A 1,002,865-nucleotide genomic window follows, 5' to 3' on the forward strand; every position below is an offset into this window, starting at 1 on the left:
TTGCTGATCCAATTTACTACATCATTCAGATCATTGATATACACAACAAACAATAATGGTCCCAGCACTGATCCCCGAGGCACACAACTAATCACAAGCCTGCAGTCTGAGAAGCAGTCATCTACTACCACTCTCTGACTTCTCGCATTCGGTAATTTCAAATCCAGTTTACAACCTCTCCATGGATACCTTGAGTCTGAACCTTCTGAACTAACCTCCCATGTGGGACCTTGTCAAAGGCCTTACTAAAGTCCATTTAGACATCATCCACAGCCTTTCCTTCATCTACTTTCTTGGTAACCTCCTCTAAAAAGGCTATAAGATTCGTTAAACACCAACTACCACGCACAAAGCCATGCTGTCTATCCCTAATCAACCCTTGGCTGTCGAAATACTTGTATACCTGATCTCTCAGAATAGCTTCCAATAATTTTCCTACAACTGACGTCAGGCTCACCAGCCTGTAATTTCCTGGTTTACTTTTGGAGTCTTTTTAAATAATGGAGCAGCATGAGCTATCCTCCAATCCTCCGGCACCTCACCCATGGATAAGGGTATTTTAAATATTTCTGCCAGGGCCCCTGCAATTTCTACACTCATCTCCCTCAAGGTCCAAGGGAATATCATGTCAGGCCCATGGGATTTATCTGCCTTTATTTGCTGTAAGGCAGCAAGCACCTCCTCCTCTTTAATCTCTATATGTGCCATGCCACTACTGCTTATTTTTCTTCCTTCCTTATTCACTCTGCCAGTTTCCTGTGTAAATACTGATGCAAAAACTGTTTAAGATCTCCCCCATTTTGTGAGGCTCCACACATGGCTGACCACTCTGATCTTCCAGGGGACCAATTTTGTCCATCACTATCCTTTTACTCTTAACATACTTGTATAAACGCTTTGGTTTATCTTCACATTATCTGCCAATGCAACCTTGTGTCTTTTTGCCTTCCTGATTTCCTTCTTGAGTATTTTATCACATTTTCTACACTCTTCTAGTGTCTCATTTGCTCCTTGTTGCCTACACCTGTTAAACACCTCTATCTTCTTAACCAGATCACCAATATCCTTTGAAAACCAAGATTCTGTTGCCTGTTCACTTTACCTTTAACCCTGAAAGGAACACACAAACTCTGTACCCTCAAAATTTTACTTTTGAAAGCCTTCCCCTTACTGACCACATCTTTGCCAGAAAACAACTTGTCTCAATCCACTCTTCCTAGATCCTTTCTCATTTCTACCAAATTGGCCTTTCTCCAACTTAGAATCTCAACTCAAGGACCAGACCTATCCTTATCCATAATTAACTTGGAACTAATGACATTATAGTCACCGGACCAAAATGTTCTCCTACGCATACATTTGCCACCTGACCTGTCTGGTTCCTTAGTAGGAGATCAAGTATGATATCCTCTTGTGTTGGTACCTCTAAATATTGATTTAGAAAACCTTCCTGAATGCATTTGACAAACTCCAAGCCATCCAACCCTTTTACAGTACTTGTGCTGGTACAACTAGGCCCAATGAAAGCTTGAGGATCACATCTTATTTTTTGTCTGGGCATGCTTTAACCCATTGGATTCAGTACCGATTACTCTAACTTTAGGTAGCTTGGCCTCTCTTCTGTCTGTTTCATAACTACCCTTTTCTGCCTGCCATCCATCTGTGAATTTTGATTCAATTTCTTTCATTGCATTATAACAGTGTTATCTGCTGGACAGGCCAACAGCCCCTCATGATTTTTACAAACCTTTATAAACTTTTCCCCAGCCCTCCTCACTCCCCAGCCTATCCTTCTTCCCCTCACAACTTCCCCTCCCAGTTCCGCTAACATCCTGTGAATCTTTTCTGCACCCTTTCCAACATAATATTTTCTGGGCGATAAGAACTGTGGAGAAAACTTGTTATTTATGAGGCTGTGAGTGTAAATAAATTGAGAAGCCAGTCTGAATCACCATTGCCATAGCAAATCTTAATACACAGGTAACCCTTTAGTAAACTGCTGAGTATAAGTTGAAGACTATAAACTAAATTATTTATTTCTGTATTCAGTCATTAACGTCACATGTATTTGTAACGTGACTCTAATATTTTAAGATCGATGGATTTTGATGAATAGTCAAAGGTTATTGTGTATAATAATTATTTGCTACATTAATTATCACTCTGACACAGCCATTTAATCCTGACCTCTGATGCTGTCTAAGTGGAGTTTGCACACTCTCCCAGTATGTTTTCTCTGAGTACTTCTGTTACACCCCCTCCCATAGCCCAGAAGGTTAACTGGCCATTGTACATTGCTGCAAGCGTGTAGATGAGTGGTAGAATCTTGGGCATGGAGAAGGAGGTGCGCATTTTGATGGGAATGTGGGAAAGTGAGATGGGTAATAAAGGGAAGCAAGGAGGATTAATCGAATGGTCTCTTTGTGTGGATATTTCTCTGTTTTAAACTGAATGGTCTAGAATTCAAGGCAATGGTTGTTAAAACATTGGAAGTTTAAAAATCAATGGAGTGGAAAGGCATCAAGGTAAACAGGACAGAAATAAACAAAATGAGACCAATCTGTTTGGTGGTGTAGACTCGATGGGGTGAAGAGTCTAACTTTATTCACAATGTTTCTCTGATCAGTTAACCACATGGATCCGAGTTTGTTCTCTCAATTGTTATTCACCTTGTCAACAATTAACAGGAGACTATGGCATTTAAGAACATAAGAGCTGGAATAGGCTATATAGTCCCTCAAGCCTGCTCTACCATTCATTAAGATCAAGTGTGACCTTCTATGCTAATTTCACTTTAATTGACTTGAATTCTTTATTATCTAAAAATCTATTGTGTCTGAGCTTCCCATCTCTTCCAGGACAGAGAGTTCTGAAGACTCCCCTCCATCACACAAAGAAAGTTTTCTTTATCTCGGTCCAAAATGATCAACCCCATTCTGATGTTAGAACTCCTGCCTCTGGAGTCTTCAGTCAAGGAATACATCATCTCAAAAGCTTTTGAGCTCTGTGAATGGAATTGTCCCCAGTTCTTTGAAATGAATCCTCGTCGTCTCAATCTCTCCTCGTGCAACAATTCCGCCATCCCTGTAACCAGTCTATTGAATGGTTGCAGCTCTACCTCCATAGCAACTCAATCATTTTTAGGTTAAAGGACCAAAAAGGGCTAACTCTCTCACTGCAATCTCAACAAAGCCCACTGTGAGACACTTTTTACTCCAGTAATGAAGGCCAATATATGATCTCCTATCCTGATTGTTTGCTTCGTCTGCATGTTGGTTCCAAGTGACTAATGTACAGGTATACCTAGATCTGATTAGAACATCGATAATATCCAATCTCCCGTCATTCGCAATGTACTCCTCTCCAAAGGGAATTACTTCCCATTTTTCCTATCTTGCATGATCTTGCCCACTCATTATCTATAGCTCCTTGATGCCGCCTCTTTATATCCTTCTTTCTACTCACAATCCCATCTAATTTGCATCATCAACATTACCACATTTAAGACATTTAGTCCTTCAGTCAAAGGGTCTATAGCTGTGACCCAAGCAGTGATATCTGCATTAATTTATTTGTCACTGCCTGCTAATCAACGAAAAATCCATTTCACCACACTCTTCTTTCTGTCCAATTACCATTTCTCAACCTATGTCAGTGTATTATGCCTAGCTCTGTATGTTTTAACCTTACTGAGCAACCTCTTGAGTAGGACCAGATTGAAAACCTTCTTGGAATCTAAATACTCCATATCCACTAGTTTCCTTTAATCAATTCAACAATCTCAAACTTAAACCACAATAGAATACTTGAATGTGTATTTCCTTTCAGAAATCCATGCTCATTTTGCTCAATTCTATTACTCTCCTTCAGGTGATCTTTACTTAATCCTTCACCGTAGATTACAACATTTCTTCTACAACTGACGTGTGGTTAACAAGCTATTAGTTCTCCACAAATTATTAGTCTTAATCGTGAAACTGACCGTATACCCTTTGACACCCGAATTTAACATTGAATTTTGTGCATCAATTATATTTGTGTAATTTACAGTTGCTTTTGTTTAAAATGTATTTTTCAGGGGAGAATTGGAATTGCCAAGGGTCATTTCATCAGAGGGAAGTGGTCTGTCTACGAAGATGTATTTGTAGGGATTCATCTGCTTCATGTAATGCTGAAGTTTGGTGCAAGGTTTCTAGGTCTTGGAAAAACCAGAAGACGCACAGTGCAGGTACTGCGGGTGATTTCAGCAAATGAACAAAATGTCCTGGTCACATAGAGCGAAGTTTTATCCTTGGAGACATGTTGGCTACCCGTGTTTATACAGCTTCTGTTCTTCTACTCTGAAAATTCTCATAGTATCCCTACTTTGAAGCAATGTTCTTCCTCTATCTAAAGGGGGTTCTGCGAAGCTCTGTCCCATTTCTCACCTACCGCACATTCCACTGACCACCTACCACTATAGTCTCATCAAGACTAGACCTATCTGGTCCACCGGTCACACCTTCTGTTCTATACATCATGCCAACAGCTACACTAATCCTAGCACCTGAAATTGACTGACCATTTCTACCCATGGATGCTGCCAAGTCTCTCCAGTTGTACACTTAACAACAACACTTCACTGAATTCCTTGGGACAGGATTCTGTTCCTTGCAACTTTCACTCCTGACTATCAGAAATGGACTCGGTGGATTACTTCCCCGTGCCTGACCTGATGATATGAAAAGTGTGCAAGTTGATCATGGAAAATCCTAAAAGGATTATGAAATCATAAACAGACTGCTCGGTTGAACAGCTGTCTGCCGGATCACTGGTGGGAAAGGGCTAGGAAATAGAGCAGTGCTCCGGTCAACGTATGGGGGCTCTGCCACTGGTTGGTGCTACCACACCTGTTGCTGATCATTATCAGTGGTTTGGAGTCAAACGAAAGCTTTAACCTGAGCAGTTGGTGCTGTGAGCCAGCTTGATTCTTTTCACCATTGTCATGGGTTGTCAGCCTAACTGCTCTTGGGCGCTCCGACACGATGGACTTTCCCACGTGGAGCAGGCTGAAGCGGTGGCCCCTGTGGAAACACATCCCCAGTGTGCAGGGTCAAAGCCAATGACATTGTTCCTTTGTGAGGGTCTGCAGCAGTACAGAACAGAGATCAGCTGGACTTGGATATCAGCAAAACTGTCAAGACGATGACAAAATCTTCCTGTCGCACCACTGAAACATTTTGCATTTGTCAAAGATATAAGTAACAGCGATACAAAATGTATGATTTTTTAAAATAACAGATTCAAATCTTTGTTGTATAAAATTACATATAACTTTTTTAACAGTTTCAAAATGACTATAGATCAGACAATTTAATTAGATGTAACTTGCAGATATTTGGATTCTCTTCCTTGTCCAATCTCAAATTAATTAGATTCCATTCTGTTTTCACATGCCTACCAGTTTAAATATTGGTTCAATACAACAACAATGTTTATCGATGCCAAACTCAAGGGATGCTGTTCCGTGTGTCTGTTCAGGTACGTGATTCTCCAGATGGTTTAAGACCAAACAGAATTTTATTTTGAATGAGTTTATTAAATTCAATTATGCACGAGTTTAGGGCAGACAAGATGGAGTCTTGTTTATTGAGAGAAGGGGAGCACAATGTGGGGAAATCAAAATAATATTGTCCAAAAATAAAGGCAAACTCAAACAAGACCTTATCTGCGATGAGTGCCTTTCAATAGGCAACTTAAATATGTTTAGTCTCTCTAGGTTACAGACGGATTCAGAAACAGGTAAGAGATTTATGAGAACATCTCCACAATCTCTGCCTTGACATAGATAAGACACAGTGTTGACTAGTTGCAAGTATTCACGTTTTTAACCAAGACAGAAGACTTCCCTTAATTCTTTTTTTATAAATGAAGAAACACAACAGTGGGAAAATTATTTATTTCCCAAAATTTCAGCTGATTTCCTGAAATAATTAATAATGGGGTCAAACTCTTCATCACACAAAGGGCTGGGACACCTTATGGTGGTGAATTACTCTTTAGAGACGTTGTTTGGTTCATTGCATATATCCATTATTAGTTCCCTTTGGATCCATTGTTTCACTAACAATCTGAACCCAACTGTCAATCAAAGACTTAGTCCCACTTCTGTGGCGTTGGGCATTTGTGAATACACCTGAGTAACCAATATAGCCTGTTGACTCGCCAATCCAACTTTGTATGGTCATAGTCTCTTGGATAAAGTATTGATGACGGGAAAGCGTTCAGCAATTGCATCTCGGGACCTCTCTTATCTATGCGGGGAACTGTTTTCTCACTTTTTCTCTGAAGTTGGACACTTGGTTTCATTGTGGCATGAAATCACCTTAAAATGAAGGTGTGAATGCTGAATCTCTTTCAGAAGTGCCTTAACCCTCAAACGCCAACAATATATTGGAGAGAGATCTGCTAGGGAAAGGCTTTAAGCTCTCTTACCTTGGCTTCCGCTTCTCAGAACCGTTCCTCTGTAATCCTCATTCACAAATAAGCTTCTGCACCACCAAGACGCTGATTTGAGCTTTGAAGTCCAAACTGATTTTTCCCTCCAATTTTGTCTATTTCTACCCTTCAATTAAACACAATGCTCAATAAAAAGTAGCTTATTTACTTTCAATTCTGAATGTTGTGCTTGGCCATTTCAGTGTCAACTGTATTGCTGACTTAGAATCAAATGTAGACTAAAAAAAGTATTTTTTTCTTCTTCAGTAATGAACCCAGATGGATTCTTTAATCTCAAGAATAACGTTGTTACCCAGATTTATATAATTAAACTCCTTAGTTGGTACTTTGAGGCTTAAGATCAGGAATCCTTAGTCTTGGGTTACTTAGAGCCCTGTGGTACAACTATTCTGCTACAGCGCTGGGTGATAACACTGGATTTTCCCCCTTGTATTAATGCATTTGTTTTCATACTCTCTGCTTCAATATTTAAGGTTTTGCTTTTGTTTTTTTGAGCCATACTTTCAGTGAAAGGGACAGCACATCCTGCAAAAGCATAGTGGTTTAAATAGTGACCCAAGATAGTTTTTACTTTCCTTTCACCTTCGTCAAATATGAAAATTTGAGTCTAATTTTGTGAACTGATCTATAATGCAACTAATACTTTTTACAGTACAATATGCAACTGAAACAAGAAAATCAAGCACACCAAAAGTGCTGTTTCTTGTAAGCATGCAGCATATTACAGTACACACAGGTTAAAAGGTAATGCTTCATCAAGTTCTGATGTAAGTCAGATGCATTGGTGCACTGCATTGGTACTGAGTTACAGGATTTGGTCTTGGAATGGATGGACTGTGAGATCTGGTGGTAAACTAGGAACGAGTCTGAATTGAACTGGCGATTGGAGGACACAGTGTAGGTCAGGCAGTGCTGGTGACTGGAGCAGCCATTGGCTACCATCGATTCAGTTGGTCAATGAGTGAGCCTACATGTGTGAGAGGGATAATTTGTGTGGTCAATTGAAGGGGGCAGGATGAATGAAGGGGATGAAGTGTGAGCTGTTTGTTGGACTGTGCACAGTGGGTGTGATAAACTCCTTCAGTATACCCTTCCTTCCATGGGCGATCCTAAGCAAAAGCTTCCTCCCTTTTAAATCGCCAAACCTCAATTAACCAACTTTCCCCCACTGTGCCCTTGACAATCTCGACAATGTTTTGAGATGTGCCATCATCATTAGTTATTGAGTTGGAGGAGAGGAGGGTTAAAGGACTGGAGAACCACATCACAGCCTGTACAAGATATTTGTCAGACTATCCAATTAGACCAAAAACCCTGCTCTTTTCATACAGTCTTGTATATTCATCCTTTTCAAGTATTTATCCAATTCTCTTATGCATCTCTGACCATCATTTCAGGCGGCTCATTCCAGATCAGTTTTTAAATAAAGTCTCCTCCTCATCCTGTATGATCATTTACACCAGCCATTTTCCACCTTTTTTTTTTCTTGGCTAGGGCTCCCTTAGGCCTCTGCTCAATGTCTATGGGCCCCCTTCCTTGTGAAACCGCAAGTCTATTTGGTTTCTTCTCTCCTACCGACTAGGTTTTTTATTAAATTAAAAAGCTATGATTTCATTCCGTGTTCCCCCCTTCTTTAAATGTGCTGTGGCCCCCAGAAAGTTTGGGGGGGTGGGGGGGAGAGGCGTATGGCCCCTGTTGAAAATGGCTGCATTACACCAATCCTGTCAACTGGTTACCAACCTTTCTGCTGGTGGAAAGTTTCCCCTCTTTTATTACATGAAAAATCCTCCTGCCTTTGAACTGAATAAATGGTGGTGACTTGATACTTACCTGTATAGTATGTGGAGAACATATTCTGTGCAGTGGTACGTCTTACTGACATGTGTGCTCTGTCTAAAAGTATTACCTTTTATACTGAACGTACTATATGTATTTTTAGGACTTCGACACCACATTTGTTAAATCAATTTACAAGAAAGTTTTTTTTTCTTTTTTTTTTTGGAAATAGAAAAGGATTTTTTATCCAAATAGATACAATAAGCAATCTGTGATATCACCATCCACATGCACAGTTTTAAAGCTAAAACCTTGTGTGTTGTAGGATAGATAAGTTCATCTCCAATGTGGATTCAGCAGGTCCCAGAGTTAAACGTAGCTTGGAATTTCTTTTGTGCTCTCACTTTCTGTCACTGTCGGATTCTCTCCTGCAACATGGGGAAAAAAAAAGTTTTAAAATCAAAGAATATCCCTGGTTGCAATGTGCACATTAATTTCCCCCCCCCCCCCCAACGCAGTGCAGAGCGAGTGGCGTGATGTCAAAGATTGGAAAGAGTTCCAACTTTCTGCACCCGATTTTTAAAACCCACTCCCTGCCTTTTTATCTCAGACATGAGGTCAAATCCCACCAATGTAGCTGGGAAATACATAACACTTCTCCTTTCTACTGTACATAGCCAGACATATAATGACTAATTCCTAATTACTCCTGTGCTGTGCAGGCAGCTCAGAGTCAACCACACTGCAGAGCGTAAGAGCAAAAATAAGCTATATAGCCCATCGATTCTGCCCTGCCTTTCTATCATGAGCTGATCTACTTTCCCACTCAACCCTACTGCCCGGCCTTTTCCCCATGACATCTGATGCCATGGCTAATCAAGAACCTATCAATCCATGCATTCAATACACCCATTTACTTCCCCTCAACAATCACCTGTGGCAACAAATTCCACAGATTCATCACCCTCTGGCTGAAGAAATTCCTCCATATCTCTGTTCTAAGCTGATGCCCTTCAGTCTTGAATTTGTGCCCTCTCTTGTCCTGGAGTCTCCCACCATGGGAAACAACCTTTCTACAACTACTCTGTCCATGCCTTTCAACATTCGAAATGTTTCAATGAGATCCCCCACCCACCCAAATTCCAACAAGAGCTCAAAAGTTCCTTGCGCGATAACCCTTTCCTTCCTGGAATCATCCACGTGAACCTGCTCTGAACCCTCTCTAACGTCAGCATATCCTTTCTGAAAGAAGAGCCCAAAACTGCTCACAATACTCTTAGTTGGGTCTCACCAGTGCCTTATAAAGCCTCAGTATCACGTCCCTGCTTTGTTCCTTGTAGGTCAGACCAGCAGAATATTTGAGATTCATTTGTAAATCAATGTGCAAAAGTGCATATTGGAAAAAAAGCGTAACTAATGTTTCCTTCTGATAGTGTTGAAGCATGAAACATTGGTTACACTTTCTCTTTCTCTCTCTTTGGCTTGACTTCGCGGACGAAGATTTATGGAGGGGGTAAATGTCCACGTCAGCTGCAGGCTCGTTTGTGGCTGACAAGTCCGATGCGGGACTTCCTATAGATACAGCTTGACCTCCTGAATTTCTCCAGCACATTTGCGTACTGCCCTACATCTGCAGATTTACCTGTTTAACTTCATTAATGAAGCAGATGCTTTTTTTAATGAAAACCTGGTAATCATGGAATTAAAGCTTATTAATTTCTGATTTAGTATATTTAAATCCATTGCCCTGAATCAATAATCAAGGCTAATGGTTCTCAACCTTTTCTCACCCACAAATGACCTTAATTTTCTTTCATTTACTGCAGACCTCCTGTAACAAACCCATGGCCTGCCAGTGGGGATTGGTTCTGCTGTCCTTCCCACACCACCAACTGTATATTTGTTTTGTTTTGGTGGGAAAAATTTTTGAGAATTTAAATTATTTTATGTAAAATTTACAACCTAGTTTAACATATTACTTGTTTATTATATCTGTTATATTAGTTTTCACTGCAGACTACCTATAACAAACCCATAGGCCACCAGCATAAATGGGTCTAGCCCAGAATGCAAACTTGGCTAGTATAGACAAGTTGGGTTGAAGGGCTTGTTTCATGCTGTATGACTCTATGATCACAAGTCGAGAAGTTCTGGTCTCGGCCTACGTGCAGCAGTCCAAATCTGCATTGCCACAATTAAGCAAAGGGGGACTGATGTTAATAATGGTGACCGTGAAATTACCAAGACGTCCTTTATTGTCGGGAGATCCGCAATGGGCCTGGTTGGAATGTGACCTCAGATCCACCGCAAGGTGACTTATCTGACTCCTGCGATGACTCAGTTGAAAGGTAAAGGTGTCAAAGGATATGGGGAGAAGGCAGGACCATGGATTTGAGAGGGAAAATATATCAACTATGATTTGAATTGAAGAGCAGAATTGATGGGCTGAATGGCCTACTCCTGCTCCTCAGTCTTATTCATCAGATGCTGCGACACCCATAAAAATAATTTTAAAAAGGTAACTGATCCCTTTATTCCACAACTCCTGGCTGACGTTAAATTCTGCTCACTCAAAATAACAACATAAAATCTTTGATTCGATATACATTCCTGCCCCAAACTCACTCTTTAATTCTTTAGGAACTCAGTGGGTCGAACAGCATCAGTGGGAAGAAAAGATTAGTCAACGTTTTGGGCTGGAACCCTTCAAGGCTAAGTGCGCAGAGGGGAGATGGCTGGTGTAATGAGGCCACAATGGGAGAGGTTAGATAGGAGCCACCAAGGGATTGATGAACAAGGGAAGGGTGAAGGATGACAGTCAGAGGCAATTGATTCGCAGGAAGAGAGAGGCAGAAAAAACAAAAGGGTCAGGTGGAAGATCTCCCACTGAAGTTGCTTAAGTTTCTGAGTTCCTCCAGCAGATGGTTTATTGCACCAAATTCCAGGAATAGTGTCTCTCTTTACATCTACTTTTGCCTCAATGACTTCACTCATCATGGGATGTGCTCTGAATTCCTTAACTAATCCCATTGTTTTAATTGCCTCCTTTAAAGCCAGTTTAGCTTCATGTTCATTTATGGATTTGGGTATCATAGTTCTTGACTTTAAACTGAGGATAAATGCTTCCAATCCAAAATGTTGACTGATTAGAGCTAGCACTACCATTGGGCCAACTAGTCTGTCGCCTAGGGAGCAGACCTCAGAGGGGCGCTGTTGAAGAGAGATTCCAACAGCTCTGGCACCTCTGTCATGAATGACTATCACACTATAAACACGCGGATTATTCTGGCAAGGCAGAGGGAGGATGTAGTACGGCACATGTTGAATGTTACATCAGGTGTTGCACCCACTGCTCAACAACCCCCCCCACCCCCCTCAGTCTGATCAGCACCCACCACATTCCACCAACCCCCCCTCTCCCCCACACTCAGCCCAGCCTATGGCACAAAATAGTCTAGCACCAGTTCTTACTGATCATTGATACCCAGGGATGCTGCCTGACCTGTTGAGTTACTCCAGCATCTTACTGTTTGCTCCACTTTCAAGCATCTACAGTTCAGAGGAGTTTAAGGGAAATGTATAAACCAGTGGTTTGCAAACTGCCCCCCTAAACTCACTTTCCATCTTAAGCAATCCCTAAGGTATTCACTAAGGAGAAGGATATTGGGAGATGTGAGATTAAAAAAAGCAAATTGGGTAAATATGGGGAATATAGAGATTACAAAAGGTGTAGTTTTAAGGCTTTTGAAGAATATAAAGGTGGATAAGTCTCCGGGACCAGACGGGATCTTCCCCAGGACATTGAGAGAAGTGAAGGAGGAAATAGCAGAGGCTCTGGCGGTAATTTTCCAAATGTCATTAGATATGGGGATAGTGCCGGAGGATTGGCGCATTGCGCATGTGGTTCCGTTATTTAAAAAGGGTTCAAGGAGGAAGCCTGGCAACTATCGGCCTGTAAGTTTGACGTCTATGGTAGGTAAATTAATGGAGAAAATTCTTAGAGATAGTACTTATAAACATCTGGATAGACAGGGTCTGATCAGGAGCACTCAACATGGATTTGTGGGAGGAAGGTCATGTTTGACCAATCTGATTGAATTTTTTGAAGAGGTGACTAGGAATGTGGATGAGGGTAGCGCAGTGGATGTTGTCTATATGGACTTCAGTAAGGCCTTCGATAAGGTACCACATGGAAGGTTAGTTAGGAAGGTGCAGTCTTTAGGTATAAATTTTAAGATAGTCAAATGGATTGAACATTGGCTGAAAGGGAGAGGCCAGAGAGTGGTAGTGGATAATTGTCTGTCAGGTTGGAGGCCGGTGACCAGTGGTGTGCCTCAAGGATCTGTATTGGGCCCATTGTTGTTCGTTATATACATTAATGATCTAGATGATGGGGTGGTGAATTGGATTAGTAAATATGCAGACGATACTAAGATAGGTGGAATAGTGGATAATGAAGAAGGTTTTCAAGGATTGCAGAGGGATTTGGGCTGCTTAGAAAAGTGGGCTGAAAAATGGCAGATGGAATTTAATGCTGATAAATGTGAGGTGCTTCATTTTGGTAAGAAGAATCAGAATAGGACATACGTGGTAAATGGGAGAGCATTGAGGAATACAGAAGAGCAGAAAGATTTAGGAGTGACGGTACATCGTTCCCTGAAGGTAGAAACTCACGTGAATAGGGTGGTGAAGAAGGCTTTTAGTATGCTGGCCTTTATCAATCATTGCATGGAATATAGGAGTTGGGAGGTGATGTTGAGATTGTATAAGACGTTGGTGCGGCCTAATTTGGAGTTCTGTGTGCAGTTCTGGTCGCCTAATTATAGGAAGGATATAAACAGAGTGGAGAGAGTGCAGAGAAGGTTTACCAGAATGTTACCTGGGTTTAAGCATCTAGAGTATAGGGAGAGATTGGACAGATTAGGTCTTTATTCTTTGGAGCGTAGAAGGTTGAGAGGGGATTTGATAGAAGTATTTAAGATTATGAAAGGGATAGACAGAGTGGATGTGGATAGACTATTTCCGTTAAGAGGAGGAAAGATTAAAACAAGAGGACATGAGTTAAGAATTAAGGGGCAGAGGTTTAGAGGTAACATGAGGGGGAACTTCTTTACTCAGAGAGTGGTAGCCGTGTGGAATGATCTTCCGGGAGAAATAGTGGCGGCGGAGTCAATTGTATTATTTAAGAAAAGGTTGGACAGGTATATGGATGAGAAGAAGATGGAGGGTTATGGGCATTGTGCAGGGAGGTGGGACTAGAAAGGGGTGTTTGGTTCGGTGCAGACTAGAAGGGCCTAATGGCCTGTTTCCGTGCTGTAATTGTTATGTTATATATGTTATGTTAATCACAGAGCACTTATGGCATAGGGATTGCTTAAGGTGGAATGCAAGTTTAGGGGGGCAGTTTGCAAACCACTGGTTTATATATTTCCCTTAAACTCCAGAGTTTAAGACAAAGTCATTGTCAAACTCATTTTGGATGAGGGTCATCTGTCTATCGTAATAATGGTCTCTGAAGGACTTTAAAGAGCCTAAGACTGTTTTGTAGTTTTATGGTCACCATTACATTTAAAATTATCAATGTACTTGATATAAAATACCAAAGGCTAATTTGAACTTCTGTCCCTTGATCATTAGTCAGGATCTAATGACTATACTCCACATACCAAGATTTTAATGATCTCTTTCTAATGTTTCCTTTGTTGACTTGGAAACCAATTTATTTCTAACATTAAAGGTGCCCTTTCAATGAAGTCTGACCATTGTCAAGCACACCCAAGACGGTTGTCATAGTTACCCTGTAAACCTCAATTTACCTCAATCCCAAACTCAAGAGAATACCACGTTATAACCCAGTTGATTGTGACTATCGATATTGTATGCCAAAGATTTGATTTTGACTGAAGTCATAATTTGAAAACGATGAATTTATTGCTAGGGGCTTAACATGGCAATGGAAGGAATTTGTTCTCCCTTGAATCCAGACAGGATCCGCATGTCGATCCTGCAAGTGTTTTTTTTAAACCAAAAATAGACTATAGTCACAATAAATTATTTACAAAAAAGAAAACTGTTCAAAGTCTCTTAACACCCATAATCTCAGTCATGTCGATACATTCCCATTAATGTACATAGTTATATTTATTCTCTAAATACACCATTACCACCACTGGGGCACCTTGTCATATCTCCACCCTCTGTTGCTTGAGAGGCTTCCCCTTGATCTCAGCCCCTTAATGCCCAGTAATTTGAGGGTGCTAGACTAGGGTCCTCCCCCACAGTGCTATCTGAACCAAGCCTCAGTTTGTCCCTCAGCATATACTCCTGCAGCCTTGAATGTGCCAGTCGGCAGCATTCCTACACCGAAAGAGCAACAGGTTCCGGGCAGACCAAAGTGTGTCTTTCACTGAGTTGATGGTCTTTCAGTAGTCATGGATGTCTGACAATGTAGGTGTCTCTGGGGAACAGCCCATAGATCAGAAAGTCCTCGATCACTCTGCCAATGGGGATGAACAGTGACAAGGATCTCTGTTAAGTCTGTGGTTCCACGTTTGATATCCCAAAGCTCTGGGCTGTTGTGTGTTCAGGTGCCTATGTATTGCCTTGCTCTCAATGATGTCATACATGCAGAAACAGGCTATTTCATATGTAGTTTTTCCTACATTGAAGCACTGGGAGAATGCTGCACCATTAAACAATGAGACCTTCTACTGGGTCTCCACCACTATTTTAATGCTGACCAAAGGAACTGCTCATACTGACCATCCAACACTTTTACTTGTACAAAGCAATATTTATTTATTATAGATATAATACTTATCCTGCATATGTATTAATTGTATATATGTATGTTAAGTCTGGTTGTGTGTCTGCGTGTTTTGCACCGAGGACTGGAGAGTACGGTTTCGTCGGGTTGTACTTGTGCAATCAGATGACAATATATTTGACTTGGTTTGGAGCTCTCCAAACCTCTTGGGCACCATTGACAATGCAACCAACATGCCACTCATGGTTTAATTGCTCATCCATTCCAATAGAACCCCACAGGGTTCCAACACCTGATGTTTTGCCTGCATTAAATGGTGAGTACACTTCAAATATATTTCCCTTATTTATTGTGTGAGCCTAAAATGCACTCTGTAAATGCAACTCTTTATTTTGTCCTTGTAGTTTTATAGACTCGCCCACATTAAATGATAAGTTTCTGGATAATAAATGCCCCTTGCTTGCAGTGTGATGGCTAAAGGCCAAGACATTTGATCTGCAAGAGTTGAACTTAATGACATTTATTTTTTGTCTTTTTCTTCTGCTTGCATGAATTATAATTATGCCCACAGGTAATATATAAGCACATTTTAAAGGCAACTGTTAAGATCATTGATGGTTCAATTCAGAAAACCTGGCACTTCATTTCTTTTGGTCACTCTTGCAGTTGCTAAGCCGTAAAAAGGTACTTAACCAATCACACACATTAAGTAGATCTGAAAGCAGCTCCCTTTAAGTTACTGCTTTGGAAATGGTTGCCAGACAATCATAGAATTGTGATCTGAAATTGTACAAAGCATGCAATAGAAATTAGTTTGAACAAAAAACCCCTATTATTTCAAATCCTTCTAATGAATTGAAAAGTGTCATTTTCTGTTTGGTTCTAATTTTAACCTAACCTTCCCCAATTGGTTAGGTTCAGTCTTCTGACCTGAACCTCACTCATGGCAGCACAGTTAGCGTGGCGCTATTACAGCGTCGGCAACCCAGGTTAGAATCTGGTGCTCTCTGTAAGGAGTTTGTATGTTCTCCCTCGACCTGCGTGGGTTTTCTTCAGGTGCTTCGGTTTCCTCCCACCCTCCAAAATGTACAGAGCTATAAGTTAATTTGGGTATAAATGGCGGCATAAGTTTAAGTGGCCTTGCCCTGAATAAAACTTAAAACAAAGAGAACATTCAATTCAAAATATTTATCATTTCACAGACAATAAAGTCACTTCAGCTCGGGGTGATATCCCTTGTCGTGTTTTCATTCAAAGAATCTCAACTGAGCCATCTTGTCTCTTAGAGTCTATGAGTGAGAGGGAGCTACATGATGCAAAGGATGAGGAGGGTTTTCTGTGCTGGGGAGCTCAGAAACACTGTGTTTCTCTTGATAAATATTAATACCAAGAAAAGTTGGAGGTGGTTGGAAAGTTGAAGCCAAATGCTTTGAATGTTGAGGAAGATAAATTCAGTGCAAAGGAAAACCCCTGGAGCTATGGAAGGCTGCCTTGCTGTCTGCAATTGGCTTAATATTTTGGAAGAGCCTATTGCTGCATCAGGACCATTGAGTGAGAGGTCAAAGGAAGAAATGGCAACTGTAAAAGTTGTCAATCAATGAATGCTTGCTATGGCATTAGCTGCTGGGAGTTTGTTTTAATATAAAACACAATAGAAATATAGGGGCACAGGTTAGATATTACAACAATTTGTAGATGCTCTTATGAACTGAATGCAGTTTCCTGGTTCTGTGGTTGGACTATAAAAAGAAATCTGCATTGAACAACCGAGGTTTGCTGATATTCTGCCACACTACTGAAGCAACTTGGGATGTTTAATAAGATAATGGTGCTTTATACCCAATAAATTTTTGTAAGTCACTCTGGTATAACAGTTGACCTCCTCTCCCCCCCCCCATATGACTCGTGCAAAAGTCAACCCCCCCCCCCGCCCCAACTGCGGCCGCCTGCCCACCAGAGCTCCCGATGCCCCGACTGTGGATCCTTGCCCTGGCTGTCCGCCTATCCGAGCTCCCAACTCTCTCCAAGGCCCCATCCACCTGTCCGTCGTGATCCAGATGCCCCGAGCATGGACATACCTCCAGACCTGGCCATCCAAGCTCCTAATGCCTTAAATGACGTAGGTACTTACTGCGGTCAAAAGTAGTGCTCCCCCCATATTTGATCAGAAATATTGTTCCCTAGACTATTACATGAGTATACACAGTACCGTTGGATTCTTATGTGAATTTTAGCCCCTCAAAAGTATAACCCATGTAAAAGTCGACCCCCCAAAAGATTTGACCTAAAAAATTGGTCCATAAAACTGGACTACTACACAAGTATGTACAGTAAATGGAATTTGCTGTTGTACCCCATTTACATGGAGGGTTGAGTAGTAATATTGCATAAGTCCACTTTACAATGGTTAAGAAAGGAAAGCATGATAACTTGGACAATAGTTAAACATTTAAAAAATGTCAAGTGTTTGATTTTTTTTGGTGAGTCTTACAAACCATTTGCCTTCTACTTCCAGCTTATTGTCCACTTGGTAGAGGTTTACAAAATTACCAGAGGCATTGAGAGGGTGTATAAATTAAATTAAAGCAGGTTAAAAGGGTTTTCCAGCTCACGATCCCATGCTGCCTATAAATACACCCAATTAACCTACAAGCTTGTATGTTTTAAATGGTGGGAGGAAACCCAGGGGAAAACCCACACAGACACGGAGAGAATGTACAAACCTTTTACTGACAGTGCCGGATGTGAACTTGGGTCACTGGCGCTGTGCTAACCACGCCACCAGAAAGTCAGAGACGTTTACACAGACACTAGAGAGCAAAGGTTTAAGGTGAAGGGTGGGTGGGGGGGGTGGCGGGGGAACGATTACATTGAGGATTTGTACACAGTGGTATGTACCTGGAAGATGGGGTGTGGTGAAAGCACACCACACCTGTGTGTTCAAAAGGCATTTCAACAGACAAAGAAACAGGCAAGGAAGAGGGTGGACTGTGGTCATGTAGATATGGTGGGTTGAAGGGCCTTTCCCTGTGCGGTACAGTCTAGATTGTATGTATGTGATTAGGAGAATTCCTCTCAATGACTATGACATCTCTACAAGTGGCCATGCAAAACAACTCAGTCCTGTTGCCTTTAAACTTTTACCTCAGTCATTCAAAAGGAATGTAACATGTTTTTATCGTCCATTAGCCATCCATTCAATTATTTCAAAGAAACAACATTTTCTGGAACTTACTGGTGCCAAACTCGGAGATTTTCTGGACTATTGGATGCAAGTTCTATTAATATCCCACCACACCAACTTGAGTCTCTTTAGATATCATACTGTACTGTAATTAATACAGTTTAATCAGATGTTGAATGGAAGCATGGGAACTGGGGCCCAAAGAGTTGCAAAGAAGCTCTGGATCCTGGACCATGGCTAGTGGGAATGGAGCATCAGAAATGGGGCCCCTGTGAATTGGAAGGAAGCTCAGGAACTAGGACTCTAGCAACTGGGAAGAAAGGACAGGAATCGGACCCCAGTGAATGAAAATGAGTGTGGGAATCGGGCCCTCGGTGATTGGGAAGGGAAAGCAGCAAAAATGATCGAACTAGTCTGAAGCTGAGCCATTGGATTGCGTAGTTTGACTGTACGTGGGGACCTCCGTGCCAGCATCCAAAACTGGAGCAACATGACTCCATTGTGTTAACAACCCAAAGAGTCTTTCTCAGGGTCAGTACCTTCTTACAGGCACTTTCACCATTTCTCCCAGCTTTTTCAATTCGAATAAAAAAACAAATACTATTAGTGGTGAACTGCAGTTAAAATGAGATCTTGAAAAAGCATGGATTTGCCTCCTTCCAATACATTCAAGCAATGCTCACCAGTCATTGGTGCACTGTACCTTACTGAAGGTGGATTCAACTTCATAATTTTGTTTGGAGACGATGATTGTGAACTTGAGAGCTGCTTGCCATTGGAATCTACACTGTCCTGACTTTAATTAGAAAATAGTCTGACACTTTGTCATTCCAGTGAGGTGAATAAAAGTTATCACTTGCTTTGCTACCAGGTAAAAATGTACTCAGGCAATCTTGTAATTAAATGGAGATTTATTCCTATTAACATCAATTGCTTTTGCATTAGTTTGCTATCCTAATTTTTCAGAGAAAAGCAAGTAGTTGTCTCCTGGATGAGTGGAAGTATAGTGACTGCAGCAGAGAACTCGGGATTTAGTGCCATGGAAACAAAGGATAATTGTAACGCAGTCTGATTGTCTTGTGACACTGTAACTTCCATCAGCCCTACTGGTCGCCACAGTGGCTGAAGACAATGACGCTGATCTCTTTGTATTTTTGCTGGACATTTAGAGTTGGAAGAACCGTTGTTTCAATGTGAAGACTGGTTATCTTGTAGAGTTGAGAGATGCTCCCGACCAGAGATTCTAGGTTCATTCAGAATTTGTTGATTGGATCTTCTCCTTCAAGGTCAGGGTCTGAGAATCTCTGGCCTCCCTTTGCTAGTGTCTGCTTCCCACTTGGAACTATCTCATTATCATTCATTTACAGGATGTGGGCATTTGTTGCCCAATCCTTGTGAGGCTACGGGGGCACCGTCCCCTTAAACTGCTGCAGCCTATGTGATGGAAGGGCTCACAGGGTGTCGGGGTTTTCACCCAGGAACTTGCTGATCCCCTGTGCCTTAGATCCCTGCAGTGGAAGAGATTGGAGAAGGTTCTGTCAAAAGCCCCTTTGACGAGTTGCTGCTGTCCATTATGTAGTTGGTGCATGCTATAGCCACAAAGAACAGTGGCGAATACTTGGGTTTCTGGATGGGATGCAAATCAAAAAGGATGCTTTGAGTGAGCAAGTCAGGCAGCATCTATGGATAGACATGTTCAGTTAATGTTTCAGTCTTGATAAACCTCACCCCGATCCAAATCCTTGACTGACCATTTCTACCATAGATACTGCCTGACCTGCTGATTCTCTCTAGTTGTTCAATAGCGATACTACTTCATTAATCCTTGTTCCTTGTAGCTTTCACTTCTGACCTGGCGAATTGCTTCACTGGGTCTGGCATTGTGATAAGGGTGTAGGTGTATCATGGAAAATCTTGAAAGGATATGAAGTCATAAATTGTTGAAGTTTTTTATGAAAAATAAAAGGGTCATAATTATGATTGTTGATTTCCAATTTTAGGACTAATCCAATGCAAATACAAATTAAGAACTAGTTGAGTTACACCCCAAAAATATTGGCATAGAGGTTAGCACAATGCCTTTACAGCGCCAGCATTCAGGACCGGGGTTCAAATCTGACGATGTCTGTAAGGAGTTTGTCCATTCTCCCATGTCTGCATGGGATTTCCCTAGGGACACTGGTTTCCTCCCACCATTGAAAACATACCGGGGACATTCTTGCACCATCTTGAATTATTGCCATTTTTACTGTTTCTCCATGGAACGATCTTTATATTGTCTTCACATAAAAACACCGAGTATGAGTTCTATCCCAATAGTTTTCGCGAGAACAAATTAATGCTCCAGGTAGACATGTTCACAAAAGTTCCAAATCCCAAAGGATGAATATCCCATGGGATGGATACTGCCATAATTATGAAATGGTTTTCATTCTCACGTGGAGAATTTTCAAAACAAATTTGAAAACTGTTTCTTTATTCTTCTTCCAGACCTTGTGAAAAAGGGAGGACATCAGCTTTTGGGAAGCAGCAAACTATGGATGTGCTCACCTAAAGAATGAAAATGAGGAGAGGTGGAGCAAAATGCCAAGGAAGAAATTAAATAACTTGAGGGCAACTATAATGATTTATAGTTGACTTGGTGGCCTTGGATGGAGTTAAAGACGGATTGGCGCAGGGCTGTTACACAAATCTGGTACTGTCTGTAAGGAGTTTGCATGTTTTCCCTATGTCTATGTGAATTTCCTCCAGGCGCTCAAGTTTCATCCTTCTGTTCAAAAAGTACCAGGGGAGGGGGGGGGTTGTAGGTCATTTGGGTATAATTGGGCTTCACAGGCCTTTGTTACCATTGGACAAATGAAAATCTCCATCCTTGTTAAATGTGTGCTTCAACTTGGATGTCATCTGTATTGTCCAAAATACAGCATGGAATGACTACGTGTTTTATGATATGGACAGTGAACAAGCCGTTTTGTCAGTTCTTATGTGAAGGTTCTTTCATATCAGAACTCCTGGTTGGAATATAGAAATAGTGCACTGATTTATTTTATAGATTTAGAATCCAAGAGGAAGAATTATTTTTAAACAATCCCTCTCGATTCAAGATATTTTAAAACATTCATCTACGAATGACAATCCATAAAGAAAAATATTAATTCTAGGTAGGTGGCTAAGCTTTCCATAATTACCGCTTAGTCTTTTATTTCTGTGTTCCATGATGCTCAGTATTTTGCTTTTATTTACTCCCAACGGTATGTTTATATTTGAGGGTTTTCATTAAGATCCACATTCACATCTCTTTCAACTGTAATGAACAATTTACAGACCACGTGAGGTGGTCCAAAGAGTAATTCCAGCGTCCCTGATGAGATACAGACAACAAAGCCCTTGATCCTTCCACAGGCAGAGCATTCGAACAAAGATCTTGTTTGATGCTGTTTGTTCCACGCTTGGTGATTGCATAGCTTGGAGGAGTACAGAGAGATTAACATATCCTAACAAGGAGGGATCTTTTCATTTTGGTCTCTTGATTCCACAGTCTTGTTGCTCCTCTCAAAATGAAACAAAATTGGGCCAGGGGAACAGGAATTCACTTTTACTATGACATGAATTGCATGAGAAACAATCCACTTATTGAAAGCACAGTGCCCTTACTATTCTCACTACTACTTTGTTTTGCTTTGAGGAAAGTGCTTCTGATATAAAAGTTGTCTGTATCTTCAAGGGATTGAGAAATGGAAGAAAGAATTTGGATTTAGATTACATGCCATTTATTATCTCAGGTTGCTTCATGTTGCTTGTTTTTTGGATAGCAACTTGTGGAGATTTTCAATATGTCAATTTCACCTGTTTCTTCTCTTGATGATACCTTTCAAATGTCATTTAATACCAAATCCCTGCATAAAGTGAAGGGAGGAAAGTTCAGGGGAGACATCAGGATTGTGTTTTTTTTTACAGAGTTGTGGGTATGCAGAATGCCTTGCTGGGGGTGGTGATGGAGGCTGAACCATCAGGGTCATTTAAGCGACTCTTAGGCAGGCACATGGATGAAAGAAAAATGGAGGGTTACGAGGCGGGGGGGGTTTAATTTTTTGGTAGGAATCATGGGTCGGCACAACATCGAGAGCCAAAGGGCCTGGACTGTTCTATGTTCTGTGTCTTCAGCAGAAAGATTCAATGTTACAGAATTATTATTTCCAGTGACAGTAATTCTGGAGTTGGAGGTACAGTCACCTGCTCTTCAAAGAGTGAGGTACGTGGCTTTGCTTGATGAGATATACACTCCATTTAGTTGAAGGATTTTTGAATGTGTTCATGTTTTATAGAGCCACCGTCTTTCAGCCCATTGTATCATGCTGACCTTTCGCCATCTCCGTTTGACAATATTATGCCCACATCCTTCTATGCCTTTAAGTTCCACTCATCAGACATTTTCTGACTCTCTGTTTAAAAAAAAATCTCTTTAAATACTCTTTCCTCTCACCTTAAACCTATGGCTTCTTGCCTTTATTAACGCTACTGTGGGAAAATGATTCCATCGACTCTTTGTCTAAATTTATATACAAGTTTCTATGTGTTAAAGGAGATTAGCTTCAGGTTTCAAATTTCAAATCAAAAGCAAAGAGCACAGAATTGTCAAAGGGGATCACCACTGGCAATGTGATACGTGTCTGTGAGAAACCTATCACTTTGTCCTTTAGCTACTCTCTCCTTTTCTGGCCTTCACAGTGAAAAGTCTTTTGTACATATTTCAGGCTTTAAGCCTCATAGAAAAGTGGTGGAGTTTCAATTTGATAAAAGCTGCTATATTATCTCAGCTGTAAAAGCTCAAGAGTAGTTTCTGCCTGGGAGTTTATATTGAGATAAATGATTATTTCTCCAAGTGGCTATTGAAGCAAATCTATCACAATAATATGGACCAATTAAATTAATATTATTTAATTGTGCCATACGTATTCAAATTAAAAGGCCAGAGAAAAGAGCCTTTGGCATATTGGCCTTCATAAATCAAAGTATTGAGTAGAGGAGTTGGGATGTTATGGTAAATTTGTATAAGACATTGGTGAGGCCAAATATGTAGTGCTGTCTGCAGTTTTGGTTACCTAATTATAAGGAAGATATCAATAAAATTGAAAGAGTGGAGAGAAGATTTATTAGGATGTTGCTGGGTCTTGAGCAACTAAGTTACAGGGAAAGGATAAATAGGTTAGGACTTTATTCCTTGGAGCGTGGAAAAATGAGGAGAGGTTTGATAGAAGTACAGGTACTCCCCAACATTCAACCTATGTGACTTAAGCAAATTTTTAAAATATGTAAGAAAAAATATAAAATTTACATATGTTGTAAGAGGGTATGCAAGAGCCAAAATACGCATACTCACTTTGTTAGTCAGTGACCCAGGGTCCATAGGCTGGGCGTGGCCATCTTGATTCCTGTGCGAATGCACGAGACTTCAGTGGATTCGCATATGCACTAGAATTAAGCGCCCCAGTATGCACATTTTAGCACTTACGTGCCCTGTATACCTCTTATAGTTTGTCAAATGCAACATTTGATTGAAAAGTTTGCTTTAAGATTTCAGTACTCCAAGCTCAATGGCAAAATTCCACCTTATGTCCATTTTGAGACATGACCGATCCTTCAGTCCCAATTAAGGTCATAAGTCGGGGAGTACCAGCATACAAAATCATGAAGGGTATAGACAGAGTAAATGCAAGCAGGCTTTTTCCACTGAGGTTAGGTGAGATGCAAACCTGAGGATATGGGTTTAAGGGTGAAAGGCAAAAGGTTTACAGGGATACGTTAGGGGAATTTGTTCACACAGAGTTATGGGAGTGCAGAACGAGCTGCCAGCTGAAGTGGTGAGTGTGGGCTCAATTTGAATATTTAAGAAAAATTTGGATAGGCACATGGATGGGAGAGGTATCGAGGGAAATAGACTAGTCAGAATAATAGTTCAGCACAGACTAGAAGGGCTGAAGGGCGTGTTTTCTATAATATACTCTTTGGCTTGGCTTCGCGGACGAAGATTTATGAAGGGGGTAAAAGTCCACGTCAGCTGCAGGCTCGATTGTGGCTGACAAGTCCGATGCGGGACAGGCAGACACGGTTGCAGTGGTTGCAGGGGAAAATTGGTTGGTTGGGGTTGGGTGTTGGGTTTTTCCTCCTTTGTCTTTTGTCAGTGAGGTGGGCTCTGCGGTCTTCTTCAAAGGATGTTGCTGCCTGCCGAACTGTGAGGCGCCAAGATGCACGGTTTGAGGCGATATCAGCCCCCTGGCGGTGGTCAATGTGGCAGGCACCAAGAGATTTCTTTAGGCAGTCCTTGTACCTCTTTGGTGCACCTCTGTCACAGTGGCCAGTGGAGAGCTCGCCATATAACACGATCTTGGGAAGGCGATGGTCCTCCATTTTGGAGACGTGACCCACCCAGCGCAGCTGGATCTTCAGCAGCGTGGACTCGATGCTGTCGGCCTCTGCCATCTTGAGTACTTCGATGTTAGGGATGAAGTCGCTCCAATGAATTTTGAGGATGGAGCGGAGACAACGCTGGTGGAAGCGTTCTAGGAGCCGTAGGTGATGCCGGTAGAGGACCCATGATTCGGAGCCGAACAGGAGTGTGGGTATGACAATGGCTCTGTATACGCTAATCTTTGTGAGGTTTTTCAGTTGGTTGTTTTTCCAGACTCTTTTGTGTAGTCTTCCAAAGGCGCTATTTGCCTTTGCGAGTCTGTTGTCTATCTCGTTGTCGATCCTTGCATCTGATGAAATGGTGCACCCGAAATAGGTAAATTGGTTGACCGTTTTGAGTTTTGTGTGCCCGATGGAGATGTGGGGGGGCTGGTAGTCATGGTGGGGAGCTGGCTGATGGAGGACCTCCGTTTTCTTCAGGCTGACTTCCAGGCCAAACATTTTGGCAGTTTCCGCAAAACAGGACGTCAAGCGCTGAAGAGCTGGCTCTGAATGGGCAACTAAAGCGGCATCGTCTGCAAAGAGTAGTTCACGGACAAGTTTCTCTTGTGTCTTGGTGTGAGCTTGCAGGCGCCTCAGATTGAAGAGACTGCCATCCGTGCGGTACCGGATGTAAACAGCGTCTTCATTGTTGAGGTCTTTCATGGCTTGGTTCAGCATCATGCTGAAGAAGATTGAAAAGAGGGTTGGTGCGAGAACACAGCCTTGCTTCGCACCATTGTTAATATACTACACATCTATCATACTAGCCTGGAGCAGATGATCCTGTGACTCGCAAGTTGGGTGTTCCCATTTGACCCTTGCATTTTGCAAGAAGCTTCCTACACTTGTGGAAACACAACAAGATAAATTATTTATATAAAAAAAGGAACAGAATGGAACATTTAAAATAAAGAGAAAAGAATGTTAGCAAGCTTTCCCATTCCTCCTACATAAGGAAAAAAATCATTCTTCTGTGTTTCATTGTGGCTCTTTGTCCAGCAAGTCCAAGTCCAGAATCAATAATAGCCCAGTTCCTGGATATGATGTGTCAAATTGGCCTCGTTCATTGTGATAGTACAGATCTATCACCAATGTACATAGTGTATATAGTTACTGTATCTAGACTGTGCTTACAGCGATTGGCTGAGAGCTAAGCCACGCCTATTGTCTGGGCCTTAAAGGGTTGTGTCCCTAGCCAGGTTGGGTCATTCGGGACTGGTCGGCCACCTGTGAAGAGCTCCTGTCTTTTGCTAATAAAAGCCTTGGTTTGGATCAACAAGTCTTTGGTTCTTTCGACGAGCTCTACAATTTTATTAGCAAAAAGAATTTTTTTTGAAAGGGATGGAGCGTTTTAACTCGGCCAGAAAAACTTGATATCGACCCACAGTCAGCTACAGCCTTCAAAGCCTTTAAGTTCTGGCTGCTGAACTTTGAAAACTTCCTGAGATTCATTGAGGTGGAGGAGGATAACCAGCGTCTAACAGCATTGCTGTCTATGGTGTCCTTGAGAGTCTACGAGAACATCCAAGATGAGACCACTTACACCGCAGCCATAAAGGTACTGAAAGAACTGTATAATCAACCGGTGAACAGAGTTCATGCCCGGCTCGTGCTTGCTTCGAGGAAGCAACAGCCCGGCGAGTCCAGCAGGGCATATTTACAAGTATTAAAGGCATTGGGCAAGGACTGTAACTGTGTGGACAAAACTGCTGCTGAGATCACAAATGATCTCGTCCGGGATGCCTATGTGGCCGGGCTCCAATCGAACGAAGTAAGGCTGCGCTTGCTCGAGCAAGGGGTAGAAAAACTAGAGGATGTGGCCCGGATTGCAATCACAATGGAGGATGCAGCCTTAAAGTCCACCGAGTTCTCTAGGGACCGGACCCCACGTTCTGATGTGAGTAGTGCCCTTCTACCCTACCACTGACGGCCTGTCGGCTGCTGCTACCCTGCCCCCTGCGAACCCAAAATGTTATTTCTGCGGGAGGGACAAACACGGCAGGTCCCAGTGCCCAGCAAGAAAAGCCAGGTGCCAGAAGTGCCTTAAAAAGGGCCACTTTGCTGCAGTCTGTAGATCTAAAATGGCCGCCGGCAAACACAGTGCCTCGTGTGAAGCCCAATCGCCACTATCCCATTCAAACTCTTCTTCCCCAGAGCTCTCGTCCAATGAGAGCGAGGGCTCCCCTGCACGGCAACGCCTGACGTCACGGAGACGCCGAACCCGGAAGGGGCAGCCCACCCTTGCAACCATGGTGTTGGCCCGCCTCTCGCCCCCGTGTGGAACATTCGACGCTACCGCCACAGACACCCCCACGGCCAACCAGGTACTCACCCTAGCGTCCATCGCCGACGACCGCCGCGACCAATGACCTACCCACCGCCAATCGCGAGCAACTACAAACCCCACTACTTACCATTCACCCGCCGACGCCGCCACAACAGCACTTCCGGGAGGTCCTCCAACCTGCTCCTCGAGCGTTGACTACGTCATCGCGCAAAACTCCCCTGTCAACTGCTTCAATAACACTAAACCAGCAATGCTCTCATCCCCTCACCAGAGCAATGGAACAGATTAAAGTGCATGGACACTACATCAATTGCTTATTTGACTCTGGGTCAACTGACAGATTTATCCAGCCTGATCTGGCCCTCCATTGGGGACTTGACATTATCCCCACTACCCAGAGGATCTCATTAGCGACGAGGTCGCACTCGACTGGGATAAAGGGGTATTGCATCACCACGCTGGAAGTTCAGGTCGTAACGGTCACCCACTTCAAATTATTCATCTTTCCCCAATTGTGCGCCCCAGTGTTGCTGGGATTAGACTTCCAGTGTCAGTTCCGAACGGTGTCCCTACATTTTGGGGGTCCCCACGCCCCCCTCTCGGTCTGCCATCACCCCACCCCCTAAGCACCCAAGCAACCCGCCGCCGTGCCCCGGGGCCAATCCTGCGGCCTTTCCACACTCCGGATTGCCCCGCCAGCACTCTTCGCAAACCTCACCCCTGGCTGGAAGCCTGTGGCCACCAAAAGTCGGCAATTCATTAGGAGTGAGGTGCGTAGATTGCTAGATGAGGGCATCATCGAACCCAGTTCAAGCCCCTGGAGAGCCCAGATGGTGGTTGTCAAGAACGGGGAAAAACTACGGATGGTGGTCGACTATAGCCAGACCATTAACCGATTCACGCTCCTGGATGCGTACCCCCTGCCACGCATCACGGATGTGGTGAACCAGATCGCCCAATACCGCATTTTCTCCACCATTGACCTACGTTTGGCCTACCACTAGCTCCCGATCCGCTGCGAGGACCGACCATTCACGGCCTTTGAAGCGAATGGGCGGCTATATCAATTTCTCAGGGTACCATTCGGGGTCACGAATGGTGTCGCGGTCTTCCAGCGGGAAATGGACAGGATGGTGGACCAGAACGGGCTAACCGCTACCTTCCCGTATCTGGACAATATCACCATCTGCGGCCACGACACGCAGGACCATGACGCCAACCTAGACAAATTTCTTCAAACTGCCCGTCGGCTGAACCTGACTTATAATTCGGACAAGTGTGTCTTCCGGACCACACGACTCGCTATTCTAGGTTGCGTGGTGGAGAACGGGATAGTCATGCCAGATCCTGACCGCATGCGTCCCCTAATGGACTTACCCCCCCCCCCCCCATACCCAGAAAGCTCTCAAACGCTGCCTGGGCCTTTTCTCGTATTACGCCCAATGGGTTCCACACTACGCCGACAAGGCGCGTCCTCTTATCAAGACCACCTCCTTTCCCCTCTCGACCGAAGCCACAACAGCTTTCGATCGAATCAAATCTGACATCATTGCTGCGACGCTGCACGCGATTGATGAGTCTGTCCCGTTTCAAGTCGAGAGCGATGCATCCGACTTCACCCTGGCATCCACCTTGAACCAGGCCGGTCGGCCTGTAGCCTTCTTCTCCAGAACCCTCCAGGGTCCGGAGAGTAGACACTCCTCGATCGAGAAGGAGGCCCAGGCCATAGTTGAAGCTGTGCGTCGTTGGAGACATTACCTCGCTGGGAGGCGCTTTACACTGTTGACTGATCAACGCGCGGTCTCCTTCATGTTCAGCAAAACCCAGCGTGGTAAGATAAAAAAACGACAAAATCGCCAGATGGAGAATCGAACTCTCCACCTTTAACTATGACATCCTGTACCGGCCTGATAAGCTCAACGACCCGCCTGACGCACTCTCCAGGAGGACATGCGCCAGCATACAGATGGACAGACTACAGAAACTCCATGAGGCGCTCTGTCATCCAGGGGTCACTAGGTTTGCCCACTTTGTCAAGGCGCGCAACCTACCCTACACAGTCGAGGAGATCCGCTCCATGACCCGAGCCTGTTCGGTGTGCGCTGAATGTAAGCCCCACTTCTTCCGTCCGGATAACTCCCACGTTATCAAAGCCACCCGCCCCTTTGAGCGTCTTAGCGTAGACTTTAAGGGGCCCCTACCGTCGACCAACCGTAATACCTACATCCTTACGGCCATCGATGAGTACTCCCGCTTCCCGTTCGCTGTGCCCTGCCCAGACACCACTGCCACCTCAGTGATACAGGCCCTTCACAGTATTTTCACCATTTTCGGATACCCCAATTCCATCCACAGTGATAGGGGGTCCTCATTCATGAGCGCGGAGCTGCAACAGTACCATCTGGAGTGTGGTATCGCTTCAAGCAGGACCACGAGCTATAACCCACGCGGTAACAGCCAGGTCGAGAGGGAGAATGCCACCATATGGAGAGCGGTTACACTGGCTCTCCGGTCTAAAGGTCTCCCCACCTCTCACTGGTAGGAGGTTCTCACTAGTGCCTTACACTCCATCCGCTCCCTCCTATGTACTGCAACAAATGCCACCCCCCCCCCATGAAAGGATGTTCCTTTTCCCGAGGAAATCCGAATCAGGAACCACTCTACCGGCACGGCTCACCGTCCCTGGCCCCGTCCTTTTGCGACGCCACGTCCGGCACTCAAAGAATGACCCCTTGGTCGACAGAGTTACTCTACTCCACGCGAACCCACATTACGCCTACGTTGAGTTCCCAGACGAGCGGGAGGACACTGTTTCGGTGCGGGACCTAGCTCAGCACGCGGTAGACCCAGCAAACCCCCCAACCCAACCTTCCCCAACTCTTTATTCCCCAGGCCCCATGCCGCAACAGAAGGACCAACAGCACCCCAACGACCCGGGCCACCCTGCCGACAACACGACTGGGGAATTGAGCGACGGAGCAGTCCCACCCAACGAGCCCACTGGCGACACCATCCCAGCGACCCCAATCCCGGCACCACGGCGGTCACGCCAGATGGTCAGACCCCCTGACCGCTACAGTCCTTGACTTACCCCTTCCTTTCATTCTCTCCCTCGTTTTTTTTTCCCAGGGTCAGTTCTCCAAGAAGGGGTGAATGTGATAGTACAGATCTATCACCAATGTACATAGTGTATATAGTTACTGTATCTAGACTGTGCTTACTGTGATTGGCTGAGAGCTAAGCCACGCCTATTGTCTGGGCCTTAAAGGGTTGTGTCCCTAGCCAGGTCGGATCATTCTGGACTGGTCGGCCACCTGTGAAGAGCTCCTGTCTTTTGCTAATAAAAGCCTTGGTTTGGATCAACAAGTCTTTGGTTCTTTCGACGAGCTCTACACTCATTGAGGACCCAACTACAGCAAGCTTTGCTTCACACTCTGTCCTGGAACAACATGGTACTCAAAGGCACCAGAGTGAAATTGATAAAGATTTCTTTTAACCATAAGAATAGAGTTGCCTTTAAATAGTGCATTCTGTGGCCTTGAGTTGCCCCAAAGCTTTGAAGTGTTCTGAACTTTTGCGGTATTTGTAGGCTTTAATTTTAAGCACAGCAGGATCCCACTAGCAGTGATGTGGGATGAACTCACACTGGGTGACCAGATGAACTCTTCAGCAATGTTATTGGAGGTCAATGAATCCAGCTGTTGATTATAAAGAACTCTGTGAGCTCTTTTATATTTACCTTTGGGGGTAGATGATGGCTTGATTTAATTTCTCACACCCTGCAGAGTGTCTCTGAAGGGGCATAATCGCACTAAAAAATATCAACTTGGATTTCTGTTACCACTGAGCCATCAAGAACATCAACCAATTCACAAACACAAAAGATCCATACCAAGTTAAATTAGACATTTTAGAACAGTGGTTCTTAACCGTTTCTTTCTACTCACATGGCACTTTAAGTAAGGTGGTACGTGAGTGGAAATAAAAAGTTTGAGAACCATTGGTTTAGAAGCTATTCAACATTATCACAATGGTTTCGTCTTCGCTGGGACCAGTACTTTGTGGAGTACGTTGGCACAGTAGTGGTCATGGCCAGAAGGAATCTGTTCCTTTGCAACATTTGTGGATAGAAGGTTTCAGTTTTCCACCAGCAAACAAACACACAAGAACAATGAGCATGAGAAGGTCAGATGCCACATGCTTTTCATGGGAGATGACAAAAGGACAAAGCAAAGTCATGCTTAGAACAGATTTCTTTCGCTCAAAATCTATGCCCCTTCAGACATATATTTTAAAAAGTGGCAACAAAGTAATGTGGAAGATATGGAGGTGGGTGTGGGTCTTGGGGTGATGGCCCATACTCACCAGGTGCCCGCAATGGCCACTCCTCCCTGACGGTCCCTCCAACATGGTGAATGAGGCTGCTCAGAGTACTGCAAGACACATGGACATTTCATTGGCCTTGCACTCCCACTTTGTGATGAAGTCTTGCCTCAGGGAATGCAGGAGCAGAGTCTGATCAGGCTTGTGCCAATCCTGAGCAGCGACTTGGACCTGATTTTCTTTTTGCTGGGCAAGGCAGAATCTCAGATTCAATCAGAAGGCTTAGCCCGCACAAAACCTGAGACCCTGTTTGCTCTGGTCCGTCCGTCAGTCAGTAGAGAACAACCACAGCAGAAGCAACTCTCAATCCAATAGTCAGTCAACTCCTGTTGCTCCTCTCCTTTGAATTCAGTAAGATGTGGCTCTCAACTTTTTTCTTTCCACTCACATACCACTTTAAGTAATCCCTATGCCATAGGTGCTCTGTGAGTGGAAAGAAAAAGTTTGAAAACCACTGTTTTAATCGTGCCTAATTGACTCGTTATGTGCATGGTTTCATAACCCCAAAGGAAATGGGCCAAAGATAATTTTTCTCAAGCAAAATCTTTCAGTAACAATTGGGCCTAGAGCAGTGGTTCTCAACCTTCCCTTCCCACTCACATACGACCTTAAGCAACCCCTTACTAATCACAGAGCACCTATGCCATAGAGATTACTTAAAGTGGTATGTGAGTGGAAATAAAAAGACTGAGAACCACTAGGCTATGGGCTGACCAGCAGTAGTGCTTGTCAACTCCCTCCCCACCCAAGATAGAAAGTACACTCTATAACTCTTCCCTTCACTGTCTTCACGCTGACTCCCACTTGGATTCAATGGGAATCCTCCAACCAATGAAGGATACAGCAAAAACACGGAGGTGACGAAACCATGGTAACCAGTATGTATACACATAGACAGAGACTTCGTATTGATAAGAACCTACTGAAAGAGCAGTATTTCAACTGAAGGCAGGAGTCAATAGGAATTGGCCTTGATCTTACCAGTTGCATTAGTAGGTCCATTGAATCAGTGGAACAGTACATGGTGATACTATTGAGACCAGATTATTGCATGCTTGACCCACTCACCATACTGGGTTACCTGAACTTTTGGTGGTAGCTGGGGGGATTCTTGGATTCTGCCCAACTTTCGGTTGAGTTCAGTTTATTGGTAGGGATGCTGGGAATAAGACCGACTGTGACAAATAAAAATGGCACTACAACAGTGCTTTGGACTAAAATTCAGTTGGCCCCTGAAGGAAGGCCAAAGGAATCCTTCATGACATGCTGCTAGCAAATTAATTTGCTTCAGGTCAAGAAGCAGAAGTGGAAAGCATGAAAGAGAGAGAAAAGGGAGAGAGGACAAATGAAGTGAAACAGCCATCGTCACCTTTGGTGATGAAACGCTGCATCACAAATACACCCTTGGATGACCATACAGCCGAGAATGAAGGGTCCAAACTTTTCCAGCAGACTTTCTGGATCATTGTAAAGACTTTGATAGTGAGGGATGCAAGGTATAATAGGAATGAAAAAAAATACGAAGAAAATAATTCCTCAGAGAATGAGCTCATAAGTTTGTGCGTGTGCGAGCATGTTTAAGGGAAGAATGGAGTTTAGATATTGTTTCTGCTTGTTTAATTTATTTCTATTTTAGTTCAATTACCTAAATTCTGTGTGTCAGGTTCATCATGAATACTTCTGGGCCGGTTAATTCACTTTGAGTGATGTTGGGGTTGCCCTCAATTTGAGTAATTGGGCTTATCATCTCCTGCTCCTTCTCATTGTGCATCTGGGCATAAACGTTAATCCCAGGTATCTTCCTGTATAAAATGACAGACAGCCAATTAAGAACAAAATTATACACAGGAAGAAATTTTAATTTTAATGCTGACCTACATATGGACGTGTTAGCTTGGTTGCGTTAGTTGTTAGTGAGGGTAGGTCAGAACAATCCTGTCAATTGATGAAACTAAATGCAATGCCAAGGTGGCAATTGCCAGAAAGGATTAGTGCTTGTGAAGTGTTAGTTCACCTACCTTGACTACACTTCTTCACTAGTTTAACGTTGCTCATTCTCCAATTGGAAACAGAAATTGGTGTCACATGGCTAGAAATAATTATTGACAGACAATAGCTTTAGATAACTACCTTGCCATAGCTGGACTGTATTTTTGGACCTTTACGACAAACAAACTAATACCCAGTTAAGAAACTAGGGAACACAACAATAAATAGGTGAGTTCAGGAATGTATTTAACTCTGAAAAACACTTGATAGAAGAGATGTCAGAGTTTGGAAGAGGATACAGAAGTAAAATAGCTGGAATAAACGGATGTTGAACAGTGCAGAATGGTCAACACCCAAAGTATCCTGAGTGGTTAAAATGTTTGCAAATGAAAACATTTTTAATAAGGTGGTTAGACACCGGAAAGCCCTCCGCAAAAGAAAGGTGGAAGCAAATTCAACAGTGGCATGCAGAAGGAAGTGAAATTACAAGATTTGGGAGGGGGAATGGGATTAATTAGACAGCCCTAGCCAAGAGCCTGCAGGAATAAGATGAGATCCATGGCTTCCCCAACACTCTATGATTCATGTACAGTGTTGAAAAAAGCTACACCAGAGACAGGTACAAGTATGTCAATTCTCATGTGTTCAGCTTGCACATTGTAGAGTTGTACACTAACTGGCAATGAGTTTCAATGGGGCAGCATCTACAGGACAAACACCAATGTTAAACACCCAGACAGGAACGTTTCATGAAATTTGCTGCAGGCTTTAGAGCTTGGAAAGCAAATCAATGAAGGGGAAAAATTGGGATTCGGACATCAAGTAGAAAAGATAAAGGTTCAATTATTGTCACGTAACACTACATTTAGAATGTAACATACATGAAATTCTTAAACTTTGTCTACTGTAACGAAGTCAGAGATTCGCCCCTTTGTCCAGCGCCCCTCACAGAAATGTAATGTGGCTCCAGCAAGGAATGAACTCGCAACCACAGGTTTACAAGACCAGTGCTCTCAACTACTAAGCAATTAGAGCCTCTAAAGTTGGTCGGGATGCAAGTGGGGAGGACAGAAAGCAACAGACCAGAATATTCTGAGGTTAATGAGATACTCTGATATATGGCACTACTTCCAGCAATGAGTAGATGTGTAAATACTTTCAAATATCCTAAATCTGCTTCCCAGATGAGGCCACCAATTTAGCAAAAATGTGTTTTGTTTTCTTCCTTAATGCATTAGCTAAGATGGCAACTTCAAAAAAATCTTCCTGATGCATTCATAAAAGCTGATTAAAATGTACACTGGAAAGTGACTCAATGCAGAGGTGAGGATGCTGAGAACTTGAAGATATCTACCTGCCAGAGGCAGCAGGTACCTGGAATAGGGAATCCAGGAGGCATTCATGAACTTGTAGGACAAAAGTCTGCCTCACCAGAGGAACGCAGTAGGTTCCATTCATTGCTATTGAACCAAAGAGGAAGAACTTAGTTATTTATTAAGTTCTCTGATCTTACATCGATTGAATGAAAAGAGCAAACAATCTATTTATGTGAAGGAGCTACAAATTAATTTTGTACATGGTTCAATTTCTCAAAAAGAAAAAAAATACAAAAATTATTTTGACATTTCGTCCATAGAGCTCTTGATCATATCACAGAATTTGCATATTTGAAGTTATACTATTCCTCCACAAATGAAATGGTTACTTTTCGATGTTTCTATTGGTGAAGAAGCTGTTAATGAGGTTACATTAACATTTAAACTATGGGGAGGGGGCAGGTGGTTTTGAAGCTATAATTTTATTTAACGATAGAAATTATATTTGCAGAGTATTTGGGAACTAGAGTAGTGCCACTGACTATTCTTCACAGCTTTGTCTAGCAAATCCCTTCTAACCTATACCTGAGCATGTCTCCTCAAAATTTATCCTTTTCATCTGATTATAATCTTATTATACATCTTCACTACCTTTGATAATGTATAAATTGGTTAAATGCATCATTAAATGAATACAAATTGGCCACACATCTGAAAAGGAAGTGGATTTGGATTAACTAGCCTACTTTAAAGAGTCAAGAAAATAAATCATGTCTTGGTTAGCTGACTGATAGAAGTTCAAAGTTCAAATATAAGGACTTTGCATTAACAAGTTCACACATTAGCTGACACAAATTGCAATTTGAAACAGGTATGTTTACATTTAAAATAATGTTAACATCACTGACAAACTTGTGTGGAGAAAGGAATTGCAAATTGGTCATTAACATCACCAGTACTTTTCAAGTAATATTTTCATGGTACTCTCTGCTCCCAGAAGATAAAAAAAAACAAACACCAAGGAGCATCTCTCCACTCCTCCGTAGCTTATTTCTCACAGTTTAAAACATTTCCTTTACATGGCTTCCTTTTTTTCTCCGACAAGGGTTGGGAACAGTGCAAGCAGTTCTCATGGTGACTCTTTGCTTGTCTTATGGCAAAGAATATCATGAATGTTACATTTTTACTGTATTATTACGTGGCAATAAAATAAATTTTAAACCTTGAACCATTCTCCTTGCATTAGTAGTTCATGTAATTGTTTGGATCTATTTCCTGTTAATTACATTAAGATGTGTTGATAATTCCCAGCCTTTGAGTTCGCTTTGGTCTCAGTTAAATTTTTGATGAAAGGGGATGGTAGTGTAAAAAGGGGTTGACAAATACACAGAGGGAGGCATTGGTCTCTGGGTGATGGTCTGACATCTAATATTCTCACATGAGTTTAACACAAATGCCAAAGTTGAATTTCTCCCCCTCAGAGAAGGCCAACTGGGGACAAGAACCCCTTCTCCAGGCAACAAGATTCACAATACATAAAGGCAGGGCACAAAGCCAGAGAGCTTTGTAATAAATCCTCACCTGATTTTCCTTGCATTTTAATTCAGAACCAGGATCACGAAATCACTTCCAGAAGGGACGGGTTCCTTTTCAGGGTCTATTCAAGTGGTGTGGAAATCAACCTCATGGTTGGTTAAAGCAAAGGAGTGAAATTTCCCTCATTGTCCCCGATTAAAGAAAACATCAGCAACTCAGGATAGAACCTGGTTGGACCATGTCTGGTGCTATGTGTGCTGTATTTATGGAGGAATATTCTGGACCAGGAAGGTGTACTGCATAGACCATAATGGTACCTGGATTCCAAGGTTAAATTTTGTGGAGTGAATTAACAAACAAGAATTGAATTCCCCTGGTATCTAAAAGTTTAAGATGTCAATTGGTTGTAGTTAAACACATATTAGGCAAAACTAATTGAATGTTTGGAGAGGTTTGGTAGCCTGCAGCAAAGGGATGTGGTATAAAAATTAATGTCAGACAGTTGAAAAATGGCAACTACAGACTCCAAAGGTGATCAAAAGCTTAGAAGAAAGCCTAGCTCTCTCAAACCTGCACCAAGGAAGCAATTAAACATACCTGAGTTTGCACAAACATCTGCGAAACCAAATGTCCCAAATGCCCTTAAATGAGGGGACTATGTATAAAAAGTACTGTAATTTGTACATAATCAAACCAAAATGAATAACAATAACCTTGAATAAAATTTGGAATGTGCTCTTTAATTTTATGTGAATTGCTTGATTACAACTTTAATAATGTGGAGCACAGGGGCAAATAAAGGGAAGAAAGTGTATTTATCCCAAAGATTATGGAGGGAAGTGTATATTGATAAATAGTAGTCTTCACATGATAACCATTATAAGTGGAATTAATTATAAACCATAGGAACAGTAGTTTGAAACTTCCAGTGCAGAAGAAAGCACTCTCCATTGGAAATCTTAGCTTTGTTCAAAACTATCTAGGAGATGCAGTATTTAAACAACATTTACCGACACACATCATGCAGTTGTACTTTACCTTTTGAACTTGTAGATTATAAAAACAGCTAAACCAACAAAGGCCAAAGACAGCAGCATCAATAAAGCTGAACCACTGTGTCCTGGACTGGAGTCCACGAGAGGAGCTGTTGAAAAAGAGTTGATATGTATGTCTCATTCAATCGGTAATGCAACAAAGAGGAAGCAGCATTTAAATTGACCTTTTCACCACAACTACTGCCTTTATCATCTTGATCTGATAAGAACATAAGAAATAGAATCTGAAGCAGGCGGCAAAGCTCCCGTTCCACTACTCGGTTAGACATGTTGACCCAAGACCTTGTCCACTTTCCTGTTCCCTTGATTCACTCAGCATCCTGAAGTTTATGGGTCTGTCCTGAATGTGCAACAATGATCAACTATTTACAGTCCTTTAGGATAGAGAATTGATAACCTAAGTCAAGGACATTTTCCTCATCTTGATCCTCAATGGCCCAGTCCTCACTCTATAGCCAGCCCACATAGTTTTCATCTTCCCAGCTGAAGAAACCGACCCCCTTTCTCCAACCATTCCAGAATCATTTAGGTTTTAACAATTGACCACTTCCCACTGCCTTGGTGGGACGAATAACAAACGTTGACTGGTCTCGCCATATCTCATGAGTGAATTTTTAAAAGTTCAAGTTACTGTACGGATTTTCCTCTTAACTCCTTTGGATGCCAGGGAACCAAACCCAGTTGGAAATCTAAAATATGATTGTCACAGAAGCACAGAAAGACGCTTCTAAACTATCAGAGAACAGCTGGAAGGAAGATACAAAATCAATGTTATGACAGAATATGGGTGTAACAAATACAGATGTTTACAGGTCAAAAAATGTTAAGGCAAATGTGCATTCATGACACATATTTTAAGCTGTCTGAATTCTTCCTTTTTTCTTGGGTTGCCCAGTCATTGTATCCCAGGACTGGCATCAGCGGAGCAGTAAACCAACTATCTGGTGAGAGCAACAAACATGGTCACTTTCTAAGAAACATGGATGTCAATTAAAAAAATTTTTTTTTTCGTCACACAGTGTGATAGTACAGATCTATCACCAAATGTACATAGTGTATATAGTTACTGTATCTAGACTGTGCTTACAGCGATTGGCTGAGAGCTAAGCCACGCCTATTGTCTGGGCCTTAAAGGGTTGTGTCCCTAGCCAGGTCGGATCATTCGGGACTGGTCGGCCACCTGTGAAGAGCTCCTGTCTTTTGCTAATAAAAGCCTTGGTTTGGATCAACAAATCTTTGGTTCTTTCGACGAGCTCTACACACAGCATGGTATCAGGCCCTTCCAGCCCATGAGCCAGTGTTCCCTCAAATGTACCAATTAACCTAAAACCACTGCACGTTTTGAAGGGTGGGAGGAAACCAGAACATCTGAAGGAAACCCACGTGGACACGGGGAGAACATACAAACACCTTAAAGGCAGCGCTGCATTCAAATCCAGGTCGCCTCCTCTGTAAGAGCGCGGCACTACCGTGCCGCCCCTATGCTAACCATGCCGATGCCTGGATTTCCCACACGGCCGGAGATGTGGTCTGACTTGGTGAAGCGGAAGGATGATTTAACTGAAAATAAATTTCTTCGGTCTCCCACCAAAAAAATAGGTTTGACTTGATTGAAGTGAACGAAGAAATCAATCACTCTTTCATTCATTGGCACTGCTGCCATAGACAACCATTTACTACTAGCAACATAAAATATACATGTATTATAAAAACGGAAGATGCTAGAAATACTCAGCAGGTCAGACTGCATCTTTGAGAAGAGAAACCAAGTTATTTTTTTTGGTTGAAGACCCTTTATCAGAACAGGGAAGGAAACAAAATTAAATGTTGAGATGCAGAGAAGGTGGGGAGGTCCTGATTGGGGAAAACTGGAGTGATTGGAGATAACATGGTTTGTCTGGTCAATGTGAATGAAGTTCTGCAGTTTATTTTTATTTCAACATTAATCATTTTTTTTTTACTATAAATGCATGGAATTAAAGAATGGAGTGTGAGGATAAATAAAACTATCTATTGATATATTTTACTCCAGGTGCTTTCACAGAACCTAACGTTTTGATTAGTTTTCTATTTGAAAGCTAGCGATTGATTTTAAGAGATGATCCTCACTAATGGTTCTTCAATGAGAGAAGAGAGAACTTCATTGGAATATAATAGCTGGGCATCGATAAGAAAAGCTGAAGCTGAGGCAAATTATGTCACAGCTTCCAAACTCCCTTGATGCTGAGCTTCGTAGAATGAACACTTGCAGAATGCAGGCTCATGAAGCATGCAACTTTCCATCCAGATTAAAATAGTCAACACTCCTGAAGAGCTAGGTTCCATGCTGAAGGGAGGAGGAAAAACCAGAAAAGAGCTCTTTTTTGACTTTAAACTCATCATCTTTCAAAGGATTAATCCCCATTACGGGGAAGAATTGAAGTATTAAAACTTCAGATGCTGGCACCTTGAGCAAACTGTGAGAAGCTGGAGGATCTGAACAACAGGTGAGACAACATCCATGCTTAAAAAAAAAATTGGGGCCAACATTTCGGGTCGAGACCTTTTATCGAGAATAAAGAAGGAAGAGGTGACACCAAGTATTTCATGGGGGGCAAAAGGGGGGGGGAATTAGGGAGGAGCTATATTGGATAGAAGATGGGAGTGGGGGAGAGACCACTGGAAGGGAGGGTTCGAGAGAGAAGTAAGGTTGGGAATAGATGATGAAGGGATGGAAACAGACGAAGCAGATAGAGATGGGGTTACCTAAAACTGGAAAAATCGACGTTCAGACCATTGGGTTTCAAGGCTGTCCAGGAGGAATACAATGTGTTTTTCCTCAAGTTTACATTTGGCCTCATCTTGACACTTGATGAGGCGGAGAGGAATTAAAATAGTTACTAATCAGGAGTTCCTGCTTGGATTCACAGACAGCGCCCATGTGTTCAGCAAATCTACATTTGGTCTCACCGAGTTAGTCAATGCCACACAGGGTATGCCACATGTGGTGGATTAGGTTAGACGATGTGCGTACAAATCTCTGCCTCATCTGAAGATCTGATTGCAGCTCTGAATGGAAATGAAGGTGAAGATGACCACACATATTAGATCAGGTATTGACTCTGAAGTAAACTAATAGCAACAAGATGGTTAAGTGGCTGGAACTTTTAATTTTGATAGGATCAATAGTGTACAGAAATCACATCAATAGAAAATGGTTGTCCTGTTCAATTATTAACAGAATTAAATTCCTTTAATGACCTTTGATCTTCAGTCAACCATCAGAGGTGTCAACCACTCTTAGATAAAATGGAACGTCGCCAAATTAGTAATAGAGGTCAAATGTGGGCATGATCTCAGAAGGAAGGATTGGGGATATAAACTTGGAAGGATATAAAGCTTTGGGATTCTCAATCCCAGAGGATTTGGCCCATTGCTTATCCCTTAAACCAGAGATTAATGGCACCAGTGGTTATGAGAACTGAGTGAGAGGGTGATGAAAACAATTATTTTACTGAGAAATGAAGGGCTCATTTGGCTCACACTTGCTCCTATTCTTTTTGTTCTTGTGAGCTTTGATGCATAAGATGTGGCAATATACATAAGATGTGTAGGAGAATGGGAAATATTGGCTGGAAACAAAGCTTGTTTCTTGCAAAGGAGCTGGCAGTCCAGCAGAGATTGTTTTCCTCTCTTTGCTGGACACAAATGAGGTACCAAGTAATTGGACCTTTCCAAGAAAGGTCCAAGAAATACCTGACAACTCTTGACCTGTAAACCCAACACTAATGGTGGGAAAGATGCTGGAGAAAAGCCTTGAGGGAGAGGATTGAATAATCACTTGGAAAGGTGAAAACTAATCAGGAATAGCAGAAAGGCTGCGGTAACATAGGAGATGATTTAAAGGTGATTAACTGGGATGATGCCTGGTGTCAAGCCGTTCAGTTCAGGTCTTTTCCCCCAGGAGGAGTGTGAGTTAGAGGAAGACATGATTGAAATGCATTGAGGAGGATCGATGGCAGGGAACTTTTCCCCATTTTAGAAAGAGATAAAACTAGTGGACATAGTTTAGTATTAGAGGGAAGATGAGGTGGACCTTTTAAACCAAACAAGTGGTGAGTACAGGGAATCTTCCGCCTGAGGGAAGGATTGAAGCTGGTTCACAGGCAACATTTAAGAAACATTTGTATGAACAGATCATCTATGCATAGAGGATCAAAGACTGGGCTAACAATGAAGGGTACCTACTGGTTGGTGTGGAGGAGATTGATGCTGTACAATTCCATCATTTTTAATAATTTATAATTTTAAAAAAAATTAGACGTACAGTACAGAAACTGGACCTTCTGGCCTACGAGTCCAAATATCCCAATTAACTTGTACATTTTCAAGGGTGAGAGAAAACAGGAGCACTGGTGGAAACCCATGAAGACCAGGGGAGAACGTACAAACGCCTTACAGATTCGAACCCAGATCACTGGCGCTGTAACAGCGCTGCACTAACTGCTATGCTAACCGCCTTATGAATGATAGGAATCATTGAGATATTTGATGATTGAAGGGCCTTCCACTTCTTGCAGAAAAATAGTGTACATTAAGGAAAATAGGGCATGAGCTAAAATAATTCTAAGTTGACACATATGCATCAGGTGAATGAACTGGAATGGAAGTTTGTATATTTCCCAGAATTCAGCCCCCTCCCACTCTTCACTGACATTAGAAGCTTCAGGGAATATCACTGCAAAAGTTGTTACCAGCTAATTCCACTTCTGTGTTTCTCCAGGGCGATCCTAATGGGACCATTAACCCAGCCTTCTGTACACCACAAAACATTATTTATTGGCAATGTGCTCCGAGACACCAATTTCTGATGATAGCAGAAAGACAGATGGAACCTTTCAACTGACTAATGCTTTCTATTTGAAGGAATTTGGGAAAACAAACCAAAGTTTCAGTTGAGGCAGTTTTCAAGGTCCATTTACAATTTTGGCAAAAATGGCTTGTTCATGTCATGCTTATTTTCCAAACAAGAAATCACTGCTGCTTTAGGTCAAAATGTTGCTGCAGGTTTTGCAATCTGCAGAATTGTTGTGTGTTATATTTATGATTTAGTTTGAAAGGAAATCAGCTTGAATGGATTGTTATGAGCTCCCAAATGGAAGGAAATCATCTCCTAGATCTTGTTGGGTGGGGGGGGGGGGGAGGGGATGTGTGGCTGGTGGGGTCTTTAACTCTGTGGCATCTTGGCCTCTAATACATCTTCACATACCCCTGACTCTCTCCAGCCCAGAAGGAGGAAATGTGTTTCCCTCTCAGATCTGAAGAAGGGGTTCCTTATCTGAAACATCAACTGCTTCTCCTTCTTCAGATGCTGCCTGATCTGCTGAGTTTTTCCAACATTTTCTATTTTATTTATCATGTTTGGCTCAGTTTATCTTTTCCTACTTGTCCAACGAACCAGCAGGTCCTCCAACATCTTACTCTTCCCAATTTATTCCACAAACCAAGAAGCTTAAATGACGACAGGGTCACGTTATTTAACATGACAGTGATTACTACCTTCAACCCATCTCAACTTCTGCTCTCACATTTCTTTACATCTGTCTGCACCTCCTGTGACTAACCTCTTTCATCATTCTGATGATGGAGCACAGAGATCCAAAATGTTGACTGTTTATTTTTCCATGAACTGCTGAGTTTTTCGATCAATTCAGATTTTATTTCAGATTTCCAGCATCTGCGTTTTTATTTATTCCATTCAGTTCACATTCTTCCACCCATTTATATTAAGGGGTGCACTCAATTAACTGACCAGCACTTGCATGGAGTTTGGGAATAAGCATTGGGAAACCCATGTGATCGCTGGAAGAATGCTTGTGGGCAGCATTTGGTGCTAGGACAAAAGCCTGGAGTTGTGAAGCAACGACATTAACTGCTACACCATCCGAGCTGCCCTCTTGGTGTAAAGTTAGTCAAGTCATGTTTATTATTATCTGATTGCACACGTACAACCTGACAAAACAACTTTCTCCGGTCCTCGGTGTAAAAACACACAGACACACAGACGAAATATATATGTACAGGACAAGTAATCATATAAATAAATAAATATTGCTTCATGAATATAAGAGCGTCAGATGGTTAGTGTGAACAGTTCCTTTGAAAGTTCACCATTCTCACTGCCCATGGGAAGAAGCTGTTACTCAGCCTGGTGGTGCTGGCTCTGATCCTCCTGTATCTCTTCCCTGACGGGAGCAGCTGAAAGATACTGTGTATGGGGAAGAAGGCATCCTCAGCGATTTTGCACGCCCTCTTCAGACAACGATCCCAGTAAATCACATCAATGCAGGGGGCAGGGGGGCGGGGGGCGGTTGGGTGGGAGGGAAACATCAGTGATCCTCTCTGCCACTCTCATGGTCCTGTGGTTTGACCTCTGATCCATTTCTCTGCAGCAACCATACCACGCAGTGATGCAGCTGGCCAGGACGTTCTTGACGGTAGCCAGTAGCCTTGCCCAGTTCAGTCTTCTCAGGAAGTGCAGATGCTGTTGTGTCTTCCTGACTAGTGAGGAGATGCTGTGTTTCCATGATAGGTCACTAGTTAAGTGTACTCCAAGGAACTTGTTGCTCTCCACTCCATCGCAGAGTTACTGATGTGTCGTGGAGGGTGGGTAGATGGAGAGGTAAAATAAATCCAACCAAACTATGGGATAAATGGTTGAACCTAAGGAGATTACTTTCCAAGTTGATGTTTCCAATTCTGGAGTCACAAATTTCTACAGCATGGAAGTAGCCCTTTGGCTCAAATTATTGACACTGTTCAAGCTAATGCCTGCATTCAGCCCATATCTTCCTAAATTAGTGGTTTTCAAACTGCCCCACCTAAACTCACATTCCACCTTAAGAAATCCCTATGCCCTAGGTGTTCGTTCAGTGATTAGTAAGGGATTGAATAAAGTGGTATGTGAATGGAAAGAAAAAGTCTGAAAACCACTGTTTTAATCGTACCTAATTGACTCGTTATGCGCACGGTTTCAGAACTCCAAAGGAAATGGGCCAACAACAATTTTTCTCAAGCAAAATATTTCAGTAACAATTGGGTCTAGAGCAGTGATTCTCAACCTTCCCTTCCCACTTTTCCATCCATGTAGCCATCTAAATTTCTTTTGAACCTTAAAATTGTCCCTACCTCTACCACTTCCTCTGGCAGCTTGTTCCACATACTGTGTGGAGAAGGTGTCCTTCAAGTCTCTCACCTTAAAATGATGCCAGCAAGTTTTAGATTCCTTCAGGAAAAAGATGACGACATTTACCCTTGAAATGCCAGTAAGTAATAATTTTCCAAATGTTCATCATTAATGGAAATGTCAATAACAATCTACCCTAAAAATAACACCTAATATTAGTAAGCGTACACCTCTATCGAATGTCTCCACTAAATATAGTATCCAAGGAATTAGTGACAAAATCACAGCATGATAAAATAAATTCCTTTTGTCCCAGAGATTGTAGAACTCTTTTTTCATTTATTGCCTCATTACAAACCTTTCTTTGCAGTTAAAATTGATGCACCGCACAGGACAGGATTTCACTGTTAACTACTTTAATAATACCACTTTTCTGGAACAAGCACTCAGGGTTGCAGTGGAAATTGCAGAAATCCTGCTTCTGCACCTCAGTTGCTATTTAGTAATATAAATAGGCATCCAAAAATAAATATCATTTATTAGTCATGATACCAAGTTAATTGAGTAGAACTGATAGCTTCAGCTCCGAGTAATGTACTGATCCACAGGGCAGTGCTGAAGTCTTCAATTACATGTTAAAATGGGAAGGGCTGGTCAAAATTAAAGCAATACAAATTCCTCTTATTGTCTTAAAAGGTTCTTGATTAGAAAGGGAATCAAGAGTTACAGAGAAAGGGTAGGAGAATTAGGTTGGAAAGGATAGTATATCAGCCAGACTCAATGGGCTGAATGGGTTAAATCCACTCCTCTGTCTTATGGTCTCCAATAAGGAGACCATAATTGGGTCAATGGCATTGATTATCTGGAAGGAATATGATGGCTGTTACATGAGAGTGACAGCAGGGGAAATTTCCATTCAGAAATATACTAACTCATGATGTGACTGCTTTGCTACAAGACAGGATAAAATTCATTCTGATTAAGGGAGGCTTCCAACCCCTGCTCCTCACACCTCCAAAATGGGCCCCTTCAACATGTTCCTCAAAAGACATTTCAAGCCTAACCTGTGCAAGTTGCTCAGTCCCTCCAGATTCCCGAAAAAAAAAGAAACATGATTTAGAAGCACGAAAATACTGAAATTGGGATTTGTACCCAGATAAATTCCCATTTAACTCACCAGATTATCCACTCAAGTGTGAGTAATGTTTTAAACAGTGCAATGTGACTCTCTTTTCTGAAGAGTGGGTTAAAACAGATGGAGCAAAGGAGAAAGGTGGTGCAGAGGAAGGGGAAAATTAAGCTAAAATTTTTTTTGTTTTTTATTTGAATTTCTTTCATAGTGTTCGACAAGAAGTAACTTAATAAATTTGATCTTTAATCAATATGAAGAATGTGAGGTAAATTCAGTGAGATTTAAATTATGTGAAAATTAGACAGGGTAAAAGACATAGAGTGGACAGGATGGAATAGGACATGGGAATAGAAATAGGCTCATCAGCCCATCGAGGCTGCCCCAAGATTCAATCTTGAGCTCATGAGCTGATCCATTTTCCCACTCAGCCCCCCTGCCCAGTTTTGTCCCCATGATCTTTGATGCCCTGGCTTATCAAGAGCCCATCAATGTCTGTCTTAAATACATCCAATGACTTGACCTCCACCACCTCCCAGGGCAGTAAATTCCACAGATTTACCAACCTCTGCCACAAGAAAGTCGTAGGCACCTCTGTTCTAAGTGGACGCCCTTCAATCTTGAAGCTGAGCCTTCTTGTCCTAGGTCTCTCACCATGGGAGCACTCTTTCTACATCTATTCTGTCTACGCCTTTCAACGTTCAAAATGTTTCAATGAGATCTCCCCTCATTCTCCTAAATTCCAATGAATACCTGGCAAGAGCTGTCAAATGCTCTTCAGATGATAACTCTTTTATTCCAGGATCATCCTAGTGAATCCAATGTCAGGACATTTTTCTTCAATCAAGCCCATTGAAACTTTTGAACTCATTCCACAATGGCAGAGAAATGAACTCACTAGGTTGCACTTATGTAGAACCAGTACAGATTCAACGGGCTCTTTCAGAGCTGGAACCACTTTGCGATGCTGTGAGACCAATAAATCTTTGGGAGTCGGCAGCAAGTTCAGAAAAAAGTAGAATTTACCCGGCTGATGGAAAACAAGTTGAAGGGACTCACTTTATAGGCAGTTAAAAACCAGGTGAGCAAAAGCTGTCAAAGTCACATGGTAGATATGAAAACTGAGTAAGGAAGAAGGCTTTACGAGATAGAGGATTAGCCACGATCTTGCTGAATGGCAAAACACAACTGAGAAGCCAGATGACCATATATTTCCAAAGCTTAGGTTTAATATTAAGGCTGCTGATATTCTAGTTATTGCTGATAGGGACTATGCACGAATGCAGCTGTTGGATATCGTGGCCTCTTAGCTTCAGCGTCCAGGGTTCAATCCTGATGTCAGGCACTGTATGTATTGGCCATTTTAAATTAGCCCTTTTAGTAGGCTAAAGGTAAAACAAATTATTGGGGAGCTGATGGGCAGGTGTGAGAAGGAATAAGCTGCAGGGAAATAGGGGACTGAATTTGGAAGTAATGGTATTGCTCCACTAGAAACCACCATGAACCCTCTGGGCTGATTGGTCGTCTGTTTCATAAAATGCTGATACCTATTTTTGCTTTGGGTTACCATCACAAAAAAAATTTAATATATATGTAAAAAATATTTGTGATATCCAAGTTACAATTGTTTCATAAACGGTGCACGTGCTGGATAGTTGTGACATTAACTGGTCGTCTTAGCATCTAAGGATTTATGGAATTTCTCTTTTTATTTCAACATCCTTGACATCACCAGTTGAAATATCCCAAGGGCAAGAAGCACTTGCTGGCCCAGGGTGGCAGGAAAATGCCTCGCTTCAGTGAGAACAAATCTGAATTCTTGGAGGACAGTTAACAGTGTACTCTGAACTCAGTCTGTCATACACATCCCATTAGGTAGTGAAATATTGACACAATTTTTTTTTAAAACTTGGACATTTGAGGCATTTGGACATTTCCCAGAACAACAATGGCCTCTTGGTGGGACATTGTACAATTAGCACACTTACCCAATGTCAGATGAGCTGTGGAAGCAATGATCCGAATGCCAGGCTTGAGCTCGAATTGAATCCGATTCTGATTCAGTGCAGTGATCACCATGTCTGCAATCTGAAGTAGAAGCAGGGGCTGTGAGATCAGTCCATAGCTGTTGCAGTGCCATCCCAAAGTACAATTTAAAAAGCAAAAGTTATTAAACCATTCATTAATGAAGATGGATTAGAAGGATATTCCTGCTCATACATTTGCAGAATTTTTACAGGTGGCTGTTCAGCCCATCCAGCTGTGGTGGTAAGTTCAGCAATTATATTGCAGCTTCTCCTTTCCTATATTAATGTCATTCATTGGGAGAATTTTTAAAATCAGGCACAAACAAAATTTGGGGATCCTATCCATCCAACGCACAGTATATTTGACCTACTTCTGTTAAAAAGGAGGTATAGGAGCATCAAAATCAGGACTGCTAGGCTGGGAGGTAGCTTCTTTCCTCAGGCTATGAGATTGATGAATGGTATCCTGTAACTTAGTGAATAATTCCAAATATTTTTATGTATTTGTTTTACATGCATGTGTGTGATTTTTATGTGCTGTGAATGTGCTCCGTGGTCTGGATAATACTGTTTCACCTGATAGGCGTAATAGGCCTGCATTGGGATATCATTTTTGTTTTACCATTTTGAAAGGAAGTTAAGAGTCAGCCACATAGCTGTGGGTCTGGGGTCAGATTTAGGTCACACCAAATTGGCAGATTCACCAAGTGCAAGCAGATCGTTTGGGTAGTGATGAACCTGCAATTTCTCCTCCCTCTCATTGGAGTAATTTTACTCATTAGAAATCCATATTAGTATTGTAGGTTTGAGGGGTAATATATTCAATTCTGACTTATTCTGCATTTTGCTCTTGGGTGCGTTAAGCATCGGGAACTACTTCTGGGACACCACCTCACATTGAAACAAAGTTTCATGATGTGGATGAACCTCAAACCAGGATCTGTGATGAAATATTCCAAGCAGATGTTGCTGCCAAATAGTTAACTATATAATATTCCAGAAGGACAGCAGTTACTTCACCTCCCTAACAGCACCAGCGATTTTCTTCAAAGAGCATGGAGACAGGCCTAGCTTGTCTAGGGCAAACAATGTGCCCTCCTTCTTTAGTCCCAATTGTCTGCATTAGGCCAAGACCCCTCCAATTCCCTCCCATCCAGTTAATTATCCAAGTGTTTCTTAAAGGAATTCAATCACTTGGTCTGGCAGTTTCTTGCATACTGTATGTCCACATTCCTCTGAGTGAAGAACTATCATCATCTCACATCTCTCTTAATTCCCATCCCCTTGTCCTATAGTTTTGCCTTCTCATTAACACTAGGAAGCAGGTTGCCACTATTCACATTATCTATGCCCTCAAGATTTTACGGATCTCCATAAGGCCTCCTCTGAACCTCCTAATAGGCCCTGTTTTTCCAATCTCTCAAGATAACTTCCCAAGTGCTGGCGACAACTTCATAAATCTCTTCTATATCTTTTCCAACTTTATAACATCCTTCCTGTAGCTAGATGACCAGAACTATCCACAATATATCAAATGTGGTCTCATCAACATCTTGTATAATTTCAACATGGCATCCCAATACTTACATTAAATGCTGGAACCGATGAAGTCAGGTGTCCCAAACTCTCTCTTCACCACTCTGTTTACCTGTGCTGTAATCTTTAAAGAGTAAAGATTACAGAGGTACCTGCAACCTGAGCATACACTGTGCCCTTGATAGAGCTCCTAAACCTCTATTTTTCCATACCTTTGCAAATGATCTTTTCAAGTGATAAGAATGTATATTTTTGACTGTGGTCGATCTGTTAGAGATGCTTATCATTAAGGAGCAAGCTCCTTAAATTAATGGCTAAGGAGATATAGATATTTAGTTTTATGCAAACAGATGAATTTTATTTTGGTAAACTGAAGGTGGAGACATGTACATTACATATAATCAATGAATCCCATTACCATTGGTTCTTGCTGTGTGAAGCAGTGAGCAGTGCTCTTTATACTGCTTGACATGAACAAATTTAATGAATCACTTTCTTACAAGCTACAACATGGGTATAATTCCTTCAGCAGCCAACTGATTAACATTGCACTCCCAATCCTGTCAAGAACATTAACTTGTATTGCTCATTAACTCAGTACCTACATTGTACTGATAAAGAATGGATTTGGCCAAATTAAACCAATCTCTAAGCTCGTTGGTCGCTGTTCATTGCCGATTCTCACCAACTTTACTGCATTGCCAGATGAAACACAAGAACCCCACCAATCACCTTCCCTTTCCATGAGGAAATTATTGAGGGGCTGGGCAAATTATCGAGCTTCAACAATGAATCTGGATCCAAATTAATCAGCAAGAGGTAAGAAGGTAACTGTTTATGTTGAAATTAATGCTGAGCTAGTCATTTGCATGGCGTTACTCGACTCTACTCACTTTAACGACATCTCCTCACGCGCAATGTTAATTTTGGAACATTGGTCATGGAATCACATTGTACTGCAAGTGCCATCAATTCAAGTTTCATTCATTACACTGGAAATAGGTCCCAATTAAGGCAAGTCCCTTGATATACATTTGTACCCAGATCCACCTCGTATGGATCTACCCACTTTTCTCACCTGACCACAAATAATATGCTCTCAATCCCAAGCCCACAAAACATGACTGATTCCACAGGATCATCTCTACCTCCCCTGTCACCCATTCTCCCCTGAATCCCAGCATCTCGCAAAGTTGTTTCACACCCCTCATCCTCACCTCCTCCCCTGTCACCCACTCTCCCCTGAATCCCCCATCTCGCAAAGTTGTTCCACACCCCTCATCCTCACCTCTAATCACTTCTCTTATCTCCTGATCTCTCCATTGATATTGGATCATCTCTCCTGTCCTGTGGACCTTAACAGCATGATGCCAATTCCTGACCACATCATTCACTACCACCCCAACTCCGAGCTAACTGTCCACTCCCAATCACCTACACCTCAACCATGACTGTTGGGCATCCCTCCTCCCCTTTGCATTTAACCAGCTGCTCCTCCTCATCACCCTACATGGACTCCCCAAACACCCAATCCACCAATTCCCACGTTTTTCCAATACTGATTCCTGATACCCATTTCCCAGACGTGGCTTCTGACTACACAACCCCAAACCTGACAGATCAAATCATCTGACCTTACACCAGGATAATACATCATATGGAATATGATCCTGTTATATGGTCATATTTTTCTTATCATATACCAGACCTCCACGTGTTGTAGCAAGCAATTATCTTTAGAATCGATCCATTTGAACTATCCAAATTCCTATGGCTTTCAGCACCACCTAACATTTTGGCTACGGACCAACAGCCTAAATGGCCAGCAGCTTACTTGATTGTATAGTGTCATTACAATACCCAGGCCAAAATTTCTGATTTATAGGTTCGATTGATTTTGTTGGAATGCACAACTTAGGTAACATGATTGAAATAATTTATTTTAATTATGTTATAATTTACATGTAGTTTATGCAGTGTGGATATTAGGGTTTTAAATGTCTGCTTTGATATTATTACTTTTAATATATTTGTACATGGAATAAAAGTAATACTTCTCAATAATGCATTCTTCTTAAAAGCCAAATGATTCATACCCAATAAATATCACGATTCCATCAATCATAATCGTCATAAACATTTAGGGGTGATAAAGACACGATTGGAAAGACACTGTCCCTCACTTTTATTCCCATGTGACATTGGCCCTCATCATGTGGCATATTATTGCTGGAAAGTAGAACTTTTAGGAACATGGGAAATGCAAGATGATGAAAAACCAAAGTGCATCCAGTTTACCTTGAGATATTTCGATTCATTGTGAACAATATATCTTTTTCATTCTGAATCATTCCGTGATATCACACACAATACAATTGGTCTTTGAGAACCATAGGTAGAAAGATGTCTCGGGCCACTCAACATGAAACTTCAATGGAAGATAATCTCTCCAAGGCAGTGACACTGCAGTTCCCTATGAACTTGAAGCAAATTTCTGCTCAATGACACCACGACATGTACCTCAACATGTCTCAACTAACCCATGTATTTTGGATGCCAGTGTCATTATCAGCAATTTACTGCATCTACCTGGATTTGCAGATTTCCAACAAAGGTTTAGGCCTGAAATGCTGATTGCCTTTTACTTCCCATGGTCACTGAGTGACGTGCTGAGTTTCTCCAGCACTAAACCCCAGCATCTGCATAATTTCTTATTTAACTCTGTCAGGGACTTCTTGTTCATGTGGAATATGATTTAGATGTAGAGTATTAAAGCTGAGGTTCACCATGGTGGGAATTTTGTTCTTGCTGTGAGGCTATCCTTCAAGTGCTCTAAATATATGACAAAGATTAGATTCTGGATCTGACTTGGTGTTCTTTAAACTTATATCACCTTTACATTTAATTATAATCTGCATTATCACAGTCCATTCTAACAGAGAGCGAGGTATATATATATAATATATATATATGTGTGCTCTGACTATCTAATAATCCATTGAATGTGGTTTAAATACCCAGTAGTAATTTGCGGGTCATTTGAGACAGGGCATTCTGACTCCCAGTAGTTATCCTTGTATCAAAAACTTACTTCCTTATTCCACCATTGTACATCAGCGGGAAGTAGAAAGAAAGCAAGACGCCACTGAAAAGGGACTTAGTTCAGTTACAATCTGGGTTGAAAACAGCTTCTGAAGCCAGTTCACACTGACATGTAAGAACCATGTATTGCCGGTCTGGAGAACTCTTAGCCACCTTTTGGGTGATGGAGTGGTATTGCAGGGTGCTCACAGCTCCAGAGATCATTGTTCAATTCTGTCCAATGGAGTGGACTGTACGGAACTTATGCATTATCCCCATGTCCTTGATTTCCCTCAGGCACTCTGGCTTCCCATGTTTGAAACATGTGGTTATTATTAATTGGCTAGTATCACTTACCTATAATGGAATAGTAGGGGTTGTTAATGGGAATGAGGGTGAGAATAGATTGCAGGGGAAGAAATGAGAGCTGGCATAAACATGATGGACTGAAGAGCTTCTTTAAATGTCATTGAGATATACAAGAGGAATATTTCTCTGCTGTGATTCAGTGAGTGACCTGCAAAGAGGCTAAAACTGAACCAATAAGTGATGACTCACCTGGTCTAAACTCATGCTGCTTAACCTCTCTTCTGTTGCATCTCGACGTGGGAGGATGTAGAGTTCCGCTGCAGTCGGTAAACCTGGGAGGATAGCAACCAACATCTGTTGCTCTGGTAACGCTGTGACCTACAGAACATACAGCCACATTTCATTATGATTTCCAAATCCTCTGGCAGCTCTTAACTTTGTTTTTCTAACCTTAATTTTTAAAATTAGGTTCTCAAGCGCATCCACTAATGTCACATTCTATAGAGACACAGAAATTATGTTGTACATTTTGAAAGCTCAGTTCTTGCAAGAGGAGCGAGTCCATGTACAGTAAAACCCCTGTTACCTGGAATTCAAGCAACCGGAAACCTCAAGCAACCAGCATAAAAAATAGGAAAATAAATAATAAAAGTTTAAAATTGAAAAAGTAAATTTTCTCTGAAATAACATATAAACCTTTGGTGAAGATGGGAGCAAATATTCAGCCAGCGGAGAGCCTTGGTTGTGCTTTGCTCATAGCAGCTGTTTGAATAAAGTTGTGTTTGAATAAAATGGCGTCACCCAGGATGAAGAGCTGGTTGATGCTGCTCGCCGTTGGGGTGACTCTCTTAAAGAGTCTCCTTCTACCTGCTTAATAAGAGTCTTTATCTTCGTTAGTATATTATTAAGTATATTAGTAAGAATCTTGTCTATAAACAAGGGGAGGGGGGAGTTAATTATCTATAATGCTATTGTTCATCTTTCAGGCAGCTTCGTGGAAGGGGCAGATGCATCGAAGGTTAAATATTTTCAAAGAACCTGACTGAAAATAAAATATAATGCTTTAAGTTTTATACATTAATGCAAGTGAAGTTTGTTCAGGTACAGTATAGTATTTTTGTCTTTTGAACTGCTTATTCTTAAGGCCTTGTAAGAGTGAGTGTCAAGCAATGGGAAAACTCACTTATCTGACAACTACCAATCCCCGTATGTGCTGGATAACAGGGGCTTTACTACATTATGATTTTCCATTAAATTTGTTTCACAGAGAGGTTACTGTAAGAAAAGTGGCAATTCAGCCCAATAAGTCAGTGCTGGCTCAATGCAAGAGCAATCCAACTCCACCCATGCCCTTATAGCCCAGTGATTTCAAATCGCAATATGAAGGCAGTAAGAGATGAATGATCCACCACCCTGCTGATCTCAGGAGCAATGGGTGCAAAGACCACTGAGCTGCACTGGCTAATCGCCCTGAAGTTATCATGAAGGGAGCAAAACAGTTGGTTGGTCTTATTTTGGGAGGTCGAATTAGACCAGAAGCTAAAGTTGAAGAGGGTTTGTTTTGAACTACTTCTGAAAATATTTCAGATGGTTGGATGTTGGTTCAAAATAAAAAAATTAAATCCTTGCTGTGGTATTTAAAACTTTTTGACGTGCTCGTGAATTTATGTCACATTATTTACTGGCTAATGTACTTTAGCCAACAAAGTTCTTTGAAGTGTTCTTTCTCTGACAATGCCAAGTTATGCACAGCCAATTCCCATAAACACCCATGCAACCGTGATCAGATAAATTACTTTAGAAAAGTTTATTGTAATTAAATAATGGTCAGGGCATCAGGAGATAAAATAGATGTCAATGGGCAAAACTAAGCTTGAAGGCTGGTGGCTGGAAGTGGATCTGTCATGCTGGCCTTCCCTCATCATTTATTCCTAAAGCATTCTGAAACAGTGCAAGATTCAAGGCTACAACAGTTAGGAATTGAAAAGAAATGCAATATTTTCCAATGATAAATAAAATCTAAACTAAAATTTCAATCTTTAAAAATAAATTATTGAGTAGAAAAAAAGAGTAAAGGAGTGAGAGAGAAGACGGGAGGAAAATAGAAAAGAGAGGGGAAAATAGAGAGGGGAGAAAAGGGAGAAGAGAATAATTGAGGGAGCAAAACCTTCCCCCCTTTTGAAAGCATTGTGAATTCTTTATCACACCTCATCAGACTCCTGGGAGTTATTTGTCCAAGCTCCCCCACTTGCGCACTTTAACCTCCCCAAATTCCAAGAGAAACTGCTGCAATTATTGAGCCATTAATGATTCAGAACTGGGTATGTTGTGGGTTCTCTTTTTCTGGCACCCAGAGTTGTGTTCAAAATCAGCACCTAATAGCCTAAATACGCCTGGGATTGTCTGATCTCCGACAGGTCTGGTCAGTATTAGAGGGGAGACCGCCTAGGAACACCAGGTGCTGTAGGTTTCTGTGAGGGGCCCTGGACAAAGTGGTGACTGTCTGCCTTACGGTAGAGAAAATTTTAAAGAATTTCATGCATGTTACATTCTAAGTGAGGTATTACATGACAATAATGGAACCTTTACCTTCAATGCATGCGATATTCATATATGTCTTTCTTAAAGTTATAGAAGTGTGGAGCCTTCCTGGACAGGAAAATGGTAGCACAAATATTCCTCTGTGTGATTTACCGTTTTCCAGTAAGCCTCCTCATTGAGAGCACAGGCCTTAGAATTATTTCCTTTATGAATTTGGCCTCTTTATGTCAATGACTTATTGGAATATCTGCCTGACATTTTGTAACAGTTGGAGAAGTCAATGAAACAAATCAACACATTCACGCAATGTGTTGTGTGGGGAATTCAAGCTGGCTGTTGTAATAAAGGCAATGAGAGCACCCATTAGAACATAGTCATAGATTGGTACAACACAGAACCAACCTCTTTGTCCGCCATACCATGCCACCTATTGTACTTGTCTACATGAATCTCTTTTTACCTGCAGTCAGTCTTTAGCTTTCTGTGACTTAGTAATTCAATGCTACGACCAGCATTGTTGGTTTATGTTCCTTTTAAATGATTGTGTCATTTATCAAAGATAGTGCTGCTGGCAATTTTCACTCTCTTAACTAGTATTTTAGTCGGGGAAATTCTCCTAAATTTGCAAGTGGATTTATATATGATTCAAAATCCACCAGTTTTGGTCTGCCTGAGAGCTGACTGGCACCAGAAGAAAGTCTCTAACTGTACAATGTGATGTTTTCACTTCCGAAACTCATCAGCCTTTGAGATTTCAATAACAGCTGCGCTGGTGCATTAAGTCAGGACCGTGGATGGCCAATTCCCTTTCCTGAGATTGCAGTGAATAGGCTCCCAAACCCATGAGGAATCACTTAGCAAAACACGAAAGTCTCCAGTACACTGTGACTAGTAAAAATACAAAAAATACTGGAGAAATTCAGCAGGCCACGCAGCGTCCATAGGAGATAAATATATATAATTAACGTTATGGGCCTGATGACTTGTGCTCCTCTGTCTGCCCTTTCATTCCTCCTTCACCAGTCTTTTTATTCAGATGTTTGCCTGCTTTTCGCTCATACCTTGAAGGAGGACTCCAGCCCGAAATGTCCTATGGATGCTGCCGGACCTGGCAAGTTTCTCCAGCATTTTTGTGTTTTTACAGAAACCAGAACCATTTTGCATTAATGATTTTGGCACAACACCAAGTTAGAGGGTAGGAAAGAAAGTAGCTGACGTTTCCTGATCTGGGAGGAATTATGTCCCAGGAACTTGACTGGGGGGGAGGTAATGTCAGACTTCTTTCAAATTTACAGCAAAAACAGTTCTGTGGAATGTTGTTCCCTGGCAGGTGTACAGTGTGTTCTTCCATGAAATAGCTTCCACTTACTTCTCCAAGAGTTCTTTTGACCAGCTTGCCGAGATCCTGCCTCCACTCGGGAATGTCTGGGTTGTGGTCTTCCAAGTTTGGTGTAAAGGACAACTGCAATGAGCGGTAAGAATCTGCAAGACAAATATTGGAGAACATTGTTGGAAGAATCATGTTTTCAAGTATCACATCTTGGTCAGGTTTTGATCAGAGAAACATTTCAGTTAGCAGATTACATGCAGTAATCGAATGGTATGTGACATAATAACTTTCATAATTCAATATTCTATTTGTTGAGGCTACTATTTTTTTCCACTTCATTGCTTGCAGGGTTTCATTATCAATTTATTTCCCAACAAATGGCATTTTTATAGCACCTTTAATGTGGGAAAATATCCCATGTTGATTGCTAGTTGACATTGATACGAACAGGATAAGGATCTGAACCTGCTAAAAGGGGATGGTTTGAGGAGGGTCTTAAAGTGAGACAGGAAGGGAGGGAAAGGAATTCGAGAACTTAGGCAAAGAAATCCACCAATAATTATTGACTCCAACTATGGGGCTAGATGGTCAAGGGGTGAATGGCTAACTACGGTGAGATTGCCATTGACTGGGTACTCACCCAGTGAGCTGTATTCACCAGAGTAATGAGGGAGCTCACCACAGGATGTCTGGAGGAGATGATGGGTTGCTAAAGGATTGCAAATATTGTAGCAGCATTAAGAGTCAGGCAGAAATCCCACCTGTGGCTTTACATGCAACCACAAAGAAAATTCAATGCTCAAGAATGTAACTAGTTTTCCAACCTCTCCAACCAAGTCCCACTCTGGCCAATGGTTTTGAATGATGGTGGACAACTGGGAACAAAATGCCTCAGCATTGCCATCCAAGTACAGATGTCTTTTCAAATTCAAAAGGAGAGCTGATCTTATTGAAAGACCACTAAGGAGGTATGGAAAGGAAGATGTGGAGCTGTTTTTGCAACTGAGACATCCTTGAGCAAGAGGTCATAGATTCAAAATCAGAGGTAAGTCATTTGAAACAAGGGTACATTGGAATATTCTGCTTGCAGAAGGTGGTGAGTCTCTGGGATTCTCTACCTGAGCAAGTTGTGAAATTTTTGAAAGAGCGTGGAATTCATAGCGCAGGAAAGGAGTAGATCAATCACCATCAAATTTCATGGTAATATAGGCTTAAGGGGCTAGATGGCCAAGTCCTGTTGCTACTTTCTTGTGTTTCAGTTGTGGGCAGGCCATTGTGGAAAACGTATTAACTCATAGAGTCATCAAGCATGGAAGCATGCCCTACTGCCCAACTTGCCCACACCGACCAAAATGTCCCACCCACACTTGTCCCTGGTGTTTAGAGTATGGCTTCCAACCATTGCTCTAACATTCACTTAAAGCAGAAGAAGAAAATCTGACCAAGGGACATATCGGCCGGGATCTGGTAAAAGGCACCCACATCCAAAGTTTCGCCCTCGCCTCCCTAAAATCTATTTGGTAAATACTGCAAAATTTTTTTTTTTGCAAGATGAGGGAAACACAAAAAAAAGGTGAAGAAATTTCAGGGCTTAAAGTGATTAAGCAACTTGAAGAACTTGTTTGTCAACAGAGTACCTTCTCCGTGGCAGTAGGCATAAAGTGGTGTTTTTTTTCTCACCAAATATCACTATTCTCTTTACATCTTGGATAATGGAATTGCCAGCAGACACTTGGACGGTGATGCTATTTATCCCTTCCGTGGAGAACCTGACGGAAGCTTTATCCTCCAGGGTGATGATGGGCTGTAATAGATAACAAGGAATGAGGCACTGAGAAGTAGAGAGGAGCACCAGCTGACCATTTATCTCCTCAAACTGTTTCTGGTGTTAAATAAGATTATGGCTGATAGCCATATAAAATATTTTTGCTATCTCCCACAACATGTTTGGTTAATCCTATCTCTGAATTGTGGAAGAGAATTCCAAATTTCTACCTCCATATTCAAAATCATAGATTTGAGAGCTACTCTTGATTCTATCCAACCAGTAGTATTATACACATAAGCTCTCTGCCTCAATTCCAGTTCATCTTCTCTCTCTGTCAACCACTATACACAGTCAATTATGATCCCACAAAAGCATTTGACCATCAATTGAGAGAGACAAAAGAACTGAACTCCTGATCAAAGCTTGTGGTCTACTTATAGCTAGCAGTGATCTCTGTCCTCTTGCATTATGCTGAAGCATCTTAAAGCACTTGAGAGATACCATCAACTCTGCCTGTAAAAAACCATCCAAGTTCACTGACAGGATACCTAAACCAACACAGTCTGCTCTCCTCACCCAACATCCCTTGTGCCATAATACCGTATTTATGAGATTTCTTGTAATCACCAAATAAACTATCATTTGTTTAAAGATATGAAATCCCTAGCAACAGTTACCAGGCTCATGAACCTGAAGATTCAATTTATTTTCATAGTAATAAACCAGTGTCTTACTTCATTAAATTTCTTTTTGCCTACTGCAAGGCAGACAGATTTGTCACTGGCAGGAATTGCCTAAGAGCCTCTTACAGTCAGAGACAAGCAAAAGACAATCCCCCCCCAGAGTCACCAGGACTCCCCTTGATATCCTAATCAAGGACTGCTCTGACACCATAAAATGATTGTCTGCACTAGGATAACAGAATATTTATTATCTATCTATTTTATTTTAAATTTATTGTGCTTTTAATTTATTTAGTATTTAGTTTTTATTATTTTTTTGATATAAATTGTTTAAATTTTGGTCTTATCCCTGAAATATTATCCAGTTAAAAATAATGTTAAATCCTGTGTTAATTTAACTCCTGTGACTTGCTCCAACAGAGTTCCTAATTCTATCCAAAATGGTCTTAATTTTGGACATGACCATGTAGAATGTAAAAAAGTACCAATCTCTTGGCTACATCGAAAACAATGATCTGAAAGATCTGATTTCAATCTATTTAATTTTTGTGGGGTATGATATAGTTGATATAAAAAAATTATGTTGAACCAATCTATATCTAACATTTATTGTATTTGCCTTACTATCTAAACATAGTTCCGACCATTTTTTCTCCACAATAGTAGTATTTACTAGTAGTAGTAGTAGATCTCTGTCTAGATCTATGAATTTCCTGCTTTTGAGTTCCCTTTTGCAATAATATATTTGTGGCTGGTAGACCAAATCAAGGCTTCTATTTCGCTATTTTTAGGTAATAACATTGTTGGACTCACTTTATCTTGTAAATTTGCTTTTATTTGATAATAGCAAAAGATTGTATTATTTTGTATCCTATATTTTTTAATTGTTCAAATGACATTAAGTTTCCTCCTTCATAACAATCTTCTACATTTCTAATTCCCTTAGAAACCAAATTTTCAAAAGTTGATTATCCATTGTAAATGGGATATGTCTATTTTGATTCAAAGGCATTTTAGCTAAATTGTGGTTTATTCCCATTCCAGTATTTGCTTTATACTATATATTAATCAAATGCTTTGACAATGGAGTTTCCCTGTCACCAAATATTAATCTCAGTTCACATTTATATATAAAATCTTCTGGTGCTTTCTCTCCCATCTTTTTCATGCTAGTTTCTCTCCCACTTCAAACAAAAAGAGCCAATCTCATTTGTGCTGCCTTATAATAATTTTTAAAATTTGGAAGTTGTAGACTTCCTAGTTCATTTTAATTTTTTTAGGGAAACCCTTGACATCTTTCTCTTCCAAAGAAATTTCCTTACATATTTATTTAATTCTTGAAAACATTTCTGAGGTAAGGATATAGGCAATGTTTGTAAAAGATATTGCACTTTAGGAAATATATTCATTTTAATACAATTAACTCTTTCCAATAATTTTATTGGCAATTCTATCCATTTTTTTCAAATTTTCATCAATTTTTTTTAATTGTAAAAATTGCATGAAAATGTATAGCAATGACATGAAAATCGGATTCTCATTTAGGTTTGGAAAAATGGCGTGCAGAAATTCATAGCTGTATACCTCTTGAAAAGATTACATATAACTTAAGAAATAAATATGATACTTTAAAAAAAATTGATGCCCATATTCACATATTGTAGGTATAAATTTATAAATGGCTTTCCCTAAACCTCATAAAACCTCATTAACTCTTTGGAATAAATAAACAAATAAAATTGAATAAGGTTAGATACGAGTGAAGGATAACCAGGTCTACTTCTTTCTTTCTTTACTAATTGTATTCTTTTTCATTTTCTTTTTCTTCCTTCTTACGTTTCTGTTCCTATTGGGGTTATTATTTGGGGGGGAGAGTGTTGATGGGGTTTTTGTTATATATTTTAACTTTATTTTAAGGGTTTTATAAAACCATCATATATAATAGATCGACATGATTACATTAGTACTTTGACATGAATACATGTATGGAAAATTTAAATAAAATATTTTTAAAAGTAAATATTTAGTTGTTGGCCCATTTACAAAGCACCTGCTCAGTTGTAACAAGTAAGTATGTTGTTACATTGTGCAATGTAAAGGTCAATAAACTCCTTATCACTGAGGATCCTTTTATGCACGATTGGTTCTGATAGTTGGACAACATTTACATGCCTAATATTTGAAAACACATTCCCTTGTTGGTGCTCTGACATAGCATGAGGCTTTATGGATAGAAGGAAGGCTTCCAGGATATTCTCAAAGCTCCCGGTTGGAGTGTAATATTTCCACTGACTCTTGGGATTCATTTACCCATCGCTGCTCAAATTGGAGAATCTGATTGACTTTGAAAAAGTGCAAAGTTACAGTGTGACCTACTTCAAGGGAGCCTTTTGCTTGCCAAATCTTATTAATGTTGAGAAGCTTTTAGATCTATCACCCTGAATGACACACAGAGATGCATATGACAAAGGCAATGCAGTAATTCTTTCAAATCTCTCTGTCAGATCATCTTTGCTCTCACCCTTTCTGTTCCCCTGAAGTTCTTCAAAAGCTATCATCAACCTTTCAAATTTCAAGGATCCCTATGATTAATTTCTCTTTGTAATTTATCCCTTGCAACCCAGCAGTCACTCTAACCAATCAAGATTACCTTTCCTCTATGGATAGTGGCTTCCTTTGGAGGTGTGGTCTCCAGAACTGTTCCCAGTCCTCTAGGAGATGCCTCTCCAGGTGCAGATAACCACCTAAGATTCTTATTGACCAACAATCTTATTCCTAAATATACTCAAAGTCTAAGCATTCAACACTCAGTGAAATAGAGGTAATGAGCAATTAAGGTGGGTTTGGTGCTAACTTTTAAAGATGACTGCCAAATAGTTGGCTGATCACATGTCCAGTGTTGGAGCTCCCATCATCATCCACTAACCTCAGTCTTGTTTTCAATCCACCAGAAGTAAGTGAGGGGGCCAGAGGCACTGGGCAGCACCAGGGCTGTCAAATTCACCTCCTGGTTGGTGATCGCAACATAAGGCAGTGACAAGTGCACATGCTCAATAGGACCTGTGGGGGGGGGGGGGGGGGCAGGGAGAAGAAGGCAAACTTGTCAGATTCTTTCAGTAATCGCAGTGGGATATCAATATAACATGACTGAAAACATTCTATGATGTTGCTCTGTGTGAATGTGTTGTGTTTATCAAGAAACCATTACAAATGCCAGTTAACATTGCAGTGAGCGCAATGTTGTTACAGCACCAGCAAACCCGGGTTCAAATCCAGCGCTGTCCGTAAGGATCTGGAACCAAGACTTCATTATAAGGAGATCTGCTCAGTATGGGTCAGATTAGTCCAAGTGACATCATTTACCGTTCGCTGGCATTGGCCTATTACTGCGAATAAACCACAAAATAAAAAATTGGTCCCTCTTCATTGTTCCAGGGTATGATCCTGTTTGAAGTCTCACTACAGTGCTTGCATGTATCCAATTGGAATTTGATACTACTTACAAGAACTTGTATTTATGTAGGGCCTTTAACATGGCAAAACTGCTTTAAGGTACCAGACAAGGCACCTATCATTAATACCCACATGATACAATGATACCAGGAAAGGCAGAAGAAATTTGAAGAGAGGCAGAAAGAATAAAAACACAGTAAATGATGGAGGAACTCAACCGATTACACAGCGTCCAGAGAAGTTAAAGATATATTTCCAATGTTTTGGGTCTGAGGTAGGCAAAAAAAACAGGAGGATGTCTCAATAAAGACTGAAGAATGGCAGGGGGAGGTGCCCAGATCAACCGTCTGGTTGATACGATAAAATAAAATGTGAGAATTGATTTTGGGTCTGTGAAAGGAGACAGAGGGAAAAGGGAAGAAAGAGAAAGAGAGAGAGAGACTTGGGGGAAAAGTGATGAGGGGGAAGAAGAGTCAGAGGGAGTGAGTATTTGAAGGGAATTCTACACACTAGGTCCCATGCCATTGTAGGTACCATGAACATTAGTGGGTCTCACTTCAATGGTATTCTGTTCTCCCAGAACAGCCAGGTGACTCCAACGTGAACTCCCAGCACTGTGAGTCATTCCGGCCCTGTCACTGTCGTTCGCCTGGCTATTCCCCATCCTAGTGACATTGCCTGTAAGGGCAGCCATTATTAGGGTTGCAGTGAGGAGAGAATTGCACCAGCTTTATGTTGAGTGCTCTCAGATTTGTCATCAGAAGAACCCTGGAAAAATATTGTTCCTGGCATTTTAATGAGCAGTAATTTGCTGCTTCAAACTCAGGTTGAAATTGACTTAGTGCTGAATATTTGCACCTATGTAGAGATGTCTATATTTGGTAATGGAGATTGCATTCATCCTGGGTAATGTGTTAACGCAACATCTCCACATAATAACAAGACTGTTCTGGGCTTGATAACCCAGCAATTTATCTGGCTAGATTTAAATACATTCACAATTTTCTGTCAGAAGCACTCACCAATTCCTATCAGCATCTATTCAAAATTAAGTGACTGTCAGAAAGAAAACCAAATAATATTTAATCAAATTCACAGGCTGGAGGCCTATCCAAATCCCAGCGCTTGTCACTGGTGGACAGATTATTCTGAAAGTGCAATTTATATATTAATACTGGCTCTTTATTCCATTAAGCACAGTGGAAGCTCTAATTACCACCGTCCTTTAACTTAAAGGAGAATTTCATGCCCCTCTATGTCATTGTCTATTCTATCACTTAGAACATCATTTAACCTGCGATGCTCCAAGGTACTTCATGGGCATTGCCTTTTGGTGTTCAAAATGCACAACCAAAGGCTAGGTGTCGAGTCTGGATTTGAAAAACAAGGATATCCCCACTGACTTTACTGTTTCTGATTTCAGACTTCTTGTCAGAGTACATACATGACATCACATACAACCTTTAGATTCTTTTTCCTGCAGGCGAGGCAGAATTGCCACTTATTGGTAGTGCAAAAAAAAACCTGTACACAACATACACATGTAAACAAATAGAAATGTAAAACAAATTGTGCAAAACAGAGAATTTTTAAAAATCAGTGCAAAAATGTAAGTTAATAAATACGTCCCTAATTGAGTTTGTTGTTGAGGAGTCTGATGGTGGAGGGGGAGCAGCTGTTACTGAACGTGGTGGTGCGAGTCTTGTGGCACCTATACCTCTTTCCTGATGACAGCAGTGAGAACAGAGCGTGTGCTTGATCGCAGCTGCCCTCCAACGGCAGTGTTCCCTGTAGATTTCCTCGATGGTGGGGAGGATTTTTCCTGTGATGTCCATTGCCTTTTCCAGGGCTTTATGTTCAAGGGAATTGGTGTCCCCCATACCAGACTGTGATACAGCCGGTCAACACACATCTAGAAAAATTTTTCAGGGTTTCCCAAGTCATACCAAACCTCTGCTATCTCCTGAGCAATTAGAGGGGCAGACGTGCTTTTTTCACGATACCATTAGTGTGTTGGGTCCAGGAAAAATCCGCCAAGATAGTAAATCCCAAAACTTAAACTTTCCCACCCACTCCCTCTCTGATACCCCAATGATCATTGGATCGAATACCTCCGGTTTTCTCTTCCTGAAGTCAACAATCAGCTCCTTGGATCTGCCATGCAACATCTCATCTCCCTTCTTCAAATTCAGCCCTGTGTGTGATGTCCCATGTGGACAAGAAGGAGCTCCATTTTAAAATACTCTCTTATATTTTGGAGCATCTCTCTGGTATCATTCCTTCTATCAATACAACTCTCCAGGATAGCGCAACTTGAAAGGTTGCAGAAAGGGGAGAAGATCCAAACGACATAAAACTGTCAGGTTACTTAGAGCATGGAAAGTTATCATCAGTAAGTAACAATAAACAAGCAAAGTGGTTGCTGGGAATGCATCAGGCACTGCTTTGAAATGGCAATGTCATTGAATTAAATGTAGCCAAATTTCAGAGCTGGAATCCTACATTCATCACAGCAGTTAGCATAGTGGTTCGCTCAACTCTGTTAAAGCAACCAGGGTTCAAATCTGGTGCTGTCTGTATGTTCTTCCCATGTCTGCATGGGTTTCTTCTGTGTGCTCTGGTTTCCTCCCACCATTCAAAACATAAGGGGGTTGTAGGTTGGTTCAGTGTAATTGGGCAGCATGGGTGTGTGGGCCGTAGGACCTGTTACTGTACAGTAGGCATGTTTAAATCCAACCCCACAAGGTTGCACGCGTGGTGCACTAACTGAGAATAAACTTCTATTTTCAAGTCAATGATCTCAGCTTTTTACACTGTGCGCTGACTTCACTGTGTGAGTATTTCAAAGGCATGTTTCTACTTCTATAGCATTCACCTACAATTTACGTGCAGGAAGAGGATGGCCTGCGTGGATCCCATATTGTTCTTTGCTTGTGCAACGACTCGGTAGATTCCGCCTTGCTTGTAGACGTGCCTGATCCTTCCTTTAACTGAGCTGAGATTGGCATAGGTGATTGCAGTGCCATCGCCAAACTCTATCTGGAGGCTGGTCCTCGGAACATCTCCCTGTGTCAACACAAAACAAGTGGGTTAGCAAACAGTGCAATGCAAGCTGTAGGGGGCCCAATGTTTCATTATTACAGAGTATGATAGAAGTGAATAAGATTGTGAGATGCACAGAGTGGACAGCCAGCAGATTTAAATTTTTTATGAAAATTTTATTTATTAAATCATGATGGATATGTTGAACATTCAATTAATGAATACAACTTAAAAAGAAAGACAAAATACATACATGATATTTCTTACAGCAGATTTTTTACAGGGCAATAAGGCCAATACCAGAGGGAATCTGTTTAATGTTAGTAGAGGAATGTTTAAAAGAGATCTCAAAGGTAGAACTTTTTCCAGGCCATTCTGATTTTTATACCAAAGAAATTTTTTGGACTCAGTTGAATCTATTATCTCTTTGTTTGTTTGGAACAACAAGAGTCCAAGGATGAATAAATCTAATTAACAAAAATCAAAAAAAAATGGGGGCTTTGCTTTGACATTATTATCGAGCTATATTGTTTTCTCGATTTATTACATAGATAATTCGTACTATCCAGAATGGACCCATGGAGCTGAAAGGTTTTAATAAATTTGCTCTGAAAACACTACTTGGTGCTTTCCTTCCATTTTCTTTGGTAAAGTGAATAAGTTAATAGGCAGTTCGGTCGTTAAAAATTTGTTACGAATTTGATTTCAATTCGGGCGTTGTTTTGAACGGAAAAATCTTTCTTTATCCGCTGAGATTATTAATGATTTATTTTTTCCTCCATCTTGCCTTGATCGTGTTTTTCATAAATGGAGAGAAAAGGTTATCACTTCATTTTTTGACTTATTTGCGGACAGCTGTTTTTTGACTTTTGAGCATTTGTCACATAAAGTTGATCTCCCTAATTTCCATTTTTTTAGTTATTTACAAGTTAGAGATGTTCTGAGAATCCAAGTTACTACTTTTCCGTTCTCCCATTAGTAGTAAATTGTATTGACTTAATTTTATTTTCTGTTAAATCCTTGTCAAAAGGGTTTAATAGGATTCATTTATGGACTAATTTCTAAAATACGTTGCGCTTCTATGAATACAATTAAGAGTGCTTGGGAGACCGACTGACAAACTATTCTTTCCAAGGATACGTGGACCAAGTGTTTAAAATAGGTCCGTTCCTCTTCCATTTATGAACGTCATTCAGTTCAAGATAGTACATAGTACATACAGCACATATATCCAAAGATAAATTAGCTCAGATTTTTGCTACTTTCACCCCTGAATGTGACAGATGTCATAATGGGGGTTGCTCATTTGGTCCTGTTTTGGTGTTGTTCAGCATTAGATCTCTATTGGAAGGAAATCTTTAATGCATTTTCCAGTAGTTTGTCCGTTACTATTCAACCTCATCCCATTACAGCTTTATTTGGTGTGGTGATAGAGCACAGTCTATTATCGGTGTTGATTGCCATGTGAAAGCTTTTGCCACTTTAATGGTTGGAAGATGTATTTTGCTAAGATGGAAAGACTCTCTCCCTCCCAGTTATGCTTGAAGCTCGAGAAGATTAGACATCATGTTTTGAAAACTGAAGTTAAGTTTGATAAAATGTGGCATACTTGTATGGAATATTTTAATCTTTAATGAATAATTAGTGGTTAACTATTTTATATATATATATAACATCTCTTCCTGAACTTAGTTACTTACATACGGTATAAGGCAGTTCATCAAGATACCATTACTATTACACTTCTGGTGGTTTAAGGTGTCCCAGCAGCTTTTTCTCTTTAGGGGTTATTGATTTAGGACAAGTTAGCTACAGTCTTTTTTCTTCTGTGGGCTGAATGGCCTGTACTGTGCTGTACTATGTCCTAGTACCTTGTGAATGCTGTAATTGTATCCACTTCTCTCGCGCCTTCTGGCAGTTCATTCCTGATATGGAACACCTTCCGAGTGGAAAAAAAATTGGCTCCTCAGGTTCCTCTTAAATCTCTCCCTCTCCCTTCAAACTGATGCTCTCTAGTTCTAGAATCATCTGCCCTGGGAAATTGACTGTGGGCCTTCACTTTATCGAGGTCGCTGTTGTTGAGTGACAAGGGGACAGTTGGTTAGACTCTGTTTGAAAGGTATATTTGCTGTTTGTACATAGGCCAAGCATGGATGTTTTCAAGGTCAGGTGGCTCATGGGTGGATAATCCATTATCTGACAACCTAAACCCACTACTGCACTTCATTCTGCAGGCTTGAGTGTGAAGAGCATGTACAGTTGAGGCTCAACCTGCACCACAAACTAAAATCAAGAGGCAAGGTAGAGAAATACAAAATAAGCCACGTAAAAATATAATCTGCCCTTTCCCTCTGAAAGTTTCAATCGCACATCTTCATTTTTAAATGTAAGCAATAGCTTCAAACGATCCCAATAACCATGCTATCTTGCACTGACACCAGACAGTGAAACAGATAATGCTCTAATGCAGCAAAGAAGTGCTGGCAGTTGGCAAAGAAATGATGTCTTATAAAACATGAATTATACATCAGATGAAGAAATAACATGTCACACCAAAGGCTGGAATCTGACAAGCAACCAGCTGCCAAGGGACCGTGGCTTAGCTTAGCCACTGGAGGGCAGGTGTTAAGATGTAGCAAAGAGGAAGGAAATTTTTGTTTAAGGTGAAGGCAAGGAGGATTTATTTCTCCCGGTCAGTCAGGATGCCTTGACATTTTCTATCTCTGAAGATTATAACGGTCGAAACAATGAACGTATTGATGCATGAACTAGACGGATTTGTGGCTTAGGGGAGCAGGGAGGAATGTGGTCAAGATCAGATTGGCTATGAATTTTCTTTTAATTAAAAAAATAATTTAGAGATACAGAACGGCAACAGGCCCTTCCAGCCCACAAGGCCGTGCCACCCAAATACACCTTCTTAAACTACAAATCCTGTCCATCTTTGGAACAATGGGAGAAACAGGAGCACTTGGGGAAAACCCACGCGGAAATGGGAGAATGTGAAACTCCTTTCAAACAGCGATTTGAACCCAGGCCGCTGACGCTGTAATAGTGTGCTCTAACCCTTATTTAATGATTGGCAGATAGATTCAGGGGGCTTATGGCTTACCCTTGCTTTTATTTCCAGACCCTTTGTGGCCCAAAAACCCCTTGCAACTTGCCTCTTGAGTGATCTCTGTGTTCTAGTCTGGCTCCCAGCATGGTCTGTGGGCCCCTGTACTTTGGTACAGCCCAGCCACAGTGTAGGGTTCGTCCCCACACAAGCAAGGAGGTTTTGGCAACTGGTGAAGGGCTGTCCCCACACCTCTCTCACTGCGCACACCCAGCTCACCTGCTGCAAAGGATGTCAGTGTAACAGACCTGGAATATCACTGGCATTTAATCAGCCTTAGCTCTTGTTTAAAATGAACTCAGTTTAAAAAAATAAGTATATAAAATTATATTTTAAATTGGAAACTCCTTCATGCTCACCAAGTTAATTGAAAATTTAGATTACCATGAACGGTTAACAGCAAATGATTACATAGCTTTCTTATTTCCTTCACTTTGTTTGCACAGAGACTGGTGTGTTTTGTGCTGGCAGGATTCCCAGTCTAGTAATGGGGAAGCCAACAGAAAATGACTCACCAAATTCTATGAGGAGATGTCCAGTGCAGGCGCATTCATCGCTACTTCAGGACCGGAGTCCAGTTTTGTATACAGGGACATTGTGGCATGCGCACAGATGTTGGGGTGGAAGGTTGCCCTTGTCTCATGTCTCAGAATGGAGTGAGGTGTGGTGGGGGAGGGGGGGGGGGTGGGAAGGAGGTGAAATGTAACTGTTGAGTGGGTGAGTAGTCAGACGAAGAGGGGGAAAGAGATGGAAGGTCGGTGATGGTGATGAAGGAGGGAGGAAGTAAATCTGGAGAAGAAAATTAGGAAGAAATGGGGATAGTTCCATTGGCAGCGTTGTAGTTTAATTTGGGCCTCACATTGGGCGTAGACATAAGGGCCATTGGTCCTGTTCCAGTGCTGTATTGTTCTGTTCTGTTCAATGTTCAATGGAAAGCGAATTGCACCATCATCTTGGGATAATGTTGGAAAATTTTCTTGTAACTCAACATATCAATAGGACACAACAGCACAGAAACAGGCCCTTTGGCCCATCCAATCCATGCCAAATTATTTTTCAGTCTAGTCTCATCCATGCACCTATCCAGATTTATCTTAAATGCTGAAATCAAACCTGCATCCTTTACCTCTGCTGGCTGCTCATTCCACACCATCACCATCCTCCAAGTGAAGTAATTCCTCCATGTTCCCCTTAAACATTTCACCTTTCATTCTTAACCAATGTCCTCTCATTCTTCTCTCATCCAACCTCAGTGGAAAAAGCCTGCTTACCTTTAATCGACCTTTACACATCATAGTTTTGTATACCTTTATCAAATCTTCACTCCTTCTCCAACACTACAGGGAATAAATTTTTAAACCGATTCAATCTTTCCATGTAACTCCCCGAAAAATCCTTGTAAATTTTCTCTGCACTCATTCAATCTTATTGATATCTTTCTGTTCTCTAGTGGAGTGCCCAACACTGCACAGAGTACTCCAAAATTGGTCATACCACTTTGTCATATCATCCCAACTCCTAAACTCAGTACTTTGATTTATGAAGGCCAATGTACCGACAGTTCTCTTTATTACCCTATCTACCTGTGACACCACTTTCAAGGAATCATGTATTGGTATTCCCAGATCCCTCTTTTCTGCGGCACTGCGCATTGTTCTATCATTTACCATGCATGTCCTACCCAAGTTTGTCCTTCCAAAGTGCAACACCACACCTGTCTGCACTAATTTCCTTTTGGCCTTTGCAGCCCATTTTTCCAGCAGGTCCAGATCCCACTGCAAGCTATGAAGCCTTCCTTATTGTCCACGACACCTTCAATCTTTGTGTCATCCAAATTTGATCCAGTTTGCCATATTATTGTCCAGCTCATTGATCTGGATGAGGACCCAGCTCCAATCCCTGAGGCACACCACTGGTATTTGGAGTCCTTTAAGAAGGGCAATCTGCCACCACAACTCTCTGGCTTCTCCTGCAAAACCAATGTCGAATCCAAATTTTTACTTCATCCTGAATGCCAAGAGTCTGAAGTTTATTGATCAACCTCCCATGCAGGACCTTGTCCTTACTAAAGTCCATGTAGACAACATCCACAGCCTTTTCTTCATCAACTTTCCTGGTAAACTCCTCAAAACTCTCTAGAGGATTGGTTAAACTTGATCTACCACAACAAAGCCATGTTGACTCTCCCCTAATCAGTCCCTGTCTATTCAAGTACTTGTAGAGTCTATCCAAAATTTCTGATAATAAACTTCTACAGACATCTGATTGCAACTTCTATCTCACTTCTCAGTTGTTTTGCCTCTTTCAAACATTGGCCAGCATAAATGTAAATTTAAATTTTAAAATTTAAAATATTTACATTTAGACATGCAGTACAGTAATAGGCCCTTTCAGCCCAATTTACCTACAACCCCCGGTACATTTTGAAGGATGGGAGGAAACCGGAGCCCCTGGGGAAAACCCACCCTGACACGGGAAGAACATACAAACTCTTTACAGACAGCGCAGGATTCAAACTCCAGTCCCAATCACTGGCGCGGTAAAAGTGTTTCACAAACTGCAACAATAACCATGTTGTTCCTTGCGATACCAGCTTCTTGTGATTTTCCTATAACATTATTTACAAAATATCAAACATGAAACATTGGAAATGTTCATAATTATATTAATTATAATTTTTGTCCACTACAGAGAGCTTCAGCTTGTTTCAAAAGGGATTGAATATATGAAAACAGGTTTTTTTTTAATATTGAGAATGAAATGTCCGAAATGCCTTGATGGAGACTGGCAAAGAATTAATAGGAGTTAGGAAAATTGATGGAGAAATGAGAAGGCACCACCATCTAAAGAGCGGTAGGCCGAAGGTTATTGCTGGGTAGAGGTGGGTCTCTTGCCGGACTGGAGTTGTGGCTCAATCACTGCCCCTACCTGTCTCCCCCATCAGCAGACCCGCCAGGTCTGGTTCATGAATTGTTGGGCTTGGGGGTGGGTGGGTGGGGGAGGAGGAGTTGGGGAGGTGGAGGGAGACTGTCTCTGGCCGGAGTTGGCGCATAGGTCGCGTAGTTAAAGTACAATTCCCTATTTGTGTTTTGAAGTGGGTGGAAGGGAGGTGCAGGCAGGGTCTTCGGCCACAGGCTATGGTGAAGGGTTTGGACAAGCTATGGTTCACGAGGTTTGAGTTGCACATAGAGGCAGCACAGTTAGTGTAGCAGTTAGTGCAACACTGTTGCAGCACTAGTGACCCAGGAATGAATCCGGCACTGTCTGTAAGGAGTTTGTATGTTCTCCCCATGTCTGCATGGGTTTACTCCAGGTGTTCCGGTTTCCTCCCGCCCTTCAGGAGGTTTTGGTTAATTGGGTTGCACGGGTTCAAGGGCCGAAAGGGCCTGCTACCATGTGATATGGTTAAATTAAATTAAAAAATGCATCCAGGTCAGCTTTCTGCATGCTTACCATCACCTCACGATGTTTACCCTGTAGTGGATTGGAATTAAGGGTGTCTATTTGATTTGTTTTTTGAGCTGCCCTCTTGGCAAACACCATGCTATAAAAGCTCTATTGAGTGTATAGAGCTGGTATGTTTCAAAGCAATGAATGTGAAGGACAAACTGGGCTTGTCTAACCTTACACAACACACCATTAGATTTGAGTTAAACTGCTGAGAGGGCACCGCTGAACAGATTGAGAGAAGGCAGGGATTGTACACAGCTTTTGCCTTCACCTTTGAGATCTTTGGACTAATGCTGTTTGAAATCGTAATGAGATATTGTCGAAGAATGTCCTCGCACTGCATAGAAGGGCAACAAGTGCTTATCTCCACAGAGATGCATTCACCAAATAAATAATTCAATAGATCTTCAGAACAGTACCACTTAATCTGAAGCAGGTGTCTCTTTCTTCAGAAACGCCTATTTTAGAATTAATGAAAAATTGTTACGTTTTAACTATTTTGAATGTGAATCTTCAACTAACATAAAGTTCATGCAATGTGAAAATCTGAAAGAATTACCTTCATGGTTTTAACTGTGCATTTAGGATGTAACATTCCAGTTCTAATGCTCTTTACTATTTAAGTTCATTCAATGTCAATTTTAATTTCACTGTCAATCATTGCTATGGTTAATTGTTTTTTGTGATGCATGTTCATGGCAATAAATTCTGATTCTTATGTAATAGACTAATCTGACGTTACTTTAATAAATCTCCACAATCTGTTTCTGTGCAATCATCACATCCAATGGCCATGACTGTGATTGCAAGTCATGTGGGAATTTTCAACAAATTCCTTGTAAATGGGTCCGGGAGATCTGCCTCTTCCATTGAATATGTTCATGACACATTAGCCCCTTCTCCACTGGCATCCCAGTTACTGGCTGTGCAGTGTGTCAGGACAGGAAGCCATTTCCACTGGGCCACCCTTAACTGGGACACTAATTGCTTTACCACTGAACACCCTCATCTCCAGGGATCGGAGTGTTCTACCTTCAACTGGAAACGGGTGACTTTCTGGTGTCCCTTTTCCACTGCATTTATCAGCACGCCGGCACCAGCAAACACCGGGGATATAAGTACGGGTAGAGGTGGTTAATCTCTGGCATGGAATGACGCTGGCATTCGGTAAATGTTCCTTCTCCACTGGACTCTGTCCCAGTAAATTTCCAGTCAACTCCTGGGACAGGGTGCTAGTGAAAAAGGGGCTATTAGGCGTGCAGAGCCTACCCCCATCGAGTTCAGAGGTGAAAGAATAGTCTGCTTGACCGCGACCAAATTCATTAAAGATTGATGATTTAAAACATTGCATTCATTAACTATTTACATTCAAAAATTATCACCAGAACCCAACACAGGAGAAGTAGCAGTTATTCTAACAATAACAAAAAACTTGTGTCTTTCAACATTGCTCAACCAGCTACTCACTTGAGTTCACTGGTAACACTTCAAATTGGCCACACACAATGCCTGCCTCTTGAACTGGTTCTGATTTTAAATGTTTAAATTTAGACATGCAGCACTGTAACAGGCCCTTTCGGTCCACAAGCCCACGCCACTCAATTGACCTACAAACCTGGTATATTTTGAAGGGTGGAAGAAAACTGGAGAACCCTGAAGGAACCCACACCGACACGGGGAGAACATACACACTCCTTCCAGACAGCGCGAGATTGAACCCCGGGTCAATGGCACTGTCGCAGTATTGTGCTAACTGCCACACTAACCGTGCCGCACCGTGATCCATTGCAACAGTTTTGGAGCAAGCTGCCAGAGGAAGTGGCAGAGGTGGGTATAATTACAATGTTTAAAGCACATCTGGACAGGTACAGGCACGGTTCAGGGGGATGTGGGTCAAATGCAGGCAAGTGGGACTATCTCAGGGAGACAAATTAATCTGCACAGCTGCTGGGCCGAAGGGCCTGTTTCAAAGCGTTATGTCCATGACAGGGTGATAAACCGACAGGGTACGTGAAGAGGCAAAATATGTCTGGACTTTTCAGGACTTTGGATTGTAAGTTCTTAGTTTGAGAACATTTTTCTTTATGGAAATAACTGAGTCTGATATTGATGAGCTTTCGCTTATCGCATTGTCAGGAAGCTAACACAGCAATTTGACAACTGTATAGGTCTGCAGAGAGAGTGGGAGACCACAGTAAATAGAATTTTAGTGAGAAGGTGGGAATGGAAAAGTTGACATGGCAGATGAGAGATATGACTAATGAATGATTGAAACTTTGGGACAAAATCTTGCTCAAGAGTATATAAGAAGATTGCCCAACCCAAAATAACTTACTTTAATAATAAATACTAAAAGCAAAAGAAAGACTTGAATTCACATAGGATTGTTCATCACTTCAGGGCTACCCGAAGCCATCCTCACCCAGTGAACCACATTGAATGTTGACACACTATGAACAGGCAACTCTCACAAATAGCAATGGGAAAGTCAGATTATCTGCTTTACAGAGGTTGGTTAAAGTACAATTCCCTATTTGCGTTTTGAAGTGGGTGGAAGGGAGGTGCAGGCAGGGTCTTGGGTTAAAGTCATCTGAAAGACACACTCCAATACTACAGTGGCACTACACTGACACAACAATGCTCAAGTTATACTTAGATCTTTGACAAAGGACCTGAAAACACATGGTCTTAAGGCCCCAGGGCCTGATGGGATAATATACCAGATTATTGAAGGAGACATGAGAGGAGATTGCTGGGGGTCTCAAGAAAGATCTTTGGATCTTCATGAGTACTACTGAAATATCAGAGAACTGTTGTCCAATTGTCCTCTGATCAAGAAAGAAAATTGGGAATAAAGAAGGACATTTTAGGCCAAAAAGCCTCACATTAAGTCTCAAGGTAAGTACGTCATTATGGCTATATAAGACTGCATATGGAGTATTGTGTGTAAGTCTGGTTGCCCCATTATAGAAAGGAATGTGGAGTCTTTGGAAAGGGTAGAGAAAAGATTTACCAGGATGTGGCCTGGATAGAAGGTATGAGCTGTAGGGAAAGGTTGAACAAATGTGGGTTGCTTTCTCCGAGGCTGAAGAAGGTTTATAAGATTATGAGAGGCATAGATAATAAGAATCTTTATGAGGCAGTCAAGTTTAGTTAGTTTTTTTCCATACTTCTTTCCTACCAACTACATTAAAAAATTAAAAATGTTACATGAGAAAAAAACACTTTTACTTTGTTTGTAACAACTGTGGCTTGCGAATCGAGAACTGACAGACATATTCTTATTCTTATTGAACATGTAGGAAAGAAGAAAACATGAACATACATATTACAAAAAAAAATGTAGAAAAAGATTCTTAGAGCAGAATGGTTTATACACAACGAGTCATTAGGGAACCTTAAGCATAAACTCGAAGATGTGAAAACTTAATAAAATGATCCCTCTGTTCTACTGCACTCCTCAGTCCCCTACCATTTACCGTGTATGTTCTTTCTTGGTTTGTCCTTCCAAATTGCAACACTTCATTCTTGTCTGCATTAAAATCCATCCACAAATTTTTCAGCCCATTTTCCCCGCTGGTCCTGGTCCCTCTGCAAGCTTTGAAAACCTTTGGTGTGCACATTGGCTCCAATTTTAGTGTCAACTTCAAACTTACTGATCCAATTTATCACATTCTCATCCAGATCATTGATATAGATGACAACAACAATGGTTCCAGCACCGATCTGTGAGGCACACCACTAGTTATAGGCATCCAATCTTCCACACTACTCTCTGGCTTCTCCCGCCCAGTCATTGTTGAATCCAGTTCACAACTTCATCATAAATACCTTGTGTCTGAACCTTCCTGACTAACCTCCCATGTGTGACCTTGACAAAGGCCTTACTAAAAGTCCATGTAGACAACATCCACAGCCTTTTCTTCATCAACTTCCCTGGTAACCTCCTCAAAAACTCTATAAGATTTAACACGACCTACCACACACAAAGTCATGTTGACTATCCTTAATCAGTTTCTGGCTGTCCAAATAATTGTATATCCGATTTCTGAGAATACCTTGCAATAATTTACATATTACTGACATCACCAGCTTATAATTTCCAGGGTTAGTTTTGAAGTCTTTTCAAAACAATGGAACAATGTGAGCTAAGCTCCAAACCATTGACACCACACCCATGGCTATTTTAAATATTTCTACACTATTGTCCCTCAAGGTCCGAGGGAATTTCTTGTCAGGTCCTGAGGATTTATCCACCCTTATTTGCTTTAAGACAGCAAGCTCTTCCTTCTATTTAATCTGTAATCTGTGAATGCTGATGAAGAAAAAAACATTTAAAATCTCCCCCACTCTTTTGGATCAATACAAAGCTGACTACTCTGGTTTTCAAGGGGACCAATTTTGTCCCTTAGTATCCTTTTGCTCAATATACCTTTAGAAACCCTTAGGATTTTCCTTCACAGTGTCTGCCAAAGCAACCTCATGTTTTTTATAGCCTTCTGATTTCTTTCTTGAGATTTTTCTTGCATTTGTATCCTGCTCAAGTCCCTCAATTGCTCCGTTCCCTATAACTGCTAAACATCCATCACTTCATCCAAACCAGATCCCCAATATCCCTCAAAAACCAAGGTTCCCTATAACTGCTAGACATCCATCACTTCATCCAAACCGGATCCCCAATATCCCTCAAAAACCAAGGTTCCCTATAACTGCTAGACATCCATCACTTCATCCAAACCGGATCCCCAATATCCCTCAAAAACCAAGGTTCCCTATAACTGCTAGACATCCATCACTTCATCCAAACCGGATCCCCAATATCCCTCAAAAACCAAGGTTCCCTATAACTGCTAGAGATCCATCACTTCATCCAAACCGGATCCCCAATATCCGTCAAAAACCAAGGTTACCTATGACTGCTAACCTTGCCTTTACAGGAACATACAAACTCTGTACTCTCAAAATGTCACCTTTGAAGGTCCTACAATTACCTCACACATCCTTAACCAAAAACAATTTATCCCAATCCATGCATACTAGACCTTTTCTCATTTCCTCAAAATTGGCCTTTCTCCAATTTAGAATCTCAACCTGAAGCCCAGACCTATCCTTCTCCATAATTAACTTGAAACTAATGGTATTATGATCACCTGCCCCAAGATGTTCACCTACATGCCCCTCTGCCACCTGTCCTGTCTCATTTCCTAATTTGAGATCCAGTCTTGCACTCTCTCCCTAATTGGTTCCTCTATATTTTGATTTAGAAAACTTTCCTGAACACATTTGACAAACTCCAAGCCATCCATCCCTTTTACAATATGGGAGTCCCAGTTAATATGTGGAAAGTTAAAATCCCCTACTATCACAACCTTATGCTTCCTGCAGTTGTCTGCTATCTCTCTACAAATGTGCTCCTCTAATTCTCGTTGACTCTTGGGTGGTTTATAATACAACCCTATGAATGTAGGGTTGATGTTCCTGTTGAAACTTATTACCGCCGAGCTCCAAATTAGAAAGTGATAGGTCAAAACTCACCTCCTGTTGTGATATCAAGGCGGTTCCTGGATTTTGTCAAGGAAACTACCTTGCTGAATCCACATTCCATTCAGTATGTTGAGGGAAAGGCAGTGAAGAATATTTTGGCTTTCTCCATTGTTTTGGAGATCTATTTGGCACATTTAACCCAAAAACCTTTTTAAAAAATGATTTAGGAATTCAGTCTGTGCCACCACCAACCCCACCCCCCACCCCCTTTCAATGTGCTGTGGCCCTGTTGAGAATGGCTGTACTGGAAGATATTCAACTCGGGATCGTGGGGAAAGTTCAAAGGGGATGATCAGGGTGCCCAGAACACGCCGCTAGGTGGAAGAAAATACAAGAGTAGCATTTAGGAGGCTTCGAGGTAATGTGCAGAGAATGGAGGGATATGGATCATGTACAGGCAGAAGAGGTTTAGTTTAGTTTGGGGTCACGTTCAGTGCAGATATTGTGCGCCAAACTGCTGACCCCCCTCCAGTTTAATTCCATACAGAATATTTTGGAGAATCAAGGACTGTTCAATGATCCTTTTTCGGAAGCAGAGGAAAGTGTGCTACTGAGTTGTGACTGATGCATTTCTTCCTGGACAACGAAACTTATGTAAAATTGTTAATACTGTTGCTGGAATCATACGAGGTATTTCAATCCTGCTGAGAAATCTAATTGTAGATTCCTCCTGCTTATCACCACATGCTGGGAACAACAGTGAATCAACAAAATAGAGCACAAACGTCTCCAGGAGCTTCAGCCTTTTACATTATAACCCTGAACCATAGTGCGGATACAATAAAACTCACATGCTGTAAAACTACTTGATGTTTACTTAGGAGGCCTGCAAACCCCTAGACCTTTCAGCTTCTCAAATGTTTATTGAGATACTATTTAAAGTCTACTTCTTTGGTCAGCTTCCTTAAAGCCACATTTTATATTTGGCAGACAGGCATATCTAACAAGGCCAGAATTTACTACTTTTTTCGAAGTGACCTGAGATGATGATGAGGACCAGCCTTCTTGAACTGCTGCAGTGCTTTGGGGAAGGTGCTTCCACACATACCTATTGGAGCTCACACATTGGCCTTGACCTGAATGAATGATGGATCAGTGTATCTTTGTGTGTGTGTGTGTGTGTGTGTGTGTGTGTGATTTAATTTAGACCATACAGCACATTAACAGGCCTTTCTGCCCCATGAGTCTATGCCACCTAATTATACCAGATTAATATAAACCACCCTCCCCCCCACCCTCCCGTACATCTTGAAGGTTGGGAGGAAATAAATAACTGGTGGAAACCCACGCAGACATGGGGAGTGTGTCAAACTCCTCACAGACAGCAATGGATTGCTGAAATAGTGTTGCACTCATCACTAAGGATTCAAGGCCATGGTAAATTTAAAAGTGTTGGAATGAAGCCCTGATGAATTGGAAGATGGTGGGGGTGGGGGGAAGAAATGGGGTGCAGGTGACTTTAAAAGAAGTGCAGGTTTAAACCAAGCTTAGGAATAAAGAAGGTGAAATAGGAGCTGAACCATCTGGTTTTTCATCGTTGGGATGCGGATTGTCGGAGTTTTATTGCACCTTGCAGTGTGCCCACAGACATAACGTATTATAATTCAAACTTTCACTCAGTCATTCCTCAGCTCGAACAAGCAATTGCCGAACTAGCTCCACACCAGTAAAATATTCAGCTCTGAGCTGTGGTCTCACAACAGGCTGATGGCAGCATTACTGCCGTCTCTTCTCGTCAATGCATCAATCAAAATCTCCGCTCCAGTTCTCTTACTGTAAGGGCATGCTGTGTATCAGGGAATGAAGTCATAGCAGTGCTCACCCATCCATCTTGTTAATTATTGTGAATGAGCCTGCAGGATAAGTGCATTCTTTCATTCTCTGGAACTCTGACTTGGGGAGTGAGGGGAAGTGGCACTGAAATCGATGAGGTAGGGTGGAGGTTTGGGTGACTAAACCTGCATTTCAGCCAGTTCTTTCGCTTACTCAACTTGGTTGGAAATGGCTCTGAGCCATGAGTGGCAGGTCTATTGGTCAAAACTTTGATTCGGTCAGAAGGTTGGGAACTCAAGTCTCACTCCAGAGATCGCCATCGCAGAGCAGCCGATCTATTAAAAAAGACTGTGATTGAAGTAAAACCCAATGCCGGAGGAACTCAGCAGGTCAAACAGTATCCTTTAAATAATAAAGATAAAGATACATAACCGACATTCCGGGCTTGAGTCTTTCATTAAGGTATGATCAAAATGTAGGCAGGTGCCCACCATTTTGTCCGAGTGTCTGCCTACATTTTGATCGTACCTTGACGAAGGACTCAAGCCCGAAACAAGAGTTAAGTATCTTTGCTATTATAAAGTACACTGTTTGACCTGCTGAGTTTCTCCAACATTGTGTTTTTATTTTAATATATCAAAAGACACATCCCACCCCGTCACTCTCTATTCTCCCTTCTTCAACTGGACAGAAGGTTCACGAGTTTGAAAACACACACCAGGTTCAAGGACAATTTTTTTTCCCTGCTCCCATCAGTCTATTGAACAGACCTCTCAGAGCAGTATTTGCACTGTTAACTGAACCTTTTTTTCTGTCACACTATACTTTGAACTTTTAGTTTTGTGTTTCAATTCTCGTTGTGCATGCAGCATGGGTTGACTTGCCTTGGAAGCATGCAAAATAAAGATTTTCACTCTATCTTGGTGTGTGTGAAAATAAACAATTCGATTTAAAATTCTTGATCGACACTTTAGTGTCACGTGGACAGTAATGGGCATGCTGATCTTTCAATGAGTTATCAGCCCTGCCTGTCCTCTGGGATGGATGCAAAAGATATTATGAAAGTGGAGGCAGTGGAGCACATCTAGCAGCGCCGCTGGCTCACCGCGCCAGTGACCCAGGTTTCCTCCTGACCCTGGTCTGGACGTTCTCCTTGTGACTGCTTAATTTTCAACTGGGTACTCTAGTTTTTTTCCATTTCGCAAAGACATGCCTATAGGTCTGTTAATGTGCCACTGTAAATTATGTCTAATGTATGGGTGAGTGGTAGAATATAGTGAAGGTGGATGGGAATGTAGGGAGAATTAATGTAGGCTTAGCTTAATGGATAGTTAAGTGGTCAACGTAGACTCTGGACTGAAGGGCCTGTTTTCACACTGTATTTCTCCCTGACTCCATGACTCTTAAAACAGGAGAGTTAGCTTCGAGATCTCATGACCTTGTCGTTATCACATAGCCCTCTTTTGCTCCCATTTCTATGTCGTAATGTTCCTTGCAATGCCCCTAAATTGCTCTGACCTTCAGGAAACTCAATTCTGCCCTTCCAGTGCGATTGGAAGGATTCCTGCAGGAAGGCTCACCTCTTCCAGATGGGCGATGAAGGTGACGTTCTGTCCTAACACTGTGGCCAGTCTCCCATCGCTAGTGATGAGATGCAGACCCCGAGGAGCCCGTTTGGAGCATAGGTGCTGCTTAGCCGTGTAGAGATCTCGGACACCGCCTGTGCAATTATTGGCGCCAACCTTCCGGTAACTGCATATGGATTACAAGCACAACATCAAAATGACAGTCTTACTATCCCCATAATGCAGTCAGGGCCACCTCACTGTGACAATTGGCTATCTGAATAACAATGTAAGAGGAGCAGACATCCCACATCTGCAATTGAAGAGTAGGAATCAGAAACTTCAAGTCAAGTCTTTCTTTCTTTAAAAAAAATATTTTTAGTGAGTTTAACAAGTAAATAAATAACAGGTCATCATATACATATCACAAAATCGAAAACCTATCCATATTTGTTTAATTAACAATATTTCTTTTAAAAAAAATAATTCTGGATAGAAAATAAAGAAAACTACATTAGTCAATCCCTTGATCTAAAAGTCAAGTTTATTGTCATCTGGTTATACAAGTACATGCCGACAAAACAGCATTCTCCGGTCCTCAGTGGAAAACATGCAGACACACAACCAGACATAACGCACATACAGACAAACAATACACATGCAGGACAAGTATTTCATCTCAACAAACAAATAAATATTATTTAATGAATATGAGAGTCTCGGATGGTCAGTGTGAGCAGTTCCTTTGGTCCTTCAGCATTCTCACTGCCAGTAGGAAGAAGCTGTTCCTCAGCCTGGTGGTGCTGGCTTTGATACTCCTGTATCTCTTCCCCAATGGGAGCAGCCAAAGGATGCCGTTAGCAAGGAGGAAGGGGTCCTCAATGATTTTGCGCTCCCTCTTGAGAAATCGATTCTGGTAAATCACCTCGCTGGGGAGGGAGGGAGACTCCTCTCTGCCATTCTTATGATCCTGTGGATTGACCTCCGATCCCTTTCTCTACAGCCACCGTAACCCACACTGTGAAGCAGCCAGCCAGGCCGCACTCAATAAAGCTCCTATAGCCAAAATGGTGGCCCATCGCCTTGCCCTCATCAGACTTCTCAGAAAGTGCATGTTGCACCTTCCTGTCAAGAGAGATGTTGTTGAGTGTTCACGATAGTCAAGTGAACTTCAAAGGACAGAGTTGTTGAGGTGTAGTGGAGAGTGGTCGTTCCTGATCCTCCTGAGTCCATGACATCTCCTGTTCTCACATCCTTCCATTAAGAACTCAGTAATAGTGCCAAACGCTCTATGAATTGGAAATTAATTTGAGAATCAGAGTACCGTATATACTCATGTTACACTTGAGATTTTTGGATCAATTTTTCGAGCAAAATTCTGGTGGGCGAGTCGTTGACTTTTGTACGGCTCATACTTTTGACTGCAATAAGTATCTGCGATGTTGAAGGCATCAAGGGCATGGATGGCCAGGACCGGGTACTAAGTTTCTGTTTGGGGCATTGGGAGCTCAGATGGGCGGGCAGCCAGAGCCTAGGAGAGAGTCTGTGGCCAGGGCATTGGGAGCTTTGGTGGACTGACAGCTGGGGCAAGGATCCACGATCAGGGCATTGGGAGCTCCAGTGGGAAGGTGGCTGGGGAGAGGATCCACGGTCGGGGTGTTGGGAGTTTGGATGTGCAGGTGGTTGGGGCGTGGGGGGACGGTCAGGTCCAAAAGTAGGGTTTCGCTTTTACATGGGTCATACAGAAAACACACAATGTTTGGGCCAGAAAGGGTTGGGGGGGGGGGGGGTGCTTGACTTTTACATGGGGTTGATGATGATACAAGTATATATGGTACATAGTTCAGCCTCCAAGTTTCCTGCAAGAAACAAAGGACAAATTTCCATCTCTTGAATTCCAATGTGGGCCACTCAGGAGAAGCTGATTATTTAAAGGAATGGAAATGGTTAGTTATACTGATAAGGTTGAACTCTGCGGGTTAGGGCAGACGTGTGCTGCATTACCATCAGCATGGTCCATATCGACCAAATGGCCTGCTGTCTTGCTGGATTCTCTTGAGCAAAGTGATCCTTGTTTTTCCCTCCTGGAAGTGAAGGGCCGGGTTCATGTCTGGAACCAATGGACAGGAGATGGAAATCGGAGCGACTTGAATTTTAGAAGCTTGGATTTACAACACATGGCAACTGCTGGAACTGACCTGGGAAATTTGCAGAATGTATGGTGGCCATTCGGTACTGTTGTCAATACTGGGAGCTTGAAGTTATGACCTGAAATAGAAAATTAGATGGACCCCACATGCTGGAAACCTGGGATTGGTTCAACATGGAACACATAGGCTCAAATGTTGGTACTAATTACTCTCCACAAATGTATTTTCAGTTCAAAACCAGCCTGCTTCTCAATAGATGACAGGGAGGTTATTAAAGTCCAGAGAGGGTGGAAATGCAATGGCTTGACAGATATTTAACTCCAAGCTCATAGGAAAGTGGTTGAACCTGAAGTGGCAAAGTGAGCTTTTTATATCAAACTGCCAAACTCTTTGGGAATAATCTCCACTAAAGCAGGATAATCAACTCAATGAATGACCCTCTTTAATCTGCCCAAACAAGGTGATCTTCCATTGCCATGAGATGTTGTAAGGGAATGATGCTGCTTGAAACATTGCAGATTGCAGAACTACATGCACAAGGTCATATTGAAGCTTGGAGATGCAACTGCAAAGACTCTGTGGGGAACAATCTCTTCCTGTAGTGGTGGAGTATATCCTATCTGCCCCTGGGGACTTGTATACCCTAATGTTTTTCAAAAGCTCCAACCCTACCTCTTTAAATTTTAAATTTACACATACAGCATGGTAACAGGTCCTTCTGGCTGTAATAGTATTGCATTAACCGTTATGCCTACCGTACAGCCCTTAACCATGACATGCTCCAACACCTTAGCCTATTCTACGCTGTCCTCACATTCATCAAGATCCCTCTCCATGGTGAACACCAACACAATGTATTAATTAAGGACCTTCTCTATCTTTTCGTCCTCCAGCCATGTTTCCCCTTTTGTCCTCAAGCAGACTTCCCCTTACTCTATTCTTCCTCCTGATGTTCAGAACTAAGTTCCAACAGAGGAATGAAGAGTCATAGCAGCAGACCTACCCTGTGCTGTTAAGGTAGATCCGTCCCGTACTACATTCCTTGGTCGCGAAGGATGGGTTGTACCAGAAGGCTGGTAAGCATCTTCCATCAGAGTGACGTTCATATCCAAAATCACTATTGCACAAGGAAAAAGAGGGAGAAAAAGATTGGGATAGATCAGGAGAAAGGTTCGACATTCATATCATCAATTTACCAAGTTCAGCAATATTGAAAACAAAATATAAATCAAGTGACAAGTTGGGCAGAATGTTGGCAGATGGAATTTAGTCCTGCAAATGTGAGGTGATAGATATAGGACATACACTGTAAATGGCAGGGTGTTAAGCAACTTAGGAGAACAGAGGGTTCTCATAAGATTCAAGGCTATAGTCCCCTGAAGTGGCAATACAGTGAGATAAAGTGGTGAGGAAGGCATAGGGCATGCTTCTCTTCATAGTTGGTGCATGGAATATAAACGCTGGAAGGTCATGTTGCAAAACATTGCAATATTATGTGTAGTTTTCGTCACTGCACTATCGAAAAGATGTGGTTCCATGAAGAAGTGCAGAGGGGATTCACAGGGATGTTGCCTGGATTGAAGGACTACAGGTAAATGGAGAAAATGGGCTCGTTTTCTGGAGGGAAAAGAGACAAAGGATAAGTGGAGAGAGATATATAAAATTATGAGGAAAGGCATAACCACAGCAACTTTTAACATTGTGAAAAGTCCTGAGGGTATTCACAGGAGTACTGTCAAACAATATTTAACACAGCCGCGTATTGGGGTGGCATGGTTGGCGAGGCAGTTAGCATAGCATCTTTACAGCGCTAGTGTCCGGGACCGGGGTTTGAATCCCACGCTGTCTGTAAGGAAGTGGTATGTTCTCCCCGTGTCTGTGTAGGTTTTCCCTAGGGGCTCGGGTTTTCTCCCACCTTTTGTAACATACTGGGGGTGTAGGTTAATTGGGATGCAATTGGGCAGCATGGATTCGCGGGCCAAAATGGCCTGTTACTGTGCTGTAGGTCTCAATTTAAAAATATTAATAGGGGTGTGCAAAAGGTGGCTGAGAGCAACGCTTTAAGGATTGTTTTATTGGAAAGGAGAGAATTTCAGACATTGCTAGTTTAAAGCATGGCCTCCAGTAGTAAGCATGTGAGCTCAGCGATGGGTCGGTTGTCTGAGTCAGAACAGTAAAAAATTCCTTGGATAACTGGATGGATATGATGGGTTTGGAGGCCCTAAGATGAGCAAGTGGGAGTAAAGCAGGAGGGTGTGTTGGTTCAGCTGTGCCTGCAGTCATGCTTCCATGCAGTAGGACCACATGAGTACTGAGATCTTACCATTCAGCCCTTCAAGATTCAATTTATTGTCATAGTAATAAAACAGTATTGTATTACATGAAATTTCTTTTTGCCTGCTGCAAGGCAGACAGATTCACCACCGGCAGAAATTGCCGGCAGAAAAGCGCCTCTTAGATTTCCTCTAGTCAGACTTACAGTCAGAGAGAGAGAGAACCAAAATAGAGTCTCCCAGAGTCACCGAGCATCTGTAGATTCACCTCCAGCACTTCAGAAGCCTCCACAGCCAGAGTCCAATCCAAAACATTGGTGACCCGAGTTCCAGATCTGAACCTCCGACACAGTTTGGGTCACTTCGGCGCCCTTGGCACCTGGTCACATTCCAGTTCCGGTACCTGGTACTCCTCCGGCCAGTTTGAGCCAGTCCCTAGCAGTCCGGAGCCCGGCACGCATCTCTCGACAGCAGCCTCCAGCAGCCCATAGCTTCCATGGGTTCCTCACTTCGAGTTGCCAGCAGCCCGCCACGTGCACTGGTCCCTTAGCTGCTGAGCCCCCTCACTGGTCTGCTTCTGTGGTCACAGACCCGTGGGTCATCTCTTCCCCTTCTCTTTCTCAGATGAGGGTGATCTTTCCAACCTGTGGTGCCCTGCTCCAGTCCTCCGTTTCCCCTCAAGGCTGCTGCCGATTAATAGACACCACCATCTTGGGCGCAGACCCCGAGGTCCCGGGATCTCAAATAAAACCACCTTTGGCTCCCTCAACGGACCACTCCAAGCCCGTGAGGAGCCGATAGGTAGTCAACTGGGTGGCTGGACCCCGCAGGAGCACTCCATCTACACTCCCTTTCTACCCGCGGGTCTGCACCAGCGGCAGGGCTGCCGCTACAACGGATCTGGCAGTGCCGCCATCTTTACAGAGTGAGGTAGGGGTTGGGGGATGAAGAGATTTGAAAATAGCACTGAAGCTGGAGAAAAGTAAATTGCTGAAATAAAGGGAGCAGAGCATACCAAACTTCCCAGTCCAGTTTAACTGCACAACTAGGACCCTTCCACTGAAAGGAGGACTGACGATGCTGGTGTAATGGGCAAACACAACAGCACTACCTGAAGTAAAACAAAGGTCTGCAGAACACCATGACTGAGGTAAAAACACAACGCTGGGGAAATTTATCAGAACAAAGATAGATACATAACCAAATTTCGGGCCTGAGCCCTTCATCAAGGTAAGATAAGGGCTTGATGAAGGCCTCAAGCCAGAAATGTTGGTTATATACCTTTATCTTTGGTACATAAAGTACACGGTTTGACCTGCTGAGTTTCTGCAGTGCTGTGTTTTTACTTTTACAAAAGCACTACTCTCTTTGACCATCACTTAATGAGAGACACTGGGCTCATGACATAAGACTCTTAGATTCTCCTGCATTATGAAAAGTCACACAAAATGGGAGAACACATGGTGGTTTCTGTTAGGCAGTTTGAAAACCTGCTGTTGGGTTTTATTCTTTTGAGTTGAAATTTCCCACTTGTACACCAAAGTTGCGAATTGGGCTTATAATAAGTAAAGCAACAAATTTCTATTCAGTCTTCAAACAGAAATTAAAAAAGGAAGAACTTTTATCATTAGCGCTCATCGCGAGACTTTTCAGGAATGATATGTGGGCATTAAATCAATCAGCTCCCTCCAAAATCCATCAGGGCATGTGCTCTGCTTCCTTGGAGTAAAGATCAACCTTCCTTCAGCCACAGGTCATCAAAGAATTCTTTATTGTGGACCACCTAGTAAGAAGGGTGGGCCGGGATGGTGAATTCGATCACCTTCCCAACCCACTGCTGAGGTTTTTTGTTTTGTTTCTTGTTTTAGTGGGAATATTTTTCTGGGAGAAATTTTGCAGGAGTGAGGGAGAGTTGAGGGGATTGTTGTCAAATGTATAATGCTGTTTTATACATTATGTGTTTATCGCGAGTAATATTTATCTTCATCGTAAGACAATCCTATGGCCTCAGGTTAAGAAATACTAAGTTTTCAAATGATTAATTAGCGTGGCAGTTAGTCCCACACTATTATAGTGGCAGCAACCCTGGTTCGAATCTGGCGCTGTTGTAAGGAGTGCGTACATTCTCCCCATGACCTGCATGTGATTCTTCTGGGTGTTCCAGTTTCCTCCCACTCTCCAAAAACATAGGGTTTATAGGTTAATTGGTGTATTGGGGCAGCATGTGCTCATGGATTGTAACAGTTTATCACAGTATGGTGTGATTGCCTCCAACCAGAGAACTTGGAAGAAGGAGAAGTGAGATTGAACTGTGAACCAAAGAACATTTCTTAAATCTACACACATACATTACATACACGTGCACTTAGAATTAGAAGGGGGTTAATTTGGGTTAGTTAAGTTAAAGTTTGATTCTATTTTCATGTTTGAAGTTGATTAAAAATAACTTTTGTTTTGAAAGCCACTTGTCTTGGTGAATGTCTATTGCTGCTGGGTTTTGGGGTCCTTTGGGCTCGTAACGCCTTTGTCTTCCCTGCATGTAATCATTCCCCATTTACCCATTAGCAGGCCTGCATCCAGTTCCAAAGGAATATGGCCTTCAATTCTTTCTGAAAACCTCTCCAACTAATTTTCTGCCTTTAAGATATCCTTAAAGATGCCTTTAAGATGTCCTTAAAGTCTGCTGCTCGTTCACTTGCAATAATGATTAGCTTGGTGTCAAATTTTGATTGTTCTACTATGAAGCAGCTTCTCCTACGTGGAAACCACTTTATAAATATCAGTTAAATTTATTGAATTGCTGCAGTCGTACAATTATTGAAATATTCAATAGGGAAAGAGGCCATTCACCCCATCAAATCTGTGTTGATCCATTAACCACTCGCATTAATACTATTTGTACCCTAACTCATTTTATTCTACCCACATTGCCATCAATGGCAGCCAGATTCCACCATCACTGGCATTCTGAGGGCAATTACAAAGGCTAATTAACCAGTTAACCATCCAGCCAATTTGTTTACTTGCCCAATGTAATTACCGTTAGTGTGTAGGTGGGCAGAAAATGGATCACCCAGAGAAAGCAGCAGGGTTAGTGTGGCAGTTAGCTACAACGCTGTTATGATGTCAGCGATCGGGACCGGGGTTCGAATCCCACACTGTCTGTGAGAAGTATATTCTCCGTGGGTCTGCATGAGATTCCTCTGGGTGCTCTGGTTTCCTTCCATCATTCAAAATGTACCGGGGACTATAGGTCAGCTAGGTGTAATTGGGCTTGTGGGCTGAGAGGGCCTGTTACTGTGCTGTATGTCTTTAAAAAAAAACCCACATTGTCACAGGGAGAATGTGCAAACTCCATTCAGACACCACCAGAGTCACTGGATCTGTTAGCTATACTGGATGCATCACATGCAGTCACTACTGATAACATCGTTCAAGGACTGAACAAATATGGGAAAATCATGGAGCTCCTTCCCCCTCTTTCACTCCTCATAGTCTTGCCATGGAAACTTGTTCTGATTAAACTGGTGAATCAGAAGTCAGACTAAACAAACAGTAAAAAAAAATTGTACCATACAGTGGAATATTCTCAAGGAAGGATTACTTTGAAAGCAACTGCACTTGAATGAGATCAAACCAATCTTGTCACTGAGGAAGCTAACCAACAAATGCTTTCAAATTTCCAGGATAAATAAAAAAAATCTGAAAAGACAAGGGAAGAAAACAGAATGTTTCAACTCCATTATTACGAAGTGCAATTTATACATCGACAAGAGATAATGTATTTAAATGTACTTCTACTGTCTGCTTCACTTTAGCTTGACATTATCTGCTGAACAATATTTCCAAGCTTTAAAATAGCAATGGATGAGCTTTCCACTGATCTTCCCTGAGCAAGTCTGCTTGATGGTTTCGGCTGAAGGCCAAGCTGTTGAAAGCCTGAACAGATCACAGCATTCCAATAAAGTTTACAAAATTCATCTTATTTTGTCAGTTCCCTGGCCTGTTTTTAAAAAAAAATCTGGTCAGATGCAGACTATTTTATCTGCCTTGCGAATTCACCACGGACCTCATAGTAGGTGTGTACATCACTATCCTCCCCCCCACCCCCCCCCCCGCCACCTCTGTGCAAATGCTAAGGAGGCGACCTGAGAACTCTTGGAGGCAATAAACGAACTGCAGACCACACACCCTGATGGACTGATCATCATAGCTGGAGATTTCAACTAGGTGAACCTCAAGTCAGGACTACCTAAATTCCACCAATAGGTGGATTTTGCTATGAGAGGGGTGAACACATTGGACCTTGTGTTCACACACATTTCTGACATGTGTCGGGTGGAGCCCCCGACACCACCACGGATACTCAGACCATCTCTAATGCTAATCCCAGCATATGGACCGCTCGCTAGACGTTCCAGACCATTTCTGAAGCAGGTTAAAACCTGGCCACTTCAAGATTGCTTTGAGCTCACTGACTGACAAGGAAGCAGCAACTGTTGGTGACTGCATAAATCTGGAGGAGTAGGCGACAATAGTGAACAGCTACATTAGTAAGTGTACTGACGACATCACTGTGCCCAAGTCCATCATGACTCACTCTAATCAGAAGCCATGGATGACTGTAGAGGTGCGGGTGTTGCTCAGGGACCAAGACATGGCCTTCAGAGCGGGTGTTACAAGCCCAGAGGACCCCAAAACTCACCAGCAATAGAAATTCACTAAGATAAATGGTAGCTTTTAATTTTCTTTAAACACAAAAACAGGATCAAATTTTAACTTATTAATATTAACTTAACCCCCTTCTAATTCTAAGCGCATGTGTACGTAATGTATATATGTTCAGAAAAGTTCTTTGCTTTAATCGTCCAATCATTCATTTCTCACTTCTCCAAGTTCACTGGTATCAGGCAATTCTTATACTGTGCACAGAATGTAACAGTTATGAATTTTCACCAGGCTCTGGTGCTTAAAGGTAAATTGTTACCGCTCAGGAATGTTCTTGTTATTTGTTGCTCACTGGACACACGCAAACTGATTTCCTTTGATCAGTCACTTCAGTCTCTTGCTGAAGAAACTTGCCCCATCATGGGTTTCCCAAATTTCTTCCAGGTCACCACAGAGTTCCTCTTCTTTCTTTTATTTCAGAAGATACACTCTAGCTTGCCATTTCCTCTTGTAAGGACTACACAAGGGTTTTGAACAGGTTGAACTCAGAACTCACAACCCCTCTTCAAAAGGGGGGTTTCAACAAGCCTGCCAGCTTGCCATGTTGCAGCCTCAAAAGCTACTGCAGAACTGACTTTTCTCTCTCTCTCTCCCAAAAGAGTTATCACCTGTCTGTTTTACATCTCTCTGCTTGTAAAAACCAGAAGCCCACCCAAGGCTCCAAACCCAATCCTTGAAATATGTTTATCAGCACTTGATCCTGGACTTTGATCCATTTACACCTGCTTATGAAGTTCCTTCAAAGCAGTTCCTTTGTCTTTTGCAAAGCCACTGGTGCCTGAATGTCTGGCTTCAGCAAAGCTCTTGCATTTTAAATGAGATGTGAAGTGTAAATATCTGCTTGTGAAGTGACCTACACTAAAGCCCCACAATCTATCTCTTTTAAAGATATTTATATTTAATATAAAAAATATAACCCATAAGAGCAGGCAATAAGGCAGCCCAAGTAATTGCATGAGCCAAGCTGTCTAAGGCCATCAGGAAGGCAAAGCGTGTACAGGTCCAGTGCGTTCATAGTCAGTTCCTGGACAGCAAGGACTCGCGATACATGTGAAGAAGATCCAAGATATCACTAACATGTAAACTGTTCTCACTTCTGGCAGGAAGTACCGTAGCACTTGGGCCCTTATGTCCAGCGTGGGAAACAGCTTTTCCCCCAATCCATCAGGCTCCTGAACTCCCAGTAGAGATGTGGATTGTGTACTGTGGACTTACAGTGTACACGTCTTAATACCTTAATATTTGTATGGGTTAACTGTTTTCCTAGCTTATGTAAATATGCTCCATGGTTCTGGAGAAATGCTATCTCGTCCTAACATGCAAGCATGGTATGAACGATAAATAAAGCTGACGACTTGGATGACTTTGAGTTGAGTCGCACAAGTGGCATAAATATTGGCCTTTCCCTTACAGGACGACAGAAAATACGAGAACAGGGAGGATCCCCTTCAGTCCACATGTCTGTGCCAAAACAAATTAAACTAAAACTCTTCCGCTTGCACGTGACGCATACGCCTCTATCCCTGCAGGTACCTAGCTCGAAGCCTTTTAAATTCTACTGTTGTATCTGCATCCATCAATTCATCCATCTGTTCCAGGCACCCAACACTATGTAAATAATTTGCTCCTCTCTTGTGAACTTCCCCCCTGTGATGATGTAATGGTGGGGGGGGGGGGTGGGGAGAGGAGCGCATTATACTGATCGCTTGCTATTGGCTTTGTCTGTAGAGATACTCCCTCCCTTCCCACATTGGTCTCAAGAAAGGGCGCCGATCACTTCTCTCCACGTCTGCTGTCTGACCCACTGAGTTCATCCAATTTCTCACTGTTTTCTCCATTTTCCAGCATCTACAATTATTGTCTTTCTCTGCTTAAAGGCAGAGGAAGAACAGAACTGAAGGCAACTCCTTCTGACTGTGCAGCCAGGGGCAGCCATTCTTAAAGCAGCCGTTTGAAGCCAAAGAAGTCCAAGATGAAATTAAAAGCATAAATGTATTGGATGCTTGGGTACTGGAATACTGGTCAGGCAGCAAGAGAAATAAAATGCATGGAATTATCAGATATAATGCATAAGTACCTGTATAGATTTAACTTGGCCATACCGTTCTATTGCAAGACAAGCCTTATTCAGTAAAAAGTTCACGCAGAAAAAGAGCTTGAGAACTTGGGAAAACTTGTCGGTCAAAGTCACTTATAGTGATTGGATATCATGAGTACAAAATTATGGTATGAATGCACAATGACTTCAAGCTGTGATCGACTCAGGCAGCTGAGAATGAACAAGCTACCCTGGATCTGAATGCACACTTAATACAAATGTACCATTGAAAGTGCAGGTGCACCATTGAAGACATCCTGTCACAGCCTAGTACGGGAAATGCTCTGCCCAAGGCTGTAAGGAACTGCAGATGGTTGTGAAGGTGGCTCAGACACATACCCCCGCTCCCTTTTATTGATTCTATCTACAATAGTGGTTTTCAAACTGCCCCCCCCCCCCCACACTCACATTCCACCTTCAGCAATTCCTATGCTTTGTGATTAGTAAGGGATTACTTAAGGTGGTGTGAGAACACAGCCTTGCTTTACGCCGTTGTTAATGGAGAAGGGTTCAGAGAGCTCATTGCTGTATCTGACCCGACCTTGTTGGTTTTCGTGCAGTTGGATAACCATGTTGAGGAACTTTGGGGGGCATCCGATGCGCTCTAGTATTTGCCAAAGCCCTTTCCTGCTCACGGTGTCGAAGGCTTTGGTGAGGTCAACAAAGGTGATGTAGAGACCTTTGTTTTGTTCTCTGCACATTTCTTGGAGCTGTCTGAGGGCAAAGACCATGTCAGTAGTTCCTCTGTTTGCGCGAAAGCCGCACTGTGATTCTGGGAGAATATTCTCGGCGACACTAGATATTATTCTATTTAGGAGAATCCTAGCGAAGATTTTGCCTGCAATGGAGAGCAGCGTGATTCCCCTTTAGTTTGAGCAGTCTGATTTCTCGCCTTTGTTTTTGTACAGGGTGATGATGGTGGCATCACGAAGGTCCTGAGGCAGTTTTCCTTGGTCCCAACAAAGCTTGAAAAACTCATGCAGTTTGACATGCAGAGTTTTGCCGCCAGTCTTCCAGACCTCTGGGGGGATTCCATCCATACCTGCTGCTTTGCCACTTTTCAGTTGTTCGATTGCCTTATATGTCTCATCCTGGGTGAGGACCTCATCCAGCTCTAGCCTTAGGGGCTGTTGAGGGAGCTGGAGCAGGGCGGAATCTTGGACTGAGCGGTTGGCACTGAAAAGAGATAGGAAGTGTTCAATCTTCTTCAGCATGATGCTGAACCAAGCCATGAAAGACCTCAACAATGAAGACGCTGTTTACATCCGGTACCGCACGGATGGCAGTCTCTTCAATCTGAGTCTCCTGCAAGCTCACACCAAGACACAAGAGAAACTTGTCCATGAACTACTCTTTGCAGACGATGCCGCTTTAGTTGCCCATTCAGAGCCAGCTCTTCAGCGCTTGACATCCTGTTTTGCGGAAACTGCCAAAATGTTTGGCCTGGAAGTCAGCCTGAAGAAAACAGAGGTCCTCCATCAGCCAGCTCCCCACCATGACTACCAGCCCCCCCACATCTCCATCGGGCACACAAAACTCAAAACGGTCAACCAGTTTACCTATCTCGGCTGCACCATTTCATCAGATGCAAGGATCGACAACGAGATAGACAACAGACTTGCCAAGGCAAATAGCGCCTTTGGAAGACTACACAAAAGAGTCTGGAAAAACAACCAACTGAAAAACCTCACAAAGATAAGCGTATACAGAGCCGTTGTCATACCCACACTCCTGTTCGGCTCCGAATCATGGGTCCTCTACCGGCATCACCTACGGCTCCTAGAAAGCTTCCACCAGTGTTGTCTCCGCTCCATCCTCAACATTCATTGGAGCGCTTTCATCCCTAATGTCGAAGTACTCGAGATGGCAGAGGTCGACAGCATCGAGTCCACACTGCTGAAGATCCAGCTGCGCTGGGTGGGTCACGTCTCCAGAATGGAGGACCATCGCCTTCCCAAGATCGTGTTATATGGCGAGCTCTCCACTGGCCACCGTGACAGAGGTGCACCAAAGAAAAGGTACAAGGACTGCCTAAAGAAATCTCTTGGTGCCTGCCACATTGACCACCACCAGTGGGCTGATATCGCCTCAAACCGTGCATCTTGGCGCCTCACAGTTCGGCGGGCAGCAACCTCCTTTGAAGAAGACTGCAGAGCCCACCTCACTGACAAAAGGCAAAGGAGGAAAAACCCAACACCCAACCCCAACCCACCAATTTTCCCCTGCAACCGCTGCAACCGTGTCTGTCTGTCCCGCATCGGACTTGTCAGCCACAAACGAGCCTGCAGCTGACGTGGACATTTACCCCCTCCATAAATCTTCGTCCGCGAAGCCAAGCCAAAGAGAAAGAGACTTAAGGTGGTATGTGAGTGGGAAGAAAAAGGTTTGAAAACCACTGTTTTTTAATTGTACCTAATTGACTCGTTATGTGCACAGTTTCCTAACTTTTTTTCTCAAGCAAAATATTTCAGTAACAATTGGGTCTGAAGCAGTGGTTCTCAACCTTCCCTTCCTACTCACATACTGCTTTTGCCAATCACAGCGCACTTATGGCATAGGGATTGATTAAAGTGGAATGTGAGTTTAGGGGACAGTTTGAAAGCCACTGATCCACAACTTGGAAAAGCAGTGAACCTATATTTCGAAGAATCATCCCACTCCAGCCACAGTCTCTTTACCTTCTCCCATCAGGAAGAAGATTCGCAAGGATGAGATCACGGACCACCAGATCCATGGACAGTTTCTTTCCCATTGTTACCCCACTTCTAAATGAACCTCAAAATACTAAAATTATGCTGCCTTTGCTCCATGTCAAATGATCTATCCCCACAACTCTGCACATTTGAACTGTATCTTACTTGTACTATGTATGAGACAGATACCTGGTCTGCTCACAAAACAGCCTTTATCACATCATCTTCGTACACGCAATAATAAATGTTAACCTGAATACGAATCAATTTTCTTTTGCAAAAGCCTGCTTGTCCCAAGGTCATGCACAATTGGACATAGATGAGGAAGTTCAGAATTCAAGAAACTGGCAAAAACAATTGCAGAAAATAAACTGGTAAAAAATACACAAGTTTAACATTGGCCAACCCTAGTGATTGGTTCACCAATCCATGCAACACAGAATCTCAAGCAACCGGAAAATTCCCTTATCCGCCATCTACCAATCCCCATAGGTGCTGTATACTGGGGTTTTACTGAACTTCATATTTCCCTTTCAAAATCCAGCTCATTGTAGTGCATAACAACTGCAAAGAGAAGTAGGCAATTCTGCCCAACTGCTCCATGCTGGTGCCAATGCTCCACCTCAGCTGCTGTCCAAATATTTTTCTTTCATCCCATCAGCATCTCCTTCAATGTTTTCATGTTATTTATGTCCACATGTTTCTTGGTGGCAAGTCCCACTTTCTGACTGCTCTCTGATTTGCAATTTTGATTTCTTGAACTCCCTGTTGGCTCCATTCGTGGTCACCCTTTCTCTAGCCCTTAGTTTGAACTTCACAGTGAGCTTACATTTTTAAGCCAATGTAGAATTCAATGGCATTTAGCCCACTAATTGTAGACTTTGTGGCACCGTAAAAATCTCAAAATCAGTTCATTATAGATTTTTTTTAATCAACAGAAGCGAATTGCTGTTCCAGGTTACTGACTAACTCTGTGATTTATTGTAGAGTTGCTTGATGATGTACATATTGCTTGACTGCAAATCAAACAGTTTCAGTAATGACTTGGTATTTGACGCAGATGAGTGGTTTGCGTGCTTTATCTCCAGAATCAGACATTAATGTCTCTGACAGCTGTTAAGGGTCACATGTGAAATCATTCCATCAGGACCAGCATTGCTTCCAGGTCGGAGGAAACAGATTAAATGTTGTGCAAAGCAAGACAGTTCCTTAAGCTGTTGGGACCACAGGGAAGCCCAGGAGAGACAAGACAATTAGCCAAGTATAAATCAAGGCTGGTCCAATGCTCTGTGTGGAAGAAATTCTGCTCAGCATTTTACTTGTCCTGAGTGGTGAATATGTATCAATATATACATCAATATGTATGTAGATTTGATTGGACAAATAGGACCTAGATACATGAACCAAACACAAGAGGAACAAATGATCAAGTCAAGTTCATTGTCATCTGATTGCACAAGTACAACCTCATGAAACATTGTTCTCCAGTCCTCAGTGCAGAACACACACACACACAACCAGATATAACACACACAATCATATACAAACAATACATATGCAGGACAAGTATTTCATCTAGACAAGCAAACAAATAAATATTGTTACATGAATATGAGGGTCTCAGATGGTTAGTGTGGGCAGTTCCTTTGGTTGTTCACCATTTTCACTGACAGTGGGAAGAAGCTGTTCCTCAGCCTGGTGGTGCTGGCTCTGATCCTCCTGAATCCCTTTCTCGATGGGACTAGCTGGAAGATGCTGTGTGCAGGGTGAAAGGGGTCCTTAATAATTTTGTGCACCCTCTTTAGGTAACAATCCTAGTTGATCACGTTGTTTGGGCGGGGTAGGGTGGGGTGGGGGTAAGATAGACAGACACCATTGATCCTGTCTGTCATTCTCATGATCCTGTGGATTGACCTCCGATCCATTTCTCTGTAGCAACCATACCACACTGAAATGCCACTGGCCAGGATGTTCTATATTATGAAATTAAACATGCTAAATTTAATAAAAGTTAATTTAATGTTTCTCCAACTTTCTATGTGATACAGAAAATCTGAAATTATCTTTGTGTTCAGCTTGAAGTTGTCTATCCTAATCCCCAATATTTTTTCAGGAAGGAAACCTTTTGAAAAAAATGTGCTGTCCAGTGTAATTAGTGGTGTAGCAGAAATAAGGAAGGATATTGAAGTTTACAAAGAATCTGGATCATTGGGGAAGGTGAGCTGAAGAGTTCCAAATGGAATTGAATTCTGACAAGTGTCAGATGTTGCACTTCGGTAAGTCCAACCTGGATATGACGTGCATGGTAAATGGTAGGGTCCTGGAAAGAGTTTTAAAGCAAGAAGACCTCGGGGTATAGGCACATAATCCCCTTGAAACGGTAGCTCAGGCGGACAGATGGGAGAAGGAGGTATTCGGCAAGCTTGTCCTTAATGGTTGGGGTAGTTTGTACAAAAGGTGGGACCACATGACACAGCATCACACAACTGTGAGACCGTATTTTTTAAGAGAAGCGTAGAACACCACAGCACACAGCACAGAAACGGACCCTCTGGCTGATCCCATCCGTGCCGAATTACTTTTTCCTGATGTCGGAAAGCTAACAGGCCCTCTGAAATATAACCTCATGGCCTGAGAGACTCCAGTGCCACAAGAAGGGAATAATGCCATTGCATTTATTCATCCTGTTCTCTTGATAGTGATGGGTGAAGGTGGCGGTGCTGCCGTTAGTGCAGACGCCGGGAGAGCAGGAAGCAGAGACACAGTGCTCCCGCAGGGTCCAGCCACCCCATCCGACTGCTGTCAGCTCCGCACAGGTTTTAAATGGCCTGCAAAAGGAGGCAATGGTGGTTTTATTTTAAATTTCTGCAACCACAGGTTCTGCATCCAAGATGGCGGCACCTATGATTGGCAGCTGCCATGAGGGGTTGCAGACTCCGGGAAAGCAGAGAACTGGTGCAGGGCACCAGAAACAGGGAGACCATTCCTACACCATCCCCCCCATCTGAGAAGGAGAAGCAGAGGAGACAGCGGTGGGACAGTGACCACAGTGGCAGACCAGTGAGGGATTCGGCTGTTAAAGATTAATCCACAAAGGCCGTGGACTGCAGTTGGGAGATTCACACCGGGTTACAGACTGCTGGAGACGAGCTCAAGACTGGCTGAAGGGGTACCAGGTATCAGAAATAGGATGTGAGAGGGTGCCAAGGATCATGTCAGAGACTTGGATCTGGAGCTTGGGCTGCTGATGGCTTGGACTGAACTCTGTGGGGGCTGTGAAAGCGCTGGAGGCTCTCTTTTGCTTCTCTTTCTCTGACTGTAAGAGGTGCATCAGGCAATTTCAGCCAATGGCGAATCTGTCTGCCTTACGGCAGGCGAAAACAAATTCCATGTAATCCCGTCTTTATGACATGACAAGAAATTGAATATTGACGCAGAAATGGTGCATTTGAAATGTTATTGTGAAGTTTAACTGTTAACGTGACCTGAGCATCTTTCAAGACAAATCTGAGCTACTCTTAGTCCTGATAAACTGGAGAGAATCATTTACCAGGTTTTCAGTCAAACATTGGCCTTCTTGTTTCATTTTTTTTTAATGTCAGTTTGCACTTGTGTAAGGACGGGCACATGACAAATTTAGAAAAAAACAGAGCTCATGCAGGCAGGACCATCAAAATACCACAACACTGCCTTTACTCGCTTTTGGGAGTCGGTGTGTGGAACATAGAACACTACAGCACAGTACAGGCCCTTCATCCCTCAACATTGTGCCAACCTTTATATTCCTGCCAAAAAACGTCTCTTAAATGCACCTAACATTCCAGCCTCCGACACCACCCCTGGCAATGATTTCCAGGCAGCCACAACCACTCTGAGTTAAAAAAAACCCTACCCCTGATATCTCCCCTCAACTTTCCTCCCTTCACTTTATGGAATTCAAGCAAACTCCAGAGGTGTGCAAATGACGGGGCTGAACCCAAAGTGTTTGGCTGCTTGACTTTGCTTTGCAGTGTTCAAGGCTGCAGATATTTCATTTCCCTTTCAGATATTTCACAGCTTTCCTCTTTCCATTTTATCTCCAAAGTCCTCTCAGTTTGCCGGGATTAACGAGAATGCAGTTTGTCAAAGGAAGAAATGGACGGCTGAACTTCAGCTCGTATCTTTGATTCGATTAACGAAGTCACTTTGTTGAGAGATCTCTGCTCAGACATGGCTGAGGATTAAGAGGGCTGTGTAGAGATGGTTCTCAAAAACTCCCCGAAGGAGCGAGATTGACACGTGACAGAAATTGGATACTTCAACGGTGTGCTGGCTGCAGCCTCCTGAGATTACACTGATCTCCGACAAAAGGTTTAAGAGATTTCCATGGATTTTACTGATACTTAATGACTTTTGGGATGTCATACTGCAAGTTAGATGTGACTTTTGCAAGAGCTGATAATGGCTCAGATTTTGCTGTAACTTTCAAAATAATACCAATCAATGAATACAAACAAGACCGAGTTCTAGTTCTTTACGATGTTTCCAATGTATGCAGGCTATGTGACTGGCTCTCTGTTACTATTATTCTTGAATAGCCCTCTGTACATTGTCAACAGGGTCCTAGAGCCACGCGACACCCCTCTCCTTAATTTCATTCAATACACATGATTGTCAAAAAAAGGTTTAAAAAAACCTGTGAAATAGACCACAAACTCAGTAGACAAGACTGGGTTGTTAATCATTCTCATTCAAGGGATTATTCTTCCCTTCATAATGTGTACCTCTCCCATGCAAGGAATGCTCGAGATTGGAAGAAGGTAGTGAATGCAGCTCTGAACATAACGCAAACATCCCTCCCCTCTATGGACTCCATCTACATCACCCACTGCCTGGGAAAGGCAGACAATATACTGAAGGACTCATCACACCCTGGATACAGTCTCTTCTCCCTCCTTCCATCAGCTTGTGAAGGTATCCACCAACACGCTCAAAGACATTTTCTTCCCTGCAGCCATCAGGCTCCTGAATGAACCCCACAGCTATTCTCTGTAAGGTTCATGCAGCCTTGCAAAAATCCTGTTATCCCTAGCTTCCATACAGCCTTCCAGAAGAATGGTGCTCACAGTACCAGATCTAAGTGACAAATAAATTTAAAATTCAAGCAAAAATTTAAACTGCCCATTGCTTCTCCTGCTTGTTCAGAATGATACGGTTAACATAGCGTTTAGTTTGAATCTGCAGCTGGCTGGAAGGTGTTTGTACATTCTCCCCGTGTTTGAGAGGGTTTCCTCCAGGTGCTTTGATTTCTTCCCACCCTTCAAAACATAGGGGGATTTAGGTTAATTTAGATGTAATTGGGGAGCATGGGTTTAAATGGCTGGAATCAGCTGCTACCATGCTGTAAATGAAATTTAAAAATTAAAACTACAAACTCAGGTTGCACTCGAATGTCATCAATGGACACCACAATTCTTGAGGACAGTCTATCTTCATTATATCTCTCAATAGAACCAGGGAAACTCAGCAAGTCACGCTGCATCCACAGGAAATGAAGGGTAACCAAAGATTCGGGCCTGAGCCCTTCGTCAAGCTAGGACCAAAAAACAGGCAGGTGTCTGAATGAAACGGAGGGGTGAGGAGGAAGGGGCAGGCAAACAGGTAAAAAAGGGTAGAAGAGAAAAAAAGGAGAGAAAGGGAAGGAATGGAATGGAATGGGAAGCTGGAGGAGAGGGATAGGGAAAGAGGGAGACTTGGAAGGGGAGGGGAAATTGGAGGCCAATGTGAATGCTGTCTGGTTGGAAAGAACTGGGGAAACTATTGGTGGACCTGACAATTGTGATTTCCAGTGATTTGGATGGCTATCTTATTCTTGATGATGCTTTGACATGCCTGGTGAGACTGGTCCAGTCCAACCAATGATGTGCCCTGATAATGAGATTCTTTAAACAGCGCATGCAAATTAAGGAGTATCGCAGAGAAGCTAATCATGAGTCCCCCACTGTTTATCTGTTCCCCTGTGAGTTAATCAGGTTCTGACATTTGGCCCAAATGTCTACAGTTGCACATGGCGAGTTCTGATTCTGAGGGAAGCTTCACTTCCTGCTGTCTTTGTCAGATCTTTTTTTCTCAGAGCAAAAGGCACTTTCTTCCAAGGTGATTGAGGCAGTGGAGCCGTACACACACACAAAAAAATCTCTGAAGCAGCGAGATTGATATGTGACAGAATTTAGATACTTCGACAGCATGCTAGCTGCAGCCACAAGAGATTACACTGATCTTCAACAAACGGTTCAAAAGATTTTCAGGAAGTTCACGCTTGACTCCTTGCCTGCTGAAGAACTTAGTGAATTCTGCACAAGTGACATTGCTTCTGTTGTCCTTCACAAGTAACCATGGAAAACTGTACGTAGTGGAGATTAGTCTGCAAACATATCTGCAAGAGAACTCTTGCTCAGCAAAAAAAGGTGCACCAATAAGTGATCATGTTCATTGCATAAAGGGCTGCAAAACCTCCCATGCCAAAGTTTGTACAGTGTGTATGACAATAAACTCATCATCAATCTGGTCACAGGCTTGCCTGCTGGACAAGTTGGACAAAGCTTCAAAGGAGGTCTCAGGGATAAATATGATCTTTGGAACCTAATAGATTTCCAAGATTCTGTTTATTGTTATGTACACAAAAATAATCACTGTTTTACCTTTGCCCTGTAGAGGAAAGGCTGGTGGACCTTTACAATGCCCAAATTGTTGATATTCATTCATTTGGGAGATGCTCCCTGCTGAATACAGAGACTGAGTGAGTATGCAGGAGCAGACATACTCTCCGCAAACCCCATCTTCCAAATCCAAACGTTACAACCCTTGAGAAACAACAGTGAATGCAACAGTTGCAGCTTACTACCTCTTCCAGTTTTTATTGGAACTGGTCACTTCTGCTGAAGGGTCTTTAACCTGTAATGTTAATTCTGTCTTTCATTCTGCACAGATGTTACTTGATCCTCTGAGCATTCGCAGCATTCTATTTCATTTCAAATTTAAAGCATCTAAAAGAATATTTTATCTCACTAAGGCAGCATTGTTTTTTTTTGTTCTCATTTTTTTTCCCTGCTTTGAATATCTCTTTCAGACAGATTAACAGAAGCATCAAGCAACCACTGCCTTGTTTATCCAGGACTACAGCGCCCATGCCATGTGGTCTCCATTCATCCCATCTCTCACAGACATTGACTTTGTTCTCTCCATCTCCTTCCACTCTGCAATTTCAACATGTTTGATTTCTGACCTTTCCTCGTCCCAAGTAAAAGCCGTCCACCCAAAATATTAACTCTGTTGCTTCCCTTTCCAAACAGTAGGAAACTATTTGGAAAGAAATACTGTATGATTTGCATAGTAGTTGGTGCAACGCTATCGCAGGGTTTGAATCTAGCGCTCACTGGAAGAAGTTTGTACGTTATCATTATAACCTGCGTCAGCCTTCTCTGGTTTCTTCCCCAAAAAGGTACGGGTTTGAATTAAAATTTTTAGACATACAGCACGGTAACGGGCCATTTCGGCCCATGAACCCGTGCCATCCAATTAACCTACAACCCCTGGATAAGAGGATAAGAGGAAACCAGAGCCCTCTGTGAAACCACATGCAGTCATGGGGAGAACGCACCAATTCCTTACAGACAGGGATTCAAAACCTGGTCCCAATTGCTGGCGCTGTAACAGCGTTGAGCTAACCACTACGCAAACTGTGCCTCTTTGTTTAGTAGGCTGATTGGGTGCCAGAAGGACAGTCTAATATGTTGTATCATTTTAAAAAATGAGGAAATCAAAGCAGCAGACCTGTCCGTGGCTCAGTGGATAAAGCTTTCACACCAGGCCGTGGGCTATTGGCCATGGTCTGGTGGGAATCGGGACCAAGATTCCTGAGGGTTCTGCTGGTGAGAAGGGTTCCTGAAGGGCCTCAGGTGCTTCCTAACTACTGTGCGGATTCAGAACTGAGAGTCGAAGAGGCTTACATTAATGCCTCGAGCTCAGATTCATTACTGGACTGGACTGGAGGTCATGCAGCTATGGAGGTTAAGGGAACACAGGAGGCAGCAGTATTGAGGGAGGTGGTGGGATCCACGGACACTCCAAGTCTCTGAAAGGACTATGCTTTGCTTCTCTTTCTTGTCTTGAAAGTGGTGCTGCATTAGCAGCACTTGTTAGTGCGCCTTTACAGGGCAAAGGAAAAACAGTGATTATTTTTGTGTACATAACAATAAACAGAATCTTGGAAATCTATTGGTTTGAAACAGGTTCCAAGGATCGTATTTATCCCTGAGACCTCCTTTGAAGCTTTGTCCAACTTGTCCGGCAGGCAAGCCTGTGACCAGATTGATGATGAGTTTATTGTCATACACACTGTACAGTTAAAATGTATGTGATAATTGGCAGTGAAAATGCTGAAGGACCAAAGGAGCTGCTCACACTAACCATCCAAGACTCTCATATTCATGAAACAATATTTATGTAGATGAATACCTGTCCTGTATGCGTATTGTTTGTCTGGTTGTACGTCTGCATATTTTGAACAGAGGACCAGAGAATGCTCTTTTGTCAGGTTGCACGTGTACAATCAGATGACGATAAACTTGACTTGTCCTGACTTTCAAATGCGCTAAAATTCTTTCTTGCTGCAGCCGGACAGCTACTTGTAAAGAAAAACTATAATGGTAAACTAATTGAATTAACTTAAAAGAGACAATAAATACACAAGTAGATATATTCACAGTAACCCTAGTGCAAAAAGTGGCGCAATAGTACAGACAGTTCATGATAAGCGGGCCGAGGAGAGGTTCGAGTCTGACAGTGGTTGGAAAGAAACTGGTTTTGAATGGGGCAGTGCTGGTTTTCAGGCTTCTGTATTGTCTGCCTGAAGATAGCAGTGAAAAGAGGTTTGTGAGGGCCTCCAATTCGACTATGTGCGACCTCAGATAGGTTGCTCCGGTGATTGTTAATGTATAACCTCGCAGTTCTCAATGCTTCCATCTGCCTCCACGTCCTCAGTGATATTTACTTGTACGTTCTTCACCGCTTCTCCAGTCCTTTCCTTTATTATGCACAAACCAAAAAAAAACCCTGTTCTCAATGCAATGTAAAAACATGCATGTTTTCTGATTCTGAAGAGAGGTTGTTGGTCTGAAACGTTGACTGTGTTTCTCTCCCTACAGTTCTGCCTGGCCTGCTGAGTATCCTCTGCATGTTTCTATTTTCCTTTCCACTGTCTGGTACAGGTGGCGCCTCAAAGAAATGAGCAGCAACATTTTCCTTCAATCGTTTCTCAGCTTCAACGGTATCCGCCTTATGCAATGGAGTACATCATCGAGCACATGAGGGCACTTATCACGTGTGGCTGATTCCTTGAGCTCTTACATTCTCCTCAATGTAACTGTATCTTTGATAGCCAGCTCAGGCTCTCTGGATTCTTGCCAGAAGAGAGTTTTGCATTAATCCCACCATTTCTCACTCACCCTCCTATCACTTTGAATCTTTCCCCAGAGTAGGGGCAAAGGAAATTTCTTGCATTTCACTGCAACACTGAGCAACATCACTGACATTTTTGCTGACCGAGTTCACACGTCACCAGCGCTACAGCTCCAGTGTCAATTTCCTCTGCCGGCTTCCTCAAAGTACACGGAAGTACAAGGAGTTCTGTAGAACTCTGCACGGTGTCAGAACTATTGGCATTTCTGCCTCACCGCTCCAGAGAATAGGGCTCAATCCTGGCCCCTAGCGCTCTCTGTGTGGAGTTTGCATGACCTCCCTGTGACTGTACGGGTGTCCTGTGGCATCTGAAGGTCTCCTATCAGGTCACAGAGATGTGCAGGGTTGGTCGGTTTATTAGCTGGTGTAAATTGCCCCAAATATGTAGGTGCGTAATAGAATCAGGCGTGAGGGAGAGGGAGGAGAGTTGATGGGTAAATGGCTAAAATAAAAATTGGAATTAGTGGCTGATTGATTGTTGGTGTGGACTCAGCCAGTAGGGAATGTTTCTTGCTGTACCACTCAGTGTGTATAATGTATTTTACTCTTGTTTGCATAGTTGCTTGAGTTTACTGTGGTCCTAATTTTCGTTGCTGACGGATGTCCGTTCTTGACACAATTATGACACGTGCGTGCGTGTGTGTGTGCATGTGCGTGTGTGTGTGTGTGAGAGAGAGAGATGGAGAGCCCGAGGGAGTGAGGGAAAGAGAGAGAGGAGAGGAAAAGAGAGTAGGGAGGAAAAGAGAGAGGAAAAGAAAGAGAGAGGAAAAAAGGGAGGGAGTGAAAAAAAGAGAAGGGAAAGAAAGAGGGAGGGAAGAAAGGAGGGAGAGAAGAGAGAAGGAAAGAGAAATAGAATGAGAGAGAAAGACAAAAAGAGGGAGGGAGAGGCAGAGGGAGAAAGAGAAAGAGAAAGGCTTTTGGATCTCAAGAGGTTTTTAAGATTCTTGAACCAATATGTTACTGGGTGAGGGACGATGGGTGATCTGGTCTTGTTTGGATCAACGAGGTGTCATCTGGATGTTATGGGGGCTGGACATTGGGAGGTTAGCTAAAAGAGCGGAAGAATCAAAATATTGACTGCACGGATGCTTGTTTGGCTTAATTGGCCTGTTACAGTGCTGTACGTCTAAATTAAAATTCAAATCTCTCAGAAGCATCTGAAAAACCTTTTACAGCAGTGAAATGCTCTAGGCAGTGTTACCAAGTTAGACACCAATTCCCAACCAGAATTCAATTTGGACAGAGAGAAAATAAGAAGCAATGCTGAACAAGCCTGCTGCTTAGACTCAAGGAAAAGGAAACATTTTTATTGATCAAACTCGAGATAAACCTATTTGTTTTTGCTTTTGACAAACACAGCAGTGCATAGAATTGGATCCATTAAAACCTCCAATTCACCAACTGTAGTTATTTTGTAAATGGGTAACGTACTTAGTGTGGAAATAAATGGAGAGTTCAATTGCAAATTTCTTCTGTTTTTTTTTAAGCGCAAGAGGCTACTCTCACTTTGTAAACACTATTAGGTCTACCCCAATCCCATTCAAGTTGTTACTCAACAGTTATTATCCAATCTGGTTCTATTGCCTTTCTAGAAAGTGAATTCCAGATCACAACCAATCACTTTTTACAATAAAATTATCTTCATCTCATGCTTGGATCTACTGGCAATTTTAGATTTATGTCTTCTTGTTTACTCGCCCATTGATCAATGCAAACATTTTCATTCCCTTCCACCAATTAAATATCCCACGAGATGTTGGAAGCTTTACTCAATGAATGGACAATGTTGGCCAGGAGTCTGTGGCACCGATTCTACTGCCCTGAACATTCATCCGTCTACCTCAAGCTCATTATGGCTGCAGGGCATACAAAATGTAGCATTTCACTTCCTCTTTCATACTCTTCCTAGCCACATGGTCTCTGCTAACTACAAGGATAAATGCAGTGAAGAAAAGGGATGCAACCATTTGAACATAGATCATTACAGCACAATAAGGTCCTTCAGCCCTCGATGATAATGCTGACCCATATATACCATGTCAGAAATAAAACTTCTCACACATGAGTCTCTTTAAAACTGATGACACGACAAGCTTTATTTACAAGTCTGCAGAGTTGGACTCAACTGGTTTCTCACCAGTTAAGCCCCGATACATACAGTGCATTGATTTTTATACCTTTATTATTTGCCCTTCCCCTTCTTATTAATACTGTTTTAATTGGTTAGTATTACAAAAACATTCTAAGTATAACTGCATTATTAATTATCACGTTCGTTACGTACGCTGTGAACTCTACATTCACTGAATTCTGTTTCTCACACTTCTTATCAATCCTTTGTCTCCTGCATGTCTCTCACTATGACCATGAAAAGATAGGTTTAAAAAAACATATTCAGCAGCTCCTTCTGTCCTTGACTGCTAGTAAACTCTCTGTCCGTTCTGGCTTCCCTGTTTATGATTAATCATCACATTTTAACTTAAGTCTTTTTAACCTAAATTCTCTATATCACATACCACTAAATAAAAACTAAATCCTCCCTACCTCATAACTCTCTATTTTTCTTTTATCCACGTGCCTAAGTGTCTCTTAAATGCCCTTATTGTTCCAGCCTCCACCACCACCCCTGGAGATGCATTCCAGGCACCCACAACTCTCGATGTTAAAAAACTTTCCTCTGATGTCTCCCCTAAATTTTCTTCCCTTTACATTGTATGGATGCCCTCTGCTGTTGTAACTCCCACCCTGGGAAAAAGGTGCTGACTGTCTACCTTTATCTATGCCTCTCATAATCTTGTAGACGTTTGCAGGTCTCTCTCAAAGTCACACACAATTAGCTATCACTGGATCAAAATGCTCTGCCTAACAGTGGTGGAGGGCCTATCATGTTCAAGTTGGTGGCTCACCACCACCTTCACTAGGAATTAGAGAAGAACATTAAACTCTGGCTTCAGTAGCAGAGGACACTTCCTACGAGAGAGTAAAAAACATTTGTAAACTGACATTTTGGATTGCTTCCCAACCAGTTTCTTTTTGAGTACTTGATGTTTTGGGGAGGCACCACTTGGTCAGAAAGTGAACTGCATGTTTTTACAGTCACAATCCTGAGCAGGCACTGGGGGAGGGAGGGATCTATTGTCAACGTGGACCACAAGGACTGCTGCAGCAGGAAGCCTCTTGCAGTACACTGAAGGCTCAAAACTCTGCTCATCCTATGATTCAGTGAAGCAAAAAAACCCACAGGATCACACAGCCTCAGAGGTAGACCATTCTGTCCATTGTGGCTGCACCGTCCCTTTCTTTGCCCACAGCTGATAGGAAATAATATCAGCAGCAAGGTTGCTGGTGTAACTTTCTTGATCAGCTGCACAGTTCAAGCAGGAAGTTCACCAACATCTTTTCAAGGACAATTAGGTACGGGCGCAAAGTGTGATCACACCTACAACATTCACATCATGTTGGAGAATAAAATACGGAAGAATCTTTTCATGTAATTTTTCAAGTATTTATGCAATTCCCTTTTGAGAGTTGATGTTGACTCATTTGCCGCACTTTCAGGCAGTGTACTGCAGGAGCGTGATGGAATACTGTCCATTTGTCTTGAGCTACAACCCTCATGAAGCACCACACCATCCATAACCAAGGAGCACGTCCTGAACATTCCCTCTCTCAGTGACATCTACAAAATGAGCTTCTCTGATAACATCTCCCAACTCCACGGCCTCCACTACCAAGAAAGACAAGGGTAACAGGATTAGAAACACCGCCTCCATCTATAGGTTGAGCAGCAAGGCACATGCAATCCTCAACGGTCCTTCTCCACGGCTGGGTCTAAATCCATGAGCTTCCTCCCCAAAAGCTCAAGGGGCATACAGTCCAATAGCATTTTGGGTATTGGCCACAATTTTTGTCACCCAGATATGGTAAGATATCATGAAGCTGGGAAAGGTTCAGATTAATTTTTAAAAATCACAAGAATGTTAAGGAGAGGGTGGATAGACTGGGACTTTTTTTTTGCCTGGAGCACAGAAAGTTCAGGGAAGACAATTATAGGTCTATAAAACCATGAACAGCTCAATGGTCACAGCCTTTTTTCCCCAGGGTAGGGGAGACAAACATTAGAGGGCTTAGATTTATGGTGAGTGGGGAAAAATTTAAAAAGGAACTTGAGGGTCATCTTCACACAGAAGATGGTGGGTATATTATAATGTCTAAAAGACATTTAGACAGGTACAATGGCAGGAATAGTTTAGAGCTGCCATTCTCAACCTTTTTATTGGCTCTGGCCCCATTAGGACTCTTGGAGTCAAGTTTGGTTTCTTCTGTACTTCTCTCCTACTGACTATATTAAAAAAAAACACAAAATATATTTATATTACGTGAAGTGGAAAGAAAACAAGACTCCTACTTAAATGTGCTGTGGCTCCTGGAGTGGGTGGTGCGTGTAGAGTCTCCGTTGAGAATGGCTGGTTTTGGGGATTTGGGATGAACACAGGCAAATAGGATTTGCTTGGCTAGCATGGATAAATTGGACTGAAGAACTCATTGAATCCACAGCCCCACAATCAGCCAATTCATTATTTACATGGTTACCCAGGTGTACGTTTGGGTGAGCGTGAAGAATTTTGATCATCTTTGAGCAACGAATTTGAATGGCAGATGTTGCTGAAGTTAAACTAATGTGAATGAAATGATCCTTGTTTATCATTGTTGGGCCTTTGTAAGTGTTTGCCTTCAAAAAACAATAGGGAACGACCAACCCGAGCAGAATTATGGGAAGCAGATTGGTAGTTTTAGCAGCTGGAAATTGTTTAAATAGTTGTCGATCTCCTTCCGCAGCTTATTTTGTTTAACAAATACAGTTAAAGCTCCATGAGGAATAAAGTATAATTTACATTTCAAGACAACTGTCCTTTAAAGTGTTCTTTGTACAAATTTATATTTTGTAATTAGTGCTGAATTATTTAAGCCATCAATAATGCAGGTGGTCTCATTAGTTTCACAGGATAAATAAAATATGGATTATTTTTAAAATTAATGTAAAAAGATGCGAGTTTTGACACTGGATTTTAAAGGAGGCAAAGAACAGGAGGCTGTCTACTCAGTGGATTTGACTCCATAGAAATGCGTGAGGGAAGGATTCATAGTTCGTCCCAATAATATACATATATAATTTTAAGTTTCAATTAAATTAAAAAATTTAAAATTAGATCTACAGTATGGTAACAAACCCTTCCAGCCCATGGGCCCGTGCCACCCAAATACCCCAACACCCGCACAATTTGACAGGTGGGAGGAAACCAGAGCACCCAGAGGAAACCCAAACACATGGGGAGAATGAATTCTTATGGTCTGTAAGAAGTTTGTACAAAGTAAGAATTCAAACGCAGCAAGCATTCAGACCTGAGTCGCTGGCACTGTGATAATGTGGTGCTAACCGCTACGTTAACCGTGCCGCCCAAAATATATTGAAAGGCAACGTGTTATCAAAGCTGTAAATCCCAATGAAGAGATTTGGGTGATACCATCCACTTTGAAAGCTCAATATTTCCTTTTGAATCACCAGCATCTGCATTTCTTCCATGATAATCTTAGATCCATCTTTCAGCATTCCCTTTTTAATCTCTGAGTATATCTACAACTCCAATTAAATTTCTCGACCTTACCATTTGGGGTTTTGTTTTTAAGCAGATTCTTCTTCTGGGAGATAAAGTGACAGTTACAATAATGGAATGTGATAGTTGGTGGAGCTTATTAAATATTAAATAAGGAACATATCTCTAGGAATGGGTTATACTGAAGACGTCATTAACTGTGAAAATGTAGCTCAAGTGGTCTCTGAACATTAAATAGACTCTCACCCGAAGGCTGTTATTTCGTGGAAAAACAAAGCATTTGACAAATATCTGGAACTGCATAATTTTTTCTGCTCTTTCACAAGATGTGGATGTTACCGGCAAGGTCATTATTTAACATTCACCTCTAAATTCCCTCAAGGACAAGAAAACCATTAAAGTCCTTCAAGAGAAAGCTGTCATTGTGTTTAGATAGAAATGATTGATAGGTTGGGCCACTTTGCAAGACAGTGAAGAGCGGTTACTGAATTAATGTAGGGTCTGGAGTCATCTGAAGGCTGAGAGCAGGTCGGGCAGGACCTATGCCTACAGTTGTTGAGTGTGAGGCCCATCCTTTCAGATGCTTCAGTGAAGAAGATTGGCGCAAAGGCAAGCTACATCTGTGATTTTCAGGTTGACCATTGAGATCGCTGCCTTGAGCACTTCCATTCCATCCACTGCAGCAGCAAGGATCTCCCAGTGGCCAGCCACTTCAATTCCCTATCTCATTTCTGCACTGCCTAAGAACCACCAGGCCAATGAAGAAGCCATTTCTTCTGTAGTGCCTTGTAATGGATAGGAAGTCGCTGCTAGAAAGCAGGCTACAAAAACACTTGTAAAGAAATGAAACTGAGTGAAACATGAAAACTTGAAGACACTATGATTGTAGCAAAAGCACATAGAAATGCTGGAGGAGCTCAGCCGATCTCACAGCATCCATGCGAGGTAAAGATATATTATCAATGTTTTGGGCCTGCGCTCCTCTTTGAGATACAAGCAAAAAACAAGAAGGCCTCTGGATAAAGAATGAAGAATGGCAGGGGGTGGAGTCTAGACCAACAGCCAAAAGGAGTTACTTGGATATGATAAGAGGAAAGATGAGAATTGATTTTGGCTGTGTGAAAGAAGACAGAGGGGAAGGGAGAGACGAGGAAGAAGAGGTGGGGGGTGGGGTTAAAAGAAACCAGCAAAGATGATGTTAATGCCATTTAGTTGGAGGGTGCCCAGACAGAAGATGAAGTGTTGTTCCTCCAATTTTTTCAGTTTGGCAATGCATGAGACTATAGCAAACATGTCAGCAAGGGAATGGGACAGGGAATTTAAATGGGTGGCCAGTGGGAGATCTACCCTATTGTGGCGGACAGAATGAAGCAATCGTCCAGTCTGCATCCAGTCTCTCCAATGTAGAGGAGAGCACAACAGGAGCAGCGGATGCAGCAGATGACCCCTGCTGATTCACAAGTGAAGTGTTGTGTCACTTGGAAGGGCAGTTTGGGGCCCCAAATGGTGGTGAGGGAAGAGGTGGGCGCACAAGTGGAGCATTTCCTGCAGTCACAGGGATAGGTGCCAAAGGAATGATTGGTGGGGGGGGGGTAACAAGGCACCGGGGAATGAGGAAGGGAGAGAGACTAACCCGAAGACCCAGCAACAGCAGTGTGGATTAAATAGCTTTTGTAGCTCTCAACTGGAAATTCATCCCATTATGGGAGAGTGAACACTCTCTCATACAGTGTATGCAAAGAAAATGGGATGGGGAGCCAAATCATCACAAACTATCTTAGACAATGTGAATATGCAGGCAGACACAGACGGCTAGATCATTAGCTGTCATTATGAGTGGAATACACCCCATGGTGCATAGCTTCAGAAGCACCAGTCAAACTATGCTGAGAGGATTTGTTTCATGAACATTAAGATTTCTGTCTGATCATCAGGGCTTTTCAAGGTTCAAGATTTCTTTTAATTTCACATAATACATAAAATTGTAATAAGCATGAAATACTTCAACTGTTGTCTGCAATAAGCAAACCGAGGGTCACCATGAGCATTGTCCAGTGCCTTATTGATAAGAGAACGAGAAGCAAAAGAGTCTTTTCAAAGGTGCCTCATGTCCATGGATTCACCTCCAGTGCTCCCCCAGCCTTTGCAGCTGCACAAACTATTCAATCCATGGGCAAACTGAAAACAAGATCCAAACCTCCAATGCCATCAGGAAGCCTTCAGCGCCCTAAGCCCTTCTTGCCCTCTCTAATCCTGATTCAGATACCTGGTTACCCATGAGCCAGTCTCCAGCAGCCTGTGCGAGTCCTTCCACCATGTCGCCGACCTCTTGCGGACTGTGCGATTCATACAAGGCCTCTTGCGGACTGTGCGATTCATACAATTCTATTCTAGGCTTCTTTCTTTAGTGTTATAATTGACTTAAGGTTTGGCTGCTAGCTGTGAGTATTATTATGAAAGGTTTTTCAAGAAAGTCTATACACAGTGAAGTATAAATCTTTATTTATCTAGATAATCTTTCATTGTTGGGAATTTATTTTGCAATCTAGCATACTAAATTAATATCTGTAGACAGTTGATTTGTCTTAGTTGTACTCTGTTCTATAAAACAGCTGTTGGAAGTTAAACCAGCAGCTGGGTTTAGGAGAGAGAGCAGAGGAAGATGACTGTGCCCCCACCTGCCCCTTCTACTTGACTGTTTACTAGTCAAAGTTTAAGGACCATGGTCCTATCTCCCCTCATCCCTCACTTGGCTTTTAACTTGGTTGAAAGTTTCAGATGTCCCCACACCTGACATGTGTACCTGGGAGATCATAATGGAAGAAGAACATTGTGCAGTAAGACCATGAAGTCGTGGAGCCATACAGCACAAAACACAGGCCCTTCAGCCCATCAAGTCGGTGATGACCACCAACCACCTGTAACACTATCATTTTAATACTTTATTTTAATTCTCTCCAGATTCTTGTCAATTCCTCCCACATTTACCATCTGCACACTGGAGGCAATTTTTAAAGTGGCTGATTAAACTGCTAAGCCAAACCTCTTTGGGACATGAGAGGAAACTGGAGCCCCCTGGGAAAACCCATACAGTCACAGGGAGAACTCGAAAACTTCAAACAGCCCCCGAGGTAATGTTTAAACTCGGTCACTGATGCTCTAACGCAGCAGTTCTACTGACTCCTCCACTTCCAACAGCTGTTCTAGAAAGCATAGAACACTAAAGTACAGAAGCAAGTCCTTAGGCCCATCTAGATAAAAACCAATTGGAAAAAGCATCACTTTTAGATTGAGATGACTGATAAATGTTATGGCTATACTTCGCATGGAATTTGAGGAGATTTGGTACGTCACTAAAGACTCTTGCAAATGTCTACAGGTGTACCATGGACAGCATTCTCACTGGTTGCATCACTGTCTGGTAGGAAGGTGGCAATACACAATAAAAAGACTACAGAGAGTTGTGATCTTGGCCCGTGCCATCATGGGCATCAGTCTTCACTCCATTACGGATATCTACAAAAAGTGATGTCTTAAGAAAGCAACCTTTTATCCTCAAGGACCTTCAACACCCAGGCCATGCCTTCTTCACACAGCTACCATAAAGAAGATGGTACAGGGGCCTGAAGACAAACACCCAATGTAAAGAAATCAGCTTCTTCCCCTCCACTATCAGATTTCCGAATGGACAATGAACCACAGACTTCCTCTTCATTTGGACTAAATTTGGTGGTATGATTGGCGCAACAGTTAGTGCAACGCCTTTACAGTGCCAGCGATCAGGACTGGGGTTCGATTCCCGCACATTCTGTAAGGCGTTTGTGCGTTCTCACTGTGTCCGCGTGGGTTCTCCCCATGGGTTCCAGTTTCCTCCCACTGTTCAAAACTACCGAGGGTGTAGGTTAATTGGGCAGCATGGATTCATGGGCTGAAGTGGCCTGTTACTGTGCTGTCTGTCGACATTTTTAGAAAATTAAAAATGTAATTTATAATAATATTTGAACCTGTGATCCTGCTGCAAAACAAATAATTTTTATTGTTCAAAACAATAAATTCTGATTCTGATTCTGGCTTGCAGATGGTTTAAATGTGCCTCTGAAGTACAACTTCACCAAACTAAAATGCCACTTGTGGGTTGCTTTTGTAAATCTCACAACTTAAAAATCTCAACACTCAATTTCATATCAGATTAATTATATTATGAACTATATGAATACCTATTAATTCACTCTTTTTTCCTTCATATATTCTAAAACCAACATGCTTAGATAAAAAGTATAGCAACAAATTAAGCTGCTTCTGGGCAAAATTACAAAATATCACTTTCCCTGATACATTTGGCCATTGGAAGTGTTCCATAGCTTCCCAAGATTTTGTTAATTCCTACCGTGGCCACCAAGTACAGTGGGAGAAAATCTTGTTGGAAATGGACTTTGAAAATTAAGAGCTTTCAAGTCAACTCCAATAATAAACTCATTCTCACGTTGAGAGGGCTTTGGTGGGCTACAGAACTGGAGCAGGGATCATTCCAGGCAGATATCCAAGCGAGGATGTTCAATGTTATTAGTTCTGTACCACTAATAGTAATACAATAAGGAGTATTCTCTTGACCCAAACTGTATAGCGCCTCTCTCTGGCACCTCCCTCTTTGATGAATCACTGTAACTTTACAGTAAGAAATATTAACTGCAATCAACTAGAGATTTCATGGGCTGTGACTCCACACAAATCCCAAGGCTCTTATCATGGCTACATAGGTCAATCCATTTTCCTTATGGAATGAGACTCTGAGGCCTTGAGACACAAGAGCCTCAGCAATATGTTTGTAGAGTGTCATACCCTCTGATGTAGACTGCTTGGTCTTGTGTGACAGTAAAATCCCTGGTATCTGGCACCTATGTAAGAATGATAGATGCCAGATGTGTATTTTCCAGTAGCTTGAGACTTGCTCTTACAAAGTGTTATACACCTGCATTATGAATAATCAGCTTAAAAGACAAAAATACTATTCCGTACTTACACCAATCTTTACTTGCATGAATACCTATATTAACTTTAAAGCATTTTGCTTTATTAACACCCTCCCATCCCATTCCAAGTTTACAGATATTGCCTTTGACCAGGGCAACTCTTACTTAAGCAGGGATAGGGAGACACTTTGAGAGAGTCACCCCAATGGCGAGCGGCATCAACCAGCTCTTCATCCAGGGTGACACCATTGCTGTTTCACACAATTTTATTCAAACAGCTGCTACGAGCAAAGTACGACCAAGGCCCTCCACTGGCTGAATATTTGTTCCCATCCTCACCAAAGGTTTATGTGTAACTTTAAAGATCATTTATTTCCACAAAAATAATACGAACTTTTTTAACCTATTCTTTTATTCTTATTTATTTTAACTTTTAAAATTAATTTTCCTCAATTTTGTTTTTGCTGGTTTTTTGAGGATGCAGGTTGATTGAATTTTGGATACCAGGGGTTTTACTGGTCTTCTTTTAACAATCTTCCCCTTTCACATCCATGGATATAAAATCCACTAATAATTCTGTGATGGTGATATAAATGATTCTTGAGCGATACATAAAAGTGCTGGAGAAACTTAACAGGTCATGCAAAATGTCCACTGCGTCATGTAGCAAAACCCAACCAAGGCTTTGGGCCTGAGCCCTTTGCCGAGATATGAGCAAAACTCGGGCAGGTGCCTGTATAACAAGGTCGGTGGGAGAAAGAAAGGAGAAGGAGCAGGGGGAGGAGTACCGGCCAACAGGCAAGAGGTCATAGTTGGATATGGTGGGAAGAAGAGAAAAAAGCTGAAATGTGATGGGGACGGGTAGCTCTCTGAGGGCATCGCACTATAATCACAGCACCTGCAAACAACATGATGCTTGAACCATGTCTTGTTTGTTAACTTGCAGCTCAGTAGCGCTGCAGGTGGTTCTTTGTAAAGGCACGTAGATCCCAAAATGAAAATCTTACAGATTCACAATTCAGACCGCACTGATGTAGAGCATTCCCCCTTTTCTGTGTCCAATTCAATGCCCGGTGGCCTGGTGCAAGTCCTTCAGCTGCCGAGCATCACACTGGCCCACTGTCTCTGCCCGTCATGTTTCACCATTCACTGGTTCACCATTCCTACTCCTCCCACCCTGTCCTGTTTACACCATCTTCTCCACTGCACTTCCCTAGCTCCGATAAAGAGTTGCGGCTCCAAGCATCGACCATTCTTTATCTCTCACTGACGCTGCTCAATCCGCTGTTAAGTGAAACATAGAACATTACAACACAGTACAGGCCCTTCGGCCCTTGATGTTGTGTCGACCTACATAATTCCTATAAAAAAAAACTAAACCCTTCTGACCTCACAACCCTCTATTTTTCTTTCATCCTTGTGCCTAAGAGTTTCTTATATGCCCTTAATGTTTCAGCCCCCACCACCACAGAGGTACAAACTCTTGCTGCAGCAGAATTTGTTTGGCTTCAAATTCCAGAATCTGCCTGTCTCCAGGAGAGATCTAGTTTAATTTGGTATAAAAATCTACTGTTTTTAATTTGACATCATGTTCAGCACAGACAACATGGGCCAAAGGGCCTATTCCTGTGCTCTGTTCAAATTCCAAAGGAAATAGGTTGCTTGCAATGGGATAAGTGGAAATGCAACTGAAAGTGAACCTGTCAACAGTGGGAAGAGACGGCAGACAGTCCTGAGGGACAGCCACCTTTGTATTTCAGGTCCTGACCTTTTAAAACAGCTGCTTCTCCATGCTCATGGATAAATCAAAACCTACATTTGTGCTGAGCTACATTTCCAGACTGACCTTATCCTGGAGGATGAGGTTACTTCCTTGATTAGCAGAGGCTCTGGTCCATCTCACTCTGTCTGATGAGGGTCAAGGTTCAGTGACTACCACCAGTCAGTTTCATTATCTCAGAGCTTAATCTTCTAAACCGTGACGAATAGGAATACATGTTTCAAGACTTTTCATGTGCAAACAGTCCAGGTGGTTTAAAAAAATTTAAAAAAAAATCAAAAAAAATCGCTGCTCAGAGTGTAACTATTATTCATGTCCCATGAAGGTCATGGAGTTGTTCAAATTTAGGCCACAGAATGGGCCCATTTTACCCATCTTATCTGTGCTGGCAGAAAAAGAATCATTGAGACTGACTCCAGTTTCAGTCTGTGGCCTTTGGGCTTGACAGCACACGAGGTGCTCATTCAGGTACTTCTTGAACATGGTAAGGATTTCTTCCTCCACCAGCTTTGTTGACAATGTGGTCCTACCACCCAGTGGAAGAGTCTATTCCCCTTCTTCTATCCCTTAACCTTTTTAACTGAATGGCTCAGTTCAAATCTGAATAGATGTTCAGCTGGAGTAGGGATTAATCCAATGGAATTGGTCTTGCAGTCCTTGAGAGATTATGGGTGAAGATCCCCATCTGTTTGGAACAGAGTCTTGGTAGCTGTTGAGTACTGAGTGCCTCATAAAGAGGTTGAGGCAGCTGGCGTTCATCACGTAACAGAAAATTAGATAAAGTTAATGGGCTGAAACATGAAAGTCTGCAGATGCTGTGATTATAGTAAAAACACAAAAGTGGCGGAGGAACTCAGCAGTCTCCCAGCGTCAACAGAAGGTAAAGATACATAACCAATGTTTGGAGCCTGAGCCCTTCTTCATGGTATGAGGAAAAAGCAGGCAGGCACCTGAATAAAAAGGTTGGGCGAAGAGGGAAGAAAGGGCGGCGGGTGGGGGAGGGGGGGGAAAGAAGCACAGGCCAACAGGAAAAAGGCCATAATTGGACACGGATGGGAAGAAAGGTGAGAATTGATCAGGGGAGGGTTCTGGCTCTGTGAATGCAGAGCTAGAGGAAAGGAGACATACGGATAAGGGAAAGAGATGGAGGGTAGGGTGGTGCTAATGGAAACTGGGTCTATGTTAATGCCATTTGGTTGGAGAGTGCCCTGACAGAATATGAGATGTTGTTCCTCAAATATGCGGGTGGTCTCAGTCTGGCAGTGCATGAGACCACAGACAGACCATGGACAGAAGGGCTCAGGCCTGAAACATCGGTCATACATCTTTACCTCCTAATGGAGGCTGCGTGATCTGTTGAGTTCCTCCAGCATTTCTGGGTCAAGTTCATGGGAATGGACAGAATGGACAGCATTGGTAATGATAAGATTTGATGGGAGAGGGTAGGGTGTGAAGAAGATACATTCGAAGTCCAGATTTATTGTCAGAGTACATACATGACATCACAACCCTGAGATTCCTTTTCCTGCGGGCAGGGCAGAATTTCTATTTTAATAGTAGTGCAAAAAATAAAACTGTACTCAAGAAAAGATATGCATACAAAAGAGAGAAACGTAGACCAGAATGAAGTGCAAACAAACTGTGCAATACAGAAAATAAATATTCAATAATAAATAATGTGCAAAGAAAGAGTCTCTATTGAGTTTATTATTGAGGAGTTTGATGGTAGAAGAGTAGCAACTACTGAACCTGGTGATGTGAGTCTTGTGGCCCCTGTACCTCTTTCCTGATGGCAGGAGTGAGAACAAAGCACGAGATATAAGCAATACACTCTATATATACAGGCTATTCAGTCCTCTGGATTCATCTCATAAGACTGCACTTAAAATATAATGTGCCTGCAATAGAGCAGGCACATTTGAATTTCCATCACTGAATTTCCATCTCAACAGAATCACAGAGAAACAGAAGCTGTGTGAAAAATCAGTGCGTCTTAATTTCTGACTGTGATGATACCTTTTCCATCTGCACAAGGAATTCCAAGAGTTATTCTGCATGTGTGAGACACCCACAGCTATTAAATAGCAATTTGAACCTGGCAAGAATTTCCCAAGTGGTGCTGCTCATGCCCTGGGGAAAAGAGTCGATTCCCACAAGGCAGAGTTGGCCTGCCACATTCTGCAAATGTCCAGAGGTTCGGCCTCGCTTCACAACCCACCCGTGACACCCACACTTCCAGCCATGAGACAAGCTCCCTCGCTGAAATTTGGTGCTCGACTGAACACTCCAGATCGAGCTCAGTGCAAGAGACTGGCCTGGGGGGAGGTGGGCTGAGAACAGGGCTGAGGTTGGGAAGCAGGTGCAGATCTATCCGCAGCAATCCTAGGCAGAAATTCTGATCAAGGATCTACTTTCTCAGATGATGATGATGTGCTACTGGGAGCCCTTATCTACAACGAGCAGCAGGGAGATGCACTGGTTCTGAACAACATGTTGGGCATAGAGCATGGTAACAGGCCTTTTCAACCTACGAGCCTGTGCCACCCAATTGACCTACACCTGCTACGTATTTGAATGGTGGGAGGAAACAGGGGCACCTGGAGGGAAACAGGGGCACCTAGAAGACATGGAGAATGTATAAACTCCCATTTGAATCCCAGTTGCTGGCACTGTAACAGCGTTGGACTAACTGCTATGCTAAACATAAAGTTATGGACAAACTGGAAGGCAGAGTTTAAATCCCACCCATGCCCAGCAAGTTGCATGGGACTGACTGCCACCACTTTGTATAAGTAATAAAATTAGATCTCGAAAATTACTTTCCGGGTGTTTTCAACTGCAATATTGCATATTAGCAAAACACAGTGAGAATAAAACACTGACATTTTATATAATGCTCTGGTCTTAAAGATACTTACCCAGCCTACCAGATACTAGTGGGGAATCCTTCTTTAGTTTTCTTTCTGTCACCACCCTCTGTTTCCTTTCCTCCAGCTCCCGACCCCCTTCCCTTCCCTCTCCATTTAGAGCTGCCATCACAGTGGTCCTCAACCTTTTTCTTTCCACTCACACCCCACTTTAAGTAATCCCTAGGCCATCGGTGCTCTGTGATTAATAAGGGATTGCTTAAGGTGATATGTGAGTAGGAAGGGAAGGTTGAGAGTCACTGAAATATTTTGCTTGAGAAAAATTGTCATTGGCCCATTTCCTCTGGAGTTATGAAACCGTGAACATAATGAATCAGTTATGTGTGATTGAAATAGGGGTTTTCAAACATTTTGATCGGTCGTGAGAAGGGTCTGTGCTCACTGGAATTTGGAAGAATGTGGGGTGTTCCTATTGAAAGGTACAAGATCCTTAGGTGGTTGACAGGGAAATTGCTGGCAGCATGTTTCCTCTCACGGGAAATTCCAGAACAGGAAGGCCGAAAATAAGGGGATGCCAACTTCAGGCAGAGAGAAGAAAGAATGTCTTCTTTCAAAGTACTGAAAGGGATTCCTTCCCTTGGAAAATTGCAGTGGCCAGATAAATAGCATGGAGAGGGTTGAAAAAGGGTTGGGTCATTTATTGAATTGTATTTATTCCATGACACAGCAGGCTCAAGGGCCATAATCCATCGAAAGGAAAAGGTATCCTTCGCCAAGGTACCTGAATAGAAAGTTCATGAGGGAGGAGGAGAGGATGGGCGAGGGGGGGGGAGGGGCACAGGTTGACAAGTAAGAGGCCATTAGTGGATATGGGTGGGAGGGCAGAAAAGAAATAAAGCTAGGAGCTATCTGAATAGAGAGGGAAGGGGTGGGGAAAAGGAGGGTTCTCCACTATCTTATGGTGAGTTAGGTAAGTATCTGAAACCAGAGCAGTATTGAGGATGCCACTTGTTTATGCCACACCTATTCAGATTTTTTAAGATGTTGAGATTCAACGATTTTCATGATGCTGTAGGATTCCTATGAACTCTCGCCTACAGGAAGTACAGTGGGCACCCCGAGACTTCCCTTGCCTTGGGCCATCATTCCTCAGTCGTTTGATTGTAATTCCTTGCTGATCAGTATCATTTGAATGGCTCCCTTTGATTTTCTCCCCACAGATACTGCCTGCCCCGTGGAGTGACCCCAGCCTTTTTAGTTTTGAGGTGAATGCCAGGTATCTGACACTAGTGAAGTTATTCAAACAATATAAAATGTATCATTGCATAAAAAAACGTTACTTCAACTTTTGCCAAGGCTGAGTTTTGAAGACTTGTTACTACTAAAAAATACCCATTAAAGATAAGCAAGTGTAAAGATGATTCATTAAGCTCTGGAAGTTTTGGATGCATTGAAACGTTCTGTTTTCAGGCACAGAGTGTTTCTATTGGTATAGTGCTCTATCGTATTTAAGATGAAATGTCTCAAATGCTCTAAGCCTGAACATACATTTAAATAATTTTTAATCACAGGCCTTTATAATGCACTGAAAATAAATAATTAAATACACTGTATTATTATGATTCTCAATGTAATAAGGCAAATGCTGTAGATGCTATCTGTTTCACACTGACTGAGAGTATGATGCATTTGCAGATCTTTTCTTTCATGTCCCATGGGGTTACAGGGGACAGGTGAGCAACAGGCTGAAGTAAATTTTAGGTAGGGTGCATCAGGAGGGGGGTAAAGATATTTAGTGAGGGGAGTACAGGCTGTTGGCGGCTTGAGGTCAAAGGACTCGCACAGGCTGCTGGTGACGCGGTTGAAGGGGCAAATGTGGAGGGGGCTTCTACCAAGAATATTTGCTGGACTTTATACTTTTCCCGAGGGTTGAATTCAAGCTAGAGTTTAAATGAAATTATTTGGTCCCTGATTATGAACAAAGGTATCAGTCCCTCAGGAGAATATTTTTTTGTTTTATTTAACTTTGGATTTCTGTTCTTCACAGAACAGTGGACAGGCCCTTCAGCCCCCCGCCCACCGTGATCCAATCCCACCTATTCCCAGGTGGATTTACTTAAACAGGCTCTACAACTATTAAAATTCTTGCTTCCCTTTGAAATTCCAGCTGCCAATTCTAATTGATGTAACCATGGAGATCTCCTTTTGTGAATGTCTGCCTCCGGCCAATTTCCAATCCAATTCCAACAGTTTCTAATGTATTCATGACTCATGAATTAAACCTCTCCAAAGAAAGTAAGTAGACACATCATTAATTTTTAATGAACACAAATTTTCTGCCTCGATTGCACAGCAACATTCAGGTTAATCAAATTCTGGATGACCATAAATCACAGGAGCGGAATTGGGTTATTTGGCCCATTGAGTCTGCCCCACTATTCCATCATGACTGGTTTACAATCCTTTTCAATTCATTTTGCTGGTCTCTCCCTATCCTTGATTCTCTTCCTAATCAAGCACATATCTACCTCTGGCTCAAATACTCCTCTACTTACTCCTCTTTACACTTGCTTACCTTCAAAGGGTATTTTTTTAGTAGTAACAAGTCTTCAAAACAATGGGGTTACATTCCAACAAATCCATTGTGTTGAAAAATCATAAGTTGGAAAAGAATATGGATGTACCTTGAATAGCACCAACAGCCCTGTATCAGTCCCCAAACTGATCCCATTGCCCTACTCTCCTCTGACAGCCCTGTATCAGTCTCCACACTGATCCCATTGCCACTCTCTCCCAACAACACTATATCAGTTGCCACACTGACCCCGCTCTCCCCTGACAGCGCTGTATCAGTCCCTGCAAACTTTCCGACTGAAATAAAAGAAGTGATTGACGAAGGAGACTCAAAATAATTCACCTTATAGGAATTATCGTCTTTTGGAAAAATCAACGATGCTTGCTATTTCCTTACTTTAATGTATTACATGAAAGTAAATAACAACCGGCATGCGATTGTACCATCATAACTGCGAAAAATCGTAAGTCAGACGATCGTAAGTCGGGGAGCACCTGTACAGTAAAAATCTGACATCTATGGGGATTGGTAGATGCTGGACAAGTGAATTTTCTGGTTGCTTGAGATTGCGTGTTGCATGATTGGTGAACTAACAGCGAGACGTGCCAATTTTAAGCCTGTATTTTTTACCTATATATTTTCTGCAATTTACATTGCCGGTTGCTTGAGGCTGTCGGATGCTTGAATTCCGGATAACAGGTGTTTTACTGTATATCCAATGAGTAGGTCTCCACAGCCATCAACACCAATGAATTTCACAGATTCACTATCCTCTGGGTAAAGAAATTCCTCCACATCTCTGTTCTAAGGGGATTACTTTGCATTCTGAGATTGAGCCCTCTGGTCCCAGACTCCCCCACCATAGGAAGGATCCTCACCATCCAGAAGTTCTGTGAATCTGCCAACTCTCAAGCCACTGATTTCCATGCATTACACTTTTCCAGCACAGTCTGTGCTGTACCTTGATACCAAATTCAAAAAAGTCAAGAATACAGAAAGGTGGCATCACAGTTAGCGCCACGCTGTTACAGCGCCAGTGACCCGGGTTCAAATCTGCCACTGTCTCTAAGGAGTTTGTACATTCTCCTCATATCTGTATGGTTTCCTCAACATGCCTCGGTTTCGTCCCACATTCTAAAGACATATGGAGCTAGGAGGTCAATTTCTGGCCCATGAACCAGCGTTGCCCAAATACTCCAATTAACCTACAACCCCGTATGTTTTGAAAGGCGAGAGGAGATTGGAGCACCCAAGCAAAAACCCATGCAGACATGTGAGAATGTACAATCTCTCTACAAACAGTAGCAGATTAAAACCTGGATCACTGGCACTGCTATAATGTTGAGTTAACTGCTATGGTAACCATGTCAGCAGTAGGGCCTGTTTCGTTCCTCTCTGCAGAGACTTGAGTGCAGAATTCTAGGTCAGTGATCCAGTGTTGAACTGAGTCAATGCGACGTTGTAAGAGGTGTAATCTTTTACAACAACCCCCATGCTGGAGCTTCAATTAGATGGAGGTAAAGGGGCAGTGAAGGGCTGAGCAGATAACCGGCCGGCCCTGCCAGCAGTTATTCCTCAGTCATCAATGTAATGCTCATCCGTGGTTGTCAGTTTCCCTGCATTAAAATGAGACCCCAATCCTTAAGCACAGGGACTCACAAACAAAGTGTGGGAAAGAGGCAGCAAATTGAAATTAACAAGCAAGCTTAACTCTTCCTGCGTGGAACGCATCGTGGCCTGGCATGGGGGCACCATACTTCTGAGCAGAAAGCCCTGCAAAGGATAGTGGACAGAGGCAAAACTCTCCCCGACATCCATAACATCTACATGGAGTGCTGCCGTCAGAGAGCAGCAACGATCATCAAGGAGCCACATCACTGTACCTGCTCTGTTCTCACTGCTACCGTCAGGAAAAGGGTGTAGGGGCCAGAAGACTCGTATCACCAGGTTCAGGAACAGCTGCTCCCCCTCCATCGTCAGACTCCTCAACAACAAACTCAATCAGGGACTCATTTAAGGAATCTTACATTGCACATTATTTATTACTGAATATATTTTTCTGTATTTGCTCAGTTTGTTTACATTTTTGTTTCCACATCTCTTGTTTCTCGAGTAGTTTCAGCAAACCAACAAGAAATTTTACCTATCCCACCGGAACAAGAATCTCAGGTTTACATGCGATGTCATGAACAAATTTGAACTTTAAACATCAGAAACAATAGTTTTGCATAATTAAACAATACATTACTTGTCATTCTTTTGATCCACTATTCATTTTCTGAGGTTAGATTATGGCAGTCATACCTGCACTGCAGCAGAGATCAGGCTTCCAACTGATTGTAAAGAGTTATGGGAAATTCTATACCAATAAACCAATTGTTAAGGGTGCATTTCCGATAAACTGTCTGCTGCACACAAGCCTTTGGGAAATGCAGGTTTTAAAAAAAATTGCCTCCCAGAGAAGAGATGTAACAGAAGAAAGCATTTCACCTTCGGCTCTTCCCATGGTTGAGTGAGGATCCCTGATGGTGCTGCAGGAATTTCCCATTTAACCATTTCTGGGGATAAACCAAGGATGCTGAACAGCTTTGCAACACAGAAGCCGGCCTTTACATCGTTTCGATACAGGGGAACCTTGGCAGTTTGGTAAAGTGGTGGCACACCACAAAGGCAAAGAGACTCAGCTGGGTGAAATGTGATCCTTGTCCCCCTGAACACTTCAGGGACACCCCACACCAGGCTTCTCAAAGTGATGTCTTGGCAACATCTTCCCCTAATCCATTGGCAGGATAAGCAAAGTTCACATTTATTGTCAGGGTACCTGGATAATATCACATACAACCATGAGATTCTTTTTCCTGGGAGCCAGGCAGAATTTTGAATTACTGGTAACCCTAAACTGTACTCAAGAAGAAAGAAATATAAACAAACTGACTGTGAAAATGCAGAAATATAAATATTCAATAATAAATAATAAGTAAAGCAAGAGTCTTTAAATGAGTCCCTGATTGAGTCTGTTGTTTAGGAGTCTGATGGTGGAGGGGTAGCATCTGTTTCTGAACCTCATGGTATGAGGCAAGTGGCCCCTATACCTTTCTTGGTGGCAGCAGTGAGAACAGTGCATGTCCTGGGTGGTATGGGTCCTTGATAATTTATGCTGCTTTCCAACAGGAACTTTCCATGTGGATGTTCTCAGTGCTGGGGAGAGTTTGCCTATGATGTACTGGGCTCTGTCCACTACCTCTTGCAGGGCTTTCCACTCAGAGGTATTGGTGCCCTCACACCATGCTGTGATGCAGCCTGTGACATCCATTGGCAGGATAAGCAATCCACCAGGACTGTCCTCTCCCAGACAGCAAGCCACTCATCACTCTGTTTGCCCCACATGTTGAGCCACATCTTTTGCATCCTTGACACCAAACTCCTGAAATGCCATTCAAGGCCTGAAAGAGGTAACCAGGGGCTAGAATCAGACAAGTCAAGGAAGTTCTCAAACCATCTGCACCTTTGCATGAGAATCAAATTTGAGAAAGAATGTCTAGGAGGGCAGTGAGAACTTCAAGACACTGCCAACAGCATGTGGTAGTCCATGTTCAAAGGCCAATGGGACACACTTTCTAAACTGCCCCCTGCTTCTTGCATTCAAGGTGCTGAGGTGGAGATGGTGGACAGCTTCAAGTTCTCAGGAGCCGTATCACCAACATGTCTGACTTGTTTGATATTACAAACCAGAAAACACACCAAGGGGCGGCCTTCTCAGAATCGCAAGAAAATGCAACGTGAGCCTGAGGCCATTTTAAACCAATGTTTTGTAGATGCCTTGTAGAAAGTGTTCTGTCCAGATGTATCACATCTTGATATGGGAACAGCTCTGCCCAATGCCACAATAAACTGCAGAGAGCTGTGAATGCAGTTCAGACCATCAGGCGAGTCAAATTTCCCTCCTCCAACCTAGTCTGCACCTCCCACTGCCTTGGGCAAGCTGCCAACATATTAAAAAAGCCAGCCCACCACGGTCACACTCTCTTCCCTTTCCCTTCATTAAGACAGAAGATAAATGAGCTTGAAACACAGATCCTTTCCTGCTGCTATCACACTCTTAAATGGACCTCCCACTGGAAAATGTTGATAGCCTTGCATCGTTTGTTACTGTTTTCTCTATATGACTTATTGTACAACGCTGGACATTGTTATTATTGTATTACCCGCTGTGCGAGCTGACTCATCTTGATAGCATGCAAAACTAAGCACTTAACCGTATCTTGATACAGATGACAATTAAACCATTCAAATCAATTTATTTCGAAGACCTCCTGAACCACCTGTGGAAGGGTCTATGGGCCCAATGTTGAGTTCATCGCTTATCTTCAAATACACAGTGGATGCAAATTATTCTCAGACTGACAAGGAGAAGATGTGAAATGCCAACATGGGCACTTACCACTCAAAGTCTTTGTCTGTGCAATTGCAAGGCATGGATGTCACCACTTCTCTGTACTTCTTTCCCAAAATGCATTGCGTTGATGGGCGACGTCTCTTGTATATTCGCGTTTCTCCCATGATGCAAGGCTCTCCCTTCAAGGAAACCATACTTGTAAGAAATAAGGACTCAGAATAATCAACAGTTTGATGAGTGTTCTAAGTCGTCTGGAGTTTGACAGCACCATAGAGTTTTAAATTCTGGTACCATTGATAACAGTAGGTTCGGAAAATGAAGTTTAGTTTAAAAATGCCATTGTAATGTGGCATCATGACCCAAATGCTTGGATTGTCGAAACTCATTAAAAATATGAAGATGTTGGTCTGACAGAACACTATTAAGTGTAGCTAATAATGATGACTTAGTGCAGATGATCATTTCTTAGTTTCTTCTCTTCTACCCTCCAACCTGTATGTACCTATGACCTCACCTGTTAACCTGTGGTCATTCTCCTGCCCCTTCCTCATTTTCACTACTTCCCCCCACAACCCCCAGCTTCTATTTTTTCAGGCACCTACTTGTTTATTTGCGCATACCTTGATGAAGATCCCAGGCCCAAACTGTTTGTTACCCTTCACTTCTTACGGATGCTGAGTGACCTGCTGAGTATCTCCAACACTCGACCCCACTACATGTGGACTTTACTGTTTAACTCACATCATTGTTTTCCCCCATTCATTCACAGAGTTTCAACCTCATTGTTAGAGACTGAGGTCTGAAAGCAATTTTTCTTCTTGCCAACTGGTACCATATTATTACTGGATCAATTAAAACTGTGGGAGACACAAGACATAAGACATAGGAGCAGAATGAGGCTATTTGGCCCATCGAGTCTACCCACCATTCAAATCATGACCGACGACAATCCCATTCTCTCCATAAAAGTTTGACACCTTATTAAAGAAGAACTTACCAACTTTCACTTTAAATATATCCAATGACTTGCCTCCCAGCCATTATAAGGCACTGAACACCATAGATTCACCACCCTTTGGCTGAAAATATTTCTCCTCATCTCTGTTCCAAAGTGATGTCCTTTTATCTGCTGCTGTGCCCTCTGGACCTAGACTCTCCCACAACTGGAAGCATTTGCTCCATACCCACTCTATCCAGCCCTTTTAAGATGATATATATTTTATTTAAAGAAAAAAGTTACTTAGGATGGGGCTAAGTAATCGAAAGAAAATCTCTGAGGATCACGAAAGTCTGCAGGTGCAGACTGTGTAGTAAAAGCACACAGGAATGCTGGAGGAACTCAGCCGGTCTCCCATAGGAGGTAAAGATATATTACTAATGTTTCAGGCCTGAGCCCTTCTTCAAGGAATAAGCAAAGAACAAGAAGGCGTCAGAAGACTAAAGAATGGGAGAGGATGGAGTCCAGACCAATAAAAGGTGTTAATTGGATATGATAGGAGGAAAGGTGAGGATTGATTTTGGCTCCGTGAATGGAGATAGAGATAAAAAGAGAGAACAAGAGAGAGAATATGCAGTTAACTGGGATTCACTCATAAGGTGTTGTGCTGATGGCTGGCCACGCCTCCCAGCTTCAACCCCATCTGCTCACATATAACCCTGGGTCCCACCTAAACCTAGAACCCTTCTGAAGACCCAAGTTAATAAAAGTATTTGTTCTCCCTCCCGTCGTGAGAGCTTTTATTCACGCTACAATTTTATTAGCTTGTTCCCTAATGATGGAAGCGCAAGTTAAGCCTGGTTTGTTACTGATAGACCCTCTGTCCCCCAACGCGGCTGAGGAGTTCACATACTGGCTAGACTGCTTCCAGGCCTATCTGAACATGACCAGAGACATCTTCCACACCGATGAACTCAGGAGGTCCGCACTCATTTCGAGAGTAGGAATGTAAGAGTATCCAGTTATCAGGGACTGCTCTACATATAACGTTGCTATCGTGGCGTTGAAGGCTAGGTACCTGAAGTTGCAGAACAAGGTCCTAGCAAGGCTCCAACTCGGTCTATGTCAACAGCGGCTAGGAGACCCAAGGGGTCCTAGGCCCCCCCCCCCTCCCAGTGCTAAGGCATTCCACCAAGATCTCCAGACCGCTTAAATCTGTAAATTTGTAAATAACCGTATTTTTTAACCACTTGTTTCTGAACCTATGTTCTCTATCTTCATTCACAGATCCTAAATTCTACAGGAAGGGGTGAATGCAGTAAATTGGGATTCACTGGTAGGGTGTTGTGCTGATGGCTGACCTTGCCTCCCAGCTCTGCCCCCATCTGCTCACATACAAGCCTGGTTTGCCACCTAAACCTAGAACTCTTCTGAAGACTACTGTGAGACTCTACCCTTAGTTACAAGCTAATAAAAGTGTTTGTTCTCCCTCCATTCCTGAGAGCTTTTATTCATGCTACAGAATGCAAGAGAGAACGCAAGAGGTGACGGGGGAAGAAAGAGGGATGGGTTTAACAGAAACCAGAGAAGTCGATGTTAATGCCATCTGTTTGGAGGATGTCCAGATGGAAGATGCAGTGTTGTTCCTCCAATAGGAAAATCTCCGTTCCCTTGAACAAAGTTAAAGGAGGTTGTTCTTTTCTTCAGTACTGGTGTGATGGAGGTCTTCTTAAAGGAAGTGGGGACTATGTCCGCCAGTGGGTCTGTGCAGGACATGCCAGATGTGATCTTCTATTAGGACACAAGCTTGGTCCGGTATCATCACTTGGGTTCCCTAACAGCCTTGCAGATCCCCTACTTAGATTTCTCATTGAGGGCCAGAACTTCCGACTCGAATGCCTTCAGCAGAGAGTTGACTTCCCGGTTAATCCATATTTTCTGATTGGGGAATACCTTGATCATCTTTAAAATTCAAATTTAGAAACAGTCCCTTTCGGACCACAAGCCTGTTCTGCTCAAACACCCCTTTTCTTTTTCTTCTTTGGCTTGGCTTCGCGGACGAAGATTTATGGAGGGGGTAAAAAGTCCACGTCAGCTGCAGGCTCGTTTGTGGCTGACAAGTCCGATGTGGGACAGGCAGACACGATTGCAGCGGTTGCAGGGGAAAATTGGTTGGTTGGGGTTGGGTGTTGGGTTTTTCCTCCTTTGCTTTTTGTCAGTGAGGTAGGCTCTGCAGTCTTCTTCAAAGGAGGTTGCTGCCCGCCAAACTGTGAGGCGCCAAGATGCACGGTTTGAGGCGTTATCAGCCCACTGGCGGTGGTCAATGTGGCAGGCACCAAGAGATTTCTTTAGGCAGTCCTTGTACCTTTTCTTTGGTGCACCTCTGTCACGGTGGCCAGTGGAGAGCTCGCCATATAACACGATCTTGGGAAGGCGATGGTCCTCCATTCTGGAGACGTGACCCATCCAGCGCAGCTGGATCTTCAGCAGCGTGGACTCGATGCTGTCGACCTCTGCCATCTCGAGTACTTCGACGTTAGGGATGTAAGCGCTCCAATGGATGTTGAGGATGGAGCGGAGACAACGCTGGTGGAAGCGTTCTAGGAGCCGTAGGTGGTGCCGGTAGAGGACCCATGATTCGGAGCCGAACAGGAGTGTGGGTATGACAACGGCTCTGTATACGCTTATCTTTGTGAGGTTTTTCAGTTGGTTGTTTTTCCAGACTCTTTTGTGTAGTCTTCCAAAGGCGCTATTTGCCTTGGTGAGTCTGTTGTCTATCTCATTGTCGATCCTTGCATCTGATGAAATGGTGCAGCCGAGATAGGTAAACTGGTTGACCGTTTTGAGTTTTGTGTGCCCGATGGAGATGTGGGGGGGCTGGTAATCATGGTGGGGAGCTGGCTGATGGAGGACCTCAGTTTTCTTCAGGCTGACTTCCAGGCCAAACATTTTGGCAGTTTCCGCAAAGCAGGACGTCAAGCCCACAAACCACCACTCCGCCTCCCCCCTCCCCATATGTTTTTGGAGGGTGCGAGGAAACTGGAGCACCCAGAGGAAGCCCACATAGACATGAGGAGAATGTACAAACGTTGCGGACAGCGCAGGATTCAAACTCAGGATGTTGGTGCTGCAATGGTGTTGCACTAACTACTAAGCTAACCCTACCACCCTTCATGGTCATTTGTCCCATGTGTCCCATGTGTGATAACAAGTTAGCACCCAGGATTAAACACAGAAGTAGCTCCTTTATGGGAGAGAAAAGTGAAATGTTATCAGGGTTTAAAAAAAGAATGGGAATTTAAAGCAGCGTTATGAGATTTTGGGTCAACGTTTCCATTGCCTTTTCAGCCTGAGGTGAGTCCAAATCTTCAAGTGGCTGCCAGAAATAATTGTAACCAAAAAAGGTAAAACCTTTGAAACAAGCAAAGCGGAGCAGACTTTAAAACTCCTCTTACTCACCTAGTTAATTATTTCCTTCAATTTAGCACTCAATAATTCAAGTATTTTCTCACATGGGAGGTTTTGCCAGAGAAAAAAAAAGAATTGAACCAAAGATCAGGTGATTAAAATCTAATACCTCACTGCTCTCTATACTCAGCTTGAAGGAAACAAAAAGTGAATGGCTGCAGGAAGGAACGATTTTGTGTCTAGCAACCCAAGTACAGGAGCTTCAGAATGACAAGACACGGGTAACAACTCGCCCTCTCCCTCTCTCCCGCAGTTCCTGATGTGCTGAGCCATTGATCACAGCCACATAAAAGCGTCCAGCAAGGAAAGAAAAATCAAAGCAGCATCTATTTGAGGCTGCTTGCACTGCACTTTCCCGCAAGGAGATTAAAGAACAACTGCTCAGAGTTAAGAAGCAGCAAGCTACCTGCTGCTCACCCAAGACGTGGTGATAGTGAATCGGGGGCAGAATATCAGAGGAGAAGAGAGAAAAAAACAGGCACTGTAGAAAATGTGGGAGTTAATACATGGGACTCTATTTTGAACTACATGAGACTCCAGACATTCTTAGCCTTTCATAATATATACTCTGGACTGGGTCCATGGATAAACTACAGTACGAACACTAGTGCAACCGCTTGGTGGTTGGGTATAAAAACAATCCCTGAAAATGGGGACAGGAAGTATATATGCTTGTTGGTAGACCCCAAAAACAGGGACACTGAGTTCAATAAGATAACCCCGAGGTAAAAAAACAAATCACTGCCGGAGAGGTCAAGTCATGATCAGATATTCAGCCAATAGAACCCTTGATATTCACAATGTTTTACAAATATCATTGGTTGAGCAATTGGATTAGGGATTGGTGACGTGCAAATATTTGAACCTGTCATAAAAATCCAGTGTCAAGAATGATGAATATGAAACTGCTAAACTGTTAACGTCCTTACCCAGTCTGGTCTATGTGTAACCCAGCAATAATGTGGTCACTTTGAATTGACCTGAACTCCTCATTTCAGGCATGCTCGATACTTTTTAAGATTTTTAGACATAGATACAGCCTGGTAACAGAGCCTTCTGGCCCATGAGCCCATGCCACCCAATTGGCCTACAAACCCTGTATGCCTTGAAAGGCAGGAGAAAACCGGAGCACCTGGAGGAAACCCGAACAGACGTGGGGGAAATGTACAACACCCTACAGACAATATCGGATTCAAATCCGGGTCAATGGCGTCGCAACAGCCTTGGGCTAACCGTCCCGCCCTGGCATATGTTTTGAGACTATCTGTCTCCATACCAACTGAAGCAGCTATATATTCTAGATTCCAAACATCCTGAGTGAAAAATTTCTTCCTCAGGTCTCCTTTTACCCCTTACCCTAAGCCTTCTACCCACTAATTTTAGAAACCTCTTCTGCAGTGCAAAGGTTCCATTTATTGAATGTAATACTATATTTAGAATGTAGCATGCAAGAAATTCTTTAACTTTTGTCTACCTTCTTGTACTTCTGTACACCTTTATCCAGTCCTGTTTCAAATTTGTTTATTGTCACGTATCAAGGCACGTGAGAGTGTTTCTTTTGCAAGCAGTACAGGTGGTCAAACCATACATTTTTTTTTCTGCCTCTCCATCCCATAGGACAATGATGGTTCCTTTCAGTCAGTTTGTGGGGTTTGATACGAGGATACCCCACTCTGCAGAAAGGAGCAGCATGTGCATGAATGGATTTTGGTGAGTAGGGGGTTTGCACAGGTCCAGACCCACCCTCTCGATGTCCCCGCCCAGATCCAGCGGGATGGTGAGGTCCAAAACGGCTGGGGGTAGTTCTGTTGCAGTGAATGGCCAGACCAAGCTTCAATGAAAGGGATGCCCTTTCCGCGCTTCTCGGCATGTGTTTGCTTGATGACCATTGACCCTTCAAGGGGATTCGCCTGTCCTTTGACAGGTCTTGTTTTTTTCATCCTGCAGGGCATCTAGCCACCCTCCCCACCAAGCAAGTCTGGCGGGGGAGCCAGTTTAGTCACTGACCACTCCGCCATGCGACACGTAGTGCTGCGTTACATAGTACCAGTCGCTCTCAGTCGAGTGACCTGACACTCATACATCGTACATCAGTTAAAAACATAGCACAGTGCAGAGTTACAGGGAAACATATGCTTCCTCTGCTTCTAACCCAGCTAATCCAATCTCTCATCCCCACAATCATTCTCGTAACTAATGAATTAAATTTAATTAAGAATAGTTGATGGAGACCGTTCAATCCATCTTCTTCATCCTTGAAAACCTTCATTGTCCCTATAATATTGTCCCTGCTGACATTGGAATGAACATCAGAGTCTTTAGCCCATTCGTGAGATATTTCTGGAATTTTGACCTTCTTTATTTTTTTGGTGGGGTAACATAAAGGGGTGAAGGAGAATATCATGGAGCAGTTGCTGATTTGCAGTATTTGGGGACAGGGACTTCTTTGTTCTGCAGTGTGCTTGACAGAGTAACATCTAGAGAAAAGAGGGCCTTTTGTGGAACTTGATCTATAGATACTGGGAAGTGGGATAAACAGTTTTTCATTCTGCTCAATACTTGAAGGGCTCAGGTCAAAACAGCGGCAATATATCTTTGTCTTCTATGGATGATGAAAAGACCAGCTTAGTTCCTCCAGCATTTGGGGGTGTTTTTTACAACAATCACAGCATCTTCAATCTTTCATGTTTCACTCAATTCTTCTAAGGTATCTCTTAACCCTTCTGCAGAAATGTTGGCGAATGTAGGAGGAATTGAGTGAGAGAGAGAGAGATCAATGACCTTGGTTTATGTATTGGGATTCAGCTAATTTTTTTGTCTCTGAAGCAGAATGGAAGATCAATAGAAAGTCAGGCCCAGGAATTAGGTCCTGCTTCAAGAGGGCAGGTTTAGTGATGTACATGCAACGATCTAACAGATGGGACCCTGTCCACTTAAATCTAAACCAAACTAGTATCTGAGGAGCTCAATTAGCTAACTGGGCATCTGCTGTGGTTTTTAAAAAAAATTTAGACATAACTGCATGGTAATAGGCCTATTCGAACCCATGTCGCCCAATTACACCCAATTGACCAGCAGCCCCAAGTAGCTTTAGACTGATGGGAGGAAAATGGAGCACCCAGAGGAAACCCACACAGATACAGGGAGAATTGTACAAACTCCTTGCAGACAGCACTGGCCACTGGCACTGTAATAGCATTGCACTAACCACTACACTAACCATGCCATTCCTTTGGGTAAGGGTTTTTTAAAACCAAAAGTAGACTTTATTCACAATAAATTATTTATAAAAGTAGAGCCATTCAAAGTCTCTTCCTGCCCTTAATTTCATATTCATACATTTCCAACACTGTACATTTTCACATTGATTTCTATTTACACTATTGCCACCACTGTGGCATCTTATTGTTACTCCCCTTTCCGTTGTATAAGGGACTTCCCCTTGGTCTCAGCCCCTCAATGCTTGGTAATGGAAGGATTCAGGGCTGTCCTCCTTCCCCACAACACCCTCGCGTTGGCTGCGCCAAGCCTCAGTGCATCCCTCAGCACGTATTTTTTACAACCTGGAAGGATTGCAAATTAATTGCATTCAGCCTAACCCTAGGAACCTGGGCGACATTTCCTCAGGAATTGTTCTCCCAGAATCCTGAGACAATTTGCTAGCTGTCAGGCAGCTCACCAGTCCTTTCAAGTCTGCATCAGCGAAGCATCACAGAGGGTGACAGGAATGGAGAACTCAGTGCTGGAAGTCAGAATAAAACCTGGGTCACGGAGGCTGTGAAGCAACTTCAGTCACCCTGTCTCCTATCAGATCCGAGATCACAAGAGCAGAGACCATCACTGAGAAAACAGAGGAAGACTTAATTTAACATCCCCACCCCCTCAATCCTGTTCGGTCATTCAGTGAGATTATGGATTATCTGTCACCTAACTCTATATATTTGCTTTTCTTCCACAATGCTTGGTAGGAGCAGAATTAGGCCATTCAGTACATCAAGTCTGCTCTGTCATTCAAATAATGTATTTTTCCCTCTCAACCCCATTCTCCTGCCTTCCTCCCATAAATTTGACACCCTTATTAATCAGGGGCCTATCAATTTTTGCTTTAAATATGCCCAATGATGTTCTCCACAGTTGTAAAATTCTATGGGTTCACCAGCCTCTGGCTGAAGAAATCTCTCCTCACCTCTGTTCCAAAGGGATATCCTTTTATTGTGCACTGTCCCTTCTGGTCCAAGACTCTCCTGCTACTGGAAACATCTTCTCCAAGTCCACTTTATACAGCCCTTTCAACGATTGGTATTGTGGTAAATCACTGTTACGCTATGATTGGCTGATGCCGCTGGACAAGCCTCCCGAGACCAATCGTACCCATAGCCCTTTGCGTGCTCCCCCTTCCACTCTGCCTTGATCAGCCAATGAGGTTGATGGCTGTTACAGTCTATGGTTAATAAAAGCCTGTCAGTTCCACAACTTCAGTCTTTCGTGATTATTGATGATGCATCAGGTATATTTCAAAGCGATCCTCCCTCGAAACGTCAGTGAGTACAAGCTCAGAGCCATCAAATGCCCCATATACATTAATCCTCTCATCTCCTGGGATAAATTTCCTTTTGACCTTCTTCAGCACAGGCACATCCTTCCCAAAACCCTCCCCATATCGGGCCCAAAACTATTCACATTACTCCAAATGTGGTTTCACCAACACCTTACAACGCCTCAGCTGCTTTTATATTCCAGTCCTCTCAAAATGAATACTAACATTGCATTTTCCTTCCTTACTACTGATTCAACCTGCAAGCTAACCTTTAGAGAACCCTCCACTACGTTATCAATGAGGCAGACCCATTTTTCCGGAGTCCATTTGTGTTAGGGGCTTCCAAGTTACTTTGGCCTCTGTGCAGGGAAACCATCACCTGCCTCATTAAAGGCCAGGCTTTTAAATCTTGCTTCCAGTTCTAGGATATACATGCCACAGAGATTTTCCAAGACACAGAGAAAAATAAATGGGGGAGTGATCGAGCTCTTCAATGCTGGCATCCATTGTGTTTGGGTAGGTGGCAGCAGGTCTCCCTCTCAATGATATTAAGGGGTGGGTGATAAATGCTGGCCAGTGACACCTCATCATAGGTGGAGACAATCTCTTTGATGTCAAGCTCTGTTAATTTCAGTTTGGTTCTGGTAAAAGGTCTCAGCCTTAGACAAGCTTGAATACATGCACTTCCAGATTCAAGGGTAGTTTTCTTTGGTTAACAACTCTTGAACAGATCTCCTATTATTACAAGATGATGCTTTGGAACGATTAACTGTACCTTTCTGTTTAACCCTGCAGTCTGAACTTTTGTCTTGTGAGACACTGCACCAAAGTTTTACCTTATTGTAACACCATGTCTTATTCTTTCACCACCTGTTGTACTATGGATAGATTGACTAGATAGCACACAAAACAAATGTTTTCACAGTATCTCAGTACATGACAATAAGCAAATTAAATTCGCAAATCAACTCAAGATTCATTAAAAAAATTATAATAATACACTTAAACATACAGCATGGTTACAAGCCCTCTGGCCCATGAGCCCGTGCGCCTAAATACCCCAATTAGTCCAACCCCCATACATTTTGAAGGAGCACCCAAAGGAAACCCACACAGACACAGGGAGAAGTAACAAACTCCTTACAGATAGCATCGGATTCGACCCGGGACGCTGACACTGTAATAGCATTCCGCTAACCGCTACGCTCACCGTGCCGCCCTCTAACTGTTTCCCTTTCCTCAAGTGCTGCCGGAACTGCTATGTTTTGCTAGCATTTTGTTTCTGTCAATTTCCTTGCAAGTTGCAGCAGAATATTTGGAAACTTGAAATGCCACGGCAGAGCAGAAGTTATGTGTGGTGGAAGGGCTCTGTGATGTGGAGCTGGTTTAACAAGCAATATGCCTGTCAGTGAGCTGAGCTGTCGCCAAGCATAAAACAGCCAGACTTATTTGATTCCGGTTCAGTGCCGTTTAGATTGACGTCTGCTGTGCATTGACAATGTTGATCTGCTGCAGCACTGATGGACAGTGTTCGGTACCTTGCTGAAATAAATCCCCTTCAATTTTATCCACTGGGGTCTGCCCTGAGTGGCCAGTAATCACCTCCATTAAACATGCACCCGCATCACCCTGTGTTCCAGATGTCGCATCCAGGAGGGATAGTAATTAGACCAGGAATATGAACTGTCAATTCAAAATTAATTATGTTAAAGCTCCAGGCAAAATATGGCATGTGAGACCCATTAAACCAACTGGGATAATTCAATGCAATTAGGTCATGATGGGAAAGATAGGTTATTAGATTCTATGGGCATTACATGCAGTGAGAACAGTGTCTCCCAACTGTTTCCTCTGGTTTTTTCCAACCAATGTACAAGGATAAGTGTGGTTCACGATTTACTGGCTCTCTGGGAGCCACATGCCGACTAATGTGACCCATCCTAAAGAGAAGGGCTAGCTTATTTTGGAGCTGTATCACCCAGCCAGTTACATGGATGATGCTGAAGGCACAACATAAACATTTGGTAAAGGGAGAGATGAGAGGGTGGGAGGGGAGCCAGTGGGAAAGGAAAGAGCTGAGTTGGGAAGGAGATTTAAAGAGGTGCATTTGGGGATGGGGAGAGGAAAGATGTGGAGAGTTTGGTGAAGAAGAGGTGAGGAGATTGAATTGGGTCAGGGAGGATGTATTGAAGAAAAGGAGCTGGGAGAAGTGAGGAGGCAGAAAGAGAGCAGCGAGGAGTTGTGGGATGGCAGGGAGTGCAGAAGAGGGAAAGGTAGGGATGTGTTGGTAAAGGGTGAGAGAAACAAGCGGTGTAATGGTGGGAATGAGCGTTAAGGAAAGAACATTGAAGAGGGGTGGTAGAGGGAAGTATGGATAAAGGAAGAGGGAAGAAGGGAATGGGAAATGGAGAGAACATTTCAGATTGAGTTGGGGTTGGGGCAGCGGGGGGGGGGGGGGTGGTGGAATATGGAAGATGACGTGATCTCTCACCTGACTGTGCAACTTCCAGTCCTGGAAGTCACTTTCCACACACCTCCTGCCGAAGATGGACCTGTAGTCCACCTTAACGAGTTGCCAATCGGAACGATGGCTGAGGTGACCAAATACACTGTCAAAGCCAAAGCAAAGGAAAGGGTTCAACAGGAATCCAAGCCAGTAAGCTTTGCCCTTCTGTTGATCACAATCACAGAATATTTTTTTTCTTTCAAAAGCACCAGGTCATTGTGTACACAGTAAGATCCTGGGAAAGGAATGGCACAAATAAAAGGTGCTAGGACCTTCCCTACCGCACACCCATATCCCTATTTTGCTCATATCCATGTGCCTGTCAAAGAGTTTTTTTTTAATGTCCCTATTATACAAGCCTTCATCACTTCCCCCGATAATGCATTCCAAGCACCCACCACTCTCGCTGTAAAAACTAACCTCTAACATCTTTCCTGATTTAGCCCTGATGGGATTTAACTGGTCGGCCAGAACACTCAATGTACAGGCGGATCCTAATGAGAGAAGTGACCTTATGTTCAGGCCACATTACAAAGGCAGTCCTCTCTGTTTTGATTATGCTACCTTCCTAGGGTTGGTCATGGGTAGAGTGAGGCCAAACCAGGGGTCAACTAGTGTGTCATCTCACACTGTCCAGGTCTCACCCGAGGGAATGTGGGGTGGTGGCAGAGATGACCATCTCAATGATCAAGCCTTCCTGGGAAATGATTCAAGTGTGGGAGCATACTGCTGATAGGAGTGAGAAGGGAAAGGGCAGTAAAATCACCAGGAACGGTGAGAGTGGAAAAGTTTTATTCATAGATGGTGAAGGGAGGGTGGAAATGTTTCACTCAGGGAGATGAAAGGGGTGAATTGCTTTACTCAGAGAGTGAAGGGGGAATGTTTCATTCACAGAGGTGGAGGGATGATTTCCAAGAACAAGAGGGGAGAGGGGGAATGTGGCGGAGAGGGGAGTATAGTTTCACTCAGAGGGCGGGGGGGGTAGAAAGGGGGAATGTGTTCACTTACATTGGGTGCTGGGAGGGGGGGAATGGTTTCACTCAGAGGATGAGGGAAGGGGTGAATTGCTTTGTCATAAAGAAAGATGATCCTTCGCTTATTCTCAACTAGTTCCCTTTCCGATTAACCTCATCAAAGCAAAGAATAAAGACGTTACAGATTGGGAGAAAAAAAACAAAGAAGTTGAATACAAGGATGTAAAGTTTTGCTTGTCAGAAACCAGTGCAGATTATTGAGCAGAGAACCTATGAGTGAATGGGATAGTGTGTGCTGGATTGCATGAAATAGAACTTTTGATCACACAAAAATGTGGAGTAATATCCAGTTCAAGGTAACGTGATCATATTCAGGCACACATAATCAACATTGAATAAAACTGCAGAGATATGATTGCATTGCAGTGTACTGGCCAGACCTTAAGCTTGCTTTATGCACAGTTCTGGGCACAAAAGATCCAAGATACAAGCACAAGTCTTTGAAAGGGGTGCCCTGAACATGGCGAGGTATAGAGGGAGTGTAACGTCAAAGGATGAGTTTTGAGCTGAGGTCAGGTAGCAGCCTTGCTAATTACTAGGTGATATTGGTGAGGTGATTCAACTGGACAAATCGAATGAAAGAAGACAAATTAAATTTAAAAGGCACCTCAGAAAAAATAATTGTATTCAATTTGGAGCAAATTCTTATAATAATCACTTGCAATATATCAGTGATGCTGGGGACCAAGTTATTTGATACCAGACTAAGTCAATTGGGAAAGTTGAACGGGATCCGGGTTGTTTGCAATGGCAGACTGGGTTATTTAGGTGCCAGGCCTGGTGGTTGGATACCAGGCTTGGTTAGTCTGGTGCCAGCCAGTTGGGCATTTGACTGTCAGTTGGATGCCAACTGAATAAGTTGGGTGCCAGTTGGGGAAACTGAATGCGAGTCAAGGTTTATTTGTGTGCCAGACTGGATTGGCTCAGTGCCAGTATTTGTCACTAGACTGTAGGCTATCCAGGTACATTTCAGGTGCTGTTCCTCTTGTTGACTTTTGGCCTTAGTCTGAGTTAACTGGATGCCTGACTAGGTCAGTTAAATATTTGACCAGGTAAATTGGTTGCTGGATTGAGTTTATTGGATATCTGACTAGGTCAGTTAAATATTTGACCAGGTTAATTGATTGCCAGACTAAGCCAGTGTGATGCCAATTGAGAGTCAGGTGGAGCAAGATAAATAACTTTTGTGGATCATTGACGCCAATTTAGGTGAATTAGGACCCAAGCAGAGGGGTTAAAATGTTAGAGGGACTGAGCATGTGAACTCTGTACTTACTTACAAGCTCTTAGTTAAGTTAATTATCCGTGCTTTAGGGCATCCTGCGTGGAAGTAGAGTCAAAACAAATAGTTGATTTTAAAAATGGAAAACATGCATGAGTGAATTGTCTAATCAGCATGAAGCAAATGGCAGGAATGTGTTAATGTGGCCATTATTATAATGGGAATTGAAGAGTACTCTTTGTTAGTCTTTAAGATGAAAAAGCAGCCTGATAAACTGGAGGCAATATTCAGCCCAGCTCAGGTAGATTATCCAATGGTTCAACTGCTGAAATAAACATGCATTAGTTTCTCTACTTGCGCTGAGACATCAATAAATAATTAAGGGTCGTTCAATCTCCATAAAACTTCCTCAGTCTAAGTTACACCTCAGATTGGCCTGAGCTGATTAACTGGGACATATTAATTACTTGGAGTTCCTTCACCTGACATGGGAGACTGTGGATTGATATGAGCTCGGCCCCTGGCTCATCCGTCAGTGAGCCCGCTTGATGTGATTCATACTGTCATTTCTCACTCCACCAAACACAAACTCAGGAAAGCAGCAAATCATTCTATTTCCAGTGTGTACTTTCAACTTTTTTCAAAGGATCTTCAGTAAGTTGACATCTGTGTCAACCACCAAAGAATGGAAGGAAAATAACAGGTATAGCAAGAGACAGGATATAAAAAAAACCATGATTAGGTTAAAAATACAGAAAGGCTAGAGAAACTCAGATGGTCTCGCAGCGTACATAGAAGGTAAAGGTATTTTACTGACATTTTGAGCCTGAGTCCTTCCTCAAGGTTATGAGCAGGCAGGCACCTGAATAACATATGGGGGGAGGGGGGAGAGGCAGGGCAGGAGAACACACCACAGGCAAGAGGTCATCAGTGGATATGGATGGGAGGGCACAAAAAAAAAAGCTGAGATGTGATGGGGAAGGGGACAACTCTCTGAATTGAAGGAGAAGGGATGGGGAGCTGGAGGAAGGAGATGGAGGGATGGGGAAAAGAGGGAGGCAGGTGAGTGGCCCAATGGAAACGTGAACATAGCAAGGTATGAATTGGGAAGAGCACATGCGAGCAGGTAAGATGTCATGGACACAGGCTAACTGTTAACATGTCATTTCCCCTTCCCCCCTACCTTTTTATTCAGACACCTGCCTGTTTTTGCATATACCTGATGAAGGGCCCAGGCCAAAAATGTCAGTGACCTTTAGTTCCTATGGACACGGGGTCCTACCACCCAATCCTTTTTGTGTTTGGCAGCAGATTGATCGTGGAACTCCAGCCTATTTTGTGTGGCTTTCAGGGATTCAAGGATGAATTGTTCAGGTAATTCCAAATGCTGGGATGAATGAAGCAAGCTGGATGTTTTCCAGCACATTTGTGTATTGTACTCAGCCCCATTCTTGTTTACCTCCCCCTATCCAGCTGTCTGTTCTGTCACACCTCCTTACACCACCAGACAATGGAGAATGGAATGAACTTAAGAAATCAACCTGATTTTCCAATGCAATGGTTAACTTCTACCAACAGACAGCAAATATCTAAGCAACTAACTTTTTTTTTCCTTTCATTTCAACCCCAATTGATAAATTAACAGGCTTTACTTTCTTTTCATTAGCTTGAAGCTGCGTTAATGAAGTAAAATGTCTCTACTCACGTCATTACCAGAGTTTCCTCTCCAGGTTCACCCAGAACTCCATCTACAAAGAGAGGAACTGAGGTGAAGCTGTATTTACTCCAAGATCTCCCTTCATCAAAGCTCAGCCTAGTTAAAACAACCAAAGTAGGGTGAGTGTTACACAGGCAAAGAAACAAGGGAACAACAATCCTTGAGTAAATCAGTCAAATTACCTTTGACTCACTACACTTGAAGTGGATGTCTTAGCAATGGCTTCATGATTGACTAATTTCAAAAAGAGGTTCAGCTCTGATAGGGACTTGAGACATTACCATGGAAACAATAGTCCGCCAATCAAAAGGATGTGTTGATGAGTGTTGGCAGTGTAGTGTTTACACCTGTTAGATATTCCAGCATGAAGATTTAATCAGTTAGTAAGCAATGCTTTACTAACTGATTGCTATCATCAAAATATTGCTATTTCTATGCATCGGGCCCTTAAAAAATAAAGTTTTATATTTTCAGACAGAAGCAAGATTCATCTTGATCCTCTTTAACAGATGAAACAGGTGAAATGGATTGTGAGCAGGAATTTGAAATTGCAATGGTGGACTGATCGGATGAGACAAATTCTTGAAGAAGCTCCATCCAATCCAATGCAGTTATCTCTTACAAATACATCTCAAACTGCAGTTCACTGAATCATGTTGCAAGTTCACGTGAAGGAGGCTTTCTGGAACGTTAGCTCATGGTTCACGACTTTCAACTTGGAAACCAAACAACAAACACTCAGCCCTGAGAGGAGAAAGCTTTTACTGAACTCAAATGGCCTCCAGATAAATTGTGTAGCCAAGCAGTTTTACATAAGGCTTCAGAGAGAGCAAGCTCTTCCACTTTTCCACTGGTGGAAAAGAGATCAAAATATCCCCTTTTGTTAACTTTAGCACAAGAGCTATCCAAACAACCCTTTGAACCTGATCTGTGGCAATGCTAATTCTGTGCTTTTATTACTAGACCAGTGACTGGAGGCTGTATCTATCAGTGTATTCAGTAGCCCAACTGGGCAAGTCAGGAATTTAAATTGCTGGTTAAATAAATAAAAATTTGTAATCTCTTGCAGTCCCCATGAAAATATCCAAATGTCATGAAAGCCCTTCCAATCTCCTTCAAGGGAAGAAAACCAGATGTTCTAATCTCGACTGTTTTATAAGTAACTTCAGTCCTACAACGATCTGAAAGCCTCAACAAGCTGTACACTTGCAATTTGTTAAGGTTGGGCACCAAATTATAATAAAATGGCAATAACGGTGGTGATGCCGCTGGTGCGGACCCACGGGGAGCAGAGACATAGCACTCTCCGCAGGGTCCTACTACCCAGTCCATTCTGTGTTTGGCAGCAGATTGGTCGTGGGATTCCAGTCCATTTCGTGTGGCTTCTGGGGATTCAAGGACGAATTGACCAGGTAATTCCAAATGTTGGGATGGATGAAGCAAGCCAGATGAAGCAAAGAGCAGCCAAATAAATACTAGCGCTGATGGAAGTCCATCCTCTCTGTCAATCAAACAGCAGTATGGAATTCCCACATCCTTTCAATTTACAACTGTAGCCATCAGACAGAGGGAGGGTTAAGCTGAAATGACTATGGGCAGCAATGATTAAGAGTCCAACTTGCAATTGGCATGGGTGGAATCATTAGTGTTGACTTTTGCCAATTGTCCCTCAGCTAACCGTGGGGGGAGCATTTATGCCAATTCTTGATTTTGTTTTAAACATTCATTCCAGGATGTGAGTGTCACCTGAGTAATGTTTCTTTCTTGTCCCTTGTTAAGAGCGATACATCTTTTTGTTCATATGGCGATGCCACAGTGTTGCCAGATAAGATAAGAAGATTGGCAGTGGATCGAGTACACATCTGACTAGGCATTTTGACTGCATGTAGACAACTGCGAGAAGTTTAGCAGAGCATTCTGAGGCCTGATTTGCACAGGTTCACATTTTTATGGAACACAAGTGCTCCCTTCCCCCAGGAGTAGCATGGGTATCAGGAAAGAGGGCTTTGTCTACCATGTATCTACTACCATGGTTAAAACTTTTATGTTAAAAGGGAAAGGGTTGGCTCTGAAGTCATAATCATATTTTGCAAATGACGACTCAAAACAGAGGTTGGGGCTAAAGAGCCAGGTCTCGTGCAATAGCAACATACATCCTTGTCTACCACAATGCCATTTAAAGGACCATAAACATTTGGAAAGTATTTTTTTATTGCAATTAATTTCTCAAGTTTTCAAAAAAGCCAAGTGTGGCATTCCTGCAAGCAGAATTCTGTAATGAGAGCATGTCTTTCCTATGTTTTGAACAGAGGTACAAGCCAGGAAGACATTCCAATGGAGACACGGCGTGAAGGAAGCAGATCTCGGAGCGGGAGATGGGCCACATAATTGGGACGTATGTGCTGGAATTGGGACCTGGGGTTGTAGGAAAAGTGGGAAAAAGGTTGGAATCCTGGAGTTCTGGACTTGGGGATCTGAACTGGGAATGGGGTCATCCACAGGAACTGTGCTGTGCGCGAGCAATGAATGGGGGAAAGGGTTGGACTATGGGAGAATTGAGCAGGAAATCCTTTTTTTTTCAACCAAGGAGATTAAAGCAGTACACACAAAACCTCAGGTAGGGTGCCACCCAGGCCTTATATATATGCAGATTACTCCAAACATGTCGGATGATAAAAGCAATGATTACCAGAGGTGCCGGATTGGTTGAGGTGTGTGTTTAATGGCCACCAATGCACCACCTTGATCCAGGAATAATATACTGTGCTCCTCTTCAAATATCTGGGTAAAGGGAGCAAATCTATTGAGGTTAATGTCACTCAGATAGAGACAGAAATATATGACAGAATCATCCATTAGTTGAAATTGAAGAAAAATAACTTCAATAGGTTTAACAAATCAAACGGAATTATTTTTGTTTGAAAATTGGAAAAATCTTTTTCACACATCTCAAACACCACAGTAATTTAATAACAATGAACGTTAGAAATTCCAAATAAGATGTTATGTCAGAAAGAAGAACATTAATGATGAGCCATCACCATCATCAAAATGTAAACCAAGAAAGAGGAGCATTTACATCCATAATCTATCAGCAGGAGACAGGTGAAACTAAAACGAGACCTGGATCTAACAGATGCCACTTGAGGTAAGACACTCATTAACCTGTGACCAATAATGAGCAAGGCAAAGTTAATCGAATGAACTTTGAACAAGCCATGAACATCCCTCGCTTTGGAACAAAATCATTGAAATAATTTTATGTCCAACTTGGCTAGAAGGAATAAAAATGTGAGCTAATACCTAACTTCTCCATTGTTGTGATTTGGGAAGACAAACCCTGGACGAGTGGGAAAATAAAAGAGACTCAGTTTATCAAACAAGAGCTTGAAGATTCCACATTAGGTCCAGTTGTGTGTTTTTGTTTAACCCATGTATTAGTGTGGGGAAAAAGGGTTAAAGAAAATATTTCTGTCAGGGCAAATTTATATCCTTGTTGTCCCATTCTAATATTTGGATGGCACGGTCAGGAGTATTGGTTAGCAGAACACTTTTACAGTGCCAGCAATTGGAACTGGGGTTCGAATCCCGTGTTATCTGTAAGGAGTTTGGACGTTCTCCCCATATCTGCGTGGGTTTTACCCGGGGGCTTCAGTTTCCTCCCACCCTTCAAAACGTTCCCAGGGGGTTGTAGTTTAATTGGGTGTATTTGGGGCGGTGTGGGCTTGTGGGACAAATTGGCCTGTTACTGTGCACTCTGTCTAAGTTTTTTTTAAATTAAATTGAGACATGCATTAACAACACATTCAATTGATACATGTTTAAGCTCTTCAAAAACTGGAATTGACTTCTCTGAAAAGTACAAATTTTAAATTGAGACCAACAGCATGGTGACAGGCCCTTTCAGCTCAATTAATCTATACCCCAATACATTTTAAAGGGTAGGAGGAAACCAAAGCACCCAATAGGGAGAACATATAAACTCCTTACAGGCCTGGCTCACTAGTGCTGCTATAGCGGTGTGCTAATTGTTCCGCTAACCATACCCAATAGCATTTCTTACGCGCAGAGCACTAGGGAATTTCTTCTTATTTCTCTAACAAGTTGATTTCAGCAAATGTACTGGGCTTATCACATAGGGCCTCGATGTGCGGCAGGTTGAGAAGCAGATGTTTCCCATACCACTTAACTCGAGTGAAAATGCTCTACAATTTCCAATGGAAAAAAACATTCATTTCACAGCCCAAGAAAACATTTGCCCTCATTAGATGAATCACAAAAAAATGCGTAGTCACTGTCATTGAAGTAAAGGGGTCCAAACAAAAGGGTAGGGGAGGGGGTGTAACACAGCTGATTGCACTCGGAGACAAGTGAAGAGGACAAACACGCTTTTAATAGCTTACAATCAATGGCCAGCAGGCACAATAGCCCTCAGGGGAATCTGAGGTAAGGCAGGTAAACCAGGTTTTATATTGGAGTAGGACCTCAGTTTTCTTCAGGCTGACTTCCAGGCCAAACATTTTGGCAGTTTCCGCAAAGCAGGACGTCAAGCGCTGAAGAGCTGGCTCTGAATGGGCAACTAAAGCGGCATCATCTGCAAAGAGTAGTTCACGGACAAGTTTCTCTTGTGTCTTGGTGTGAGCTTGCAGGCGCCTCAGATTGAAGAGACTGCCATCCGTGCGGTACCGGATGTAAACAGCGTCTTCATTGTTGGGGTCTTTCATGGCTTGGTTCAGCATCATGCTGAAGAAGATTGAAAAGAGGGTTGGTGCGAGAACACAGCCTTGCTTCACGCCATTGTTAATGGAGAAGGGTTCAGAGAGCTCATTGCTGTATCTGACCCGACCTTGTTGGTTTTTGTGCAGTTGGATAATCATGTTGAGGAACTTTGGGGGACATCCGATGCGCTCTAGTATTTGCCAAAGCCCTTTCCTGCTCACGGTGTCGAAGGCTTTGGTGAGGTCAACAAAGGTGATGTAGAGTCCTTTGTTTTGTTCTCTGCACTTTTCTTGGAGCTGTCTGAGGGCAAAGACCATGTCAGTGGTTCCTCTGTTTGCGCGAAAGCCGCACTGTGATTCTGGGAGAATATTCTCAGCGACACTAGGTATTATTCTATTTAGTAGAATCCTAGCGAAGATTTTGCCTGCAATGGAGAGCAACGTGATTCCCCTGTAGTTTGAGCAGTCTGATTTCTCGCCTTTGTTTTTGTACAGGGTGATGATGGTGGCATCACGAAGATCCTGAGGCAGTTTACCTTGGTCCCAACAAAGCTTGAAAAACTCATGCAGTTTGGCATGCAGAGTTCCTCCATCAGCCAGCTCCCCACCATGACTACCAGCCCCCCCACATCTCCATCGGGCACACAAAACTCAAAACGGTCAACCAGTTTACCTATCTCGGCTGCACCATTTCATCAGATGCAAGGATCGACAATGAGATAGACAACAGACTCGCCAAGGCAAATAGCGCCTTTGGAAGACTACACAAAAGAGTCTGGAAAAACAACCAACTGAAAAACCTCACAAAGATAAGCGTATACAGAGCCGTTGTCATACCCACACTCCTGTTCGGCTCCGAATCATGGGTCCTCTACCGGCACCACCTACGGCTCCTAGAACGCTTCCACCAGCGTTGTCTCCGCTCCATCCTCAACATCCATTGGAGCGCTCACACCCCTAACGTTGAGGTACTCGAGATGGCAGAGGTCGACAGCATCGAGTCCACGCTGCTGAAGATCCAGCTGCGCTGGATGGGTCACGTCTCCAGAATGGAGGACCATCGCCTTCCCAAGATCGTATTATATGGCGAGCTCTCCACTGGCCACCGTGACAGAGGTGCACCAAAGAAAAGGTACAAGGACTGCCTAAAGAAATCTCTTGGTGCCTGCCACATTGACCACCGCCAGTGGGCTGATAACGCCTCAAACCGTGCATCTTGGCGCCTCACAGTTTGGCGGGCAGCAGCCTCCTTTGAAGAAGACCGCAGAGCCCACCTCACTGACAAAAGGCAAAGGAGGAAAAACCCAACACCCAACCCCAACCAACCAATTTTCCCTTGCAACCGCTGCAATCGTGTCTGCCTGTCCCGCATCGGACTGGTCAGCCACAAACGAGCCTGCAGCTGACGTGGACTTTTTACCCCCTCCATAAATCTTCGTCCGCGAAGCCAAGCCAAAGAAGATATTGGAGTAGGTGAGGGTGGAGCCAAGGGAGGAGCCAGCCATCAGAACAATACATAGACAGTGAATTCTAGTTCACTGCGGGGAGGGGGTGGGGGGGAAGGGAGTAGCAAAGGCAGGAGATAATAGGTGGAGAAAGGAGGGAGGGGACAGCAATAATAGAGGGGGAAGCAGGATGGCTGGAAGATCTGGGAAAGCAGGAAGGGGAGAGAGGGAAGAAAGGGCAAGCAGGTTTAGTAGAAAGCAGTAAAGTCAGTGTAAATGCCATTTGGCTGGAGGGTGGCCAGATGGAAAATAAGGTGCTGTTCCTCCGATTTGCAGGTGGTCTGGGTGGGATAATACATAAGGCCATGGACAGACGTGCGAATGTGGGAGTGTAACCTGGAATTGAAATGGGAGGTCATTGTTCTTACGAACGGAGTAGAAGTGCTGAGCAAAGTGATCTCCCAATCTGTGACCAGTCTCTCCAATGTTAAGAAGGCTACAAAGGGCACACCGGATGCAGTAAATAAGTCCTCTGGATGTACAAGTGAAGTGTTGCTTCACCTGAAAGGCCACTTTGGGGCCATGGACCATGGTGAGGGAGGAGGTGTTGGTGCAAGTGTTGCACCTCCTTTGGCACAGGGAAGGTGCCGGGGATGCGATAGCTGGGGTCGGGGTGGAATGCGTGCTTGAGAGAATCGTGGAGGGAATGATCCTTGCTGAAGGCCAGGAGGTGAGGAAAAGGAAAAATGTGTCTGTAGTAAGTGTCGGAAATTCCGGCAGATGATGTGTTCAATGCGGAGGCTGGTGGGATGGTGGTAGGTGAGGATGAAGGGGATTCTGTTTGTTGCACTTGGGGCAGAGAGCGCCAGGGCAGATGGAGGAGATGGGAAATGGAGGAGATGCGGGTAAAGAGTGAGTTGGCCACGCTTGTGGAAGGCGGCAGATATTTTGGAAGATCTGGATTGAAAGACCTTATCTTGAGAACAGATGCAGCAGGGATGAAGAAATTGAGAGAAGGGGATGGAATCCTTTCAGGGGACTAAGTGTGAGGTAATTGTGGGAGTTGAAGGGTTTTCAGTATTTGTCTATGGAAATCTGGTCTCCCAAGATGAAAGACAGAGAGATCCAGGAAGGGCAGAGTGTTATTAGAAATGGACCAGGTGAGTTTGAGATCATGGTGGAAGTTGACCGTGAAATGGGTGCATGAGGCAGCCCCAATGTAGTCGTCGATATATTGGAGGAAGAGTTGATGGGTCTTGCCTGTGTAGGTTTGCAGCATGCATTGCTCCACAAAGCCCACAAACAAGCAGGTGTAGCTGGGACCCATGTGGGTACCCATGGCTTCTCCTTTAATTTGGAGGAAGTGGGTGAGTTGAAGGAGAAGTTATTTAGAGTGAGGACAAGTTCTGCCAAGTGGAGGAGGGGGGTGGAAGAGGGTGACTGGTTGGGCTTTGGTCCAGGAAGATGAGAAGTGCTTTCAGACCTTCTGTGTGGGGGACAGAAGTATAGGATTGGACATCCATTGTGAAGATAAGACGGTCTGGTTCAGGGAATCTGAAGTCATTAAGGAGATGGAGAGCATGTGAGGGGTCGCAGATGTAGGTGGGGAGAGACTGGACCAAGGGAGAAAAAAGAGTCAAGTTAGGATAAAGCTAGTTTGATGGGGCAGGAGCAGGCGGAAAATATAGGTCTGCCCGGCTGGTTGGGTTTGTATATCTTGAGTAGAAGGTAGAAACGGGGAGTGCGGGGGTATGAGATAATGAGGTTGGTAGCCGTGGAGGGAAGGTGATGAGGTTGGAAATGGTGTTGGAGACAATGGCTTGATGTGTAGTGGTGGGGTCCTGTGGGAGGAGTCGATATGAGGAGGTGACTAAGAGCTGTCGACTGGCTTCAGCAAGGTAGTGGTCAGTGAGCCAGACCACCCTTATCTGCGGGTTTGGTGGTGAGGTTGGATTGTTACAGAGAGTGGGGGAGGGGGGGCCAGAGTATTCTGAGGAGGTGAGGTTGGAATATGATAGGGGGGTGGTAAAGTTGAGATAGTTGATGTCCCGGCGGCAGTTGGAAAGGTCCAGAGCGGGCAGCTGGCCTGGACGAGGTGTCTAGGAAGAGGAAGAAGGTTTGAAGTGGGTCTTGGGTGAGGGGGTGTGGAGAGTCACGGATATGGAAGTAGGCCCTTTAAGGAAGGGCTCAAGCCTGAAGTGTCGGTTCTGTATCTTTACCTTTGCTACATAAAGGACCCTGTTTGACCTGCTGAGTTTCCCCAGCAGTTTGTGTTTTTATTGTGTTTGTTGTCATTAGTTCTGTTGAAGTGTCTGAGTTGTACCTCTTCCATGGGCCGTATTTATTATGCAAAATATTCAAAGTGCTGAGTCAATCATGAAATTCATCAATCAGTGACTGTTAAACACCAATATATTTCACAGGATTTGTAGCTTTGTGAATATTGATAGACTACTTGGCAAATATAGTTCATAAACAAGCACTGTCCTCATTTCGTCAGCTCAAATGTGCAAACCTCTCTGCCCATCTGCTTGTACAGAGTCCAAAGCCCCTTTCACACTTGCCAGTGATCCCAGGAATCGAATGCCAATCTGCCTTTAAAGTGGCAAGTGTGAAAGCAAAATCTGCTCAACGCCGGCGTCAGATGTCATAATCTCACGCCAGGGATTGCCGGCCTCGACGTCTGGTACAATCTTCGGCAGCTGCAGATGCTGGCATTGAGATCAGGCAAGTGCGGATCAGGCAACTGCGAAACAGGCAGCAACATTGCAGGCGCTTCTGATTAAAGGTAGAACAGACCAAACGCTGGGGATAGACCCTTGCAAGTGTGAAAGCGTTCAGTGTCCCGGTTAGGAGTGGTCTCATGTGAAAGGCCAAACCCCCACTCCTAACCCAGGACACTGAAGGCTGATTTACTGGGATGCAAGTGTGAAAGGGGCTCTAGAGACTCAAAGGACACCAGTGTGCCCTGCTTCAATTCTGAAGACCAAGATCGAACGAGTACTATATTTATGCCAATATTTATGCCAAATTTTGGTTCTTGATTGATTGATTGTTTTAATGATCATTTCCTCTTTTTCTGAAAAGGCCCAATTTTATATATATATTCTGAACAATCATTCATTTCCTGAGAACTCTTCATCACAATAAACAATAAAAATGACTGTATGTTGAAGGTAATATATCAAGAATGCTTCAGTGGGATTGATGGATATGGAATTACTTCCACTGAGGCAACAATTGATAGACTCAGTGTTTCACACAATGAATTGCCCTGGAGTGTGCTAACTGCTGTTACACAGACAAGAACATGGGCACAAATGTCGACACAGATAAACCAATCTTCAGAGAATAACGGGTGCTCATGAGACACATGATAAAGGAGGGACAAAAATTCTCACTCATATAAAACTCACCTTTTCTTCACACACAGATGAAGTTTAGTGACAAAATTAAACTTGTTTGGCTAAATAAAATTGAAGATTAATATTGAGGAGATATTGGTGTTTGCTGTCAGGTGTAAGGGAGAGATGGAACAACTCTTTATATCCTTGGATATTTTGCGTGTGAATTTCAACCAATCTCAGCAGATAAGTTGACAAAGTAGATTGACGAGTTGGCAAACAAGCCTGGTTGTGATGTACGGTTCATGTTAACAATGGTGGCACCTCAGTTCAGAATCAGAATTTATTGTCTTAAACAAGTCATAAAATTTGGTGTTTTGTGGCAGCGTCACAGCGCAAACATTCATATTATAACCATCTTACAACATTACGATTAAATATTGTGTATGAAAAGTAAGGCAGTGTCTTTGGTTTATTGATTATTCAGGAATCTGATGGCAGCAGGGAAGAAGCTGTCCTTGTGCCGCTGAGTGCTCGCCTTTAGGTTCCTGTACTTTTTTCCTGATGATAGCAGGGTGAAGAGCGCATGGCCTGGGTGGTGAGGGGTCTTTGAGGATAGAGGCTGCTTTATGTAGATGTCCTCGATGGAATGAGGTCTGGTGCCTGCGATGTCACAGGCTGGAGTTTATTCTTGTCCTGAGAGTTGGCACCTCCATACCAGGCAGTGATGCCACCAGTCGGAATGCTCTCCATGAAGAGGTTTTTGAGAGTTTTCGGTGGCATATCGAATCTCCTCAGACACCTCACAAAGTACAGCGGTTGACAAGCCCTCTTTGTGATTGCATCAACATGGAGGCGCGAGGACAGATCCTCGGAGATATTGACACCCAGGAATTTGAAGTTCTTGACCCTTTGCACTACTAAGCCTTTGATGAGGACTGGGTCATGTTCCCCTGACTTCCTCCTGAAGTCCACAATCATCTCCTTGGTTTTGCTAATGTTGAGAGCAAAGTTGTTTTCATTACATCAGTCAACGAGCTGATCTATCTCCCTCTTGTACGCGTCCTCATTGCCGTTTGTGATTCTGCCGACAACTGTGATGTTGTGGGCAAACTTTTAGACAGCAATGGGATTGTGCCTGGACACACAGTTGTGGGCATATAATGAGTAGAACAGACGAGAAGGCTAACCATTCTTAACCTTTGTTGGAAATGCATCACTGTCTGATTTTGGCACTTCACTGATGACTCTCTAAGTTCTGATGAAAGGTCTTGGACCTGAAACAAGAACCTTCTTTGCAGGGTTGCTTCATAATCTTCTGATTACTTTTGGCATTTCAGATTTTAATTTTAGATTGGAATTTGAAGTATTTTAATCAGGGCTTTTTTCTAGGACTCCTTCTTACCCACTCCAGCTCATTAATGGAGAAACAAACCGAGATCACCAAAGAGACTTTGAATTTAAATATTGTTTTACACATTTGAAACCGATTGAATATCCAATATGTATCTCCTGGCTCATCAACAAACATTTCAAGCTTTCCCCTTTCATTTGTCCTTGCACTTCTCCACACCGAACCTCATGGGCTCCCTCAGATACAACAACTTTGAATCCTTGTTCCTCATTCGAGGGGATGAAATTAGTGATAAATTTCAGTTATTTCTCGTCAAAATACTTTCACTGATATTTCTTAGTCATCAAGCACTTACTAACGTGAATCCTTTACTAATCCCATTTTGTTCTTCTCACATTCCCATCAACTCCCTGATTCTACCATTCACCTGCACTCTGGAAGCAACTTAAGCCCCTTTCACACTTGCATCCCACTAAATTGGCTGTTCAGTGTCCTGGGATAGGAAGGGGAGCTTGGCTTTTCACACTTGACCACTCCTAACTGGGACAGTGAACTCTTTCGCACTTGCAAGGATCCACCCCTGGGATTAGGACAGTTCTACCTTCTACTGGTGATGTCATGATGCTTCGAGCGATGGTGGACCTGCCCTAAATCCTGATCAATGTATAATGATCTTATATTTGAACAAAATTAATCATGCCTAATTATAACACAATTAAGCTTTATGTACAGCACAGTATGAGCCCTTCATCCCTTGCTGTTTTGTGTCGACCTATATAAACATTTATAAGGGACTGTGGAAAAGTGCAAGCAATAATTAGCAATAGCGGAGAATTTTTAAACTGTGGGAATGTTTGTAGTGCTATTGTGTACATTTTAAACAGCGTGGGAAAGTTGGTAGCACTATTACATACAATTTATAAATACTGGCGACCCTGCCCTTCCAGAATTCCAAGCAGCAGAGAAAGGGCTGTATGCCCGACTGCATACACGGAGGGGTTTCTCTGCCGCACGGCCTTCTGGGAAGTGAGGTCCACCATTGCTTTTTCCCCACGGTCTTTATAAATTGTGCGCTATAGCGCTACCAATTTCCTACACTGTTTAAAAATTGTCCACTATGGCTATTTATTTCCTCTCTCCCCCCCACCCCTGCCAACTGCGACTTTCCCATGGCAAAGTTTATACCTTAATTTTAATCTTTTCATCCTGCACTCACACAAAAACTTGGGATATTTCAATCCCACAATACAATTACCTGTTTCACACTTGCCTGATTGCAACGCCAGCATCTGCAGACGCCACGAATTGCACTAGGGATCGAGGCCGTCAATCCCCGGCGTGAGATGATGTCATCTGGCGCCGGCGTTGAGCTGATTTTGCACTCACACTTGTCACTTTAAAGGCTGATTGGCATTTGACTCCTGGGATCACTTGCAAGTGTGAAAGGGGCTTTACAGTTACCAGTTCCCAACCAAACTGCTTCTTTAGAAGGTGGCAAAGCACCAGGAAAGAGAGAAGGTCCTGGAGAAACGCTATCTCATCTTTACCGTGCAAGCATGCTATGAATGATAAATAAAGATGACTTGACTTGTTGTAAACTGCACACGGACAACCCTGGAGGTCAGCATTGAGCCCAAGCCTCTGGAGCTGTGAGCCATCACATCCCCCATCTGCACAAGTGTGCCCCCCAGATGAAGTAGGGAATACTCTGAGGGATGATATCCAATCCCACTCTCACTGTGTTTCACCAAAGACTCGAAACTGCAGCATTAAGGCAGCACTCCATGTACCCAAACTATGTGAATTGGCAAGGTTTTCCATCCTTTTTCTTTCCATTCACATACCACCTTAAGTAATCCCTATGCCATAGGTGCTTTGTGATTAGTAAGGGATTGCTTAAGGTGGTATGTGAATGGGAAGGGAAGGTTGAGAATCACTGCTCTAGACCCAATTGCTACTGAAATATTTTCCATATAACCATATAACCACTTACAGCACAGAACAGGCCAGTTCGGCCCTACTAGTCCATGCCGTAACAAATCCCCACCCTCCTAGTCCCACTGACCAGCACCCGGTCCATACCCCTCCAGTCCTCTCCTCTCCATGTAATGATCCAGTCTTTCCTTAAATGTAACCAATGATCCCGCCTCAACCACGTCTGCCGGAAGCTCATTCCACATCCCTACCACCCTTTGCGTAAAGAAATTTCCCCTCATGTCCCCTTTATAATTTTTCCCCTTTAATCTTAAACCATGCCCTCTAGTTTGAATCTCCCCTACTCTTAATTGAAAAAGTCTATCCACATTTACTCTGTCTGTCCTTTTTAAAATCTTAAACACCTCTATCAAGTCCCCCTCTCAATCTTCTATGCTCCAGAGAAAAAGCCCTAGTCTGCACAACCTTTCCCTGTAACTCAAACCTTGAAATCCTGTCAACATTCTCGTGAATCTTCTCTGCACTCTCTCTATTTTGTTTATATCTTTCCTATAATTTGGTGACCAAAACTGTACATAATACTCCAAATTTGGCCTCACCAATGCCTTGTGCAATTTCATCATATCCTCCCTACTCTTGAATTCAATACTCTGATTTATGAAGGCCAACATTCCAAATGCCTTCTTCACAACACCATCTACCTGAGTATCAGCCTTGAGGGTACTATTTACCATCACTCCTAAATCCCTTTGTTGCTCTGCACATCTACCATTTAATGCATATGACCTATTTAGATTTGCTTTTCCAAAATGTAACACCTCACATTTATCTTTATTAAATTCCATCAGCCATTTCTCAGTCCACACCTCCAGCCTTCCTAAATCACCTTTTAATCTACGGTAATCTTCCTCACTGTCCACAACATCACCAATCTTTGTATCATCTGCAAACTTGGATTTTTTCTTTGAGTAAAATTGTCATTGGCCCATTTCCTTTGGAGTTATGAAACTGTGCACATAACAAATCAATTAAGTACGATTAAAACAGTGGTTTTCAAACTTTTTCTTTCCACTCACATACCACCTTTACTAATCACAGAGCACCTATTGCATAGGGATTACTTAAAGTGGAATGTGAGTGGAAAGAAAAAGTTTGGGAAATCCTGAAAAGGTGTCAGGGCCAATTTTGACTGGACCTATCATGGTGTGGGCTTGTGTTTCATGGGAACATCCCAGGTTCATTTTACTTAAGCTTACATGCCTAGAAATTCAGCTTGCCTCATGCTTCTGACTGAGAATGTAATACTAAACAGCACTCTCTTGAGAAGATGTCAGATACATCTTTTTTTTTAAAAGCCTATTGATATAAATGTCAGCTGTAAATTGGCTCAGTGAACGTGCTCATATTTCTGAACCAGCAAGTTATGGTCTCAAACTCTGCACCTTGAGTAGAAAACATCAATAGTGCTGACACCTTGTCAAAGGTGCTGTCTTCTGGATCAAAGGATTTACCAATGCTGCCTATTAACCTTGACAGCATGTTCCTCCAACATCTAGGGAAACACTGCTCCCCCAGTTTAACTGATCAGTGATCTCAATGCTTTCATTTCAGGGACCGAGTGTGTGGCTGCTGGTATAGAGACTGTCGGATAGCATGGGAATCAATCAATGTTTGGACGGGAATCAATCTATGGATGGACAGGACCCTGGCTTAGAGGTATTTAATCAATGTCCCAAGGATTGTGTCTTTGCACCAGTGGCTCCTAAGTCAAGCACCTTCTGCCTAATGACCAAATTTATGGTTACATGAGAACATGAGGAGTAGGAGGTCATCATGCCTTCTTGGTCATTCAATAAGATCATGGCTTATCTGGCTGTGCACTCAGCCCCATCTACCTCCTGTTCCAGATTATCCTTATTCTCCTATTCTTCAAAAATCTATCTATCCATGCCTTAAGTGCTATGAGGCAGCTTCAACTGCTTCCTTGGGCTGAGAATTCAATTTTAATGCTACAGCACAGTTGAAGGCCCTCCCAGCACATGAAAACCAAACTGCACAATTACACACAATTAACCTAACTACCCTACATGCTTTGTGGGGGGAGGGGGGAGGGGGGAGGAAACCAGAGCACCCGACAAAAACCACATAGGTCACGGGAAGAACACACAAACTTTTTACAAGCAGTGTGCGGATTTGAACCCAGGCCCTGCAGCTGTAATAGCGTGGTGCTGACCACTATACTAACCAAGTGTAATTGTACGCTAATACTGAGAAGGATTACTTTTGCAACATCAGCAGGGTAAAATTACTGCCACATTTCAAAAAGCAAAGGGCAGGATAGCATCTGTGGAGGCAAAACGATGGTCAGTCTTTTGGGTCGAGATAATAGGTCTCCATTGTCCTTGCCCCTGTTAATTTGGCTATGGAAGAACAAACCCTAGTTTATGAACAGAAAACTTCTTCTCATCACCATTACCTGTCGCCAGGAGTTCCCTCCATCTGACGAGATGAACATGCTGCCCGCAGGCTTGTCCTTCCCCATTATTAGCTCAGGACCGACGTTGCCTGAAATTCAAGTAAAGCCAGTAGATATCAGTATGGACTGCAGGAGAACAGTGCCAACTCAAGGCTACAACCAAACCGCTGCTAAAGACCTGAAAATGCAATAAGATTTGTAAAGCTCCTCCCATCTCCCAGGACCTCCCGGACACACAGCAGGCAATGCTGTTCTTCCAAATGTTTTAACTAGGCCATTTTAAGAATAATGGCCAAGGCAGTGCCCTTCTTGTGTCTCATGTTTAGCAGGTACAAAATCCATATATCTAGAGGGCAGCGCACAGAGAGAAATTTAGAACATAGAACATTACAGCACAGGACAAATCCTTCAGCTCGTGATGCTGTCCCAACTTATATAAAACTACTCAATACTCTATTCCTTCCCTACTTCATAATCCTCAATTTTCTTTCATCCATGTGCCTGTCTAAGAGTCCCTATTGTACCAGCCTCCACCATCATCCCTGGTAATGCTTTCCAGGCACTCACTATGTGTGAAAATACTTACCCCTGATATCTCCCCTAAACTTTCCTCCCTTCATTTTGTACAGAGGACCTCTGGTATTTGCTACTCTCGCCCCAGGGAAAAGGCCTGTCCACCCTATCGATGCCTCTCATTATCTTGTAGACCTCCTCATCCTTCATTGCTCCAAAGGGAAAAGGCCTAGCTCTGTTAACTTTGCTTCACCAGACATGTTCTCCAATCCAGGCAACTTCCACGTAAATCTCCACTGCACCCTCTTTATAGCTTCTGCATGCTGCCTGTAATGAGGTGACCAGAACTGAACACAATATTTTAAGTGCGGTCTAACCGGAGTTCTATAAAGCGGCAACATTACCTCTTGACTCTTGAACTCAGTGCCCCGACTAAAGAAAGACAGCAAGCCATAAACCTTCTTAACTATGCTGTCAACCTGCGTCACACCTTGAGAGATGTGTAAGAGAATCGATACTCAATAAGTTACCAACTGCACAACGGCTCATCAGAAGCATCTGTCAGCACATTGGGTCTTGCACTGTGAGAAGGCTTCTACATTGTGAAGATTTAAACAAAACAGAACCTTCGATAGTTTTGTTCATCAGCTTATCAGAAGGATCATTTGCAAACTCAAGGGTAGGCAATGGGAGATAAGGTAGCCTTCATTACACAATAAATGTATTGTGGCATTTAAAAGGCATCTAGATAGACACCTTAAGTTTGAACGGGATGAAGAGCAGAGTTTTGGGATGACTTAATCACCACATTGGAACAGATATGTGGGCAAAGGGCCTGTTTCTGTGCTGTAATGTTGATGTCCTCTGCAGCCTTTCACTTGACGTGTGATATGAGGCAGGAGAGCATATTAAAATGGAGTTCTGAGCACAGACAACTTTGCAAAGGATGACTGTGACTTCTCTCCTGCTTCCCCACCCAATCTGAGGAAACGTCTGATGGTTTAACTTCACCCTGTCACTGACACGTGACTGAAAACTACAGATTCCAGTGAAAAAACCTGTGCCAGCAACTCCCATTTCACATTCCTTTACAGGCCTCATAATGTTCATACTGGAGAGGGTCTTTGAACTTTCTTCTTGTTGAATAAGTATGGACAAATTCAGAGTGAATGTCTGAATGAAATGAAAGAGCTCACTTCTGAAGAGAGATTGAGTAGCCTGGGATTATACCCATTGGGGTTTAGAAAGATGAAGGGGAATAAGAGACATAAAATTATGAAAGGAATAGATGAGATAAAAGCAGGGACTGGTAGGTGGGACCAGAATGAGGGAATATAAACTTAAGAGTCAGTGGAGTAGATTTAAGACAGATGAACTGCTACTTCCAGAGAGTGGTGAATCTGTGGAATTCTCTGAAGCAATAGATGCTGCCTCATTGAATGCATTTAACGCACAAATGGAATAATAGGGGGATTTAGAGTAATGGGGACGGGTGGGTAGGTGGAGTGGAATCCACAGCCAGATAATGATCTTGTTGAATCGTGGAGCAGACTTAATGGACCAGATGTCGACTATTGCTTATGAATGGAAAACTAGTTCATTGTCAGTGTGTCCCACCGACTTAAGTTCCAGGCCAGTTAGGAAGAGGAACTAGACATCTTATGACAGGTCAAAATGGAAGAGTTATTCTGATGGGTGAGTTGCCTCGGGCAGTTTTAGTGTCACACTTATTGATCGTCCTGTGACAGCCACCACAGTAGTTTGAACTTATATAACATCTTCCATACAGTAAATATATCATGAGATAAACATTAGCTCTGCAAGCATTTCGAAGGACTTAGTCAAAGTGGGGCCACAGAATGGAGGAGTGGGGCAGAGAGGCACAGTAAGTTAGAGAGGGAATACCATAAAGTTAGCATTATAGAATTTTACAGCACAGACACGCCCTTCAGCCCCACACATTCATGCAAACCAAGCCTTCTACTTGATCTTGTACCAGTTAGAACTACATTTCCATCCTCCGTGTGAAAAGGTGCCTCTCAGAATCCCTTTAAATCTTCTCCCTCTCACCTTAAATCTATGTTCTCTGCATTAAGGTTTCTTTAAAGGTAAAGATTCCATACTACATATGGAATGCAACATGCATGAATTCTTTGACTCTTGTCTACTGTAAGGCATTTTGTCCTCACAGAAACCTACAGCAACTGATATTCCTCGGCAGTCTCACCTCCAAGTACTGACCTGGCCTGAGATCAGACAATCTCATTCATATTTGGGTTATTTAACCTTAACTATGATCCTCCATAACAGGGGTGGGCAAACTTTTTCAAAACTCACATTCCATCTTAAATATTCCCTATGATATAAGTGCTCTGTGATTAGTAAAGGATTGCTTAAGGTGGTATATGAGTGGGAAGAAAATGGTTTGAAAACCACGCTTTTAATTGTACTTAATTGACTTGCTATGTGCATGGTTTCATAACTCCAAAGGAAATGGGCCAATGACAATTTTTCTCAAGCAAAATATTTAAGTAACATTTGGGTCTAGAGCAGTGATTCTCAACCTTCCCTTCCCACTCACATACCACTTTAAGTAATCCCTTACCAATCACAGAATACGTGGCACGGTTGCCCACCCCTGCTCTATAAGGTCATTTCTCAGCCTCCCCCTCTCCAGGGAGAAAGGTCCCAGCCTATTCAGTCTCTCGAAGAATATAAGCTCTCCAGTCCAGGTTACATCTTGTAAGTCCTTTCTGCAGAATTTCCACTTTAATGACATCTTTCCTCCATGTAGATGACCAGAGCTCCATATAATTCATCAATTCTGATCCCACTGGTATAACATGACCATAACATTCCTGCTTTAGTTGTCAGCACCCTGACCAATGAAAGCAAGTGCTTCATACATTTTCTCCACTACTCTTTCTACCTTTGTGACCATTATTCTGTCTACTTGTATTCTAGGTCTCTTTGTTCTTTAACACTCTCAAGGGCCCTGCTCTTTACCATGGAAATGCTGTCTTGATTTACCTTCTCAAAATGCAATGCCTCACACTTGTCCAAGTTGAATTCCATCTTGGTCCACTTTCCCAGTTGATTTAGATGTGCAATTGAATTGAATTTAGACAAACGGCAGGGTAACAGGCCCTTCAGACCCATGAGACTGTAATCCCAATCACACCAATTTTTTTTGACCAATTAACCTGCAAACACATAGATCTTTTGAACCATGGGAGGAGAGGAGCACATGGAGGAAACCTACAAGGTCAACTATATTCTCATCCAAATTGTTATAAACGATGAACAGCAGTGGAACCAACACCAATCCCCACAGCACACTGCTGGTTATAGCCTTCAATTTACCCTGCACTTCCACCCACTGATTCCCACTACCATTGGTGAGCTCACCCTGGTCCATGCGAACTAGCCCGCAATGCAGAACCTTGTTAAAGGTCCCGCTGAAGTCCATGTAGCAGGTGTCTACCATCCTATCTTCCTTAATATTCTAAACTGCCTCTTCAATAAACTCCATTCAATTTATAGGACAAAATTTCCCATGTGCAAAGCCATGCAGACCATCCCTAATTATTATTTGTCTTTCCAAATGCAGGTAGATCCTGCCCCTCCAGTAACTATACCATGACTGACATTAGGCTCTCCAGCTTAAAGTTCTCTCACTTGCCCTTGCAGCCCTTCTTCAGCAAAGGCGCCCTCCAGTCTGGCACCTGGACCCATGGATAATGATGTCTGTTACAGGTGAAAGACCCCACCCATAGTGGAAAGAAGGAAATCAAATATACTTTACAGAATGGAATTTCTACCTTTCAATAAGCCTTCCCTGGTTCATATCGTAATTGGAAAATGGTATGGAAAGAAATAGCTGAAAGCAAAAGCAAGTAACATCTCAGGAATGAAGGAACTGGTCAACAGGAGGGATGGGTGAATTTTTCATTGAAACTCTAAGGTACAAGGGAAAGGAGGCATAATTCAGCTCTTCAAACTCCCCCTAATCATGGACTGCTCCAAGAAGACCATCTGCACTATGGAAACACTACTTTTTTTCTTGCACTATAGAAACTGTGAATATTTATTATGTATCTGATGCACTTATTTTTTTTAAACTTAAAGAATACTACTGAACTTATTTAAGAAGTACCTTTGACTGCAGTAAGGAAGAATTTATGTGCAATTGTATGAGGGCACAACTTCAGGATTGAAGAGCATCAGCTTAGAAAAGAAGATGCAAAGAAATTTCTTTGGCCAGAGGGTGGGGAATCTGTGGAATTTGTTACCACAGGTGGTTTTGGAGGCCAAGTAATTTGCTGTATTTAAGGCAAAGATTGATAGGTTCTTGATTACCTGGCGACCAAAGGTTATGGAGAGAAGGCTGGGGAGTGGGGCCGAGTGGGACATTGGATCAGTGGATCAACACTCATTGAATGGCAGAGCAGACTTGATGGGCCGAATAGCCTATTTATGCTCCTATGTCTCATGGACATCATTTCTACTTGATACAAGCTTGGACTGCAGCAAACAGAGGGAACAAGCATAGAACTGGAACATTACAGCATAGTACAGGCCCTTCACACCATGATGTCATGCCGACATTTGTAAACCAACTCCACTAGATTCTAATACTTTCCTACATCACACCCATAACCTTCTATTTTTCTTATATCCACATGCCTATCTTTCACATGACCCTATTATTCCAGCCTCTCCCACCACCACTGGCAATGCATTCCAGAGATCCATCACTCTCTGGAAAAAAACACATTTCCCCTAAACTTTCCTCCACTCACCTTAAGCAGGTGTCCTCTGGAATTTGCAACAAAAGAATTGACAAGTGGAGAGCGGAAGAGAGTTTGCATCTTTGGTTCTGCGTCTAATGAGTGGGGACCAGGTAGAAAATGATCCAAAGATAAATTCTACCTTGTTAGCACTCCCTTGTGAGGTAATGGGCTTTAAAGACCTTCAAAGTTCTGCCTCCAAACCACATAGGTTTGGTGTTGCAATACCGGACTGCAGATGGGAATGACAACACTGAGAGGAGGTCCAAAAGTTTCCTGCACTGATGCACAGTTGCCAGGATGTGGGTGTGTACTCTAGCAACAGTAGGGGAGCAACATAAATGTAACCCGAAAAGCATGACGACCGAAGAAAAATAAAAGAGAGCCATGTCCTGAGAGGTTCGGTACCTGAAGCCACAATGATGCCTGGTGCTGAGTCTTTGCTGCCTATGTTTCCCGACGTGTAGGGATTCTGTGCTACATTCACGTGCAGATTCAAGGAACAGTATGGCTGCAAAACAAAATACGACTCAAACCAGATCATTATCATCTCAGATATGAAGGAAACCTGATATTTTAAGATGTCAGATTTCACAGTCTATTATCCATGAAGGAAAAAGGAACCCATCCTAATTAATAGGAACAGGTAGAGAATTTTTGCAAAAACGAAATGCCGGAACCCTTGAATCAAAGCAGTCAACGTTGGAACTGCCAACCAAAGCGGATCGGGGGGGAAGAAAGAACCCTAATCCTGGTGGTCTCTCCATCGATGCTGCGCAGCCTATGGAAATATTTCAAGCCTTTATCTTTCTCATTTCAAATTTGACATTGAATTCATACCTCAAGCATTCTTTGTCCCATGTATGAAAAAATATAATTTGACCCCATTGTAAAAGATCTTCCCCTTATTAAAGTGTCATGAAGGTTCTAAAAGGGGGTTAAGATGTGTAGGGCAAACTAGCCTGATTCCATCTTGGCGAGGGTTAGAGAAAGTCTGTGGGGTGCGGTGGCTCAGCTCGTAGAGGTGCCATTTCACACCTCCAGTGAGACAGGTTCAATCCTGACGGGAGATCTGGATTCCTCCCACATCCAAGTGACAGGCTAGTTAGTAGGGGAGTTCGCCACTGGATACCGCCCACAGTGTGAGTGGTTGGAGGAGTTAGGGAGGGGGATTTGAAGGGATTGTAGGGATGGGTGGCAATAGTTAGCATATCGCCATTGTAACACAAGTGACCCGGGTACAAATCCACCACTGTCTGTAAGGAGTTTGCACATTCTCCCCATGTTAGTGTGTGTTTCTTCCTTGTGCTCCAGTACCTTCCCACCTTCCAAAAATTACAGGATTAGTTGGTTAATTGGTCACATGGGTGTACTTGGGTGGCATGGGCTTGTGAGATGGAAGGGCCTGTAGCCATGTGATCAGTGTAGGCTCGATAGACAGAAGGGTCTGTTCCCGAATGGTCATTGAGGGCTTGATAGGACTGTGCCCATGTGATTAACATAGGTTTGATGGGCTGAAGGGCCTGTTACCATGTGGTCAATATTGGCTGGATGGGCCTGTGCTCATGTGGTCTTCATAGGTTCAATGGGCTGAAGGGCCTGTTCCCACGTGGTCAATGTGGGCTCGATGGGCCTATGCCCATGTTGTCTATGTAGTTTCAATGGGCTGAAAGGTCTGTGCCCATGTGGCCTCAATAAGTTGAAGGTCCTGTTCCCATATGGTTCATGCAGGCTCAGTTAGCTAAAGAGCCTGTTGCCATTTGGTCAAGGCAGACTCGATGGGTCATAGGGCCTGTCCTCATGCTGTGTGAATCAATGAACCTTTGTTTGCCAAGGCGCATGACCAGGGTACTTAACATGTCAAGGGAAGTTTGACCAGCAGCTGATACTTGTGACTTTGGCGAGGGCTGCAAGGATGAATTTCTTGCCTCAGAAGCACTCGGTATAACAATGGGAGGAAAGCTGGGTGAAATCATATGTGGGGCACCTGATGTGTTGGCTTACCAGAAAACAGTGAAGGTCCTTGCCTCTCAGGTCAGTGGCGGGCGCCTCCAACAGTTGCCAATCTCGTCCTTTATTGTATGTGATGAAGGTCTTGACCTGCTTTTGTACCTTCTTGTTAGCCAAGAACATACCCTTTATCCCTGCTACCTAGGAAAAATGGTTACAATTGAAATACCATCAAATGAAATGAGGGCTAGTTTTTCAATCACATTCAAGCCAATCTGTTATTAAAGACTCAGTTAGCACTGTTGTGTGAATCGAGGAGCCTGCAGATGGTGAAGGGCATTCTGGCTTGGTGACCCAAGATAAATGTCCTCCTTCACTCTCCAACAGTTTCTGCACCAACTTCTGGGTTTTTGACTTGATTGTTTTACTGTTCATCATTGTTTTCACTTTTGACATGGCGAGGTCCCTGGAATGAGTCCTAAACACCTCTTTTACATCATTTAACTTTTGTTCCAACGGTGTGAAGTAACGATTTTAATAATTTGCACTAACGCTCACAATCGGGCTGCATCATGTTCCTTCAATACATGTCTCATTTTATTTTTCTTTAGCTTCACCCTTTCTCCAAAAGCAGAGGGCGTGTGCAAGTTTGCCAGCCAGTAGGGTGTTCTCAGAGCAACTCTGTCTCTGATTCACTCTGCCACAGAGGAGAACTGAACCTGATTCTGACTGAGAAATGGGTCTCGTCAAGACCTTCATTATGAGAGATGGGTACCCTGTCCGGGACAACACAGTTTTAATTGGTAATAAAGAATTTTGCAGATTTGTTCCCCTGGTTGTTTCTGCTTACTTTCTCCATGGGTCTGGTTGAGAGTGAGCTGAGAGTGTTTGTCTCACAATCAGTTGTCTTCAGAACATTACGGGGCAGCCTGTTGTCTGTTATTCTATGTGTATTAATACGTTTTATTCTATCTGCACTTTAACTGGTGCTGGAATGGTAAATGTCACTGCGAATGCATCTGATTTGACAGTTACGTTAATATGCTCAAAACCCAGTTTGATTATTGCCCTAATTAATTTCATCAATTTGCTTTTACCACATTTTCTGTGCACTTTTAAATCCAAAATGGTCCAACTATTTTTGTGATGGCTGGGGACCATGCACAGCTGATATCTCAATACATAACAGTAACTAAATTGAGCAACAAGGTTCAAGAGTGAGAACAAGAAAGGTTAGGAAATACCAGCAATAAAGAACGCAATTTAAGGTTTGAACGTCTGTGCAGACATTCTCTCCAAGGACACTCCCTCCGAACATGGTCAAACTTAAAGGGTTGAAACACGAAAGTCTGCAGATAGTGTAGTAAAAGTGCACAGAAATCTGGAGGAAGTTGGCCAGTCTCACAGCATCCATAGGAGGTAACGATATATTTATTGAAGCTTCGGGGCTGAGCCCTTTCATCAAGTTATAAGCAAAAAACAGGAAGGTGTCTGAAAAAAGGCAGGTGAGAGAAAGGGGGAAGGGTTCAGACCAACAGCCAAAAGGTGTCAATTGGAAATGATAAGAGGAAAGGGGAGAATTGATTTTGGCTCTGTGAAAGGAGACAGAGGAAAAAGGTAAGAGAGAGAGCTGGGAGAAAGGTGATTGGGGTTGAAGATGGGGTGTGGGGTTTTAACAGACGTCAATGCCATCCAGTTTGGAAGGTGCCTATATGGAAGATGAGGTGTTGTACCTCTAATTTGCAGATGGTCTCAGTCTACCAGTACATGAGACAATGGACAGACATGTCAGCAAGGGTATGGGACGGGGAAATGAAATGGGTGAACACTGGGAGATCCATGTTATTGCGACGGACAGAGCTGAGGTGCTCAACAAGGTGATCTTCCTCTCTGTGTCCGCTCTTCGATGTAGACACTACGACGGGAGCAGCGGATGCAGCAGATGACCCCTGCCCATCCACAAGTAAGATGTTGCTCAATTTGAAAAGACAAATTCCGATGTGTGCACTTCTCACGGATAGGTTGAATTGATTCATGTCATGTTCAGTTCAGAGGATACACATATCAGTACAAGGAGCAGGGAAACATGAGAGAGGGCATTATTGCACTGAAGTGGACCAGCTGGTCAGTGATTTGCTCAAGCCTAACAGCAGCAGTTTATTTAAGCCCCATCTCTACCATTGGCTGCATATGTTCAACAGGATTTGTGGGTACCCGCATTTAGACACAAGCTCAGCTCTAAGCTCATGCATTCACATGCAGGGCTGTGTGCACACAAATATCTGTGTTAACCTGCACATATGCAGCCCGAGAATTGATGATCAAGTACCCAGGAATATGATGATATTTACTTGTGACTACTTAGTTTTTTTGAGAGGTTTGTAATTGCTTTATGTGAATTCTTGCTTCTCCATTGAACAACTGGCTGGACGCTTCTAAAAGTGATGGGGAATGAATGGGACTGGGTTAACTTTTTAAAAATAGGATTCTCATCTTCTGCGTCATACAAGTCAGGTTCAGTCCTGCTCTGCAGTGCAGGGATGGAGTCTCCAGAACATTCTGGCCATCTTTCAGGGTAGGGGAAAAAGACCTTTCAATGAGCATTATCCCTCATTAAGACATAACAGGCATGTGGCTAGAAGCACGCACACTGCATGGTAATAGGCCATTTGGCCCAAGTCAATACTCTTCATAAACCTCTTCCTGATCCATTTCTCCAATCTTCATCTGCATTGCAGCAATGAGTCCCTATTGATTGCAAATCAGGATCAAGTTAATTGTGCAATTTATGGATAGAATGACATCCCTGCCAGATCCAGACCTGGGCTCAGGTGAATTTGAAGTGCAAAATAATTATTCTACTTTGATTGTATCGGTGTCCGTGCTGCTCAACTGCTCAGCGTAAGGTGCTCCTTCCGACCGATAGCCTACAGGTCACCCTTGGGCAAGGTGTAGGACCTGTTTAGCCTCCCAATCAGGGTCATGTGAAGCCATGGATTGCAAATGGTGGATGGTTTTTACAAGCAGATCCTACAAATTGGAATTTATGGTTGTAAAACTAAAAATGCTGGGCAGATGAATCTGCTGATCAATGGCCAGGGTTACCCATCCAGTATGGACATTGCAACTGACAAAGGCAACGGGAAACCACTTCAGTATTTTTCTTTTGTATAATCATGAACTCAACATCAACTACGGTCTCAGCTCAAAGATGTGAATGGAGCGTTCCCCGAAGGAGCCTCATCTGGTAGAGGGTCTCATGAGCCACAGGTAAACCTCGACCATTATCCAGCAACTGTTGGCAGCTTAAAAGCGAAAAAAGATCAGACTAGCAACCTGTTAAACTAGACAACATCAAACAGGAAATGGAAAGATTAAAAATCAACATCTTGGGAATGTGGAAGTTGAGATGGAAAGGAGCTGGTAAACTAAGCTCAGAAGGACATGAGCTCCTGTTTATTCAAGAGGAGAAATATATGAAAAAGGTGTTGGAATTATGTTAGAGGAATAACATGTAAAATCAATAAAAGGCTATTGGACGATATCAGATCGAATGTTACTTGTGAAACCACATGCAAAACCTTTTGACATTAATATCATTCAAGTTTATGCCCCAATAGCAGACAGCAGTGAATAAAACATCAAGTAAGTTTATGAAGGAATAGAAACAGCATTAAGACAATGTAAAACCTCAAGAAAATACCATTATTCAAGGTGACTTTAACGCAAAAGTAGGCAAGACCAGGGACAAGGACAATGTTGAGCATTACGGCATAGGTGAGAGAAATGAGAGAGTTGAACGACTAGCTATATGGGGTCACAGAAAAATATTTTATAATTGCTAATACTGTCTTCAAGCAACACCCAAGGAAACTATGGACATGGAAGAGCCCACCGGGATAACACCAGAGACCAGATTGAACATGTGCTTATAAGGAGAAGGTATAGAAATGATCTGAAAACATTATCTGGGGGACAGACTAATACAGTGATCACGTGACAATAATCTGCATGAGGTACCCAAGACTCAGAAAGCTTAAAAGACCAAGAGTAGAGCCAAAGCTGAATTTGGGACTTCTGAGAAAAAAAAAACCAAAAGAGAATTCCAAAGAAGAGTGAAGAACAAATTCCAGGTTATATAAAACATCACTATTACAGAACAGCAAATGGAAAGCCTCAGAAGCAGCATAACACAAGCAGCAGAAGAGGTGATTCCCAAACACTAGAAAAAAGAAATGGATGACAGAGGAAATTCTGAACCTTATGGAACAAAAGAAGAAAATGTCAAGAAAGTGAAGAAGCCTGCGTCTCCTTGCATGGACCGATAACAACCAAGTGCAAGGAAGCAAAAGAAGCGTGAGTTAATAGAGCAATTGTAGAAGACAACAACAGTAAACGATTAAAGAGGTCACAAAATGGAAGAAAAGAGGGGTAACTACAGGATGTAAAGAAGGCTCTATAATTATGGAAAAATGGAAAATAATTCAAAGATGGTCAGAATAGATCAAAGATCTATATGACGACATTGACCAAGAGGACAACTTTGATATTGGCAACAACAATGAGGGCCCAGCAATAATGAAAGAAGTGGAAGATGCTACAAAGAAAATGTGAAAGGGGAAATCATCGGGACCAGACAACATTCTAGTTGAACAGAATGAAGCGCGAGAAGATTTTGGTGTAGAGAAATTAGCAATCATATTGAATGGTATATATAACAGTGGCAAAGTACCAGAAGATCTTTTAAAGACAGCATTCATTGCACTGCCAAAGAAACCAGGTGCAACAGAGTGTGGACAACACAGAACAATTAGTATAATGAGCCACTTCATAAAAACTTGACCAGGAATCATCATGGTCGGAATAAGAAACAAAATTAAACCAGAGACCGTGAAGAAAAGTGCAGCTTTGTCGGAGGCAAGGGAACATCAAACGCCATTTATATTCTCAGGAATAATATCGAAAGGTCAATATAAGTACAACAGGGCCTAAACTTCTGTTTCATTGACTGCATAAAAGCCTTTGACACAGTGAAACACCAAGACATCGTGAAAATGCGATGTCATCGACAAAAAAGATCTCAGAATAATCAGGAATCTCTACTGGCATCAAAGTGCAGCCATACGGATGGACAATGAGATTGGTGAATATCAGCAAATAAAGTGGGTTGTGTCCTATCACCAGACCTGTTCTCCCTATACAATGAAGTAAGTTTACAGAAATTAGTACATCAACACAGAGAGTGAAAAATTTGGCCAAACTTTAAAGAAAAAGAACTGAAATTTCAAATTTTAGGATCATATTGTGAAATGAAATCCTGAAGCAAGTTCACAACTTCAACTACCTTGGATTATGGGCAACATCTGATGGCAAATGCGAAATAAACATAAAACATAAAAGCAAGAATAGCAATGGCAAGAACAGCATTTACAGAAATGGGAAACAATCTAACGAACAAGAAAATAGCAATCGACTCAAACTCTCAGCGGCGACATTCTTCCTATACTGATGTCTGGCTGTGAACCATCGACCATCACAAATTCAATGGAAAAAAGAATCAATCCAACAGAGATGTGGTTTCTCAGAAGAAACCTGCATATCATATACGGACAAGAAAACAAGCGAAGAAGTTCTGCAAAGAACAAAAGCAAAACATACATTATTTAAAAGAATCAGAAAACAGCCATCAAAATTCTTTGGACACATCATGCGAAGGGATACATTAGAACATTTAGTTACACCTGGAAAGCTGGAAGGGAAAAGAAGCAGACAGAGAATGAAAATGATAGATGGATTAACATCACGGTTAGAAATAGGAGAGGCCACAACTACAAGTCGGAGGGTCAGAGACCGTAATGGATGGAGATACACGATCACCCATGCTGAACAGCAAGGCATTGAATGACAACCTTGCTTGTAACATCATAGCACATCACAGTGTGTACGGTCGCTGTAGAGCATTTGTTCGGAGATGAAGAGTGGCAATGAGGTTCATTGGAGTCCCCAACGACGTGATCTACTGGGATTGTTGTTTGAAGAGGGCTCGCGTAATCATTTAGGACCCCAATCACCCCAAATGCAGCATCTTCCAGTTACTCCCGTCAGGAAAGAGGTACATGAGTATCAGAGCCAGAACCGTCAGGCTGAGAAACAACTTCTCACAGGCAGTGAGACTGCCAAACGACTGATGAGAAGCTCATACAAACCCTCCAAAGCCCTAATACCTATTTAAGAATATTTATTTATTTTACATATGTATACACATACAGCATATGTCTCTTTTGTTTGTAGGTCCATTAAGTCTGCTGGTATGTTTGAATGTTTTTGCACCAAGGACCAGAGAATGCTGATTCATAGGGTTAGACTTGTACAATGGGATGATAATAAATTTGAACTCGAACACTACCAAACCAACCCCCAAGGGGAGGAGAAGCGCAAGAAAGGATCCGCATAATGAATGAAAATTGGCCAAGTCCACCAAGCCCTGAAATATATTTCATCATGGTTGACTCATGACAATAAAGGGTCTGGAGAGATAGTCATACATTGGACATAGTTTAATTTACCACTGAGAATTTTGAAATTGCTTTCTGTGTGCTTAACCTAAAAAAGCAACTGTTTTTAAATCTCCAATAAAAAGTGTTTTGAGGGTCCACAAGACATATTTTTTCTTTTATCCAGCAAATTTTAGCCTGGAATTTAATACTAGTCAAACAACAGTGTTCACCAAATCCATTATGGGGGTTAAGCAACAAACCTATTAACTGTCTTCCAATTTGATCCTGTCTTGAGTAATCAAATCTGTTTCTTCAGCTGAATCACTGCCGCAGCATAACCAGCTGGTCACTTGTGATATGAGTGGACTGCTTCCACTCGCGTTATGCTTCCTGTTTAGCTTGAGTGCGTGCTGAGTACAGACATGACGTTACCTCATAAAGGTCAATCATAACATTCCCCTCTGGGCCGCGGCTGCTTTTCACATTCTCCAGAGCAATGGTGAAGTGCGTTCCCCTTGCGTCAGACACATACAGATTATACGTCTCATTCTGGTTCCATTCCTGCACGGCAGTGAACACTTGGTTTTCATCCGTGCTGATAATGTGCATATCCTGCTGAGACAGAACAGCAATACCCTGAGGCTGCAGTTAAATGCACTGCTGGGTTATGAAAGAGAGCTATCCTTCTTAGTCCCTCTTCACTTCTTCCTCTTCTACCCTCCCACCTGCAACCACCCAATGCCTCTTATCCGTCAGCCTGTGCTCCTCTCCCACCCCCACCTTTTTATTCAGGCTGTTTTTGGACACTCCTGATGGAACATTTTCCGGATCCTCTGGCTGCTGCGTGGCCTGCCGAGGTTCTCTGGCACTTTACAACCCAACTATAAGTTCAAGCATCCATTCAGGATGCACAGGAAAAAATATAGCTTGCCATTGTGATGCGCTGCAGTGCAAACAAACAAGCTCAAACCACGCAGGCTGTACTACAGTCTTGAATGAGCTTAAAACTTGTACACAAGGCTCAGTATCGCTTCTGGCTCCGTGTGCTCTACTCCTACCCAAGGGCCAGCGTGAGCCTTTAAATGGGGCCGGTGATTGGCAGGGAGAAGGTGGAGCCAGCCTCCCAGGTTACCTCCCTGCAGGGACCGTGGGTCGCCCCCTGCAGTAGGCAGTGCAGGAATGCAGACAGGCGCAGGCAGTCACAGACAGTCCCAGTGGTTGTATCACCACAGCAATGAATAGGACTTACCTGTGGCACAAATCTTATAGAAATCTTATAGATAAATCTGCTGCATGGTTGGCTGTAGCCATGTACCTGAAGAGTACCAGTTTACAACATATGGCTCATACATTGGGAACTTGGGCAGGCAGAGGATGGATATGGCAATATATGTTGTCAGAGTATTTCATTATTCCTGGGGCATGGATCAAAGTGAAAGGAGAAGAATATCATGAGAGGTGTATAACGGTAGTGAAGACCTTTCATCCTGTTTTACACCATTGACAACGGTCAAGACTACCTGCTAAATCCTGAGGCTGTTTCTTGGACAGTACAATTAGTAGAGTTCTGCAGGGATCTGTTCTGGGACCCCTGCACTGTGTGATTTTTATAAATGACCTGGATGAAGAAATAGAGGGATGGGTCAGTAAGTTTGATATGAAGGTAGGAAGTGTTGAGGATAGTGTTGAAGGCTGTTGTAGGTTTCAACAAGATATAGCTAGGATGCAGAGTTAGTAGGAAAGATGGCAGATGGAGCTCAATCCAGGTAAGTGTGAGGTGGTGCATTTTAGTAGGTCAAACTTCAAGACAGAGTATATTGTTAATGGTTGGAAACTTAATAGTGTGGAAGAACAGAGGGATCTTGGCATCTAAGTCCATAGATCTCTCAAGATTGTCACACAGGTTGATAGGGCAATTAAGAAGGTCTATGGTTTGCTGGATCGAGTTCAGAAGTCGTGAGATAATGCTGCAGCTCTATAAGTCTCTGGTGAGACCTCACTTAGAATATTGTCTTCGTTTCATTACAGAAAAGATGTGGAAGCTATGGACAAGGTGCAGAGGAGATTTAGCAGGATGTTGAGTGGATTGGAATATATATCTTAGCAATGTTAGCAGAGCTAGTTTTTTTTCTTTGGAGCAAAGAAGGATGAGAGGTGACTTAATAGAGGTCTACAAAATTATGAGAGGCATAGATAAGGTAGACATCTAGCATTTTTTTCCCAGGGTGAGAATAGCAAACACCAGAGGACATTTTTATGAAGTGAAGGGAGGAAAGTTTAGGGAAGACATCAGGGGTAAGGTTTTTTTTAAACACAAGAGTTGTCGGTGCCTGGATTGCACTTCCAGGAGAGGTGGTGGAGGGTGGAACAATAGAAATATTTATGAGACTCTTAGACAGGCACACGAATGAAAGAAAATTAGAGGGTTTTGAGGTAGGGAGGGTTTCGTAGGTATAAATAGATCAATACAACCATGGGCAGAAGGGCCATGCTGTAATGTTTTATGTGACTGGAGTGGAATAATGTACTTGCAGAAGCACCCAACCCAGGGAGCCCCAAATCGCCATCAAATGATGGGCACTGGGTCTTCCTCTTCTACTGGCCAACACTGCATTACTTTCACAGTTATCTTCTTTTCATTGGTGTGTGTCCTTCAGGTTACCATTTATGCACTGAACCTACAAGCCTGTTGGTATATTCACTTCATGCTCTGACATCAAGGCAGATTGAATCAGTTCTTTTTGGCCTTTTATTTAATATTCATGGTGGAGCCTTCAGGGTAAGTGACTTCAAGAGAAACACAGAAAATAATGCTTGGAATCGCTGATGAAGGAACAGCCAGATTACTAGCCTATAGGAGCCCATTTTACAAATGAAACTCCCTCCACCTTGGCCAAGAGAAATCTATTAAATACACTTATATTTGTTAATTCCTTTTTTCATTCATGATTTATTAAATTACATACACTGGTGAGACTCTCTTAAACATCAGATTACCCACACACCTTCACATCTTTAACCAGCCCACTATAGAGGGCAGGGGGAGAGGAGTTTGAGGATGGACATGTGATGGGATCAGCTAAAAACTGAGCCATGAATCACTATATTACATTATCACAGAGCCGAATTTATTTAAATTTAATATTAGACATACAGCGCAGTAACAGGCCCTTTCAACCCATGAGCCCGTGCCATCCAATTAACCTACAATTCCCCATACATTTTGAAGGGTAGAAGGAAACCAGAGCACCCAGAGGAAACCCTTGCATACATGGGGCAAACCCCAGTCCCAATTGCTGGCATCGTTACTGCGTTGCACTAACCACTAGGCTAACTCTGTCACCCTATCTTTCTATCTTGTTTGTTGGCTGATCTCAGTAAACAGGAAATATGTTTCATATCCCAGGAACAAGGTAAATCAGGTGAACGTTCTGTTGACTGTGACAGCTAGTGAGAGATCTTTGATCCTTCACACGAGCTCAAAGAAGAGCCTACAATGAACAGTAAAACTCTAATAACTCAGGACGTGATTGCTCAATAGGTCAATAAGTAGCTGACGAGATTTTTGTTTGAGAGATTATCACAAATGTAGTTGCACTAAACAGAAGTGGAGGTAAAGAGGTTTCATTCATGATATCACAGACAGATAATCTGGGCTGATATTGGTACAAGGAACTCTCAACCATTCAGAGGTCCTGAGGTGCTTACATTCTACTTTAGCTACCACGCCATGACTTCTTGCACTGAGATGTTCTCGACAAGATACTCTGTTATCAAAAGGTAAGCACAGCTGCAATTTTGCAAGCTCAGTTCCTATCTTTTTTTGTATTTTGTCATTTCTACATCCTCTTTTAAATATTGGGGTGGGAGGGGGAGAGTTGGAAGGGTAAAAATGTGGTACCTTCAATTCAAGATAAGTAGGGATGAGCTTGAGTGAGTTTAACAGGAGAAAATCAACTTTTTAAAAATTTTTGATATTATGTCACAGTAGAAGGCCCTTCCGGCCCATGACACCAAATTAACTGACCAACCCTGTATAATATTGGAGGGTAGGAGGAAACCAGAGCATCCGGAGAAAACCAACAATCACGAGGAAAATGTGCAAACTCCTTACGGACGGCGCTAGATTTGAACCCTACACTAACCACTAAAGCTAACCATGCTACTACTAACTCTATTAGCCTTAGTGGGGAAGCTGCAAACTAACACCATTCTTCCAAATCCTTCATGTGTCAATCATCTCCCTGCCCTCAAGGTTAACCAGTAGCGATCCCATATACTTGCAGACTGCAGAAGCATACCTCTTTAACGCTTAAGGTGCTGAATTTCTTCCACAATTCTGTTTGATGTGCTCCTGTTAAACTCACTCAAGCTCATCCCTACTTATCTTGAATTAAAGGTACCACATTTTTATCCTTCCAACTATCCCCCTCCCACCCCAATATTTAAAAGAGGATGTAGAAATTACAGTATGGAAAAAAAATCTGAGGGTCAGGATTTACTTTTGGGAAAGCAGATATTAATCAGGGATAGTCTAACTGAATATAGTTGAGAATTAACTAAATATTTTGATACGAACATTGTAACATGCAAGCAAAGACTGGTTTGATTTCAATAAAAGAAACATTCAATGGCCCAGAAAATCAGCGTGTCTTGCACTAAATCTCAGAGGTCCCAGATGATCTCACATTTCCAGCATGCTCTTCTCTATGGATGAGTAAGATTTCATTTCTCTTCCTCGCTCCATCCCTCCAGATAACCTTTGCCACTGCCAGCACTTTGTAGCATTCAATCTCTCCCAGGCTCCACCTCTCCCTTTCTTCTTGTCGCCCCTCCTCCCCCCCCCCCCCCACCTCATCTCTAAAGGAAAGCATATTTGATTTCTAACCTTTTTCAGTTCTGATGAAAGGCCACTGACATGAAACATCAGCAGAGAAATTCTTATTTGCTGCAAACAGGTTCTTCATTAAAAAAAACTACAATGGTATGTAGAAAATTAAATAAAGAGATTATAAATACAAAAGATAAATAGATAATAAATTTTCACAGTTGGGCTAGTGCAGGAAAAAAATGCAGAAGGTTTCCAGAATTCTATTTTCATTCCTGCAGGATTTTGCTTTATAGCAAAGGTGAGACAAGCTTCGTGCAGAAAATGGGGCCAGGGGCCAACATTAAGCTCAAGGGACAAGGAGCAGGATATCTATTTAGAGGCCTGCCTGTTTCTCCTGGATGCCTTCACGTTTGTGGGACTGGGTAGAAGCTCCGCCCTCGGTGTACCAGCCAGCAAACTCGGACCATGCCTGGGACGCCTGAGAGGTGTTCAGCTGGATTTCTGCCACAAAATCCCTCCAACCAATGTAAATGATGAGAAAGGTTTGTAAACGGAGCACTGGCGAATGAGACAGCCGTTATCCTCCCAGTGATAACTGGTTGGGGATGATTTGCTTCCTGACTTTCTCATCAACAGATGCAGAAACATGGAAAGTCTTCACCATACAGCACATGTGAAGCTGGCTCGGGAAGGGTGTTGCTGGATTCTAAGAGTGCTGACACTGTACAGTTCTTACCTTAGGCAATGAATACTTGGGGAGCTTCATCTGTGCGAAGCCTTCTCTTTGATATGACACGTAGTAGGTTACCCGTCCACCAGATGTCACCTAGGGAAGAGAGTCACAAGAATATGTCACTAGCAGTCAAAATGTCAAGCAGCACAGGTACACAATAAAGATCAGGAGAGTGTTTGTGAATGCCCTCTGCTTATGAGAAGCACACATGCCTCATCACCAAAGCCACTTTCGAGCTCCTTCCATCCCGCACACAGCATCTTTCAGCTGCTCCCGTCAGGGAAGAGATCCAGGAGGATCAGAGCCAGCCCCACCAGGCTGAGGAGCAGCTTCTTCCCAAGGGCAGTGGGAAGGCTGAACGACTAAAGGAACTGTTCACACTAACCATCCGAGACACTCATATTCGTGAAACAATATTTATTTGTATAGATAAAATACTAGTCCTGTATATGTATTGTTAGTCTGTATGTGTGTTATGTTTGGTTATGTGTCTGCTTGTTTTACACCGAGGACCGGAGAACACTGTTTTGTCAGGTTGTACTTGTGCAATCAGATGACAATAAACTTAACTTGATATAATTTGAAAGCTCATAATACGTAGACAATGGAATTAAATTTTCTTCTTGTATTAAGCATGCCAATGCCATCAGAAATTGTTGGCTATCATCACACTTTCACCTTGAACTCTAGCTTTCCATTTGATTTGATTGTTTATACTCAAGTACACATTTCTGCTGATATTCAAGATTCCTTTATTGTCATGTAATAGTACAGAACATGTAATATTACACGCCTGCAGGAAAAAGGAATCTCAGTGTTGTACGTGATGCATGTATGTACTCTGACAATAAATCTGACATCTGAATGACCTTCTGCCTGCTGTAAGGCAGATAAAGAGTCACCTTTCCTATCACCTGGTGCCCCTCACAGTATGAGAGAAAGAGAAACAAAAGGGAGTCCCTTCAGAGTTACTGAGGGTCTGTGGATTTACTTCCAGCCCTCCCGCACCCTCTGTCGCTGCACAGGCACCTGTTCGATTCCTCAGCAACCAGGGCTCCAGATCCAAACCTCTGACATATAACCATATAACTGTTTACAGCGTGGAAACAGGCTTCAAGTCCACGCCGGTTCACTTGAACAACTCCACTAGCTTCCCCCTCCTGCTCTCCACCCATAACCCTCCAACCCCTCACATCCATGTACACAACCAATCTTCTCTTAAATGACATGATCAAGAATCCTCAGTACCCGAAGCCCTTTGAGAGCCCTTTTTGCCCTCTCAACTCTCGGCTCCAGTACCTGGTTCTCATGAGGCAGTCTCCAGCTACCCGCAGCCCATGCAGGTCCCCCGACCGCAAATCACTTGCAGCCTGTCAGGGTCCCTCAACTGCCGAGCTCCTCACTATGTAAACAGGTTCAAGTTGAAACCAAGTTTATTGCCACATGTATCGAGGTAAAGCGATAAAGTTTGTTTCGTATGCAATCCAGCTCATCAACCTATACAGAGTCAAGCAATAAAAATTGTTACTAGAAGCAGTGGCTCTTCTTGAATTGAATTGCATTTTATTTAGACATACCACAGAGTTACAGGCCCTTCCAGCCCATGAGCCCATGCCATCCAAATACCTCAATTTACCTACAACCCCGGCCCGTTTATGAAGGGTGGGAAAACCCACGGAGACATAGGGAGGTCGTAGAAATTCCTTACAGAGAGCACCGATTTGAATTCGCGTCACTGGTCCTGTCATGGGGTTGGGCTGATGCTATGCTGTGCTGCCCTCGTGCAATGCTATTACATTCAGCCAACCCTGAATCCACTTTCTCCAGCCTGACTGTCACAACCCCGCCCTGTACGTGTCTGACACAGACGTGCGAAACAGCCTGAGTGTGGATCAAGAAGGGTTCCTTTCCACGGGTCTCTGATAGCCATGTTTCGTGATTGTGATTCCAATGCCTCCTCTCTTCTGTGCTCTTTGCTCCTGCAGCACTTTCTCGCTTGCAGTGCGACAAGCAGGACCTAATCTGGGGCACTCATCAATTCAACAAGCAAGGAGTTGGATCTTTAAGTTTACCGCAATTAACCTGCCATTCTTAGTCATTTGCCAATCAAATTAGGGGCAGCACAGTTTCTCCTGCGCTAATCAGCATAGATTTATTCAAATATTTGTATCATCATGGAAAGAACCTGTTTAATAATCAACAACATGCATATAATTTAATTGTCCAAAAAAAAAATTTTTTTTTGTACGGTTTTCTTTCCACTTTGCAGACCTGTGGTTCAATTGGTTGATGCACACGGCACAAAGAAGTTATAAGGTTATTGGGCTAATGTTAAGTATTCCTGGTTGATGACAATTAGACAGAACATCATTTAAAGAGCAGTGGCTTTATTTTTTTGTCTGCTACAAAGCTACCTTCAGGAAGCTTAACTCTCCCTGATGCCATACACGTCTGGTTGCACCACTGTCTGGCACTGTCAAGACGTGAAAAGAAAATTCCAGAGGGTTGGTAACGCAGGCTGCGACATCACAGACACCAGTCTTCACTCCACTGAGTACATCTACCAGAGGTGATGTCTTAAGAAGGCAGCCTCTAGCCTCAAGGACTCCCACCAGCCAGGCCATGCTCTCTTCACTCTGCTACCGTCTGAAAAAGGGCATAGACAAGCATCCAGCAGCACAAGGACAGCTTCATCCCTTCTGCCATCAGATTCCTGAATGAACAATTAGCCACAGATACTCCCTCCCTTCGGCTTTTGGTTTCTTGCACAATTTGGTTTATTTTGAAATGTGATTTCACTGGTAAAGCCTACTGCAAAACAAGGAATTTTGTGCAGTCTTTTCTTCAGCCTCTACAGCGACTCTGGAATTTCTAAGCATCTCATATACCTTTATATTGTAGGAGGAGGCCATTTGGCCCACTGACTTTCTCAGCTCTCAGAATATCTCCATTACACTCAATCCTCCACATGTCCCAATAACTTCCTCACTCCCACATCCATTAATTCCATCCTGATTTTACTGCCACCCATGGCCATTCACGGTGGTTAATTAGCTCACTGCCACACATTTAAGGACATGGAGGAAACCAGAGCACTCAGGGGGATTTCCTACCAGCACAAGGAGAATGTGACAACTTCACATAGTACCTGAAGTCAGGATTAACACAGGTCACTGGAGCTGTATGACAACACCATTAACACTATGCCACATTGCAGGTGATATGTGTTAGTGGGTCTAAAGACAGCTATAGCAATGAGAGGCAGATCATTTGCCCAAGTTCATTCAACCATGGGTACGATCTTCCCTAGGCTAGTTCAAGAGCACTGAAATGTGCTTGAGGATAGAAAGGTTAGCCTGACACTAGGCACCGTTAACCAGAAGACAGAGCAAAAGACAGTGGTCGAGCGGTATCAGTGGTCCACATTTTGGGTCTGAATCTTTCTTTCTCTCCCATTGATGCTGCTCAAACCACTGAGTTCCTCCAGTAGATAAGAGTTTATGCTGGATTTCAGCATCTGCAGTCTCTTGTGTTTCTCCAGACGTGAAGAAGATATGACTTGTTTACTCAGGGATCTGCTATATCCCATACCTGGAAGGATGACCATGAAAGACATCATCTCATGGACTCTTCCATCAAGCCTGAAACCTTCTTCGATCACACGGTTTGGTGTCAATAGAGAAAGCACAACCACTCCTTAATTTGGAAAGTGATACACTCCCGCTAAATGTTTCTTGAAGCAAAATTTTATAAATTGAGAATACTAATTGAAATGCAGTGTGAATGTTTTGGCACAACACAGGTCTATGGAAGAGAGTAGCAATATTTTGTTGGATTAAAAAATAGACTTGTAAACCACCCCCATAGAGTCAATGGTGTCAGAGCCAAAATTCATAAACTGTTGTAAAATTAGGAATACTTGTATTCTTTTGATGTGTGCTATCTAAGCTTCCGGCTCATTTAAGCTGCCAAACTCATGTCCTGAATGGGGTTTCACCGTGGTGCGGCTGCTGCCTGGAAGTTCCAGAACCTTGCATTCAAGCCTGGCTTCTTGGTGGTATCTGTGTGTGAGGCTGCACATTCCCATTGTGACCGTGTGGGTTTCCTCCAGATGCTGAGGTTTATTTCCACCTGCTAAAGACACATGGGCTTGATAGATAAACAGACCCAAATTTGGAGATAAGGGATAAAATTTGGGAACATTCATGGGAATGTGGAGATGATAACGTTTAAGGCTTCAGGTGAAAATTTAGTACAGCGAGTAGTCCACCAGGTGATCTCTAACATTCACAGTGAGCATTTACTGAGTATAGGATGGCAGCAAAAAGATCAATTTGTACCAAGCAGGGGCAGCATGAGAGCACTGTGTGGGGTTCATTCAAGAGCCTGATGGCTGTGGAGAAGAAATTGTTGGTGCATGCTTTCACATTATTAAACTTTCTCCCTAATGGGTGAAGGGAGCATGTCCAGGATGTGGTGTTCCCTTTAGTACATTGTCTGCCTTTTCTAGGCAACAGGAGAAGTGGATGGAAATAAAATCAGATAAGTGTTCATTTAATATAAATGGGTGCTCATGGTTGTAACTAATACAGTGGGTTGAATAGCTTGTTTTTAGACTATATAAATCCATGGCAAACTGAGTGAATTAATGTTAAGAATGAGACTTCCACCTAAATGCTTTCCTGCAAATTTACAATGAGATGGCATTGAAGACAACAGAAGATCACCAAATGTTTCCAAGGAGATTTACATGCCATTTGTGGCCAGATATATAGACCATATAGATCAACATAAAATCAATGACCACAAAAACCAGGATACATATGATTAGCTCAATAAAATGCAAAAGGGATTTATCTTCGTTGGATCGGAGGCTCTAACATGCTGTTGGAAAGGCCCAGAAAGAAATGTGCTGTAAAAATGTTATTCTATTTTCACACAAAGGCAAACAGTCTTTCAAAGATATTTTACAGTTGTATCTTTTTTAAATGATTTCTATGCTGTTTGTGAATGGCCCAGGGCTTTGAAATTGTAGAGAATGCAATGGCCCAGATTTTCTGGTGAATTTCTTGCAGTTCCGGTGATAACATTTTGCCAACTAGCTACCATGAAGTTTGGAATTCCAGCAAAGGGAATACTCTAATGCAAGAATCCCAAAATTCCTGAGACATTTTTATATTGTTGGGGTGTTGGATCTCTCTGCTGGAGTGTCAAACCTTTACAGATTTTGCAATTGCTACATTGAGAAATCTGTCCATTGAACTCATGGCAGGCTTCATTAGGATTCCAAAGCTACTTTGGTCAACAGTATAAATCTATGAGCTCAGCAATTTAATCAAATGGAATTCCGATCAATATCAATATCTCCAACTCGACGTAACTTGCTTTGTTTGTATGTGGAAGAATTAGCCATTTCTGCTCCAAGTCATCCAAAAATGATATTGGCTTAATTCTTATCACTACATTTGTTCTGATTTTCTGGCCTCTCAATCTGTCTGTAAGCAACACGTAACACAGATAAAGCAGGGTTAGCATAGCGGTTAGCGCAACTGCCTTTACAACACCAGGATTCGAATCCCGGACTGTCTGTAATGAGTTTCTATGTTCTTCCTGTGTCTCTTTCCACAGATTCTATCAGACTTGACATGCATACATACATAAATACAGTACGGTAACAGGCCATTTTGACCCAGGAGTCCAAGTCACCTAATTATACCCAATTAACCTACACTATGTTCCGAACTTGCTGTGTATTTTTTTGCAATTATTTCAGATATGGAAGTCTATTTATTTTTACTTCTACAGAAATCAAATAAGTTCCTGCTGCCCTCATCAGTAGTCAGCGGACACTCCAAACCTCTGTAACAATTTTTTTTTTAATCGCAATTTAATGTTTAAATTTACTAACAGAAAAGAAAAGCTGCAACAGGTCAGAACTCAAAATCTTGCAGATGCCAATAAATGCACTCTGCCAGTTTTCCATTGGGGGGAGGGGAAACTGAAATATATTTTATCCAAATAAATCTTTTAAATATTTCCTTAGGGTTCTCTTCATGACAGCTTCAATAACAGGTGCATTTAAATGATTGAAGGTTAAAAAAAAACCAGGAAATCGAGTCGATCACTCAGACTGCACAATATATATTCAACATCACGAGCATGCCTCTGGAGAAAAATATTGGTTTTAAACTTCTCTGGGGCTTGATCTGGATGGTTGCATCAGGGCCAAAGTGATTATCCCCTCCGGCCTTTCTTTTGGTTTTGGCCAACATAGATGAGTGCCTCAGGACACCTGGCATTTTTTGGGTAATCATTTTGAGTGATATCAATACTGCTTTACGAGGAAGCTGTTAATTTCAAGAAACTTGTGTTTATCTCAATAGCTATAGTTGCTAATTGATCAAATTGTGGTTTCTTTTATTTGCTGTGTCTGTACGCATAATTATGACATTGGAAACCCTAGCAAATTTCTACAGATGTGTGGTGGAACGTGTGCTGACCAGCTGGCATCACACACGATCTGGTGTGGGGACACCAATAACCCTGAGTGGAGTCCTGCAAAAGGTTGCGGACACAGCCCAGGACATACATCGCAGGCAAAGCCCTCCCCACCATTGAGAACACCATTGAGGAACACTGGTGTCAGAGGGCAGCAGCAATCATCAAGGATCCACATCACCCAGCACCTGCTCTGTTCTCACTGCTACTATCAGGAAGGAGGTACAGGCACCACAGGACTTGCGCCACCAGGTTTAGGAACAGCTGCTACCCCCCCTCCACCATCAGACTCCTCAACAACAAACTCAAATCAATTCATTTAAAGACTCTTAACTTGTGCATTTTATTGATTTTTTAAATTCTCTCTGTCATGAACAATCAGTTAGTTTACATTTCTTTAGTTGTTTATATTGAGTACATTTTTTTGCATTATAATAAGAGGTAATTCTGCCTCACCACGGGGAAAAAGAATCTTAAGATTGTATTTGATGAGATATGTGTACTCTGGCACAAGTCTGAAATCTGAATTGAATATCATTGTACTAGGGAACTAAATAAACTGTGTTATGAATGATTCATGGGGAGAAAAGTGTCACACATTGTCTTTGGGTGAAGCCAGCTCCATACCTGTTCCTTCTTCCATTTCTATTCCTTGTTGGCTTTCCTCTTAACACTTGTAGAAGCAAATGCATAACTCGTTAGAATAAACTAGGCAAAGCAGAGAGACACACAACAGTTCTCCACTCGAATAGGAACAATGATCAGAATCAATGCCAAATAGAAATTGAGTAAGATAGAAGATAAATAGGCGTGATTGATTTTTCTTGAAACAATTTAGATCTTCTGCAAGTGAGTACAATCAAAGAATGTGTTCTATCCGAGTTGAATGACAATGGATGGAATTGAGGTTTACACTCAATAAAGACTTGCCTTGCATACATTTTCAATTAACTCACAGTCTTTATCTTTGAAGAGGTCACACACGATATCTTCTTGTTTTTCAACATTTTAATATTCATGAACATGCATTGTTATATTACAAGGTTTGAAGTGACTATTTAACATGAGGTTATCATTTCTGTGGAACACGCGTACAGAATATGCATTAGGTTGAACTAAGTCAGTGGCACGGTTATATGATGCCAGAGACCTGGGTTCTAGTCCAACACTGTAAGGAATTTGCACACTCTCCCTGTATCTGTGTGGGTTTTCTCTGGGTGCTCCGGTTTCCTCCCATCATTCAAAATATACAGAGGTTGAAGGTTAATTGATGTATTTGGGAGGCAAGGGTTCAGGTTTGAAAGGGCCTGTTACTGTGCTTTATGTCAACATTTAAATTTAAGTCAGTTGATTCAAAACTTTGCACTTCAGAATCTTGAAGAGCTTAACATAAGGCAGTTGAATGATTCCTGTCTGTCAGAGAAGGGGACGAAACCTGTGCCAAATCTCTCCATGAGCAATCTACTCGATCCCTTGCAATAACTTTCTGTCCATGGTATCCATCCAATTCCCTTTCAAATCTGCTTATCCCACTTTTGTGATGGGGTGGTAAGAATGAGGCAGATACGATTTTTCCACCGGTAGGTGAGACAAGAACTTGGGGGAACGTCGCCTCGAGACTCAGGGAAGATGATTTAAGATGGAGATGAGGAGGAACTGCATTTCTCAGAGAGTGGTAAATCTGTGGGATTCTCTGCCAAATCAAATAGCAGAGTCTGCCTGATTAGATATAGTGAAGACAGATAAATAGATTTTTACAAAGTGGGGGAATTAAGGGAAATGGGGAAAAGACAGGTATGCAAAACAAAGTCCAATGCCAGATCAGCCATGATCTTATTGGCTGATTAACCATGATCTTATGGCTCGATTTACTGAGCGGCCAACTCCTGCTCCTATGTCTTATGTTATTGTCCTATATTTTTGCCTATCTCTTGCTGAAAAGGTTTTCCTCACATTACCTCTGTATTCTATGTCCTCTGGGACTTGATCTTTCCATCAAAAGAACTTTCTTGTGTTCCGTTCTCACCACATCCTTGATTATTTTGATCACAACTAATCACCTCTCAGTGAAACCTGAAAGGTGACAGAAGTTGTAAAACACACCCAGAAATGCTGGAGGAACTCCATGGGTCTCTAAGAATCCATAGGAGGTAAAGATGTTAAGCGCCTGAGCTCTTCTTCAAGGGATAAGCAAAGAATCATCTCTCAGTCTTGTCTACAGTGAGTAACCCCAGCTTCTCCAGCAGAGGTGTTGATAATTCGGCAACACAAACAGAAGGGGACAGATGAAAGGGTTCAAAGTTTGTGGCTGACAAGGTTGGCGTAGTGTGGGTGGCACAGTTAGTGAAGTGGTTAGAACAACACCTTTACAACATCAGCAATCGGGACCGGACCGGGGTTCGAATCCTATGCTGTCTGTAAGGAATTTGTACATTTTTCCTGAGTCTGCGTAGGTTTTCTCTGGGGGCTCCGATTTCCTCCCACCATTCAAAACATACCATGGGAGTAGGCTAATGAGGTGTAAATTGGGCGGCATGGACTTGTGGGCCAAAATGGTCTATTTCCATTTGTATTGTCTAAATAAAATGAAGGCAGTTCGAGTCTTCACCCAGGACACGGTGTAGGGAATATCTGGAGGGACCTGCTTGAAAGGATGTTGGAGGCAGAAACACTCATCTTGTTTGGACAATATACTACAAGGCTTTGGTGCAGGGATGTGGACTTGGTCTCAGCAATTCTCATTAAGCCCAGTATGAGCATGACAGGCCAAATGGGTTCTCCTTGACCTACATATTTCAGTGATACTATGGTTGCAACTGGTTAAAATGAGGCTCAGGGTATCCTGAGGCTGACTTCTGGCCCCCGAGTTGGGAGATGCATCAGTTATTCTGACCCAGACACCAGGGAGAGTTCATCACACAACACGATCGCGCCATCTACTGATGAGACCACAGTTTAATGTGACTGAATGTCCAACAATTCATCCCTCTTGTAGTAATATGCAACATTGAACATTGCAGCTCTAGCCCCCCCCTAAGGCTAGAGCTGGATGAGGTCCTCACCCAGGATGAGACATACAAGGCAATTGAACAACTGAAAAGTGGCAAAGCAGCAGGTATGGATGGAATCCCCCCAGAGGTTTGGAAGGCTGGCGGCAAAACTCTGCACGTCAAACTGCATGAGTTTTTCAAGCTTTGTTGGGACCAAGGAAAACTGCCTCAGGACCATCATCACCCTGTTCAAAAACAAAGGCGAGAAATCAGACTGCTCAAACTACAGGGGAATCACGCTGCTCTCCATTGCAGGCAAAATCTTCGCTAGGATTCTCCTAAATAGAATAATACCTAGTGTCGCCGAGAATATTCTCCCAGAATCACAGTGCGGCTTTCGCTCAAAGAGAGGAACTACTGACATGGTCTTTGCCCTCAGACAGCTCCAAGAAAAGTGCAGAGAACAAATCAAAGGACTCTACATCACCTTTGTTGACCTCACCAAAGCCTTCGACACCGTGAGCAGGAAAGGGCTTTGGCAAATACTAGAGTGCATCGGATGCCCCCCAAAGTTCCCCAACTGCACGAAAACCAACAAGGTCGGGTCAGATACAGCAATGAGCTCTCTGAACCCTTCTCCATTAACAATGGCGTGAAGCAAGGCTGTGTTCTCGCACCAACCCTCTTTTCAATCTTCTTCAGATTGATGCTGAACCAAGCCATGAAAGACCTCAACAATGAAGACGCTGTTTACATCCGGTACTGCACGGATGGCAGTCTCTTCAATCTGAGGCGCCTGCAAGCTCACACCAAGACACAAGAGAAACTTGTCCGTGAACTACTCTTTGCAGACGATGCCACTTTAGTTGCCCATTCAGAGCCAGCTCTTCAGCGCTTGACGTCCTGTTTTGTGGAAACTGCCAAAATGTTTGGCCTGGAAGTCAGCCTGAAGAAAACGGAGGTCCTCCATCAGCCAGCTCCCCACCATGACTACCAGCCCCCCCACATCTCCATCGGGCACACAAAACTCAAAACGGTCAACCAGTTTACCTATCTCGGCTGCACCATTTCATCAGATGCAAGGATCGACAACGAGATAGACAACAGACTTTCCAAGGCAAATAGCACCTTTGGAAGACTACACAAAAGAGTCTGGAAAAACAACCAACTGAAAAACCTCACAAAGATTAGCGTATTCAGAGCCGCTGTCATACCCACACTCCTGTTCGGCTCCGAATCATGGGTCCTCTACCGGCATCACCTACGGCTCCTAGAACGCTTCCACCAGCGTTGTCTCCGCTCCATCCTCAAAATTCATTGGAGCGACTTCATCCCTAACATCGAAGTACTCGAGATGGCAGAGGCCGACAGCATCGAATCCACGCTGCTGAAGATCCAGCTGCGCTGGGTGGGTCACATCTCCAAAATGGAGGACCATCGCCTTCCCAAGATCGTGTTATATGGCGAGCTCTCCACTGGCCACCGTGACAGAGGTGCACCAAAGAAGAGGTACAAGGACTGGCTAAAGAAATCTCTTGGTGCCTGCCACATTGACCACCGCCAGTGGGCTGATATCGCCTCAAACCGTGCATCTTGGCGCCTCACAGTTCGGCGTGCAGCAACCTCCTTTGAAGAAGACCGCAGAGCCCACCTCACTGACAAAAGACAAAGGAGGAAAAACCCAACACCCAACCCCAACCAACTAATTTTCCCCTGCAACCGCTGCAACCGTGTCTGCCTGTCCCGCATCGGACTTGTCAGCCACAATCGAGCCTGCAGCTGACGTGGACTTTTACCCCCTCCATAAATCTTTGTCCGCGAAGCCAAGCCAAAGAATAAAGAACATTGCAGCACAGCACAGGCCCTTTGGCCCACAATGTAGTGCTAACTTATATAAACCTTCTCAAAAATCTTTACCTTCCCCATCTCACACCCATAACCCTCTATTTTTCTTGTATTCATGGGCCTGTCTAAGAGTCTTCTGAATCTCCCTAACATACCAGCCTCCGCCATAAACCCTGCCAATGTATTCCAGGCACTCGCTGCTCTCTGTGTGTAAAAAAAAATGTCTGTGTGGAGTTTGCAAGTTCTCCTTGTGACCACGTGGGTTTCCTCTGGATACTTGAGTTTCTTGTCATGTTCCAAAGATGTGCAATTTGGGAGGTTACTTGTTGAGTGGTGGGAGGTGATGAAAATCAATTCAATGTAGGATTAATGGGAATGGGTGGCTGATGGACAGTATGGTCTAGATGGGACGAAGAGCCTGTTTCTGTTCTGTATAATTGCACTTCAAAATTGAAGTGCACCCATTTAAGACAGAGATGCAAAGAAATTTCTTTAGCCAGAGAGTGGTGAACCTCTGGGATTTGCTACCACAGGCAGATGTGGAGGTTAGGTAGTTGGGTGTATTTAAAGGAGAGATTGCTGGGTATTTGAATAGCGGGGGAATGAAAGGGTTATGAAGAGAAGGCAGGGGGGTGGGGCTAAGTGGGAGAATGGACCTGCTAATGATGGAATGGCAGAGCAGACTCGGTGGGACGAAAGGCCTTATTCTACTCTTCTATCTTACGGTCCACAATACCGAGAGAGGGGTATCAGGTCTCAACTGATAGGATAACACACTGACAGAGCACTAACAAAGCTGAATGAAGCGTGTAGTACTGCATTGTCAGAGATGCCACATTTCATCTGAGACTTCAATTATCGGTGGATTCTGAAGTACTTAAATGCTGTAGGGAGCATAAATTCTTCAGCTTCCACTCAATGCCAACACCACCAGATTAGCCTGCTCACAACATGTTTCTGCTGTGGAAAATATACAGAGCTCTAAAGCAGGGGTAGGAAACCTTTTAATCTTTAATTTAAAAATACTGAATGGTAACAGGCCATTTCGGACAATGATTCCACGTCGCCTGATTAACTACACCCCCAGTATGTACTCATGGAGCGAAATGGCCTGTTACCGTGCTGTCTAAATTTAAAATTACAAGATTGGCCACCCCTGCTCTGAAGTGTTCCTGAATCATGACATGCTGAGTGGTTTAAGGGAACCAAGGAGCCTCCTCCTATTCTGATATCCTTACGTTCTTCATCAGTAAGCATTCTTTAAACAATGGAAATTTGCCAGTGTGAAGCAAACAAATGTTAATGACTGAGGGACTCAGAAGAGAGATGGTCAGGTTGGGACTCCTTATTGAGACTAAAGTGTGAAGGGGAGATAGCGAGCATAAATAGAAGGGGGAGGGGAGGGTACTAGATAGGCAGATAAGATAAAGGGCTGATGGGGGGTGGGTGGAATGAAGGAGTTTCCAGGACACTGCCTGACCTGCTGAGTCCCTCCAGCTTCTCCTTGCTAACTCAAGATCCCAGCATCAACAATTTCTCTAACGTTACCCCCCCTCCCCCCCAACCGTGTGCTGTATGCCTCTTTCTAAAAGATTCAATCGAGGACTGATACCATTGGAGCAAAAAGTGGCTGGCAACCATCATACCTGTGCAAACACATAGTCATCTTGAACCACCAATGAATTGTGGTCTATGTAGCCTGGGAACGGCGTGCTGCTTGCTGCTTCTGAACAGTTCTGAATTCTACAGGTGATATACTGAGCGTCTGTGGAAAGAAAGGAACAGTGGAGGCTCTTAATGAAGGAGCAGGCACAGCTCAGGAGCAGTGAAACTTTATGATGCCCTTGAACTATTTTCATCAAAAAACAGGACATCAATCCTGCTGTCATTCTTTTTTTCTGTTTCCTTCAAAAAGCCACAGAGATTTTAAAAAGCTAAGATCAAATGCAAAGCCACATCAATAATGACAAACTCAAATCAGGAGATTCAAAGAAAAATATCACTGATAAAATGCAGAAAATAATGACGAGACATTAGAAGTAATTGCCTACATTCACACAGACAATTCCAACTCCACGTCGCGCACCCTCACCGTGCTTTGCGAGAGTATTTTTGGGAGTTTCTTCATCCAAAATTCTAACATGTTTAATGTGCATGGGGACCTGATCTCCTTGTATCCACTGACCTACATGACATTGGGACCTGTATTTATTCTCATTAATGCCTCCTTATCTGGTAACTCTGCTTTCCAGGTTACAGAAAGAACAGAGTCACAGGAGAAGGAGCATGAAAACTTTATGAGGAAGACATCAGAAATGAAAGGAGACTGAACAGAACAGATCTCTTTTTCTGCAGAGAGGGCAAAGTCCTCAAAGTAATAACATTTCCGACAGGGTTGATGCAGAGAACGCGTTTTTACTCGAGGGTCAATTCTCCATCGAGAGGACGTAAATATTTAATAGTCACCCAAAAAAAATCCATGGGTCATTTAGAATTTATTTACTCAGTAAATGTTCGGAAAGTAGAGATTGAAGCAAATAAGGTGAGCGTGCAAGGCAAACTGGAGTAAATTTGAGGGGCAGAAATTAATTTCATCTGGGCAAAAAAAGTCATCTTAAGCCACCAATGAATTGTCTTGAAAATGTGGAAAGGGTTTGCTGCTTCAGACTGTTCTGTTTTCTATAGGTGATACATTAAAACAGCTGAGAGGTTCACTGGGGGTTCACTATTGACAATATTTACTGGGAGCGTGGTCTAAAAGAATTATAGAAGACTTTCCATCCAGCGCACAGTATCTTTAACCATCTAGAAGAGTGGCTCTCAACCTTTTGTTTTTTTTCCCACTCACATGCCACCTTAAGTAATCTTTACTAACTACAGAACACTTATGGCTTCTGTAGTTAGTAAGGATTACCTAAGATGGTATGTGAGTGGTGAAGAAAGGTTGAGAACCACTGATTTAGAAAAATGTACAGGAGAAATCACAATCAGGTCTGTCGAATTGGGGAATAGCTTCTTTCCGCAGGCTGTGAGACGGATGAACAACATCCTATATGAAGACATCCCAAATTTTCTATGTGATCCTTAAGTATTATATATTTTGAGTTTTTGTGTGGGCATCATGGTCTGGAGCAGCTAATCTCAATGTCTTGTTTTGGCTATGGCCCCCTTAGGACTCTGTTCAAAGTTTATAGGCCCCCTTTCAAGATAAGCAGTCAAGTTTAGTTGTTTTCTTCTGTACTTCTCTCCTACCAAACACATAAAAAATATTTTCAGCCCGTGGCCTCCTTAAATGTGCTGCAGCCTCCCCAGGTTTAAATTGTGGAGGGGGGGGGGGGGGTTGCTACGGCCCCCGTTGAGAATGGCTGGTCTGGACGCTGTTTCGTCAGGTTGCATGTGTACAAGATGATAATAAACTTGAACATTGAGCATTTGCGAATCCTGCAGAATATGTGTCCGTGGGAGAAGCGAGGTGGCTCCATTTATCTGTGGTTGTGCTGTATATTGTACGAAACACAGTATTGAGGGTTTAACAATGGAATCCTTATGGATCTGATTTCCAGCAAATTGGCCTGCTACTGATTGTGCCCTGAAAGCATCTCATCACCATGAAGTAGTTATCAAATCAAACTGGTTTATGAGGGGAATTGAGAAGGCATGGCAGAGCAGACAGATGGTCTCCAATGGCCTTTGTACAGATTAATGATGAAGTACTACAAAGATTTTCAAGAAAAGCGAGGGGAATGTTTGGAGTCTTCAAATGATTTAAATTGGGAAGAAACTCTCAGGTGACTCAATGTGCTTTCACTGAACTGGGAGGGGGGGGGGGAGATTTTTAGAATAATGAAATATGTGGATGTAAAGTAGCAAGCCATTTATCATGGAAAATGAGCACTGGATTAGAGGGCCATGACAGGAAAGGTTTCATATCTGAAAAAGGCTTTACATCAGAAAATCCTTCCCCCACAAGATGATGAGAATGTAGGACAGAGATGCTGAATCTGAGCAACTCATAAGCAAACCATGGTGAGAACATATCATCGTCCAAATAGTTACAATAGGTCAGGCCTGATTTGATGAACATGCACTCCCCACAGGTAAAATGGAGTATATTTGCTCTGGCTCAACTATGTGTGCTTATATTCCAAAAATCAATGGGCTAATGAGGCATCAAGCAAAGTCTCAAAATTGCATGAAAATGGTGAACCATTCAGTACAAACAGGAAATTGTCTTTGTCGGATAGAATGCAGGTAGCTTCCTCAGTATGTGTTCCTAAAATCTTTGACAGTAAAACCCCTGGTACTCAGCACTATGGGGTCGGTAGATGCCAGATAAGTGAGTTTTCCAGTTGCTTGAGAATGCCGAGCTAATGGGGAGGCGCACCAATTTTAAACTTCCGTATTTTTATCTATTTATTTTCTGCGATTTCTTTGCTGGTTGCTTGAGGCCACCAGTAGCTTGAATTCCGGATACCAGGAGTTTTACTCTTTATTGACCAGGAGTTTTACTCTTTATTGAATAATTGACAATCTTCACTGCGTAATGAATGGAAAACATCAAGAGGCCACACAAGAGACTTCAGTTCTGGTTGAGAAGAAAACAGGCAACCAGCCATGCAGTTTTGTCGAAAGGTTCTGACTTAAGCAGGGTAAAGGTAAGCAAATGGACAACCAATGACTGTCTTTTACCCAATTAAACAAGCCAGTGCAATTCTATACTATGTCCCAAAGCTAACTAATGGCCGCCTTAATTTTACGAATCTCTACAGACTTGAGCCAGTGTAATCTAAAAATATTGAACGCTTGTGCTGAATACATTCTGTTGGTCGGGTTTGCCAAATGGATGAAGTGTTTTAACAGACTTTCTCTGCCAAGGAGGGTGAACAATACAAATTAATTGTAAGTACAAAAATGAAACTAGCCACTGGAATGCAGAACAAGCACAGGCGCAAAATCCTTCACAAATGCAAGATGCCATTGTGGCAAAAAACCTTTGAAGTCAAATGACTATTACAGCATCACAGTTGGAGTCGACAAAATAGGTACAGCAAGATCAAAAGGGTAGCAGTGTGATTGTGGCCATTTAAGCTGCTTTTCCTAATGTTTATGGAAGGATAAATATCAGCTGGAACATCAGTGATTTACCTTTGAAGTAGTGCAATGGGATATTTTATGTCCTGCTGAAGGTGAGATCTTGGATTAATCTCCTTCAAACTTTAGATTGAGCTGCCCTCCCTCAGTACTGTCCAAAGGCCAGTTATGAGCAATTCTCCTTCAAACCCAGAACCGTAGATTGCACACTACTGAATATGATTAGCAGCCAAGACATCTTACCTGATTGGCAACATAACCAAGGACACACATTCAACCATAGCACTTACGTCCATCTGCAGTCCTTGCCTCAATATGCACAAGGTCTGAATCTTTGTCCAAACTCATTACGGACCTGGGAAAGGGGGGGTGGGAGAGAAAAGAGAACCACATGTGAAATAACATTGGGACATCTTTGTCTAGTTAACTGACAGTTCCATTTGTGCAATATCTTCCATATCTCTTGGGGCAGCCGATCATCAACTGTTGCACAGGCACAAAATAATCAATGCTTCTGGATTTGGTGAAGGGAATGATTTATCACCATTTCTAAAGGTAATGACTATCCAACTAGGATTTAGATCTTCATTCAGTTTTCTTCATTTTGGACGTGACACTGAAGGGAGATGGTTCCATAGTAGTTATGCTCATTGAAAGACATTAATCTCTATTTAAACTGCATTTCTAGCCATTGTGAGTTCCATTCGGATCAATTATGAATGGAAACGGATAGAAATTCAAAGATTCATACAAATCCTTGCAAACTTAAAAATGCTATAAATGAAGTTATTGTAAGGAGGGTTGCTTCAAGGCCAACACAGGGAAAGGTTAAATGAGTTAGAACTTTATTTTCTGAAGTATCAGAGAACAAGGGGAGATTTGATAGCGGTACCCAAAGTTATGGGGAATATCGACAGAGTAAATGCAAGCAAGCTTTTTCCACTGAGGTTGGGTGAGACAAGAATCAGAGTCATGGGTTAAGGGTGAAAGATGAAATGTTTAAAAGGAACATTAGGAGGGGTGATCAATCCAAATTTGGAGTGAAAACTCGAGTGTTCAAGAACGCAAAAGGCTACAGAGGGTGGCAAACATAGACAAGTCCATCACGGGCATAGACAAATGAAGACACTGCCTCAATATCCCATGGGAACCAAGTTGAAGGATTGGACACAGCAAACCCTTCTACATTCAAGCCAAGATTATTATCTATATTTAGACATACTTTTTTTTTTGATCAGAGCACTTCTGGATTGCCAGGAGTTTCAGGCATCAGAGAGATATTTTTTCTCCCATGACAGTACCATACTGCTTATTACTTCTCCTTTGGATTGCTGGCAGATGACATGAGGCTTGCTTTCAAATGGAGAGAACACATGAAGATCAGAAGGACAGCAGATATCAGGACCAGGCATGTGAAGTCAGTCCAAGTCCAATTTATTTAATAATGCTAAGGTCTATTTTTTTTCCAAATGAATTCATCATGGCAGTTGTATCTTGTATAAAACACCCAGAATGCGAGCCTTAAGAAATCTCTCCAAACTACCAAGAAATTCACGTCGTTTGAAGTCCATACTTGTTTTGACATAAATATTTCACTTTAATTTTCTGTAATATATTGTGGTTGTTTACAATATCATATTGAGAGAATTTGGAATAGATCCCAATGGTGTGGTAACACACAGCTCACTTTGTGGGGATGGGGGGGGGGGAGTGGGGTAGTTTAGCGAGATAGCTGGTACAATCGTTGGCTCACAGGTCCTGAAAGCAGATTCAATCCTGACGTCTGCTGCTGTCTGGTGGAGTTTGCACTTTCGTTTGGAAAATGTGCAAGCTTCCTCCCACATCCCAACAATTAGGTTCGTAGATCAATTGGCCACTGGAAACCGCCCCGGCTATCCATGTGAGGGGATGGGATGGGAAGATGGGGAGGCAAGTGGATGTGTGATGATATTCCCAGATACGACGGGATGTAGGGCCCGTGTCCGTGCTGCCCGATTCTAGGAGTCCATTTGAGGACCAAGAATAGACCTTACATTGGGATTAACCTTGTCCGGTTTGCACTGGGCCAGTTTAGGATAAACAGTGATTCATAGTTGACCACACGAGAGGCTGCAGATGCTGGAACTTGGAGTGACAAACTCTCCGCTGGAGGAACTCGGCGTCAGTGTGAGAAAAAGAATCGTCGACATCTCAGCCCAGCACCCTTCATCAAAACTAGCGATACCAAGTACCCTAAGCTGGGCGCTTCCTATTCAACTCAAAATGGTTATATACTGCATGGAGCATGAAGGGTTAGGGTGGAGAAAAGAGAACTTAAAACAAATAAGATCAGGGAGACACCAAGTATGAAGAGAGAAAGCAGGAATAGCGATGGATATCTTTGCCAAAAGTAAGTATTATGAAGGGTGGGCGGGTGAGAAAGATTTCCTGAGAGTAAGCTCAAAGCATATGGAAGTAACACTGCCAGCGTCGGGAGAGAGGAAGCAGACATGTACGCAAGGGGAGGCATAATCTGGAGCAACAGGACAAACAGCTGGAAGAACTCAAGTGGGTTAGACAGCATCTGTGGAGGAAATGGATGCGTGATATTTCGGGTCAAGACGCTGCCTCAGGGATGGACATATTTTGTTGGAAGAGCTAGGAGATGCAAGGTGGGTGTAGACATAGAGAAGTACTTGAGACATACTTTTAGTATTTAGTAAAACACAAATGTCTGCAGTCACCGTGACTGAAGAAGAAAACACAACGCTTCAGAAACTCAGCAGGTCAAACAGAGTACTTTACATAGCAAACATAAACTGACATAACCAATATTTTGGGCCTGTGCCCTTCATCAAGGTATGAGGAAAATATGGGCAGGTGCTCGAACAAAATGGTGCAGGGGGGAGGGGAGGAAGACAGTACCACAGGCAGGAGGTACCAGGTAGATAAGAAATGGAGGAGACACCAACAAACAAGGGGAGGGAGGATGGCTCTGTAAATTGAGATGGAAGGGGGTGGAGAGCTGGAGAAAATAAGACAGAGGGATGGGGAAGAGAGGGAGAACGGGGAAGAAGCTAGCAGAATCCAGAAAAGATGTTAATGCCATCCGGTTGGAGAGGGCCCAGACAGAAAATCAAGTGTTGCTCCTCCAATTTACGGGTGGTCTTAGATTGACAGTACGAGGCCATGGACAGACATGTCAGCGTGGGAGTGGTGTGCAAAATTGAAACGATTGGCCACTGGGAGATCCCTGTCACTTATGTGGACAGAGCAAAGTTGCTCAACAAAGCAATTTCCCAGTCTGCATCCAGGCACTCTGGCACGAAGAAGGCTACAATGGGAGCACTGGATGCAGTCGATGACTCCCAGAGATTCGTAAGTGAAGTGTTGCTTCACTTAGAAGGATTGTTTGTCACCCTGAATGATGGCAAGAGGGGAGGTATGGGCACAGGTGTGGCACTTCCTGCTTGGGGGAAGATGCCAAGGGGGTAACTTATGGGAAGAGATGAGTGGATGAGGGAATCATGGAGGGAGCGGTCCCTACCAAAGATAGAGATGGGAGGAGAGGGGAAGCTGTGTCGGGAGGTGGGATCATGTTGTTGGTGACAGAAACTACGGAGGATAATGTGGAGGCTGGTGGGGTGTAGGTGAGGACAAGGGAAATCCTCTTTTTTGTTGCATCTGGGTGCAGAGGGGGCCAGGGCAGATGAGCGGCAAATGGAGGAGATGTGGGTAAGGGCTGAGTTGATGGTGGTGGAGGTGAAGCTACGTTTTTGGAAGATGGAGGACAAATGATCTGGAATGAAAGAGAAAAATTGATGGAAATTCACTTGTGAATCTGTGGGAGTGATCCACAGCATCTGGTACTCCCGCTGCGAAAAGAAGACAAGGATTTCACTTAAACATGCTGTGGGTGGTGGGGGGGGGGGGGCGCGGGGGGACTGTATAGCTCCTGCTGAGAATGCTGCTCTAGTATGTGATTCTTTAACCCTGGGGAAATGTTTTTTTACCTTTAGACCAATCAATGCCTTTCGTGTTTTTATACACCTCTCTCAGGTCAACCCTCAGCCTCCTTCCCTCCAGAGAAAACAATCCAAGTTTGTCCAATCTCTTCCAAAGACTCAATACCCTCTTAAATCTGGCACCATGATAGCAAATCTCTCAGTACCCTTTCGAAAGCCGCTGTGACACTTGTTTTTATTTCAGATTTGCAGCATTAGTAGCTTTTTTTTCCATGTCATTTTGTGAGGTGATCAAAACTTCACATGAGGGTGATGCCTTCAGGAAAGAGGTGTCGGTGCCACAAGACTCTCACCATCGGGTTCAGGGTGAGCTGCTGCCCCTCCACCGTCAGACTCCTCAATGACAAACTCATTCAGGGACTCATTTAAGGACTCTTACTTGTACGCTTTATTATTTTTATTCCCTCTGCAGTTGGTTTGTTTACATTTATTATCTGTTTACAGTTTTTAAAAATTGTTTACATCTACCTTCTGTGTCAGGGTTGCCACCAGAATGAATGTTAGAGGAGGGCATTAAGGTAAATGGGTAGGACATAGCCCGACACTTGTAAACTTGCTCAGTGGGCAGGGGTGGGGACATGCTGCCCAGGTGGGGCACAGTCCGACAGTCGTAGTCTCAGCCAGCGAGGGGGGTGGCAGGGTTTGCTGCCGATCAGCCATAAACCTCCTCCGTCCCTCTGACGTAGAAGCTGAAAGCGCTGCTTTTATTGCATGGAGAATCACTAGTGCACATCAAGCTGGATGTTAGTGATGCAGACGGGGGCAGGCCTGATGGTGAGTGATGACCGCGAGCGTATAACCTCGCAAGGAGGGTCCATGCCCACGGGCGCCCCTCTTGGCGGCAACTGTGCATTTTTTTTTGCACTACCAATAATTGGCAGTTCTGCCTTGCCAGCAGAAAAAGAATTTCAGATTTGTATGTGATGTCATGTGTGTCCTCTGACAATAAATCTGAAATCTAAAATCAGAAAGAGCTCCTGACCGTTAACATGATGTCTCAAGGACTGACTTATCCAGCAATGTGAACCATTTCCATCATCCTGAGGTGCGGAGCCATAATTTGCCTTATAAATACAGATTATTTTACTTCGTCTCTTATCTTTCAAATTAAATGCCATTCCTGCCTGACTTGCTCATTCTAATTCTTTTTATTTTTCTTATAACCTTGACTAAAAATCATTAACATTTCGCTTAAGGCCCTTCTTTCCTATGACTCCTTTAAGTAAATTGATAATTACTTTTTAATTAAACCTTTGTTAAAACCTTGAAGAACTGAGAATCCACAGAATATTAACGAAAAGTTACTAATTGATAAGTTTTCTTTTCAGCGTTCATGTTAAATCAGCTTACATTTTTGCCAGAGATAAAGTCTCCTAGTTGTACCCCTGAAAAGTAAATGCTTGTTAAACGATTTCATGACCTTCAGGTACAATTTCATTGATTTTAATCACAATGGGTTTTATCTTGGGCTTCCACTTACAATGGGAGCTGATCCATTTAGTGGGGGGGGGGGGGGGTTCTTGTGCTCACCTTCTCAATATAATCCAGTGGAACTATTTTTCCCTTCAGATATTAAAGTCATCGAGTTAAGCAGAACAGAAAAAGGCCCTTCAGTAGAACATATCCATGTTGACCATCAAGCACCCATGCATTCTCATTCTATTTAGCAGCATTGACTGTAGGTTGACTCCTTTGTACATCAATCCCATTTACCAGCACTTGAGTCTTTAAATAGTAATTCAACCACAATATATAGGTTGGTAATTTGCGTTAAAAAATGGCAGGGCTGCCGAAGCTGCTGGTGCAGACCCAGAAAGAGCAAAGGGCAAGAGACACATTGTTACTGCCCAGTCCTACTTCCAACGGCTGGGCACGGGCTTTCAATGGTCTCTTAAAGGAGCTGATGGTGTTTTATTTAAAATCCTGAGACTGCAGGGTCTGAACCCAATATGGTGGCAGCGCCCACGAGGTGTTGGAGACTCCCAGGGAACAGAGGGCTGGTGCAGGGCACCAGTAATGGAATGAAGCCCGCCCTCCCCAACCTTCCTCGGAGAGATTACCCCAAGAATGGAGACCACGGTGGTGGCTCTGCGGCTGAAGGACACATGCAGGAGGCGAGCTGTGGGCGGCTTGCGGGCGAGGAACCCAAACAGGCTGTGGGCCACTTGTGCCCTGAGGTCAAAGGGCTCACACCAGGCTGCGGACTACTGGAGACTAGTTCATGAGAACGAGGCATTGGAACCGGGATTTGAGAGGATTCTGAGGGAAAGAAGGGCTCCTGAGGGGCCCTGCATGCAGAAGGCTTCCTCATGGTGTCGGAGGTTTGGATATGGGCTCGGGTCACCGACGGTTTGAACCAAACTCGAGTCTTGTGCGGCTACAGAGGCTGCAGAAGCTTGGAGGAAAATTCACAGACACTCGGCGACTCTGAGGGGACTTTCTTTTACTTCTCTGGCTGTAAGAGGAACAGGGCACTGCTAATAGCAAATCTTTGCCTGCGTTTATGCTAGACTAAAGGCGATTTCATGTAATATTGAAGTTCTGCTTTATTCCATGACAATAAAGAGTATCTGATCTAATGTTATACAGCACGGAAGCAATGTCAGATTGCCAAAAGTACTGTGTTTAAAATACTTTCAAAAGTGTCTCCTAATTTGTGCAATGATGTACAGACTTTGGAGGCAGTGTAGAGGCTCACCAGGTAAACTCGTGAGTTGAGGGGAATCAGCCAACAAGGAGAGATCGAGACCCCTGGAACTACACTTGCTGGAATTCAGAAGAATGGGGCTGGGGGTAATCTTATAGAAACATAAAATTATGAAAGGGAAAAATAAATCAAGACAGGAAGTTTGATTCCACTGGCATACGAGACCAGAACTTGGAGACACTGTCTCAAGATATGGAGGAGAACACTGAGGGCAGAAATGAGGAGGGACTGCTTTTCCCAATGAATCGGTGGAGTTCTCTCTCTGATGAAGCAGTGGACACTGCCCCATTAAATATATTTAAGGCATAGTTAGATAGGTTTTGGAAAAGTGGAGGAATTAAGGGATATGGAGAAAAGGCAGTTAGGTGGAGCTGAGTCCATGGTCAGATCAACTGCAATCTTATTGAACTCCAGAGAAGGCTCGATATGCCAGATGGCCAAATCTTGCTCCCATTTCTTATGAAAAAGATCAAATGGAGTTATTCAAAGATGGGGAAGGGAGTTTACCCCATGGGTGAACCAACATCACCACAATGAATTATCTGAGCATTACCCTATGACTTAGTTAGGGTTAATGAACTGCCACTTTCCCTACAGCCTAAGAAAGGTCAAGAATAATTCACTGTCTGCAGCAATCCATAATCCATCCCCTTTCTCAGTGCATCCATCATTGAAGATTTGGGTTAGATCCTTGACTTTGAGATCAGCCACAGGAGCAGTTTTATCACTGCCATTCTTGAAACTCAAAAATAATAACATAAAATGCTGGGAATGCTCAGTGGGTCAGGGGAAATCTGAGAATGGAAGTCAGTGACTGTCTGTCATTGGGGTGGCACAGTTGGCGTAGCGGTCAGCGCAATGCGATCGGGACCGGGTTTCGAATCCCGTGCTGTAAGTTAAGGAGTATGTATGTTCTCTCTGTGACTGTGTGAGTTTCCCCCGGGTCTCTGGATTCCTCCCACCCTTCAAAACATATCGGGATGTAACACGGATCGGAAAAGTTCAGAGGGGTATGGGTTGGATGCAAGCAAAGGCGAGGAGCTCAGGTAGGCAACTTGGGCAGCATGAATGAGTTGGGCCAAAAGGCCTGCTTACATGCTGTGCAGCTCCACAAGATGAGAGGTACTAATGCGGAGTAAAGTCAATGTCTATACAAATTGAGATCAAGGAGAGCTGTCCAAAAGAAGAAGAATGACCATCATAAAGAGATTATTGTTGTTGGCAGGGGAATCGAAGCAAAGTAGAGGAAGTGAAAGAAGGGAAGAATTGAACGAAGAGATCCAAGAATGTGCGGAGCATCAGCTGATGCTAAATTGATTACAGCAAACAAAGGGAGAGGGATAATTACTTTAAAATCGACAAGGATATGATGAAAAAAAATAGAAAATAACTGGCCTTGACAAAGGGTTTAGTTTTAATCCAAGAAATACATAGCAATATAATTAGTTCCTAAATAGATTCCAGATTCCATTTGTTGTCATGTCCATGCTATAATACGGCAGAACCAATGCAATTAGTTTCAGGGAGTGGAGTCAAATGTCTGTTGCTCTTGACTGGATCTTGTATTTTGTCAAGGCATTTGAGCTGCCAAGTTTCTGCCAGCTCTCACAGAAATCTTTCCTTTGTCCGTGCTGTAAAGGTTATATGGTTATGGTTATGTGGTTTGCTCTATAAAGGCACACAAATAGGTGCCATCAATATGGTGCCACAAACAAGCAAAAAGAGAAGCCCTTTCAGAGAAGCCGAGTGTGCTTGGATCCTGGCACCTCCTCTGATGCCATCGCCTCCTGAGCTCCTGTACCCTCCTGTCCAGTCCAGTGGTGAACCCGAGCTCGAGGCATCCGTTGCCCTCCTCAGCTGTCAGCGCCCAATGCCCTTCGGCAGCCCTGCTCGCCCACAATTCCTGGACCTGATGCCTGGTTCTCAGAAGCTGGTTGCCAATAGCCTGAGACCAGGCATGAGGCTTTAAACCACCGAACTCCACGTGGGAGCCTGCTCCTCTGACATGGTTTTGTTCGAGTTCTGACACTGCAGGGTCCTTTCCCAGGCTTCTTCTGCTCAGGAGAAGTAAAGGGGACGGGGAGGGTGAGATAGAGGGAGGGAAGGTGTTCCCCCACTCTGATGCCCTGCACCAATCCATTGTTTCCTCAGAGACCGTAACCCTTGACAACTGGGCTGCCAAAATTAGGCACCACCATCTTGGACACCATTCACTGGGTATCTTTGTTGTAAAAGCCGCTGTCAGCCCCATTGTACGGGTAATTTATACCTGCGTGGAGCAATCAGATGGGATTTTCGGGCAGTAGGACCCTGCGGAGGAGCACTGAAAGGTGATGGCCCTCTTCCCATGTCATGCCAGAGGCAATGCTGTCTACGGCAGCGCCGCCGCCATCTTGCACCTTGAAAACAATAGCTGCGCCCATGAGGACTCCGAGATCAGAGCCTCGAGCCTGAATTCAAGGTTTGCTCTGGGTATGGAACTCCAATGGAAGAAGAGTTAGGTGGAGGGAAATAGCCGAAATGCAAATGAATGGGACTAGCTCAGGATGGCGCCATGGCTGGGATGGACAAGTCAGGCGGAAGGGCCTGGTTCCATGCTGTACAACTCAGTGAGTGGAGGAAGTTGTGGTGAAGAACTGCAATGCATTAAACCACTTACTCAATTAGAACTGCATATATTTACCACCAGATTACTGTCTGCAAGAACTTGAATCATCTGAGATTATTGCTGACCGTAAATTCTAGGCTATTTGTTGCGATTATTTAAACTCAGTGCTATAATTAGGCAACATATACTGCAGGACTAATGCAATTAATATCAGGGAGTGGAGTCAAATGTCTGTTGATCTTTACTGGACCTCATATTTTGTCAAGGCATTTGACCCATCAATTTTCTGCCAGCTCTCACAGCCTCACCCCTCCATTTATTTCTCTGTAACAATGCTGAGTTTATCAGGCATTGTGGGATTGCTGCTAAATCCAGCATTGATTACCCTCCCTTAATTTGACCCACACAGGTTGCAGGCTGTGGGCGACTTGCGGTCAATTCTGGCATTCATTTCAAGAGGAATCGAATACAAGAGCAGGGATATAACGCTGAGGTGTTATAAGGCAGACTGAAGGAAATTTCATGCCATATTACAATTTCTATTTTATTACACAACAATAAGATAATCTTGAACCTTGGATGTTAGTGGTGAGGGAGTTCCAAGTTTTAGACTCAGCACTGAAAAAGGAACAGCAAAACCTTTGCAAGTTCCAACTTGAATTGATGTTTTTCAAAGATATATTTCTGCTGGCTGGGCAGTAAAACGTACCTCAGGGGAATGCCTGTATCACTCTTGTACATGGCCTTGTACAGTCAAGTTGAGGCCACCCGCAAGTTAGAGGAATGGCACCTATATTCCGCCTTGGCATTCTCTAACTTGATTGCATCAATATTGACCTCCAATTTTATGTTAACACCCCCACCCCCCACCCAGTCTCTCGCTTTTCCTTATTCCTGGCTCCCTTTCTCCAGCTCCACACCCCCTTCCCTTCCTTCTCCCATCAGACAGCGAACTTTCTTAGCTCTCTGCCTTCTCCCTCCAGCATTTCTTAGCTTCTTCATTTCCCCACCCCCCCACCCCATATCTACTGTTAGCGTTGTCCAGCACTCCTTGCAGTTTTCGTCATTGATATTGCCCGGCACTCCTTGCAATAAGACAGCAGAAGAGAATTCCTTCAGAGTGTCCGATGGATTCACCTCCAGCACTCCTTCAGCCACAGCAGCTGTATAGACCCCTGTGGCATCCATTGGCAGTTCGGCCTCCAGATCCAATCTCCGAGGTGATGAGGAATCCTTCAGAACCCGAGGCCCTCATGCCCTCGGCACCTGTTAGCCTGTGTTCTCCCTCCATCCCCTTCCTCTCCTCTATCCCTGCATTTTTTATTCAGGTTTCTGCCTGATTTTTGCCACACCTGAAGAAGGGCTCAGGCCCAAAACGGCGGCTGCCTTTTGTTTCCAATGGGTGCTGCATTACCTTCTGAGTTTCTTCAGCACATTCAGGCACTTTATTCCATGTCTCCAGGTCAGTTGAGGTAGGGAAGCATGGTTGGCGCAGCGGTTAGCGCAACGCCTTTACAGCGCCAGTGATCGGGACTGGAATTTGAATCCCGCGCTCTCAGAAAGGAGTTTGTACGTGTTTGCATGGGTTTTCCACAGGGGCTCCGGTTTCCTCCCACCAGTTGAAACGTACCGGCGGTGTAGATTAATTGGGTGCAAATTGGACTGCAGGGACTCGTGAGCTAAAGTGGCTGTTACCATGCTGTATGTCTAAATTAAAGTTTTTCAAACAAATCAAAGTTGTAAAACTTTGCTAAATTGGTTTCTAGTCCAGCAACTTTGAGTTAAAATTCTCATCCCTCTTTTCAAATCCCTCCATGATCATTGTTCCTTCTCCCTGCCACCTCCATCAGCCCTGTAGCTTTGTGTGCCTCTGGGACCCTGGCTTCTCGCTCACTCCCAGTAATCATTACTCCTCCACTGGTGACCTTGTTTTGAATGCCTTGGCCTCAAGGCAGCGCAATTCCCTCCCAAATTCTCTTTTTGTCCCCTTTCAAGTTGCTCCTTTGAAAACTTTCTCATTGAACGACCCTTTTATCCGACCATATGGATTATTGCCAAATGCTTGTTGCCTGTGAGGTGAATCTTGGGAACTTGTCTACATGAAAGCTGCGTAATAAATGCAAGGAATTATTATGACTGCGGTGAAATGTCCCGAGGAATAGAATTTTGTGCATAAGCTTAGAACTGGTAAAAGTGAACAAAAGTTTCAGAACCAGGATGCTTTATATTAAGAGATACAACATTCAAACTTATGATTAGCCCAGCCACAAATCAGCTCGGTTACACTGTAAATCTTATTCCTTTCTGCCTTGATCTGTCAGAACCTTTATGCCTTCAGTTGAGCAACTTGCCTTCAGTTGTAGTTTAATTGCAAACCAGATGAGCATGAATGAATTCCATGATATCTGGTCACTTCCACTATATTAGCTGGTTAGCAGCAACAACTACAGAACTATTATAAAATTATTCAGGAAAAAACTGAACATCAAACTTGTACTTCATTCCAGTGACAACGTATTTAAGTTGTGACAATGCCTTCAGCTGCCAAAGCTCGAAACTTTGGAATTCATTTCCTAAACCTTTCCCAGCTTCTCTCTTTCTATCTCTGACACATTCTTCTTTAAACCAATAAACTGGACCAAGTCTCCCTACATTATTTCATGTAGAGATACAACACGGTTACAGACTTTTCTGTCCCTCGCTACCCAAATACACCCATGTGACCACTTAACTTAATATCCCAGTACATCTTTAGAAGGTGGGAGGAAGCCAGAGCACCCGGTGGAAACCCACGTGAACATGTGTGGAACGTACAATCTCCCTACATACAACCCTAGATTTGAACTTGGGCCACTGGCATTGTAATAGCATTGCACTTACCACTAAGCTAACCGTGTCATCCCAAATGTTAACCTTGCCATCCCATTTTGATACCATTGTGGACATGATATAAAAATTTATTGCGTCTTTTCAAGTTTCCGTTTGGTCTCACCCTGGCAATGGATGATGCTGTCAATCTTGTGGTTCACATATTAGTTCAATGAACGGTTGAGCTAGATAATGCAGCAATAATACCCTGTACTACTTTTATGTCTGACTGCCATGCAAATAATATCAGTGGCTCTCAAATGAAGCCTGGAAATAATGAGCAATGTTATCAAGTCACAGAGAGATACAGTGTGGAAACAGGCTCTTCGGCCCACATAATCTATGCTAACCATCCACCAAGAGGGCAGAGTGGTTAGTGTAACACTATTACAGAGCCAGCAAACAGGGTTTGAATCCGGAGCTGCCTGTATGCTCTCCCGTGTCTGTGTGAGTTTCCTCCAGGTGCTCCAGTTTCCTCCCACTCTTCAAAGCGTACGGGAGTTGTAGGTTAATTGGAGTATTTGTGCGGCACGGGCTCATGGGCCAGAAGGGCCTGTTACTGTGCTGTATGTCTAAATTTAAATTTATACCCACATTTATACTAACCCAAAATTAGTTTCTTTATATATTCTCGCCACATTCTAATCAACTCCCCTTGGCTTCTACCACTCACATGAACACATTTACTAATATCACAAGCCACCAACCCCCATTTCATTGTGATGTGGGGAGGAAACCAGGACACGTGAAGGGAACCCGCGCAGTCACAGAGAGAATATCCAAATCCACACAGACAGGGGTCAGCATTGACATTGGGTTGTTGTCACTGGGATGTATTACATGTGGATGAAGGCAATGCCATACTGGAGAATATCAAGATTGGCCATGGAAAATATTGACAGCTTCCTCTCCCGTTGAAAAGAAAATACATGATTTAAATGTAATGGTGGAGTATATCTGGAGAAACTGCAGATGATAAAGACATAATTCTATTGGTTTAGATGATATTTCTCCTGTAATGTCGACAGTGATAGTTGTAACAGGCAAAGTGCAGGGGACAGAAAACAGGCAAATATAGTACCCAGTTCTAATAGGATGAATTTCATTCTGTTTTCGGTTTCCCTTCTGCTATCACACCAGAAAACAGAGAAGGGGAAGCTGAAGAGATGATACACGGGATAGTGACTACGGCAGTGAACCAGTGAGGGGTCTGGCGGCTGAAGTGGGGGGGGGGGGGTGCTGTCAGCAACTTGAAGCGAGGAACCCATGCAAGCTGTGGGCTGCTGGTAACTGGTGGTCAAAGGACTCACACCAGGCTGAGGGCTGCTGGAGACCGGCTCAAGACTGGCTGAAGGGGTACCAGGTAACAAAACCAGGGTGTAAGGGGGTGCCTAGGGCGCTGAAAGCTTCCTGATCATGTCAGAGGTTTGGATCTGGAGCTTGAATTGCCGATGATTTGGACTGAAGTCAGTGATGCCGCAGAGAGACTGCCAGAGCGCTGGATGCAAATTCACGGACACTCAGGGACCCTGAAGGGACTCTCTTTTGCTTCCCTTTATCGGACTGTAAGGGGCACCAGGCAATTTCTCCTGACGTCTGCCTTACGGAAAATTGAAAGCACTCTGCACATTCTGAGTGATGTTAGACCGACTGTCATTCCGATATCTGCCTCATCCACCTCTCCTTCGACAACATTCACTCACCAACAAATCAACGACCTTGCTCGTAATGTGCTTGGAGACTGATAGATGATATACTGTCGACTAAGACTCTCCTTGTCCCACGTCTGATTTTCCCTTCCTGCCCAAAACCAGTGGGTGATTCACTTTAAGATGCATGCTCTTCTAGTTCTAGCTCACATTCCTGTTCTAGAACACTGACACACACTCCCAGCAGCATCGATCACAACCAAAGGCATTTATTTTGCAGCTCTAACATGCCTTGCATAACCTTCCACAATTAGATTTATTTTCCCCTCCAGTCACTCTCATCATTTTATATCTCTTATTACAAAAGCCTTTATTATTTTAAAATTTATTTTATTTTTAGACATATATCATGGTAACAGCCCATTTTGGCCCACAATCCTGCACCGCCCCATCACACCCGATTAACCGACAACCCCCGCTACGATTTTTGGAGGGTGGGAGGAAACTGGAGCCCCCGGGGAAAACGCACACAGACATGGGAAGAAAGTACAAACGCCTTACGGACTGCGCGGGATTTGAACCCAAGTCCCAATCACTGGCGCTGTAACAGCGTTGCACTAACTACTACACTAACTGCCACCGACCTAGCTAATAGCAGAGTGAAACATTTACACCGACATTTCATGATTAACCCAAAAGCCTTACAAATGGTGAGAATTGCTACCCAATTGTACATTTTATGAAAATGATGCTTATTATATCTTTACGTACAAAGTGGAGTGTTTTTCTCTAAGTCTGCAAGCTTTAAAGGTTATATTCTTGAGATCTTGTATCACTTTTTTATCAGAGAACACTGAGAAAAATCATTTCTTCCCTTCTCAATATTATAATATTTCATCCAATAAATGCAAACAAAAATAAAAAGGCTTGTCCACTTCAGAGGGACTAATCAGCACTTGGCTTTCCCAACAATCTTGTAATTACACCAAGATTACATTTGGGATACTATGAGAGGAAAGAAATGTTCAGAATAGAAGACTTGGGTTGTCAAGTTACAGTTTTATGAAATAATGTTTAGGCACAATGTTGCATGCAGCTCTGGTTTGCTTACACAATCTTCTTTCTTTGGCTTGGCTTCGCGGATGAAGATTTATGGAGGGGTATGTCCACGTCTGCTGCAGGCTCGATGGTGACTGACAAGTCCGACGCGGGACAGGCAGGCACGGTTGCAGCGGTTGCAAGGGAAAATTGGTTGGTTGGGGTTGGGTGTTGGGTTTTTCCTCCTTTCTCTTTTGTCAGTGAGATGGGCTCTGCGGTCTTCTTCAAAGCCGAACTGTGAGGTGCCAAGATGCACTTTTGGAGGCGATATCAGCCCACTGGCGGTGGTCAGTGTGGCAGGCACCAAGAGATTTCTTTAAGCAGTCCTTGTACCTCTTCTTTGGTGCACCTCTGTCTCGGTGGCCAGTGGAGAGCTCTCCATAGAACACGATCTTGGGAAGGCGATGGTCCTCCATTCTGGAGACGTGACCTACCCAGTGCAGTTGGATCTTCAGCAGCGTGGATTCGATGCTTGCGGACTGTGCCAGCTCGAGTACTTCGATGTTGGTGATGAATAGGAAGAATGTAATTGTGCTGGAGCAGGGTTCACTGGGATGTTGCATAGAACTAAATGTTTCATTAGTAAGGAGACTAAACAGATGGAGAGGAAGGTGAAGCCTGTACATGATAAAGGTGCATAAAATTATGAGGAGTGCAAGTGGGATAGATGTGTATACAGGCAATCACCAGATTGAAGACGTCCAATTTACGAACAATCTATAGTTACGAACCAGGAAGCTGACTGGAGAATGGCGTCTACTTCCGGTCCAACCATGGCTGAGTATCACTTAAATTACAATTTAAGTTCATAATTCTCCCCCCCTGCTCCGCTCACTCCAATGCGGTGTCCCTCTGACATGGTGACCCCCCGCACCACCCACTCATTTTGTCGTGGCTCCCCCCCGCTTGCTGCGATGTCCAATGCGGTGTTTCCCCCCCCCCCCCCCGTTCACTCCAACATAGTGTTTCCCCCCCCTCCTCTGCTCTGATGCCAAAGAACTTTTATCTGTTTTGCTTAGAGATTAATCTTAGATTTGCTTATGTACAGCACTGTATTATTATGTTTAAGATGTTTTAATGTTGGGAAGTGTTTTATATGCATTAAAGGTAAAATATATACTAAATATGCTATATACTAAGATGAATATTTGCCTAACTGGCACTAAATAAAGATCGTATGTACTTGTTCCAGCTTAAATACAAATTCGAGCTAAAGACAGACCTAGATAATAGAACTCATATTTAACCCAGGGACTGCCTGTATATCCTTGTAATAGTGAAAACCATGTAAAAGTTGACCCCTATTTTTGTCCCAAAAATCTGGTATTTTCCATATATCTTGTATAAAAGTCAAGCCCCCTCCCCCAAACTATTTTTGGCTCTGACTGCCCACCTCATTGGAGCACCCGACGCTTCAACCGCTGACTCTCAACTGGTCCGGCCACCCAACGACCCATCTGAGCTCCAAACATGCCAAATAACGTAGGTACTTACAACAGTCAAAAGTAGAATGGGTGTAATAGTCGACCCCCCGAAATGTTACCTTAAAAATTGGTCCACAAAATTCAACTATTACACACGTTTATACAATAGTAAAAATCTTTTTCCTGTGGCAGGGTATCCAAGTCAAGAGGACAGAGGGTTGAGGCGAGAGGTGGAAGGATTAGAAGGGATCTGAAGGGGAATCTGATGCTGTCTGAGGAGGTTGTGGAGTAGGTAGTACCACAATATTTAAGAAGCCCCTAAACCAGTACTATTCCACAGGACCAGAAGAGTGGCAGAGAAGATCACTGGAGTCTTCCTCCCCCTACCCCCATCGACGTGATCTACCAGGATCGTTGTCTGAAGAGGGCACGCAAAATCATTGAGGACCAGTTCCACCTCACACACATCTTTCAACTGCTCCCGTCAGGGAAGGAGATACAGGAGTATCAGAGACTGTATCACCAGGCTGAGAGACAGCTTCTTCCTATGTTAAAATGGTGAATGACCAATGGAATAGCTCACATTAACCATTGAAGACTCCCATATATACAAAACTATATTTATTTATATTTGTATACATGAATAATTGTCTTTCTGTATGCATGTTATGTCTGGTTCTGTGTCTGCTTGTTTTACACTAAGGACTGGGGAACACTATTTCATTGGGTTGTATTTGAATCTTCATGGCATACAGGAATCAAGCAGGTAAATGGGATTAGTGTTGATAAATGCATGAACACAATGGGCTGAGATGCCTGTTTTTGTGTTGTATCATTCCAAATTATGATTAAATCTCACCTTGGCCAAGTTAGTCATCTCCCGATGGTTTACCAACTTCTCATTAGCCTCTTTTCCACTGGCACCTAGTCCCAGCAACTGACCGCCAATTTACTGGTTAAGGGTTCAGTGGAAAAGTGGTTCAATCGGCACGCCGGCGTCAAATATCGCCAAATCGTGCTGGGGATTGACAGCCTCGAGCCCTACTCAAATCCCTGGCATCAGCTGATTGTGCCGATTAAACCAGTGGAAAAAGGGTGAGTTGTAACCCTGGACTATTGTTGAAAGTAGACTCTCCTATCCCTGGAGATGACTTGTGGTCAATTGGAAAGCAGTTTGTGTCCTGGTTGAAAGTGGTCCAGTGGAAACAGCAAAAAACGATTTCTTTAACCAGGACACCAGTGGAAAAAGGGCTATTGTAGCCATTAATCAACCATTATACTTTCCAAAGTGGACACCATTTTAATCTTTGACAGAATGCAAAATAAATTATCAAAATACAATTAAAACAAAGGGCCTTCATGTGGGGCATAAAGTAAATATGAAGGAAAGGCTACGAATTATGAATGATAAATTGTGTGCTGTGGCTGGGAATCACCTTCCGCTCTCTCTTCTCAATTGGATCCTGAGGTTTTTCCACAATATCCGACTGACAAAATGGTTGCTTGATAAACAGGAACATTAAAGACCATGAGGAGGGATCAAGGGAGTAGGATAAGACCCAGTGGATTGTAAGGGAAGGACAGTCCACATTGTTCCTGCATTGGACCATTAAATAGCATTCTTGCTCTTTCCAACTTCCAGAAGAAGTGTGAACTGCCAGCCAAGGTGTTGAACAGGATCGCCCTGGGAAATCTAGCCGGAGTTGGCAACTCTTAAAGAGGTTTATTTGTGGAGGCAGTTTGGAAGGTGATAAGATTTGAAAGAGACTCCCTTCTTCTAATTATCTTCAGGCATCAGCATTGCATGGTAAAGTTCAGGACCGATGTCTAACCCCTTAGAATACAGTTCAGACCCTTCAGCTCACAATGTTGGGCCGACCAATGGAAACCTGCTCCACAGCAATAACTTTTCCCTGCCTCACACACTTCACCTTTTATTTTTCTCATGTGGATGTAAACAAGCACATGGCACTATTTTAAGGAAGTGTGGAGGTGCTGGCCTCCGTTTCCTGCTTGGTATTCATAATCTGGCCAATAGCACCGATATAATTCTCCCAGACAGTGCAGTACTCCAAGGGTCAGTCTGGACATATACTTTCACCGATAAAGATGTTCCCCTCAGGGTAATAACTGAAGCTGTGGTTGAAAGTAGAGGGAGTGAATTTAAGCCAATGCCATAACCACACAACAGAATCTAACCATTCAGATTTTGTCTCGACCCTCTGATGTTGGAAGCCAGCAGAGCGCGACACCTGGGTTTAAGGAATGCACATACCAGTAGAAACGATTTGGAGTAATTCTCTCATGGACCAGGTGCCACCTACGTCCAAAGTCGCTGGAACTGTACAACTGCAAGACAAAATGGGAGGCAAACATTAGCGCAAATATTGAGGTGTTCCTTGAGGAGCATATTCCAGTTCCACTGTCCCTCAACACCATCTTTGGAGCCATCTTTAGCTTCTTATCTTGAACCATTGCAACCTTCCTTTCCCCTGTAGCACCAACCTTTTTATTTCCTCTGCCCTCTACCCTGTGACCCTTTGTTCTCCTCTGCATCTTTAAGCTACCCAGATCGCTATTATTTCACAGCATCGATGAAGGACAAAGTTTGCATAAAAGGAGTTATTTCTCTAGGTTGGCATTGGATTTGCCAAATGGAGCAAGTCACTTTAGAAGTGAGATGAACATGAGTTCTGCACAGACCACAAACTATGGCCAATGCCCAGAAATTCAGGAGAAGGCAAATATCTTGGGATTGACAAATGCCTTTGATCTCTGCTAATCTTTGAAGTGTGGTTTTTAAGAGTCAATACAGACACCCGCTTTAGTCAACAGAGGTGGGAAAACAATTAGAATGCCAGCCTGGGAATTCAGGGTGCCTTTCTTGGACACTGTAAGTCTGGGATCAAGCTGAATGCCAACTTTAATCAGGGAATTTGAACTTTCTGTGCAAAGGGTGCTGATGTTCTGCAGATTTCATCTGCCCTTTCATACGGTGGAGGCAGGAGTTCCAGAATTATTTAATGAGATCTTGGTTTTCCATGAAAGGACAGGTTGGATGAGTTACATTTTCTCCCTTGAGAGTTTTCAAAAAGCACAAATCATGTTGATACAGCACAACAAATATAATTTAAATTGCCGGCGATGGCATTTTGCCATGTTTTATTGAGAACTCAACTGCCTGAAAGCAAAATATTTGTCCTGAAATTTAGGACACATTGAAAACAGTGTTGAAAAGCTACAAACTCTTCAAGATTTCTATATGACAATTGATAAGAAACTAAACTTCTTCAGAACCTATAGCAAGACTCAAGCTCAAACCTCAGGAATGATATTTAATTGAAACCTTGAGGGAGTAATGCATTAAGGGAAGTCCTATCATAAGAAAAAACAGCAGGATTCGGCCATCTGCCCATCGAGCTTGCTCCGCCATTCAATGTTCATGGCTCATCTGTTGATAGGCTCATCTCCATTTTCCTGTCTTTTTCCCCATATCCCTTAATTCCTCTACTATGTAAAAATCTATCCAGCCTTGTCTTAAATATATTTACTGAGGTCACCTCCACTGCGTCAATGGACAGAGAATTCCATAGATTTACCACCCTCTCGGAAAAGCAGTTCCTACTCATCTCTGTCCTAAATTTACTACCTTGAATCTTGAGACTATCTCCCCTAGTTAAAGTCTCCTCCACCCATGGAAACAATTAACCTTCCTTTATCTGAATCAGTATTTAATATCATGAACATGTCACGAAATTTGTGATTTTGCATCAGCATCACAGTGCAATTATTTATATAAACCACCTTGAAAAACAAATAAAAAGGGCAAGAAAAAGTCAAAGAAGGAACCTGATGGCAATGGGGAAAAAACTGTCTTTGTGCCGCTGAGTGCTCATCTTCAGGCTCCTGTACCTTTTACCCAGAGATAGCAGAATGAATAGGCCTGGGTGGTGGGGGTCCATTTCTACAAGATCCCCTCTCATTCTTCTAAATTCCAGTGAGTCCAGTCCCAGGCGACTTAATCTCTCTTCATAGGCCAACCCCCCTCATCTCTGGAATCAATTCTGTTAATTGATTTTTCCGGTCTATTTAGCTGAAGCTCTGTCCAACCTCTTGCATGGAGGTAAAAGAGTTCCTTGAGACCAATTAATGATGAGTCAAAGGACTATGTTCATTATGGGTGGAAATATTAAAGCTAAAAATTGCATTTAAAAATGAATAAATTAGTGCAAAAGAAGAGAAAGCGAGCTCGTGTCTGTGGGTCATTGTCCATTTAGAAATGTGTTGGTGGAGGGAAAGAAGCAGTTTTTGTACTGTCGGGTGTACGACTACAGACTCCTGGACCTCCTTCCTGATGGTAGCAGTGTGAAGAGGGCATGGCCTGGGTAGTGAAGGTCCTTGAGGACTGAGGCTCCTTTCTAGAGACATTGCCTCTCGTAGATATCCTTGATGGGGTGATGTCCATAAGTTCTGGTTAAGTTATTTTCTGGACCTCTGCATTGACATGTCCGTACCTGACAGTGATGCAACCAGTCAGAATGCTCTCCACTGTAGAAATTTCCAAGAATATTTGGTGACATACCAAATCTCCTCAAACTCTTCACAAAGTATAGCTACCGGGGAGCCTTCTTCATGATTGCATTGATTGCATTAACATGGACAAATCTTCAAAGTTGATGACGCCCAAGAATTTGAAGTGCTTAGCCGACTCCACCATTGATCTCTTGATGAGGACTGGCTCATGTTCTTCTGATTTCCCCCACCTGAACTCCCCATTCAGTTCCTTAGATTGGCTAATGTTGAGTGCAAGATTGTCATTGTGACACCACTCAATGAGATGATCTGCTTCACTCCTGTTTGCTTTCTCATTGCTGTCTGTGATTCTCCCGAAGACCGTGATGGTCTTTGGAAAATGTCTCTGAATATTGTTAATTGCTCCTGATTCTATAGTTTTCTCTGGGAGCTCGATCGAGATATGGATCACTGGGGTCTCCCTCCAACGCCCTCCCACCCCCACATCAATGTGATCTACTGGGATCGTTGCCTGAAGAGGGCGCGCAAAATCATTGAGGACCCCTTCCACTCTGCACACGGCTGCTCCCATCGGGGAAGAGATCCAGGAGGATCAGAGCCAGCACCACCAGGCTGAGGAGCAGCTTCTTCCCACGGGCAGTGGGAAGGCTGAATGACTAAAGGAACTGTTCACACTAACTATATTCATGAAACAATATTTTTTTAAAAAATATTTGTGAATATGAATATTTGTCCTGCATTGGTATTGTTGGCTAAATGAGTTGAGTCTAGTTGAGGGCCAGAGAACGGTGTTTCGTCAGGTTGCACTTGTGCTCGGACGAGAAGAAACTTTCCTTGATAACCAGAATCAGCCGCCATCACTCTGACGGCATTCACCGCGAATGTGCTTGCAGTGGCAGAAACATCAGAGTGGGGATTTCAGCATTCACCAGGCACTCCACAAAGAATGCTGTCATGTGAAATTGTTGAGATCAGCATCTAATCAGCACCATTTTGCACTTAGACTCTAAAATTGACATGGCATAATAAAGTCTCTCCAACAAACACCCATGAGGCTGTAGGATTCATGCATGGCTGCATACCAAATGAAGAACATGTCCTTGAGGTTAGAAGTATTATGGTCTGCTAATTGAATTTGATGGAACAAAATAAAATTTTCTTATTTCAAGCATTCCCATAACCAGTAGAAAATATATATTGGAGACAGACCATCAGGGAATATAGAAAATTGCAGCTGGGACATATTAAAAATGTGCCTCCTTGCATAAAGTCTCGGTACCCAAGACATTTTGCAAAATCACCTTAATGTGAGAATGAAGGACAGGTAGGAGAAATTTAATGTTTTGGATGGAAAAGCAACCAATGAGGCCTTCCCTCTCCCCACCCTTAAACATTCTTTGGGGCACTTGCCTCAAGATATATGATATTGAAAAATCATATTTGCAATACATTTGCAAAAGAAATAGTAGAGGTTTCCATGGGACTGCACCCAAAGTAACAGCACCCCTTCGACGTCATTCCAGGGAAGTTCTTGAATCTCTCAATGGTACAAAATATTCTTTCCGCTCTAATATTGTCTCTTTCAATATACCCTCATGACTCTTACCCTCACATATCCTGGCTCATAGAAGCAAGACTGCTCCCCATTCAAGAATGTTGTAGGTGATTCCCATGCCACTTTGCTCTCCGATCTTCACATTTTCTTCACCTCCAAAAATCTACTCAGCTCAGCCTTGAATAGACAAGACTTCACAGTGGGCATGCGAATTGCTGGAGTGCCCACACGCCCTACTAACTGCGATATACAAGCCCACATGTTGATTCTGTTATTTGAAATGGTTCAGACTTCCATCTGATAGCTATATGACTCCTTGAGTTAAGAACTCTAAACCAAGAAGAGTTTAGAGAGGAAACTTTTCATTAAAATCAACCTGTCCACTGCAGGAAAACCAAAAGAAAATTAGTTCTAAGGTCAATGCTGCTTTTTTTTCTCGAAACGGTACGTTTTGAATGGTAGGAATAAATTGCAGCCCCGGGGGAAAACCCACACAGTCATGGGGAGAATGTACCAACACCTTATAGACAGCGCAGGATTCAAACTCTGGTCCTGATCGCTTGGGCTGTAAAACCATAATTGTTATGCTATCCGTGTTGCTAAGGATGGGATTAAGACTAACTTATTCCAACTTTGGCCAGCCCTTGGAGTACTGTGAACAATTATGGTCTACACATTCAAGGAAGGATATACAGGCTTCAGAAAAAGGTATAGATTGAATAAACTTGGGTTGTTATCTCTGGAGCTTGGAGGCTGAGGGAAGACCAAGCATCCGCTGGCATTTCTGTATAAGCTCTGCCAACCAAGCGGCATCTACTCCGGCTTACGCAAGGCCACAAATAAGATATCAAGCAAGTCATTTCACTTTACTGCCCAATGGAACTGATTCATGGAAAATGTCATACTTGCGAATTTTCAGCCTGATGTTAAGAGTGGCCTTGAAAGCCCGCGCAATCTCAAGTACATCAGAATCAGAATTTATTGTCATGAAGAAGTAATAAAATTTGTTGTTTGCACAGCATCACAGTGGAAACCACTTTACAACAATAAAATAGTGCACATAACGTCAAAATAAGGCAGTGTCTTTGGTTCATTGAGTATTCAGGAATCTGATGGCAGCGGGGAAGAAGCTGTCCCTGTTCTGCTGAGTGCTCGTTTTTAGCCTCCTGTACCTTTTTCCCCAATGGTAGCAGAGTGAAGAGGGCATGGCCTGGGTGGTGGGGGTCTTGAGGATAGAGGCTGCATTTTTTAGATGCTGCCTTATGTAAATGTCCTCAATAGAGTGAAGTCTGATACCCATGATGTCGCAGGCCGAGTTAACAACACTCTGGAGTTTTTCTTGTTCTGAGGTTTGGCATCTCTGAACCAGACAGTGATGCAACCAGCCAGGATGCCCTCCTATAGAAGTTTTTGAGCGTTTCCATTGACATACTGAATCTCCTCAAACACCTCAAAAAGAAAAGCCACTGGTAACCCTTCTTCATGATTGTATCAACATGGAGGCTCCAGGACAGATCCTTGGAGGTGTTGACACCCAGGAATTTGAAGTTCTTAACCCTCTCCACTACTGAGCCCTTGATAAGGGCTGGATGATGTTCTCCGAACTTTCTCCTGAATTGTCACCCAACAGCCCCGAAAGAAGAAATTCTGTTTCGTTTAGTGAAGGAAATACTTCTATGTTCAAACTAACGATTACAATAAAATTATCCCCTCCAAATCAAAATACAGAATTTAATTACAAAGTAAAGGATACAAGACCCACACTGACACATACTCCAACCAAAGGCAAAAGAACTTAAAGGAGAACCAGGGCCAGGCCAACATCTTTGATCCTATTTACTTAAATCTCCTCCATGAATTTACTGTTGTTCTGATGTTGGCTAGCACTTGTGGTTTTCTTCTGACATTAAAACATTATTTCAAGCCAGTTGTACTAAAAATCTAAAGTTCGCTAGTATAACTTTTTTTTCCACTTTTTCTGATCTTGTCAATAGCAGAGAAGAAGGAACCTTGAGGAAACTGGGATGAAGTTTGATTTTGTAAGCTGTTTTTTTAAGCTTTCAGTTTGCCATCTATCCCCTCATTCCCTTGAGATGGAGGAGAGGCTACCGCACCTTCTTGCTCCCTGCCATAAACATCTCCCTTTGCGTCAAATGCAGATTTTACCTGAGTCTCCGGGTGCAGTTAAAGGCAGCTGATCCCAATTAATGTTGTGCTTGAGTTTAATGGGCATGAATCTGAGTTGCTCTGGCAGAATCCCTATTGAGGGATGGATGAGCCAATCACTGATATTGCCACTTGACGCCAATATTGACAATCTATCATACTACTCAAGACTGTCCAGAAGTGCTGTGGTCCATGCTTGGCAAATCTCTCTGGGACTTTCCTGATAGGTTACAATAAGCTAACCTTTTATTCTGGGCTCTGTTAATTTTCCATTCAAGTTCGCAGTGACTTTAGCCCTGTATATTGCTGCACTGCTATGAAGGAGGCCCCTCTTTCTTTGCTCTTTGTGTTGACACTTTTTGTTACATTGCATTCCCTTCACATTATTTTCTCTGTGGATACAGGTTTTCCCTGTCTTAGCCACACGTGGTGACTTTGGATATTGTTCTATCTCCTCCTCTTCTCACTGTTGAAATTTTCCAAGAAATTTGAGATTAGAGGATGGTGTTAAATTCAACCGAAATGATCGTTTATTATCACTTCCGTCATGATTCAGCGAAAAGCATGATATCCAGGTAAGTCAACACCTATTGGTTGTCATAGCCAAAGGGTGGTAGTGGGAACGAGCTCCCACTGTTCTCCAGTGCTCAGTGTGATTATTCACCACAGTCACAACCTTGGGGCTGTGTGCTCTGGCTGCTCCTGTTCAACCTACTGACCCACAACCGCCTCGCCAGATTCAGCTCCAACAGTGACATCAAGTTCGCAGATGACACAACACTGATTGTTTTGCCACCTGCTTACACTTTGGATAACATACAGCGGCCAATTAACCTGCCAACCAGCAAATCTTTGGGAATTTGATCACAGGGAGTATGTGCAATCCACGCACACGAAGCACTGGAGGTCACAATGAAGCCATGATGTAGAAGTTTCGCCTGCTCCATGATTCCTCGGGAACTCACACTTGTTACGGGTGTAACGCAATTGGTTAGAGATTGTTGTCCACTCCTTTAAAAATTCAGTTCCGTGAAAGTTAATGGAATCGAGTCACAGAAATTGTGCTCCAAGTGCATGGGCTATTCTGTCACATTTCAAGAACATGAGACCAAGAGCGACTCTCTCCCCAACTATGCTGCACTTTAAAATTATTTCTTTCCTTGCTGATCTTAATTGAATGACTGTGAAGCATAAATCACATAACAACAGTTACTTGAATTACTGTCAGCTGCCAATATTTTTTTGACTTGCATACCAATTTTACAAGATGAGAAAATCTGTCAATTAAAATGAACTTAGCTACAGCAATCACTAATTATATCCTTGACCTGTGAAAAGTGAACAAAAATCTTATCTTTTGATTTACTTCTCCTTTGTCTATCTGTTTTAGTGCTTTAAGCAGATTAAATTCCTGGGGATCATTAAGTGGCATGGACTGTTTGCCACGGACCAGTGCCCAGCTAACACATCAATATTTTAATTTAATGTTGCTTTTAAATTTGAACCAGTAAAGTAAATTAATCAACTGGATGATTTATTTACAAATGTTGCTGCTAAATAACACATTTCATTGCTTACAGGAGAAATTTTTAAAAACCTTGTGATGTATAAATACAAATTCTATTTTGTTGCATCTGAGTTAATTTTTCTTGTAACAGAAGAGGCTTTTCCCTTACGATTGAATTGAAGAATATATGATGGACATTTTTTTTGGTTTTTATTATAATTGTTCCTTTTATATTAAATCTAGTTATTGTGCAGAAGATCTATATGGAAGTAGTGAAGTTGTTGCAGCTCCTCTGGTGTAACCATGAGCGCATGATATTCAACCAGCAAAATTTATTTAAAAATAAATAAAAGTTAACTTTAATAACAAAAATAATTTAGTATCTTGACAAAAATGGCACACGCCTTCAGAATAAAGAAAAACTTGAGAAAATTCCTTCCTTTCATGACAAAACATGGGGCAGCCTGGTTAGTATAGAAGTTAGCACTACGCTATTACAGCCCCAGTGACCTTGGTTCGAATCCAGCCCTATCTGTAAGGAGTTTTACAATCTCCACATGACTCTGTGGTTTTCCTCTGGGTACTTTGGTTTCCTCCCATCCTTCAAAGTATATGGGGGCTTTAGGTTAATTGGCGTATTTGGGCAGCATGGGCTTGTGGGCCGGAAGGGCCTGTTAGCGTGCTGCATGCCTAAAAGGTTCCTTTGAAGCTTTCTTTCCTGCTTCCTTTTGCCCTTACCTGCACCAACTATAAGGACCATGGACTTCGTTGCTACAAAGATTGAGACTAGCTGTTATTTTCTTGTGCCACATCTCTTCTAATTTTCCAAAAGTTACTAGTCTCTTCAAATGCACCCTTGTACCCTTCCCACAAGACCACCAAAGATCTGTCTACGCAACAGACTCAGCATCTTTTTGCTCAATGACTGACTGTGAATATTTTTCTATTTATATACATATCTATCTGTCTTCTATCTACCTATTTATTGGTGCTTTTTCCTTTTATGTTATTATCATCTTTTCTCATGTCATATTTATTTGATGTTCCTAGGAAGTTGCAGCAAGACTTTCATTACAACTGTACATTCTTCTCATGTACATGACAGTAAACTTTGGGAATCATAAATAAATAAATCAGAGGAGCTTCAACATAACGTGGGTGGAAGATATGAGACATCTAGGAGACATTAGGCACTTACAAGCTGCCTTGTAAAATGGGGTTAGCCAGGCAATATTCCCGGTTAGCGCCCCAGTCACAAGGCAGCTTGAAAAGATCCGACCCGGTCAGCGGGTTCCTAAATCAACCAGGTCCCTGGTTGTCAGGGAACCCAGTTAAACTTACCTGGGTCTCGTATACCGACAGCTTGAAAACGAAAATGGCCGACCCGATTATTCCGGTGATGTCAGCGCTCGTGTACATGTGTGTGTCACCAGGCAGCTTGTTGGCACCGAGTTCAAATGTAGAGGAGGAACTCAGCAGTGCAGGGCAGAAAAGGGGATATTATAACGTGGTTTAAACGTGCTTCCCAGGAAGAGTAAGGTTAAAATCTTTGACTGCATTTCATCCGGTGAGTGCGTGATGCATCACTCACCGCACCATCGTGGGGGTGGGATCCCCCTTAAATTGCCGGGTTGGTGATTTAATGGGGCAATCACCTTGCAGGTTAAAAGGTGCTGGGTGCCCCTTCAATGCATTAAATGCACCTGGGTCCCAGGAGGGCTACCCAGGTGCGGCATTTTAAAAGCCTAGATTTAACAAAATCATGCCTGAGAGTTTCAACAGTTGATACTGCCTGGAGAAGCCTGCCAAGAAAAGTGGAAGCAAATACAGTAAAATCCCCATTATCTGGAATTCAAGTAACCGGCAATCTCAAGCAACTGGCAAAAAAAAATCACGGAACATAAATTGGTAAAATATACAAATGCTTAAAATTGCCTCCTCCTAGCGATTAGTGCATCAATCACACAACCCACAATCTCAAGCAACCGCCAAATTCGCTTATTTGGCATCTAGTAATCGCCGTATGTCCCGGATACCAGGGATTTCACTGTAAAAGCATTTAAGAGGCTTCATGAAAATGCAATGAACAGAGGGATATGCATCATGGCAAGCAGCATGTAGTTTAGTTTAATCAGGGCATCATGTTCAGCGCCAACATCGTGGGCTGATGGGCTTATTCCTCTGCTGTGCTGTTCCATGTTCTATTCCTGTTCAACTGTTGTCACAGTCTTCACCTAATCAAAGCAGCAGATGGACCCGACTCCAGTTAACTCATCCTCAGACTATAGACTCCAAAAAAGGTGCCGACGAAACTGAGAATCCAGATGATTCCACTGGGTGACTCAGGGCGACCATGCGCATTGATGATGGTGGCTTGGTTGGGCAATGCCTTAAAAATCTGGCAGTGCAACTACATCTGCTCACATGAAGCACAACTGCTGGGCCACTGAAAAATCTGTGGCAGATTCAAGAAAAGTGAAAATGAACCGAGAGCGAAGATGAACCGAGAGCGACTCAGTCCCGCAACAGCAAAACTGAGCAGGTGAGAGGAGGTTCAGGAGCCGCAACACCAGAGGGTTTTCATGTCATTTTCATTCAGACTGCAATCTTCATCATTGTAATATTGGTTACCAGAAATGTTTGCTGTTAATTGGTCCTGCATCACAAAGCAACATGTAGCAATCCCTTCCCAGATTGTGGAGGGATTGGCTGCAGAGGCACAGCATCTAAAATTATAATTCGAGATTTAGCTTTGCTGAAATCTATTGTTCACTGATTCCGATAATAGTCTTGTTTTTGCATCGACTCTCATTCAGTTGATTTCATAAACCCTTACTGATTGATTGACGCGCAAATTTGATCAAAACGGCTTGTGGTTTCCTTTTACAGAGACATTTATGATTTAGCCTTGTAACAGTGAGAAGGGATTATCTCTTCACCTGATGTCCAATTCTATATCAGAGAGCAGGTCAATCGGAAATTGGGTCTGTGTGAGAATTGCTCCCTCTCCCAGCAGAGAATAATCTTAAAACATTGGGTGAGATGAAACACGAACGTCTGCAGATGCTGGAGAATCTCAGCCGGTGTCACAGCATCCATAGGAGGTAGATATATTTCATACATTAAATATATATTGCATAAAGATATATTACCGATGTTTTGGGCCTGAGCCCTTTTTCAAGATATGAGTGAAAAAACACAGGTGTCTGAATTAAAGTCTGGGTGGCACAGATAGTGCAGCGGTTAGCACAAGGCTGTTACAATCTCATGCTGTCGGTAACGAATTTGTATGCTCTCCTCACGTCTGCGCGGGTTTTCCCCGGTTTCCTCCCACCGTTCGAAACATACCGGGGATTGTGGGTTAATTGGATGCAGTTGGGCGGCACAGGCTCGTGGGCCGAAATGGCCTGTTACAGTGCTGGATGTCTGTGTGAAAGGACAAAGAATGGGAGGGGAACGAGTATAGACCAATGTTCATTGGATATGATGAGGGAAGGTGCGAATTGATTTTCGCTGTGAAAGGAGATGGGGGGGAAAGGAAAAAAGAGAGAGAGACAGAGCTAGAGGAAAAGAGATAGAGGGAAGAAGATGGAGGAGGAGGGTTTTAATGGAAATTGGAAAAGTTGATGTAAATGCTATCCAGTTGGTGGGACCCAGATGGGGGGCGGGTGTTGTTCCTCCAATTTGTGGATGGTCTCAGTCTGGCAGTGCATGAGACAGTGGACAGAGACTTCTGTACTTGGCACTGGTGTGGTCTGCAACACTCCACCATTCCAGTGTACCTGGAAATCCAAAAAGGTATGGGTTCGACTGGAGGCCCAGTACAAGTCATTTGAGAATGAAGTCAAAGGTGTACCTAACATTACTTTCATCCCAATATCACCTTCACATGTGGCTGCATCAGGCTATTCATGGAACCAAGTGCCACTATGTACTGAGGTTCTATCTACCTCGGGTGTGGCAAAGGTTGAGCCTAGCTCTGTTGCCAAGCAAAATCCTCCTATCCTCTGTGGAAAGGATTTTTCTACGAAAATATCTTTACCACATCCATTTGGTGGTGATCACCAGGGACATCCTGCAGACACAGAGGGGCAAGGACTCGATGGATACTGTGCACATTATCCAGGTAATCTGGGAGAAAGCTTCGTCGCCAGACTCACTAACAAGCACAGGACCTGTGCCTGGCTGGCAGTGAGAGGAGCCCTCTTGGTCAGATCCTCCTTGTGCCAATGGAATATCGCCACAATGCATGTGTGGAGAAGGACACAAGGGCCCTCGTCAAGGTCCATCCCCAGCAGCAGTGTTACAGAGGACTCGGTTACGGGATGTTCCCAGGGGTGTACACAAAGAGCTGCTGGACGATCATCAACTCAGAGAAAGGCGCCCGAAACTTGTTAGGCTTCCAGCACATTGAGATGTTGGTGGGGGTAATGCTTCTGACTGGCACATTCCAGGCTGCAGGAATATGTGCTGAGGGATGCAGAGGCTCAGTACAGCCAATGCAAGAGCTCCATGTGGAAGGATGACAGTCTTTCTCCTTTCTGCCCACTTTCAAGGAGCTAAGCAGCTGAATCCCCAGATCCATCAATGCTTTTAAAGAGTCCTACACTGTGCATGTAATCTGGATTAAATTTCATCTACCTATTTGTGTAACCTGTAGTAATCTTTGATAGCCCTCTACTACACTGTCCAAAACTCTTTTGATCTTTGTATCTTTTGCAAACTTACCAACCCACCCATCTACTCTATCATCCACATCGTGAACAGCAGGGCTCCCAACACCGATCCCTGCGGAACCCATCCACAGTCATGAAGCCCATCCATAATAACAGAACTCCAGCCAGAATAATGCCCTTTCACCACTAACCCTCTGTCTTTCAGAGAGTGACATTAACCTTGATTTTTAAGAGCAAAGTATTTAAGGCACAAGTAAAGCCTGCATTTGAGGCCACAGGAAGCCACTGATTTCAATGAAGACAAATATTGCTTCTTTTACACACCTGATTTTATAAGATTTGTAATCATCAAAGATACAATAGCAGAGAGTCAAGAACTTCAAATTCCTGGGTGTCAACATCTCTGAGGATCTGTCCTTGAGCCCCCATGTTGATGCAATCACAACGAAGGCTCACCAGCGGCTATACTTTGTGATGTGCCATCAATGGTCAGTGAAGTGTGATCTCCCCCCCCCCCCAGGCCCTCTTGAAGTCAACAACCATTTATTTTGTTTTTTTTCACATTCATTGTTGGCTCTCCACCAGTTCGCTAGTGACTGCACTTCATCTCTGTACTCTGTGTTGTCAGCGAGCTTGATCCTGCGGTTCAAACTGTGTTTGGCTGCACAGTCGTGGATCAGCAGAGAGAACAGCAGTGGACTAAGCACCCAGCCCTGGGGCACCACCGTGCTCAATGTGATGGTCTTGAAGGTGTTGTTTCCGATCTGGAATGCCTGAGGACTCTCTGTTAGGAAGTCAAGAATCCAATTGCAGAGGGAGGTGTTTAGTCCCAGTAGGCCCAACTTCCTTATCAGGTACTGTGGTACGATTATGCTGACTGCTGAGCTGAAGTCAAAAATCAGCATTTGAATGTACAAAACCTTATTTTCCAGGTGGGTGAAGGTTAGATGGAGAGCAGTGGCGATGGCATCATCCATGGAGCGGTTGGATCTGTATGAGAACTGCAGCGGATCTAGTGAAGGGGGCAACAGGTGCTTGATGTGCCCCATGATGAGCCTCTCAAACCACTTCATGACAATGGACATGAGTGCGACAGGGCGGTAGTCACTGAGGCAGGACAGCCAAATTCTTCAGCACAAGGACAATGGTGGCAGCTTTGAAGCACAATGGGACCACAGCACTTCTCAGGGAGACGTTAAAGGTGAGAACATCCGCTTTCTGAGCTGCACATCCACAGAGCACTCTGCCGGGAATGTTATCCAGTCCAGCAGCTTTCCGCAGGTCTGAGCAAAGTGATATTTAAACTTGTGCAATTCCTGGGCAGCATCCCTGGAAGGGCTATGAGCATGTTATGCGCCAGTCCCAAATTGTTATAATTGCATATCAATGTGTAGCATATTGCTGTTTCCAGCAAGCTGGTGATTGAAATTATAATTTTTTTTTAATGCTGCAGTGCTGTGAATGATACAGCATGCTGCCAGACTGAAGATGAACTACTGCCTATTGCAATGAAGAACTCTGATGTGCACTGAACAACATTTTTAGAAAATTTTGTGAAAATTATCCAACACTCAGCATCAATAAATATGAGAAATGTTAAAATCAGCTGACTCTAGAAATCTGAAATAAACCTCTGGTGCTGACTCACTTTCCCAGTCGCAATTAAATAAGTAAAAGAAAAGAAAATAATAAATTTTAAAAACGTCAGATGAGAGATTAGAACAAAATTTAGCCAATTCTATTTTAATCTCTCCTCTAAATGTGATAAACGTATAACTGAACAAGGTTCACTGTATCATATGTTCTGATTACGTCCCTCTCTTTCTAATTTTTGAGAAGGGGTATTTCGGACCTTGTCTTTAGTCCTTAACATTACTTTGGCTCCAAATCATTTTCTTGCCTTCTTTGGAATAAGTGGGCTAACGGGTTTGAAATTGACTGCTTCACAATCCCACGTTGTCGCCCTCACCTCCTTTATCACTAGAAGGGCCATATTAATGAAATGGAAAGACTCTGTCCCTCCCACTCACACTCAATGGTTGCCCAACATGATGGCATGTTTGAATTTGGAAAAAATTTGATGTTCCTCTTCTAAAATGAATCTTAACTTTGTTTCTTTATGAGGTTCCTTTCTTAATTATTTTCAACATTTTTAATATATATAATACAATTTTTGCATATTATCAATTGAAAGAGACTGGGAACAGATTTGAGACTCCCTAAACAAAGTCAATTTGAAGACATAATAACAGATACATTTGTTGTTAAGAAATTTATCACTAATATGTATATAAAATTACAAGAGACTAAAGAAAAAAGATTGATATAAATCAAAAATCCAATGGGAGAAAGATTTAAATATACAAATTCAGGAGGAGATTTAGTCAAAATTATGTTATGAAAGTGTTACAAATACAGTAAATGTTAAATATCAAATGGTTCAATGTAATTTTCTTCATCAATTATATTATACTCCACATAAGTTAAATGGTCGTAATCCAAATGATGCAAGTAAGTGTTTTCGATGTGCAAAAGAAATAGGGACTTTTTTTTGCATTTAGTGTGGTCTTGTGAAAAAGTGGAAAAGTTTTGGAATGAACAGAGTTTATTAATAGGGCAAATTATGAAAATAAAGATACCAAAGGATTCAAGAATATTTTTGCTTGGAGATATTTATGAAAAGGATATAAAATTGAAATTGGACAAATACCAAGAAAAATGTTTAAGTCTTGCAATAGCAACTGCAAAGAAATGTATAGCAATATCATGGAAAGATAAAAGAGAAGTGTTCTTAAGTAGATGGTATAATGAGATGCAAAATTGTATACCTTTGGAAAAAATTATGCATAATTTAAGGAATCAAGTGGAAAATGTTTATAGTATTTGGAAACCATATATGGATTTTACAGACAATTTTCCATCCACCTTCCACTCCTCTTAATTAGTAATTTTTAATAATAATTAATGATTGTCGATGCTAATATTATTGTATATTAAGTGGTAGGTGTTTCTTTTCTTACTTTTGGGTGGGAGGGGAGATGGGGAGAAAAATAGAAAAGTTTTTTGTATCATTGGCAATGGATATTTGATTAATGTTTTATTAATTATTTCCTGTAATGATGCAAAAAATTGTAAGGAATTTGTTTCTGCTTTTTGATACCATTGTATATATATTTTTTTAATTATTAGCTTGTGATAAGCCAGTAGCCTCCAATGGGAAGGGATTGATGATCAGTGTCTGGGTGGGTTTCTGGGTGGTCTTGTTTCTTCCACCCTTCAAATCATACCAGGGCCGAAGATTAATTGGGGTATTTGGGTAGCAGGGATCCATGGGCCAGAAGGGCCCATTACTGTGCTATATCTTTAAATTAAAATGACAACATTTAATTAAAAATTAAAATTTCCAAAAGGGTCCACAAACAATCGGCCAGAGGAACGCAGTGGATCGAGCGTCATCAATGGAAGAAGAAAGGTTGATGATCGTTTCAGGTTGCAACACAGAGTTTAGAGAAGAGGGAGCTGGTATAATGTGGGCAGGGTGGGAGGGGTTGGACAAAGGATAGTGAACCAGGGAAGTGGCAGTGAACCAGGGAAGGGTGAAGGATGATGGACAGATTGATTGGCAGAGAGAAAAACGAAACAAAGGCATCAGGTGGATGCAACATCCAGAGTGATATATAGAGACATAGGTCGCCAGTGTCCTGTCTGATGAAAAGAAGGGGTGATAGTAGGGTATAGTGAGAGTTATAGAAAAACACAAATGCTGTCAACACTGGAAACTTGAGCAAGGAAAGAATTGTTGGAGGATTTCAGGAAGGCAGACAGCGTCCGTGGGTAGAAATGATCAGGATCCTTGATAAAAATGGACATTATTAAATCAGCTATGGATGGGTGTGTCCCCACCAAATCATTTTGGCCTTTCCCCAACCAGATGCCCTGAATGAACAATGAAACCTGGAACCTGCTGAGAGCCAGATCACAGGCATTTAGGTCCAGAGATTAAAAGCAGTACACAAGGCACAGGTATGACCTACAGAAAGCCATCACCTGGAGTTTCTGGATGTGAACAGAAACAATGAAGGATACCCGATAGCTGTGGCAAGGCCTAAATGACATAACCTGCTGCAAATTCAAATCTGCTGCAGTAGGAGACGGCAAAGCTCCACTCCCAGATGACCTTGATGTCTTCTATGTCTGATTTGACCATCAGAATAAGGAAGAACTGCTGCGCACCCCATGCTCCCAGATGATCCTCTGAAAGTATCTGAAAATGACACATGGACTGCCATCAAGAGAATGAATCCAAAGAAAGCATCCAGTCCGGATGGAGTACCCAGCGAGTACAGAAATCCTGGGCTGATTGCTAATGTATTCATATATACCTTCAACATCTCACTCTTTCGAAGGGAGTCATGTGATGGAGTAGTGGCTGGTCGAGTGGAACAAGCCCTCTCCAGAGAAAAGAAAAAAAAAGTTTGTAAAAACAGAGCTCAATAAACATAAAATACAGGAAGAGAAAGATAAAGTTACAGAGAAGAGACAGAAGATGACACCCAAAAGAGAAAATGTAAGAATAACAGAGAAAAGGGAAGAAGGAAAATCACTGGAGAAGAAAGAAGAAGGCCTTACCTGCATGTCGGAGCAGAGAGCCACCGTGGAGAGGAGCGGCTGATCTCTGATGTTGGTTAGTCCCCAGATGAGTGGTGTCCTCCCATCCGGCAGACTTCAAAAATGGCTCTCAGAACCAAGAAGAGGTGCACAACTACACATGCACAAAGAGTTGCACATGTAAAAGAAAAGGTTAATGCTGGTGGGAGGGGGACTCAGCTGAGGAGCGGCCAGCTGAGAGACACACAGTATCGGGGCGTTTGGCTGGGGGAAACAAACAAGAAAGAAGAAAAGTAGTGAGAAAGAGAATGAAGGGCGGGAAGAGGATGAGCAGCAATGGGGCGACCAGCAGGGGGATGACCTGCAGCAGGAGGCCCAGCAGTGGGTCAGCCTGCAGCAGGGGGCCCAGCTGCAGGTTGACCTACAGCGGGAGGCCCAACAATGGGTCGACCTGCAGCAGGAGGCCCAACAATGGGTCGACCTGCAGCAGGAGACACAGCAGCTGGAGGCCCAGCAAGGATACAGAAGCAGCTCACCAGAGAAGAATGAAGATACACAGATACCGAGAAGAGAAGACAACGATAGATATAGACACAGAAGAGTAGGAGGAAGAAGACCAAGAATTGCAAAGGAAAGAAGAAGGTAAAATAGAAGGACAAAGTTTAGATAAAGCCTTTTTTGAAGAACAAATGAGGTCATTAAAAGAATGGCTATCATTAGAATTTAGTTCAATCAAAAGAAAAATGAAAAGAGCTGAAGACAGAATGCAAAGCTTAGAGTTGGTCAGGTCTGAAATAGGGAAAAGAGTAGAAAATGTGGAGGAACGAGAAACTGCTGTAGAAATGGAGATAAATTATTTAAGAGGGAAGTTGGAAGAGAGTGAAAAAAAATTAAAGAGACAAGATTTATTGTCACTAAAAATTGATGTATTGGAAAACTACAGTAGGCGAAACAACATAAAAATAGTGGGCCTGAAAGAAGGCAAAGAAGGGTCAGATATGAAGAAATTTGTAGAAGGATGGATCCCGAAGGTGTTGGGAACGACAGATTCACATGAAGAAATAGAAATCGAAAGGGCGCATAGAGCACTAGTACCAAAAACGCCACCACATCAAAGACCGAGATCCATATTGGTAAAACTTCTAAGATATTCGACAAGAGAGAACAAACTGGAGCAGGCAAGAAAGATGGTTAGAGAAAACAATAAGCCGTTGGTATATAAGAGACAAAAAATATTTTTTTACCCGGACATAAGCTTCGAACTTTTAAAGAAGAGGAAGGAATTCAACACGGCAAAAACAATCTTATGGAAGAAAGTTATAACTTTATATTAAGACATCTAGAAGTACTCAAAGTATTTATTCCTGGGGAACGGAATAGACTGTTCTCAGACTCAAAGAAAGCCCAAGAATTTGCTGAACATTTGCAGGACAGGAGAAGAGAGGAGGAGGAGTGACAAGAAGGATGACCGGCAAGAAAATATACAAAAACATGTAAAAATATAAAGTAAAGATAATGTATATATAAAGATTTAAAGATGGATAAGAGAAGGGGAAAAAAAGAGAGCTTTGTTATATGTATAGGAAAATAGTGTTCTCTGGGGGGAGAATAAGGGTCACTGACACTTGCAAGTAAGTTCGCAAACCGAATGGAAAGGGGAGTAGTGGTTGCCGTCAAGGGACAAGGGGAAATCCAAGGAGGGGAGGTTCATTTGGGGTTAAAGGGTTATTGCTTGTGGGGATTGTTGGGGTATTTCATGTCTTAAGTGCGTTGTCATATATTGAGATTAAAAAGGAAAACTTAAAAACCAGTAATGGAAAAAAGGGGGTGGAGTTGGTGAAGAGGCGGAAAAGAAGTGAAAATAAAGATATAAGATGGCCACGTTGGACTACATGACTATAAACATCAATGGAATATATAACCAAGTTTAAGTGTATCCCTTTGGAAAAAAAAAATCACTTATAATTTAAAAGACAAAGTTGCAATGGTTGAAAAAACCTGGGAACCATATATAGAACATAACAGAAAGAGCAGACCTCGGACCATCATCACCACCTAAAATGGTAAGAAGATAAACACGATCAGATTTAATGTGAATAAGTAGATGATTTGTATAAAGATATTGTTTTATTGTATTTTATATGTTCAATATTTACTGTTTTTGGAAGGGGGAAGGGAGGGATGGGGAAAAATAGAAAATGTCACTGTGAATATTTAAAGAGATGCATCTGCAAACGTATTGGTTGATATGGTTCATTGTGCGATAAATAAAGAATTACAAAAAAAAACTAACTCTTTCAGGGCATGGTACCTCTGCTTCTAATAGGCCTCAGTTATGCCAGTGCCCAAGAAGAGTGTGGCAACCTGCCTAAAGAACTATCGCCAATGGCATTTACATAAAGAGTGATGAAGTGTTCAGCAACCCCTCAAAACTAATCAGCAAACGTCAAGACCCCATGTGCAATTGGATCCTGGATTTCCTCACCTGAAGTATCTTCTATTTCTCCTCCACGATCTCCATCCGATCCAAAGCAGCACAGGGTTGCGTACTTAGGTCCCTGGTCGACTTGCTTTACACCTATTACTGTGCACCTCGGTACCTCAACACTAAATACAAATTTGCTGATGACAGCACCGTAAATGGGCTGCCATTAAAGTGAGGGATGATGTCAGTGTGCAGGAGGGAGATTGAAAACTTGGCTGAATGGTGCACTAACAATAATCTCTCACTCAACGTCAAAGGGCTGATTGTAGATTTTAGGAAAGGAACACCAGAGGTGTATGATCATTAGGGGGGGGAGATCAGAAGTGGAGAGGAAGAGCAACTTTAAATTCCAGGGGGTTAATGTCTCAGAGCTCCTCTCCATGACTCATCATATTAATGCCACCATGAAGAAACACATCAGCGCCTCTATTTCTTCAGAAGTTTGTGGAGGATCGGTATGTCATCGGAAACCTTGGCAACGTTCCACAGTTGCTTAGTAGAAAGTGTGCAGATTGACTACATCATGATCTGGTATGGGGACTCCAATACCTCTGAATGGAAAGCCCCTCAACAGGAAGTGGACACAGCCCAGTACATAACAGGCAAAACTCTCCCCAACACCCAGAACATTTGTATCGAATGTCAGAGAGCAGCAGCAATTATCAAGGATCCCCATCAACCAGGATATGCTCTGTTCTCAATGCTACCATCAGGAAAGAGGTACAGGTGCCACAAGACTTGTACCACCAAGTTCAGAAACAGCTGCTACCCCTCCCCACCAGACTCCTGAACAACAAACTCAATCAGGGACTCATTTAAGGATTCGTACTTTGCTCATTATTTATTACTCCACATTTATTTTTATGTATTTGCACAGTTTGTTTACATTTAATTTTTTGGTTTATTTATTTCTTTTCCTGAGTACCGTTTACAATTTCTGGTAATTTAGAAATTTTCCCTTGCTTGCAGAAAAAAGAATCTCAGGATTGCATGTGTTGTCATGTATGTACTCGGACAATAAATTTGAACTTCGAACTTTATCTACTGACTTTCTCCTTTGCATCATGAGAGCTGTTGGGGAAGAGCTGTTATAGAGGGACAGGTGTGACCAGAGGGAGCCAAAGCCAATGGACATTCAGTTCTGTGGCATGCTGACAATAGAGCACATTCTTCGCATGACACACTGCTTGGTTCTGGGTTCAATCAACTCCTCGATGTTTGCTTTTTTTTTCACGTGGAGAAAAGGGTTGGTTCGAGGCAGGTTCCATGTAAAGATCGAATTCTGGAGGGATCGATAACTACTTTGTAAAGCAGGGGAAATCGTGAAAAACAAAAGTTCTTTAAAGCACGTGTAATAAAAATTAATGATACAAATAGACAAATGTGAGTCATCTAAAAGCAATTATAGCGACAATGTTCATGGGACAATAATCAACACAAATCAATTTAAAACAGCCAGGGTTCCAGAAGAGCAATTGGAAATGGGTAGGAACCCTGGAAACCACTTTGTGGTAGACAGCAGGGAATCCCTCACATATTCTAACCTCCCGCCCTTTAAAGACATCTCTGTGGGGCACTGCCTCAAGAAGGCAGCCAACCTGATAAGAGATCCCCGTCACCATAGGCACAGCCTCTTCTCGCTTCTACCTTCCGGTAGAAGGTACAGAAGCCTGCAGACCAGTACCTCAAGGTTCAAGAACAGTTTCTTTCCAATGGCAATCAGTCTCTTGATGCTCCCTTTATTGGACTAATCATAAACTACTCCGACACCACAAAAAGAACTGTCAGCACAAATGTAATTCCCTTTTTTTCCTGCGCCGTGGTAACTGTGAATATTTATTGTCTATCTTTTGTGTGTATTATTTCATTGTATATTATTGTAATTTTATTTTTTGAAGCACCCATTTGGCTGCAGCACGTAGGAATTTTGGTGCACATAAACTCATTATCATTCTTATTTTCCACAATTAGATATGTCTCCTTAAGTGAGAAAAGTCACAATTATGGTCTCCAAGCCCTCAGATATGTCTTTGTTCACCCAGATATGGGAAGTGAGCTTGGGAACCTCTGTCCGAAGCTTTGCGGTTCATTAATTGGAATATGGCTGTTTTGAAGTCAAGGCTGGCAGCATCGTCAGATGAAACAAGGGTGGAGTCAAGGGGGCAGTTGAGGAGTTTTTAATGAAGTGCTCTTTCCAGCAAACACTGACTGAGCCCCTGAGAAATCTGCCATCCTTCTTTCCCATTGGGGTGGGGCCTCGAGTGTTGGAGCTGTTGAAAGCATCGACTGTGCTCCAAGATTCACACAGATCAGATTACCGGACCTGCTGTCGCCTTGGGTTATAGGTTTTCTATGTGACCAAGTCACCTTAACCCTGTTGACCAACTGTGCAATCCATTTCTTAGTCATGACTACCTACTTACACCATTTTCTAGTGCCTGATCTAAATAGCTATTAAGCCTGTTGCCTAAAATACCTTTTATGGAAACCCAGTGATTTCCACTTTTATCCAAATCAACAGAATAAAACTCATGAGGGTTTTGAATTCTTCTGTTAGATTATAACCTAAACTGTGATAACTGAAATAACCTCCAAAGTAATAAGTGCTCTCATCTCCATTCATTGCTGAAACCCTAATGAAAACACTGTAAATAGCTAACTATCAATGTAAAACACACTGAAGACTGCTATGCACCAGTGGTATCAATCACAGGGAGCTCCACTGGGGCACTCTAAATAACAAATCTCTCCGGTGGCAAAGCTACAGGATCTGTTGAAGCTGTCGGAGAAACAGGAAGAGCAGTGAAATAATAGGAAGCCGGATGGATAACGCGAAGTGAAACAGTCAAGTCAGCCACATAATAAAAGGAGATAGAGTCAGAGAGAATGGAACAGCTGGTTAGCACAACGCTATCACAGTGCCACTGACCTGGCTTCGAATCTGGCATTGTCAGCAAGGAGTTTGTACGCTCTCCCTGTGTCTGCATGGGTGCTCCAGTTTCCTCCCACCCTCCTAAACGTGTTGGGAAGTTGTAAGTTAACTGGGCAGCAAAGGGTTGTGGGTCGAAAGGGCCTATAATGGTGCTGTACGTCTAAAACATTTTTTTTAAAAAAGCATGGCAGAGAATAGGGAGATGAGAGAAGCCATGTTTGAAAAGACAGGAATTGAGAGAGATTCATCAGGAAAAAAAACACAAGGAGGCAATGTGAGGATGTGTATGTTAGTTATGCTCAATTTCAAGCAGATAAGTGAGACCTTCCTGCTTCTTGACTTCAGCAGGATTGTGTTCTCCGTTAAGGCCTTGTTCAATATGCATTGTCACCAACCCTGACTCATCTGAGTGAAGAGGATAGGGTCTGCCGATGATGTCTGGCTATACCATTCACTGCCGCTGTGCAGTAGTGTGGCTTGGGACCATTCAGGAGGAAGTAGTCTGACTGGCACCCCTTTCCCGCCACCACTTGTGCACCATGGCTGCCCTGTCCACCAGACACAACATGCACTGCACTTTCCGTCAAAATATCACTCAACCGCTTGACCTCACCTACCTAGACAAGCAAGAATAAGAAGTGCAGGGAAATATCACCAATGCCCCCAAACCCATCGTCCTTTTGCAGCCTCTTTCTTTTACTTATGACATAGAAAGGGGGGATTGGGCTTACTGGGTTTCTATTAATAACACTGTGGGAGCACATTCAACAGCGGGTCTGCAAAGTTCAACAAAAGAGTTCGCCACCAGTTTTCGAAAGGAAATTAGTGATGGTCAGTATATGTTCTCTTTGCTGGTGATGCCCAGATCCAAAAAAAAATTATAAAACTGCTTAGAGTCCAGTTGGTTGAATGTTATTACTTCCTCTGAGAACGAATGCAATAAGTTTCAGCACCAGCTCTAATCTAAGCATTTTGAAGACCATTTCCTGAATCATTTGGCTCCAAGTGCACACTATCCTGGCCATTTTCCAGTGACAGCTGCTTAGTATATTCCGCTGAGTCAAAATCTCAGGACTACCTGTTCTGGGTCAACCTTCAGTGCAATGCTTAGTCCACAGGGATGGAAATATTGGTGATGAGGCAATTTAGCTTTGTATGAACATTCTTTGCTTATGAAATTTTAGCTTGATGGTATCATTGGTGATTCAATGATAAACTGTTACAGAACCGCTCCTGTTTATTCCTGCCTTGTACAGACACTGGTCCCAGAACAACTCCACCAGTTCCTGCCACTGGTGCTGCTCATTCCTGCCAATGACTCCACCTGTTCACAACATAGCTCCTGAATCTTTCGGTCATGGATCCCATCTGGTTTCCAACATCACACCCACCTGTACCCAGCACCACTCCTGCCTGTTCTTTTCACCATCTCTGCCTACTCATTCCTGGCACTGCTCTTGACAATTCCTAGCCTTGCTTTATCTTGTTCCTCGAACCAATTTTCCCAACTCTACCTCCAACTATTCCAAGAGTGCCTGTATATCTTTCACGACTACACTATGGATTCTTACAGATTTTCCTGCACCAGTCCCGTCCATTCTTTTAACTCAGCAATTTGGATTTGAAACTAGCCAAGACTGAGGGAAGAATATTGTTTACACAGAATGCAGTTAAAGACCACTTGGTTGATTAAAACATCCTCCAGTCCAGAACAGGACTGTTCAAACTCCTGGCTTATAAGGAAGTAACTCAGAACAGACCCCAAACAAATGTGAGGTCCCTCCTGCCTGGATAGTTCAGTTTCAAAAACAACATTTGTAAAATATCAAGAAGTATCACAGAATCTTAGCATTGAAGGCATCAGGTGTCAAATTAAAGGCCCCTAAGTTGAAACCAAGAAGTTGTAATAAGCTTAGTAAAAACACAATATTAAAGAAACTCAGCAGGTCAAATAGTGAACTTTATGTAGCAAAGATAAAGATACATAACCAATGTTTCAGGTGAGCCCTTCATTAAGATATGACAAAAGGTAGGCAGGGGCCCAAACAAAACGGTGGGGCAGAGGAGCACAGTGCCAAAGACAGAGGGTAATAGGTGAATAAGGGACGGAGAGCACACCAGCAAACAAGGGAAAGGGGGAAGGCTCTGTGATTGGAAAGGGAAGGGGGTGGAGAGCTGGAGGAAAGAAGACAAAGGGAATGGGAAGGGAGAGGGAATGGGGAGTTGGCTCGGAGAAACTGGAGAAGTCGATATTAATGCCATCCAGTTGGAGAGTGCCCAGATGGAAAATCAAGCATTGGCTCTCCAATCTATGGGTAGTCTTGGCATGACAGGATATGAGGCCATGGACTGACATGTCAGCTTGGGAGTAGGGTACAGAACTGAAATGGCTGTGACTGATGTGGACAGAGCAAAGGTGTTCAATGAAGTGACTTCCCCCAGTCTCTCCGATGTAGAGAAGGTCACAATGGCAGCGCCTGATGCAGTAAAAGACTTGCAGATACACAATGAAGTGTTTCTTCACGTGAAAAATCTTTTTGGGGCCCCGACTAGTGGTGAGGGAGGATGCGTGGGTGCAAGTGTGGTAATTCCTGCCGATTGACTGGAAATCCAGTGCCCACTCTCCTGATCATGTGGATAGAATGCAACCTTTGGAAGCAAATCTTCACCAATCAGCAGGCCTCTTTGTGTGTTAGTTCAAACACAACATTAAAAAGGAAGCACAGACAATATTGTCGGGTTGATGCAAATTTTATTTAAACTCTAAATAATTAAAATGGAATATTTTGATGCTATTTGACTAATAACCATTCAATAAAAATATGACGAGGAAAGTGAATGAAAATAATTTTTAAATGTATTTAATACTTTTTGAGAATTGATGTTGTCGGTGCACCATTCAGCCAAGTTTTCAATCTCCCTCCTGTACGCTGACTCATCGCCCCTTTTATACAACCCACTACCGTAGTATCGCCAGCAAATTTGTTTCTGGTGTAATAGGTGTAAAACAAATAGAGCAGGGGGCTACAAATTCAGCCCTGCGGCGCTCCTGTGCTGTTGGAAATTGTGGAGGAGATGCTCTTGCAAATCCTCACTGACTGGGGTCTGGAGGTGATGAAATCCAGGATTAATTACACAGTGGGGTGTTGAGGCCCAGGTCTTGGGGTTTGCTGATCAGTTTTTAGAGGATGATGGTGTTGAATGCCAAACTAAAGTCAATAAAGAGAATCCTGATGCAATAAAACCCCTGTTATCCAGAATTCAAGCAACTGGCAGCCTCAAGCAACTGAAAAAAATGGCAGAAAATAAATACCAATAGGTGTAACGTACGGAAGTTTAAAATTGTAGTGCCTTGCTGTTAGTTTGCCAATCACATAACATGCAATCTCAAGCAACCAGAAAATTCACTTATCCGACATCTACCAATCCCCATAGGTGCCGGATACCAGGGACTTTACTGTATGAAGATTTGAAAATGGCTGATCTGAGGTACTAAATTGAATCCTCTCCATTGTAATCTTTCAATCAGAATCACAAACCAAACTGCAGTGATCGCGTAAACGTGTGACCAAATAGAAGGCTGAAATGTGAAGGGTTTTGTTGAAACACTATTATATGTTTCCGCAAAGCAGGACGTCAAGCGCTGAAGAGCTGGCTCTGAATGGGCAACTAAAGCGGCATCGTCTGCAAAGAGTAGTTCACGGACAAGTTGCTCTTGTGTCTTGGTGTGAGCTTGCAGGCGCCTCAGATTGAAGAGACTGCCATCCGTGAGGTACCGGATGTAAACAGCGTCTTCGTTGTTGGGGTCTTTCATGGCTTGGTTCAGCATCATGCTGAAGAAGATTGAAAAGAGGGTTGGTGCGAGAACACAGCCTTGCCAAAAGTGTTTGGCCTGGAAGTCAGCCTGAAGAAAACTGAGGTCCTCCATCAGCCAGCTCCACACCATGACTACCAGCCCCCCCACATCTCCATCGGGCACACAAAACTCAAAACGGTCAACCAGTTTACCTATCTCGGCTGCACCATTTCATCAGATGCAAGGATCGACAATGAGATAGACAACAGACTCGCCAAGGCAAATAGTGCCTTTGGAAGACTATACAAAAGAGTCTGGAAAAACAACCAACTGAAAAACCTCACAAAGATAAGCGTATACAGAGCCATTGTCATACCCACACTCCTGTTCGGCTCCGAATCATGGGTCCTCTACCGGCATCACCTACGGCTCCTAGAACGCTTCCACCAGCGTTGTCTCCGCTCCATCCTCAACATCCATTGGAGCGCTTTCATCCCTAACGTCGAAGTACTCGAGATGGCAGAGGTCGACAGCATCGAGTCCACGCTGCTGAAGATCCAGCTGCGCTGTGTGGGTCACGTCTCCAGAATGGAGGACCATCGCCTTCCCAAGATCGTGTTATATGGCGAGCTCTCCACTGGCCACCGTGACAGAGGTGCACCAAAGAAAAGGTACAAGGACTGCCTAAAGAAATCTCTTGGTGCCTGCCACATTGACCACCGCCAGTGGGCTGATATCGCCTCAAACCGTGCATCTTGGCGCCTCACAGTTTGGCGGGCAGCAACCTCCTTTGAAGAAGACCGCAGAGCCCACCTCACTGACAAAAGACAAAGGAGGAAAAACCCAACACCCAACCCACCAATTTTCCCCTGCAGCCGCTGCAACCGTGTCTGCCTGTCCCGCATCGGACTTGTCAGCCACAAACAAGCCTGCAGCTGACATGGACTTTTACCCCCTCCATAAATCTTCGTCCGCGAAGCCAAGCCAAAGATTATATGTTTGCAATTACAAATGAATAAAGTATTTACAGTACTTTTAAAAAGTAAAATATTTCCAGATAATGTAATTGGTTGTGATGGAAGCAAAGAATGGAAGACATTTTCCCTTTGTTTGAGCCCAGCGACGGCCAACCTAAGGCACATGCACCAAAAGTGACGCATTGGATGATTAGAAGTGGTGCATTGAACCCCAGTGATAATAATAAAAAGTAAGCCTACTCGTGCAAAAAGTATTAACCAAAAACTGATTTGTGGAAAAAAAATCTATAACAACGATTCAAGTAGCTTAGAGCTAGAAATGGGTTTTACTGAGAATAAATCCAAAACTTTGCAATTATTTTTTAGCAATTTTATTATTTTGTGCACATCTTTTGGCGAATGTCATTGACTTTCACATTGATCTGTTTTCAATTTTAAAAAATGTTGAATGAGTCAAACTGGGAAAGAAGGACTTTTTTTCTACAGTCATTCCATAACTGTTCAATACTTGTTTGATACTGGTTTGATTCTGAGGTGCTGGGCGACTGCACCAGCGGTGCGTTCGCAAGCTTTGGCCAATCAGTTTACAATCGACACTTGCGAGCCACGGAGTTGTTTTTTTTTCGTCCTTTGTGAGCATTTGCGGTTTTGTACTTTTTTTTGAAAATGCGGCCTGGTTTTTACACTCAGTTTCCCATCACATTGCAAAAGGAAATGAGCAAAAGGAAAGTAGAAAGTGATGTTAAGTGTGAATTCAATGAACAGTGGGAAAAAAAGTTCTTATTTATAGCTGGTCCATTAGGGAAACTGTTGTGCATTGCTTGTAAAAACACTTCCTCACATAATAGACATGATCAGAAGGAAATAGAAGGAAAACAGAAGTTAGTGCTTGGACCCGAGTTACGGAAAGAATATGTGAATAAGAGAAAGGAAAAAAAATCAAAAGGCGGCAAAATATATTTGTTAAAATAAGTTGGGCGATGACAGAAGTTGCATTAATTTTGGCCAAAAAAAAGTCTTTCTCTGCTGGAGAATATTTGCAAGATGCCTTGGTGATAAAAAAAATTTTTTGAAAGGAAAGTAGACGAAATTGCTCTGTCAAAGCAAACAGATATGAGATGCACCAAATAACTCTCTCATGATGTGTCTGAGCATCTGAAAGAGCTTGTCCATGCTTGTAACTTTCTATTCTTGTGCCTTTCAACAAATCTGCTGACAAATGTGACATAGCCCCGTTAAGCATTTTTAGAAGAGGAATTGATGATAATTTTAACGACTTGTGGAACTTATTGGACTTGAGTCGCTTCATGGAAAAAACAAGAGGATCAGGTGTATTTGACGTATGCTGAGAAAATCTACCAGTTCTAGTAAACTCCTTGGCGTTTGTACTGATGGAGCACCATCAATGATAGGTGAAGCTGCTGGGACTACAACTTGGCTTGAAAACATTTTTAGGCCGTCCTCTATCAAAATATACACCAAGAGTCACTGGGTGGAAAAACTTTCAATTTGCTTGTGAAGTGCGTGAATAAAATTAAAGCAAGAGGATTAAGCAGGTGAGAATTCAGAGAATATTGTGAAGTGTTAGATTTGGAATGCGACGATCTCGTCCTTCATTTGCATTCTAGAGGACAAGTTCGGAGTAGATTTTGGAAATTTAAAAATACTGCTCATAATTTTCTAGAAGAGAAAAATGAGTTGCTGGAGGGAAGAGCCCTTTCATGTGATAACAAATGGCTATCTGATTTAGCATTTTTAATTGATGTTACCAGCCATCTCAATGGTCTAAATTTGAAACTCCAGGGCAAGAACAAATTGTTTCCTAGCTTAGTAAATGATATCAATGCATTCAAGATGAAGTTAAAACTGTTCACCTCTCTGCTAAAAAAAGAGGATTTGAGCCAGTTTCTGCACTTAAAAGAGCAGAATGAAGATGCTGAAGATTATGGCAATTTTACAAAATATATTGAAAAAAAAATCAGGTTATGTAAGAGTCATTTAAAAGTCAATATTGTGATTTTGCTGAAGAAGTAGAAGACTTTATAAACCCATTCTCACTTGGTGAACAAAAGTCATGAACATGCCTAGTTACATACAAATGGAACTTATTGTCGGAAAACAAATTCATTATTGAGCAAGAAATTTGATGAGCTTCCCTCAGTCCCAAACACTTCTGACATGATTCATTTCTGGCGATCATTACCCAGAACTAAGGAAATTTGCCCAGAGCTATATCTGACGTTGCGGACCGACAGACAGATCTGAACAAGCATTTTCAGCCGTGGAATTGATTAAAAACAAAACAAGGTCGCGATTGACTGATTCAAATTTGAAGAATACTCTGCTGTTCTCAGTAACTAATTTAATTCCAAACATTAAAAGCTCGGCAAAATCAAAACAGACTCCAAAGTCTCATGAAGTTAAGTAATGTTTATCTTGTTTTCATATTAAATCAATATATCATGTCTACATTAACATATTTTTACAAGGATTGAACAAGAGTTGTACGACGCATCTGAACTCGTGCATGAAATTAATTGACACATGGAATGTAAAAGGTTGCCCACCACTGTTCTAGCCAATATGCACTCGCCAATATTCACCCCAACTTATCACCAACCACCTTACTGCACAGCTAAGTAACTTAAAATAAAGAAGAATCTGGCTAACAAAAAAAAACTTTTTACATCTCTCAGGATGTCAACAAGGGTCTGCCTAGCCAAGAAATGCTTCAGAAGTGTTTAAAGGATTTTACTCATACCAAGTTCTCACAAGTAGCCAAATGATAATGAGCATACAATAGTTTTTTTTTCATATTGTAAAGCCAGTAAAGGGACACATTTTGTCTGTGACACAGGAGATAACTGTTCTTTTACCAAAACCTTCGTATTCACCTGAGGGATCAAGCAGAACCTTGGATCAACCTCTTATCTGAAGGACAGCACATGCTTACGTATTTTTATCTGCAAGTCTGTAGACTGGGACTTGCGCCCATAATCTACCATCTTGGAGGTAAGACAGCTACACATCTGCTTCCTTCAGTTAAGGCTCGTTGGTGTTGGTGGACATGAATGGAGCGCAAGTGATGGCTGTTAAGAAGTTTTTATTTTTATTTTTAACTTGGCAAGGAATTGGTCACGTTGAGACACCAGCCATTGAAGTTCGCAATCAGGAAATCAAGAGGATTCCAAAATGAGGGCATTGATTTCTGCCTTCAATTCAGTGATGGTGGTACATCTCATCAAGAAAAAATACTAATGGACTTCAAACTTCAGGACCTACCTCTTTAAATCCTAATTTTTTTCTTGCTGTGAAGGCCATCACACAAACCCCCCCCCCTTCTTTTGACCCCTTCTACCCTTCCTGCTGGCTCAGAAAAACAGCTAACATATCATTCCAATCTGACCACACCCTCCCTTCTCCCTCCTTCCATCGGAATAAAAGATTTCACGAGGGTGAAATCACACAGCACCAGGCTCAAGGACACTTTCTTTCACACTGCTGTTAGACTCCATAACAAATAACAGCAGTCAGTGTAGAGATCAACGTAATGCTATTACAGCACCAGTGCCTGGGTTTCCAATCTGCCACTCTGAGGACTTTGTACGTTCTCTATAAGCCTGTGTGGGTTTCCTCCCACCATTCAATATGTACTGGCGGTGTAGATTGATTTTGTGTAATTGGGTGGTACGGGATTGAGCGCCAAAACGGCCTGTTACTGTGCTGTACATCTAAATTAAATTAAAATTAAACCTCATATTAGTAAAATAGCCTCAAAAAGGCTCCTGAACTGACACATTGACTGACCAATTCTATTCATGGATTTTGCTTAACCCATTGAGTCTCTCCAGCTTCTTATTGTTCACCCAGTAATGTCAATGCTTCATCCTAACTGATCTCTTTCTGTAACTCTTCACTCCTTACTGTTTATTAATGTGTCTTTACTGTGATATATATGGGTTGACTTGCTGGATAGCACGCAAAATAAATATTTTCACTGTACCTCGATGCATATAATAAATGAACTTGTGAATGCACTAATTAATCAATGCATTCTGCATTGAGTGTGGGTCAAACCTATTCAGAACATTTTACATATTATTCAAAGAAAAAGCACACAAAATGTACCTCCAATTCCAATTAAATGCTGAGCATACAACAGGAAATAGCTTACCAGGAAACAAGTGAGGAAACGGAATTAATGGGAATGCTCCAAAGCTAACATGGACTTCATGAGCCCCACTCCCATGCTGACATGTCTATCCATGGCATCATGTACTGACCCACGAAGATAACCCATAAAGTGGAAGAGCAGCACTTAATTTTCCATCTGGATACTGTCTGAGCGTGGATAGTATTAACATCGACGTCTGTTTTCTGCTAGCCAACTCTCTGTTCTACCAATCTTCCCTTTCCTTTTGTTTTCTTTCCGTTAACTCTTCCCCCTCCATTCACAGAGCCATCCCTCCCTCCCCCCTGCCTGCTAGTGTGCCCTTCCTCCCTTGTTCACCTGTTACCTCCTGCCTTCGGGACACACCCCCTACCCCCATTTTATTTGGGCCCCTGCCTACATTTGTTCAAACCTTGATGAAGGGCTCAAGATCGAAGTATTGGTTATGTATCTTTAAATTTGCTATATAAAGGGTCCTTAACCGGGAAGAGACATATAAGGCAATTGAACAACTGAAAAGTGCCAAAGCAGCAGGTATGGATGGAATCCACCCTGAGGTCTGGAAGGCTGGCGGCAAAGCTCTGCATACCAAACTGCATGAGTTTTTCATGCTCTGCTGGGACCAAGGAAAGCTGCCTCAGGACCTTTGTGATGCCATCATCATCACCCTGTACAAAAACAAAGGCGAGAAATCAGACTGCTCAAACTACAGGGGAATCACGCTGCTCTCCATTGCAGGCAAAATCTTCGCTAGGATTCTCCTTAATAGACTAATACCTAGTGTCGGCGAAAATGTCTTCCCAGAATCACAGTGTGGTTTTTGTGCAAACAGAGGAACTACTGAAATGGTCTTTGCCCTCGGACAGCTCCAAGAAAAGTGCAGAGAACAAAACAAAGGTCTCCACATCACCTTTGTTGACCTCACCAAAGCCTTTGATACCGTGAGCAGGAAAGGGCTTTGGCAAATACTAGAGCGCATTGGATGCCCCCCCAAGTTCCTCAACATGGTTATCCAACTGCACGAAAATCAACAAGGTTGGGTCAGATACAGCAATGAGCTCTCCGAACCCTTCTCCATTGACAACGGCATGAAGCAAGGCTGCGTCCTCACACCAACCCTCTTTTCAATCTTCTTCATCATGATGCTGAAACAAGCCAATAAAGACCTCAACAATGAAGACGCTGTTTATATCCGGTACCGCACAGATGGCAGTCTCTTCAATCTGAGGCGCCTGCAAGCTCACACCAAGACACAAGAGAAACTTGTCCGTGAACTACTCTTTGCAGACGATGCCGCTTTAGTTGCCCATTCAGAGCCAGCTCTTCAGCGCTTGACGTCCTGTTTTGTGGAAACTGCCAAAATGTTTGGCCTGGAAGTCAGCCTGAAGAAAACTGAGGTCCTCCATCAGCCAGCTCCCCACCATGACTACCAGCCCCCCCACATCTCCATCGGGCACACAAAACTCAAAACGGTCAACCAGTTTACCTATCTCGGCTGCACCATTTCATCAAATGCAAGGATCGACAACGAGATAGACAACAGACTCGCTAAGGCAAATAGTGCCTTTGGAAGACTACACAAAAGAGTCTGGAAAAACAACCAACTGAAAAACCTCACAAAGATTAGCGTATACAGAGCTGTTGTCATACCCACACTCCTGTTCGGCTCCAAATCATGGGTCCTTTACTGGCATCACCTACAGGTCCTAGAACGCTTCCATCAGCGTTGTCTCCGCTCCATCCTCAACATTCATTGGAATGACTTCATCACCAACATCGAAGTACTCGAGCTGGCAGAGTCCGCAAGCATCGAATCCATGCTGCTGAAGACCCAACTGCGCTGGGTGGGTCACGTCTCCAGAATGGAGGACCATCGCCTTCCCAAGATCGTGTTATATGGCGAGCTCTCCACTGGCAACCGAGACAGAGGTGCACCAAAGAAGAGGTACAAGGACTGCCTAAAGAAATCTCTTGGTGCCTGCCACATTGACCACCGCCAGTGGGCTGATATCGCCTCCAACCATGCATCTTGGCACCTCACAGTTCGGCGGGCAGCAATCTCCTTTGAAGAAGACCGCAGAGCCCACCTCACTGACAAAAGACAAAGGAGGAAAAACCCAACACCCAACCCCAACCCACCAATTTTTCCTTGCAACCGCTGCAACCGTGTCTGCCTGTCCCGCATCGGACTTGTCAGTCACCAACGAGCCTGCAGCAGACGTGGACATACCCCTCCATAAATCTTCGTCCGTGAAGCCAAGCCAAAGATAAAGGGCAATGTTTGACCGCTGAGTTTGTCCAGCATTGTGTTTTTACCCAAATCAATCCACTGTCAGGTTTCAGAAAGAATCACAATAGTATTATTAAAGTTAAATAAGGATATGCTTAACTTTAATTGAAACCCTGTAACAATGCTTTGTGTTATCTTGTTAAAGAATTCTAAATAAGGTTTATGTGCCTAGAGGCTTTCTGTTGTGAATATTTACTGCTTATTCATGGATCTCCTGCTGAAGTAACAATCTACTGAGCGAAAATAATGTCAATGTTAGTAAATGTCTTATTGCACATCGTTAGACAGGCTTGGCTTGAAATATCCCCTTCAGGAATAATCCAGAGCACTTGACAGCCAATGCGGTGGTTTTGTAGAGCACTTGTTGTAATGGAGGAAATTCTGCATTTAATTTGCCCACAGTACTCTTCCACAAACAACAAATTGCTGATGACCAGATAATCTATGAAAGAAATAGCAGGAATTGAACATAAAGGCCTTGGATCCTGCTCTGTAATATTGTGGCTTGTCTCACTTGGCATACGGCCTTGAATACACACCAGTACTGACATGAACACTGAGGTATCAGTAATGTTAACAGGAGTATAAATGTCAGTGCCATCGTCATGAAAATAAAGAGCAATGTGGGCTTCGTGAATCTGCCTCACAATTTAAAAGGAGGTCGGCAGATACACGTCAGGTGCTGACCAATCCTACTAGCAGATCCATAAGTTCAATGACCTAAGCTTTCAATGCACTCAACTTCTGTGGGGGAAATTCTAAAGATTTACTATCCTCCAGATGAAGACATGTTCCCACTTTGTTCTAAGCAGCCAAATCCTTCACCAAGGGTTATCCACACCCCCCCCCCCCTACTCCTGGCCCCTCATCTTCAACCAGCCAATCCATCACAAAGCCTTGTACGTTTCAATCACCTCTCAATCCTCTGTCCTTAGAGTCATATCTGCTTTGTGTCTGTTCTTCCTCCTCAAATATTCCTTTTGTGGATTACACCAAGGAAGCCAATGCCTCTGGAGATGCTGGTAATGAGAGTGCTGCACTGTTGTAGAGCCGGGAGAGTGGAGAAGGGAGACAAGGTGATTTCCAAGGGCAAGAAGGGCTACCAAGGACTTTTGGGTGCTGAAGGCTTCGTGATCGTATCAGAGGTTTGGATCTGGATCTTGGGTTGCCGATGGATTGAGCAGAAGTATTTGCGGCTGCAGAAGCGCTGGATCTGAATCCACGGACTCTCAGTGCCCCTGAAGGGACTCTCTTTCCCTCTTACTCCAAGGGGCACCAGGCAATGCTAATGCCAACTTTTATCCTTACTGCAAGCAAAAGTTAAAGTACATCATGTTGCACATTCTTAACGTTTTATCACTGACAATAAAAGGAACCTTGATTCTACTGCATCAACTCAAGAGAAATAATTTCTTCTTTTAACACATTTTAAATGTATTAGTTTGCAGGATGTGAACAGTGCCGCCACCATCAGCATGTTCTGTACATCCATAACTAAAGTGAATGCTGTGTCCACGTTTTCAACTTCTCTGTTTTATCAGTATCAGAAACTTGAGGAAAACATTTCCCTTTGGCTTCTGGGTGATGCTCAGCCACGAGTTTCCACTTGGGGAATCTTTCTTTGGCTTGATTGCATGTCTGGCTATGTTTGTTGACCTCAGTAAAGACAGCAAATGAAAGCAGTGCACCAGCCACATCCCAGAGTAGAAATCACAACAGAGGGAAATCTTAAATAAAATCTCTAATTCTCAGTAGTATATTTTATTTATACATATACTTATATGATCTGAAAGTAGCAATACATTATACATGGGATTAATGCCTACAGGATCACGAGGAAGTAAATATTTCGGTCTATAACACTGCTACAGACATTACCTCGTTTGTATCATTCATTCAAGCTCACAGAGTTATAGTGCCCTCCATAATGCTTGGGACAAAGACGTTTTCTTGCTTTATTTGCCCCTGTGCTCCACAGTTTCACATTTATAATCAAACAATTCACATGTGTGCACATTCCAGATTTTATTATGTACATTTTGGTTTGACCATGTAGAGTGTAGAGCACCTTTTATACACAGTCACCTCATTTCACAGGATCATAATATTTGGAACATAGCAATGGTATGTACATTAAAGTAGTCATGCATACTACTTGGTTGTATCGCACTTGCATGCTTGAAGTCTGTGATTCATAAACATCATCAGGTGCTATCATCTCTAGTGATGCTCTGCCAGGCCTCTACTGCAGCCATCAGCTCCTGCTTACTTTGGGGGGGGGTTACCATAGAACAATTAGAGCTCAGAAAAAGGCCACCTTCCATCCGTGTACCTGTCCAAATTTCCCTTAAATGTAAAAATCGAGCCTGCATCTACCACTTCAGCTGGAATCCTGTTCTACACTTCCACCACTCTCTGTGTGAAGAAGTTCCCCCTCATGTTCCCCCTAAGCAGCCAAATCCTTCACCAAGGGTTAGGCCCCTACTCCTGGCCCCTCATCTTCAAGACATCAACCAGCCAATTCATCACAAAGCCTTGTACGTTTCAATCACCTCTCAATCCTCTGTCCTTAGAGTCATATCTGCTTTGTGTCTGTTCTTCCTCCTCAAATATTCCTTTTGTGGATTACACCAAGGAAGCCAAATGCCTCTGGAGATGCTGTAATGAGAGTGCTGCACTGTTGTAGAGCCGGGAGAAAGATTCTTTCACTTTCACTCTTAACCCATGTCCTCTTGTTTGAATCTCACCCACCCTCAATGGAAAAAAAACCTATCTACATTTACTCTAACTCCCTCATAATTTTAACTACCTACATCAAATCACCCCTCATTCTTCTATACTCCAGCGAATAAAGTCCTAACCCGTTTAACCTTTCCCTGCAACTCAGCCCCCTTAAGTTTTCTCTTCATCATATGGAAAGCATGCTCAATTGGATTTAGATTGGGTGACTGATTTGGCCATTCAAGAATTTTCCAGTTTTTAGCTTTGAAAAACTCCCTTGTTGCTTTAGCAGTATGTTTGGGATCATTGTCTTGCTGTAGGATGAAGCACCGTCCAATGAGTTTGGAGGGAATCTCTCAAACTTGAGCAAATCATGGCTTGTCATGGGGGACTTCAAGCAGCTGCTGCCCCCCTCACTGACCACCATTGACAGCTTTACCGTTGAGGTCGTCAAGAGTATCAAGTTCCTCGGTGTGCACCTGGCGGAAAATCTCTCCTGGTCCCTTAACACCAGCTTCATAGCCAGGAAGCCCAGCAGCGCCTCTACTTCCTGCAAAGGCTGAGGAAAGTCCATCTTCCACCCTCCATCCTCACTACATTCTACAGAGGATGTATCAAGAGCATCCTGTGCAACTGCATCACTGTCTGGCTTGGACTGCAAGACCATGCAGAGGATAGTGAAGTCAGTGAAAAAGATCATTGGGGAACCTCTTCCTAGCATGAAGGACACAATTGATGCAGGCGGAAACTAATAAACATTGCGAAAGACTCCACACATCCTGCATGTTAACTGTTTTCCCTTCTGCCATCTGGCAGGAGGTACTGAAGCACTCGGGCCCTTGCATCCAGAGTGGGAAACAGCTTTATTCCCTAAGCCATCAAGCTCCTGAACTCCCAGTATAGATGTGCATAGTGTGCCATGGACTTTCAGGGTATATGTCTAAAAACCTTAATATTTAAATGTGTTAACAGCTTCCTTAACATACCTATGTAAATATGCTCCGTGGTCCTGGAGAAATGCTATCTCGTGCTATCGTACGAGCATGGTATGAACGATAAATAAAGTTGACTTCACTAGATGTTTCTATACACCTCAGAATTCACTTTGCTACTGCAATCTGCAGTTACTGCAAAATCTGGTATGCGCACTTTAATCACAGGTGAATCATTTGATTATAAATTTAAAACTGTGGAGAACAGGAGCAAATAAAGGATAAAAACATGCGTCTGTCACAATCATTATGGAAGGCACTGCATACTCTTTTTCCTGGACATTCATCAGCTTCAGATTGCAGTTGTTTTAAGGAGATTAATCTTCAATTCCTCCTGACCACTGGTCAAGCCTGAAAGATATGCAACACCTACACACATTTTACATTTAAATTTAGACTTACAGCACAATAAAAGGCCATTTCAGCCCACGAGCTTGTGCTGCCAATTTACACCCAACTGACCTACAATTCCTAGCAAGTTTTGAATGGTGGATCGAAACCAGAGCCCCTGGAGAAAACCCACGCAGACACGGGGAAAACGTACCAACTCCTTATAGACAGCATGGGATTTGAACCCAACTCTGCTGTTACAACATTGAGCTATCGTCCACACTAAACGTGTTGACCATTATCGTAAGTATGGTATTCACTCTCTCAATTCTGCTCCATCATTGAAAAGGATCACAGCTGATCAAACATCCTTCAAGTCTACATTTCTGCATTAGAAATCTTTCTCAGCCTTAAGGATCCTCAAAAATTCTGCCCTCATTGCTCTCTGTGACAGGAAGCTCCAGGTATAAAGAGCTGCAGTATGGAGAGCATCTTAAATCTGGTTCTGGGCACAGTTAAGGGCCATTAAGTTATTTTATGCAGATAAAAGACTCAATAAAGAACCACATATTATGGCTGTAATGACTATGTATTTTTGCTCATTAAATAACAATAGTCTCAGCCACTTGTTGTTGGACCCACAATCGAAGACACATACCCTTGGCATTTTACACCATTTAAAACAAATTAATTGAAATAAACTCTACCAAACAAATTAAGTTTCCTATCAAGTGTGATACTCTGTAAAGGGGACAAATGTCACTTGCAACAAACATAATTTTTCAAGCATTGGACAGCAAGCATCTCTCTTATAAATGGTCTAATTTTTTATTTGGGTTGAGATGTGGTAAAGGCTTCTTCATTTCAATTCAACATGCCTGACACATTTGAAGATGGATTTCAAAGTTCAATTACTAATTAACAGTAGACTAGATTAAAGCAATAAATAAGAATGGACATTTAATTTAGCCGTCGACAATGTACATAAATTTGAATGGTGCAGATAATGAACTGCCCTGGCATTTATTAATTTCACCAGTTCACTCTTTCAGCCTCTTCAGTTATGTAAACCAGCACTTTACTTTCATCCCGTCAGAGGTCACCTGCTGTTTGTTTGAGGAAATGAGGCCTCTGACAAAAAACCTATTGCCCTGCACAGAATTATATCTGAATATAAAAAGACATGAAATCACCAAAAAAGATTCCTTAGCAATAGAGGGTCTCTACAACCCCAATTGTTCTCAGCATCTTACTCTGAAAACCCACCACCTTGTTCCATCGAGGACAAAATTGCTGAGGTTTACACTGCAATATCCACCGAGCGACCCTGATATTCTGTGGTAAAGTATCAAGCTATTTAAAGACAATATTCAATAGTAATTTTTGCTATACCGAGATAAGACAGCTGTCCTTTGGATGATAAGCTGGAATGTAGCTTGCGGTGAATCATTCTACTGCATTTTTAAAACTTATTTTTGGGACCTGGCTCTGCCAGCAATCCCACCATTTATTGCTCATCTCCTTTGTGCTTTTGATAAAAATGGGGATGAGAACCTTCTCAAATCAGTGCAGTCTTTCAGGAGAGGGTACTCCCTTGGGGAAAAGGGTCCCAGGATATAGACCCAATGAAGGACCAGCAATATGGATCCGAGTCAGAACGATGCGTGACTTGGGAGGGTTACCTACATCTGGTGGTAATCCCTTGGCCGTCATTCCTTATGCCTAGCCAGGAAAGCTAGGGGTGCAGGAGGTGTGTTGAAGTAGCCTTTGATAGATGGCACATATTGAACCTACTGTAAAGCTACAGAGAGAATGAATGCTTGGGATGTTGAATTAAGCGGATCACTTCTTCCTGGATAACTTCAGACTATTTGCTATCTGCAAATTTGCCCATGACACCATGGTTGTCGGCAGAATCACAGACAGCAATGAGGATTTGTGCAGGAGGGAGATCGATCAGCTAGTTGAGTAGTGTCACAACAACAAATTTGCACTCAACATTAGCAAGGAGATGACTGTGGACCAGGAGAAAATCAGGAGTTGACAAACAAGTCCTCATCGAGGGGTCAACAGTGGAGAGGGTCAAGAACTTCAAATTCCTGAGGGTCAACATCTCCAAAGATCTGTCCTGGAGCCTCCATGTTGATGCAATCAACAAAGAAGGCTCGCCAGCAGCTATATATTATGAGGAGTTTAAGGAGATTCGGTAGGCCACCAAAGACTCTTGAAAACTTCTACAGGTGTACCGTGGAGAGCATCATGGCTGGTTGGGTCACTGACTGGTATGGAGGTGCCAATGCTCAGGACAAGAAAAAACTCCAGAGGGTTTTTAACTCAGTCTGCAACATCATAGACACTAGATTTCACTCCATTGAGGACATCTACAACATGTGACCCCACCACCCAGGCCATGCCCTCTTCACTCTGCTACTATCAGGAAAAAGATACGGGAGCCTGAAGACAAGCACCCAACGGCACAAGGACAGCTTCTTCCCTGCTGCAATCAGATTTCTGAATGATCAATGAACCAATGACACTGCCTTACTTTGTCTTTTCTTTTACTTGCACTTTGTATTTATTTTCACTGTGATGTTGCCAAAAACAATGAATTTTGTGACATGTTCATGACAATAAATTTTGATTCTGACTTCTTGAGAGCTGCTGGCACTTCATTCATGTAAGCGAGTAGAAAATTTTCCATTCTGCTCCGTATTCATGATCTGTTGATGGTGGGAAAGTTTGGAGTATGAGAAGATGAGTCATTCACAGCAAAATTCCCAGCCTCTCTCCTGAACTTGTAGCCACATTCCTTACACAGTGGACCAGTTGAGTTCCTCTTCAGTGGCATCTCCCAGGATAGAGATGGGTGCATCGGAGATGGTCATATCACTGAATGTCCAGGGTAGGTGATTAGATTCTATCTTGAAGTCGGCTCTTCAGCGGTGAGGGTTTTACTTGCCACTCAGCAATGCATGCCGGAATGGTGCAAAGATTTTATGTGGCCAAAGTAAATGTACAAAAAGGTGGAGATTTCACTATCTGCAGCTAATCATTGGCATTGAAAACATAATAAAATCTGAGGCACGCAGAATTCCTTCGGTAGTTTTACTTTGCATTCATTCATGAAAACATCCAGACTGGATCTTTCACCCTTTGTATCCCTTTTCTCAGGGACTACCAACAAGCGCATATACTCGATGCCTGTTTTCCGGGATTGATTTTATACCCAATCACCAGTTGGTTCATACTGTAGTTTACTCATGGACCAAGTCCAGAGTAGATATTATGAAAGGTTAAAAACGGCCAGAGTGCAAAGTGTTAAAATGCTTCCTGTTCCCAACTAAATTAAAAGATGTTGAGTATAATAATTGAAATATATTCTATTGAATATGATAAGGCTACCAAATGGTTCAATCCTCTCCATTTTCTCCAGGAGCTGGCAGATATTTCCCTTTATAGTACATATCCAATTCCTTCTGAGAGATATTATTGAATCTGCTTCCATCCCACTTTCAGGCATTGTTCTGCAAATTATATCCACTCAATGAGCCGAAACAGCTCGCTTCACCTTCCCAGTGACTTTTATGCCATCAGAAAACTTTATCCTTTGGAGATCATCCTCCTCTCACAGGAAACAACTTGTTCCCATTTATTCTGCAAAGCTAAACACTGCTCATCAAAACTCCTCCCCATTATCTTGGCTCCTCCGGTCTTCTTCCATGGTCAAATTGCCCTAGGCTCAGTGCCAATCTGATGATTCTCCTCTGCATTAGCTTGAAGATCATGTTACAGTGGGAGTAGAGTGGCTGAATTAAAAAGACTGCATGCACAAATTTAACTTCAAAGAATTGAAAATGAAGTCTCTGAAGTTTTAGATTGAAGCTACCATACTGGGCATCTGTTCCATGGAGCATCCAAGCCTGTTGGTCCCAACCAGAATTTCCACTTCTCCTCACCATTCCCACACGTACATTCCTGTCTTTAGTCCTCAAGAAGGCTATTGGCTTAAACTGGCAACTGCTCTTTTTCTCCACTGATGCTGCTTGACCTGCTGAATTCCTTGAGAAGATTGTGTTTGGCTTCAGATTCCGGCATCTACAGGTTCCTATCTCTCACACAGATATGTCTGTCCTTGGCCTCATCCATACGACCATGAGACATCGGAGTGGAATTACACCAGTTGGCCTATTTAGTCCACCCCGCCATTCCACCATGGCTGATTTACTGTCTTTTTGAACCCCATTCTCCTGCCTTCTCCCCACAAACCTTGATTCCCTTTAATCAGGAACCTATCTACTTCCATCTTAAATATAACCAATGACTTGGCCTCCAATGGTCACATGCAGCAATACCTTCCACAGATCAATTGCCAGGGTGAAGCCAATGTAAACTTGAGGAACAACAAATGATATTCTTCCTGGAGAGCCTTATGTCCAATAGCATGAACAATGTTTCCAGTGGTTTTCAAATGTTTTCTTTCTACTTACATACCACTTTAAGTATTCCCTATGCCAAAGGTCCTTTGTAATTAATAAGGGGTTGCTTAAGGTGATATATGAGTGAGAAGAGAAGGTTGAGAACCATTGCTCTAGACCCAAATGTTACTGAACTATTTTGCTTAAGAAAAATTGTTATTGGCCCATTTCCTTTGAAATTATGAAACCATGCACATAACGAGTCAATAAAGTACAATTAAAACAGTGATTTTCAAACTTTTTCTTTCCATTCACATCCCACCTTAAGCAATCCCTTACTAATCACAGAGCACCTGTGGCGCAGGGATTACTTAAAGTGGTATATGAGTGGAAAGAAAAAGATTGAAAACCAGAGTTATCAGCAACTTCTATCCCTCTCTGGTTCCATTGTTTCCATCTCTCCTTTACTTGCTGATAGTCCATAACCCTCTATTTTTCTGACATTCTTGTGCCTTTGTATGCTCCTATTGTCCCAACCTCCAACACCACCCCCGCCAGTGCATTCCAGACACCCACCACTCTCCATACAAAACCTCTGATGTCTCTCCTAAACCTTCCCCCTCACTTAAAAAAGATGTCTTCTGGTATTGGCCATTGTCACCTTGGGACAAAGGTGTTGGCTGTCCACTCTCTCGATGCCTTTCATTATTTTATACTCCTCTATTAAGTAACCTCTCATCCTCTGTCACTCTAAAGTCCAAGCTCAGTCAACCTTTCTTAATAAGGCATTGTCTCTATTTCAGGTAACATCCAGGTACAACCTCTGTAAAGCTTCCACATCCTACAATGAGGCAACCAGAACTGAACTCAAAACTTTAATGAAAGGGATACTACATTTGTCACATTTGTTAGAGTTCTTTGAGGAAGGAACAATAGTGTAGATAATGGCGTACGAGTAAACATAATGTATTTAAGTTTGCAGAGGAGTCCAAGAAGCTGCCACATGTGAGATTACTGTACAAAAACACTTGGGGTGTGAGGAGCTATATTAGTGTAGACAGGAGACTGGTTATAAAGAGACAAAAAGCAGAGCATGCGGATAAATGGGTCATTTTCAGATTGGGATTCAACAGATGATTTAGCTGAGTATCCAAATATGGTCATGATACAAAGATAGGTAACCCATGTTGTGAAGAGGACTCAAGCAGCAGGCATAGGGTTATGGACAAATTCAATGGCAAATGGAATACAATGTAGGAAAACTGGAAACAAAAATGAGAAAGCAAATTATTGTCAGATGCATTGAGACTACAAAAGTTACAGTGCAAAGGGTTTACGTCCTTTAAAACACAAAAGGGTTGAGAATTAATTAATGGAGCATTAGTTTTAATTGCAAGGAGTATGGAGTTCCAAAGACATCTGGTGCATTGAAGAGTGAAGAGTTTTAGCCTCTTGTTATTGAGTGATGTCTTTGCATTGCAGGGAATATTAACGAGATTGATTGTCAGGATGACATGATGGGTGTATGAAGAATGGTCGAGCTGCTTGGGCCTCTTGAATTTATACAGCAGATATTGGAACAACCTCTCAGCAGTACTGACAGGGTGGTTGCAGGAAAGATAGTTCCCTCAGCGAAGGTGTTCAAAACCGAGGGGGCATTCTCTCAGAACAAAAAGTCATGCATTTCAGATGTAAGTGAAGAAGGATTTCTTCCCTCAAAGTGAGCTGCTGCTTTGGAATTCTGTAATATGGAATACAGTGGAGGTAGAGTCAATGAATATATTCAAGGTGGAGAACTACAGATATTTGACCCATAAGTGAGTCAGTGGATATGAGGAGAGAATGGCAGAGTGGTGGTGTTTTTTTTGTAATTCTTTATAACACTATGAACCATATCAACCAATATATTTACAGATGCATCTCATTAAATATTCAGAGTGACATTTTCTCTTTTTTCCCCCATCCTTCCCTTCCCCCTTCCCACCCCCCTCCAAAAACAGTAAATATCAAACATATAAGATACAATAAAACAATATCTTTATACAAAAGGAATAAACAAAAAAGACGTATCATCTACTGATACACATTAACCACACACATAGAGGGAGAACATACAAACTCCTTATAAGACAGTGCCAGATTCAAACCAGAGTCGCTGTCGCTAACCCTGCCTATTTCTGATGGCAATTCTGATGCCACACAAATCCAATTTAGTGCACTTTAGTGCACTACTGCCATAACTGATATCATTTAACCACAGATTAAAACAGTGCCTGCTCACTGGCTGCCTCGTCTATTGGGGAAAGCAATCAAGCCTCTTCCTTTTTTTCCCCCAGCTTCCAATTAACGTGATTGTGTGAAATCATCAAACTAAATGATTGGTGCTAATTAGAATTAAAACAGTCTTCATCACGCAGCAGTATTAATCGAATTCTTAATTGGACATATTTGCATAATACTTTGATTTCAAAATGAAAGTTTCTCTTTTTGAATTCCAAGAAGAAATGTTTATTTCAAAATAGGAATGAAAGGGTGAACTAAGATAAAAACACGACGCTGGAGAAACTCTGCAGATCAGACCGCGTACTTTATATAGCAAAGATACAGATGCATGACCAATGTTTCAGGCTCGATCCTTCATCAGGGTAGCAGCAAAATGTCGGCAGGCGCCCGAACCTTTGTGTTTTTTTTTAATTTCAATCACGCTGTCTGCAGACTTTCACGTTTTAATCATGAGAGGGGGGAACCAAAGTTTGCCCATTTCTGGGCTGAATTAGAATTCAAATCACAGAACTCAGAAAGAGGCCATTTGGCCCAACATGCCTCTACCTGCTTTTCCTCCCCTGCAACTGTGTCCATTTTAAGCATTTATCTGAGCTCCTGATGAAAGTTTATTTTGAATCTACTTTTGGAGGCAGAGCTTTTTTTTTGAACATGACAACTTCAGAATCAGAACCAGAATTTACGGTCATGAACAAGTCATGAAATTCAGTGTTTTGCGGCAGCGTCACAGTGAAAATATTCATATCACAAACCATTTACAATATTAATATATTTTAAAATTTAAAATAGAATAAGTAGGGCATGAAAAGTGAGGCAGTGTCTTTGGTTCCTTGATCATTCAGGAATCTGATGGCAGCGGGGAAGAAACTGTCCTTGTGCTACTGAGTGCTCACCTTTAGGCTGCTCTACCTCCTTCCCGATGGTAGGAGACATAAGCATTTCCTTCTCTCACAGATGCTTTTTTGGAAAAAAAAACTGCATGGTGACTTTGCCCATTGTTTAATAACTCCTCATCCAGTGTAAAGGTTGTTGTGAAATATTAATCAGGTAAACATGGAGAGAAAGTTAAATATAAAACACATATCAAAGGGGATTTTTTTTTAAAAGTCTGTTGGTTCCTTGGTGATAAATTTGTTAGTTTACCATATAACCTTGATTTAGAACTCCCAAGATGATTCTTTTCCTCTATTAAGTGTATATCAGATTGGATCTGTGGGAAAATTTCCAGATATTAATTTATATGACTAAGAAGTCTTGTATCACCTGTGGTCAAATTTTAGCATTCTTCCCCTGTAGACAAAGTCTGCGTTATAAAAACAAACTTCAGAAAAAAGGCCTTCATACATCTAATTTCAAAAGCTTATTGATTTTAAGGTTCCCATCCTTGTTTTTTTTTTAAATTCCTCTGTTATTTTGTCCATCCCTGGCCTTGTAATCATCTCCAGTAAATAACCCTGCAAGAAATCTGCATTCCTCCAATTTTTCCTTTTTAGACATACAGCATGGTGACACACCCTTCCAATCAAGGATCCTGTGCCGCCCAATTAAACCCAGTTAACCTACAACCTCCATATGTTTTTGAAGGATGGGAGGAAACCGGAGCACTTGGAGGAACAGGGAGAACATACAAACCCTTTGCAGACAGCGACAGATTCGAACCCAGGTCACTGGAGTTGTAATAGATTTGTGCCAACTGCTATGCTAACTATGCTTGTAAACAATGTAAGGAAGGTACTCAAATGCCCAGAATGTTTAGCTCTAGACTACCCTCCCTGAACCTCTTTGGTTCACAAACTCTTCTCACACCTTAAAGCTCAAACTATTTAAAAAGGTAGTTCAGTGTCAATTTTTCTTTGTTCTTCTGAAGAAGCTTGAATGATATGACATGTCTCCAACATATCCTGTGATCTGGCCATCTTTTCACTGCTCTGCTCAAGACCACCAGAAACTGCAGACAATTCTGAACACAGTTCAGGGCACTATGCAAACCAATCTCGCCTCCAGCGACTTCCTTTACACTGCGCTTCCTCAGGAAAGCAGCCAATATATTCAACGACCCCAGCCCACTCCTTTCCCCTCCTGACAGGCAGAATATTATGCAATGATAAGGGGGCTAATCAACAATCTTGTTGTACGAGGCCCTTTGGGTAGGAGCGATCACAATATGATCGAATTCTCACTCGACATGGAGAATGATGAAATTAAAACCGAGACTAAGGTCCTGAATTTAAATAAAGGGAATTATGATGGTATGAGACGGGAGTTGAGTAAGATTGATTGGGTGGTGTTTATGGGGGAGTTGACTGTGGATAGACAATGGAAAGCATTTACAGATCTAATGGAGAAATTGCAAAAATCGTTTATACTGGTTTGGCATAAAAATAAACCAAAAAGGGTGACTCAACCGTGGATAACAAGGGAAATTAGAGACAGCATTAGGTCCAAAGAGAGAGCATATCAATTGGCCAAAAAAAGTACCACAACCAAAGACTGGGAGCAGTTCAAGATGCACCAAAGGAGGACAAAGGGATTAATCAAGAGAGCAAAAATAAATTACGAAAGTAAGCTTGCGGCAAAGATAAAAAACCGACTGCAAAAGCTTTTATAAATATGTCAAGAGGAAAAGATTGGTGAAATCCAGAGTAGGTCCTTTGCAGTCGGAATCAGGGGAATATATAATGGGGAATAAGGAAATGGCAGACCAATTAAATTCTTACTTTAGTTCTGTTTTTACAAGAGAGGATACAAATAACCTCCCAAGAATGTTGGGAAACATAGAGACTAATGCAAGGGAGGAACTAAAAGAAATCAGTATCTCTAAGGACAACGTCTTGGGAAAATTGATGGGATTGAAGGCAGATAAATCCCAAGGGCCTGATAATCTACATCCTAGGGTACTTAAGGAAGTAGCTATTCAGATAGCAGATGCTTTAAGAATTATTTTCCAGAACGCGATAGACTCAGGATCAGTACCCATGGATTGGAGGGTAGCTAATGTTACCCCACTATTTAAAAAGGTGGGTAGAGAAAAAGCGGGGAATTATAGGCCGGTGAGCCTTAAATCAGTAGTGGGCAAAATGATGGAATCCATTATTAAGGATGTAATAGCGGAGCATATGACTAGCAGAGAAGGGATCGGACGGAGTCAACATGGATTTACAAAAGGTAAATCGTGCTTGACAAATCTATTGGAATTCTTTGAGATGGTGACAGGTAAAATAGATGAGGGAGAACCAGTGGATGTGGTGTACCTGGACTTCCAAAAGGCCTTCGATAAGGTCCCGCATAAACGACTGGCTTACAAAATCAAGGCTCATGGGATTGGGGGCAAAGTATTAATGTAGATTGAGAACTGGCTGGCAGGTAGAAGACAGAGAGTTGGGATAAATGGCTCGTTTTCTGAGTGGAAGGCGGTGACCAGTGGGGTGCCACAGGGATCTGTACTGGGACCCCAGCTGTTCACAATTTACATTAATGATCTGGATGAGGGGATTGGATGTAATATCTCCAGATTTTCAGATGACACTAAGCTAGGAGGGGTTGTGTGCACGGAAGAGGGGGTCAGGAAGCTCCAGTGTGATTTGGATAAATTGAGGGACTGGGCAGATACATGGCAAATGCACTACAATGTGGATAAATGTGAGGTTATCCACTTTGGTAATACAAACCGGAGGGCAGATTACTATTTGAATGGCAATAGATTAAGAGATGGGGAAGTGCAGAGAGACCTAGGGGTACTTGTACACCAGTCTCTGAAGGCGAGCATGCAGGTACAGCAGGCGGTTAAAAAGGCAAATGGTATGTTGGCCTTCATATCAAGAGGGTTTGAGTCTAGGAACAAGGATACCTTACTGCAGCTGTACAGGGCCTTGGTGAGACCCCACCTGGAGTATTGTGTGCAGTTTTGGTCACCTGATCGAAGGAAGGATGTTCTTGCAATGGAGGGAGTGCAGAGGCGATTCACCAGGCTGATACCTGGAATGGCAGGAATGACTTATGAGGAAAGATTGCGCAAATTGGGATTGTACTCCCTGGAGTTTAGAAGATTGAGAGGGGATCTCATAGAGACATATAAAGTTCTGGCAGGACTGGACAGAATGGATGCAGATGGGATGTTTCCAAGGATGGGAAAATCCAGAACCTGGGGCCATGGTTTGAGGATAATAGGCAAACCATTTAGGACTGAGATGAGGAGGAATTTCTTTACCCAGAGGGTGGTGAATCTGTGGAATTCATTGCCACAGAGGGCAGTAGAGGCAGGTTCATTAAATCTATTTAAGAGGGAATTAGATCTATTTCTTCAGTATAAGCGTATTAAAGGTTACGGAGAGAAGGCAGGGACGGGGTACTGAACTTTAAGATCAGCCATGATCTCGTTGAATGGCGGAGCAGGCTCGAAGGGTCGAATGACCTACTCCTGCTCCTATCTTCTATGTTTCTAAGATACGAGAGTTTGAAAAGCGCACACCACCAGATTCAAGGACAGCTTCCTTCCCACTGTTATTAGAATTTGGAACAGACCTCTCATTCAAGATGTTCTCTTGACATCACAAGCCCATCCTCATTGGAGCCCAACCGTTGTCTTAATTGAAGTTTTCTCTGTAACATGATACCCTAGATTCTTGTTTTGATTTTGCATTGCCATGAAGTACTCAAGCATAGGTGACTTATCTGGATAACTGCCAAATGAAGCTTTTCACTGAATCTTAAGGTACATGAAAATAAACAAACAACTGTCTGAAGTACCAAATCATTGTACTGAGGGGAGGCAAGGTAGATCTGTAGATTAAGATAGATTGCCGACATTTTGGCAAAAGTTGGAATATAGGAGAAAGTCTCAGAATTCAAAGAATGGATGAAAGTGGAAAATTAAGGATCAGTTCTATTGCACCGTGAAGAACAAGTAACAGGACAGTAGTGTCTGAGCTGCAGTAGACAGTGAAGAGACAAAATTCTGGAGAGTCAGAATTTGATTCATCAACATCACGAGGGAGAGACCAATTTTACCAATCCCCTTACTGTCAAAATTTGAATGTTTAGCTGATATATTAATAATTTCACAAATGGCAGACAAAATAATTTTGGATAATATGTTTAGGTGTCAGATAATGAAGTGTCATATTTAATTATCAGGACCTGGGAGTGACTGTGGGTGTTCTCTTGAAGGCATTTGCGTCTTTTGCCAATGTTAGTCACAGTGAAAATGGCTGGACGTTATCCAACTACCTTTTCACTCTGTCCACTGCTGCGAGCTGCTCTCCATTTAGGACCTCACCCCCCCCTTCCAATGTCCATCCCCTTCTTCATCCAGCCAAAACCTTGCCCCCTTCACCCTACATCTGGAATCCACCCCCCTCCACCCAACCTCCCATCCAATGTCTATTTGTGACTCCACCCCTTCCCCCTCCATTCGGTGTCCTGCCCCACCTCCTCAGTTCAAAACTCCACCCCCCCCTCCATTCAACGAGATCATGGCTGATCCACATCTTCTTCCCTCTCCATTCAGAGTAAACCAAGGCCAACTAGAAATTGAATGAACAATATCTAATATTCTGTCTGGGCACTTTCCAACCAGATTGCATCAACATCGACTTATCTGTTTTCCATTAGGCCCTTCTCATTTCTCCACGTGTGTGTCTCTCCCTCTCTCGGCCTATGTTCTTCCCCACCCTACTTCCCTCTTCCCCCTCCACCTTCTTCCCTCCACCCCCCACTTTCATCTCTCCTCCTCTTCTTCCTTCCTCCCTCCTCTGCCTTTTTCCCTCCCAACCTTCTTCCTTTTTTCCTCGTCCCCTGCCTTCTTCCCTGCCACTCTGCCTTCCATTCTCCCCCCACCACTTTCCATCCTCCCCCCACCACATTCCTTCCTCCCACACCCCCACCCACCCCCCCCCCCCAGCCTTTTCATTCAGGTGCCTGCCTGAGTACTGCTCGACAAAGGGCTTCAGCCTGAAATACTGGTTACCTACCTGATGCACCCTCAATTACCACAAAAGACTGAGGTTGTGAAACTGATAGACTTTTATTGACTATAGACTTGAGCAACAACCAACCTCATCGACTGATCATGGCAGGAAGAGTAGGGAGCATGCAAAGAGGTAATGGGTAGGATCGGTCTCAGGAGGCGTGTGTCTAGCCGGCAGTAGCCGATCACAGAATAACAGTGGTTTACCACACTACCTTTGTTTCCAAGGGATGCTGCATGACCTGCTGAGTTTATCCAGCACTTTTGTCCATTGCTGTGAAATCCTTTTCCTTTCACCTCTCACCAGTGAAGTCAGCCATTACTTCTATCGAGTTCTGGCAAGAGAGAGCTGACTAAATGTTGAACCATTAAATAACCACCTGCCTCCAAATTCATTGCAGCCATTTATTTAGCAGTGCTTTTTCAAATGGCCTGTGGAATTAAAATGCTAATTTTTACAAGGCTCTGATAGATTTGTCTCCAGTTGTTGCTTTTTCTGAAACCTCCCAGTTTGAATGCTCACAATGCATCCCAACCAGGTTCAGGCATTGATAATTTAAATTTGTCTCCAATTGCCAGCAGAACCAGTAATAGTCCTACTCCGCTGCAGTCTATAAACAAGGATGTTGAAATGAAGGCAAAATTACTGATTGTTTTCCAACAATGTAAATTTTGATCAATGGCCTTTTGAATCTCTGTGGAATATCAATGTGTTCACTTGTATCATCAAGACCATTCTCTTCTCTCTGAAATGATTGAATGAATTTAACTAATTGGGAATATCCTGCAAACTATGCCACATCTATTCATGACTTCTGTAAAAATATGCTTTTGGAGGCGGTTAACTAAATTAATTCATCAGTTCATTTGAGGGAGGAAGAAACAATCACAGACTGCTTAATTAAAGTTTCTGAATAATGTAATTTGTTGCTATTTAATTAGGCCTGGCAGAATTTCGATCCTTGTTCTCAGCCTCCAGTAACCTCAGAAGGTTGATAATCAAAAATAGCACTTTGTTTCAAGCACAAAGATGGGTGTACCCAGAACACTGGAGGGTCACAGCACTTGTATATTCAAATCTGGGACTCCAGGAAAGAAATATGACAGCCTCAGTTCCTTTGCTACTGACTCCTTTCAAAATCAAGACTTGACAAAGGGCAGAGCAGGAAACAAAATAAATTGGTAAAAATAAAAGCAATCAGTTCCACTTTAATATACGGAACAGACAACACAAAAATGGGCCATTTGGCCCAATTAGTGCAAACAACTCTTTGTTCTCCACAAGAAGCCTCCGACTCTTCATTTTGGATGGAACCCTAATGCTGTCCATAAAACCAATAATCTTTAATGCCAACCAATGTTCTTCCAATTTGCAGGAGTCTGTTGTCTCTCTCATTTTAATTTCCTGATGAGCATGTATCCCCAGCATCTTTTCCATTTGTGAAACATTTATTGCAATTCCCAAAAGTCCTTGAAATGTGGGGGGAGGGGGGGAGGTGAGGAGTCACCTCCTTGAACCACTACAATCCACCTGGTGATGATGTTAGTCAGGAGATGCAGGATTCCGAGCTGGTGACGGTGGAATGGGCATACCTTTCCAAGTCAGGATAGTGTGTGGAATTGAGGGGAACCTGTGCGCCACCATGTGGAGGTTGTGGGTTTGGGAGGTGCATGAGAAGAGTTCCAGGCAGGTTGTAGATTTTGCAGGTGATTTGACCTGTTTCAGGAGAACAGGTTTGGTCTTCATTCTCTGAAGCATAGAAGAATGAGTGATTTGACAGAGGTACTTAAAATTATAGACAAGAGTAAATGCAAGCTGGCTTTTTCCACCAAAGTTAAGCAAGACAAGAATGGGAGGACATGTGTGAAAGGTGAAAAGTTTAAAGGGGCACATTAGGAGAAACTTTATGCTGAGAGTGGTGTGAGTGTGGAATGAGTTGCCAGCTGAAATAGTGAATGCAGGCTCGATTTTGACATTTAAGAGAAATCTGGATAGGTAAGTGGATGGAGGGATATGGTCTGGGTGCAGGTGAATGGGACCAGGTAGAGTAATTGCTCAGCTCAGAATAGATGGGATAAAGGGCCTGTTTCTGTTCAGGGTAAAGGAATTTCTTTAAAAGTATTCAAAAATGTGGATATCCCTGGTAATGTTGACATTTACTGTACATCCAATTTTCCCTTGAACAAGGCAGGGGGGGAGGGAATTAGTGTGGATACTGGCAGATAAGAATCAACCACATTGGTGGGACTGGAGTCAATTCTAGGCCAAATCAGATGAGAAGACAGGTTTCCTTCCCAGAAGATCACGTGATCCAGATGATTTGTACAACCAAATGCTTTTGCTGCCATATTACTGAAGTTATCTTTGTGAGAGAAAAAAAATCACCAACTTGAATCTTAATCACTGAGCTACATTAATAGTCCAATGGATGTTGAGGATGGAGCGGAGACAACGCTGGTGGAAGCGTTCTAGGAGCCGTAGGTGGTGCCGGTAGATGACCCATGATTCGGAGTCGAACAGGAGTGTGGGTATGACAACGGCTCTGTATACGCTTATCTTTGTGAGGTTTTTCAGTTGGTTGTTTTTCCAGACTCTTTTGTGTAGTCTTCCAAAGGCGCTATTTGCCTTGGCGAGTCTGTTGTCTATCTCATTGTCGATCCTTGCATCTGATGAAATGGTGCAGCCGAGATAGGTAAACAGGTTGACAATTTTGAGTTTTGTGTGCCCGATGGAGATGTGGGGGTGCTGGTAGTCATGGTGGGGAGCTGGCTGATGGAGGACCTCAGTTTTCTTCAGGCTGACTTCCAGGCCAAACATTTTGGCAGTTTCCGCAAAGCAGGACGTCAAGCGCTGAAGAGCTGGCTCTGAATGGGCAACTAAAGTGGCATCATCTGCAAAGAGTAGTTCACGGATAAGTTTCTCTTGTGTCTTGGTGTGAGCTTGCAGGCGCCTCAGATTGAAGAGACTGCCATCCGTGCGGTACCGGATGTAAACAGCGTCTTCATTGTTGGGGTCTTTCATGGCTTGGTTCAGCATCATGCTGAAGAAGATTGAAAAGAGGGTTGGTGCGAGAACACAGCCTTGCTTCACGCCATTGTTAATGGAGAAGGGTTCAGAGAGCTCATTGCTGTATCTGACCCGACCTTGTTGGTTTTCGTGCAGTTGGATAATCATGTTGAGGAACTTTGGGGGACATCCGATGCGCTCTAGTATTTGCCAAAGCCTTTTCCTGCTCACGGTGTCGAAGGCTTTGGTGAGGTCAACAAAGGTGATGTAGAGTCCTTTGTTTTGTTCTCTGCACTTTTCTTGGAGCTGTCTGAGGGCAAAGACCATGTCAGTAGTTCCTCTGTTTGCGCGAAAGCCGCACTGTGATTCTGGGAGAATATTCTCGGCGACACTAGGTATTATTCTATTTAGTAGAATCCTAGCGAAGATTTTGCCTGCAATGGAGAGCAATGTGATTCCCCTGTAGTTTGAGCAGTCTGATTTCTCGCCTTTGTTTTTGTACAGGGTGATGATGGTGGCATCACGAAGATCCTGAGGCAGTTTACCTTGGTCCCAACAAAGCTTGAAAAACTCATGCAGTTTGGCATGCAGAGTTTTGCCGCCAGCCTTCCAGACTTCTGGGGGGATTCCATCCATACCTGCTGCTTTGCCACTTTTCAGTTGTTCGATTGCCTTATATGTCTCATCCAGGGTGGGAACCTCATCCAGCTCTAGCCTTAGGGGCTGTTGAGGGAGCTGGAGCAGGGCGGAATCTTGGACTGGGCGGTTGGCACTGAAAAGAGATTGGAAGTGTTCTGACCATCGGTTGAGGATGGATATCTTGTCGCTGAGGAGGACTTTGCCGTCTGAGCTGCGCAGCGGGCTTTGGACTTGGGGTGAGGGGCCGTACACAGCCTTTAGAGCCTCGTAGAAACCCTTGAAGTCGCCAATGTCCGCGCTGAGCTGTGTTCGTTTGGCGAGGCTAGTCCACCACTCATTTTGGATCTCCCGGAGTTTGCGCTGAAGATGGCTGCATGCGCGACGGAAGGCTTGTTTCTTCTCTGGACAGGACAACATCCATTGGAGCGCTTACACCCCTAACGTTGAGGTACTCGAGATGGCAGAGGTCGACAGCATCGAGTCCACGCTGCTGAAGATCCAGCTGCGCTGGATGGGTCACGTCTCCAGAATGGAGGACCATCGCCTTCCCAAGATCCTGTTATATGGCGAGCTCTCCACTGGCCACCGTGACAGAGGTGCACCAAAGAAAAGGTACAAGGACTGCCTAAAGAAATCTCTTGGTGCCTGCCACATTGACCACCGCCAGTGGGCTGATAACGCCTCAAACCGTGCATCTTGGCGCCTCACAGTTTGGCGGGCAGCAACCTCCTTTGAAGAAGACCGCAGAGCCCACCTCACTGACAAAAGGCAAAGGAGGAAAAACCCAACACCCAACCCCAACCAACCAATTTTCCCTTGCAACCGCTGCAATCGTGTCTGCCTGTCCCGCATCGGACTTGTCAGCCACAAACGAGCCTGCAGCTGACGTGGACTTTTTACCCCCTCCATAAATCTTCGTCCGCGAAGCCAAGCCAAAGAAGAAGACATTAATAGTCACTACTCTGGCCGCAGATTTTTAAAAACTAATTATTGCATTGTTGTACCTTCAATGTGTCCCAATCAAGTTGACTGCATTATCCTGGAGGATTATTATTTAATTAATAAAAATTATAAGACCACTATTCATGAAACAACATCTCATTCAGCAAGGTTGAATAAAGCCTCAGTGTCCATTTGAATAAATACTCCAAGTCATGATCCCGGATATTGTCCATTCTGAAATGGTTTGATCTATGCAGTCAATTGATAGATCTGGTGGGCCACACATGAGACCAAACCGGAAACTGAGGATCATTGCCTTGATCCTTCTATATGGATAGATGCTTATGGAATGGTTGAGCCAAGAAAAATTGACAATTTGTTATTTAACACAAGAGCACAAGAAAATAGGAACAGGAATAGACAACAGACCCCTCAAATTTGCTTGCTATTCAATATGATCTTGGCTGATCTGTTCCAGTTCCCAAGACCCTCACTTTCCCATTCTTTCAAAAATCTATCTACCTCTTCTTTAGATACCTTCAATGATCTCACATTCTTCAACTTCTGAGGTAGACAATCCCAGAGATTTATGATTAATTTAAAATAAAAGTTAATTTAGAGCTACAGCATTGTTAGTAGGTCCTTCTAGACCATGAGCTGCCCAAATACAGCCATGTGATAATTAGCCTACTCACCCTGTCATTGGGACATGGGAGAAAACCAGAGAACCCAAAGGAAACACAGGGAGAATGATTTCTGTTTTGTAAATCCATGCCTACTTGGACAAATCCTGTCACTCCTCTCCAAATGCATAGCAATGATATCAGCATTTTCCCCACAACCGAAGACAGGCCTTTAATTCACTTTCATTGGACAATGCACACAAGTTTTGATTGGTCCATGCACACAGTCCTGGAGACTCAAAAGCAAATCAATGGGAATGTACTTGAAATAAACCTGAGATTAGTGCAAGGGGAGATACCTGACTTCACTGTGGTTGAATAAGATGACTATTTTTGAGCAACGTCGATGAATTTTTCTCCATCAGTTTTGCTGCAATGAGAAAGTTATCCATAATAGGATGAATTCCCTCTATAATTGCTAAATTTCATAATCTCACATGACAAGGCATTGTTCAAAGATTCCAACTGATCTTCATTGAAATGGCAGGCCCTGTTGGAAATTATTCAGGTTTGCTACTTTCGGCTGAAGGGATATTGTAAATTGGGGCAGATTCCAAGGTTCCAGATGGTGCTCGGAGCTGAATATTCAGCATTGCAAAATTTGGAATAACCTATTTCAATGTTAAATGCAGGTGGTGAGATCTCAAGGGAAAACGTAACAGATCGGAGCATGGTCATTTTTGCTGCCCTTCAATGTAATCCAGTCTGTCTGCACTTTCCTGACTCACATCTATGCTCCTTGGGTAAAGAATTCCAAACATTATCTTACTTGTCCGTGAAAAAGAAGTGTTTTTCTCAATCCTAAGTTGCCGGCCAGACCAGCGTTTATTTATTTGTACAGATGAATGCTTGTCTGTATGTCTGCATTGTGATGTGTTATATTTTATTATACACACACACACACATATAATGTTTTTTAAAGGAGATAGATTAAGGGGTGTTTCATATTGGTCTCCATAAACACAAACACTTCATAAAACAGATCTCATTTAAAATGCAAGAGCTTTGCTGAAAGTGAGACATTGAAGCACCGTGTGCCTTTGCAAAGAAAATAACAACTATTTTGGCAATGCTTTGCTAAGGAACTTCAAAACCAGGTGCAAATGAAACAGTTCACATTCAGAGGCTGATAAGATCTTTCAAAGACTGGGTCTGGAGCCCTGCAAGAAGGTTGTGTGGTTTTTCAAGCAGAGAAAGAGAAAAGACCAAGAGAGAGAGAGAGAATTCAGTTTGAGTTCTGCAGTGGCTTTTGGAAGTTGGCAGCTTTTTTGAAGTCGGATTATGAGTTCTGAGTTCAGCCTATTGAAAACCCTTGTGGTCCATAAAAGAGGAAATGACTAGCTAGAGTGTTTCACCTGAAATAAGGGAAACAAGAGGAACTCTGTGGTAACCTGGAAAAAGAGATTACCATTTCAAAAATCCTGATGGGGCAAGTTTCTTTGGCAAGGCACTGAAGTGATTGACGGAAGTAAATCAGTTTGTGTGTGTCCAACAAGCAATGAATCTCTCTCTGAAACTGACAAGAACCTTCCTGAGCAGTAAAGATTAAATTCTGTGCACAGAATTGCCCTGATACCGGTGAACTTGGAAGAGTGAGAAGTGAGATTGGACTGTGAATCAAGGAAGTTTCCTGAACATATGCGCATTACATACACATGGGGTTATGTTAGGTTAAGTTAATAGTAATAAGTTGAAGTTTGATCCTGTTTTCATGTTTAAAGAAAACTAAAAGCAACTTTTGTTTAAGAAACCATTTGTCTTGGTCAATTTCTATCGCGGCTGGGTTTTGGGGTCCTCTGGGCCTGTAACAGCGTGCTTTGCACTGTAGACCAGAGAATGCTGTTTCGGCCATTTGTACTTGTGCAATCATATAACAAATAAGCTTGATGACTCTGAATCTCTTTAACTTGTTTATAAATGGCTTAAATCTGTGGAATGGAATCACTAATCTCTGGAATGGAATCAGAGGCCCTTGTCACCACCTTAATTGCAATGAGGAATGGCCTGGCAGACTCCACTGGTAATACCCCACGACTGATGTTGGTGGCAAGTATGCTGCAAAAGTCCACCAAAAAAAAACCCCAGATGTTTGAACCTTGAGTGAACTCAATGGGTCAGGCAGCATCCAAAGAGTCAACCAGGCAAAACTTTGGGTCAGGACCCTTTATGTAGAGTGGTTATTATCCATGAGGTTTTCAGTTCCAGTCATATGATTCAATTATTTTGTTAAGTGTCTTGACCAGTCAAGAAGCTTTTCAAGGTTAACAGGCATAGTTTACTTGATCCTGATCTTACTGGTAACTATCACATCTCCAGAATTAATTAAAAAAAGTAATTAATGCTCCTCTTACTTAAACTGTTGAATCACTCAGGGAAAAAAAAGTAAAAATGTGTTATGTCTTTTCACAAACTAGCAAAGGCTATTTATCCAACATGGACATGAGCAGCTGTCAGGAAAATCAAAATGGCTAATCATGACAAATAATAAAAAAGAGTTTCCCATCTTAATGCAGTGACATCATTTACATCTCAGCCTCACACTGACATCCACATGGAAGAATTCACATCTCGTTTTCAATAATTGTTGTTGACTAAGAAAGTTTGCAGACACTAGGGTCGAGTGCAATACACAAATGTGCAGGAGAAACTCAGCGGGTCATGGAGCATCCATAGGAAGTAAAAGGTAACCAACGTTTTGGGCCTGGGCTCTTTGTCAGGGATAAGCAACAAAGGCAGACACCTGATTAAAAAAGTGGAGGGAAGGGGGAGAAGAGAGGAAGGGGAAGGGGAGGAACACAGACGGACAGTTAAGAGGTAAGAGGTGGTTACAGGTGAGAGGGTTGTTGAGAAAAAGCTGAGAAGTGATGGGGGGGTAACTCTCGATAGGAGGAAGAAAGGAAGAGGGTGGGGTGCTGGAAGAAATCCTTGAAAGTTAATTTAACAATTTGTTTCCATATCCAGCGTAAAGGTCAAGTTCACCACCGGAAGGAAAATATTGCTCAGGTTCATAGACTGAAGTGACATGCTTACCTTTTGATCTTGGCTATAGGCCAGAATCCAATCCTCTTCTAGTGGATGGAACAGCATGCTTTGGATCTGAAAGCTCTGACGATATTTTTGATAGGTTGCACCCTCATCTGAGCTGATTAGAACACTGCTTTCAATCTCAGGGTCGTTCACGAGCATTATCTGTTCAAACCAGAATGAAAGAGAAAGGAAAGGTGATGAAATACTCACAATGAAGAATGTACAACGGTATTGCCCTAGAATAGGCCCTTTGGCCCAATATGTTGAGGCCACCATGATGTCAATCTGAACCTATCCCAACTGCCTGCACATGTTTGAGTGGAACAAGGGTGCAGATGCTGGGGTCGAGGGCAATGAACAAATGGGGCGGAGAAACTCAGCAGATCCCCCAGCATCCATAGGAAATAAATGGTAACCAACATTTTTGGGGGCTGAGGCCTTCATCAAGATATGAGCAAAACGCAGGCAGGTGCCTGGATAAAAAGGTGGGGGAAAGAGAGGTGAGGAGAGGAGGAAGGGGCAGGGGGAGGAGCACAGGCTAACAGGTGGTTACAGGTAGTAGAAGAGAAAAAAAACAGAAATAAAAGGGAGAGAAGGTCAAGGGTAGCTCACTAATAGGAGAGGGAAAGAAAGGGCTGGGAGGAAAGGAGATAGAGGTGATAGGGGAAGAGAGAAACTGTGGGGAGGGGATTAATGGAAAGTGGAGAAGTTGATGTTGAAAGAGTGCTCAGAAGGAATTCAAGGTGTTGAAATATCCCTCTGCAGATGAGTTAATCATTGCTATTATATCTGCTGCTACCACTTCCCCTTCGAACACCCAACCCAGCATGAAAAACTTGCATTCCAAACCTGTTTGTCCAATTCCCCCTACACCTCACCTTAAGTCTGTACCTGAAGTAAAACATGAAAGTCAGAAGACTCCATGGTTGACGTAAAAACACAAAGCTGGAGAAATTCAGCAGAAGAGATAAAGATACATTTCAGACTTGAGCCCTTCATCAAGGTATGAGAATTGTTGGCATTGAACCCAGGTTGTTGAGATTGTTAACGATTAGCTCTCCCCGCGGAGCTACTCCACCACACTTTCTAAAGTTTTTGCTTCATTCTTGATGCTAGTCGTCAATGAGCTGATGGCAGAATATAAAGCTCGAATATTATCGGACCACTCAACCCTGATATTGACAATAGAGTTAGAGGACATCCCTCCAAGAATGTATAGATGGAGATTAAACTCCATGCTACTTAAAAGGCAGGATTTTAGAGAATTCATTGAAAGACAAATTAAAATGTACTTTGAAATAAATACGGAATCAGTGAAAGATAAGTTTATACTATGGGATGCAATGAAAGCGTTCATCAGAGGGCAAATAATAAGTTATGTAACCAAGATGAAGAAGGACTACAATCAGAAAACAGAGCAGTTGGAAAGGGAAATAGCAAATATAGAAAAAGAATTAGCAATGAAGGAAGACACAACTAAAAGAAGAGAATTGGCAGATAAAATGAGCTGATGGCACAGGGAGAAGCCATTCAGCCCACGGCAGCTCCTCAAACTGCAATCCCTTCAATCCCATTGCTCCCTTCCCTGGTGTCCCACAACTTATTTTCTCAAGCTCGTCCATCAATGTTCCCCTGCTTCAATAATATCCTTTTTTAACCACCTACCTCCACCGAGCACCAATCTAATTAACCAATTAACCTACCAGCACATCTTTGTGATGCAAAAGGGAACCAGAACATTCTTAACAATCGCTGACCAAGTACAATTTGCACACACAAGGCACCTGAGATCAGGATCGAACCCAGGCCCTGGGACTATAAGGCAGCAGTGCTGGATCACCGTGCCGGTCCTTTTCCCTAGTGTTGCTATCGTAGGTTTATAATTTTAAAAAAATTTAGACATACAGCATGGTAGCAGGCCCTTCCAGCCCATGAGCCTGTGCCACCTAAATTAACCAACAACCCCCGTAAGTTTTGAAGGGTGGGAGGATACCGGAGCACCCACACAGACACAGGGAGAATCTACAAACTCTTTAGAGTCAGCACTCGATTCAAACCCGGATCACTGGCGCTGTAAATAGTGTTGTGCTAACCACGCCAGTCATTCGGATCTTGGTACCCAAAAAGTCAGGAAGAAATAAATAGCTCCAATGAATCACATGATCATTTTCTTTCTTGTCACTGAGCATGCTTGAGGCTTCCTGGATTTCCAAGAGCTATGGGGCAGCTAAAGAAGAACAATATCAGTGCATTTGTCACAGAGGAGTTTGCAGATTCCCACAGCAAGAATCACAGCCTGGATTCAGGGACTGATATGGATTAATACTTTTTCATTAACAGTCGATAAGCAAACTCTCAAGGAGACACATGCTCTGGTTGCCAAAGCTTGGCACTGCAATTCATCATCATCACGGGAGGTTCTGGAAATACCATTTACTTTCTTTAAATGTTGACAAATGGATTTCGGCAATAATTTATGGGTTCAAAGCACCTCATAATTCTTCTTAACACTGGAAACATTTGCTATTGGGGGAAATTGTGCTGCACTCCCAGCTTTATTCAAAGCTCTATGAGAGGACCTCATTAGGAGGATAAATGGAGTCTCAATAAACTGGGCACCTGTTGTTCCAGCGTTTCAGCAGCTGATTTTATTAAACAGCATGTTGAGTTTCAGCTTCATTTAGAAAAACGTGACACCATCACTCAAAGCAAAGTGGCTCGGTCTGGCATATTGCTAAAAGGCAGATGTGTACTATTCTGTGTCATTTACTCCCACCCATGTCAATCTGTGTAACGTATTCCTGGCTGTGTCATCGGCTGAAAAATACTCCTCGTCATTCTGATTTATGCAACCTATTCCCAACCACGTTTCTCAGTGCAACGTATGCTTGGCTATGTCATTCCGGTGTGTCATACAAGACTAGCTATATGTAGCATGTTCAAAAGATGCCTCACATTCTCTGTAAGACTGCCTTAGTTTTGATATTCTGTACTCAACAGGGCTGTGCTATGAAAATTCATGTAAACTCAGATCTGTCCAACAATCTTGAGTGTGGAGCAGACAAAGATAGAATTTTTTTATTCTAATATTAACCATGAATTGAAGACTTAAAATAATGAATGGTGTACAATCCTGATCATGTCATTTAGGAAACCTAAAACCTGAATTATAAATGTTAGAATATAATCTAGGTATTTGATTCTAATAAAGTTTTAAAATAGAATAACTAGCAGGTTGTATTATAATAATAAAAATGCTTTCGATTCTGGATATAAATTATATGTGTACATTATTTGCTGAGAGATAGATTCATCTTGATTGACAAAAACGTTCCTCCCAAAATGCTGTCGGGATAACAGGATGAAATTCATCATTGCCTAGTCAAGCAGGTGTCCTTTGAATTGGCCTCAGGCATTCTTGCATAGATAGAGCAATCCCCACCTCTAAACCCCAGACCCCTGGAACATCTTCCGTCCATGATGTCTAGTATCTGGGGGCATCAAAGTCCCCTTGCGTAGCATTGTCATACATGCTCCAATCACCCAATCTGCATTAAGATAGAATTATAAGCATGGACAGATTGATGGCTTTATGGCCAAGTTTGTGGATAATGCAAAGATAGCTGTAGGTTCAGGAAGCAGGAAGTCTGCAGGTGGCTTTGACTGGTTAGGAGAATGGGCAAAGAAGTTGCAGATGGAATACAAGTGTAGGGAAATGTACGGTCATGCACTTTGGTAATAAAGATGTAGACTATTTTCTAAATGGGGAGCTAATTCAGAAAGAAGAGCTCAAAAGAGACTTGGGGGACCCAGTGCAGGATTCCCTAAAGTTTAACTTGCAGATTGAGTTGGTGGTCAGGAAGGCAAATGCAATGTTAGCGTTCATTTTGAGAAGAATGGAATATAAAAGTCAGGATGTAATGTTGAGGTTTTATAAGGCATTGGTCAGATCATATGTTGAGCAATTTTAGGCTCTATAGCTCAGGAAGGATGTGCTGGCATTGGTTGGGGGTGGAATGAGAAGGTTAACATATAGGGAGCGTTTGATGGCTCTGGGCTTGTACTCACCCAAGACATCACGGCAAAACCTTCCCCACTATTGAGTATAACTACAGAGAACACTGCCATCGGAAAGCAGTGGAAATCATCAAGGACCCACACCACCCAGCACACGCTCTGTTCTCGCTGCTGCCATCAGGAAAGAGGTATAGGTCCATAAGACTAGCACCACCAGGTTCAGGAACAGCTGCTCCCCCTCCACCATCAGAACCCTCAACAACAAACTCAATGAGAGACTCATTTAAGGCCTCTTATTTGGGCACTGATTTATTTTCTTTTTGTTCTCTCTTATTTTCAGTCAGTTTGTTTCTATTTGTTATCTCTTTATAGTTTATAGTTCTTTTATTTGTTTACATGCTTATGTTGTGTTCAGTTTTATTTGCACTGCCGCACCCACAGAAAAAAAGGAATCTCAGAGTTATATGTGATGTCATGCATGTACTCTGACGATAAATCTGAAATATTACTTTTCTCTTTTATTGCATAACAATAAATAGTATCTGCATCTGTACATGAATGTGCAGGGAATAGAGACATGTATCGTGTGCAGGCTGCACTTTAGTTTGATTTGTGCATCATGCTCCACCCAGAAATTGTGGGCAGGTCTGATCCTGTGCTCTACTGTTCTGTGATAGATGTGTTGCAGTCATAAAAATGTCCAGCTGAGGAGCAAAACTTTTATGATTGACAGCTGGGCAGGTGGGTGTCAGGTCACCAAAGACAAGACTATGTAGACGCTGGAGGTCATTTAGTCTGACCAGGCTTGACAATATTACAAGGCCCCAGAAAGAAAGGCAAACACTAACTTGGGAAGAAACACTTTGACGCCTGTGCCTTACTTGATTCCGGAGAGGTTTATCATTCATATTGTGGGGCTAATTATTGCAGGGTTGATGGTACTTCTCCACACATTCACTTTTTCTCACTACTTTCCCTGTTGCTCTACAACTTATTCTCTCACACATGCCTGCCAATGTTCCCCCATTTCAATTTTATTCTTGTTCTGTACTATCTACCTACACAGAGGATTAACCCTTTGGACTCCAGCCAGTTCAAACTTTTCTAATATATAGTCCGCACTAGGTCCATGAGTAAGCTACAGTATGGGCACCAGTACGAATCAGCTGGTGGTTGGGTATGAAAATGGAGACATGAAGTGTATGCGCTTGTTGGTCGACCCGAAAACAGGCACAAATAGTCCAAAGACTTAATAGTATGTTATTTGGGCTATTTGGATATTGGCACATTAAAGAAGAAGACCGCAGAGCCCACCTCACTGACAAAAGGCAAAGGAGGAAAGACCCAACACCCAACCCCAACCAACCAATTTTCCCCTGCAACCGCTGCAACCGTGTCTGCCTGTCCCGCATCGGACTTGTCAGCCACAAACGAGCCTGCAGCTGACGTGGACTTTTTTACCCCCTCCATAAATCTTCGTCCGCGAAGCCAAGCCAAAGAGAGAGAGAAGAGACATTAAAGAGAGTGACAATAGAGAAACACAAATGTCTGCAGACACTGTGATTGTAGAAGAAGAGGTACAAGGTACAAGGACTGCCTAAAGAAATCTCTTGGTGCGTGCCACATTGACCACCGCCAGTGGGCCGATATCGCCTCCAACCGTGCATCTTGGCGCCTCACAGTTCGGCGGGCAGCAACCTCCTTTGAAGAAGACTGCAGAGCCCACCTCACTGACAAAAGACAAAGGAGGAAAAACCCAACACCCAACCCCAACCCACCAATTTTCCCTTGCAACCGCTGCAACCGTGTCTGCCTGTCCCGCATCGGACTTGTCAGCCACAAACGAGCCTGCAGCTGACGTGGACATTACCCCTCCATTAATCTTCGTCCGCGAAGCCAAGCCAAAGAAGAGAAGAGTAAAAACACAGAAATGCTGGAGGATCTCAGCAGGTCTCACAGCGTCCACAGGAGATAAAGATCTATAACTGACATTTCAGTCCTGAGTCCTACTTCAAGGTATAAATAGCAACAATCTTTCACCAATGAGCCACGATAATTTTCTTCCTTATCAAACATGAAGATGCCAGAGTAAATCACATTGCAAAGTTGCAAGAGTGAAGCAAAGCATATCAGAGAACAAACTTTATCAGCAGAGCTCTGGGAATTGTACGCCACTGAACTCCTTTGCTGTGCTTTCATAATACTATACATTGAAGACCAAATTACTAGCCAAAAACTGCCCCATTTAAACTCTGATGGTATCTCTACAATAGGACTCACATTTTATAATGTAGAAACATCAGTCTGCACTGTATGTTCCTTTTAGTCCCTTGAAAGCTATTGGTTCTCTTGCCAAAGTTAAGAGTTAGTAAAAATGACGTCTCAGAGATTCTTGAGAACTGCCTGGGGTGAGAGTGAGGGTGGAATTTTGATCATGTGCAAAAAGTGGTAGAGTGGGAAGTGGCTGTTGAGCATTTGTTATGCATCTTTAATGGAGCCTAGAAATTCTGACATGCACTCCAAAGGAAGTGCACAAAGCCCTTGCTTCAACTACTGTCGAACAATTTTTTTGCCCAGGGTTCTGGGTGTCACTGCAGGAAAGATGACTCACATTTTCCGGCAGGATATTTGAAAAACGGAGGGCAGGGAATTTGCCTGCAGAATGCCATCAAAAAAAATGACATGTAGTGCAGATAATTGGATTTGAGAGGGATGATGCAACTTTGTTTGGTTCAATCATTTGATTGATTTACTGGAGTAAACAAAGAGAAGGTGGAAGAAACAGAGGAGCGACTTCAGGCAGACCATGAAATGACCAACCTCCAGTGCACATCAACAGCTCTGCAGAAGAGAGAGTGGAGAGTACCAAATTCCTTGGAGTTCACTTAACTGGTGGACCTATCGTAGACACACAATATCTCCTCACTTGTCAGGAAGGCACAACAGCGGCTGCACTTTCTGAGAAATCTGAATCGGGCAAGGCTATCGGCCACCATTATGTCAACCTTCTATAGGAGCTCTATAGGGTGTCCTGGCCGGCTGCATCACAGTTTGGTAGGGTTGCTGCAGAGAAATGAATCAACGTAAATCCACAGGACTATAAGAGTGCCAGAGAGGATCACTGGAGTCACCCCACCATTGACATGATCTACCATGATTATTGTCTGAAGAGAGCTTGCAAAATCATTGAGAACCCCTTCCAACCCTGCACACAGCACATTTCAGGAGTATCAGATCCAGCACCACCAGGCTGAGGAGCAGCTTCTTCCCACGGGAAGTGAAAATGCTGAACGACCAAAGGAACTGGTCACACTCACCATCTGAGATTTTCATATTCATGGTGTGAGAGATGGGAAAATTGATCTAAAATTATGAACATGGAAGAAACTGAAGTTCATCAGTAAAATGGCTGTAACCAGTTCAAACAGGATAAGCTTGGGGCTTAGGATGCAGGAAAGCAGAGTCAGCACGATTAACATAAGAATCTTCTAGTCTTTGTGACAAGACCATAGCACTAAGATAAGGAATGGTAAGGTACAATAGAATGTAGGAAGTTGAGGTAGTCTGGATCAGATAAGGGTCTCCTAGCCCTGGACAGAAGTACCAAGTCATACATTTCTAATTAGCTAACCATACACAGATTTATACATATGAAATTAGCCAACCCTAGATAGAATGAGTCAACTCTGCATATTAAGAGACTGTAGCCCAGAGAATCAGGAAGGTGTGAATAAGGACAATGACATGATGGGGCACCCACAGGATACCCCCTGGTCCTCCAAGTGTACTGAAACTGCACGTAGGCAGGAAGGATTACCTATGCCAAACCCATCCAGGGGGGCAGAAGAATGTAAGGGGGAGGGCATTCTGATACTGAAATTGACTGTATAAAAGTTGGGTGAGCCCCAGTATGTGTGTGTATTCCCAGGGTAAGGGGAAGCACCCAACTTTGCATTGTTGTAGTAATAAATGTTCTTTGTTCTCAATTTTTGTCTCGAGCAATTTCTTTAAAGGTACTTTAATTCCTAAAAAAAGGGGGCTCGTCCGGGATCACACTCCCTCCACTGACAGAGTACCCCGACGACGAGAGTAGGTGCACCCCGGCTGATTCAGCTGGACTCACGGGCGACGGGTGGCTGGTCAGTGGAAGAAGCGAGTGATATCCGAGAAGAGGCATTGAGAACAAACGGCGGAAGGACGCGCGCTAGAGCAGTACTGCTAGAACTCGGTAAGAGTATTTTACTTGTTCCTAAGCATGGGAATAGCGGGCAGTAAAGATGAGAGTCCTGACACAGGACGTGACCACCAGATAGCTACGTACAGCCCGCTTGGGTTGATGTTATCTGAGTGGGGCACAGGAAAGACCCGTGGTAAAGAGAAACTGACGACGGTCAGGTATTTTACTTGTTTCTAAGCATGGGAATAATGGGCAGTAAAGAGGAGAGTCCTGACACAGGACGTGACCACCAGATAGCTACGTACAGCCCGCTTGGGTTGATGTTATCTGAGTGGGGCACAGGAAAGACCCGTGGTAAAGAGAAACTGACGACGGTCAGGTATTTTACTTGTTTCTAAGCATGGGAATAATGGGCAGTAAAGAGGAGAATCCTGACACAGGACGTGACCACCAGATAGCTACGTACAGCCCGCTTGGGTTGATGTTATCTGAGTGGGGCACAGGAAAGACCCGTGGTAAAGACAAACTGACGATGGTCAGGTATTGTTGTAATGAATGGGTTAAATACCCGGTTAAAGGGAGCTCCGTGTACTGGCCAAAATTCGGATCCGAGGATGAATGGATGTGTAAAGCTTTGAACCTATGGCTCTATCAAAACCAGAAAGACAATGTTGAGAGCAGGGAATATGCAGCCTGCTGGCTCAAGGGATCCATTGAACAGCTGGTTTTGAATGAGAAAGAATCCAGGGATAAGAGAGAGGAGGAACCTCTTGTCCCTGAATCACAGGGTTGGGATGTGTTACATTCCCTCCCTCCACCCTATGTTCCTCCTATGCCAGCTCCTATCTTTCCTTCCCCTCCTATGACCTACCCTTCTGCACCTTCCCCACCTCCCCCACCACTAGAGAAGAGAGAAGAGAGCAGGAGTGGTATGATAACTTGCTCACAAAGCACTCGATTACCACCTCTGTTGGCAGGAGAGAGAGGTAACTTTAATTCAGAACAGCGTGAGACTCTTCAGGAAGAAAGGGCAGAACCCTTTGATTCATTTCCCAGGGAGCAGGAACCCAGACCTAATAAGCTAGAAACCAATTGGATGAGACCACTGTGGGAAGTTCCCATGGGAGAGGGTCTCGGTTTCGTAAATGTGCCCCTGACCAGTACTGAAGTGCATAACTTTAAGAAAGAACTGACCTCCCTGATAGAAGATCCCCAGGGATGTGCCGAACAGTTAGACCAATTTTTGGGACCATATATATATACAATATGGGGGTCTCGACATAGAATCCCCAGCAGGGGAACAATTGGTACTAACAGGTTTTGTTACCAACTCAGCCCCAGACATTAGGAGAAAATTACAAAAGACAGAAAATTGGCATGAGCAGGGAATAACCCAGCTTCTACAGATCACACAAAAAGCATTTGTCCAGACATCTGAGGATAAGCAGAAAGCAAAGGCTAACATTTTGATGCAAGCAGTTAAAGTAATAGTAGATGAGTAACATGGAAAAGGCAGGGACTGTGTGCCAGCTCCTGAATGTTGGGAGAAGCGTCGGGAGTGGGAGAGTAGAGACCAGAGATAATTTCATAAATCATGACTTCCCACTTCAGTCACTGACCAATATTGATTAAAATTCATGCTAAAAATTAAATGTCATAAATGATCGTTTTTCAATACTGTAGAATTAGCGAATTTAACTACCAGTTAATTCCAATTTATGAAATAAATTGTATTCAAATGTGATTTTGCACAGGGAGTACCTGAGAGTTGAGTGATGTTATAACATTTGCAGGGAGAAATGTTTGCGCAAATAGGGTGAGTTCTATACATCTTAACTTTAAGTGTATGTGAGATAAAGAAAGGATCTGATGTGTAAAGTGGCTGGATCAGCCAGTTGAAGCAGGAGTGTGCATGTCCCTTTAAGTGCACTGTGGCACTTGAAATTGAGGCTTCAGGCTCTTGTCTTGCAGTTAGAGGTATGGAGCCCTATCAATAGATTTAGTACATTCCTTCTACACATTCAGCAGTCAAGGTCCGTGAGTTTAAAGATCACCCACCTCTGGAGAATAAAGATACCTCTGGGGATTCCTATGGGGATTCCTATAAGTTTAATCATTCATTTCTCTGGTGCATTTTCCTCCGGAGTGAAATTAATGCCTCAGCACAATTTCTCTGTATTGCCGCTGTTATTTAATTCATGATAACTTTCCCCATTCATCAGGTTTATATTTAAATCCGGTAGTGCAGAAGTTACATTGTAAATAATCACGGAGGTAAACCCTGCGCGACTGGATTCAGCTTAATGGAGAAATAAACCTGCGAACTGGTCTATGGTGCTGTGTGAGTATTGCAATAGGTGGAATATGATTTAAATTGGTGGCATAGTTCAGAACAATTGGGTGCATAAGAATAATAATATCATTAAGAACTCACAGATCTTGTACCGGATGCTATTCAGTACATCTTGACTTAAGGACTGGAGAAATTGGCATGTTAGAATGAGATTGGCATGGCACCAATATTTCTTGATTCAATAATGACTCCACAAGCTCCAGGATTCATGCAGCAGAACTTTTAAGTGGAATATAATAGAAACTAGCCTGTATTTAAATTATTGTGTGTGCAATCTTCATAAGAACATCTTTTAACTTTTTTTGGTGCCTGTTTTACAGACTGTTTTAAATAAGGCCAGCTCCTGTGAGCTGTGGCACAAGGCATTTTACTTTTTTTTTTTCTTTGGCTTGGCTTCGCGGACGAAGATTTATGGAGGGGGTAAAAAGTCCACGTCAGCTGCAGGCTCGTTTGTGGCTGACCAGTCCGATGCGGGACAGGCAGACACGATTGCAGCGGTTGCAAGGGAAAATTGGTTGGTTGGGGTTGGGTGTTGGGTTTTTCCTCCTTTGCCTTTCGTCAGTGAGGTGGGCTCTGCGGTCTTCTTCAAAGGAGGCTGCTGCCCGCCAAACTGTGAGGCGCCAAGATGCACGGTTTGAGGCGTTATCAGCCCACTGGCGGTGGTCAATGTGGCAGGCACCAAGAGATTTCTTTAGGCAGTCCTTGTACCTTTTCTTTGGTGCACCTCTGTCACGGTGGCCAGTGGAGAGCTCGCCATATAATACGATCTTGGGAAGGCGATGGTCCTCCATTCTGGAGACGTGACCCATCCAGCGCAGCTGGATCTTCAGCAGCGTGGACTCGATGCTGTCGACCTCTGCCATCTCGAGTACCTCGACGTTAGGGGTGTGAGCGCTCCAATGGATGTTGAGGATGGAGCGGAGACAACGCTGGTGGAAGCGTTCTAGGAGCCGTAGGTGGTGCCGGTAGCGGACCCATGATTCGGAGCCGAACAGGAGTGTGGGTATGACAACGGCTCTGTATACGCTTATCTTTGTGAGGTTTTTCAGTTGGTTGTTTTTCCAGACTCTTTTGTGTAGTCTTCCAAAGGCGCTATTTGCCTTGGCGAGTCTGTTGTCTATCTCATTGTCGATCCTTGCATCTGATGAAATGGTGCAGCCGAGATAGGTAAACTGGTTGACCGTTTTGAGTTTTGTGTGCAGACCTAAAGGTTGAATATGTTTCAAATTCTCTTGCAGAGGCTCTTGTGCTACAATGTCTGTTATGTACTCACTCTAACAAATTGGAGAGTTGTGCCCCATACAGACAAGCAGCTCCAACTGCATTTTAATAAGGTCTAACATATTCAAAACCCATGCAAATATGGTTTGTGTTTCATTTTACAATTTTTACACTAACACAAAGGAAAGTCAGATTGTTATTCATTTTATTAAAATCTAGTGATTGGTTATATGTAAAAGCATGGCAAGAGGATCAACTAAAACCTGCCTGGGATGGTCCCTTCTGTGTACTTTTAATTACAGACACCGCAGTAAGAACAAGAGAGAAAGGCTGGACCCACATTCAAAGAATTAATGACAAAGTGCCGTAATGTTACAATTTTATTCGTTTTTTTAATGGTTTATTCAGTTTTGTGTATTTTATTGCTGTTTTCAATGAGCTTTACATTTATCGTGGTTTTATTCAGTTTTTGTGTATTTTATTGCTGTTTTCAATGAGCTTTACATTTATCGTGGTTTATTCAGTTTTTGTGTATTTTATTGCTGTTTTCAATGAGCTTTACATTTATCGTGGTTTATTCAGTTTTTGTTGTATTTTATTGCTGTTTTCAATGAGCTTTACAGTTATGGTGGTTTATTCAGTTATTGTTGTATTTTATTGCTGTTTTCAATGAGCTTTACAGTTATGGTGGTTTATTCAGTTATTGTTGTATTTTATTGCTGTTTTCAATGAGCTTTACAGTTATGGTGGTTTATTCAGTTATTGTTGTATTTTATTGATGTTTTTAATGAGCTTTACATTTATTGTTCATTGTTGTTTACTCATTTTTTTGGAATATTGTTCGTTAATGTTTTAAGTCCCCCCCTGGAATAGGGGCAGCAGAGGTTACAATTGGGCTCCTTTAGAATGTAGACAGGGCATAGAATTAATGTATAGTCATAGTGGGATATAAGGGATCCCAATACAGACCAGGGGAACTGAACAGCTTTAGTGGAGTACATCTAATTTGTATCGTAAGACAGACAGAATGGTAGTCAGGATTGTACATGTAGCAGAGAGAGAGAGAGTTGACACATATGCTAATGTACACAGACAGGCTGCAACTCACAAGTTCAATGATACATATGCTAATGTTAGCAGACAAGCTGCAACACACAGTTAAATCACAAGAAACAATCCCCCCCCAGCTTGGTCACTTTTCATCACCCCGTGAAGGGGAGCACCAGTTACCAACAACGTGAGCTGCTTGACACTTTAATATCAGGCTCCAAACAGCCTTCGGAGATCGGTGGCCCTAGGGTTCGGGGCTGAAGAGGACATCAGATACTAGCCACAATTCAACGGAACCGCCTGACTACTGCTACTCGTTCGCTGCTGAAGGCAGCGCTTCTCACAGACTGCTACTCGTTCGCTGCTGAAGGCAGCGCTTCTCACAGCTACTTGTTCGCTGCTGAAGGCAGCGTCTCTCACAGACTTCGTCAGGACAACGCTTACAAAAGTCGGGTGGTTCAAAGACACTGCTTCAATATTTCAACGTGTGGGATGGACTAGACTCTTTACTGAGAACTGGAGCCTGATACTCGAAACCTTAATAAGCAGCTGGACTCGCTACTCTGACCTTCATGGTGCTCCCCTACCTAAAGACTTTACACAGACATTACAATTCGGTTATTGACCAGCTGGGTAAAACTACACCTTACACTTGAAAGATCAGTGTTACTGATCTAAAAGAAAAGTGAGGAAGGGGGGGGGGGGGATCAGTCACACTGACACTAGTAGCCAAAGATCAGTAACACTGATCATGGTGAAAGATCAGTATTACTGATCTAAAAGAAAAGTGAGGATTGTGAGAGATGGGAAAATTGATCTAAAATTATGAACATGGAAGAAACTGAAGTTCATCAGTAAAATGGCTGTAACCAGTTCAAACAGGATAAGCTTGGGGCTTAGGATGCAGGAAAGCAGAGTCAGCACGATTAACATAAGAATCTTCTAGTCTTTGTGACAAGACCATAGCACTAAGATAAGGAATGGTAAGGTACAATAGAATGTAGGAAGTTGAGGTAGTCTGGATCAGATAAGGGTCTCCTAGCCCTGGACAGAAGTACCAAGTCATACATTTCTAATTAGCTAACCATACACAGATTTATACATATGAAATTAGCCAACCCTAGATAGAATGAGTCAACTCTGCATATTAAGAGACTGTAGCCCAGAGAATCAGGAAGGTGTGAATAAGGACAATGACATGATGGGGCACCCACAGGATACCCCCTGGTCCTCCAAGTGTACTGAAACTGCACGTAGGCAGGAAGGATTACCTATGCCAAACCCATCCAGGGGGGCAGAAGAATGTAAGGGGGAGGGCATTCTGATACTGAAATTGACTGTATAAAAGTTGGGTGAGCCCCAGTATGTGTGTGTATTCCCAGGGTAAGGGGAAGCACCCAACTTTGCATTGTTGTAGTAATAAATGTTCTTTGTTCTCAATTTTTGTCTCGAGCAATTTCTTTAAAGGTACTTTAATTCCTAACAATGGAAAAAAATATTTATTTATTTCCATATATGAATACTTGTCATGCATATGTATTGCTTGTCTGTATGTGTGCTATGTCTGGCTGTATGTCTGCATGTTTTCCACTGAGGGCCGGAGAATGCTGTTTCGTCGGGTTGTACTTGTATAATCAGATGAAAATAAAGTTGGCTTGACTCAATTCGAGATGATGGAATCTGGAGCAACAAACCAGCCACAGGAGGAACTAAGCAGGTCAAACAGCATCAGTGGAAGAAAATAAACTGCCGTCATTTCAGTCCTGATGAAGGGTTCCGGTCCAAAACATCCACCATTCCTTATCCCCCACTGCCGATGCTTATCCCTGCTGAGTTCCTCCAGCAGATTGTTAGAAGCTGATGGAACTCCACAAGTCAGGCAGCATCCATGGGTAGAAATGATCAGTCAGCGCTGGAACCTGGAGCAACAAACAATCTTCTGGTAGAGCCCTTAATCCCGATGCAAAGTATTGATTGGCCATTTCTGCCCTTTGGTGCTGCCAGACCTGCAGAGGGTCCTCCAGTTTCTGCTTTTGTTTCTTCAATTTGACTGTCATGTGCAAATGCATTGTCCAGAAACATGCACAACCATGCCAACGTTTACATAATCAGCAGTTTCTGCAGAATTGCTTCGAAGAAATAAAGTATTTCTGAAAAATGTATTAAAAAAGCACTCCTGTTCTGCCTATCTGGAAAAACCTGTCAGCACTAACTCTCAGCTCTCCTAACTCAACCTCCAAGAATAGCAAGATCAAGGAATCCTCAATTTCCAACTTCTAGATCACACACCTGCTGGTTCATTAACATTTGTTATCTCTATTCTGTCAAAATTCTGGCACTTTTGGCTGGGCTTTGATAATACTCTCACCGGTGTGCTCCCTTATTAATATTGATACTCAAAAGACTAAGTAATTAGTAATAATTGTAACTCCATCTGAATTGCCAACATTCCAAAAAACGAATAAAAACTTTTAAAATCATTGCTATAAGAATTTAAGCTTCATGATTCATTATTTCAACACTGCATCTTCAGATTAATACATTTAACTGGACTGCAATAAAGGCAGGGCTGAAAATGCAAATGCTCATTTGTGCTTCATATTTTATTCATGGCTTCAATTAAACTGAACAACCATCCTCCTTTCTGAAGGAGAATTGGTTGGCTCCCTCTGATCCAGACATTCAGTGTAGCCCCTTCTCCCTGCCGGGCACAGCTCATTGGTCAGCACAGATTTGAGGTGACACTCCTCTGACACTTGCTTTCGTCCATGAATAAATAAAGGCAGCTCAGAGAGAACATTCCTTCTGTGCTACAATGACGCAAACACACATTATTAAAAAGCATCAAGCCATCCATATGCATGAAGAAAAGTTTCATTTCTTTCATTCTTGCCTTTGTTTTTAAATTGGTTTGGAAGCAATTTCAAGTTTTAATTTCAGAACAGAAGGGATCTTAAAAAAATGACAAGGGTTGAAATTTTGGAGGCTGTTACCCTTATGTATCACTGAAATCACGGGCTGCATATAGTTATAGCAGGAAATGATACTCAGCATCTTTGGGGGAAGAAACAGGCCAATGACCATCCATCAGAAATGGAAAAGTTCAAAGTTCAACGTTTTATTGTCAGATTATATACTGTACATGACATCACATCCAACCCTGAGATTCCTTTTCCTGCAGTGAAAGCAGAATTTCCACTTATTGGTCGTGCAAAAAAATTGTACTCAAGAGGTCTGTACACATGTAAACAAATAAAGGAATGTAAACAAACTGACGGTCCAATACAGAGAGAAAAAAAAAATCAATTGAGTGCAGAAGTAAGAGTCTTTAAATTAGTCTTTGATTGAGTTTTTTGTTGCGGAGTCTGATGGTGGAGGGGTAGAAGATGTTCCTGGACCTGGTGGTGCGAGTCTTGTGGCACCTGCACCTCCTTCCTGATGGTCGCAGTGAGAACAGAGCTTGTGCTGGTTGGTGTGGATCCTTGATGATTTCTCGGGCAACAGCATTCTCTATGGATGTTTTTGATGGTGGGGAAGGTTTTGCCTGTGATGTCCTGGGCTGTGTCCACTATCTTTTGCAAGGCTTTACGTTCAGGGGTATTGGTTTTCCCATAACAGACCAAGCTGCAGCTGGTCAGTACACTTCCCACCACACATTTGTAGAAATATTCCAGGGTTTAAGATGTCATAGCAAACCTCTGCAAATTTCTGAGGAAGGAGAGGTGCTGACATGAAGCCATTAGTGTGTTGGGTCCAGGAATGATCCTCCAAGATAGTGACTCACAGGGACTTAAATTTGCTCACCTTCTCCACCTCTGATCCTGCAATGATCACTGGATCGTACACCTCTAGTTTTCCCTTCCTGAAGTCAACAATCAGCTCCTTGGTTTTAGTGATACTAGTGTGATTCAAGTTTTCAAGTTTTTGGATTGAGTAACTTCTTTAACGACACTAACCCTCTCCATAGAAAAAAATGTATCTGGCCAGAGCCCCAGCTTTGCCTGTCTTTTTGTGGGATGTTGACAATAGGTTTTGTTTCATTCCTGATCAGGATCCCTCCCTCAACTCCTTTACCATGACCTTGATGTCATTGAGAACTGTGGAGGGCTACACAAAAATATGAACTTTGCAGCCAATTTCAACCTTGGTCTCAGTTTCATGTGGTCCAAACCTAACTCTTCTTTTTATGGATTACTCTGTATTTACCTCAGAGGATAGGTTTGCGACTAATATCCATGACAGGTTTGCAGACGCTCACAGATGTTGTGAATACGCTGACTCCCTTTGAGGACTCCATTCCATTCTCCCAGTTACACCAGTGATAGCAATGACATTTCGAACACAAGGTTTTCTTTCCCCTTGGCCATGAATGACAGTTCTCAGTCATATCTCCTCTATTCCCTGTACTTCCATTGTTACCTGCTCCTAGCCAAGCCAAAGACAGGATTCTCTCTGTGTTCACTAACATGTTTCAATTGAACTCAACAGGATCCCATCAGCAGAAACATCTTCCCATCCACTCCCCAGTCAGCATTCCAAAGGGACAGTTCCTCCACAAATCTTTTGTCCGGTCTCCCATCCCCATTAACCGCGCCGTTTTCTATTCAACTGCTTTGTTGCAGGGCCTTCTCTCATACCTCTTACGTGCCATTGTACAGGGAGTCAAACAGCCCTTTAAATGAAGCAGCAATTCATTTCAACTTCCACCTCTCTGGTGTGCTCTCCAGTATGGCCTATGCATCAGTGAGATGATTCTTCCCCCAAGATGAGATTGTTGAGTGGTATCCCGTAACCGATTAAATTATTCCAAAATATTTTTTTGCATATTTATATTATATCTTTATGTACTGTATATATGCGATTATCACATACTGTGGATTATGCGTTGGAGGAATACCGTTTCATCAGGTTGTATATGTACCATTAGATAAAAATGAACTTGAACATTGTCTCACTGGAGTAGTGTTGTGTTTTTACATTGTCTCACTAATGGGCTCATAACCAAGCAGAAATAATGGTGCTGGATTGTGAAACCCATGTTAAGCCTCTTGCAATCGATTACTTAGACAAGCAAAGGCATTCCACAGAGACTGGGGCAGAGATACACCCCCAGTTATATGCTGGAGATTGGAATCTTATTTTTCAATTTGCACTTCTAATGGAAACATGGAAATCCCCTAAAGAGAGGAAATTAGAATTAGGAAAAAAAAAAAAAAAGAGAGGAAATTAGAATTAGATGAACAGATTTCATCTTGTCTCAGTGGGTTGAGGGGAGAAAATTTGGGGTGGTGATGAAGAGAAACTGGCTTTCCCATAGAGCAGCCAACCTGCAGAATTCTCTGCTCAAGGAAACAGTAGAGGTTGCCTCATTAAATATATTTAAAACACGGTTAGGTGGATTAGCATCGAATCCATGCTGCTGAAGATCCAACTGCACTGGGTAGGTCACATCTCCAGAATGGAGGACCATCGCCTTCCCAAGATCATGTTATATGGTGAGCTCTCCACTAGCCACCGTCACAGAGGTGCACCAAAGAAGAGGTACAAGGACTGCCTAAAGAAATCTCTTGGTGCCTGCCTCATTGACCACCTCCAGTGGGCTGATATCGCCTCAAACCGTGCATCCTGGCGCTTCACAGTTCGGCGGGCAGCAACCTCCTTTGAAGAAGACCGCAGAGCCCACCTCACTGACAAAAGACAAAGGAGGAAAAACCCAACACCCAACCCCAACCAACCAATTTTCCCCTGCAACCGTGTCTGCCTGTCCCGCATCCCCTGCAGCTGACGTGGACATTTACCCCTCCATAAATCTTCGTCTGCGAAGCCAAGCCAAAGAGGTGGATTATTACAGAGTGGGGGATTTAAGGGTTATGGGCTGAAGGCAGGTAGATGGAGCTGAGTCCAAGGCCAGATCAGCCATGAAACTGTTGAATGGTGGAGCAGGCTCAATGGGCCAGATGGCTGACTCCTCATCCTAGTTCTTTTGAAAAAAATAAGAGATTGGAGGACGAATGGTAGACTTTATTTCTTGTCTTTCAATTAAATGACTGTTTATGACATTTGTTTCTGCAATCTCATCACCCCATTTAGTGTTGTCAAATGTACCACCAATTATATGACAAGAGGAACATTTAGCACTGAATTGGCTTCAGTAGTTTTTTCTGTTATCTCCAGGGACAGTGACATGTGTAATATTCCCATTAAGCTATTTATTTTTCTATTCTCTCAAAATTCATCTTTCCTGTGAGCTCTGCATAATCTACCTGCTTTGCACATTTCCATTTTATTTACCTTAATGTTTACCCTTGGGACTATTTGCTTATCTAGTATTTGTCACTTAGATACGCGTAATCTATTCCACATTTTCAGTTTGAAAATCATATCCTGCAGCGTTTGATGTTAACCAAAAGCCTAAAATCTAAATTTAGATTTAGACAAACAGCATGGTAACAGGCCATTTCGTACGATTTGAAGGGTGGGAGGAAACCGGGGTCCCCGGGGAAAACCCATGCACACATGGAGAGAACATATAAACTCCTTACAGACATCATGGGATTTATGGTTTAAGGGTGAAGGGGGAAAAGTTTAGGGGGAACTTCTTCACACAGAGAGTGGCGGGAGTGTGGAGCGAGCTGCCAGCTAAAGTGGTGAATGCGGGCTCAATTTTAACATTTAAGAGGAATTTGGACAGTGAATGGATGGGGGAGGTATGGGGGGCTATGGACTGGGTACAGGTCAGTGGGTCTGGGCAAAAAAAAATGGTTTGGCACAGACTAGAAGGGATGAAAGGGCCTGCTTCTGCAATGTAATCTTCGATGGTTCTACTTGAGCTGGGATTGAACGAATGGTAGTAGAAATGAAAGCATCTTCCTTTTGTGAAGTTCACAAATAGGTTCAAGAGATTGTGGCTAACTCAAAAAAGGAAGCACTTGGCAAGTAACTGGATTGTTGGAAGGTAGTATGTGGTGATGATCCCTTTGCCTTCTCCCCTATGGCTGACCTGAGGCCCAGAGAAACACAGAAACACTCACCCAGCAGCAAGTAATCGAGAATGCTGCACAATCCTTTCTTTGTTGCAAAGATGCATTGTTTCATTCACCAAATATTCAAGTTTTGCAATAGCAGCACCACAATTCAAATTCAAAAAGCATTTAACATTTCTACATTTCTTTGCAATATACAAGTGGGCCATTTGTGCCATCAAGCCTATGCCATCTCTCATACAGCAATCCCATTCCTTCACTAATATTCCCTGAAACCTATTCTCCCCATATTCCCATCAAGATTCTTCCCAAATTCCACCTCTCATCTGCACACACATTTGATGTTCAAGGAGCACACCAGACTACCTGGAGGAATCCCCCATGATCATGTGCAAACTCCACACAGACAGCACTAGCAGACAGGAATGAACCAGAGTGGTGAGGCAGTTACATTCTACTGCCTCCCATTAGAAGGAACACGTTTGAAAGTATCAAATGACTCACTGAGGGGTCTTTGATCCACAAGACAGGGGAATATCAAAATGATGGCTTGTTAAATATCCCACCTTAAATCAGCAGACAGGTTTAGCCAGTGCCGATCAGAGACAGCCTGATTCCCTATCAAACTTAATTATCCACAGATGAGCAGGTAATAACCATTGAAGTGGGAATGCTTTGGCCCTCTTTGATTGTTACTTACTGCGCTACTTCCAAATAGGTAAACAAGGTGCACATTGATAGATCAATTGTGAGGTACAGCACACAGACAGACCCTTTAGCCCATCGAATCTATGGTGGCAATCAAACACATTTTTATCATTCAACCCATAGGCATTTTAAACTCTACACATAACCTTTAACTTCCCCAGATTCTATCATACATATGTTCACCTCATGGGCCAATTAACTTGCTTTTCAGACGTGGGTGAAAAATGTGGCCATCGAGAGAGCATGCAAACTACACACACACACACACACACACAGAGCCCGATGTCAGGATTGAACATAGGTGTCTGAAATGGTAAGAAGCAGCTCTACTAGATGCAGCTTGTCCTGCCCAAACTCGCGGCCTCTTCCATCTGAGAAGAGAATAGCAGGAGCTGCATGAAAACACCAACAGCTGAGGGTTCCCCCCCCCACCCAAATCCTATGGTAATGTATGGTGGAACATCGTCGTTGCTGGGTATAAATAGTGGGACTCCCCTCCCAATACCCCCTTGCCATAAGGACCATGGCAGTTCACATAAGAGAAGCAGGAGGAGGCTATCAAGCCTTGCAAGCCTGTCCTACCATTGAATAAGATCGAGGCTGATCTCTGCCTGCCTCAACTCCTCTTCTGGACCTTTTCTCTTTATTCCTCAACCTACCAAATATTTATCCCTCTCCACTTCAAATACTTCTGATGATTCCGCTTTCACCTCCCGCCTGAGGTATCCAGACATTTTTTTTCGCAAAGGGTGGTGAATCTAACAATTCACTGCCCTCTGCGCGAAGACGTTTCTACATATCTCAGCTTGAAATAATTGGTCCCTTTTTTTGGAGTTATGTCCCCTTGTTTGAGTTCCTCCTACCAGTGAAATGCAGAGGAATTTCTTTAGCTCTGGAATTTGCTAACATGGGCGGCTGTGGAGACCAGATCATTGGGTATATTGAAAGAAGAGATTGATAGCTATCTGAATAGTCAGGGTATTCAAGATTTAAGGGGAGAAGGCAGGGGAGGAGGACAGTGTGGGAGAATGGATCAGCTCATGATAGAATGGTAGAGTGAACTCGATGGGTCAAATGGCCTACTTCTGCTCCTATATCTTCTGGCCTTATGACCCTTCCATGAGAAATATCACACTGTCAAGACCACTTATGTTTCACTAAGGCCTTTCCTCCTTCCTCTTGGGACCTAAACTAGTTAGTCTCTCTTGTGAAGGCAATCCTGTTATCCAAGGAATTAGGTCAGTGGATCTCCTTTGTACACATTCCAATGTTACTTTGTGTCTTTGTCGTCATTTTTATAGTTAAGGGAAACAGAAATGCACACAGTATTCCAGGTGAGGCCTCACCAGTCCCTTCATATTCAAGTTTCTAGTCACATGTACCAAGATGTAGTGATACACCCTGAACCTTTGCAACAAAATCTCTCTTTATATTTAAATTTCAACCCTTTTGCAATAAAGTCGCAAATCCCTGGTTTGCTTGTCAAATTATTCAACTATCAACAATTCACTTTGAAGTTTATTCCTTGCTAATCATTATTTTGCCTTCCTTCCCAGTTTGTCTGGCAGGAAAGACACAACACAAGGCAACGACTTTAACCTGCCTGTGATTTTTGGGTTCTGCATGCCATGCCACGACTGGATCTGTCTTGGACACCACTTGCGATAAGATGTTCACAGGATTCTGAGAACTACATCTCTAGAGAAGACTGCTTACACAAATCATGGAGCACTGAAATGGCTCTTCACCCCATCCCATCTATGCCAATCCTTGTGCATGTCCACGCTCAATAATCCCATTTATCAGCATCAGGCCCACGTCCTACTGTGCCTTGTAATTGAAATGCTTATTCTCATGTCCGTCAAACATGGTGAATTTATTTGACACTGCCACCTCCTTTCAGAGCATTCCAAGTACCAAACACTCCCTATAGGGTTATTGGGAGATCGAAAGGAGAGGCTATGGTGGTGAAGGCCAGTATGAACAGGGACAACACAAGGCCTACTCAGGAGGTAGCGCGAGACAGAACAGTTATGGTGGCTACCAACACTGCTTTACTGAGCCTATGATTTTGATTTGCCTGTTCTCTTGAAATACTGAAAACCCAGTTTGAACAATCATTATTAATTTTGTTTTACTGTTATTTGCTTGTCATATGGTTTTCTCTAATTTTTTTTAACTTCAAAAAGGTAATGGAAAACAGTGACTTATTTATATAAGCTGCCTGAATAGCACACAAAATGAAGCTTTCACTAGTACTGTACGCATGACAATAAACTAATTCCCTGCATCAAAACAATGCCCCTTCAAATCTCTTTTCTCTCACTTAGAAGCTATGACCTCTTGTTTTTAACACAGAGTTGAGGTTGCAATAATCTGTGATCATATTGAATGTCAGGGCAGGAATTGAGGGGTGGAATGGCCGCCTTCTGTCCTGAATTTATCAAGTTGTATTAATAATAAAACCCAGTGTCTCTCCTCGTGTTGGTATGCCAAGCAAATAGCAGAGGGGAGAACTGTCCTGATTAACATAGGACAGTCTTGGCCATTGATTACTTGTATCTCTGTATACTGAGGGTGAATCATACAAAGCATTGAGAAAGCTGATGAGTAATGAGAGTGTCCTGCCCAATGAAAGCAATTGGGATTTTGTATTCTCTCTTCCATACACTGTCATTTTGAAGCGTGATTTAATAGGATGCATAAATTGAAATATCGTCATTAATCAAGTGGTGTGACTGGACCTTTTAAGCACTGGAAATGTGTTTACAACAGCAAAGGAGGGAACTTGGCTATTGAAGGGAAATAATCCAATGGAGGGGGAAGGGGTAATGACTGAGAATGGTTGATGGTCTACCTGTATCCAGGGCAGAAGTACTCGTTCCACGCCTGTCATTTGCCAAGCTAAGGACAAAGATCTGGGTGAGGGCAGTGGACAATGAGATTCCCACCTTGGGGAAACAAAATGGTGCCAGAGATCAACGGTGACTTTCTGGGGACTTCTGAACCGCCTACTACCGTTCCTTTTAAATACTCACCTTCTGACCTCCTTTCACTGCAATCGGCAGCATGCGGCCTTCTTCCTCAGGACGACCTGCTGATCTGCATTAACAATCTTCAAATCTGCTAGGCGACCAGCTGAAATACAGAGCCCTTCAAGGGCCAGGCCACCATCAAGGTTAAGGGCGGAAATGTGGCATGAGTGCCGGGATCCAAACCTGGCTGAAATGCAGGTGACTGAAACCTCCCCCACTGCCCATGCTACTGGAGAATCTCCCAGTCATTAGAAAATAAAGGAGACAATCTCGGGTTAGAGAGGTGAGACAAATCTCAGTGGTTGCTGTACCTAGACTTGCCTAACAGAGAACACTCCGGATGCTGCCATCCAATCATTCACGGACTGGACCGGAACTCGGATTCTGGCAAAGAGAAAGGGTCAGCGAGTGCTTTTTAGTTAATACCGGCTAGTGCATGGACATTGCGGGTTACGTCGACCTCCTGCTCTGCAGCATGAGACCAACCATCAATTGAATGCAGACTCTTCTGACTACCCCAAAATTCTCATAAGTGATTCTCACCAGAGTTTATATCCCTCCCTATGCTGATTACAAACAGGGTCTTGTGGAGCTGCACGATGTGATCAGTAAACAAGAGATGCCCTACAAGTCAGTAACTTTAACTAGGCCTGTCCCTATATGGCATTAATATCGACTTCTCTGGTTTTCATTAAACCCCCCCCCCTCCCATGCTAGCCTTTCCTTTCCCTGTCTCCTTTGGCACAGACATGATGAATTCTCACCTAGTCCCTTATCAAATCCAATTAAATCCTTTTGTTGGTCTGGATTCCTCTTCTGACACTTTCTAATATATCCTTCTGCCTTTTCTGATTTTTCCTTGAGGAAGGGTTCAGGCCCGAAACATTGGCAATATGTCTGTCTCCTTTAGATGCTGAAAAGACCAGCTGAGTTCCTTCAGCATTTTCGGTGTGTTTACTGTGTTAAAGAAATCCTGTCAAATTACAACCAGCAAGTAATCTGCAAACTTGATCACTGCTACACCAAGATAAGGACGGCCTACTATTCTTTCCCGTGACCACGTTTTAGCAAGTCGGATCACCTGGCAGTGCTCCTTCTGCCTGCATGCAGGCGGAATCTAAAAAGAGAGCCTCTAGAGATCAGTACAGGCTGAGGATAGTAGCAGGAGGCTGAAGAACGGTTACAGGACTGCCTCAAGTCAGTGGATTGGACAGAGTTCAAGAACTCAGCTGAGGATCTGAATGGTTACACAGGGGCCATTACAGACTTCATCAAAACAGCTGTGGATGAGTGTGTCCCTACCTAATAGTTAAGGGTTTTCCCCAACCAGAAGCCCTGGTTGTACAATGAAATCAGAAACCTGCTGAGAGCCAGATCACAGGCTTTTAAGTTGGGAGATCCAGAAAACTACACAAGGACGACCTACGAAAGCCATCACTTGGGCGAAGTGGAGATTCCGGATGACAATAGAAACAACGAAGGATTACCCAACAGCTGTGTCAGGGTCAAAACCACATAACCTGCTACAAATCCAAATCTGGTGCAGTCGGAGATATCAGAGCTTCACTCCCAGGTGAACTCAATGCCTTGGACACCTGACCTGATCACCCGAACAAAGAAGAACCACCGCGGACTCCCATGTCCCCGACAATCCTCAACTGCCAGGTTTTGGTATTCTTCCACCATCAGACTCCGACACAACAAACTCAATCAGAGACTCACTTAAGCAATTTTATTTATGACTGAATCTTGTTTTTTTGAAAATCTTTATTGCATGGTTAGTTTTTTTTTCTTTCCTTGCATTTCTCTCTTTTGTACATGTATCTCGTTTTGAGTACAGTTTACAATTATCAATGAGAAGAATTACACCGGGCCAGCAGGACAAAAAATTTCAAAGGGTATGTGAGGTCGTGCATGTTCTCCGACAATAAATCTGAACACTGAGTTATTTTGAGCGTGAATCTCGTCACTTCACAAGGTATCAGCAAGTGTGGGGGGGCTACTGGCTGTCCTTCTGAAGAACAGAAATAGCCATTCTGCAGTGACCCTAATCTGCAATGGGCACAGAAGGAGGCCACTCTACCTTCTAAACCTGGGCAGCCAATCAGTTCAATCATTTGCAAACCCCACCTCAAATCTATTTGCAACCTTTTCCTTCATATTCTTCCCCACCTCGAATCTATCAATCACGGTCCTCACAGAGCCCTTTAGGTGAGTGCTCTCTCAACAACTCCTCACTTTGGCCCTTCCCACTTTCACTTCTGAATGGGCTGGATCCAATTATGCATTTTCCAGAGGAGTGCCATTTTCTGGGACTGGGAGCTCAACCCAAGCACTGAATTCTGTGGCTTGCCGCCAGCATCCTGCAATGGAAATTCCCCAGTGATCATGGGAAGGAATTTGTTTGAACATCTATCTTGTGCAGGTTAGACCCTGTACCATGTGTATTATTTCCACTCTCTTCAGGAAGGGACAGCTGTCAGGAGCGAATATATTAATGTCTTTTCAAAACAGTCTTTAAAATGTTTTAGGACTAGTTTTAATATTAAGAAAGAAATAACCTTTAATATTTCCTGAGGAATCTTGAATGTTGTTGAATTCATTAACATTCAGGAAGATTTAGTTTTCCGACAGCTTGCTAAATGTGAAGGGCTACTGAGCTGAAAAGCAAAAATAACCCTGCGGGGACACTTGCACACATATGCGCGCGCACGTGGTCATCTATATATGATGGGGTTACATTCTGATAAACACATTGTAAATGGAAAAATCATAAGTTGAAAAAGAATACTGCATCTACCAAACATCATAGCCTCACCTACCTTAAACATGCTCAGACCACTTACCATAGCCTACGGCTGGGCATCATCATCTAAAACTAAGTCTATTTTATAATCAATTGCTGAATACCTTTTATTCCTCATTGAAAGAAACAATATTTAATCATAAAATATAGCGGCAGCGTACATCGTAACTTCGAAAATTCTTAAGTCGAGCCATCTAAGGTAGAGGAGCACCTGAACCTACATCTATCCAATCATCTATCTAGATAGAACACCTGACGAAAGGCCCAGGCCTGAAACATTGGCTAGCCTTTACTTCCTATGGACACTGCATGACCTGTCCAGTTTCCCCAACACTTCTGTGGATTGCGCTAGACCCCAGCATCTGTGCACTCTCGTTTCATGTGAACATGAGCGACATAGTTAGCGTAGCAGTGTGCACAATGCTCTTACAGTACCAGTGACCAGGACTGGGGGATGCAGAACCACACTGTCTGTAATGAGTTTGTGTCTGTGTGGGTTTTCTCTGGGTGCTCCGGTTTCCTCCCACCGTTCAAAACGTACTGGGGATGTAGTGTAATTGGGCGGCACGATCTCTTGAGCTGAAAGGACTTTTTACTGTGCTGAATGTCTAAATTTTTTAGGCAGTTGAGATTGCCATCATGTAGGCCTCGACATATTGTCGCGGGTTCTTCGTAGGGAACTTTCCTTTCTCTTTCCTTCTGCTTTGAACAGATAATGCTCGTGACTGACCACGAGACTGAAAGCAGAGTTCTGATGAGCTCAGATGTGGGAGTGACCTATCAAAAATATCGCTGGAGCTTTCACATCCACCCATGGAATTCGACCTCAACATCTGCAGATTTTCCAGTTTACAAAATCTGCAGCCACTGGATATTAGGAACAAAGAGAAAATGGCAGAGAGCAGCAGTGGGTCAGGCAGCATTGCTTAATCCAGGAGGTGTTTTCAGCTTTAATATGGTCTTTTTAAGTATCCATGGCCAAGTGATCCATTTCTAGTGGGTCAGGCCCTCTCGCTCCACAGACAAGCTGTCATTTCAATAAGCTATGATCTTTAGCCAGCACTGTTGGCAGAGTGGGTTAATGCAGCTGTCCCCTAGCTCCCGCAACCCAGATTCGAGGCCGAACTCAGTGCTGTCCCTGTGGTTGCACATTCTACAGGTGACCACCAGAAATTCCTTGGGGTCTTCTGGACTCTTGTCTTTCTCAAAGATGCGCTAGATTAATTAACCCCTGTAGGATGGACCATGTGATGATGGGAGGATGGAACTGATCGACCCATGAAAGGGATATAGGTGCTGGAATTGGATTAAAGGGATTGCATTAACTCAATGGGCTGAATGGCTTGCCATGACATACAAAACTGTGAAAATCTAAGAAGAAAATATGGATGGCTTACTGGCTGGCTTGTCATTGGAGGTGGGAAAATTTTGGCATTTACTACCCTGATGCATTGCAGAAGTTCAAAGATCAAGTTGAAAATTCAAATTTATTGTCAATATACAGGTATGTGCCACTTAACGTCTGTTCAGGCAACATCCACCCGCATTAATGTCCGTTGTCCCATCATTATTTAGTTACAGCGAGCAAGTCTGCATCAGTTTAGAAAAAAGCGATCACTAGCTATAGGAAATTGTACACTGTATACTCAAACTGATCCGACTGCCCACGCTCACCCCACAGCCCCATATCAGTCATGTATCAGTCCCCACACTGATCCCACTGCCCCATTCTCTCCCCACAGCCCCGTGTTGGCCTCCACACTGGTCCCACTGCCCTGCTCTCTCCCCTCAGCCCTGTGTTAGTCCTCACACTGATCCCACTGCCTTGTGTCGGACCCCACATTGATCCCACTGCCCTGTGTCGGTCCCCACAATGATCCCACTGCCCCGTTTTCTCCTCACAGCCCCATGTTAGTCCTCACATTGATCCCACTGCCCCACTCTCTTCCCATAACCCCATGTCAGTCCCCACACGGATCCCTACTTACAAATAAAAAGTTTACAGCAGTGGTTCTCAACCTTTTTCTTTCCACTCACATACCACTTTAAGTAATCCCTGTGCCATAGGTGCTCTGTGATTAGTAAGGGATTGCTTAAGATGGTATGTGGGTGGAAAGAAAAAGTTTGAAAACCAAAGTTTTAATCATACCTAATTGACTTGTTGGGTGCATGGTTTCATAACTCCAAAGGGAATGGGCCAATGACAATTTTTCTCAAGTTAAACATTTCAGTAACAATTGGGTCCGGAGCAGTGATTCTCAACCTTCCCTTCCCACTCACATACATCTTAAGCAATCCCTTACTAATCACAGAGCACCGATGGCATAGGGATCACTTAAAGAGGTACTTACCAGTAAGTGGAAAGAAAAAGGTTGAGGACCACTGCTTTACAGGTACACTACAGTATCTCATATAGCTTTGCTAAGTATATAATATGGTTTTCGCCAACATCACATAACACTCATTTTCACAAAATGTATCATGGATATCAAGCTGTGCATGCCTGTACATGGATGACATTACATACAACCCTGCGATTCCTTTTCCTGTGGGCCAGGTAGCGATTCTCATAACCGCTAAATCTAAACTTTCCTCAAAGAAAGAAACCAATGTAAACAAATGAAAGAAATGTAAACAAACTGACTGTACAAATAGAGAAATATAAATTCTCAGTAATAAATAACAAGCAAATTACAGGTCCTTAAATAAGTCCTGAATGAGCATGTTGTTCAGGAGGCTGATGGTTGAGGGGTAGAAACTCTTCCTAATCCTGTCCATAGGAGTTCTGTGGAACCTGTACCTGATGGCAACAGTGAGAAAAGAGCATGTCCTAGGAGGTGTTGATCCTTGATGATTGCAATATCAAAGTAGATAAGACATCTGAAAGAGCGGGGAATTGGGGTGAAGAGGAAATGAGGCCTAAGGTACATCAGCCATGGTTTTGTAGAATCACACTGAATGGGGACAGAGCTGGCAGTCTCACACCAATTCTTGATATGCTAATCAGAAGAAGTCAAGTTTATTTTCACCTTATTTCACATGCACAACCCAATGAAACAGCGTTCTCCAGTCCTTGGTGCAAAACATGCAGACTCACAAGCAGACATAACACCATACAGGACAAACTATACATATGCCGGATGGGTATTATACATGCAAATAAAAAAATAAATAGTGTTTCATAAATATGAGAGTCTTGGATGGTTGGTGCAAGCAGTTTCTTTGGTCATTCAGCATTTTCACAGCCCATGAGGAGAAGCTTTTCCTCAACCTGGCGGTGCTGGCTCTGATACTCCTATATCTCTTTCCTAACGGGAGCAGCTAAGAGATCGTGTGCAGGGAGGAAGGGGTTCTCAAAGACTTTGCACGCCCCCTTCAGACAATCAAGCCGTTAGATCACGTCGATGTGGGGGAAGGAGACTCCAGTGATCCTCTCTGCCACTCTTAAGGCCCTATGTCATAAAGCATCACTTTAAAGATTTTAATCATATCATCCAAATAATCCTTCAGCTCCTCTGCACTCAGGAGGCTTGGGGAGACTTCATCCAGACCAGTGACTCATTGAGGAAGGGAAAACCAGGAGAGCAGGGAACGATTAAATAGTAAAGTGAAGTGACTTGGCCCCACACGAGGGAAAATGGGGCACCCTATCCCCATAGCAGGAGGTCTTACTTTTGCTGCTAATCGAGTTTTCACTTTGGCACGCCAGAGACAAATGCTCCCCTTTATTTTGTATTTGGCTGCAGGTCCTTGATATATGAGGTTGTCAATAACTACAAAAGCAACTTAGAAAAGGGATTAAAAAATAGATTATGCACTCAGCAATTTAATAAGAAACCAAGGTAGGAAGTCAAAGTAAATACTGATTCTTTTTGACTGATGCACAATCAACTTGAAATATTAATTTGTGGCTGGAAAAATGTTCCCATGTTCAAAAATACACTTGATCACATATGGAACGCCTTGTAACATTAAAAAAAAGCAGTGGCAGAGCCCAGGAAGTGCTCATCTCTCTTCTAAAATTCCAAAAGAACGTGGCTTATTGTTCACCTCCAGTTCATTTACCACCCCAGCACGTCCACTTCCCCAGACACCACTCACTCAAAATTCCAAAAATCCTTTCTGTGCTCAAGGATCCACTCGGTATGTACCCCATATATACTCGTGTAAAAAGTCGATACTACCATGTAATAGTCAATCCCCTATTTTTTTTTTTTACCTGGTACTTTCCATGCAGCTCACGTAAGAGTCAACCCTAGTCTCTCACCTCACCCGCCCATTAAAGGTCCCGACGTCTCAGTCATGAACCCACACTCGGCCCCAGTAGATGGGAGGTATTTTGTCCCCACCTTTGATGGCAGCCAAGCATATCATATCTGCCCATCATCTCCCCTCTTGTTACACTTTTGCACTTGCTGATCATTATTGTGTGGTCTTAATGCAGAAGTCTTTTTTTTTTAAACTTGTTTTGAGAGTTCATGCGTCCATCAGAATTCATTACAATTTTTACACTACAGTGCCATTCTAGTGACTGAACTTCAAAAGAATTTCATTCACCAAAATGGGAAACCACACAGGTCAGGATTGAACCTGGGGCCACCTGTGCTGCTGCAAGACAGCAGGTTTACCAGATGCATAAATGAACCCACCCAAAGCAGGGTAGGCTTCGGCTCAAACCCTTGGAAAAAACATCCGCAATTGTTGCTGGGGTGGGAGATGCCCTTTGTGCATCATCTTCAAGTGACAACATTTGCATGGCCAGGGGTGGTAGTGGAGGCTAGGATAATAGGGATATTTAAGAGATTCTTAACTGAGGTCCTCATCAGCCAGCTCCCCACCATGACTACCAGCCCCCCCACATCTCCATCGAGCACACAGAACTCAAAACGGTCAACCAGTTTACCTACCTCGGCTGCACCATTTCATCTGATGCAAAGATTGACAAAGAGATAGACAACAGACTCGCCAAGGCAAATAGCGCCTTTGGAAGACTACACAAAAGAGTCTGGAAAAATAACCACCTGAAGAAACACACAAAGATCAGCGTGTACAGAGCCGTTGTCATACCCACGCTCCTGTTCGGCTCCGAATCATAGGTCCTCTACTGGCATCACCTACGGCTCCTAGAAAGCTTCCATCAGCGCTGTCTCCGCTCCATCCTCAACATTCATTGGAATGACTTCATCACCAACATCGAAGCACTCGAGCTAGCAGAGTCCGCAAGCATCGAATCCATGCTGCTGAAGACCCAACTGCGCTGGGTAGGTCACGGCTCCAAAATGGAGGACCATCGCCTTCCCAAGATCGTGTTCTATGGCGAGCTCTCCACTGGCCATCGAGATAGAGGTGCACCAAAGAAGAGGTACAAGGACTGCTTAAAGAAATCTCTTGGTGCCTGCCACATTGACCACCGCCAGTGGGCTGATCTTGCCTCCAACTGTGCATCATGGCGCCTCACAGTTTGGTGGGCAGCAATCTCCTTTGAAGAAGACCGCAGAGCCCACCTCACTGACAAAAGACAAAGGAGGAAAAAACTCAACACCCAACCCCAACCCACCAATTTTCCCTTGCAACCGTGCCTGCCTGTTCCGCATCGGACTTGTCAGCCACAATCGAGCCTGCAGCTGACGTGGACTTTTACCCCCTCCATAAATCTTCGTCCGCGAAGCCAAGCCAAAGAAGAAAAGAAAGATAAAGTACACCATTTGACCGGCTGAGTTTCTCCAGCATTTTTATTTAAATCTAGGCGTCTGCAGACTTGCATGCTTTACTCCTTGAAATGCAAATGTTTGCTTCAAATATTCAAGGTAAAATCAGTGACTGCTGTCCAAATCACATTCATTCCTGCCTCACAGCTTCAGAATATCTGCACATTCATCTGGCATTTAAGAGGGGAATTGTAAGCCTGGTGGTGATCAACAAGCATCTTTATTTGTTAAAGGATTCCTGGAACAATCATAATTCACAATGCCTGTTGTCCAGTAAATTGCTCATTTCAACTTTGACAAATTATTTATGACTTTTTTTTATCCTAGTTATCTTTCTCTTGACATCTTTTTGTCTTTCTCCTTGGAAGTTAAGAATTCATTTATCAAACCCTTCCAACCGACGCTGAGATTAACTGTATCATCCTACATATGTGGTTCAATTGTTTCCCCAAATGTTATGAAGAGCCATTAAATGTCATGTTGTCTAATGTTCAAAATTCACAAACTTAATTCAATATTTTCATACATCATTGATTCTTGTATATTGAAAACAGAGTTCATCCTTTAGCAAGTGGGTGTACCACAGAAATAGTCGGTAAATTCGCTTTTATGCAAATGTACCTTATTCTCTGAGGTCACTATCAGGCTTTCTGGGATTTATGATCTTCTAAGAACCAGAATTCAATCTTCAGTTATCAGTTCTGAGAATTCTGTCACGTCGCACTGAAGGAATAGACAGTGAGATTTTCCCATGGACGTAGTCAATTCCATAAAGCACAACCTTGAACGATATCGAGAAAGGGGAAAAAAGGCCATCTTAATCAAAGGAGACCTAACAAGTTGGGTCTAATTCCTTTCGACTTTAGAAGAATGAGGGGCAATCTAATTGAAATGTACATAATCCAAATGGCTGCAGCAAGGGAAGATGTAGAGTTAAACTCGAAAGTCTGTAGACGCCGTGCTTATAGTCTATATAAAATTGATGGAGAAACTCAACAAGTCATGCAGCATTCTGTGTGTAGCAAAAATAAGAACACATAAGCAATGCGTCAGGGCATTGAGAATTTTCAATGCTGGGAACATTTTGAATAAGGATCATCATTTGAAGATATGGAGATGGCCATTTCAAGTGAGGTGTATTGATTTTGTCATCACAGGGTTTTATGAATCTCTAGAATTCTCTGCTGCCTCTGGTAGCCCCTCTCTGGAACAAGCTGACTAGAGGAAAATGTAGGAGGGTCAATGGACATTCAAAAGACATTTATGAACATTTATGGATTAGATGGGCTTCAAGGGATATGATGTAAAAAAAAGCGAAAGTCTGCAGATCCCATGGACTGAGGAGGGAATAGTGTGTCAGAAGTTTTAATATAGCCTGATAAAGGACTCAGGCCCTGAACGTCAATAATGTATCTTCACCTCCTGTGGATGCTGCGAGACTAGCTGAGTTTCTCCTGTACCTCTGTGTTTTTATCAAATAGATGCAAATAGGACTAGGCCTGAATGCCAACTTGGTTAAGTTAGACCGATGGATTTTTGTACTATGCTGTATGAATCTATTCAGGGAGGTGAGATCATTTGAGATGAAGGCAATAGGAGGGAATCTGGCACAGAGCCAAGGTTGAAGCCTGGAATTGATCAGGTAGATCACACTGAATGATGGAGCATATATGAAGGGGCCAGTGGGCTATCTATTTTCTTGTGTTCTTGTAAGTGCCCAGCCATTGATCCCATGATGCCAGTTCAAATCTCATCATAGCAATGAATAATTAAAGTTCCATTTTTTTTCCAAGAGCTGGTTTCAGTAATGTTGGCAATACAACTAAAGATGACTGTATAAAGCATTCTGGTTCTCTTATGTCCTTCAGAGAAGTAAATCTATCAAACGTACTCTATCTACCTTATAAATATAAATGTGCTGGAGAAAGTCAGCAGGTCACACAGCATTCACAGGAAGTAAAGGGCAACCAGTGTTTCAAACCTGGGCCCTTCATCAGCCTATACACAGTTTCTGACCCACTAATTCCCTTCTCAGTTCAGAGCCATTGTAGATAAACAATAAATGCCAGTGGGATGTTCACTGGGTTACCCCAACCTTCTTAACGTGTCTAGATTTTCCACATCCTCTCTTGCCATGAGCCATCTTTGACTTCTGCCCCAGCTCCATTACAGAGGCACAGGAGACTAGACTCTGGAATCTGCCGGAGAAACTCAGCAGGTCATGCAGCAACGGTGGGAGAGAAAGAATTATCTTTGTTTCGGGTCATCCAGACTGCTGATTAAGAGTACTGGCTGTAACATTGACCATTCCTCATCTCGCACTGATACTACTCAACCTGCTGAATCCCTCAGGCAGATGGTTTGCTGCTCCATGATCAGCCTTGCCCAATCCTCCTGTTTAGACATACAGTATGATAAAGGCCCTTCTGGCCAATGAGCTCCCCCCCACCCCACCCCACAAATACACCAATTAGGCCACAAACCCCGTACATTATTTGCAGGGTGGGATGAAACTGAAACTCCCGGAGGAAACCATGCAGACACAGGGAGAACGTACAAACTCCTTCCACATATCGGCAGAATTGCACTGTAACAGTGCTGCACTAACTGCTTTGCTAACCATGCGGCCTCTTCGGATTTTGAATCACTCCTCGCTTCCGCATGTACCTTCTACCCCTTTCTCTATATCAAAATCTCTCTTGCGCTCACTCGCGCTTGCATGTGCGGTATTGAGTTAGTAGTGAGTTTGAGCAAATTGTAAAAAAATGGATTTGATGCTTTGGAATACAGAGTAAAGACAAGTCTGAATAAAGACAATTTCACGCCTCATAAAATATTACATACAGAAGTCTCAAGAATACTCTTCAGGAAAAAAAAATCACTGATAAGGAAATATACAGCAAGGTTGCAAAAGAAAACTGAGCATAAATCCGATGAAGATAGCTTCATGGAATGTGCATTTTATCAGTATAACGAATGGTCATGTCAAAAACAGAATACCAAAGGGGAAATAATTAAATCTACTGAAAGCAACAGGAATTTCTGAAGCAGTAGTTCTAGGAAAATATAATCACAATGTTTACTGCTATACAAAATATGTGAAACAGATAGGGAGAACTTCATGCAATTGAAATGTAATCAGATCAAGGGAGATTACATTATGGACCTTGAGGGGAGAGACAAGAGGGGGGGGGGGGGAAACATCCATTGAATTGTATAAATGAATCCAATTAAAGAAAAGAAAAACAATTTTTCTGACATTCAAAGCCTCAGACAAAACCTTCTCATTAGAAAAGGATAGAATCAAAACTTTATCTAACTCTATTGCATGAAATAATGTACGTGTGTGTCAAATAAAAGAATTTCATGAAAAATAATTGGTGCGATCAGAGACTGAGGGGTGGATCTTAAAGTTCATATTTTTCTGGATTTTCCAAGAGCACGTTGCTAATGCTATGCCTATAAAATTCACCGGCACTCCTGATCCATGGGTATTACAGGTGAACCCTCCAGTGATGGCCCATCACAGTGGGTGTGATGCTTTCTTTGGTTAAACAAAGGTGGCCTGTCCAATCACATCCCATCCCTGAGAGGAGCACAAGGAACTGGCTTCAGGTAAGTGTTCTTTAGGTTAAACACCTACTCCTCACCAAAAGTCTCCATTAGAACCCCCTCCCCCAATACTAACCCTCTCCCCCTCCACCACATCTCAATCCCCTTAACTGTGTTCCTCCTGACTCTCTTCTCATGTACCAGCAGCCAATCATGATCTCCCCACCAATAGCCGGACGCGATCTTAATCTCTCAATGAATGCCCTCAACGTGCTTCCGCAATCCCAGAATTTTCTCTCCCGAAATTCTTCCCTTAGCTCACTGAATCTGCAAACTAATATGCATTCTCCTGGATGCTCCACATTGGAGATTGGAGGGGAAATATCCTTGATAGTGTTCCATTCCACATGATGCATTGGATCTCAAGTACAGCAGTCATGGCTATCCCTCGAGATCGAGGATGATGGACTTTGTTCCGTGAGACACAGAGCAAAGACACCTGTGAGTGTATTTGTTTAACATGTACATGACGTTGTACCCCAAGAAGCACACGATACTTCACCGATCAACCAACTAATTCCAACAGCATGGAAATCACGACGATTGGAAATGATAGGTCTCTTGCTAAATTCAGAATAGCTCCATCTGCCTGTTCCACCGATGAGGTCTTGGTTGGATTGTTCTTTGTCAGGGACCTCACCCTCGACCTTACCACCATGGGTGGCCCAACCAGGAGCACAGCTCCAGACGGCATCACTCTCAGGATCTCAGGACCACACAAGCTTCTCCAAGGTGACAAACCACGGAGAAGTGTAGAGCAGCAAAATATTTGTTGGCCCATTGTGTACCACGTGTTTAACAGACTATCTTAGCACTGCAGAGGAAAGCACTTTCGAGCAGTCATTCTCTACCTTTTTTCGGCTATGGCCCCCCCGCAGGACTCTGCTCAAAGTTTTTGGGCTCCCCTTCCCTGTGAGGTGGTAAAGTTTTGGTTTCTTCCTCACTACTCTGCTTCCAACAACATAAAAAAAATGTTAAGTGAGGTGGAAAAAAAACACAAGGCTTTTACTTCAATGTGCTGTGGCTCTTGGTTGGGTTGAGGTGGGGATTTGGGGTCATAGGCCCCTGTCATGAATGGCTGTTTTAGAGAATAAGAATGGAGATAAGATCAGGAGGAATAGAAAGGCAGCCTCAGGACAGCAATGGTCAACAATTTTTGAATGAACAGAATACTCAGTAAGTCAGGTAGGATCTGTGGAGACAGGATTAACACGCAAGGTTGTAATGAGACATCAAGTTCTGAAGATCACTGGGGTCAGAATTTCAACCTGGATCACGTGCTAAATGGGCAATATAATTGCATCTTTGCTTTAATCTCTGCTGGAATCTGAGTTCACCGATTTGTATGGAACAAATTTCAGGAGTGGCATTTGATGCCCATTTACTTCTATATTGCAAGTTTCCCAAGTACAACGACCTTTCATTGGAATTCTAATTCTGACTCTCTACCTCCGTAGATCCACTGAGGATTTCTGTCCCTTTTAATGCATTCACTTCAGATGTTGCAACTCCCATTGTAATTAACCCTCGTCCAGGCGAGAAAGTGTTTATTTCAACTGAAGCACAGGGGCATAGCATGCGCTCACGTGACATTCCACTGAAGTGAGTCTAATTGACCAGAACTGGGAATTAGGAAATGAACTATAAGTAAATTGTCACGTCTTAGGATTTCAAACTCAGCAAGAGGGTGCACTTTTGAGTGCATCAATTGTTGGAATTAATCAGAAGAAATAGTTGCACTTGCTGTGAAAATGCATCTAATAGTGGCAGAGAAGCATGTTGATCTATTTATAGACTTTGAGCCATGACGGGAAGAACAATGAATGACTGAAGCTAAAACACTTTAGTTGCCTGAAATAGCAAAGGGAAATTCTAGTCATGTGCCAAACACAAATTACAGCAGATGCCAGAGATACAACGTAAAAACATTGGACAGGTCAGGCTGCACAGTTGCAATAGTTTCACAACTCCAGAGATGTGGTTTAGTTCCAAACTCTGTTGCTATCTGTGTCGAGTTTACACATTCTCTCCCCGTCTTTTCTCTAGATGTTCTGGTTTCTTCCCATAGCTCAAAGGCTGGCTCTGATGTGAATTTGGTGGTTGTAACTTGCCTGTGGTGTAGGTAGGTGCTGGAAGAGGTGCAGAGATGATGATGAAGGACCTGCATAGGATGCAGGCAAATAAGTGGAGAATGGAATTGATGGGATTGCTCTGGGGTGGGGGGGGGGGGGGGGCAGCAGAGACTGAGGCACCAAATGGCCATCTAGTCCATCAGGAAGTAATAAAATAATATGAGGCAACAGCGATCTGAAACGTCAAATCTGTTTCCCCTTCTGCAGTTGCTACGTGGCCAGCTGAGTATTTCTAGTACAGCAAAACCCCTGGTATCCGGCACCTATGGGGATTGGTAGATGCTGGATAAGTGAATTTTCCGGTTGCTGGAGATTTGCACGTTGGTGAGGTGCACCAATTTTAAACTTCCATTTAAAAAAAAAACATTTATTTCCCATGATTTTTTTCTTGTTGCCAGTTGCTTGAGGCTGCAGGTTGGTTGAATTCCAAGTAACATGGTTTTTTTTTAAAAACTGTACTTAGTTAATCAAGCGTTTCTGTACATTTAAAAAGGTAGAGTTACGTGGCCTAAGAAATAAGTGAACTTCATGGGAAGAGTAATCATGGCAATCAGTGAACAGGTGGAAACTGTAAGGGTTTCCTTACTCCAAAAGGACATGATGCAGGGTTATCAAACACTCAATGCAAATTAGAATTGTTAACAAGTCTCATCAAAGCTCGGAATACTTAATCAAGTCTTTGACAGATATATCACAGCATCTTTTGGGATTACCTCAGCTCCATGACAGCTCCTCACTGCTCCTCACAGCTGAAGGAGCTTGGATGCAGAACAAAGAAAAATCCGAACCAAGAGGCAAAAGAAATCAGCTCTTTGCTGAAGTGAGTAATACTAATCAGTTGCTGAATATCTGACATCCTCACTTCTGATTCTGGAAGTGTACAGCAGGCCAGATAGTGTTTCAAATCTCGCCTCATCCTCGGAGCTTTGTTTCAGTTCAGGGCTCCAACACATAATGCCTAACAGTCCACAGATTCTGATTAGACCGTGCCGAGGTTTCTACATGTTTCAGAATTTAAGAGCCGGAGTCGACTACGTGGCCCATTGAACCTGCTCTGTCATTCAATAACATCACGACTGATCTGGCCGTGGACTCAGCTCTGCTTCCCCATCACCCTTAGGTCCCCTTTGATTCAAATATCTACCTGCATCGAGAGAAGGCAAACTGGAGTGACTGGATCAATAGTTCAACATCTGACCATGCACAATAGATCAAACACCCTCTCCTGTATCATCTCCGTTTACCAATCTGTGAACTCAAGGTCTGCCAGATGTTGGCTGAGAGTCTTGTGTTGCAGGAAAGTGTAAGGAATCGCATCCTGATGTTGCCATGATATACTACCCAGCAAGCCCCCCACCCCGCCAAAGCATGCATCCTTTCAATAAGAAAGACCAGATCACTCAAATGTATGTCCCATTTCCTTTTCTCTTGACTGATGTATGAAAGTTTATTGTTATATAACATAAGCACAATGTACAGATGGACCAAAAATCTTACTTGCTTCGGCCACACATATGTAAAATACACCAACTACAATAGTATACATATAATTTATTCCAGTAGGCCAGAACAGAAAAAGATATAATAAATAGGGTGGCGTGGTTAGCGCAACACTCTTACGGCACCAGTGATTGAGACTGGGGCTCGAATGCCTGTAAGAGGTTTGTACATTCTCCCTGCGTCTGCATGGGTTTTCCCCAGGTGCTCTGGTTTCCTCCCACTATTTAAAAAAACGTACCAGGGGCAATACGTCAATTGGGTGTAATTGGGTGGCACGGGCTCGTGGGCCAAAAGGGCTTGTTATCCGATTGTATGTCTAAATTAAACATTTTTTTAAAATATAAAAGATAGTGCAAGAACCAAAAAGTGTCGTTTCAATAGTGAACACAGTTCTTTTGCTGGTCATGGACCAGTTTATGGTTATATTTAGTGTAGTACAGGGAGGTTTAGGAGCCCAGTAAAATCTAGAGGAGCTAGACTTCAGGCTTCTTTACTTTCTGCCTGAAGGTAACACCAGAAAACATCATCTTCATATACCTTGTAAAGAAAAGCTTTAGTTTCAGAAATAGTCTTCCCACCATTTAATTTGTTCCTCTCTAATGAGATAGAGTTGAAGGGAGAGGAATAGTCAGGAATCTCCCAATTCAAAACATGGCTGGCTATTTGAAAGTCAATACAGTTTGAAGAGGAATTATACAAGAAAAAAAGGGGGTCACCAGTACGACGCAGAAGATTATCGGTTGTGCACTTCCCTCTTTGGAGGAGTTATATGGATCTCGCCACCTCAGTGGAGCAGTCAAAATTCCGAAGGACCCTTACCACCCTGGTCATCATCTATTTGACCTGCTGCCCTCCAGTAGACATTTTAGGTCCATTAAATTACAGACAAACAGACTTAAAAAGTTTTTACCCCAGTGCCATACATGAACTGAATACCACCAAACATTGAATATTGTATTGATTTATTGTGTTGTTGTTTTTATATTGTTTGATGTATGTGTGCACCGTCAGGATGTGCGCTCAATTTTGTTTGTACTTGTGCAATGACAAAAAAAGGTTATCTGTCTATCTGTGAATGTATCAGGAATAACTCACAAGGCAATTTCCAGTCTATTCTTATCATTTAAGCTCAAATGTAACCAGGAAGAATTTATCACTGGAGGTTGTGGAAAAGGACCAACACATTGTGAGCAAGTCTGACAGGTAATTCCCACCACTCCAGGTACTGGAGAAGTAATTATTCCACTCACCAGGAAATCAATTTAACACCAAGGAACAATTCCGGCATAGTGGATGGATCACTGTACAGTGAGTGGTCTGGCCTTCTGTTTAGAAATGACTATAATCTGCAGTACGATAATCTGGAATTCATTATGTAGGGATCAGCTAATTGCCCATGCTCATCTTGGCACTTTTTAAGTAACAATTCCAATATATTATAAAGCTGCACTTTGCCACCATTAAATTGGGTCTGGGACAGAATGGTTCAAATTCGATTATTCTTTTAAAGAATGAACATAAATTTAGATGAGGTCAGGAAGTTGGTTCATGTTTGCATTCTACTTGGATGTGTCCTAGAGTAAAAACCTTTTTGGCTAGAGGTAGGAAATTATTTGGAGAAAATATTAGGCGTTTCACTCCCACAGGAGCCGATGTTATTTTTGTTGGGTAATATTAAAGTGGTTACACCGAAATTAAGGTTAACTATGTATCAAATTGATTTTTTTGTAACTAGCTTTAGAGGTTTCTAGGAAGTATATAGTCATTACTTGGAAATCAGGTACAGATTTAGGGATGGAGAGATGACATGCTGAATTTTGTACTTGTATTCCACTTGACAAAATAACATAATTACTTAATAAGTATCAATTTTTAAAAATATGGAGCCCATACTTACAACACGTTGGTTTGAAAATATGAAGGACTCTCTAAAAGCTCATCCTGTTGGTAACTCCAGTTCCATAACATTATTATTGAGATTTTATATATTTTTTGACATTCTCTCAACTCTTTTTTTTCTTTTCTTGTTTCTTTTTTGATATATTTTGTGGGGGATGGTGGGTGAGATGGTGGGGGGGAGGGAGGGATGGGAGTTTATATGCATACACATATACACACTCACACACACATCACATGTGTAATTTTTTTCTCTTGTAGATTTATTGAATATGTATACATGGATGTGGTTTTAAAATTCTTAAATAAAATATTCAAAAAAAGGATGAATGTAAATGAGATTATTCCGGGTGTCCATATTTGTGTGTGATCCAGATGGAGTTACTTTCAGTGAGATTTAAGTTGTTGGACCTCAATGATAACTTAGCTTCACTCCGTCCATGCGGATATTGCACACAGGTAAGAGGTCAAAGCCATGAATGCTAGTAATACCACCATTCAGCTGGTGACTGATGGAGTGGATGTGGAGAGGATGTTTCTAATGGTTGGAGAGTCTGGAACCAGAGGCCATAGCCCCAACATACAAAAACATCCATTTAGAGCAGAGATGAGGGGGAATTTCTTTATTGTGGAATTCATTCCTATAGATGGCTGGGGAGACCAAGCCATTGAGTATATTTAAGACAGAAGTAGGTAAGATCTTTATTAGGAAGGGAATCAAGGGTTATGGGATGACAGGAGAATGGAGTTAAAAAGGATGGTAATTCTGCATGATAAAAGGATTAGGTGGACTAATTCCACTCTTACAGTATGTCTTATGGTCTTTCTGGTGTTGATGCTAGGCATGCCTCAGATAGCAGTAATCCCAGCTCTAATCAAAATGGGGGTCAAATGTAAAGATCTGGGTTGACACTCCAATCCAGTACAGAGGTATGAAGAAACTGTCATAGGTACAAGATTTCAGACTATTTTTTTAAACCAAGGTGCCATTTCATTAAAAAAAAACGTCGCACCATTTAAAGAGCCGGGGGGGGGGGGGGGGGGGGGCGGTGTTATCTCCAGAATTTGGACCATAATTCTTCCTCAGCATCATCTCTAACTCAATCAAGTAGTCATTACCCCAATGGTGCTTGTGAAAGCTTACTGTTCACGCATTGGCCGCACCTTTTCTTCCACTAAACCTACAGTTCAAAAATACTCCGCTGGCTGTCAAGTACTTTGGGAGATTTGAAAGGAGATGTGACCAGTGGTATGTCAATGCAAGCCTTTTTTTTCAAAAAACCATTTAATGGAGCGGGAAAAGTACTGTTTGAAAACTGCAAAGAGGTGTATGTGTATGGTTAAGAATGAAGAAACAATCACAAAGTTTAACAAATCTGTTTTCTCAGAATCATTTTATCATCTCCTTCCTTTAACCTAATTTCTCTGCCTCTCAAACCCTTTCTTTTTCCAGATTATTTTCTCCCCGAGAAACAATTCCTTTGCCTTGAGTGAAAAGCTCTCTAAACAATCAGAACCGGGTCGGAAAGGTGAATGGTTTGGAGAGGGCTTCAGAAGAAACAAGTCAATATCTGTTAGAACGTACTACTATTCTGCAGCTAACGATGACGGCAGTTTATTGCCGTAAGCACAAAGTATAGATACAATGAAATTCTTGTTTCCCGCAGCTACACAGGAACATAAAACATCCTTCTTTCTTTCTCCCTCTGTCTCTAGCTCCCACTGCCCTCTCCATTCAGAGAATGACCCCCATCTCCTATCACTTCTCAGTATTTTTCCCTTTTGCCCTCCCACCCATATTCACCTTACCAGTTAGCCTGTAATCCTCCCTCCCCAGCCCTTCTTTCCTCCTCTCCTTGCCCCACCTTTTTATTCCCGCGCCTGTCTCCACAGAACCGTACACGTGCTGCACTGCCTGCTGAATTTCCCCAGCAATTTGGCGCATCGCACTAACAAACACTACGTTTTGATTAATTTGACACAACGTGTCACAAAAAGATTGATAATACATGTAAAAATACAGATAAATATTTACAGTTGCACTTCAAAAAATGTGCAGTTTCACCAGTGAAGACAGGATCTAGTGTTCTTGGAACCGTGTTATGGTGAAGGGAGGCCAGGGAGGTCCAAGAGCCTGAAAGCTGTTGGCAAAAAAACTGTTCTTAAACTTGAGAGGTGTTGGATTTCAGGCTTCTGCACCTATCGCCTGAAGGAAGAAGCAGGAAGAGAGCACAGAAACAGTAAGTCACCTCAACGCCAGTGACTGGCATTCGAATCTGGCACTGAGGGTAAGGAGTTTGCATGCTCTCCCCATGTCTGCGTCAGTTTCCTCCGGACACCGGTTTCCTCTCACTGTTTAAAAATGTACCGGGGGTTGTAGGTGAATTGGGCGGCATGGGCCAGTAGGGCCTGCTACCATGCTGTGTGTGTAAATTTAAAATTCTCAGCAGATCAGGCAGCATCTGGGGAGGTAAATCTGTGGAAGTAAAGTATTGGGTCAAGACACTGCGCGAGGATTGATTCAACCTCCTGACCACTTATCAGGAGCTTGAAAGATGACGTCATTTTCTCTCTACACAGACGCTGCCTTATCTGTTGACCACCTTCAGATTTCTAGCAGCTCTAATATTTTGTTTTGGGTTTCCTTACATACTGTGTAATAATCAAATTTTGAGGACCAATTTTCAGGGTAAATATATGGGATTTATTATTACATGTGTACTTCTTTTGACCACAGTAAGTAGCCATGCTGTTCAGTGCATTGGGTCTCAAGTGGGTGGGTGGTGGGGCCTAGGCCAGAGTCTGTGGTCAGGGCACTGTGAGCTCTGGTGGGTGGGCAGCCAGGGGCTGGGAGAGTATCCCTGGCCGGTGCAGCGGGATCACCGATGGGAAGGCAGCTGGGTCCTGGGTGTCGGGAACTCGGATGGGTGGGCGGCTGGGGCCAAAAGTAGGAGGTTTGACTTTGACGTGATGTATGAAAAATAACAGAATAGTTGGGCCAAAAATAGGGGGTCAACTTTTACATGGTATCGCCTATTACCTGCGTATATATGGTAGACGTCTATTGAACGTAGGAGGCTCTCCAATAGTTGGCAGACGGACCAAACAAGGGCTTTAATATTTTTGTTTGGAACCTTTCGCATTGCCCCCAAGTCTACAAAAGCTCTGCTCATCATCAGACAGAATCTGTGTGATGGTTTGGCATTTGATAGGACTGTAGCAGCAAACAGCATTGGCAATGATTTAAAAAAAATGCTTGCAAAACTGATATTTAAAACTCTGAAATCATTCCATAATATTGCTTAAAAAAACCCAACTAAATTCCTCTCCACTGTTTTAACACTGACATTGACTATTCATTTTAAATAAGTTATTACTCCCATTATGATAAAAGAAAAATTTGCTCTGTGCGTTTGATGATGAAATCACTGACAATAATTTTATCTTAAAAGTATCTTGTGTGTTGAGAACATTCAATAAAACTGTTTCAGTTAATGCTCACACAACATAGAACTTGAATTCGTTTTAGGCTTCTGTGCCTGCCACGTCTCAGTCATATTCTGTTCCCCAAACAAATGCTTTTCAAGTCTTAACAACATTGCAATACCCATTGGAGTCAGCCAAAGCACTGAGTTTATGCGCAATGATGGGAATGGGGGCCTTCAGAGCAATGATGATTCAATAACTGTTTGCCTTGACGATATAATTCAATCTTTATGATGTAGTCTGTGAAATTTATGAAATAACATTATCGTATCCCTCTTTTAATCCAAGCATTATTAGAGTTTTTGAATTACCAATGACAGTTATGAAGTGCCTATTTATTTTTATTTAAATTTAGACATAAACAGGGCATTTTGGCCCACAAGTCCATGCCGCCCAATTTACACCCCATTAACCTAAAGCCCCCCAGTTTGTTCTGAATGGTGGGAGGAAACTGGAGCCCCTGGAGAAAATCCAGACATGGGGAGAATGCACAAACTCCTTACAGGCATTTGCTTGCATTTGGCCCATACCTTTCTAAACCTTTCCTATTTAGATACTTGTCCATTTGTCCTTTAATTATTGTGACTAGACCTTTCTCTGACATTTCCTTTGGCTTCTCCTTCCAATATACCCATCATCCTCTGTGTGAAAAGTTTGCCCCTCAGGTGTCTTTTAAATCTTTCTCAATTTGAAATGATCCTCTGCCTGACACTGGGGAAAAAGGCAGTGACCATTCACCTTATCTATGCCCCTCAAGGCTTTATAAATCCCTGCAGGGTCACATACTCAGCCTTCTTTTCTCCAGGGAAAACATTCCTGCCCTCCAGTCCCAGTAACCTCCTCATGAATTTTCATTGCACTCAAGATTAATCACAACCGAGTGCATGGCCTATTGCCCAGGAATTATCAATTAAACATCAATGGTATGTGACCTGCTGTCCAGGAGAAAATGAATCCCAGAAAGGCAGGCTCATGGCTGAACAAATTCTTGGACGCCTTCCATGGGAAGAGCTATCTTTCCCTTTTTTAATACTTTCTCCATCTTATCTAATTCTCAAGGGGAGATTAGAGCAAGCGGGAGAAAGGAATGCAATGCAAACAAGTTAAAGAGGGTGGGAGGAAGGTCCTATGGACTTAAATGCCAGGAGGCATCAGTTGGGATGAGTGGTCTGTTTCTGAAAATGTAAGAGAAACCTATTCTCGGCTATTAGTCTCCAACAACCTGTCATGGTTCAACCACATCAATGCAATGAGTAAGAGAGCACACCAACGTCTCTTCGACCTCAGAAGCCTGGGGAAATTTGGCCCATCACAGGTGTCCCTCAACAACCTCCACAAAAGCACTACTGAAGGTATCCTGTCAGGATGCATCACTATATGGTAATGGGAACTGCTCTGCCCAAGATAGCAAGTTGTCAACACATCAGACAAGACTCCATTCATCAACTCCATCGACACTTCTCGCTGCTTGCAAACACAACCAGAGTATTAAAGGACTCATCCCACCCCGGACACACCCTCTTCTCCCTCCTTCCCTCTGGAAGAAGTTATCATGAGAGTGAGATCACGCCACCATCGGATTCAAGAGTAATTTCTTTCCCGCTGTTATTGGACTCTTGAAGGAACCTCGCACTCGTAAAATAATGTCCCAACTGATCGCTCTCTGAAGCAGAGTTACATTTCTCTACTAGGTTCGGGTCTGATGAGCTGGATTGCTTCCAAAACAAACTTTCTCACTGCACCTTGGGTACACATGACAGTAAAGTTGAACTTGAACTGTTCAGTGCAGCATATTGTGTCCTCTCTGGGCCTGAGGAAACGTTGTAGGGCAGGACAATGGAACTGAATTAATGCTGAAAGCTGTTTCTGACGACTTTGCAAAATAATTCAAATGTAAACCTGTCATTAAGGGAAAGGATAACCTTAGGAAGCAGGACTTTGATAATTTATTCCACAAATACAAAGCATTTCAATATTTCAGAAAGTTTGGTGTGATGGTTATTCTTTGAGGTAAACAAGGGTAATGAAAATCAGAAACTCCCACGGCTTTACGGAGATCTGTGACACTAGGAACCATGCCAAAACTGAGCTTGATAAGTCATGTTCAGGCAAGGATGTTCTGGGCACTGCATCAAGCTGGGTAGTTGCAGTTAGCATAAAATCAGGGTGATCTAATTGAATGGCAAAACAGGCTCGGGGCGTTCAACCATCTTCTGTAGCTACACCTTATATGGCTTATTCTAATTGAACCAATATCCAAGAAATACTTTGATTGGCCTGCAGGTGCAAAGATGGACAGTGGAAGTTATTTAAACTTGCTTCATCAGTTTTACCTCTGTCTCCTTGATCTCAGGCAGAACTCATCTATGCCAATCCTTAATATTTTAGTGTCCCTAGCTATGATCCTCAAAACCATTCCTTCCGATTTATTAGTCTGCACTCAGCAGGGGAGTCTATTGAATATTTATATTTCTGCTGCTCCTTCCAAAACTTCCTTTACACATCTTTATTGTACTTCACAAATTGCTTAATGATGGCAACAGACTATTGCAGGCACTTTTTACTCAGGGGAATGAGAATTTTCATGAGATTTCAAGATTTGCCAGGTGCAGAACACTTCCCATTCTAGTACCACGAGCACACAGAGCAATTAACATCTTGTAAGCTTTGAAGTTTACGAATGAGCTATCAATTCATTGTGGCCAGCTGAATTTTTTTTCTTTCCGACGAGCTTCTGTATGCATTCAGGAGACAGCAGATGCCAGAATGTGAAGTTGAACACGGTGGGTCGAGCACTGTCAGTGGGAAGGAAAGGATGGTCGACATTTCGGCCAGAGAATGAAGGATTCTGGCTCAAAACACTGCCCATTCTTTCTCTCCCACTGATATTGTTTGACCCGCTGAGTTCTCCAGCAGGCTGTGCTTGGCTTCTGCATCCATTGTTCTTTCTTCTTTGCTTGATTTCTATTGATTTTAGCTGTAACAACATCTTTTTCTATAAGTTCTGAGGGGCATCTATCATTTTTCAACTTATTGACATGTAAAATCAAACTTTACAAAAAAAAGACCAGTCTTATATACCTTGCTCTTGCGAAAGAGAAGAATTCAAGGATGTTTTACTTATGTGTAGCATTGAACCTCCATACAATTCAAACCCCTGTTTACAATGGGGTTTTAGTTTTAATGGCCTTAATCTTAAATGAACAACTACACCACAGCAAAGATTAAAAAGTTATAATAGAGGGTGTGTGTGTGTGTGTGTGTGTGTATGTGTGTGTGTGTGTGTGTATGTGTGTGTGTGTGTGTGTGTGTAAAACTTTGATAGGATGCTTGCCCATCTCAACCTCCCTTAGGAACTCTAGACTATCTATAATGTATAGATACTTTCAGAGTGTGTGTATATTTTAAAAAAAAATTTTTCTGGCTATATTATTTTTAATTTTTTCTGGCCATCCATCCCATAGGATGATGATGGTTCCTTTCAGTTTGGGGGGTTTGGTACGAGGATACCCCACTCCTCCGAAAGGAGCAGCATGTGCGTGGATGGATTTAGGTGAGTAAGGGTTGCACTGGTCCAGACCCACCCTCTCGATATTCCCTCCCGGATCCAGCAGCACGGTGAAGTCCAAGACGGCTGGGGGAAGTTCTGTTGCAGTGAATGGCCAGACCAAGCTTCTATGCTTCACACAATGGCCGTTGACCCTACAAGAGGGCTTGTCTGGCTTTTGACAGGTCTTGTTTTTCATCCTGCAGGGTGTCTCACCACCCTCTGCACCAGGCAAGCCTGCTGGGGGAGCCAGTTTAGTCGCTGACCACCCAACCTTGCGACAGGTAGTACTGGGTTACGTGGTACCAGTAGCTCTTAGACAAGTGACCTGGCCATACACGCGCACTCCGAAAGAATACAAGTATATAATCTGTATACAGTACAACTCCGATTATCTGAAATTGGATTATCCAAAATTCTCAGTTGTCCAAGGTTTTTTTGGACCTGGAAGTGATGTCTGTTCAGCTTTGAAAATGCTTTCGTACAATTGAGGGCTTCAGAAAAATCAGAAATCCTCATTTAGCCCCAAAAATTTCAAAGCCGAAATGACGTCATTTCGCCTCTGAACATTTTTGGATAAGTGAGGATCTATAAAACAATCAGAATTCCACAGTAATCTGAAATTTTTTCAGAGCCAAATTGACATCACAGGTTGAAAAAATTTTGGAATTGTGATAAAACCTTGTGGTAGAATTTTGAGTTTTTGATTTTGGATTGATCTTATTTTGTTCAAGTTGGTTTTTTTTGGTGAGTATTAAACATTATTTCAAACTATAAAAGCCTTCCCTTGTTGTTTGTTGTTCTTTAAACACTGTTACAAGTGATTTACTGTTGCTACTGGGCTGTTTTTAAAAAATGACTGGTTCTCGGAAAAAACATTTATCCAAAATATGCCCAGCCCAGCCATTTTGGATAATCGGAGTTGTACTGTGTGTGTGTATATATATATATATATATATATATATATATACACATATATTGTTCTATTTATTTGCTTATAGGATGTGGCAAGAGAACATCTAGTGCTTATCTCCAAGGACAAAGTGACTTGTTACATCATCTCAGTGTCAGGAGTCACAGGTAATGTGAACATAGGAACATAGGAAGTAGGAACAGGAGTCGGCCAAAAATGGCCCATCGAGCCTGCTCCGCCATTCAATACGATCAGGGTTGATCTAATTTATGACCTAACTCCACCTACCTGCCTTCTCCCCATATCCCCTAATTCCTCTATCATGTAAAAATTTATCTAACCGAATTTTAAACATGTTTAATGAGGCAGCCTCAACCACTTCCCTGCTTAGAGAATTCCAAACATTCACTACTCTCTGGGAAAAACTATTTTTCCTCATCTCCGTCCTAAATCTACTCCCCCGAATCTTGAGACTGTGTCCTCTCGTTTTAGTTTCCCCAGCCACCTCAAAAAACCTTCCTACATCCATCCTATCCATACCTTTCCTATATGTTTCTATAAGATCTCCTCTCATTCTTCTGAACTCGAGCGAATACAGTCCTAGATGATTTAATCTTTCATCATAAGTCAATCCCTTCATCCCAGGGATCAACCTAGTAAACCTCCTCTGGACCGTCTCCAAAGCCAGTATATCCTTCCTCAAATATGGAGACCAGAACTGGACACAGTACTCCAGGTGCGGTCTCACCAGTACCTTATACAGTTTCAACATTACCTCCCTACTCCTGAATTCAATTCCTCTAGCAATGAAGGCCAACATTCTATTTGCCTTCTTAATAACCTGCTGCACCTGCAACCTAACTTTTTGCGATTCATGCACAAGTACTCCCAAGTCCCTCTGCACAACAGCATGCTGTAGTTTTTCACCCTTTAAATAATATTCACCAAATAAGTATAGTGGATTCCCTTTGCTGAAGGACTTTAAACAAATTTGCTTGTTTTGTTCTTATTCCTTCCAGCACAAGTCCCCATCCTATGATAAACAAACACCATAAAATACTGAATGTGTCAGAATTTACTGGAAATAGCTTCTTCTCCACATCATCCACCTGTTCCCCAGAAAACAAGGCAATGGTCTGGTTAAGTTCCTCTGATGCAGGACGACAGGGTAAGCATCCTTTGCTAACATCAGCACCCAGGTGCCAGCATTACAATAAAATTATTTCTTAAATATTACTTGTCAGATTAGCTCAAAAATCTATCAATATTTTCACCTTTGTTTTTGAATCTTTCCACTCCTATCATATAACTATAGCCGTTTACAGCACGGAATATCCATGCCTATAATCTCCTCACGTATATTTCTCTGAGTATCTGTTCTCTAATTTGACTTCCTAGATCATATCGAAATACAATTATTCCACTCATGGCACCTGTGCCTAAAACTTCAATCAAATCACCCCTAAACCTCAGAAAGTCCAGGGAATACACCTGAGTTTGTGTATTCTCCTAATTTAACCTAAAGATATCATTCTGGTTAAGCAGTGCTCTAAGTAACATTCTTTCTACTTCCACTGGTCTCTTTAACTCCTTTGACCATTCATTTTATAATCCCCTGAGGGGTCATTTTAGTTTGATAACACACTTGGGGCACCTTGTTATGTCAAGGGCAACATTACTAACATGACTCATAGACCCTCTGACCCGTGTATTCCCTGAAGTTTAGGGAGTGATTTGATTGAAGGTTTCAAAATTTCAAAGTGAACCTAGAGGATACAGAGAAAAAGTATATCCATTCTCTAAGGACCAGGGAAACGTGTGAAGATTGTATTAATAGGTTTTCAAGGATTTAGGAAACACATCCAGACCCAATGTAAGATTCAAATGTCCTTTAACAAAAGAAGAATTTGTTAATTTCATTCTGAGATTAATGGATTCAGGATAACCAAAGGTATTGGGGGAATATGCAGTGGTGGGAGGAGGGAAGAAAGATCGAACCAGAAACCGGGGCAAGATGTGGAGTTCCAAGCACTACTCAGAGCTTGGGACATTACTTTTAGGTCAGACAATAAGGCGGCATGAAGAACAGCAAGGGCCGATTTCTCCTGGGCAATCAGGCAGGTAAAGCGGGGAGGATCCACAGATGACTGGGCAACACTGCCAACATGAGGTGTATGTGGCAAGGCATTAAAATCATAACGGGCCACAAGTCAACCTTGAGGATCAGTGATAATGAAGCCTCCCTTCTTGACAGGCTGATTAGCTTCTACGCACAGTTCAATGTGGGGAAGAAAAAACACGACACCAAAGAAAGCCCCATCCCCAGGGAACAGGCACCCTGCACAGCTGCAGCTGAGGAGAAGAAGATTCCATCCAGGGTGAACCCACACAAAGCAGCAGGATGAGAGAACATACCTGGTTGAGTGCCGAGGGACTGTGCAGACCAGCTGACTGAGGTCCTAACTGACAGCTTCACTCCAGTCCATTGTCCCCACAGGATTCAAGGCAGTTACCATCATTCCAGTGCCCAGGAGAGTGATAGTAGCTGGTTGGAGTAAATGGTGGCTGGTGCTGACCTCCACAGTCATGAAATGGTTGGAGCGACTGATGATGGAGTGCATCAAATTGCTCCTACCAGCGACAACAGACCCATTCCAGTTTGTTGATTCACAGATGAGGCAATAGCCCCGTCCCTCCACTCCATCCTAACCCACCTTAAGAATGATGCCTCATATGCCAGGCTGTTGTTCATTGACTTCAGCTCAGCATTCAACACAACCTTATCTCAGAGGCTGGTGGATAAACTCCTCACTGGGACTTCTCTGCAACTGGATCCTGGACGTCTTGATTGAAAGACCACAGTCTGTCTGGGTTGGCAGCAAAACCTCACACTGAGCACTGGCACATCTCAGGGCAGCATACTCAGCCCGCTACTGTTTACACTGCTAACTCTCAACTCTACTGCTAGGTTCAGTTCCAGCAGAATTATCCAATTTGTGAATGACACAACAGTAGTTGGCCTCATGGGCAACAATGATGAGTTATCTTACAGAGAAGAGGTTAAAAGCTTCACAGAGTTGGGCAAGAGCAACAACCCAACTCGAAATGTGGACAAGACAAAGACGATGATTGTGGACTTCAGGATAATGAATGGCCACTCCACACTGCATATCAATGGCCCCATCATGGAGAGAGTTGGGAGCAAAAAGTTCCTGGGTGTTTATTTAAAGGACAACCTATCCTGGACCCACACCTCCTCATTGGTCAGGAAGGTACAGCAGTGCCTAGAGTTCCTAAGGGAGGTTGAGGTGGGCAAGGTACCAGCCACCATCCTATCAAAGTTCTGCAGGAGAAAAACTAGAGTGTCCTTGCTGGCTGCATCACAATGTGGTATGGTAGCTGCAAAGCATTAGACCGGAGGTCAGCACGGAGGGTGATTAAAACTGCTGAGAAGATCATTGGGGTCCCCCTTCCATCTACTGACAATATATACAGGAAGTGGTGCTTAAAGAGGGCTCAGAAAATCATTTCGGACCCTTGCCAACCAGCCCGTAGTATTTTTGAGACACTACCTTCAAGGAAGAGGTCCAGGAGCATAAAAACCAGGAGTGCTTGGCTGGGAAACAGCTTCTTCCCACAGGCAGAGAGACTGTTGAAGTATCGTAGAAATCTGTAAATTATTTTTATAAATATTTATTTTGGATCATTATGTAAATTTGTCATTTGTATGTAGGGGGCACTGTGCACATCGGCCAGGAGAGATGCTGTTTTGTCGGGTTATAATCAGATGACAAAGAACTTGAACTTGATGCTAGATCTGATTGAATGGTGGAATATACCTGAGAGGGATTGTGTGCAATGATTTATTTGCCTCTGCCCCAACAGAGAGGCTTTTGATGCAAACATATTGTGACTTAAAAAAGTGAAGAGACTCATTTAAGTCATCAAAATTTGGCATGAGAAAAGGGGAATTAACGCATTCAGAGGCAAAATATTCTGAGTATTAACAGCCTAGTTTGTATAATATCCCACTAATCTTTAGTAAGGTTATTATCCTTCAAAGATTGTTGATTTAAACTACACTTGCGAGACTCATGTTATTTGACATTTATTAAGAAGATTTAGCTGAAGCAAGTTTCAAATGTAAACAATGCAATGAGAAATAAACAGGCTGACTCTTGGGTGACTGTTTAAAATTAAATTTCAAATTACATGCCCCAAAGCAGCCATCGCTGAGAGCCTTGTCTTCTCCTGTGGGTGCGTATCTTCTTGAGTCGGACAGCCCTCAGGAAAAAAAAATTTCAGGATTGTGTGAGATGTACACTGACAATAAATCTGAAATCTGAATCAATCCTGGAGGTAACAGACTTCAGTGCAAGCAAGGGATCAGTGCGTTTGCCTGAGATGGGAAGGGTACACCCAAAAAAAGGCTATGAGGCAATCCTTGGAAGACATGGAAATTGGGCAGAGTGACGGCAAATGAGAACATCTCTCCGCTGATTTGTGGGGTGCCTGAAATTGTGGCTTGGTAGTTAGCATTCTCCCCTTCAAACAGAAGGTTGTGGATTCAAATCCAATTCCAGACACCTGAGCGTGAAAATTTAAGCAGTTCAAGGTGCCAATTTTCAATTTGGACATTAAGTTGAGATGCTGCCTCTTAGGTCAATGTAAAAGATCACATAGTAGTTTATATTTGTTTATATGTACAGTAAAACCCCTTTTATCCAGAATTCAAGCAACCTGCACTCTTAAGCAAACGTCAAAACAAAAAATCACAGTGCCCTGCATCATGTTTTGGACAAAGACACTTTTTTTCTTCTATTTGTCCCTGTGCTACTCAGTTTTAAATCTGTCATCAAACAAGTCGCATGTGGTTAAAGTGCACACACCAGATTTTATTCAAGGTTACTTGTATGCATTTTGGATTGACCATGTCGAAATTACAGCACTCTTTCTACATTGTCCCCTTGTTTTAGGGCACCATGATATTTGGGACCTAGCAATGGTATATATACAAGTACAATAAAATACTCATGTTTATTACATTGTTGCATATTCCTTGCACATCATGACTGCTTGAAGTCTCTGATACACAGACATCACCAGGTGCTGAGTATCTTCTCTGGGGACGCTCTGCCAGCCCTCGACTTCAGCCTGCTTGTTTCGGGGGTTCAGCCCCTTAAGTTTTTCCTCAGCATATATATGGAAGGCATGCTTAGTTAGATTTAGATTGGGTGACTGACTGGGTCATTCAAGAATTTTCCAGTTTTTAGCTTTGACAAAACACCTTCGCTGCTTCACCATATGTTTGGGATTATTGCCTTGCTGTAGAATGAAGCGTCGTCCAATGAGTTTCGAGGCATTTGCTCCAACTTAAGCAGATAAGATGTTTCTATACACTTTAGAATTCATTTTGCTGATAACAGTATATACAAGTACAATAAAATACTCACTCCCACCTCACCCTAGATTTATGCAAGCCTGGCTTTGGGCTCTCACTCATCAATAAAAAGTACATTCTAGAAATAAACATATACATTTCTTTCATGGAGTAGTTTCTCCTTTTCAGTGAGTCCCGGTAGAGACATTTCAGGGCCAAAAGGAAGGATCACAATGGAAGGTAACAAAAAAAAGGAGTTTTTGGACAAGCCATATTTCTTCCTCAGCTGTTCAAATAACATGAAAAGCCCTTTTTCATAACAATCCTCCAGATGTTGTATCCCTTTATGATACTAGGCTTCCAAAATTTTATCGTTCAAAGTCAAGGGTACAAGTTCATTGATACTGATTAATCTTGTCTCATCTTCCACAACACCCTTTTCCAGAATTCTGCAGGCTTTTTAAAATACTTCTTAGCAAACTGCAATCTGGCCATCTGTTTCTGTGGCTAAATAAATAGTGATTTGCATCTTTCAGTGTAGCCTCTGTATTTCTGTTCATGAAGTCTTCTGAGGACAGCAGACAATGACACCTGCCTCCTGAGAAGTGTTTCTGATCTGTTGGACAAGAGTTTGGGGATTTCTCTTCATTATGATGAGAATTTTTCTGTCATTAACAGTGAGGTCTTTCTTGGCTGACCCTTTCCTTTAGGATTACTGAGTTCACCAGTGCACTTTTTCTTCTTAATGATATTCCAAACAGTGATTTTTGTAATCTAATGTTTGGGTGAGGTCTCTTATTGTTCTATTCTTGTTTTTTTTTTAGTCTCGTAATGGCTTATTTAACTTTCATTGGCAGAACTCTGGTCCTTATGTTGAAAAATGGCCACTACATACTCCAAAGATGATCAAAAGCTTAGAACCAAGCCTAGCTCTCCTACACCTGCACCAATGAAGGAATTAAACACACCTGAGTACTCACAAACACCTGTGAAACCATATATCCCAAACATTACGGTGCCCTGAAATTGGGGAATTTTGGGTAGAAAGTCCTGTCATTTCTGTATGGTAAAATCAAACTGTATATAAATAACCTAGAATAAAATCTGGAATATGTGCTTTAATCACAAGTAATTTGTTTGATTACAGCACAGAGGCAAATAAAGGAGAAAAAAAAATGTCTTTGTCCCAAACACGATTGGGGGGGGGGGGGGGGGGTGTGGCAGGGGGTTGTGTGAGTGAGTGAGTGAGAGAGAGAGAGAGAGAGAGAGAAAATGTGAGCGAGAGAGAGTGTGTGAGAGAGAATAGAGAGAGAGAGAGGTGTGTCTGAGTGCCAAGCATGAGAGAGGAAAGAGAAAATGTATGTGTCAGCATATCAGAGTCTGGTCGTGCCAGTGTGGATGCTGGTGTCCAACTCCCAAACCACATTAAGTTTCACACACAGGCATCTTCCACATTTCAGTGCTGCAAATAACTACCCTCATCCCGAAGGAGAAGAATCACTTCTATAAATGATAATATGTGCACGATAACCACCAAGTAAATTACAAGGTGATGTTTCCTTTGACTTGATCCCACAATTTTTAAGCTTTAAATAAATCAAAGAAAATCACCTGAATTACCCCCTGTACATTCATTCCCAGAGTCCTCTAACAATATGCTTTCCCAAGTACACATCTCAAACACATTCAAAAGTCGTTCAGTTCTAAAAGTTCTTAATAATATCACTGTGAATATTTAAGGCTGATGGAGAATTATTTGCACTGTGGGAATAATTAATAATTAAAGCAATTTCAAATGCAGAAGTATATTTACCTTAACCATGTCTGGTGTTTCATCTGCTATTAAACAGTGATAAACATTTAGTTATAAACTATTTACAGATATAGGCTTATGTCATACAATTATCACATTTATTGCAAAAATAATAATTGCTACATGTTATAAAAATGCATAATTACCATGATAAATTTGCAATCCACCATTCATTTCTTTCATGGTACAATCACCTAGGAGTGTGTGGAAGTAAAAGTGTGCTGATCACAGTGTGTTTACATGAAATAATGTGTGCGCTGTGTTAATTCAATCAATCTATTTATTTGAATTAATCTGCATCACTCAGAGACTAATAAAGGCAGATAAAAACCAGTATGCCATCCAGTTTTCCAATGAGACCGATACAAAATTTGGCACGAGTGATCATTACAGACTCAATATCTACCTGTTAAAGCTGACAACCTGGTCAGCGATGATTCCTGGGCCAAGGAGGGTTTCTTGTGTTAATCAAGCTCATTGACACACCAGCTACTATCATTGCCTAAAGGAAATGGCCGCTTCAATAATGATCTGAGGGGAGAATTGAAATAGACTCCAAGGCAGATTAAAATCCCAGAATGATTTGGCTGCTCAGAGGCTCATTATTAAAATGAGGTCTCTCTCACTGGCAATGGTACATCAATGATTTACGGCTCCACTAAACCACAACACCACAAGGTCTTTCATTTCTCTTCATTTTGTCCGCTCCCTCATGCAGGTTCTAAATTTTCTCAAACGGTTTCAAATGAGACAGTGAACCCATACCCCATCTCTTTCCCAAGCACTGAATACATCTATGGCAGCCAACATCATATAGGAACATAGGAACATAGGAACAGGAGTAGGCCAAAAATGGCCCATCGAGCCTGCTCCGTCATTCAATAAGATCATGGCTGATCTAATTTATGACCTAACTCCACCTACCTGCCTTCTCCCCATATCCCCTATCATGTAAAAATCTATCTAACCGAATTTTAAATATGTTTAATGAAGCAGCCTCAACCACATCCTTGGTTAGAGAATTCCAAACATTCACCACTCTCTGGGGAGAAACTATTTTTCCTCATCTCTGTCCTGAATCTATTCCCCTGAATCTTGAGACTGTGTCCTCTCATCTTAGTTTCCCCGGCCAGCTCAAAAAACCTTCCTACATCTATCCTATCCATACCCTTCATAATCCTTCATGTTGTGTGTCATCATAAAGGATTCCATCACCCTGGTCACAACCTCTCCTCAATGCTGCCTTTGGGAAAAAGGGACATACACCTGAAAGGCAGCATCTCCAGGTTCAAGAACACTCTCTTTCCAACAGATTATTAGGCCCTTGAATCACCTCCTATTCCACTAATCACAGACTGCTCCAACATGTGAAAGGACCGGTCTAACACCATCTTTTTCTTGCACGATGGCAACTGCAAATCTTTATTAACTGTTATTTGGATTGATTATTTCTTTTACAACTTAATTTAATGCCTTCCTATACTGTTGTTATTTTATGCAAGCATCTGTTCAGCTCAAGCAAGTAAGAATATTGGTGCATACGTGTATATGGTGGTCTGAAGAACAGCAAGGATGTTATTCAAAATTCTTGGCCAATAGTTGCTGCCCAATCAACATCATCAAAACAGGTTGTCTGGTCAAGATCCCAGTACAGTTTGTGGGAGCATGTTATGTGTCATCAAGCCTGTTGTGTTTCCTACCTTACTGCATGCCAAAAAAAAAGGTTGAGAATAGGTGATCTGGAGACAAAGGAGATGTTGCAATCTGGAAGAACTTGGCAGGTCAATCATCTGTGGCAACATGCTCAGTTCTCCAAGTAATTCCAGCTGATGGTTTTTACTTGAGAAAGAGGGGTTGCCTTCAATGGCTCTGAGGCTGAAGAACATATAGGTGGTGGGCTGTTGGTGACTCGAGGCGAGGATCACCTGTAGGCTCCAGACTGCTGGAGACTGGCTCAAGACTGACTGGTCAAGTTTATTGTCATCTGATTGAACAGGTACAACTTTATGAAAACATGCAGACACACAAGCAGACATTACACACATACAGACACACAATACATATGCAGAAGTATTTCATCTATAAAGACAAATAATCTTTCATGAATATGAAAGTCTCGGATCGTCAGTGGGAGCAGTTCCTTTGGTCATTCAGCATTCCCACTGCCCGTGGGAAGAAGCTTTCCTCAGCCTGGTGATGCTGGCTCTGATCCTCCTGTATCTTTTCCCCGAGGGGAGTAGCTGAAAAATACTGTGTGCAGGTTGGAAGGGGTCCCCAATAATTTTGTGTGCCGTCTTCAGACAGTGATACCAGTAGATCCTGTCAATGGTTGGGGGGGGGGTAGAGGAAGGGGTAGCAGGTATCAGAACCTGGACGCCTGAGGGTGCTGGCGGCCTCCTGATCGTGTAAGAGGTTTGGATCTGGAGCTAGGGTTGCTGATGGTCTGTACTGCAAGCTATGTGGCTGCAGGAGCGCGAGAGGCTAATCCATGCGTCTCTGCAGGGACTCTCTTTGATTGTAAGGTGCACTGGGCAATTCTGCTAATAGCAAACCTTTGTCTGACTTAGTGTAGATGAAATGAAATTTCGTGTAAAATCATATTTTCTGTTTTATTGCATGACAATAAAACAATCTTAAGTCTTAAGATCAACTGTTTTAATTGAATTTGATTCAACAAGGAAATGAGAGTGCGACTGTTATGTAAAGCAAGAAATGCTGCTCTTCATGCCATTATTACATGGTGGTTGCAAACACAATAAATGATTTTCATAGCAATTTTACACAATGAATGTGCCATAATAAGCTGGGAGAAACAAGATGTCTTGGCAAATTAAAACCATTTTAAAAAATAGCTTGCAGATCTGAAATGAAAGCAGGAACAAAAAACACAGAAACTGCGGAGGCTGGGAACTTGAACAAAAGAATTTTATGGAGGAACTCAGCAGGTCAGACAGCAATCATGGGTAAAAATGGTCAGTCAATGTTTTGGGTGTGAACCCTTTGTCAAGATTTATATAAATGCTGAAAACACTCAGCAGGCTATACAATATCCACGGAGAGAGGAAGGAAGTTAACATTTTAGGTCAAATGACTAGTTTTTGCATTCAGTGGGGCCTTTTGCCCAGTATACTGACTTGGCCCAAGATAGTGGCGCCCATGCCCAGCAGCGGCCAATGAGGGGTTGCAGGCTCCGAGGAAGCAGAGGACTGTCATGGGGCACCAGAAAACCGGGGAGACCACCCCCCATTTAAGAAGGAAAAGCAGAGGAGATGACCCATGGGATGGTGACCACACCGGCGGGCCTGTAAGGAGTTCAGAGGCTGAAGGACACAGAGATGGCGGCCCGTTGGTGAGTCGAGGCGAGGAACCCGCGCAGGCTGCTGGTGACTGCTGTCAAGGGGCTCGCAGCAGGCCGTGGGCTGCTGGAGACTGGCTGGAGACTGGCTGAAGGGGTACCAGGTATCGAAACTGAGACATGAGAGGATGCTGAAGGTTTCTGGACCATGTCAAAGGTTAGATCTGAAGCTTGAGTTGCTGATGGTTTACACAAAAGGCTGTACATCTGCATAGGCCGCGAGAGCTCTGGAGGTGAATCCTTGGACACTTGGTGACTCTGGGGAATTTTTTTTTCAAATTTAGACAGACAGCATAGTAACAGGTCACTTCAGCCCACAAGTGCGTGCCACCCAATTAATACCCAATTAAGCTACACCCCCGGTACATTTTGAATAGTGGGAGGAAACTGGAGCCCCCAGGGAAAACCTTCACCGGTACGGGGAGAAAGTACAAAATCCTTACAGACAGCATGGATTCAAACCCCAGTCCCGATTGGGGTTGTGCTAACCGCTATGCCAACTGTACCACCCTACAACAACCAAGCCACCACCAGCTTTTGCTTCTCCTCTGCTGACTGTAAGGGCCACCAGGCAATTTCTGCCAAAGGTGAATCTTTGTCTGGCTTATGGTAGACTAAAGGAACTTTCACGTAATATTACATTTTCTTTTTCATCACATGACATTAAAGTATCTAGAATCTTGAAGTAAAGCCACGAAAGGACACTGTTTGACCTGTTGAGTTTCTCCAGAGTTGTGTGTGCTTTTTTTTTAATCTTGAAGCTCATTTAAAAGATGGCACCTCTAACATTATTACTCTTTGAACCAGATCTTGCTCGGAATGTGATAAATGTGCAAACTGGCCTACAAGTCCAGAAATTTTGATTTATACTCCAAGTTGCAAATCTCTGGAATATGGCAATTTGCACATTCCACTGTTTGTATCACACAAATGGTATCTGATTCAATCTGCCCATTATTCATGATTTTGCAAGTTTTGCATATTAATAGTCCATAAACTCTTCACACAAAATTTGGCCATTTAATTAAAATTATAAATACCCTTCTAATAACTTGACAGTCAATAGTGTTTTTTTAAACAGCAATATTGGAAAAGATCTGTGAAAAATTTAACATAAATTAACATAATTACTCACCTTGTGGTCATTTACACTGCACCCCTTAAGTTCCTGTGAGCTTCCCAGGTGCTTTTACGTGGAGCAAAAAGCACTGAGTCATCAGCTGGACATTGGATTCATGAGGTGGATTTTGTGGTGCGATTTAGACTGCAGGCTTCCCCCAAAAAGAAGTAGGGGTCCTGCAGGATAAATTGCGGTGCAGGAATTGACTAAAAAATTCTGTGCTTTCCTTTTTAGGCTGGACATGTAACAGCAAATTTCATTGATTTTGTTACATGCCTGCAGTCTAAATACCCTAATTGGCTATAAACCTTTTTCAACCCAAGAGGGAACAATTTAAGCAAATATGCTTCATTCCTGAATAAAGATTTCAATTATTGTGGTTAGAAAGTTATTTTCGGTTGCAACCACAATGTCAAGTGCCTGCCCGCTGGTTCATTGGCATCAAAGGACATGAACTGCAGAAAAAAAATACAAGCAAATGCATTCTGAAGTAAAGAAAGTGACGCAAGGAAAAATCACCCCTTTAGAAGTTAAAACGTTTTACACCTTTCCTTTCTTGTGTTCTTTCCCTCCTTATCCAGACTCGGACACCTCTTCTGAACTCACTCTCTTCAGTTTCTAACAGTTTTTGTCTAAGGAGAAGGAAGGTTTGAGTCTGCCTCTCAATAAGGTCCCCTGTCATTCTTTGGTCAGGCCCTGCTTCCATTATTATTTCAGCTAAGTTCAGAGGAGTAAATATACAATAAAGATACATTTAACACAGGGTTGCTCTGCTCTAGGAAGAACTGGTCCAAAGATGGGAGAGACCCTGGTACCTAGTGATTTGGTAAGTTGGATAGAAAATTAGCTTGCAAAATATAAAGAGGTTAGTGCTTGAGATGTTTCACTAACCCTTTTCATGCTGAAACCCTGCATTATAGCCGGCTCAAGTTAAAAAAAAAGGCAACTTACCTTTTATGGTGACGACCTATAAGGGGGATCCCATGGTGCCCTTAAGCGGAGCTGAGTCAGGAGCTGGCTTTTAAAGCTCAAGGAGGTGGGGCAAGTGGTGTAGGACCCCCACCCGCCACCGTGACCTCAAACATATACGCCGAGAAGGGAAAGCACCCTGTGCTCGAAAATGGCAACCAAAGAGCAGATCAGAGCACTAATGGAGATCTGTGCAAGCAGTCTTAGGACGTAGGCAGATCTCCTGCACATCGGAACAGCCTCTATTAATCGAATGGGCTTTTAAAAAATTCATGATCCTGGGCTCGTGGGCTGACGAAGTCATCGCAACATCATCACGCCCTCACCTTTGGAGCCGCATTCAGTAGCAATTCTTTACGGAGGAGTTGGAGTGACTACACTCCACTCCTGAGTCTACCCTCCCACACAGATTGAAGATGAAGCGAGTTCGACCAGTCACTCCTCCCTTTGGACCTTTTCTGGAGGTAGACAGAGAATGTCTTGTCTTGACAATAACAGTATAAAAGGGCCTACAGACTGGAGATTTGTGACCAGTGGTGTTCTGCACAGATCAGGGTTGGGGCTGCTGACAATAAACAATTAAGCTCAAGAAGGTCTCTGATGTGAAAAATGATCTCTGTTTCTCTTTCCATAGATCCTGCCTGACCTGCTGGGGCTTTCCAGCATTTTCTGTTTTTCGTTGGATTTCCAGCACTAGCAGTTTTTTCTTTCTTCCCCAAAGAAGAGAACATTCTAGCAGTTTTTTCTTTCTTTCCCAAGGAAGAGAACATTCTTGTTGAGGCTCAACATTTCTGAATATTCTTCTGAAGCTTAAAAAGTCTCATATGGTCACAGTGTCGTGCCTGAAGCATTTCAGGACACACAGGAGCATGTGAATTAGAGTGCACTGCAAAGTGGGCTGTGTCCATGGGTCACATCCCGTGGCAATGAATGAAGCAACTATAATCACATCACCCACAGTCATTTGTGTTTCACTCTGTTCGTTTGATCCACTGCAAAATCCCTGCAAGGTACGCCTACGCTGAAAAAGTTCTCCTTTTCTTTTCAAAGGAGGTTATGTGACAATCTCTCTCACTGCTCTCTCCAGTCTTTATCCAGATGCCTTGAAGAAGGGCTCAGGGCTGAAACATTGGTTATATATTTATCTTTCCCTCCCAAGTCTGGGTGAGTTCCTCCAGCATTTCTGTGTATTTTTACAAAATATATTTGTGTGACAATCCATCATTCCACCGAGGGAAAGCTGCTTTGTTTGAGATGGCCACTTCAGTTTCCTTGGCCTATTCAATCTCTCCTGGGGACGCCACACCTGTCATGTGAGGAGAGATTGAGTAGCCCAGGCCTCGATGCTCAGAAGTTCTTTTGAGCTCTAAGTTTAGAAGGAGGAATGCAATCTTGGTGAAAAGGACAACATTTTGATAAAGCTCTTAGGTTGGATAGGAAGGACATTCCTCCTGGCTGAAGGCTCTGGAGCTCATTATAAAATGAAGAATACACCAGTTAGGGCTGAAATGTTGAGACATTTCTTTATTCATCCATCAAATCTTTGGAATTATCTTCCTCTGAGGACTGTGGCAAGTCAGTCAACGAGCTCATTCAAAAGTGAGTTTGATGTAATTTTGGATATGAGGATTGGAGCAGGGAAATGGTGCTGAAGTGGTACTGTATTACCAAGCCTAAGTAGCTTGAGGGGCTGAAAGGTTAACTGCTACTTGCTTCTATTTCATAGGAGGACATTCATTCCATTGAATGTATGCCAGCACTCAGCCCTCTAACCCATTCATTTCCCCAAACCTATTCTCTCTCACTTTCCCTGAATGTTCTCCTGTCCTTTGACCAATAACCTGCAGAGCGGCCGATTTATCTAACAACAACCTTGGGTCACAAGAAGAAACCAGCGCACAGGAAAAAAAAGCCCATGCAGTCAAAGGGAGAACCCACACAAGGACAAAGGTCAGGATTGAACACAGGACACAGGAGCTGTAGGCAGTGCAGGTCACGCTGTGCCACCCATAGATGGTGCACAGATGCATTACCCTGCAATGAAAGTGTGCTGCAGGCTAGGACTCCAACTCATCCATCAATGGTCACAATGGGAATAATTAGCCCATAGCTGATACTATTTACAGCTTGCTGTCATCAATGCACAACACAGAGTTTACAATCTAATTTATGCTCACTCAGACATTTAATTTACTCTTTGCTTTTGCACATAGCTGACTTAAAGTTTGGGGAAGAAATTCATTCAAATTAGCCACAAATTAAGGTAGAAAAAAATCTGATAAAATACAAAACTTGAAGGAGGACAGGAGGTAATGGAATCAGGATATATCTGTCAGAGGCAAGCTGCCAGAACTCCAGGAATCCTTATTAACTACTCATCACAGAATCTAGCTCGTTTTAATGAATTCCTTCTGCGCAAAGTCTCAGCTAGAGAAAATTGAAGTGTGAGGATTTCTCGGGTGCTCTCAGCAAAGCCCTCTCCCCCAGGAAGTGCAGTGACTAAGAACAAATTATGAACCCAACATTGAAAGGCCAGAGGAGTGACATTTAAATGGTGAGGAGGCAAACAAAGAGGTCGCAAAAAAAAACAGGAAAAGTCAAGGAAAGTCATAACATGTTGTATTAACATGTCAAGAAAAATAATGGAGGAAATTTGACAAGGTCCAGACACATACATATATACACACACACACACACACATATATATATATGTGAGAGAGAGAGAGAGAGAGAGAGACCTCCTCCATGCACGCGCATATACACACACAGATGTTTACAGTGCACTCCATAATTTTTAATCAACGAAGGAGTGCATTGGTGAGCTCAGTATTCACAAAAGGGACTGGAATTCCAAGGAAGACCCTCCATTGCTGATGACAAAATAATTCTCATCATAATGAAGAAAAATCCCCAAACACCTGTCTAACAAATTGCAAACATTCTTCAGGAGGCAGATATGGCTATGTTAATGACTACAGTCTGTGGAAGTCTCCATGTACCTTCTTTCTTCCTAATGGTGTCCCAAACTGTTGATTTTAGTGATTCTAAGGTTTGGGTGATATCTCTTACTGTTTTATTCTCGTTTTTCATTGGCACAACTCTGGCCCTCGTGTTGAAAAGTGGCACCTGCAGACTCCAAAGGTGATCAAAAGCTTAGAATCAAGCCTAGGTCTCCTATACCTGCACCAATAAAACACTTAAATGTACCCGAGCACTCACAAAACACCTTTGAAGCCAAATGTCCAAAACATTATGGCACTCTTTAATCACATGGAAATTGTTTGATTACAAATTTAAAATTATGGAGCACAGTGGCAAATAAAAGAAAAAAATGTCTTTGTCCTAAACATTATGGAGTGCATTGTATGTACAATTAAGAATTATGGAGGGAACTGTAAATACACACACACACACACACACACACACACAGATATATATCTATGTGTGAGTGTGTGTATACACATATGCTGTATATATATATATATATATATACACACACACACATATATATATATATACACACATATATATGTATACACATATAGAGAAACATAAAAATTCACACACTAAATATACACATACACACACGTATCATATTTAAATATGTATTTGTATATATACATACGTGTATGTGTGTATATATATATATACATGCACACACACACACACATATATATATATTTAAATATCTATACACATATACATTTATTCAAAAATAGGGAGAGAGAAAGAAATGGAGAGAGAGATGGAGAAATACTGTATATATCATCTTTGAAATTTAATTTATCATGAAGGCTACATACATCAGACATCATCTGAGGAAAGAGAAACTATAAGCATTTCCGGTTTCTCTTTCCACACTGGCTGAAGGTTTCCAGCATTTTCTATTTTCATTTCAGACTTTCAGCATCTGCAAATATTTGACTTTCATTTTACAGAAAAGCCTAAGAGTTGAAGCAAGTACATCAGGGCCACCTCAACCATCCAGCACCCACATTATCTCTAATCCTACCCTGACCCATTTTATGTTCCCCACAACTTTTGGAACTCACCACAGATTTAATGCTCATCTACACGTGGAATCAGCTTCCAGGGCCCATTTAAACAACCAACCAACATGATTGAGGGATGTGGCAGAAAACCAGATCATCCTGAGGAATCGCATGAAGAACACACAAACTCCACCTAGAACAGTGTAGGAGCTCAGGATTGTGCCTGGGACACAGGAGCTGTAGAACAGCAACTATATTGCACCACCCACATCAGAAATATGGCTCTTTTGAGGTTAGTCAGGGTCTAGAATCACCCAGTCCTGCATAGAGTGTGGTGTGAGGGTTGCTAAATGGCTGATGCAGTATCAAGATTTAGGATAGGAAATAGGAATAGACTAATTAATTCTAGGGAAGTTCACCAAAGACCATAGTGGAAAAGTTATTGGAGAATAATTCTGAGGAACAGCATCAATCAGTATTTAGAAAGATGCAGGTTAATCAAGGACAAGGAATGAGAGACAGTGGGCTGGAAAATGGTAAAAGTTTGGGGGAAGATCTTATCAAGCCATTTTGATAGAATTTTTCTGCGAGGTAATTAAGAAGCCACCCCTCTTGATACAATATACATGGATATATTATCAAGTAATTTAACAAGGTCCCATATGTTAAATGAGGAAAATAAAAGTCCTGGCCATAACATTGAACTGCAAATAGGGACTTTAGAACAGTGGATGAAATCTTGGCTGAAAAGACAGGCTTTAGAGATTAAGCGAGAGATCAGAGTGGAATTCCAGGCAGCTGAAGGTATGGTCAGCTGCAGTGGATAAACAAAACTGAGAAAGAGCTAAAGGTTGAGCTAAAATCTAGTTATGAGCTGAAATGGAAATAAAAACCAGGGCTTTTCAACACAGAAGCAAGTCATGCTCAGATGCAAATATGTTCAAGTTCCAGTCTAGAGACTTGCAAATAAAATTCTTAGCCCACTCCAGAGTTGTAGAGTCAGGGCATTTATAGGTGAGAATGAAGTTCTATTGGCTCTCTCAGGTGGAGAAAGATCCAAGGTTGTTGGACAACATTGGCCCTGGTTGAAAACGATTAGGAAGTATGATCTGGTCATCAACGCATGAGTTTTTGTAGGACTTGTCTTGGAAGTTTTCTCCATATTAAAGTTCTAAATATGGAGGCAAATCTATAACATAAATATTGGGTGTCAGCTTGCTGTCATTCGGGCACTGAAGGCTTCCTGATCATGGATCTGGAGCTCAAGTTGTCGATGAATCGAACAGGAGTCTATGCGGCCGCAGAGGCCATGGGAGTGCTGGAGGTGAATCCAAGCACAATGAGCAACCCTGAGGAGGGTCCGATAGCTCACTGATTTGAGCACTGGTCTTGTAAAGCAGGGGTCATGAGTTCATTCCTCGCTAGGGCCTCATTTCCGTGAGGGGGCGCTGGACAAAGTGGCGACTCTCTGTCTTCCTTGTGGTAGACAAAGTTAAGGAATTTCATGTATGTTACATTCTAAACGTAGTATGATGTGACAATGGATCCTTTTATCTTTTTTGCTTCTCTTTCTCTGACTGTAAGGGGTGCCAGTCAATTTCTGCTGATGGTGAACCTCACAGCAGATTAAATGCAATTTCATGTAATATTTCCTGATCATGGATCTGGAGCTCAAGCTGTCGATGAATCGAACAGGAGTCTATGCGGCCGCAGAGGCCATGGGAGTGCTGGAGTGTGTTTACATGATGAAATCAAGTCGCTTCTGTTACTTCAGGCCCAGTTCTATTTGTTACTGCTAAACCGTGTTAAAATAATTTAGCCGAGGCATTGTGTCATAATAGGGGAGCAGGTCTTCATTTTCCTTCCGTTAACAAAATGTGAATCCAATTAGTGTGTGGCTGCTTTATCCATATACAAACTTCATTCGTGATGCAGGTACGAACCTGGACTGCAGCAGTTCAAGGCAGCCCACTAGCACTTCCTCTAGGTAAATTAGGGATAGGGAATAAATACGGCCTTTGTAAGTGATGTTTCCTGTCTCATAAATGAATATAAAATGTCACTGTAAGAACTATATTAATATTCCCTTTCACAGATTACATTTATAATATGTTTTAAGTGATCATGTGAAACTACATTAAATGTGATATAAAACCGCATGTTGTTCAAACAAAATGTATAATAATAGGGAAGTTATTAGTTTATAATAATTAGTGGTGACATTCAACAGGCTCCATACTCATTAAATATGTCACCAGCAACACCTTTCCTTTCCGCTTTCAGCTTGATTTTTTTTTCCATGGTTCATCAGAAAACAACGAATGTGAAAAAAATCTCTTGATTAACATTTTTGTTTAATACATTTTCATGAAAGGTCTAATCTGTGCACTCTTCTGCTTTGGTAGGATGAGAGAATGACAGAACACTGCAGCACAGAAACAGGCCCTTTGGCCCATCTGAACTATTTTTCCACCTCATCCCATTGACCTTCCCCCGGACTATAGACCCCCATATCCCCCCATCCAGGCACCTATTCAAATTTGTTTAAAAATTCAAAACTGAACTCGCACCTGCCCTCTCTGCTGGCAGCGCACTCCACACTCCCTCTAACCCCTTCAGCATTTCATCTTTTATCCTCAACACCTGTCCTCTAGTTCTTGCCTCACCCAACCTCCATGGGAAAAGATTGCTTGCACTTATCCTTTCTGTACCCCTCATAGTTTGGTATACCTCTATCAAATCTACCCTCAGTTTCCGATGCTCCAAAGAATAAAGTCTTGGCCTATTTAACTTTTGCCTAAAACTCAACTCCTCAAGACTCTTCAACATCTTAGTTAATTTTTTTCTGCGCCCTTTCAATCTCATTGATATCTTCCCTGTAGGCAGGTGACCTGAACTGCACACACCTTGTACAATTTCAATATATAGGGCAGCAGAATTAGCAGAGAGGTTAGCAAAATGGTATTACAGCGCCAGCAACCCAAGTTCAAATCCAGCACTGTCTGTAAGGAGTTTGTCCAGTCACCCGTGTCTGCATGGGTTTCCTCCAGTTTCCTTCCACATTCGAAAGATGTATGGTGTTTATTGGTGTATTTGGGCAGCATGGACTTTGGGCCAGTAGGGCCTGTTACTGTATTAAAAATGCACAAAAACATCCCAACTCCTGTAGTCAATATTTTGATTTACGAAGGCAAATGTGCCAAAAGCTCTTTTTGGTATTGCAAAAGTTTAATGTTTTGATTACATGCTGGGAATACTAGTCATAGAGTTACATAGCATGGAAACAGACCCTTTGGCTCAACCTTGTCTACCTGAGCTAATTCCATTTACCTGTGTTCAACCCATATCCTGATTAATCATTCCTTTACATGTACCCATCAAAATATCTTTTAACTGTTAGAATTGTATAGGTTTCTACCTCCTCCTCTGGCAGCCCATTCCACAAATTCAGCATCCCTATGGGAAGCTTCCTTAAAATGGCTCAAAAAGAGTTCTCGTATAGGTTAACAGGGATCCCATACTATTTTAATACAGGAGGGAGTTCATTTTTGATTGAAGTAATGGAATGTCCATTCTGACACAAGGCTGCTGGAAATTCTGGTTGATACCAACTCTTGTTTCCTTCAGTGTAGTCCACAGTGAGCCGGGATAGTGCGAAGTAAGCGCATCATCAGTTTGAAATCTGTTACTTTTCTTTAATCAGACCCTTGAATGGACCTCACATTAATCTAAGATGATGCTGTGTAGTGTTTAACTTTCTCTTTAACGATATCCTCCATTTTTAATCAAATACAAATATACAAAACTCTGTTTAGATCACAATTGGAATATTGTGTTTTGTTCCAATCATCTCCTTACAGGAAGGATATGGAAGCTATGGAGAGGGTGCTGAGGAGATTTGCAAGGTGTTATGTGTATAGATCTACGTATGTCCTGTATGGGCTGGCCCGTCCCTGAACCTGTGACTCCTCCCTCCCAGATATCCCCATAAAGGCTGTTACACCCAAACCACTCCCTCAGTACCTGCCTTGAAACCGGGCCAGCAACATGCAAGCTGTGCTGACACTTTAAGGTGATTAAAACCTATTAATTATGACTCTCTGTCTGGTTGCGGTTGATTGGTAGTACATAAGGATGATGCCTGGATTGGTAAATATGCCTTATGAGGCAAGGTTTACAGAACTAGGGGCTTTCTATTTGGAGCAAAGAAGAATGAAAGGTTACAACAGCAGTCTACAAGATTATCAGTTCTAGAGACCTATTTCCCGGAGAAAATGTAGCAAACACCAGTGGACATCCGTGTAAGGTCAAGTCACCTTCATTTATCGTTCATACCATGCTCACACATTTCTCCAGGACCACAGAGCATATTATATAACAGTCCACGGTACCCAATCCCCAAATATTCTGGGAGTTCAGGAGTCTGATGGCTTGGGGGAAAAAGGTCTTGCCCACTCTGGACATAAGGGCCTGAGTGCTGCAGTACCTCCTAGCTGATGGCAGAAGGGAGAACAGTTTACTTTGGGGTGTTTCACAATGTTTATTGCCTTTCGCCTGCATCGAGTGTCCCTCATAGTAGGAAGAGATCCCCCAATAGTCTTTACCGCTGATTTCACTATCCTCTGCAGGGGCTTGCAGTCCGAGGAGGAACAGCTACCAAACCAGGTGGTGATACAATTGCACAGAATGCTCTCAATACATCCTTTGTAGAATGTAGTGAGGATGGAGGGTGGGAGATAAACTTTGCTGGGCTTTCTTGGCTATGGAGCTGGTGTTAAGGGACCATGTGAGGTTCTCGGCCAAAGTGCACTCCAAGGAACTTAATACTCTCGATGACCTCAATTTTGACATTCAGATACAGGTTGTTGGTTCTGCATCAGTCCGTTAGCGACTGCACCTAATCTCTGTACACCGACTCGTCATTCTTACTGATCAGTCCCACATGGTTGTGTCATCCGCGAACTTGATGGTGCAGTTCAAGCTGTGTTTGGCTGCAGGGTTGTGGGTCAGCAGAGTGAACAGCAGAGGACTCAGAACACATGGAACGCTGTGCCAGGATTGGTGGTGGAGGCTAGTACAATAGGGACCTTTAAAAACCCTTAGTCATACGGATACAAGAAAATGAAGGGTGAGGATGTGAGGTTCAGCTTGATGAGTAGGTTTCTATCGCTCAGCACAACATCATGGGCTGAAGGGCCTGTACTGTGCGGCAATGTTCAGTGCTCTTTTTTTTACTTTTTTTATTTTTGCACATCCTGCTGATCTACACGTTCTCCGTCATATTTGCAAATCTCCTCTGCAACCTCTCCGTAACTTCCACATCCTTGAGGTGGCAACAAAAAATTCAATTCAATTCTTACAGAGGGGACTTTAAGCAGGCTATTCTCTTCCATATGGTGTGGTAGTTGTGTATGTGATTGGGTAGAAGCCCAGAGCACAGGAATTTCAAATCCCACCTTGGCCCCTTGAGAACTTGAAGCTGACTGCAATAAAACTGATTGTGAACTTATTAAATTATTATAAAAGTGGAACTCTCTGACCCTGTCAGGATCTATCAGGGAAGAGCTCGGTTCATGAATATCACATGTTGAAATACAATGGGACATGTGCAGCCACACAAAACTGTTTTCACTGTATCTCAGTACGTGTGACAATAAATATTTCAGTATAGTGAGGCTAGACATTCCTGGCATGTCTATCCGCTATTTGCATGCTCAGTAGAGTGAGCTAGAATCTTCAGAGACCTGGAGAAATTTGATCTATCACCAGCATCCCTTGACCACTCGTTTAGCTGAAAGTATTTTATCAGAATGCATCTCTGCATGGGATGGGAGCTTCTCTGTCCAAGACCACGTGAAAGCAGAGAGGGTCGACTTAGCTCTGTTTCAACAGAACTCAGCTGATTTGGTTGTCCCCCACTTAAAGTACTCAAAACACTCAGCTGCCTTCAGTTAGTTTTTAAGCAAAAATAAAGACTCACTGTAAAATCATGGCTATTCTTACTTTCTAGCACCCTTGTCATATATGAATTCATTTTGGATGATTGGAATTGTCTTATTCTTTTCTTTTTAAAATATTCCTATTGGTATTTAGACATCTGATCGATACAATTATACAATGTGCAATGCTTTTAAAAATATAGGAAAAAGATTTCAAATATGAACATAATTCAAAAGACCAACGCACATTGATAATAGTGTAGTAAAATATAACATCCAACAAAATGAAAAAGCCCAACCCAAAAGAAAGAGAAAGAAAGGAAAAATGAAGTTACGAGTTCTTTTTGAATGAATTATCAATTTCTTCTTTCAAAAGTAAGGAAAAGGTATACAATTGTCTTTCCTTCTCGTCTCATTCTGTAAGAAATTTTTTTATCAAAAGTTGTACAATGCACAGTTGAGCAAAGCCATTATCTGTTACAATATCCAAATTTTTAAAAATCAAGAAAAAAAAACCTAAACTAACTATAAAAAGACCTCCCCCCACCCCCCACACCATAGCTCAAAATCCCGAGGGAGTGTTGCACTGTCTGAGGTGCCATCGTTCAGAGAAGTTGTAAAGCAGGACACTACTTGCCCGCTCAGTTGAATGTGAACTATCCCAAAGATCTATTTCCAAGTATACACGGAGTTTTATTTTTAATGTGTCGAAAGAATACGATTTCACTGACAATGTCATTTATGGTCTTTGCCCCTGAATAGAGGAGGCTGGTAAGAGTCAACCACAGTGACGGGGCTAGGTTCACAGACCAAGTAAGGATGGCAAATCTCTCTGACTATTTTTCAACAGTTTAAATTCGAGGTTTACATCTCGCTTGAATTTAAATTCCCTATGGAGAGAATTGAACTCACTTTTCTGGATAAATTGCTCAGTTTTCTGGCTAGTCCAATAAACTAACCAAGGGTTAATATTCTACCACTGGCTAATTTCCACCTTTAAATCAATGGTACTAAAATCAACAAATAATTGGGCTGCTATGTTGGTAGAAGTTTGCCGTGCATAAATAAATGAGCTGCGATGTGCCCGGAATTCAAACCTTTCTTTGTTCCCAAATATTGACGCGTTAATTATCTACTATTGAATGACTGACGTTGTCAACAATATTCACTCAGTAATTTTCACCTGGCTTTGTGTGTGGTGAATTGACTAACCCTGCCAAGTTAATATCCTGTAAACACTTCAACATTACTCGAAAATAAATAATTTAAGCGGATGACGATGTTGAAAGAAATGATTTCTGAAACTGTACGCATTTTCAGTACAATTCAATAAATTCATCCAATGTTTCATATAAATTTGATGCTGAATTATCTTTTGGCTTGGCTTCGCGGTCGAAGATTTATGGAGGGATAAAGTCCACGTCAGCTGCAGGCTCGTTTGTGGCTGACAAGTCCGATGCGGGACAGGCAGACACGGTTGCAGCGGTTGCAAGGGAAAATTGGTTGGTTGGGGTTGGATGTTGGGTTTTTCCTCCTTTGTCTTTTGACAGTGAGGTGGGCTCTGCGGTCTTTTTCAAAGGAGATTGCTGCCCGCCGAACTGTGAGGCGCCAAGATGCACGGTTTGAGGCGATATCAGCCTACTGGCGATGGTCAATGTGGCAGGCAACAAGAGCTTTCTTTAGGCAGTCCTTGTACCTCTTCTTTGGTGCACCTCTGTCTCGGTGGCCAGTGGAGAGCTCGCCATAGAACATGATCTTGGGAAGGCGATGGTCCTCCATTTTGGAGACGTGACCTATCCAGCGCAGTTTGATCTTCAGCAGCATGGATTCGATGCTGTCGGCCTCTGCCATCTCGAGTACTTCGATGTTGGAGATGAAGTTGCTCCAATGAATGTTGAGGATGGAGCGGAGACAACACTGGTGGAAGCATTCTAGGAGCCATAGGTGATGCCGGTAGAGAACCCATGATTCGGAGCCGAACAGGAGTGTGGGTATGACAACGGCTGTGTATATGCTAATCTTTATGAGGTTTTTCAGTTGGTTGTTTTTCCAGACTCTTTTGTGTAGTCTTCCAAAGGCGCTATTTGCCTTGGCAAGTCTGTTGTCTATCTCGTTGTCGATCCTTGCATCCGATGAAATGGTGCAGCCGAGATAGGTAAACTGGTTGACCGTTTTGAGTTTTGTGTGCCCGATGGAGATGTGGGGGGGCTGGTAGTCATGGTGGGGAGCTGGCTGATGGAGGACCTCCGTTTTCTTCAGGCTGACTTCCAGGCCAAACATTTTGGCAGTTTCCGCAAAACAGGACGTCAAGTGCTGAAGAGCTGGCTCTGAATGGGCAACTAAAGCGGCATCGTCTGCAAAGAGTAGTTCACGGACAAGTTGCTCTTGTGTCTTGGTGTGAGCTTGCAGGCGCATCAGATTGAAGAGATTGCCATCTGTGTGGTACCGGATGTAAACAGCGTCTTCATTGTTGAGGTCTTTCATGGCTTGTTTCAGCATCATGCTGAAGAAGATTGAAAAGAGGGTTGGTGCGAGAACGCAGCCTTGCTTCATGCCATTGTTAATGGAGAAGGGTTCAGAGAGCTCATTGCTGTATCTGACCCGACCTTGTAGGTTTTCGTGCAGTTGGATAACCATGTTGAGGAACTTTGGGGGGCATCCGATGCGCTCTAGTATTTGCCAAAGCCCTTTCCTACTCACAGTGTCGAAGGCTTTGGTGAGGTCAACAAAGGTGATGTAGAGTCCTTTGTTTTGTTCTCTGCACTTTTCTTGGAGCTGTCTGAGTGCAAAGACCACGTCAGTAGTTCCTTTGTTTGCGCGAAAGCCGCACTGTGATTCTGGGAGAACATTTTCGGCGACACTAGGTATTATTCTATTTAGGAGAATCCTAGTGAAGTTTTTGCTTGCAATGGAGAGCAGCGTGATTCCCCTGTAGTTTGAGCAGTCTGATTTCTCACCTTTGTTTTTGTACAGGGTGATGATGATGGCATCACGAAGGTCCTGAGGCAGCTTTCCTTGGTCCCAATATTATAGATGCTATTATAATTATAGAATTATAGATGGAAAATATAAAGCTTTCCTTGGTCCCAGCATTATAGATGCTATTATAATTATAGAATTATAGATGGAAAATATAAAGCAATTAGAGAATACAGAGATATACAATTCACTTTTCAAAGTATTAACTGCTGGATACATCAGACAAAACATAGGAATAATACCAGGCCTTAGGGGTTAAAAGTTGATGTTAACTTGGCCTGAAACCCTTTACATGAAGAATACTGAGAATTAGATTTTCTATTTTCAAGTCAAAAGCTAATGATTTTGGTTTGATGGAAGGTCGTTGACCTGAAATGTCAGTTCTGCAGGTGCTGCAGGGAATGCCACTCCACTCCCACTCTGGCCTACCTGCCCCCTGCGCTGGGTCACCAAGGGTCAACACAAGTTCAAGGAGGAGCACCTCACCTTCAGTATCGTTCTCTAATTAACTCACTCTGTTTGCTGTTAGGTTACGTGCCCATAGCATGAAGAGCAAAAATTATTGCTCATCCATTATTATCAGGGTATTTATTAAAAGCAATTAACGGATTTCACGCGAGCTTAATGTTTGTTAATTGAAGAGTGCTGTGCAAATGATGTAACTGACATGTCACTTCATCAGTCTGACCAGCAGGACTTGGCCTAACTCCAACGTGCAACAGTATTGCCGCTGGAAGTCACCCTTGCGTCAGACTGACCTCACCAATGCAGCACTGGGGGAGTTCAAGTTCCATATGAGAGAGCTAGATTTGCGAGCAGTCCAGTGAGACATCCCGTACATAGTACAGCAAGTAGGATACAGTACAGAAGTGCAGAGTTGCAGGCTAGTACAGAGGAAAGGCTTGTGCATGGTTGTCTGTGGCTTTGGCCCTCAGCTGTTGGGTCGGCCATTAAAACCATTTCTCAAATGAACCAAAGATCCCACTCTGTGGAAGATCTCTCCGAGCGCCTTACTCATCCTTTCAACAGCCACATTACCAAGAACGATTAGCACATGTCACTCCATGCTACTTCGGGGAGCTTTCTCCCAGAAATTCCACCATTCCAGGAAAGACAACAGCTCAAAAGTACAACAATCGCGCTGAAGATCACGGCAGGTATTTTGATTGGACTTCTACCAACTGGGCAAGATGAGGTACTTTCCGAATGACGCAGCAACTCTAAGAACCCACGTTCAGTGCTGACCCTAAATGAGATCTGCAAGGAGTTTGCACATTTTCCCCATGTTCAGGTGGGTGTCCGATGGATGCTCTGGATTCCTCTCACATGCCAAGTGGAGTAGGTAGGCCAACTGGTTACTGTAAATTTCACTTCAGTGAAGACACAAGAATGCAGCAGGGAGGTAGTAGAAGCGGACCACCTGGCCCCAACTGGCCTGCCATAGCCTTTATTGTGATCATGGCTGATCTATGCCAGTTTCAACTCCTATAAACCAAGATCAAGACAACCGCTGCAACCGTGTCTGCCTGTCCCGCATCAGACTTGTCAGCCACAAACGAGCCTGCAGCCGACGTGGACATTTACCCCCTCCATAAATCTTCGTCCGCGAAGCCAAGCCAAAGAAACCAAGATCTTGCAAGTATTTAACCAGCTCAACCTTAAATATATCTAATATCGACAAGTGTGATGCAATGCATTTTGGGTCATCTAATGTTGACCGGACATTGACAGTACATGGCAGAGATCTTGGAAGCATTGATGCACAAAGGGTCATAATTCCCTGAAAATGCTAACAATACTAAAGAAAGCATTAACTTGCTTGCCTTTGTGGGGAAGGGGGATTAAGAAAAAATGTTGCTCAATCATATTGCTGTTGGACAAGACATTAATCAAGCCAGATTTGGAATATCGTGTTCATTTCTGGTCACCATACTTTGAAAAGTGTGTGGTAGCAGGAGGAAGAGATAGAGAAGTGTAGAGAAGAGATTCACCAGATTTCTGGAATAGAGGTGCTCAGTTACAAGGAGACATTAAATAGGATGGGATTTTCCTCAATGGAGTTCAGGATAACCTTTCAAAGGTTTATCAAATTATTTGGGGGCATAGATAGGGTGGATGGTCACAGTCTTTTCCAAGGACAAAAGATTATGTGAGAAGGGAAATTTGTAAAGGACACCGGAGGGGTGGGTTTTCCACACAGAAGATGGAGGGTACTGTTACAGGTGTGTTGCTTTTTAATCTGCATTTTTATATTTTAGTGGATTACTTTGTGGGTTGGACAGGGAAAAACACACACATTTTGAAACTCAGATGCAAAGGCACCTACATTCAAAGTCAAAAAACCAGTGTTATTGTTCTCTTTTGAAAGCCTGAAACTATGAATGACACCTGCTAAGATGAACACCTGGTCAAACAGAAGGCCATTTGCCATATGACCCATGCTTCAGGAAAAAAAAATGAAATTAAAACAGTATTGCTCAAGCCAGCCATGTGATTAAGACACTTCAAAAAGCAGCTTGAGTATCATGAACCAGAATGATTGGAAGACAGAAATTCAGTGACATTCTGTGAGAGGGTCACTGTTTTTGTGTTCTCCTTGCTAGGGACAAACAATGATTTGCTGTAGTTATTGTAACTGTCATTTGTGACTGGCCCCTAATTGGATAAAGAAACCAAGATCATTTTTGCATTTGGAATGTGACCATTTTGATGGTTATTTTGTCTAATATGCTTGCCAGGGTCTGTGAAAGCATCATGGAGATCACAAGCTTCGTAACCCCTATGCATAAAAGGGGGAAGTGGTGTCAAATCATTCGTATGAAGAAACATTTCTCTCAAAGCAACTCAACAAGAATTCATGAGTTTTGAAAAGTCTGATGACTACATAACTACTTCTGAATAACAGTTTTAAAAGTTATGAGTTTCAATGCAAGATTTCTAAGACTGAACTTTGAATTTGACTTTTCAGAATTGTGCCTAAGCTGTAATGGTTTGGGTAGTTCACACACACATATACATTCACGCACAGTTGGGGGTTAAGTTTAGAATTAAATAAAATATTATATTAATAAAAATTAATATTTTGAAGATACTATTGTCTTGGTGAATTTCTATTGCTGCTGGACTATGATGTAACAGTACATGGAACAATCTGAAAGAGGAGATGAGAGTGGCAGGAACATGGTGGCATTTAAAAAGCATTTGAATAGGTGCATGGATATGAAAAGAATAGAGGGAAAGAGATCAAATGCTGGAAAATGAGATACACAAAGAGGCATCTTAGTCAGCATGGGTCATCAGGCCAAAGGGCCTATTTCTGTGCTGTGAAATACTAAAGTCTGCAGACTTTGTGATTGTAATAAAAAGCACAGAAATGCTGGAGGAACACAGCAGGTCTTGCAGCTTCCATAGGAGGTAAAGATATATAACCGACATTTCAGGCCTGAGCTCTTCTTCACAGTATGGCCTGAAGATGTTTCTCCAGCATTTACCTGTTTCTATGCTGTATGGCTCAATGACAATCGATAATTGGGTCTCCATCACCCAAATGACAAAGAAATGAAAGTGATGTGTGTGTGTGTGTGTGTGTGTGTGTGTGTGTGTGTGTGTGTGTGTGTGTGTGTGTGTGTGTGTGTGTGTGTGTGAGAGAGAGAGAGATGGAGAGCCAGAGGGAGTGAGGGAAAGAAATGAGGGAGAATGGATGAATGGGATTGCTCAACTGGGAGACAATTTGGGTATGATAGGCTGAATGGTCCCCTTCTGTGTTTTTATAAGGTATCCTTTCACTTCTTTGGAGTCTGTATTGAGAAGCTGCAAAGATGTTTTCACAGTGGCTAATGTGAAGCACTTTGGCATGCATTATAAAACTGGCAATTCTTTCTCGATCACAAGGGTTTCATTTTTCCCTGTGTGCTGTTTTCAAATGCTTTATTCATCCCTGTTAATTTTCCATGACTGCAAATGGCTTGTTTGTTTGTAACTGCATCAACAGCTGAATTACAATAGTCCTGAAAGGGAATCATCTGGTGCATTAAGAATTATGTCAAGGATAATAAACCCCTTTGGTATTTGGCTTTGTGGCTCTGAAGCTCACCAGGGAATGATTAACCCACCAAATACCACAGGTAACCTCTGGCTGGGGGTGTGATGCACTGTGGTGCAGCAAGCAAACACAAAACACGAGAAGACGAAGAAGGCTTCAATCAGCTCAAACTCTGTACATACCAATCTTAATATCTCTGCCGGCTCCATGTGTGCCTGACTATTCTTTGCTGGCTCCACATGTCCGACTGACCCGGGAGGGACCAGCTGGAGTCGATATACAAACTGGTGATTGACAGCTGGCTAGATGGGGCCAGCCTCCCAGGTTGCCTACAGTGTACAGTGGTTGCCCCCTCCAGAAGGTTGGTAAGAGTGTGGCCAGTGTTGCGGTTGTATGACCACAGGGGGAAAGGAAGAGGTGAAAGAAAAGGTGCTGCTTCCTGAAAGGTTGCATGCAACTTGTAACGGGTGGGGGAGGGGCTGGAATTGTCTGGAGAGGTCAGAAAATGGGCCATGAAGTCCCAAAGTGATGCTGAAGGGAGAGAGCAGGGAAATCTGTGTCTCTAGGTCAGTGTGATCCTGTTGAAGCTGCAATTCTTCAACAAGCAATCTATCCTTCTGAATGGTTGTAGACGGCACGCACACTGCAGTGATAACATGGCTGGGCTTTTGTGCTCTCCTGTTGGACCGCACACCAATGTTGCCTCCCTGCTTTTTAAACCATTGCATTCTCTGCTGGATCTTCCAATCCACCTGCATTAATTTCAGCTGCTTTAGTCCAGCCCCCTTCAACTGCAAGCCCTGAACTCACTAACGTACCTTTTTGACTCCCAACCCTACAATGCCAGCAATATAAAATTCTCCTGTCCCTCCCTTCTGGAACAACCTTGGGCAGCCCAAGAAAAAGATTCCTGGGACCTTTATATTCCTCCAGGGCTTCTGTCTGATTGCAGCTTCCTGAACCTTTTCCTTTCAACCGGTCGTGACCTCTCTCATTCACCTAAGGTAGTTTCATCATCCCTGTCCTTTCTTCGCACTGGAACATGCTGGTCCTGGACTCGAATTAGTTGGTCCTTAGACACCAGCCACAAGTCAGTTATAGGCTTGCCCGATTTCAGATGATCCCATTTAACTCCCCCTGACCTCTGACTAATCCTATCATAACCTGCTCACCATCGTTTAGTACTTCGCTACATGGCCCAAGTTTATCCTTGTCCATAACTATCTTGAAACTTAAGAAAATGTGATTATTATTTCCAAAATGTTCCCCCAATGAAACGCAAGACACCTGGCCAGGCTCATTTGCTGATACAAGATCTTATATAGACCATTTCTTGGTTGGGCTATCTACATGCCACTTCAAAAAATCTCTTGGATGCACTTAAAATTCTGCCCCATCCAAACCTCTTAAGGACATTCCAGTCAATATTCCATAATCTGTCTACACGTCTGTTCCTCCATTTCCCAATTACCTTTGGAAGATATCCTAGAGTGACAGTACCTTTTTATTTCAAATCTCTACCTACTTTGCCTAGGTAGTTGAGCCCACCATTCTGTCCTCCTCTACAGGTGCAGCTAAGCTCCCTGATTAAGAAGCTTCCACTTCTTTTACCTCCTTCTCAATCCCATCTAAAACAGGAACAATGAGCTGGCATTCCTGTCCCTACTGAATCCATGCCTCCGAAACAGCCACATCATCACAATCCAGGCTCCAAGTTTACCTGCCTTAACCATGATATTCCTTGTATTAAAATAAACACACCAGCCCATCAGTCTCACGGTCACCAATAGTTTCTTTCAGGCTAACTTGCCCCTAGCACCTACAATTATTTCCTCTCACCCCCCACCAACTCCTCCACTTTCTGCCCTGGCTCCCACCTCCCCTGCTAGTCTGGTTCAAACCCTACCAAGGAGCACTAGCAAACCTCCCCACGAGGACGTTCAGCTCAGTTCAGGTGTAACCCGTCTCTCTCTTGTACAGATCCCACCTTCACTGAAACCTGGGGATGCACAAGAGACTGCAGATGCTGGAAACTGGTGCAAAAACACATTCCGCTAGAGGAGCCCAGTGGGTTGAGCGGCATCAGAGGGAGATAAAGAAGTCTTGAAGGATTCGGACCTGAAATTTTGGCTCACTGTTGCTGCTCAGTCCACTGAGTTCCTCAAGCAGATTGAATTCTGTGTGTTTGCTAATTGCCAAATAGAGAAGGAACGGCCCGGTCAACTCTCGTGTATCTTTCTGTGCCTTGGCAGCGCATTTTGGGATATCACTTCTATTAATCATTTCGTGATGTTTGCTTGCTCGAGCGATGTTATTTCTCCTTCCAGGTTGTGACCAAACGTATGACTGTGAGGTATGAACACAAGAAAGCAGGAGAAGGCATCAATTACTGTTCAGTATGATCATGGCTCAACTTCTCCTTTGTGAAGCTTCCCATCGCCTTAAAATCCTTGATCTTTCAAATATTTATCCATCTCTACCTTAAATATATCTGATGATCTGGTTACCAACTCAGGGGCAGAGAGTTCCAGAGATTCAAAACTAGTTGAAAGAAGACATTTCCATGAAAATCTGTTTTAAATTACACAGGCTGCTGGCGGTTGGTGACTTTTTCTGTACTGATAATCCCTTTTTAATTCAATTCAATATTCTATTGCAGTTTTTTTTTAACTTAACACCTGTTCAGTTGCAGCAAGTCAGAATGTCAGTGCATATGTGCATTGTTAGTTACATTACTACACTTTAACCGGCATGGTTCGTGCTGCAGTGAACACAACACTCTTGCACCAGAGAACGGGGTTCAAAGCCGGCGCTGTCTGTAAGGAGTTTGTACATTCTCCCAGTGTCTGCATGGATTTCCTCTGGGTGTTACAGTTTCCTCTCACCCTCCAAAAAATGTTTCAGGCTTGCAGGTCAATTGGGATATTTGGGGCAGCACAGGTTCATGGGCCAAGAGGATCTGTTACCATACTGTATGTCTAAATTTTATAATGTGTGACAATAAACTCATTATCATTACCAGAAAATCATCTTTATTCACCATGACCTCACATTTCTTAAACTGCATTTGCCAAGGTTTTCTCAATTGTTCAATCGATCTGCACTCCATTGCAGAATCAAAGTCCTGATCATGACTTGCCCTTTAACCTGTTTTCATTTTGTTCTCTCCTCCAGGTTGTTAATGCAAATTGTAAACAACTGAGGGCTACAATCCCTGAGGTGCCCCACTAGTTACCATTCTCCAGATAGATAAGGACTCATTTATTTTAACTCTTTTTTAAAACTCCACAACAAATTACCAATCCATGTTAGCACAATTCCTTCATATACCTTGGGATCTTATTGCATGAACCAGCCTGCAATACAGCAACCTGTCACAAGCCTTGTGAAAATCTTAAATACACGACACAAGTTCTCTACCATCAGCCCTCCTTGTCCCTTCCTCACAAAGTTCTTCTTTAAAAATATTTTATTTAATATTTCATACATGCAATAACTAATTATTATAATACTACAAAAAACAAAAGAGAACAAATTGATTACATAAATTATGGTTTTCACCCCACCCCAAAAACCCTTCCCTCTTACCCAACCATCCTGTCAAGAGAAAACAAAACAATATACAGACTTTTAAAAAAAACTTTATAGGTATAAAAAGCAGAAAAGAGTGAAAAAAAAGATCTTTGGATTGCAGAGTGTTATCATCCAGTACAAATCATCAGTTCTAACAGATACATATAGAGGAAAGTCCCTCATGACTTAGGGGGGATAAGGAGGATATCACTAAAGTTTAATCCCATTATTTGAGTGCACGAGTGCCAAATATGTAAAAACATAGAGTATTTATTTCCTAAATTATAAGTATTTTTTTCCCCCAAAGGAATACAACTTTGAATTTCAGCATGTCACATTGGCACAGTTGAAGATGTATCTGACTTTCAAGTAATTGCAATATATTTTCTTGTTCCTGCTGGACCCTGCCTCATAAAGTTCGATTTGCCAAACATGATTTACCTTTCATAAAACCACTTTGACTGGGTTTCCAGAATTATTGTTTATTTCCTCTTTGATTACTAACTTCTTCCCAGCAATAGATGTTAAACTAGTGAGATTGCAGTGGCCCGCCTACCCCCTCTCCTGGATTTTAGTTTTGAAGAATTTCAGCCAATCTGCCCAACATCTCTGCAGCCGTTCCCTTTAAAGCTCGTGTGTACACTTCATTGGGATCCCAGCAATTTGTTCACTTTTAGTCCTGTGATTTTCTCTTTATTCTTTATCCCTTATGACTCACTGCATTTTATAATGTTTCTCTGGATAATGTTTGATGAGAAGTAGCATCATCCACCGACGTAATAGATGAAAGGTCCACTGCAATTTTAACAAAAATAATACTGAAAAGCAGTGAGTTATGTCCACCCACCCGCTTCCTGCCTAAAGGAGACACACAAAGACTTCCTTTTGTTCCAGTTATTGCATCCCTGTCCAATCAATATCTGAATAGTGCTTTTCTTTTCTTTTTGTGATTGCATACTCAAGTCAGAATTTTCATATGTTTTCACTGCTTTTTAAACTCTTAAAGGAAGACTGTTCAGTTAATTTTTCATTATTTCCCCTAACCAACTGTGTGGTGATTGCAAAATCACAATCTCCTGGCTCTAAGAGGGGTAATTGTTTCCTGCAGTGAAGTCAGGACAGGTGACTGCCAATGGCCTTGGGGGAAGAGGGAGCTTATAATTAGTTCTCATACCAGTGCCCTATTGCTCTCCGTCTGTGTGCTGTTCTACAGCGCATCCTGTCTTGAGGACTGACAAGGGGATCATTACATATGTAGTTAGCAGATCCAAGTGACAGCCAGGCATCAACAAAACTGACATTGATTGATTTATTAGTGTCAACAAGAACTGACATTCAAAGGAGCAATTCTGGCAAGGAGAAGCAAGCATCATAAGTATTTTGGCCTCAAACAATGCAAGGTCCAGAATTCTTATCAAAGGCAGGCTCATCACACTCTCAAGCCCCAATTTTCAGCAACTTATTCCTCTTCGTTTCAGGAAATCAAAGGTCTTGCCAAAGGCCTCTCACTTGGGCCTAGGAAATGCCTGTCTTTTTGTTGCAGCTAATGTGCCAAATGTGCTCTGGTGCCTGCCTCTGTGCAGAACATGTCGAGGTCATCAACCTGACCACTAACTTTCACTCCGCCCTCAAGTCCACTTGGATTAGTTCTGACACTTCACTCGCTGTAGAGCTCGTCGAAAGAATCAAAGACTTGTTGATCCAAACCAAGGCTTTTATTAGCAAAAGACAGGAGCTCTTCACAGGTGGCCGACCAGTCCGGAAGGATCCGACCTGGCTAGGGACACAACCCTTTAAGGCCCAGACAGTAGGCGTGGCTTAGCTCTCAGCCAATCACTGTAAGCACAGTCTAGATACAGTAACTATATACACTATGTACATTGGTGATAGATCTGTACTATCACACTCCCTTTTCTGGATCTCTTTGTCTCCATCTCAGGAGACAAACCATCCACTACCATTGACGATAGACCGATTAACTCCCATAGCTACTGAGGCTGCACCTCTTCACATGCGTCTCTCGTAAGCATATCATCTTTCCTTTCTCTCAATTTATTTATCTCCACTCCAGGACATCTGATATCACCTCCTCTTTCAGGAAATGGTTGATGGAGCCTCATTCACATCTCGTCCATCTATTGCACTTTTGTTCTCCACCCACCTCCCTCCATACAGAGATAGGGTTCCATCGATCCATACATACCTTCACCCTTCCAGCCACATCTTCCCCGCCCCGTTCTGCGTTCCGCAGGGACTATTCTCTCTGACGCTCACTAGTTTGCCGATACAGCCTCAGCAATCCTTCCCCCATCCCTGGATACTTACCCCTGCATTACCTCTCCCTATACCTCCTCCTTCACCTCCATCTTGGGACCCAAGTAGCCCTTCCAAGTGATGTGCCTCCTCCAAATTCATGTCTTACATTCAGTGCTCTCGACTTTTCTACATTCATGAGGCTAACTGCAGAGCATCTGGGTGCAAGCCATTTTATCTCCTGTCCTCACACTCACCCTGGCCTGTCTGTCCTCAGTCTCTTCAACTGCCAGGGTGAAGCCAAACTCAAACTAGAGGAACACCGCTTCACATTCCGCCCAGGTAGTCTACAGCCTGTTGGCATGAACATTGAATTCCTCAATTTCAGGTAAACTGCGCACCCCCCACCCCCAACTCCGTTCTCTCTCCTTTTTATCCATCCAGATTCTTTCACGAACTCACTTCTTTCTAACTCCCAGCCTACTGCTGCTGAGATTTTTCCTCGTCCTTACATGGGTCTATCTCCCCATCATCTACTGTTTCCCTTAACCCTCCCACCCCCCCCAGTCAGTCTCCAGCTACCCACCATCCTTCCCTTCTCTGCTTCCCATTCATGCTTTCTTATCCGATTCCATAACCTGCAGCCCTTTGATGACACTATCACCCTGCCTCTGTCGCGGTCATCACCCATTTGTCCCCATCTGTCTCCATCCGGCCATCAACCTGGATCCACCTATCCCATGCCATCTCTTGCCTCACCCTTCCCTCTCACCTCCTTATAAAGGCTACACCTAAAAGGAGGGGACTTTGTATCTTTCCTCTGCAGATGCTGCCTGACCAACTGGTAGTATCTTTTTAAATTATAAACAACATTTCAGTATTGAGAGAATCAAAGTTAGTATTGCTATGTTATTCTGTTCTCTTGTGCCTCTCAGATTATTTGTAAGGATGAAAGATTTAATTTATTCCTAATAGTCCAATGGCATTTAGAGACACAAAATCAATAGCTTGTGAAATCACTTCTTGGCAAACTTAGACAGTATGTCATCAGAAAGTACCCACCCCCACCCCTGTTTGGACTGCAAAATATTTACTTGAACTCTTTCCAGATTCTCATCTCTAGGCAGTCCGGGATGGCTTCACATGGGAACGTTCTGCAGGCAAGGGGTCTAGCAACTCTTCAAAGAAAGAACACATGCCATATGCGCTCATTTTAACCTGGCACTGAACAAGGAAACAGTGAGGAAAAACTTCACCGTGCAACAAGGACGCGTGTCCTGCAGCAGAGAAAAAAAAAGCAACTCAGTGAGTGAGGCAGCCCTTGAGAGGTGCATCGGGGCCGACAGCGTAGGGCAAAGATGTGAGAGGGAGGGGTGAGACAGGAGTGCGGAGCAGTCCAAATGACAGAGAGACTCACAGAACTCCCATGGAAGGGAAAAATTCTGCAGCTTCTTGTGTCTCCGGGTATGATATGGAGGGCAATGTCTGTGAAGGCAGTGAAACTGATTCGTTTGTGTCTCTCTGTCAAGGGACTGGCTCAGCTATCAAAGCAAAGGGAACCTCATGTCTAAAGGGGAGGGTGGGGGTGGTGGGGGGACTCAGAACAAACTGCATTCCTGCTTAAAGAGCTGGCAAAGAATCAATGGGTGAAATTCACCTTAACGCTGCAATATTTTCATTATTCACTGCTTTTGTGATGAAGAGGCAATTAGCATTTTCAACACTTTTTCAACCAAACTATTACCCCTTGATAAATTAAAAACTAATGAAACAAACTTCAGCAGATCAGGCGTAGAGGGAAATGGACAGCTGACGTTTCGGTTCAAAACCTAGTTTCATGATGCTTGAAGTCTCTAAGCAATGAAACTACTTGGGGATTCTGGCTGTGATGCAGTGGAAGTACTGAGCCAAATTGATTAGAACCTGCTTTTGTGCTGGTCACAGGCCAATCTGAACCAGCATCTTCAGTATTAATCATACTAGCATATAACACAGAACACATTGCCAAATCGTTAACTTAAAATGAGAATATCCTTTTTTAAAATTAATTAGCCTTCAATTGTGCAAGGTGTATTGAGAACTGAGAGAGATGCAGTTACGCAGGCAACAATGCTTAAAATTGAAGAGATGAGTGCAGTGGATGAATTTGTGTAAGGCATTGCTTCACCTTGAAGCTCTCGAATTTAACATCTTGACTCCACGGGATAATTAAGCTGATCAAACAGATCACTCAGTACACAGGCCATGGAGCAATTGAAGAGCAAGTGCACTTTAGAATTCAGATTTGCAGTTGTTGGCATTGTCCAAGCAGGGATCTGCCCTAAAAATGTGGTTCATTAATCTTTGTAAAGCTGAGACACTCCATCACCTCAGAATCATTGGAATTGATAAGCAGTCAACCACTTTTTATAATTGTAAGTAACCCCCATTTCTGTATGGTTCCTCTGTTTCCATCTCTTCCGTATACATTCAGTTTCTATCTTTCCTCTCTTCCTTTATCTGGTATCTGGCACTTGTGGGATTGGTAGTTGCGTGATAAATGCATTTTCCATTTGCTTGAGAGTGTGTGTTGTGTGATTGGGATAACAAATGGCAAGGCATGCCAATTTTAAACTTCATATTTTTCACCTATTTACTTTCCACAATTCTTTGCTGGTTGCTTCAATTCTGCAAAACAGGGTTTTGAATGTGTATGTATATTTGTCCTGTATATAAATTTTGTCTGTGCGTGTGTTATGACTGGTTATAAGTCTGCGCGGTTTTGCACTGAAGTCTGGAGAATGCTGTTTCGTCTGACTGTACTTGTGCAACCGCATTTTAATAAACTTTAATGCAGCCGATCTCAGTCTTGCTTATGGGTACGTACAGGAGTTTGGCTAATTATGCCCAGACGCTTGGAAAAACTAACCTTCGAAATTTACATCCCAGAGTCTCTTCAAATCCACTGGAGGCACCCAGGATCCAAGGGCAATGACCATTCATCGTAGGTCAAGAGAGAGAAAAGGACACAATCATTTCCTTTGAACATTTACTAATAATATGCCTTGCAATGTCAAAATGATTTTTATGACTGAATGGAGCTATTCTCCAGTGCCTGGTGATGCACATGGGTACAAGGTTTTAAAAAAAGGGAAGATTTCTACAAGCCATTGCTTCCAGGTGGAAAGGGCTGCTTTTCCCCTTGCACTCACATCTCCGTCATTTCAGACATTTCTTCAAATTATTTGGTGGAAACGGGAATGGATCAGGGAAATGCCTCCATGCTAGAAAATTAAAGCAAAATAGAGGAAGCACAATGTAGTATCATTCAAGGCAGTGAAGAAGATCTGTCGGCTGACAAGAGGTCGTCAAGCATGATAAATGAGAGCTGACAGTCCAGTGGGTGGCTATTTGAAATTCAGAATGTTGAAACATTCAGACCTGCCTGCCAGTCTCTCTGATGTTCTGAAACTTTGAGAGAGAGCTATGAGTGCCGTCAATGACCATCCAGTATAATAGGCACCCAGTGCAAGACATGGTGGTTGAAAAAAAAGGTGCTTGTCAATGTTGGGGCTGAGGGAACAGCAGCAGTGTCAAGATTGCTAAACTGGAATCCATACATAGAATCTCTTCTGCTGCAAGAGCATGCTCAGTCTCATCCTTTAGACTGTACCTCCCGAGTTTGACACTTCTGTTTTCTAACTGCCCATCTCAAGTGTACAAAGGCTTCCATTTTATTGTCAAGCAGCACCATGGGCCACTTTGCCCTTTCAATTTTGGATCGATAAAAGGTTATTTCATTTTCCTTGCTGTCTTTACTGCTTCTTCTTTGAACAGATTTAGATAGAATGAAGTGAAAGCATCACATCGCTTCCAACCCCTGCACTCCTCACCATGGTGCTATCAAATGCCAAGCTTAATTTCTTCTTCACAGTTTGTTTTAACAGTTTTTATCTAAACAAAGATCAACAAAAACAAAGAGCTCATTAATGACTTTCAGAAGGTAAGGCAGAGGGACCACACATCTGCCCTCTGATGATGGGACGGAGGTGGAGAGGGTTAGTGCCTTCATGTTTCTGGGTGTCCATATATCAAAGGACCTCTCATGGAACCAGTACATGGAGGCAACATTGAAGGCGGCACACCAACCCCTCCACTTTTTAAGAAGCCTGAGGAGATCTGACCACACTTAGAGTATTGTGTTCGGTTCTGGTCACCTCATTATAGGAAGGTTGTGGAAGCTATGAAGAGGGTACAGAGGAGATTTACCAGGATGTTGCCTGGATTGGGAAGCAAGTCTTATGAGACAAGGTTAGCAGATCTGGAACTTTTCTTTTTGGAGCATAGAAGGATGAGAGGAGACTTGATAGAGGTGCACAAGATAATGCAGGCATACATAGGGTGGACAGCCAGCACCTGTTTCTTAGGGCAGAATCAGAAAACACCAAAGAACACATGTACAAAGTTAAGAGAGTGAAGCTGAGGGGAGACATCAGGGCTTTTTTTTTTAAAAAAAGAGTTGTGGGTGCCTGGAATGCCTTGCCAGGGATGGTGGTGGAAATTGAAACATTAGGGGCATTTAAGACACTCTTAGACAGACAGATAGATGAAAGAGTTGTGGGGTAGGGAGGGTTCAGTACTTTTTTAAGAAGGAATATATGGGTCAGCACAACAATGAGGGCCGTACTGTGATGTATTGTTCTATGTCAGTAAAATACTCTATCAAACTTCAATACTGTAGGTGCATTGTGGAAAGTGTGCTGAATGGTTGCATCACAGCCTAGTTTGGGAATTTGTCTGTACAGGAATGCAGAAGACTGCATAACAAACATAGCCAGGTCCATCACATGGACCCCTCCCATCCATTGCACACAGCACATATGTGAAGCGCTGCCTCAAGAAGGCAACCAACATCATAAATGACCCTTTTCAACCCTGATCACATCTTCTCACTCCTACCTTTAGGTAGAAGATATGGAAGCAGAAGACCAACATCTCTGAGTTCAGTTTCTTTCTGATGGCCATTATGCTCTTGAACCTCCCCTCATTTCACAGACTGTACCCCCACCACAAAAAGACCAGACTGCGCTGTCATAATGGCTCATAAAATACCCATTAGAACATAGAACATTAGAGCACTCTACAGACCATTTGGCCCACAATGACGTGCCAGCCTATATGAAACCCTCCCTGCCTCATAACTCTCCATTTTCATTTCATCCATGTGCCTGTCTAAGCATCCCTTAAATGTCCCTTAAATGCCCCTTATTTTCCAGCCTCCTTCACAACCCCTGGAAATGCATTCCAGGCACACACTACTCTGTGTTTTAAAAAAAACTTGCCCCTGTCATATTCCCTAAATGTTCCTCCCTTCACTTTGTTCACATATCCTCTGGTGTTTGCTACTCCTGCCCTGGGAAAAAGGTGCTGGCCATCTACCTTATCTGTGCCTTTCAGAATCTTGTAGACCTCTATTAAGTCACCTCACATTCTTCTTCACTCCAAAGAGAAAAGTCCGAGCTCTGCTAACCTTGCCTCATAAGACGTATTTTCCAATCCAGGCAACCTCCTGGGAAATATCCATGATAATAAACACATTATCAATATCAAATTTATTGGCTGCCATCATAAATTTAATGAAAATTCAGTTATTAATGGACTCTCCACCTCTTTCTGCTCCTTGGAGATACACCTTAAAAGTGATGAAGGTTTTTTTTTATTTTTTTTTTTCTTATTTTTATTTTCCTTCCCCATTTTGTTGTTGTGCCTGAGCCTCCTCTCCCCTCCGCTCACTGCGACACCTCCAGTGGCCCGCAGGAACTTTCCGGAACATGTGATGAAGGTTTCTGATCGCTCTTGTAACTCAGTGTTAAATTTTGTAGAAGATAACAAGTTTGGTGCTGTTATCATGTTCACATCTACTTTAGCACTCCATTTTTAATCGTTGAGGAGTTAATTTTGATGAAAAACTCACTGAAATGCCAGAGGAAAGCAGCCAGTCTATTAGTAACCTTAAAAACCAAAGATATATTGCTGACATTTCATGCCTGAGTTCTTCTTCAAGGAAATCCTTGAAGAAGGGATCAGGCCTGAAATGTCTGCATTATATCTTTGTCTCCTAACAGACACTGAAAGACTGGCTGAGTTCCTCCAGCATTTCATTGGGTTTTACTGCATTTCCATCACCTACACCTTTCATGTTTCACTGAGTTCATTTTGACGGCAGTAAGGATTATGGTAAGACTCGAAAGCAGACTAACATCAACAGCTACCTTTGGTGTCCTTCCTCATTTGCTAAGGTGCTGTTTATCACCATGTCTGGCATCATTAACCTGTGTCTAGCTTATATCCCTCTAAACCTTTCCTATCCCAGGGCTTGCCTACAAGCTTTTCAAACAATACAATAGTTCCCGCTTCTACCACTTCCTCTGGCAGCTTGTTCCATGTTCCCACCACCCTCTGTGTGAAGAAAACACCCTTCAGGTCCCTTTTAAACTTTTTTCCACTCATAATACATTCATAATTTCCTATTTCAGATTCCCCTACCCTAGGGAAAATCCTATAGCTATTTACCTTTTTGGACCATAGAATATTACAGCACAGAAACAGGCCCCTTCAGCCCTCCTAGTCTGTGCCAAACCTTTTGTGTGCCTAGTCACACTCAACTGAACCCTGACCATAGCCCTCCATGTACCTGTCCAAATTCTTCTTAAATGTCTAAGGAATGAAGTCAGAACTTGTTTAACCTTTCCCTGTAACTCAGTTCCTGAAGTCCAGGCAACACTCTAGTAAATTTTCTCTGCACTCTTTCCATTTTATTGATATTCTTCCTATAGTTAGGTGTCCAAAACTACACACGCAACTCCAAATTTGACCTCACCAATGTCATATACAATTTTAGCATTATATCCCAACACCTGTACTCGATAATTTGATTTGAAAAGTTTTTACAACCCTTTTACCTGTGATTCCACTTTCATGGAATTATGTATCTGTTTTCCCAGATCCCTCTGTTCAACCGCACTTCTCAGCGCCCTCCGATTTATATGTATGTACTTTCTTGGTTTGTCCTTCCAAAATACAACACCTCATACTTGTCTGCATTAAATTCCATCTGGCATTTTTTCAGCTCATTTTTCCAGCTGGTCCAGATCCCTCTGCAAGCTTTGAAAACTTTCTTCGCTGTCCATCCGATCTTAGTATTATCTGCAAACTTGCTGATCCAATTTTCCACATTATCATCCAGATCATTGATCTAGATGACAAACAACAATGGTCCCAGCACCAACCCCTGAGGCACAACACAAGTCACAGGCCTCCAATCTGAGAAGCAAAAATCCACCACTACTCTCTGCCTTCTCCTGACCCGCCATTGCCCAATCCAGTTCATTACTTCACCATGAATACTTAGCATCTGAACTTTCCTGACTAACCTTCCATGTGGGACCTTGAGAAAGGCCTTACTAAACCCATGTAGACAACATCCACAGCCTTTCCTTCATCAATCTTCCTGGTAAACCTCCTCGAAAAACTCTAAGATTGGTTAAACACAAAGCCATGTTAACCCTAACCATTTTGTGGGTATCTAAATAATTGTATATTCAATCTCTTAGCACACCTTCCAATAACTTACCTACTACTGATGTCAGGTGCATTGGCCTATAATTTCCAGACTTACTTTTAGAGCCTATTATGAACAATGGAACAACGAGAGCTACCCTCCAATCCTCCAGCATCACACCCATGGTTAAGGTTATTTTAAATATTTCTACCTGAGCCCCTGCAATTTTCATTCTAGCCTCCCTCAGGATCTGAGGGAATATCTTGTCAGGCCTTGGGGATTTATCCAACCTCATTTGCTTTAAGACGGCAAGCACTTCCCCCTCTTTAATTTGTATAGGTTCCATGACATCAGTGCTTGTTCTCCTTACTTCCTACAACTCTTTGCCATTTTCATGAATGAATACTGATTTAAAAAAAACATTTAAGATCTCCTCCACCTCTTTTGGTTCCAATACAATGGCATCCACTCTGATCTTCAAAGGGACCAATTTTACTGTCTTTTTGCTCTTAATATAATTGTAGAAACCCCTAGGACTTTCCTTCAAATTGTCTGCCAAAGCAATCTCATGTTGTCTTTTAGCCTTCCTTATTTCTATCTTGAGATTTTTCTTTCATTTTTTAATACTCCTCAAGTACCTAATTTGCTCTATGTGGTCCATACCTGCTGTACACCTCCCTCTTCTTCCAAACTAGATCCCCAATATCTCACAAAAACCAAGGTTCCATTTGCCTGCTGTGACAAGAGTATTTTGAGGTGGCTTGGGAGGAATTGTTAGAGTAGCTCTCACACACACATTTTAAAACACATAATTTTTGCAGGACTTTTGCAGAGGAGCAATGAAGTATCGACATACAGCTTGCCTAGGAGAGCGTGTGATTTTTGCAGGCAGGGACAGAACAGCTTTGCTCTCAAAAGGGGAGGGAGTGAGAGAGAAGGAGTCACAGAAATCAGTTCCAGAGGGACAAGCTGGCAAATCTTGGAAGGCTGCTTGGTCAAAGGAGAAGACTAGTGGTCAAAAAGGTGACCTGAAAGAAAGAGGATCATCTCGAGAACCCTGAAAGGGGAAAGTTTCGTCAGCAAGACTGATTGAGAAGGAATCAGTTGCGGATGCCCTGGAAAAGGAATCTCTCTCTGAAAACCAGCAAGAACCTTCCTGAGTGCTAACCATTTGCCTGTTAAGCACCAAAGACTGGTGAACTCTGTTAATGCTAACTTCTGTGCACAGTACAAGAATTGCCTGCAACCAGTGAGATCGGATTCTGATCCAAAGAACTTTTCTAATCTTAAATATACATTACACACACCTGCGCTTAGTATTAGAGGGGGGATTAAGTGGTTTAGGTAGGTTAAGTAAGAAGTTAAAGTTTAATTCTGTTTTCTTGTTCAAATATAATTAAAAACTACTTTTGTTTAAATAACCCTGTGTTGTGGTGCATATCTATTGCTGCTGGGTTTTGGGGTTCTCTGGACTCCGTAACACTGCTAATCTTGCCTTTAATCCTGACAGGAACATACAATGTCTGTACTCTCAAAATTTCATCTTTGAAGGACATCCACTTAGCTTGCACATTCTTGCCCATAAACAACTTGTCTGAATCCATGCATTCTAGAATCTTTCTCATTTCCTCAATATTGGCCTTTCTCCAATTTAGAATCTTAACCTAAGGCCCATATCTCCTCCCTAATTAACTTGAAACTAATGACATTATGATCACTGGACCCAAAAAGTTCCCTAACACCTATTTCTGTCACCATGTAACCAAATACTACCTGTCGGATGGTCGGGTGTTCAGCAGCAAAACTGGCTCCTCCACCAGGCTTGCCTGGTGAGGACGGTGGCTAGACACCCTGCAGGATGAAAAGCAAGAGCCGTCAAAGGGCGGATTACCCCTTTCAAAGGGTCAACAGCCATCTAGAAAATTCATGCCATGAAGTGTGGAAAGGGCATCCCTTGCATTGAAGCTTGATCTGGCCATTCACTGCAACAGAACTTCCCCCAGCCGTCTTGGACCTCACCATGCTGCTGGATCCGGGAGGGGATGTCGAGATGGTGGGTCTGGTCCTGTGCAAACCCCTACTCACCTAAATCCATTCACGCACACGCAGTTCCTTTCAGAGGAGTGGGGTATCCTCATATCAAACCCCACAAACTGTCTGAAAGGAACCATCATCATCCTATGGGATGGATAGCCAGAATGGTTTCCTGAGGGTTGTTGGAAATGCGCTCATAGAAGAAAGAAATGTCTTCCCTCGCACTTCTGAACTGTCCCTTGAGATGATGGAAAAGCTTTGAAGAGCCAAGAAGTCTGCCACTCACCACAGAACACCCAACCTCTTAAAAAAAAACAGTACAGACACAATATCAACATTATGTTACCTGGCTAAATTTGCATTCCAATCCATCCACAAAAAATCTAAAATAACTAACTTGAAGCAAAATGCTATCCCTTCTGCAGTAATATCCCGAGGCATTTTTAATTCCACTCTCCTGTTATCATCACATACAGGCTGCATTCATGATAGATAGAAGGAATACTTCACCACTTTTCTTGGACCTTCAAGTAGGTTAGCAAAGAAACTAATATAGGAATAAACTGCACAGGATAAATGTTTTCATGTTGCATTAGTTCTGCCTCTTATATCACTAATAAATTATCACAGTTCTTTCCCCATCTCTCTCTCTCTCTCTCTCTCTCACTTATATGCTAATAGAACTTGGTAGGTGAATCATTAAAATGCTGAAATAAGTGCAAATTAAGGGCTGATCTTTTAATAAATTATACCATGCAATAATATTTTTCAATTGCACTGTGAAGATTCCCAAATATTTCCCAATAAGTTCAATCAAATGTCAACTCTTGAAAGAATGTTTTGTACAGGAACTGCTCCTGCCTCAAGCAAGGGTTAACTCTGTGTTAGGCTTAATTACTGTTGCAATGAAGAAGTTGGAGCAGTGCCCAGGGACATGGTCTTCCCGCCAGTAATTGTTAAGCACACAACGGATGTGTGCATACTCCCACTGGTCAAACTTAAATGGTTGTGTCCAGCTCACTTCCAATTCAATGAGTTTGTATTGAGTGGCAGACATTATCCAAATGACCTTTAGCTCACAGTTTGCACTTTGGTCTCCTTGCCTACCTTTCTTGCTACCTCTCTCACATTCATCTATCTCGTGTCTGATCACCTCACCACTCCTCCCCCCCACCACAAAGACCCCAGCCCCTTTTATGCTTGATACCTCCCTTTCCTACTTTTGTCTTCACCAAGGGTCCCAGACCAAAATGTTGACTGACCATTTACCTGTTGCATTGCTCCAGCTTCTTATTGTAAGGTTATTAGAGGCTTTCTGAGTGATACCCTTAATTTTCTTCAGTGCCTTTTACGAGAGATAGCTCTCTTTCTATTGTACGAGGAGAGTAGATTTAAAATGACACATCCAACCCAAAGCCAGGTTGTGGTTGTTTTGGATATTGTTGGGCAGTAATTTTTCACAATGTAATTTTTGAACCAGGCGTTGGACACTATTTCTAAGTAACACTACACTTTAACCTCAAAAGCATGGGTTCAGCCCATGAAGTGCTCTGTGCCAGATGACAGATTCGAATGTAAAATGCCCATGGGGGTCTTAACAGAACTGCCGGTGAAATGAGAGCACAGAACAATTGTTTGGGCCACTTATGGGCACTGTGTTAACAGTCTTATGCTGAGAGACCATGAGATTTATAGTGAGTAGCGAGTGTTCTTATGGAACTGGAATAATTGACAGAGCTGAGATGTTATGCATGAATGCTTGATGCTACTTCTTGATGGTTACGCTCAAGGATCATGTTTCAGAGTTAAACTTCTACCTTCAGGAGGTGTCTCCCAACTGAGAACACGGAATTGAGGATTTGGTAAACACTCTGCTCTCCCTCCCGAGTTTTGGTTTAATCATGTTAAAACCTTCGCCTAAATGTAAAGGTAAAAGTGAGCTTCTAGCATCTCTCTGGCTGGTGATATAAACTGATATAAGCCATGGTGATTACCAGAGAAATGAAGGGCCAGCATGAAGAAATCAGACTACTACTGTACAACATGCTGCTCAGTTCATATTAGGTGTTTTGCCCAGAAATTCGTTTTTCACTTTCAGGAGGGCACACTTGCATGGAAGTCAGTTCAATACATAAAAGCACAATCCAGTAAGCGAGTTCAATCCTAACCTTAGGTGCTGCCTGTGTGGAGTTTTCACATTCTCCCTGTGACCATGTGGGCTTCCTCCATAAGACCATAAGAAATAGGAGTCGGCCATCCGGCCTGTCAAGCCTGCTCTGCCATTCAATAAGATCATGGCTGATCATTGGCTCAACTCCACCTACCTGCCTTTTCCCCATATCCCCTAATTCCTTTTTTTTAAAATGTAAAAACTTATCTAATTGAACCTTAAATATGTTTCATGAAGTTGCCTCGACTGCTTCCCTGTGCAGAGAATTCCAGGTGGTAGTCAGGTTGTGCATGTACATTGGATGTTAATAAACTTGAACTTGTTCCAGTTTCCTCCCACATACCCAGATCGGCAGGTTAGTTGACCCTTGTAAATGATCATAAGTGTGCGCATTAGTGCTAAAATTTGGGGGGAGTAGATAGGAGAATGAAAGAAGGATTAGTGTTAATGGTTGTCAGTGAAGACTCAATGGGCTGAATGGACTGTTTCTGTGCTGTCCCTTATGAAAGTTCACTGGATATATTCCGAGGGTGGACAAGCTGGCCTGCGCAGAAACACCAAGCAAACTGGACCTATAATCAATGGAGTTTGGAAGAAAACAACATGCAGGATTCTGAATGTTTCTCTATTGTGGCGTCTTTTTAGAGCAAAGGGGCAGAATTACAGAATACAGGTGCTCATTTAAGATGGGGAGCGATTTCTTCTCTTGGACAGTTTTAAAATGTTCTAACCCAGAGAGTTGGCAAGTCTGAATCATTGTATATATTAGGGACAGAGTTTTGGACTAGAGTTGATTTAAAGGATTAAGGAACGTTGAAGCCAAAATCAAATCAGCTATGATCTCATTGAATGGCAGGACAGTCTTGAGCATCTGAATGACCTACTCCTGTTCTTTTTTTCTTTATGCTCCTCGGATAACAATAGGTCTGCAGTCATTCATGTCAGGTATCTGACACTGGATAATTAAACCAGATTGCTCACCTGATTCCCCCTATATTCCATGGAAATAGTACTGTTTCCTTTATCATTAGTGAGCAACTGACTTGGTGTAGCCACAACCTGCATCTTGGAAGCACCCCAACACTCATCATGCTCTCCTCCACCTTCCATCAGACAGATAAATGTGCTTGAGAACAAGAACCACCAGATTCAATAACAGCTTCTTTTCTGCTGTCGTCATATTTTAAATGAATTTTTCACTGTCTAAAGATAATGTCTTTGCATTGTTTTAATATACATTTCTCTATGTCCTGCACTATTTAACTTATTGAAACAATACTTCCTGAACAGTTGCATATATATTTGTTATTATTGCATTTCCTGTTGCATGAGTTGAATTGCCAAAGATGTGCCAGTTTGAATAATTTGCCCATTTTGCGATAAGTTCCCAATCACTTGAGGGATAGGCTGAGAAAGTGGAGCAAGGCCAAAGGTCAGATCAGCCACGATCGTGTTGATTGGCTTTGCACAATCAAGGCCTCCTCCTGCTCATGTTTTACTTGCTCGTTCATCCACCCAGGAAGAAGTGGTATTGTTGTTGAATGTAAAAAGAAAAATCTGTGTGTGTCCAAAATCTGAAATGTTACCAGAAAATCTTGGAAGTGCTCAGCAGGTCAGGCAGCATCCATGGAGAGAGAAACCAAGTGAATATTTCCCTTTGTTGCGACTAGGAAAGGAAGAAAAGCTTCAAATTGCAAAGAAATTGAAATGAGGGGGGGGGGAGGGGAAGAGAAAGAGATATAAATAGGACCAAGGAAATATCTGTGATAAGGTGACACCAGGGTGGCAGTGGGGATACGTTGTAGAGTTCCTCCAGAATTAGAGGAGGATAATACAGGCAAAGAATTGTTCTTTCATATCATTTTACAGGACTCCAGATGAAGAGGGAGTGATGATGAACGAAGGGCGCAAACACCAAGTCTCTACTAATGAACACTCCCTTGTCTATGAGATGCAATTTCAATTCTCATGGATATGAACCAGTTTCACAGGCTCCATTGGAACTTTGGAGTTATTCTTGCAAGAAATACTTCCCATGAAAATTATTTGAGTACCCATTCTATCCACATGAACAGAATTGTTATTCACACCCTCATTAAGACCTACTTAGATTTGTTCTGCTTTAACTTTCACTTTCATGAAACCTTTGTGGAATTTGACATTTGATCAGGATTTTTTTTGGAATTAAATTGTGACCTGCCATCCTCAAATAAGACCTCGAAGCTTCCCACATCCCTGGTAAGAGATCACTGATCTTCACAGCATCCCCACAATGGTCAATATAATCTTCCCTTCCCACAATGCAAGCAATCAAATTGATGGGAACTTCACTTCATCTGGGGTATGTTCAATAAGTGATGACTAGTCCAGTAGTAAAGTTGAGGAGCATTGCCAATAATAGTGGAATGTGAGCAGCAAACAATCAAAAAGATATGCTCTTATGCAATCTTTTTCATGGTCTCAGAAAGATTATAGCCAATTATATACTTTTAAAAATTTAAATATGAGGAAAATGTGGATTATAATGTCCCACACATAATGATGAGATTTTTTTTCATTTAAAAAAATTAATTTAGAGATACAGCACAGTAAAAGACCCTTCTGGCCCAATTACAACCATTTAACCAATTAACCCCATACCTCTTTGTAAATGTAGAAGGAAACTGGAACTCCCAGAGGAAACCTGCCCAGAGGCAGGGGGAAGATCAAACAAACTCCTTACAGAGAATTGTGCAAAGCACTTCACCAACCTTGTTTCCCCAGTGCTCATAATAATGATCAAGTTATTTGCTCTAGCAATGATGATTGAGGGATTGTTTTATAATGTGATTGTTCGCATGATGGGGCATCACTGGCATTTATTGTGTGTCTCTAACTGGCCTGAGGAGGCAATTAAACATTAACAGGTCTGGTTTCATGCACTGCCAGACTGACACCACCTGTTAATTGGAGGAACAACACCTCATATTCCATCTGGGCATCCTCCAACCATGAGCATTGACCTTTCTGGTTTCCATTTGCCATTCTTCACTCCAACCCCCAATCTCCTTTCCTGCAGTTCTCTCTTCCTTTTTCCCCTCTGTCTCCTTTACCTCAGCTCTGCATTCACAGAGCCAAATACACTCAGTCCCGTCCCCCCTCCTTCAATTCCCACCTTTCCTCTCTTCTGGCCTGTTCTCCATATCCAATGATCACCTTTTGTCTGTTGGCCATTTCTCTTATTCACGCTCCACTTGCTTTATCCCATTACCACAAAGAAGGGCTCAAGCCTGAAAGATCAGTAATATATCTTTACCTCCTATGGATGGATGCTGTGAGACCTGCTGAGTTCCTCCAGAATTTCTGTTTTGACTTCAATCAAAGCATTTGTAGATTTTTGTTTCATTCTCTTACCAGGCCTGGAGGTCATGGATTGGCCAATCCAGGTAATGATGGCAGATTTCCTTTCAAGAAGGATATTAGTATCCCAGAAGACTATTAGTGTCCCAGATGAGTTTTTAATGACTATCTAGTTTCATAGTTACCATTATATTTATTTGCTCCTAATTAAATTCCCTGCTGTGTTCTGGTATTCAGACTTAAGTCTCGTAATCAATGGACTGTAACTCTGGCTGCTAATCTAGTCGTTTAACCTGCATGTAACTGTACTCATAAATATTACCTGGAATGCTCTCCTGTTCCTCTTTGCTTCAGTGCCACTTGAGGAAGCTTAGAACCATGGTTAATACTTCATTAAACCACAACACCTCCAATTGAAGAGCCAGCCTAAATAATGTATGTGCTCAAACCACTGGAGAGTGCAACAGTGGAACCACAGCAAAACAGGTAGCTGAAGGCAAAGGGATTAAAACAAAATTAAAAATACAGCGATGAGAGGGAGGGAGTGTACCTGCAGATGCTGTGATTGTAGTAAATACCCCAAATTGCTGGAGAATCTCAGCAGCAAAGCTCCCTCTGAATTTTAGTAGTCAGTGTGCAAAAATCTTCTGAGCAGTTTTTTTTCCTGTGACAAAAGTATGTGTGCACTGAATGCTTGTGCAAATGTAAACTTGAAATGGTTTCAAGATGACTTTGGAACAGCCTATCTCCCATGGCTAATAAAACTGTATTGGCATGTTTTAATCTAATACATTATATTTAATATAATGATTAACTACTTGTTTAACCAATTAACTAGTTCACAGAAACAGTTAACTAAGATTGTTTTCAATAAGTATAATCATTAACTACTACATTATTTTAGGTAACTCGCCTTTTGTGTGCACAAATTTTCTCTGTGCACTGGTGGCAAACCGTGTGTGCATGCACCCAGCGAAGAGGGAACAGAGCTCAGCAGGTTTTGCAATGTCCATAGGAGCAAATGATCTAGAGCCCTAGGTCAAGGTATGAGCAAAAAGCAAGCAGGGGGTGTTGTAGAGTTGGGACAGATCCTTGAAGTGAGAAAAAGCAAGGAAAGAAAGAACTGCATCTCACCAACAGATCACCAGAGGCCAATTGGTGCTTGTGCCCACAGCTCATGGACTCGCCCTACCACATGGGCCCAGTAAATCACTGCAATCTCCGAGTACCCACCACGCAGGCATTGTGCCCTTTTCCACGAAGTCCCAGTGGTCAACAAGCAGCACCTGGGCTGCAGGTAAAGCAAGCTAAGATTCAGCCGATGGACACCTCTGATGGCCTGCTCATGGATTTGTTTATTAATTATTCTAAGTTTCTGATTCACTTGTTAGAAGAAAAAATTCCTCTGTGCTTGGTTTATCAAGATCCCTCAATGTTTTAAGGCTTCCTTTCACTGCGAAGTTAGTCTGATTTTTGCCAAATAAATGGTATTTATAAACAGGAGAAGTCCAAAAATCCAGATTGCTCGGGGATTGGATTGGTCCAGATTATTGAATTTTACAGATTCTCAAGCAGTACTTTTAAAATTCAAATTTAAGAAGGAATAAAGCTTTTTAAAAAGAGGTACATTTTGATAGTTTATTCATGGCAAATGCAGCACACTTCATTTATCAAAACTAGCAGTTTTTTAAAAAGTGCTACTGCAGTGCGATGCATGTCGGTGAAAGCCACTAAGATTTTAAAAAATCCAAATTTTCAGCTGGTCTGGATTTCTGCCATCTGGATTTTTTGGACTTCTACTGTAACACCCTTCGTGAAACAAAATGTTCCAGGAAAATGACCAAACTAATATACATTTTCTTACAATATCAGAGGAGGCCAGTGTTTCTATGCTGTCTTACAAAGGTATCCTGTTCCCCATTAATCTCACCTGCAAGCTATTCTCCTTCCTGGAGCAAGGAGACACCAGCCCTATTGGCAGTGCCATTGTGCCTTCCCAAGGGGACGCTCAGCTCCATCAGGGCAGGAATCAATAGAAAATTCAAAGAGAAAAGGCAGTCTCCAGTGGTTTGAGCACATACATTATTGATGAAGAAGGAATCTCCCCAGTTTGACCTACAGAAGGAAATGTTCGGGAATGTGTGGCCTGCAAAGGTGGTGGAAATAGATTCAATGGGAGGAAATGGATAGGTTTGCCCAAAATTAACACACTTGATTAAATACCGGTGCTTTGCCATTCTGTGACTGCTTCAAGAATAACTTTTATTCCAGACATTTTTTGCTCTGATAGTCATTTCTCCAACACACATTAAGTAGCAGTGTTGCAATAAGTTCAGTGCGAGGTTTCAAAAAAGCCATTAATGGAATGTTTACTATAAATCATGCACATGTTTAAAATGTTTCACAGGCATCGCAGCCCACTGCAGTAGAGGCAAAGAGAAGAATTACTGCAATGATTATTTTATGGTTGTTTTCAGAACTTAAGGAGACAAGTTACTCTTCCAAAAGTATGCAGGATCCTCCCTGAGGCTTTCATTACTTAATCGCATTGGAAGGAAGATTGAAACGCTGTAAAATTAAAAAAAGTCTGCAGACACTATGATTGTAGTTAATACACAAATGTGCTGGAGAAACTCAGCAGCATGTCCAGAGAAGGCAAAGATGTATAACTAATGTTCGGGCCTGACCACTTTTTTTTGTTCTCTCTTTCCCTATGCCTCCATCTCCTTTCTTCCAGGTCTGCATTCACAGATCTAACCCCCCATCTCCCCCCCCCCCCCACTTCCCTGATCTGGGTGGCATGGTCAGAGCAGCAGTGGCTACAGTGCCCAATGATGCAGGTTCGAATCTGATGTTGTCCATCAGAAGTTTGTATGTTCTTCCTGTGTTGGCAGGGTATTTTAATCCTATCCCTCAAAACAAATGGGGGCTTTAGGGTAATTGGGTGCAATTGAGCGGCATGGTCTCATGGGCTGGTAGATCTTCTTACTGTGCTTGAGGTCCAAAACAATATCTCAGCTTCTCTATCCTACCCCCTATCCATGTCCACATATTGCCTCTTAGCCATTGGCCTGTGCTCCTCCCCCTTCATCCCTCCTCCTTCTACCTCTTATATTCAGGCACCCTTCTGCTTTTTGTTCATACGACCAAGGGCTCAGCCCCAAAACAATGGTTATACTGTGTATCTTTGCCTCTTAAGGACGCTGTGGGATCTGTTGAGTTTGTCCAAAACTTTTGTGTATTTACCACTGTTATTCCAGATCTTCACCCAATACCATGCAAGTGCAGTAGTCAACTGGAGAAGCAACACTTGATTTTCCATCTGGGCACTCTGCAACCGAATGCCATTAACATCAACTTCTCTGGTTTTTAATTGGCCATGCTCTGTTCTCTCTCCCTTCCCTTTGTCTTCTTTCCTCCAGCTCTCCACCCAATTGCCTCTCCATTCACACAGCCATCCCTCCTCCTCCTGCTTGATGGTGTGCCCTCCTCCTTTATCTACCTATTACCTTCTGCCTTTGGGAGGGTGCTCCTCCCGCTGCCCCTCCCCATCATTTTGTTTGGGCGCCTGCCCACATTTTGTCCATACCCTGGGTAAGAGCTCAAGCCTGAAACTTTGGTTATGTATCTTTGCTAAATAAAGGACTCTGTTTGACCTGCTGAGTTTCTCCAGCATTTTGTGTTTTTACTTCAACCACAGTGTCAGCAGACTTCAATGTTTTAATTCCACCACACAAAGCTTCCTGTTTAGCTTGCAGTTTTGTAGATTTGACTGGATAAGGAAACAGTAGGAATGCTGCATGAGGCTATCTGGATTCCTGTACCAGCTTCAAATATAATTTATTGGATAAATGGAACAGGGAGAAGACCAGAAAGAGCAGGGGACATGCTCACTGTATGATTACGAGGATCAGTGGAACCTATAGTCCATGTTTCTGTGACTTTATAATAAATATCAGTCATTCCAGATAATTTTGGAGTCCTTCTTTGTTCTGTTACTTATTTTTCTAGGAAGCATTGCCCAACATGAGGGCAAGGTTTCACAAAGGCCCTTGAAAGAATGTTTGTTACCAACTACACGAGTTTATGTTGCTTTAAACATGCAGATTCCACACAGACTCCACCAGTGGCAGGGTTAAGCCCAAGTTACTGGAGCAGGGAGGCAGCAGCCCTATCCGCTGCGCCTTTGTACCATCCCATGTTGAAGCTGGGCTCCATTAGGAGGAATTGGGATAAAAAAAGTTCAAAGAAATAAAGGCAGTAAACCAAATGAACGCACGTCTGATGAGGAAGGAATCTCCCCTGCTCCAGCTCTACCTCCATTAGGATATGTTCAGGAATGTGTGGCCTGCAAAGGTGGTGGAAACAGATTCAATGGGATGAAATTAACACAAAATTAACACTCAAATGATCGAGTAGCTTGTACTTGTGATTCTGTGACTATGATTTTTATATCAGGCCTGTTCAATATATGTATATTTGCTCTAAGTGACATGATGGCACTGGTCACAGAGCCATACAGCACAGAAGAGGCCATTCAGCCCAACTGTTCCAAGTTTGCGCTCGTCCCATTTGCCTGCCTTTGGTCCAGGTCCTACTAAGCCCATCCTATCCAGAAATTTGTCCAAATGCTTTTTGTTCATGTTCCAGTCAATTTGACACACTCCCCACCACAAACACGAATATTGTTAGTCAAAGTATTTCATATTGCGGGAGGTGGTTAAACGGACTCATTGGACTCAGCACTCAGGTGATTAAAACGTAACCTGCCACTGAGTGTGGTGAAAATGTTATTTTGCTCATGTCTGAATGTTGTCTAAGTGTTGCTGAGGAGCTGTGAATGGAATTGAACATTGTGCAATCATCAGCGAACATCTCAGTCTCTGACTTTACAGATAAAGTCACAGAATCTACTCAAAACTCCCACACTTTAAACATCCTTCATCTGTTTTAAAGCAGTTTTGGAGACTCAAATAGCCAATTTGAGCAAGCACGCTGCCTAATTTCTCTCCAAAACAACATTCCTTACTTGTAAGGAACCATTTACTTATTTGTAAGAAACATTCCTCACTTGTAAGGAACCATTTACATATAAATAGCACGATTTTTTGCACTTCTGGTTAGATGCTAATTGCATTTTGTTGGCTTCTATTGTACTTGGCACAATGACAATAAATTTGAATCTAATCTAATTCCTTCAAATTGATGGGATTATGTGCCTCCTATCTAGGTGAGCCCAAGGATTTCCAAATTAGACTACAATCAGCAAGATGTGATTTTAACTGCAAATGTCTGATATTGACTTCTGGTGTTGATGTTAGTGGGTGACTCACAATCCACAAGAATGGTGTGCCAATGGTTTAGATCCATTACCCAACTCTAGAGAACACAAGGGATGAACTCCCAGATAATTTTCAGATGGCGTTACTAGAGATGGATGGGATGCAGTGTTATTGAAGTGTATTGAGCTGACTAAAGTCAACAGCTTACAAGGGTAAAACACGGAAGTCTGCAGATATTGTGGTTGAAGTAAAAATGCAATGCTGGTGAAACTCAGCTGATGTAGCAAAAATACACATAACCAAAATTTCAGGTGAGCCTTTCATCAACCTTAGGTCAAGACTGATGAAGCACTCAAGCCCAAAATGTTGGTTATGTATCTTTATCTTTGCCATGTTTGACCAGCTGAGTCTTTCCACCATTGTGTTTCAACAGCTTACAAGTTCAAGTTCCACTCGAGAGATTTTTGGATGATGCCTCAGAGTGATACACTCCGAGGTCACATGCTACAGGTTAAATATCAAGTCCAGGTCCTTTCAGTTATTGCAGGGAGATTACATGCTCTCATGGCCGTAGCTTGAAAAAGAGCAGGGAATTATCCCGTGTCTCAACCAATATTCACATCACTACACCTTTTACCTGACCATTATAATACAGGTTGCAACATTATTTCTGCCTATATTGACAGTTACACTTTCTATGGCTACAAAAACCCACAATGGATGTAAAAGTTTTTGAGATGTCCCAGGCTCCTGAAAGATGCTATATAAATGCAAGCTTTGATTTTGGCAAGTGCAGAAGAGTGGAGCTCCAATCATGAAATCCTTGAAGACAGCAACATGCTGCCTTTCCCAGATAATTATCGTGCTTTGTCTAATTTTAGCCTGTATTTATCAGCTGTTTACAACAGTAGGGTCTCTAATATATAATTAAGTGCAATATCTGATGTACATACCATTATATATTCCTATATTTTGCTTAGCATTAGAGAATAATACAATCTGGCCACTGAGCAACCTCTAGCATATTCCTCTGTTTGATAATTAAGTCAAGACTCTGATCCTGTTGTACAGACTAAATAAAACAGGAAAGAGAAGAGCTTCAGGCTAACACACTCAGAATTCTCATTTATTCCATATCACAGTCTGAGCCCCCCAATTCACAAGGGCATTGAACATTTCTGTGTGACAAACTGCGTTTGATGAAGGTAGATATGATTCTTTTGAATAATAGGCTCCTCTGTCTTTGAAGTGCAGCAGTTGAAGAAGTTATTAATACTGCCATACAATATTTCATAAAGGTGAACCATGCTCCCTGTGGGCAGTCGCAGGCTCTATTACTAAGAGGTAATAACCAGACATATGTTTTTGAGAATAGATAGGAATAGATCTCAAAGAGGTAGGAGGTAGGCAACTAGTTAACTTTCTTTGACACTGGTCTGTTAATAAGATGTCACCACAGGGGATATATAGTGTAGTGCCTGGACCTTGGAAACAAGCAATGCAAAGTAATGGCACCAACTTCAATTCTCAACTTGTCAACCGATTTATGGATGAATAAATCAATTGAAGGTGAGACCCTGGCCTCCCTCCTTTTGCACAGCAAACAAGAATGATTTGTTTTACCTTCCTCTTGTTGGTAGGACAGACGTATAGGTAACTCAGCACAGTTTTGAGGCCCACTTTGTCATTGAGCTTCTCATATGTTGTTCCATAGTCAGTCGACCTGAAATCAAAATAAAACAAAGTGGTTTCTACGTCTGTGGTTCCTTTCACCTCAATGTTTCATGTTTGCTCTGAGAAAAGTAATTAATGATACATAACAATAATGCTGGACATTTAACATTTGGTATAAATGCTCCAGTTTTTGAGACACTAACCACCTCGTGTTTTTAACACGAGTTGATTTCCTGCACAAGAACTGGAAATAGGAAATATTCAATTGAGTCACCACAGATTTTTACAAGAAATCTAACCTTAATCAACAGCAAGAGCAGAGCGATTGTCTTGTGATTTGCCCTGTCTCTTTTATCACTTCTCATTCAATACAAGACAGCCTATGTAATGCACTTGGTAATTTCACAGCAACCTAATTAAGAACGGTTTTAGAAATCTAACTGAATGTCATTTGGACTAAGCTGCATTATCCCTTTTCTCATGTTTCGTTCAATCATTTCAGCCTAACTTTCTGTAGATAAAGGATCTTCACTATTTTGTTATACATTCCCATTCGGTACACAGGAAAGTGAAATAGATAGGCAGCAATCAGCCCATGACAACATTAACAGAGCCTTTTGTAGATGAAATGTTGATTATTTTTCCCTCTGAAAAGTCTACTTTTTGATGCAGGGAATTCTATTCAATCAGTAATATCAGTGTAAGACAGCTGAATGCTCTTCGATATACTTCCAGGATGAAACACAACTCCACTGCAGAGTAAAATTCCTCTCCATTCTTGCAATGAATCCAATTCCTCACTGAAGCCACCCTAAATCTCCTCTTCCCTCACAGTCTCTTGGGTGATCAATCCTTCTTCTGCAAGATCTGATGCGCTGGAATTTCCTTTCTGGACCCTCCTATTCTCTTCTAAACTTGGAAACACTATTACAATCAAGGCATTTGTAAGTTTCCTGAAGTAACGCTGCTTGCAATTATTGTATATGCCGACTCTGTATAAGACGACTCGGATAAGGTGACCCCACCCCCCCCAAATTTCCCTTTAGATTTTAAGCTACACTCACTGTATAAGACTATCCCAATTCTTATTGCCCTGTTAGTCCTTTCCCAACCATCTGAACAGTGGAGTGATACTACCACAATATTTTAAAAGCAAATTACCCAGCAAAAGTTTAAATTTTACAGTATTTGCAAATTTTAAAATAAACCACTGTCGGCTCTTTTCACAGACGTTTAAAGCCTGGGCAGAACCAAGAGGAGTCGGACTGGGTGGATGGACACTACGGGGGAGCACTGAAACTGCGCTGTTAAGGTCTAGATTTTATAGTTGGTGTGGGGGAATGCTGAAACTTCGCTGTTAGGGATCAGATTTTATACTCAGCATGGGGGAGCACTGAGACTTGGCTGTTAAAGTTCGGACTTTGTACGGTGTGGGAGTGCGCTGAGATTTCACTGTTAAGGTTCGGATTTTATACTTGGCTTTATAACACACATGTCAAACTCTGGCCCACGGGCCAAATTTGGCCCGCGATATAATTATATTTGGCCTGCAAGATCATTTCAAAAATGTATTAGAGGTGGCCCGCTGGCCGCCGCGCCAGTATAGCGCATGCACAGTAATACAACAAATCCCAGAATGCATTGGCGTCAGCCTGCTAATCGCCCCCACCTTCTCAGTTTACGTTGCAGGGTCTCACCGTGGACTCTGGTTTTGGGGCCTGGCCGGTGTCAGGGGAAGCCAAGGCCGCTTCCCAGCGCCCGGAACCGGAGGCCTCGGGCCTGACCTCGCCAGGACTGTTGCCCACTCCCCCTCCCTGCCGCAGGCCAACCCGCGATTCACGGTGACGGGGCCGCTGATCCGCCGAGATGCTGCCCTGCAGCGAGAGCCGATGCCCCCGCACTGTCGTTGTCCAACCCGATCGCCCGCAAACCCCGCCCTCCCGCACACAGGCCTGAGTAAGTATTATGAACTTTAATCTCAGGATAAAACGATCTTCCAATAGTTTCATGGCACAGTGATAAATATATTCCTGGTTAAAAATGGTCCTGCACCTGGATACAAGCTCATTAGGCATAAAACTTGAAAAGTGTGTAAATCAAAGGATATCTGTACCAATGGAAAAAGGGCATGGCAAATAACCCTGCTAGAGTTCATGCCCACAATCAGTCACCCATTTGATTGTTTCAGGAATCATGTTATTCTCCCACATTCTCAATAGCCCTCAGATTTTACTATTCGACAGCACACTAGCAACATTTGACAAATCCTCTATAGAGAAATATTATTTATTGAATATTTTATTTCTCATTTGTTAATGCTTCTGGAAAGAGTTTATCCAAAACTATTATTAAACATTTATTTTAATAAGAAAAAGTTTAACATTACATATGTTGAAAGAAGAGAAAACATGCAGATGTTGTTGAAAATTTTCAATAAATATTTAGTTCGGCCCTCGACTTAGTCCAAGTTTTTAATTTTGGCCCTCCGTGAATTTGAGTTTGTCACCCCTGCTTTATAAGATGACCCCTGCTTTTGGGGTGGCATTTTTAAAGTTCAAGTCTGATACACTGCCTCATATGGTAGATGCTATATAAATAAGACAAGCTGATCTCTGGTGAATCTGTGGCTAACTGATTTATAAACTTAAACAATTTGTCTGCAGTTCACTCTGCAAGTTTTCGAGTAAGACTGCAAGAAATTAGTTTGGCCTCTAGCTGGGAAGCTTATCGGGATTTCATTACCTTGGCAAATTAGTCAATGGTATATTATTATTGGCTGATTTAATTAATGTATTTGAATTTTGGCCTGTGACCATAATTTTCAAACCAAAATCAAAAACTGTCTTCCCTTTGTTTAGGGAACTAATGGGTCATTCAACTGATTAAATTGAAAGATTTTATTTTTAAAATTGGTGACTCCTTTTAATCTTTCTGTTCTGAATATAAGTCAAAAATTCTCCACAACCAAGGAGCCAAGCTCTTATATTTAAGGTTTATCAGAATAAGAAACATTCTATCCAATGTATGAAATGCAAAGCTATGTGAGGAAATTCTATTGGATCCAGGCTCATTGAGCATTGCACATATGTGGCAAAGGACAATTGTTCTTACATATTGACATGATGTCGCGGCTCACCCGCATGACAAGCGAACCAGCGCCAGCAGCCACAGAATAGTCCACAGCCAGCAGTATCCATGGAGACGCTTAGCGTGGGGCAAAGCCGCAGCCCGGAAGCTGATGTCACTTCCACCCTGCTGGGATGATAAATCCAGTAAAGGAGTTACTTCAGAACTCTGCAATGTGTTTCCTTTGGCTTAGTGGTCTGGCAGCCACATTGGTGGCCCCAATGGTCCAAGGGCATTTGGACCCAACACAATCAACTCCAGCAGCATGGTCAATGCAAGTGACTCAACTTTTGCTGAAACTGCCTACTTTCTGGACCGTCCAGCCCCTCGTCTGGTTCCAGCAGGCAGAGGCCCAGTTCTGGGTCAGGAACATTGTCTCAGGTGAGGCCCGATATTACTACGTGGTTGCCGCGCTCGACCAGGAAATGGCAGGCCGAGTAATGGACTTTCTACTGCAGTATCCAGAGGCTGGCAGATAATGAGGCACTCAAGGCCCTGAATGGGCTGCGCGGTTGCTACAATGGACGCCCTAGGCAACCGGGAGCCATCAGCCCTAATGAGTGGCACACTGGCACTAGCAGATGGCCATTTTGAACAGCTCTTTGTGGAGCAGATACCAGAGGACATCCCATCCTACTAGCAAACGAGGATTTCTCCAACCCGCAAAAAGTGGCCGCTGATGAGGACATTTTGTAGTATGCCAAATGAGACAGCAGAGTCAGCATTGGAATTAGTGCCACATCATGGCCGAAGGCCCTACCAAACCATCAGCTAAACCTGCAACACCTGCACTGAGCAATGACACCAGCTCCAAATCTTAATGCTTTTACCATCAAAGATGGGGATCTGGGGCCTGCTGATGCTAACCGTCACACTCATTTTAGGGAAGTGAAAGGCCAGCTGTTGCTAATGGTTATGGCGGCTTCGATCACGATATCCTCCTGGACGTCTGGGACAGACACTCCAGGTGCAGAATCCTAGTAAACACAGAAGCCTGCCTCAAGCCATGATACTCTGATCACAACCTGGGCCTCCCCACCCATATCACTTCAGACAGAGGTGCGCAGTTCACCTCATCCCTGTGGTCCACGGTGGCGTAGCTCCTGGGAACTCAGCTACACCGAACAACTGTGTACCACCCCCAATCAAACAGCCTGGAGGAACATTTCCACAGGCACCTAAAATTGGCCCTGAAGGCACGACTGAGCACCTGGCTGGCTAGACAAGCTCCATTGGGTGCTGCTGGGTATTTGCATAGCACCTGAAGACGATCTTGCAGTGTTATTGGCTGAGTTGGTTTACGGTTTACTGCCCACGCTGCCCAGCGAATTCATGCCCACGGCCAAGGAGACACCCTGGCAGAGGTGCTGCAAGATCCGGGAGAGACTATGGACACTGGCTCCAGTTCCACCGTCCCAGCACAGAGCATCACCCTCCTTTGTACCCAATGACATACAGCAAAGTGAGTACACGTTCATCTGCGGAGGAGCACATAGACCGCCCCTACAACGGCTGTATGAAGGACCTTTCAGGGTAGTGCAACATAACGGGGAAATCTGTGTTTTGGACATTTTGGGCTGGGAGGAGACATTTACCATCGACTGTATCAAACTGGCACACCTGGGCATTGAACGATCAGTCTTTACTACCCCTGCTAAGAGACTAGGCCAACCACTCAAAACAGACAATAAACAGGTTACGGATCCTATGCCTCCCGTTACTGGTTCTGGTGCCAGGTGGCATGTAGTGGCTTACCTGCACAACAAGCGAAACGGTGCCAGCAGCCGTGGATAAGTCCGCAGCCAGCAGCATCCAAGGAGATGCTCAGTGCAGGGCAAAGCCGCTGCCCGGAAATTGCCGTCACTTCCACTCTGCTGGGGCGCTAAGGACTCTGGGACCAGGTGGGCCTCTTTAAGCATGCGATTTAAAACTAGTAAAGCAGTTACTCCAGATCTCTGCAAGACTCAGCGTGTTCCTTTCAGTTTAGTGGCTTAGCAGCCATAATATTGCTGCCAGCATTTATATCCCATCCTATTTGTGTTTTCTTTTATTTTTAAAATGTTTATTAATATTTAAAGTATAATCAGTTGAACAATATAATTAAACGACGTGCAACATAATGAAAATAAAAGGAAAATTTTTTTTTTCAAATATGAACACAATTCAAAAATCCAGAGCACATTGATAATAGCACATCAATAAAACATAACCCAAAGGGGGAAAAAAGGAAGAGATTAAATTATAAATTCTTTGTTATAAAATTTATTTTTATTGAAAAAAATCTTTCCTTCTTTTCTTCTATAATAATATTATGAATATTTACATTATTCACAGTTGAACAAAACAGTGATCTGTTATATTATCAAAATCAAAAAAAAACAGTAAAGAAAATCCAGGTAGATCCCAGAGATGGGGGGTTGGGGTTGACCTACAAAGATAGACTAAATCGCCTGGGATTCTACTCACTCAAATTCAGAAGAACGAGAGGAGATCTTATAGAAACATATAACATAAAAAAGAGATAGATAAGATAGAGGCAGGAATATTGTTTTCACTGGTAACTGGAGGGAGTTAGATTTGGCCCTTGTGGCTAAGGGGGTATGGGGAGAAGGCAGGTACTGGGTACTGAGTAGATGATCAGCCATGATCAAAATGAATGGCGGTGTAGGCTTGAAGGGCCAAATGGCCTACTCCTGCACCTATTTTCTATGTTTCTATCAGGACCAAGGGACACAGCCTCAAGATTCAGGGGAGTAGATTTAAGATGGAGATGAGGAAAAAACTGTTTTTGCCAGAGAGTCGTGAATCTGTGGAATTCTCTGCCCAGGGAAGTGGTTTAGGCTACTCCATTAAACATATTTAAGGTTCAGTTAGATAGATTTTTACATAAGAAAGAATTTAAGGGATATGGGGAAAAGGCAGGTAGGTGGAGTTGATTCAATGATCAGATCAGCCATGATCTTATTGAACGGCGGAGCAGGTTTGAGGGGCCAGATGGCCAACTCCTGCCCCTAATTCTTATGTTCTTGTGTGTAAAAAAAAATAAACCCTGAGCAAGGTTTAAAAAATAGTACATGAGAATCAAGTGACGCCAACCTGCCACCAATCAGCACAGCACCAAAGCATCTATTTGTGCTTAAACAAGTGGCCACTTCTTTATTATTCCATCCATCATACATGTTGACTAAACATTTAGCACTGGCCAAGTTTTGTGAGGCTCACAAGAGATTACAGGACAACTGCACCTCAGGAAATCCAGTTGCCTGCTTGGATTGCATAGTTTTCCTAAATTCTACATTTTCAAGATTTCTAAGAACCCCTGTTTGCGGCGAAGGTGAAATTCATGTTGCTGGCTTGACTGAATTGCTCACTTTCCAGGAATGCTGGCTCATGTAATAAAAACAAGACTTCCAGAAAGGATGCCCAATCTTGAAGATATACAACTATTTAAGATTGCTGTAGTCAGTGAACCGAATCGGTTGGTTGTCTGGGAAAGAATTACATCCTAGTCAGAACTAAACTGACCAATTACTGCTAATACCCCGTTCTTGCTTCCGATCATTAAGTTTTACATACAAGGCTTTTGTGGTGATAGAAATGCTTGTCATTGATAAATATTGACCAGAACACATGGCAAAAGACATATCTACTTGTTAATTCCAGCTGCCATGTAGACCACTGTACTATTAACAAATAATTACACATTCAACTTTAATGTATAAATCATGGCTATTAAAACATTTCAATTCATCCTATTACTGATGCTTCCTTTTTTCTGCACATCCTTGCTCTGCCTTCCCTTCAAATGATCACCAAATGACATCTCTCTCTCTTTCCCAGTTCTGACAAAGGATTAAAGTGAATTGTTTTTCTTTCCACAGATACCACCTGATTTGCTGACCTTTTCAGCATTTTCCCTCTTTTTTGTATGGCATTGTTTAATTTAATTTAGACATACAGCATGGTAACAGGCCCTTCCGGCCCACGAGCCCCTGCCAACCAAAGACCCCAATTAACCTACAACCCTGGTCTGTTTTTGAACGGTAGGAGGAAACCGAAGCACCCAGAGAAAACCCATGCAGTCAAGGGGAGAACGACCAAACTCCTTACCTACACTGCTGGATTTGAACCCAGCTCGCTGGCACTGTAATAGCACTGCACTACCTGCTCTGCTCGCCGTACCACCCTGTCTTTTAGAATAGTCTGAGAGTAAGATCAAATAATCCCCCATGCCAAATTACGAGTTCATGCATGTAACATGCACGAGTTCATGCATGTTACTGCATGTAACAGGGCTATTGTAACAAACTGGAGACACTATTTCTCCTTCTGTACTCTCATTGGAGGGTTCCAATTGGAAACATTGATAATTCTTTTTCTCCCACTGGTGCTGCTTGACCTGTTGAGTTCCACCAGCAGATTGTCTTTCACAATTGGAAAACAAATGCCTATTTGGATATTATTTCCAAAATTGACGATTCCTAAAACTTCCCAATGTTGCAGATCTTGTTTCTGGTTTCCATTAAAAAGTAAAAAAAAACAATTATAGAACTGAGGAAAGATAAGTTTCCCATCCCTGAATCAGTTAAATGACAGCAAGTGAGTAGCCTTCTTCAAGTTCATTATCATCTGAAGGTGACAATACCACGTCTGTTCAGACCACGGTGCACGCACAATACACAGTACATAGAGATCACTTCAATAATCAAAATAAAAACATTTAAACATTTGGGGTGTTTATCACAGTTACAGGATACTCTTCGTCACTCTCAGAGCCTGCAGGAAGAAGCTATTTCTCTGCCCGCAAGTACTGATTTTGATACTCATGTCCCATCTTCTTGATGGGAGTGCGTGAAGATGCAGTGTGCTGGATGGACAAGGCCTTCTATAATTCCTTTTTAAGCAATGCTCCCAGTAAATGTCACCTGTAGAGGAAAGGCAGAACAGTGATCCATTTGGCTGTTTTAATGATCTTTTGCATCGACTTCTGGACCGATGCTTTGCAGCTCCCATACCAGACGACGATGTTGCAGACAGGCCACTCTCAATTGCGCTCTTGTTGAAGGTTGTCAAGATGGGGTATGTTGCCTTGCCTTCCTCGGCTTCTTTAGGAAATGTAGAATCTGCTGCACCTTCCTGACTAATGAGGAGATGCAGCGAGTCCAGGATAAATTGTGGCTTGATCCACATCATCATTCTAGCATTGTATTCCGGATTTGCCAACCATGATAATGTTCTCAGATTGTGTGCAGGGATTTGAACTCAAGTTGCCTTTTCAGTCATCCCGATTACTGAATTATTAAAAGAGCAATTAAACCATTGTGATACAGTACCCACCACATTGCAAGAGGTGATTCTGAAGCAGCCTGTACAGGTTGTAATGGATCTTTCAATGGCTGGTTGCTTTGAATAGGTTGAGGTTAAAGTGAATATTTAACAGCAACCCAGGAATGCTGCGATGCTGTGTGTATCACACTGTTACACAGTCCAATTCCGATTATCCAAAATGGCCAGAACCGGGCCCATTTTGGATAAACGTATTTTTCAGAAACCGGTCATTTTTTTAAAAAAAACAGCCCAAAAGCAACAGCAAATCACTTGTAACAGTGTTTAAATAACAACAAACAAAAAGGTAAGGCTTTTTAAGCATTAAAATAATGCTTAATTCTCACCAAATAAAATGCAAGCCATCAACGATCACAGGCACCTCCCCACCGAGGTCCCCGGCGCCGGAAGCCCGAGGTCCCCACTGCCGGTGCCAGGAGCCCGAGGTCCGCTATACTGGCGCCGGGAGCCCGAGGTCACCGGTCAGTTCGGCTCCAAAAAAATTTAGCAAATCCAATTTTGGATAATGCTTTTTAGAATCTCTTTCCACCTTAACCTCATCTGGCATTAAAAATCTTCACTGATAGAGAAGCATTTTCCCTGTTCCTGAAGGTTCTCCTTGTTGCCCTTAATGTATACAAAACATCTGCTACGGACAGTGTGAAGTGAGCAGGCTGTCGTTCATCGACTTCAGCTCGGAGTTTAATACAATCATTCCCCAGAGGCTGGTGGAGAAGCTGTCATCGCTGGGACACAACATCCCTCTCTGTAACTGGATCCTGGACTTTCTGACAGGAAGACCACAGACTGTCTGGGTCGTTGAGGACTGTCACACTGAACACTGGCACACCTCAGGGCTGTGTACTTAACCCACTCCTGTTCAATCAACTGACCCATCACTGTGTCACCAGATCCAGCTCCAACAGTGCCATTATGTTTGCAGATGACACAGAAGTTGTTGGCCTCGTCAGCAACAACAATGAGAAGAGGTGGAAAATCTCATGAAATGGTGCAAGAGTAACAGCTTGAGTCTCAATGTTGACTTCAGGAGGACCAGGAATGACCACCCTCCACTACATCCTCAAAAACTCGATAGTCGAGAGAATGGAGAGCACCAAATTACTTGGAGTTCACTTAACTAGTGACCGCTTGAGGACACTCAACATCTCCTCACCTGTCAGGAAAGCATAACACCGACTGCACTTCCTGAGAAGACTGAAGTGGGCAAGGCTACTGACTACCATTATATCAACCTTCCATAGAAGCTCTATCCAGAGCATCCTGGCTGGCTGCATCACAATGTGGTACAGTTGCTGCAGAGAAATAGAGCAGAGATCAATTCACAGGACCATAAGAGGGGCAGAGGGGATCATGGGACTCTTCCTCCCTCCCACTGATGTGATCTACTGGGATTGTTGCCTGAAGGGGACACATAAAATCATTGAGGACCACTTCCACCCAGCATCTTTCAGCTGCTCCCATCTGGTAAGAGATATAGGAGTATCAGAGCCAACACCACCAGGCTAAGGAACATCTTGACCTTGAACATCTTCACCTTGAACATCTCCATTTCTCCAGAGCAATTTCGGCTGGCCTTCACGGTTGCATTTGTCAACCTGACTTCCAGGTTTGGCAGAAAGCTTTCAATACAAAGCTCTGTAGCACACTCCAAAGCCAAGCCCTCCTGCACATTTAGCATTCACAGCAACTGAAGCAATTGAGGAGATTGTTAGACCAGCATTTCGCAAGTGCGTCATAATTGGCCAATTTGCTACTGCTCCTGGCATTCTGATTATGCTCCACATATACAACAGCAGGAAGTGACTGTCAGGTTTGATTTTGATTTTAAACCTGAAACAATTTACATGAGGGGCCCATGTTAACTACAGGAGCAAAGTACCACTCTTTTATACATCCCTGATGTTTCCTGCTCAGCATCCCCAACCATCGGTGAAGCGGGTGAGAGTGGGAGCATTCTCGAGCTGTGGAAGTATGACGTGATTTTGATGCAAACTGAACAAAGTGCTGTGGGGTCCACCTGCATGTGGATCTGGAGTCACCTTGAGGCCAAACTATGTAAGAAGGGCAGAAACAAGCGTGTCTGCAGTCCCTGTAACTGCAGTTAATCTTTCTTTGGCTTGGCTTCGCGGACGAAGATTTAGTTAATAGCTACAATCTAATAACTCATTGAGGATTCTTACCACACTGCCCACAGCATCTTTCAACTGCTCCCACCAGGCTGAGAAACAGCTTCTTCTAATGGGCAGTGAGAATGCTGAACGACCAAAGGAACTGCTCACACTAGCCATCCAAGGCTCTAAAGCAGTGGTCTTCAGACTTTTAATTTCCACTTTTTGTGTATAGTTTGTAGTTACAGTAGTTAACATATACAGTCAAAAGAACACAGACAAGGCAAACATGACTTGGTAGAGTGAGATCTAAATTCAAGTGGTTTATTCACATAGCACATGGACCAAGCAGTGGTCAAGTCGCATTCCAAGGTGGCTCAGTCATAGCTTATATTTTACCATATATGGTCATAATGGACATTTCTTGTGTAATAATTACGCAACAGATAATTGACATAAAACAATGAGGTTAATGACTTAGCATGAGACACGTATGATACGCATGATACAACGCTAACCCTTACGCTGACTTATAGGGTACTACACCACTCAGAGCATGTTTTTTAAAAAATGTTTATTTAAAATAAAACCACTAAGTACACATATTTCAAGCAATCCAAATACATGTGGTATTTATATATAAAAAAAAGAAATAAAAAGAAAAAAACTCCTATTAATCCTCCCCCCTCCCCACAACCTCCTACAAACTCAAAAAAAAGAAAAGGACAAGAAAACGACAAAAGAGATCTATAAGAGAAAGGGAATGTTTGAGATTCATTTAAATTTTAATATTAACAGTTTGTAAATATGGACTTCATATTTTTCAAAATAGCTGATACTTGTCTCTTAAATTATAAGTAATTTTCTCAGTGGAATACAACTCCGAACTTCTGCATTCCATCTATCCATTCCCAAATCAATATCTGACTTCCAAGTTATAGCAGTACATTTTCCACCCATTACCAAAGCAATTTGAACCAATTTTACTTGATACAATTCAGTTTTAATTTAGGTTTAATCCTTCTAACATCTCCCATTATTTTATATTCTTCTTGCTTCACCTTAATACCCACAATCTTTGAATCCGCCTTTATTAATTCAGCTAACAGTTCTATTGCTGAAACAAGTAAAACTGGTGACAATGGGCAAGCTTATCTACTTAATCTAGTTAATTTAAAAGAATTTGAAATCTGTCCATTAGTCGCTATTGTTGCAATAGGTTTTTTTGTATAATATTTTAACCCAATCTATGAATAATGAACCCACTCTACATTTCTCCAGAATTTTAAAGAGGAACTCCCATTCTAAGCTATTTCAGTATCCAAAGTCATCGCCACGCTCAGATCTCCCTTTTTTGATTTATTATTACCTCCTTAAATAATCCCTATGCCATAGGTCAGTGGTTCTCAGCCTTTTTCTTTCCACTCGCATACCACTTTAAGTATTCCCTATGCTATCAGTGTTCTGCGATTAGTAAGGGATTTCTTAAGATGGTATGTGAGTGGGAAGGGAAGGTTGAGAATCACTGCTCTAGACCCAATTGTTACTGAAATATTTTGCTTGTGAAAAATTGTCATTGGGCCATTTTCTTTGGAGTTATGAAACTGTGCACATAACGAGTCAATCGGGTACGATGAAAACCGTGGTTTTCAAACTTTTTCTTTCCATAGGCATAAGCAGAACATGTTCTAGATTCTCCAGATCTTATATTCCTACTATGTACAGCTTACAGATAACACTGCAGAACATATATTTGCATATATATTTTCAATATATTCTGCCTCCAACAACCATCAGGTCTATTGACACTCCAACAGAGACTTTTTTAAAAATAGTTTCAGTGCAGGATATCCTAAATAAACTTCTGAGAAAATCCATCTGCTTCTGGAGTACCATGCCATGCCTGAGATGTTGACCTGTCTTGTTTCTTTTCAGACTCTAACCCACCGACTGAGCTCTTCTGATTTTTCCTTCCAATTTTTAATGTCATTTGTCAGGAGTGAGCAGCCTTCCATAAATTGTAGCCCATTTGAATTATTATCTATATGCTCATTAAGTGTGTGCTTGAATTAATCTTTTTATAATAGATTCAACTATTTCTCACATTATAAATGGGGGAGGATTTACTGTCCATACAATGTAACAGAGATGAATTAATGTATATCTAGTTAAAATTGATTTAATTACAGGTGCAAATTATTTGAACTTGTGAATCTGCTTCAGAAATATTCCAAATGTGAAATTTTATGCACTTCACATATGATGTCCGCCTGACTTACCATTTGATACTTCTAGAGCAATTCCAATACTGATTCATTTGCAAAGCTGAATTCATTATACATTAAATCGGCAAAGTCAAGAAAAATCCTATGGATTCTGCCGTCCTTCGGGAAAGAGCAAGTTGCTTCATAAAGTGAGTGAAGCATGAGAATCTGCAGATGTTGTGATTGTAGTAAAAACGCTGGAAGAACTAATCCAATCTTGCAGTGTCCCGAAGAGGTCAAGATATATTACTGACGTTTTGGGCCTGAGCCCTTCTTCAAAGTGTAAGGAAAAGGAAGGCATAAGAATAAAGACTGAGACCGACCGGCAGGAGCAGGGGAGGGGGTGGAGGGGGGGGGGGGAGGAGTCCAAACCAACAAAAGAATTGGATATGATAAGAGGAGACAGGAAAAAAGGAGAAAGAGAGACAGGCAGAGATAAAGAAAGACAGAGACAGACAGGCTTAAAGAGACAGAGCTGGGCTCAGGCGCAAAATGTCAGTAATATATTTTTACCCACGATGGATGATGCAAGACCCGTTGAGTTCCTCCAGCATTTACTGTCCGTGTTTTGCTTCATATACTGTCCAGGACTTGAAGCATTCAGTCCCCACAACACGGTGGATGGAATGGGTACCAGCGTCAAGACCCACAGAACTATTCACCGAGGCTTCCCTCAAGGGACAATAGCAGCAGGCCATAACTGGATCTTTCCCTCCTAATTACATGCCATTCTAACTGCTCAGATCAAGCATGAAATCACATATTTTAATTCACTATTATTATTATTATTATTGAGTTTATGCGAATAATCCTGGGGATGAGAGGACAAACGTATGAGGAGTGTTTGATAGCTCTGGGCTTGTACTCACTAGACTTTAAAAGGATGCCGGGGAATCTCCTTGAAACCAACTGAATATTGAAAGGCCTGGATAGAGTAGACATGGAGAATATGTGTCGGAGTAGCATAAGAGTAGGACCAGAGGGTCAGCCTCAGAATACAAGGCCATCACTTTAGAGCAAAGGTGAGGAGATATTTCTTCAGTCAGATATTGGTGAATCTGTGGAATTTGTTGCCATAGACAGCTGTGGAGGCCGAATCATTGGGTATGTCTAAAGCACAGATGGATAGTTTCTTGATTATTAGAGTGTCAAAGGGCATAGGGGCAAGGATGGAGAATGGGGTTGAAAGGAAAAATACAGCAGCAATGATTTGAACGCAGAGCAGACTCGATGGGCATCAGGGTATGAGCAAAATTTAGGCAGGCTACCAATAAAATGGTGGGAGGGAAGGGCAGGGAGAGAAGCACAGACCCAAAGGCAGGAGGTAAAAGGTGGATAAGGAAGGGAGGACATGCCAGCAAAGTGGTGGGGGGGGGGGGTGCGTAGGTGGAGGGATGGCTCTGTAAATGGAGAGGGAAGAGGATGGAGAGTTAGAGGACAGAGGGATAGGAAAGAGAGAAATAATGGGGAGTAGGCTAGCAGAAAATGGAGAAGTGGATGCTAATGGGTGGAGAGTTCCCAGACAGAAAATTAGGTGTTACTACCACTGGCATCACTAGGGGGGGTGTGGACTGCACCAAGTGACACCTGGGGGTGGGGGGGGGGTGACATCAAAATGACTGTCTATAAAATTTTTGCGCAGTGTTTCAGCAAGAACTTTTTTTTAATAAAAGATATTCCTGTAGTTAGTTACAACAACAAACCCATCTTACATATATCAATATACCTACAAGGCTAAAACTCTGCGCTAATTTACTTCTGGAACCTTCTAATGCACTCTGGTCAGAGCTGTCATTATGACCCAATTACAATGATGCTTTGAATGACATGGTTTCGTCTGCACACGCTACAAGCAAGCGCTGTTGTTTTCATTGCTGCTGTGCGTATGATGTTGTAATTTAAAGGGGTGATTTTAATTTTTACTAGTTGCTTATCTCACTACTATTGCCATCACATTCAGTGATATTTACGAGTAATATTAGTTCTAAAAACATTACTTAGGATTCTGTGTGGTCTGGTACAGGAGGAGATCCATGGTAGGGGAGGGTTGACACCAACCCTAGTGACGCCACTGGTTGCTCCTCCAATTTTCAGGTGGCCTTGGTTTCAGTTATAGTTTCTGGTTGAAGGCCCTTCATCAGAACTGTGCTGATGAACAATAAATGAAGCAAAACATTAACTCTGTCTCTCTCTCCACAGATGCTGGCAGACCAGCTAAGTGTTTCCAGCAACATCTGTCAAACCATTATGTTAAAAAAAACCTTGTAATTTGCAATATTTTTCTCTGTCTCTTCTTTGCTCACTTCCTGAGAATGGTAACCAGGAGGGCAATTTCGTCATTTATTGTTGACAAATGTAAGGTAAACTCTATCCACCCATCAGGAGAAACTCAGCAATCTCCTGCAAGGGACCATTCCTCCAGTGTGAACACAAGTGGCTATTTGGAGATGTTGTGTCAACCTTTACCTGGACCATTTATAAGAAGCACGAACGTACATTAGGTGGACACATTCATCGCCATGCACACCTCCGTGAATACCAATACACACAATATCCATATATGTGCCATTTATACAGATTTGCTTTGACACGCCCACGCCCACCCCGGAGATCCTTTATTTCAGAAATGACTGGATATTCAAATAGTGGCAATCTGTATGGTTTTACCTGACTCACTATGGTGTAACCAAAACTCTAAAACAGAAATTAAGGCTTGCTTTAGTTCCAATTCTGCAATCTGGTACTAACTTAATTTTTCTCAGTGGATCTAAATATTGCATCAGTTTCCTGACAGCTCTTTGATACAGAAAATCAATCAGCCAACATGAAAACACTATTTAAATCCACCACCTTTGGAGAGATTTCTCTCTTCAGGAGGGAAGGCATCTAATCCTTGATTACATTCTCCTAAAAATATCTCACAACTGTTGGTCAGATGATACATGCAAGATCTTCACTAAAGATTAAAAATCCCTTCCTTTCCTTCACAGATTTCAGTCTGGTTTGTCATGACTGCACTATGCAAAGTCTAGATCTGGATATTTATCTCAAGATTAAGGTCTTGAGAGGAGAAGATGAGGTATTTTCCAATCATAAAGCTTTATGCTTGCAGCAAGGATCAATGTTTTTCATCATCAGAATGAAGAACTGCCCTTTGAAAGGTATAACCTTGCCTCCAATAGTTACACGCAGCCAAATTCAAAGCTTTATGAAGTATTGCTTAATTATTGCATGGTTCTTTCGACATTTGAAATAATCCAAAAGTTTGCCAATTTCTTGCTAAAAATCCCACTCAGACATCAGAAACAAAATAGTTCAATATTCATAATGTTGCAAAAGACAATTCTTCTCAGATTTAGTATTCTCTTTATAATGCACTCTGTTCAGACCAATAAAGAATAATGTGGGATCACCTCATTCTCATCCTGTCTGCAAGCTTTCACACACACGCACGCTCTTAGAATTAGGAGTGATTTAAAAGTGATAAGTTGAATATTGATTTTTTTTTGTTTTTTTTAATTGTTTTTTGTTTAAGTTGTTTAAGTAAATTTAATGGTGGAGGAGCCTCCTGTTTCTCATGATCTCTTTCAATTGAAACCATCTGACCAGATGAGCGTTTCAGCATCTGGGTTTGTCTCCCTGGAGCTCTTCCAAAAGAACCTCCCACTTCAGACGAAAAGGGAAAATAGTGCACAGAAAGGGCAACACCTGCAATGACCGACTTCCCTCCCTGACCTCAATGTAGGGCAGCGCAAGGACTGTAGCAGTTGAAGCAGGCAGCTCACCAACTTCTCATCAAAAAATGAATTAAATTTAAATTTTAAATTTAGAAATGCAGCACAGAAACAGGCCATTTCGGCCCACGAGTCCTTGCCGCCCAATTTACACCCAATTAACCTACATCCCTGGCACATATTGAACGGTGGGAGGAAACCAGTGCCCCCGTAGAAAACCCACACAGACACGGGGAGAACATACCAACTCTTTACAGCACGGGATTTGAACCCCAGACCAGATTGCTGACGCTATAAAAGTGTTAAGCATGCTGGCCATTAACAACGTTTTATTGTTCCACTGGGGCAGGCAAGCCTTCAGCTTTCAAACCCCTAGGCAAGGTTGTCTGATTCCTATCTGCCCATTCAGCCAGTGCCATCATGGCATCACCACACCCAGGCCATGCCCTCTTCTCACTGCTACCATCAGGAAGTAGATACAGGAGCCTGAAGACGCACACAAAACATTACAAGAACAACTTCTTCCACTCTGCCACCATATTTCTGAATGGACAATGAACTTTTAGACACTAGCTCACATTTTTCTACTTTTGCACTAATACTTTATGTTTTAAATCTTGTATTTAAGGACCTGTAATTTAGACCAATTTTGTACCATCGGCGCAATCTGCTACTAAAAAATAACACATTTCTTGACACATGTTCTTGACAATAAAACTGGATTCTGAAATGACCCACTCGCCATTCACTTCAGAGATGAACAATAAATACTGGCTATGTCAGCAATGATCACAACCACTGAATAAACCACCCTGGAATTTCTCTCCAAGTTAGCCCATCACTTTCTCTTCCTGGAACGCGATCTTGAAAAGCAACTTCTCGGACAAAAGTTCTGTTCACCTACTCCGAACGTAGTTCAAAGTCAAATCCGGTTTGGTTCTGCTTCTTTGGGTATCTTGGGATGTTTGGTTCTGTTATGAAATAAAGATCCCTTACAAATTCAGTTGTTGTTCTTTCATCTTTCCTCACCTAGGAGATTGCCCCAAAAAATGAAAACAGTGTACTCTATGAAAATAAGGCACATGGGACATTGTGACTGACATCAGTTTAGAGTGCATTATAACACACATAAGCCCATTTATCAATGTTCTTTTGTCTGTTTACATTGACATCTATAATGCATTAAAACATGGATTTAATTAATATCATACAGTCAGATCTTCATGAGATTGCTTCTTCCATCTCCTGGGATACAATTCCTTTTAAACCATTATTTCAGTGGTATACAAACACACACCACAGTGTCATCAGCTCTGACGCAAGAGATTTTTGATACTGTCCTCCCAGAGGTACAATTGCTTCAGGAAACAATGGGTTATCAATGGAGACATCAGTTTTGTAAAACTCAGCAAGCTCTCTGAGCCCTGCTCATTTTCCTTTCTTTACCAGAATCAAACAATATCCTCAAGATTTTCAATTCACGACAAATGCTGCTTGGACAAGCCAAATCAAAATCCAAAAATCTGAAGGAGAAGACAACGGGAACATTGCGACCCAAGAGAATTCATCTGTCATAACTAGGCCAAATAAGACACTGACAGATTAGGTATAAATGGGACACTGGGGACCACAAACTCATTCTTTCCAATCATGCACACTGGGGAACACAAATGCAATTGTCTCTAACTAGGACACGAGGGATCATGAGGCATGTCCACAACTGGGGCACTAATAAAATCGATTCTTTGCTTACTGGTGAGCAAAATGGATTTTGGATTCAGATGGACTTGTATGGTTCCGTCCTTGGCCAGGCACAAAGAATATGGTCACCTGCCTGAAAATCTCCAAACATGGTTAAATGTTAGATTCAATTTGAACCTACGTCTTTGAAGCACCTTGGGATATTTAGCCTGGAGATCCCAGCGCAGGACTTCCTACCTGTACTAGCTCCTTGTTCATCCTGCCATCACTGTTCATCCAACACATTGTTACAGTGCACTGCTCTCTCTCAGTGATTAGAAATGGAGGGGGGGGGGGGTGAAAAATGTTAAACGAAAATGAAAGTCTATTTTGATAGAATGAATTGTTTAATGCCAGATGTACCGAGATACAGTGAAAATCTTTGCTTTGCATGTTATCCAGCCAGGTTAACCCATAAATGGAGATAGCACAAAGTTAGAACAAAAGGGTAGAATTCTAGTGTTACAGAGATATGTACAGTTGAAAACAGTGCAAGGGCAGTGGATATGAGGAGAGAATCGACAATGAGGGGGTGCGAATGAATCCAGCAGGAACAAGAGCCATTTACAAGGCCCCATACCCAACCAACAAATTGGAATTACAGTCCTTCCTAGGACTTGTTAATCACTACCGAAAACATATCCCTAGTATGTCTACACTATGCCGCCTGCTGAACCAATTACTCAAGAAAGATCAAACATGGTATTGGAACACAGAGGCTAAAAACACAGTCGATCAACTAAAGGAAATACTAACGTCAACAAATAAGGTGCTGCTCCACTACGACCCTAGTAAAGAAGTTACACTCGCCATGGATGCTTCACCAGTGGGACTAGGAGCGGTACTATCCCAAATCACAAAAAAAGGTGACCATCCAGCAGAGTATGCTTCACGAACATTAACCACAAGCGAATGCAATTATGCTCAACTAGAAAAAGAAGGATTGGCAATCATTTTTAGTGTAAAAAAAAATTCCACCAATATCTTTATGGAAGAAAATTCACCTTGATCACAGACAACAAGCCTCTTAGTTTAATCCTGGGGCCACACAAAGGTATACCAGTATTAGTTGCTGCCAGAATTCAAAGATGGGCCTGCTACTAGTGGTGTATATCTATGATATAAAACATAAACCAGGAACACTTAACAGCCATGCAGATGCCTCATCACGCATGCTGCTACCCGAGACAGAACAACAAGAAGAAATTATTAAATGAACAGCAGAGGAAGCAGCCGTCAACCAAGAACCACTTCAACAACTACCCATTACAGCCCAGATGATCACAAAAGAAACCCGAAAAGAAGCAACATTAAGCAAGATCCTATACTGCACCCTTAATGGGTGGCCTGAATCTGAAGTCATCCCAGAAGGGGATGACTAAAACCTTACCACACATGCCGCCATGAACTATCAGTTGAAGCAGAATGTTTACTATGGGGTACCCATACAATAATTCCAGCTAAATGGAAAACTACCATGTTATCAGAACTGCACCACAACTATCAGGGAATGATAGTGTGTCTGGTGGTCCTCCATAGAAAGAGACATTGAAACAACAGTAAGAGAATGCAAAGAATGCCAGTCAATGCCGCCAAAAATGCAGCAAGCTGAAGCTAACCTATTGGAAATGGCCATCCAAATCCTGGCATTGGATTCATGTAGACTTCGCTGGATCATTCATGGGTGAGACTTTCCTAATAGCTGTGAACGCACACTCCAAATGGCCAGTAGTTTTGCAGCAGTAAAACACCAAAGCAGATCCCACGAATGACTGTCTTCGAGCTACCTTTGCCACTCATGGATTACCTCATGAATTAGTTACGGACAATGGGCCTCAATTTACATCAGAACATTTTTAAAAAGGTATGCACAACAACAACATCAGACATAATTTGTCTGCACTCTATCACTTAAGTACTAATGGGGAGGCAGAACATTTTGTACAAAAATTGAAAAAAAAAACAGTGAAAACCATGAAACTCCTAAATGTCTCCTGGACACACAAAATCGCAGATTTCCTATTGAGGTACAGAAATACACCGCATTCTACCACAAAACGCACCCCAGCAGAACTAATGTTTAGCCACAACCTACGGACCAGGCTGTCCACAGTTCATCTAGATCTGGGTCTCCGATTGTAAATAAACAGCATCGCCACAAATCTCACCTAGAACATTGGAAGTGGGAGAGGGAGTTCTGGTACAAGATTATAAACAATATAAAGATCCATGGGGTGGTAGGATTAATCTTACAAAAATTAAGACCCTGCTCATACTCCGTTCGAGTGGGGGTCAGATTGTGGAAGTGATACATTGACCAATTATGAGCATTGACTGTCACTAAGGTCCATGAACTGCCTCATGAACTGGAGGAGGTTGAACCAGGCCTTCCCCGACCAACCGCACCCCTCAAGCCGAGTGAAGGTGGTGGGGGGGGAGTAGAGACAATCGCTTAGCCAAGGAGTCCAGTAACCGAGATACACAGTCAGGAGGGCAACAAAGTCGGGCAGTCACCACCAACCTGACTATCTACAGGTCCCGAGCAAAGACTGGCACAGCAAACCATGCCAAGGTGGTCCAAAAGAGAAAGAAGAACACCTGAATGCTTTAAGGACTATGTGTCCTGATTATTATTAACTACTTTCCCTTTTATAATTATAATTACTCATGAGATGTATTCTAATTCTCACTTATAGTCCTGGGCCCAATGTTATCTTATTCGTTGAAAGGAGCCCAGTCAGCATTTATTGCACGTGTGGGGGGATAGTGTTGGGTATAAGCCCGCCCTCTGCTGGACATCATGACACCCACATCATGATGTCACCCTTCCAAACATATAACCATGTTTCATTAGCCACGTTAGTCTAATAGAAGTAAAGGATGAGAAAGCATCACATCTCCGAGTCTTAATTGTGTAGAATGCACAAGAGGAAAAACTTGCAGAGTTACCCCAACCCAGCACTGGCTTCCTTTATCTTTCCTTCTGTCAAAGTTAAGCTAACACATACAGTTTGCAGAACTTGTTCAAAACCCTCCTATTAAAGATAGAGACATCACTAGCTGTTCACTTGCACACCAGAAGTATTTATTTTCCAAATACTGTAGACCTGTTCCCTCTGCCATTTTTTGGGTAACTTTTTAACAGATGCGAATTAAAGCCCTCGAGAGGGCTTTTTAATTGTTCATAAATTCCTATTCTGTACTGAAACTAGGAAGTGGCAAAGAGTTACTGAGTTTTAAACCACAGAAACATTCCCTTCCAACCACATCAACCAAGTTATGCTAGTCCACTTTACCCGCATTCAGCCCATATTCCTCTAAACTTGCCATCTTTGTTCTATACACCTCTTCCACTTCCTCTAGCAACCTGTGAAAAATGGACCCTTCAGCACCCTTTTAAATCTTTCCCTTCTGACCTTAAATCTGTACCCTTCAGTTTAGGATTCCCCTATCTTGGGAACATTACAAATTCCCTTCAGGGTTTTTGTGGTGGTACACCTACTGCAGGGGGCAACCTCTGTACTTGCAGGAGAGTAAGGCGACAGGACAACACCTGGCCGGCTGTCAATCAGTCGGCTTGAATGGATCAAGCCCCACCCAGTCGTGTGTCAATCACCCTCCGTGATTATAAGCTTGCGCAGACCTCCTGAGGCCTCACTCAGAGGTGCTGTAGTCACAGCCAGCCTGGCTCTGTGGAAATCTTTGTGGATTAAAGCCTGTTGTACAGTCTTTACCTTGTGTGTGTCTGATTCTGGCTAATAATGCACCACAGTTTTATCAACAGGTGTTCCTATAAGGAGACCACGGACTCCCATACTCCAGCAAGAACATCTCAGCCTATCCTGACAATTCAAGCCTGCCTGTCCCAGGATCATCCCCACGCTGATTCCCTTCTCTGTCAAAACGCTTCTGTGTCTTGCCCTCTTGAGCAAGCACCTTAAAGGCCAAAACCTCAACTGGGGTAAATATTTGATAACATGTTAGCATTCCAACATGCAGGGTAGGGATGTGGAAGGATAAGGGCCTTCGACTGAAGCTGGGTTGAGGAAATTTATACTGGTAATCTATGTTTGGACTGCAGCCTGCGGATGTGCCAGAGCAGAACTCTTATAAGGCTGGGAGAAGCAACCTGTCATTACCGTCAGCCACTGACTCCATCACCAGCTCAGACCGCTGACCTTCTACACACTGCTATGAAATGTCAAAAGGAGCCCAGTCAAGTGTGCACTCACTCATTTATCTCCATTAGTTTGAGTTGAAAAGAAAGATATAGATTTTCTTGACAGTTTAGAATATTCAATTTTTGGACAGATGTAGGTCTTTAAAGATACAGAGATTTGTCAACTGTGACAAGTCTGACAGGGCTGTTTCCACCCACCAACATCTAAACGTGTCGGGAAACTGCTCGAGCAGGGGTACAGGACACTTTCAGGGCCATAGATTCACTGTAATGGTCACAGATCCATTGTAATGGTCATGGATCCACTGTAATAAGGGTTTATCAAAACCAGCTGATGAGAATTCCAACTCATTCACAAACGGAGGCATCTCTCTGGCAAGCCTAACATTTATTGGCCAAGCCTAACTGCCCTTGAACTGAGCACCCTGAGCGCCTGTTCACAGGGCAGTAGGGTTTTAATAATATTGGTGGAGGTCTGGAATTATATTCATATAATGATGATGGATCCCTTTCCCTTAAAAGCACTGGTGAATTAGATCGATTTTTATGGTGGCTTCATGGTTGCCATTATTGAATCAAGCTTTTTATTCTAGATTTATTAAACTGAATTTAAACTCCCAGAAGCCCTGATGAGATTTGAGGTCATGTCTCCAATGTTTTCTCGATTATTTTAATTGGCAAGGCAAGGCTTATTTTTATGGGTGATGTGTGTTTCCTTTGTTCTATTGATTTTAGTTGCATGAAGTACACAAGAGAAGCAGGAGGAGTGGGCTAACTCAGCCTGTCCCATCACTCAATACGATCAAGGCTGGTTAATTCTAAGCCTCATTTTCCTCCTCAGGATCAAATCTTTACTTGTCCTGTGGATGGTGGAGGGTCATGTGACCTCTCCATCTGGAACTTGGCGGGAATCGCGTCACCTGACAATCAAGCTGGACTCTGCCCACCCATTAAGTGCACACCTGACCATTGGCCCCTGTAATCGCTGAGTGATTACCTGGGCCAGACTCTCCAGCTTACTGTACTATAAAAGTCCACTGCGCGAAGTAGCTATTTTTTTTGTTTAGTTCTTCGGCCCTGAGATGAATCCTACTGTTGACAACGCTGGAGAAATCGCTTGTAAAATGTGCCCTACATAGGGATCAGGGCTGTTGTAAACTATTGTAATCATAGACAGCGTCTGAACCATTCCCACATTAGACAAGGAACGGCGGGTAGTGTATTGTCGTCCTTGGTATCCATAGTATTAAGTCTGACATGACTGGGTTGTATTGGGCTTGTGAGAATGCAAGCAGTTACTGGTATTGGTCATGTTGTGTTCAATGTGATTGGTTGCACTGTGTTGTGTGATTGACAAGTACTTGTATGTGTTTCCCTGTTGTGATCCCCTTCAGTGTATTTTAATAAAGATCCTTCCTGTGTTCAGCCTGTGTCCCAATTCATTGCCCTTTGAACCCACCAAACTTCACACACACCTCTATTGTGTGATCTTTCAAAGATGTATTCACCTTCACTTAAACTATTTAATCAGGATTAGCAAGAAATGGGCAGGCACCCAGATAAAAGGGTGGAGGGGAGGAAGTTGAGAAGCACAGGTTGGGGGTGGGGGGAAAAATGGAAAAAAAAACTTGGAGGTGATAGGAGGAAGGTAGAGGGCTGTGAAGGTGTGCTCTGATAAGAGCCTGGGGTCTTTTGCCCCTGGGGTTACAAAAGATGATTTACAAACACTGACTGGACTAACGCTGCAGGCAACAAATTAACAATGTAATTTCAAGGTGGTCTCTTTTCCATCAAAAATACACCAACACCGACAAAAAGCTTGTATTTCAGAGCTGGCCAAGTGAATTTAATCAACATTTTTTGCCCAGTGACAGCCTCATCAAGCTTTCCGCTGTGGATTACAATTCAGCTCCTGTACAGTGCCCTGAGAAGACACAGCGGACTGCATCTGCTCCTTTGTATCAGTAACTCACAGGTTTATGATCCTCATTATTTATGCATAGCCGTCTTAAACATTTTCTAAGACAATGCCCGACAATGGGAAAGGTATTTTAGAAGAATAAGACTCTGTGATAATGCACAAAAATACTGAAGAAAGCTTCCCTGCCTCTTTAAATGATAGGAAACTATCAACCAATCTGTTCCACAGACTGTCCTTGGCCTCATCCATTGCCATGGTGAGGCCATACTTCGCCTTGAGGAACCACACATTATATTCCCCCTGGACAGCCTTCAACTCAATATAGATTGCTCTAATTTCAGTTAATCCCCACTTCTATCTTTACATTTAAATTTTAATTTTTTTAAAAATTGAGTCAGAAAGCATGGTAACATGACCCCGTGTTCTGGCCACTTACTCCCAACTGATCTACACCCCCCGGTACATTTTGAATGAAACCGGAGCATTAGAGGAAACCCCTGCAGAACACAGGGAGAACTACTGACAGACAGCATCAGATTCAAACCTGGTCGCTGGCGCCCTAACAGTGTTGCGCTGACTTCCATCAACTGCGCTGCCCATCTCTTCTCTATCTATTCCTTCTCTTACTTTTCCCTCTCATTTTCCCCGCACCACCCCACCCCCCCCCCCCCAGTGGTCTTTCCTTCTACCAGTCTCTCTACCTCTCCCATCTTCTATCCAAGAGCCTATCACCTTTTGGTGCCTCAACACCTTCTTTCCCCCTCTTGATATACTTGATATCACCACCCATCCTACTTTAGGCTCTGAAAATTCAAAATCAGCATTTACTGCCATGAACATGTCATGAAACTCGTTGTTTTGCAAATATTGGTATAACGGACATCTCAAAATAAACAGAGCAAAAAAATAGGAGGAAGTGAGATAGTGTCAATGGTTCTGTAAAGGTTAAAACCTTGTGTTCTTGATCTTGGTTAATTTTGTGTCTATCCCTTTAAGAAAAAAGTTTTTATTGTTACCTTAGTGACTATGATGTCATATGTTGTAATATCTGGGCAGAGCTAATGAGGAAGAAATTTAGGAGACCAGAACTAAAGTTGTAGGGAAACCTCTGGCTGAATGCATCAAAGAACTTCAGTGCTGAGAATTGTACTGAGGGAGCAAAGTCACATCTAGAACAGCAACTGACACAGTGCCAGATGTTCTGTAATTCCACAAGCTTTAATTGATCTCAAAAATGCAGATGTTGTGAGATTCTTGGAAAGGATACAACACCTTTAATTCTGAACACTATTAAAACTTTGAGTGATTTTAATGATGGGCCAGTTGTGAAATAGATACTCAGCAGGTAAGACAGCATCTGAATTGATTTGAAAACAAACTACTGGTGGAACTCAGTGGAGTGAGTGGCATTTGAGAGGGAAAAGGAACTGCCAATGGTTCAGGTCGAGACCCTGAATCAATTCTTTTCTCCCCACTGATACTGCCTGACCTGCTGAGTTCTTCCAGCCGATTTTTTGCTCCATACTCCCCCATCTGCAGTCTCTTGGGCCTCCATCTGAATTGAATTGTTTATTGTCACATGCACTGTGTGCTATCCAGGTGAGCCAATCCATATTTAAGTGTAGGAGGGAGTGCATTAATAAAACAAAATGCAGGCTGTAGTGTTACAGCAAGTCAAAGACAAAATGCAGGGTATAGAGAAAAGTACAGTTTTAACAGTGCAGGGACATCATCTGTTCCCAACGAGAGACCCATTTAAGAGTCAATAACAGCAGGGAACAAACTGTTCACGAATCTGGAGGATCCTGATTTAAAGCTCTTATATCTCCTGCCTGACAAAAGGCGGGGAGAAAAGTGGAGGAGAGTGTGAGTGGGGTGGATTTGGGTCCTTCGACACCTGCTTGACACCAGCATTTTCTATTTTTATTTTGGATTTCGAGATTCCTTTATTGGCGTGTAATAGTACAGAACATGTAATATTATATTAAATTGTCTTACAGTAAGAGAGAAAGAGAAGCAAATGAAAGTCCTTTCAGACTCACTGAATGTCCCTGGATTCACCTCCAGCCGCATCAGCAACCCAAGTTCCAGATCCCAATGTCCGACAGGATCGGGATGCCTCCAGCACCCAAGAGCCTTCAGGAGCCCCTCTTTCCCTCAGCATCCTGTCAAATCCTGGTTGCATTGCCTAGTTCCTATGAGCAACCCATGTGGGTCCACCAACTGCAAGTTGATCTTCCATTTTTTTTTAAAATTTACATTTGTTCAGGGAAGAAATCAGGCTGTGGTTGTGGTAAAAGCAGGAAGGCAAAGTGAAAATGACAGCCAGAAATCCATTGAAGAGTAGATACTTCAGTGCAGATCCCCCAGGAAGTAGCAATAAATGTAAGAGTTATGCCAGAAGCAAGCAGATAACCTTAAAGTCTGGCAGGGTTTATTTGCATTCTTGCTTTTGATGTGGATCCCCGGCATCTGCAGTATTTTGTTCAGCTTTTAATTTAATTTTTTTTTAAGAGACACACCACTGTAACAAACCTTTCCACCCACGAGTTTGTGGCACCCCGTTACACCCAGCTGACCTACAACCCTCGTACGCTTTTGAAAACTAGAGCACCCAGAGGAAACCCCATGTAGACACGAGGAGAACGTAGAAACTCCTTACAGTCAGCGCCAGATTCGAACGCTGGTCGCTGGTGTTGTAGCAGCGTTGCGCTAACCGCGCCACATTATTTTGTGTTGGCTGCGAGGAGATCCGGGACTATGGGAAATTAGCTAAGAATGGCTTGCAGTAGAAGGCTCTTACACCTATGGACATAATCAGAAACAGATTGGTCAATCATAGTCTCATGGCCCTGTCCAAACCTCAAAGGGGAATGTTAAACCACCAGTGTTCCAACAAGAATAGGGGAGCCTTTCCAATTCTCTTGTCCAATATTGAGTTCTCAAACTCAGCTTAAAGCTGAAGATCAATGTCAATACATCAGTGCTTTCCTCTGGGTCTTTTGTTCCTCTGTTTCTTGCAACATTGCAGCAATGATGAAGTACTTTCAGTGCTGTGAAATGCTTTAGGCGTCTGGAATAGTCATGAAGCATAGAAATATACCCTTCAGTCCTCAACAACTCCCAAACCACCAACCTTCGCCGTCCGAGCCGGTCATCAGGATACACTTCTGCTGAAGTGCAATGGAAGGTTTTATTTTGCATGCTCTCCAACAAGTCTATTTGCACACAAGTGCAGCAGAATAAAACAGCACAGGGAGAGGAGTTACAGGCAGGTGGCACAGGGGTTAGGGCAACAGTAGGACAGGGCCAGAGACCCGGGTTCGAATCTCACACTGTCTGTAGGGCGTTTGTACGTTCTCCCCATGACCACGTGGGTTCCCTCCGGATGCTGTAGTTTCCTCCCATGTACCAAAGACGTACGGAGAGTTGTAGGCTAATTGGAAAGGCATGGGCTCATGGGCTGAAAGAGCCTGTAACCGTGCTGCAGGACTAAATTTATATTTACAACGAGAGATCAGTTAAAAGGCAGAAAAGGCAACATTATTTTACTGATATGAGGTGTAAGGAGAGAACAAACATTTCAAAGAAGTTATAATAATAATAATGTTTTTTATTGTCATTGTACAAGTTATACAACGAGATTTATGACAACAGTACAAGGTTACCAATGCAGCGACGCAACCACAGGCTGCACCACAGAAGTTAAATAAAAAAATTTCATTTACAGTGCCGTATATGTCCTTTATGTGAATGGGGGGGGGGGGGGTGTCGGCTGTATGTATAATAGATGTGGAGGACAGAGAGGGGAATTTGTGGATATGTGTGTTCAGTGTAGTGACAGCCTGGGGGAAAAAGCTGTTTCTGAGTCTCTTTGTTCTTGTCTTAATTGACCTGTAGCATCTGCCAGAGGGTAGTAGGTCAAACAGATGCAGGGCAGGATGGAGAATGCAAAAGCGTGCAACTCAAAATGGTGGTTGTAAAGCAAATAGTGTCATCTTGGAACATAGACACAGAAGTCATTAGGTAATGGTGAAAATCATGTTTTCCTGCAAAGATGTTGGGCCATATTTAAATTCTGTGCTTAAGCAGAAGGATGCAAGACACGAAGGACCAGGATGGTTGTCTGAAAAAAAGTATGAAGGTCGAGAGAGAGAGAGAGAGAAAAAATAAGTTAGAGGTAGTGAGAGAGAGGGGTTGTGTGAAAGAGGGAGAGGTAGAAAGTTAGAGGAAAAGATGCAGAGAGAGAAGTAGAATGAGAGAGAGAGGTAAAGGTAGAGGGATAGGGAGAAAGGAGGAAAAGGAATGAGGTAGATAGGAGGGAGAAAGGGAAGGGGAGAGGGAGAGAGCGAGAAAGAAACATTGCTTAACGCTAGAGGTTTCCATCAGCTTTGAAATCAGAATGGTTGATAAGAATATAGTGGCATTTTGTGAGTTATTTTTCTATAATTAATGTATGTATCGTGCCTCCGTTGTTTGCGAATGCCTCGAGCTGCTCGGTCAGGAAAGGATAAGGAATGAATTTTAGATACTTTGTTTCATGAGGTTCATTCAGGAGTCTGACAGCTATAGGAAAAATATGGTCTTTGAATGTGGGGGAGCATAATTTCACACCCTTGAATATTCTTCTGGATGGAGGAGGAAATGAGAGTGTGATTGGGGTGGGATGAGTCCTTTAGCTTTTCCTAGGTGTCAAGAGGTATAGACAGAGGTGGGGGTGGGGCATTCTAAGACATCTACTAGCACGAATCCTATTTAATACTCCCCTTATTTCCATCAATGCTCCCTCTTCCTTCCACATTTATCCCTCACCTACCCAAAAGGAGCAATTCATAGCAGCCAATCAACCAGCTCATCTTTGGGATGTGGGAAGCCCACAAGGCAGGGAAAATGCACAAACTCCACCCGGACAGCGGTCAAGACTGAACCCGTCTCTCTAGAGCAGCGAGCCAGCGCACTCCCAGCTGTGCCAATGTGCTGTCCAGCATGTGAAAAGGGAGTTCAGAACACGCCTCTTAGTCTCCTGTCGGAACATTAACTGCATTCTCTTCCTAAAGATGAGGCTTGATCTGGTGACTATTTTGAGCGTTTTCTACTTGCACACGAATTGCAAAAGGTTGGTGTGCAGGTGCAGCAGGCTAGCGAGAAGGCAAATGGAATTGATTGCGAGAGGGATTGAATTCAAGAGCAGCAAGGTTATGCGCTGCAGCTGTACAACGTATTGGTGAGGCTGCATCTGGACTGTGCAGTTCTGGTCTCCTTACTTGAGGAAGGATGTACTGGCTTAGGAGGCAGTGTAGAGGAGACTTACCAGGTGATTGATTGCAGGGATGAGGGGATTAGCCCATGAAGAGAGTTTGAGTCATCTAGGACTGCCCTCTGAAATTTTAGAAGAATGGGAGAGTGTTTTATAGAAATGTAAAAAATTATGAAAGGCATAAATAAGAGAGAGGTAGGTAGGATGTTTCCACTGGTGGGGAAACTAGAACTAGGGGCCATAGCCTCAAGACTGTGGATAGTAGATTTAGGACAGAGATGAGGAGGATCTGCTTTTTTTCCCCCACCCCAGAGGATGATGAATCTGTGGATCTTGAAGCATTGGAGACTACGTCAGTAAATATATTTAAAAGGTTGGATAGATTTTTACATAGAAAGAGAACTAAGGGATGTGGAGGTGGGGGGGGGGGGGGGGGGGGGCGGGGAAGGCAGATAGATTGAGATGAGTCTATCACCAAGATATAGGAACAGGCTTGACGGGCTAGGTGGCCGAGTCCTGCTCCTATTCCTTATGTTCTTACTTTGAAGGAACATGTTTGGTTTTTTTAAAACCGAGGAATGGAGCTAGAAAATCTCTGTCAGTACTCCAGCGCTATGGTGCTACAGAACTGGAGGCATCACTTTCCTCTCCAGATGTTAAAGTGAGGCACCCATCCACTCTCACGAGTGGGCCTGATAGATTGCACAGCTCTCTTTCAAGGGCATTTTAGAGGGGGTGTACAGCACAGAAAAGGCCCCACTCTGTCCACCATCTAACACCCATTTGCACTCCCTCATCCTATACTGACTCCATTTGATCCTCCTCCTATTCCAAGATTCGACCATTCATTTGTGGCCCAATATACACTGCTCAAACCATCTGAGTTACAGATTATTTGATCACTTTGCTGTTTAACCAACTTCCTTTCCATCCCTCTCACACATACACTCAGTGTGTGTGTGGCAATTAAAATGATTTATCTCTTGTAATAAATAACAGCACCTTTTCTCCTTAGTAAAATAGAAGTCACTCTAACTGACTTCACTGATAAAACTCACTCTACCCACTGCAGCGCATGTGGGCAGGGTAAAGGAGCCCTTCAGCCCAAAATGTCCCTGCCAGCTCTTTAACATTTCATCCACCTCACTCACCAACCTTCGCATTTTCTTTCAGCTTCCCTTATGAGAGCGGCTTCAGAACCCGTATCCACCACCGTTTCAGGAAGCACCTTCCAGATCACAACCAATCCCTTCGTCAAACTTACTCCCTCTCCTCCATATCTATTGCTGCACTGCAGATCTGAGGGCTGTTGGTTACCTGCATTGGATTGAAAGGGGAGTCAGGAAGCTGCTGAGGGCACCCATGGCCCTGACTCATCAAGGTGACGACCATCTCATTGCATGAAGGCAAAGCAGAAAGCCTGATTTAAGAAGGAGAATGTCATCAAGTTTCTCCCTCTTTTCACAGCTTCTGTAACCTGTTGACCTGGAACCAACTGAATTACAGCACAGCTCTTGTTCGTCTTTAATGAATCCAGTGCATACTTTGCCATGGAGTTTGAGTTGTCACCGTGTCTCACTCGACAATTTCTTTTTCTCACCCCCAGGCACAATTCCATAAAAGTCTCCATACACATGAAAGATTTTCTTTGAACCCATCAAATACCATGACAGCATGGATCTCAAACAGTGTTTACTGTTTGATAGGAGCCGTTTTGTTGATGTCTTTCACCGCTTCCCATTGTTAGACCATTCCCTCACTTCAGGTGAAATATTTTCCTGGCTTTTATTAGCGCAGTTCACGCCTGGTTAGTGGATGGATGAGAAACCCCATGGGAACAACAGCTGACTTGGAAAATAGATGATCTGACCAGGACGCACATCTCAATGAGGATCTCGGTTTTTTTGCACATACGCTGTAAAAAAAGCAATGTACAAGACCATGCAGCCTTGAAGGACTCATACAACAGGCAGAATGCACTAATTAGTTTCCTCTCCCACTCTTTCCTTATATTTCTGTATATTTTAGCTTTTCCATAATATCTGCTTCACCCATCTAAAAGTTTCTATTAAAATAATTTCCACAATTTTTTCAGGTAGTTTAATAATGTTGTGATAAATTCTTTTGTAAAAATTTTGGCGATTTTTTTTCAATCTTCAATTATTTCAAGCCTATGTCTCCTCTGGGTGCCTTACCAGTGGGGAAAAAGTTTCTCCTCATCTACTCTGCGATGACCCCCTTGTCATTTTGAACAACTGTGAAAAATAAAATCAACCTGTAGCGCAGTTCTGCTCTTTGGAAGACCGTTTCACAGTTCCGGAAAGCTAGATTCAAGTTTGACCTTGGGTGCTACCTGTGTGGAGTTTGCATGTTTTCTCCACAGCTGGGTGCTCTGGATTCCATCTACATCTCAAGAGATGGGAGGATTAGTTAATGGGCTGGTGCAAAATGCTCCTAGTAGCCGAAAGAATTAAAGTAGTGTCGACAAGCATGTGTGAGAGAGTCGCGGTACAGGTGAAAACAGAGGAAAATTAGACTGGTGGAACCAGTATGTTGGAAGGTGGCAAAAACTCAGACATATACAGCACTGTAACTGGCTAATTCGGCCCTCCGAGTCCATGCTGCCCAATTTCACCCCATTGACCTACACCCGGTACGTTTTTGAAGGGTGGGAGGAAGCCGGAGCAAACGGAGAAAACCCATGCAGACATGGGGAGAATGTAAAAAAGACTCCTTACAGACATCACAGGATTCGAACCAAGGTCCGGTCCCAATCGCTGGCACTGTAAAGGTGTTTTAGTAACTGCTACGCCAACTGTGTCGCCTGTGACTCAGTGGCCACAGAGAAATAGTCATCTTGAACGTGCATGTAATTGTCATCATTTGTACATGTTCAGAGCATTATGAGCCTGCTCCTTACAATCATTATAATTGCTGAACCTTATAGCCTGCCCTTTTGTTTTATCATAACTCTGTGCTTTTATTCTTTTAGTACCCACTGTACAACACAGAGGTTGACTTGCCTGGATAGCACGCCAAACAATTTTTTTGCATTGCATTGCATCTCAGTACACATGACAATAAATGACTCAATTCCAATTGTTACAACAACACCCTCAGGGAATGGGTCAGCTCGCAAGGGTGTTCCTAAAGAGTGTCGGCAGGAAACCATGAGGCCATAGGCTGCATCTCTCCCTGTCTTGTGGAACTCATCCTTACACAGTCAGAAACAGTGCCACTTTTTAAATAGTGACTGGCACCCCTGCTATCGATCAGATCATCTTCCAACTCAGCCTTAAGCAGAGAAAGCCTCGTTTCCAGTGCATCAATGATCCTATAGGTCAGTAGAGTCATGTGGCACAACATTACTTAAACCTGTGTGATCAACATTCCGTGTTAATTCCTTCTGCTCTCAAAATAAAATCATGGCTGAACAAATTCTCCCCTGAATTCTTAAAGTGGCCAGAAAGCCCAATTCTGAATTTCACTTCCACTGCAGAAAGTGAGTCGCTGAATCATAGTTTTTAAAACCTGAAAATTTTGGATGTGATTCCAGACCTTCACTGGACAAGTCTTTCACCCTTATGCCTGTGCTCTGCTCTGTTGGAACAATGCCGTGAATTTAGGAGATGTAGAAAAGAGAAGCTGTGGATGTAAATCCTGCAGCACATGAGGCAGAATATTTTTAAATACAGGGTCAGGGAATCAGCAAAAAAGCAATAACATCACATATTTACAACACATCCTTGTGATTTCCACTACAACCGATAATTTGTTCTCCTGGTTCCTGACCTGGGGGGTCACTGACAATGTGAGAAGATGGATGTCCTGAAAATGCAATGAGCGCTCACACTGAGACACAAGGAAAGCAATGAGCTGAGAAGTGCCAGAATAAGAATGAACTGGTCAGCCATCAGAGAGATGAACATATCTTCTCTTGCAGGCCTGTTAACATCTCTGGTAGGTCACTGAACATGACGAGAATTTTTATCAACTGATTTTGAAAGTTGACTGATAATTGCACTTTTGTTTAAAATATCGTTACCTAACATGGATTTGGCTGTCTGCATGAATCATCATTTAAAAATAATGAATGGCTAAAGTTATGGCAGTGCCTCAACATAGCAGAAGACTTCCGGCTTAGACAAATGGGGCTGCTTGTCGCCTTGGTTTGTGATAAACTTCCCATTGACCTCAATGTAAAATCCAGGGTGTAAATTTAACGACTAATTTCATCACTAAAGCTTTTGCCCAGGGATGGATTTAAATGATCTTTCCAATAACATGAGCTGAGTACACACAATGTACCCCCACATACAGGCACAGAGGCTCTAAACGCAGCCTATTATTTTAAACTATGATCCAAACGACAGGGTCAGTTAGAGACGAATTACTAATGATGAGGTGGTAAGAAAAAAAGATTGCCATATATAGGTTCATAATATCATGGTAAAAGTGAACGTTCACAATCTATATCCTAGGGTAGACAATTCTGGAACTAGAAGGCATACATTTAAGGTGAAAGGGGAGATATTTAAGAGAGACCTTACGAGCAAATTTTCCATTCAGAGGGTGATCCATATCTCGAATGAGCTGCCAGAGGGCATTATAAAATCAGGTACAATTAAAATGTTCAGAAGGCAATTGGAGATATCTAGTATATGCTCTTAAATAGCCCAGCTTGCTGAAGGTTGCGGGCTGCCGGCAAATTGCTATCGAAGAACCAGCAGAGACTGTGGACGGTTAGTGACTTGCGTTTGAAGAAACAACACAGGCTGCGGGCATTTGGTGACTTGCAGTTGAAGGACTGCACAGGCTGCAGGCGGCTAGTGACTTTCGGTCGAAGGACTCACACAAGCTGCTGGTGACTAGCTGCCGAAGAACCCACAGGTTTCGGGAGGCTGGTGACTTGCAGTCAAAGGCCTCACAAAGGTTTGCTGGTGAGTTGCAGTCAAAGGACCCACCCAGATTGCTGGAGACTGGCTTATGGGAACCAGATATTGAAATGAGGATTTGAAAGGATGCTGAGAGCAAGAAGGGTTCCTGAAGGGCCTTGGGTGCTGAAGGCAGCCTGAGCACGTTAGAGGTTTGGATCTGGGGTTCGGGTTGCCAATGGATTGAACTGGAGTCTTTGCGGCTGCAGAGGCTGAGGGCATGCTAGAGGTGAATCTACAGACACTCAGTGTCCCTAAAGGGGATTCATTTTTCCTTTACTTTCTCTTATTGTTAGGGGTTCTGGGAAATGCTCATGGCGACTCTGTCTTAAGGAGACAAAAGTTGAAGTACATCACATATATTTCATTGTTATGTATTTTTACATGACAATAAAGGAAATCTTGAACCTTGATATGGATAGGAAGGGCTCTGAAGAATACAGACCCATTGCAGGCAAATGGAACGAGCCCAGAATGCAAACTTGCTTCTCAGGAATAAGTTGGGCTGAAGGGCCTGTTCTGTGTGGTATTATTCCTCATCAAACTTCACATACCCCTCGCGCAAACTATTCACCCTTCTGCCATCCAGTAGGAGGTTCTGCAGCACTCGGGCCCTTACGTCCAGATTAGACAACAGTTTCCCCCCCCAAGCCATTCGCAGAACATTTGGGGATAGGGTTCCGTGGACTGTTACTGAATATGTCTTAATATTTTAATGGGTTTAACTTCTATTCTAACTTATATTTATGTAAATATGCTCCGTGGAGAAATGCTATCCCATCTTTACCATGCGACTTGATAATCTATGCTCAGTGCTGCAATATTTATGTGTTAGTATGGATTCTATCACCAATGTATATATTTACATATAATAGTAGTGACTGGCTGCGAGCCGTAGCCACGCCTACTGACAGGTCATAAAGGGCTGCTCCTTACCAGACCCAGGTCAGTCTGGACTGGTCGATCTCGATTGATTACGCTCCAGTCTTTTGCTAATCAAAGCCTTGGTTTGAGTCAACAAGTCTTTGAGTCATTTGACATGCTACAATTTGTAAACGTCTCCTCTTGGGGCTGGAATATGTTGCCATTAAATCTCTTTTCTTTCCTCTGTATTTTTGATGTGGTCAGAGTGCAGTGTTACAGCACATGTTACAAAAATTCTGTCAACTTTATAAAAGAGAAAATTAAAAGTTGAGTGGAAGAATAGAGATCAGATTCACAGTTGGGGTAAATCAGTCACAGACTCACACAATCAGTGAGATAAAGAAACAGAAAAACTGCAGGCGCTGGAACCTTGAGCAAACGATGAGAAGCTGGAGGAACTCAGCTGGTCAGGAAGCGTAAGTGGGTAGAAATGGTCAGTCGAAGTTTCAGGACAGGGCCCTTGATTGAGGCTCTCGACCAGAAATGTTAACTGACCATTTTTAGCCACAGAGTTCCACCAGCAACTCATTGTTTATTCCATTACAAGTCAAGTCAAATTTATTGTCATCCGATTACACAATTACAACCTGACTAAACAGCGTTCTCCAGTCCTTGATGCAAAACACGTAGATACGCAACCAGACATAACACACATACAGACAAAAAAAAACATACTGTGTGCAGGACAAATAGTCATATATATAAATAAATAATAAGTACTGCTTGATGAATATGAGAGTCTCAGATAGTTAGTGTGAGCAGTTCCTTTGGTCGTTCAGCATTCCCACTGCCCGTGGGAAGAGGCTGTTCCTCAGCCTGGTGGTGCTGGCTCTGATCCTCCTGTGTCTCATTCCTGACGGGAACAGCTGAAAGATGCTGTGCGCAGGGTGGAAGGGATGCTCAGTGATTTTGCACGCACTCTTCAGACAACAATCCCAGTAGATCACATCGATTGGGTGGGGGTGGGGAGGGAGACTGAAATATTTTCTTTGTCTCTAATGAAACACTCGATGGATTTTTTTTTTCCTTGATTACAGAACGTGGAACAGTTGGTGAAGCCGAATTATGATTTTTAACTATCTGAGGGCACAGAAGAGGACCCAAAATCATTGCATAAACAAGTCTGAACTTTCCAATTTTACATTATTTTGGAATAAAGAGAGCAAATTCTGGAGATGAGAAATAAAATACGAAAGTCTACAGACACTGCAGTTAAAATAAACACAATGCTGGTGAAACTCAGCTGGCCAGGGTACCATGATGAAGGGCTCAATCCCGAAACGTTGATTATGTATCTTTATCTTTGTCACATAAAGTACATTGTTTGGCCAGCTGAATTTCTCCAGCATCGTGTTTTTTTGTAATATATCCTAGAGATACTCAGGTAGGATCTGTGGAAAGAAACACTTCTGGTTGATAATGGAAATTAGCAGGAAAGGTTAACTCTGTTTCTCTGTTCCCACGTCCCAGTGCATTCTGCTTTTAATTCCAGATTTTCAGCACCTTTGTTTTCTTTCGCTCTTCAGTTACATTATTCCGAATGATCTCATGTGAGAGATAACAACAGCAGTATCACGGGATGCCTGCTGAAGAGGTCTGGGCCACAATTTAATTGTCTGTTTCCTTGATCCGACCCACAACATCATGCAGAAATTCTGTGCTATTCAACTTATCTGCATTTCTCAGGGGGTTACATTGTATTCAACAAGGTTCAGTATGAGAATTTTCCATTTTGTATCTGCTGGACATTATTTAAAAAGCCCAGCACTATCTTACATCAGTGGCAATTTCTGTAACCAAAGAAAGGTTGATTGGTTTTTTTTGTAATATTTTAGTTATCATTTTAAATATATTTAACAATCAACAACCATACAAAATACCAAAGTCAAAAAACCCATCCTTCCACCACCTCCCCCACCCCCACTCCCTTTCCTCTGTATGTCCAATTAAACAGCGAGAATAGAAAAATAACCACAAAGAAAAAGAAACAGAAAAATCCCATCGTCAGTGCGTGCAGTAAAGCACAGAGACATGATGGTATCACAATGTTAAAAATCTTTACAGAGGTCTGCTGGCTCGTCAGCAGCGGTCAGAACCCTACAGTGGCTATGCTACATAGGAAGGTGTTATATCCCCTCCGATGTGACTTTTTCAATGCAGCTGCTAATTTCTGAAGACCACCTATCAATGAGGAGATGGGAGACAGACTTCCATGTTACTGTTCTACATTTCCTGGCCACACACAAGGCAATTTCAGTGAATTTAATTTGGAATGTAGCATTTATAAAACTCCCCAGAAGATAAAGCTCTGGAACCACTGGGAAGGTGACTCCTGTGATCTTAGTTAGGATGCCACACAGGTCATACCAGAAGGGCCTCACCTTCATGCAGAGCCAGGTAAAACCAACCTCTATCCCATACCTAAAGCACATCGCTGATAACTTGGGTTTATATTGGTATACAGGTAGTCCCCGACTTACGACCGAAATTGGGTTCAAAGGATTGGTCATAATTTGGATTGCATGCAAGTTGGATTCGCTCCACTATGCATGTCTTAACGAGGTCTTGGAGCAAGTTTTAAAAATACTTTTCAACAAATGAATATTTAATGAAGAATGTCAACATTGCACAGTACAGAACCTTTAATAAAGATACTCAACATATGAACTTCTAGAAAATAATAAGGTCATTGGACTCGGGCTTTGGGCTACTACGGGGAGCAGGGACTTCAGGCTGCCACGGGGAGCGGGGATCTCGGGCTGCCGCGGGAAGCAGGGACCTCAAAAAGCCACGGAGCACGGGGACCTCGAAAAGATGCAGGGAGCAGGGACAACTGTTATCAGTTCTTTTAATACAAAATATGTACTTATTCAGTAGTTTGAGGACTACTAATTTTTATGGGGAAAATTATAGTGATTCAATCTGTACCTTTTTAAAAAAAAAGTGGTAGAACTTTTCATTATCTCTGATTTCTCTCAAAATATTAGAATGTGTTGTAACACCACAACAATCTCCAAGGGGGCACAAACTCAGTGTGAGAAGGTGACTGCTTTGGACTACGATGCTGAGAAATTTCCTCACTCACCAGGGTAACACCATGGTCCATTAGAGCCACACACTCACCTCCAGCAACCCCGGTTTGGTCTTGAACTCTGGTGATGCTTGTGGAGTTTGCATTTTCTCTCTGTGACCATGTGAGTTTCTTTTGGGTGCTCCGGTTTCCTCCCACGTCTTAAAAAGGGATGCAGGTTGGTGATTTAAATGCCACTGTGAATTGCCCCTAGTTTGTAAGGTGAGAGATGAAATCTGGGGAGCTTTAGTGGGTATAGAGGGGAAATAAAATGGGATCAGCGCACGATTAGAGTAAATGGGTGTTTGATGGTCAGTGTGGATTAGATGGTCCAAGCCATCGAAAATAGCCCAAAGGAACAAAGCAAGACTCATCTTTTAAAGAGAGCTGGGGGACCCGCTATGTGCTCCACTTCATTGAGACCTCCCTCTCCTGATTGTGTTTTACAAGCCGACGGCTTTCCAATCGACCAATGAGCTACACAATATGTTCAGGAAAGGCAAGAGGTGGGGGTGTCTGTTCCTCATCCAACACCTCATGATGCTAGAATGTGGTGGTCATAGCAAACTCCTCCACTCTGGACCAGGAATACCTGTGGTGGAGCCACTGTTAATTCAGTTTGTACATGTATGGCTGGCCTGCCCCTTGCTGATTGTATCTTTGGCTCCCCCCTCCTTAATTTCCCTAATAAAGGCGGCAATGCCATCACCCCTCCCCCAGAATGAGCTCGGGTCAGCAACATCTCTGTTTACGGTAATAAAAGGCTATCAGTCAGGTCTTTGGAGTTATTGATAGTGCATCAATGCCTATCCGAGAAGTGCCATTCACACTGCATGCTGCAGGTGCTCCCATCAGCTACACTATCAACCATCAACTTCACACCCCATGAACACGGCAAACAATTCACCTCCATCAATAGCCCGGAAATGCAGAATCCTGATGCTAGGAACTTCAACCAAGTAAATTTCAACAGCATGGCACCAAAAGAGCTCGTTTTCTGTTCTACCAGAGGCTCCAACTCGCCTAACCACTCCTGCACAGCCATTGGAAATGCCTGGTGCTCCACCCCACACTCAAACTTTGGCAAGCCAGACCACAACACTGTCCTGCTTACAGTACGAGGTCCCAACTGGGACATCACTGGTCTGAGGAAACGCAGGACATCCTACGTGACTGGTTTGAGTCAGTAGGCTGGTCCACATGCAAGAAGTCAGCAAGCTACCTCAATAAATATAGCACCGTGGTCACCGACTTCACCAGCAAGTGTGTGGAGGTCTGCCTGGCAGAGAGCAGCCCATGTGCTGCCTTACTGGATTCACAAAAATTGTTGGAGGACCTCAGTGGGTCAGGGAGCAACCATGGAAGGAAATTTAGAGTGGCTATTGCCTTCTATAGATGCTGCTTGAGCCACTGAGCTCCTCCAACTATTTGTGTTGCTCCAGGTTTACAGCATCTTTCTTGTTTCCATTTAATGGAAACCATGGGTGTACTAAAGACATTCAAGACAGGAGACTCGCTCCTGCACAAGAGATCCAGGTACGACCTCCAGAAGGCCATTATTGAACCAAAATGGAGTCCCAAACAAACCTCACACAACCTAGCTTGAGACAAACTCCCAGGGAACGTCAAGAGCAAGGGAACATATCGGGGTGGCTCCTCTCTTTCATATTTCTTTCCTCTAGGGGTAGATCCTTCAATGACAAAAAGTCAAGGCTAACCAATTCATGGTTCGAGATGAGGTTGATAGATGGACGTGAACCAAGAAGCAAAGGGAACACGGGCCCCCAAGGAGCTTGGATGTTGAAACCAGTTGCTCATGAGTCAATGGAATCAAATAGACTTCAGCAATGCGCGGCTCCACACCCCATCCACCCCCTGCTGCTCCTATGATTTGGAAAAAGAGGTTGATAAAGGGGGGGGAAAAAACCTGAGAAGAGAGCCGAAACGATGAAAAATCTCACTTGGATAATCATTTCCGTCACCTTCAAACGGTGCATTATGGTGGAAGACAAAATGTATTTGTTGGCTGGTCACTTTTTTCCCAAAATCTTTGAAGTAATGAGAGAAAAATTGCTTTCATCTCTGACAGGCAGCAAAAAGTGCCATACCATTAAGCAATAAAATTTTTATATGAAATGCAAAATTGATATTGTTTGCCCTTTTATACCCTGATAAGGCTATAAGTGGCTTAGAATAGTAAAACATTTATGAAGCTTACATTTGGTGTGTTGTGCATCTTACAGACTTTGTGGCAAAGGTTTTGTTTCTTGTCACATTGTCAAGAAACTCTAACACTCACACAAATCTACAGAGGTGATGGGAGATGTCCGAAGTTCACACACCAGCGTTTCAAAGACATAACACAATTTCTTTTGTTCACCATGCTGTAGAGATACAGTCAAATAAGGATACAGCAGGGATTCAATTTAGCCAAAGAATTTTTCACAAACAGAAAAATCTTTTAAAAAAAAATCGGACTTGTATGTGAGCACTGATGCATAGCAGAGAAGCTGCCTTACAACTCCAGTACCTTGGATGATATTCGTGTGGAATTTGCACATCCTCCCTGTGATCCTGTAGGTGTCCTCTGTATGGTCCCAAACCCAAATATACACTGCAAGGTTCAATGGTCCCTGTCAATTGCACCCCATGTGTAGGCAAGCAGCAAAAGAACCCAAGATTTGTTGATGATCACATATATGAGTTGATGAGACATAGGTTGGCAGAGACAATAAGGAGCATGAAAGAGATCGATAAGGTTGCTTCACTGAAGGACTGACAGGCAGAATTTCTTCCCTTTGTGCTGTAATCTTGAAAAGTAATAACTAAGGAGTTTAACTTTGTTCTGATTAAACCAACCTCAAAAATCAAATGTCTGTTGGACTTGTTCTAATAGCTCCTTCTTTTGACTCAGTGCTAACCTAATGGTTAGATCACAGGCATTTTATTGGTTGCCACTGTGCGTCTACAGTAACCTTGAATTTGTCGTTGTTTAATGACAAAAGTGGCAACATAACTACATAAAACTAACCAGGACTTGTAATCTCCAAGCTTCTGCCGTCAATCTTCATGTTGGTCTCCATGGTATCCTACTCATTTGCAGTGCTGGGTTTTCACAGGCACACTGACCTTCAGATTTTTGTGAGATATTGTTGTTGCTGCAAAAACTATCCAGTATATTAAGCTTTGTTGAATAAGCAAAACGTTTTTTTATTAAAGCCACCAAGTGGTTAGTTTGAGGATGTACTGCCAGGGATTCAATCGTAATGTTGATCAGGGAGTTGGATAAATAGCTGAATGGAAATAATTTGCAGGACAATAGGAAGGGAGCATAGGAGTGCGACATGCTAGTCCAGACTTGATGGACCAAATGGCCTATTCCCGTGGCATAACTATTTAGCAAGCGAGCTGAGTTGAATTTTTCTGAGACAACAACAATTCCTCAATCAGTGGATGATCACAGATAAAAACATTTGAGTCTCTAATCCCCTTAATGTTGGTTTCTGTAATATAAGGATAATACTGTAAAAGTTAATCTATCTAGATGGTTTCTTTAGGGCTGCTGACAACATCCACTTGTAATTCTATTTACAAACACGACACAACTGCCTCCTGTCTCCAACCAGATTCCTCCATCTTTTGCTTTTATTGTGAATACTTTATCAGAAAGACTAGTGGAGGCGTGTAGTGAAGGTGGTTAAGTTTCATGGTGCAGTCCGGATATTAAATACCAGAGAAATGAATGCTGAACTGTTGATACTGATATGCCATTGCTTTAAAGCAGTGGTTTTCAAACTGCGCGCCCCCGCCACCACCCACATTCCACCTTAAGCAATCCCTAAGCATAAGTGCACTGTGATTAGTAAGGGATTGCTTTAGGAGGTATGTGAGCAGGAAGAAAAAGGTTTTAAAACCAGTTTTAATCATACCTAATTGACTCGTTATGTGCATGGTTTCATAACTCCGAAGGAAATGGGCCAATGACAATTTTTCTCAAGCAAAATATTTCACCAACAATAGGGTCTAGAGCAGTGGTTCTCAACCTTCCCTTCCCACTGACGTACCACCTTAAACATTTCCTTACTAATCACAGAGCACTTATGGCATGCGGATTGCTTAAGGTGGAATGCAAGTTAAGGGGGGGGGGGTGGGAGGGGGAGTTTGAAAACCATTGCCCTAAAGCATGACCAGAGGTTTGAGGCAATCCTTCGTAATTTACTATCAGCATAATTTTGAAGCCAAGAGCAATTGTGACTTAGGCACAGAAGCTCCAGCAGCTAGAGGCCAAGGCAGATGTCCAGATAAATAAAGCAAGCCTAAAGATGTTGCCCAGAATGTACTGTTCTAATCTTGGCTTTGTAAAAATAGCATTTTACTCCCTGGCTGAGAATTGGAATGCATTAAGCAAGCATCAATTCTCCAATAGATATAAAGAGGCCACTGAAATTTAAGCCTTCTCCATTTTTGACTTATTCATTCACATAAAAGCAACTTGGTTTTTTTTTTCCAAGGAGGTTCAAGGATCTCACGCCTTCTCTACTCAGGAGGGTTATGGAGGCTAAATCTTTGGGGTACTTAAAGATGAAACTGATATTGTTTTGAAAGAACAAGCAGCAGAGGACTATGGGGAACTGGTGCAGATAAGATGAGGGCTGGATCAGATTAGGCATGAACATATTGAACAGCAGAGCAGCCTTTTGGAGCTGAGCGCTTTATTGCTGCTCCTGTTTCATTATGTTTGGATTGTGAATGTTAGGGAACTGAAATAAAGTCCTAAAGCTCTGTACTCAGGAGTAAAACACCAAAGTCTACAGACACCGTGATTGAAGTAAAAATGCAATGCTGGAGAAACTCAGCAGGTCAAACAGTGCCCTTGATGTAGCAAAGAAACAGAACCATCATTTCAGGCTTGAGTTAGGCAGCTTCTGCAAAGAGCAAACTAGACACTACTCCTGATTATTTCACAGTTAACATCAGCCAAACATAAAGACACTTGCCCCACTGTACTAGTTGGGAAGGTACAGCCATTAGTTTACCAGATTGTAAACCCAGTTTTAGTCTGACCAAAGGCAGCATTGGAATTGCAAGGGAGTAGTGGAGAGGGTAAGAAATTTCAAATTCCTGGGTGTCAACATCCCTGATGATCCATCCTGGAGCCATTATGGTGATGCCATCTTGAAGAAGGCACATCATTGGTTATATTTCATGAGGAGTTTGAGAAAATTTGGTATGTTATCAAAGACTCTTGAAAATTCCTACAGGTGTACCATGGAGAGCATTCTGACTGGTTCTGGTGTGGGGGTTACCAAGGCACAGGACAGGAACAGGCTACAGAGGATGGTAAACTCGGCCAGGGCCATTATGGGCATGTCTTCACTACATTAAGGACATTCTTTAAGGCGTGGTGCCTTAAGAAAGCAGTTTCTATCATCAAGGATCCTCACCAGCCAGACCATGCCTTCTTCTCACTGCTACGATCAGGAAAGAGGTTCAGGAGCCTGATGACACACACTCAATATTACATAAACAGCTTCTTCCCTTCCACCATCAGATTTCTGAACGGACAATGGCCCTATGAACACTGCCTCACATTTTTGCACTAGTTATTTAATTTTTTTAAAATCTTTGACGGAATTGTATTTATAGTAATTTTTGCACTTTGTCCTGCACAATCCTCCTGCTGCAAAACAAATTCCATGACACATGTTTCCTGATTCTCATTCTAAAATCAGTTAACAATCTGGAACGTTGGAAAACGTCAATTAATCTTAGTGATAACGGTTTTTTAAAAAAAAAATCTTGCTATAAAACACCCATCTGTTTCACTAATATCCTGGAGGGGAGGAAATCGACCATCCTTACCTGGTCTGGCCTTAGAGGGGACTCCAGACTCACTGTATCTGAAGTGGCCTTGCACTTCAAGAGCTGTGAGAGAGAGGCAATTAAATGACTTGCAGATCCTGAACAATAAATAAATATATTCAAAAACTAATCTTGAATGTTATCTCTCTTTGTCATTTCATGGATGCTGTCTGTCCTGTTGACTAATTCGAGAATGTTTTTTTTTTACTTTGGCCTCAGTAGAAAACAATATTAATTATTGCCAATAACCTTCCCTGATACTAAAAATAATTATTACAGCTATGGTAGAATCTTATTCATTTACTCTTAATTTTTATTGGTGATATTAAAACATTTTTTAAAAAATGACTTTGTCTTTCTATATACTGTACCTCTCTACATCAAATCTTTGTTTCACCTTCTGAACTTGTGTTGACATTGAATACCACTGCCTCACTCTCTTTACTTGCACATCCTTCAATTTTAAAATATGTTGTTGGGACTGTAGATTTACTAGCAGGGCCAGCATTTTTTAGCCTCCCCTAATTGCCTTTGTGATGACGTGACTCACTGTGGTCCTTGTGGTGAAGATGTTCCTCAGCTCCTCGAGGACCATGACCTCAAGCCAATTGTGAAGAAGGAACAGTGGTGCACTCGCAAGTCTGGATGGTGCGTGACTTGGTGAGGAACTGACACCTTCTGATTATTCAGATCCCTCAGGATCTGCTTACTTCACTGTATCATTATCAGCTAACAGCTTCAGAATGCAAAAATTTATTTTAATTTTAGACGTACATCATGGTAACAGGCTCTTCCAGCCCACATGTCTATGCTCCCAAATGCACCAATTAACCTACAACCCCGTTGGTTTTGAATGATGGGAGGAAACTGGGGCACACGGAGGAAATCCATGCAGACACGCGGAGAATGTACAAACTCCTTACAGACAGTGCTCAATTCGAACCCTGGTCATGTTAACTGCTATGCTAACCATACCACCCTGTCGGAATATAATTATGTAAAATATATGAAACTTTAATTACTCAAGGACAAGTAGATTAATTTTACCGATTATTTTTGCACTGATTCTTGAGATGTATGTAGACATCACTGGATTCACCAGCATTTCTTGTCTATACCTAATGATCTTTGAGCTGGTATTACTTAGTTCCCTTCCTGACCTGTAGCCACGTCTCTGAAGAAGGTAAAGAAAGCATAGTTTAAGTAGAGAATTCCAAACCTCAATTATAAAAGAACAGCAATGTCCTTCCAAGCGGGTCTTTCAGGTGGCTAATCCCTTTGTTCTTACAGTAGGTGAGATCAAAGATCAGGAAGGTGCAAGGAAATTTGCAGCATATCCGATACCGTGGTGCTGAAGCAAGCAAATATTGGGATTATGGCGCTGCATTCCCTGAGCAAACAGTAACCTGTGAGCTCCATGCATCGTCCCACAAAGCTCAGTTACGCTTGACACAACGTTTCCCATTTGTTGACGGCCGTGTTGATTATTTGACCAGGGTGGAGGCTGGGAAAAATGCAGCCTCGGGGCAGTTTCCCAATCAGAGACAGGATCAGTAGGTGTAAAGCGGAATGGAAATATTACTATCACCAGCCACAGTTGAAACGGCGGAGGATCAATAAACGGGAGTCACCTGGGCAGCAGATCCAAATAAAAATTGCTGGGAGGAATTCAGCGGGTCGAGCAACATCTGTGGAAGCAAAAGGATGGTTGATGTTTTGAAACCAAACGGGTTGGGCATTCCTTTGTGTCCGCAGGTGCTGCTTGACCCACTGTGTTCCTCCGATAGTTCAGGAAGCTATGATCATTTCCCTTGTAGACTCCTGAACTCAATTTTCAACTAGCTTCTGGGCACTACTGTGTCAGTGTTGAAACACTGAGGCAGAATAGTTGCAATGAGTAATTACAAATGTCAACAATGTTTATTGACAGTAAACTGCCTCCTTGTAAAGCATACTTGAACCAAAATATGAAGAATATAGATTTATAAATGACCAGCACTTCAGAAACCATATATGTAGAGAGGGGAGACAGCTAATATTTCGGGCATCAGATTGAGGCCATCGAACTGAAATGATGTAGTGATGAGGGAGTAGGAACTCAGTCGGGGTCCTGGGCTAAATCAAAGGTTGGGTCAATTGGGGAGAAGGACTACTTACTTGAGGAATGGAGGATGAGGGAGGAGACCAGTGGATGGGGTTCCATGTCAATTCATAGGTCAGGGTTCAATGGTACCTGGGAGGTAGAGTGCATGGAGGAGATTGTGAATGTGGGAGGGGTTCTGTCTGGAAGAGATGGTGGGGCTGCGATGAGGAAAAGGCAAAGTAAGAGGTTGATTCTGAATCCTGGCCTATTTTTGCTCTATGAAGACCTGTGTGTCCAAGGAGTGACCAACAATGGCCAGTCCTTGCACTGTCAGGTCTAACCTCACCCATAAAGTTTCAAAAGGACTGTGGCACAGGGAATGACCTCAACTCAAATGTGTCTGACATCAAAACAGATGGACAAAGTGATTCACAGTGGTGTGAGCACAGTTGAATATCTGGTTTGATGTAAGAAAAAAAAGCTGCACAAAAATAAAAAGCCCAGAAATGGTCACCATCACGCCCCCTCCACCCGTCCCAACCTGGTAGTCAAGTTGAGTTAAAGCCTAGATTTTCAGGCACCTTGCCCTTCCCTCTCATTCTTTAACCTCGTGATCTTTGCTCTGCGGGCTCAGTCCTAAAGCAGGGTCATGATCTGAAACATCAACCGTCCCTTGGCCTCTACAAATGCTGCTGATCCCCTGAGATCCTCCAGCCAAAAATAATCTGCTCGATCGACATTTCAGGTCGAATCACTTCATCAAGACTGTCAAGAAGCTTGAAAAGGTTCCAACCCAACATGTTGGCCATCCTTTTTTTTTCTTGCTGCACGACCTGCTGCGTCCAACCAGTAGATTGTTTTTTTGCTTCAGATTCCAGTATCTGGAGCCCCTTGTGACTCTTACATTTTCTCAAAGTATTTCTAACACACCTCCTCTGCTTGCTTTAGACTTCAAACAACTCCAGTTATTTATATTCTTTCCTTAATTTTATTTTGTCTCAATTTTCATTTGCAGCTTGGCGCATTTAATACCTCTGGCCAACAAATAAGTGACATTAATAACATTCTCCAGGGTATCACTTTCACGAAGAAATATCTAATTAGTTCCTACGTGACAGTTATTTGCAACTAAGTGCCTTAGTTTATTAAAATAGCTCTGGACAATCAAAACCCAAACAACAAAAGTTGGTAACCTATCATCTAAAGAAGTGCTTTGTGTTTCTTGAAATCTTCCAACTCTGTCACAGTCAGTTCTCTATTATTCAAGATATTAATTTTCATTGGATTGCTTGTGAGATTACTGCCCCCCATTCAGACTCCAATAACCATGTGGACCTGCAAATCACTGCTCCTGGAGCTCAGAACACAGGCGCAAAGGGGAAAGGCACATTTGCATTCACTACTCATCAACAACTCTGGAGTTGAGAGAGTGGAAAGCATTAAGTTCCTTGAGCTCACTTAACTGGTGCACCTATTGTGGACATTCAACATCTCCTCACTTGTCAGGAAGGCACAACAGCAACTACACTTCTTGAGAAGATTGAAGCGGGCAAGGCCACCGCCCACCATTTTGTCAACCTTCTATAGGAGCTCGATCGAGAACATCCTGGCCGGCTGCATCACAGTGTGGTACGGTTGCTGCAGAGAAATGGATCAGAGATCTATCCACAGGACCATAAGAGTGGCAGAGAGGATCACTGGAGTCTCCCTCCCTCCATCGGCGTGATCTACCAGGATCATTGTCTGAAGAGGGCACACTAAATCATTGAAGACCCCTTCCACCCTGCACACAGCATCCTTCAGAGCTCTCATCGGGAAAGAGATACAGGAGTATCAGAGCCAGCACCACCAGGCTGCGGAACAGCTTCTTCCCATGGATAGTGAGAATGGTGAACAACCAAAGGAACTGCTCACATGAACCATCTGAGTCTCTCATATTCATGAAACAATAATTATTTATAAATCTATATCGTTGAACTACTTGTCCTGCACACGTATTGTTTGTTGGTATGTGTGTTGTGTCTGCTTTTCTTCTCGCACCAAGGTCTGGAGAATGCTGTTTTGGTGGGTTGTACTTGTACAATCAGATGACAACAAACTTCACCGGACGTTCATACCGCTGCCTCTCTTTTCCTCAGGTTGCCTCAAAACAATCTGCAGCCTGCCAGCTACGTCTGATAGGCAGTCAATATTGTATTGTGTGAATTGCAGAAAGATGTTTGGCTATGGAGGCCAAGGAACAGATCACACGTGAATTATACTGCACCAATCCTGAAAAGTCAAACATTGATTATTACTGATTTTATTTTTTACTCTTCAGTGGGAATCTAACAATGTTGTTAAAATACAATGGCATCAACGTCACTGAGGAACATAACCATCCAGCTCCTTAAGTGATAAATAACCGAGACAATAAACTTGCAATGCGATCACAATTGGCTCCTTTCCATTGCAGACAATCCATAACTTACAGAGGCTTGCAATATTAGGAAATAAACCAGTGAAGTGTGGGAGAATACTGAGTCTGCTCCAGTCACTGCACATGAGAAAGAATATTGAGGTCTGAGGAAGGTACACAGATTGGGGCAGGCGGTCAGGGCACGTTCATTTGTTAGATGAGACTGAGGAATCCGCAGTTGTTCCTTAGAGGAAAGAAGGTTGAGAGGAGAATCATTTTTTCCTTTAGCTGGGGCCGATGGAGAGAAGGGAATCGCAGTCATGGAGGCAAGGATCATGAATTTTAAAAAATGAGCTGAAGGCAAAAGATGGTTTGCTAGTTAGGGAAAACTTTGTACTCAGAGAGTAGTTCTAATCTGTATCTCACTGTCCAGAATGATAAAGAGAACACAGAGGATAATGGAATAAGTTGCCACAGAAAGTGGTAAACTGGGTACAAATGCAATGTTAAAAATGCATTTAGATGGGAAATGGTGATAATCATTTTATTGTCATTCATATATACAGATAGGCACCAAAATTCTTACTTGCTGCAGCCAAACAGGTTCTTCACAAAAACACCTACAATACTATACATGGATTCAAAAGGTTTAAAGGGACTTTGCCTGAACACAGGCAAATGGGACTGACTTGATAATGATCATGCCCTGTGTTGGGTAGACAACGTGGTTGGTGTGGACAAGTTGGGCCAAAGGGCCTATTTCCACACTGCAAACTCGGAGGCTCAATATCTAATGGGAGGAAATGTTGACTCACCCTGGACAATAGACAAGCATATGTTGTCATGGGGACAGCAAGAGAAAGGGGGTTTAATCCATTAGGTTGGAAAATCCATCTTTTTAAAGAATCGAGTAGTTAACTCTGTCAAATTAACGGAAGTTTAAATCTGAGCTCGGGTTGCCGATGTTTTGAACTGAACTGGAGTCTTGTGGGGCTACAGAGGCTGTAGGAAGCACTGGAGGCAAATCCACAGACACTCAGTGACTCTGAGAGGATTCTCTTTCTCAGACTATAAGAGACACCTTGTAATGCTAATGGTAAATCTTTCTCTGCCTAATGTAATATGAAATTTCTGATTTATTTCATGACGATAAATAGCATCTGATCTAAATGATTACCCTTCAATTATAACTTCAATAAGATCCAACATTTATAGATGCCCATTGAAGTAGGATAAGGATGTAAACAATATTGAGGTAACGGTTAAGCTTCGGAGCTGTTTGTATGGTTGTTTTCTCTGTCAATAGCCCTGAGATTCCAGTTCTTATTTCATTTAAAATAACGAGATACTGTATCTGTAACGTTTTTTTCAAGAGCTGATCGCAGAATAGATAGAAGACAAGAAGCTTTCAGACAATTGGTATTCTGCATGTGAAACTGCTTGGAGAGAGTGATCACCTGATCTTTGATGGTTATGCAGGTGGTACAACAGAACTGTCTACTCTAATCTCACTCCTTTGCATTATTCTTCACACACTGTTTATATTTATCTGTCTGAGTCCTTATCGACACACTCTCAAACATTTCAGCTGATTCAGAATAAACTTCACAAATGAAGCACATGGTATTTATCTTATCATTAATGCCCCAGGCAGAATTGCACTGAAAAATGTTCTTGTCAGTTTTTATTATGGACATTATTCCATCTCCTTTTTATAGTTGATGCCCTTTCTGTTAAAATTCATAATAATCCATTAACTTGTGGTATCCAATGCAACTCGTGTGGCTTCAACCACAAGCAGGATATTTTGGCTGACACTTCAGATCAGAATTGAATGAATACTTTACCATCTTTCAGGTGAGGCATGAAGTAGAAGCTTTGCCTCATGTCAAAGTCTCTAAAGAGACAGTGGTGTGATATCCCCATGCCCTAGAAAATTTCAAAGAGAAAGATTCAAGAACAGACCACCGAGCAGAAAGCCCTGAAAAAGGTAGTGGACACAGCCCAGTAAATCACGGGCAAAACTCTCCCCACCACTGACAAAATCTACATGGAGCGCTGTCATCAGAGAGCAGTAGCCGTCATCAAGGATCCACACCACTGAAGATATGCTGCCATCAAGAAAGAGGTCTAGGGGCCACAAGACACGTACCGTCAGGGTCAGGAACAGTTGCTACCCCTCCGCTATCTCAACAACAATCTCAATCTGAGATCCATTTAAAGACTCTTACATTGAACATTATTTATTATTGAATATTTATTTTCTCTATTACACAGTTTGTTCGCACGCCTTTCTTGGTTTACATTTCTCTCGTTGGAATATGCACCTTTTCATGAGTAGAGTTTATAGTTTTTAATAAGTCAAAATTCCCCCTGGCCCACAGGATGCAAGAATCTTATGGTTGTATGTGATATCATGTATGTAAACTGACAATAAATCCAAACTTTGAACTTTCCAATAGCTCTCAGACTCTCAAACCTCCCCTTGGTACACTGATCCTAAACTGCTCCCCAACATCACAAAAGGACTGTTTACATGATCACAAGTCACTTTTTTTGCACGAGTAAATATTTGCATGCTTATGTGTTTATCGTCTCTTTCTTTCTTCTGAGTGGTCTTGGGATAGGTACTAAATTTAAATTTAGACACACAGGATACAGCACGATGACAGGCCCTTTCGGCCCAAGAGCCTGTGCAGACCAAAATACACCCAAGTGACCAACTCCCCCAGTACATTTGTGAATGGTGGGAGGAAACAGGAGCACCTGAGGGAAACCCACGTACAAACTCATTACAGGCAGCGCGGGATTCGAACCCTGGTGCTGTAACAGAGTTAAGCTAACCACGCCATCCTGATATCACAGTGGAAAGAACTGGCAAACAACTCGGGCGGATTTGTAAATTTCAAGCAGTTAGAGGAGATAATCCCTGGCAGTGAATCAACTTTGGAGATAATCATCTCCTTGGTTCAAAAAAATAATCAAAAGCTGAAGCAGCAAATAGTCAAAATATTTCATGACAGAGAAGGGAAGAGCCGTGACCAGTGATAATTAATACAACACTTGGACTTTATTCTGGTTTTATTAGGTCTGATGGCATGGATTATAATGAATTATTTTATGTTGGGTAATGAACTGAGGTATTGTTTCACATCAACAGGATGGCTTTGCAAGCTCAACCAACCTAAAGTTAAAATAAATTTGAGAAATAAAAGAGACTGCAGATGCTGGAATATGAAGCAAAAAACACCATGTGCTGGAGCAGAATTGGCAAGAGTAAAAGAATGGGTCAGAGCCCATCGCTGAGATTCCAAGATAAAATGAATTTGGCTGTTGGACAGAAACGTATTTCTATCATTAACATAGGACCCCCCTCCTCCCCCCCCCCCCCCCACCTCCTCCACTTCATGCGACTGACTATCCTGTGGAGAACAGGGAGAGATTGTTGGGGGATGAGATTAGAAAATTGAATGGGTCCCCCTTTCCCATTCTGTTCTGCAGCATTTATTCCCCCCCCTCCCCCCCAGATTTTCCTTTCTGTTGCCTGTTTAAATGGGCTTCACTTCCCTGAAAGCTTCAGCAAACAGTTGATTCCACAGCTGCTGCTGTTTGGTTCTGATCACTGCATGCCCCACAGCCCAATCAAGTCTTGTGCTTTCCTGCTTGGACAGGCCTTGTAGCCGCAGCTAGCCATGCATCAGAACAAATCATAAGGAATGGCTTTCGGGTCCACAAATCCAGCCTCGATGTCAGGAAAGGGACCTCCCATTGCAGCAGATTTTCATTCATCGATTTGCTCATTTATTATGAATGGGCAAGGCCCACATTTATTGTCCCTCTTCCTCCCATTACTGCTCCAGAGCTTTTGAACTAAACAGCTTGCTGGGGCATTTCAGACCAGGTTGTTGAGCATGACAAACCGGTGATGTTCCAGTTCTCTTGACTGCTCCCCAGCTTTCCACTGCAGAATTCAACACACAAGCAGATCATAGGATATCAAGGGAGTGGAAGATACTTCGCACCATTCCTGACCTCTGATGTTGCCTGTGCAGATTTCCTTTGGCAGCAGGCTGGTTGGCTAATTTCCCCGAGTTTCCAGCTGAGGGGTAGATTCTCCGGAGAGTTGATGAGATTGTGAGGAGAATTTAAAAATTTGGATTGAAGCAACATTGCTATAAATGGGTAGTTGGTGATCATTGCAGACTCAATGGGCTGAAAGGGCTGTTTCTGACCTGAATGTTTCCATGACATTGTAACTGTTTCAACCAACGCAGATGGCACTGGGGATTAAATTAAACATCAGCTAAACAGTTCCCAGCAAAGTAGTAACTCATCGTAGTACATTTCCATGTAATGAGGGGGTTGTTCGTCCAAGTGAGAAGAAAATTGAAAGTTCCCCGATGCAAAGGGACCTGGGAGGATATACTGAAGGCATGACAAGTCAGTGGTGAAGGTGGCAAATTCAATGCTGGCATTCATTTGGAGAGGAATAGTATACAAGAGCAGGGATGTGATGTTGAGGCTTGATGAGGTACTGGTGAGACATCACTTGGAGTTTTTGGGCTTCCTTATTTAAGAAAGGATGTGCTGATGTTGGAGAGGGTTCAGAGGAGGTTCACAAGGGTGATTCCAAGGTTATCATATGAGGAATGTTTGATAGTTCTTGGCCTGTACATGTTGGAATTTAGGAGAATTGGGGGAGAGGATCTTATTGAAAATTTTCAAATGTTGAAAGGCATGGACAGAGGAGATGTAGAAAGGTTGTTTCCCACGGTAGGAGAGCCTGTAAGAAGAGGGAACAACATCAAGATTGAAGGCCGTCCACTTAGAATAGAGATGCGTTGCAATGTCTTGAGCCAGAGGGTGGAAAGTCTGTTTGTTGCCACAGGTGGTTTTGGAGGCCAGATCATTGGGTGTATTTAAGACAGAGATTGATAGGACATCAAAGGTTATGGGGAGAAGGCCGGGCAGTGGGGCTGAGTAGAAAAATGGATGAGCTCATGATTGAATGATGAGGCAGACTCGATGGGCTGAATAGCCTATTTTGGTTCCTATGTCTTACAGTTTTATGCACTTTAGTAGTCTCAGCTAACCTTTTTTATTTGATATTCTTGCTGGCAGCTCAGTTGTGTAACGAGCAGAACAAAACAGACAGCATTCGCGCACTGCAAAAATATATTTACAGATCACTGCACACACAGAGTTTAATAACCCAAGTCACCACATTTCCTTCATGTGGGCAGACAGGTGGTTATAAAGTGCTGACATTGCTTTTGGGGAAATAGAGCTCTAATAGCAGTAACAAAATAACGGTGCTGTTATCTAGCTTACCCGTGTGACTTATTCCATTCAAACATACCACAGTCTGGGGGTTAGGTTATTGATTAGTAATTCGGTTGGTAATTGCATGCTTTAATGGATAAACCACTGTGTTGCATATAATTGTCTGGCCAGGCAGACCCATTGGCCGATTGCACCTGTGGCCCCTTGCCACAGGCTCCTGTATAAAAGTGATTGCACCACACCCTCCTCAGCGCAGGACAACAGAATGGATGTGCCCTTGTTCATAAGTGAATAAAAGCCTATTGGTTTCTCAACAACAGTCTTTCGAGTAATTGATGGTGCATCACATAGTACCCCAGGAATACAAGGCCAGCAGGCCATCAGATCCCTCAGCCTGCCCTACAACTTAAAATGATCGTGACTCATCTACGCAAGCCTGAATTCTTTCTTTGCCACTCCCCATTACCCCTCTAGTCCTCAACCATCACATATTTATCCACCTCTACTTTAAAAGCTTCCAATGGCCCAGCTTTCACCTCCTGCCAGGCCAGGGAATTCCAATTTCATCACCCACCTTCTGCAAGTAGAAATTTCAACCAACCTCCGCCTTAAATGACAAGCCCTTCATCTTGTCGTTAAATCGCTTTTGCCATTGACGTTGGGTGAGACTAAGACTAGAGGACGTGTAGAGTGTCAAAGGTGAAATGTTTTGGGAGAATATTTGGGGGAATTCCTTCACACAGAGGGTGGGGAGAGTGTGGAACAAGCTGCCAGCAAAGGTGGTGGAGGTACACTCAATTCTACGATCTGGGTGCATGTCGCCGGAACTAGGCAAAATAAATTGTTCAGCAAAGACTAGGTGGACTGAAGGGCCTCCTTCTGTTCTGTGGTATTATCTCTTTGTTTGAGACCCTCCCACAACTGGACACTTTCCAACATATTCTCTATCGTACCCTTTTGTGCCTACATATTTCAATAACTCCAAGAAATACTGCCCCAAACTCTTTAGCCCCTCTTGGAAAGACAACCCTATTATCCCAGTAAATAGCCTGGTGAACCTCCTTTGTACTGCCTCCAATCTTTCTTTTAGGTAGTGGGACTGTAATATTCCAGTTGAGGTCTCACCATTACCTAGAACTATTGCAACAAAATCTCCGTTTTTAAACTCCAACCCTTTGCAATGAAGGGGAAAATTCTGCATGTCTTTTGTAGTATTTGTTGAACCAAAGTATTGAAAAGAAGGATCTAGGTTGACATTTAGCACAATGCTTGAGAGGTGTTTTGGAGAACATAGTAAACTAATGCCATGTCTCCTTACGTAGAAGACCTCAAAGCATTCTTTTGACATCCCTATTTTCCTGGTCAATATTAATCCCCAATACAACACAAATGGTCTAACTATTTGGTCATCATTGCTTCATTCTTGTGAAAGTTTGCTGTGCAATAACTGACAACCAAGGACAAACTATTTGTTTCAGTGTGAAGGTGAAGTTGTCTGTCCCACTCCAAGCCATCACTCTTATTAACTCTGAGTGAGCAGCTCATCATCAGCTTCTAAGTCAAGTTTATTGACATCTGATTGCACAAGTACAACCTGACAAAACAGTGTTTTCCGGTCCTCAGTGTAAAACATGCAGACACACAGCCAGACATAACACACATACAAACAAAACATATGCTGGGCAAGTATAATATCTATAAAAATAAATAAATATTGTTTTGCGCATATGAGAGTCTCAGATGGTTAGTGTGAGCTGTTCCTTTTGGTCGGTCAGCATTCTCACTGTGTTGGAAGAAGCTGTTCCTCAGCCTGGTGGTGCTGGCTCTGATCCTCCTGTATCTCTTCCCCAATGGGAGCAGCTGAAAGATTCTGTGTGTAGGGTGGAAGGGGTCCTTAATGATTTTGCGTGCCCTTTTCAGACAACGACCCTGGTAGATCATGTTGATGGGAGGAGAGAAACTCCATCAATCCCCTCTGCCACTCTTCTAGTCCTGTGGATTGACTTCTGGTCCATTTCTCTGTAGCAACCATACTACACTGTGATGCAGCCATCCAAGACTCTTTTGATAGAGCTCCTATAGAAGGTTGACATAATGGTGACCGGTAGCCTTGCCAGCTTCAGTCTTCTCAGGAAGTGCAGTCGCTGCTGTGGCTTCCTGACAAATGAAAGGATGTTGAGTGTCCATGATAGGTCACTAGTTAAGTGAACTCCAAGGAACTTTGTTAAGGAAGCCTTGTGCTACACTCTGACACTCCAAGGTGTCCCAGACGAAACTGTACCAGGGCAGTGATTTTGAGGCTGCAGAAGGCCTGCTCCATTACTTGCCTCAACACACTTTGCACGGCAGTTGTTTCCACGTCCTTGTCATGGAGCCAGAGAATCAGACTGCATGGAAAGAGAGTTGCAACTACCTTCGCTCCCTCATTTCACTCTTCTCACATTCCCATCAACTCCCCCGGATTCTACCACTCACCGGCACACTCAGGAGAATTCACAGTGGCCAATTAACCAACCAACCTGCACACCTTTGGGATGCGAGAGAAGCTCATGCAAACTCCACAGCACTGGTGGCCAGGATCAACTCTCTCATCCACTCTCTTGGACAAGAAGATTCTCCTGAGGTCTTTGTTGGATTTTTCAGTGACCCTCCAATATGGCTCCTGAGATCTCAACACCGCAAAGGACAAATAAAGATGGACTTCACAAAATCAACAGACACAGAGAACAAGGCTAGAAATGGGTAACTCTACATTCTGTGATAACTGAGATATACAAAGATACACCCTCTGAAACATTATAAATTACATACAATCTTACAGTAAATCAGGAACTATGCTGCAAAGACAGGATAAAGAATCCATATTTTTATTATTGCAGAAAGATAGCAAATGCTACAACACAATTATAATTTGGGTGAATATTTAGAAAGTTGGTCAACTAGCTACAGGAAGGATGCCAATAAGATTGAAAGAGTGCAGTGGAAATTTATAAGAATGTGGCCGGAACTTGAAGAACTAAAGGTAGAAGGAAAGGTTAAACAGTTGAAGAATTTATTCCCTGGAGCGTAAACGAATGAGGGGTGATATGATAGAGGTGTACAAAATAATGAGGGGTATCAATAGAGGAAATGCAAGCACTAAGGCATTCAATGTAAGCAAAACTAAGGAATTGATTGTGGACTTCAGGAAGGGGAAATCAGCAGAACACAAGGAAGTCCTCATTCGAGGGGTCAGCAGTGGAGATGGCAATGAAATTTAAATTCCTGGGTGTCAACGTCTCTGAAGACCAACGTTGTGGACATCAGGTTGATTCAATCATGAAGGAAGTACGCCAGCGCTATATTTCATTAGGAGTTTGAGAAGATTTGGTACGTCTCTGAAGACTCTTGCAAATTTCTACATGGAGAGCATTCTGATTGGTTGCATCACTGTCTGGTAAGGAGGTGCCAATTCACAGGTCAGGAAAAGGCTCAGCCAGCCCTATCATGGGCATTACTCTTCACTCCAGGAAGGTTTTTTTTTAAAAGAGGTGGTGCATTCCAGTTCATTTTCATGTGAGCAGGACTGTCACTTAAAGAGAACAAATCAGGCTGCAAGGCCTGCAGGCTCTGGAGATTGACTGTGGGTTTCCAGGCTGGCGACAGCATGTACTCAAATTTGCTACTTCTGAAGAGAGGGTAAGTGGCCCTGGAAATCATAGGTGCAGAGATCATGTGACCAACATATTAAAGAAACAGTGCACTGTTTGGTCAGGGGCCACTTTAAGGAAGCAACACTTGGAGAAGCATCTCTTTGAAGGGATACTGTGCTGAAGTGGCCTCCTGTGGTAATAGACAATTTGTCTGATTTCTCTCTGTAAGGAGAATGAGTGTACCCCACCGTGGCCAAAGGAACAGTCGTTTTTGAAGGGGGATCTGTGTGTGTGTGTGTGTGTGTGTGTGTGTGTGTGTGTGTGTGTGTGTGTGTGTGTGTGTGTGTGTCTTCAAAAATCCACACAGACTCTTAAATTGATCAAAGAAGTTATCATGGAGTAGGTGGGAGAGACTGAGGTGATAGACTGTTGTAAACTCACAAAATCTTTGTCGAGGTGCTTCTTCAGACGAGCAGCCATCAAACTCCCCTTTCTTTGTGTAGGGACATGAAACGAGTGATTTTCACAAAGCTTCCAGAACCCTTTCATGAGTCAGCCGAAATGACCGTAGTTTTGTGTATAGTTGGCAGTTAAGTGAGATAAGGTGTTATATTCTGCATACAGCTAGAACCTCTCCTGTGCTATAGGCTCCACAGAGCCATAGCTTGTAGCAGCTAGTTACAATACTCTATAAAAGTCAGTGATGTGTTCTTCTTGTTTAATGATGGAAAAATTAAAAAATATTTTAAAAAAGGATTGGTGACACCTTTACAGGGCCAGCAATCGGGACCAGGATTCCAACCCATGTCACTGATGCTGTAACAGTGCTGCACTCACTAATATGCTATCTGTGCCACAATGCTTGGATTATTTACAAATCTCCAATTTATTGTCTGGTTGAAGATGTAGATTCATTCTATTCTGTTCTATTGAGTAAACAGGTTGGATGAGAGGTGATTATTACCCAGACCAACTCCAGATGCTCTCAACACCCACCCCTTGGCTGTCACTTTTGTGCAGATCTGTGAACACTAGTCTAAGAAAGATTTTGCTTTTTTGTTCCTTGTCTACAAACATTAAAGTTAGTCTTAGAACCTCCTTTGCTTCCTTGCCTGAGGGTAGAGGACTCAACACAGGTAACAAATCAAGTCTGTGGGTCTCCAAGTTTACGTGGCCCAATAACACTGGCAACGAACAGAAGCAACGTCAATACAATAAACACAAACCCATTGATGGAGATGGGAGGAAAAGGGTTGCCATGAGAGAGGTGAGAGGAAATTTAAAAAAACAAGATGATTAGCAAATCTCGTGCAGAATACAAAAGTGCTGCTCTTTTCAGGGAAGGGGTCCTTGAGAGACAGATTAACAGGCTGGATGCCTTCTGGGAAGGAAACCTGTTTCTCAAGGATAGCCTATAATAGAATTTACTAGGATGTTGCTGGGACTCAGGAACTGAGTTACAGGGAAAGGTTAAACAGGTTAGGACTTTATTCCCTGGAGTGTAGAAGAATAAGGGGAGATTTGAGAGAGGTATACAAAATTCTGAGGGGTTCAGATTAATGGATGTAGGCTTTTTCCACTGAGGTTAGGTGAGATACAAACAAGAGGATAGGGTTAAGGATGAAAGGAGAAAAGTTTAGGGGGAACTTCTTCACACAGAGACTGGTGGGAGTTTGGAACAAGCTGCCGCTAAAGTGGTGAATGCGGGGTCAATTTTAACATTTAAGAATTTGGACAGGTACATGGATGGAAAAGGTATGGAGGGCTGTGGACTGGGTCCGGATCAGTGGAACTAGACCAAATAATAATTCAGCACTGACTAGAAGGATTGAAGTGCCTGTTTTCTGTGTTGTTATGTTCTATAGTTCTATGGTTCTAATTGGGGTAATGAAAGGTGACTCAGGGATGGAGATGACTCACAAAAAGATGCCTCCAATGGTCCAGGTAAGTCCCAAAGGTAGGAAAGGATGTGCTATCAGATGGTAGAACCAGTGTCAACATACCAGCAATGTGAGTAGATGATTCACCTCTGACCTCAGGTGCTGGCCCATTGACTCAGCTCAGGGAAAGCGTTGGCTATTTCAAATCGGACAGAGGCTTAACAAAGTTAATAAGGAATATTATGGAGGGGGAGATAGGTGGTGGGAGGCATTACACCCAGCCAACTCATTGTTCTACTAATACCATCCTCTGACTTGGAATTAAGGTTGTTGAGTCCCACCAAATTACATAAATTAATCCCTTGCATAAAGAACTAAATGTTATATTTGTGATCTTTCCACTTTTACATGCTGTTTACTATCTAACAAACGTCTCCAATGTTCCCTTTCATTCACTCCTGTTCATGAGAGAGTGGAACAAGATTTAGTACCAACATGGCCACCTTGCACACTATTTATTTAACAGCTGAGTTGCTACACACTGTCAATATTACATCTTTCTGTTTTCCCTGGTGAGTATATGTTCAATTTTTTTTATACCACACTTCCAAGATCTCCTTTCTCCTCTCCACCATCCGATGCATATATTTCCTGTTCATCTGGTCTCTGAAAGATGATATGAATCTCAATGTATATTCTGCTTTCTCAACAAAAGATAGACTTCACATTCTTTATCTTATTTGAAATATTACCGATATAAAAAAGAGCAAACTTCAGTGCCTAGCTCCATCCAGGGATCTTGCCAGACCTTGGTAGCGGAGATTTCACATACATTTGCAAGCAAGTGTTGGCGCCCATAGGTACATTTAAAGGTTACTGGTTTTGTGTCAAATTGAGCTCATGTAAACTGCAGAAATAAAGAGTGAACTCTAAATATGTATCAAACTCTGTGATGGACACTGCCTGAACTGAGGTGAAAACACAATGGTGGAGAAACTCAGCAGGTTAAACAGCGTACTTTAAAATGCAGAGATAAAGATACATAACCAACGTTTTGGGCTTGAGCCCTTCATTAAGGTATGAGCAAACTGTAGGTAGGTTTGACCTGCTGAGTTTCTCCACCATTTTTTTTTTACTTCACTCACTGTGTCCATAAAATTTTGTATTTCACTACTCACTGAAGTGAATCAAGTTAGAACTGATTCAGTTCCAGTGGATTTCATTCTTGCACAATAAATTCTGCTCCATAACTGGCTATTCAACACAACAGAAGCTTTTGACATTACATGTGAAATGGGTGAAAGTGAATCACTTACATCGTCCTCTATTTTCCATTACACTGTCATCTCAAATGAAAAGTGGCAACCTCTCTACTCACTTTGGGTTGTTACGCTGCTATAACTTCCTTACTACATAGAAGGAGGTGACATTTCCCTAGCAAACAATGAGCTGCTAGAGGAACTTAACGGGTCAGAGAGCATCCTTTGGAAGAATTTGTCAGTCAATGTTTCAGGTCAGGAGCTGGATTAAAGAGCTCGCAGAGGACAAGAAGATCTCCAGAAGGCCCTCGGGCACTGGAAGCTTCCTGATCGTATTGGAGGTTTGGATCTGGAGCTCGGGTTGCCAATAGATTGAACAGGTGTTTGCGAGGCAGCAAAGACTGCGGGAGCGTTGGAGGTAAATCCACGGGTACTCAGTGTCTCGGAAGGGAATCTCCTTTGCTCCTCTCTCTCTTATTACTGGGGGTACTGGGCTAATGGCAACTTTTTACTTGACTTTATGGCAGGCAAAAGTTGAAGTATTTCATGTATATTACATTTTTCTGTCATATTATATGACAATAAAAGGAATTGAATCTTCGAATTCATTGAATCTGAGCAATATTGGGATTAAGACTTAATGAGAGGGCTTAGTCTCAATAAAGGGTCCCAACTTGAAACATATTCTAACCATTTTTATCCATGGATGCTGCCTGACCCGCTGAGTTCCTCCAGTAGCTCATTGTTTGCTCAAGGTTCCAAAACATCTGCAGGCTTTGTATTTCCAAGTTATTTTTCCCCATAGGGGCAGCACGGTTAGTGTAACGGTAAGCGCAAGACCATTGCAGTGCCAGCGACCCGGGTTTGAATCCCACGCTGTCTGTAAGGAGTTTGTACGTTCTCCTGGTGTCTGTGTGGCTTTACCCCGGGTGCTCCGGTTTCCTCCCACCTTCCAAAAATGGGGGCTGTAGGTTAATTTGGGCAGAATGGGTTTAAATGACCAGAATCGGTTTCAACTGTGCTGTAAATTAAAAAATAAATTAAATGTCATTTATATGCTGTCTTAGAGTACAACTAATTTCCCTTGTACTGTTACTTCTCCACATTTCCATTAGTTTATCCCCCAGTTCCACAACTCTACTAACTATGAGAGGGCGATTGCAGTAACTAATTAACCCACCGACCTGCTCATCTTTTAAGATCTGGGAGCAAACCAGATCATTGAGAAGGAAACTCGCTTGGTCACAGGAATAACGTGCAGACTCTGCATAGACAGCACGGGGGGGGGGGGGGGGTCACAATTGAACCTCTATCACTGGAGCTATGAAGCAGCAACCCCATACACTGGGCCATTGTGCATCACTGTTCCTTAGGGTCTGCAGTGATAGATACTGATTATAAGTTGGCCCAGTTGTGAGATGCACTTCAAAAAATAAGCCCAACTAGTTTCCTGTTGCACTGCCAAATTTACCATCCAGACTCAGAGATTGGAGATCAATCCACAGGTCTATAAGAGCAGCAGAGAAGATCACTGGGGTCTCTCTCCCCTTTCGACATGATCAACCAGGATCACTGTTCAAACAGGGCTTGCAAAATCATTGAGGACCCTCTACTACCGCACACACAGCATCTTTCAGGTAATTCTAGGGGAAAAGAAAAACCGGGGTATCAGAGCCAGCACCACCAGGCTGAGGAACAGCTTCTTTCCATGGGCAGTGTGCATGCTGAATAACTGATGACATGCTCCTACAAACCCTCCGTGTCTCTAATATTTATTTATTTATATTTTTATATGTACTGAACATGTATTGTTTGTCTGTATGTGTATTATGTCTGAGGATCGGAGAAAGCCATTTCACGATCTTAATATAACTTTTTCACATGAGGACTGGCATTTCACTCTTAGTTTGAGTAATGATTCATCATTAATACAATTTCAGGTGGTACACAGAATACATAAGTCCAAACTTAAATTATCTCGTTGTTATGCAGATGGAGTAGTGTACAGTTTTAGTCACCAAAGTATAGGAAAGATATCAACAATTTGGAGAAAGGGCTGAGAAGATTTAGTCGAATGTTGCTGGACTTACAGGGTCTAAGTTACAGGGAAAAGTTAAATAAGTTAGGTCTTTATTCTTTGGAGAATACAAGGTTGAGAGGGAATTTAATTGAGGCACTTAAAATCATTAGGGTTATAGATAGAGTTGACGTGGAGAGGCTTTTTCCTTTAAGGGGGAGATGCAAACAAGAGGACATGAGCTAAGAGTTAGGGGGGGAAAAAGTAAAACAATTCAAAATATACATACATGATATTTCAATAAACTAACCCCTACAATTCCTCCCCCCCCCCCCACTAAACTACACCAAAGAAAAAAAGAGAAAAGAAAAAGAACATCAACCATAAAAACAAAATTCATCAATTAATGATCATGGACTAGAGTAACATCACCACTGTGCGACTAGGGGATTCAAAATCTCAAGCCCATATAATCCAAATAAGGGCTACAAATTTTACAATAAAAAAAATAATTATCACGCACATTATATGTTATATTCTCCAATGGAATACAAGACCTCAATTCCGTACGCCATCTCAGATACTCAAATCAGTCTCATTTTTCCAGGTAATTGCCATACATTTTCTAGCCACAGCTAATGCTCATCTCAAAAATGCAATTTGAAATCTATTTAATCTTATTTCTAAACTCAACCTCTTAAAATTACCCAACAAAAATACCAAAGGATCTAATGAAAATTTCACTTTCAAAATAACTTCTAAAAGTTCCTTAAGTCTGTTTTACTGTTTCACATAGCCGAGTAGAATGTAAAAAAGATTCTATGTCCTTATGACACCTAAAACATAAATCCAAAGAAATAAAATTATATCTCCTTAATTTTTCTGGAGTTAAATATCATTGATGAATAAAATTATAATGAACTAATTGATGCCTCACATTTATAATTTTAGTCATACTATCCCTGCATAAATTCATCTAGTCATCCTGAGGAATAAGTATACCTAAATCTTTCTCCCACGTCAATCTAGATTTATATAAATACAACTTAGGCATTTTATTCTGTAATTAAGCAGACATCTCAGTTATGAATCCCTTCTTACCACACTCAGTAAGCAAAATTTCAAACTTAGACCGTCGAGGTATCCGTAAAGTATGTCCAAAATTATCCAACAATAAAGCTTTAATTTGATCATAAGAAAAAAAATTTAGAGATATATCATATTATTCTTTCATTCTTTGAAAAGCATTAATATCACACCATAACAATCTTGCACAAATTTTATACCCTTTTGATTCCATAACTTCAAAAGCAAATTATTAAGTGTAAAAGGGAAAAGTTTATTTTGATACAAAAGTTTTGCCTGAAATCTTCCCTTGAGTACATATAACTTCATTTTTTTTATACCATAAATCAATTAAATGTTTCAAAACAGGTAAATTATAACTACTCAATAACTCAGGGTTCCATCTATAAATAAACTGATCCATCCTCTTCTCACCAATTTGAGATAATTCAATTTTAACCCATATCAAAAGTTTGTCCATTTCAAACATTTTATTAATAAATTTCAATTGCACTGCACCATAATAATTTTTAAAATTAGGGAGTTGCAAACCTCCTAATTCATATTTCCAAGTTAATTTTACCATCTTATCCTTCCATAAAAAATTCCTCACCAAAGCATTTAAATCCTTAAAATATTTTTCAGGAATCTTACAAAAAATAGATCAAAATAAATACTGAATTCGAGGAAAAATGTTCATTTTAATACAATTAACTCTTCCTATTAACGTAATCAGTAAATCTTTCCATCGATTCAAATCATATAAATGACTATAATTACCATCTACTTTAACACCCAAGTACTTAATTTGATCTGACCATTTCAATTTCACAATATGCTTACAAGAATAATCTATTTCAGCCAATGACAAAATCTCACTCTTCTCCCAATTGATTTTATAACTTGATATCTCACCATATTGTTCCAATCTATCATGCAAACATTTCAAATAATTCTGAGGTTCTGTTAAATATAGCAAAACAACATACACAAATAAATTTATTTTAAATTCATCAGATTTCACCTTAATACCTTTAATATCTTGTCTAATCATCTGAGCCAAAGGTTCAATAACTAATGCAAATAGAGCTGGTGACAAAGGGTAGCCTTGTCTAGTCAATCTAGTCAACATAAAAGGTAAAGCTAACTGTCTATTTGTCACAACTCTAGCAGTAGGACTTCTATATAAGGCCTTAATCCAACAAATAAAATTTGGGCCAAGCTTAAATTTCCCGAAAACGTTCATTACAACTTTATAATCAACATTCAGTAACGAAATTGGTCTATAAGACCCAGCTTTAAATGGGTCCCTATCTTTCTTAAAAATAACTGTATTAATTGCTTGAGAAAAAGAATCCAGAAAAGAATGAACCTCCATTGCCTGTTTCAATACTTCCATCAATAATGGAATTAATAAATCCTTAATTTTTTTTATAAAATTCAGAAATAAAACCATCGTCCCCTGGAGACTTCCCATTTGGCATGGATCGAAGTGTGTCTATTACTTCTTTAGCAGTAGAAGGAGCATCTAAATCTTTAACATTCTTACCACTCAAAAAAAAGGTAAATCCAGATCAGATTTAAAACATTTAATTTTAACTTCATCCTCCACTATTTCAGAAGTATATAATTTTTCATAAAATTTTCAAAACATGTCATTAATCTCCTGAGATTTATATCTAATCATTGAATAATTCCTAATAGCATTTATTGTTGGAGACTTGTACAGTTATTAACTGCCAAGCTTAAACTTTATGAGTTCTTTCCCTTAATTCATAATACCTTTACCTAGTTCTCTGTAATAACTTCTCAAACTTACGTTGTAATGAATTATATCATAATTTCATATTAGTTAAATGAATTTTCTTAACCTCCATTGAATTCTGCTGTCTTTTTTCTAATATCTTTCTCCTTCTCTAATTAGTTATATCAACTACATGTTGTTTATTAATTTTAGCAGTAAAACTAATGATTTGACCCCCTCAATTTTACTTTTAAAGCAAAATTACAAATTTCTACATTTTTCAACAAAAATTAAATCTCCATCGATATATATCAATTCTCTCTGAACTTGTACATGTAATCAGACAAAATTCTACTCTTGTATTCAGCCTTCAATATACCACCTTGCCATTGTGCTGATACCAAAAATAAATCTATCCTAGAATAAGAATCATGTCAAAATAAATAAAATGAAAAATCTTTCTCTTTAGGATTTAATCTCCTCCATATATCGGCTAAATTCATATCTTTCATTAACACTAGCAACTGTTTAGCTATTTTAGTTCTAACTATTGCTTTTGGAGATGTATCTAGTAATGGATCCAAACAAGTAAATTCACCTCCTACCAACATTTTTTCATATGCTTGATTTAAATTAAGAAAAGAATCCAACATAAATTTCTCATTCTCGATATTAGGAGCATAAATATTCATTAAAGTCCAAGATTCAGAAAAAAAATTACAATTAATAACAAAAGATCCACCAACTGACTCAATAAGTGATTCCAATTTAAAAGATAACTTTTTATTAATCAAAATAGCCACTCCTCTTGCTTTCAAATAAAAAAAAGATGCTATAACATGTCCAACCCAATCTCTTTTCAATTTCTGATGTTCCTTCTCAGTCAAATGTGTTTCTTGCAAAAATACTCTATTTCTCTTAATCGGATTATTAAGCCCGTTAACATTAAAAGTAGCGAAATTTAAATTAGTCATCATTCCAATTCATTTTGAAAACCACCTTAACACACATGATGGAACTCTTCTCCATGGCAACCACAAAAAAAAACTAGAAAATCTTCTCAAAAGAAAAAAAACAATATGTAAAGAAAAACCCCAAAAAAGAAAAATATTGTAGTACAGTAATACCTCCTTCAATTATGCAGGAGTGACCAATGCCACAAAGTGGCTAACAACTTCAGAAGGGTCAATAGTCAAAGCACCTCCTCCAAACAGAACAAAAAATTAATAATCAACAAGTCATTTCAAGTATGATCTGCTTCAACCAGATCTCTATTAACTTGATCATCATCAATATTAATTTCAACCAACTGCTGAGATTTCTTCTCTCGCACTCATTCTTCCTCTCCTTCTGAATTGGTGCAGACTGTTGAAAAAAACTTTCCTGACTTTTCATCTGTTTATTATCCAGTAAAGAATTAGCAAATGTGAGAGCTTCACCATCATTACTAAAGAACTGAGATTGAAAGTCTCCATAAAAAAACTTTAAGGACAGCAGGATACCGAAAAGCAAATTTATATCCTTTCTTCCACAAAATAGTTTTGGCAGAATGAAATTCTTTACGTCATTTTATAACAAATTGACTCAAATCAGCATAAAAGGAAACCATTATTCTTAACTACTACCAGGGGGCCTAGATTACTTCTCATATTTTGAACTGCAATTCTTAAAATCAATTCTCTATCTTGATAGCGTAAAACATCTTATCAGGATAGAGCGTGGAGCTTGACCTGGAAGAGGTTTCCATCTTATCGCTCTATGAGATCTATCCAATTCCAAACCATTCAGAAAGTATTCTTACCCCAAAACTTCAGGAATCCACTTTTGGAAAAATTGAACCCAGTCTAGACCCTCAAAATCTTCCAGAAGACCAACAATCTTAACATTATTCCTTCGACTTTGATTCTCCAACACATCAATTTTCTTCATTAACTAATTTCTCTGAATTTCCCAACCAATGAATGAATCATCCATCTGACCCATCTTTTCTTTACATTGTTCCACATCACCCTTACAGTCATGAACATCTTCAATCTTCTTAAATTTATCTGGTACCTTATCCACCAATTTCACACACTTTCCCACATCCATCTTAATAGATGATATCTCTCCTTTCATATCAGTAAGTTGTTCCTTCATAGATGAAAAACCTTGACCCATCTGACTTGCTAAATCTTCTACCTGTTTGGATATATCAATTTGACTTGCTTGGTCTGAATAATGAGGGTCATTGAAACTTGTTTGGATATGGACCTACCCTTTTATAATAGTTTCTACCTCCTCCATACCTGGATAAATATCTTCTTCCTCCAGTCCTCCTCCAATGTTGCCTTCTTCCTCCTCCGTCAATGGCATTTCAGCCCGACTGCAGGTTCGGATCCCCCATCCCGTCAGTCCAGCATCGCTGTGCTGAGAGAAGTCGGGTCCCTGCAGTTGCTCCTCATAATCTGGAGGACATATTTAGGCTACAGCACCATCTTCCGTGATGGTGCGTGAAGTCGGCGCTGGAGTCAAATGAGTCTTACCCAGCGACTAACGTTGCGGTCTTGAGTGAGCAGGAGACGACTCTGCAAGCTCCATTTCAAAGGTAGCCCCAAGTTCCTCCATACTTGATAACTGTTTAGAAGTCTTTTCTTTTTAAACTAGGTGTGCTTTTGTTTTCCAGTTGTTTTCCAGATTATATCAACTAATTATCCAATAGTTTCTAAAAAGCTTTAAGAACTTTAAAAGTCAGGTTTTTAATAGTTCTGCCGGAGGAGGTGTCTTTCCAAGTCTTCTCCCTACGCCATCATGTCACGCCGCACCCCCCCCCCCAACCCTGGGGAAACTCTTACTAAGCAGGGATAAGGAGACACTTTAAAGGAGACACCCCAACAGCGAGCGACATCAACCAGTTCTTCACCCATTGCTGTTTCACATAATTTTATTCAAACAGCTGCTCCGAACAAAGCACGACCAAAGCTCTCCACTGGCTGAATATTTGTTCCCATCTTCACCAAAGGTTTTGGTGTTACTTCAGAGAATATTTAATTTTAAAATTTTAAAGTTAATTATTATTTACCTATTACTTTATTGTCATTTATTTAAAATGTTTAATTTTTTAAATTTTTTTCCAGTTGCTGTTTGAATTCCAGATATCAGAATTAGATATCAGATATCTAATTCGATATTCCTTCATCAAGACGCTAATCATGCTTGTCAGAGCTCTGGTATGCTTAGCCATATCGTACTCGTGCCAGTGATGGACTGGAGAGTCCCGAAACAATGGCTCTAGTCCCAGCTCTCACAGCAGGGGTTTGCAATAGAACAAAGAAAACACTTCAAAGTCTCTCTGAAAAACAAATGTGACCTTGGATTCTTTGCTCCAAAAGGAAGAAGAAATTGTTTGGAAGGCAATAAGTTCAAGTTTAGTGCTACATGTACCAAGACATGATGAGAAATTTCTTTTGCAGGCAGTGCAGCTGGTCAGCCTGAACATTCTACAGCAGTAAAATTACAGTAAGCACCTTGAATGTCTATGAAGGGAACAGTGGAAGCAGCACAAAACGTATCCAGCAACTCACTCAGCCACTCCAGCAACTTCTGTCATGGCTGCATCAATGGTTCCATAGTAAACCATCTCTGCTCCTTAAGGGTCTGAGTTCCAGGGAAAGCTTGTGCAGACTGGGGCATTTTTCTCTGGAGTGTAGAAGATTGAGAGGGGACTTGATAGAGGTGTTTAAGATTTTAAAAGGGACAGACAGAGTAAACGTGGATAGGCTTTTTCAATTAAGAAAGGGGGAGATTCAAACTAGAGGACATGGTTTAAGATTGAAGGGGGTAAATTATAAGGGGAACATGAGGGGAAATTTCTTTACGCAGAGGGTGGTGGGGATGTGGAATGAGCTTCCGGCAGACGTGGTCGAGGCGGGATCATTGGTTACATTTAAGGAAAGACTGGATCATTACATGGATAGGAGGGGACTAGAGGGGTATGGACCGGGTGCTGGTCAGTGGGACTAGGAGGGTGGGGATTTGCTACGGCATGGACTAGTAGGGCCGAACTGGCCTGTTCTGTGCTGTAAGTGGTTATATAGTTGTCCATTCCACAAGAATGGAATGGAAGCCAGTCAAGCTTCACTATAAGGTACTACCCAATGAGAAATGATGGCAAAAGGCATATGCTTTACTTTGGAAACTCAGTTCTACTGAAGTTGGGTATGTAGTTGCTACAATGCTGGATGCATCTTACATCGATGGGATGGAGGAAAATCCCTACCTTTCTGTTTAGGAGGATTTATTACACCATAAAACAAAGGAGCAGAAAGATAGGCTATTCAACCCATCAAGTCAGCCCCGCCATTCAATCGTGAGCTAATCCATTTTCACACACCTCCATTTTCTCCCCATAACCTTTGATGCCATGGCTAATCAAGAACCTAAAAATCTCTGCCTTAAATACACCAAATGACCTGGCCTCCACCACCCTCTGTGACAACAAATTCCACAGATTCTCCACCCCCTGGCTGAAGAAATTCCTCCGCATCTCTGTTCGAAGTGGATGCCCTTCAGACCTGAAGTTTTGCCTTCTTGTTATAAACTCTCCCACCTTGGGAAATGACATTTCTACATCTACTCTGTTCATGCCTTACAACATTCAAAATATTTCAATGAGATCCCCCTTCATTCTCTTAAATTCTTATGAGTACAGGCCAAGAGCCATCAAACATTCCTGATATAAAAACCCTTACATTCCTGGCACCTCCTCAGAATCCTTTCTAACGTCGGGACATATTTTCTTAAATGAGGAGCCTGAAACCACTCACAATGCTCCGTGAGATCTCACCAGTGCCTTGTAAAGCCTCAACTTCACTTCCCTGCTCTTATATTCTATTCCTCTTGAAATGAATGGCAGCATTCCATTTCCCTTCTTCACCACCGACTCAACCTACAGGTTTACCTTTAGGCTCTCCTGCACGAGGACTCCCAAGTCCTTTTACACCTGGGTATTTTCAATTTTCTCCCAATTAGAAAATAGTCTGCCTGTTTATTTATCAAACGAACAGTGAGTTATTCAGTTGCTCTGAGCAGCATTGCTCTCTCATCAACACCATAAAAAATAGATCTCTTAATCACACTCCACCAGTCGCAAAATCCTTACTTACCAGGCAACAGTCACTTCACATCCATAATTCAAGCAAGCACCTATGTGGGACATCTAGTTGGTGACACATTTTGGCTCTTGTATGTGCTACAGTATAACTCATTTAGTCCACAATATGGTCTGCAAGCATTATGATCCTCATTCAAAACCAGGAATGGCTATCCTCTAATGCACAGCAATAACTACGTAGTGTAGAGAATGGCGAGCACCAAGTTCCTTGGGGTTCACTAGTACACTTAGCTAGTGACCAATCATGGACACACATCTCCTCACTTCGGAGACTTTGGGAGTCTGCTTACATTTTACTCACCTTGATAAAGGGCTCAAGCCTGAAACATTGGTTATGTATCTTTATCTTTACTAGATAAAGTACATTGTTTGACCTGCTCAATTTCTCCAGCGTTGTGTTTGTAACTTCCAACTCGGAGTCTGCACACTTCCATCTCGGAGTCTGCACACTTCCATCTCGGAGTCTGCACACTTCCATCTCGGAGTCTGCACACTTCCATCTCGGAGTCTGCACACTTCCATCTCGGAGTCTGCACACTTTCATGGTTTACTCACATTTCCTTACTCATCAGGACGGTGCAATAGCCATTGCACTTTCTGAGAAGACTGAAACGGGCAAGCCACCGTATATCAACCTTCTATAGGAGATCTATCGAGAGAGCTACGGTGGCTGCAGAGATATAGATCGGGGGTCAATCCACAGGACCATAAGAGTGGCAGAAAGGATCACCAGAGTCTCCCTTCCCCCTTCCATGGTCATAATCTACCAGGATCATTCTCTGAATAGGGTGCGCAAAATCCCTTCCACCCCGCACACAGCATCTTTCAGCTGCTCCTGTTGGGAAAGAGGTACAGGAGTATCAGAGCCAGCACCACCAGGCTGAGGAGCTGCTTCTTTCCACAAGTCGAGAACAACCAAAGAAATCGCTCGCACTAACCATCCAAGACTCTCATTTACAAAATATGTATTTGTATATATGAATAAATGCCCTGCATATGCTCTTGTTTGCCTGTATGTGTGTTATGTCTGGTTGTGTGTCTGCATGCTTTCAACCAAGGACCGGAGAACGCTGTTTCATCAGATTGTATTTGTGCAATCAATAAACTTGACTAAAGCAACATTGCCTTAAGGCTGAGAACTAATGTCAGCATTGGATATTCAGAGGCATGAGGATGAAATTCACATTGAGATGCTCATTGTTGCTCAGCTAACAGAAACCTCTAGCTTAGTCACGTACTGGGCATCTGCTCCACTCATAATGTATTCCATAAGGACCCATCTACAACATCCATCAGTAGGAAGTATAACTGACCCTTGTAGGTCAGAGCAGCACCAAACAGAAGCCCAATGAAAATGTTGACAAGTCACCAATGGATATAGTTTCCGAAGCCCAGATCTAAACTTTTGGCTTCAGTTGTTCATTGAACAGGATCATGATTTAGCGAGATAAATACAGCGGCAAGAATAGAAGGGTTTGTGGATTAGATAAGATGAAGTGCAGTGAAGAAGTATGCACGAGGGTGCATACTGTGATGTTGAGTGACACACACTGTCTCTCTCTAAACCCTGTGGGAGAGGTGTTCATTCTAGGCCACTTTTATTGAGGATACAATAAAGATACATGTCTGTGTATTGTGTTCTTCTCCAAATCTTTTAAAAAAAAATCATTAACTAACCATCTACCAGCATCTTGTGTAATTAGTGCAAATAACAGATGGTGCATTTCCAGCCCTTCACCCGCTCCCTGGTGCCCCTTCTGAAATGCCAACTCCAAAGGTCCTCCTGAGTGCCACACAACCCCCAACAGCTCAAAGATCACAGTCTCCCTGCTAAATAACAAAGCAGTTGAACTTGCATCTCCAATAGTTAGTTTACCGCAGACGGTGACTGGAAATAGCTGCTTTACCAGTGACCTGCTAATAGCAAGCCTGTCCAATTGAGCTCATGCCTCACTGATTGCCTTTGAAGAGCAGATCCGTTTCCCCTGGACATTTTTTCCATAAGCCCTTTATCTTGGTATTCAGGTTGTAATGAGAGGAGCATTCATGTTTAGTCCAGTGACTTTTTAAACCATGCTGTGGACAGATACTGCTATTAACACGAAATTTTTATGTGGTTGGCTGAGAATTGGATTTCTTCATTTTATTAACCACAAATGAGCTGGAATATTTTATGATTATAAAATATCCATGTATGATTTTTTTTTAAATTTACAACTCACCTTGAAGTAAAATCATTATAATATTTCTGTCTAATTTTAACCTCCATGTGGAGCATATAATTTATACAGAGGACATGGTGAATAATAATTATTTTGTTCGACTAGTAATCTAATACTGAACTAGTGATCACAGAGACATAATCTGATATTAAATTCAGTCAATTATTATTTGGAAATAAGCTCATGGTATCAGAAAGGGTGACCATATAACTACTGCATTGTTATTGAAAGCTCTAATTTTCTCATGTATCTTCAAGGAGAAGAAACCTTTGTGGCTTTTGTGTGACTGCAGGTCCTAAACAATGCATTTACCTATCCTCTGAACGGGTCTTGAAATAAGTAGGGCAGACATTGTAGAGGAAGTTTTAGTTAATGCCCAACCTTGCTCTCTTCACAGGGCGGAGGGGTGAGGCAAATATGAACCGAGGAAGATTTACTTACTCCTGATTTTAGCAAAACTTCCACTAATCCCAGATAAACCCACTTTGGAGTTTGAACCCCAAAAAAAACTTTGCAACCTTTTGGCTTCAGCTGTTCATTGAACGGGTTCATGATGCCAGTTCAGATCAAGGTGAAATTCCTCAAGGAACGAGCAGCCGTAGAATTTTATAAAAGCTGGCGGGCACATTTGATGACCTGAGAGAAGATTCATTATTGAGAATTGTGCAGCTGTCCATACCAGTATTTATAGGCTGTTACATGTTGTGACCTGGGCTAATGCATTAACCAGTCAGTGAAGGTCTAATGGAAAGATAACAGGGAAGGAGAAATTGCCAACATTAAAAGTTGATGATTTAAAGGAGGAAGTTTCATGATAAAATGCTGCACTTGATCATGGAATACAATTTGAAGTCACTGTCCCCACCTCCAGGTATTTTTTTTTAGTCAATGTCTGAATCATTCTTAGCAGGTCAGAGAGGATCTGTAGAAAGGGAAACATTTTATGCTTCAGTTTGGGGACCTTTCATCAGAATATTTCTGACGAATGATCCTGAACATGATACATACACAGATGCTTTAAGAGGCGGTACCTCAACAAAGCACTCCCTATCCTCAAGGGCCCTCACCTCAGGTACCATCAGAAAGGAGGTACAGGAGCCTGAAAGCAAATGTCCAATGGCACAAAAACAGCTTCTTCCCCTCTACCATCAGAGGGGAACTGTAATTTATAGCATCTGTAATGCACAATACTGCTGCCGCAAAACAAATTTTGTGACACGTTTAGGACAATTAAACCTGATCCTCATTCTGCTGTTTGACCTGCTGAGCGTTTCCAGTATTTTCAAATTTCAGTTTGGGTTTCCATCGTCTACAGATTTTTAATTCAGTAATTCAACCATTATGCTACCAGACTCACTGAAAAGACATGCATTTAATATCCAGAATTATCAGGCGAAGTTCTGAGAAACCCATTCAAAAAGTGAAGTAAAGTAGCTTGGACAGTTTTCTGAGTATATGCATGTGAAATGAAGCAGGTTTATGCAGTCCCTGGGGAATCACAATGAATTGTTTCCTCTCTTTTTGATGTGAATGGTGAGACAAATGTGCAAACCACAGATTCTACTGCAGATGGGGCTCGAGTTGTCTAATGGGACAAGTAAGTCGGGAATCTTGGAGGTAATACACTCCTTCACATCGGGATTCCGTTTGGTTCCAACTCGTGTTCTTGAAGTTCTCAACATCCACATAACTTCTCCTCCTCCGCTTTTGAACAGAGAGTTTCCAGGCATCAGTGGGGATGTTGCACTTTTGCAAAGTAGCTTTAGGTACTAGAACGCTTCCACCAGCGTTGTCTCTGCTCCATCCTCAACATTCATTGGAGCGACTTCATAACCAACATCGAAGTACTCAAGATGGCACAGGCCGACAGCATCGAATCCACGCTGCTGAAGATCCAACTGCGCTGGGTAGGTCACGTTTCCAGAATGGAGGACCATCGCCTTCCCAAGATCGTGTTATATGGCGAGCTCTCCACTGGCCACCGAGACAGAGGTGCACCAAAGAAGAGGTACAAGGACTGCCTAAAGAAATCTCTTGGTGCTTGCCACATTGACCACCGCCAGTGGGCTGATATCGCCTCAAACCGTGCATCTTGGCGCCTCATAGTTCAGCGGGCAGCAACCTCCTTTGAAGAAGACCGCAGAGCCCACCTCACTGACAAAAGACAAAGGAGGAAAAACCCAACACCCAACCCCAACCAACCAATTTTCCCTTGCAACCGCTGCAACCATGTCTGCCTGTCCCGCATCGGACTTGTCAGCCACAAACGAGCCTGCAGCTAACGTAGACATTACCCCTCCATAAATCTTCGTCCGCGAAGCCAAGCCAAAAAAAAGAGGAGGGAAATCCAACTCTTAACGAGTTGGCTCTCTGAGCCAAGAGTACAAAGACTCGGCTTCCAAATGTATGACATAAAGACAAAATGAATTTAGAAAAGCTTCTAAATTCTGGTCATGATCACTCATTGATGCTGCTCATTACAAGCATACCCAAATTCTTCAAACAACAATAGCTTATTGGTTGCTGTTCTCGCCTTTGGCTAAGCAAACATCTCAATGTGTTTTACAGAAAATTTTTAGAACATCTGACAGCCAGGAGATACAAAAACAGACTTGCACTTTCCAGGTAGACAGATTGAGGGAAGAAAATACAGAGCTTTGAGGATTGTCTTCCAAAGGCACAGTGAATTGCTAACATTTTGGGCTGTTCTACAAGAGAACCAAAATGCTACTGGAGAATACAAAGATAGGGAGCTCACATCATGGAAGGACTTTGAATTTCAAACTCTCGGCTTAAAAGTTCAATGGAGGCAGAAGCTCCCTCCACTTTTGAAACGTACAGCAGGAGAGCCACAAGTCTCAAAGGCTGGCTCATATGGAAACTCTGCTGTTCTCAGCCACGCCCGCTGAGACGAACACAGGTGCCGCTGAAAGACACTCTTTGGTCTGGCCAAAACATTTTCTCCCTTCAAATTCAACAGAATAGCACGTTCCAATCTGCAGGAACATGTGCTGAGGGACACACTGAAGGTTGGTGCAGCCATCACAGTGGCTTTGTGGGGGAAGAACTACAACCAAGGATCCAGCTATTGAACATTAAAGGGCCCAGTGCACTGGAGAAGCCTCTCAAACAACGGAAGGGTGCATCACCATCGGGGGCCAGGAGCATCAGTTAAGTTCTCATTGGTTACAGAACGTGAATGACAATACAAAAATGTAAAGATCAAATGACACTAAACATGCAAAAAGCCTTAGCACTGAATTTTTCTTTATAAATAAATCAATCTATCTACCTATAGATCGATATATTTATAAAGGAAAACTCAATGCAAAAGCTCTTTGCATGCTTGGTGTCACTTATATATGCGCATACACACTTTTTTTTAATTTTTCTGAATAAAGTTTATTTTTGAAATAATTAATCTTCCTCTTCTGCCATAAATTGCTATGATGCTATGATAATGTTTAAATCTATCTCCCTCAAAAAAATCACCCCCTTCCACCCAGCACCATGAAACAAATAACTAATCATTTATTAATTCACTCTTATTGGGGACATGCTGGGCCGAAATTGGATGCATTATTTCCTGTAGAAAGAAAAATAGCTCATTTCGAACACACTTAAATCGGACGACAAATGTTCTGGGATGCCCCCACATAAGTGCAAGTCTCTTTTTTCTATTGGCTAGCACTCACTCCGCCTCCATCTCAGGTCCAGATTAGTAAGGGATTGCTCTGTGATCAGTAAGGGATTGCTTAAGGAGGGATGTGGGTGGAAAGAAAAAGATTGAAAAACACTGTTTTAATCGTACCTAATTGACTCGTTATGTGCACGGTTTCAGAACTCCAAAGGAAATGGGCCAATGACAATTTTTCTCAAGCAAAATATTTCAGTAACAGTTGGGTTGAGAGCAGTGATTCTCAATCTTCCCTTCCCACTCACATCCCACCTTAAGCAATCCCTTACTAATCACAGAGCATCTATGACAAAGGGATTACTTCAAGTGAGATGTGAGTGGAAAGAAAAAGGTCAAGAACCATTGATTTAGATAGTTGCATAGGTTTCTATAGGTTGGCACAACATTGTGGGCCAAAGGGCCTGTACTGAGCTTTTAATTTTCAATGAGCTATGTTAAAAGAGGTAGGCTATTGCTTACTTGGTTGTGAAATTATCTGTAGCAGAGGGATCAGTCAGTGAGACAAATCCAAGACTTGGATCAATAGATTTTGAAATCTAGGAGAATCAGAGTCTCTGAAAACTGAGGGGGGAAGAAACAGAGCCCTGTTCCGTAGCTTCAAGTACTTTCATCTTTTATTTTTTTGAAACAAGGACACATTGTTTTATTAACGGTCTCATGATTCTTCATACCCTGTAGGGTGCTAGAGATTAATATTTAATTCCTGGAGGTTCCAGGCAAATTGGAAATTTGGGAACCCTAAACTATTCTGTCATCAGGGGAATTACTAAACAACTGTTCCCAGGCTGTGCTTAACAAGCCTAACCAACAGCTTTAGAATATAAACACTAATATGCGCTGACTAAAAGATTAATTACCACACTGTTATCTCCCTCAAGAACACTTCGGCTGATGTGCTGTTCATCAGAATACATTGCTGCTTGAAGCAAGAGAGTTCATGTTAAATGTAACCTTTGCCGATAAGTCAGAATAGAGAAAGCAAACAGCTTATTTAATACCAGATACATGCATTGTGCTGGTAATTGGTTCTTTACATAATACCACATGGACATTGCAGGCTGCAGCTTAATATTCGTGCCACTGGCTCTACCCTCAGGTTAAAGATATGATCTTATCTGAAACTTACTCACTAGTGAGCAGGACCGACACAGAGGGAAAGAAAATGTGAGGGGAGAGATCAAGTTCAAGTTTATCGTCATTTGACTGCAGATATAAAAAGGAAATAGCATTTCTCCAGACCATGGTGCACATAAGACAAAGAGAGAGGGGACAGAGAGTTTAGAAAGAGAGAAATAAAGAAAAGTCCCATGAGAGAGAGGGAAGGAGAGAAAACCATGGGCTGCACAGTTAGTGTAGTGGATAGCGCAACACTGTTACAGCACCAGAAACCCAGGTTTGAATTTGGTGCTGTCTTGTAAGAAATTTGTATGTTCTCCCTGTGTCTACATGGGTTTTACCTGGATGCTTTGGTTTACCCCACCCTCCAAAACATAAGGGGTTGTAGCTTAATTTGGGTGTAATGAGGAAGGGAGGGTTTCAAATTTTTTGGTAAAAATATATAGGTCGACACAACATCGAGGGCTGAAGGGCCTGTACTATGCTGTATTATTCTATGCTCTATGAAATTGGGTGCCAAGTGTTTAAATTGGTGGAATCAGCTTCTACTCTGCTTTAAATAACATTTAAAATTTAAGAAGGGAGAGAAAGAAGTGAGAGGAGAAGCGAGTGAGAAAAATGAAGAGTAAATAGAGAGGGAGAAAGAGAACAGCAAAATGGAGAGAGGAAGCCTGCATGGAGGACAGAAAAGAGACAGAGGGAAGAGAGATGCAGAAAGAGAGGAAATAAAAAGCAGTGTCATTGCAGTTGCAAGTTAGGATGAGCTGCAGGTTTCTTGGAGGAGCGTTGGGGCAGTTGGGGAGCACAGTCCTTGTGCGGCAGCTGCAGCAGATGAGTGCCCAGGCAATCACCTCTCCGTGTCCCTTGTGCTCCCATTGGTGCAGGAACAACTCCCCCCTCCCTCCCCCCCCCCCCCCACCGCCTTCCCAAATCTCTGATAGAAACTGATGACCTGACTCATTCCAATCTCCAAGATTTCCTTTTTGTGGAGAACCAGGTAGGAATTTACCACAATTCAGTGATTTTGTGATCACAATTATTCAGATTTATTTAATGAATTTTATTTACATTTCAAAGATTTAAAGTCATGGATCTGGATTATTGATCTAATTTGCCAGACTAACAACATAACAAGAGTCCTAATGTACCGCTTCAGAGCATCACACAACCTGTTTAAAGAGAATAATAGCCACGTTTTTAGTAATTGTGGGGACAGCACAAGTTAGTTCGGGTTGAAACGTCTCTTTTGCTAATGACACTATATCATCATCTGCCCTTTATATCCTCTCTGCACTGAATTCGTTGTGTCCAATGAAGGTATTGGGCATCTTAAATAATTGAAAGTCAGGAAGAGATCTAGTAGATGGTCAATGTCAGCACCCATTGCATGACAGCAGCCAAAGATTAGTTGCTTACCCAGACTGATTCTTAACCATCTTCTGAAACACTCAGTTGCATTAGGAGCAATTAGGGATGGGGATCAGATGCCACCTCTACCAACGATACCCCATCTTCAAGAAGGAACACAGATGATGGACATCTGGAGCACAAAGATCGACCACTCTCACCTACACATCAATGGTTCCGTTGGGAAGAGAGTGAACACAACGTTCCTTGGCGTGCAGATAAGGGAAAACCTATCCTGGACACAAAACACCGCCTCATTAGTGAGGAAGGCACAGCAGGGCCTACATTTTCTAAGGAAGCTAAAGGCGACAAGGCCTGTCAATAGAGACTCTGGGTGGCTTACCCTTCCAGAGGAATTTCCTGATGCTTTTGTTTCAGTCTTGTAAAAACTTCTGAGATAATGAAATCGGTAATGTCTAGAAAAGATATTGGGCTCTTCATTTTTATACAATTGACCCTAAATTTGATTGAAGTTCTATATTCTGAGCCTAAAGCCAAAGTGATTACTAACGGGCAAGTGTCATCAGCATTCCCATTGTCCAGATCCAGCAGCCAGGGCTGTCCATTATTTCAGCTCACTTTATCCTCGCAAAAGAGCTCTTAGCAGAATCTATCTGATGAGATCCAGACCTAAAAGGGTTCAGGGTCAATCAGGAAAAACATGATTAATTTATTTGCTGATGACGTACTGATGTATCTGACAGAAGCAGCAACTTCATTATAAAAACTGCAGTTTAAACTGGAGGATTATGGGATAGTTTTTGGTTATGAAGTCAATTGGGATAACAGTGAAATGATGTCACTTACGGGAAGGAATTATAATCAAATTCACAATTCAAGTGGCCACTAAATGGTATAAAATATTTAGGGATAAAGGTAGATAGTAACTTACAGAATTTATATAAGTTGAACTATTTTCCCTTACTTCAGAGAATTGGGAAAGACTTTGGTAAATGGACGATTCTCCGATAACTCTTGTTGGCAGTTTCTTGCTGTCTTGGGCAGAGCAGTTTGTAATTGAATGGTGAGAGATTGGGGCATGTTGATACCGCACAAAAAAGGCCCTTTGGCCCAACACCTCCCAGCTAGCATTCTGGGCTATGTTCAAAGGGACCTTGGCATGTTCCTACCAAAGTCTCTGAAGGCTAATATGTGGGTGCAGCAAGTGATTAAAAGAGAAAATGGCATGTTCACCTTTAGTATGACAACTTAAGGAAGTCTTATTGTAATTGTGCAAGGCCTTGCTGAGATTGCACCTGAACTATTGTGCAGTTTTGGAAAGAATGTGCATGCTACTGAAAGAGTGCAATGAGGATCCATGACAACTGGTTCGAAGACTTCAAAGTTTATTGCACGAGGAGAGATTGAGTAGATTGGAACTGTAATTTAGAGTCTAAATGGCCCAGGCCTGAAATATTAGTTATAAAGGGTTCAGGCCTGCAACATTAGTTATATATATATTTTTTTATCTCTTATGGTTTCTTCAGCATTTCTATGCTTTCACTACAATCACAGAATCTGCAGATGTTTGTGTTTCTCTGGGAATGTAATCTCCAGAGTTGAGGAGGAAAGGAGATGATTTCATAAGAATTCGGAGAAGGCTTGACAGGCTAAATAGAGAGGTGTCTTTCTTCAGAGCAGTCAAGGATAGGATCACTGTTTCAGAAAAAGGGGGAGACTGTTAATGACCAAAGTGAGGAGGCTTTAATTCATTCAGAGAGTGGTGAATCTTTGAAATTCTCTACCCTAAGAGCTGTGGAGGTTCAGTTATTGCAACTAATCCAGCATCCATTGATAAATTTTGGGATCTGGAAATAGTGTTCCATTTTCCATACTTCCTCACTAGACTGAAGGAGGATGCCTACTGTATCCACATCGGCTCTCAGAGAATTCCATGCCCCATTAATTTTCCTTGCAACCTATTCTCTCCACATTCCCCCAAGTTCCATGGCTGAAGGGGGAAATTTACAGTAGCTAATTAACCTACCAATCCACATGTCCATGGGATGTTTGCCAGCACAAACCCGTGCAGTCACTGATAGAGCATGCCAATTCAAGACAGACAGCACCTGAGGTCAGGATTGTACCAGGTCAGGTACAGGAGCCTGAAGATGAACACCAAGCGCCACAAGGGGAGTTTCTTCTCCCTCGCCATCAGACTTATGAATGGAAAATGAAACACAAGCGCAACTTCATTTTCTCTTATTTTTGCACTCATTTATTTCTTTTTAAATGTAATTTTGATCGCAATATTTCCACTGTCATGCCACCACAAAACAATGAATTTTGTGACACGTTCATGCAATAAATTCTCATTCTGAGTATTAGATGTGCTAGCGACACCTCTGCACTGCACATTGTTCCTATTAACCATGATTAACCGACCATAATAAATGCCAGAGCAAGCTCAAAATGCTAGAGTGCCTATTCATTTTTCTACCCCTTGTCCTCTCATGTTGAGAGGCTCAGATTAATGATCAGAGACATAAGTTGAAAGCCCACCATAGCAACTGAGGAATTTAATTGTGATTGTTTAAATAATCTTAGGTTAAAGAAACCTAATGCCAAGAATGGTGACAAAATAATGATGAATTGCCTCACAAATATCCTTTAGAAAGGAATTCAGTCTGCTCTTGCCTTGCTTGGCCAGTATTTGATCCTAGGCCCATAGCAAGATTCAAGACTAATTTAGTGTAGTGTAAATAAAGACAGTGCAATATCATGCGGAATTTGTTTTCATTGGAAATTACCTGAAGCCCCTCTTACAGTCCAAGAGAAGCAAAGGAGAGTCACCTCAGAGTCACTGAGTGTCTGTGGATTGACCTCTGGCACTTTTGCAGTCCCCGCAGCCTCAAAGAGTCCAGTCCAAACCATCAGCAGTCCGAGCTCCACATCTGAGCCTCCAACGTAATCAGGAAGACTTGTGATGTTTCTTTTATTGGGTTCTTTTAAAACAACTAGACTTTATTAGCTAAAGCACACACACGACCGTGTGGAGGCATCCATCTTAAATCCCTGAGCTGCAGGGATTAGTTCTGACTCCCTCTAGTGGTCAGGAAGATAACTATCACTACATCCCCTTTCCTCAAGATGTTTAATCTAACAACATGACAGACTAATGCAGTGTTCATTTCAATTTAAGGTTCAACACAACATAAACACATCAGCAGCACAAACTTTTTAAGTGTGCAATTCTTTTAGATATTTAGTCTGTCAGGTGCTTTGATAATGCATGTGGATCTTCTGAACACAGATGCTTGTGTCGGTTCTGCTGGTCTACAGATGGTGTTTTCTCTGTTGCTGTGCAGGCTGGATCTTCAGTATTTGTCTGTTCCTGAAATGTCTCTTTCATTTTCAGCAGGCTCTTTTGATTCCTCCTCAGTATTTTACCATTCTCTGTTCTGACAGTGTAGGATCTTGGATTTACTTCCTCAAGAACAGTAGCCTTTTCATTCCAAGTGTGGAAATCTCTGAGTCTCACTGTGTCACATTGTGCCAGTGGCCCTAAGCTTCCTGTTGACTTGACATAGTTTGCTTTTCTGTCTCAAATGCAGATGCTTTTGTTTCTGTGACATCTCCGTTCTTGTTTGGGTCTGCAGAGTAAGGAAGTATGGTGCTTAGTCTATGTCCCATCAGAAGCTCAGTGGGTGACATACTATGCTCAAGTGACAAAGCTCTGTTACTCAATAGATCTGAGCCACTGTCTAGTGCTTTCTTGAGCAACTGTTTATGTGAACTCCTTTCTCTACAGTTTGACTGGGGATGCAGAGGACTTGAAGTCACATGTTGAAAATCATACTCTTCTGCAAAGTTCAGGAATTCTCTATAACTGTAGTGTTATAGATAGAGAATTTAGGTTAAAAAGGGCTTAAGTTAAAATGTGATGATTAATCATAAAAGGGGAAGCCAGAATAGACAGGGAGCTTACCATAAAAGTTCAGCTAGACAATGTTATAACAAACAGAGATTTTCATGGTCACAGAGAGACATGTAGGAGCCAAAGATTGATAAAAAGAGTGAGAAACAGAATTTAGTGTGTGTAGAGTTCGTAGTGTACGTAACAAACATGATAATTACAAATGCAAGTGTACTTAAGATGATTTTGCAAAAACTAACCAATTAAAACAGTGTTAAAAATAAGGGGAAGGACAAACAAAAAAGGTATAAAAATCAATGCACTGTATGTATCGGGGCTTGACTTGGCGAGAAGCCAGTTGAGTCCAACTCTGCAGACTTGTAAATAAAGCTTGTCGTGTCATCAATTTTAAAGAGACTCATGTGTGAGAATTTGTACTTCTGACATGTAGTATGGTCCATTGTCACTGTGGACAATTGAGGAATTCCATGTCTTGCAAAGATCGAATTCTTATATTTGATCACACAAGCAGCAGACATATTAGGAAGCAGTGCGATATCCAGATAGTTTGATAGATAATCAATAGCCAGCAAGTAATTCCATCGATGTGGAAAAGATCAGTCCCAACTTTCTCCCATGGTTCTGCTGGTACATCAGTTATTATCATGGATTCCTTTGTCTGCTTTGTGTGATGCTTCAAACAGGTTTCACAGCTGGAAACCATCCTGTCAATGTCAGCATTATCCCTGGCCAATGAACTGCAGTTCTGGCCCTCCTCTTGCATTTTTCCATTCCAAGGTGCCCCTCATGCACCCTTTTCTGCATCTCTTGTCACAATGATTGAGGAATGATAATTCTGCTCTGTTTGAGTAAAAGTCCATCGACAACACTCAGCTCAGCTCTGATGTCGTAGTATGGCTGATATTCACCTCTGGGCAATCCTTCATTCAGATTCTATGATGGACCTTTTGTAGAACTGAGTCCTTTTCTGTTTCAGCTGTGATCTGCTTGAATTTTATGTCAGATTCGGGAAGGGAGTCAGTGATCAGGTTCACATGGAGATTCACATCTGTCTCTGTGGAACTCTCAACATGCGATGTTGCCCTGGATAAAGAATCAGCTAACACAATACGTTTCCCTGGTGTGTACACCCTCTTGACTAGGCCTAACTTTTCACATGCTTTGTCACCAAACAGTGATTCATGTCCATCTGCGAACCTGAGATGGTGCTCTTTATCTTCAACTTTCACCTTGATTTTACATGTACCTTTCATGTCAATGCTCTGTCCATTGTAGGCTTTGAGCTATACAGGATTTGCATGGATGTATAGCTTTATCTTCATTGCCCTGATGTCATGCTCACAGATCAAATTGACCTTTGCCCCTGTGTTCAACTTGAAAGGAATACTTGTTCCATTTGTATGCAGTGACACAGTCTACTTAACCTGCTCAACTCTATTCATGCTTGGTTTTTCAGTGTCTGTGGGTTTAGAGTCTTTCTGCACTACCATGCCAACAAAAAGTATCACTGAGAGCAGTTTCTTCTATAGTGTGTACAGTTTCACTTCTGGTTTGTTTTCCTTTGGAAAAACATTGCTTTGCATAATGATTCTTCCTTTTGCAGACTTTTCCAAACCCTGGACCTTGTTTTGATGCATGTTGAGCACCACATCATTTACAATTGAATGTCTTTCCTTCCTTTTGTTGTTTTCTATGTCTCATTTTTTGTTTGTGTGTGTGGACACACACTGTGGCTATGGTTATGCCTTCATTTTCACTGGCTTTTGCACTCTCACCCAACTCTTTTTTGCATGCTGCAGAGCTAATTCACTAGTCCTCTGCTTCCCCAGAGTCTGCAACCCCACATGGCTGCTGCCATCTTGGGCACAGACACCATGGTAGCAGAATTCTTAAATAGAACCACTCTACGCTTGTATGCAGGCTGCTTAAGGCCTGTACGAAGTTGACGGCAGTCGGACTTGGCAGGTGGACCCAGTGCTGTGACTCCTCTCCCTGCTCTCTGCGGGACCACACCAGCAGCAGTGCTGCCATTATGCCACCAGCGTCATTGACTCTAAAATGACCCAACAGAGTACTTCACTTGGGATGCCAACAGAGCTCGTCTCAACAGTAATGCCCACGTCTCACAAATTAACAAGGAATAAAGCTAGGCAACAATATATAATTGTGCATTCATTTTTTTTTCCATCTTATTTTCTACTCTCGGAGACACCTATCCACAAGGTGGCATCCATTCTCCTCTTTACATGATTAAGATTACAACAGAGTGACTTGAACTCTGCTTTAGAAACGTGGCTGGACCAATGAGTAAGGAGATCACATGTAATAGGAATAGTATGAAAGAACTATTGCATGAGAACAAAACACTGTGGGATTAAACTATTGCTCCATTTCTTGGACTTTTGTGCTATTGTGTCAATGTTCCTTGTCAAAATCAATTTCTTTAGATGCATTTCTCTTGAATGTGTTATATCTGTTGTGATCCCCTTAGTGTTTTAATAAAGATACTTCCTGTGTCTAGATCTTCGACCAACTGAACTTTCCCCATCCCACACAACAGAGGGTAGGGTGGCATTAATTCCTAAACTTTCCGTCTGGTCCACGGCATAAAACATAGAACAGTTCAGCAGAGAAAAATGCTCTTTGGCCCATTGTATCTGGGACAACCATGAGACTGATCTAATTAATCCCATCTGCCTGCACAGACAACAGCCATCGATTCTGTGCCTGTCTTTGAATCTGTCTAAATGGATTTTGAATATCACATCTGTTTCAACCACTTCTCTGGCAAGGCACCTACTATTCACCGTTGCCCCGCCAATCTCCTTCAAATTATCCTTCTTCTTCCTTCAACCAATGCCCTGCAGTATTTGTCATTTCCACCCTGGGCAAACAACTCCCCTTTCTACACAGCTCCTAATTTTATAAACTCCTTTCAGGTCGCACACCACCCCCCCCCAACTCTAAAGAAAATCATTCGAGATTGTCCAATCTTTCCCTCCAGCTAATTTCAAATCGTGTATGGTGATCTATTTCTAATCAGCCAGGCCTCCAGAGAAGGGCAGAAAAACAGAGGTTACAGCATGGAAGCTCACTGTTTTCCCCTTCTGATGCACGTCAGCATCACCCTACATGGAAATTGATTTAATCACAAACTAATCCTCCTGCGCTCAGCTCACTTCATCCTCAAAACCAAATAGGTCTTAAATGCTAAGTGTGGATTGAAAGTTTGCACTAGAACAGTGTTCTCCATCGATACGCTCTGAAGCTGACACCCGCTTCTAGAGTAAGCACTGCACAGTTATGTACAAAAATTGTCATCAGTGAGTCACACTTTTTTGAATATGAGGAGCATTTGATGACTCTTGGCTTGTACTTCAGCATCTAGAAGAACCCCACGCAGACGTGGAGAGAACGTACAAACTCCATACAGACAGCGTGGGATTCCAACCCCTGTCCCAATCACTGGCGTTGTAACAGCATTGCTCTAACCGCTATGTCAACCATGCTGCCCCCCAACCTGTGAAGAGTAGTTACTGGCAAAATATACCAAGAATTAGTCTGGACCAGATTTTGGATGTGAAATGATCGGGAAATTTGGGGTCAAATTGGATTAAGTAAGGAGCGACAACTGCAATTTGATTTGAACAAGATATTTCAATGGATCAGAAGGACTTTGGATGATCTAATATTAAACTGGGATGTAAACAGTTAATATCTGGGTTTTCTTTGCTTTCAAACTTATTTAATGAATTCCTTTTTATTGATCCAACATGGGAAGATTTATTGGAGGTTGCAGTATAGAGTGTTCTACTGCTGCTAAGTAAAACTTCACTCGTCACGAGAGGTGACTTAAGTCCGATAAAACCACACCAGCTGCACAAACTGATGATTCCATTCGGAGAGCCCACGGCACTGAATCTAGTCTCTCTGTCACATTAATATTGAATGAATGAAATTCTGAGTGGGAAGACAATAATTAAACAAGAAGAATAATGCCAAGAACACATCACGTGACAAGCTGCACCACACTATGGCTACCAAGGGCATTGCAATGTGTCAGGTTGGTGGAGCACCCGGATTATTGAGACCTGTGGGAAAATGTCAACTGGTTACCATATAACCGTTTACAGCACGAAAACAGGCCATGTCGGCCCTTCAAGTCTGTACCAGTTCACTTGAACAACTCCACTAGCTCCTCCGCAAACTCCTGAGGAAGTAGAGGCTTTCTTCATGTTGCCATTGGTGTGTACTTCAGAATTGATTTCACTTTTGGACATAGAGAAATGTAAAGTACATTTATGCTTGATACTATATTGTAGCCCTTGGCCAGTTGTTGTCTATCTATTGATTGCTTTTATTTAAAATCGGCCGTCACCGACACGGTCATCAGAGTTGTGTTCCATCCCAGCCGCAAGCCTGTCCCAAGCAAAGCTAAGTGATCAGGAGGTGCTCACCTCTGTTACTGTTATGTGTTCAACTTAAAGGGAGATTTCCTGGAACAGAGTTGTGGCCAGGGGTGCAGTGCTGCCGGAGCGCCGCTGTAAACAAGCGGGGAATTTAACAATGGCCGCATATTTTCCCACAGGCAGGGTCGGCATCACCCCCTACCCCGCCGAGCACTATTCTGGACATGCATGGAACCTGTTTTTTTTCCATGATCGGATTACTCATCCTCTGTTTGCTTTCAACTACAAGACGCCAAATACAACATGGCAGCCACCAAGGCGAGGTCGCAAGACCCCCTTGTCACTATCACACTAATTACCTCCACAGCACTTACCTCCTACCTGGGTTGATTCCAGGTTAATGAATAGTGTTATAAAGTCAGGGGATTTGCTCTGATGCCAACTCTAAATACAGGGATTTTACGGAAGTGGGTATTTGGTGGGGGTGGGTGGGATGGGGAGAGGGGGTGGTAACTGGTGGGGGATAAACACCACTAACAGCATTAGGAGATTTGATCATTTTTGATGATCTCCAGCACCTCAAATGTTAGCACTGCTCTCCTGGTTATGGCTATTGTTCAAAACATATCCCTTTGGTGCTGAATATAGAATATAATAGGACAAAGCATTCTTCTCCTTTCTCTGTGTCTCAATCAAGTTCTCAGCGGACTTAAGTGGAACCAACCCTGTTCGAAATTTGGTGGTGGCCATCAAGTCAGCAACACAGAGTGGAAGAAAGAGGGGAAATCTCAGCAGATACAGGGACTACGAGGCAAAATAAAACGTAACTGGTTAGATGTAAAGGGATTATTATCTCAACATTGTTATCAATCTGTTATGTCTGTGTGTTACTTGGGAGTCTTCTTTAATAACTTAGAGATGAAAGATTCAAATAACAAAGATTTTACTTACTGATGCCTTACACCATCAGGAAACGGTTCACACACACACTCATATATACATACGCCTCACAATGGTGTACTACAGTCACTACAGTGAGACGGGTGTATTCTTACATGGTTACAAAGTAGTTCACATGATCCTGACTATATAACAAACTCTATTCATTAACATAGAACAGACCAGGTAGGAGCTAAGTGCTGAGGAGGTGATAACACCTCCTGCCTCATTCCACTTGTCGTGCTAGTGTTGGACACTGACACCGATTAAAAGGAAATGAATGAGAACAGAGGGAAAAATAAAGATGGGATAGGATAAATATTTATCTCCTCACTGTTGTTATCCACTTCTTCCAGATAGATTAGATGGCACCTCATGTCATCCACTCTCTCTTGATCTCCACCTCATCACACTGTTCTCTTCATATCTTGATGAAGGGCTCAAGTCAGAAACATTGATACTGCACTTTTACCTTTGCTATATAAAGGACACTGCTTGACCTGCTGAGTATCTCCAGCTTTGTATTTTTACTTCAACCATGGTGTCTACAGATTTTCATGTTTTACTTTCCCTTCCTTCTCTTTGACTCTCTGCAACTTGAAGCATATCAGATTTCTAACACTTCAGGACCTGCTGAATACTTCCAGAATCTTGGATCTCATTTTATAACTGATTCCCCTCTGCTTCTGCAATGGGAAAACAAATTGTACCAGGAAGAGCTAAAGATGATTAGATCCAGAAGATAGTGGTCCTAATTTCACCCATCCCCCTCATTATCCAAGCCTTTGTGGTGTACATTACTGAGTTGTCTGAGAAGGATCAAAGTTCAGATTTATTGGTAGAGTACAATCACAACATCTCATACAATCCTGAGATTCTTTTTCCTACAGGTCAGGCAGAATTTCTACTTATTGGTAGTACAAAAAAACTGTACTTGAGAAAAGATGTACACACAAAAGAGAGAAATGTAAAGAAAGAAAAAATGTTCTGTGAAATGTAGAAAATAAATTTTCATGAATAAAGTGCAAAGTAAGAGTTCTTAAATAAGTCCCTGATTGAGATTGTTGTTGAGGAATCTGATGGTGGAGGGGTAGCAGCTGTTCCTGAACTTGGTGGTTCGAGTCTGGTGGCCCCAAAACCTCTTTTCTGATGGCAGAAGTGAAAACAGAGTGTGTGCTGAGTGATGTCGATCCTTAATGATTGCTGCTACTCTCTAATGGCAGTGTTCCCTGGGGAAACTATTGACGGTGGGGAGAGTTTTGCCTGTGATGTCCTAGGCTCTCTCCACAACCTTCTGCAGGGCTTTCCACTCAGAGGTATCGGCACCCCCCCCCAGACCAGGCTGTGATAGAGCTGGTCAGCACATCTGTTGAAGTTTATGATTATGAATGACTAATTATTATAAATTAGTGTATTAGGAGGGATTGCATTCCCAGAAAACCACTCACACTACAACATTCCATAAGATAAAGCCAATCATTTGCATATGTATCAAGAAATAAAAATCAAAAATAAAAATTGACATTTTACCAGGTCATGGCAAATTCTTATTTCACATCTCAGATTTTTTTTGGTGGTTTTGTGAATTCCCTGAGAACAACTTTTTATGACCCGAACCACTGCTGATAGAGAAAACAGAAGGGTCTTGTTAATGGGGTAGCAGGAGATTAGCTAGTAATAATGTTGACTACAGCAATAATGTGCAAAGTATGAGTCCTTAAACAAGTTTGCTGTTGAGGAGTCCGCTGGTGGAGGGGTGGCAGCTTTTCTTGAACTTGGCAGTACGAATCTTGTGGCACCTATCTCTCTTTTTTGATTATAGCAGTGAGAGCAGAGCATACTCTCTGGTGATGTAGATCCTTGATGATGACTGCTGCTTTTCATCGGCAGCATTCCGTGTGGATTACCTTGATGGTGGGGAGAGTTTTGCCAGTGATGAACTGGGCTGTGCTCACTACATAACATGGAAATTACTTTCATTTCTGCCTGTTCAGTCCAGTAAGTACCAGAAGTTCTTTGGATGCTCCAATAGGGGTGGCAACCCGGCTTTTCATTCTATATCCATTATCCATCACATTCCCAATTTGGAATGGAGTGTTGAGCTGAAATTCTAAATGTAGTCTCATTCATTCACGTTTTCACAGCCTTGTTTTGGCCTTTCCGACAACAACCTTTGCCACCTCTGCACCCCTTCAGGATCTCTGCACCCCTTCAGGATCTCTGCACCCCTTCAGGATCTCTGCACCCCTTCAGGATCTCTGCACCCCTTCAGGATCTCTGCACCCCTTCAGGATCTCTGCACCCCTTCAGGATCTCTGCACCCCTTCAGGATCTCTGCACCCCTTCAGGATCTCTGCACCCCTTCAGGATCTCTGCACCCCTTCAGGATCTCTGCACCCCTTCAGGATCTCTGCACCCCTTCAGGATCTCTGCACCCCTTCAGGATCTCTGCACCCCTTCAGGATCTCTGCACCCCTTCAGGATCTCTGCACCCCTTCAGGATCTCTGCACCCCTTCAGGATCTCTGCACCCCTTCAGGATCTCTGCACCCCTTCAGGATCTCTGCACCCCTTCAGGATCTCTGCACCCCTTCAGGATCTCTGCACCCCTTCAGGATCTCTGCACCCCTTCAGGATCTCTGCACCCCTTCAGGATCTCTGCACCCCTTCAGGATCTCTGCACCCCTTCAGGATCTCTGCACCCCTTCAGGATCTCTGCACCCCTTCAGGATCTCTGCACCCCTTCAGGATCTCTGCACCCCTTCAGGATCTCTGCACCCCTTCAGGATCTCTGCACCCCTTCAGGATCTCTGCACCCCTTCAGGATCTCTGCACCCCTTCAGGATCTCTGCACCCCTTCAGGATCTCTGCACCCCTTCAGGATCTCTGCACCCCTTCAGGATCTCTGCACCCCTTCAGGATCTCTGCACCCCTTCAGGATCTCTGCACCCCTTCAGGATCTCTGCACCCCTTCAGGATCTCTGCACCCCTTCAGGATCTCTGCACCCTCATTGCCTGTGCACCTGCTCTTCCTCACTCCAATCAAGGCAGCTTCACCCTTCAGGCCCCACCATCATTACTCCTACTTGTAATCACTCTACTACATTTCAGATATATTGACAGAGTACTTGCAACCCTGAGATTCTTTTTACCAGGTTTTACCTATCTCTTGACTACACCTAAAACATTTATCTGATAGATCTGCCTTCAATCTATTTAACGTGGTGTAAGGTACAATTGATGCAATAAATTCTATTAAACCAATCTATATCTAACATTTATTATATTTGTCATGTTATCATAACATAATTCTTGCCAATTTTTCTCTGCAATATTTATATTCAAATCTATTTCCCATCTCTGTCTAGATCTATGTGTTCCCTGCTTCAAAAAAGTTCTTATTTGCAATAATATGTAGCAGATGTAAATTTCTTAGTAAATCTATTACAAATCAAAGTTTCTATTTCACTTCTTTCAAGCAATAACAATGTTGGACCCAATTTATCTCGCAAATATGTTTTTAACTGATAATGACAAAGTATTGTATTATTCTGTATACCGTATTTATCTTTTAATTGATCAAATGAGATTAAATTTCGTCCTTCATAACAATAATCTATATTTCTAATTCCTTTAGAAAACCAAATATTATTCATAGTATAAGTCTATTTTGAATCAAGGGCATTTTAATTGACCCATAATTCTTTATTCCCATTGTTTACTTTATTCCATACATTAATCAAATATTTCATCCGGAGTGTATCTCTGCCATGAGATATTAATCTCGGTTCCCATTTATATATAAATTCTTCTGATGTCTTCTCTCCTATCTTATCCATCTCTATTTTAATCCATGCTGGTTTCTCACCTTCTTCATAAGAAGAGAGAAATCTCATTTGCTGGCTCTATAACAATTTTGAAAATTTCAAAGTTGCAGACCTCCCAATTCATATTTCCATGATAATTTTTCTAACTATACTCTTGACAATTTGCCCTTCCAAAGAAATTTCCTAACATATTTATTTAGTTCCTGAAAAAAATTTTGTGGAAGAGATATAGGTAATGTTTGAAAAACATATTGCACTCTTGGAAATATATTTATTTTCATACAATTAACTCTTCCCAATAATGTAATTGCAATTCCATCCATTTTAAAAAAAAAATAATTTTCTTAAGTAAAGGGGTGTAATTTAATTTATGTACATCATTTAAATTATTATCTACTCATATCCCTAAATATTTTATTCCATTCAATGGCCATTTAAATTGAGAGTCTCTTTTGCACTTTTATCCCAATTTACCTTGTATCTAGATAGTATTCCATATTCTTTTAGTCTTGAATACAATTCACACAGTGAATTTTCTGGTTGCATCAACTAAATTATTACATAATCTGCAAACAAATTAATCTTATATTCCTCTCTGCCAACTCTAAAATCTTTAATTTCAGGGTCAGGCCAAATCAATTCTGGTAATGGTTCCATTGCTAAAATAAATAAAGCTGGAGATAATGGGCATCCTTGTCTACTAAGCCTGGTTAATTGAAAAGAAGAGGACATTTGGCCATTTTTTACATACTTTTACTTCCCTGAATGAGTCTGTTGTGAGGAGTCTGATGGTGAAGGGGGAGCAGCTGTTCCTGAACCTGGTGGTGCTTCTATACCTCTTTCCTAATGGTAGCAGCGAACAAAGAGCGGGTGCTGGGTGATGTGGATCCTTGAGGAATGCTGCTGCTCTCCAATGGATTTTCTCGATGGTGGGGAGATTTTCCCTGTGATGTCTTGGGCTGCATTCTCCAAGAACTTTCTGAAAATCGGTCTCTTCACGATTTTTCCCTCCAATTTTTCTTTATATAACTTGGTCTCAAGCCACCTGGAGACCTTTTATATTGTGTCAACAGATGCATGTGCTTGATATCTGAAGGTTAACTCAGAAAGGTAACAGCATACTCAACTGGCCTTTTGTTCTACGGTCAGGAAACAGGGATTGGCAGTTAAACATACAATCTAAATTTAGCTAAAGTTTACAATTTAATCCCTAATGGTATTATGCCTCCTGGCATTGTGGTAGATTAACTACATGGCCTGGAGGTAATATACCATCAAATTGGAAAACCAGTGTTATATTTATCCAAGATTCACAGTGCAATGTTCTTTTGTTCTTTGTCATTCCAGCTTCCTGAAAATGGGTTTACAATTTTGAGGATTTGCACTGAAATAGTTGACTTCTATCTAAATAGATTAATCACAGTGAATTTAATCACAAATATAGTTTAACCTGAATTTCATCAGTTTTGTTTCATATCTTTTCGGTGTTTAAAGTGGACTGAGCAACTTGGAGTAGATCATTAACCAACCCAGAGCCACAATAATGAAGTAACTTCACACAAAAGATTAGCTAATATGTTATAGGATACGCCTCTCCTGAACCAGCCTTTTGCATTAAAGTTGTGGGGACAAGGCTGAAACAATAAAGACTCAAAAGTTGTTCTTGTATATCAAAACTGACAGATAAAACAAAGTGTCTTCAGGTCGGACGCTATTTATCGTCATGTGACAAAACAAAAAAAAAACATTGTTATTCAAGATTGCCTACCGTCAGACACAGACTTTCCATTAGCGTTGCCTGCCACATATCGTTGGAGAAAGAGAAGCAAAAGAGAGTCTCCTCAGAGTCTCTGAGAGCCCGTGGACTCGCCTCCAGCTCCTGCAGCCTCTGTAGCTGCACCGACTCCTGCTCAGTCATAAGAGTATTGGCTCTATTATTGAAGAGAAGCAATAGGATCTACAGGTCCACAGTCCAGGAATCCCAGCACTCTCTCCATATAAAGTTACCATTCTTTACGCATAAGCTTGAACGATAAATGCAAGTGTAGTAGCCTACGCTCCCACAATTTCCAGGCCAGTTTTCTTCTTTCGCAAAAGCTCCTGAATGCACCATCAAAAGTCACTGGTCAGGGGTGCATTACCGGAGGCTACAGAAACTGCTCTGCCCAAGACAACAAAGAATGAAAGAGTTGCGAAGGCAGCTCAGATCATCATTCATATCCTAAGTAAAACACAAAAGTCTGCAGACACCGTGGTTGAAGAGAAAAAAAATCACAATACTGGAGATGATCCATGTCCTTTTATATAGTAAAGATAAAAAATACATAACCAATGTATTTTTATCTTTACTATATATGGGACACTGTTTGACCAGATGAGTTTCTCCTTTCCCTTCCATCATCTCCATCTGCACTTCTCATTGCCCTGAGCCAACATATTAAAAGAGTCTTTTGAATGTTGCATTTGACCAGATGAAGATATCAAACCACTGAACAGCCTGTCATATCTGGTCAATTTCAGGATCATGGACAGATTCAAATGCCACTGTATTGCTGGAAAGCCTCATTCCTTCTGGCTCTTTGCCAACAATGGCATTTTGGCTTTAAAATGTAATTGAAGAGAGGAAAAATCATATGCTCCATCAGATGGTCACTAAGCAAATCCCTGCTCAGCTGGATGCTGAACCAGCTGTGTGGTGGTGTCAGAACACTGGATCCTGCCTCCATGACTCACTCCATTGATTCCAGGGGAAATACATTTTAAAAGTAGATATGAGCCCCATCATGACTCCATAGCATTTTCAGGCAATTATTTCCAGAACAACACAAAGCAAATGGAAGTCAAATCTAGAAATGCTCACAGTCAATGTGATATATAAATGTGCAAATCTTTGGTCATGTTGATTGTTTTTTTTCAGTGGAAAACATCAAACTGGGCTGTTCTCATTAAAGTAGAGACTTACCTTGCAATTTTTTATGTGCGAGTGCTTTGTGATTAGGAGATAATAAGAAACCTGCTTGGGGTGGAGATCAGTCCTCTTTGTCTTCATGTGAGCTGGCTATATTTGGAGACAGATTTTATATGACCATTGTGTATCCAGGGAGGGCATAAAACCTGTGTAGTGCACATATGCAGATCTGCACGTACATAGATCTAGGTGGGTCTCGAAGCATATTTAAATGTGTGTAGGAGCAGGATTAGGGCCATTTAGATCATGGCAGCCTTGAAGCAAGAGGAGGTTTGAAAAAAGGGAGAGAGAGAGAGAGGTGAGTGGAGGGGAGGCCATTTTAAAAAGAGGAGGGCAACTGAAGGGTTAAACAGAGTATTGATTTGTGGGAGTGAGATCATTGACAGGGACAATTAAAAGGAAGGAGAACTAAAGAGGAGTGGCCAGTGTGTGACTGGCCCAGTGTAGGAGAGGAGCTTTGAGGCTTTGGCTCAAGAGAGCAAAGGCTGAGGAAGAGCTTGATTTTAAGGTAGTAAGAGTTAATGGAGATACCTAGGGCAGTGAAATGTTCCGAGTGCAGGATACAGGAAATCTTGAACAGCACAATTGTCCCTGATGACTACACCGGCAAGAGCTTCAGCTCCTGGGAGACTGTGTTAGGAAGTTGAAGCTGGATGAACTTCAGATCATTCAGGAGGCAGAGACAGTTAGAGGGGGCTTCAGTGAGACAGTCACGCCTAAAAGACAGGAGACAGTTAACTGGCTGACTGTAAGGAGAGGGAAGGGAGAGAGGCACCCAGTGGCACTCAACTTGACCCTCAACACCAAGTATACTGTTTTAGATATTGTTGGGGGAGACGATCCGTCAGGGACGTCAAGGTGGTCACACCTCCGACAAAGAGACTGGCACCTGGCTCAGAAGGGAGGAGAAGAGGAGAGCTATGGTGTTAGGATCTCATTGATTAGGAGAGCATATAAGAGGTTCTGTGAACGAGATAGAGGCTCCTGGATGGTATGTTGTCTCCCAAGTGCCAGGGTCAAGGAGGTCTCTGATTGAATTCATAGCATTCTGGAGGGGGGGAACAACCAGACATATGACATAGATGGGAGTAGGGATGAGGTCCTGAAGATGGAATATTGAGAGTTAGGAAAGAAGTTAAAAAGGAGGATCTCAAAGGTGGTAATCTCAGGATTGCTGCCTGTGCCACACACCAGAGAGGGAGATGAATGCATGGTGAAAAGTTGGTGCAGGTGCAGGGATTTAGATTTGTGGATCATTGGGATCTTTTCTGGGGAAGGACTGACCTGTACAAAAAAGATGGGCTGCACCTGAAATGGCAAGTAGGTTTGCTAGAATGAAGGTGGGGACACTAAAGGATAAGGGAGGCAACACGTGCCTGGAGTTGGAAGAGGTTGGGGAGGTCCATAATAAATATTTTGCGTCAGTATAAAAGGACCTTGATATCAGTGAGGTTGGAATTGAACAGGCCTAAGTTCTGGACAATGTGGAGATTAAGGAAGTTTTGGGTCTTCTGAAAAACATCAAGGTTGATAAATTGCCAAAGCTGAGTGCAATATACCCCAGGCTGCTGTGGGAAGTGAGAGAAGAGATGGCTGGGGTAATAGCTATGATCTTTGAATCATTTTTGGCTGCTGGGTAGGTGACAAAGTATTAGAGAATGGTAAAATTAGTCCCCTTGTTTAAAAAAGGTAATAGGGAGAATTCTGGGAATTATAGACCAATGAGTCTATAAGAGATTCTTAAGGATAGGATCTATGAGCATTTGGAGAACTACAGTCTACTCAAGGATAGTCAACATGTCTTTGTGAAGGAAAGGTCATGCCTCATGAGTCTTATTGAGTTTTTTGAGGAGGTAACCAAAGAAGTTGATGAGGGTAGGGCAGTAGATATGGTCTACATGGATTTTAGCAAGGCATTTGACAAGATTCCCCATGAGTGACTCATCCAGAAAGTCATGAGGCACAGGATCAGAGGAAACTTGGTCCTGTGGATAAAAAAAATTGGCTTGTAGGAAGAAAGCAGAAAATAGTAGTGGAAGGAAAGTATTCTGCTTGGAGGTCGGTGACTAGTGGAATGTCACAAGGATCTGTTCTGGGACCCCTGCTCTTTGTGATTTTTATAAATGACCTGGATGAAGAGGTGGAAGGATGGGTCAGTAAGTTTGTGGATGACATGAAGTTGGAGGAGTTGTTGATGGAGCTGAAGGTTGTCGAAGGTTACGATATAGACAGGATACAGAGTTGGGCAGAAAAGTGGCAGATGGATTTCAATCTGGTTTAGTGTGAGGTGATGCATTTTAGAAGGACAAACCAGAAGGCTGAGTACAGGGGTAATGGTTGCTTACTTAAGAATGTGGATGAACAGCAGGACCTTGGGGTTCAAATGGATACATCCCTCAAGGATGCCACACCAGTGGATAGGGTAGTTAAGAAGGCCTATGAGATGCTGGACTTCATTAATAGGAGGACTGAATTCAGGAATAGAGAGGTCATGTTGTAACTCTACAAAACTCTGGTAAGACCACAGTTCTGGTCGCCTCATTATAGGAAGGATGTGGAAGCTATGGAGAGGGTGCAGAAGAGATTTACCTGGATGTTGCCTGGTTTGAGAAACAAGTCTTATGAGCCAAGGTTGGCAGAGCTGGGATTTTTCACTTCAGAACACAGAGGTTGAGAGGAGACTTAATAGAGGTCCACAAGACTATGAGAGGTGTAGATAGGGTGGGCAACCAGCACCTGTTTTCCAAGACAGGATCAGCAAACACCAGATGACATATGCACAAAGTTTGGAGGAGACATCAGGGGTGTGTTTTTTTAAAAGAAGAGTTGTGGGTGCCTGGAATGCCTTGCCAGGGATGGTGGTGGAAACTGAAATATTAGGGGCATTTATGACACTCTTAGACAGACACATGGATGAAAGAGTTATGGGGTAGGGAGGGTTCAGTATTTTTTTTTGGGAAGGAAGATGTGGGTCGGCACAACATTGAGAGCTTAAGGGCCCTATGCTGTGTCGATCTATGTTCTATGCGTGGCTATCGGCATGTATACGTACGTGTATATTTGTCTGTATGATAGAGTGTCAGTGCATATGTGTGCATGTTCATGGGTGCACAGGGAAATGGGAGATAGCTTTGCTCACTTTTCTTAGAGTTCCTTTTGTAACAAATTAGGTTTTCTCCTCAGAACACACATTCATCAAAAGTACACAAAAGCTATCCAAGCTCCCTTTAATGATGACTCTCAGAAGACACAGAAAGAGAGCTCATTCCTTTTAAATAAATTATAATCCTGAATCCAGGGGCTGGAGAATATTGTCCTATTTATTGCTTCAGCCCATTGCTTGAACCCCAGTGATTCCAAATGAAGTTTAAGAAAGTTTTTAAGGGGTTGAATTATTAAATCCCCTTTCCACATGTTAGTGGTATTGCTCCGAACCATGGTAATTAATTGACGAATTTTCATGTTATGTGATCTCCTCTTTCTTTTCTCTTTGGGGATAGATTAGACAGGGGTGGGAAGGGGTGGATAGGTTAGGGAAGGGGGTGGGGGGGTTGTAGGGGATTAGTTTTTTTTAAAAATACATCATGTATGTATTTTGTCCTTTTTAAGTTGTATTCATTAATTGTACATTCAACATATTCATCATCATTTAATAAATAACATTTTCAAAAATGAAATAGTGATTCAATTTTTGAATTTAAATGTATGCTTCAAAACTAAAACTAATGCAATTAAAGATAATTATGATGAGTTTATTGTCATTTACATTGTACTTGCTGCAGCTGAACAGGTATTTGCAAAAAATAACCACAAAAACACTTAAAACAAATAAATTTGGTTGGCGTAGCATTTACCGCAACGGTGTTACAGCACCAATGATTGGGAATGGGGTTTGAATCTCACGCTGTTTGTAAGGAGATTTTGCATTCTCCCCGTGTCTACATGGGGTTTTCCCCGCATTCTCCGGTTTCCTCCATCACTTTAATATGTACTGGGGTTGTAGGTCAATTGGGTGTAATTGGACAGCACAGACTCGTGGGCCAAAAGGACCTGTTATTGCACTGTATGTCTAAATTTAAATTTAAAATTTGGAATTAAAAAGAGACCGTAAATGCAAAAAATAGAGATAATAAATATTGACATTTATCCCAGTGCAAACAAAAATTACTTAATGACCAGGCAGACAGTCCTTTTGTGGTGTCCGAGCTGTCCCTGACTGGTAATAACAAGGGGAGGTTCAAGAGCCTGGAAAGAAACTGTTGTTAAACCTGGAGGTACTGATCCTCAGATTTCTGTATCTTCGGCCCAAAAGTAGCAACGAGAAGTTGTTGTGACCAGCATAACGGGCATCCTTTATGATGTTGGCCATCTTCTTCAGGCAGCACTTCACATAGCTGCATTCAGTGAGAAGTTGAAGCCTGTGATGGACCATTTTCAATACCAGCCAGTTTCATGATCCTCTTATCCCAGTGATTCTCAACCTTTTTCCATTCACATACCATCTTAAGTAATCCCCATAGCTTTGGATGCCATAGATGCTCCATGGTGAGTAAGGGATTACCTTAGGTGATTTGTGAGTGGAAAATTGGTTGAGAAACACTGTCTTATCCCTTTTTATCTTGTCCTCTTTGCAAAGCACACCTATTTCTTCCTCGGTGTAATTATCAAACTCTACTTGAAAACCCTGAGTTAACTCATTGCTTCAAAGACGATGCAGTAGAAATACACATGCAATTGTTTGTGCAAAACATGCAATTTAGTGCAGACTGTAAACTGTACTCTACTTCTAAGATTCACCTTCACAAGAACAACCTGCAGATGAAAACAACTGGGGATGAATTGATTCCCTTACATACCATGCTTCCTTATTTCCCAACAACCATAAATCCATGTCTTCTGTGGCCAAAAATAACTTGATCAAAATCAAAAGATACATTGATCAACCCTCTTGTGACTTTGGCCCTGATTCTAACAATGTCACACCTAGCCTGCCAGAGGTAAAGTCTAATAAACATGCCATGTTATTTCGGAGCATTGTGAGCCATGCACTGCTACGCAACATCATCATTAATGCTTCATAAATAGCACAGGATATCCAATGAAGGGCAGTGAAAGATGAAAGGCTGCAGATGCTGTGATTGTAGTAAAAACACGGAAATGCTGGAGGAGCTCAGCAGGTCTCACAGCGTCCAGAGGAGGTAAAGAGATATAAATTATATTTCAGGCCTGAGCCCTTCCTATGGACGCTGCGAGACCTGCTGAGTTCCTCCAGCATTTCCGTGTTTTCACTCCAATGCTGCGCAGCCTGGCTATCCAGACCAAGCCTACATGCAAGTGTTGGGCTTGGGTCAGGTCAAACAATTACAAGTCTTCTGCTTTGGACAAGGCCAGCTCTTCATAATTGAATGCCCCAGTGTTCAGAACTTTTTAGCAAATATACTACAATAAAATCCTGTTATCCAGAATATAGGCAACTGTTTTTTTTTTTAAAAACCCAGCAATTAAATAGGTAAAAAATGTAAGTTTAAAATTGGCATACCGTTAGTTCACCAATCATGCCACACGCAATGGCGATCCACCAGAAATTCAACTTATCTGGTAGCTACCAATCCACATAGGTGCCAGATACCAGGGATTTGACTCTATATTTTAACCATACATTGTCAGCAGTCAAGCTTCAGCCGGGTTATGCATTCGAAGTGTCGAGGTGTTTTTGAGCAAAGCACTAATTTTATACTCAAAGCCTAGTTATGAAAACAAAGTAAATAAGCAAAATTTAAGAATAGGCCCTGAGAAATGGTAACAATGTTTTGGAAGCAATCCTTACAGAGCAGTGTCTGGAACATCAACGTGGGAGTTTAGCAAGGTCAAAGCAGTGCCAGCACAAGGCCTACATCTCAGGCACAACCCTTGCGTAAATGTCACGAGGCTTTTGAAAGGAAAGAGAATCCCAAATTTGCTTTTTTTTTGTTCATTTTTATTAGCACTTAGAAAATGCCCATGAGCCACTCAGTTGAAAGGCAAGATGTGGTGGTCAGTAATTTAATTTTAATTTACTTGAGACATACAGCACAGTAACAGGCCCTTCTGGCTCACAAACCTGTGTGCCCTAAATAATCCAATTCACCTCTGTGAGAGATGAGTAAAACTAATATGAAAATATGAAAGATAAGGAAACTAGTATGGATATTGTGTAATGAATAAAGCCAGTATGAATAGGATAAGGATAGATATTAGAATGTGGGAAGTAGAGTTAGTCTGAATAAGATAAGGGTCTTCTAGTCTTTTAGACAGAATTAGCAAGTTCTGCATATAAGTTAGTAAGCCCTGAGAGTCGGGAAGGTGTGAATAAGGAGAATGACATGATGGGACACCGACAGGGTCCTCCAAGTTCACAGAAACAGCACGTAGGCAGACAGGATTGCCTAATGCCAAACTCATCCAGGAGGCAGAAGAATGTAAAGGGGAGGGTACTTCTATACTGAAATAAACTGTATAAAAGTTGGGTGAGCCCCAGTGTATGTGTGTATTCCCAGGGTAAGGGGAAGCACCCAACTTTGCATTGCTGTATAATAAATGTTCTTTGTTCTCAATTTTTGTCTCGAGCAAATTCTGTGAAGGTACTTCTGTTTCTCACAACCTCCAACTCCCATATGTTTCGAAGGATGGGAGGAACCGGAGCACTTGGGGAAATCCCACGCAGACACGGGGAAGAATGAACAAACTCCTTACAGACAGTGTTGAATTTGAACCTGGGTGGCTGGCACTGTTACAGCATTGCACTAACTGCTACCCTCACCATTGCCATAGTATCCCACACATGAATAAATAAAATTGAATATCTGGGAACTCTCCAGATTGTACAGCGATCTTCTGAAAATTATGGGCTCCAAATTGTATAAAAATAATGTAATATTGTAGGCACAAAGGATCTCCCAGTCCCAGAGACTGAATCAGTAGCAAAGCACAGAAACAGCGCACGTACTTACTTATCTTCCCATTTTATTCTATCCTCTTTCCCATCAGAAATTAATCTGAGCATGTTACCATGGGGAAGAGCGGTATCACATTCCTAGCTGGGATAAACCGGGAAACTGTGAATGGTAAGCCCTTCTGCATTGGTGCAAGGGGCCTGATACCAAGGACTGAAACTCCTTTGGAGAGGATCTTGTGGTTTTTGCCAATCCCCGTGCTGCTCAGCGCCCAGTAAAAGTGCCGCCTAATAGGCACCACCGTTGGGCCATAACAGGAAACAGAAAGATCCCAATGATGCCATCAGAGGTTGAAAGTGAGAGTGGAGAAACTAATTTGCCCTGCATCACCTACCCTGTCCTCATCTTTACAACATTTATTTCAAGATAGTTTCAATTTTTGCCTCAGCTGTGGAATTTTTCACAGGATCATTTTTAAGTGGCCAGCATCTTGCATAAGTAGAGGTTATCCTTTTGACATCCCCAGTGCATGAACAAGGAGTCACACAGAGATAACGTGCCATCAGTAATAAATCACAAAAATCTGTAGAGACTGTGGTCGAAGTAAAAACACAAAGCTGGAGAATCTCAGCAGGTCAAACAGTGTCCTTTATGTAGCAAAGGTAAAAAAAAAATACATAGCCCGAAACGTTGGTTATGTATTTTAATGTTCCGTCAACCAGTGGTAATGATCACCATTGTGCATCGTTTCTCATTCACTGTTTGAAGAAGACTGGTCCTCAAGTCCAGTGCTTCTGTCTTTCTGGTGACTCCACAATGGGATTAACATTGAAAAATTTATTTCTGGTGGCTGAAATTCTCCACAAGGCCATCCATTCTGCCTTACTAAGTTCTTTAACAGCACTTGCTGTTCTCCAAGTCTGCACCTTTTGATAGCTGAATTATTATATATCCCTCTATTCTTTAATTCATCCTCCCTGCAGGGCACTTTTTCTTTTAAGTGCATTAGTTTGCAGTCCAAAACACCCAGTGATGATCGCCTAAGTGATTTACCAAACCTAGCAAGTCCAAGAATCAAGATTGATGTGTTTTACACAGTTTTAAATTTCCTCATTATCAATCTAGATCAGAAATTCTGAGTGAATTATGCTATATACATCTGAGATTGTCTGATTTCGGAAGCTAAGCCGACTCAAGACTGGTCAGTACTTGGAGAGGAGACTCCCAAAGAACATCAGGTGCTGTAGGTTTCTGTGAGGGGGCGCTGGACAAAGTGGTGACTGTCTGCTTTACAATAGACAATATTTAAAGAATTTCATGCATGTTACATTCTAAATGTATTATGTGACAATAATGGAACCTTTACCTTTTAGACACAGCCTTCTCTACAATCTTTACTCAACCAATGTCTAAAATTGATATATTTCTATGCAACACTTTGGTCAACCTCAGTGCTTCTGAGACCACTTTACAAGCCAATACTTCCAAGCAAATTCTCTGTTGCAGTGTGGGAAACAAACTCCACACTGGTCTTTTGCTCTCGAAACAAGGTAAATAGGAGTTGGAAGACAAGGGAAATCTCCCAGGCTTTTTAAAATAGTGCCATGAGATTTTTCTTATCCAGCTGAGTCGGCGAACAGGACACCAGAAGGAAAGGGATAGATGCAAGCATTATACTAATGTAAATGATAATAAGCTCATTCATTTATTTTCTGGACACCATGATAATGTAAGTTCAACGAAATGAACTTCAAACTCCTAATGTGAAGCGACCATCAAAATCTCCTACTGCCTCTATATGAGATGTGGGATATTGAAACAATTATGGCCAGGGCAAATCTTTATTTTAATAAATAGTGTTATAATGAAAACTGCTATTATCAGCTTCAAGATCCATAGTTCAAGATCAATATTTCATGAATATCGATTACCACAAGGTGTTGCAATTTCCACCACCAATCATTCAATTTGAACAGAACTGATAACAATACAAATGCACAAAGTATTACAAAGTAACTCACCTCAAATAAAATATTGGGGCAAGAATAACTAATTAAAATTTACCCTTTGTAATGTCATGCTTGGCAAATATTGCTCAATAAACCATAGAGTATAACTGGATCTCATTAGTAGATGGACGCAAAAGGTTTCTGCTATCACTAACTTCAGGGACAGAAGAATAGCAAGTATTTGGCCTGAAGCAAAATGTATTTTTGCTGCAGTTTATTAACAGATTTTGCAAGTTAGATGATGCTTAGTTTGCTGAGGAACATATAATTATTCAGCACACTGGAGCTATGAATATCAATACTTAAGGTAGGAATTTAAATTCATTCCTTGTTTTAAAAATGCCAGAGGTTCTCCATTCTGCTCTGGTGACAATGTCAGAAATGAGAGAGATTGTTTAGATGGCTGGACCTTCATCAGCATCTAAATGACAGAGGATATGCCACAAGAGGTAATTATGCTCTCTTTTGAGAGAGCATCAGAACTAGTGGTCGAGGTTCTTGAGCGTCAAAAAAGTAAGTCACATGTTGGAAATCTGCGTGCCTGCATCACAGCCTGGCATGGGGGCACCAATACCACTGTGTCAAAAGCCATGCAAAAGGTAGTGGAAGCAGCCCAGTATTGTCACTGGCAAAACTCTCCCCACTATCAAGACCATCTACATGGAACACTGCCGTTGGAGACCAACAGCAATCATCAACAATCTAGGCCATCCAGCACATGCTCTGTTCTCACTGCATCAGACTCTCGCCATCAGGTTCAGGAACAGCTGCTAACCCTCCATGATCAGACTCCTAAACAACAAACTCAATCAGAGATTCATTTAAGGACTCTGATTTTGCACATAATCTATTACTGATTTTTTTTCTGAATTTGCAGTCGGTTTGTTTACATTTCTTTCTTTGTTTTATTTCTCTCTTTGTCTCTTCTTCTGGCTATCTATCTCATAGGACAGTGATGGTTCCTTTCAGTCAGTTTGTGGGGTTTGATAGGAGGATACCCCGCTCCTTAGAAAGGAACAGCATATGCATGAATAGATTTAGGTGAGTAGGGGTTTGCACAGGTCAAGATCCACCCTCTCAATATTTCCTCCCGGATCCAGCAGCATAGTGAGGTCCAAGACGGCTTTGGGAAGTTCTACAGTGAATGGCCAGATCAGACTTCGATGCAAGGAATGCCCTTTCCATGCTTCACCGCACATGTTAGCTCAATGGCCATTGACCCTACAAGAGGGTTCATCTGCCCTTTGACAGGTTTTTCATCCTGCAGGGTGCCTAGCTACCCTCCCCACCAGGCAAGAGGACCATGCGACAGGTAGTACTGGTCAACATAGTACCAGTAGCACTCAGTCAAGTGACCTGACACCTCCCTCTTTCTATACACAATTCCACTCGAGTACGGTTTACATTTACCGATAAGAAGATATTTTGCGTGGCCTGCAGGAAAATGAATCTCAGGGTTGTATGTGAAGTCATAAATGCACTCTGACAATAAATTTTAACTTTGAAATTTAAAATAACAACTGAAAGGATTGGAAATACTCAGAAGGTTGGGCTGCGTCTATGGGAAGAGAAATAGCATTAACATTTCAGGTTGAAAATCCTTCATCAGATTATTCTTGACTTGAACAAAGAACACCACCTCAGCCCTTGTGTCTGTGCCAATTCTTTACAAAGCTGTAAAGTTAGTTACAGAATGATTAGTGGCAAATATTATTGATGCCACATATATTTCAGGCAATCGCCATTTCCACGAAGTGAGTCCACCTATCTACCACTGAAACTCAATGGAATTCCGAAGTCCCTCATCATTAATTTCCTGAGGGTCATCAGTCACCTGAAATGCCTCTGGATCAGTCACATAAATACAGTATCTACAAAAGCAGTCAGAGGTTGGCTATTTTGCCAAGAGTGCTTCACGTCCCGAAACACATCTTCAAGGTGCAAGTCAACCACGTGATGTTTGATACACAAAAGTGCTGGAGAAACTAAGCTGATTGTACACCATTCTTCATGGCAATGTTTTGGGCCTGAGCCCTTCATCAAGTATGAGCAAAAAGAAACAGGCAGGAGCTGGTTGAGAGAGGGTGAGGATCACAGGCCCATCGGTAGGAGATCACAGGTGGATGGGAAGGCAGGTGAAAAAAAGCTGGGAAGTGATGGCGGGAGGAGGTGCTCTCTGAATGGAGAGTTGGAGTGGGAAGAGGGTGGGGAGATAGATGAAAGGAGATAGAGGGATGAGGGAAGAGAGGGGGAGAGGAGAGAGAGTGAAGAGTGGGCTAGTAGAAACCAGAGAAGTTCATGTTAATACCATCTGGTTGGAGAGTGACCAGTCGGAATATTAGATCTTGCTCCTCTAATTTGCAGTTCGTCTCAGTGCATGAAACCATGGACAGCCTCGTCGATATGGGAGTGGATCAAGGTAGGAGCAATATGCATCTTTATCGTAAAGAATGCTGCATGACCTGCTGAGTTTCTCCAGCACTTTTGTTTAATAACCCACAATTACAGTACCTGCAGTTTTCTGTTTAATTCCATTCAACCATGTGATGACCACTCTCCACCTACCGGAATGAGTATTGCTCCAAAAATGCTAAAAAGAGATTGCTTTCAAAGATATAGCAGTCGGTTTGTTTACATTTCTTTATTAGCACCTCACCAATCAAACTCGAAATAGCTCCCTCACCCTCTGATGTCCAGTGGCTGCCATGTGTATCATCTACAAAATGCGCTTCAGTTATTGGGACCAAACTACTGAACCAATAGCCACTTTTGTCAAGAAGGACGAGTGTACACACCACTGATGTCTTTCCTTCCAAGACCTACACCATCGTAAGTTGAACAGCACAGAAATAGGACCTTTAGCCCATCATCATGAACCCAACCATAATAATCCCATTTACCAGCACCCTTTGTGCCCTTCAATCTCTTGGTGAAAGTGCCTGCCTTCATTCCCCTCTCAGCTCTTCCTTCACTGTCCCTGGATCCCTCGCCAACAGCACTGTGGGACTACCTTGTCCAAAGGACTGTGGTGGTTTGAAAAAAAGACTGCTCCAGAACACTTAGTTATTGGGCAATGAAAGGTGTCTCCACTGATGATGCCCAGATCCAAATAAAACGAATACATGAATAAAGAAAAAGCAAAACACAACATTTTGTTCATCTACACTAGGCTGCATTTTGGAAAAACTTGACTCGGTTTTAATTATTTGAAGCAGGGCAGCAGTCAGGGAAAAATTTGGTTGGCAAAGTGTTTGGAAAAACTGAGGAAATGCTTTGAAGATTTAAAACTCTTCATCACTTAAAGACACTTCAACAGGTGAGAAGATTAGGTGGCAATTTGATAAATGAATATAAACTTCCAAACAGATGAGATTATGATCCTATTGGATTGTTTCAAAGCTTTGATTGGACCACATTTACGTTAAACAATTGTGGGACTATGTTAGATGCCAAAGGATACTTCAGAAGGTAAGTAAACCCCATGATGAGCAATTCTAAACCAGACACAGAGCAAGCAGCTCATGAGCTTGAACTGTTCTTGCACGTGTATGAATTGAAGTAATTTGTGATGCACAGATCTCTGGAATACAATGACCATTATCAGAAGTCTGACAACATCAGAGAAATCCCGCAGCATTCAGGCACTTTACAGGAGACATCCCATCATCAGCGTACGGGAGGGAGATAGTTCAGCTCTCTGCATGGCGTAACGACAACAACCTTGCGTTTGACATCAGCAAAACCAAGGAGATGATTGTGGACTTCAGGAGGAAGTCATGGGAACAAGACCCAGTCGTCATTGAGGGATCAGTAGTGGAGAGAGTCAAGAACTTCAAATTCCGGGCTGTCAACATCTCCGAGGATGTCCTTGAGCCTCCACATTGATGCAATCACAAAGAAGCCTCACCAGCGGCTGTACTTTGTGAGGCGTCTGAGAAGGTTCGCTATGTCACCGAAGACTCTCGTATACTTCTACAGGTGTACCGTGGAGAGCATTCTGGCTGGTTGCATCACTGCCTCATATGGAGGCGCCAACTCTCAGGACAAGAATAAACTCCAAAGGGTTGTTAACTCGGCCTGCGACATCACAGGTACCAGACTTCACTCCATCGAAGACATCTACCTGAGACAGTGACTTAAAAAAGCAGCCTCTATCCTCAAAGACCCCCACCACCCACTCTGCTACCATCAGGGAAATGCTCAGGGGCTGCTCAAGAACAGCTTCTTCCCCGTTGCCATCAGATTCCTGAATAATTAATGAACCAAAGACACTGCCTTACTTTTCATCCACTGCTATTTTATTTTATATGATATAGTAATTCTGTAAGATGGTTTATAATATGAATGTTTGCACTAGGATGCTGCCACAAAACATCGAATTTCTTGACTTGTTTATGACAATAAATCCTGATTCTGATTCTAATCTTATTCTTGCATCTCATGAACAGATTATAGCACATCCTGAGTCTTTCATTGTGTGACTACCGGTCATTTAAGGAAGATTAATCTTGCCTGGTTTGCTCAATTCTAAGGCAAAAGAAATTACGGTGACTCAGCAAGGGGCAATTAATTTTTAAGCTCCTTTAATTTCAAGCATGGGGGTTCAACAGAGATGCACATCAACTCAAAGTTAAAGATTCAGGTGCTGAGCTGAGAGGTTCTGCACAGTTAACCTGATGTGGTGTTGCTGGGCCAACACACAATGAACTTTCTGTCGAATTTCCTTCAACTTGAAGACTGCAGAAGGTGAATTGGTAGACTTTTTAAAAGCCGCATTTATTGTATCCTGACCTGCCAAGGCGGTTTATATTTTCTGAGTTTCGGGGATCTGAAGTTACAGCATCTGCTGAAGGAAATGTGTGTACGATCCTCACCACAGCAATGTGATAACTCTGTAATCTCTTCTAGAGATCTTAATTAAATGTTGGCTTGGACGTGAGGGGTAACTTATTCTCTCTTTTTCAAAATACTGCCAAAGTTAGTTTTACATCCATCTGAAAGGTAAACACGAGATCAGTATGTCTCATCAAAAGGATGACACCACAGACCATGTCTCCTGACAGATTATGGACATGGGACCTGGATACAGTACAAGGTGAATTATTGTCTCAATGCATACATGTACCTGTCATGCAGGGACAAGGGAATAGGTCCAAAAAGAAATAAGTAGAAACACCCTTTGTAATCAGTTCATTTCTGCCTGAGGCATTCTGTGATTTCTCCTCTGAGCACACAAATTGGAGAAACAGAAAGAAGTTGAAGGTTTGAGGTTTTTTTTTAAAAACATTGACAAAGATCCACCGTTCTGTGCCACAGAAATGGCAGGCAGGCCACAAACTGCCCCTAATAATACTGCACTTTCCCATATTCTCAGCCATATCCCTAATAACATTTTGTCCACAAGGGCAGCATGGTTAACGTCATGGTTAGTGAAACCCTGTTACAGCGCCAGCGACTGGGACCAGGGTTCATATCCTGTATTGTCCGTAAGGAGTTTGTACGTTCTCCCTGTGTCTTTGTAACTTTCCTCCGGTTTCCTCCCATGGTTCAAAATGTTCCAGGGGTATAGGTCATTTGGGTGTAACTGGGTGGTACGGGCTCTTGGGCCGAAAGGGCTTGTTATCGTATGTCCACATTTTTAAAACAAAATTTAAAAAGCAAATCAGTTTGCAAAGATTCTATATGTCAACTAATTTAAAGACAGTTATGTCCCACAGCCTTTGAAAAGGTGCCTTATATATTTTTTTCCCCTGCTAATTTGTTAAGAGGGATAGAAGACTTTTTGGATTGTGCTGTCGGGAATATGGCAGCTAATTCGCTCAATAGAAGGTCCCATAAGCACCACTATGAAAATGGATGGAAAATGCATTTTAGTGATACAATACGACTTATCAACAGAATGAATTCAATTTAATTGAGTTGTTTAATAACACATGCACTGTGATGCAATCAAAAGCTTTGTGTTGCATGCTATCTCGACAAGTCAATGATACACAAGTATGTAGGTTCGGCAATAATAAAACCAAAATGCAAGGAGTAGTGTCACAGTGAGTCAAGGAGTGCAGTGTATAGTGTGGCAAAGACAAACATACCAGAGAAACATACCGTTCAGACACCTTTTTAAAAAAAAATCAGAGGTTCATTTCAGAATCTGATAACCACAGGAGAGATCTTGTCCTTGAATCTCGAGATTTGTGTTTTCCAATTCGTGTATTTTCTGACTGCTGGAAAGGGGGAGAAGGATCAGGGAGAATGGGTCCTTTAATATGTTGGCAGCTTTCCTGAGGAAAAAAGGGAGTCAATGGATGGGAACCTGGTTTGTCTAAAGGCCTGAGCTGGCTGGAGAGAAGCCATTAAAATGGTTAAAAAGTGAACAGCATTGTTAGTTCTCATGTTTGGGTCTGATGCAGCATTACGGCGCCCAAGAGAACAAAGACTGGTGATCATGAGAGACTGAAGAAGTAGTAGTGATGGAGAACGTTTAAATTTCTATTTGTATTTTAGTTATATATAATTCTGGCCATTGAACCTTGTGCTGCCCAATTACACCCAATTAACCTACAATGCCCCCCCCCCCCCCCCCGGTATGCTTTGAATGAAGGAACCACCTGGTGAAAACCCGCAAAGGACATGGTGAGAACTTACAAATTCCTTGCAGACAGACAGCGTGGGATTCAAACCCGCGTCGCTGGTGCTTCAATAGTGACGAGCTAACTGCTATGTCACCCGTGCCACCCTTTTGGAGCTCACCAAGGTTCGGAGTAATAGATAGTCTTAACTTATCATCAACCAACTCGGGTCTGAGGACAGGAGAACTCAGAGATGGTGAGTTTTACATTGTGAAAGGGAGATGAAGAAATAGTATTGTAACAAAGAGTTTATTGACCATTTAACAGCACGATGGAATCTCGGGGTTCTATGTGATGTCATGCATGCACTCTGACAACAGATCTGAACTTTGAAGTTTCAATCAAAGGTTAGTGATTCAGACGTTGCAGTCTGTGAGCTATGAAGGTTACAAGGAGGATAGCTGTGGGGTTTCAGAAGTATGTTGAATGTAAAGTAGAATCGTTGTCAACAGGCTGAAGAGCAATAGATTACAAATGAGAAGCAGTTCTGGCAGTATCGGTGAGGATGATGTTCCTGCTGCATGGCAGATTGTCTCCAACCCACCTCGGCAGAAGTACAGCGCGATGGGAAAGGACCGAGACATGAATGATTCCATGCCTTACAGCACTAATTTATGAAGAAAGGCTTATTGATTTGGACTGGAATAAACACAGGTTGTGTGGATCCATGTTTCAGGGATATAAGACAGTAAAAGTGAAATTAAGCAAACTGTCTAAACAGCAAGGGGAAATTCAAAGTGTTCTTGATCAAGGTTCCAGAGAAGACAAGACTGCAGTTAAATCAAGCTTCCCCTGATCTCACACACCACAACTAGCTCCCAGTTGTGTTTCTTTGCCTCTTGATCAGTGCAGCTGTGCTCATTGGTGGACCACATGAATTAGGGGCAGGAAGAGGACCATGAAAAATTGGAGATTCAAGATCCATTTTTTGTCCTACAATCATATGCAAAATGCACTAAGACAAAATATTTGTCAACTTTTGCCTGCCATTAAGGCGCACAAAGAAACACCACCACCATTGCCCGGCACCTCTGACAATAAGAGAAAGTGAAAACATCACGCCCCAGAAGTTAAATAAATAGGACCCAACAGTATCAGATAGATGTTTTCGCTGTAAGAAGGAAATGGGAACAACAGTACATGCAATTTGGGCATGTGAGAAAGTGGAAAAGTTTTGGGAAGATCTAAATCAGGTATTAAATAAAATCACAAAAAATAACATACCAAAAAATCCAGAGATCTTTCTTCTAAGTAATATAAGAAGTAAAGAACTTGGCCTCGATTTGGATGGAGCACAAAAAAGATTTATTATGATAGCCTTAGATGTAGCAAAATAATGTATTATGTCAACCTGGAAATCAGAAGAGAGCCTGAGAATACAGCAATGGTACATGGAAATGAATAAATGTATTCCATTGGAAAAAAATAACATATAATTTAAGAAATAACATCACAGTATTCGAACAAATTTGGGAACCGTACATGGAACACAACAGAGAAGTCCTACCGTGGACCTCCACCGCCTAAAATGACAGAAGGAGAAGAAGACGAAATGAACTGACCCAGTGTGTAAAAGTAGATGACACAATTTTCTTGTTTAATTTTCATTGTGTGATGACTTTGTTTAATGGGTTTAATGTATCGGATATGTTGAACATTGAGTGGGTGGGGAGGGGGGTGGGAAGGAGGGAGGGAAGGGAGGGGGGGAAAGGGGAGAAAATGACACTGTGTATATTCAAGAGGGAAAGATGTATGTGTATTTTGGTCAATATGGTTCATAGTGTGAAAAAGAAAAAAAAATTTTAAAAAGAGAGTGAAGCAAAAGAGAGTGCTCTCAGAGAGACCAAGTGTCTGTGGATTCACTTCCTGCAGCCACGCAGCATCCTGTTCGATCCATAGGCAAACATGAGCTCCCAGATCCAAACCTCTGATTACATGAGAGTCTGCAGACGCTGCGATTGCAGCAAACACACAGCAATGCAGGAGGATCTCAGCCATCCTCGCAGTGGCCTTAGGAGGTAAAGGTACATTACCAAAGGTTCGGGCCTGAGCCCTTCTTCGAAAAGCGGGCAGGCACCTGAATCAAAAGGCTTGGGAAGGAGGTAAGTAAGGGCAGGGGGGAGGAGCACAGGCCAACAGGTCATAATTGGGCAAGGATAGAACAGGGGAGGAAAGGTGAGAATTGGTCAGGAGAGGAAAGGTTAAAGGTTCTCCAGCATTTTTGAGTTTTTACTCCAATATAATCAGGAAGCTTTCAGCACCTGAGGCCCATTAGGAGCCTAACTTGCCCTCAGTGCCATATTGAATCCCAGTCCCAATATTTGCTTCTGACGAGTACGTTTCCAGCAGCCCTCAGCCTGTGTGGCTTCTTCAGCGACTGAGCCACTGCCTTCCCCGTAGTGTCCTTTCCCAGGCTTCTCCTTCTCAGTGGGGTGAGGGGGAGGAAGGCTGCTCTCCCCTCTGGTGCGCTGCACCAGTTGGCTGATTCCCGGGAGCCAGCAAACCCTGGTGGTCCACTGCCAAGAATGGGCAGCACCATCTTAGGCACAGATCTTTGTGGTTTAAAAGATGTTAAGTAAAACACAGATGGTCCCTGTAAAAGACTGTTTAAAGTTTGTACGGGGCTGATGGGATCACAATCGGGCAGTCAGGCCCTGCAGAGGAGCGTTCCTTGCTCTCCTAGGTTCACACCAGCGACAGGGCTGCCATTACAGCAGTTCCACCAGCGCAGCCATTTACAAAAGCTACTCCAGCTGGTACCGCCAATGATAAACCAGGCACTAAAGTCTGCAGTTGTTGGACTCGAGTGCAAAGAGGCAAACTCCACTGGTCAGGCAGTGCACGTGGAGGAACATGTACAAGTTGATGATACAGGTCAAAACACTGGTTCGGGGCTGAGAAATGAGATGGACCACAGGCAAAGTAAAAGGTGGATCAAAGAAGGGGGCCAACATGATGGGCAGATGGGGCCAGTTTGGGGAGCGGGAGGGGTGGATTTGGGGGACAGAGGCAAGAATATGGTTGGTGGAAACAGACAAAGGAGGGGGAGTGAGAGAAAAATGTGGGGAGTGAAATTAGAGGGAGTCATGAAGAGGAAGGGCGAAGGGGTCAGGGAAGGCAGAGACTGCAGAAGGAAGGAGATAAATGGAGCTATTTAAGGGAGAGATGTGGGCCTGATGGGAACAGTGAGGGATAGGATACAGTGGATTATGGGCAAGTGGAAAAGATGGGGAAATAGAAAGGAAATAGGTAATTATCACTGTACCTCTGTTTCCATCACCTTCAATACCTGATACTTTCAGAACCTCAGGTTTAATAATTCAATCGACAGCCTTAGATTTAACCACATTGTGGGGAGAGAAGCTCCTGATGTCTCCCATGATGACAATGGTGCAAGCAGCCACTACTCTACACCGTAGAGTAATCCAATGTCAACCAGCTGCTGGGAAAAAAAACCTATTACCCCTATCACAAGTAGATTGTCAGAGAATCTGGGAGAATTGATGAGCACATTAGAGAGAGAACAGGTCACAAGGAAATAAGTGGGAAATGGGATTGCTCCAGCAGCCAGCATGCACTTGATGGACTGAATGGCCTCCTTGTATGTTGGATGGAATGTGAGAAAAGTGCTCATTTCTAGAAACAGAAATAAAATAAATGTGAAAAACACAAAATAAAATCAGAAATCCCTAGAAATACTCAGCACGTCAAGTAGCTTCTATAGAGAGAGAATGAAGGAATTTTTCAGATGCAGGATTACTAGACTGGAATATTTGACAGCAATTAGAAAAAAAAATGGCTCCATTTTCTGCCAATAGTATATGAAATATGAAAACTTTTTCTGTGTTGTAAATACTGATCAGACCATCACTCAAACCACCCTCCCCTCCATCTCGAGTGTCATTCTCAACAGGGGCCCTACAGCCTCACCTCCTGGAGGCCACAGCACAGTTCAGTAAAAGCCTGGTTTTCTTTTCATCTCACGCAACATAACATATCTTTTCTAATTTTTTTTAAATGTAGCTGGTAAGAGAGAAGGATGGAAGAAATTAAAACATGACTGGGAAAGGCGATCAAAAAAATTGAGCAGAATCTTAGGAGGGGCCATAGCTGAAAACAAAAGGTTGACAATGGCTGACTTCCCGTTGCATCAGGAAAGAAGGTAGCATATTAGTAGATGTCTCCCACCCTGGCCACATTCCCTTTGCCCCTCTCCCATCCAGCAGAAGATACGCAAGTTTGAATACACATACCATTAGTTCAGGTTAGTTTTTTTTTAGCATGAATACACCTGAAATTGTCTGATATCGGAAGCTAAGCAGACTCAGGACTGGTCAGTACTTGGAGGGGAGACGGCCCAAGAACACCAGGTGATGCAAGTTTCTGTAAGGGGTGCTGGACAAAGTGCTGACTCTGTCTGCCTTATGGTAGACAAAGGTTAAAGAATTTCATGTATGTTACATGACAATAATTGAACCTTACCTTTCTCTGCTCATATCAAACTATTAAATGAACTGCTTCAATAATCTTCCAGAAAAAATAGTTGAGGCAGAATCAATTATTTCATTTAAGAGGAGACTGGATATATACATGGATAGGAGGGGGTTGGAGGGTTATAGGCAGAGAATAGGCAGGGAGATCTAGAGGAATTGTTTGAGTGAACTGGTGTGGACTTGAAGGGCCAAGATGGCCTGTTTCCATGCCATAAACTGTTATATGGTTATACGGTTAATGATATCATGTTCCCCTTGCTCTATTTCAATTGAAATTTTTCCCTGTGACATTCGACTTTGTGTTTACTGTTGTACTCAAGGTTGACTTAACGGTCAACCTTCTATAGGAGCTCCATCGAGAACGTTCTGGCTGGCTACATCACAGTGTGGTACAGTTATTTTTAAATATTTTTTTATTTTTCACAATGTGAACCTTATCAACCAAAATATGTACAAACATTTCTCATTCAATTTACACAGTGGCATTTCCTCCCTTTTTCTCCCCCTACCTACCTTCCCTCTCCCCTTCCCACCCACTCCAAAACCAATAAATATTCAAAGTATACAATAAAACCATTAAACAATGTAATCACACAATGAAAAATAAACGCGAAAAATGTGTCATCTACTTTTACACACTGAATCGAGTCGTTTTGTCGTCTTATCATTTTAGGGGGTGGAGGTCCGAGGAAAGCCCTCTTTATTATGTTCCATGTACAGTTCCCAAATTTGTTCACAGTTCGGTGGGCAGCAACCTCCTTTGAAGAAGACCGCAGAGCCCACCTCACTGACAAAAGACAAAGGAGGAAAAACCCAATACCCAACCCCAACCAACCAATTTTCCCTTGCAACCGCTGCAACCATGTCTGCCTGTCCCACATGGGACTTGTCAGCCACAAATGAGCCTGCAGCTGTCGTGGACATTACCCCTCTATTAATCTTCGTCCGCGAAGCCAAGCCAAAGAAGAAGAAGAAAACGTATTCACTTTCGTACATGCCCAAATTGCATGTACTGTTGTTTCCATTTCCTTCTTACAGCGAAAACATCTATCTGATAATGTTGAATCCCATTCTTTTAATTGTTGAGGATTGATATATACTCTGTGTAACCAATTATACTGTATCTTGCGTAACCTTGTGTTTATTGTATTCTTCATAGTTCCAGAACATAACTTTTCCCATACTTCATTTTCTATCTTTATGTTTAAATCCTTTTCCCATTTCTGTTTAGGTTTATAGTTTACTTCATAATTTTCCTTATCTTGCAGCTTAATGTACATGTTCGTTATAAATCTTTTAATTATCATTGTGTCTGTAATCACATTTTCAAAGCTGCTTCCTTCAGGTAATCTCAATCTGTTTCCCAATTTTATCCTTTAAATAAGCTTTCAATTGATGATATGCAAACATTGTACCATGAGTTATTCCATATTTGTACTTCAACTGTTAATAAATTATTTCCCAAAAAACAATTTTCTATTCTTTTGATTCCTTTTCTCTCCCATTCTCTAAAGGAGAGGTTATCTATTGTAAAAGGAATTAGTGGATTTTGCATCAATAATAATTTTGGTATTTGGTTATTGTTTTTTTTCCTTTCTAAGTGAATCTTCTTCCATGTATTAAGTAAATGATGCAATACTGGTGAGCTTTTATATTGCACCAACTTTTCATCCCACTTATAAAGTATATGTTCCGGTACCTTCTCCCCTATTTTATCTAGTTCTATCTTAGTCCAGTCTGGTTTTTCCCTTGTCTGGTAAAAATCTGATAAATACCTTAATTGTGTGGCTCTATAATAATTTCTAAAGTTTGGTAACTGCAAACCACCTTGGTTATTCTAATAACCAAATCTCTGCTAATTTATCTAACGCTACCCTCAGTTTCCTCCCTTTCCACAAGAATTTCCTTATTATTCTCTTTAGTTTATTAAAAACATTTTCTGTTAAGGGAATTGGTAACGTTTGAAATAAGTATTGTGTCCTTGGAAAGATATTCATTTTAATGCAATTTACCCTCCCTATCAATGTTAGCGGTAATTCTTTCCAATGTTCTAAGTCTTCCTGCAATTTCTTTATTAGTTTATTTCATTAGATTCTTTTTTAAATTCTGTATAATCCGCGCTACTCATTGGCATCACTTGATTTTTATTTGCGTTGATCTTGTACCCCAATATTTATTCATATTCCTTCAATTTCTTATGTAATTCTTTTATTGATATCTCTGGTTCTGTTAGGTATACTATAATGTTATCTGCAAATAAGCTGCTTTTATACTCCTTCTCCTTTATCCCTTTTATTTTATATTCTTATCAGTTCTCCCAAAGGTTCTATTGCTAAGGTGAACAATGAGGGGGATAATGGACATCCCTGTCTAGTTGACCTACTTAATTTAAATTGATTTGATACATATCCATTTACCTTTGCTAATGGTCCATTATAGAATGCTTTAATGCAATTTATGTATTTTTCTGGTAGATTGAACTCCTGTAATACTTTAAATAAGTAGTTCCCCTCTACTCTGTCAAAGGCTTTTTCTGCGTCTAAAGCAACAGCCACTGTTGGCTTCTTATTTCCTTGAACTGCATGAATTAGATTAATAAGTTTACAGACATTATCCGCTGTTCGTCCTTTCTTAATAAATCCAGTTTGATCTTATTTTACTATTTTTGGTACACAATCAGCCAATCTTTTGGATAATAATTTCACTATTATCTTATACTCTGAGTTAAGTAGAGATATTGGTCTATATGATGCTGGTGTTAATGGATCCTTCCCCATCTTTGGTATTACTGTGATTATTGCTATCTTACATGAATCTGGCAAGTTTTGTGTTTCTTCTATCTGGTTCATTACTTCCAGGAGAGGAGGAATTAATAACTTTTTAAGTGTTTTATAGAATTCTATTGGAAATCCATCCTCTCCTGGTGTTTTATTGTTTGGCAGCTTTTTTAATATATCCTGCACTTCCACTATTTCAAATGGTTTGTTTTGTTCCTCCTTGCAATTTCGGCAGTTCAATTTTAGCAAAAAATTCCTTTATTTTATCTTTCCCCTCATTCTCAGTTTGGTATAATTGTTCATAAAATTTGTTAAAGTTTTCATTAATCTCTGTGGGTTATATATAATTTGTTTGTCCTTTTTCCTTGGTGCCAATACAGTTCTTTTAGCTTGTTCTGTTTTAAGTTGCAAGGCTAATATTTTATGTGGTTTTTTTTTCTCCCAGTTCATAATACTTTTGCTTTGTTTTCATTATGTTCTTCTCCACCTTATACATTTGTAATGTTTCGTAATTTATTTTTTTGTCTGCCAATTCTCTCTTTTTCGTTATATCATTCCTTTTTACTAGCTCCTTTTCTGTACTTACTATCTCCCTTTCCAACTGCTCTATTTCCCAATTGTAATCTTTTTTCATCTTAGTTACATAACTTATTATCTGTCCTCAATGAAGGCTTTCCTTGCATCCCATAATATATATTTGTCTTTCACGGATTCTGCGTTTTAATTTGGTGTTCAATAAATTCTCTAAATTCTTGCCTTTTAAGTAGCATGGAGTTTAAACTCCATCTATATGCTCTTGGTGGGATGTCCTCCAGTTCTATTGTTAATAACAAAGGTGAATGGTGAATGATCTGGAAGTAGTCAAGCTTTATATTCAGTTTTCCCAACTCCCTCTTGAATATGGGCCAACAACAAAAACCTATCAATCCTTGAGTATGCTTTGTGCTTACTCGAATAATATGAATATTCCTTTTCTCTTGTGTGTTGCCTCCTCCATATATCCATGTTTCATTTTCTGCATTGATTTAACTATAAATTTGGCTACTTTATTCTTTTTGCTTGTCTTTTGTCCTGTTTTATCCAACATTGGATCCAAATTAAAGTTAAAATCCCCTCCTATCAATATAATTCCTTGTGTGCCTGCAATCTTCAAAAAAATATCCTGCATAAACTTTTGATCCTCCTCATTAGGCACATATACATTGAGCAAATTCCAAAATTCTGAGTATATCTGACACTTTATCATTACATTTATCATTATCATCCCTGCTGGATCTATTAATTCCTCCTCTATTTTAATTGGTGCATTTTTGTTAACTAATTTGGCTACACCTCTAGCTTTTGAATTATAGGATGCTGCCGCTACGTGTCCTGCCCAGTCTCTCTTTAATTTGTTATGTTCCACTTCAGTTAGATGCATTTCCAGCACAAATGTTATATCTATTTTTTCCTTCTTCAATAAATTTAGTTGCCTCTTCCTTTTAATTTGATTATCTATTCCATTAATGTTTATAGCCATATAGTTCAACGTGGCCATCTTATATCTTGCTTACACCTATTTTCCTTCTCCTCGCCACCTCCATCCCCCTTTTTCCCATTTTGATCTCTTAGTTTTCCCTTGTTAAACTCAATGTATGACAACACGTTTAAAACATAAAATACCCCAACAGTCCCCACAGCCAATATTACCTTAACCCCAAATGCTACAGTGTGGTATAGTTGATGCAGAGATATGGTTAAACTTCAGGGCCATGAGTGGCAGAGAGCATCACTGGAGTCTCCCTCCCACACTTGCCCCCCCGCCCCCATCGACGTGATCTACCAAGATCATTATCTGAAGAGGGTGCACAAAATTATTGAGGACCCCTTCCACCCCGCACACAGCATCTTTCAGCTGCTCCCTTGGGAAAGAGATACAGGAGGATCAGAGCCAACATCATCAGGCTGAGAAACAGCTTCTTCCCATAGTCAGTGAGAATGCTGAACGACCAAAGGAACTGCTCACACTAACCATCCGAAACTCTCATATGTAAAAAACAATATTCATTTATTTGAAATAGATGAAATACTTACCTTGCATATGCATTGTTTGTATGTGTGTTACGTCTGGTTGTGTGTGAGTGTTTTGAACCGAGGCGTGGAGAATGTTGTTCTGTCAGGTTGTACGTGTACAATTGCATGACATAAACTTGATTTGACTTGAACTTGACAGCATGTAAAACAATATTTTTCACTGTATCTCAGTTCATGTGACATTAAACAATTCAATTTCCCATTTGGAGTCCCACCAAATAGATAATTCTACCAGGCATTTTCGATCATAATTTGCAATAACACCACTAATGTTCTGGTGCTCGTTATTCACTTCATGACCAAAATTGGATCAAAATGTCACCACTTACCGAGTGATTAATTCACAGTCCAACAAGGAATATGTCAAGCTGGAAGTAGCGAACTGTTTATTGTGCTTTCGCTAACTTTTTTTGATATTACAATACTTGCTTGGTACAGTGCAAGACTTCTATGAACTGATCGACTGCGGTCACAGATCCCTCAGTGCACAGACCCAAGGCTTCCACTGTTACGAGCCCAGAGGACCCCAAAACCCAGCAGCAATAGATATTCACCAAGACAAATGGTTACTTAAACAAAAGTTGCTTTTAATTATCTTTAAACATGAAAACAGGATCAAACTTTAACTTGTTACTATTAACTTAACTAACCTAACTTAACCCCCTTCTAACTCTAATCTGTTTTGGTGTTTGTATGTAACCTACACTAAAAAACTTGCCCCAATTTATCTCCCAAAAACATATCTATAATCTGTCACACCACTGCCATGCAGAACTGGAGAATACCCACAGCCAGGGATGACTTGGCATTCCATACCATCCCAGGAGACCCATGTGCCATTGTCCACCAACCTCACGTTCCCCCTCCATAGATTCTCCTCCCACTTACCACTATTTCCAACAATCCGGTTGCTTGACCTTGTCTCCTAAGAGGGCCACTTTAACAGCAATGACCAATTACCCCAGAGCCCATTGCTGCTCCCTGCCATCCAAACAGCAGTTCAACGAAACACATAAGATTTCCAAAAGGAAGTTAAACCTGTCTTAAAGGCAGGATGTCTCACTTTGATTTGTTTCATTGTCTTCAAATTTGGTTCAGTTGGGGTTGGAGGGTTGAGAGAGATGTTAAATGCTCATTTAGTGAATCAAAAGTGGGTGAAATCCACTTTCTAGGTCTAATTTCTGATTCTCTCTCCACAGATGAATTCTATTTTTATGAGGGTAAGATGACATTACCAGGTGCAGCATAACAATCAAGTCCAAATGCAATAAAGCCAGCAAAAACCTTCATAAAGTAGCGCGGAGGCAGGAATGTTCTGAAACACTGCATCTCGTCTTTGCACAACAATGTATGCAAATTTAATCCCTTATTAGGATACACATCTCCACAAGACTTGTTTCTTTGCCCTGAGGGTCTCAAAACCCTTCATCTTGAAACAGTCTGGTTTCTGATCAAACTTCAGCTGCTTTGTTTTAATAAATGCCTGTTATGGTAAAAGATGATGAACTTGCATGGTTTTAACTGTATAATTCTTTGTTTGTACATTTTGTCTTTATAACACTGCAACCTGCACCCTTCAACTTCCTGTGACACTGCACCTGGCACTTTTGTTTAATTACAGTACTACCTGTTGGACGTAAATACGAGTTGACTCGCCTGAATAGCATGTAAAAGCTTTTCACTGTATCCCGGTACATGCAACAATGAATAAATCAATTCAATTTTTTGTTCACATGCAAAATTGCAAGTGATTTACTATTTACAACTCGGCAATTATTCTGTTTTACTTGTATGATCACATTTCACAAATAATGTCAACCCCAACTCATACTGGGCCCTCTTCTCAGTTAAGCTTTAATTTCTTCGCAACACTGCTGTCTAACCATCATCCAAGCATACTGACTGCATTTCAAGTCACCAATTATTCTGTGTTACCCGATTGCAGGGAAGACACGTACTTATGACGTCACAAAAGGCCATTCAGCCTTTGGGATCCAGGCAAGCTTGCAACCAACCCCATTCTTCTCCCCTTGATTGCCCCGAAAACCTATACTGTCTCACATAGTCATCAATTTCCCTTTGAGTTCATATGAGAGAAAACCAATATACTCAAGTGGAAAAAGCAGGTAGTCACTGGAGTGCATATAAACTTCACCTTGCCAAGATGCATGGACTAGATCCAACCCAGGTCTCTGAAGCGGTGAGGCTGCACAGTTAACTCTTGTGCTCGTGTATAAGAATGACACCAGAAATCAAATGCGACAGCTATAAGGAAAGGTTCAGCAGAAAAAAAAAATCCAGGAAGTCGTTAACTCAGCCACCTAGTTCACAGGCACCGGTCTTCACTCCATTGAGGATATCTACAAGAAGGCAGCCCTCTATCCTCAAGGACCCCTACCACACTCAGGAAAAAGGTACAGGAGACTGAAGATGAATACCGAGTGGCACAAGGACAGCTTCTTTCCCTCTGCCATCAGATTTCTTTTTCAATACTTTTATTGAAATTAAAGTTCACATCAAAAAGAGAGTCCATGAGAATCTATATTAAAATTTTAAAAATAGAAAAGAACAGAATAAACTACACAAAATTTCATCCATCGTTCTCCGCATTCTTAATCAAACATCTTATATTAAGGCAATATTTTATGATAAAAAGAAAATCTAATCCCACTACCAAATCTGAAGCTGTTTGCAAAGAGAGAAAAAAACTCCCTGCCACAGTAATAAATTACCTTATTAGCCGACACCTTTGCATTAATACCAAATCAAAGATTTTGAAAGTAATTTCAAAAGGGTCCCCACAAGGTTTGAAAATTTAAATTCAAATCGGATATTGAGCATTGAATCTTTTCTAAATTAAACATAACGTAACATTACATAACTATTGAACGTGAGTAGGCGGAGCAACATTCTTCCATCCGAGCAACACCGGCTGCCTAGCCATAACAGAAATAAAAGCCGACACATGCAAATCAGATACCGTTAAAGTTATGCCTCTCTCTCCAACAATACCAAACAATGCAGTTAAAGGATTAGGCTTAAATTTGACTTTAAAAAGTTCAGAAAAAGTTAGAAATACTTCATTTCAGTGTGTCACAAGACTCGAACACATCCAAAACATATGAGCACCTCCATTATTACACATATCACAACGAGGAGATATATCCACATAAAACCAAGATTGGTTAACTTTGGGCATGTGGGTCCTATGGTCTTCTTTAAATTGTAGGAGGGAGTGACAAGCACATAAAGATGAGAAATTAACCAATTTTACAATTACATACAAGTTTCAATAAGATAATTTTTCTCAATGCTACAGAATGAATGTGTAGCCCACTCAGTTTCACCTCATATGCCATTCCAGGATTTAGTCTTCTGAATTTTTACTGCAATTCCTCCCAGTCAAGTACATTTCTTTTTGATATGGGACCTAACACAAGTTCAGTGCTCCAGGTACAGTGTCACCGAGGCCCTATATAATTTACCTAAGAATATTTACTCCTGCATTCAAATAATCACAAAATAAAGGCCAACATGTCATCTGCCTTCAAATCGCTTGCGTAACCTGCATGTTAGTAAAAAACACAAGGCTGGAGAAACTCAGCAGGTCAAACTGTGCGCTTTATGTAGCAAAGATAAAGATACACAACTAACATTTTGGACTCGAAACCTTCACCAAGGTATGAGCAAAATGTAGACAGGCATATGAACAAAATGGAAGGTGGGGAGGAGCGCAATCCTAAAGGCAGGAGGTAATAGGTGGATAAGGGAGGGAGGGCACACCAGCAGACTAGGGGCAGGGGGGGGGAAGGCTGTTTGAATGGAGGGGGATGGGGTGGCGAGCAGGAAGAAAGAAGACAGTGGAATGGAGGAGAGGGGAAGAATGGGGAGTAAGCTGGCAGAAACCGGAAAGACAACATTAATGCCATCAGGCTGGAGAGTGCCAAGCTGGAAAATTAGATATTGTTCCTCCAATTTAAATCACAAAACCACATCCCTTAAGGGTCAAGATTTCAAAGATTCATCTTCCACTGAGTGAAGAAAGTTCTCCTCATTGCATGTGTCTGAAGACTTGCGTGTTTTACTTCCTTTCAACTGCACGTTTGCCTTCTCGGTCTCTATTTTTGGGAAACGATACATTCTTTTTCTGTTATATGCCCCCAAGCAGATGAAATCACACTTTTTTACATTATATCGCATCTACCATGACCTCACCCATTCACTCATTTGTTCTCATCCACTTTAAGCCTCCTTACATCCTTCCTCTTCACAATCCGAACCTCTGTAATGACCAGGAAGCTTTCAGCACCCAATTTTTTTTTGGCACCAACAAACCTGGAGACAAGCCAGCTCACAACCACAGCAGACAGGTGGAGAACCAGGCAATTTAGATGCTGTCGGAAATTAGATGGTTGCGTGAGAGAAAAGGGAATAGAGAGATTAAAAAATCTGAAAGGAATGGACTGGAGTGGATGATAGGAGACTCCTGTGGAGTGTCAACTAGTTTTTCCTTAATAGCCTGTTTCTGTGCTGCTTTTACTCTGCACACGATCCAAGAAAATGCAAGTTGAGAGAGAGGGCTTAAGCCTTTTTGACCTGTAAATGTTTCAGCAGGGATTCTAGGGAGAAAGGACCTAGAACTGGTCGAAGAGTCACTTCTGATAACTACCACCCTTTGCAGTCCAAATAAAGCTCCAGTGCCTGCAATAAACATCCTTTAACAAAAGCATACAAGTTCGGGGCTTGTGTTCTGGTTTCAATCAGTTTAGTGTATCAGACAGAGGCTATATTGTTTCAAAGTCTGTCACAAACTCCAGTGGGAAAAAAATCATCTGTCGCCTCTTTTCCACATGGAGCAAAATTAATTAAAGATCAAACAAGGGTCCTGCTTGATGTTGAAATTGGTCTTTTGGACAAGTCAACAGAGTAGCTTTCTTACTAGAATACAGAAATGCCAGGTGTCTGTTATGTTGATGGAAAGAACTTACAAAGTTGGAAATATTATACATGCATAATTATCCTTTTTACCCAAGTCCATTTCAATTGTCATACTGATGTATTTCAGTGGCGTTCTTCAACTATGGAGCTGCTCGTTGTGTATCTTTATCTTTGCTGCATAAAGCGCACAGTTTGACCAGGAAAGAACCAGAGAAGACATCAATGCTGACTTAGATGATGTCATGGTGGTCACATTTAGGGACGAGCCACATTTCAAGCATGTCTTGGGCAATGTCTGAAGTCTGGGAGCCCAGGGACTTGATCACAAACTGTAAGCCTCTCAAGGTTGCATGCTTGCCCAACGTCAGGGGCAGCTCAAAAACCATTGTGGCCCACAAGGTCAGTTCTGTGGAGATGTTCTTGGGTATGCTCGTGACAGCTTGGTCTCTTAGGGGCTTTAAGCTGCAGGAGAACAGAGGGAATTCAGAACAGATGCCTGTAATGGAAGATTCAAACTGTGTTTTTTTACTTTTACAGCCTTTGCTTCTGCAAGGCTGAGAACCTGCTTTTTTTTTTAGAATCAGCAGACATAAGCTAAATTCCACCGAGGGGCCAGAGATGCTGTTATCTGATGAAAGGACATCTGTGTACCAATCTTCCTGCTTGTTTTGGTCACAGACTGTCAGAGGCCTAGCCCTGATGCAAAATAAACCATTGTATTCAAAGTTATCATCTGAAAATTATGTTAGTCGATAGAAGCCTAAGCATGCTAGCTTGCTCGCTTATCTTTCTTACTGTGCTGGGAATAGGTGCTTGGGTAAGCAGTTTTTGGGTAATATAAGCCATGGTCCCACTGCTGAAGTTTGAGACTTCAGATGTGGCCACATCTCTCAGCAAGAAGAACTTCTAGAGTCCAGCCAACGTCCCGATCGGGGGGAGGTGGAGAAGCTGCTACCAGTGCCCTGACAACCTACTACAAGTGTGCAGCCTCGCTTCGGCAGTTGGGACCAGTCCAAGCGTTGATGTATAGTTGTAAAGGGCTTGCATAATGTAGTTTTAAATCAGTTTTTGAATTTATAATAAACATTTGTATAAACTGAACTACTCTCAGTGTGTGTGTCTATTTTCTTTCGGTAGCTCAAACACTGTGGCCAATCTAAAACGAACAAAATGAGAGGTACAAGTTTACCCAAGACAATGCCACACAGGACATAAGCAGAAAATGTCAGGTCAAAGATTTGGAAGAATTTTGCATCCCAGTGTTGACACAAAACAATACCATTTCACATGCATTAGTATTGGGGATTAGTATTAGTATTTTCCTACATAGGAAAAAGGGTGACATAACAAGATAAAAAGGGATGAGAGGATTGGGTGGGAGGAATCAGCAGCCATCTAATTTTAATGAAGGAGCAGGTTAGAGGAATCTTCCTAAAGTTACCTTATTCCTGGGAACCTTTCCCCACAAGCTGAATCTTGACATAGAAAGGAGCCACGGCGGCAAAATCCAGGAGGATTTCAAAAACTTCTGCTTTGATCATTCATATATTCAGCTGGGATTTGGGATGGGATTGGAAGTTGATCAGCTTCAGAGCCATAAAGGGCAGAAAGAGGCCCGTTGGCCCACACTCTACGTGGTGAATGCTAAGCACAAATCAATACTAAGCAAATAGGAGAAGCTGGAGTGCTCAGCAGGTCAGACAGCATCCACGGATATGTCAGATCAGGGCGCAAGGTGGCTTTAACTCTGTGTTGGCTCAAGGTTCAGGCATCTGCAGTTTGTTGGGTTTCATCTACCCATTCTATCCTAGTTGGTCCATAAGCCTTCTTTGCAGCTCTAAGATTTTGATTGCTGATCCTGGATGAATCCTCCTTCATTTCCACTTCTTGTAACCACCCCCATGCCGCAAGAGAAACTGGATCAGTTCAACCAAAGGACTTTCATGCTCCATTCACTAGTGATGTGAAATGGTTCCAATTATTAGGAACTACATAGCAATAACATCAAAACTGCAGACATTGGGCCCCTGGGCTGCTTGCTTTAGTGGAAGGGGGTAGAGGGATCTTCTGAGTGGTACCTGGTGGTTATGATGTCTGGAAATGCCAGTCATTGCTCTCACACCAGAACATCACCAACGGCATGGGATGTTAATTCTCAGATCCGCAGCCTGGAGATCCAGAAAGGCTGAGGGGAAATTGTGGGACAGGGAGGTCAAACATTTTGGTCACGCAATCCAGAGGTTCATCTGACATGGCCTGGTGGGGTAATACCCCGAGAGCATTCCTGCCCGGGTTGGAGTCTGAGACACGCAGGCATGGAAGCAATGACATCCCGAGAAAAGCAAAGGACCTCACCACTTTTGATGTGTTATCAAATGTCACCACAGCAATGGGTTCTAAGTATTATTAGTTGACCTGCAGTATAGGCATAATGAGTCCACGCCAACCATCAACCACAACTAATCCTATATTAATCCCACTTTTTCATTCTTGTCATTTTAAAAAGTTTTTTTAAACCAAGTGCATGTTCAGCTGCAAGTGTGAATTTTAGTACATGGGCAGCCAGTTTGCATAGTGGTTAACTTAACACTGCAACAGCAACAGCGATGGGGCTTCAAATTCCCTATCTGTAAGGATTTTGTACATTCTCTCCATCTCTACATGTGTTTTACCTGGGGGCTCCGGTTTCTTCCCACTGTTCAATTGGGTTGTAGGTCAATTGGGTGGCACAGGCTCATGGGCTGAAAGAGCTTGCTAGCGTGCTATATGTCTAAATTTAAAAATATGCACATTGTTCAAAGAATATGGCAAAAAAACTCTTTATCATCACCCCATCAACTCTCACAGATGTGACCAGTTACCCACATGCCCAAACCAATTTACAGCATCCAGTTAACCTGCCAACTCACATCTTTGGGATGAGGGAGGAAAATGGACAAGGGATTTGGGAATACAGATATACAATTCCCTGAAAGTGGTGTCATAAGTGGATAGGGTTGTAAAGAGAGTTTTAGCCATATTGGCCTTCATAAATCAAAGTATTGAATACAGGAGTTGGAAGGTTATGTTAAAATTGTATACGACATTGGTGAAGCCAGATTCGGAGTATTGCATGTAGTTTTTGATCACCGAACTACAGGATTGTTATCTATAAGATAGAAAGAGTGAAGAGAAGATTTACCAGGATGTTGCCCTGACTTCAGGAATTGAATTACACAGAAAGGCTAGGACTTTATTCCCTGGGGCTTAGAAGAATTAGGGGAAATTTGATAGAGGAATTTAAAACTACAGAGTAGATAGGCTTTTTCCACTGACTGCAGATGAGATACAAACCAGAGGACATGGGTTAAGAGTGAAAGGGGAGGGGGAAATGAGGGCAGACTTCCTCACAGAGAGTGGTGGGGGGGTGGTACGAGATTCCATCTGAAGTGGTGAATGCAGACTCAATTTTAACATTTAAGAGGAACTTGAACATGAATGGGAGTGATATGGAGGGCTATGGATTAGGTGCAGGTCAGTGGGTCTAGGCAAAACAAATTATTTGGCACAGACTAGAAGGGCCAAAGAGGCCTGTTTCAGTGCTGTAGCATTCTATGGTTCTAAGTTGGGCAAAAGGACCTGGTTTCCTCCTGTAAAATTTTATGACTGTAAGACTTTCTTTATATTGAGATAGTTTTTTTAAAATTCTGCTTAATCTGTCTTCAGACATTGAATTTGCATCAGATGATGAAGTAAAAGAACTGATGTCTTAACAAATGGTCCCTCTCACATCTTCCTCATTAACTGTGTACACCTTGAAAATAAAGCCCACTGGGTTACTCTGACAGGATGAATCTCTGCTATATTTGAAGAGCCGAGTCTAATTATTCCCAGAGGAACCACACATGGTCACAAGGAAAACATACAGGCTCCACACAGAAAGCATCAAGGTCTCCGGATATAGGTGGGAGGAAGATTATAGGTGGTGGTGGCGGCTCTACCAGCTTGACCACCATGTCATCTTGATTTCTGATCTACTGAAGATGACCTATTGAACCTGAAGCTGTCATCTTTTGGTGATGATGTTCAATTGGTGACTTGGCTTAACACCATCTCCCTGTTATCTTGCTTTCCCTCATCCTTCTCACTCCTTTCTTTGATTATCATCCACACACCTTCCAGCTCACCACCCCTTCCCTCCCTTCCTCCTATGAGAGAGCATCTTTCTCTGCCACTTCCCCAATCACCTCCCAGCTTATTTCTCCTCTTCCCCCTCCCACCTATATCCACCTGCCAAGCTGGGTTTCCCCTTTTCCCCTTACCACCCCCTACCTTCTTTCTTATGCATCTGCCTGATCTTTGGCACACCTACAGAAGGGCTCAGGCCTGAAATGTCAACGGTCTGTTGCTTTCCATGGATGCTGCATGACCTGTCGAGTTCCTCCAGCATTTTGTGTATTGCACCTGTTCCCCACCATCTACTGACTTTTTGCTTCCCACCAACAAGGCCCAGGGATTTACATGGGCAGGTGTCATGTGGAAAGATTCCCAGAGATAAGGTAACTTCAGAAACATTTCTCCAACCTACTCCTTCATTAATTTTTATTTTTCAGCTGATTCCTCTCATCCCTCTTTATCGAGGGATGTCACCCTTTATTCTGCGTGACCCTGGATGAGATGGAATTTAACCATTAATTTAAAGGAATACATTTGGGTGACATGGTTGGCAAAGCGGTTAGTGCAATGCCTTTACAGCGCCAGTGATCGGGACCAGGCTGTAAGGAGTTTGCACATTCTCCCAATGTCTACAAGGGTCTTCTCCGGGGACTCCAGCTTCCTCCCACCATTTGAAACCTACTGGAGGGGTAGGCTAATTGAGTGTAAATTAAGCGACACTGACCCATGTGCTAAAATGGCCTGTTACCATGCTGTACGTCCAAAAAAAATGTTCATGCGTGTTGGTCAATTGGCTTCACTTGAATGGGAAAAGTGTCTTTTCACTAGCTGGGGAGCCTTGCCCAGCAAGGGTCATATTTACTCCTCAGTCAGCATCACTACAGACAGATCATCTAAGCATGCACATTGTGGGAGTTTGTAATACACAAGGACAGCCCAAGGTCAAGAAAAATACAATATCAATCCAAAATTTATAGATAAATGGATTTAAGGCGAGAGGGGAATGATTTAAAAAGGACCTGAGGGGTTCCTTTTTTCCATGCAGAGGGAGGACAGAAAAACGGAAGAAACTGCCAGAGAGAGATTGAAGCAGATACATAATCACAATATTTAAAAAAAACATTCATGAATAATTTAAGAGGGATATGGACCAAATCCAGAAAAACAGGACAACTTGGTCAGCATGGGCATGTTGGAGAAGGGGTTGTTTCTGTGTTATTAAACTATATGACTTTCTTTATATTGCATTTTCCAAGTTCAGTTTTATTATCAGAGTACATACATGATACAATATACAAACCTAAGATTCTGTTTCCTGAGGGCCAGGCAGAATTTCTACTCATTGACAGTCAAATAAAACTGTGCTTAAGATATGCATTCGTAAAAGTAGAAGACACAAATTTCTTGTTTATTTTTATTATGTGATGACGTTGTTTAACGGGTTTAATGTATCATATAGACTGAACGTTGAATGAATGGGGGGGTGAGGGAGGGAGGGAAGGGAGGGGGGAAAAAGGGGAGAAAATGACTGTGTATATTCAAGAGGGAAATGTTTGTATGTATTTTGGTCAGTATGGTTCATAGTGTGAAAACTAAAAAAATTTAAAGAAACAAAAAAAAATGCATTTAAAAGAGAGAAATGCAAAAAAAATCACCACGCACGCCCGTTTAGCATTGGGGTTAGCAGGTTCGAATCTGACACTGTCTATAATGGAGTATGTACCTTCTCCCCATGTCCGAGTGGGTTTCCTCCCACCCTTCAAAATGCACAGGGTTTGATTGGGTATAATTGGGCAGCATGGGCTTGTGGGCCAGAATGGCCTGTTCCTGTGCTGTATCTCTACATTTAAACGTTCAAATATAAATAAAGAGCAAAAGTAAGACTCCTTAAATGAGTCTCTGATTGAGTTTGTTGTTGAGGAGTCTGATGGTGGAGGGGCAGCAGCTGTTCCTGAACCTGGAGGTGCGCGTCCTGTAGCACCTATACCTCCTTCCGGTTTTTGTTGGACATAGATTAAACAGCATACAGTCTGTTAAAAAATCTTCAGAAGATGAATATCATATTTGCTTCAGATGATAAAGTAAAAGAACTGATGTCTTAACAAATGCTCCCTCTCACATCTTCATTAACTGTGTACATGATAGTAATAAACCTCACCGGGTTACTCTGACAGGAATAAGCTCTGATATATTTGAATTGCAGAGTCTAATTATACGTGAGGGCAGCAGTGGACCATCATTTCCCAGCAATACAAACTTTGTGAAAAGTGAGATCCACAAATGGCTTTATTCAAGGGAATCTCATCATCTATTTCCACTCAACAGGATAAAAGACATTTAAAGTGATGAATAGCGATGATCTTATTGAACGCCAGTGCAGGTTTGAGGGGTTTGCTTCCATCTTTTATGTGCCTCAGCAATAAAAGAGGCCGGAAGGACCTGTCACCATGCTGTATGTCTAAATTTAAAATTTTTTAATTATTCTGCCTTAGTTGGGAAAAGCAAGGTGTTGTGGAATGCTACAGTTAGTGGAGTTGCTCTCTCAGGCTCCAGCCAGTAAACCATCCTGTGCTGTCTGTGTGGTGTTTTCACATTTTCCCTGTGACCACATTAATTCCCTGGTTTCCTGCCACATCACAAAGACACGTGGGTTGGTTGGTGAACTGACCGTTGTAAACATCCATCAGTAAGCAGATGAAGGGGAGAATCTTGGGGCAGTTTGATGTGAATATGGAGAGAATAAAACTGGGATTAGTGTGGATGGGTGCTCAATTATCAGGATCGACCCAGTGGGTCAAAGGGCCTGTTTCCAAGCAATATTGCTCCATGACTCTAAAACCAGGATCAAGTCAGTCATCATCAGAGCTATACAGCCTTGTAGAGTCCCGATTTGGTCCAAATTAAATGTGGTTGCATCTAGTTGCCTCCTCAGCTCAGTGATAATGAGGATAAAAAAAATAAATGCTTACATTTCCCATGTCCCAAGGCCAAAGCACAAATCCAGTCACAATTGACAGTGGCCGCATTTGTCCAAGCCCAAGATTTGAGTTGAACCCATCAGTTTCCTTTGTGATTGGTCTCTGGTATCAGCACCTATTCCTCTTAGAATCTGTGCCCCAGGAAGATAAGTCATTGTTGTTGTTATTTTGCTTTACTTTAAGAATTTTAAATATTTGTAAGTATTTTAGATGTTTTTAGAAGACTTTATTCAAACCATTGAAGAGTTCAACACAGGAACAAATGCTCAGGCCCAAATGTCTGCACCTATCAAGAGGCCCAAGATTAACCAAATCTTTGTACGCGCATGTGATACATGCCCCTCAGTTTCCAGCATTTTCATGTGTCTATTTGGAAGTTGCTTAAACATTACCTTTGTATCGGCTTCCACCACCACTCCTGGCAACTCCCTCCAGGTCACAAACTGTGTAAAAATGTTCCAAACACCCGGCTCACCTTAGATGCATGTCCTCCAGTAAGTGACATTTTTACCTTGGGAAATAGATTCTGACTGTCTAATTTTAGAAACTTCCATCCGGTCACACTTCAGTATCTGACACCAGAGAAAACAACCCAAGCTTGCTCAGTTTCTCCTTATAGCTTGTACCCTCTCATCCAGGCAACATCCTGAAGAACCCTTTTCTGAAGCCTCCACATCATTCCTGTAATGGGGCAATCAGAATTGCTCACAGTATTCCATGAAACCTACAAAGATTTATGACTCCCTTACTTTTATACTGAACACCTCGCCCAGTGACAACAGGCATACCATATGCTTTTCTTACCACCTTCTCTATTTAGTTGGCAACTTTCATGAATCTATGGACCTGAACCACCCCGCTCCAGATCCTTCTGCACAAAGTTTTTAAAGAGTTCTGCCATTTACTCACACAATCCCTTTACATTTAATGTCTTCAAGTGCAACACCTCACACTTGTCTGGATTAAACGCCATCTGCCATTTCTCCATCCATACCTATAACTGCAGTATTCTTTGATAATCCTCGACACTGTCCACAATTTCACCAAGCTTTGTGTCATCTGCAAACTTACCATCCCACCCACCTACGTTTTCATCCAGCTCATGAATATATTCAGAATCAGGATTTATTGTTATGGAATGTGGTGTTTTGTGTCAGTATCACAGTGCAAACATAACGATCTTACAACATTGCTATAAATAATCCGGAACCCTTGGGGTACAGTATTTTTCGAATTTTGGATTTTTCCAGATTTCGGAAAGCCAGATTTAAGCACACCTGAATTGTGCTGCCGTATCCAACCCCACCCCATTCCAGTTGCGCTGCCAGTCTCCTTCCCCCCCCCCCACCACCTGCCTCGCGCTGCTGGTCTCTTCTCCCCCCCCCCCACCCGCCAGCTTGCCTCACGCTGCCGGTTTCTCTCCCCACTTGCCGGTTTTTGGAGCTTTCCGGATTTTAGATGTGCGGATAAAGGATTGTGTACCTGTACCAACAATCGTGCACGAAAAGTAAGGCAGTGTCTTTGGTTTATTAATTATTCAGAAATCTGACGGCAGCGGGGAAGAAGCTATCCTTGTGCCGCTGAGTGTTCATCTTTAGGCTCCTGTACCTTTTCCCCCGATGGTAGCAGAGTGTAGAGGGCATGGCCTGGGTGGTCGGGGGACTTTGAAGATAGAGGCTGCTTTTTTAAAGACACCACCTCATTTAGATGTCCACAATAGAGTCTCCGTAAAACCCCGGTATCCGACACCTATAGGGATTGGTGGATGCTGGATAAGTGAATTTTCCAGTTGCTTGAGATGCGTATTGCATGATTGGGGAACTAACTGCTAGGGGTGTTCCAATTATAAATGTTCATATTTTTTATTCATTTACTTTCTGCAATTTATTTGCTGATCACTTAAGGGTGCAGGTTGCTTGAATTCCAGTTATGGGTATTTTACTGTATACATAAACAGATAATATCACAAACAACTGGAATCTCAACATTAATCTTTGTGTAAGATCATTGGTCACAGGCCTCCAGTCAGAAAAACACCTTTGCACCACTATCCTCCGTGAGCTAGCCACCTTCTGGATCAGCCATCCATGAGATAGATTGTCAAATGCCTTACGTAGACAACATCCACTGACTTGGAGTGTCAACAACTTTTCAAATCATATTTGTAAGAGAGAACCTGCCCTGCACAAAGCCAGTTTGACTGTCCCTGATCTGACAAATATTTTCCCAATGTATGCATATCTCATCCCTAAGTATCCTCTCCAATAGCTTCCCTATCACTGATTTAAGGCTCAATCCTCTGTGACCTCACCTGTTGCTAGCGATGATGTAAAGATTTGTCTCACAGCCCTTGCATTCTTACCTCTTGCCTCTTTCAATAACCTTGGAATCATTCCATCAGGCTCTAGGAATTTATATATCTTGGTGGAACAACACTTTCTCGAATCTTATTAATGATTTTTTTTGGTTTAAAATATTTTAACTGTTATATAGTCATGATCATGTGAACTATTTTGTAACCGTGTAAGAATACACCCTTCTCACTGTAGTAACTGTAGTGTACCACTGTGGGGCGTATGTATATGTGAGTGAGTGAACAGTTTCCTGAGATGGTGGAAGGCATCAGTAAGTAAAGTTTCTTCTGTTATTTGAATCTTGCATCTCTAAGTTATTTAAGAAGCCTCCCAAGTAACACAGAGACATAATATTAACATTTTGAAAAAGTAAATAAAGGTCCCTGCATTACATTTGAAAACTATTTAAAGCTACTTTTAGATTTACCATTCGGGGAAATGGGGATATGGTTTTGTCAGCTGTCTAAGACCACCAGGGGTGGTTTAGGACCTCGACCTCTGTCGACAGTTTTGACACCAGTTTGGCCAGGGTTGCTAAAGGCCAACAGGACACTTGGGGCTAGATTTCCTCAGGCTTCGGGGGGGGGGAGGGGGAGAAGACCCCTTTTCCAGGTGAAGGAGTGATGAGTCCAATTATGTGGCAAGACTGGGGATTAGAGCTGCGAGCCCATTGCATCTCAAGTCTGCCATGTATGACAAAAATAACATCAGCAACAGGAAAAACACAGGTTTCCAAATTATGCACAGACACAGAAGGAAGTTGGCCAGCTTCTCTCCAGTCTGCAGTTACCAGGAAACCAAAGCTTAGCTATTTTGTTCCCAGGAGACTTTCGAGAAAAATAAATGATGCCCTGTAGAAGTCTAAGTTAATAAAGTTGACTTTTGACTGCAAACAATGAATGTTTCTCTCCGGCATCTGGCAGGCATGTTTTACTCAGGAGTTGGAATAAGGAAACAGATTTTAAAAACATACAGGAGATGCAAAAACAATGAGAAGTGTGAGAGGAGAGTGGATTAAGGAAGGAGAAGTCACAAAAATGGCACTAATGAGAGACCACGAGAGAAGAGTCTTACATGTGAATGGAAGAGCAGAGAGATTACACAGGAATCAGACACTGAGTCTGAGTGATGCAAGTGGATGAACAAGTGACAGATGGAAAAAAAAGTGAAATAAAAGGCAAAAGTGGGAAAACAGGAACAGTGGGAAGAATCGAGGAAGAGAGAAAGTAAACGCAACAAGGAAATAGACAGGAGAACAAGAGATCTGATGGCAGCAGAGGGGGAGAGGATGGACAGATAGAAATGGAGAAATATAATGCAGACCAGCATGGAGAAATCCTGTCCCACCAGTCACATGCTGAACTCTGCTTTAACAACAGATTTTTTTTTATATAAAGTAATTGCTTCGCCTCAATACACCCAATAAGATGGGGAGGGGATGCTTTATATTTGATTTTGTGCTCTTGTTACTCAGAGGGGTGCTGAGTGTACAGTAGCAACTTCTGTGCAGAGTTCCTCGAATCTGAAGGGAGCTAACTAGATTCTTTCCCGAGGGCAGGGGAGGTTGGAACAAGAGGGTATAAGTTAAGGGTGAGGGGGCAAAACTTTAGGAGAAATGTTAGAGGATGCTTTTTCACTCAGAGAGTGGAGGCAAAATGGAATGATCTTCCAAAAGAATTAGTTGCAACAGGGTCCCTTCTGTCATTTAAGAGAAGGTTGGATGTGTACATGGATGTGAGGGCATTGGAGAGTTATGGGCGGAGAACAGGAGGGGGGAACTAGTGGGGAGTTGTTCAAGTGAACTGGCACGGACTCGAAGGGCCGACATGGCCTGTTTCTGCGCTGTAAACTGTTATATGGTTACATATGAGGCTGTGGAAGTGAATCTGTGCGAGTACATGGTCGTACAGCGTCTACTGCCAAGCAGTTTCCATCTCCATTTCTAGGCCTCCCAGTGTCAACCATACAAGGATCGCAAGTACCTATACTGTGTATTAAAATCCCAGAATCTGAATTGGTTTTCATCGACATCTCGGCCTGTAGATTTAGAGCAGCATATATCACTACACAAGGAGTTAGTAAACCACAGGTCTCATTGAAATTCCCAGTGCTTTTCTAAACTAAATGCAGGTTATCCAAGTTTAATTAGCGTACCTTAATAAAAGGATAATCAAAAGCTCCTATGATGAACATGGGGAAATGCACAGCAGAAAAGTGACACTCAATCCAACCAAGAGATAAAGCTGCAGGTAAATGCAGATCCCACAGCTGTCTCCTAGTGTGTGAAGTTAAACAAGAATGTCTGCAGACTTTTGTAATTGTCTAGATAGAGGTGGTCCTAGAATAGATATTTGGTGCCTTCTGCACCATCCAACTTACTGAACCTTTTTGATCCAAGTGTGTCTCAACAGAAAGCTCTCCTCTTGGACTGTGAAACAAAACCATTTTTTTTGTTTAAAACTGAGTGAAACAAAAGTCTGCAGACACTGTGAATGTAGTAAAAACACACCGAAATGCTGGAGAAATTCAGTTGGTCTTTTCAGCACCCATAGGAGACAAAGGTAATATGACATTTTGGGCCTGAGCTTCATAATTATTCCTTCACAAGGAATAAGCCAGAAGTAGGAAATCTCTGACAGTCTCCAAATTCAGACAATCCTGGCTGGGGGAAGAATCCAGACCAACAAAAGGTATGAATTGAATATGATAAGTGATGAGGTAAAAATTTATCATGTTTGTGCAAAAGGGAGAGATGGAGCTAGGGGAAGGCGACAGGAAAAGTGAGGTGGGGTATTTAAATAAAGCCAGAGAAGGCGATATTAATGCCTTCTGGTTGGAGGGTGCGCTATCAGATGATAGGACATTGTTCCTCCAATTTGAGGGTGGTCTCAGTCTGACAGTGCGTGAAACTATAGGATGAAGAATTGAAATGGGTGGCCACTGGGAGATCCACGGTATTGCGGTGGACAGAGCTGAGGTGCTCAACAAAGCGATATTCCAGTCTGCGTCCAGTCTCTCCAATGTAGAGGAGACCATAATGGAAACACCGAAATGTAGTAAATAACCCCTGCAGATTCACAAGTGAAATGCTACTTCTCTTGGAAGGGCTGTATGGGGCCCCAAATGGTGCTGAGGGAGGAGGTGTGGGCGCAAGTGGTGATTTTGTTTATCTTAGGGCAGGCAGAATGTAAAGTTTATCATGTATGTTACATTTTTATATGTCTGATTGCGTAACAATAAAAGGAACTTTAAACCTTGATCCTTGTCAAGGCAGCATTTGTGATAGGTGATGCCATGTTTTAGCCTGCCCACAATCAATGATGTAATGAGAGAGGCAGGAGTTAGGCACCAAAGAAATGTCACTCTCAAGGAAATGTGTCCGGGCAAGTTAACTGGAACAAGTACTATAACATTAATGGTATGAAGGGGAAAGTTCCACAAATCATTCCACGGTGACTCTGGAGTGCCATATCAAGGAATCGGATTCCAATGCTGCCTGGAACCACGATCAAACAAAAGGAACTCCTGGCAACTTCAGAGAAACCAGCAGGTGTGTATAGGCAGCAGCGAATGCTCCCAGGCAAAGAAGACACATACTAACTGCAAAAGAAACCTGACCTCTCAAAAGAAAGAGCACTGAACAAGAATCTAATGAAGGGTATATAGATTTACTGGCCCCTGGCTCAACAGTACTGACTATACATAAACATGACCTGTTCTTTTCTGCCGTGGGGTGAGATTCACATTACTGGCAGAATTATAAACAAAAATTAAACACAGCAAGAGCTGGAAATGGAAAATGAAATAACAGTGAATACACATTAATGAGATGAGTTTAATAATTCTGGTTATGTAGCTCTGTTGGGAGTGAAGACCACAAATTGGAGAACATTGAAGCAAGGTTAGAAATGTACAGGGAGAAAAATGAGGGAGGAGGGAACAGCAGCAGGGTGGTACGTGAGTCAGGTTGAAAGGAGTTACACAACCTGCATACCACTTGAAGAAGCTCAGTGAGATAAATCCTTTTTAAATGGAGCCAGAGCTGGTTTACCTTTGCTGCCACTTACCATCAGTCAGCTTCTCTTCTTCCACGCAGAGTTGACCCTCACATTTCTGCTTCAAGTCAACGTGGTCAATATTCCTCAATTCAGGCATTGCCCACTTATTTTCAAATATCAATATAATAATCACCAAATACCCTGCAATTACACACAATTTCTATCTTCTACACCCTGACATGTCACGGCAGTGTCCAATATTACCTGATGAACATCCTTTCCCTTTAAAGGAGCATTAAAACTTTCAGTCAGGTACCCAGTTATGACAGCAAGCATAATTTGTCCTTTTAGCTTCGGTGTCAGTGCTGCGCAATTCCTCAGCAAAAGGAGGTGCAAGGTGCTCCTTCCAACCAATAGCCTACAGGTCATGATGCAGCACCTGTTTAGCATTTCCATCAGGGTCACGTGAGGCCATGGATTGCAGATAGTGGATAGTTTTTTTTTACAACCAGCTTCTACAAATTAGAATTTATGGTTGTAAAACTAAAATGCTGGGCAGAGAATCTGCTGATCAATGGCCAGGTTTCCATCCAATATGGACATTGCAACTGAAGGCGGCAACAGGAAGCCACTTCAGTAATTTTCCCTTGTATAATCATGAACTCAACGTTGACTATGGTCTTAGCTCAAAGATGAAGCCTTCACCGAAGGAGAACAGGGAAGGCAACAACCACAATTCGGAGGGTCAGAGATCGTGATGGATAGAGAGTCATGATCGTCCTCCCCAAAGAGCAAGGCACCTGAATGAAATTGATGAGGTTCAAGTGCCAAGCCCCAGATTTATTTCCATTGCCACCTCAGTTGTCTTTCTACTTGTTAGGATTTTAACTTCCTTTCCACAAGTGTGAGCTTGTTGAGGCACTTAATCAGTCACACAGTAATATGGCTACGATGACCAAGAAATCTATACACAAGACAGAGGTTTTCCGTTTTGGAAAATGCATTACTTTGAGATTCAATGGCCCAAATATTGGTGTGAATATAAGAGCAGGATTAAGTGTTTTCTGGTATTTCTCCATAAATTGGCTTCAGTGTCCAAGGAAACCAGGAGACAGGGTTTATGTGCCAAATTCTGAAGCCTCTGTGTATATTCATCCTTCTCTATAATTCGTATGAATGGATATTTTGAGCCGTTATGGAAGGATCTAAAGGCATGTCGAAAATGCCTGAGGAAATTTCTCAGAAGCCTGAGGAAATTCAACAGGACCCCAAGGTCTCAAACCAATTTTTACAGTGGCACCATAGATATGATTAGATTTCAGATTTATTGTCAGAGGACATAGATGGCATCACATACAACCCTGAGATTCTTTTTCCTGCGGATGAGGCAGAATTACTACTTATTAGTAGTGCAAAAAAAACTATTACACCTGTAAGCAAATAAAGAAATGTAAAAATTATTGTGCAGTACAGAGAGAAAAAACTCCAAAAAATGCTCAAGAGTCCTTAAATGAGTCCCTGACTGAATTTGTTGTTGAAGAGTCTGCTGGAGGAGGGGTAGCAGCTGTCCCTGAACCTGATGGTGTGGGTCTCGTGGCACCTGTACCTCCTTCACAACTCAAACCATTTCACAAATTTTTCCTTCAACTTTAACTGTACCTCCCACTGCCTTGGAAAATACATATATTCATCTCACCGCAGCCACAGTTTCTTCATCTCACCACCACCCGCTCCCCCCACCATGTCAGGAAGAAGATTCACGAGCATGAGGTCAAGCATTGGATTCAAGATGCGAGGGATGGTGGCAGAGGCTGGAACATTAGGGGTACTTAAGGGACTCTTGGATGCATGGATGAAAGAAAAAGAGGTTTACAGGCTAGGGAGGGTTTAGTTCATTTTATGCTAAGTATACATAGATCAGCCCAACATTGTGGGCCAAAGGGCTTGTACTGTGCTGTAACATTCTGTTCTGTGACAGTTTGTCTCCTCCCCTTTTCAGACTCTTAAGTGAGATCACACATGAAAATTTATGCTGTTTTTTTTCTGCACCAATCAAACTCTGCACTTTTGTACTGTTTTTTTTTACTTGCTGTACTATGTATGAGAAGTCTATCTGGACTGTTTGCAACACAAAGTTTAACATGTGACAATAAACTTGAACTTCAATTTCTATGAGGGTAGAGTTTCATTCCGACATTTTACAACTGTTAGAGATTTTGACAACAATTTCTTCTGTCCCTCTATTTTAAACTCCACATCCAAATTTTCTGTACATGATTTAATACTGAATTCAATCTTCTAATTTTTGCTTACCATGCTATCAAACAATCTGCAATAGCTGCTTGGCCCCTTCATACAGGTTCTATGTGCTCTGTAGAAGACGTCATGCTGTATAGTCCCTAACAACAATATGCCATCCGAAATCCCAGGAAATCAACTCACAGCCAGGAGCACATCAAACATTGGGATGGTGCCATGCATTCATAGCCCAAGCAGGAGTTGGCTCTAAATGCACCAAACACTAAACCAACCTTCTTCTCCCCCTAGATATCATTAATTTACAATGAGCTGAATAATAATGTCCTTCAGACTTGAAAAGGTATGGTAAGAATTCATGAAACGCAGGGTATCACAAAAATATCCTTATACTGCCTGGAAGAAGTTTCAAGATATCTGACTTGTATTGAAATTAGGTTAACAGTTACCCAGGAGATTAGGATACAACCTTCAGGGAGAAGCCATGTTTTATAAATACTTCAGTCTTGAAGAGGCCAGGTTAACAAACTGGGTCCAAAGAGGTAGTTTCTGTTATAGATGAAAAGCCTCATTAATCAAGTGAATACTAAAAGGACATCAAGATATTCCATTTTGTGACTATTCGAGAGAGAGAGAGAGAGAGAGAGAGAGAGAGAGAGAACAAATTTGCCATGTGACATGTGGACATTCAGCCCTCATTGCTCTGACTTTCTCCACGATAGTTAAGCACAATCTAATTGGTGCAAGCTGATTCTCTGCAAGATGTCAGTGTGCTGAGAGGCAGCTCTGACTGATGACTTGATGAGATATGGCAAAAGGAGCGAGAGCAGGTTCAGCTATTGTAAACAGTCAGACTCAGAATTACAATCTCCTTTTGAACCATTGACTCTATTTCAGCTCATTGAACAAATATTTAAGATCAATATTAAATCTGAAAGACAGTAGTGTGCTGAGACTTCATTTCATTGCTCCAATATTAATACTTTTTTTAAAAAATCCATTCTGCATTCTAGGTTCTATTTCCATTAAAAACTTAGGAAATGGAAGCAGATGGAAGCCCCCCCCCCCCACCCCAAACACCTGCCTTGTATTCGAATAAGTGCACAGTTAACGTGCACAGTTAACATGTTTTGATTTTAAATTCCTTTGCAGCCTCATCCTTCCTTAGACAACTATCTCCTGTAATTCAGACCCAATAATGAACACACCATCATTAATATTTCCACATCAACTGCTAAAGACCCCTGGAGTATCCTCTCTCAACCTCTCCAACTCTCTTGGAGCTAGACCTTCCCGTCAAAGTTTGTCCAGTAATATTGTGCAGAAGCTGATGATGTTTAAGTACCTTGAAGGCAGTACAATTCCTATTATGACAAAGGAAGGTCATTTGGTGGTCTCCTCGATTCTCTTCCAGTCTCTTTGCCCAGGTCCACTCACTGGCTTGTCTATTCATTAGGAGAAAAACAATGAGACCAATATTCAACTCTCAATCAACATCACCAAACCTAGTGGTATCCTGCTCTGGGCCAACCGACTGCCATGTTTCCTACCCAACAACATCGACAGGAGTTCAGAAAGCAGCTCAGTGACATCAGATTGCTCTGAAAGGCACTATATGAATACATTTTTTTAAAATCTTCCATATGACCTAATGCACTTTTGAATAGATGCAAAGGAATTGGAAATTGCACCCATGAAAGGTTTTCCCATTCAGTTAAATATCACCTTCCTCCCATCACCACCGATCTCCTCACAAGCAAAGAGGAAAGAAAATGGAAGGGAAGATGAAGAAAGCCCAGCAATCTGACATATTTACTGTTCTGATGCCTCTCTGGTGAGGAAGCACCTCCTCTTGACAATCTCATTAACAAATCATAACCACCTCTAAAATTCTTAAACAAATGTTTTTCAGCCAAGCCCGGCTTTAATATCAATGATATTTCGTATGGAAAATTAATCAAATGGCTGGAGCTGATTAGTTTGGAATTGTTGAAAGGTCAAGCATCGCACAGTTAGACTGAAGAATAAATATTCTGTAAAAGAGGTGAAGAAACATAGTTCCAGGAAGCTGCTATAAATAAACTGAAGATATTAACCAAACAATTACATTCTCCATGGTAACCTGGGATTTTTTTTTCAACAGGTTTACATTGATCTGCATCAGCTTTATCTGCTTGTATTGAAGAGGAAGAGAGGTTCCATTTACAGCCATGTAATAGCGTGTGCACACATATTCGACCGAAACATGCAAGAATCATACAGAAAATACACAAATGTTCTGGAGAAACTTAGGAGGTCCCACAGCATCCCACAGAAAGCAAAGGTATATAACCCACATTTCAGGCCTGAGCCCTTTCTCAAGATATAATTTAAAAAGCAAGCAGGCACCAGAATAAAAAGGTGGAAGAAGGGATAATGAGGAAGAGCACAGGCCAACAGCCAGGAGGCCATAAGTGAGCATGGATAGGAAGGTAGGAGAGGAAAGCTAAGAACAGCAGAAAGGAATAAGACAGAGGGGTAGGGAGAGAGAGAGAGGGTGTGTGCGTGTGTGTGTGCATGAGAGAGAGATAAATTCCCAATCTCTGAAAAGTCCATTTTAAAACATCAGCATTATTTCAGACCTGATTGAAAGTCTTACATTTTCAGTTCAGGAATAATTATAAAATGCTTTAAAACATCACATCTTCAGGCCTCTTTAAACTCACAATTCTTTTGATGAGTTGTCCTTCAGGGAGATTCTTCAAATAGGAATGACCATCTTCTGGCCACAAATGAGAAGTGGTCTTACTTATTTAAAAGCCACATCTCCTGTGAATAGGATAACCCAAGTCCTGTCTTTCCAGGAGTCAAATCTTCTTCTCTTGAAAGACGACTTTGGAATTTGTTTTAAAAATAATGAAACTACCTGCTTTATCTTAAAGAGACAGTCAGAAGAAGGCTTCTCTTTTGAAATCTACATATTCTGTCTTTCCCCCTCCCCCCCCCCCCCCACTTTTTATTGGGACTGGTCAGTCCTGTCTGCGCAGGATGGTGAATTTCCTTAAACTGACATCTGTCTCTCATTTCGATTATATTTCTGTGCACAGTATAAGAATTACCTGCAACCAGTGAACTTGGAGGAATGAGAAGAAAGATTGGACTGTGAACCAAAGAACTTTTCTGAAATTACACACATATTACATACACGTGCACTTAGAATGAGAAGGGGGTTAAGTAAGTCAATAGTGATAGGTTAAAGTTTGATTCTAGTTTCATGTTTAAAGATAATTAAAAGCAACTTTTGTTTAAGTAACCATTTGTCTTGGTGAATTTCTGTTGCTGCTGAGTTTTGGGGTCCTCTGGGCTCTTAACTGCAGACTTTCTTGTTCTTGAAATTAGAGCAAACTTGACAGAGTAGATGCAAAGATGATATTTCCCTGGACTAATTTGCAATTAAAAATGGAAGAAAGGTATTAAGCAAGATTGTGAAGATAATCGTCCTGGAGGAGAGAAGTGAAAACATTGAAGTGCAACATATAAATTATTTAACTGCTATTATATATTATTCTAAATTATAAACTTTAATGAATCAAGATTCTGAGAGATTCATTATTCTGCAAGGTTGATGTGCCTAGAGAAAGGAATGTGATAATATCTTCTGCTTTCCACTGATGGCAACTATTGAGGCAACAGATAATAGGACAGATTTCCCATAAAGAGTTCAGAGAATCCAGGCTAATGTTTCTCTTAGTGTCTCTCTCCACGGCAAAGCATGCAGCCGGAGTATTTCGGGAATAAATGGGAACGTCACTGGAATTTAAAGAGCCCTCCAGTGAAAGAATGTGACAAAACTAAACCATTCTCTGGCACTTTTAACCAGGACGGATGATGCTAAAATAAATCGCATCAGCTAACCACTTGGCCTCTGATCTATGGGAGGTCTGTGGGCTGAACGCCACTTGGTTACAATGGTTGTTAAGCAAGTGTCTGAGAGGTTGACCAAAAGTCCTCAATCAAACATCTCGGGGAAGGGGATCAATAGCCCGAATCAAAACTCATTCAAGTGGAGTACTTTCTATTTCATCTGCTGAAAGTCTTCTCACTAGGCTGGATGTAGTACCACACATGAAATGAGGCTCCATTCCAGGATTTTCTGGGCCTGGGATCCTCAGCACTAAAATGTTACCGAGGACTCTCTGATCAACGGGCTGTTACCAGGGATGCACAGATTCAGATATCCAGAATGGTTGGTGTAGCGGTTAGCTCAATCCTTTTACAGTGCCAGATATTGGGACTGTTCCTGGGTTCAAATCCCACACTGTTGCATGTTCTCCCTGTGTCTACGTGGTTTTCTCTAAGGGCTCTGATTTCCCCCTACCCTTCAAAAAAGTACTGGGGTGTAGGTTAAGTGCAAGGAAAAAGAGTGAACGGCAGTGTCTGTGTTTATTGACAGTCCACAGTGAACCACAGTCCAAATAGGCAGTTGAGGCTTCAAATTAGGTTTTTGTAATTCCCCAGAACCAGCTGAAATACAAATTAATGCCAAGCCTAGTACCAAGTTGCATATTATGCCCATTTATTTACTAAGGCAGGGGTTGGGGGAGATGTGGCTCTGGATCATCTGGCATGACCCAGGGTTCCCAGGTGTGAAAAGCTGACCGTTTTTCTCTCTCCACAGATGCTCCTGTAGCTTCTCATTTCCCCACTCGCCCCCCCCCCCCCACTGCCCCCCACCCCCAACCACAGCATTTTGTGTTTTTATTTCAGATTTACAGCATCTGCTGTGGTTTATTTTGGGGATTTCATTCCAGCTTGCTCACTGCTGGCATGTCTTCAGTATTTGTAGCTCTTCCAAAGAGCCAGGATGACCACGGTGTCTGGTTGACTTCCTTATGTCTATTGGGTCTTCCCTGCAGACATCAGGCTCCTTAATAAACCCCATATCAGTGCTATCAAGCTGCCCTTGCATGGTGCTAATCAATCTTCCCTTTCATTGTAATCCTATACTCTGTAAATTGTGCTTTTTACATGGCTGAATGAATGTTAGAGATATCCTATTAGGCTGCTCACGGAAGAATCCTTTTCACTGTACTAGATATTTTGTAACAAATTAACTTCCAATTACTGCTGGGAAACATGTTCTTTGACCCACCAGGACCAAGATAATTTACTCTAATAGCATCTTATACTCCCGACATTCCTATCAACTTGTACCACACACTTTACAGTGGCCAATTAGCCAAACAAGCCACGTCTTTGAGATATGAAAGAAACTGGAGCGCCCGGAGGAAACCACCTGGTCACTAGATGAATGCGCAAATTCCAATAAACAGCACCATCTCTGAACCTGTGAGGCAGCTGCTTTACCAGCTGTGTCACTGCAACAATAAGGAAGTTATAAATTACATTTATAAATTTAGACGTATAGCATGGTAACAGGCCATTTCAGCACAATCCACACCCAATTAACCTACCCCTACAGTACGTTTTGAACCTTTCCGGTTCTGGTCCATTGTATATTAAACTCTAACTATATCAGCTCAGCTTTGAAATAAGTTAAAACACAATGCTGGAGAAACTCAGCGGATCAACAATGTTCTTTATATAGCAAAGATAAAAATACATGACCAACGTTTCAGGCTTGAGCCCTTCATCAAGGTATGGACAAAATGTAGGCAGGTGTCTGAACAAAAAGTCTGTAAACTTTTGTTTTACTTCCAGCTTCAAAAGTTTACAAGCTTACTATCCACTTAACCCAGCCTTCGGACCTGTCCCCTTCCCCATCTGCCTTCATCTGCTCCATTTATCTGCTTCCACCTATTACCAACCAGCTGCTTGTCTCTAAACTTCGCCGCACCCCCCTCCCCACCCCCCCCCACACACCTAATTCCATCATCCCTCACCTCACCTGTCTCACCTCTTTACGTTGGCTATTTTTCCTCTGCACTCTTGTCCTGATACAGGATCTCAACCAAAAGGGCAACAATCCTTTTGCCTATGTAGATGCTGCCTGATCCATTGAGATCCTCCAGCAGTTTGGTTCTTTTGCTCTGGATTGCAGCATCTGCCATCTCTGGTGTCTTACTTGCAAAGCTTATTTTGAGAACAAGGTGGATCAATATAAATGAAAGTGCAAGACCATTGGGGTAAAACTTCATCTGGCTGCTTTTGTGAATGCATTTACTAACAATTTCTTCATTGACTACTTCAAATAAAATTGAAATACACTTTTGCAGTTGAAAAAATTATTACGGTGTTGCCACATTTGACAACTGAAGAGTTTTTAACCTCAACAAGTTAATATTGGCACAAAAATAGGAGTGTGTTTATGAACATTAATCTGAGAAAACTGACTCCCCAAGTCTTGCAAAATGCTCTGGGAAAGACGGCTGATTTTGTGAATCTCACTTTGTGTCGACATAGAGTGAACATCCCAGGAAATCTCTGGGAAGATGAGAACAGCAATAACTGTGTTCAGAAAGTGTGAACAGTTGCATTCAGTTGAAATTAAGCACAAGGAGTTCATAAATACCTGTTGACACTACTTCAGTAACCAAAACAATGTAAAACTTTATTATAATCTCATTCTTATATCAAAAAAAGTCCACAAAGGTTAATCAATAGAAACATGTTTTTAAATATTCACATAATTGAGATATTCCAATAGGTGGGGTTAATTTGTTTTGTGGTCTTTTTGCTCATTTAATTCCTCTTTCTATACTCGAGTTTAGAAGAAATAGGGACTGTTTTATAGAAACATTTAAGATTCTTAGAGGGCATGATCTGGTAGTTGTTGAGATTGAGAATTTCAAACAAGCAGACATATTTACAACATTAGGGGAGTGGGTTGGTACTTTAAAACCGAGGTGCTTGGATTATATTTTGCAGGGCTGGGGGGTGGGGGGGGGGTGAATCTCTGGAATTCTTGATCCCAGTGTTGTGGAGGCCAGATCATTATTTAAGTGGGAGGTAGACACATTTTTGAAAGATCAGGAATGTGAGGACCCTGGGGAACTGACGCCGAGGAGAATTTGAGGCAAGCAAAGATCATCCATGACCATATTGAAAGGTGGGGCAAGTCTGAGGGGCCGAGATGTCTATTCCTGCTCCCATTTTCCTCTGTTCTACATCTGTCTACTTTCTCCTAATTTTCACTTTTCTTAATCCACCTTAACATTCCATATGAATGATTGAAACCCCCAAATTTCCTCACCAGTGCTCATCTTCACCTTCTGCTGTTGCTGCTGGCTGAACATCTAGTACATGATAACGGAACTTAGAACATGGAACAGTACAATAGAGAAATATGCCCTTTGGCCCACAATGTGTACCAAACACTATGCCCAAATTCAACTTAAAACTCTATTGCTTGCACACGATACTTATTCCTCTATTTCCTGCATATTCATGTTTATTTAGAAACATCTTAAATTTAACTTCATATTTGCTTCCATCAAGACCCAAGGCACCTACCATTTTCTCCTTAAAAAAAACTTGCCCCTCACATGTCCTTTCAAGTCCCTCCCCCATCCCTAAATAGAAGTCTGCTATTTTTATCCTGAGTAAAATATTCTGTCTCCCCTGTCCATGCCTCTAAGAATTTTTCAAACTTCTTTCAGGTCACCCCTCAGCCTCAACTTTCCAGAAAAAACAACCCAAGTTTGCCCATCGACTTCCCATATGAGCAGATATTTCCTCCACCTACATCATGGCCAGACCAAACCCATGAACTTCAGCACATACCCTCTGGGGTTCATAGGTCATTGGGCCCATCAAGTCCACTCCACTATTCCATCATGAGTTGATCCATTCTCTCATTCTCCTCATAACCTTGGAAACCGTAACTATTCAAATTCTGCCTTAAATACAATCAATGACCTAGTCTCCACAGCTGCCCGAGGTAGCAAGTTCCAGTTTCACCACTCTCTAGCTAAAGAAATCTACATCTCTGCTTTGAATAGGCATTCTTCAATGCTGAAGTTGTGCCCTTTTGACTTCGACTCCTCTACCATGGGAAACAACTTTGGCACATCCACTCTGTCCAAATCTTTCAACATTTGAAATGCTTCTCTGAGGTCCCCCTACCCCACCCCCACCAACTCCCATTCTTCTGAACTCCAAGGAGTACAATCCAACAGCAAGGTCAACATTTCTTGTCCATATCCAAGCTCCAAGAAGAAGATGGATGTGCTCCAACTTCCAGAGCTCCTTCAATCCATTTGGTGAAAGGTCTCCCCACAGTCCTGTTGGTCAGGGAAGAGCAGCACTTCAATCCAGTGAGGATGAAGGAACTGTGCAAGTCCAAAGGGGAGCATTCAGACTCTTTCAGGCTCTAAATGATCATGGTCTGGCACACTGAAAATTATGTAGCTCCAATCTACTTGAAGAATTGTACCATGTGACCATCTGCTCTCAGTCTGTACAGTGTAGCAGTCTTTATTCTACTTCTGAGTGAAAGCTACCCATCTGTGTATTAGAAATAAAGAGGAGAAAAACTGCTTAGCACAGTGTAAGTTATTCTACGAGCAATGTTTCTCTGTTAGTTTAAATATCCAGCATGGTAACAGGCCCATTTAGCCCTCAAGCTTGTGCTGCACAATCATACCCAATTAACCTACAACTCCCATACATTTATGAACAGTGGGAGGGAAAACCCAAACAGACACCAGGAGAATATACAATCTCCTTACAGACAGCGCAAGATTCAAACTCCGGTCACTGGCGCTGTAACAGCGTTGCTTTAACCGCTACACTAACCCCGTGTTGCCCCATTCTGTCAAGTACATTATTAAAAAAAATACATGACAGGTTTGTCAATTTAATAAAATAATCAATGCTTGTTTTCTCTTTCATGATATAACTAATTCCACTTCCAAAAGCCAATGAGTGAGATGATTCATTAATATTGAAGATGATCATTTTTTTTTGAATATTTTACGTTAGTTTTTATAGAATCAAAGTAATTCCAACGATCAATACCATCTTTTTCAACATTCATGAAACATAAAGAGACTGTATTTTATTCCCCCTCACCCCCAAACATATAACCATACCGATTATACATTATACCAATACTGGTGGGGTTCAGAGCCCCCATTGAAACCTGAAAAAGAGCAACCTGGTTAACTAAATAACAAGCAAGGAATAAAAAGCAAAACTAAAATAAAACAATCCAAGGATTAAGAAGAAAACGCACACGCCACCTGTCCTTAATTCCGCTCCTTTCCATGCTGGGACAGATTTTTATAATATCCATATTTCGAGGGGAGGGGGTCCTAGTCAATCTTCATGCCCATGCATTTCAGATAGGACTGCCACACTAATAAATGTGTCATGTTTTCCCCCATAGATTGTAAGTGATTTTCTCCAAGGGAATGCAGTTTCGCATTTCCATAATCCATCATGTGGTATTTAATTGGGAGTCAGACTTCCATGTAACCATTATACACTTCCTGGCTACCGCCAAGACAACCTTCACGAACTGATTTTGATATCTGGACAGCCTAAAACTCATGCTCCCAATGTCTCCCAAATAATATTGATAAAAATTATATGCCAGTTATTCCTCTTAATCAGTCATGAGGACTCTGGCAACATCAATTCCCTGCAACGTCTCCAACTGCTTATTACCCACTTTGGGATATTCATTAGGGGCTACAATGCATTTTTAGTAGTTCTGTAAAATTAGGATGTTAAATCTAGATCTCTACAAGTACCAAACTGCTGGTGGTTTCAGTAGCATCTTTGGGGGGAGGGTGTGAGGAACTGCTGATGTTTCAGATGGAGACTCTGCATCAGGTCCTTCCCCTAACCCACCGCCCATCCCACCCACCGCCCATCCCACCCACCGCCCATCCCACCCACCGCCCATCCCACCCACCTCCCACAGATGCTGTTTGACCTGCTGATTTCCTCTGGTAGTTTGCGTTTGCTCCACATTTCATCATCAGGTTCCTGCATCTCCTGCGCAAATCTCACTCACTTTCATCTCTACAGATGAACTTTTGACGTTTGATCTTTTGGTTTTAATGCCAGAATAATTTTTTTCAATAATGTTTCATGCATTTGCAGTTGTACCTTGTTTCGTCTACTATCTCCTCCTCTAGCCACAACTCCTACATCATATCTTTGGAATCATTTCAGACAAGCTCCTGACAAGAACACAACAATTCTTGCAATATTTTCCAAAGGAAGAACGCTGGGTTTTCTTGTGCTTTAATGCTCTGCGGTACAAGCGTACAACTGGAATATGGCTATTTCTCAAAGTTGAAATTTTAGCTAAATTGATACATTAATCTATTTGTTTTATCAATGTGTAGAACTGATTGTTACAGCCACCACATTTATTTGACATACCTTTATGCATTATTTTAACTGAAGCACCAAGCAAATCAGTTTGTATGGACAAAGCTATTAAATTTTTAAAAAATTTTCAACCAATTAATAGTCTGAAGCAAAGAATTACAATTACAGCCTACAGTTGGACATTCATCACAGACATGAATTTATAGCAATGCCATCACAACCTTGTGCACTGCAGGCAGGGCAGTGCTCAAACTCCTATATCAAGACAGCAATGGTAACACATGTGATTTGTTAGCTATCAATGCAGTAAAGCTTCAATGCATAGGACACTGGAAAGCACGGAGTCGTACACTATAGGAAGAGGTCATACACCCCATCTTGTGACCCTCTACCAGCACTTGGATCACACCTTTTATATCTTGGCAGTTCAAGCGTTCTTTCAGATGCCTCTTAAATGTTATCAGGGCTCCACCTCCACTATCCCCTCAGATGGTGTGACCAGATTCCAACTGTCCTCCAGGTGAAGAGATTCCTTCTTGGATCCCCTTGGGAACTTCCACATCCTTCACCCTAAGCCCATGCCCTCTGCTCCACCATGGACACCAAATGCCAAAAATGATGAGTTGATGTCCAGGCATCACGTCCAGCACTCCCTCCAGGTGTGTGATTGGGATCTTGGTACTTTAATGAAAATGGTCTTTCACATGGACTGGGAGCATTCTAGAGGAACCACTGCCCTATCAGTTATGAAAGTAGATTTGTCTGTTATAAAAAAAATCAATTTTGCATCATTATTTCCCTGCTACAGGTTACACTATGGGGTGACCCTCGCTTGATATATTTTGATGCAACAACCCTGTTAGAGCAAAATAGAAATGCCACGTGATGTTGATATTTGAAACAACAGGTGATTTATTAAAACTGATATAATCATAGACTGGCCAAAGTACAGGTTTTATACCCTCAATGGACACAATTACAGAAACTTGATTAACTTACTTGTACTGATTTGATTACAGAATGGGAGTTACAAAGCTCTAGTTACTGGCAAGATAAAGGTTGAATACAGAATAGGATGCATATTTATCTCAACTTAGGGTCTAAGTTTCTGCTCAGAACAATGGTGCATGTTATGATTGTAATTTACTTAACAATAAATCCAATTTCCTGTTAACAGCAAACAGTGCATGTTAATAACATAATTAATTGTCTTCTTAAAACTTGTTGCCGTCATTGTAGTCCATGTCTCTTTACTGCCTGCCTTCGGTTCCCTGTTACCACATTAGCATAATGTACAATCCTCTTTTCTGGGTATAGCCCTTACAACTCTTTCCCCCTACAACAGACCTTATTTTGGTGTGTTATTCTATCGTGCTGTACTGCAACCAATGTATGAAAGTAGTCTCAGGCATAATTACTATGTAATTAGTGTCAGGGGAATACTGGAAAGAATCTCATTAATTTATTTCCCAGCCACCAGTTGCTGTCGAGAGCATCCAGACATTGCTTCTCATAATGCTTCAGGATAGCCACAAGCTGTCCCTGTCTCCTTAATATTTCACACTGCAATGACTCCTGAATGTTTGCTCCCTATTGAATTAACCAGCCTCCTGTTTCTGTGCCCTTTCAGATCCACTTACCTCCACAACGAGCTTTCTGTGACACTCCCGAGGTTGTGGTCATAGAGTTTGGTCAGGATGAGAATCACCTAAAAAAAAAACAGGCAAGATCATAATTAAACCTTCAAAGTTCCTACCAGTGATTCAATCAATGATGATCACAGGAAGCTTTTGCAGGAGTACAATATAACAGTGATTAAATTAAAAATACATTTACAGCACAGTAGAAGCCAATTCCGACCATTCAAGCCCTTGCTGCCCAATTAAACCCAATTAACCTACAACCTCTCAAGTTTTAGAGGATGGGAGGAAACTGAAGCACCTGGAGGAAACCCACGTCGACATGGGGAAACCATGGGATAGCGCTGGATTCGAATCCGGGTGACTGGCGCTGTAATAATCATGGTTCATCAATCCAGAAACGTAAATTCAAATCTTTATCAAATATCATACAATAAACAGCAGTGCAGACTGCAAAATTATCATATACCATTAAATAAAATGCTGAAGGAACAAACAACTTCACCAGATGATTCTTAACAGCCCTCTGAAATGGCCCAGCCAGCTATTCTGAACGAGAGAGTGAAACACAAACGTCGGCAGATGTTTTGATAATGGTAAAAGCACAGAAATACTGGAGAATCTCAGCAGGTCTCGAATAGAAGGCAAGTATGCATAATCGACGTTTCAGGCCTTATCTATTTATGTAGGTGATATAATTCACTTGCATTACTGGCTCCACAGATGGAGTTAAACAAGAAAATCTGCAGATGCCAAGGTCTAGTGCCACACAAAAGTGCTGGAGAAACTCAACTGGCCATGCAGCATCCTTAAGTAAAAGGCAACCAATATATCATGACTGAACCGTTCGATGAAACGTCAACTGCCTTTTACCTTCTATGGATGCTGTGTGACCTGCTGAACTTCTCAAGCACCTTTATGTACTGCACTGACCTAGATGCTTGTTCCTCTTTACTACAAGAAATCACCTTAACATGAAAATCAAGTTCATTTTTCATATTGAGTCTACACCAGCTCTCAAAGTAATCCTGTTAATCCCATTCCTCCATTTAGTTTAAAGTATCCATTCATCTCCAAATGTTAGAGCCCTTGAAAGGGTCAAAATTGTTGCTGGCTTGTACAACACTGACAGTTTGGCAAGGCTTTGACATAATCTGAAGGAGGGGAAACGATCACCAGCCTGTTTTCTTTTGTCATATTTTGATAGGTAGAGTAACGTCATTCAGAACCTACTCAGTAATTCCTGTGAGTCACTAGATATTTTTGATGCGCATTTGGAACACTGAACCAGGAGCAACTCAGAGGAAGGCCATACTAATTCAACAATCACCTGAGAAGGGCTCATCTTATCACTAGTAGAATGCTTCTGAGGGCACTGCACTCGAAAAATCAGTGAGATCACTGGCTCGCGTCTCCGGAGGAGGGACTGATTTCCTGATTTCTGGACTCAGAGGAGGAAATGCTCTCCCTGAGTTCGCAGGAAGGTGACAGGATCTCAAATAAACTGAAGTTTAAAAGGTCTCCACTTACACCAGTCTGTTATAAAGCCCAACACTTGGGGACATTTTAAGATGGCCTCACTGATGTTCCATTGCCTCCTGGAGATGATCTGGTACTCCGCGCATTTCTTGACTTTTTGTTCAAATGACGTGACGATCTGTGCTGAATCACTCCTGAAACCACTTTATACCAGAAAAGCACCAAATTTCAAACATTGGGTTTTCTTTGAGCGTGTCATCCTGCTGAGTTAAACATCGCACTATAAATTGCCACATCATCCTGCATAATACAAGGAATAAAAGGTGTTGGGAGACAGACAGTCAGATGCACAAATGCATTCAACAGGGCATTTTTCATTAAATGTTCATCTTGAGAAGGCTCTTTGTAAAAGTGTCACACTCTGTACCTCAAGGTGAATATGAGTCTAAGTACAGAACAGATCTCTCAGGACAGGTACATATTAAAATACCTTCAAACCAAAAAGGATCACATAGAGGAAATCAACACAAATAACAAAAGTTTGGTTCACTCATGCAAGCTCAGAGATGGTGGGTAGTAAAACATGAAAGTCTGCAGACACTATGGTTGAAGTAAAAACACGATGCTGGAGAAAGTCAGCAGGTCAAACAGTGTATTTTATTTGCAAAGATAAAGATCCATAACCAACGTTTGAGGCTTGAGCCCTTCATCAAGGTTATGGATCTTCATTTTTGCTACACCGTTCAATCTGCTGAGTTTCTCTATCATTGTATTTTACCAAGAAGATGGGTAGGTGAGTTAACCCTTTTAAAGAGAGAGAACCAGTGACCAATTTCTCTTTATAAAATCATTTAAGAGATTGTAAGAGATAGGAGCAGAACTAAGTTATTGAGCCTGCTCTGCCGTTCGAATCACGGCTGATATATTCCTTTCAACCCCATTCTCTGGCCTGCACTCTGTAACCTTTGACAACACCCTTACTAATTAACAACCTATCACCCTCCACTGTAAATGTACCCAGTGATGACCTTCACAGATGCACCATTACTTTCGGGGGGGACATTAGTCACCCAGCCATCAACAGGGCAGAGGAAAAAATTGATGAGAAAGGTTAATATAACATGATGTAGCCTCTGAGGAGAGTCGAGACTGAAGAATGAGCTGAGGGGGACTGAGATTCATCACCATAGAGTAAGGTTTTCAAAATTCATAAAGCCCCTTGTTGAAAAATCTTTTGTTTGTGTTATTAAATAGTCACTGAGAAAAAGGAAGGACAAAGCACATCTATTCAGGATAGATTGTGCCTATTCTGCCTGTCAAGCCCTTCAGGATTTAACTACAGATTTTAGTTTAAGGTTGAATTGAACTTACTGGGTTCTAGTTCAGCTCATTTCAGGTTGGTGCCTCATTCAGATCAAGCTGACGTGCTTAATATTACCACCCAATCTTCTATTCTTGATTAATATTTGGCAATTCAACCTCAAAGGTCCATAGAAGGATTGAGGTTCAGAATCAAATTTATCGTCAGGAACATGTGGCACAAAATTTGTTGTTTTGTGGCAGCAGTATTGTGCATTACAGGCGCAAAAATTGCAATAAATCACAATTCCCAAATACAAGATTTTAAAAATAATTAGTGCAACAAAAAAAATGGAAAAGTGAAGTCGAGTCCATAGGTTCATCGTCCATTCAGAAATCTGATGACAGAAGGGAAGAAGCAGTTTTTGTAACATTGGGTGATCATCTACAGGCTCCTGTACCTCCTCACTGACGGTAGCCTGGGTGGTGAGGGTCCTTGATGGGAGAGGCTGCTTTCTTGAGACATCCTTAATGGAGTGAAGACAGGCCCTGACCAAGTTCACAACCCTTTGCTGCCTTTTCCTGTCCTGTGCATCGGTACCTCCATTTGACAATGATGCAACCGGTCAGAATGCTCTCCACAGTACTACACAGCACACCAGCACTCCACAGCACACCAGCACTCCACAGCACACCAGCACTCCACAGCACACCAGCACTCCACAGCACACCAGCACTCCACAGCACACCAGCACTCCACAGCACACCAGCACTCCACAGCACACCAGCACTCCACAGCACACCAGCACTCCACAGCACACCAGCACTCCACAGCACACCAGCACTCCACAGCACACCAGCACTCCACAGTACTGCACAGTACACCAGCAGAAATTTGCATGTGATATACCAAATCCTGGCAAGCCTTCTTCATGATTCCATCAACATGAAGGCCCCAGGATAGGTCTTCAGAGATAAACTGTTGCATTTACAGAGTTCCTCGGGTAGGGACAGGCTGGGAATGGTCAATGCTCACTGGCTACCTTGTGTTAGGTTCTAGATTCCCACTCGAACAAATCTCAAAGCCACAGAGTTAATCAAAACAGGTGGTGTACATGAGGGAACATCATCATTAATTTATACATGGTGTGAAATCAGGAAGCTTTTCACACCATGGGGAGCAGGAACTCCCTTCCCAAAAAAAAACTGAGATTAATGGATAACTGGAACTCAAAATACTGGGGGCCAAGAACATAGAAATACACAGCAGACCAGGAAGTGCATGGAAGCAGAAAACTCTCAGCAAAACAAAAAAGGTTCATGTGGTGTTAAACAAGGCAGCTTGCAGATGCTGTGATTTTTAGTTTCATACATAAAACACATGACTTGCTGTTTTATGGCAGAGATACATAACCAATGTTTTGGGCCTGAGTCTTTCATCCAGCTTTGACCAAAAAGCAGGCAGGCGCCTGGTTATGAATCTTTTCCATAAAGAATGCTGCGTGATGGGTTGAGTTTCTCCAGCACTTTTGTATATTAAAGTTGGAGTGGTGACAGGTTTTCAAAAGGCTTGGTAAAGTGGGACACAGCATTAAATCTGTAGAATATTCTCCCCAATGAACCAGTAGAAGCTGCCTCATTAAACATAATTAAGGCACAGAAGGATAGATTTTCAAATGATTGGGGAACTAAAGATTGTGGGGAACAGGATTGGTAAGTGGAGCAGAGTCCACAGCCAGATTAACCATGATCTGATTGAATGGCCAGCTGACCACTTCGGCTCCTATTTCTTAAGGCCTCTGATAGGGTGGAGAGCAGAGCAGATTAAAGACCGAATGTCCGAGTGTGCAAGGCATGGGGCAAGCAATGAAACAAAAGAATGGTTGTGAGTGTCTGAATATCAATGAGCTGTTTGGAAATATTTGGAAAGGCTGATCATGACCTTTCTGGTGTTGCTTTGTTTTAATGTTTTTTTTGTTGGATACTTGCATCCAGGGAGAGCAGCAAACATGGGTGAAGGGAGTTGAGGTGCATATTAACCATTGTCCATTTGAGCCTCAGACAAATGATGAATGTTAAAGAGCCAACCATGATTCACCACATTTCTAAAGGAACCATCAATTCTGCTTATAAAACATGAAAGTCTGTGGACAACTGTGATTGAAATAAAAGCACAATACTGGAGAAACTCAACAGGACACACAGTGTACGTTTTGTGACTTTGTCCACATCAGTGGCAGGGATCTCCCAGTGTCCAACCATTTCAATTCGGTGCCCCGCTCCCACACTGACATATCGGTTTATGGTCTCGTGTACTGTTAAACCCAGACCGCTGGAGGAGCAACATCTAACTTTTCGTCCGGCCACTCTCTTGCCGGATGGCATTAACATAGTCTTCTCCGGGTTCTGCTCACCTTTGCCCCATTCTCCCCCTCTTCCCCATCCTTCTGTCTTTCCTTCAGCTTTTCATGCCTTCCCTCTCCATTCACAGAGGTGTCCACCTTCCCCTTGTTCCCTCCTTTATCCACCCATTACCTCCTGCCTGAGGGCCCGTACTGATCCCCCTGCCCTTCCAACCCACCTCCCCTCCCCCAACTCTTATTCGGGCACCTGCCTATATTCTGCTCATACATTGATGAATGGTTTTGTATCTTTATCATTGCGACATAAAGTGCACCGATTGACCTCCTGAGTTTCTCCAACATTGTGTTTTACATCAATTCTGCTTCTCCAACGCAGCTAGCTGGACATTGGATTGCAGATTGTGAATTGAAAAGTCACAGCATGGTGAAAGTTGAAAATATTATTATGCAATGTATTCCTTATTCAAGGAGGATTACACATGATGGATTAGTATGCAGTTTATTCTTGTCCCTGTTGCAATGTAGAACATTTTGATTTATTGCTTTAAGTGCTCTGGGGCTTACCTGTGGTTTTGAACATCTCTGCTATAGAGCAGTTGTGCAAGGGACTGCTCCAATTTAATCCAGTGCAGTGGCATAGCTATAGGTGGAGCACAATCTTCAAAAGTGGCGCCTTTTCAACATTTAAAAATACACTAGTTCCCTTGTGCGATAAAAGTTGAACCTCTATTTTTTTTTGTTACTTTATCACATGGCCTTGGAAGAACTTTCTAGATTCATGCATTGCTTTATTCGATCGGCCTCCAGCGTTTTGAACCGTGTGCTCAGTCTCTTGTGATGCGTTGGTGGCCGCTGGCAACCTGGCATCTGGGGGAACCAAACAAACCGTGACGCCATCACCTCCTCTCTAACGCTGGATGATCACACGGAACTTCCTCATTTGCATGTCGCAAGTCCCAACCCCAGTTATATGCAAGTTTCATACATAATGACACTATTACTGAAACATAAAATTAATGAATGTAGATTACAATTATGTATATTATAGCTAGATAATTAAATATTTCATGTAACGCAAGAGAAATGAGCACTCATTTCCAAGCCAAAACACGCTGGCACTGTAGCCGAGCCAATGCACTTTCCTTGCTCTCCTACCGTGGGTGCCATCGTCATTCCCCCGGCTGTTGGTACTATCATAGATTTTTTTTTCTCTGATGAGGAATACCATGGAGAAAAACATTAAGAAACTATCTAGGTGGAACAGAAAGGAAATTAAAGAAGTTGGAAATAGAGAAAAATAGTCAAGATGTCAGCAATTGGATGCCTACTTTTCATTCGGTAAGCACACGTTTTTAATTATGTTTTGATTTTAATTACAAAATAACAATACGCACTTCCTTTAAAACTGCATCTTCCTTTGGTTTTGATGTTAAATACAAAAGAGTTTAATAAATTTACCTGGTGCCTTTTTTTAAAATGTGCTCGCCCAAACCCCCCCCCCCCACCTCCCCAACTTTAGAACCTGGTTACGCCCCTGATCCATTGCCTGGATATTTGCTTTAAATAGATGGTAAGGATTTGAGCTCCATGGTGTTCTTTTAATTTACTTCCAACATGGTGTTGGCATAAAGCTCTGGAGAAAATGGTGATCAACAACCAGTCAACAACATCAACACAAGTACACAGTTACTTTTCCTGAGAAAGGAGTGGTAATCTCATTAGAAAATATAAAAAAGTCGCAGAAAACTTCTCCAATCGTTCCCTGGCTACCACTCCTGATCTTCATCACTCAATAAGAGTTCTGAGTGGAAGAGAGATCAATATTGCTTGACAATGTTAAATTGGATTGTTCATCATCCTATCTGTCAAGATACTATGAAAGACAGTTTTGCTTGTTATCTATGCAAGTCAACTTGGTTTGTGGCTTTACCAATATTTAGTTCCTTGTATTTGTTCAATTTATATAATCTATCCTTTGTTGTAATAGAATATGGGGGGGAGGGGGTGGAGGGGAGGGCCGAGGAAAAAAATAGACTCTGTATGTTATATACAGAGTTTGAAAGAGGTTGTGGTTTGTTTGGATTTGTACGAGTCTTTGGAAATCAAAAATATGTTTGAACAATAGAATGTTCTCCACAGTATGCCTGTAGCAATTTGCAAAAGTCTTTGGTGACATACCAAATTCTCTGGTACTGCCTGGGTGCACTTTGCCCATTCTCCCTGTGATGGTAAGGATTTCTTCTGGGTGCTCCAGTTTCCTCCCACACCCCAAAATCATACAGGCCAGAAACTGATTTGGGTGCTGTAAGCTGCCTCAAATGTTTTGGCAAGTGGTAGAATCTAGGGGGGGGTTTGATGGGATTGTGGAGAAGATGAAACGGGTTATGTGAAGGTTAGTGCTTGACACACAGTACAAATTTAGAGGGCTGAACTGTCTATTTCTGTGTGCCCTGCCTCTCAACATCCCAATGACTTCCCAGCTGCCAGTATATCCTTTTATAGGTTCCTGCACACCAGTTTGTTATCAAAGTGATGGTTCTTCCTCCACTACACTTTCAAGCAGTGGGTTCACAATTCACATCACATTCTGCATGGAATGCCCTTCCTCAAAAATCAGTGACCACTTGGCTTCCAATACCTCGAGAAAAACACCAAAGTATGTAGATGCTGTGATTGTAGTAAAAACACACTGAAATGCTGGGAGAAATCAGCCAGTCTTTTCAGCATCTATAGGAGACAAATATACATTGAAGAAAGGCTCAGTTCTGAAATGTCCGCAAAGAATAAGCCAGAAGCAGGAAATCTCAGAATTCAGATAATGCTGGCTGGGGGAGGAATCCAGACCAACAAAAGCTCTGCCCTCTAATTATTGAACCCATTGCTGAAGAAAAAAAGATTACCGGATCTTTTTAATTTCAGACGTCTCAATTAAATCTCCCTTTGAACTTTACTGCAACTGCATTATACTGACAAACCCCCAACCTAATGAACCTTTCAATGCTGCGAATGTTTACCTGACCTGGAAACAGTGGTCAGCGCATGCTCAGGCAAGATCACAGCCTTGTTCCTGCTTTGTGCATCGAACCGTGAGGAACTGTTGATGCAACTAAACTGGTGTTTTAAACTGCAAGTGAAACTCAGAGTTCCAGATATACTAGGCAGGTAAAGAAGCATTTATGGAAAGAAAAACACTATTTCAGGCCCAAACATCAGAACTGGTCAAATGGTGTTACATATCATTTGAGCTTTCTGCTCAGTTCTAAACATTGGAGTACAGTGTGCAGTTCTGGTCACCCAGCTACAAGAAAGATGAAAAAGGATGCAGAAAAGAATGTTTCTGATACTGGAGGACCTGACCTGGAGGCTGGATCGATTGGGAATTTTCTTCCTGGAGATCAGGAGGCTGAGGGATGACCTTGTAAAGATATAAAATAACGAGGGCATAGATAAAGTGAATTCCAAGAGTACTTTTCCAATGATAAGCGAGTCCAGAACTGAAGGTCAAGGGTTAAGGTGAGAGTGGGAAGATATGAAGGGGACCTGAGGTGCAACTTTTAGTGGGAACATGAAGCAAGCTGATAGAGCAAGCTAATAGAGAAAGCTGCACAATATGAAAGTCTGAGACCAAGTTGTTTGAAGTAAAAACACAATGGTCAAACAATGTACTTTATAGAGCAAAGACAAAGATACATAACCAACGTTTCAGGCTTCAGCCCTTCATCAAGGAATGAGCAAAATGTGGCCAGGCATCTGAACAAAATGGTGGTGGGGGGGGGGAAGCACAGTTCCACAGGCACAAGGTAAAAGGTAGATAAAGGAGGGAGGGCACACCAGCAAACAAGGGGATGGGCGTGCCTCTGTGAATGGAGAAGGAAGGGGGCGGAGAGCTGATGGAAAGAAGACAGAGGGATGGGAAAGAGAGGGAGAATGGGCAGGCTAGCAGAACCAAAGAAGCTAATGTTAATGCCATCCAGTTGGAGAGTGCCCAGATGGAAGATTAGGTGTTGCTGTTCCAATTTACAGGTCATCTTGATTTGACAGTACACGAGGCCATGGACAGACACATCAGTGCGGGAGTAGGGCATAGAATTGAAGTGGGTGGTTAGTGGAAGATCCCCATCATGGATAAAGAAAGCTGCAGAGATAGGTACAATTAAAATATTTAAAATACATTTAGAGAGGTACAATGTAAAGGAAAAGTTTAGAGGGGCAGAGACCAAATGTGGGCAAGTGGGCCTTGCTCAAATAGACAACTTGGCTTGCATGGACCATTTTAGCTGAACGGCCTGTCTGATAAGGCACGATGTCTTCCTAGCCACCTTACAAGACTTGCTGCCTCTGGGATCCCCAAAATCCTTCCATTCCTCTTTATTTCAAAGGTTCCTTTCAATGTCAGTTTTTAAAAATATAATACTTCAACAAGGGTGTCACTGTTAGCGCAACACTGTTACAGCGCAGCAGTCAGGACTGGGGTTTGAATCCCGAGCTGTTTGTGAAAAGTTTTTAACGTTCTTCCCGTGTCTGCGTGGGTTTTCTCCGGAGGCTCTGGTTTCCCCCCACCTTTCAAATCGTACCGGGGTATAGGTTAATTGGGTGTAATGGGCAGCATATATTTGTGGGCTGAAAGGGACTGTTTCCGTGCCGAAATTTAATATGTCTAACTTTAAATTTTGAAAATGTAGAGAACCCAGCCTCTAACAATAGGAGAATGAAATGCAAAAGGATCCCTTCAGAGACACTGAGTGTCTAGATTCAGCTCCAGTGCTCCTGCAGTCTCTGCAACCTCTCATCATTCTGCCATCAATTATACATTTCCTTCCCCTTTCAGCCCTCCTGAAATACATTATCTCATGCTCCTCCAAACAGAATTCCCTTTTTCTGCTTCCCACCCCCATCTTCCTTATTGTACCACATGTCCTCCAGAATAGGAACAATGAGAAGCTGAGAGCAGAGACAGGGAGATTGTTAAGGAAGCTCCTCAATCCCCTTCAAGCTCTGGAGAGCTCCCCATACATTTCAATCCACAGAGGTTGACACCTCTGTATCATGTCATTCTTCACTCAGCAGGGAAGAGATCTAATTTTGTGAGCTATGGAGAAGCATTTCCTCCCCTTTGCTGGATTTTGCCTGGTCCTCTCAAGTCTATTTCTGGACCAGTTCACTAAACCTCACCAGGTTTGGAGTTAATCTTCAGTTAACGGTCTGGTTGTCTGTTCATCTAATGCTGAAATTCAGCAGTTTTCCCACAAAGACAACCAAAGAGCTACAGACCCAGTCAACCCAGCCTCCTTATAGCAATGTGTTTCGAGAAGATGTAAATATAAAAATGAATGGCTTTAAATGATTGATTTCAAAGAGGGAGATATGCACTTGTTCCAAATCAAAAGAACATTAGTCACGCAAGATAAGCCTCTTGCAAGCAATTTACAGACTCATTCCATATCTCAGATTCCAGTGAATTTATAAAAGTGCATCAGGGGAAAGTGGCTTCACAATCATTTATAGTATCATATACAAGGAAAAGAGCTATAAAGATGTAAAATTCTTCTTTAGATTCATTGGTTTAATTCAAATGCTTGAAAAATAAGTGATTTTTGTTTTGCTGAGACCACAATTATGTTTTCAGGGAACTGGACACAAAGTCCCTTCCAAGCAACCTGATTAAAATCAGGTTAAAGATGTTTTATTAACAAAATGCCAAGCTTAATATTCATTATTTTATTGTCATGTAACAAAATTTCCTTTGGTCCTCTGAAGGGCAGGCAAAGATTTGCCATCCACAGAAATTGCCCAGCGCCCTTTAGAGTCAGAGAAAAAGAGTCTTTCTTCCACCACCCCCCCCCCCCCACCCACCCACCACACCCAAGAGTCAGAGTGCCATGGATTCTATTCATGAAATTATACAACATTGATGGATACCATTCCACCCATCCTACCTATGAAGGCTCTTTGGTAGAACTATTTAATTAGACTCGCTCACATCTTCAAATTCATACTGCCTCAGTTCGTGGATAAGATGTGGGTTGAACACTTATTCTAGAAGTTTCCACCTCTCTGTCAATGCTGCTCACCTACAAGAGTACAATTTAATGCATCCTAAAATTATGAATTCCTTGGATAGATTCTTAACATACAACTTCTAGAGCTCAAATTATAACAATGAAGGCGAACTAAACTTTAAGTAGAAAAATGAAATAATCCGATAATGAGTGGACCCAGCCAGGACAAACAATAAATCTCTGCTGCTAAACTACTAGATTGATCATTGATAATTGATATTCTCCAGCAGGGCTAACATATTCAGTTAATAACTTCCCCCTCTGACCATCTCCACTGAGTGGAGATCAAAACTAATCATGTTAATTCTTGTCGTCTCATCACTTTCCAGGGAACATGAAATCTGAATTCACTATGATTTATTATTGATGTCTGCCATGTTGTGGCAAACCAAACCTCTGAGCTTTGTACCTGATGGAAATAACCACCAAGGACAAGGGATGCAAATCCACTGAAGAGATGAAAGCCACTTTACAGCATTGAAAGCATCGTCCATGGCAAAAAAATTTGGGTTGGAAGGTGAATGCATTTTTATTCAGCAAATTGCCAACACCAATGGGAATTGGTAGATGGCAGATAAGTGAATTTTCCAATTGCTTGCATGTTACATGGATTAGTGAACTAACTGATTGATATGCCAATTTTAAACTTAGATTCTTTTTAACCTATTTATTTTCAGCGGGTTTTTTTTGTCAGTTGCTTAAGGCTGCAGCTTGCTTGAATTCTGAAATAATGGGGACTTTGCTGTATTATCATTTGTGGCACCCTTAAATGAATCACATAAAGTGACTTCAGAAATCTGCATTAATCTTCATAATTATAGATGATAACTATGCGGCATTTGAGGAAGGGGTCTGTGCTATGCTTCTTGCCGAATAGCAGTGTCAAAAGCAGCTCGTGCCCGAGCCGATCATTTGATAGTAATTTGTCCTCAAATTCCCCCATGAACATTACTGAATCTACTTCTGCTGCTCTGATCCTAACAATTTGCTGAATAAAAATGCATTTCCCTCATCTTCCAGGCTGCAGTTTAAAACCATTCTGCATGATAGATGAAGGAAGAGACATGTGTGCTATACTTAGCATCTGACAATGGTATTTAATTGCTACCACCATCATTGGACTGGTCTGGGCTGCTCCCTCGCACCTCCACTAATTCTGGTTCAGAACCTCCTTTGGCTACTGTTTTAAATTTAAATCTAGGCATTAAGAGCAGTAACAGGCCATTCTGGCCCATGAGTCCATGTTGCCCAATTAGTCTACAACCAGTGTATGGTTTTTTTGGAGGGTGGGAGGAAACCAGAATGACCAGAGGAAAACCACACAGAAGCAAGGAGAGTGTAAAAACCCATTACAGATAACGCCAAATTATGTGGAGTCTGCATATTGTCCCTTAGGCACGTTGGCTACTCTCTGAGTGCTTCAGTTCCCTTCCTCTTTATAAAAGTGTGCTAGCAGATTAATTGTAGACTGGAGAGTGGGCACAGATTACAGGGAATAAAGTGGGGGGAAAAGTGGTTTAGAACACCTATTCTCATTAGGGGCACAATGCCCCACCCTACCCCCTTTGCAGGCCACAGCACATTTCCTTGTTTTCTTTTCACCTTATGTAATAGAAATATTTTGTATGTAATCGGCAGGAGAGAAATATGGAAAAAAAAACAACTAAACTACTGCTTCACAGGGAGGGGGACCCATGAAATTTGAGTGGAGTCCTAAGGGGCCGAGATCCAAAAAGTTTGAGAATGATTGCTTTAGAAAGTGTTGCAGATATTGGAAATCCAAAAAGAAAGAGACTGCCGGAAACACTCAGCGGGTCAGGCTGCATCTGCGGGAAATGACACAGATAACATTTCAGATGAAAGACTTGGTCAGCTTTAATGGGAAGAGCCCAGAGTTAATGCTGCAGGTCAAATGCTTCCGATTAATGCTCCACCCTTCCTGCAGATGCAGACAGCTGAGTATTTCTGGCATTTTCTGTTTATTTTAAATGTCAGCATGGGATTGTTTGAGAGCCAGCACAGACTTGATGGGCACCTTCCACATCATGAGGACCCACGGAAATTTCTTGCCTTTTGTGGCTGCCAAATAATCAGCAGATTGATTGATCAGATTCATATTATTTGCTGATGCCGAACAGCGGCGGGAAACACAATGGCACAGATGTCAGTGAGTGTTTTCCACTTGGTTGGATCAAACCAGTCAGTGAGAAGGTGGGAAACAAACAAGTGCAAAGGGCAAGATAAAGGAAATGGTGATTTGGTAACACCTACCTTAGGCGTTAACAGATTGTCACAAAAGGTAACTGAGAAACACATCGTACAGACAGAAGGTGAGCCTTCACCTAGATGGTGCACTGCTGGTTTGTTTGGCTGAGAGATGGTTGCATTGCAGGGATGCAGGCAGGAGTGTGCATTTTAATTCTCAACACCCATCACTTCCCTGTATTTACCTCTTTCTCAGGCTTATTGCTGCGAGAGAGGGAGGAGGAACCTACTGCCCAGCTGGCCCCTCCTGACATCCCATCTCCTGTCCAAGTCTGTGACCCATTGAAATATTTGGAACTCTGGAAGGAGATGGGAGGAAAATTTCTGGATTAATATTAGGCGAGTGGGCCAGGACGAGGCAGATGCAATATAATGTGGATAAATGTGAGGTTATCCACTTTGGAGGTAAGAACAGGAAAGAGGACTATTATCTAAATGGTATCGGTTTAGGAAAAGGGGAGATGCAGCGAGACTTGGGTGTTGCTGTACATCAGTCGTTGTAAGTGGGCGTGCAGGGGCAGCAGGCGGTGAGGAGGGCGAATGCGATGTTGGCCTTCAGAGCAAGAGGATTCTAATACAGGAGGAGTAGGGAGATCCTGCTGCAGCTGGACAGGGCCTTGGTGAGACCACACCTGGAGTACTGCGAGCAGTTTTGGTCGCCTTATCTAAGGAAGGACATCCGCGCCATGGAGGGGTTGCAGAGAAGATTCACTAGACTGATATCAGGGATGGAAGGGCTTGGACATGAAGAAAAGGATGGATAGACTTGTATTCTCTGGAATTTAGAAGATTGAGGGGGGATCTGACAGAAACATAAAATTCTTCAGGGTTTAGACAGACTAAATGCAGGTAGGTTGTTTCCAATGCTGTGAAAAACCAGAACCAGGGGTCACAGTTTATGGATAAGGGGGAAGATTTTTAGGATTGCGATGAGGAAAAATTTCTTCTCTCAGATGGTGGTGGACCTGTGGAATTCTTTGCCACAGGAAGTAGTTGAGGGTGGTTCCTTGTCATTATTTAGGAGTAGGTTAGATTTGGCCTTTGTGGCTAAGGGGATCAGGGGGTATGGAGAGAAGGCAGGAACTAGAGTATCAGGGGGGAATGGGGAGAAGGCAGGAACCAGGTACTGATCACCCATGATCATATTGAATGGCGGTGTAGGCTTGAAGAGCCAAATAGCCTCTTCCTGCACCTATTTTCTATGTTTCTATGAAGCATGGTAGAATACTTTGACTGTCTCACAACCTCAAAGGTTTACACCATTTTGTTAATTAGTGCACAGCAACCCTTAACATTCACTACCTTCACCACCAGCAGAGGGTAGTTACATGTACACAAGACACCAGTCGCTTGTCAAGGCAACTCAGAGATTTAATAATACCAGTAATTGAGCTTTATAATGGAAACTGACAGTGACAGAAACAGTGGCAAGGCCAAGGTCAACAGAAGAATGAAGGTGGAGTTAAATATAAAAGATGAGATAGAAACCCTCTACACTGGAGGAGAAACCCATTGTAAACTGCAGGAGCATTGCATACTTTGATAATACAGTAAAACCTCATTAGAATGCAATAGCTGGGATCCAAGATTTCATACCGTGTTACAGCCGAGTCGCGGAACAGATGCAGGAGCATCTGTCCCTGCCCTGACATCCCTCGCCGGTAGGTGGGGCAGCGGGAAGGGGGCAGAGGCAGCGGGGAGTTGGGTCGCCGGCTGATTGTCATCAGCCCACCGCTTAGCAGCCACCCGCGCAATAAGCGATTCCACAGATGAAGAAATTGCATTCTAATGAGGTTTCACTGTATTTGGAGGGATTACTGGGCATCTGATTGACCAAGTAGAACCGACGAAACAGTGTTCTCCGGTCCTCGGTGCAAAACATGCAGGCACACAGACAAATAATAGTATGCAGGACATGTTTTCATCTATAAAATAAATGAATATTGTTTTGTACAAATGAGAGTTTCGAATGGTTAGTGTGAGCAGCCCCTTTGGCCATTCAGCTTCGTAGTTTACAGTACAGTTTAATTTAACAGAGAGCCTGAGCATTAATTGATTGGGCCATTTATAGGTGTGGAGAAGATGTATTTGTTGTGGAAATGTATTGAGGAAGGGAGAGATTTAATGCATTGTCATGTACAAAACAAAATCTTTCCTTTGTTTGGCCTCCAACTAATCCATGGAGGGTGGGGTGGGCGGGGGGGGGGGGGGGGGGGGTGAAGAGCGAGCAAGAGAGAGAGAGAGACTGGGGGATGATTGAAATAATAATGATTGGAAATCAAAATTTTGTAATTTTTCCTCACAGGAGTTGCTGAATTATTGACAGTTTTATGTGATATAGTTCTTAATTTAAAATATACAGAATCTTGAGTGTGAATTATTATGATGACCACAGCAAGAGCAGAAATTGACATAATATGATCATGGGAATTTAGTGTTTGTTCCAATATGATTGAACAGCACATCTGGTGTGCAGAATGTAATTTGGCCAGCAAGATTTTCTGCAGTGTGATTGGTGTTGACTAAAAGAAGCAAATGCTCAATGGAAAATAGAACAAGACTGAAATACTGACAGCTTGGCAGATAAATGGCCACAATACACACATGACAGACCAGAAATAGTATACAGGATCCTGGACTTTAAACATATGAGTATCACTTTGAGATAGTTATGTTGAACCTTCCCTCCCCATCAATCTTTCCTTTGGTACCTTTCCCTGTTAATGCAGGAGATGCCCCACTTGCACTCACACCTCCTCCATTCAGGGCCCCAAACAGTCCTTCCAAGTGAAGCAACATGTCACTTGTGAACGGGGCAGGGGTCAACTGCTGCATCTGGTGCTCCCGTTGTGGTCCCCTCCACATCGGTTAGACTGGGCTCAGATTAGGAGATCACGTTGAGCACCTGGACACTGTCCGCAGCAATAGCGTGGATCTCCCAGTGGCCACCCTTTTCAATTTCCCCATCCCGTTCCCTTGCTGACGTCTCTACATGGCCTCATGCACTGTCAGACGGAGACCACCTGCAAATTGGAGGAACAACACCTCATCTTCCATCTGGGCATCCTCCAAACAGATGGCATTAGCATGCACTTCTCCATTTCCATTAGACCTTCTCCAGATTCCGTTAGACCCCCTCCTATCTTTCCACATCCCCCCTGTCCTCTCACTATCTCTCTTTTCCCTTTTCCCTCAGTCTCCTTACACAGAGCCAAAATCTATTCTCACTTTTCTCTCATATCCAATTAACATCTTTTGTTGGTCTGGACTCCTCCCCTGGCCATTCTTCAGTCTTTATTCAGACACTTTTTCTTTTTTCTTATACCTTGAAGTTGGGCTCAGGCATGAAAGTCAGTGATATATCTGTACTTCCTATGGACTCTAAGAGACCAGCTGGGTTCCTTCAGCATTTCTGTGTGTTTTTATGTTGAGCCTTCCCTGTCTCCCCAGCCAGACACCCTAGTCCAAGCTCTACCAGAGGCAGAGTTAACGAAGTGGAGACTGAAAAACATCAAGCTCCTTGGAGTTCACTTAACTAGTGACCAAACATGGACACAGAACATCTCCTCACTTGTCAGGAAACCACCACAGTGACTGCACTTCCTAAGAAGACTGAAGCTGGCAAGGCTACCGATCACCATCATGTCAACCTTCTATAGGAGCTCTGTCTAGAGATTCCTGGCTGTCTGCATCACAGTGTAGTATGGTTGCTGCAGAGAAAAAGATTGGAAGTCAATCCACAGGACCATTAATAGTGGCAGAGATGATCACTGGAGTCTACCTCCACCCACCCACCCCATAGACGTGATCTACCAGGATCGTTGTCTGAAAAGGGCGCACAAAATCATTGAGGACCCCTTCCACCCTGCACACAGCATCTTACTTTCAGCTGCTCCTGTTGGGAAAGAGATACAGGAGGATCAGAGCCAGCACCACCAGACTGAGGAACAGCCTCTTCCCACGGGCAGTGAGAATGCTGAACGACCAAAGGAACTGCTCACGCTGACCATCCGAGACTCTCAGATGCACAAAACAACCTTGATTTATTTCTATATGAATACTTGTCCTGCGTATGTATTGCTTGTCTGTATGCGTGTTATGTCTGGCTGTGTCTCTGCGGGTTTTGCAACCAAGACCGAAGAACGCTGTTTCGTTGGGTTGTACTTGTGCAATTGGATGACAATAAACTTGACTTGAACAACAACAGCACGAGTTACACCTCAAGACTACGTAGCCAGCTATTATGATAGGAAAGCCCGACCTTTGCACAGATTCAGTGGCAGGCTTCCAAATAGAATTGGAGAAACATTGAAGCAGGAAACTCACTGCAGGGAAGAATAGGCAGCAGAATTAATTTGGTACCTCTCTAAAAGAGTTAACTCAGTGACAGTGGCTCACATGGCTTCCTAATGTGCCATGCGATCCTGTCAACCATTGGCAGTTCAAGCAGGATGCAAACAGCTTAACTAAGGGCCATTGGGGCACTTTTCACTGTTTGTTTGATATTCATGGTTTAATTTTAATAATTCAAATAGCACCTTCAACTGTTTGTGAAATGGGGGGAAAAAAAACATTGATATGAGCCAACTTGAAATGTGAGATCAATTTCAAATGCTTTTGGGTGCTTGGGAATGTTCTCTTACAGAGGAACAGAGCATTATATTTCTACAATGAATTTTTAAAAAAAATCATACTCTGGGAAAGTGAGCAAATGCTTGGGTATAATCTGCTGGCTAATAATCTTGTTAAAGAGGATCACTGGGCTGCAAAACCTGCTCCAGACTGTCAGATGAATGGTCAAGGGTGGAGTGCAAGGGTCAGCAGCCCCTGCAACCATTAACCGCACATGTCAAGGGAGGCGCACCAATTGGACCTGCTAAACTGTAAAGGCGTCGATTGCTTCCCGGGATGACTGGCAGTGTGGCAGCCCGCTTCCGCTATTCCTCTTTATTAAACTAAATGCAGCCTGCGGCAACAAAGCACCTACAAACACACACGGGCACGCACATACATAAATAGAGCAGTGGATGGTATATCAGAGAATTGAATACAGACCTGCATGAAGTGTGTTTCAGCTGTGGGGCCTGGAGGAGACAATATTGTATGGAATGTTCTTCGTGATGGTTTCAAGTCAAATAGGATTTAGAGACTTGAATGCACAGTGGCATTAATTATCATTTGTTTAACATTAACACTACACAGGGGAGGAATGCTACAACACTATATTTAATCTCTCCGCCAGCACAGTGGAGGTGTAAAAAATGACAGCATTAGTGTAAATGTACAGCACACTCTATAAGCTCTCATTTGTTCCTCTTAAGGAGATGAATAAAATCTTTCTTTACATGCGTGGTTTTAACCCACTTCTTCCAATTTGGTTCTAACAGACAGGTTTCCTCTATCAGCTGGAATGAAGATCAATCCTCATCTCTCGAGATTTTGTAGCATAATCCTGGTTCTAATCCTTTTCCTCTTATCTAGCTCACTTTCCCCCCCATCCCTAGGCTAAGGTCCCATGAAGGTACAAGATTTAGGATATCAATTGATATAGATACTAGCAGACCAAATTTGGCCAACCCTTTCAATTCTGCACCCTACTCCCAACCGTAGAAATTGGTGTCTGGAAGCTGGTAGCTTCCCATGAAGACTGATGAGTCGGACCTGCGTGCCAGGAAGAAGAGGCAGGGGGGTTAATTATGTAAGGTGCCCTGGCTTCACATCTGCAGCCTGGGACCAATCAAGGGTCAAACAGCAAAGCCTACAGATGCTGTCATCATGATGTCATCAGCCTGCCACTAGTCAGCCACGCAGCGGCTGTACGTTCATGTGAGGTGGCAGAGAGGGACTGCACTCAACGCCTTGAAGCTGGCCACCGAGGTAAGTCTCCCGACGCAAGGTCAGAGAATCCCCAGCTTTACAGTCGGGCTTTTTTCACTGCATGAATGGGCTGATTGAGTAAAGTACATAAACGTGCTGAATGACGTCAGCAGGTTATGCAGTGTGTCTCAGAAGAAAAGGGTCATGACCAACATTTTGGCCTTAGCCCTTAGTCAAGGAATGGCTCCTACAGATGCTGCAAAACCTGCTGAAGCTCTCGAGCACATTTGTGTATTGCGACTGATCAAAAGCTCCTCAAGTCCCTCTGAAACATTTGGCCATTATATTAAGCAAATGGCTAAAGTAATCAGGGCAAATAAGTTAAGTCATCAAAGATGAAACCAATTAGGAATTCAAGTTACTTCCACTCCTGTGTAGAGTCTACAAGCTATTATGATATCACACACACTAAAAATCCACTGCATTATGTTCCAATTCCTAGCCAATGAATTTCTTGACCACCATTCAGCTTCTGGTCCTGTTAATCACCCCATTTCCAACAACGGTTTCCACTTCAAATGTATTTTGGAGGCACAGAGGCAGCTTGCATCATCCTGCGAATGTGACAAGACATGGGTTGTGTTTACCTTTCTCAAATATGTAATTGAGGACTCATGTTCTCCTGTCTGTGTATTTAACTGGATCTTTGCTCACCAACTGTTCAGCTTGGCCAAGATTATACTGCAATTCTCCTTCATTACACATTGTCTGGCCTCCTGCTTACTCCTGTCACTTACGGTTTTGTACATTGGCGTTTAGGTCCGAGCGGTCAGGTTACATCTAGTGCACTGCGCCCTCCAACTCTCAGCCACCAACTGCTGATTCCTTTTACAGGTTAAATGTTTGCATCCTCTCTCCTCACCAGTCGACTGCCGGGCCCCCATTAGTTTCAAACGACCATGGATACAAGTGCTATTTACTATTTGAATGGCAATAGATTAAGGGATGGGGAAGTGCAGAGAGACCTAGGGGTACTTGTACACCAGTCTCTGAAGGCGAGCATGCAGGTACAGCAGGCGGTTAAAAAGGCAAATGGTATGTTGGCCTTCATATCAAGAGGGTTTGAGTATAGGAATAAGGATACCTTACTGCAGCTGTACAGGGCCTTGGTGAGACCCCACCTGGAGTATTGTGTACAGTTTTGGTCACCTTATCTAAGGAAGGACATTCTTGCAATGGAAGGAGGGCAGAGGCGATTCACCAGGCTGATACCTGGAATGTCAGGAATGACTTATGAGGAAAGATTGCGCAAATTGGGATTGTACTCACTGGAGTTTAGAAGATTGAGAGGGGATCTCATAGAGACATATAAAATTCTGGCAGGACTGGACAGGATGGATGCAGATGGGATGTTTCCAATGATGGGAAAATCCAGAACCCGGGGCCATGGTTTGAGGATAATAGGCAAACCATTTAGGACCGAGATGAGGAGGAATTTCTTTACCCAGAGGGTGGTGAATCTGTGGAATTCATTGCCACAGAGGGCAGTGGAGGCAGGTTCATTAAATATATTTAAGAGGGAATTAGATATATTTCTTCAGTATAAGGATATTAAAGGTTACGGAGAGAAGGCGGGGACGGGGTACTGAACTTTAAGATCAGCCATGATCTTGTTGAATGGCGGAGCAGGCTCGAAGGGTCGAATGACCTACTCCTGCTCCCATCTTCTATGCAATGATGCCCAGTGACTCGTGAATTAGACACCACCACAACTACACCTTTTAGGCTATTTGAAGTAAATAATTGCCCGATCTCCATAAAATTGTGATGCCATCTTCAGTCGAGGCAGTTTGGGATCGGATCTCTTGCTGACATTTTTTTAAATGCAATTATTAGTATCAGGCCACTGAAATAGGCCTCAATTCTCAGTCAGGAGGCTGTGGCTCCACGTCCTCACAATCTCGACCACTAAAATCTAGGCTGACCTTCCACTGACTTATTGTGGGAGGAGCTGTCTTTTGGGTCCAATCAAGTCTGAAAGCTTCTTGTAGATGGACATATTGAAGAACAACAGGGCAGTTTTGTCACGTGAAACACAAAATTCTGCAGACACTGTGATTGTAGTCCAAGCACAGACATGCTGGAGAAACTCAGCTGGTCTTGCAGCATCCACAAGAGGGAAAGACGTTTTAGGCCTGAGCTCTTCCACAACTTAAGTGAAATAACACAGGCACCTGAATGAAAGGCTGGGGAACGAAAGGGGGGAAGAATGGGAGGGGGGAGGAGTCCAGACCAACAGACAAAAGGTGTTGATGGAAGGAGAGAACTGATTTGGACTCTGAAAGACTAAGGGAAGAGGAAAGAGAGATAGAGACAGAGTGAGAGGAAAGGAGACAGGGGAGAAAGAAGATGGGGAAGGGGGTTTAATGTTAATGCCATCCAGTTGAAGGGTGCCCAGACAGAAGGTGACATGTTGCTCCTGGGTTTGAAGTTAAAAGAAATAATTGAGGATGGAAATTAATGGGATTGCTCTGAGCACTAACATTGAATTGAATGACATCTTTGTCATAAAGAAATAGTAGAAAATACAGGATTATCAAGGGGGACCTGATTAACATAGTCACTCGTGCAACACTGCTACAGCACCAGCGAGCCAAGTTCAAATCCCACGCTGTCTGTTAGGAGTTTGTATGTTCTTCCTGTGTCTGCATGGGTTTCCTCCCACCCTTCAAAACGTACTGGAGGTTGTAGGTCTATTGGGTGCAAATGGGCAGCACGGGCATGTGGGCCGAAAGGGTCCATTATCGTGCTGTATGTCTAAAAATCTAATTATTATCACTCATTTGTGGCAGACAGCTGTGGATAATATTCACCGCTACATTTCTTACATGAGAACACCAACTATATTTGTGAAATATTTATTCACTTTTAGGAATCTGGACATTGCTGGAATGGCTGCCATTTATTACCCTTGAGAAACTAGGTAATGAGCTTTTAACATTTCCTACTCTTCCTGACCCAAATTTTATCGATGAACACTTGGAGTTATAATTTACTCATAAAGGCATGATATCTGCTTTATATTATAAATTATTGAATATGAAACCAATTTCTTTGTAGAATTAAAACTGAATGGGAGAATTATTGGAACATCTCCTTCTCAGAAGAAAAATGGACCTCAATTTGGGGTCTGATTTACGATTCATCATTGTGTGCTGGGCATAGACTTATTTAATTCAAAGTGCTCCATCGTGTACATTTCTCCAAAGTCAAACTTGGATGAATTTATTTTACAATATTTAAAAAAAAGTAGAGGGTATATTTAAATTTAGAGTTAGACATAGAGCACAGTTATAGGCCCTTCCAGCCCACGAGCACAAGCCACCCAATTACACTCAATTAATCCACAACCCTGTACATTTTTTTTTTAAAAGGGTGGGAGGAAACTGGAGCATCTGAAGGAAACCCATGCAGACAAGGGGAGAATGCTCAAACTCCTTATAGATAGTGCCAGATTTGAACCCTGGTCACTGACACTGTAACAGTGTCGTGCTAACTATGGCACCCAGAAGTATTAGTATTACAGTATTACAAAAGTTGCAATGATGCATTGTTAGGAGGACAAAGTGCAAAATATAGAGAAAAATACAGTTAAGCAGTGCAGTGGCATCATCTTTTACTGACAAGTAGCCCATTCAAGAGTCTGATAACAGCAGGAAAACCTGCAGGAGATGCTGGTCCTCATCCACTTGTTCATTTGCTAACAGAGGTGTGGGTTTGAAAGATGTCAAAGACTGTTGTGCATTTTGTAGGTGATGCACACAGTGGTGGGTGAGTTTCACAGTTTTCAGCTTTACATATTTAGATATATTCAAAAGAGTTGACCCTATTGGTTCAAGGGATCAAGGGAAAAGAACGAAAACTGGAATAGGGACTGAAGTTTTATCAGCTGCGATCATATTGAATGGTGTAGCGAGCTGAGGCCTGAATGGCTTACTCCTGTATCTATTTTATTTGTTTCAAATGTTTTTCTTTCATTCCATAATGGGCATCTTCAAATTTACTTGCAATGAAATCCATTTTGTTATTAATTTCATACTTTCTCCAGCATTAGCCATGAATAATTTCCCAATGCAGCGGCAAGAAACGGCATCTGGCAAAGTAAGGATACTTTTGTGACCTTATCTAGATACTTGACTTTTCTTGTCAGCCTTAATATAAAAGTCATGTCAATTAGCAGATTCTGAATTCCAGCTGCTATACCATATCAGATCTGCATCTAGAGTCTTGGAGAACAGTATTATTTCAGTGGCCATACACAAGCATGTGCACACACGCATTCACAGGCATAAACTCGCATGTCCACAAACCTGCGAACATGCACACAAAAACAAATGCAAACATATATACATACACACAATTCCCCTATCACACACGCAAACACCCATATACACAGAAAAATACTCAGAGACAAAAAACGCAAACACCTCCCCCACCCCCCCCCCCCCCCACCACCCCGCCCCACCTGTGAAAACGCACTTAACCAGCTAACTCATTTACCATTTAATCTTTTGGTCCCCAAAATGTTATCAAATGTAGTTTGGAGTTTAAATCCATCATCCTTCCCTGTGGAAATTAAATTCATCCAATATGGCCCACAGCTGAGGTCTGTTTTGTCTGGCACACCAGCACTGGTATTGCCGAGCACACAGGCACAAACACAAGCATTACCACACAGGTTTTGGACTGGGTTTTAGTGCAAGGGCGAGAAGGAGGAGGTATTGAAATTGACAATTGACTCACATGAACACCATGATCCCCAGAACTCCAAAAACTACTGAAGAATCAGTGAAACAAGTGAAAATAAAGGCAGATGGAGATCAGATATGCGGGGGTAGTGGGGGGGTGGGGGGAACAAACTATAAAAGCAGAAGCTGGACACGCCAACTTGAAAACAATCTTGGATAATGTTGAAAGAAAGCTTGAAAATAAAACATTAATATGGACCTCAAACATCTAACATTTGAATATTCAAAACAATTATCATTGCAGTTTCGGATGGAATAATTTTATCCATTTAACTATGCCATGCAAGATTGAATCACGGACATCTTTCACAAACCTGCCACATCCACCTTATCATTAATTTGCAAACCATGGCCATCTGTGTGCTCTCATCCAAGCATCTTCAGTTTCAAATCCAACATTATTGAATCAATCCAGTACCTGTCAGCTTAGTATCTGGGTTACCAACTTCAACGTTCCATTTACAATATTGAATTCCACCTGCTATTTCTGTTACACATCAATTTTATCTGTCCAGGGCTTTTGATCACAGGCAGTGTTATTCATCTGGTCAATTGCAAATCCTAAAACACACATTTAAATTGATATCACATCTTTTCCAACTTTCATCAAGATTGTCACTCATCACCTCCAAGCACATCATCTCACAGGCCATAAACTAGATCTCTCATTCAATGAAATCATGGCTGGCGTTCAATTTGTGTTGATATTCCCTTGATCCAGAGCCTTTCATATCCTTGACTTGCAAAAATCCATCAATAGTTTAAAATTACTGACAATGAGAATCTACTGTTTGTTTTTTCTGTGGTGGGTTGGGGGGGGGGGGGGAGGGGGGCTAGAATTTAGCCATAACCTGCACATCCTAACTTTGGCAGTAAAGCATGTCGGCATCAAAGGAAGATTTGAAATGTTTTTGTGTACCTGACAATTTAAATGGCAAGGAGTGGATGTGAGGTGTAGTTGAAGTAAGGCTCATCAAGTCGTGGAGACTGCCATTCCCCAAGACCACTTACAGAGGTTGAACCACAGAGTGGGCTGGAGAGACGTCATTGTAATGAGGAAAGAAGGAACACGCAGATAACACATGGAGAGGGAGGAGAGTTTGGCAGCAAAGGCTCACTTGGGAAACCTAATCAAAGACAGGAAGCAGGACTACTCATCCTTCAAACGCAGTTTCTGCCGCCTTGCTGGCGATTGCACGGATTGGATTGTGTGGCTTTGAATTTACCAGCACAACTCCATCTAATTTCAGTTTTGTGCAGAGTCAATTAAGCGGGAAAACTTCTCCGGGTGAATCACTCCATTCGTGGAATTAGTTGGAACATGAGAACAAATCATATGACAGCACATGACATTGTAATTTTTAAAATAAATTAAATTTAGGTTATGTATTTGACTGAAGTGAGGCATCATTTTCTTCCTTAAGCCATTCTTCATTTCTCTGCACCAAGGACAAGATTTTCCTTGAGGCATTTGTCCTGGGGAGGCATCACCAGGCAAGTAGTAACGACAGCACTTAGCCGAGCCTTGCAACATCTGTGCTCAGCGAAGGTTGCCACTTCTGACAACTGGAGGCTTGGTTTCAGGGTAGAAAGTGGAGAGTAGGGGGTTTGAGGGGTGGAAAGAGAGGTGTAGAGGGAATAGTGTGTGTGCATCACGACCTATTATGCTCCATGGTGAGGTCCATGACAGGTCTCCTATCATCTGACAATCACTCTAGCAGCACGTGAAAACAAAAGAATACAAGAAATTGAAGGAGTCAGCCATCTACCCCCATCGAGCCATGCAATTAGATCATATTTAATCTGGCCACAGACTCTTCTCCACTTCCACATAACCCTTCGTTCCACGACAATTCAAAAATCTGTCTCTTTGCCTTAAATGCATTTAATGAGGTAGCCTCTACTATTTCATTGGGCAGAGAATTCCACAGATTCACTACTCTCTAGGAGAAGCAATTCCACCTCATCTGTCTTCAGTCTTCTCCCCTGAATCTTGAGGCAACATCCCCTGGCTGGAGTCTCACCTGCCCATGGAAACAACCTCCCTGCTTTTATCTAATCTCTTCCTTTCATGTTTACAAATTTCTATAAGATAGCCCTCCATCCTACTATCTCCCAAAGTCATCTCAAATGACTCAATCTTTCCTTATAAGCTAACTTCCTCATTTCCAGAACCAACCTGGTGAACCTCCTCTGCATTGCCTCCAAGGCCAGTATTTCCTTTCTTAGGAGGGAGAGCAAAATTTCAGAATCAGAATTTATTGTCATTAACAAGTCATGAAATTTAGTGTTTTGCAACAGTATCATAGTGCAAACATTCATATTATAACCATCTTATACCATAGTGCAGAGTCCTTGGTTCATTGATTATACAGGAATCTTATGCCAGCGGGCAAGAAGCTGTCCTTGTGCCACTGAGTGCTCATCTTTAGGCTCCTGTACTTATTCCCGATGGTAGCAGAGTGAAGAGGGCATGGTCTGGGTGGTGGGAGTCTTTGAGAATAGAAGCTGCTTTTTTGAGACACCGCCTCAAGTCGACGTCTTCGATGGAGTGAAGTCTGGTACCTGTCATGTCGCAGGCCAAGTTAACAATCCTCTTGAGTTTATTCTTGTCCTGAGAGTTTGCCCCTCCATTCAGTGATGAACCCAGCCAGAATGCTCTCTGCAGTACACCTGTAGAAGTTTACGAGAGCCTTTGGTGACATAGCAAACCTCCTCAGATGCCTCACAAAGTACAGCCACTGGCGAAACTTCTTTGTGATTGTATCAACATGAAGGATCCAGGACAGATCCTCGGAGATGTTGATACCCAGGAATTTCAAGTTCTTGACCCTCTCCAATACTGAGCCTTCAATGAGGACTGGGTCACGTTCCCCTGATTTTTTTCCTGAAGTCCACAATCACCTTGGTTTTGCTGATATTGAGCGCAAGGTTGTTGTCATTACACCATTCAACGAGTTGATGTATCTCCTATACACTTCCCCATTGCAGTTTGTGATTCCGCCGACAATTGTGGTGTCATCGGCAAACTTGGAATTGTAAGCAGTACTCGGCAATATCCCTAGCTCTGACGTTCCTGTAAATCTTCATCTCTCTAGCTCATTCTCTTTCTCCCCTCTGCAATCATTTGTTGCATCGAAAGTAGCAAAAGAATATATTGGTGCTCCGTGGCTGGTATATGAAGAGTGTGTTTAAGCTTTGATATGATTCTCTCACTGCTCTACTGCCAAGGATCATAAGAAATGTTTAATTGAGTGGCCCCATGGGAAAAATGTCAAGTTTTATGCACCTTTCTCTTGCCATTTTTAACAGAAAATTTGCTTTTTTCAGCATGATCTCTCATTAGATAAAGGCATGTGAAAAATATTATTTTAGCCTACCTAAAAAGGAAGTCCAACCCAATTTCTGGGCTTAGACGTCCTGGTATTACTGGCTGGAGAGTCCATGTCTTTGACCCTGTCGTCTTGCAAAACTAAACCAGAGCACAAATCTAGGTATGATCAAAGGTGGGTATTTTCCAGTTCTGAATGCAACGTGATGCTTCAACCTTGGGATTTAAATCACTGAGGAAACTTTACAACCATTCATTAATTTATTTAATAGAAAAAAAGACGACCGAGGGCTCATGACAATTGCATTTCAGATCCCCTCAGGGCCATTTATGTTTTGATTGTATAATGCAATAATCCTGCAGTTAGCAACTCAGAGGTAGATTGAGGAAGAGGTCAAAAATCCCAGGGGAAATTCTTGCAGTCCTTCACATTCTGATATGGAAGGGTGAAGTGGGATAGGAATAACTTTCGCCTTCCCCTCTGAAGTAGTATGCCAATGGACTTGATGGCTCACCAGTCATTGAACTGGCCCGATTTTAATTCCCAATAAAGCATTAACGGGCTGAAAAATCAGTGAGGGTGTATAATGTCAGGGTAGGGGCAATGCAATTCATCAAGCTACTGGCCTGCCAAAGATATCTTTTAACCATCTTAGCAGTTAAGTGGGACTTCACATTGCTTTTCTCTGCAAAGTGTCAATCCAGTTGGTTTGTGGACCATGTAGAGATTAAACCTGAATAAATCAGGGAGTGAACATGCTTTCAATAAGACCACTTAACCCACCTCAATAAAATGCCACATACAGACTAAACCTCATCATCATGAGTTGTTTCTGTGTTCAAGAAATTAAGTCTCCCATCATTTGAATTGCTAATGTAACTCATGGAATGCAAATAACATGGCAGATTGGGAAATTACTGATAAATTTCAATGATCAGATAATTTAAATTAAGTGGTTTTAAATTGCACAACTTTTCGACTTTCGACATTGCCTCTCCTAATATCCCTTCTGAACAAAATTAGCCAATGTCAATTAACAACAAATTATGGCTCAGAGGCATTACACCATTAATTCCATCCGTGATTGGTCAGGATGATTTAAGCAGATCTGATGCCAAATGACATTTGGAAAATGATTGGGTGGCTGAAGTAGTAAAGGCTTTAAGATTTCATACTCATCAAGAGATACAGCAAAGAAAGAGACACTTCAGCCTATCAATTCTCTATCAACCATCAAGCATGGAATTTCACAGTAATCTAATTCTCCCCACATTCCCATCAAGAATCAACACACAAGGGGCAATTGTCAATCACCAATCAATCTGGAATGCAGTTGGAAAGCAAAGGACCAAAGGAGAACATGCAAACTCCACACGGACAGCACTGGAAGTTGGGATTGAACCTGGGCTTGTGAAGCTGGAACTCACCAGCTGGGCTGCCTTACAGCCATATACATTCAATCTAATCACTTCCTCAAAAAAAGTTAGTTTATTTTTGTCCATGTGAAAACCCAAGTGAAAGTCAAGTGCACAAAAGTGTTGAAGAACCTCAACGAGCATCCAGAGGAAGTTGAAGGCAGTTGGATTTTCTGACCTGAGCCCTTTGTTGGGAATGTTGAAAATCAGATGGACAGCTGCATCAAAAGCTGGGGGGGAGAAGCACAGGCTAACAGATAGGAGGTGGCTACCATGGGAGGGTAAAGACAAAGAAACTGAGAAGTGATCGGGGGAAGAGGTTAAAGGGCTAAAAAAATTCTCTCTCTGATAGGAGCGGGAATGTCAAGGGGTGAGGAGCAGGAAGAATGGGGATAGAGAAGTCACAGGCACAATTTTTTCCAGAACATGAGAGTTGGTGACTTCTCATCCAAAACAGAAAAGGGCAGGTAACTCAGCATATCCATGGAGAGAGAAGCAACCATTACAGTTTTGGGTCTTAAACATGTCATCAGAGTTGGGAAAAATGTGGAAATCAAACACGCTTCACATTGTGGAGAAGATGGAGTGGTGGTAAGGACACCCGAGAGAGGAGAATGAAATCAGAACCCCCTTGCATCCTGTCCCACCATTCCAGCCAGCATTTAGAAGCTGCCTGATTAGCTGAGTATTTTCATCACTTTCCGTGTTCATTGCAAACTTGCAGTATCTGCAGGTTTTTACATTTGCATGACCTTCTTGATGACGGCGGTCCAATTTCTGTTGTTGTGGAACCGCTACGATTCATAGTTCTTTGGCTTGGCTTCACGGACGAAGATTTATGGAGGGGTAAAGTCCACGTCAGCTGCAGGCTCGTTGGTGGCTGACAAGTCCGATGCGGGACAGGCAGACACGGTTGCAGCGGTTGCAAGGGAAAATTGGTTGGTTGGGGTTGGGTTTTGGGTTTTTCCTCCTTTGTCTTTTGACAGTGAGGTGGGCTCTGTGGTCTTCTTCAAAGGAGGTTGCTGCCCGCCGAACTGTGAGGCGCAAAGATGCACGGTTTGAGGCGATATCAGCCCACTGGCGATGGTCAATGTGGCAGGCACCAAGAGCTTTCTTTAGGCAGTCCTTGTACCTCTTCTTTAGTGCACCTCTGTCTCGGTGGCCAGTGGAGAGTTCGCCATATAACACAATCTTGGGAAGGCGATGGTCCTCCAATCTGGAGACGTGACCTATCCAGCGCAGTTTGATCTTCAGCAGTGTGGATTTGAGGCTGTCGGCCTCTGCCATCTCAAGTACTTCGATGTTGGAGATGAAGTCGCTCCAATGAATGTTGAGGATGGAGCGGAGACAACACTGGTGGAAGCATTCTAGGAGCCATAGGTGATGCCGATAGAGGACCCATGATTCGGAGCCGAACAGGAGTGTGGGTATGACAAAGGCACTGTATACGCTAATCTTTGTGAGGTTTTTCAGTTGGTTGTTTTTCCAGACTCTTTTGTGTAGTCTTCCAAAGGCACTACTTGCCTTGACGAGTCTGTTGTCTATCTCGTTGTTGATCCTTGCATCCGATGAAATGGTGCAGCCGAGATAGGTAAACTGGTTAACCGTTTTGAGTTTTGTGTACCCGATGGAGATGTGGGGGGGCTGTTAGTCATGGTGGGGAGCTGGCTGATGGAGGACCTCAGTTTTCTTCAGGCTGACTTCCAGGCCAAACATTTTGGCAGTTTCCGCAAAACAGGATGTCAAGCGCAGAAGAGCTGGCTGAATGGGCAACTAAAGCGGCATCGTCTGCAAAGAGTAGTTCACGGACAAGTTGCTCTTGTGTCTTGGTGTGAGCTTGCAGGCGCCCCAGATTGAAGAGACTGCCATCCGTGCGGTACCGGATGTAAGCAGCATCTTCATTGTTGAGGTCTTTCATGGCTTGTTTCAGCATCATGCTGAAGAAGATTGAAAAGAGGGTTGGTGCGAGAACGCAGCCTTGCTTCACGCCATTGTTAATGGAGAAGGGTTCAGAGAGCTCATTGGTGTATCTGACCCGACCTTGTTGGTTTTCGTGCAGTTGGATAACCATGTTGAGGAAAAAAAATACGATTCATAGTAGGATGTGGATAAAGCCCCAAATCTAAATTGAATTGTTCAGCAAAGATACAATGGGCTGAAGTTCTGTGATTCTAATGAAAACTGAATTTCAAGGAACATTTCCCTGCAGGAGTGCATGTTGCAGGAAAACCTATTCGCAGGTCCTTGGGATCATTTGCTTTAAAAAAAAGCTCGTGAAGCTTGACTTTTTTGATGGACGGCTCTGCTGCAGAATTCTATAGCATTTTGTTCATGGCGGTGTAGCATCTGGTCAACAAGAAGAGGTATCATCTGCCATCTTGGACAGATGGGAGGAGGAAGGCTGCCCCAAGAATGGATCTGCAGGAAAATTCACTGCACTCTGTATGGTAACCTACACCGCTGTTGAAAGACACAGTGTATCAGGCTTGAACAGAGACTCTTGCCTCCACCCTCTAACCAGCTCAGTTCCAAGGTTTAAAGGGCATTGCTCCTATTTACTCCATCGCGCTGAGTGGCACAGTAAGCACCACACTACATCAGAGCCAGCGACCAAGGTCCGAATCTGGCACTGTCTGCAAGAAGTTTGTATGTTCTCCCCACGTCTGTGTGGGTTTCCTCCCACCAGCCAAAATGCATTGGGTTGTTGGTTAATTTGGGTAAAACTGGGCAGCCAGAATTGGTTTCTAAAGAGAAAGATAGTTCAATAAATTAATAGTCTCGGAAAAAGTCCAACCCAAAATATTGACCATTTCCCTCTATTGATGAGGTTTGACCTGGTGAGTTCCTCATTGTTTGCTAATGGCTGATCTGTACCAAATGCTTCTCCAGTGTTGTACATGACATTGCACCCTTTCTGAGAAAGATAATTAAATATATATGCTTTATGATATCAAATCAAACGTCTGGAAATGCCCACAGGGTTTTTTCGGAACTAGGAGAGATGAAAACTGTTTGGAAATATGTTGCACAAACAGCTCGCCCTGATGAGCAATAATCTTGAAGAGTGAACTGTTATCTGGTCTAAAAGCAGAATATGATGAAAGTACATAACATGCCGGGGCGTATCTGTGGGAAGAGAAACAGTGCCAATGTTTCAAGTTGAAGATCCTTACTAGCTGTACTGACAATAACCACACCAGCAGTGCGAGTATAAGACAGTTTTAATAAACTAATATGTACACTAAGAGGTCTTGTCTCTCTGCAAGACGAACCCAGAAGGTTAGACTGTAGCTCTGGACTGTTTGATATAAAAGGTCACTGGGATGACCCCTGGTGACCTAGTGGTGTAATGACATATCACCACACCAGCAATAGATGAGAGCAAGGACAGACAGGTCTACATAGGAATTGGAAAGGGTCTGAAAGCATCTGGCAGCCTAGAGTTCCAGCTAGCGCATGACTACAAAGCATAGGCATTCTATGTTTGGTCTGACTGTTGTAAAGCATCAAGAGCACTAAAAGCTGTAGATTAGGACAAAGGAGATGAATGTGAAACTCTGCTTCGCTGAGAAGGTTTACGTTGCTAACAGAGATGTGGAAGGAGGTGTAGCAACAAGTCTTGGACCTACAATATTTATAGTGTGACTGTGGTGATACACCACTAGCCTACTGCAGGGGGTGATCTCTGTACCTGCAGGAAGACCACCGGAGGACAGACTACACCTGGCCGGCTATCAATCACCCGACCTGAATAGACCCCTAGGGACCAACTCCACCCAGCCAGCTGTCAATCACCCGACTGGGATACAGTCCTGGCCAGCCTCTCCCGAGCCAGTCACTTGGGAGCCACCATCACAGCCGCTACTGTAGCAGAGACTTTTAGCCAAATAAAGCCTGTTGTACAGTCCTACTGCTGATGCAGTACATCACAGTGATGTGTTTGGGGGATGTGGAGGAAGGTTGGATGGAGACTTTAGAGCAGACAAAGGAGTCACATTTCCCCAGTATTGATAGATTTCCTGTGGCTGGGAAACCAGAAGTGTACAGAATGTGGTCTCACTAATATCTCATATATGATGTCCATGCTGCTATACTGAATGCTTTGACCAATCTGAACACACTCTTGAATTCTCCAATTTCAGATAACGTCACCTTGATATAGTTCCACTGCTCCCATCTGTCCTCATTCTCTTCGCCAATTCCATTGTACATTCACCCCCACAAGCCTGACCTGTTTTTCCACTCCACCACCCTCACCCTTCATTTGTCAAATATCCAATGACCTCTTGACCCCTCCCTGGTCCTTCCCCCCTCCTTTTTATGCTTATCAAAAGAAAGTGTCCTAACCTGAAATGTTGACTGTCCTTTTCTCTCCATGCCTGACCTGCTCAGCCCCTCCAGCTTCTCACTGTTTGCTCAAGACTCCAACATCTGCAGTTTCTTCTGCCATTAATTGTAATACAAAACTTCCACATTGCAAAGAAGATCATTGTTCATGATGAAGTTTGCCCCATCAAGCAATCAACTGAAATGTGACATCGACCAATGAGTGCTAACAGAGACTCCTTTGCACGACAAAATGTCTCCACCAAACAGGCAGGCACATGAATATTCAGACAAATATTCAATTCATTGAGTTTTAATTATCATTTATAATCATCCTGGTACTGCATTCACCAAATTTAAACACTAGTTTACATAAGCAAATTGATTATTGGATTGCAGTACAGGTGCTCCTCAATTTTCATTCCAGCAAACCCATTATAAGTTGGAAAAAAATCATGCAAATCGTACCTTGTACAACACTGACAACATAGTATCAGTCCCCGCACTGATCTCACTGTCCTGCTCTCCCCGACAACGCTGTATCAGTCCCCACACTGCTCCATTCTCTCCCCACAGGCCTTTATCATTCCAAACACTGATCCCACTGCCCTATTCTCTCCCGACAGCTCTGTATCAGTCTCCACATTGATCCCGCTTCCCCGCACTCTTCCAACGGCACTTGCAAGCTTTCCAATTGAACTAAAAGTGATTGACCAAGGAAGCTACAAAGAATTTCACCTTTGTTGATTATTCCAATAAATGTTGATAATTCCTCTATGATTGCGATAATCTTACTTTAACACAACTTTGAAAAATCTCAAGTCGGATCATTGAAGGTAGGGGAGCACTTGTAAATATTGAGCAAAAAGAGAAGTGTTAAGTATAATTACTCTTGTGTACCTAAGGGACTTGGTTTATTGGGAGAAAGATGTCGCGATCAACTCAGAATGACAGATGTGAAGCCAGTATGGAAGTGGAATGTAATCTATTTACATTCTTTTAAATCTTGCTACATCAGCAATGGAATTAACATATTCCATCAATAGTCCTGTCCAAGAAGTTACAGATGGTGATTAATAAGAAAGGGGCTTGATAAAGAATTAACTAGGCTTCTTTCGATTATTTTAAAAGTTCTATACTAAATGTATCTCCACTGTTAGACTTGACATTGTTACTACATTTGTGCCTTTCTATATAAAATCATTAAACATATATCCTTTGTGACAACCAGTGTTTTATGGTGCCCAAGATTATGTAGAGATCCATTTATTAGCCACTGCACAATAGCTATTGCTCTCATCAACAGCCGCCTCAGGAGAGAAACATGCTGCCACTGCATCCAGTAGACATCTGGTAGCCTGTCAACCTTCAAGTCACGTAATCGGATGATGAGGCACTCACTGCTCTTTCCCATCTCCAGAATGAATTACTGCAGAATTTAGTCATGTGGTTGGATGACTAGCTTGTCCATAGTCTGCACTACCATCAGATGGGTTCATGGAAAAGATTTAGATTAGCAGATTTGATAGAGGTTGGACAGTGTTAGCCCAACTGTAAGACTCACCAAGTCCCATCTTTTGCTTTTCTCTCTGCTCTTTCATCAGGAAGACAACCTGTGTTTTACATTATGCTTTGGAGGAAAGGGCACTGAAATACAGCCCACAATCCCCTCTAACCTCAGGAGGCCATGAAACACTTAGTAGTAGCACAGCCAGCACATGATGCATTTCTGTAGGACTCCCTGCAGGACAGCTCTTCTGGATGTACCACAGCTAGCACGAAGCTATTACAGTACCAGCAACTGGTGCTGTCCAGAAGGAGTTTGTACATTCTCCCACTATCTGCATGGGTGACCTCCCACCCTCCAAAACGTACAGGCTTGTGGGTTATTGTGGGTGGAATTGGGCGGCACAGGTTTAAAGTGCCAGAAATGGGTTCTGACATACTGTAAATAAAATTTTAAAATTATTAGCCTTACCTTAATTTTTCTGGATTCCAATTACATGATTGATTTATAAGAAAGATAAAAATTCATTTAAGCCAGAATGGAACGAAGAATTTGCCTTCATTATTCAAGGCAGTAAACCGCTACGTCAAACTACAATGCCACCTATCACAAATTTTCCATCGGAATGTCATCCTGGGTTAGCTGTAGCCACATTAACATCACGCCCTCCCACCAGCAGACATAACTTCTGCATGTAGTTAAGAAGGATGACCCATATAACACAAGTCTTCAGAGCTTAATAAAGCAAATTCTCATTTCAAAAAGGCTTGGTAGAAGGATGAATGCCTCAAGGACTAACAGTGAATAACTAAGATGCAGCAAATGTCTGTTTGGTGTTTCTCAATCAATTTTATGAGATGGAGAATTAATGTGCCCGGCAGCTCTCTAACATAGCCTCAAGGACCCCGTCAGACAACAGTCCCACAGCTTACTCTTTCTCCATATCCCTACAAATTACTTGCTTTCGAGCATATCCAATTCTTATGAAAGTCCACATTAACTCAGTGGCAAGGTTTTAGCATAGCCAATAGCACGTAGCTATTACAGAGGCAGCATCTGGGTTTGATTCCAGCGCTGTCTGTTACAAGTTTGTACTCTCTCCCTGTGTCTGCAGTCAAATGCTCTACCACTGAGCTATAACCCCATTCGTCTTTCTCCCTGTGTCTGCATGGGTTTTCCCTGGGGGCTCCGGTTTCCTCCCACTATTTGAAACGTTCTGGGGTTGTAGGTTAAATTGGGTGCAAGTTGAGCAGCACTCACTCATAGGCCAAAATGGCCTGTTACCATGCTGGATGTCTAAATTTATAAATGCTATATGTACACTGGTGAGAGTACTGTACAGCTCACCAACAAGTGGGAGAGAGAGCAGCATAGACGCAGGTTAATTCAATAGATTGATTACAATATGGGTCTTTATGGTCTTCGAGCCATACAGCATGGAACAGGCCCTTCAGCCCGACAGGTCCTCGCCGACCAAGTTGGCATTCTGGGCTAGTGACAATTTACTGCAGTGGACCCATATTCTGAACCCCTTCCCTCCCCATCATGCATCCAAATATCTTTCTAATGTCAAAATTGTTTCTATAGCTTCTTCTAGTAGCTGTTCCAGATACAGACTGCTCCTTCAGTGAAAATGTTGTTCCTCACGTCCTTCTTCCCTTAGCTCTATGCCCTCTTGTGCTAGAAACGTCTACCCTGATAAAGCATCGACTTTATCCAAGAGCGATTTTAAATAAGATTAAAAGTAGAGTTCATCCAGGTCCTCATCTTTAACTTAAGCCCTCCAATTCCAGTAACACGTTTGTTCATTTCGCAAGATTTTCCGAGTCCTCTTGCTGTCCATTACAATTCTCCTCACTATTTACCATGCGTTGTTTAGTGTTGACTGCAAATTTTGAAATTTCATCTGCATACCCACATCCATTCTCCAATGCACTTGTTATCCCTGATGCCGGAGAAGACTATATTCTATTATTCTTAGAGCAATAAGCCTCATCTAATGTAGGATTCTTCTGATTGGTAAAGGAACAAAGAGCTTGCTTTCTTTGTAAAGCCGGAGAACAGAGCAACGGTTTAGGGCATGGGAGACGTATCCTCTTCTTCCTTTCAACCTGTGGGTTATCACAGAAACGACAGGCTTGCAAAAAAGGACATCAAATAAAACTATTACTGCAACTTACAGTTGTGTTCACTTGTTCTTCATATGAAAGAAAGCCTTGCACCCATTCAGACACCATGATGGAGGCTCACTTCACAAGAGACCAGCAACATTAAATGTCACTTGTAATTAATGTGGAAGCTAACAGGGAACCACAAAAAAAGCAGAACAGCAGATGCTGGAATTTCAAGCAAACAATTAGAAGCTGGGGAGGGGCAGGGGTACTCAGTAGGTGAGGCAGAATCCATGGTGAGCAAAAACTCAGATGCTGGAGGAACTCAGCTAGTCTTGCAGCGTTCATAGGAGGTAAAGCAATATTACTGACGTTTCAAGCCTGAGCCCCTCTTCAAGATACAAATAAAAATGTACCGGCGTCGCAGCTAATGTAGCAATTAGCACAACGCTGTTACAGTGCCTGCGACATGGGTTCAAATCCGGCACTGTCTGCAAGGATTTGTACGTTCTCCCTGTGTCTGCATAGGGTTTTCTCCCACCCTTCAAAACGTACCGGGGAATGTAGGTCAATTGGGCAGCATGGGCTCGAGGTCTTGAAGGGGCCTGTCACTGTGCTGTATGTCTAAAATTAAATTTAAAAGAGACGGGCGTCTTTGAAGAAGGCTGGGGAAAAGGGGGGAAATTGGGAGGGGGAGGAATACACACTAACAGTAAAAAGGTGTTAATTGGATACAAGAGGTTAGGAGAGAGGAAAGGTGATAATTGATTTTGGCTCTGTGAAGAGGGGAGACAGAGAGAGCGAGCTAGGGGGAAAAATGATGGGTGGAGTTTGTGATAGTATGGGATCCTATCACCTCTGTATATATTTGTATATAGTACTAATGATTGGCTGAGAGTTGTAGCCACACCTACTGGCCAGGTTATAAAGGGCTGCACCTAACCAGACCCAGGTCAGTCTGGACTGGTCGACCTCAATGTACTACACTCCAGTCTTTTGGTAATAAAAGCCCTGGTTTGACTCTACAAGTCTTTGAGTCATTCGACGCGCTGCAGGGTTCAAACTGAAACTGGAGAAGTTACATGAATGCCATCAGTTAGAAGGTGCCCAGTCGGAATGGGAGGTGGTGTTCCTCCAATTTTCAGGTGGTCTCAGTCTGGCAGTGCACGAGACCGTGACAGACACGTCAGCAAGGGAATGGGGCGGGGAGTTGAAATGGGTCACCACTGGGAGATCCACGCTATTGTGGTGGCAGAGCCGAGGTGTTCAACAAAGCAATCTCTCAGTCTGTGCCAAGTCATTCCGACATAGAGACCACCACCACGGGAGTTTAGCGGCATCCATGGTAAGAAAAAGACTTGTATTTGTGTGGCGCAATTCACATTCCTTTCAGGTAATTTAGGAGCGACACCATTATTTGAAGTGTCGTGCGAATGACAAGCTCAATTAGACTAGGTATGGTTGATGTTAATATCATTGAGATATTTAAGGACACAGGAGACAGAAAGATGAAATACTCAAAGTGATACCCAACCAATGATGTAGTCAGTGGGTTAATACAGAAACACAGCAGTTAATTGAAAGACACAGCAAGCTCCCGCAAATGTGAATGTGATCATCTGTTTTAGCTGAGTTAACTGAGGGATTGGTCTTAGCCAGGACACCAGGAATTATATCTGAAGCTCTGATAGCTCAGTGATTAGAGCACTGCTCTTGTAAACCAAAGTTTGCGAGTTTGTTCCTCGCTGGGGCCTTATTTCTGAGAGGGGCATTGGACAAGGTGGCGGCACTCTATCTTCCTTGCGGTAGACAAAGTTAAAATTTCTGTATGTTACGTTCGAAATAATAATGGAACTTTTACCTTTTTTTATTTGCGTGAGAGGCACAAGCCAGACACCCCCAAAATAAAAGGGGCATCTGCAACATTCTTGCATGTCTTCAAATGCAACCCAGGTTGGGGGGGGGGGGGGGTGTCATCTCTGATGCACACAATTTTCTGGTACTTTAACTCACAATCTTCCAGTGCAAGCAACTGCTGACAGCGGAAGAGAGGGAACATTGAATGGATCTAAACCATTCCATGGTTCTCTCAATAATTCCATCCTTGACAAATTAGGTTCCGAGGAACAGCAGAGTTTTATGTTCTAGATTAAGGAGCTGCATGGTTGGCGTAGCGGTTAGCACAACATCTTTACAGTGCCAGCAATCAGGATTCAAATCCTGCGCTGTTTGTAAGGAGTTTGCACATCCTCCCTGTGTCTGAGTGGATTTTCTGGGGGGGCTTCAGTTTCCTCCCACCATTCAAAACATACCGGGGGTGTAGGTTAATTGGATGTAAATTGGGCAGCACAGACTCGTGGGCCAAAATGGCCTGTTACCGTGATGTATTACTTTCAATATAAGGAGAGCACATTAATCAGGAAAGCAGAATTACTTTTCACGGTTGCATTCAATATTTGAAGGATTACAGATGGAGTTGTGTTTAATAGGACAAAAGCAGTTTGCACTGCTAAGTATAAACGGAAGCAGGTGTAGATACAACCACCTAATCCAACGATAAATATTAAAATGTGATCATATTACCATTGGGTACAACATCACGTTCAGTTAAACTAAATAAATCTGATCTTACTAAATAATATAATTCATTTGTGCCCTGGATTCCATTTCTAAATCATACAGGGATTTCCCTTGAAACAGTCGATAACAAGCCTATAAAGCAAGCCGTCCTTCAGAGGAGGAAGTATCGCCTCGTTCTTGCCAGTAAGATGATTTTTATTGTAGATTATTAAACTTCAGTTTCTCTGCACTGTTTATCACCAGCATTCAAGAAGGTGATCTGCCAAATTCCAGAAGGCACGAGCTTTAGTTTCATCTGTTCACAACGCTCCACTGCCTTGTGCAGAGTGACCTTTCCTGGGGTCTACATAGGTATTTCATTAAGACCCAGCTAACCCCATCCTGACCCCAGTACAAACACAACTTTTCCCATATCCCACATGAATCAATCATCTCCATAACCATGCTGAGAGACCAAACATCAATCAAAAAAATAGGCTAGTAAGCAATTACACGAGAACAAAGTACTCTGAATCGGATAAGGAATGGGCTCATTCAAGTCGCCTTTATTTGTCGTTCGTATCACACATTGCACAGTAGAGATGAGAGCGTTTCTCCAGGACCATGGAGCAGATTTACATAAATACAAGTTAAAATAGAAGATATAATATTAAGACGTATACAATAAAGGTTGATGGTACACTATCCACATGTTCTGGAAATTCAGGAGCCAGGTGGCTTGGTGGGAAAAAAACTGGACGTAAGGGACCAAGTGCTACAGCACCTCCACCTGATGGCAGAAGGAAGAAATGTTTACATGAGGGCAATGTTTATTGCTTTCTGCATGCATCTTCTGTTGTAGGTATTGGTCATGGAAGGAAGAGAGCCCCCAATTATCTTTTCCACTACTTCACTATCCTCTGCAAGGTCTTAGAGTCTGAAGTGCAACAGCTTCCAAACCAGGCGGTCACACAATTGCTCAGAATGCTCTCAATACAGCCTCTGTACAATGTAATGAGGATGGAGGTTGGGAGATGAACTTCCCTCAGCCTTCATTGGAAGTAAAGGCTATGCTGGGCTTTCTTGGCTATGGAGCTGGTGTTAAGGGACCAGGTGAGATTTTCTGCCAGGTGCACAGAGGAACTTGATACTCTTGACGACCTCAATGGTAGACCTATCAATGGTCGGTGGGGAGTCAACAACCACCTCTTTTGTTTTACTAACGTTCAGATGCAGGTTGTTGGCTCTGAACCAGTCCATTAGCGGCTGCATCTCATCTCTGTACTAACAAAGCCCACCATGGTCATATCACCAATGATTCAAGCAGTATTTTGCTGCTCAATCATGGGTCAGCAGAATGAACAGAAGTGGGCTAAGCACACATCCCTGTGGGGTCCCTGTGCTCAGTGTGATGGTCTTGGAGGTGCTGTTACCGATCTGGACTGCTTGAGGTCTCCCCAACAGGGAGTCAAGAATCCAATTGCAGAGGGAGGTGTTTCAACCCAGTGGGATCAACCTCTTTATCAGCTACTGTGGTATAATTATGTTGAATGCCAAACTGAAGGCAACAAACAGCATTTGAACATACAAGTCTTCAATTTCTAGGTGGGTGAGGACTAGATGGAGGATGGTCAACCTGGACTGGGCAACTAGGAAGATGTACCCAACCTGAATTAGACAAATAGATTCCAATCCCAGCAGGTTTGGGTTGAGAAGCCAGGTTCTAGATCATCTCCACAAGAGACAAATGGCTGATCAGATTCCTCCCAAAACAGGAGTTCACTTCTACACTAGAAGGACTTTTGTGCTATTGAATAGGGGGATGGAGCTGAAGTAGCCAACTCCAAATGTCAGTCTGTTGGTTCCCATGAATGGAGTTAAACCCAAACCGAGGGCTCCAGAATTTACCCAACTATGGCAATAGAACATTGTAGAATTCTTGGAAGAGCCAAGGGAGAATGAATACACAAGCATCTTTCAGTTGGTGCACACCAGAGATGGAATCCAGATGATACATGCCCATTTACCAATCCAATTGAAGTGCCCTCTGCTGTTCCCTCAGACTGCAATGGCACTGAAGGGGATTAGCTCTAAAGACTACTCGTTGAAAACAAAGGCGAGGAATGATCGCAAAGCTTTCCCCTGGAATCAGCACGTCAATGGGAATCCAATCCAAGCATGCTGTAATTTCCAAATCTAAGCCAGGCATTCCATATTTAACTGAAACCTCCTGGTACAAGCAGAATCTTTTTCCCACCTCCCAGTGGGGCTGTAAGTGTTTTCTCCAGAGGGATTTCCCTGGCACAATATCAAGAGCATAACAAATCCCTCAAGAGCAAACAATTACAGCCCCACAGCCAACTGGGAGATGCGAAAAAGATTCTGCTGCTTCTGACCTCAGGGAGTTTCACATCTTATTGCTTCTACCCAAGGACATGATCCGAGCCAGAAAACTGCCTCAAGGTACAAGTTTGATGTCATAAGATCTGATGCCAGAATTTGGTACAAATGAGAAATAGTTGGGTTTTTTTGTTTGAGTTTGGCAAGTTTAGAGCCAAATTTGGACAGGGCCATGGACTTGATGCATGTCAGTGGAACTTGGTGGAATAATAATTTGGCACAGAGTAGAAGGGCCATAGGGGCTGTTTTTGTGCCATAATATTTTACGGATCCTTTGCTATAATCTCAAAAAGTTCACCCAATGAAGTGCCAAAACCAGGATGCAAATCAACATTGAGCACAGTACCAAATCAGAAACAAGAATCAATGGCAATAAGATTAATCACAAGCCCATGCCACCCAAATACACCCAATTAACCTAAAAACTCCCTGTACATTTTTGGAGGGTGGGAGAAAACCGGAGTGCCTGGAGGAAACCCACGCAGACACAGGAAGGACGTGCAAACTCCTTACAGACAGCACTGGATTAGAACAAGTCAGGCTGAAAGTAGTCTCATCAATTCAACTGTATTGGTCCTATCTAAACCCGATCAACACCTAAAATTGGGGTTTGCACCATTCAATAATTTTTTAAAAAACTAGTATTATTCCAATCAATAAAAGCATTTCTGTGTGCTCAGTACATGTGACAACAAACTTAGATTTCAGTTGAATTGTGATGTTGTCATGAGGTTCGTTTTTTTTTTCTCTTTTGCATTTAAAAGATCTTTAAGCATACTCTGATGGCAGTTATTCCAAGGGCCCTGCCCGATATTCATTCATCAATTGCTCAGCAGGTAGCTCCAGTGACGTGGGTTTGATTCTGATCTCCAGTGCTGTCCATGTGGAGTTTATAGTGTTCCTCATGAGATTTCCTCCCCCTCCCCAAAGGTGCCCTTCGCTGGAGTGTTCAGCAGTTCAATTAGTAACACACTTTGGCAGCTGAAGTGTTAAGAGAATATAGTTTTAACACCAGGGATGCCTCCCCTTTATCCAAAGAATTACTGCTGAGGCTGGACATGCTCATTTTATTGCTTCCAGGCAGGGGTTGAACATTCTCATTGCTCAAATATATTCATTGCTTATGAACCAAAATCTGGCAGCTCTTTTTATTCTTATGGAAATGGATTTAACAATCACATTTCAATTCCACCAGACAGAAATACCAGAAGATGGTGCTTGGGCCAGTACAGTTAGTATAGTAGTTATTGCAACAGTGTTTCACCGCCCACAACCCGGGTTCAAATCTGGCACTGTCAGTAAGGAGTTTGTACATTCTGCGTCTGCGTGGGTTTCCTCCCACCCTCCAAAAAATGTAAAGGGCTTGTAGGCTAATTGGTGTGCACAGGCTCATGGGCCAGAAAGGCCTGTTACCATGCTACATCTACATTTAAAATAAAATTAAATGCAAGGGTGAGTTGAGTCATTCAGCCCCTCCAGCCTTTTCTACCATTCAGCCAGATTGACTCCATATCCCAGAGTACCCTGGCCTTGTTAAAATATCAAATCTATCAGATTTTCTTTAAAGTAATCATCCAGTACAATTTGTGGGAGAATTACATTTATATGTTGATTTTTTTTTCCCCCTGAAGACTCCCACCCCCCAAACACTTTGAATCATCTGGCTTTAAGGTTAAGCCTTCATGACAAATGCTTCCATAAATGGGAAAAATAGACACTCCCATCCACTTGATTAACACCTCACCACGCCATTATGTACATGTGCATCATTGAACACAGAGGACACTCTCCCCTACCACTCACATGGTGTGTCGTGTTCTTGGACACAGAGGTCCCTGTGATCCTTGACCATTCGGATTTTAGAATCTGACATATTTCAACAACGTTACCAAGGAAATGTCACGGATGGGCAGCACAGTTAACCTAGCGGTTCGCACAACACATAGTGCAAGCAATCGGAACCAGGGTTCAAATCCCACACTCTCTGTAAGAAGTTTGTATGTTCTCCATGTGTCTGTGTGGGTTTCCTCCCATCATTCAAAACTAACTGGGGGTTGTAGGTCACTTGGGTGTAAATTTCGTGGGATGGGCTCATGGGACAAAAGAGCCTGTTTTCGTACTGTATAAATTAAAATGTCTTCCAGAGAATACAGACAGCTTCTCACTATCAGTTCAGGAAGCTTGGACAGTCTGGTTGCAGTGGGCCAACGGGCAGATATCTGTGTGGTATAACCCAAGTTGGACTCTAATCCAACTTTTGGTTTTTGAGGAGGGGGGGGGAAGGAGTCTTCAGGAGTCAATGCTAGGACAACTCATTAACCTTGCTTCAGCAACACCTTCCTTCTCATTGATTTCCATCCCAAGTATGGACAACAACGGCAGTTTTTTTTTTCTGGGGACTGTAAAAGGTGGTTGGTTCTGTCATCACTTTCTTAACATCAGGACAACTCAAAAGCTTTTACAGCACTGAAGAGTCTTTGAGGTGTAAACACCCTTTCTGTGTAGGAGACTGCTACTGATTTGTAAACTTGCACACGGCAATGACCAGGTTTTAATCTGAACCTTTGTATAACATATCTGCATTTCATATTATATTTCCTTAGAACACACTGAATCCACGTTGGCCCTCACAGGAGGCCCAATAATTCTATTCTCCCACTTATTTCCCTGGGCCCTGTTCTTCCTCACACCTCTATTATCTGCAGTTCAATTTTCCCAGAAACCTCGCACACGAGGGGTGTCTTCCTTAAATGACCAGCATGTCTTTGGGGAGGGGAAGGACATCAAAGTATCTGGGGGAGGAAATCTCATGAGGAACACTATAAACTCCACATGGACAGCACTGGAGATCAAAATCAAACCCATGTCACTGGAGCTACCTGCTGAGCAATTGATGAATGAATATTGGGCAGGGCCCTTGGAATAACTGCCATCAGAGTATGCTTAAAGATCTTTTAAATGCAAAAGAGAAAAAAGAATGAACCTCATGACAACATCACAATTCAACGGAAATCTAAGTTTGTTGTCACATGTACTGAGCACACAGAAATGCTGGAGGAACTCAGCTGGTCTTGCAGCAACCATAGGATGTAAAGATATACTACCAGCATTTCAGGCCTGAGTTCTTCCTCACAGAACAGGAAGGCATTAGAATAAAGACTGAAGAATGGCGGGGGATGAGTCCAGACTAACAAAAGGTGTTACTCGGATTGGAAATCGATATTGATGCTCTCTGGTTGGAGGCTGTCAAGATGAATACAAGGTGTTGTTCCTCCAATTAATACATAGTCTCAACCCTGATAGAACATAAAGCCATGGACACACATATCAGTGCGAAAATGGCACGTGAAGTAGATGTGGTCAGCCATTGGGAGGTCCAGATACCTGCAACTCAAGCCTCTGGAAGTGGGACTTGAACGGATAACGTTTGGATAGACCAATGGATGCTTCAACCAAGCTATGACTGGTGAGGAGGATTCAGCTACTGGGAAGATGTTAGGTGCATAAAATGCATGATCAGGGCTGGTGGTGGAGGCTAGCGCAATAAAGACATTTATAAGACTCGAAGACAGGTACATGGTTACAAGAAAAAGAGATTTGAGATAGGGAAGATTTACATTGTGGAGTAGGTTTCCATAGCTCGCCACAACATTATGGACTGTAGGGTCTGCATTGTACAGTAATGTTCTATGTCTACATTATGGTGGATTTAGAAGCTCAGAAGACAGCAATTGTGTCTAGTTTTGTATACATGTGCTGAATTCAGAAAGCTGAAATGAAACTAAATAAAACCAAACTACTTGAGAAAGCAATCTCAATTTTTGAGAAAGGGAGCAAATCTAATACAGCGGATCTCTCATTTTTGCTCAATTCAAAACTCAACATAATCCATCCCACACTTACCTTTTCAGACGCAAAGCTTTAGATAAAGCACTTCATAAATAAAACACCACCACTAAAATTTCAAAGTGCATTTTTACAAATCATGTCAAAAACGGTTCTCATCGTAATTAATGAGATTATAAATAACCCTTCCACCAATAGCATATGGTGGTCAATGCATTGTAATGAGTCACAGGTATTGCAACTATTTCAGCTGCAGACATTTCAACCAGACTCGCCTTAAGACAATTTTCAAATGCCTTGAAAATAATGCTTACCCCAAAAACTATTATTCATTCCTGTGTACCTGAAATTCATATCTATTTTGAAAAAATAGATCGCTAGAGCGTTGCCCTGCGTGACTTCTGTCGGTTTCCATTCCCCCCCCCCCCACCCCATTTTGGCACAGGAGGCTATTTGACCCATCTGTTTCATACTAGCTCACAAAGACCATTTCATTTCCCCACTAATTTTCTTTGAAACTGAAGCCTCCTCACCTTCCGATCCATTCTCCCTATATCTGTACACGAGGACAGTTCACAGATGCTAATTAACTAACCAAGAGGCATGCTTTTAGGATGCACGAGGAAACCAGAGCACCCGGAAAAGATGAAATCTCCATGTGGTCAGCTCTGACTGAACCTGGATGGCTTGCACTGTCGAACAGCAGCTCTAACTACTCAGAGTGCCACTCAGATGGCCAATTACATTGGCAGACCTGGGCAGAGTAGACAGGGCAAAACTATTTTCCATTGTAGGGGAGTCGAGGACAAGAGGGAACAATTCAGGATTGAAAGGTGCCATTTAAAACAGAGATGCAATGTAATTTCTTTAGCCAGAGAGTAGTGAACCTCTGGACTTGTTACAATGGGCAGCTGTGGAGGCCAGGTCATTGGGTGCATTGAAGGTAGAGATTGCAAGGCATCTGAATAGCCAGAGTTCCAAAGGTTATGGGGAAAAGGCAGGGGAGTTGGGCTGAGTGGGAGAATGGATCAGCTCATGATGGAATGGTAGGGCAGGCTCAATGAGCTGAATGGCTGACTTGGCATTTTAAGGTGAGATTGAGCTGGTAAAACCAACTGATTCCCTCAACTGGGTGACTTGCTCAGCCATTTCAGAAGGAAATCATCGGTCCAGGCCTTTCCATAATTTAACCAGTGCATTATCAATACGATTCCCAATGTAGTTGACAGTTCAGTAAAATGCAGCAGAATCAGAGGTTAAACTGAATCTGCATTGTCAGGAGGTAGTAAAAGACTTACCTCATGGTTCACCAAAGAAACAGGTCAAGGGGCTTAAATCACTAGTAGCCTGGCCAACAATTATCACTCAGTTGAATTGGTTGCCTACAAATGTAATGCAGCAGTTAATGCTGCTAATTCACAGTTCCTGCCACTGGGATGCTGTGTGGATGTTCCCACCGTGAGCCCATTTCCCACCCGGGTGCTCTGGTTTTCTCCGACGTCCCAAAGTTAGGAGATTACTTGGGTGACTATCAAATCACCCCAATGTACACAAGTGACAAAAGAATCAAAAGGGGACCTGATGAGGGAGGGAGAGAGAATCAATGGCAGGAGCACAGAGAATAAGAGGGGATAGGAGGGAGAAAATGGGATGACTGGGATTTAACTCCTGGGAGCCAGCATGGAGCTGCTTCCTGCCAAGCAAGAGAAACTGACACATGTCAGTCTTCCTGTGCACCCTCAGTTTAAATAGAAACATGCACTCAAGACCAGCTCAAAGTAAGCACACATTCTCAAATATAACTGCTTCTGGTGCAAAATAAAATGTATAAACCTTGGTTTTCATAGTAATCATGAAATGCAATCCAAGTCCATGGGTGAAAGTCCTCGAATGCCCTGCAATAAATCAGAACTGAAACCTATTGGGTGGCCAACCACTCAATCAGCCAGTATTCATGAGCTCCTTGAACTATTGATTGTTACCTGCATGGCCAGTAATATTTTGCTTTGAAGCTGATCGTGCTTTCAGCCTCTCAAGAACTGCATTAACAAACTTTGTGCCAATTTTTGAGTTGGTGAGGCAGCGAGGACTCAGGTAATGGGAAACTATCATGGTCCTGGGCTGCTCTCAGCTATGGCGGGGCTACCAAGACAACGTGTGGAATCAGCAACAACATGAGGTAGGCAGTGCATCAGTTATCAATCAGCACCTTCTGAGTGTGGCTGAAGCAAGTAGTATTAATAGCGACAAACCTGCTTGCAATTACTAATGTAACAATCTCTCAACTTGCAAAGATACCAAACTCACTCTCAAAGTCAACAAGATGAAGGAGAGGAGGGCGGGAGATGGGACAGACTACCCCCATGTCAACATCATTGAGGGGGAAGTGGAAAGCTTCAAGTACTTAGGAATAAATTTCTCCCATTACCTGCAATGGTAATGCAATGGTCAAGGAAATGCACCATCATATCCACTTTCTTAGAGAATAAAGGAGATTCAGCACATCTCCCATGTCCCTATAAACTTCTGATAGTCCACGAAATGAAAGCACACTTGCCAATATGGAAGCTGCTCTGCTCAAAATCGGAGAAAGCTACAGAAGGTGATGAAAGGCAGCTCAGAACATAACACCAACTTCCCTCCGTTCCATGGACACCACCTACGTCTTTGCTGCCTGGCAAAGCCAGCCAGCATACTTAAGGTCCCATCACAGCCCAGATGCACTCTCTTCTCCCACCTCCCATTGGGGAGAAGGCTCAAGAGTGTGAAAACAAGCACCAACAAGCTTAATAAACATTTTCTTCCTTGAAGCCATCAGGCTCCTGAATGAGCCCCACAACAGTGCTGCCATGCTAACCTTACTTGGTACCAATTAATCCTTTCTTTTCATTGTAATTCTACAAACTGTGCTCTTTAAATGAATGCTTGATATAACCTATTAGTTTGTCCAAAGGAAAACCCCATAATCTGATAAATAAACTAATTTTAAAATAAAACTTGCAAGGGATATGGTTATTTCAAGCTGAGGGGCTGATATTGAAAATCTCCCTTCACTTAAACTGTACCTTTAAACTGGCCTCATCAGCATGGCACCAAACGCAAGGAAAGAAAATTTCTATTTTGACCATACCATGAAAGCATCACTAGCTCTAGCTCCAAAAGAGTCATCAAGTTTGCAAATAACACGACAGTAGATGGCCTCATCAGCAACAGTGATGAGTTACACTACAAAGGAGAGATGGAAAATCTTGTGATATGGTGCGAGAATAACTACCTGAGTCTCAATATGGACAAGGTGGAGAGGATTGTGGACTTCAGGAGGACCAGGAATAACCACCCTCCACTACTCCGTATTAGCTCAGTATTGGAGAGAGTAGAGTGCATCAAGTTCCTCAGAGTCCACTTAAGAAGTGATCTATACTGGAAGTGACTATAAAGTGACTGAGGTGGGCAAGGCTATTGGCCACCACCCTGTCAACTATGTACGGAAGTTCTGTCAAGAGCATCCTGGCTGGTTGTATCTCTGGGTGGTACAATTGCTGTAGAGCATTGTATCAGAGGTCAATGTACAGGTCCGTAAGAGCAGCCGAGAGGATCACTGGAGTCCATTGATGTGATCTACTAGGATCGATGACTGAAAAGGGCTTGCAAAATCATTGAGGACCCCCTCCACCCTGCACACAGCATCTTTCAGCTACTCCCATTGGGGGGGTTACAGGACTATCGAGCCAGCACCACCAGGCTGAGAAACAACCTCTTCCCACCGTCAGGGAGAATGCAGAATCAACTCCTCATCCAAACCCTTCGAGACACTTATTTATTTAACAATAAATATTTATTTTTATATCTACATATCCGTACTGCATACGTATTGTGTGTCTGGATACTCACTTGCATGTTTTTACACAAAGGATGAGTTAATGCTGTTTCATGGGTTGTATTTGTATAATCGGATGAACTTGAACTGTACCAGGCCTTATTAGTTTTATAACCAATGAATCACAGTTTACGATGCAGAAAATGGAGCAGCCAGTTCACACCCATGAAACTCCTCAAGCAGCAACATGACAATGAGGAAAAGCATCTGCTTTTACTTTAAAAACAATTTAATTTGGATGACAAAAAAATGGACAGAACATGACGGAAAGCTCCTCAGGAATTCTTTCCATCATCGGAGATGACAGTCTAACAAGCAGTTCGCTGTTTTTACTGACAAAGGACACAATCAGATAATGCAATACTTAAGAGTCTGAATTGTACAGCAAGGAAAGAGGCCATTCAGCCCAACTCATCCATGCCCGCCCACTAACCAACCTACTGGAATTCATCCTATTTCCCTGTGCTTGGCCCAGATCTCTCGATGACCCGATTAAAATAGTTGCTGGAGGGCACTCAGGTCCTCGCTGGTCACTTATCTTCTGCTCCCATCTCCCTGTAATCATGGAGGATTATCACAATATAAAGAGCGGATTTGAAAGGCCTGTTTACATGTTTTATGATGTTCCTTTAGTACTGCCTCAGGAGAGGCCATCAGGGAGACCTAATCAAACAGTTAGAATATTAAATAAAGCCTTTACAGAGGAAAGAACACCCTTGACCCTATAGCACAAGAATTATGCTCGGTCTCTGACTTTTTGTTTTATGTTCAATTTACTTTATCTCGTTAACATTAGCTTTTACTTTATGAGCTCGGGAACATTGTGACATTCATCTGCAATTCAGAGGAGATGTGATAGGAAGACCACAGAATGCCTGAATACCTCCTTGCGTGTGTTTTTTCAAAAATGTTCACCAAATACCGATATTGTAAGCACTGGAGATCAGTGAATAATTTTTAAATTTAGACATGTAGCTCAGTAACAGACCCTTTTGGCCCTGCAGCCCATGCCGCCCAAATACACCCAATTAACCGACAACCTCCATTACGTTTTAAACGGTGGGTGGAAACCACAGCCCCCAGGGAAAACCCACGCCGACACGGGGAGAACATACAAACTCTTTACAGGCAGCAGGGGATACAAACCCGGATCCCGAACACTGATGCGGTAGCAGCATTGCGCCTACCACTACGCTAACCGTGCTGCCTTATGGAGGCACTGTTCTTAAACAACTAAAGCAAGCTCATTTATTCTTCCTCTTCAATTACACCTGAACTGAGGAAAGATAAGGACGCAACCATATTGATTGGTCTGGAGTTACAAATAGCCAGAGTGGGTAAGTCTGATAGATTTCCATGCATGAACAGATGACAACAAAATCGGGTGGTTTCAAGGTTACCATAATTGAAGCAATTTTTCTAATTTCAGATTTAATTACTTGAATTTAAATCCCCTAGCTGCCATCTGGGATTTGAATTCCTGTCTGAGGATCATTGTTTCAGAAAACTGCCTGGTCCTTCACTCAGTTAATTACCTTTCTATGATGTCCCCGAGCTCCATAACCTATCGCCATTGAAAGGTGGTGGAGGACAGTGGAGGAGAGAGGCCCTGCTGCCAAATATCCAAACCTGTACTGTTCACACTGCAAGCCAATTTATTTCAGGAGGCGAATGATTTTAAATTAATCTACATTTATGAAACTCTTGTCAACAACAGCAGCAATTTTCATTTATACAACACTTGCAATATGGCAAAAACATGCCAAGATGCTCCACACGGAGAGTCTTAACTATAATCGATATTAAACAACTCTCAAACAACATGATTATGAGATCATGCACCATCAGATTCGAGACCGTTTCTCCCTGTTGTTAACAGATTCCTGAACAAATCTAACTCATCAATAACATTGCCTTTGCTCTGTTCTAATCGCTCTCTGAAACTCTGAACTCCAAACTGTGCCTTTACTGCTGTATGGGTTGACTGGAGGAATTGTCTGCAAAATGAACTTCAATGTACATCAGAACGTCTGACGATCGACTTGAATTTGAACTTCATTGGGATGGGGAAGTTCCAATGATTGGGTTCTTCAGCTGCATCTTAAAGAGAGGAGGAGAAGATACATTTCCAGGTGGGATCCTACACAATCCTACTTGAAACGCATAACAATTCATTCATCACTCCTGGAATTCTCCACCCAATGTGGTGCCAACCAAAACCAAGGTATTTGATTGAAAATCATGAGCACATGCAGTGATTTCAACTCTCAGTTTGTTGGAAGGTCAAAGAAATATGGTCTCCCCTCAGGAAGGTGATTCAGGAGCACGAGATCACCACCAAATTCAAGAACTGTTTCTTTTCTGTCAATAACAGACTCCTCCAAAAGTGGTAAATGTACCCTCTAGCTTTTGCTCCCTACTACCTGATCTCTCTCTGTAACTGTACACTTTTGCCCTAGGTCTTGCTTGTTGCATGACGTACAAGAGGTCTATTTTATTGCTCACAAAACAACCTCTATCACTACATGTCGGTAAATGTTGCAGTAAACCTGGATTTGAGTTGACTAATGATTCGAAAGTGACCACAAACTGTGCACAAGTTCTACTGAGTAGAACAACTACCAGATAAAGGCAGTACCTTTGCTATCATTTTATCCTGACTGCAAACACTTGCCAAGTAGTGTGAACACGGGTAAACATTATACTGAAAGAACCAGGAAGTAGGCCACTCTACCCCCCCTCAACCCGCTGAGATCATGACTGATCTGGCTGTACCTTCATTCCTCCAACATTTCATCTCATTTCCTGCTAACAATTTATGACCCTCTGCTCTCCTCAAAGTATCTGCTTCCATTGATTTCAGTTTTGTCAGAGTACACATATGGCATCACATACAACCCTGAGATTCTTTATCCAGCAGGCAAGGCAGAATCACCACTTATTAGTAGTGCAAAAATTATTGAACATTACACATGTGAACAAATAAAGAAATGTAAACAAACTGTGCAATACAGAGGGAGAAAAGAAAACCAATTAAGTGCAAAAGTGAGAGTCCTTAAACGAGTCCCTGATTGAGTTTGTTGTTGAGTCTGATGGTGGAGGGGGAGCGGCTGTTCCTGGACCTGCTGGTGTGAATCTTGTGGCACCTGTACCCCTATCTTGATAGGGGCAGTGAGAACAGGGCACGAGCCGAGTGATGTAGATCCTTGATATTGCTGCTGCTGCTGTTCTCAGATGTCCGCATTTCCAGTAGTTGTTCTCAATGGTGGAAAGGGCTTTGCTTGTGATGCCCTGGTCTGTCTCCACTACCTTTCTCAGGGCTTTACACTCAGGGATATTGGTGACCCTATAAACCAGGCCGTGATGCAGCCAGACAGCACACTTTCCACCACACATTCATGGAAATTTGATAGGGTTTCCTGATATCATACCAAATCTCCACAAACTCCTGAGGAAGTAGAGGCACTGACATGCTTTCTTCACAACACCATAAGAATCCCCATCTCTGATCCCCAATCATCACTAAATCGTGCACCTCTTCCCTTCCTGAAGTCAACAACCAGCTCCTTACTTTGGGTGACATTGAGTGCAAGGTTGTTGTTGGTGCACCGTCCAGCCAAGTTTTCAATCTCTCTCCTGTGTGCTGACTCAACCCCTTCTTTCGTACAATTTTATACAATTATACGCCTTTTTAAAGCCATCAGGACAAATGCTGCCTATTGTCATGTAATAAAACAGAAATGTAATATTACACGAAATTGCCTTTAGTCTGCTATATCCTACACAGATTTACCATTAGATACACCAGGTGCGTGCCCCTGACAACCAGAGAAAAATCAGAAATCTATTATGGAGTGAGTAATTTAGTAACTTCAGGCACTGTAAGATGTGGGGAAAAAAAGCAAGCTGATGCTGGAATTGCCTTGTGCTTTCACAGGCTACAAACCAGCAGTGTCTTGCAGAGACACTCGGGAATCGGGTACAGGAAGAACATCAAACTGTGGAATATGTTCACTGGACAACCAGTAAATGTGCCAGATGGACACCTGGCTGGTGGATTCAGGTGAAAGTCAATGTCACAATGAATTTTGCTCACTGACAAACAACCTGCCTGTAAATGAAAATTATATTGTACAAGTCCAGTGTTTTATACCTTCAAAGCGCAGTCACCATCTGTGATAGTCCAGATCTATCACCAATGTATATAGTGTATATAGTTACAGTATCTAGACTGCACTTACAGCGATTGGCTGAGAGCTAAGCCACGCCTACTGTCTGGGCCTTAAAGGGTTATGTCCCTAGCCAGGTCGGGTCATTCCAGACTGGTCGGCCACCTGTGAAGAGCTCCTGTCTTTTGCTAATAAAAGCCTTGGTTTGGATCAACAAGTCTTTGATTCTTTCGACGAGCTCAACACCATCAGAAGGACCTTAAATATAGACTGAAAAGAACATTTTTTTTTCCCCTCCATCTCTTTAAGCTCCATCCTTCAACCTATCTTTCCCTGATTTAATTATGCTGAATTAGAACCAGAAGACCACTTATGCCTACACTTTAATATAGAATTAAGTATTTGTGCTGGTTTAAACTCTGCACACCTCAGCCAGGGATCCTCATTCTGTATGTAAAGAGTTTGTACTGTTGTTTCTTTGTTCATCCCCTGTCTTTGTGGAGTCTAATACACTGGAAAATCCAGAAGTCCACAAAAATGAAGCATAAGTCACTTTCAAGCCATGCCGAGGCATCCTGTTATCATGTATGTTCCACCATCAGACTCAGCAACAAACACAATTAGAGACTCATTTAAGGCCTCTGACTCTTGCATTTTATTGACTTTTCCCGCCCCTCTCTGCATTTCACAGTTTGTTTACATAACTTCGAGTAGTTTTTTTTCCGCAGTAGAAAAGTGGTCATTCTGCCTCGCCCACAGGAGAAAGAATCTCAGGGTTGTACATGAGGTCATGTGCAGTATGTACGGTATTCTGACAATAAGTCTGAACTTGGAATCCAGGCTCCTTTCCTTTATACCTGAAGCTTTGTGAAAATGTGTCGTGGGAAGAACTACACTTAGTAAAAAAACATAGAAACATAGAAGATAGGAGCAGGAGTAAGTCATTCGACCCTTCGAGCCTGCTCCGCCATTCAATGAGATCATGGCTGATCTTAAAGTTCAGTACCCCGTCCCTGCCTTCTCTCTGTAACCTTTAATACCCTTATACTGAAGAAATAGATCTAATGCCCTCTTCAATAGATTTAATGAACCTGCCTCTACTGCCCTCTGTGGCAATGAATTCCACAGATTCACCACCCTCTGGGTATAGAAATTCCTCCTCATCTCGGTCCTAAATGGTTTGCCTATTATCCTCAAACCCTGGCCCCGGGTTCTGGATTTTCCCATCATTGGAAACATCCCATCTGCATCCATCCTGTCCAGTCCTGCCAGAATTTTATATGTCTCTATGAGATCCCCTCTCAATCTTCTAAACTCAATCTTAAAAACCCCGTATCCAAGTTGAAATAAAAAATTGGTGCATTTCCCGCAGAAAGGCACATCATAATTTGTTGTAAGTATCTAAGATCAACTCTTTGTCGGCCAAGCATGCTCAGGTTCAAGATTTAGATTAGTTAGGTGGGGATGCCACTTTTAACCCATTTTCTGATTATTATTATCTGGGGCTTTGTAGGGTCAGCAAGGGCCCCATGTCCTAAAAAAGGTCTGGGAGCTTTGATATACAATTTGCTTCAGCTCATTGTGGATGAAGAAATTGGATCTTCATCCTCAAACTGATTTCTTTCCTCCAACCTTCTGCTTCCTTAAATAAACCAACTTTAAAAAAAAATGCAGATGAGGAGAGACAATTATGCATGCCTATCTCTCTATATAATTTTTAAAAATGAAAATGTGCATAAATACATCTTTTCTCATGACTCAAATCCAAAGCAACTTGTCTCATTCTGTAATCAGCATAACACGGTAAACAATCTGATGCATTCAGAACAGTGGAAACGTCTCCATCTCTGCCTTCAAACATCACACTATTTAATAACACACAAGTTCTCCTGCATTTCTTTAAAAATGTAACTTGAGAAGTTGATAATTCAGGTAGGATATCGAGGCTTCTGACTCAATGAAATTGGTGTTCATTGTGAACTCAATCTAGCAGGAACTCATGAATATGACAGACAATGTGGGAAGTACTAGCAGTTCAGGCCTCATCTATGGGAAAAGAAACAGAACTAATATTTTAGGTCAGAGACTCTTCATCAGAACCAGGAGGTGGAATAGGGATTGTTAAGTGGCAAAGAGGATGAGGTCCGGGGAGGGTCTTTGATCAGGTAAAACTGGGTTGACCACGGGGTTAAGTTTGAAACAAACATATCTGGTCAATGAATGAAAAGAAGCAAAAGACTTTTAAGAGCTGCAAAATACAGAGCAGGAAGACATGCCCGGTAGGTCAGGCCATGCACATCCTCCATTCCCAGACAGAAAAAAAAGATAAAAGGTACAAGAATAAACAAGCTGATCCAATAACACAGATGATCAACCGTTAGAGACAAAAATCCAGTGACTGGAGGTTGTAGAATTCAACGTTGACATCACAGGCTTTTTCCACATGATCCTTTATAAAGAGAATAAGATTTGAGATGATGAGTTATAGTGAAGTTATAGAAGACATTTGGTGAGGCTAAATTTGGTCTATTTTGTGCAGTTTTAGTCACCTAAAATGAAGTGAGATTTGTTAGAAGTATACAAAATTATTAAGGGTCTGGACAGAGTAGACACAAGCAGATTTCTCCCATTGAGGTTAAGTGAGACAAGAACTAGAGCATATGGGTTAAGGGGGAAAAGGGGAAACGTTGAAAGGGAATATTAGTGGGAACATCACATCGAGAGTGGTCGGAATGTGAAACGAGCTGCCTGCCGACTCAATTTTTAAATTCAAAAAAAATTTGGATAGGTACCTGGATAGGAGTTGTATGGAGGGCAATGGACCAGGTGCAGGTCAGTGAAACTAGGCAAAATAATTGTTTGGCATAGAAAAGATGGGGAGAATTCTACAACTTCAGGTAATTTTATACTCTCTGTATCAGTCATCCATTTTGACGAGAATTAAGTTGGGAATGAATGCACTCTGTAGTGGGTGACGTCATTAGGAGGTTAAAGCCTTGGTCTAACTAAGCCAGAGCCAACCCAATTCATGACAATAGAGAGAGATAAGGAGATTATTGAACAAGCTCAATAGTTGTGGTTGCAGAGAATTATGAGTGGTGGAATGGACTTGAGGGGCTGAATGGCCTCAACCCTATTTCTCCACAGATCATCAAAATCTCAAATGTGAATATCAGGGAAATTACAGCACCACCTAACACCGGCACTCCTGAACCTACACATTAACAAATTCATCTTTCAAACTTGATGCGGTGACATTGTTTCAGTATCATTTCAGCTGCCAAGGGGAGAAAAAAATCCTTCTTCCAAATTCATCTCAAAGCAGTCACCTTTTCCACATGTCACATTTGTATTCTGTACAAAAGTCGCATTTAACCTCCAGAGTTCCTCTGTGATTCTGCTCTGATCTTTCCTGCCTGAAAGGCAACCTGCTATTTCAGCAAATTAGACTTAAACCACCTGCATTTCATCAAACTGACATTCACACATACTTCCATTGATTTTAAAGTCTGCAATTCCAAGAATGAGTAACACAACTGATAAAGTTTCCCCACTTGCCTGCCCTGATATAATGAATGATCAGAAGCAATGAATAAATCCCTCTGCAGAATCAAATTTTATTAATAAAAATCAACTCAAAACACACACTATTAGAGAATTACACAGTGAGAACTGAACAACAGAGTAATTCTCCCAGAGATCACATCACTAGTTTCCCCCACCCCCCCACCCTCAAGACCCATCTCCCGAGTCATACTCTTGACAATGTCTTTTTGTTTTTATCTTCCCAAGGCACACGTTCCCTGCTGGGTTAAGATGTACTTTAGTGATCTATTCTTTGTGGTCAATGGGAAATACAAGCATTTGTCATGGCAACATGCCAGGAGTTATTCTCACCTTGACCCACACTCCATGGGTCTCAAAGGCACTTTTCATAGAACTCGGGACCCTCACCAGTTTTCTAGCAACTCAGAGGGCAATCAGACCCTCTGGAGACCCACTCGTAAACAGCCGTGACTGAAGTCAGCAGTACAGAGGGCAAGGTTAAGATGCAAGGATGATATTAGACCACAAGACATAGGAGCAGAAATGGGCTATTCAACCTAACGAGTCTGCCCTGCCATTTAATCATGAGCTGATCCATTTTCAAAACTTGGGTTAGATGCCACAAAGTAGATGGCAATGCCTCAAACAGTGGTGTGTTTTAAGGCCACCAGAACCTCTTCCATCCTTGTCAAGGGGAGTGCTCATCTTCTCTCCTTTAATACAACTCATTAGACAACATGAAGGGTTTGGGCCAAATGCAGGCAAGTAGGACCAGCTCAGAATGCCTAATTGCTCATTGGGGTGAAGGGCCTGTTCTGTGCTGTAGGGCTCCATGACATAGACAGTTACACATTTGTTAAATTCAATAGAATTTCCCAATAAAGAATGATTATTGAGTCGTCAAAGGAGCTGACCATCACCAAAGTGACACTCAACCTGAAGCAGATAAGAGTCAATGAGATGAGTAGTTTCTTTTGACAAATTTTCAACAACTGGATGACAGTAGTTCAAAAGCACTTTTGAAAAGGTCAGATGCTTAAAGAGTTGGAAGCAGGTTCAGTAGAGGCATTTGAAGCAGAATTGTCAATGCATTGTTAATACTGAACATATGAAAAGATGCCTTCAGAAGAGTGAATCCCAGAAAAGCATCCAGTCTGGACAGAGATCCCAGTTGAGTGCTGAAAACATGTGCTGACCGAATGGCCAACGTTTTCACAGATACCATCAACATCTCACTCCAACAGGACAAGGAACCTACTGGTTTCCAACAGGCATTAATTGTACCAGTGCCCAAGAAGAGTATGGTCACCAGTCTAAATAACTACTGACCAGTGCCAATCATAGCCACAGTGAAGAAGTGCTTTGAGAGGCTGATGTGGAAGCATATCAGTTTCTGAGCAGCAACATGGAACCATTTCAATTTTCCCAACGCAGCAACAGGTCTATGGCAGATGTCATCTCACTGGCTCTACACAAAACACGAACACTAGGCAGCAAAGATGCACGCATCAGGATGCTCTTTATTGACTATAGTTGGGCATTTAACACCATCATCCCCTCAAAGATGATCAACAAACTAAGACATGGGACTCAACACCCCGCCGTCCAATTGGATCCCAGATTTCCTCACCTCCAGACCACAATCAGTAATGGTTTGGCAAGAGCATTTCCTTCACTACATCAGTCTCAGAGCACCACCAGGTTGCATACTTAGCCCTCCTGTTCTACTCACTTTACACCTATGACTGAGTGGCTCTGAACAACAGCACCATTTACAAATTCGCTGATGACGCCATGGTAGCAGGCCATATCAAAAAAGAGGGTCCAAATGCAAACCTGGGAATTATAGGCCTGTAAGTCTGACGTCTGTGGTGGGCAAGTTGATGGAAAGTGTTCTGAGGGATGCTATTTACAAATTTTTGGAGGTACAGGGATTGATAGGGAGTATTCAGCATGGTTTTGTCAGGGGTAGATCATGCTTGACAAACCTGATTGAGTTCTTCGAGGGGGTTGCAAAAAAGGTTGATGAAGGGAAAGCTGTGGATGTTGTCTATTTGTCTACCGTAAAGCTTTTGACAAAGTTCCCCACAGGAAGTTAGGAAAAAAGGTGGAGGCATTAGGTATAAATAAGGAGGTAGTGAAATGGATTCAGCAGTGGTTGGATGGATGGTGTCAGAGAGTAGTGGTAGAAAATTGTTTGTCCAATTGGAGGCCGGTGACTAGTGGAGTTCCTCAGGGTTCGGTCCTGGGTCCACTATTATTTGTTATATATATTAACGATCTGGATGTAGGGGTGGAGAATTGGATAAGCAAGTTTGCGGATGACACAAAGATTGGTGGTGTTGTGGACAGTGAGGTAGATTACCGTAGATTAAAAGGTGATTTAGGAAGGCTGGAGGTGTGGGCTGAGAAATGGCTGATGGAATTTAATACAGATAAATGTGAGGTGCTACATTTTGGAAAGGCAAATTTAAATAGGTCATATACATTGAATGGTAGACAATTGAGGAGTGCAGAGCAACAAAGGGATTTAGGAGTTATGGTAAATAGTACCCTCAAGGCTGATACTCAGGTAGATGGTGTGGTGAAGAAGGCATTTGGAATGTTGGCCTTCATAAATCGGAGTATTGAATTCAAGAGTAGGGAGGTTATGATGAAATTGTACAAGGCATTGGTGAGGCCAAATTTGAAGTACTGTGTACAGTTTTGGTCACCAAATTATAGGAAAGATATAAACAAAATAGAGAGAGTGCAGAGAAGGTTCACGAGAATGTTGACAGGATTTCAGGGTCTGAGTTACAGGGAAAGATTGTGCAGACTGGGGCTTTTTTCTCTGGAGCGTAGAAGATTGAGAGGGGACTTGATAGAGGTGTTTAAGATTTTAAAAGGGACAGACAAAGTAAATGTGGATAGGCTTTTTCAATTAAGAAAGGGGGAGATTCAAATTAGAGGACATGGTTTAAGATTGAAGGGGGAAAATTATAAGGGGAACATGAGGGGAAATTTCTTTACGCAGAGGGTGGTGGGGATGTGGAATGAGCTTCCGGCAGACGTGGTCGAGGCGGGATCATTGGTTACATTTAAGGAAAGACTGGATCGTTACATGGATAGGAGGGGACTGGAGGGGTATGGACCGGGTGCTTGTCAGTGGGACTAGGAGGGTGGGGATTTGCTACGGCATGGACTAGTAGGGCCGAACTGGCCTGTTCTGTGCTGTAAGTGGTTATATGGTGAGTCAGCATGTAGGAGGGAGATTGAAAACTTGGCTGAATGGTTCACTAACAACAACCTCGCACTCAATGTCACCAAAACCAATGAGCTGATTGTTATTGTTAATTTTAGGACGGGAAAATGAAGAGGTGCGTGATCCAGTGATCGTTGAGAGATCAAAGATGGAGAAGGTGAGCAAATTTAAATTCATGAGAGTCACTGTCTTGAAGGACCCAACATATTGAAGTCATCATGAAAAAGTTTACAGAGTTTGCAGAAGTTCGGTACGACACCAAAAACCCTAGCAAATTTCTACAAAGGTGTAGTGGAAAGTGTGCCGACTGGCTGCACCACGGTCTGGTATGGGGACACCAATACCCCTGAGCATATAGCAATCCAAAAGGTAGTGGACACAGCCCAGCACATCACAGCAAAACTCTCCCCATGATCGAGAACATCTACGGGGAACGCTGCCATCGGAGGGCAGCAACAATCACCAAGGATCCCCACCACCCAGCGCACCCTCTGTTCTCGCTGTTGCCATCAGGAAAGAGGTATCGGGATCACACGACTCGCACCATCAGGTTCAGGAACAGCTGCTACCCCTCCACCATCAGACTCCAACAACAAACTCAATCAGGGACTCATTTAAAGACTCTTACTTGAGCACTTTATTGATTTTTTTTCTCTCTGTATTGCACAGTTTGTTCACATTCATTATCTGTTTACAGTGCTTTGTTTAAATGTATTCACTGTGTACGGTTTTCTTTGCACTACCAATTAGTGGTAATTCAGCCTCACCCACAAGAGAAAGAATCTCAGGGTTGTATGTGATGTCATGTTATGTACTCTGACAATAAATCTGAGATGTGAAGAAATCATGTTAGTACCTCTACTTCAAGAGTTTGCAGAGGTTCAGTATGACCCTGAAAACCATGGTAAATTTCTGCTGATGTGTAGTGTAAAGTGTGTTGATTGGTTGCATCATGGCTTGGTATGGGGGTATCAATATGTCTGAGCAGAAGGCACTGCAAAAGGTGGTGGACGCAGCCTTGTACATCACAGGCAAAGCCCTCTACACCATTGAGAAAATCTACATGGAGCACTGCCATCGGAGACCAGCAACAACCATCAAGGATTCGCATCACCCAAAACATGCTCTCTTCTTGCTACTGCCATCAGGAAAAAGGTATCCGTGCCTCAGGGCTCACACCACTTGGTTCAGGAACAGTTGCTTTCGCTCCACCATTGGACTCAGAAACAACAAACACAATCAGGGACTCATTTTAGGATTCTTACTTTGCACATTGGAGACAGCTTGGTGTCGCGGCCAGTATTAATCCTTCTTCTGGCATCGCAATGCAGGTTGCCTCATTATCACTGTGTTGTGTGTGGGGTGTTGCCTCGCTAATTGATTACAGCAATGAATAGAAACACAAGGACTGCTCGAGATTGGAATCTTGAGCAAACAGCGAGCTGCTCCAGATTGAGACTCAACAGCAGCTCCATTTTTAAAACTACTTCACTGCAAAACACTGGTTCTCTCTGAGGTCTTGGAAGTTATTTTTTGTCGTACTTTAACTATTGAGACATTGCACAAATCCATGGAGTAGCCCATTAAATTGCAAATGGCACCCACTGGTAATTAGATAGGCCCTTCCCCAGTTAATATTCTGCAACACCGCCGGCGTTCCAAAGTTGCAGTGATGTGGCGTGGTACCAGGATACAAGGGACAATCTAACCATCCTGAAAAGGACTGAGCTGTGAATGGTACATAGAATGAAAATTAGAATGGGCGAAGTCAACCATCAGTCACAAAGAGTAAAATGAATGAAGAAACTAAAAAGTTAAAAAGTAAGCTCTGTTCTTAAAAAAAATTGTTTCCAACAAATGAAACATCATGATCAAGAGCCCATGCTTCTGATAGTTGATCAGTACCAGAACTGTTAACTGGGAGTGATGAACACTTACTGAAACATTAAAAGTTTCCTGCACTGAAATGGGGAAGAGTTGCCTCAATGCAACAGGAGGTGAGTGAGGTCTGGCCTCCTGCCAGGCACACAGTGTTACTGCTAACTACAAGAATCAAACAGCTCACAAGATGGGGAGGAGGAGGAGGGGGACAATGAGTGAGAGGGAAATGACAGACAAAGAGAGAGAGAGAACAAGGTTTGGACTTTGGCCATGAATTGGTAGGATATAACATGTCACCAAAAGGCTACTACTGAACTCCTTCACGTACATATAATTCCTGTACTCAAAACATTCATCGATGTTTAATCGAGCCTTGATGAACTAGATATGCCCACAATGTGGTTTTGGAACTTTGTTCTCTGTGGCAATACTGATTCTAAATACGTCATGCATTACCTTGATGCAAACGCTCATCACCTTCACGTGGAGGAACAGTCCCCACTACTCAAATGCCAGTCTGTGGTGGACTCCATTGAAGTACCCAAAACTGCAAACAACTTTGCCAAATTTTGCATTCGAGTTCCCCTCCATGGCTTTCCTGCACCCTCAGCTTTGCACCTCCAGTTTCAACGGTCCATCAACAAACCAGTCCAAGCACATTCTTTCACTTCACCATCCACTAGACAATTATAGCACAGCTTTAGGCTTGGGAGGAGTTAGCCAGCCTACCTTCCACAGTTTCACATTTTCAGCCAAATGTACATCAAGGGAAGAGGAACACCAGATGAAGGGGAGATAGCAATAATTTAAGTAGAAAGGAAGGAGGCGAGCCAATGTCATCTAAGAGTAGATAGATCCAAGTAAGGCATTTGCTCTATTGAACTGTATAGGTGTATAAAGGTTATAGACACCATTATAAATCTTTATTACAACAAAAAAATGCCTTGCAGAAAAAAAATCAATTTAAAGTTCTAATATGTGCCTGTAACAGAAATTAGTTATGTCATCTCACATCAGCGCAGACTTAGATTTTCTTGTTACTAATTTTTTTGCTGTTAGATGGGAATAAAGGTTGAGAGAAGATTTGATGGAGATATACAGATTTCACCTGGTTAGAATTATTAGCCTTTTTTCCCCCCCACTCACATACCACCTTAAGTAATCCCTTACTAACCACAGAGCCCCTATGGCTTAGGATTCTCAGTGGTTTAGTAAGGGATTACTTAAGGTTAAGGTTTTTCAGTTGGTTGTTTTTCCAGACTCTTTTGTGTAGTCTTCCAAAGGCACTATTTGCCTTGGCGAGTCTGTTGTCTATCTCGTTGTCGATCCTTGCATACGATGAAATGGTGCAGCCGAGATAGGTAAACTGGTTGACCGTTTTGAGTTTTGTGTGCCCGATGGAGATGTGAGCCGTTGTCATACCCACACTCCTGTTCGGCTCCGAATCATGGGTCCTCTACCGGCATCACCTACAGCTCCTAGAACGCTTCCACCAGCATTGTCTCTGCTCCATCCTCAACATTCATTGGAGCGACTTCATTTCCAACATCAAAGTACTCGAGATGGCAGAGGTCGACAGCATCGAATCCGCGCTGCTGAAGATCCAACTGCCCTGGGTAGGTCACGTCTCCAGATTGGAGGACTATCACCTTCCCAAGATCGTGTTATATGGCAAGCTCTCCACTGGCCACCGAGACAGAGGTGCACCAAAGAAGAGGTACAAGGACTGCCTAAAGAAAGCTCTTGGTGCCTGCCACACTGACCATCGCCAGTGGGCTGATATCGCCTCAAACCGTGCATCTTGGCACCTCAGTTCGGTGGGCAGCAACCTCCTTTGAAGAAGACCGCAGAGCCCACCTCACTGTCAAAAGACAAAGGAGGAAAAACCCAACACCCAACCCCAACCAACCAATTTTCCCTTGCAACCGCTGCAACCATGTCTGCCTGTCCCGCATCGGACTTGTCAGCCACAAACGAGCCTGCAGCTGACGTGGACATTACCCCTCCATAAATCTTCGTCCGCGAAGCCAAGCCAAAGAAAGAAGAACTTAAGGTAATATGTGATTGGGTTGAGGGAAGGGGTTGGGGGGTAAGGTTGAGAACCACTGGATGAGAGGGAAGTTTTATGCCTTTGTTCAAGGATCAGTGAGGCGTAACTTCAAAATTATGACCGAGATATACAAGATGGATGCGAGGAAAAAGAAATTTCTTTTGCAGATGTGGAACTGGGACCTCTGTCCATAAGGGAGTGAATGATTTCCAGCACGAGAAGAGAGCAGGGGAATGGGATTGTTCTATTAGAGCCTAGAATAGCAATGGTGGGCCCAAAAGCTTCCTTCGATAACAATTCAAAGATTCTTTGATTTTGATACCACAAACTGTATTAAAAATAAAAGATTTTTTTCACAAAAATCCAGGGATCGCTTAAAAACAAGGTGATTTAAAATAAAGTCGACGAATGCGACTTAAATCCACATGTATTTGATGGATGAATCTCTTCATTAAGCTGTGAAGGCCCTAAAGTAAAATAAATGAGTTGGTGTGAAAGTGATCACACAGAGTGAACATGAGCTCACAGCGGGGAACAGATTGCGATTTGACACTGACTAGCTAATCATTCTCAGAGAAGCCAGAAGGGCAGTCAATGGTTCCAAATGGAAATATATTCATTGCTACAAGTGAGCGTGTGGCATGCAGCTCTTGAGGGGGAAAGAGTCCACGGAGTTGTAGTTGGGAGCCTCCAAGCCTCAGAGGACTCCTGCCTGTTCAAGCTGGGCCTCGGTGCCGATGCTGCAGTCGCAAGATGGCGCCGGCATTCTGGTGAGTTCAGTCGTTGCCGACCCGCATGCACGTGAAGCCGTGCGTGTGGGGGTCCTGACAAACAAAGTGGCCCGTGAGCCCGTGACATTGCTGGGTGGCCCAGGGACGCACAGTGTAGCGTCGGAGGATGCTCCTGCGCGTCCAGCATTTGCGCGGGACATCCTGGGTCAGAGAACGTTTGGAGAAAGTGTGGGCTCTCAGGGCGCCAGTGTCGGGTGTCCAAACCTGCAGCCGCCCAGTCAAATGACCTATGGTGACTGAAGAAGAGGAACTTACCTTATTGGAATTTGCCCAGAAGGAGGAGCCTGCAGTTAAAGAAGATAGACCTCAAAAAGTGGTTATGGAATCTGGATTGGACTCAATGTTCACTGTTTTGGAAGGGATTGCTTGCTAAATGGATAATATGTCAAAACAAATGTCAACTCAAATGACCCAAGGACTTATGGAGGTGAAAACAAAAATGAATACTTTGTGTGATGAAATGTCAACGATGAAACAAGTAATGACTGTAGTTAAGAGTGATATTAATAGATGTATAAAATCTATTGATATTGTACAAGATAATTTTTAAAAAATTGAAACAGCCTTTTCTGAATGTCAAAATCAAGTGGAGAACGCAATAGAGAAAATATGGAAAAAGTGGAAGGCTCTTTTGTAGATTGGGGGATTCAAAAAAAGGATTTATTGAAGATTGATTCATTAGAAAAATCAAAGAAATAATGTGAAAATAGTTGGTCTTCCAGAAGACATTGAAGGTTCCAATCCAATAATTTTTTTTAAACATTGGATCCTAGAGGTACTGGGTTAAGAGCTTTTTCCTAAAGATTTGGAACTGGATCGAGCCCATAGAGCATTGAGGAAAAAAACATTTCCAGGACAAACACTGAGGGCAGTCTTGATTCGTTGTTTGAAATATCAAGATAGAGAAATGATTTTGCAAATGGCGGTACAGAAAATGCAGCAGAGTCAATCCCCGTTGATGGTTCAAAATAATAGTGTTTTTTGTACCGATTTGAGTCGAGGTTATTAGAAGATGACAGGAATTTAATTCGGCTAAAGATGTCTTATGGCGAAAGGGCTGTAAGTTTGCTTTTCGTTATCCTGCAATTTTGAAAGTGTTTTTTTTTTACAGAAACTTTCAATCTCAATTTTTTGAGAATGATCACGATGCCTTGGTTTTTGCTAATTCATTGCCAGAGTTGCAAAGAAATGAGCGGTCTTCATCATCATCTCCTAAGAGGAGGGTAAACGGAAATGGGTATGGAAAGAATGGAAAGAGAGTTGACACAAAGTCTTCTTGACATTGAAGATCCGGAACAATCATTGGGTTGAATATATTTACTATATTTGATTGTTCTTAATTACATAATTAAGATGTATCTGGCTGGGGGGGGGGGGGGGTGGATGACACTGAAAGCTTTGACTGTCATCTACCACTAGTGGGCTTACCACACCCAGATTTTTAGGGTGTTACTACCTTTGGGTGGTTTTTTTAAAATTATTTTTTGGGGTTTTTTTTGTTTATTGAGGGGTGGGATTTTTTTTCCACTTTTGAAGAATTATAAAGGGGTGCGTTATTTTGTTCTCCCCATGTCTGCGTGGGTTTTGCCCAGGGGCTCCTGTTTCCTCCCACCATTCAAAAACATATCAGGGGTAGATTAATTGGGTGTAAATTGGATAGCATGGTCTCGTGGGCCGAAATGGCCTGTTACCGTGCTGTAAGTCTAAATTTTTTTTTAATCAAGTTATCCTGGATACCAAACATCTCACTTGTTTGGAAGGCACAACGGCCACTGCACTTCCCGAGAAAATTGAGGCAGGCCAGGCTACCAGTCACCGTCCTGTCAACTTTCAACAGGAGCTCTATCAAGAGCATTCTGGCCAGCTGCATCACAAAGTTGTACAGTCGCTGCAGAGCATCAGATCAGCAGCTAAAGCACAGGACCACAAGAGCAGCAGAGGCTCACTGGGGTCTCTCCTCACCACCCTTCCTCCCACTCATCCCCCTCCCAAAACTATTGACGCGAGCTACCGGGATCATTGTCTGAAATAGGGTGCACAAAATTGTGAGGACCCCTAACACCTCACACACAGAATCTTTCATCCACTCTTGTTGGGAAAGGGATACAGAAGTATCAGAGCCAGAATCACCAGGCTGTGGAACAGTGGCTCTAATAGCTTAGTGGTCTCGAGTTTGTTCCTCACTGGGGCCTCATTTCTGTAAGGGGCACTAGACAAAGTGGCAACTTTCTAACTTCCTTACAGTAGACAAAATTCAAAAATTTCATGTATGTTACATTCTAAATGTAGTTTTACATGACATTACTGGAACCTTTACCTTCTTCCCACAGGCAGTGAATGACTGATGAACTGTTCAAACAGCCCTCTGTAAGAATATTTATTGTATACATTGTATATGCTGTGCACGTGTTATTTGTGTTAGATCTGGATGTGCGTTTGCAGTATATTGCACCAAGGACTGGAGAACACTGTTTAGTCAGGTTACACTTGTACAATTAGATAATACACTTGAACACTTGAGGAGTCCATGACAGAGTTGACTGCCAAAGAATTAGACAGTAGAAGAAAGAGTATAGCGCAGGAACAGACCTCTCGACAATGTCTGTGCCAAATACGTTGCCAAACTGAACAAAATATCTTATGCTTGTACATTATCCATATCTGTCCATTCCTAGTTATACGTACCGAACTGTTTTCTATATTACAACAGTCGCTGCACAAAGCAGCGAAACTGCAATAGCAAGCTCCCACAAATGACGCTTAGCAATGATAATCTTACTCATCACCCACGACACGCTCTGTTCTCACTGCTAAAATCAGGAAAGGGGTCTAGGTGCCACAAGACTCCTATCACCAGGTTCAGGAACAGCTGCTCCCCTCCACCATCAGACTCTCCAACAACAAACTCAACCAGCGACTCATTTAAGGACTCTTACTTTGTGCATTATTTATTATTGATTCTTTATTTTCTGTATTACACAGTTCGTTTACATTTCTTCCTTTGTTCACATTTCTCTCTGCTATATAGGTTGCTTTTCTTGAGTACAGGTTTTTTTTTGCACTGCTGGTAAGCAGAAATTCTGCCTGGTGTGCAGGGAAAAGAATCCCAGGAGTTTTAGATGTCATCTATGTACTCTGACAATAAATCTGAACTTTGATTTAAGCATGCATAAATGGTGCCAATCACTCAAGGAATGGGTTTAAGAATCGAATGTTTAGATGGTATACAAGAAAGATTATTCTCTGGCTGGGTGGAAATAGAGTTCAGAATACAGAAAGTGAAAATTTATGGATCGGAGATGGTCACATTTAAAAAGTGTCAAACATGCACTTGAATCACCAAGTTCTGTGGTAGATGGATAATTGATTATCAGCAGATAATGGATTGGCTGGAGGGCAAGAGATGTGCTGTGTGGCTCCAATGATCGTCCAGGGCAACAGGATAAAGCCCATGTTCAAGATTTTAATGGTTCAGGTTGTTCTACTTTTCAGGGGTTTGGGAGAGAACCTCTAGCAAGAGTCACTGCTAGAGGAACTGAATGTTTTGGAGATCAAATGACTTGACCTCTGGCTCTGCCCCTGGACTGAGTTCAGAGGCGAAGACCAGACATACAGAGTTGGGAGAGTAGAGTGTAGAATAGGACTCCATTCAGCCCACTGTCTCACCCATAGCCAGTGAAGCCCACCAACATTTCAGCTTCACATTCCAGTCAATTGAACTCCTGTCAGTCAAAGGGGCAAGAGTTTGACCCTTGTCGCACAGATGAGGTTGAAGCCTGACAATGCTGTTCAGTCCCACAGTTCCTTGAACAATGTGCAATTATTACATTCTGCCTGCTTATTCATCTTTTTCACCTGTTTGAGAGATGATAATGAATGACTAATCAATGGTGGTCTACTCTGAATATTTAATATACAAGGGGGTATGTGAAAAGCATTTTCCAGGATCTTGTTACCTCATAATGCAATCCTTTCTATTCAAGAGCAAGAACACCAAAACGACTTTTTTTTTTTTTAAATGGCAGCATTGTTGATGTGTTCTATACGTTCAGGTTTTTCCTGTGCCCTCGTCTCCAATTCTTCAGTCATCCGTATCAGCGCATTTACTACCTGCATTCACAGGGATTTAAAAAAAAACACAGGGCATAGTGGGTGCCTGGAATGTACTGCCCAGGGTGGTGGAGAAGTCTGGTCCAATAGGACATTTAAAAAGACTTGAGCACGTAGATTCAAGAAAAAGAGAGGTTGTATGTACTAGTGGCACACAAGCAAACCAGGCACAGGCAGTGTGGGTTCGCCTCAATGTCGCTGGGTAGGGGCTGAAGCAGGAAAGAAACAGTAGTCATTTCTTATCATCCTTTTCAAAACGATCACTTGGTTCAAATTCATGCAAAGAACCTTTAGTAGAGGTCCTAAAAATCCAGACTGCTTGGGGACTGGGTCAGTCCAGATTCTCGGGCGGCGCTTTTAAAATTCAAATTTAAGGAGGAATAAAGAAGAGATGAACAGGTAAATGTTGAGAGTTTATTCATTAGCAAATGCAGCAGGCTTCATTTCTCAAAACAAGCAGCTTTAAAGCAGTCAACACGACAAAGATCCAAACATTTTTTCACTGCCAAAAAGTGTGTGATGCTTGAAATTGCTTCAAAATGAACTTTGTTAAAGAAAACTACAGTATCCAAATGAAATTCTTTGTGATGAGATGACCTGTATTAAGCATGGTTGCTTATTGTCACTGTGCATCTGGCACTTGTGCACGCACACAAACAAACAAAAAGCCTAGTGACTTTAAAAATGGAGAGGTTTTGAAAAGTCCTGATTCTCGGATGGACTGAATTTCTGGCATACGGATTTTGGACTTACATAGTACATCGTCACACTGACATTTGAGTAAACAGTGCTCAAACAAAGATTTCTTCTTTCAAGTCACTCCATCCTTTTCCCTTTCATTAATCTGTTCAAAGCTTCTCTCAGTACTTTCAATCACCAGCTTAACTTTCATGAACTCTCCCGCCTCAAGTCTCCTATCTACCCTTAGTGGTGCTGAGATAGATATGGTGGAGAGCTGAAAGTTGTTCAGAGAACACATCACCAACATTCTGGTCTAACCACAGTGTTGTTGCACCCAAGGGAGCACACCAGAAACTTTATTTTGTTAGAAGCCTAAGGAAGTTTGGCATGACCCAGGGGCCTCTTCCCAACTTTGATGGATGCATTATTGAAAGCATCTTATCTGAATGCATCACAGCATGTGACGGGAACTGCTGTCCCTCAAGATAGGAAGATACGGAGTGGGAAATGCAGGTCAGACAGTCATTAGCACCAACCTCTTCTCCACAGATTCTGTCCAAAACATTACTTATTAGACATACCTTCTTCCATTAAGCAGAAGATACACAGATATGAGAGCATGAACTTCCAGATTCAAGGACAGTTTATTTTCTGTTGTTATCGGACCTCTGAATGGTTCTCACACCACACCAGCAAAACATGATGCCCTTGCACTGGCATTTATAATTGTAATTTTCTCTATTCCCTGCACGATGTTATTGCACTTTTCTCTACCCCCTGCATTTTACGACATGATTTTCTAAGCTACGTTTATTTGGGTTTTTTTTTGTACTACCTAGTATACAAGTTCAATTTAATACACAAGTGTTGGACAAAGTCCCACAGCATCAATAGGAGGTAAAGTTCAATAACCAGTGTTTCAGGGCTGGCCCCTTCATCAAGGTTTGAGTATAAAGTAGGTAGGTGAATGAATGAAAAGGTGGGGAGGAGGGAAGAAGGGCCAGGGGGAGGAGCAAAGGCCAACAGGTGGATGGCACACAAAAATAAAAGCTTCTTTCTGTATTTTGGTACATGTAATGCACAAAACCATTGATTCATTTTCCCACTAGGGAAACACAACCTTTGAATTTTGTCCATCTTATGAATATCCAAAATTGAAAAATTTCATTTATGAGTAAAGTCTCAGTACCAGTTACATTCGTTTTATCTGCAATGCATGGTGCCAAACTGAGGTGCATTAAATATCAAGGGGAAATAGGAAGAGACCCATTTTCCTTCAAGGGGAGGCAGAGATTTGAAATAGTGAGTGGAAGGATCAGGATACCAGGAAACCCTTCCTCCACGTCATGGTTGATCACACTCTGGAACTCACTGCATGAAGGATGACTGCTCCCCAAGTGCCTGGAGATACAAGTGAAGAGCTGTGGAACAACACAGGCCCAATCTGAAAGGTGGAACGTTGCAAGCAGCCCAGACGTGAGGGACAGAATGGATCCTTCCACATCATGAATCATCCCTTTCAGCAAAGGAGACCCTTCCCAATCTGACGGACACCACGAATGAAAGATCAAGACTCCATCTACCGAGTGCGGGGTCATCGGCACAGAATAAAATTTTGAACACGTGGGAACAAAGCAACATGCTGAAACGATAGCGCTGCATTTGTTAGAAAGGGAAAGATACTCATTTGCCCTCAAACATTGCTGTGATGTCGAAGGTTAATTGAGAGTGAAGTGAATCTTTGTAATTCTCAGCATTTCTCCACCACTGTTCTTTTGTTCCTAATTGCAACTAATCCCAAGCATTTACAGACAACTAGAAGTGTAATCTCCAAGTTTAATTACAACATTATACAATTACAAAAAGTTAACTCATTATGGAATCTCCAAGATAGAAATAAGGCTCTTAGGAACTTAATGCAATCAAATAAAAAGCTGATGCTAAGTCTCAGTGGGCCAAATAGTGCTCAACCCAAAACATACCTCACATTCAGTGCCTGATTCTGCACAAACCTACTGACTTCATCAAAGAGCCCATTCAATAAAGCAGGGCAGGACATGAGGGATGACTCAATCTGGGTGGCAGATTCTTGAGCCCCTGCTGCCAGGCCATCAGAGTGGCTTTCTGTCAGCTTTAGCTACCAAGTCCTTTTAAGTTTTTCCACTGCATTACTGTGGTATGGTAGAAAGCTTTGTTTTGAGACGTATTCAGGCAAGGCAACTAGGGCTATAATAATTGCAGAGAAATATGTGAAAGTCTTGGGAGTAGTCAGCATCCAATCTTGGGCCATGAGTCAGTATACAGGAGAGAGATCGTAAAATTGGTTGAATGGAGTGAAAACAACGTCAGTCAATGTCACCAAAATCAAGGAGCTGACTGTTGTCTTTAGGAAGGGAAAGACAGATGTGTATGATCCAGTGATCATTGGGGCTTCAGAGGTAGAGAGGGTGAGCAAATGTAAACGCCTGGGAGTCACTTTCTCAGAGGGCCTTTCCTGGACCCAACATACTAATGTCATAGTGAAGAAAGCACAGCAGTCCCTGCAATTCTTCAGGAGATGGCGAAGGTTCAGTATGACATCGGAATCTTGGAAAACTACCACAGATGTGTTTTGGAAGGTGTCTTGACCCATTGCATCATAGCCTGCACCAATACCAGAGTAGAATGGACAAAGGCAAAAAATCTCCCCACCATCAAGAACATCTACAGGGAAAGGATCCACACCACCCAGGACATGCTGACTTCTCACTGCTGCCATCCGGAAAGAGGTCTAGGTGCCACAAGACTCACACCATCAGGTTCAGGAGCACTTGCTACTCCTCAATTATCAGAATCCTAAACAACAGACTCAGAGACTCATTTAAGGACTCTTACTTTGTACATTATCTATTATTGAATATTTATTTTTTCAGTATTTTTCAGTTTGTTTACATTTCCTTCTTTGTTCACATTTCTCTCTTGAATGCACATATTTTTCTTGAGTACAGTTTGCACAACTGATAAACAAAAATTCTGCCTGGCCTGCAGGGAAAAGAATCTCAGGGTTATATGTGATGCTGTGGCGGCACGGCGTTAGGCAGGCGAACCAGCCCCGCTTGTAACATGTGGCGGGGCAGCCAGTCAAAATGGCGCTGTTGGGGGTTTCCCCTTCAACCTCGGCACCGGGCTCAGAAGCCCATGCTTGGGGACCCACATGACGCCCTGGTGACATCAGTGCCCCCAGTGCGGTTCTCAGCCAGGTCCAGGCTGGGAGTATAAGGCTAGGCAGGCAGCCTGCAATAAATCAGTTCTGCTCACTGAGCTCAAACCGTCTGGTTGTGTGTTATTTCAGTTAGCAGTATAGTTGCCGCTACAATGCCATGTATGTACTCTGACAATAAATCTGAACTTCGAACTTGTGTTGGTCAGAGGAATTTTTAAACCAATCCACGCAGAGTTCTTCTGCCTCATCTAGCAGGCTTCTTGCATTAAACTACATGCTGCTTAGGCCATCAGATCATCCTTGTTCCCTATCCCACCCATAAGTGTTATGTCCTGGACTGACTGACCGACCTTTATATATTTCCTTCAACTTTCTCATTAGTGGCTTTGACCATTCTCCATCCACCTCAGGGACTACATTCACTGGATGTAGCAACCACCAATAGGTGGCTGATTACAAATGATGAGTCCAGATGGAGCTGGACATCAAATTCACCTGATTCTAGTTGAGATCTCTGTGGTTTTCACCTCATGTGAATAGTAACAGAGGGGAAGGTAGATGCCAATATTTAAAATCATAGCCCAGAGGCTGAATTATCTTGTGATCATGGAATGCAGCTCCTTTTTTTCTACAACCAAACAGGAGCAATTTGACGCCATTGCCCAGAGAGAGCATGCCAAGTTCCTGTCAGTTATTGTCAATTTGTTGGTAACTTGTGTTAGTGCCACTTTAGCAGGGAGGGGCACAGTTAAAACTCTTGCACTCATTTGCATAAGGTCACTCAAACCTGTTACACCAAACAAAAAGCTATACAAGAAAATATGCAGGTGCTTGGGTCCAGTGCACTTGACAAAAGAGAAGAAACTCAGCAGGTCACGCAGCATCCATAGAAAGTAAAATGGCAGTTGATGTTTTGGGCCTGAGCCCTTCCTCGGGAGTGCCAAAAATCCTCCCTGGCACTCCAAACACCTCTTTATTCAGGAAGGACTGGCCGAAACGTCAACTGTGTTCTACTTTGTCTGGATTCTGCGTAACCTGCGGAGTTTCTCCAGCTCTCCTGTGCTCTAACATTGCCCAGAAAAGTGTTTGCTCTTTTAAAAAAAATTGCAGGTTGGTTTGAATTCACCCCACCTCCCTTTTCTGCATGACATCACATTTTTGATGCATCTTTAATAAGCATGGATTGGTTTGAAAAGAGCTTGTCCTCTTGACAATTTAAAATTGAAATTTAAAACATTTTCCCTTGTAATGGATAAATTCTATAATATTTGAAATAACCAGAAATGACCCTCATCTGACACTCCAAAATTGATGTTGGTGGAGTGTAAAATTAGATGGTGTGAAAATGGGCAGTGAACATAATCCCAGCAGATTGTAAATTGGAAAAGCAGTGTTAATATTGGCCTTCAAGTGTTTCAAGTAGGATTTTATTTTTTTAAAAATTCGCGTTTCTTGCAGAGAACTTTACAAAAGTATGGGATGAGGAATTCAGTTAATGGATTGGATAATCATAGTAGCTTGGAGCTGCCCCACATCCATCAGTCGGGTGCCAATGGTAATATAAACCATGAACATTGACTATATTCTGCAGGCGGCCAGTTTAATATACCCACAGAAAGTAGTGAGAATGATAATGATCTTTTATGACACATATCGCAGCCCTTTCAGGACACCCCAGGGACCTTTACTGACCACAAATAATTTAAAAAGTTATTCACTGAGAGGGTTCAGCAGTGGAAAGGGTGAAGAACTTCAAATTCCTGGGTGTCAACATGTCTGAAGATTTAGCCAGGGGCCACCACGTCGATGCAATCACGAGGAAGGCTTGCCAGTGGCTATACTTCGTGAGGAGTTTACGGAGATTTGCTACATCACCAAAAACCCTTCCAAAATTCTACAGGTGTGTGAGGAGAGTATTCTGACTGGTTACATTACTGTCTGGTTTGGAGGTTCAATGCACAGGACAGGAGAATATTACAGAGAGTTGTGAACTCAGCCAGCGCCATCATGGACATCAGTCTTCACTCCATCGAGGCATGCCGTGTCTTAAGAAAGCAGCCTCTGTCCCCAGGCCATGCCCTCCTCATACTGCTACCATCGGGAAGGTGGTACAGGAGCCCAAAGATGAACACTCATCAATACAAGATCAGCTGGTTTCCCTCTGCCGTCAGATTTCCAAAGGAATAATGAACCACAGGCACTACCTCACTTTTTCTTTTTGCACTGATCTATTTTTTAAAATACAATTTATACCAATATTCGCACCTGTAAAGCTGCCACAAAGCAATGAATTTTTGTGACATGTTCAAATTCTGATTCACTGTGGCCATATTAAACACATGAACCCAAGAGGTCCCTCAAATGGATTAGAGTTGCTGCAGGATAAAGTCATTGTTACCAGGATACCAGGGGATGGTTCCAAATTCTTCATAATGGTGGCTTGAGATCTTTTCCATTCAGGTGAGGACAGAGACCAAATATTTATTCCCCATCTTAAAACTCATGGCAATGGCAATCTCAGTGATTTGGTTAGAGGAAAAAAATGTTTTGGAATATGCTAAAATCAGGCCAGCTAAATAAAATCTTTAGAAGCTGTGTAGTTCACAACAAAATGCTGGAGAAACTCAACAAGTCAAGCAAAGATAGATTCATATCCAATATTTCAGGCCTGATCTTCATGAAGGTATAAGCAAAGAGCAGGCAAGAGCCAATAAAATACTGGGGGAAGAGGCAGAAGGAGGAGCACAGGCAAGAAGTCATAGGTGGATATGGGAGGGCACTAGAAAAAGGTTGAGAAGTGATCGGGACAGCTCTCTGAGTGGAGAGGGAAAGGGGCGGAGAGCTGGAGGAAAGGAGACAGAGGAATGGGGAAGATAGTAGTGGTTAGTGCAAAGCTATTATAGCACCAGTGACCCAAGTTAGATCTATAAGGAGTTCTCCCCGCATCTGCTTGGGTTTCCTCCCACCCTACAAAACATATGGGGTTTGTTCATTAATCAAAGTATTGAGGACTAACATGTCAGTGCGGGAGTGGGGCATGGAATTGAAATATAATATAGTTGGCCACTGGGTGATCCCTACCATTACTATGGACAGAGCCAAGTTGCTCAATGAGATGACCTCCCATTCTGCTTCCAGTCTCTCCAGTGTAGAGTCCACAACCTGAGCACTGGATGCAGTAGATGACTCCTGCAGATTCACAAGTGCTGAATCACTCAGAAGGACTGTTTTGGGCCTCGGATGGTGGTGAGGGAGGTGTGGGCACAAGTGGAGCATCTCTTGTCGTTGCAGGGGCAAGTGCCATTTTTTTAAAATTTCAGGTCTGTCGACCTGACTGACCCTCGCTTAATGGTTCTGGGTGCTGAAGAACTCAAACCAAAGATTATTAATTTTACAGCATCTAATCTCCTGATTACCAATATACAGTGTTAAGAGTTTATTTATTGGGGAAGATCATGATGCTATAAGACAATGCAAACTTCCTCCAGTGGGTCATAGGAAGTAGGAACAGGAGTAGGCCAAAAATGGCCCATCGAGCCTGCTCCGCCATTCAATAAGATCATGGCTGATCTAATTTATGACCTAACTCCACCTACCTGCCTTCCCCCCATATCCCCAAATTTTTCTATCATGTAAAAATTTATCTAACTGAATTTGAGATATGTTTAATGAAGCAGCCTCAACCACTTCCCTGGATAGACATCCAACATTGGACAATGGATGCAATGAGGGAACATAAACATCGCAGATGTGAAATTGCCCACCACCTTGCTTTGCATCATTGCACAGAATCAAGATTCAACTCGCTCAATCTCTACACCATCTTCATAATGATCTCTTATTTTGGATGCTTATGCAATTACATGTTAGAGGATAAATTGTGACAAATTTAAAAAAAGCTCTGGGGCATGGCTATAGGGTGACAATGGGAAAATCCCGAGGTGTGTAACCTCCAGGTGATGGATTTCCTTAGGAAGTGTGAAACGGCAAAGAACCACAAAATAACTTTCACCTTTGCCAGGTTCAGAACGCAAAATATCTCAAAGAGTTCATTGCCCGTCAGGAACCTTAGCTTAGAATGGTTTGGTTGAAGAGCCTCTTTTGCATACTGAGAGGTAATCGGTGCGTACATGGTCATTGGATAGTAGTTGTACAATCAAAAGTTGCGAGTGCGTTATCAGGGAATTCGGAAGTCCTGATAATTTGGCATCCAGTTCACCAAGAGACGCTTTCCTCTATACCTGGAATTCTCAACTTTTTTGTAATCACACTCACATGATCACCTTAAGTAATCCCTTACTAACTAGAACATTACAGGCCCAACCTATGTAAATCTACTGCTCCAGGACAATCCAAATTTTCCCCATCCTCACACCCAGAACCCTCGATTTGAGGTCTCTTTAATTTCCCTTCTCCACCACCATACCAGGCAATATGTTGGGGAGAAGGGGCGGGGGAAGGGAGAAAAACTTGCCTCTGATGTCTCCCCTCAGCCTTCCTCCACTCACCTTAAACAGATGTCCTCTGATATTTGCTATGGTCACCTCAGGAAAAGGATATTGGCTGGTCCACCCTATCTCCATCTCTCATCATCTTACACAACTCGAAGTCACCTCTCCTCCATCACTCCAAACCAAAGCCTCAGCTCTTGCTTCATAAGACAACACTGCAACATCAAGTTCACCGGGGATGAATGGTATCCCTTGACATAACACAAGGGAATCCGGAACATCTGCTCATCCAGCACCTATGGATTAGAGTTGTTTGCAGCACAGTGTCATCCATTCTGCTCCTGCTGATGTTAATAGAACTGAATGAGCAGAGGTGAATGCATTTAGCAAACCGTATCCTTGCCCTCGCTTAACATTGGGTGACCAGGGACAAATTTCTCTTCTACATCTTCAGCCATCACATTAACTCTTCCACGCGACACCGGAGACACTTCGAGGCACTGTGGTCACGACTATAGCAACAGAATCAAGTTCCTCTGGGCTATCAATTTGTTCCTAATTCCTTGAGCATTATTTCTCTACCTGTTGTCCACAGGTGGTCAGCGAGTTTGTTAAAGGCAGCCCGTAGCAATGACAAATATTACTGATGTAATAAACAGGTAATATGCAAAATAAGCTTGTAAATATGAAAAATTCTCAATATTTCCCCTCAAAACAGAACAAATATCCCATCGGCCCAAACTCGCAAGTTTCCCCCTCCCTCCCCCACCGAAGGTCTGCGGTGAGTAGACAAATTCCTAAGATGGTCTGTGAATTTAAATGTCAAGAGCCGCTGTCCTAAACGAATAGGCAGATCTGTGATGATTACAGCGTGACTGTTTATACATGGACAATATTTTCCATTACATCTATTGTGCTATTTGGAGTATAATCAAACTGCTAGATCAAGCAAAGTGCCATTTCATTTTCATTGATTAGCACTCAGCATATTTAAAATTAAACATGCAATTTTAATGAGACCAGCCACCTGATCTCCACTCTCATTGACAATTTTTGCAGACGTGAGCTCGGAAACCCTAAAGGTTCCCTGTGTTATTGGTTTCCATCTCATCTTGTGTATTTTACTACAATAGAAGAGGTTCTTTCCAGTCACTGTCTCCTTTACTCCACTGCACGGTTCTTCTTGCGGTGTTCGAGCAGTCTATCATTAACATAACAAGTGGAGGTTCAAGAGCCTGATCGCCATTGGAAAGAAAGTGTTCTGGAACCTAGAGGTGCTGGTCTTCAGATGAACCTTCTATCCAAGGCTCACAGTGAGAGGAGGTTGTGACCAGGATGATTGGGGGGTGGGGGGGCTCTATAGTGTTGGCTGCCTTCTTGTGGCAGCACCTCACATGGATATTGTCAATGGATGGGAGCCAGTGATGGACCTGGCTATGTTTGCTCCATCCAGCAAGTTGGTTAGACATAACCTGCCCTTGCTGCCCTGCCTGATGCAGCAATTTCTATCCAAAGATCTTGCTATTTCTTAACAATGGCTGAAATTTGTAGGTAGGGATATTGGAAAGGATGGACACTCCTGATCACCGTGCAGTGATCAGAGAACAAAACAGTTTTTGCGTGGAACTATACTACAGCAAAATCCAAGTAATCAGGAATTCAACCAGCCAACAGCCTCAGGCAGCCAGAAAAAAAATTGCAGAAAATAAATAGGTAAAAAATACAAAAGTTTACAATTGCCACCCCTAGCCATGAGTTCACCACCCCATGCAACATAAATTGGCAAATTCACTATCAATCCCACATGAGGTGCCAGATACCAGGGTTTTTACTGTACATCACGATTCAAAGCTTGAAGGACTAATGAAAGGCAAGGAATGGCTAGCTGGCTCTTCAAGTTGGCCCCAGCCTATGACACGTGTTTACATGTGGTACAGAAAACTCAAAGCTGCTGGGAAAGGGCTGAAGAGCAGGACTGAGTTAAACTGGGAAAGGATCAGTGTACACACAGTGGGCTAAATGGCCTCCTCCCGGGCTGTATCTATTCACTGATTGAACACCAAACACTCCATCTACTCCCAGTCCATCACTGCTTCCCATACCACACCATCCACCAACATGCTGTCCTCCGAAGCATAGATAAATTACAATTTTTAAAAGTGCAGGACATAAAAGGTTAGGATTTACACCTCTTTCAAGGTTTTGTGGAGATTTTATTGAATGAATATGAAATTAAAAGAAAGCAGGATCAGATAAATCTTTCCAACAATTAGAGAATCAAGAATGGAGGTTATCAACATTAGGCCCAAGACGTTCAAAAATTAATTTAGGTAATAATTCTACGCTGAGAGGGTGAAAGAAATTTCAAACTTTGTCCCATTAAAGCAAATGGTGCTGTTAATTTTAATTTTTAAGAACAAATGGCAGTAATGGATCTATTTAAATATAAACTTTTAAAGAAATTAAATACAAATAGCTATTGGAGACCTGTCAAACATTCAAAAAAAAAATCATGGCTGATTGCATATTCTGTCCACTTACCCTCCCGCTGCACAAACTGAGAGTCTCCGACTCTGTCCATCCCAATCTTGAATGTACTGAATCGTGTGCTTTCTCAGAGAGATGAGAAGATATGAATCCTGGAGCTGAGACATTTCTCCTCGTTCCAATCTAGTTGAATCACAGATCAAACAGGATTTCACCAATTGACAGAACAGGTGACAGGAGAGAAATAGGCTCCTCCCATTCTTATACAACTGGAAGACTCCTCTCCTTCATCACTCGAAAGCAAAAAGCCTCAGCGGTCACCCTTGCTTTATAAGACAACATTGCTTTCCTGTGTGCTTTATAAACATCAAGTTCACAGAGGATGATTTAAATGCATCAAGGTATTCTTAAGTCTCTCTCAATTCTCCAGGTAACCAATACCGTGCCAAGCCAAAACAGACAAAAGAATGAACCTCGTCGTGATCAGCAGGCGATGCACAAATCTGGTATCAGAATTTTGATGTTCAGTTCAAAAGCATGGTAACCATCAAGCGCCCATTCACAGTACTATTCCACTAATCTTGTACTCTCCCCATTTTACTCAAAATCCCATTAACTCTCAGAATCTACCACATCAACAGTTCAAAGAAGAAAAAAGCAAACACCAGAGGACATCGGTTTAAGTTGAGCAGAGTAAAGTTTAGCAGAGATCAGTGGCAGCTTAACTACCATTCGGGCCCTAAGCTAAGTTTTAGTAAGGTGCCCCCTGTCCTTTCCCCACAGCCCCCACGCTTTGTTGAATAAAGTGAAATAGTTCCATCTATTAGCCTTTGGCCGTGATGCCCTCATGTACTCTATCTGCCGGTGTGCGCTGGAAATACACCAATTCATGGCCGGCGTCATCGGGTGGGGGAGAAATTCGCGGGCTATTCCCCCTCAAATTAGTTATTGTGCCTCTCCACCCACCCACAGGGCAAGCATTTAATGCAAAAACTTTGCATGGGCGAAGGACAGGGCACAGTCCCAGGCAGCCGCCCATGGAATTCCTTAGAGCTCATACCAGTTCCTCACCCCCAGCCGATGGCTGCTCTGCGGGATGAGGATCCCCGCCATCATGTTGATGAGTAGGGCACGACTCCCCAACCATGCAGCTCTTCTCCAGCCACTGCCAGTCGGGGTGTTGGAGAACACCACACGTGCTCTTTAAGTCACTTCCGAGTCGCGAGTGCACCCTCGGTTCCTTCAGCAGAGCTGAGGTGCATTCTCGCCATGGGAATTCTGGCGGCCACGAAACTGGCCGCTGCACTGTCTGGTGTTCTGTGATGTTCACTGTAGTCACCTTTTTTTAAAAAAAAGACCAAGCATCCCAGGTTTCCTGGGTCTGGTTTGGCATTTTGGAGCCTTGATTGATGGGTGGACCCAGGACGAACGCGAGCCCATATTCACAAGTGGTTACATTGGTGTAGTTGTGACGGCCTCCCTTACCTTTTGGGCTCCTAGATTTCAGCCTCCTCAGGTTAATCCAGCACTGGGGGAGATGTCAAAGGCAAGTTTTTTTAATCCAGAGTGGAATGCATTGTTGGGGTGGTGATGGAGGATGGTCTTTGGCTTGGCTTCGCGGACGAAGATTTATGGAGGGGGTAAAAAGTCCACGTCAGCTGCAGGCTCGTTTGTGGCTGACCAGTCCGATGCGGGACAGGCAGACACGATTGCAGCGGTTGCAAGGGAAAATTGGTTGGTTGGGGTTGGGTGTTGGGTTTTTCCTCCTTTGCCTTTTGTCAGTGAGGTGGGCTCTGCGGTCTTCTTCAAAGGAGGTGATGGAGGATGGTACAATAGAGACATTGGAAGGACTCTGATATAGGCACATGGATGCAAGGAAAATAGGAGTTATGGGTGTGAGGTCAGGAAAAATTAGAATGCTGTAGAGTAGGCTCACAGAGGTCAGCACAACATGATGGGCTGAAGGGCCTGAAATGTGCTATGCTCGAAGTAGCTAAAGACTAAAAGGCCCAAGTACACACCTCTGCCACAGTCTCTGCCACAGTCGAAGGCATTAAACGCTGGTGGTTTTCTTCACTGCCATTGCTGAATTTTTACAGTTGACCATTTGAAGCTGAATATTAAAATTTGAAGATTCTGAGCTTCAATTACTGAAAAACCAAGGCACAAGCTCTTTGAGTGAATAGAATGCAAGACAGTCATTCTTTATTTGTGTGTTTTCTTAAACCATTACGACTCCACCACTTTACAAAATTACTCCAACTGCTAAAATACAACGGGCAGAAATTAACAATCCAGAGAAAGATTCTGCCTGAACAATGCTGCTGCAATTATATACAAATGGGAATAAATAATAAGGAAGCAAAATGAACAAAAAGCTTGAGTGCATCATAAACATTGCTTCAGCAATCTTTAGTGACTTCTAACTTTCTATTTTAAGTGTTCTCTAAACATGTGCCCTCAAGCCATAGGAACAGTATTTTGATACAAGATAGAACTGAGGCAAAGGCACTTGCAGATTACCAAACAGAAAGCAGAAGCCAATCATGGAGCCAAGGAGCTGACTTGACTTCAGGAGGGAAAACCAAGAGGTGTTCGATCCAGTGATCATTGGGAGAATCAGAGGTGGAGAGGGTGATTAAGTTCTTGGGAGTCACCATCTGGAAGATTCTTCCTGGAACCAACATACTGAAGGCATTGAGAAGAAAGCACATCAGCGCCTCCACTTCCTCAGGAGTTTGCAGAGGTTTGGTATGACACCAGAAACCTTGGCAAATTTCTGCAGATGTGTGGTGAAAAATGTGCTGACCAGCTCCATCATGGTCTTGCATGTGGACTGCAATACTCCTGAGCATAAAGCCCTGGAAAAGGTAGTGGACTCAGCCCAGGACATCACAGGCAAAACCATCCCCACCATTGAGAACATCTACAGGGAACAATCAAAGAAATGTACACTCAGTTCTCGCTGCTGCCATCAGGAAAGAAGGACAGGTGCCACAAGGCTCGCACCATCAGGTTCAAGAACAGCTGCTCCCCCTCCACCATCAGACTCCTCAACAACAAACTGCTCCCCCTCCACCATCAGACTCCTCAACAACAAACTGCTCCCCCTCCACCATCAGACTCCTCAACAACAAACTCAATCAGGGACTCATTTATAAACTTTTACTTTTTTTCTTCTTCTCGGAATTGCACAGTTAGTTGATATTTCTTCATTTGTTTACATGTGTACATTGTGTATAGTTTTATTTTTACACAACTAATAAGTGGTAATTCTGCCGTGCCTGCATGAAAAATAACGTCAGGGTTTTATGCGATGTACGTACCCACAACAATACATCTGAATCTGTGTGTAAGTAGAAATCTGCAGATGCCGGGGTGCTATCTGTCCTCTGCCCTTATCACATTTTTGTTTCTTACTCTTCCCACCTGTATGCTCCTCCTAACTTCCCCCTCCCTCCCACCTTTTTATTCAGATGTCTGCCTGATTTCAACACTCCTGAGGAAGGGCCATCAGGGGCATAGATCAGGTAAAGATTCATAGAATTTTTACCCAGGGTAGGAGAGTCCAAGACTGATACAAGGCAAGAAGGAGAAGAGATAAAGAGGGACATGAGGGGTAACTTTTTCCAATGCAGACGGTGGTGGGTATAATCAAACCAGCAACCAGAGGTGGGCACAATTACATTAGAAGGCTGGTATGTAGATAAGAATGGTTTCAAAGCATTCTGTCCAAATACAGACAAATGACCCTGTTTCCATGCTATACAACCTTATGATTCAATATTACCATAAAAACATAGACCAGCAACAATAGAAATTACCAAGACAATGGTATCTTCAAACAATAATCTTTATTAATAACTATTAATATAGAATCTTGAGTGTCCACAACAGAGAACAAGCGAGAGCAAGAGCGTGGCAAACCCCAAACCATTACAGTTCAGGCATAATCTGAAGAGATGATTTTAAAGTTCAATCTTAGAAATATTTTGTGTTGAAATTCAGTCTTTAAACTGCTGTTCAAAAGTTCTCAAACTCACAAATTCTTGTAGATTTACTTTCAGAGCAATGTTTCTTCATACTAATTACTTTTTCCACAGATTTCCCTTCTCTTGCGTGGAAGTTTCAGAACTTGTTTCACACTATGATTTCACAAACTCTTAAAAAAATAACCATCAAAATGGTCATCACCCAGAAACAAATATGATCTTGCTTTCTTTTTAACCAAGAACTGGGTCAGTCACAAGTGGCCATGACAATAGCCACAGCATCATTGGTCTCCCTGGACAAGAAGCAGCAACAACCATCTCACAGAATGTTACTGATTTCTGATTTCATATGAAAGTGGTGCAATATTAAAGATCCCTTCTTGGAATGATGTAATTACATGACATCACTACTGGTTTTGTTTGAAGTTCCGCTTCCCAAAATTTAACAATAAAATGCCTCCGAGTTGTCTGCATAGACCAACAAGCAGAATGGCTGTGTGCACACAGGTACTCCTGAGCAAACATCCATGGCATCAGCATTTCTATGGAACAATCATGTCTTTTATGGCTGTTTAGTTTTCAAATGAAGAATAATAAGGCTTTGATGGCTTCTTGCTGACTTTGAATTAGCAGACACTTTGTCTCTGGAAAACCTTTCTTATCTGTTACCATGACTGTGTGACGTGTCTTTGTGTAACAGTTCCTGTATCCAACCCACAAAGTTCATTGACTAAAAATATATTTATAACTTGATGACTAATAACTACATTCTTGCAAGGGACCAAGTCTGCCATCAAAGACCAGTTTCCCCATTTTAAAATCTCAAATACAAAAAAATTATAATATCAAAATTTATTGGAATACACGTCATACCAACATTGATTGGCCATGATCATAGTAAATGGAAGAGTAGGCCTGCCCCTAGTTCTATTTTGTGTTCTTGTTATAAACATTGAAGAATACGGCAGAACAATAAACAGTAAAAAAAAATGCAGCTAAACCGGAGGTCAGCGACACCACTCCCTTGAGTGGAGCTATATCGGACACATCAGCAACAACACAAAGCTGAGGGGCCAGAGGAGAAGTGCGCCTGGCCCTTCAACTCAGTGGGTTGTGGATTGCCCCAGGCTCAAAACTGAGAATGCATTCGGCCCCTCAGCCACACCCGGTTGCAGGGGTCTGGAATGGGCTGACTCATGCGCTGCAGTTACGACAGGACCACCAACCAGCTCCGAGACCATCTAACCTGGTGCCTCAGTTAACGGCACAGTTCCATACCAGGACATAAGCAGATTCCGCAGTCTGAGTACAAGATGCTAAAACTAATGGATCATCAAGGAATGAGTTGTGTACATGTAGGAATCTGCAGTTGGAGGCTTGCAAGTGAAAGCTTAGCATTAGAAAAGCAAACAGGAAGAATGCTTATGCAAACACAGATTAGATACAGGACCATGAAAGAAGCTATCATGCAGTGTGCAGTATTATTCCACAGACATCTGGCTTCATTTAAATTTAATGCAAAATTAGGTCAATAAATTATCTTAATTGGTAAAGCTAGGCAAAATATATTGAGTTTCGATAAAATTAAATATAATGTCACATTAGAGGGATTATCTGAGAAAGCGGTTTTTTTGACTCTGTATTAAATAATGTATTCAAGCAAACTTGATATTCTTTTAAAAAATAATTAGATATGCCTCACAATACAAGAAATTGCAGAATGCTACAAATTTAATTGAAAAAGCTTGGAATGATACAATGATTAGAGCAAAGCATGGAAAATTAAAGCCAAAGTTGATTGAAAATTTTCTCTCAAAATTAGGATCGAGGATGGAATTCATGCATCAAAAATGCAAGCCTCTTCTCTCCTGGTGCAGTTAAGGATCCATTTAATTGAAAGGAGTTCCCAAATCTCTAGGTCAGTGACATGCATGCATAAATAATTGTGTTGATCAAAAATTTCACCAGTCTCTAGGCAATATGGAATTAAAGTCAGAAGTTAAAAGGATGGGTATTCAACATTAGCCTTGCTCTTTGTATCTCTGAGGTGAGAGGCATGAAAACATTGTGGGTTTAAATGTCCAACATCAACAGAAAAAAAAACATCAGCCAGTATCAAAATGTTGCACTGAAGGAGGGTGCAGTTGCTCAGAGGAGCCAGAAATTTGTTAGTCATCTCCAGAGCCTACATTGCCAAGGAACCGACCTTCCGTTTCACCCAGGGTAGATTTAAATTCTGCACACACTTCTACGACCCAGTCGTCAATTTATCTCGTCAATTCAGCAACTTTGTGCTGGCATTTCTGTACTGATAGAATGTTATTCCAGATAAAATTAATATCATTGCAACATGCTAAATTAATCTGCAGTGATTCAACCTCAGTTCTGAAAAGCAAGTGTGCTGATTCACCTTCAGAACAGTAGATTTTTGTTTTTACAGAAATTGTAGGAAAAACTCAAACGGAGCAACAGTCAGGGTTGGCTGCAGTTGGTACGGGTTCCCCAGAGTTGCCTAGTCAATACAGGTACCAGAGTCGGAGTAACCACGGTCAACACAGGGACTAGAGTAACTGCAGTCAATATGGGGAATGCAGTCAGTGCTACTGCAGTCGTAATGGGAACCACAGTTGGAGTGAGTTATTATGATGGCTGCAGTACGAGTTACTGCCGTGAGTACAGGGGCTACTACTTACTGTCAGTGTCACTGCAGTCAAGAAATGTGAACTGGTCACTCACCAGCTGACGTCAGCAGGCAGTTCACAAAGTCAGGAACTGCAGGGAATGCATTCAGCATTCCTTTGGCGTCATGCACAAATATACACAAAATGTGTCAACTTTTATTTGCCCATGAAGGTTCAGAGACTACTACCCTACCAACAAGAGAAAGAGAAGCAAAAAAGAATCCCTTCAGACACTTCAAGAGTCCATAGACATCCTACCATCTCCAATACCACGTGGGATGGATGGGCCTGTTACCATGCTTTGGGTCTAAATGTAACATTTAGCTTATTATTCAAACACCATCTGTTGTGGCGAGAGCAAGACCCACAACCACTTCTAAATTCCCCAAGCTTTCTATAAGGTATATATAGGATGATCATGCTGGATCAATACTTATTAAAACAGAGTCATTTTGTCCATCAGTTCCATGCCAGTGACAAGCAGAGAAATCCTGTCAGTTCCATAACTTCTCATTTTAAGCTGCTTTGATTTCCGTGCCACCCTGTAATTTTCTTACTTGCCAACCACTTTCCTTTAATCCATTTCGCCCTTAACGTCCACTAACGTAGAAGCCGATTTACCAATTAGCACACTCTTGTGATGTCAGAGGAAACCAGACCACAAGGGAGATATCCACATAGACGGGTGGAACATACAAATTCCCCGTAGAAAACACCCGACATCATCATCAATGGTCCCTGGAGCCGTGAGGCAGCAGTAATTTCTGCTTCACTCCCTGGATATTTGCTGGCTTCTTGAATCTTGCTCTTCAACTATAACTCAGCCTTCAACATCACCATTTCCTCAGTGCTGTTCAACAAGCTCCAAAATCTAGGTGTCTGCACATCCCTCTGCAATGGGATCCTGGACTTCTTCGGAAAATCAGTCAGTACAAATTGGAAACAACATCTCCTCTTCAGTGATTATCAACACAGGCTCACCTCAAAGATGTTTGCTTAGCCCACTGCTCTACTCACTACATCCATGACTGCATAACTAGGCACAATTTAAATGCTATCTACAAATTTGCTGTTGACATCATGGTTGTCGGCAGAATCACAGACAGCAACGATGAAGTGTATAGGAGGGAGAAAGATCAGTTAGTTGATCCAACTTTCCAACCTTGCATTCAATGTTAGAAAGAACCAAGATGATTGTGAACTTCAGGAGGAAGTCAGGAGAACACAAACTAGTCCTCATTGAGGGGTCAGCAGGGGAGAAGGTCAAGAATTTCAAATTTATGGGTGTCAACATTTCTGAGGATCTCTATGTCAGTCCAATCACGAAGGCGGCTCATCAGCTGCTATACTTTGTGAGGAGTTTGAGAAGATTTGTTATGTCACAGGAAACTTCTACAGGTGTATTGTGGAGAGCATTCTGGCTGGTTCCATCTCTGGTAAAGCCCTCCAAAAGATAGTGTACACAGCTCAGGATATCACAGACAAAAACCTTCCCTACTATTGAGTGTATCTACAGGGAACGCTGCCATCGGAGGGCAGGAGCAATCATCAAAGATCCACGCTACCCAGCAAATGCTCTGTTCTCACTGCTGCCATCAGGAAATAGGCATCGGTGACACAAGACTCACACCATCAGGTTCAGGAACAGCTGCACCCCTTCACCAGGATCCTCAACAAACTCAATTAGAGACTCATTTAAGGAATCTTACTGTGCACTTCATTGATGTTTTTCCTCTGTATTGCAATTTGTTTGCATTTGTTATCTGTTTAATGTTACACTTAGAAGAGTTTATTTCTTTTACACTACCAGTTAGTGGTAATTCTGCAGCACTCACAGGGAAAAGGAATCTCAGGGTTACATGTGATGTCATGTAGGTACTCTGACAAATCTGAAATCCGGGTGTATTGTTTAGTTATTGTTAGAGTAAGTCTCAAGCCACTGGAAAATACACTTATCAGACATCTCCCAATCTCCATAGGTGCTGGAAACCAGGGATTTTACTATATATTATTTGTAGGGGGTGTGAGTATCATTGGAAAATCTGACATTCATTGTCTGCATCCTATTCGTCCTGAACGGGGGAATAGTTAAAAGAATTGAAGGGTCTGGAGTCACATGTTGGCCAGACAGACCAAGGTTGGTGTATAAATTTCCTCCTCTGATGATCAAGAGTGAACTAGATTGCTGTACACGACAACTCACCAACTTTGCAGTTACTTTTAGAATTTCCAGATTTTCTTGACCATTTGAATTGTGATTCCCCAGCAGCCATGAAGGAATTTAAATAATGTTCTCTCAAAATTAATCACTACGAATTTTGAGCTCCACTGCCCAGAAACAGTCAATTTGTCCAGACCCACCAAGGTGCCCCCATTTGCATGCTTTGGAATCTTATCCTTCTAAACTTTCCTCCAAATGTCTTAGGAACCTTATAATTGTCCCAATTCCTCTAGCAGCTCATTCCATACACGCACTCTCTCTGTGTGAAGAAGGTTCCTTTTAAATCAACATCTTCTAGTTTTAGATTCCCCTACCCTGACTATTTACCTGACCTTCCCTAATGATTTTATAAAACTCACCTCATGATTTTGTAAACCTTTACAAATGTCCTTCCTTTGGCTTCTATACTTTAGGGTGAAAAGTCCCAGCCTATCCTTCACACCACTGACCAACAAATGCATTGTCATATCCAGCTCCAACAGTGTGATCAAGTTTGCAGATGACACAACAGTCGTTGGCCTTATCAGCAACAATGAGTCACACTACAGAGAAGAGGATGAAAATCTTGTGAAATGGTGAGAGTGTAACGACCCATGTCTCAAAGTAGACAAGATGAAGGAGGTGATCATGGACTTCAGGAGAACCAGGAATGACCAGCCTCCACTGCACATCCACAACTTTGTAGTGGAGAGTGCCAAGTTCCTTGGGAGTTCACTTAGAGACCCGTCGCGGACACTCAACATCTCACTTGTTAGGGAGGCGCAACAGCGAATGCATTTCCTAAGAAGACGGAAGTGGGTTAGGCTACCAGCTACCACCATGTTAACCTTCTAGCCTGGCTGGCTACATCACAGTGTGGTACGGTTGCTGCAGAGAAATTGATCGAAGGTCAAACCACAGGACCATACAGTGCCAGAAAGGATCACTGGAGACTCCCTCCCCCATTGACATGATCTACTCAAGATCATAGTCTGAAGAGGACGCACAAAATCATTGAGGGGCCCCTTCCATCCTGCACACAGTATCTCTCAGCTGCTCCCATCAGAGAAGAGATACCACCACCGGGAGGAGGAACAGCTTCTTCCCATGGGCAGTGAGAATGCTGAATGACCAAAGGAACTGCGCACACTAACCATCTGAGATTCTCATTTGTACAAAACAATACTAATTTATTTTACACTTATAATACTTGTCCTACATATGTATTATTTGCCTGCATGTGTGTTATGTCTGGTTGGCATATTTTTGCACAGAGGATCAGAGAGTGCCATTTTGTCAGGTTTGCTTTTACAACCAGAGAACAATAAACTTGACTTAATGTAAGCCTGCCTGTGGCAGTATCATTTTTTGGAAATCTCTTTTGCACCCTTTTCCAGCTCAAGGACAAGTTTCTTATAGATACATTCATTTTTATGCATTTAACAATGTCAAGGAATAAAGCAATAGGGTAGAAAACTGGCTACAAAAAAAAAATAATTGAATGGAAGAGCCTGGACAAGAGAATGAATAACCAGCTAGGTTACATACTTCAGAGTGGCTTCAAAATGGTTCGATCCTTTCTAGGATGGTAATTCAGCTGTTTAATTACTTGGCTGAATAGAAGAATGTCCAGATGATGCCAAGACAGGAGACAATATAAATAATTCTCTAGGAATCAGGATCTGATTTGAAACAATGATAATTGGAATGGAGTTAAACTAGATGACATGAATTAAGAGCTTGATTCATAATCTATAAAAGCATCAACTCGAATGCGATATTTTATGGTAAGAGTTATAGAAGATAAAACTTAAACTGTAATGGTAGATCAATATAGAACATCCAGATACCAGGGAGAGTTTCAAGTCCCTCTTTAAATTGGAAAAGTACAAGACAATTCTGTTGATTTAACAGGATGCTGTCTGGTTAAAGAGAAGGCAATAAATTCCATTTTTATATCTTCATTCATGATCAGAAGGAAATTGAAGGGATGATTTGACAAAACAAAAAGTATCAAAAATTATGAGTGATAGAGCAAGGGAAGGGACTCAGGCCAATCACGGCTAAATTTTACATCATTGCTATTTAACTCCTGTTAACCCAAACTCTCACCAAATGGAAATCGATCCATCTCGGTCATGAAAATGTCACGCTGAAGCTTATAAGGAAATCTACTGACAATCTCTTGTTTCGTAGTCCTCTACCAGAGAAGAACTCTTCTCTCTATCTAATTTATCATTTAAAACCAATCAGACTAGTCTCAACTTTTTAAGTTCAAGGGAATGCAAATTGAGTTTAGGCAACAGTAGTTTAACCATTTAATCACTGACATTGCTGGGCAAATTCACACTCCACCTCGTTCGAGACAACTGTATCCTTCCAAAGTTATGGTGTACTTAACTCAGCCCCGAAGACTCTCAATGAGGCATGACTGAGATTCCATTTTCTCACCTTTGTATTCAGTCGCCTCAAGGACAAGATTTTGTTTACCATGCAGATTTCTTTCTGCATAAATTATAAGTGTACTTTCACATGGAAACATCCACAACATTTCCTTACCACTACTTGATTAATTTTACACTTGAGCTGAATTAACCACATTTGCAATTGCTTTTGAGAGGTGTAAAGCAAGGAAGGAAGGAAGGTCGCCATTGGCATTCAAAGAGGACACAATATAAATTGGGCAATCAATCAGTGACACCCATAAGGGTACATCATCTACTCCACAAAGCTAATTCACAAAAAGTGGAGCAAATTCACAAGAATAATGTGGAGCATGAATTGCTAAGGAATTTATCAGATTGATCTCTAGATCAGAGGATTGAAGAACGAATAAGGGAACAAGCTGCTTTACAGCTAATACCGTGCAATGCGTTCATTAATCTTTTAGTTAAGAGAACTATAGGGAAGAGTGATCATAATATGATTTTTTTTTTAAATATAAAAAGAATGACAAGGATTTAGATCAATCTTAAATTGATTTCCAAAATCTAAACAAAGCATACTACAAAGTGAGAGGCTGGAGCTGGCAATAGTACATTTGAAAACTATTAAAAAAGTATGTCAGTAGACAAGCAATGACTAGATTCAAATAATTATTACACTGGCTTAGATGAGATCAAGACTTTTAAGCCACAATAACATTCTGAAAAGCAGTCACTTCATGGTAAAGAAGATGATTTTGTCACAGAAACAGATTTAAAATGATATTCCCTCCATGACTCAGAGATAAACAAAGGAGCAGCATCCAGACAGTTTAGAAAACTTCAAAATTCAACTGTCTCACTAAAATATCAATACGGAAAATGCAAGAATCAAATGTCAATTCTTTTACATACATGAAGGAAAGGATTATCAAAAAATGTTAGCCCTTATTGGCCAAGAAACGAGAAATTATTTTGGGTCCCAACAATGAATGCTGTGGAACACCACTGATCACAGAACCTTCAACTAACACCCTTCCAATATTACCCTCTGGCTTCTATGGGTAAACCAATTCCATGTCCAAACAATCAATTCACCATGGTTCTTGTGCAGCTTTACCTTCTGGATCAGAATTAATAAGAATTTTAAAGTCCAGGGATAACCTCCAGTGCCCAACCCTCATCAAGATATTCATCACTTCCTCAGACATGACCATTTCCTATTTTGAGCATGCCTTTCCAAATATGTACAAAGCCATTTTCCCAAGAGCTTCCCTGCCATTTTTTACCTTTGTGGAAGAAAATTCAAATTATGTTCAGGAAATATGGTGTCCAAATTGAACAAGGAGCTGAAAGGAAGTTTGTCTTCTGGTGGAAAAAAAACAGTACCACTGGAGAAATTAATGCGTTCTAAAGATAATATATTCGATGTACTTAATTATCTGCATCCCAAGGTTTAAGAAAAGGCTATGGAGATACAAAATGCATGGCTTTTCTCCTACCAAAATTCAGTACGCTATCAAATGCATTCCCCCATATTGGACTGTGGTCTCTGTGAGGACCTTAGAATTCTTTTCTCAAGAGGTCTGTCAAGGCTCATTTGCGGAGTTTATCAGGGGAATGATTAATGGATATTAAGTTTGATAAAATTTGGCATTCACCAAAGACTCTTGGAAATTTCTACAGGTTTACTGAGAATTCTAACTGGTTGCATCACTGCCTGGTATGGAGGTGCCAATACAGAGGACAGAACAAAAACTACAGTGTTGAACTCAGCGCCAAGATGGACACAAGTCTTCACTCCATCAAGGACATCTACAAGAGGTGGTGTCTTAAGAAAGCAGCCTCGATCCTCAAGGTCTCTCCCCCCCCCCCACCAAGTCATACCCTCTTCACACTACTACCATCAGGAAGGTACAGGAGTCTGAAGACTAACACCCAATGGCTCTGCAACAACTTCTTCCCGTCTGCCATCAGATTTCTGAATAGACAATGAACCACAGACAGTATCTTACTTTCTCTTCTCTGGCACTATTTATTTAAATAAATGTAATTTCTAGCAGTATTTTCACCTGTAACACTGCCGCAAAATAACAAATTTAGCGATATGCTCATGACAAGAAATTCTGAATTGAAGGCTTGGGAACAGTCTTGGAAAGTGACTTGGTTGATCAGGTGCACAGACTGAAAGGACTGTTTGTGATTCTTCATTTTTGTGTTGTGCATCCAGTTACATGGCCTCTGTCAATTGTCATCCATGTATTTTGCTGTGTTCCTGAGTACTGCATGCAAACCCAAGCATACAATCCTTTAACCAATCAATGAACAGTGAACCAATATGGCTTCAGTACAGACAATTGAGGGACACATTATAACATTCAAAGTTGGTACATTTAGCAAACAAACTTTTTTTTCAAATTTAAACATACAGCACAATAACAGGCCTTTTTGGCCCATGGCGCTCAATTACAATCAATTAACCTACAACCCCTGATCATTTTTCAAAGGTGGGAAGAGACCGGAGCACCTGAGGAAAACCCACGCAGACACTGAGAATAAACAAACCCCCCTTTACAGACAGTGCCGGATTCTAAGTGCTAACTGCTACGCTAACCATGGCACGCGCGGTTAACTTTTGCTTCCTCAACCTCAAGTACAGACCCTGATTAAAACAAACTTGCATCCAATTTCTTGTTAATCATCTCTTTTTAAAAAAATGAAATCACAAAGTCTATGTAGACAACATCTCCTACCTACCAAGTTCATGATCACAAATTCAACTAGTCAGTCATCTCCTGTCCTCATCTGATCCCTTAATACTTTCCTTAATTAGCTTAATTTCAAATGTAATGTTACTGCCCAACACGCCACCACCTCAGGAAACACATCAATGCTCTGGAACAACCATTGCTAACAGGGGCTAAATGACCCTGCCCCCAGAGGATCACAGCACAGTTAAAGGGGCCACAGACCAAAAGTTACATTTTTTTTTTAAAATATAAATGTCATCGGTAGGAGATAAGTACAAAATAAACTAAAGTTCACTGCTTCACAGGGAAGAGGGCCCATAAACTTTGAAAAGAGTCCTGGGGGACATAGCTGGAAAAAAGGTTGAGAATGGCTGATCGGAAATTTTTTTGGCATATTATTAGCAGATAGAAATGAATCCAAGTGTCCATTGCTGAAAGCCATCAGGCATTTACTCCACACGTCTTTGCTTTGGACCACAACTTCCATTTAAATCAATAGTGTGCTGACTGGCTGCATCATGGTCTGGTAATGGGGACACCAATATCCCCGAGCACAAGGTTTTCCAAAAGGTAGTGGACACAGCCCAGATATCACAGGTAAAACCCTCCCCAGTATAGAGAACATCTACAGGGAACGCTGCAGTCAGAGAGCAGCAGCAATCATCAGGATTCACCGCACCCAACACTTGCTCTGGTCTTGCTGCTGGCATCAGGGAAGAGGTATAGATGCCACAAGACTCACACCACCAGGTTCAGGAACAGCTGCTACCCCTCCACCTTCACCCTCAACAACGAACTCAAGAACTGCACAAAATACTCCAAATTTCGTCTCACCAATGTCTTTTACAACCCCACCATAACATCCGAATTCCAGTACTCAATACTTTGATTTATGAAGGCCAAAATGCCTAAAGCTTTCTTTACAAGCCTGTCTTCCTGTAATGCTACTTTCAGGGAATTATGTATCTATATTCCCAGATCCCTTTGTTCCTCTGCACTCCTCAATGCCCTAGTATTTACTATGCATGTCCTAACCTTAGTTTGTCCTTCCAAAATGCAACACCTCACTCATGTCTGCATTAAATTCCATCTGCCATTTTCTGGCCCATTTTTCCAGTTGGTCCAGGTCCCTCCTGCAGAATTAAATGTCTGAGCATTCCTTTTACATGTCTTAGATTTCCACCATCTGCAAATCTTTCACTTTCAAGTATAGGTCAAAAAGGAATTCTGGCATGCAACATTCCAAAAATAGTGAACTGTAGATACATTTTGGGAAGGTCCTTTAACAACAAAATGGTCAACAGGCAAGTATGGATATCGTTAATTGAACTTAACTGATAATAATGTGAAGAGCTTGAGGAGATGCTGAAGACTTGCGAAAACTTCTACAGGTGTACCGTGGAGAATATTCTGGCTGGTTGCATCACGTTCAGGACAAGAAAGAAAAACTCCAGAGGGTTGTTAACTCAGCCTGTGACATCTCGGGTACCAGTCTTCACTCCATCGAGGACCTCCACAAGGTGACGTCTTAAGAAAGCAGCCTCTACCCTCATGGACCCCCAGCACCCAGGCCATGCCCTCTTCACATTCCTACCATCAGGGAAAAAAGTACAGGAGCCTGAAGTCGAGCACTCAGCAGCACAAGGACAGCTTCTTCTCCTCTGCCATCAGATTCCTGAATAATCATTGAACCAACAGCACCGACTTATGCTTTTACATACACGATTTTTATTTATATAAACCACCTTTCAAAATGTGATGCTGCGACAAAAAAACATTTGTTCATGACAACAAATTTTGATTCTGATACCAAAAAGCCATTCAAGCTTTAACCAACCAAAAATCAAAAAATTCTAGCAAACAATACTTTAAGAATGCTCCATTGTCCTTCAGGGTGTGTGAACATACAACATTCGATATCCAGTCACAGATTAATTATTCAGGCATACACCCAAAGGACTGGTCAAAGAAGCAGATTTCTTTTCCAAGGAGGGAGACTGTTCGCCACGGTTCTCCACATTTTCCAATCTGTTCTCCCTGCTCCCTTTGGTTCCCGTCTTTTCTGCAGTGTTCCCCACGATAATTTCAGAGCTTAAGGCATGACCACCAATGATGGAGCAAATAAATTCAGAAAGAACCACAACATGGTGAGGAGTTGAGAATAAGACGGCGTGGGGGAGGGATATAGATAGAGTAAATGCAAGCCTCCGAGGTTGGTGAGATTAAAAACTAAAAGATGTGGGTTAAGTGCTAGAGGGAAAATGTTTGAAGGGAACATTGGGAGGACCTTCCTCACACAGAGAGTGATGGGAGTGTGGAACAGGGTGAATTTGGAAATCCAGGCTCAATTTTCACATACAAGAAAAATTTGGCCAGGTATTTGGATGGGAGGGGTACGGTGGGATTTGGTCCAAGTGCAGGTCAGTGGGACTAAGCAGAACAATAATTCAGTACAGACAAAGGGCCAAATAACCTGCTTCTGTGCTGCAGTGTTCTAAGGTAAATATCTGAGCTGTGCTGGCCAAAAGGGATTACAAAGACAATGGAAGAATTTGAAAACAAGGGTTAACATTTTAACTTCATTTGTGATGTCATGGTCACTTTTTATTACCATATGTGTACCATTGAGCAAAAAATTTATTCCTAATGATCAGTTCTGCTGATGTTTAATAATTTACAGTGGAATGAGAATTCCTGATGCAAGTGCTTCTTTCCTAGACAAAGAAAGATGGGTCTTAATGAAGATTAATTGTGCTTAGCTTATACAGTAGTACCTACTGGGCACTTCATTCACATCTGCTGCTGTTCACATGTTCCGTTGAAACAAGTCTTGGTGCCAACCCATCTATGTACTGCTGTTTCCCCTGTGAATGAGTTCAATCGCACATTAGCAAGAACAGAGTATCCAACACCTGAAACTGTGTATTTGCCAGAGCGGCTAATGATGTGGGAATCAAAGCCGATACCTCACTGATAGGAGATGGCAATCAGTTTATCTGGTGAGCCCGTCAAACCACAAACCACAAGACATAGGAGCAGAAGCAGGCTATTCAGCCCATCGAGTCTGCCCCGTCATTCAGTCATAAATTGATCCATTTTCCCACTCAGCCCCATGGTCCAGCCTTCTCCCCATAATCTTTGAGGCCCTGGCTAATCAAGAACCTATCGATTTCTGCCTGAAATATACCCAATGACTTGCCCTCCACAACAGTATGTGGCAACAAATTCCACAGAATTACCTCCCTCTGGCTGATGAAATTCTTCCACATCTCTATTCTAAGCAGATTCCCTTCAACCCTGAAGTTGTCCAAGATCACAGACAAGAGAATCATCAGAAATACATCAGTAAATGTTAGATAAGTTTTGAAAAGGCAGTTCCTCCAATACAAAAATCACGCAGGTAATTTGAAAATGATACTTTCAGTACTTCATTTTGAGAAGGCAGAGAGCGAAGGGTGCAAGACAAAGAAAATCATAGATACAATGTCCTACAGAATGGACAATGCTTTGTTATGTTTGACATTGGTCTAGTTTTGTCTTCAATGTGCCAACATTAATTTTGAATGAATCACTCATCATAAAATCAAAAAAATTCTGAAAATATGTAATGCAATATTTGCAATAGCATGGACATGCAACAGTTTCTGGAGACAGATTGTTTTAGAACTGAGACCTTTGATTGGAAAACCAGTGAATGCTACACCACCTTCCATTCTTGCCTCCTTCAAGGCCTTACAACTTCAGCTTCTCGGCCAAAATTTGGGTGAGCTGTCTCAATATTTCTTAACGCAGAGATTTTGCTTGATAATGCTCCTCTGAAATATCTTTGAGTGTTTTACTACATTCAGCCCGTTCTGTCAGCACAAGCGGTTGCTTTTGTTGCATGCTGTAGACGTTGGTGTTGAGCCAGGGGCTCGGAAGCTGAAGGATCCACATAGGCTGCAGGAAATTGCCGCATGGGAATCAGGTACAGAGGGTGGGAATTTAAAGGGTGCCCGAAGGACCTCAGGTGGTGAAGGCTTTCTGATCACGTCAGAGTCTGTATGGCTGCAGAAGTACTGAAGGTGAATACACAGACACTCCGTGACACTTAATGGTCTATCTGTTGCTTCTCTTTCTCTCTTACAGTTGGGAGTGAAAGTCTGATAGTGAGAACAAGTTTGGAGGGTTCAAGAACCAACAGGTCCTGGACACACTTTATTAACCAACTGTGGTCTTTATTTGCCTGTACAAAGCAACTACACACAAATACTCCCAACTCCCAACAGATGGTTGCTAATCATAGTTCCAAAAGCCATATGAGAGAAGAAAACAGAATAGCCGTTCCCCTTCACTAACTAGCAGATATGGTGCACATTGTGACTAAAGGTACTAAATCTACAGAAGTAGATTTGGAGCAATTTCCTGTCTGACTTATTGGATAATTCTCCAGATAATTATCTCACCGCAGGGCAGAAGGCAATGTCATGTACTATCTGCACTAAAGGAATCTTGAGTGCTGCCTAGAATCACCCCGCTGTGATTGGAGTCTGATTGCTTTCTACTTCCCCATCTTGTAAGGGGTTGCGTTGTGACTGCATCTTTTCTGTCCTTTCTAAAATGTCCCAAAACATAGGATAGCCCAGAAATACTTCTAAAGTGTCCTGTGGGAAATGTGGAATCCATTCTGTACACAGCAAGATCCTGAAAACCGAAATGTGACAGCGACCACATAATCCATCTTTGTGAACAATGTTAGGATAGAATAAATATTGGCAATGGAGCAAATCGATGCCTAATTTTTGGAAATAGTATCATGAACTCTGTTTAACCCGTGGATTAGTTTCAATTTAAAGTCTCAACCAACAAGAAAGAGCGGAAGAGGCAATAATGCTCACTAATAATATGAAGAACTTGAGGCGGACACTTCGACATAGAGCGGTCTGAAGAGGTCAACCTCCTTTGTTCAGGAGTGTTACAAATGACAGCAAATTACCATCCAACTACACAAAGATAAGAGCACCTGCATATTCTACTTTTGATGAACATTCTCACACAAATCCCTCCAATGACCGGCATGTGATAATTTAACATTTCCTTCTTGAAATGAAAAGGCTAAATGCAAGACCTTGCTTGATGCATTTTTTAAAAATATCCAATTCTGATCCAACATTGACCGGAAAATCTGCCATGGAAATTATGAGCCTGATGTTGAAGAGCTGGATTAAATTTCATATTCAAGGATACTAAATTGTGAAGATAACCTGCACTGCATCAGCAAACCTCGCAGCCAGGGTGTCCTGTTCAAACACAGTTCATTAATACTCAGCCAAGGCTCCAGACCAGATTGCAGCCATCCTGCTGCTCATGGCTCAGCAGTTTATCAATCAAGTTTCTTCAATAATGCAGAGGGCTCTTAAAGGAGTACTCCATCGAAGTGACCTGTTCGATGCTCTCGGTGGCCTGAAGCCAATGCAACTGCACTCTCCAGCCACATGGCATTAACATAGACTTTCCCAGTCTTTCTCCAACCCACTCTACTCCTGTCTCCTCCCTCCTTTCTCCACCTATCTCCTGCCTTTGCCCCTACCCCTCAACCTCGTTTGGACGCTTCCCAGCATTTTGTCATGCCTTGATGAAGGGCTCAAGCCCGAAACATCGGTTATACATCTTTACAGTTGTTACATAAAAGATACTGCTAGATCACTAATATCCACCTGAAGTCATCCAGTTTGCATTTCCACAAGTGGACAAGTGTGAAATTCAGATGCTAATCATCTTCCAATTACATTCCATAGTAACTACCATGTTAATCCATTTAATCTCAAAACACATTTGCTGATCAAGTGCAATGTAAACTCTAACTTCCCTTCTGCATTTTTTCGATAATTGGTTGAGATGTGAAGCAGAGTATTTTTTCTTCTGAATCACTGGGATTTGTTTCAGCCTTTGTTTACGGACTGACGCTGAATGATTTTTAAACCAATGTGAGGCTGTCACGATGACCAGATTTGCAAGCCATTCAATCTGATCTGCAAAGATTAGCTGCACATATAAACATGGGGCTCATTACCAAGTGCATGTAAAACCCATCCAGGTGGCAGCAATCCCTTCAGATGATTTCACTGATTTTTTTTTTATTAAAGAGGAGCAAACTCTTGGTTCTCAGTTGTAGGCTCCAGAACTGTGGTTTCCATTCAATAAATTGTTAATTGTCATTTGTTTTACATAATGTGATGCACTGCAGTGCAAACAAACAAGCTCAAACCATGAAGGCTTTAACTTAAAACTTGCACAGAAGGTTCAGTTTGCCTTCTGGCTCCATGTGCTCTACTCCGGCGATTGGCAGGGAGGTAACCTCCTAGGTTACCTCCCTGCAGTGGGCAAGCAGGAATGCAGACAAGCTCAGGCAGTCAGACAGACCAGTGGTTGGATCACTGCACACACGAGACAACTTTTCCTTGATTACAACAATTAATGCTATTTAAACTGCAAATGCAGGGTATGTTACAGAGAAAAGTTTCAGTTATAACAGGACAAGGGCAGCATAATTTTATCAATTGTAAGTCAACGCATTTGTCTGATAACAACCAGGAAGAAATGGACCGCGAATCTGGTGGTACGCATTTTCAAACTTGTGTATCATCTACCTGTCAACAGGAAAAAGAGTGTGAGATCAGGGTGGGGTGGAATACGTTGGCTGCTTTTCCAAAACCACAGGAAGTCTAGACGGAGTCAAAGGAGGGGAGGTTGGTTTGCGTGCTGGCTTGATCCACATTCATAATTTTAAAAAGACAGGCAGAGCAATTCCTGTTCCACACTGTGATGCGTCTGCTCAGAAACACCTTCTCTGCTGATTCTACTAAAACTGGTAAGAGAGACGCTGAATTTTTTTAGGCTTATAAAGCAGAGGCGTTGGGGTGCCTTTTTGGCTGCAGCATCAACGTGGCTAGACCAGGACAAGTTGATGTTGATATTTACACCTATAAGCTTCAAGCGCTCTGCCAACTTTCACCATTGATACAGACCAGGGCATATCCCTCACCCACTTCCTGAGCTTGATGACCAGCACCTTAAACCAATCAATAGCCAAGGAAATTGACCTTCATCCACAATATCTCCCCCATCTTGGTCTCAAACTTACTTTAAAAAAGGTCTCCAGTGACTGCTAAATTGCTGCTTTAGGACGACTCCAATGAGCTCTTCAAAGTCTCCCTCTCAGTGCATTATTAAAACACAGAAATTCAGGAAGAGAATTAAAAACTCCCTATTGATAGCATTATATTCCTATTAAACTGCTTCAAAAGAAAATGAATAGGGCTTGCCATCTTCTTTGAAGAAGTGACCACTTAAATGTATTTGTGTAAAATTGCTGAGAACCGCTTTCTTGACTATCTAATGAAAGCTGCGCATTGTTCAGATGGTGGGTGACCAATGGTGAGAATTGCATGAAATTATCAGTCAGTGCAGGACAGGCCACTCAGCCCAACCCATGGGCTACTTCCACTTCCCCCATTTGCTCCATATTCTTCTCAGCCCTGAAGATAAAGGAATGGCTCAGTATTATATTGACATGATGCCTATTTCTCCGTGACTTGATCACAATTCAATATTGTGCTTGAAGGGCCAGAGAATTACTGTGAGCAACATTCTCTGAACCATAGTCAAAACAATCAACTTAAGAACCAGAAAGCAACGAATTGAAGGACTCAGACTGACAGAGCATTTATCTTAATTACTTCAACCCGTTTTTAAAAAGGGAGACAGCTATCCTGGTCGTACATCTTGAATGGCTTCCAAAAGAACGTCCAGAGTTGAGCTAAATAATTTGACCTTAATGTTAACTGTGCTTCCACAGATCTGAGAATCAGAATTTGTTATGAACAGGTCACAAAATTCTTGTTTTCTGCTGCATGACAATTTATAGTTGTTGGATGATGAATGAACGAATAAATAAATAAACAGGCAAAAATAAATCAATAGAGACACACACAGACAGAGGCACAGAGAGACAGATAAGTGAAAAGTTATTATACGAAGTGCTGAGTGTGTCTGACATTTTCTATTTGTGCTGAAGCAGTAGCACGTGCCAGGAAATGCTTCTGAAAATTCATTGTGAGCAAAGAGGCCAGTTGTCATATCACCATATGGAATGAAACACACAAGACTGTGGATGCTGAATAGTACAAAGACAGAGGTGCGCTTCATGACAGGAAGGATGTAAAAGCTTGAGAGACTGGTTGTAAGCTTGTGTTATTTTTTTTAGTACATGTCACTTAGGGGGTTGGAGCAGTCACAGTTCACAACAATTTTCAGACACCATGGCACCCAAGTCGAAAACCATAAACAGAGTTAATGCTCTCAACTAAAACCCAGAACAATGGATTGTTTACCTATGAAAGGTGAGAGAGAAATCTTCTTTGAATGGGTCTTTGGAAGCGTTCATGGAAGACGCACATTTTGTTTCCCCTAAGCAAAGAAGAGGGGTGGTGTGACAGTCATATGAAAGAAAATTTCTCTGGAAGCAAATCTAAGGATTCATGAGTTTTGAACAGTCTGATCACGCAGTGTTGCACTTACTTTGTAATAACTTCTGTACAACACTTTAAAAGTTCTGAGATTCAACACAGGATTTCTAAGACTGAACTTTGGGAACCAACTTTCCAGAATTGTGCCCAAGCTGCAATAGCCTGAGTAATACACACAGTTGTGGTTAAGTTTAGATTTAAGTATTATGTTATTAGTAATAAAAAAATATTGTTTTAAAATTACATTGTCTTGGTGAATTTTTCTAGTGTAACTGGCCTATGACATAACAGGCGGCAGTGGAGATTTGCCAGGGGGTTGAGAACGTCTTATGAAGCAAGGTTGACAGAGCTAGGACTTTTCTCTGTTGAGCAATGAAGGGTGAGAGGAGACTTAATATATGTGTACATGATTATGGGGGGGGGCATTGACAGAGTGGAGAGCCAGCATCTTTTCCTGTGGCAACAATAGAAAGTACCGGAAGACTTATTTAAGGTGAATGGAGGAAAGATTAAGGAAGATGTCAGAGGTAAGTTTTTGCAGTGGATGCCAAGATTGCATTGCTAGAGGTGGAGGCTGGTACAACAGGGACATTTAGATAGGCACATGTAAGAAAAATAGAGGATTATGGGTGAAGTAGGGAAGATTAGATTGTGATGGCGTAGGTCAACATATGTTGGCACTGCAACATAGGCTGAGGAGCTGTGCTGTAGTATGTTCTCAAATTTTTCTTCCTAGTGTTTGTGTTATGGAAATAGGTTCTCATCACACTCTAAAATATTTTAAACTGGATTCTAAATAAACAGACTCCAGCCAGTGAACAGAATTTCCTTCACTGAGAACAAGTTAGTGGCTCCAAACAACAATATATCAAGACTCATCCCATGTGATACAATACTAGACCTTAAAAATGCACTAGACGGAAATGAAATCTTGGATGCAGGTAGTGAACTGTCCTTGTGCTTAGTCTTCCTTTCTTTGGTGACAGAGGGCATAGATTTGGGAGGCACTGTTAAACAGAACTTGGTTAGTTGCTCCAGTGGTTAAAAAGAGGAAAGCCAGCCAGAGTGAAGGACAGCTCTTCTCATGGCTTTGCGCAGCCTTTAACATTTCACCTAAGCTACTGGATCACGTTGACAGGTCCCTCAAAAGTCAGAATCTTTGGTCAAATCTTGACTCTTAGCATTCCCCAAGTACCTCCACTGCGTTCAGTATTCCAACATCATGATCGGAGTCACACCATCCTAGGCCAGAGATTCAAATGCCACCAGCTTGGACCAAGGGTTACTCACTGCATCTGGTGTGACTGCCTCTACAACAGAGACTGGATGTAGATTCGGGGCAGAGGATCTCCCAGTAGCTGGCAACTGCAATTCTACATCTACATTTGCACAGTGACACGTCTGACCACGGCCCCATGTATTGCTAGGTTGATGACACACAAATTGGAGGAACCAGACCTTATCTTGGCAGTCCCCAACCAGATGGCATCTACCTCTGCAATTTCCATTCAACTCCTCATCCTTTTTCTCTTTTCCTCAGACTTGCTTTTCATCAACCCTTTCACTCCCATCTTCCTCTCTCACATTTCCTACCCCCTTACCTTCCTCTGATCACAGAGCAACTTTCCCAGCCCTCTGCCATCACCTCAGCTCCTTTCTTCCCCCTCCCACTGGCATCCACCTGTGCTCCTCTCCCCATCCCTTCTGACTTATTCAGACGTTTGCTTGATCATGCCGTTCCCAAAGAAGGGCTCAAGGCTGAAACGTCAACTACCCATTTGCCTCGCTTGGATGCTGCACGAGCTGCTGACATCCTCCTGCAGTCAAAACACAGAAATGCTGAAGGAACTCAGCGAATCTCGCAAGGAGATAAAGATTATATTACCAGTGTTTTGGGTCTGAGCCCTTCCACAAGGCATATGCAAAAATAAGTTCCTCTAACACTAGTTTTGTGTCTTGTTCAAGGTATCTCTACACAGCAGGGAAAGAGGGTCAGAGAAAACAGCCTGATGCTCAGAGATTGGTGTTTCTCACAGCTTTCACGTGCAGGAGTTCCAGATGGCTGGAATCGCAAGGAAGATAGCAAGAGAAGATGAATCGCTTGTAATTTCAGCAAGCAGCAATGTTTATGGAAAGACTCTATCAAGAGTTGAGTGGAGCCATTCCATCTTGAACAACACTCATGAAAAGATCCCTGGTTCATGGCCTGCTCACATGGCATTTATTGCAACAAGGCAGCTGTTGCCGATGTACCTGACACTTCTGTTTTTGTTGTGGAGCTGAATATTTTCTCTTCCCATTTCACTGCGGGATGCACTGTTAAAGTAACATATTACATTCAATACCACCCGCTGGTTACTAAATTGCACTAGAAAACTGACTGAAAAATATTGCTCTTTTGGGTTTGCAACTTTTATCAAAAGACTTAGCTAAGATTGGTCATGTTTTATTGTGGCTGCTTCATTTTAAACACATTTTACTTTCTCTTCTCCATCAAAAAAAAACTAGTGGCTGTGACAGCTTTATTCTGGACATTGATAAATACCTATATACTCAGCTTTTCAAATTTATTGTCATGACATCATATGCAAGCCTGAGATTCTTTTTCCTGTGGTCCAGGCAGAATTACCACATGGCAGTGCACAAATAAAGTGTAAACAGACTGTGCAATACAGAAAATCAAAGTGCACAAGAGTCCTTAAATGAATCCCTGATTGAGTTTGAAGGAGTCTGATGGAGGAGGGGTATCAGCTGTTCCTGAACCTGGTAGTGTGAGTCCTGTGGCATCCTTTCCGGATGGCAGTAGAGAGAATAGAGCATGTGCTGGACACTGTGGATCTTTGATGATTGTTGCTGCTCTCTGATGCCAGCGATCTCCATAGATGTTCTCAATGGTGGGGAGAGCTTTGCCTGTGATGTCCTGAGCTATGCCCATTACCTTTTTCCACGCTTTATGCTCAGGGATATTGGTGTCAGAGGGTTTTCTCAAGCACAGAAAGACAAGTTACAGACAATGTACACTAGGAATGGGCAACAGATACCAGTGATGCCAATATCATCTCTGCAAAGCAAGGCATCTTTCCCAATCTCTGGTCCACAAGAAAATGCAGATACTGGAATCTTAAGCAAAGCTTGAAGGGTGCAAAGCAAGGTACTTGGCATGGTGGAGAATCAAAATATTAAGTGGGACCCTCTGTTATCTACCTACGTAGAGGATGGCAGAGGTCGACAGCATCGAGTCCACGCTGCTGAAGATCCAGCTGCGCTGGATGGGTCATGTCTCCAGAATGGAGGACCATCGCCTTCCCAAGATCGTGTTATATGGCGAGCTCTCCACTGGCCACCGTGACAGAGGTGCACCAAAGAAAAGGTACAAGGACTGCCTAAAGAAATCTCTTGGTGCCTGCCACATTGACCACCGCCAGTGGGCTGATAACGCCTCAAACCGTGCATCTTGGCGCCTCACAGTTTGGCGGGCAGCAACCTCCTTTGAAGAAGACCGCAGAGCCCACCTCACTGACAAAAGGCAAAGGAGGAAAAACCCAACACCCAACCCACCAATTTTCCCCTGCAACCGCTGCAACCGTGTCTGCCTGTCCCGCATCGGACTTGTCAGCCACAAACGAGCCTGCAGCTGACATGGACTTTTTACCCCCTCCATAAATCTTCGTCCGCGAAGCCAAGCCAAAGAAAAAGAGAGGATAATGGAATGGGCCAAATATTACTTGATACAAATCAATGATCCATCTCTGCCATTGTGTCTAACACGAAGCATTCTAATCCTCAAAAATTATCTGGTGAGAGTGCAGCTATCGGTCAATTCGCTGCTCATTGCATCTACATCTTCAAGTGGCATTTCAATCTACGAACAACGTACTTCATTGGTTGAAATGCACTTCAGGATGGTCTGGGTTTGATGATGAGAATGACTGTTTAGTTTATTGCAATATGTACAACCTACAGATGCTGCAGCCACACATGAACACAAAACACACCAAGTATAAATAAACAAAAATAAAAGGATAGACAAATATTCACAGCAGTGCAAGAAAAATGTCTTGTTTCAAGGGCTTGTGGAAGATACAATATCAATGCAGGCATCTCTCTCTCCCTCACGAAAACAAGAGTCAGCACAAGACACCTTGAGCCAGCCCTATTGTTCAACCATCAGGGCTGATCCACACTCACCAAGAGAAATTGGAGCAGATTCAGGCTATTTGGCCCAACCCCCTTTTTGTGCCAGTTCCCTATAACCCTCACTTCCTTGAACTTTCAACTATTTATCTCTTAATTCAAATGGCCTCCACCACTCAGGCAGAAAATTCCAGATTCACCATTCTCCGAAATCCACACATTTATAAATTTCCAAGACAGCAATACTTAACAGGATGCCTGGTTTCCATTTTATTTTTGTTTATAATGACTGTACATCTATAGGTGTAACAAGATCAATAGGTTGCTGATAGGATTTAAACTCCACCTGCTTTGGCACTAAGTTGGCTTGCTGCAGTGAACCAGTGGGAATGAGGAGTTGGGGTGGAAGGCACTTAATTTTTCGAACAGAGCAAATCTGTACAATGTCATTGCTTCCACTTTGTTCTCAGGCTGATCTCCAGGTAGGTCAGAGTGAGATGAAGGAGGTACTTTTAAAATTGATTAACCATTGCAGGGGAACCTCCACTGGCCGGAGAATGGGGCAGACAGAGGAAACCATGCCTGCAGGTTATGATATACAAAGGCAAAGCAATAGATGGCATTTTAATTAAATCATGGACTTTTGTTCCTCCAATCTCAAGGTAAATGGAATCAAGTTGGTGGCAGAGACATTAAATGTCAGTCACAATCTCAAGCATGGAAAAAGATTGAGCAGTGGAATGGTTAACACAAACTCTTGTGTATTAACATTAAAACAGAAAACAACAGAAATATAATCAAAACATTAAGATACCATCGGGTCTCAATTTATCTCAATGGGAAACACGTTTTACAGATTACCAAGAGGTATATACCATAAAACCAATTCCTCCATGACTTGCAATAGGCTGCCATAACCTTGTAACTTGGTACTCCAACATTTATAAGTTGTGAGCAATGCTGCCTGCCTGGGTCCAAACCAGGAGGATGCCCAGTTTATAGAAGGAAATCAAGTGGTTGAAAGGGTGTAGAGGGGATTCACCAGGATGCTGCTTGAGTTATTGGGAAAGGTTAGACTGGCTGGGTCTTTATTCTCTGGGATTGTAGGAGACTGAGGGGTAACATCTCGAGGAACATGATTAAAATGAAAGCCCATCTCCCCCAGCAGAGACAATTCTGAAAATGGAGGATATGGGCTGAAGGTTAGAGGTGAGAGATTTGAGAGATCCAAGGGGCAACTTTTTCCACTCAGAGGGTAGTCTGCATATGGAAGTCAGGACAACACGATCCAGTCCTCAGAGGGTTCAGACGTGGAGAGGGTTAAGAACATCAAATTCCTGGCTGTTAAACACTCTGTGGATCTGTCTTGGAGCCTCCATGTCGATGCAACCACGAAGGCGGTTCGCCAACGGCCAAGCTTTGTGAGATGTTTGAGGAGATTCAGTACATCACCGAAGACTCTCAAAACTTCTACAGGAGGCTAGTTGCATCACTCCCTGGTATGGAGGGGTCAACGCTCAGGACAAGAAAAAAAACTCGAGGGTTGTTAATTCAGCCTGCCACATCACAGGCACCAGACCACTCCATCGATGACATCTACAAAAAGCAGAGTCTTAAGAAAGCAGCCTCCATCCTTAGGGACCCCCACCAACCAGGCCATGCCCTCTTTACTCTGTCACCATCGGGAAAAACTTACTGGAGCCTAAAGACGAGTACTCAGCAGCACAAGGACAGCTTCTTCCCCGCAGCCATCAGATTCCTGTATAATCAATGAACCACAGACACTGCCTCACTTTGACTTTTTCTTGCACTATTTTTTATTTTTCTAAGGTGGTTTTTTTTCACTTTGTCGCTGCTGCAAATCAACAGATTTTGTGACTTGTTCATGACAATTCTGATTTTGATTCTGAATGAGTTGCCAGAGGAAGCTATGGAAGTGGGTACAATTATCACCTTCAAAAAGTTTTTGGACAGGAATGTGGACAAGAAAGACTTAGAAGGATATGGACAAACTTTAGGTCAATGGGATGATCTCAGAATGTCAACCAACTCAGCATAGATATGTTGGGCCAAAGGGACTGTACCATGCTGCATGCCACTATGACCAACTCCCTTCTCGATAGCACCATGGGAGTCCCTTCACCAGTAGGACCTCAGTGGCTCAAGAGGGCAGTACACTATACCCACTCTGAAGCATTAATACCTGGATGCTCACATCCCAAAAAGATGACTAAATAAAATTAAGCAGTCATTTGCAGGCATTTACTGTTCTGACTGACTGCAACATTGCCAGCCTTAAAACAATGCCACATGGATGAAGAGAAAGGTTTTTTTTTAAACTTTAAAGTTGTTGTAAACAGCACTATGAGGTTGCAAGTCTCCATTACAGACCCAGCATACTGTGTGTCAGCCCCCTGCTGGCAGCCAAGTCCAATCAAACATGAACTATAATCAAGGCCTTGCTAATGGCCATGCAAACATGATCACCATCATTACACCGCCCTCTGCATTCTCTATTGAAGGGTTCTGACCCAAAACATCAGCTATTCGTTTCCATCCACTGACACTGCACGATCGACCAAATTGCTCCAGCAGGTCTTTTTCTTCATTGCAAAGGATTCCAGCATCTGCAGTCTCATGGTGCTATCACATCATCAAGCTTTCTCAGCAACCAATCACCCAGTAGATTTTTTTTTAAAAATAGAGACAGCAAACTAGCAAGCAAAGAAAAATCAGCAAAAGCTGCTGATGTTGGAAATACAAAATTAAACCAAAAAATGCTTTAAAAAGTTATAATGATGGATCTTCAACTTCAACTCTTTCTCTTTCCACAGTTGCTGCCTGACCTGATGAGTTTTTCAGGATTATTATTTTAGCAAGAAGTTCCAATCTTTGTATCTATTTTTTAAATGCATCATGGAAAATAAAAGAAAAATTAGAACACAATTATGATGCGTGGTAGAATCTGAAATATTTATGTCAGGTCCAAAACTGAGCCTTCATGCCAGATTTCATATATTCCCAGAGTTTTGATTGTGCATGCATACATGTTTTTTTTTTAAAAAAAGGATTTTTTTGTGGTTACAAAATAGACAATGAATTGTGCTCCCTTGTTGGAATTCCATCAAAGTATCCTCTCACCTTAATGACCTGGGAACAGAGTTAGCAAAGGTTGGGGATTCAAGCAAGTTACAAATAAATATTAGAGATCCATCTTTTGGATTATTCCGAACAACAGAATGCAAATACTCCTTCAAAAGGATACATTTTCTGATTTCCAGTTTGGGAGTGATATGGAATGGATGTCTTTATCACAGCTCCCTTCCTTCAGTACACTTTTCTTAAAGTTTTAGAAGTGGTGTTAAACTGCATATTCTACATTTGAAATGCATACAAGAGCTGGAAAGATCACTAAAAGTGGAAAAGAAACTCCACCTATTCCACCGACCACTGAGGGCTCCTCTGATGCACTTGAACTAATTAAAGAATCTATTGATGCAGGATTCAAATGTCTAGACGACTTTGGCACTAGAAAAATCAATTTGCTCAAGTCTGTTTTTCTACAGAAGAACAAAATGAGCATTTGGCCTTAGCAGAATCTACTTTAAAGAAATTAAGGAGGAGGGAAAAAGAGAAAATAAAGAAATTAAATGGCTTGGTCCGCCACCTGGCAGACAATAATGTGAGAGTTATCGATTTGGAAAGTCGAAGTAGGTGGCAGAACCTATTCATTGTAGGCTTGGCTGAAGTTATGAAGTATGCTTTTACTATTTTTTTTCTCTCTGATTTGATGGCAACAGTGTTTGGAGGCTAGTTATTTCTGACCTCACCAGAGCTTGATAGAGCACACCATTCATTATTGCCCAAAGCCTAAATTGGGGCAAAAACCACATTCAGTGATTATACACCCATATAATTATCAAAGGAAGGAACTGGTGATTTGTGATGTCCATCATAAAGGTACCCTGCAATACCAAGGCAAAAAAACAAATTGTCAAAGATCACTCTCCCGAAGTTATGAAGCATCAGGCTGTTGACAAGGAAGTTACATCAGCGTGAGTGTAAGGCTTCACTGCTGTTCCCAGCACGTTTCCATGTTTCTCTTCCCAATGGGAGCAAAAAATGGTTTGATTCAGTGTAAGATGCTTTGGAGTTCATTTGCAACCTTCCCACTCCAACTCCTGAGGACATTCCGACAATGATGGATTTTAATGTGTTGAATGTTCATTCATTTCTTTTTAAAGCTTTCACAGAGAAAGCATTGTTATTGTGAGCCGATTTAATTTGGAGTGTGAAGGGAAAGAATTTGACACACTTTGATTGTATCTATGGTCAAGTTTACTCTATCAAAATGGATTTTTTTTAAAAATTATATCCTGTAACACATTTTGTTAAAAATAACAAGAATAAATACAGTAAACATTATAAAAAATTAGACTAAACAAGGTTTCTTTTGGTTTGTTAATAACATTCCCCTGTAGCTGTTCATATTTTGCTTTAGAGCAAGAAAATCTATACTGGAAGATGGTGGGTTTTTCGAATTAATTAATGGACTATCAGTCTTTCTGTCACCCTTAGTGGGGTGGAACTGGAGAAGAATGGGGTGGGATTATGGGTGTTTTGTGTTGCCATGGTGCTTTATTGTTTCGATCTTTCTGCTTCCAGCTTATGGAGTTTCATTCTATGGTTTAATAAGGCCATCTGCAAGCCGAAGGTCACTGTGCACGCTGCACGAACTTGGCTTTGCACATGCGCATTGGAATTCTGAAATTAGTTTTACTGTTAGTCTATACTTTCTACAATTAAGTGATCATGGTTAATCCTACCAAGATCCAGAGGTGGAACATGAAAGGCTTAATCATCCAGTAAAATGAAGGCAAGTGGCTTCACATTTAAATTAAAGCTGCGATTATATTTTTTAAAAAACAAAACATATGTGGCAGTGATGCTTTGTGCCTGATGTCATGGTGGAAAGGGCAGCAATAGCATTCTTCCTTCCAAGTGAAATCTGGAGATGTATTGATCCTTATTAATCAGAATATTCCTTTTAGTCTTGTAGAGCTCGTCGAAAGAACCAAAGACTTGTTGATCCAAACCAAGGTTTTTATTAGCAAAAGACAGGAGCTTTTCACAGGTGGCCGACCAGTCCGGAATGATCCGACCTGGCTAGGGACACAACCCTTTAAGACCCAGACAGTAGGTGTGGCTAAGCTCTCATCCAATCGCTGTAAGCACAGTCATTACATACTCTAGATACTGTAACTATATACATTGGTGATAGGTCTGTACTATCACAAGTCTACATAATGTATTGGATTCTAGCAGTTGTTTTGTTATTGTTTCAGGTAAATTGCATGATAAAAATGCTGGTTTTCGCAAATGCTTCTGCTCCCAATGTTGATGAACTGGGGTTTTTTTGAAAACCTATTTCTTCCCTGCTAGATTTAAGTTTATACTCACTTATTCAAGCTAATAAATCTGTTAAGTTTTTGGCCAACCAAGTGAGAGGTTTTGGTGCTAAATGTCACAATATAAATGTTCATAAAGATAATGTTATTGTGACTTCAGATCATTTATAGATAAATGATACATTTTAAAGATTCTATTCCAAACTATACTCATCCAAATGTACAAATGACGGTGATTTCATGAAAACAAATTAGATTAGATAAATCTATTTTGCAAGGGGAAATAACAGTTGCTATTTCCTATTACAATCTGGAAAGGCCCATGGACCAGATAGAATCCCTGTGGAACTTTTCAAAATATTTCCTCAACTCCTCACACTTTATCTAAAGGTGGTATTTGCACATTCGTTTCAACAGGGTAAACTAAAGTTTGAATCTCAAGTTCCAGTTTCATTTAATGAGACTTGCATTATTTTTAATTGCAAAGAAATTATTTTTTTCCTGCAGCAGTGTGTGGTGGTTCTCCTTTTAAGGTTGTTTAAAAAAAGTTTACTCATCTTGGCTTTACAATTACAAAGAATCTTTCTAAATGAGAATTATCTAGTTATGCTAAAACAAGTGAAAGATTCCCTGACCCAATGGTCACCTTTGCCTTCAACCCTAGTTAACCATGTAAATTCTAATAAAATGAATATTTTGCCTAAATTATTTTTGTATCTTTTTCATTCTGTTCCAATATTTGCTCCTAAATCATTTTTTTTTACTTACTTGACTTAGCTATATTGTCATATATATGGAAGGGTAAGCATGTGAGGTTTTGTATTTTGGGAGGTTGAATGCGGGATAGGGGTGTATATAGTTAACTGAAGGGCTCTTAAAAACATTGATGTATAGAGGGATTTGGATGTCCACATCAATAGCTAATTGAAAGTGGCCAAGCGTTAAAGAAGGCAATTGGTATACTTGGTTTCATTGGGTTGAACACTGTTATAAAGAACTCGTGCTGCAATTACGCAAAACTTTGGTTAGGCTCCATTTGGAACACAGTGTACAATTCTGGTCATCCCATTACCAGAAGTATATGAAGGCTTTGGAGAAGGTACAGAAGTGATTTAGATACGAGTTATGGGGAGAGATTAGACAAACTTGCATCATTTTCTCTGGAGCAGAGAGGGTGACCTGACATCATGAGAGACATTGATAGGGTTGACATTTGGAATAAGGGTCAGAGGCAAATTGGAATACGTCAGATGGCAACTTGGCCAGCAAGGATGGGTTCTGAAGGGTTTGTTTTCTAATCTGTCAACTCTACAACTCACCCTGGCATTGTCTGCAACAGAGACTATCAAAGCATAATAAAGAGAGAAGCCAATACAGAGCAGCACTCAGTTGAAATGTTGACAAAGGTTCAACCCTATTAATACTAGAACTGTTCATCTCTCTAAATCATGATGTTTAGAAGAAAATTAGATTAGGGTGGATCAAGGTGGGTGGGGGGGGGGGGGAGAGAAATCAAGGTTAGTGGGTGGCTGCATTTTCTGCTCTAGTTTCTCAGCAAAATAATAAAATGGGCTCTTTCTAAAAGAAAGAATCCAAATTTATTGTCACGAAAATGTTACGATGCTGGAATCCAGCCCAGTGGTTCTCAACCTTTTCCTTTCCACTCAGATATTACTTTCAGTAATCCCCATGCCATCAGTGCTGTGATTAGTAAGGGATTGCTTAAGGTGGTATGTGGGTGGGAAGGGAAGGTGGAGAATCTCTGCTCTAGACCCAATTGTTACTTGAGAAAAATTGTCATTGGCCCATTTCCTTTGGACTTACGAAACTGCACAGAACAAGTCAATTAGGTACGATTAAAACAGTAGTTTTCAAACATTTTCTTTCTACCCACAATCCACCTTAAACAATCCCTTGCTAATCACAGAGCACCGTGGCATAGTGATTACTTAAAGTGGGATGCGAGTGGAAAGAGAAAGGTTGAGAACCACTGATTATGAGAAGCTTGAGGAAATAAGCATCCATGGGTTTGAAACCGTCAGTCAACGTTTCAGATCTGGATCCTTCATCAAGACTCAAGTAAAAAAGGAGTGAGCAAAAAGGCAGCAGGTGAAGAGACAGCAAGAGAGAAAGAGAAAATTCAGACCACTTCTCAATTCCTATAAAAGCCCTAACTCCTTAATTCAATCATTGTAAATTCAAGATGCTGCCAAATAAAAGTCAGCGGAGACACCAAAATGAAAAAAGTCATACAATACCCACTTGGATTTTATTAAAGTGGAGTCCAAATTTAAAAGGACACCTTCTGTCGATGAAGTTTCTCGGCTCATTATAAGTGACATTCCTTATTGATATTATTTTACTCCAGATAAAATTAAAAGCGAAGTAGTTCTTAATCAGCCAGAATACCTTCATTCTGACTTGGATTGGGAATGTGCAAAACTCCCAACTGTGATTTAAAACAAAATACAAATACAGGATTTTAAATCTGAACTGACTATGCATATAATATTTGAATGCAGTTAAAAAGTAGCTTCATTTTGGTTCTTCCTCTCTCCTGCTTTAATTCACCCCTGTTTTGTTGCATCATCCCCAGGACATATCACCACCATTCTCTTATCCAGTGCCACCATCACATATTTCAAGTCACAAGCTGTTTGACAAAGCAGAGGTGGGTGGGAATGGGAATGGTAATGGAGGTGAATTGTAAATTACTGTGATTTGGTTAACCACTCCCTGGAAAGGTGCTGGAAGAGTTTTTCCAAAGGCAATGGGAAATAAAATTGGAGGACTAATTTTTGCAGGCCTGTGAGGAAGAGACACTAATTGAATGACTCTTTCAAAGAGTTGGCAATGGCTCGATGACCACCTGCCGCATTGCATGATCTTGCAATTCCAATGACATTCTGTGCTTCAAAGAAATTAGGAGCAAAAGGCATTTTTCTTAGCAGCACATTTCCATTGTTGGACGGAATATTGGTACCAGGGCACCAATACCCCTGTGCGTAAAGCCCTGCAAAAGGCAGTGGACCCTCCCCAGGGCATCACAGGCAAAAACCTCCCCACCATCAAGACCATCTGTGGGGTACGCTACCATCAGGGAGCAGAAGCAATCATCAAGGATGCACACCACCCAACCCCACTCTGTTCTCGCTGCTGCCATCAGCCAAGTGGTATTGGCGCCACAAGATTTGCCCCACCAAGTCCAGGAACAGCTGCTACCCTTCCACCATCAGACTCAACAATATACTTAATCAGGGACTCATTTAAGGACTCTTATTTGAGCACCTTATTTTTTTTCCTTTCTGCATGGCAGAGTTTACATTTTTTGGTTTAAGTATACATTCCCCCCCCCCCCCCCCCCATTACCAATAAAGTGGTAATTCTGCCTTGCCCAGCGAAAAAAGAATCTCAGAGTGGTAGTCATGTCATGCATGTACTCTAACAATAAATCTGAAGTATAAAGCCAATAAATAGGTGAAGCAGCCATGGATGTGCCATTGCAAGTTGCCAGGGTGGAAGGAAATCATAATGGTATTCTAATATTAGACCTCTCTGGTTTCCCAGTGATTTAAAACAAGCCTCTCCAGTAAGATTAGATCATAAATGTCTCACATCCAAAGATCAATATCCATCTCTTTTATAGCCTTTCCAATTTTGATGCATGACTCATGCAGTTATCAAGACTCTGCTAGGGACTAAAAATTTTTCATTCCACCCGTAATTGAGATCTGCTAATCAGGGTTTTTTTAAAAAAAAGTCAATGCATCCACTAAATACATATCGTATTCTCAAGGAGCCCTTTAATGAAACCGTGAGATGATGTCACTTGGGTCGGTGCCAAAATGTGCTCCTCAATCGCTGCCAGAAACCATCATCCTTGGTCCTTTGAGGCTTACACAGTATTCAAACCTCATGCGCAAAGGCTTAGTTAATGTGAACAAGTTCATTTAGCATCCATATCTGCCAAACTTAAAGGGTAATATAGAGTGCATGTTGATGCCTCCTGAGAAGACCAAAGTTTTGCCCAAACAAACCAAAGTCTTAAAGAGGCTGTTTCTGTAACAAGGCTGCCAGTCCAGTTCCAATCCAAGTAGATGGACTCAAGATCTCAGCTGACAAACCAGGGAAGAAATGTGGGAGAGCTGCACTGCCAATGCACCATTGTTCACAGGAAACAAGTCCAAGGCCTATCCATCTACCTGCCTGGAATGAAAAGATCCAACTGCACCACTTCAAGAAACACAAGGAGTCACGTGATGGTCGGGTGGAACCAGCCCTCTCCAGAGAAAAGAAAAAGTTAGAAAAAACAGAGCTCAATAAACATAAAATGCAGAAAGAGCAAGATAAAGTTACAGGAGAAAGAAGATGGCACCCAAAAGAGAAAAAGAACAACAGAGAAAAGGGAAGGAGGAAAATCACTGGAGAAGAAAGGCGGCGGCCTTACCTGAACATCAGAGCAGAGAGCCATCGTGGAGAGGAGCAGCTGATCTCCGGTGCTCCCTAGAGGAGCAGTGTCCTCCCGACCGGCAAACTTCAAAAATGGCTCTCAGAGCCAAGAAGAGGTGTGCATCTGTGCATACCCAAAGAGTTGCGCATGCGCAGTGTGCAAGAAAAGGTCAACGCCGACGGGAGGGGGACTCAGCTGAGGAGCGGCCAGCTGAGAGATGCCCAGTATCAGGGCTTTCGGCTGGGGGAAGTAAACAAGAAAGAAGAGTGGTGAGAAAGAGAATGAAGGGCTAGAAGAGGGTGAGCGGCGGTGGGTCGGCCGGAAGCGGGAGACACACCAGCTGGAAGCCCAGCAAGGATACAGAAGCAGCTCACCAGAGAAGGATGAAGAAACAAAGAGAAGACGATGACACAGACGTAGATACAGACATAGGAGAGGAGGAAGAACACCAAGAATTTCAAAGGAAAAAAGAAGGTAAAACAGAAGGACAAAGTTTAGATAAAGCCTTTTTTGAAGAACAAATGAGGACATTAAAAGAATGGCTATCATTAGAATTTAGTTCAATCAAAAGAAAAATGAAAAGAGCTGAAGATAGAATGCAAAACTTAGAGTTGGTCAGGTCTGAAATAGGGAAAAGAGTAGAAAATGTGGAGGAACGAGAAGCTGCTGTAGAAATGGAGATAAATGATTTAAAAGGGAAGTTAGAAGAGCAAAAAAAATTAAAGAGACAAGATTTATTGTCATAAAAAATTGACGTATTGAAAAACTACAGTAGGAGAAACAACAAAAACAGTGGGCCTAAAAGGCAAAGAAGGGTCAGATTTGAAGGAATTTATAAATGGATGAATCCCGAAGATCCTGGGAATGACAGATTCACATGAAGAAATAGAAATCGAAAGGGAGCATAGAGCGCTAGTACCGAAACTGCCACCACATCAAAAACCGAGATCCATATTGGTAAAATTTCTCAGATATACGACAAGAGAAAACCTACTGGAGCAGGCAAGAAAGAAGGTTAGAGAAGACAATAAGCCGTTGGAATATAAGGGACAAAAAATATTCTTTTTTAACCCAGATATATGCTTCGAACTTTTAAAGAAGAGGAAAGAATTCAAGACGGCAAAAACAATCTTATGGAAGAAAGGTTATAACTTTATATTAAGACATCCAGCAGTACTCAAAGTATTCATTCCTGGAAAACAGAATAGACCGTTCTCAGACCCAAAGAAAGCCCAAGAATTGGCTGAACACTTGCAGGACAGAAGAGAGGAGGAGGAGGAGTGACAAGAAGGATGACCTGCAAGAAAATATACAAAAACATAAAAATATAAAGTAAAGATAACATATATATAAAGATTTAAGATGGAGGAGAAGGGGAAGAGGAAAAAGAGAGCTTTCTTATAAGTATAGGAAAATAGTGTTCTCTGGGGCGGGCTGGGAGTGGGAGAATAATGGGCACTGCGAAATCTGTTGACGCTTGCGAGTAAGTTCACAAAATGAATTCAATGTGGAGTTGTGGTTGCTGTCAAGGGAGAGGAGGCAATCCAAGGAGGGGAGGTTCATTTGGGGTTAAAGGGTTATTGCTGGTGGGGATTGTTGGGGTATTTCATGTCTTAAGTGCATTTTCATATATTGAGATTAAAAAGGAAAACTTAAAAACAGTAATGGAAAAAAAGGGGGATGGAGGTGGTAAAGAGGCAGAAAAGAAGTTAAAATAAAGATATAAGATGGCCACATTGGACTGTATGACTATAAACATTAATGGACTATATAACCAAGTTTAAGTGTATCCCATTGGAAAAAAAATTACCTAACTTGAAAGACAAATTTACAATGATTGAAAATTGAAAAAACCTGGGAACCATATATAGAACATAACAGAAAGAGCAAGTCTCGGACCACCACCACCACCTAAAATGGTAAGAAGGTAAACACGAGCAGATTTAATGTGAATAAGTAGATGATACGTCTTTTTTGTTTGTATTCCTTTTGTATAAAGATATTGTTTTATTGTATTTTATATGTCCAATATTTACTGTTTTTGGATGGGGGTGAGAAGGGGGAAAAGAGGGATGGGGAAAAAAAGAGAAAATGTCACTGAATATTTAAAGAGTTGCATCTGTAAATACATTGGTTGATATGGTTCATAGTGCAATAAATAAGGAATTACAAAAAAAAGAAACAAGGACAAATCTACCCCATGTCATGACCAATGTTTCGCTCACAATCAACTTCACCAAAAGAGATTATGTGCAAATTTGCTACTGGATTTTCTTCATCCTTGGAAGAGAGTGGGTATTTGACTCTGAAATGATAGGAAGTAGAAGGCACTTTGGAGATGCAGGTCTCTTTCCTTCTCTCCCCCCCCCCACAGAGAGTGAATATTGATTGTGTTTTTCTCAAACAATGTCATTCCTTTTAAAAGAAAAATTAAAAAGTGGTTATCTGATTATAGGGAAAGCATTCCTTCAGGCACCCTCCACTAACTGCTCTGCCATTACCTTGGCTTCTACTCAATGTCAATATAGTGATTCTAGTTTGAAATAGCATTTATTTTAACAAGAATCATTTGGTTTGGGTTTGGCCTCCAGGAGACTAGAAGGACAGGGCAAGATGACAATAAACTTGACTATGAACAAAAGAAAAAGTGGGATATTTGGCCCTTTTGAGACCGTTTAACCATTCAGAAAGCTGATCATCCACTTGAACACTTCTTTTCCTGCCATATTCAATCACGATTCCTTCAATATCCAGAAATCCATTGCTCTCCATTTTGAAAAGTAATCAATGAGAGAATTCCACACAATTCCAGTTAATGAATTCCAAAGGTTCATCATCCTTTGAGTGAAGAGATAGCTCCTCAGTTTAGGTTTAATGGCCTTCTTATTTTGAGATTGCTTGTGGACTCTTTAGCCAGGGTATCCACCTTCAACACATCTACCCTGATCAAATCCTCCAAAAAAGTCACCTCTCTCCTCATTTGTCAGGAAGACGCAAACAGCCACTGCAATGTCCAGAGGAGACAGAAGCGGGCAAGGCTACCGGCCACCATTATATTAACCTTCTACAGGAGGTCCATAGAGAGTATCCTGATTGGCTGCATCACAGTGTGATATGGTTGCTGAGGAGTAACGGAGGACTAGAAGAGTGGCAGAGAGAATTACTGTCATCTCCCTCCCACTCAGCGACATGATCTACGAGAATAGTTGTCTGAAGAGAGCACACAAAAATCAGTGACAACCCCTTCCACCTAGCACACATCTTTCAGCTGCTCCCATCTGGGAAGAGACACGAGTATCAGAGCCAGAATCACCAGGCTGAGGAACAGTTTCTTCCCACGGGCAGTGAGAATGCTGAATGATCAAAGGAACTGCTCACACTAACCATCCAAGACTCATATTTACAAAAGTGTGCTATGAATACTTGTCCTGCATGTCTGTGTGTGTTACGTCTGCCTGTGTGTCTGCACTGAGGATTGGAGAACACCTTTTCATCAGGTTTTACTAAAGCAACCAGATGACAATAAACTTGACCTTTTCCCCTTAATCACTAGAGAACAGATCTAGTCAACCTCTGATCTGATATCCAAGAAGATAATCAAGTGAATTATCACTGCAATGGCCATCAAACAAGTGTGCATATTTTTAGCAACATCTCTTTGCTCTTAGTCTTGCAATAAAGGCCAATACAGTTTTCCATTCCCAAATACCTTCTGGAAAGGCTCATGGCTTCCAAAAACTGGAATCAAAATATTCAACAACTCCACATTATCTGAAATGTTCAAAGTACCAGGAAATGTCAAATTTACTCAATCATCACACCTTGGGGAAACCTCGAGAGAATCTATTCTAGTATTTGTGACAGTGACTACTTGAATCTTACAAGCCTGTTCATAGAACCTCAATAAGGTCCATTGGAAAACTATTTTCTGGTGATACATTTCTATTAAAGTTCTCCAATCTTCCACTAGTTAAAGAGTTGCCAGTCTTCCAGAACTGCAAAGGAGTTTCCACCAGTTCCCAGTTAATTTCACAACCTCCCAGTTTCACTGAATTACCAGGGGTATGCATCCCCAGAGAAGGGAGAACCTTATTAGGGCAAATGTATCAAGTGACGAATGGCAGAAGTGCGACACAGAATTACTAAGGAGACAGATGATCACGAGACAAGGCACAAAAGCCTGCAGATCCTGGAATCCAGAGCAAAAAAAAATGAAATAGCTGGAAGAACTCAGTTGGAGGTGAAGGGCTAATTTAGTTCTGAACCATCAACCATCCCTTTGTCTCTACAGATGCTGTTTGCAGCAGTTTATTTCTTGGTGATGCCTAACAATATATTGAGTTGTGCAAACCTACCAATTTAAGTTCAAGATTTAAGATTCCTTTATTGTGATGTAATAAAACGTGTAATATTACAGAGAATTGAGTTTAATCTGCTGAGTTTAATCTGCCTTAGCAGAAATTGCCAGGTGTCCGAGAAAGAGGAGTCGCTGAGTAACCATGGATTCTCCTCCAGTGACTTCCAGAGCCACGCAGATTCCAGTCCAAACCATTGGCAACCTGAGCTCCAGATCCAAATCTCTGAAATGATTAGGAAGCTCTCAGTGTCCTCGGCACCCCCTCGCATCTCAGCTCCGATAGCTGGGATCCTTTAAGCCAGTTTCCAAAGTCCGCAAGCTGGCGCGAATTTTTCCACCAGAGTTATCAAGTGTGTGTTCTTCAAGCACAAAGCCCTTCATTGGTCTGTCGCCGTGGTTACCATCCTGCGGGTTGTATCCTCTGCTTCTCAATGGGGTGGGGGGGGTGTGAGTTCTCCCCATTTTCTGGTGCCCTGCACCAGTCCTCTGCTTCCCCAGAGTTTGCAACCCTTTATGGCTGTTGCCAAACACAAGGACCACCATTTTGGACCCAGACCCCGCAGTTGCAGGATTTTAATAAACCACTGTCATGTTAGAAGCCAAAATAAATAAACCAGTCTTGCAATCTTGCACAGATAAATTTGTGTTTATTCAGGCAAGAGTTTACTAAGCAATAATTATGGCTCAGCTCATCGTTTATAACTCAAATCAAGCAACAGGATGCGACATCTGCAAGGTATTTCACAACCAGCTCTTAAACAGCTGAAATTTACATCAATATCTTTTGGTTGATTTGGAGAAATCTATAAAAGGCACAGCACTTTCCGAAATTCCCAGTTAGCAGCGCATCTATGGAAATGCCCAAGTTGCTGTCAGTTTTACAGTGAGTAAATATTGATAGCTTCGAATACATTTCCACCATAAAACTTGGGGGAAGAAATATGCACATTCCTCAAAAATCAGTTTTACTCTGGAAAGTTCAATCATTATAGGTGAACAACAATACCAACTCTACGAGAACACAATAGGAGCAGAAAAAGCTTGCCCCACCATTCCGTACGATCATGGCTAATCTGCCCTAGGCCTCAACGTCTTTGTGCCTGATCCCATCACCCTCATTCAAAACCAGGAAGTCACACAGAAAGGCAGAGGATGCTTCCTTGATGTTGAGCTTAGATTGCTGATGGTTTGGAATGGAGACTGTGTGGCTGTGAGAGCACTGGAGGTGAATCCACGAACGCCCGGTAACTCTTCGATGGTGAATGTATTTTATGGCAGACTAAAGCAAATTTTGTATGGCATTACATATATAAAAGGCAGCACAGCTAGCACAATGCCTTTAAACCGCCAGCGATCGGGACCAGCCCCGGGTTAGAGTCTTGTATTGTAAGGAGTTTGTATGTTATCCACTTGTCTGCGTGGGATTTCTCTGGGGACTTCCGTTTCATCCCACCATTCAAGAAGTACCGGGGTTGTAGGTTAATGGGGTGTAAATTGAGCGGCGCAGACTTGTGGGTCAAAATGGCCTGTTACCATGCTATATGACTAAAGTTTTTTAAATTTTAATTTACACCTGTTTTATTACATAAAAAAGGAATTTTGAACCTTCAAAGGTTTAAAGACCTGGACCAAATACTTCTGATGATCAAGTGTCCACAACTCTGGGATCGAAAACTGCAGAGATTCTGGTCTTGTGTGAGAAGAGGCTTTTGCCTCACTCCTTTAAATACTGTCCCTTTGAGTCTGGAGTAAAAAATTTTCACCTTCTACCCTAACATGCCCTCTGAGGATTTTATACATTTCAATATTTAATTTTTAACTCATCAGGTTAAAAACCTGGGGTAGCTACAGAACAAAGCTGTGACGTCATTCCTCAATTTCTCATTCTAATTCAACAATTCTCTACAATGAGCAAAATAATTAATTTCAGGGCTCCTCTGCACCTTTAGCTTTTACTGTTCATCTTGATTCTCTCAAGGGAAAAAGAAATCAAGTCCTCATACCATTTTGCAAGTTACTGCAATTGAATGTCATAGATCAGAAATGTAGAATAATCTGGTTGATTTTCTTCTCCTGCCCACTGCTTCATTTGTATTGTTTTAACAGGAATGCGTGGCAGCAACAACAGAAACCTGGCTCAAGAAGGGGTAGGACCACCTCCTCCCCACCGCCCCCCCCCCCCCCCAAAAGGTTACAAGTTTGCAGATGACACCAAAATGGGTGAACAGTAAAAGTTTTAAAAACACAAATGCTGGAGGAACTCAGCAGGTCTCACAGTGTCCTTCACAGTACAAGTAAAAAGCACGAAGAGAGGAGAACTTCTTCGGGGTAGGCATCTCTCAAAGGGATTTCACAATGAGAACCTCTCCAGGGTAGGCATTCTTCAAAGAGATTTCAGTTCAGTGAAGGTTATTGGAGATGACAACCACATCCAGATGAATGAAGGAAGTGGGCCCAGGAACTGCAGTTGGAACTCAACTCTGACAAATTTTGTCCTGTTGCAGTTTGGTTGGTGAAACAAACCAGGACCTGCATGGTCGGGCCTGAGGGCTGTCACAGAACAAAGAAACTTGAGGATTTAGATGCTTAATTCTGCGAAAGTGGGACACCGGCAAACAGACTGGTGAAAGAGTCTGATATACTTCTGTTCAATTGGTCGGGACATTGAAGGGTAGAGAAATGATAGTGACATGGAGTACAAGAGCAGGAATGCCATGCTGCAATTGTAGAAGTTGGCAGTGATGCTGCACTTGGGAGTATCGTGCATCGTTTTTAACCAGCTGTAGGCAAGATTTAAACTCCAAAGGTTTAGAAGAGTCAGAAGATAATGTTACCAGAACTGGTTGTTTTACATTAGGAGAGGCAGGATAAGTTGAGAATTTTCTGCCGGAGCTCAGGAAACTAAATGAGATTGATAAAATCATGTTGGGAAAAGGCATGGTAAATCATCAAAGCTTCCACCCACTCCCCAGAGCAAGGGCACCTAAAAGGAACAGGCGTAGATTCAAAGCGAGAGGAGGCCGAGTGTTGCTGGAGCCTAGTTCATGGGAACAAGGTATCGAAGCAAGGATTCAAGAGGGTGCCAAGGGCAAGAAGGGGCTCCCAAAGCACGTCAGGCATTGAAGGCTTCCTGATCACTTCGGGTTTGAACCTGGAGCTTGGTTTGCTGACGACTTGAACTGGCCTCTGTGTGGCCGCAGGAGGCCCAGCAGGTGAATCCAGACATTCGACAACTCTGAAGGTACTCTTTTTTGCTTCTCTTGTATTTAAAGGGGTGCTGAGCAACACGAACGGGCAGAAAGCAATCTTGTATAATATTACACATTCTATACAATGACATGACAATAAAGGTCACCACTTTCAACCACAATGATTGGACGTATTAAGTCAATCAAAAGGAATTCTGTACCTAATTTTTTTTTTCAAGCCTTACCTATTTTTATTCCTAAATCCTTCTTTAAAATCATTAGATTCAGTTATTTTTTTTCATCTATAAGGCAGGGAAAACAATAATCTTCAGAAAACTATTAGGAATGGGGGAATGTCACTTCCAAATTTTAGATTTTACTACTGAGCAATTAATATATGCAGTTTATTATTAAAATTTGACAAATGATCAAGTCACCCTTCTTGGGCAGAAGTGGAACTAAACCTTTCTAAGAAGTCATCTATATTGGCAATTTTAGGTACTGCTTTACCTTTTCATTTTCAAAATTGACACAATCTGATATTGAGAATTAGCTTGATAATATGGGCTCAATTTAGGAAATATTTTGGCTATATTATTTTTTTTTCCTGGCTCGTCCGATTATAAATAACCATCTATTCCAACCTTCAATGTCAGATGAAGGCTTCAAGGAATGGTACAGATTCGTAATAAAAATTTTTTTAAAGGTTTATTTATTCAAAATAACTTTGGCTTTTTTTTATAACAATTGTCAATTAAATTCATGTGCTCCATTTTGGATATTTGCAAGTTAGGAATTTTGTTCGGTCTAAATTGAACCAAACCGTCAGGACTTACGAAGAGTTGGGTTGCGGATTATCAGACTTTTACTGCACTTCATGCCAGTCGATAGAAGAAAACTAATGGCATGTATAATGGCAAGCCAGCTTGTCAGTGTCATGTCTCAAGGTGAAGTTCACCCTTGCACAGCCCAGAGGACAGTGGTAGAACAATGGAAAGACAAGTCATGAATTCCAGAGTTTCATGGCTTGGCAGCAGAAAACAACACCACCTAGTGGAATACTTACAATTGGGGAGAGTGAAGTGGCAAGCATCAGAAGAACACCAGGTAGGTGGTATGCAAATATCGTACTGTGAGTTATTTGTCCTTCATTTGTTCAAAAGATAATTTATTTCCCGAAAAACAATTTTCTATTCTTTTGATCCCTTTTCTCTCCCATTCTCTAAAGGAAAGGTTATCTATTGTGAAAGGGAATAGTTGATTTTGCGTCAATATTAGTTTTGGTAGTTGATAATTTGTTTTATTCCTTTCTACGTGAATCTTCTTCTAAATGTTGAGCAGATGGTGCAGTACTGGTGAATTCCTATGTTAAACCAGCTTTTCATCCCACTTATATAGTATATGTTCAGGTACCTTCTCCCCTATTTTATCTAGCTCTAATCTGGTCCAATCTGGTTTTTCCCTTGTTTGATAAAAAATCTGACAGGTATCTTAATTGTGCTGCTCTATAATAATTCTTAAAGTGTGATAGCTGTGAGCCCCTTGTTTGTACCGTTCTGTTAATTTATCTAGCGCTATCCTTGGTTTTCCCCCTTTTCATTTTAATACAATTTACCCTTCCTATCAGTGTTAGTGGTAAGTCTTTCCAATGTTCTAAATCGTCTTGTAATTTCTTCATTAATGGCTGATAATTTAATTTGTATAGATGGCCTAGATTATTATCTAGTTGTATACCTAGGTATCGAATTGCTTGTGTTTGCCATCTAAATGGTGATTCTTTCTTAAACTTTGTGAAATCCGTATTATTCATTGGCATTGCTTCACTTTTATACCACCAACTGAAAACCTACTTGAAGGACAAATTGGGAAGCAGGCTGAGGTTACCAGAAAGAAGCAATTTTGAATATGTGATTACAGATACAATGATAATTAAAAGATTTATAACAAACATGTACATCGAACTGCAAGAGAAAGAGAACGAGGAAACAAGCTGTGAACCCAAACAAAAATGGGAACAAGATCTAAACAAAGATAAAGAATGAAACATGGGAAAAGCTATGCTCCGGAATTATGAGAAATACAGTAAACACAAGGTTACGCATGATATAATACAATTGGTTACACAGACTATGTTAAATAAATGGGACCCAACAGTATCAGACAGATGTTTTCGCTGTAAGAAGGAAACAGGAGCAACAGTACGTGCAATTTGGGAATGTGAGAAAGTGGAAAGGTTTTGGGAAGATCTAAATCAGGTATTAAATAAAATCACAAAAAGCAACATACCAAAAAATCCAGAGATCTTTCTTCTAAGTAATTTAAGAAGTAAAGAACTTGTCCTCAATTTGGATGGAACACAAAAAAGATTTATTATGATAGCCTTAGCTGTAGCAAAAAAATGTATTATGTCAACCTGGAAATTAGAAGATAGCCTGAGAATACAGCAATGGTACATAGAAATGAATAAATGTATTCCATTGGAAAAATAACATATAAAGTCACAGTATTCGAACAAATTTGGGAACTGTACATGGAACACAACAGAGAAGTCCTACCGCGGACCTCCACCGCCTAAAATGACAGAAGGAGAAGACGACAAAATGAACTGACCAAGTGTGTAAAAGTAGACGACACAAATTTCTTGTTTATTTTCATTGTGTGATGACATTGTTTAATGGGTTTAATGTATCATATATGTTGAATGTTGAGTGAGTGGGGGGGGTGAAGGAGGGAGGGAAGGGAGGGGGAAAAGGGAGAAAATGACACTGTGCATATTCAAGAGGGAAATGTTTGTGTGTATTTTGGTCAGTATGGCTCATAGTGTGAAAAATAAAAAAATTTAAAAAAGAACACCAGGTAGAAGGAGCAGGAACAGGCTATTTAGCCTATTAACCCTATTCTGCTGCTCCACAACTGATCTGGCCATGGACTCTGCTCCAATTACACACCTGTTTCCCGGATAATCATTAATTCCCCTAATTATTCAAAAATCTCTCTCCATGAATCTCAAATACATTTAATGATGTAGCTTTTATTGCTTCATTGGCCAGAGTAGTTGCTCCTCATCTGAAGCGATGGCCCTTTGTTCTAGATTACAAGTACAGATACATCAGTAGCTGAGAGGGATTGCATTGGTCAAGACAGGCAGAAGTGAGGTCATGACAGAAAGGAATTTTATACATCTGAGAATGTGACAATTGGGAGATCAGATGATAGACAAACAGGACTTGGGTTGTGCAAAGGCACAGATGTAGTTTTGGATGGAGAGCAGCAGGGATGTCAGCCAGCTCTAGAATGGAATCATCAACAAGGAACATAGAAGCATACATTTGGAGCAGGAAGAGACAATCCGCTCATTAAGCCTACTCCACCATTTAGTAAGATGAGGGTTGTAATCTCAGTTCCACACACATCTTGGAGTTATAAAGCACAGAAATGGATCAGCAAGGCCAGCTTGTCTATGCTAAACAATGTACCCTCCTGCTTTAGACCCAGTTTAGCCCTACACCTCTGCAATCTGCTTCCCAACCATGCAGTTTTCCCAAGTCTTTCTTAAAAGGAAGCTCATGTACCTGCTTTTACCACCTTGTCTGACAGCATACACCCACCACCCTCTGAGTGAGCAAATGTCCCATCACATCCCTTCCAAATCCCACCCCTCTCACCTTAGATTCTCCTACTCTCGGAAAGAGACTTAATATTCACCTTATTGTGGTCTACTATGTTGAGTGACACAGATGAAGTCCCCACTCAACCTCCTATATGCTAAAGAAAAAAGGCTTAGTTTTTTTTCCCCCAGTCTCTCACAATAACTCAACTTCACTAATCCTGGCCAAACACTCCTTAAGCTTCTTCTATACACTTTCCAACATCCTTTATACATCCAGCCAACCGAAAGTACACACAATATTCCAAGTAACTTCAACGTGACACCTGGACACTTGCATTCAATGGCATGACCGATGATGGAAAGTGCTCTCTTCACTGCCCTGTCCACCTGTGCTGCCATCTTAAACAAGCTAAATACCTGCACCCCTAGGTCCATAACACTCTTTAGGGCACTGCCGTGAACAGAACCAGCCTCTCTCTGACTTGGAAATATTCAAAGTTTCAGTTCCTCAAAGGGTAACAAAAGAGGCCCAAGGTTTCATGATCCTCAAAATAAGTCACATCTGTCAAAGATGGGCAACCTCTCATTAAAAATGAATTCCTCCATTCTAATTCTCCACACGGAAACTTCCTCTGTATACCCGCCCTGTCAAGGTAAATAAAGCACAAGTGAGGGTTTCATCAGCAGGGAAGTGGAGGCAAGCAACATAAACGTAGATAGTCACAGGATAGGAACTGGATTGAAAAGGTCCTGAAGCTCAAAAGTAAGGGCGCTTGCCTATGCTTGCATCTGAATTCAACAGGAACAAGAGCAAAATATACTAATTTGATTAGTATATCTCAACCCCTCACAAGTTAAATGATAAGAGATGTAACCAGGGACACAGGCAGCGAGAGGAAGAGGATTCTTTTCCGATTCTTGCAGCCAGTTTACCCTTTACCAGCAGTTTAATTAACAGCATGTTTAGAAATGACGCCATACCACTTCACTCAGCTTGCAGATGTTTGTCACACTCCCCCCCCCAACCCACCCCCCCCCCCCCCCCCCCCGGATGGCCTCTGTAATTACTTAGAATCAAAGCATCTGTCCTCAGCTCCAAGCTCAGGCCTACTGCTGTTAGAATTACTGGCTAGAAACCACCTTTACTCTTTCAGCAGGCTGAGGGAGCCACTGCAACAGAGGACTCCTGGATGGAAAAGAATTGTCAGCAAGTGCAACAAGTCATAAAGAAAGCTATAATGCAGAGGAGTCGTCCTGGGATTCATTCGAGGAACACTTTCGTGTGACAAATTGCTTTTCATCTGCATTCTGAGATTACTGGGAGCATAAAGATTCATTTTATGGTCAGAGGCTGGAAATAAATCACTTTCCTTGTCCCAGTTTCCAACCCATCATTTCACAGAGAAGACACTTTTCCCACCAGGAAACAGCTGGTGATATACAAGAGGTGTTTTGAACGGGCGACTGAAAAATTACTGCAGAGCAAAGTCACCTGGCAGTGAACAACACTCACCTTACAGGCGAAGGTCCAGAATATCAGAGAACAGAGGATGACCATTTTGCCTTTTGAAAATGGGCAGCATAATTAATATAGCAGCTTGGTTAGCACAACACTGCTACAGTGCCAGCAATTGGGACTGGGTTCAAATCCTGTGCTGCAAGGATTCTGCACGTTCTCCCTGTGTCTACATGGGTTTCCTCCAGGTGCTCAGGTTTCCTCCCACCATTCAAAACGTACCAGGGGTTAAAGGTTAAGTGGGTGCAATTGAGCAGCACAGGCTCGTGGACCAAAAGTGCCCATTACCATGTTGCACAACTAAATCTAAATACACTAGCTCTCCAATAGGTCACAAATCCACACCCTTTCTCCATCCCCTGGCTACTTTCCTTTTCCAAACATTAATCCACTTCCCCATCTTTATTCAGTTTATATGTCCACTGTTGAGTTGTTCCAATTCCACATGCCTCAGGGAGACAAATCCTTCCAAATTTGGCCCTTTGTTCACGATCTCACCATCCGCGAGACGTTTCAAAGGAGCCCAAGGGATCTTTGAAATTCTAATGAATGCAGCCTCAGCTCTCTGAACGTATGTTAGCAGCACCTTCTCTGTAAAGTCTCCTATATAGCTTTACGTCCGTTTTGAAAGTTGGGTGCTCAGCGATGTATAATATTCTGAAATGCAACCTTATCCTGAAAACAAATTAAACTCATACAAAGGTTGCATGAGAGAGGGGGAGAAAAAAACTGAAATTCTTGCCCCTCTAAAGAAATTTAGAGTATTGCCCAGTTGGAATAGCATGTGTTTGCTCACAGAATGGGTTCATTTAGGGTGTCCTTAATATGCTTCTAAATAACAGATAAAAGTAGAGAAGCATAGATGGTATTAACTATTGCCATCTTGCACTCAACATTAGCAAAACCAAGCAGATGATTGTGGACTTCAGGAGAAAGTCATAAGTTATCAAAGGGTCAGCAGTGGAGAGGGTCAAGAACTTCAAATTTGTGGGTGTCAACGTGTCCGAGGATCTGTCCTGGAGTCTCGATGTCCATGCAATCCTGAAGGCGGCTCGCCAGCCACTGTACTTTGTGAGGCGTTTGAGGAGATTCAGTACGTCACTGAAGACTCTTGAAATGTCTATAGTTGTATCGGGGAGAGCATTCTGGCTGGTTGCATCCCTGTCGGCTACAGAGGTGCCAACACTCAAGACAAGAAAAAGTTCCAGAGCGCTGTTAGTTCAGCCTGTGACATCACAGGCACCACTCTTCACTCCCTTGAGGGCATCTACAAGAAAGCAGCTTCTTCCATCAGGAAAAAAGCTACAGGAGCCTGAAGATGAGCACTCAGCGGCACAAGGACAGCTTTGCTCATTAAAGAATCTGATGGCAGAGGGGGCAATGAACCACAGACCCTGCCTTACTTTGACTTTATCTTGCACCATTTTTATTTTCTTTTTAAAAAAGGTGGGTTATATAAATGCTTGCACTGTGATACTACTGCAAAACAGCAAATTTTCTGACATATTTATGACAATAAATTCTGAGCCTGATTCTTGTGTCAAGTCAAACTGTACAAATATCAGGCAGGTTAAGGTTACCTCTAAAATTATGAAAGACATTGATAAGATCGAGGTAGGTAAGTGGTTTCCATTGGTGGGGGAGGGGGCGTGGAGACTAGAACTAGGGAGCATAGCCTCAAGATTCAGGGTAGTAGATTTAAGATGGAGGAGAGGAGGAAGTGCTTTTCCCCAGAGGATGGTGAATCAATGCTGCCCATTGAAGCAGAAGAGGCTCCCTCAGTAAATATATTAAAGATAAGATTGAATAGATTTTTTACATATTAGAAGAGTCAAGAGATATGGGGAAAATGCAGGTCGATGGAGATGAGACTATCAGCATATCAGCCATGATCTCATTGAAAGGCGGAGCAGGCTCGACGGGCCAGATGGCCAACTCCTGCTCCTATTTCTTATGTTGCCTACACCAGATACAATTGCTCACAGATAACTTCTGGACAAAGGAATGTTCAATTAGCTCCTTTTCGGTGCTGATTGAACTGTTAAAGGAACCTTTTGTTTTTTTGCACCTGGATGATGATATTCTCAATCTTATAAATTGAAAGAAAGTAGCTGCTGGAATTCAAGCACTGAGGGAATTGTGTAATATCCAAGACATACATGATGTTATCTTTCTTTCATGGAATCCAAAGTAAAGCATTTCATAACATACCAGTAAGAAATAAAGTTACTTCCCCTCTGGTTGCCTATGAAATATGGTTATGAGAGTTCTAAATCTCTCTACCTCCTTATACTCCTCTCTCCCAATATGTTTCAAAAGAAGACGATGCATTTTAATCACAGAACATAAAACACCCATGTCGTTCATTAACCACTCAGTGTTCAACACTATCATGTCAGCAAAACCCGTTGCCAAGCAAAGAGATCTGGGGCTCCGTTGGTCCTCTGCAACAGGATCCTCTGCTTCGTCATCAGTCTCTTCTTCTCTCCACCCCCCTTCCCTCCACCACCACCCCACCCCCCCCACACAACCCAAAATCACATCCTGCACACTGACCATCAAATCAGGAACACCTCAAGGCTGTGTGTCGAATTCCCTGCTCCAGACTCTAAACACTCATACTACGCAGCCAAGTTTGGCTCCAAATCAAATAAAGAAATAATTTGCTGATGTCACCACTGTCATTGGCCATTGTAGTGGAAATGTGTTAAGAATGCAGGTCAAGACTCTGGTTGGGTGGTACCAGTATAACAATCTTGCTCTCCACATCACCAAAGCACTCATTGTTAGTTAAGGAAGGGGAAACTGAGGGACTACACATTGATGGGGACAGAAACGGATAGGGCAAGTATCTTCAAGTTCCAGGGAATCCATTTGTCAGAAGACCCCTCTTGGAGCTAGCACCTGGAGACAACTGTGAAGAAGTCATACCAAGGCACCCATTTTCTGAAGAGATTTGCCATGTTGTTGAATACAGACTTCTACAGGTGCCCTGTAGAAAGCTTACTGGCCAGTTGCATCACAGCCTGGTTTAGTAATTCAAGTGCTCAAGATAGCGAACAAAACCAAGTCCAATGCAGGACCTGCTATCCATTGAAGACCTCAATGGGAGGTACTGCCTCAAGAAGGCATCCATTGTAAAGGACCCCCATCACATCTTCTCACCGCTACCTCTAGGTTCCTTCTTGAACCTCCCCTTGTAATAATGATGGACTGCTTCCACACTATTGTAACACCACTTTTCTTGCACTATGGTAACTGAATATTTATGATCTACTTAACTCTTTTTAAATTCAGTTTATTGTACATTCTTGTAGACATTTTCATGAAGTACCATTTCAGCTGTAGCAAGAATGTCGATGTATACTGCAGTTTTTAAAAATATTTTCATCTCTTCCCGTCTTAAAAATATTGAAGGACTCAAACTTGAATCACCTCACCTCTGATGTAAATTAGCAATCCTTTGAAACAAAGACTGTTGCAGCACAATGCTATTAGAGCTGGCGATCAGAGTTCAAAATGGCACTGTAAGGAGTTTGCAAGTTCTTCCTGTGTCCATGTGGGTTTCCTCCAAGTGCTCCGGTTTCCATCCACCCTCCAAAAATGTACAGGGTTTATAAGTTAATTGATGTATTTGGGTGGCACAGGCTTGTGGGCTGGAAGGGCCTCTCACTATACTGTATCCCTAAATTTAATTAAAAATTAAATATTAAACCCAGATTGATAGCTATGTTTAGAGCATTGCTCTTGTAAACTGGGGCCTCATTTTAGTGAGGGGCACTGGACAAAGTAGCGATTTGGTCTTCCTTATGGTAGACAAAGGAAACAATTTCATGTATGTTACATTCTCAATGTAGTATTACGTGACAATAATGGAACCTTTACAAGAAACATCCCTGCTGCCAGTCCGTCAAGCCCTCAGGTTCTTAGACATTTTAATCCACACTTTTCATTCTTCCAAATTAAATTTAGTCTGTACAAGATGCTGGCAATATTGTGTGCAGTTCTGATCACTCAGATACAGCAAGGATGTGATTAAGCTGGAAAGAGTGCTGAAAAAATTCACCAGGACTGGAGTTGTAATGGGAGACTGTCTTATTTCCCTGGAATTTCCCAAACACCGAGAAACCACAATCTCCCTGGGCTGAAGAACCATAGAATATTGCAGCAGAGGAACAGACCCTTCCACCCTTCTGGTCTGTGCCGAATTATTATTCTACCTAGGCCCACTAACTGCACCCAGTTCACATTCCTCCATTGGCCTCTCATCCATGTACCTGCCCAAATGCTTCTTAATTGATAAAACTGAGCCCACATTCACCCCTTCAGCTGGCAGCTCATTCCACACTCCCACTCCATTGAAACTTTGAATCTTTCCTGAAATTAGGTGACCAAAATAGTTAGCACGGAGGTCCACGCATCACAGCGCCAGTGACCCGGGTTAAAATCCAGTGTCTGTAAGGGGTTTAAGTTTTTCCATTTTGGTGTGGGTTTCATCCAAATGCTCAAGTTTCCTCCCAACCTTCAAAAATGGGGGTTATAAATTAATTGGGGTATTTGGACAGCACCAGGTTATGGGCCGTAAGTGGCTGTTATATAGTGCTGAATGTTTAAATTTTATACTGAAAACCACTCCAAATTTGGCCTCACAAATGTCTTGTATAAATTTACATCTCAAGACTTTGATTTAAGAAGGCCATCTCAGAGAGGTGTGCACACAAAGCACAACTGATCTCAGCAGCTGGGGTGAATGGAGAGGTCAACTTTGTCAAGCCAACTGCCTGGAGTGCCAATTCTACAGTTTTTGAGCATTTATCAAAAGATAAATGCTCACGCCACAAAGTTATGGAATTGGTGACAGCAGCATCTGAGATATTGGGAAATAGCAGCTTCAAAGAATAATATTTACAAGGTGGTCACCAAGGCTCCTCCCAATTTCCGGAGAATGCACTGCCAACTGCATTCCAATGATTAGTAATAGCAAGCTGCCAGATCAAAAACACAATGCCCTCCTGGACGTTAATGTGACAAAATGCCTTTTCCATTGAAGGTTGATTTTTTTTAAAAGAGCAAGTCAAACAGTAGCATTCCCTCACTCTCCACCACCCCTCAGCAATCCTGAATAGAACTTTCACATTTCCACTATTTGCATTACCTGCAGCTATGAATACGTTTCCTTTTATATGTGTTATCTTTGTTTTGTGCCACAACATGGTAATTTAATTAATGCTACTGTTGTTGGCGTATCTTCAGCAATTCCTGTGTGGTTGCAGAAAGCAAAAAAAAATGTTGGTGCATCTTTATGTTGTACTTGTGCCAATAAACTTGTATCACTTGACTGAAACCCTCCAACTTGAAAGGAAGCCTGAGCAATGCCTGATGCTCAAGCGCTTTTGCTTTTAACTGACTGCTTTCAAATAAGCTGGCAATGAGGAAGACAGTGCACAGCGAACAATGCTTGGAAATTAATGTACAAGCAAAGTCTTGAAGAAACCCGATGAAATGTCCTGGAAATTTGAACAGTTTCTGTCTCCACTGTGGCCGCCCGATCTGCTGATGTTTCCAGTGTCATCTGCTTTTATTTACTCTTCCATCTTACTTCATTTTATAAACACATGGCAGAGCACAAGATCCACCTTCTCCCATAGGTGATGAGACTATTGAACAATCCTAGAAGCTGTGAGTTATATTTATTTAGGATTGCTATGTATACATGTTGTTTGTGTGAAGGGTGTACTGTGTGTACGTGCACACAATGGTACAGTGATTAACTGTTGTTAGGTTGTATATGTACAATCATATGACAATTAAATGAACAAAAAACTAAAACAATCCATCAAAACTACAACACTAAACCAAAAGCAAGAACTTCACTCAATATAGGTTTAGTTCTGCTCTTCAATAAATCGTTCTTTATATAGAAATAAAAAGCAAAATCTATATAGAGATCCCTGCGTCTCTGAAAATATGTCCAGCTCACAGAGAGGTTTATAGAGTTGGGACAAGGCCATATTTTGCTGGCAAGTCTAACCAGAAGGCCTGATCCATTGGATTATTCTGCGATGGGACGTCTACAGGTCAAGTGAATATCAAGGTCAAATTTTGCAGTGATTGTTTGTCAAATATTATGAACTGCAGAACAAATGTGGCTCCAAGCTCCAGACATATCCACCAAGTTAGACTGAAGGAATGGCAAAATAAATGCCATTCAGAGAGGACCTTGGAGTGGCAGGATGCTGATTCTCTGGAAGAATTTAGGGTCTCAATCCACTCTTTGAAAACTGATCAGGATCTCTGTCCAAGTCCCTCTTAATTTTGTGTTTGCTTCAATCCTTCTCAATATGGAACTGATTCTCCTTCATTTCTGAATGGTTGAGGAGCCAAGCTTTTCAGTAATGCCTGATCATAATACAAGGCAAATTCCAAGTCCCACATACATTTAAATTCACAACCTTTGCTAAACTGTTGAATTGCTCCATTGATGGGACCAGATCGATGATTCAGTCTTAATGTCCTACAAAAGATACTGAACCGCGTAATCAAGGCTAACACTGCAGTGCCAATGGAATACTATGTTTCCCCTCAATGTCATCTTTTGCAAGGCTGTGTCCTGACCCTTGAATAGTCATGAAACATCAAGGCACTCAAAGAACAAAGGGGGCTCAGTTGGTGTTGTGGACGTAATTAATCCCTCAGTTTGAATACATCATCTACATCTGATTCCAGAATCTTTCTCTGTATAAATAATCTCAAGGTTTCTCCACACAATCATTTCCATTTCAAGATATAAGGGTATTTAATGGATGCAAAGTGCTTTTTGAGGATCAAGGTTGGGAAGCACTATAGAAAATATGTTCTTTCTCCAGCACTAAAAATTACTCTTTCCAATCTTAAATTTGTTGCGATTATTTTATCCTTATTTAAATAAAACAGACTGCGATGCTAAAATTCAATAGCAAGTACCATAGCTGCAAATATATCCATAAAAATAAGACAGATTTAATCTTACTGAAAAAAAAAAATCAGCAAATACAAAAATATACCATTTCCTCAACCCAAAATGGAGAAAGATTTAAAAAATACATTTTTCCAGCTCATTTGTAACTTGCTTGGGAATCAGATAAAGTTTAATAGAAAGGCTACAGTAAAATACAAAAGAGTAGAATAACAGTTTCTGTTATTCTGGATCCCTCACTATTGTCATGTCACATGTATGCCAACACATGGATGAGCAATGGGGAATGTAATTTGAAAGACAACTGTTCCTTCTGTTCCAATGGATATTGAAACAATTTAATAGTCTTTGCCCAGGGGTAGTATTTAATGGCTGTCATTAAATTAAATGGACAAGAGAAACAATTTATTACACCATTTAGTAGTGTTAAGCTTTGCAATTAATACAAGCCAAAAAGCAGGAGATATTGGATCAGACAATGGTGTTCATCCTGGGCAAGATTTACCACAACCAATAGGGGGAACCCCATCAGCAATGATTTTTCTTCTTTTCCTACCTGACTGACATGCTGAGTCATTTTTAACCCCATTTTATGACACAGGAGACCATTCAGTCATCAGGAACAGAACAGAACAACCTGATCTATCCATTTCTCCCATTCCTTTTGCTTCTCCCCTTTAGCCCTCCAAACCAAGAATATTTACAATACGGTAGCAAAAGATTCCGGCCATCGAGACCCATACCACCTGTGGTGCACTGTTAGCCAGAATCAGACACACACACACAAAGATAAAGACTGTACAAGTTTTAATCCACTAAGACTTCCACAGAGCCAGGCTGGCTGTGGCTGCAGCAACTCTGAGTGAGGCCTCGGGAGGCTGGCGCAGACTTGTATCCCACAGGGTGATCGACACCCGACCAGGTGGGGCTTGATCAATTCAGGCCAACTGATTGACAGCTGGCCAGGTGTTGTCCTGTCCCCTTACACTCCTGCAGGTACAGAGGTTTCCCCCTGCAGAAGGCCAATGGTACACTCCTGCAGGTACAGAGGATGCCGCCTGCAGTAGGTCGGTGATGGAAGCGTTCTAGGAGCCGTAGATGATGCCAGTAGAGGACCCATGATTCAGAGGCAAACAGGAGCATGGGTATGACAACGGCTCTGTACACACTGATCTTTGTGTGTTTCTTCAGGTGGTTGTTTTTCCAAACTCTTTTGTGTAGTCTTCCAAAGGCACTATTTGCCTTGGCGAGTCTGTTGTCTATCTCTTTGTCGATCCTTGCATCTGATGAAATGGTGCAGACAAGGTAGGTAAAGTGGTTGACCGTTTTGAGTTCAGTGTGCCCGATGGAGATGTGGGGGGGGCTGGTGGTCATGGTGGGGAGCAGGCTGATGGAAGACCTCAGTTTTCTTCAGGCTGACTTCCAGGCCATGTTGCTGGTCTTGCTAACCACAACCCATGTTGACAGATGGCAGTTCAATGGCCAATTGCGAGAGGAAGTCACGTGATGGAGTAGTGGCCGGACGGTGAACTCCAGCCCTCTCCAGAAAAGTTGAAAAAAAAATAAAGGAAAGTACAAAGGCACAAAAATAAATATTAAAGTAAAGTGAATATAAAGGTGGAAAGAAGATGGCGACGAAAAAAGAAAAGTCGAAACCAACGGTAAGAAGAGAGGAAGAGAAGACAACGGAAGAAGAAGGAGAAGGCCTTACCTGTTCGAAGAGGCCCGCGGTGGAGAGAGAAGCCTGCTCCCTTAGGTCGGTAGAAAGTGGACTACAAAAATGGCTCGCTGAGCCGAGTAAAAGTGCGCAACCGCGCGATGCGTGAAAACACACCGATGAGAGGGGCGACCAGCTGGGGAGTCGATCTCCACAGCCGGCAATGACAGCTACAGAACAGCAGCAGCAAGAGGAGAACATAGAAGACAATGAAAACAAGAAAGAGAAGAAAAAGAAAACAAAGAAACAACAGATGGCCAACCCAGAGGAAGAAGAGGAAGAGTACAGTGAAATGGAAGAAGGAGGGAAAGGCAAGACAATGGATATATTTTCTCTTATTAAAGAATACATGGATTCATTTAAAGAATGGCAAGCACAAGAATTTAGTGATTTAAGAAGAATAAACAGTACAGAAGAGAAAGTGAATAAAATAGATATGACCATATCAGAAATAGGAAAAAGAATGGACAAGGTGGAAGAACGAGAAGCAGCAGTAGAAATGGAGGTAGAGGACTTAAAAAAGAAATTAGAAGAATCTAATAAAAAAGTTAAAGAGACACATGAGCTGTTAGCTCAGAAAATAGATATAATGGAAAATTATAACAGAAGAAATAATATAAAGATAGTGGGCCTTAAGGAAGATGAAGAAGGCAAGAATATGAGAAAGTTTATAAAAGATTGGATCCCCAGGATCTTAGGATGTCCAGAACTACAGCAAGGAATTGAAATAGAAAGGGCATATAGAGCATTAGCCTTTAAACCACAACCACAACAAAAGCCAAGATCCATTTTAGTAAAATTCCTAAGATATACTACAAGAGAAAAGGTACTGGAGAAAACAATGGAGAAAGTAAGAGAGGACAACAAGCCACTGGAGTACAAAGGGCAAAAAATTTTTATTTATCCAGATACAAGTTTTGAACTCCTGAAGAAGAGAAAGGAGTTCAATACAGCAAAGGCGATTTTATAGAAGGGTATAAATTTATACTAAAGCATCCAGCGGTATTGAAAAAATTTATTCCAGGACAGCAAAACAGACTATTCTCGGATCCAGAGGAAGCACGAAAATTTGCAGAACAATTACAAAATAGACTGAGAGATGAAGACGTGTAACGAGAGTACAAAAGACTGCGAACTAAAAAGACGTGTGTATAGGACTATATACATATATAATACATATATTACATAAGTGTATGAGCATTTAAAAGAAAATATATAGTGTATAGAGAAGAATTAATGAGGGAAAAAAGGGGAAGAGAGGAGTAAAGAGGGAATTTAGAGAGTGACCTTTGTTGTATATAAAAATTGAAATCTTTTCTGGGTGGGGCTGGGTAGGGAGAAATTACGGTCACTGCAAAATCAGTTGACGCTTGTGAGTGAATTCGCAAATCCAAATGGAGAGGGGAGATGTGGTTGTCCGACAAGGGATAATGGGCAACTCAGGAAGGGGAGGGGACAATGGGGTTAAAGAAATATTAGGTAGAAGAATAAGGGGAATGTTTGATGTGTTAAAAATGTTGTCTTATATACTGTTGAAAGAAAGAAAGCAGAAATGGATGAGAAGGAAAGGTGATGATGAGGAAACGGAAGGGAAAGATAGTATAAAATGGCTACATTAAACTATATGACTTTAAATATTAATGGAATACATAGCCAAATCAAAAGGAAGAAACTGCTAAATTTACTGAAAAAAGAAAAAAATGATATTGTATTTGTGCAAGAAACACACTTAACTGAAGTAGAGCACAAGAAATTAAAGAGAGATTGGATAGGACATGTAACGGCAGCGTCATACAACTCAAAAGCTAGAGGAGTGGCTGTATTAATCAGTAAAAATGTACCAATTAAAATAGAAGAGGAAATAATAGATCCAGCAGGAAGATATGCAATGATAAAATGTCAGATATATTCGGAGTTTTGGAATTTACTTAATATATATTCGCCTAATGAAGAAGATCAAAAATTTATGCAGGATATTTTTCTGAAGATAGCAGATACGCAAGGGAATATATTAATAGGAGGGGATTTCAATCTCAATTTGGGTTCAAACATAGATAAAACCGGGAAAAAAATTAACAGAAAGAATAAAGTAACCAAATTTATAATTAAATCGATGCAAGAAATGCAACTTTTGGATATATGGAGGAAACAACACCCAAAGGAAAAGGAATATTCATATTATTCGGAGAGACATAAAACATATTCAAGAATAGATTTATTCCTGTTATCAGCTTGTATACAAGATAGAGTTAGGAAAACAGAATATAAAGCTAGAATATTATCGGACCATTCACCCTTGATATTGACAATAGAGTTAGAGGATATCCCTCCAAAAATGTATAGATGGAGATTAAACCCCCATGCTACTTAAAAGACAGGATTTTAGAAAATTCATAGAAAGACAAATTAAAATATATTTTGAAATAAATACGGAATCAGTGAAGGATAAGTTTATATTATGGGACGCAATGAAAGCGTTCATCAGAGGGCAAATAATAAGTTACGTAACTAAGATGAAGAAGGATTACAATCAGGAAACAGAACAGTTGGAAAAGGAAATAGCAGATATAGAGAAAGAATTAGCAAGGAAGGAAGACACTACTAAAAGGAAATTGGTAGATAAAAAATTAAAATATGAAACATTTCAAACATATAAGGTGGAGAAAAATATAATGAAGACAAAGCAGAAATATTACGAACTAGGAGAAAAAACACAGAAAATTCTAGCGTGGCAGCTTAAGACAGAACAAACTAAAAGAATGGTATTGGCATCAAGGAAAAAAGACAAACAGATCACATATAATCCAATGGAAATTAATGAAAATTTCAGAGAATTCTACGAACAATTATACCAAACTGAAAACGAAGGGAAAGAAGGCAAAATAGATGAATTCTGAACTAAAATTGAACTACCGAAATTACAAACAGAGGAACAAAATAAATTAATAGAACCATTTAAAATAGTAGAAATACAAGAGACAATAAAAAATCTGCCGAATAATAAAACACCAGGAGAGGATGGTCTCCCAATAGAATTCTATAAAACATTTAAAGATTTATTAATTCCTCCCCTCCTGGAAGTAGTCAACCAGATTGATAAAACACAAAGCTTACCAGATTCGTGCAAAACAGCAATAATTACAGTCATACCAAAGGCAGGGAAAGATCCACTTGCACCAGCATCATATCGACCAATATCTCTACTTAACACAGATTATAAGATAATAGCTAAATTATTAGCAAACAGATTAGCTGATTATGTACCAAAAATAGTAAGTCTAGACCAAACTGGATTCATAAAAAAAGACGAACAACAGATAATATTTGTAAGTTTATTAACTTAATTCATGCAGTGGAAGGAAATAAAACTCCAACAGTAGCGGTTGCTTTAGACGCAGAGAAGGCCTTCGACAGAGTAGAATGGAATTATTTATTCAAAGTACTACAAAAATTCAGTTTACCAGAGAAATATATTAATTGGATTAAAGCATTATATAAGGGGCCATTGGCAAGAGTGACAGTAAATGGATATGTATCAAAACATTTTAACTTAAGCAGATCAACAAGACAGGGATGCCCATTATCGCCCCAATTGTTCGCGTTAGCCATAGAACCACTTGCAGAACTGATAAGAAAATAAAATAAAATAAAAGGGATAAAAATAAAAGGCAAGGAATAGAAAATCAGTTTATTTGCAGATGATGTTATAGTATACCTAACGGAACCAGAAACATCAATAAAAGAATTACATAAGAAATTGAAGGAGTATGGAGAAGTGTCGGGATACAAGATTAATGCAAATAAAAGTGAAGCAATGCCAATGAATAATGCGGATTTCTCAAAATTCAAGAAAGAATCACCGTTTAGATGGCAAATGCAAACAATATGATACCTAGGTATACAAATAAATAAAAACCTCAGCCATCTATATAAAATTATTATCCACTAATGAAAAAAATATAGGAAGATTTAGAGCATTGGAAAGACTTACCATTAACACTAATAGGAAGGATAAACTGTATTAAAATGAACATTTTTCCAAGGCACTGCCAATACACTTGACAGAAAAATTCTTTAAGGAGTTAAAGAAAATAATAAGGAATTTTTTTTATGGAAAGGGGGGAAACTGAGGATAGCACTAGATAAATTAACAGAATGGTATAGACAAGGAGGCTTACAACTGCCAAATTTTAAAAATTATTATAGAGCCGCACAATTAAGATATCTATCAGATTTTTATCAAACAAAAGAAAAGCCAGATTGGACTAGATTAGAGCTAGACAAAATAGGGGAGAAGATACCTGAACATATTATATAACTGGGATGAAAAATTGGTAAAACATAGGAATTCTCCAGTATTGCGCCATTTGCTTAATATTTGGAAGAAGATTTATGTAGAAAGAAATAAAACAAACTACCAATTATCAAAACTAATACTGACGCAAAATCAGCTAATCCCTTTTACGGTAGATAACCTGTCTTTTACAGAATGGGAGAAAAAAGGGATTAAAAGAATAGAAAATTGTTTTTCGGGGAATAAATTATTATCCTTTGAACAAATGAAGGATAAATATAATATAACTCAAGATACAGTGCTGGCATATTACCAATTGAAATCCTATTTAAAGGATAAATTGGGAAGTAGTCTGAAGTTACCAGAAGGAAGCAATTTTGAATATCTGATTACAGACACAATGATAATTAAAAAAATTTATAACAAACATGTATATCAAATTACAAGAAAAGGAGAATGAGGAAATAAATGATAAAACTAAACAAAAGTGGGAACAAGATCTAAACAAAGATAAAAAAGGAAACATGGGAGAGGTTATGTTTAGGAACTATGAGAAATACAATAAATACGAGATTACGTATGATACAATATAATTGGATACATAGGTTATATATCACTCCTCAAAAGTTAAATAAATGGGATCCAACAGTATCTGACAGATGTTTTCGTTGTAAAAAAAGAAATAGGAACAACAATTCATGCAATCTGGACTTGTGAAAAGGTGAAAAAATTTTGGGAAGATCTAAACCAGATATTAAATAAAATTACAGAAAGCAATATACCGAAAAACGCAGAGATCTTCCTCCTAAGTAACATAAAAAATAAAGAATTTGGACTTGATTTGGAGGGTGTACAAAAAAGATTTGTTAAGATAGCCCTAGCTGTAGCAAAAAAAAAGTATTATGTCAAACTGGAAATTAGAAGATAATTTGAAAATACAGCAATGGTATATAGAAATGAATAAATGTATTCCATTAGAAAAAATAACATAAGGTTTAAGAAATAATATAACATTATTTGAACAAATATGGGAGCCGTACATGGACTATAATAGAGAAAACCTACCAGGACATCTATCACCCAAAATGACAAAAGGAAAAGAGAATGGAAAGAATTGACTCAGTGGAAGTTTTTGTTCGTTAATGTTGAGTGACAACATTGTTTGATGGGTTTTATGTATCTTGGACTCAGAGTTTTGAATGGATGGAGGGGGAGGTGGGGGGGGGGGAGGGGAGGAGGGAGGGGAGGGGAGGAGGGAGCAGGGTAGAAAACGACACTGTATATATTTGAAAGGAGAAATGTGTATCTTGAATAATGTGATCTATAGTGTGAAAAAAAAAATTTTTTTTTAAATGGCCAATTGCAAAACAAATGAAAGTAAGGGCTCAAGCCCAAAATATTGGTTATCTTTATGTTTACTATATAAAATATATTGTTTGACCTGTTGAGTTTCTCCAGCTTTGTGCTTTTAACCTTCAAATTAGAAAAAGGTGTAGGCCTTTCATCTCCTTGAGCTTTTCCCACCATTACTACGACCACAGCAGATCAGATTGTAAACTCAACTCTCAATCTGCTTTCCTTCGGTATCATTTAGCCCTTGCTGAGAACATGTTAATCTACCTCCCTGTACTGCTGGCCAATCAGTGATCTCCTTTTATCAAGAGCCACACCGCACTGCCCAGCAACCAGCCAATCAGGTGTGTGCCCACCCACAAGCCTGAGTATGCACTCATTGGCTGGTCCCGGTGATTGCAGAGCAGGACATATTTAAGAGTGAGCGGGCTCTTTCTCTTTTCCTCCACGTGGCGATCTCCGGCTTCCTGTCTGGATCATGGTCACTACAGCAGACGCTATTCGTGAGGACTACAGGTAATGGGGCACTGTGCTCCCCAGGGCTAGTCAGGGTATCCCAGTGCACAGAGATACCAGAGTAGAGCCACAGTCCTCCGTATTCCCTGGAGTGGGAGACTGAAATCCCCGTGGGTAGCCCTGACACAGGGCACATTTTCCCCTTGGTGCCCAACACTCAGGGAATCTTCCCCTCTTTCCTCCACTGCTCTTTTCTTCTCCCACGGTTAGGTGAGAGCCAGCAAGTGTGTGAGTGCATGAAGAGGAGAGTCATTGCTCTGTTTTATTGTTCAATTGGTTATCTAATAAAGATCATTGGTGATTATGATTCAAAGTCTTGGACCCTGCTTTTTGCTGCACCCCACGAACCCTTCCAAACAAAATGCTCCCTTAATTTTTTTTTCCTTCCCCCAAAGACCACTTCAAGCTGAGAAAGAGTTCCAAAGACTACCTGCCACAATGACAATATTTATTTTATCTCTATTAAATGGATCCATTATTTTCTTCAATAACTTAAAAAAGTTGGATTTTAGCTCATTTCCAAATGTAAAATGATTGATTGATGTCCCAAAAACATGCTGTTTCTTTATAATTAATGCTCATGCCATCTAGAGACATTGTACAAAATTTAGACAGACATACAGCACAGTAACACGCCATTTCAGCCCACGAGTCTGAGGCCGAATCTACACTCAATTAACCTACACTTTCAAACAGTGGGAGGAAACCAGAGCCCCCCGGGGAAAACCCACGCAGATGTGGGGAAAATGTACAGACTCGTTACAGACAGCACAGGACTTGATGCCCGGTCCCTATCATTGGTGCTGTAAAGGCATTGCACTTACCGCAATGCAACCGTGGTGCCATGAAACACTCAACTGCTTCTCAAAAATCTACAATACCGGATGGAAAAGTCCCATCTTCAGCAGGGAGACTACAGTAATCTCAAGACTGACGGAGGGTTGGCCACACTTCGGCAGCAGTGGTGCAGCAGGTAATGTGACAGGGACTCCCAGATTTACAGGTTGCTCCTGGAGATGCACATTGAGACAGGCATCTAGAACCGTCAAAAGACCAACGCAGTGAAAGAGGTCTTTGTCTGCTCAAAACTCGCAGGTCCTTCAGTACATGGAGACCTCGATTTGGGAATGCCGCCGACCAGCACATTTCAGGCTGCAAGAGTATGTGCCGAGTGACCAACTGAGTTCTGTGCAGCCAACACAAGGGTGCTGTGGGGAAGGACCACAGTTTAGAGTCCTCCCATTACCAGACATTGATGGTCTGAGATGTAGGGGAAGCCCCAGAAACAACACAAAGAGTAACAACAGGTGGCAATGGTGTAATTAGAAAATTAATATTACAATGTACAGTGATGGAAATATGATCAAAGGGTGGGAAGAGTCACAACTTAAATTTTAATTTTAAATTTAAATTTAGACATACTGAACAGTAACAGGCCATTTCGCCCCATGAGTCAGTGCTACCCAATTAACCTACATCCCTAGTGCATTTCAAACAGTGGGAGGAAACCGAAGGCTGTGGAAAACCCATGCAGACACCGGGATAACATACAAACGCCTTACAGACAGCACGGTATTTGAACCCCTTTCCCTGATCACTGGCGCTGTAAAGGTGTTGCGTTAATTGCCACGCTAACCACGCCATCCTAAAGAGTAGTCAGTAAATGTTTTTTTGTAAAATTTATTGTGAGTAAAGTCTTCTGGTTTTAAAGAAAATATAGTGCAAGCACCTCAATTCCAGGTGACCATATTGGATCCTGATTCTTGATACTGGCAAATGTGGAGTTTGCACATTCTCCTTGACCACTGAGAATTTCCCAATATATTCTGGTGGATGTGAGAAGCAGCAGTGAGGGGAGGGGAAAATAATGGGGGGGGCGTGTTGGATGTGATTGTTGTCATTGCTCTGAATGATTCAATGGGCTGATAGGCCTCACTGCATCTCATGGGGAAATTTTATAAATGCTTGCCTTGCTCACAATGCTTCCATCCCGGTTTTAGGAATTTAAAAGAGAAAGACAGTCGCCTGCTGATTAAGAGAACTGCAACAATTCCTTGGAAAACAAGACAAAGTTCAAGATGGGAAACTCATCCAAAACAAGCTTAAGCGAGCTTAAAATAAACCAAGCCTTGATAAACTTATTTTGAGAAAACACACACATTTTAACGAGAGGGTGCATGGCATTGTTTGTTTGCAATGAACAAATATGTCGCTCACTAACAAAATCTGTTAGTGATTTTGCACCTGCTTTTCCAATGTACTTTATTTACAATTTAACATATTAAACAATCTGCACACAAAAACTTCTGGTGAAATGTTCATTTGCTGAGCACCACTTAACATGAACAAATAAGGGGAAAGAAATCCCTGGCATCCAGCACCTACGGAGATTGGTAGCTGCCAGATAAGCAAATTTTCCAAAGGCATCGTAAGAGTGAATCTCAAGGATATCTAATACACCTGCATTAGGAATAATCAGTTTAAAATACTATACTGTACTTACACTGAACAAATTTAACTTCCATGAATATAAATCTTAAACCATTTTACTTTATTTTCAGTCACATTCTTTGAAAACATTTAACTGTTGCTGCATCTGCAGGTTTCTCCCCCTCCATGGAGCTGCCCGAAAGATGAATAATTAACCCCTCCTCCTACAAGTTCACAGATAAAGCCTTACTAATATACTTAATATTAATGAAGATAAAGACTTAATTAAGTAAGGATAAGGAAACAGTTGAAGAGTTATACAAACGACTCGCAGCATCAACCAGCTCTTCATCCTGGGGATGCCATGATATTCAAACACAACTTTACTCAACCACAGGACAGCCAAGGCATTCCACTGGCTGAATATTTGCTCCAATCTTCTAATTTAGACATACAGCATGGTAACAGGCCATTTTGGCCCACAAGCCCGTGCCGCCCAGTTTACAACCAATTAACCTACAACCCCCAGTACAATTCAAATGGTGGGAGGAAACCAGAGCCTCCAGGGAAAACCCCATGCAGAGAGAACATACAAATCCCTTACAGACAGCGTGGGATTTGAACCCCAGTTCCAATCACTGGCGCTATAACACCGCTGCACTAACCGCTATGCTAACCACACTGCACGTTTATGTTTTACTTCAGAAAAACATTTATTTTTGTATTTATTCTTAATTTAATTATTTTCCTCAAATTTGTTTGCTGATTGCTTGAATTCCAGATAACAAGGTTTTAACTGTAGCTTGTTTTCTTGAGAGGGAGGGTGAAGACGGAAGAATGATCATCAAAAGCACAGCAGTGGAGCCATAGAATTTGAAGTCAGATTTCTGGTTTTGGGCTTGAGCAGCCACTCTCAACTTTGTTAGGTCCCCCTTAGGGTGGCTCCAAGTTTAGGCCTCCCCCCTTTCCCTGTGAAGCAGTCGTTTAGTTGGTTCCTTTTGAACTTCTCACCTACTGTCTACAGAAAAAATAATTTAATGATTTCAATCCATGTCCCCATCCTCCAAAATATTGCTGTGGCTCCCAATGAGAGTGTCTAGTCTAGAGACAAGCTCAAATCTCACCAAGGGAACAGAACAATACAAACTCAAGTCATGAAATAAATCTTGGGGGAAGAGAAATTTCACAACCCCCGGAGATTCTTTTTAATGTGGGCGAGGTAGAATTACCACTTCTTGGCAGTGCAAAAGACAAATAAAGGTAAACAGACTGCGGAATAGAGAGTTAACAAAAATTAATAAAGTGCAAGAGTCCTTCAACGAGTCCCTGATTGAGTTTGTTGTTGAGAAGTCTGATGGTAGAAGAGTAGTATCTGTTCCTGAACCTGAGGGTGCAAGTTTTGTGGCACCTCTACCTCTTTCCTGATGGTAGCACGAGAACAGAGCGTGTGCTGGGTGGTGTGAATCCTTGATGAGTGCTGCTGATCTCCGATAGCAGCGTTCCCTGTAGATGCTCTTGATGGTGGGGAGGGTTTTTCCTGAGATTCCATGGGCCATGTCCATTACCTTTGGCAGAGGGTTGTGCTCTCAAAAGAGGATTGGGCACTTGGATTGATTTAAAAGAATAAGGGATGACCTTATTGAAACATACAAAATCCTAAAGGCTTGATTAGAGATTTAGATGTTTGCACTGATGGGAAGGAGTAAAATGAGAGGTCAGCCACTTAAAACGTGGAAATTTCTTCTCTTAGAGAGTAGTGAATCTCTGCAATTCTCTGCCCAGTATAATGGAGACCAAATTACAAGAAATATTTGCAAGATTGAGGAACTAAGGGTTAGGGCAGTGGTTTACAAACTTTTTTTTTCCCCCCCACTCATATTCCATCTTAAGTATTCCCTATGCCATAGGTGCTCTGTGATTAGTAAGGGATTACTTAGTGGTATGTAGGTGGAAAGATCACATTTGAAAACTATTGTTATGTGCACGGTTTCATCACTCCAACTCCAAAGGAAATGGGCCAATGACAATTTTTCTCAAGCAAAATAGTTCAGTAACAATTGGGATTCTCAACCTTCCCTTCCCACTCACATATCACTTAAGCAATCCCTTACTAATCATGGTGCATCTCTGGGATAGGATTACTTAAAGTGGTACGCGAGTGGAAAGGTTGAGAACCACGGGGTTAGAGAAACTGGCACAAAAGAGACGAGCAGCTCTGATCCAAGTGAACAGGAGGGCAGGCTTGAAGAAGCTGTCATACCTGCCCTTTCTCAGTAGCAGTGACTATTGAAATATTCAACAATCAGAAAAACCCACCTCAGTTACCAACATCCCTCAGGGAAGAAAACCTGCAATCTTCATTCCAGATTTAGACACCAGATCCATTCGCTATGGTCCACTCTTAATGGTTCTCTCAGATTCAATGGCAATTATGGATAGTCAGAATTAATAGTGAACTCCAGTTTCTGTGAAAGAACACTTAAAAAAAATAACTTGTTTGTTTTCCCTCTGTAGCAAATCTGAAAGGAAAAGAAATTTAGGCTGAGGGGTCAGTAAGGATTCACAGGGATACTCTGAGGAATCTTAAAATACAGTATTCCCTGACTTACGACGGTAATTTGGGCTGAAAAATCAGTTGCATCTTGAAATAACAGAATTGCATACATTTGTTTAAAAAAAATTTACACAGTTTGTGTTGTATTTGACAAACTATAACAAGGATTAGCCAAAATGTGCATATTTTGTTAGTTTGTGACCTCAGGATCTATAGACTGGACGTGGCCATCTCGATTCCAGTATGCATGCGTGAGTCTTCTGTGGTGCTTGTGTGGTGGGTTCACGTATTGGAGATCGGTTGGCACATTCACAAGAGTTAAGCACCCTTATATTGAATTCACACCCTTAATTCTTGTGCATGCGCCAACAGAACTCTAATACGTGAACCATGCATGCATCAAAGACTCATGCAGGAGCACAGGAATCAAGATGGCTGCTCACAGCCTACAGACCCTGCGATGCCGACTAACAAGTGCACCTATTTTGGCTCCAATAGAGCTTGTCTCCTTGTTATAGTTTGTCAAATACAGCAAAGAAAAATGAAATTTTTAAAATAAATTGCGTAAATTTTGATAGTCTGTGCAGATAGACACAAGTTGCATAGGTCATAAGTCAGGGAGTACCTGTATTTACATTCTTAGTGCAAGAGGTTTAGATGTGGCAGAATAAGTGATGTGGTTTCAAGTGGCAGTGCCACATTAGACATCATGTCTGAACCAGTGAGGTATTAGATCTATTGAGAAACATGAAGGTGGATGTTCACAGGGTCTGAAGGAATTGATTCCAGTTATTGAGAAATGCAATCGAGGACCTTGACAGAGATAACTGTGACCTTGCTGGCCACAGAGGAGTTCTTGGGTGGGCCACATTTAGAGAATTGTATGCGACTGTCCAAATCTCCACTTGTAGTGTGGTGACCAGAGTACAGAGGGTCACCACAATATTGAATGGATAAGAAAACATCAGCTTAGAGTTGTTAAGTTTATAAACTTTAGTTTTAGGGCAGCACTGTTAATGCAATGCCATTACAGAACCAGCAACCTGCGTTCAAATTCAGCACTGCCTGTAAAGAGTTTCTCCATTCTTCCCACGCCCTGGTTTCCTCCGACCCACCAAATGTACTGGGGTTGTAGATTAATTGGGGTACATGGGCAATATGGACCTGGGGGCTGGAAGGATCTTTTATTATGCTGCAGGTCTAAATTTTAAAATAGTTGGAGATGAGGTATATACCTCCCCCCCCCAAAAAATCCCTAATGCTGGACAGCTGAGGTTAGAGGTGAGTCGGGAATGTTTAAGAGACTGTACATTCTAAGTTTTATTTTTTTTTTTAAACTGAAGAGGTGCCTGAAATGTGCTAACAGGTAGAGTGGTGAAAGCATACAGGATAGTGATGTTTAAGAGCCATTTAGGGAGGCCCAGGCAATGGATGGAGGGGTATTAATCACGTGCAGGCAGATGGGATTCAGTTGCTTTGGCGTCATTGTTAACACAGACATCACGGACCTAAGCTGTACTATTTGTTCTAAATGCCTGGCTATTATAAAATTATTGGTCACATTATTTGTGGCTATGGTACGAAGATTATTACGATCCTAAGCCACTGAAGTTTCACCTTTCAAGGAGTGCAAGGGCTAATTTAATCCTGCACTGTTGCTTGGGAGTAGCAACAGTTGGATGCACGTGCAAACAAAAATAATTGTCAGTTTCAAGCATCGATTTCTGTTGGAAATGGATTAGGAAATTGTACTAATCTGCTAGAGTAAGGGGAAACTAACAGCACAACTCAAAATGATTACTTGTAAATCATGCATCTAGGTAAGTGTTCCTTTGTAGAGGGGTATAAATTATCTGCTGCTGAGCGTTTGAAAACAAATTGTGTCCAAAGTTCATTAATACAATCCCAAATTATGTGGAAAGTACACACAGCTTCAACAACTACAGCATTAATCTTCCACTCAAACAATAGACCTAATCGTATGTTTGTTGTGTCATTCTTCTGCCATTCTTTCCCCTCAATTTATGTTTAAACGTTGGCATCATCTGTACATCAAGGACCAAAGCCCTTTCAAAGTTTGGTGTGCTTTATATTATTGACATCATTCTAAGCAAATGTATTAATTCCTCTCCAACCAGCATACTTCAGTTTTTAAACCCCCCCCACCCCCACATCAAACAGTGTATCACAGGAACTTCATACTAGAGGTCTATGCCAAACATTGTGTCCAAAGCAAACTAAAATTCTGCTGCCTGCAATCGATAGACATCTGTCCATCTCCGTTATATTCATCTGCTATTGAACCTGCCTCCTCCACAACTCCAGGCATCCACCACTCTCTGTGCAAAGTATTTGCCCCACCTATCTCCCTGGTGAAAAGATCACGATGCCCACCCTATCAAGATCCCTTGTGATTTTATAATCTTCTCAGCCTCCTACACTTCATGATTAAAAAAAAACCAAGATTGTCCAATCTCACCCCTTAACTCACAGCCTTTAAACCTGGCAATATCCTAGCATTACAGGTAGACAAGGTTGTGAAGAAAGTTTTTGGCACCTTGGCCTTCATAAATCAAAATATTGAGTACAAGTGTTGGGATGTTATGGTGAGGTTGTATAAGAAATTGGTGAGGCCAAATTTGGAGTACTGTGTGCAGTCTGGACACTAAACTGCAGGAAGGGTATCAGTGAAGAGTGAAAGTGTAGAGAAGATTTACTAGGAGGCCATCAGAAAAGATTAAACAGGTTAAGACTATTCCTTGGAGCAAAGATGAGGAGAGATTTGATTAAAAACTTACCCTGACATCTCCCTCTAAACCTTTCTCCCCTCACCTTAAACTGATGCCCTCTGGTGTTTGCTATCGGTTACATGGAAAACCCGTGCTGGCTATTCTCCTACCCCCTCCCCCACTTCTTGGCCTCTCTAATCTTGTAGACCTCTTAAGTCACCTCTCATCGTTCTTCACTCCAAAAAAAAGCCCTAGCTCTGATAACTTTGCCTCGCAAGACATTCTCCAATCCAAGAAATCTCCTCTGCACCCTCTCCAAACCTTCCACAGGCTTCCTGTAATGAGGTGACCAGAAATGAATAAATGAAAAATAGGACAAAAATATGAGTGGTAAGGACAGTAAATGTGAACAGGCTCTTTCCACTGAGATTAGGAGAGATAAATACGAGAGGACATGGCTGTAGAAGACCAGCAGCAATAAAAGATCCACATCACCCAGCACATGCTCGGTTCTCAGTGCTGCCATTAGGAAAAAGGTACGGGTGCCACAAGACACGCACCATCAAGTTCAGCTGCTACCCCTCCACCACCAGGCTCTTCAATAAACTCAATCAGAGACTCATTTAAGGACTCTTACACTTTACTGTGTTTTCTCTCTGCATTGCAGTCAGCTTGTTTATATGTCTTTATTTGTTTACATGTATATGCATCTTGAATACAGATTTTTGCACCACCAGTAAGTGGTGATTCTGCCTTGCCCATAGGAATAATCTTTTTTTCTCTTCCACTTTCTTTTCAATACATCCTTGAATCAATAATGTTGCAAAAGGTAAAAAAAAATTAACAAATTTGTTTATTTTGTTTTAGTTGTTTCAGGGAATGCAATCTTTTTCTGTATTTATGTATTATATAAAAGCTTTAAAAATATTGAAGGACTTACGTTTGCATTTTATTTTCCCCTCTATTTTTCAGTTTGTTTGCTTTTCTTTATTTGTTTAAATGTGTACCTTGTGTACAGTTGTTTTTGCACTACCAATCAGTGGTAATTCTGCCTCATCCGCAGAAAAAAGAATCTCAGGGTTGTATGGGATGTCATGTCTGTACTCCAGCAATAAATCTGAATGTGCCAATGCTTCAAAAAAAGTCATCATCTTCAGGAGCAAAGGTTTGAATAAATCCATTTTTAAAAATCATATTAATGTGTAGGTGAACAAAATGTAATGCATTTATTCTTATGTTAGCATTCTTATTTTACTGATCAAATCAAGTTGCCAATGGTTTGTTTCAGCAATAACCTGGCAGGAATAGGAGAATTGTCATGCATGTATGACTGATTGCGATGAGTATCCTCGACAAAAGTAGTGAAGTACTTCTATGTTCTGGCAGAAGAGAGGCTTGGAATTCTTTAATTGGAGTCCAGACAAAGTAAAAGTATTGTTTTAATTAACATAAGAATACTTAATTTTGCACCAGAAGCATTTCCAAGATTTGTTTAATTATTTCCTACTCTTAATTTTCATGTTTTGGTCAGGAGGTCATTTCAGTCCATTTACAGAAAAAAAATCCCATTTCCTTGTTAATTTTCTCTCCAACCAATTCTCAATTTCCAACCAAATCTTCTGCCTCGCCTCGCCTCCCCCCCCACCCAATAATCCCACCATTCACTTTCTCGCCAAGGACAATTTTGAATGTGAGGATACAGAAGCACTGAGAACAAACCCATACAATCACAGGGAAATTTTTTAATATACAAGGTTAGGGTTTAAATGTAAACATACAGCAAGGTAACAGGCCCTTCTGATCCATAGGCCCAACCCACCCAAATACCCCAGTTAACCTTCAAACCCCATACATTTAAAAAGTTAGGGGGAAAATGAAATACTCAGGAAATCCATCCAGACATGGGGAGAGCATACAAGTTTCTTGCAATGCCAGATTTAAACCCAGGTCTCCAGTGCTGTAATGACATCATGCTGAGTCAGTGTATAGGGTGGAGGTGCAGTAGCTAACAGACTAGTGCAGAGCCAACAACCAGTATCTGAATGCTAATAAAACAAAAGAGATGGCTGTCGACTTCAGGAGAATAATGTTGCAGTTCTATAAAATTCTGGTTAGACCACACTTGAAATATTGTATTCATTTCTGGTCACCTCATTACAGGAAGCCTGTGGAAGGTTTAGAGAGGGTGCAGAGGAGATTTCTTGGATTGGAGAATGTCTTACGAGGCAAAGTTAGAGTTAGGGGTTTTTGTTTTGGAGTGAAGAACGATGAGAGGCAACTTAAGAGGTCTACAAGATTAGAGAGGCCAAGAAGTGGGGGAGGGGGTAGGAGAATAGCCAGCACGGGTTTTCCATATTACCGATACCAAACACCAGAGGGCATCAGTTTAAGGTGAGGGGAGAAAGGTTTAGGGGGAGATGTCAGGGTAAGTTTTTTTTAAATAAAGAATTAGGTGGCTGGAATGCATTGCCTGGGGTGGTGGTGGGAGATTGGTACAATAGGGACAATTTTTTTTAAAAACTGAGAGGCACATGGATGCAAGGTTATGGATGTGAAGGGTGGAAGGTTTAGATTATTGAGTAGGTTTATATAGTTCAGTTCAACATCATGGGCCAAAAAGCCTAAACTGTGCTGTAATGTTTTATAATAAAGATTGAAGCATTTATTTCACTCTCAGATGAATAGCAAATGAGGATCTGCACAAAGTTAGTTTTGACAAATAGAAAGAGAAACGAGACTGAATGCTAACGAGTTCCCAGGACCTGATGACCTGCCTCTCGGCTGGTCTCTCCATGACTTCTGACCCACAGCAATGTAGCTGGTTCATAAATGCTTCTGAATTCCCTGGCAAACCACTCAGATCAAAAAAAGTAAATGATCCATATCCTGCGAAATGTACAATTAAAAGTAAACTGCATTATAGAAAGTACCAGTGAGGTCATCCTCTTCCACTGATAGAAGTATTATACCGACCACACACACCACTGCTGTGAATGCAGCAGATGATGGAACTGGTTTGTTTTCAATTCTATTTCTATTAAGGATTTTTTTTAAATTTGTTTCCTTAACCTCTCTTAAATGCACATCGAGTTTCTCCCCCTCTTCTCTAGCGCTCTCAGTTCCAACTCCCAGCTGCACTATCCAGCAACAATCAACTCCCATAAACTTGCACTAGCTGACAAGGTTGCTGTCAGGAGACATCTGCAACCTTCCATCTTTTACTTTCATTTTCTAGCTTGAAATAATTAGCCTGGTGTTTTGAGGACTCCTGAATATCTGCCAATAGAGAATGCAGCAACAGGAGACATTTCAGAGAGGCCTAGAAGCATTTTCCCCAAACAGCATAGAAAGGGTGACAGTGATTCACTTGGCAAACTAGGCCTCGATAGATTAAAAAAGATTTAATTGCACAGGATTTAGTTCTGATCTTTCAGTTTCCATCCAGCGCCGAGTAGCAAATGCAACTAAGAAACATGGACAATGAGGACCTACTCAATTAGATGCAAAAGTAGTCTGGTAGAGTAGGGTTTCCTCCAGGGGCTCCAATTTCCTCCCACTGTTCAAAATGTACCCGAGGTTGCTGGTTAATTGGGCAGCATGGGTTCATGGGCCAAAAGGGCCTGTTGCAGGGCTGAATACATTTTTTTTTATATAAAGTCCTGTGTTTTCTTTGCACCTTCCGTCTCACTCTGACACGCTCCTTCTGAGGAGCTTGTAAATATGCTGTTTGAACAGCAAGACTTCAAAAGTTGCCCGCTGAGTAGCAGATATCCCTGCCCTTGTATACATTCTAGACCATTTACATCAAAGCACCAATATTACCTCTGCTAAATCCTCCAAATCCACTCAAGCGAACACCAATGATACCCATTAAGCAAGTACAAGCATCAGGAGCACACAGAGGTTCAGCGTAAATGGCAAAAATAGGTACATCACCTCCCACATTGATCCTCCATCCAATCTGCCCCACCTGTGATAGTCGGAGTTCTCGGTTAACTGGGTATAATTGTGCAGCATGGGCTTGTAAGCCAGAAGGGCCTGTTATCATTAGGATTTATTATTCTTTAAAAAAATTCAATTTAAATTAAGTATCAAATTTCATATGCAAATTTGTGTAATGTCATGTACGTGCGCTGACAAATTTGAACCGGTCTTTGTTTCCATAATTCTGGTTTGAGATGAATGTGTGGCATCTTGTTGGCTCCTCAGGAAATAGCATGCCTAAGAGTGGGAGTGAAGATGCAAAGAAAGTATATTTTCAATACTTCGGTCTTTATGTTTAAATTCATACAAATGCCACCCATCTCTTGGAGCAGACAACCTGTGTAATGACAAGAAATCAAAAAGATTATAGGACTGAAAATGGAAAGTGAGAGCCAGATAAACAAGGATGCATTGTGCATTTTTAAAAAATATACAAACACTGGAAGGTGTTAATGCTTGTCAGAGTCTTTCTACACTTTTTGAGTGGGGAAATGAGCACAGGCTGCTTTTTTTTTCCTTCTCTTGGCAAGAATCAAGGAGTGTGGAGTAATAAAGGCTGCACCGGGGTGGGGGAGAAATAGGTGCAAGTGAGCATGAAGTTGCATAAGTGGGAGAGAGGGTGTGAAAAAGGATGGATGTGCAAGAAAGGCCCACAAGAGAAGGAAGGGAGCTTGAGAAGCAGCTTGTGCAATGGTGATATAGTACAAGAGAAGGGCGTGGGTGTTCAAGGTTCCTTTTATTCTAGAGTCAAAAGGATACAGAATTGAAATATTGCACAAAATAGTCTTCTTCCTGCAAGAGTCCCTTCAGTGACTGAATGTCCATGATTTGCCTCCAACAACCACACAGACAACTATTCAATCCATAGACAACCCAAGTTCCAGATCCAAACTTCCACATGATCCTGGTTCTCTGGACAGCAAGAGGGCCGCTGCTGTTACTGTCCTCTAGTGCCCTCTAGCCGCTGAGCCCCTGCTGGCTTACCACTGGGGTTAACGTCCATAGGGTCATCTCCTTTGTATTCTCCCCATTTCTGGTGCCCTGTACCAGTCCACTGTTCCCCCAATGTCAGCAATCCCTTGTAGCCCCATTGAGCATTAGCGCCACCATCTTGAGCGCAGAATTTTAATTAAATACAGTTGGCTCTTTTAACAGGCCATTAAAGCCTGTATGGAGCTGCCAGCATTAGAACCAGGCAGTTGGATTCCCCCCCCCCCCCACCCGAGCAGCGCTGGGTCTCCACTTTGCCAGGTCCACATGAGACATGAGCACAGTCATTTTTAAAAAATTCTCCTTAGCATAACATTAATACGATATACTTCAACTTTGTCTGCTGCAAGGCAAGGTAGAACAGCAAGAGAAAAGCTGCACACAAATGAGAGATGACAAGAGTGGGTGACAGCACAAAAGAGTGGATGCATGGAAGAGCAGGCATGAGGATGAGCAGAGAGAAGGAAAACTGAATTGATAGAAAGCAAGTCTGAGGGATTGAATGAGAAAGGGAATGTTAAAAATTGATAAGAGAAAATGTGCAGACAGATCAAGGGGAGAAATTATGAGGGAAAGAGAATACATCTGAGAGTAAGAGACAGATGGAGAAAGAAAATCAAACTGCTGATGAATGAATTTTTTTTAATAAAAAGGTTTTATTTACTTTTCCCACAACACATTTGAATTCTTTCTTCTGCCTTGGAAGTGCAGCTGAAATAGTGTCCCCAAATGGGGAAAAAACAAATTAAACCACCCAAGCATTCACGACATCACATACAACAGATTCCTTTTAGAGGGACTTCAGTGAGCCTAGAATTTCAGTACGTACACCATGAGCTCTGCACTTTGAATGCTTGAAAGAGAGGATAGAATTTTGAAAAATGGGAATCATAACAGAGGAAAGCTGCAGACACTGGAAATCTGAAAAACAGTAAATAATGGAAGCACTCAGCAGGTCTGGCAGTATCTGTGGAAGAAAAAAAACATTTCTGGCTAGTACAGGTTCAGATTCTGATGGGGGGGGGGGGGGGGGTTCAGGACCAGAAATGTTCACTATTCCACTCCTTCCACAGAAATGCCTGACTCTGAACATTTACACATTTACAGCTTGAGCCATTACAAGTGGGAAAGTTTGCCGTCCAAACTAACATGGAGAGATTAATATTTGTCAAAAGTTATTGTTAAATAGAGGGAAGGAGGAGGAACAGGAGTCAAACATTGGAATTTATTGTCATGACATCGGTTGCCATTATTACATTAAAAAAAATTATTGCAAGAGAGGAAAAAGTGAGGTAGTGTGTGGTCCATTGATGAGAGGGGAAGAAGCTGGTTTTGCATCTTTGGTGTTCATCTTCAGATCTTCAACCCTTCAAACCTTTCTCTGCAAGAAAATCCAGATCAAACTCAAAAGACAATTGTAAAACCCACAGCAAAGCTGACTAGGTGTAGACCCCAAAATATTAGAGCCCAGACATTCACCAAAGATCCTTCCCACACTTCACATCACAAGGAAATTCTCCCCAGGAAGAGAAATTGTATGATTCATAGTGATTACATGAAGGCAAATCAGTTTTTAAAAAATCATGATTCATCAGTGATGGATAATTAAAGTGAATACAATATCCGTTTTTGGATAAAAAATACTATCAAGATCGAGTGAAACATTAAAGTCTGCAGATGCAGGATTGATTGTAGTAAAAAGAAAGAGGCTGGATGAAGTCGGCAGGTCTCATAGAATCCATAGGAGGTAAAGACATCATTTTGAACCTGAGCCCTTCAAAGAGCTAGAAGTCATCAGGTGCCTGAAATCTATAAATGCAACTTTAAAATAGACCACAGTTAATTTGTGCAAATCACAAAAGTCTGCAGTCATTGTGAATGTAGTAAAAATGAATGCTGGAGGAACTCAGCTGGTCTCACAGCACCCATAGGAGGTGGTTAACATGGTTTTCTCAGGAAAATGTGACCATACCAGTAGTATTTGTTACAGAGTTCTGTGTTGTGTATTGGCCTATGTGTTGTATGGTTTAATGTTAAAAAGTAAGAGTTTGCCTGAGAGAGCCCCTGAAGGTGGACTGCTGAGAGAGTGGGAGACTGACTGAGCATGTGCAGAAAATGATCTAAAAATTTCTGGACTTGGACAATAAACCACCACTGAGGGTGCTGTGGACTGGAAGAAGGCCCAGAGCATGAGTCATGGTCTGGAGAACAGTTTAGAATGTTGGGCATTTCAAAAAGGATGAACATTCTGAGGGCAGCCAGAAGGACCACAAGACAACTTCAAATTGTGATATGCCTGCTTTGTGGTTGCTGGTTTGATCTTGTAACATACTGCATACAGGATCAGTTCCTTCATTTAAGCAAGGTGACACTAGCTTTGGAGACAATGCAGAAAAGGATCAATTCCTGCCAATAAAAGGTCATCTTATGGGCTTGCATATTGGAGTTCGGTTGGCACATGCTCGAGAGTTAAGGGTGCAAATTCAATATCGTCATGGCCCTCAACTCTCACAAACCCACTGTGCATGCGCAAACCAAACTCTCATGTATGCACATAGGAATTAAGATGACCATGTCCAGCCTGTGGACCCCAAGTCGCCAACTAACAAAGTATGCACATTTTGGCTCTTACATGCCCTGCATCCCTGTTATAGTTTGTCAAATACAATATAAACAATGTAAACTTTATAGAGTTTCTACAGCATTGTGTTTTTACTTCAGTGTCTACAGACTTTCGAGTTTTACCTTCTTTCAATGGTGCACTTGTTGGAAGTCATGGAATGCTAGTGGTGTGCCAAATTTCTTCAGGCTTCAGAGGAAGTAGAGAAGTTAGTACACTTTCTCGACCTTTGCAGCAACCTGGGTCCAGGACACACCACTGGAGATGGGTACACCATTGGAACCTAAACCCATAGACCACCTCCACACCATTGATGAGGATAGGGGAGCCCACTACAATTTTCCTATGGATGTCTCTAACCAGCTCCTTGGTTCTGCTGAGCATTGAGAGGTTAATGTTCTGACAGCATGCCACAAGCACCCCTATCTCTTCACCCAATTTTGGTTCTATCCAGTCCAAACTGGCCCTCAACTGCCAAATAAAACTCAGCCCATGTCAAGGTAATTAGTCTCACCTGCTATCTAAATGTTGGGTTTAGGGTCTATTCAAAAGCACTACAGCCAAGGTCAATTAGTATATCATGAGTTGAGTATTCACCCTTCCTAGGTACCGTTTCTCACTATTAAGCTAGTAAATAATAAACCGAGCACTGCTACTCAGGAAGTAGTTGCAATGGAAATGTCCCAGTCTCCACAAATAGTTGGAATTACAACATTAGATGTATATATTATTTATCTTTGTGTGTATTATGTCTGGTTGTGTGTCCGCATGTTTTTTTTTTGGACTGAGGATTGGAGAATGCTTTTTCCATTGAGTTGCGCATTTACAATTAGACTGGAGATAAAGAGTTGTAGTTTGGGAAAGAAGGTTCTAATCATGGTTGATTAATATCTAGAGAGTGGTGCGATATAAAAGTTACCCAATCATGTGGGAATAATTTAGGCAACAGAATTAAACACATGATGGATCGAACACCGCAGAGAAAACATTGGATGAAATAGTCCAATAACTGAGCCACAGTATCCTAACAGTAAGAATTCTGGATCAGTGATCCAGAGACAAATATTTCTCACTGACACCAAGGGAATTTAAATTCAATTATTGAGTGGTGTTAATTCCAAAATGACAGGCTCGAGGCAAAAACCTATCTGATTCTTTGATTCTTTTTTTCCCCCACTCTCCCTGACCATATGTGGCTCTCCACCTATACCACATGATTGATACTTAACTCAGTTAAGAGACCACCATTGCTGATGGCTTTGCTAATCATGCCCACATCTTGTAATCTTGTGCAGATTATTCATCAGTTTAGACAAGTGCAGAGTGATAAAATTACATACAGTTTAAATGTGTTCATTTAAAAACAGGAGTATGGTACTGGAATGACAAGTTATATAACATAACATTGATCTTTTAATGATGCCATGTTATTTCAATGCTGAATGTTGAGCATTACAAACATTGTCATTACCCCAAACCTTTCAAAATTTTATTTCAAGACCACAATACTATTAAGTAATTATTAACACTGGTGTATATTCCCTCCACATACAAACCTGTGGACAGAATTATAACAAGAGCACAGCAATATTACTTCATCCAACAGGCCTTCGCCGGTGCATCGTTTGACACAAAATTCCCCTTAAACCTTGACCAAATGCACCATTATTCCCTCGGTTCAAGCTATTGCAATGCACCCCATGAAATATGGATTTTTAAAAATAAATTTTAAAGTTATAATTTTATTCAGCCTTTCTGTTATCTTTCTTGTGAATTGCCTTTAGACTCTTCCAATTCCCTTTACATTCTTATAAAATGGAATCCTTTGGACTTCAATGAATCTTTTTCAGTCATTTCAAATAATGCTACTTGTGCTGTGATAACATTTGCCTCATGTTCCCAAACCCTTATTTCATTAAATACCATTACCAGGTTCACAAATAATTCTCTCCAATGAATTGGGGGGGGGGGGGGGGCAAGTTTTAACAAATTAAAAGATAGCATTCCCTTTGTCTGTCTCTCCTTGTTTGGAGAAGACAATATTTATTCCCATGCACTGCTTCAAGGCAACATGGAACAATTCCAATTTGCTGTTAATCCCATTGCTTCCATAGCATTATATCCGATGAAGAGGAAATATTACTAATTGCATTTACCACAAGGTTGAAAATTGCTGATACAGGAGAAATGTATTCAAATCATTAACATGCAGCTGCTCTTTGAAAGAGGAACCCAATTCAATCTGACATTTCCCCTGCCCCACCCCACCTCTAATAATTTTCTTTAAACCTTTTCAATGCTATTTAAACAGGAAAGTATTCAACATTCAGTTTTCAAGTTGAGGGTGCCAAGTTAACAATACTTATTTTTCATGTCTTTCAACATTAATGCAATACTTTCTTTTTTAAAAAAGTTCAAGTAATTTCAACTATTCCACAACCTTCCAGGGGAAGGCAGTTTTTTTAAAAAAAGAGATTTGCAAGCACTATTAAATTTAGAGATTTACTGTAGAAATATTTATGGCAGAATAAATGCAATACAATGCTAATCATATTACTTTGCAGTCAGCACAACATGGCAATAAAAATTCTCAGGAAATGTTAAAGATTCATCTGAATTCTTGACACTTATTTCACATCAATACAAGGACTATTCGCAAGTCTGAAGAACATTTACTTAATTAAAGGTACAAATTAAATAAAACTACCAACATGGATGTAGTAATCAAAATGAACTTATTGAAACTGGGATAAGCAAGCAACTAGAAGCAAAGACACCTCTTTCAGGAAAAGACCTTAACAAGAGTATTAACCATTCCCTCTTATTGCAATCTTGGGTTTTACCTAAATTGAATCCTAATAAAAGTAATTTGTACATGGAAACTATTTTCCACTCACCTTGATTTTTGTGTCCAATACCCAGAATGGCTGACTCCAGTTGAATAGCCTCCTTGAGACTTCATCACATGACTTCACTTCCCCCACACTTATGTCATTGGTCCTCTAAAAAAATCCCATCTTTATGGTGCCCCACCCTCAAGTGCTTATTGGGCTTTGAGCCCACCCTTGCATCACTTGAATGCTTGTTTCCTGATTGCACAATGAACACCTGTCTCACCACTTCCATGGTCAGTTAATGGTTGGAAAATTATGCTGGTCTCCTAGGGTTTGCACATTTGAAAATGCAAATACAAACTGCACAGGCATCCAGTGCTGAGTTTTGTGGGAGAAGAGTCTTGTAACCCTTCAGGTGCATATATGTTATAACTCAAATAATCCAGAATATGTGATGCTTGACTCAGAGATTTTCCAGATGATTGGATATTACTCAGGCCTGGATGGAAGGTGTGGCTCTGGCAGAGGCTGATTGGTGAACAGCCCTGCAGTGGGCATCCCTGCCTGTGACCACTGCAACAACATGAACTTTGTTAGAGACATGCAGGAGCAAGTGGTGATGACCACAGCATCTGCGGCTGCGTTGGATATGGGATCGGTGGAGGCAGCTACATCAGATGTGGTGGTGTGATAATCAGCCAGCCACCATCCATAAAAAGAGTTTCTTTCACTTTTTTGGTGCAAGATGGGTGCAGTGATTCACTACATGGCATGCCCAAGAAGACTTTTCCCTGCATCTCAGTACATTTGGCAATAATAAATAAATCTGTTTTGCACACTATTTCACTTGTCTTTATATGTTTTACATTAATTTTCCAGTTAACCTGATGAAGTAGGAGACATACAAACATGATCCACCCACCTGGCTGCAAATTTACTCACGTTCCAGACTTTCTTCTGCTCTGGACCCAGACCCCTGGTTCCAGCTGCTCACCTAGCCCACAACCCAGACCTTAGCTGCATTCCAAACCCCCAGCTCTGACTACAAATGTTGCTCACTCACTAGACCCCAGCATGTAGTCTGGACAGATGCTGGACTATCTTGAATTCTGAAGAATTGGACGCCAGATGATTAGAGTTACTGAAATCCAGAACCAGATGAAATTAAGCAATTTATTTTCTCTCACCCCTACATCTCTTTCTCTCTTTCTCCCCTCCACCTCTCTTTCCCCACCTCTCTTTCTTTCCCCCACCTTTCTCTCCCTCTCTCTCTTTTTCTTCTTTCCTCTCCAGAGCATCCCTGTCATTTTAAGAGCTCCAGCCATGGTGAGAGATCAGGGTGTACCCATGATCAATGGAAACAATGGAAAGTTGTTGCATGTACCCTCAAAATCACTGATGTGATACACAGAGTTGAGAGATGAGCAGAGATATTCCAGGCACGGAACAGATTAAAGTTGTCAGATTCTACTTTAACTCCCGCTCCCCAGTGCAGAACCTTCACCCTGACAATGGTGAAGCCCATGAACCCAAGCCTTTGCTCCCAGTAGGACTTTCTCTCCATTAGGTTAACAGTCAACCGGGGCAAATTTTGACATGTGGTACACATGTAATTCCTCAGTCTTTCCAAAATTGGACGTCACGGGAAGCCAAAGCAAAATTTGCCACAATTAGCTTTGTCCCAGATTTGAACAAGGATTTGAACAATACGAGCCTCCTGGCCTCACCATTACAAAGTAACCCTTCCACAAGTTAATGTTCGGCTGATCTGTAATCTGTCTCAACGCCTTCAATTTCATCTGGAGGGGACAGTGAGAAGAGAGACACCAACCAGACGGAGGGCTGTTATGACTGATTAACTACACTGATTCCCCTTTCTGTAATAATCACTTTTATCTGACTGTGCCTAGGGCTGACAGACAATAAAGAGAAGCTAACCCTTTCACAAATAAGCTTCTTGTTAAAAAAGACATTTTGAAAAGCCTCATGGCCAGATCTGTTCTTCCTGCATCCTTTACCTTGATGACCAGTTCATTCATGGTTGCTGCAAAGATAGAACACTGGGCAATCCTGGTTTCAGTTCAGGAAGGGATTATGCTTGGGTTTCAAAGATGAGTTTAGTGGTGGCCTTTGAGTAGCTTATGTTGTCCAACCCTAGGCCACAGACACTAAGCAGTGGAAGTAAAGATGAAAGTCTGCAGACACCACGGTCAAAGTAAAATCTCAATGCTGGAGAAACTCAGCAGGTCAGTGTATTTTATATAGCAAAGATAAAGGTACATAGCCATCGTTTCGGGCTTGAGCTCTTCATCAAGGTATGGAAAAATGTCGACATATGCCCAGACAAAATGGTGGGGGGGGGGGGGGAATGGTCTCCACTACCTACAACATGATCCCACTACCAGACACATCTTCCCCTCTCCTCCCCTCTCTGCTTTCCATAGGGAACACTCTCTCTGAGACCCCCTCTTCCACTCATCCCTCACCCGGGCACCTTCCCCTGTGGCAACAGGAAGTGCATACTTGCACCCATACCTCCTCCCTCACCACCATTCGGGCCTCAAACAGTCCTTACCAGTGAAGCAACACTTCAATCGTGTACCTGCTAGAATAATCTACTGCATCCAATGCTCCCTTTGTGATCTTCTCTATATCAGGGAGACTGGGCGCAGACTGGTAAATCACTTTGCTGAGCTCCTTTACTATGTCTGCATCAGTGACAGGGATCTCCCAGTGGCCAACCACTTCAATTCTGCACCACACTCCCATACACAGCTCCTCATGTACTATCCCACCAAGACCACACGTAAATTGAAGGAATAACACTTGATTTTTCATCTGGGCGCTCTCCAGTTGGCATTAACATCAACTTTTCCGGTTTCTGCAAACCTACTCTCTGTTCTCCCTCTCTTCTTTCCTCCAGCTCTCCACCCCCTACCCTCTCTATACATGTTCCCAATGATGGGTGAGACTAGGACTAGAGGGCATAGTTTAAGAATACAGGGAAGGCCATTTAAGACAGAAATGAGGAGAATTTTTTTTTACCCAGAGAGTTGTGGGTCTGTGGAATACATTGCCCCAGAGGATAGTGGGGGTGGATTCATTGGATAGATTTAAGAGAGAGTTGGATAAGGCTCTTGTGGGCAGGGGAGTTAAGGGTTATAAGGCTGGGATTGGTTGTTGAAAGGGAAAGATCAACCATGATCCGATAAATGGCGGTGCTGGCTCGAAGAGCCAATTGGCCTACTCCAGCGCCTATTGTCTATTGTCTACCCAGAGCCATCCACCCTCTTCCTGCTTGTTGATGTGCCCTCCCTCCCTTAGCCACCTATTACCTCCTATCTTTGGGACCATGCTCCACCCCCTACCCCCCATACCATTTAATTCAGGTGCCTGCCATCATTTTTCCGTACCTTGATGAAGGGCTCAAGGCCAAAACATTGGTTCTGTACCTTTATATTTGCCATATAAAGTACACGGTTTTACCTGCTGAGTTTCTCCAGCATGGTGTTTTGACATCAAGCAGTGGGTCTACAGTCACAGGATGGCAAGGCAGTGCTTGTGCCGGTTGGATCTGTGGTTTGAAAGATGCCAGGATCAGCTAACTGAGAAGGTTCCCAGGTATGTTCCCCAAACGTTAACTATGCGTACAGAATGCACCTGAAATTCAAAGTTGTAAGTGCACAAATATCTAAACAAATTGTCACAAGACACTTTAAAACACAATTTTGGCAGGGAAGGAGATCTGCATTCCTGGTGGTAGCACGCACGCACACACACACACACACACACACACACACACACACACACACACACACACACACACACACACACACACACACACACACACACACACACGCACGCACGGAGTCACACAGGCTCCGGGCTGCTGGAGACTGCCTCATGGGAACAAGGTATGTGAACCAGGTTCGAGAGGGTGCTGAGGGCAAGAAGATCTCGTGAAGGGCCTCGTTCGTGTCAGAGGATGGATCTGGAGGTCGGATTGCCGATGGTTTGAACTAGTGTCTATGTGGCTGCAGAGGCTATGGGGAGGCGAATCCATGGGCACTTATTGACTCTGAAGGGACTTTCTTTTATTCCTTTTTCTCCTATTGTTAGGGGCCATGCTCACGGCAACTCTTTGTTTGCCTTATGGCAGACAAAAGTTGAAGTATTTCATGTATATTCCATTTTTAATGTATTATAATGTGACAATAAAAGGAACCTTAGATTTAATTATAAGGTGTGAGTTTTCTCTCCGGGAATTCAGGTAGTCCATGAAGCACTGCCATCTTGTCAATCTAAAACAAGAATCTAAAACATAACTCAATAATTACTTTAATCCTCAAAGGCTGCTAGTTTGAAACCAATGCACTTTAGATGTCACTAAAAAAACAACTACAACTGGCTGGTAGTTATTCCATGCCACACAAAATAAAAGAGATCTGTGTCTGCTTTCATAGTGCGTTTCTCCTCCCTCTTCAATCCCTGCAGGTTACAAGGGCAAGAAACAACAGATGCATAAGCACAACACAGACTCTGATTTGTCCTTCAAGTCACACGCCATCATAGTTTGGAAATATGTCACCATGCCTCCATCAGAAATGGGTCAATGTTCTGGAACTCCTTCCTCATCACCACTGTGGGAGTACTTTCAACAGAAGAAATGTAATGATTCAAGGAGACAGCTCTTCAAGGGTAAGTTAAGGGTGGATCAGAAGCACCTGGCTTTCTAATAATGCCCACCATCTCAGGGATAAATAAAAGGAACTCTTATTTCATTCAGGACAGCAGAAGAGTCATATCATTCCATAGGGTCAAATTATCACTGAGGCAGAGTGAGAAATTCCTCAGCCAACACCTTTACAAGGAAGATTCACAATCAATATTTTTTGAATAATGATCCAAAAGGAGCGAGCAAGAAATAAATATTTGCATTAATGAGCTCAGAATGCATGAATGCACTTCAATGCTGAATAATATAAATTTAGGAAGAGTGACAGCCAATTCAGGACATAGAAAGAATCTGCAGATTGTACAGGTATCAGTGGGTGAGCATGGAAAGGGGAAGCCTCTATGTAATCTTTGAAATAGTTTCACAGAATCTCTTAACAACAAGTAAACCGAGCCTTCAGTTTAGATTTAATCAAAATGTAAGTTTCTCTTTGGTGCTATATGTAGACACATTTATACGCCCTGACGATATTGAATTTGCACCCTTAACTCTCATGATGTGCCAACCAAATTCCAATACGCGAACCCACCACGCATGCATCAACCGAAGATTTGTGCGTGCGCACAGGAATCAAGATGGCGGCCGATGGACGCCGGGACGCCAACTTACAAAGTATGCACATTTTGGCTCTTATGTGCCCTGCATCCCTGCTACAGTTTGTCAAACACAACATAAACTGCGTAAATTTTATATTTTTTCTTTTTTATCTGAAATTCTGAAAGGCGGAAACCTCCAAAATCCAAACCTTTTTTTTATTGCATGTACAGAATATGTTCAGGTGTTTAGCTTAGTTTGAGTTTGAAATTTTACTGTACGTTTTACTTAAAAAATACAAGGAATGTCCTCCAGCAGAATTTCAGCAATGGCCAGGGGAGAGATGGATAAAGTTTGTTTATGCCAAAACTCTAACACATATCTTGTGCCCTGACCTGAAGTGCCAAAGACTCTTTTTCTCTCACTGATGCTGCTCAACTCAAGCAGCTGTTCCCCACCTCCCCCCCCCCCCCCCATTTTCATTATCCCCTATGATAGAGAAGATCATTCAGTCCATTAATTCTGTGAACAACATCATGGCCACATTTATTTCCCAAGGTGGAACTGTTAGCGGAGTTGTTCACACAACGCTGTTACAGGGCCAGCAACCCAGGTTCAAATCCAGCGGTTTGTATGTTCTCCCTATGTCTGCGTGGGTTTCCTCTGGGTGCTCTATCTACACACACACACACACACACACCCAGAGTGAGATGAGGATATGAGAGATTATTGTCATATACATCAGTACAATGTACAGATGCACCAATATTCTTACTTCCTGAAGCTAAACAGGAATGTAAAATGTACAAATAAAATAGTGGTTGATTACCATGATATGCCAAGGCAGAAAATGAGACAATAAATATACAAGGACAGATAACATACCTGCAACCTTCCCGTAGAGGTGAGGATGAGCCAAATCCAATCTTTTCTGTTGCCAATTGTCAAAAGTGATGGTTTTTCCCAAAGAGACATTGACGATACATGACAGGAATTGTGCCCATTTTTGGTCGCATTGAAAAGTTTGGTTCAAAACAATAGACAGTTTTATGATTAAAAACATAAAAATGCTGGAAGAACTCAGCAGGTCATGCAGTGCCATGGACACAGTGTGACCTGCTGAGTTCCTCCAGTGTTTTGGGGTTTTTGCTACAATCACAGCATCTACAGAATTTCATGATTGGCAGCTATAATGGAAGAAGCTGGAAGGTAGTATAGAGGATTCAAGTACTTGGCACGCGAAGGAAGGAGTCACTCTGCCACAGAAGGCACTCCAGATGTGTTGACTCCCTGCTCTTCAGGAACTGGCTCATTCAAAAACAGAATCAAAGATAGCTCAAGGGGAGAAGCAGTGAGTCCTTCAGGTTTGTCGGACACAGCACATCAAATACTCCATCCCTCCCACTTCGGAGTCAGAAGTTACTTGATTGCATTCTGCTGCATTTCATTATTGATGTCACTTTCACTGACGCACAGGATGAGCCTAACCTCCATCATCCTATTTAACTCAGTTCTTACAATTCCCTTTCTGCTCTCCACTGTCCTGTCGATCAGCCACGCTCAACCTTTTCTTTCAGATCTGGCCTCCCTCGGACTCTGTTCAAAGTTTATGGGTCCCCTTCCCTGTGAAGCAGTCAAGTTTCGGATTCTTCCATGCCTCTAGCAAAGCATGGGTATGCACACCAAGATCCACAGACAGTTGTGCGACACCGGTAACATGAGGTTCAAGTAGCAAGGGATCAAGACTATTACAGATCACAAATCAATCTTGCAAATTAAGGACAATAACGTCTCCCTTCCAGACAGACTGAACACCTTCGCTGCTCGGTTTGATAAGAACAGATGATGCCAAAGAAAGCTCCACGTCCCCCGATGAACAGGGGGCTGTGGCTGTGGCTGAGGTTAGGAGAACCATATTGAAGATGAACCCACACAAGGCGGCGGGACCAAACAACATACCTGGTCGGGTACTGAAGGACTGCACAGACCAATTAATGGAGGTCTTCAAGGACACTTCAACACCTCACTGTAGCAGTCCATCGTTCCTGCAGGGTTGAAGGCAGCCACTATCATCAGCCAGCAAGAGGGTGACAGTAAAAGTGACAATTTGTGTTTGAATCTGTGGCATTGCCCTCCACCATTATGAAATGCTTTCAGCATGTGGTAATGGAATGCATCAAAGCTCACCTCCAAGAGATGCTGGATCTATTCAAATCCACCTATAGAAGATACCATGCCACAGACGATGCTATAGCATTGTGGCTTCACTCCGTCAAGGCCAGGGGTGTCAAACTCAAATTCATCGAGGGCCAAAATTAAAAACTTGGACTAAGTCGAGGGCCGAACTAAATATTTATTGAAAATTTTCAACAACATCTGCATGTTTTCTCTCAACATATGTAATGTTAAACTTTTTCTCATTAAAATAAATGTTTAATAATAGTTTTGGTTAAACTCTTTCCATAAGAAGCATTAACAAATAAGAAATAAAATATTCAATAAATAAGATTTCTCTCTCGCCTTTAAGCTCCTTTTAAATGTATTGTTTTTCACAACCCAACAAGTCAAAAAAATAGCAACTTGCTTCAATGAAAATCCAATCTTTCAACTATGAACAGTCCAAAGTGAACCAAAGAAAATATTAATCCAAGCTTAGCTTGCTACACTGTGATTTACTCCAATGCACCTAGGTCTAAACCAGATACTTGGCATCTCTTCTTAGATGCAAGTTCATCAAACTCTAGGGTCAGACTCTGAGCTGAGGAGATCCTCAGGACTGAATGAAGGTGCTCGTCAGTAAGACGACTCCTGTGTGGTGTTTTGTTTATCTTCATCAAAGAGAAGAATTGTTCACAGAGATACGAGCTGCCGAACATTGACAACATTTGAGCAGCTTGTGCACGGAGTTGGGGCAGTGTGTCGGGAAGGAACTGTGGGAACTGCGCAGCACCGACAGAGTCATACTTTGACTTGAGTGTGTCATTACACTGGAGCTCAATCAGCTCCATTTGGAGGTTGGTTGGAGCGCTTGTCACGTCAACTGCAAACGGATTGCTGAGTAGTTCAAATCTGCATTTCTGGGCTTCAAAGTCAAGCAAATCATCAGGAAAACTCCGCACCAAGTACGCTTCGTTTTTCAGCAAACTCTGCACTGGGCAACACGGCAGGTGAGATCTGTTCTTTCATAATTTGGCAGCACAGAAAATGAGCCATGTTTCCCTGCAGCATCTGAGTCTCCCACAAGCTCAACTTGGTTCTGTACATGTCTGTAATGATGAGTCCTCGTCCCTGAAGCTGCAGGTTTAGCGCATCGAGATGGCTCACGATGTCACACAGGAATGCCAGCTCACATTGAAACTTTTTATCCCTGAGCTCTGTTGTATCTTTGCCTTTGCTCTCCATAAACAGACATATTTCTTCACGCAGCTCAAAGCATCTCTTCAGTACTTTTCCTCGGCTAAGCCATCGCACCTCTGTGTGATAGGGCACGTCTCCGTATTCTGACCCTAACTCCTCCAGAAAGGACTTGAACTGGCGGTGATTTAAACCTTTGGCTCTTATGAAGTTAACTACTCGAGTTACAGTGTTCATAATATGCTCCGTTTTCAAGGCTTTGCCACACAAGGCTTCCTCGTGGATTATGCAGTGGTAAACTGTAAGCTCACCTGCATGATTCTCCCGCATCTTCTCCCAAATCCTGCCCACCAGTCCATTTTTCTGACCACGCATCGCAGGTGCACCATCTGTCGTTAGTCCCACAAGTTTATCCCAAGGCAGTATCATTTCATTGAGACATTTGGACACCTCCTCGAAGATTTCTTTTCCCGTGGTTGTGCCATGCATGGATTTTAATCCTAAAAGTTCCTCTGTAACGGAAAGTTTTGTGTCCACTCCACGGATGAATATTGATAGCTGGGCAGTATCTGATGTGTCGCTGCTCTCGTCTACAGCAAGTGAGTATGCCATAAAATCTTTCCCCTTCTCCTTTAGTTGTTCTTGTAGATTAGTAGCAAGCTCACAAGCACGCACAGCCACGGTGTTTCTGCTCAGGCTCACATTTAAAAACGTTTGCTTTGTATCTGGGCAAATGATATCGCAAACTTTGAGCAGGTAATTTTTAACAAACTCTCCCTCCGTAAAGGGCCTGGCTGATTTGGCGATCTCTGCGGCCACAATAAAACTAGCCTTCACAGCAGCCTCACTTTGGGATTCTGCTTTGGTGAACATAGTTTGCTGTAAAACCAGACTTTTTTTTTTATCTCCTCCACCTTCTGGAGCTTTTGCTTCTCGTTCAGATCCGGCCTGTCCTGGTGTTTTGTTTCATAGTGTCGTTTTATGTTATATTCTTTAACCGCAGACACACTGGCTCCACACACAAGACAAACAGGTTTCTCTTTTAAAATGATGAACATATAGTCAGCCTCCCACCTTTCAGTCTTGAAAGGTCCTGTTTTCTATCTTTCGTTTGGCCATTTTTTGTAAGGGGTTTATTAGATGTGAGTTAGGCAACAGGACCTCGCAGATGTTAATGAAAATAAACAGAGGAGGTGGGGGGGCGCCAACACATTTGCAAAGCATTCTGGGATTCAATTCAAATTCAATTCAAATAGCTTTATTGTCATTGTACAAAGTATACAACGAGATTAAAAGACAGCAGTTCAAGGTTACCAATGCAGCAACTCAACCACAGACAGCACCACGGAAGTTAAATAAACAAAAAAAAACACCGCAGTTCTTAACATAACGCAGTCACCCGAAGTTCCAGCTCGTCCATTTTGCCTGCCAAGGATCGCACATTGCCGAGAAGCATGCCAGGGAACGGAGGTCTGCAGGGAACCCTCCCCAGCCCAGCCAGCAGGCCCGAGCGGCATGCCCCCCCTGCCCCCTCTCCCTCCTTCGCCCCCGCCTCTGCCCGGCGCAACCGCCGCCGACAACCCAAGGAGTCCCCGCTGGTCTCGCCATCTCACCGGGAATACCGTGAGAGCAGTGGAATTCGTCCACGACCTCCACCCCAGCGGAAAGTCCGATGCCCAGCAGCATCCACCCACAGATGAAGCTCAAGGAGACGCGGAGGTGACCCACCACGTCCAGCCACATGGAGCTAGGCGGCGGGTCCGTTGTAGCTAGGCGGCGGGTCCGTTGTAGCTAGGCGGCGGGTCCGTTGTAGCTAGGCGGCGGGTCCGTTGTAGCTAGGCGGCGGGTCCGTTGTAGCTAGGCGGCGGGCCCGTTGTAGCTAGGCGGCGGGCCCGTTGGAGCTATGCGGCGGGCCCGTTGGAGCTAGGCGGCGGGCCCGTTGTAGCTAGGCGGCGGGTCCGTTGTAGCTAGGCGGCGGGTCCATTTGAGCTAGGCGGCGGGTCCGTTTGAGCTAGGCGGCGGCTCCGTTGTAGCTAGGCGGCGAGTCCATTGGAGCTAGGCGGCTGATCCGTTGTAGCTAGGCGGCGGGTCTGTTGGAGCTAGGCGGCGGGTCCGTTGGAGCTAGGCGGCGGGTCCGTTGTAGCTAGGCGGCGGGTCCGTTGGAGCTAGGCGGCGGGTCCGTTGGAGCTAGGCGGCGGGTCCGTTGGAGCTAGGCGGCGGGTCCGTTGGAGCTAGGTGGCGGGTCCGTTGGAGCTAGGCGGCGGGTCCGTTGGAGCTAGGCGGTGGGTCCGTTGGAGCTAGGCGGCGGGTCCGTTGTATCGGCGCCACTGTGAATATCTAATTAACGTTCCCGTTAACTATATCGGTGTACTGCTGTGCCTGCTGTGGAAGTGCTAAAAACTACTAAGGTAGTGCTTGCTGCTGTGCATGTGCTATACTTGCGCGGCGGCCAGCGGGCCAACTCTCATATATATTTAATATGATCTTGCGGGCCAAATATAATTATATCGCCCGCGGGCCAGAGTTTGACATGTGTGGTCTAGGCCCACCTAGAGAACCACATCTCATATGCCAGCCTGCTGTTCATTGACTTCAGCTCAGAATTTATTACGACTATACCCCAGAGGCTGGTGGAGAAGATGTTCTCACTGGAACTCAACACCCCTCTCTGTAATTGGATCTGGACTTCCTAATGGAAAGACCACTGCCTCAGAGTCAATAGCAGAACATCAAGCACCATCATATTGAGCACTGACATATCTCAGAGTTGTATAGATTTCAATATAGTAAGGGGATTAAGAAATTAAAAGCAGTTCCTCCTCATCTGAGTCCTAAACCTACTACCCTGAATCTTGAGGTGATGTCCCCTAATTCTAATTTCCCCCACCAATGGAAATAACTTTCCTATCTTGATCTTATCTATGCCTTTCATAATTTTATACATTTCTATAAGGTTCCCTCTCATTTTGTAGTTCAAAGGCAGTACAGAATATCATCTGAGAAACCAGAGAGCAGTGGTGGATGATTGCTTCTCAGACTGAAGCCTGTGATGTGACTGAGGGAATCTGTGCTGGGACTATTGTTGTTTGTCATCTATATTAATGATCTGGATGATAATGTAGAAAACTGGATCAGCATGTTTGCAGATGACACTACAATTGGGGGTGTTGTGGTCAGTAACAAAGGTTTTCAAAGCTTGCAAAGGGATCTGGACCAGTTGGAAAAATGTGCTGAAAAATGGCAGATGGAATTTTAAGCAGACATGTGTGAGGTGTTGCATTTTGGAAGGACAGGACATGCACGGTAGATGGTCGGGCATTGAGGAGTGTGGTAGAACAGAGGGATCTGGGAATACAGATACATAATTCCCTGAAAGTGGCATCACAGGTGGACAGGGTTGTAAAGGGAGCATTTGGCATGAACGGCCTTCATAAATCAAAGTATTGAGTACAGGAGTTGGAATGTTATGTTAAAATTGTATAAGACATTGTGAGGCAAAAATTGGAGTATTGTGTGCAGTTTTGGTCACCTAACTGCTGGAAAGATATCAATAAGATAGCAAGTGTGCAGAGAAGATTTATTAGGATGTTGCCTGGACTTCAGGAACTGAGTTACAGGAAAAGGTTAAACAGGTTAGGACTTTATTCCCTGGAGTGTAGAAGAATGAGGGGAGATTTGATGGAGATATTTAAAATTATGAAAGGGTTAGACAGAGTAAATGTAGATAGGCACTTTTTCTACTGAAGGTAGGTGTGATACAAACCAGAGGACATGGGTTAAGAATGAAAGGGGAAAAGTTTAGGGGGAAAATGAGGGGGAACTTCTTCACAGAGATAGTGGTGGGGGTGTGGAATGAGCTTGCAGCTGAAGTAGTGAATTTCGACAGGTACTTGGATGGGAGAGGCATGCAGGGCTATGGACTGGGTGCAGGTCAGTGGGACTAGGCAAAAAAAGGTTTGGCGCAGACAAGAAGGGCCAAAGAAGCTTGTTTCTGTGCTGTAGTGTTCTATGGTTCTTTATCATCAAGTCTTAAGCTAAAATTCAGACTGTTTAAGATAAAGTGGCTGATATCTAAATGGCGTGAGTGAAACACGAAAGTCTAGAGATGTTGTGCTTGTAGTAAAATCGCAAAAATGCTGGAGGAATTCAGCAGGTCTCGCAGCGTCCATAGGAGGTAAAGAGATAATAGCAACATTTTGGGCCTGAGCCCTTCCTTAAGGTGTCTAACTGGCAAATCCAAGGAACCCCGAGCCCCGGAGGAGATCCACACAGTCACATGAAGAGGAAACTCCACGTGGATTGCATGGGAGATCGAGGTCAAACATGGGTCACCAGAGCACTTCTGCCAGGTTGCTCCCAAGGCAATCTCCTGAATATTTCCAATATTTTGTTGAATTTCCATCCTTCTCACTGAGGTTTGTGTCAATGAAGTGGCCCTCTCTCACATCCCACTTCCTATAGGCTTGCAAAAGCTGATTAAGTTTGTGAAAAATTGCAGGCAGCTTTTTGGATGCTCATGAGTAACTTTGTCCAGGGAGGAGATGTCACCTTTGTGGAAATGGCTGTCCTCAGGCTTCGATGCAGACATCGAAGTGGGGGGTGGGGGGGAGGCAGGTTTCACCACCGGCTGCTGGGTCCTAACCTGAACAAGCTGCCTGACACACATGCTATTGATAGAAGATTAATTCTACCACAGAGGAGGCAGTTGTTTGCTTCATACATCTCCTAGGATGCGAAGGTGAATGTGATTCATGTACCTCTCGTGATTTGAATAAGAGTTTCAAAGAAGACAAAAGCAGGCCATCCTTATTAATGGCCCGTGATATATATAGATGCATGACACCCGAGTCAGAAATCTGCCCTCAGAATGGGGTGTGGTAGGAGGGGAGGGGGAGCAGATTGGAGCATGAAGAAGCTTATTGTTCACAGTACCACTTATTTTTTGCATTGGGGAAATAGAGCCATCACTAAATTAAACTGTTTTAGCTATCTGAGAAATAGCTTCAATAATCAACCCAACTGAAACAAAAATATTTTCATGTTCAAAATCTAATTCAGCATTGTTCAATTTCCTACAATAGAGGACAAAGCAGGTGGGGAATCTTAAAGCAGGGCAGCACCGACACTGTAAAAAGAACTAGCACTTTTAAGTTGCCTTCAAAACCCCTCTCCTGGGGGGAGTCACGTGATGGAGTAGTGGCCGGTAGGGGAACTCCAGCCCTCTCCAGAAAAGTTAAAAAAAGATAGAGAAAAAGCAAAGGCACAAACTTAAAAACCAAAACAAAGTGAAAGTAAAAGTGTGAAGAAAATGGCAGCGAAGAAAGAAAAACCAAAAACAACGGGAAGAAAAGAAGAAGGAAAGACGTCAGAAGAAGAAGGTGAAGGCCTTACCTGTCCGAAGAGGCCCGCCGCGGAGAGAGAGGTCCCGGGCTCAGCACTACAAAAATGGCTCACAGAGCCGAGTAAAAGTGCGCAACCGCGCATGAAAAAAAACACACTGACGGGAGTGGGGAACAGCTGCGGAGTCAATCTCCACAGCTGAGAGAGACACCTGCAACACAGCAACAGGTGCAGAACACAGACAATAACGACAACAAGAAAGAAGAGGGTAAAAAGAAAACAAGGAAACAACAGATGGTCAACCCAGAGGAAGAAGAAGAAGAAGAACAGAAAGAAGTGGAAGAAGAAGAGAAAAGCAAGACAATGGATGTATCTTTTTTTAAAGAATATATGGAATCAGTGAAAGAATGGCAATTACAAGAATTTGATGAGATAAAAAGAAGAATTAAGAATGCAGAAGAAAGAATGAATAAAATGGAAGTGGCCATATCAGAATTGGCAAAAAGAGTGGAAAATATGGAAAAACAAGAAACATTTGTAGATATGGAAGTAAAAGACTTAAAAGAGAAATTAGAAGAATCTAATAAAAAAGCTAAAGAGGCACAGGAGCTGTTAGCTCAGAAGATAGATATAATAGAAAACTATAATAGAAGAAATAATATAAAGATAGTGGGCCTTAAGGAAGATGAAGAAGGCAAGAATATGAGAGAATTTATAAAAGATTGGATCCCCAGGGTCCTGGGAAGACCAGAATTACAGGAAGAAATGGAAATAGAGAGGGCACATAGAACTTTAGCCCCGAAACCACAACCGCAGCAAAAACCAAGATCTATTTTAGTAAAATTCTTAAGATATACAACAAGAGAAAATATATTGGAGCAAGCAATGAAGAAAGTAAGAGAGGACAAAAAGCCACTGGAATATAAAGGTCAAAAAATTTTTTTCTATCCAGACATAAGTTTTGAACTCCTGAAGAAGAGGAAGGAGTTCAATACAGCGAAAACGATCTTATGGAAAAAAGGATATAAATTTATGTTAAGGTACCCAGCGGTACTTAAAATAATTATTCCAGGGCAACAAAACAGACTATTCTCGGATCCAGAGGAAGCAAGGAAATTTGCAGAACGACTACAAAACAAGCAGAGAGATGAAGACATGTAATAAGAGTAAAAATGACCACGATCTATATGTATGTGTGTAAAGGGGTATATGTGTGTATATATATATATATATATATATATATGACAACGGCTCTGTATACGCTTATCTTTGTGAGGTTTTTCAGTTGGTTGTTTTTCCAGACTCTTTTGTGTAGTCTTCCAAAGGCGCTATTTGCCTTGGCGAGTCTGTTGTCTATCTCATTGTCGATCCTTGCATCTGATGAAATGGTGCAGCCGAGATAGGTAAACTGGTTGACCGTTTTGAGTTTTGTGTGCCCGATGGAGATGTGGGGGGGCTGGTAATCATGGTGGGGAGCTGGCTGATGGAGGACCTCAGTTTTCTTCAGGCTGACTTCCAGGCCAAACATTTTGGCAGTTTCCGCAAAGCAGGACGTCAAGCGCTGAAGAGCTGGCTCTGAATGGGCAACTAAAGCGGCATCGTCTGCAAAGAGTAGTTCACGGACAAGTTTCTCTTGTGTCTTGGTGTGAGCTTGCAGGCGCCTCAGATTGAAGAGACTGCCATCCGTGCGGTACCGGATGTAAACAGCGTCTTCATTGTTGGGGTCTTTCATGGCTTGGTTCAGCATCATGCTGAAGAAGATTGAAAAGAGGGTTGGTGCCAGAACACAGCCTTGCTTCACGCCACTCCTGTTCGGCTCCGAATCATGGGTCCTCTACCGGCACCACCTACGGCTCCTAGAACGCTTCCACCAGCGTTGTCTCCGCTCCATCCTCAACATCCATTGGAGCGCTTACATCCCTAACGTCGAAGTACTCGAGATGGCAGAGGTCGACAGCATCGAGTCCACGCTGTTGAAGATCCAGCTGCGCTGGATGGGTCACGTCTCCAGAATGGAGGACCATCGCCTTCCCAAGATCGTGTTATATGGCGAGCTCTCCACTGGCCACCGTGACAGAGGTGCACCAAAGAAAAGGTACAAGGACTGCCTAAAGAAATCTCTTGGTGCCTGCCACATTGACCACCGCCAGTGGGCTGATATCGCCTCAAACCGTGCATCTTGGCGCCTCACAGTTTGGCGGGCAGCAACCTCCTTTGAAGAAGACCGCAGAGCCTACCTCACTGACAAAAGGCAAAGGAGGAAAAACCCAACACCCAACCCCAACCCACCAATTTTCCCCTGCAACCGCTGCAATCGTGTCTGCCTGTCCCACATCGGACTTGTCAGCCACAAACGAGCCTGCAGCTGACGTGGACTTTTTACCCCCTCCATAAATCTTCGTCCGCGAAGCCAAGCCAAGCCATATATATATATATATATATATATATATAGTGTGTGCATACATGAATGTATCTGTATTTAGAGGAAAATATATAGAGTATAGACAAGAATTAATAAGGGAGGGAAATGGAATAGAGGGAATAAGGAGGGAATTAAAAGAATGACCTTTGTTACATATGAAAATTGAAATCTTTTCTGGGGGTGGCTGGGTGGGGAGGAGTTACGGTCACTGCAAAATCAGCTGACGTTTGCGAGTGAATTCACAAATCCAAATGGAGAGGGGAGATGTGGTTGTCCGACAAGGGATAAAGGACAACTCAGGAGGGGGAGGGGAGAATGGGGTTAAAGAAGTTTTAAATAGGAGAATAAGGAAAATGTTTGATGTTTTAGAAATGTTGTCTTATAAAGTGTTCAAAACAAGAAAGCAGAAATGGATAAGAAGGAAAGGTAATGATGGAGAAACGGAAAGGGAAGATAAACAAAGTATAAGATGGCTACGCTGAACTATATGACTTTAAATATTAACGGAATACATAACCAAATTAAAAGGAAGAAACTGCTAAATTTACTGAAAAAAGAAAAAATTGATATAGCATTTGTGCAAGAAACACATTTAACTGAATTGGAGCACAAGAAATTAAAGAGAGATTGGGTAGGACACGTAACAGCAGCGTCATATAATTCAAAAGCAAGAGGAGTAGCTATATTAATTAGTTAAAATTTGCCAATTAAAATAGAAGAGGAAATAATAGATCCAGCAGGGAGATATGTAATGATAAAATGTCAGATATATTCGGAGTTTTGGAATCTACTCAATGTATATTCACCTAACGAAGAAGATCAAAAGTTTATGCAAGATATTTTTTTGAAGATAGCAGATACGCAAGGGAACATATTAATAGGAGGGGATTTCAACCTGAATTTGGATTCAAATATGGACAAAACTGGGAAAAAAATTAACAGAAAGAACAAAGTAACCAAATTTATAATTAAATCGATGGAAGAAATGCAACTTTTGGATATATGGAGGAAACAACACCCAAAGGAAAAGGAATATTCATATTACTCGGCTAGACATAAAACATACTCAAGAATAGACCTATTTTTGTTATCAGCTAGTATGCAAGATAGAGTAAGAAAAACAGAATATAAAGCTAGAATATTATCGGACCATTCACCCTTAATATTGACAATAAAGTTAGAGGACATCCCTCCAAGAATGTATAGATGGAGATTAAACTCCATGTTGCTCAAAAGGCAGGATTTTAGAGAATTCATTGAAAGACAAATTAAAATGTATTTTGAAATAAACACGGAGTCAGTGAAAGATAAGTTTATACTATTGGATGCAATGAAAGCGTTCATTAGAGGGCAAATAATAAGTTATGTAACCAAGATGAAGAAGGACTATAATCAGGAAACAGAGCAATTGGAAAGGGAAATAGTAAATATAGAAAAAGAATTAGCAATGAAGGAAGATACAACTAAAAGAAGAGAATTGGCAGATAAAAAAATAAAATATGAAACACTACAAACATATAAGGTGGAGAAGAATATAATGAAGACAAAACAGAAATATTATGAACCAGGGGGAAAAATGCACAAAATTCTAGCATGGCAGCTTAAGACAGAACAAGCTAAGAAAATGGTATTGGCATCAAGGAAAAAAGACAAACAAATCACATATAATCCAAAGGAGATCAAGGAAAACTTTAGAGAATTCTATGAACAATTATACCAAACTGAAAACGAAGGGAAAGAAGGGAAAATAGATGAATTTCTAACTAAAATTGAACTACCAAAACTACAAATAGAGGAACAAAATAAATTAACAGAACCATTTGGAATAGTAGAAATACAAGAGATAATAAAAAAATTACCAAATAATAAAACACCAGGAGAGGATGGATTCCCAATAGAATTCTATAAAACATTTAAAGATTTATTAATTCCTCCCCTCCTGGAAGTAATCAACCAGATTGATAAAACACAAAGCTTACCAGATTCATGTAAAGCAGCAATAATTACAGTAATACTAAAGCAAGGGAAAGATCCACTCGCGCCAGCGTCATATAGACCAATATCTTTACTTAACACAGATTATAAGATAATAGCTAAACTATTAGCAAACTGATTAGCAGAGTATGTACCGAAAATGGTAAATCTAGACCAAACTGGATTTATTAATAAAAGACGCACAACAGACAATATTTGTAAATTTATTAACTTAATTCATGCAGTAGAAGGGAGTAAAGCGCCAACAGTAGCAGTTGCTTTAGACGCAGAGAAGGCCTTTGACAGAGTAGAATGGAATTATTTATTCAAACTATTGCAAAAATTCAGTTTACCAGAGAAGTATATTAATTGGATTAAAGCATTATATAAGGAACCATTGGCGAAAGTGACAGTAAATGGATATATATCAAAACAATTTAACTTAAGCAGGTCAACACGGCAGGGATGCCCACTATCGCCTTTATTGTTTGCGTTAGCTATAGAACCTGCTCAGCAGGAAAGGGCTTTGGCAAATACTAGAGCGCATCGGATGTCCCCCAAAGTTCCTCAACATGATTATCCAACTGCACGAAAACCAACAAGGTCGGGTCAGATACAGCAATGAGCTCTCTGAACCCTTCTCCATTAACAATGGCGTGAAGCAAGGCTGTGTTCTCGCACCAACCCTCTTTTCAATCTTCTTCAGCATGATGCTGAACCAAGCCATGAAAGACCCCAACAACGAAGACGCTGTTTACATCCGGTACCGCACGGATGGCAGTCTCTTCAATCTGAGGCGCCTGCAAGCTCACACCAAGACACAAGAGAAACTTGTCCGTGAACTACTCTTTGCTGATGATGCCGCTTTAGTTGCCCATTCAGAGCCAGCTCTTCAGCGCTTGACGTCCTGCTTTGCGGAAACTGCCAAAATGTTTGGCCTGGAAGTCAGCCTGAAGAAAACTGAGGTCCTCCATCAGCCAGCTCCCCACCATGACTACCAGCCCCCCCACATCTCCATCGGGCACACAAAACTCAAAACGGTCAACCAGTTTACCTATCTCGGCTGCACCATTTCATCGGATGCAAGGATCGACAATGAGATAGACAACAGACTCGCCAAGGCAAATAGCGCCTTTGGAAGACTACACAAAAGAGTCTGGAAAAACAACCAACTGAAAAACCTCACAAAGATAAGCGTATACAGAGCCGTTGTCATACCCACACTCCTGTTTGGCTCCGAATCATGGGTCCTCTACCGGCACCACCTACGGCTCCTAGAACGCTTCCACCAGCGTTGTCTCCGCTCCATCCTCAACATCCATTGGAGCGCTCACACCCCTAACGTCGAGGTACTCGAGATGGCAGAGGTCGACAGGATCGAGTCCACGCTGCTGAAGATCCAGCTGCGCTGGATGGGTCACGTCTCCAGAATGGAGGACCATCGCCTTCCCAAGATCGTATTATATGGCGAGCTCTCCACTGGCCACCGTGACAGAGGTGCACCAAAGAAAAGGTACAAGGACTGCCTAAAGAAATCTCTTGGTGCCTGCCACATTGACCACCGCCAGTGGGCTGATAACGCCTCAAACCGTGCATCTTGGCGCCTCACAGTTTGGCGGGCAGCAGCCTCCTTTGAAGAAGACCGCAGAGCCCACCTCACTGACAAAAGGCAAAGGAGGAAAAACCCAACACCCAACCCCAACCAACCAATTTTCCCTTGCAACCGCTGCAATCGTGTCTGCCTGTCCCGCATCGGACTGGTCAGCCACAAACGAGCCTGCAGCTGACGTGGACTTTTTACCCCCTCCATAAATCTTCGTCCGCGAAGCCAAGCCAAAGAAGAAAAGAAGAAAGATAGAACCACTAGCAGAATTGATAAGAACAGAAAATAATATAAAAGGGATAAAAATAAAAGACAGGGAATATAAAATCAGTTTATTTGCGGATGATGTTATAGTATACTTAACAGAACCAGGACTATCAATAAAAGAATTATATAAGAAATTGAAGGAATATGGAGAAGTGTCGGGTTACAAGATTAACGTAAATAAAAGTGAAGCAATGCCTATGAATAATGCGGATTTCTCAAAATTTAAGAAGGAATCACCATTCAGATGGCAAATGCAAGCAATAAGATACAAATAAATAAAAATCTCGGCCAACTATATAAACTCAATTATTATCCACTAATGAAAAAATTACAGGACGATTTAGAGCATTGGAAAGATTTACCACTAACACTAATAGGAAGGATAAACTGTATTAAAATGAACATTTTTCCAAGGATATTATACCTATTTCAGGCATTGCCAATACACTTGACAGAGAAATTCTTCAAGGAGTTAAAGAAAATAATAAGGAAATTTTTATGGAAAGGGGGGAAACCGAGGATAGCACTAGATAAATTAACAGAATGGTATAAACAAGGAGGCTTACAACTGCCAAACTTTAAAAATTATTATAGAGCCGCACAATTAAGGTACCTATCAGATTTTTATCAAACAAGGTAAAAGCCAGATTGGACTAGATTAGAACTAGATAAAATAGGGGAAAAGATACCTGAACACATATTATATAAATGGGATGAAAAATTGGTCCAACATAGAAGTTCTCCAGTATTACATCATCTACTCAATATTTGGAAGAAGGTTCATGTAGAAAGAAATAAAACAAATTATCAATTACCAAAACTAATATTGACGCAAAATAAGTTACTCCCTTTTACAATAGATAACCTTTCCTTTAGAGAATGGGAGAAAAAAGGGATCAAAAGAATAGAAAATTGTTTTTCAGGAAATAGATTATTATCCTTTGAACAAATGAAAGATAAATACAATATAACTCAAGATACAGTGCTGGCATATTACCAATTGAGATCCTACTTGAAGGACAAATTAGGAAGCAGTCTGAGTTTACCAGAGGGAAGTAACTTTGAATATGTGATTACAGATACAATGATAATCAAAAGATTTATAACAAATATGTATATTAAACTGCAAGAAAAGGAGAATGAGGAAACAAATGGTAAAACTAAACAAAAATGGGAACAAGATTTAAATATAAAGATAAAAAAGGAAACATGGGAGAAGTTATGTTCTGGAACGATGAGAAATACAATAAATACGAGGTTATGTATGATACAATATAACTGGATACACAGGCTATACATTACACCTCAAAAGTTAAATAAATGGGACCCAACAGTATCAGATAGATGCTTTCGCTGTAAGAAGGAAATGGGAACAACAGTACATGCAATTTGGGCATGTGAGAAAGTAGAAAAATTTTGGGAAGATCTAAACCAAATATTAAATAAAATTACAGAAAACAATATACCAAAGAATCCAGAGATCTTCCTCCTAAGTAACATAAAAAACAAAGAATTTGGAATTGATTTGGATGGTGCACAAAAAAGATTTGTTAAGATAGTTCTAGCCGTAGCAAAAAAATGTATTATGTCAATCTGGAAATTAGAAGATAACTTGAGAATACAACAATGGTATATAGAAATGAATAAATGTATTCCATTAGAAAAAATAACATATAGTTTAAGAAATAATATTGAAATATTTGAACAAATATGGGAGCCTTACATGAAACACAATAGCGAAAACCTACCGGGAACATTCACTACCTAAATTAATGAAAGGAGAAGGAAATGAAAAGAATTGACTCAGTGGAATTTCTTGTTTATTTTTATTGAATGACAACATTGTTTGACTGGTTTAATGTATCCTAGATTTTGTACTTTAAATGGATGGGAGGGGGGAGGTAGGGAAGGTGGGATGGGAGGAAGGAGGGGGGTGAGAAAATGGCACTGTATATATTTGAAAAGGAAAAAGTATGTATCATGATTAATGGGATTTATGGTGTGAAAAATAAAAAATTTTTAAAAAAAACCCTCTCCTGCGTGGAAATACAGGTGGTCCCCGACTTGCGTCCATAATTCAGACCGAAGGATCGGTCATATCTCGGAATGGACATATGTTGGAATTATGCGTTTATGTTTTTTAAAAAAAGTAAAATATAAAATTTACGTGGTTTATGTTGGATTTCACAAACTGCAACAGGGATACAGGGCATGTAAGAGCCAAAATGTGGGTGCTTACCTTGTTAGTTGGTGTCCAAGGGTCTGTAGGCTGGACGCGGCCATCTTGATTCCTGTATGCATGCATGTGTCTCTGGTTAGCGCATGCGCGAGAGTTAAGCGCCCTAATGATACTGAATACACACCCTTAACTCCCGCGCATGCGCCAACCGTACTCCAATTCACGAACCACACATGTGCCAACCGAAGACTCGTGCATGCGCACAGGAATCAACATGGCCATGCCCAGCCTACGAACCCTGGGACGCCAACTAACAAAGTACGCACATTTTGGCTCTTACATGTCCTATATCCCTGTTATAGTTTGTCAAATATAACATTTTTTCTTTGTATTTTTTAACAAATTTTTGGTCATATGTGTGGATATGTAGTAAGTCAGAGAGCACCTGTAAATAATAGAAGGCTTCTCCCTCTCTCGTTGATCTGCTTGTTTGATACCTGGTGTAATTTTCCAAGATGAAGTATTCATTTGGACAAAACTAGGAGTAGTCACTGCAAATACAACTGTGACATAGAGGCCTCACAACAACAGTTGAAATTCTGCCTAGCCCACAGGGAAAAAAAAAAGGATCTCAGGGTTGTATGTGATGTTGTGTATGTACTCTGACAATAAATCTGAACTTTTAATTTTGAGAAGTCTTGGGCAGAGATTTTAATACTGCTATATGTACATATTCATTTGAAGAAACACCTACTGGCACATAAGCAGCAGCTGTCTAAGACCTGGAGCATATATGTGGTGGCAGTAGGTGAAACACCATCAAACCTTGGTGGGTTTAAGTGGATTTTGGTAGAAACGCAATAGGCTGCAGATACTGTTATTGCAGTAAATCACCAAAATGCTGGAGGAACTCAGATGCTTCATTCAGCATCTCTCGGAGACAAAGATATACTAGTAATGTTTTGGACCTGAACCCTTCTTCAAGGAAAAATCAAAAAAGCCAGAACCAGAATATATCAGAAAGTCAAACAATGAGGGAGGAATCCAAACCATCAAAATGTGATAAGGGTTTAGGTGGAATTTATCATGTCTGTGCAAAAGGAGACAGGGAGTGGTGAGATGACAGGGGAAGCAAGGGCGTGGGGGAGGGGGTTTAATGAAAGCAAGAGGAATCGATATTAATGCTATCTGGTTGGAGGGTGCCCATTCGGAAGATGAGGTGTTGTTCCTCCCAGTCTGGCAGTACACGAGACCACTGACAGACATGTCAGCAAGGGAATGGGATGGAGAATTGAAATGGGTGGCGACTGGGAGATCACCACTATTGCGGTGGACAGAGCCGAGGTGCTCAACAAAGTGATCTCCCAGTCTGGGTCCAGTGTCTCCGATATAGAGTGGATTTTGCTGTCAGCTGCAGCCCTGTGACAATTGTCTTCAAGCTCTGCTCTAGAGATACAAACACTGTAATCCAGGCCAACTCTCTGATAAGCTTCAGAGTGAGTGCTGCACAGTGGAAGATGCTGTGTTCCAGGACTGGGATTAAGCTGAACATACAGTCAGCCAGGGTGTGCACATATGCTATCCGATCAGATCCCTGAAATGCTTTGGGATCCACTGAGCATACACAATAGCTTGTGTAAGCTTATTATTTTTCCAGATAAATTTATTCCACAGATAATTCAGGGGGATGAGAAAAGGTCCACCACCCAATTCAGGGGTTTTAATGGTTTAACCATGATTATGTTTCCGAGAGCCAAAGCTCTTCCAGGATTAAAACGCAAAAGTCTGCAGACACCATAATTGAAGTAAAAACACAATGCTGGAGAAACTCAGCAGCTCAAACAGTGTGCATTGTATAGCAAAGTTAAAGGTACATAACCAAAGTTATGGGCATACGCCCTTCATCAAGTTATCAAGGATTACAGATCGGGAGCAGTGAGAGAGATTCTAATAGAATTCCCTTCGGAGAGCAAAGGAAAACTTATTCAGGGTAGGCATCCCTCAAAGAGAATTTGCAGAGTTTTGTAGTAGACAAGAGTAAAACATGAAAGTCTGTGGACACCATGATTGAAGTAAAAATCACAAAATGTAACATTTCTTCCAACCAAGGCCAGACCTCTATTGTGCAGTTGGGCTGAATTACAAGTGGTGCTGATGTAAGAAAGCAGATTATTTAATCCATTTCACTCCAATTCAGCTTTGTTGCGTGAGACACAAAGAACTTTAAATTCCCGGGGGTCCACATCTCTGTGGATCAGTCCTGGAGCTTCTATGTTGATGGAATCACAAAGAAGGCTCACCAGCAACTATATTTTGTGAGGTGTCTGAGGTGGTTCGGTATGTCACCAAAGACCCTCATAAACGTCTACAGATGTACCATGGAGAGCATTCTAGCTGGTTGCATCACTGCCTGGTATGGAGGCGCCAACTCTCAGGACATGAATAAACTCCAGAGGGTTGTTAACTCGGCCTGTGACATCACAGACACCAGACTTCACTCCATCAAGGACATCGATATGAGGAGGTGTCTTAAATACCCCCACCACCCAGAACATGCCCTCTTCACTCTGCTACCATCAGGAAAAAGGTACAGGAGCCTAAAGACAAGCACTCAGCGGCACAAGGACAGCTTCCCCACTGCCATCAGATTCCTGAATAATCAATGAACCAAAGGCCCTGCCTTACTTTTTGTGCACTCTTATTTTAATTTTTTTAATTTATAGTAATGTTATAAGATGGTTATAATATGAATGTTTGCACTGTGACGCTGCCACAAAACACTGAATTTCATGACTTGTTCATGACGATAAATTTCTAATTTTGAGATTTTAAAATTATGAACTGAATTATAGTTTTAAATTTAATTAACAATAGATTGAGCAATTAGGACACTCGAGTTGGAGGATGTTACTCGGTTTCGTGGAATGAGGCCAACATGGGACCTTGAGACTTTTCCATAGATGGGGTCAGTGGTGGCTGTAATACGGCACATTAGTTCTGGAGGTGGCGCATTCCTTCCCCCATTTACACAGGTCTTCTGTGTCCTCCAAAGGAGTAGTCTGGATGCTCTCAATACCATCCTAAATGCTGCTTCTCCACTTCATCCAGTCATTAGCCAGAGGTATCCAGGAGTCGGTGCGGATGTTGTATTTCGTCAATGAGGCCCTCATAACACTGAATGGAGTCAGATATCAGAGGTGTGAATTCATGAACAGCCCAGCATAACCTATTGACAGTAACCAGGGCTGAGATACCAAGGAATTTGTATTGGGAGAGGGCACTGGCATTGGTTTGCTTATCCCAGGGATTCTCCACCTTTTTCCACTGCCATAGTGCTCTGGGATGAGTAAGGGATTACTTAAGGAGGTATGCGAGAACCACTGATTTATCCTTTCAATGAATTTGGAACGTTCTGTGGAGACATTGTTGGTGGTATTTTTCCAGGGCCTTGTTAGGTTGCTAAAGCACATCTCAGAAGCATACAGGACAGCAGGGATCATTGCTGTCTGGTGAAGTCTTGATCTTCAAACAGTGGTGCAGCTTGTATAGCTGCTGCTTTATAGCTCCAGAAACCTGGGTTAAAACCTGACCTATGGTGCACTCTTTCTGGAGTTCATACATTCTCCCTGAGACTGAGTGGGTTTCCTCTGGATGCTCCTGTTCCTTTCCACATCCTGCGGGCTGGTCAATAGTTCGGCTCTGGATAAATTGCCCCCAGGTGCACAGAATTTGGGGGAGTTGATAAGAATGTGGGGAGAATATATATGTAATTTTACCTCTGTTATCTATTGTCTTCATAAATGGTTCAAGTTGACAGATCATTTCTACCCACAGATTTATATTTAGACATACAGCCCAGAAACAGACCCTTCCGGCACGAGTCCATGCCGCCAAAATGCACCCAGTTAACCTACAACTCCCATACATTTTGAAGAGTGGGAAGAAACTGGAGCACTAGTGGAAACCCAATTAGACATGGGCAGAACGTGTAAACTCGCCCCATCTCAGTAACATTTGCTGTTCGTCCTGCTGAGTGCTTCCAGTAATTCTTTCTCTACTCATCAGTCCCAGTTATTTGGCCAACAACGGCATACAGTTATGAATTATGAAATGAGCAGAACAGATACAGTGAAACCCCATTTTAACACGATCATTGGGGTACATACAATCTCATCACCAAAAAAAGCGGGGGTCACGCTAAATCAGGGTTTCACTGTCTAAGCATGATCACATCAGAGATTCCCACACAGCCACTTAGTTTGATTGAAACAATTGTTCTGTCTCAAAGATCCAAAGTTACAACTCATGGGGCTGTAATATGTATAAAATTCTCCAAGCAGAGTGAAGTAGATTGGATGAAAAGAATATCTTAAGGTATAGTTATAGAATGGGAAGTGACAGCTTTATACATCAATGACCTAACCCTTTGTTGAGTACCCTTGCAGTGGAATTCACAATTCATTGTTCAGACAGTTGTTTGAAGAAATAATGGGGTGCCAGCTTCTCCAGCTTCTCCAGCTGACTGATAACTGAACTTGCCCATCTGATAACATGCCTGTTTGCAAATCGAACGCAGGGCATCAAGAAAATTGACTCACCTCAGCCTGATGACTATCATTTTATGGGGGTAAAACACAGGATTCTGTTGGCACCATGGTTAAGTGAAAAAATACAAACAGTGCCTTTATGTAGCAAAGGTAAAAATACATCACCAGCGTTTTGGGCCTGAGCCCTTCATCAAGGTGTGGGGGAACATGAGTGATGTCCAAAGATTACCCCTTTTGTTTGAACATCTCTCATGTTCCCCCACAACTTGATGAAGGGCTCAGGCCCGAAACGTTGGTGATGTATTTTTACCTTTGCTACATAAAGGCACTGTTTGACCTGCTGAGTTTCTCCAGCATTTGTGTGTTTTTTCACTAACATTTTATGTGTGTGCACACCGACAATCGACTCAAATACCAGAAAACTGATGACTCTTTATGGTAATTTCCCCTGGACAAGTTCAATCAGGCACTGAGCCAAGGATTGTACCTCACACTACCTCTTGTCCATTCTTTGTAGTTAATACATGAATGTATTAACACCAGCTCCTGCTGGTGAATCCAACGTCTCATCGCATTACATCCGAATTCACGTTAAATCGGGACTTCACAATAAGTTTTCAACTTCTTTTAGTCACTACAAATGCACTCAAGGCAGAAATGACTTTTGATGTTGAGAAATGACATGAAAGAAAACTGAAGTTGAATATTAAACTCACTTTTATTTCAAAGAACACATCCACTTTGGGCACAAGTATTTTCTGATTGACTTGAGGCCTCTAATCAAGGCTTGTTGAAGCGCAAATGCCCTCAATGCCTTTGCCACGAGCTCATTCTTTTTTTTTGTAATTCTTTATTTCTTTGGCTTGGCTTCGCGGACGAAGATTTATGGAGGGGGTAAAAAGTCCACGTCAGCTGCAGGCTCGTTTGTGGCTGACAAGTCCGATGCGGGACAGGCAGACACGATTGCAGCGGTTGCAGGGGAAAATTGGTTGGTTGGGGTTGGGTGTTGGGTTTTTCCTCCTTTGCCTTTTGTCAGTGAGGTGGGCTCTGCGGTCTTCTTCAAAGGAGGTTGCTGCCCGCCAAACTGTGAGGCGCCAAGATGCACGATTTGAGGCGTTATCAGCCCACTGGCGGTGGTCAATGTGGCAGGCACCAAGAGATTTCTTTAGGCAGTCCTTGTACCTTTTCTTTGGTGCACCTCTGTCACGGAGGCCAGTGGAGAGCTCGCCATATAACACGATCTTGGGAAGGCGATGGTCCTCCATTCTGGAGACGTGACCCATCCAGCGCAGCTGGATCTTCAGGAGCGTGGACTCGATGCTGTCGACCTCTGCCATCTCGAGTACTTCGACGTTAGGGATGTAAGCGCTCCAATGGATGTTGAGGATGGAGCGGAGACAACGCTGGTGGAAGCGTTCTAGGAGCCGTAGGTGGTGCCGGTAGAGGACCCATGATTCGGAGCCGAACAGGAGTGTGGGTATGACAACGGCTCTGTATACGCTTATCTTTGTGAGGTTTTTCAGTTGGTTGTTTTTCCAGACTTTATTTATCGCACTATGAACCATATCAACCAATATATTCACAGTGACATTTTCTCTTTTTTTCTCCCATCCCTCCCTTCCCCTTCTAAAACAGTAAATATTGGACATATAAAATAAATAAAACAATATCTTTATACAAAAGGAATACAAACAAAAAAGACGTATCATCTACTTATTCACATTAAATCTGCTCGTGTTTATCTTCTTACCATTTTAGGTGCTGGTGGTCCGAGGCCTGCTCTTTCTGTTCTGTTCCATATATGGTTCCCAGGTTTTTTCAAACATTGTAACTTTGTCTTTTAAATTATATGTGATTTTTTTTCCAATGGGATACACTTAAACTTGGTTATATATTCCATTAATGTTTATAGTCATATAGTCCAACGTGGCCATCTTATTTCTTTATTTTCACTTCTTTTCCACCTCTTCACCACCTCCATCCCTTTATTCCATTACTGTTTTTTGTTTTCCTTTTTAATCTCAATATATGACAATGCACTTAAGACATGAAATACCCCAAGAATCAATAACTTCCCCTCCTTGGATTGCCTCCAGTCCCTTGATGGCAACCTCAACTCCCCTTTGAATTCATTTTGCGAACTTACTCGCAAGCGTCAACCGATTTCGCAGTGACCATTATTCTCTCCCCCAGAGAACACTATTTTACTATACTTATAACAAACTCTTTTTTTCCCTTCTTCCCTTTCTTTTATCCATCTTAAATCTTAATATGTACATTATCTTCACTTTATATTTTTACATATTTTTGTATATCCTTCTTGTCACTCCTCCTCCTCTCTTCTCCTGTACTGCAAGTGTTCAGCCAATTCTTGGGCTTTCTTTGGGTCTGAGAACAGTCTATTCTGTTCCCCAGGAATGAATACTTTGTGTACTGCTGGATGTCTTAATAAAAAGTTATACCCTTTCTTCCATAAGATTGTTTTTACCATGTTGAATTCCTTCCTCTTCTTTAAAAGTTTGAAGCCTATGTCCAGGTAAAAAAAAAAAATTTTTTTTGTCCCTTATATTCCAACGGCTTATTGTCTTCTCAAACCTTCTTTCTTGCCTGCTCCAGTATCATTTCTCTTGTCGTATATCTTAGAAATTTTACCAATATGGATCTCGGTTTTTGATGTGGTGGCGGTTTCAGTACTAGCGCTCTATGCACCCTTTTTATTTCTATTTCTTCATGTGAATCTGTCATTCCCAGCACCTTCAGGATCCATCCTTTTATAAATTCCTTCATATCTGACCCTTCTTTGCCTTCTTTTAGGCCCACTATTTTTGTTGTTTCGCCTTCAATAGTTTTCCAATATGTCAATTTTTTGTGACAATAAATCTTGTGTCTCTAATTTTTTCAACTCTCTTCCAACTTCCCTCTTAAATAATTTATCTCCATTTCTACAGCAGCTTCTCGTTCCTCCACATTTTCTACTCTTTTCCCTATTTCAGACCTGACCAACTCTAAGCTTTGCATTCTGTCTTCAGCTCTTTTCATTTTTCTTTTGATTGAACTAAATTCTAATGATAGCCATTCTTTTAATGACCTCATTTGTTCTTCAAAAAAGGCTTTATCTAAACTTTGTCCTTCTATTTTACCTTCTTCTTTCCTTTCAAATTCTTGGTCTTCTTCCTCCTCTTCTTCTGTGTCTGTATCTATGTCTGTGTCATCTTCTTCTTTTATCTGTATCTTTGTATCTTCATCCTTCTCTGGTGAGCTGCTTCTGTATTGTTGCTGGGCCTCTAGCTGCTGTGTCTCCTGTTGTTGGGCCTCCTGCTGCAGATCGACCTGTTGCTGGGCCCCCTGCTGCAGGCCGACCCGCTGCTGGGTCTTCTGCCACAGGTCGTCCCCCTGTCGGTCGCCCCGTTGCCTCTCATCCTCTTCCAGCCCTTCATTTTCTTTCTCACCACTCTTCTTTTCTTCTTTCTTGTTTACTTCCCCCAGCCGAATGCCGTGATACTGGGCGTCTCTCAGCTGGCTGCTCCTCAGCTGAGTCCCCCTCCCATCACGTTAACCTTTTCTTTTACTTGCGCACTGTGCATCTGCAACTCTTGGTGCATGCGCAGTTGTGCACCTCTTCTTGGCTCCGAGAGCCATTTTTTAAGTCCGCCGTTCTGGAGGACACCGCTCCTCCGGGGACTCACCAATACCAGAAATCGGCCGCTCCTCTCCACGGTGGATCTCTGCTCCGACGTGCAGGTAAGGCCTTCTTTCTTCTCCAGTGATTTTCCTTCTTCCCTTTTCTCTGTTATTCTTACTTTTTCTCTTTTGGGTGCCATCTTCTCTCTTCTCTGTAACTTTATCTTTCTCTTCCTGTATTTTATGTTTATTGAGCTCTGCTTTTTAACACTTTTTTTTTCTCTGGAGAGGGCTGGTTCCACTCGACCAGCCACTACACCACGTGACACCCCCACGAGCTCATTCTTGATCAAAGGAAAGTCAAATCATTTTCACGCAAAGCAAATCACCACCCATAAATCGCAAGTTCCCTGTATCCTTGGAAGGTAAATGGAATGACAGCTGTAGTGAAATGGCTGCACTTTTGAAATGATGTTTATAATTTGTTGCAAACTGAAAATCGTTAGTTAGAAGGGAAGGTCAAACATAACACAGAGCTCTGACCTTCCTGCATCAGTGACAGTGATAAATCAAGGAGGCACTCTGACCTTTTTCCAACAATGACAAAATGAAGGTAAATAACTTGCAATTGTGGAGCACCTGCTACATCCTTTTCAAAATTCCATTGAAGTATAAACACAATTAAATTACGCACAGCCAGTTCCCATGACTACAACAATGATAACAGCCGGACAGTCATGCTCACACTCAGTGGACAGATGAGTATCAGCTCGACCACCAGGGTGGGCCCCTTTGCTCTTCTTTTGTCCTGCAGTCTTCAATTTAACCTCACCCAAAAGAGAGCATCTAACCACTTGGCATTCCTTCAGTGCTGTATGAGAGCATTATCGTGGGTTTCTTTCTAAAGCCGCTGGGGCATGGGCACCAAACTCCTGTTCATTGATAACAACTCTGTTAGGCACTACTTCAAGAGGACTGTCGCCATCAGAAAGGACTGCCATCATCCTGGTCACACCCACTTCTCAGCTCCCTTTGGGCAGAAAGTACTGAAGCCCCAAATCCAGCACCTCCAGGATCAAGAACAATTTTAATCCAATAGCTATATATGTTGTCACAACATCGTGGGCTTGTATTGTGCTGTATCCTATGTTCTAGCTATCAGGCTCTTAGAGCTCCCAGTACTTCTTGATTCTTTAACCAAAAACTACTCTATACCACTGAAACATCACTTTCTTTTCTTACACTAACTGCAAATGCAATTTTTTGCCTATCCTTTGCTTATTATCCCTTTTTCTGTTTTGGTATATTGTGGTAGTTTGTGTATTTACAGATCAGATTTATTGTCAGAGTATATACCGACATGACACCACTTGCAAACCTGAGATTCTTTTTGCTGTGGGGGGTGGGGGGGGCAGAATTACCACTAACAGAGAGAATAAAATCAAATCAATAAAGTGCTCAAGTAAGAGTCCTTAAATGAGTCCCTGATTGGGTATATTGCTGAGGAGTCTGATGGTGGAGGGTACCAGCTTTTCCTGGCACTTTCCTGATGGCAGCAGTGAGAACAGAGCATATGCTGGGTGGTGTGGATTCCTGATGATTGCTGCTGCTCTCTAAGGCAATGTTCCTTGTAGATGTATTCAATAGTGGGAGGGTTTTGCCTGTGATGTCTTGGCTGTATCCACTAACATTTGGAGGGCTTTATGCTCAGGGATATTGGTGTTCCCATACCTGACCATGATGCAGCCAGTCGGCTCTCTTTCCACCACCACACAGCTGTAGAAATTTGCCAGGATTTCTTCTGTCATACCAAACCTTTGCAAACGTGTTTTATTACAGCAAGAAATAATTTTGGTGCATTTTGATGCACGACCAATTATTCAAAGGCTGAAGTTATTGGAACTGAAGGCTTTTATTAGCAAGAGATGGACAGCATCCCATGTGTTGCTGGCTCTCTCTGACCCAGACTTGAACTGGGGGGCAGTCTTATGGCATGACAGCTTTTATGGGGATAGAGGGGAGGAGTCATGAGCTGGCCAGTGAGAGCAGGATCATATCATTTACATATACAATAGTGGTTTCACCACACATTTGTATGCTGTACTTATGTCTATGGTGATAAATACACATGGACATTGAATGGGACATATCCTTGCAGTTCAGACAGACACACAGTGAGTGATTGACTGACTGAGCTGTTAACTCAACTCTCTCTCTCATCCAACTGAATCTCCAAAAAGAACATGTGACTCATGTCTTGCAAAATCCCCACCTTCTCCAGCAAAACAACAGGAGTTCTTTCTTCTTCTCAAGTTGTTATCTTAGGAGGGGGAGTCACGTGATGGAGTAGTGGCCGGATGGTGAACTCCAGCCCTCTCCAGAAAAGTCAAAAAAAAACAAAGGAAAACACAAAGGCACAGAAATAAAAGTTAAAGAAAAGTGAGCATAAAGGTGGAAAGAAGATGGCGACAAAAAAAGAAAAATCGAAATCAACGGTAAGAAGAGAGGAAGAGAAGACAACGGAGGAAGAAGGAGAAGGCCTTACCTGTTCGAAGAGGCCCGTGGTGGAGAGAGAAACCCGCTCCCTCAGGTTGGTAGAAAGTGGACTACAAAAATGGCTCGCTGAGCCGAGTAAAAGTGCGCAACCGCGCATGAAAAAAAACACACCGACGGGAGGGGTGACCAGCTGGGGAGTCGATCTCCACAGCCGGCAACGACAGCTGCAGAACACCTGCAGCAAGAAGAGAACACAGAAGACAATGAAAACAAGAAAAAAGAGAAGAAAAGGGCAACAAAGAAACAACAGATGGCCAACCCAGAGGAAGAAGAAGAGGAAGAGGAAGAGTACAGTGAAATAGAAGAAGAAGGGAAAGGCAAGGTAAAGGAGGTACTTTCTCTTATTAAAGAATACATGGAGTCATTTAAAGAATGGCAAACACAGGAATTTAATGATTTAAGAAGAAGAATAAACAACACAGAAGAGAAAATGAATAAAATAGATATGACCTTAACAGAAATGGGAAAGAAAATGGACAAGATGGAAGAGCGGGAAGCAGCAGTAGAAATGGAGGTAGAGGACTTAAAAAAGAAATTAGAGGAATCTAATAAAAAAGTTATAGAGACACAAGAACTGTTAGCTCAGAAAATAGATATAATGGAAAATTATAACAGAAGAAATAACATAAAGATAGTGGGCCTTAAGGAAGATGAAGAAGGCGAGAATATGAGAGAGTTTATAAAAGATTGGATCCCTAGGATCCTAGGATGTCCAGAACTACAGCAAGAAATGGAAATAGAAAGGGCACATAGAGCATTGGCCTTTAAACCACAACCACAACAAAAACCAAGATCTATTTTAGTAAAATTCCTAAGATATACTACAAGAGAAAAGGTACTGGAAAAGACAATGGAAAAAGTAAGAGAGGGCAACAAGCCACTGGAGTACAAAGGGCAAAAAATCTTCATTTATCCAGATATAAGTTTTGAACTCCTAAAGAAGAGAAAGGAGTTCAATACAGCAAAGGCGATTTTATGGATGAAAGGGTATAAATTTATACTAAAGCATCCAGCGGTATTGAAAATATTTATTCCAGGACAACAAAACAGACTATTCTCGGATCCAGAAGAAGCACGAAAATTTGCAGAACAATTACAAAATAGACTGAGGGATGAAGACGTGTAATGAGAGTAAAAATGACCACGATTTATATGTATGTGGGTAAAGAGGTATAAGTGTGTATATGTATAATGTGCATACGTGAATGTATCCGTATTTAGAGGAAAATATAGATAGTATAGACAAGAATTAATAAGGGAAGGAAATGGAATAGAGGGAATAAGGAGGGAACTAAAAGAGTGACCTTTGTTACATATGAAAAGTGAAATCTTTTCTGGGGGGGGCTGGGTGGGGAGGAGTTGCGGTCACTGCAAAATCAGCTGACGCTTGCGAGTGAATTCGCAAACCCAAATGGAGAGGGGAGATGTGGTTGTCCGACAAGGGATAAAGGACAACTCAGGAGGGGAAGGGGAGATTGGGGCTAAAGAAGTTTTAAATAGGAGAATAAGGAAAATGTTTGATGTTTTAGGAATGTTGTCTTATAAAGGGTTTAAAATAAGAAAACAGAAATGGAAAAGGAGGAAAGGTAATGATGGAAAAACGGAAAGGGAAGATAAACAAAGTATAAAATGGCTACGTTGAACTATATGACTTTAAATATTAATGGAATACATAACCAAATTAAAAGGAAGAAACTGCTAAATTTACTGAAAAAAGAAAAAAATTGATATAGCATTTGTGCAAGAATCACACTTAACTGAATTGGAGCACAAGAAATTAAAGAGAGATTGGGTAGGACATGTAACAGCAGCATCGTATAATTCAAAAGCAAGAGGAGTGGCTATATTAATTAGTAAAAATGTGCCATTTAAAATAGAAGAGGAAATAATAGATCCAGCAGGGAGATATGTAATGATAAAATGTCAGATATATTTGGAGTTTTGGAATCTACTCAATGTATATTCACCTAACGAAGAAGATCAAAAGTTTATGCAAGATATCTTTTTGAAGGTAGCAAATACGCAAGGGAACATATTAATAGGAGGGGACTTCAACCTGAATTTGGATTCAAATATGGATAAAACTGGGAAAAAAATTAACAGAAAGAACAAAGTAACCAAATTTATAATTAAATCGATGGAAGAAATGCAACTTTTGGATATATGGAGGAAACAACACCCAAAAGAAAAGGAATATTCATATTACTCGGCTAGACATAAAACATACTCAAGAATAGACCTATTTTTGTTATCAGCTAGTATGCAAGATAGAGTAAGAAAAACAGAATATAAAGCTAGAATACTATCAGACCATTCACCCTTAATATTGACAGTAAAGCTAGAGGACATCCCTCCAAGAATGTATAGATGGAGATTAAACCCCATGTTACTTAAAAGGCAGGATTTTAGAGAATTTATTGAAAAACAAATAAAAATGTATTTTGAAATAAATACGGAATCAGTGGAAGATAAGTTTATACTATGGGATGCAATGAAAGCATTCATTAGAGGGCAAATAATAAGTTATGTAACCAAGATGAAGAAGGACTATAATCAGGAAACAGAGCAGTTGGAAAGGGAAATAGTAAATATAGAAGTTGTTATCTTAGGTAAACAATCCAGAACTGACCTTTCAGTGAGCACTTTGCAGAAAGGGGACTGAAAGACAGCATGACTCCAGCAAGACAATGGTCAAACATTTTATGACAGTTCAATTAACACCTACTTGTGAACTTCCATTCTCCAGAGATCCTGCAATGTGAATTCTTCAGTTTTTCAAATAATGTGTTTTAAAATGTGTATACATGTATGTGACCTCCTCTAAATCTTATAAATTCTCCCCAAATATTAATATTGTTACACTCCGAAAGACCCAATAAAACAGACTCGAAAGTTGGATGTTTCATAACTCTGCATGTCAAACTGCATGAGTTTTTCAAGCTTTGTTGGGAGCAAGGAAAACTGCCTCAGGACCTTCGTGATGCCATCATCATCACCCTGTACAAAAACAAAGGCGAGAAATCAGACTGCTCAAACTAAAGGGGAATCACGCTGCTCTCCATTGCAGGCAAAATCTTCGCTAGGATTCTCCTAAATAGAATAATACCTAGTGTCGCCGAGAATATTCTCCCAGAATCACAGTGTGGCTTTCGCGCAAACAGAGGAACTACTGACATGGTCTTTGCCCTCAGACAGCTCCAAGTGCAGAGAACAAAACAAAGGACTCTACATCACCTTTGTTGACCTCACCAAAGCCTTCGACACCGTGAGCAGGAAAGGGCTTTGGCAAATACTAGAGCGCCTCGGATGTCCCCTAAAGTTCCTCAACATGGTTATCCAACTGCACGAAAACCAACAAGGTCGGGTCAGATACAGCAATGAGCTCTCTGAACCCTTCTCCATTAACAATGGCGTGAAGCAAGGCTGTGTTCTCGCACCAACCCTCTTTTCAATCTTCTTCAGCATGATGCTGAACCAAGCCATGAAAGACCTCAACAATGAAGACGCTGTTTACATCCGGTACCGCACGGATGGCAGTCTCTTCAATCTGAGGCACCTGCAAGCTCACACCAAGACACAAAAGAAACTTGTCCGTGAACTACTCTTTGCAGACGATGCTGCTTTAGTTGCCCATTCAGAGCCAGCTCTTCAGTGCTTGATGTCCTGTTTTGCGGAAACTGCCAAAATGTTTGGCCTGGAAGTCAGCCTGAAGAAAACTGAGGTCCTCCATCAGCCAGCTCCCCACCATGACTACCAGCACCCCCCCACATCTCCATCGGGCACACAAAACTCAAAACAGTCAACCAGTTTACCTATCTCGGCTGCACCATTTCATCAGATGCAAGGATCGACAACGAGATAGACAACAGACTCGCCAAGGCAAATAGCGCCTTTGGAAGACTACACAAAAGAGTCTGGAAAAACAACCAACTGAAAATCCTCACAAAGATTAGCGTATACAGAGCCGTTGTCATACCCACACTCCTGTTCGGCTCCAAATCATGGGTCCTCTACCGGCATCACCAGCGTTGTCTCCGCTCCATCCTCAACATTCATTGGAGCGCCTTCATCCCTAACATCGAAGTACTCGAGATGGCAGAGGCCGACAGCATCGAGTCCACGCTGCTGAAGATCCAGCTGCGTTGGGTGGGTCACATCTCAAGAATGGAGATCCATCGCCTTCCCAAGATCGTGTTATATGGCGAGCTTTCCACTGGCCACCATGACAGAGGTGCACCAAAGAAGAGGTACAAGGACTGCCTAAAGTAATCTCTTGGTGCCTGCCACATTGACCACCGCCAGTGGGCTGATATCGCCTCAAACCGTGCATCTTGGCGCCTCACAGAATGCAAAGCTTATCTTGAGTGTACAAGGTCACATCTGCATTCTGTTACTCCTTAGTACTGGGTGACTCCTTCTCCAGTCCCATCTCATGATGTTTTTACCTTACAGCAGGCAGCAACCTCCTTTGAAGAAGACCGCAGAGCCCACCTCACTGACAAAAATCCAACACCCAACCCCAACCAACCAATTTTCCCCTGCAACCGCTGCAACCGTGTCTGCCTGTCCCGCATCGGACTTGTCAGCCACAAACGAGCCTGCAGCTGACGTGGACATTTACCCCCTCTATAAATCTTCGTCTGCGAAGCCAAGCCAAAGAAGAAGACAGGCAAAAAATGCTCCAAAAGGCGAGATGCAGAAGTGAACTTTATTTTTCAGTCATACTCTGCATTCTCACTTGCTCAGGGAGTACCATAAAAGGAACAAAATGGAACATCTGTGATGTCACAGATGTAAACCCCTCACATGCCCGACAACATATGACATCAGAGTTTGCTTGGCACATGAAGCATAAACTAGAATATTGTCGTTGGAGAGCAGCACCAATTATCAAAGATCCGCACCACTCAGGACAGGCTCCATTCTCACTGCTGCCATCAGGAAAGAGGTGCAGCTGCCACAGGACTCATACCTCCAGGTTCAGGAATAGCTGCTACGCCTCCAACATCAGAACAACAGACTCAAAGACTTATTTAAGGAGTCGTACTTTGTTCATTATTTATATTTCTCTATTTGCACATTGTTTACATTTCTTTATTCTTGAGTACAGTTTACGGAGACCAGTAATTAGAAATTCTGCCTGGGCTACAGAAAAAAATCTCAGGATTGTATGTGATGTCGGTATGTACTCTGACACTAAATTTGAACTGTTGAACTTTGAATTGCTGTGTAGCCTCTGTATTTCTGTTCATGAAGTTATCTACGGACAGTAGTCGTAGTCATTGACACACCCACACCTGCCTCTGAAGTGTGTTTCTGATCTGTCGGACATACATTTAGAATTTTTCTTCATTATGATGAGAATTTTTCTGTCGTCCCTTTGTGATTGCTAAGCTCACCAGTACTCTCTTTCTTCTTCCTAATGTTCCAAATTGTTGATGTGGCTTACTGTTTTATTCCCGTTTTTCAGCCTCATAATGGCTTTTCTCACTTTCATTGGCACAGCTCTAGTCCTTATGTTGAAAAATGGCAACTACAGACTCCAAAGGTGATCAAAAGCTTAGAAGCAAGCCTAGCTCTCTTATAACTGCACCAATGAAGCAACTAAACATACCAGAGTACTCACAAACACCTGCGAAGCCAAATGTTCCAAACATTATGGTGCCCTGAAATGGGAGAACTATGTATAAAATGTGCTGTAATTTCTACATGATCAAACCAAAATGTCTACAAATAACCTTGACTAAAATCTGGAATGTGCACTTTAATTACATATGAATTGTTTGATTACAAGTTTAAAATTGTGGAGCTCAGTGGCAAATAAAGGAAAAATAAGTGTTTTTGTCCCAAACATTATGGAGGGCATTTTACCTATGATTTTTTTCTTATTTACCCTTGAAGCTGCCAATTGCTTGAATTTCAGATACCAGGGGTCTTAGTGTACTTATTGCAGCATTGGAGACATTAAAGCCCATTGAGCTCATGCCAGTCCTTGATCCAATTTCCTCTCTTATTCCCTTTGATTATTTTGCCACTTACCTACACAAATGGGTAATTTACAACAGCCAATTAATCTACTGGCATGTCTTTTTCATGTAGGAGGAAATTCTAGTGTGGGGCAGGAAGAAAAGGCAAACTCCACACAGACAGCATCAGAGGTCAGAATCAAATAATTCACACCCAAAGCACTGTCAGGAAGTAATACTACCGCCTACATCACCATGTCAATCACACAGAATCTTTCTTGCAAAGGAAACCCTATATTTTATTATTGTCACTGTTGATGTACAGCAATGAAGCCCTGGCAAATTTCTACAGATGTGTGGGTGCATCATACCCTAACCAGCTGCAACACAGTATGGTATAGGAGCGCCAATACCTCCAAGCGTGAAATCCTGCAAAAAGTAATGGACGCAGCCCAAGACATCACAGGCAAAACCCTCGCCCACCATTGCGAACCTCTACAGAAAACGCTGCCATCGGAGAGCAGCAGCAATCTCAAGGATCCACACCACCCAGCACACGGTCTGTTTTCGCTGCTACCATCAGGAAAGAGGTGTAGGGGCCACAAGATTCACACCACCAGGTTCAAGAATAGCTGCTACCCCTCCACCATCAGACTCCTCACTATACTGTTTTTTTTCTCTCTGTATTGCAGTTAGTTTACATTCCTTTATTTGTTTACATGTGTACACCGAGTAGTTCTTTTTTGCATTACCAATAAGTGGTAATTCTGCCTCGCCCACAGGAAAAAGAATCTCAAGATTGTACGTGATGACAATAAATCTGAAGTCTGAAAGTAGGCAGAATTCAAACATAAATGATCTTTCATCAGGGTCTTTGACTTAAATTGTTATCTCTTTGCACAGACCCTGTCCTGCTGACAGTTTGCAACATTTTATTTTTCTATTTTCAATTTCCAGCATCTGCTTGAGGTGGAACACTGTATTGCAGTCATTGCACTGGTTGGCCCGCCCCTGGTACAGTCACATCTCCCCCTCCAGGATCCCTAATAAAGGTGGGAATCGCCCAATATCCTCCCTCAATACTGCCTTGGAATCACTTCAACAGCATGTAAGAGATGATTTATAGTGATTAAAGCCTATTAATCTCAACTTCTGGTCTGCCAGGTCTAATTGACAGCATTACACTTCTGTATGTTGATTTTCAATAATTTATTCCCTTTCTTTTTCCAGAATGCCAACTCACAAGGCAGCTTCTTGAACCCATTCCTAGTTATCCACTGAAGAGATGATATGCTGCAATATGAAGCAAAAATAAATGGCTGGCGTAACTCAGCGGGTCAGAAATAAAGAGTTGCAGAATTCTGTAATTTGATATGGGGGAAGATGGAGAGTTCCATACCCTTTCTCCTGATTAACCCTGACTTTCTAACTCCCCCTCTTCTTTGCAACCCCTGAAATGCCTTCATTACCTGGATTCCCCACCCCCATCTGGTTCTGTCAGGATATCACCCACACCCCCAAATGACTGGGTCTTCTATCACTTTCAAAAACTGTTCCCATCTGCCCATCATCCCTCCCTTCCCTGGTTCCACACATCATCTTTCCTTGCTGCCTGATCAGATGCCATAACCTCCACTCTATGTTATCTCCACTTATCACCTCCTGTCTGCTGTCTCAACCATCACATGGCTCCATCTTCCTCATCAACTCCTTCTCACCTGGACCCACCCATTCCTTGCCAGTTCTTCCTCACCTCTCCCTTTCACCTTGAGACTAATTATCTCCGTTCTGCATCAGGACTGGGGCTATCTCTTCTGCACTCCCATTCCCCGATGCAGTGTCTTGACCTGAAATGTCAATCACCTCTGCCTCCAAGGATGCCCCCTAGCCTGCTGAACTCCTCTGGCAGTTTGTGTCTATGCTCCTATTTGTAATTTGGAGTAAGATAACTGTTGTCCAGAATATGAATGCAAACCCAACAGAAATCAAACAGCATTACTCAGATACTTGATTGTCAGGGAACATTGCATCAAGCTGCCTGCAGCACTTCTTACCACCCAGGGAGAAAAAGAGACAAGGTTGGAAAAATCATAGAGACCTAATCTCAGATGAACTCCGGGATCACATAACAATATAAATATCATCATCCCTTCTTGAGACATCATTATCAGCTTGTGAATGGCGATACCTGGAGGTACCTGCATTAATCCCACAACATAAACCATAAAGGATTTAAACATTATGAAATAACTTTTCTGTTGAGTTGCTCTTCTTGCTACCTTCCAAGGTTCAAATTTATTGTCAGAGTACACACATGACACCACATACAACCCTGAGATTCCTTTTCCTGTGGGCAAGGCAGAACTTGAGCTCAAGAAGATGCATATACAAAAAAAAAATATGTAGAAACTGACTGCAATACAGAGAGAAAACTCAATAAAGTGCAAAATTAAGAATTCTTAAACGAGTCCCTGATTGAGTTTGACGTTGAGGAGTCTGATGGTGGAAGGGGAGCAGCTATTCCTGAACCCGGTGGGTGCAACTCTTGTATCATCTATAACTCTTTCCTGATGGGAGCAGCAAGGACAGAGGATGTGCTGGGTAGGGTGGATCCTTGATGATTACTGCTGCTCTCTGACTGCTGTGTTCCCTGTGGATGTGAGCATGCATTTCCATGGAGCACAAATGAAGTTACTGACAATATGCTATTCAACTATCTGTGCTGCCCACTGAAGCATGCACACAATCTGCTTGGGGGTTACTGGTTCAAATCAGATGTTGATCCACTAACAGTGGAGGAATTGACAAGCCTGAATGAGGGAGCTGCAGGAGATTTGGAGAAAAATGGCCAATTGATTACTTACCACTGAAAATATATTAAAATAGATTATCTTCATTTTTTACCTTGAATGCATTATTAACCATTGAAGCAAGTTTGTTCAGGAGGTCAGTTTCTGCCGGCTGATTCTTTATCAGTCAATGAATATGAATTTCTGACATCACAAACTCTACAGAATGAAACATGAAAGTCGGCAGACACTATAATTAGAGAAGAAGCACAAAAATGCTGGAGGAATTCACTAGGTCACGCAGAGACCATAAGATATATAACCTTTGATGCCCTGACTAATTAAGAACCTATCAATCCCTCCCTTAAATACACCCAATGTCATCCTCTGCAATTGCCTGTGGCAACAAATTCCAGAGATTCACCACCCTCTGGCTGAGGAAATTCTTCCACATCTCTATTCTAAGCGGACGTGCTTCAATATTAAAGTAGTGCCCTCTTGTCCAAGACTCTCCCACAATGGGAAACAACCTTTGTACATCTACTCTGTCCATGTCTTTCAACGTTCAAAATGTTTTAATAAGATCCCCGCTCATTCTCTTAAATTCCAACAAGTACAGACAAATTCTGTCCAACTCTACTCATATAATAATCCTTTCATTCCCAGAACCTCCTCTGAAGCACATCCTTTCTTAAATGAGGAGCCCAAAACTGCTCACAATGTTCCAAGTGACGTCTCACCAGGCCTTATGAAGCCTCAACACCACATCCTTGCTCTTGTATTCTTTTCCTCTTGTTGAAATGAATGCTAGCATTGCATTTTCCTCCTTCACTGCCAACTCAACATGGAAGATTATTGTCATGTCATCCTGCACAAGGACTCCCTGGACCATTTGAATCTGGGTATTTTCCATTTTCTCCCCAATTGCTTTTTTTTCTACCAAAGAGTATGACCATGCACTTTTCAATATTGTATTTTATTTGCCACTTCTCTGCCCATTCTCCTAATCTAAGTCCTTCTGCATTACTTGCTCCTCCACCTACCTTCGTATTATCTGGAAACTTGGCTACAAAGTCATTCACTTCATAATCTAAATCATTAACATACAACATAAAAAGATGCCCCAACACCGAGTCCTCTGTGTAAAGGTTAAAACCTTTTGTTTTGATTCTTAGTTAATTTTGTGACCATCTCTTTAAGAAAACTATTGTTTGTAGTGTTACCATAATGTCTATGATGTAATATGTCCTAATATCCACCCAGGCTAACAGCTTGCTCTTTCATTCTGCAAAATGTGAAGGAAGCGTGAGCACGAGAAATTTTTCTTTGAACTTGTGTATCTTTTTCAAAGCTTTTGTATCTCTTTAAATACCTTTTTGTATCTCTTTAAGATTGAATATCTTTTTAAAAGCTTTTTATTTCATTTGTATCTTCATATACTTTTTATATCTATCATACAGTAAATACTTTGTTATTCATCATTATGAAAGTCTTAATGCGAAGCTATGCAAAATGTTTATCTGTTCTATCAACGAATTAAAACTACATAAAATAACAGCCACAGTTTAATTTGTTGGATTAAAGAGATCCAAATTTGGGATATCGCAGCTCCCACTTTGGAAGATGATATTCTGAAATTAGGATGTATTAGAATAAGGAAAATGTCGTCGATACTATGAAACACCACTAGCAAATGGCAGCCAACCAGAATGTGATCCGTGTATTTCAACTCTGCCTCCTCCCAATGCTCTACCCTTGCTAATATGTTTCCTGTTATACCATGTGCTCTTATCTTATGAAGTAGCTTCATGTGTGGCACTGTGAAGTACTCTGAGAAAAAGATGTTTTCTGTGAGTAGTTAACTGCAGGAGACGTACTCTGTGAAGGGTACACTATAGGAGATGTTCTCTGTGAAGGATAAAGGAGACCTGGCAGCCACTTCTGTACACATGCTCATACAGTCATGTAATCATATCACATCATAATTTCTTCGTGATGTGGATATTTGGATAAATATTGATGTAGAAACTTGGTCCTCCTAAAGGTGCTCCTTTCTATGGCAGAACTTTTGAAGCCAACAGAATGAAAGAAATGTGGCAATGTCAACATAACAGGTATTGCAAATTGTAACAAGGTAGAGTTTGTCTGGATGAAGAACTCTTTTCAAGGGTTTGATTTATTCAAGAGATCAGAGCGCGTTTCATTTCAATGGAAATCACCTGCTTCGGAACTGTGCAGGGAAAAATTATACTGATGCTGGCCTTCAACTGTTTGCAGGTAACTCAAGGTCTTCCAAGGACTTGTCAAAAGCATGGGATGGGCTGAGTGGTGGAGGCTGCCTCATCTATCACTAGGTTTGTTGATGAACTTCTGAATGGAGGCCAATGCTTCAGTGGTCTTTTTTCAGCTAGATGTAGTGTAGAATTCCCATTCACAGAAACATACCACCATTTTGTTCAGGCTCATACATTAATGAAGGGCTCAAGTCCAAAAGGTGTTTTTTTTTAACTTGCTTGCTTAATTGGCGATTGGGGTGTTGTGACAAAGTTTGGGTTGTTGCTAGGAGGCCCGTACACTAGTCTCTGGCAGAAACTTGAGGGTCAATATATGATAAAACCATGAAAATGAGGCTGAAAATGGGGACCAGTCATCTGAAGGTTGATTTATATGCCGAAATATACGGTAAAAGGTTTAATGCAATTTAGAAAATGGAAGTGATTGAGGAAATGCCTCAGTTTTGACAGTGGGTGAGACGCCATCATCAGCCTTGCCTTGTGTCAAAGGCAGTCAAGGTGGTCTGGGCATGCAGGCTAAGGTCTAATCAGCACTGAGGACCCACAGTCCTGGAGAGTCAGCAAAACTGGCCTTCACCGAGCCCAGTTAAGTGGGACTGGACGGGGGCTGTGGGACAACAGCTGGTCCGCTCAATTTTGCCCATAAAAGTTCCATACTGGATTATGGGTTCATCAGGAAATGGAGCTCAAAACCAAACCCTTGCACGAATTCTATAACTAAAGTCAATATTCTGACTCTGGATATCTTATTTTATTTTTAATCATAAATTTTTACTTTTAATTCAGACATACATCATGGCAATAGGTCTTTCCAGTCCACGAGCCCGTGCTGCACAAATACCCTGATTGACCTACAGTTTCCATACGTTTTGAATAGTGAGAGGAAACGGGAGCATCAGAGGAAACCTTCGCACATGAGGAAATCATACAACTCCTTACAGATAAAGCAGAATTCGAACCCAGATCGCTGGCGCTGTAATAACATTTATGCTATTAAATTTTAAGATTGTGGCCAGATACCCACAGATCAACCCATTAGGGCAGTTGTTACTTGTTACCACTTGAGATTGGAAGCATACATCCTAAATACAGGGTTTCAGTAATAAATATAACAATAAAAATTGTTGGATTATGTAAGTGATTTGGAGGACACGATACACTCTGTCTAGAAGTTGCAGATATAGATTGGACTGTTTAACTTGGGGAATCCACAGTGAGGTCATTTCAAAGTCCCACGGCTGTTGTCACTCTGATTGGAAAAGAATATTCATTCCTATCAAAGTGGTTTTCCCTGAGTATCTTGTCCTATTTTAGTTGTATGACTTTCTAAATTCAACTAAGACCTGAACCATTTGTCTCAATGCACATCAATTTCTCCCATTTATCTTAAATAATGCGACCAGGTGCTGTGGTGTCTTACAGCAGTGCTGGAAGATCAGCGGACGAGTGTCAACACGCTATCTCACCCTTCGTCCCACTGACCATTAACAGCATTTGTCTGGGAAGGTGAAAGTCAAGCCAGAATCGCCACATCAAGATCAAACTCCGGGCAGCTAGGTGGGGCACGTGATTGGGAAGATGGTGGCAGACTTAGGCCAGAGGCTCTACTTCCCAAATGAAATCACGGAAACCAACCTCAGACCAGACCTTGTGTTGTGGTCTGCCTCACTCCATCTCGTTTACATCATCGAGCTTTCAGTGCCCTGGGAGGATGTAGTGGAGGAGGTTTATGAGCGCAAGAAACTGAGGTACATTGCAGCTGATGTGCAGCCACATGGCTGGAAGGCAAGGGACCGACCGATTGAACTAGGCTGAAGAGGATTTGTAGGCACGTCGATATCAAGGCTACTCTGGGAGTTGGAAGTTGAAAGATGCACCAACAAGCAGTTAAGGATCTCCCCAGAGCTGCTGAAAAAAGGTAATCAGTGGCTCTGGATGAGGAGAAAGGATTCCATCTGGGCACCTAAGTGTGTGAATGGCATCTAAGGGTGAGCCCGGGACATTGGAATTCATTGCTGAACCCTCCAGAGGAGTCATGGGTCTATCAGCAAAACACTGAGGAAGGAGGGCATCCACTTAATAACCCAGAAGATGCCACCACTCACTTGGCTACCCCATAGAGTCTAGGCAGCAAGCCTCAGGAGTGCAAAAGGGATATTAACATTTAATCTTACAGAACATACCTTAGAGCACTGATCCATTCTCCATCGTAGAGCCCTTCAATCAGACCAATCTGAAGAAGTCTTTGACAAACTACCACCAACACGACACATGCGAGACCAAGGGAACCAACACACTCAACCACTGCTACACCACCATGAAAAACACACACCGAGCCATACCACAACTGCACTTTGGCAAGTCTGATCACCTGGCTGTACTTCTACTCATGGCGAACAAGTAGAGACCGAAGACCACAGTACCAGGGGTGAAGATGGGCAAAGGTGTGGTTGAAGGAGGTGGAGGAGACTGCAGGACTGCTTTCAATCGGTGGACTGGAACATATTCAAGAAAGCATCCATAAACATGAAAGAATATGCATCAGGTGTCACCAACTTCATCAAAACATATGTGGATGAGTGTGTGCCCACGCGTACAAAATGGGTGTTCCCCAACCAGAAGCCCTGAATGAATCAGAGAATCCACAATTTGCTGAGGGTGAGAACAAGGGTATTTAAGGCTGGAGAATCAGGATCTTTACAAAAAGTCCAGGTATAACGTGCGGAAGGCCATTTCCAAAGCAAAGTGGCAATGCTGGAGGAAGCTAGAGACAGAGGCAGATACACGTCCGCTACGTTAGGGAAAGCGAACAATGTAGATGGCTGCGATGCTTCACTACCCAATCAGCTGAACACCTTCTATGACGCTTTGAGGAGAAGAATCAAACAGTGTCCACTAGAATCCCTGAAGAGGCTGAGGACCCTATGATATCTGTCTCTAAGGGCGACATCAGAACATCATTCAACAGAGTGAACCCTTGAATGGCATCAGGCCCTGACGAAGTACATATCAGGGTACTGTAAATCTGCGCCGACCAACTAGCCAGAGTGTTCAGGGACATTTTTAACCTCTTATCGTGGCAGTTAGAGGTTCCCATCTGCTTCAAAAGTACCCAAGAAAAGCAGGATGGGCTGCCTCACTGACTACTGCCCAGTAGCATTAACTTCTACTGTGACGAAATGCTTCAAGAGGCTGGTCATGGCTAAGTACCTAAGTAAAGAATTGGATCCACTGCAATTCACCCATCATCACAATTGCTCCACAACAGATGCAATATCATTGGCTCTTCATTCAGCTCTGGATCACATCAAAAACAGCGATTCATACAAGGCTGCTCTTCATTGACAACAGCTTGGCCTTCAATACCATTATTCCCTCAGTGCTGGTCAAGAAGTTAGAAACTCTAGGCCTCTGTACCCACCTCTGCAACTGGATCTTTCTCATTGGAAGACCACAGTCAGTATGAATTGGAAACATTGTCTTCTCCTCAGTAATCATCAACACAGGTGCACCCCAAGGATGCGGTCTTAACCCACTGCTCTACTCTATCTACACCCATGACTGTGTGACCAGGCACAATTCCAATGCCATCTGCAAGTTTGCCGATGAGACAACAGTTATTGGCAGAATCACAAAAAGGAATGAGGAAGCCTACAGGAGGGAGATACATCAGCTCATTGAATGGTGTAACGACAGCAACCTTGCGCTCAATGTCAACAAAACCAAAGGAATGATTGAGGACTTCAGGAGGAAATTGGGGAAAATTACCCAGTCCTCATCAAGGGCTCAGTAGTGGAGAGAGTCAAGAACTTCAAATTCCTCGGTGTCAACATCCAAGATCTGTCCTGGAGCCTCCATGTTGATGCAATCACAAAGAAGGGTCACCAGCGGCTATACTTTGTGAGGAGTCTGAGGCAGTTTGGTATGTCACCCAAGATTCTCATAATCTTTTACAGGCATTCCATGGAGAGCATTCCGGCTGGTTGCATCACTGTCTGGTATGGAGAAGCCAATTCTCTGGACAAGAATAAACTCCAGAGGGTTGTTAACTCGGCCTGCGACGTCACAGGCACCAGACTCCACTCCATCAAAGACATCTACATGAGGCAGTGTCTCAAAAAAGCAGCCTCTATCCTCAAAGAACCCCACCACACAGGCCACACCCTCATCACTCTGCTACCATCGGGAAAAAGGTACAGGAGACTAAAGACGAGCACTTAGCGGCACAAGGGCAGCTTCTTCCCCGCTGCCATCAGATTCCTGAATGATCAATGAAACAAAGTCACTGCCTTATGTTTTTATGTTATTCTTATTATATTATTTTATATTACATAATAATATTGTAAGATGGTTATAATATGAGTGTTTGCATTACGATGCTGCTTCAAAACATTGAATTTCATGACTTGTTCGTGACAACAAATTCTGATTCCAACTTTTTTTTAAAAAGTGGTTAGCTTCTGATATAATTGAACCAAATATAACTCCTTGTCTTCCTCCTGCAAGGGAAATTTTAACCCTTTTCGGTCTTGAGACCCACGATGTGTGAAGGTCCATGGCATTTCCAAAGAACAGAGAATATTTCCAAAGTTCAAAACCTACCAGGGGTTGTAGTCAATTGGGCAGCAAGGGCTCGTGGGCTGAAAGAGCCGGTTACCACGTTATATGTCTAATTTATTTTTTTTTAAATTTACTTATTTCAGATTTTCATATCACAAAATGCTCCATGTTTTCACCTAAAAATATCTAATAGTATTTTGCTGATACTTCAACAAAGCAAACTTTTGAATCACAATACAATGAATTGTTGACTTACTGCTTCTACTAGATGCTGCCTGGCCTGTGTTCTTCCAGCATTTGTGTATTTTCATTTTCTTGAATCAGTGCATTGATCATCTATCATTTGACTTTGCAGCTTCTTGTGACATGTTGCCAGCCTTGGCCTGGTTGGAGGTGGGATGGGGATTGTGAGTCAGGTCTAAAGCACAATTGTGACATCTATTGGCTGAAACAGCACTTCTTGACTGATCCCACCCCATGAAGGGTCTGGATGTACTCCCTATGAATTCATTCTGAAATGATTTTAACCAACACATATATTCTTAAACAAAATAAGTCATCAGGGGGGAAAATGCAGATTTTAAATTGTCTTTCATTGCTACAGAGCTGTTCACTTCAACTCAATAAACTCTGCCTAGACATGTCCATATACATTGTGTCAGTCCCCTCTTGTTCAGATTTCCATGACCCTTCATTGTCTTTTCATACTGTAACCAAAATGTAACCAGAGAGTGGTTTTTAAGTTAGATATATAAACAAAAATTACCTGGTCATTTCCTCCATTTAATTATTGTATAATTTAGAGATACAGCACGGTAATGGGGTCTTCCAGCACGCAAGTCCATGCTGCCCAAATACCCCCATGTGACCAATTAACCTACTGACCCCCATACACCTTTGGAATGTGGGAGGAAGCTAGAACATCCAGAGGCAATCCATTCAGGTCACAGGAAGCACGTGCAAACTCCTTACTGACAGCGCTGGATTTGAACCCAGGTCACTGGCGTCACAGTAGTGTTGTGCTAACGTCTACACTGTCCATGCCCTACCAGATTGGTAGGCCAGTTTCCAGCTCACCTCCCACCCCACAAGAGGACAATGGAAAGTGAATAAGCAATTGAGGCCTGAACTGAGGATGTGAAAATAAGAACTTCTTCAATTAGAGCAATCTACTTCCCTGACACTTTTTCTATGTCGCTACACCATCAATGAAAGCATCATTATTAATTCATCCCACTGCAGTATCAGTCACAGCTACAAATATTACAACTGTAAAAATTTCCCACATCTTTTACTCTGCAGCTGATTAGCTGACCATATGATAATTTAACATAAATAATCCATTATCAATTATAAACCAGATGTTATTATTCATTTTAAGAGCAGTTAGTTCAATCAACTAGGTTTTGCTCAGGAACTAATTTTGCGTGTAGCCTCCGTCAGTTATGGTCGACCATGGTGTGGTGATATGTAATTACACCACTAGGTCACCAGGGGTCATCCCGGTGACCTTGTATATAAAACAGTCCAGAGCTACAGTCTAGCCTTCCAGGTTTGTCTTGCAGAGAGACAAGACCTCCTAGTGTACATATTAGTTTATTAAAGCTGTCTTATACTCGCACTGCTGGTGTGGTTATTGTCAGTACAATTTAATAAACTAATATGATAGCTACTAGGATAGAAGCTGCTTCTGCTCCAATATGCATTCCCGACCACCTGGAGACTCTTTCTGAGGAACGGAATCTGGGGACGACCAACACACACGTGCATGCAAGGACAGAGACAGTGAGGAACTGCTGCACTGGAATCGTGGTGGAATGCGGGCAAGACTACAGAAGTATGATAGGGCAGGTAAGAAATGGCCAAGAGCCCTGCCTGCCCATGGGTTCACCAGTACAGGTGCTGCCGACCCTAAACTCCGGTCCAATCAGAAAGGGGCCACCTCAAGTGCGGGTGGATCTCCACAAGTTGTGCTCCCGATCGCCATGTATGTGCAGAATTCCAGAGCCAGGGAAAGGAGACACCGCTACAGTCACTTCATAGCATTCATAGCAGTTTCCCCAGTACCACGGAGACCTGACGTTACCGCTGGGATTCCCCCCCACCAAGCCCACTGCAAATGTCCCAAAGCCAGAGACTCAGCCAACAGCCCCAAGCACCTAGGTTACTCCTCCAGCAGACACAAGCCCCACAGAGGCTCTACCAGCAGCTCCCAGTACCCCAGGGTCCACCCTTGCTACACTTAAGGGACCAGAGACTGTGGCTTAGCCATGTGCTGCGACCAGACAGGCTGGAGCTCGACCCCAGAAATCCCGGAGCCAGCATGCACTTCGGCCGCTGGCAGAGATGCTTTCTGAATTACGTGGAGGGTACTGAGGCATCAGATAAAGAGCTATTAATGCTGCTGTTAGCATAGCTGGGAGACTACCCTTACTCCCTTATACAGGATGCCAGGTCCTACCAAGAGGCAATGAGCATTTTACAGAGGCAATTACAGTGAGGGGCAAAGTGAACTCCACTCCCGGTACAGACTCATGACCAGGTCACAACAAGTAGGGGAGTCTGCCAGAGACTTTATACTCTCTCTGAATGACCTGGCAAGAGGCTGCAACTTTAAAGCAGTATCAGCTCAGGAGTACGCGGAGGACTTTATTAGGGACAGAATTGTTGCGGGCATACAGTCCACTGAGACGAGACATCGATTGAGAAAGGAATGGTGGGGCTAGATGAGGCAGAGACTATTGCAGAAGCTTTAGAAAGCACCAGGAAAGAATTGGAGGAGTACTCACTAAGAGATCTTGTCTCTCTGCAAGACAAACTTGGAAGGCTAGACTGTAGCTCTGGACTACTTTATATACAAGGTCACCGGGATGATCCCTGGTGACCTAGTGGTGTGATTACATATCACCACACATGAGTTCTGCATCTAAAGCAAAGCTAGAGTGGCCTCTGCAGGGCGCAAGTCAGGGCAGAGTTGATATGGAGATCCGTCTGTTGCCTGTGCAGTAGTTCTCCCCATGCTAAACGACAGGTCCAAGGAATGACGAAAGTCGATACAGTTTGGTGCCAGCAGCATCGCAGGAGTTGCCATGCTGGTGCTGGGTACAGCAGTCAGCCGCCTCCAACTCCACATTTTTCCATGGGGTTTACTCCCAAAGCCTTTCCTGTGAGATGATATAGCCAAAAAGCAGCGGAGGTCTGAAATCGGAGCTTTCCCTCTCCTAGATGAGTTACCATCCGTGGTTAACGAGCCCTATCTGCCCGGAGCAACTGGTTTCAAGTGGCCTGCCTTTGCCCCTTCTCCTGTCAGTGAGAACAGCTCCACCAGGCATAAGAACAGGTGAAGGCCAGGAATTTGACTTGGTTTCAGAGGCTGTTTGAGACACCCGCCATGAAGAGCATTTGTGTAGTAGTGGGAGCTTGTTCCCACTACCAACCTTTGGCTACAACAACCTTTAGAGCCTGGAAGTAATGAAGTTACCCACAAATGCATTAATATATAGAACCAAAGTGCAACACATAACTAAGGAAAAGCACCTCACCTTCTTATTGGGTACATTGCTTCCACCCATATCTAATGAAGCAGTTAGCATAGCAGTTAAAGCAACATTATTACAGTGCCAGGGACTTGGGTTCAAATCCAGTGCCATCTCTAAGGAGCTTCTATGTTCTCCCCATGACTTGCGTGCGTTTTCCACAGGTGCTCTGGTTTGCTCCCATCCTCCAAAAACACATGGGACTGTAGGTTAATTGGGTGTAAAGTGGAGGCATGGGTTTCAATGGCCTGAATCAGCTTCTACCATGTTGCTTAAAAAATAGACAGCACTCAACAGCATCAGATCATCTGCCATTTTAGCTTTGCATCTCAAATTTCCCCTGTTGGCTTTTTATTCTTCAGGTTTATTCAATTTTATCCATCTTTTCTGACATACCAGGCAGATGCACCTTCTGTTATTCACCAGCTTTTACTGCTCACATCCAGGCAATATCAGCACCAGTTATCTAGCATTTTGTGTTTTTACTTCAACCACAGTGTCTACGGATTTTCATGATTTACTTCAGTACCATTTCTTGCCTGCCCTGTACATGATCATACCGGCCACAGGACCTGTTTCAGCATTTCATATTTCTAGTGCATAGTTCCTGCATCTGCAGAGTTATATTTTTAAGTTGTGCAAAAGCCATTTTGGAAGTAACATGTGCATTCCTTCCTTACACTTGATACCTTAAATGAGAAAGTCATATCGTGGGTCAAAATTTTTTAAAAATCAGTGATTGTGGTCGGTTGGCCTCGCCTTCCTTGATTTCAAAATGACCTAATCGCATTTGTTCTTGCAACTGGAGTGTTTGCTTGGGTCAATTCAGCAAAGAGAATGAAGTATTTGGAGAGACAATGGTGAAAGAACTGAGGAACTGGATTAATATTTCAGAGATCTGGCATGAAACTCCATTGGTATCCTTGTGCACAATATAACATCTGGATTTCACACGGCACAGGAATCCTGCGTCAATCAATCCAGTTCAAAGTATGTGATTCTCCTCAAAGGGGTCGAAGGAGCACCAGGCATCACTAATGATGACTCTTTGTCTGCCTTGCGACAGGCAGAGGGCAATTTCTTGTAATATTACATATTCTGTGTTATGACATGACTATAACGAAATCTTCATTGTACTGAATGAACTGTGTTTTTATTAGAGTAACTCTTTAACGTGAAGTAAACTCCCAGTGACCTTGATGAAGAGCTCAAGCCCAAAACGCCGGGTTATGTATTTTTAATCTTTGCTCTATAAAGTACACTGAACCTGCTGACTTTCTCCGCCATTTTTTTTTCAACAATCACAGAGTTCTGAAGGCTTTTATGTTTGGGAGGATTAAAGAGGTAAGATCAAATTTCAGGTAAACTGAAGAATCACCAAGATTAAAATGAAACTTTGAAGTGGAGATCTGGTGACGCTATTACAGCACCAGCGACCCGGGTTCGAATCCATCGCCATCTGAAAAGAGTTTGTATGTTCTCCCTGTGTCTGCATAGGTTTCCTCCCACCCTCCAAAACATAGGGGGTTGTAGGTTGATTGGGGTATTTAGGCTTGTGGGCTGGAAGGGCCTGTTACTATGTTGTATGGGCAAATTAAAAAAATTTTAAAATTTTTATGGCTCATAATGCAAGATAAATATTGAACTACATTAGATATTACCACCTTAATTGCTGTATAATTTGACTTCAGAATTATTATTGCAAAAATAGCACTGGGTGCATGGTTAATGAAATAATAGCAACAGTGTGATTATCTCTAATGACATGTTCCTTCTGCTGTTGCAGCTGTCTCTTTCCCTGCCATACTTCCTCTTCTTCCCTCGGAACTCCTTGGAGTTTCAATGAATGAGGGGTGACCTTATAAGATCCTCAGAGGGTTTGACAGGGTAAATGTCTGGAAACTTTCACAGGTGGGAGAGACTCGAACAGAAGGAGATCATCACGAAGAAGATTTACCAGGATGTTGCCTGGATTGGGAAACAAGGCAAGGTTAGCAGAGCTGGGACTTTTCTCTCTGGAGTGTAGATGGATGAGAGGTCTACAAGATTACGAGAGGCATAGATAGGGTGGACAGCCAGCACCTTTTTCCCAGAGCAGGAACAGCAAACACCAGAGGACATGTACAAAGTTAAGGGAGGGAAGTTTAGGGGAGACATAGGGATAGTTTTTTTTAAGTTGTGGGTGCCTGGGATGCCTTGCTAGGGATGGTGGTGGAGATTGAAACATTAGGGGGATTTAAGAGACTCTTAGACAAGCACATCGATGGAAGAAAAATAGAGGGTTATGGGGTAGGGAGTGTTTAGCACATTTTTTGGGTGGGAATATATGGGTTGGCACCTCATTGAGGGCTGAAAGGCCTGTACTGTGCTGTAATGTTCTATGTTTCAAGATAAGAGGCCGACCATTTAAAACTGAGATGCATGTCAGAGGGGAGTGAACCTCTGGAGCTGAGCTGAAAGTCCAAAGGGCAATTTATCCATAGAGGATGCTTTGGCTCTCCCACCTACGCAGAAGCACTAGATATCCAGAAGTATGCATTGTGGCTGAAGAACCATGTTTGGATACCTCCTGTAATTAATGTGCTGGTCATAAATGCAATGTTGTCAAGTCTTTTAAGAGATTCAAAGCAGTCAGGAACTTAAGAGAATGTCGGCTCTCAAAATAAAATCAAATTCACTTTAAGCTCACCAAGTGCAGTCACATAAAGTGTGGTGCTTTACACTTGGTCGTTCACGGGTATAGTAAAATCCCCATTATCCCAAATTCATGCAACCAGCAGCCTCAGGTAAACAGCAAAAAAATCACAGAAAATAAATAAATAAATAATACAGAAGTTTAAAATTAGAGTCCCACAGCATTTAGCTCACCAATCACGTCACATGCAATCTCAAACAACCAACAAATACCGGAGTTCAGGGGTTTTACTCTATAATGCAAACTCGAGAGAAGGAATTGAGGGATTATTTTTTCTCCCATTGTGACTATCAATGAACCAACGTTGACAATCAGGTTTCAAGTATTAGAATATTGGAATCAAGCCAAAGCTTCAGATGATGCAAAGAGAGGTTGGAACGCAAGTTACAAAGAAGGAGGGGACAAGGGGATGTGGATGGGTTAAACAAGTGGGAAAAGATCTGGCACTCGGAGAATCAGTGACATCAAGAAGGCAGCCGACATCATCCTCGTTGCAATCTCTTCTCACTGCTACCTTCAGGCAGAAGGTCCCCAAGAAGCCTGACGTACAGACTGTTTAAGTTCACAGTTTTTTTTTAATCCAACAGCTTGAACGTTAACTATAAAGTAGTTTTGGCTACTAATGTCTACTATTGTAGCTGATGCATCTTACACACCTGTGTGGCTGCACAAGGAATTTTTGAGCATCTATCTACTGCACTTCTGTACGTGGCAATAAACTTACATAACACCTTGTGTGGCAAAATATAAAATTGAGCATTTTTGCTGAAAACAAAATGGATGATATAAATGGTGAGAGATTGTGGAGCACTGAAAGGCAGAGGGATTTAGCTCACCCAGTGCATGGTTTACAAAAGGCTTTTATACAACCACCACTATTATAAAGCAGATTAGGATTGCTTATTGCTGGGAGCTTGTGTTTCAGTTGTATAGGGCTTTGGAGAGACACATCTGAATTATGATATAGATTATTAATCCTATTTAAGAAAGAATATAAATGCATTAGAAGCAGGTCAGTGACATTCTAATCAGACAAATAGAGGGAATATGCATGTTTTGTTCTGAGGAAAGGCTGCGTATGCTGGGCTTGGACTTACCTGCTGGTTCTGATAAACTCACAGTGGACCATGAACATAAAAGAGCAGCCTGTGCTTCAATGAATGGGATCCTGAGGGGTTTCAACAGGGCAGATTGGGACTGAACATTTCCCCTTGTGGGAGGATCCAGAACTATGGGTCTCAGTTTCAAAGTAAGGGATTGTCCGCATTAAAAAAAAGAATCTAGGTGAATATTTTGTCCTCTGAGAGGCTCGTGAGTATTGGGAAACCTCCTCTTCAGAGTGATGAAGTCATGCTTGTTTTCAGTAAACTAACTGGGCACAAATAAAGACAGAAACGATGATTACTTTAGAATTGACCTGAACAGCTTCCTGCAAGAAAATGCTAAAGAATTCAGCACCACCTGAAAAATAACGATAGCCAGGTATGATTAGATAGACCAAATAAGGCAGAATGATCCATGAGAAGTTGGCTTGATGTGATAGATGTAGGAGAGGTCTTTGGAGATGTGCATTCCCAGGAACTTAAAGGGTCTAACCCTCTCTATTCTTCATCCAACTGAGTTTGTGCTGACCAGCAAATCTATTTACATAAATCCTTTGTTAATTGCAGTCTTTATTGTCCCATCATTTTCATCAACTGCCTCCTCCACCTTCTACAGGAGCTCAGTCCTGGCTGGCTGCATCACAGTGTGGCACGGTTGCTGCAGAGAACTGGATCGGAGGTCCATCCACAGGACCACAAGAGTGGCAGAAAGGATCAGGATCACTGGAGTCACCCCCACCCTCTCCATCAATGTGCCCCACCTTCCCCATTAATGTGATCCACCAGGATCGTTGCCTGAAGGGGGTGTGCAATATCACCGAGGGCCCCTTGAGCCCTGCACATAGCTGCTCCCATCAGGAAAGAGATACAGGAGTATCAGAGCCAGCACCACCAGGCTGAGGAGCAGCTTCTTCCTTCGCGCATTGAGAATGCTGAATGATCAAAGGAAAGGCTCACACTAACCATATTTATGAAACAGTATTTGTGTGTGTGTGTGTGTGTGTGTGTAATATATATGTGAGTACTTGTCCTGCATATGTATTATTTGTCTGTATGTGTGCTCTGTCTGGTTGTGTGTCTGCATTTTTTTGCACCGAGGACCAGAGAACACTGTTTTGTCAGGTTGTACTTGTGCAATCAGATGACAATAAACTTGACATGTTCTACCAGTCACCTGCACACTTTTAGCAATTTAGAGTGACCAGTTGCCTATCAACGTACATGGGAGAAATCTGAGTACCCAGAAGGTGCTCATATAAAGAGCATGCAAACAACATGCTGACAACACCCAAGGTCAGAAGTGAACCAAGGTGTCCGGTGCCGTGAGGCAGTGGCTCTACCATTCAGAGCTAACTGCAGCTGCAGAGCAAAAGAGCTGTGTCAGCATCTGGCATCTAGTGGGCGAGCTGATGGGGGTGGAGGGGATGTTGCAGCAGATGCCTCTCCCTGGAATCATTGACAAGCCTTGAGGCTCACTGGCTCTGAGCCTATTTGATAAAGGCAAGAGTCACAGCAAAAGCAAAGCTGAAATTATCAACAAAAGCGTATCAGCAAGAGTAAATAACAGATTGTGAAATCACTAGCATTACATTAATTTGATGAAATTAGCTTTATACAGTATGCTGTAGTCAATAATGCATATGCCAGGTTAAAAATTCAGCTTGAAACAAACTGTGATTAATATGAAGCAGATGATATTTCTGTGCACCCAGACATTTAGTTTAGGTCAATGTGGCATCACAAAAGTGCCAGAAATGACCTTCTCTGACAGGGGAGGTTCTATCCATTACTGCTGACGTTCAGTGGAATTATTCTCTCTGGGTCACACACCAATAACATCCCTGAGGTCACCAGTGACCAGAAGCTCAGCTATACGAGTCACGACTGTAAATGCTGTGGCTACAGCAGCAGGTCAGAGATGCGTATCCCATGACAATTGTCTCAGCTCCTGACACTGCAATGTCTTTCCATTGATTACAAAGTAAAAGTCAGGAGTATGATGGATTATTGTCCACTTGACTGGATCAGTGTAGTGTCAACAATGCTCAAGAAACCCCATTCCTGCCTCCAATCTTGTCGATTCTATTCACTGATCACACTGTGGCCACTACATTGGCAAGACCAGGTGTAGATTAGGCGTCTATTTTGCAGAGTCCGCAGTCACCATTTTGGACTTCCAATTCCATGTCATCTTAATTTCCTCGATGAAACTGACTAATCATAAAAGGGCTCATCATAAAATTCAGGAAGGGGAGTGGAACTCACTCCCCTATCTGCAACAATGGTCCCGAGGTAGATTTAATGGACAACTTTAAGTGCAACTATCTTCAACAACTTCTGCTGGACCAACCTCATTGACATGACAGCCAAGAACTGATACCTCCCTTTCCTCAAGAGCTTGAGAAGATTTGTCATATCCACAGCGATTCTCATCAACTTCCACATTTGCACTATTGAGAGTTTCCTGTCCTCATGCATCACCAAGTGGTATGGGAGCTACGCTGCCCAAGACTGCAAGACTGCAGAGAGTTGCAAACACAGATCAGGTTATCACAACAACCTCCAACAACTCTGTCTCTACCTTGGAAAAGTAGCAATCAAACCAAAGAACACATCAAACCCAGCACACTCTCTTTCCTCTCCTTCTAGGGGGAAGAAGATTCAAGAGTGTCAAATCACATACCACCAAATTCAAGGCCGCTATCTTTCCCATTACTATCAGCACACTGTACCAAACTCACACCACTATTGTTACCTTACTCTGTTCAAACTGATCTCTCACTTGACTACTCCCATACTGTGTTTCATTTTGATGTATTTATGTACGGATAAACTTGCTGGATAGAAGGCAATATATATTTTCAACGTACCTTAGTACACATGACAAAAAATAAATTTGAACTTAAAACCCGAGTGGCTGTCTTTAGCCTCTCCACTGTCATGGTGAGGCCAAAAGCAAACCAGGAGAACAGTATATTATAATCCACTTGGGTAGCCTACAACCCAATAATATGAATGTTGAGTTTTGGAAATCTGAGGTAACCCAAGCTCCCTGCTTCTCTTTCCTACCTGTCTATCAAGCTTCTATCTTTGATCACATTTGCAATCTCCCCTCCCCTCTTTTAGCTTGATATGCTACCTTCTCTAAACTTTTTCTGTCTGCCCATCAACCACACACATATCCAGCTACATTTCTTTTCCCTTGGCTCACCCTTGTTTTCCACTCCCCCATCTGGTCCCATCTACCCATCATCCCTCCCTCATTCCACACCACCTTCCCACCTCTGTCTTGATGTTCCATCTCCCCTTCCTCCATCCAGCTCTATCTGTTCAACCCCTTCTCTTCCTTTTGATTTCCTCATCTGTTGCACGATCTCCCACCACCCACCCTTCCCCGCTTCCGCACCTTCTTTATCTGGTTCCGTATCACCTCCAGCCTCAAGTCTCCACCCACTCCCCAATCTGACTCCATCTGAATATCATCTGCCCCCTTTACCTGGTCCCACCTATCTCTCCCACTCCACCCCATCTCGCCCTTTCCGGGCACCTTGTACTGACCATCTTCCCTCAACACTTTCAATTCCGAAGCAGGGTTTTAATGCAAAATATTAACCATCCCTTTACCTTCACAGACGCTGCCTGATCCATAGAGTCCTGGGTGTGATAAACTGAAGCCTTCCCTGGGGTTATTTTGAAGGTAGCAGTATTTCCATGTCCTGCCAATACTTATTCCTCAATTCACGTTACTAAGAAAAACTGGTTATTGCACATTCACGAAAACACACTGTGCAAATTAGTTATCACATTCCCTTTGTTACAACACAAAAAAAATACTTTCATTAGCTGTAAAGAGTTTTAAAATCATTAGGATGTCCTGAAGGGAACCAAACAGCTGCTATATAAATTTATACCTTTCTCTCAGTAATGAGATCAATTTATTCTCTTTTCTTACAGTGTTTGAGGGGAAATAGAAGTTGGCCTGGATGCTGGTCCCACTCCCAGCTTTTCTTGGTGGGTTGCCATGGGAGTAACAACATCCACATCTTCAGCAAGCTGACAGAACCTCAGTTCATCAATGCGCCAAACTAGGATCCACTCAAAGCTTTGTGCCAAGGTGTCATGTTCAGTTAAATCTGCCCAGGGTGGCATAAGAGGATTGAAGCATTTTAAAGAGTACAACAGTGATACACATTTGACGTATATTGTCCATCTATTACTGTGGTTAGCCAGTACTCACAAGGTACTGTCTATGCCAGCATGTAGAAGACTCGTTTATAGGATGACCTCCCCCTCCCCGAAATCCACCTAAAATGGAGGTTTTGAGCTATATTTGCTGTATAAGACTGCCCCAAGTCTGGCACTCACCACTGACCAGTGCAGTGATACTGCTAGGCACATTTAATATATAAATTCACAATATTTTAAAAGTAAATTATCAAGTAAAGGTTTAAATTTTATGAGCATATTTTAAAATAAACCACTGTTAGCTCCTTTAAATCCTATGCAGAGCTGACAGCAGTCGGACTAGGCAGTTGGACCCCCGGGAGAGTGCTGACACATCGCTGTTAAGGTTCATATTTTAAACATGGTTCAAGGGGAACTCTGAGATTTTTGGGCAGTGACCCAGCAATCCCCTTTAATGAAATTCAATGCTTCTTCATTATTTCCTAGTGTTTTGATAGAAGTGGAGATGGAGACAGTAGATGCTCTGGTTACCATCTTTCAAAATTCTGAAGACTCTACCAAGGACCCTGAGGGGGAGGGTGGCCAACGTAACCTCACTATTAAAGAGAGAAAAACGGAAGTGCAGACAAGTTGGTTTGACATATCTTGGAGAGAAAATGTGGTAGCTGTAATGGGCTACTCAGGGAAAAAAAAATACTCTAAAACTCCTAGTGTCCAGCACCCACAGGGATTGGTAGATGCCAGATAAGTGAGTTTGCTAGTTGCTTGAGACTGCGTGTTGCATGAATGGAGAACTAATGCCAATTTTAAACTTCTGCAATTTTTACCCATTTATTTTCTATCTTATTTTTTCCATTTGCTTGAGGTTGCAATTTGCTTGAATTTGTAATGGATTACTGTAATGGAGTTGTGCAAAGACAGTCTGGATTGATGAAAGAAAAGTTGTTTGAATAAGCTGACAGTTTTTTTGAGTATGTATCCAATGGAATAGATGGGGAAAATAGGTAGATTTTCAAAAGGCTTTTATTAAGCTCCCACAGAGTTGCCGTAATGGAATTGGGTCATATACCAGCATGGATTAGAATATATAAACTAGAATGTAGAACAGTTCAGCACAGGAATGTGTGTCAAACATGATGCCCAAATCAAAGTAAAACTTTGCTCCCTGCATGCGATATATATCCCTCCATTCCCAGAATATTCATGTGTCAATCTGGAAGCCTCTTAAATACCATCATATCTGTTTCCACCACCAGTCCTAGCAGCATGTTCCAGGCACCCACCACTTTCTGTGTTAAAAAAAACATCCAACACATCTCCCTTAAACTACCTCCACCCCACCCCCACCTTAAATGTGTGAAATAAGACCAGTTAGAAAGCAGAGTAAGAACAAATGAGTTTATTTTCTGGTTGGCAGGCTGTGACATGTGAGACACCATTGCTTGGTTTAACTGTCAAGATTGCTTGGACTGCAACTATTCACAATCTAGATTAATGGCTTGATTGACGGCAGAGAAGAGGATGTTCCATGTGCTCACAGTCTCAAAAAAATGACATGAGGAGAAATTTCCTCACTCAGAGTGTGGTAAAATGTTTGCAACTTTCCACTCCAAAGGGCTCAGTCGTTCATTCAAAGGAGAGGCCTACAGACTTCTAGATATTAAGGAAATCAGGGATTGTGGAGATGGGAGAAGAAAATGGCCCTGTTCAAGTTTATTGTTACCTACCAAAATGCAGCGATAATTGTTTTGCAGCAGACAAGTGAACATCTCATCCATAGTACAACTAGTAAGACCCAGTACAAAATTACAAAGTACAGAGTTACAGAGAGAGGTCAGTTAGTACAGAGTAAAGGCAGCACAATTTTACTCTATGGGGGTTCATTCAGAAGTCTGATTGTGACAGGAAAGAAATTGTCCTTGAATCTGGTGGAGAGTAATCACAAGATATGGGAGCAGAAGTAGCCAATTAGCCCATCAAGTTTGGTCTACATTCTATCATGAGTTGATCCATCCTCCCACTCAGCGCCACACACTGGACTTGTCCATGTAACCCTTGATGCCTTAACTAATCAAATACCTGTCAATCTCTGCCTTATATATACCCATTGACCTCACTTCCACAGCCATCTGTGGCAACAAGTTTCACAGACTCATGACCTTCTGGCTAAAGAAATTTCTCTGCATCTGTTTTAAATTTATGCCTTTTTTAATCCTGAAGTTATGCCCTCTTGTCCTAGGCATCCCTACAGTGGGAAACCATGGTGATCTCATACTAATGAATCTTCTCTCTGACAGGAGTTGGAGGGGTGGGGTGAAGAGAGTTTGTCTCTTGATTTACATTCCTTTTGTCAAATCATTTTATTTCTAATTTGTGGTTTTAAAGTTCTTATGGTTAGCGTAGCGGTTAGCGCAACACTTTTACAGGGTCAGCGATTAGGACGGGGGTTCAAATCCCACGCTGTCTGTAAGGTATTTGTACATTCTTTCCGTGTCTGCATGGGTTTTCCCCAGGGGCTCCAATTTCCTCCCACCATTCGAAATGTACCGGAAATGTAGATTAATTGGGTGGCACGCACTTGTGGGCCGAAATGGCCTGTTACCGTGATGCATGTCTAGATTTTTTTTAAATTCCAAATTTTAATTTAAAGATCAATTAATTTGGTCTCACCTCCTTCATTGCTTTATCTCTTCTTCTACTATTCATAGTTCCAAAATATCTTTTCTACGGTTTTCAGAAGATAAAGTTCACCTGAAGGGCATTCAGCTCGTTAGACATTCAAGAAATTTACAGATCCATCCTATCCTATCTTTTTAAAGCATCAATCCATCTCTTGAATTGGATTAGTTTTCACCTTTGTGGATCTGGAAATAAAGATTAGATCTATTTGCACCCTCAGCTGCAAACCTTGGCTTGACATCCAGATATCCAATTTTTTTTTCTATCATGGCTATTCTTTGTTCTATTTGATCTTGTCAGCTGGATCCGTTAATTACACAACCATCAGCATGTTGAAGCCCTAGTGAAGGACAAGACAACATTATCTCGCCTGAATAGGGCAGTTCCTTAATCAGAGAGAGGGACGCTAAAGATTGCAGCATCTGCTTCTGTGACAAGGAGAATAGTTCAATGGGTACAAAGAACAACAAATCCTGGATACGTGTTGGTAGAAAATAGGCAGTGAGGCTAGCGAAGGGGTTAGTGCAACGTTGTTACAATGCCAGTTATCCGGGTTCGAATCCAGCGTCATCTGTGTCTGCATGGGTCTCCTCCAGGAGCTCCACTTTCCTCCCACTATTCAAAATGTACCAAGGGTTGCAGGTCAATTGGGTGGTACAGGCTCATGAGCTGAAAGGACATTGTATTTCTAAAGTTAAAAAATCAAGTGATCTGTATTTACACCCAGGGGATTTGACAACAAGGAAGATGTACACACAAACACAACGGTAGCATGCAAATCATACTCATTGGTTGCCATCAGACAAAGATATTTGCAACTCCAGATAGTGATGCTAAGCTACACACCAACACCCACCACCCACTCTACAAATCATGACACACGAATCGACAGAGAAGCACTAGTATAATTACAACTATACCAGGGTACACCACACAACTGGTCACAGCATCACCCGCGGCTCACAACCTGGATCAGACCATTCAGTCAGTCTTCCAGCGTCACCCACAGCCCACAACCTGGAGTGGAGCTCAGGGATGTCTTGAGGAAACAAAGAGGTGCATAGTTTTTTTAAATCTTGCAGCCAGCTGGTGGTTGGGGGGGTGGGGGAGGGAGGCAAGCCAGGTAGGTCTACATGACCTTGGGTGAGGATGAGGATGAATTAGAGGGTGACTGTGCGTGGCTCCGACCTTGATTGACTTTGACAACTTTCGACCTGCCTCCTGCCTGGATGCTCACATGACCCTCCAAGAGCCAGCACATGAAGTTTCCTGTCCAACACGTTTAAAGATTTATTAATTCCTCCCCTCCTGGAAGTAATCAACCAGATTGATAAAACACAAAGCTTACCAGATTCATGCAAAACAGCAATAATTACAGTAATACCAAAGCAAGGGAAAGATCCACTCGCGCCAGCGTCATATAGACCAATATCTTTACTTAACACAGATTATAAGACAATAGCTAAACTATTAGCAAACAGATTAGCAGAGTATGTACCAAAAATAGTAAATCTAGACCAAACTGGATTTATTAAAAAAAGACGAACAACAGACAATATTTGTAAATTTATTAACTTAATTCATGCAGTAGAAGGAAATAAAGCTCCAACAGTAGCAGTTGCTTTAGACGCAGAGAAGGCCTTTGACAGAGTAGAATGGAATTATTTATTCAAAGTACTACAAAAATTCAGTTTACCAGAGAAATATATTAATTGGATTAAAGCATTATATAAGGGGCCATTGGCGAAAGTGACAGTAAATGGATATATATCAAAACAATTTAACTTAAGCAGATCAACAAGGCAGGGATGCCCACAATCGCCCTTATTGTTCGCGTTAGCCATAGAACCACTAGCAGAACTGATAAGAACAGAAAATAAAATAAAAGGGATAAAAATAAAAGACAAGGAATATAAAATCAGTTTATTTGCAGATGACATTATAGTATACTTAACAGAACCAGAAATATCAATAAAAGAATTACATAGGAAATTGAAGGAATATGGAGAAGTGTCAGGATACAAGATTAATGCAAATAAAAGTGAAGCAATGCCAATGAATAATGCGGATTTCTCAAAATTTAAGAAAGAATCACCATTCAGATGGCAAATGCAAGCAATACGATACCTAGGTATACAAATAAATAAAAACCTCGGCCATCTATATAAACTCAATTATTATCCACTAATGAAAAAATTACAGGACGACTTAGAGCATTGGAAAGACTTACCACTAACACTAATAGGAAGGATAAACTGTATTAAAATGAACATTTTCCCAAGGATACAATACCTATTTCAGGCATTGCCAATACACTTGACGGAGAAATTCTTCAAGGAGTTAAAGAAAATAATAAGGACATTTTTATGGAAAGGGGGGAATCCGAGGATAGCACTAGATAAATTAACAGAATGGTATAAACAAGGAGGCTTACAACTGCCAAACTTTAAAAATTATTATAGAGCTGCACAATTAAGATACCTATCAGATTTTTATCAAACAAGGGAAAAGCCAGATTGGACTAGATTAGAACTAGATAAAATAGGAGAGAAGATACCTGAACATATATTATATAAATGGGATGAAAAATTGGTACAACGTAGGAATTCTCCAGTATTACATCATCTGCTCAATATTTGGAAGAAGATTCATGTAGAAAGGAATAAAACAAATTACCAACTACCAAAACTAATACTGACGCAAAATCAGCTAATCCCTTTTACAATAGATAACCTTTCCTTTAGAGAATGGGAGAAAAAAGAGATCAAAAGAATAGAAAATTGCTTTTCAGGAAATAAATTATTATCCTTTGAACAAATTAAGGATAAATATAATATAACTCACAATACAGTGTTGGCATACTACCAACTGAAATCCTACTTGAAGGACAAATTGGGAAGCAGTCTGAGGTTACCAGAGGGAAGTAATTTTGAATATGTGATTACAGATACAATGATAATCAAAAAATTTATAACAAACATGTATATTAAACTGCAAGAAAAGGAGAATGAGGAAACAAATGGTAAAACTAAACAAAAATGGGAACAAGATCTAAACATAAAGATAAAGAAGGAAACATGGGAGAAGTTATGCTCAAGAACTATGAGAAATACAATAAATACGAGGTTACGTATGATACAATATAACTGGATACACAGGCTATACATTACACCTCAAAAGTTAAATAAATGGGACCCAACAGTATCTGACAGATGTTTTCGCTGTAAAAAGGAAATGGGAACAACAATTCATGCAATATGGACATGTGAGAAAGTGAAAAATTTTGGGGAAGATCTAAACCAGATATTAAATAAAATCACAAAAAGCAATATACCAAAAAACCCAGAGATCTTCCTCCTAAGTAACATAAAAAACAAAGAATTTGGACTTGATTTGGATGGTGCACAAAAAGGATTTGTTAGGATAGCCCTAGCTGTAGCAAAAAAATGTATTATGTCAGCCTGGAAATTAGAAGATAACTTGAGAATACAACAATGGTATATAGAAATGAATAAATGTATTCCATTAGAAAAAATAACATATAATTTAAGAAATAATATTACAATATTTGAACAAATATGGGAGCCATACATAAAACACGATAGAGAAAACCTACCGGGGACATCTACCACCTAAAATGACAGAAGGAGAAGGGAATGAAAAGAATTGACTCAGTGGAATTTCTTGTTTATTTTTATTGAGTGACAACATTGTTTGACGGGTTTAATGTATCTTAGATTCTGAACTTTAAATGAATGGGAGGGGAGGTAGGGAGGGTGGGATGGGAAGAGGGGGTGGGGAGAAAATGACACTGTATATATTTGAAAAGGAAAATGTATGTATCTTGATCAATGTGGTTTATAGTGTGCAAAATAAAAAAAATTTAAAAAAAGTTTCCTGTCTGACCTGTTGGACAATCCTCTGGAAAACAGCATCTTTCCTGTTTCTCCACTCAGAGATATGGGTTCAAATCCCATTCCCATGTTCATTTCACCAACCTGACTAATATGCAACTGCAGAGCCATCAATCCCATCCAGGACATCACAGGAAAAACCCTCCCTACCATTGAGAGCATCTACAGGAAACGCTGTCATCAGAGAGCACCAGCAATCATCAAGGATCCATGACCCCTAGCTCACGCTATGTTCTCACCGCTACCATCAGGAAAGAGGTATAGGTGCCACAAAACACACTCTATCAGATTCAGGAACAGCTGTTACCCCTCCACCAATAGACCCCTCAATAACAAACTCAATCAGGGACTCATTTAAGGACTCTTACATTTGCACTTCATAGGTTTTTTTTCTCTCTGTATTGCAATAAATTTGTTTACATTTATTTGTTTGCATATGTATGTTATGTACAGTTTTTTTTGCAATACCAATAAGTGGTAATTCTGCTTTGCCCCCAGGCAAGTACTCTGACAATACAGGTACTCCCCGACATACATCCGTGTTCCATTCTGGATGATCAGTCTTATCTCGGATTAGATGTTTGTCATCCTATTACCACTTCCCCATCTCATTCCATCCCCACCTTGTTCCATTCCCTGCATCCCCATCAAATCCCACCACCCTTCCCCACCTCTTTCCATTTCCCCCTCCCACACCTCATTTCATCCCACTTCCCCCCGCCCTCACCTCTTCCCACTCCATCCTTCTCTACCTTGTTCCCTCTCTACCTAGTCCCATTCCCCACTCCCACACTTCATTCCATTCTCCACCTCAACACATCCCCACTCCCCCACCTCATCCTATTCCCCACTTCCATTGTCCTTACCATATCACATTCCCCAATCCATCACATTTACCCAACTTCATTCCCCACCCCTTAATCTCAAACCACACCCAATTCCACTCACATCCGTCTTCACCTCACCTCATTCCCCATCTTACTGCATTCTTCACCTCAACCCGTTCATCCCTCATTCCCTCCGACATCAATCTCTCCACAGTCCTGCACCTTGACATTTACTAATCCCTTCTCCCGATACTCTTCCCCGTGTCAGTGTGGGCTTCAGCCTGGAGCTCCATATTCCTGTCACTTCCCTATGGTTTGCAGGATGATGTTCTCTATTAACTACTTCTAGTATGTCAATGGTTCATGGGAATTTTAAAAATGGTTTTGAGCAAAATGGTTTTGAGCAAATGAGGAAGAATAGATTTAATTTAAAAAAAATTTAGACATACATCACAATAACAGGCCCTTCCAGCCCACCAGTCCTAATACTCCAAATACCAACAATCTCTGTATATTTTGAAGGGTGGGAGAAAGCCAGACCACCCAATGGAAACCCACGCAGACACAGGGAGAACAGACCCACTCCTTCCAGACAGCGCTGGATTCGAACCCGGGAAAATGGCATTGAAACAGAGTTGCGCTAACTGCTACCCTAACCGTGTCCACACCCCAGGAGATAAATATGGCCATGGGATTGTTCAAAGTGGCAATGATCTTCTCTGAAATAGGGGAAAATCAAAATGATGAGAAAAGGGCTTTAAAAAAAACCGTACAAAGCCAAAAAGCAAATCTGCTGGAGAAACTCAGTGAGTCATGCAGCATTAGTGCGAGATAAAGAATAATCATCACTCCAGCTCAGAACACAGACATGTCTAGACATTTTGGCTTGAACTGACCTTATCCATCTGTCTCCTGTGCGCTCTACGCATGTGGCCAGGAAGATAAGTTAAGGAAGACCATTATTTCCATGAAAATGAGCCATCAAAGATCTTCCCGGTACCTTCAACATGGAATCAAGGGGCAAGTCTTTTTCTCACAGCTACTATCAGGAAGGAGGTTCAGGAGCCTGAAGATGAACACCCAAAACTGCTTATTCCCTTCCACCTTCAGATTTCTGAATGGACAATGAACCTTTAGACTTTACCTCATTTTATCTCTTTTTTTGACCTTTCAAAAGGCTTTTATTAAGCTCCCACAGAGGTTACCGAACAAAGTTACCGCCATGCAAATGAAATTGGGTCATATATCAGCATTATGGAACTGTAATTTATTGCAATTTTTCACCTGTAATGGTGCCGCAAAGCAACAAATTTAGTGACATGTTCATTACAATAAACCGGAATCTGATTCTGAATTAGTAACTGTGACAGTTTTCATTGGAGAACATTGATATCATCCATGCAAGGCTTGGAGCATGCTGCAAACACCAACACAGTTACACCAGAGGATAAAGGGTTTTTACATTGTAGCCTGTGGTGACTTCTGCAAAGGCAAATAACATGCAAATTATGCTTTGATGCCTTAATTATACTGAGCCCCTTGGCTAGAAGTATCAGGGGATTTTTACAATTGTGAACTCAGTCCCAAAATAAAGGCAGAACTAGATACCGCATATAATAAATCCCAGCATTTTTCTGGCCCTATGATTTTCTGTATTGTTTGGAGCATTTATGTCAGTGAATATAGAATTGGGTTAGAATCTTGGAGAAGAGGCAAGCTCATGGTCATACGTTATCAGCAATGCAGGCTTTAATGATCAAAAGTTCAGGTGTTTGTAAGAATTGTCAAAGTGAGGCCATCTCCATATTTCATCAACTTTCTGAATACCGAAAACTCTGATACACGCGTGGAAGAGCAATTTCCTTGGCTCCCTGAACAAGATTTTTCATTCAACGAAGACATGCTAAAGAAAGATAATTCATGAAATAAACACAGAAAAAAAATCAGTAGGTCAACTGAGTTGCAGCTCAGAAATTTTAAGTTCCTGGGACTCACTATCTCGGAGGATCTTTCCTGGGCCCGACACACTAATGGCATCGTGAAGGAAGCACGTCAACGCCTCTAGTTCCTCAGGAGTTTGTGGAGATCAGATACCCTGGCAAATTTCTACAGATGCCTGATGGAAAGTGAGCTGACTGACTGCGTCACGGCCTGGTACAGGAGAACCAATACTTCTGAGTGGAAAGTCATGCAAAAGGTAGTGGACACAACCTATTAAATCACAGGCAAAACTCGCCCCACCATCGAGAACATCTACATGGAACGCTGCTGTGGAACTCTGAAATAAATTTGAACTTTGACTTTGAGGTCAGACAGCATCTTTCTCCTTTATCTCTCTTAGCTTTAGAGGGTATTTGGCCTGAAATGTTTCTCTTTTCATAGACGCTGCCTGACCTGCAGTCCTTTTCAGTATTTTTGGTTCATATTTCAGATTTCCAGAGTCTGTAATTTTTTTTATTACATAAGGTTCTACAGCACAGAAACAGGCCCTTCGATCCTAATCGTCCATACTAGTCCCATTTGCCTGCATTCAGCCCCTACCCCTCTGAGTCCTGTTCAAATAACTCATGATGTTATTGCACATTTCCATTGAACCAATGGAAACATTCATCCCAGAAACAGTCCTTGCCAATTGTGCTGCCATTGACACTAGCACCATTTGCCCTCTGCCCCAAATCTATTGACTCCTTTTCTATCTATGTAATTGTCCAAATGCCTCTTCAATGAACTAACAGTATCAACCTCCACTACCCTCTCCCGTGAAAAGTCTTCCCCACAGATGACCTGTAAATTTCTCCCTTCTCATCTTGAACCGATAGATTTCTGACCAGAGAATTTAACTGATCATCACTCCATCAATGCTGCCTGTTCTGCTGAGTGTTTCCAGTTGTAATTCTGCATTTCCAACATCTGCAGATTTTTGATAACCAAATTATTAATTGGTTACTTTATATACTTGTGTAATCATCAAATTTAGTGGGTTCGACTTTTACACAGAATAAACTTTTGACCTTGTAAGTACCTGGTCCCAATCATTAGTGCTGTAACAGTGTTACGCTAACCATGCCAACCCAAAATATTTCACAGAAAAACACATGGTATGCAAACAATAGGTGAAAAGGTGAATCGTGACAATATTCAAACTAGATTTCTGACATTTTAATATTGGGACAAATCAAAATCATAGTCTCAATAAGTGTGCCATTCAAAACTGCAAGAACAGCAAGAACTGGTGGTCAGCTATAGCCCAGTGCAACCTTTGTCATAATAGAACATAGAACAATACAGTACAGTACAGGTCCTTTGGCCTTCACTGTTGTGCCAACCCATATATTTCTACCAAAACAAAACCCTTCCTCCCTCATAACCCTCTATTTTTTTTTCATCCATCTGCCTAAGAGTCTCTTAAATGCCCCCATTATTCCATCCTCCACCACCACTCCTGACAAGGCATTCCAGGCACCCACAACTCTGAGTGTAAAAAGACTTGCCCATGATGTCTCCCCAAAACTTTCCTCTCTTCACTTGTTCTCTGGACTTCTCTATTTCCATGCCTCTCAGAATCTTGTAGATCTCTATTAAGTCACCCCTCATCCTTCTTCACTCCAGCGAGTAAAGTCCCAGCTCTGCCAACCTTGCCTCATAAGACCCATTTACCAATCCAGGCAACATCCTGGTAAATCTCCTCTGGGCCTCTCAGTAGCTTCCACATCCTTCCTATAATGAATTAATGCAGGAAACTGCACTCAACAAGCCCCACATCAAGAAAGTAGATGAAGGAAAGGCTGTAGATGTTGTCTATATGGACTTTAGTAAGGCCTTCGATAAGGTTAATTCAGAAGGTTCAGACACCAGGTATCCATGGAGAGGTTGTAAACTAGATTCAAAATTAGCTGAGTGGGAGAAGACAGAGAGTGGTAGTGGATGACTGCTTCTCAGACTGCCGGTCTGTGATTAGTGGTGTGCCTCAGGATCGGTGCTGGGACCATTATTGTTTGTTGTCTATGTCAATGATCTGGATGATAATGTAGTAAATTGGATCTGCAAGTTTGCTGGTGACACTAAGATTGGAGGTGTTGTGGAAAATGAGGAAGACTTTTTAAACTTGCAAAGGCATCTGGATCAAATGGAAAAATGGAACAGAAAATGACAGATGGAATTTGATTCAGACAAGTGTTGAATTTTGGAAGGCCAAACCAAGGTGGGACATACACAATAAATGGTAAGGTACTGAGCATTGCAGAGGAACAAAGGGATCTCAGAGATACATAATTCCCTGAAAGTGGCATTACAGGTAGACAGGGTTGTAAAGAAAGCTTTTGGCATCTTGGGCTTCATAAATCAAAGCATTAAGGTTGTAGAAGATACTGGTGAGGCCAATTTTGGAGTATTGTGTGCAGTTCTGGTCGCCAAACACAGGAAGGATGTTAGTAAGATTGAAAGAGGGCAGAGGAGATTTACTAGGACGTTGCTGTGTCTTTCGGAGTTGAGTTACAGGGAAAGATTAAACAGGTTACGACTTTATTTCTTGCAGCATAGAAGAATAAGGTTGAGATTTGATAGAGGTTTACAAAGTTATGAGAGGTGTAGACAGTAATTGTGAGTAGGCTCTTTCCACTTTGATTAGGAGAGATAAATACAAGAGGACATGGATTTAGGGTGAAAGGGGAAAGGTTTGGGGAGTGCATTAGGGGGAACTTTTTCATTCAGAGAGTAGTGTGAGTGTGGAACGAGCTGCCATCTGATGTGGTAAATGTGGGCTCACTCTTAAGTTTTAAGAATAAATTGGATAGATACATGGATGGGAGAGCTATGGAGGGTTATGGAATGGGTGGAGGTCAGTGGGTCTAGCAGAATGAAGTTTCGACACAGACTAGAAGGGCTGAATGGCCTGTTTTCCGTGCTGTAGCATTCTATGGTTTTAGTGTTGCCAATCCACCCCCCCACCCCCCAACATACCTTATAGTAAGAGAGGAACTGAGAGCAATCTAGCCTATCCAATTAAATTAAACATTCTAATCCAGGCAACACACTGGTGAATCTCCTCTTTTCTAAACAGCCTAATTCTACTCCTAGGTCTTATGGTCTATGTGTTATGGTCTCTCTTCAGTGCCATCACAACCTTCCTATATTGTGGTGAACAGAACTGCTCCCTGAACTGCGGCTTTAATTTAACCAATGTTTTATATCACTGTACCATTACAAATTCAAGTTTACTGTCACAGGTACTGAGATGCAGTGAGAAAGTTTGTTTTGCAAGTAGTCCAGCCAGTCAACCTCTGCATAGTACAGCAGTAAAACATACTGGAGAATTTCAGAGAAAGATCAGTTCACCTTCCAGCTATTATTGACTAATGAAGATGAGTATCCCATAAGACAACTTCACCACGTTAACTAATTGTGCTGGGAACTTTGGACTTGTACAACAAGATCTCTCTGTTCCTCAATACTCCCTCAAGCCTGAGGTATGTTGTGCAAAGCATGGAATATTCTGTCATATGAACAAGGTTACATTGGGCATAGGAGTGTGATGAAGGAAAAAAAAAAGATGCTACCTAATCTACAGAGAATTACTAATAGATGACTTACTTTTTCCAAACATGTCCACAAGGTACCTCTGGCCATCTACCTACTACATCCCCAGGAGACCCTGGCCAACACTTCCAAAGTTCAAATTTATTTATTTCAGATTAGAACCATAAATCATACATATATGACATCACATAGAACCCTGAGATTCTTTATCCTGCAGACGAGGCAGTATTTATCCCTATCGATAGTGCAAAATAAAAATGTACTCAAGGATACGTATGCAAAAGAGTGAAATCTAAACAAGGTGTATAATACAGAAAATAAATAAATATTCAGTAATAAATAATGTGCAAAGTAAGAGCCCTTAAATAAGACTCTGATGGAGTTTTTGTTGTTTAGGAGTCTGATGGTAGAGGGGTAGCAATTGTTCCTGAACCTGGTGGAATGAGTCTTATGGCTCCTGTATCTCTTTCCTGTTTTTTTAGACATTTAGACATACATACAGCATGGTAACAGGCCACTTTGGCCCATGAGTCTGCTGCCCAATTTACACCCAATTAACCAACAGCCCCTGGTACCTTTTGTGGTGATATGTAATTACACCACTAGGTCACCAGGGGTCATCCCGGTGACCTTGTCAATCAAGCAGTCCAGAGCTAGTCTAGCCTTCCAGGTTCGTCTTGCAGAGACAAAACCTCTTTGAGTACATATTAGTTTATTAAACCTGTCTTATACTCGCACTGCTGGTGTGGTTATTGTCAGTACACCTTTCGAATGGTGGGAGGAAACTGCAGGACCCGGGGAAAACCCCAGGGGAGAATGCACAAACTCCTTACCGACACTGTGGGATTTGAATCCCGGCCCCAAAAATAGCAATAAAAGGGCTTGGAGACAGATTTATATCAAGAATTAAAGATAGTGTAGTAAATACCTCTTTCCAGTTGTGATAAAGTGAAGGACATAATCAGAACATATGATATAAAGTACCTTGAGTTGTGCACTTATCACATCTTACTGGGTAAAATTTAGCTAATTGAACTTTGGAATAGTGGGCCCTATGGACGATTTTAAATTGTAATAGGTCTAGCACAGAGAGAGGATGAATGCATATTTTTAAAAATAGAGTCCCATGTATCTTCAGTAAACAGTTGTTGCAAGTCATGTTCCCAAACTTTCTTAATGTTACATGAAGAACTAACATGAGAGCTTAAAAGTAGTTCATAAAGGGCTGAAAGCAGTCCTTTCTGATTCGGTCTAAAATTATATACTTCCCAGATAAGATTAAAATCTAAATTTTGGGGGAAGCCTCAACATTAAGGAGTTTAAGAAACTCCTAATCTGAAAATAGTGAAAAGAATATTGATTAGGTCATTTAAATTTGGCAGATAATTTCTCAAAGGAAACATTTTTGGTCTATATAAAAGTCCAAGAAAGAATGAATACCCAACCTGGACCATCAAGTATATCCAATGTCTTGAACTGAAGGTTAAAAAAGAAGGAATTACATAAAATTGGACTAATTAATAAAAATCTATGGTAGCCAACGTGTTTTCTAAATTGGAACCAATACAGAAAGTATGACTAACTACCAAATTATTAGTCAATTTGGAGATCAAAAAAGGGAAATGTGCTCCAAGTATTGAGATAAGAGAATCTTAATGGATTTCATCACTGTTAATCCATCTTGCAACACCTGATACTCATTATGATGAATCCAAATAATGATATATCTAATGTTCGCCACCCAGTAATAAAGTCTCAAATTAGGTAATTTCTTTTAGCATTTTGAAGGAAACTCCTGAGGAAGTCAAGGCGGCTGACATGCTTTCTTCAGAGTGTCGTTAGAGTGTTGGGTCCAGGAAAGTTGGGTCCGAGACAGTGAGTTGCAGGAATTTAAATTTGTTTACCCTCTCCACCTCTGATTCCCCCAGGATCACTGGGTTTCCCTTTCCAACACCTGCTGTCCAAGCAGAGAGCCAAAGGAGCTGTTCCTGAAGTTTACAGCCTCCTGGCCTCACTACTTCCTTTGATTTCACTGCTTGTGAAACATGCTACCATCCTCACAACCCATGGCCAGCTTTTTCATTAGCTCTGTGTCTTTCTTCCACCTCACTTCTCAACAAGCAGTCTGACCACAACATTTACTCAATTTTGCTGAGAAGTGCTCACATCAGAAGCTGCCTTCTGTCAGTCACATGCCATTTTCAGCACTTTCTGAATGTGATCCTTCAACACACGTGTTAAATAAATATTGCCAAAGTGTCACCCCTTCCTCGGTGTCTTCCACAGGTGAAAATTGAAAAATAACAGTGATGGGCATCATGGATTCCTGAGGCAATGATAAGCTTATTTCTCGGGACCTTCAAGTTCAAGTTCATTTATTATCTGATTGTACCAGTACAACAGTGTTTTCTGGTCCACAATGCAAAAACACATGCAGACAGACTATACATAAACATTAATGCACAGAACCTATATTCAGCAAAGTCCCCTTTATCTGGAATTCAGGCAACCGGCAAATTCACTTATTCGGCTTCTACCAATCTCCACAGGTGTTGGATACCAGGGGTTTCACTGTAAGTCTTATATACACATTCAGTATTTAAAAAAATATTCTTCATAAATAGAGAATAACTATCAGTTTAATAGTCATCCAAGAGTCACACTGTCTGTGGGAAGAAGCTGCCCCAGATGGTTCTGGCTCAACTTCTGTATTTCTTTCCTGACAGGAGTAGCTGGAAGATGTTATGTGTGGGGTGGTAAGGGTCCTTATAGATTTTGCGAGCCCTCTTTAAAAAAAAATGATCACATCTATGAGGGAGGTGTGGGAGGGCCACCCCAGTGATCCTCTCTGCCGCTTTTAGGATTCTGTGGATTGACCTCTGATCTGATGCTTTACAGCAACCATACCATACTCTCGATAGAGCTCCTGTAGGAAGATGACAAATGGCGTCTTTGAATATTTCTCCTGATTCATGATGGAGTGGCGGGCATTCCTGTGGATTAGCATTATGATGAATAGAACTTCATGTACTACCTGAGTACTCTGCAACCCCATTGGCACCAATGGTGAACTCCCTAATTTCTAATAGCCCACTCCCCCTCTATGCCTTCTCTCTCCTGATCCACTCAGTTACTTTCACACGTGTCCTTCATTCCAAACCAATGAACAGCTCCCTACTACCCAGATATGACCCCATCCCCCAATCTGATTCTGCCTGCCTATGACACCTATACGAGCTCCCAGACCCCCTCCATCTCTGTTCTCATCATCCCTCCCTTATCTAGTTCCACTCATCGCTTTTTTTTTTGTTAATTTCTGTAATATGCGTCCTTTTATTGTCTCCACTTACCACCTCCCAGCCTCTGTCAGTATTGCCACATTCCCTCTCCCACCTGGCTTCGTCAACCCCTTCTCACCTAGATCCCAGCAATGGTCTCGTATTGGGTGGATCTCTCCCCTCTTTGTCATTATACTGGCTATCCCTCCTTTACACATTTGTTAAAGTGGGCCTTTGGTTGTTTGGAAACAAGCATGAATTCAGCTGCACAAATAGATTTTTAATCACTTTGCAAAGTGTGAAAACTCCTTTACAGCAAGAAGCTCTGCCACAAGCAGAGTCACCTCGTGGCTTACAAACCATGTCTTTTTATCCCTTCAGAGCCCTAGGTTTCTGGAAAACGTCTGTGCAAGACTGCTCCATGTAACTACATATTCCTTACAATTCCCTTGGAATTAGTTAATCAGGGTCATGATCCTTACACAATAGTTCATAATTTTTTTTTAACTACCTAACCAAATAAAGATGTTCTTATCAGCTGTAGCTGATAACAAGATAACAGACATCTTCTGCCTTCCAGTCAGTATTTTAAAACTTACATTCTTACATTCTCATGGAAAGCATGTAAGCAAATTGGATTAGTAGAAATAGGCATGATGGTTGGCATCAATATGACGGACTGAAAAGGCCTGTTTCTATGCTGAGAGTATGACTCTTAAGCTTTTGCCAAAATGTTTGATCTGGTTGTCAGCATTCCTGCCACTTTCCTCTTCTAGACATTGGAACATAGTCCCACATGAAGCAACACATCTCATAAAATGAATCCCCAAAGCTTAACTAAATTGCAACTTGTCACATTAAACTTAAAATTCATTACACACAAGGAATATTAACTATTGTACACTCCCCATTATCCAGAATTCAAGCAACCAGCAGCCTCATTCATCCGGCAAAAAAAAGGCAGAAATAAATAGGGTTGGAAGAAATGGGTCACTGAGTCAGCATACAGGAGGGAGATTGAAAACTTGGCTGAATGGTGCACCGACAACAACCTCAAACTCAATCACCAAAACAAAGGAGCTGATTATAGACTTGAGGGAAAACCAGATGTGTACGATCCAGTGCTAATTGGAAGGATCAGGGGTGGAGAGGATGAGCAAATTTAAATTCCACAGAGCCACTATTTCTGAGTATATTTCCTGGACCCAACGCACTAATGTCGTGAAGAAAGCACATCAGCAACTCGACTTTCTCAGGCATTTGCAGGGGTTTGATTTGACCTCAGAAACATTGGCAACTTTTACCGATGTGTAGCGGATAGTGCGTTGACCAGCTGCATCACAATCCGGTACAGCCACACCAATACCTCTGAGGAAAGCCCTGCAAGAGATCGTGGACGCAGCCCAGTGCATTACAGGCAAAACTCTCTCCACCATCGAGAACGTCTACATGGAATGCTGCTGCCATTGGAGAGCAGCAGCAATCATCAAGGATCCACACAACCGATGACATGGTCTGTTCTCGCTGGTTCAGAAACAGTTGCTACCCCTCAACCACAAACTCTTACTTTGCACATTATTTATTATAGAATATTTACTTGCTGTATTGTACAGTCAGTTTGTTTGTACTTCCTTTGTTTAGATTTCTCTCTTTTGTATACATTTTTCTCAAGTACAGTTTTTATTGCACTACCAATGAGTAGAAATTCTCCTGCGCCCGCAGGAAAAAGAACCTCGGTTGGATGGGATGTCATGTATGTATTTGGACAATAAATCTGAACTTTAAACTTTATGAACAGAGAATAATGCTGAGGAGGGTTTGGGGAAGAGGGCAGCTCTGTGATAAGAGAGGGAAGGTGAGGAGCTGAAGGAAAGAAGACAGAGGGGGAGGGAATGAGAGAGATGTAGGGGAAGGGGCTAATAGAAGTTGAAGAAGTCAATGTTAACATTATCTGGTTGGAGAATGCCCAGGCAGAATACAAGGTGTCTGATGGGGTTAAAGGTCATATTCAGGGAAACTCGATCCTTGCTCCAATAAGGAAGAGAAAAGGTAAGAACAGAACTGCGGGAAGTGGTTGAGATGTGGCCAGAAGTCTTGTGTACTTGCTCTTTCTGGTGACGACATTCAAATTTTATACAAAGCAATGTAGATTTTATTGACTTAACACACAGGAGATAGCCCATTTAGTGAACCAGATGCTAATATAGGACTTGATGGGGCAACACATGAAGCAAATGTGGCAACCGCAGCAGATGGAACTTTATCTTTAGCTATATTTGTTGAAACCAGTATAAGAAATGACACCAACAACATAATTTTTATTGACTTCTAAAAGCCACAATGACCAATAATTGATAATCCCAGCAATGGTCTCATACCATCACCAGCCCTCTGTTTTAAAACTATGTTCCTGAGTAGAAAAAAAGAGAAAAGCACCTTGTCCTTGTTCTCATTGTCCCCAAGACGGTGGATTCTGAATGATGGTGCCAAGCACGGTTTTTTTTTTAAATTTTTTATTTTTCACACTATAAACCACATTGATCAAGATGCATATATTTTTCTTTTCAAATAAATAGTGTCGTTTTCTCCCCCGCTCCCTCTTCCCATCCCACCCTCCCTACCTCCCCTCCCATTCATTTAAAGTACAGAATCTAAGATACATTAAACCCGTCAAACAATGTTGTCACTCAATAAAAATAAACAAGAAATTCCACTGAGTCAATTCTTTTCATTCCCTCCTCCTTCTGTCATTTTAGGTGGTAGATGTCCCCGGTAGGTTTTCTCTATTGTGTTTCATGTATGGCTCCCATATTTGTTCAAATATTGTAATATTATTTCTTAAATTATGTTATTTTTTCTAATGGAATACATTTATTCATTTCTATATACCATTGTTGTATTCTCAAGTTATCTTCTAATTTCCAGGCTGACATAATACATTTTTTTGCTACAGCTAGGGCTATCCTAACAAATCTTTTTTGTGCACCATCCAAATCAAGTCCAAATTCTTTGTTTTTTATGTTACTTAGGAGAAAGATCTCTGGGTTTTTTGGTATATTGCTTTTTGTGATTTTATTTAATATCTGGTTTAGATCTTCCCAAAATTTTTAACTTTCTCACATGTCCAGATTGCATGAATTGTTGTTCCCATTTCCTTTTTACAGCGAAAACATCTGTCAGATACTGTTGGGTCCCATTTATTTAACTTTTAAGGTGTAATGTATAGCCTGTGTATCCAGTTATATTGTATCATACGTAACCTCGTGTTTATTGTATTTCTCATAGTTCCAGAGCATAACTTCTCCCATGTTTCCTTCTTTATCTTTATGTTTAGATCTTGTTCCCATTTTTGTTTAGTTTTACCATTTGTTTCCTCATTCTCCATTTCTTGCAGTTTAATATACATGTTTGTTATAAATGTTTTGATTATCATTGTGTCTGTAATCACATATTCAACATTACTTCCCTCTGGTAACCTCAGACTGCTTCCCAATTTGTCCTTCAAGTAGGATTTCAGTTGGTAGTATGCCAACACTGTATTGTGAGTTATATTATATTTATCCTTCATTTGTTCAAAGGATAATAATTTATTTCCTGAAAAACAATTTTCTATTCTTTTGATCCCTTTTTTCTCCCATTCTCTAAAGGAAAGGTTATCTATTGTAAAAGGGATTAGCTGATTTTGCATCAGTATTAGTTTTGGTAATTGGTAATTTGTTTTATTCCTTTCTACATGAATCTTCTTCCAAATATTGAGCAGATGATGTAATACTGGAGAATTCCTACGTTGTACCAATTTTTCATCCCATTTATATAATATATGTTCAGGTATCTTCTCCCCTATTTTATCTAGTTCTAATCTAGTCCAATCTGGCTTTTCCCTTGTTTGATAAAAATCTGATAGGTAGCTTACTTGTGCGGCTCTATAATAATTTTTAAAGTTTGGCAGTTGTAAGCCTCCTTGTTTATACCATTCTGTTAATTTATCTAGTGCTATCCTCGGTTTCCCCACTTTCCATAAAAATTTCCTTATTATTTTCTTTAACTCCTTGAAGAATTTCTCCGTCAAGTGTATTGGCAATGCCTGAAATAGGTATTGTATCCTTGGGAAAATGTTCATTTTAATACAGTTTATCCTTCCTATTAGTGTTAGTGGTAAGTCTTTCCAATGCTCTAAGTCATCCTGTAATTTTTTCATTAGTGGATAATAATTGAGTTTATATAGATGGCCGAGGTTTTTATTTATTTGTATACCTAGGTATCGTATTGCTTGCATTTGCCATCTGAATGGTGATTCTTTCTTAAATTTTGAGAAATCCGCATTATTCATTGGCATTGCTTCACTTTTATTTGCATTAATCTTGTATCCCGACTCTTCTCCATATTCCTTCAATTTCCTATGTAATTCTTTTATTGATATTTCTGGTTCTGTTAAGTATACTATAACGTCATCTGCAAATAAACTGATTTTATATTCCTTGTCTTTTATTTTTATCCCTTTTATTTTATTTTCTGTTCTTATCAGTTCTGCTAGTGGTTCTATGGCTAACGCGAACAATAAGGGCGATTGTGGGCATCCCTGCCTTGTTGATCTGCTTAAGTTAAATTGTTTTGATATATATCCATTTACTGTCACTTTCGCCAATGGCCCCTTATATAATGCTTTAATCCAATTAATATATTTCTCTGGTAAACTGAATTTTTGTAGTACCTTGAATAAATAATTCCATTCTACTCTGTCAAAGGCCTTCTCTGCGTCTAAAGCAACCGCTACTGTTGGAGCTTTATTTCCTTCTACTGCATGAATTAAGTTAATAAATTTACAAATATTGTCTGTTGTTCGTCTTTTTTTAATAAATCCAGTTTGGTCTAGATTTACTATTTTTGGTACATACTCTGCTAATCTGTTTGCTAATACTTTAACTATTATCTTATAATCTGTGTTAAGTAAAGATATTGGTCTATATGATGCTGGCGCGAGTGGATCTTTCCCTTGCTTTGGTATTACTGTAATTATTGCTATTTTGCATGAATCTGGTAAGCTTTGTGTTTTATCAATCTGGTTGATTACTTCCAGGAGGGGAGGAATTAATAAATCTTTAAATGTTTTATAGAATTCTATTGGGAATCCATCCTCTCCTGGTGTTTTATTATTTGGTAGTTTTTTTATTATCTCTTGTATTTCTACTATTTCAAATGGTTCTGTTAATTTATTTTGTTCCTCTATTTGTAATTTTGGTAGTTCAATTTTAGTTAAAAATTCATCTATTTTGTCTTCTTTCCCTTCGTTTTCAGTTTGGTATAATTTTTTTATTATTTTTTTCCCTGTTTTATCCATGTTTGAATCCAAATTAAGGATGAAATCCCCTCCTATTAGTATGTTCCCTTGCATGTCTGCTATCTTCAAAAAAATATCTTGCATAAATTTTTGATCTTCTTCATTCGGTGAATATACATTGAGTAAATTCCAAAACACCGAATATATCTGACATTTTATCATTACATATCTCCCTGCTGGATCTATTATTTCCTCTTCTATTTTAATTGGTACATTTTTACTGATTATTATAGCTACTCCTCTAGCTTTTGAATTATATGACGCTGCTGTTACATGTCCTACCCAATCTCTCTTTAATTTCTTGTGCTCCATTTCAGTTAAATGTGTTTCTTGCATAAATGCTATATCAATTTTTTATTTTTTCAGTAAATGTAGCAGTTTCTTCCTTTTGATTTGGTTATGTATTCCGTTAATATTTAAAGTCATATAGTTCAACGTAGGCATTTCATACTTTGTTTATCTTTCCTTTCCATTTCCTCATCATCACCTTTCCTTCTTATCCATTTCTGCTTTCTTGTTTTGAACATTTTATAAGACAACATTTCTAAAACATCAAACATTTCCCTTATTCTCCTATCTAAAATTTCTTTAACCCCACTATCCCCTCCCCTTCCTGAGTTGCCCTTTATCCCTTGTCGGGCAACCACATCTCCCCTCTCCATTTGGATTTGCGAATTCACTCGCAAGCGTCAACTGATTTCGCAGTGACCGTAACTCCTCCCCACCCAGCCCCCCCAGAAAAAATTTTAATTTTCATATATAACAAAGGTCACTCTCTTAATTCCCTCCTTATTTCCTCTCTTCCATTTCTTTCCCTTATTAATTCTTATCTATACTCTATATATTTTCCTTTAAATACGGATACACTCATGTACACACATATATACATACACACACACATATATATATTTTGTAGTTGTTCTGCAAATTTTCGTGCTTCTTCCGGATCCGAGAATAGTCTGTTTTGCTGCCCTGGAATAATTATTTTAAGTACCGCTGGGTACTTTAGCATAAATTTATATCCTTTTTTCCATAGGATCGCTTTTGCTGTATTAAACTCCTTTCTCTTCTTCAGGAGTTCAAAACTTAAGTCTGGATAGAAAAAAAATTTTTGACCTTTGTATTCCAGTGGCTTTTTGTCTTCTCTTATTTTCTTCATTGCTTTCTCCAATATATTTTCTATTGTTGTATATCTCAGGAATTTTACTAAAATGGATCTTGGTTTTTGTTGTGGCTGTGGTTTCGGGGCTAATGTTCTTTGTGCCCTTTCTATTTCCATTTCTTCCTGTAATTCTGGTCTTCCTAGGACCCTGGGGATCCAATTTTTTATAAATTCTCTCATATTCTTGCCTTCTTCATCTTCCTTAAGGCCTACTATCTTTATATTATTTCTTCTATTATAATTTTCCATTATATCTATCTTCTGAGCTAACAGCTCTTGTGTCTCTTTAACTTTTTGATTAGATTCTTCTAATTTTTTAAAGTCTTCTACTTCCATTTCTACGGCTGTTTCTCGTTCTTCCACCTTGTCCACTCTTTTTCCTATATCTGACTTGACCATCTCTAATCTATTCATTTTTTCTTCTGTACTTTTAATTGTTCTTTTTATTTCACTAAATTCTTGTGATTGCCATTCTTTTACTGATTCCATATATTCTTTAAAAAAAATATATCCATTGTCTTGCCTTTCCCTTCTTCTTCCGTTTTTCTATGTTCTTCTTTTTCTTCCTCTGTGTTGATCATCTGTTGTTTCCTTGTTTTCTTTTTACTCTCTTCTTTCTTGTTCTCGTTGTTTTCTATGTTCTCTTCCTGTTGTTGTGTTGTAGCTGTCATTCTCAGCTGTGGAGATTGACTCCTCAGCTGGTCCCCCCCTCCTGTCAGTGTTTTTTTTGTCATGTGCATCGCGCATGCGCGACTCCTCGCGGTTGCGCACTTTTGCTTGGCTCCGCGAGCCATTTTTGTAGTCCCGAGCTCGGGACTTCGACTGAACTTAGGGAGCGGGCTTCTCTCTCTGCGGCAGGCCTCCTCGGACAGGTAAGGCCTTCACCTTCTTCTTCCGACGTCCTTTCTTCTCTTCTTCCCGTTGCTTTCGACTTTTCTTTCTTCGCTGCCGTTTTCTTCCCACCTTTACTTTCACTTTATTTTAATTTTTGTGTTTGTGCCTTTGTGTTTTCTGTGTTTTTTTTAAACTTTTCCGGAGAGGGCTGGAATTCCCCGACCGGCCACTACTCCATCACGTGACTCCTCCCTGCCAAGCAAAATTTGAAATCTGATCGCTGTAGAAACTCTCAACAGCATCCGAAGGTGTGGACTGGTGAAGACAAAAGAGAAAGAGGAAGAGAGAAAAAGAGAGAGAGAGAGAGAAAGGGAGAGAGAGAGTGAGAAAGGGAGAGAGAGAGTGCACCACTTCGAGAATTATCAAAGCATCATCATTCACATACCTCTGTTATGATGGTGTTACCATGTCAAATTATTATGAGGTTAAAGGGCATGCTTGAACATTTTCAATTAACTTTGTGGCGGAAATATACAGAAAAAGAATGAGTAGATAAGATGAATAATCAATCACTAAAGCATCTTTAATTATCAGGCTTGTCCAACATGCAATTTTATTTTTTTTAAAAAGCTGAGTAAGAACCTCAATGAAAGGAGATGTAACTTCATCGTTTCTGTCTCTGATGGGACTGGGTCATGATTGAGCAAAATAAAATAGATTAGAAGACTGGATTGACTTTCTTGTACTTCCACGAACTGCCCTCCAGCAGAAGTAAAGACAGGAAGAATTATCGGCATAGCTTCAAAGCAATTACTCAATTGTTTGGTGAAGGAGGAGAGAGCAGTGCTGGGGGAAGATACTATCTCAGTAAGGCAACTTGGAAAAGACCGACATCCATTGATACAGCTCCTTGCTGTAACAGAGGATGTCCCAAAGGGCTTTACAGCATTGAAGAGAAGTCACTGTTGTAATGTACCAACTATGGAATAAGCTCAAAGCAGGGAAAAAAAATCCTTGTTCCATAGATGTACAATTTCATTTTTACATTTCAAGTCCGTGAGATTTTAATGTAAAAAGTGAGAAGAAGAACAAGGAAGGTGATGAAATGCATTTTAAACAAGAGAGCTAAATATGTAGGTTACATAATCACAACTTTAATTTCTGGTTGGCAATGACCCAGATTTTAAAATCCTCTTTTTCTGTTAAATTTGCTAATATTGGTACTGGGCTGAAGATTTGGAGTTCTTTATTAAAAATGCATCTCTAACTTGAAGGTGATAGGGGGTTGAGCAAATTTAAGTTCTTAGGAGTCACTATCTCTGAGAATCTTTCCTGGACCCAATACTCAAATGGCATCGTGAAACAAGCACATCAGCACCTCTACTTCCTCCTGAGTTTGTGGAGGTTTGGTATGACATAGGAAACCGTGATAAATTTCTACACATGGTGGAAAATGTGATCACCGGCCACTTCATGGTCTGGTATGGGTACGCTAATACCCCACCCCGAGCATAAAGCCCTGAAAAATGTGGTGGATGCAGCCCAAGATGTCACAGGCAAAACCCTCCACACCATCAAGAACATCTTCAGGGAACGCTACTGTCGGAGAGCAGCAGCAATCATCAACGATCCACAGCACATGATCTGTTCTCGCTGCTGCCATCAGGAAAGAGGTACAGGTGCTACAGGACTCGCACCACCAGCTGTAACCCTTCCACCATCAGACTCCTCAACCACAAGCTCAATCGGGGACTTATTTAAGGACACTTATTTTTTACACTTCATTGAATTTAAAAAAAAAATCTTTGCCTTGCTGTTGTATGTGGATTGCGAAAAATCACAAGGCCTCCCTGTCTGGAACATTGTGGATTGCTGAGGATCATGTGACTTCCCTGTCTGAAACGTCATTGGCAGTCATACCACCTGCCAATTGAGGTTGGACTCTGGCCATCCATTAGTGCTCCTCTTACCTCTGGCTTATTTGAATGATGTAGCGTCATCATTGCCCAGACACCCAGCTCAGAGCCCCCATGAAGGTCCAATACATGCAACAGTTTTTCTCTCTCTGCTCCCAGGACGCGACTGTGAACGCTGCTCTAAACCAGGTTGCTGAACTGTGGACATCACTGGAGGAGTCGTCAGTCAAGTGTGCCCTACACTTAGAGCAGGACCATAGTATTGTTTTGGCAGTAATTAGCATTGAGGTACAGGGAACCAGGAGTGTGCGTTTAAGTCCCTGTCTTGTTCGAGGTTGTAACCATCCATTACCACACTGCCTGCAGAGATATAGGGATCAGGTGTCCCTGCTGAAGTCCCTGTGCGTGAGTGTAGTAGGGTAACAGCCACAGGGATTGAAGACCCTGGCACTCAATGTGCCTGCTTACACCCTATCGGAGTCCAACTTGGATCTGATGTGAACGCCTTTATAGCTATGAATGAGAGTGATTAGGTATCGTTTGAGATCTTCCCCTGTTTAATTCTTGTGTGTACAATAAAGTCTGTATCCAGACTCGTTTCTCTACAAACCCACCGAACCTGATACTTTTCCCAACACAACAATTGCATTGTCAGTTTCCTTATTTACCTGCATACGTTGAATTACCAATAAGTGGTAATTCTGCCTCGCCTGCGGAAAAAGAATCTCAGGGTTGTGTGTGATGTCATGCATGTAGTCTGACAATAAATGTGAAATGTGAAAATCTGAAATCTGAACCTCTGCATCGAAGGTAAGCTGCTGCAACAATCCTGGTGAGGAACAAGATGGTAAAACAGGGCCAGCAGAACAGAGCAGAGGATTTATCTTTCACTGAATTGTTTCCCAATGCCAGGAAGACCAGGAAAGGGTGGACATACATCCTCAGCACATTCAACAAACTTTTCAGGATATCTCTTGGTACTTCACACCCACTGATCTGCACTAGACGTGACGTCAACAGCTGGAAGGTGTGATGACCCACCATATAATTTACTTAACAGTGACGTTGGTCAGAATTCCAAGGTGATCACTTGTATTCCTCATATTACACTGGTCAATGAAGGTTTTGCTTCCTGAACATCTTTGGGTGCATTTTATGGATTTTGGGCTGCTGATCACGAAAATCACTTTCCTATAATGCACTGCTTTATAGATATAACCTATTTTTTGATTTCTTGTCACATTTTAAGTCTACATCAAGAATATAAAACCTTGAAGTGTGACGTGCCATTGACAATTCATTTTCTGCATTCGCACTTGGACTTCTTCCCTGCTGATCTTGGTGCAGTCAGTGACGAACACAATGGTAGGTTTCACCAGGACATTGCAACCATGAAAAGTTGTATCAGGGCAACTGGAATCCATCAATGCTGGCCGACTATTGTTGGACACTGACCTCAGAGAACAAATGAAAAGCATTGGCAAAACATTTTTAGGTCATTTGAACTAACGCAATGTGTAGGCATCATTACGTGATTAAACATATTAAATTTAATAAAAGTTCATTTAATGTTTCTCTTACTTACTACATGATGTAGCAAATATGAAATCATCTTTGTATTCAGCTTGAAGTTGCCTATCATAATCCCCAATTTTTTTTTCAGGAAGAAAACCTGTTGTAAAAATGTTGCCCAGTGTTAGTAAGGCAGGATATTATAGATGAATAATTAAGGTACCAGTCCACAGTTTATTCTGCAAACCAACATCTCTGACAATGCCGCCTTCTTGCAGTTTCCACTGAGGCAGCTGATATTTTTGTGGTATCTCTGAGTAGGAATGGAACTTGCGGCCATCTCTCTCAGAAGAGAATGTGATCCAGTCAACCCCCTCTGCTCCTATGCACCCACATTAATGTTTAAATCTATTCTTGCCCACGTGACATTTCCACCCACATTCCTTTCGTTCCCACTCATCCAATTGCTCTTCCTCCTGCCCATTTAATGTGGGCTTGAGAAAATTCTCTATTGCATGTACGTGAAGGCAAAATAACAACAGTCTTGACCTTGGGGGGATTGAGGGAGGGGAGAGCATAAGGATAGGCATGCAAAGGAGTGTAGCCAAGGTAAAAACTATATACGCAAGTGCTTGTATTGTGACCACACCTATGTGCAAGTGGAAATGCATGCATGTGCTTGTGTGTATGTCTGCATGCTTAGGGACTAGGCATTCATAAATGTGGGTATGCTAGGTCTGTGCAGCAGAGCCCAGACTCCCACCATTTTAGACTTTCTTGCCATTGGACCTCAGTCTGTGAAGTGCGTGTGAAAGTAGGTGAGCATCAACCAGTCCATGTTAAATTGTGCACAGGCCTCAAAATAGGATAGGGAGCAACACATTCTCAACCTCAGGGATGGCTTTCAAAGGAGAATTGGCTTTCATTTCCATTGTGGATCTCATCCATTGACAAATTTAGTTAGAATCCCTTGTAAATCCCTATTGCAAGGGAAGTGTTCTATTGGATGTGACATGTGGATAGATAGTTTTGATTCACAAAAAAAAAGGAAATTCTCTGGTTATGAATTGGCAGCTAAAAACACCCCACATCTCACTTCTGCATAAATTACTATTTATCGCCATTTCTCTGTCTTATACAGTAATAGCTCATTGTATCCTACAACACAGAGAAAAGTCCTTCAGCCCAATGAGTCCATACCAAACATGAATCACCCATTTCTGCCAGTCCTCCACTAATGCAGTTTTATTCTCTCAATATTCTCATAAGCACCTTGCCCAGATTCTACAACTCATTTATGGACTAGGCTCATTATTCAGTGGCAAATTTAACCCACCAACCTTTCATTTAAATACAGATAATCTTTACCCACTATAAGATATGGGATGGGCAATTAAGAAAATGTTTTGGAGCTTGACAAAATTCAGCGAATGAAATCTTTCATCGAACTGTCAATTATGAACACAATGTGTCACATACATTTTCAATTTCAGCATGGAATTTGTTTCCATGACAGGAACCAGTGAATATTTCAGTAACATACCTACAATCCATTTGTTACTTGTCAAAATTCTGAAAGGTTTTCCATTAGCAATTTAATTTGGAGATTGACTTTTAATGAGGCCAGCCAATCCAACCACAACTTTCCTTGCATTAAGTGTCCAGGTCATGATACTATTAATGGGTAAGCCAAACAGTTTTTAAACAAAGTTTACGTTGTTCCGGAATTTATCCTGCATGATTTTTGACAACTTGGCAGAATATAGCAGAATTCCTTTAGTATTTAAACAGGCTTTAGTGTCGTAAGGGGTCTCCGTTGCTTTCTAAATCTCTCATAGCTTGAGGCGTCATTAACTAGGCAAACGTTTATTGATCTTCCCTGATATCCTCAAGGTCGTGTTGACCAGAAATCTTGAAATGCCATCTTCTGTCTGAAAGCCCCACACACACTCACAAGCACTTGAGCACACTCACACATGCACACAGTGCATATATTGCACATGCACATATACACACACACAACTATATATATATATAATATATATATAAAATATTATATATATTATATAATATATATATAATATATATAATATAGTATATCATGTATAATATTATATATAAGATATATATTTCATATATATAATATTCTTTTTCTTTGGCTTGGCTTCGCGGACGAAGATTTATGGAGGGGGTAAAAAGTCCACGTCAGCTGCAGGCTCGTTTGTGGCTGACAAGTCCGATGCGGGACAGGCAGACACGATTGCAGCGGTTGCAGGGGAAAATTGGTTGGTTGGGGTTGGGTGTTGGGTTTTTCCTCCTTTGCCTTTTGTCAGTATATAATATATATATATATATATATATTATATATATATATATATATATATATATATATTATATATATATATATACACACACACACGCACTCTCAAACAACCGGCAAAAAAAAAGAAAGAAATAGATAGATAGATAGATAGACGGACAGATAGATAAATAAATAGATAAATATTGGGCTTCCAAAATTAGCCACCAAGATAAATGGAAAAGTTAGGTTTTCTAGACAAAAATCGAGAACTGCTGGTGGTGCAATTTAAGAGTTAACAATAAGAGGTAACAGGTCAGGCAGCATCCATGGAGAGAAATGGTCTGTCAACATTGAGAGGCTGGAAATTAACTATTTACTGATTAGTTCTCGGCATGGTCACTGCCTTGACTCGCTATCCCTCTAGCCTCTCATTGTTAAGTCAAGTTTACTGTTAATACCTATAGTAAGAGATATGGCACAAGTGAGCCGCAAGCCCATTTTAATAAATTTAAGGGACTAAGGGCATTGACAGTCATGCAGCTGACCAAAATCAGCCCAGTTTTACACACCATCAATTTTTACTTCCCTTCAAATGTGTTGAATCACATTACCAGTTTTTGCACAACAGCGCAATTGAGAGTCAGTTATTGCCAATAATGTCCTTGAGTGTCAGTCGGGAAACCTCCTGCCTACTCTTCTCAGATCAAATGGCATCAAAGATTCTCAGAGGACCCTCTGACAGAAGCAGCACATGTTTCTTCCACAAAGGTACATGAATCCCATTGCAGAGGTAGCTTAGGGTTTTGAATATAAGAATTTCAGTACACGCCAATTATTTCTGTGGAAATATATACCTTTCTTGTACATGCTGTTAAACATAAAAAAATGTTACTTTGGGTCTATTTTTTCCCATTACATTTTTGGCTGGTACCATTTGTAGTTTATGAATGAAGATTTCTACTAACTTTTTTCTCCCAATTCCCAACGGCCATCTTCTGGTGTTTCATTGATGATTAATTTGATATATTAACTGAAGCTGAATTAAACAGACAACTGTTTAAGCATCAAACTAAGCCAACATGATAATGTCCATGAGATATCATTTGGGTAAACATTAAATAAGCAAATAGAAAAATAATTAGAAAATAATGGTATAATTATGGATTTGTGTCTACAGATTCAGTGTCGAAAATGGGTGTTTGGTGATCGATATTCTCGTTGATACTGTTGAAATTCTACATATACATTCACAAAACCAGAACAATGAGCAATAAGTCTAAAACAGACATTGCTAAATTTGATGCAAAACATTGCTAAATTTGATGCAAAACATGATCATAAATGCATAAAACAATCTGCTGGAGGAGCTCAATGGATCGGTCAGCACCAGTAGGAACAGAAGAACTGCTGACAGTTTGGGTCAGAACCCTTCATCAGGACTGAGAGGGCAGAGAGGAGACAGGTGGGAGAGGTGACAGGACCCTGGTGAAAGAAGAAAGAGTAGAGAATGATGGATAGATGGGAGGGTGAGCAGTGGAGCAGTTATTATTTTATTTGAGTCATTTAAACCAGTGCCGCCCAATTTCACCCAAATTAACCTACAGCCCTTTACGTTTTGGAGCATGGGAGGAAGCCCATACAGAATGGGGAGAATGTTGTAATAGTGTCGCACTAATCACTCTGCTAACCATGCCAGGGTGAGATGGGTGATGGGATTCATTTTGATTTAATTTAGACATACAGCTCGGTAACAGGTCCTTTCGGCCCACAAGCCCATGCCACCCAATTACATCCAACTGACTGACAACTCCGGTATTCTTTGAAGGATGGGAGGAAAACGGAGCATCCAGAGGAAACCCACACAGACACGGGGAGAACATACAAACTCCTTACAGCCAGCGCTGGATTCAAAGCCAGGTCATTGGTGCTGTAACAGCAGTGTATTAACTGTTGATGCTAATCGCACTGCCTCTTAAGACTCCATCATCACTGTTCTTGAAAGAATAATTTGCTGGAATGGCTGAAGAAGTGATCTAGAAAACAATCAGAGCCTCAGGGGAGGTGCCAAAGGATTGGAGAATGGCAAATGTAGTCTTGTTTTCAAAAGGTAACAGGGAGAATCCTGGGAATTATAGACATGTGAGTCTTATGTCAGTGGTGTGCAAACTACTGGAGAGGATTCTTAAGGATAGGATCTATGAGCATTTGGAGAAGTACAGTCTACTCAAGGATAGTCAACATGGCTATGTGAAGGGAAGGTCATGCCTCATGAGTCTAATTGAAATTGATGAGGGTAGGGTGGTAGACCACTACATGGATTTTAACAAGGCTTTTGACAAGGTCCCCCATGAGAGACTCATCCAGAAAGTCACTAGTCACAGGATCAATGGAACCTTGTCTATGTGGATAAAAACAATTGGCTTTAGGACAAAAGCAAAGAATAGTAGTGGAAGGAAAGTATTCTGCCTGGAGATCGGTTACTAGTGGAGTGCCCCAAGGATCTGTTCTGGGACCCCTGCTCTTTGTAGTTTTTATAAATGACCTGGATGAAGAGGCGGAAGGTTGATCAGAATGTTTGTGGATGGCATGAAAGATGGAGAAGTTGTGGATGGAGTTGAAGGTTATCAAAGGTAGACAGGATGCAGAGGTGGGAAGAAAAGCAGCAGATGGATTTCAATGCGGTTAAGTGCAAGGTGATGCATTTTGGAAGGACAAACCAAAAGGCTGAGTACAGGGGTAATGATCAGTTACTTAAGTGTGTGGATGAACAGAGGGAACTTGGGGTGCAAATCCGTACATCCCTCAATGTCCCCGCACAGGTTGATAGGATAGTTAAGAAGGCCTGTGGGATGCTGAGTTTCAATAAAAGGGGGATTAAATTCAGGAGTAAAGAGGTCATGTTACAACTCTACAAATCTTTGGTAAGACCACAGTTTTGATCACCTCATACGAAGGATGTGGAAGCTTTGGGGAGGGTGCAGAGGAGATTTACCAGGATGTTGCCTGGAATGGGAAACAAGTCTTATGAGGCAAGGTTAGTAGAGCTGGGACTTTTAACTTTGAAGCATAGAAGGATGAGAGGAGATTTGATGGAGGTCTACAAGATTATGAGAGGCATAGGTAGGGTGGACAGCCAGCACCTGTTTCCTAGGGCAGGGTCAGCAAACACTAGTGGATGTGTACAATAAGCGAGTCGTTTTTTTTTATACACAGAGATGTGGGTGCCTGGAAAGCCTTGCCGGGGATGATAGTGGAGGCTGAAACATTGGAGGCATTTAAGAGACCCTTAAACATACACATGAATGAAAGAAGATAGATAGTTATGAGGTTGGGAGGGTTTAGTACGTTTTTTCCAGGAAGTGATATGTGGGTCAGCACAACATTCAGGGCTGAAGGGCCTGTACTGTGCTGTAGTGCTCTATGTTCTTTAAAGGCACAGATAAAACTGGAGGAGAGGATTTTGTTACCTGAAGGAAAAAGTGGGTCGAAGCTAGAAGTAGATGGAAAGACATCAGTGACTGATGACAATGAACATTAATAACCACCTACTGAACAGACTTCTCACATAGTCGAGGCAGAATTCAGAGTGGGAGAAAATTTGCCTTCCTGAGTTGGAACTGACTGAATATTGTAATGAATGTCAATAATGTCCCACTCACTCATAGGAATTTGAGCAACCCACATACTACCTATCACGTGGCCAAACCCCAAACTACAGAGTACTCTGCCTGGTGCTGATCATTCACAAAGTGAAGTCAGATGTTTGCACCAATTGCCTCTTACCCTGCATGGTCTAGATACAACCATTCATAGAATTTATCAGGATCCTGGTCATTCTCCCAAACTGGGCCAGTCAAATTCCTCCCAATCTTTACTGCTAATCAGCATTTTAGATTTTGGAACTTCCTTGTAATTCTTTGCACCATTATTTCCGAAGTAATCTTCAAGGGGAGGCGAATTATACCACTGCACAACTTTAATTCCATACTCTATTAACTTGGCATGTGGCCTAGGTTTGAGCACACTTTATTGACTGTGGCTTTAGTTCACACTCTACTTGTGCCTGACTAACTGGGTTGTGTGCTGCAAGGACATTGTAATTGGCTAATAAATATAGTTTAGTTACAGGAATGGCATTCAGAGATCCAAGTTCAAACCCTACTGATACTTAAGGGTGTAAATCAAAACAATTCAATAACTCTGGGTTTGAAAGATGGTTCATCATCCTTCAGGGATGGAAATCTGCCAAGCTAACCTTCTTAGATTTTCCCTGGAGATAGGGAATGGTGTCATTCATCCTGGGTTTGTGGGTTCAAAAGAAACTAATGAGGTACCTGATGAGGTTAAAGTGGGGCAGGAGGTACCTGGTGGGTTAGGTGGGTGGCTCATGGAGGATAGGCTGAAGGTAAACTTTCATGTTGAATCGGTGGTGAAGGCGGCAAATGCAATGCCCGCATTCATTTCAAGATGTAGTAGCACTATGGAGTTATCGAACCAGATGAGTGACGTCAGTGCGTGATGACATCAGCGCATGTCGGGCGTGTGATTCTGGCTTTTGAAAGGTTGCACGGGTGATGATTCACTCTAGAAATGCCTTGTATGGTTACTTTGTCGTGTCCATTGCGATTCCAGTGGCTACAAAGAGGAATAGAATAAAAGAGCAGGGGTGTGATGTTGAGGCTTTAAAAAGCATTGGTAAGACCTCACTTGCAGTATTGCGAGTAGTTTTCAGCTCTTTATTTAAGAAGGGATGCGCTGACGTTGAACAGGGTTCAGCAAAAGTTCGCGAGGATAATTCTGGGAATGAAAGGGTTAAAATATGAGGAGCATATAGCTTTTGGCCCGTACGCATAGGAATTTAGGAGATTGCGGGGGCGTGGTGGGGGGAGGGGTTAAATCTCATTAAAACATTTTGAATGCCATGGACAGAGTAGATGCAGAAAGGTTGTTTCCCATGATGGGAGAGTCGAGGACAAGAGAGCGCAGAAATGAAGGGCATCAAAGTGCTTTAATGAGATTCCCCCTCCCCCCCAACTTTTGTTGAATCCTCTCTAATTTTAGAAAATGTAACACATCAACATCATGCAGGCGCAATGAACAGCAACTGCAAAATAATACCGACATTTGTAGTCCTCGTCCATACAAATCTGCCCAGATACTGTTCCCAAATTGGGTTCCAAACAATAAATCATTTAAGCAAATCATTGGTTGTTTAGATATCAAGTCAAGTCACCTTTATTTATTGTTCACACCATCTTCGCACGGTAAAGACGAAATAGCATTTCTCCAGGACTAGGAGATGGAAGTCTAAGTGCAACACCTTCCTCTGAGGAACATCTGCAGCACAATTAATGCCTCAGAACCCAAACCAAATGGATAATCAACAACAAAATCAAAAAATACTGGAAACATTCAGCAGGTCAGGCCTGGTGCAGGGAGTGAAGTGGAGTTGGTGCTTCAGGCTGGAAACCATTCACTGCAGTTAAAGCGTAGCCATTCTTAAAAGAGCTGAAGCAGTTGATTGCATTTTGAGGGTTGTGCAAAGACAGACTGGGAGCACTTGGGAACAACCGAGTAGCTATTAACTCTATTACTCTGGTATCTCACTCAGGAAGGGTTCCCAAGAATGGGAGCCCTAAAAGCTCACCCAAATCTTCATCCATTTGAATGGAGATAAAATTAAATGGGTAATTAACTGAGGATATCAAACATGTTGCGTAGAAATATGTTGTGTAATCACTAGGCAAGTGCTGTTCCTGTAGCGACACATAAAATCAAATGTAAAATGGATTATTATGCCATTAGAACTACTCAACCTATGCCAATTATATTTCCAAACCAAGAAAATGCAAAGCTTTATAAATGAGCTGCAGTATATGCCCAGCTCCAAGACGTTAATGAAGCAGACAAGACGATGGGCCTTGCACTCAACACTCACAAGATGATGGTTCCCATGCAACTTGCTCCTGATGCATCACACTGCTCTACAACAACAAAAGTTTGTGCTGAGACCCTGGAAATTGTGGACTCCAAATGTCAGGATCTGCCTCTGAGTGAGGCCAGCATGGCCTTGGGTCAATTGATGGGTTTTTTTTTGCCTATTACCTCAACAATTTTCTCCAAAATTTGAAAGGATTCCAAGAAAACAACTAACATGGTCTTTGTATGCAGGATAAATAATATTAAAACCTAATGGATCCATTTATTTGAGTAGATACAAACAAGATTCAAGGCCAAAAGCTGGTGCTTATCTTGTTTTCTTCTTCATGTGCTTGCACTGCTTAATGATTCTGTAAACCATTAAGATATTACATAGTTCGGGTATATTGACCGTGTTACCATTATGCCCTTGAGAAGATTTCCAATATAAACCAAGACTGCAGCAAGCATTTCCACCATGGTGGTTTCAAATAGATTGGAATAGAGTCATTAGGCTCACAAACATCAGCATGAGATGTTAATAATACAATAACAATTTAATTTTTCCTCTCACACTGACAAAACAGATTCCATTAGCATTGTCCTGGAGATGGTCAAGAAAATGTCGGTTCTAAAACCTGTTTGGAAGAACACATGAAGGTAGGAGAATAGTAGGCCACTCAGCCTTTTAGGCCTGCCCTATCATTAAATATGATAATGGCAAATGTGTTCCAAACTTCATCTTCTCTTCCATGCCAGCTCCCCAAACCACTCAATTCCCTAATTTTTCAAATGTACAACTATTTTCTCTTTAAATAATCCCAGAGATCCAGCTTCCACAATCCTCTGGACTGAAGAACTCAAGAGTGTCACCACCCATTGCAAGAAACTCTCCCTTATGCACCAGTTTTAAGTGACTGCTCCATAATCATGTGATCACAGTCGCCCCAATTTGAGATTTTCCCATCAATGGAAATATCTCAATATCTACCCTGTCATATTCCTCAAAATCTTATGTTTCAACCAGATCCACCCTCCTCCTAAACTCATTTTTGTCAACTCCAATGAACACTGATCAAACCTCTTTAGTTGCTGGCTATTGGAAAACTGTCTCATCCCAAGATGGTAACAAGCCCTTTCAGCCCATGAACCCACAATTAACCTATGACCCCCATACATTTTTGGAGGGTGGGGAAAAAAGCCGGTACATCTGGAAGAAACCCACAAGGAGAACATACAAACACCTTGCAGACAGCGCCGAATTTGAACCTGAGTTGCTGGCGCTATAACTGTTCACACAAGTGAAGGGTTCCTTGTCGCTGTCTTTCACCACATGAAATGATTCAACTTGATTTTAGATTATGCTCAAATAATTTTATGCATCTAATTTTATTGACACACATGGAAAAAGGTTTGTTTTGAAAATTCCTGAAAAAAATTATTCCCATGCATATTTTTCCTTAAAGCATTCCAGGAAAAATCTACCTCTTGCAAATTTCAATGGAAATTGAAGAAGCAGCCACAAAATTCATGGAATTATTCATCCACCCCTTTCCATCCATCATCTTCAGCTTTGGTTTTTGTCCTAAATCATAGGGCTCTACCTCTCATCCAGTTCTGTCAAAAATTTGACAAAACATAGGTGCTAAGCTTCACTGAGTTGGGCAAACTAATTTAAATTGAGAGAACTGGAGTGTAGATTGTGAAACTGCATGAATTGAGGTTATTTGCAATTTAAATATGCTTGCAAAACTAGCAATCTATTTTCTTGGTGCAAAGTGTCAAATCAAATGCTTATATATCTTCTACTCTAAATCACCTCACACAAAACAGATTTCTCTCCCTGATTGGGAAAATATTACCTCCCTCTTGGCGGTGCAGTTCATAGTGTGTTTGGAGGTTGATAGTCACTTGCCAGCACTGTCAATCTAACTGCAGAGATGGCCATTTTTAAAATCAGACCCAGCACTCCGCTGGGAATGCTGTCTAACAACTGCCCCACACTCCCTGATAAAAGATCATACCATGGCCCCTTCCCCAACCGTGAAGCTTGAAGACATGAAACAACATCAGCCAAATCACCAATCCTCTGCCCCATCTCCATTCACTTTCCACTGTCCATAGTTTTCGCTCACTTGGTTTCCATTAGCTGCTTTTCCCAGCATCCGAACGTAGATGAACAGCAATTTACTCAGGAGAACGCTGAAGAGGCAGCTCTGCAGCAGACTGAAGCACGTTATTCCAAGTCTTGGTATTGCATTCAATAGCAGGTCAAGCTTTTAATAAAATTCATTGGGTTGGAATGTAAAGGGTTCAACATGGTTTTGCACAAGATAAAGCTTACTCATGCAATCCAGAGTCCAGGAGACATAGGTGTGGGATGCCATTTCTAATTCAACAAGAGAAGCAGTCACCAATATTTGGGCAACAGTCTCCGTCACAAAAACCACTCACGTCGTCCTTTATAACATCCCCCCCTTGCTGCAAACACCTGAAAATTACACCTGGCACCTTATGTCCTTTAAATCAACAGTTATTTTCTAGAGCAGAGGTGGAAACAGGAATAAGAATTAAAATGTCCATAAGCATTTCTTCGTAAGATCATTGAAATGCTTCCCCCAGAGGAAAAAAAATCAATGCACCGTGGCTTTACATTATTCAGCTTTTTGTGTCGTGATTTTTATTTCTCATGAATTTGAAACTGTCCACAGATTGAGAGGCAATGAACAAGTCGACAAATTCATGCATTGTAAAATTGTTACTGATAAAACTCCAAAAAGTAAATAGTCTGCAAAACTGATAAAAAACCTCATTCCATATGGGCACCCTCCAACAAGATGGCATTAACATAGACTTCCCCACTTTCTAGGAGCCCAACCCTCCCGCCCACCCCCCCCAACAATTTGTCCTTTCCTCTAACTTTCTCTTCTCTTCCCTCTGTCTCCTTTCCTCCAGCTCTGCATTCACAGAGCCAACGCCCCCTCCCCCGATCAATTCTTAGGCTTTCCTCTCCTGTCCTCCTATCTATATCTGATCATTACCCTGTGTCTGTTAGTCTGTGCTCTTCCCCTTGCCCTTAATTTCTTTCTCTTCAGCCTTTAAATTCAGGCACCTGGCTGCATTTTGCTCATTCGTTGGAGAAGACCTCAGGTTATGTACCCATGGACACTGCGAGACCTGCTGAGTTCCTCCAGCATTTCTGTGTTACCAGAGTGATCAGTTGAAGCTCAAGTTTCTTTGTTCACTAATTTATCAAGCGCATGCTACCCAAATCATCAGACCCTAAACATTATTACGCAAGACCTGCATCAGTCAAACATTAAGTTCTTTATCATCAATGAGCATTTTCTTGGCCAATATACAAACCCTTATTTTACTTCTTGACCACCCAAGATGAGCTTCTGATCCTGACCAGTTTCTAATTATAATAGTCTTCTCTTTTATTCAGCCATTCATAAGATCAAAAGAAATAGGAGCAGGAGTCAGTCATCTGGCCTATCAAGCCTGCTCTGCCTTTCAATAAGATCACAACTAATCTTGATGTAGTCTCAGTTCCACTGACCTGACTTTTTGCCATAACCGTTGATGTAAAATCTATCAACGGTGTCTTAAATATTTTAAATGAGGCACCCTCTATTGCTTCCTTGTACAGAGAATTCCACCCATTCATTACTTTCAGGAAAAACTGTTCCTCCTTATCTCGGCCCTAAATCTACTCCATTAGTTCTTGTCTCACCTCCCTGTAGAAATAACTTCCCTTTCTCAATCCATTTCATAATTTTATACGATTTTTAATAAGATCTTCATTCATTCTTCTGAATTCCAGCAAGTACATTCCAAGGTAACTCAATCTCTCCTCATAGGTCAACCCCTCTCAACTCTGTAATGGTGACCCTCCTCTGCAATGCCTTCAAAGCCTCAAGTAAGGAACCCAGAACTGCACACAGTATTCCAGGTGTGGCTTCACCTATGTACCCTGTACAGTTAAAGCTGAACTTCTCTGGTTTTAAAGTCAATCCTCCTAGCACTGTAGACCAGCATCCGACTTGCGTTCTTGATTACCTGTTCTGCCTGCAAGCCAAACTTTTGTGATTCATGCACAAGCACTCCCAAGTCCATCTACTTAGCAGCAAGAGAAGTTTTTCATCATTTAAATAATAACCTGATCTATTGTTTCCAAAGTGGATTTCACATTTACCACTATTGTATTCTATTTGCCAGAACCTTGCCCACTCATTTAAACTATCTATATCTCACTGTAGACCCTGCATCCTTTGCACAATTTGCTCTTCCAATCAAATTAGTGTCAACAGCAAACCTAGCTATGGTCCTCTTCCAAATCATGAATGTATATAGGGAACCAGTTGTGGGGACCATACCTTTGCTCATCACTGATTGTCAACAAGAGAAACACCCACTTATCCCAAATCTACTTTCTATTGGTAAATCAACCCTCTAATAATACTACACTCCCCCCCTCCCAACTCCATGCATCCTATCTTATGGATTAGTCTTCTATGAGGCACCTTGGTGAATGCCCTCTGGAGGACCAAGTGCCTAACATTTACCTGCCCCCACTCTATTCACTGCACTCATTAGATCTTCAAAGAACTGCGGTAAATGTGTTAACTATGATCTGCCATGCTGTGTCTGCCTCCTGAAATAACTTCTATCAAGATGCCTCCCTATTTCTTCCTTGCTGATAGATTGAAGAACTTCCCCAATTCCATGTGTTAAGCTAAATGGCTGAGAACAACCTGCCTTTTGCCTCCATCCTTTTTTGAACAGAGAGATATTTGCTGGCTTCTGATCCACAGAATCAAGAGAATTTGAGTAAATTAACATAAATGTATCAACTATAATTTCAGCTACTATATTTTTAGATCTCTGGGGTGCATATCCGTCAGGACCAGGAGATTAAGCTTCGTTTAGATCCACTAGTCTGCTTAGCGCTACACCTTTAGAGATAGTGATTGTATTGAGGTCCTCACCTCCTGTGACATCCATTCAACAAATTTCACAGCACCCCTCCTTCCTCTCCCCCCCCATCCCAAATTTCCATTGCATACAACAGGTCTGTTTATGGTAGCTACTTTCATCCATTGACTACCCATGATCACACACCTATCATCTTTCCCTGCATTAATGAAGCAGTTAATAGCCCATTTGGTGACAACAGGTCAACTAAGCCTTCATTGTACATCTCCATCTGCATAGTGTAGCTTGTTATACCCTTTGGTTGAGTCATTGGCCCTAACTGTCTGAAACATTTCTATAAGGACTGATACAATCCTGTGACTTTGCAATATTCCTCTCAAGATCCCAACCAGTTGTTTATTTGCTCTGCCAGGTTAATTACACCAAACTGTATCTTCCTTCTTTCACAAGGCATCAACATTGTTCTGTCACAACATATTTGAATGATTTACGTCAACAACTCAAGTGGCATAAAAATGTGAATCAATAATTCATTCTGCTGGAGAAACTCAGGGTCAAGCAGCATTTGTGGGGAAAGAAAGTAATTGAAAAAGGAAAAGGATGCATTCGATGAAAACCTTTCATCAAAATGCCAACAATTCCTTCCCTCTCCCCAGTCCACCCCACCTGCTGATTTTTTTTTCCTTTGGATTCCAGCATCTTCAATTTCTTCTGGTGCCATAAAGGTATAATCCTGGTCTGGCAAGGAGGTCAAACCCTAATGAGCCTCTTCTAGCCCAGAGGATCATCCAACAGGAAGCTAGTCAGAACAAAGGAGTTTGCATGTCCTGGAGGGTCAGCTGGCCACCCAGACAGGAAGCTCTGCCCTGAGTCAATCAATGTCACTCCCACCCACTCACAGGTAAAGACATTTTCCAATTGGTCCTCTTTCTCACCTAAAGTCACATGGGCCTTTAGAATTAAAAACCCATAACGTGGATGAGCTCACTTTCTTTTTCCCTTGGAGCCATCGCCAAGCTCCACTCCAGGTTGTGATTCTGGAGGTCTAACTACAATGTGTGTGCTGGTGAATGTTGGGGACTATTTGAGGCTTGCACCCAGGAGAGACTGTCATGCCTCGCCTGTTGTAATTTGTTGACAGAATTATATAACTTTGTTAATCAGTGTGCTGAGCCTGCTCGTTAGGGGAGGGGGGCAGGTACTGTTTGTTTGAACCCTCAAAATAACATAGGTACAGTGTAATGAATTTGTATCGGAGAGTTAGTGGTTTGCGTGCAGAGGTGCATGCCTCCAGTTACGTATTTGTGCCACGTGTAAATGATGTTCACGGTTTGGTACTAACAGGTGTCCAGGCTTATCACTCTTTGAACTCCCACCACACCTCTGCAGGTGAGGGTAGGCTCCTACCTGAGCCTCTCCAGTCCATGTGGAGAAGGCACTCCTGCAGGGCTTAGGGATCAGAATCCTGGAGCTCACTATCAGGTGATCATTGAAGGAGCAAGGAACTTGATGGTACAATGGGCAAGGTGGAAGGGAGGACTCACTAGCAACTGGTGAATTTAAAAGATCCTGTTGTGAACCACTCAGACAGCTGCCTCAGCAAATTGTATGGATGACAAAGACTTAATTTAAATTGCAAGTTCATTGATCCACCTCACAATCAACTCTTGTTAGTGTAATTTTTGTTTCCCATTTAGGAAATTCAAATCAAATGGTTTAATTAAAAAATTGTTTGAGCTTTATTGTTGTCTAAGGCAATAGTGCTGCATCCCATACTGGCTTGTATTTGTTCTTCTTGCTAATTCAACATCCATTTTCATAACATTGGAGAAAGTAGGAATAAAAAGTCCGTGGAGAGAATTCCAACATAATTTTTCCAAACGCCAAGTGCTTATGATGTGGCAGTGGAGATTCTTGACCATTTCTACCGTAACTTTGGTCCGCAGCAATATTCACTGAATTTGGGAGAATAGATGACCAAGAATTTCTCACCAATGTTTTGCTCACTACAGTCACAGAAAATATTATTTGCACAAGATACTTTAAGATAGTTAAGCACAATGTAGGGATTGTTGACCCTATCAGTGGAAACAGAAGCAGGGCCCATTCCATTGGTAAGGTTTTATTTGGCCCTGTATCTCAAAGCTTACACAAGTCATAATGGAACACACAGGAGACTGTTCAGCACATCACGTCCAATTAAGATCCTAATCGAGTGGCCCCATCAACCTGATTTTATTTTCCTCTTCTCTTCCTATTACCCTGCAACTTGATGGAGTGAAACACAAAACTCTCTGCCTGTAGTAAAAACACAGAAATGCTGGAGGAACTCAGGAGGTCTTGAGTGCCCATAGGAGGTAAAGATCTATAACTGATGTTTTATGGCTTAATTTTTGGTCCTCCAGGTATGAGGAAAATGAAGGCAGATGTCTGTATCAAAAGGGTGGGGAGAAAGGCACCTTCCCTAACATGCTTTCAATCTTTTGCCATTTACCCATACCAGCCAGTTGAACTTATCAGCTTGTAGAAAACCAGAGGCTCGTGTGGTGGTAGAGAACTCCACACAACATATTCCCATCTCCCTTTATTTCTAGTTTTGAAAACACCATCAATCACAGCTTTGAAGAAGTTCAACAGCTGAGCAAACACAGCTGTCAAGGATGGAGAAACATAAAGATTACAAAGAAATCTCAGCTCATCCCAGTCCTGCATCCTCATTCCCTTCCCCTGCGGTCGAGACTCTAGCCTGAGCAAGCAATCTCACTTCATTTACTTTGCTTTACAGTGGATTCATCTTGCAATGTACAACTGCCCATTTGAGTTCTAAATTCACAATCCTCTGAAGTACAAGTGGGTTCAGTTGCACAAAGAAGTCAGCCAGGAGAAAAATAATTGGGGGGGGGGGGGGGGTTGAAGAACTGGCAAGGCCTATGATAAAAAGAGAAGAGAACTGAAGTTAATTGGATAGATTGTCCAAAGGGCAAATGGCCTGATCGGGGCTTTGCATTCTAGTATTTCCCAAATCCTTCCTGAGCACAATACCATTTTTAAGTAGCCCCCACCCACCCACCCACCCCCTTTTGCTTTCCCCTATCTCTCTAGCCCAGTGGGTCTCAACCTTTTTTTCCCCCCACTCACACACCACCTTAAGTCATCCCTTACTAACCACCTATAGCAGTGGAGGAAGGAAGGTTTGGGATAAGGGCAGGGAGGAGTGGAAAAAGAATAATTGGAGTCAGAGGAATGGGGTAGAGCAGGGGTCCTCAACCTTTTACTTTCCACTCACATACCCCTTTAAGTAATCCCTATGCCATCAGTGCTCTGTGATTAGTAAGGGATTGCTTAAGGTGGAAAGAAAATGTTTGAAAAGCACTGTTTTAATCGTACCTAATTGACTCATTATGTGCATGGTTTCTTAACTCCAAAGGAAATGGGCCAATGACAATTTTTCTCAAGCAAAATATTTCAGTGACAATTGGGTCTTGAGCAGTGATTCTCAACCTTCCCTTCCCACTCACATCCCACCTTAAGCAATCCCTTACCAGTCACTGAGCACTGATGGCACAGGGATTACTCAAAGTGATATGTGAGTGGAAAGTAAAAGGTTGAGAACCACTGCTCTACCCCATTCCTTTGACTCCAATTATTCTTTTTCTACTCCTCCCTGCCCGTATCCCAAACCTTCCTTCCTCCAGCTCCCCACCCCTTTCCCTTCCTTCCTCCTGTTCCAGAGCCTTCTACCTCTTCCTCCCATCACCACCTTATCTCATTTATTTCCCATTTCCTCCCCTGCCCCACGTGCATTCACCTGTCAACATGCTCCTCCCCCATCCCTCTTCAGTTCAGGCATCTGCGCATTTCTTGCCATTTCTAATGAAGCGTTCCCCAAATTTTTGACCATCTTGACCTTGCTTGAACCACTGAGCTCCTCCAGCAGATTTTGTGTGGCTCCAGTGTTCCAGCATCTATAGTCTCTGTTGGCCACTGTGAAGAGTGCAGACAAGTTCACAGCAACAAGTCAATACACAATGAGAGTCTATTTGAAGCAAGTGGGTTGAAATGCCCTGCCCCTTCAAGGCCTCAAGTCTTTAGTCTGGGATGAATGCTTGTAAGTTTGAAGTGGTAAACAATAGGACAACCTGAAGCACTAACTAAAAATATTTAGCTTTAGAGACAAAGCCGTTTCAACAAGTCATGTATAATCTGTACCATTAACAAAGAATAACACCAGTTTGCAATACTACTCTGGGCGTAGACATATGTTGTCCATGCCTGCATTGAGTACTGCTTTTGGTTCTGACAGCCCATGGCACGGTTCCCATCCACTCCGACCTCCCACAAGACAATATTGCATAAGTCCATTTTGCTAATAGGTGTAAATGAAACCCAGTGTAAGTGAAACATTCGGACTCCCGAGCCAACATCATCTTATAGCAGTGCTTTTGTTTCCATTTCGCCTCCCCACACCATTTTCCAAAAACTCTTCACCATTATCAATAATCTCCATGGATGCTTTAACGCTTCCGCTCCCAACAAGAATTCTCATGTGCGACGCACTTGGTCCAAACATGAACATGATTGGCAATGCCTCAGCGCCAATTAGACTTCTGAAAAGAATATAACACTGTGGTAATATAGTGTCTCTATGTGTTTCACTGTACTCACTGACAATGGGATCTTTCTTTTTTTTTCCTCCTCTTTCTTCGGTTAATTGGGTTTACACAGAAAGGGTAGGGAAACAGGGTTTGCTTGACATTTTGTATAACTGTTAATTGTTCAACATACTTAAAATGAAAAATAAAATATTATAATGATTGGCAATCCACAGAATTCACTTCAATGTCCATGGGAATTCTGTTCGTCGTCAAACCTGCATTTGACAGGAAGAAACAAGAGCATTTTCCTCCGTGGGAAAGGAATCCTACAAACAATATCAACAGTCACTACACTTTAGCATGTATGCTGGGGAAGGCAGCAAACATTATGAGCCTGAGAAATTACATATTATTAAATCCATGATATTTGAATGTCAAAATAAATAAGTCGTACTTTGTCCAGTTATTTACTGCACAATTGTGCATCGATATTTACTTCATCTTATTGCCAAGCCACAAGTTTTAGTCTGGGAATAATACTTAAAGCTTGAAGTGGAAAACAACAGGACAACCAGAAGAACTAAGCTAAAAGTACTTAGGTTGACAAGACAAGACACGTACCATTAACAAAAAAAAAACACCAGTTTATTTTCAAACTCAAGAAAATATGTGAGAAAAGAGTGAAACAAAATTAGTTAAATGTTTGGATCAGCGGCTTGAAAATATAAACTAATCACTAAATATTCCATAATTTATTCGATGGACACATTAACAGATTACTTAGTTATAATCTTATTTCTGTTTGTGAACCCTTTCTGCCCCCAAATTTCCTACATTAGAGCAGGGTTATGATGAAATCCCTTCTGAAAATTCCACTCATCAGTGAAGGCCTCGTGTTCAGGTCTAGACCCCTTCTCATTGTCTGGTGACCAATTCCAGAAATGTGGAATGGGAGGTGCTCTGGTTAAGAACAGTGGATACTGTAGCGAGTAGTGAATTCAACTGAGAATATCACACAGACTTCCCTCCCCTTCATGGACTCCATCAACATCTCTTGCTACCTAGGAGAAACAGCCAACATAATGCAAGATCCATCAAGCTTAGCGCAAACATTCTTCTCCCGCTTGCCTTTGGGGGAGAAACTTCAAATCATACACCAACAGGCTTAAGCACTGTTTTTTTTTAATGCAGCTATCAGGCTCCTGAATGAGCCTCACCACAGGGCTCTTGTGCTGCCCTTGCTTTGTAATAATTTCTGTCTCTTTTCATTGTAGATTTAGAATTGTTCTTTTGTCCTTCTATTTTATATGGCAGTGTGAATGTTAAAGGCAACCTCACAGAAGAACCCTTTTCACAGTACCAGGTCGAACGCAACTTACAAACGGAATCATGTGCAAAAGTGCTGGAGAAACTCAGCAGGTCACACGGAATCTATACAAAGTAACAGCAGTCAAAAAAATGTTTTTTTTTAAATCATCTTGAGGAAGGGGTCAGACCTGAAACATCGACTGCCTTTTACTTCCGATGGATGCTCTGTATCCTGCTGAGTTTCTCCAGCACTTTGTGTTCTGCACACTTTCTTAAACCAAATTTTGATTCTCTGACAAGTCTTTGATTTTGTATGATCAGCAATAGCAAATTGCAGTAAACCTTTGGAAAAAAAATCAGCACACTTGGGACTGTGGCAGTGTCGAACAAGCAGAATTTCTAAATCATTTCTCCTACTAATACCTAAATACACTCTGAATTCCCCATGCTCGATAATTTAAGCAAATTTCTGATGTGTTTAAAGCAGTGGTTTTCAAACTGCCCCCCTAGACTCACATTCTACCTCAAGCAATCCCAATGTCATAAGTGTTCTGTGATTAGTAAGGGATTACTTAAGGTGGTATGTGAGTGGAAAGAAAAAGTTTGAAAACCACTGTTTTAATCGTAGCTAATTGACTCATTAATGCATGGTTTTAGAGCTCCAATGACAATTTTTCTCAAGCAAAATATTTCAGTAACAATTGGGTCTTGAGCAGTGGTTCTCAACCTTCCCTTCCCACTCACATGCCACCTTAAGCAATCCCTTACTGATCACAGAGCACTTAATGAAAAGGGATTCCTTAAGGTGGCATTTGAGTTTAAAGGTGCAGTTTGAAAACCACTGGTTTAAAGGGAGAGGGAAATATGTAAGCACTCTGGACCCCACTTGTAACTGAAAACTTTGCTCCGTTCCTGACTCCTCATGTTCTGGACTCCTGATCCTTGTCCACCCTGGCTCTGGCAGCACACTGGATCTCAGCTATAGTTAGGTCTTCTGGCTGAGTCAATGAACCTTCAGCTCGCACTCCAGAATATTGAATGAGGCAGATTGCAGACCATCAGGATTTCCAGAAATCCAGGTTATTGGATTGCTTGCCATGAGCCTATCTGGTTTCAGCATTTATGATGAGGGAAATCTGACAGTAGTTAACAGTGGTACTTAAAAGTAAGAAACTTGGCAATTGCAGCTGGAACAGGAACTGCAGTGATAATATTACTAGCCATCCATGACTAGTTTTTAACTCAACCTGCCTCTAGGCACAACAAGTTCTAGAGAGTTTTGTTAGTTTACTTCAGATGCCTGAAGCAATAAAATTATTTGGGGTCCTATGCGATTTTTCTTTTTTTAAAATCAGTTTAAATTTATTAACTGCACAGTAGAAGTCGATTCTAGCCATTTAAACAAATATCACCCAATTTCATCCAAATTAACCTACAACCTCGTATTTTGGAAGGTGGGAGGAAACCAGAGCACCTGAAGAAAACCCCCAGGTCACAGGAAGAATGGACAAACTCCTTACAGACATGGCCAGATTCAAACCCGGGTCACTGGCGCTGAAATAGCTTTGCGCTAACCGCTGGACTAACCCATGCCATCCGAAACCTATCTGCCTGAATTCTTCCTGAACTACTTTCAAAAACTCTAGTTATATTATAAAATCAGTCTTCCAACACTCTTGTATTATTCCAGGTACAAGGTATATTTTAATTATAGAACTGCTGCTTGGTAATGGGCTCAAGAGATGGGGAGAAGATGAAAATATAATATTCAGGATAAAATTTTTGTACTTTATAGATATACTCTATAAATGAGACAACTTTGATTTCTGTATATTTGACATCTCTGTTGTGTATTTTACAAATTTTCTGCATATATCTGTTTGCTTATATATAACTCAATAAAAATATTTGGAAAAGTTATGATTCACCTCAGTAACATTCCATCAATTTTTAGTTATTAGTGTTTGTGATGAGGGTTTATGCAATTCTGATAAGCTTTAATTAATTAAATCTTAAGTAAAATCAGGACGGCATGAGTGCACTTGCTAGCTCACAGCACTGATCCTCACTTCCAGTGTTAACCATGTGGAGTTTGCACACACGCGATTCCCCAAGTGCCCCGTCTTCTTGCCTCCTACTCAAAAATCTCCATGTTGATTGGTTAATTCACCATTGTAAATTGGACCGAGTGAGTAGTGGAACATGGAGGGGAATTGATGAAAGATAAGGAGAATAAAATGGATTAGTATAGCACAAAAGTAAAAATAATTGGTTGAAGTTCAGTACACAACTGAAGAGTCCGTTTAATTTAGGCATACAGCACGGTAACAGGCCATTTCGGCCCACGAGTCCATGCTGCCCAATTTATACCAAATTAACCTCCATCCCAGGTATGTTTTGAATGTTGGAAAGAAATTGGAGCCCACAGGGAAAACCCATGCAAACATGGGGAGAATGTACCAATTTTTTTCAGACAGCGTGGGATTCAAACCCCAGTCCCAATCGCCAGCGCTGTAAAGGCGTTGAGCTAACCACTAGACCAACCATGCTGCCTATATATATATATATATATATATATATATATCTATGATACCTTACTAAAAATTAATGCAAATTATTTTTTTCCTGAAAACGATATGCAATTGCTAGCCACCGAGGAATTGCAACAAAAAGGAAATGATGCAGAAAAGAAAGCTCTGATGTTTATTCCTGACATTTGCTGCATCTCTGAGTATCATTTGAGTTAAGACCATTCCCTTCAGGCTCTCGAGAAAGGCAAGGAGCAAAACCTGCAAGCATCCGTTGGCCTCACTGAAAATATTTTTAAAAGGAGGTGAGCAAGATAGAGCTGTATCTAGAAATGACTTCGCTCTCTCACCTCACATAAGGTCATCTGGACACTGTAACATCCCACCCTGTGACTGCATCTAACACAGAGGAAATAATGAAAAATATATGCAATAAATAGAGGACCAGAGCAGAGGAACAGACCCTTCGGTCCATGTCTCTGTGCTGTTCATGTTGTAAACTTTATCCAAACAATCTGTTGCTCCATTCCCTTCTTATTCACGTGAAAGCAAGTTTATTGACATCTGATTGCACAAGTACAACCCGGTCCTCGATGCAAAACATGCAGACGCACAACCATACATGCAGACAAACAATACATATGCAGGACAAATATTTTAATCTATAAAAATAAATAAATAAAGATGATTTTGTACATGATAGTCTCATATGGTAGGTGTGGGCAGTTCCTTTCACTGCCCGTGGGAAGAAGCTGTTCCTCAGCCTGGTGGTGCTGGCTCTGATCCTCCTGTATCCCTTCCCTGATGGGAGCACCTGAAAGATGCTGTTTGCAGGGTGGAAGGGTTCCTCAATGATTTTGTGTGTGCTCTTCAGACAACAATCCTGGTAGATCACGTCGATGGGCTAGAGGGAGACTCCATGTAGAAACCTCTTAAATGTTACTATTGTATCTGCTCCCACCACTACTTCTGATGGCCCAGTCCTGGCACCCACCATTCTCTGTGCAAATTATTTGTACCACACATCTCCCTTAAACTTCCTCCCCTTCACCTTAAACGCATGTTCTCTAATCTGTGGTGCTTTTACCCTGGGGACAAGGCTCTGTTCACCCTATCAATGCCTCTCATGTCCAGGTCAAACCTCAACTATCTCTGCTCCTGAGCAAACAGCCCGCTTGTCCAATTTCTCCCCATAATTCAAGCCTGCTAAACGAAGCAACATCATGGTAAACATGTCCTGTAACTGAATAAGTCTGGATTCCTGGTCTGTACAAAATTGTTTATTTCAGATTGGACAATATTTGGAATGGTACATTGCAGTCATACATTACTGTTGTGGTCACATACCTCACAACAGGCCACTGAAAGGGTTGTGAGAGGTGCTGCAGAAACTCACATCTGCACTTTCTCTGTTACAGTAGTAATATTAAGCGTGAAGGCAGAAGCTGCAGGGGCCATCTACTGCATCCGGTGCTCCCATTATAGTCTTCTCTACATCAGAGAGACCATTGGGAGATTGGGAGATCATTTTGCTGAGAACCTCAGCTCTGTCCGCCAAAATAGTATGGATCTCCCAGTGGCCACCCATTAGAATTCCCCATCCCATTCCCTTGCTCACATGTCTCTCCATAGTCTCAGGCATGCCTTCAAATTGGAGGAACAGCACCGAATCTTCCGTCTGGGCACCCTCCAACCAGATAGCATTAACATGCACTTTTCCGGTTTCCGTTAAAATCCCCCCCCCACCCCATTTCTTCTTCCACTTGTCACCTTTCCCCCTGCTGTTTTTCTTTCTCTTCTGTTCCCTACCTCACCCCCCCCCCCTTTTCCCTGTCTCCTTTCACAAAGCCAAAATCTATTCTCACCTCTCCTCTTATCATATCCAATTAACACCTTTTCCGGATCTGGACTCCTCCCTTTACCAATCTTCAACCTTTATTCAGACACCTTCTGTGTTTCTTTGCTTATTCCTTGAAGGAGGCTCAGGCCCAAAATGTCGGTAATGTATCTTTGCCTCCCATGAACTCTGCGAGACCGTTCGAGTTCCTCAAGCATTTCCGTGCGTCTTTGAGCACTTCACCCTAAACCTGTCAGAACTCCTTCGATGTTCTGCAAAGGTTTAGCAAGTTTCTTTTCGATAATTGCCTCAATAACAACAAAATACATGGGACCTATACTTCCCAGTCCAGCTCGTTAGTAATTAACCTCATTGGGCAGCCGAATGATTGAAATCAATGGTCTTTCAGTCTTCAAGAACTATTTCACTGGACCAGAAAACTTAACTTTTAATTGGATCAGCAAACACTATTTCTGGAAATAGAGTTGCTAAAAGCTTTCTTCCACCTGAAACAAGCCAATTAAGCAGGCAATTAAATAAGCAAAAATACATTAACAACTTAACATTCTCTGCAGTTCCCTCTGTTTCACCTTCATTATTGATTTTTAAAGGCAGTTCTCCAAAGCCCAGGAACGCGTGTAGAGAAAAATAAGTTTCCTAACTCACTGAAACAACAGGCAGAGTGTCGCCACCAGCGGAGTGCTCAAGATTCCAGAGTATTGGGATAAGCACATTTGTTCTAATTGCGCAGCCAATAATTTCAACGGTTTGAAAATCAAGGCTACATTGAGTATCGAGATACGTGGGTCAGAAACTGATGCACTTAGCTCATCAGCCAGGTCTTTATCTTCATCTTTGTCTGCCCTGATAAATGCTGCAACAGAAATGTAATGCTCCACAGTCGCACTGATTGCCCTCTGATGACTAATATAACTAATAATCCTCGTCCTCACTGTCACAATTATATGGTCGCCTTTCCAATGTTCACATGATTATCTTCATCCCGACCTTCGTCACGCTCAGCTTTATGTACTCATCCTTATTTGGCTGTTGATTAATTTTCCATTGCATTATAAATTTAGACATTCAGCTCAGTAACAGGCCATTTTAGCCCACGAGTCCGTGCCACCCAATTAACCTACACCCTCGCTGCATTTTGAACGGTGGGAGGAAACTGGAGCCCACGGGGAGAACGTACATACTCCTTACAGATAGCGTAGGATAAGAACTCTGGTTCCAATCGATGGGGCTCTAAAGGATTATGCTAACCTGCATGCCAATGGTGCCACCCTCACCCCCTCTCACTCCTTTGTCCAAATTTATCTTCTCTACTGAAACTACTCTTTAACATTTCATTTCATTCAGTCTTTACCCTCAGGGAGCTTTCTGATTTCCTCATGTTTCTACATCTTGCTTTGTCGAATGTGTTCTTCTGCCTAGAGGAACGTAAACTGTGCCACCTTGAAGGGCGGCTCAGGGCCAAGATGTCAGTTATAAATCTTTACTTCCTATGGACGCTGCGAGACCTGCTGAGTTCACCAGCATTTGTTTTTACTGTGCACCTACAAACCTTTCTTTCTTAATCAGTTTTGTTATCTAATGTTTGCCATTGTCAATACGCAGCATCTCATAATTTTAAACTGATTAGTTGTTCAAATATTTAAACCCTGTGGCACATTTAAGTAAAAGCCACCTTTTTTTTCCACCTTACATAACACAAATATTTGTTCACAGGAGAGAAGTATGGAAGAAACCAAAACTTGACGGTTTCACAGAAAAGGGGGCCCATAAAGTTTGAGCAGAGTCCTGGGGATTGTGGGGGTGGGGGGGAGCATAGCTTTAAAAGGTTGAGAATGGCTGACTTAAACCATGCATATCATTAAAAGGCAACAGAGCACCCAAAAGGCACAAAGCTAGTTCTCTAAACAGGTGTTCAAATCCCACATTCCCATTGAGTTAATCTCATTGAAATTAAAAACAAAATGGAATTAAGTGTAAACCTCAGTGATAACAATCACAGTACAATTATCCACCAATATAAACCCACACTGTTTATCCACACCTATTAGCAAAATGGACTTATGCAACAATCTAGATAAAGAAAACTTTCACCCTTACCGGTCTGTGCTTGGTTGTGACTCCTGACCCGGGGTATTCTGGTTGGTTCTTAATTGTGCTCTAAAATTGCCCAACAAGTTTTCCAGATGGATTACAAAAAGATGGTCTTGCCAGCAATGCCTACATCAATTTAGAACAGTGGAGAGGATTACTGGAGGATAACCCAAACAGAGTAAAGGACGGTGGAGCTATACAATGAGGAGCTTGATTCAGAATTGTCATTAGCTCAATTGAAACACTGACAACAACCAGAAACTTCATGTGAAAGTCAAACCCGTGCAGTTGTTTGATTATTAAATGAAAATTGTTTCCTCCTTCTGTTCATGTTACATGTGTTGAATTATTTTTAAAAAGTCAAATTTTATACAGAGATTTTTTTCTATTTCACATTTTGTGGACAAAATCACCATCTTATTATTTCTCACTGAGACCCTTCCCTATCCAACATTCATTCAAATGAGGTGGCACAGTTAGCTTAATGGTAGCACAGCACTGTTACAGCCCCAGAGACAGGGGTTCAAATCCGGTGTTGGCTGTAAGATGATTAAACGTTCTCCCCGTGTCTGCATGGGTTTCCTCTGCGTGCTCTGGTTTCCTCCCACCCTTAAAAATGTTTGGGGGATTGTGGATTGATTGGAGTATTTGGGTGACACAGGCTCGGGCCAGAAGGGCCTTTTCTCGTGCTCTATATCTAAATTTAAAGATTGACTGAACTTTTAAAGCACTGAAACACTCTCAGACAACTTATTTTTCAACAAGATCCTTTGCAGGAAGTCTTTATCTTGTCCAACCTGCCTTTGTTTTTCATAACTCAAAAATACAGAAATCTCATGCCTATTTGGAGGGTATGATTGGAGTCTTTGAGTTATCGAAATTGGCATTCCTAAAAGTGTAAGGAACCCTTGAATTCTGAGGAATAGAGCACTAGTTGTTTGGTGAGATTGCAATGGAAGTACTAATGCCATTAAGTCTTTGTAATTGGGGATGCAAGGACACAGAGAGGAAAGCATCAGCAAAGGTCACCCTTGGTTTATTTTACTGTGGCACATTTAAGTAAAAGCCAACAGTTGTACAAATTATTGTAGCAGGAGGATATTCAGCCCATTACACTGATTCCCAGTACAAATGATCACATTTCTGTTTGTTGGTTACAACACATGCCCATTTAAAAAAAAACTTGGAGAATAAAACACTCATTGTTTCCAGCAACCGATTCTAGATAGAAAGAAAAATTTCTCGTCAAATGTGCAAAATTATAAGGCCCGTTGAACTGTGTGACCTAAAAATACGCATGGATCAATATGAAACCTCAACTCCACCTTCTTGTTAAACCCAATGATATTTCTCCCCATTCATTGTCAAGTATCTATAAACTGCTTCCTTAAAAATATTCATAGACTCATCTTCCTTCAAGAAAGTCAATTCCATCAGGGGTATGTTGAAGAAAAACAGGACAACACAGTCGATAAACCTGCCCCCTCATTATTCCAATGACCCAGAAAGCCACTGTTTTTTTTGTATTCAATTTATAATTTAATTTCAGTTCTAATTTTGAAATTAGATGCTCCCGCTGCCATGATCTTGTTACTGTTCCACCAGCGTTGTCTCCGCTCCATCCTCAACATCCATTGGAGCGCTTACACCCCTAACGTCGAAGTACTCGAGATGGCAGAGGTCGACAGCATCGAGTCCACGCTGCAGAAGATCCAGCTGCGCTGGATGGGTCACGTCTCCAGAATGGAGGACCATCGCCTTCCCAAGATCGTGTTATATGGCGAGCTCTCCACCGGCCACCGTGACAGAGGTGCACCAAAGAAAAGGTACAAGGACTGCCTAAAGAAATCTCTTGGTGCCTGCCACATTGACCACCGCCAGTGGGCTGATAACGCCTCAAACCGTGCATCTTGGCGCCTCACAGTTTGGCAGGCAGCAACCTCCTTTGAAGAAGACCGCAGAGCCCACCTCACTGACAAAAGGCAAAGGAGGAAAAACCCAACACCCAACCCCAACCAACCAATTTTCCCTTGCAACCGCTGCAATCGTGTCTGCCTGTCCCGCATCGGACTTGTCAGCCACAAACGAGCCTGCAGCTGACGTGGACTTTTTACCCCCCTCCATAAATCTTCGTCCGCGAAGCCAAGCCAAAGAAACTGTTTTCTGTAGATCCAAAATGGCAGCATAGTGTGGCAACTTTTTGAAGCTTGTCACTGAATCTTGGTACTATCTCCTCTCTTCCACCTCCACCCCACCCCCCCCCCCCACCCCGCATTCTTAGTCCTGATGTCCTGATGAAGAGTTTTGGTTAAAATTGCCAATCATTCTTTTTCTCCCTCTGATGCTCGTCGATCCAATCATATCCTTCAGCAGATTGTATTCAATCCTATTTTAAAGAAATGGCATTACTCTCGGAGCTGCTGTAACAATGGCACTACCGCTGGTCCAGATCTGGGAAAACGGGAAGTGGAGGCACAGCCCTGCTCCGCAGGGTCCTACTGCCCAATTCTGATGCCAACAGCTCCATACAGCCTTTAAGTAGCCTGTTAAACGAACAGACTTTTATTCCCCCCCCAAATTCATGCACTCTTTGAGGTCTGTGTTCAAGATGGCAGTGCCTGTGCTGGGCAGCACACGACTAGGCATTGCAGACTCTGGGGAAGCACAGGGCACCAGAAATGGGGAGAACCCCCCCTCCCAATTGAGAAGCAGAAGCATGGAAGATCCTACAGGAAAGGGAATCAGCCGCTGAAGGACTCACACAGGCTGCAAGCGACGCGGTTGTCGGACCCACGTAGGGTGTGAGCAAATGGGTAACAGGTAAGAAGGGCTCCTGAAGGGCCTCAGGCGCTGAAGGCTTCCTGATGATTTGGATCTGGAGCACAGACTGTCAATGGTTTGAACAAGGGTCTATGCAGCTTCAGAGGCTGAAGGAGCACTGGAGGCCAATGCATGGACACACAGCGTCTCTGAAGGGACTTTTTGTTTGCTTCTCTTTCTTCTATTTTTGGGGGCTGCGGGCATTGTTCATGGAAAAGCTGAAATATATCATGTATATTACATTTTTATATATTATCACGTGACAATAAAATGAACCTTGAACCTTCAATTGGATTTTAAGATTCAGTGCTTCATCCATTTCTCCAATATCTTACAAGTTAATTCACCAGTAAGTATTTGTAATTAATGGCAGAGTTAAATTTACTTGCAAGACTAATTACATCCTTTTCTTTTCTTTACTATGCTTAGTTACCTTGGTTCTGGACTTGCACAACTTGTATTGCCATAATAATTCTGAAGATGCCCAATGCATCTCTCATATTCCACCTACATCTTGCACGTTTTTTTCTACCCTCCTTTGTAATTATGCTTTTATTAATGCTCAATTTAGCATTATATGCAACCTGTAGCCAATACCATTAAAAAAAATCCAATTTTAATTATTCCCTTGGACTTTCTCAGTTCCCAATTGAGTCTCTGTCCTGCCATCACCCTCCAAGCTCATCACAAATAATTATTTGTTACTTCCAAATAATATTTTATCAGCTGAGTGCAGTAATAAAATCTTCCAATGTTCCACATCATTTGTCAAAATAATTGGATATTTAAAAGATTGCTAACGTTCCAGAATTTGTGCAATAGGTGCAAATACAAGGGGCCATAAGAGGCGGGGAAGCTTATTCATCAGGAATATTGTGAATCTTTAGAATTCTTTGTAAAGCTCAGTCAATGGGTAGACATAGTATGTCCTGACTGAAACAGAAGTTATGGGATTCAGTGGAAAGAGGGTTTGAGGCAGGGAATTTTCAGAATCAGAATTTATTTACATAAATATGTCACAAATTTCCTTGTTCCGCGGCAACGTTACAGTGCAAATATTGTTATAAATTACATTTCAAAAATAAATAAATGGTGCAAGAAAGTGCAGTAGCATCTGTGGTTCATTGTCCATTCTGAAATCTGATGGTAGAAGGAAAGAAGCTGTCCTCAGGCCACTAGGAGCTCTTCTTCAGACTCCCGTCCTTTTTTCCTCCCCCTGATGGTAGCATATGTGAAGAGGGCACAACCTGGGTGGTAGAGGTCCTGGAGGATGGAGGCTGCTTTCTTAAGACACTCCCTCTTGTCGACGTCCTTGATGAAGTGAAGACTGGTGCCGGTGATATCGCTGGCCAAGTTGACAACTCTCTGGAGTTTCTTTTCCTGTCCTGTACCAGACAGTGATGCAACCAGCCAAAATGCTCTCCACAGTGCACCTGTAGAAGTTTGAGAATCTTTAGTGACATTCCACATCTCCTCAAACTCCTCATGAAGTATAATCACTATTATTTAAAATTTAATTTAGAATTTACCAGCTGAATATTCTTCTATCCTACTCCTGTCTTGAATTGTAACGTGGACACCCAGGAGATGGCAGATGCTGGAATTTGAAGTTAAACAGAATCTGCTGGAAGATCTTAGAGGGTTAAACCGCAGTCGGAGAAAACCCTTTATCAAGAGTTTTGTGTCAAAACTTCAACCATTCATTTTTTCCCCACTGATTCATTGAGTTACTCCAGCAGATCGAGTTTGGCTTCAATTTACAACACTTCCAATTTGGAGTAAATTTCCATCCCTAAATAGGCAACGTCCATGAAACATCAACTCCATCCCTTTTAAATTGTACCCACAATGCATTCCTGGGGGCAAGATCTATCCTAGAGCCTCCACGTCGATGAAATCACAAAGGCGGCTCATCAGCAGATATACTTTGTGAAGAGTTTGAGGGAATGTGGCACGTCACCAAAGACTCTTGCAAATTTCTAGAGGTGTACGGTGGAGAGCATTCTGACTGGTTGCATCACTGCACGGGACAGAAAGAGGCTGCAGAGAGCTGTGAACTTGGCCAGAACCCAGCACCATCATGGCATGAGTCTTCACTCTATTACACATCAACAAGAGGTGATGTCTCAAGAAAGCAGCCTCTATCCTCAAAGACCCTCACCACCCAGGCCATGGCTCTTCACACTGCTACCATCAGGAAGGAGATACAGGAGCCTGAAGACAAGCACCCAACAGTACAAAAGCAGACTCTTCCCCTCGGTCTTCAGATTTCTGAATGAACCAGAGATATAACTTCACTTTCTCTGCTTTTGCACTCATTTTTTTAATGTAATTTACACTGATTTTGCACCAGTAATGCTTCCACAAACAAAACATTCATGACAATAAATTCTGATTCATTCATTTCTGCACAAGCATTTTCTTGCTAACTGCATTAGTGTGCACAGCTCCTAGCATGCACAGAGATGCAGATGAAAAATGCAAACATCCGCATGACCTAGTGCTTCAGTAGGGTGATTTATTCAATGTCTATCCTGTCCTTCAAAGTCTCTCACTCACCCCACAGGCAAACTCTCCCCACATCGAGAATATCCAGTCGGAGGGCAGCAACAAAAGTCAAGGATCCATACCATCTAGGACATGCTCTGTTCTCGCTGCTGCCATCAGGAAAGAGTTATAGGTGCCACTAGACTCACACCAACAGAGTCAAGAACAGTTGCTACCTCTCCACCATCTGACTCCTAAGCCACAAACTCAATTAGAGTCTCATTTAAGGGCTCGTACTTTGCCCATTATTTATTATTGAATATTTATTTCCTGTATTGCAGCTTGCTTGCATTTCTTTCTTTGTTTACATTCCTTTCCTTGAGTACAGTTCCTTATTGCACTATCGATAAGTAGAAATTCTGCCTGTCCCACAGGAAAAATAATCTTGGGATTGTATGTGATGTCATGTATGTAATAACCATATAACCACTTACAGCACAGAACAGGCCAGTTCGGCCCTACTAGTCCATGCCGTAGCAAATCCCCACCCTCCTAGTCCCACTGACCAGCACCCGGTCCATACCCCTCTAGTCCCCTCCTATCCATGTAACGATCCAGTCTTTCCTTAAATGTAACCAATGAAAAGAGTAGAGACCATGAATCTGACAATGAATCTGAACTTTGAACTCTATCATGCCCTAATCTTTCTCTTGACCTTTCATTGCAATTTCTATGCCAGCAGTGAACTAAACATTCCTGAGAGCTGAAAGCCCCTATTTCTGTTCAACTATTTCAGATTTGACAGCCACCTGTTTCTTACATTTGCTTTGATGTCCTGAGGTGTGCAAGTCTCTGGTTCTTAACCTCAATCTTTGTTGATTGACTTTTCTGCTCAATCATTCAAAGGCCAGCAGGATTGATGCAACATTTCCTCTTCTGTTTTAAGGAGCTGGGGTGGGGGGGGGGGGGGGGGGGTGGAGGGAAGTTTTGTACTGTGTGCTTACAGATTCTGTTTGTAGGAGCTATTTCATGCATTTTAACATGTTCATTGGGAATCTTTATCACTCCATACATCTTTTCTGACTTTCATAGAGCACGTTGATTGCCCAATGACTGATGCCTGAAGGCAAAGCCTTTGGGTATGAGTCAGAAGATTTATTCATCATGCCCTTTAATTTTCCTGGTCCTGGAATCTAATTTATTGCTCCTTGTCCTCTCTGCTCCACAAGAATTGGTCATGGGTGATGAAACATTTGGTCTCTGCGAGAAGGACAGATGTTTATTAATGGGCCAGCGAAATGCATATAACCCCCTGGTATCTGGCCCCCATGAGGATTTGTAAATACTGGATAAGAGAATTTTCTGGTTGCTTGAGACTAATGACATGTGTCATTGGCAAACTAACAGCAAGGAATGGTGTGACAGAGTATTTAGAGGTGGCTTGGGATGAATTGCTAGAGTAGCTTGCACACAAACACATTTTAAAAACAGAATTTTTGCAGAACTTTTGCAGAATGCTTTTTGCAAAGAGAGCAACAAAGTTGCAGAATACAGCTTGCCTGGGAGAGCATGTGATTTTTGCAGGTAGGCAGAGAACAGTTTTCCTCTGAGAGAGAGAGGAGTGGAACAGAGAGGAGAGACACAGAAATCAGTTCCAGAGGGACAAGCTGGCAAACTTTGGAAGGCTGCCTGGTCAAAGGAGAAGACTGGCAGTCTGAAAGGTGACCTGAAAGAAAGAGGATCATTTGGAGAACCCTGAAGGGGACAAATTTAGTCAGCAGGACTGATTGAGAAGGAATCAGTCGTGGATGTCCTGGAAAAGGAATCTCTCTCTGAAAATCAGCAAGAACCCTCCTGAATGGTAACCATTTGCCTGTTAAACACCAAAGGCTGGTGAACTTTGTTAATGCTAACTTCTGTGCACAGTACAAGAATTGCCTGCAACCAATGAGATTGGACTGTGATTCAAAGAACCTTTCTAATCTTAAATATACATTACACACACCTGCACTTAGTATTAGAGGGAGGAATTAAGTCGGTTAGGTAGGTTAAGTAATAAGTTAAAGTTTAATTCTGTTTTCTTGTTCAATTATAATTAAAAACTACTTTTGTTTAAGTAACCCTGTCTTGTGGTGCATATCTATTGCTGCTGGGTTTTGGGGTCCTCTGGACTCCGTAACAATGCCAATTTTAAGCTATCGTACTTTTTACCTATTTATTTTCCGCAATTTTTTTTTTGCTGGTGTCTTGAGGCTGTCAGTTGCTCGAATTCTGGAAAACAGGGATTTTACTGTAGTTACTGATGTTGGAGGCAGAAATTTTTGCAATCAGAGGCAGAATTTCATCATTGATCACATCGTGGTGCAAAAAGCTGCCCCTGATATCAGTAGTAGGTACATTATTAGAAGATGTACAAAGAGATTGGATATATAAGTATTTGGATAGCCAGGGACTGATTGGAGGTAGTCAACATGGCTTTGTGAGTGTTAGGTCATGTTTAACCTATCTGTTAGTATTTTTAGGAGATTACCAGGGAAGTTGACAAAGGAAAAGTCTGTGGATGTTGTCTATGTGGACTTTAGTAAGGCATTTGACAAAGTCCCACTTGAAGTTTAGTCAGGAAGGTTCAGACGCTCTATATTCATGGTGAGGAAGTAAACTGGTTTTGACGTTGGCTGTACGGAAGAAGCCAGAGAGTCGTGGTGGGTGATTGCTTCTCAGACTGGAAGCTTGTGCCCGGGATTGGTGCCGGGATCATTGTTGTTTGTCATCTACATCAATGTTGTAAATTGGAACAGCAAGTTTGTAGATGACACTAAGATTGCAGATGTTGTGGACAGCGAAGAAGGTTTTTAAAGCTTGCAAAGGGATCTAGACTAGCTGGAAAAATGGGATGATAAATGGAAGAAGGAATTTAATGCAGAAAAAATGTGAGGTGTTGCAAAAGCAAGAAAGGACATACACGGTAAATGATAAGGCACTGAGGAGTGTAGTAGGACAAAGGGATCTGGGAATATAGGCACACAATTCCCTAAAAGTGATGTCACAGGTGGATAGAGCTGTAAAGAGAGCTTTTGGCATATTGGCCTTCTTAAATCATGGAAAAGTTATATTAGACATTGGTGAGGCTAAATTTGGAGTTTTGTGTGCAATTTTGGTCACCCAACTACAGGAAAGATATCAATAATATTGAAAGAATGCAGAGAAGATTTACTAGGATGTTGTCTGGACTGAGTTATGGGAAAGGTTAAACAGGTTAGGACTTTATTCCCGGGAGTGGAAAAAAATGAGGGTTGATTTGATAGAGATATTTAAAATTATGAGGGGGGGATAGATGGAGTAAATGTAGGAAGGCTTTTTCCATTGATGCCAGATGAGATACAAATCAGAGGACATGGGTTAAGAGTGAAAGGGGAAAGTTTAGGGGGAACAACAACTCAGCGAGTGGTGGGATTGTGGAATGAGCTGCCAGGTGAAGTGGTGAATCCAGGCTCAATTTTAAAGAAGAATTTTAAGAAGAATTTGGATAGGTACATGGACGAGAAAGGTACGGAGGGCTATGGTGCATTTCCTGCCGAGTTGCCAGGTTGGGGTTGTCAGTGAAGACATCTCATGTACACCAAACCAAGTAACATCAACAGTAAGTAAAAATAGTTGCAGTCATGAAATTTCATCTGTGCCTCTAATCAGTATTTCCCTGTTCAATCAGATGCAGTGATGTTACAATTAGATCAGAGCTCATGATTAAGTGACTGTGTTTTTATAGTCCCGGTCCTGATAAATACACCACTCTGAAATTTCAGAAATGATTACTGTCATTTGTGCCGCTCAGAAATGGGCTGCTGGAGTACTGAGGAGTGCAGTAGAACAAAGGGATCTGGGAATACAGGCTGTACAACAACAGCACCAAGCAGTGAACAAGGCAGGAAAACAAACAGACTGAAGAATGAATGGTCCATGTCCACATCCATGATGTTCCTTCATATTTAGAATGGCAGAGACCAGGTGCTCTTTACCAAAATTGATTTTAAATTCAGACATTCCAATGCACAGGACAGGAAAAGGCTACAGAGAGTTTTGAATTCACCTCATGCCATCAGTCTTCATTCCATTAAAGAAGTGGTGTCTCAAGAAAGCAGCCTCTATCATCAAGGACCCTCACCACCCAGGCGATTCCCTCTTCTCACTGCTACCTTCAGGAAGGAGGTACACGTGCCTGAAGACGAACACCTAATGTTACAAAAACAACTTCTTCCCCTCTGCCTTCAGATTTTTGAATGAATAATGAGCCACAGACACTTCCTCACTTTTTCACTAATTTTTTTTTAAAAAAATTAGTGCATTTATGGAACGCAAATTATAGCAAGTTTGCACCTGTAATGCACAATAATACTGTTGCAAAACATTTCATAACAATAAATTCTGATTCTGATGGCCCATGAACCCACGTCTCCCAAATACACCAATGAACCTACAATCCCTGTACGTTTTTGAAGGGTGGGAGAACATTGGAGCACCCGGAGGAAACCTGCATGCACACACTGGGAAAACGCACAATTTCCTTAAAGACGTTGCTGGATTCTAACCCAGATCGCTGGTGCTGTAATAGCAATGCACCAACCACAAAGCAAACCATGCTGCCCTATTTGTGATTCATTTAGTGGATGAAATGGCTTCAAATATGACATTTTTCAATGGATTTATAAGTTATTAGTAAATCAAATAAAGGGAACATAGTTGACAGTAAACTACTGCATTTGATGTCATAGCTGATCCATTATTGAAGTCTCGAATAAGGTGGGCATTACACAGAGGCATTTTGAAACGAGGGAAACGACTCTCTTTCATAGGTCAGTGAATTCCAGCTTGTGCTTTTAATTTTCCACCAGACAAAATTCTTTTTGTTATGGCTGAATAAACAGAGGCTTCCCACTCTGCCTTTGGAAAAAGCATCTTTGTACAGTGCTGAAGTTTGATCAACCTCCGTGAATATTTCTGTGTGGTACATAGAGAACAAATTAACTTGGAAATGCCTGGATGGGCTTTTTGAATATTGCATTGCCATTTCACTTTTAACTTGCAACTTTTTCTTCTCAAAAGCAACAAAGATGCCCCACAGAATATTACAAGTGAGTCCATGAATTGAATATGATTGAAGCCAACCTCTCTTGGGATAATAACAAAAAAAATTCCCATCAGTTCAGCTTTTGAACTCGAGTAACTTTTAAAACATGACAATTGATGTGAATATGAAAACACTTAAGCTTCAGTAAAGAAAACACAGCAACTTTGAAATCCAATCGGCCAAGCAGAGTTTCCTTATAGACGTTGCCGGGTTCGAACCCAGATCACTGGTACTGTCATAGTGTCGCACCTACCGTGCTGCCCTATTTGTGATTCCTTTAGTGGATTACATGGCTTTGTGCTCAGAGGTATTAGTGCCCCCATAACAGGCTGTGATGCAGCTGGTCAGCACACTTTCCACCACACATCTCTAGAAGTTCGCCAAAGTTTTTGATGTCATATCAAAGCTCCACAAACTCCTGAGAAGGTAGAGGTGCTGAAATGATTTCTTCATTCATGTGTTGGGTCCAGGAAAGGTCCTTCAAGATATTAACTCCCAGGAATTTAAATTTGCTCACCTTCTCTACCTTAAGATCCTCAATGATCACACACCTCTGGTTTTCCCCTCTTAAAGTCTACAATCAGCTCTTTGGTTTTGATGACATTGAGAGGATGTTATTCATACACCATTCAGCTAAGTTTTCAAGCTTTCACCTGTATGCTGAATAATCACCCCTCTCTTTATACAACCCACTACCATGGTATCAATAGTAAATTTGTATATGGTGTTATTGTCAAACCAAGCCATACAGTCATAGGTGTAAAGCAGGGGACAAAGAAAGGAGCTCTGTTGTGCTCCAGTCTTTTTTCTTAATTTTTTTTATTTTTCACACTATGAACCATACTGACCAAAATACACACAAACATTTCCCTCTTGAATATACACAGTGTCATTTTCTCCCCTTTTCCCCCCTCCCTTCCCTCACCCCCCCCCTCAACGTTCAACATATATGATACAATAAACCCATTAAACAATGTCATCACACAATGAAAATAAACAAGAAAATTGTGTCATCTACTTTTACACACTGGGTCAGTTCATTTCGTCTTCTCCTTCTGTCATTTTAGGGGGCGGAGGTCCGCAGTAGGCCTTCTCTGTTATGTTCCATGTACGGTTCCCAAATTTGTTCGAATACTGTGATGTTATTTCTTAAATTATATGTTATTTTTTCCAATGGAATACATTTATTCATTTCTATGTACCATTGCTGTATTCTCAGGCTATCTTCTAATTTCCAGGTTGACATAATACATTATTTTGCTCCAGCCAAGGCTATCATAATAAATCTTTTTTGTGCTCCATCCAAATCGAGTCCAAGTTCTTTACTTCTTATATTACTTAGAAGAAAGATCTCTGCTCCAGTCTTGAAGGAGATTGTGGAGGAGATGCTCTTACCAGTCCTCACTGATCATTGTCTGGAAGTGAGGAAATCCAGAATCCAATAAGACAACAGCATATCGAAACACAGGTCTTGGAGTTTGCTGATCAGTTCCAACTAATGTAGAATTGAGGTAGAGACGTCCGAACATCCAATCTCCCACATAAAGGCCCTTTGTTATGAGACCGCCCCCAAGCTATACGTTACCACTTGTGCTCCAACTGCAGGTGTGCAGGTTAGGTGGAGTGGACTTGCAACCTTATCATAAAACCTTTTTCTTTCCACTCACAGATCACCTTAAGTAATCCCTTACTAATCATAGTGTACCTAAGGCATAGGATGGTAAGGAATTAGTTAAGGTGGTTTGAGAGTGAAAAGAAAAAAATAATGAGAATCACTGCCATAACACAAGTTTCCATGAGATATAATTGGGCAGAAGGTTCATCAGATCAAATCAGAATGTGTCATGAACAAGACATGAAATTCGGCCGCATCATAGTGCAAACATTCACATTACAACCACCTTACAACACTAACTATAAAAAATAATAATAATAATAACAGTGTACCAAAAGTAAGGCAGTGTCTTTGGTTCATTGCTTATTCAGGACTCTGATGGCAGCGGGGAAGAGGCTGTCCTTGTCTTTAGGCTTCTGTACCTTTTCCCTGATGGTAGCAGAGTGGTGGGGGTCTTTGAGGATTAGAGGCTGCTTTTTTAAGACACCGCCTCATGACGATGTCCTTGATGGAGTGAAGTCTGGTGTCTGTGATGTCACAGGCCGAGTTAACAACCCTCTGGAGTTTATTCTTCTCCTGAGAGTTGGCACCTCCATACCAGGTAGTGATGCAACCAGCCAGAATGCTCTTCATAGTACACCTGTAGACGTTTATGAGAGTCTTCAGTGACATACCAAACCTCCTTAGATACTTCACAAAGTATAGCCGCTGGCGAGCCTTCTTTGTGATTGCATCAATGTGGAGGCTCCAGGGCAGATCCTCGGAGATGTTGACAGCCAGGAATTTGGAATTCTTGGCCCTCTCCATTACTAAGCCCTCAATGAGGACTGGGTCATGTCCCTCTGACTTCCTCCTGAAGTCCACAATCATCTCCTTGATTTTGCTGACGTTGAGCACATGGTAGTTGTCATTGCACAATTCAACAAGCTGATCTATCTCCCTCCATTATGCTTCCTCTTGCTGAATGAGATTCTGCAGACAACTGTGGAGTCATCGACAAACTTGTAGATGTCATTGGAATTGTGCCTGGCCAACATTCGTGGGTGTATAATGGGTAGAGGAATGGGCTAAGCACACATCCTTGGGGTGCACCTGTGTTGATGATCAGTGAGGAAGAGACTTTTTTTCCAATTTGTACTGAAATCAAGTCATGTGTTCTTAATCACCCAGAACAACACGCAAGGATCACAGAAAGCAGTAAATCTATTCAGTTCCATTAGAAACATTCCATGTTGAGTTTATTATTTAAAATCTTACTTGGTTCCATTCATTTTAATAAAATTCAAATCTATGTTAATACAAGGCTCTAAATGCAAAGCAGGGACAGAGTGCAGATTGGTATGTAATGACTGAATAATGTCCATTTATATGCAAATCAAAATGGTTTTGGTAGACTACAAGAATGTGGGGAAGAATAATTTTGAAATGTGACAACCCTACAATTAAAGTCATGTCACTCTTGAGAAAATTCATGGAAAGAGGGCTGATAGAGTATTCATTATACTGGAGAAAGGTTTCCCCTTACAACTTGCAAGAACTCAAGTTGAGCAAAATAGTCAAGCAGACAGATGAAAACCAATAAATATTGCATTAATCCTCTAGACATGAGCTCTATCCATTCAAAAGGATGATTTGCATTTAAAGATGCACTTTAATAATTGTGCCCCCCTGTAGCTGTCAAAATAGTTACCAGACAATGAATTACATCAAAGTGAAGCAGAAGTTATTATAGGGTCAAATATGGTATCTCTTTTGTACTCAGCAGAATTGCATTTTTTTAAAAAAAACAATTAGTTGAGGGCAAACTGGTGATCAAGAATCCAGGAATGCGCCAAAGCAAATATTCCAAATGAACCTTAAGGATCTATCTGCCCCAATAAATATAGCCTCCATTCAAGAGTAAAACACAAAAATCACCTTATTCAAGTGAAAACACAATGGTGGAGAAATGCCAAAGGTCAAAGTGTACTTTATGGAGCAAAGATTCATCAGGATTGAGCCTTTCATCAAGGCACGAGCAAAATGTAGGCGTCAATTCAATATTTCTTTCCCCACCCACGAAAGAACATATCAGAGCCTCTGTTTCTGAAGGCCAGCTAAACATACACGACTTCAACCAATGAACAAGGTCACCTTGGACAAAGGTATGGGTGGAAAACAATTTGAATTTATGAAAGCTTTTTATGCAAGATGCTTCTATAATAAAACAAGTCATATACCAATTTCCATTGCATCAATTGATAATGTTAAATATTTCGCCATACAAAATTTAGCACCAAAAACAATCAACTAGCCATCAATTTAGTAAAACATATATACCCCCAACATTTAATAGAACTACATTCAGTTGGGTTTTATTTTTCAGTTAATTTTCCAAATAATGCTTAAGTATCAAGGAATCGCAGTAGAAAACAATTCAACATGTCATTCACAAGCTTGCAGCTGACTTATAAAATCAAAAGATACTGAATGTCGAGCTGATAACTTTATCTAAATATTCACAATGAATGATGCAGCCCAAATGCTCTCCCCAAATAACAATAACCTAGCCACAAATAATGGCTGAGACATAAATGAGATGTTATCACCAGTGTAAAAAAAAGCCTCCATCAATCTCTGAGGAAGATGATATTTATGCAAAAGTGCAATGAAATATGACAGACATTTGACTCTCATCTTAGGTACTTTGATGCTGACATAGTAGCAAGAAATGGGAAGTAAGAGGTTTACAGTGAAGAATTCTGGAGATGAGAAGGTTTGCCTCTGAAGAGGTAAAACACGAAATCTGTAGACAATGTGGTTGAAGTAAAAACACACACAATGCTGGAGAAACTCAGGTCAAACAGTATCCTTTATATAAGCAAAGGTAAAAATACATAACCGACGTTTCGGGGTTGAGCCCTTTATTACGGTATGGAAAACTGTCAGCAGGCATCCGAGCAAAAGAGTAAGGGGGGGGTGGTGTGGTCACAAAGGCAGGAGGCAATAGGTAGAGAAGGGAGGGAGGGGACAGCAGCGATCAAGGGGAGGAGGGATGGTTCTGTGAAGAGAGGGAGGAGAACTGGAAAGGGAAGGAGGGAGGGGGAAGAGAAGAGCAGGATAGCAGAAACTAGAGAGAAAAAAAATCAATGTTAATGACATCTGGTTGCCCAGATGTGAAAAATCAGGTGTTGTTCCTCCAATTTGCCGGTGGTCTTGGTGGCATATTATACAAGGACATGGTCAGGCATGTGAGTATGGGAGTGTGACACAGAACTGAAATGGTTTGCTACTGAGGAGGTCTCTATCTCTGTAGTGGATGGAGTGAAGGTGCTCAGCGAATCAATCTCCAAATCTGCGCCCAGTCTCTCTAATGTAGAGAAGGCCAGAAAGGGAGCACCAGATGCTGTAACTCAGTCCTGCGGATACAAAAGTGAAGTGTTGCTTCACTAGAAAGGCCTGTTTGGGGCCCCATACCATGGTGAGGGAGGAGGTGTGTATGGAAGTGTTGCACCTCCTGTTGACACAGGGGGAAGGGGGTAACCCATTGTTGGAGAGGGATGAGTGCATGAGAGAGTCACAGAGGGTGTGGTTCCTATGGAAGGCAGAGAGGGAGGAGAGGGTAAGTTGTGTCTGGTAGTGGGATCCTGTTGCAAGTGTCGGAAATTCCAGAGGATAAAATGTTGGATGCAGAGGCTGGTGGGGTGGTAGGTGAGGATAAAGGAACTCCAAGTCTGTGCATCTGGGGGTGGGTGGGGGGGGGGGGGTGGGGGGCTGGGGCAGATGATCGGAAAAAGGAGGAGATGTGGGTGAGGACTGAGTTGATGGTGGTGGTGGAGGGAAACACACGGTTGTGGAAGAAGGCAGACATTTCAGAAGATCTGAACTGGAAGACCTCTTTTTGGTAAGAGATGCGGCAGAGACAGATAAATTGAGAGAAGGGGATAGAATCCTTGCAAGGGACAGGGTGTGAAGAAGTCAAGGTAATTGTGGGAGTTAAAGGGTTTGTAATATGTCAGTGGAAAGCTTGTCTACCAAGATGAAGACAGAAAGATCCAGGAAGGTTGTCAGAGATGGACCACATGAGTTTGAGATCGGGATGGAAGTTGGCCATGAAGTGGACGAAGTTGACAAGCTCATCACAAGTTACACAAGTCAGCCCCAATGTAGTCATCAATAAATCGGAGGAAGAGTTGAGGGGTCTTGCCTGTGTAGGTTTGCAGCATGGATTGCTCCACAAAGGCCACAAACAGCCAGGCGTAGCTGGGACCCTTGAAGGTGCCCAATGATACTCCTTTGATTTGGAGGAGGTGAGACGAATTAAAGGAGAAGTTGTTTAAAGTGAGGACAACTTCTTCCAGGTGGAGGAGGGTAGTGACAACAAACAGAGTCCTCCTTATCCTCACCTACCACACCATCAGCCTCCGCATCCAACACATTATCTTCTGGAATTTCCAACACTTGTAACAGGATCCCACTACCAGACACATCTTCCCCTCTCTGCCTTCTGTAGGGACTGTTCCCTCCATGACTCCCTCGTGAACTCATCCCTCCCCACCAATCCCCCCCAGCACCTTTCCCTGTGGCTGCAGGAGGTGCAACACATACACCCACACCTCCCCCCTCACCACGGTCCGGGGCCCCAAATAGGCAACACTTCACTTGTGTATTTGCAGGACTGATTTACTGCATCTGGTGATCCCTTTGTGGCCTTCTCTACATTGGAGAAACAGCACGCAAATTGGGAGATCGATTCGCTGAGCACCTTTGCTCCCTCCGCTACAGTGAAAGAGACCTCCTAGTAACCAACTATTTCAGTTCTGTGTCACACTCCCATACTCACATGTCTGTCTATCCTACCTGATTTGCTGTCTGAGCACTTTCCAACCAGATGGCATTAACCTCGACTTTTCCGATACAAATTCAGAGGTTCAGTCCGACTAATATCTTTGCAGAGAGGGCATTTTAGTCTCTTCCATCCAAGGCAGTGCTGTGAACGGTGGAATTCCTCTATGAATGAAAGAACCTTCCTTTATTCTGTGATTAACTGGCCCACCGACTTGAAAACACTCTGATCTTTTTGGTGAACAGGTTAAAATTTGTTCTTCCCAGAGAAAGTCTGCATGCAGATTAACAAATCCATGAGCCAGTTGACCTTCTTTCACAGTACTCTATGATGCTCAAATTATAATAAAAAGGAATAGAAATGCTCACACAAATTTAATCCAAAGTCAAAAATCTCTTGGATATTACTGCTTCAAATATACATATTGTAAAATCTTTTCTTCCTATGCATAATTGGTGTTACTGCAATTTACAAAATGACTTGTACTATAAATAAGTGAAATTGGTGTACATCAACTTTTGCTTTTGGAGCCACTACCATACTTTCTCAATAGAAAGGGAGTGGAGCAAAGAAGATTAGACTACTTTGGTGGTTCAAAGGTGATACAAGTTAAGATGTGCCATGGATCAGTCTGATATGCTACAGGCAGTTCCATGAACTTCTGCCTGACAGCTTCAGGGACCCAGATTCATCCAGGTGATTTCTTTTTCCTCCTCCTCAGGAGTTTGCACATTCTCCATGCGAACACTTGATTTTAATTTGGGTGCTCAGGTTTCCACCCAAAGATATCCAGGTTGATTAATTAACTATCCTAAATTACACCGAGTCTATAGGTAGTCTCTTGGAAGGGAAGGGTGGAAGGGTGAGTTGAAGAGAATGTAATGGGTGCTTGCTTGGCAGAAACATGGTGGGACAGTTTCCATGCTGTATGTTTCTATGACAATGACTCAAAGATCTACTGTGGCAAACTCCATTGTTTTAGCTACCATATATATTTCAGAATACAAGTCAAGTCATGAACCCTCCCCCCCCACTAAAAAAAATGTAGGGGGGGGGGTCGATTCATACACCAGATATACTTTTGAGACCTTAAAATCAGCTGAAAAACCAATCCGCACTGATCCGCTGCACGTCGATCCTTGAAAAACAAAAAAAACTCGACTGCAACAGATTTTCATTGCGATTTTTAATGAAAACAACACAATTGGGCACCCCTCAAAATCGCTATCATCGTCTGAAAGCAACACCCCTCAAAAATCACTTTCGCCATCATTGTCTGGAGCAAGGATGGCAGCAACCACATCCATATTCTCACTGCTTAAACAGTCATTATATGGATCTCAGTCTGTATCTGATGAGGCGGCTTCAGCTTCGTCATCAGTGTCCCACAATAAATCATTTTCTGTGCCATCAATTGCACAAGAGATAAGGCACTTTTTAAATGATTTTATCAGTCTCTACTTTAACTTTGTCCAACACCTTGAGCACGAAGTTACACAGCGCATCGAGTGAGGCGGCACACATTGCCCCGCCTTTTATAAACGACTTTTCTGCACTCGACATCCATGTATTCCATTCCTCGTGCACATGGTCTTTGAATAGCTTGTTCCAAGCAGACCTCGAGAGGCTGCAATGTAGACATCAAACCACCCGGGTTAACTGCCACGTAAGTATTATGTGCTAATCTCCTGTTAGTGTTCTCAGTTAAGTCGCTACGGTAAGGTAAAACATCATGAGATGGGAATGTGTAGGGAGTTACCCGGTACAGGGCTGTAACAAGAAGGGGAGGTGTCCTTGTACTCCTGTTAGGTAAAACATCATGAGATGGGAATGTACAGGGCTGTAACAAGATGTGAATGCATCCTTGTACTTACAAGATAAGAGAGACATTGATGGATTGAGAGGCAGGAAGCTAGCAGGGAAAGGATAGCAACAGTTTTAGTCATTGGACAAGTAATGATATGATGATGTTCTAAGCACATATCCAAGGGTATAAAAAATCACCATTTTGCTGATAACGGCAGAATGCATTCTCCGACTAACATGGTTGGTCGCAAGTGTTACAATCCGGTAATAAAGAACAAAGAACCCTGATTTCGACTCAGCCTGGTGTTTGTCTCACTCATTCATGAACAAAGCAGACCTAACACTACGTAACATACTCCAGACCAGCAAACTCTGTTCTTTGCGTAAACTGCCTGTTCCACACATTGTCTATCCATAGTTTTACACCATTTTCATCCATCCATCTTTTTTCATGAAAATATACAAAAAATACCTGCAGGGAATTTCATTTTCAGTTTAATTTTGTGTTTGAAGATTACCATGGTCTTACTTTGTCCCATTGACCATGCATGTTAACACCACGGTAAATCTGGTCCTTTCATGGGCCTTTACTTCTAGTTTACACAGTTTTAACACTTTTCCATTCCACTGTTCTATTGCCTATCATGTCAAAATTCATGGGGGTTTTGTTCAGATTTCTGATATTTGCCAAAGCAAACTGGTGTTTCAGCCAATTCCGTAAAATAAGCTGAAGTACTTCTTATGACCACACTTTTTTTAAAAAGCCGTTAAATATTTAGAGTCGATGACAGCATAATTCACTTGATAACAGTTTTAAACAAGAGTAGAAATATAATGACCAGCAATGATCACTATAAATGGCACAGTGGCAGATGTAGTGTTGGATGATTTTGTAAAACATTGGATTAGCAAACTACACCCAGTCTCCACCTCGCAACCAAGGGGTCCAGCCACGTCAGAAGAATCTCTCCTAAGCCAACCAGAATACAGCGATATTTGTGCTTCCCAGTTTCTGATGTAAAAAGTTCACCTTATTCCCATTTGCCAATGTCTTGAAGCCAGCAAGCAATCAATTCACCTTGCCCATCTTTTAAAACCAAATTCTATTTTACGTCCTACAAATCAGCTTTTCTCTAATCTAATAACCCAGTTTCTTGCTTATGCCCTTCTCTATTATCATCTTAAAATGTATTATGTTGTGGTTGTTGCTGCCTCAATGTTCCCCTATTTCTAGTTTTCTCATCTCCGGTGGTTCATTCATAATTGATAAATCCAATAGCCAATCTTCACTAATTCATATATAGGAACTTTATGAGAAGAGCATTTTTCCTTTCTTCTTCACATATTTCATCTGTCTAATTAAATCATTGTTGTTGAAATTACCCATAATTATTCTACTTTTTTTTTCATTTTGCGTAGATGGAAATGCAGGAATCTATTATTGAGAAAGTGATTACAGAATATCTCTGGACGAATGAGCAAATTATGAGCTGCCTAAGGAACTCAAGTGGGTCAGGCATCATCCATAGGTAGAAATGGTTAGTGTAATAGGTCAGGTTCTTTCATTGAATCTTGGGTCCCAACCCAAAACATTGACTGACCTACTTCAATCTTGACAAAGGGTCTCAACCCCAAACACTGATTGATTGTCTCTACCCACAGATGCTGCTTAATACATCGAGTTCACATAGCAGTTCACAGTTTGCTAAAGATTCCAACCCCTGCAGTCTGTGTGTTCACCTAGAGACTAACGGTCAGCTAGGCGGAGTCAATGTGGATTTCTGATCAGGAAACCATCTTCAAAAATCTGAGTTTTTTGACATTATAATCAGCAGGAGAGTCAAGGGGGTGGGGGATACCAGAGGATGTGATATATCTAATGTTTCAAAAGGCCTTTGATTAAAAAAAAAGCCTATCAAGCAAAATCTTTCAATGCATGATGTTTAACCTGACAAGACATGGATGGGAAGCTTCATTTCTGAAAGACATTGGAGAACAAAAGAAAGTTTTCATGGCAATCTGGTAGTTTGATGATCACTGCTTTGCAACCAGACTTATTCCAGAATATTATCTAATTAGAATGAGTCATGATTTGACCCATGTACATTGAAAGCTGAAACCAGCAGTTGGTTTTGTTCCCAAAATCGTATCCATCACACTAATGAGACATGGGATTGTTATGTCATAGAAAGAGGCCATTTCACAAGATATAGGAGTAGAAGTAGGCCCATCAGCCGATCGAGTCTGCTCTGCCCTTCTATCATGAGCCGATCCATCCTCCTACTCCTGGCTTTCTCCCTGTAACCCTTAATGCCCTGACTAATCCAATACCTGTCAATCGCTGCTTTAAATCGACACAATGGCCTTGCTTCCACTATCAACACCGAACCAAACTTCCATGGAGCTATCTATTCAGCTCCAACCCTACCACAATTTTTTTTTTTTTTTTAAAAAGAGGTTCATGAATTATTTTCCTTCAAATGCCTGTCTAATTTCATCTCAAAAACCTTATCTGACACTGGCTTCCACCATTCTCATGGGAAACCCAGACCATCACCACTCTATTAATAAAAAAAAAGTTGCCCCACTGCCCCCTTCTGTCTTTGGCTCTTCATTTTAAAATAGGCATTTCTCAGCTATCTACTGGTGGGAAGGTTCACTCTCTCCGATCTGTCATGTCACCTCTATCAAATCTCCTCTCATCGAATTCACAGAAAAAAAAATTCATCTCATGCCGAGAAGTGCTAAATCTGGCAACCGTTGTAACAGAACCTGCCAAAGACAAATCAACTTGCAGCTAACCCATTTCACTGTGGCAATTCGGATATTACCAAAACTTTTTATTTTCCTTGAATAGTATTTTATCTCTTAAGAAAGATATGAATGTTAAATGTTTGCCCAACACCACTGCTTTTGCCCAAAGTCAGGAGACACCGCATGAACCGTAGCAAGACAGGCACACACTATTCAAGAAAGAACATGCACCAAAGTGTGGAGGAAATTTAACACTACAAATCATTCAGGATTTTGCATACATTACTAAAATTAACAAGTGAAAGGTACATATCTACAGCATGGAAACAGTCTCTTCAGCCCAATTTGCCCATGTTGACCGAACTAATCCTATTTACTGGTGTTTAGCCCATATCCCTCAAAACCTTTACTGTACATTTACCTGTCCAAATCTCCTTCTCTGGTAGCTTGTTCCATATACCTACCAGCCTTCATGTGAAGGCCCTTTAAAATCTTTTCCCCTTCATCTTAAATCTCTGCCTTTGAGTTTTTAGACCTCTATCGGGGGTGGGGGGGGGGTGGAAAGCCAATGAATATTATGTCCTTCATGACCACCCTCAGACCCTTACTCTACAAAGGGGAAAATCCCACCATATCTAATTTCTCCTTCTAATTTGAGCTGACCAGCCCCAGTCACATCCTTGTGAAACTTTTCTAGCCCATTCCAGCTTCATATCTTTTCTATGGCTAGGTGACCAAAACCGTGCACAGTACTCCAAGCACAATCTCACCAACATCCTGTACAGTTGAGAAAGAATATTGTGCATCCAGAATCAGTCAACATTTGAAAGCAAAAATGAAAACATTTGCTTGAAATGAGAACTAAAATGGCCAAAATGCTCAAAACATACAACAGGTCAGGCAGAACCCTTGGAAGGAGAAAAAGAGATAATGTTTCAGTAAAAACACAATGCTGGAAGAACTCAGCAGGTCAAACGGTGTATTTTATATGGCAAAGATAAAGATACATAACCAATGTTTCGGGCCTGAGCCCTTCATCAGGTTATGATCAATATGTAGGCAACCACTGGAATAAAATTGCGAAGGGAAGAGCACAGGCCCATAGACATGAGATCATAGGTGGGTATGAGAGGGAGGGCACAAGATGTGGGGTGATGGGGGAAACCAGAGAGAGGAAATGGGGCCAGAGGAAGTTGGGGGGGTGACAAGGGGCTTGAAGCCTGGGAGGCCAGAGGGTGAAGGTGGCAGGCAGGGGAGGTCAGAGGAGAGTTGAGGATTAGAAATGAGAGGGTCCAAGAAGTAAATGGAGGTGAGAGTATGCAAAATCAGATCCCTTCTATCCCACAAAGAGCATCTTTCAGTTGCTCACATTGGGGAAAAGATGCAGGAATATCAGAGCCAGCACCAAAAAGCTGAAGAATAGCTCTGTCCACGAGCATTAAGAATATTAATTTCCAAAGGAATTGCTACCATGAACTCATATTTACAAAATAATATTTATATATATGAATAGTTGTCCTGCTTATTATTTGTTTGTCAGTATGTGCATTATATCTGGCTATGTGACAGTGTGCTTTGCATCGAGGACCGGAGAATGCGGTTTCATCACATTGTACTTGTGTAATCAGATGACAATAAACTTGACTTCAGATCATGTTCTGATGAAGGATCTCGAACACTGTTTCTCTTTCCACACTCGCCATCTGGCCTGCTGAGTATTTCCAGCAATTTATGCTTGAAAGCTCCTTTAAAAGGCTTGCAAAAGTCACTTTATTCCAGTGAGGCTCTCAGTCAATAAAACCTACAAAGACACTTTTACTTCAAGAAGATTTCAAAATAGATCAGTGGTACCCATTCCCATTCACACTGCAGTGCTGGAATCAGCAACAGATTCTGTGATGCTGGAATATTAATAGAGCTGGCAGTAGGGTTTCCTTTGGCCAGATTCCCAAGCACCTCAGGCACCAGGCCAAGTGCTCCCCCAACAAAATGAAAATCATTTGTTTCACTCTCTTTCTCCAGGAAGGCCGTGCTCTCAGGTTGTTTATTCAAGCCAACAATATGCACTTGCTTGGCTAGGTACACCAGGAAACACGCTGAGACATTGCAACAGAATCCTATAACATACAAAGCCATCACAGCCACAGTTAATAACCCAATCTCTAATTGTCAATCAAAGCCTGTGGCTTGAGAGATATCAGGGATATTTTCCTGTAATTGTTAAAAAAGTCATAATACATTAAAAATATAACATATGATACATGTTAACTTTTGTCTGGCATAAGGCAAATGAAGAGTTGACTTAAGCCCAGTGCCCATAACAAGTAACCATAGATTCACCTCCTGTGCCTCCGCAGCCTCTGTTGTTCGATTCATTGGCAACTGAAGCTCCAGATTCAAACATCTGACACGATGAGGAGGCCTTCAGCACCCAGGCCCTCCAGGAGTCCTGCTTGCCCTCAGCACCCTCTCGAAGCCCGGTTGTGATACCTGGCTCCCACAAGTCCGTCTCCAGCAGCACGCAGCCTGTGCAGATCCCCTGGTCTCAATTTAGCCGGAACTCGGTGTTTCGTTGTTAACCCTCTTCTGTGCCTGTCTCTAGTTTTCCTCATCCCCCTCTTCTATCAGAGAGATACTCTCTGCCCTCTACCCTGAGCTCTCCTCCCTTTATTTTTCCATCACAGGGCTTTGAGGGGCCGAGACCAAGGGGAAGCTGCTCAAGTCACAAGAGGGGAGAGTAATGACAAGGTGCCACAGGGGTGGCAATTAAGTAAATTGAGAACATCTGTAACAATGTTCAATAATGATAATTTATGAACATGACCCCAAGGATGTGAAGAAAATTTGAATTGTTTTCTTTTTTGTGAATAACTTATTCTGAAGAAAGTCTATGGGGGGGGGGGGGGGAGAGGAACACCTGATAGAACAAGGGTCCACTGCCTAGATTGCTTCCCGGAATGAGGAACTTGCCCATGAGGAGAGATTAAACAGAATGAATCAACACCCCATGAAATTTCAAAGGAGAAGATCTCATTGAGTCGTATGGCTTTAGTGGATGCTTGACAGGAAAGTTATTGAGAGGGATGTTTTGTTCTTTAGCACTGTGCTAGATGGCAGCGTCTTAGCCTAACACAACAGCAGCATAGATAACCTGCCAACAGAAATCTGATAAATAACCCATTCCACTATTTCAATTATATATTTAAAATTAAAAATAGGGCTACATATGCAATGCAAAAGGCAGAGATGTCAAGTGACAAGTGAATTCTAAAAAGGAAAACAGAAGGGGACATTCCCCATTCACGCCATTTGTAAAGAGAGAGGATTTGCCTGCTTCTCTGTTCTTGCCTTGTGTCCAGCATCTCTCAACAACTGCACACCACATCTCTCTCCCAATCATCCTCTAATTGCAAACAAGAATCAGCGTGTCAAAATTGTGCTCTTTGCCTGTGTTGGTTTGAAATTGGACATTACCATAGAAAATAAAACATCACAGCATAGTATAGGCCCTTCAGCCCATGTTATTGTGCTGGCCTATATAAACCTACTCAACAATCTAAACCTTCCCGACCTCACACACACAACCCTCTATTTTTCTTTAAGTATTCTGATTGTACCAGCCTCCACCATCTCTGCCATTTCATTCCTGGCACTCGCTACTCTCGATGTAAAAAAAAAACTCTTACCCCTGACATCTCCCCTCAACTTTCCTCCCCTCACCTTAAGCACATGTCTTCTGGTGTGTTAGTCACCCCAGGAAAAATGGTGCTGCCTGTCCACCCTACGTCTTTTGCTGCAAGACTCACTAGTCTATAAAATAGGGGAGAAAAAGACAATCACTGCTTATTCTCCAAGAACTTGTGGAGATTCATTTGGGCCAGTTCTGCCAATCAGCAGATTGCAAAGGAAAGATAGCCGGATTGGTGCAACAAATCACCTTCAGTCTGCTGGCAAACCCAGTCCGGTTCCTTGCTGTTAGGGAACTGCAATCAAAAGGCTTTTGCCTAACTCAGGGACCCCCAACATTCCACAATCTAGTGCTGATGAGCTTTCCTGGGATAGGTAAACTACTGCCTGATGAGGGCCTCTAGCTGGATGAGATCCCAGCTGTTGCTGGAGTCTTTGGCTCCATCTCAAAGTTCAGATTTATTGTCAGAGAACATACATGACATCACATACAACCCGGAGATTCTTTGTTTCCTGCAGGCATGGCAGAATGACCACTGATTGGTAGTGCAAAAAACTATACTCAAGAAGATATAGACACATGTAAACTAATAATGAAATGTAAACCACTTGGGTAGAAAACGGAATAATGTCCACATCGCCCAGGGAAACACAAGAACTGAAGATGCTGGTCTTGAATTAACAACGAGAAGCTGGAAGAACTCAAAAGATCAGGCAGCATCCATGGAGAGAAATGGCCAATCAACATTTTGGGTCTTTTATCAGGACTCAAAATACCAACCAAGGTAGAGGTATTTTGTGCAAACATATAAAGAAAAAAGTTTGACCAAATTGTTTTTATTCTTCAGATTGTTGCATCCTCCAATAAAACTGACATCTAAATCCCAACAAAGCTTCTCAACTTTTTGGGAGTGGGGCAAGCTCAGAGTGAAGGGTGTCCATTGAGAACAGAAGTGCATAGGAATTTCTTCAGCTAGAAGGTGGTAAATCAGTGGAATTTGTTACCACAGGTAATTGTGGAGCCCAAGTCATTGGGTGTATTTAAGACTGGGATTGATAGGTTCTTGATTAGCCAGGGCATCAAAGGTTAAGGGAGAAGGTCAGGCAGTGGGTCTGAGTGAGAAAATGGATCAGCTTATGATTGAATGGCAGGGAGACTCAATGGGCTGAATGACCTATTTCTGCTCCTGTGTCTTATGTTCACGAGTATTAAGACTTTCTGCAAGCCCATCTATGCCCCCCAAAAAGGTCACAACTAAGAAATCTCACCAAGGGTCTCTGTGTCAATTATTTGAGGGACGAAGCAAGTTACCTCATTGGTACACATGTGCCTAAGGACCAAACACATGACCTCTCCAGCAATGAGCAACACTTTGTGCCAGGTGTTTTGCAAGATTATCCATGCACCACCCCTCCCCAACCCATGGCTACAAGGACAGGAACAATATTCAGTGAGATGAACAGATCCATCGAATTAATTCTAGAAATACATGCCATTCTGTCAAGTGACTTCTACTAGTGCTCCAATCCCATCCTCAAGCCCACTCTACCCCAACATGTTAATTTGTTCCTTCCTCCTTCATGCAATTTTGGCTACTTAAATGCAAGCTGCCTTGGTTATTCTGTATGTTAATAACTCCTCTTCCAGAAGTAGAATTTGAAAGCAACTGAGGGAAAACTAAAAGGAAAGATCAACAGGTTAGGTAGGACTTTATTCCCTGGAGCACAGAAGATTGAGGGGAGATTTGACAGAGGTATACAAAATTATGATGGAGAGCAAAACCAAGCAGGCCTTTTCCACTGAGATTAGGCAAGATAACAGCTAGAGTTCATGGTGAAAGTAGAACAGTTTATAGGGAACTTCTTCACACAAAGCATGGTGGGAGTGTGGAATGAGTGGGATTGGTACATGAAGACTCAACTTTGCCATTTAAGAAAAAAATTGGACAGGTACATGGAGAGGAAGGGAATGGAGGGCTAAGGTCCAGATACAGTTCAGTGGGAGTAGGCAGAAAATAGTTTGGGACAGTCTAGAAGTGCCTGTTTCTATAGCATTCTCTGATTCTCAACATTTAAAAGGGACGTGAAGAGCACAATAATTTCTTATACCACATACAAACTGGGACCAATGCCTGAAGAGGGCGCACAAAATCAGTGAACCGGTGTGGACTCGAAAGGCCAACATGGCCTGTTTCCGCTCCGTAAATGGTTATATGGTTATATGAATATAATTCAAGAAAACAATCCTCAAAAAAAAATGGACAACTGTGAAAATAGTGTGGTACACTGCTGAATAGAAAGACTTCAAGAGGTTGCTGTGGGTTTAGATGGTACGTCTTAGCTACTTTGCACAGAGCTAACTGCCAGTGCCCTGCCAACACAATCCATCCCTTTCATTTTAGTGACTGACATAAATGTAAAGTGATTCAGAATATGTTGACTTAAATGCAAATAAATTTATTTTTAAATCCTCAATTAAGCATTAGAGATACATAGGGGATCAGTTTGGTAGTTTTGGATTCATGTGAATTCTATTGCCACAGTGCCCTGATTTGACTGGTCCCTCCTCTCAACGTCCCACCCAAAATGGCTGTTCTGCAGAAAGAACACATTGTTCTCAGCCTCCACTATAATCCCATTCTTTAAATGATGCAAGAGACTGAAGATCTGGAACAAAAAATAAAACAAGCTGCTGAAGGAATTCAACAATCCAGAAGCAGGGTCTCAGTCCGAAACCTTGGCCATCCCTTTGCCTCCCCAGTTGTATAATAAAACAGAAAATGTAAAACCTGCACTGCACAAAATTTCCTTTAGTCTACAATAAGGCAGATAAAGAGATGCCATCAGCAGAAATTACCCAGTCAGAGAAAGAAAAGCAAAAGAGAGTGTGTGTGTCCCCCCCCCCCCCCTCCACACCGAGCCCCTGAGTGTCCGTGGATTCACCTCCAGCACTCCCACAGCCGCACAGACTTCAGTTCAAACCAACAGCAACCTGAGCTCCAAATTCAAACCTCCGACATGATCAGAAAGCTCTTGGCACCCTCTTGCATCTTTGGTTCTGATACCTGCTACCCCTACAAACAGCCACAAGTCAGTCCCCAGCAGGCTGCAGCCTGGTGTGAGTCCCCTGACTTCTTGTTGTTGTCCCTTGGGGACATTGAGAAATATATTGCAGCTGAAACTGCTCATTTACTGCTATCATAGCCCATGTGAAACTTGACCAACCTTTAACCCCAAAAATGTGAGAAACTTCATTGGGGTTTCCATGCCAATTTTCTTGGAGGACTCACAGATCTAAAGAGTTTAATCAGGGGGAAAAAAATTCCCATTTGCTCAAAATACCTCTACCCTGACCAGTATCTTGAGTCTTAATAAAGGATTCCGACCTGAAATGTTGACTGACCATTTCTCTCCATGGATGTTGCCTGACCTTCTAAGTCCCTCCACTTCTCTTTGTTTGCTCAAGGTTCCAGAATCTGCATTACATGTAGTTTTCTCAGGTATTTTGGGCAATCAATTTTATGCTAGAAAGATTTTGCTTCCTGAACACTTTTGGGTGTATTTTATGGATTTTGGGTCGGTGATCACGAAAATCACAAACTTTTCCTATCACGCACCTTTTTATACATGCAGCTTATTTTTGTGATTTCCTGTCATGTTTTAAGTCTACTTCAAGCATACAAAACCATGGAGTGCAAAATCTTATTGAAAATTAATTTTCTGCATTCACACTTGGACTTCCCTGCTGATCTTGGTGCAGTCAGTGACGAACACAGGGCAAAGGTTTCACCAGGACATTGCGACCATCAGGGCAACTGGAATCCATCAATGCTGGCCAACTACTGTTGGAAACTGACACGAGAGGCATCAGATGCTGAGTACAAATGAAAATCAGCAGCAAAACATTTTTTAGGTCAGTTGAACTAACGCAATGTGCCAGCGTCATTATTCAATTAACATGCTAAATTTAATAAAAGTTAATTTAATGCTTATCCAACTTCCTATGTGATAGAGCAAATCTGAAATTTATCTTTGTGTTCAGCTTGAAGTGGTCTCTCATAATCCCCAATTTAACCTTTTGATAAAAATTGTCCGGTGTTACATAGGTGACATGGACAAAATTCAGTTTCTTACTTGATGGCTGGGTCTCACTCAGCCAGAGGCTGTAGTCTTATGTCAGGTGAGTTGGATTATGCAATGTTGGAGGCAACTGATCCTGATTCTAGTGCCTGGCAGCAAGGCTCAGGTCCAGTTTTGGTGGGCACTTTCCTTTTTGCACCAGTGGTCAATCTGGTCAATGTGCGTAGTATTTTGACGGATGCAATGCATTTCTCTTTGTAACCAACGTCCAAGCAGGAACTGTTTGACTCACACACTAACTAGTTAATTTACCTATTCCAAAAGACTCCGATTAAATTGTTCTTAAACATGACCAAGCAGATCATGCAAAAAGTGAAAAATATTCTGAATAAGAATTAACAGATAATTAAAGTTAGATATTTAGAACAAGGAAACTTCGACTGAGATAATGCAAAATTCCTGAGTCAAAGAAAAGAGCAAAGCATTGTGTCCTCTCTTCCAATGAGATCATTCCTCTGTGATTGGAGCCAACAAGCAATTAAGATGCAAGGGAAATGCAATGGCATTTTGGAACAGGATAAGGAAATAAAAGGTTTCTTTCCCCAAGGAAAATAAAATGGTGGCATTTTAGCCAAACAAACATGGCTGATTCAACTGCATTAACTTCCTTTATTTGATTCAATGATCCCAGTACATACATACAACCCTGAGATTCCTTTTTCCTGCAGGCTTGGCAGAATTACCACTAATTGGTCATGCAAAAAATAAACTGTACACAGCGTAAAACATGTGAACAAAGAACTGTAAACAAACTGACAATTCAATACACAGAGAACAAAAAGAAAATCAATAAAGTGCACCAAGTGTTTTTCATTCCCTGTAGTGAGCGGTTTGTATCAGCAGAGAGCATAGCAAGAGGATATTCATGCTTGACTACAACTGACAATATCTTGGCTTCGCGGACGACGATTTATGGAGGGGGTAAAAAGTCCACGTCAGCTGCAGGCTCGTTTGTGGCTGACAAGTCCGATGCGGGACAGGCAGACACGATTGCAGCGGTTGCAGGGGAAAATTGGTTGGTTGGGGTTGGGTGTTGGGTTTTTCCTCCTTTGCCTTTTGTCAGTGAGGTGAGCTCTGCGGTCTTCTTCAAAGAAGGTTGCTGCCCGCCAAACTGTAAGGCGCCAAGATGCACGGTTTGAGGCGTTATCAGCCCACTGGCGGTGGTCAATGTGGCAGGCACCAAGAGATTTCTTTAGGCAGTCCTTGTACCTTTTCTTTGGTGCACCTCTGTCACGGTGGCCAGTGGAGAGCTCGCCATATAACACGATCTTGGGAAGGCGATGGTCCTCCATTCTGGAGACGTGACCCATCCAGCACAGCTGGATCTTCAGCAGCGTGGACTCGATGCTGTCGACCTCTGCCATCTCGAGTACTTCGACGTTAGGGATGTAAGCGCTCCAATGGATGTTGAGGATGGAGCGGAGACAACGCTGGTGGAAGCGTTCTAGGAGCCGTAGGTGGTGCCGGTAGAGGACCCATGATTCGGAGCCGAACAGGAGTGTGGGTATGACAACGGCTCTGTATACGCTTATCTTTGTGAGGTTTTTCAGTTGGTTGTTTTTCCAGACTCTTTTGTGTAGTCTTCCAAAGGCGCTATTTGCCTTGGCGAGTCTGTTGTCTATCTCATTGTCGATCCTTGCATCTGATGAAATGGTGCAGCCGAGATAGGTAAACTGGTTGACCGTTTTGAGTTTTGTGTGCCCGATGGAGATGTGGGGGGGCTGGTAGTCATGGTGGGGAGCTGGCTGATGGAGGACCTCAGTTTTCTTCAGGCTGACTTCCAGGCCAAACATTTTGGCAGTTTCCGCAAAGCAGGACGTCAAGCGCTGAAGAGCTGGCTCTGAATGGGCAACTAAAGCGGCATCGTCTGCAAAGAGTAGTTCATGGACAAGTTTCTCTTGTGTCTTGGTGTGAGCTTGCAGGCGCCTCAGATTGAAGAGACTGCCATCCGTGCGGTACCGGATGTAAACAGCGTCTTCATTGTTGGGGTCTTTCATGGCTTGGTTCAGCATCATGCTGAAGAAGATTGAAAAGAGGGTTGGTGCGAGAACACAGCCTTGCTTCACGCCATTGTTAATGGAGAAGGGTTCAGAGAGCTCATTGCTGTATCTGACCCGACCTTGTTGGTTTTCGTGCAGTTGGATAATCATGTTGAGGAACTTTGGGGGACATCCGATGCGCTCTAGTATTTGCCAAAGCCCTTTCCTGCTCACGGTGTCGAAGGCTTTGGTGAGGTCAACAAAGGTGATGTAGAGTCCTTTGTTTTGTTCTCTGCACTTTTCTTGGAGCTGTCTGAGGGCAAAGACCATGTCAGTAGTTCCTCTGTTTGCGCGAAAGCCGCACTGTGATTCTGGGAGAATATTCTCGGCGACACTAGGTATTATTCTATTTAGTAGAATCCTAGCGAAGATTTTGCCTGCAATGGAGAGCAACGTGATTCCCCTGTAGTTTGAGCAGTCTGATTTCTCGCCTTGTTTTTGTACAGGGTGATGATGGTGGCATCACGAAGATCCTGAGGCAGTTTACCTTGGTCCCAACAAAGCTTGAAAAACTCATGCAGTTTGGCATGCAGAGTTTTGCCGCCAGCCTTCCAGACTTCTGGGGGGATTCCATCCATACCTGCTGCTTTGCCACTTTTCAGTTGTTCGATTGCCTTATATGTCTCATCCAGGGTGAGACATATAACAATTAAGTAAATCGCATTTATCTACATTTGTCTCCTGACAAATTCCTCCACTGATATTTCGACTGCTGTTTCAATGACATAACATCATTACTTACATTGCAAATGTATGGTGTGGATAAAATCGCCATTTATCATGAAGTTTTAACACACCAGTGGTTAGAATTGCAGCTAATTCTATATTATTTGTGCCTAACTCCAAACAAAACAGAATCTCATTTATCATTACATCAGGCACCTTTTACAAAATATCTGCTTTTACTTCATGTGATTATCTGATTTTTTTAATGGAGCTCACAGCAGTAGTTTTACTGCAGGTTAATGAAGCAAACACAATCTTTCATCATAGATACCTGGAATATAAAGCATAATTCAGAATGAATACACAATCCCTTCAAGATCTGATGGGTTTAAACACAGACAAGAGTCTCACTTCCTGGCAGAAGACAAACACTACAGCAGACCATTTTTATGTGACGGTGGTGATAAGAAATTTGGCAGGTCACCAGCATTGCTTAACAATTTCTACAGCATCTTGTCAGGGTGCATCACTGCGTGGTACAGGAACTGCTTCTCTCAAGACTGCAAGAAACAGCAAGAGGGTTGTGAATGTGACATTACCCCCTTCCCTGCCCCCACCCCATCCCTCCATCAACTCCACCTAGAACTCCTGCTGCCTTGGGAAAAAAAAGCCTACATATTGAAAGCCTCATCCCACCCTGACCACACTCTCTTTGGCCCCCTTCCATCAGGAAGAAGATTCATAAGTGTGAGATCACACACAGTGCCAGATTCAAGGACAGTTTCTTTCCCACCATTATCAGACTCCCGAATGAACCCAAAATACAAAAGTTATGTTGCTTTTACACTGTACCAATTGATCTCCCTCAAAAGCTCTTTACGCTTGTAAATTCTGAACTCTTATCTTATTTCTCATATTTTGTCTGAGATGACCATTGGTTTACACTCAAAATAAACTCTATCATGTCATATTTCATATATGTGACAGTAAACAAAGTTGAGATGATGAGTTTGCCATATTCATAAGTACAATGTACAAATGCAACAAAATTCTTCCTAGCTGCAGCTACAAAAGGTACACAAGATATTCCACTACAAATATATTAACTGTATTTACAGTAAAGTTGATGGATGCAATTGTTTTGGCATGAGAAGAAATTGGAAACTTCCTTTGCAAAGGTGGTGAAAACAACTCCATGTGCATCCTGTTGTTCTGAAGTGTTAATCGGTTTAACCTGACTATATCTGCAAAATCCTTTGTGATAAATATTTATCACAAAATCCTTTGTGATAAATATTGTGCTTAAATTTACCCAGAATTTGCACCCAATTCCTCCACTATCAAATAATTGTTGCAGTCCTTGCTCTTTCCATTACTGTTCCTCGACAATTAAATGCATCAATCCTTCCCCATCCCCAACCCATCCTACTTAATACCATACACCAAATTAAACATATTCCATCAGGTTTCAAGAACGTTGGCCACGTAAAGGCTGCAGCTACTGTCCAGTGATACTCAGAGTGTAACAGTGACAATTCATGCTCATACAAGATCGCAGGAACTGGTGAAAGCCAGCCTGTCCCTTAAACCAACCAACGACACCACAGTTATCAGCAGAATGACAAATGACGACGAGGAAGCGTACAGGATGGGGATAGATCAGCTCTTTGGGTGGTGTCACAACAACAAACTTGCGCTCAATGTTAGCAAAACCAAGGAGAAGATTGTGGACTTCAGGAATAGAGAGGGTCAAGAACTTCCAATTCCTGGGTGTCAACATCTCCGAGGATCTGTCCTGGTGCCTCCATGTCAATGCAATCATGAAGAAGGCCTGCCAGTGGTGATACTTCGTGAGGTGCTTGAGGAGATTCGGTACGTCTCTGAAGACCGTCGAAAACCTTTACAGGAGAGTATTCTGGCTGGTACGGAGATGCCAAATCTCAGCACGTGCAAAAACTCCAGAGGGTTGTTCATTCAGCCTGCGACAAAATAGGCACCAGACTCCACTCCATCAAGGACATCCACATGGGGTGGTGTCTTGAAACTGCAGCCTCTATCCTCAAAGACCCCCCCCCCCCACTATATCATTAGGAAGAGGGTACAGGAGCCTAAAGACGAGCACTCAGCGGCACAAGGACAGCTTCTTCCTGGCTGCCATCAGATTCTTGAATAATCAATGAACCAAGCCTTATTTTTCATACACTACTCTTTTTATTCTAGTTGTAAGATGGTTCAGAATGAGTGTTTTCCCTGTGATGCTGCCGCAAAACACTGCATTTTGTGACTTCTTCTCCTCGATAAACTCTGAAATCTGCATCTTTGCTCCGTTTCATTGTTACTGTTCATCGTCAGTATTGTACACGTTACCCTGCATTCGGCTATTGAGGAAAAAGTAGTTAAAAAGTCTGACTGCAAACAATGCAATCTTTCAGTGGCGACTTGTGAGATAAGGGTAGAGCAACTTCAAACAAGGGAAGATCCAGGGGAGAACAGCGACCTCAGGATTGAAGAACATGGATGAGTCAATCAGGACAAGGCAGCACCAATATCTGCACCTATTCCAATGTCTGTGCCTCCATTTCATTTTCTGCACACAAATTAACCCCCCCCACCCCCCCCCACACACACACACACTCTTTCATTGAATATTAGCATGGAATTGACAGCACTGATAATGCTAACAATAGTTAATAAATCTTATTTTGCGCAATTGGTGATCCTGGGTCAATACATTTTCTGCTGAAGTAACTAAAATATGCTGCAGTTATTTTAACTTGTGGAAAATGCAGCCAATGTATGGTTGAGAACCCACTTTGCTTCTGGATGTGGAGGCATTTAAACTTAATTCTGTGCAAATAGCTTAAAAAAAATATTGTATCAAGAAAGAGAAATAAAAGTTGGCATGAAACCAAGAAATCTGGAGAGATTAACCATTCCTCGACCACACATAAACCTTCAGGGTCAGTGCTGTGCATTCCCTCCGATTGATATCGAAGCCAATCTCAACAGCCATGCAGAAATCAATACAGTTGCCCCAAGCAGTAGTTTCATAGTCATTCAAGGATCTCCATAAATGTCATTGCTCTGCTCAAAGCATATAGTTGTGTGATAAACCACAAGACATAGTAGCAGAAGTAGGCTATTCAGCCCATCGAGTCTGCCCTGTCATTCAGTCATAAATTGATCCATTTTCCCACTCAGCCCTATGGTCCAGCCTTCTCCCCATAACCTTAAAGGCCCTGGCTAATCAAGAACCTATCGATTTCTGCCTGAAATATACCCAATGACTTGCCCTCCACAACAGTATGTGGCAACAAATTCCACAGATTTACCTCCCTCTGGCTGATGAAATTCTTCCACATCTCTATTCTAAGCAGATTCCCTTCAACCCTGAAGTTCTCCTTTTGTTCTAGACTCTCCCACCATGGGAAAACACCATATTACACCTACTCTGTCCATGCCTGTCAAAATGTTTCAGAGATCCCTCTCATTCTCTTAAATTCCAGTGAGTAAAGGCCAAGAGCTGTCAAACACCCCTCATATGATATTCCTTCCATTCCCGGAATCATTGTGGTGAACCTCCTCCGAACCCTCTCCAATGTTAGCACAAAATTGCTCACAGTACTCCAAGTGGGGTGTCACCAGTGCCTAATAAAGCCTCAACATCACATCCCTGCTCTTATATTCTATTCCTCTTAAAATGAATCCCAGCATTCCATTTGGCTTCTTCAACAACTTAACATGCAAATTTATCTTCAGGCTAAAAAATGATATTGATGTTCTTTTGCTTCTTCATTTTTGGGTTGTGGGTATCACTGGTAAGATCTGCTGCGGTGATACGACCACCACCCTACTGCAGGGGGCGATCTCTGTACCTGTAGGAAGACCTCCTAAGGGCCGACTCCACCTGGCTGGCTGTCAATCAGCCAACCCTGAGCCGGCCCCTCCTGAGCTCGTCACACTGGAGCCACCGAAGCATGAAATGGTGTTCAGACTTTTACTGGAATAAAGCCTGTCTTTCGAGTTTTGTGCCTGCTTGCTGCTACCTCAGCTGCTTTTACATCTTTTTCATCTCCAATTTCTCTCAAGAATATGATGGCTAGCCATCTCATTGCAGTTTTATTTTGGTAAGAGTCCTACTACAATGTTGTTGGGTGGGAAGAACTAAGGCTTTAGACCCAGCAATGATGAAGAAATCAGAATGGTATGCAGCTTACAGGGAACTTTCTGTTGACAGTGTTCTCATGTGCTACCTTTGACTCTTTTAGGGGTGGAGTTCATAGGTTTTGACAGTGCTACAAGCAAAGATTCAGAGTAAAGGCACTGCAATTTGTAGCTAGCACAGAGATGGAGGTAATGATTGTTATGTATGGTCTTGCAAATGTGAGCTGCATAATTTTCTGAGAACCTGGGAAATGGAACTGCAAAAAATGATAATGCAGCACTGCCACTGGTGCATACCTGGGAGAGCAGAGACATAGCGCTGCTCAGAGGGTTGAACCAGCCAGTCCGAATGCCAATGGCTCATTACAGGCTTTCAACGGCCTGTTAAAGGAACAACAGTGTTCCAAAGTAAAAGTCCTGCAACCACGAAGGTCTATGCCCAAGACAGCAGTGCCTGTGCTCAGCAGCAGCCACAAGGAGTTGCAGATTCCGGGACCAATGTAGGGTGCCAAAAACTGGAAGAACACCCCATGCTGAAAAGAGGCAGAGGTGACAATGCTACAGGACAGTGACCACAACAACTGACCAATGAGGGCCTCAGCGGCTAAGGACCTGACAGGATTGTGACCACTGTGGTGAATCAGCAAGAGTCTCCATGGCTGAGGGGTCCACACAAACTGTGGGCGACTTGCATTTGGGGAACCCACATGGGCTGCGGGAGACTGGCTCATGGAAACCCCGGGTATCAGAGCCAGGATTTGACAGGGTACGGAGGGCAAGAAGGACTCCCAAATGACCTTGGGTCCTGAAGGCTTGCTGACTATGCCAGAGCTTTGGAACTGGAGCTAGGGTTTCCAACAGATAGAACAGGGGCCTGTGTGGCTGCAGAGATGCTGGAAGCAAATTCATGGACACTCAACAACTCTGAAGAGACTCCCTTTTGCTTCTCTTTTTTCTTACTGCAAGGGGTGCTGGATGACCCTAAAGGCAACTCTTTGCTTTCTCGTCAGGCAGAAAGCAATTTCATACTATTCTGTACATGTTTTGTACTATTCCATGACAATAAAAGAATCTTGAATTTTGAATAGAACATTGTTCGCTGCTGACTATATAGGCTTCAGACTTCAGGAATGAAGGAAGATGAAAATGGTTGTGTCTTAGACACATTCCTGAGGAACTCCTTGCCAAGGAGCCAGGACAAATGACCTCCAGTAAACACAACCATCTCCCTTTGAGCAAGACATGGCTACGAAGATAGCAGACTTCATATTTCTGTAGCATTCCAATGTAAAGCTGCTCAGTTTTCCCAATGACCACACAAGCTTAAAGCAATCCTTTTATACTTCCCAGTCACACAGCATTATTCTGAAACGATACAATCTCGAAGGTTTTCCTTTGACAAACTCAGTCTTGTTACTGAAAATGCCAAATTTCTAAGATTGCAATGTAATCTCCAAGAATTGAAACTTCAATCTACTGGACAGTCAGCTTGAGAGAAAGAAATAATGTCATAATTGAGAGAAAGTAATTATGACTTATTCATTTTATTTAGTTAAATTATAAATACAAGTATATCATGAATTAGCAGGATGTGAGGAAGTGAAGAAGCAAGAGAAAGGTAATTAACCAGACAAATCTACTGGAGAGCAGTAGATTGCACAGAGAAATCTCATCTAACCACTGTTGGCAGTCATATTTTTATTGATTTTGTGATAATTAAGGGTGCTAGCCAAGGAACTAGCATCAGTCTCAGGAAATTAAGAAAAACATTGTGGTATGCTTTGCCAGAATTTCCATAAGACTTCCTTTAAAACAAAATTTCCAGCTAGCCATAACACCCCAAACCTCCAGGCAATCAAAAGGTTCATGTATCATTGCACTGCTCCAATATTGCAATGTGCTTTGAGCACAACTTCCATTCAAGTAGGGCTTTGAAACATCACAGAGTGACTCAAGTCTTCTCACCAAACTACATCGGGGGCAACTACAAGGAAATATTTGGATAGATGACAAAATTCGCTGAAAGGAATTGATTTCAAGAACCTTTGAAGGGGAGGGAGGGTTATCAGAAAGAAATTCCAGGCTTTATGGTCTTGGAAAATGAAGGCACATTCAAGTGGTAGCATTTAATTAGGTTAAAAGGCAAGGGGGAAAGTACGGAGAACAAAGATACACCAAGGTTGCATATTATCATGCTTAAAATTTTGGAGTCACTGCTCATTTGGGAGATTATAGAATCTGGGAAGTGTGTTCAGAGCATTTGGCTTAACCTATGACTCAATTGCTATTTTGCGTGCTCGGTATTTAAAAACGAGACACCTCTGTTCCAAACAGTTAACATTTTCCACAAAATTCATTATATTTGTAATCCCAGGAAGTGACACAGCCCCAAAAGCAATTTAGTAGAAATGCCTAACCCTGAGCATTAGATACACTGTTCTTTATCCCTCACCCACCCTCTCACTGGATAGAAGAGAACTCCATCTATTGAATTAAAAAAATTAAAATCACAAAAGTTATTGATTATGGGCACATTAAAACCAGGAGAAGCTGAAGCACCCAACTGCCAGATGATGTTCATTCATTCCAATGCAACTTGTCTAAATGAGAATCCATCTGAACAACAAACCCCTAACTCTTAATTCCCTCCTGGAACACACCAGGCAATTAAAACAAAAGCTGAAGTGAAGTGGAACAAGCAGATTAAAAGGGGGGGTGGGAAGGACACAATCCCAAAGAGCTGGAATTTTAAGCAAACAATGGACTGTTGGCATGGTTCAGTCAGGCAGGCAGTACCCATGGATAAAAATGACCAGTCAATGTTTCGGGTGGGACCCATTATCAAGACTAAAATTATTTGGGGCACAGAGTTTTCCCCAACATCTCATTATTTGCTTAACATTAAAAATTAGGATTTTGAGTTCTTAAACCACAGTGACTTTCTGTATGGACCTATTATTGTTGTAAATGGACCCTTCAGACCAATGTTTTCACCTGGAATTGGAAATAAAGTCTTGATATTTCTGTCATCAATAATTGGGGGAAAGTATAGGCAAGATACAAATCTGATCAATGCAAGCTTTTATATGTGGAGTCTAGCCCTGGCGTAGGGGCACATCCTGAAATACAAACCATCTCTTTCCCTCTACCTGATCTCCTGTGGTCCTCCTGAACTTTGTTGATTTTGTTTTGTTCCAAGTTCCAGCTCTTTTGACTCTTGTGGTTCATTTTTGCTGGTTCAGTGACAATTTTTTTCTTAAAAAATACCCTTTCACGCCAACTTCATCTTCACACCATCCACTTGCCCCAATAGTCCACTGCTGTACTCAAGTGAGAAACACAAAAACTACAAATGTTAGAATGTTGAGTAAACATTGAGGGATTCAACAAGTCAGGTAGTGCTTATCGATGGAAATGGTCTGCCAAGGTTTCGGGGAAGCACCCCTCCCTTGTTTAAAAATGCATTGACAAAGGCAGTGCCATTGTGCTTTACTTGCTATAGGTTAGAATGTGGATTTGGACTGATTGTAACAATTATGCTGGACAACATTTTGTTCCCCAAAAGGTTTGGTTCCTGAAACATTGGGGATTATGTTAGTCAACTTCAAGCTGAAACACAACCTTCATTTCAGACTTGCTGCAGGAAGTTGGAGAAACATTAAATTAACTTTTATTGAATTTAGCATCAATATATTCTAACCACAAATATAACAGAATGTATCATAGCATTTGCGATGTCGAGAGACATTTCTGCTGTGTTAAATTTTCCTGAAGACAATAAATGTTATTGCCAAGTACACTCACTAGGCTATTGCCTGAAGAACCTGTACATCTACATGCATTCCATCTAGATCCATGTAATGCACAGCATCTGTCTATGCTAGCTGGTTTTATAGCTTGTCTGCATCCATCCTGACTAAGCATACCCAGGCTAAAGACCACATTTGCATAGCACCTACACTAAATGTATGTCCAGACATGCTTGGACAAAATCGTAGGTTACATCTAAAAGATGATAAGCGATAGGGAAAGCTGAAGGTGATTTTTGTAACCAACAGCCCAAAATCCATAAAATACACCCAAAAGTTTGCCAGTTTGATAGACAGGTTGTTTGATTTCAGGAATCCTCCAATACCTTTGCTCTGCTACGGTGCGGAAAGCAGAGATGGGAACCGCAGGCGGGGTGTTTCAGACGATTCAAGAGACATATTTGAAGAGTATTCACAATGAGTGCAGGACGTGTTGGGTGCAAGTTTCCCGTCTCCCTGTCGATGTTTTTTTTTGCGGTTAGGAGACAATAAAGTCCCAGAATTGGAACCAAAGGGGATTAATCAATCCATCCCCCCCACAACTTTTCCGGAACTACTTCTCGCTATTTACCATCACCGCTCTACATTCGGAGGGATGGCACCGCCGTCTTGTCTCAGAATCGATCGAGAGCGCTTCGTGATGTGTTCGGATACAAAGAGCTCCTGTCCTTTCCAACCCGTCGATGCCGGTTACCCGAGCTGGTCTCGTTTGCCTACGCTCTGTCATGTCCTGCTAAACCTTCCCTATCTTCGCAACCGTCCAAATGTCTTTCAAATGCCGTATTGCGTCCCTCTCCAGCTTTCCTCCGGTAGTTCGTTGCACGTACCCACCACCGTCTCTGGCCCCCCTCTCACCTTGTGTCCAGGGGAAGGGGGGGGGGGGGTTGCACCCCTGGAAAATCCCTAACAGGTCCGAACCGCAGCAGAGCCTAATCGTGACTGTGAACGGAGTAAAATTAGAAACACGGGTTCAGGTAGCACGAAATGAGGCAAAAGGAACGAGCCCGTGGACTGTTAATGTTTCTGCAACGGGTTTGAGTAAGACCAATACAGGAACCACGCGAAACTTGGGAAAAACGCCCTGTTGAAGTGTCTAGTCATTTGCTAACAATATTAACCCCAATTCCCTTTAAAAGGGGGACCGGTTTCTGAAGGGACAGAAATACGTCCCAAGGAAATCTTTTCGCTCCATAATGAAAGTTGTATGTGACTGGTTGGTTTCAGCCGATTTCTTTTCCACCGTGGTCAAAATCCTCGTCGACTTGCCACTTGGATCAGGGTCCTTGTCACCTAACCCTCCCCCCGCGCACCATATGCTCCCAAGTCCATTGAACAGTGGCTTCTTGCCCCTCCGTTGAGTCGATGACCACCCCGGTTTGAAATGGGATTCTCGAACAAATGGACAGTGCTCGTTTTGCGTTTCGTTGTCCGCAGACACGCGTCGTCCAAATTGGTGTCGGTTGAATAACGAACGGTCTTGCATTCAAACCTTTGCTTCACCCAGTCTCCGACACGCTGAATGATTCTGGGTGGTATTGGGTCCTGAACAACTATTCCCGAGGGTGTGTGTGTGTGTGTGTGTGTGTGGGGGGGGGGGTTGGTTAAAGGAACCGACGGCCACTTTTATAACCCTTCCGAACATCCACCTCACACTGATACCCTTACATTTCAATGCACGCTGCACATTTCGGAACTTTATCGTTGAAAGGATGCTCGAAACTACAGCGGTTCCCAATAAACTTATATAAAATCCCCCCTCCCACAAAACACTCCTAAAATAACAAAATGGTGATGTCAATCAGAACGTATATCTTTTAAGATAATGCAAACTAAATAATTTACATTGTTTTAATAATAAATCCCACTGCTTACACTACTATTCTGCCCAGACCAATGAACCATGGCTTGATTGTGAGCAGAATCGCCGGTCAATGCGAAAGTGGTACTGGTCAGTTCCATCTCCTTCGGCCGCGAGTTGCTCGCTTTCACTGCCTCCGGGCGAGAGTTGCCACCGTGACCCGATCCCGGTGCTCCACCGCCGAACTCATCTAAAAGCCCGCGGCGCCATCGACCCGCCGAACCTTTCGCCCCGAAACGTAGGTCCGCCGATCCCTGCTGCCTGGCCGGAGAAGGGGCCCAATTCAAGTCCGCAGAGGCGAGAGCGGCGAGCAGTGTCCAGCACTTCCATAGCCGGCTCGGAACGGCTGGAGCGACCATCCTTCACACACCCGGCTACAAACTTCAGCCTCTCTGTGACACACGATTCAACCAACTCCTTAGAAGTTATGTGACTCCGATGAGATTTTGCTTTGGATTTTAATTTTTTTTTGATGTTAAAGTGTTTCAACTGATAACTGCTCGCATTCAGGGTGTGTGTGTGTGTGTGGGGGGGGGGGGTGATCAACGCACCAATGGGAAAAGGGAGAGGAACACGAGAGAGGGGGGTTGTTAATAAAATGACTGGGGTTGATGGTTAGAATCCACCACGATGTTGGTTTCGACAAGCTGCAATCATTTATCAACGCTTCGATTGGTGCTGTAAGGCATTGGGATCACACGGTTGCAAAAAATAAACACTCCGGTGATCTGAGAGTATGTAGTGTCCTCGGCAGCTCCGACTCGCTCTGCTTTCATTATTGATCGGGCTGGCAGAAACACCATCAACTCGTACACGGTGTTAAGGATAACCGCCCTCTTATTCACTCACTGGGCGCGTCAGAATCCGTGGAATGGTTCTGTCGGGCGCGGGGTGTTCCCAACCTCGTCACTTTGGGGTTCTGCCTCCTGTTTCGAGGAGACGGACACCGTGTTCCCTGGGAGTCCCTCGCCGCCTTGCTCCTAGCTGGGGTCCCGCAGGCTCCAGACCCGCGCTCCGCTCCTTTTTACGCGCGTTTCCCCAGGTTAGAAATCATATCGTGTCGCAGACGGCGCGCTAGGTGTTTTTTTTTTGGTGGGGGTGGGGGGGGAAGGAGAGAAAATAAACCCCTCTATAAATTTTGCTCGGTCTCCGCCAGTCATGTAGGAGGGCGAGTTTCCAGCCTGGACAAACCGCCTTCATCCAACCCAAACAAACCCTTAGCAAATCTTTGATGCGTGGGACACATCAGGTGGAAAAGCGACCAGCAACGTTTTGGTTAAACTAAAATGTTTTATTAGCGCTAACAATCGACCTATCAACAGGTGGATGTACTCGAGGACCGTCAGGTGGATGCAGAGACATTCCCTGAAAGAGGAACCTTCACTGCGTGGAGCCCGGAGTCACGACAGGCGCACTTCCTCGGAACCGCTCAACAGTGACAAACTTTTCTCCCCAGTCGATACTCTCTATCCATTCATCTTCTACCATCTAGTGGATCATTGGTGAAGGTGCTTACCCCCGCCTCCCTCCTCGCTGTTGTTCCCCTTGCCTCTCCGCCTTCAGGAAATCGATGGCAGCTCTTGGCACGACGCTCACACGTCGGCTCTGCAGATTCGATCTGCTCTCGTATTCACTGGATGTTGGTCCAGGTCCTGTGATCCCTGGTGTTCAGGGACTGCCCTTCCTTTCGCATTGCACAAAAAAAAATCTGAACTTAACCACTCGCACCTGGCGTCTCTCAAAATAACCCCCCCCCCCCCAGCCATAAAGTAATTATACCTAAAATTCGCTTAAAAATAACCGAATTCCTTAATATGCTTATATATATATATATAGATACAATTAAATAGCTGGGCAGTGGGAAACGCGGCCGCTAATTTGCGCACGGCGGACACCCAGAGAAAGTCGATGCACAACAACCCTGGGATCGCTCAGCAGGTCACGCGGCCTCCTGTGGACACTGGTGACCTGCTGAGAGTTCCTCCAGCATTCTTGTCTTTTTCTACTAATCGCAGCGTCTGCACACGTTCTTGTTTCTGCCATATATAAAAAAATAGTATTTATTTATGCTTTGTTAATACTGACTGGGATAACCATGGTTCGTGAAAAACAAATAAGGAATCTTTTGCATTCTGGCGAGAAGCAGAGGTGGGCTCTAGTTTAGCATGCCATCGGTTTTGACAGGAGTGTGTTATGGAACTGTTGTGGCGGTACGCCATGAGCCAGGCGTCTTTGAACCCAACATGATCAACGCTATAGCCATCAAGCTTCCTGACTTCTGGGTTCAGGTGCCGGAGACCTGGTTCAGCCACGCAGAGGCTCAGTTTCACCTCTGCCAGATTTCATCAGATTCGACCAAGTTTTACCATGTGGTCACCGCCCAGGACCAGGCCACCACCAAAAGAGTGCTGCACCTCGTTCAACACCCGCCCACGGAAGATAAGTACCGGACCATCAAGTGGGTGTTCACCAGCTCCCTCGGCCTCTTCAGGTGCCAGCGTGCTGCTCGGATGCTGCGCTTCGATGCCTTGGGGGACAGAACTCCAATCGAGTTGCTTGCACTCATGGGTGATCACACCAACTGCCCACTCTTCGAGTGGATCTTCTTCGACCATCTGCCTGAAGACATCTGGCCGTTACTGTCCCAGGAGAGCTTTGTCGACCCTAGGAGAGTCGCTCAAAAAGCTCAGGAGCTATGGCTTGAATGATTACCTGAGGGCTCAGCAGCCCAGCAGGTTACAGGTCATGGGCATGACCACACCAAGCCTTCCTCTATCATTGCGATGGACACCCGGCCCCTGAAGGAGCCTCAAAAAGCATAGCCAGAAGCAAGTCATCCATTTCAGGCATCTACTTCTTCCACCAGCGCTGGGGACCCAAGTGTCGTCAGCCCTGTTAATGGCTGCGGCGGCTGGCCAAGGACACAGCCTCCTCTACCTGCGGGATTCAGTCAGCAGCCGACACTTCCTTGTCAACACCGGGGCCCAGATCAGCGTCATTCCAGCCACAGCCATCGAGTCCTGGAACTGGCCTTGAGGATCTCCGCCTCGTGCAGCCAATTCGACAGAGATCCGAACATATGGAGACAAGACCATCCACTTCCAGATCAGCCAGCGAAAGTTCTCGTGGAGGTTCACCGATTTCGTCCCTTCCAACCACCATCCTGGGTGTCGACTTCCTCCTCGCCCACGGATTCCTGGTCAACATTTGAGGTAGGCGACTGGTAGATGCCCATACCTTCCAATCTGTTCACCTCAATGCCTCCTGCACAGAGCAGCCAAAGATAGCCACGGTCAGCACACCCAAGGATGAGTTTAAACGTATCCTGTACGAGTTATCGTCCCTCCTCAAGCTGCAGTTCTCCACTGCCTCATTACACCACAGGGTGTTTCATTATATCCCCACCCAAGGCCCGCCAGTCCATGCCAAGGCATGCTGACTCCCGCCGGACAAGCTCCAGGTAGCGAAGGAAGAGTTCTTGCATCTGCAGAAGCTGGGGTTCATTAGACGCTCCGACAGTCCTTGGGCCTCACCACTTCACCTGGTCCCAAAAGCCTCTGGCGGCTGGTGCCCCTGCAGAGTTTATTGATGCGACGGTACCTGACCGTTACCTGATCCCTCACATCCAGGACTTTACAGACAACCTGCATGGCGCAAGGGTGTTCTCCAAGGTCGACCTGGTGCGCGGGTATCATCAAATCCCAGTGCACCCCGAGGACATGCCCAAAACGGCCATCATCACCCCCTTTGGCTTGTTTGAGTTCCTACGCATGCCATTCAGGCTCAAGAACGCTGCCCAGACCTTCCAGCACCTTATGGACATAGTGGGCAGAGATTTTAATTTCGTATTCATTTACCTGGATGATATCCTTGTTGCCAGCAGAGACCGGGCACAACACAAGTCTCACCTGTGCACCTTCTTCTCCTGACTGGCCGACTTCAGCCTAACGATCAATCCAGCCAAGTGCCAGTTCGGGAAAGAGTCCATGCAGTTCCTAGGCCATACCAACATGGCCGAAGGAGCCACACCTGCCATTATGTAGGTCGTTGCAATCAGGGAGTTCCCTCACCCGGACCACCTCAAGGGGCTACAGGAGTTTGCGGGTGTGGTCAATTTCTATAACCGCTTCATTCCAGGTGCTGCGCGCTTCATGCAGCCACTCTTTGACCTCATCGCGGCCAAAGACAAGACACTCACCTGGACTCCAGAGGCCAGCAGGGCATTCAAAGCCAAGAAAGACGCCCTCGCAAAGGCTACCCTGCTCATCCACCCATGCACTGACCTGCATATGGTGCTCTCCATCGATCCCTCTGCAACAGCCATCGGCGCCATCCTGGAGCAGCAGATGAATGGACAGTGGAAACCACTGGCATTCTTTAGCCGACTTCTTCACCCGCCAGAGCACAAGTATAGCGGTTTCGATTGTGAATTGCTGGGCATGTACCTGGCAGTGCGTAATTTCTGCTATTTCTTGGAGGGGAGGCCTTTCACCATTTTTACTGACCACAAACCCCTCACTCAGGCACTCGCTATGGCAAGAGATCCCTGGTCGGCCCGCCAACAGCGTCACCTCTCCTTTGTGTTGGAGTTCACCACCAACATTCGGCACAAGGCGGGGAAAGACAACGTGGTCGCCAACGCACTCTCACGACCGGCCATTTGCGTGCTGACATCCAGCCTCGACTTCGACCAGCTCGCCCGGGACCAGAAGTCCAACAAGGATCTCCTGATGCCACACGGTGAGGGCACTGTCCTGTGCGATGTCTCCATGGGCACCCCGCGACCAGTGGTTCCCCAGCAGTGGCGCAGGCAAGTCTTCCACAATATCCTTTACCTTTCCCACCCTTCCATCAGGCCTACGATCCATATGGTGGCAGAACATTTAATCTGGCATGGGCTTCAGAAGCAGATTGCGAACTGGGCCAGAACTTGCACCCATTGCCAGCTTTCCAAGATACACAGGCACACCAGAGAGCCCGTACAAGATTTCGAACATGTCCGGGAACGCTTCAGCCACATACATGTGGACATCGTCGGACCCTTGCCTATTTCCCAAGGTAACCGTTACCTTTTCACAGTGATAGACCACACCACTTGTTGGCTCGAGGTGATCCCGATGCCAGATGCCTCCACGGACTCCTGCTCCCGAGCGCTTTTGACCAGTTGGGTTGCCTGGTTCGGTGTCCCGAACCACCTCACCAGTGATCGGGCAGTCACCTCTGCGCTCTGGGCACAGCTCGCCAACAGGCTGGGGATCGAGCTACATCACACCACGGCCTATCACCCACATGCCAATGGGCTAATCGAGCAATTGCACCACCACCTTAAGTCAGCACTTATGGCCCGCCTCACCGGCCCCGACTGGGTGGACGAGCTGCCTTGGGTGCTCCTGGACATCCGCTCAACACCCAAAGAAGACCTACAGGCGTCATCAGCCAAACTGGTCTACGGTGCACCGCTAGCCCTACCCGATGAGTTCATCAACGCAACTCACAACCCCCAGCAGTCACCGCACGGTCTACTTCCCTGCCTCTGGACCAAGTTGGACTCCTTCACACCCCCACCACCCCCCCAGACATGGCACACGGGCCTCTTGCGTCCCCAACGAGCTGTACTCCGCAGAGAACATTTTTATCAGGCGGGGCCCATCCACAGCACCTCTACAAAGACTATATGAAGGGCCGTATAAAGTCGTCCAGCATTCAGGATCCACTTTCACACTGGACATCAGTGGTAAGAGGGAACTGTTTATGGTGGACAGGTTAAAGCCAGCCCACCTTGACCCCACCGAACCAGTAGTTGTGGAGAAACCCAAGAAGCGAGGCCGTCCGGCAAAAAAGGACATTGGCACCAGTTCTAGAGGGGGCTGTGTGGCGGTACGCCATTAGGCAGAAGAACCGGCCCTGCTGGTCACGCACGCGGTGGGGAAGCCGGCCAAAATGGTGCCGTCGGGGGTTTCCTCCCAACATCGGCTCCGGGTTCAGAAGCCTGAGCTTGGGGAGCCACGTGACGCCCTGGTGACATCGGGGCCCCTCAGCGAGGTTCTTAGCCAGGATGGGCTGGGAGTATAAGACCAGCCAGGCAGCCTGCAATAAATCAGTTTTTTTTCCACTGAACTCAACCCACTTAGTTGTGCGATCTTTCAGTTAGCAATGTAGCCGCCACTACACTGTCACCTTGGATTTTGGATTCGTGGTATTGAACTCATAGTTCCAACTGAACTATGGTATTGAGGGATAATGGTGTTGGAGATGCTTAACCTTGCATGTGTACTCATTCTCCATTCAGTTCTATTTCACTCAGATATTGTGACAGTTTTCCAGGCATGTACTGCGAATGCACATCAAAACTAAACCAATGCACAACGCTTCCAAGTTTCCATTTGTCTCAAAGGCAAACTATTTGCTATTAGAAGTTTTTTTTAAAAAAACGATCTGCTAGAGGGTATCTGACCAAGACTAGCTCCTCTGCCCTGCCTCCCTGGTTCCTCCAACTCCTCCGCCAGCTCTGACCAAGACTTGCTATTTTTCCTCCGGGACACTTTTTTTTTGCTCCAGATTCCAACATCTGCAGTCCCTTGTGTGTATCTTGTTTGCTATACATTTCCCCTCCCTCATCTGCATCTACCTGTCTCCTTCCTTCAGCAGCTGCCTCCACTCTGCCTTTCATTTTTTTTAATTTAAATTTTGGCATATAGCATGGTAACAGGCCATTTTGGCCCATGAGTCCATGCCACCCAATTCACACCCAATTAACTTACACTCCCAGTATGGTTCAAAGAGTGGGTGGAAACCGCAGTCCCTAGGGAAAACCCATGCAGACACAGGGAGAACATACAAACTCCTTGTAGACAACGCGGGTTTTGAACCCTGGTCCCAATCGCTGGCACTGTTACAGCAAGGTACCTCTATGCCAACCATGCCATCTTTCTCTTCTTCCTTCTTTCCATCTTCCATCCACCAATCACTGGTGAAACACACAAACTGCAGATGATGGAGCCTTAAAGGAACCAACAGAAGTTGGAGGGACTCAGCAGGTCAGGCAGCATCTATGGAGAAAATGAGTCAGGGGCCCTTTATCCAGATGAAAGTGGCTAGGAGAGATATCAAGTATAGAAAATAGAGGGAAGGGTGAAAGGGAAGGGCTGAGATCATGAAGTAGTAGATAGAAGAGGGTGGGAGAGGTGGAGAGACAGGTAGGAGAAGGGAGTGCAGTGGGTGTGGGAGGGTCTATTGAGGAAGGAAAGGTGGTAAACAAAAGTGAGAATGGGAGGAAGTAAAGGAGAGATATAAACAATGGGACCAGCTAAGGGTAGGGTTTAATATTGCCCAGGAAGAATGTGGCGTGTTATTCCTCAGAGTTATGTTTTCACTGGCAATGCATGAGGCCAAGGACAGACACATCTATGGGAATGCTGAGGACAATTAAAATGGGGGTTTTAGCTTTAACCTACAGATAAAGCTTTATTGTTCCTGGGCTTTGGCTTGAAGTGAAGGTTGAGCTTGCAGCGAACCAGCCGGTGGTCAGTGTGGCATTCCGCGCTAGGCATGACCCTGGTGTGGAGCACATCTCGTTTGTCACTTTCTCGCACCAGGATGTAGTCCAGGAGGTGCCAGTGTTTGGATCGGGGATGCATCCAGGTGGTCTTAAGGCTGTCCCTCTGCTGAAAAAGGGTGTTTGTAATGACAAGCCGCTGTTCTGCGTAGAGCTCAAACAGGAGGCGCCCATTGTCGTTGCACTTGCCGACGCCACGCTTGCCCAGGATTCCTGGCCAGGTTTCTGAGTCTTTGCCGACACGAGCGTTGAAGTCGCCCAGGATGACAACCTTGTCGGCTGTAGGGGTGCGTTGGATGAGGTTGCGCAGGTCGGTGTAGAACTTGTCCTTTTCTGCTGGTTCCGCCTGGAGGGTTGGAGCATAGACACTGATGAGGGTGATGTGACGCTTGTTTTGAAGGGGGAGTCGCATGGACATGATTCGGTCCGAGAGGCCTGTCGGAAGGTTTTCGAGTTTGGAGGCAATGAAGCTCTTGACCATGAAGCCTACACCAGATAGGCGTCGTTCATCCGAAGGCTTGCCAGACCAGTAGAGTGTGTAGCCCGCGCCGCGTTCTTGGAGGCTGCCTACATCTGCCAGGCGGACTTCACTGAGAGCGGCTATGTCGATGTCAAGTCTGAGGAGTTCATGTGCAATGAGGGCAGACCGACGTTCAGGTCGGTGGCTGTCAGCCTTGTCTAGCATGGTTCTGATGTTCCAGCATGCTAGCTTGAGTTTGTGAGCATCTTTTGAGGGGGAGGACGTGGAGGGGGAGGACGTGGAGGGGGAGGACGTGGAGGGGGAGGACGTGGAGGGGGAGGACGTGGAGGGGGAGGACGTGGAGGGGGAGGACGTGGACCTGTCCTCGGGCCTGCGCAAAGGAGCTTTTAGGTGGAGTGCAGTGCGCGCAGTACTGGCCCCACCCTTTACACCCATGGTTCGTGTGCCGTGGCCAAGCAAGCTGGGACGTGGCAGCGAGGTCCTTGGGTGGTAGGTTTTATATCGGAGTGGCCTTCACCTATGCAGGTTTCTTACCCGGGCTCTCTGAACCCTTCTCCATTAACAATGGCGTGAAGCAAGGCTGTGTTCTCGCACCAACCCTCTTTTCAATCTTCTTCAGCATGATGCTGAACCAAGCCATGAAAGACCCCAACAATGAAGACGCTGTTTACATCCGGTACCGCACGGATGGCAGTCTCTTCAATCTGAGGTGCCTGCAAGCTCACACCAAGACACAAGAGAAACTTGTCCGTGAACTACTCTTTGCAGACGATGCCGCTTTAGTTGCCCATTCAGAGCCAGCTCTTCAGCGCTTGACGTCCTGCTTTGCGGAAACTGCCAAAATGTTTGGCCTGGAAGTCAGCCTGAAGAAAACTGAGGTCCTCCATCAGCCAGCTCCCCACCATGATTACCAGCCCCCCCACATCTCCATCGGGCACACAAAACTCAAAATGGTCAACCAGTTTACCTATCTCGGCTGCACCATTTCATCAGATGCAAGGATCGACAATGAGATAGACAACAGACTCGCCAAGGCAAATAGCGCCTTTGGAAGACTACACAAAAGAGTCTGGAAAAACAACCAACTGAAAAACCTCACAAAGATAAGCGTATACAGAGCCGTTGTCATACCCACACTCCTGCTCGGCTCCGAATCATGGGTCCTCTACCGGCACCACCTACGGCTCCTAGAACGCTTCCACCAGCGTTGTCTCCGCTCCATCCTCAACATCCTTTGGAGCGCTTACATCCCTAACGTCGAAGTACTCGAGATGGCAGAGGTCGACAGCATCGAGTCCACGCTGCTGAAGATCCAGCTGCGCTGGATGGGTCACGTCTCCAGAATGGAGGACCATCGCCTTCCCAAGATCGTGTTATATGGCGAGCTCTCCACTGGCCACCGTGACAGAGGTGCACCAAAGAAAAGGTACAAGAACTGCCTAAAGAAATCTCTTGGTGCCTGCCACATTGACCACCGCCAGTGGGCTGATAACGCCTCAAACCGTGCATCTTGGCGCCTCACAGTTTGGCGGGCAGCAACATCCTTTGAAGAAGACCGCAGAGCCCACCTCACTGACAAAAGGCAAAGGAGGAAAAACCCAACACCCAACCCCAACCAACCAATTTTCCCCTGCAACCGCTGCAATAGTGTCTGCCTGTCCCGCATCGGACTTGTCAACCACAAACGAGCCTGCAGCTGACGTGGACTTTTTACCCCCTCCATAAATCTTCGTCCGCGAAGCCAAGCCAAAGACAAGACAGATAAAGCACAGATGCAAACCTACCTCAAAATCAGGATGCCATCTCTGGCATTTCTTAAGAATAAACAGTTAATGAATACAAGTGGAAACCACTGACAAAATAATACATAAAAATGATGATAATGCAACCAACATATGAAAGTTTATGAAGAGAATAATGGGTGTAAAATGATAATTCTACCCAGATATTAATAGAAAACATCAAAATTTGTGATATTGATATAGTGCCTTTATATTAAAATATATCAGGGCATTTGACCAACTAAATTTAAAAATGAAACTGACTCCCAATTCCAGAAGACTATATTAGTAAAGATAAAATACTTAGTAAGGTTCGATGTCTTGAGAGGGAGGTGGAGGAAGGTTACCAATGGAGTGATCAGGAGGCTGCAGGAACATTGGAGGTGAATCGATGGACACTCAGTGTTTTTAAAGGGACTCTCTTTTGCTTCTTTCTTCTATTGTTAGGGGCACCAGGCAATGTGCGTGGCTGCCAAGTACCTCCTCTTTTTCCCGTTGAGGAGGGAGATAACCCTACAGGAAGGTGACCACGACAGCAGTCCAGCGAAGCGCTCAGCAGCTCAAAGACCCACACAGGCTGCAGGCTGCTGGTGACTTGAGGTCAAAGGACTCACACCAGGCAGTGGGCTGCTGGAGACTGGCACGAGGAACTAGATATCAGAACTGGGATTCAAGAGGATGCTGAGGGCACTGAAGGAATCCTGATCATATCAAACGATTTGGATCTGGAGCTGGGGTTGCCAATGGATTGAACAGGAGTCTGAGACTACAGAAATATGGGATCCATGAACACAGTGTTTCTGAATAGACTCTCTTTTGCTTCTCTTTCTCTTATTATTGTAGACACTGGGCAATGCTCATGACAACTCTTTTATTTCAACTTGCCTGCGTAAGGCAAACAATCATGTATATTACATTTTTTTTGCATTATTACATAACAATAAAATGAACCTCTGAATCTTTGAAGATGAGGGCACCTCCAATGAATAATTTAAAACTGGGAGGCAAAATCGATGGAGCACAGAGCTCACAAAGTGTTAATAGAACATAGAACAGTACAGGCCCTTCAACCCTCAATGTTGTGCTGACCCATATATTCTAAACCCTCCCTACCCTGCAATCCTCCATTTTTCTTCCATCCATGTGCCTAAGAGTTTCTTAAATGCCCCTCATGTTTTGGCCTCCACCACCATTCCAGGCACCCACAACCTTCTGTTTAAAAAGCTTACCTCTGATGTCTCCCCTAACCTTCTCTCCCTTAACTTTGTACAGATGTCCTCTGGTATTTGTTATTCCTGCCCTGGGGAACAGGCATTGGCTGTCCACCCTATCTATTCCTCTCATAATCTTGTAGACCTCTAGGTTATAAAGCATGAGGCTGTGTAGGCAAGTGAACCTTGGGATTTTAAGGCACTGCTAAAATAGTTATCTTTGAGGGTCATAACGAAAAAGTCAGCAGGACTTTGGGGAAGGGTAGCAGAACTTTGGATACTTAAGTATGAAGAGAATGGAAGTGAAAGGTTGGCAAGAAAAGTAAGGATAAAGAGGCTTTAAAGGAAAGGGGCAAGACATTAATTGATAGGGTGAAGCAGTGGAGAGTTTGGGGCCAGAATCCTGAGAGGTGAGGGAAATGGTTTTGTTCATAATGTCAGAACATAGTTAGAAGGCCAGTCATGATACCATGATTATGGACCGTCTAGTCCTGCATCAGACTGGCCTTGTATAGATCTATGACTCAATGACAGTGGCCAGGACAAGGGTTGGACTAAGTCATAAGAGAAGTGACAATAAACAATGACTTATTTCTTCCAATTATTACTTTGGAGAAAATATCTATTCATCTGATGGTTGGTGTCATAACATATTTGGATTATTTATGGGCTGTGTATACCACAAGGTAAATTATTGTGGCTGTGACGTAATGAAAGGATTTCGCTGGATTATCTGAATATTTGGAGTGATTGCAAAGCAAACATTTTGTTCAGGTGTTAAAGATGACATTGCCAACCTCAAGACATTTTCAAAATTTTTTTTAAAGTTTTTCTCAACACCAACATCAGATTACAGCTGCAAAATCATTCAAGTTAGCAGTTTTTGAGGGCTTGCCTCAGCTTTTTTTGTAAACACCTTCTATTATTGCAAACCTCAACTGACATTTCGGTGCACAATAATATTTACAACGGCAATTGAAATTGAATTGCACCAAGTTTTATCAAGAAACAGCTTTCAGTAATTGACACTGCATTACATGAAATATTGATACAAAATGTCAGTGATATCAAGTATACAAAATGTATATCAATGGAGATCAAAAATCCTGGAGAACCCCAGTTAATACCCCAGTGGGACAGTTGGTCAAGTAAAATTCCTGTTTTTAGACTTTAATCCACAGAGGGAATTTGGAGTCCAAGTCCATACATCTCTCAAGGTTGCCACGCAGGTTGATAGGATAGTTAAGAAGCTTCATTAGTTGGGGGATTGAGTTCAAGTGTTCAGAGGTCAATTTGTAACTCTACAAATCTCTGGTGAGATCACACTTAGAGAAACGTGTTCTTTTCTGGTCACCTCATTATAGGAAGCTTGTGGAAGCTATGGAGAGGGTGCAGAGGAGATTTACCAGGATGTTGCCTGCATGGGAAAGTAAGTCTTATGAGACAGGTTAGCTCAGCTAGGACTTTTCACTTTGAACAAAGAAGGATGAGAGGTGACTTAAAAGTGGCATAAATAAGGTAGACAGCACCTTTTTTGCAGGGTGGGAGTAGAAAACACCAAAGGATATCTGTACAAAATGAGGGGAGGAGAGTTCAGGGGACACATCAAGGGTAAGTTTTTTTTTACAGAGTTGTGGGTGCCTGGAATGCATTGCCTGGGGTGGTGGTAGAAGCTAGAACAATAGGGACATTTAAGAGACTCTTAGACAGGCACACGGATGAAAGACAAATAAAGGATTATGAGGTAGGAAGGGTTTCGTATTTTTTTTGGTAGGAATATATACATTGGCACAACATGAAGGGCCTGTATTGTGCTGCAATGTTCTATGTTCAAGTCTTCACGGACAAGACTTATGAAATGAGTTAACATATCTGGCAGTCTCATTCAAGGGAAAATGTGATGAAAATGTTCATAATGTTTAACAAAGTCAAATAGAGCAAAATATCCCAAATCACAGAAACTTATTCAGAAAAAATATGACTTACACAGAGAAATTAGGACTAATAACCAAAAGTGATGAAACAGATAGGTTTTCAGGTGCTTTTAAGGGAAGTAGAGTTTTAGCGAAAGAAGTTCAAACTTTACAACCTAAAGTCTTGAAGTGTGGTTGACCATGATGGACCAATTTAAATTAAGAATACAAGAGGTTAATATTGGAGGAGTACAAAGATCACAGAGGTTTGGAACACTGGAGGAGTATAAATATGGATGAGCGTGGTCATGGAAGGACTTGAATGCCAAATGTGGGAACTTTAAAATTGAAGAGTTGCTTAATCAGAACCCAGTGTACAAGTCAGTGATGGGTGAGAGAGACAAAGCGTAATTTAATACAGATGCAGAATTTTGTATCATACAGGATGAAATTGCAAACAGCACCAAGTTTGGCAGCTGGGTTTAAGTTCACAGCAGGATTACCAAGTGTAAAACTTTTAATGTGAACTAGCAGGGAGATGATAGATAAATAAGACCATAAGACATAGGAGCAGGGGCTGCTATTCAGCCCATCAGGTCTACTCCGCCATTAATTCATGAGCTGATGCATTTTCTCATTCGTTGTGTTTTTACTTTTTACATTAATAATTATGTTTATTGTCATACACATTGTCATATGTACATATGCGCTAAAATTCTTATTTTCTGCAGTGAACAGGTACTTGTAAAGAAAAACTATAAGTCAACCAATTGAAATAAATTAAAAGGAACAATAAATATATAGAGATATAAATATTCATAAAAATCCTAGTGCAAAAACAGTACTTTCAATAGTGCAGATAGTCCATGATTAAGAGGAGGTTCAAGAGTCTGGCAGTTGTTGGAAAGAAACTCTCCTCGAACTGAGAGGTGCTGGTTTTGAATAATCAGGGTTTTGGGGAACAGGTTGGTAAGTGGAACTGAGTCCATGTGCTATCAGTCATTATTTCATCGAATGGCAGAGCAGCCTTGACAGGTCAGATGAGCTACTTTTGCTCCTATTTCTTATATTATGTTCATATGTTCCAAGCAGTAAATGAAGCTGAAGCAATACATCCTGTGCAGTAAATTCTGTTATCTCCTATAAAACAATACATATTTTGTATTGTACTTTGATCACCTCTCCATTAGACCAGCAATTAGAGACTATAATTGTGTTCAGTTCTGGTCTCCAAATTATAGAAAGGATATAGATAAGGTGGAGAGGGTGCAGAGAAAATTTACAAGGATGTTGCCTGGCTTACATCATCTAGATTACGGAAAAAGATTAAGGAGACAGGGACTTTATTCACTGGAATACAGATGGCTGAGAGGGAATTTGATAGAGGTATTTAAAATTATGAAGGGAATAGATAGAGTACACGTAAATAGACTCTTTCCCTTGAGGGCAGGGGAGGTTGGAACAAGAGGGCATAAGTTAAGGGTAAAGGGGCAAAACTTTAGGTGAAATATTAAAGGATGCTTTTTCACTCAGAGAGTGGTGGCAGAATGGAATGATCTTCCAAAAGAGATAGTTGCGGCAGGGTCCTTTCTGTCATTTAAGAGAAGGTTGGTTGTGTTCATGGATGTGAGGGGTTGGAGGGTTATGGGCGGAGAGCAGGAGGGGGAAGCTAGTGGAGTTGTTCAAGTGAACCGGCGTGGACTTGAAGGGCCGACATGGCCTGTTTCCACGCCATAAACAGTTATATGGTTATAATAAAATGCAAAAAAGGAATCAAGGCCTTCACTTAGGAGCCTGTTTATTCCATCAACTTTTGTATGTCATTGTTTCAGCAAAGTATATAATTTGCTTCCCTGTTCCATCTAAAACAATAATTGACAGCTTGAAAAAATGGTTATCAATTTTTTGTGACGGCATTAATTAACTGGTAATAACTTCTTTAATTTTAAATCTATTTTCATAAGCCATGGCTTTCTGATGACACAGCAGCTGTGGTTAAGCTTAAACATTTTGGGTACCATTGATTTGTACTCATTCTCCCATTTAACTTCTTTAATTAATTTTCACTTCATTGTCTTTACTTCTCTCACTGTAAATTAACATTTGTGTTTGAAGCTTATACCAGACGACTTATTAAAAACTAATGATGGACCTTCGAGGCTGCCGAGTGTTTACTAGTCATTCACATACTGCACCAATTAGGAAAAATAATTAAAACAAATGATCTGTGTGGCTTTTCAACAAATATTATTAATCAAAAGTCTGCAGCTGACTGGCAGCCAGTGTGCATGCAAAATATCCGAATGAATTTCACCTGCAAAAATATGTTGACTCTTCCCCTTTGGAAATAAAATGAGTGTAATTTTACAAAATAAGGCCTCCGGCTGTTCTCATGTTAAATGATTCACAAGTGATGTGTTTCACACCAACTTATTTCTTTTGCGTTTCAAACTATCCATGCCACTGAATCTGAAGACGCACTTAATGAACGTTGGAAAATTGTGTCGTTCAGGAATTGTTCATTATGAGAATAGCCCCAAGGAGGAAAAAATGTTACCATCATTTTGTGGAACTGGACATTGGTAATTACTTGCAAACGTTGCATCGGGTTTTCAAAATTAGCTTATCACATGGTCTGTTCTAACAGCTCATGTTCCTGCACTTGCTTTGAAAGAGGTTCTAAAATATTCCCTTTTAATTGGAGATATTTCTCCAAATGGATGGACTTGTGTCTGGTTCAATCCAGTACTTTGATTGAACATTTTCATATCTGTTCTAGTCAATCAGATGCAGACGGGATGGTTGAAAGGTCACACAGATGCTGCAGAAAGAATGAAACAGGTATTCAGGTTGATTAAAAACGTGAAAATACTCAATCAATCCAGACAAATTCTAAGTCACATTCAGCTATCGGATGGTCAGTGTTGGATGTCCAAGATACAGATGGAAATTGGATGAAATTTTTATAGAGTGAATAAAGCACTGAAACAAACAATTCAAGTCAACAATGCACTTAATAAGAAATTAGATTTGAAGCAGAAAATATGGGAAACAGTCAAAAGGTCAAACAGCATCTACGGAAAGAGAAACCGAGTTAATGTTTCCTATCAAAGATGCTTCATTGGAGCAATAATTATGTTTAACCTTCAATGTTGTATCTTCTTCACATGCTGTCTGACTGGTTGAGTGTTCCAGATTTTCTATTTTTATTTCACATTTCTAGAAAATTCAGGATTTTATTTTTAACAGCATTGATTTGGCACAACCTTTAAGAAAGTGGGATCCTTTTGAGCAACAAGCGTTCTAGTCTGATCCTTAAAATCCTCACCAATGATTTAACTTTGTTTGCAGACTGACTCTGTTTCCACTAAACATCAGGATCTCTTCTAACTTCCAGATACAGATAGTGGCATGGGAATTCCACATGCTTCTTTCTAAATTCCACAGCATTCTGACATGAATAAATATATATCTCTGTTCTCTTGACAACAGCTTACCTTCACAAGAATACTTAGGAGTCAGACTCATACAGCACAGAAACTTGTCCAATGGCCTATTCTGTCTGCACTGACCAACAACCATTTCCTATTTTATCCAATAAGCAGTAAATGCAGCTCTTGGTGGAGAAGCCCATATTCCTTAAATGAATACAAGTATATCAAATTTTACATTCAGTGATAATTAGGGTTTTGGTTATGAGGGCAATTAGAGTTAAGCAAACAATTTGAATGGAAGTCCATATATCATCCACCTGATTTCCTGCCATGCTCCATGGAGGATTTATTGTTGCAAGAAAGGACACATAAGGAAGGAAATGAATGCCTCATCACTGAGCGCACAGTAGGGCTCTTGCCTTCACCCTTCCTTGAGGACAGTGAACAATCCACACCAGAATCTCCCTGACCTTTAATGATGGGATCACCTGCTCCTCAAATGGAAGATGTCTGATGACTCATGGTCAACATGGTCCCGAGACCAAAACTATGGGACTCACTCCCATCAACTTGAACATTAAGATCTACTGAAAAAGGCATTGCATGTCCCCAGCTGGCAAAGTGTTTCCACTGGTAAGAATGCATTTAATGAGGGAAATAGGTGAGAAGGAGATGTGAGTGAAGAAGATGGTTCCAGTAGTGAGAGAATCTAGGACCAGAGGACACAGCCTCAGAATTAAAGGATCCCCCTTTAGAACAAAGTTGAGGAGAATTTTTTTTCAACCATAGGGTAATAAATCTTTTTTTAAGACATATATCAAGGTTACAGGCTAATCAGCCACAAGCCCATGCTGCTCAATTACACAAAATTAACCCCTTTGGTTTTGAAGGATGGGAGAAACCAAGTATCCAGTTACAGGCAGAACATACAAACTCCTTACAAACAGCGCTGGATTTGAACCTGGGTTGCTCGTGCCGTAACAGTGTTGTGCTAACTGCTATGTTAACTGTGCCATCCTACTGTGGATTTCATTATAAATGATGGCTGTGGAGGCCAAGTCATTGGAAGATTTAAAGCGGAGGTTGATAGGCTCTTGGTTAGTTCGTGCATTAAGGGTTACAGGAAGAAGACAGGAAAACATGGTTGAGAGGAAAGGTAGAATAGTCGTGATTTGAATGGTGGAGCAAATGGCCTAACTCTATCACATTTTATGTATTTATTGAGGTGGACATTTAGAATTAAGGCACATGGGAGCTTCTTCTTGTAGAAGCTGGTGAATTCTCTACTTCATGGGGCTGTGGAGGAAGATCACTAGGGGATATTTGGAGAAAGTGGTTTTGAAAGACGAGAGAATTGAGAGATTTGGGGAAATGGCACAGGAGATGAGATCTTCAACATGTTTATAGAATGGCAGGGTAGGTTTGAGGAGTCTGGGGGCCTCCTCCTGTTCCTATTTTCTTGATTTCTTGCAAATACAATTTTCCCCTCTCATTTTGTTTCTCTGTGTGAAAAAATAGTGGTTGGGTGTGTTCCATGCCTCACTAGTTGAAGAACCTACAGTATGTAGGCTAAGAACTGGAGGATAGAATTTCTGGAATAACTTCCCAATTAACCATCATAACATTTGGCAAATCATCTGCAAATATCCTTCACAGAACTTAATGTCTAACCTCTAGAGTTTAACATTTCTATTAAAAGTTACTACAACAATCGCTGTATAATTCTGATGCTAAACAGGAAAGGAAAATCAAGCAGAAACTGAGCATGAACCTTTTTATTAAAATAGCAAACACAGAAGTATAAAATGTAGCAAACAGAAGTGTATAAAATGAACTTGATAAAACATTTAAAAACATATAGTCTCTGGGTTATTCTTTTCAATTCTGTTAACCATTTCCTAGTTCTGGATATATACAAGTTATAACTCTTTTTAAGATTATATTATCATTAGTCAAGGACTTTCAATTAAATCTGGCATTTATTTTTAAGAGAGGAATTGAAGATAACACCACTGATGATCTTACAAAATGCATAATGATTACCATATTGGCCTGAAAGACAACATTTAATTAAATTTCGTTTTCAGGTCTTCCATTAGCCAAATGCTAAAATCTGAGTCAGGTCAGAACCAAAGCCTAAGTTCTTGTTCTAATGAAGAGCCACTAACCTGAAATACTGGCTGTTCAGCAAAAGCTGACCAACCTGTTGAGTATTTCCAGCATTGTTTAAATTACTTCATACTACCAGTATCCACAGATTTTAGCCTTCTATTTCTTCAAGTTCACGTTTCTGATTTATCTCTATCTGGAGGCTTTAACATCATCTTAAAGCTGTCCCAAAGTGCCATACAGCCACTGACTTCTTTTGAAGTATAGTTTAAGTTGTAATATAAGGAACATGCCTCTTGATTCTGTAGACAGGAGTTCTCACAATCAACAAATGTGAAATTGGCCACAAAACTTAGACCATAAGGACCAGAAGGCATAAGAGCAGAAGTAGACTATTCAGCCCATCGAGGCTGGCCTGCTATTCAATCACGAGCTGGTCAATTTCCCCACTCAGCCCAACTGCCCGGCCTTTTCCCCCATGACCTTTGAAGCCCTGGCTAATCAAGAACCTATCAATCTCTGCTTTAAATACATCCAATGACTTGGCCTTCACAGGTGTTTGTGGAAACAAATTCCAGAGTCACCACCTTCTGGCTAAAGAAATTCCTCTGCATCCTGAAAGTTGTGCCCTCTTGTCTAGACTCTCCCACCATGGGAAGCAACTTTCCTATTTCTACTCAGTCCATGTCTTTCACCATTTGAAACTAACGTCAGTAATGCTGATTGAGTGATAGATATTGAGCAGGGAATATGGTAACTCCATTACTTACTTGTGAAAGAGTGCCATGTAATCCTTGCCATCCTCTTGAAGGTACAGAGGAGGCCTTGGTAATTTTTTTCAGCACTCCGTCACATCTGCACTGGAGAATGAATTGGGACAATGTCTCTGGACCAGGTCTTCAACACAAAACTTTCTGACTCAGAATAGGACCGTCAACAACTGAACCACAGAAGACACCTGTGTGGCACAAGATGCAGGTTCTACAAACTCCCCCACCGATTTATTGAAAACCAGCCTTTGTTCCTGGCACTGATTTCTATGCATTAGATAACCTATGAACAAAAAGCACAAGCCACTTGAGGAATTCAGTGAGCCAGTTAGCATCTGTGGAGGCAATGGGTTGAGTCTTTTGCATCACAGTGAAGAGCACAAAGTAGAGAAGTAAAAACCCCTTGTATCCGGCACCAATGGGGATTGCTAGATGCCAGATAAGAGTAGGCACTACAAATAAACAGTTTAAAAGACAAAAATACTATATTCACACTGAACAAACTTCACTTGCATGAATATATAAACCTTAAAGAATTTTACTTTATTTTCAGTCACATTCTTTGAAAGCATTAAACCATCTCTGCAGGTTCCTCCCACTCCATGGAGCCAGACTAAAGACAAAAAATGCAGGTTCCTTCCACTCCATGGAGCCAGACTAAAGACAAACAATAACATGAGAGATAATTAACCCCTCTCCCCCAAGTTTACAGATGAAACCTCTAACAAGTGCAGCTCCTATTAAGCTGGGATAAGGAGACACTTTAAGAGAGCCACCCCAACAGTGAGCAGGATCAACCAGCTCTTCATCCTGGCTGACGCCATTGCTGTTTCACACTTTATTCAAGCAGCTGCTCCCATCTTCACCGAAGACTTATGTGTTACCTCAGAGAACATATACTGTTACAATTTTAAACGTACATATTTTTACCTATTATTTTATTCTTATTTATTTATTTTCCTTGATGTGTTAGCTGGTTCCTTGAAGCTGCTGGTTACTTGAATTCTGGGTAACTGGAGTTTTACTGAGAATAAAGGTGAGAGGCTGGCAAGCGATAGATGGATCCTGGTGAGGAGAGGCTGGTGTTCAGATGGAGCTAGATGGGGAAGGGTGATCGTAATGGAGGCTTGAGGGTGATGAGAAGGCCAAAATAGGGCGATGGACTATGGAATCGGACAAGGTAGGTGATGAGTGGAACCAGATAAGGGAAGAACGATGGGCAGGTGGAAACAGTAGGGGGAGGGAATAGAAACCCAGTGGGTTGAGAGTGCGAATGATATGTAGATGGAACCAGCTGAGGAGAGGAAGGAAGTGGGCTGGGGAGGGGCAGGGTTTGAAAAAAAGGGGTGTCGGCACAGCTTGCTTTTTGCTCCAAATTCCAAGATCAGCAGTCTCTTTTGGTTTCGATAATGCCAGGCATTGGAAAGAGGGCAGGATTGGGAATCAGTATTACTCCTGATTTATTGGATAATCCATCCATTGTTTGTGATGGATCTCTCAAATGCAGAACACTCTCTCAAGTGAAATGGTAACAGGTAAATATTGCATTTGGAGGCAGAGACCCCTATATTTTGAGGCTCTTTTTTTGAAGGGTTCTAGCCTCTCTACGCATCTTATGGATTCCTTTCATAATTTTTATAGATAAACCTTCATCCCTCAAAATTCCAATGAATATAGTCCCCGGTTACTAAATCTTTTCTCAGAGGCCAAACCCCCTAAGTTCAAATTTCACAAGTTCAACACCCTAATTTTATTGTCAGAGTACATCCCTACAACCCTAAGTTTCTTTTTCCTGCAGGCCAGGCAGAATTTCTACCAGTAACTGTAAACTATACTCAAAAGAAGAAATGTAAACAGAAGAAATAAATGTAAACAAACTAACTGCGCAAGTACAGAAGTATAAATATTCAGCAATAAATAATGATAGAGTTTGTTGTTTAGGAATCTGATGGTGGAGGGGCAACAACTGTTCCTGAACCTGGTGGAATGAGTCTTGTGGCACCTACAACTCTTTCGAGATGGTAGCTGCGAGAACAGAGTATGTCCTGGATGGACGTGGATCCTTACTGCTCTCCGATGGCACCATTCCGTGTAGTTTTTCTTGATGGTAGGGCAAGGTTTGCCTGTCATGTTCTGGGCTGTGTCCACTACCTTTTGCAGGGCTTTCTGCTCAGAGATACTGGTTCCCCCATACAAGGCCACAATGCAAGCAGTCAGCACACTTTCCACTACACACCTGTAGAAATTTCCCAGCATTTCTGATGACACAATGAACCTCCACAGATTCCTGAGGAGCTGAAGTGCTTTTTTGATAATGGCATTAATATGATGGGTCCAGGATAGGTCCTCCAAGATAGTGAACCCCAGAAATTTAAATATGATCCCCAACCTAAGTGAACCTAAGTGACATTGAAGAGGTATTCCCTCTCTCTTCGAGTCTTGATGAAGGATTTCAACCTGAAATGGCAACCATTCTTTTATTCCCACTGATGCTGCTCAACCCATTGTGTTCCTCATGCAGATTGTGTTTCACAATAATTAACAGTAATAAGTTCTGTCAATGCAAGCATCATTCCTTTCAGTGTCCTTCAGAATCCATGTTTGGCCCTTCCCTCATGTTTCCTCTAAATTTGCCCACCAAACCATCATAGTATCAGTTTCCACATGCATATGGACAGCACCCCTGTCCAACTTCAGAGGAGAGGTAGGCAATGAGCTGAATGTTGAGTACAAACCTGTGCTTGCTGACTAACTGCACAGTCACCATCCTCAGTTATTGTCAAAAACAGTGGTTCTCAACCTCTTTTCAGACCAACTCAAGTATTGATTACTTACCACAGACCACCTAGAACAAACCTTCAGACTGCGAGTTGGGGGGGTGGGGGTTTATGGTGGTGAGTTTGGACCTCTTTCAAGAGTACTGAAGGCATTTGTGTTCTGGGGTAAGATTTACAACCCTGAAGAAGGACTCAGGCCCGAAACATCAGTTATCTACCTTTACCTCCTGTGGATTCTCCAAGACTTGCTGTGTTCCTCTAGCATTTTGGTCCTTTTTCTACAATCTCAGCACAATCTCAGACTTTGTGTTTCACTTAGATTAACAACCTTGTTTTACATCTTACCTGCTTATTATAACAATAATATTTGTCTGCACTGCAATGCCTAGAACAAGCTCAAAGACCACCAGCTTGAGAAATGCTGCCTGAATGAATGAATGTTTATATTTTACCCCATTATAAGACTGTGGGAAATCAATGCTGATTAAATCAAGGATAATCTTTCCTTGATTGAGATTTGTTATCTCAACATAACCATTTTGGTCTTTTTATCTCAGTGATTGTCTGTGCAGAATATTGTTTGGTGTCCCCATCAGGGAAGCCTTGTTAAGAAGCATTTAAAATATTTATTTAACTTCAGCTCAATAGGAAACAACTTGCTTTGCCTTAATAACAACATGACATGTTTTTGCTTCAAATTGGAATTTGAACATAAAATTCCTTTCATAACTTCATGATGTCCCAACTATATCACTGGCAAAGGAGGTGAAAATACAAATTACTTCATCTATAATGACTGGTTACTGTTGAGGCTTGAAAGTCTGTTTGTATAATAAGCTCTCACAAATGACCATACAGAGTGGTGAGTGTGCTGCCCTGTTAGCCAGAATCAGACACACACAAAGATAAAGACTGTACAACAGGCTTTAATCCACAAAGACTTCCACAGAGCCAGGCTGGCTGTGGCTGCAGCAACTCTGAGTGAGGCCTAGGGAGGCTGGCGCAGGCTTATATCCCGGAGGGTGATTGACATCTGACTGAGTGGAGCTTGATCCCTTCAGGCTGACTGATTGACAGCCGGCCAGGTGTTGTCCTGTCCCCTTACTCTCCTGCAGGTACAGAAGTTTCCCCCTGCAGTCGGGTCGATGGTGTACCACCACAGTGAGTGTGTAGAATGAGGAGTCAGAGGCAGTGGTAAAGGCAGTACAATGGCAATGTTGTAATGAGTTTGTACATTTGACTGTTCTCATCTTGTTGGCATGAGTTTCCTCTGGTGGAAACAGGTTCTGATTCCTCCCACCTTTCAAGAAGTATGGGGATGGTAGGTTAATTGGTGTATTTGGACTGGAAAGGCCTGTTACACCATGCTGTATTTCTAAATATAAAAGACATATAGACAAGGACATCAATAATATACTGCATGTTTAGAGGGATATGAGCCAAATGTAAATCAATTTGTAGACAATTTGGTCTAGCTTGTACCAACTGAGCAGACGGCCTGTTTCCACATGTAAACTCTCTAACTTTATATCTGGGCCGATTGGAAATGAGCAGGAGATAGACCTGAAACTCAGGTCAGCTGTGATTTTGTTGAATGTGAACAATTCTCAATGACCCAAGGGATTTACACCTGCTTCCAGTTTTTATTTCTGTGTTGTCCTGAGACATTGATTTGTCAGTGATATATAGAATAAAAAGAACAAAAATATCTTACAGGTCCATGGAGAAAGAACAGTATTGTTATACTGTTCAAGGTAGTAAGTGGGAGAACGAGCTGAAAAATGTGTCTCCAATTCACATTTGTCAAGCAGGCTTTACTGGGCTCATAACTATGAACCTGCTATTTTCCAAACCAGTGGATTTTCATTTTTTTTTTCCAACTCTCCAGGAAATTTTCAATCAGTTAGCTCAAATTAAATTAATTTCAAGCTCGTTTAAGTGTGCAACTTTTTTGCATGAGAAATAAGAAACATGGTAGATGGTTTTAAAGGACCTTGCTCACGCTGGACAATATAGCGATTAAGGAAGGGGAAGTGTTGGATCTTCTTAAAAACATCAAATTAATAAGTCCTAGGGGCTGGTTGCGATATAGCCCAGGCTGCTGTGGGAAGTGAGAGAGGAGATAGCTGAGGCAGTAGCGATGGTCTTTGAATCTCGCAGGAGAGGTGCTGGAGGAGTGGAGAATGCAAATGTAGCCGCTTATTTAAAAAAGGTAACAGGGAGAATCCTGAGAATTATAGACCAGTGAGTCTTACATCATTGGTGTGCAAACTATTGGGAGAGGATTCTTAAGGATAGGATCTATGAGCATTTGGAGGAGCACAGTCTACTCAAGGATAGTCAGCATGGCTTTGTGAAAGGAAGGTCTTGCCTCATGGACTAATTGAGTTTTTTGAGGAGGTAACAAAAGAAATGGATGAGAGTAGGGCAGTAGATGTGATCTACATGAATAATGCACGAAAGGCATTTGACAAGGTCCGCCACAAGAGATTCAACCAGAAAGTCATGAGGCACACAATCAGTGGAACTTTGTCTGTATGGATTAAAAAATGGCTTGCAAGAGAGTAGTAGTGGAAGGAAAGTATTCTTCCTATAGGTCGGTGACTAGTGGAGTGCTGCAAGGATCTGTTGGTCAGTAAGTTTGCAGATGACATTAAGTTTGGAGGAGTTGTGAATGGAGCTGAACATTGTCAAAGTTTACAAGAGGATATAGACAGGATGCAGAGTTGGGCAGAAAAGTGGCAGATGGAATTCAATCTGGGTAAGTGTGAGGTGATACATTTTGGAAGGACAAACCAGAAGGCTGAATACAGGATTAATGGTCGTTTGCTTAAGAGTGTGGATGAACATAGGGACCTTTGGGTTCAAATCCCTCAAGGTCTCTGCATGGGTTGATAGGATAATTAAGAAGGCCTATGGGGTATTAATAGGGGGAGTGAATTCAGGAACAGAGAGGTCATGTTGCAACTCTACAAATTTCTGGTGAGAATACACTTGGTGTATTGTGCTCAGTTCTCTTCATCTCATTACAGGAAGGATGTGGAAGCTATAGAGAAGGTGCAGAGGAGATTTACCAGGATGTTGGGTGGATTGGAAAATAAGTCTTATGTGGTAAGGTTATTTAAAAATATTTATTTATTTTTATATGTATTGCATATAAATTGTTTGTAAATACGTGTTCGATGTCTATGTATGTGTTTGCATGTTTTTACACCGAGGACTGAAGACTCTGCAGCTCTGATTTATGGACCTCTTATCCTAGTAAGGGCAGCTCTGCCTTCAGCTTATAGGGCCTGATGACCTAGCAATTCCATTCTCTGGTCTACATTCTTCATTTAGAACAGTACAGGCCCTTTGACCCAAGTTGAAGTACAAGCTGTCCACCCTATTATGCCTCTCATAATCTTGTAGACCTCTATCAAGTCTCCTCATGTCCTTCTATGCTCCAAAGAGAAAGGTCCATAAATCAGAGCTGCAGAGTCTTCAGTCCTCGGTGTAAAAACATGCAAACACATACATAGACATCGAACACATATTTACAAACAATTTATATGCAATACATATAAAAATAAATAAATATTTTTAAATAAATAGTAGAATATTGGAGGGTTTGCATGAGCAGTTCATCAGTCATTCAGCAATTTCACTGCACATGGTAAGAAACTGTTTCTCAGCCTGAATCTGATACTTCTGTATCTTTTTCCTGATAGAAGCAGCTGAAAGATGCTGTGTGAGGGATGGCAGGGGTCCTCAACAATTTTGCGTGCCCTCTTCAGACGATGATCCCAGTAGATCATCTCAATGGGAGTGAGGCACACCCAAGTCTGCTGTCCTTATGGTCCTATGGATTGACCTCAATGTAATGCTCTACAGCACACATGTCAAACTCTAGCCCGCGATATAATTATATTTGGCCTGCAAGATCATATTAAATATATATTAGAGTTGGCCCGCTGGCCGCCGGACAAGTATAGCACATGCACAGCAGCAAGCACTACCTTAGTAGTTTTTAGCACTTCCACAGCAGGCACAGCAGTACACCGATATAGTTAACGGGAACGTTAATTAGATATTCACAGCGGCGCCGATACAACGGACCCGCCGCCTAGCTCCAACGGACCCGCCGCCTAGCTCCAACGGACCCGCCGCCTAGCTCCAACGGACCCGCCGCCTAGCTCCAACGGACCCGCCGCCTAGCTCCAACGGACCCGCCGCCTAGCTCCAACGGACCCGCCGCCTAGCTCCAACGGACCCGCCGCCTAGCTCCAACGGACCCGCCGCCTAGCTCCAACGGACCCGCCGCCTAGCTCCAACGGACCCGCCGCCTAGCTCCAACGGACCCGCCGCCTAGCTCCAACGGACCCGCCGCCTAGCTCCAACGGACCCGCCGCCTAGCTCCAACGGACCCGCCGCCTAGCTCCAACGGACCCGCCGCCTAGCTCCAACGGACCCGCCGCCTAGCTCCAACGGACCCGCCGCCTAGCTCCAACGGACCCGCCGCCTAGCTCCAACGGACCCGCCGCCTAGCTCCAACGGACCCGCCGCCTAGCTCCAACGGACCCGCCGCCTAGCTCCAACGGACCCGCCGCCTAGCTCCATGTGGCTGGACGTAGTGGGTCACCTCCGTGTCTCCTTGAGCTTCATCTGTGGGCGGGTGCTGCTGGGCATCGGACTTTCCGCTGGGGTGGAGGTCGCAGACGAGTTTCACCGCTCTCACGGTATTCCCGGTGAGATGGCGAGACCAGCGGGGACTCCATGGGTTGTTGGCGGCGGTTGCGGCAGGCGGAGGCGGGGGCGGAGGAGGGAGAGGGGCAAAGGGGGGATGCCGCTCGGGTTTGCTGGCTGGGCTGGGGAGAGCTCCCTGCAGACCTCCGCTCCCTGGCATGCTTCTCGGCAACGTGCGATCCTTGGCTTAAAGGCTAGAGAGAAATATTATTTATTGAATATTTTCTTTCTTATTTGTTAATGCTTCTTATGGAAAGAGTTTAACCAAAACTATTATTAAACATTTATTTTAATAAGAAAAAGTTTAACATTACATATGTTGAGAGAAAACATGCAGATGTTGTTGAAAATTTTCAATAAATATTTAGTTCGGCCCTCGACTTAGTCCAAGTTTTTAATTTTGGCCCTCGGTGAATTTGAGTTTGACACCCCTGCTGTACAGCAATGATTTTCAAACATTTCTTTCCACTTAGTAAGGGATTACTTAAAGTGGTATATGAGTGGGTATACGCTCATCTTTGTGAGGTTTTTCAGTTGGTTGTTTTTCCAGACTCTTTTGTGTAGTCTTCCAAAGGCGCTATTTGCCTTGGCGAGTCTGTTGTCTATCTCGTTGTCGATCGTTGCATCCGATGAAATGGTGCAGCCGAGATAGGTAAACTGGTTGACCGTTTTGAGTTTTGTGTGCCCGATGGAGATGTGGGGGGGCTGGTAGTCATGGTGGGGAGCTGGCTGATGGAGGACCTCAGTTTTCTTCAGGCTGACTTCCAGGCCAAACATTTTGGCAGTTTCCGCAAAACAGGACGTCAAGCGCTGAAGAGCTGGCTCTGAATGGGCAACTAAAGCGGCATCGTCTGCAAAGAGTAGTTCACGGACAAGTTTCTCTTGTGTCTTGGTGTGAGCTTGCAGGTGCCTCAGATTGAAGAGACTGCCATCCGTGCGGTACCGGATGTAAACAGCGTCTTCATTGTTGAGGTCTTTCATGGCTTGGTTCAGCATCATGCTGAAGAAGATTGAAAAGAGGGTTGGTGCGAGAACACAGCCTTGCTTCACGCCATTGTTAATGGAGAAGGGTTCAGAGAGCTCATTGCTGTATCTGACCCGACCTTGTTGGTTTTCGTGCAGTTGGATAATCATGTTGAGGAACTTTGGGGGGCATCCGATGCGCTCTAGTATTTGCCAAAGCCCTTTCCTGCTCACGGTGTCGAAGGCTTTGGTGAGGTCAACAAAGGTGATGTAGAGTCCTTTGTTTTGTTCTCTGCACTTTTCTTGGAGCAAAGATAAGCGTATACAGAGCCGTTGTCATACCCACACTCCTGTTCGGCTCCGAATCATGGGTCCTCTACCGGCATCACCTACGGCTCCTAGAACGCTTCCACCAGCGTTGTCTCCGCTCCATCCTCAACATTCATTGGAGCACTTTCATCCCTAACGTTGAAGTACTCGAGATGGCCGAGGTCGACAGCATCGAGTCCATGCTGCTGAAGATCCAGCTGCGCTGGGTGGGTCACGTCTCCAGAATGGAGGACCATCGCCTTCCCAAGATCGTGTTATATGGCGAGCTCTCCACTGGCCACCGTGACAGAGGTGCACCAAAGAAAAGGTACAAGGACTGCCTAAAGAAATCTCTTGGTGCCTGCCACATTGACCACCGCCAGTGGGCTGATATCGCCTCAAACCGTGCATCTTGGCGCCTCACAGTTTGGCAGGCAGCAACCTCCTTTGAAGAAGACCACAGAGCCCACCTCACTGACAAAAGGCAAAGGAGGAAAAATCCAACACCCAACCCCAACCCACCAATTTTCCACTGCAACCGCTGCAACCATGTCTGCCTGTCCCGCATCGGACTTGTCAGCCACAAATGAGCCTGCAGCTGACGTGGACATTTACCCCCTCCATAAATCTTTGTCCGCGAAGCCAAGCCAAGAAAGATGAGTGGGAAAGGAAAGTTGAGAACCACTGCTCTAGACCCAATTGTTACGGAAATATTTTGTTTGAGAAAAATTGCCATTGGCCCATTTCATTTGGAGTTATGAGACCATGCACATAACGAGTCAATTAGGTATGATTAAAACAATGGTTTTAAAACTTTTTCTTTCCACTCACGTACCACCTTAAGTAATCTCTATGCCGTAGATGCTCTATGATTAGTAAGGAATTCCTTAAAGTGGTGTGTGAGTGGAAAGAAAAAGTTTGCAAATCACTGCTCCACAGCAACCATACCACATCATGATGCAGCCAGCTAAGACACTCTCAATATATCTCCTGTATAAGGTTGTCAAGATAGGCCGGTAGCCTTTCCTGCTTCAGTATTCTCAGAAGTGCTCCTTCCTGATAAGTATTTTGGTTGTCAATGGCAGGATCTCTCTGGGTAAAACCAGGAATGCTACACACTGACTGCAAAATCCTAGGGAGGCGGCTCTAACACAAATACTGTCCTGGAATCATTTGGTTCTGGATCAGCCTGGGATCAATCACTTGGGGACCACAAACATTATACAGAATAAGTGACATCCCATATCCTCGAGTAGCTTCCACATGAGACAAAAGCAGCAGACTTCTGGAAATCACATGGTTTACAGGGTGGAATCAGGAGGAGACAATGATCTGCAGCAGTGGGTGAGGTGAAACTGAATGGGAATGTTTTGCTATTTCAGAGGCAGCATGATATTACACCTGTGGAGAGAGAAACAGAGATATCATTTCAAGTCAATGCCCTTTGATCAGAGTTTGGTGACTGAAAGATTGCTCAGGGGAGAACAGAATGGTACAAATACACAGTGTGTGTGGTTCAGGTTCTGACCTCTGAGGAACAGCTTCTTCCCGCTAAAAGAGCTCTCCTTTACTCTACTATTTATTACTAAATATTTATTTTAACACGAGTAGTATTGTGTTTATGTATCGTTTAGCTGTATGTACCTGTATTTTAGGTCTGTAGACATGTTTTGCACTGTTCTGCACTGTGGACCAGAGAATGCTGTTACACTGATAAATCAGATGACAGATAAACTTGAACTTCAACTTGCCTAAGGAAGAAGGCAGGAAACATCATAAAGGACTTCTCATCTTGGCCACAGCCTCTTCCCGCCACTACCTTCAGACAGAAGGTACAACAAATCTGAAGAACAGCAATCAGGCTTTTGAATCTCCCTTTGTTACATGAATCAGGGACTGCTCCAACACACTATTGCAATGCCACTTTTTTGCACTAATATCTATCTTTTAGATAGATTGCCTATTTTTAATTCAATTAAGTATACTACTGACTTTGTTATTATTTACAAAGTATCAGTCTGGCTGCAGCAAGTAAGAATTTTGGTGCATAATGTGGTGTTACACCACTGTCCTACTGCAGACAGCAACCTCTGTACCTGCAGGAGAGTAAGGGGACAGGACAACACCTGGCTGGCTGTCAATCAGTCAGCCTGAAGGGATCAAGCCCCACCCGGTCGGGTGTCAATCACCCTCCGGGATATAAGCCTGCGCCAGCCTCCCGAGGCCTCACAGAGTTGCTGCAGCCACAGCCAGCCTGGCTCTGTGGAAGTCTTTGTGGATTAAAACCTGTTGTTTAGTCTTGACCTTGTGTGTGTCTGATTCCGTCTAACAGCGCACCACACATCCCGTTTATACTCGTGTAATCATTGAGTTTTTTTGGACCAATTTTTCAGGTAAAATTTGGCCTCACTCAGAGTTGCTGCAGCCACAGCCAGCCTGGCTCTGTGGAAGTCTTTGTGGACTAAAACCTGTTGTTTAGTCTTTACCTTGTGTGTGTCTGATTCCGTCTAACAGCGTACCACACGTACTGTTTATACTCGTGTAATCGTTGAGTTTTTTTGGACCAATTTTTCAGGTAAAATTTGGGGGTGGGGGGGTCAACCTGGGTCATACTTATGAACGCGGTAAGTACCTGCATCGTTCAAGGCATCGGATGCTCAGATGGCTGGGACCTGGTGGTAAGTTAGTGTTTTGGGTGTCGGGAGCTCTGGTTGGTGGCCGTCTAGGGCAATGGTCTGCAATCGGGGTTTCAGGAGCTCTGGTGGGTAGACAGCCAGGGTGAGGATCTGCGGTCAGGGCATCGAGAACTCCTGTGGGAGGGCAGCAAAGATCCATGGTCAAGGCATGGGGAGATCAGTTGGGTGGGTGGCCAAGGTGAGGATCCATGGTCAGGTTGCTGGAAGCTCCAATGGGCAGGTGACTGAGGTGAGGGTTTGCAGTCAGAGCATTGGGAGCTCCGACAGGAGGCTGGCCAGGGAGAATATCCTCAGCCGGAGCATCAGGAGCTCAGGTGGGCAGGTGGCTGAGGCCAAAAATAGAGGGGGTCAACTTTTGCACAGGTGATATGGACATTGCAATTTTTGAGCCAAAAGGTGGGGGGGGTCAACTATTATACGAGTTCAACTATTACATGAGTACATACAGTATGTACATTACTATCACTTTGAGACAGTTACCATTGAGCTAGGGGAATTAGTGATAACCGCAGAGAATTTCTCTTGGGCTTCAGAGACAATGGTGTCTGTCCTCCCTATGTTCAAAGGCAAAAAACCATGTCTCACCCAGGCAAGCTCTGTTGACAATGCAGAGACAGTGCCCGTGAATTGGAGACTTAATTCACCCATTCTTTTGACCAATAGGTTCTCATTTCTTTGCTCCACCACTTCATTTGAGCTTGAATGTGCATCCATCTGCTTCATCTGTCTCCTGCCCAATAAACATTTCATTTTCTTGTAGTCAAAGCAATCAAGTTGAGAAAGGGTAGGGGAGGGACTAATTCAGTGAAACGAATAGCTTTGCCATTGAACCATTTTACAATTCTAAAGCTCGATTAGGAGGAGGTATATCATGCCGAACTATAGAATTGAAAGAATTAAATAGACCTGAACAGTCTATTCATACAATTATGTCAGTAAATATAGGTCGTGGCTCGAGTAATGGTGCATTACCAGGTTTATTGCACAAAGATGCATCCATAATTCATAAGAGCTATTGTGCAATAAAATACAGTCATGCATTGAAACTCAATGTGAAATTGTACTTATATACAGACATTAATTTTAATTCTTTTAGAGAAGAGCAAAAATACTTATGACATAAGATTAATGATTAACTATTTCAATGCAGGGAGTAGCAAGCTTCTTGCTGAGAGCCAAGAACCAAGATCAATGTGTCAGCTCATTATTTATACAGCTGGTAGCACGATTAACCCAGTTGAATGTTCTCTTTAAGTCAAGGAAATCTATGAGAGGGAAATGTTTGTGCGTATTTTGGTTGATATGGTTCACTGTGTGAAAAATAAAAAATTATTTAAAAAATTTTTAAATAATCAAGGAAATCTCAATGAAAGGCCCAAGGCTTACATAAGTGGATATTATCAACACTGAGAAGGTTAAAGAAGAATAAGGCAAAAGGCCAATTAGCGCAAAATATTGGCTTTAATAGTAGTAGAATCTGGGAGAAAGGCTGTTTAATTCTGATCTGTGGGAAGTAGGTGTTGCTAATTAGGCTAACACATATCGTCCAAGGAAGTGGTCAAGGTGGCAGTGGGTACAATACTATTTTTTTAGTAAACAAGCAAGTGAGAGGCCACCAGATGCCTGTTTTTTTTAAACTTATCTCCCACAACACACATTGCGACCATCTATACTGTCCGACAAGAACCAAAATAAGAATCAATACCTCTTCTTTCATCATTGCTGTCCATGGGTCTCAATAATTTCATGTTCCATTTGTTCCAGAATAGTTCTGCTGTGAGGCTATTCATCTGTAAAATTAATGGAGTCATTTTTTTCCCCTTTGCACAGAAACAGACAGATCTGCTGGGTATTCCTTTCAGTTTCATATCTCAGCAACCACTCTGTTCTGTATTTCACAGCTTTAATATGTACCTTCCTTTGTTTTTTCATTCTCCAACCACTCTCTCTAATCTTTTGACCAGATGGTTAGGGCACAGTTAATGTAGTGGTTAGCACAACACTCCAGGTTTCAATTCATGCATTCTCTCAACTTCATATTTGATAGGTTCCATTACTGCATTTCCTTGTGATCCTTTGTGGTCATTCATTTCTCCAGATTACCACTCTGGAGGCAATCCCAAAACTCAAGGCTGATGCTTTAATGGGTACCAAGGGAATGCTGCACTATCAGAAGTCCCATCTCACAGATGGCAAACAAACCCAAGACCCCTCAGACCACAGTTGAATGTAAAAGGCATCTTGATATCACTCAGAGGAAAAGCAGGGAAGTTCCACCCAATGTCCTGGTCAATATCTAACCGTCAGACAGTATCACAAGAACAGTCATTATCATTTTGTTGTCCGTTGAAGCTGGATGTGTGTAAATCATTTCACAAGGTACAGGAGAAGTAGGCCAATCGGCCCATCAAGTTTTCTCCACCATTTTATCATGAGCTGATCCATCCTCCCAATCAGTCCCACCCCCTAGCATTCTCTCCGTAACCCTTGATGCCATGACTAATCAAATACCTGCCAATGTCTGCCTTAAATACATCCAACGACTTTGCTTCCACAGCCACCTGTGGCAACAAGTTTCACAAACTCACGACCATCTGGCTAAAGAAATGTCTCCACATCTCTGTTTTAAATTGATGCTCTTTCATTTGCTGAGTTTTATGAATTAGATCAGTGGTTAAAGCAGAAAAGAGCTTCATTTAATCATAGAGTAATTTGAGACATTCTGGGGGATAGATGCAAACAAATGTTTTTACCAAGAAGTTTTATTTTTAATTGTAGATTCAGAGATGATGTTCTTAAATCCACTCAAATGATTGCACCAGGTGAACCTTTCTAATAGGGTTAAAAGCAAGAGGGATGTAGATGAAAGAAGTTAGCTGAAAGTGGAAGGTTTTGTTTTAAAATTGAAGAGAATAAAATTAGAAACTCTGCTCAACATTTGGTGAGCTGGAATGTGACCTGACAACTTGTCAATATTCCACTGAATATTTTCCAAGCCTTAATTGGTGACTGCTGTGATCGTCTTTGAATATACACTGTGAATAATAGTCATTGGCTTTTGATTCAGAAGACAGCAATGTCCCGTCTGCTGTGAGGTGCTACACATAATTCAGCAAGGATAAAATTCAATTCACAGAAATCTGACACAAGTATTTTAACCTCAATAGACAATAGACAATAGGAGCTGGAGTAGGCCATTTGGCCCGTCGGGCCAGCACCGCCATTTTAGATCATGGCTGATCTCTTCCCAGTTTTCAAGAATTTCCAAGATTTTTTTATTTGAAGAAGGTAGTCAATGATCTGAAGGTCTTTCCTAATCTATACTTCTCATTGGGGAAAGGTTTTAGAGATACATTGGAAAAAAAAAGTCTACCCCAGAATCGATAACTCGATTACACACCTCCCTGTTGTAAAATCTAACTGAACTTCATTACAGGCACGTTGCAGATAGAAGCATTGAGTGGAAAAATGGAGGGTGGTTCATTCCACTTACTACCCAAGGTTTGGAGAACAAGTCAATAATCCAAAACATGACTTCTATTCTTCTCTCTGTCTGACTTTTTGACTATCCTCAAAGTCCTCACTTTCTGTTGCAGGTTCCCTGTACCTGCAGCATTTTATTTTCTTCAGGTAAGCACGAGGGAAGACAGCCTCAAGATTCTGGGGAGTTGCTTTTGGATGGAGATGAGAAGGAATTAAGTACTGAATCGGAGGAACCCTCTGCCCAGGGAAGCAGTAGAGGCTGGCTCATTAAGTATATTTAACATGCAGACAGATCTACTGTTGCATAGTAGGGAAATTAAGGGGAAAAAGGCAGGTAGGTGGAGCTGAGTCCATGGCCAGATCAGCCATGATCTTGTTGAATGGCAGAGCGAGCTGCATGGCCCAGATGGCTGACTCCTGCTCCTATATCTTATGTTCTATCCACAATATAGTATGGGATTCAGCGATAGGTTTCAAGAGTAGGTGGTTACATTTTGCCTTATTGGAGTGCATATTACTTGCCACAGATCAGCTAATGCCCAAGTATTGTCTCAGTCCTACTCCATGCAGGTCTGGGCTGCCTCATTTGCTAAGAAGTTGAGTGCAGCTGAGACATTAAGCCATTTTCTTGCTTAAGCACAGAAGAAGTCCATACAAGGTGAGGTGAAGTTTTCATGAATACAAAAATACACAAGCTTTGTTCAACTGATTTGGATTTCTAGAGTTGATCAGAAACCAATGCACAGGTTAGAGGAAAAATAGTTTCAAACAAAATGTAGACTAGTAAAAACCTTAGCACAATAAGACAGAAGAACAGAAATAGGCCATTCAGCCCATCGAGTCTGTCCTGCCATGAGTTCATCCAATCTCCCACTCAGCCCTACTGCCCAGCCTTTCCCCCCCCACAACCTTTGATGCCCTGGCTAAACAAGAACCTATCAATCTCTGCCTTATATACACCCAATGACCTGGTCTCCACAACTGCCTGTGGCAACAAATTCCACAGATTTACCACCCTCCGGCTGAAGAAATTCTTCTGCATCTCCATTCTGAGCAGATCCCTTTCAATCCTGAAGGTGTGCCCTCTTGATCTAAACTTTCCTACCATGAGAAACAACCTTTTATATCTACTTCGTTCGTGCCTTTCAAGATTCAAAATGTTTCAGAAATCCCTCTCATTTTCCTAAATTCCAGTAAGTGCAATCCAAGAGCTGTCAAGCACTCCTTGTGATGAATCTAATAGCCAGAATATGCATGAGATTGTGTGATCTCGAAAGCTAAGCAGACAAAGGCCTGGTTGGTATTTGGAGGGGGAGAGCCAAGGAACACCAGGTGGTGTAAGTTTTTGTGAGGGGCGCTTGTCAAAGTGGCAACTCTCTGTCTGGCTTATGGTAGACAAAAGTCAAAGAATTTCATGCATGTTATATTCTAAATGTAGAGGAGAGTAAACCTTTCATTCCCAGAATCATCCTTGTGAGCCTCCTCTGAACTTTCTCCAATGTCAGCCCATCCTTTCTTAAACAAGGAGCCCAAAACTGCTCACAATATTTCAAATGAGGTCTCATCAGTGCCTTGTATAGCCTCAGCATCATATCCCTGCTCTTATATTCTGTTGCTATTGAAGTGAGATTTGAGAAATATTCTCAATCAGGTGCAAAATCCAAAATGTTATATAAATCGAATGATCTGAGCAGGTGATGAATCAAATCTGAAAGATGAACCAACTGATCATGGAAGGAGTGAAACATGAAAGGCTGCAGGTGCGGTGATTGTAGTAAAAACACAAAAGTGCTGGAGGAGCTCAGCAGGTCTCACAGCATCCAGTGATCACAAAGCTGTGTCTGTGCTTTATCCAGAGCAGCTTTCAATTGCAAGCAATTCTGACAAAGAAGAAACTTTGTTGAGTTTAAATCCAGGAGCAAATAGTCCAAAAGCTGATTCAACATCAGAACAAACAAAGGAATTAGGAAGACTTCAAAAATCAGTCAACAAGTTCAACTAGAAAGCCAGTTACATTTGTGCAAAATCTACGTTCCTTACTGTATTAAAGATATAAGACAGAATTCCCTCCAGGCAGTGCTGTACACACAGCCCTGTACATCTTTGTGTGGACATACCATATACAACAGTTAATGGCATGGAAACAGGCCATCTCGGCCCTTCAAATCCATGACGGTTCACTCAAACAACTCCGCTAGATCCCTCCACCTATTCTCCACCCATAACCCTCTCATCCCCCTCTTATTCATGTATATATCCAGCCTCCTCTTAAATGAAAGAATAGACTCTGCCTCTACTATTTCCTCCAGAAGATTATTCCATTCAGCCACCACTCTCTGAGTGAAGAAGCATCCTCTAATGTTTCTCCTAAAATTTTGCCCCCTTATCCTCAACTTGTGTCCTCTTGTTTCAACCTCCCCTGCTCTCAGGGGGAAGAGTCTACTTGCATCTAGTCTATCTATTCCCTTCATAATTTTAAACACCTCTATCAAGTCCCCTCTCAGCCGTCTATGTTCCAATGAATAAAGTCCCAGTCTCCTTAATTTCTCCCTGTAATCCAGATGCTGTAAGCCAGGCAACATCCTTGTAAATCTTCTCTGCACCCTCTCCACCTTATCTATATCCTTCCTATAATTTGGAGACCAGAACTGAACACAATACTCTAAACCTGGCCTCACCAACACCTTAAACAGTCACAGCATCACTTCCCAGCTCCTATACTCTATGCTATGATTTATGAAAGCTAACAAACCAAATGCCTTCTTAACCACCATGTCAACATGGGAATCCACCTTCAAGGAACGCTGCACCATAATTCCCAAGATCTCTTTGTTCTTGTGCATTCCCCACTGTCCTCCCCTTTACAACATTATTTTAGTATGATGGTGTAAAACAAGTCTTATGACATTTGTCTGATGTCTGACTGGAACATTTAATCTGATGACCAGTTTGTTTTGCCTTGCAAATAAACTGCAGCCTCTTTTGATGTGTGTATGTGTGTCACCTACCACATTTTTAAATATTATACAGCACCCCAAAAGATTTTGGAACCAGCCAACTGCACAAATTCCCTGGGAACATGGAGCTGACTAGACGAAGAGGCAGCAAGGCAGGAGCAGAATTTCTCACCACTTCTGTTTCCTGAAGTGGGCACAGAAATAGCAGTGGAAAGGCATCGTGACAATGTGGCAGGATCAGAGGGCATGCCTCTTGCCATTTGCTCTCCTCAGACTGTTCAAAGAATTGTTCCCAGTCTTCATTGTCCTTTACTCTTTCCACTTTCCGTGTTGTTCTCCTGAATTAATGCCTCACATCATCATTCCAGTGCTGACAAGTTTCGGCTCTTTCCACAGATTTGCTATTTTTGCCTCAGAAATTATTTTCACTTTTATCCTACCGAGAAAGTTGCATTTTAAGTTTACACTAAAACAAAATACCCCAGTTGTGGGAAATTAAAAACACAAGCTGAAAACTCTGGAAATATTTTGGCAGCATATTTGGAGACAAAAAAATTATGAAGCAAGGTTGACAAGCTAGGTCTTTTTTCTCTTTGGAGTGATGAAGGATTAGAGGTGACTTGAGAGAGATACAATAAAACCCCTGGTATGCAGCATCTATGGGGATTGGTAGATGCCAGATGAGTGTATTTTCCAATTGCTTGAAATTGCATGATTAGTGAACTAATGGACAATTTTAAACACATGTCTTTTTACCTATTTATTTTTCTAGAATTTTTGCTGGTTGTTTAAGGCTGCTGGTTGCTTGAATTCCAGGTACTAAGGGTTTTACTGAATATAAGATTATGACAGCCAGCACACTTTTCCCCAGGGTGACAATAGCAAATACCAGATGATATCTGTTTCAGGTGAGTGGAGGAAAGTTTAGGGGCGATGCCAGAGGTAGGTGTTTTACACAGGGAGTGATAGGTGCCTGGAATGCATTGTTGGGAGTAACATTTCATTAAAACATTTTAACCTGACATTGAAGCATATTTGCATATCTCCAATACAATAGATGCATTAACCACAGATGTTACAAATCTCAATTATTTCAAGAAAATGTATTAAGATTTTATTTTATATATTTAAAAGTGATATATTAACAAGTTTCATTAATGCTGAAAATTAGAAATTTAAATCAATTATGTCAATTACACTGTCAATCACATGTGAATAATCTGATTTTAAACTATTATTTTAAAATAAATTATATAGAATTTGGTTCTTGTTAGATTTGCGTACCATGGTGAGTCCTGCCCTATATCTTGCTTAGATTTTGGAGCTTTCTCAAACTACCCCAGAAAAGACACAATCTGAACTATTGCTTCACAGCTCCAGTGAAACCTCTACTGTTGAACAGTTCTTCCAAGGCAAATATGGCCAGTTTGGGTCATGGCTTGCTTGAAATGCTGTACTCTTAGAAGAAATACTTGCAGAAACATTAGTTGGGCTGATTGCAACTTCTCATTAAAAATCTAAAACAATTTTACAAATCAATCACCTCATTATAGGAAGGATATGGAAGCTATGGAGAGTAGAGGAGATTTACCGGGATGTTTCCTGGATTGGGAAAAAAAAAGTTTTATGAGGCAAGGTTAGCAGAGCTGGGGCTTTTCTCTTTGGAGCATAAAAGGATGAGAGGAGACTTGATAGAGGTCTACAAAGGACCAAGTAAAGATAGATAGCCAGCACCTTTTGCCATGGCAGGAGTAGCAAACATCCAAGGACATCTGTACAAGATAAAAGGAGGAAAGTTTAGGAGAAACATCAGAGGTAAATCTATTATGAGTTGAGGGTGTCTGAAATGCCTTGCCAGGGGTGGTGGTGGAGGCTGGAACATTAGTGGCATTTAAGAGACTCCTAGACAGGTAAATAGATACAAGAAAAATAAAGAGTTATGAGGCAGAGAGGGTTTTTTTTTTGGTTAGGAATATAGAGGTTGGCACAACATTGAGGGCCGAAGGGCCTGTACAGTGCTGTAGTGTTTATGTTCCTTGTTCAATTTAGATGGTAATGCAGCAATCTATTTGCCAAAAGGGTCAGTGGAATCAACGAAATTTACCTGATCTAATTTTTTGGGATTTTAAAGGGTTTCAATATATTAGTCTCTAAATGCCAAGAGAGATTGATTTGTGCTTTTTCTTCCAATATTTGCTTAACTCTGAGCTGTTTTTATCCCAGTGTGTCAGGTGCCACATCATGTACAAAAGAAATACAATTTATTTTGTACAAGCCTACTCCTGCTTCCAATGTTTATTCCTGTCATCCCGAACAAAAGCACTAAGCAACTGAATGTAGACATAAGAAAAGGAAAACAATAGGTTTATGATCCAGTGATCATTGGGGGAATCAACAGTGGAGAGGGTGAGCATATTTAAATACCTAGGAGACACTATCTCAGAGGACCGCTCCTGGACCAATCATATTAATGCCATCATGAAAAAAGTATGTCTACACCTCTACTTCCTCAGGAGTTTGCGGAAGTTTAGCATGTCAACGGATACCTTAACAAACCTTTACAGACGTGTAGTGGAAAGTGCAGTGATCAGCTGCAACACGGCTGGTATTAGGGCACCAATACCCCTGAATGAAAAGTCCTGTGGAAAGTACTGGATATAGCCCATGGAGAACAGCATCATTTATCATGGATCCACACCACCCAGGGCATCCTCTGTTCTCACTGCTGCCATCAGGAAGGAGGTACTGCACCAAAGGACTTATACCACCAGGTTCAGAAAAATTTGCCATTTTATTTCATGAATGAAATAACATATTTTCTTTAATCATACACCTTGGGTTAGAAGATAGGGTTTAGAATCACGCTAAACGTGAAAAACTATATTTTTTCTTTCTTTACTTGATGCAATTTTGAATTATGGTTGTGTTATATTTTATGAATTACCTAATTTGTCATCTATCATTAATATTATATATACTATAATTATTTTGTATGTACATGCTTTATGTCAAAATCAGTAAAAAATATTTAAAAAGAAAATGCCGTGGTTGAAGTAAAAACACAATGCAGGAGAAACTCAGCAGGTTAAAAATGAAGGGATCGAGCCTGAAATATCAGTTATGTGTCTTTATCTTTGCTATATAAAGGACACTGTTTAACCTGCTGAGCTTCTCCCGCATGGTGTTTTTACGATGGTCTGAATAGCTGGCTTCTCTGCTAAAAATGTTTTCTATTCTCTTTGCCCTGCTTACTGAGCAAATCAAACACCTGGTGTCTAATGAAATAGATTTGTTTTAATTTTGTTTGTTTGCTGTAAATTATTGTAAGTGATACCTTCACATCTCCTGCTTCTGATCTTTGGAGGTTTGGGCAAATCTCATTACTAGATGGGGCGGGGTCCTGAGTATATTCGGTAAATGCAAACACAGCAAAAATGCTGTTACCATAGCAGCATCAATGATTAGGAACATTTCAAGTTTATTATTATGATTGTAGATATAAAACCAGACAAAATGCATTACTCCAGACCACAGTGCAAGCACATGCACACAATATATTTCTCAAACAGCATATAACCACATCCATACATAATATATAATCAGCATTCACAAATATTCTGGAATAATTCACTCAATTTCATTTATAAGGGACCCATAGTTGCAGGATACCATTCATCGTCCTGAACAGCCTTCCTAAAGGTTTGGATCTGGAGCTCGAGTTGCCAGAGGTTTGGATCTGAAGTTTGAGTTACCAATGGATTGAACAGTATGGCTGCAGGAGTCCTGGAACTGAATTCACAGATACTCAATATCTGAAAGGATTCTCTTTTGCTTCTCTTTGTCTTATTGTTAGGGGCACTGAGCAATGCTAATGGTGATTCTTTGTTTGCCTTACAGCTGGCAAAAGTTGAAGTATCTCATATATATGACATTTTTTGCATTATTATGTGACAATAAAAGGAATCTTTAATCTTTAATCAATCTCACAGCCTGTGGGTAGAAGTTATTTCCCAGGCTGGCAGTCATGATTTTGATGCTCCTGAACCTCCTTCCTAGTAGTAGTGGGTCAAAGATGCATGTTTGGATTCCCAATATTTCTTAAAGCTCTATTTCAACATTGTTCTGGTCAATAGAGGAAAGGGAGACCCCAGTAATCTTCTCTGTCATTTTAATGACCCTCTGAATTGGCTTCCAGTCGGATGCTTTGCAGCTACCACAACATACAATGATGCAGCCAGATAGGACTCGATAGTGCTCCTGGTAAAATGTTGTCAAGAAGGGGGCATGTAGCCTTGCCCTTCTCCACCCCCTGAGGAAGTGTAGGTTCTGCTGCACCTTCCTGAATAATGTGTTGTGGGTCCAGGTTAGACCATTAACCCTGCAAGCCTCTGCCTCATCTATCTGCTTTCTCACCCAGATCAGGGTGGGTAGGGAATGATTTATTTTGTTCCTTTTGTTCTAAATTATGTAGAACAAAAATCTGCTATTATTACTGTGATGGTTGCTTTTCAACCGCCTTCATCCAGGTCCAAGGTAGTGTTATTTTCTTCAGCAAATATATCACAAGGGATGGAGGACTCAGACACTTGAATTTCCCAGTACTTTATTTACACACAAGCCTGGTGGAGGTTCATTATCCCCATAGAGGATTAAGGAGCTCTCCAAACATACAAATGCATGGGCTTATATACCCCATTGCAATCTGACTTAACCAATCACAAAACAATCTTCTCCCATGTGACAAGCTTACCCTATCAGCATTAAGCTACGTATTATTCATCTACAAATTGCATCATCTTGTGGCGTTGTTCTTGCGAGTCACGTGATCTGGGATGGTCAACAAAGTGGTCAAATGCCATACCTTTCCTAGAAGGCTAAAGACGTTTGACGACACGTGTCCTTATCCCTTAAGACACAGGAGGTAGCACGGTTAGCGTCATGGTTAGCGCAACACTTTTACAGCAGCAGTGACCAGGTTTCAAATCCAGCGCTGTCTGTAAGGAGTTTGCACGTTCTCTCCATGTCTGCAAGGTGTCCTCCGGGCACTCTAGTTTCCTTCCACTGTTCAAAAAAATGTTCTGGGGTTGTAGGTCAATAGGGTGTAATTGGTCGGCACAGGCTTGTGAACCTAAAGGACATCTCATCATGCTGTGTGTCTAAATTTTTTTTAATATATAAAAATTAAAATAAAAAAAAGTCGATAGTGTAGTTAAGAAGGTATATGGTGTGCTGGCCTTCATTAATAGAGGTAATGTTTCAGCCTTATAAAACTCTGGTTAGACCACATTTGGAGGAGTTTTGGTGCAGTTCGTCGTCAGGAAGAATATACTGTAGATGATTTAGAGAGGGTGCAGAGAGTTTGAGAACATGTTTTATGAAGCAAGGTGACTGAGCTACAGTTTTTCACTTTGGAGTGATGAAGGATGAAAGGAGATTTAATGGAGGTATTTCAGATTATGAGAGGCCTAGATACCTTATCCCCAGGGTGACAATAGCAAATACCAGAGGACATCTGTTTAAGTTGAGTGGAGGGAAGATAAGGGGAGATGTAAGTTTTCTTTTTACAGAGAGTGGTGCATGCCTGGAATGCATTTGCCAGGGGTGGTGGTGGCTGCTGGTACAATAGGAACATTTAAAAGATTCTTAGATGTAAGAAAAATAGAAGATTATGCGTGTGAGGGAAGGTAGGGTTAGATTGTTGTGGAGTCATTTACATAGGTTGGCACAACACTGTGGGCAGAAGGGCCTGTCCTGTGTTTACGTTTTTTTTAAATGTAAATTTAGACATACACCATGATAACAGGCCCTTTTGGCCTACAAGCCTATTCTGCCCAGTTACACCCAATTGATCTACACCCCTTGTACATTTTTTTTTTGAAGGGCAGGAGGAAACCAGAGCCCCTGGGGAAAACCCATGCAGACACAGGGAGAATGTACAAACTCCTTATTGACAGCGCAGGATTTGAATCCTGGTCCAAATCTCTGGAGCTGTAACAGCATTGTGCTAACTGCTATGCTAAATGTGCCACCTGTTGTAATGTTCTATGAAAATCATACAGGATTCTTAGTGCCCTCGTATGGTGGGTATGGCATAATGAGAAGCAAGTGAACCACAGTTAACAAATTCAATTGGCCTTTTATATTCTTAGTGTCAAGACAGAAGTGTATTGAAGAAGGAATTTCCAGAAATCATGAGAAAACTGATCAATTGACCAGAGGATGATAGGAAATCAGATTACTCTAGCAAAATATAACTTCACTAATGATGTGAAAAGGCAGTGGAGTAATTAGAATGTCTAGTGTTAAAGAAAGAGATAACAATGAATGTATCATAAATTCTGCAAGGGCATAAAGTCATAGAATTCTACAGCATGGAAACAGGCCTAAGCACCCACCTTGTCTGTCTCAACCAAATTAGTCCCATTTGCCTGTGTTAGGCCTATATCCCTCCAATCCTTTTCTTCCACGCACCTACTTTGATATCTTACAGTCAAGAATAGACATGGGCAAGCATTAGGTCATCGACATGGTGCAAGAACCAAAGACGCTACATTACTCTAATCTTGCCACAGAAACGCGAGGCTGGAAAGTGGTTGTAGAAGATTTGTTGCCAACTCCATGACTGAGCTTCTGAGTGAAGTAGGAACACAGGGCAGGCCCTCAGAAAGGCAATTGAATCCCTCTCCGACTCAGTCAAAATGAGTTGTCATTGGCTGAAAAGGAAGGATTCTCTCTGGGCTCCAATATGACCACTAAGAGAAATGGATATGGGACACACACCCAGGTCTGATCAATCTCTGCTGGGCCTACTTTGGCAGAGGGTGTCTTGAGTTTAAAAGGCCAAAATGCCCAATGATGCCAGGGGATACAAATGAATATGCGTCCCATACCGGATAACATCCCTAGTGGTCATCCTCCATTATCACAATTGAGGCAACCAACTCTGCTACCTCTACAAGAAAAGATCAATCTAAACAACATTGAAAGGTCAGGGATTGTAACACCTAGTCCTTCAAATCAACATGGGTAACAGGTAGGAAAGTAAAGAATCTCAGAACAGAGCAGCCATGATCCTATTGACTGGTGGACTAGAAGGACAATATAACTTCTTGCCTTGTTATGAAGTGAGCAGCTTTGCCAGGCCTTTCCAGATTATTTCCTTCTCTTCTTTACATCATCTCTGTGGTTGTCATTATTAATAAATTCAGATTTACTTAATTAATTGAATGCAAATTCCATAGTGGCATTTGAATGTGTATCTTTGAATCATTGGCTTAGAACTCTGGCAAGCTAACCATATTGCTGCTGCCCCTCACATCTGGACCTAACATAGTCCTCACAGGAGACGCTGCCTGAACCACAAAGTAGTCTTTATTTGACTTCTGGATTTCTGGATGGTGTAGAGAATTTGATTTGTCCCATTATGCTATTTTCCATTTCATTTTGCCTTCTGGCTGGGAGATCACCACTTGACTGCAAATGCTCACTGCAGGGAGGACATTTGCTTATTAACTCAAAAGTCATTGGGATCAGCAATGGAAGAGAAAGACATAGATTTACAGTACACGAGAGGGGCACAGAAAAGGTTTTGTAAAACACCCTAACTGACACCTCCGTGCCCTGTAAAAGTTGCAGCAGATAATAGTGAAACATTTACTTGAATGAAGAGGAACTTCATAAAATAAATGACAAATGATTAATACATTACTTGATATCCTTCAGTAAAATTATTAACTCAGTTTCAAGTCTCGGCTTAGTCCTGTTAGATTGATAGTAATGAACTGTTGAAAGGAAGAACATTGTTCAGTTTACATTTACCAATATGTAGAAATTCTGCCTACCCGCAGGTAAAAGAATCTCAGGGTTGTATGTGATATTAAGTATATATTCTGACAATAAATCTGAACTTTGAACATTGTTACAAGCAGGGACTTACCAAGAGAGGGTAAAATACAGATGGTAAGAGCAGAAAAGAGTACATGGGATTGTCCCCATGTATCTCTTTTAGCATTCATGAACCTCTTTCCGATGCCTCGTGAGATCAATGTACTGATCTTGGAACTCAAGTTCCCACTTTCTCAATGGAAAGGGTACGATATCGGGGTCATCTTACCCAATAGACTTGAAATGAAATGAATTATTTATAGTCACATGTAGCAAGATACAGTGAAAAGTTTTGTTCTATCCAGACAAGTCACCTCTTCAGAACAACAGGTTGTACAATAATAAAAGCAAAATGCAGGGTGTAGTGTTAGAGTAATTCAAAGAGTGCAAGGTATAGTGTTCCTAGACAAAATGCAGGGTACAGAGGAAGTTAGTTAGAGTGGAAGGGGATCATTTTTTTTGAATGAGAGGTGTATTTATGAATATAATTACAACAAGAACAAAACTGTCCTTCAAATGGGGCGTTGTTGTTATTGAGCTCTTGTTTTTTCTACCTGATAGAAGGGGTGGTGAAGAGTGTGGCCAGAGATTGATCCTTTAATATATGGGTAGCTTTCCTGACATAATGGGAGGTATAGACATCGTCGACAGAGGGGGGATGATGGCCTGTATGATGGCTTGAAGGTGTCAACCAACTGTATTGTTGCAGGTAAATATAACAACATAAGAACATTACAAATAGGAACAGGAGAATGCCTTCTGGCTCATCAAGATTGCTCCACCATTTAATAAAGTCATGGCTGATCTGGCCATGGTCTCAACTCCACTTACCCCTTTAACCCTCAATTCCCATACCATGCAAAAGTCTGTGTCTTAAACGTATTTAATGAGGCACCCTCTAATTCTTACTCAGGCAGAGAATTCCCAGATTCATTACTCTCTGGAAGCAGTTCCTCCTCATCTCCATCCTAAATCTACATCCCTGAATCTTGAAGCCACGTCCCCTAGTTCTCGTCTCAATGCCACAAATCTATTTTTTAAAGCTTTATTAAGCTCTGGTTACGTGTTCTGTGGTTATATTTATGTTTTGTTTTAAACATAAAATATATTACATGACACTCTCACCTACTGTACAAGCCATCTTTACTTTCAATAGAAATAAAAAAATTGGACGAGGTAGGCGATTCATTTGAAAGTCCCTTCTGTATTCTCCTTTAGGAGATTCATTTGGTTCTCTGAATAATTAACTGTGCTTTCTCATTTGGTATCATTTGCATAATTTGACCAACTTCTTCCAGGCCTGGTTCCAAGTCATTTGTTGAGCAGAAGTGCCCCTGAAAGTAAACTTTGAAGGAAACAAGATTTGCCTTTAACTCTTACCCGCTTGCCTTCTCAATTCCTCAGTCTCATCCAATTTCGTTGACAGTCTTGATGAAGGTGTTTTATGTTCAGACCAGAAACATCAGCCCACTGATGCTGCTCGACACGCTAATTTCCTCAAACAGATTTTTACTCTCCCAAAGTATTGTCCCTTAATCTTTACCAGTAAGTTTTTAAAAGTTAGAGATACAGCTTGGTAACAGTCTCTTCTAGCCCACAAGGCCACGCTGCCCAAATATACCCCTATGACCGATTCACCTACTAAACCCCTACATTTGTAGGAAGGAAACCGGAGCATGCAGTCATGAGAATGTACAAATTCCTCCCAGACAACAGTGGGTTTGAACCCAGGTCGTAGGCACTGTAATAACTTTGTGCTAACCGCTACAGTAACCATGCTACTACCATCTCCCAATCAGATTTGTGAAGTCCCTTCCTTACGTCCATATTCACTCTTTTCGGTCTCTTCCTCAACCTTCTCTGATGTTGGTAGTTGAACATGATTGTCCCTGTCGAAATATTTGTTGGTTCATTCTAATTAGTTCCACCTGAAATGGCAAAGGTTGAATTTTCAATTTGGCAACAAGTTGCATCTGAAAAAATGGATTCCAATAGAATTGCTGCCTTCATTTTCTTCATTCTTCCAGCTCACCGGCTCTATTTTTTTGTCCTCAAACTTACAATCTTGTTTGACACTTTCCTTGTTTATTATACAATTAAATCCCTGTTATCTGGAATTCAAGCAACCAGCAAAAAAAAATCACAAAAATGAGTAGGTAAAAAAATGCTAAAGTTTAAAATTGGTTCCCTCTAGCGGTTAGTTTGCCAATCCACGCAACATGCAATCTCAAACAAATGGCAAATACACTAAACCAGCATCTACCAATCCCCATGGATGCTGATCACCAGGGTTTTTACTGTATTTGTAATATTTATTTTTGCTGCATTCCCTCGACTACCTATAATAAACCTAAGATGGAAATTAATGTGGACAAGTGCACAGTGTTGCACTTTGATAGGTTGAACCGAGGCAGGATATACTCCAGGAATGGTAGGGACCTGGAAAACACAGAGATCTGGGGTACAAGTGCATGGTACCATGAAAGTGGTGTCACATGAAATGGTGAAGGAGGTATTCGGCACAGTCGACTTCATGGATCAAGGCATTGAGTACAGGAAAAGGACAATGAACAACTTGATTTAAGGTCAGAGGGAATACTTAGAAGGAACTTGTGGGGCACGTTTTGCACACAGAGGGTGGTAGGTATGTAGAATGAGCTCCCAGTTGAAGTGATGGAGGCAAATACAATATCAATGTTTCAGAGGTATTTAGACTGGTACATGGATAGAAGAGGGATATGGACAAAAGCATGCAAATAGGACTAACTGAGGTAGGCAAGTTGGTTGGCAAGGACCAGGTTCCAAGCTCAGAACTCTACGATTCAACTGATGGCATCAAGGACTACAAGAGGCAGCTCCCCAACAACTTCCCAAGGGTATTTAGGGATGGGCAATGAAATGTTGGCTTAGCTCCAAAACCTACATCCTTTGAATTAGTAAAAGTAAGTGTTCTGGAACCATACAAGCAATCTGAGGTTGTAGCTGTAGCACTAACTTCCAAAGTACACCTGTAGTTTGGAAACAGATTGAACTCTAACATGCTGAGCATTGAGTGCAGTATAAAAGAGCTTTGCAGATCAAAATACTTTGCTTTTGTGTAATGAAGTACAGCAGCAATTTCCACCGGAGGTAACTCCCTCTTCATCCTGCAGTGAAACATTATCACACTGCTCATATCTGTTTATGTGCATCGGCATCCAACGTTGCCTGCCAGCTACTGGCAAACAAACACATCAGCTTGTAATGGAGTCAACAGCATCTGGTCTTCAGACTATTGATCAAGTCTGGGGGAATGCTTCTATTGACAGCAGAATGCAAATAAGGAAGAATTGCTTCAAGGGCTGAGACTGAAATCTACATTTAGCAAGCCGCAGTGAAACATAGAATTTGCCAAAGAAAAATCTAGGAGATAAACAAAGACAAGAGCTGAATGATCAGACAGGAGGTAAACTTTCATTTCACCTCTCATTTGTCAGTCTCTGTTCCTTCCCCACTTCCATCTCCAACCTTTTGTACCGGCATTCTCGCCATTCCTGATTAAAGGTTTACGACCTAAAATATCTATTGCTTTCCATAGATGCTGCCTGACCTGCCGAGTTCCTTCAGCATGTCCTTTGTGTGCAACTTTTATTGAGGATGTTTTCTGTTATCGACGGGCAAGTCATTGAGAATCTGAACATGAGGTACCGGGATACATTTTGAAAAATGCAACTCTTATAAATCCCATCTCTATGCACTTGATGGTGGAAAACAAACCTATTTCAAGGAGAAGATTCCAGGTTCATTCTTGAAACACATCAAGATGACAGGTTCTGACCCAAAATATGGACCATTTTTTTTCCCCACTGATGCTGCTCGACCCACTGAATTACTCCAGGTGATTGGTTTTTTAGCTCTAGATTCAACCTCTCCCCTCTGAATTGGTTGAGTAGATTGGTTTTGGTGAAGCTAGGGGAGAGAGATTCTCCAAGAATAGGTGTGGCCTGTTGCATGACCACAGCTTCCTTCACTTCTTTCATATTAGGGGCTGTGCCTTCAGGGACTTGGTCCCTCTTGAACGAGTCCACTGAAGAATGATTGGTCAGTGATTATCGGGACACACTATCATAGATGGCTTTTGTGGTCAGTCACTACATTGATTGTGATTTCTTCAGGTTGCAGACCCATGAGTGTCCTTTGATATGTTGTCATGACAATCTTGATACCAGCCTACCAATGAGAGACACAGTCACCTCCTCTATCACTATAAACCATACGTCAATCTGCAACCCCCCTTCTCCACCTCATCAACTGTTTTCATGGAGAGTCAGTCTGTGTAATCATGACAGGGTCAGTTTAATGCTTAGCATAATGTTATTGCAGTACCAGCGACCTGGGTTTGAAGCCAGTGCTGTCTGTAATGAGTGTGTACCTTGTCCCAATGACTTGCATTGGTTTTCCCTCAGTTTCCCCCCACCTTCCAAAATTTATGGGGTTATAGATTTGAAAAGTTTAAAATTATAAAAGTAAATGTTCTCTGAAGTAATACAAACTTTTAGTGAAGATGGGAGCAAATATTCAGCCAGCGTAGTGCCTTGGTCGTGCTTTGTTCATAGCAGCTGTTTGAATAAAGTTGTATAAAACAGCAATGGTGTCACCCAGGATGAAGAGCTGGTTGACGCCAGTATGTATTACCTATTATTTCATTGTATTTTAATTTTTTTTGCCAGTTGCTTTAATTCTAGGGTTTTACAGTATTCTGTTACCAAAGTGCAAAAAAAAGGGTGCTACAATAGAGCAGACAGTCATTTTTGGTGTTGGAGCAGTCGATGATTAGTGTAACAAAGGAAGGAAGATTCAAGTGTCTGATAGATGTTGGAAAGAACCTGTTCCAGAACCTAGAGTGCAGGTCTTTAAGCTTCTGTACCTTTTACCTGAAGATACCAGTGATGTATGCCAGGGGTTAATATTTGACAAGCTCCAACTCATCAGTTATGAGTGATAGGCTCCAGTTTTAATCAAGGCTGTTCCATCTGCATGACCGCTGCAGTCATGGTGCAGAAAACTTGGCATAAGCAAGCTGCTAGCTCTTGCACTGAATCTCTTTGGGCATTGAGATACCTGACTAGAAATCATTGCTTCAAACCAGTGAAACTCAAATATTTCACCCATCAACATTCAGTGCCTGAGCAGAGTGATTAATCCCATCCAAACAACAAGGCCTGTCTCAACCTGTAACTGTCTCAATGTGAACATCTCTTTATTTTCTTACACAGTTATTGTATTTTCCCCTTTCAAGGAGCTCACGGCTTTGCATTTAAGGCACAAACTCGGATATCTTAAGGATTAGCCAGGGCGGATGAAAAAAAGAGTTAATAGCTCAGATCAATGACCTATCATCAGAACTTATGTAATAATTCTGATTCTCCCTTCACTTACTATTTTCTAGTGTCATTCCAGATTTTCAGCATCTGCAGTTTTTTGCACATCAGTTAAAGTATTTCTTAACATCAGTAATGGTGGCACAGTTCACGAAATGTTTAGCACATCGCAATTGCAGTGCCAATGACCCATGTTCAAATCTGACACTATCTGTAAGGAGTTTGCACGTTCTCTCTGTGGTTTGCTCTGGGCACTCCAGTTTCCTCCTACTCTTCAAAACATACCATCATCGAAGGTTAATTGAGTATTTGAGGAGTATGGGCTTGTGGGCCGGGTGGATCTATGACCCTGGTGTATGTCTAAATTAAATTAAGTATTTATTAGTTACAATATCAGCACTGGGGATCTTCATCACATGGACCAGACTTTTAAGAAGTATGTTCACTGCCATTTTCTCAAGAGTCCACAGGGGCTTTTGCATCACTGTAAGCCCTCAATGTCAACTTAATACATAGATCCATTGTCAAGTTAGATTATTCCTTGACCATTATGATATTCTTTCCACACATTGAACACCTCTCTCCTCAGGTACACTGTGCCACCATCTCCACCCAAGCTCAGCCCTCAATTCTTATTCTCTTTCCATCTTCTGTTTAAAACAATGAGATGGTCAGCTCCAAGGCCAATCTTGCTCCTTCCTTTGTCTATGTACACCTACACTTCAAACCCCACCCCCCACCCCGCCTCTTCTCACCCCCCCATCCTTCTGTCTGTGGAGACGGAAAGACTTTCACAAAACAACCTGGAATGTTCAAGATAGAAGGGGAATGTGAGGAAACATACAGAGGGGAGGTGGGGGGAGGGTTTGTAGGTCAATCAGGTATAATTAGCTGACATGGGCTTGTGGGCTGAAATGGCCTGTTACTGTGCTATATGTCTAAATTTTAATTTTAAAAGTCATTGGTCTCAGGGAGTAACTGGAACCATGGAACACCACAGCAGAGAAACGGGCTCTTTGGCCCATCTAGTCTGTGCAGAAAAGTTACTCGACCTAGTGCCATTGGTCTCCATCCACATCATATCCCTCAAGACCACTCCCATCCATGTACCTATCCAATATTTTCTTAAATGTCAAAATTGAGCCCGCATTCACCACTTCATCTGAAAGCTCGTTCCACCCTCCCATCACTCTCTGCATGACAAAGGTCCCCCATAATGTTCCTCTTTAGACATTTCACCTTTCACCCTTAACCCAGGTCCTGGAATTCGCTCTGTGTGAAGGTGGTGGATGCTGTATCAAATGAGGTCAGAGTGGATTTAGACAGGCATTTGAGAGAGAACAATTTGCAGAGCAAAGGAGAAAGGGGATAGATGGAATTGCTATGCTAGAAGTAGACAATGGGCCAAATGGCCTCTTCATGCTTTAGCATTTCAATGAACTGCCAATTATTTTCCATTTTCTCAAGATTGTGGTATGATTGGTGAGCTCACATTGCTCGCTCCACTGTGCCACCTCGCTCCCCAATTCATTAGTGGAATTTGCTTCTTTACCTTAATTGAGTGAAAAGAAACCCTCTCCTGGGAAATCCCACCTGCTTTCATTAATGGAAATTTCTATGAATGAACAAGCTTTTTGAGATAAGGCTCACCAGAATTTTTCTGTCATAGTCGAAATGAATCAGCATTCTCCAAAGAGGAGAGGATAATTTACTCATACCTCTGCTGTCAAACAATGACACACAGTGAACCATCATCTACTCCGAATTTCTTCAGAGCCACATTCTGACTCACTGCTAAATCTCCGATTGCGGCAGGTGACATTTTCTATCTTGACGTTCTAACAATTCACAACCAAGTTGAAAATATCTGGTCCCTGAATCCAGGCAAAACATTCTCCTTCAATTTTAGTGTGTTAGAAACATGATATTATCTCTCTGTTGGGACAGCTTGCTGGAATTGTTAATACCACAAGAGAAAGAATGACAGATTACCCTAATGTTACCATCACACTACGTTTGGCATTTACTTTTGGCTTCACACAACATCACATTAATTGTGCGTCAGCCGCGGCTCGGCTGATAGTGTTTTCATTCTGAGTAAAAAAAAAGGTTGTGGGTTCAAGTCCTACATCAAGCCTTGAAATTGACATAAATGAACCCTGGTGTTATTGCAATGAAAATCAGTGTGTTCTCGTGATAGCCTGCACAGTATTTATGACATTCAACATTTTTTAAAAGTTTAAAGTTAAATTTAGAGATACAGAATGACAATAGAACATAAAACAATACAGCACAGAACAGGCCTTTCAGTCCTCAATGATGTGCCAACCCATATATTCCTTCCTTAAAATAAGTACTAAACCTTCCCTACCCCATCACCCTCTATTTTTCTTTCATCCATATGTTTATCTAAGAGTCTCTTAAATGCCCCTAATGTTTCAGCCTCCACCACCATCCCCGGCAAGGCATTCCAGGCTCCCACAACTTTGTGTAAAAAAACTTACCCTGATATCTCCCTTAAAATTCCCTCCTGTAACTTTATACCTATGTCCTCTGCTCTTTGTTGATCCTGCCCTGAGAAACTGGTGCTGGCTGCCCACTCTATCTATGCCTCTCTTAATTTTGTAGACTTCTATCAAATCTCCTCTCAACCTTCTACGCTCCACAGAGAAAAGTCCCAGCTCTGCTAACCTTGCCTCATAAGGCTGGTTTCCCAATCCAGACAACATCCTGGTAAATCTCCTCTGCACTCTCTCCATAGGTTCCACATCCTTCCTATGAGGTGACCAAAATTGAACACAATACTCTAAGTGTGGTCTGACCAAAGATTTGTAGAGTTGTAACATGACCTCTCTATCCTGAATCCTGGCATCCTATAGGCCTTCTTAACTATCCTATCAACTTGTGCGGCAACCTGAGGAATGCATGGATTTGCACCCCAAGGTCCCTCTGTTCATCCACACTCTTAAGTAACCAATCATTAACCCTGTACTCAGCCCTTACTCAGGATAAGAAGCTCTTCCAGCCCACAAGTCCATGCCTCCCAATTATACCCATGTCTCCAATTAACTTGGGAGGAAATCAGAGCACCTGGAGGAAACCCACACAGAAAAGTCTTAAAATCTGGACTGCTCAGGGATTTGGTCGGTCCAGATTTGCTGGATTCTCAGATAGTATTTTTAAAATTCAAATTTAAGGAGGAATAAAGAGATGAACAGGTAAATTTTGATAGTTCATTTGGTAGCAAATACAGCATCTTCATTAAACAAAATGAGTAGTTTTAAAGAAAAATAAAGTCAACATTTGACAAAAATGTAAACATTTTTTTCACTACAGTTAAAAGAGTGTGTAATGCTTGAAATTATGTTTAAAAATGAAATAAAAATTCAGTATACAAATTAATTTCTTTGTGATAAGATTACCTCCATTAAACATGATCGCTTGTACCCACTGTGCATCAGTGGCACTTACACATGCAAGCATGCACACACACAAAGCCCGCTAAATTTAAAAAAGTTTGAGGATCTGGATTCTTGGCTGATTCTGATTTCGGGCATTTGGATTTTTGGACTTTTAGTGTACTAATTTCCTATAGGACAACCCCAGATTTGAAATCATTATTAAAAATAGATGATTATGGGAAATTGCTGAGGGAACTCATATTATCTCATTCCATGAAGATTTCTAGTGAAGGGTGGCTCATGCATCTGTGGAAATTACTACCTTCATTTCTAATGATTAAGTATCAAAATAGTTTAGGATTCACATCAACAGAGTATAAATATTTTGTACAGATTTGGGTCTATTCCTGTAACCTGAGGGAAAAAAATCCTTTTCTAAATGATCAATAATAATTATTGAAAGTTAAAATAAATCTTTCATCTTTTTGCTTTGCATGGATTTTACATTTGTGGTTCACTGTTTCCTTGCTGGGAACCATTGACAAAGTGAAGCCAGATTGTGGGTCTATGGCAGCTGGAGTCAGGTTTCACGTGTTACTAACTCCTGCCCAAATTTGTTTTCCTCCACAGAAGTGTAAAATCCGTCTGTAATGCTGTAACTTTGAGGATGATATTTTATTGTAAATTCATTCAAGGGGATGCATGCCTGTTGTGAGTGAGAAAACAGATTCAATGGGTCTTAAAAGCAAGGACTCTGAACACAGTCTTGTAGTAATTTACAAAAGATGAATGTGGGAGAATGGTAATGGGAATACATACAAATGCACAGTTTAAAGTAAGCGTGGGAAAGTGGTAGTGGGAATTAAACACAAATGAGCACAATTTATAGACAAGCGTGGAAAAGTTGCACCGTGAATAAAATACACACATATCTACACAACAAGCTGGGTACATACAACAAACAAGAAAAAAAAACAATATGATACCCGCCATCCCTTAACTCAGTGAAGGCACAGCTCTGTGCTACTCAGGACACTAACTTAAAGGCTCCCAATCCTATAACAGTGCACATCTTACCAGTGGTTTCTCTAGTATTGTTTGATGGTTCGTGGCCTGGAGTGAAGCAGGGTGATCCCTAGAAGATGGCAAGGAGGGCGACCTATGCACAAGTAGCACCCTTTATAGTGCTAGAGGGCTGGGAGCTCCACCCAGGTCATTTACAGGGTTTCAATGGCTCGATGTCAGCATGGGCAATTATAACAGCCAATGGCCTAAGGCCAAGTACAAGGGAATTTAAATGAGCCAATGGAAAGCTGTGCACTAATAGGTGGGGCAGGGCCAATCCTTGATTGGCAGGTGGCGTGCCTTCAGACCAGGTAATGGGCAGTGTTGTCATGTGACAGCCACAACCCTTCACAATACAATGCCTCACTACAAAGCACTTTTAGATTTTATTTTTTTTAATCTAGAGACACAAGTATAACAGGTCCTTCTGGCCCATTAGCGCATGCTGCCCAAATACACCCACGTGACCAATTAACCTACAAACCCCGTACATCTTTGGAATGTGGAAGGAAACTAGAGCACCTGGAGAAAACCCACACAGACACAGGGAGAGTGTACAAACTCCCTACAGACAGTGCTGGATTCAAATTCCGGGCCACTCTGCTAACCACTACACTTGCTGTGAGATGCTGTGTTAGTTCAGATTTTACACTCAAGTCTCTGGAGTAGGACTAAGAACTCCCAACTTTTTGATGCAGAATGAAAATGTCACCAAATGAACCATGTTTGACAAACACAATTGGCAAATGACTTAAGTAGCATTGTGTGAAGTCGAAAGTAAATGCCAACGTTGTGGTGTTAAAGTGCCTAATGATGACATGGAAACATTGTGAAAATTGTCTTTTGAATACATCCGTCTTTCATATCGACTCCAGAGGCAAGTGAAGTGGTACTCACTCATCCAAGGTATCTGTTCCACCATTTCCTGGATTCAAGCGACATTTGAAATGTCATTGCACCATTGCATTCAAAGTGAGAGCACTTTCAACTTAGGACCTGGATCTCTCGAAATTAGAGGTCATCATCAATGAGAGTCTGGAGGGATTCACCATCCATGGGGATAAAGGGTCTTGACCTGAAACATTGACTAACCATTTCTCTCCAGAGGAGGTTCTCCAGGTTGATTCCAGAAATGAGGGGGGTTAGCCTATGGGGAGAGATTGAGTCTTCTGGGACTATACTCACTAGAATTTAGAAGAATGAGAGAGGATCTTATAGAAATATATAAAATTATGAAAGGCATAGATTACATAGAGGTAGGCAAGTTGTTTACATTGGTGGGGGAGACTAGAATTAGGGGACATAGCCTCAAGATTCAGGGTAGTTGATTTAGGATGGAGATGAGGAGGAACTACTTTTCCCAGAGGGTGGTAAGTCTATGAAATTTGCTGCCCATTGAAGCAGTGAAGGTGACCTCAGTAAAAATATTTAAGATAAGGTTGGATAGATTTCTACATGGTAAAGGAATTAAGGGATATGGGGAAAAGGCAGGTAGGTGGAGATGAACCTACCATTAGATCAGCCCCAATCACAATGAATGGCGCAGCAGGGTTGACAGACCAGATAGCCTTCTCCTGCTCCTATTTCTAATGTTCTTACATTCCACAGATGCTGACTGGCCCACTGAGACTATCTGACTTCTAATTCTTCACAATAATATCACAAGTTATAGCACCAGGAGTTCTCATGTTTCTCTGGAGTTCCTACTGTGATAGTACAGATTCTATCACCAAAATGTATATGAACATATGTACAGATGGTAGTGTAGGATGACTGTAATTGGCTGAGAGTGTAGCCACACCTACTGGCAGGTCTTAAAGGATTGCTCCTAGCCAGACCAGGTCATTCTGGACTGGTCGACCTACTTGTGATATGCTCCAGTCTTTTAGTTAATAAAAGCCTTGGTTTGGATCAACAAGTCTTCGGTTCTTTCGACGCGCATTACACCTACTAATTTCAGACAAAATGAAAAATAAGAAAACAAATATGTGCTAAATTCCAAATTTCTTTGGTGTTTATTTTAGAACATAGGACATATAACAAAGAACAGTACTGTCCAGGAACAGGTCCTCCAGCCAACAATGTCTGTTCCAACCTTGATGCCAAATTAAACTAATCTCATCTGCCTGCACATGATACATAATTCATCAGTGTTGATGTGCCAGTCGAAATGCCTCTCAAACGTCACCATCACATCAACTTCCACCAACTTCCCTTGCAATGTTTTCCAGGCACCTACCACTCTCCTTTTTCAAAAATAAATTCTCACACATCTCCTTTAAATTGCCCTGATCTTACTTAAAACTATGCCCTCTCACATTTCACATTTCCACTCTGGTTAAAAAAAAAGCTATAGATTATCTTCATAATTATTATGCTTATTATGCCTCTCAGAATTTTACGAACTCTTTGAAAGCTTATTCAGCTATCCATAGTCACCCCACCACTTTTCCAAATGCAAGTAAATGCTATCCTTAAGAAACTTCCGCAATAACTTCCCTATCGCCAGTGTAAGGCTCACCGATCTATAATTTATAAGATTATCCTTGCTGCCCTTCTTAAACAAGGAACATTGGCAACTCTCCAATCCACTGGAGAATAGGGAATTAGTATTTCATATGGGCTTATGGTGACAAAGGGACAAGACATTAGAATTGTTTTTCTTGTAATTTTGTTATAAACTGCACAAATCATCAAAATAATCAAAACGCAAAACAAGGTTTTTTTTAATAAGATGAGTTATTCAGGGGAAGGATAATCAGAAAGCATTTTATCTACATGGATTTAAACAATAAAAGCTGCAGATGCTGGGGTCGAGTGCTGGAGAAACTTATCAGGTCATTTACTATCCATAGAGTAACCAATGCTTTGACCCAATCCATTTTTCAGTTGTGTCGTGTACTTTATCCCAACATGATTCTCTTGCATATTTGACATTTAAAACTCCTGAGATTATGATTAATAGATTTTTTTTTGCAATGGAGAGCAAGAGCATGGAGCACATTCTGGCAAGTGAGCATGGAGCACATTCTGGCAAGTGAAGTTCACCATGATCTAATTGAATAGTTGGGCTCAAGAGATTTAAGGGGCAAAATACTGTCCCCGTATTTTCTTGAAAGGATGCCAATTAGACGCAAAGCTCTGGAGATTCTGGATAAATCCTGGATGTAGAGTACTTGTTAGGGGAGCTTTGTTAGAGTGGGAAAAGGTGCTGAGTGGAATTATATTGAAACATAATCTTCACAATTAAATAGCCATTAGCTTTGTGAAAAGTCCAGTACATGGAGCCACAAATGTGAATTCTGTTCAGTGGAAACCAAGTCGTCTGGAACAGGACAAATAGATAGGCACCGTAAGTTCAACTTTGTGGTATGCTACATTAAAATGAATGAAGAAGCTTGGTGATTATATTGTGAAGCAAGCAATCTAGTAAACTAGACTAATGGTCTAGTTCAAATCTCATCATTGGAGGTTGGCATCTTAAATTGAGTTTGTCAAGTTTTATTGTCATCTGATCGATCAAGCAGAACCCGACAGAACAGTGTTCTCCAATCCTCAGTGCATAACATGCAGAAACACAACCAGGCATAGCACACAAACAGACAAATGATATATATGCAGGACAAGTATTCATATATATATATATATATATCTATATATATATATCGAGATATATATATATATATATATATATCTCGATATATATATATATAAATAAATCATCAAATAATGTTTTGGAAATATGAGAGTCTTGGAAGGTTAGTGCGAGCAGTTACTTTGGTCGTTCAGCATTCTAATTGCCTTTGGGAAGAAGCGCTCACTCAATTCTGACAGTTGTAAAACAAATGATGTAAATGAATGAAAAATCCATGCATCACAAATGAATTTCATACTTCATTACAATGGAGGAGGCGATTTGACCCATTGATTCTATGTGGCTTTCTCGGCACTCCCACTAGTCACATTACCCCATTTATTTTCCTGTAACCTATTCTCATTCACATGGTCCATCAATTACCACTAATTTTTTCTGCTGTTCATCAACAACAAAGGCAATTTACAGCAGCTAGTTAACCTGCTATCATGTCTTTGGGGTTTGGAAGCAAACCAGATCTCCAAGGGGAAAGCTCTGCTTTCACACAAAGAATATTCAAAGTCAATGCAAATATCACCAACATTAGGAGGACTGAACCTAGGTCACTGGATCTGGAGCTAGATGAGAGCTATTACTAGTTTCAATGGTTGTTAATGGGTATCAAGAGAAGGTTCCCCCAAATCCACTCACTCAACTCTTCAACGTGTTTTTCTCTACTGAGAATATATGAAGATTGAAAATACCTTCACTCTATTTATCTACGTTCCAAATCATACCAGAAAGATTCAAGACCAAGATTCAAGATTGGATTTATTGTCATGTAGTAAAAAAGATACATATTTCGCGAGATTGCCTGAAGCTCATCTTACAGTCAGAGAAAGAGAAGCAAATCAGAGTCACACCCACCAAAGTTACCTCTGCAAACCTTCGGCAACCCGAGCTCCAGATCCAAACCTCTGACACGATTAGCAACACTTCAGCACCCTCGGCACCCTCTCGCATCCCGGTTTTGAAACCTGGTACCCCTTCAGCCATCTCGAGCCAGTCTCCAACAGCCCACAGCCTGAAGGGTTCCTCTCCTTGAGTAATGGATAGCCTTCCACCTATGTGTTCATTAGCCACAGAACCCCTCACTGGTCTGCCACTGCAGTCACCTTCCCGTGGGTCGTCTCCTCTGCTTTTCCTTCTCAGATGGGGGGATGGTCTCCTTGTTTTCTGTTGCCCTGCACCAGTGCTCCACTTCCCCGGAGTCTGCAGCCCCTCGTGGCTGCTACTGATCATAGGAGCCACCATCTTTGGCCCAGATCCCGTGGTAGATTTATTATCAGAGTACATACATGTCACCACATACAACCCTGAGATGCTTTTTTCCTGCAGGCACAGAATTACCACTAATTGGTAATGCAAAAAACCTGTACACAGCGTAAAACATGTAAACCAATAAATAACTGTAAACAGATAATGAATGTAAACAAACAAACTGTGCAATAGAGACAGAACAAAAAGAAAATTAATAAAGTGCACAAGTAAGAGTTCTTAAATGAGTCCCTGATTGAGTTTGTTGTTGAGGAGTCTGATGGTGGAGGGGTAGCAGCTGTTCCTGAACCTGGTGCGAGTGTTGTGGCACCTATACCGCTTTCTTGTTGGCAGTAGTGAGAACAGAGTGTGTGCTGGGTTGTGTGGGTCTTTGATGATTGCTGCTGACCTCCAATGGCAGCATTCCCTGTAGATGTACTCACTACTGGGGAGGGTTTTGCCTGTGATGTCCTTGGCTGTGTCCATTACCTTTTGGAGGGCTTTACGCTCGGCGAATTGATGTCCCCATACCGGATGGTGATGCAGCCAGTCAGCACACTTTCTGCCACACATCTTCAGAAATTTGCCAAACCTCTGCAAACTCCTGCGGACGTAGAAGAGCTGATGTACTTTCTTCACGATGAAACTGGTGCATTGGGTCCAGGAAAGATCCTCCAAGATAGTGACTCCCAAGAACTTAAAATTGCTCATCCTCTCCACCTCTGATCCCCCAATAATCACTAGTTTGAATACCTCTGGCTTTCCTTTCCTGAAGTCAGCAATCAACTACATAGTTGAACTCTTGAACGAACCTCATATTAGTATAAAATGATGCCTTGCTCTGTACTTTTCTCTTTAACTCCATATCCTGCACTGATGTGACACACTGCATTTTTGTTTTGTTGTAACACTTACATTTATATTCTTGCACTTTTTGCTATTCTATGAGGAGGTTAACTTGACTGGATAGCATGCAATGAAATTTTTCACTGTATCTCAGGACATCTGACAATAAACAATATTTAATTCAAACTTTCACCAACTAAACTCATCAGCTTCTCCTTCTTTTTGCAGTATCCTTAGCCAGTTCATCCATCTTTCCTTTCCAAGTCAATCAGCCTAGCAACTTGGATTTCTACATCCCTCCCTAATGGAGGTTTCTTCTTTCTGCTTAGGCAGTCCTTTGGGATTGAGGATGACCATTCCAGTTTTGGTCACCCTGAGGTGACTAATGAGGTTGATATGGGAATCATTGTCTATTCCACAGGTGGGACAGGAGAGGACTGATGGTGTGGGTGGTTTAATCCTCCTTCTGCTGCTGATGTAGGTCTATTACTGATATACTGCTTCTTTATATTTCAAGAGGTCTCAGTTGCCACACAGGAGACCATTCGGCCCAACATGGCCAAGATAGTGGAACAAAGGAGCAGTTGAGACTAACCCCATTTTCCAGCTCTCCATCCATAGCCCTGTTGGTTACTCCCTTCATCCTTTTAATGAGGTCAGTTTCTGTCTCCACCTGTTTTCAGACAGTCTATTCCAGATACCTATTTTAGATGAAATTAATATTTCCTCAGCTCCTATCCTTGAATCATGTCTCCTGCTTATTGACATCACTGCTGAGGGAAATGGGTTTGTTTATTCACCCTATCCCTTATATGGATATCACTATCTCTCAGCTGCTTCTTTTCTAAAGAAATCCTAGCTTGGCTCTTCCTGCAGAAAACTAAACCTCACTAAATTCTGGGTGTTGTTGTTAGTTCTAATTTTCCCTTCCTGAAATGAAATCAGCAGTATTGTACACTTCGCTTCATCTACAGATTGAGCCAGGTTTCATTTCCTAGAACAAAAATTCCGATTCAACTCCTCACTGAATATATTGGTGACTATGTCATCCTTAAGGTCCTTAAGTTTGATCAGCAAATAACTGAAAATATTCTCATGTCTTCTATTCAAACCCCTTCTTTATTTTAATGATTGGTCCAATGCATTTTTGTTTATTGCCTTCACCTATCTAAAAACACTAGACAATGAAGATTTTGCTTCTGAATACCTAAGGATGTATTTTATAGATTGTGGTCTGTTGATCACAAAAATCATCTTAAACTTTTCCTATCATGTACCACAAGCAGATGGGCTGTTGCTGTTCCTTTTGGCTCTCTGGTTTTTGCCAATGGAGTGCCAGAACTGAGAGTGAAGAACATGGCCTATTAATGATGCCTGCCGACATCAAACCACTGCTGCGCTGTGAAGAGCAATGAGGCCCAGGAAGGAGACAATTCCTCCTTCACAGAACAACTGCAATGTAATGAGCACAAACAAGATTGTATTAGTGGCCCCAGAGGTAAAACATTCCAATCATGGAGAATCGTACTGAATATCCAAATCAGAAACTAGATAAACAAAGCCAGAAAGCTGACCAAAAAAAATGTTGATTTTACAAACTGCCCTTTCAACAGATAGTAAAATCCACGTTATCAAGAATTCAAGCAACTGACAGCCTCAAGCAATCAGCAAAAAATTGAAGAAAATAAATAGGTAAAAAATACGGGTTTAAAATTGGCATGCCTCGCTGTTAGTTCATCAATCCATGCCGCTCGCAACCTCAAATAACCAGAAAATTCACTTAACCGGCATCTGCCATTCCCCATAAGTGCCGGATACCAGGAGTTTTACTGTACATAAAAAGCAACCCCTTCCTCATATTGGAACATGTTCAAACAAACAGAATATAATGTGGCTCATGGAAGAGATATCAAGGCTGGCTATGATGTGTTCAATCTCATTCCAAATCCATAATCTGTGATTGTCATATCTTCACACATGAATGAAGAGCAAAAATCTAGTTCTCCCGCAGCCACTTGTGTCTGTATTTCTCATTCCAGCTGAAATTCCATTTCTCTTCTCCTCCATTCTCTATTTCCCCATGTGCTTGAAGTTTCTGTCCTCACCTCTGCTCAAAGCCCACTTAATACCTGCTCATGTCCTGGAGAATCAGTATTCAATGCTGAATCCAGCAACTTAACACGTGCTTTGCAATACCAAATCTCCCCATTCATTAATACCTCACCTACTCATTTTCCCATTATTTTGTTCTGTCACCTGCCCACATTTTGCTCAAACCTTGATGAAGGGCACAAACCTGAAACATTGATTATGTATCTTTATCTCTTCTACATCAAGTACACTGTAAGCTGGAGCTGGATGAACTATGGATCATTCAGAAGTCAGAGATAGTCACCCCTAAAAGGCAGGAGACAGAGACTGTTACGAGAGGGAAGGGGGAGAGACAGACAGTGCAGAGCACCCTTGTGGCCATTCCCCTCAACAACAAGTATTCTGTTTTAGATACTGTTGGGGATGATGATTTATCAGGGACAAATTGAGGTGTTTACGACTAGCACAGAGGCTGGCCCCCTGGCTCAGATGGGAAGGGTGAGAAGAGGAGAGCTATGGTAATTGGGGAGTTATTGGTTAGGAGAGCAGATAAGAGGTTTGATATGCTGCCTCCCAGTGCCTGGGTCAGGGATACTTCTAATTGAGTTCATTGCATTCTGGAGGGGAAGGGCGAGCAACCAGATGTTGTGGTCCATAGGGGACCAATTACATAGATAGGAATAGAGATGAAGTGCTGAAGAGGGAATATAGGGAGTTAGGAAAGAAGTTAAAAAGTAGGACCTCAAGGGTGGTAATTTCAGGATTGCTGCGTGTGCCATGCGTCAGAGAGGGTAGGAACAAGAAGATGTGGCAGATAAATATGTGGCTGAAGAGTTGGTGCAGGGGGCAGGGTTTCAGATTTGTAGATCATTGGGATTTCTTCTGGGGAAAGTTTGACCTGTACAAAAAGGACGGGCTGCACCTGAACTGGAGGGGGATGAATATCCTGGTGGGCAGGTTTGCTAGAGCTGCTGGGAAGGGTTTAAACTAGTTTGGCAGGGAAGTGAGAATCAGAATGTGAGTACAGAGATTAGGATAGAAGGACAAAAGCATGATGCTCTGGGCTCTGAGTTGGTGAGGAAGGACAGGCAAGGGATAAAACACAAATGTAGCCAGTTAGAGAGTTTCAAATGATTCTATTTCAACACTAGGAGTATTAGGAATAAAGGGGATGAACTTAGTGAATGGATCAGTACATGGAACTATGATGTTGTGGACATTACTGAAACTTGGCTGCAGGAAGGGAAAGATTGGCTGATGCAAGTACCTGGGTTTAGTTGTTGAAAAAAACAGGATGGGAGGTAGATGGGGGTGGGTGGGTGGGTAGCAATACTGGTTAGGGATTTTATCATAGCTACAGAAAGGGAGGACGCTGGAGAGGGAGTGTCCACTGAGTCATTGTGGGTGGAAGTCAGAAATAGGAAGGGAACTATCACTGTGCTAGTCTATAGACCCCTAAATAGCCCTCGGGACCCCGAGGAACAGATAAGCTGGTATGTTTTGGAATGGCAGGAAATACAGATTGTAGTTAAGGGTGATTTCAACTTCCCTAATATTGACTGGCGCCTACTGACTGCAAGAAGGATAAATGGGGCTGAATTTGTCAGGTATGTACAAGAAGGATTCCTGACATAGTATGTGGACCAGCCAATGAGGATAGGCCATACTGGATCTGGTTCTGAGGAATGTACCCAGTCAGGTAGCGAACCTCTCAGTGGGGGAGCATTTTGGTGAGAATGACCACAACTCTCTTAGCTTCAACATAGCTATGGAAAAGGATAAAAACAGTCAAAATGGGAAAATGTATAACTGAGGAAGGGCTAATTATGAAGGGATCAGGCAGGAACTAGCAAGAGTAAATTGGAAACAGATGTTTAAGGGTGAAAGCATAGAAGAAGTGTGGAGGAAGTTTAGGGACCACATGTAGGGTTCATGATAGGTTTATCCCACGTTGACAAGGAAAATATGGTAGAAAAAAGCAACCATGGCTGACAAAGCAAGTCAGGCAACTAGTCAAGAGGAAGAAGGAAGCACACATTAGATATAGGAAGCAGCAAATAAGAAGGGGTCATGAGAAGTATATGGTAGCCAGGAAAGAACCTAAGAAAGAACTTATGAGAGCTTGAAGTGGGCATGAGAAGCCCTTGGCGTGTAGAATAAAGGAGAACCCCAAGGCATTCTATGCATATGTGAAGAATAGAAGGATGACTAGAATGAAGATTGGGATCCTAAAGGATAAAGGAGACAAACATGTGCCTGAGCAGAGGTTAGGGAGGTCATAAATGAATATTTTGCATCAATATTCACAAGAGAAAAAGACCTTGATCACAATGAGATCAAAATTGAACAAGCCTGTCTGCTGGACAATGTGGAGATTAAGGAAGCAGAAGTGTTGGATTTAAAAAAAAATATCAAGATAGATGTTTCTGGGGCTGGACGCGATATAGCCCAGGCTGCTGTGGGAAGTGAGAGAAGAGATAACTGGGCCAGTAGCTATAATCTATGAATCCTCTTTGGCAACAGGAGGTGCTGGAGGATTGGAGAATGGTAAACATAGTCCCCTTGTTTAAAAAAGGTAACAGGGAGAATCCTGGGAATTATAGACCGGTGAATCTTAAGTCAGTTGTGTGCAAACTAATGGAGGATTCTTAAGGATAGGATTTATGAGCATTTGGAGGAGCACAGTCTACTCAAGGATAGTCAGCATGGCTTTGTGAAGGGAAGGTTGTGCTTCACGAGTCTGAGTTTTTCGAGAAGGTAACAAAAGAAATTGATGAGGGTAGGGCAGTAGATGTAATCTACATGGATTTTAGCAAGACATTTGACAAGGTCCCCCACAAGAAACTCATCCAGAAAGCCATGAGGCATGGGATCAGTGAAACCTTGGCTGTGTGGATAAAAAATTAGTTTGCAGGAAGAAAGCAGAGAGTAGTAGTGGAAGGGAAGTTTTCTGCCTGGAGGTCATTGACTAGTGGAGTGCCACAAGGATCTGTTCTGGGACTCCTGCTCTTTGTGATTTTTATAAATTACCTGGATGAAGAAACGGAAGGATGGGTCAGTAAGATTGTGGATAACACGAAGGTTAGAGGAGTTGTGGATGGAATTGAAGGTAGTCAAAGTTACAAGAGGATATAGACAGGATGCAGAGTTGGGCAGAAAAGTGATAGATAGGTGTGAAGTGATGCATTATGGAGAGACTAACCAGAAGGCTGAGTAAAGGGTTAATGGTCGGTTACTTAAGAGTGTGGATGAACATAGGGAACTTTGGGTTCAAATCCATGCATCCCTTAAAGTTGCCGCACAGGTTGAAAGGATAATTAAGAAGGCCTATGGATGTTGGGCTTCATTAATAGGGGTCTAAATTCAGGAGTAGAGAGGTCATGTTGCAACTCTACAAATCTCTGGTAAGTCCATTGTGTTCAATTCTGGTCACATTATAGGAAGGATGTGGAAGCTATGGAGAGGGTGCAGAGAAGATTTACCAGGATGTTGCCTGGATTGGAAAACAAGCCTTATGAGCCAAGGTTAGCAGAGCTGGGACTTTTCTCTTTGGAGCGCAGAAGGATGAGAGGAAACTTAATAGAGGTCTACAAGATTATGAGAGGCATATGAGTGGATAGCCAGCACCTGTTTGTGAGGGCAGGATCAGCAAACACTGGAGGACATATACAAAGTTAAGGGAGGGAAGTTTAGGGGAGATATCAGGGCTAAGTTTTTTACATAAAGAGTTGTGGGAGCCTGGAATGCCTTGTCGGGGATAGATATGAAGGCAGAAACATTGGGGCATTAAGAGACTCTTAACAGATACATGGATGAAAGAAAAATAGAGGATTATGGGGTAGGGAGATTTTAGTACTTTTTTAAATAAAGGAATATATGGATCGGCACAACATCAAGGGCTGAAGGGCCTGTACTGTACTATATTGTTCTATGTTGACCTGCTGAGTTTCTCCAGCATTGTGTTTTTACTTCATTGACAGTGTCTGTAGACTTTATGTTTTACTACTCTACTGTTATAGATTCTTACATGGCTACCACATATACTCATGTAAAGTTCAGTTTTTAAAACCAATTTTTAATAATAAATTTATGGGGTCAACTATTACATGGATACTACTTCTGACTGCGCTAAGTATCTGCATCTTTGGAGCTCCGATGGATGGGTGAGCAGCCAGAACCAGGTGTTAAGTCCACATTCGAGGTGTCAGAAGCTCTGTTGGGCAGGCGGCCGGTGCCTAGGCTAGAGTCCGCAGTCAAAATGTCAGAAGACCTAATGGGCAGGTAGTGTAAGGTAAAAACATCATGAGATGGGACCGGAGAAGGAGTCACCCAGTACTAAGGAGTAACAGAATGCAGATGTGACCTTGTCCACTCAAGATAAGCTTTGCACTAACAAGAATGATGTGCAACAGACTAACAGAGAAGGGTAGCAACAGTTTATTCATTGGACAATGTCATGGTATGATAATTTACTAAGTACGTATCCTGAGGTATAAAAAAAACACCACTTGCTGATATCGTGAGAATGCGCCTTCTCCAACTAACACTGTTAGTTGCAAGTGTTACAATCCGGCAATAAAGAACAAAGAACCTTGATTTCGACTCAGTCTGGTGTTTGACTCACTCATTCATGAACAAAGCAGACCTAACAGTAGCTAGGGCCTAGTGTAGAGTCCATGGTCAGGCCGGAGCTCTGATGGGTGGGCGGCCAGGGCCTAGGCTAGAGTCTGCAGTCAGGGTGTTGGGAGCTCTGATGGGTGGGCGGCTGGCTTCAAAAATAGGGTGGTTGACTTTTTCACACTATCGACTCTAACATGAGTATTTATGGTATTTCCAGTCCCTTTAGTTATTTTAATTCCTTTTGGCCTGCTCAATGGTTCATTATTGATCTGTCATCATGAAGCATTCATTTTTTCCATCAATCATTCATTTGCAGAAAATGGTCCATGAAAATACAGTTCCAATTGCTACCAAGGAGTTCTGAACAATCGCAGCGATTTCCCCAATCTCTTTGATAATGTGTGAGGGCTGCTGTTTTACCATCCACTCTGATCTGAACTGCTGACCTTCACTCATTTAAATCAGCCCAAAACTTACAAAATCATGACCTTCAGGAAGTTCGGATCGGTTGATGGATGGGAGGGTGATAGAAGCTATGGAGGGCTGTTGTCTGGGGGCAGATTGATGTGCCTGGACAGAATAACACTTTGGCACAGGATAGGCTGAAAGGCCTGTTTCTGTTTCTGTTCTGTGGTTCTATGGTTCCACCTGTGTGATCAATGCAATATGGTGATCTGGTCGATGAATGAATTCACCTCAAAGGGTCGACCATTCCTTTTCTCCCACGCATGCAGCTCGACCCACAGAGTTCCTCCGGCAGATGGCAATCTGGCCTCTGATGATGGATTCAGGTGGTAAAATAGAAAATTAGAGCAATAGTTTCCAGTCATAGAGCTCAGAAACAGGCCTTTCAGCTGTTCGGGTGCACTCAAATCCTCCTATGCTAAAGCCATGTTTTATTTCTCCCCTATTCCCACCAACCCATCACTCATCTACACTCCAGGGGAAACTTTCAGTGCCCAATTAACCTGCCAACCCACAAGTCTTTGGGAGATGGGAAGAAACCGAAGCACCTGGAGGACCCATACAGTCACAGGGATGATGTGAAACAACCACATAGAGAGTGCCCCAGGTCAGGATTAAACTCTACCAATTGTGATGCAATGCTACTCAAACATTGTAATCTGCTTCCCCTTCGGCTGAGACATACTGAGAAATTGTCATTCAGATTATCCCTGCTCAGACCTGGCACAAGATGTGAGATGCTCAAAACATAAGGAGAGGTTCTCGATGCAAAGTGAGTTGTTCTTGAAAACTAATTTGTTACAGCACAGAAACAGGCCCTTCAGTCCTTCTAGTCTATGCTGAACTATTAATCCCATTGACCTGTGCCCAGTCCATATCCCTCTATACCCCTCCCATGCATGTATCTATCCAAATTTTTCTTCAGTGTTAAAACTGAGCCCATATTCACCACTTCAGCTGGCAGCTCGTTCCACATTCTCATCACTCTCACTTAATCTCAGTGGAAAAATCCCAATTGCATTTATTCTACCCCTCATAATTTTGCATTCCTCAATCAAACTTCCCCTCATTCTTCTACATTCTTAGGAATAAAATCCTCATCTGTTTAACATTACCCTGTAACACAGTTCCTCAAGTCCCAGCAACATAGTCGCAAATCATCTTTGTATGTTCAAATATGATTTTTAATTTTATTATGTTAATTGCACCAAATTTAAAAGTCTCTGACTGTGCAGAAGACCATAAGGAGCTATTCAGCCTATCGAATCTACCCCTCCATTTAATCATGAGCTAATCCATTTCCACACTCAGCCCTATTGCTCGGCTTTCTCCCAATAACATTTGATGCCCTGGCTCATCAAGAGCCTATCAATCTCTGTATTAACTACACCCAATAGCTTGACCTCCACATTTGCCTGTGGAAACAAATTCCACAGATTTACTACCTCCTGGCTGGAGAAATTCCTGAGCATCTCTATGTTTTAAGCAGACGCCCTTCAATCATGAAGTTGTGCCTTCTTGTCCTAGACTCTCCCACCAGATGTCAGAAACCATCAAAACAGTTGACATAGACAAATATCCCAGCCTGCAAAGCTATCAAAGGTTATCAGTGATGCTCTGGAGATGAACATTCTGTACTGTCCTTCCCAGGACCCAGCCGTTGATAAACAAACACTGTTGGAGTCTAGGTGCGAAGGACTAATGAGGCAGATCTGGATGGGTGTAAGGGCCCCTCAACATAGTTCTGATTGAATGAGCCAAACTCACATCATCATCTGATTATTACATTAATTTTTATCATTCAACAATCAAGCCAGAAACCTCAAGAAATGGATGCCAGCACATGAAGGTGTGGACATAGATTGGCATGAGTTTTTTGGAGGCTTTCATTGGACTACAAATGAGGTTGTAGAGGGAATTTGACCCTGTCTGGATCCTACAGACTACATTACAAAATATTTTTCTTAAATCGTAAAAAATGAAAAAAATTGGTTATGTGGAAGAAAAAGAATCAAGAGATCAGGCAACAGCTGTGAAGCGAGCAAGATTCTGAAGACTTTCCTTCATTTTCAGCCAATTATATATACCGTCTGGGAGGTTTGGAATCAAAACAGCACTTTTGCTCAACCTGAATTTGTTTGGTGTGAAAACACTTCGTAAAATAATCTGTGGGAGGTGACAATCTGAACATTAAAATAGGCAAACGCCTTCTCTGCAAGTGTTAGCAAATTTAGTCTTTCCCAGAAAACTATTTTTTGGCATGGATCTCAAAAGTATAATAAAAAGAGTGTGCAAGAAACAATCAGGAGATCAGACGGCACCATGGAGAGAGAAAGAGAGTTAATGTTTCAGGTTGAGGTCCCCTCTATTTCCTTTTCCACAGATGCTGCATTTTCAATTTTCATTTCAGATTTCAGGTCAGATATGTGGAGAGGAAGGGCCAAATGAAGGCAAATAGATCAAGGTGAGAATGACAACTTGGTCAGCATGGATGAGCCGAAGAGCCTTTCTGTCCTATATGACTCCATGACTATTTTCACGACCTTCATTTTATTGATTCCCAAAAGTGTAACTTGCATTGTAAATAAAGAAAAAATAAAAGAGAGAGAGAGACAGAAATCCAGAACAAATTACAAATGAAGTATCAATCTGGAAACCCAGATGTTACAGCCAATTTACACGAGGAAAGCTCCTGTAAAGTGATTGGATGCAAGAACAAAATTCTGTGAGTTCAGGAAATCTGAGATAACATATGAAAATGCAAGTAATACTCAAGAGGTCAGGCAGCCCTGATGAAGAGAGAAGCCCAGTGATCTTTAATCAGAATAACTGTCTTGACTTCAGCACAAGCTGAGATCACAGAGGTTACTTCTTCAGAGGTCACACCAGCAGAGGTCAGAATGGACAGTTCGTCAGGGGTTTATGTACACATTTTACTCCAGCAGAGATCACACGAGTTGTTGCAGCAGAGAACTTGCTGACCTTTCCACTGTCCTGCATTGATTTCCCTGAGGAATGTGAACACAGCATTAGATGGACTCTGATGGCTGTGCCATGGAACTGCTGACTATAGCCCCAGCAACATTTCAGAAGGAAGTGCATTCAAAGAAGGAATCTGACTGGCAGAGAGTCATGGGTGGCTATATCATTACTAGATCTGACATGGGGATGTCAGGACTGAGAAAGAAATTAACAATTGTATTTGAATGTACCCTGTAATTGTTTAAAGGGATACAATAAAAAGCTTTGATTTACATGCAAGTCAGCTCATATTTCAGTAGAGTAAATCGTGCAATAATAAAATCAAAAGTGCAGGGTGTCGAGTTACAGTAAATCAAAGTGTGTAGAGAAAAGTACAATTCAAACAATGCAAGGGCATCTTTTTCCAATGTGAGGCCCATTTAAAAAAGAAACTGGTCTTCAGTCTGGAGGTTCACGCTTGTCTTTTACCTGAAGGTAATAGGAAGAGGAGAGTGTGATGGGGATGCAGTGTGTCCTTTAACATGTTGGCAACTTTCTGGAGACAGTGGGAGGTGTAGATGGAGTCGATGAAGGGAAGAATGGTTTGTCTGACGGTCTGAAATGTGTTCACAAGTTTCTCTGTTCCTTGTGGTCTTGGGCAGAATGGTTCCTATACAAAGATGCAACAAGACCATAGGACATAGGAACAGAAATAGGCTATTCACCCCATCAGATCAGCCCCACCATTCAATTATGAGCTGATCCATTTTCCCACTCAGTCCCTCTGCCCAGCTTTCTCCCTATAACCTTTGATGCCCTGGCTAAACAAGAATATATCAATCTTTGCCTTAAATACACCCAATAACCTGGTCTCCACAACCGTGTGGCAACAAATTCCACAGATTCTGCAAATGAGGCAGAATTACCATTTATTGGTAGTGAAAAAAATGTACTCAACATACACATATAAAAAAAATTAAGAAATGTAAACAAACTGACTGCAATACAGAGAGGGAAATAAATCAGTAGAGTGCAAAAGTAAGAGTCCTTAAATGAGTCCCTGATTGAGTTTGTCCTTGAGGAGTCTGATGATGGAGGGGTAGCAGCTGTTCCTGAACCTGGTGATGTGTGTCATGTGGCACCTGTACCTCTTTCCTGATGGTAGCAGCAAAGACAGAGCATGTGGTGGGTGGTGTGGATCCTTGATGATTGCTGCTGCTCTCTGAAGGCGGCGGTCGCTGTAGATGTTCTTGATAGTGGAGAGGGTTTTGCCTGTGATGTCCTGGGCTGGATCCACTTTCTGAAGTTCTTGTGAATTAATTGTGGTATGTTACAGAATTCACCACCACAATCCCAACCTTCCCTTCCCCACTCTCCACCAACCTTTCCTGGATAACATGTTCATGGGGACAGAAAGCACTCACTGCTTCTCCCAAGAATATAGACTGTAAGTAGATCTAACCCACGGTAGTGTGTTTAACAATCATACTAATTTTATCTAATGAATCAAGTGTTACTAAGAGAAGAAAAATTATCGATTTACTAAGTAAAAACACAATGCTGGAGAAACTCAGCTGGTCAAACAGTGTACTTTATACAGCAAAGATAAAGATAAGTTGCTGACTTTTCATGCTTGAGCCCTTCTGTTTGCATCAATGACAGGGATCTCTTCATGACCTCAGAGGGGCACAGTCAGAGTGGCACAGTCAGAGTGGCCAGATGTCCTGTGTGTAGGGGCCAAATGTGAAAAGTTACTGTGTACTTACTTTATTAGTTGATGTCCCCTGGTCCATTGACTGACTGGGTGCAGCCATCTTTATTTATTGCACATGTGTGAGTGCTGGCTAGTGTATGAGCAATGGATTTGAGTTGCGGGGCTAGTAGATGAATGCGTGGTGGGCCCAGAAATGGGGGAATGTTTAGCGCAGCTATGTGCAGCAAGTAGTTCTGGCGCGAAGGGGATTCAGCAGTGGCTGCAGTGCTTCAATCGACCTTGGGTGGAGTACTTTCAAGGTAGGCCAGAATGGAGGGGAGGGAAGCAGGTGGGTCAATTGGCACAGGCCTATGATTTTGAGGGAGCCTACTCCCCATGGTAGAGGCAAAGGGGGACCCTTTACAATATCAATATTATTTACCAAACCAAAGGGGGGACTGGTTGCCTTGATAAAGAATATTGATATTGTAAGAAGAGTCAGGCAAAGGGAGAAACCCTTTTGCCTTGGTAAAGAATATTGATATTTTAAAGAGAGTCGGGGGGTGGGACCTTTGGCACAAAATATTAATATTTTAAAGAAGATTCATAAAAGATTAATACAGACAAAATATAGATAAATAAATGCAGGAAACTGAAACCAAAGTAATGTTTGATTTATTATATATATCTTGTTGTGGCCAGACACACAAAAATATACAATATCTTTTCCCACTTTTCTCACATTCGCCACATCGCTCGCCGGGCACATGCATCATATGGGAATGATTGATTGGTCTGCTTTGCTGTTGAGCAGTAGCTCAATAGACCCTATCTTCCCCCATCAGTTTCTTCTTGCTCATATATTTGTTGTGTTGTGTAATTGGTTTAGAAATAGATATTTGCGTTGAGCCTGCGCAGCACCCACACACACTCACACACAACATATCTCTTTATTAAATTTCAGTAAACTTGGCTTTGACAGCAGATAAATGCTATCTCTTTGAGTTGTCAGGCCTGAGTTGTTTCAATGCTTGTTGATAAAAGATACATTATTATGTTTTAAATTAATTGCTTCATTATTGGCTTTGTTGTTTAGTGCACTCTTGTTTTTATCTTTTATTAACTGTTAAAGTACACTTTTTATGCTAATATATTTTATATTATGTTAAATATAATAAATCTGAAACGTTTGTGAAAATTTCTTGCAGTTTAAAGTAAATTTAGCAGTTCCAATTTTTGTACTTTTCATTTTTTCCACAAAACACCTGTTTTTGAAAATTGAAGTTGGCAATTTTTTTGGAAGGGTTGCAAGTAGTTGGCCTTTGCTGGGGCACAAAATAGCCTGGCACTGGGCCTATCTCACCAAGACTACTCGCAAATTGGAGGAAGAACACTTGATTTTCTGTCTGGGCACTCTCCAACCAGATGGCATTAGCAGACTTCTCCAGTTTCTGCTAACTCACTATAGATTCTCTTCCCTTTCCCATTGTCTTCTTTCCTCTAGCTCTCTGCACCCTTCCTCCTCTCTTGTCACAAAGCCACCCGTCCTCCCCCTGCTTGCTGGTGTGCCTTCTCTCCCTTATCCACCTATTACCTCCTGCCTCTGGGACTGTGTTCCTCCCCTGCCCCTCCCACCACCATGTTATTCAGGTGCTTGCTAACATTTTGTTCAAGCCTTAAAAATGCATTCTGAGGGTCAAGGGAAAAAAATATTGAGAGAAATTCCCCTGATCTTCTAGAGAATAATCCATGAGATCCACAATACAGAAGGGTGCAGAAGATGCCTCAGTTTAATGTGGCATACAACAGTTCCAATAGTCTATTTGTTCAAGGGATTCGGGCGAGATTTTTCCATAAGCCCTCGAGTGGGACTTGAAAACATTTTCTTTGATTCAGGATATATCTGAAAGACAGCTGACACTTGAGAATACAAGTATTTGTCAAATGTTGTGCTTACACAGAGGGTGGTGGGTCTATGGAACAATCTGCCAGATGAAGCAAAAGATCTGGCTCCAATTGCAATGTTTAAGATATTTGGACAGGTAGATGGATGGATAGGAAAGGGATCTGGCAAATGGGACAAGCTTAGATAGACAATTGAGTCAGCATGGACAAATTGGGCTGAAGGGCCTATTTCTGTGCTGTAAAACTATGGCTCTCAATGTGAGGGGCATGACATTTATATGCAGCAGGATAGGCTTGTGAGCCTTTTTCCATTCATCAAATGCAAATTATCACGTTTTGTTCAGTTGGTTTGTGTGACTATGACATTAGCCCTTGATCTTTACTTTGCCGTTTAACTTGTCAGGGCATCCGTTGTCAAGGAAACCTCTTGCATACAGATTCATCACTAAAAGCTTGAGGAGAGAAATCAGCAAGTGATCTCAACGGTAAAACGTGGCCTGAGAACGCTCGCTGATACTGGATCATTGAAAGTATGAGATGCCCTGGGGATCTGAGTCTCCTATCTGGGAAATGCACTGTCACATTCAGGATTCCAATGATGTTATGTACATAAAAAATACACAAATAAAGCTTTTCCTTTGTTTACCCTGTTATATAATGAGAGTTTATGGTCATATACACAAGTGATTTCACCAAAATTCTTATTTACTGCACCCAAACAGGTAACTTGGAGCTTACAACCTCTCATTACGGGCTGCTGAACATGGGTACTGGACTGCGTGGATCTTTGATAACATGGTGCATTCCATCAACTAATATGTTCAGTTTTAACCTTTTCCCTCCAGAAGACACAATGCAACCTACTGAAAGAAACTCTTGATTTATATACACGTCTTTGTGCTTTACTTTTCACTTTCCTCTTATATGTGGCCTAGTTAGCTTAGCGGCTAATGCAACGCTATTACGGGGCAGTGACCCAGGTTAGAATCAGCCACTGTCTGTAAGGAAGGAGTTTGTATGACCTCCCTGCAACCTGCTTGGGGCTTCCTCCCAGTGCTCTGCTCTCCGGTTTCCTCCCACCCTCCAAAGTCATAGGTTAATTGGATGTAATTGAGTACAACAGATTTCAAGGGTCAAAGGGCCCTCAGAATCAGAATTAGGTGCCATGAAGATGAGCCACCAAATTCATTATTTTGCAGCAGTATTATTGTGCATTACCAGTGCAAAAATTGCTATAAATTACATTTAAATAAAATTAGTGCAAAAGAAGAGAAAAAAGTGACTTTCTATTTGTGGATCATGGTCCATTCAGAAATCTGATGGTCGAGGGAAAGCAGTTGTTTTTGCAACATTGGGTATTTGTCTTCAGGCTCCTGTACTTCCTTCCTGATGGTAGCAGTGAGAAGAGGGCATGGCCTGGGTGGTGGGGGTTCTTGAGGATAAAGGCTGCTTTCTTGAGACACTGTCTCTTGTAGATGTCCTAAATGGAGTGAAGACTAATGATGGGGCTGGCCGAGTTCACAACTCTCTGTAGCCTTTTCCGGTCCTGTGCACAGTGTTCCACTGTGCTGTATCATTAAAAGAAATGAAATAAAAATCATGGTAGTGCAATTAATATTTTTATTGTTCAGAACAAAACAATCAAGTTGTTCATTATCTAAAAAAAACATTGAATATCTAAAGCTACAATATGCACAAGTTTTGAGGACTGAGAGATTACTTGATTGAAACATAAAAGATTTCAAGCTGTGGTTCCAAAGTAGATGTGGAGAAGATGTTTCTTCTTTTGAAGGAATCTAGATCCAGGAATGATGGTACAAAAATAAAGGATGATCCATTGAAGACAGATGCAGGGAGATCTTCCTCTCAGAGGTTCTTTGGAACTTTTTTCTCTTGAAAGGATTAAAGAATGTTTAAGGCAGTGGAGGTGAATGGCTGCTATGCTCAGTTACCATAGAAAGGACGTTGGAGCTGATGTCATGCTCAATCAGCCAGGAGGGGTTGAATGTCCTATTGTCCTAATTTGTATGTTTCATGTCTGCACATCAGTTGTTTTGTTCTTTTGATTGTTGAAGACTGCCTGCCTTTGCTGTTATGACCTAGATATTTTATACACCCAGTTTCCATTTAGACACAAAGAAGGAACTGGAGAGCCATGAAACTTCTTTTGAACTGTAACCATTGCTTTATCACTGAGAAAGAAGTGGTCAATTTATTCAGAGCTCAGTTCCACAGCAGCAGAGGAATTCTTTTTTTACCCAGAAGGGTATAAGGTGGCAAGGGCTTCTTTCCATTACAACTGAGGGAGCTTTATTTTCACCTGAGTTATTAAGTATTATTGGGGGGGTGAGAGAATTATTGGAATGAGGGAGTGATCACCGACTTCTTTGATATGGCTATTTCAAGTTTCCGTCATCAACCTCTTCCCCAGTCTCTCTCATTACCTTAACCCTCTGCTTCCCTTCCTCCAGCTCCCTACCCCCTTCCTTCCTTCTCCTATCAAGAGCCATCTTTCTTAGCCCTATCCCTCAATCAATTCTCAGTGCTTTACCTCTTTCACCCTCCCACTTGTATCCACCTTTTACCACTGCTCCTCCTCCTTCCCCCCTTACCTCGGCACTCCTGAGGAAAGGCTCATGCCTGAAACGGCAACCGCCTTATGCTTTCTGTGGATGGTATATGACCTGCTGAGTTTCTTCAGCATACTGCAACTTTGTGACTTGTACTCGCTTGACTCCATTAAGTCGTAAGTATGGTAAGATGAAAGGGGGGGGTGAGGGGGAGAGATGGGGGGTGGAGAGGAAGAGAGAAAAAGAAAGAGAAAGATATCTCAATTATCTATCATCCTCCAGACACTTCAATAACAAAACACCTGCCACTTATTACCATCTTCATAATTTCCCATTATCTGTGAATTTTATTGTTAAGATGCTGGAAGATGACAGATTATTCAAAGTTACAAAGGTTTTCTATTTCTAAAACAACTTACTTTGTACAGAGAAGCATACCCTATAGGATCTCCACAGAGACTGTGAGATTCTAACACTTCTATAATAAATATCTGCAGCAGCAAAAAGCGTAATTAGTTATAAATTACAATACCTAAAGGTTGCATAACTAATACTCAACAAGTTATTTATATTTCACTTCAGCTCTAGCAAAGCAGTGGACTGCTGTCCTTGCACCCTCCTTCCCTCCCTGCCCCCACATTTTCAACTACTTCTGCCCATCATCAATACTTCACTCATTGCCATGCCCCAAATGCATTTCCCCTGCCTGTGTTCTCCTGCCATCTGGTACTCTCCCTGCTCCTGACAATGATCCCTCCACACAGGCGTTCAAAAGTAATTTGCTACTTGGACACATCGTGAAGCAAATTTGAAATCACAACATGGCAGACACCAGGCAAGCTTGGGTGAATGAAGTACTTGCCCTCAGGAGCAGGCATAAATTAAAACACAATAATTTGTTAGATCACACGTCATCACAGGCAACACTCGGATACTTCTCAATGTGTGGCTCTCACACATGCTGAAACTGTGAGCAACAACACTTGCTTGGCATCCTGGGAACAATGGTAACAAGGGGAAATACTAAAGAGGTGAAAAAAAATCACAATCTAACTATCAGTAAATGTTTTTGTATCTACTCCAATGCATTAATTGTGATGCCTCTTTCCAGAGGCTATATTTGGCTGTAATCCAAAGCTTGGAACAATTAGAATTACTTTATATCTCTACCTAATGACACACCTGGTATACAATACTGTTCATTGTGAAAAAAAATCCAGTTGATGAAGTCCCCCAATTCTCATGACATCTTGGGAAGAAGTATAATGTTATGACATTACAAGGTAAGTTCTCTTCTACTCCAACTCTTCGTTATATTTAAGGCATGCCATATAGAACTCGTGAGTTAGCCTCTGAAACACCTCTAGTTCAGTACATACCTTTTTATTTGCTGCTTTGTTTCTCTATTGTAATTTTACTGATCAAATTGGCTATTATATTTACATCTCTTCTCTCTTCCTGGAAGAAATAGCCAAACTTATGTGGAAAACCTGGACTACAACTATTAACAATAAACAAAGAGAAGTAAAGTGTAAATGGTGCAATTTTAATTTAATTTTAGACACACAGTATGGTAATAGGCCATTCGGCCCATGAGTCCATACCGCCAAATTTATACCCAATTAACCTACAGTATGTTTCAAACGGTGGGAGGAAACCGGAGCCCCCAGGGAAAACCTACACACACACACAAACTCCTTACAGACAGTGTGGGATTCGGACGCTGATCTTGATTGCTGGCAGGGTAAAGGCACTGCGCTAATTGGTATGCCAAATGTGCTGCCCCAATCCTGAAATTAACAACAATGCGTAACATTGGGAAGGAAAGTGTGTGAATCCTGGAACCTGCAAATTGGATCCAGAATACTCAACAGCAGCTCTAGTTGGTAGTTTGTGCCGCCCTAACTTCCTATGAGATACAGAAAATCTAACATAATCCCCAAGTTTTTTTCAGGAAAAAACCTTCTGGAAAACAGTTGTTGTCCAGTGTTACTGCTCTCAAGCATGACAAATCCTCATGAGTGCTTAACCTGAACATTAAGAGCATTTTATATATTGTTTTATTTCAGATTTCCACCAGCTACAGGATCTTGTTTCGGGATAATCATTATTTCTAAGATTGAAACGCTATCAAAATGATAAATGAAGAAGAGAAAAGACAATCTGCAGGTAGAATTCAACAGGAGAGAAAGAATTTTTGACATTTCGGGTCAGAACCCCTCAGCAAGATGGGATAAAGCTCCAACCCAAAAAGGTGACCATTCTTTCTCTTCCACTGATGCTCCTCAAACCATTGCATTCCTCCGGCAGATTTTGTTCAAGATTCCAGCATTTGCAGTCTCTTATGTCTCCTGCGAAATGTAAGAGTTTTGTAGACCAGCCTTGTAAAAGCCTTGTTTTCTTTTCACCTCACATAACATAAATATTTTTATGTATTTTATGTTGTCGGTAAGAGAAGTACGGAAAAAAACAAAACTTGACTGCTTCATAGGGAAAGGGGCCCGCCCTAACCGTTAAGGAAAGTCCTAGGGAGTTATAGCGATTTAAAAAAGGTTGAGAATGGCTGATGTAGACAATCCCATGATCACAATGGACTACCATGACTTTACAAATATGAGACTTCCAATTATCTGCATCCCAAATTCAGCACAGAGACAGGCCATATGGCCAGCTAAGTGACCATCAAGCACCCGTTTTTACACTAATTCTACCCTAACCTCACATTCCCATCAATTTCCCCTTAGATACCACTACTCATCTACAGTCTAGGGGGAATTTACAATAACCACAGAGTTTGTTTTTGGGATTTGAGAAGAAACAGGAGCACTCAAAGGAAACCCATGCAGTAGCAGGGGATCATGCAAACTGCGCCGGAGGTCTTGGTTGAATGCAGAGACGAATGCAGGTCTCTGGAGCTATGCGGCAGCAGTTGTATCACTGTGACATCAAACTGAAGAACTAATTGGCAAGGCAGTGGCGCAATTCATTTTAATAAGGACAAAACCTTACCAAGTTAATTATCACCCAGTTTTAACAGTCTCACTCATGAGTCAGAAGATGCTGAGGATAGCATTCATCCTTTGTTATTCACACTGTATGTGCAACATAGTGAGGGCAACCTGTGGTGCTCCATAAACAAAGCTCAGTTCCATTGACGTCAATGTATCGAACAAACCCCAAGCGACACGTACACATCAAAAATGGGAGGAGTTGGCCATTTGTCCATATTTCTCCACTGTTGCTCTAAGATCATGGATTTTCCCTCTTCTCCATATCCTGTTTGTTCCCTAGAATCTATGGCCACATTTAGGTGGAAATCCATCAAGCTCAGCTGTAAACATTGAACCTTTTGATTTACTCAGCACCCACAGCTTTCTGGTAAGAGAACTATTAACATTCACAAACTTCGGAGAGGAAATTCCTCCCAGACCATAAGACATAGGGTCAGAAATAGGCTATTTAGCGCATTGAGTCTGGCCGCAAGACCAGTCACTGATTTAATTGTGGCTAAACCTGATTATGAAACAATACCTTCCCGTGCAATAGAATAGGATGTTCTAAAAAACACAAAAATAGATGCAGTAGTAGGCCATTAGATCCCTCAAACCTGCTCTGTCATTCGATATATTCACGGCTGATTTGCCCCAGGCTCCTTCTGTGCTACTTCCCCCATTACCCTCAATTCCCTGATCTTACAAAAATTTATGCATCTCCTCTTCAAATATTTCCAGTGATGTAGGCTCCATTACCTTCTGGAGCATAGAGTTCAAGAACCATCTCTTTGAAGAAACTCCTACCTACCTCAGTTTTGAATATCCAGTCCTTTATCTTTTAACAAGTCCTCACTCACAGAGACATTTCAGCATCCATCCTGTCATGTCCCCCTTCAAGTTTTTTAATGTTTGAATAAGATCACCATTCATTCTTCTAAACATTCCCATCTCAGTGATAGTCTAGTGAATCTCTTTGTGGCAATCTTCAAAACTTGTATAACTTTACATCAATAATATGATCAAAACTGTGCACAGTACTCCAGGTAGCCTCATCAACACCCTCTACAAGTGTAACTATACTCTCCTATTTCAAAACTCCAGCCTCCTTGCAATAAAGGAGATTTGGAGACACTGAGCTCATGGCAGATGCGGAAATCTGAAGCCAAACACCATCAGCTGGAGGAATATGAGTAGGAGAAAAAGAATGGTCAATTTTTCAGGCTGAAACCCTTCATCAAGAGATTGGATTTGCCTTAACAATTTGCTATATCTTCAAGCTCAACTTTTGTGATTCTTTCTCAAGAATATCCAGATCCTTCTGCACATCAATTATTTGCAATTTTTCTCCATTTCAATAGTGTACCTTTAAAATCCTTTCACTGACGTGTATAAACTCACACTTTCCCACACAAAACTGTTTTTATCCAGTAACTCACTCAATCCATCCTTATCCTGTTGCAGGATCCAAATAGCGTCATCACAATATGCTCTCCCACATATTTTAATATCATTGGCTTACATCTGTTAGCTCAATACATTAGTATAAATAGTGACTACCTGAGGGCCAAGAACTGATCCTTGGAGCACTCCATTAATTATATACCCGTAGCCTGAAAAAGACCTGTCTAGTCGGATTCTGTGTTTAATATTATAATTAATCATCAATCCACACTAATGCACTTCCATGAATACAATGAGCTCAAATCTTGTGCATCAATCTTTGACATGACATTTTCCTTAATGTTTTCCAGAAATCCAAATACATTATATCTACAGGTTCCCCCTATCATTTCTGCCTGTTACATGTTTGAGGAAAATTTGTCAAGCATGATTTACCTTTCATGTCAACTTGGTTTGATTGATTGTGCTTTTTAAATGAGTAGCTTTCTCTTCTTTGATTATAGACCACAGCATTTTGCCAAATACAGACTTGAAGGAAGGAAGGGGGCCATAGTTTCCCAATATTTTTGTTTCTCTTTTTTCCTGGACAAGGGATTCCCATTTGTGGTTCTCCAACTGTTACCTTCCCAGAACCTTAAGTTTTGAAACCCTGAGTTATCTCCGAAGCCATTTTCCTTAAAATCCTGGAGAGTAGATTATTGTGTCCTGGTGACTTGTCTGCCTTCAGGTCCATGACATGGCCCTTGTGATAGGAACTGTCACATGTAATTAGAATCTAGCCTATCCCTTAGTTTTTTTTTGGGGGGTATTTGAAGTATCCTCCATGATTACTGTTGCAAAGTATTCATTTAACACCTGCCACTTCATTATTTCTAGACATTAATTCCCCTTTGTCTCTCTCCAGGTGTGCTGTGCATACTTACTCTCACAATACTTTCCCATTTTATATATTTGTTGAAACCCCTGCGATTTGACATTATTCCTTGATAGTTTTACTCATAATTAATTTTCATTTCACGATTAGCACAAAGCTATTACAGCACCAGTCACCCATGTTTGAATATACTGCTGTGTGTAAGGAGTTTGTACGTTCTCCCCATGACCTTCGTAGGTTTCCTCCAAGTGCTCTGGTTTCCTCCCATATTCGAATCAGGTTGTATTTGTACAATCAGATGACAATACACTTGACTTGATGTCTCCCATTCTAAAGCAACCATTCTCGATGGGGGCCCCAACTACCCTCCCCCTCTCCCCCTCCCCAGGCCAAGGCATATTTAAGTAAAAGCCTTCTTTTCTTTCCATAACAAATCTTACATAACAAATATTTTTAAAAGTTTTTATGTGTTGGAAGAAGACAAGTACAGAAGACACAAATACCTGACTGCTTCACAGGGATGTGGGCCCATAAACTTTGAGCAAAGTTCTAGGTGGGGGACACAGCTGTAAAAAGGTTCAGAGCAGGTGCTCCAGAGTCCTTCAATTAACTTCTGAATGAGGACAACACTATTCCCAGATTAGTACCACGTCTTCCCACCCAATCTGTTGATCAGTAGATGCCTATTTTGCTGCCTTCTCCAGATGGCACTGGGAGTAAGTGACCTGTCCATGGACACCTCGTCTTCCACTTCCCTGGTACTGGAAGTTGCTATGTCATGAGCCCATATCTAGAGAGCTGAAGTTAAGAGTTTTTATTTGGGTAATAAATGATCCTATGTTGACAACTATCCTTCCATGCCTTTCTCCTGCTGTTTTTGGTCAACACTTGTTCAAACCCCAAGGATTTATTAACAGAATCTGTTCCCAGTGAATAAAGACAAAACTCATGATTGGTTTTGTTAGTGCAAATGCAATGCAAACTCTTAAGAAAAGTTAATACCAAGAAAAAGTCTCAAGTCTGCAGTAGGGGTGAGTGCACATTTTGTGACATTTCATTGAGGTGAGTTCCAGGCCCAAAGACTTGCTCCAACCAATGGACCATCAATGCTGCTCTGTAGCCTTTCTGACTTCACCGCCATCAATTATATTCAAGAGACAACTTGTCAATTCAAGATTCCAGGTTCCAGGTTCCTTTTATTGCCATGTAGTATGCATGATAATCAGAAAAAAAACTGGTATCCAGTACCTATGGCGATAGATAGATGTCAGATAAGGGTATCTTCCGGTTGCTTGAGACTTAATCTTACAATGCATAACCAATACACCTGAATTAAGAATAAACGTCTTGAATAAAACAACATGGTGATCAGATGACAACAAATGTCTACCTTCCATCACCACTTCAAATAATGCCTAAATTGGATTTGGCTGTAAACTAACAGCTAGAATTTTCGCAAAAGGTGTAACAACAGGGTGGCATCATTAGTTCACTTATTTTGATTTTGCCCAACATTGCAATCTTATTGGAATGAAATTTTACTTTATTTTTAGTCACATTCTTTGAAAACATAACTATCACCGGATCTACAGGTTTTTCTCCCTCCACGGAACCACCCAAAAGACAAACAATAAAATTATAGTTAATTAACATCCCTCCCCCAAGTTTACAGATAAAGCTTCTGACTGGGGTGACTCTTACTAAGCCCGATAAAGAGTCACTTTAAGAAAGTCACTCCAATGGCAAACTGTATCAACCAACTCTTCAACCTGGGCAGTGCCATTGCTGTATCTGGATATACCAAGGGTGTTACTGCACTTCAACCTTTGTCTGCTGGGTACACCCAACAAAAGGAAAAAGAGAAGCAGAAGTGTCCCTCAGAGATACTGAGTGCCTGTAGATTCACCTCCAGTGCTCCTGCAGCCTCTGCAACTGCAGACTCTAGTTCAGACCATTGGCAACCCAAGCTTCAGATCCAGGTCGTCAGCTGGGAAATGAACTGAAAGAACTATGCATTCATTGTAGGATACAGTTTATGGCTAGCTTCAGGAAAGGAGGAGATTTGTGAAGTCACCCCAGCCATGGGAAATGAAAGCTCAGAGCACCCAGAAAATGTACTGGTCAAATAGCAGCTGCATTAAAATCTGGCATTGGCATCTGCAAACGAAAGGTCATGCCTATAATACTGACACGCAGACAATGATCCATTCTGTGCAGTTTACAATCTATATAATCAGATTTCAGTGGTACACACATCTCAGCAGAACTGTGAAGACTGACATCCAACATCATATCTACAAATCTCTAATTGGGAAAAGACACAGAAGTCTATCTACCCTGTCTGGAGCAGAAACAGATCTGAGTACATAATCCCACAGATTAAGACTCAGTCAACATACACAGATCTGGAGTTTAAAGGCTGCAGTGGATTAGCTACTTTATTCTGCCTTCTTTAATAATTAGAAATAATCATGTTGATAAAGTAATAGGATGAACTACGTCAAAGAAAAACTGTAGGAACTTTGCCAGCTAGGATATAGGGTAAAAGTTAAAATTGCATTCCTTTTCCATTATTTAAATGTAGTGATTATTTCTTTTCCTCTTTCCTGATGTTTTTACCTCACAGTGAAGCACTCGGTGATTATTTCAGGGAGGGTCAGCTCAATTTCTCAGTGGATGCCTTTTGTGAAGCAAGCTGACCTCAAAATCTAATTGTGTGCTTGTATGAATGCAAGAGAGAGGCTGGGAAGGAAGCAAAGAGAAAGAAGTGAGAAAGGCAGTGAAAGTGAGAGAGAGAGGGTGAGGAAGAGGAAAAAAAAGTGAAGTGGGGAGGAGGGAAAGTGAAAGTGAAGAGCAAAGGGAGAGAGTGGTGAGAGGATGGAAAACTGGGTGAGGAAGGGAGTAGTGGTGAAAAGGAGAAAAACAAGTGAGAGAAATGGAAAGAGAACTATTTTGTGAGATAAATGCTAATGTTGGGGAAGGCTCCATAGTCCACACAATTGAATCGAATGGTATTACTGCTAGCAAAATGCTTAATGGGTCACAACCTAAACAAGGCAGCATTTGGAAATAGAAATGTGTAAAAAAATACATTGTTTGTGTGACAAAAAATGTAAACTAATGTGGAAAGCCTGTTTGTTTTTAAATTCTGATTTTTCCAAAGATTTGCTATGCCACTGCTATGCCACTGACTCCAGCCTCTATTAATCTTACTATTGAATTAACCTGCAAGAAAACACCACTGAGTGAATTCTATTCCCTTGTTAATTTTTCTCCCTCCCTCATCTCGAACATAACTTCCAGGAGGAAGTTAGAATGTCACAGCCTGTGTTTAGAAGTTGCCGCTCAATGACAGTTCAACCTCTTCATTGTTAACGAACCCAGAAAGCTCCTTGACAGTAGTCAGGCAAGTAGATAGGGTGGTAAAGGTGTATGGCATGCTTGCCTTCATTGAGTGGGGCATTGAGTCGAGAGGAAGGAAGTCAATTTGCAGCTAGATCAAATTTGGTTAGCCTCAGTTTGAAAATTGTGTTTATCTGTTAACTCCATTTCAGGAAGGATGTGGAGGCTTTGGAATGAGTGCAGTAGAGTGTTCCCAGGAAGATACCTGGATTCAGCTTCAAAGAGAGGTTGCACAAACTTTCTTTGTTTTCTCTGGAGTGTCAGAGGCTGAAGGGATTTTATTTTTTTAAAATGTAAATTGATTTTTTTTTAATTTAGACATAAAGCCTGGTAACAAGCCCTTCCCACAATATGCCCCCTTGGCGCCTACCCCAGTGACTGCAGGAGATGCTGCACACATCCAAACCACCTCTCTCACCACCATTCAGGTCCTCAAACAGTCCTTCCAAGTGAACCAATACCTCACTTGTGAATCTGCAGACGTCATCTACTGCATCCGATTCTCCAATTGTGGTCTCCTTTACATTGGAAAGACTGGATATAGACTGGGAAATCACCGGGTATCTCCCAGAGGACCCCCCCCCTTCAATTCCTCATCTCATTTTCTTGCTGATTTGTCTGTCCATGGTCTCATGCACTGCCAGACTGAAACCACCTACAAATTGGAGGAACAACACCTCATATTCCGTCTGGGCATCCTCTAACCGGATGGCATTAATATCAACTTCTCCAGTTTCAGTTAGACAGACCAATTCATTCGTTCCACAGAGCCTCCTCCTGCCAATTTTCACCATTCATCTCTCCTGTGTCCTATCCATATCTATTAACACTTTTCTTGATCTTGGTCGTACTCCTCCCCCATCCATTCTTACCACACCCACCCAGCTTTTTAATTCAGGTGGCTGTCTGTTTTTTACTCAAGAAGGGCTCAGACCTGACACAGTGGCAACCCTATGGATGCTGCAAGACCTGCTGAGTTTCTCTAGCATTTCAGAATCAGAATTTATTGTCATGAACAAGTCATGAAATTTGATGTTTTGTGGCAGCATCACATTTATATTATGACCATCTTACAACATTAATATAAAAAAATTAAAATAATAGTGCACGAAAAGTAAGGCAGTGTCCTTGGTTCATTGATTATTCAGGAATTTGATGGCAGTGGGGAAGAAGCTGTCTTTGTGCCATTGAGTGATTCTCTTTAGGTTCCTGTATCTTTTTCCTGATGGTAGCACAGTGAATAGGGCATGGCCTAGGTGGTAGGGGTCTTGGAGGATAGAGACTGCTTTTTTAAGACACCAGCTCAATGGAGTGAAGTTTGGTGCCTGTGATGTCGCAGGCTGAGTTAACAACCCTCTGGAGTTTATTCTTGTCCTGAGAGGTGGCACCGCCATACCAGGCAGTGATACAACCTGCCAGAATGCTCTCCACAGTACACCTGTAGACGTTTACAAGAGTCTTCGGTGACATACCATATCTCCTCAGACACCTCACCAAGTACAGCCTCTGGCAAGCCTTCTTTTTGATTACATCAACATGGAGGCTCCAGGACAGATCCTCAAGAGATGTTGACATCCAGGAATTTGAAGTTCTTGACTCTCTCCAAGTTGATATTGTTCTGGGTTTTACAACTATATAACTAGAACACTATAGTTGCACTGGAGAGAGAGAAAAGAGCATTTACCAGGATGTTGTCTGGGATGATGCTTTTCTGCATTGTGGGCTACTGGATAACCTATTTATTTTCCTTAGAATGGAGGAGACCAGATTGAGTGTCTCTGAGGGGCATACTGAGAAACTACAGCTAGTGAGAAATTGTATTCCTTTGTAATTAAGTCCACAATCCAGTCCAGTCCAAACCATCAGCAGCTCCAGATATGAACTTCCGCCATGATCAGGAAACGATCACTGCCTTCAGAACCCTCTTGCATCCCAGTTCCAATACCTGACACTCCTTCAGGCATTCCCAAGGCAGTCTCCAGAAGTCTGCCGCCAGGTATGAATTCCTCAACTGCAGTTGCCAGCAGCCTGCAGCCCACATGAGTTCCTCACCTTGAGTCAGCAACAACCCACTGCCTGTGTGTTCTTCAGCCATAGGGCCCCTCTCTGATCCACCACTGTGGTCACCATCCTGTGGGTCATCTTCTCTACTTCTCTTTTTCAAATAGTTGAGGGAGGGATTGTTCTCGCCATTTTCTGGTGCTGTGCGAAATCAAGAGACACTACAAGATCAAGACTCATGATCCCTTTATTGCCAAGTGCTAATACACAAACTTCATCAAACATTGCCTGCTGTAAAGACACAAAGAAATGCTGGACAAACTCAGCCTGACTCGCAGTGTCCGACGTTTCAGGCCTGAACCCTTCTTCAAGGTATAAGCAAAATGCAGACAAACATCTAAATTAAAGACAGGATGGGGAGAAGTTCAGAACAACAGAAAAAAAAAAGATTTGATATGGTAAGAGGAAAGACTGAAAATTGATTTTGACACTGTAAAAAGAGTTAGAGGGAAAAAAGAGCAAGAGAGAGAGAGAGAGAGAGAGAACTATAGGAGAGGAGTCAGGGGACGAAGATGGATGGGGTTGTGGTTTAACTGAAACATTAATAATATATCCTTACATCCTGTGGATGCTGCAAGACTGGCTAAGTTCCTCCAGCATTTATGTTTTTACTATCATCACAGCATCTGCAGACTTTCATGTTTCACACAAAGATGAGTTACTGACAGTGCACAATGTCCCAACAATAAGAGAAAAAAGCAAGAATCCTTTAGGTCATACCAAGTGTCCATGGATTTACCTTCAGCTCCACAGCCTTCTATCCGATCCATTGGCTAACTCGAGCTCCCAGTTCCAAACTTTCAATTTGATCAGGAAGCTTTCAGGGCCTGTGGCCCTTTCGGGAGCCCTTCTTGCCCTCAGCACCCTCTCAAATCCCGATCCTGATACGTGGTTTCCAGGAGCCAGAATTATGGTGTTGTGCTGTTGAAAATCGGCTTCCACCAGAATGCACCCATTTCTGGATCACTCACTGGCAGACTTGATTCTTAACTTTCCAGTATAATTTTCGAGTAAGACTTCACACGCTCCCCCCCACCCCACCCCCATCACTCCAAATAACATCAAAACTCTTTCTCCAACATGATTTTCAACATCACTGCTGTGAAAAAAACATTTCCTTTTCACACTGAACACAGTCAAGTTTCACTCACCCTGTCTCATTGCTAAATGAGTTGGAGGTGGACAAAGCTATCAGAGACATCACAGGCAGTCAGGTAAGAGGATGCAAAATGTACAGGGAGCCATATTCTGTGTTAGACCTCTTAGAGGAACAACATCAACACAGGGCAGCAAATATCCCGGCTATAGGATCTGGTGTAGAACAACCCAAGAAACTCAGATCAATCCTGACCTCTTGCGCTGTTTGTGTGCCATTTGCAAGATCTTCTTGTGACTGGAAAGATGTCCAAAGGGTGAGCGGATTTTCTTTCACATCCCAAAGACACACAGTTTGGTCGGTGAACTAGTCACTATCAATTGCCTCTGGTGTGCAGGCAAGGGGTAAAAGCTACCGAGTGTTGATGAAAATATGGGATTTGGGTAAGATTAACGTAAAAATGGATGCTTGTTGGTGAGCACAGACTTGGAAAGTTGAATTTCCTGTTTCTGTGCTGTGTGACTCTGAGTCTAGGCTTCACCAAGGCATTTCTCACCAAAATAAAATGATGCTGTAAATACTCTACAGGTCAGACAGCATCCATGAAGAGGGAAACAGAATTAACATTGCAGTTTATTCTGTGCCGAACAATACCTGCAGATGCTCATACACTGGAGACACAAGAGAGCCTGCAGATGCTGAAATCAAACGCAATCTGCTGGAGGAACTCATGAGAGTTTCCAATCCGAAACGCCGATCATTCGTCTCCTCTCATTGATGCTACTCGACCTGCAGAGTTCCTTCAGCAGATTGTTTCATGCTGCAGTGGGTACATATTTGGTACAAGAAAGGTGATAGATTGTAGAACTTTCAGAAGCAGAGAGATCTGGGTTTTCTGATGCATGATTTATAAAAAGTTAGTATGCAATAGAAAACCTAACAAAATATTAATATTTATAGGGGAACTGAAAATCAAAATAGAGAGTTTGTTCTTCAATTTTTGTACATTGGTGAGAGTCCACTTGGATACTGTATAGTATTGGTTTCCAGATTACTTAGAATAGGTGTGTTGTCTTACAAGGCTGGAGAGGCTAGATTTCTTTCTGGTGGAATTTAGAACATTGAGAGGTGACCAGATTTGAATCACTAAATATTGTCAGGGTGTGTGTACCCTCTTGTGGGGGAATCTAGAGCACAGAATATAGAACAATAGAGCACAGTACAAGCCTTTCGGCCTTTGACATTGTGCCAACCTACCTACATATCCCTACACAAAAAAAAAACTAAACCCTTTGATACATTATCAATAATACCAAAGGACTGGAGTTGTAGGATGGCAGGCTTTTAATACTAACAGATTTGGTCCACCCTCCTGTTCTGGCCCAATCCCAGGATTTGTACTGAGGGAAGAACTTGGCTTAACTACCTTTATTAGGGGAGCCCAGGGGTTGGAGTCATTGATGGAAGGCAGGCCACACATACATATGAACCAAACATGTACACAGTGCCAGTAGCCAAGTAGCAGTATACAGTAGCAGTATACAGTGGTGTATTACCACAACCTTCCTACCTCTTAACCTTCTATTTTTCTTCCATCCCATAAGGGTCTCATAAATGTCACCATTGTTTCAGGTTTCACCACCACCACACCAGCAAGGCATTCCAGGTACCCACAACTCTGGGTAAAAAAATCTTGCCCCGATGTTCCCATAAATTTTCCACCCTTCACTTTGTAAAGATTATCTAGAACAAGAGGGAATTGTTAAATGCTTTGAACTCCATGTCCCAGTTTTCTGGGACTACTAACAAGACCATATACATGGTTCACTGGTTTTCCGGGACTGATTTTATACCTAAACATGTACTGTACTTTACTACTGTAAAGGTTTACCCTTGGAGTCAGTCTGGAGTATATCTGATGAAAGGTTAAAAATGGCCAGAGTCTAAAGGGTTAAAATTTCCCATAGGCAGTGAGGATCCTGAACGACCAAAGGAACTGCTTACATAAATCTCATATTCACAAAACAATATTTATTTATTTGTCTATATGAATACTTGTCTTGCATATGAATAGTTTATCTGTATATATGTTATGTTTGGATGTGTGTCTGCATGTTTTGCATTAGGACTGGAGAATACTGTTTCATCAGGTTGTACTTGTGCAATCAGTTGACTATAACCTTGATAAGCGGATGCCTATTTAAGACAGAAATGAGGTGAGTATTTTTCTCTCAGGGTGTTGTGGGTCCTTGGGGCTCCTCAAAGAGAAGTGGAAGCAAAGCCTTTTAAATGTTTTTTCAGAGGTAAATAGTTTCTTGATAGCAAGAAGTGCAAAAATCAGCGCAGGCAAACAGAAATTAGAGGATCTACAAGGAACAGTTTGCAAAGAAATCGCCACATTCTGGTGTCATTTTCCTTCAAAGAGGCCAGTCACGATCTGACGAATAAGTAGGGTAGCAGGACTGAAGGGCAAAGTGGCCAGCTCCTGATCTTATTTTGTATATTGGTCTGTGAGTATGCCAATCATTTTGTTATTTGAAAATAAATTGGAATGGGCAGGGATGCAGGTAGCAGAGGTGTGAGTAAGAGTTTTAAAAGCAGATGAACTGAAATTGGTTCAGTGATATTAATATGGGATTAGCAACTTCACAAAGGGCATATGGTGCACCAGCAGCTTGAATCCTGGCATTGAGTAGGAGGGAGAAATGAAAGAGAATTTCTTGCAAGCTCCTTGCAACCTCCAATTAGATGAAATTAGATGAAAGGTCACTGACCTGAAACATTAACTTTCCACAGATGCTGCTTGACCACTGAGTCTGTTCTCTCCATGATTTAGTTGCATATTGTGCAGTTATTTGATTTGAGTCCTCCTTGAAATCTATCGCCTCCTGTGACCCCAAGCACAAGCTCACATGCAGGTTTGCATTATATTACCAATGGAAGTCAGGACCATGGCCCAGAATGACTCCAAGGTTGCTACCACTGATCATGGTCAGGTTTACTGGTGGCTGGTGTATTGAAGAAGTCATCTGAGCTCTATACTAAAGAGAGGAATTCATTTCATTCAGGGCTGTCAGGCTTGGAAATAGCTTCCTCGCAGGCTGTGAGATGGATGAACAGTATCCTATCACTTTGGGTCACTTCTTAATGAAATTGAATACATTATTGCAGAATATTTATGGATATTTACTTTATATTGTATTTCCATACATGCATGTGACTATTAGATACTGTGAGAGAAATATAAGACAATGGTGAGGCCAAATTTGGAGTACTGCGTGCAGTTTTGTTCACCTAACTACAGCAAAGATATCAATAAGATAGAAAGAGTGCAGAAAAGATTTACTAGGATGTTGCCTGGACTTCAGGAACAGAGTTACATGGAAAGGTTAAACAGTTTAGAGCTTTATTCCCTGGAGCACAGAAGAATGAGAGGAGATGTGATAGAGGTATTTAAAATTATGAGGGGGATAGACAGAGTAAATGTAGATAGTAAGTGAGATATAAACCAGAGGACATGGGTTAAGAGTAAATGGGGAAAGGTTTAGGGGGAACATGAGGATGGATTTCTTCACACAGACAGTGGTGGGAGTGTGGAATAAGCTGCCAGCAGAGGTGGTGAATGCAGACTCAATTTTATAATTTAAGAAGAATTTGACAGGTACATGGGAGAGGTGAGGATGGCTATCTACTAGGTGAAGTCAGTGGGACTAGACAAAAAAAATGGTTTGGCACAGACTAGAAGGGCTGAAGGGGGCTGTTGTTGTGCTGTAGTGTGTAATGTGCGTCGAAAGAACCAAAGACTTGTTGATCCAAACCAAGGCTTTTATTAACTAAAAGACTGGAGCATATCACAAGTAGGTCGACCAGTCCAGAATGACCTAGTCTGGCTAGGAGCAATCCTTTAAGACCTGCCAGCAGGTGTGGCTACACTCTCAGCCAATCACAGTCATCCTACACGACCATCTGTACATATGTTCATATACACATTGGTGATAGAATCTGTACTATCACATAGTGTGCTATGCTTTTATGTGTATGTGTGTGCATCATGGTCTGCAGAAACAGTTTCATCTCATTTTTAAATCTAGAAAATAAAATGATGCTGGCGGGTGTGTGTGTGTTATATACACACACAAAAATATACATATACAGTATATATATATATGTGTGTGTGTGTGTGTGTGTGTGTATATATACACACACACACACACACACACACGCGCGCGCGCACACATACACACACACACACACACACTCACACACACACGCGCGCGCGCACACAGACACACACACACACACTCACACACACACACACACACACACACACACACACACACACACACACACACACACACACACACACACACTCACACATATATATACACACACATTCTTCTTTGGCTTGGCTTCGCGGATGAAGATTTATAGAGGGATAATGTCCACGTCAGCTGCAGGCTCGTTTGTAGCTGACAAGTCCGATGCGGGACAGGCAGAAACGGTTGCAGCGGTTGCAAGGGAAAATTGATTGGTTGGGGTTGGGTGTTGGGTTTTTCCTCCTTTGTCTTTTGTCAGTGAGGTGGGCTCTGCGGTCTTCTTCAAAGGAGGTTGCTGCCCGCTGAACTATGAGGCGCCAAGATGCACGGTTGGAGGCAATATCAGCCCACTGGCGGTGGTCAATGTGGCAGGCACCAAGAGATTTCTTTAGGCAGTCCTTGTACCTCTTCTTTGGTGCACCTCTGTCTCAGTGGCCAGTGGAGAGCTCGCCATATAACATGATCTTGGGAAGGCGATGGTCCTCCATTCTGGAGACGTGACCTACCCAGCGCAGTTGGATCTTCAGCAGCGTGGATTCGATGCTGTCGGCCTCTGCCATCTCGAGTACTTCGATGTTAGGGATGAAGTCGCTCCAATGAATGTTGAGGATGGAGCGGAGACAACGCTGGTGGAAGCGTTCTAGGAGGCGTAGGTGATGCCGGTAGAGGACCCATGATTCAGAGCCGAACAGGAGTGTGGGTATGACAACGGCTCTGTATACGCTAATCTTTGTGAGGTTTTTCAGTTGGTTGTTTTTCCAGACTCTTTTGTGTAGTCTTCCAAAGGCAGTATTTGCCTTGGCGAGTCTGTTGTCTATCTCGTTGTCGATCCTTGCATCCGATGAAATGATGCAGCCGAGATAGGTAAACTGGTTGACTGTTTTGAGTTTTATGTGCCCGATGGAGATGTGGGGGGGCTGATAGTTATGGTGGGGAGCTGGCTGATGGAGGACCTTAGTTTTCTTCAGGCTGACTTCCAGGCCAAACATTTTGGCAGTTTCCGCAAAACAGGACGTCAAGTGCTGAAGAGCTGGCTCTGAATGGGCAACTAAAGCGGCATCGTCTACAAAGAGTAGTTCATGGACAAGTTGCTCTTGTGTCTTGGTGTGAGCTTGCAGGCGCCTCAGATTGAAGAGACTGCCATCCGTGCGGTACCAGATGTAAACAGCGTCTTCATTGTTGAGGTCTTTCATGGCTTGTTTCAGCATCATGCTGAAGAAGATTGAAAAGAGGGTTGGTGCGCGAACGCAGCCTTGCTTCACGCCATTGTTAATGGAGAAGGGTTCAGAGAGCTCATTGCTGTATCTGACCCGACCTTGTTGGTTTTCGTGCAGTTGGATAACCATGTTGAGGAACTTTGGGGGGCATCCGAGGCGCTCCAGTATTTGCCAAAGCCCTTTCCAGTCAACAAAGGTGATGTAGAGTCCTTTGTTTTGTTCTCCGCACTTTTCTTGGAGTTGTCTGAGGGCAAAGACCATGTCAGTAGTTCCTCTGTTTGCGCGAAAGCCGCACTGTGATTCTGGGAGAACATTTTCGGCGACACTAGGTATTATTCTATTTAGGAGAATCCTAGCGAAGATTTTCCCTGCAATGGAGAGCAGCGTGATTCCCCTGTAGTTTGAGCAGTCTAATTTCTCGCCTTTGTTTTTGTACAGGGTAATGATGATGGCATCACGAAGGTCCTGAGGCAGCTTTCCTTGGTCCCAGCAGAGCTTGAAAAACTCATGCAGTTTGGTATGCAGAGTTTTGCCGCCAGTCTTCCAGACCTCTGGGGGGATTCCATCCATACCTGCTGCTTTGCCACTTTTCAGTTGTTCAATTGCCTTATATGTCTCTTCCCGGATGAGGACCTCATCTAGCTCTAGCCTTAAGGGCTGTTGAGGGAGCTGGAGCAGGGCGGATTCTTGGACTGAGCGGTTGACACTGAAAAGAGATTGGAAGTGTTCTGACCATCAGTTGAGGATGGAGATCTTGTCGCTGAGGAGGAATTTGCTGTCTGAGCTGCGTAGCATGCTTTGGACTTGGGGTGAGGGGCCGTACACAGCCTTTATAGCCTCATAAAAACCCCTGAAGTCGCCAATGTCCGCGCTGAGCTGGGTTCGTTTGGCGAGGCTAGACCACCACTCATTTTGGATCTCCCGGAGTTTGCGCTGAAGATGGCTGCATGCGCGACGGAAGGCAAGTTTCTTCTCTGGCCAGGACGGCTTTGCAAGGTGAGCCTGGTGGGCAGCTTGCTTCTTTGCCAGCAGCTCCTGGATTTCCTGGTTGTTTTCGTCGAACCAGTCCTTGTTTTTCCTGGAGGAGAAGCCCAGTACCTCTTCAGTGGATTGCAGTATGGCAGTCTTCAGCTGATCCCAGAGGGTTTCAGGGGACGAGTCCGTGAGGCGGATTGCATCCTCAAGCTTTGCTTTGAGGTTTTCCTGGAAGTTTCCTCTCACTTCGTCTGACTGCAAGTTTCCAACATTGAACCTCTTTCTGGGGGCTTTACTGTTCCTGGACTTTGGCTTGAAGTGAAGGTTGAGCTTTCAGCGAACCAGCCAGTAGTCAGTGTGGCAATCCACGCTGGGGATGACCCTGGTGTGGAGCACATCTCGTTTGTCCCTTTCTCGCACCAGGACGTAGTCCAGGAGGTGCCAGTGTTTGGATCGGGGATGCATCCAGGTAGTCTTCAGGCTGTCCCTCTGCTGAAAAAGGGTGTTTGTAATGACAAGCCGCTGTTCTGCGCAGAGCTCCAACAGGAGGCGCCCGTTGTCGTTGCACTTGCCGACACCATGCTTGCCCAGGATTCCTGGCCAGGTTTCTGAGTCTTTGCCGACGCGAGCGTTGAAGTCGCCAAGGATGACAACCTGTAGGGGTGCATTGAATGAGGTTGCGCAGATCAGTGTAGAACTTGTCCTTTACTGCTGGTTCTGCCTGGAGGGTTGGAGCATAGACACTGATGAGGGTGATGCAATGCTTGTTTTGAAGGGGGAGTCGCATGGACATGATCCGTCCGAGTGGCCTGTCGGGAGGTTTTCGAGTTTGGAGGCAATGGAGTACTTGACCATGAAGCCTACACCAGATAGACGTCGTTCATCCATAGGCTTGCCAGACCAGTAGGGTGTGTAGGCCGCGCCGCGTTCTTGGAGGCTGCCTACATCTGCAAGGCAGACTTCACTGAGAGCGGCTATGTCGATGTCAAGTCTGAGGAGTTCATGTGCGATGAGGGCAGACCGACGTTCAGGTCGGTGGCTGTCAGCCTTGTCTAGCATGGTTCTGATGTTCCAGCCTGCGAGCTTGAGTTTGTGAGCATCTTTTGAGGGGGAGGACGTGGAGGGGGAGGACGTGGACATGTCCTTGGGCCTGCGCAAAGGAGCTTTTAGGTGGAGTGCAGTATGCGCAGTACTGGCCCCACCCTTTATACCCATGGTTCGTGTGCCGTGGCCAAGCAAGCTGGGACATGGCAGCGAGGTCCTTGGGTCATGGGTTTTATATCGGAGTGGCCTTCTCCTATGCAGGTTTCTTACCCGGGCTGGAGGGGCCTGCCTCCCCTCCTAAGTCAGACCATACCTGGTCGCAAATCACCTGTGGACATGGCCTAGGTAAGTTTAATTGGGTTCTCTCACTACCTCTGAGGTAGTTCAGGGACCCGGTTGGATTCTGACGGGGTTGACCGAGTCACACCCTTTCTTACACATACATACAGTATATATACATAAATACACACACACACATACACACTCATATATATACATACATACATAAATATACAGTACACAGATAGACACACACACACACATATATATTTGAGATTCAAGTTTCCTTTGTCATCTAATAGTACAGAACATGTGTAATGTTACACAAAATTGCACACACACAAACAAGTCAGATGATAATAAAATTGAACATGATTTCTTTTTACTGCAGCCCATGAGCAGAGACCGAGTAGACAGTGGAACCTGCAACCACATCACAATTTGGACATCATGTTTGGCACAGATATGTGTGCCAAAGGGCCTGATCCTGTAATCCTCTGCTCTCTGCTTTATGTTCCATCAGCCTTTCCCAAGATATGCTGTATTCATGGACTGACCTCACCTTCAATTATTCCTTACAAAGACACTGGCATGTTGGCCCTGGAAGTTCTCTATGGCCCTCTTGCATACGAGCATATGAATTAGAATCAGGAATAGGCTGCTCTGTCTCTTAGCAACCCCACCCCAAGCCTGCTCTTCCACTGAATCTGATTGTAACCTCAAGTCCTCATTTCCCTCTCACCCTCATCTGTCTCTGCCTTAAAAATATCCGAAACCCCTGCTTCCATTGCCCTTTGAGGAAGAAAGTTTCTGAAGCTCGTGAGAGGGGAAAAATAAATTGCCTGTCACAATTGGTCAAACTGTGACAAAACATCTCCATCATCTAACAGGTACCCCTGAACTCCTGCCTCATCGTCATCACCAAAGTATCATTTTGAATGCAGCAGACCCCTAACCCCAGGAGCTAGAAGAATGCTACTTATAATGCATACATGTTCCCTTTAAGAGCAGGATGCCTAACTGTGTACACTCTGGTGACAGCAACTTCAACATTTTGCATTGGATCAATGGAACAGCTTAGACTAAAAATGAAACAGCATGGCATTACACCTAACTACACTGTTCTGGGAGGCTTGCCATTGAAGATTGTAATCTTTATGGGACAATCAGAAAGAGTATTTTAACACCATTAAAAAGCAATAGAAGAATTTCTAGGATGATATATAAAAAAAATATAGTTTGCAAGATTTTAAAGAGACTGCATCTGTTGCTGAATTTGGGGCATTAACTCAAACTGAATGCTCGATTGCCAATCATAAAACAATTCAAGTAAATCCCTTATATTTTAAAATATCATTGAAAATGTTCAGTTGGAAGATTTTCTTAGGGTGACTTGACAGCCTGCTGTGCTGTGTAATAAGATCACCCATTGAGGGGCAGTACGCTGCTAGACTAACAAAATGAAGGTACCTGCTGCTGTCAGGAAGGTTTTGAAGATTTTCTTAATGGTGTTCCAGACTCACAAAACCTGCAGCATGTGACAGCAAAGCAGCAGTGGGATGCAATAGATAACAGTCTTACATGAAGAAAGCAACTGGCAAGAAGTCTGGGAGAGATGAAATAACAAGAAAATATAATTTACTTCATCTAGCTTGCATTCAATTTCTAGATTATTTAAATAAAATTTAAAAATTTAAATTTAGAGGTACAGCATAGTAACAGACCCTTCTGGCCCATGAGCCCATGCCACCCAAATACACCAATCTAAAACATCCATATTGTTAAAGTCAGCCCGTGGTGTAATAAAACAAACAGCAGAACACAGCAGAACAAATTAATCATACAACAGTTTCTTTATTTAATCTTGGTAACGCTAGCGGGAGTGAGGGGTGATAAGGAAAGAATTTAATACGTTCTCTACACTGACTCCCCACTCAAACATCGGAGTGTTCACTGTATTTCTATACATTTTTGGGTAGGTTCTGTGTGAGCCCCTTATTAGTTTCACACAAGTTTCACGCACCTGGAAATTTTGTGTTTACAATATCGTTACTCTGTGGTGTCAAAAATGTCTGGGAAATGTCAGTGTGTCCTTTCCTCAAGATATATTGACAGTCTTGTGGAGTTAGTTACTATTTCACTGCAGCACAGAGAAGGTCATGTGAAGAAGGGAGTTATTTTCCCACCATTTTACAGGCAGCTACTGTATTTTCTCACCTAATCCAGTAACCCTGTTGGATTAATGAAAATCCCATGGAATTTTATACAAATATTAAAAACAGGAAGGTTGTTCGGACCTCTCAAGGGCAAACAGGGAGTTCATACCTGGAGCCAGAGAATGTAGGCAAAGTACTAAATGAGTTTGTTGCATCAGTATTCTCCAAAGAGAGGGACAAGGGGGATAGTGTGATCAGCATAGGGAATGCTATAATGTTTATATAGCATTTATACAGATTGTTTATTTTTGGGGCACCACACATGTTCAGGGTCACTACTCCAGATGACAGTTCATCCGTGATTAATCCCTTAGGCTGTTTCTCTAGCCTTCCTAAACTCATCTGGAACATCAAATATAGAATAGTAGATTACAGGATCAGGTACCTTAGTCCATGGTGCCAAATTAAACTACTACTATCTGCCTGATCATGATCCATATTCCCTGTAGGGTCAGGAGTCTGTGTGACTGCCTCGAAAATGTCTCGGCTGTACCTCCTTCCAGCTCACCCCCAACCTATTACTCTGTTTCCAGCAATCTACAACTCTGTGTTAAACAATTTGCCTCACTCATCTCATTTTAACTCCACCCCACCCCTCCCTTCAGTATTTGAAAAGAATCAGACTGCCTTCCCAACCTATGCATCTCATCTTTTTTAGAAACTTCTATCTGGTCTTCCCCTCAGCCTTCAGCACTCGAGAGAAAACCATCCAAGTTTGCCCAACCTCTCCTTATGGTTAATATCTCTAATGTTCCATTCCCCAGCTAATGAAGCTCAGTATCCCATGCAATTGCTTCGTCACTTGTGCAGCCACCATCAGGGATCCTAGGACTTCCATACCACTGTTCCTCTGTTCATCAATGCACCCCAGAGTTCTGCCTTTACCTCCTTTCACTAGTCCTTCCAGTGTGCTGGGTGTGGGATGAAAGGAGAAAACTCCTGTGGAGGATATGCACACTCAACAATGATAACACCAAAGGTCAGAACTGAACTTGGTTGGTGCAGCTGGGATGAAGCACTGCACTAGTTGCACCAGAGTGCTGACAAATACATTTCCACCTAGTCGTGCTAACACCACATAAGTTCCGCAGTACATTGCACTCTGCCTCCTAAATACATTTCTTTGAGTTCAATTAAATGAATTTCTGACACAGGTTTAATGCAACCAGTTGGGGATCCATTTCTTGGCAAATGTCCTCATCAAATTCCTCCATCAGTCAGTGGGCTACACTATGATATTTATGTTAGCCTATTTTATATGTCATACATTTTATTGATATACATAATTCACAAGTAGATGTGTTTAAAGGCAGCCTTTTGCCTTACTGTTGCCTGTGATCAGCCATCGCATCTGAAGTTAGTACAAGATAACATTCTCCCAGTTTTAGCTCTTTGTTTTGACTAAGTATTTTGACATGCATGAGATTCAAAAGTTTGAGTAATTGCAGAAAAGATGGCGATCTGTCTCAGTTGCTTGGCCAGTGTTTCATGTGGCACTGAAGTGCAATGATTGGTGTTGCTGCCTCATAGCTCCTGGCTCAGTCTAGGAGCTGACTTGATGGAGTTTGCATATCCTCCCCGGGACTGTTTGGGTTTTTTCCATGCACCCCGGTTACCTCCTGCACCCCAAGGAGGTGATGATAAGTTAATTGGCTGCTCTAAATTACCCCTTAAGGTCTGGCAAAAAGGAAAGTTGATGGAAACGTGATAAAGTTAAAGAGAAGGGTGAATTGAATTAAATTGAATAATTTATTCTCACATGTACCAACAATATGGAAATGTTTGCTTTGCCTGCTATTGAGGCAAGTCTACCCATATTTAAGCAATGTTATAATAGTATAAGGTACAGGGTAAAATGTTACAGTCTGTCAAAAAGTCCAAGGTATACTGTTATAGGATGAAGTGCAAGATATAATCAAAAGTACAGTTAAACAGTGCAGGGAAACCAACTTTTAATGATCTTGTGTCCATCAGAAAAGTGTGACTGGGGTGGGATGGGTCCTTCAATACATTGGAAGCTTTCCCAAGACAGTGGCACTGTAAATGGAGCAGATGGAGGGGAAGATGATTTGTGTGATAGCCTGAGCTCCGTTTCCAACTCTCTTTAGGTCTTGGACAGAGCGGTACCTTTTACCAGGTTGCAATGCACCCCAACAAGTTAGGGAACTTTGAAAAATTCCTTAGGCTTCAGAGGAAGTAAAATCATTGCTCTGTCTTCCTGGCCATTTCATCCGTGGATTGTTTCCCTGGGAGTTAGCATAAACCTGATTGAACAATTAGCTTCTCCTCCTCGCTGACAATCAACACAGGAGCACCTCAAACCTGTGTGCTGATCCCATTGTTCTACTCTCTCTACACCCATGACTGTGTGGCTTGGCACATTTCAAATGCCATTGACAAATTTAATGATGACACCACCATTGTTGTCAGAATCACAGAATCAACAATGAGGAAGCAGACAGGAGTGTGAAAGATCAGCTGGTTGAGCGGTGTCACCATAACCTTTCACTCAATGTCACCAAACTAAGGAATTGGTTGTGGACTTCAGGAAGGGGAGACTGGGAGACCATAAGCCAGTCCTCATTGGTGAGTCAGCAGTGGAGAGAATAAAAAACTTCAAATTCCTGGAGGTCAACATCTCTGAAGAGCTATCTTGGGGACATCATGTTGATGAAATCATGAAGAAAGCTGCTCAGCGGCCATATTTCATTGGGAGTTTGAGGAGATTTGGTACATCAAAGACTTTTGAAAATTTATACAGGTGTACCGTGCATAGCATTCTAACTGTTTACATGACTGTCTGGTATGGAGGTGCCAATGCACAGGACAGGGACAGATTACAGAGGGCTGTAAACTCAGCCAGCACTCCTTTAAGGACATCTTTAAGAGGCGGTATCCTCAAGGATCCTCACCACCCAGGCCATGCCTTCTTCTCACTGTTACCATTATGAAGGAGGTACAAGAGCCTGAAGACACATAGTCAACGTTACAAAAATAGCTTCTGCCCCTCCACCATCAGATTTCTGAAAGGACAATGAACCTATGGACACTACCTAACCTTTTGGGGTTTTTTTTGCATACTTATTTATTTTTGTAAATCATGTATTCATGGAGCTGTAACTCATAGTAATTTTTGCACCATCTTCTGTACAATCCTGCTGCAGCAAAACAACAAATTTCACAAAACACGCTCATGACAATAAAGCTAATTCTGATTCTTTGTCAGAATAATATAAGATGGAGTACTGGAAATGCTATGGGCTGTCAAAAGAAGTAATTTAGTGAAGAAATACGCAATCTTGTGATTTTAAAAATGTATAGCAAAGATGTGATAAATCCCTTCTGGGAAGGAAAGAAAAATGATCTATCTTAAATGTATTATGACTCATTTTGCATCGACAACTGAATTGAGATGATTTCTGATACACCTGCCTTCTTGATAATGGTTTTTTTTTTAGCTTGGAAACTATTGGCACAAGACTAGTTGATTGGTGACTCAAAAGCTTGCTGAATGTGTGAAATAATGTTCTCAACATTTATATAAAATAGGAATATTGAAAGTAAGGAATGGTGCAGGTAATTTATAGATACTTTCTTCCCTCACCACACATATGCTCCACTTTTCCTTAGATTTTTGAAAAGACTCTTTAGTAATTTCAATGGAGACATGAACAATACTTCATTATCTCTAAATAGCACAGAAAGTTGTTGAGGCCGGTTTGTTTGATGTATCTAAAAGAGAGCTGGATTAGCATATGACGAACGATCGGCAGCTCTTGGACTGTAGTCCTTGGAGTTCAGAAGAATGAGGAGGGACCTCAGAGAAGCATTTTCAACATTGAAAGGCTGGGCAGAGTACATGAGACAAAGTTGTTTTCCATGGAGGGTGTGTCTAGGACAAGAGGGCACATGTTCATGATTGAAGGGTGTCCATTTAAGCAGAGTTGCTGAATTGTGTAGAAAGGTTAATTTGTGATTACAGCAGACAAGCAGGTCCAGACTTTTGTGCTTCATTCCACTATTAGGACATGCACTCGGCATCATTGTACAATACAACTTCCTTAATGATCACCAGGAAGCATTCTAATAGCAATAAACAGGTTCATGAGATTGTGGAAGTTGGGGAATTTGCCAAGGCCAGTTTTATTGACCACCCTAATTACCCTTGAGAAGGTGTTTGGAAGATATCTCCTTGAACAGCTGATGAAATTATTTTCATGAGGTCCAGGATCGTGACCCACATTTGCTCTGCGGTTTTACTGAGCACCTTCAGGTTCCCATTCTACAGAAAGAATTGGAGCAGACTGGTCATGCTTCTAACCACATTATGAATGACAACAGGCCAGATTTGTTAAAGTGGGTCTGAGGTTGTTTGATAAACAAACTCAAATACAGCTGCAAAAAGCTTTTTAAATTAACTTTGCAAAGCATGAGAACTCCGTTACAGCAAGAACCATTGCCACAAGCAACTAACCTCACACCCAATGGAGTCTGCCTCATATTTATGCAAACTTCTAATTTTATAGAACATTCAAACAATCTTCCATCATTTACAGAAAGTACATGTTTCTTAGAGTTCTCTTGGGCTTTGATACCAATGGTTATGGTTTTTTACCGTCTTTGTCAAATAAGGAGTTCATAATCAGCCCTAGCCTTGTTGAATTATGAACAAGAGAATGGAATGTGCTTTAAAATGTAGCGGGGGTGTAGGTCAATTAGGTGTAATTGGCGGCACAGGCTTGTTGCTGTGCTGTATCTAAATTTAAATTGAATCTCCCCCTCTCCCAGTCAACATTCTCAGATGGTACTGAACATCAGCCAGTAGTTCCATGCAGAATTATCAGCTAAATGCATTACATAAATGAGCTCACTCCTGGCATTCATGCCTGTATATTCCAACATAGTTTTGTAGTCCTTTTTTTCTTCTTGTATGCCCCCCTCTCCCTTTCTCCCTCTCTCTCTCCCTTTCACTATCCCTTTCCAGTGGTGAGAGCATCCAATTTTAATGACCCTTGAAATATTGTTGTTTCTGAGTGTTCAAAACTGCTTTTCTCTGAGCGATCAGCAACTGCTGCACTTCAAATCATTGTGTTAGAGATCTTGTGAATTTTGGGTGCCACGTTTGTGTTGGAATTACTTGGGAGAGCAACAAATTGGAAAGAAAGTGCAAGATCACATAAAACTCTCACCAAAAGAATTGTGATGTCAGGAGCAGGAGCTGCATCATGTGTAAAATTGCTTTATTCCATGTACATGGAATTTTCAGCAGTATACCTCCCCAGATTATCTAAATGGATTTCTAATGGAGCCCAATTAATGGGCTCACTTTCAATGTTAAAATCAGCCACTGAGGAAAAAAAATCCCTCACTGACAGGCAAGTCACTTTAAGCTTAATGCTTCCACAACCAATGGTAATGTTCTGGAGAGTGCTGTGGAACAGGGGGACTGGGGGGTACAGGTATCTATTTCCATAAAAGTGGTGACATGGGCGGACATGGTTGTGAAGAAGCTGCTGTAACGGCAGCACTGCTACTGGTGCAGACCCAGGGAGAGCAAGGAGCAGAGATACAGCACTCCCCCAGGATCCAACCACCCTATCTGACTGCCTGTTAAAGGAGCTGATGGTGGTTTATTTTAAAATCCTGTGACCTGCAGGGTCTTGGCCCAAGATGGCAGTGCCTATGTTCAGCAACGGCCACAAGGGGTTGCAGACTCCAGGGAAGCAGAGGACTGGCACCTGGCACAAAAAAACAAGGGAGGGGTGTGGGGGGAGAAAGCTCCCCCCTTATTTCAAAAGGAGAAGCAGAGGAGATGACCCATGGGATGGTGACCTTGATGGGGGACCAGCAAGGGCTTCTGATACTGAAGAACACACAGGCGATGAACTGCTGGTGATTCAAGGTGAGGAACCCATGCAAACTGCAGACGCCTGTAGTCAAGGACTTGCCCCAGGCTGTGGAGTGCTGGAGACTGGCCTGAAACTGACTGAAGGGGTACCAGGTATCGGAACCTGAATGCCAAGGGTACTGAGGGTTTCCTGATCATGATGGAGATTTGGATCTGGAGCTCAGGTTGTTTGGACTGAAGGCTATGGGAGCTCTGGAGGTAATATTATATTTTTTTGTCTCATTACATGACAATAAAGTAATTTTGAATCTTGAAGGTAGTGTTTGGCATGCTTGCCTTCGTTGGTCAAGATTTTACATTTAATGGATTTGTATTATTTATTGTCATGTGTACTGCGATACAGTGAAACACTTTGGTTTGCATGTTATCCAGACAAGTCAACTCATGCTTAGGTACAGAAGGTAATGTATTGACTATTGGAGCAGAGATGTCATGTTATAACTGAAAAAGATGTTGGCAACACTGCACTTGGACTGTTGTGCTCCCAGCCATGAAAAAGATAAAATTAACCTGGACAGGGTACAGAAAAGATTCACAAGAATATTAACAGGGCTGCCAGGTTTGAATCATAAAGAGAGACTGGATAGGTTGGGACATTTCTTCTTGGAGCATAGGTGATCTTCAGGTTTATAAAACCATGGATGAAGTAAATTATAATCATTTATTTCCTGTGGTGGGGACATTAAAACCATTGGGCATAGTTTTAAGATGAATTAGAATCAAAATTTATTGTCATTAACATGTCACAAATTTTTTTTGTTTTGCTGTTTTGCGGCAGCATTACAGTGCAAACATTGCTATAAATTACATTAAAATGTATACAAATTAGAATAAAAAAGAGAGAAAGTAAGGTAGACATCAGAAATCTATGGCGGAGTGGAAGATGTTGTTTTTGAGTGTTCGTCCTCAGGCTCCTGCACCTACTTCCTGATGGGTGGCAGTGGAAGGGGAAAGATTTAAAAGGGTCTAATGAGAACCTTTATCACACAGAGGGTAGTGAGTATATGGAACAAGATGCCTGGGGAAGTGATAGGGGTGGGTATAGTTGTAACATTTAAGACATTTAGGCAGGTACGTGGTAGAAATGGGTCTGAAAGAGAAGAGCTGAATGCAGAAAACAAGACTAGGTTGGATAAATAGCTTGGTCATCATGGATAACGTGAGCCCAAGGGACTAATTTCATGCTGTAAAACTCAATGACAATGACTATGACTTTAAATAAGTGCTTGTAATGGATGATTTGTTTATATTATGAGTTGCTTGTAGATTTTACTGCAAATTCTTGGTAAATGAGATCAATAAAATCTCCTCTGCTTCATTGCTGGATTTGCAAAGCACACCTCTGTACAGATTCAAGCCTAACTGTACACAACAAATGGCTTCCTTACGAGAATTTAATTGCAATAAAACCCACTGAGGGATGTTTTAAAACAGAAATATCACCGGGGAAGACTTCACAAAGTTTTATTGCCTATCCTTTGTAAACTATTCTCGATTACATGATGAAGCTCGTTGGGTAGGATGCAGAAGAATTTTGACGCAGGAACGTAGATGGAATGAGATGTTTCAAAGTCAGGATGGGGCTGTGATTTAAGAGATACATTATACAAATGACTTAATTCCACCTGCGGTATTTGCATTGCTTTTCTTGATATGGAAATCAGTGCCAATCCATGGAGGTTTTTGATTAACAAGGGTAAATATAAAGCTGAAGGGAAAGGTTACTCAAGTATCTGCAACTGGAGGCTGAAGGTTGCTGGAACCAAATGCAGTGAAAAATCAAAAGGTGGGAAAAAAAAACAGTGGGTCAGGGTCCAAAGCATTCTCAATTTAATCAGGCAGCTGGGAAATGTCAGTTGTATTTGGTTGCTTTTTGGAAATGTGCCATGCTTTGAATTGGTTTAGGTGCATCATACAGCAGTTGGAAATCTATTTCCAATCTCATCTAATTATTTTTTTGTTGCATTGAATGATAATCTTCCAGAACTCTGCAGTGGAGAATGATGTAAACATCTCCATTATATATAAAACAAAACTGGCTCTGCACCACACTGCCCTGTCAACAGTTATGAGATCAGACTGATAAGGCAACAATAATAGCATGTGATCAAAATTTCAAGCATGCAAGCAAACACCACATGTACAAAGAAAATTATGACAAAATTAGTTCAGCGACCTGCCTTGCTGGCTTATAATTTCAATTTAACAGTAATGGACCATCAAGGAATAAAGCATGCTGCCAACATCAGCTAGTAAGTTACATCACCTGAAGCCCGCAGGCATCTGCATTCGCTGAAGAGACAGACAGAATGAGCCAGGAGGTCGTTATACTCCGATGCCTAAATAATATGTGAGGGAAATCAGAAGAAATTTACTGATCAAGTGTACCGTGTTTGTGAATAAGTTGGCAGGTGGAAGAAAACTAAGTTTATCTGTATATTTCAGTGAGCTAAGATTCCAGCTTTTGACTATCACGATGAACTCCCAACACTTGAAAGTTCTCACAGCTTATTGGGACACATTCTTTGTCTTTTTAGAGAGAGGCTAACTTAGGGTGGCCAGACATATGGATTTAGACCGGACAGTCCGGCTTTTGAAAATTCTGTCCTCCATCCAGCATCAGATGTTAATTTGTCCTCCATTTGGGGATGCAGGCCATACACCCCCAAATGGAGGACAAATTAAGGGACAGAATCAGCAAAAAGGGACAGAGTCAGAGTGGCACTTCCAAATGTCTAAAATGGAGGACATACCCTCTCAGTGGCAGGGCTGTGTGCTCATTTGTGCACGTGTGCGCTCATGCAAGCACACTGTAGAACTGTGCAAGTGTACATATGCACACAAAATGCACACAGCTTAGAGGGAACACAGCGTCATAAAACTCAAAACAAAAAAGTCAACCACTATCTCCAACACTTCACATCTCCACTGTCCACTGCATTAGCATAATGTAAGTTTTTCTTTCTTCTATATAATATATATATTATTTGCTACGATTTTCCACATACTATTTATCAGGTATAGACTTATAGAGAGAAGAAGAAAGACAGAACAAGATTATTTTTTTTACAGCATAATCATTGATTTGTAAAAATAAGTCAGGTCTATGAAGTATTATAATGTGAAACCATTTTTCCCCAAAATGAATCAAATTGTTCCATTTTATAATTAACAGATGCTGTTATCTTCTTTTTATAAATGTCCATTATAATTTCCTTCCATGTGTTTAAAGGTGGACTGTCCAGTAGGGTGTAATAAAGTATCTTATCAGGTTTTTCCACCCAAACTTCCTCCATTTCTATGAACTGGAATTTCCATTGATTCCTTCATTGCTCGATATTATTTTCCATTCTTCCTCAGATATAGTTATCCCTCCTTCCTTGTCCCATTTTTGTTTTAATGTATGGTCAAATATGTTTTAAGATTTAAAAGTCTTTTATATACACAACACATACACTTTAAATTATTTTACTACCATTATCTGAATGAGATGCTTCTAAAAAACAGTAATATCAAACATGTTGCCTTGGTTACATTTTTAATTTTCCTATTAACATAATTTGCATGATCTGCAAATACTGATAAAAGTCTTGATTTTTTGTGCATTTTTCTGTTTTGAAATGCTTAAAGATAAACACTTATTAGAAAATTAAAAATTTTTTTAAAAATTGAATCAAAACCGAGTTACTCACTCTCCTTCAAAGATCACAATCCACACACTCCATTCAACATCATCTTCATTCGCACCACAATTAAGCACCTGCACTCTGCTCTAAATGTTCCAGACCCAAATCACCCCCCCCCCCCACCTGTCTGAGTGCAGACCCACTGCACATGCGGCAGCCGGCCCTGGTACTCAAATCCATAGTGCAAGCACGAGTGCCAGTTGGCGCATGGGCGCAGGAAGAAACATGGTCGTGCACGGCCTTTGGACCCCAGAACGCCCTAAATTGACATAAGTGTTCTGTCCCTTCCTTTTTGCTGATTCTGCCCCTTAATTTGTCCTCCATTTGGGGGCGAATGGCCTACACCCCCAAATGGAGGACAAATTAACATCTGGCGTGAGGTGGTGCTGGACAGAGGACAGTCCTTAAAAGCTGCACTGTCTCTACTCACTTTACACCTACAATTGTGTGGCTCGGTATGACAATAACACCTACAAATTTGCCAATGATACCACGGTAGTGGGTCGTATAAAGAAAGGTAATGAGTCAGGATACAGGGGAGAGATTGAAAACTTGGCTGAATGGTACACCTTGCACTCAATGTCTCCAAAACTAAGGAGCTGATTGTTAACTTCAGGAAAGGAAAACCAGAGGTATATAATTCAATGATCACTGGGGGATCAGAGGTGGAGAAGGTGGACGGGAGTCACTAACTCAGAGGATATTTCCTCGAACCCACACACTAATGGCATCATGAAGAAAGCACATCAGCGCCTCTACTTCCTCAGGAGTTTGCAAACACAAGAAATCTTGGCAAATTTCTGTAGGTGTGTGGCAGAAAGAGTGCTGACCAGCTACATCACTGTCTGGTAAGGGGACACCAATGCCCCTAACCGCAAAGTCCTGCAAAAGGCAGTGGACACAGCCCAAGACATCACAGGCAAAACCATTCCCACTCTCGAGAACATCATCAGAGAATGATGCCATCAGAGAGCAGCAGAAATCATCAAGGATCCACACCATTCAGCACATGCTCTGTTCTTGCTGCTGGCATCAGGAAAGACTCACAGCACCAGGTTCAGGAACAGCTGCTACCCCTCCACAATCAGACTCAACAACAAACTCAATCAGGGACTCATTTAAGGACTCTTATTTGTGCCCTTTATTGCTTTTTTTATTCTCTCTGTCTTGCACAGTTTGTTTACATCCATTATGTGCTCACAGTTCTTTATTTTGTGATGAGGTATATTATATTTTATATTATATATTAATGTCTTTAAAAGAAGTAGATTGTGGGAGATTTAGTGTAGGTTACCACAAAGACACAAAAACACTTCATAAAAGACATCTCATTTAAAATGCAAAAGGAGTGGCTTTACAGAAACTTTGAAGAATGCCTATGGAGACTTCACAAGTAGGTTTTAATTGGACTGATGTTGTGGAGTAAATTGATTATTGTTTTGAAAGCCATAGATGGCCAGACAGAAACTGATTCCGGTGCTGGCAATCTGTCTGCTTGCAGTTTGCTGTTCTAAGAAGGGTCATGTGGTTTTGCAAGCAGAGAGACAGAGAGAGAGAGAGAGAGAGAGAGAGACCTCTGAAAAAAAAAGAGAAAGAGAGAGAACTGACTTCTGCAGTGTCTTTTGGAAGTTTGTTTGAAACCCCATTTTGAAGATGGATTGTGAGTTCTGAGTTCACCTGTTGAAAAACCCTTGTAGTCCTTACAAGAGGAAATGGCTGGCTAGAGTGTTTCTCCTAAAATGAGGGAAACAAGAGGAACTCTGTGGTGACCTGGAAGAAGAGATTATCATTTGGAAAACCCATGATGGGACAAGTTTCTTTGGCAATACACTGAAGTACTGATCGTGGGAAATCAATTTTTGTGTGTCCAATGAGCAACAAATCTCTCTCTGAAACCAACAAAAACCTTCCTTAGTGGTAACCAATTACCTTTAAACACCAGAGCTTGGTGAAAATTCCTAAATGTTAAATTCTGTGCACAGTATAAGAATTACCAGATACCAGTGAACTTGGAGGAGTGAGAAGTGACATTGGACTGTGAATCAAAGAACTTTCCTGAACTTATACACATTACATACATGTGTCTTGGAATTAGAAGAGGGTTACAGTAATATAATAAGAAGTTAAAGTTTGATCCTGTTTTTAAGTTTAAAGAAAATTAAAAGCAACTTTTGTTTGAGTAACCATTTGTCTTGGTGAATTTCTATTGCTGCTCGGTTTTAGGGTCCTCTGGCCCCATGACAATTTCTTGACATGGATAAACAGTGTGCAGTTTTATTTAAATGATCAATAACTGGTAATTCTGCATCACCCACATAAAAAAGAATCTCAGGGTTGTATATGATATCATGTTTGTACTCTAACAATAAATATTAAATCTGAAATATTAGGGATATGGCAACAGCACTAGAAAATGGTGTTGAAAGGCTGAATGGCCTCCTGCTGTTGCTTTTAATTCTTAAGTTCTTATGGCACTTTATAAGACCTTTAGCTATAGCAGCAGAACTAGGCTATCGACTGATTGAGTGCACACTGCCATTTCATTCTCTCACTCAGCCCTACTCCCTTGCCTTCTCCCAACAAGATTTTATGGAGCAGAAATCCAGCATTGGTTCATTTTAGTTAAAGAATCATAGACATACAGCTCAAAAACAGATCCTCTTGTCCACCATGCCCATATTGACCACTGAGAATCTATCCACAGCAATCCCATTTAGCAGTACTTGTTCTACAGCATTCTATTCACTGGAGATTCATGTACAAGAGGTTATGTTATCTGTTGTGATGGTGGTATTTGAATCCATGACTTCAGGGCTCAGAATCTTGTATCCCATAACCATGATACTGTTGCACACTGCAATTTTTTAAGCCTCATTTAAAACAATTGATCTGAAGCTCTAATTCAGCTTTTCAACCAGGAACTTGGAGAAGTCGATGTTAATGCCATCCGGTTGGAGGGTGCCCAGGGAATTGAAATGGATTGCCACTGGGAGAGCTGGAAGATCCCTGCTACTGAAGCGGACAGAGCCGAGATGCTCAACGAAGCGATCTTCCAGCCTGCACCCAGTCTCTCCAGTGAGGAGACCACAATGCAAGCACCGGATGCCATAGATGACCCCTGTAGATTCACAAGTGATCCTTCACATGGAAGGTCTGTTTGGGGCCCTGAATTGTACCTGGTGTCATCTATCCCTATTTTTCTTTTCCTCTCGCTATCTCTCTCTCTCTCTCTCTCTCTCTTTTCCCTTCCATCTCCTTTCCTCTAGATCTGCAATCACAGATCCCCCTCCCTGATCAATTTTCACCATTCCTCTGCATGTTTTATCCATGTCCAGTTATCACCTTCTGTCTGTTGGTCTGAGCTCCTACCCCAGCACCTTTCTTTCCTTCTCCCCAGCCTTTTAATTCAGTACCTGCCTGCTTTTACTCCTACCTTGAGGAAGGGCTCAGACTCAAAATATCAGTTATACATCTTTACTTCCTATGGATGCTGCAAGACTGGCTGAGTTTTCACTACATTCATAGCGACTGCAGACTTTTATGTTTCAATGGCAACTCTGATGGACAAATGAAAAGCAACAAAAGAAAAGGAAAATGATATCACAAAGGGACTGTTAATTTCAGGTTCTGTCCATAAGAGAGAACAAGCAAACAGCTTCCTCCCAGTAACCAAGCATTTCAGTTCTATGTCACACTCATACTCACATGTCTGTCCATGGCCTTATGTACTATCCCACCAAGACCACCCATGAATAGGAGGAACAACACCCAATTTTCCATATGGGCACTCTCCAGCAGATGCCATTAACAATGACTTTTCCGGTTTCTGCTGACCTGCTCTCATCCCCTCCCCCCCACTCTTCCCTTCCAGTTCTCCTCCCCCTCCCCTCTCTATTCATTTAGCCATCCCTCCTCCCCTTGATCACTGCTGTCCTTCCCTTCTCCACGTATTACCTCCTGTCTTTGTGACCATGCTTCCCCCACCACCTACATTTTTGTTCTGATGCCTGCCGACATTTTTCCACATCTTGATGAAGGGCTCAAGCCTGAAGCGAAGTTATGTATTTTTACCTTTACTATACAAAGGACACTGTTTGACCAGCTGAGTTTCTCCAGCATTATGTGTTAACTTCTATAGCATGGCTTTATTCTGGAACACTCCCTGAAGAAGTTTGAGCATAATGATTAAGTGGGATGAGTTACAACTAGACCATGAAATAAAATGGAATATGGTGAACATAGAAGTTAGCTTGATGCTATTACAGCTCCAGCGACCCAGGTTCGAATCCAGCACTGTCTGTAAGGAGTTTGTACATTCTCCCCATGACTTGAATATTTTTAAAAACTGTTTTTTGTTCAATGATTAGAATGATTAACACTTGTGTACTTCCTTTGTGCCAACAGTGTTCAATCCCATTCACCTCAACTCATTAGAGAACTCCATTAAACCCTGTCCAAGATTGTCAATTTAATGAAAGATGTCTTTCTACCATAACCAAGTAATTCAACATCATGAATTAAGATTTGTCAATGGAAGTGGTGAAATGAGCTGTCTAACCACTATCCAGACAAGTTATTCTAAATAATCATTTTGCCAACAAAGACCTCTAAAAGAAGAATAGCAGATCTGTGATAAAAACTGAAAATGCTAGAAATACTCAGCACATCAAGCTGTTTTTGTAATGAGAGAAACAGCATTGATGAGGCAAGTTTATTTTCATTTACACAAGTCCAATGTACAGATGTACCAAAATCCTTACCTGCTGCAGCCACACAGGTACATAAAGTACACCAACAATAACATAAATTAAAATACCACAATATGCCAAGATACTCTTTTTCTAAGAGATAAGAAATATAAAAGGATATATAAATAAATATTCACAATTGCAATTCTAAATTCCAATGAATATAGTCTTTGCTCTATCCAGAGAGGATAAGGAGGTCAAATGTCTACATACAGAATTTTCTCTCCCAGAGAGTGGTGGGAATTCTCTACCCCAGAAAACAATTGAAACCTTGTAATAAGGGATGTAATTAAACTGGAAAGATTAACAAGGTTTAAAAATGAATAAATAGGGATAAGGTTAAATTATCCCAGTGCGGCCAGAGGTGTGATTATGGATATAGGACTTGGTGCAGACAACGCACTGGCCCTTTTCTTTTCAGGTCCTTAGTTTTCTTTATCTTTTGAGTTTCTTTCTTTTCTTTTTATCATTTTCTTTGAATGGCGTTACCATTGTGGATATTTTCATTACAGGTCTTGGTAGGGGTCGTGTGCCCCATGATGAGTGGAAATGAGATAAGGCTCACTGTGGCAGGTGGAGAGGGAAGGGGTGGAGAACTGGAGTAAAGAAGATGGAGGGATGGAGAAAAGGGAGAACAGGGAGTAGGCTAGCAAAGAAATTATCTTTGATATACAAAGTATGCTGTTTGACCTGCTGAGTTTCTCCAGCATGGTGTTTTTGCCTTTTTGAGAACTTGTAGGCCAAGAATAGACAGATTTGAAAGCCAAGAGAATCTAGATAAGGCAAATTTTAATTAGCAATAAAAAATCATGAATCGTGCAGGAGAAAAATAAATGACTTCCAAAATTCTTTTTGCCGTTCCTAACAATAAAAATAACACAACCTCAGAAAAAATCTCAGATATTCCTAGAGGATTTAATGCCACAGCCTGATATTTAGAGTATGATATGTACAATTTTCGTTTCCACTCTCAATAGATTTTCATGACATCAAAGAAGCCACATTCAAAATAGAAAATATATGTTTGATCCCATCCTCCACGTAAACAGCCCCTGTTGGAATAGAACTGAATAGTTAGCGTTCTTGTTGATTCAAACAGATTTGAACATTCCCATCCAAAACTTTGGATAATTGAATATTTTGTTAATAATGCATAACATGCTACAAAACATATTGAAGTACCTTCAAAATGATTATTTCAGTTCAAATATAAAACTAAAACATCACATTTTAGAAATAACAGTGTGACTCAGCCCTCCTATCCCGTTCTGCTGTTCAAAGGTGGGAGACTTCTGCTTCATGCCCATGTTAGTAATGTTGAGTAATTGAGGGAAGAAATTATTTTTTGTTCAGGGAACTGTACACCTTTTGACTTCCCTACCTTTGAATAGTCAAGGCTGGGGACAATTGAATGCTGGACGCTGACAGAAAGAGGTTCTGTGTCAGTAGAGTATCAAAGCAGTATTCAGAAAAATCAGCCATCATTCCAAATGAATAAGGGATCAAGCTCAAGGGGCTTATTGCTCTTATGTCAATGCTATTAGCAACTAAGAGGCTAAATTTGATGCACCACCTTGCTGATCTGCAGCCTTATTGTTTTTAAGATTGTGGTATGTCTTGCACAAGAATGGCCATTCCAAGAATTCTCTAATTAAAACTGTGGAAGAAGATCAGGAGAATCCCATTGTAATTCCAAAGAGCCAAATAGGTTTCAGGTGCTAACCTACCCCTGTATAATATCATGCAAGATCATGCAAACTTCTACAAGAATCTTTGAATGTCTTCCTAAATCACCAGGAGTGAAACATGAACGTCTGCAGATGCTGTAATTGTAGTCAAAATACAGAAATGCTGGAGGAACTCAGCCAGTCTTGCAGCGTCCATAGCCCTTCAAAGTGTGAGTGAAAAAAGTCAAGCATCCTAATTAAAAGCTGAGGAAAGAAGGGGGTGGGAGAAGAATGGGAAGGAGAAGAGTACAGACCAACAGACAAAAGGTGTTAATGGAATATGACAGGAGGAAAGGTGAGAAATGATTTTGGTTCTGTGAAAGGAAACAGAGGGAAAAGGGAAGAGAGAGAGAAAGAAACAGAGCTAGAGGAAAAAAGACATGGAGAGAAAGATAGAGGGAGGGTCATTTTTAATAGAAACCAGAAAAATCGATGTTAATGTCACCTGGTGGAGGATGTCCAGAAAGACGAGGCACTGTTCATCCAATTTGCAAGTGGTCACAGAGTGGCAGTGCATAAGACCATGGACAGACATGTTATCAATGGAATGGGGCAGGAAATTTAAATGGGTATCTCTGGGAGATCCCTGCTCTTATGGCAGACAGAAGACGAGGTGCAGAACAAAGTGAACTCCCAGTCTGCATTCAGTCTCTCCGATGTAAAGGAAACCATAATGAGAGCACCGGATCACCAGGAAAATCCTTTACTTTGCTTCTCCATATGACCATCTATTAAATCTTTCTCATTTAAAATCACTGCTTCATTTATTTTGCCTCTGAGATTTGCATGGAGATAACCTGGTCAAATGCTTTGATCTAGATGGCTCATTCAAATGGGTAACAATCATATCTAGCTTGACTAATTCACATGGAAAATACTAGAAGTGTCCAGGTCAACAGCACAGATACAGGCCCTTCATCTCTATGCTGAATGTACTGGTCATCCACACAAATCCTATTTGCCTTAATTAGGCTTTTATCCTTGGCATGGACATCAAACTGATATGTAGGGCTGAATCTTACCAGTACAGAGCAATAGGTCCAAAGGCAACAATGATATGCAGTAATTTAGATACAGATAAAGAAACACAAAGGTCCCAGATGCAGGCATTTTGAGCAAACAATGAGAAACAGGAGGGGCTCAGCAGATCAGGCAGCATCCATGTTTCAGCCAATGTTTTGGGTTGGGACTTTATCAAGTACGGGGTGACATCAAATAGAAGGGGTAGGAGGAGATTTGAACATCTGAATTAGCTCCATTACTGAGCATGCAGGAAAGGATCAGAAACACCAGTATTTTCTTTTTTTTTTAAATTTTTTTTATTTTTCACACTATGAACCATGCTGACCAAAATACACACAAACATTTCCCTCTTGAATATACACAGTGTCATTTTCTCCCCATTTTCCCCCCTCCCTTCCCTCCCTCCTTCACCCCCCTCCCCACTCACTCAATGTTCAACATATTTGATACATTAAACCCATGAAACAATGTCATCACACAATGAAAATAAACAAGAAATTTGTGTCATCTACTTTTACATACTGGGTCAGTTCATTTCGTCGTCTTCTCCTTCTGTCATTTTAGGTGGTGGAGGTCCGCGGTAGGACTTCTCTGTTGTGTTCCATGTACAGTTCCCAAGTTTGTTCAAATACTGTGATGTTATTTCTTAAATTATATGTTATTTTTCCAATGGAATACATTTATTCATTTCTATGTACCATTGCTGTATTCTCAGGCTATCTTCTAATTTCCAGGTTGACATAATACATTTTTTTGCTATAGCTAAGGCTATCATAATAAACCTTTTTTGTGCTCCATCCAAATCGAGTCCAAGTTCTTTACTTCTTATATTACTTAGAAGAAAGATCTCTGGATTTTTTGGTATGTTGCTTTTTTTAATTTTATTTAATACCTGGTTTAGACCTTCCCAAAACTTTTCCACATTCTCACATGCCCAAATTGCATGTACTGTTTTTCCCGTTTCCTTCTTACTGCAAAAACATCTGTCTGATACTGTTGGGTTCCATTTATTTAACTTTTGGGGCATGGTGTATTGCCTGTGTAACCAATTATATTGTATCATGCGTAACCTCGTGTTTATTGTATTTCTCATAGTTCCAGAGCATAGCTTTTCCCATGTTTCATTCTTTATCTTTATGTTTAGATCTTGTTACCATTTTTGTTTGGGTTTACAGCTTGTTTCCTCGTTCTCTTTCTCTTGCAGTTTGATGTACATGTTTGTTATAAATCTTTTAATTATCATTGTGTCTGTAATCACATACTCAAAATTGCTTCCTTCTGGTAACCTCAGCCTGCTTCCCAATTTGTTTTTCAAGTAGGTTTTCAGTTGGTGGTATGCAAACATTGTACCGTGAGTTATACCATATGTGTCCTTCATTTGTTCAAAAGATAAAAATTTATTTCCCAAAAAATCAATTTTCTATTCTTTTGATCCCTTTTCTCTCCCATTCTCTAAAGGAAAGGCTATCTATTGTGAAAGAGATTAGTTGATTTTGCGTCAATATTAGTTTTGGTAGTTGATCATTTGTTTTATTCCTTTCTATGTGAATCTTCTTCCAAATGTTGAGCAGATTGTGCAGTACTGGTGAATTCCTATGTTGCACCAGCTTTTCATCCCACTTATATAGTATATGTTCGGGTGCCTTCTCCCCTATTTTATCTAGCTCTAATCTGGTCCAATCTGGTTTTTCCCTTGTTTGATAAAAATCTGATAGGTATCTTAATTGTGCTGCTCTATAATAATTCTTAAAGTTTGGTAGCTGTGAGCCCCCTTGTTTGTATCATTTTGTTAATTTATCTAGCGCTATCCTCACTTTCCCCCCTTTCCATAAGAATTTCCTTATTATTTTCTTTAGCTCCTTGAAGAATTTCTCTGTTAGGTGAATTGGTAATGATTGAAATAGGTATTGTATCCTTGGGAAGATATTCATTTTAATACAATTTACCCTTCCTATCAGTGTTAATGGTAAGTCTTTCCAATGTTCTAAGTCGTCTTGTAATTTCTTCATTAATGGCTGATAATTTAGTTTGTATAGATGGCCTAGATTGTTATCTAGTTGTATACCTAGGAATCGAATTGCTTGTGTTTGCCATCTAAATGGTGATTCTTTCTTAAACTTTGAGAAATCCGCATTATTCATTGGCATTGCTTCACTTTTATTTGCGTTGATCTTGTAACCCGATACTTCTCCATATTCCTTCAATTTCTTATATAATACTTTTACTGATATTTCTAATTCTGTTGAGTATACTATGATGTCATCTGCAAATAGACTGATTTTATATTCCTTCTCTTTTATTTTTATCCCTCTTATTTTATTTTCTGTTCTTATCAGTTCTGCCAGTGAGGGAGAGAGTGGACATCCCTGCCTAGTTGATCTGCTTAATTTAAATTGATTTGATATATATCCATTTACTGTCACCTTCGCCAATTGTCCCTTATATAATGCTTTAATCCAATTAATATATTTCTCTGGTAGGTTGAACCTCTGCAGTACTTTGAATAAATAATTCCATTCTACTCTGTCAAAGGCTTTCTCTGCGTCTAAGGCAACCACCAGTGTTGGCGTCTTGTTTCCTTGTACTGCATGGATTAAGTTAATGAACTTTCAGATATTATCCATTATTCATCTTTTCTTAATAAATCCAGTTTGATCTAGTTTTACTATTTTTGGTACACAGTCGGCCAATCAGTTTGCTAATAGTTTAGCTATTATCTTTCTTGGGAAGGAGATGGTCCTCCATTCTAGAGACGTGACCTACCCAGCGCAGTTGGATCTTCAGCAGCGTGGATTCGATGCTGTTGGCCTCTGCCATCTTGAGTACTTCGATGTTGGAGATGAAGTCACTCCAATGAATGTTGAGGATGGAGCAGAGACAACGCTGGTGGAAGCGTTCCAGGAGCCATAGGTGATGCCGGTAGAGGACCCATGATTCAGAGCCGAACAGGAGTGTGGGTATGACAACGGTTCTGCATACGCTAATCTTTGTGAGGTTTTTCAGTTGGTTGTTTTTCCAGACTCTTTTGTGTAGTCTTCTAAAGGCGCTATTTGCCTTGGCGAGTCTGTTGTCTATCTAGAAGACCGCAGAGCCCACCTCACTAACAAAAGACAAAGGAGGAAAAACCCAAAACCCAACCCCAACCCACCAATTTTCCCTTGCAACCGCTGCAACCGTGTCTGCCTGTCCCGCATCGGACTTGTCAGCCACAAACGAGCCTGCAGCTGACGTGGACATTTACCCCATCCATAAATCTTCATCTGCGAAGCCAAGCCAAAGAAGAAAAGAAGAAGCTATTATCTTATAATCTGTGTTAAGTAGAGATATTGGTCTATACGATGCTAGTGTTAGTGGATCTTTCCCCGTCTTTGGTATTACTGTAATTATAGCTGTTTTGCATGAATCTGGCATATTTCGTGTTTCTTCAATCTGGTTCATTACTTCCAGGAGAAGAGGAATCAATAAGTCTTTAAATGTTTTATAGAATTCTACTTGGAGTCCATCCTCTCCCGGCGTTTTATTGTTCAGTAGTTTTTTTAATATATCCTGTATTTCCTCTATTTCAAATGGTTTTATTAATTTATTTTGCTCCTCTTCTTGCAATTTTGGTAGTTCAATTTTAGCTAGAAACTCATCTATTTTGTCTTCTTTCCCTTCGTTCTCAGTTCGATATAGTTGCACGTAGAATTCCTTGAAGTTTTCATTGATCTCCATTGGATTATATGCAATTTGTTTGTCCTTTTTCCTTGATGCCAATACCGTTCTTTTAGTTTGTTCTGTCGTAAGCTGCCAAGCTAGTATTTTGTGCGTTTTTTCTCCTAGCTCATATTTCTGTTTTGTCTTCATTATGTTATTCTCCACCTTGTATATTTGTAGTGCTTCATATTTTATTTTTTTGTCTGCCAATTCTCTTCTTTTTGTTGTATCTTCCCTTATTGCTAATTATTTTTCTGTACTTGCTATTTTCCTTTCCAGCTGTTCTATTTCCCGATTGTAGTCCTTCTTCATCTTAGTTACATAACTTATTATCTGCCTCTGATGAACGCTTTCATTGCATCCCATAGTACAAACTTATCTTTCACTGATTCCGTATTTATTTCAAAGTACATTTAATTTGTTGCTCAATGAATTCTCTAAAATCCTGTCTTTTAAGTAGCATGGAGTTTAATCTCCATCTATACGTTCTCGGTGGGATGTCCTCCAGCTCTATTGCTAAAAACAGGGATGAGTGATCCGATAACAATCTAGCTTTATATTCTGTTTTCCAAACTCTCCCTTGGATGTGGGCTGTTTACAGGAACACGTCTATCCTTGAGTATGTTTTATGTCTACCCGAATAATATGAGTATTCCTTCTCCTTTGGGTCTTGTCTCCTCCATATATCCAAAAGTTGCATTTCCTGCATCGATTTAACCATAAATTTGGTTACTTTGTTCTTTCTGCTAGTCTTTTTTTCCAGTTTTATCTATCTTTGAGACCAAATTAAGGTTAAAGTCCCCTCCTATCAGTATATTCCCCTGCGTATCTGCAATCTTCAAAAAGATATCTTGCATAAATTTTTGATCCTCTTCATTAGGTGCATATACATTGAGCAAATCCAAAATTCTGAATATAACTGACACTTTATCATTACGTACCTCCCTGCTGGGTCTATTATTTCCTCCTCTATTTTGATTGGTACATTTTTATTGATTAATATGGCTACTCCTCTGGCTTTTGAATTATATGATGCTGCCGTTACGTGCCCTACCCAGTCTTTCCTCAATTTCTTGTGTTCCACTTCAGTCAGATGTGTTTCTTGCACAAATGCTATATCAATTTTTTCTTTCTTCAGTAAATTTAACAGCATCTTCCTTTTGATTTGGTTATGCATTCTGTTAATATTTATAGTCATATAGTTCAACATGGCCATTTCATACTTTGTTTACCTTTCATTTCCGCTTCCTCATCACCACCTTCCCTTCTTATCCATTTCTGTTTTCTTTTTTGAACACACTGTAAGACAACACTTCTAAAACATAAAATATTTCCACTATTCCCACATCTAAAATTCCCTTAACCCCAAATGTCCCCGTCCCCCCCTCTCTTGAGTTGCCCCTTATCTCCCCTCTCCATTTGGATTGTGAACCCACTCGTAAGCGTCAACTGATTTCACAGTGACTGTTATTCTCCCCCACCCAGCCCCCTCCAGAAAAGACTGTTGTCTTCACATATAACAAAGCTCACCCTCTTAATTCCCCCTTTTACTTCCTTTCTTCTCCCTCTTAGTTCTTACTTATACATTATTTTTCTTCTTTATATGAAGTTTGTCATCATTCTTGTTCTTGTTACATCTCTTCATCTCTCTGTCTGTTTTGCAGGCGCTCTGCAAATTCTCGTGCTTTCTCCGGATCCGAGAACAGTCTGCTTTGTTGCCCCGGGATAACTATTTTAAGCACCGCTGGATATCTTAACATAAATTTATAGCCTTTCTTCCATAGGATCGATTTTGCTGCATTAAACTCTTTCCTCTTCTTCAGGAGCTCAAAACTTATGTCTGGGTAAAAAAAAATTTTTTTTGACCTTTGTATTCCAGTGGCTTTTTGTCTTCTCTCATTTTTTTCATTGCCTTCTCCAATATATTTTCTCTTGTCGTTTATCTCAGGAGTTTTACTAGAATGGATCTTGGTTTTTGTTGTGGCTGTGGTTTAGGGGCTAATGTTCTGTGTGCCCTTTCTATTTCCATTCATTCCTGTAATTCTGTCACTCCTAGGACCCTGGGGATCCATTCTTTTATAAATTCTTTCATATCTTTGCCTTCTTCATCTTCCTTAAGGCCCACTATCTTTATATTGTTTCTCCTATTATAGTTTTCCATTATATCCATCTTCTGAGCTAACAACTCCTGTGTTTCTTTAACTTTTTTATCAGATTCTTCCAGTTTCCTTTTTAAGTCATCCACTTCCATTTCTACGGCTGTTTCTCATTCTTCCACCTGTCATGACCATCTCTAATCTACTCACTTTTTCTTCTGTACCTTTTATTCTTCTTTTTATTTCACTAAATTCTCGTGTCAGCCATTCTTTTAATGCTTCCAAGTATTCTTGAAAAAATTTTTTATCCATGTACTGTCCCTTCCCTTCATCTTCCATTTCTCTGTGCAGAGCTTGATGTTCTCCCTCCTCTTCCCCTGAGTCCACTCCAGGATCTGTGTCCCTCTACCTCTCTTCCTTGTATCTGTGTCTCTTCTGACTTTCTTGTTGGGCTGTTTATCTCAGTTTGCTGGGGTTTTTTTTAATTAATGGCGTCTTGATGTTGGTCCTCTTCCTCTGGGCTGGTCATCTGCTGAGTCTCTGATTTCCTTTTTTCATTCTCCTCCTTGTTCCCATTATTTTCTGTATCTTCCTGCTGGGAGCCCTGCTGTTGGGTCTCACTCAGCTGTTCAAGCTGTTCAAGCCCCTTCGGAGCTTCCACTGACCTCGGGGAGTGGGCTCCTCTCTCCATGGCGGGTCCCTGCTTCTTCGTACAGATAAGGCCTTCACCTTTCTCTTCCGACATCTTTCCTTCTTCTTTTCTTCCCGTTGTTTTTGGCTTTTCTTTCTTTGGTGCCATTTCCTCCACACCTTTATTTTTTATTTGTTGTGGTTTGTGTGTCTGTGGCTTTGCTTTTTCTTAACTTGTTTCCTTCTTTTCTGGAGAGGGGTGGTATTCCCCTACCGGCCACTACTCCATCACATGACTCCCCCAAACACCAGTATTTTCAATGAGGATCCATAGGAACGGACATTGGTTTCTCACTGTAATTTTTTTAATTGTTCTCTTCCTCATTAGGAGATTTTTAGAGAATGTTAGAGATTTTAGACCCATCAGGAAACATCAGACCTTTGATAGATGCCAGATTTTTGCTCGATGCTGTCAGGGTCATTACCTGATGCCTCACTACCTGATGCTCACTCACTTTCCTCCCACCATCAAAAACACACAAGGTTTGTAAGTTAATTGGTCATACAGGTTGATTTGGATGGCACAGGCTCATGAGCTGGATCTGTTACCATGCTGTGTCTCTAAATTAAATGTTAAAAAGTTAATGCAGAAGCGCATGTGAGGCAGCATAAATCCATCAAAATGTGAAGCTGATTGAAGGATAAATATTGGCCATATCATCAAAGAGAGCTCTGATAATCTTTTCATTGCACCATGGGATCTTTAGGGATTATTCAGGAGTTATGGTTTATGGAATCATCTGAATGTGTTAAGCACTAATACAATTTCCCAGTGGCCAACCAGTTCAATTCCATGCCTCACTCCATGCCGACATGTCTGTCCATGACCTTATGTTCTGTCAAATCAAGGCCACCCGTAAAGTGGAGGAGCAACACCACCTAATATTCCATCTGGGCATAATCTATCATTAACTTCAACTTCTCCAGTTTCCATGAGGTCACTCCCCTGTCTCCCCCATCCCTCTGTCTCCTTTTCTCCAGCTCTCCACCCCTTCCCTCTCTATTCAGAGAGCTGTCTCCTCCCCATCACCTCAGCTTTTCTTTCTTCTGCTCTCCCACGCATATCCACCTATGACCACTTGCCTGTAACCCTGCGCTCCTCCCCTGCCCCTTCACCTACAATTTTATTCAGGCACCTGTCTGCTTTTTGCTCATACCTTGACTAAGGGTTCAGGCCTGAAATGTTGGTTGTGTGTCAAGAATGCTGCCTGACTTGTTGAGTTTTTCCAGTGTTTTTGTGGAAACTACAATCAATGCAACTGCAGATTATCTTGTTTAACAATATTAATACAATGAGAACTAGTCTTCATAAAAACCTGTTTGAATGCATATTAAAAGCAGCAATCAGTTTTGAAATAAAAGAACATCTTTATAACAAACAACCATGTCCAGAGAGCCACAGGATGCTGGCTGGCAGCAGAGTGCCACTTTATGTAAGACAGCAGGGCAATGTTAATTTGCTTGCATCAGGCCACAAGTGATGTTGCACCATTGTAACTGAGATCAAAGAAATTTCCAGAATTAATAATGTCACTTAGGACATCAAACATAGTCAGAGTCGTATTTGCTCTGCCCATTAGTAATTGGGATAGTTTTCTCCCCACAGTCAGCCATCAAGACACTTGGGTGTCTGCATTCTGTGCCTTTCGAAGCTTTTACTGAAACCATATAAATTATTTTGTTCCAACAAAGGTGTTCGAACATTCAGATATGTCTTATTAGTTACAATATGCTTTCATTGCATCTATGTGATTCAAAGGAACCATTTGTCAGACTAAAATATTGAAGTAACTGATGTCATTGTAGCTATTGAATCCGTATTCAATCATCTGCTGCTCTCTTTGATATCAAAAGTATGAAAAAAATGATGCTCTTTGAGTTTGGAGATTCTACAAAGCAGATCTCTACACAGAATGCTTCTTGTTGAGTACAGTGAAGACCATAAGGCATAGGAGAAAATTTAGGCAATTCAACCCATCGAGTGCTCGCCATTCAAATCATGGCTGGTGTACTTTTCCAATCAACCCTATTCTCCTGCCTTCTCCCCATAACCTTAGACAACCATACTAATTGAGAACACATCAACCTCTGCTTTAAATATATCTTTAAAAAAAAACCTTTTGCATCTTTACCTGCTTCAGTCTTCATAACAGCATCTATGACCCCTGCCTGAAAGAGTAATTGGGCCTTGGTTCATCATCTCCTCTGTTTTACTTCAGAATAATAGTTTGACGCAGACCAGAAGGGCTAAAGGGCCTGTTTTCTGTGCTGTAATTTTCTATGGTTCTATGGGCTAAAGCAGTGATTCTCAACCTTTTTTTCCTCTCACGTACCACCTTAAGTAATCCCTATGCCATAGGAGCTCTGTACTTAGTAAGGGATTACTTAAGGTGGCATGTGAGTGGAAAGAAAAAAGTTTGAGAACCACTGGCCTAGAGTGTCTACCTCAATCTTGTAGTCATCTCTGGTGTGTGACCACTTAATCATGACTGGTCTTCCAGCTGCGCATTGCAACATGCCCCCACCACCAGAAATCTCAAGTCCACTTGTTCCAGCTACATCTGTCTTCTTTCAAGTGTTAGTCACATTCCACACCCCAGCTCCCCAATTTTCCAGAGCAGGATGGACACTTATGTGTTTCAACCTACAAATTGAGACCTTAAAATTAAGGGTTGGCTCAGCAGCTCTTGACAAAGTGGTCTCCTTTTATTTAAAACATTTCAAATTCACTTTTGCAAACACCAACAACCACAAGCATACTGATTATATAACTTCTCCCAGTTGTCTTGTCAGAATCCGAATCAGAATTTATTGTTGTGAACTTGAAAGGCCCTTGCAAATTTGTCATACAGGATTTACCTTTCACAAAGCCATTGAAGCTTCCCTTCACACCTGGGCAGGATTATAAACCCATCTTTTTCCCAACATTAGGCATGAAACTCACAGGGCTGTAGTTTCCCAGTTTTTGACTCCCTTTTGTCTCTCCCTACATTCAAAGGCTCCCAATCCACTGGTATCCTCCCAGAGCTCTGATTTTGAATAACCAATGACTCTATCAATGCTGCCACAACTTTGACTGACCCTGCTTCAATTTTGTTCATGTTATATCTTTTATATCCATCTGAGAGAGCAGATGGGGCTTTGATCTGACATCCCACCCAAAATTCAACCTCATTTACAGAATAATAATTCCCCCATCCAACCCCATTCATACTCTGGATTAAATGAGTTCTTATCAAATTTGAACCAATATTGTTCTTGCTACATTAAATAAGACATAAGCCTAATGTAACTTACAAGACATATGAAAATGTCATCGCATAAGTGAATGTGACAAGCTGCCTCAATATCCATCACAATTTTTAATTAGAAGTATTGTGATGGTGAACCGTGACACTGTTTCTTTGGAATTACCAATTTAGATCCCCATGTATACTGCAAGCTATTGCAGCAAAATGCATGTTTTATTTCTGAATATTTGCTTTCTCTGTCACCTGTCCCTTATTTGTACTGTTAGCTATGATTTTGCACCTGTAAGTCAAATTGATTTAGTTCCCATTGTGTAGTATTTTTAGACCAGTATACTTTTAAAGTCATCCATACTGCTCTTTTACAATTCACATTAAGATCCAGAAAATGCTTCAGAAAGAATGAGATGAAATAACAAAGGCAGGAATTTTGACCAATAACTTAAGGTAAAAATAGGTTACAATGATAAAAAGCCAAATTGTAACAGTGTATTTCAATCTATGAAGCACAAGAACGTAGGATTGAGATACATCCTCAGGAGCTGGTTTTTACAGCCTGAAAATTCCCATACCTCTGAAAATTCACCCTTTGGGAATAAATGTAGAATGAGATCCAGTGTTCGGCCATAATCACACATTTTGTGCAGCTTTTGCTTGCTGAGGTTCTTTTGTTAGCGACCCATGCTATAATTATGCAGGCCTTTGGTGAAACATCGAGAGTATTGTGTGCAGTTTTGCCTTCGGCACCTCAGAAATGATAAACTTGACAGAGTGGGAGGGCTTCAAAATTCACCCAACTGACACCTGAGATGGCAGGACAGTCAAAGATGGAGAGGTTAACTGTGGACATGTTCACCTAGGTCTACAATAATAAAGTAATTGTCATTGAGTCTTACAGCGCATAAACATTCAATGGACCATGTCCCTGCCAACTGTTACATGCATTTATACTAATGCCATAAGGTCTGTGGCCATCAACATAGGGTGGCACGGTTGGCATGGTGGTTAGTTCAATGCTATTATAGCGTCAGCGACCTAGATTTGAATGTGGCACTATCTGTAAATTTGTACAAGGGCTGGTTACCATGTTGTATCTCTAAATTTAAAAAAATTAAAATACCTGAACAATTCAGGTTCTTGTCCCAATCCTTCAAAAATGTTCTGAGAGTCTCTGTCTCAGCCTCGGATGGAGTGCTCCAGATTTCAACACCTTCTGGATGAAAACATTCCCTCTCAGATCCTCTTTCCTTTCAACCAAATATCTGTAGCCTTCAGTTTTAGATACCTCTGCTGGAAAAGAATGAGAGAAGATTTCATTGAAATGTTAAAAAGCCCTCACAACTCTCTCCTGCTCCCCCAACTCAAGATTCATTGCCAAGAAGGCCCAACGACACCATTACTTCCTGCAGAGGTTGAGGAAAGTTCAGCTTCCACCCTCCACCCTCACTACATTCTACAGGGGTTGCATTGAGACCATCCTATGTAACTGCATCACCACCTGGTTCGAGGACTGGACCATCTCAGAACACAAGTCCCTACAACGGATAGTAAGGACTGTCATGATGGACATTTATGACAGTCATTGTTTGTGAAAAGTTATAAAAATTTTGAAGGACTCCACACACCCCTCCCATATCTATTCTCCCTCCTGCCATCCGGGAAGAGGTACCAAAGCATTCGGGCCCTCACGACCACATTGCAAAACAGCTCTCTTCCCCAAGCCGTGAGATTTCTGAACTCTGGGGGTACACAGGGCTAGCAAAGGGCTACCAACATAGATATATATTTTTTAGAAAAATTCAGTTCCATTTCCACCTAAGAAGGATGGTCAACTAATTTATCAAATTTTAATAAAAGAAGCAAATATCTATTCTGATGTTTATCCATTATGTGATAAATGTAAAATTTTTGAAGCTTCATTGATACATATGTTCTGGTCTTGCCCTGGTTTTGAAAATGTTTGGAAAAATTACTTTCAAACTTTATCAACCATTTTTAAAGTCAAGTTAGAACCATGACCCTTAATTGCTCTATTTGTTTTTTCTCAATAAAAGGAAATACCACTGACTTCATCTCAGAAGCAAATCTTAGCTTCCACCTCATTGATAGTTGGATGGGCAATTCTGATGAAATGGAAAGAAAGTATTTCACCTTCTCATACTCAATGTTTACAGGAGATTGTGTTCTTCCTAAGTTTAGAAAAAAATCAGACCTAATGTTAAAGATATAAAGGTGAACTTTTATAAGACATGGAGCCCATTCATGGAATATTATCACAATTTAAAGAATCAATGTGGTTTGGATGCACCTGAGCAGTGTTGTCTGGTCTCTGAGTGTCTCCCGTCATTTCCTATGTTTATTACATATGCAAGTTTGCCCTGTTTAGAAGAAAGGGTTTGTTTTTTTTTCTTTTTTAATATTTTGATAAAATGGCTTTGATTGGGAAGGGTGTGCACAATTTTTACCATGTATGTCAAGCTTTTATTTGAAATGTACAAATTATTATTTTCTTTGAATGTATTTTTTAATTAATCTCAATAACGATACTTTAAAAAGAAGGTGCACATGCCTGAAGTCAAACACAACTAGGTCCAAGAATAGTGTTTTTAAATATCTATCAGGCTCTTAAGCCTCCACATAACTACCCATACCATCACAACTTTGATCATCTGTCTATAGTACTGACTCCGCATATTTTTTGAACATCGACTAATGGTGAATATTTATAACTATCAATTTTTTTTCCCTGTCTTTTAATATTATTTCTATTTTTACCTGTTTTGTGTGTTTTATGTGCTCAGGCAGCTCCAGCAAGCAAGATGCTTATTGCATCTGTACATTGTTTAAATTTATTGTCATATACAGAAGTACAAACTAATATCCATTTCAGAGAAAGAAGGTCTCCTCCGCAAACTTATCAAGCTATTTGCTAGAATTTTACAGATTTCCCAGAGGACATAACATCACGAGCCACAGAGTTTAACTGTTTGAGACAATGCAGACTGCATTCATAAATCTAAGTTAGCACCCACGAGTTTATTAAATTGTTATGGAGGAGGTTGCACAAACTTTGATAGCATGAATATTGTTTTCTAGGAGTATGTTGGAGCTAAAGTCACAGATGAATGAGCTTCTGAAAAGGATTTCAGGATGAGAATAGTTATTGCTACCAACTAATTAAAATCTTCTCGAGCAACAGTATTACACTTGCTACATGTTGCTGTCATTTTTATGATGTTTTATGGCATGTTTTATTGAAGAGTGAGGATTTTGATCTGCTCTCCATTAGGATACCACCATTTGTCTCATGCTCCAAGCCTCTGATCAATGAGTCTGTCAAGCAGCAAATTGTTTCCGAAGTTGGAACCCAAGAAACAATGTTGAAGACTATAGAATGGAGGAGGCAACAGTAGTTTAAAGCTCTTTACCAACAACACAATCCAGACTGCTATTTAGGGCAAAAGACAGAAATAGATTCTTGATATTGGGGGAAAAACATATCAAGAACTCCCACTGATTAAGATATCCAAACAATGGTCAGGCCAGGAGAGGGTAGTTGTTCTCACTGGGAACCAAAACCCCTCTCTGTAACTGGATTCTGGACTTCCTAATGGAAAGACCACAGTCTGTCCAGGTCAGTAGCAGAATGTCAAGCACCATCATGCTGAGTACGGGCGCACCTCACAATTGTGTGCTCAGCCCGCTCCTGTTCATTACACTGACCCACCACTGCGTCGCCAGATCCAGTTCCAACAGAGTCTTTAAGTTTGCAGATGACTCAGCAGTAGTTGGTCTCATCAGCAACAATGATGAGTCGCATTACAGAGAAGCTCAGGGAAGAGCTAGAGCCACCAAGCTGAGAAACAGCTTCTACCCACGGGCAGTAATATATAAATATATATACACACACACATACACATTCCATATAAATTGCTTATAAATGCTGTATGTGTGCTCTGTATGTGTCTTTGCATCGAGGACTAGAGAACGTTGTTTCATCCTATTGTACGTTCCAATTCTTTGATCATAATAAACTTGACCTTGTAGCAGTCCATCACCCTGGTGATGCTCTCTTCACGTTGTTACTTTCAGCCTCCTCAAAATTTGAGAACGTCTTTCCTTCAATAGCTGTCAAGCTCCTGAACTTCCCCATGTCACCCAAATGATAATACTATTTCAAGGCCACTAAAATCTGTCTGTTCTATTGACAGAATCGAGGTTCGAGGGCCAGAAAAGCCTGTAACTGTGCTGTACATCTGAATTTTGGGCAGCACAGTTAGTGTAACAGTTAGCACAATGCTATGACAGTGGCAGCAACCAGGATTCGAATCTGGCACTGTCTGTAATAGTTTGTACATTCTTCCCAAGTCTACATGCGTTTCCTCCAGGTGTTATGGTTTCCTCCCACCCTTCAAAACATTCAGGAGTTGTAAATTGTGGGTTATTTAGGGCATTTGGGCAGCGCAGGCTCGTGAGCCACAAAGAACTGTTACCATGTAGTATTTCTAAACTTTTAAAACTTTAGTACACTTTTTGCATTGTTATCAACTGTGTACATTTATTTTTTTATTGTCTCTTCCTTTTATATTTTTTCCTTGCAATGTCTTAATTATACTTAATTTATATTAGTTTTATGCACTTGGCAGCTACAGCAAATAAGACTGTCAGTGCATCTCTACATTGATACACATATACCTATGACAATAAACTCTCATCCTCATCTTTGGACCATCCTGGCCTAATATCATGTCGTTTCTTGGTTGCCATATACTTTGATACACATAGCCCTATTCATGGAACTTAGGAAGAATTTTTTTTTCTTCTCTCCATCACTATTTGGAGTGTAAATCATGGATCAATACTGAGCTCAAGGCTTTGAGTCAGAAGGTTATACTTCATATCTCATTCGAGAACCTTGAGAACAAAATCTCACTCCAGTATACTGCTGAGAATGCACAATGCGGTCAGAGGTATTAAATTGAGTTCCCGTTAAAATCCCATGACACTATTTTGAAGAACAGGAGAGAAACTGCCCAATTTTCATCCGTCAGCTATTATCATTCAAACCAGTTATCTGACCATTATAAGGGTGATGCCTGTATATGGAGCCTACTGTGAGTTAGTGTGTCTCTGGCACTTATAATAACAGTAGCTACACTTCAAAAGCAGTTCAGCGGGTGCACTGCATGATGGGGCATCCTGTGATTATGAAAGCAGCTGTAAATAAATTCAGTACTTTCTTTTTTTAACTATGCTTCAATTTTTGCAAAGAGGCTGAAGGGAGACGACGGAAGTTTCTCACATTTTGAGAGCCACTGATGAGGTAGACACCACATTTATGGTGAAGGAGGAGGGGGGCGGGAGGAGATAGTTTATAGAAGATGTACGGGGCAAGAAATTTTTACACATCAAGTGGTGGGTGCCCGGATTGGAAACGGACATGGTCACATGGACACTGCACAGTCATGTGGACACTGGCATGGTCACATCTAAACTGTGCTAACTGCATGGGTGCCAGCAGTTAACCTAAGAGCCATATTGAGCCAAAGAATTGTGAGGCAGCAACTCCATCAACTATATCACTGTTACCTCCAAGATGTTATGGCTAAGGAATTTTTTGGTAATCATGCCCACTGGCTTAAGAATATGGAGATACAGTATTTGCCTTGTCAAGTCCAGGATCCAAGTATGAATGGGCTCTGACAGCATTGACCCCATATCTGCAATGTAAATCCTAAATAAATTATCTCGTATTTAAACAGTCTAGACACCTCACCTCAAGTGAAAGGATTAAGCTCCATAATCAAAACTTGTTTCCTTTTTACCTTCATGGCTCAAGAACATTGCTCCAAGTTCCCACTAAATGTATTGGCACAGAGAAGGCCATCACAGATCTGAGAATCTCACTCCACTTCAAGAAGTGCAAGCCCGTTGGGTGATTGTTGTCCCTCACAATGTAAGAAAAATGTGAATATTTCTCACATATTAGGATGTTGCTCGGACTTCAGGAACTGAGTTACAGGGAAAAGTTATACAGATTAGGACTTTATTCCCTGGAGCATAGAGGAATGAGGGGAGATTTGAAAGAGGTATTTAAAATTGTGAAGGTATAGACCAGTGATTCTCAACCTTCAAACCTTAGTTTGAAAGCAGTGTTTTAATCATACCTAATTGATTTATTATGTGCACGATTTCATAACTCCAAAGGAAATGGGCCAATGACAATTTTTCTCAAGTAAAATATTTCAGTAACAATTGGATTTAAAGCAGTGATTCTCAACCTTCCCTTCTCATTCACGTACCACCTTAAGCAATCACAGAGCACCTATGGCATAGGGATTACTTAAAGTGGTATGTGAGTGGAAAGAAAAAGGTTGAGAACCACTGGTACAGACAGAGTAAATGCAGATAGGCTTTTTCCATTGAGGTTAGGTGAGATACAAACCAGAGGACACATGTTAAGAGTGAAAGGAGTAAAGTTTAGGGGGAACATGAGATGGAACTTCTACACACAGAGAGTGGTGGGAATGTGGTATGAGCTGCCAGCTGGAGTGGTGAATGTGGACCTCAATTTTAGAATTGGAGTGCCATGGACTGGGTGCTGGCCAATGGGACTAGACAGAATAATAGTTCAGCACAGATTAGAAGGGTTGAAGGGACAGTTCCAGTGCTCTATGGTTTTCTGGATCTATTACAAATTGTGTGATTGGCGAACTAGTAGCGAGGTATGTCAATTCTAAACTTTCATATTTTTTACCTATTTATTTTCCATTAATTTTTTTTTTGCCAGTTGCTTGAGGCTGCCGGCTGCTTGGGTTCTGGATAACAGGGATTTTACTGTATGTGCTTGAACACAAATGAAGTGTGGAATTCTTTTTAAGTCCAATGTTGCAATTGTTAAATTTTATCTCTTGCATCCAATTTGTCCTGTGCTAAGAATCAGTCTTGTTTTTATGGTAAGTTGATATTTACAAAATAACCCACATCAACATTAATTCAAATTGAACTCTATGTGGAGTTGTAAATTACAAGCTGGAGTTCTCTTGTATGTGCCAATGAACCTTTGACAAAGAATTGCCACGAGTAGTTACTTATGGTGCACACTGCTCAAATTCATTTTCTTAACTGCTTTCTCCCGTGCACATGGTATGATAGAGGTTGTATTACTGGGATAATAATCATCTGGCCTGAATGAATGGATTGAAAGCAAGAGTTCAAATCACACTATGAGGAATTTACATTTGCTTGATCAAATAAATCTGGAGTAATTAAAAGTCCACATCTGTACAGTTACCATGAAACTAATGGATGGCCTTGAAAGTCCAGCTGCTTCATCGCTGGATGAAAATCTATTGGGTTGGCCTGTTTCATGTCTCCATTCACACTACAGAGAGTTATTCTCTCATCTGGCCATGAAGAGACCTGGCCATGCACTTGGTTGTATCGAATAAAGTGAAACATTTCCACTCTCTTGGCTATGACTGCTTAAGAGGTTGCCTCACACCCTTCCCATGAGCAAGAGGTGGGACAGAGAGCAAGTGTCCCATCCTTTCAGAGTAAACCACCTGCCTTAATCCCACTTGCTCACTACATCACAGCTTGGCAAAGTTGCAGAGTCAATACTCCTAACACCATAAGTCAAAGCAAGTTTATGTTAAACTTGTCCAAGTCATTGGTGAATATATACAGTCGGATGATAATAAACTTGAACTTGAAAGGTACCTGAAGAAGTGTGACTGGCAGAATTACTAACTGGAAGATGGAATTAAGGTGGGTGAGACTTTATCAACAAGCACAGACATGATGGGTGAATGATGGGCACATTTGACTTGAACACCTTCCTGTGTTCATCCAATTTCACCAAATCATCCCATTCACTGTGTTGGCAGTTCACAAAGTAAACCCAATACCAATGAATAGGATACCCAAGGCCCTCCAAAGCACAGCATTTCTCCACTGCACAATGGGTTAAGCAGTTCTATTTTCCCACTTGGAATATCATGTTCAGTTTTAATCACCTCATTGCAAGAAATATGTGGATGCTATCATGATCTATAGTGGTTTACAAGGACATTGCCTGGATTGGAGAGCATGCCTTAGTGAGAATAGGTTGAATGAACTTGGTCTTTTCTCCTTGGAGCAACAGAGGATGAGGAGTGACCCAATAGAAGTGTACAGGATGATGAGCGGAATTAATCTTGTGGTCGGCCAGAGACTTTTTTTCTCCAGGGCTGAAGTGGCTAACATGAGGGGGCACAGATTGAAGGTGCTTGGGAGTAAGTCCAGAGGGGATGTAAGAAAGTGGTGGGTGCATGGAATGGTGGTGGAGGCAGGGTCAATAGAATCTTTTGAGAGACTATTAAATAAGTGCATGGAACTTTAAAAAATGGAGAGTTATGCATTTGGGAAATTCTAGGCAGCCGGTGGAGTAGATTATTGGGTTGGTACAACACTGTGGGATGAAGGGACTGTTCTGTGCTATAGATTTATACATTCTATATTCTATTTTGCAGAACAATTTCTCATATAAAAATGAAGTCTTGCTATCCAGTTTTTCAATGTCAGGTGTGGAGTATCATTTATCTGTTTTTTTATTTTTGCTGGCGTGGAACTTTTTTTTCCTTTCAGAGTAAACCACCTGCCTTAATCCCATTTACTCACTACATCACAGTTTGGCAAAGCTGCAGAGTCAATTCTCCTGACACCATAAGTCAAGGCAAGTAATGTTAACCTTGTCCAGGTCATTGGGGAGGCCAGACTTGTGACATTGTGTTTGGCTCCCTTTCCATCAAAAGGACATTGATGTATTGGATAGGGCATGTTGTGCTCTGGGGCTCTCCATAATGAAAAGCAATTCACTGAACTGAACTTTGTTTTTATTGGAGAAGAGAAGATTGATCAAAGGAAGCATTCTGGGTCATTAAAATGCCACAGCAGACTAGTAGTATCGATGGAAACTGATTTCTTAAAGTGGAACGTGAGCATTGAATGCTGAATTACAACATTCAGAGTTTGAGATTATAAAATGCAGAAGAACTCGGTTTGAATATGGAAAATAATGACAATTGAAGAGCAATCAGAATAATTGAAAGAAGGATGAGATAAATAGATGATGTGGAATGACTATTAAAATTAGAAGGCCTAAAAGTGATACAATGGCTGCATTTTATGATTCTAAAGGCCTTAGTTAATGATTGCAAAGGATTGCATTGTATTTGCATTTAAAACTATCCCCCTTGGTTCTGACTCTTAACCTCCAATATCCTTTTCCCAAACACCTCTTCCTTCCTTCCTTCCTTCTCGCACACCAATGGCAAACTATTTGCTTTAGGCCTTCCTCCAGAAATGCTACTCAGACCCTACAGTTAATAGAACATAACAGCACAGAACAGGCCCTTCAGACCATAATGTTGTGCCAACCTGTGGAAACCTGTGGAAACAGGGTGGAACCTGAGGGGCAACTGGACCAAACTAATAGCCTTGTCCACCACAGTGCTACTCTGACCTCAGGTGAAATCTAATGCTTTTGTTTAGTGAATATAGGGTCACACTGAATCTTTATTGGAGATTCATCAGGATGTTGCCTTCATTGAAGGACTTTAGTTTTGGGAACAGATTTGACCAGATGGGCTCAGTGACAGGGGTAAGAGTTTGAAGGTGCCCAGCATCTCCTAAGGTGAGATTAATTTATTTTTTTCTTTCAAATTCAATGAAGCCATTAACTCCCTCAATTCACACTCCAAGTGTTGTGTGCAGCTCCAGTCGTCACACCATGGGAAAACAAAAGATGATTGTGCTGGAGAGAGTGCAGAAGAGATTCACATGATGTTACCTGATTTGGAGGATTTCAGTTATCAGAGAGTTTGGTTAGGGTGGGCTTATTGACCTTGGAGTGAAGGAGGCTGGGGGGAGGGGGTGGTGACAATTTAAGTATGTAAGATTATAAGAGGCATAGGGTAAATGGACAAAATCTTTTCCCCTTAGTAGTGGGACTGAAAGTGAGATGGGTTTAAAGTGAGAAGAAGGGGATTTAAAGAGGATCTGAAGGATAAGCTTTTTATACAGAGAGTGGTTTCTGTCTGGAATATGGTTCCAAAGGAGGTGATGGGTGATGGAATCAGATGCAATAACAATGTTCCAGAGGCATTTAAGTCGGCAAGGCATAGACAAATGGAATGAGTGTAAATAGATAAAAAGGACAGTGTAAGAACCAAAAGCTTGCTTCTTACACATTGTTTGGACACAGGTGTCGGCAATGTTTCAGGATCTGTAGGTCTCTTCCCATTGGCCACATACATGTTCCAGAGGCATTTAAATCGGCAAGGCATAGACAAATGGAATGAGTGTAAATAGATAAAAAGGACAGTGTAAGAACCAAAAGCTTGCTTCTTACACATTGTTTGGACACAGGTGTCGGCAATGTTTCAGGATCTGTAGGTCTCTTCCCATTGGCCACATACATGAGGGCCAGCAGTGTTTATGGAGTAACCAGGAGCATGATGACACGTGCATGGATGGCTCGGCTGCAGCAATCTCAGCCAGAGCTGGCATGTCTGCCAGAATGCATGCGTCATAGACCATGGTGATGCATCCATGCACGGCTCGGCCACATCAGCAAAAGGTTGGAACCATGGCCAGTGTGCCCTTCATTGAGCATGCTCAGGGGTTTTGCACACGTTGAAAAGGAGGTTCGCTAGCCCGCGTCATCAGTTGGGCAATCCGAGGAGGGCAAGTAGGCATTGATCATTTCTGTCAACTGTTACATTACATGAATGTTACACAGACCTTAGAACGTTACAGGAACGTTACATGAAACATTACCTTATGATTAATTGGTATTTTGCTAGAATGTTACTTTCTTCTACAATAGTTTTTTGGTATTGATATTGAACGTTACTACAGAAGTTAGCCCTTTTGTGTTTATTAATAAAGTCTGTTAAAGAAAATTTATTTGGGCTTCGTTACTGATTCATTCAAGAAACATGTTGCAGACAAACGCCTCACTTAGCCTCCAAGCGACTATTTTATTGATCGAAGTCGCTGCATTTAGTCGACAGAATTTTTATTGGATCGTTTGGACTGCTGTAAAGGGGCATTGAATTGTATTGATAGCAATACAGCTGCCGTCTTAGAAATGTGGAGTTGCTTTGCTGTTTGTAATCCACATCCAGCGGCCTGAGTAGTGGCCAGAAAAAGAGTTTGAAACTTCTAATCTGTTAAAAGAGGATTTTGTTGACACATTGGTAAAGCCATTTCTTGCAAATTAGTGATTTAAATTTCAGATGCTGCAGTGGAGCTTTTCTTGTTGATAACAGTAGTTTGCTTGTATTCTGTGCTGGGAACTCAGCACCAAGGTGGATACAGGCGAAATGGTCACCGCTGCTTTACAAGTCTGCATCTAGTCACAATGTATTGAAACCTGGAAGAAGGCAAATCTTAAGAAAGAACTGCACCAATCATGGCTAGATACAATAGGTGACAAAAGTGCTCTCGTCGCTAGACTGAAGCTGGCAATTAAAGAAGCAGCAGCTACAGTTGATGAGAGTAAAGGCTCCGCAAAAGCGTTGCAGATAACGTCATCTGATTCTAGAGTCAGTGGTATGGAAAAGGTTAACGATGTGTCACAAATGGTTGGCGAAGAGGAGGTACGATTCGAATTTGAAAAGGAGTCACATTTCTGAGCAACAGCTGACATACCAGAAGTAAATCCAGAAGACAGTGTGTCAAATGCTGGAAGCAGGAGAAGCACTTCATCTCAATATATAAAAGTTTGGGCTGAAATGGTGGCTTTTGAAGCAGAGCAAAAAATGGCTTAAGGATAAATATGCCTTAGAAAAGAACTAGAGGAAGAGCAGCTATAGAGAGGAGCTGAAACAGGAGCTGCTAAGGAAGAAAGAAGTAGCTAAGGCGGCAAAAGAAGCAAATGGAACCATGAAAGAAAAAGCTGTAAATGAGTCCAAGTTAAGGACACTAAAGGGCCCAAGTATATTATTAGAGGGCTCAAAGTATATTATATAAAGCATCTAATGTTTTGGAATCATGTTTTAAGGAAGGACAACAGAAAAAGAAAATATTTCATACCAAAGAATACCAGTGTTACAGCTTACAAGACATGTATGGACCCAAACTACCTAAGTTAAGGCATGGTGGTGCCAAATCTCAAACTCCACGAACGACCCCAGTAGACAGAGATTCAAGTTTTTAACGGCGATCCACTTCAGTATCAAGGCTTCATTAAATCTTTTGAACATAATATCAAAAGTAAGAATAAAAACACCAGAGATCATCTTTATTACCTGGAGGACAGTCAAAGGAACTTGTGAGGAGTTGGAATTCACTAAGGCAAAGGCAATATGAAAACATCATTTTGGCAATGAGCATAAAATTGTATGGCTTATATGGATAAGGTTATTTCCTGCTCATCAATAAAATTGGAGCATACAAAGGCTTTACAAGCATACACCCTCTTTTTAAGAGGATGTTATAATGCCATGGAAGATATCAACTGCATGCACAAGCTTAACTTACTTTCTAATATGTTAATCATCACAAGCAAATTGCTTTCTAGATTGAATGATTTGTGGGGAACAAGATTTTGTAAACTTCAGACAAAATACAGAAAGGATGCTACCTTTGAGGATATTGTGGAGCTCATTTAATGGCACATACAGATCACAACTGTACCAGTATCAAGGTCACTCCAACAAGTGAAGACAAAGATGTCCAAGTCACAGCCTAGTCTGAAATTGAAAAGGAGCACCTTTGCCACTACTGTGTCAATTGTAAATAAGGAAAAGGATAAAATAACTAATGAAAAGGAGAATTTGCCTGCTGAGAAGAGCTGTTTTCTCTGTGATGGTGAACATACTTTGGAAATGAGTTCACAATTGGAAATGAAGGAACGTAATGAGAAGATTGTTTTCTTAAAGGAAAACAGAGTATATTTTGGCTGTATGTGTAAAGGGCACATACTTAGTTGTAACATAAGCAATTTGAAGCATCCTGGAATGCTGAATATTCACCAAAGAAACAAAGAAATGGAAAATGAGCAATCAGAAACAAAGGAAGCAGCGGAAAACAGTATCATTGCTTCATTCAGATAAGTGGTCTTACTGCGGCTAGTAAAGATAACTGCAAATTCTCAATAGTGCCTGTCCAAGTTAAGGCTAAGAATGGGAATGCAATGCAACACAGACATGCATTTCTTGACCCAGGTAGCATTGCGTCATTTTGTTCTGTGGAGTTTATGAAAAGGTTTAATCTTGAATTAAAGAAGAAATTCTATTGGAAACCCTGGGACAAAAAAAAGGTCATTAAAACCAATATGGTTTCAGGGTTAGTGGTTGCTGAAATTTAAATACACATCAACAATTTATGTGATCTTCCAGGCATATACACAGAGAAGTTTTGTGGATCAGTGGTCATATTTGAGGAAGGCTTTATACCGGAAAATAGCTCTGAGATAGAGATACTAATTGGCTTAGATGTACCAAAGACTCTGGACCAATAGAAGTAAAACTGAGTGTGGGAAATGGACCTTACATGAATAAAACTATGCTAAGATAGACAGTCAACAGGATTTTGGTTGTGAAACATGTTGACTTATGGGAACAGCAAAAAGATTGCAAATAAGAAATTCACCTGAAGAAAATAAAACAGATCAATGTGAAAATAAATCAAAGGCATCTAAACCAATATTGAAGGAATTATTTTTTATCAACGATGATGAAAATGAAGTATTAGAAGATGCTACAACTACTGCTGGTGATTATTCCTGTGGAATTGAATCTGAAACAGGACTAAAACAAATGACTACAAAACTGGTGCAGCTGCCTTCAGAGAACAAAATGTTGAAAGAGAACAAATCATTATTTAATAACACAAGACAGCTGACTCCAGAAAATAATCGAGAATGTAACTCGAAGGCCCAGCTAATAATGATGCAGAAAGAAAAATAAATTGCATTGCAGCAAGGTAACAAGCAAGATAAAGAACTTCAAATACATAGTTTACTACAGGAGGGTCAAAAGCAGAAGTACCAATGTATCACATGATCCTTTAACTCCAGATCAAGTTAGCAACTTCTCAGAAGATAATGAGAGAATTCTTTGGCTTGGCTTCGCGGACGAAGATTTATGGAGGGATTCGTCCACGTCTGCTGCAGGTTCGTTGGTGACTGACAAGTCCGATACGGGACAGGCAGGCACGGTTGCAGTGGTTGCAAGGGAAAATTGGTGGGTTGGGGTTGGGTGTTGGGTTTTTCCTCCTTTGTCTTTTGTCAGTGAGGTGAGCTCTGTGGTCTTCTTCAAAGGAGGTTGCTGCCCGCCGAACTGTGAGGTGCCAAGATGCATGGTTGGAGGCGATATCAGCCCACTGGTGGTGGTCAATGTGGCAGGCACCAAGAGATTTCTTTAAGCAGTCCTTGTACCTCTTCTTTGGTGCACCTCTGTCTCGGTGGCCAGTGGAGAGCTCGCCATATAACACGATCTTGGGAAGGTGATGGTCCTCCATTCTGGAGACGTGACCCACCCAGCGCAGTTGGGTCTTCAGCAGCATGGATTCGATGCTTGCGGACTCTGCCAGCTCGAGTACTTCGATGTTGGTGATTCATTCACTCCAATGAATGTTGAGGATGAAGCAGAGACAGCGCTGATGGAAGCGTTCTAGGTGATGCCGGTAGAGGACCCATGATTCGGAGCCGAACAGGAGTGTGGGTATGACAATGGCTCTGTACACGCTGATCTTTGTGTGTTTCTTCAGGTGGTTGTTTTTCCAGACTCTTTTGTGTAGTCTTCCAAAGGCGAGTCTGTTGTCTATCTCTTTGTCGATCCTTGAATCAGATGAAATGGTGCAGCCGAGGTAGGTAAACTGGTTGACTGTTTTGAGTTTTGTGTGCCCGATGGAGATGTGGGGGGACTGGTAGTCATGGTGGGGAGCTGGCTGATGGAAGACCTCAGTTTTCTTCAGGCTGACTTCCAGGCCAAACATTTTGGCAGTTTCCGCAAAACAGGACGTCAAGCGCTGAAGAGCTGGCTCTGAATGGGCAAATAAAGCGGCATCGTCTGCAAAGAGTAGTTCACGGACAAGTTGCTCTTGTGTCTTGGTGTGAGCTTGCAGGCGCCTCAGATTGAAGAGACTGCCTTCCGTGCAGTTCCAGATGTAAACAGCGTCTTCATTGTTGAGGTCTTTCATGACCATGAGAGAATTACCTTCCTATCAAAGGAATTGAATAAAGAGAGAGAGAGAGAATCTAATAAAAAGCTTCAAAAATAAACTGTCAGAGAATGAGACTGAATTGGAAGTTGCAAAATTGGATCTGGAATTGCAGGAAAGGCAATAGAAGCCAGAGTGGTTGAAAAACCTGCAGTTCTAGTTAGAGATGTGGAAGAACCCTGAGTGGAACCAGTCTACTTTTACTGGATTCTGCAAATGCTATGGCTGTCGATGAGTTTGAAGAACTAATGTCGTTTGAATCTTAGACCTGATCGAGGAAAAGAAAGAAATAGATGAGCAAATCTGTTGCTGGGAAAGTTCATTAAAATCAAGAGGATCGGACCAATCTTCAAAACCTGGTTCTGAAAGCTCAAATTCTTTCCATGAGCAGCAGAATGCTGAAGAAAATGAAGCCGGGCCAACTGGAGTTCAACTCAAAAGGAAAGCTGTGCCTATCCTGTCTGAGGAAGTCCTGAGGTCTCCTGGTCGTAGGTTGAACTCAAGGATGCCACGGAAGTGGGAGGAACAAACTTGTTGCTGCTGTGGTTTGGGCTTTTGCCTAAGGCACAGACTGGTGAGTGGTGGGAAAGATCACGCTTCAAGGTCACGTGCTGGTAACCCCAGGCCTTATAACAAGTGAAGGAAGAAGGCCTGCCTAAGGTTCGAGTGCTCAGTGGTTAATTGTCATTTATAATCGATTGTACATGGCTGTAGTTATTTTTCGAGACATTACGTCGCAGGATACTATTTAGGGTCCGGGGTAAGTGCCAAAGGCTCGCTTCTTACCCGTGGTTTGGCCGCAGGCGTCGACAGTGATCCGGTGGTCCGTTGGCCACATGCACGACGGCCAACGGAGTCGCCACGTGAGGCCGGCATGCCCGTCGGGGCGCATGCGTCGGGGCGCACGCGTCGGGGCGCACGCGCGCTTGGCTCGGCCCGGTTGGAGTCGGCGGGGCCAGGGCGCGCAAGGGTTGTGTGTGTGTGTGTGTGTGTGTGTGTTGATTAATCTGTATTTCACTACAACGTTAATTCCTTCAGTTTTTTTTTGCTCTTAATAATTACTACAGGCATTAGCCTGTTTGTTAAGAAAGGCTGTTTAAGAAAATTCGTTTGGGCTTCATTACAGATTCATTCAGGAAAAATGGGGCAGACAAATGTCTCACTGAGCCTCCAAGGGACTCTCTTATGGAGGGAAGGCGCTACAGCTAGCAGGGGCAAGCTGGGCCGAAGGGCCTGTTGGGTACTGCACAACTTTGTGACTTGAAGGCAGGCTCCCTTGATGGCGAGACCTTGACTCCCTCATCGGAAGTACAAATCAGAAACTACTCCACCTCGCTGACAATCAACATAGGTGCACCTCAAGGATACGGGCTTAGCCAACTACTCTGCCCACTCTACATCTACGAGTGGGTGGCTCGGCACAATTTTAGCCTCATTGGGTTCATTGTCACACTCCCTTTAAACTCCCCAAGTTCATGGTTACACTCCCTTTAAACCCACTAGATTCACTGGATAATTTACGCTAGAATAATAATGGATAGAATTTAACAGCAAGAGAAGAATAAAATATAACACACAGCAGTGTTGTACTTCATGAAAAACCAAGAGTCAAGTTGAATCTAAAACTCATTTACGGATAAAAAGACAATGCTGGAGAAACTCAGCAGGTTAAACAGCATTACAAAGCAAAAGATTCAAAACTGATATTTTGGGCTTGACCCCTTTATCCAGGTATGACAAAATGTAGGCAGGCTCTTGAACAAAATGGGGGGGAGGGGCAAGGGGAGGACCACAGTCCCACAGTGGTTAAGGAAGGGAGGGTTAAACAGCAAACAGGGGGAGAGGGCATGGCTCCGTGAACGGAGGACGAAGGGGGTAGAGAGCTGGAGGAAAGAAGACAGAGGAAATGGAAAGGGAGGAGGGAGACCAGAGAGTAAGCTAGGAGAACCCGGAGAAGACTATGTTAATGCCACCCAGTTGGAGAGTGTCCAGGTGGAAAATCAAGTGTTGCTCCTGCCATTTAGGGGTGGTCTTGGTGGGACAGTACATGAGGCCATGAACAGACATGTTAGCATGAGAGTGGGGCATAGAATTGAAGTGGTTGGCCACAGGAAGCTTCCTATCAGTGATGTGGGCAGAGCGAAGGTGCTCAGCGAAGTGATCTCCCAAGACCACAAAGAGGGCACTGGACGCAGATCACTTCCATGGATACATATTGCATTTGGAAATGTCACAAAGTGCTACATTGATAGGGAATTACATTGAAATTCAAATTGTTATATCTGGAAATGTGGCAGCCATTTTGCACTGTTCTATTATCCTTAACAGCTATGACTGAGCTACAACCTCTGTAAGTCTATTTCTAAATGTGATTCAGCAATATGTCACATTTTTACTTGATCTTGACTCCACTTCATCAACTATTAAAGAAACATGAGCTATGGTGGTGAGGGGAAAGGTCAGAAACCATATAAAAATGTCTGCAAGAGAAGGCTCAATAGTAAGTTGCTGCCCAATTAACCTCCACAAGCCCCCAAAAAAATCCACAGAGACACGGGGAAAATGTACAAACTCCTTACACAATGTAGGATCTGAATCCTGGTCCTCATTGCCGGCACTGTAAAGGTGTTGTGCGAACCCCTACACCAACCATGCCGCCCAATTATCTGAAAAGGATATCTTAACTCAGTGGAAGGTTTAATGTTATTAGCTTTGCAGAAGGCTGGCTCATTTTAACTGTCCTGATAGACAATATGTCTATTTGGGTAATGTTGGGCATTAAATCTACCCCTTTTTCAAATAAAACTCAGCATGGAGTTCAATGTAGTTGGCAACGGTTTTAATCAAACCTCATTAGATCCACCACATTTATATGGACCAACCTTCACCAAACAAGTATATATAGTTAGACATGGGACGTACACTTAAAAAAATTCTCCATGGGTTCATTAGTTTCTTGTTTCTCAAAGAAACCAAAATCCAGAATAAATGACAAAAATTTGTTTCATCTCCACATTTGATTTGCTCAGATATCTCAAAATGAGATTTGCATTTCTTAATTTTAATAAACATTGCAGAGAATATTCATAAAAGTCACATCTTGCTCTGCCAATAGAAGAGGAAACTTGTCAAGGTAATACATTTGGGGATTTTCTCCCTATAGTTCTTCACTTTTCTACTTCTCTCCTCCTTTGAGATTTTTCTTAAAATCTCCCTCACTCATCTATCCTGTCATTTGACTGACTTCTTTTTCCCTCTTGGAGATAGGCCCACCAGTTTCTCTGGCACTTGTGTGTACTGCACTAGACACCAGCATCTGCAGATTTTCTTGTTACCACTTAGTGATGTCCTAATTTTCTCTTTGGAGCATGAGTGGGCCACATGACACCTTTGAGGTAGATCCTCCATTCACTGAGATCATGGCCGACCCACCAGCTCCCATCCACTTTACCACAAAATTCCCTTACCTTTTCATATCCTTCGAGACCAAACATTTATCAATTTAGCTTGAATATCCTGAGCCATGGAGCTCTCCAGATTGATATGGAGAATTCCAAAATATTTTGACCCTCAGGACCATATTCTCCCATCCTGATCTGCTCCTGATATTCCCCTGAGGTTAGGCCCCTGGATCTACCCTCTGTATCATTCATCCAATCTAATCCACTCATCTGTCACCTTTAGCTCACCCTCCCACCTTCTAAACTCCAATGTGTTCAGGGAAATCTCAGTCAATTGCTGCTCACAGGACAAACCCCTCATCCTTTAGTACTCTGGGAACAAAAGTTTATTGAAATCCTTTCTCAATTATATCTCTAAACTTCTGCTTTTCTACTTTTCTTTTAAGGTGTTATTTAAAACCTATAGCTGTGAGCAATCTCTTCACTTTAAAGTAAGGCAGTGTCTTTGGTTCATTGATTATTCAGGAATCTGATGGCAGCGGGGAAGAAGCTGTCCTACCGCTCCTGAGTGCTCGTCTTTAGACTCCTGGACCTTTTACTCGATGCTAACAGGGGTCTTTGAGTATGGAGGCTGTTTTATTAAGACAATGCCTCATGTGAATGTCCTGGATGGAGTGAAGTCTGATGCCTATGATGTCGCAGGCCAAGTTAACAAGCCTCTGGAGATTATTCTTGTCCTGAGAGTTGGCGCCTCCATACCAGGCAGCCAGTGATACAACCAGTCAGAATGCTCTCCTCAGTATACCTGTAGAAGTTTTTGAGTGTTTTCAGTGACATACCGAATCTCCTCAGACACCTCACAAAGCATCCACACAGAGGCTCCAGGACAGATCCCCGGAAATGTTAACATGCAAGAATTTGAAGTTCTTGACCCTCTCCACTACTGAGCCCTTGATGAGGACTGGGTCATGTTCCCTTGATTTCCTTCTGGTCCACAATCATCTCCTTGGTTTTGCTGACATTGAGCGCAAGGTTGTTGTCATTTCACCATTCAATGAGCTGATCTACCTCCCTCCTGTACACTTCCTCATCGCCATTTGTGATTCTTCCGATATCTGTGGTGTTATTGGCAAACTTGTAGATAGCATTAGAATTGTTCCTGGCCACATAGAAAAAGAGGAAAGCAATATTCTTGAGACGAAACTCAAGGCCCCAGTGGCTTCAACAAGTATCAAGACCTAAGTGCCTTCAACAAGTGTCAAGGCCTCAATGCCTTCAACAAGTATCAAGACCTCAGTGCCTTCAACAAGTATCAAGGCCTCAGTGCCTTCAACAAGTATCAAGACCTCAGAGCCTTCAACAAGTATCAAGGCCTCAGTGCCTTCAACAAGTATCAAGACCTCAGAGCCTTCAACAGGTATCAAGGCCTCAGTGCCTTCAACAAGTATCAAGGCCTCAGTGCCTTCAACAAGTATCAAGGCCTCAGTGCCTTCAATAAGTGCAGGGCGTTCGATGAGCTGTTCTTGAGCATCATCATAAAGAGTGAAATTGATGACCATGTTGCTTTAGCATCCCCACCATCCTCAGCATCTAGCAATTAATTTTAGTTCAATGCTTCAAACATTCTTCATGCCCAGTGTGCTTTCAGCTGTGTATGTTAATGGGTTTTTTTTCCAGTGTGGAACAAAGGTATGCAAAATTTTATTATAAAAAATGGTAGGAGCGGTGTTCTTTTCCAACTTGTGATTTTTTTCTTTTAGTTTGTTGGAATGTTACACCATCATAAGTTGAGGAGCACCTGTATACCCGGTGGGAGGAAACAGGAACAACTAGAGGAAGCACACCCAAACATGGAGAGAATGTACAAACACCTTACAGACAGTGTGGGATTTGAATCCTAGTTGCTAACCGCTATGCTAACCATACCTCAGCATCTCAGTGTCAAATTTTATTGACTAACAATTTTGAAATGTACCTTGATACCCATTTGGATCTGTTTAACAAGCAGAGTTAATGTAAGTTGTTATATAATATTTACTAGATGAGCACCAGGCGGTATTGTCACCTTGCATTATGGCCTTCAGATCCATCTAATGCCAGCCCAGCTACAAAACAATAGAAATGTAGTGAGAATGAGCTCCACCTCAAAATGCAACACTTTCAAAATTACTCTGCCTTCCAGGACTTTCTGTAAAATTGGAGTGTTTTCCTCCAAAGCATTGAACTATCTCCAGGCCACGTGGAAAGTAAGATGCTGCCTGACCTTGTCAAACCATTATTCAATAAAACCCTGGTATTCAGCACCTATGGAGATTGGTAAATGCAAGATATGTGTATTTGCTGGTTTCTTGAGATTGTGTGATGGGCAAATTAACCGTTGGGGCACCACTTCGTATTTTTTATCTATTTATTTTCTGCAAGTTTTTTGCCAGTTGATTGAGGCGACCGGTTCCTTGAATTCCAGATAATGGGGATTTTACTGTACTACAAAATATCAAGTTTGAAGTTAGATACTTGGCTCACATGTAAAGAAATCCTGACATTGTAATTAAAACTATCATATTTTTCAGGAAATTCTAATTGTGAGTATTGCAAATGAAAGTAAAGCAGTGTGGATAATATTTCAGTGAAAAATGCAATGGAAATTCAATAGTTCCTGTTTGGGTACGTTAATGAATACTTCGCTTGAAGTTGCTGTTTCAGGGTGCCCAGGTCTGTTTGGGGCTGGAGTCAGGCTATTATTTGGGAGGTGTAGTGAGCATATTAGAGTCAGGGAAGGATTTTTGAGTAGTACCTGTCTCATTGAAGGGCATTGTGATTTTCATTTGGGGATCCGTAGGATTTGGGCAAAGTTCACCAGTATAAACATGGTACATGGTTTGGTATTGGGGATTCAATGATATGTTGGGATGGGGGTGCAGTTGGTCTGCGCATTGATTAACTGAGGTGGAGGATTGTAGGGCAACTTAAAAAAATGGATAATCAATGGGTTGGTAAAGTGTTCAGATGAGTATCACATTGGGGTAAAGGATCACTTGTTCAGTTGGATGTCAATGAGGCATGATGGGGGGAATCAAGGGAAAGAAACAGAGAGTGGGGAAGGATTTTAATTGCAGGTGGATAAGGTGGTCATGTGGAATACCTGCCATCATTGACCGTGGTGTGGAGCAGCCTCTCAAACCATTTCCCTTGGGGCCATAGCATATTTAAGTAAAAGCCTCATTTTCTTTTCACCTCATGTAACATAATTTTTTTAATATTTTTATGTCATCGATAGGAGAGAAATACAGAAGAAATCAATTAAACGACTGTTTCACAGGGAAGGGGGCCCATAATCTTTGAGGCCACATCCAAATAAAGTTGGCTGGCATGTAGTATAGGAGCTGATTTTGTCAAATTACAACATTATAAAACATTCCACAATTGGAATCTTGTGCATGGTCTGGTCACATCTTATAGGTTGGATGTGATTCCATTAGCAGAATTCCAGATAATGGGGATTTGGGACAGAGTGGTAATAAAGAGAAACTGGACAGACTAGGCTTGTTTTACCTGAATCACAGGAGTAGAAATGACAGGAGGCTGAGGGGTGACCTAAAGGAAGTAGATTAAATTTCAAAGATGATAGTTAGGGGAGATGGTAATAATCTTTTTCCAATGATGGGGAGTTTGAGTCAAGAGGGCAAGGTAGGAGATATAGAGAACATAAGAGCATAAGAAATAGGAACAAGAGTAGGCCATTCAGTCCATCGAGCCTGCCCACCATTCAATTTGATTATGGCTGATCCAATGATAGACTCATCTCCACCTACCTGCCTTTTCCCCATATCAGAGGGAACCTGAAGTGGAATATTTTGAAGCTGGCTGGAATCTGGGATGGAATGTACGAGGAGATATAAGAGGCAGCTACTCAAGAAGCATCTGGACTTAGGTGAAGTTCCTCACTATGGGCAAATTTGCACATCTGAAGGGCTGGAAATATCTTTCAATATCACTTACACATCTGCAATTCCCAGAACACCTGTTTACTTTGCAAAATAAGCACAAAGTCCTTTTAACTGTAAATAATGTAGCACAGGAAGTGAGAATGAAAGACTCAGCAAATCATGGATGAATAAATAATAACTCTGTTCCTAAGGAATATACATTTGAAATATCAAGGACTATCAAATATAATTATGCCATAAGTGACAGTAATAACATTAACATGGGAAATTTAGTTTAGTTTTATCTGAAAATCTTGATAATAAGGACTCTGTTATTGTGTTAGAGAGCACTGATGGCACAGTGAGACTACTTGTAGTGCAGATATCACACAGTTCCAATGACCTCAGTTCACTTCGGACCTCTTAAATTTTGATTTTTTTTAAACTTTAGATATACAGCATAGTATCAGGCCCTTGCAGTCCACTAGCCTGTGTCAGCCAAATACCCCAATTTAAGGATGAGATGAAACCGGAGCACCTGGATGAAACCAAATAGACACAGAGAGAACATGCAAATTTCTTAAAGACAGCGCCAAATTGGAACCAGGGTCACTGGTGTTGTAATAGCCTTGCTCTAACGACTACATTAACCTGGAGTGTGCACTGTCTCACTATGACATTATCACTTCAGTTTCATCCCACATCCCAAAGGATGGAGGTAAATTAACTGGCCACTTGTCCTGGGTAAACTTGTTCTCTCACTTTGTTCGTTTTAGATTGGTCACAGTGTTTGAGCTACCGAAAGAAAATAGACACACATGCCGAAAGCACTTCAGTTTACAAATCTTTATTACAAATTCTAAAGCTACAATATGCAAGCCCTTCCCAATTATACTTATCAACGCCTGGACTGGTCCCAACTGCCGAAGTGAGGCAACAACCGCACACTTGTAGTAGGTTGTCGGGGCGCCGGTAGCAGCTTCTCCACCTCCCCCGACCGGGAGGTTGACTGGACTCTAGAAGTTCTTCTTCTTGCTGAGAGATGTGGCCACCTCTCGGACAGTCTCCCACTTCGGCAGCGAGACCATGGCTTATATTACCCAACACAAAAAGAAAGATAAGCGAGCAAGCTAGCATGCCTAGGCTTCTATCGAATAACACAACTTTCAGCTTATCACTTTGAATACAATGATTTATTTTGCGTCAAGGAAAGACTGTGACCAAAACAAGCAGGAAGATTAAATGTTTTTGGTACACAGATGTCTTTTTGTCAGATAATTGCATCTGTGGGCCCCATGGTGAAATTTAGCTTATGTCTGCTGAGTCTCAAGCAGGTTACTGATTCTCAGCCTTGCAGGAGCAAAAACATGGTTTAAATCCTCCAATACACCACTGTAAATCATTCTGAGTATCAGTGGCTGCTGGGAGATGAGGGGAAGAGGTTAATAGGCATGTGCAAGAGAGTAGGTCGCAAGAAATGTGTTTGGAGATAGGATTGGTGGGATTCCTCTGTGAAGGCCTCTTTAATGTTCAGGAAATATGAAAAGGACAAAGAATGTAGTCCCTGGCTGAGGAGTTCAGAACACTGGAGTCACAGTTTACAAACAGCTGGTTATCCATTTAGAACTGAACTGAGGAGAAATTATCACTGGAGGAAAAGGTCTCTGGAGACAGTCAGTGATTGTATTCAAAGGAGAGATCAATAGTTTTCTGTGTATTAAAGGAATCCAGGGATGTAGAGATATTACAGGAAGATCCTGTCGAGATCTTGTGATTGGCAGAATCAAAATTCAGATTCATTGTTAAAGTACATGCATTGCATCACATACAAACCTGAGATTTCTTTACCTGTGGGGTAGGTAGAATTTCTACTTATCGGTAGTGCAAAAATCAATCCAAGGGCCTGGATGGCAAGCTCCTCTGCCTTTCACAAAGGTTACACTATGATTTTATGCAGCGTGCTGATAATGCACTGTATAGAGAACAGGCAGTCTGACTTACAGACAACTCATACTTATGAACTGACTGTTCCCCCAATTTGCACATGCGCATAATGTAACCTCACAAATGCCCATTTCGGGAAGCATGATGTCGATGGAACAAGAATAAGTGTTAACTTTTAATCATGATCCTTTTTCTTTTTTTCCATAGAAAGGTAAAATATATATTGTATTTGATGGCATATAAGACCCCTCTCCCCCATTTGAGCAGGGAAGGTTAAGAATTTTTTTTTTAGTGTATTTACAGGTAAGGATTTAAATCTTGGACAAAACATGCAACTAGGACAACAGGAAATTTCATCTTGTAATTTACAAGAGAAAACAAAAACAGCTTAGCTATAACAGAAAACATTTTATAAGAGAACAAGCTATTAGTACGGTTATCATAAACAAAAGCACATAAACTGGTAACACCATCCTTCTGTTCCTGAAAAACTGATCCCTTTGTTCTTCTCCAAAATCTCATGGCCTCATTAATTACCATTTTGGTAGAAACACGTTTCCCTGAATTCTTCTCATTTTTTTAAATTTTTCACACTGTGAACCGTATCAATCAAAATACATACAAACATTTCCCTCTTAAATATACACAGTGGCATTTTCTCCCCTTTTTTCCCCCTCCCTTCCCTCCCTCCTTCCCACCTCCCTCCAAACCCATTAAACGTTCAACATATACAATACAATAAACCCATTAAACGATGTCATCACTCAATGAAAATAAACAAGAAAATTGTGTCATCTACTTTTACACACTGGGTCAGTTCATTTTGTCTTCTTCTCATTCTATCATTTTAGGGGGTGGAGGTCTGCGGTAGGCCCTCTCTGTTGTGTTCCATGTACGGTTCCCAAATTTGTTCAAATAATGTGACTATTTTTTAAATTATATGTTATTTTTTCCAATGGAATACATTTATTCATTTCCATGTACCATTGCTGTACTCTCAGGCTCTCTTCTGATTTCCAAGTTGACATTATACATTTTTTTGCTACAGCTAAGGCTATCATAATAAATCTTTTTTGCGCTTCATCCAGTTTGAGGCCTAATTCTTTACTTTTTATATTACTTAGAAGAAAGATCTCCGGATTTTTTGGTATGTTGCTTTTTGTGATTTTATTTAATACCTGATTTAGATCTTCCCAAAATTTTTCCACTTTCTCACATGCCCAAATTGCATGTACTGTTGTTCCCATTTCCTTCTTACAGCGAAAACATCTATCTGATAATGATGGATCCCATTTTTTTAACTTTTGGGGCGTGATATATAACCTGTGTAACCAATTATACTGTATCATATGTAACCTTATGTTTACTATATTCTTCATAGTTCCAGAGCATAACTTTTCCCATGTTTCATTATTTTATCTTTATGTTTAAATCTTCTTCCCACTTTTCTTTGGGTTTATAGCTTATTTCATCATTTTCCTTCTCTTGCAGCTTGATGTACATGTTCGTTATAAATCTTTTTATTATCATTGTTTCTGTAATCACATATTCAAAGCTCCTTCCTTCTGGTAATTTCAGTCTGTTTCCCAATTTATCCTTTAAGTAGGCTTTCAGTTGATGGTATGCAAATATTGTACCATGAGTTATTCCATATTTGTACTTCATTTGTTCAAATGTTAATAAATTATTTCCCAAAAACAATGTTCTATTCTTTTAATTCCTTTTCTCTCCCATTCTCTAAAGGAAAGGTTATCTATTGTAAAAGGGATGAGCTGATTTTGCTTCAATAATAATTTTGGTAGTTGGTAATTTGTTTTTTTCCTTTCTAAGTGAATCTTCTTCAATATATTGAGTAAATGATGCAATACTGGTGAGCTTTTATATCGTATCAGCTTTTCATCCCACTTATAAAGTATATGTTCCGGTACCTTCTCCCCTATTTTATCTAGCTCTATCTTAGTCCAGTCTGGGTTTTCCCTTGTCTGATAAAAATCTGATAAACACCTTAATTGTGCTGCTCTATAATAATTTTTAAAGTTTGGTAACTGCAAACCACCTTGGCTGTACCTCTCTGTTAATTTATCTAACGGTATCCTTGGTTTTCCCCTTTCCATAGAAATGTCCTTATTATTCTCTTTAGTTCATTAAAGAATTTCTGTGTTAAGGAAATTGGTAACGTTTGAAATATGTATTGTATCCTTGGGAAGACATTCATTTTAATGCAATTTACCCTCCCTATCAACGTGAAGTGATGCCAATGAGTAATGCGGATTATACAAAATTTTAAAAAGAATCACCATTTAAATGGCAAACACAAGCAATCCAATACCTTGGTATTAGATTAGATAATAATTTAAGCCACCTGTACAAATTAAATTATCAGCCACTAATAAAGAAATTGCAGGAAGACTTAGAACATTGGAAAGAATTACCACTAATTCTTCTCATTTATCACCCAGTTTTTAACTCCTCCTCAAGTTCTGGCCAATGTGGGACTGGACAACAAAGGTTGCATTTTCCTTTTTTAGCAGTCTGCAGCTATTGCTCTTGCTTTCTCCATTCTCGTATCATTTTTGCTGTCGGTGGTGCCCTAAAAACTCTCACTGCCACTCTATTACCAAGCTCCTTAGCATAGTTTACCATTGGTAGTTTGTATGCAATAATATAGCTTGAGCGCTTTCCTCCTGTAGCCATCTTGAGGGTAAAATGCTATCACCATGTGTTTGTATTTTGGTGCACAATGAAAGATGGCAGTCATGCTAGAGAGCCACACGACGTCGATGATCACTGTCACCCACCATTATCACCCTAATTTCAACTTTACATATAAGACCTGGTGATATTTTTGAGCCATTTTTTGGGAAAAAATTTAAGTCTTATATGCCGTCAAATATGATACTATAAACATTTGACTAACTGATGCTAAAAATGCTAAATAAGAACTGTATGCATCTGTTCCAAACTTCCCTACAAATTTGACTTAAAGACAGACTTAGGAACGGAACTCACTCATAACCTGGGGACTGCCTGTATAATTATTGATTGGGAACCATGTTCTATAACACTTCAGGTGAAGGAGAGTGAATCTTCCATTAACCCCGGTGAGGAGAGTCCTGCTTCACATTTTAATTTGGTGCAATGTTCCAAATGGTGACAAGACCATTTTTTTCCATCTTCATTTCTCAGTTATGGAATATGTGCAGGATATTGATGGGTGAAACCACATTCTATTAGTTTTGTTCCATTCTACTATCTTTCAGGAAAACTCAATAAAATGTGTAATTGAGATGTGTTTGGATCTTGTGACACAATCGATCTCAGTCACTCAAGTACTCCCACCAGAACAAGAAATAGTCTGTTCTCAATATGCAGAACACATGTTCCATGATTCAGCAAGCAGTCGGACCTTGATGGGGGTCAGAGGGACAGCAAGAGACGACTCAGCCATCTCTGACTGTTTCTGCATTGATTTAGACAATGACTAATCAGTATCTCATCTCTTTAACACACCTTAACTCTGTAAACTCTTGATTTGATAACCTAATTTAAAAAATACAGTAAAAGTTGGAAAATCTAAATGCCAGGAATTCGAGAATTAGGACTTCTCAAAAACTCTCCCTTGAAATCTGTACCACCCGAGAATCCAGACTGCTTGAAAACTCTCAGCTTTTACATGAGTGTGTGCATGTGCACATGGATTGCGTGCATGTGTGCATGCACTGGGCATTTGTGAGTGCTTTGCATAAGCGGCACAGATATTCTGCCCGAGAATCCAGAAAATCCAAAAATTCAGACCTACTCAATGCCCAAGGAGTCTGGATTTTAGGACTTTTACTGCATTCTTGTTTTGACAGATCTAAATGTCCTTCAGAATTCATACCCTTTTACGGGATAGAAGCCTGGGATTATCGACAACCTCAAAAGATGACATGAAAGTTTATTGTCATACACTTAAGTACAACATACGTATGCACCAAAATTTTTCTGATCTACCACTAATAAATTGCCCCACACATGAAAAAAATAATAAATATAAAAAGAAAGATAAATATTCACAGTTGCAGTTGATGCCAAAAGAAAATGGAACTTTTTTGTGCTGTTGTATTACTTCTCAAAATTACCTGTGAGAGCATTTAATAGGATCGGTGTCTTTGTATGGGCTAGTTATAAAGTATTCAGAACAGTTACGTCAGGTCTTCATTGGTATCATAAAGACTCGTAATAGTCGAGTTTTTGGGAACAATTTTTCAGGTCAAATTTGAGGGGTCGACTTTTACACAGATACTATTTTTAACCGTGGTAAGTACTTGCATCGTTCAAGGTGTCAGGAGCTCCGATGGCTGGGACCATGTGTTAAATTCACACTCAAGGCGTCAAGAGCTTGGATGGATAGGCAGCTAAGGCAAGGGTTTGCGATCGGGGCATCATGAGCTCCGATGGGCAAGGGATTTGAGCTTAGGGTGCTCAGATGGGTGGGCGCCAGGGCGAAGATCCATGTTTGGGGCATCAGGAGCTTGAATGGGCGGGAGGCTGAGGTGAGGGTCCATGGTCCCTTGGGAGCTCGGATGAGCCAGCGGTCTGGACCAAAATTAGGGGGGTGGTCAACTTTTATACTGGATGTGAGATACAGTAAGCCGCTGAGTTCCAACAGCAGATTGTTGAACATTTGCTATGAGCTGATTACCTGTGTAAAACTGGTAAAATCAATACAAAATATTTACTGTATAATGTCATGTAATAGTTGATCGCATATAAAAGTTGACCCCACCCCCCCCCGCTTTTAGCCAAAAGAAACATATATTTTCTTATATCCAGTATAAAAGTCAACTTGAGGTCAAAGGACTCAGATCAGGCTGCAGGCTGCTGGATACTGGCTCATGAGAACCAGATAGTTGAACTAAGAATTGAGAGGGTGCTGAAGGCAACAAGGGCTCCCGAAGTGCCCTAGGTGCTGAAGGCTCCCTCATCGTTTCAGAGGTTTGGATCTGGGCTTAGGTTGCTGATGGTTTGAACTGACCTGGAGTCTTGTGCAGCTCAGAGGCTGATAGAGCAATGGAGGTGAATCCACCAATGCTTAATGACTCTGAAAGGAGTCTCTTTTACTTCTCTTTCTTTGACTGTGAGGGGCACTGGACAATGCTAAGGGCTGACTAAAGGCAGTTTTATGTAATATTACGTTTCTGTTTTATTACATGAGAAATAAATAATGTCTGATCTGAAGAGATTTGAGATACTCAGAAGTTGTATGTCAAGTCAAGTTTATTGTCATCTGATTGCACAAGTGCAACCTGATGAAACAGCGTTCTCCGGTCCTCAGACAAAACACTTAGATAACTAGGCATGACGCACATACAGACAGACAATACACATACAGGACAAGTATTCACATAAACAAATAAATAAATAAAGATTGTTTCACGAATATGAGAGTCTTGGATGGTTAGTGTCAGTAGTGTCAGCGTTCTCACTGCCTGAGGGAAGAAGCTTTTCCTCCACCTGGTGGTGCTGGCTCCGATACTTCTGTATCACTTTTCCAATGGCAGCAGCTGAAAGATGCTGTGTGCAGGGTGGAAGGGATCCTCAATTATTTTGTGCACCTTCTTCAGAAAATGATCCTGGTAGATCACGTCAATGGGGTGGGGTGGGGGCGGGGGTTGTGGGCAGGGAAACTCCACTGATCCTCTCTGCAGCAACTGTACCACACAGTGATGCAGCCGGTCAAGGTGCTTTTGCTCGAGCTCCTGTGGAAGGTTACTGTATAAACTACTATATAAATGTAACATTTTCTTTATCGACAATTGTACTATAAGGAATGACATAATTTCCCTCCTTTACTTTTTCTTGTGGATGTCCAAAGAGAATTTTGTCAATGCCAAAAAAAAGGATCTTATTTCCAACATCTATAATACCATAGTCAGGATTGAAAATGGAGAGGGAAATTCCCTAGGTGTGAAGTACTTCAGGCTGAAGGGAACATGTTCTAAGTAAAAATGCAAATAATTTGATCTGTTAAAAACTGAAATGGTCAGAATCGCATGAACAGGTAGGAACAAAGCATATGAAAGATTAGAACTTCTCATCTGTTTGCAGACGTGTTTATTTGTGTCAGGTAGGCACGCATCAGTAATGAGATGAACCATGAATATCTTCTGAAATTAATCAGAGGATAAGAACCTGAGAAGACCATCATCCTTACCTCAAAGTTGACAATCACTTGCCAGGACCATTATAATTTTGTTGTACGTTATCCTGACAAAAGAATCCTTTGATCAACAAAGACAGATTGCTGACAAGCTTTGGTTAGAATTATTTATTTTATGTGAGATTTCTGCATGATTTCATTTCCGATAATGTTACTGATTTATTCAGGTGGAAGCTGACTTCATGTAAGCCATTTGAACAAAATTTCCATCTGTCCTGAGCAGAGGTAAATTCAGCACAAGGTAATGATTTCTTAAAGTAAGCTTGTCAAAGGT

General features: G+C 42.1%; 1 protein-coding gene, 4 long non-coding RNA genes and 1 other non-coding gene across 6 annotated transcripts; 3 read left to right on the forward strand and 3 right to left on the reverse strand.

Moving 5' to 3' along the window:
* Window positions 1-5,310: 5,310 nt before the first annotated feature.
* On the reverse strand, window positions 5,311-805,469 carry LOC138743782 (VPS10 domain-containing receptor SorCS1-like). Its single transcript, XM_069899386.1, has 28 exons — window positions 805,326-805,469; window positions 804,505-804,564; window positions 529,438-529,505; window positions 376,431-376,530; window positions 269,887-270,045; window positions 211,459-211,532; window positions 193,116-193,180; window positions 189,381-189,499; window positions 176,405-176,494; window positions 171,270-171,449; window positions 164,395-164,541; window positions 162,799-162,901; window positions 157,088-157,176; window positions 144,505-144,596; window positions 141,804-141,911; window positions 137,828-137,945; window positions 126,440-126,573; window positions 83,905-84,018; window positions 80,767-80,938; window positions 65,142-65,328; window positions 61,736-61,869; window positions 58,039-58,162; window positions 56,398-56,510; window positions 52,737-52,865; window positions 47,523-47,622; window positions 37,224-37,329; window positions 32,990-33,146; window positions 5,311-8,702 (listed from the first exon to the last, which is right to left on the reverse strand). The coding sequence occupies exons 1-27, from the start codon at window positions 805,467-805,469 to the stop codon at window positions 32,990-32,992; spliced, it is 3,186 nt and encodes a 1,061-aa protein (XP_069755487.1). The 3' UTR covers window positions 5,311-8,702.
* LOC138744266 (uncharacterized) lies at window positions 401,963-413,187 on the forward strand. Its single transcript, XR_011345416.1, has 2 exons — window positions 401,963-402,245; window positions 413,053-413,187. It is a non-coding gene; the product is annotated as an uncharacterized lncRNA (long non-coding RNA).
* Window positions 548,712-557,004, forward strand: LOC138743907 (uncharacterized). The gene is made up of 4 exons (XR_011345109.1): window positions 548,712-548,779; window positions 551,652-551,702; window positions 552,828-552,880; window positions 556,858-557,004. It is a non-coding gene; the product is annotated as an uncharacterized lncRNA (long non-coding RNA).
* Window positions 587,216-587,342, reverse strand: LOC138745152 (U6atac minor spliceosomal RNA). The gene has a single exon (XR_011346073.1). It is a non-coding gene; the product is annotated as a U6atac minor spliceosomal RNA (small nuclear RNA).
* LOC138743908 (uncharacterized) lies at window positions 729,699-733,440 on the forward strand. The gene is made up of 3 exons (XR_011345110.1): window positions 729,699-730,017; window positions 731,760-731,910; window positions 732,033-733,440. It is a non-coding gene; the product is annotated as an uncharacterized lncRNA (long non-coding RNA).
* Window positions 805,470-960,316: 154,847 nt separating the features above from the next.
* Window positions 960,317-987,996, reverse strand: LOC138744265 (uncharacterized). The gene is made up of 3 exons (XR_011345415.1): window positions 987,905-987,996; window positions 973,026-973,195; window positions 960,317-960,477 (listed from the first exon to the last, which is right to left on the reverse strand). It is a non-coding gene; the product is annotated as an uncharacterized lncRNA (long non-coding RNA).
* Between the last annotated feature and the right edge of the window lie 14,869 nt (window positions 987,997-1,002,865).

Source organism: Narcine bancroftii, chromosome 10 (genome assembly GCF_036971445.1).
Source record: "Narcine bancroftii isolate sNarBan1 chromosome 10, sNarBan1.hap1, whole genome shotgun sequence".
Lineage (NCBI taxonomy): Eukaryota > Metazoa > Chordata > Chondrichthyes > Torpediniformes > Narcinidae > Narcine > Narcine bancroftii.

Bases quoted from the DNA above. Each gene is read 5' to 3' on its own strand.
- LOC138743782 (XM_069899386.1), bottom strand. From the start codon at position 805,469: ATGGCATTAGTACTTCCATTGCAATCTCACCAAACAACTAGTGCTCTA. The intron at 193,181-211,458 runs GTATGTGCATTC...CCCCTTTCCCAG, and splicing joins ACTCCAAATCGTTTCTACTG to GTCCGTAATGAGTTTGGACA. The intron at 189,500-193,115 runs GTAAGTGCTATG...TTCTTTCCACAG, and splicing joins GGCAAGGACTGCAGATGGAC to ACGCTCAGTATATCACCTGT.